Genomic DNA, 1,153,433 nt, shown 5'->3' on the forward strand with positions numbered 1-1,153,433 from the left:
CTGATTTGTGATGTTTTCTGATTTCCATGGTGTAAATACTCCAATCACGGATGATTTCACACTACAAAGGTGATGTCTCTGTACACAGGAGTAGGAAAGAGATGTGCACAATAAGCTGGCTCCCACACACCAGTGGAAAAAGGAAACTTTAACGTGAACTTTGAATACTTTTGTGATGTTTTGCTTTTTACAGTATTTATGTATAGCTTTTGTAATAATACTACATATGTAATTTATGTATGTGAGATACACACACACACACACACACACACGAGACATATACACACACACAAACTTATGCATATCTGTGTGAGGATTAGTCCTAATAGTTTTCCTAAATTTGTCAGTAAATCTGAGTGAATGCACGTGACTATGTGACACATTGAGGGCCTCTCATAAATCAGGCTGCTGCTGCGGCGTTTCATGACTAACAGGACAGTTGCCACCGTTTCCCTTGCTGGCCCACATATGCTACCTAAAACATCTGGCCTTCAGTATTGAGACAGAAGCTGAATGGAAAATGTGAAAATGCTCTGAGGGTTGGAGCATGAAGTGAGATCTAACCTCAGGCAAAGAGAAAAAAGAGGTTCAAGTTCAAGCAATGAGAGAACACAACGGGAGAACAGAAAGTGTAAAGTTGCTGTTTACCGACTTTGCTCTCTACACGGAAGTGTGTCCGGTAGCTCCTTACAGGAGTGGGAGGGGAGTGGGGAAGAAACAGTCTGTACTTTCGTTTATTGATGCAGCGTTTGCTGGTCACACTGCAACTTGATACAAACAGCCCGGCAGAGAGTAGGGCCCTGACTCTTGTTCTCATCAATGTAAACACAACATTAACATTGAAGATTCAAGAAAATGGCTAAAAAGTCCAGTGTCCCTTCAATCTGTGTAACGGTAAAGGTGCTGGCCTACCCTTGGATGGGTCCCCAAGGGAGCCTGAGGTCATGACCTCGTCCCAGCTGCAGCGGAGTGGACGTGTGAACACAGTGGAGCCCAACACATTCTTCCCTAAGTTCTCCAAACGGGCTTGTGAATCTTCAGGACTGGGCTTGAGTGAATTACGAAAGTTCTTCTAAAGGCCTGAGAGGTTCGTACCTTTCGCGTGCATGGAAACCATCCCTTTAAAGCCCTGTCCCCATTGAATCAGTCACTGCCAATAGAAAACGTGACTGGTTGTAAAACAGCTGGTCTCTGTACTTCCACAGTCCCCATCGTAGCCCCTGGATTCTGGAAAGTAGGGAATTCAAGGCCATGGGGCCTCGGTGACCATCCCGAAGAAGGCGACCCGTGTAGATGTTGGCCGCAGACTCCCGTCCTCCTGGCTGGGCCACTGCTGATAGAGGGATGGCAGCTAAGCAGCTGCTTCTCCTTCAGAGCCTTAAAGGATCGGGTTTTCTAGTTGGGATCCCCAGACCCAAAATAAACAAATAAACAAAATCCCCCAAAACAAAACAAGAGTGACCTTGAGGATAAAGAACCGAGCAATCCCCACCTCTAGGTCCTGCCGAGTGCAGTGTCCCCACTGGGTTTCCCGAACAGTTCTGATCACTGGTGTGCCCTCCTTTTGGATACCCAGCTGAACTGCAGGGTGAAGGAGAAAGTCTTCTCTGATGAAGAGACATTTTTGCTTTTATTTCCTTGGATGGCTAACCCCTACACCCTGCCTTCTTTTTTTTTTTTAAAAAAAAAAAAGCCATGAGAATATCCTAAAGACCTGCCTGGTGGTGTGCCTGTGCGGAAGGATAACCCCCTTGCTCCCTCTCACCCTCTGTGTCCCGTTCCTGGAGAGACCACATAGGTGGGCTGTTTTCCCACGCTCTGGGAGTGATGGGTCATGGGCCAGAGAGGGACTGGCCAGATCCTTGTCCCAGATCTCCGTAGGGAGGGCAGCTTTGTTGGGCCAAAGAGACAAATAAAAACAAACCAAAAAAAGCGGTGCTCAATTTGAGTTTGAAGGCTGGGCCCCACACAGCAAGTGGCTCTCCCCCTGGTAGAACGTCTCTCCCTTGTGATGGGCTTCTTGGTGCTAGCTGTTGTTCTCGGCCGTGAGATATTTGAGGGCGGCAAAGCCGTAGCGGCGGGACATGTCCTGCTGAAACTCCTCCTTCAGGGTTTTGAGACAGATGCGGTATTGCTTGTTGGACCGGAACTTGGTGATGTCGAAGCTAGGGGCGTGAGGCATGTGGATCATGTATGCGTTGGGCAGCACGATGAATTCATACTCCTGGAAGCAGACAAGAGCAGTGTGAGACCTGCAGAGCCCCCAGCGATGTATGATGAACACCCAAGCGGATGGCCGCCTGACCAAGCGAAGGAATAAGTGGTGAATGACACCAGGAAGCAGGGCAGCACCACCATGTGGACGGGAGCAGCTCAGGGCTGTCTCCATGACCTTGGACACATTACCTGGCCTCTCTGAGCCTTAGTTTTCCCATCTATAAAGTGAAAGTAATAATACCCACCTTGAGAGACAACCAGTAATGTATGGACAGTGCTGGGCAGAGCTTATGGCCCATAAAACGTTCCTGATTAAGTGTGAGTACACACCCACATGTTTGCTCTAGAATGACACAAGCCACAGGAGACTCTCTTGCTCGATTAAGTGATGTCTGCTTATGTGACTTCTCATAGGGTTTGATGAGATTTAACAGTCTCGTCAGATTAGCACAAAAGAGGGGACAAAAAAGGAATGAGGAAAAAGGTGCTCCACTGGACGGAAGCTCATCAAGAACTAAATTCTCAAAAACAAAACAGAAAAACCCCAACAAAAAACAAACAGAGGGCTTCCCTGGTGGCACAGTGGTTGAGAGTCCGCCTGCCGATGCAGGGGACGTGGGTTCGTGCCCCGGTCCGGGAAGATCCCACATGCCGCGGAGCGGCTGGGCCCGTGAGCCATGGCCGCTGAGCTTGTGCGTCCAGAGCCTGTGCTCCGCAACGGGAGAGGCCAAAACAGTGAGAGGCCTGCGTACCAGAAAAAAAAAAAACAAAACACACCAAACTTCTCATCCAAGCAGCCTTACTACAAATCATCGTATGGTATTCTCCACTTTGCAGAATATAGATAGGAACTCAGATAAAAAATAAAATGCCTCTAAATAGCTAAAACAGGTGACATAAATTCGGGATGTGTAACTCAAAGGAGAACCAGCACAGCTGCACTCAGAATTACAATCTCTGATTTTAGATAGAATGTCTGATAAGCTTTGGTCATCCAGTTTCCCAGCCCAGAGCAGATCAGAATAAACTCAAAGGGAAACGTCAAGATGGGGAAAGGTAGCTGTTCCACGTGGAGGAATACTGACAGCAGCCAGAAATGACAGTTGATGGTGAGGAAGGAGTGAGAAAAACCATAAAAAGAAAATGCAAGAACTCCCGGAGCTTAGCTGTCTGGGATTTTTCACGTGGGGACAAACGGCCCTACCGATCCCAACAGCTCCTACAGGTGTGGCTGGATTACCTGTCAAGTGTGTACTCATTACCTCCCTAAATCACTAGAAAGAGTAAAATTACATTTGGCAGAGCAAGGAAAATATGCAACAAATTTTCAAGAGTTCTGTCAAAATTGTCTAAAACAAAGCCCAGGTCTCAGTGCTGGAAAAATTAACTTTATTGAACCAGTTCACCTCACCACGCTGCCGGATGCACGAATATTACAACATTTCTTTCAAACAGAAGCTGAGGCAGACTAAGCATTTCTGTTTGTGAGCAGCACTGGACCACCTCCAAGACTGAAAAAACGGACACTAAAGGTCGTGCTCTCCGTTGTTAAATATGGACACCATCCCATAACCTTCTATCTACATCAGTGGTTTGCAACGCTAGAGGTTTATTCAAATCACCTGGGACTGTTCTCAAACACACTGGAACTGTTGGCAAGTTCTCCAGGTGACTCAGGGCAGGCAGCACCGAGTATCCATTGCTTTCTCTGAATTCAGGATGCTCCTGTTGAGAAATCTTTACACTGTGCTCCAAGAGGCGGTGCCTTGGAGAATAGCAAACAGAGAGACCAAAGGGTGGGGTTGAGGGGCCTAAGCCTCCTTCTCCTAACTGAACCAGAATAGCTTTGCTTTTGTTTGTTTGACACAGGGGCTGCCAAGCTGTGGTGTGTCTGGCCGGCTGCATGTTCTTTAATAAATAAAGTTTTATTGGAACACAGCCACGTCCATTCTTTAGATACTGTCTACAACTGAACGACAATGGCAGAACTGAGTCGTTGAAAAAGCAACTTGCAGGCCCCACAAAGCCTCCCAAATTTACTATCTGGTTCTTTGGAGAAAAGCTTTGCAGACCCCTGGTTTAACCTATTAGAATTCTGCGGAGATTTCTTTTGAAGTAGGTGCTCAGTTAAGTATTAGTTGAATGAATGAAAAGGTTTCATGATTAAATACAGCCTGAACATCATCACTCTTTTAGTTACAGGGTAGAATAAACAGCTGCTTCTCAGCTGCGTGCTTTGTGTCGTTTATACCGAACTGCTAGAATGCTTTGTGTCAGTTACATGACTCACAGGCTGAGTGATGAATGGTCATCATTTGCTTGTCTTCGTCACTGGGTTGAATGAGGATGAGGGGGTGAAGTGGTTTGTCACAGGACACTCACATGTGCCTGAGTCCTGGCTGGGAACCCAACTGTCTGTCACCCAAGGGAGAAGAAAGAGAAAAGTTTTGGGAATCAACAGCCCTGAGAATGAGTACTGTCATGTTCTCATTCTAGATCCCTGAACGCGCTGTGTTCCTTCTTTGGTCCCTGCGTATTATCTCCAAGGCCCTTCCAGCTTTAAGATCCAGGCCTCCCCTTTCCCCACAGCACTGGGTCCATAGCGTCCCACTCTTCTCACCTGGGCATCCAGTTCCATGATGTGAGCCACCTTGTTCCAGCCAAAGCCCACAAACCTCCGGTCGTACTCAGGGCAGTCCCGTCTCACGACAACATACGGCTCGAAATCGGCCTCCCACTCAACCCGGTAAGGCGTGGTGGCGGTCCGCCACTTGGCAAAGTTTGTGGGCGCGTGGCCTTTAGTCCAGACGTGGTACCTGGGACACATGGAGAAAAGCCACTGAGTGGAGGGAAGGAAGCTCAGCCTTGCAAATGCTGCTGGTCTGGAGGGTGAAGAGCCACCTGCTGACACAGTCCTTGTTGTGGGCTGCATTTTGTCCTCCACCCCCCGCCAAAAGCTACGTTCAAGCCCTAACCCCTAGTACCGGAGAATGTGACCTATTTGGAAAGAAGGTCTTTGCACATGTATCAAGTTAAGAAGAGGTCGCAGTGGGTTATTGCAGGGTCTAATCCAAAGGCTGGTGTCCTTATAAGAGGAAATTTTGGATACGGAGAGACACAGGAAGAATGCCATGTGAAGATGCAAGCAAAAATTGAAGTGATAGACCTGCAAGCCAAGGAACGCCAAGGATTGCTGGCCACCACCAGAAGCTGGAAAGAGGCACGAAAGAAGTCTTCCCTAGAGCCTTTGGAGGAAGCCAGGAACCACCATCACCTTGAGTTTGGACTTCTGGCTTGCAGAATGGTGAGAATAACTTTCTGTCACTTTAAGCCACCCAGTTTGTAGTACCTTGTTACAGCAACGAATACAGTCCACTATCTACATCCTTTACTAATGAAGAGGCTATCACTGTGAAAGGGTACATGACTTTCTGGAGTGCTCTCTGTCGTTTATGTGGAACTGCATGTTAGTCTGTAATAGGGTCATTCCTACCAGGGACCCTTGTGGAAGGCAGAAGACTCTCTTCTGGGTGACCCTGCCCTCGTATAATGTTCTCCCTCTTGAGGCAGAACCTGTGACTATGGTATCACCTCTGTGATTACGCTATATTATAGGGCAAAAGGGATTTAGTACATGTAATTATGGTCACTAATCAGTTGACTTTAGATTAATTACAAGGGAGATTATGGGGGGTGGGCCTGACTTAATCATGTGAACCTTTAAATCTGAGTCTGGAAGAAAGCAAAAAGCCATGCGTGAGATGCCTATGGGGGCCACATGGCAGTCCTACAATGACAAGGAAAGGAATCCTGCCAACGACCAGTGAGCCTGGAGGAGAACCACACGCTCTAGGGACAACTGCAGCCTTGCCCACGCTTTGATTTCAGCCAAACGAAACCCGAAGCAGAGAATCCAGCCATTCCATGCTTGGACCTCTGACCCTCAGAGACTGTGAGATAATAAATTTGTATTGTTTTGAGCTTCGAAACTTGTGGTAGTTTGTTATATAGCAATAAAAATGAATACAACCATGCAACAATAATGATAAGAAGCCAGTATTTAGTAAACACTTACTCTATACTGGTTATATTGTACATGCTAGACCTATAGTTTTAAATTCTTATTACGTGCCCAGTGTCAAGTTACAAATAGCTGTGGCAGAGTTGAGATTCAAACCTAGGCAGCCTGGCTCAAGGGCCAGGACCTTTAACCACGATGCTGGGTTACCTCTCTTATATGTCACTGTCACCACACTCTCTGGCCTATATTTAGAGCAAGTAGTCAATGGCTGTGCACTAAGTTGAACAGATTAATGAATGAATGAGCACTCTAAAAACTTGAGAGGTACCTGAGACAGAAGCCAGTTAGTGGGGCAGGAATGTGCCTCTGGACGCTCCAAAGAGATGGCAGGAGGCTGAGGCTCTAGTGAAACAGCAGATGGGGCCCAAGAAAAAGAACATTCTAGAAAGAAAAGCTTCAGAAAATGCCCCAAGAAACCTACTGTCAGACCAGTAGACAGTGGTCTCCAGGACTTGCTTTCTGAGACCATCCTCAGCCTCCAAACACAGTGATGAGAGAGATTTCCTGGGTACACCTTGTGGGATGTTGCTTAGAGGAGATGCGGGGCACTCTGCTTTGAGCAGAGGTTCTCCAACGTGAGTGCGTATCAGAATGCCCTGGAGGACTATTTTCTAACAGATATCTGGGTTCCACCTCCAGAGTTTCTGATCCAGTAGGTCTGGGGTGAGGCTTCAGACCTGGCATTTCTAACAAGCTCCCAGGGGATGCTGTTGCTAGTGGCCCAGGGACCACACTCAGAACTGCTGCCCTGGAGGATGGATGTGTAGGTGTGTGTGGGATTTCTCATTCCAGGTGCAGTGCGGAGTAGGTTTCAGCTGTTAGGAGGTTCAAGAGTTCATCATTTGGAGGGAAGGTGACAAAAGCAATTTCTCGGAGGGAAGGTCTGTAATTTAGCACTTGGCATGGTGGCTTGCAAGCTGTGGGCCAGAGCAGCAATCGCGGACACAGCAGGCCAAACCCCAGCTCTCAGGCCCACGGACTTGGCCTTGAAATGAGTTCTTAGATAATCTGGGGATGGAGGAGGAAGGAAGGAGGTCTTGAAAATTTGCTGGATGGTCAGCCATTAGGCTGTGGCATCTAGAGTCTCTCTTTTTGCATGCATCTTCAAACACTGAAAGTGAAAAAATTCAGGACTTGATCAGTGGTCTGATGGTACTTCAGTTAAGAGCACAGGCTCTGTAGTTCCCCAGAGCTGGGCTGAATCCAGGCTCTGTCACGTACTGGCCGTGTGGCCTGGCAAGTTATGTAGCCTCTCAGAGCCTCGGTTTCTTTATCTGTAAAATGGGGACAACATATCTGCCTCATGGATTTGTTGTGAGGATTAAAGGAGCTGATCACAGTGCCTGGCACTCAATAAATGGTAGTTATTGTTTTTTTTCCAAAAAGAAAGGAGGATTGGTTGGTGGGGTATTAACTCTTTGAGGCTACTTTCCAGAATTCTGGAGGGAGGAAGAAGGCTGGAGTTTGAGTCCTGGCTCCCCCAGGACCCCTGCACTCCTCAGTTCCTTTATCTGTATAAAAGGTGAAAAGGGAGCATCTCTGAATTGTTGCATGAATAACCTACCTGATAAAATTATTTCACAAAATAATGTTTGAGAAAACCTTCCAGAAACTTCTAGTGACTTAATAGTGATATGAAAACCTAAGTTATTATGATCTTTCCAATAAAATTCAGATTGCCTAGAAATGTATGTTCTTTAGCTCAAAGGAAGTGTTGGGCATTCTTACACGGTTCAAAAGGGAGGTCTCTCTTTAAAACGGAAGCAGAAGGAGGGCGCAGCTCTCTCTTTCTTCCAACTGCTCTGTCAAGAGACCGAGCACAATTCCTACTCCCCCGCCCAGGGGCGCTACCCTTAATGCTGTAGCCTGTCCCCTGCAGACAGAAGCCATCGGCACCTGTGCTATCCTGCAGACTCTCTGGGCCCTTTGGACAGGTGGAAGGGTAGCTCTTCTGCAATGTTCCTGCAGGACTTAGGGTACTAGGAAATCAAGGAAATGAAAGGTTTGTTCGAAACTGTCACTTGGGCAACAGGAAAGTCAGCTGCCACATCTGTTGTGTCCAACCTTGGAGTCACCTTGATGACTTGAGTGGTTGAAGCTACTGCTGCCCATCCCAGGCCCGAGGACCTCAGAGAACAGACCACCCACAAGAAAAAGGGAGACGGCCTCCACGGCACTAACACGACGAAACACGCTTACCAAATGACTGAATGGACAAACAAACCAAGACAGGAATCAGAGCCGGGAGACGGGAGCAGAACTTAAACTGAGTAAAGTAGGAAAAGAAATAAGCTAACTGCCCTGCCCAGCGTTCCTGTCCTTGCATGTGGACACACAGGTCGATCACACGTGTACAAAAAGCGCATGGCACGTGGGAAGAGAAAACAACACTCCAAGCACACAGTGTGGGGCCAGCGGTGCTTTGTTTTGGCCTTAAAATGGTCTAATGCCATGACAACTGTCTGGGCCAGCAGCTCTGGCGCCTGGGTTCCCAGGAGCGAGAAGGCCTTCAGGCTCCCCCTCCCCCAGGAGGCGGCAGTGAGGGCCACTCACCTGAACGTGAAGAGGGTCCCCATGTCCAGCATCGACAGCAACTCTGCCTTCGACTTGGGGAAGGAGAGCCGGTAGCGCAGCGTCTCGAACGCAGGGACTATCGTCACCTTCTTGGTGTTGGCAAGGTCGAGCTGGATGACAGACTTCCTGGAGAGTGGGCAGGAAGAGAGACAGGGTCCCTGTGATGCCAGGCAGAGGCCTTCCCCACGGGACGGAGTGGAGGTGGTTGGCACAGGGAGGGGTCAGCCTCTCGGGTTAAAGATGGGGGATCCGAGGCCCGGGGAGGCCAGGTAGCTGGTCCAACGCCACTCGGGAGCCCTGCTGTCTCTGGACCAGAGAGCGGAGTCTTCCTGGAGAGTGAACAGAGAGGCTGGGGGCCCTCCCTCACTTTCATAGTGTGTGCCCCTGTCAGAGACGAGTGCAAAAGCCAAGCGTCCGGGACGCACAGGGTTTGGAGATCTGCCCACCTGCTGGGTCCGCTGGGTTGGCCACACGCTCCCAGTGCACCACTGGCCACGGGAGAGCTGGACATAAAGCTAATGAAGTATCACCAACTTGGGCATTTGTGGGTCCCGTCTCTGTGACTCTTCCATCCTTTCCCTCCTTCAGACCCTGAGCCTTCAAAATGGCCAGACACACCCCATGCAGCCAGCAGCCGATGCGCCAGAGCTCTGCTATCCCTCATCCTCTCATTCACTCCTGGCCTTTGAGCCTGGCCTTCTGCTCCTCAGACCCATGTCCTGCCTTATGGATTTATCTGCCATGGCCCAGCTCTGTGGCCAACCTTTGAAAGAGAGAAAGGCCCAGAAAGGTCACAGTGCACGAGGCTTGTAACGGACACAGACAGGATTTGAATCCTGGCTCTGCCGCTTTAGGAGTCTTGCCACATCGTACAAGGGATTTAGCTTCTCACGACCTCAGGTTCCTCCCTAAGATGGGGCAATAATAACTCGCCCCTGAGGTGCTGTGGAGACCGGACAAGGTAACAGAGATACTAGTACTGTCTGGTACACCTGGCACGTGGCAGGCTGGAAGCGACAAATGGTCCCTGTTACACTGCGGTGCTGCCCTATTCCCTGGCTTCACCTTCCAGCATCTCTTTGGCCGTGGCTTTGATACTTCCTGCGGGCTTCCTGCTCAGACCACTGACCCTCAGGTCTCAGGCCAGCCTGGGCCGTCTGCCCGTTATCTCTGAGACAGAGAAAGCAGTCTTCCTTGGGGTAATGCAAGGCGTTGAAGGCATTTTGCAAAAATACCGGAAGCAGCAGCCCTCCAGAGCAACGCAACTGCTTGAAGTAAGAAGTCACTTTCACTCAACAGGACGCTGAGCCTGTGCCTACGCAGGGACTGGGGCTGGTCTGCAAAGAGCCGTCATCCTACGAGGAAGGAACACGTTAGCCCTGGCCAGCGTGGGACAAGAACAGAGCGGCCGTCCAGGAAGACCGGCAGCAGGGTTTGGAAGCAACAAATGAGGGGGAACCTGGACCAGGTCGGGAGAAGGACAGGTCTCGGAAACCACTCTTGGTTAAGGGGTCTTACCAACTTCCAGTGCAAAGGTGGTGGTTGAGATGGACTGGAAATTGACGTGGGAATCCTCCAAATATCAGTTGCGGTTCACTCTTTATAGTTATGCTTAAGTTAACTATATACCAAATGATATATGGGCCTCACGTCGCTACTTCAGGGGAGATTCATAAACGATGACACCAAGATAGAATCTGGGTGAGCTATATGTAGCTGGTTGGAGGACCAGAGGTCTGAGTCACCCCGTTCTGGCGTGCATTTCTCTGTCTTCTCTAAGCAATGACTTCATACAAACACCCGAAGTTTCCTCACTGATGGCCAAGCATTCTCTTTCATATCAACCCTACATTGGACATGGGCAGAGCTGGAGCTCATTACCTTTCCCCCAGGAGAGGTATGTACCTTATTTACAGATATGGGTGTTAGGGACGGGACATATGGGTCTAAAGAATACCCTTGGATCAAGATGGCGAAGCCCCTGGAGGGAGGAGGGAGGATGTCCCAGCACTGATGGGTGGTTGCCATTCGTTCAACAATCACTGAGCACCTACTGCGTGCCAGGCACTGTGCTTGGCACTTGGAAATACAGAACAAAACATCCAAAGTCTCTTCCCACCTGGTGCTTACGTTTTCATCTGAAATGTCTCAGGATGCTTAAGGCCCAAGGGCAAGTGTCTCTAAATTGGGGCTCTAGATTGCATTTTCAGCTAATTAGTTGAAGATACGACTGCTATGGAAATGGAGTGGGAGGCTAGGAGGGCTGAACTATGGAGGGAATGGTGAAGTGTACACACATACACAATAGACATAGAGATCTATGAACATGGACGTCTCTATCTATATAAACCCCACATTACTGTTACAGTCAAGGTTATTATAGAAGCCACTTCTTGGAATAGAAAATAATTCCGTCTCTCATGGTCCCCGTACATAGTCGGCAGCTCTGAGCTATGCTGACACATGTGAAGACCTGGCCAGGGCCGGGTGTTCAGGGGTAGACACTTGGGCTGAGCAAATTAGTTTCTCACTCTTGGAAATCTGAACAGATGCAGAGATTGGAGATCACAGAGCCGACTTGCACTAACATCAGGCAACACTCAGAGGTTTCTGAACTTCTACTGCAGAGTGGCCCGGAGCTGCCCAGGGTTAATTATGGTCTCAAGTATTGGTTTTCCAAATCCTACTTTGATTCCGTAAGATAAACCATTCAACATTTCCCCCCCTTTGATTTCTTTTCAGTTTAATTAAGTGCCTAGCACTGGTTTCTGTTGCTTGCAACAGAACCACCAATATATTGCAAGGCCCCGAGTAAGCAGACCTGGTCAGCAGCACGCCCTACAAAATCGAGTCCCAGAAAACCTTATTTCCCTCTGCACAGAGAGCATCAGACCCTCAAGTGTTTTCTGCAAATTCCCTTTCATCTCGCTAAAACACAAAATGCCATGGAGATGGATTTGTCGCTAGATAAGTCCGTTTCAGCCTCAGTTCAAGGAGGCTTTGATACCGATGGCCTGAATGGGTCTCATTATGAAGTTGTTTCAGCAACAAAGTGGTTTCAGGGCACCGACTCTGAGCACATCTGTTCCTTGAGACGGTAACGGCAGCCTGGGCTCTCCTGGGCTGTGTCCTGCTGGCATATACTACCCTGGCTGGGCCTGCGGACCACCTGGAGTTGCATGGTCTGTGGCCATGCTCCACCTGGGAAGCGAGTCTAGCAGGGGATGGAGTGTTTCCAGTGCAGAATCTTCCAGGAGCAGGGGAGGGCAGGATGGCGAGGTGGGAAGGCTGGCCTGGGAGCCAGCTCTGACGCGCTGAGTGGTTCTGGGTCCCATCGTCCATCTCTCTGGGACTGGTTCGTCTAGAGTATTCAAACTGAAGATTTTGGAAGGCAGTCTGGTACGGTAGTAACCAGGCAAACGTGGTTTCTAGCTGACTCCACCACTCCTCTCGGGCAAGTCACTTGCACCCTTCTGAGTCTCCGAGTTCATGCATGGGTTAAATATTTTGATGAGAAGCAGCACACGGTGCGTGCAGAAGTGCTGGCGCAGTGCCTGTCACACACTAGGTGCTGACTACATGAGGGCTGCTGTTCCGGACGCTTACTTGCATGTGTCAATTAGGCTGGGCTGTGGTGCCCAGCTGGTTGGTTAAACAGTCGGTCCCGGCCAGGGCTTCACACGGGGAAGCATAGCTCAGAGCTGCCCCTATGTACAGGGACCATGAGAGGGGCAATTATCTTCCATTCCAAGAAGAGGCTTCTATAATACCCCCATTTTGCCTTCGACGCAGGTCTAGATGTTGCTGTGAAGGTATCTTGTGGATGTGACTAACATTTAGAATCAGCTGACTTTAAGGCCCTTACCCTTGATAATGTGGGTGGGCCTCCTCCAATCAGTTGAAGGCCTTAAGAGCAAAAACTGAGCTTAACTGGGAAAGAAGGAATTCTGCCCTAAAACTGTCACATAGAAATCCTGCCTGAGTTTCCAGCCTACTGACATGCTCTATGGACTTCGAACTCGCCAGTCATCACAGTTCCTTAAAATCACTATCCAGCCATATCTAACCATCCTATGGTTCTGTTTCTCTGAAGAATCCTGATTGATCCACTTGCCCTTGGCCAGGACCCCTTCAAAAAGATTCACAAACCTACTAGAACATTTTTGGACTGAAAACTTGTAAAAGACACCCTAGGTAGCTACAGAAGTAAAAAGACACCCTAGGTAGCTACGGAAGTAAAAAGACACCCTAGGTAGCTACGGAAGTAAATGAGAAACCTGCTGGTATAACAGAGCATGGCAAACACACGGACTCAGAGGCAGCCGGCACCGGGTTCAGGTCCTGCCTGCCACCCTCCTGTGACCTCGGCGACACTGTAGTCACAGGTTCCCCATCTGTAAAATGGAGGTAACACTCCTCTCTTACCAATCAGCACTGCTGTGAGGATGAAATAATCATTTACAGCCAGGCACGCGCCTGACATGGAATAACTGAGTAACAAGTGAGCTTGCGTCCCCCTTCCCAGCTCAGCTTCCCGCTGGGCCTGGTGCGAGAGAAAGTACGAGGGCAGAGGGTTCAGAAAAGGCCACAAACTGCCCACAACCAGGACAGATTTCTGGCTTGCCAGCCTGCCTGTCTATGGAAACAGAGTTTATTTGATTTCGGTCTCCAGCCAGCTCCCCGAGTCCTTCCTCATGTCAAAAACAATTCAGGTGTTTCTGACACAGTAAATTCATCCCTTCCAGTCTGGTGGGGCCGACCTGGTAGCAAGCTGTGAACTGGGTGGTGTCTGTCTTCCAAGTCCCCCATCTCCTCTCCCGTGCATCTTTTCCCCTCAGCCTCTCGTGCTAGTTTACTCAAGTATGCTAATAGTTCATGGCTTTTTTTGCTCCCATTTGGTAAAACTGGTGACCGAGTTTGCGGGGGGGTGGGGGTGGGGGATGTGAGTAGCAAGGCTTCCTGCGCCAGTTGAGGGGACGGAGGTGGGCAGAGACTGCAGGCTTTCATGGGGCTCAGCGCTAAGTTGAAGAAACAGCATGAAAGAGTACACTGTTAGGTAGATGGGCTTCCTGGCGCTTAAAATGACCAAACCTGAAGACTGACCCTGGCAGTTGACCGCGTATGCACGTGCGCACGCGCGCGCACACACACACACACACACACACTCCCCCTCTTCCTCTCTCTTTAACTCCATCCTTTGCCCTAGAGGCAGGTCTCTGTCACCAGGAAAACAGCCCAGGTTCCTGGCATGAAGAGATTATGGGAAAGTGTCTCAGAGAAATAAGAAACAGGGATGAGCTGTGTGGTTCTAACGACGTCACCTCATCAGTGGTGAAGATGAGGGCTCTGAGGCTGGGAGGCTTAGGTTTGCAACCTGGCTGATTACTTAACCTCTTTGTTCCCCAGCTTCTGTCTGTAAAGATGGGGATGGTGATCACAGCATCAATCTCAGAGGGTGTTTGTGAGGACTGAATGAGCTCCTATATGTAAAATGCTTAATCCGTGCCTGGTAGGTGACAAGCACTGATGTGCGCTGGCCATCGGCATGAGTGTCCGTCCCTCTTATGCCAGCCTGACCGCGCTCGTAAAGCCTGGCGCCCACCCTGGATTCTCCCACTTCGCTCTTTCATTGGTTCCTCGCTTGTTCCACTCTGTGCCAGGCACTGTTGAAGCACGTGGGATACACTGGTAAACAGAACAGGCAGAAATCCCTGCCCTCGGGGAGCTGACATTTTACACGTGGGGGACAGACGAGAAGAACAGAGTGAATCACATGGTGTGTTGGAAAGTGAGACCTGCTGAGAGAGAACGGAGCTGGGTTAGGAACGCCAGAGGTGAAGAATGGGCTGTACTTTTAAATAGGCAGGCGTCATGGAGAAGGGGATATCTAAAACAGATACCTGGAGTAAGCGAGGGAGCATGCCATGTGGTGACCTGGGTTAAGAGCTTTCTGGGTTAGGGAAACAGCCAGTGCAAAGGTCCTAATGACAAGAGCACAGCAAGGAACAGAGAGAGGAAGGGGACCAGAAAGGCCATGGTGGAGGGGGAGGGTGCTGCAGATCATACAGGGCCTTGCAGATCACTGAAGGGTGTGGTGGGCAAATGCCTCCCCCGCCTCTCCCCCAGTGAAAACCACCTCCTAATCCCAGGAACCTGCAGCTATGTTACCTTACACAGCAAAAGGGACTCCGCAGATGTGACAAAGGATGCTGAGATAGGAAGGTTATCCTGGATGATTCAGGTGGATTCAGTGTAACAGAGAGCATCCTTCTAAGAGGGAGTTAGGAAGCAGAGGCTGGAGTGATGTGGCCACAAGCCAAAGAATGTGGGTGGCCTCCCAGCAGCAAGAAAAGATTCTCCCCTAGAGCCTCCAGAGAGCAGCCCTGTTGACACCTTGATTTTAGCCTCCACAGACCCTTTTCAGCATCCTTACAGCAGCAACAGGAAACCAATACAAAGGTCTTGAGATCTTACTCAGTGAGATGGGGAGCCGCCAGGGAACTCTAAGCTGAGTGAGAGGACCTGCTTTCTGTATTGAAAGAATCACTCTGCTGCTGTGTTGAGAGCCGACTGTAGTGTCACCTAGGGTAGAAGCTGGGAGGTCAATTACGAGGCCCTTGACGCAATACAGGTGCTACCTTATGGGATGGCCAGATATTCTGATGTTTCAAGAGGAGGCTACTAAAACGATTTTCAGTACATGTGGGGAATGGGTCTCTCTCAGGGGCTGCCAGTTTGAAGAGAGGCTGAAGAGTGAGAAGAAGAGCACGGTCTTCCACATCGGACGATGCTGATTCTATCTCAATACTGCTTCACTAATTGTGTAATCAGGGCAATTTTCTTAACTCTGGGCTTTTGTTTCCTTATCTTGATGATAATAAATACTTCACAGGCTTGGTTATGAAGAGAACTAAGATAATATATTCATTAATTAGTGAATATTTATGAAGCCAGACCAGAAATATTGAGTCCAGAGCTGGGTGAACAGATAAAACCTCTGTCCTGACAGAGTCCAAAGTGCAGAGAGGCAGAAGTGTAGACTCTCTGGTGTGGAACTTCCCATCACTGAGCTGTATGTCCTTTTCATTTTTTCATAGAGACAAAGAATATACTAAAGATTATTAGGCACTGGGCAGAGAGGGAATGGGGAGTTACTGTTTAACCGTTACAGAGTTTCAGCTTTGAAGGCACAAAGAATTCTGGAGATAGATGATGGTGATGGCTGCAAAACAATGAGAATATTCTTTTAATGCCACTAAACTATACACTTAAAAATGTATAGATGGGTTAAGATGATACATTCTTAAAAAATTTTAATTTTATTGGAGTACAGTTTTATAATGTGTTATTTTCAGGGGTACAGCAAAGTGATTCAGTCATACATATATTCATTCATTTTTAGATTCTTTTCTCATATAGGTTATCACAGAGGATTGAGTAGAGTTCCCTGAGCTACACAGTAGGGCCTTGTTGGTTATCTACCTTATACATGGTAGTGTGTGGGTGTTTATCCCAAGCTCCTGATTTACTGCTCCGCCTCCACCTTTCCCCTTTGGTAACCACAGGTTTTTTTTCAATATCTGTAAATGTGTTTTTGTAAATAAGTTCATTTGTTACCTTTTTTTAAAAAAAGATTCCACACGAGTGATATCATGTGGTATTTGCCTTTCTCTGTCTGACTTCACGTAGTATGATAATCCTTAGGTCCATCCATGTTGCTGCAAATGGCATTGTTTCATTCTTATTTTTATGGCTGAGTAATATTGATTATATATATATATACCACATCTTCTTTACCCATTGATCTGTGATGGACTTTTAGGTTGCTTCCATGTCTTGGCTATCGTAAACAGTGCAGCAATGAACAGTGGGGTGAATGTATCTTTTTGAATTATGGCCTTCTCTGGATATATACCACAGAGTGGGACTGCTGGATCATATGGTAGTTCTATTTTTAGATTTTTAAGGAAACTCCGTACTGTTCTCCATAGTGGTTGTATCAATTTACATTCCTACCAAGAGTGTAAGAGGGTTCCCTATTCTCCACACCCTCTCCAGCATTTATTATTTGTCAACTTTTTGATGATGGTCATTTTGACTGGTGTGAGGTGATACCTCATTGTAGTTTTGATTTGCATTTCTCTGATAATTAGTGATGTTGAGTATTTTTCATGTGTCTATTGGCCATCTGTATGTCTTCTTTGGAGAAATATCTGTTTAGTTCTTCTGCCCATTTTTCAATTGGCTTGTTTTCTTTTTTTAATTTATTTTTTATTGAAGCATAGTTGATTTACAACGTTGGGTTAGTTTCAGGTGTACAGCAAAGTGATTCAATTATACATATTATGTCTTCTTTTCTTTCCTTTTTTTTTTACATCTTTATTGGAGTATAATTGCTTTACAATGGTTAGTTTCTGCTTTATAACAAAGTGAATCAGTTATACATATACATATGTTCCCATATCTCTTCCCTCTTGCACCTCCCTCCCTCCCATCCTCCCTATCCCACCCCTACAGGCGGTCACAAAGCACAGAGCTGATCTCCCTATGCTATGCAGCTGCTTCCCACTAGCTATCTACCTTAAGTTTGGTAGTGTATATATGTCCATGCCTCTCTCTCGCTTTGTCACAGCTTACCCTTTCCCCTCCCCATATCCTCAAGTCCATTCTCTAGTAGGTCTGTGTCTTTATTCCTGTGTTACCCCTAGGTTCTTCATGACATTTTTTTTTCTTAGATTCCATATATATGTGTTAGCATACGGTATTTGTCTTTCTCTTTCTGACTTACTTCACTCTGTATGACAGACTCTAGGTCTATCCACCTCATTACAAATAGCTCAATTTCATTTCTTTTTATGGCTGAGTAATATTCCATTGTATATATGTGCCACATCTTCTTTATCCATTCATCCGATGATGGACACTTAGGTTGTTTCCATCTCTGGGCTACTGTAAATAGAGCTGCAGTGAACATTTTGGTACATGACTCTTTTTGAATTATGGTTTTCTCAGGGTACATGCCCAGTAGTGGGATTGCTGGTTCATATGGTAATTCTATTTGTAGTTTTTTAAGGAACCTCCATACTGTTCTCCACAGTGGCTGTATCAATTTACATTCCCACCAACAGTGCAAGACGGTTCCCTTTCTCCACACCCTCTCCAGCGTTTATTGTTTCTAGATTTTTTGATGATGGCATTCTGACTGGTGTGAGATGATATCTCATTGTAGTTTTGATTTGCATTTCTCTAATGATTAATGAAGTTGAGCATTCTTTCATGTGTTTGTTGGCAGTCTGTATATCTTCTTTGGAGAAATGTCTATTTAGGTCTTCTGCCCATTTTTGGATTGGGTTGTTTGTTTTTTTGTTATTGAGCTGCATGAGCTGCTTATAAATTTTGGAGATTAATCCTTTGTCAGTTGTTTCATTTGCAAATATTTTCTCCCATTCTGAGGGTTGTCTTTTGGTCTTGTTTATGGTTTCCTTTGCTGTGCAAAAGCTTTGAAGTTTCATTAGGTCCCATTTGTTTGTTTTTATTTCCATTTCTCTAGGAGGTGGGTCAAAAAGGATCTTGCTGTGATTTATGTCAGAGAGTGTTCTCCCTATGTTTTCCTCTAAGAGTTTGATAGATTTTGGCCTTACATTTAGGTCTTTAATCCATTTTGAGCTTATTTTTGTGTATGGTGTTAGGGAGTGATCTAATCTCATACTTTTACATGTACCTGTCCAGTTTTCTGAGCACCACTTATTGAAAAGGCTGTCCTTTCTCTACTGTACATTCCTGCCTCCTTTATCAAAGATAAGGTGACCATATGTGCATGGGTTTATCTCTGGGCTTTCTATCCTGTTCCATTGATCTATATTTCTGTTTTTGTGCCAGAACCATACCGTCTTGATTACTATAGCTTTGTAGTATAGTCTGAAGTCAGGGAGCCTGATTCCTCCAGCTCCGTTTTTCGTTCTCAAGATTGCTTTGGCTATTCGGGCTCTTTTGTGTTTCCATACACATTGTGAAATTTTTTGTTCTAGTTCTGTGAAAAATGCCAGTGGTAGTTTGATAGGGATTGCATTGAATCTGTAGATTGCTTTGGGTAGTAGAGTCATTTTCACAATGTTGGTTCTTCCAATCCAAGAACATGGTATATCTCTCCAACTATTTGTATCATCTTTAATTTCTTTCATCAGTGTCTTATAGTTTTCTGCATACAGGTCTTTTGTCTCCTTAGGTAGGTTTGTTCCTAGATATTTTATTCTTTTTGTTGCAGTGGTAAATGGGAGCGTTTTCTTGATTTCACTTTCAGATTTTTCATCATTAGTGTATAGGAATGCCAGAGAATTCTGTGCATTAATTTTGTATCCTGATACTTTACCAAATTCATTGATTAGCTCTAGTAGTTTTCTGGTAGCATCTTTAGGATTCTCTATGTACAGTATCATGTCATCTACAAACAGTGACAGCTTTACTCCTTCTTTTCCGATTTGGATTCCTTTTATTTCCTTCTCTTTGATTGCTGTGGCTAAAACTTCCAAAACTATGTTGAATAAGAGTGGTGAGAGTGGGCAACCTTGTCTTGTTCCTGATCTTAGTGGAAATGTTTTCAGTTTTTCATGATTGAGGACGATGTTGGCTGTGGGTTTGTCATATATGGCCTTTATCATGTTAAGGAAAGTTCCCTCTATGCTGACTTTCTGCAGGGTTTTTATCATAAATTGAATTTTGTTGAAAGCTTTCTCTGCATCTATTGAGATGATCATATGGTTTTTGTCCTTCAATTTGTTAATATGGTTTATCACATTGATTGATTTGCATATATTGAAGAATCCTTGCATTCCTGGAATAAACCCCACTTGATCATGGTGTATGATCCTTTTAATATGCTGTTGGATTCTGTTTGCTAGTATTTTGTTGAGGATTTTTGCACCTATGTTCATCAGTGATATTGGCCTGTAGTTTTCTTTCTTTGTGACATCCTTGTCTGGTTTTGGTATCAAGGTGATGGTGGCCTAGTAGAATGAGTTTGGGAGTGTTCTTCCCTCTGCTATATTTTGGAAGAGTTTGAGGATAGGTGTTAGCTCTTCTCTAAATGTTTGATAGAATTCGCCTGTGAAGCCATCTGGTTCTGGGCTTTTGTTTGTTGGAAGATTTTTAATCACAGTTTCAACTTCAGTGCTTGTGATTGGTCTGTTCATATTTTCTATTTCTTCCTGATTCAGTCTTGGCAGGTTGTGCATTTCTAAGAATTTGTCCATTTCTTCCAGGTTGTACATTTTATTGGCATAGAGTTGCTTGTAGTAATCTCTCATGATCTTTTGTATTTCTGCAGTGTCAGTTGTTACTTCTTTTTCATTTCTAATTCTATTGATTTGAGTCTTCTCCCTGTTTTTCTTGGTGAGTCTGGCTAATGGTTTATCAATTTTGTTTATCTTCTCAAAGAACCAGCTTTTAGTTTTATTGATCTTTGCTATTGTTTCCTTCATTTCTTTTTCATTTATTTCTGATCTGATTTTTATGATTTCTTTCCTGCTGCTAACTTTGGGGTTTTCTTGTTCTTCTTTCTCTAATTGCTTTAGGTGCAAGGTTAGGTTGTTTATTCGAGACGTTTCCTGTTTCTTAAAGTAGGATTGTTATTGCTATAAACTTCCCTCTTAGAACTGCTTTTGCTGCATCCCATAGGTTTTGGGTCGTCGTGTCTCCATTGTCATTTGTTTCTAGGTATTTTTTAATTTCCCCTTTGATTTCTTCAGTGATCACTTCGTTATTAAGTAGTGTATTGTTTAGCCTCCATGTGTTTGTATTTTTTACAGATCTTTTCCTGTAATTGATATCTAGTCTCATAGCGTTGTGGTCGGAAAAGATACTTGAAACAATTTCAATTTTCTTAAATTTACCAAGGTTTGACTTGTGACCCAAGATATGATCTATCCTGGAGAATGTTCCATGAGCACTTGAGAAAAATGTGTATTCTGTTGTTTTTGGATGGAATGTCCTATAAATATCAATTAAGTCCATCTTGTTTAATGTATCATTTAAAGCTTGTGTTTCCTTATTTATTTTCATTTTGGATGATCTGTCCATTGGTTAAAGTGGGGTGTTAAAGTCCCCTACTATGAATGTGTTACTGTCGATATCCCCATTTATGGCTGTTAGTATTTGCCTTATGTATTGAGGTGCTCCTATGTTGGGTGCATAAATATTTACAATTGTTATATCTTCTTCTTGGATCAATCCCTTGATCATTGTCCTTCTTTGTCTTTTCTAATAGTCTTTATTCTAAAGTCTATTTTGTCTGATATGAGAATTGCTACTCCAGCTTTCTTTTGGTTTCCATTTGCATGAAATATCTTTTTCCATCCCCTTACTTTCAGTCTGTATGTGTCTTGAGGTCTGAAGTGGGTCTGTTGTAGATAGCAAATATATGGGTCTTGTTTTTATATCCATTCTGCCAACCTGTGTCTTTTGTGGGAGCATTTAGTCCATTTACATTTAAGGTAATTATCGATATGTATGTTCCTATTCCCATTTTCTTAATTGTTTTGGGTTCGTTATTGTAGGTCTTTTCCTTCTCTTGTGTTTCTTGCCCAGAGAAGTTCCTTTAGCATTTGCTGTAAAGCTGGTTTGGTGGTGCTGAACTCTCTCAGCTTTTGCTTGTCTGTAAAGGTTTTAATTTCTCCATCAAATCTGAATGAGATCCTTGCTGGGTAGAGTAATCTTGGTTGCAGGTTTTTCTCCTTCATCACTTTAAATATGTCCTGCCAGTCCCTTCTGGCTTGCAGAGTTTCTGATGAAAGATCAGCTGTTAGCCTTATGGGGATTCCCTTGTGTGTTATTTTTCCCTTGCTGCTTTTAATATGTTTTCTTTGTATTTAATATTTGACAGTTTGATTAATATGTGTCTTGGCGTATTTCTCCTTGGATTTATCCTGTATGGGACTCTCTGTGCTTCCTGGACTTGATTAACTATTTCCTTTCCCATATTAGAGAAGTTTTCAACTATAATCTCTTCAAAAATCTTCTCAGCCCCTTTCTTTTTCTCTTCTTCTTCTGGAACGCCTATAATTCGAATGTTGGTGCTTTTAATGTTGTCCCAGAGGTCTCTGATACTGTCCTCAGTTCTTTGCATTCTTTTTTCTTTATTCTGCTCTGCAGTAGTTATTTCCACTATTTTATCTTCCAGGTCACTTATCCGTTCTTCTGCCTCAGTTATTCTGCTAATGATCCTGTCTAGAGTATTTTTAATTTCATTTGTTGTGTTGTTCATTGTTGTTTGTTTCATCTTTAGTTCTTGTAGGTCCTTGTTAAATGTTTCTTGCATTTTGTCCATTCTATTTCCAAGATTTTGGATCATCTTTACTATCATTACTCTGAATTCTTTTTCAGGTAGACTGCCTATTTTCTCTTCATTTGTTAGGTCTGGTGGGTTTTTATCTTGCTCCTTCATCTGCTGTGTGTTTTTCTGTCTTCTCAGTTTCCTTATCTTACTGTGTTTGGGGTCTCCTTTTTGCAGGCTGCAGGCTCGTAGTTCCCGTTGTTTTTGGTGTCTGTCCCCAGTGGCTAAGGTTGGTTCAGTGGGTTGTGTAGGCTTCCTGGTGGAGGGGACTAGTGCCTGTGTTTTGGTGGATGAGGCTGGATCTTGTCTCTCTGGTGGGCAGGTCCACGTCTGGTGGTGTGTTCTGGGGTGTCTGTTGACTTATTATGATTTTAGGCAGCCTCTCTGCTAATGGGTGGGGTTGTGTTCCTCTCTTCCTAGTTGTTTGGCTTAGGGTGTCCAGCACTGTAGCTTGCTGGTCGTTGAGTGAAGCTGGGTGCTGAGATGGAGATCTCTGGGAGATTTTTGCTGTTTGATATTGTGTGGAGTTGGGAGGTCTCTTGTGGACCAGTGTCCTGAAGTTGGCTCTCCTACCTCAGAGGCACAGCACTGACTCCTGGCTGCAGCACCAAGAGCCTTTCATCCACACGGCTCAGAATAAAAGGGAGAAAAAGTAGAAATAAAGAATTAGTCAAGTAGAAAGAAAGAAAGCAAGAAAGAAAGGAGGGAGAGAAGGAGGAAGGAAGGAAGGAGGGAAGGAAGGAAAAAAAGAAAGAAGATAAAATAAAGTATGATAAAATATAAAGTTATTAAAATAAAAAAATAATTATTAAGAAAAAAGAAAAATTAAAAAAAAAATCAAAGACGGACGGATAGAACCCTAGGACAAATGGTGGAAGCAAAGCTATACAGCATAAATCTTGCTCTCAAAGCCCACCTCCTCAATTTGGGATGGTTCGTTGTCTATTCATGTATTCCACAGATGCAGGGCATATCAAGTTGATTGTGGAGCTTTAATCCGCTGCTTCTAAGGCTGCTGGGAGAGATTTCCCTTTCTCTTCTTTGTTCTCACAGCTCCCCGGGGCTCAGCTTTGGATTTGGCCCCGCCTCTGCGTGTAGGTCGCTGGAGGGCGTCTGTTCTTCGCTCAGACAGGACGGGGTTAAAGGAGCCGCTGATTCGCGGGCTCTGGCTCACTCAGGCCGCGGGGAGGGAGGGGCACGGAGTGCGGGGCGGGCCTGCGGCGGCAGAGGCCGGCGGGATTTTGCACCAGCTTGAAGCGCGCCGTGCGTTCTCCCCTGGGAGTTGTCCCTGGATTCTGCGACCGTGGCAGTGTGGCGGGCTGCACAGGTTCCCCGGAAGGGGGGTGTGGATAGTGACCTGTGCTCGCACACAGGCTTCTTGGTGGCAGCAGCAGCAGCCTTAGCGTCTCATGCCCGTCTCTGGGGGTCCCTCCGCGCTTTTAGCCGCGGCTCGCGCCCGTCTCTGGAGCTCCTTCAGGCAGCGCTCTTAATCCCCTCTCCTCATGCACCAGGAAACAAAGAGGCAAGAAAAAGTCTCCTGCCTCTTCGTCAGGTTCAGACTTTTCCCCGGACTCCCTCCCGGCTAGCCGTGGTGCACTAACCCCCTGCAGGCTGTGTTCACGCCGCCAATCCCGGTCCTCTCCGTGCATCCGACCGAAGCCTGAGCCTCAGCTCCTAGCCCCGCCCGCCCCGGCGGGTGAGCAGACAAGCCTCTCGGGCTGGTGAGTGCTGGTCGGCCCTGATCCTCTGTGCGGGAATCTCTCCCCGCTTTGCCCTCCACACCCCTGTTGCTGTGCTCGCCTCCGTGGCTCCGAAGCTTCCCCCTCCGCCACCCGCAGTCTCTGCCCGCGAAGGGCCTTCCTAGTGTGTGGAAACCTTTCCTCCTTCACAGCTCCCTCCCACTGGTGAGGGTCCCGTCCCTATTCTTTTGTCTCTGTTTATTCTTTTTTCTTTTGCTCTACACAGGTACGTGGGGGGTTTCTTGCCTTTTGGGAGGTCTGAGGTCTTCTGCCAGCGTTCAGTAGGTGTCCTGTAGGAGTTGTTCCACGTGTAGATGTATTTCTGGTGTATCTGTGGGGAGGAAGGTGATCTCCACGCCTTACTCTTCTGCCATCTTCCTGTTTTTTTGACATAGAGCTACATGAGCTGTCTGTATATTTTCGAGATTAATCCCTTGTTGGTCACTTCATTTGCAAATATTTTCTCCCATTCTGTGGGTTGTGTTTTCGTTTTATGGCTTCCTTTGTTGTGCAGAAGTTTTTAAGTTTAATTAAGTCCCATTTATTTTTATTTTTGTTACTCTAGAAGGTGGATTAAAAAAGATACCATTGTGATTTCTGTGAAAAAGTGTTCTGCCTATGTTTTCCTCTAAGAGTTTTATAGTATCCGGCCTTACATTTAGATCTTTGATCCATTTCGAGTTTTTTTTTGTGTATGGTGTTAGGGAGTGTTCTAATTTCATTTGTTTTAACATGTAGCTGTCCAGTTTTCCCAGCACCACTTATTGAAGAGACTGGCTTTTCATTGAGCTACCATATGATCCAGCAGGCTCATTCGTGGACCTATAACCTAGGAAGACAGAATTGGAAAGACACAGGCAGGCAAATCTGCACTGCACAGTATTACAAGAGACTCGGTGTCTTTTCTCTGTTAAATTGACCATAGGTGCATGAATTTATTTCTGGGCTCTCTATCCTGTTCCATTGATCTATATTTCTGTTTTTGTGCCAGTAACATATTGTCTTGATTACTCTGGCTTTGTAGTATAGTCTGAAGCAGGGAGTCTGATTCCTCCAGCTCTGTTTTTCTTTCTCAGGATTGCTTTGGCTATTTGGGGTCTTTTGTGTTTCCATATAAATTCAAAATATTTTGTTCTAGTTCTGTGAAAAATGCCATTAGTTGAACTGTGTTCTAAAAAGCAGAAGTGGGACTTCCCTGGTGGTGCGGTGGTTAAGAATCCGCCTGCCAATGCAGGGGACATGGGTTCGAACCCTGGTCCGGGAAGATCCCACATGCCATGGAGCAACTAAGCCCGTGCGCCACAACTACTGAACTTGTGCTCTAGAGCCTGCAAGCCACAACTACTGAAGTCTGCACGCCTAGAGCCCGTGCTCCGCAACGAGAAGCCACTGCAATGAGAAGCCCGCACATCGCAACAAAGGGTAGCCGCCCCCCCTTGCCTCAACTAGAGAAAGCCCGTGCACAGCAACAAAGACCCAGTTCAACCAAAAATAAATTAAAAAAAGCAGAAGTTAGCCAGTCAGGGGAGGGGGTTCAAGGTATTTGCAAAATTTGGAAATAAGAAAGCATATAGGATCCAGGGGAACTGAATTTCTTAGAACACACCTGGTACATTGTAAGTGGTCAATAAACAGTAATCAAAAGTGCTTGTAGGGCTCCCTGGTGGCGCAGTGGTTGAGAGTCCGCCTGCCGATGCAGGGGACACGGGTTCGTGACCCGGTCCGGGAAGATCCCACATGTCGCGGAGCGGCTGGGCCCGTGAGCCATGGCCACTGGGCCTGCGTGTCCGGAGGCTGTGCTCCGCAACGGGAGAGGCCACAACAGTGAGAGGCCCGCGTAACGCAAAAAAAAAAAAAAAAAAAAAGTGTTTGCAACGTTTCAGTAACAAGCACTGTGCCAGGCACTTTATAGGCATTACTCCTTGAATCACTGCTGATATACTATGACATATGTACTAGTATTCCCAGTTTACTGAAGAAGACATTCAAACTCTGAGAGGTTAAGTAATTTGCATTAAAACGACAAATGATGATGATGATAAAATCATCATTGTATGAATTAAGGCTGCACCAGTGTAGAAATAACCTGGAAAGATCAATAATCACAGGATCTACGTGGACCAAGTCTGTTAATGTGGTGACTTTGCAGCTGGAGCAATGAGCTTCTTGGAGCTCATGGATTAAGGCAGTTGGTGGGAGAGGTTAGGAAGGGGATGGAGGGAGATGGCAGGAGGCTGCAGCCTGCATGCGGATGAGCTTTACATGGCATCCCAATGGTGGATCCCACATCGTAGTGGCTAACTGGGCAGAGGCCAGAACACAGGTAGTGTTTGGAGGTGCAGAGACGGGCGTCGACCTCCTGGCTTACTGAGCCTCCTGCACTGATTCTTTTTTTTTTTTTTTCTTTACCATCCACTAGCTTCTCTAACAACTACAGTCTGCCTCTGACTCCTTGGATCAGGCCAGGGTTGGCAATGTCCCCTCACTGTCAAATCCAACAGACTTCTCCCTTCTCATCTTTCTTGACTTTTCTCTGCACTTGGTGCTAAAGACCACTCCCGCTGCCCTTAGCTTTAGAACAACGTCCCAGAATTCTGGAGAACATCTTCCCACCCTCTTGGGCTTTGATCAGGGTAATTGTTTTATGCATCAGCCCTCTTGATGCTGGTTACCGTCTGGACACATCTTGTTGCCCCTACTCCCTGGGCAGGGATGGAGATCCTCACTCTCTAGACACGAGAGCTTCCACTCCTGTAACAGAAGTGGTTGGGCTGATTTCTTTGTGTTGGTGCAATGAATGGCTGAGGTTGGTGCTGACAGGTGACAAACTGCTCGGAACCATGGGGCCGAAGGCACTGGGGCTGCTGTCAAGATGCCAGGAGAGAATGAGACATCGGCTCTCTGAGCCTCAGATGTCCACGGCATCAAATGTCAGAGAGCCCACTGTTTAATCAACCCTGTGTTGTAAGGAATCCAAGCAATGCTCATACAAGTTCCCAGGACTCACTCACAGGAACGTTATATTACAAGGAATGGGAGGAGGGAAAGAAATTTGTGCTGGAGTGCGTGTCTGTTTCTGAAACCCCAGAACAGTATCACGCTTTCTCTTAAGGCTTTGCGTGCAGCCAATTAGAGAACTTGGCTTCCCTGCACCTCCCCTGCCCACCTCTGTTGGCCTTGATGCGTCCCCCTTGATGATGGGGCTACATCTTCTCTGGGACTGGTTCGTCCTGGACTTTTCTATTTTTATTTTATATTGGAGTACAGTTGTTTTACAATGTTGTGTTAGTTTCAGGTGTACAGCAGAGTGATTCAGTTATACATATACGTGTATCCATTCTTTTTCAGATTCTTTTGCCATATAGGTTATTACAGAATACTGAGTAGAGTTCCCTGTGCTATACAGTAGGTCCTTGTCGATTATCTATTTTATATATAGTAGTGTGAATATGTTAATCCCAAACTCCTAATTTATCCCTCCCCACTTCCTTTCCACTTTGGTAACCATAAGTTTGTTTCTGATGTCTGTGAGTCTGTTTCTGTTTTGTAAACAAGTTCATTTGTATCATTTTTTAAGATTCCACATGTAAGTGATTATCATATGGTATTTGTCTTTCTCTGGCTTATTTCACTTGGTATGATAATCTCTAGGTCCATGCATGTTGCTGCAAATGGCATAATTTCATTCTTTTTTACGGCTGAGTAATATTCCATTGTATATATGTGCCACATCTTCTTTATCCATTCCTCTGTCCATGGACACTTAGGTTGCTTCTGTGTCTTGGCTATTGTGAATAGTGCTGCTATGAACACTGGGGTGCATGTATCTCGTAAAATTATGGTTATCTCTGGATATATGCCTGGGAGTGGGATTGCTGGGTCATATGGTAGTTCTATTTTTAGTCTTTTAAGGAACCTCCATACTGTTCTCCATGATGGTTGTACCAATTTATATTCCCACCAACAGTGCAGGAGGGTTCCCTTTTCTCCACACCCTCTCCAGCATTTATTGCTTGTAGACTTTTTGATGCTGGCCCTTCTGACAGCTGTGAGGTGATACCTCATTGTAGTTTGATTTGCATTTCTCTAATGATTAGGGATGGTGGGCATCGTCCTGGACTTTTCTGCTCACCGAGGATGGCGGGTGGTGGCAGTGGTAATAACACGCAGAGTGCCTGCTTATGTACCTATCAGCTCTGCTAGGCTTGAGGTCAAGGATGAGCCTTGTTCATGGTTACGTTTCTAGCTCTGGCACTGTGTCAGGCACACATCAGGCAAGCAATAAATACGCAGGGAATGAAGGAATCAATTTGCAGTTGTCTTATGTGAGAGAGAGGGTGGTACTGTGAAGAGGGCCCTTTGGAAGCAACAGAGCTGGGTGGCAACTGTAGTTCCGCCACTTAAATACATACGACTTTTGATCAAGTTTATCTTTTGCATTTAAAAAATGATAACGTTTGTGATTAAAAAAGATAATATTTGGGGACTTCCCTGGTGGTCCAGTGGTTAAGACTCTGCACTTCCATTGCAGAGGGCGTGGGTTCGATCCCTGGTTAGGGAACTAAGAGCCCGCATGCCAGCGCAGCACGGCCAAAACAAAACAAACCAACAAAAAACCCGGAAAACATCTGTCAAGCACCTAGCACAACACCAGGTGCATGGAGGGTGTTTGTAAACGTCTCTCTCCCTTCCTCAGGCTGCCTGCACCCTCGTATCCTCCCACGAGGCTCACGAGGTGTAGATGGGGCACAGTTGGGGTGATCCCTATTTGAAGAGAAGGCTGAGATTCCCCCGTACCTTTCTGATTTCAGCTTATTCCTGGAAGTATGTGGGCGCGGTGCAAACAGAACCAGGGAGCAAGCTGGCAGCTGGTGAGAAGCAGCAGGGCTACCTTGGCCACAGATACCAGCAACCAGTGAGCACAGAGAGGTGCGTGTGCACGTGTACATGTGTGTCTGTGGCTCTGAGAAGCCCCCTGGTCCCCAGCTGCCCCCCACACCCCTTACACTGCCTACCTTCAAGAGTACCAGATAGAATCATGGCTTCCAACCAGAGCAATGGGAAATCATCTGAATTACACTTTTCAGGACTTAGCAACCTACCTCTGGGCAGAGAGGGCGGAGGGGGCAGAGTTAAGCTGTGCTTATCATCTGCTCAGGTAACTGTGGAGGCAGACCTGGGCACAGCCCGTCCCAGGCCTTGCTGCACTCCCCTGCACAGGAGGCCAGGTAATGGGGTTTGCTAAGATTCTATTAATTATAGTTGCCTAGGAAATGAGTTCCCAGCAGACAGGCTTCCAGGAGGTGTGTGTGGACAACAGCAAGGACTTGCAAATGAGGGAGATAAAGCTGCCTAAATGAGGGAGATAAAGCTGCCTACAGGGAGTGGCACCGTAAGACAGACACATCACGGATGCGGGCAGAGAGGGGCAGAGTCATCTTGAGAGCTGGGGGGCCCCCAGGGCCAGCAAAATTGGGTGGTTCCTGAATTGATGGCATTAACACATCCAGAGGGAGAAGCTGTCAGGCAGGGAGGGGCAGGAAGGAAAGAGAAGCTAAGAATGAGCTTTTGGGGCATGTTAATAAAAGAAAAAGCTGTCGTTGACTGCGCCCGGCTCTGTGCCAGGGACTCTACAGGCAGCATCTCATGTCCTTCTCAACATCCTCATTCATTCCTATCTAATTACCCCACTGCCCCTTTGCCGTTAGCAATCACGGCTGAACATCCAGCGGTGCTTTCTATGTGCTGCCCCGGGTCAGCTGTGAGCTGGAGGTTAACTGGAGGGGCCATTAAGAGCTTTGCAGTTCAGAGGGCAGCTCTGGGACAGCCTGCCCAGATTCAGGCCCTACCTGGACACTCACCTGCTCGTACTCTCCAGCAAGTTACATCTTTGTGCCACTGTTTTATCCTCCCTGAGACGGGGATATATTAGGACTTGGGCTGTGGGGTTTTGTACGAATTAAATGGATTATCTCATGTAGAGCTTAAGACAGTTCTTCCACGCATAGAATGCACTTGATAACTACGACCTGTGAGGATGATCATGGCCATCATGATGATGGTAGAGATCAGCCCATCAGGCGTTTGGATCAATAAACAGGTTAAGCACAACAGCAAACAAATGGCTGGAGAGGGTGTGGAGAAAGGGGAACCCCCCCCCCATTGTTGGTGGGAATGTAAATTGGTGCAGCCACTATGGAGAACAGTATGGAGGTTCCTCAAAAAACTGAAAATAGAACTACCATACGACCCAGCAATCCCATTCCTGGGCCTATACCCAGAGAAAACCATAATTCAAAAAGAGTCATGTACCACAATGCTCATTGCAGCGCTATTTACAATAGCCAGGACATGGAAGCAACCTAAGTGTCCATAGACAGATGAATGGATAAAGAAGATGTGGCACATATATACAATGGGATATTACTCAGCCATAAAAAGAATGAAATAATGCCATTTGCAGCAACGTGCATGGACTGACTTAGAGATTATCATACTAAGTGAAGTAAGCCAGAGAAAGACAATTACCATATGATATCCCTTATATGTGGAATCTAAAATATGCCACAAATGAACTTATGTACAAAACAGAAACTCACAGACAGAGAGAGCAGACTTGTGGTTGCCAAGGGGGCAAGGGGATATGGAGGGAGGGAGTGGGAGTTTGGGGTTAGAAGATGCAAATTATTATATACAGGATGGATAAACAACAAGGTCCTACTGTATAGCGCAGGGAACTATATTCAATATCCTGTGATAAACCAAAATGGAAAAAAATATAAAAATGTAAATATATATGTATAATTGAATCACTTTGCTGTACAGGAGAAATTAACACAACATTGTAAATCAACTATACTTCAATAAAACAAACAAATATTATAAAAACAGTAAGCACAGAACGCCTTTGGATAAGCCAGGATAAGCAAGATGTCTGCTTAGTGATGCTGTGCCTGTGGGCATGTTATTTCACCCAGGCATCCTCATCTGTTAAATGAACTGTAATGAAGTTAAATGACAAAATACATGCGAAAGTGCTTGCAACAGCACTTGGCCTGTAGTACGTGCTCAATAAATGTTAAATGTTGCAGTAGAAACAAAATGACGAATGTACACAAGGGAACGCCACCTGGTAATGTCCCTCATCGAGCAGCCAGTCGGCCTCGCCTGGCGCCACCTGTCCCTGGCCTTGTTCACATTTCTGTCCTTCATTCAACCAGTGTTTACAAAGCCGCCATCATGTGCCAGGGGACACGTGATGGGGGAGGGCGGTTAGCTGTCATCCTGCAGAGAACACAATAAAACTGGAATCTGTCACTCCTGTACACTCTCAGGATATAGTCTCAACCAACGTGGCACGTTTGTCCCCTCAAAAGCGAGGCAACATTTGCAAAGCAAAGCACAGAGGTTTAAAGCTTCAAGCACTGAACAAAGATGAGGATTCTGCTGGGTTAGAGAAAGAGGCGAGAAACCTGCCCCAGTCTCGTGGATGTGGGACGTCCCAGCAGACAGAGCTGTCTAGGCCTCTACCATGCTGGAACATTCCTTGAACATGCCAAGATATTTCATGCCTTTATACCTATTAGTCCTTAAAGCCTGAACTGAGCTATCACCTATTTTCGAGGCCTTCCCAGCCCACCCACGCTGGGTCGTCATCTTGTGAGTCTGACCTTCCGTATCTTTTATCTCTGTACCTGTATTGATAATGACAAGAGCAACAGCAGGGCGTGCAGCTGGAGTGCCCCCTAGAATGTAACCCCATGAGGGCAGGAGCTCGGGCTGTGCTGTGCACCGTGAAAGCCCCAGTGCCTAGAACACAGCCTGGTCATGGCAGATGCACAGCGTATATCTGTGGAATGTAGAACATACCAGGCATGTGCTAGGTGCTTTCCAGTACTATTCCATTTAACCTTCCCAGAACCTTAAGAGTGAAGAAAGAATAGGATCCTCACTTCATAGGTGCAGAGTTTGAGGGTTAAGTACCTTTCCCAAGGTCCAGTAAAGGCTGAGTGAGGAGCGCTCAGTGTTAAGATGCAGGTCGAGCGAATCCAGAGACAGCACTGTCACAATGCAGCACACTGTCTGGCACATAGTAGGTGCTCACTCAATAGTTTTTGGAGTGAATGAGCACGAGTATATAGTTTCTCATTTCATTAAAAAAAAAAAAAAAAGATGGTTACATGAAGTTACCAGGCTGTACTGAAGGCGGCAGTTCGCAACAGTGGGGGTATGGGCGGGGGCCTGGCAAAGACGTTCAGTTCTGAGCGTCAAAGCACAGAAAATTAACTTCTGTTGAACACCTACTGGACCCCCGCAAGAAGCTATTACTAGCCCCTTTACTAACTGAGGAAGCAGAGGACTGGGGAGACGAAATAAGCAACCCCGAGTCACATCCTTGACAAGCACGGTAGGACCTGCAGGCAAAGGCCGGTCTGCGTGACTTCTGCCACGCCTGCTGAATTTCACTTGACATTTCTGAAATCAGGAGTGAACGCTGCACATCTCCACCCTCATTTTTTTTTTTTTTTTTTCTTTTTCAGTACGCGGGCCTCTCACTGTTGTGGCCTCTCCCGCTGCGGAACACAGGCTCCGGACGCGTAGGCTCAGCGGCCATGGCTCACGGGCCCAACTGCTCCGCGGCACGTGGGATCTTCCCGGACCGGGGCACGAACTCCTGTCCCCTGCATCGGCAGGTGGACTCCCAACCACTGCGCCACCAGGGAAGCCCTCCACCCTCATTTCTTAGAAGACACAGGTGAAGGGGTGGGAGTGATATTTTAGTGAAACTCTGCAGCTATGCCCATGCATGTAACCGATTTCATTATTTTCCAGTTGATCTGTTTGTTTTTGCTATGATAATAGCTGGTTGCTAAGCAACTGCTCAGGGAGCTATGATGCTGAACCTTTTTTGATAACCTAGTAGGCTCCCCAAAAGGGGTGATATGGGTGTGTTTGGGGGTCTAATCAAAGGGCTGCCAACCAGCCTGCTCCGGTATCCTGAGTTTTGAGAGGGATCTAGCCCCTTCCGTTAATGAGCAGGCTATTGTAGAGGGGTGGCCACCTTCCTCCTCTGGCACTAAGATTTAACCTCTCCGGGGCCTCTGTTTGGTCACCTGTAATAACACTTACCTCACACAGAAGAAATTTTTCCTTAAGCTAATGGCAAGTCAGTATGGTTATCTTCACATGAAAAGGACAGTGCACGCTTACTTGGGACTTCTGATAGAATCGTATTCCTTACCAGTTCTCAAAATTCTAGTCCCTAGAAATGATCAAGGTCAGAGGTCATACCGACAAGGGATTAATCTCCAAAATTTACAAACAGCTCATGCAGCTCTATATCAAAAAAACAAACAACCCAATCAAAAAATGGGCAGAAGATCTAAATAGACATTTCTCCTAAGAAGATATACAGATGGCCAAAAAGCACATAAGAAGATGCTTAACATCACCAATTATCAGAGAAATGCAAATCAAAACTACAATGAGTTAGCACCTCATAACGGTCAGAATGGCCATCATCAAAAAGTCTACAAACAATAAATGCTGGAGACGGTGTGGAGAAGGGAACCCTCTTGCACTGTTGGTGGGAATGTAAGCCACTATGGAGAACAGGATGGAGGTTCCTTAAAAAACTAAAAATAGAACTACCACATGATCTGGCAGTCCCACTCCTGGGCGGGGCATATATCTGGAGAAAACCATAGTCCGAAAGGATACATGCACCTCAGTTTTCACTGCAGCACTATTTACAATAGTCAAGACATGGAAGCAACCTAAATGTCCATCGACAGGAATGGATAAAGATGTGGTACATGTATATAATGGAATATTACTCAGTCATAAAAAAGAATGAAATAATGCCATTTGCAGCAACATGCATGGACCTAGAGATGATCATACTACATGAAATAAGCTATGACAAATACCATTTAAGCTAAGACAAATACCATATGTTATCACTTATATGTGGAATCTAATGAAAAAAAGAGATACAAATGAACTTATTTACAAAAGAGAAGCAGACTTACAGACATCAAAAACAAACTTATGGTTACCAAAGGGGAAAGGTGGGGGAGGGAGGATAAATCAGGAGCTTGGGATGAACACACACACTACTATGACCAACAGGGACCTACTGTATAGCACTGGCAACTCTACCCAATATTCTGTGATAACCTATATGAGAAAAGAATCTAAAAAAGAATGAATATATGTATATGTATAACTGAATCACTTTGCTGTGCACCAGAAAGTAACACAACATTATAAATCAACTATACTCCAATAAAATTTTTTTAAAAAAGGTCAGAGGTCACAAACTGGTGGTCTGTGGGGATGAGAAGGTTCTATTCATCCTGAAGACATGTTTGGTCTGACTCAACAGTGTTTACATTTTTTAAAAAATTAGTTGTCAACACTAAAAATTAAAACATGAAAATACAGATTTCTAGCTCCTCTTGAAAAATATAAAGAAACAGGTTGAAAAAACCAGAATTGTTGGAAGTCACACAGTTTTTTACGGCACAGAGTGCGAGCTGGAACCAGGGTCGCAGCAGGTGCCTGTCCACCATGACACTCAGAGTCAATGCCATGATATCCTGCTTAGTCTGGGAAGGACGTGGGTACAGCAGACCAAGAGGGGCCAGCACGAGACACAGGCCAAAGCAGGCAGGACTTGCAGGTACAGGCTTTTGAAAAGGAAGCCTCAGGTGACAACATTTGAAAGAGGTTCCCTGTCTTGCTTCCAAAGCCCAGCCACCTTTGCAGACAGTTACTGATTTCAGCTGCAGAATCTCTCTCTGGTCCATCTACCTGTCTCTGCAGCTACTTCTGATCCCTTTGCTAGGCCTCCAACATCTCTCACCAGAATGAACGCAAGAGTCCCCTAACTTATCTCCTCTGGCCCTACTGACTGTGATCCTTCCCTGAGGCAACAAGAGTGATCCTCCTTAAATGCACGCCTAATCATGCCATTCTCTCAGGGATCTTCCATTACCCACCCCCCCCACCCCCCGCCGCATAAAGCCCAAACTCCTTAGCGTATTTTATGAGAAGTCCTGAGGGACCCACCCTGGCTTACACTTCTGGCCACATCATCTCTTGCTGTTCTCCCCATCAGGGCTCTGGCCACCTGCCTCTCCAGAATGGCTCTCTCTCTCTACCTGGAACATCGTCCCCTCTCCTGGCAAACTCCAGCTCAGCCTCAGGCCTCCATTTAGATCTAACCTCTTCAGGACATCTTTTCCTATACTGCCTCCCCCCGAGATGAGGCTGAAAACCCTGGGAGAGGACACACCCATCACAGTACCTAAGGAGTCTGCGTCTTTGCTCAACTGTCATGCCTGTTGGTCTAAACCTCTGGGATTCACAGATCCTATCTGTGTAGTTCACAGATAGGGGGGCCCCTAAGGCGCCTCGTAAATGGTTACTCACTAAACGGATGGACACTATGGATGGAGAAGAAAGAATCCGGAAAGTCCCACTATCTTTTCACTCTAGACGGAAGTCGCTTTGCTTCTCTGGTCTGTTCTCACGTGTGCAGTAAAAAAACACTGGACAAGATCAGTTATTCTCAACTCAGGGTCTCTGGACTCCCATAGGGCCTGTGAAGAAAGGAATGGGGTTTCAGGGGCAATCTGCAATATTTCCAAATGCGTGAGGGGAACCACATACCTTCTGGTGAGGAGGTGGCTAAAGGCCAACTCAAACTTCAGGTGACTGTGTAGTAAGGAAATGTTAATTAATGGGCAATACCAGTTATCTCACATTGGGTAAGGTCATGATTAGCAGTTACTGACGTCTTTGATCAATAAAACATAGGAAGACGACATAAAACGCAGTCTGTTCACGTGTAATGTTTTTCAAATCACGAGGCCCACGAGACAAAATTATATAGTCTTTGGATGGGGGAGCAGAGACCACAGACTTTTAAGATGGGGCCAGTTCACCTTCAACTAGCTGGAAGGAAGTCTCTGCGGGTGCTCCCGCAGAAGAGTCCCAGAAGGTGGGCTGTGGTCCAATAGCGAAGCCTCTCTCTTGCTGGGGGAAGGCAGCCCTCACCCCTACCGTCTGTTCCCTTGAAAGCCCCGCCCGACACACCCAGAGCCTGTCATCACCCTGCAAGCTGCAGAGGTTTCACAATTCACAGGAATCAGGGGCTGAAAGTGCTGTCTGGCCACACGGGGGCGCCCTCACTCCACACACTGGTATCCCAAGGCCCAGCTGGAGCTGGAAGACAGCTCTATTCCTGGCGTCCCTGCAGGGTCAGGAGTTAGGGTTCACAGAGCTCCCTACCACAGCCAATGCTTTTTGGGAAGACACCTCTCATCCTCCCTGACTGAGGGTTATGTTGACTCGGGGTCACTCACCTGTTGTTGTTGTTGTTTTTAAACATCTTTATTGTAGTCTAATTGCTTTACAATGGTGTGTTAGTTTCTGCTTTACAACAAAGTGAAGCAGCTGTACGTATACATATATCCCCATATCCCCTCCCTCTTGCGTCTCCCTCCCACCCTCCCTATCCCACCCCTCTAGGTGGTCACAAATCACCGAGCTGATCTCCCTGTGCTATGCGGCTGCTTCCCACTAGCTATCTATTTTACGTTTGGTAGTGTATATATGTCCATGCCACTCTCTCACTTTGTCCCAGCTTACCCTTGCGCCTCCCCGTGTCCTCAAGTCCATTCTCTAACGTCTGCGTCTTCATTCCTGTCCTGCCCCTAGGTTCATAAGAATCGTTTTTGTTTTTGTTTTTTTAGATTCCATATATATGCGTTAGCATACGGTATTTGTTTTTCTCTTTCTGACTTACTTTGTATGATAGACTCTAGGTCCATCCACCTCACTACAAATAACTCAATTTCGTTTCTTTTTAGGGCTAATATTCCATTGTATATATGAGCCACATCTTTATCCATTCATCTGTCAGTGGACACTTAGTTTGCTTCCGTGTCCTGGCTACTGTAAATACAGCTGCAAGGAACATTGTGGTGCATGACTCTTTGCATTACGGTTTTCTCATCACCTGTTGTTCTTAATAAAGACAGTCTGGAAGGGACTCCACCTGCTCAGAGGGGAGAGATTGATGCTATGGCATCCCAAGATAACCCTGGAAGGAAACCTGACTCAGACAGTGGACAGAGAACAGTCTGCCTTCCCTTGACCTAGAGAGCAGGGCAGGGGGGGAGCTCGTACCACATCCATGCTCTGGCTTCAGTACCAAAGGTTTGAAGACTCTTGTGGGAGCTCTTTTGAGAGTGAGACAGACAGAGACAGGCACGCGCACGCGCACGCGCGCACACACACACACACACACACACACACACACACACACACACACACACACACACACACGGAGGGAAGTGGGGGAGGGCAAGAGACCAGGAGAGAGAGAATTCAGACCCTGCTCTGTTTGGGACAGTCATAGACCCCAGAGCAGCCAGACAAGTATGAAGCAGGGCAGGCTGCAGACCTGGGGTCCCACAGATACTGGTTCAAATCCCGGAGCCGCCTAGGTGCACCTGAGCAGGTTACTTTGCTTCTCTGAGCCTCACCGTTCACCACAATAAAAGGGAGGGGGTAACCATGCCTGCCTTTTGGGCTTGAAGCGTGGCTCCAGCAGGACAATTAATATATGCAAACCACCCCTCATGGTACCTGGATCGGGAAGGTACTCACTTGGCAGCAGAGATAACTCATGTTGACAAACGACAGTGCTAAAGGATTAAAACGAATTTTGACCATTTACATCTTGTGACTTTAGTTTGCTCACGTGGGGACTTTTGGCCTACGTGAATTCCATAGTCCCTTCCAGTTCAGATGGTCTGTTATTCCATAATAAACGCAACAAGCTGAGAGCTCTCCCCAGCTGCTGGACGCCTGCCTGCCCCCCACCCCCGCCATGGGGAGAGCTGGATGCAGTCACAGAGAGTCAGCCCGGCTGACCCCAGCTCCCACGTTAGTGTGAGCTCCCCATCTCGCTCCCGGTCTCCCGCTGGGAACATAAAGAATGATAATAGTACCCGTGGCAGGGACTCCGCAAGGGGAGGAAATGAAATCCCACTTGCCATGCGTTCAGAACAGTGCCTGACACTCAGCGAGCGCTTCACTAAATGTTCGCCATCACCACCACTTTGATTTGTTTTCCAGAAAAGGCAGTGATCTTTCTAGAATGTTTAGATGAAGGCTGTCTGATCCAAAATTGCAAGAGGAATGATATGTTTTCATAAAAGCTATAGGAAGAGCATTAGACTGGGAGACAGGAGATGCTTCCTGGACCAAGCTCTGCCATAAACATTTCATGAGGCCACCTGGGGTTCTAGTCTGATCATCGTAAAAATACAGACACTTGTAGCCTAACTGCCCCTCCAAACCCGGCAGTCAGGGGCCATTTATCTATGGGTGGACTTGGGCAGGTGCCCTCCCCTTCTGGGTCTTGGCTGACCCATTGACAGAGGGAACACTGGACTAGACGACGATCCTAAGGGGGGTTTTGGCCCCAGCACTGCCCACGCCTGAGCCCCACGGGTCCTCACCTGAGGTACTCATAGAGTCCGTACATGGGCAGGAAGTCGATGTCGGACAGGAACATGTAGGGCGTGCCCACGTGCTTCATGGCCACGTTGCGCAGCAGGTTCACGGGGTAGAACTGGCCCTCCTTGTACACGATGTGGTAGGCCACGTTGTGGCGGCCCATGAGCACCTCCGAGCCCTGTGCGTAGCGGAGGAACTGCTGGGCCTCGGCGTCCGACAGGTAGAGGGCCAGGCTGATGGGCCCTTCCCAGTGCTTGCAGATGGCCTCGAGCATCTGGAGCCTGCAAGAGACGGGACACCTGACCCATCCGCGCATGCGCGGGCCTCATCTGCATCTACAGGTGTCATCTGCGTATCCGCGCGCATCGTCCTGTCCGCTAGCCTGGGGCTGGGGAACTCCATCTCCATCCACAGTTGGTCAGTCAGCTCCAAATCCAAACCCCTGCTCTAAATGTTAATCACTGTGTGATGGAGGCCAATAACCAAACCTCAGTTCCTTTATCTGTAAAATGGGCACAATACCACTCACCTTTTTGTGTCTAGTGTTTGAATGCTTCCACACAGAGGGGTGATATGGAGAGAGTCACATCCCACTATACTAAGCTTTTTCTTTTCAGACTCCTCTTTTCAACAGTGGGTGGGAAAAAATACAGTAAATGATGTAAAGATCCCTTTCCAGCTTAAAACTCCTATACCTTTCCTTCTCCCTCAGCAAAGGTGTACAGCAGCCCTCCCACTCTCCTGAAGCAGGGACCAGCCATAGGAGATTTAGCCAAACTGAGTTACAAGGAGCATTAAAACAACCAGTAAAAACAAGAGTAATAATAACCACAATCACTGACTCATTACTATGCACCAGACAGTTCCCAGAATTCTCCCCCAAGCCCTGTGCCCCATCTGTCATTTCCCCCATTTTCCTGATGAAGGAATTGAGGCTCTAGATGTCCAGTCAGCTTTGGTTCTTGGACTTGCACCAAATGTGTGTGGCTAGCTTTCTGGATAGGACTTTGAAGACAGTGAGAAGATAATACTCTTGGGTGTCTGGCAAAGGCAAGGAAAAAAAAAAACATATGAATGTTGGGGACAAAAGTGAGCCTGGGGTGACGGCGTCTTCATTTTTCAGAGCGCTTATTGCTCCAGGGCACCAGGCAATTTTGCAAGCCTACCCGAGAGGCGCTGAGCCAGAGAGAGTGAGGGTGGGGTGGGAACAGAGCCCAGAGAAAAAAACGAAAGATGCTCCCAACCAAGAGGGTTCTGCAAAAATGTCTGAGGCGAAATCTATAAAAATGTCCCCTCCCCCCACCGCCCAGAAGCATTAGACGTGCCTGGTACATAAAATCTATGGTTAAGAAACAGCAAAAGCCTATTTCAATTTTCCCTACCCAGCAAGAGGTGCATAATCAAGTAGGCTCCTGGTCAGAATGGCCACTTCATTCGGACAATTGCCAGGAAATAGATTCCATGCATTTCCATGCTTCTAAACAAAAGAAAATGCGCACACCTATCTTGTGTCAATGGCTTTCCTGATGGGCTTTCAGTTTCCTCTCAGTTAATTCTGTGAACTGGTATTTCCTGGATTTGCCTCCTCTTTCACTAAGGAGGATTAAGATATTCATCAGGGTACAATGCCCCCCATTTCTCATACTTTATAGCAATTGTTAATCAAACTGACCCCGGCCAGTTTTGAAAGAGGCACTGCATTCTCCACAATGCCTGATTTCACTGAAATCTGTGTTCGGCCTCTGCTACAAGGGCCCTGGTTTCTGCTGGGCTCTTGAGAATCTGGGAGTTTGAATTACCCCACCTGCACCTCAGTTGCACTGTCTGCAAAATGGGAGGACTCTGCACTTGGATGGGAGCGATGTTTGTACCAATCCTTGAAGATTTGGGGAGTACAGGGCAAGGATAATTTCTACTATGTGGACGTCAGCGTTAAAGGGAGTGGATGCGGGAGGCACGTCTGACCGAGTGTGAAGAGAGACCAGCTTCTGCTGTGGATTCTCCCCCTGACCTGGGGTTTTGGATTCTGTGTCCGAGTTTTCCGAGCAGGGAGCAAGCCCTGCCTGGTCCAGCCCCATCTTCCCACCTCTGACAAGTTTAGAGTGAAAACAGAGACACAAAATACTTAGGGTTCTCAGGAGAAAGGGGCTGCTGGTGTGACAAACATCATATCCATGCAGACTCTACAGGAAATGGTGCCAGATGTTCCAAAGAAACTCACTGAGTGAAAACGAATCATGGCGCCATCGCTTCTGTCTCTCTGCCACTAGCTCCAGTCTCTCTTTTCCCTTAAAACCAAGCTCTCTGCCAGGACCCGAACAACAGTCAAACAGACAAACTGAGCGAGGTTCATCGTAATGATGATGATACATCAAGTGTGATCACGATACAATAAGTCTCTACCATGTATCTGTTGCTCACAGCGTGCCAACACATTTTGGCTGTTGTCCAAAATGTAAATGTAAATTTGTAACGTTTACAGTAATGCTATAAACATAGTGGAGATTCTCAATCACTGTTTTACAGGTGAGGAAGCTCCAGGAGGTGAAATGACTTCTTTCAAGTCACACAGCTACAAAGTGGAGGGGCTGGATTCGCACCCAGGTCTGACCCCAGTGCCAGGGATCCAGACCACTGCTCAACACGAACTGGCTTTTGGCTGAGAAAGACGTCCCCAGATATCTTCCCATCACCTGTTTCCCCAAACAGGAATGTGTTCCGACCTTGGTGTCAGCTTCCCTCTAGTCCTTCCTCCTTCTCCTTGGTCTCTCTTGGAGTCCAAGATCCCCCAGTCTCTCCATCCTTCTCCTGGTTGTTTCTCTCCACACCTATTCCCTAAGGTCTGTCCCTGTGCAGTTCCTGTTGAGTTTTGCGCCGAGTCTATCTTTGGTGTCTTAACGTAGGAAGACAAAGGCTCTGGCACAGCAAGGACCTGGGCCCACGGAGAGTGTTTCAAGAGACAAAGATTAATTCAAAAAATGGGTAATTCCTACCCGTTTGGAAAGAATCTTTGAGATTTTTAGTCTGATTATAACACTGTTATGATGAAAGGCCTTAGCCTCAGAGAGGAGCACGACCTGCTGAAGAGGACACCGTGTACGAGAGGAACGGCTGACGCGAGGACCCCCTGTCCCATGCTCTCTCCCCTCCCCCACAGAGCCCGCCATCGCTTCATGCCGGGAAGAGGATGGCAAAGGCTCAGGAACGGCCAGAGATATTGTCTGCAAGACCTAGAAAGCAGCAGGGCTTCCCCCAGGGAGGCCTACTGAGACAGGAAGCCCCAGACAGTCTGTGTAGGTGAAAGGGAGCAGGCAGGGAGATGGCTGATTCTAAACCTAAAAGACCAGGGTTGGAAGGAATTCTAGAATGTCAGTTGGCCAAACAGCCTGGGCAGGTGGCCACTCAGTCTCTGCTGGAGTGGGGAACCCACTCCCTACAAGGCAGACAACTCCAATCTGGTACACAGGGCAAGGCAGGCTGCAGGGTACAGAGGGCAACTGTGGGCTCTGGGCTCAGGCAGAACTGGGTTTGAACTCTGACCTGTGTCAGTATCTCTGGGCAAGTGACAATAGTTCTTTGAGCTTCCACTTCCACATATGCATAGAGGGGATAATAATACCTCTGTCGACGACAAAATGGCTACAAATTCCTCTCCCGCTATCCATGTACACCTCTTGGTAATACCCTCTGCCACACTGATTCTGGGCTGGCCATGGGACATGCTTTGGGCCATGGGGCATTGGCAACATGACACAGGCAGGGGCGCTGAAAAGGGCTTGTGTGGTGGGGCTTGCCCGGAGCTGCTCTCGGAACCTTGCGAGCGCCGCTGTGTGAACAGCCTGCTTACTCATGACTCTCAAGTGTCTGTCACAGGGCTGGATGTGCAGCAGCACTCGTACATGACAGCTGTGATTTCCTCCTCACGTTCAACTCCTCCCTTTGGAACACGTGGTCCTCCAGCAAATATCCTGTGAGTATGTGCAATGTGCAGGCATTGTCCCCAGAATGAACGAGAAAGACAAGGTTCCTGCACTTCTGGAGAGAAGAAATAAACCAAGGTAAGTTCAGAGCGAACTGAGTGTCAGAGGGGCAACAGAACAGGAAACAGGATAAAGAGGGACGGTGAGGGCAGGCCTGCAGGAGAGGTCAGTGTGAGCCCCGGATAACGAGAAGGACTGGCCTTGAGAAAGCCTGGGTGGAAAGCTTTCCAAGAAGAGGGAAGAGCCCTTGGGATACAGAGCTTAGCACGCTCAAGAAAGAAGAAACAGGACCAGTGTGGATGGCACATAGGCAAGTGCGGGGCAGAAGGAGAGGCTTTGGGGGCTGGGCAGGTGCCGGGTCATATGGGGCCTTCAAGGTCACGGTGGACAGCTCTAATACTGTTCTCAAGGCACTGAGAAAGCATGATTGACCAGATTAAGATCGCCCTGGCTGTTGCGTGGGGAAAGGAGTAACTTTCACTCTCTAGAACGATGCTTTCCCAGCTTCAGCTGGCTCAGGATCACCTGGGAGGCTTATTACGACCCAGATCCCTGGGACCCACTGTAGAGATTCCTGTTCGGCAGGCCTGGGATGGGGTCCGTGCATCTGTGTTCTAACAAACTCCCAGAAGATGCTGTGCTGCCGGCGGAGGGATGGGACCTACAGGATGGGACCCCAGCTCACGTTCCCTTTCCCCTGCTTGCAGAAAACAGAGAGAAGGCCCGTCAGCCACACGATTCCCTGGAACTGTAGCTGGTACTTCAAGGACTTCATCCAAGGAGCAGGAAACCGAGCAAGCGTCTCCCGGCCAGGTGGCCGGGATGCTGCGATCAGGATGCCTCCTAGCCAGCCCGCTTTGTCCTTTCAACCATTCTCGTCCGCTGCTGGGATGGGAGGGAAGCTTCCTGAGCGAGCGCCTGTGTGAGGAGCAGCCCTCCCAGCTCCACAGCTGCAGCAGGCAACGTTCATTCTTTCTGAACGGAATTCTACAGGGAGCTGGGCACGGGAGCCTGCACGCTGCCTCCCCTAATTCGTTGTGGCACTCACGTAGGGCCTACTTCTGACTCAAAGGTTTACAAACACACCCGAAATGTTTCTTCAATTAAAAATCAATCCAGCAGGCACCAGTCAGCCTGCAGCATCATAATTGGATATGTGGGATGGCGGCGTGGAAGGAGGAATTTCTGCCGCCTTCATCCACCTGTGCGGCTGCTTTAGAATTTTTGATTATGTCCCGCTAAGTGTCTCTTGCTAGGGTGTGGAATTCCTTGGGTTCTCTGAGGTATTGTCTGGATGGCACTACTTGTCACAGCGTGTCAGGGGATCGCACGCCTGCCATGCTGGGGGATGTGTGTGCTCTGAAGGGAAGGCGTCTGAGGTTAGTGTTTGCAGCAGATGTGAGAGGTGCCGGGGCTTTCTTTTAAGCCGGCTGGGAGGGGAGGTCCTGCCGGGTTTCCTGCAGCCCAGGCTGGATGCTTCGGGCTGGCCACAGAAAGAGGGGCTCTGTCCTGTCTGTATTCTTTTGTTAATAACAAGCGTATACATAAGGATGGATTTGAGTTGTTAATAATTAAAAATGTTTGTCTTCTAATTGTTTGTAAATTCCGGGTAGCAAATGCCATAACCAGCATAAAGGTGAAAAACATTAAGGAACGTGTGCTAACATTCGTGGCCCACTTGCTAATCACTGGGCACTTTGCAGCGTCTTACTTTATAAAACCCAGACAGCAATCTGTGAACCTGACGATATTACTGCCACTTCATAGGTAAGTAGAGTGAGGCTCAAACAGCCTGAATAACTTGCCCAAATTCACACGGTTAGGAAGTGGTACAACTCGACTTCGAACCCAAGTCTTCCTCTCTTTTTTTCCCCCCTACATCACGTTCTCTCTCCTAAATACCTACCATGTGCAGATGCTGTGGTCAGAGAACACAGACCTAGCAAGTACTGACTGAATGTAAATATGTCCCAGGGCTTTCCCAGAGATTCTCACATCTTCACCTGAGTTTGCAGGTGACCACTGGCTACTGATCTTGATGAAGAATATCTTGGTGACAAGCTGAATGTACGAATAGCAGTCGTGAACGTGACCAAGGAAAACCAGGATGCTCTGATGGGAACCTGGGATCACCTGGAACTCACTCACCTGGCCAGATCATAGTATCTGGACTTCAGGTGCCTCGTCTGAGGCGACTGAGATACATTTATGCCGCCTGGAGAACAGAAGACCCATCTAGACCATCATGCAGCATGAATATTAAGGATTAGGTTTTGTTTTCATTTTAAATGGCACAGAGGAGAAGGAAAAATAAACATGAAGAGCGGCAGTTATGGCGGGTGACTTGCTGTTGTGCTTGGCGGGGAAGGGTGTGTACGCCCAGGCTGATAAGGAAGGGGAGGGGTGACTTGGGACACTGGTCTAGGCCAGTCCCTCATGGAGCCTCACTGGGAGCCTGGCAGGTTTGAGCTGGAAGGGCCGCCCACCTCTCCCGGTTTCCCCAAGCCCTGCCTACCTGGCCGAGATCTTTTGCTCTCCTCACCCTCACCCTGAGCACAAGCACCTAAGCTCTAACCGTGTGTGCCCCAGAGGGCCTGGCATCCTCTCCATCCTGTGGATATGCTGCACGCTCTACCTGGGGGCTGGCAGGGGGCTCCTCTCCCTATGAGCCTTCTACCGTCAGTCCACTCAGCCTCCCTCGGGGACATGCGCTCTCTTCCTTTCTCCGCCCCAGCCGGGAGGCGGGCTCCTCCTGGAGCATCCCTCTGTGGTCAGAACCTGTTCCCTGCCTGTGCCCGCCAGACTTCTAAGCTGGCCCCAAGACTCCTGCCCCTGCCCTGGTGTATCACCCTGTAGCACCCCTCCCTTGAGTGCGAGCGGAACCTGGTAATACGATGGGATATTACTCCTGTGACTAACAGACTGGAGAGATTCTCCTGCTGGCTTTGAAGAAGTAAGCTGCTATGCTCAGAGGGCCACACGGCTAAGACCTGAGGGTGGCCCCCAGGAGCTCAGAAGGACCCCACCTAACAGCCAGCAAGGAAACGGGGACCTCGGTCCTGGAGCTGAATCCTGCCAAAGCCTGAATGAGCTTAGACATGCACTCTGACTCTGAGACGAGACTGCAGCCCAGCCAACACCTGGATTTCAGGCCTCGGACCGCAAGCAGAGAACCTGCTAACACATCCAGACTCCTGACCCAGACACTGTCAAAGTAAAAAAAAAAAAAATGTGTTTCTAAAGCTGCCAAGTCCGTGGTGATTTACTGCACAATAGAAAACGAATGCATGGTCTGAACTCTGAATACACTACATATTCCTTGAAGGCAGGAACAGGGTTACGTAGCCCCAGCCCCACAAGAGGCTGGCACGTGATTCTAATAGATGCTTACATAGTATCTTGAGAAAAGTGAGGCCACGGGAAGGAAAGACCTCTCCTGAGATGACACAGCAGGGCAAGGACCCAGCTGGAGCCAGAAGCTCTGTGCTTGTCCTCCTTATCCCGTTTGGTCTTTGTTACCTGTTACGGTCAGCAAATTCTCTGAGTTTCTGTACAGGTGTCCCGGAGGCTGTGCATCTCCAGGAAACCACTAGCCATGAAGCCATTTAATTCTGTGAGCCGTCATTTGCTAATAAGCAGAGGGACTCACAGAGCAAAAAGGAACCTGCTTCCACAGCCGCTCTCAGCACGCATCATTCCCGGCTGCCTCCGGAGGCAAGGTCGCCCTCACTCTCCCGAACTCCCAGACCGCTTCCTGTCCGTGAGCCTTTTCGTGTCCCAGTGCTGTTCCTGTGTTTGTTCACTCATTCTTCAATCACTCGTGACTAATCACAAGTGACATTTATTGAACACTTACTAAGTGTGCCACGTCCTGTCCTCAGCACTTTACAGGCGTTAACTCATTTAATCCTAACACGACCCCACGGAATCTCATCCACAGGCTGGACAGGCATCTCCAAAGTGGCTCAAAGACAGAAGGAGACCATCAAACTCCCTTCCTAACTGTGGGAGTCGAGGGGGAATGACATGAAGGGAACTAGGGCAAGGGCAGCCACTGTGGACATCAGTAAATCAAAGAGGAAGCTGGTTAGTCGAGGTGCGCGCAAGGCACATAGGACGGCCAGGTACAGAAACACTGCAGAGCCCTGAAAGGCTTTGAATCCATTCACCTCCTGGCAGCCAGAGAGATGTTTTCAAAAATATAAATTACAGCATAAAACTCTGTGAAATTTCTACAATAGGTTCTCAACCACGTTTAGAGTAAAATCCAAATATTTCATGAGTTTCTAATGTTTATAAACTTAACCTCATGCAACTTTCCCCTCAAGCCCCCTCTCAAGTGATGCTTCAGTCACACTGGTCTTCTATCAGGTGTCTGAATACACAAGGCCCTTCCTACTGCAGGGCCTTTGCACTTGCTCTTTTGTCTGCCTGGAAAACTTTTCTCAGCAACTCACCTACCTAACTCCTTTTCTCATCCTCAAGTCTCTGCAGAAATGTCCTCTCCTTAGAAAGACCTCTCCTGACCATGCCACCGAAAAAAGGTCTCTCCCTTGACATCGATAATATGTGTTTCATCCTTCAAAGCACTTACCACAATTATAATCATTCGACTTAATTATTTACTGTTTTTATACCGCTAGTCCCATTTTCTCAATGCTGGCTGCACATGGCAAACTCAAAACAAGTCAAGGTCTCCACCCCACAAAGATTCTTACTTAACTGGTTTGCAATGGAACCTGACCATGAATTTGTTTTAAAAGTTACTCAGGTGATTCAATTTGTCCCCGGTCAAGGTTGAGAATCAGTGCAACAGACCATACGCCACATGAGGGCAGGGATCACGTCAGTACTTCCTGATAAAGCCTCCAGGAATGATGCTTGCATCAACACGTATATAAGGAAAACAAACAGAACTGCTTTCCAGCAGCAGCTGTGGGTCCAGTCCATGTGATTCCCTATAATACACCCCCCCTTTCCTTGAGGTAATGTGAGTAGAGCTCTATTTTTTTAGAATCAATTCTTCACCCTCACAAACAACCAGCACCATCAGGAGACAGGAGCCCTTGGTTCTCAGTGCTGGAGAGGGGATGAGACATAAGCCCTATCTTATCAGGCTTCAATGTTCTAAGCCTGTGAGGCCACCTCTCCCTTCTCCATTCGACTGGGTGAAGGGCAGCGGCAAGGGGACTGTGTGGAGGGTGAGGGCCCGTCTGCTTACCTGTCCATGGAGAGCTGAGCAACCAGGGTGACGTCCGTGTTGTCTGAAGTGGGCTCATACTCGTAGTGCAAGAAGTACAGGTGGGTTCGGTGGACGGTGAAACGCTCTCGCCGGAACTCATAACACAAGTCGTCCTCATCCAGCTCAGAGAGCTGCTTCTGGAGCTGAAAGGTAGGCAAGAGGGCTTGGAAACGTGAAGAAAATCCCCGAGGGGCCTGCCTGTTGTGCCCTGTCCTCCCCTGAGTTTGTTACCCATCGGACCTTACTGATGGGCCAATCCGAGAAGGACAGGATCCTGTTTTCATTTTCCTCTGCAATTTAATCTGATTTCAAAGAGGTGATGATAAAGGGCAGCTGCCTCACCCTCTGAGGAATGAGACGCTCTGAGCCAACAGTGACGGTGGTGGCGGCACTGACAAATGCATAAGCAACCACGAAGTCCTTATACAAAACAAAAAACGTTTTCCTTCGTGACCCAGCACAACAATTGCAAATAACGGGGGAACTGTCGTCTGTGAACAGAGTAACGGGAACCAAACGGAGCAGTACCTGTGTGTGATTGGACAGAAAACGCAAACCCATAAACGAAACAAAACATCTTTTCTTTTCATTTCATCCAAGTTCAATCAGTCTCAGTACCCACTCTTCTTCTCCCTCTCTTCTAAGGCTCTGACATCTTTTACTTTATTAATCTGCTTGTAATTGTTCTTTACTTACCTCTCCTATTCTCCTTCCTACCCAACTAGCGAAAGAGTGAGCTGTCCTGCTAACAGGGAACTAGGAACTTAGCGCTTCACATAAGCAGGTGCAGATATACAGGTTTCCAGATCTGCCGATATACAATATCCCTCCCAGGCAGGTGGGACTGACTGTGCTTGCCTTATAGGTGAAAAATTGCAACGAACAAGTAAAAGAACTTCGACAGTTACGGAAATTCAATCAGTGGACGTGCGGTAGCAGAATGAATGGGCCGGGAACAGGGAGGAGAGGACTTTTTCAGGTGATGGGAATGTCTTACGTCATGCTCAGAGTGATGGTTACCTGGGTGTACACATTTGTGAAAATACATGTACACTCAGAACGGGTGGATTTATCATAGGCAAATTGTATTTCAATAAAACGTATTTAAAGAAAATAATTTGCCAAAGGTCACATGGTTGCTTCCAATATTTCTTCTGTTACATGAACCTTGTCCATCACATGATGACATATAGTTGAATATAGATTAAACTTCACATGACTAGAGTTAAGAGCTGAATGCAACACAACATTTTTCCAAAAAGAAGATCTATAAAATCTCTAAACCAACAAGAAAATATATTCACTCACTCCTTTATGACCTATCAGTTAAGACCACTGCTTTGAACTAGGTGATACGCTATGATTATTCTTTTGTCTCCAGTTCCCATGATCTTACTGTTAAGGTCAAATGGATTTTCCTTCTTTATTCTCTACCAGTAGTTCAAAATCATGGTAAATTTTAGTTTGCTTTATATTAAGACCATGCTGATCTTGTAATTTTTGTGTCTGTATTTCTGAAAAAAGACTTTTTTCTTTAATATATATATTTTTAATAAATTAAAAAAAAAAGACCACTGCCTTGACAGGTTAAGCTCTGATATTATTTCTCAAGATGTGTGCTGACAGCTGACTGCATTAAATGCTCCAGTTTCTTCACTGCCCCCTCCCCCATATCCTTCCCCTTTGTCATGCGACCTTTGGTGCTGCTCACTACAGAGGCAAAGCCGATTTCTTTAATCCTTGAATCTGGGCCGGACCTGTGACTTGCTTTGGCAGACAGAATGGAGGGGAAAGCCCCAATCCTGAGGCTAGGGCTCGAGAGGAAGTGCATGCTTTCTTGGGAAAATGCCTGGCTAGCCTGCTGGGGGAAGAGAGACAGCTGGAGCAGAGTGGAGTCTCCCCAGTTGCCTATCACGTGAGCAAGGCTGGCCGAGGTCAGTAGAGCTGCATCCATAAACACTTCTCACTGCACGCCACTGAGGTTTTAGGGGTTTGGACCACTAGATAACAGGCGGTGTTGTTGGCATTTTGTGTGGGGTACCTTTTCACTGGGTGAGTCTGTCCCACATACCACGGGGCGGTTGGTTTCCAGGGCCCCAGCCCAATAAATGTTCGCAGGATTCTCCAGACGGCTGTGTACAACTCCAAATGCACCCATATGTTCCCAAAGGCCACTCGGGGAACTGGCTGTGATCAAAGTGATCTATGAGACGTTTTCAGCTACCTTTGACATTTTTAACCTTTAAGAAGGATGAGATCAGGGATACCCTTCAGCTTTTCAAGTCCAATTCAATGTCCTTGCCTATTTGAAGATTCCCTCTATGCCAGCAGGGTAACTACTTGATATAAGGCTAGGAGCTGGAACTCTCATTCCACCTAAGATCCTAGGAGCCAGGTGACGCCTTCTGGCCTGCAGGACTAAACCCAGATCCTCACTGACAATTGTATACTCTCCCTCTGACCCATCAATCCCCACATACTCTGCCTTACACCAACAGTCTTCCCTCTGCTCCCCAAACCTGCATTCCCTCCCACGCCTCCGTGACTTGGCCCATCTTCCCTCTCTGCCACACCCTCCCTCACCTCACCCACTCTTCCCCACCTGCGGACTTTCTATTGACCTTCAAGATTCAGCTTAAATGGTACCTTCTCTGTGAAACCTTTATGGGCCCTGCCAGGTAGGGCTACTCCGTTTCTTCTCTGTGCTCTAAGAGCACTGAACCTGTAATTCCACCAAAGCACTTGCTAGTTGGAACTGAAATTGTTTAAGAGCAACTTCCCTGGCGAGACTGTGACACTTCACCATTGTCCCCAGCACCGTGCCCACCGCAGGACAGGTGCTCAATACGCGTGTGCTGTGTGCATGAGAAATACCTGCTGCACACAAGAAGGCTGCGGTCACTGAAGTTAAGGTCTGTCCGTGTCATTGCCCTTTTGTATTCTCTAACGTTATGCATAGAAGCTTGTCATTCTTACGCCCATCATTGGCTCCTATATTTGCAGTTTGAGGGTCTGTGACGGCTGAAAAGGTTGTGTCCAGCAAACAAGCATGTGCTGGGCTCCGTGCAAGGTGCTAGGTGTGCTTGACTTCTTGTCCTTAGAGCCATCCAGTGAGGCATGTGTCAAACCCTCACTTGACAGTGGAGGAAACTGTTTGGAGATCTTGAGATCACCCAGGGAGGTCGAACTTGGGTCTCTGTCCCTGGACCACCAAGCTGCCTCTCCAGAAAAGATACTTGTTTAGCCTCAGGTCAAGAAACAGACACAGGACAGGGGCTGAGGTTACTGCTTCGATCCCAATCCTGTCCGTGAAATCTGGGGAGAGTGCGTGAATCATTTAACCCTTCTGAGCCTCAATTTCCTCACCTGTAAAATGGAGATAATAACAGTAGCTACCTCAGGGGATGGCAGGAGGATTCCAGGAGATGCTGCATATGAAGAGCACAGTGTTTGGAGGGACTCAACAATGTCATCTATTATCGTGGTTGTGATCACAATTAGGAAAGGGAGATTCCTGGGCTCCCGGAGACACCTAGGTGGACGTGTGCTGAAACGTCACCTGAAGGAGATGGCATGGCAAGGGTCTGGAGGGCAGGGGAAGGGGGGCTGGATGAAGCTGGGTCACCTTCTGTTTCATGAGTGTCAGAGAGAGTCCCAATGTCTTTCTCCTTGAACTCAAATATGCCTGGAAGTTGCAGTGTTGTCTGCCAGGAGGAAACGGAACCAACCAACACCCACCTTCCCTTTCTCACCCACCCTGCTGAAGAAAACAAGTAATTACTGCCCCTTAGAGAATAAATGTCTGTCAAGTTCTTTGCAAAATCAGGGCTGTTTGGTGGGTATTTGTTTTGTGTTGTATTTTTAATATGCTGATAAGAGTGCATGGCTTCCAGTCCAGTGAAGAGAGAGAGGGAGCCTGTGAGGATGTGTATGCATGTCTGTGTGTGAGCACGGCCAGACACCTGCGTGTGGAGCAAAGGGTCTTTCTTTGATGAGGTTTCGAAAAAGTTCATCCTCATCACATGAGGAAGGAAATTAGTGACCAGAACATGAGAAATGCATGTGTTACGGGGTTCTCTCTTCCCCCTTAGCCTTACACTGGCAGTACCCTTGAGTTGGGGAAAATGACATTCCAAGGTAAATAGCTCCAAGAGCCATTTTCTGGAAAGCGTCCATAGCATGGGCTCCTAAAGGCAGGAACTGTATCCCATCCATCTCTGAATCCCCTGAACCCAGAACACCTAGTGCATCTTGAGTGCCCAGCAAGACTCTGTTGGATACATTCAGAGCCACAGCATGTTAAGAAAGGGAACAGTGACCAATGAAAATGCTCCTAGAGCTACCAAAGTATGGCTGCCCTAGCTGGGAGGGTCTACCAGCAGTCCCGGGGGATAAGGCGCCTCCATCTATGAACTTCATGGTACCAACGTGGTTCAATGGCAGCCACATCCCCAGGTCACCTGTGGCCACCACAGTGCTCAACGGATAGGACCTAGGTAACACTGCCATTTACCAACCGCACTGGGTACTGTGGAAAGCACAGCAGGTATGAGGTCAGACATAAAACGTCAGAGTCTCTTGGACTCTGGACCAAATAGATGTCTTCCTTGAGCTTTAATATTATATTGATTATCAACCTGGTGCTCTGCACCTCTGCTCTAATATGGACTGAGCACCTACTGTGTGCCAGGTGTAGTGCTAAATCAGGTGCATTGCTTTACTAATTTAATCCTTCAGCACAGAGCTCCGTTTTATGAGAGAGGAAACTGAGGCTCAGAAGGTGTCCATAATCTTCCAGTTACAGCTAGAGAGCAGCAGTCTGGATTGTGAATCCAGTCTTTGGACCTCACACCAGGGACATCTCACAACACAATCACTTTTCTCCTGGCGGATGGATGTGAGGATCAAATGAGCTGGTGGAAGACACAACGCTGTGTGAACAAAGCAGGCCATAAAAATGCACATGCGGTAAGATTCCAATACAGCAAAGAGACAAACCAACCAACCCCACACAGAAACAGACCAAAGGGAACACGTTACAATGTTAACAAAGCTTTTCTCTGAGTGGTGGATTCACAGATGAATTTTATTGGCTTCTTTATACTTTTCTGTACTTAAGTAATTCCCTGCAATTTTCTCAAATGAGCTAATGCATGTACAAGTGCTTTGTAAACTGTAGAGTTCTACACACACCTCAGCGATGTTATTATGATGGCATTATGTACCTTTTCAAATTCTAATCTAGGACTGCTCATCATTGCTGACTGCGTGGCTGATGTTATCCCAAGGAGGAGACTAGAGCAGCTTGAAACCTGCCTCTTTTTCACCCAGGTAATCTCTCCAGGGAGATGCTGAGCTGGAAGGCAGGGCTGGGGTGACTTGGGTTAACAGGGTCTGAATGCTACCGCCACTGCCCACTCCAGCCACGTGGGGAGCAGGGGCCCCTGACAAGCAAGTCACAGAAACAGAATACAGATTCCTCCTGAGATAAAATGCATTTGCTCAGTTGCTTCCTTGGGCAGCCAGCTGAGGCACAGGGAGATCTGGACTTAAGGGCAAATGACCTTTAAGCAGTTGGCATTTATTTCTTCCCATCCTGAAGGGCAGTGGCCTAGATTGACCTCTGAGCTGCCAGAGATGATGGCTGGTCCTGCCTGAGGACTCAGATGGGTGGGAAGTGTGTCCCTGGGCTCCGGCCTGATGGACTTCTCTGCTCGAAGTCAGGAAAAACGACATGGAGAGATTATAGGGATAAGTGGACACTGAGGCCTGATTCCTCTGACCCTCATTTTCCACGTGACCTTGAGCAAGTCATTTCTCCCAACAGCAAGACAAAGAGTTCTGGCTTCAAGGATCACGTCCTCACTAGGCCAGGTAAGGGCTGAGAGCCCTGTGGGCACTTTCTCATTAACACTCATGGTCACCGTGGCTTAGAGACCACCAGCAGTCCAGGTCTATAAAGAAAGCCTTAGCCACTTGTTCAAGGTCACACAGTGAATGAACAGAGTAGCCGAGATTCACATCCAGGTGTCTTTCCTCCAAGTTCTTGTACATAATCAAGTCACTAGGATGCCGTGTTCAGCAGTCTCTGGGGATCTTTCTAGTCTAATGCCAGACGGTTCTGTGACTGCAGAGGACTGAATCACGTGCTTCCCTCGGTGGCAGAGATCTTCTGCTCTCGGGCTGAGTTTCCAACCTTCCTGCGGTGCAGGGGAACCATGTAGCCAAGTCCGCGTCAGTGGAATGTGGGCAGATTCTGGCCACTACAGGTACCACTTTTAAGACTGTCTCACGCACAGTCTTCTCTGTGTCAGCCAGAGCGAGAGCCCCCAGTAGAGGATGCTCTGTGGAGGGCAGAGGCACAAGATGGAAGGAGTCTGGGCCCCGAACCTGGAGAAGAGCTGCCTGCCAATCAGGAACACCTGCTTGAACTTCGTGCGAGTCATAAACTTCCAGTCTGCCGAGTCCATTTTATGGCTGCTTGTGTTACCTTAACTAACACACCTACTTGACCTCTTCCAGCCACTAAGTGATGATGACAGCACAACGGACCAAGTCAGGAGTCTCTGAGGCCACCCTTTCTTCTTTTGACACCTGTCCTTTGGATGCTTTAGGACAACAGGCAGAAACATCTGATGGATAAGATAACACTCAGGAGGGTTGCTTTACACTTTCAGCTTTCACTTTCAGTGGCCTGGATATCCATTTCTTCATCCGTTCCTCCCAGTGTCTACATGAGACTGGCAGGGCCGCCCACTTGCCCCCAGTTGATGGATGAGGAAACTGGAGCACCAGGGATGTGCACAGAAAAGCTGGGGCTCTAAGTCACGTCTCCTGGAACCTAACTCAGGGCTCTTCCCTGGGGTTTCCATGAAGTGGTTAAGTTTTATTAAACCACGTGGACAGGAAGAGAAAAATTACTAGCTCGCTGGTTGCCTGCTGTGCATATTAATCAACAAAATTCCAGGAACCCAAACCACTGTTTTCCAAGGAAACCAAACCATGGGCCACTTTCATTCTTTCGTGGGAGGGGAGAAGCATGGACCTTAGGACCATTCAGTGACGGTTCAGAGAGGGTCTGCTGAGCACTGACTGAGGCTCTGAGAAAATAAGAAAAAGGCATGGTCTGCTCCCTCCCGGCTATCAGTATTAATGCGTACATTGAACACAATTAACAGTCCCTCATTCTATGCCAAGCCCTGTGCTAGGAATGGGGAATGAACCCATTTCTGCACTTAAATTGTTTATACAGTCTGGGTGGGGAAAACAAAGAAGTCAGCAATTGTAAAACTGTGTATTCATAATGCAAACAAAACTCAAGGTTGGGGCTTCCCTGGTGGCGCAGTGGTTGAGAGTCCGCCTGCCGATGCAGGGGACACGGGTTCGTGCCCCGGTCCGGGAAGATCCCACATGCCGCGGAGCGGCTGCGCCCGTGAGCCATGGCCGCTGAGCCTGCGCGTCCGGAGCCTGTGCTCCGCAGCGCGAGAGGCCACAACAGTGAGAGGCCCGCGTAACGCAAAACAAAAAACAAAACTCAAGGTCAGGGGGATGTGCTAGGTGCTACACTGACCTAAGCTCCTGACCTGCCTTACCTTACTTAATCCTCATCAAGCCTACCAGGTAGGAATAGTCCTACCTGATTCGCATTTACAGGTGAGAAAACTGAGGCACAGAGAGTTGAGTGGCCTGAAATCCCAAAGGGAGTGTTCCTAACATCTTACGCAAGGCAGTCTCGCTCCAGAGCTGTCCTCTTACCTACCGCACAAGGAGCCAGTTAGGGGAGGAAGATTCAGCCAAAAGGAGAAGAGGGCGGGGGCTGTGACTGACAAAGGCACAGGAGAGTCGAGCACCTGGCGGGTTTGGATAGGTGCCAACCAGAGCCTAGGTGTGCGAAGGAAGGATGTATTCCTGTGGCCCAGACACACCCTCTGAGTATCTGGACCATGACTCCCACCTTTATCCCCTCTCCTGGCCACCCAGGCAAACACTGTGACGCTTCAGGCTCTGGAACTTAACACGCCATGGAAAGTCACTGGAGGCTGGCCTCGGGCAGCCTGTTGTAGGGCTCTGGAACGCCATCCAGCCTGGGCTCTGCTGCCCACTGTGTGAGTGAAGGGCTGGTGACATGCGGCTCGCACGTGAAACAATAACGCATTCTGGGGTTTCTCTGGGGTTTCTCTGGGATACAGCTGTTTCCACAGAGCCATCTGTTCCCTGGTAGCTTCTGTTTACATGTGTCTTATTTTTAACATCTCACGGAGCCACTGTGAGGCCGTTGTCTTTTCTTCTTAGTGAGCTTATTTAGCATCAGGGGATGTGACCCCACAGGTGGCCCATCACCCTTGTAGCATGAGGGGGTTGAATGTGGAAGCCCTCATTTCAGAGGTGAGGCAGGGGGCTGAGAGCAGCTGGATGGGAAGGCATCCAGGATGAGCTTTCTGGCCAATACTCGTAAGGAGACCGCCTGTGGCCTGTAGCCCTTCGCATACCTTAAGCCCTTCAACGCACATACCAGCCTGGGCTGGGTTTGTTTACTGACCATTTTACAGGTGGGAAAACTGAGGCTCAGGAAAGGCAAGAGTTATACTTGAAGGCATAGATCTAGTCCTGGGGCCTGGTTTTCTGATTTTAAATACAGGGCTCTTTCCAGAGTACCACAAATACTTCAAGACAAAGACTTGTAATATGTTCATTGGTTCTACAAAATTTATCGAGCACATACCAGGCAATCTTTCATAGGCATAAAGATAAACTGATGAATGAAACAGACAGACATCCCTGCAGTCCCAGAGCTTACATTCTAGTTGGAGAGACAGAACCAACAAAATAAATAAGTCCAGAATATAATACATCGATGGGTGATAAGTGCTATGGAGAAAAATAAAGGCACGAGCTCTGGGAGATGGGGGTGCTGGGATTGGGGTTAAGTATTACAACTTCAGATCATGGAGTGTTTTCAGCAGTTATAAAAAGACTACTCAGCAAGCCTGATACCAGTTCCAGAGCTGCCACCAACCTGTCCTCTGATTTCACATTGCTGAGCCTCCGTTTTCTCCTCTAAAAAATAAAGATAATAATAACTACCTTGCAGGGTTCGTAAAAGAATACTGTTCGTAAGAACAGTGATATTAAGTAAAAGCAGCTAGGAGAATCGCTGAACGACTTGTAGTTCCTCTTATGTTAATTTTAAATAGGGATCTACATCCACTTGAGGAGCATGGCCTCGGTCAGTCTATGACTTCAAAGCTAGGGCGACCCTGTTTCCAATCATGGCCCCATCATGTAGGAGTTGCTTGATTTTGAGCACGTAACTCATCTCTTCTGAGCTTTGGTTTCCTTAATCTGTGAAAAGTGACTCGTAACGTCTCCTTCCCTTGACTGTGGTGAAGATTAAAGTTGCATTTCCCTTTTGCTTTCCCTGCAGGAAATCTCCAATTGTCAAAGGCTAGAAGAAGCAGAGAAAGGTCCTGGAGCAGCACAGAGAGCTCTCCTCATGCAGGAGAGAACAGAATGATGAAGGCCTAGTGCACGGATGCCCGCATCTCCCGTGTTATTGCTTGGGGATTGTTACTGGTTCTCTGGAGTACTGTCTTGGTGAGGATACTGGGGTTGGGGCTGAGCCCAGATGGACAACTGGGGTCATCAACAAGTGATGTCTGCTGTGGGCATCGGATAAGGGAACTCCAAGTCTGCAGACACTTGTCTATTGACTTATAATTACATATAAATGTGAAAACTCATTGGTATCCAGTCTTTTTGCTTTTTTTCCACTTTTTAGGTGTTTGCTATGTTTCATAATTTAACTTCTAACATGACAGTGGATAATTCTTTTACCACTGGACTTCCTGACTTCAATACCACTGGTTTTCCTTTTTTTGGCTGCCACGGGAAGGATGAACAGGGGGTTGAGCCCAGAAAGGGTTGTTCTGAAGCTGATGAAGTGAAAGTGACAGCTGTCAGAAAGGCATCTGCAGGATAAGCAGCAAACAGTCTGAGGCCATTTCCTGCCAGGATAAACAGCATCTTCCCTCCTCTGGCCAATTCCCGCCCCCTCAGCCTACTCAGTGCAACCTTAGTCACTGAAAATTGTACATTGAGTTTGGTATACTTTGGTTACTAAGGAAGGGCATGTACTTGAGTAAGATTCCCATCCAAATTGGAAAACATCTATAATAACATATATGTTAATGGTTTTGCATTTAGAAAGGTGAGTTTCTCTTATCTGGAACACGCCCTGAGGTGGAGCAACGCACTCTTGATGATAAAGCAGGCTTCTATAGATACAGTGCTTGGGGAGAGTTACATGTTTCTGGATAACACGCTGTACGGAGTTACACTATCTGCCCAGCTGTTGGGGACCACAGAGGGTGTCCTTATTTTTTCCTGCACAGGACTCAGATTCATGGATTCTTTCCAGAAGGGGGGATTTTCAACTCAACACGAGGAAGAGGGGGTTAGCATCTGGAGGTTTCTAACAGTGAACTAAGCTGCTGGAGGTGGTGAGCTCCCTGTCTTTGGGAAGATTCCAGCGGAAACCAGATGTAAGCCTGTTAGAGACACTGTAGAAGGATTTTTGCACGGATTAGGGGGTAGAGAATACCCACGATTATCCAGCCGTGTTCTGTGGCGTCCCAGAGTTTCTGGGCTACGCTTGAGCAGCTGGGTTGCTGAGGAAAGGGGAGAGAAATGCTAATGTACAGAATTCTAGCTTCCACTGCGACTTCACTCAAAGTATAGTAACTAATGCCAAGTGAATGCTTCTTGCATTACACAGACTAACTTATTGGTTCCAGGGAGAGATGGCCAGACAAACTGTGGGACAGCAGTGGCAATGTCCCATCAGCTACTGTCATTCTACGCCGCAGCTGAAGCCCGAGCTCTTCCAAACAAAACCATCTTGCTCTGGAGCAAGCACCCCAGACAAAGGCTGGGAAATGGGGTTTTCTGCTTCCTAAAGGGTTGAATTCCCCCAACCTCCTGAATTCATGCTCCTTCCCTCCCTCTTTTCCTTTTTCTTTTCTCTCTCCCTCTCTTTCTGGCACCAAGACCAACCAAATGGCCTCTTCCTCCCACCCAGAGTCTCCTGCTGGAGGAGACATCTACCTGGGATTGTCTGATCCAGAGCAAATGTGACAGCCCCTTCTCCATGCTTCATACACAGATTTCTAAGTGACTCTGTAGGTTCATCTCTCTGCCAGGCCTTCCTAGAAAAAGAATCTTAAAATCCCAGAACCCATTTGTGGAACGACAGACTATGATCAGACAGGTTGGGCACTGTGGTTTGTGATAAACCCCCTTCTCAATGAACATTGTGTTCTGGGTGTCCTATTTTTGGTGATTTAACATACATTATCCATGAGACACTATGACAAAGGCATCCCTGTCCCCAGTTACTTATCAGATGGTGAACCCAAGGCTCAGAGCATCCACGTGATCTCTCTGAGGTCCTATGTCCATTAAATGAGCGATCTGGGATGACCAGAGAGCTCACACCCTTATCATCATCATCACCTCCGTGAAGACATAATAATACAAAAATGCACGTGTGCAGCCCTCCACATGCTCACGTTGGCTTCACTGGAAGCCGAGTATGCCATGCTCGTGTTCACCTCTGGTCTCCACTGCCTGTGCCGCTCCCGCCGCTCTCCGTATCTTCTCACTCCTCCTTATTCATCCTTCGAATTTCACCTTCTCCAGGAAGTCTTCCCTGACCTACCAGCTCTCCCCTTCTTGTGTGCTCTCAAAGCATCACACTGTCCCGGCACTTATCACACTGGATGACAGCCCCGTGCCTGCCTGCATCCCTCACTAGACAAGCACTGTGAGAGTCAGGCTTCGATCTGCACTCGCTCCCCCGCTAGGATCTCTAGCCCTGCGGCTGGTGACCATTTCAATGACTTATCTGCTGAATGGATGAACGCGTCTTGAGACTTAGACCCTGCCACCAGATCCCTTTCCCATCTGGGATCTGCAGTCCAATGGAGAGGTCCCTGACTTGCCGTCTTTGAGACGACCTCTAACTGCGCTTGTCATAGTTCCAACGACTTCCTCCCCAAAGCTGGGAGCCTTCCGCTTTGGGCCAGATACGAGGTCTTACCCTTTCCCGCTGGCTCTGTTTGCAGATAACACTCAGCATGCTGCAAAGGATCAGGGGTAGAACTCCCCACGGAGACGCGATTCCTGGCTGCGATGTTACAGACTCTCTGCCTGCTCCAGCCCCTGCCGCTGCGGGCCTGCCCGGCCAGAGGCATCTGACTGAAGCAGAGCACAGGGACCTGCCGTCTCCGTTTATGGTTGCCAGCTGCGCTTGCGCCCCTGTTCTCAGCGCCCACAAAACAACCCATCTGTCCTCTCCATCCCCGCGGCCGCCGCCCCCAGTCAGAGCCCCATCACCATCTTTTGGCCTGGGATGCGGCAATGGCCTCTAAGTGGTCTCCCTGCCTCCAGTCTCACCCCTTCGGTTCTATTCTCTACATGGAGTGATTTTTCTCAAATGTTAATGTGACCACGATTAAAGCCCTTTGGTGACTCCTCACTACTGACAGGATTAAGTCTAAACTCCTAAGCACAGCCCAGGCCCTTCGGTCGGCTTCATTCTCTGCCCCTCTCCTGACATGCCTCTGCTCCAGTACAGAAACTACCAGCACGTTCTCTCCGAACTCTCTACTTCTTCATTTGCTCTTCCTTTGTGTCTGGTCCTTCATTCTTCCCTCTTATTTGTTCAGTTCATTCCATAAACATTTATTAAGTGCTTGTTATGTGCCTGCTTCCATTCTAGGGGAGGGCACCCCAGAGGTGAATGGTACAGGCAGAGTCTCTTATATCTGGGGAAAAAACTAGGAAAAAAATGACATGAATCAAATAACTGTGGATAGTAGGTATGCACTGAGGAAAAGAAAATATGGGACATCACAGAGAGTGACATTAAGGGTTACCCGAGGCTGGGGGGTGGTCAGGGTGTCCCAGGACTTGGGAAGCAAGTACAAAGGCCTTCCCAAGGAGGGTGGGGGGAGCCTGGGGTGCAGGAGGAGCAGAAAGGTAGTGGATGTGGGCTCAGCATCAAGGGGAGTGTTTGGGGGGACAGCTGAGGTGAGCCTCAAAGAAGGCTGCTCTCTCCTTCATGGCCCTCCCTGCACCCGGGCAGACTGTTCTCTTGCCACCCCTGACACTGGTCCATGGCAAGCACCTTCTATAGGGCATATGGGCCAGTCTCCGATTTCAACCACAGTGCCCTGCGTAGCGCCTGGCTGGTGGCCGGCTCTCACACGTGCGTGTTAAACAAGTAAATGCAGTCACAGATTCCGAGAGGGACAACCAAAGACTTCTCCCCTCTGATGATCCACCAGGGGAAGCTGGTGTAGGAGGAGCCGGTGAGGCATTTTTAAAGGGAGCTCCACTTTGTAAGGCATTGAGCAGTGCACCACGGGAATCACCCATACGGAGATTAACTGATGGTGTCAATCTGCAAGGCTTTTTATTTGAGTCTCTTCCGTGGAGGAAAAAAAAAAGGAGCAGGAGAAGAGTCTATATTTAATGTTTGGGGAAAGAGTGCAGAATGGGCACTCAAATATTGATGATGACAACAAATACTGATGTGAGTAAAGAGAACGGAAGGAAAACCCAGAAGACAGTGTTTGTCGAGACCCCTAAGGGCTTCCCAGAATCTGAGACAGAGGTCAAGTGCTTAATGGTTTTCCTTCCTCTCTTGCCAGTGGTAAAGAAGGGTAGACGCTGAGGAAGGTATGGAGGGTGACACGGAGAAGGGCTGGAGCTAGAGGCAGCGCCACTGTGACCTGGGGGCCAAGTGACAGAGAGCAGGGGTGGCCGTGTGACCAGTCATCCTGATACAGGGCCAGGTGAGTGTAAGCCCGCAAGAGCTTCCACACGCGCCCTCCCCTGCCATCGGAGCCTAAAGGAATTCTCCTGACATCCAAGATAAGAATACAAAAAAGAATAGTAACAAAACAAAATTCTGACTCTTTAACCCACTTCCAGCCTCCTTCCAGCCTGCCTCCTGGCTACCTGCTGCTCTGCATCTCCTGTTCTCCTCCTTCCCCAGCAGTCCCGGGCACACAGGCCATCCTTCAGTTCCTCACATCAAACCTGCCCTACCTCAGGACCTTTGCACCAGCAACTTCCTCCACCCGGTACAGTTGGCACACAAAAAATGACACATAATGAAAACATGAGTTTGGATATATGTATATACTCAGGTTACTATCACCACATTCAAGGTAATAAACATAACCATTGCCTCCAAAAGTGTCTTGGTTTTTTTCTTTGTGTGTGTGTGGTAAGAACACTTAACATGAGATCTACACTCTTAAATAAATTTTAAGTGCACAATACCCCGTGAACTATAGGCACTAGGCTGTAGAGTGGATCTCTGGAACTTACTTATAACTGTACCTTTATAACCACTGAACACAGCTTCCCATAATGCCCTCTCTCCATCCCCTGGTAGCCACCATTCTGTTGTCAGCATCTATACGTGGGACTATTTTCGATGCCTCGTATATTTGGACTCATGCCTGTATTTGTCCTTCTGTGACTGACTTATTTCACGTAGTACAATGTCTTCCAGGTCCATCAATCTTGTCACAAATGGTACGATTTCCTTCTTTTTTAAGGTGGAATAATATTCACACACACACACACACACACACACACACACATATATATTTACTATGTATATTTACTACATATATATATATATATATTTACTGCATTATCTATACCCATTCACCTGTCGATGGACACTTAGGCTGTTTCCATAGCTTGGCTATTAAGAATACTGCTGCAGTGAACATGGAAACGCAGATATTGCTTTGTGATCCTGATTTCAATTCTTTAGGACCCAGAATACCCAGAAGTGGAATCACTGGATCACACGACAGTTCTACTGTTAATTTTTTGAGGCCCCTCCATACTGTTTTCCATAGCAGCTGTACCATTTTACATTCCACCAACAGCGTACAAGGTTCCAATTTCTCCACATCCTTGCCAACTCTTATTAGCTTTTTTTTGATAGGAGTCACCCTAACAAGCATAGGAAGATATCTCATTGTGGCTTTGATTTGTATTTCCCTGATCCCTTGCTCTTCCAAGGCTGTCTCTTTCTTGAATTTGGGTCTCAGATGAAATGTCACCTCCTCAAAGAAGTCCTCCCTGACTTCATATGTCACTATGTAGCACCTGCCACTGGCTGGTAATTTTTCCTGATAGTTCGTCTAGGTATTAATTGTGTCTCCCCCACTAGAGCGTCCATACCATGAGAGCAGGGACCACTGCCTTTATTTACCTATGAATCCTCAGTGCTCAGAATAAGAAGGCCTTCAGTAAATGTTTGCTGACTGAATGGACCAATTACTTCTGTGTCTAATACTAAGGGTCAAGGAAAGGGCAGGGAGCAAATATTTATCAAGCAACTAACATGGCAGATGCTGAGCTAGGTGCGTTACATGCAGTTTCTCACTTAGTCTCAGAACGGCCCTATAACCGTTTTTTCTTACCTCTATTTGACAGCTGAGGAAACTGAAGCACAGAGAGGTTGAGTAACTTGCCTGAGGTCACACAGGTGGAAATCGGAAGGGACTGAAGCCAAACCCAGGTCAGCCTGACCCCACATGCCCTACCTTTTCCACTACAGTGAGCTGCTGCCCCACATCCTGCTCCTCAGAACTTCAAATCAGTCTCAGTTTTGTTCCTACATGCTGTGTGACCACGAGCAACCTGCTTAACCTCTCTGTGCCTAAATGTCTTCAACTCTAACTGGGGAAAAAAAGAGGGTTTCTATGAGCATCAAATGAGATACAACGTACGAAAAAAATTATAAACAGTGAAGAAACTGGACAATATAGTAGATGTCAGCTATGCCTGTGACCATTTGTGGAAATCTTTTGTGCCACCCCAGTCACTGACCCTGATTCCTGGGTCTCCCAGGTGGGTGTCACGTCCACAAAGACCTCAGAGTTTCCGGCTGTGGAGAGACCCTTTGTCTGTTGTTTCACTGGTGTTTTTGCTCACTCTGATTCCTCTGCTTGGCAGTTCCCTTCTGACTTCACCTAGTCTGGGCGAGCGTACCCCCTTCTGCATCCACAGGGACGAGCACAGAAGTGATCTGCTGATGTGCCTGTCCCCCTGGCCACGGCCCCGAGGTGGGGATGGTGCCTGGCTCCTCCTGGGCCTGCCGCGAGCCTGGCATGGGGGCTGGCGCCGGAGGCCCTTGGCAGACCTGCAGAGAGGCCACTGCTGCCTGCGCGGCCGAGCCCTGGGACCACTCACGTTTTCACTGTTGACGTCAGCCTCGCTGGGGCAGCCGAACAGCTCCCGTCGCAGAAGATTCCCGTCGTACTCCAGGAAGGTCAGGTAGAGGTTGCGGAAAAACTCCACGTGCTTGTTCTTCACCCGCAGCTTCTTGGGGGAGTTCCAGTGAATGACCTGGCAGGTGACAAGGAGGCAGTCAGGCCGGGACGACCTGTGCTTGTGGGAGGCATGGCTGGGCACTGGTCTGAGTACTACCTGGGGGCCTGCCCATTCATTCATTCATTCATTCAAATGCATTCATTCATTCAACATTTGCGGTCCAGGGGTTAAGAGCTAGGGTGCTGAGGCCAGACTGCCTGGGGTCAAATCCTGGTTCTGCTCTAGGTAGTGATTTAATCTGAGGCAGATTACTTAATCTCTCTGTGCCTCAGTCTCCTCATCTGTGAAATGGAATAGTAACAGCTCCTGCCAAGGCCAGTCTCTGAGCTTTCATCTCGTGGCTCCATCTCTTGGCTTTGTGATGCTGAAGCCAGGACTCTGCCAGCCCTGCTTCTGCTGTGTCTGCCTGTTCAGCACCGCCAACGGGGGCAGTGAGAGGGAGACAAGGTCTGGAGGGGAAGAAGGAACTTGCCCCTTCCTGTGTTCCTGTCCCCGCCCCTTTCTCCATGCCAGTGGCGGCGCTTCTCTCCTTCAGCAGCAGCTAAGCACACTTTGCAGTGTTTTTCAAAGCTCCGATGCAGCGTCATGGTCCTTTGTCCCCATCTGGTACTGTTCCCTCTGGAGCTACCTGCTGACCCCAGAGTGTGGCTTCTGGCCTGGAGCTGTAATAACTCCTACCTTTTCCCTCTGTTCCTTCAGCTCCAGGGGTGGGAACTGTTTCCTGCAATTTTCTATTTTCGCTTTTACAGTTACCAAGTGAACACTTTACGTCTAGTTATCATTTTTAAAGATTAAATTCTCTGTTCAAATAATTGGTATGGTTTTTGCCTCCAGCCAGGACTGATGGATGCCCTGTCTCCCAGAGCTGCCGTGAAAAAGCAACTCGGTAATACAAGTAAAGCACGTAAGTGGTAAGGACATGCGCTCAGTACATGCTGGCTCCAACTATAAAGTGCCTACTGTATATGGAGTTGGGAGACGGTCAGAGGCCCCTGCGGGCAGTGCCTGCCCCTGGCTAGCTCACAGTCTGCTGGGGAGCCATGTCCCCAAACGGGTAACAGGCGGCAATCGTGGAGGGAGGATCAAGAAGACATGGCAGCTCCAGAATGCTCCGAGAAGCATCTCTCAGAAGGAGGTACCTGTGCTGGGGCTCGAAGGCCCAGCAGGAGTTTCCAGGGGAGACAGGGCCTGGGTGGGGGGGAGGGGGGCAGATGTGGCTGCAGAGGTGACGGGAGATCCTGGCCCTGTGGGACCATGTTCTGAACTCAGACTGCATCCCTGGAGATTTTTAAGGGGGGCAGGGAATGACTAACTCTGGGTTTTGGGAAGATTACTCTGATTGTAATGGAGAAGATGCGAGTGGCAGGGTGAGAGGGCCCAAAGCGGGACCGGGGACACTAGTTACGAGTCAGCTGTGAAGCCTGGGGGCATGGCTCACCCCCGGGGCTGGGGAGTCATTTCTGAGGGGAACCCTATGTTGCTCCACAGTGTTTCACATCCACTGTCTTCCTTTAATCCTCACAATGACCCTAACAAGGAATGCAAATTTAAAGATGAAGAAACTGAGGACTCTCCCTGGCGGTCCAGTGGTTAAGACTATGTGCTTCCAATGCAGGAGGTGCGGGTTCGATCCCCGGTCAGGGAACAAAGATCCCACATGCCACAGGGCGTGGCCAAAAATAAATAAATAAATACGTACACACATAAATTTAAAAAAATCAAAAAATTAAAATAAAAAGGATGAAGAAACCATGGAGATGTATCTTGCTCAGGGCCACAAAGCTGGTAAATGTTGGAGCTGGGATTCAAACATAAATCTGAAGAAATCTGATTCCAAAGTTCTTTACTCTGTGGAGAACGGGAGAAGCCACGTTCTAAAGACTGCTTTTTTCACGCTGCATCACATTACAGAAGAGACAACAGAGCTCTCCTCTTCCCCCACTGGCCCCCCACGGCCCTCACCCTCTCCTCCCATGGCGGGACGGACAGCCTATCTGACCATCTGAGCTGGGGAAACACTGCTTTGTAAGACCAAGCCCCTCTCTCAAGGTACAGCGAATAACAGGAAACCTATCTGGTCCAAACCACATCACGGCTCTCCCCTAATCAGCAAAGGTGTAACAAGAGAGCAAGAACCGGGGCTGTCAAAGCAGCCTAGGTCTGAATCCCAGCCATCCTCTTCACTAGCTGTGCGTGTCCTTGGGCATCTTGTTGCATTTCCTGGGGCCCCAATTTCCTCACGTGCAAGGAGGGGAGCAGTAACCCCAACTTCACAAAGTGGTTATAAGAGGGTTACACAAATGCCTGGCACAGTGCCTGCGTGTCACAGCGGCTCCATGTGTGTGGGTTCCCTGCCCCCTCAAAGATGGGACCAACCTGCACCACGAGTGCTCTGCCCTCCTTTCCCTCCCGCCAGCAGGAGGTCCCCGGCAGCCGTGAGGAGGGAAGCAGGCATCTCGCACTCAGGAGAGGGCAGAGAGGACAGCAGACCCTCCTGGGAACGAGGCCACTTGGCCGTGTTTGCATTTCAGGGAAGGATGAGTATACAATGTGCGATTCTCCTCCTGTGCACTCTGAAGGGTGTGAGAGGGAAGGAGAGGGAAGACTCCCTTGAGAATACACCCAACCCGGGCAGGAGAAGGTCCCGGGCCAGGCATTAAAATAATTGCATGTGAGCTGGTGACACTCATACCCAGTGGGGATCACGTCTTTGCTGTGAAAGATTCTGGTCCTTGCCAAGTGCTGAAGCCAGCAGGAAGGCTGACGGATGTGCGTCTGACTCAGGAAACCTGGGCTTCTTCAACAGGGAACAACTGTAACTAAGGGGAAATCAGGGCTGGCCTGTGAGTCCCCAGACAAACAAATTGTCACTTATCATTCACGAATCTACCAGGCACTTTGGAGGCACTGTGTCATTAAATGCTCCAAACGAGCCCATTTGAATCCCACTGTACATTTCACAAAGATGGTACTTGACCTGCCCGTATTGCACAGCTGGTAAGCTGCAGAGCTGAGACACGAACCCAGCTCTGAACCTAAACCCCCAGGTTCCTGACTGCTATCGTGTTCCATGTCAATGGTTGAGCACTTTACAGGTGCGGAGAGGGAGGCCTGCAGAGGAGAGGTGGCTTGCCCAAGATCACGTGGTGAGTTTGGACCAGGTCCGGGCTGGGACGAGGATGCATGTCTCCAGGTACTCCCCGCCCTCCCACTCCAGGTCACCTCTTATCCCATCGTGTCTCATCCTGTTCTGTGTCTGCCCAGGGATCTGGGTTTGTGTATCATCTAAAGGTAAATACTGAGGTTATATAACAAGCGGCAAAGGTTAAAGGAAGGTGGGGGAGAAGATGGTGGGTCGCTGGTAGGCCAAGGGGGTTTTAAAAAACCCTGTGAACCAAGCTGCCCTGTAATAGGTAAGCCCACTCAAAGTCTATTAATGTATATTCAGACTTACCTTTCCACCTAGGTTTTTAATCATCACAACAGAGAATACTCCATTCCCCTGTGCTAGGCTCCAGAGAAGTAAGTAATATCTATTGTTTACCTAATACCCATTATATGCTAGACATAGGCCAGAGCTGTTACTGTTGTTGTGTGTGTGTATGTGTATGTGTGGTTTCACATTCCATCCTCAAAACAACCTGGTAACGTTGTTTCTATTATCATCTCTATTTTATAGACAATAATCCTGAGCGTCTCTCAGCTAGTAAGTAGCCAATCCTAATACAAAACCAGGCCTGTCTTACTCCCAAATCTTTTTCTTTCTGCCACATCATTCATTCATTCAATACTAGAATGAGCACCGACTCTGTGCCAGGCACTGATAGGGGCTGTGATCGCAGAGATGGACACAAAAGATCAAGATTCTCTTTCTGGAACCTACAACTGAGGGGAAGAGGCAGACGTTACGTAACTGTCCATTTTCAATTAAAAGTATGACTCGTGCTTTTAAAGAGATGGTAAAGAGAAGTTGTTGGTGATCGTTTCTGGGCTGGGCTACTTCAAGTATAGAGAAACCAAGGTCCAGAGGGAGAAAGTCACTTGCCCAGACTCACAGCAGAGGGAGAAGTGGTGCCCAGCTCTGTCTCCCAGGCCACCACTCCTCCCACTAAACAACGCACCTGCCTCTGAAACTCCAACTCAGGATGAGTATTGCTGATAATTCTCATCAGCTCATGTCTGACTACTGAGAAATGTCATTTCCTGGTCCCTTGAGGGACAGAATCGCCCATCATCGCTGGCTCAGGGCCAGCAAGCTGGTGGTGTAGATGACATACATTGACAAGCTTACACACACGAGACAAAGTGACACTGGGAATGGGCCCAAAATACGTTTTTGCAAGAAGCTGGTAAGTACATGTGAGTCTATGACGCTTGTGAAAACCGATCATAACTTTTTCCACTTGCTGGGACACATCAGCACAGTAATCGTTATTATTGTTAATATTAGCAGCTAACATATATTGGATGTCTGCTATGTGCCAAGCGCTGCTCTAGACAGTTCATTCGTCATGGCTCATTTGTACTTTACTTAATACTACAGGTATATTCTCATTATCCCATCTTACAGGTAAGGAAAGTTCAGCCAATTGCCCCAGGTTACACAGCTAGAAAGTGGGGGAGTCAGGATTCAAACCCAAAGAGGTAGAGACATGAGGAATCTCTCTCTCTCTTATTTCTCCCATGTCTGTAATCATCAACTGACTGTTTACAGCAATGAACATGAGATTCTCAGAAGATTACAGGATCAGAAGTGAAACCTACTCTTCCCTCCCAAACATAGGCACGGCACCATCCCGGGGATACGAAGGCTGCTGGGGTGATTTAGGACTTCTCATATACATGGGCTGAACCTCCAGCTTGGGAGGAAGTAGAGAAGGAGGCATCCAGCTTGCATGGCAGGTGGGCTGCAGAAGCTACCAGGCATCAGGGGTCCCAGGAGTGTGATCTGATTGGATCTGAAATGTCTGTAAAGGCTGAGTATGTGTACAGACTTGCAGTCAGCCTGCAATGAGCCTGAGAAATGGATGAAAATTGATTACTGTCCAGGAAGCTTAAACATCATCCGGGAAGACAGCAAAAGTCAACGTGATTAAAGGAGAAACGAGAGACTATCACCTATCAAGGGCGCAGGAAAAAGCATTTCAAAGACAGAAACAAGACTCAGTACAAGGACAAGGCTGTGGAAGGAGTTTAGCCCATACGCCGGCTTCTCAAGTACTCGGAACCCACAGGGCTCCTAAAAATAATTCTGATTTCTTGGCCAAAGTGCCAAGATATCAGAACCTGTGTGCAAATGCCACGTGAATAAGAACACGGGGCTTATGTGTTCCCAGTTACTGAGATAAGGGGTATTTGGAAAATGGGGCTCTGTCTCGAGACCTCCACTGACTTTCTTGGCTCATAGAATAACAACTGTCCTCTTCAGACTGGCAGTGAAGCCTGTTGCAAACTGGTTCCCACTTCCAATTCCAACTCTAACTCCAGGCTAAAAGAACTTCCTGGTATTTCTTGAACCTGTCTTCCATGACTCAGTGCTTTTGCATATGCCTTTTCCCCCTCCTTAGAATATCTTTATTTCTTCTCTACCATATTCATGCCTGCTTGTCCTTCACAGCTGAGCTCAAATGCACCTCTTCTGTAACTCTTTCCCTGACCACTCATGCCAGAAGGTTGCCTCCTAGTAGTCTTTCTCTCCACTCTATTCTTCATTCCTAAAAGAACATTCATTTTGTTTGTAGCTGCAATGTCCCTAGCCCCTTTGAGCGGCTCATGATCCATTTCAGATCCAAGCACTCGTGATGATTCTTCTCTCTGATTTCCCAGACTCCCTTGCAGCTAGGGGTGGCCATGTGACACAGGATTGCTCAAAAAGACACACGGCAAAGCATATATTTGATTTCTTAATCACAAGGTTCAGATAAGGTGCTGTCTTCCTCCCACCCCACTCACCTTCCTGTTGTGAACAGAGATGTGATGACTGGCACTCTGACAGCCATCCTGTGACTGTGAAGTCAACAAACTGCTGATCTACAAACCAATTCTACAGCTGCTTACTCCAGGGCTCTTAGGAAAGAAATTCAAACCCCCTATTTTATTTTAAGCCACTACAAATTGGGTTTTCTGATTCTCACTGTAAGCATTCCTCATATAACACCTAAGGCGGTTGCTGGGCCCTTCCTCAGTACGCCACAGGCTCTCGTACTGAACTCTATTAGAGAACTCATCGCATGCTCTGGTAATTATTTATTTACATTCCTGCACCTGGCAGCACTGGAATATGAATTTCCGGGCCAGCAGGGACCGTGACTTATTATTCTTCCTGAGTGCTATACTGCCTGGCAGGTAGTTAGTATTCAATAGCTGCCCTTTGGTTCAAGAATGGAAATCATGATGATGACATTCTCAATAATCCTCACATTCTGTCTGTCTATAGCAAATCAGTTATAAAAGCCCTATTCATGTGGGCTTTCAGATAGAGAAACATATTCCTCTTTTCTTCATCTAAGGGCCAAACAGCTTGTCATTTTCTTTTGAAGGAATTTAAGCTCCCTCTGTTCTTCCCTTGTCTGGTATTTCAGGGAGAAGGACAATGGTCTCAGAAGTTCCTTTCCTTGTCCTCTTCAGGATTATGATATATGCTACAAAAGGATAAGCACACGCACCTGATCCCAGCCCCAGCTCCAGCTCTTATCCGCTAGGTGGCCTGCACATAGTTACCTAGTATTGTGGAGACAGTCCCTCACCTATAAAAGGGACATAACAGCAACCGCCTTGCAGTCTGTGGTCAAGCCCAGGACTGATGGGTTGATGGGCATGAAGGCATTTCACACGTGCTCATTAAATTACAAAATAAATCTGGTTTTAGACTTCATGAGTCATCCACCTTACCAATGAGGAAGGCTAGATGAAGACAGGAAAGGAAAGAGGAATAAGACACAAGACTTAAAGGAGGAATTGCAGGTGGAGGCAGCCTGGGGCAGAAGGGCAGGATGGGCACAGACAACACAGCCCAGAGGAGACGCCACGCCAGGGGCCAGGCTCCTCCTGGCTGGACCTCAAGGAGAGGCCCGAAGAGGGGGCTGTTCAGAAGGGAAAGCACTAAGGTGGGTTTAACACACTGGGCAGAGATTGGAGAGTGTTAACAGGCAGGGGAGCGAGGCAGATGTCACCCTTGCTTCTTCCCAACTCTGTCACCCAAACAGCTTAATGTATCTGAACCTCTATTTTCCAATCTGTTCAAAGGAAACAATAATAATACCTGTTTCAGAGGATCAATGAGACAAGAGATGTAAAGGCATCCACCATGGAGCCCAGAACAGACTGGTGCTCAGCACGTGCGCGTCTTGGGAACATACGTGCTCCGTTCCCATGGGATCTTCTCTAAAGTGATGCTGTCCCTCAGTCTGTATTTAAACCTAGACTGTAGGTTCCTTGAATGCAAGACTTGTGTTTGTCCAACTCTGCATGCACAGTGGCAGGTCCGGTCAACGTTTGCAGACTGCCACGGAATCCACTCCAGTTCTTTTCTTCCCTCCACCAACTGCTAAAGACTCTATTCCACCTCTCTCCCTTCTCCTTTCCCATTCCTGACAATTACCAGGTAGTGGCTATTAAATAAAAACAGTGTCCTTGGTACTCAAGACTTCAGGCCACAGATGTTCTGTGACTCTTTGCCTCCTTTTACAAAGGTTCCTGTGGTTCCTTGATTTTTTACAAGTCCCGGAAAAAAAAAAAAAAATCTTCCCAGACAAAAACATTACCCAGGAAAGGGGAAGAAAACAGATGAAACTCAGTGATTATTTAGTCCCCTCATCTGGAAAACGTAGACACTTAGGCCAGTGCATGCATCCGAGGCCCTGTCCTATAGCCTGTCGTTTCTTGTTCTGTCACCCGTAACATTTCTTATTTTTCCCTGCCTGAGGTGCTGAACGTTGTAAAGAGGTGAAAAAATGAGAACATAAAAATAGATATCTTTGATAATACTCAAGGCTAGAAGGGTCATGAATCCGAGAAGATCCTGCTCTGTTCTCTCACGTTCGTCACGTTTAATGTTTCTGGTTCTTTTGCTATATAATGGGGGTAGCAATCAATTTGAACTGGATTCTGGCCTGTCTGAAGAATTCCGAGGGACCGCTGAGAGCAAGGAAGTGAGAAAGCGATGCATTCAGTACAAGCATCCTCCATGGCGTTGCCTAATGCGGCTTCTCTGCAGTCACGTGACCTGCGGATGGTAACCAGCCCAGTGCGCTCCCTCTCTAAGGCATTAATTACTAAGACTCTATTCACTTTCACAGAGTCCCCACAGGGTCCTCCAGGGAGTGTCTCTGTTGATTTGAGGGCAAGGAGGACAGAGGGAAGTGGGTTTCACCTCTAGAGACAGGCAGGGACCCTTCAGCTGAACGATTCTACCAAGGTTGGTTGAGAAGCCAATTTGGTGGAATGTCAGTAATGCCCCTGGGGGTGGGCACCCTGTGATTCACTGCTTGGAAACTCCAAGAAGGCAAACTGGCTTCCAGGATCCCAGCAGGCATCTTCTGTAGTGGCCCGCTGTTGCTTTTCCGTGTGCTCTGCACCCTTCCTTCACAGATCAAGACCCTGCCTTCTTCCGATGATTCTAACAGGGCTACCGGTCAGGCCTGACCTGCTACAGCAAGGGCGTGTGACTCAGGATGACCAATGAGACATTTCAGACCGTTCGTGGGCATGAGTCCCGTGAAGGGTCAACAGAGTTGCTCTGCAGAGTCATGGAAGGAAAGAGGGTCTCTCTTTTCAGTATGGGATCATGTGTGCTAGTCACTCTTATGTTCCCTTGCTTTGATTTCTTCATAGCATGTTTTCCTGCCTGAAATGACCAGTTTGATCATTTGTTGTCTTGTTTGATATCTGTATTACACTAGAATGTAAGCTGGGGAGAGCAGGGCCTGCATTGTCTGGTTTTCCACGTATAACCCGTGCTTGGAACAGTGCCTGGTCCACAGCAAGCGAGCAATATGTATTTGTTGAACGACGAAGCTCTACATACTGGCTGGGGAGGCTGCCAGAAGTCACCCTGCCATGACAGAGGAAGCAGAGGCAGAAAGAAAGCAAGACAGAGGGGCAGAGAGAGAAGGAGAGGGAGTGAGGTCTTACGTCATTTGAGCTCCCATATCTAACTGTGTCAGTGCAGAGCGCAGGATACTGAGCCCTCGCATACTGAAACGCACTGAGGAATAAACCCGGCTAAGTGTTCTACCAATCAGACTACATCTATTTTAGTGCATTTGTTAACATGATTTAATGATAACAATAATTTTAACTCAAATAACTCATAAAATGAACAAAGGATTTAAAAAGAGCCCTGCATTATTATTATTATTAACCCAGAGTACAAAATAAATACATGTGAGTCCCTGGGGTTATGAATACATGATTTAAGAAATAAATATAATTGGGGGAAAGAGACAAATCTCCCTAGAGAAGAACCCCAGTGATGTACGTGGATTCTACCCCCTTCCCGGGAAGTGAAACTTCATCTCCTCACTTCCAGTGTGGGGTAGATAAGTGACTCACTTCCAAAAAAAGGGAACCACAGTAACTTTACAGTGGAGAAGCCTGAAAAGACCACCTTAGCGAAAGAAAGGTGGTTAGCAGCCTTAGTAGTAACATGGGTGGCACAGTACATGCCTTGGAAGTATCAAGGTCAGTCATGAAAAAACAAAGACAGACTGAGACACTGTCAGAGACCAAAGGAGGCTCAGGAAGCAGGAAGTGAATGGAAAAACTGGTGAAATGCAGCTAAAGCCTGACGTTTAGTAATAGCAATACAGCAATGTTGGTGTGTCAGTTTTGACAAGTTCACCATTGTTACATAAGACGTTAACATCAGGGGAAGCTGGATGGGGCACATGGGACTCTACGTACTATGTTTACAATTTTCCTGCACGTCTAAAATTCTTCCAAATAAAAGTGTATATTAAAAACACAAACCAGTTCTACAAAGGAACGAGAGGTTGAGAATACTAGTAACACAAGCTTTTGGGACCAGCAAGAAAACAGCTGAGCTGACACTTCTGCTCCCAATATAAGCTCTTCCTTAGCTACATCTCCAAGTAGAGAAATGCCCATCTAATTAGATCTGACAAGAAGTTGGCTGAAAAAAAATTAAATCCTCAAGACCATTTCAAAAACCATTTATAACCATGATCGTTACGGAAGAACTTCACCCCAAGTGTGTATTATGCCTCGAGATATTACTTAATGTGAGTACAGACATGCGTGATGAGCAAGACATTTAAAAACAAAGCATCCAGGATATAAAGACGAGCCTCCATGAATTTTGGATGACGTTTAAAGTCTTGCGAGAGTCAGTCTTGGAATTTACAATGTTTCACTAAACCCCATGAAAAGAGTTCTGCAGTCTCTTTGGAGATTTCATACATCAAAATGAAAGCTAATAAAATCCAATAAGGAAAACACTTGTGTTTCCTGCCTTGGCAAAAATGGCTGGAAAAACACACAGAAGACAATCTGGTAACAAATGAAGTAAATTCCTGGGTCAGCAAATATCATAGGAAGAGTCCTAGAAAACAAATGATGAAAGCCTGGAGAAACTAGGATTAAACCAAATTACATGGGTGATTTGCTATAGAGTTAAATCCAAGTACAGAGGATTCTGACACGCGTCATCTTATGCTATTTGCAAGACTCTGTTTAGAAAATGAAATACACAAAGAACGACTTTTCAGTGAGCAGTAAAGGAAAGATGTCCTGGGGAAGTGATATTCTGAGCAGTGAATTCCTACTTTAACGATGGTAATGCTTTATGGAGCGTGCATATGTGGAATGACTGAAGGTACAGCTGCTTTAGCTGGAATAACGAAAGGATACCAAGAAAAGTTACAGAGGGAGTGCCCCACACTGAATTCCTTTACTGTATCACTGATGGTCAAGTTTGCAACAAAACACTGGAAGCCAGTGTGCATTAGTACTATTAGATGTCGTTGATTTGGTTAACTTTATAAAGACAAGACTGAAAATATAGAATTTTTACAATACTTTCTAAAGACATGAGGAATGACAATGAAAATCTTCTGTCCAACATAGAGCTTAGCTGGTTAACTCATGGCAAAGGACTTATAATAAATGGCATACGTAAAGACGATTTATGCATTTCTGTTTTTATGAAAAAATGGTTGTCGGTGGTATGCTATCTCATGCTTTTGGGAAAAAACACACACACCTGAATCTGACCCTTCAATGTAAACGTGATGAATGGAAAAGTAACTGCTTTTACAAAGAACGTGTAATATAGATGGAACTTTTAGAAATAAATATTTGAAATTGTTTTCCTCATTATAGGGATTTTTAGGCAAAAATGTTCCGTATCAAATCCCTCATTTCCACATTCCTAGAAACTTCAGTGGTTTGATGTCCATAATTACCAAATACTGCTTAGTTGATGGTCCCCTCTCTCAGAATCCTTTTCCTTCTTAATAGAGCCCAGATTATCCAGGGAAATGTTTCTTAGAGTGCGCTTCTAAAGAACCTGTTCCACAGGGCATTCCATGGTCATGGTGCTGGGTGTTGACATAGAATACGTGGGGGAAATGCTGGGGAATCAATAAAATCGATCAGATTTCCTTGCTGCAGGATAGCATAATAGGGTATCTGGTACAGTATATGGTACACGGAACTCCTCTCTCCCCACCCCTCCCCAGCTCTCCTCTGTTTTAAAGAAATCTCACTAACAGTTCTTAGAACTGTTTAGATATGTACCCCACCAAGTGCTATTATCGAAGGGCGAATTCTCCAGAGCCATGGCCTTGCTTCTAGGGATCCTGTTGATGTTTCCAGGAATAAATGCATCTGAACTTCATCAGCTATGCGTAACCAAGCCAGTGACGGAAAACTTAAATCAATAACAACCAAAGGAGTTCAGTTCTAAAAACTACCACATAAGCCAAGAATGGGTGAGTGTTGAGGCAAAGACAAAAGACTAAAGCTTAAAGCACCCAAAGTCCCCTCCACTGAGTGGGTCGTTCTCCAGCACAGTATCAGGGCACAAGATGATGAGACACACACCAGTGCTTAACCCTGGGCAAGCCGTTTCCCCTCTGTGGGTTCCTGTTTCCGGTCTGTGGAATGTGAGCACTGGAATGGATAAGCAAGAAGATCCCTTGTTTACAGGTTTTGCCTGTAAACTAGCTGAGTGAAAATTACCCCAAGAGAGTGGGAACAATACTGACAGATTATTAATAATAAGAATTCAAAAAGAGTCATGTACCCCAACGTTCACTGCAGCACTATTTACAATAGCCAGGACATGGAAGCAACCTAAATGCCCACTGACAGATGAATGGATAAAGAAGATGTGGCACATATATACAATGGAATATTACTCAGCCACGAAAAGGAATGAAATTGAGTTATTTGTAATGAGGTGGATGGGTCCAGAGTCCATTATACAGAATGAAGTAAGTCAGAAAGAGAAAAACAAATACCACGTGCGAACACACATATATGGAATCTAAAGAAACGGTACTGATGAACCTCGTGGCAGGGCAGGAGTAAAGATGCAGACGTAGAGAATGGACTTAAGGACACAGGGAGGGGGAAGGGGAAGCTGGGATGAAGTGAGAGAGTGGCATGGACATATATACACTACCAAATGTAAAATAGACAGCTAGTGGGAAGCAGCTGCATAGCACAGGGAGATCAGCTCGGTGCTTTGTGACCACCTAGAGGGGTGGGATAGGGAGGGAGGGAGATGCAAGAGGAAGGGGATATGGGGATATATGTATACCTACAGCTGATTCACTTCGTTATAAAGCAGAAACTAACACACCATTGTAAAGCAATTATACTCCAATAAAGATATAAAAAAATAGTAAGAATACTAGGCATAACAGATACATACTACTGTATATAAAACAGATAAACAACAAGGACCTACTGTACAGCACAGGGAACTATTTATACTCAGTATCTTGTAATAACCTATAATGGAAAAGAATCTGAAAAACAATATATATATATATATATATATTCAGTTTTGCTGTATACCTGAAACTAACACAAAACTGTAAATCAACTATACTTCAATTAAAAAAAAACACACAAACAAAAAATACTAGGCTTACTACATGTCTCATAACCCCGTACTAATATATCACCCCTTTTCATCTTTACATCTCCTCTATAGAGTGATTACTGCCCCACTTTCTCAGATGACGACAAGGTGAAGAAAGGGTAAGTAGCCCAGCGACAGTCCTGCAGCCTAGCCCACAGTGGGTACTCTGCAGTTTGCTGGGTGAATGGGCGATTCCCAGGTACGAGCCCTAGAGCGATGGTGCCAAAAGACAGACTACTTGGACAGGGGCCAGCTGCCTCAAATTTAATCCCAGAACTCCTCGGGTTTACCAGCCGCAGCAGTGCACAGAGACAAGAAAACACTTTCAGTCCTCGGACTTGGGTCATGCAAGGAAATCGAACAGCCACTGGCCTGAAGTTAAGAGAGGTCTGGCTGGAAGGCGGTAATTCTAAACTTTAGATCTTCTTCCCCAGAGCAACTGTTTTTCCTTCCTCAATCCATCCTAATCCTCCAAAATCAACCTTACCGTTCATCATTCTTCGTACCCTCTCTCTGCCTTCCCCTGCCTCATTTTTCACTGCAGCCAGCTTAGCTATGGCAAGCTCAATACGCTAATACACGGTGGCCCCCCCACCCCGTCTTCCTCAAAAGATGTGAAATCTGACACCTCTCTAAGTATTATAAAATGTTTTAAAACTTGAGTTATGTGCTACTCCTTTTATGCAAATGCTACAGACTGCCTCTGGAACACACATCATTTCCCCATATGGATGGCAGGTTTTCTCTTGGTTTTCCTCCTCTCCTTTAGGGTTCTTCTTTTAAGTGCACGCAGCTCCCAATTCAAAAATTCAGGCTCTGCGCCTGCTGCTTCAAATTCCCATGTTCTTTCAAGGAGAGAACGTTATATTCGGGGTCTCTGTTCTGGAGTTAGCCCTCAAAAACGCACTTAATTGAAAGAGGGCTCACACAGATTAATCCTATAGAATCATTATCTCACGTAAAACACTTCCCTGGGAAAATACATTCAGGTGGGAACTCAGCCCCAAGTCAGAAGAAAGAACCTTGGACTGAGAGTAAGACAGACACGAGTTTGAATCTCAGCTCTGTCGTATTGAGCTGTGGGATTTGGGGCAAGTAAGTGACTAATCTGTACGATTCTTAATTTTCTGATTTATAAAACAGACTGAACAATATTCACCCTGTGAGACTTTTGTCAAGATTAAGTGACACCATACTTGGAACACCATTCCCACCCAACTGATCTGGAATATGCCATTTCATCCTTTGGGGTCCTGGTCACAGGACCAGGACCCCAAAGGATGAGATGTGTTTCCTGTCAATCCCAGAAAGGGATCAGTACATTCTGGGCAGCTGTTTCTCTAGCAATGGCGTGGTCCCTGTTGCTTGCCTACCCAGCATCCGGTTTACTCTTTCTAACTTGCATGTGAGTTTCCACTCCCCATTCTCCAGGGCTCTAAGTAGGGGAGGGACGGAGGGAGGACTGTGGAGAGGGCCAGCCTGGGTGGATGTGAGGGCAGAAGATGAGGAAGCAGCAGAATCTGGATATCAAGATTCAGCTCAGACCTCCTATAGAGATCCCTCCGAGATACAGGCTGCGTCACGCTCCCAACTAGACAGGGCTCCTGCAGCCGCCCTCAGCCCCCTTTACTTCCCTGCTTCACAGCACTTAGCAGGCTGCACTGGGATTTTCTGTTTCCTTACTGCTTAATTCTAAATAGTCTGTGACCTTCCCAAGGGCAGGAACCATGGGCTTACTCAGCCCTGGGCTCCAGTAGCTCTCACAGACCTGAGGACTGGACCCACTGCTTGCCACTTCCTGGCCATCACCCACTGTTTCTGACCAGGGCTTCCTTCTCTAACAGACAGTCTACTACAGACTCAAGGGCTAGACACGATTTCCTGGAATCTCGCGCAATCTCCCGGCTCTAAGCCAGCACACAGCTTCTTTGCTGGTCTCTTGAGTGTGCGCTCCTGGTGAAGGAATAAAAAGCCGCTCCTTTGGGTCCTTCTCTTTTAATTTAAGACTCAGCCAGGGAAGCCTGAGTCATCAAGGTTTAGGACTGAAGAGAAAAAAATGGAGGTCTTTGAAACATAAAAGACTGAGGTAAGGTCAAGTGCATTTCTATGGAGCACTCAAGGGGCCTGGCTGAGAACCGGGCCAAGAATAATGGCCTCCATTTTATCAAGGATTTTGTAACTGAGCCTGAGAGGTTAAGTGAGTTAGTCAAGTCCTTCAGCTGGTAAGAGGTAGAACTGTCAGAATTTACAGGATTGCTTGGCTCCAAAAGCCTAGATACTTCTTCTGCCTCCTCAGTGAAACCACTCCTCCCCTTAGATGGTCTCTTAACCTATACTCAGCACAAAGTTGTCAGCTGACACCCCGGGCAGGCTAGATGCCAAGGCTGGTAAACTCCTCTCTGGCACGAAGTGGGAGCCTGTGTGCAGCTACACCTGAGCCCTATGTTATCAGGAGGGAGCTGTGTTTGTTACCAGATGTGTTTTTATGCCACTTCAAATGTAATTGGAAAGGAAATTAAACATTCTTTGAATTAGGTGAGAGTCGCTATTTCCACGAAAGGCAAGATAAACGTTCTGGAACAACTCGATAAAAAGAAGTTCTTAAAAAAAAAAAAAAAAAAATTGGCTGTCAGACTGGGCATGGGTGAGATGACTCTATAAGAGTGAGGGAAATGCAAAAGTCCAGGACTGCCCTTCACTTGCCTTATAGCAGTCCTTAAGTTCCTGCTCAACTTGAAAGGACCCCGAGAACCATAGAGGACACAGATGGAGGGTCACTTAAGTGACCTTACAGCACAATCAGCCACAAAAAGACCTGGCCCTGGATTTGCCCCAAAGGACAGTCAAGGTTAATAGAGTTTTGTAAGACTTGATTAAATTGACGTTTTCTATCAGCTGACCCAGCACAGGTCCCTGTGGATCCCACAGGTGAGCTTCTTAGATTGGCTACCCTTTGGGGCAACAGAGTGTGAGTTGATGGAGAGCAGAGCTCAGGGTACCCTGGATACTCCCCAGGGAGGGACATAATAACTAGCAAACAGGAGGTTCCTTCATAGATGTTGAACACAATGAAAAAAAGTGGGGGAGGAAGAGAAGAAAGAAAATTAAGAGGAAAGAAAACAACAAAGATACACCTTTCCCTGGAATCTGAGGCCCAGGTTGGCCTGGAGGGACCTACAGAAGAGCTTGGACCAGCTCTTCATCAATGTCCAGACCCTGATATGACCCAGAGGGTGGTGCTCAGGCCTTCCAGTCTCTCTCCCTCATCCCCTAAGCCTCTCCCCACCTCCAGGGCAGCTCCCCTTTCATATACTGCCTGTATTTTAGGGTTCTGTGTCAGATTTTGTTAGATAAGCTATCAGTGATAAAATGACTTCTTTTTTAGGTTTATCTAAGAAGATATGGATTAAATTTGGTTTAAATCTATCTTCATCGTTTTGTCATTTGATGGAAACTCCTCTATTCACATATAGAAGAGGCTGCCAAAGGGGGTTCACAAATTATTTCGTTTGATAGGTTCAAAGTGACAATAATTAAGCAACACTAAGCAATGCCCAAGAGGCACAGCCATCTGCTACACCAGCACCTAAACTCTACGTGACCAATGGCTTTGTCTGTTTAGTTTCCTGCGGCATCACTAGGACCTGTAACAGTACCTGGCATATAGTAATCACTCAATAAATAACGGCAGCATGAACACATTGGTATGTACGTGGTGGGCAGATGGGACATACACTTGGAGACCAAGCTTTGTTGGCATCTACAAAACATAGAAGTTGAAAGTTTGCAAATGAAGAGTCTCCTCTAATTTATGAAGCTTTTCCTTTTCCTTTTTGTGGCTGCCAATTTAGAGGTGCTCAGAAATCATGCCAAATATACCGGCTTATGACTGGTTTCTTTAATGAAACTCATACTAATCCTCCTAAAAACAATCAACTTCATAGGACACTCGCCAGTCCCTCCACCCCCAGATTTTTCTTTTTAATTTAATTTATTTGTATTTAATTTTGGCTGTGTTGGGTCTTCGTTGCTGTGTGCGGGCATTCTCTGGTTGTGGAGAGCGGGGGCTACTCTTTGTTGCAGTGTGCAGGCTTTTCATGGTGGTGGCTTCTCTTGTTGAGAAGTATAGGCTCTAGGCGTGCAGGCTTCAGTAGTTGTGGCTCACGGGCTCTAGAGCGCAAGCTCAGTAGTTGTGGCGCACAGGCTTAGCTGCTCCGTGGCATGTGGGATCTACCTGGACCAGGGTTCAAACGCGTGTCCCCTGTACTGACAGGCGGATTCTCAACCACTGCGCCACCAGGGAAGCCCCAGATTTTTTTTTATTGTGGTAAAATATACATACAGTTTACCATTTCAACCATTTTTAAGTGTATAGTTCAGCGCCCTTAAGTACATTCACATTGTTGTACAACCATCACTGCTATCCATCTCCAGAACTTTTTCATCATCCCTTACTCAAACCCTGTACCCATTAACTCCATATTCTCCCCTCACCCCAGCTCCTAGTAACCTTTATTCTACTTCCTGTGTCTATGAATTTGAGTATTTTAGTTATCTCATATAAGTGGACTCATACAATATTTGTCCTTTTGTGTTTGGAGTATTTCACTTAGCATGTCTTCAAAGGTCATCCACGTTGTAAGCTGTCAGAATTTCCTTCCTTTTTCAATAAGGCCTGCCAAGGTTTTTAGTTGCACTGATTTTTGTGGAAGTTTATTGTTTTTCTTTTTGATATGAAAATAAGACTTGAGGGCTTCCCTGGTGGCGCAGTGGTTGAGAGTCCGCCTGCCGATGCAGGGGACACGGGTTCGTGCCCTGGTCCAGGGAGATCCCACATGTCGCGGAGCGGCTGGGCCCGTAAGCCATGGCTGCTGAGCCTGTGCGTCTGGAGCCTGTGCTCCGCAACGGGAGAGGCCACAACAGTGAGAGGCCCGCGTACTGCAAAAAAAAAAAAAAGAAAAAAAAAAGAAAAAAAAAAAAGACTTGAGCTTTTAAGTCTACTGTGCCACTGCCTAGTCAAACAATGCCATTTGTTATGAGGACACATGGCCTGACGTCAATCTGTCACCATTTGCCCACTGGTAGCTGGTGGAGTGCTTTCTGCAGGAAGTCATCCACGTCTCAATTTTTGACCAATTACATCCAAGCCCTAGATTGTAAAATAGGTGTTACTTCAAGTTTACAATATTGTGCCAAAGTGTTTTCCCAATTTGTTTGTATACGTTTACACTCCCATCAACACTACAGGAGAGTTCCTACTGTTAAATGAGACTTCATTAGTACCACTTTTTCAATTATTTGTGGTCTTAATTTTCACTTCCCTGATTAACAAAGAGGTTGTACATCTTTTCAAGTGTTTATTGGCCATTTTCTTTGCAATTCTGTGAAATGAATTCATATTTTACACATTTCTCTTCAAATTTTTTGTATACTTTGTTTACTAGTCCTTAGTTGTATATGTTGAAACTTTTTTTTCTTTTCTCTTTTTGATGCCACTTTGATGGAGTTATTAATTTCAACGTGGTTGAATTCACTGACCCTTTCATTTATGATATATGCTTTTGGTGTTTTCCTTATTCTAAGGTCATAGGCTAATTTCCTAATTTTTAAAAAATCAACATTTAATTTGGCCTTTCACTTTGAAGTCTCTAATCCATCGGAGTAAGTTTTGTATATGGTGTGAGACAGGGACCCATTTTCAGTTTTTCCTGATTATCATACATAATCAGCTGTCTCAACACCATTTACAGAAAATTACATCCTTTCTCCAATGGCCAGCAATGCCACCTTGTCGTGTATCAAATTTCCATAAGTGTGTGGGTGTTCGTGGGCACCCTACTGTTTTCTTTTAATTATTTAGCAGAACCCTAAGCAAATGCTCAGCAAAAGTTTGCTGTAGGTTTTCAGTAGATTCTGTTCATAAGAGGTTTTGTCACAAATGAATATTTAATTTTATCAAATAGTTTTCCTGCATCTATTTAGATAATCAGATGGTATTTCTCCTTTAATCTATTAACGTGCTAAATGACACTTGTGGATTTTTTTCAACGTTAGATCACTCTTGTATTTCCTGGAATAAACCAACTTGGCCATGATGTATGATCTATTTTATACATGGCTGGATTCAGTCTGCTAATATTTTGCTTAAGATTTTTACATCAGTATTCCTGAATGAGATAGGCCTGTAATTTTCCTTTCTTGTAATCTCCTTGTCTGGTTTTGGTATCAAGGATATCCTGGCCTCACTGAATGAGTTGAAAAGTGTTCCTCTTTTCCTATTCCTTGGAAAAGTTGACTAAAAACTGGAAATACCTTTTGATTAAAAAAAAAATTGGTAGAACATCTTCTTCTCACTATCTATCTAGGGGTACTATTTTCTTTGTAAGAAAGTTTAATGACTAGAAAATAATCCAGACTTTATATTTTTTTAAGTCAGTTTTGATAAATTATACATTTATAGGAATATGTTCCTTTCACAGTTTTCAAATTTATTGACATAATATTGTTCACAGTATTCTCTTATTATCTCCTATAACTCTGCTTTATCTCCTAGAGAGAAAGTTCCACATGTGAGAGGCTTTTGTTTGCTTTAATCTTTGTTGTATTCCTAGAATTCGGAAGAATCACTGGGCTCAAAAACATTAAGAGATTGAGTAAATGAATCTGCATTTATATCTTCTTGGCGAACTTTTTGTTTTTAAGTTGTGACCATCTCTGTACCTACCAATGCTTTGTTTGATATCAAGATAGTCACCCAGTTTTATCTGGGATGATATCTGCCTGATATTCTTTTCCCATAATTTTACTGTCAACCTTTCTGGGTAGTTTTGTATCAGGCATGTCTCTTATCAATAGCATATGTTGAATATTGCTTCCTAGTCAATCTGACAACCTATCGTCTCACTGGCAAAATTAGTTTATTTGATTATTGATATAGCTGGACTTATTTATATCATTTTGATTTCTTGTTCTCTATTTCCCCCTACTTTTTCTATGCTCTTATTTATTTTTCTTTTCTTGCATCTAATTCTTCTTTTAAACGATTGAGGTATTTTGGTTGGTTATCTTGGTTTTTCTTATTCCATTCCATCTCACCCATTTTTTCCAGTTCTTTTAGAGCTTAACCTTGAAATGTTAGCGTGCATACCTAGCTTAGCAGCTAAATTTAATATCTCATCCCCCTCCTCAACAAAGCAATGACCTCAAGGAGTACTTTAATTCTCATCACTTCCCTCCTGACTTACATGATGTCACTGCCTGATAATTTAGGTATAATGTTTTTAAACAAAGAAATTACATTATTATTACTACTACTGCTATCATGTAGAAACTGTTCAGAGTTTCAATACATTTCTTATTTGTTTGTTCAACATTCCTTTTTGAATCTGAAATCATTTTCCAAAGGATTCCAAAGTACATTTTCCTTTGGACGTTTCTTTGCATAAGTATTTTGGTGGTAACTTCTCTTTGTTTTTACTCATCTCGATATTCCTCTCTCATGTTTGAAAGATTGTTTTGCTAGGTACACAGTGTGTTGTTATTGTCTCTCAGAACATTGAAGATATTCTTTCTACTCTTTTCTGGCTTCTGCCATTGGAACTCTCATCACACATGTGGAATTTCTTTGTAGAGAATCTGTCTTTTCTCTTTGGCTATTTTTAAAATCAGCTTTCTTTAGGGTGATGCAATTTCACTACTGTAAGTCTAAATATGGCTTTCTCTTTACACTGCTTGGTAAACACAATCCTTCTTGTATCTATGGATACCTTTTAACAGTTCTGAAAAATTCCCATTCACCACCCCCATCCAATGATGCCTCACTTCCAATTTTCTCTTTATCTCCTTCTGATAATCTAATCAGACATATCCCAATACCTTAACTTCCCTTTATTTTTCTACCTCTTTTTTTTCAGTGTGCGTGTTTTGGGTAATTTCCTTAGCTATTTCTTCCTGTTCACTAAGTCTCTCTTCAGCTGGGTCTAATCTACTGCTTAACACATTTATTTAATTTATAATTTCAATAATTATATTTTTCACTTCTACAAGTCCTAGTTGATCTAAATAGGCCTATTCATCTTTGAGAATCTCTTGTTCCTCTAACCTACTTTCAATATTCTTTTTTTATTTTTTATACAATACAAATGCTTATATTATGTTTCATGCCTGATGAGTCTAATACTTGTAGTCTTTGAAGTTTAATTCTATGGTCAGTTTCTGCCCTCTCTCATGGTAGCTTACTTCCTTGTGTGTTCAGTGATAACTGACTGAGAACTCATTTTTCTAGAAACTCCACCTAAAGGATTCTGAAGTCTTGTTTTTGAGAGTATTCTTCAAGATCAGATTTCTGTTTGTTTCTCCCAGGGATCTGGAAATTTTTCATTTTTTTCTTTGTATTTCTGCCCTACACATATCATTTTAGCTCCCCAAATAATATGAGCACAGGCTTGAAATCAGGAGTTCTCAGGGGAAACATTCCTCCCTTATTCCACCAAAAGCAAAGAATGAAACAGGCAACAATCTCTGTTGTTTCCTCCTATACTATGGGTTTTTAAACTGTTTATCTACCGAGGATATCACTCTTCATGGATCCTGACTTTATGCCAGGGTCTTCTAATTGTGTTTTTTCGTGTTGGGGCCCAAGTTCCCACACATAGCATTTCAACAGAATGGCTATACGTATGGGTTGCCTGATTTTGATTTAGGCCTATTATCCCAGTGCAACCCACGGTAGCATTCCCTTGTTTGCACAATAATTATACAGCTATCTACATTTATACAAGGCTCCCAGACGCCAAGGATAAGCAAATATCCAGCAAATGTCAGATGCAGCTGCTTTTTGCTTATCATCCTGGAGTCACACTTTATTACTGTGTTTTGGCCTCTGTTTATTACTTCATTTAATTTATGAACTGATCAGCTATGCTTTCAAAACATTAAAAAAAATTTTATGCAGCATTTTTAGGTGTTCTTTATAGGGTTGGTTTTATTTTCCTCCCCTTTGAACTTCTAGTTTATGATATTCTTGGAAATATTCCTGTGCATTTCATCTGTTTTCCTTATGTCTAACAAATACATGACATATTGAAGGAATTTCATAAATGCCGATTTAAAGAATGAATAATGCAGGTACTTCTGTTTTAAATATTTTGCAATGAACTTCAAGTGCTTTAAAAAACAGTTCTTTATTTTTGACTCTGTGATTTCACTCCTGAGAAGGTGTGAACTTTGAGCTGTTCAATATTTATATTTGTGAAAGTTTGAAAACAACTAAGGTAACCAGAATGGCTAAGCAATGGAAGAATACAAAATTCCATGTAAATTGTGACTACAAATAAGACATAATAGGTACATAATGCGGATATGGACCAGAAACCAATAAGAGAAGCCTGACTTGTTAGAAAAGCAAGGTTTGGGTCCCTTTTTCCTTTTTATAACTTGCAATTATTGTTACCACATCGTCACCTGGGCAATGGGTATAAATTTTAAATGAAACAAACTCTCTATGGATGCATGTATCTAGTTCTTCTCTTACAGCCAGAGGGCAAACACACTTGGTGTCAGACAGACCTGGGTTCAAATCATTAATCTGTCATTTAATAGCTGAGATCAGTTTTTCATTCTTTCAACCCTTCACGAGTACAGGCAGGGAATTCTGACACACCCCTTAACTCTGGGCTCAGCCACACGGTTACTTTGGCACATAGGATGTCAGCAAAAAGGACTCGGGTTTCCTTGTGTGCCCTAGGGCTTCCTTTTCCACCTCTGCTTTGCCATGAGAACGAGCTAGACTGGCCTGCTGACAGGACACAGGAGACACTGGAGGAGAACCAAGTTGCCCTAGCCACAGCCACCCCATCTGAAGCTGACCACAGACATTTGGCTAAGCCAGTGACTATCAGACAACCATCCAGTCAACCTGTGGACTCATCAACTAAATACATGGTTGATGATTTAAGCCCCTATTAGAATAGTTTGTTACGCAACATTATCTGTGGCAGTAGGTAATTGATACACACACCCCTTCTTCTTTGTCTATCTCCTGTCAGGCCTTACCACTGTGTTTGGTACTTAGAGACCAATGATAAAGGCTTTTCTGTCACTGACCTTTCTCCCTGCTGGCATCTCACCTCATCCACAACTATCATAGCATCTGTCATCTTTTTTTACATTTATTTCCTTACATGTTTCTCTGCTCCTCTCTGCCAAGAATGATTTGAAAGTAGAAAAGAAGTTATTCATATCCATATCTACAGCACATGGCACAAAGGAGGCCCTCAATAAATGTTTTCATTTGAATTAAATGAGCCAACATGAACCAAAACAGCCAGCAGCAGGTAGCAGGAAGAGTAACCCCACACGCTGGTTCTTGTGCTGGGAGGCCTGATGCTTTCCAGAAAGCCAAAACAGGGCGGGGTGGGGGGGAACAAAACAAAGCATAAAAGCCCATTCTTTCTGCTCTTCTGCACCCTTCTTTCTCTCTCTCTCTCTCTCACCACACTGCACACAAAGCTCCGAGCCAATCATTCCCCTGAACGGCGCTGCCCCATCCAGCTTCCCTCTGCCACCGCCCACCAGGGCCTTCCTTACCCTACCTTTAGATCAGACACGTCTCTGTAGCACTGCTCAGAGCGGGTGTGGTCTGACAGTTGCACGTTCCAGAAGCAGGGGAGCTGATACACGAGGAAGGGGTTTTGTTTGATGACAGCGTTGAAAATATCCTAGGGGATAAAAGCCAGAGATACGGTCACAACAGTCAGATGGGCTCAGCTTGTGATGCTGGCTCTTGAGGCACCACATCTCCTGCGCAATCTCTTGAGCCTCCGGCTCGGAGCACAGGCTCACTTGCACTGCAGGGCATCTCCCTTGCCTTTTATCTCTAGAAACCAAGCAGTCATGTTTGGATAGAGAGGGGGGAATGCCCCACACTGACTTGAAGCTCACGGGTCCTGCTGGTCTCAGTGCGCACCGTCCAGCGAAGGGGGCAGACACGGAGCGTCTCTTCCACCCGAGCCAGCATAAAATAAATGAAGTCACTTTTCCACCCCTCTTCTCACCTCACCGAGGAACCCTGTTGTCATCCATCCTGAGCCTCCTGGAGAGGAAACTGCGTGATGACAGGTTGCTCTCCTTATTGAGGGGCTGAGACGAATGATATATCCTGCTTCAGCAGCACTCCCTGGGGCGCTGGGCAGACTCGATGATGGATGCAACCCGGGATTCCTGCGGGCCAGGGTGCCTGTGCCCGTGCTCCACATTTCCAAATCCAACTCTGACTTTTCCAGGGAGGCTTTACTTCTTGCCGGCTCTTCTCCAAGCTCTTGCACCAGCCAGGCCACACATATTAACTAGCTGCTGACAGGTGGTGTCGGGAGGTGAATTATGGGCCTTCGCAGAAGGCGAGGGCTGAATCAACTATCCTCCATGGACATGGACAGGCAATTGCTAGCTTTTGGGGACACACTCAAGTCATTATGACCTGACTTGAAATATGATGATGGAGGACAATTTTCCCCTCAGGTTTAAAACAGCTACCTGGGTAATTTTTAACTCCTTCATTATACCATATCTCACGTTTGAAAAAGGAAATTAGTTTCTGGCTGCTCGGGAAATACAGAATAACAACAATGCTAAAAAAAATAGTAAACTAACACCACAGAGTTTCTTGTTTCCTCCACGTTAGAAAACTTTGCAAAAATTCAACAAATCAGACAAATGAATGTTGAACAAAAACAGGGAGTGAGCTTGCTTTTTGGTTAAACAGGAAAGGATAAAATGCAGAAACCTCAGGGAAATCGTCTTTACATTTCAAGATGGCCATTTATACCATGGGAAACTCATAATCTAGATGTGTGACCCTGGTAGATTCAAGGGCAAAGGCTCAGGCCTCTGTGTTTCTCAGCCAAAATGAGAAATGGGGTTTAAATGAATTTATGTTAATAGTTTGGTGGAGTTCATGGGTTTTTTCAGATTGCCTGGATTAAAAGCTGGTTTCACCAGCCAAGGAGGTTTGTCCCTTCTCTTTAAATGCATTTCCCTTGAGGATGGGGTCATAGTATAGGATCTAAGCAAAAGGCTTTGCTTCAAAAGTTAGATTCTATTTGCCAGAAAGGAAAATGGAATCTTGCCTGGGAAATATGCCTTGGTATTCTGGGATCTCGGGGGGCGGGCACTGGATATTCTACACCAAGATGAAGACTGTGACCTCCTAACACACCAAATTATCATTTACTTATGACTCTTCTTCAATAAACTATGAGCTCTCTGAGGCCAAGGACTGTGTCCTTCATTTATCTCCGTAATCCTATTTCTGAACATATTCCCTGGCACGCGCAGTGTGCAGGGCAAGTCTGCTGAACACGCACACGAACGAACAAGGGGAATGAACTAAGGGGAGTGCTGTCGTCTCAGGCTGGCAAGTACAAGGCAGATCTATCCAAGTAAGCAGTCATACAGATCTGGAAGAATAATGCAGACTCAGCCACTTGCAAGTTTGAGACACAGCAGCAGGGTGCTCAGGAATAACCGTACCTTCTAAGCTGCCTACTTACCTGATCAGCTAAGGATGTGGAGAGCATGCCCATCAACTCCCTCTCTGCAGTCAGCCTCCACATCTGCTCCCACTTCATCTTCCGCAGCTTATCCAGAAGCAGCAGGATCACCCCTAGACAACAGTATAGGATGGAAGAGAGGAAAAATACGACAGTAAGAGAGACAGCCAGGCACGCCTGTCTGCGTGTTTTGGAGATGAACACATCTGGATCCACCCCAGGCTCTGCCGGGTACTCGGGATGAGACGTTAAACAATGTCTCTGAAATATCCTCATTGTATGGAGAACATTAACACAGACCTCAGAAGCTGTCCCGAGGACTAAGTGAGACGGGCAAAGGAGCCCAGCGCTCCCTGGAGATGATGCTGCACAACAACGTCAATGCACCAAACACCACTGAACTGTACACTTAAACACGGTTAAGACGGCATTTTTATGTTATGCTTATTTTACCACCCAAAAAAAAAAGCCTAGCACTGCACCTGACACATAGCCCATCACCTGTAAGCACAGATTCTCTCTTATGTTTTTCTCCAGATATATGACAACCTACCTAGGGTTAGCTGATGGATGGTGTTTATACAACATATGCCATTTATCTTTACAGAAACAAAGCAGATCCTCTCTGACTTTATTCTGGGTATGTCTTTGCCAATTTGCTTTATACCTACTGATAAGCCATATGAGCTCGTTGCAGTATTCCTGGTTTCGACAGACTTCTTTGGTCCAACAGAATCAACACAGATGGAAACTATGGTGAAGGCTGTGCTGATGCTGGGTGTTCAAGATGGGGCTCCAAGGGCCTTTGGGTTCATAAGATACTAATAGTCAGAGGCTGCTTCCTCCTCCTTTCCACCTTCTTTTTTTGCGGTTAGTTTTCATGGGGAGGGACCTGAATGAAGGGGGGGATTGTCTAGGAAGGGAAATTGCCCTTGTATACACCTTTGTATTTTTTAAAATGTTAAAAACAACTAAATGTATTATTCAGGTAAAAATAGATTAGTAAAAGTCTAAAAAGAAAAATACATTTTGGCTTAGCTGAATGGCGTAGGAGCAAATGTCTACCACCAGGTCGGGGAGAGCATGCAGAGACAGTACAGAGCACAGAGCACGAACGGCCAAGAGAAGGTCCCTGCAGGCCGCTGCAGTTACTCTGGTGGATGGAACTGTGGCCGTGATGCCCTCCCCAATCAATACTCCTCAGGAAGCTTAGCTCAGCAAAACAGTCAGTGGAGAAAACTCCAGGCAGCTGAAAAATGATCTTAGTTGATACCTAGTGCGTTTTCTAAGACTGCTGGAAAGAAACTGATTCCCCAAATCACACATAAATGTCAACACTGAGACTTTTTTCTACTTATTCCAGTGGCACATACTTGGAGAAAAAGTATATTCACTATTCTTTAAAAAAAAAAGTTATTTATTTATTTATTTTTGGCTGTGGTGGCTCTTGGTTACCGCGAGCGGGCTTCTCATTGCGGTGGCTTCTCTGCGGAGCACGGGCTCTAGAGCGCAGGCTCAGTAGTTGTGGCTCGTGGGCTCTAGAGCGCAGGCTCAGTAGTTGTGGCTCGCGGGCTGTAGAGCGCAGGCTTAGTAGTTGTGGCGCACGGGCTTAGTTACTCTGCAGCATGTGGGATCTTCCCGGACCGAGGCTCGAACCCGTGTCCCCTGCATTGGCGGGCGGATTCTTAACCACTGCACCACCAGGGAAGCCCAAAAGTGTATTCACTATTTAGTGAAAGGTGTTTGTTCAGGGAGAGAGTTGAAATAAAATATATATGGTTATGGGAAGAATAGGATAATACACAGAGATCTGAACTTGTAAGTCAGAAGGGCAAAGCATATTTATTGCATATCTCCCTTGTGCTTTGTTAGGTTTTTTTGCACATCGATAAGGTAAATACTGTCATCCTTATTTTGCAGGTGGGGAAACTGAGGGGGGCGGGTGGGTCAGACACTTGAACAGTTCACAGTACAAGAGCAGCTCTATGAGATCCGAACTCAGATCTGCCTGACTCCAAAGCTGGTGCTTCTTCAGCTATACCACACAGACCAGAGCCCCAGCAATGCCTCTGGGGAGTTCTGTGACTCAGGCCAAGGCCTTCTCCTTTTCTGACTTTTGGTTCCTACCTGGGTAAAAGGAGGAAAATGCTACTTGCCTTGCAAACTCAGAAAACCGCCACGCCCCCTAGTGGTAGGCTGGTAAATGTTTAACCACCAGCTAGCTCTTCAGGGGAAAAACACCCCAAACCTAGATTTGTAGCGACTGCTGATTGCCATGGTGTAAATACTCTCATTGTGGCCGATTTCCAGCTACTGATGTGATGTCATCAAACAAGCAGTTGGGAAGGACTGAGCACAACTGGCCCTCCTGAGCTAGGGGGAGTTAGGTCCAGCACACCATTGAAAGTGTTCCCCAAACACGGGAGGAATTTTAGAAATAGCAAAATTCACCACAAGGGTATTATTTGATTGCTTCTTTGGGGGAGAAAGGAAAGAAAAATTGACAGCGTTACAAAACAAGAGAATATAGTGACGGATTCAAGAAAATAGATTCCAGTCACACATATGAAAGAGAATTCCACTAAATCTTATTGCAGAAACTAATGCTAATTAGATTTAGAATTAGGGCTAGATGCTCCAATATATAGAAAAAATGAGGAATGCAGAAACTATAAACAATGACGAAAGATACTTATGCACATTCTGAAGCCTCTGGAGGCATCATGGTAGATCTATCAGTCTCTGGAGACTGACTGAGAATTGATGCTTTTCAATGGTGTTAAGACTTAGCAAGTCCTAAGTGGCAGCTGTGACTCCATACAGTTTGCCAGGCTAGTTGAAAAGAGGTGGGGGGATGGTCCAGAACAGAAGACTAAAGGCAGAAATGTAGGGTCCTTCTCCGAGTTACCCAACCTTCTCCTTTGTGTGATTTTAATTTAACTTTTAGAAGCATGAACTATTTCAAACTAACAGAAAAGTACCAAAACTAATATGACAAATACCTACCACCCCGATTTAATAAATGTTAATATACTGCCACATTTGCTGTTCATAATAAAATGTCACAGATAAATGAGAAGCTCCACCATCTCACTGTAGCCCTCCCTCTCCCAAGGGTAACCAGTATCCTGGAGTGCCTGGGTTTCATTTCCCTGCATGTTTTTTAAATTTGTATTCTCTATGCATATATTAATAAACAATATATGGCATTTTCAGTATGTTTCCCAGTGCATATTTTCTACTCTAACTTACCTTTTCACCCAATGTTATGGCTTTTAAGAGTTAACCATGTTACGGTTTCAGCATCTAGTTTATTCATTGTAATCACTTTATTCATTCCTTGTATAGCTGCACCACAGTTTACTTGTGCATTCTGCTGCTGAAGGACATTTTGGCTGTTTCCCATGTTTCTGTTCTTATAAACAATGCTGCAATAAACATCCTAATCCCAATTCATCGGGCACACTTCCGAGCGCTCAGCTGGGGTACAGCCTCCCATGTTGTACAAGGATTGCTGTGTTGATGGTGCTATTTGTCTTGAAACATCTTGAATTGCCTCATCTTCCTTTTCTCTTACAAATTAGGCCATCACAGAGACTCATGGAGTCTACATTTAAAGTGCCTTTCACATTTCTTCTTTTACTCACTCAGTCAACAGTTATTTGTTGAGCACCTACTATGTGCAACCTAACTGAAATTTGTTTTTTAAAAAAATTGATGGGGGTAACATTGGTTTATAACACTATATAAAATTTCATGTGTACAACATTATACACACATAGATACAGAGAATAGAGTCGTGGTTATCAGAGGGGAAGGTGGAGAGGGTGAAATGGATAAAAGGGGTCAACTGTAGGGTGATGGATGGAAACTAAACTTTTGGTGGTGAGCACACTGCAGCGCATACAGATGTTGAAATATAATGTACACACAATTCATTTTAGAGGCACCTTTTGAGTAACTCCTACAGTTCCATTCACTGGGTTAACTGGGGACTCAGCAGTTCGTAAAACACAGTCCTTGTTCTTGGGGAGCAAGGCTTAACAGGGAAGGGAGATGGGTAACCAAGAAAATGGAAAACAGTGACAGATAGGAGATGTGTGAAGAACCGTGGGGAGCCGGGGACAGGGGAACTGATTGTGATCTGGGTGTGGAGGGACCATTAGGGAAAAGCTTCCTGAAATAACTGATGTCGAAACTGAAATCTAAAAGAGGCAGAGGATTACCTGCTGAAGGTCAGGCCAGACAGACTTCTCCCTTCAGGGCTGTGAATGTCAATCAGGCAGCAGATCTTTTCTACCACATTTGAATAGCAGACCTTAAAAGGTAATGACCCATTTCCCTCTCTTCTCTCAAAAAAGACAATTAAAAAGAGGCTGCATAAAGTTGTCTAGCACGGGTGAAAACATTTGTCTTTGCTCATAGATCTATAATTAACCACAGGTTATTTGTGGAATAAACATCCCCGTATCCTCACACTGATGCAACAGAATGAATTCCAGCAACACAGGCATTTTTGTAGCTATCACAGAAGGGAGCTGCATGTAACATGAAAACTGTGCTGGACTTGGAAACATAAGTCCTGGGTTTGAGGCCTGATAGGATCCCTTATTGCAATATCTCTTTAAAAAAGTCACTGGGATCCTGAGCCCCAGTTCCTTATTTGTAATAAGGGGACAATCCCACATTAGCTCCAAGATGATTATAAGGGCTTAAAAATTATATCTTTAAAAGCATCTGGTATATGCCATGATTTATTATTTCCTATCTTGAAGTAAAGATTCTATGAAAAATCAAAAAAAACCAAAAAACAAAAAACGTACTGGGCTTCCCTGGTGGCGCAGTGGTTGAGAGTCTGCCTGCCGATGCAGGGGACACGGGTTCGTGCCCCGGTCAGGGAAGATCCCACATGCCACGGAGCAGCTGGGCCCGTGAGCCATGGCCGCTGAGCCTGCGCGTCCAGAGCCTGTGCTCCGCAACGGGAGAGGCCACAACAGTGAGAGGCCCACGTACAGCCAAAAAAAAAAAAAAGTACTGAGTACAGTAGGAACAGTACTCAATATTGCTGACTTGATAAATATTCATTGAGAATAAATGTCCATACCCCAAACTCCTCTATGAGCCTGAACCCACTGGTCTCTCTAAAAAGCTCCTTGTGCGTGTAGAATGCACTGGACGCTTAAAAATTGTGACATATTGCCAGGTCCATATTGCTTCTTAGTCTTCTGTCAATAGTCACTTAGGGTGTCACCACCAGCATGACTAAGATGTCCCTTGGGGTTATTGCAAGTGGCCACTAAGGGATACAACCCACAGGAAGAAAAGAAATTGATGGAAAGAAAATCCACCCCAAGAACAATCATGTGAGTAAATTACGTTCTTAAGCAGCTAAGGAGTCTGTTGAACCTGTCAAATATAATCACATGAATATGTACTTACAACAGAATCTGCCTGTTTCTTCAAAGGTTGGGAGTTTGTACCCAGATTGTACAAGAGCTAAAAAAACAACATTTCCAGGGAAACATAACTCTAACTACTTATTGACCTAACTCCTATGGTGCTGGGGAGATACCCTAATTAATGACTGTGAAGGCCTTCGGAAATATGAAGTGGTACCTAAAAGTTTGTAAATAACAGTTACAGAAACTATACATTTCTTCATTAAGGTACCTAATTATCACGCATTAAACTTGCTTGATTCCCACTCGAATTAATACAAATCGTGTGCACACAGGCAATGTGGGAACAAGCTTTTTAAGTGAATCCTAGTTAAAATGATGAAAATGGCTCCTTCTGAAATGGGACCCTTTCAAGCTGAAACAACACAGCTTTGGCTTTGGAATAAGTGCCCCCAGACAGATGTTGACACTGCTTCCCTGCTGTCAGGGGGACAGGGGTGCCAAAAAGCTTGACTCTGGCCTTTGCTGCTGCGCGATCTGCCCTTTCCATACTTGCCGCTGAGGTCTGGGAGCATGGCGCAAGCCCTTTGCCCTGGAGGCCAGCACTCTGCACAGAGGCAGCATGCCTTGAATTTGAAAGGCCCTCCCAATGCAGCTGGCTGGGATGCGTGGTGCTCACACAGCCTTACCTTCTCCTGCCGTGCTGGGTGGGAGCTTAAGAGACCAACACTAAATAAATAAATGAATAAATAAATTAAAAATCAAAGGCTTCTCCTGTGAACATCTGGTCCAGAGGAAGGGCGTTGTTTCATCTGTGGATCAGAGGACAATGTTTTTTTTCCCAAACTGAATATGCAGTAACATCTCGGTAGCCAATATGGCAGGGAAAGGAAGCTGGATGTGGATGTGGAGAGAGAAAATAATGCTTTTTTAAAAAAATGAGCCAGATATTGATTTTTACCAACGTGACTGTAAAAGGGAGAACAGACTAAAAATGGTGACAATGCTGATGACTGTCACCTACTATTTATGAAGCAACTGCTGTATCCTGAAGACAAGGTGCCTAACCTAGATGATCTCTGACTCTTACGACAAGCCTGCTAGGTCGATGGAATGATCCCCATTTTTGAGATGAAGAAACTAAGGCTCGCACTTAGCTAGTGAGTGGCAAAATTAGTCTCACTCTTAGACCTGTGGTCTTTCAGCCACGCCATGCTGCCTCCTGGTGTGCGTGTGTGTCTGTGTACATGCCCATAGTAAATATGGCGAGACTTTGCTGAATCGGTGGCCTAAAACAAAAAACAAGTCAGGGAGCTCCTGGAGGAACAGTAATGTGAATGTTTGGGGAGCTCTGTGAAGACCACAGGTCAGAACCAGACTACATGTGTCAGAATCTGGGAGAGACCAAGCGTACAAGGCCAGGAGAGGCAGGGTGGCCCTGTGTGACTGAAGCTGCTCGCACAGGTGGGTTCTAACCAGGTATAAGGGACCATGGGGGACAGTCAAGAACTATTTCCATCAGCACAGCGTTCCAGAGCTAACTTACATCAACTCTCCCTCCCACACGGCACAGAAATCCTCTTCTTTCTGCATCTGAGTCCACAACCTCGCAGCCTGTGTTGGACCACCTCTTGCAGGCCGGAAGAACGCCTTAAAACCCTTTCAGCGAATGGACAACCCTAAGCTCATGTTATGAAAACCTGCTGTTTAAGAGGAGGTTCTACCATTGTCTTCTTTCTTTCTTTCTTTCTTTCCATGGAGCCAGTTTTCATCCTTCAGCCAAGCTAAAGAATACGGCTAGAACTGACCTGGTCAATTCTGATCACACGCTTCCTTAATTCAGAAGAAGAAACTGAGGTCCAAAGTGGCTCCCTGATGTCTTCAGACCAGTTCAGAGTAGGTTTCAGATTAAACCTTTTATTCCTCAAGGCAGTGTTTTCCATGGCCTTCTGCAGGATGCTAATAGGTGTTGTGGGAAGCAGGTAGTTAGCTGTGTTAAATAAGTTTAGTAGATAGTGGGTTAAATAAAGTTAAACAGTGTTGGTTTTAGCAGTGTGCGTATGGCGAATCTCAGAGGTGGTTACCACATCCAACACCTTCTAGACTTATTTACCAGGACCTCTTCCCCGCGCCCCTGCTCTCCCCCAGGAAGCTGGTAGAATATTGTTTTTCCCTTCACTTCCACCTGCATTTTCTCAGCTCTCCACCTGCACTGTAAGGGCTGATACACGAAAATGAAGATTTATTCTTTGGTCCTTTAGCATTTCTTGTGGCTTCATTGGCTTGAACCAGAGAAAGAAAACTTTAAGTGGGCACTGAGTGGTTGGCTACACAGGAGGCTCTGGGGAAGATGCTGGCCCTCATCGTGGAAATGTTTATGACAATGACCCACGTAATTTCGACTTTCCTCTCTTCTGCTTTGAAGCACTAGAGTCCTCTTCTCATGCATGATGACCCAATAGAAGGTGAGTTTATAAAAGTTCACCTACTTTAAAATCCCCTGATTTTACCTACGACTCACTTTTGATCATAAAAAGCGAAAGTAGAACCTTTTAATTTATAAGTGTTTTTTTTTTTCTCAAAAGCTCTTTATCAGAGAGAGAAGATGGAAATCCTTCCACCTGAAGCCTTCCCTGACTTTGCTGGGATTTCTGAAAGTGCGGATGGATGTAGTATAAAGGGCTGCTCAGACCTTATAAAAGGCTGGTCACTCACTCACTCATTAAGTCATTCAATAAATGTCCATCAAGCGACTTCTACGTGTCAGGCACTAGGTACCCAGAAATGGAAAACACAGTGGTCCCTGCTCTGAAGCATCTGGAGGTGCTGTGGGCACTGAAGTAGAGAGGTGTGTTCTGGGCAAGCGAGGTTGGTTCCTTTAAAAGGAGGTGGGTTCAGATCTCATGTCATGGGGAGCGGTCCTTTAAGAGAACAGAATTGTACCATATCTCTTCCTCTCACTGAACAGAACTGATAGGACTGAGAACATAAAGGCTTTGGTGGCTGGCAAATGCATTTTAGCCAAGATTTTTATAAGTAAACTTTTTACTGAAGTATAATATACATTCAGAAAAGTACACAGATCCTAAGTACACAATGTGATGAACTTTCACGAAGTGAAATCGCCATTGTAATTAGAACCTGGACCAAGAGACAGAACATCACGAACAGACCAGAATCCCCCTCATATTCACACATACACCCACTGTCCTGCCATTATCCTGAATTCTTACACCACAGTTCAGTTTTATCAGGTTCTGAATTATATATAAATCAAATCATACAGTATTCACCCTTCTTATGACTGGCCTTTTGGCTCAGTAGTATTTCTGGGAAGCCCATTTGCATTACTGCACGCTGCTGTAGTCCGTTCATTTAATTCTGTATCGTTACCTACACTATGAATATATCTCACCCTAGTTATCCATTACCTTGCTGACGGACACGTGGGATGCTGCCAGCTTTGAAAGCCGTTGTGAACATTCTTGAACACGTCTTTTGGCGTCATTTGTATGCATGTCTGTTGAGTGCAAACCTACTGTAGTTAAGGTAGCTATTAAAGACTCTCCAGCCTGTCTCTTTCAGTTTGAAGAAAGTATTTTATGGATCTGTATAGGGGAAAAATATAGAGTGTCCAAGGGGTTGATCTTAAAACGACCACTGAACAAAAGGGAGCATGTTTTGATGTTCAGAAAAGCCAGAGGTAGATGCAAGAGCCGAGCACAGCACCACAGAGCTTGCCTGGGGGTCCACAGCCCCACGCGCTTTCTATCAGGTACTGAAAAATAACTACTCCCTGAACAGAAGTCCGATCTGCTGCCTGGCTTGTTGGAACGGAGATTTTAATTTTTAACAAATCATCAGCCTTCATCTCCCTACCGGCCTGGCTAGATGCTTCACTGCACAGGATGATGTTTCATTTGCTCACCAAGAAGGGAGAGACGGCTCGGATAGCTGGGCAGTGCGGACCAGGTGCACGTGCGCTAGAGCCTGACTGAGCGCCGAGCTAATGGACTGTGGAAGGGCAAGGAGCATTCCTGCCATTTCCAACTTGAACAAAGTGAAGCCACACGGAAGGGCACGCTACGTATCTTTTCATCATTCAATCGTTCACGCACACGAGGAACAAGCAGGTGCTGAAAGAACAGGAGGTATGCAGGGGAGGTATGCAGAGCTCACGGCCATCACAGACGGAACTGCCTGGGATCTCTGGTGGCAGATTCCCCGTTGGAAGCATCGCGACAGACTGGAGGGTGGGAGGAAGGAGGGTGCCGTCCTCCCTGCGCACTCTCGAGTCTGTGCAGTGTTTCCAGCGGGGCCTGTCTCCCCTCCCCTGCAGCTTCCTCTGGGCACGGCTCTAGTTCTCACTGGTGTCTGGCAGCATCACCTGTTCTTTGTATCTTACTATGGGCTGAACTGTGTGCCCCTCTCCCCCAGTTCATATGTTGGAGTCCTAACCCCCACCCAGGACCTCAGGATGGGACTATATTTGGAGGTAGGGTCTTTAAAGAGGTGTTAACTTAAAATGAGGTCATTGGAGGTTCCTAATCAAGTAGGACCAGCATCCTTATAAGAAGGGGACACCTGGGCAGACAGGTACAGAGGGACGGCCATGTGCAAACATAGGGACGAGACAGCCATCTCACGAGGAAAGGCCAGAGGCCTCAGAAGGAACCAACCCTTCATCTTGGACTTCCAGCCTCCAAAATGGTAAGAAGATAAGTTCCTGCCATCTCAGCCATCCAGTTCGTGGTCCTTAGCTATGGCGGCCTCAGGAAACTAACACGTATCTCTTGGCCCAGAGCTGGTAACAGCTGCCGCTTCTGCCGGTCTCTGGTGCCTCAGCCTCCTTGCCGACACCTTCAGGGCTCTCTGTCCATCCCATAAACAGTCCCTTCATTAAAATACCTTGAATTACCTGATAAGATGATGGGATCCTGACTAGTGACATGTATGTTATCTCATTTAATTCCCTGACTGCCTCTGTGAAATTGGGATGGTCACGCTTCTTTTACATGTAAGGAATCTGAGGCTGTACAGCTCATGAGCGGCAGAGTCGAGGTCTCCATCGGGGTCTTTCTGACTCCAATGGCAGTGTCTGACCCTGCAGGCTTGCAGCAGGCTGAAAGAAGGGGCTGTCTCTCTGAATCAGAGGCCCATGCAGTAGGAAGGACCCCTGGACATCATCTAGGGCAATCTCTTCATCTTCCACAAATGCGGAGACCAGGACTCAGAGAAGTGAGCTGAAGGTCCTAAGGTCGGGATGCTTATGCAAATGGCAGAATAAGGACTTGAACGTAAGTGTTTGGACTCCAGCTCTGATACTTTTTGTTGCTCCCTTAACTAGTTTGAGAATGATAGCAAGAAGAGAGTCACTTCCCAAGTCCCATATTTGGATTACATGGGGATCTGACCACAGAGATTAAAGGTCCCAGCATCAATCCACATGTCAGCTCCATGCTTACTAGCTGCATGACCTTGGTTAAGTGACCTAATTACTGCTCTACGGTTCAGTGTACTCTTCTGTAAAATAGGTATAAATAATAACTCATAGGACTGTGATAAGGATTAAAAAAGATAAGGTAGACCACTCAGCACAGTGACTAACACAAAGGCTAGTTTCAATTAAATAAGTGCTACTGTTATTACCTGGGGCAGATTTTTTTAAAACCCAAACTAAGCTCCTATTCACCTGTAGGCACTGAATCCACCACTCATAAGCTGACCAAAAATAAATGATGACACTGATAGCTAACAAAGCTGGCAGCAACCCACTACTAGGTACCTGCCAGGCCCCAGGCAGGGGCCCCAGGTACTGTGTTAGGGATGTCCATCACCTCTATTCCTTAAAACATCCCAGAAATACTAAGTAACTAAGAAGCTAAGAAGTAAGAAGCCAAACACAGTTTCATCCGGCTCCCAAGCCCATGCATTTTCTAATACCGTTGTTGGTAAGATGAAGTAGGACGTGACTAGTACAGGTAATCAGATGCAGAAGAGCACTACGTAACCCAGTCTACGCCCGCGACGTCAAGATGCAGTGAGTGTAGATACGTACAGGTGGCCCTGTATCTCACGTCCTCTGTACCCACAGTTTCCAACACCATCTACAGCACACAGTTGGTCTGCTCAAGATGGCCATAATGACCTGCACTTGTGTTGAACTGAAGTGAATTCTTTCCGGGGAGTTGGATCTCAATAAGCGAGTGTCCAGAGCAGAGGAGGGGCTGAGATAGCTCTTCTATTCATGCGAATCCCTATCGTACCAAAGCCGACTTCAAGGGGACATTTCAATGGGGTGAGTAGGCAGTTCTGTCTCCTTGTTTCCTAGAACAACCATAGTTCTAGAGAAGGCTTTGGATTTGGTCGAGTGCTGGCCCTGTAGTGCTGTAAAGACTTGGAGGCCCGAGATGAAGATTAATTCTGGATCCATTACTTATTTTCCACAGAACCTGGGGCCCGTGTGCGAATGTCTGTAGACTTCTCTTTCCTAGCCTGTAAAATGGTTATGGTGATATTACATTTTTTTTTCCCCGCTCAGTCGATACCTGTTGAAAGTCTCCTACGTACCAGAACCCATTCTGAAAGCAGAAATCCTTATCCTTGTGGAGGCTTTACATGAATAGAAGACAGACAATAAGCAAAGTAGGTTAAACATACAGATGATATATGATGATAATGATAGAGCACAGAAAGGCAGGAAGACTCAGGTGGGGGACCTGTTGAAATTTTCAATGGGTGGTTGGCGAAGGCTTCTCTGAGAAGGGGATGTTATTTAAGCAAAGACCTGCGGGAGGCGAGGGAGCATGCCACGCTGATAATGGGGCAAGAACTCCGGCAGAATCAGCTGCAAGTGCAAAGGCCCTGAGCGAGCTGATATGCTGCAGAACGGTGAGGAGTGCCTGTCTCTTGGGCTGCTGTGAACGTTAAACAAGTAAATAATCCATTTGAAGTATCACATTCGTAACAACTGCTCAATAAATGTTAGCTAGCACTATTAACATTATTCCCATGGGCACACAAAGGGCCCTATCTACTAGAAAGTGAATCTGGCAGGCAAGGAGGCCGTGGTAACCCTTTGGGGTCTGAACCTTCACGAATGAATGTGCTCTCTGCTCTCTGCCCGCCTGATGTGGCAAACCCACAGGCTGCCCCGTTCATGGGAGAGGATTTCCTCCAAATTGGATTAGCGGGGCGTGCACTGAGTGCTGGGGAAAGAGAAGGGAGAACTAAACCCAGCTTTTTTTGGTGTCAATCATTTTAAAGAATGTGCATAAATGATCCCCGGTTCGAGCTTTTGGGCAAGAGTAATCAGTGTCCTTCCCGTGATGACTTTTCCAGTTACACAGAAAGAAGGATGGGGGCGGGGGAAAGTGGAACCAAGCCCTTTATCCTTTTAAGGAGCTCTTTAATGCAGGGTGAGATGTCTCCCCAGAAACAAATTTCTGCTTCTGTTAAGTGGGGGAGGGGAAGCGTGGTGAGAGCTCTACCTGTCAGCAATTGTTCCGGGGGACTCTTAGGAATCACGATAACCAAAGAAGATCCCAGATGGATGGACTCCGTATTGGGAGGGTGGGGATCAGAAAATAAAGGAATGTGCTGGCCTCCCGGTGTTGGCTTTTAAGGGCATGCAGTCATCCTAAGCTATGCTTCCTTTTTTTTCCCCCAGCCCTCTTATAACTGGATCTCTTACGAACAATTATGAATCTCTTTAAAATCATGGAATTATACTTTAAAAACCAACCAACCAACCAACCAAACTCATAGAAAAGGAGATCAGGTTTGTGGTTACCAGAGGTGTGGGATATGGGGAGGGGGCATTGGATGAAGGTGGTCAGAAGATACAAACTTCTGGTTTTAAGATACATAAGTGCTAGGGATGTAATATACAAGATAAATATTGCTAACACTGCTGTATGTTACATGCGAAACTTAAGAGAGTAAATCCTAGGAGTTCTTGTCACAAGGAAAAATAGTTTTTTCTTTTTCGTTTGTATCTATGTGAGAGGATAGATGTTCACTAAACTCACTGTGGTGATCACTTCATGACGCATGTAAGTCAAATCATGATGCTCTACACCTTAAACTTATACAGCGCTGTATGTCAATTATAACACTGGAAGAAAAAAATCATGAAATTCTGAGCTCTAACTGAGCTAAATATGATTTGCTCTTTCTCCCTCTTGCCTCCATTTACCCCCTACCCTCTCCGCCCCCTGTCCTTCCCAGCCTTCTCTTTGAATGCCTTCCTGGACCCTGCAGCACAGCTGGCCACGTGTCTCTTCTCCACCCACAAGCTATTCCCTTAACACTACTCATCTTGCTGCTCGGGGTCTCCTCTTGAGTTCTCCAGGGCAGGAGAACCCATCCCTATGGCAGGCCTGGCAGACAGACCCAGAGAATGCTTACAACTGAGCTGATAAATAAATGAATGAGTTCAGAAATAAGACAGAGGACCTGCCCAGAGGTACCTAACAGAAGTTCAATTAATTAACCTGCTGAATGGCTAATTGGAAAAATGGCTTTGAAACACACAAATAAACTGGTTAAAAACAGATCCTAGAGGCTCTGTACAGTGCAGTTAGCTCGTCCAGGATGGGTGGAGCCAGGACAAATCAGGCCAGGAAGTCAAAACACTGTTCTTGTGTTAAATGACTGCCCATCTCCCAATCATAGCCAGAAGTGTCACAAACTTTGCATCAGGAAGTTCTCTCTGGCCCATCTCCTTAGCCCACTTGCTACCTTTGGGCCAAAGCAGAGGGTTTTGCAAAGAGCTAGGGTCTGAAGTCAGACAGACTTGGGGCTGAATCTGGTCTCTGACGCTTCCTGGCTGTGTGACACTGAGACCGTCACTTAACTTCTCTGTTCTAACCTGTGAAATGGAGGCAACGATACAGTTCTTTTCTCCAGAGGCAAGTTTCCCTTGGGGAATATTCTACCCTGTGCAGAATTACTCCTGTGGATTTTTTCCTCAAATACAAGCTTTTTACTTTAATTATACAAAGATTTTGAGGTACCTCTTGGTGATAATTCCAAAAAAGGTAGGAAATGGGGGAGTAGTGTGGTAAGATAAAGCAGTAGAAGGTGCTGGAACGGCCATGCTCCACAGTCCAGAGCCATCTGGAGTATCCCATCTGTGTGTTGACAGAGCCATGCGGGGCCAGAGAGAGGGGCGAGGAGATGATGTAGCGATAAATATCTCTCTAGGAAATACTGAATGATAAGTGAAGGCTACTGGGAGTCTCTTTTGCCGTAGCCATCTAAGTCACAGTTGGAACACACAATTAGGAATGTGTCCCTTGATGTCCTACAATCATATGAACATTTGGAGAGAGGATCAGACATGGGTAGGCAAAGCAAAGCACAGTAATAAATAGCTTATTGACATGCAAGGGGGGGTCCTGTAAAATTATTGATCGAGGAATGATAAATAGGAATTAATCTTACACTAGTCATTATTACTAACTAGTAATGTACAAAAGATCACTGATGTTCTCAGCTAGAGGCTGTCTTTACCACTGTGTTACAGAACAAAATCCAAACTCCAGAGCATCCCATCACGGCCCAGGAAGCTCTTGCCTGATTCCCAGTCTCACCTCAAGCTTCTCCTGCCCCTCACCCCGCAGTCAGTTCCAGAACAAGGCGAGCCCGTGCCCCCACTGGGGCTGCTGGGTTCTTGTCTCCAGGCGAGGCCCATGGCCAGCTCCAGTGCACCCTTCGGGTCTCAGCTAAAACATCTCCTCCTCGGGCTTCCCTGGTGGTGCAGTGGTTGAGAGTCCGCCTGCCGATGCAGGGGACATGGGTTCGTGCCCTGGTCTGGAGGATCCCACATGCCGCAGAGCGGCTGGGCCTGTGAGCCATGGCCGCTGAGCCTGCGCGTCCGGAGCCTGTGCTCCGCAACGGGAGAGGCCACAACAGTGAGAGGACCGCGTACCGCAAAAAAACAAAAACAAAAACATCTCCTCCTCAAGAGAGGTCTGCTCCTGATATCCTCAACCACAGAATCCTGGTTAATTACTTTGGGGAGTAATCACACCTGTAACTCCTTTCTTTCCTCCCTCCCTCCCTCTCTCCCTCATAGGTGGGGAGGAAAGATTTTAACAGATCACATACATACATTAGTTCCATTCCTTTCCCCTTTATCTTTGGAGACGTCTCTCTCCAGTTAAAAGCAGGACTAGAATCAAAGAAAAATGGAAAAAAAAAAAACAAGGACTAGATCTCATGTGATTTTGTCCTTTCAGTGCCTAGAAAAGAAATCATATTTGCATAACAACTAAGTTGGGTGAAAGTAACCAATAATTATTGAGCATCTATACTAGTTCTAGATCATTGGGTTCTGTGCTCTGTTTACAATAGCTTATTTAATCCTCACAACAGCCTATTAAGGACATCTTCTTATTCTCATTTTCCTGCTGTGGAAAGCTAGGTGGCACAGGCAAGATCCTGATCCAAGTCTGGATTCCCCAAATTATGTTCCTTCCGCTAAGCTGCAAGCTTTCACTGGTAATCTTTTTCTTAAAGGGCCAGACTGTATATTTTTGGCCCTGTGAGCCAATAAGTCTCTGTTGCAGCTACTCAACTTTTGCCAGTTTTAGCCCCAACGCAGCCACAGACAAAACAAAAATGAATGGTGTGGCTGTGTGTCGATCAATCTTCATTACTGGACGCTGAAATTTGAATTTCATATTTTTATGTGCCACAAAACATACTTGTCTTTTGATTTCTCTTCTCAGTTGTTAAAAAATGTGAAAACCATTCCTCTCTTGAGACAAACAAAAGTAGGTGGTGGGTAAATCTGGTAAATCTGAACCAACCCCTGCTGTAAACAGTTAAACACTCCTTAGGAAGATATGAAATCGACTCTGAATGAGATTAAGGGTTAAATGTTTCCTCAGTATATGTGCTGCTGCTGCAACTTGATGCTAGGCTTTTCCTGAAGACGGGAGTCATGTTTTCTACTGCTTTTGTTGTCCCCTCGAGCAGAGCTGACGACGAGCCTGCCTGCACTGCGCTGGGCATTCAGTCTGCGCTGAATACATGTGGGTCCGACCGGCAAAGTTTGCCTGGGAAGGACAGCAACTTGAGCCATTTCTCTCAGATAATTGTCTGAGCTGAGATTCCCTTACTTAGAGCAGGTCCCACAGGGCTCTGCTAACCAATTCAGGATCTGTCTTGCCATTCTGATTCAGATACCTCTGACCTGCTGTGGAGAAATGTCGCATATGCTGTAAGAGGAGACTGGGCAGTTGAGGGCCCAGGGCGACAAGGCGGGGGCGGGGGAGGAGGGATGTCTGAGCATAAAGGTGGTTGACAGGAACAGCTCTCAAGGAGATGACTAGGAGGCGGCTCTCTCCTTTTCTACGATGTCACTCACATTTTTTTGCTGGGTTCTGTCAGTCCCAGGGAAAGCACAGGATGGTAATCCAGACAAGGACAGAGGTGCAAAGAAACCACTGGCGGGGAATCCCTGCACCTCCTCCATCTGGGTATTTACGGATGATAATCCCTTGCAATTGCTCCTCAGTCTTTTTTTAAGGTTTGTTTTATTTTAACTTTATTGAGGAATAGTTGACACATAACTGTATTATTTAACGTGTCCAACATGATGATCTGATATACCTATATGTTGTAGAATGATTATCAAGACAATTAACGCAACCATCGCATCACACAGGTAACATAGGTAACTCTCCAAAGAAACTGAAATCAGTATTTTGAAGAGATAGCTACACACCATGTTCACTGCAGCATTATAGCCAAGATATGGAAAAACCTACAAGTCCTTTGAGGATGAATGGATAAAGAAAAACACGAGATAGATATATATCTATAAAAGAAGATTAAGAAAATGTTTCCTCAGTATATGTATATATAATGTGTACACACACACACACACACACACACACACACACGGTGTAATACTATTCAGCCTTAAAAAAAAACACAATCCTGCCATCTGTGATAGCATGGATGAATCTGGAGGGCATTATCCTAGGTCTTTCTTGACAGTAGCCACCTGAGGCTAGGATTCTGGTGTCACTTAAGCATCCCCAGAGCCTAGCATGGGGCCTGATATTATCCACAGCTAATACTCAAAATATCTCGAGCTGAATGAATATACACAAATTCAAATAGCTAGGGAGTCCTGGAGTCTGGTGATGGTTAGGAAAACAGGACAAAGGGGATAAAGAGGAAAGGTACTCTTTCCTTTAGGACCTTTCCAAAGAAAGGTAGTAAAGTGCAAATGAGTGTCTTTATAATGCAATACTGGGAAAGATAAGGAAGCATTCCTATCTAGTAGATAGGATATCTGGTAGGTAGGAATCACCTGTATGATTTTATTTTTATTTTTTATTCAAGTATAATTGACTCACAACATTATGTTAGTTTTAGGTGTACACCTGCATGGTTTTAGAAACTACTGACAGAGGGGTCTCATATCAGAGGTTCTGATGGTTTAAGGTGAGCCCTAGACTCACAGTTTTTAAATTCTCCCCAGGTGATTTCAACGTGCAGCCATGATTCTGAAGTATGTTCTAAGGTATGATTTTGAATAATCACGTAAACCTTCCATAGACTACAGTGAGAACTGAGATCAAGCATGAAAAGCACTTAGCATAGGCTTGGCGCAAAGTAAACGCTCAGGGAATGTTAGCTGGTGATCTGAACACAATACTGGGCCCTCAATTCGTAGATGGCAGCAGGTTACAAGGTGGTCCACAGCTGTCTACTCCTGTGTGTCGGGGAAGGGGCTGGACTTACCCTCTGGGACAGATCTCAGCGACTGCGCCACCAATCTCAAGCACCGAAGCCCTGAGAAGAGACTGCAAGGTACGCTTAAGCAAGGGCTCTGTTGTCCGCTAGCTCTGCTAACTTCTGAAGTCAATTAGCCTCTCTGTGCCACCATCGGCTCCTCTAAAACAGGGATTACGTGAGCGAATGCACATGAATGCGCGAGTCAAGTCGAAGAGATGGGGACTGTGAACTTGAGAGACCTCCAGGAAATCAGATGCCTCTTCTCATCATAAATATGCCTTCCAGGAAACCGTGCACTGAATGAATGCCCGATTATTTTCTTTACGGCAGGAAGATTCAGGATCACATGTTCCCTTTCTCTCCCTTGCACTGCAAACTGAACAACACAGGTGTCAGGGTGGCTGGGACCTGAGTGAGTGACACAGAAACCAGTGACCTTGCGTGGATTGGCAGAGTGGGGCAGAAACGTTTTCGGGAAATGGCCACCTCTTATGTCCACTAACAGGCCAGGTCAATTCAATTAGCCCCAGAGCTGAAATGCCAGAGCCAGGTAGAGTTACCCACAGCAAGGAAAGGGCTCTGCTTTACTTAGCCGCTGGTCCATCACTCATGGCTTCAAAGGCCTAGCTGGATCTTTTAGTCAGAGATCACCTGCCTATGTCAAAAAAAAACCCAAAAAAAACCTGAAATTAAGTTCTGTGTTAGGTGGGTGGAGCTGCTATAGCAAAGTACCATGGACTGTGTAGTTTATGCAACAGAAATTAATTTTCTCAGAGTTCTGGAGGCTGCTCTTATAAAAGAGATCTCACAAAACTCCCTCATGCCTTCCACCAGGAAGACGGCCGTCTATGAACCAGGAAGTGAGCCCTCACCAGACAGAGAATCTGCTGGCACCTCCAATCTGCCGGTCCCCAGAACTGTGAGGAACAAATTTCCATCGTTTATAAGCCCCCAGCCTATGGTATTCTGCTATAGCAGCCTAAAAGGACTAAGACAGAATCATTATTCTCAATTCACAGAAGAGGGCACTGGGGCTTGGAGAGATGGACTGACTGCCTTAAGTCCAGATGCACAAGCAGTAGGCGACAAACTCAGGAGGAGCGCCCAGTGTCCTGTTCTCCAGTTTGACAGATGCAGCCATTCTAGTTCACCTGGACAATGGCAGGTGAGGGCCAGCTCAGTGGAAAAGTTTTGGTTTTGCTTTTGGTTTCTTTTTGTGTTGTTTCCCATTATGCAGCACACAGAAGCCTTCTGATTTACTTATCAAAGAGGAAGAAAAACCACGAGGCTACCAACAGAACTACCCGGGAAATAGAAAGAACGATTTATAAGGAAAAGAGTTTGCGCGAAAAGGTCTCTCTTAGAGGGTGAGGAGAAGTTGGGGGCAGTCTTCTTGCACTGAAGGTCAGATTCTGGAAGCCTCAAATTAAATACACATTCTCTCCCGTGAGGCCGTGCAAGGGGAAGGAGGAAGGAATGACAGAGTAACTCTTCTAGAACAGTGGCTTTGGCTCAGGAGGGCGGGCGATGGGCAAGCTTGCCATCTTTTCAGGATGCTGCTGGGAAAACTCTTTAGCAGCTGAGTATAATTAGAGGTCCCCCCGACCAAGTCCGATAAGCAGCGGGGCTTGCGCTTGGCTGCGTCGTGAGGGTACTTCAGAGGACCCAGTGCCGCTGAAGGCAATGCGGTGGGTTAAGTGCCCGGGGCCTGCTGATGGGAGCTTCCGCGTAGCGTTTGAACAGGCTGCTCCTCTGCGTTAGGAGATGAAAACCTGGCTCAGGGACAAGACATAAATGGAGACAATAAAAATGGCAAGAGGATGTTGGGTGAGGGTGGTTTCTCCCTAGGGCCTGGAGCAAAACTGTGCGTTGTTTAAAACCCCACCAGCCTGCTGGATAAAGCCGAACTGCCTCTTTAGCATTCAGGCCTTCGACCTACCCAGCTCCCAGCCTCACTGCTTACCTGCATGAACCTCCCATCTATCTCCACGGCTGGGCCAGGAATCCTAGCTACCCTGTATTGAGTGCTTCCTGTTTGTCAGGTATTTCCACTCACTTAATCTTTCCAGCAATCCTGTGAGTCTGTACTGATGCCCCTATTGTACAGATGAGGCAAGTCGGCCAAAAAAACCCCCAAATGGAAAAAAAGATGAAGGGATATGCCCAAGGCCATTCTCCTAGAAAGGATGGAGACAGAGGTTGGGCACTTAGGCACTCCCTGTATACTGGGCAGAGTCCACGTTGATCAAATTAAATAGACAAACTATGCATTGTTCCCTGACCCTGCCAAGTATTTCCACACTTGCTGCTCTGTTGGCCTGGAACATGCACTCCACCTTCCCCACTTACAGCCCTCCTGGCTCTGACTCTTCTCAGTGCATCCAAGCACGTCTCTACCTTAGCTCTCTGTACCATGGATGTGCCCCTCCAACACAGTAGCCAACCACATGGCATTTAATTGTCCTTAACCTCCTGATCTTTTTTGTTTTGCGGTACGCGGGCCTTAAACTGCTGTGGCCTCTCCCGTTGCGGAGCACAGGCTCCGGATGCGCAGGCTCAGCGGCCATGGCTCATGGGCCCAGCCGCTCCGCGGCATGTGGGATCTTCCCGGACCGGGGCACGAACCCGTGTCCCCTGCATTGGCAGGCCAACTCTCAACCACTGCGCCACCAGGGAAGCCCAACCGCCTGATCTTTGAGTCTACGGTGGACCACCTGTAGGGGGCAGGGGGTGATGACGGTGCAAGCAGAGACTACATCTTATTTTTAATTTCTACGCCTGGTGCAGGGTCCAATGCCAGGCCAGTACCTGCTGAGGGCTTCACCTACTGAATGCGCAACACGGTAAGAACTGGGAATACAGAATGTTTCCCACCAGCAGCTTTCCATGCTCCCTTCCATGCCCAGAAAGGAAGGAGACCAGAAGGCTGGAATTCACTTACTCATTCAACAAATATTTATTGAGAGCTTTCCATGTCCCAGATGGGGACACAGGAATAAACAAAACAAGATCCTTGCCCTCATGGAACTTGCATTTTTATGGGCAAAGTCAGGGATATGAGTTTCCTCTTGCTGCCATAACAAATTACTTTAGGAGCTTAAAACATATCAATGTATTACTTCATAGTTGTATAGGTCAGAAATCTAGGGGCTGGGCTGGGCCGGGATCTCTGCTTGGACTCTCACAAGGTCAAAATCAAGGTGTCAGCCAGCTTGGATCTTATCTGGAGGCTCTGGGGGGAGAATCTAGTCCAAGCTCATCACGTTGTTGGCAGAATTCAGTTCCTTGCGGTTGTAAGACTGAGCTCCCCTCTTGTTTGCTGTCGGCTGGGAGACTTTACTGGCTCCTAACGGCTACTTACATTCCTTGTCACTTTGTCCTCTCTATCTTTAAACTAGTAAAGGCACAGCGAGTCTTCCTCATGCTTCAAATCTGAATTTCCTTCTGCAATATCTGTTCTGCTTCTAGGTAGAGGAAGTTCTCTGCTTTTAAGGACTCCTGTGATTAGACTGGGCCTCTTGGATAATCCAGGATAATCTCCCTATTTTAAGGCCCGTAATTACAGCTACAAAGTCTCTTTTGCCATGTAACATAATATAATCACAGGTTCCAGGGATTAGGGCATGGACTTCTTTGCCGGGGTCATTCTGCCTACCAAATAGGCAGCAGGGGAATAATAAAAATTTTATTTGATTTTTATATTTGATATTTTTACTTGATGTATATATTTTATAATGTTGCTGGAAAGTGCAATGAAGAATAATAAATCTGAGTGAGGGGATCGAGGGTGCTCCTTTGGATAAGATGGTCAGGGAAGCCCACCATGAGGGGATAACATCCAAGTGGACAGAAGGAGGTAATGGGACGAGCGGGGGGGGGCGCGGGCGGTGTGGGAGGCTGGCAGAAGAGCAGTCTGGGCAGAGGGCTGAGGCCCAGGGTGGGAATGCACTGGGCAACTGTCAGGAGGCCAGCGGGGCTGAAGGAGTGCCCAAGGAAGAGCAGGGGCCACGTGACTAGAGTTAGCCGAGGCCAACCCAGGAAGGCTCTTTTCCCCTGCGCTGTGCTTTGCCGTGATTCACTCTGGGCTGCTGGTGGTCTTTACAAACTCTAGAGCTAAGGCGGGAAAACAGGACCAGATGCATGGCTCTAAAGCATGTTAATCGAGAGCTCAGAGGGCATGGAAGGCAGAACCGATGGCATTCAGAATCTGAGCACTTGGAGAATCTGATTTGAGCATTACTAGAGTGTAGCGAGGGGAACAGGAATGGCCCGGACATGGGCTAAGCATCTGGGGCTTGGTGAAGGCCTGCTTGATGTCTCTGACCAGGGGATGTGAGGCACGATGATGCGAAAGGAACACACACATCCAGGTCCACTCCTGCCTGGGGGTCTCTGCACTTGCCCCTCTCTCTCTGCCTGGAACGCTATTATTCTAGATCTTGTAGATCAAGCCATCTTGTAGCATGGCGACAACTTCCAGTCCTCAGGTCTTTAGCTCAAATGTTATTCCCTCAGAGAACCCTTCTGTAAAAGATGGCTCTTTCTAGAAGAATCCAATTCCCTCCATACTTCCCAGCCATCACATTATGTCAGGGTTTCCCAGACTCAGAACTACTGACATTTTGGGCTGGACAGTTCTTCGCTGTGGGAGACTCTCCTGTTCACTGCAGGATGTGTGGCAGCCTCCCTGGCCTTTACCCCCTAAAGGCCAAGAGCATCTCCCTAGCTGTGACAACGAAAAATGTCTCTGGACATTGCCAATGTCCCCTGGGGCACCAAATTTGCCACCAACGCCCCACTGATAACCGCTGTTCTATGTCACTGTCTTCAAAACAGCATCTTCCAAAATTATTTACTTCATTCGACCACAAATACTTACTCAATGTCTAGTATATGCCAGGAATGATTCTAGGTACAGGAGATAAAGCAGGAAAATTAACAGACAGAATTATTACAACCCTTGAGGAACTTATATCCTCATGGAAAGAGACAGATAGCTAAGAAGAAAATGGACAGAATGATCATAGGCCAGAAGGCGACAAACACCGTGGAGGAGGAAGAGGCAGGGTGGGGGCACGAGGCTGCAGTTTGCAGCTGGAGAGACTCACGGGGGTCGTGTTCAAGGAACAGAGGGAAGGCAGAACGATGGGCGCTGGGTGGGTGCAGGAGCCCAGGAGGAGACGGCACCAAAGGACACCAGGGCAAGACTGCTTCTCTCCCACAACGACAAGCAACCTCCCATGAAGAGGGCTCCTTTTTGTCTTGGTCAGTGGCATCCCCAGGCCAAGAAACGTGAATAGACAAATGAGTGGTCAGCTCTGGGGAGGGAGAGCTCAGCCCCAGGTGTCTTCACTGGACAAGAGACAGAGTTCCTATCAAAAGAAGCTGAAGAGCCACATTGTGGGGCCCACTTTTGAACCTCAAATAGAAAAGGAAAGGGCAAGTGCTAATCGCTGATATTTATTGATCCAGACACTGTCTCAAGCACGTTTCAAATATTACCTCATTTCTTCAGCAAAGCAACCCTGTTAGGTGGGAACTCTTTTTGTCCTGACATGATAACTAAAGAAAAGATTGGTAATTGCCCAGAACCATGAAGGCAGGACTCGAACCCAGGGTAGTTCATCTCCAGAACATAAGCAATACTGTCTTTTGGCAGGAAGAATGAAATAGGAGCTCCAGAAGCACAGGGTGACGGCCAGCCGCCCTGCAGTCTCTTTGGCCACTTTTAAGGGATGACGACATGCGCCCGCTGCTACATTTACTGAGCACTGACGACATGCCCAATCTTGTCCTATCATAGTAAAGGTACTCTGTCACCTCATTGGCCTACCACAGTCCTTTGTGAGGCAGAAACAGCCGCCTCCATCTCACATGTGAATAAACCCGGGCTCAGAGAACCAGTGACGTGCAGGGAACCAGGGGTATTAGGTCCCCAGAAGAGAAGAATGCGATGTATTGTTCACCTTCTCTCCCTCAGATATCTAAGGGGTCATCAGGCGGACGAGGGAGACTTATTCCGTATGAACCCACAAGGCAGCACTAAGGCCAAAGGAGATTCTGGTTCAGGATATGAAGTGGACAAGCACTGGGTAAAATTCCTGTGCTCTACGGTAGGACCTTACTGTTTACCCATTCTACATATGCTAGTTTGCACCTGCTAATCCCAAACTCCCAATCCATCCCTCCCGCAGCTCCCCCAGGACAGGAAGCACTCTTATTAGTTGACATCAACCTCCAGGGAGATCTTGGGCACATCACGGCTTTGCGTGTGAGTCAGCCTGTTGAACACCTGCAACGCCTTGGATTCATGACTCTTAATGGGGACAGAACCCCTTTCTGGGACAGGCTGGCACAATGAAGAGTACTCCTGCATCCTGCTTGGGTCCCACTGGACATGCATGTTATACCTGTGTATAACTGTCATAACTATCTGAGTCTGAAACTAATACTACTTCCAAAACAGAGTGCTTTTCTGGGGCATCATTTAACAGACACTGAACTTGGAATACAAGCAAAGATGGTTATTTCCTGCTGCCTGAAGAGTTGTTCACTAGACTGGAAAACTTCTCACAGATGGCAAACCCCGCTCACGGAACCTGGACCGCCAGTGTCCCATTAGAACCATCTTGCTTCGTAGCTGCCACGCTGAAGACAGCTCTCTCGCGAGCACAGGCATACAAGCATCTAGTACTTCATTAACTTCATTATGCCTTTGACTATAGCCAAGCCTGAGCAATTACACATTGCAGTCACTATTATTTTATAGTAAATGAATTTCCTTTTTTTCTTTATATCATAGCTAGGGAACTGTACTGATTTTTTTGACATTATATTTGTAGACCATGTAATATAGGTAATCTTTGGATTTTATTCCAGGATTGTAAAAGAGGCACTCAAGACATTTGTTACCAAAAAAAAGGGGCAAGGCCACTGGCTGAAAGAACAGAACGCATTTTCATTATTTTTGCAGTTGACCCTAAGTTGAAAACTAAAATGAAGTCAAATAAAAGGCCACAAAGATTGGCCTAACTCCAATAACACTCGCCAGAGATAAATATTAAGTCTGTGCCCCAGGCCCAATAAATCTACTACAGGAGCACGGAACTGGGAACCTTTGGCTGAACAGTCATTCATGGAGCTTTTCAGTTGAACTCAAGTTCAACTGGAGCTTGATGTGCAAATGGCCATGCAAGTCTGACCTAGGAGGCTGGTATGCATCAGAACATGTAGGGAGCATGTTTACAATAGTGGTTACCTGGCCTCATCTTTCAAGATTCAGATTCAGTCTCTCCAGGTTAGGGCCTGGAAAGTAACATCTTAAATAGGTATTTTAAGTGATTCAGAAAAGTGGGTGGAAGTGTCCAGCTGGAGGTGTGAGCCTCTGATAGTTTGATAAGAGCCAGAACGTGTCATTTGAATGGCGACCCAACAATCAGTATGGTGAGAGGTTTAAAGCCATCTCATACCCGATTCCTTCCCATGGAAAGTTCTGGAGGGCTGCTAGCTGGTGACTGGCTTCAGATATGTAACGACACAGAGGATGTTGATTAAGAAGGTACAATTTTATGGTGCCTACGCCCTTATAGTAGAAAAATGAATGAGAACCTGCAGAACAAAAGACAGTAAACATTTCTATTAAGTGTGGTGTCAGATGAACCGTTCCTTGAACCTCAAGCATCTTTCATAGGGATTATTCTACAAACTCCATTTAAATACTTCTACACCAAGGGCTTGGGATACAGAGCTCAAAAAGTGATCACCTCTGTCCTCCGAGTTCACAGAGGTAGGGGCGGTTGTTTCCAAACTTGTTTCCATAGTTCTACGATCAAGTAAGAGTGGGGAATGCTGGTGGGTTTAACAGCTTTACTTCTGGACTTTCCAGCATCTCTAATATGCCAACATGAAATCTGAATCTCCAAGGGAGGGAAGCAATATGCAGATTTCTCAACCTTAGCTGTCCACGGTTCACAGTTTCTGAACACATGCTACCATCACCTGCAATATCTCCTAGAATTAGTCTAGAAAATGCTGGTCCAGGGTTATTGCAGGGCTGATGTTCAACTCTGAATCTCAATCAGGCTAGAGGCTCAAGTCACACTGAATTTATTTACAGATAAGCAAACTCTCCTCTACTAGACAATCATCTTTTTTTAAGAAATAAATTTATTTATTTTTTTTGGCTGTGTTGGATCTTCGCTGCTGTGAGTGGGCTTTCTCTAGTTGCGGCGAGTGGGGGCATCTCTTGTTGCGGAGCATGGGCTCTAGCCGCACAGGCTTCAGTAGTTGTGGCACGTGGGCTCAGTAGTTGTGGCACGCGGGATCAGTAGTTGTGGCTTGCGGGCTCTAGAGCGCAGGCTCAGTAGTTGTGGCGCACGGGCTTAGTTGCTCCATGGCATGTGGGATCTTCCCGGACCAGGGATCGACCCTGTGTCCCCTGCATTGGCGGGGGGATTCTTAACCACTGGGCCACCAGGGAAGCCCAATTGGTATCACATTTAAAAAAATCATTTTCTGCCCTAAATAACAGACACTCAGTAGTATGTGCTGAAGGAAGAAACTACATTTAAATCTGGTTTCTCTGGACGTACTTATTACAGACACAAATCATCCAATCCCAATATTCCTTCAGAGCATGAAGAGGGCTCAGGGAAATGAAAAGACTGGCCTAGGGCTGCAGAATGCCAGGTACCACAGGGAGAGCAGAGGGTGGCCCTACAGCCCACACTGCCAGTTGTCCCACTAAAGCTATTTCTTTAACAGCTGTTAAGCAAGTTGTCAAATGTTGGCTCCTTCCATCGCCACCATGGAATTCGCCACCGTGTCTGACTTTACCACGAATTTCCTTCCCTTTACTTCTTCACAGCCCAGTTTGCTCCAACCTCAGAGGTGAGTCAGTCCTTGAATGTCCCAATTTCGTTGTTCTGTAGGTAAGGATTCCTAGAGAAATTCTTCCTCCCTCCCTGGAGAGCCAGGCCTCCATCTGCCTGTCTCTGGCCTAATTTGGGGACTGAAAGGAACAGGATGCATTTTACTTTTAAATTGTTCCTGAAAGCACATCTTCTGGTTAATATTATATCCTTAATATGTCTCAGGGAGGACACATCCTCTCTGTGAGTAACGTCTAGGATCCCGTGCAGACAAGCCTCCTGTAAACTTGCCACCTTCTTTCTACTGGCCTGCCTTCCCCGGTCCCTTCTCCAATCACCTGCTACTTTGAGCTCTCTTTTCTTTTCTGTTCTTTGCTGGTGTTTGTTTCTAAGATATTCACTCTCAGTGTATGAACTGGAGCGGGTTGAATCTTTATGAGACTATCATAATCTTGGTTTCATTTGTTTGTTTTTTAAAGTCCTGCAGACAGCTGCTTGCACCTAGGAGATGATGAACTGACAGAATGGTCGGGAATGGACACATCTCTGCGCGGGGATACGGGAGTTCTCCTTTATTCCACCTGAATGGCTGTAGCAAGGACCCTGAGCGGCGGCTGTCTGGACATCCACAGCTGCTGTGGTTTAGCAGCTCCCTTCATACGGAATTAAGTTGTAAACCGCTCCAGGAAGAAGGGAGCCGGATGAGTGGGAGAGGTGGGCAGATCTTCCCTCATCTTTTAGGACCCTGGGGGCTTTGTGCAAGCAGACTGGGAAAGAAAAACAAAGAGGAAGGGAAACTGGCTGGCTCTTCGAAGGCGAGTGTCTAGCATACAAGACAATTCTAGGAATTAACAAAGATGACGCATGGTAAGGTGCCTTGTAGGAAGCCTGGTGAATGCAGCTGTATCTGATAAATGTGGCTGAACCTGAATTACTTGAAAACAGATGCTAGGCTGTGGTCAGGAGGAGAAAGAAAAACAACCACCAACTTCCAGAAGCACTTGGGTTGACCAGCTCCCCTGTAACTATACCACCACCTTGGAGCCTCACAGCGGGCTCTGGGATAGGACTATCATTCTCAGATCACAGATGAGGAACCTAAGGCTTGGAGAGCTTGAGCAGCTTTCCAAAGGCGCAAAGTTGAAAAGCGTCAAGGTCAAGTCTTAAGGGCAGATCTTCCAGCTCCAACATTTTATGCATTTTCTGGGGCTTTTCAAAGTAGAATCGGCTGATATACAAACTAACATTGTCATTTTTTTCTAAAATGATATGAAAAGTTAACCTTTTCTAGTTGGTGGAGAGATTAAAAACTGCAAGGTGACTGCATTATATTTGGGGAAAAGCAAGAAAATGTCCTGGTTCTTTCTGACCCGAGAGCTTAGGAGACCTCAGCAAACCCTAGGGAACCAGGTAACCACCATTTTTAAAGCAGGTGGATCCCATTCCCTGATGAAATAAGTGGCAGAAAAATGCAACAGGACACAGGCTAAGTTCATTAAACAAGTTACCCCATTAACCCTCACACACTAGGTGGTGGTGTTATTTATCCTGTTTTATTAGGGAGAGAACTAAGGTTCAAGGAGGTGAAGCAACTTGGCCAAGCTCCCAGAGGATAAACGGCTAAATTCCAGCCTAACCAGACCTGTCTTGGCTTCCCAGCACCAAGCTGAAGGCTCAGCACGGGGCTCGGCTGGAGATACCCCGTCTGGAGGCTTGAGATGCGCTGGGATTCAGGGGCGCAGGTTCTCTCCAGTGGAGTCCTGACAATTTCCGTTAGAATCTAAGTGTCTGGATGACTCATCCACTGATGTGTGGCACAATCCTCAGTCTTAAAATAACAAATTCCCATCATGAAAGTCAATGCATTTCGATGTCGCAGAAATCCTTTTCTAACGATCACTTGGTGTCACTGGCTTATTTAAATGGATACATCACTTCTAACAGGGCTTTTTCCCATCTGCTCTGCCCTCTTAGAAGCAGCCAGAAGGGAAGCAACTCACTGCCTTGGTCTATCAAGTAGGGGCTGCAGAGGGTTTAGGTACCTGTCTGTCTCCTGAAGGAGGGGACATGCCATTTGGGTCATCATAAATTCCCCAGTGTGCCACACTGTTCTTCCTCCTGCAAACCCAGACTGATGACCGGTGGTTTCTGTTTGATGCAGATAACCATGACCCCGATGCTGTGTCCTAGAGGCACTGCAGTTCATCTCCATGTGACATTTTCTATTATTCTATGCTGTGGAAGGCAAGAACTAAACACACACCAGGGCTCACCTGAGATGCCCCTTCTCCCACCTGATAAGCATGGGTGTCCCGAGCTTTAGGAAAGCCGGGAGTGAATGTGTGGAAACCCAGGCACAGGAGATCAACGTGAGGTGATCATTTGCTGAGCAGAAGCAGCATGGGGGGCCCTCTCACTGGCCCACTGTGGGTTCCTACAGGGTCCAGCCTCAAATGTGCTGAGAAAACAGCTCCTGGGGAAGCTTGCAGGAAGGGGTAATGGGGTGCCACGTTTTATCAGAGCAGACCCTTGGACCTTCTGCTCCAGAAACATCCTGGAGGCTTCCTTTAGGGCAGAATCCTGGACCCCTCCCCAGACCTTTCAAGAGTCTAGGACTCCACATTTAAAAAAAGTATTCTTGATAGAATAGAAGCCACTAAGGTTCAAGCTAGGAAGGTTAGCAGTTAATAGGCTCCTTACTTATCAGACTACATACTTTCACTCTCTAAGCTTGAGTTTCCTGGGTATAAAACAGAGATAAGGATAGCCCCTGCCTCATGAGGTTAGTGTGAGGATCGGATGAGATGAACACCTAGAATGCACCAGGAACAGCACCTGGTCAATACTTAGCTGGGATGCAGAGGCTTACCCATTATTAAAACACCGAAATACCTCTAAATCAGCTAAGAAAAGCTGCTGCTCTGAGCCCCTTTGCGCTCCCTCCCTGAACCTGGCCCCTCTCAGGGACTCCCCAGAATTTCCCACCATCCAGCAACTCACGGGTGAATGCCCAGCACAGCCTCCAGGATGCAGCCTGGGTCTGTGAAGGGCTGGTGGTTACCATTCTTCCATTGCAACCCCTGCAGGCTGTGATGCCTGGTAGGTGTTACATCCCGTGAGGCATGCCTGGACGTTCTGGCAAACGTTGGCTAAAGGAATGTCCCCCCAGTGCAAAGGACAGCTTTCAGTGAAGGCCTCCCTAACCTCTGGCTGCCCAGGACACTGACCCTGGACCTTTCTTTCCTTGTCTTAGTCCAGCTTTGACCCCCGCTCTGACCTGACCTCGGAACTTTCACTTCTGGAAGCTTGACTCTCAGCCTTTTTCCTGTGGCCTCTGGGGCTCCGTGTTTGCACCTGACCTCTCAGGAATCTGACCCTCAGCTCTCAGAGTTGAGTCTGGCTCTTCCCACTACAGACTGACCTTAGTGTCCAGGACAGGCTACCACCTACCACTTTCAGGTGGCGCCATGCCCAGACCCCTGCCCCAACGCAGTACAGCTGGTCCCAGATGCCAGGTCCCAGCCCTTCTTGGCCGGACCTACCCTACTGCCCCCTGAGCTCCAAGTTCCAGTTCCAGGTAGTGGCAAAGAGGATGGAGGGGAAGAAGCAGAATTCAGAGGCATTTCATAGGTAGACAGTGGCAGGACGTGGGCCTAAGGAGAGGGAGGTTGCTCTAGTTTCATCCTTTATAAGCTCCACGAGGTCATGGGCTGTGTCTGGTGTATTAGCATAGGGCCTAGTGCACAGTAAGCATTAGACAGACAAGAGCTGCACAAAGAAAGAAAGAAAGAATGAATGAATGATGCTGTTAACAGAGACAGAAAGAAAAGAGGAGGTGCACATTTTGGGTTAGCAGCAAGGTAGAAAATGGATTTGATTTCAGACACATGGTGTTTAGGGGCTGTGGTATCCCTAAGTACCAATTACCAAATATTTCTGCCTTTTCTTCTTCCAGGCACATGGTCGGGTTGCACTTGGCCACACTACTCGAAGCGGAGCATGACCGCAGGATATACTTTAGCCAGTTTCATGTTAGCTCCTCGAAAAGACACATGCAGCCCAACGTGCACTGTGGCACTATTTACAAGAGCCGAGACACGGGAGCAACGTAAATGTCCCTTGACAGATGAATGGATAAAGATGTGGTACATATATACAATGGAATACTACTCGGCCATAAAAAAGGGATGAAATAATGCCATTTGCAGCAACATGGATGGACCTAGAGATTATCATACTAAGTAAACCAGACAGAAAAAGACAAATATCATATGATATCACTTGTATGTGGAATCTAAAAAAAAATGATACAAATGAACTTACATACAAGACAGAAATAGACCTAGAGACAGAAAACAAATTTATGGTTACCAAAGTGGAAAGGGAGGGGAGGGATAAATTAGGAGTTTGGGATTAACATATACACACTGCTATATATAAAATAGATAACCAACAAGGACGTACTGTATAGCACAGGGAACAATATTCAATATTTTCTAATAAACGATGAGGGAAAAGAATCTGAAACAAAAAGATATGTATGCACGTATAACTGAATCACTGCTGTACACCTGAAACTAACACAACACTGTAAATCAACTATACTTCAATTATACAAAAAAAGGGAAAAAACAAAATAAAACAAAAAAGAAATTATGTCGCTTCTGACAAGACTTTGAGTCAATACACATCAGTAACTTTGCTCCCCATACAAAGATGAATCTTGAATGCTGAGGATGAACACAGATCCTGGGGACCTAAAGTGGACACGATGATCTCTAGTCTCTATTAACAGAGCCAAGGAACCTACAGGTCACACTCGTAAAGCTGTCCCGCTGGATCTGGGGCTGACGGTCAGTCCGGAGAGGGGCTTTTTGGTGAGAATGCCACGGACTGCCACGGCCCAGTAGCGACTTTGCCTGTAGCTGCAGCCCTAAGCAAGAACCAGGAGGCCAACGCCTTATGTACCGTCCAGTGCAGAACTCAGGCAACCAGGTGGCCTTCTCCCGTGCTTTGGCCCACCTCCTGTCCCACCCCCAGCAAGCCACCCTCATGACTTACCTGTGTTGTAGCCCCTTCCAAGGGCAGGCCAAGGGCGGTGATTTTTCCACAGGTTTCCGAGGTACCAATCACTCTGGTTCTCTACCAGGCCCAGGACCTGTTGACCTGTGAAGTACAGAGAATGCAAAGGTCTTAAAAGAAGCCAAGCCACGTGGCACAGTGAGTACTGAACGGCAGATACAACAATGGCAAATCATCGTAACACAGGTTTTGTTATTGGGAGCTTTTATGAGGTGCCAAACTCTTATCTAAGCGCTTCACTTGTATTAATATGTTTAATTCTCACACTTAGGCAGCCCAGCCATTTTCATTATCCCTATTTTATAGAAAAGAAATGGAGGTCGCCCAGAGTACTTAATTAACTTAATTAACAAGGTCATCCAGTTAATCTGTGACAAAGCCAGAATCCCAAACTATTCATCCGTCCATCTGTCCATCTATCCCTTAACTCACGTGAACACGTATTTATTTACTTACATACTCTTCTTCAAATGTTCCAGTTCACTATTTCCCAAGGTATATTAATTTATTGGCTTTTGAGGCAGGAGTTGAGGTAATTTTCCACTCAGAGAGGAAGAAAGGACCCTTGGTTAATGAGAAGGGAGTCCCCAGAGAAGAGCCACATTCTTGCAGCGTTTTTACTCTCACATCCACTTTGTCTTTTGTCAACAAGCATCACGTCAAGGCAGGCGTGTTTTCTAGAGGAACAATTGCTTCTCTGTCCCCAGAGCTCGGCTTTGACGTGGGCCTCGCCCTCTACTGTACTGAGGCCAACATCAAAGGCGAGTCAGGTCTCTCAATCAATTTCTTAGCAGCTTTAGCACCTCAGGTGAGTCCTCCACTCACCCCAATTTCTTAGAGTGTTAATGTTTCCGGACTCAGGTCTTCTAGGTGGGGCAGGCAGCCATCAGAATCAACTATCTTCTATTAGACAACCCTATCATGCCACGTGCAGAAGGTATTCCCTTGCAACTACTATCAACAGCACTTTACAAACTAGGAAAACTGAGGACCGTGATTTGTATAACTTGCGTATCCTGGAGCCAGGATATGAATCTATAGTTATCTGACATCCAGATTCTTTCCACTGTCTCTGCATCACTGCTTACCTTTACAACAAACATTTGAGGCAGAAATTATAAGTCCACATTTTACAGGATGAGATACTGAGACTCAGAAATGTAAGTAACTTGCTAAAGGTCACAGGACTAATGGGCACTGTCTTCCACAGCTAACTGATGTCTTCTGGAGCTAAAATCCTTATATTGTCTGAGAAATAAAGCTCTTTCTGACCAAATGAAAGCCTAGCAGCCCGTGAAGAAAACACGACGGTTCTCCTGGAATACCACGCTGGGCGACATAGAACCTCTTTGGTGTGATGACAGCTCCCTGAAATGATGGTGTGTGGGTTTGGTGTAATTTATTTGATCAATTTATCGAGCTCCCATCTAAATCACTGCCCCAGCACAAATACATAAATTAGCGGCATAGGAAAAACACTACCACCCACTGTGTCATTGTATATAATCACAACCAAAACGTGTAGAATCCCTCAGAAAAACAGGTCACCAATTCAGAAAGTGCAAGAGCTAATCAATTCCACATGCAACAAGCTTGGGACGTTCGTGCACAACAGATCTGAAAGGCGCGGTGCCCTCAGCCGAGCAAGCTGTGTGCTGAGTCCTGATGCTGTAACCTTGTTGGAGAGCCTGTTTAATAACCTCACTCCGAGGCTGGGACTCAAAGGGCATGTGGGGTCCTTGGGGGAGCTGGTTCGTTATTACTAATGACCCCTGGTTGGCGTCACCATGGTTTTCTTTGGCATGATGAAAGAGGGGTATCATGTGCTCAGAACCGATAAAGGGGAATGACGTTTCACTGAGTTTAGGGTGGCCATCTGAATTTCAGGAGAGGTAATCTTCAGCTACCTGAAAGTCCAAATTCCACTTTCGGACATGCCATGAATTGTATTCTGCCTCGACCTACTCTTCAGATGAATTTTCTAACAGCCACACGAAAATGCATAGCTTTACTGCTTGTGTCCTCATCTCCATGTCTTGCTCGTACAGCTCTCGCCAGCCTTGCCCCCTGCCACTCCCTACCAGCAATCCTTTCAGGCCCATCTCTGGCAAGAAGCAGACTGTGAATTCCCGCATTAGATGGGGGACATCTCGACTTAGCGCTTCCTCCCGGTATTTTTGCCATCGGCTGACTTATGTCCTGTCGAGGACAGAATGGGTGATGTTCAAGCACACACGCCTCATCTGTAAATGTCCACCTCTCCATTTGTCCAAGGGCAAGGAGTGCATAATATCTAACACACTAATAGGCATGAATAAATGTCTGCTAAATAAATGACATCTGGTGCGTAAATCTCTCCTGAATGGAGACCACTTATGTTACTGTATTAGTGTCCCCACATTTCTGAGGTTGCAAAGCATTTCATCCTCTCCCCACTCGCCAACATCAACATATTCTCTCACTCAGCTCTGGGAACTCTGGCGTCTTCCTCAGTTGCATGGAAAACTGCAAAGATGGGGTGGCAGCACCTGAAAGCATCTTTTATATGGGTTGCTCTACTGGAGCCTTCAACTCAAGGGCTTCATCTTCAGAGAAGGAGTAATTTGCATGGTTAACCTTAAGCCATGTTATCTCAAAGGATAACATCCAAATTCTCCTTCTGTCACTTTGCACCTGGGCTGCATATCCTTTGATGGTGGCAAGCGGCCCTTTCACATATGCCCGTCCTCTTTAAGGTTAAGAAAACAAAATCCTTAATTAGCAACATGATAGCTGTAATTTTAATATCCACTGGTTGAGAAGGCAAAATAATAAACAGCTACTAAGATTTCATTTTGCTTTTTTAGATGAATTCATTAGCTGCTTTGTCGATGATTAAAGCGACAGCTGGGCTTTGCAAGTGCGCTTGTGAATACCCTGGGCTAACTGCCTTCACCCCTGCAGAGGTCTGTGTCCGTGGACCGGAAACCACGTGCAGCAGTGTAGCCAGAGGGGAAGGCTGGGGCCAGGCTGCCTGGTTCCTATTTCTAGCTCTGCCACTTTTTAGCTGTGTAGCCTTGAAGAAATTACTTAACCTCTCTGTGCCCCAGTATCTAACTGCTGTGACTTCACATGTTTAAATGACTTCATATGTGTTAAGGGCTAACCACAGGGGCTGGGGCATATTAAAAACTATATAAGTAATAGCTCTTCTTAAATATCATCATTCAAGCTCATCGGTCAGCTTCTGAAAGACAGTGAGCCCATCCAAATGGTTTTCTTTTTGAAGGCCCTCTAGCACAACAATTAAGTCCTTCTGGAAGTTTGTTTCTTTAAGTGTGGTCTGAGGACCAACTGCTACATAAACACCTGGGCTTCTTGTTAAGAGTGCAGATTCCCAGGCCTCAACTGTGAAGTTAACTGTGACCGGAAGGCTGCTTCCCTCTACATCTTTCGTTTTGTGAAGGAGGGATTTCCCGGCTTCTTACCCCAATCCTTCCTCTTCCCCAAGGGCAGGGAAGGAGCTACCTGACCTGCTGAGTTTCAGAGAGAACCGAGCTCAGGTGGCCTAGCTATTCCTTCATCTTCCTCCTAGGAGCCAGTGTGCCAGCAGAGCTCCACCTTGGATCGGTTGTACAGGGCAGGTCCCCTCCGGATGAGGCTGCAGTTGCCCCACGCTTCCTGTGACAGGGTGGGCGATTCCAGCTCCGGGGTTGGTATTATGAATATCCGCCGTAGATGCACATCTAAGTCAAAACCTCCAATTTCACTTTTATCAGCAAAATAAGGTGACATTTTGCTCTCCTTTGTCTTATCTCTCAGGATCTGGGAGTATGGGGGTAATATCACATACTAATTCCCTCATCACATAACACTTCTAAATGAGAACTCTGGCCACTGGGTCTAGTAACCTGCATTAAAAAAAATCCCCCAGGTAATCCGGATGCACACTAAAATCTGAGAATTATTGATCAGGGTCTGGGAGCTCTGTCCTGGCTTTGGTTATCAGTGAGGTTCCCTTGCACGGCCCCTAGCAAACAATAAAACTCACGTGGTGTCTAAATCTAGCGCCTCAACCAGGAGAATTCAGTGGCCGCCTCGTGTTACACTTCTTGAGTACAGTAAAGTGGTGAAGAAAGTGTATGAGAGCCAGACTGCCTGGTTTCCAATCCTGGCTCCTCACCCAGGTGCTAGCTGTGTGACTTTAGACAAATTACTTAACCTCTCTGTGCCTGTTTCTTCATTCATTTATAATATGGCATTGACAAAAGTACACACCTCAGAATTGAACATTTTCTTTCTCTAGGCACAAGTTAATTTGTGAAAATGAAGCTGTGTTCTTTGCTTATTCAAACATCACCACTAACAACGCCCAGAAAATAGTAAAATGTTCAGTAGGTATCTACTCTTGTCATCATACCCAGAATTCCCTGGCCCAATATTCTGCCCCATTGGCCTGGGTTCGGCGTCTTTGGTCTTAGCGGTTCCCTCCCTTCCTTAGCTGACACGATCCTTACCCTACCTACACTTTCGTTCAGTTTGATATTGATTGAGGGTTTGCTTTGTGTCAGATACCACACAAAATACTAAGGAATCAAAGACAGATAAAACACAGTCTGCACCCTAGAGGCAGCTGGAAGGAGACAGGTAAACAGTTATGAAGCAGCGGGGTACATGCAATGACAGAAACGCTGATACGTAGGAGGAATGGAGCGCAGGGAATAGTGGATTCTATGGGGAGAGTGCGTGATGCCCGTTTCCTGTCTCCTGCAGCCCCTGCCACACTGCAGGCCACACCTGCCCCTTCCACACAGACCTCCAAGCTCCCAGGCTTCCCCCAAAGCTTTTCGGGTAGCACTGCTGTCCTGGAACACTGTTCTGGGCATAGCTGTCCTCAGGTCCCCGGTGACAGCACACATGAGACAGCTTATTTTCACAGCTCTGGCAATCCCAGCTCACCAGCCAGGTGGCAACTACAGCCTCGTCTCCAGAGGTCAAAGTCTAAAGCCTTAATCTTGATGATGCAAACCCATCCTGGGCTTGCTATCCCATGAAGACGTACAACCCCAGGGATTCCTCTTGGGGAGATGACACGGGATGCTGGTGTGCTGCCGCCCTCAGCATTCCACACCGCCTGTCTGCTCTATAATAGGAGTTATTATAATAAAACGCTGTGATGAACAGAAAAGGCTCTGTCATTGTTTTCTGCGCTGGCCCTGTGGTTATGATTAAGTGCACTGTTTCCCGTCTTCCTTACTCTCGGCACAAGTTAACTTATGAAAATGAAGCTGTCTTCTTTGCTTATTCATACATCACCACTAACAGCCAGACAAGAGCGAACAAGCTTGCTATTCTGCTGGGGCCCCGGTGTCGGTGTCACCAGCCAGCAGACGGATGGCTCCAGACCGGGAACTCCCCTGGTTCCCTCCTTCCGCAGCTTTTGGCTCCAGGCAGGGCTGCTGCCATTCAGGAGGTGAGGCCCCAGGGAAGCAGGGATTGGTGACGCTTCCATGTGGCACACTGAATGTGGAAAGGGTAGGCGGGGCATTTGCCCACCAGGTATAAATTAGAAAGACAAAGGGTTTTACAACCAGGCAAAACAGAGTTCAAGCTCCAGTTCTGTATGGCTTGACCAAGGCATAACTTCTCTGAGCCTCAATTTCCTTATCAGTAAAAGGGCAAGAACAGAATCCCCACCCCCTGCCTCTAAGAATGGATGTATTGATAAATAAGATAGTACCGTAAAGTGCCTGGTTCGTGGTTAGATGCTCAACTAAAGGCATCTCCCTTTTTCCCTATTGTGATGGTCATTGTTCAGAAAGTCTAAGTTTTCCGATTCAAGCACTGACCCTAGCTGCATAGGCTGGGCTCTGCGAAATTCAGCCAGCTGCTCCCCCAGCTGCCACGCTGCTGGCCCTTCCCCAGCCCCGCTGAAACTTTTCGAAGCCTTTAGCTTCTGTGACACTAGTCTCCTAGCTGTTTTCTTCCCTCTGGACATTCCTTCCCCACCTCCTTCATGGGGGTCCCCTCCCTCTGCCTCCCCTGAATGCTGGGCTCCCCAACTCCCATCCTTGCCCCCTTTTTGCTCTACGTCGTATCCTTGGATGATGGAATCTAACTCAACAGCTTCAAATACCACTGAGGGGGGCTTCCCTGGTGGCGCAGTGGTTGACAGTCTGCCTGCCGATGCTGGGGACACGGGTTCGTGCCCTGGTCCGGGAAGATCCCACATGCTGTGGAGCGGCTGGGACCGTGGGCCATGGCCGCTGAGCCTGCGCGTCTGGAGCCTGTGCTCCGCAACGGGAGAGGCCGCAACAGTGAGAGGCCCGCGTACCACAGAAAAACAAGAACAAAAACAAATACCACTGAGGGGAAGATGTCACCCATCTCCGTATCGGACTACTTTCCAGAGCTTCTTACTCTTAAATCCAACTATCTTCATCTGGCTCTTTCTCAGCGACCTTCAACTCAAACTGATCAAAATCAAATGCACAATTTTCTCTTCCTAAATAACGTCTGACTCCTGCCTTTTTGCGGTTAGTAGCATCAAGGTTTCACTCGTCACTGAAGCCAGGACCTTTGAATCGAGCTTGACACCCCCCTCTCCTCACCCCTCACATCATTGCCATAACCGACTCCTCCAGATTTTATCTATTATTTTTCAGCCTCATCCCCTCCCTCGCTCTGTCCTCATCATCTCTCTTTCCCTGATACCTTAGCAGATTCATCCTCGATCACCTTTCCCTCAGGGGTGCCCCTTGCCGTTCTATTTTGCTTTACTCAGCCGCAGAAATATTTTAAAAGTACAAATTTAATGACTTTGCTTCCTTGAGTGAGAAATGTAATGCTCCTGAGGCCTAGTACAGTGTGGATGAATGGGTGGCTGGATGAACGAATGAAGAAATGGAAAATAAATATTATCTACAACCCACAAACCTAGACCATCCAGAACTGGTGAGCTCCACGTGAATGGCGTGGAAGTGGCTGTGCACCAGTTATAGCCTCTCCAGGTGAACAGCAGGAGCAGGTAGCTCTGGCCCCGATGATGGCTGCTTCCGGTGCTACCTTTTTCCCACCCCCAGGAAAGCTCCTGGGTGCACAGGGGGAGTCTGCCAACCACTGCTGCACATCCAACCAGCTGTGCTTATAGCAGCAGGGGAATATTAAAATGTTATCACCAGGGGCTGTCCTGAGTATCAGCAGGGAAAACAGCAATGCCCTTCCGACCTCATGTGTATTCGACTAAGCTATTTTAAAACAGAAAAGCCTCTGATAGTACCATTCCTCCATGCATGTCTGAGTACAGCATGGCTGTAATAAGGAAAACATAAGAGTATCACATTGCCATTCACTAAACATCTGAAAGAACCGCTTCACAGCCATAGGTGCCCCCGGCTAGTGGGTGTAGAACAATAAAACATCTCCCGAGAAGATGGGACACAAAAGGGTATTTAAACAGCCCTGAAAGGGTTGAAAAGGACTGTTTTGGAACTTGCAGGTTTCACAGTTCTGACTTCTTCCGTTTGGTTGTAGCTAAACGCACTCTGGGAACACAGAGGTTCTCATGAGCTGCGGAGGGCTTAATAATTCCTCTGGAACTGCCTAGTTTGACAGATGAAGCCCAGAGAAGGGGATGGAGGTGTTTAGAAACACGCCGTCAACGCAAGATATAGGACTCCACCACCGACTCTACGCTCCCTGTTTTTTTTTTTTTTTTTCCTATGCTTAAGCTTCTCCAACTTGGCCTCCTCTTCTTTCCTTAAACTTTAATATAATTCTCATCTGGTTCAAATTTCTAGCTCTTCTACGCTTGAATGGTAATCCTGGGCAAATTCTTAGTTCCTCAGCTTCCTCCTCTGTAAAATGGTAAAGGTTTCTATTTCACGGGGCTGCATGGGGACCCTGAACCAGGTTTATGTGCCCCATGTTTATGTTGCATGTCCTTGAGATGGAATCCATGTGCTCTAGTTAAAAAGGTCCTGTCGTCCATCATTTTGTTTCCTTGGGGCTGCTTGACGAAGCTCCCCCGGCTCCAGTTTATACCTTGTTCAGCCAACCCTGATTTCATTTGGAGAAAAATACTTCACCCTTACTGACCTCTATAGCTGAGGGATAATCCCTTCTAAGAGGAATTAGAATCAGTGTCACTCTAGAAGGTAGAAATAGGCTGCATGAGTTAAGATTGAAGGAAGATAGATTTTGCTTCTTGTAAGCAAGACCGTAAGTATCACTGGAGTTCACCCAGACAGAAGTGAGCTGCATTTCCAGGGAGAAGCTCCCGGGCACGGCTTCCGCGGCTGCGTGATTCCACCCCCATCCAGCAGGTATTCACCACGTCCCTGCTGTGCACTGGGCCCTGTACCAACTGCTGGAGACACAGCAGTAAAGGAAACACTGCCTTCGGGACTGCATGATCTCTGCAAAAAGCTTCTCAAATGGTTTGGCTGCTCTCTGCACACCCCATCGGACTCTTACAGAAGCAGATTCTCTCAGGGTGAGGCCAGGGGGTCTCTCTGCAAAGGACAGCTGCAGGAATTCTGATGCAAAGTAGGTCTGGGGACCTTTGGGAGCGGGAGGTCACCCGGCAGGCATGCTGTAGGTGGCGGATTACCTGCACTGAGCAGAAACACAAGATTTGCTGACCTCAAAGCTCCCTTCCAACCTGACCATGAGATCTCTTTATTCGGGCTAGCAACGCCTTTCTCAACATCCTCCTCGTGCTGGGCTGTCCCCACACATGTTCTCGCACTTGTGCTGCGTGTGTGCGCGTGGCTGCCCCGCGAGGGGAGGCTGTTCTTCTCAGGGCAGCCCCTGCTCGGTGAGCACTTTGCCCAGGCACCGGGATACATGTTTGTCTTGCGTCATCTCAGAGTGCCCTACAACAACCCCAGTGAAGTGGGCACGGTGCTCATCTCATCTTTCAAAAGGGAAACTGAGGCTAAGAGAGGGGAAAGTCACGTGTCAAGGACATGTGACTAAGGACCACAGAGCTGGGGCTTGTGTTCCGGTCTCTGTGTTGCAAAAGTCTATGTTTTGCACCTAAATTCATGGTTAGGAACAATCTGCAAGGCATTCCTCTCCCCAGGGGAAGGGCTGCAGCTGGCACAGCTGTGGGCAAAGCTCCAAAGGACCTAGAGAGGATGGGTGGAAAGGCTGGTCAAGGTGTGCAGCCCTCCCGTTCCTGCCCATGGTGCCCCCTGGGGCTGCAGGCAGGGGTCTAGGACTCTGCAGAGTCCTCTGGATCCCATCGGGGCCTCTGAGTCTAATTTCCTTCAGCATTAATACCAGGGCGCTGAGCTGAGAGCACGTCCTACCCAGGGACATCGAGGAAGAACGGAAAAGGCAGGCCTGAGACTCAGAAAAGAGCCTGCCATCCAACAAAGGTCCAGAGAACGATATTCCATCTGCCGAGATGCAATACCAAGCTTCCCTATCCCCCAAGTCAGCCCCAAGAGGGCCCGCATTAACTTAATGTACAGTTTAAAAACTCCTGCTCAGCCTCAAATAATGATTTCTCTCTTCTTCCTTCCGTGATCTTTGGTCTTTGGAAATGGGAAAAATGAAAAAGGGATGCGGAGCCAGCCGCTGGGCTCTCTTCCAAGGCTGCTTTTATCACACAGACTCCCAGGACGCTCGGCTGCCGTCACCGCTCAGATGAGGCCTCAGCTCGGGGAGCAGAGCTGGCCTGCATCCAGCTACCACTGCCATCCATGGACTTCTTGGGTCGGTCTCTTTTTAAAAACACAATTGGTTGGTATCTTTCAGATCCTTCATTCACAGACACTCCTTGAATCACTAATAATAGTGCCTAGGAGCAATCCTCTCACTTTTCCCACTGGGGTTGCAGAAAAAGCACTTGCTTGCAGGATTCAAAGGGCAACATTTAAGTTCTGGCTTTTCCAATTATTAACTGCAACCCGGGCCCAAACTACTCCTTTTTTTTTTTTTTTTTTTTTGCGGTACGCGGGCCTCTCACTGTCGTGGCCTCTCCCGTTGCGGAGCACAGGCTCTGGACGCGCACGCTCAGTGGCCATGGCTCACGGGCCCAGCCGCTCCGCGGCACGTGGGATCTTCCCAGACCGGGGCACAGATCCGTGTCCCCTGCATCGGCAGGTGGACTCTCAACCACTGCGTCACCAGGGAAGCCCAAACTACTCCATTTTTGAACTTTATTTTTTATTACTGTTATTATTTTCATTTTATAAAAGGGATGATGATAAAATTCACCATCATGCCATCATAAGGTTGTTTTTGGAGTGAAATGAAAGGCTGTAAACTGTAAACTACCATTCAACTTTAAGTATTATCATCATTACCAAGCCTTTCTGGGTCTTATGTAGCTATTACTTAATTTTTTTTCCCCAATAGCATTTCTGAGATTACAGTATTATTATTCATTGATACTCTACTTATGCAGAAGCCAGATACTGAGCAAACTTTACAGTCTGAAACACAGCCTGGAAGGTGGGAGTTACCAGGAGAGGCCCCTGCGTGGCTGAGAAGCACTCAGGAAGCTTGAGCACAAGATCTCTCTATATTCTCAAGGCTGGTCTTTGGGCAGATTATCGAGATGAAGTAATGCTCCTTCAGGGAGGAAAGACAGGCAGGAAATTCAAAACAGAGATACTGAAAGGATAAGGGAACATTGGCCTGGAACCACACAGTACAGGGTTTATGAGACGTCCATATTTCAAAGATGTCTGTCATCACCTTGAGATACGTCATTCATCCATTCACCAAATAGTTACTGAATACGTATAGAGCCAAACACTGTGCTGGGCTTCGGGGATGCAATGATGGGTAAACCCTGAGACGGTCCCTGCCCTCGGTGGAGCTAACATCCTTGTAGTGTGTATCAGTTTGTTAGGGATGCTGTAACAAAGTACCACAGACTGGGTAGCTTAAACAGCAGCTATTTATTTTCCCACAGTTCTGGAGGCTAGAAGTTTGAGATCAAGGTTCTGGAAAGTTGTTTCTTCTGAGGTCTCTCTCCTGTACCTGTAAATGGTCATCTTCTCTCTGGGTCCTCACGTGGTCATTCCTCTGTGTGTCTGTGTCCTCATCTCCTCTTCTTATAAGAATGCTAATCATATCAGGTCAGGGCCCATCCTAATGACCTCATTTTACCTAATGACCTCTCTAAAGACCCTAAGTCCAAATACAGTCACATTCTGAGACACTGGAGGTTAGGACTTCAACAGATGAACTTTTTGGGACACACAATTCAGCCATCCCATAGGGCAAGGTCACTAGACAATCACACCAACAAATGTGGAACTGTGACTCTGAAAGAACTGGGAGGGAGAGCTCCAGAGTAATGCACCGGGTCTGAAAGAGGAGACGTCAGCCAGGAGGTTACCTGAAGAAATCAGGATTAAATCAAGATCTGAAGGGAGATGGTTGGAGTGTCACGGCAAGGCGAACAGTGATTGTTAAAACCTTGCAGTGGGAAGCTTGACCAAGATGAAGGCTGTGGTGTCACAGAAAGATATTTGGTATTTGTCCCTGCTTCCAGGCACAGAGCTCCTACAATCCTTGGAATTTCCTGAGTGATATGAACATCTTTTGTTCTAATGAGGAAACCCTCGGAAGCCCCTAGACAGCTTCAGGATGGGGGCTGCTTGCCAGAAAAGCCAACCCCTGATTAGAAGCTTGGAATATTCAGCTCCACTCCCCAACCTCCGGGCGAGAATTAGGTGGGGTGGGGACTGCGTTAATCACCAATGGTCAATGATTCACCCACGTCTGCCTGCTGGAACCTCCACACACACCCCTAAGCAACAGGCTACAGGCTGAGAGCTTTGAGTCGGTGAACACACAGGGGTTCTGGGAGGGTGGTGGTCCCGCAGAGGGGACGCTCCTCCCCCCATGCCTTGCCCTATGCATCTCTTCCATTTGGCCGGTCCTGAGTTGCATCCTTTATAATAAACGAGTAACAGTAAATAAAGCTCTTCCCTAAGTTCTGTGAGTCATTTTAGCAAATTAGCAAACCTACCTGAGGAGAGGGGGTTTTGGAAACCCCCAACTTTGTAGCCAAATTGGACAGAAGTATGGGTAACCCCGGGACCCAATACTTGTGACTGGTGCCTGAAGTACAGGTGGTCTTGTGGGTCTGAGACCTTAACCTGTGGGTTCTGTGCTAACACTGGGTAGTCGTGTCAGAACTGAAATGAACTATAGGACACCTACGTGGTGTCTTCAGAGAACTGAAGAATTAGTTGGTGTCGGGAGGAAAACACACGTCTCAAAGGACTCAAGGCCAGTGGGACTGAGACACACAGACCAAGGAGAGGATGGTAAGCTGATGGTGAGAGAGATGAGGCTGAAGTGGGTCAGGGCCCAGAGTAAGGAGGTTTATCCAGGCAGGACAAGCAGGGGGCGAAGGTAAAGGGTCTCAGGCACAACACCAGAGCACCACTTGCAAAGAAGACAATGGGAACAGTGCCCCTTTGGGTGATGCAACATGGCAGTGCTGTAAGTGAGGGGCCAACGTGATCTGAATGTTCTGAAAAGAATATTCTTGCTGCTGTGTGGGAATGCATTAGTGGATGATTTGCCAAGTTAAAAACCAAGGGTTTTACTTTTTTTCCAATCTTTTAGAAATATCACATTAGAGACACACAAGCCTAGAGGTGCTGGGAGAGGTAAGGGCTGGAGACATACATCACGGTCAACAAGCATCCCCTTGCATGCAGGCGACATGCTTGGGTCGAGGGCCAGACCAAGAGGCAGAAATGAGAATGCTTACTCCCCCGCAATCTGGTAAGAGGATGAGTCGCGTGGGGAAAGGGGGTAGACGTCACTGCTCTTGTAACCCCAGATCTCCCAGGGCTCAGCGTACTGTGGACAGTGTCTAAAGGTTCTATATCTGTTTGCCGAATGTTCATGTTGGAAAAACAGCAATTTAGCCTGTGTTTGAAGCCAATCAGGCTCCAGGAAAGAGGTGGTAGAGGGGACTCTAAGAAACCATTCTTGTCTGTGTCCTGGGGGACGCAGAAGGGGTGCTGCCGGGTGTGCGTCCGTCACTGAGGAGCACGTAGACTGCGCCTCTAAAATAAAAGGCGGTGCAACTCCCATCAGCACAGGGACGAGGAGGAAGGAAAGCCCAGGCAGAAAGGATGGAAGGAGGAAAGTTCTCAGGCAAGAACACTCACTCATGCATGCTCTGGAGTCGTTGTGGGAAAAGGAGTGGAATAATAATAAGATAAAATAATGTATTCAGCCAGAAAAAGGAACGAAGCACTGACACATGCTGCAACTTGGATGAACCTCACGCACATTATGCTCAATGAAAGCAGCCAGACACACAAGGTCATGTATTATGTGATTCCTCTGATACGATACATCCAGCATAGGCAAATCCACAAAGACAGAAAGCAGACGCGTGACGAGCAGGGGATGGCGGAGGGAGGGACGTGGGGTGATTATCTGATGCGTACACGGTGTTTTTCTGTGGTGATGAAAAGTCTTGAAACTAGAGAGAGGAGATAGCTGCGTAATGCTGTAAATAACTAAACGCCGCTGAACTGCACATTTGAAAACGGCTGTTTCTATGAAACCACGTGATGTCCCCTTAGCACGGCAGGAGTAACTGCAAGACGCCAATGACATGTTTACACAGTTCATCCTGTTGAATTCTCACTACAAGCGCTGGCACGCCCCGGACCCCCTCACCCCCCAGAGCTCTCCTGTTCTCCCTCCCTGCCCTGTGTCCTCCATCATGTACTCCAGGCCACTGCTTTAACTGCCAACTGTAGGCTGATAACTTCAAACTTTATATCTCCCATCTAACCTCTACACTGAGTTCCAGAATCATAAATTCAACGGCCCACCTGACACCTCTACTCTGGACATCTAATAGGCATCTCAGACTTAAATATCCCAAATCGAAATCTTGATTTTTTTCGCCTCTGCACCTGCTCTCCCCTCAGCGTCACGCAGGTCAGGAAATAGCAGATCACTCTCTCCAGCTGCTCAGTGGCTTAGACCAGAAATTATGGAGTCATTCTTTTTTCCCTAAGCTTTATCGAAGAACAATAAACTTCAATAAATTCATCCATTTTAAGTGTAGTTTGACAAATTGTGGTACTTGTGTACAGTCATGTAACCATCACCAGCATCAGGATATGGAACTATTCAAACAGCCTAAGTTTTTCCTGTGGCCCTTTTGCAGCCAATCCACTTCCCCGAACCTCACTCCAGGCGGCCCCTGATCTCCTCCTGTCACCACAGTTTACCCTTTCCTGGAATTGCACATCAAAAGAATCACAGATCACAGAGCATGTAGTTTTGCGTGGACTCCCTGTACTTAGCATAATGTTTTTGAAATTCATCCGAGTTGTTACATATATTATTATCACATTTCTTTTCATTGCTGAGTGGTATTCCAAAGTACGGATGTAGCACAATTTGTGTGCGGTCAAGAGTTCTGTTTTTCTTAAGTTACGCCTGAGTTCCAAACCGCAGATTTTGATCTTTAATGATATTTAAAAAACATAAGCTCATGGACAGGAGAGGTTAATGGAGAAGAAGACCAAGGTGGAAGGCTGCTCCCTGCCCGCCCCCCCCCCCCCCAAATTTAGCTGCTGTTGAACAAAGGAGGAAGAGAAGCCGGAAAAGGAGTCTTCCTAAAAGAGGACGTGCATGTCCCCACCTGCCCTGCCTCCTCGCAGCAGAAGGCCTCCACCTGGCCTCCACCTGGGTGTGTCAAGAAAAGCCGATGGGGATCTAAAGGTAGGGATTCTGGACTGTCACTGTATTAGATCTTTCTAGATCTGAAATTTGCAGGCAAGCAGTCTTGACCCAAAAGCTCATATTTACCACCACTTAATTACAGCTGCCCCACCTCTCCTTCACAAGATGCTCTACCTATGGTGAGACCCGTAACTGACTTCCTCAGCGAAAAACCAAGATCTCTTCCTCTCAGCAACTTTGGATGGCAATGCCTGCTACACATGTGTCATGATGCATGTTCTTCCAGGAGAGACACCAGTGCCAGTCTTTCTCCCTGGCCAGTGGCCAAGCCAGCCCACTTCTGAAGGAAAGCTGAGCCCCAGCTGCTCATGCAAGAAGACTGTGCCTCTCGTGTTTAGCAAGGCCCCTCTGTGTAGAGGGAAACTCCTGCACGGAGGATGAGGCCTTTGTACTTTTGTAAGAAACCTGGCGCAGCATCACAGCACAGGATATCAAAGCTGCAAGGGCCTGGGGGATGTTCTGGACCAAACTTTTCATTTGAATGATGAGACAACTAAAGCAGAGCGAGGGCTCGTGACCTAACCAAGGGCACGTGGTGAAGATGCTTTGCCATCACGCAGCATGAATTGAGCACCCGCTGTTTTCAGGACACCGGGCTAAGAAAGGAGGAAACATTTCAGTAGGTGCCATGAAGCTCCTTGACTGCTAGCATCCTATGGTCCATCTTGCAGAAGTCAGTTCAGATGTTCCAAGACAGATAATAATAGAGATGTCAGAAACTAAGACGCCTGAAGAACAAATGCCAAGGGTTGGCTGGGAAAGCTCGGGGGGAAGGGGTGTCTTGAACTAAACCCGGGAGGAAACAACTAAAATTATTTAGTACCTCTTAGGTGCTGTGCTAGAGGCTCCTGCAAAGTTAGCATTATTATTCTCATTTACAATTACGAAACCTGAAGCTCAAAGGTGGAAGGTAACCAGCCCAGTTTCGCACAGCTAAGTAGTAAACGATGGAGCTGGGATCCAAGTGTGACCCCAAAGCCTCAGTGTTGTTTTACTGGGATGAAGTTAAAGGAGAAAGAGAAGAGAGGGGATTAAAAGAAGTTTCTATATCTAAGAGGTGCCAGAGATGGCATGCAAGGGCGACCAGATTCTGAGAACCTATGCACGGATGATTTATGAATTTTGCACAAGTTACCTGTCTTTGGGATGTTTCACTGCACACTCAACAGGTAAGCAAATGCAGAGGAAAGGGCTGGGTTGTGCTGTTCACTGAACATACCAGTACTGGGCATTTTGCCACACTCTGGGTGCCAAATCTATAGATAAGACAGCCTCCTTTGTAAAGGCTGCGGCTTCATCAAGGAAACAAAGCACATGACCAAACAGACTGAAATATGTGTTATGGAGGCATTGTAACAACAGGAAACTTTAAAAGGAAATCTGAACACCATACAAATAGGAGATCTTAATATAGTTAAAAATATTACAGCTGGCAAAAACCTTGCTGATCATCGAGTCCCACCTTTTCAGGGTATAATAGATGAAACTGAGTTGCAGCGGCGGGGGGGGAAATGATATTCTCAAGATCACACAGATGAGTATGGACCAGAACCCTTGTCTCTTAACAAAACTGCGCTTCTCAGCCACTCCATATCAACTTGGAAATGAAGGCTGCTGAAACTACCAGCTAGAACTGGGTGCGTAGACGGACCCCGGCTTCCTTCAAGCCCTGACACAGACTATTCTCACCCAACACCCCCGAAACCCGAGCAGCAAACATGCCACATGAACCACTGGGGGTTCTGCTAGCGAAGCCACCCTCTACCAGCCTGCTCATTGCTGCCCTCCTGGGACAGAGTCCTCTCTTAGCAAAGCCAAGGACAACATACCCACGACAGTCAGCTCACCGTCTTCTCTCGGCATGGCATTAAATCACCGACGGTAACAATGCTCAAGACCTCGCCTCTTAATAGTTTCGACATCCTTTCTGATAGAGACTAAAGGGAGGCTTCCAGATTCAAGGGACAAAACAATGTTGTCTGGTAAAGTCACGGAGATGCTTGAGCAGCGGTGGGGGAGAACAAGAGGGGAGAATGCATGTGTGCGTGATGACCATGAAGCAGTCACTTTTCATAAGGAGCCAGAGACTGCATTGCAATCTCAATTTGCCCATCCATCCATCCATCCATCCAAGCACCAATTATGTGCCAGGCACTGTTCTGGGTTCTGAGTCACAAACAACAATGTAACAAAGCCAAAACCCCAAAGTCCCTGTCTACTGGCATGTTCGCTTTAGTAGGGGAGTTGGATCACAAACAGATATATGATAAAATGCCGAGTGGTGCTAAGAGATAGCATGAAAGTAAAGTAGATGAAGGGATGGACAGTGATGGGGGCGGAGCCTCCACTAGAGAAGATGGGGGGCAGGGTTGGGAAAGCAGAGCTGAGCTGACATTGGAGGAGAAGGGACATTCTCCTTGCTCACAGGAACGCCAGGGGAAGCAGAAAGAGTTGGGGATGAACAGGAGGCCTCCAGGAAAGGCACTGTAGGGACGGCTCCAGCAGGCCTGTCTCAGGCGGGCTGGCTGCACAAAGCAGCTGTGGTCTCAGGCTTGATCTGGAAAAGGTCACCGATTTTGTAGTGAGTGGCGGATGAAAGCAGGCCTGGGATGACATTTGTTCCTTATTTAGGGCTCAGGGCTGCTTGACAATGAATAGGTCAGGAAGGCATCTGGCTGCATGGTGGATATGTCAGAATAACATTTCAGAGCCACCAAAGGAGGGGAAAGACGCCCAACTCGCGCAGAGACCAAAAACTGCAGAAAAATGACACGTTCCCTCAGCCCAGAGGTTTAGAAGCTCGAGCGGGACTCCCTTGCAGATGGCTCATCCTCTTTTCTTGGTCAAAATGAGGACCGTTTCAATTCATTTATATTATAGTTTACAAAATACTCTTTTTCTTTTCTCCTCTACCAAAAATTAACCCTAGATAATCTGCTCTGTAGGTCTTCCAAAGGCCCAGCAGAGAGAAGGCCAGTGGGAGAATCACAGAGTCCTGTGTGCCTGAGCCACGCTGCCCAGGCCTGCGCTGAAGTCCCGTGCCCTCAGGGGAAAGCGTGAGGCTGGACATGGAACAGAAGTGCTTTGTAAAACTCTCTTTTGCAGGGAAGGGTAAGCTGTGACAAAGTGAGAGAGTGGCAGGGACATATATACACTACCAAATGTAAAGTAGATAGCTGGTGGGAAGCAGCCGCATGGCACAGGGAGATCAGCTTGGTGCTTTGTGACCACCTAGAGGGGTGGGATGCGGGGGGAGGGAGGGAGACGCAGAGGGAAGAGATATGGGAACATATGTATATGTATAACTGATTCACTTTGTTATAAAGCAGAAACTAGCACACCATTGTAAAGCAATTATACTCCAATAAAGATGTAAAAACAAAAACAAAAAACAAAACTCTCTGTTGCATTTATAGCAGGGGCGCTCTTGAGGACACTGTCCGCCGCAGTGCTAGGTCAGTATTCCTTTTGGGAAATCCCAGGTGAGAAATTCCTTTCAAAACTAAACAACAGGTTTAACCTGAGTCCACGGGAAATAAATGATATATATTCTTTTGGAGCAAGAATCCTCTAACTGACCAAGTAGACCGCCCAGAAGCTCAGAGTTCAACTTTCAAAATAGAGTCAGATATGACGATGCTTGTCCATAAATTATGGTAACTTTTCTTATAAGTTGCCTAAAACCTTTTGTAAAATAAAGTAGGCTATAAATGAGTAATAAATAAAACAGAGTGTTTCTACAAACATAGTGCCTGTTAGATTCCTGTTTGTTTAAACGTCTTGCGTGGTCTCTGATTGTGACTTGTTGTCCATGAGTTTTTGATAACTGTTTCCCATTCTCTGGTTTCTAATAGGGGACCAGGGACCAGCTGACTTCACTGTCACCATATAAAGGTTTGGGACTCTTAGAGCTAAGACTTTGAGATGCTGTCCTTTCACAGACTTCCAAATGTGGACAAATCCATATGCTCAGTCGAGTCTCCCAGAGAGCAACTGAAATGACCCCATCCTGGTGGGTGGCGTCTAGAAGCTACAGCTGATGTACAGAGAGTCAGTTAACAGTCAAGGAGAGAAGGGTTCACCCATATCCCCAAGGGACCAGGCCCTGCACATGAACCTTGACTTGGAGCACATCTGACCAGCAGCCTGTGGCCAATTCCTCCTCATTCTGTCTCTGTCTCTCTCTCCTGGATCCTGTTTGGTTTTTTTTTTTTTTTTTTTGCTGTATGCGGGCCTCTCACTGTTGTGGCCTCTCCCGTTGTGGAGCACAGGCTCCGGACGCGCAGGCTCAGCGGCCATGGCTCATGGGCCCAGCCGCGCTGCGGCATGTGGGATCTTCCCAGACCAGGGTACGAACCCGTGTCCCCTGCATGCGCAGGCGGACTCTCAACCACTGCGCCACCAGGGAAGCCCTGGATCCTGTTTTTTTCGTTGGTTCTAGCTAAACTCATGCAGGAGTAACCCTGTCCTGACCTTCAGTTCCTGTGACCATTTCACTTCCTCTGGCTTCCACTACATGTCTGGGTTCTCTCAAAGTTTTCTCAGAAACCTGAAAAATGAGAAAACCACTCATTTTATCCTTTTCCCGTGGCATTTTGAACATACATCAGAGGCTTTCTTCATGGAAGTACATTTAATCTGTGCACTGGATTAAGCAACTGAAATGACATAAAGGGTCAGATCTGCAAGGATCAGAGGTCCTTCCTAGTGTCAAGTAACCACGAGGCATGAGAGAGGCAGAGAGAAGCCAGGACGGCGGTGTCATGCCACCACTCCTCCCCGCACTGGCAAGTGCTCTTTCTTTTTTTCCTCTACCAAATGTAACCCTAGATGTCCAGATGTAACATACGAGGTCTCTGAGCTATGTATTCTGCCATCACTTACACTAAAGGGAGCCATGTTGCCACGAAACATCCCTATTTTATATTCCAACAGATACACATACCATTTATGTGCTATTGTCCATGGAGCCACGTCCCACAAATCCACTGAGGAGATTGTTTTACCATATGCCACAGACTGAATATTCGTGTACCCCCAAAATTCATACGTCAAAACCTAATCCCCGGGCTTCCCTGGTGGCGCAGTGGTTGAGAGTCCGCCTGCCGATGCAGGGGACACGGGTTCGTCCCCCGGTCCGGGAAGATCCCACATGCCGCGGAGCGGCTGGGCCCGTGAGCCATGGCCGCTGAGCCTGCGCGTCCGGAGCCTGTGCTCTGCAACGGGAGAGGCCACAACAGTGAGAGGCCCGCGTACCGCAAAAAAAAAAAAAAAAAAAAAAACCCTAATCCCCGATGTGATGCTATTTGGAGGTGGGGCCTTTAGCAGATGATTAGGTCATGGAGGGAGCTCTCATGAATGGGATCAGTGTTCTTATAAAGGAGACCCCAGAGAGATCCCCTGCCCCTTTCTCCACCTGAGGACACAGCGAGAAGATGGCCATTCACGAATCAGGATGCAGGTCCTCACCAGACACCAAACCTGTTGGCGCCTTGAGCTTGAACTCCCCAGCCTCCAGGACTCTGAGAATGAATATATGTTGTTTATAAGTCACCCAGTCTATGGTAGTCTGTTTCCACAGTCCAAACAGACTAAGACATCATACCAATCCTAGTATCAATACATGCTGCTAGAAGTGATCCACAGATAAGAACTCTCTCCTAGAAAGTACTAAGAGTGTGTCTGAGGGAAGGTCCGTCATTAGTACATTGGTAAGATGGCCAGGTCACCTTTCTTTCTTTCCTGGGTCCATAAAGGGAGGGACTGGATTGCAGTACGTTGAGGGCCTGCTGTCAATCCTTCCCTTCTTTCCCAGGTGTGTTTTTACACTGACCAATGCACGTGGCACGCAGAACAAAGTTCACGAGAAGCAGCTCTCCAGCACGTGGACCCGTCCCTGTTGTTGCAGTTAAGTATGCTCAGTCAATATTATGTCAATGGATTAATTACGAGTGTGAAAAGACAGTTGTTTCTCTGGAAACTACACTGAATTCTTGAAAAAGATTTGATGACGGTGAGTGCTAAAAAAAAAAAAATGCTATTGTACTAGACAACTCAGAAAGGTAGTTAAGAATCTAGGTGGATTCTGGATGCCAGTGTTTGAGGAATGCCTTTAAATATGAACTCTGCTTTAAGTAACTGGAATTGGAAATAACATGACGGGCATAGGCTATGTAAGAAAAGTGCCACATAACTAATCAGTAGACTCGAACTCAAAGAAAAAGCTTGTGGCTCTAAAATACCTTCATTTGGAGCAATTCTCCCATCACACAGTGATGATTTGTTTGTACAGTTTCTTCTTATATTATGGCCAGCTTTGTGATAATCTGAGCCATTACTACGGACAGTACTAGAAATAAGCAACGAGAGACCTGAGTTCTAGGCCAGGCCCAATTGTTCTGAGACCCTGACCTCCACTTTTGTGAAAGATTTCCATAAAATCATCCCAAAGGCCCCGTTGAGTTCTGACTGTCTAGGATTCTAGGGCTGTCAATTATTCCATAGCTGCTTAAGACACAGACATAATCGCTCATCCGTCTGTACCAAAAAATCTCCCATATGACCTAAGAACCCTGACCTACCTTATTTGCTGAATCCATATCCCCATTTTGGGTATTTTGAATCTTTCTTAGAGAAAGGAAGATTTTGGAAATATCACCGTCTTAACAGTTTTCAAACATGAAGTTTTTGGTTTGCCTGTGCCTTTTGCATCTATGCCTAAATCAAAGTGTAGACTAATCCTGAACAACCTATCAAGTCCTTTTTGCCTTTGTGCTTGATGTTTTCCATTTCAATTAACTTTCCGCCGAGGTGTCATTGAATGAAAGGCATCAGAGGAATGGAAGAACCTGTTATAAATGCAACCTTTTAGCCCCCGAGAGATTCTAATTCCACTCCATTTATGCAATTTTTGACAGATGCTGACCCAGGAACTTAGGTGTAAGGTTCCTCATGGTGAATCTTTTGAAAGAGCTTGTACGTGGGGGCAGCTGCAGCTCTGATCGGAGAGAACTCAGCATGCCATCTGGTCCCCTTCCGTAGATTTGGAATAACATTCCAGGTGAGAAGTGAGAAGCCAAAGGGGGCCAGAGAGAAAGACGTGGACTGGGAACAGGATATTCGATCAAGTCATACTTGTGCAACTTATGTGACTTGGGCAGAGAGAAGCTCCCTGACTTGTATGTTTGAAGTCTGGAAACTTCCGTAAACTAGGGTCGGCTCGTGGAGACAGAAGGCTGGTCTTGACCTGTATGCAGGGCTGTGTGCACATCCAATTTGCTGAACAGGAGAAGAACATGAAAACAGTCCTTGTCTTATTTATCCCTTAGGGTTTTTAAGAACCGTAAGAGCAAAAGGAAAAATAACAAACAGAAGTGCCCAGTAGACACTGTACAGGACACTTACGTTTTCTGATCATCTTAGAAGATAGATATTATTACCTTCCATTGAACAGAAATGGAAAGCGAGGCTCAGAAAATTTGAAGTCCCTTGCCTGTGGTCATGCTGCTAGTAAGCTATAGAGCTGGGATTCAAAACTAGGTCTTCCTGACTCCAGATATGGAAGCCTCTCGAATTGTTTAGTATCTCTTTTTAAAGTGGATCTAGGGGTGTGGTCCACTAAATCTACTAGGTGTGAAAGTCTTTACAGGGTAGTGAAGAGGAAAGTCAAGCAAAGCTCTATTGACATCATAGGGCAAATTTGGTACAGCTCGGGATAATGTAAGAATGGGATCTGACCTTCTGAGAGTTATCTTCTAGGCGGAATCCCCCTTGCCCAGGCAATACAGTTGAAATTCTCTTTCATGCTCTACCTGTCAATTCAGACAGCCCACTCCATACGCTCAGTAGGACCAGAGAGCAATGCAGGTGGGTTCTTGCTCTGTACACTGGACTACTGGGGGTTCTGAGCCCATGCGATGGGCAGACGTGTGGATGGGCATTAGCAAGTGCTGGGGAGTCTTACACCACAAGGTAGGCTAAGTCACGTGATCTTGCTACACAGTGAGAAGATAGCTGCCTTGGGACATTCCCTAGGGGCGTTCAGATATGCGGAGTGATGCTTACTACCATAAAGCTAACTGCAGCAGTTTGAAGATAAGAGGGAATGTTTAGGAAAAAAAGGCAATTTCCTCCTCTATAAAACCTTCCTCAACTTTCTTGGCCAAACTTAGCTCTCCTGCTGCACTTCTGTTGCTTCTGCACCACGTCTCCATTATAATAATGATCTCTCGGCAGTGGCAGACGTCAGGATCCTCTAGGGAGGTTTTTTGAAAAACTATATATATTTGGCCCCATCTCAGAAGATTCTAACTTGCTAAGTCTGGGTTGGGCCAGGGAATTTGTATTTTTAAAGTGCATCTTAGGTCCATGAGTATCTGACCCTACGGAAGGGAATATATCCTGAAGAATAATAAAACCCTGGTAGAGAACGTCTAAAAATGCTGGATTAAAAAGAAAAGGATTATCTATATGTATAAATGCACGTGTGAATTTATACATACATATAATGTATGTATAAGAAAAAATGAGTAGGCAAGAAAATAAGGTAATTCCTCAGAATCATTAAGGAAAACTGGTAAGAAAGCACAAACCCAGAGAGGGAACCAAAGTGAAGGCAGTACGTAAGCTGGGGAGCTTGCCCATCACTAGCGTCATGAAGCATTGATTTAAATGAGCCAAACGCAGGAACAGGAGACTAGCACTGTACAAAAGCAGGCTGGAGAACAAAGCACGAACCCAGAATCCCCCAAAAGTCATACCCTTGGTAGGTGAAGTGGTAGAAAGCTGGCCCTGTAGAAGAAGAGGGTAAGAAACTTGTCTTGGTTTTGGGTCTGGGTGAAAGACAATGATAAAGAGGCCTCTACTGGGAATTCTTAACTCTAGGGGTAGTTTGGGGGTCAGAATTCATAGCTATCTTTCTGGTCTGATAGCCACTGTGAAACTTGTTTCTTGGCAGAAGCAAACACAGGGACTTCCCGGGTGGTCCAGTGGTAAAGAATCCGCCTTCCAATGCAGGGGACGCAGGTTCCATCCCTGATCAAGGAACTAAGATCTCACATGCCAAAGGGCAACTAAACCCATGCGCCACATCTACCGAGATCGCGTGCCTCAACCAGAGAGCCCGCGAGCCACAAACCACAGACCCCACGTGCTCTGCAGCCCAAGTGCCGCAACTAGAGAGAGAAGACCTGCATGCCACAACTAGAGAGAAGCGCATGTGCTGCAACGAAGAGCCCGTGTGCTGCAAGAGAAAGATCCCGCATGCTGCAGTGAAGATCCCGCATGCCACAACAAAGACCCAAAGCAGCCAAAAATAATAAAAATAAAGAAGCAAATACAAATTCTTTCTAGAGGACTGTATTTTAGAACCTGGCCTCAATTCCCACAGATAAATATTCAAGGAACATGAACTCACACACACACACACACACACACACACACACACACACACACACACGATCACAAAATCTATCAGGAAACAAACCCTGCAGAAGTAACAATGAATTTGACCCCAAAAGACTGATCATTGAAATTAATATATATAGAACACAAGGCAGATCTGTTTAATATATTTAAAAGAAATAACAAGAATTACGTGGTGGTTTTAAAATATATTCCCAAATTCTTTCATTCTTTTTGCATAAAAAGGTAGAGTCTAATCCCCCTCCTATTGAATGATACATTTCAGTGACATTTCTGATGAATAGAATGTGACACATGTGATGCTATATGACTCCTGAATTCAGGTGATAAAAAGGATACAACCTCTGCTGGTTCATTATCCTCCTCTATCTGCCTGGTTCATTCATATTCTTTCTCTCTCTCTCGTTTACTCACTTTGAGAGAGGTCAGTCTCCATGTCATGAGGATTCTCAAGATGTACTGTGAAGAGCCCCCAAGGAGGGAAAATAAAGCCCCTGGCCCACAGCAGTCACCAACTTGCCAGCTATGTAAGTGTATCTTAAATCAATTATCCAGTCTCTTCAATAAATGGTGTTGGAAAAATTGGATAACCACATGTAGGAGAATAAAATTAGACCCCTATCTTAACAGCAGTCACAAAAATTCATTCAAAATGGATTAAGGCCTTAAATATAAGAAGTGAAACTATAAAACACCTAGAAGAAAACAGGGAAAAAAGCCCTTTGACACTGATCTTGGCAAAGATATTTAGGATATGACAACAAAAACACAGGAAACGAAAGCAAAAATTAATGAGTGGGAGTTTCAAGCTAAAAAGCTTCTGCACAGTGAAAGAAACAATCAACAAAATGAAAACGCAACTTATGAAATCAGAGAAAATATTTGCAAATCGTATACGTGATAAGGGGTTAATGTCCAAAATATATAAAGAACTCTTACATTTCAATAGCAAAAAACCAAACAGTCTGATTAAAAAATGGGCAGAGGGGCTTCCCTGGTGGCGCAGTGGCTGGGGGTCCACCTGCCGATGCAGGGGACACGGGTTCGTGCCCCGGTCCGGGAAGATCCCACATGCTGCGGAGCGGCTGGGCCCGTGAGCCATGGCCGCTGAGCCTGTGCGTCCGGAGCCCGTGCTCCGCAACGGGAGAGGCCGCAACAGTGAGAGGCCCGCATACCGCAAAAAAACCCCAACAAAAACAAAAACAAACAAAAAAAAATGGGCCGAGGACTGAAAAGACATTTTTCCAAAGATATAAAAGGTATGCAAAAAGTACATTATCATCACAAATCATCAGGGAAATGCAAATGAAAACCACAATGAGATACCACCTCCCACCTATTAGAATGGCTATCATCAAAAAGATAAGCGTTAATAAGTTTTAGCAAGAATGTAGAGAAATGGGAACCCTTGTGCACTGTTGGTGGGAATGTAAATTGGTGCAGCCACTGTGGAAAACAATACAGAGGTTCCTCAAAAAATTAACAACAGAACTATCATATGATCCAGCAATCCCACTTCTTGGTATATATCCAAAAGAATTGAAAACAGGATCTCAAAGAGATATCTGCATTCCCATATTCATTGTAGCACTATTCAAAATAGCCAAGACATGGAAAAAACCTAAGTGTACAGCTGTGGATGAATGGATAAGGAAAATGTCATCCCTGCCATCACACACACACACACACACAGAGTGTATTATTATTGAGCCATAAAAAGAGGGAAATCTTGCCATTTGGGACAATATAGATGGACCTTGAGGGCATTATGCTAAATGACATAAGTCAGAAAGAGAAAGATAAATGCTGTGTGATCTCACTTATATGTGGAATCTGTAAAAGCCAAATTCATAGAAACAGAGAGTAGAATGGTGGTTACCAGGAGCTGGAAGGTGGGGAAAAGGGGAGATGTTGGTCAAAGGGTACAAACTTCCAGTTATAAGATGAATAAGTTCTGAGGAACTAATGTACAGCATGGTGATTATAGTTAATAGCACCGTATTATATACTTGAAAGTTGCTTAGAGAATAGATCTTAAATGTTCTCACTACCACAAAAAGAAATGGTAATGATGTGACATAATGGACGTATTTCCTAACACGATGGTGGTGATCATTTTGCAATATATCAGTGTATCAAATCAACATGGTGTAGACCTTAAACTTCTACAATGTTATCAATCGTATCTCAATAAAGCTGAAAAAAAACCCCAAGCCAAAATGCAAACAACCATAACACAATATCATTTTTATGTTAAAAAAGTCAATTATCCAGCCCAAGCTGACATATGACTGCAACTGCATGAGAGCTGCCAAAAGAGAATAGAATAGCTGAGCCATTCCTGAATTTCTGTCCAACAGAAACTGCAAGACCTAATAAAGTGACTTGTTTGAACTTACTAGGTTTTACTGCAATTTGTTATACATGAAGAGACAACTACACAGACTATAAAAAGTACAACAAAGAACAAGAAAACTGTCAAAAAATGACCTGGCATATTTGAAAATGAACCAAGTAAAAGGTATACAAACGAAAAATGACTGACAGCTGACTTATCAACAGAAACAATGTAAGCCCTAAGAGAGTGGAATAACATCCTTGGTGGGCCAAGAAGAAATAACTGTCAACCTAGAATTATAGATCCAGTGAAAACATCCTTCAGAATGGCAAAATAAAGACATTTTTTCAGAGAATCAAAAACAGATTTTACTAGTAGCAGACACTCACTACAGGAAATTTTAAAAGATATATTTCAGGAAGAAGGAAAATGATCCCAGAAGGAAAGTCTGAAATGTGAGAAAGAATAGTGAGAAAAGAAAAGAGCCAATTTATAGATAAAATTTTAAAAAGCTACCAGGTGAAAATCAATAATACCATGTAACGAATGAAAATAGAACAAAAACAAAATAAACAAGCATACTTTAAATAACGGGCATATAGTTCAGGAGGAGGTGATTATAGATAAAGCATTCTAAAGCTCTCACATTGTTTAGAAGAGGGAAGATATTAATTTCAGACTTTAAGTATTCATGTTAAGATTCTTACTATGTAACTTTCAATCTAGTAGAGGTTAAAAGTGGAATGAGAAATAAAAATTCATAATCAATCCACAGATGGTAAGAAAGGAGAAATAAAGAAATGTGAGACAAATAGGAAGCGCAAAATCAAATGGCAGAAATAACACCAACCATACTGGTAACAGCCATCTAGGTAAATAAACTAAACCTCCTGGGGGAAAGACAGATAGTTAAACACAATTTTTTAAAACTCAAGCTATGTATTATTGAACAGAAAGAAAATTGAAAATAAAGAGATGAAAAAAATATCCAAAAGGCAAATATGAACTATGCCTATTAATAAAAAGACATGATTAGCAGATGTGTTTATGTTATAAAAAAGTTGAAGTCTATTGATAAATTATTAGAGTAGGTTCTGGATAACAAAATGTAATTGTCTTTCATATACCAGCAATAGGTAAAAAATACACTAAAATACCATTTGCAATATCAACAAAATATACCAGGTACCCAGAAATACCACTATCAAAAGATGTGTGAGACTTTTATGGGAAACACTGTAAAATGTTATTGGAAGATATTAAAGAAGAACAAACCAAAAGAATAACAAATCATGATTACAGATAGGAAGACTCATCATCATAAAGATAACAATTCTCATCAAAGTGATTTATGGATATAGAGTCAATAAAATTCCAATCAAAATCCCATTGTGTGTGTGTGTATGTCTGTGTATTTATGTACATGCATAGAACTTGACAAACTTATTCTAAAACATGTGTATTTGAGAATAGCCAAGAGGGTGATAATTCATTGTGCTATATACTCACACATACTGTATTTTTGTTATAGTTCAATTTTTTGAAGTTTTTAAAAAGGAAGGAGAACAAGTGTGGGGACTAAGCACTACCAGGTGTTAAGATTTATTATAAAGGTATAATTACATAATGTGGTACTGACATAGGGATATACGAGCAGACCAATGCAACAGTCATTCATGTGTAGGAACTTGATCTCTGACAGATAAAGGAGGGAAAGGTAACCTGAAAAATTATCTTGGAACAAATGGTTACCGTACAAAAAAAAACCAACCTTTATCCATATTTCACATATGAATCACTCCCATATGAATGAAGGAATTAAATGATGAGAGGAAAAACTCTAAAAAAAAACAGAATAAAATATGCAGAATATTTTTATAACCCCAGAGTATGGGTTATTTTTTTTAAACCAAAAACATGCAAGCCATAAAGGAAGAGCCTGATAAATTCAACTACACTACAATTAAGAATTTCAGTGTATCGACTGAATTGGCACCATTAAAAAAAGTGGAAAGACATATTAAACCGAGAGATAATATTTGCAGCACATAAAATTGGCCAAGGCTTGGTGTCTAGAACATATAAAGAGTGGCCACAAATCAATAAGGGAAAGATGAGCAACTCAATTGAAAATGCGCAAAAGACATGGACAAATATTTCTAAAATAGAAAATTCAACCAGCCAATAAACATACTAAAAATGTGCAGCCTCATTAGTAATAAAAAATGTAAATTAATACGCCACGGACATACCATTCTTCAACCACTAGGTTGGCAAAGATATTTAAAAGGAAAACTAATGAGTAAATACTGTTGACGATGGATAGCCATGGGAACTGTTAATCCCTAGGATGGGAATGTAAATTGTAACTACCACTTTGCAAAATCATTGATGATCACTAATAAAGTTGAGCATATATACTTTATAACCCACTCCTATGTAACCCCTCAGGAAAACCCCAGGAGACATGTGCCCTAGCAGATATTAAAATAACATTCATAGAAGTATTATTGTGAATAGCTCAAGTGACCTGTGACAAAAGAACTGATATACTGTGACTTACTCATACACGGTAGTGAAAATGAATGAACTCGATTTACATGCCACAACAGTACATCCCACTAAGAGAACGTGAGCAAGAAAGAGGGAGTCATAGATGTGTCTATGCAGACTGCTTCCATTCACATAAAGTTAAAAGAGGCAAAATAAATAATATATTGTTTGGGAACATGGGAATTCGACTACAAAGAAGAGCATGGAATTGATAAATCCAAAATCCAGAATAAAGTTTAACTCTGGGCAAAGTGTACACAGGGCTTCAAAGGGTTTGATGAAGGTTGCTTTCTTTAGCTTGATGGTGGATATATGGATGTTGGATTTATTATTCTTTAAACAAAATATAAATATTATACATATTCCTTTCCATTTAGAATATGTATCATATATTTTAAATATGTAAGCAAAAGCAAAGATGTAACAATTGCTACAAAACAAGTAAAACCAGTAGGGGGGAGAACATGGGGAGAATAAGTTAACTGGGGATTCTGATAAATACCTCCAGTTGCATGCCTGTACGTCCAGGTTCTATAACGTTCTATTAAGTGTCTTCCTGTTTCAACTGTGAACCCAGAGAGGGCAGGGACTGTGTTCCACTCACATCCATTTCCTCAGCCCTGGCCTGGTGCAGAGCACAGTGCTGACGGGCCACCAACATTTGTTAAAAGGACGACCAGTGGTGATCACACCCTCCTTGTGCTGCTCAAGCCAGAAAGGTGAAAGTCAACCCTCTCCCTCAACCACATCCTAGCACGCAAAATAGCACATCCCAAACGCATGTGAGGTCTGGCCACCTCTGGGCAAATGCTGCTTTGCGCTACCTGCTTCCATGCTTGGCTCTTCCAATCTATTCTCCAACAGTGCAAACAAGTTAGGCTTTCGGAATGCAAATCAGATCTCACTACAGATTTCAGTCCCCCCACTACAAAACTCTGTTTAAACATAAAAAGCAAACCCATTATCATGGTCTCCAGGTCCCTGTAGGAACAAGCCCCCGTCCATCTCCTATCTCTCTCAACACTGTCACTCACTACTCCAGCCACAGGGGACTTCCTGTTCCTCCAAGGCCACCAGTTTTTTCCCACCTCAGGCTCCACACAAGCTGGAATGCTCTCCTCCGCCTTCTCCCCTACTCTTCTCAGGGTCGGCTCCTCTGCCCTCTTGCAGCTTAAATGCCTCCTCTGCAGAGAAGCGTTCCTTCATGTCTCCCTTTCCAAAGTAGCTCCCTGATCCTTATTCTCTAATTCTCAATCTCTTATGTTTCCTTCATAGCTCCCATCATGTTTATGCTTTTCTCCTGCCTCTCTTTCATACTTGGACATGAACTTTTTGGCAGTTGAGCTGTTGTTATATATCTAGAGCCCAGTAGTGCCTGGAATATAGTAAGTCCTCAATAAATATTTGTTGAAGGAAAAAAAAGAAAAAACAGTAGCCTGGATTAAAATTGAAGGTATTCCCCAGATGAGCCATTAACTGTGATCCTAGATGTTTTTCCTTCTTTCCTGATCCCTCACTTAAACACCTGCTTTCTCAAGGAAAGAACACTTCCTTGTAACAAAAGGGCAGCAGGACAACCAGCCCTTGCCTCACCCTCCCCTGATTATCTTCTGTTCTCCCCACTCTGCCACACACATACCTTAAGAGGTCACTCTCTCACCCCGACCCTATTTTTCATCACTTCTGAAGGAATGACATTATTGTTTCAATAATGTTGTTTCAATTCTCCAAGGGAAAGTGAAGGAGACACCCTCCCTCCCTTCCCTTGGTCACTCTTCTTTGCCTTGACCCCGTGGCTATCTCTGAATCTGTACAAATCGTAACACTCAGCTCAGTGTGCTCAGTACTGAGATGATCCTCGGAAGGAAAGGACAATTCAAAGGAAATGGTGTTGGCACACAGGGGACCCGGCGATTAACAGAAAAAGTCCTCTAATCTCATCAACCGTTTTCCTAATTAACTAGTCCCTTTTCCCCTTAACTGATGCATATTCCATTTTTGTCATTACAGCTCATTCATAAAGAGGCAGAATCCAAAGAGAAGGCCTTCTGAGTTTTGTTCAAAGGAGTCAAGTTTAAAAGCAAATAAGGTGAAGGATTAACAGAAGGTTCGAGTTTCATTAAGTGGATGTGTTGATGTTTCCAGAAGGTGAAGTAGAGAGGGCCAAGCCTTTCCATCCCTGGGAACACAGCGCCGCCCATAATGAATTCTGTGCACCATCGTTTTCAACGCTGCGATATTTCATTCATTGATTTTGTTGTCAAATGTAAAGGCGCTGGTTCCAAGTGGCATTTAGTGAGACAGGCGGGGAGTGACCCAGACTTCATTACTTGGTGCTCGCTCTCCGGATAATTTCAATTTTACATGGGCAGAAAGCAACAGAAGAGCAGGGTCCTCTGATTCCAACATCTGGAATGGCTTTGGTTGAGTCCCAAGCCACCCAAAGCCTCCCTCTTCAGTTCTGCCCATCTGTGGAGAATCCTATCCAGGATGCTACGAAGTTCCTGGCTCCAGCTTCTCTCCTGTCATGGTGAGGCTCTGCAGCCCATCTTTTTTTTTTTAAATTTATTATTTTTTTATTTTTTGGCCGTGTTTGGTCTTCGTTGCTGCACGTGGGCTTTCTCCAGTTGCAGTGAGCGGGGGCTACTCTTCGTTGCACTGCACGGGCTTCTCATTTTGGTGGCTTCTCTTGCTGCAGAGCATGGTCTCTAGGCGCGCAGGCTTCAGTAGTTGTGGCTCACGGGCTCTAGAGCACAGGCTCAGTAGTTGTGGCGCATGGGCTTAGTTGCTCCGCGGCATGTGGGATCTTCCCGGACCAGCGCTTGAACCTGTGTCCCCTGTATTGGCAGGCGGATTCTTAACCACTGTGCCACCAGGGAAACCCCACCTGCAGCCCATCTTGCTAGGTGCAGCAGAAGATGAGGAATCTGACAGTAACACCTGGGAAGCATCCTGTCCAAAGGAATTAAACAGCCTGTTTCCTAAAACGTGGCGATGCTGATGAGTGCGCTAAACACAAGGACCCCAGTCTTTGCTCTGATGCTGCCACCCTTTCATCAGGAAGGTCCTCTTTGCTGAGGACTCTCCACATCAATGTCCTGAGAGCTACTCACTCGCATCAATTCTCTTCTCAGTCCCACGTCACCAACTCCATACCAGAGTCTACCTAGGCTGTCACTCAAATTTAACATGTCAAAAACCCAAAGTCCTAAATTTTCTAACATAGTCAACGTTTTTAGGCAACACATCTGGGGCCTTGAACTCAATTAATTATCAAATTTTGATCAAGAATTCCTTTGGAAAAAAAGAAAGACAAAGAGCCATAGCATTTATTGATTATTTCCTAGGAACAGGACCTTCACGTGTATCCTCTGCTCTGTTTTACCCCAGTGGCTCTCTGAAGTGCGCATCTCAATCCCCATTTTCTTACAGATGAGGAAACTGAGGTTGAGAGATGAGGCTACTTGTGTAGGGGCAGCGGCTAGACAGCGGCAGAACCAGGATTCAAACCCAGGTTTGTGAGACCACAAAGCCCACTTCTTTCCATTACCCAAACCTACCACCTGAAGGGTCTCATGGAATCTCACCTCTTCCCATCTGGACTCCTCATGAGCCCAGACCTGCATCCAGACCTACCTCTGACTGTACCCTTTCTCCAACTCACAACACTACCAGATTGCTCTTCCTATAACGCCACGTTCACGTTCATCATTCCCCAGGAGATGTGAGTTTCATTCATTAGAAACCACAGTATTTAAATGGGCTTGAGAAGGCAGATAGGTTCTCTCTGGCTGACATCTTCAAGACTAAATGCCTTGGGTTGGCTTCGACCTGCGCATACAACCTTCAAGGCCACATTCATTAGGGACCTGCCCTGTCTGAGGCACCTATATTCCAAATCCTGGGAATATAAACATGAATAGACAATCTTTGACCTTAAAGACCTCAGAATCTGTTCCTTTTGTTCCACGTTCCCCTCTCTGTCAAAACACACGTGTGCCTACTGGCCCCATAAGCCTGGTCTCATTATTAAGCCTCCCAGCACCCTTGCGTGTATCCCTCTCCCTTGCCCCTTACTCCCGTCCGAAAATCTTCCCCACATTTCTAGTCTAGTTTGAGTTTCACTCCTTCCGTAAGTGGGAGAGCAGGCCCTGCCATCCCTCTTAGGGTGCAGCCTACACACCTCATGCTTAATGTAGATTCGTTCCACAAGTACCCATTGTGCAGAAAGTACTGTAGTGTTGTGGAAACCATTATCAGTGGATACGAGCCAATTATTTTCTGGTTGCGGGACCTTAGCCAAGTCACCCACTCTCACCGAGCCTCAGGTTACACGTCTGTAAAACAGGGATAGGACGCAGGTTGTTGTGAGGACTGCACAGTCGGCCCGTATCTGTGGGCTCTGCATCTGTGGATTCAACCAACCCCGGGGAGAAAATACTCGAAAAAAACTCCAGAAAGTTCTGAAAAGCAAAATTTGAATTTGCCATGCACAGGGAACTATTTACATTGTATTCACAAGTATTTACATGGCATTTACATTGTTTTAGGTATTATAAGTAATCTAGAGATGGTTTAAAGTATATGGAGGATGTGCACAGGTTATATGCAAATACTACACCATTTTATAGAAGGGACTTGAGCATCTGTGGATTTTGGTATCTGCTGGGAGTTCTGGAACCAATCCCCCGCGGATACTAAGGGATGACTGTACATGATAATCTTTCTAAAAGTGACTTATAAATATGGTGAGGTTCAACATTTGAGTCCTTCTTCTAGCAGTGAGACATGGATTTGGGAAAGTCCAAAACCGACCTCGTGAAGTATGAAAACAACAATAATCATTATATTTTATTATTTTATATTATTATTGTTGTTATTACTGTTGCTTCTAGAGCAGTACAAAACATCTGCTCACATTCTCAATGTGCTTCTTCCATAATTTCTTTCAGGTCTCTTTTCTCTCTCATCTCTAATTTCTTACGTCTTTTTTTTTTTTTTTTTGCAGTACGTGGGTCTCTCACTGTTGTGGCCTCTCCCGTTGCAGAGCACAGGCTCCGGACGCGCAGGCTCAGCGGCCATGGCTCACGGGCCCAGCCGCTCCGTGGCATGTGGGATCTTCCCGGACCGGGGCACGAACCCGTGTCCCCTGCATCGGCAGGCGGACTCTCAACCACTGCGCCACCAGGGAAGTGCTCTTACGTCTTATACATCTCATTTCCCACCACTGAACCTCACCTCACTCCAAAAAATGCCAACATGTGACACATTGAGTAACTGGTTGAGAGCAAACACAAGACTACCAAGGCCACTCTTCCACCCTGGCAGGTGTGGGTCTCAGCTCCTTCATTCCCTTCCATCGCCAGGCCAGGGGACAAAAAGAAGCTGGAAAACACTGGGCTGATTTTATGACCCATAAATGAGAAGTGGAGGCTCAGCTGAGAGCTGGGAAAGGGATGGAAAGCACACCGCCAAACTATTAGCTGCAGCTGGAGGTGAGGAGACATCCCTGAGTTAGTGCTGGGGGTCGTTTTACAGCCGATCCTCTGGTTTTATTTATTTATTTTTATTGAAGTATAGTTAATTTACAGTGTTGTGTAGGCTCTGATATACAGCAAAGTGATTCAGTTATATATATATTCTTTTTCATATGCTTCTCCATTAGAGTTTATTATAAGATATGAATATAGTTCCCTGTGCTATAAGGTAGGACCTTGTTGTTTATCTATTTTACGTACAGTAGTGTGTATCTGTTAATACCAAACTCCTATTTTGTCTCCCCCCACTTTCCCCTTTGGTAACCATAAGTTTGTTTTCTATGTCAGTGAGTCTGTTTCTGTTTTGTAAATATATTCATTTGTACCATATTTTAGATTCCACATATAAATGATATCATATGATATTTGTCTTTGTCTGACGGACTTAGTACGATAATCTCTAGGTCCATCCGTGTTTCAGAGATTGGCATTATTTCCTTATTTTTATGGCTGAGTAATATTCCATTGTCTATAGACACCACATCTTCTTTACCCATTCATCTGTCGATGGACATTCAGGTTGCTTATGTGTCCAAGCATACTTTGAGCTGTCTGGGGACAAAAATGGTAGCTATCTGCAGACTTTTCCAAGCACTTTGTAGGATGTTGTACTCAAAGAAAATTTCAACAGTTTATAGTTGATGACGGAGGAAAAAAAAGAACAAAGAGAAGAGGAGAGCAGAAGGATCCAGCTGTACCTTCTCTCTTCTTAAATATTTATTTCTTCTCATATATCTAGTAGAATGGTGTCCAAGGAGGACAAGACTGCCTTCTAGTGGGTATTTTGGAAATCTAAGCAGGTGGTTTTTGTTGTCGCTATCACTGAAGGATGCCATTGGCTAAATGGAGAAGGCAAAGTCAAGGGATGATCAATATTCTGCAGCGTACGGGGCAATTCCACACAACAAAGAACTTCCCTTGCCTCTAATGGCTTTCAAATACCTCATGAGGTATTCATTTAAGTGAAAAATGTCAATAATCATCTTGTATAAAATCCAAGGCGTATTTCACCTTCAAACTCCAAGTGTTTCTTCCCGTGTTAATATATGTTGAATTTTCTAGCAATGCACTGCTGTGGAAATTGAGAGAAGACTGTACTCCGTTTTGTTTGGAATCTTACCAAGCGTTGTTCATCCTTTTGTAAAATAATGACAACAACAGCAGTGCCACTTGGAGTATCTGAGTCACCAACACAAGCACACCCGCATCCTTCTGCATGTGTGGCTGTCACACGCACAGGAATTCTACCTGTTGATGCTTGCATATGATGACCCCACGATTTCTTCTTGCATGGTCATTCTGAGCATTAGGGTGACAGTCGAAGCCCTTACCCCTGTGGGATGGGATTTAGAGAGGGGGCCTTTGGGAGGTAATTCAGAATAGATGAGGTCATAAAGGCAGGCCCTGGTCTGACGGGATTGGTGTCCTTATAATAACCTTATAAGAAGAGACGTCAGAGAGCACGTGCTCCCCGTCGCCCCAGGCACGCAAAGAAGAGGTCGCGTGAACCCAGAGTGAGACGGCAGCCATCTATTAAGCCCAGAGAAGAGGCGTCATGATGAAACCTACCACGCTGGCACCTTGATCTTGGACTTCCAGCCTCCAGAACTGTGAGGAAGAAAATGTCTAAGCCGCCTGGTCTATGGCGTTTTGCGATGGCGTCCTGAGCAGACTAACATACCTGCTACTCTCAGCTTTTTCTGCTTGAAATGAAGGGCAGTGGGGAGGCTCAGGGCTGCCCAGGACACGAAGAAACTTCTTATAGGGCCTGCCTTGTGAGCCCGTCACAAGCTCTCTTTTCTCAGGTCATGCGGAAATCACTTTCCTGGAAAAAGTTTTCAAAGAGATGACAGAGAAGGGCTAAGAGCTTTACTGTGACTTACATTTTCAAAGTGCCACTGGTAACAAGGGTATCGTTAGGAATATTCCGAGAAAAAGTCCCACCTGAGGCTTGAGAAATCCTGACACTTGAGTGTATAGATTCTTCCTTCTTCAATGAATCAGGAGGGGATCAACAGACTGTGATTACAACACTTAAGCAAAAGTGAGGCAGGACCAATGGGTCCCTTCCAAGAAAGCATTTACTTGTCAGTTTTAAGGAAACGGGATTTTTGCAATCTCTCTAGGGTCCTTTGTTGAAAGTCTCTATTTGATCATTATGCCGTCTAAGGATTCTTTGTCAGAAGTCCCTCTTTGTTTAGAAACCATGCAGGCTTGCTCTTGCGGTTCAACAAAAGATTAGGGAAATTTCTGCCCATCAGTATTCTGAATAAGGTAAAAGAAAGCTGTTTGTCCTCATGGGACCTTAATTTCATGTCCAGGAAAAATCACAGGAGTTCAGAACATGCCCGCAAAAGCTATCCATGGTCATGTGCATCTCCCCCAGCCGTGGATGCCCCTCACCACCACTACCTGCCCCACCAAACGTCAGTAAACTCCTCCAGTCCTGGGGCTCAGCTGAATTATTCCCCCTTCAAGCAATGGGCTAGAAGCAGTATGGCTACGACCTAGGTAATGCTAAGAATTGCAGTGAATCCGTAATAAATGGAGAATTCGAGCCTTTGACCACCATTTGTCTCTTGAACTCTTGCCAAGTTCCTTTCATTGCAATAAAAATAGTCCAAATGCCCAGAGAAAGGATCCTAGATTGTCACAGACTCTAAAATACTCACCCTCTGCCTGCCCCAAACCTCCTTCTACATCTCCGCAGCACCCAGCATCTCCATTTGTGCATTTGAGTCACAGGTCCTACGACTTCTTTTTCCTGGAAGCCCTCTTCTAAGTCTACAACTATTTCTTCTACCTTCTTCAGGGTCAAGGTCAAGGCCTGTTTCATTCACCCACTCAGACACTAATTTTTTTTCCCCCACTCTTTTTTTTTTAACATCTTTATTGGAGTATAATTGTTTTACAATGGTGTGTTCGTTTCTGCTTTATAACAAAGTGAATCAGTTATACATATACGTATGTTCCCATATCTCCTCTCTCTTGCGCCTCCCGCCCTCCCACCCTCCATATCCCACCCCTCTAGGTGGTCACAAAGCACTGAGCTGATCTCCCTGTGCTATGTGGCTGCTTCCCACTAGCTATCTATTTTACGTTTGGCAGTATATATATGTCCATGCCACTCTCTCACTTCCTCCCAGCTTACCCTTCTCCCTCGCCATGTCCTCAAGTCCATTCTCTACATCTGCTTCTTTATTCCCATCCTGCCCCTAGGTTCTTCAGAACCTTTTTTTCCCCCCTTAGATTCCATATATATGTGTTAGCATACAGTATTTATTTGTTTTTCTCTTTCTGACTTACTTCACTCTGTATGACAGACTCTAGGTCCATCCACCTCACTACAAATAACTCAATTTCGTTTCTTTTTATGGCTGAGTAATATTCCATTGTATATATGTGCCACATCTTCTTTATCCATTCATCTGTCGATGGACACTTAGGTTACTTCCATGTCCTGGCTACTGTAAATAGAGCTGCAATGAACATTTTGGTACATGACTCTTTTTGAAACAACCCAATCCAAAAATGGGCAGAAGACCTACATAGACATTTCTCCAAAGAAGATATACAGACTGCCAACAAACACCTGAAAGAATGCTCAACATCATTAATCATTAGAGAAATGTAAATCAAAACTACAATGAGATATCATCTCACACCGGTCCGAATGGCTATCATCAAAAAATCTACAAACAATAAATGGTGGAGAGGGTGTGGAGAAAAGGGAACCCTCTTGCACTGTTGGTGGGAATGTAAATTGATATGGCCTCTATGGAGAACAGTATGGAGGTTCCTTAAAAAACTAAAAATAGAACTACCATACGACCCAGCAGTCCCACTACTGGGCATATACCCTGAGAAAACTAAGTTTTGACTATGACAAGTCAGTGGGCATGGGGAGAGAGGGAGGAACACAACACAGTCTCTGTTTTACAGTCCAGAGGGAGCAAAAGCACAGACCTCAGGTGCCATTCTCAGAGCAGCAGCTTTTCAGATGCTTGTTAAGTGAACAATACTTCCCAAACTGGCTTCCACAGGACACTACACCTGCCGCAATTTCTCCTCTGAGCTTCACAATACATGGAGGGGTACAGAAGACATGAAGGAGTTCTCTCTTTAAGCCTGTTTAACTTGGTGTCTCCCCAATGTATTTAACCACAAACACCTATTAACATCTTGTGTTCTACAAACCAGTCTGGGACACGGCGCTGCACTACAAAGTAGGATGAAGTAATTGCTGGGAGAGAGCTTCAAATAAAGTGCCAAAGGGCACACTCTCCTCCACGCTGCTGTCCTAATTGCATTAGGATGAACAGGTCTGACAGTTGTTTGGGAGCTCAGTTTAGCAGTTCAATACCTGTGACCTCGGCCAAGTCAATTAACCCCTCTGAACCACAATTTCATCACCCGTGAAATCACGATGAACTGTTTGTCACAGGATTTCTGTGAAAACTAAATGAGATAGCACATGGGAGCAACCGAAAAAACGCCTGGGAGGAACCTAACAGGTGCTCGGTAAGAGTTTGTTTCTTGCCCCTCTTATTTCACAGAGTTCCTGTCAAAGGGACAGTCCGAGTCACGGACTTGGCACTTAAAGGTGTGAGTGAGTACTGCTAGCTATCTTTTCCTCGGAATGCTCCTTCGGGTTTAGACCTTGGGTCTTCTGAGACTTAAATCTCTTAATATTTAACCCCCAGGATGTAGCAGGTGACTCAATGTGTGGGTGACATCAAGGATTTTACTAATTTCCTCAAGGAGCCATGTTATTTGCATGCTGCAGTGCATACGCCAGCAGCTATTTCCTCAGGGAACCTTACTATTCACCAGTGTGGCTTTGGCAGCATGGCGACATCTCTTTACTTCTCGATGCCTGATTTCTGAGCGCCCCCCTTTCCGGGCAGAGCAGGCGAGCTACAGTAGCAGAAACTAGATTAAGACAGGTACCTCTGTGGCCAGGAAAGAGGCGAGCTGTAGCTGGTGGAGGGTGCTCCCATGTGGCCCCCTTGGCACCCTGAAGTTATGCCTGGCACAGGTCTTATGGACAGCCCTGACCTCGTCTCATTTCCCTCACTGAACCCTACGCTCTTTCAGAATAGGAATGGGGTCTTGTTCATTGGTATCTCCAATGCCTAGCACAGCACCTGGCACCCGATGAACACTCAGTAAATGGCAGATGGACAGAAGGAAGGAAGAATGTGAAAAAGGGAGGAAGGAAAAGAAGAAACAAAGGCATGAGCTAACCTCAATGCTCCTGGAATATAAACTCCCTAAAAACAGCATCTTTGTCCCTTGTTAGCTGCTTCTGTAGCCAATGGGACTTAGAACAGTGCCTGGCATTAGTAGAAACTAAATAAATGTTTGTTGAATGAAGAGATGAGTGACTGAAAACTAAGCCAAGCTACCACTGGGAAAACTGGCTCTAAAGGATGACTACTCACTAATAGATCAAGCTGCTCTCAGATTGCTTCCTGATCTGTTTATTCTCCCAAGTTATTCAGATACTTTAATATTCATATAATCCAAAATGAGGGATAGTAACAAATACGAATGTCTCCTGTGGGCTTAAGCAACGTACAAAATTCAGGGAACGCAACAAGACAAGGTCTCTGCCCTCCAGGAGCTACAAAGACCTAGAACGCTGACTGAATTGAACACAGTGGGGTGGCAGCAGCATGGGGAGAAGGAATAGCACCCTCAGCGGCTTTAAGGATCGATTGTGGAGCAGGGCCGCGCCATCCCCACTAGAGCGCGCTCTGATAGCAAGGCAGAGACTGACAGTGTCAATTAATTCCTCCGTGATCCCAGTGTCAGAAATGCAAGCCTTCTATGATGCAGTAAAACAATTTTGATGGGTTTTCCCATCCGTTTCACATCTTGATGTATCTTTTAATCAAAAAGGATAATAACAAGAAGTCAAGTGGGTATAGATCTCTTGCTCGTTTCTCTGCCCTTCCCTCTGTCCAGGGAGGAAAGGTGAGCCCTGTAGTGCCCCACACCAGACTTTCCTGCCCTCTCTGGGAGTATTTTCCAGAAAGAAGTCCTATTCGAGTAGTAGGGACCTGGGCTTTGCTTTTGACAATGAACACATTCTCCAAAGGCTGCACATAAATGGAATCTCAGTAAATCAAATCTCATGTTTCCAATAACTTTAGACATATATTACCTTTATTTCTGATGACAAAACAAAAAAGTGTTCCTTGCATGAAATGTGCAAAGCAGAAAAAAGCATAAACAAGAAAATGAAAATTACTTGCAATCTTATCACCTAGAGGTAATATTAGAATGTAATCAGACTTTTATTCCATGTTTGGATATACAGACATATATTTTGACAAAAATAGGATAACAGTAGAATTATTATGTAGCCCACTTTTACAGCTGATCAATGAATGATCAACATTTACTCATGCCAAAATTCTACATTTTACTTATTAGTTCCGTATTATTCTGTTATATGAACACACCAAAATTTAACAAGTCTTTGTTTTCAGAAGTTGGATTTGTTTTAAGTATTTTCTTATCATAAATAATAAGACCTTTTTTTCATCTCCTATAATTTCCTAGAAGTGAAAGTGCTATGCCACATATATGTGTATTTTAAAAATTAGTTACATTTTGTCAAACTGTCCTGCGCTTTTGCAATTTCCTCCAGAAGGAGGAATGTAAAGAAGGGTTTACATTTTTCTCATCTTTTACTCTCTTTACTATCTTTACATCTTTACTATCACTGGAACTATACATATAAAGTACTGCCAGTGCTTAATTCCTGTTTTATTTTTCATTATTTGATTACTTGTGAGATAGAAGTTTTTACATGTGTCAACTGACTTGTTTTCTTCTTCAGTGAGGAGCATTCATGTCCTTTGGCCATTCTTCTCTTTCTCCCTTATTGATTTGTAGGAACATTTTACATATTGAAATACTGATCCATTATTTTTCATCTGAGATGTACATTTCCCCTAGAGTGGTTTGTTTCAGTATTTTTTTAATGGTGTTTTTCTTCCCTTTCCTCATCCATCCTCCCAATTTTTCATTTGTAGTTTCCTTTTCTCCTTACTTGTCAAATAGTTAGTGGTAAAGCAATACTTAGGAGAGAAAAAAACACCATCTTTCACTCCAGGTGTATCACTAATTTATCTACTGGATGATCAAAGGAATTTTCTTCAAGGTGATAAACATGCCCCTCAGAGCTACCACCAACCCAGGCAGAAGCTGACAGTTCATGTAGAAACTGCTCCTGGAGAAACCATCCCAGTACTCTTAGAAAAGTCAGCCAGTGGTAGTCTCAGTTGGGACAATAAAATTTTGAATGACAGACACAGAGGTCATAGACAGGGTTGAGAACTTGGAATCCCTCAAAGGACTCACAGTTTCTGGATCTGTGAGGCTACTTCCTCCATGTTAAAGGAGGGTCCCACCAGTAAGGGAGATGGTAATCCATGGGTCATTTCCTTTTCCTTTAGAAGAGAAAGCTGAGCTAAAGGACCCTTGTCCGACCTTGAGGGTGGGGAAGCAAAATGGGAAGCTGGCTCCATTGTTCTGACAACGGCCATGCCAGGGGGCTGAGCACTGGAGCAGCTCTGGCTGGATGGTGGGGGCAGGTGTGGTGCTGAGAAATTAGCAAAGCAGAGACTGCATGTGAGATAGGACAGAGCCAGGAGGCCTCGAGGCAAACTAACCCCTGCAGCACCAGAAACTTCCCCCTTCTATCTTCTTCCGGTTGTTGTTATGCCTCTTCTGTTCTATTTATGAGTGTTGTTTTCCCCCTACATTTGGATTGCAAAACTTCAATCTTTTTGAAAGTCTTGGCTGGTCTGCATTAGAAGTGGGTCACACTTGAGGGTTAAGGGTTCTGTGGTATCATCTAGAGGGCCAGCAACACTGCTGCCTGAGCACAGAGAGAAAGGCCCCACAGCAGCAGGTCAAATTCAGAAGGCACCAAACTTTTCTCAGAAAAGAAGGCATTTCTACTTCTAGAATCACCCTGCAGATCCAAGCTCTCATTTAATTAATTAATAATATTAATGTATTTATTTACTGTGTATTAATGGAAATGCTCTCCTGTACGACCAGCAGTCCAGCAAAGCTTGGGGAGACACTGGGAGCTTGGGGAGGAAAGGGTGGATGGGAAGGGGATAAGAACAGTGAAGAGGTAGGTAGAAATTGTGAGATGGAAGCTCTAGGCACTTTATTTAAGAGGGAGGTAAGTGAGAGTAGGCAGGGGAGTAGCCACAGGGAACTAAAGAGGAGGGGACCACACCAGGATAATAGATGCTTATAACCATCGCTGATGCTCTTAATTATAACCACGAGGCACTGCAGATCCTGCCTTGTTAAGGAACAATTAAATTATCTTCACTCAGTTAAACAGATGGTGGCAGGGCAGTGGGCCACTGGATTTTAGAATCCTCTTCAGAAACAGGGATGACACGCCAAAGGGTTGCAGATCTGAAAGGGGTAACACTCTAGGAGAGGCAGGAGTGACGTAACCTATTATCAGGTACATCCCTCCCATTCCTTGTGAATTTCCGTCTACTGCTGGGCACAGGCTGGTGGTGTGTGCAGTCATCGCGGTGGTTTGGCAAAGTGAGACCCAGCCAAGAGAGTTGCAAGGTTTTTAGATTTTCTGTTCATCCTCAAGCATATCTGAGGAGACAGTGGGTGTAAACAGTGGGAAGCAGTGATCTGGGCTGACGATCACTGTCTCCTCCCTACAAATACATTTCTCTCTCCAAAGATACTCTCTGGAGACATCCAAATCTTCAAAGATACTCTTCATCAAATAAAGAAACTGGGATAGTGGACAACTTGGGGAGATTCTGATGTCCCTATGTTTAAAAAATTAGTTAGATACATTTCCATTGTTCCTTTCACTTTATCAAACACCCTTTTCAAATAAAATCAATATTTATGGGGCTAGGTGCTACGGGTAATACAAAGAAAAATGAGCCACGGTCCCTAATCTTGAAGAGTTTCAACTTAATGACTACTTAAGAGTCTTTTCTCCCCCTAAAACCAATAGCATCATGATTTAAATGCAGGAACAGAACTTACTCGATAAATCTTACTGTGAATCATACTTGGAAAGGGAATAATGTTTCTGGAAAACACATGTTAAAGGATGATAAATTCCTCTTTCCCAATCTTCTCAGAGTTTCTGCATCTAAAGGTGGGAGCAATGTTCCAGGGCCTGAGGACTCTCCCATCTTAAATGGAGGAGGGAAGGGCAGGCAGGAAGGCTCTTCAAACTGGAGAACACAGGTGTCAGAGAGGCTGAGGAACTACTCTCCTGCTGACTTGAAGGGTCAATCATAACGGCCGCTCTTCCTTCCCTTCCCTAAATTCTTTCAGTTAAACCTGTCAGTAGACGCTGAGCCAGGACTAAAGCCCTGCCCCATCTGGTTATTCCTGTTCAGTCTCTCTTCCCCCGCATGCCAGCACCTCTCACTCCCAGCCACCTTGGCTTGTTGCCGCTTCAATGCAGTGAAATCCCCTCACCCAATGTCAATGAGTCTTTGTGTGTGTTTTTTTTTAATTACAAAAGGAATATGTATTCCATATAGGAAATTCAGGAACTAAAAAAATACACGAAATAGCATTGTAATCCCATGAATTAGAGATGGGCACTGTGAACATTTCAGTAGATGTTCAATGACTTTTTGACAATTAGATGCTTTAAAAAATATTTTTAAAAATCCTGTCCTGATTTCTACCAAATGACTGCTTTGAATTTGGGTTTTAAGTTAGGTCGCCGTCCAAATTCAACAATCAGCTAAGTGCCACATTATCAGCGAGACCTCTCTGACCCACACCTGCCACTTACCATGAAGTCCCCTCCCCGGGCACACTGGCGCTCTCAGCCCCCCTAACTCTGACTTGCTTTTCACCAAGGCAGGTAACACCATGTAAAACCTATCTCTACGCATTTTCCCAGGGGAGAATATGAGCTCCATGAGGACAGGGATTTTTGTCTGTTTGTTTGCTGCTATATCCCCAGTGCCCAAGGACAAAAAGGATGCTGACGGAACAGGTCCAGATTATCCTGAGAACAGCGAATGCTTCTCTTTGCCAACAGTCAAGAGCTGCTAGGAACAAATGACGGTCTTTGCAGATTTGCTCCCTGGCACTTCTGCCAGCAGAGGGAAGGGAGGGAGGGACGCGAAGAGAACAGGAGACCTGCGGCCGGTGTGGGCTCTGCTGCTAATGTCTGCATTGAGCTTGAGCACGTGGCTTGTCCTCCCTGAGCCCCGGTCTCCTGGCTCATTTAAGTGCGAGGGCTGGGCGTACCCGATGCCCAAAGGCTCTTCCACCTCTCTGTTCTTCACTATTATACAGACTCTGGAGAAAACAACATGAACCCAAAGAAAGCAGGGTTCACTCGCTTTCTTTATGCGTCTAACCTGTGCGTCTAACCCTCAACTACCCCATGTCATCCACCTCCTACCACTGTCACAGCACCTGACAGTTTACTAAGTGCTTTCATTTAGATTATCTCATTAATTTACCTACCGGCGAACCAGCCCGAGATTCTCAAACAGAGCATCAAAACCAAGCATGGAGAGCACCCAAGACACCTTGACAGTCAGCTGGACTAAACAGAACAGACAGAAAGAGACAGCTGAAGAAAGGCCGAGAAATTCCGTCCATCAGATTAAATGTAACTTCAGAGACAGGGAGAAAGAGAGCATCGAGAGGCAGGGGAGCTAATTTTCACACAGTTCATCCAAATCTTATTTAAATACTCCTTATGTAACTGTCACACTGCACTAATCCCACGGGGATTATCCAAACGGGTGCCAATCGAATCTGGGGAACGGGAAACTAGGTGAGCCTGTCCTCCTCTCACTCCCCAAACTTGGCTCGAGGGTTACAGGATCCTCAGAAAGCTGCCGCTAAATCTCCCGTAACTCACTTAGGAGAAGATATCTCGATTCCTATCAAATCTGTTTACTGGGTTATATAACTATCTGATTGTAATCCTGTGACTTTTATCAAAATGCTAGATCTGAATTGCAGGCGCAAATATCCCTTTTCACATTCTCTCCCGGTCAGTGACTGCAGTCCAGTCCTTCTAGATTGCTGTAAGCTTGCAGGAGCAAACACCTTTTTAAAAATTTATTTTATTTTATGGAAGAGTGCTTTAGGCAACAGCAATTTATGCTCATCAAATGATTCACTCATTCACCTGTTCATCCTTTCACCAGATAGTTATCGAGCATCTCCTATCAACAAAACATTGATCCAGGCAATGGGGATAAAGAATCTCATTCAAACTGGAGAGAAAGATGCAAGTCACTAGCGCCAGGAATTAGAAAGTAGTCTCCTGTCCTGTCACAGGTCTGCCGAATCCCCCGGACCCTACTCCACTTAGGGATGGAGACCGTCAATTCCTCTCGCTCTGATTTACATCAGTCTGATGGCTTCTCTGCAGCAGCCTATGATCTTGCTTTTCTCTTCCAAGTCCGTTCCCCCAACACACACTCCTCTGGCTGCTTTTCTGGCTCATAAGTTACCCCAGTCAGGACCTTTGGAGAGCACTTTGGTTTTAAAGGCCTTTCTCTCCAGCTGCCAAGCTGGGCAATCAGAGAGAGTGCCTATCCATCTCGCAGGGTCAGTATACGGATCGAATAAGGGAGATGGGAGAACGGGCTGCAAAGGATGCAGTGTTTGTGCTGGTGTTGTGAAGAGGTGACCTCATCCAGCAGAGTAAGGTGATAAAACGCACTGAAATCTGGAAAACAAGTTTGCTTTTCGGAAAGGAAAACAGAAAGCACAAACAGACTTGGGTAAGGAATCTCTGTTCTGCTACTCACTGGCTGCAGGACCATCTCGGGCACTTGATTTAAAATTTGGTGTTTCAGTTTCCCTACCTGCAAAATGGAGGTAATGGGATCTCCCCTTAGGGTTACTGCAAGGATTAAGTAAATGCTACCTTTGCTGAGCGTTTATGATGAGTCAGGCAGCGTGTGAAGCATTTTTACAAATAAAATCTTATTTAACCCCAGTTGTTCTAACTCACGTTAGCCTTGCTGAAGGATTTTGCCATTTCTGTTTCCCAGGAAGAGCGTTTTTCTGGAGCAACCGGGATAGTCCTGGGCTTAAATACTTCAACGGTGCACAGAAGGTTTGGTGAAATTTCAGACAGAGCTGACCCAAAAGTCTAGAGTTGTGCTAATACGGGAGCCGCCAGCCACATGCAGCTACTTAAATTTACTTTAATCAAAATTAGATCAAATTAAAAGGTACTCCCCTAGCTACAGCTGCCACATCTCAAGTGCTTAATGACCAATGTGGTTAGCAACTACCTTGCTGAACAGTGCAGGTATAAATTATTTCCACCATTGCAGAAAGTTCTATTGGATAGACTTGGGAGACGGAAAATAAGTTATGAGAGGAGAAATAGAAAAATCAACAGGAGGCCTTGAGGGTCAATTCCTCAGAAGCTCGTGAAATTTCAGCATGTTTTCAATAATTTGTCAGGGCCAACGGGGTAAGGCTGTTCTCATTGGTGGCCTGTCCTGACAAAGTGCTTTTGGGGCATTTAATGGCTTCATAGGACAGCTTTAGTAGCTATGGTTACTAACAGTTCAGCACCATTCAAAGGTATTACATTTTCAGATCTTTCACTAATTAGCAAAAACAAAATAAAGACATTTTTTAAAAAGTCATACAGAATCCACTCCTACAAGCTAAATGGCTCCCCTATCATTTGCCCTGACAATGTTAATTCTGATAAGCTAGCACTAAGGAGCCACTCCCCAAACGCAAGGAGTGGTGAGTCTAGGTTTAACCTAGCATATACTAGTGCTCTGACATGCTCCCAGCCTCCCTCAGGCCACACCCAATGCTCCTTGTAAAATGGACATGTGATCACACCACCCAGCTTCCAAATTTCCACAAAGCACTCCATTCCCTACAGTCCTGGCTTCTGATAGGATCCCCTTCACAGTGGAACTATATAGCTTGCCGAATCTCCCACTATCACTTCTCCACCCCTCTGCCCTCACCGCCCCTTCTCCATCCAAACCCCCGGCGGCTGCCTCATTCAGTCATTCATTCATTCCACAAATATTTATCCAGCACTGCTGTGTGCCAGATATTACTCTAGGTACTAAAGTTATGGCGGTGAAGACAACAGAAAACAAGATCAGATCCCTACCCTTATGGAGCTTACACTGTAATAGGAGAGGACAGACAACGGAGAAATAAATACATTAAGATGCAGAGAATGTCAAATGGTGATGGTGCTACAGAGGCCAAAAAATGGGTGGTGGTGGTGGGGGGTAGTTTTTTTTATATTTAGACTTTACATTAATTCGTTTCTTAAATCCTTTAAAACTATCATTTATTCATTCATTCACTCAGTAAAGTTTTATTGAACACTTACCATGTGCTGAGAGGTGTTATGTGTACTGGGACCAGAACAAAGAACAGAACAGACAAAAGCTCTGACCTGAGGGAGCTTACATTCTAGTGGCAAAGAGAGACAGTAAACAAAACGATACTGTAAAGGCTCAGGTGAAGGTAAGGAGGATAAGGCAGGTGAAGAAAGATGGGAGCGCACAGGTGGGGCTGGGGTAGGTGGTGTTCCCACCTATACAGAAGGTCACTGCACCTGGACGTGCAGAGACTGTACACCTGCATGGCTTACAGTTGCTGGCAGGCACTTTCCCCACCTTGCACACATGGCCACCTCCTCCTCCAAGCCCTGACTGCAACGGTACTTTCTTGGAGTTTTTCTGATCCTCTCTCAACTGGCTCCTCTGTGTACATCGTGAATACCTTGATTTATCTAGTATCACGTGATATTACATTATGTTTATGTATTTAGGTATATGTTAGTCCTGCTAGGTTCAAATTCCTGAAGGGCAAGGACTACATCTTATCCATCCTCATTTATTTATTCCAGAAACTTTCATGGAACACCCACTGCAAAGCCTGCCCAGTTTCCCTATCATAGAGAATAAAAGAGGAACCCCGCCATGTTGTCCTTATTTGAAAGATTGCTTTTCTTTCCACCTCACTCATCGACAACAAAGGACTCATGTGCCGTTTAAACGAAATAATAGACGGAAGGTGTTTAGAACAGCACCGGAACGTTGAAATTGCTCAGGACATATGAGTGGTTCCTATAATTTTTACTAATCTAAATCAATTTTTGTAGATTCACTATAATACACGTACTGTTACCCAGTGTATTACTGAAATGCTTCCGATTCTAGTCTCTGACCAGAGTGAGATGAAACCCACATGCCCCACAGCTGGTGCTACAGTTCCTGGGAATTCTGTACAGCTCATCTGCTCACTAAAGAGACAGTGCAATGCCTTCGAGCATGAGCTGAGTTAGAGGTGGTTACTGACCCTCGACATCACCTCCAACACTTTTCATACTCAAATATGGCGGAGAGGCTCTCTGTCTTCAAAGCTGACACTTCAGTGGCCCTTTACCCCCAAGCCTGAGCTGCAGAGCTGCCCTCACTTCATAAACCTCCTCTGCTGTTAGCCTCTTCCCACCACTGCTGCCAACTCCCTGGGGACTCTTCCCCCTTAGTCCCATGTTTCTTCTCTTTTACGTTGCCTATAGATTGTCCTTTAGAAATTGGAAAGAACCTTAGCAGCTCACCCAGACGAAACTGAGCCTGGCATCCCATGTCCCACTGAAATGTCTGTGAGACCATCTTGGGCAGATACATCTCTGGGTCTCAGAATGCCCTTGTAAAGAGGGGACAACACTGGCTTTTAAGGCAGTTAAGAGGATGTTCATATCTTCACATGGTAGGGCTGGCATACAGTTTCCGGAATTGTCATTAGTACCGTGGTTGTTCTGTGTCTACTTCCAAGCTTAGGGACTTCCAGAAGCTTGAGGACACAAAAATACTCTTACTGAATAGCTGGCTACTTACTACATGTGGTTATGTAAGATGCAGCTAAAGAATTATTAACTAGGCACAGGCAGGAACTATGTTTTTATATAGAGCTGCATGCGGGTAGGAAGAGACTGAGGTCGCTAGACCTGCATCCCTGGAGGGTCAGACAGAACGGCTGATGAAAGCAGTTAAGAAGATGAACGTATATTCTCAATTGAGCTATCCCAGCCAGCCAGGACTCAATAATTTAAAAGACAATGCCAGGCGCTCATTTTAAGGTGAGAGGAAATTTTGAAGATGAAAGAATCTTCTCAAAACTTCCTTTTAATTAATGTGCTGGTTGGCTGCATTTCTCCTGAGCTTAGCTCTTTGTCTATGAAGAGGAAATCACATTGGGCTTTGCCTACACAATAAGACAGTTAATCTGAAATTGGAACTCCATCACAAGTTTTATAGCCTCCTTTTTGGGCCCAGCATTGGGTAGGTTTGAAAAGCTTTGGATAGTATGAATTCATGCATCTTTTTGACTATCACTGCCTGCATAGCTGAAACTAAGCAAAACTGTCCAACTGACACAGAGAAGAGGAACTCAAGATGTAGCTGAATTACTATGAAATGCAGACGAGGTCAGAGGCAGAAGCAAAGCATTCCGGAGGCAGCTGTAATGCAAATTTCTGCTGAGATGGGGACTGACCCACTGAAGGGGCTGCAGGACTCAACAGATGACAAGAGTTTCACAGAATATCTGAAAACCAGAAAGATGCAAACGTTGCTGAGTTCTGCAAAGAGTGGGTGCCAGAATAGTGCTGCTGAAGTACTAATGGGGTGATGACAGAAAAGAGAAAAAGCAGGGGGATGAATAGGCAACAGCAAGACTAATGGGGACTGGTCGGCCCCTGGCAGGTGACAGATAAGCCAATGAGCCACCAAAGGAGATGTGAGGGAAAGGCGTCGAGATACTCCGGGCTCCAGAGGAAGGCTCTGCAGCTGGGAGACGCAGAGAGCCAGCAGCTTGCGCTGCAGATCGCAAAGCCCAGCAACACAGCTGGCCCACCTTGATTCTCCAATGCCAAGTGGAGCCAAGGGAGGGTGGGCGATTATACCGTGTGTCAGCCACCTGCTGGGCACTGTGCTCTACCTGTACATGGGGTCATCTCCCGTGACACTGCCCCAAATGGGTCGAAGTGGAAAGCAATATCATCTTGACTACAGCAGAGGAAACAGAGTCTCTGAGTAATACACTGGTTACACAGCAAGCAGGAAGCACAGTGAGGACTCTGGCTGACCTGTCCAAAGGCACAGGCTGTGCGTTCCCAGAGCTCTGCAGATTCTCACTAACAAAATCCCTAAGAGCCCAAAGGAGTCTGCTGGTGAGCGAGTGATTTCTCTGAAGTCTCCATTTTTATCTTAATCGTTTGTGCGCATTCTAAAGTTTATCTCATACTTGTTTATGTTTTAATTGGAAAATGTTTTAAATTACTTACCATATAGAAGGGCATACTGACCCTGTCCTGGGGTCTTGGAACAGCGTCGGACACACTAGCGAGTCCCCTTGGGAGGGGAATGGGGGACGATGTGCACTCTGTCTTGAAAGGCAATGTATTCTACCATGCAGCCTGCTAATGTCTCATTTTCAGGGCAAAATGAGGAAATACCAAAGTACCCCATCAAAGTCAAAATTATGTTTAATGGCTGGGTAAGTGAGGAGCGTAGTAGGGCCCAGGCGAGTAACGTGTGTGTACTCTCTGTTTTTTTTTGCGGTATGCGGGGCTCTCACTGTTGTGGCCTCTCCAGTTGCGGAGCACAGGCTCTGGACATGCAGGCTCAGCGGCCATGGCTCACGGGCACAGCTGCTCCGCGGCATGTGGGATCTTCCCGGACCGGGGCACGAACCCGCGTCCCCTGCATCGGCGGGCGGACTCTCAACCACTGCGCCACCAGGGAAGCCCTAACTGTGTACTCTCTTGAATTGAGAAAGAACCTATCTCTGCTACCTTCCTGGTAAAAATCATCTCTGTCTAAGTGGATGTCCCTACTGGCATGGTGTTTTTTTCTTACATGCCCACATCTTTAAGTGCCTTTTGTGGAAGTAACACGACTGCTCAGCCTAGTGGAAATGACAGACTGACTCTGCGTGCTGGTCCAGGTATTGGCCAAAGGGCTTTCCATGAGTTGCCCCCAATTAATCCCCCTCAACAACCCTATGAAGTAGGAAGAACTATCATACACATTTTGCAGATGAGGAAACTGAGGACAGAGTAGTTGAACCACTGCCCCAGGGGACCCAAGCTAGGATATCTTGGGACCGGGATTCACAGCCACGTAATTGGGCTCAAAAACATTCATTTTACCCTATGGCCCCAGGTAGCCTATCTCCTTGGTCCACATTTACGTAGTACCAAGGTAACAAATATCAGTGTCCATTCTCTTGACACAGTGAAGAAGCTCTCCTAACCTATTTGCTGCCTAGGGCCCTCCGTATTCTGATTGGGGAGCAGTCATAGGGCGCCTTCTGTTTGCAAAGGGCCCAGCAATCGCTCAATCCCTTTTAAAGGTTCTCATCTACAAGGTGCTACTCCGAGCATGGTGATGCCCATCTCAGTTTAACACAGGTACAAGGGTACATGCCCAAGAGAAGTGTGCTTGTTAACCTTTTCAGCCCAAGGCACTGAGTCTGAGTATTAGATGATTTGTAGATACCAGGTGATGCTCACAGCTACAGAGAACTTTGCCGAGAAGACGCAGTGCTGCCTCGTGGTCAGATGATGAGCTTTGAAGCCAAACAGCCCTGGGTGTGGGTCTGGAATTTTTCCAGTTGCAGGCTGCGTGCTTCTGAACACTGAATCTAACCAACACCTCTCCGTTTCCCCCACCTATGAAACAGAGATAGCAATACTTGCCTCTTGGTGCTGTTGTAAAAAGTAATGGAGATGAGCTTCGCCAGGTTAAATGCTACCTGATGGGTGGTGTAAATGACTGGAATGGCTGAGCTGCTACTAAAGATACAACACAGATTCATGCCCGTGAAAGCATTCAGCACAGTGCCTAACACACAGTGAGTGTTCAGTCAATGGTAGATGACGACGACGACAACTGCGTCAAAATGTTCCATGTTGTGCTGCCATTGATATTTTCAGTTGGTCAGATCGATAACATCAATGCCTTGTGAATCTGTATCTTTTCAACTGTTCCAAACTGCTTCCCCACCAGTTATTCCCACGAAGCATCGCAACTCCCCTCGCAGGTAGGTAGCTCAACCACTGTACTCGTTTTGCAGATGAGAAATGTGGGATTAAAGACCTTACTTCCAGGCACTAGGTTAGTTGGTATCGCTGCTGCAGCTAAGACCAGGAATTGGAGTCTCCTTTTTTATCTGCCACTGCTGCTTAGAAAACACCTACAGGTTCTGCAAAATTCACAATGAAGAGAGAGAATCCACTTCTCCAGGACCACGCAGCAAGTCCACGAGAGGGCAGGAAACTGTTCTGGAGTCTCTATCCTCTTCCTGTGATGCCTCAGGCAGAGGACTGCACGCTGGGGCTCAGAGGGAGAGCCCAACTCCATTCACGGATGCCATGCAAGCCCCACGTTGAGGAACAGGTGAGGATTTCCTCTCTTCTCTGTGTCCCCTGCCTGCAGTTCATCAGGAAGTCCTCCATGAACTAGCCCCCGACTCCCAACCCCTCCACCTGCTACCCCTTCAGGGACCTTGGCTTCCTTTCTCTTCCTCAAATATCACAAACCCTCCCCTGCTTCTGCACACGAGCCCTTGTCTGCTTAGAGCACTCCTCCTCTCGTAAGTGACGGTGTCTTTTCTTGCCTGAACCTTCTCATCTTTTGTGACTTTAAACAGTAGCCTCCTAGAGCCTCCTACCCCCACCCCTCCATCTCCATCGTGTGGTTCTTCTCTACCCCTCACTGCACTTAACCACCCTCTGAGCTATCTTGCTTGTCTATGGTCTGTTTCCCCCAATTAGAAATCTACAAGCCTGGTGTCTGTCTTGTTCACTCACGCAGCTCTTGGAATTTAGTGTAAAAAGAAAGATTCCCAGCCCCACCAGTACCTGCCTAGTTGAGATCAAAACTCAATTTGTACTTCAATACAGCTGCTTTGAAACAGCTGAAGCTGTTAAAAGACCAAGTCAGAGCTTGCCGTGACTGTGGTCTAATGCAATGTCCTCTCCTCTCTCCTGGCCGATGAACAAGGCTGATGTACAAACCTATGAATGCATTCCATCCTACCCAGAACACAGTTTTCAGACTCTATCTCCTATCCTACCTTCCCCTTTTGCACTTCAAAACCCTCAAGTTTCCTCTCTGCCATCTGTTCAGTGAATTTTTTTCATTGGTGTGCGTTCCCTTGCCTGGCAAGGAAATAATATATTCAACTGTGTTTTTTGTTTTCTTTTTATGTTTGTTTTTTGCTTTTGTCAAGGAAAACAGGGCTTTCTGTAGTATTCTGAGATACCTGGAGAAGGACCCAAATCCCAGGTTTAAAAGCAAGACTGCCAAGTTCAGACCCTGCTTTTGTTATTTTCTTAGGTAAATGAAGTCACCTCAGTAGAAATATAAATAGTTTCCTCAGTAGAAACTAAGGACCATGATAAAATGCCTGCCTCATGGTGACTGGATGAGAGAGGGCTATGTAAGTGCCAGCTACCATAAGTGTATTCTGCACAGTGTCTAAAAAGAGTCCTGTACATCGGCAGAGCTGATTCATGCAAGATCACTGCCAGAAGCATAGGTCTCTATTCTTGTCAGTTTCTCAATGTGATAAAACATACCAAGTGTCTAGAACCTGCTGAATAAATAAGAGCAACTCTTTTAAAGCAAGGCATGAACATCAATGCAATACAGTGTTAGTTACTTCTGACTTTTTCCTAATGCTCTGTGTCTCCACAGCACCTCACGTCATCAAGCCTTACAACAATTATGAGACATGTAAACATACAGTACATTTTATATCATAAATATACTACATATACATTAAAATACATATGTATACATGAGATAGTATGTAGATCTGCTTATATGTCTCTATTTTCTTCTTTGTATAAGCTTCTCAGAGTAGAAAGTGGGTCTAATTCACTTTTGAATCCCCAGTGCTTAGTACACGGCTTTGCCAATAGTTAGGTGCTAAGTGGGAGATGCTTCTCTCAAAAGACCATTACACTTAAGCTTTGGAACATCTTTAGACAGCGAAGGAAGTAGCAAGGCACTTACGTAATCTCAATCTCCCCAAACTCCTAATCTTACCTGTCCAATTACAGGAATAAACGCCCTTTGAAAACCATGATGTTGACAATTAAAGGAAGGGAAAAATATGGTTGAAGTGCAGAGTCGCCCATGGGAGACCATTCGGATATACAAATTCTAGTGTGTATTTGTTAAAGAAAAATACTTTCCATTGCCTCCTGGTTTATAAGGCGGTTAAGTGCATGTACTTGCATCACTCTGCCTGATTCTAAGTGCAGAACCTCCCCCTGCTGACTATGTAACTTTGGGCAAGCTACTTAACCTCCCTAAATCTGTGCGTCCTCATCCGTAAAGTGGGGATTAAAAAAAAAAGCACCTTCCCTTACGTGATTGTTGGGAGATTAAATAATGCAGTATGTATGAAGCCGTCAGTCTAATGACCAGCTTTATCAATAAATCGAAGGTCTTACTACTAACGTCATTACTATTATTGTTGTTACTTTAGTACTTGCTAACACAGAAGCCGATCCAAGCAAATGACCTAATGGAATACGCTGCTAAACTAAAGGAAGAGTTGCCATCCCAGGAAGGACTGGAAGAGGATCAAGTGCCCTCAGCTCAGATGCGAGCACAGTGGAGAGGGGCAGGCCATCATCCCTGGATCGGTGAAAGGATGGAGGCTTCTGGGGGCGCTCACAGGAGGCTTCCCGGCCCAGCCCAGGACCCTCCACAGACAGGCTTGGAACATAAAGAGGAACCGAGGGAGTGGGGGGCTGTGACACTTCAAAGAAGCCGCAGGGCTGAATTTGAGAGGTACCGGATTGAAAATGATACATTAAGGAGCCGGACTCAGAAGGCAAGAGGATTAGAGCCACTCTCCAAGTCAGGGACGAAGCTAATGAGGCTTTTCTTGTCACCACCTGTAAGTTTATTACTTATACTCCAAAGGCAGTGGGCAGCAGAGGGGCTGGGGGAGAGGCACTGTTCCTCCCAAGAACAGGAGTAGGAAACGGAAGATGCTGGCTTGGAGAGAGGGTGGGAGGTCGTCCCTGTGTCTTTGCTACAAAAAGAGCCCAGCCCCATGGGGCACGAATCTGGATGCATGCACCCGTGCTGATCAGTAGCTGGCAGTGGTCACAGGGTGGGAGGAAGATGGATCGGGGGGAGGATTAATTAACTTTATTGTGGAGTAAGGAGACGGGCTGGCTTCCCTGAAGTCGCCCACTGGCAGCCCTCAGCTCTGATCTCACGCGCTCTGCGGTTCTTTCCTGAAACTGGTAGCAAGTGCTCCAAGTCTTTCTTTACCTCAACCTTGCTAAACACCTGATTGTCCATCATCGCATGTTCTCATTGAACATGGTGGTCCAGACAGGGTGGCAGGTGGCTTGCACAATGAGGCGGCTTGTTCTCTCACCCAGGCATGACGTGGATGACGCCTGCCTTCCAGCTTAAAGCAAGTCCCCTTTGACAGTTTGTAATGACAGGGAAAGGAACGGGTATTCATCCCATCATTCGATATTGGTTGAGCACTTACTACAGCATGCCAGGTACTGGGGATAAATCAATGAATAATGGCAGCCCAGGCCCTGCCCTCCTGGAGCTTATAGTCTAGTGGGGGATGTGGATGTTAGAGAAGCATGCAAATGCAGATAAATGTAAACTAACAGCCGTGATAAGTGCTACAAAGGGGTAATGCGTGATGTCTGTGTAGGTATAAAATAGGAGGAACTGATCTGAACACAGGGAAGAAAATTCCACTATGAGGGAGGAGCATGTGTAAAGGTCCTGAGGTACAAGGGAGAATGATGCACTCCAGAAACACAGAACACCAGTCTTTCTAGAGTGAGCCAGGGAGAGGGAGGTGTGGAGAGGTGAAGATGAAGACAGGCAGGCGTGGACTTTTGTCTGTATTGTCCACTGCTTACCTCTTCGACTCCTGCTATGTGCTTTGATAACACATAGTAGGAGTTTAAGTATAAATGTTGAATGAATGAAAGAGTACCTACTGTGGGCTAGGGTCTATGCCAGGCTTTATATCCTGCACCTCATGGGATCCTTCAGTTCACTGATTCTCATCACATCAATTCATTTTGCTGTTACAGAAAGAACACTTGATAAACCCAAAGTTACAGAAGTGGCGTATCCCAAAGTTGAGATCCCAATCAGGTATGCTTCAGAAAGTTTCCTGCTTTGTGTAACAGAGTAAAAAAAAACACCAGGTGAGTTACTAAACTAGACTAATGAGGTGGGGAAGGTCTACCCAGAACACCTAAGATGTGATTCCGGCACTCAAAAAAGGAGTCAAGAACGGTGACTAGGAGATGCTGCAGCCACCATGGAAAATGGTGTGGCAGCTCCTCAAAATGCTACATATGGACTTACTATGTGACCCAGAAATTCCCCTCCTAGGCATATACCAAGTGAAATGAAGACATAAGTCCATGCAAAAACCTGTACGTGAAAATTCAAGGTAGCATTATTCATAATAATCAAAAAGTGGAAACAACCTGAATGTCCATCAATTGATGAATGGATAGACAAAACGTGATATATCCATACCATGGAATACCATGCAGGCATAAAAAGGAATGAAATCGTGATCTTTGTTATAATGTGGATGAACCCTGAAAACACGATGCTAAGTCAGAGAAGCCAGTCACAAAAGGCCACATGTTGTATAAATCCATAGATACGAAAAGTTCAGAACAGGCAAATCCAGAGACAGAAAGTAGGTTAGCAGTTACCTAGGGCTGGAGGGCTGGTGGAATGGGGAGTGACTGCTCATGGGGACAGGTTTCCTTTTGGAATGTTGAAAAAAATTCTAAAATTAGATTGTGGTGTTGGTCACACAACTCTGAATATACTACAGCCACTGGACTGTACTCTATACATGGGTGGATTGTACAGTATCTGCACTATGTCTAAAAAAAAAAACAGGAAGAGTTCAAATATTAGAGTCCAACAGTTGGGATTTGGAGTCCTAGGTTCTACTAATAGCTAAACCACGAGAAATAGGGCAGGTGAATTTCTCTCTCCAAGCTTTAGTTTCCACATCTGTGCAAGATGAATGGACCAACTCATGGTGCTGCTCTGGCCCCAAGACGAAACAGTTCACCTGAAGTGTTAGCATCCCATTTGCCTTAAGATGCCCACATCTAAAAGGGAATAGAGCTGTTAACAAAAGTTCAGCCCTTACCTAGACGCTGTGATTAATGAAACAACAAATGAAATTCAGAAGCACAGTTAATCCTGTTTTCAGGCAGGTGCTGCATTACTCAAGTGTTTGCTGTCCATCCTAGTTTGGACGTGGAGACAAAACTCAGGTGGGTCAGCCCAGGTCAGAAGGTAGGCAGTGGCCGAAGGCGTCAGGGGTGAGGAGGCAGTAAAGGGCTGACAGGCAGACAGACTGAGCTGCTCCATTTCTAAAAGCTCCATATTCAACATGGAAAATGCCCAGAACACAGCACGTTCCTGAAGAGTTTTTGTTTGTCAGTCTGTTCAGGACTGAGGAGGCACATGGCTTCAGGAGCCCATCTGTGTCCTTTCCTGTCCTCTCCCATGTCCCGAGGTGCACAGAGGAGCCCTGGGCTTGGACAGGGGCTACAATGAAGGGAACAAGCGGCCTGCCCGAGCGGCACATCCTTCCCGTGGCCCACCCAGATGCTTCCCTGACTTCCATCCGGAGCTGTTGTAACACCGTCACGCAGTGGAGAAGAGAGGATCCAGATGGGCTCCCATCACCCCTTGCCCAGCCCGTACGTCAGCCCCAGCCCTAGAAGGACTGCAGGGAGTGAGGATGGTTCCCTGGAAGAAGAAGAGCCTCACCAGGTCCATCAGAGATGCTCCAGGTATTGGAAAGGTAATGCTGGGAAGAGGATTTATTCTGTATGGTGAGGAGCAAAACCCAAACAAGGGGGGAAGTTACAGGAGGAGATTTGGGGCTGAAGAGGAAGAACTTTCAAAAGCCAGAGCTCTTTGGAGGAGGCACAGCGGGCTGTGGTGAGAGGCAGTGGGTCCCCTGTCATCGGGGGTGTGTGTGCACAGGCTGACTGATGCTTCGGGCAAGGCAAGCAGGCATCCTAGGCCTTCAGGACTCCTTGTCATGCTGACAAGTGGGTCATTTTCGGCATCATCTCTCTCTCCCTCTTTTTTTTTTTTTTTTTTGCAGTATGTGGGCCTCTCACTGCTGTGGCCTCTCCCGTTGCGGACCACAGGCTCCAGATGCGCAGGCTCAGTGGCCATGGCTCACGGGCCCAGCCGCTCCGCGGCAAGTGGGATCCTCCCAGACCGGGGCACGAACCCGCGTCCCCTGCATCGGCAGGCGGACTCTCAACCACTGCGCCACCAGGGAAGCCCCTTGGCATCATCTCTTGGTTCCTGTCATTTGGAATCAATTTCCCTTCTCTTCCCTCACTTCCCAATGCTTAATAAAAAGAAGGATCTGACAACAACTTTATTCCCAGGGCCACCTGCCCTCTGTTCGACAAAGCACTGGCCACTCTACACTTGATATAATGATCCTGCTGCCGGGGGCTCCTCTAGTCCCATCCACCTGAAGAGATGAATGTCTGAGTCAGGGCAGTAGCATCCCCTGTGTTTCAGTTATGAACTATTCTCACTCAGTTTTATGACTCACCGCGATGCATTCTCCCTGACACCTGCCCGACTCTCCTCCGAAGTTAGATCTTCCCTGAAGGGAGAATGGGTCTCCTTGCAAACCTCTTTGCCTCACAGGATGCCTTGAGCACAGTATGTGCTGCATAAAATGTATATAACTTTTTAATCGGAGAAAAGAGATATTCTTACTCAGGGCTGGGGAGGCAGCTGCTACTTTTGGAACAATTTTCCATTTAAATCCAGCAATAATGACAACTCTGGACCATGCCTAGAAACCACACAGCTCCTGGGACCAGAGATCAAGCCCGCTGGAGGAGGGATTTAGTATCAGTGGCGTACAACCGCTTATGTGTCCTACAGGAACCCGTCTTCTTTGCCTAGGCTGGACGCCACTTGCAAAACCCCACTCGGGAAGGAGCTGAGATGGTATAATGGAGCTAGATAAAGAATCTATGTGGATCCAAACGGATCTCCTTCATTAGTAAAAATTCTAGTAGAATTTCTGGGCTTTCTGGCCTGAGATTAGCAAGCTGCTCAGAATTATCTGAACAACAAAGGTTCCTAGCGCAGACTGCGGGACTTGCTGCCAGATATCTGGGAGACACTAGAGCAAGAGTCTCTGCTCTCAGGGTCCTCACTGGCTGAAGGGACCAGGAGCAAGGAGTCATGAAGAGATAAGGGAACTGACAGGCATGACCCATGTAAACAGAGGGCTGAGAGTACCTAGCCGGTGGTGACACCCGATAGAAGCCTTAAGAATGAGTTGGAACTTAGCAGGTTGATGAGATGAGCCTTGGGCACCGGTGAGACCTGGGAGCTTGTGAGTCTAGCGAACCACAAAGAGTTCAGTGTGGCTGAGACAAAGGGTCTGTGTGGTCACCTGGGGCTGGAAGTTAAACCTAGAGAGGAGCCTTGAACACTATGGCTAAGGATGCTGACGGTCCTTAAGTCCATGCCCAGAGGAATGAAACTGCGATACAGGATACAGTGTGGATGGACCCCGAAGACTTTATGCGAAGAGCTGGTCACAAAAGGAACAAATACTGAATGATTCCATTGATAGGAGGTACTTAGAGCAGTCAAATTCATAGAGACAGAAAGTTGAATGGTGGTCGCCAGGGCTGGGGAAGGGAGGAATGGGAAGTTAGTGTTTAATGGATACAGAGTTTCAATTTGGGAAGATTAGTGGATGGGGGTGATGGGTGCACAGCAGTGTGAATGTACTTATTTAATGCCACTGAATTGTACACCTAAATGGTTAAAATGCTGATTTTTGTTACGTATATTTTACCACAATTTTTTTTTTTAAACAAGGAAATGCCCAGGAAGCATGGTGTTCTGATAGACACACGTCCAGCACCACTCTAAGCTATGGAAGTTCAGAAATCTCAGCTTGTTTTGTGCCGATGCAGTACAGGAATCATATACCTGTGGGAACTGTCCCAGACTCACTGTTTACAAATAATCTAGCAGTTTTAAGTAGCTGTCACCTCCCGAAAGACGTGAACCTTCCAATCACACAATTTTCCCCTCCTCCCCAAGTTTTTTTTTTTAAACAAGTGTTCCTAATCTTATACCTTTGGGTTGAGGGAAGAAAGGAGACAGCTGAGACAGCCAGGCTTCCCTTTGATAACTTGCTCCCTCTCCTAATTAACAAGACCCTGCACACAGCATCTATACTGAACAGGAGAATTTCACACAGCCCAAATCAGACACTGTTCACTCCAGTGCCACTCAACTCAATCCAATCTTCTGAAGACTGTCAGTAAGTAAGATACAGTCACTGCCAACTGGAAGGGGCGCCATGGGTTCCAAAGTAGCCTTTCCCCTCTTCCAACACACACCATGTTGATGGACAAGCAGATGGGAGCGTCATGTTAAACTCTATCCTTCAACATTTCTTGGAAGAGTTTTCTAAAACCTACATTTGATAGCTCTGTTTTTAGTTTTTTATGGAAAACAGAGCTACCATATGATCCTGCAATCTCACTCCTGAGTGTATATCCAAATAAAACCATAATTCAAATAGACACATGCACCCCAATGTTCACTGCAGCACTATTTACAATAGCCAACACATGGAAGCAATGTAAATGTCCATCGACAGATGAATGGAGAAAGAAGATGTGGCCTACACACACACACACACACACACACACACACAATGGAATGTTAGCCATAAAAATGGATGAAATAATGCCATTTGCAGCAACATGGATGGAACTAGAGATTATCATACCAAGTGAAGTAAGCCAGACAGAGAAAGACAAATACCATATGATATCGCTTTATGTGGAATCTAAAAAAAAGATACAAATGAACTTATATACAGAACAGAAATAGACTCACACACACAGAAAACAAACTTATGGTTACCAAAGGGGAAGCGGGGTGAGGGATAAATTAGGAGTTTGGGATTAACATAGACACACTACTATATATAAAATAGAGAACTAGCAAGGACCTATTGTGCAGCACAGGGAAATATACTCAATATTTTGTAATAACCTATAATGGAAAATAATCTTTAAAAGAATATATAGATACATATATATGTATATTTATAACTGAATCACTTTGCTGTACACCTGAAATTAACACAACATTGTAAATCAACTATACTTCAATTTTCTTTTTTTAAAATAGATCTATTATTTATTTTTGGCCGCATTGGGTCTTTGTTGCTGTGCGCGGGCTTTCTCTAGTTGCAGCGAGCGGGGGCTACTCTTAGTTGCGTTGCTTGGGCTTCTTGTTGTGGTGGCTTCTCTTGTTGCGGAGCACAGGCTCTAGGCACGCGGGCTCCGGTAGTTGTGGCAGGCGGGCTCAGTATTTGTGGCTCGCAGGCTCTAGAGCACAGGCTCAGTAGTTGTGGTACATGGGCTCAGCTGCTCTGCGGCACGTGGGATCCTCTCGGACCAGGGCTCGAGCCCGTGTCCCCTGCATTGGCAGGCGGACTCCTAACCACTGAGCCACCAGGGAAGCCCCTCAATTCCATACATTTAGTAACTCAACACCAAAGTTTACATATTCGACTTTCTATTTGAAAATTATCCTTCCTTAGTTTTTCTTCCTTCTCTTTGGGTCAATTCTCCCCAAATTCAGAAAGAACTGTCATTTGGTGAGCTCATCCTTCAACTTCTGTCATGCCGATAAGTCACTTTCTGCTTCCTGGAGAAAGTTACAACGCATATTCCGACATCTCTACAGTTATTATGCAGGGTGCATCCAAAAGGTTGATTCATAACTTTTGCTTACACCCCAGCTGAATCAGCTCCTTCTGGCAAGCACTGAAAAACAGCTCTGTGCGTTACTACTTCTTGTGGTCTTGTCTCAGGAGAAGCATGCATCCGACTGAGATGGTGTTTGCATGTCAAAGACAAGCATGGCAGGAGAATGTGGAAAAAACTCAGAGTGAATTCAAATGGTGGGATGTCTTTGATCCACAACTGCTTTCCTTTTAGAGTCATTAGTGCTAATTACTAACAACTACCCTGGCAGTTACTTAGCTGCTAATTGGCTTCAATTTACCGCTCTGATTGTGTGGTCACAGGTATATATCTGCTAGGGGAGTGAGGAAAAAGAGCAGGAATATCAGGTCTTAGGCGGGTCTTATAAAAGGGATCACCTGCCTAAAACGTTTAGCCTAAGTCAAGGGGTCTCACACTTCCCCACGTGTCAGAATCGCTGGGAGGGTTTTTAAAGCACAGACTCTGGGCCCCACCCCCGGAAGTTCTGGTTCAGTAGGTCTGGGGTGGAGCCCAAGAATGTGAATACCTAAAAAGTTCCGAAGTGGTGCTGATGCTGCGGGTCCTGGGCCACCTGTTGAGAACCACTGGCCTCACCGTTACGCTCCTCCCACCTGCAATGCAGGGGCAGGGCCACAAGAGCAACCGCCACGCGGGTCTCAGCAGACACTGCACTGCACGGTGAACAGTGCTATAGTTAACAGGGGGACAGCTGCTGAAAGGTGGGATTTTTTAAAAGGAATTATTTGTTTTCCTGTTTGTTTTTCTGGTTGTTGTTTTGTTTTTTTGGCTGCACTGCGCAGCACGTGGGATCTTAGTTCCCCAACCAGGGATGGAACCCAAGGCCCCTGCATTGGAAATGCAGAGTCTTAACCACTGGACTGCCAGGAAAGTCCCTATTTATTTGCTTTTTTCCCTTCAAAATCTAAGCAGGAATTTTACAATCTCTCTATTCTGCTTTTCACTGGGACAGAATGAATCACAGAGAGATGAAAGGAAAAGTGAGCAGTGCCTGATTACCTGGGCTCCAGCTACTGAGGACTCAGCAATTAGAAAAAGCACCCTGTGCTTCACTTCTAGGACTCATCCCCAACCTTCTCCTTATGGAAACCTTAGACCCAAAGACCCAGAATGTGTGAATACAACAATAAGATAAAGTGATGGCTCTAGCTCCTACCTAAAAGGTTAGAGAAGAAACCTGAGGAATTATTCCATTCAGCAAGCCACCCGTCAGCAGGCAATGTGCAGAGGGTAAAGGATATAAGCGTGGACATAGTAATAACCAGTTATGAAGCCCGCTGCGCACCAAGCGGCATCATGGTACGAAGCCTAGTCCCTGCAGCTCCCTTGGATGGCTCTGGCAGTGCCAGTGATGCCAGCGAACGTGCACACAGCGCCTGCTGAGTCCCACACTCCCTTTGAGTGCTTTGCACGTATCTACTTATTTCATCACCATAACAACCCTGTGACTTAGGAACTTTACAGATGAGGAAACTGAGCCACAGAGAGGTTCAGTCACTTGGCCAATGCCACTCTGCTAATAAAAGGTGAAAGGTAAAATGTGTGCCCACATTACCTGGCTCCAGAGGGCCGTACTAAGGCCTACGCTATCCACCAGTGTCTCTGCTGGTGAGTGATATCACCCATGTTTCGATGGATAAGAAAACTGAAACCTGCGAAGGTTGGAAACTGACTTAGCTTTTGATTCTGAAGTCTGTGCTACATGCCCAGGGCTCTCTGATGACAGGCACGTGGTTCCTGCTCTTGAAAGGGGGACAGGCTCATAGACAAATGCACACGACTGAAGGTGGAGAGTGCCGTGATAGTACTATGGTGTCAAACCATCCATCACACACAAAGCAACTCTCTTCCTCTTGTACTGATGGGTGATTAAATGACTAATGAGACCAATCTGGGGGAGGCAGATTTTGCTCCCATTTGGACAGATGTTTCCACATGTGGCAGCTATACTTGGGTATCTTCACATGCAGCTTTTACTGTTACTTCTTCATTATGCTGCCGGTACCACCTGCGTGAGCTGCACCTGTGTCTGCACTTCCTTAGACCTTTACGTGGAGAGATCTGGAAGCTTAATACCTTACGTGGTAACATTCGAGTCTCCTTTACACCGTTAAGGAGGCTTGAAGGCTTTGACACAGACAGCACAGGTGGTATTTCCCTGGCATCTAAAGGGGTTTTCTACATGTTATCCATGTTGCTACTACAGAGAGAAAAGCAGGAATCAGCTTTGCATCATAAACCCCAGAGCCTTTCCGGCTCTGTTATCAGAGTTCTCGAATATTCTAAGGATTTAGGTGAACTAAGCAGTTTCACCACTGAGATTAATCCCATAAAGACAGGATGACTCTGGTCTAGGGAATGAACTCCCCCAAAGCTGGGACATTTGCAAGCCCCTATGACAGGGATGGCGCGCTTCACCCAGGAGAAGCGATGCGTTTACACGCAGCGTGTCTTCTCGCCTCTAACCGCCTCCCTGGCATCCTGCATCTCTCGCGAGGCCATTTCTGCCCACTCCATCTCGGTAAGACAAATCTGAGTGATGTCAAGGCTGCTTGTCCCCCATGAAACAGGATGTCATTTTTCTACTTAGTGGCCAGCCTTTCCTCCTTCGACTCCACCAGAAGAGAAGCTTTGGTCAAACTGTCCAACTGTAACGTCCCCCCACGCAGGGGTGCGACCATGGTGCATCACCTCATCTGATCTCTTCATTTTACAGGGAGGAAACCTGAAGCCCAGCAAATGGAACTATTTTCTTGTGGGTTAGTGGTCAGGTCATAGAATTAAAATAAGTTTTTTGAAAGCCACTATTTTTTTCCTTTTTTTAAAAAATCAAAACCACCCTGTTAAAGAAAAATCAAAGTCATCGGCAGAACTTCTTTATGAGCAAAAACATTAAATGTACCTCTGCTAGGGCTCCCTCTGACATCACTGGTTGCACGACAAAGCGTCGCATGCCTTTTAAGAAGAAAATGAACAATGTAGATTAAGAACCTTAAGAAAATTCAAGTCCTCTGACCCAGAAATCACATTCTGCTAATTTATACTAAATAATGAATCTGAAAGAAGGAATGCCACATGCTAAAGAAATTCAACAAAGTCTTCATTAAATCTACAAAAATTCAGAAACATCCTAACTGGCCAAAAACAGGAGAATGTCTTAAAATAATAATGATGATAAGTCACTGGACGGAACATTCCCCAGCCAATGAAAGCGATAGTTATGAAGATCAATAATGTTAAGTGAAAATAAAAAGCGGGAACCAGAATTGCACACAGATGGAAGACAACTATCTTTCACAATGTGCAGAAAAATAAATTGGAAGTAACTGATCAAATAATGGCGATCTCTAGGTAGTAGGAGATATATGATTTCTGTCTTCTCCCTCCAGATTTTCTCTAGTCTCCAACATACTCTGTGACGCACATGCTTTATTCTATAATGAGGAAGCATATTCACTGTTATTTTTATATTATTTTTTAAATGCCTGAGCCAGATGTGTTGTATCACTTTGACCAAGGTTTTTGCAAAAAGAGGTGCTTAATACCCGAGGATCTCAGGAGATGCAAACACTGCATCCAGGTGCCTTGGCTGGTGAAACACAGGTAGAAACCCAGGCTGTCAGGATGTGCTCTGGTGTGACCATGAATCAAATGCTCAAATAAAAGTAAGTACTGGAAAAGAAAAGCACGGCAGGAGAGGAGGCTTTCTGCAGAAAAGGAACCATGTGCTGGCTAGGGTAAAAGAGATTTGTAACAAATGCAGCCAGGTAGTAAGATTAATGAAAGGAGAAACCACTCTGCGTGGTGGTCAATCTTCAATAATTTAAGGGGAATAGAGACTAATTCCAAGGTAACAGGAAAAGCTGCCCATGTCTCAATTTTGGCTGAGATTCCTCTGTGTGCTCAACGGGCTAACTCTTCTGAAATCAGTGTAATATTGAGCACAGAGCAACTCAAGCGCTTTTCGGTTCCTATTCCAGACTGTTACAGGGCCAGGGTCCCGAATCTCACAAATGGCAGGTGGATGCAGACCAGCCCAAGAAGATGCTTCTGCCCAAGGAAATCTGTAAGTGGTAAGCAGACTGATGAGGAGATCCAGCAGGGAGGGAGAGGCAGCTCTCAGATAAACAGAAATAACACAAACACATGCAAAAGAGGAACGTAAGCAAGATCTCCCTGAATTACAACAGGAATGATAGAATTCCTGCATTGGAAGGGGCAGGAATTCATTTTTCTGACCTTGGAGCATTCCCACATGTGCAAAAGCAGCATGTTTCAGGTCTAGAATGCTGGCTGAAAGGTGGTAATGAACTGCAGAAAGCTCTGGAGACTTGAAAGCTGGTGTGTGTGTGTGTACACACACACCAGTGATGATGCATACATACACACATGCATAGGTATATGTATGCATAGACTCATGTACACATGTAAAACATATATGTATAGATATACAGGCATATTCCATTTTATTGCACTTCACAGATGCTGTGTTTTCGTTTTTGTATTTTTTTTTTTTACAAATTGAAGGCTTGTGGCAACCCTGTGTGGAGCAGGTCTGCTAGTGTTATTTTTCCAAGACCATTTGCTCACTTCATGTCTCTGTGTCACATTTTGGTAATTCTCAAAATATTTCAAACTTTTGCATTATTATTAAATTTGTTATGGTGATCTGTGATCTTTGATGTTACTATTACAACTCACTGAAGACTCCGATGATGGTTAGCATTTTTTAGCAATAAAGTATATATATATATATATATATATTTTTTTTTTTTTTTTTTGCGGTACACGGGTGTCTCACTGTTGTGGCCCCTCCCGTTGCGGAGCACAGGCTCCGGACACGCAGGCTCAGTGGCCATGGCTCACGGGCCCAGCCGCTCCGCGGCATGTGGGATCTTCCCGGACCAGGGCACGAACCCGCGTCCCCTGCATCGGCAGGCGGACTCTCAACCACTGGGCCACCAGGGAAGCCCAATAAAGTATTTTTAATTAAGGCATGTACGTGGTTGTTTTTAGACCTAATGCTATCTCATGCTTAATAGACTACAGAGCAGTGTAAGCATAAGTTTTATATGCACCGGGAAGCCAAAAATTTGTGTGGCTTGCTTTATGGCGATTTTCACTTTACTGCAGTGGTCTGGAACCCCAGTGCCATATTTCTGAGGTGTGCCTGGACCTACATGGAGTTGTAGACGTCTCACACGGCCATATTTCAGTCGGCCGGTCTATATTTGGAGGAGAGACAATCATCTACATTCCAATACTATTTAAACTGAGTCTAAAATACAGGCTTATACAGAACTGAGACAAGCACTTCACTTTATAGAAGAAGACAGCAAGGTCCAAAGACAGTGACTTGCCTAACTCGGCTGGGGATGTGATAACAGGAAGCGACTGACAGCATCACGTGAACAGCAGGAACCAGGCCCTGGGCTCAGTGCTTCATGTGCAGCGTCTCCTTGGTGACGGGTGGTGTTCTGACCCCATCCTCCAGATGAAGACAAAAACAAACCCAAACTGATCTTGAGAAGTTATGTGCTCAAGGTCTCAGCAAGCAGTAGAGCCGAGACTGGACCTGTGTGGAGTGATTTCAGAGCACAAGCCCTTGATCTCGAAGTCGCTCTTGCTGGTGGCGAGGCCTGGACCTTAACCTGGGTCTCTAGACTTGGGGTCCCAATGCTCCTTCCTTTACAGCATTATGAGTGGCTTTGCCAGTGCCAAGTGATCCATCCAGACCTTGACAGACAGCCAACACTTCCCCGCCAGTCTGTTCATCCAGGACCTCTATGAAAATAAGCTCCGGAGGACAGAGGTTTGGCTTGTTGGTTTTCACTGCTGTTTTCTGAGGGGCTGGAAGAATCCCTGGCATGTGGTAAGCACTGAACACATACTTGTTGAATAAATGAATTAACTTTGACAGGGATCAGAGAATAGGAAGCCAGGGCTGTCTTTTCCAGAATGCTGGAGCTGGACGAGAACCCTGGGCTCACCCAGAACACATTCAATAGTAAAAAGCAGAAAAGCTGCCTTCGTTTTGCAAACTGTAGAACCCAGGAGAGGGAGTGGCAGTCCTTTGACTTAATCTGCTTAGGAGGTGGTGCCGAGGGAGGATGGGAGCCAGCCTCCTGACATGCAGGCCACCAAGCCAGGGTGTCCCCGTGTATACTTCACAGATCACCGGTGCCCTGCGATGCTTGGTAAAGTAGAGGTTCCCGTGGCCTAATAAGCTGGTGAAACGCAACATGTAGTAGCGTACAAAGGGCTCTGAGAATCCTGCAGGCAAGGAGCAGGTGACCCTGTCTAAGCCACGCTCCCTCAGAGTACCCTCCTCCACAGCAGCTGTTAACACGCCTTGGAGAGTAGGGTGTTTTAGCAGGTGCTCAAAAATCAGTGATGAATTCAGCCTCTGTTACACCAAGGCCTTTCCTCTGCTTCATGGTCAGGGTCCTGAATCTTACAAATGGCATCCAGAGAGATGGAGACCAGGAGGAAGAAAATGCTTCTGCCCGAGAAGATCAGTGATAAGCAGGTCAGGAGTCAAGAGCAAACCCTCACTGTTTCCTTGAACTTGAACTCTCACCCTTGGCTTGCCTTTGTCACCTGGCCCAAAGCATCCCCACTTGTGCACTCCATACACATCTGTGTGCAACATCTGTGTGCCCGGCCCTGTGCCAGCCATAAAGAGGACAGCAGGGGGCAAAGACAACCGAGCCCCAGCCCTCCAGGAGCTCCCACTTCGCTGGGTTAAGAACAGCAATAAATGATAAACGAGGAAATATATAATAAGAGTCACGTCTTTGCTGAAAAGGATTCAGGGAGAGTGTGAAGGGAGGCTGAGGTATCACCACTAAATGACATCTGAGCAGAAATCCAGAGGAAAGGAGGGAGCTGTAGGGCGATTTGGAGACACAGCCTTCCAGGCAGAGGAACAGCAAGGACGAAGCCGTGAGGCAGGCGTGTGCCTGGCATGATAAAGGCACAGCAAGAAGGTCCTTGGGCTGCAGGGAAGTACGGATTGGGGAGAAGCTCCACATTCCAGCATCCCTGCTGCAGCCGGCTTCAGGGTCCTGTGACCTGTGCAGTCACACAGGGCCCTGTGCTGAGAAGGACTCTGCTTGGTTCAAAGCTCTGCTGTCACCATTTTGGAACTGATAACAATTTCTCTAAAAGGGCCCCACATTTAATTTTGCGCTGGACCCTACAAATTACAAAGTTGGTCCTGCCTGTTGCCATTCCATTCATGGAGGACTGGCCAAGATTACCCTCAAGAACAAGGCTGCCATTCACCAGGGAAAGCCCACCACCTTTCCCCTATTTAAGCTCCTTTGATCCTCGTTTACTAGAGAGTGATGACAAGAACCTCACAGAAAAGCCCATGGGGACACCATCATTTACTCTTTATATGTTTACTGGAGTCTTAAAAAAAACACCCCAAACACTCTTGTGTTGGGGCCTGGGCCTCCAAACTGTGTCAACTCTTGATTACCTACGTTAATAAAGGGAATGGGGAGTGTGAATAATTCAGAAGAGCTGATGAGAAGCCCCAGCTCTGTTAGGCAGCGTGTGGCTTTCCTTTCTGCATATTCTCCTTAATTGTGAAAAAGTCCAGACCGATGATCTTGAGGCCATACAACCTGCGCCACGGGAAAGAGAACTCTAGGTGACTTCAAAAAGCACCTGTAGGATGAAAAATTGGGAAATAGCTACAAGTATATCCTTCCCCATCACCACTCATCAAGTGTTATACTCTAACCTCTAGGACAGTTTCCCTCTAAGAAAATGATGACCTCTGTGGGGCAGTTCCACCCAAAATGCACCTAATACACAAAATTTTGTGCACAATTTCTGAGGGGGTCCGAGAATTGCTATAATCTATCCATGGACCCCAGGTAAGAATCCCCGACTCAGGAATGGGGGTGCATGGCCGGGAACTGGCCCAGCCCCTGCCCTACACGTGCATGAGATCGAGGCAGTGTACCCTAAGGAGGAAGGGGTAGATCTGGGTCAATAATAGTGGCTTCCTCTGGAAAAATAAGGCCACAAAGTTGGACCCCAGTGATCAGGGTCTAGACAATATAAATGGAATTAAATGAGACCAAAAGTTTACTTTCCTAGCTGTCTTAGGTAACCCCAACCCCTACAGACTTTTCTGTGATCTGAGGCTCCCTTTTCCCAAGACATGGGGATCCAGGGTGAGCCCTGAAGAGATAGAGCCAGGAAGACAACCACAGAATAACTTTAAGCCTCAAGCTAAGGAGCTAGAATAATGGCAAACAGGAACTGGGTACTCTATGCTAATTGCTGTTCTGAATGCATAACATACATTCACTCATTTGAGTCTCACGCTAACTCTGTGAGTTAGATACTGGTATTATCATCCCCATTTTACATATGAGGAAACCAAGGCCCACACAAGTCCAATCACCAGCTCAAAGTCACACAGCTAGTAAGCGGCAAACTCAAGATCTGAACCCAGGTGTACAGGGCTTCTCCACCTGTGCTGATGGTTGCAGTGAACTATACACTGTCTGCCCAGTGGGGCCTGTCCACGTCACCAGGCCACAGACAGTTCACTAAAGTAGGAGCCAATGAGGGAGAGGTGAGGCCTGTAGGAAAGAGAGTGCCAGATCTCCCCTGGGGGGGACCTGCCGGATGACTGGACGGGGAAAGGGATGTGCTGGTGGCGGTCACCAGTAAAGGTTTAGATTCTGATCACATCCTGATACACCCAGGAAAAAGCACACAGATATGCACACAGAAAATCCCATGTAGACAGCTAGTGGTAATGTTTTTAGAAAAAGGAAAATACAAGGTTCGACTTGCAGCCTGATACCACCGTCAAAGGGAAAGAATCCCATGGATACGCGAGGATGGTGAGTGAAAGTCCGAGATTGAAGAACTCCTCACTCAGCACAGTGATCTCTGGCAAAACTCGCAAGCCCCTGAGCTGCCCACGTGGGGGAGGACACAGACACCCCAGAGAGGGGTCCATCCCAAAGGAGACGGAAGACAGGCTATGGCAAGGATCCCACCACCTCAGAGACGGAAAAAAGTGCCACTGGGCTCAGGATTTGCACGTTATACTTTAAAAATCCACTTACGCCAGAAGGGGGCACTGTTACCTCTAAAACCCACCTTACGCTACAGGTCCTGAGGCCGGTTACCTGAACTGCCGATAAAAATCAAGCAGACCCTGAAGGACCTGATATCCAGGTCCCAGATCAGACTCGTCTCCCCACCTCCCACCCCTGAGGAGTTTATCCCCAAAATTAAAAACAAAAATCATACAGTCCTTCCCAGACTTCATCTAAATCACTGCCATTTTTACATCCTCTACAGAAGGAAGTCTGTCATTTAACCAAAAGAAGAAACTTAGTATGTTAGAAGGAGAAAAAGAAAAAAAAAAAAAGGCAAAGGAAAACCAGTCTTTTAGAGGCCTGATCTGGACGGCTACATCACCAGCCCACATTCTGTTTTTAACTGGGGGCACAAAAGAGATTACCAAGTCATGTTCTTAAGGAAAGGGGCATCTGTGTCATCTCGATATTCATTTAAAGAGCTCTGTCTTCTCCTTAGGGTTAAAAAGTTGCTCTGGCTGGCCTCCTCTTGTAGAGAGGCTAAGAAACTGTCCATCTACTCCAGTGGTTCTTAGGCTGCTGTGGGTCTGAGATGCACATGCAGAGTTGATAAAACGTCCTTCCCTGGATCCCACAACTGTGCAGAAAGGACCCTCCAGGCTTCTGTTTCCAACAAGCGTCAGGGGTAACTCACACCTCTCCCCTGCAGAACACAGAACTCGTTTATCTCTAACTCACGCCCCTAACACATGCCTCCACTACCCTCCTGGGCATTGGGCTGAACCAAGGTCAGTTCCTTGACTGCTTCCCAGGTCCACATCGGAATTCTAATCCTAGCCAGGCTCTGCCCGACCTCGTAAAGTTTTCTGCATCTTCCTGTGCTGGTGTCAGTAACACCCTGTGAAACATGGCCTGATCGAAGTTCACAGGATTACTGTGCAAAACACGAGCCTTCACTTCGTCACTTGTTCAGTTTGGGGTTCTCTTCCCTCAGTTGTAAGAGGTGAGTGTTGAGCTGCTAAGGGTCCTATTTCTCTCCTTGTCAATTTGGGAAAGGCACACCAACCTTCTCATTTTATTCTCATCATTGCACTTACCAGTGTTTGAGATGTTTCTAGTATCTCCTGCGTTGTTCACATGCACTGTCCCCCTTTGCTGGAGGGTAAACTCCTTGAATTTGAGGCAACTGAGTTTCAGTCCCCAGCAGTCGGCAAAGTGGAGTCTTGCTAAGTATTTGTTGGTACTGCCTGCCTGACTGAAAAGTGAGATATTCCGCTGGCTTTGAACTACGAGTTATCTCAGGACATGGTGGAAAGAAAACAGGGAGGGGGCATATGCAGGTCTGAGAAACCTTGTCTCAGAATTAGGACACTGTATCGGTTAACACTGCTGTGTAGCAAATCGCCCCAAATGCAGTGGCTTAACGGTTCAGGTGGGCAATCTGGCCTGACTCAGCAGGGCCTCTCTGGACCTGGCTGGCTGCGGCTGACCTCTTAGCTGGGCTCGCTCGGTGTCTGTTAGCTGGTTGATCAGCTGGCGACGGCGACTATATGACAGTCCTCAAAGGGCAGCTCAGGCGACAGGGGCTCCTCTCTGCATGGTTGCCCATCCTCTGACAGGTTAGCCCAGGCTTGTTCATATCATGGCAGGAGGCTTCCAAGAGCAGCAGGAGAGTGAGCCCCAATGCAAGCACTTTCAGGTCTCTGCTCCTGGCGTTTGCTCCTGTGTTCCACTGGCTGAAACAAGCCACAGGGGCAGGCCGGATTCAGGAAGTTAAGACAGACGCCTCCTCCTGATGGGAGGGGCTTCAAGGTCATGGCACAGGGCATAAGCAGAGGGAGGGGAAGAACTTACGGCCATCTTTGCAAACATGCACACATGTTCACAAGCATACGTACATACTGTTTTTCTAGTTATATCCCACTGGAAAGAACATGCAATATGCCTGGGAAGGGAGCTGCGAAGTGCTCTCCTTATCTGCTTAGCCACTTTCCAGCTGCATCTGTATTACTGCAGAAGGGGAAAATGAATCTTGGTGAACACGTAGCCATCTCTGTTCCAGGAATTTTGTCTTGACTGCCAAGTATGAGTCTGTAGGGGGCTGTATCCACTCGTGTTGCCACCAGTAAAGCCTGAGAGGGCCTCAGCATCACCAATAGAACGTGTTACCAAATTTATAGATTTTCACTAACCTAAGAGTTAAAAATGGTATCTCAGTATATACATTTTTTTGCATTACTCTTTTTTTTTTTAATTTTTGAGAGGGGAAAGTTGAGTCTCTTTTTATGTTTTAAGAACCATTTGTATTTCCTCCTCTGTGAACTATGTATTCATGTTTTGACCATGGTTATTGGTCTTTTCCATATTAATTTCTAGGAGTTCTTTGTATATAATTTTGAGATTAGCCCACTGTCTGTGACATGAATCACAGACATTCTCCTCTTGGGAAATCTTAATGACAGCCACCACATTAGTCACAGTGTGGCTGCCCTCCTGTTTTAAATGCCACCATTTGTCAGAAGCCTAACAGAGGTTATATCTACTTTGATGCTATGCCATTATTTGTACTGTCCATCATCTCATTTACTTTTTTCTGTTTGCATGACTATTTCCTTCTTTTTCCTCCCAGGTTAAACAATTTTTTTTTTTTTACTTTGAAATAATTATAGATGCACAGGAAGTTGCAAAATAGTGCATGTACCCATCACACAGTTTCCCCCAGTGGTGACATCTTAGATAGCTACAGTATACAAACTGGGAAACGGATCCATTGGTATCACGTGTATGTACCACTTTATCATATGTGTAGATTCATGAAACCATCACAGCAATCAAGATGAAGAACTGTTTCATCACCGCAAAGATCTCCCTAATTCGACCCTTTTAAAAATCACAGCCACTCCCTTGCACTGTCCCCTCCCCCATCATCCCTAACTCCTGGCAACCACTGATACTATTTCCTTTCTAATCTACTGATTTTTTCTTCATACTCTAGTCATCTTATAAAATCTCTAGTGCTCCAAGTATAGGATTAGATGTAAAATTTGTTTACTTGTGCAGAGCAGACTTCGGACTCAGTCCTGGGACCACATCTCATCCATCCTCACTTTCCTGAGCCCCCCCATTCTCTCCAACCACCCCTTTCTAGAATTATCTCAGGTGCCAGACAAATGTCTTCCATCCCAGAGGTCGTAGGGTCAGCCCATCTCTTTTCTCATTCCAATATGGGGGTGAGGAAATGGAAATGGGGTGACCTCTGAAGGTCTGAGAAAGCTCCTTCCCTCTTCCTGGTTAGCTGAAATCACTGGTCTACCAAAATTCACAAGGTAGCGATTTTAAAAAAAGATCAAGTTGAACAGAAGTCATAAGCAGAGCTTAGCCCAGTGAGAGAAGGCACAGTACAGGGGCCCTTTCTCCCCCATGTATATCTACTAAATTTATCTCTGGTTGGCAGAGGTAGTTTACTCTGGTAAAGAAACCCAGCAAGAGGGACTCCAGAGAATTTGTCTTCACGCAGCAGGGCTGTAACCCCTGAGATGGTTAAGCATTTATTAATTTAATACACAGCTCTTGTGGCTTAGGAAGCATTTACACGTTTAATCTTGGTTTAGAATCTTTCCATCAGGCAGATATTGTCATAAAGATGGAAGTCCCATCTCAGTTGAGACACATAATTAAGGGCAGGGTGGAGAGAGGACAAGGGTCAACCCTGACCCCATTCTGGAAGGTCTCATTACACGCTCTGCCATCACGAACAGAGGGATCCCTTGACCTTCTGGCAATATTACACTCAGCTTGATTCTTTAAGGTCTAGGCCCAGAGAAAAGATGTCTTCAATGAAACTGTCTCCTGTGCAAATTCTACCAACACTGCAGGGCCATGATATCAGCGGAATTTGCAGCCTAGAAGGTGTGACCTCCAATGAGAGATGGAAGGTATTAAGAATCTTGACTGTGACTATTGTGCAAAGGAAAAAAAGAGGCCGAAGCAAGCTGAAAACTGCAAAAAATAGATTCTCAAATAATTTTGTTGCATGCCACTGAAAATAAAGAAAAACAAATGCAAGGGATACATGATATGTAATGAGGATGCAGGCCTCAGACATGGATATCTACCTCTTAAATAGTATCGTGCCTTCATTCGTGGTTAAACAACTTCATCTGTTCCTAGGTGGCCCCTATACCCAGGATCCTCTGTGTTTTAACCCAGTGCACTGGACCTACTCATCAGGTCTGAATTGGTGCCCAGAGTGGTTGCAGTGATGAGAAGATTCTGTAGTCCTCTGCTCAACATTCATCGCTGGTTCCACCTGTCCGATTAACTGGCATGCGATGAAGATACAGGGCATTGGTGTTCTTAGCACATGAACAGCTAAGTCTAAGAGAACAGGTTTGCAAATGGTGCAGTCACTTGGGCACAGTTTGGCAGTTCCTCAAAATGTTAAACAGGAGTCACCCTATGACTTAGCGATTCCACTTCTAAGTACATTCCCGAGAGAACTGAAAATATACGGCCACACAAAAACTATGTACGCAAATATTCATAGCGGCATTGTTCATAATGGCCCGAAGTGAAACAACCCAAATGTCTATCAGCTGATGAATGCATTTTAAAAAATGTGATACAGGGCTTCCCTGGTGGCGCAGTGGTTGAGAGTCCGCCTGCCGATGCAGAGGATGTGGGTTCGTGCCCCGGTCTGGGAGGATCCCGCGTGCCGCGGGGCAGCTGGGCCCGTGGGCCGTGGCCGCTGGGCCTGCGCATCCGGAGCCTGTGCTCCGCAACGGGAGAGGTCACAGCAGTGAGAGACCCGCGTACCGCAAAAAAATAAAAAATAAAAAATAAATAAATAAAATGTGATACATCCACAGGCTGAAATATGATTTGACCTTAAAAGGGAATGAAGCACAGACGAATGCTACAACGTGGATGAATCTTGAAAACATTACACTAGGTGAAAGGAGCAAGCCACAAAAGGTCACATGCCGTATGAGTCAATGTATATGAAACATCCAGAGCAGGCAAATCCTAGAGACAGATTAGTGGGTACCATGCACTGGTGGGCAGAGAAATGATGGGGAGTGGCTGCTAAAGGGTAAGAGGTATCTATTTCGGGGTGATCAAATTGTTCTAAAATTAGAAAGTAGTGATGGTTGCACAGTTCTATGAATATTTAAATATACTAAAAAAACACTGAATTGCCTACTTTGGAAGAATAATTTTTTTTTTTTTTTTTTTTTTGTGGTACCCGGGCCTCTCACCGTCGTGGCCTCTCCCGTTGCGGAGCACAGGCTCCAGACATGCAGGCTCAGCGGCCATGGCTCACGGGCCCAGCCGCTCCGCGGCATGTGGGATCTTCCTGGACCGGGGCACGAACCCGTGTCCCCTGCATCGGCAGGCGGACTCTCAACCACTGCGCCACCAGGGAAGCCCGGAAGAATAAATTTTATAGTATATGAATTATGTCTTAATAAAGCTGCTGTTAAAAAAAAGAAATAGGCTTGCCCAATAAAATACCTGAAGAAAGACCCAGTAAATGAATGCCTGCTAAAAAGTTAGTATTAGGGAAAAAAAATCAAAGCAAAGTTAACCAATATCCTTATAACTGTGGAAGATGAGCTAAAGTGATTGGTCTCTATGCTACATGTTATAAATGATAATAAAGAGCCTTCAGCCCACCATTTAGGATCTTCCTCCATTCACAGCCTGATGCACTGCTTCATCATTCATTTTCTGAGATTCAAGAACATCAGAGGCAGGGAGATGAAGCCAGGTAGTTATGAAGAAGCAGAACTGGCATCAGAATCTGGTCACTCCATTATTCATTCATTCCAGAAAGACTTATATGCCTACTATGTACATAGCACTTGAAGTTCTGTCTTCAAGAGCTTCTAGTCTAATGAGGGAGACACACATGAACATATTAAATAACCATAATGCAAAGCTCTTAAAGAGGTCTGTTCTAGAAACAGACAGTGCTTATATGAAGGAGAGATGGACCTTGCTTGGCCTGGAGAGAGAAGAATGGACTTGAGAGAGAAGGTGATGCTCACGTCGGACTGGGGCCTTTGGAGGCGTTGATCAGATGAATCGATCTAGTATAGGCATCTGTTTACATTTCAGTGAGGTTCCCCAACTGAAGGCTTGGCTTGAGATTAAAATCCTGCAGAGTACGAGAACCAGAGCCTATAGTCTCAGTGTGCATGAAGGAGGACAGTGCCTGTTCCGAGTGGGGCCCCGAGAAGAGCTCCCACAGGGAAGCCAAACACAAGTCCTTAAATCACAAAGGCCATTCTGATCTTTCAGGGTAACTTTGATTTATTCTGTTTTCCTTTACTCTTAGGACACTAGAACTTCCCATTTCTGGGAGTTCCTTCTGTTCTCTTTGTATACTAATTAATCAAATAACTCAGTTAACTCACCATTCAATTAAAAAAATATATATATATACCAGGCAAGATGCGATACAATCACAGACTTGCTCCCAAGCAGCTCACGGCTGCACTCCGCGTTTCGCAAACCGTGGCCCAAAGACCGCAGCCCTGCCACCGAGGGAGTTGGTGAAAAACATGGATCCCAAGGACAGATCCTAGTGGGTCTGGGGAGCTAGACCTGGAAATCTGCTTTCGCAGGGATGCCCCACATGCTTCTGGCCTGTGGTCCTGAAAACAACCTTGAGAAACACAGGTACAATGACAACGATACTATCACGTGGCAGGGTCTCCTAAGGGCCAGGTGGGTGATGTATTGGGTACAAGAGTAAGGGCAGTGAGGTTTATCCTCCCAGTGGAGATCAATTTTCACATGACTCTTGGTGGGTGGTTCTGGGATGGGGATCAGTTCAGAGACTCCCTCAAAGGTGAGTGCCAACGTTAACCACTACTGTCGTCTTTCTCCATCAAGATGACTTAACATGTCCCTGTATCAGATGTGACACCACCTTCTGACCCAGACTCCAAGGCTCCCTGGCTCCTCTGTGGATGGTAGAATTATCTGGCCAGATGTTGACCCCATTAAAGGAGGGTGGCAAACAAACACAAAGGGGCTTTAGCCGTTTGGCTAAAAGGAATTACAACATCAAGAGGGAAAAAATAAGAGCAGAGAGAAGGCCCGAGGGGAAGAAGGAAGATGACCTGGTGTTCCTAAATGACAAAGCACACCCTACCCCAGAGTGACACACAGCCAATGGTAGGCAGAGACGGATTCCAGTTTGGAAGAGCAAAACAAACACCAGCGTTGGTGTCAACGAATCTTTGGACTTGAACAAACAGCTTCATCTTTCCGGGTCCCCTATTTCTGCTCTGTAAAATCAGAGAATTAATATTAACCTCTCAGGCTCCTGGAGGGGTTAAATATGGGGGGGAAAGTTCTAGCAACAGATCTTTGCACAAAGTATTGTACCTGCTTTCTTCTCCTTCAAACTATGGGTGCTAGAGGGTCAAACCTCGCAGAATTTCCAATATTAATGATAACAATATATTATTTAATGAGCGTCTACTAAGTGGCAGGCACTGTTCTAAGCATTTTACGTACGTGGAGTCATTTAGTCTTACAGCACTCCTGAGAGGCAGTTATTGTTATGACCCCTAGTTCTCAAGGTGGAGAAACGCATCCACTACAATTATTGTACACCCACCAAGAACAAGCTGCAATGTTCCACCTCCCTTACGCCACGCCTTAAACATGAAATGGCAATTTTCTTCTCTATTCTGTCTTTTCCTTCCCCAGTATCTTTTTTACCAGGCATGCCTTACCAAAAAAAGAAGCCTCCAAAGAGGAAGTTGAAAAGTTACTTTGCACATTTTTCAGAAGAGGAAATGGCCATCCCTCTCTAATCCCTGGGTCATAGCCACTGAGTGCCATCATGGCCTTTTGCCTTGGCAACCCAACCCCTTTGCTCTCTCCCCTCCGCCTGCTGTGTGTCCCTCAGGTTGAACCAGCACAGTGAACCAACAGAAAGGCAGTGCGGTTCACAGCCCACCAAATAGCTGAGTAAACTTAGGTAAACTGCTTACCTGATGTTGGCCTTAATTTTTTCATCTGTGAAATGAGGGCAAGGGATTAGGCCATTTCTAAGGTTTGCTTGAACAGAAGGTATCTCTGGTTTACTAGAAGTCTGTGTGGTCAGAGATGCAGGACGGCAAAGTAGGAAGCATATAGGCTTCAAAGCCAAACCTAAATTTGACCACTGACTATCCTTTGCTGTCTGTGTGTCCTTGGGAAAGTTACTTCTCCTTTCTCAGCTTCCCCTTTTTCTCTCCTGCTAAAAGAACCAAGCTTTTGTGTTTAGGCAGCAGGTGGAACTTCCTGATTTCAAGAAAGGTAGGCCTCTACTTCTTCCTGGGGATGACTAATAATCTGTACAAACCAGTCATGGTAATCCGCTTCCCGACTAGCAGTGATAGGGTCCAGGATTCAGTATGTGACCAATTTCTAAGCTGTGAGAAGTAAAGGGAAGTCTGCTGTGGAGGGTCTTATCCTGAATAAAAAGGCAGATCCTCCTAAGGAGAAAGAATTTTGGCCTTGCTTCTTCCTTCCTGCTTGAGACCCTGGAGTGAAGATAAGATGTCTGGGGTTATGGCAGCCATCTTGCAACCAAGAGGCAAGAATCATGAAGACAAAAAGCTAATGTGCTGAGAATGAAAAAAGATGGAAAGAATCTGGGGTCTTGAAGACATTGTTGAGCTGTTGCATAGGCACTGGATTTCCTGCCTCCTTATGGCTTAAAACACTGGTACTTGTAGCCGAAAGCTCTCCTAATGGAAATGATATAATTAGCATTTGGCCCAGAACTGGACAAAATAAACATGTGCATTTTCTGTTGGGAAAGACTGCTTTGCTGAGGCATGTTTTAAGCGATCAGACTAGGTTCCTAATGACACCAATTTTATACTTCTCTGCTAAACTAAAAATGAAAACAAAACAATAACGGGGAAATCTTCCGCCTTCTCCAGGCACTCTGTCTTCTCTGGCCTTACATGATTCAGCTCACTTAGGCATTGAGAAGCTAGGCATATTCACGGTCCCGTGACCCCTGAAGACAAATGTACCAGACTCACAAGAGTACAGGCCCCACCCCAGTACCTACAGAATCTGAATCTCAAGGATGGGAATCAGGATCTGAAAGCTCCCTAGGGGAGAGACTGTGATGCACGTTCAAGTTTGAGGAACACCCACCTACATGACAGACTCAGGATTCTGAGGCAAGTATTTGGTCATTCTCCTGCTATTGGGAAGCCCGTATCTTACTGCCTGGACATGAAGTACCATGGCGTACACACCAGGCATTCAGGCACTGCAGAGACTGATCCTCCACGTGGTCATTTAATGGTGACAGGGCACTGATACCTGGTTCTCACTAACAGATGGGCCACTGGGAGACCCGCTTGTCCTGACTGTGCTGCAGCCTCCTCATTGATAACCTTGGACCCGACCACCTCAAGCCAGGAGCACTGCACTTGTGGACCCCCCTCCACGTACAAGACTCTTATGCAAAATTACATCAATGAATCCTCCCGTGAGCTGGGGGCTGGACACCACTGTGACATCCACTTCCTTTTGAGGAGTCTAATGGAGATTAATTCACTGGCTCAAGGTCACGCAGCTAGAAAATGGCAGAGTGCAACAGGAGTAAGACCCTGATGCTGGTTTTGTGATTGTGTGCTGCTGCCCCCAGGCAAAGGTCCTGGTGAACTTGGAATCCTTTTCCTAGGGGAATTCAGACTATTTGGCCTAGAGTAGAGAAGCTCCCAGGCAGCTGTGAAAGCAGCCTTTAGTGACCTGAAGGACAGTCAGAGGAGAATCAATCAACCTTGGCTATAAGGTCTCAAGAACAGAACTCAAACCAGAGAGAGGAAGTAAGAGAGCCATTGGTTTAGGCTTATACAAAGTTTACTCAAGATGCCCAGAAACAGAGAAGACTGTCTTGCCCGATGAGTTTCTTTCCAAATGATGCATATAACCGAGGCTGCACGCATGCAAGGCAGGGGTTATAAGCAAGGGCTTGAAGCCTCAGAAGCACCAAGAAGACCCAGAAAGCCGTTTTAGCACAATTCTGAAATGAACTTAGGCAGCAATGGCATACAACTCTGACATGCTTGGCACATGGTGGGCATTTAATTAATATTTGCTAAATAAATGAACTGAATATAACACGGATGAGGAGGACCAGAGATACCCCTTATTTTATCTCCATCATGTGCTAATGGTATTAACCTCTATAAAGCTTCCTCTTCTTGTACGATGAGATCCATGGGCTTGTTAATGTCTCAATGCCCCATTTTATCCCCCGCCTGTAACACCTGGTATAAAACCTGTCTCCACATCCAGAGACTCTAGGATGGGTCTGTGCTTGTAAAGGTGAATGCACAGGTGTACAAGTCCTGAAAAGGGCGAGACTATGGAACACCCATTTATTGAGCCCTTCTCTTATGCAGGTGCCAATTTCTGTCTTTCCCATGGATGGATTATCTCAAATAATCGAGATACCAACATTCTACGGCTGAGATCTTTCATCCCCAATTTATGGATATAAAAACTGAAGCTAAGAGGGGATGACTATCACTGACTCAGGAGTAGACAGCTAACAGGTGAGCACAGTTCTTGGACGCAAGTGGTCAGCATCATCACTGTTACTAACAGTTGCTTAAGTTCTAGGCTTCTTCCTCCTGGTATTTCTAAGACATAACATTCAGACTATTCTGATTCATCAGAATGAAAGAAAGTGTTCAGTCCTATAATCCTTTTCCTTTATACATACAACAAGTGTGTGTTCATTCCTCCCTGATTGCTGAGCACAGTGGTTAAGCACAGTTGGCCTGGAAATGGCTGCTAGATAATGTCCAGTTATTGATTCATGAGAAATGGCCACAGAGATGAACCAGTGTACCAAAGGGCTAAGCACAGGGCAAGACACATGGGAGGTCAGAGCTCAAGCTATGCTTGTTGAATCCGAATGCTTGATTTCAAGATCCTTCAGTGGGGGTAACTTAAAAAAAGGTAAAAATATTTAGAACAAGGAAACATCAAGCACATGCATTGACCACAGGGAGCATTTTAGAGAAGGGGGTAAAAACCCGATATAAAACTGAGCATCCTAGGAGGAGGGAGCCACTAAGGTCCACCCATGAGGTACAGAGATCAGTCTTCCGGGAGCTAACAGATGTTCATTTTATAAGCAAAAGCAAGAGGTGTTCAACCCTTTCAGGTACCTATAAAAATCTGGATAATTTTGAGCTATTCTAATAGCTGCCTGACAATTTTATTAACGTTGTCAGCTGCTGGGTGGACCTGCCCATACCTGAAAGAGCGACACTTCACTTGGGACTATTGCCATCAGCTGAGCTCTATTTGGAATACCTTCCTGTTCTTAAATTAGCTAGACAACGAAGAGGCTGTCTGCCCATATGGTCCCTCAGAAACTCTGCAGAAGGCTGCCTCTGCTGGCATGCCATTCCCCTTCTCAGAGGCACAGAGAGTAACGTGAGCTGCGGAATCAGGCAGCGCTCTCTGAGCCTCAGTTTCTCAATACAACGCGTGAAAAACACCCAGACTTGGGGGATTTTTACCAGTAATAAATGGGATAATGTAAAATGGAGAAAAGTGAACCCAGTGACTGGTACTTGGTTTTCAATAAATGTCAGCTTGTGTTTCTTTCTCATGAGCCCAAAGCCATTTGAAAGAATTATCACCTATTATTATTACTAAAATGTTTATGCAATACTGTGTCAAGAGCCATGCTAGATGTCTGTGTATATTTTATGATATACATTCACAACAGTTCTATGAGGGACCAAGGACTGTCATCCCCATTTACAGGGAAACAGAAGCCCAGAACTACTTAATAACTTTCTTAAGACCAAACGTTAATAAGTGCCAGGGTCAGAAATTCCCACCCAAGGATACGCCTTGGTGTTTCTTAATTATTCATGTGCTGAGCGTTTGGTGAAACCATTCAATCTAGAAATGCATGCTTTAAAAAAGAAAAATATAAAGTAACCGACAAGGGCCTACTGTATAGCACAGGGAACTAGACTCAATATGTTGCAATAACCTATAACGGAGAATGTAAGACAATGTAAAAAACAAAAGAATGAATATATATATAAATATATATATACACACATATATATAAAACTGAATCACTTGCTGTACACCTGAAACAACACTGTAAATCAACTATATTTCAATAAAAATTAAACAAAAAAAAAAGAAAAAATCTTTCCTCATCTTCATCTATTAATTAGATGTAGAAAACCCCCAATTGATGCTCTAATTATCTTCTATCTCCTCTTTTCTAGATCTCTGTCTCTTTGTGTTACTTTAAGGAGATCTGCTCAACCTGGTCTTCTAACTTTTGACCATTTTGTAAAACGTCAACTCTCATATCTTTCATTTCCTAGAGTACTTGTGTTCTGAACAATCCTTTTTTTGTTGTTTTTAAACATGGGCTCTGTTCACGTTTTATGACTGAAATAGCTGTTTTCTCCTCTCTGAGGACACCAATTTCAGCTTTTTTTTGAAGTTTCCTGCTCCCCTCTGCCTTATCTGTTTCTTACCCATTCCTTTTTTTAATTTGTCAAAACTGACCTCTGACTTTTCCATCTGCTTTTCCTCCAGTATCTGCTGACTCTTCACAGGACAGATGAGTGAGGCACTGAAGATGGCTTGGCAGCCTTGAGTCTTGGGTGAGCTTCTTTTCCACCTTTTTTTTTACCCCCGGCTTTATTGCAATATAATTGACACACACCCCTGTGTGGGTTTAAGGTGTACAACGTATGGATGGAACACATTTATAAACTGCAAAATGATCACCACCACAGCGTTGGGCAGCCCCTCCGTCCCATCACAGTCGCCATTTCTTTTTTGTGGTAAGAACATTTACAACCTACTCTCTTAGCGTCAGTCAAGTATATGAGATGCAGTATCGTTAGCTATTCATGTGCTGAGCGTTTGGTGAACCCATTCAATCTAGAAATGCATGCTTTAAAAAAGAAAAAATATAAAATAACCGACAAGGACCTACTGTAATTACCATGCTGCACGTTGGCTCCCCAAACTTGTTAATAATTACCATGCTGCACACTGGATCCCCAAACTTGTTCATCTTGCAACTGGAAGTTTATACCCTTTGACATCTCGTGGGGGCAGGCTTCTTGGCGGTTGGGCTCCATTAAAGGGTGATGAAGCAAGTCATGGGATTTTACTGGGTCCATCCGTCAGGGTCCAGTTAAGAAACAGGAATTCCACACAGAGAGATGTTACTAAAGATCTGCTAGCCAGGTATGAGAGACTCTAAAAGCAAAAGGGGAATACGAAGATACCCTATAAATAGCGCCTGAAAGTGACAACTGCCATTCCTAGGTCTGGGCCAGTAACAGGAAGGAGTTAGGATTACTAGGCTTTTGGAGCTTGGAAAGGGGGTCCATAGCACAAAAGTCCAGCCTTGGAGAAGGGGGCATCACAGTGCAGGGCTGCTGATCGGAATGAACAATGCAACCCGATGAGGAAGCCTGGCTGGGATGGTTCTGCCAAAAACAGAGAGCAGACAAGCAGAAGCAGGACACTTCATCCCCTCCAGCCTCAGTTTCCCTCTTGCCCCGATGTGTAGACCTTCCCAGGAGCCTCTGGCAACACTGAAATGTCAGCAGAGTCCCAGCCTAGTATCACAGAGCACAGTCCAGAAGGGTGGGTTTGAAACTGGGAGTCATAACTTAAAATTACCTTAAATGAGCCCAGTGCGGTGTGGGTATCCCAAACATCAACACTGGACTCTTCGGCTGGGTCATTTCCCTAGAGACATCATACAATTTCTTGTCTGGAGGATACAAAAACAGCCTCAGACCTAAGTTCTAAGTAGAGGAGGGGGCTGAGGGGTCTTCCCTTTCTGGATGCATACTTTCAGGTCGTCTCCCTATTTTCACTCCAGTGCCTTGCCCAGCCCCATCTGTGCATGGTGGGCTGTGTCCTGAGCTATGTGGGTACAGTGTGTCCCAAGAGAAAAGCTCTAGCACTGTGGGGTGGGGGGAGGGAGGAATGGCTATCTGGCTGCACGGGCTGAAGAAAGGGTTGGGGTTCCACCTGTTTCTATACTCAGATGCATTCCATGCTGCATTTAGGGTACCTGGAGCCTCTCATGGCTGAGCCTTGTCTGAGCTCAGCAGAGCCAAGCACCTGTTTGCTGTCCTGTTGCCCAATCAGATTGCTGCTCTGAGATGCCAGTCCCCACCCCTCCACCTGCATTCTGGTTCCCAGACTCAGTGACGCCCCCTGTCTGCTCTTCTCTTTTCCTATTATCTTTGTCTTTGTGAACTTTGTCTTTTCTTTACTCCTTTCCTTCCAATTTAGTGGACTTTGGGAAGGCATAACAATAAGCTCATATGTTCAATCTCTGTTTTATAATTCACATTTTTAAAAAAGTATGCCGTGGGTCACTTAAAACACATGTGCAAGCCAAATGTGTCCTCTGGGCCATCGCCTGTAACACCTGCCAGGCGCTGCAATACCGCAACCTGAACAAGGAAAAGCCAAAATAATTTGGGTCATTTTGCTTGGAAAGGGAAGGCAGAAGAACAAATTAATGGTAGAGGAGAGACCATTTGAGGACAGTTTGCAGCTGTTCTCTTGCTCGGAGAACATAATGAAAGGGCCTGAGCATTAAAGGGCAACAATGAGGGATTTTAACCACATATGAAGAAAAGCCATCTCTCACCTGGATCACCGTGCTGGCCGCACTGGTCTTCCTACCTGGGACCTCTCCGTCTCTAAACGGCTTCTGCGCTGTTCATTTCCCTGCCCTGATTTAGAACCTCTAAATACAACAGAGCACGTGTTCAGTCGTTTACCAGTTAATTATGGAAAGCGAAACAGGCTGGGGTCTGCGCTATGCACTGGAAGACGGTGGTGACTGGACAGATGTGGTCCCCTTCCTCTTGTGCTTCGCCAGAAACAAAGACACATCAACAAGCACTTTCAATAAGATATAAAGCCCATCTCTGATGGCTTCTCTTAGCTCATCTTTATCTGCCTCCTGGCCTAACTACATGCCAGGTCCTTGGCTAAGCCTCATGTTAACGTTTACATATGCAAGCCTCACAGGAAGCCTACGAGGTGGCTAGTTCACTATGACTATTCCCATTTATCCCCATGCTTAAAGCAGTGAGGTCATTTTCAAAAGCTATTTAGGTATTGTGTTAGTTTCCTAATTGCTGAGTTACCACAAACTCAGTGGTTTATTTATTTCATTTAAAAAAATTTTTTTTAATATAGCAGGTTCTTATTAGTTATCTATTTTATACATATCAGTGTATATATGTCTCAGTGGTTTAAAATCACATTTACTACCTCATGGTTCTAGAGGTCAATACAAAATCTTATTAGGCTAAAGTCAAGGTGTCGGCAGGGCTGTGTCCTTCTGGAGGCTCCAAGGGAGACTCCGACTCCTCGCCCGTCTCGGTTTCTGGGTGCTGCCTGCACCCCTTGGCTCGTGGTCCCTTCTTCTGTCCTCAGCGTGCATTGCTCCAGCCACTGCTTCTGTCATCACATGGCTTCTCTCTGCATTCATATCTCACTCCCTCCCCATCCTCTGACGATACTCTGAACTGCTTTTACTTGTAACACCTGGGACATCAAATGTGTAGGTATTTTCCTCACACCAGCCAATTCTCTTTTCTTTTTAAATTAATTTTTTTTTTTTTTGCGGTATGCGGGTCCCTCACTGTTGTGGCCTCTCCCGTTGCGGAGCACAGGCTCCGGATGCGCAGGCTCAGTGGCCATGGCTCATGGGCCCAGCCGCTCCGCGGCATGTGGGATCCTCCCGGATCGGGGCACGAACCCGTGTCCCCTGAATCGACAGGCGGACTCTCAACCACTGCGCCACCAGGGAAGCCCTTAAATTAATTTTTATTGGCGTATAGTTGCTTTACAATGTTGTGTTAGTTTCTGCTGTACAGCAAAGTGAATCAACTATATGTATACATATGTCCCCTCTCTTTTCGATTTCCTTCCCATATAGCTCACCACAGAGCACTGAGTAGAGTTCCCTGTGCTATGCAGTAGGTTCTCGTTAGTTATCTATTTTACACATAGTATCAATAGTGTATATAGGTCAATCCTAATCTCCCAATTCATCCCACTCCCCCTTTCCCCCTTAGTATCCGTTATGTTTGTTCTCTACATCTGTGTCTCTATTTCTGCTTTGCAAATAAGATCATCTATATACCACAGCCAATTCTCTGTGTGGGCACTACCTGGATGTCCTACAACCCAATTCAATTCTGACATTTACTACCCGGACTCGGCACAGACCCCACAGGTTGAAGGGCTCAGTCCTACGAGATGCCCTCACTTTAGGTGTCAGTCACCAGAATCGGGTCCCCAAGGTACCCACAACCCTTGCCTTTCAGGTTCAATAATTTGCTACACTCACAGAACTCAGGAAAGCACTTAACTCTTGCCAGTTTATTATAAAAGATTCAACTTGGGAACACCCAAATGGAAGAGGTGCATAGGGCAGGTATATGGGAAGGGGCACAGAGCATCCGGGCTCTCTCTGGGTAGACCGCTCCCCTCCCCGGGCCAGCACCTCCTTGTATTCACCAACCTGGAAGCTCACTGAATCCCGTCATTTAGGGGTTTTTAATGGAGGTTTCAGTACATAGAAGGATTGATCAAATCACTGTGATCTGGTGATGAACTCAGTCTCTAGCCCCTCTCCTCTCCCTGGAGGTCGGGGGTGTGCAGCTAAAGGTTCCAAACCTCTAATCATGCCTTGGTCTTTCTGGTGACCAGCCCCATCCTAAAGCTATCTAGGGGTCAAGAGTGGCATCATTAGAATAAAAGACGCTCCTATTACACAGGAAATTCCAAAGAGTCTAGGAACTCTGTGTGAGGAATCGGGGACAAAGGCCAAATATACATTTTTTTATTTTATCACAGAAACTCATGACATTTAGCGCTCACACATACAGTCCCAGATAATCTACCCAACTCAAGACTCCTAACTAAATCACATCCACAAGGTCTCTTTTGCCATAAAGGTTAACTTTCATAGGTTCCAGGGATTAGGATGAAGATATCTTTGGGGGCCATTATTCTTTCTACCACAGGGAGAAAGAGGAAGGCCTGGGATTCAGACCGGAGTCTTGTGCCCGAAAGCCAAGCGTCTAACCACCCTGTACACCCACTCCCCCATGAACCTTGAGCTTTAGCCTACCCACGATCACTGTGCCCCACACAGACCCTGCAGGGCCATCCCTCCATGCCTTTTCCAAGGTGTTTCTTTTGTCTTTAGTTCCCTTCTACTTGGCGCCTCACAAACTCCTAGTTGACCTTCAAAGCCCAGCTCAAGTGCTTCCCCTCTGTATCCTTTCCCTGCCACTCCTGAGCAGAACTGGTTCTCCGTTTTCAATGCCCCCGCAGCACTCTGGTAACCTCTCTGTACAAGCAACAACCACATAACTTTGCAGTTATTTCTGCTTCTTCCTGCCCTTTGGCCATTTATGTAAGAATTTCCTTTCTTTGTGGATTGTTTAGTATCTTCCATGCCCAATGCTGCCTGGCACATAGTAGGTCATTCAATAAATGCTCCTGAACTAAACTGAAACTAGTTGAAAAAAAATAAATGAACTGTATGATAAAAGGCAGACTGTGCAGTCTTCCCCAAAGGCTAAGTAAAAAAAGAGAATTGAGACACATTTTTTTCATGTTTCCCCATCAATTTACTGAGCCCGATGCTGAGCGTTATACCAGCTGCTAGGAATAGAGATGAATAAAACATGACACCTGCCTGGGAGGAAAAGAAAACGAGACGTACGGAGTCCCCTACTATGTGCCCACCACTGTGTGACACCCCCAAGTGCGTTAGCTCGTTTAAGTGGAGGTCTGCCAGGTGAGAGGGAAGCAGCCGCAATGAGATCCCCGTGGCACCTTCCAGCACATGGATTCTAGAAAATGAGTTTATGATTTCTTCTCTGATTATAGGCTGCTTTGCTGAATTTCAGAATGCTTAACATGGATTTAAAAGGTACCTTAAGAGACCTTCCAGTCCAGTGTTTTTGAACCTAGAGTTTGCCACACATTAGGGGGTTGTGAAAATAACGGATTGGGTTTGACAAGCATTTTAAAAATTAAAATACACCAAATAAATTAGAAAATATAAAAATTCATTGAACGCAGTAAGGGTAAGTACTGTTTTATGAAAATATTGTCTTAGTTGCGCATCTACTAATGTGTCTGTGTATATGTATGTGTGTATATATGTATAGATGTGTGTGTACGTACATGCGCACATATGCTTTTTGGATTGTGATGTAAAATGTATCTCTTACTGTGGGATACAGTCAAAAATGTATGGAAAGTACTGATGGGCCTACATCTCTACCTGGATACAAAGAGCAAGCGAGGCCTGGCAAGGGACTCTCGCCAGCTCTTTTAATCAAAGGCCTGTGGGTAAGCTCCCCAAGCCCATGGGCACCTGTACTTCACACTCACTCCACTGCCATCCCTGAGGGTTGGGATGCTCTTTTATTAAAGGAGCCAGTGGAGTTCCCATGAGAGCCCAAAGGGGCAAATGACCTGATCAAGTACATCTTGTGCCATTACCTCGGCTGGCCTGAAAAATATATGTGGCAAGTTCCTTTAAATAGACTACAATGGGATTTCCTTCTAATTGTCATAATCAAGATCTGATTATCTAGCAATGGTCTAATTAAATCCCCTGAACTGTTGTGATGTGTAGCTTCGAGGGAAAAATGCAGCCTTTGAGGTTCTGCTGACCTGGGACAAAATCCCCATCTCCGCCACTTGGTGGCCATGTGACTGGGGACCCTCAGCTGCACTGTGGGCCGTGGGCTTGGGGTGAGGGAGACGTCCCTTCAATACCGAGAAGGCCTGCACAAGAATACAAACTCAGTAAACATTCACACCTCCCGCCTTCAGCTCCCCTTCTCTTTCTATGAATATTTGCAGAGAAGTTACAAAATAACCACATGCCAACTTCACTAATGAGTCAGAGAGAACCACCACTGAGAAAATGGCATTTCTCCTCCTGCAGTAAAAGCAACAGAGCCACATGACCCTCCGTCCCGTGGCTGGGGCACCGTGTGCCCAGGCCTGGCTGAGTCTCCCCTTGCACTGCGTGCCAGCTGAAAGTCTGGAGTTGACCCAGGGTCCGCCCAGCGCGGCTGTGTGTGCTTCGTCCCACCACCAGCCTAGCCCTGACCTTTTTTGGTATTTGTGATGTCGGACTGGATTTTGATCACCGTTTGAGCTCTTGACACAAAGTAAACAGGTTGGCATACTTCCCTGGGAGGCACAAGCGTCAGGATTTTAAACCTGTCTCCAAGCACTTCTCCTAAATGCTACCCTGCCCTGCCACCCCCCTGACCAAGCAGCCAAGACACAATGTCTCTTTTGTTGCAGTAGCCAGCGGATCCTGGGTCAGTAACTTCTGGGCAGTGAGCATGGACCCATCTGCACTTGAGTGTTACATAAGGAGCTTGGAAAGTATGGATGTCCATTGCCCAGACCAGAGATTCTGACTTGGTTGGTACAGGGTAGACCTGGGCATCATTCTTTTTAAGGAGCCTCTCTCCCCCGACCATGATTCTAACCTGCAGCCAGTGTGGAATACAACTGCCTTTGGGAGGAGTGAAGGCAACAGAGAGCTAGAGGATCTGGTCCAGTCCTCAGGCCAGTCTCTGTGAACTGGTGGAGAAGGTTTCCAGTTTCATACGAGGAATGTACAGCAGACAGAGGTTAACTGGCTCATCCAAGATCACACAGACAGTTGGGACCTGGCCGCGGGGCTATCTGACTCTTTTTATAGCCACGACATCACACTGCTGAGCTCAGAGCATCTACAGACGTCTGTATGTGAGCAGCCTTGGGCCATAGCCTTATAATGTTCAAAGGACAGGGCTAGCATTTTGCTCTTTTTTATTGTGGAATACCAAAAACAGTTGAAAACAGCCCAAGAATCCAAGGCTTGAATTTATAAATAACAACACAGCCACACCATGGAATACCAGGAAGCATAACAAATGACATGGTGCATAACATGGGGTAATGGTTGTAAGATGTAGTTAAAGAAAAAATATTAGTATATAAACATTACTCTAATACAACCCCAATTTATATATTAAAAAAAAACAATGTTAAATGCACAGAAAAGTGCCTGAAAGGAAATATACTAAAATGTTACTGACATTCAACTCTAGGTAGTAGGAGTTTTATTTTCTTCTCTGTGTGTCATGGATAGGCACTGTTTTATTCATGACACACATATCAAGGGGATACATCTAGTGAACCTTAATGATGCCCGGGACAGAGCAGTCTGTTCTTCAAAGCGTCCAGTAAATTCTTGTTTCTGCCTCTGGAGATGAGGCCCTTTCACTATTACACTAATGCCCGGGGGCACCTTTATGCTGCCTTCTCCCTGTCCTGTCTGGAATTCTGTTCTTACGGTTCTACAAAGAATACATATCTTCTTCCCTGAAACTAATATATATATATAGATAGATAGATAGATAGATAGATAGATATAGATATAGATAGATATATACACACACACACACATATATATACGTGTGTATATATATACACACACAAACATACAGAGAGAGAGAGAGAGAGAGCGCGAGCGAGCACTGAGTCACATCAATGCGTCTCTAAAAACCTAAGAGAAACAAACATTTGGGGATAAGCACCTACTGTATGCTGCTATGAAAAGCATCCGGAGGTATTCAAAAGCCCACCTCCCACTGTAATGGCTTCCTAGGCTGTCTCCAGAGATAGAGGCTGGAACTGAGCATGGGTTTGGAAGCCAGATTTATGTTCTGAGATTCTCACTGGGCTGAGCCAGCGGGTCACCACTCACTCTTTGGAGATCTAAATTCTCGTGGAACTCTGTTTGGGGGCTAACTTCATCATTCCCCTGTACTCTGTGTCTCCATTCCAGCCTTACATATGGTTTCTTGCCTGGATATAACCTCAGTGGTGCAAGCCCCTGGGGTGACTCCAGGGCATCTGTGATTTGCTACTTCATAGGAGCATAAAGGGAGAAAGAGTATTGTAGAACCCAAAGAGTCACAGAGGCTGAAGACCTAATTTTGTTTATTCAGTACAGTAATCCCCCCCTGCCCCCCTTATCCACAGTTTCTGCAGTTTCAGTTACCCATGATCAACTGGGGTCCAAAAACATTAAATGGAAAATTCCAGAAATAAACAATTCATAAGTTTTAAACTGTGCACTGTCCCTGCTTTGTCCCCCTCTGGCTGTGAAGCATCTTTCCATCCAGTGTATCCTTCCCACCAGTCACTTTTTTTTTTTTTAATGCTCAATTATTTATTTTTTTACATCTTTATTGGAGTATAATTGCTTTACAATGGTGTGTTAGTTTCTGCTTTATAACAAAGTGAATCAGTAATACATATACATATGTTCCCATATCTCTTCCCTCTTGCGTCTCCCTCCCTCCCACCCTCCCTATCCCACCACCAGTCACTTAAGAGCTGCCTCGCTTATCAGAAGAGCTTATCAGAAGAGCTGTCGAGGTATCGCGATGCCTGCGTTCAAGTAACTCTCATTTTACTTAACAATGGCCCCAAAGCCAAGAGTAGTGATGTTGGCAATTCGGATACTCTTTTACTGTGCCTAATTTATAAATTAAAGTTTATCATAGGTAGGTATGTACGGGAAAAAACACAGTATATACAGAGTCTGGTACTACCCACAGTTTCAGGCATCCACTGGGGGTCCCGGAACTCATCCCTGCAGATAAGGGGGCGCTACTGTAACTAGATTTTTAGCACCACCCAGGCCCGGATTGGGACATACCTTGAAGGCAGAGCCAGCAGGATTTGCTGGCAGATAAATGCAGAGCGTGAGGGCAAGAAAGACATCAAAGGGACTCATACTTTATATGGTGCTGGCTCTGCTTCTGCCAGTGGGAATTTGTATCAGATTCACAGACCTGAAAGGAACCCTGAGATCACCCAGTCAGACCTGTTTTACAGCCTCATTCATCTCTTCACCAGTCATTCAATAAACACTTATTGAACAGATATCCTTGGATCAGAAAGGTAGAGTGACTTGCCTGAGGCTAGCAATGGTAGAACAGAGACCCACATCCAAGTTAAAGTACTCCTGCAACTGTAACACACAAATGAAAGACCTTCTGGGTCTTTCTTTACCTTTGCAACAAAAAGCCCTGCACGAGTTCACAATCTCTAAGATTCATTCCTTCCAGTCGTATTTTCTCCACGCGTGCATGCCAGCAAAGCCACTCTACAACTTCGCCTGTTTCTTACTGCTTCCATACAAGACTGAAAAGGAAATTTATCTTTCAGCGTGTCACCTCTCCGCTTTGAGAAACACTGATATATTTTGTAATTGATGTCCCGGGAAGGCTTGAATGATGACAAAAGTAATTAGGCCAAACAAGGAAGAAAGCCCAGGACAGCACCCGAGCTGCAGGCACTACTTACCACGAGCAGTGGCCCATTTCTCAGGGCAGAGTCATTTGTAAAAGGAAAGATCAAGAAGATATTCAGCCAGGTCAAACTTTCAATTTAGGTTGCATTTGTGGGTAAACAGCCTCCAAAATCTACCTTTCCCATCTAGACAGAACGATCCTCTAAGATGCTAAAGAAAATGTGTTCACGTACCAAAAATTTACAAACATCGATTACAGGCCCATCGTGGTCACCAGGGAGGACCTGAGACAGGAAATGGTGATGAGGATTTGTGGGAAAGGAACCAAAAAGGAAGACTTTATTTAGAATGGGTTCTATTAGCCAACATGCTCCTTGAGGCTGCAAGTAACAGAAATTTAAACTGACTTAAGAAATTAAAAAAAGGGAAATTTGGCTTCAGGCATGGCTGGAACTAGAGACTGCAACACAGTGTAATCTGGAATCTGTCTCTATTCTCAGGATCTCAGATTTGTTTTCCCTCTCAGACAGAGTGGCTGTGCAGGAAAGAGGTCACACACCCGGCCTGAGACTGCCATCCTTAGAAAGGCCTGCTTGCAAAGGTGGCCCTCGGCTGGCTCGTGTGAACCTGGGTTCCGGGAAGGTTCCCACTACTCCCTGGTAAGAATGGCCCAATGTGTCTAAAACTGCTTGTGCAAACATTATGGTTTATGATGAATACCTGCTTTCCTTCTGGGATTCTAGAATTTTGTTATGTGCTAGAGGATGCCTATGTGACCAGCCCCCACTAAAGATCTCGGGTGCTGAGTTTCTAATGAGCTTTCCTGGTGGACGGCATTTCACACATGCTGCCACAACTCACTGCTGGAGGAATTAAGTGTGTCCTGTGTGACTCCACTGGGAGAAGATTCTGGAAGCCTGAGCCTTGTCACCCCCAGACTTCACCCCATGAGCCTTTTTCCTTTATTGATTTTGCATTATGTCCTTTGCTGTAATAAGTCATAGCCGTGAGTTTGACTCATGCTAAGTCCTATGAGTCCTCCTAATAGACCACTGAACCTAGGGGTGGTCTTGGGGACCTTTGACACAGCGGAAAAATGACCAACGGAAGTTCCAATCACCTTCTCATAGTTTAGCAACTGTGGTAGAAAATCTCTCCCAGAAGCTCCAACTAAAGTCCTTCGCCTACGCTCATTCGTTGTGATTGGCTTAGCTTCGGGTACACAACCACCCTGGACCAATCACCAGAGCCAGGGAGACGGCTGCAGTCCTGCTGGTGGACAGGGCTGGGTCATGTCCTGCAGTCAGGGATGGAATCACCACCCTTTACGCACACTGAAGACCAATGAAGACAAGGAGAAGACATGGTTTTCAAGAGAAAAAGGGGCATTCTGCTGACGTCTGTGGAGTGGGGGGGGCACGGATGCTGAGCAATTAGGACAGAACTTCTATTTGTGAAGCACAAATGTAGTGCATTATAAGGAAGCATTTGTTATACAAACATTAACCACCACCGGCACAAAGTCACAGAGCTAAAAGAGCTGAACTTATTTTCTCACCCTAAATCTACGCTTTCTCTTGTATTTCCCACCTCATCTACTAAACTGGGAAAATAGGGACAAATCTTCTCTCTCTTGTACCACACCTTATCGGGACACCCATTTTTAATTGATTATGTTGCTGCATCTTACCTCCACCTCAGCTCAGGCAATGATCGTTTGTTTCTTGGATTATTGACATGGGCGACTAACTGGACTCTGGTTTTGGTTTTGCACCATCCAGCCCATCCCCCCACTGCAGCTCAATCACCTTTCTATACTGAGGACTGACCAGCCTGATTAGATCACTCTTCTCCTTAGAGACTGTTGATGGATTCTCACCATCTTCGGGAAAAGCCCAAATTCCCTGGCGTGGCATGCCACACATGCCACACCACACCCTCCATGATCTACCTCCCGCCTACTCTGCACTCTTCCATCATGTTTCCAATCCATTCTCTCAGACTCAATTCTTTGTACAAAATGGTCCAGCCGGAGGGAACCCCCTGAAGTTCAGGCAACGTGCCATGCTGTTTCATGTTGTGAGTTTGGTCCACTTTGTTCTCCCTGGTCCCCCTTTCCCATGTGGAGATCTGCAGCCAATCCACAAGACCCATGTATCTTATGTTGTGAGTGACGACTTTCCCAGCCCCCAAAGTTAATTCCCCTCCCACAATGGCACCACTGTGCTTGGCACACGCCCCGCATCTCCCACCTCTTCTGAATTCTCAACTAGAATTCACCTTCACGACGGCTGGCGAATCATCTTATCCATCCTTCTAGCTCAGTACTGACTACAGTGACAAGGAGTAGTGCGTGAAAACCTGTGAACTGAATCCACAAATGAAAGAGGCCGAGATCGTGGCTCTCCCACTTACCAGTGAGATGATTTGAGTGTGTTGTTCCACCCTTTTACGCATTGGTTCTCCCTCTTGTAAGATGTGTCAGGATTGTTGTGAGGATGAAAGGAGCTAATGTGTGTGGAACATCCAGGCTGCACGCAGAGTCTGGACTGCACCAGGCACCTCACCAAAGCCAGTTACCCCCCAAATGTACCATACTAACGCAAGACAGTAATAAGGGAAACAGGGTGCGAGGTACACGGGAACTCCGTACTAACTTCACAATTTTTCTGTAAATCAAAAACTGTTCCAAAATTTTAAAAGTTCACTTTAAAAAATAAAAAAGTGAGTTCCATCCCTACCAACCAACCCTCCTCCCTCCTTTCCTCCTCACCTCCACCCAAAACCCTTCAACGGATGCCTCTTTTTTTTTTTTTTTTCATATCCTAGTATCAGCATCATTTCCTCCCCACCAACAGCCCAGAAAAGATTACTGGCTGGGCTTCCCTGGTGGCGCAGTGGTTGAGAGTCCGCCTGCCGATGCAGGGGACACGGGTTCGTGCCCCGGTCGGGGAAGATCCCACGTGCTGCGGAGCGGCTGGGCCCGTGAGCCACGGCTGCTGAGCCTGCATGTCTGGAGCCTGTGCTCCGCAACGGGAGAGGCCACAACAGTGAGAGGCCCGCATACCACAAAAAAAAAAAAAAAAAAAAAAAAAAGATTACTGGCTAGATTTGGGAAATCCTCTTTTTAATCTTTTAAGAATTTTTGCCATTATGGGATACGGTCTTTTGACGTCTAAGCAGTAAAGAAGAGAAGCCCCAAACTGCCATACCTTCTTTGTCCTGAGACCCATCAAAAGGCAAATAAGAAAACAGAAACCCAACCTTCCTTGTCGAATGGAGACGGTTGTTAATAAAAAGAATATCCTTTGGCTTCTAGGGAAGCTGGTGATTTCACCTGGTCCTATACCAGTTGACAGTGTTCCCTTCAACGACCCCTCCATCCATCTCAATAAAGAATCAGCACACACAACTCTGTCCACTGCATTCTTCCAGATGGGCAAGCCCAGCGCACCGCACAGAGAAGAGAACAGCTATTTGTCTTCCTTGACAGGCCACGTCCGTCCTTGTCATATATTAGATTCTGCTAATAATCTACGTATATGCGTTTAGGAGAAAAAAAAATTGTGTCCTTGTGATAGTCACAGAATGATACGATTTCCTCTCTTCACAAGTCTGTAGACGGGCAGCACGTTGGATCCTCTTGTAATTTCGAGGGAAGATTGTAAACCCCAGCGGGCCCTAACCCCAAATCTACGGCTACGGATGCATTTGAGTCGGGTCAATTCAATCATACTTTCCCTTGGTATCACGTTTCCTTCCAGGTACAAGGGAATGAATGCATTTATTTACCTTCTGAAAGAGGAAATTTACTACTGGCTACTCAACTACCTGTGGCCCTAGGAGAGGAGAAAACTCATAGCTCAAGCATCTGGGAGGCTAGTGTCGAACATAAGAAAGAAGGGGAAGGAAGTCTGAAGCACACACGATAGGAGCTTGGGCACAGGGCTGACTCAGAAAGTCATTCAAAGAGGGCACGTGGTTAGGGGGTCTCCAAGACATGAACCAGTAAACAAGCGGTAGAAAGTTCAGATTTCATTTCCTCTTTGGGGCTATAGCCGCTATCAACCACTTAAACTACCACCACCAGCACCTGACATCTTACACCTTTTGGTCAGTAATGGAGGGCCACTAAGGAAGTGGCTCCCAACAGAGAAGGACTTTGCCCTCAGGGGACATTTGAAGACGCCCTGGAGATACGTTTAGTTGTCACAACGGGGGAAGGGGGTGCAACTGGTACCTAGTGAGTAGAGGCTAGGGATGGACCTAGCCTCTGTAGACTCCCCCTACAATGATGAATTATCCAGCCCCGAACGTCAAGAGCTCTGAGGTGGAGAAACCCTGCATGAAGGCAATGGTTGTCAAAGCGCCAGTGCTGTCCAGGCTGTTGCTGGGAGATGGGAGTGGGCCTTGGACTTGCACAATTTGCAAAGACACCACAGGTAACTCTGATACTGAAAGCCACCCTCCACCCCACAATTCCGAAGTACTGCTCAGAGAACACAGTTGTAAATGATCATTAGGTTACTGCTTGGCTATCACATGTCTATTAATCCAATTTGGTATTTCACTAATATAGACTCGGAGCAGAGCTAACCTTCACGGAAGACTCCTTTGGCCCCAGATACTTTTAGGACAAACAAGAAAAAAAGGCTTCTTTTCTGAGCACATGATTCTAAAGATGGGCTTTGTCTTTGTCTCCATAAATTTATTTGATAAGTATTTGCTTCTCACCTCTTCCCACTACCTGGACTGCACCTGTCTCTCACCGTCACTCCCACTAAGTCTCTCGTGCCTTTATTTGGTGCCAAACTGCCCCCTCCCCCTCCCTTCCCCCAGGATGACCTAGGACAGCCCTCTCCCCTTCATGCATCCACAACGGCTACGTTCACAATCAAAATCTCCTTGACTCAAGGCAGCTGATATCAGAAAAATATTAGAAAAGCAATCTGGCTAAGTAATTCACATTAATGGCAAGTAACCCTAAAATGGCTCCAGAAGTATCTGATTTTTTCTAATAAGGATGAGTTAGTCACATGAATGTCTAATGGCCCAGGTATGAGAGAGAATAACTTGTGTGGCCGGTACCAAGTAGGTGTTCAGTAAATACTATGGAGTGTCTGAATGAGTGAGAAAAGACCTTTGGGCAGAGTAACTTCCTGTAGTTTTAGGTTTAATGCTTAAACTTTTCAGTATCTCTCCCTGAAATTTTCAAAAAAATCCCGTGGGCCCATCAGGAGGTGGTAACCATTCCAACATGTGATATACAGGCAAGGTATTTACCAAAAATAGCAACAGCACAATGTCCCTGGACCCTGTGGTCATACAATAAAAGGTAATCAAGGAGTAGTCTACTAAGACCCCCAAATCCTTCTCTCTCACTGATTCTAACCAGCCTCCCAATTCAGTGTTTCCTTCTCCAGTCCAGAGCCCTACCTACCATCCATCTCTCCTTTACTGCTCTAAGATAAAAGGAAAAGCTAGAGAAATAATACTAATAAAAATAATAACACCGTATTTTCTGGCTTCTAAGGGGGCACTGATTGTAGGATATAGCAAAACATTTTCCAGGAGAAAAAGACCATCAGTCAAGTTGCTCTGGTTAAGTCACATCTCAATTTCAGAAACTGTAAAATGTGAAAAACCCTGCCTGGAAGAACTGAGATAACACATCCCTGCAAAGGACCAGGTGAATTACAGATTCTGCTTCTGAAATATCATTCCCATTAAAACTGCAGTGTAAATTGCTTGGGAGAGCCGGGCCTCCACCCAGGTCCTGGGAGGGTCACACTCCACCGTCTCTGATCTCCCCACTGAGACACACAGCCAGCTCTTTCCAAACAGGACAAAATCCTAACTCTTATTCTCACGTGACCCTCCCAGGCCCCCCTCCTCATCTTGCTTCAGGATATCTGGGGAACTTTTCTTACTCATGGAGGACTGATACCATCTCCTCTAAGATGAAGATCCCCCCAACGGAATCTCTTAGGTATGCAGATAGCTGCCTTATTGTGATGACAGTAAAAAGATTCTCATATGAGAAACAGAAGCAGCAAAACACTGTTGCTGTTCACTCTCTGTCAGGAACCGCACGGAGACTTTCCTATGTACAATCTCACATCACCCTCACAGCGTTATCATCCCCATTTTGCCTGTAGGTAATGGAGGTTCCGAGATTTGAGTAGTGCCAAGGTTATAAAGATGGTAAGAGTATGGATGGGGGTCAACCATAGGAAAGGCCCTGGGCTGCTCTGTCCTATCACTCCAGGAGTGGACACTTGAGTTGGGTAAGGACTAAGGGAAGGAAATACTTCACAGTCACTTCTAGAAATATCTCCTTCCTCCTCTTCCATATGGGCCCCATAGTGTTCCTCTAGCTCATTTCACAGAGAGCCTGGATCCCTGTGCATGAAGGGAAGTCACAGAGTGGACAGAAGTCCCATTTGCCCCATTGGGGGATCCTGGGGATGTAAGTATCAGAGTGGCTGTCCTGCCCCATTCCGGGAGCTGTGCAGACAGGGACACGCAGGATGTGGCTGGCTTGATGATGCAGTGGCAATTTGAGGCAGGAGGCGACATCACTCACTGGGTATGGGCTGCACAGTCAGGGGCTCCTGACACAATCAGGGTGAGCTCCGTGACCCTTTCTCCGATGCAGTGTGGTCCCCTCCTCACTAATCACAGCTCACCAATCACACCTCGCCCAGCCTTTGGACTTGCAGATCCCCGTCTGCCACCGCCCACCAGCCTCCCATTAGATCCAGCAGGTCCAGCAAGCCACCCTCCCTTCAGGGCCGGAAGCCACAGCATGGGCACCCCTGGATGCTACACCTGGAAGTCCAGAAAAGGAAACTGTCATAACCCGGTGAGAACATTTTAAGAAAACAGCTCTACTTCGTTCCAATAAGGAAACACCTGAAGATACCTCCAGCCGTCCTCTTTTGTAAGATCCAGACCTGTTCATTCCATCTCCACGTGTCCAACACTGAATTCGTCACCCAGGTCCATGCGCTCTGCCTCCCTGTTCATCTCCCATCCGCGTCCTCTGCTCGCCCCCAAGGGCAATATCCTGCTCGGCCACTATCATATCCTGCCTGCAGTGCAGTAGTAGCCAGCCTCCTACCTGCTGCCCAAACTGTCTTTCAAGGTACAGGTTTCCTGCTTCCTGCTTTCAGAACATCCCCACACTGCAGCCAAAGGAACCTTTTCAAATCGGAAAATCTGAGCATCCTTTTCCGTACCAGAAACTCCGAACTGTCTTTCAGTTATACCTTTGGATAAAATCCAAAGCTGTAATTTACAAAACCCTTCGTGGTTCTCTTGCCTTATTTCCCGCTCTGCAAACCACCTAGAATCATATGTCTATTTGTTCATTTATTCACTAAGCACCTACCAGGTACTGTTCTAAGTGCTGAGAATACATCAGGAACAGGACAAAGATCTCTGCCCTCACGGTATTTATGTATTAGCAGGAAAGACACACAGTGACCAGGTAAAGCCAGCCACGTCCCCGGTACCTGGGTCTGTCGTGCTTACTGGGTGGAGCAGAACAGCAATCTTAATAAGTAATCATAAACTAGATTAGAAGATGATGGATGCTATAAACAACATGAAAAGAACAGGGTGTGAGGGATGGGATGGTATCCCAGGTTGCAGGATGAAAGGGGCCAACTGGCAGAAATCTCACTGAGATGCTAAGATTTGAGCAAAGACTTAAAGGGAGTTACGGCAGCAAGACAGGGAGAGATCTGGAGGGCAAGCATTCCCAGCAGAGGGACAGCAGAGCAAAGGACCAAAGGCAGGGCCCACCTGATCTGTTTGAGGATGAGACCTCGATGTTTCTTTCAGTGTCTGCACCGCTTCTCTCTCCGGACCTCAGGCCTTTGGGTATGGCATTCCCTCTCAGTGGGCCATGGAGGCTAATGTCCTCATGCCTCTTTCCTTCACAAGCCTTCCTGACCCTCCCAACCCTCCTGGCCAGGACTGCTTCCCCCAAAACTGTGACTGTCCTTCACCCTGAATTCCGCCTTTCAAGGTACCTTCCATACTTTAATGTAACTGTGTGTTGAGTTGGATCTAGAATCTAGTGGTTAAACGCCTGGGCTCTGAGGTCAGCCTGGGGGCGGCCTGGCTTCCATCCAGGTTCCGCCACGGCCTCACTGTGTGATCTCAAGCGCGCCCCTTAAGGACTTCTGAGGGCTAAATGAGATAGCCTGGCGCCCGACACAGAAAAAGCAGCTAATAGGAATTAGCACAGAGAGGGGTGGGGGCAGGTCGGCCTGTCTTATTTACTATTTTATCCCCAGGGCCTAGGCCAGGTCCAAGGGCTCAAAAGGTAACGAATTAATGAAAGAATGAGTGACTGAACGAATGCGGAAGGCAGGGAGGCAGGGGGTGGAAGAGGAGGGAAGCAGGGGGCAGGGTTGTAGGGAGAGGGGAGGGGAGGGAAGCAGGATGGGCAGGGAGGCAGAGGGGGCAGGGAAGCAGGGAAGCTTCTGCTCCCCCAACTCTCAGGAGTTTCAGGTTGAAGAACAAGACGAAAACAAAGACTCAGAAGGAAAGGAAGGGGAAGATAATTTATTAAGTACTGTGTAAGGCAGAGCTATTTGGCGACTTAACCACCAAAATGCAGCCTATGGGGCAGTGATTACCATACCATTCCCCCACATTTACAGCACAAAAGAGAATCAGGGAAGGTAAAGAATATTTCTAATATAGTAAGAGAAGGCAGATCCACTTCACCGTTAATCTGAAAAATAATTAAAACCTCTCCCCCCATTTTGCCAGGAATAAAATTCTTGAGGTTCCTCCCATGGTGAGCAACTCAGCTTGCCAAACGCAAGCACCGTGAGGCATGTAAGGAGACAATCAGAGTGTAGTTCCTGGATTCGGAGTGGAAGGCAGCCGGATAACAGGTGTGAAGAAGGGGGAGGAGGGAGGAATAAAGAGGCCCTGCGGCTTCCCTGGTGTCGCAGTGCTTGAGAGTCCGCCTGCCGATGCAGGGGATACAGGGGACACGGGTTCGTGCCCCGGTCCGGGAAGATCCCACATGCCGCGGAGCGGATGGGCCCGTGAGCCGTGGCCGCTGAGCCTGCGCGTCCGGAGCCTGTGCTCCGCAACGGGAGAGGCCACAACAGTGAGAGGCCCGCGTACTGCAAAAAAAAAAAAAAAGAGGCCCTGGGGAGTTTCCCAAGGGGAAAGTCAACCAGGAATTAGAAGGTAAAAAACAGAACTAAACAATGAAAACTGGTGGTGAGGAAGGAGCTCCGTCAATACTAGGAGTGCAGGAGAATGTTTAAAACCATGCCCAGATGATAAAGAAATGCCCCAGTCTTTTAGTGGAATACTGTGATTGACAACAAAGACCACACACCCTGAGTGGTTCGCTCCCATTAGAATTCCAGAGCCTTCTGAACTAACAGCACATCACCCATGCACACACTGGCTGGGGGAGTCATTTTAAACCACTTTATGTGAGGCTTTAGATCTTTTAAAGTTTCTGCTTCTCTTCCCTGTGGCAAAGCAGGCTCGCAAGTTTAGAAACTGTCACGAGCCGCTGTGAGATGAACAGGACCCTGACTGCAGAGAGTCTCCTCCCCACAAGATGCTTAAACAGGTTACTCAGTCGTCCTGAAAGGCCTTCTTTGATTCCTTTCACACCAGCTAAAGGGAGGAAGCTTCATTTGGAGGTCAGTGAAGGGGCACAGGGAATAAGAACAAACTTAGACACAGGAGAGAGGAGGAAGGAAAGGAGAAGGGAACTCCTGTGGCCAGAGCATCCACTGGGGTACCGGGATCAGTGAATCACCTCCTCGGACCTCACATCACTATGAGAAAATGTGGGCATTTTCCTTGTACAGGTGCAGAAGCGAGGATGAGAGGTTAAACAAACACCCCAAGTCAGCCTGCCGATGAGTAGACCAGCAGGGATTTAAACTTGGTGTCTTCCTTTCAAAGCTTCTCCTACCCAACCAGTTCCACTGAGAAAGGGAGTGAGGGGAGAGGGGAGGGGAAGCGGCAAAGGAGGGAGGGGCAGGTCATGACCAGGTAAGAAGGAAAGACACCTGCGGAAAGGTCCAAGAATGCTAAAAAACCCTTCAAGGCAAGTGATTGTATAACCACAAAGGCTCTACAAATGTCTTTTCAAAAATAATACTTCCACAGTTCTTCATATTCAGCTTTTTTCACATTATTGTACACTTACAGCCACCCATGCCCACCCGATGGCTTTGTGCACAAAGCTGTGAGGTAATGGAGCAGACACCCACTAACGGTATCCGCCATTATCCCATACCTGCTGGCAGGAGTCCGTAGAGAAAGTGGAACATGGGAAGAATACTGCACGACGTGTTGTGCATTTCTTGCAAGGACCCCGCTGGCATTGTTCCTGGTTCACTGAGGCCCAGAGAAGTCGAGTAACCTGCCTGTGCTCACAGAGTCGCTCGGGGAGCCCTGATGCTGGCTTATTCTTCTTGACAGTGATGAGTACATGGGGAGAACTCTTGGGGCTCACAGCTACTTTAAACAGGGTGTCCTGGAATGTCACAAGCTGGGCCAGGATTCTGGAGACTGAGGTTTTATTTCTCAAATCCTAGGCAAACCACACTTTCCCATGCCTCTGATTTTGCCCGACACTCCTGTTCTCTAAATGCCTACATCACCTTGGGCCCACCCTCTACAAGCTTTACACGGTCACCTAGAGTTCTTTCTTATATCTAACTTTGGTCTCTACAAAGAGACTCTAAGACCCACCACCTGCTCTTCCAGGGACAGTACGGTGAAAGGTAGAGTACTGAATTTAGAGCTGGACTCCCTGAGTTCAAACCCCAGCTCTATTTAAGAGCGGAGACTACGGGTAAGCTACCTTGTCTCCAGAACCACCTGTTCTCAAATCTTTAAAACAGGAACATTAGCAGTAATTACTTCAAGGGAGTGTCATGAGGCTTAAATGAGTTTACTCAAAGTTTAACAGACTGGCGGGCACAGAATAAATGCTTCAAAATGTTAGCTGTATATTGTAAATGGATAACCAACAAGGACCTACTGTACAGCACAGGGAATACTGATCAATATTCTGTAACAACCTAAATGGGATAAAAATTTGAAAAAGAATAGATGCATGTATACGTAAAATTGATTCAATTTGCTGTACACCTGCAACTAACACAAAATTATAAATCAACTATACTCGAATAAAAATTAATTTTATTTATTTTTTAAACATCTTTATTGGAGCATAACTGCTTTGCAATGGTGTGTTAGTTTCTGATGTATCACAAAGTGAATCACCTATAGGTATATACATATCCCCATATCCCCTCCCTCTTGCATCTCCCTCCCACCCTCTCTATCGCACCCCTCTAGTTGGGCACAAAGCACCTAGCTGATCTCTCTGTGCTATGTGGCTGCTTCCCACCAGCTATCTATTTTACATTTGGTAGTGTAAATATGTCCATGCCACTCTCTCACTTCGTCCCAGCTTACCCTTCTCCTCCCCGTTTCCTCAAGTCCATTCTCTACATCTGCGTCTTCATTCCTGCCCTGCCCCTAGGTTCTTCAGAACCATTTTTTTTTTTAGATTCCATATATATGTGTTAACATACGGTATTTGTTTTTCTCTTTCTCCGTATGACAGTCTCTAGGTCCATCCACCTCAAATAACTCAATTTCCTTTCTTTTTATGGCTGAGTAATACTCCATTGTATATATGTGCCGCATCTCTATCCATTCATCTGTCGATGGACACTTAGGTTGCTTCCATGTCCTGGCTATTGTAAACAGAGCTGCAATGAGCATTGTGGTACATGACTCTTTTTGAATTATGGTTTTCTCAGGGTATATGCACAGTAGTGGGATTGCTGGGTCATATGGTAGTTCTACTTTTAGATTTTTAAGGAACCTCCATACACTTGTACATAGTGGCTATATCAATTTACATTCCCAGCAACAGTGCAAGAGGGTTCCCTTTTCTCCACACCCTCTCCAGCATTTACTGTTCGTAGATTTTTTGATGATGGCCATTCTGACCAGTGAGGTGATACCTCATTGTAGTTTTGATTTGCATTTCTCTAATGATTAGTGATGATGAGCACCCTTTCATGTGTTTGCTGGCAATCTGTATGTCTTCTTTGGAGAAATGTCTATTTAGGTCTTCTGCCCATTTTTGGACTGGGTTCTTTGTTTTTTGATATTGTGCTGCATGAGCTGCTTGTATATTTTGGAGATTAATCCTTTATCAGTTGCTTCGTCTGCAAATATTTTCTCCCATTCTGAGGGTTGTCTTTTCGTCTTGTTTATGGTTTCCTTTGCTGTGCAAAAGCTTTTAAGTTTCATTACGTCCCATTTGTTTATTTCTGTTTTTATTTCCCTTTCTCTAGGAGGTGGGTCAAAAAGGATCTTGCTGTGATTTATGGCACAGAGTGTTCTGCCTATGTTTTCCTCTAACAGTTTGATGGTGTCTGGCCTCCCATTTAGGTCTTTAATCCATATTGAGTTTACTTTTGTGTATGGTGTTAGGGAGTGTTCTAATTTCATTCTTTTACACGTAGCTGTCCAGTTTTCCCAGCACCACTTACTGAAGAGGCTGTCTTTTCTCCATTGTATATTCTTGCCTCCTTTATCAAAGATAAGGTGAACATTTGTGCATGGGTTTATCTCTGGGCTTTCTATCCTGTTCCATTGATCTACCTTTCTGTTTTTGTGCCAGTACAATACTGTCTTGATTACTGTAGCTTTGTAGTATAGTCTGAAGACAGGGAGCCTGATTCCTCAAGCTTTGTTTTCCTTTCTCAAGATTGCCTTGGCTATTCGGGGTCTTTTGTGCTTCCATATAAATTGTGAAATTCTTTTTGAGGTATACTGCCTATTTCCTCTTCATTTGTTTGGTCTGGTGGGTTTTTCCTTGCTCCTTCATCTGCTGTGTATTTCTCTGTCTTCTCATTTTGCTTAACTTACTGTGTTTGGGGTCTCCTTTTTGCAGGCTGCAGGTTCGTAGCTCCCATTGTTTTTGGTGTCTGCCCTCAGTGGGTAAGGCTGGTTTAGTGGGTTGTGTAGGTTTCCTGGTGGAGGGAACTGGTGTCTCTGTTCTGATGGATGACGCTGGATCTTGTCTTTGTGGTGGGCAGGCCTGCATCCGGCGGTGTGTTTTGGGGTGTCTGTGAACTTAGTATGATTTTAGGCAGCCTGTCTGCTAATGGGTGGGGTTGTGTTCCTGTCTTGCTAGTTGTTTGGCATGGGGTGTCCAGCACTGGAGCCTGCTGGTCATTGAGTGGAGCTGGGTCTTAGCATTGAGATGGAGATCTCTGGGAGAGCTCTCACCGATCGATATTACAAGGGGCTGGGAGGTCTCTGGTGGACCAATGTCCTGAACTAGGCTCTCCCACCTCCGTGGCTCAGGCCTGACACCTGGCCAGAGCACCAAGACCCTGTCAGCCACACGGCTGGGTCATCCAGGAGAGGATGGACTGAAGCCAGGAGAAAGCTAGAGGATAGGAGACCTGTCAGAAGGCTTGTTTGATGGAATCAGGCAAAGGATGGTGACATTCTGTACCCAGGCTCGGGAAGCCGAGCGCACACTTCCACCTTTTTGCACTGACTGACCTGCAGTGCTGAACAAGCCAGGAAAGTGCCCTTGGCAGATGTCAGATTGGGGCCCCAGGTTCAGCTCCAGAAGCCCACTTTGCTGCAAGTAAGCCTTTGGCCTCTTGGATGGCCTCTGGGGCAAGGCACTGCTCCACTCACCATACCTGTTTTGAGGCCAGAACTTGACACTATGGCAATAGGGTCTTCTTAAAGGGAAGGCGTTTGTCCTTATGCATGCAAATACTACCCTGCCTATTCAGCACGGCTTTCTTCCAAAATCTTCAAAGGAAGCCTGCACATTTATTATTTATGCCTTTAAAACAGCTTCCCCAGGTTGCTAGAATGAGATATTATTTCCAAATTTTTATGGAAAACGATGGCACCCAGGGGTCAAGTTGACTCATGATCGGCAGCCACACCTTAACTAAGGTGCAGACCCCGCCTCCCAGGTGGTGGGCATGCCCTCCTCCATGCCATCAGGAAGCCTGGAGGGGACGCAGCAGGTAGCAGAGAGAGCACAGCTTCCAGAGCCACACAGTTTGGGCTCAGCCATGCTGTGCAATAGCTCTCTGATCATGGGAAGTTATTTAACCTCTCTTGGGCCCAGTTTATTTTGATTTTCAAATGGGCAAAGCTTCTAGCTCAGTGGCTGGAACAGAAGAAGTACTTAGGAAACAGTAGTTACTTTCCCTTTGCTTTACAAATACTCATTTTATCCGCCTGCCTCCTTCCCATCTCCACGTGGATGCCCAGTTAGGTATATTTCAAATTTAAAAATGCCCCAAACCAAACTCCTGATCATCCCCCATAACCTGCTCTTCTTGCGGCCTTTTCCATCTCACAGATGCCACCTCACCCTTCCAGCTACCTTGGGGCATCCTCCACTCCTGTGTCTCTGCTCCCCACATCCAATCAACAGGATATCCTGACTATCTGACCTTCAAAATGTACCTCATATGATGATGTCTTTCACCCCTACTGCCGCATCCAGGTCTGAGTCCACAACATGGCTCACCTGGATAATTGCAACCATCTCAGAAATAGTTTCCGTGGCCAGGATGATCCATTACAAATGCAAATCAGATCACATCACTCCTCTGCTCAAAGCCAGACATCAGCTTCCCATATCTCTGAAGGGAAAGACAAAATCCTCCCACTGCCTTACAAAGGTCCCCATGATCTGACCTCACCAACCCCCGCCCCTCTCCTGGGCTCACTCTGCTCTGTTCTGAACTCCATCCGAGTCCTCAGAGAAGTCAGGCCACATCACTCCTGAAACTTCACACTTGCTGTTCCTTCTGGCTAGGATACTATTCCTACCCTTCCTCTAGACAGCTGGCATGCCTGTCATCTCAACTTCTTCAGATTTTTGCTTAAATGTCACTTTTCATGTAAGACCTTCCATTATGACCCTATGTGAATATTAAAATAACACACGCACACGCACACACACACACACACACTCACACACACACACAGAGGCATCCCTTATCTCCTTTCTCTAATTTCCACCTAAGCACTATTCACCACCTAATACACTATATATTTTATTTATTTTTTTTTGTTTATCGTCTCTCTCCCCCTATTCACATATACACTCAAATGAATAGGGACTGAACTTGATTTATTCTTGCAACGCTCCCAACAGCAATCTATTTGGCCGCTAGTAGGAGCTCAGTAAACGTGACTCATGATTCTAGCCATCAGTGGCATGTCTGATTCTTCCTATTAAGAATCAGAGGCTCTGGGCTTCCCTGGTGGTGCAGTGGTTGAGAGTCCGCCTGCTGATGCAGGGGACACGGGTTCATGCCCCGGTCCGGGAAGATCCCACATGCCGCAGAGCGGCTGGGCCCGTGAGCCGTGGCCACTGAGCCTGCGCGTCCGGAGCCTATGCTCCACACCGGGAGAGGCCACAACAGTGAGAGGCCCGCGTACCGGAAAAAAAAAAAAAAAAAAAAAATAGAATCAGAGGCTCTGAAAATCCTCCAGCAGTTGGAGCAGGCTCGATAAGGGTGCAGATGCTGAGGGGGGAACATCTGCAACTTAGGTGAAGTCAGGGCTCAGGGAGCACGTGCACATCCCCAAGAGGTACACAGAGCTGCCCACGGCAGAGGCTGAGGATGATCTAAGCCCTCACTAAACAGCTTCGTACTAGGTTCTCCACGTAATGACTTTAGGTAAGGGCGATTTCACAGCATCCTTAAGGAGTCAGGCCTATATGGGACTGAACACAAGAGCCGCTGCAGCCCCAGGCAACTAGCTGTTCCAAACCAGAGAAAAACCAACAAGGCCAAATTGCATCAACATCACTCAAAATGTTTACAGTGAAGATGTCAACTGTGATTGCCTTTATGAGAGGGGAACTCTCCCTCTTGGATCAGCGCATTCTACATTTATGGGTCTGTCCTAAGGGACTTGCTTCCTATACCATGACCTGGCTTCTAATCATTCCAGTTTAGAAAGAAAGAACCACACACACACACACACACACACAAAGCAAACCCTGTACAAAAGAGTACCATATGAAAAAGATAAGAGCTTACTTATTTTCTTTTCACTTCCGTATTTTCCCAGAAAAGTTAGGGTGGGCGTGGGAACCCCTCAGATGTTTTATACTCCTCTGATGGTGATAGATAAAAACGGAACACAGTATGCCTTGTTTGTGAGCTCCTTGAAGGCAGGTGTCCTGTTCTAACAACAGCATCTAATATATTCCAGTGGAGCCCTGGCTAATGCTAGAAATGAACCAGTGAGAGAATGAACAAATAAACGAAGCCTATTAAATCAACTGCACGCATTCAAATTTCCCCTGCTCTGATCCTGACCCATCTATTCTGCTCTGCCCCAGAAACTGCCTTGAGTCTCAGAGTCCTCCAAACCCAAATCCCTGGGCCAGCTCTGGGAGCAACAAGAACCTCGGGCGCCTTCCCTTCCACGGAGGATATGGGACGGGTACGATTTAACACCAGCATTATGACTGTTGTTATGATTGGCGACAGAACCCCACCAGCACTGTGGCAGGTCCTGCTGGAACAGAATAAATGTGATTTCCTAGTTCCAAGGCTACAATCAGTGGCCAACCGTTCCAGGGATTTTGTTGAGTTACACTTATCCAGGGGAGACTTGCAGTTCTGAATGAATATTTGAGATTGAGTTTCTTGGGAAGCAGACTCCAGGATGGGAGTGAGCACGCGGGAGGTTAACTCAGGGAGAGCTCCTGGAACAGTACCTATGAAAGGGAAGGAACACCATCAGGACAGGGCAGAGGGGGACATGGAGCTGCCAGGCAGACTCCAGGGAAGGCTACAGTGGATCCTGCAAGATTCCACATGCACCAGGCAGTCCATGATGTGGGGCGGCCCAGGAAGGGGGCATGGCCCCAGGCAAGGTGACTCTCTTCGCCTGAGATCGTCCGAAAGGGGGCTGAGAGCTGAACCCATCTGCAGGCAATGCTCCCAGCAGCTGGAGGAATAAGCCCTTTATTCCAAAGGGGAATGTGGGCACCCACCGCACACAACCACTACTCTTATCCGGCAAGACAGACACAATCATCACCTCTGCTGTGATACTGACCCAGCTTTAGCCCCTTCAGGAGAGGTGATAACTCTCACTCCCCTTCACTGCTCATCTTATAGCCAGAACCCACTCCTTATAGCCAGTGATACCCAGTGGGGATGCGATAAGTGCCCGTTGAATAAATACAACCCTGAACACTGAACATTGGCATGAAAATAGGAATAAAACATTGGGGTTGGCCCAAAAGTTCGTTTGGGTTTTTCCATAACATCTTATGCAAAAACCCGAAAGAACTTTTTCGCCAACTCAACCACATAACTATAGAAAAACCGTCCCCAGTGAGCTCGATGTAATCGGAAAAAACAAGCAGACCTGATAGGGGGACTTGAAAAGAGATGCACAGGGAAGCCAACACACACAGGCATTCTGGTCTCAGCTCCGGGTAGAACCTTGCATCCTACCAAGCTTCTGTCCCTTTATTTGTGAAATAAAAAGACAGATCCAACCATGCTATGAAGAAGAGATCAGAAAGCTGAGACACACTCCATTTCAACAGCTTTGCTAAATGATGTCTTTACTAGTGTCATTACTGACACGAGTAAGGAAACTTTTGATCCTGGCAAGGAAAAGAGCCCAAGGGTCAGAGTGTTTCCGCCCATGGTGTGCGGAGGACTTTTTTCAATTACCCCAGAGCTGGGAGGCCCCCAGGAGGAAGCAGGCAGAGATTGGAGTGGGTGAGGAATTTACTCTTCTGTCCGTGAACGAAAACAGAAACCAACTGGAATATCCTCTGATTCATGAAAATGCTGTGATTTAAAATCACTGAGCAGTATTTCACTTTCATAGGATAAGGAGCTATAGAAAAGAGGCAGGAGGAATTTTAAACACAGAAGCCAGAGTGCAGAAGCCGGAAGAAAAAAAATCTCACTGCCATATTTATCTCTCATTGTATTTGTCTAATACTGAGAATATAAAATTGAAAAATTATGCAGTTTTAAGGAAGACCCCTGGAAGAGGGGTATTAAATAATAGTCCAAGGTTTGTGCTCACTTGCCACTTCTCTCATGCATCCCCACCAGAGTCACGTACACCCATCCGGCTCACAATTTCCCACCTTATACTCGCACATACCCTGGGGCAGTGCCAAGAGCTACAGGAACTAACTAGATTAGAAAGAACGTCTTAAAAAGCCAAACTTTATACTTCTTTAAAACAATAAACCACAACATTAATGGAAGCCATAAGGACGTTTGCAAACACTCTATAATCAATATCCAACACCACCACCTCACAGGCTTTCTCGGCAATCGAAGTATCTTGATAAAAAGAGAAAACTGATAAATGCATGTCTCCACACCAAGAAGTCAACTCAATTATCTGCACACAAAATACACACATTCGATATTTGTCTCTTACCAGGCAATTCAGCAACCCTCAGTTGGGTTCTTCCTATGAACACAGATCTTACCTCTTCAATTATTACAAAAACACAAGCAAATTCCAGTTTAACATGTTTCAAATGGCAGTACTGAAACTGATGCTCCACTCTATTTATAATTCCTTGTCTGTTTCATTAGAATGTTAAGAGTTGACCTCACATTGGGAAAAAAAAAATCACTCTTCTTGACATGCTGACACCTTCAAAGATACCAGAAAAAAAATGAGCTACCATTACCTTTGAACTTGTGGAACACAGCCCAGAGCTCTGCAATATCGGTGGCAAAGGTGATGTCTGTGTCAAGGACGATGACCCTCTCCAGGTTGGCAGGAAGAGTCTTGGTGAGGACAAGCTTCATCAGACCGTAAATCCCAGAGTAATGTTTGTTGGGGATCCAGGAAACTTCAGACTAGACAGGGCAGTGAAGAGCGAGAGCAGGAGAAAGGGAAAAAAAAAAAATCAATGCATTAATTTCTTTGTATAACCATTATAAATAGTGCCTGATACATAAAAAGCATCGAATAAAAATTTGTTGAGTAAATGAATGCATATTTTCTTAAAGATCTGTTCATGGAACTTCACGGCATATGAAGTTCTTTTGGAAGAAAACGTATCCGAATCAAAGGAGAAGGAAAGTAATGTCTATGAAATAACTATCACATGAAAACGCTATGCTCAGATTTAAAAAAAAAAAAAAGATTTTTGTTATTATAGAAATGATATAGGCTCATTGGAGGAAATAAGAATATGCACAAAACAAGAAATAAAGGTTTCAAAAATTGAATCCTACTATATATCTTTTTTGCAACCAGTACCTACCTAATTGTTCCTGGGTAGACATATTTCTTTCAGTCATATTCCATTTCTGTGTCATTAAAAATGACTATTCAATGGTATTGTTACGCTTATCTATTTTGTTAAAGCTGTAATGGAGCTGGCCATCACCTTATGATCTGAGGTCTGAGGACTTCGAGTAATTCCCTCCAGTGGGTTTTACATAACTCTTTTTCATGTAAGCCTCGGCCTTGGGAACTCAGCTCACTTTCCTCTCTCCCTTGAGAATTTGCCTGAACTGAAGCTTGGCAATCGTCGGCCCATGCTGCAGAGCCATGCTATTTAATCAGACCTTTGATTAACTTATTCATCTATTTTGGTTACCATCAAAGCAGGAGAGCTTGGTGGAGGCCGAACACCAGCACGCTGGGGTAAGCCGTCGAATTAGATGGCCCAGCTTCTGACTTTAGTTTTTACACACACGCAAGGCACTCAGATGCATTACAGAACAGGAGGACTACAGGAATAAATTAATCTCAACATGAGCCCAGGACTGAATGTCGCCCCAAGTCCCCGACTTAATACATAATCAATTAAGTTAGAGTGTTCAATTAGAGGTAAAGGAAGCATTTGAATGAGTGTGTATTCAGAAAGAAAATCCCAGAAAGAAAACTAAGGAATCTATAGGGGGAAAGAACGTGTGGTGAGAAGCAGATGCATTTATCATAAATGGCTCCTTCGCTTAGAAGTAGCATGGAACACGCTCTGCCTCTGTCCAATTCCTGCTCTTCCCCCGAGTTCCAACGTAGAAGGTACCACCCTGCAGCCGCCCCTCCCCGCTGCCCCAGGCTGGGCGAGGGTTCCCAAAGCAAGGTGTTTCCCTTCTTCCAGCACAGCAAGCCATCACGCTGTGTCTAATTTTCCACGTCTCTCTCCTGCTCTGGACTGGAACTCCTTGAGGCAGGGACAATGTCATTTGTATTATGGTAACAACACAGTCATTTCTCAAAAAATGTCTGATCACGTGCATGACTGCAAAGTTAGCCAGGCCTGGGTTCAAATGCTACCTTTGGCATTTTCCTCAACTAGGAGAAGAGGTATCTGTAATTGCTAGGGTCTAGGTCAGCACAGTACACTGGAAGAGGCACAGCTTGTTGAGCCCCAGAGCCTGGGCTTTAGCACCAGTTCCACTTCCAATAAGCTGTGGGACCTCAGGCAAGTCATTTAACCTCCATGAGCCTCAGTTTTCTCATCTGCAAAATGGGACCTTAAGACACTCACATCACAATATTGCTGGGAGGATTACAAAGCATCCAGTATAATAAAGCCCACTTTCCTTCCCCTAGTGAATGTGTGCCAGCACTACCCAGGCTCTGATGATTCAGGATTTGGAGCGTGATAAGTTATGGTACCTTTGACAGTAAAGGGGAAGTAGGGAATAGAGATAGCTTTGACAGGGAAAATAAATCACCCACCTATTTTTCCTATATTTCTATATAAAAGATTAATAAATCACAAACTGGGATCTACTGGGAAACGTGAAGCCCCCTCTGGTGGATCTCCAAATTGGACTGCACATCCTTGGTTTTAGGAGGAAAAAAAAAAAAATGGGTGGGAGTGGTCACCCATATAACCTTTCGGGGCACTCTCCTGGTGCAATTCACACTGCTACGGATCTCACTTCCACCCTACAATAAACTTCAGTCCAACCAGGGACGTTAAGTCTTGGGGTCAACGGGGAGAAGTCCATCCTCAGAGGCAAGATGCAGAAACCTGGAGGGCATCATGCAGACCTACCCCAGAGTACCCTATAGAAACACCACCGCCTAGCCAAGCAATATCCTAGAGTGTTCTTCATCACTCAGCACGCGAAAGGGTTCATGTAATTAAAACAATAATAAGAATGAAAGTTAGGTTTATGTTAATGGAAAGATTATTATCCTTGCAATGGCTGTTAATAATTCTAAGCAGCATGTTCTGACATTTAATTAGCAAAAAAATCCAGCTGTGCTCAAGAATACCACCTAACGTACTCACATAAAGGAACAAAAGCAATCCCAGGTTTGAAGGGTTTCTGTGTAAAGTACGGGGTGGTGGAGGCTCTCAAGGGGAAATTCACCTTCCCAAAGGGGTCAGTTCTTTGGGGGAATGGACCCCAAGGGGAGTTTCTGTGAAGTGCTACAAGTGATTCTAGGGTTCATGTGATGCTGGGTGGTCCAAAGAAAAGTTACTCAGGAAATCTGACCAGAACAGTGACATGAGGATGGAGGTAAAGGGCTGACAGAAGACACATCCCCAAAGGTGCGTGCTTAAAACCCAGGGCGTGAAGGAAAGCAATATCTCAGGGGTGAGGCTGGTTTCTGACCTTTGATAAACAAGGGAAAGCAGGGAAAGAGGCTGGTTTTGTCAGGAAATGATGCCTGTTTCTTCTATTTTTTAAATTTTATTTATTTTTTAACATCTTTATTGGAGTATAATTGCTTTACAATGGTGTGTTAGTTTCTGCTTTATAACAAAGTGAATCAGCTATACGTATACATATATCCCCATATCCCCTCCCTCTTGCGTCTCCCTCCCACCCTCCCTATCCCACCCCTCTAGGTGGTCACAAAGCACCGGGCTGATCTCCCTGTGCTATGCGGCTGCTTCCCACTAGCTATCTACCTTACGTTTGGTAGTGTATATATGTCCATGCCTCTCTCTCACTTTGTCACAGCTTACCCTTCTCCCTCCCCATATCCTCAAGTCCATTCTCTAGTAGGTCTGTGTCTATTCCCATCTTACCCCTAGGTTCTTCATGACCTTTTTTTTTTTCTTAGATTCCATATATATGTGTTACCATATGGTATTTGTTTTTCTCTTTCTGACTTACTTCACTCTGTATGACAGACTCTAGGTCCAACCACCTCACTACAAATAACTCAATTTCCTTTCTTTTATGGCTGAGTAATATTCCATTGTATATATGTGCCACATCTTCTTTATCCATTCATCCGATGATGGACATTTAGGTTGTTTCCATCTCCTGGCTATTGTAAATAGAGCTGCAATAAACATTTTGGTACATGACTCTTTTAGAATTATGGTTTTCTCAGGGTATATGCCAAGTAGTGGGATTGCTGGGTCGTATGGTAGTTCTATTTGTAGTTTTTTAAGGAACCTCCATACTGTTCTCCATGGTGGCTGTAACAATTTACATTCCCACCAGCAGTACAAGAGTGTTCCCTTTTCTCTACACCCTCTCCAGCATTTACTGTTTCTAGATTTTTTGATGATGGCCATTCTGACCGGTGTGAGATGATATCTCATTATAGTTTTGATTTGCATTTCTCTAATGATTAATGATGTTGAGCATTCTTTCATGTGTTTGTTGGCAATCTGAATATCTTCTTTGGAGAAATGTCTATTTAGGTCTTCTGCCCATTTTTGGATTGGGTTGTTTGTTTTTTTTGTTATTGAGCTGCATGAGCTGCTTGTAAATTTTGGAGATTAATCCTTTGTCAGTTGCTTCATTTGCAAATATTTTCTCCCATTCTGAGGGTTGTCTTTTGGTCTTGTTTATGGTTTCCTTTGCTGTGCAAAAGCTTTTAAGTTTCATTAGGCCCCATTTGTTTATCTTTGTTTTTATTTCCATTTCTCTAGGAGGTGGGTCAAAAAGGATCTTGCTGTGATTTATGTCATAGAGTGTTCTGCCTATGTTTTCCTCCAAGACTTTGATAGTTTCTGGCCTTACATATCGGTCTTTAATCCATTTGAGCTTATTTTTGTGTACACAGAGAATCCCAAAGATGCTACCAGAAAACTACTAGAGCTAATCAATGAATTTGGTAAAGTAACAGGATACAAAATTAATGCACAGAAATCTCTGGCATTCCTGCACACTAATGATGAAAAATATGAAAGTGAAATTAAGAAAACACTCCCATCTACCACTGCAACAAAAAGAATAAAATATCTAGGAATAAACCTACCTAAAGAGACAAAAGACCTGTATGCAGAAAATTATAAGACACTGATGAAAGAAATTAAAGATGATACAAATAGACGTAGATATACCATGTTCTTGGATTGGAAGAATCAACATTGTGAAAATGACTCTACTACCCAAAGCAATCTACAGATTCAATGCAATCCCTTACAAACTACCACTGGCATTTTTCACAGAACTAGAGCAAAAAATTTCACAATTTGTATGGAAACACAAAAGACCCTGAATAGCCAAAGCAATCTTGAGAACGAAAAATGGAGCTGGAGGAATCAGGCTCCCTGACTTCAGACTATACTACAAAGCTACAGTAGTCAAGACAGTATGGTCTGGCACAAAAACAGAAATATAGATCAATGGAACAGGATAGAAAGCCCAGAGATAAATCCACACATATATGGTCACCTTATCTTTGATAAAGGAGGCAAGAATATACAGTGGAGAAAAAACAGCCTCTTCAATAAGTGGTGCTGGGAAAACTGGACACGTACATGTAAATGTATGAGATTAGAACACTCCCTAACACCATAAACAAAAATAAGCTATTTCTTCTTAAAGGCGTTGTTTTTAAGGAGGCATTGGGATGCTCCCGTAATGATCACAACAGAAAATACTATCTAGCATTTGCTGAGTGTTTACTGGGTGTCAGGCATTGTGGGAAGAGCTTTCTATGTGCTACCTTATTTACTTCCCTTTCAACTAATCTAAAGGTCAGATATTATTATCTCAGTACCTGAAATTTGGGGGATGAGGGCTGAGTCCTTCCCCTTACCTCATATTTCAGTCCCCCAGCCCTAGATATTCTACTCTGGAATAATGCCAGTGTTTCTTTCTTCTTCACCCTTCCTGCAGCCCCGGGCCTATTCAGACGTGCTCTCCGCTCCTGGATTAGTTACTGTAGGGCCATAGCCAAGCCCCTGCCTCAACCCAGCCAAATCTATGTTCGTCAAGAAGCAGTTTTTCAAGGCAAGTAGGTACAAAGACTTTGGAGTCGGATACTCCTGGCTTTGAAGTCTCTCTGGGCCTTAATTTTCTCATCTGAAAAATAGGGATAATAGTAGCATATCCTGCTCCCTTCCTAGCGAGTTGCTCTAATTGTAATCTGGAAGCTTTCCTCATTATCCTGGAAATATTTATTACTCAAAATACATTTCTTATCCCTACCAACATTTTCCTATGGATTACAAATCACCGTGACCCATTTTTTAAAATTAAAAAGGAAAAACCATCCTAGTCCCAGAATGTCTGAAAAGTCATTTGCCTTTAATGTCATTTCTGAGTGGTTGTCTTGGCAACCAACCTGTATGTTCAGAACATAACTGTTGAGAAATGGAGGGTGAGGAGCTCGGATGGGATGGGGACTCCGGACAGTGCCACGGGAGGTCATGAACTGAGCATAAGCTTGGGAATCTGAATGGCCAGATTCCCACTGGTAGGCTCATCTCTCTAACCCTCAAACTCTTCACCCATAAAATAGAAAATATAAATACAGATCCCATGAGTTTTGAAAAAGCATTAAATGAGGCAAGAGAACTAAGGGGCCTGGTTCAGCGTTCGCTTATCATAAGTGCTCAATATTAGCTTTTCAATTGGTTAACAGCATGCACTCCGGAGTCTGACTGCCTGGGTTTGAATCCTGGCTCCATCACTCACTGGCTGGGTCACTTTGGGCAAGTAACTGAACCTCAATGTACCTTTGTTTTCTCGTCTGTAACATGGGCATCCTCACAGAACATACTCTATAGGCTTTTGAGAATTCTGATGCTGTAATATAGGTACTGGCTATTATTTTTAATTGTTAATATTGTTACCAATTATATTTAGAGCGACAGAAAAGATGAGATTCTTACCTACTAGATAAAGTCATGTGCATTTGTATTTGCCCTTGCCAGCAAAAATATGCTCCAGTTTAGCTCAGTTGGAATCTTTTAAATCAGCATTTACAGAACACTTAATATGGGTCAGGTACCGAGGAGGGGCTAGGGACCAGCATCCACAATGAATAAAACATGGCTGGTGCTTGAGGAGTTTATGGTCTAGTGTATATTCATTATCCTTTACTGCATAACAAGTTACCTCAAGACACAGCAGCTTAAAACGGCGTTATTTATTACCTCGCACAGTTTCTGTGTTAGGAATTTGGGAGCGTATCTGCTGGGTGGCTCTGGCTCAGGATTCCTCATGATGTTGTAGTAAGGACGTCGGTTGAGCCTACAGACATCTAAATGCTTGGGATCTGCTTCAAGAAGGCTCACTCCTACACGCCTGGGAGGTGATGCCGGCTGTTAGCAGGAAGCCTCAGTTCTTTGTCACATGGACCACCCCCATAGGGCTGTCTGGACGCCTTAACAACAGGGCAGCTGGCTTCTCCCAGCGTGAGTGATCCAAGAGAGAACAAGAAAGAAGCTAGGATGTCTTTTATGACTTGACCTCAGAAGTTACATGGAGTCATTTCTGCCACATCTTACTGATTATACAGGTCAGCCCTGGGCAACGTGGGAAGGGTCTAGACAAGAGTGTGAGTACCAGGAGATGGGATTATCGAGGGCTATCTTGGAAACTGGCTACCACATCTGTGATATTACGATGGTAAGAACGGGACTATGATACCTCCAGGTGTACGTATAGCAGTGATCTAGAAGAAGGACAGTCAAGGTGGGGTGGTTGGAAGGGAGGGAGAATAATCAGAGATGTCTGGAAAAGATGAGCCTTACATTTGATCTTGACAAATCAGGTGAAAATTGAGTTTTTCAAATATTGGGAGAAAAGCAGGATGGGAGAGGTATTATAGTATCCGTGAAGGCACAAAGATATAAATAGACAATTGTGTGTGTATGTGTGTGTGTGTATGTGTGCAAAATAACTACAATCTGATATGTCCAGATAAAGCTTGAGGCTGGAAGTGATGGGAAAGGCTGTGGGGAAGGAGGAAAGGGTGAAACGTTAGAAAATACTGTATGAAGTACAGTATATGGAGAATATGTATAAAGAACTCTGGCCAATACCCTAAGGTCAGTGGGAAGCAACAAAAAGGTTTTCATTAGCAAAGACACATAATCTCAACTGTATTTTCGGAATATACTCTAGCAACCCATAGAAGAGAAAGATTAATAGAAGGCAGTTTGATGGGCATCAAAACCTTGGAGGACGCCTACAGAAAATGCAGATTCCCAGGGTCATACCCAGAGGTGATGATTCATCAGGTTTGGGGTAGGGCCCAGAAATCTGTATTGTTAACCAGATCTCTGTATTGTTAACCAGATCTCCATGGAATTCCTTTTTTTTTTTTTTTAACTTCTTATTTTATATAGGAGTATAGTTGATTAACAATGTTGTGATAGTTTCAGGAGTACAGCAAAAGTGGTTCAGTTATACATTTTCCCATTTCGGTTGTTACATAACATTGAGCAGATTTCCCTTTGCTATACAGTAGGTCCTTGCTGGTTATCCATTTTAGATACAGCGGTGGACTACACCCTAAGAAAGAGTAATTTAGGAGATACAGTAGGTACTGTATTTCTCAAGGCCTGTTGGCTGAATCATTTATATTGGATCACCAACCAGTTTATTGTTCAGAAACAAGAGATATAACAGCCCTAAACTTAAGAGTTCCACCTGAACTTGACAGGGTTGGATGTATAGGGAGAGAGGATCTTTCTCAAAGACTAACAAAAGAAAGTGTCGGTGGAAGATCGTTGTTCTTTAGGTGACCCTATGCTTCATGGCATGAAGGTTTCCTGGCTGTTCTACTTTCTAAACTCAGAAATCCCATTTCGGCAAAAGCAGCTCTAGGTCAGCTCCTGTGAAATTCTGAGTAACCAGTACCAACAGGAGAGCTAAGTTACATGTTTCACATCTTCCCACAATGGAGCCTTGGAGGAAAACCTTGTAAGAGCCCTAAGTCGGTCTTTACAGGTAACAGCAATCCTACTAGGCATCCATGAACATTTATTTAGAAAATAAAACCCCAGCCTAAAGTGAGCTATCTGGCGTTCACCTGAAATGTTCATTATTCAGAAATCTACTGAGCCGCCATCTTCCACAAGCATCATTAACTCGAGAATGATGACAAAGGCACAGTGGATCAAGAGGAATGTGACCACGAATCTGTAAACATGCTCCTCCTCATATCAGTGGCAACGAAACCCCTTCCTCTCTCATGCCCGTCAAGAAGCATCCTCTATTTAGCTCTGTGAAACCTGGGGGGATTGGTCCCCGGAGCATTTATGGATCGTCTGAACCTCTCTGAGTACTTTACGTTATGAAATGGAGCATTGCAAAGCACTGGGAGTTCTGATTTGTGAACTGGACTGTTACAGTGGTTTAATTTCCTGAAATATTGCTGCCTTCTTAACTAATAGATTTTTCAATGCACTGAGGAGAAAACTGCGTTAGCTCCTGAGGAGCCTGGACTTACTATTTCTAGAAGCTGCAATTCTTCTTATTACAGTGCGCGGTATGTATTTATGTATGTCTACTTAGCACAGTGTCTGACACACAGAGGCACTCAATGAATAGTTTTGAAAAACCAAAACAATACACGTAAACAAGCAATGCTTACTGGGAACCATTCCTTGCGAGGGGAATACACTGGTGCAACTGCTTCATTCATTCATTCAAACACCAGATGAATGCTTGCAGGGGAATACAGTACAGTTTGGGGAGACAGAAAAACAATTTCTAAAAGTATTATTACAACATTCCCATTAGTAGTTTACCTTGATGGGGGCTGGAGGAGGTAGGGTAATGGAATGCGAAGACATCTAGGTATCTTTGGTGATATTGTTCTAGTTCTAAGTCAGATGGTGTGGTGTTTTATTGGTTTATATCATAACCTCTTTATCTTCAATCTTCAACTGTGTGTATGTGCCTGCATGTACAGGACGAAATCATAAGGAACCATGGGGCAAGAATGTGACATAGAATGAACCCAGGAATAAAGCGGACCCAGCTAAAAGTCACAAATACACACACACACACACACACACACACACACACACACACACACACACACACACACACACACACACACACACACACCAGCTCCTGCTAAGAATGGAGACAATCATTTTTCTAGTAAATGCAAAGAACACAACCACTCTTCTCCTCCTACAATAAACTACTTTTTAGCATTCATTCTTTTTTTTCTTTTTTGATATTTAATTTTTGAGATTTAATGGACATTAAACATGACATAAACTAAGGATTTAGGTAAAAAATACCTATTTTTGGAGGTGCATTTTAAGATTCTGAAAGGAAGTTCAAGATACCATTTATGTTTCCTTTCATGTTGTTCTGCTTATCTATTTCTACATTACCACCATCTCATATTGATTCTTTTTTTTTGAATTTTATTTATTTTTTTATACAGCAGGTTCTTAATAGTCATCCATTTTATACACATCTGAGTATACATGTCAATCCCAATCGCCCAATTCATCACACCACCATCCCCACCCCTCACTGCTTTCCTCCCCTGGTGTCCATATGTGTGTTCTCTACAGATGTGTCTCAGTTTCTGCCCTGCAAATGGATTCACCTGTACCATTTTTTTAGGTTCCATATATATGCGTTAATATACGATATTTGTTTTTCTCTTTCTGACTTACTTCACTCTGTATGAAAGTCTCTAGATCCATCCACATCTCTACAAATGACCCAATTTCGTTCCTTTATATGGCTGAGTAATATTCTATTGTATATATGTGCCACATCTTCTTTATCCACTCATCTGTCGATGCGCATTTAGGTTGCTTCCACGAACTGGCTATTGTAAATAGTGCTGCAGTGAACGTTGGGGTGCATGTGTCTTTTTGAATTATGGTTTTCTCTGGGTATATGCCCAGTAGAGGGATTGCTGGGTCATATGGTAGTTCTATTTTTAGTTTTTTAAGGAACCTCCATACTGTTCTCCATGGTGGCTGTATCAATTTACATTCCCACCAACAGTGCAAGAGGGTTCCCATTTCTCCACACCCTCTCCAGCATTTGTAGTTTGTAGATTTTCTGAGGATGCCCATTCTAACTGGTGTGAGGTGATACCTCATTGTAGTTTTGATCTGTATTTCTCTAATAATTAGTGATACGGAGCAGCTTTTCACGTGCTTCTTGGCCATCTGTATGTCTTCTTTGGAGAAATGTCTATTTAGGTCTTCTGCCCATTTTTGGATTGGGTTCTTTGTTTTTTTAATATTGAGCTGCATGAGCTGTTTATATATTTTGGAGATTAATCCTTTGTCCATTGATTCATTAGCAAATATTTTTTCCCATTGTGAGGGCTGTCTTTTCGTCTTGTTTATGGTCTCCTTTGCTGAGCAAAAGCTTTTAAGTTTCCTTAGGTCCCATTTGTTTACTTTTGTTTTTATTTCCATTACTCTAGAAGGTGGATCAAAAAAGATCTTGCTGTGATTTATGTCAAAGAATGTTCTTCCTATGTTTTCCTCTAAGAGTTTTATAGTGTCCAGTCTTACATGTAGGTCTCTAATCCATTTTGAGTTTATTTTTGTGTATGGTGTTAGGGAGTGTTCTAATTTCATTCTTTTACATGTAGCTGTCCAGTTTTCCCAGCACCATTTATTGAAGAGACTATCTTTTCTCCACTGTATATCCTTGCCTCCCTTGTCATAGATTAGTTGAGCATAGGTGCATAGGTTTATCTCTGGGCTTTCTATCTTAGTCCATTGATCTTTATTTCTGTTTTTGTGCCAGTACCATATTGTCTTGATTACTGTAGCTTTGTAGTATAGTCTGAAGTCAGGGAGTCTGATTCCTCCCGCTCCGCTTTTTTCCCTCAATACTGCTTTGGCTATTCGGGGTCTTTTGTGTCTCCATACAAATTTTAAGATTTTTTGTTCTAGTTCTGTAAAAAATGCCATTGGTAATTTGATAGGGATTGCATTGAATCTGTAGATTGCTTTGGGTAGTATAGTCATTTTCACAATATTGATTCTTCCAATGCAAGAACATGGTATATCTTTCCATCTGTTGGTATCATCTTTAATTTCTTTCATCGGTGTCTTATAGTTTTCTGCATACAGGTCTTTTGTCTCCCTAGGTAGGTTTATTCCTAGGTATTTTATTCTTTTTGTTGTAATGGTAAGTGGGAGTGTTTCCTTAATTTCTCTTACATATTTTTCATCATTACTGTATAGGAATGCAAGAGATTTCTGTGCATTAATTTTGTATCCTGCAACTTTACCAAATTCATTGATTAGCTCTAGTAGTTCTCCGGTGGCATCTTTAGGATTCTCTATGTATAGTATAATGTCATCTGCAAACAGTGACAGTTTTAGTTCTTCTTTTCCAATCTGTATTCCTTTTATTTCTTTTTCTTCTCTGACTGCTGTGGCTATAACTTCCAAGACTATGTTGAATAACAGTGGTGAGAGTGGACAACCTTGTCTTGTTCCTGATCTTAGAGGAAATGCGTTCAGGTTTTCACCATTGAGAATGACATTTGCTGTGGGTTTGTCATATACGGCCTTTATTATGTTGAGGTAGGTTCCCTCTATGCCCACTTTCTGGAGAGTTTTTATCATAAATGGGTGTTGAAATTTGTCAGTAGCTTTTTCTGCATCTGTAGAGATGATCATATGGTTTTTATTCTTCAATTTGTTAACATGGTGTATCACATTGTTTGATCTGTGTATATTGAAGAATCCTTGCATCCCTGGGATAAAGCCCACTTGATCATGGTGTATGATCCTTTAAATGTGCTGTTGGATTCTGTTTGCTAGTATTTTGTTGAGGATTTTTGCATCTATATTCACCAGTGATATTGGTCTGCAATTTTCTTTTTTTGTAGTATCTTTGTCTGGTTTCAGTATCAGTGTGACGGTGGCCTCATAGAATGAGTTTGGGAGTGTTCCTTCCTCTGCAATTTTTTGGAAGAGTTTGAGAAGGATGGGTGTTAGCTCTTCTGTAAATGTTTGATAGCATTCACCTGTGAAGCCATCTGGTCCTGGACTTTTGTTTGTTGGAAGATTTTTAATCGCAGTTTCAATTTCATTACTTGTGATTGGTCTGTTCACATTTTCTATTTCTTCCTGGTTCAGTCTTGGAAGGTTATACCTTTCTATGAATTTGTCCATTTCTTCCAGGTTGTCCATTTTATTGGCATAGAGTTGGTTGTAGTAGTCTCTTAGAATGCTTTGTATTTCTATGGTGTCTGTTGTAACTTCTCCTTTTTCATTTCTAATTTTATTGATTTGAGTCCTCTCCCTCTTTTTCTTGATGAGTCTGGCTAATAGTTTATCAATTTTGTTTATCTTCTCAAAGAACCAGCTTTTAGCTTTATTGATCTTTGCTATTGTTTTCTTTGTTTCTATTTCATTTATTTCTGATCTTTATGATTTCTTTCCTTCCGCTAACTTTGGATTTTGTTTGTTCTTCTTTCTCTAGTTCCTGTAGGTGTAACGTTAGATTGTTTACTTGAGATTTTTCTTGTTTCTTGAGGTAGGCTTGTATAGCTATAAACTTCCCTCTTAGAACCGCTTTTACTGCATCCCATAGGTTTTGGATCATCGTCTTTTCATTGTCCTTTGTCTCTAGGTATTTTTTGATTTCCTCTTTGATTTCTTCAGTGATCTCTTGGTTATTTAGTAGTGTATTGTTTAGTTTCCATGTGTTTGTGTTTTTTACGTTATTTTCCCTGTAATTGATTTCTAATCTCATAGAGTTGTGGTCAGAAAAGATGCTTGATATGATTTCAATTTTCTTAAATTTACTGAGGCTTGATTTCTGACCCGAGATGTGATCTATCCTGGAGAATGTTCCGCCTGCACTTGAGAAGAAAGTGTAATCTGCTCTTTTTGGATGGAATGTCTTATAAATATCACGTAAATCTATCTGGTCTATTGTGTCATTTAAAGCTTGTGTTTCCTTATTAATTTTCTGTTTGGATGATCTGTCCATTGGAGTAAGTGAGGTGTTGAAGTTCCCCACTATTATTGTGTTACTGTCGATTTCCTCTTTTATAGCTTTTAGCAGTTGCCTTATGTATTGAGGTGCTCCTAATGTTGGCTGCATATACATTTATAATTGTTATATCTTCTTGGATTGATCCCTTGATCATTATGTGGTGCCCTTCTTTGTCTTGTAACATTATTTTAAAGTCTGTTTTATCTGCTATGAGTATTGCTACTCCAGTTTTCTCTTGATTTCCATTTGCATGGAATATCTTTTTTCCATCCCCTCACTTTTAGTCTGTATGTATCCCTGGGTCTGAAGTGGGTCTCTTGTAGACAGCATATATATGGGTCTTGTTTTTGTATCCATTCAGCAAGCCTGTGTCTTTTGGTTGGATCATTTAATCCATTCACGTTTAAGGTAATTATCGATATGTATGTTCCTATTACCATTTTAATTGTTTTGGGTTTGTTTTTGTAGGTCCTCTTCTTCTCTTGTGTTTCCCACTTAGGGAACTTCCTTTAGCATTTGTTGTAAAGCTGGTTTGGTGGTGCTGAATTCTCTTAGCTTTCACTTGTCTGTAAAGCTTTTAATTTCTCCACTGAATCTGAATGAGATCCTTGATGGGTAGAGTAATCTTGGTTGTAGGTTCTTCCCTTTCATCACCTTAAGTATATCATGGCACTGCCTTCTAGCTTGTAGAGTTTCTGCTGAGAATTCAGCTGTTAACTTTATGGGAGTTCCCTTGTATGTTATTTTTCGTTTTTCCCTTGCTGCTTTCAATAATTTTTCTTTGTCTTTAATTTTTGACAATGTGATTACTATGTGTCTTGGCATGTTTCTTCTGCCTGGGTTTATCCTGTATGGGACTCTCTGAGCTCCCTGGACTTGGGTGGCTATTTCCTTTCCCATGTTAGGGAAGTTTTCAACTATAATCTCTTCAAATATTTTCTCAGGTTCTTTCTCTCTCTCTTCTCCTTCTGGGACTCCTATAATGCAAATGTTATTGCATTTAATGTGTTCCCAGAGGTCTCTTAGGCTGTTTTCATTTCTTTTCATTCTTTTTCCTTTATTCTGTTCCGTGGCAGTGAATTCCACCATTCTGTCTTCCAGGTCACTTATCTGTTTTTCTGCTTCAGTTATTCTGCTATTGATTCCTTCTAGTGTATTTTTCATTTCAGTTATTGTATTGTTCATCTCTGTTTTTTTCTTTAATGTTTCTAGATCTTTGTTAAACATTTCTTGCATCTTTTTGATCTTTGCCTCCATTGTTTTTCTGAGGTCCTGGATCATCTTCACTATCATTATTCTGAATTCTTTTTCTGGAAGCTTGCCTATCTCTCTGCATTTAGTTGTTTTTCTGGGGTTTTCTCTTGTTCCTTCATCTGGTACATAGCTCTCTGCCTTTTCATCTTGTCCAACTTTCTGTGAATGTGGCTTCTGTTCCACAGCCTGCAGGATTGTAGTTCTTCTTGTTTCTGCTGTCTGCCCTCTCAGCATTCATTCTTAAAAAACGCAAAATTTTTGCTTCTTGCAACAAAAGCAAAAATTGCTTTTGGGGAGCAAAAAAAATCTTGGATATTACTGTGATTTGTTATTAAAATCTAATGGGGGGAGTACAATTTTAAAATACCTAAAAAGGCTCCTGGGTGTGGGTAATAATAAATTTTTCAAAAGGTTGAAAAACTTCACTCTATAGGATTATATGATACCAGATGAGACACAAAACACACAAGAAGTGTGCAAAAATAGATAAGTAACCCCAAACCTGGGTCCAGACATTTGCATCTGCTGAGTCTAGCAGTTCTTCCTGCCTTCCTGAATTTAATCAGAAGGCAGTTTAATCATAAAACATGACAGTGATCTGTCCTCAAGTTCACCTGGAGATTTGAGGACACTTTACCCATTCTCACCCTCTCACCCCCCATTCCTCCTCCTCCACTCTCACCACCTCCTTCACAGGGAACCATCTAAAGGACAGCCTCAGAGGCTGCAATTAACGTGGCCCCATGCTGCTCTTCATTAATGAGGCACTTTTCACTTTTAGAGGGCTCTGTAATCCTTTGGAGGTGAAGCCTTTGCTGGTGACACTCTCTGTTCCCATCTCCAGCGATCCACCCTACAGGTCAACTTTACTGGAAATGCAGGGGAGGGCCAATGACAAGCAGGGAAGGAGGGTTAAGGAGGATGAACCAGAGGTGCCACTTAATTAATTTCTGGTTGGTTTAAAAGTTATTTTTTTTTAATGAAACGTGGAAGGCAAAAGTCTTGGTGTAGTAAAAAGATCCAAAAGTAAACCTTGTCAGTGACAATCAGAATTTCTCTCAGCTCACAGCCAAAAATGAGCCTCCTCACTGGTCACCCCTGAAAAGATGATGCCTTTACTCAATTCTTGTAATGCATCTAGGAAATATTAACTAAAGGTTTTATTATAATTTCAAGTATTTTAGCCTTGACCCTGAAAGCCTTGTTTCAAGATGACTTAAGACTGTAGTTATATTGGCATTCACCCCCCCCCATAACAGGCCCTTACTATTTATATGAAGAGTTGTCAAGGAAACCAGGTGTTGAGGATATAGCTGCCTAACTTGTCTAGACTTAGAATTGATCATATGTGAGAATGCAGAAGGGAAAAGAATGTCACCCTTGGAAAGTACTGTAGACAATGGTGCGTGCTACAAGATAATTCCATTTAGGCCTTTACTTCCACTTGGGGATTTGGCTACTGATCAAAGGAATTCCTAATGCTTTAAATCCCCCTTCAAAAAAAAATCACCTAATTCTGAAAAAGACTCATTTATCTAAACATTCCTTGTGTGTACAAACTCTGTACTAGATGTTAAGGAAAAAAATAATAAATGTGGAACATTCCTATTTCCTAGGAGATCACAGTTAACAGGAAAAGAATATTATTATATTTATAATAATGACAATAATACCGCATTTGTTGATTACTCACTTTGTAGTAGATACTATAAGCAATTTATAAATATTATCTTTTAAGTCACACAATATCCCTAATAAAGTAGACATCAAGGAAGTCACACAATCTTAAAGAATTACAGGAGCTGGAACTGAAAATCTGATTTGCCTCGTTCCAAAAATCTTAATCATTTTGGAAACGGACTCAAATAAGATATTCAAAAAAACAATAAGATATTCAAATGATCATTAGGCAGTGAAAGTTATAGATAAAGTCTTACTAGGAAGCTTGGGATGGAGCCCTAATTGCACCTGGAAATGGGAAGTAAAATCAGCAAAGGTGAAGGTGACTCCTATATGGAGCTAATATTTGCAGCACAAATGAACACTGCAACAGAGTGACAGTCAATGCAACTCATATGAGGAGTCACCAACCTTCTCAGCACAAATGTTTCTCCAACATCTGCAGGATGGCAAGTGGCCAGTAACATTCTACTAAGAAAACTGTTAATAACACCCAAATTAAAAAAAAAAGCAGAAAGAGAAGCCTGAAAAATAAGTCTAGATCCAGAAAGACCGTTAAAATGGATTCTTTTTTTTTAATTCAAGTATAGTTGATTTATAATGTTGTGTTAGTTTCCGGTGTACAGCACAGTGATTCAGTTACACATACATATATATTCTTTTTCAGATTCTTTTCCCTTATGGTTATTACAAAATGTTGAATAGAGTTCCCAGTGCTATACAGTAGGTCCCTGTTGTTGATCTATTTTATATATAGTAGTGTGTATCTGTTAATCCTTAGCACCTCAAGAGGCTGCCAGAGAAAAATCTCGGCCTCTGATGCTCGGCCTTTTTTTACATGAGCAATGCTATCTATCAAGGGCCCAGAGCAAGTCAACTGGAGTCTGGGTGTCCTTCTCCAGAAGGCTGATGAAGACTGACTGGAGCAGCGGTTCAGATTAGAATCACCTGGGCCCACTCCCAGGCCTGCCCAGAAAAACTAATTTGGGGTATCTAGTGGTGGGGCCTGGCATGCTGCTTGTTCTGGATTGATAAAGATTGCACAGGAGTGATGCTAATATACAATTAAGGGGAGAGGCTGGCACTGTTTTTCGGGTATTGTTTTGCATCACAAAAGCTACCAAGTGATTCCTTTGTGCAATCAAGCCTGAGGTACCCAACAACTGGGAACATGAACCAACCAATCAATGCTAACTTCTGGCTGGGACCATCAACACCCAGATTAACAGCCCAGCTCTGTAACTTGCACAGATACCATCAAGTCCCTATCGATAGATGTTTTTGGTTTTGAATTCCCTGGTGTGGGAATACTTAAGCATTCTTGATCTGGAAACAACCTGGAATAATGAAATGAGCACTGGACTCAGAGTTGGAAAATCCAAGTTGGGGTCTGGGTCCATCCCCTGCTCTCTCAGATTCGGTATCTGAAAAATGGAGACAAAGCCACTTACATTTGTTCTGGGAGGCTGAAAATGGGATGATGTTTGTGGAAGCAGCTAGCAGAGTGCCTGACAGAATCTGCACTCGCGAGATGCTAGTTAATTCTGAATCTAGAATAAGGAATATTTCATTACTAGACAAGCAGAATAAAGGTCTGATCATAGTAAGGGAGCTCGGAACGCTAGCGCCTTACCACAGCCGCCACCACCTGTGATCTCCCCTCGCTTCTTCAGAATGGCTGGTTTTGGAGGGTACGGTTTATGTATTATGTATATATAATGTAAAGGCAACAAGCACACTCTGGGACACAGTGTACGTTAAGTAATAACACCGTATTAATCACAATAGGGGACGAGAAAGGGGAGTTTCAGCAGTGCTATTATGCCTGTGAATAAGATGCTGATCATCGCTTGCTATTTTCTCTTCAAACGTATTATTTAGCCAGTAGTGAGCAGATTTAAAACCCACTGGGGTTTTTGAATTCAGCCCGGCTGAGCGGTTAAACCCAATGAAAATATCCTAGTTAGATAAGTTTTTAGCCAAGGGAGTTGAGTACATAAAAGGATATTTAACAGGTCAGATTCTAAAGATGCCCATCTTTCAAAAATGATAATAGGAATGACGACAGTAATAATAATCATGGACGCAGGGCATCTGCTAGTTTACAATATGCAGTTGCACATCTTTTATCTCATTTCGTTCTTGAAAACATTCCGTGAATTAAGCAAGGAAGGAATTCATATCTCCATTTTACATACAGGAAGCTAAAACTTCGAAACATCACTGTTCCAAGTCGCACAGCTAGTAAATGGTAGGGCTGAAACTCACCTCTTCTGACCTTCAAGAAAATCACTTTTCTGAAGCCCAGGGCCTTCTAACGCCCCCATGGAATGTTGTGTCTTGATCACAGAAGGCAGACAGAATTTATAGACTGTGAAGTCCTGTCTACTGTTCTGAAGCGAGAAAACTCACACTTTAACATCTATATGCACCTTTTGCCAAAATCGAGTTGGTGACATGGTGCAACATGGGGTGAAAATTTTAAATGTTTCCTACTCAAAGTTATCCTTGTTTAGAAATAATTCTGGCTTGCTTTCCGTGTTTCAATTAGGGACCAAACAGGATCTGGCCCCTTGCTGTCCCAAGTGAGGTCAGAGAGTTATGAATGGATATCACCATGGGGCCCACAGGTCAGGTGTCCAGTAAGGAACGTCTGCATGTTGCTTACGTTTCATGCGACTGGGAATAAAAAGACATAAATCCATTTGGCTGGTCTCTGAGTTAGTGACTTGAATTTTCCATCTCACTGCCTTCCAGAGCATCACAGGTCAGTCCGGCCTTGTCTAAATAGTGAAGTCACCCCTAATTTTTTCAGATTCTAAGGCAGTGGTTCTCAACCAGGGGCAAATTTCCCCCCAAAGGGTATTTGGTAACGCTTGGAGACATTTTTGGTTGTCGCACCATGAGGGGAAGGGTGCTACGGGCATCTAGTGGGTAGATGCCAGGGATGACGTTACACATCATCAGACAGGACGACCCCACAATGAAGAGTCATCTGGCCCAGAACGTCAACAGTTGAGGCACCTTGTCTGGAAGCTTTCGCGAAGACTCAGAAAACTGTGTGTGGATGAACGGCACGATCTCAATTTGATCCTGGTACAAGAGTACACGTTTTGTTTAGTTTTGACCACTGGAAAGTTCTGCCTTATCCAGAGTTAAGGAACTGCCTCTGAAGAAAGAGGTAAGGGTTTAAAGTCATTGGTATCCTGACTTACAGGAAGAAAAAGTGACAACTCCATAAGTAAGAAAGAGAAGTAAATGAGAACTACAAATGAAAGAATACGAAGTTGAGACAAGCAAGACTGCCCAGGAGTGGATTCAAGGCAAAGTCTCTCCAGCCTGGCAGCAATGAACTCTCCGGGCCCACGGACACTCTGCTCCCAGCAAGAGGGATTCCACTTTTCCGCTAGGCTCGGTGCCTCGTCAGCCAACCAGGTGAGCCTCATCCTAAACTCAACTTCACACTGAACCAAGGACTCTGAGCTCCAGGTGCTGGGCGCCTGCCGTTGATCAGCAATCTTCCAAATGCTTGCACCGAAGTTCAGGCTCCCCTGTACCGGAGCCCCATATGTTAACGTCACTAGGTCAAGAGCACGCTCATGCTTGCCCTCCCCGAAAGGGGGTGAGTGAGTAGATTCCTTCTGCTGGATCAGAGCCGCAGGACATACCTAGCTGTCCCCTAACCAGTGCTCACCTTGTAGCATGACCCCTAGAGAAAGGCCCACTTGCTCATCAGCTAATCCTGCACTGTGCAATTATGTAGGGGGCGGGGGAAGTCACGTTAAGTATGAGAACGTCTTTATTCTGGGACAGCTCGCAGTCACATACAGTATACTCCATACCTACCATCTCTAAGTGGAAGTCTAGATGGCAGACAGAACTCTTGCTTTTCCCACTAAAGCCTACCGCTTCCTCAGTTTCCCCCAACTTAGACAACACCACCATACACCCACCATCTTGTTGCAGAATTCTATGAGTTGAACTTGATCCCTCTCCCCCTCTACTGCTACATCCAACAGGTCCAAATCCTGTCAAGTCTGCTGTTAAAACCTGTCTGCCTTTCAAGGCAGTCACCTGGAGGGGGTGAAGGCAGTCTACGGAGGTAGCTTTTAACGAAAACACCTCTGTGCTTTCTTCTGGGGGAACTGCCATGGCACACAATGGTAAGTCTGGAGCAGATGTGCCAACTCTATTCTTTCCTGATTTTCTACTCATCTGTCAAGACATACTGCCCATATTGTCACTAGGTCTCTGGACCTGAGACCCTTAGTATCACCCTTAATATCAGGATCTTGGGACGTTTGTTCATTTCAGCAATGCCCCACGGGGCAAGAGTTGGCTTTCTGTTGCACATTATCTAATAAATAAGACAAACAGAACCTCAGGCAGGAATTCAAACAATGCCTATCCCACCCAGCTGCCTCTTCTGCCCTCAAACCCACTGAATAGGGCAGGGAAACTGGTTTTTAAATGGACTCTGCACACCATAAGATGAAAGTTCAGTTTTCCAAATGTGAGGCCAGTCAGGTCCACACTCATCCGCTACTAAGCACGCTTCTCTCCCTTATTTACTGTGGGTAATCCACTCTGGCACACACGTATCTATCTCCTCTATATGGGCATCCTTTGTATATACCCTCTGTGGTAGGTTCACAGCTTTTACCTCGGAAGCTCCCCTAGTGCTTTCCAAGATGTTCTGCGCACAGTAGACATTCCATTTGCTTTTAGTTCAAATGTAGACATATTGACTATTTGGACAGTGAAGACCAGAGGTAAAATAATCCAATTTCCACTCCCCTAGGGCCATGCTGAGCAGCCCTTGGAGATAGTTTAGTACTGGTTTATTAGGTGTTTCTACTATCAAAAGGTGTAGACTTCATAAGTGAAAAACAAGTGCCAGGCAGATAAAAGAAATGCATTTCTTTCTTTTCTGACAGAAAAACTGCAATGATAGGGTATTAAGTTTTACAGCTAAGCTCAGCAGATCATAAGCAGGTAAAGGAGTTCTGCTCGGGGAAAGCTATTCTCTTCTTCAGGCAATGAAAGCGATCATTAATTCATAGGGCAAGATAAAAAGCTCTACACCTGTTTCTGATGATGAGGTACCTAGCATGGGGAATGCCGCCTTTCATTTCTGTAAATCACACTAGCTCCCAAGGCCCAAAGCCAAGTCCCATCTCTCCTGGGAAGCCTTCCCTGCCTATCCACCTGGTAACTGATTGGTATTGCACTGTTCCCTATTTCTTTAGTTTCCACTAAATTCTTGGAAAAGACATTGCCTTTCCTACATCTGAATTCTCCTGGAATACTGTGTGTTCAGCAAATCCTTATCTACTGATTGATTTGTACACAGGTACAGACCTGAGTTGTTTCCTCTTAATTAGGTGAGAATTCAGCTACTTATTAATTTGAGTTAGCATCAGCTTTCCCCAGCCAGCCAGTTGCTCTGTGCTGCTAAGAAAATGGAAATTATTGGCAGTCGATCCACCTTGGTCTTAGAGGGACTGGGAACTTCCATAAGGCACTTACAGACTAAGTGCCTCAGAAAATCCCAACACAGTTAGCCAACCCAAACTCCAAACTGCTTAACTCAGAAATCGCGATTAAAGAAAGAAAGTAAGGGGAGAGCAACAGACACAGATGCACAAATAGACACACAGAAGCCCTCACTTGCCCAGTCTCCTCTGTAGACATGAGGGGGCAAAGGACACGATCGTGGCCAATGCAGCTGAGGAGAAGTTTGCTGGGAGATCTGGGGGAGAAGATTCCTTCCCTGATAGAGAGGAATAAGGCTTCTCTTTTTCCTTCCCACTATCCTGTGAGGAGATGACTACTGGATCGGCAATGACCACTCTGACCATGAGAAGCCCAAGAGAATCCCCAACACAACTACCAACGTGCATGAAACTGCCAACCACTGGGCTTCCTGCTATGTGAGAAACAGGTTGTTTAAGTCACCTTTCCTGGGGTCTTTTTCTCCCCCACGTGCACCAAAAGCAATCTAACTGATATCACATCATCATGTCAAAGACTAGGAACCAAAACACTTGTGTTTGAACCGAAACACTTCTATACCTTCTCTTTGGGAACTGTCTGTCATAGTCCACAATGGTTAAGTCTAGAATGGATGGACCAATGATATTATGACCACACAAATAAAGCAAGTGTCACTGGGGCCGCACAAAAGGCTGTGAGGCGAGTTCCTGATAATCTTTCCCCACATTTGGCTCCGGATCTGTCCCACACAGACACCTCAGATATGATCTAAGTGAAAAGGGTGGACTCGCCAATGGACATACAGCCCCAAGAAACTCTTCGGTGCCCCTCCAGCCAGCTTCTCACCTGCAAGCCCCTCTTCCAAAAACGGTCACACGCCGGACAGCCACAACTCCCACGCAGACAGGCTAGACCCCAGAGTGCGTGTGCTCTTATACCCGTGAACACGCCACGCTGCCCTTCACACTGGGAGAACAAGGCTTCTCTTCCGGTGCCCTATCTGCTTCAGGTCACTATTTTCTCTTTCCTTCTCTCCCTCTTTCCCTCCTTTCTTTCAGAAGGAAAAATGTGTTTTTAAAAAACTGTGCTACTATATACAATTTTGGTAAAATGCAACAACAAAGAGAACTAGATTTCCTGTACCCAGAGGGGACCTATTAAATGTTACCTTACGTTCTTCCTTTTACAATAATTTTATTACTTATATAGATGACTTTAAATTTGAGGAGAAGTAGCTTTGTGTCTTTTTTTACTATAACTTAACAGCACAACGCAAGTATTTTCCCTTTTCACTTATTCAAGCAACATTCAATAAAAATCTTATTGAGTAATTTTTGAAAAGTTTCCAATGTGCCCTTTCACCACTGTAGGGATATAAGTTGTGTCTAACATTTGCTAGTGGTAAACAGACAATACCAAAATGAGATTCTTAGACTCTGTTTCTGTATGACCATAAATTTCTGCATCATACAGCTCATATATTTTCTTTTTAAAAATTTACTTTTTATACAGCAAGTTCTTATTATGTATTTTATACATATTAGTGTATACATGTCAACCCCGATCTCCCAATTCATCCCACCACCCCCACTCCAGCTTTCCCCCCTTGGTGTCCATATGTTTGTTCTCTACATCTGTGTCTCTATTTCTGCCTTGAAAACCAGTTCATCTGTACCACTTTTCTAGATTCCACATATATGCATTAATATACGATATTTGTTTTTCTCTTTCTGACTTACTTCTCTCTGTATGACAGTCTCTAGATCCATCCACATCTCTACAAATGACCCAATTTCGTTCCTTTTTACGGCTGAGTAATATTCTATTGTATATATATGCCACACCTTCTTTATCCATTCATCTGTCGATGGGCATTTAGGATGCTTCCATGACCTGCCTATTTATTGTAAATAGTGCTGGAATGAACATTGGGGTGCATGTCTTTTTCTTTGTAACATCTTTATTGGAGTATAATGGCTTTACAATGTTGTATTAGTTTCTGCTGTATAACAAAGTGAATCAGCTATATGTATACATATATCCCCATATCCCCTCCCTTTTGTGTCTCCCTCCCACCCTCCCCATCCCACCCCTCTAGGTGGTCACCAAGCACCGAGCTGATCTCCCTGTGCTATGCAGCTGCTTCCCACTAGCTATCCATTTTATTTTATTTTTATTTATTTATTTTTTTAACATCTTTATTGGACTATAATTGCTTTACAATGGTGTATTATTTTCTGCTGTATAATGAAGTGAATCACCTATACATATACATACATCCCCATATCTCCTACCTCTTGCGTCTCCCTCCCAACCTCCCTATCCCACTCCTCTAGGTGGTCACAAAGCACTGAGCTGATCTCCCTGTGCTATGGGGCTGCTTCCCACTAGCTATCTATTTTACATTTGGTAGTGTGTATATGTCCATGCCACTCTCTCACTTCGTCCCAGCAAACCTTTCCCCCTCCTCGTGTTCTCAAGTCCATTCTCTACATCTGCGTATTTATTCCTGTCCTCCCCCTAGGTTCTTCAGAATGATTTTTTTTTTTAGATTCCACAAATGTGTTAGCATACGGTATTTGTTTTTCTCTTTCTGACTTACTTCACTCTGTATGACACATTCTAGGCCCATCCACCTCACTACAAATAACTTAATTTCTTTCCTTTTTATGGCTAAGTAATATTCCATTGCATATATGTGTCACATCTTCTTTATCCATTTATCTGTCAATGGACACTTAGGTTGCTTCCACGTCCTGGCTATTGTAAATAGTGCTGCAATGAACACTGTGGTACATGACTCTTTTCGAATTACGGTTTTCTCAGGGTATATGCCCGGTAGTGGGATTGCTGGGTCGTACGGTAGTTCTACTTTTAGTTTTTTAAAGAACATCCATACTGTGCTCCACAGTGGCTGCATCAATTTACATTCCCACCAAGAGTGCAGGAGGGTTCCCTTTTCTCCACACCCTCTCCAGCATTTATTGTTTGTGCACATTTTGATGTTGGCCATTGTGACTGGTGTGAGGTGATACCTCATTGTAGTTTTGATTTGCATTTCTCTAATGATTAGTGATGTTGAGCATCCTTTCATGTGTTTGTTGGCAATCTGTATATCTTCTTTGAAGAAATGTCTATTTAGGTCTTCTGCCCACTTTTGGATTGGGTTGATTGTTTTTTTGATATTGAGCTGCATGAGTTGCTTAAAATTTTGGATATTAATCCTTTGTCAGTTGTTTCATTTGCAAATATTTTCTCCCATTCTGAGGGTTGTCTTTTTGTCTTCTTTATGGTTCCCTTTGCTGTGCAAAGCTCTGAGGTTTCATTAGGTCCCATTTGTTTATTTTTGTTTTTATTTCCATTTCTCTAGGAGGTGGGTCAAAAAGGATCCTGCTGTGATTTATGTCATAGAGTGTTCTGCCTATGTTTTCCTCTAAGAGTTTTATAGTGTCTGGCCTTATATTTAGGTCATCAATCCATTCTGAGTTTATTTTTGTGTATGGAATTAGGGAGTGTTCTAATTTCATTCTGTTATATGTAGCTATCCAGTTTTCCCAGTACCACGTATTGAAGAGGATGTCTTTTCTCCATTGTATATTCGTGCTTTCTCTTTCAACGGTAAGGTGACCATATGTGCATGGGTTTATCTCTGGGTTTTTAATCCTGTTCCATTGATCTATATTTCTGTTTTTGTGCCAGTACCATGCTGTCTTGATTACTGTAGCTTTGTAGTATAGTCTGAAGTCAGGGAGCCTGATTCCTCCAGCTCCGTTTTTCTTTCTCAAGATCGCTTTGGCTATTCAGGGTATTTTGTGTTTCCATACATACTGTGAAACTTTTTGTTCTAGTTCTATGAAAAATGCCATTGGTAGTTTAATAGGGATTGCACTGAATCTGTAGATTGCTTTGGGTAGTATAGTCATTTTCACAATGTTGATTTGTCCAACCCAACAACATAGTATATCTCTCCAACTGTTTATATCATCTTTAATTTCTTTCATCAGTGTCTTATAGTTTTCTGCATACAGGTCTCTTGTCTCCTTAGGTAGGTTTATTCCTAGGTATTTTATTCTTTATGTTGCAAGGGTAAATGGGAGTGTTTCCTTAATTTCTCTTTCAGATTTTTCATCATTAGTAAATAGGAATGCAAGAGATTTCTGTGCATTAATTTTGTATCCTGCGACTCTACCAAATTCATTGATTAACTCTAGTAGTTTTCTGCTAACTTCTTTAGGATTCTCTATGTATAGTATCATGTCATCTGCAAACAGTGACAGTTTTACTTCTTTTCTGATTAGGATTCCTTTTATTTCTTTTTCATCTCTGATTACTGTGGCTGAAACTTCCAAAACTATGTTGAATAACAATGGTGAGAGTGGGCAACCTTGTCTTGTTCCTAATCTTAGTGGAAATGGTTTCAGTTTTCCACCACTGAGAACAATATTGGCTGTGGGTTTGTCATATATGGCCTTTATTATGTTGAGGTAAGTTCCCTCTATGCCTACTTTCCGGATGGTGTTTATCATAAATGGGTGTTGAATTATGTTCAAAGCTTTTTCTGCATCTATTGACATGATCATATCTTTTTTCTCCTTCAATTTGTTAATTTGGTGTATCATATTGATTGATTTGCATATATTGAAGAACCCTTGCATCCCTGGGATAAATCACACTTGATCATGGTGTATCATCCTTTTAATGTGCTGTTGGATTCTGTTTGCTAGTATTTTGTTGAGGATTTTTGCATCTATGTTCATCAGTGATATTGGACTGTAATTTTCTTTCTTTGTGACACCTTTTTCTGGTTTTGGTTATCAGGGTGAGGGTGGCCTCGTAGAATGAGATTGGGAGTGTTCCTCCCTCTGCTATATTTTGGAAGAGTTTGAGAAGGATAGGTGTTAGCTCTTCTGTAAATGTTTGATAGAATTCACCTGTGCAGCCATCTGGTCCTGGGCTTTTGTTTATTGGAAGATTTTTAATCACAGTTTCAATTGCAGTGCTTGTGACTGGTCTGTTTATATTTTCTACTTCTTCCTGGTTCTGTCTCAGAAGGTTGTGCTTTTCTAAGAATTTCTGCACTTTTTCCATGTTGTCCATTTTATGGGCATATAGTTGCCTGTAGTAATCTCTCATGATCCTTTGTATTTCTGCAGTGTCAGTTGTTACTGCTCCTTTTTCTTTTCTAATTCCGTTGATGTGAGTCTTTTCCCTTTATTTCTTGATGAGTCTGGCTAATGGTTTATCAATTTTGTTTATCTTCTCAAAGAATCAGCTTTTAGTTTTATTGATCTTTGCTATCGTTTCCTTCATTTCTTTTTCATTTAGTTCTGATTTGACTTTTATGATTTTTTTTCTTTCTGCTACATTTGGGGTTTTTTTGTTCTTCTTTCTCTAATTGCTTTAGCTGTAAGGTTACGTTGTTTATCAGAGATGTTTCTTGTTTCTTGAGGTAGGACAGTATTGCTATAAACTTCTCTCTGAGAACCGCTTTTGCTGCATCCCATAGGTTTTGGGTCATCGTGTTTTCGTTGTCATTTGTTTGCAGGTATTTTTTGATTTCCTCTTTGATTTCTTCAGTGATCTCTTGGTTATTTAGTAGTGTATTGTTTAGCCTCCCTGTGTTTGTATTTTTTACAGATTTTTTCCTGTAATTGATATCTAGGCTCATAGCGTTGTGATCAGAAAAGGTACTTGATACGATTTGTATTTTCTTAAATTTACCAAGGCTTTATTTGTGACCCAAGATATGATCTATTCTGGAGAAGGTTCCATAAGCACTTGAGAAAAACGTGTATTCTACTGCCTTTGGATGGAATGTCCTATAAATATCAATTAAGTCCATCTTGTTTAATGTGTCATTTAAAGCTTGTGTTTCCTTATTTATTTTCATTTTGGACGATCTGTCCATTGGTGAAAGTGGGGTGTTAAAGTACCCTACTATTATTGTGTTACTGTCGATTTCCCCTTTTACAGCTGTTAGCATTTCCCTTAAGTATTAACGTGCTCCTATGTTGGGTGCATCAATATTTACAATTGTTATATCTTCTTCTTGGATCGATCCCTTGATGATTATGCAGTGTCCTTCTTTGTCTCTTGTAAGTCTTTATTTTCAAGTCTATTTTGTCTGATATGAGTATTGCTATTCCAGCTTTCTTTTGATTTCCATATGCATGGAATATCTTTTTCCATCCCCTCACTTTCAGTCTGTGCATGTCCCTAGGTCTGAAGTGGGTCTCTTGTAGGCAGCATATATACGGGTCTTGTTTTTGTATCCATTCCACCAGTCTATGTCTTTTGGTTGGAGCATTTAATCCGTTTACATTTAGGGTAATTGTCCATATGTATGTTCCTATTACCATTTTCTTAATTGTTTTGGGTTTGTTATTGTAGGTCTTTTTCTTCTCTTGTGTTTCCTGCCTAGAGAAGTTCCTTTAGCATTTGTTGTAAAGCTGGTTTGGTGGTGCTGAATTCTCTTAGCTTTTGCTTCTCTGTAAAGGTTTTAATTTCTCTGTTGAATCTGAGTGAGATACTTGCTGGGTAATCTTGGTTGTAGGTTTTTCCCTTTCATCATTTTAAATATTTCCTGCCACTCCTTTCTGGTTTGCAGAGTTTCTGCTGCAAGATCAACTGTTAACCATATGGGGATTCCCTTGTATGTTATTTGTTGGTTTTTCCTGGCTGCTTTTAATATTTTTTATTTGTATTTAATTTTTTTTTTTTTTTTTTTTTTGCGGTACACGGGCCTCTCACTTGTGGCCTCTCCCGTTGTGGAGCACAGGCTCCGGACACACAGGCTCAGAGGCCATGGCTCATGGGCCCAGCTGCTCCGCGGCATGTGGGATCTTCCTGGACCGGGGCACGATCCCGTGTCCCCTGCATCGGCAGGCGGACTCTCAACTGCTGTGTCACACGGGAAGCCCCTGTATTTAATTTTTGATAGTTTGATTAATATGTGTCTTGGCATGTTTCTTCTTGGATTTATCCTGTATGGACACTCTGCACTTCCTGGCCTTGACTATTTCCCTTCCCATATTAGGGAAGTTTTCAACTATAATCTCTTCAAATATTTTCTCAGTCCCTTTCTTTTCCTGGGATCCCTATAATTCAAATGTTGGTGCATTTAATGTTGTCCCAGAGGTCTCTGAGACTGTCCTCAATTCCTTTCATTCTTTTTTCTTTATTCTGCTCTGCAGTAGTTATTTCCACTATTTTATATTCCAGGTCACTTATCCTTTCTATCCCCTCAGTTATTCTGCTACTGATGCCTTCTAGAGAATTTTTAATTTCATTTATTGTGTTGCTCATCATTGTTTATTTGCTCTTTAGTTCTTCTAGGTCCTTGTTAAATGTTTCTTGTATTTTCTCCATTCTATTTCCATGATTTTGGATCATCTTTACTATCATTACTCTGAATTCTTTTCAGGTAGACTGCCTATTTCATCTTCATTCGTTTGGTCTGGTGGGTTTTTACCTTGCTCCTTCATGTGCTGTGTGTTTCTCTGTCTTCTCATTTTACTTAACTTACTGTGTTTGGGGTCTCCTATTCACAGGCTGCAGGTTCGTAGTTCCCATTGTTTTTACTGTCTGCCCCCAGTGGGTAAGGCTGGTTCAGTGGGTTGTGTAGGCTTCCTGGTGGAGGGGACTGCTCCCTGTGTTCTGTTGGATGAGGCTGGATCTTGTCTTTCTGGTGGACAGCACCATGTCTGGTGGTGTGTTTTGGGGTGTCTGTGAACTTATGATTTTAGGCAGCCTCTCTGCTAATGGGTGGGGTTGTGTTCCTGTCTTGCTAGCTGTTTGGCATGGGGTGTCCCGCACTGGAGCTTGCTGGTCGTTGAGTGGAGCTGGGTCTTAGCGTTGAGATGCAGATCTCTGTAAGCGCTCTCGCCGAATGATAGTACATGGGGCTGGGAAGTCTCTGGTGGTCCAATGTCCTGAACTTGGCTCTCCCACCTCAGAGGCTCAGGCCTGACACCTGGCCAGAGCACCAAGACCCTGTCAGCCCCACGGCAGTTCCTGTGCTCAGATATGGAGGCAAAAAGAACTTCACAACACCACAGACACGGACAATAATGCCACGCTTAAGGTGATTCAGGGATGTATATACATAATGTGTGGCTCGAGCCAAAGACGTTGGTTCTGTAGAAAAATCTCTTACAGATCTAACATAAACATGAACAGTTGAAGTCCTCAGATGCTTTCAAAAATAAGCAAAGTTTACCATCTCTCCTTGTAGATGATGATGCTGACAAAACAACAAATCCAGCTACTGCAGTGGTGTCCCCTTCATAGAAAACTTTAGCAGTCCTTTGCTAATTTTCAAAACAATAATATATTGATGGTGGTGATCTCTGAATTTGAGTTTTCTTGTTCTTGTAGTCCAATCTTCAAAACAGCTCTTCTATTTCCACCATAAGTTAAAGAAGAGATACGTGAGAGTTTTCCTTTGTACCCACACAATGAACTCCAAACGTACTTGGAAATTGACTCACAGCTTGTATATATTCTTAAAGAATCTTGGTAAGTACTGCCAAACTATTAAAAAGACTATTCTGACATTCAGTTATAACAGACACTTTCATGAGAGGTGGTCCCAAGGGATACTTGCCAGTATTAGATGATACATTTTTTAAAGCCTTTGCCATTTAGATATAAAAATCTTATTTCCTGTTGCTTTGAATAGTTAGTGATATTGCTATATTACTCTCTCTCTATATATATATATTTTTAAACCATTTGCTTATTTTATTTTGTGAATTCCTTTATTCTTATCCTTTACCCATTTCCCATTGGTCTATTTATTTTTCCTATTGATTTGTAAGAGCCCTTTATATATGTTATCTGCTATGTTTGTTCAAAGTATAATTTTCCCAACTTATCACTTACCATTTAATTTTGTTTCAATTGCTGATTGGCATTCAGAATTTTTCCCTTTTTTTCCTCATTTTAATTAGTCAAATCTGGTAGACTTTTCCCTTGACAGTTTTTTTTCCCCCATTTCCCTTGGGTATACGCAAATCTTCCTCACCCTTAGATGAAAATGTTCATATTTTTCTTCCAGTTTTGTTTAATGTCCTGTTTTAAACTTAACTCTTTAATCAATCCAAAATTCATTTTTTGTATCTGACAATACTCTGTTTCATCGTCTTTTCCCAAATTCACAATCTTCACGATAACACCCTTTGCTGCATAATCTGTTCTTTCTGTATAGGTTGCTAATTCTTCGTCAGGCAAGGGTTCATAAATACCAAAACCTAAGACATCACTCTTTCCTTTTCATATTCAGAGCAGAGAGAAGTAACTGCTGCTGGGACTCTTCCCTGCTGAGTGGAGGAAAAGCCTCAGCAACCCTATCAGGACTTCTTCACCTGAATGTTTACTGAGAGTCAGTTCTGCGCAAGCACTGTGCTAACAACAGGGATGGGGTGGGCATCCAGAGGACTTCACATTGTAGTGGATGAGTCAACCTTATAACCAACACTTAGGCCGTGACGGTATTTAACAAATAATTATATAAGGAAGATATTTAACAAGTAATTATACAATGACAAGCGTCATGACAAAGGAAGCACAGAGTGGCATGACAGCCTAATTAGGAGGGGAATTCTGCACCAAACATTAATAGAATGGTGGGCCAAGAACAGTGTCCTTGAGATTAACCTGAGCTCTAAATGACAGATGGGGAGGGAAGACATTTCAGGTAACATGGCGAACTAGGTAACCCAAAACCCCTTTCAATGGGAGATATGTATACAATTTAATACACAAACATATATATATTTACGTATATATTTTACACAATATATGCATATTATATAGACCTTATATATACAGTATATATTAACATATATATTATAAATATATAATACCTATGCATATAATTATGTATTTAATACATATAATTATATTTATAGTTTATATTATATGAATAAAACATAAGTTGGCATGAAAGCAAATCTACAAACATTAAAAGGAAATAAAAGTTGGAAAATTAGACTATAAGTAATTCCTGAACCCAAGCATTGCCCTGAAGGAAGCAGCCCTTGAACTTCTGCTTTCATTACCATGGGTGGAGTACAGTAGAGAGAAGATAGGGATGGTGGTCTGGCTTAATAAGGAGTCAGAGAGAAGACATCTGAACAAAATTAGGACCCCAAATTCTTTAGTCTCTGAATAAAGGTAATCGAGAAATAAACTCAACCATCCAGAAGAGAAAAGCCAGGAAACACACTGGTGTTTAGCTTGATGACTAACTGTGGCTGGTTATGGGGGGCGGGAATCTTGAGAACTAGTACAATCCCTTGACGCTGTACCATCCAATGTGTGTGCTCTCAACTCAGGCTACCTGTTAGATCTGACAAACCTCAGAGAATTGAATTCAAAGTAATTAGGACTGACAGTGCCTCAGGCGGTTGGCAGCAATAAATGCAAACATTATTTCAGGCAAACACAGGTTTACACCTCACTGATTTCACAAATCAGCATGGGATTTTACAGTGTTACGTGTGGGGTTAAAACCCAGACCCACAACCAGCTGAAGGGCTTCTTTCCTGTTTCCACCCCTTTCTAACCCAAATGTCCTGGCCAAATTGTCTCTAGTCTCAGGTTCCACATCTGCAAAATGGGATCATGATAGCACTAGTGTTAAAGGGTCATTGTGAGAATTAAATGAGATAATCCACATTAAATGCTTACAACTGTATCTGGTATGTGATAAATACCAAATAAATGTTGGCTATTATTGCTATTATCATTTTCTATGTGTATTGTTGCATACTATCTTTACTCTTTAGCTTATTAATATTTTCTCTATTGTTCATTATTAGATTTGCCAGTTGTTTGCCATTTTCTTATATACAGAACCAGCTTTCAAAATTTTAGTTTTCTGTTTTTCTTACTTCATGGACTTCTGCTGTTAACTTCCCTTCTGCTTTCCTCAGGTCCACACCACTGTTCTTGTCTAAATTACCAAGTGGAATGTGAGATTCATTTATCGTCATCTTTGTTTTTGAGTAGTGAAAGCACTAAAGGCTATTAAAACATCTCCAGTGACAGCTCTGGGCACATGCCATAAACTTTACAGTGAAATGTTCTTCGTTTGCTATTTTCAGAGCAGGCTGTGATTTTAGTTTTTATTTCCTTTTGGATTAAATAAGCATTTAGAAAAATTCTTCACCCTCTGCTAATTTCCAAGTATCTTGAACCACCCATTTAAAAGTTTGTTTCTTTTTTTTCAAAATTTTTTTAATTGAAGTATAGTTGATTTACAATGCTATGCCAATCTCTGCTGTACAGCAAAGTGACTCAGTTATACATATACATACTTTTTTTTAATATTCTTTTCCATTATGGTTTATCACAGGATATTGAATATAGTTCCCTGTGCTCTACAGTAGGACCTTGTTGTTTATCCATTTTATATATAATAGTTTACATCTGCTCAACCCAAACTCCTAGTCCTTCCCTCCTCCAACTCCCCCTCCCTTGGCACAAATGAACCGATCTACAAAACAGAAACAGGGCTTCCCTGGTGGCGCAGTGGCTGGGGGTCCGCCTGCCGATGCAGGGGATGCGGGTTCGTGCCCCGGTCTGGGAGGATCCCACATGCCGCGGAGCGGCCGGGCCCATGAGCCATGGCTGATGGGCCTGCGCGTCCGGAGCCTGTGCTCCGCGACGAAAGAGGCCGCGGCAGTGAGAGGCCCGCGTACCACACACACACACAAAAAAACCACAAAAAAAACAGAAACAGACTCACAGACATAGAGAATAGGCTTAAAAGTCTGTTTCTAACATGTAGTTTTCCTACACTGTGGTCAAAAATGGGGCCTATATAATTTTTATGATTTGAATTTTAATGAGGTTTTCTCTGGCCCTCAATTTACGTAATTTTTTCATGAACACTTGAAAATCCATTTTTATTCCATTTGAAAAATCATTTTTATTCCATTTGATGGATATGAAATTTGATATCTATTGATATTGATTACAGTTTTAAAACTATCTTTGTCATTAACAATACAATTTGCGTTTTTAGTGGCTGAAACTCTCCCAATATACCCCATATTTCCATCAGTTTTTGCTTTATATATTTGGAAGATTTCTACTTGGAAAATAGCTTGGCTAGTACATCCTCTTATGGATATCACACTCATCAATTCAAAATTATTAATTTTATCTAATTAAATGTGTTTAATTATATTTGTGTTCATCTGCAATTAACGTATCTTTACTGTATTTGTCTTTGTAAGTCTGAGACACACTATAAATTTTATTTTTAAACTTTATAATTTATTTTAGGTGTGTTTCTTAAAGATAGTAAGCACACAGTTAAGACAGCATTATTTAATCAAGCATCAGTTTTGTCCAACAATAGAAGAGTTTAAAGCATTTATATTTATTAAAAGAAATGATTCTGGTTTTGCATCTGGAATAGTATTTTATGCATTATTTTTCAGCTTTGAGAAAAAATTTAAACACATTACAATCAGCCCTTTTATTTTTATTTTTTTTAACTTATTTTTATTTTTTGGCCATTTCGCCCGGCATGTGGGATCTTAGTTCCCCAACCAGAGATCGAACCATCACCCCCTGCGGTGGAAGCGTGGAGTCTTAACCACTGGACCGCCAGGGAAGTCCCTACAATCAGCCCTTTTAAATGTACAATTCAACAAAAGTATAGTCTGCAACTGCTACAGCAATCACTTCATGGAACAACTGCATCAGCCCCAAAAGTTTCCTCTTGCCCCTTTGAAGGAAATCCCCACCACACTGCCATTTGGCCCCTAGTAACTTCTGATCTGCTTTCAAGAATTTCATGTAAATGAAATGATGTAACATGCAGTCTTTCTGTCTGGCTTTTGTCACTGAGCATACCACTCTTGAGATTCATTCATACTGTTACATGTGTCATACGTTTCATTGCTGAATAACATTCCATTGAATGGATATACTACCGTTGTTTTCTACAACTGACGGACACTCAAGTTCTATGAATAAAGCTATGTATATTCACACACAAATTTTCGTGTGCATGTACATTTTTCTTTCTCTTGGATGAACACCCAGGAGTGGAATCGTTGAGCCATATTGTGAGTACGTGTTTAACTTCTTAAGAAACTAACAAACTGTTTTCCAAAGTGGTTGAACCATTTTATACTTCCACCAACCACGTATGAGAGTCCTGGCTGTTCCACATTCTCACCAACACTTTTTACTGTAAGTCTTTTTAATCTTAGCCATGGTAGTGAGTGTGAAGTAGTATCCCATGATGATCTTAATTTGCATTTCCCTGATGACTAACAACGCTGAGCATTCTACAGGGATTTACTGGCTATCCCTGTCTTCTCTGGCAATGTGTCCCTTACAATATGTTGCCCATGTTCAAACTGAGTCATTGGTCTTCTTGTTATTGTTTAAGAGTTCTCTCTCTATATTCCAGATATAAAACTTTTGTCAGACATCTGCTCTGCAAGTATTTTCTTCCAGTCTGTAGCTTGTCATTTTATTAATGTCTTTGGAAGAACAAAAACTATCAGTTTAGATAAAGTCCGATTTATCAGTATCTTTTCTTAGTTTGTGGTTTTCGTATCCTAGTGAAGAAACCTTTGACTAACCTGAAGTCACTACGATTTTCTCCTCTGCTTCCTTCTACTGTTCTGTATTTGTAGCTCTTACATTGAGGGGTGAGATTCAAGTTAATTTTTGCATATGGTATATAGTGAAGGTCAAAATTCATTTTTCCCCATATGGACATCCAATATTTTTCTCATTGTCTTTGCTTCCTACCTATCTTATGTAGAGTTTCTTTCATCTTCAATAATCATCTCTAACAACTTAGTTTTAAATCTATTTATAACTTTACCAGCGGTCACCTTTGAACTTTCCAGAAACATCTTTTTTTCCCTGATGATCAGAATGAAGGGCTAAAAAAAAATACCATCTGAGTTACCCCACAAAACAGCAGAAATTTAGCAGCTTTTAAATCCAACACACTTCTGAGGCTGTTTCAAAATGTCTGTGATCATCTGGTTATTTGTATGCTTGTAAGAGCAACTTCTGGCATCTGCATTCAGCTTTGCAACTGACTTCAAACAATTATTTACAGATCATTCCATGTGTAACTTCTTCCAGTACATACTGCCTGCCCCTTTAGAACAAGACCTCTTCCATTTGTGAATATTCATTTTGATTACTTTTTTGGTTGGCTGGCAAGTAACTGATGATTCTTTCTTCAAGAAGTATAATACACTGGTGCATATTGTGTGAGTACTTGCATAACACATCTTTTGTGTTTTTTTCCTGTTGCCTTTATACATGAGAGAACTTGGCTGGTATTCTCAGGTCTCTGTCTTGCTCAAAACTCTGTAGACACTTTATTAGCACATAATAAAGTGCTTTATTAGCACTTTATTATTAGAGTGAGAATTTTTATTCTTCAAACACAGAATGGTTCCCTCCACCTCTTACCCTTGCATTATAAGGTTGCCTTAGAGATGACGCTCTACCCCTAGTCCACAGTCACCAACCGTACGTGGTTGTTGAGCCCGTGAAATGCAGCTGTCCAAGGTGGGACGCATAAGACATACGCTGGACTTCAAAGACTTAGTGTGGAAAAAAAAGTGTGCAAGATATCTCATCAGTAATTTTTAAAATATTGATCAATATATTTTAGATATACAGGATTAAATAAAATGTATTATTAAAATTCACTTCACTTGTTTCACTTTGCTTTTGCAAATATGGCTACTAGAAATTTTTTAATTACGCATGATTCATCATTACAGTTCTATTGGATGGCATTACACAAGAGTCAGACGACTTGGATTCACAGTTTAGTTCCACAGTACTGAGTAATTTCAACAAGTCTCTTTTATAAGCCTCTATTTCCTCATCTGGAAATGGGTGAAAATAATTATACTCACCTCAAGGCTTATTGGGGGGATAAAATAAGATTATGCATGTGAAGCTATTAAGTTCATACATAATCAACTCTTATTAATGAGAGCTATTCTTAAAGGAAGAATTTTTTTGTTCTTTATAATTTAAATATTTTTCTAATAGACTGGGAGAAAATATTTGCAAATGATGTGATTGACAAGGGCTTTATTTCCAAACATTACAAACAGTCATGCAACTCAGCAACCAAAAAACAAACAACCCAATCAAAAAATGAGCAGAAAACCTAAATAGACATTTCTGCAAAGAAAACATACAGATGGCCAACAGGCACAAGAAAAGATGCTCGATGTTCCTAATTATTAGAGAAATGCAAATCAAAACTCTAATGAGGTACCACCTCACACCTGTCAGAATGGCCATCGTTAAAAAGTCTACAAATAACAAATGCTGGAGAGGGTGTGGAGAAAAGGGAACCCTCCTACACTGTTGGTGGGAATGGAAATTGGTGCAGCCACTACGGAAAACAGTATGGAGGTTTCTCAAAAAACTAAAAATAGACTTGCCATGTAATCCTGCAATGTCATTCCTGGGCATATATCTGGACAAAACTAAAACCTGAAAACATACATGTACCCCAGTGTTCACTGCAGCACTATTTACAATAGCCGAGACATGGAGACAACCTAAATGTCCATCAACAGATGAATGGATAAAGAAGATGTGGTACATATATACAATGGAATACTATTCAGCCATAAAAAAAGAACAAAATAATGCCATTTGCAGCAACATGGATGGACCTAGAGATTATCATACCAAGTGAAGTAAGAGAGAAAAGAACAAATATCATATGATATCACTTATATGCGGAATCTAAAATATGACACAAATGAACTTACCTATGACATAAAAAGAGACTCACAGACAAAGACAACAGATCTGTGGTTGCCAACAGGGATGGGGCATGGGGGAGGGATGGATTCAGAGTTTGGGATTAGCAGATGCAAACTATTATATAGAGAATGGATAAACAACAAGGTCCTACTGTATAGCACAGGGAACTATTGATATATTCAATATCCTATGATAAATCATAATGGAAAAGAATATGAAAAAGAATATATATACACATATATATAACTGAAGCACTTTGTTATACAGTAGAAATTAACACAACATTCTAAATCAACTATACTTCAATAAAATAAATAAAAAACTTTTTTCTAGGGTATATAGCCTGATGTGGGCAACTTACCACTGATTTTACCTGGATTGTAAGGGCCCCTTTTGATCTACATGCATAGGATTCTTTTTAGCTTGTGACAATTTTTTTTGTATTTCATCAGACTCTGGAGGGACCATCCAACACCTTGACTCTGAAGCGCCTGCAGCCCTTAATTTTCATTAGCTTCTCACCAGCTCAGCCACTCCAGCCCAGGGTAACGTGTCAAAATGTACCTCCTCTGAAACACATTTTAGAAGCTCTAACATTTCACTCCCCAAACCCAGCCTTTTATCCTTTCAAAACATTTGGATAAAAACTCCTGCTCTCACTGTGGAGATTTTCTAACCTCACCATAATCTCCAGCTGACTTTGCCCACTACTTTCTCACTGTCCATCAAATACCTCTGGTCTCTCTTTTTCTCTCTCTTTTTTTTGGTGGGGGGCGTCCAACTCATACTCCAAAACCCATCATTATACCTACTCTCTTGAATCACTGAAGTTATTCAACTCAAATTCTGTACAAATAAGACCTGTGGTACCAGAGAATAACACTGCACTGAAGTCCAAGAGAACGAGATTTCAGCATCACTTAGACCTCTGATTAGCAGCATTCTGCTGATACCTTTGGTAAGTTCCTTCTTAACCAAAGAAAACATTTGCTGTTTCTATAGCATGGGATTCTTGAAAAGACACAATGAAATCAGGTTCAGGAAAGCATTTCCTTCTTTATCAAGGAGAACGGACGAGAAGACCACAGCAATGCAAGTGGAAAGGGATCAATGCTCAAGATGAGGAAAAGGTGGCTCAGGGGACACTAAATTGCTTTAAATGAGTTTAAGTCTGAGCTCCAGGAGGGGCATGTCACATACACAGATCTGGAACAACTGTTATATTCTGAAGAACCATAGAGAATGGTAGACATAAGAGATAGAGAAAAAAGTGAGCCCATTCAAGGAAGGTAAAAACTCAGAAACCACTTATCAGGTTAACGCGTCAGAGGATAAATTTAAGTGTCAACTAGGCTCCCAGCACTGCCATTCGGATTATAGTTGAAGGCACGGGGATGATGAGGAGACGACTTAGTAGATATGCTAGGTCCTCAAACACCTGGCTGACCTACTCTGCAGACCCCAAACAGAGCTCATGCATTTTCTGGGAGCCATCACTGGCCAGGTTGTATCCTAAACATTGGGCTTAAAGAAAAAAGTGACAGGCCTTGCCCTCTCGGTTCTCACAGTCTAGTATGGAAGGCAGACAAGTGACCAGACAATGATATACACACTCACATTCAGTCTTTCTTAATGCTCAGGACCAATGGGGGCAGGAGGGGGATTAAAAAGATGAAGATTTCAGTACAGCACAAGGTGAACATTTCTAATCGAGTTTCTAAATATGGAACAAGGTCCTTTGGGAGGTAATGATCTCTTATCTCTGGAAGCACTCAAAAGCAGAAGATTAATGACCATTTACATAGAATATTATAGAAGAAAGTGGAAGGTTATGCCAGATGAATGCCAAGTTCCTTCCTAATTAAGATTCTGTGATTTTCAAAAGGGGACAGAGCCCATTCATTAGGACACTCCATTACATAAAGAGACATTTGCCTGTGTACAAAGTGAATTGTACAACTGACACAGAAAGATTCTTTTCTAACACAGATTACAATTTCTGTTAGTTGTCTACAATGTTCCATGTCTGATATTTAAAAGCCAAAGATCAGTCTTCTGAATACAGAAAAGTACGTTATGCATTTCACTGATCCACCTCTGTTCTGTGATCTCGCGCTCATTATCGGAGAGAAAAGCCTAACACGAAGGCCCGAGGTGCATTGCAGTCCTTACAGAACCAGCTCTCCCATTCAACAACCATGCAGATAATCCAGGAACCAGTAAAGCAGTAAAGAAAATGGGAAAATGCCAACTTTTCCAGACCTGGACATAATATGTAACCTCAGCCAGCCCTCCTGTATAATGTTTGACCCACAAGGAGAGAAAGAACTAGAGCCTAAATCCATAAACTATTCTAGAAAAACAACCTAAAACATGTGCCCTCTGATGAGCGGTCAGCCGTCGTTTGTTCCTTTGCTGTAGAGGAAGAGAAGGTGTGTGTTGACGTGGTAGGTTTGGAAAAGAGAAGATTGAACAGGTTAATCACAGCCATCTGCAAATATACCAAAGAGGAAGGGAAGGAAATAGAATCTGTTGAGGGCCTACTATGTGCCTTTCCATTACAAGACCTCAGTTTTACCAATAAAGGGGAGCTAGAGCTACCACCATGGAAAGATGATTAAGTTCTCTGTGTTACTCTCATCATTACCATATTACTGGTGAAACTGGACAAGGCAATTCTAAAGGCCACCTGGCTTCATTCCTTTCTTCTGCAGGGCATCTCCGAGCAGATCCTACCCTCTATGAGAGACACATGTCCCAGACCTTCTGTCTCTCCTCTGCAGGTCAAGTCTAATTGGAACTGCTCCAGCCCATGCGGGTATCTGGTCACTGCAATGGAAGCTCGGCCACCGCCAAGCGTGTGGTCCCTTTGAACTATACTCCAGGCCTGGATCATAAAATCCAGATCCAGTTTGGAGAAGAGTCATATGTGAGATTTGGGGCAACTTGCTTAACCCCCACTGGGCCTCATTTGTCAAAAACTAGCTATGAGTATTGGGTTTCTTTTTAACCCTGAGACCCTATGAGTTCATGTCATTATCAATCCCGCCCAACTGAAAATGCCCATCACTCAGGAGGCATATCTTCCGAGGAAACAGATGGGGCGGGCAGTCGTGTCTCCATCCCCCAGTGAGAGGAACAATAGAAGTCTGTCTCCCAAAGGACAGCAGGTGCTGAAAGACGGCAGTTATCTAACAGAACCTCTACAATACTCCATAGGGACCAGCACAAAGGCAACTGAGTGTGAGTAGGACGGCAACTTTTAGAGTCAGCCATCAATGTTTTCTGTGACCACAGCCCTGAATCCCACTTCATAATCTTTCTGATGCCGGTAATGAGCGGGCATCAGGTCTAAGAGAAAAGGAGATAAATGAGGGCTCCCAGCTCGACAGGGGAATCATGAAACAGCCCCGGCGCCAGCCACTTCCCTTCATGAGCTCGGGATCATCCTCACCCCAGTGGTGGCCTGGGGGTGACTTCCCGGGCCAACTAGGAGCAAGATCAAAGGCTGCTGGGCATGCAGGGCCTCGTCTGAACACTGGCAAATATCTCGCTGATTTAAGGCAAACTGTCCAGAGTGGTGACTGTTGAGTTTAGAAAATGATCCTTGGATGGCAGTGATGGGGCTGTCCCAGCCCTCAGCGGCATCATTAGTGAGAAATACTTTGGTCCCCAGCAGGAAGGCCACTCGCTGCAGGCCTTTAAATGGAGGGGTCATGCTTAACGCATTTATTCTTCAGGAACAACCAGAAAAAGAACACCACCGAGAGCTCAGAGGACCCTTGTCTAGACACAATTATAGCATCTTAGCTTAAAAACAGGCCACAGAGAAGGAACCAGAACACAAGAGAAAGAACATGGATTATGGAGTCAGCTCTGGGTTTTAATTCCAGCTCTACCACATACTAGCTATGCATGTGATTTGGGCTTATTTAACCTCCCTAAGCCTCAGTTTCCTTATCTGTATAATGGGGATCATAATAGGACCGATCCACAGAGTTATTGTGAGCGTTCCATGAGAGAACCATGTAAACATAAAAAAGAAAGCGTTCCATGTACAGCACAGGTTACACCACAGCCTATGGGGTCCAGAGTCACTGAAAACAGGAATCTTGAGTTCAAGTGCAATTCAACAGTGGCAGCTTCAGCCAGTGGCTGCAACCCACGTCCCCCTCCTTTCCTTCAGATCCATCCCACCTCCGTGTCTACTGAATTACACAATCATGCATCTCATATCATTTCATTTGGAAAGGGAAAAATCAAATAGCTGCCTTGGCATTTATGAGCTGCCTGATCTTAGGCAAACATCCTTCAACTCCGAGCTTCAATTTATAAACTGCCTGGGAGATGGAGGTAACGAAACTCCTCTCTCCAGCCCACAGGGTGGTCCTGAGAAGTGAGTGAGAGCATGCCGCCACCTGCAAAGCTCCACATGGAAAGAAGTCATCGTCCCTGTCCTGCTGCTCCCCTCCCCTGGTGACAGGAGCTGCACGTCCTGGGTAGAGTTTGGGGCACCCAGGGCCGGGAGCCTGTTGATCTGGGGCCTCGGAAGCTGGAAATGAATGGGCCACATAAACATCAGAAAGACCAGTGAGCGTTTCACAGGCCACAGGGACGAGCAGGCTGAGCCATCACCGTTTGCAAATCCGCACTAACTGGTCATTACAGAGAGAAGCACACCAGTCCAGCGCGAATTTCTCACAGCTCATTTTTTTTTTTTTTTTTTTTGCGGTACGCTGCCTCTCACTGTTGCGGCCTCTCCCGTTGCGGAGCACAGGCTCCGGACGCGCAGGCTCAGCGGCCATGGCTCACGGGTCCAGCCGCTCCGCGGCATGTGGGATCTTCCCGAACCGGGGCACGAACCCGTGTCCCCTGCATCGGCAGGCGGACTCTCAACCACTGTGCCACCAGGGAAGCCCTCACAGCTCATTTTTAATCATGCACTGATCCTTCATAACTTCCTTTCCCCTATTACTCCATTCTCCAGCGCTAACGTAGAATCAGGGGCCCACAGGAGTATTTCTGAGAAACGCCATTTCCAACAGCTGTACAAAGTGATTTCTCATTCCTATCGGGGGAGGCCGTCTTACGTGTCTGCTGACGCTACCATCCGACATGCTTCCCGGATGCAAGTAAAGAACACAGCACCATTCCATGTCATCATCCATCCCTTCTCTAATGCCATCTAATGGATGGTGTTTCAGTGTGTTCCCTTCCTGGTTTACCTGTCATGGAAAGACACTCCACCTGTCCCACAGCTGCTCTTGGGATGTTAAGGTGGGTTGGCACAGATGGAGCTTCCTCCTCTATGCCACTGCAGGGCCACTGGTAGACAAACACCTGGCTGTCTGCCCACGCCCTGAGCCACAAGGGGCCTCAGGAATGTGGTGAATCCTGACAATGATCAAGAAACTCCTTCCTCAACCTAAATGTCCACTGACAGATGAATGGATAAAGAAGATGTGGTACATATATACAATGGAACACTACTCAGCCATAAAAGAGAATGAAATAACGCCGTTTGCAGCAACATGGGTGCAACTAGAGATTATCATACTAAGCGAAGTAAATCAAAGAGAAAGACAAATACCAAATATCACTTACATGTGGAATCTAAAATATGACATAAATGGACCTACCTATGAAACAAATAGACTCACAGACATAGAAAACAGGCTGGTGGCGGCCAAGGGAGACGGGGTTGGGGGAGGGATGGAGTAGAAGCATGGGGTGAGCAGATGTAAGCTATTATATACAGAATAGATAAACAAGGTCCTACTGTATAGCACAGGGAACTATATTCAATATCCTATGATAAACCATAATGGAAAAGATTATTAAAAAAGAATGTATATTTATGTGTATAACTGAATCACTTTGCTGTGCAGCAGAGATTAACATGACATTGTAAATCAACTATACTTCAATTAAAAAAAACAAAACAAAACTGAAACCTCTTCCTAATGGCTTCATGTCTCTTAGGCACCCAGTGCTGAGTTTACTGTGTATCATTCATTTAGCAAATGTTTTCATAGGTGAGGCATCATCACGGTTTAGGTTTGCTGAGCAGGTGTTAAGCTTACAAGGTGATGAAAAACAGACAGGATCCCAGCTCTTTCGGAGCCTACACTCTAGGGGAGACAGACATTTACCAGCTCATTACACAAAGGCGTGAAAGCTTACACTCCGCAGCGAGTTTACTGAAGGAACCGTATGTGATCCTCTGAGAAGATACAACAAAGAAGCCCCTATGCGATGATGAAGGCAGGGAAGGTTTCCTTGTGTACATGGAGCTTAAGCAAGAGAACGTGGACTCAATTAGCGATGGGGGAGAGCAGGCTGAGAGTACAACAGAGAGAAGAAATGACTTGTGCAAAGGCCCCCAGCGGAAGGGAAGGAGCAGAGCAGACTAGAAGATCCAGTGGGGAAGCAATGGTGCTAACAGTAGACGACTAAGTCAGGAGGAGGTAGGAGCCAGACTGTGCAGAAAAACTCGACTCAGTTAAGGACTGTGGTCTCCATCTTAGTAGCATCCAGAAATCACTGAAGGTTTTACACAGAGCACGGGGAAGGTGTGGTTGGGCTTGCCTTTGGAAAGCCTGACTCATGCTACTGACGGAGAACAGATGTGGGTGAGGAGACGTGAGCGGAGGAGAAGGGAAAAGGCTTCTCTGGGAAAACAAAGCAAAACAAAAAACTGCTGTTGTGTTGGCGACAGAGCATGCAGGCTTAGACAAGGATGGTAGCAGGGGGAGACGAAGACTAGCTAGGACCTCAAATGGCCAGATGCTCGGAGAGAGAAAGGGACCCATCGAAGGCAAACTCGGTTCTGGATAAGCAGCTAAGTAGGTGGTGGTGTTAGGTTCCAGGAGAGGCTCAGGTTGGGGGGCGGGGGGGAGTGGGCACACCACGGTTTAGACTTGTTGAGCAGAATTATGTATAAATTATGATGACTGTTTTCATGAATAATGGAAAAATTATGTTTTACAAAATGCCTTCATACTCACTGTCCTTACCAGATTCTGACAACTGCCTCACGGAATACAGGACTGTGGGTGATAGATGTTTTAAGAGGTGGGGAAATAAAATGCAGATGGTAGGGACATTGCATGGCAGAGTCAGCAGCAGAAGGCAGGGTCAAGGGCAGGACTCTGGAGACGATATCCTTTAGGACACATCAGATTGTTGTTGTTTTTTAATTCTTATTTTTTAAGCCATGGAGTCCTCAATTCAAATGGATAAAACTCCAGTGTGTAAACATAATGCATACCTGGATTCACGTGGGCATGAGGGAGTCAGAGCCCTCGTCTTCCCCCACACCAGTCCCCTCCTTTCCTCCAAGACCCTAAGGAAGCCTTGGGGTTCCCGGGGGCAGCTTACAGGCCACCGTGCCTTACCTTTCAACCTCCCAGCTGCCCTATGGGCCTTCAATCAAGAGCATTTTAATCCTATATTGCCATGGCTGCAAAGGGGAATGAGGGATTAAGACCCTGCTGCATTTCAGGCACTGCTGGGCCTTCACGTGAGTGATCTGATTTAATCCAGTATCTTCTCCCACAGCTGGCAGGGTTCCACCCATTTTCAGCTGCTCAAGCCAAGGCTCAGAACCCAAATCAGATATTTGCTCTTTAATGGCAAGATGCGAAATGAAGCTGGGGTTTTCAACTACTTCGTGTTTCCTCAAAGAGCAGAGGGGGTGCAGGCTTGCACAGGGCACAGACACAGGACTGCTCTAAGAGAGAACATGCACGCTGTGCCAGACGTGGCCCCCTCCCCTCCTGCTGCTTTTCCCCATGGTGTTGGCCCTCAGACCCCGGGAGACAGAGTGGCTTGCTTTCACCTTAATTAGTGCAGCAATTTGCTAAATTTTGTTTTTCCCTTTTTAAGAGTGTTAATCAGTTTTAGCTCAGAATAGATTGGAATGGCACACAAATTACCACGACAATCCCCAAATGCTAAATTCTGAACATCTCGATCAACCTCAGAGCCTGAAATATGGGAAAATGAGAAACTCCGGCCAACATCTTTGTGATCTATTTAAAATGCTATGGCTCTGAAATGAAAAGATAATGGCTTTATGAGGTTTAGACCAAGCAATGTGCTAAAATCTGCCTCATGTCTAGGTGTTTAGTCCTTCCCAAGGTGACTGGAGACAGAGCTGCAACGGTTTCTGCAAAGTGACATGTTCCACTAATAACAGCAATTGGTTAAATCCACAAGCATTACAGGGTACCAACAAATGCGCCAGAAATACAGAAAAGAACAAGATGTGCTCCCAGCCCCGTCCCGTTAAGAAGGTTCTAAACTAAAGCAGTCGACGGGCAAGTGAACAGAAAACGTCCTCCTCTTCCCTGGAGGAGTCGTGGGACGTTCTCAGAGGGGGTAGCCATGGAGCTGAGTCCTAAAGGATGAGTGGGAGGTGTGACAGTAGCTGGAAGGGTGTGTCAGATAGAAGGAACAGCAGAAGTAAACGCTCAAACGCAGGAGGGAGGGCAGAGAGCCCAGAGGTGGTTTCTTCGAGCTGAGTAATAAGCAAATTTGCAGGAATGGCCAGAGATGCGACTGGAAGAAGAGTCAAGAGCCAGAACGTGCAGGACTTTTAAATCAGACCGTGAACCTCAAGCCTGATGCAGACCACGTGATACCACAGGAGGATTTCTTTATTATTCTTTTTTTTTTTTTTTTTTTTTTGCGGTACGCGGGCCTCTCACTGTTGTGGCCTCTCCCATTGTGGAGCACAGGCTCTGGACGCACAGGCTCAGCGGCCATGGCTCACGGGCCCAGCCGCTCTGTGGCACATGGGATCTTCCCAGACCGGGGCACGAACCTGCGTCCCCTGCATCGGCAGGTGGGCCCTCAACAACTGCGCCACCAGGGAAGCCCCAACAGGAGGATTTTAAGCAAGGGAATGACGTGGGCAAATGAGTCTCCCTTGGTTGAAACCCTCTGGCCCAACATAATCCTTAATATTTATTCAACGTAGTCTTTTAAAGCACATTCACACATGTTCTCTCATTTGAGCCCCTTAATGACTCCATGAGGTTGGTGTTATAAGTACATTTCTACTCATGAAAAAACAGATCCAAAGGTATAGCCTGTTTACTTTGTGTCTTATGACCAGTAAATGACAACATACGAATTCAAACACAGGCCTGTTGGACTCAGCGCTGACCTCACCGGGTAACAGAATTCTCTAGATATTGGCCACCATAGGCCTTCTTTAGATATGGACCAGGCCAGTAGCCTCCAGCCTCCACAGAAAGCCTTGGTGGCCAGAACTGCACAGACCAACACGCATTCTGTGCTCAAGAAATGGTTGCTTTAATGCGTCAGATAATCAAATCAGATTCAAGTGGCAAACACCCTCAGTTATACCCTGGACGTCTCCAGTTTGCGAGCTGAGATTTCTGCCTTTGCTGCTGTCTACTAAACCATAAACAGGAAAAGCATCCTGCTTGATCTCCCTTCCCACCGGTACCTTGAGCTCATCCGCGTTGTAGAAGTCTACTCGCACGGCAGGCACCATCCAGGTCTGGAAGAGCGTCGCCAGGATCTGCTCGGCGATGGAGTCGGCGATGACGTGGAAATGCAGGGGGTTCCGCCTGTGGGCAGGGAGCAGAGGAGAGTCAGGAGGGAGAACCAAGGCCGCAGAGACACGCTCTTACCAGCTGGTAGCGTGTGGCCAGTTTCTAACAGCAGTGATGAAGGACAATCAGGCATGTTACCTACTGGAGAGGACGTCAGAGCTGAGGAGAGAAGATGTCTCATCCAACCTCAGGATTTCAGAGACGTGGCCACCAAGGACCAGAGAGGGCAGAATCCCTGGTGACGTTCAATGCAAACCAACCGCCATACCTGTTACTAGGGCATCTGTGTTTCTAAAAATCTTAAGTAGAGCATGTGTAACAATTTGGTCAATGCTTTATCTTTACCACCTGGATGTACCGGCATCAGTGCAGAAGCACGTGGACAAAGGATGAGGTCTTTGGACCAGCTGTGCGGAGCGGGTAACGCACCTCTCCCCCAGCACAGCACTAAGTCCTATCTTCTGCCTGTTCCTCCCCGAAAGAGAAACAGGCAGCCACGATGGCATCACCTGGGGCTCCCATAACTGAGTATCAGCCCACCCTCACTCGTAATATTTCTAAAGCCTTTATTCATTCTACCTCAGTTGACCCGCTGTTACACTGAGCCAGCACCCAAAATGCAAACCAGCAGTACACAAGGGCAAAGCTTCCAATTCAAACGGAAATGGGTTCGAAGCCCAGATCTGGCATCTATCAGGGGAGGACTTCGAGCATGTCACTTATACCTCTGCACTGCTGCTTCTTCATTCTGCAAAATGTGAAAAACCTCCTCTACGGGCTACTGGGTCAGTTAGATGAGATAAGACGTACCATACATGATGCATCTCAACAACAAACATAGATGGGATAACAACAGACAGCAGATACGCCTTCCTGAGGGACCGCCAGGCACAAACCAGAAGTTCAACCCAGTAGAACTATTACCAGAAATATCATTGCTCTAGTAAGAATAACGGCATACATCGTAATACCACGAACGAGCACCTCTGGAAATCTAAAGATGAGAACGACCTCGCCCACCCCAACCTCGAGGAGTTCTTACTACCTAGAGACAGTTAAATATGAACCCAAACATAAACAGGAGGTGGACTGTGATAACAGCTACAACAGAACACAAGGCTCCAGGAGAGCAAAGCAAAAGAAGGGCTAATCTGGACCGGGTCAGAAGAATGTGTAAGAGGTGGGGGAAGTAGTGCCCTGAAGGATAAATGACTTTATTCTTGGCAAAGAAGAGGGGACTTGATCCAAGGAGAATAACACGAGACTCTGGCTGGAGCCCAGGGGGTGCTGAGAGTGTGGTGGGAAGGGAAGGGTTAGCAGGGACTCAGGAGTTCGAGCAGAGAAGGGGAGAGATGCAAGTGCATAGGGAGCAGTGCAATGAACGCCCGCTTAAACAGTCTGGATTTGATCAGCTCGGTGTGGGGAGTAACAGACTGGCCCATAGCTCTCAGCCTCCTGCAATCACTCCCCAGCCCTGTTCTAAGTTCTAGATACACAGATTTCTTTCAATTCCCCCTACCCTTGTGCTCTCTCTCCACCTGGGCCTTCGCACACACCGTTTACTCTGCAGGAAACCCTCTTGCATTTGCTCATTCTATAAATACTTATTAAACACCCACTGTTCACCAGGTGACGTGCAGGATGCTGGGGACATGGTGGTAAGACACCATCCCTGCTCTCACGGTCTCATCCTCTCCTTCTTCCTCCTCCTCCCCCCGCCCCTGCCTCCACAGCCCCCATTCAGCATTTGGTTCTCTCTCACCCAGCCTTCACTTCTGAGGTCTGCCATCATTTGCTTTTAGAATCCTTCCCTGACGACCCATGACTAAGTCAGGGGCCCTTCCTAATGCACAGTCAGCTCAGCATCTGTGCCCATCCTTAGGCTGTGGTTGCCTGTTTACTGGTCTGCATGCCCCCTCGACCGAGAGCTCAGGGGAGTAAAGGATGGTGCCAGTTGTGTTGAAATGGAGAGCCCCACGATCGAACTCAGTGCCTGGGATGCAGTAGGAGTTCAATAAACGAAATGAAGAGTGGGATAGGTGATGGATAGTGGGCAGCTAAGGGGAACAGAGGTGTATGCCTCACTTAGGAGATTAGGTGAATGTGAAACAAGAATCCGACTTAGTATCTGGGGAAGAGCAACAGCGAAGTGGAATCTAGAGGAATTTCAGGAGAAGAGATCTTAGATATGGGGGAAATGGAAAGGAAGAGGAAGACACTGGGGTTCCTGGGCTGGTGGTGATTCGTTCAGGACAGGGGCTACAAGAAGAAAGGCACACTGGGGGAAGATGATGGGTTTGGGACTGGGTATACCAAGTTTCAGGTGAGGGTGGCAAAGCCAGGTGGAACTGGGTAGATGAGTCTAGACCTGAAGAAAGTTATTATCCAAGGCCAACCTGCCAAACACATAGCAGGAGCTCAGGGTGCTGAGCTGAACAAATGACCCAAAGGAGCGATCAGCACTGCTGAACTTCTCCACGGCACCCGCTGCGCGAACACTGCAAGCTCTCCCATTAAACTGTCTATACTCAGAAGGAAGGGGCACGCCTGCCTTACAGCTTCCCTGGAAGCCCTACAGGTAGCTTCCCTATAAGATGCTGCCAGCAGTCCTAGGTGATGATTGGTGGCATGAGGGAGTGATGGTGTATTTGTTCACTGGCTACTGACTTACCTGGACGCTAAGCCAGAGACAGCTAGACAGCCACCTGGAAGTCAGAGGGTCCCCTTAGCCCTCAGTGTTGGCACAGTCATCCCCCTCTCCCACGAGCCGCGACCGGAGTCTTACGTATCAAGAATGAATGAAGATAAATCTGTATAACTGTCAGCTTGCATTTTTATCCACAGTAGAGAGATGGCTTAATTTTAGACATGGGGTAACAATACCAAACAGATCAACATACTACATTTGCCCCAACACATCACGTTTTCCACACATCTGTATCTTTGTCTGGGCTGTTCCTTCTCCCTGGGATACTCCCCTGATACTTGGAGGTCCCTGAGTACCTGTTCTTCCTTTCAAACTCCCTTTGTCAGTCATCTCCTCCTCAAAGCCTTCTGTGAGCCCATCTTCATCCCTCCTGCTAACTGGGCACCTCAAATGAAAAGCTAATCTACCACTTCCAGCGAAGCACTGGGTGATACAAATTCAAACACCTGGCTCCTTCTCTGCACCGCGAGGCCTCTGAGAACAGGAACCATCTTTTCATCGCCACCCCCAGTGCCCAGCAGAGAGCACGGCAAGTAACGGGTGCTCAAGAAACACTAGTGCAACAGGGGACGAAAGCCAGCGCCCCTCCTTCCCTGTCACCGGTCACATTCCCATAAGAAGTAAAAGCAGCTGATGGCACGCTTGCATCAACGGTTCAGGGCCGGCGCTCTGCTCCAGGACATCTGGGTCAGAACCCTGGCTGCATTAATGACTGACCGAGTGACCGAAAGCATGTGACTTCAGCTCTCTATGCCTCAATTTCTTCCTTTCAATTCAGAAACAATAATGGTAAGTAAGCAGCAGGACACTGGGTAATTGTGACAATTACATGATGTGTATAAAGCACTTAGCAAATACCTTGCGTGGAATATTTCCACATATGCTAACAATTGGTGTGGTCTGAAGGTTCGTTGCCTCCCACACCAAATTCATAACCCCTAAGGTGATGATACCAGGAGGTATGGCCTTTGGGAGGTATTTAGGTCACTAGGGAAGAGTCCTCCTTCCTTATAAGGGGTTAGTGCCCTTATAAAAGAGGCCCTCTTGTTTTTTTGACCACATGAGAACACAGAGAGAAGTCTTCAGTCTGTAATCAGGAAGTTGGCCCCCAGCCAGAGTCAGGCCATGCTGGTGCCATGACCTTGGACTTCCCAGCCTCTAGAACTGAGAAAAAAAATACATGTCTCTTGTTTGTGAGTCACACGTTTGTGCTATTTTGTTATAGCTGCCTGAACGGACTAGGACAACTATTCCCGACACTAACTTATGAAACTGTTCTTTTCTCCACTGCTTTTGCATCACTTTTCAAATAAAGTATTTTCAATTAATTCTTCCATTCACAGACAAAAAATGAGTTGAATGAATAAACACCCAACAAAGAGCTATCAAGCAGCAAGTAAGGCAGAAGAGGGATTTAGGCAATGAATGAGCTCAGAGTCCTCTCTTCAGGCAGCAATCAATCTGGCAGAGACAGAGAAAGAATACTAATAACCACATAAACGTTAGAACCCCGGTGTCGCGCTGTAACGCTGGGCTACACACACGGCCGCAAAGTTTGGGAACGGCACAGCTCCCAGGGAGCCACCTGAAGACACTGACGTGGACGGTGAATGAAGGTACTCCTGGAGCTGGAGAGTGAACAACTTGCACAACTGTACAGGACGGTGCCACAAGGAGGAACACACATGCCACTGGAGTATAAGGTGGGAGAGACCACTTCTCACTAGTGGGGAATCTAGGAAGTGCCCATGGATGATGTGGCAAGTAAACCGGACCTCTGGATGCAAAAAGATGGAGGATAGAGGAAGGCATTCTGCAGGAGGTAACAGAATAAGGAAAGGAACGGAGGTGGGAAAGTCCACCGTATGTCAGTGAAAGAACAATAGTCTTCTTTGAGTGGATCACACAATGTTTATTGAACACCTAGTGTATGCCTGGAATGGGGAGGAAAAAAAGAAGAGAGAGACAGTATTAACAACAAGAAGACAGCCAGACAAGGTTTGGGGAGCTCAGCAGGCAGCAGATTGAAGTTGTAATTCAGGAGGTTCATCTAGTTACCGAGCAGAAGATGAACCAGCGTGGGTAAGAGGAACAGGCTCTCAGAGGACGGTGCAAGCATTTTTTTTTTTTTTTTTTTTTTTTGCAGTACGCGGGCCTCTCACTGCTGTGGCCTCTCCCGTTGCGGAGCACAGGCTCCTGACGCGCAGGCTCAGCGGCCATGGCTCACGGGCCCAGCCGCTCCGCGGCATGTGGGATCTTCCCAGACCGGGGCACGCACCCGTGTCCCCCGCATTGGCAGGCGTACTCTCAACCACTGCGCCGCCAGGGAAGCCCCGGTGCAAGCATTTGTATGAGGCTTTCCCCCTCTCCTGCATTCTTCCTCTGGTCTATTTAAAGCATCTCTCCAGAAGGGAGTGTAACTCCAGAAAGCCACTGAGCTCCTCTTTAGGGCTAAACTAGGTGTTTGCATGGTCAAAGGGGTCAGTGAGCCTCATCAGCTTCCCTCATTAGACAACTAAGAAAATGCTTAATCTGAGGACACACAGTCCCCAGCTCAGGGGACCACCAGGACCCTGACAGTTCGCTGACCCCCTCAGTAATCCAATGCGGTCTAGCCAGCAGTAGCTCACGTCTCCTCGTGGGGAGGAGGAACACCTGGAGGGGCTCTGCTAATAATGCTCCACCTTGGGAACCATCACAAGGATGTGGGTCCCGTCAACTGCACCTCCAGCGGCCACGAGGAAAGCACCTGAAAGCATGGCCCAGACCACTTTTCATAGAGCTCCTGTGTAAGCCAGAATGTCACCCTTGAGCTTTAACTTCTGAATCCGGCTGCCAACCAGATGGTCCCACTTCATATCCCATGGGCCCCTTGGAATCAAGGCGACCCAATTACAACCCTCCTAACAAACAAAGAATGTCAGCTCCATGGGGACAGGGACCTGGTTGGTCATTCACTGGTGTATCCCACCCCCTGGAACAGTGCCTGGCATATTAAATAGGGGCTCGTGTTGTCCTCTCTTGGCCCCTTACACATGTCTGTCCTCCTGAATTCCCTGCCTGAGTGAACGGTGCACCATTCACCCACACTCAAAAGCTAGAAATGGGGCTGTCACCTGGGCTCCTTCCCCGCCCACGTCCCACACGCCCAGTCAACCGCAAGTCCCCAGAGGCAGCGTTAGTCTCATGGTTGGGGCTTTGAAGCCAAACCGCCTGGCTGCTTCTTATCTAGGTCCTGTCACAAATGATGTGACCCTGAGTGAGCTTTTTAATCTTAGTCTCAGTTTCCAAATCTGTAAAATGGGGTTGATGTTGATGGCTCCTACCTCATAGTTACTGTCTGATGAACTGAGTTAAAATATATAAAGAACTTAGAAGGGTGACTCCCAGGCAGTAAGGACTTCATAAATATTAGCTATTATTACCCCAACTAACCTTCAGGAACATCTTATGAATATATTCACCCCTTCTCTCCCTGATCTCTGAGCTTGCTCCCTCCAATAGCTCGTCCATCCTGTCAGCCCTGAACTCTCTAAAATGATCACATGATCCCCTGCTCACCATACAGCCTTGCGCCTGGAGCTAACCGGACCTTCAATGAGCTCCCCCTGTCCCCCTGTCCATGCTCACGCCTCCCCACTCCCTCCTGCACTCCAGCCACTGTCCTCCGCAGACCTGCATGTGGCCACCTCTTCTCCCTCCTTCAAGAAGAAACCGAAGTGTCACCTCTTCAAGGAAGCCCTCCATGGCTACTCTACCCAAAATGTCCCTCTCCCTCCCCATCACTCCCCACCCCACTGCCCTGTTTGGTTTCTGTCTAGCACTGACTAGTATTAGAAATCTCCATCTTCATCGGCAGGTCTATCTCCACCCTCCACTAGAATGTGAGCTGTCTAGGGTAGAGATTCTCTCGTTTCACAAAGCACCTACTCTCTCGTTAACCCCCTCTACAACCCCAGTGCCTAGAAAGTGCCTGGCCGTGAGTCAGGTCCAGGACTTGGCCACGTTCTCCCACAGGCTGTGTTCACGCTGTCGTGGCTTCCACAACCGCCTACACGTTGCCGCACTTCCTGCTTCCAGCCTTCTGTTCTCAATTTAGACGCCACGGCTCCAAGGAAGCCACTCCACAGAGTCAGATGCCCTTTCTTAGTGCCTCCCACTGATATCAGAGCTCAAAACTTAGATCTTTGCAACTGTTCCCTGTTAGATGGAGTCTCGGCCCTGGAAGCTACATTTTGTTGATGATCTTTTCCTCAGATTTTTAACAGTTCCTTGTAGATATAATCATCCAGTGATTGTTTATTGAAAGAATGAATGAACGGACAAATGAATAATTACCAAAGAGAACCAAATTCCCTCAGAGTGGACACAATTACCTGGAAATTAGGTGTAGAGGCACTTAAAAGAAAATGTGAGAGTAAATCTTTTAATTTGGGGTTAGGTGATGGTCTCTTAGATATGACATCTAAAGCTCAAACAACAAAAGAAAAACAGATAAACTGGTCTTCAAAATTAAAAACTTTTGTGCTTCAGAAAACACCATCAAGAGAGTGAAAAAGACAGCCCCAGAATGGGAGAAAATATCTGCAAAGCATATGTCTGATAAGGGACTTAAAACCAAGAATGTGTAAAGATCTTTTACAATTCAAGACAAAGACAAGTTAGCAGGTTAAAAACGGAGCAAAGGATCTGAATGGTCATTTCTTGGAGAAGATGTACAAATGCCAATAAGCACAGGAAATGACGCTCAACATCATTAGTCACTAGGGAAATGCAAATCAAAACTCAGACACCACTTCCCACCCACTAATGGCTAAAATAAAGAGACAGATGATAACAAGCGTTGGTAAAGATACGGAGATACTGGAACTCTCATTTGTTACTTGCGGAATTCTAAAATGACTGTAGCTGCTTTGGAAAACTGTTTTGCAGTTTCTCAGAAAATTGAGCAAAGTTACCATTTGCTGAGTTATCCAGCAATTCCATTCCTCGTTATATATGAAAAAGTATGAAAACATATATTCACACAAAAGCCTGAACACGAACATCCAGAGTTACATTATTCATAATAGTCAAAAAGTAGAAACAACGCAAATGCCACCAACTGACGAATAAACAAAATGTAGTACATGCATACAATGGAATATTACTAGGCAAGAAAAAGGAATGAAGTACGGACACGTGCTACAACATGGATGAACCTTGAAAACATTATGCTACGTAAGAAGAAGCCAGTCACAAAAGACCAGAGAGTACATGATCCTGTTGATATGAAATGTCCAGAATAAACACATCCATAAAAACAGAAAGTAGACTAGTGGTTGCCAGGGGATGGAGGGAGGGGGAAATGGGGAGTGACTACTAATACATATGGGTGTTTCTTTACAAGATGAAGAAAACGGTCTCATGTTAGATAGTGGTGACAGCTGCATAACTCTAACTGTACTAAAAACCACTTTTCAAGAGTGAATTTCATGGTATGTGATTTACATCCCAATGCTTACTTACTGGCCTGAGATGTGGAGTGATGGTCTGACCTATGAGTTTGGGAGAGGGATTGAGGCCTGGTCTGTTCAGCTGTCTCTGGGCTTCTTTCCTGGGGAACTGTGTTGTACAGTAAGTCATTTGCCCAGGTGGGGAAGGCCTGCAGTTGTCCCGGTTGGCTCAGACTGTAAGTAAACCCAATTCATGAGGCCAAAAAAGAACTCACAATTGAAAGAACATCCCACAATTCAGGACTAACAGCAGCAGAGGTGATATTTCATTCTCCAGGTGTAACTTCTGAGCCTTATTTTGCAATTGGCTCCTAACTCAGGAAGGTAAAAATGTTTTAAAGATAGAGGCCTCCAATTCCCCAAATCAGCCAGAGGTGATGAGCCTCCATCCTACTCTCTGTTGTCCAGAGGTAAATTAGCAAGAGTTAGACAGATGTTAAGAACATATTTACGCCAAAACGAGTTTCAGAAACTGAAGACAGTAAGAACTCATTCAGAAGAATCACAAAAGGAATAATTTTCTTAATATATGATTCAATGTTATTTAATTTTACATCTAGATAACATCCGAAATAGTCTTTTATACCAGTCCACCAGTTACATATGCATTTTGGGAGCACTGCTTTAAGCCCATGAGAAAAGGCTTCTACCTGAACAGGCAAGCTTGAGTACACATCTTCAAATACAATGGGGTCCACTTGGCTGGGTTCAAGCAACACAGACACTAGGTCTGTTCTAATTCAGACCAGATCACACTTTTTTAACAAAGAAGGGAGCAAGTGCATGCTTCATCTTCAGCACAGTCTGCAGACTTTGCTCATAATGAGCAATGCTCCTGCTGCCTCTGGTTTCCTTAACTGCTCCCCTGTTCCAGGCTGGGAAGCAATAAATATGGTAATACAAAGAGGCAAAGATGATTAAACCCTAGCTTCCTCCCTGCTTTTCCTTTCTTATTTTGTCAGGAATGTGCCACAGCCCCTGTAAGGCAATCCAAGGTCTGTTTTTGATTAAAATGTACAAGGACAGCTGAGTTGAAATAATCCTTAATTATTAAGGTTACAATGGAATTGCAGTTTTAGAAAAAGAAAGAGCCTGTGACAGCAACTCGAAGGCTCAGTGAATCTGTTACACTGAGAGATGTAAATGGAACTCACTGCAGAAAACCATAGCAGCCAGAATGAGGGTTTTTCAGTGTGAGTTCTTGCATTGGGGGAGGACAAGTGGCCTTGATAATGTGGGAAGAATCGAGGACAAGTCAGTATTCATGTCAGAAAAGCTCTCCAGGGGAGAAGAACAGAGCAAATCAAAGGCCTCATGGTGTCGTAAAAGCAGCATGGATTCCAGGGTTGGCCGGAGCCAAGGCTAGAGACCCAGGAGCATCACTTATTCACCTGTGACCTTGATCAAGCTATTTAACCTCTCTGAGCCTCCGTTTCCTCATCCATTTGTGGGAGTAACGGCATCCACTGTACAGGGTTGGGATGAAGGTCAAATACAATGACCTATCCTTGGCATCTGAACTATACGAATTAATTTTTTTGGATTTACATATACATGCGTGACTAAATAGCAAAGATCTTTTACCTGTTCACAGGTTCTACATGTCCTTGCTGTTTTTCTCCCTGAACTTTAGCGAGGTAAAATTGACAAATAAAAATTGTATATATTTAAGGTGGACATTAAATACTTTGAAAACATTAAAGGTGATATTTTTATACATGTATAATTGTGAAATCATCATCGCAATCAAGCTAATGAACACACCCACTGCCTCACACAGTTACCACTTTCTCTTCTTTCCTCCATGCGATTTTCTTAAGTCTTACTAGAACACTAATGTCCAGGCCTTTAAAACCACTATCTATACTTATCACCTCAAAAATACATACCTGAGGGGGAATGAGGATGATAATGGAAACCACAGGAGTAATAATAATGTCTACATGGTCACCCAAAATGATGAATGAAAATAAAAATAAGAAAATGATACTCAAAATGGTAACTTTTCAAGAGCTCAGACTCTGAAGCCAGACTGACTGGGTCCAACCCCGGCCCTGCCCCTCCTCTCTGTGACCCTGAGCCTTGACTTCACATATGGATCCTCAGTTTCATCATCTATAAAATGGGGATACCAGTAACCACACCCTGAAACTACATGAACATTCAATGCATTCATATCTGAAAAACACTCAGAACACATCCTGATGTAGAATGAGAACTACCTTCCTATTTGTAAAATAAATAAAAGACATAAATGTTTCACGTCGATTACCTCTTTTGATATTCACAACAGGGCTCTATGAGAGGCTGGGGGGCAAGGCAGAGCTCCAAGAAGTACAGTGACCTGCTGGTTCACCAGCTCATAGATGGAAAGTCCAGAATCAGAACGTACTTCTGGTTTCCTTTACTTAAATCCTAGGTTCCTCCCTTCAAAATCTGGAAACTGCTTCTATAACAAGTTTAAGCCTGAATAAGCAATAAGACAATTAGAGGCAGACACTGGTCACGAAGATGCTGTTTTATCCTCTCTGTTCTTGAGGGGCACAAGTAAAGCTAAAAAAAAAAAAAAGGACGGGTGTGTGCGCGCACACACACACACACACCAGCTGTTTGACATGTAAAGTAAGGCAAATCACCCAGCTTCTTCCTGCCAACAGGGCTGTGGAGTAACAGTTAAGTAGATCACCCCAGCAAACGAATATTAAATGTTTACAAGCTGGTCCACCTTCCTGCCCAGGAGGTAAGCACTTAGTGACTAAGTGAATATATATACTTTTTCCTCTGCTTACTAAAAGCTCGGTTTCCTTGAAGAGCAGCTATACTTCCCGGTTTATCTGCAACTGGGATTGGAGTTACAGGCATCCCCCGAACTTTTCTTTAAAGTCTCCCATCTAGGTGACACAGACACATATTGTGTTATTTTCTACTAGGTAAACCTTTGCTCACATTTATTTTGTATTTATTTTTCTCATCCTCCTTTTTTCTTCATCATAGAGGGTACAGAGTAAGATGACCAAAAATATATATAAAGAGAAAACAAAACCAAGATCATCTGTATTTCTACCACCCCAGACACAATATACAAGAATTCCATTTTTCATGTATGTTTTGCTATTCTTTCACTCCCTGTAGTATTCCAACCATGTATATGTGTATCTGTATGCATGCCACACATGTGTGCATGTATTTATATAGTGGGACGATGTTATGCATGAGTTTTTTTTGTGTGTTGTGTTTTCTTTTTTTTTTTTGCGGTACGCGGACCTCTCACTGTTGTGGCCTCTCCTGTTGCGGAGCACAGGCTCCGGACGCACAGGCTCAGCGGCCGTGGCTCACGGACCCAGCTGCTCCGTGGCATGTGGGATCTTCCCGGACCGGGGCATGAACCCGTGTCCCCTGCATTGGCAGGCGGACTCTCAACCACTGCGCCACCAGGGAAGCCCTACGCATGAGTTTTTGAACTGTGTTGTCACTCACCTTATATCATAAAATATCACTTGTCCATGTTATGACATACTTTTTACAACCAACTAAGAATATGGTTTACTATAAGAGGACATTCCATTATTTAGACTTATTGTTTAAGTGTTATTTGAATTTTTATGATTGTAAGCAATATTTTGCAAAAACTTTTTTCTGTAATTAGGATTATCCTTTTAAGACAGACTCCCTAAAGCAGTCATAGGGTAAATGTCTTGGTCATAATACTATGAACTCTCTTTCTAAAAGGTTATAGCAATTTTTTAGTGCAAGCATCAGCATATAAGAGTGCCCATAATACTTTTACTATCTTTTAAAATATAGTGCGCCCACTGTCACTAAGCATGCTGCAGAAGCAAAATTGATTTGATGTGACGAAGCAAACCTTACATGAAATTTTGCTAAAAATCTTGTCTGGAAAATAAATCTAATTACTGTAATTAACAGTGAAAGCCAAAAGAAGCATACTGAACCACTATATTATTAACATTAGGAAGGTACTCCGTTTGTCAAAGTATTTTATAATCAAGTACTAGTTAATCCTCACAGTGTGCTTTGGAAACAATGAAGCTATTTATAGCTGGACTTTCTGAGCTGAATGTCTTTCAAAGGTCCTTTTGTCTTGATATCTCAAATCATTGTCACCAGCATATCAATTCACAGAATAATTCTCATCTGTAGAATTTCAAGGATGGGAGGGACTTAATTGGCTATTCGGTCCAAAGGGATCAAGTAGTCACTGATGTGGGGTGTAGAATGTTCATACCACATACTGAGAATTTACTTTCTTCTCAAGTCCCCATGCCTCCATGAAAGTATGGCATGCCATCAGCAGCTGATAATAAAACTACTGCTATGTTTTTAAATTTATTTATTATTTTATTTATTTATTTTCGGCTGCGTTGGGTCTTCGTTGCCGTGCACAGGCTTTCTCTAGTTGCGGTGCGCGGGCTTCTCATTGCAGTGGCTTCTCTTTTTGTGGAGCGCGGGCTGCCGTAGTTGTGGCACGTGGGCTCAGTAGTTGCGGCGCACGGGCTTAGTTGCTCCGCGGCATGTGGGATCTTCCCGGTCCAGGGCTCGAACCCGTGTCCGCTGCATTGGCAGGCGGATTCTTAACCACTGCGCCACCAGGGAAGCCCCCTACTGCTATTTTTAAATTTAACATCTTTGTGCTTCAGCTACTGTAGAAGTAAAAGTTTATACTCAACAGGATTCTTACGATTTCAACAACTATTGGAATTATTTAGGTTTTATGACCTTAAAGGTGCCATAATTGAGAAAGAGCGCGATGACCTGGAATCGTGCAAACACTCTTCTCTAAAGAGTGGGCTTTTTCCTTTCAATCAGGGAGGGACCCGAGGTCTTTAGTGGAGACAAGGAATAAACACATAAAGGCTGAGAACCACTCATCTGATTCCATGCATAGCCTACAGAATGCCTGGTTTCAAGGGGCAGATGGAGGCTGCAGAACCGTGAGTCCCCAAGGTGCACAGAAGCCGTGGTGTTGGGAAAGGGCCCCTCTTCGTTCGGCGTTCCCACCTCCTCCTCAGATGTACAACTGAAATCACAGTGGCAGCCGGACAGAGCTACAAGGAGGACCTGAGCACCCCTAGCAGTAACTGATCCCGTAATGTATTTGTCGGTTGTTCACCTCTCCCTGCTCCAGGAGGCAGTGAACCTGATGTTTTGCTAACCTGCCAGCTGACTGCAGGAAGGCTGGGGGCCCTGCAAGAACCAGCCACGGGAGTTCAGTACAAACAGCTGAGCTAAGAAGTGTTGTTTTCAACCAAGTCAGTTTTGGGGTGAACTGATTCCTAGCAAAAGCTAACCGATATACAAACTAAAGTCTCAAGAACGAGATGATGTGCTGAACATCACTGAGCTACACGGCGGCTGGAATGTGAAGTCAAACTAAATCTGGGCTAGTAAGTAACTGGTTGAATTAACACTCTTCAGGTTATCTATTAATGCAGTCTCCTAGGTTCACTTATTAAACAAGTCAACACTTACTGAGCATATAATACATGTTAAGTACTCTGCTGAGATACTGGGAAAACAGGAAAAATAAGGCACGGTGTCTGTCTCCAGAAGCCCCAGATTCTACTACAGGAGATATAACATGAATATATAAATAAATTACAATGTAATAAATATAATGATAGAAAGATACACAGGGTATTATGGGCTGGTAGAAGGGGAGCCCCGACCCAGGCTTCCGGTTAGAAATGATACCTACACAAAGGCTTCAAGGATAAAAGAGTTTGCCAGACTGGGGTGGCAGGGAGAGGCAGGGGGAGGGGAGAAATGGGCAGAGAGAGCAGCAAGAGGAAAACAATAGGTAGGGCGCACCTTGGAGAGGGTGGGGACCTACCAGCACATCAGTGCTACTGGAGCGTGAAAAAACAGCGAGGAGAAAGAGAACACTGCTGAGAATGACATCACATCCCGGATGGTCTGTGTGCCACAGTAAAGAGATTCAATTCTCTTCCCTCGACAAGGAGAAGCTAAGGAAAGGTTTTAGGAAATCAGATTTGCATGCCTGAAATATCATTCTGACATTAGGGAGGATAGGTCAGGGAGACAGAAAGCACAGCTGAGAGTACATGTAGACATGAACTATGACACTCACAGTGGGGATGGAGGGGAAGGGGTGGAAATGAAAAATTACTTAGGAAGGAGGACCTCAAGGCATCAGTGATAGACGGGCTGGTTGGGGGACTGAGAGAGGAAGAGGACACAAGATGAATCCCACTTTCCTGCAGGGTGGGTACGTCTTGGGTGTCCACCAACTCTCTCACCTCCATTTATGCTGTTGACAGATCTGGGTGTAAACCTTTACATGGATCGCTGTTCAATTAAACTGTGGGAGCTTTTCATGACTGTTCCTACTGCTAAGACCCTTCTGCATCCTGCCGTGGTTATCTGATACATTTCCATGCTGTTTACTGCAGCTACGGGTGAGCTTCGTCCAAACCCTTGGTAAGAAAGCAAGTTAGAGCAGAGCCCAAGGACACTGGCTGGAGCTGTAGGCCCAATTCTGGATACACTCTGAACATAACTAGATATCAATCAAAATAGTGAGGGGACAGAAGAAAAGTGCCATGAAAAAGCATTATGAAAGCAAATGGCCGGAGTTTAACTTGGAGAACAGAGGACTCAGGAGGGACTGTCATTTCCAGGTGGAAGAGGAATCCATCCTTTGTATGACTGTCTCCACGGTGATGCACTAGCACCAATGGACTTCATCACACAATCTACCAGTTGGAAAAGTTCAGTTTGATATAAGGCAAGACTGTCTAATGGTCAGAAACACCCGGAGGTGGGATGGGCTACACTGGAATAGAATAAGCATCCTGTATTAGCTTGCTAGAACTGCCATAACAAAATGCCACGAACTTGTGTGCCTTAAACAACTGGAATTTATTTTCTCTCGTTCTGAAGGTTAGGAGTCCAAAATCAAGGTGTCAGCAGGGTTGGTTTCTTCTAAGGTTTCTCCCCTTGGCTTGTAAATGGCTGTCCCGCTGTCCTCATCTTCTCTTCTTATAAAAACCTCAGTCATACTGGATTAGGGCCTACCTATATGATCTCATTTTAACTTAATTACCTCTTGAAAGGCCCTATCTCCAAATACAATCACATTCTGACGCCCTGGAGTTTAGGATTCAAACAGATAAAATTTAGGGGGACACAATTCAGTCCATAACACAACTTGTCAACAGGGAAGTGTAAATGGAGGTATGGTGAGTGTCAGGTAGGGGAAGGCAATGAAGAAACTGAAGTAGCAAATCTGGAGTGTCTTTGAAGGCCCCTTAAGGTCTAAGAGCTACAATTCTAAACATTGCGAGAGGGCCCCTCATCACTGCTGTTAAACATTATTAACATGATAATCTCCCCGGGGTTTCAGACAATAATTACATTTTCATGGCAGCTTAAATGATTGATGAGAAATGTTGCTTTTATTTAACCCTTCCTGGAGGAAAGGCACAGGCTGACAGCTACACACGTGAGCCCGCAGAGGACAACAGTCACGCTTACCTGTGAAACAGGACAGACTTCACCAAGGTGACAACATCCCGGCTGGCGTTGTATCCGGCACAGACAATGGCAACGTGGATTGTCTGGGAAGCAAAGAAAGCAGGGGGAGCAGTTAGATGGAGGAAGAGGACTTTGCTGGCGCTCTGGACCGCACGAAAAAGTGCCCTTATTTCTTGCTGGGATCATTGGGACACAAAAAGCATTGGCGGCAGCTGTGAAGAATAACTCGAGACAGTTTCATGAAGGCCTTTTTAATCGGTTTATGGAGTTATCATCATTTGGAAACCATTAAGGCTCTTTTCAATTACATTTTGGGGATGAGAGAAATGGCAACTGGCTTGAATAGGTAAACAGTGAGTCCCGTGCCCCCATGTCTGCAGACCGTGACAACTGGTAACAAGAGAAGAGAAAGTAATAGGCCCTGAAAGGATGACCTGACAATCGGGGATCTCAGACAGAGACGTGGTGGCTCAGAGTTTGGGAAACGTTCTCACGAGATGTCTCAGGTCAGGGGTAACCTGATAACAGAGCAAAGGGACCAACAAACACCTATGGGCCCCAGCTGGGATGCCATTCAAGGAACTGAAGACTGGCAGAATCAATGGGACGAGGATGGGTCATCTCATCCAAGCACTCGAGAGCATGGGCCCCAGTCTGTCCATTAACCAATCGCTGTAACACGAGGGGCATGACACGTATCCTGCAGGATGTCACGGAAGGGAACTATGCCACGTGCAGAAATGCAGCACACTGCAGTCCACTCATGACAAAAACGTCCTCAAGAGCTAAGCTTCCCAAACGGGGTGACTTGGCACCTTGGTGTGCCGTGAAATGAATGACAGGCGATGAAGACACTCATCTCTTCAAGTGAGATCTCCAGGCTACCAGGCAGGTCTACCCCTCAGGCTTGGCTGCCCTCTGCTGCCAGCAATTTTTCCTATTCACCTCCTTGTACTACACAATTATCATCCTCTGTTTGAGCCACACTGACAAAGATTGGAAAGTACTGCCCTAGGGCATCCCCTTTAGGAAGTTGCCCAGCCTCTCTCAGAACAGCTGAAAGAAACGGGGCGTTCCTGCCTCTCCATGTTGTCCTTTTACCAAAGCACAGCCTCCCTCGAATTGAAACCTGCCTACTAACACCCACTCCAGCCCTGCTCTGTCCTGGGAGTACTGCAGAACCAATATGTTCCCCAGGGCGTCCAATACTGAAATTCGAGGGAGAGGTCTTGATAGGTGCCTCTTTGTTTTCAGAACCACACACATGGCCCTTCCTCCCAGGGCACGGCTCCCAGACTCTCTGCTATCCTCATGAGCCACTTCCAACTGCAGTGCAGTTCTGACGTCCTGGTCACTGCCACACGGGCTTCCCCAGACCTACCTTCAGCACCGTGCCTCCTGACATCACCAAGGGAAGTTTAACCACCTCAAGGATAAACCAGCCAAGAGCCTGGAATGCACTTCCAAGACCGCTTCAACTCCAGTGAGCTTCACTGCACCTTGGCCACCCACTCTCAATGCCAGGAGCGGAACCTCAGCGTCACCCAGATCCTCATTGCGAGAAATCCTGAAATCACGGGTTCACCCGCAGCTGTGGGATTCTCAGAGCCTCTCACCCCTGCACCTGCCCCTCTCCCCGTCCTGAAGAACCCCATTCCGCCCTGTGTACCAGGCCCTACCCTGTCTGACCCATCTTCTGTGCCCTTGGCTCCCTGACATGTTCAACCCCACACTCAATACACAAACCCAGACTCCTGGATCAGGGCTACAGGGTCCCTCCTCCAGACTTATACCTGGGGATCAAGAAGGAGGACAAGGGAAGATAAAGGAGACGAATAATCACCACACTAAGAGCTAATATTTATTGGGCAAATTATTACATTCCAGGTACTGTACTTAGCACACAGATTGCCAGATTTAGTTGTACAAGGCAAGTACAGTGTTACTATTTCAGTATTATACATCAAGAAACAGGCTGAGAGATGGGATTTGAATTCTGCAAAAGAGATTCTTCACCCTGCTGGTGGTACCTCAGCAACACACAAAAGATTTAAAAAATACACCCTGTGCCCCGGCCCCATCTCAGACCAATTAACAATCTCCTATGCCCAAGATCTTAAAATACCCTGCTGGGAGGCCGTAGTTCTCAACAGGGGCTAATTTACTCCCCTCTGCCTCCCCCAGAACGGGCGTCCACGTCTGGACTCATTTTTGGTTGTCACTCCTGGGGGTGTGCAGGGCTACTGGCATCCGGTGGGTGGCGGCCAGGGATGCCGTTCAACACCCAACAATGCACAGGAGGCCACCGAGACAATGATGCTGTGCAAAAGGTCCAGGTTTTCGGGATGGGGAGGGGCTGGGAGGGGCTAAGATCTCACGGGGCACCAAAGCCACCTTTCTCAAACTCATTTCTGCACGTCTCAACTTCTCCACCTGTAAAATGATGACAGCCCCGCTTATCTCCGGATAATATCTCCAAAAGACTCGGAATCAAAGCCTGTAATGTGGATGCAACTGTCACAGTTTAAATCATGAAGGAAACGGATAGGGAAACGCCTGCACAGAGGAGACATAAGCAGGGCGGGGATGAGAATGGTAAAAGCATGCTGAATCAGGCTCTTTGGAATTGCAAATATTTAAACACCTGGCCTCCGCGAGATGTCAAACTCTGTCTTGGCTTCAGGGTTCAGGGACGTTTTCAAATGGGCCCATTAAATGTAAGCACGAGCGTGCACATTCTCAAACATTTTACATAATTTTCCAATCTCTTTAGTTTCATCCAGTACACCTGCCACCATGAATAAATTCATCCTCGGGAGCCGCTGCGGCAGAGCGCTGCTACCCAGGAAAGCAGAAAATTGGAGTGTCACGAACACGCGCCGGGAAGAGTTCGGGGTGGTCCCAAATTTTGTGGGTGCAGAAGCGAACGGCAGGAGTGAGGCAGGGCTTGGGGTAGGAGCGGAGACAGTCCGGGAACAGGGATGAAGGTTCCTTGAAAGAGCAGGGGTGCACACATGGTCCTACCATGAGAACTTTCTGGTCTGAAGCTATGAAGTCCAGGTTTTCATGTTTCTCAGTGTGGTGGCTTAAAGATGGTCACAGATACATGGACATTCCGACTCCCAAAGGGAAGGGTCTAAACATCACATTCTGTGACCACTGGTCCACTTCTACCCTACACTTGGTAGGTGTCATACTTGCCTTTATGGGTCAAAAAGTCTGCAGGTAGCGTGACGATGCTCTTCTCTGCTCCTCTAGGCTCACTCTCTGAGCTTCTCCAACCGGCTCTGTGCCCCAAGAGCCTGATTTTTTTGGACCAAATTAACTGGGTTCCTCCTGCTTCTGGTTCCTGGTTGAGTTTGGTCAATGGGAGACCCCAGCGGGAGTCCAAAGGCCCCCCTCTTTATGTCCACTTCTTGCTGGGTTCCACAGGGCCTCCTGCCTGCACCTCTCGGGCCCAGGGGTCACAGTGACTCCCTCGTGGGAGCTGTACCACCCTCGCTGGTTCCCCCTAACCCTGCATTAAACCCTCTCCACCTCTTTTGTGAGCGTCCCCCTGTTTCCTGCCAAGACCAGACCAAATTCCAGTGATCCTCCCTAGCACCCCATTTGTCCTGGTGGCTGGAAGGGAACCACAGATGATTCTGGGGCATCCACAGATATATCACTGATATATCTAAAATAAAACAAGGCAGGAGAGCAACTTGAGAATGGATAAATTGTAGTTAGAAATTTTAAGGCACTCTGGAATTCCCTGGCAGTCCAGCGGTTAGGACTCAGTGTTTTCACTGCTGGGGCCGGGGTTTGATCCCTGGTGAGGGAACTAAGATCCCACAAGCCGTGTGGCACGGCCAAAAAAAAAAATTTTTACTTAAAACAAAATTTTACGGCTCTATACAAAATTCTCAGACACAGGGACCACAAGGCTCTTTCTAAGGAAGCCAGTAAAGCTTCCTGCTCACTTACAGTGCTGCAACCTGCACCCAAAGATACAGGTTAGAGTGCCAGAGCTAAGCTCTCATTCCTGATGCCACTGGGGTCAAGTGAGTGACCTTTACTTTTAAGGCCTGCAGGAAGAATTCAGACATGAGCAGAGTGTTTTTGGAGACTGATGTGCCAGGCACTGTGCTGGGCTCAAAGGATCAAAACGTCAATCAGCCTTCATCCCCCGGGTCAAGTGAAGAGAGAGGAAGAGCCAACCAGACAACCCCAGCAGGGACTGCAGAGGCTTCTGTGGTGGCAAGCTCGGCGTCCCTGCCCCTAGAGTAGCCAGCAGCACCCCAGACCGAGCAGAGGCAGGGAGAGCTTCCAGGAAGAGAGGGCATTCTAGTAATGAGACCAGGGCAATACTCACTGCGGCTATTCAAGGTTAGCAGGGATTTATAACTGTGTGCTTGCCAGTCTCCATGTAACCCGAAAGAGAACTGCCCCCCAACAGGAAGAAATCCCCACAGGGCAGAACTAATCAACACTCCAGCCAGCCACGTGTCTACCAGCGACCCCATGAGCAGCGACCCTGAAGGCCAGGCATTCTGCCTGGGGGCACAACGCAGTGAAAGCATCTCATAACCGGGAGCCTTTGGGAGTGGGAGGGGAAACCTATTTAAACGCTGGCATATGTGCGGAGGGGCTGGGGGAGTCAGGCTCGGCCCAGATTCTGGACTGCAGCTGCTGGAACAGGGGGTGGAGAGGCAGGACCTCCCAGAGGACAGATGCTCCCATGGCAGCCAGGGAGAGGCACACAGCTGGCGACAGAGGCAGGAGCCAGTTAGCTGGGAAAACCCAACGAGAGTGAAGAGACCTGGGTCTGAGCCATAACTTCAAAGCTGAGTTGCTGTGTGACCTTGGAGCAGTCGCTTAACATCCCTGAGCCTCACTGGCCCACCTGTAAAATGGAGATCAAGGTAGACACTCCACTGTGTAGCTGGGGGGATCAGACAAGTAAGTGCAAGTAGGTGCACTATTGAACTGATGCTTGTTCACGTGACCGACTGCATACACAGCATAACGAGAAGGTGTTCATCATCCCGCGGCTTTAACCTCCTCGTCTGTAAAACGGGGACATCATCCTACTTACCCTCAAGGGGCTGCTGAGGGAAAGTGGTCCTCAAAGTCTAACGTGCATCAGACTCCCTGGAGGGCTCGCTAACATAGAGCGCTGGGCCCCTCCTCCTGAGTTCCCCATTCAGGAGGTTCAGAGAGCAGCCTGAGGATCCCCCGAATCCAGATGACGCCGCTACTGCTGGTCCAGGGACTCCGCCTGAGAACTGCTCTGTGCGTAAAGCACTTTGAAGAGTGTCTCCGGTTAAACACTCCACAGATGTCAGCTGTGACTATGTTGGGAGAGGAGGAGAGGTCTTCGCAGAATCTGTTTCCGATACTCTCCCAAGAGGAAGCACCATCCCGCTTCTACAAGACAAGCAGAGGCACTGCTCCCGCACAGCCACCTCATTCTCCCAGCACCTTGGAATTTACGACTCTTCCGGGGTGACGAAAAGGCCAGGGGAAGAGAACACGGGACGCAGCTTCTCCTGCGCAAAAGCAAAGCCCTGGAAATCAGGACAGTGGCCCAGCTCTGCCTCTGGCCACCTGGGTGCCCTTGGGCAAACGACCTAACCTCTCTGATCCTCAGTGACTCCTTTATAAAAAGAGGGATTTAGAAGTTCTATATACAGAGCTTTCCTAATACCCAGGATTTTCCAAAATTCAAGAGGAAGGAAGCGAGAGCAAATGAGTAACTGGTACAAGGCCTCAGCCAGCCAGCGGCAAAGGGGTGGAAGAACTCAGACTCCTGCCATTCGACCCACACAACTCGGCTCAGTAACACACATATGTTAACTATTAAATTTTTAAAAATATATTGCTAACGTGCCACCTAAAATAATCTTACAAACTGCCCAGGCTCTACTCTCTTGGGAAACCACTGACCGAATTCTGTCTATTCCCTCAAAATACTGATCCACCGACCCAGAAGACAAAATTATTTTAACCCTGTAGAAAACAGAAGGAGACCCCTTCCAACTATAATGGAAGCCAAGTCATCAGGGGCTGCACAAGGGGGCAGGTGGAACGCAGGGCCTACAGGGCCCGGTGAGAGGACGGGATGGGCCAACCCTCCAGGGGGTGGTGACTGCGTCCTCCGTGGCCAAGGCCCAATCAATGGACAACAAGGGAATGATCTCCCAGCATCCCCACCGGCATATTCCTGGTCTGCTTTAGGGTGGGTTTTCTTGTGTTATGAAGAGCATGATAAGCTGAGGAATCAGAAACCCAAGTATTTTGTGGAAGACATGTGAAAGGGTGAGACTGATTTTTGGGTGGGTTGAGAAGAGTTTAATTATTAGGGTAAACCCATGCCTGGGGCAGGTGGGTTGTCTAAATATAGCCCCGTACCCAGCACAGTTGACATGTATCACAATCCCATCTATGGGGCCAATGGACGACCGGCCTGACCCCAAAAGTCTACACACCTTTGCCAAGTACTCAATCATTCTACAAGCGTGGACTGGGCACCTACGATGTACCAGGCTCAACTGTAGCTGCTGGGGATACAGCAGCAAGTGAAGGAGACTGAATCTTTGCCCCCCATCACGGGAGCTGGCGTTCCACTTGGGGGGGACATAGAAAATAAACAAACAAAGGCATATATAATTAAACTATATAGAATGCTAGACGATGATGAGTCTAGGAAGAAAAATTAAGCAGGGGAGGAAGAGCAGCACGTGGATAGGCAGCTGGTGAGAAGGGCTAAGATTTTAAAGTGGGGTTGTCCGGACAACTCTCCCTGAGAAGGTGACACTGGAGCAAAAATCGGACGTAGGTCAGGAAATGAGGCCTCTGGGTGTCCAGGCAGAGTGTCCCAGGCAGCGGAAACAACCCTGAGATACCAGGCAGCCGCCTGTGGAATAGGGAGCTGTGGAAAGGCAGCCTGGGAAAGACGGCAGGGAGGAAAGCTGGGGTCCGTGAGGCAGCTCTCCTAGAGCTCCCAGGCACCCTTAAGAACTCGGCTTTTCCTATGTGTGAGGAGAGAAGCTACTGGAGGGTTCAAAGCCGAGAAACAGCACAATCTGACTTAAATTTTAAAAGGATCACTCAAACTGCCAGTTAAGAACAGATGCTCTGAGTGTGCACATACCTGGGGGTGGGGAGGAGCAAGCACGAAAGGTGGGAGCAAGGAGAATAGTCAGGAAGCTACTGCAATAACCCAAGTGCGGTGGACTCCGTGATATGCTGCCTAAGGCCCCTTTCATGAGGTGTGCGTTGCCCCACTTGCTAGGAACAGCCTCCTTGCCAAGAGCTGCCTTTTTGAGGGTCGGCCCCTTCCCGGGGCAGCTGCAGCCAATGACCCTCCCACGGCATCCTCAGTGGCTGGCCCCATGGACATGCCTTCACAGATGGTCAGCATGTGAAACTCCATCTCTGGGTGTGCTTCACGGCACAGGAAGCTGGAGATGAAATGGGCCAGGGAGGTAGTGGTGGGGGTGAGAAAGGGCCAGACGGCATCCTAGTTCAAAGTCCTTCATGACCAGTTCACAGTCGGCTTCTCCAGCGGAGGGAGCAGGCTATCACACGCATGAAGATTTACAACCGGGGCTTCCCTGGTGGCGCAGTGGTTGAGAGTCCGCCTGCCGATGCAGGGGACACGGGTTTGTGCCCCGGTCCAGGAGGATCCCACGTGCCGCGGGGCGGCTGGGCCCGTGAGCCATGGCCGCTGAGCCTGCGCGTCCGGAGCCTGTGCTCCGCAACGGGAGAGGCCACAACGGTGAGAGGCCCGCATGCCGCAAAAAAAAAAAAAAAAGTGAGGGTTGCATCTTTATTTGTTGTCATTGTTCTTAAGGGCACATTTTCAAAGGAAGTTTTACAAGAGGGCACAATAGATAAAGCAGATCAAGGCAGCCCTGCTTCGGGGTAAGCACAGCCAGGAGGCTGCCAGAGAAAGGGCCCCTTGCCATGGCCGTGGTGCGGAAGCCAGCCCAAGACTGACCCCAAAGATCCCTGCCAGCTGAGAACCATGCCCTGTGCGGCCCCTCCTACATTGTATGAGTGAGTCTGTGTGACCAGTCGAACTTAGCAGAAGTAATGGTCCGTGACATCCAAGGCTAGATCATAAAAAAGACTGTGGTGTCTGCCTTGTTCTGCTGGATCACCTCCTCTGGGGAAAGCTAGCTGCTACACCAGGGGAACACTCAAGCAGTCTTAAGGACGTGAGGCCCCAGCTGGGCCAGTGTGCCAGCTTGGAAGCAGAGGCTCCAGCCCCAGTCGAGCCTATAGCTGATGCAGCCCCAGCAGATGTCTTAACTGCAACCTCAGGAGAGATCTGGAGCCTCAATCTCCAACGAAGCTGCTCTCAGATTCCCAAGTTTCAGAAACTATGAGATGATAAATGCATGTTGTTTTAAACTGCTAAGTTTTGGTAATAACTTGCCCTGAAGCAATAAATCATTAATACACTCAAGGAAGGTACCCGAAAGACCACACTGAGAGCTAGGGTTCCTGAAAATCACTGCAGAAGAAGTCCTCCTAGGTACCTTCCAGTACGACATCCCCTAGTTCCAGGGCCTGACCTTTAGCAAGGATATTTTAGTAGATTTACATCCTTTGAGGAGCCCCAAAGACAACATATGAACCTAATGAGATGTGTATATCCAAATGCTGTAAGAGTATCTTTCAACAGCAACGTGAGGTATGAAAAGATTGCGGGCAAACCCTTCCACTGTGGAGTGATTATGGAAAGACCTTGAAGGTGAAGTCAAAACAAAGAGGTAGATCAAAATTCTTGGAGGTTTGTTATGGGTCCAGAAAACGCAGGTAAGAGGTGTCAAGGTTTATAAACATAAAACCCAAAGCAGAACGGTAAACTCCCACTGAGCTGACAAACGCGGTCACAATCCGGCAGGCACTTTAACACAACCCAACTTCTTTTTAAAGAACAGACAGATCCTTGCTTAGACCTACAGAGGAATGATTACCCTCATAGGGCTGCGCCAGCCCCCAAGGTGAAAGATGACCTCCATATCGTGACTGTCACCCTGAAGCCTTCTGAGGTGAGGCATCTGCCAGGCACAGAATAAGGACTGCAGTTCTGAGCTGATGGGAACACGGGTCCCAGCAGCTCTAATTTATGAAGTGTCCAGCACAGTGGTTCAGAGCACAGGTTCTAGGAAGCAAACGGCCAAGGTTTAAATGTGAGAGCTCCACCTCTTCCAGACAGTGCGACTTTACAATAATTATTTAACTTTTCTCAGCAGTAGTTTTCTAATTTATAAAAGGAAGAAAGTATGCTATGCAGATTAAATGAGATATTTTATGTAAGCTTTAGCATGGTGTCGCCTACACTTTCAGGGCTCAATACATGTTAACTTTTATTACTATTACATTACTATTTCATTTTGAATGAAGTTCAAAGCACGGAAGAGAAGGAAAGAGATACTTCCTCAAGGAGTGGTCTGACATCAGACAGTACCATTCACCTGGCTTTTCATAATAACAATATCAACTGTTGCTGTTTTAATTCTTTGACGTTCTTCCCATTGAGGGATGAGATGTGTGCTCCTTCTCCCTTCAAACTGGGTGGGCTTTTGTGACTGTTTCAACTAACAGACTACACTGTCAACAAAAGTGACACTATGTGACTTCTGAGGCCAGGTCATTAAAAGTGCTTCTGGGGCTTCCCTGGTGGCGCAGTGGTTGAGAGTCCACCTGCCGATGCAGGGGACGCGGGTTCGTGCCCCGGTCCGGGAAGATCCCACATGCTGCGGAGCGGCTGGGCCCGTGAGCCATGGCCGCTGAGCCTGCGCGTCCGGAGCCTGTGCTCCACAACGGGAGAGGCCACAACAGTGAGAGGCCCGCGTACCGCAAAAAAAAAAAAAAAAAAAAAAGTGCGTCTGTTCTGCCTTGCTCACTGGGATACTTGTACTTAAAGCCATCGGCTGCCATGGAAGCAGGTGACTGTTCCGGAGCCGCCATGTAGTGAGGAAGCCCAAACTAGCCACAGAGGGAGACCACATGGAGAGACCCTGAGTCCACAACAGGGAAGAGAGATGCTGGGCCAGCGCCCATTGCTTCAGTCCTCACCATTCCAGCTGCAGCCACCAAGAAATTGCATGAGTCCCCCCTCCACCCCCAGACCAGAACCACTCAGCTAAACCCTTCTCAAATCCCTGACCCACAGAGACCAGGAGAGCTAATAAAATGACTGGCATTGTTTCAAGCCATTACGTTCTAGGTGATCTGTTAGGCAGCAACTGAGAACTGGAATATCCATGATAAGTCTATGTGAAACCCATACAAAGTCAGTTTCCCACCTGCTGTCTCATTCATTTCATCCTCACAGTTGCATAGGGAAGAGCACATTATTATTCTCATTTCATGATAATGAAATAGACTCCAAGAGCGTAACTGAATTGCCCAAGGTCACATGGCTAGTGAGCGGCAAAGTAAACATTCCTGGTTAGAAATTCGGACTCCAGTTCAGTGATTTCTGTGCTGTACCATAAGCTGACTCCCAGAATAGACCAGAACGAGAAATGCAAGAGAACTGCAGCACACATCTGTACACACAGAGGCAGAAGCGGAGATCAAAGAGGACCATCCTGTTCCAAGTCCCAAAGGCACAAAGAAACCAGCCCCTCACGGAAGCAGCATTGTCCTGGCAACAGATATGTGCAAGAATGAAATGGGCAGCTCCTTGAAGGCCACACCATTAGAAAACAACAAGAGGGCACAAGGACTGGCAAAGGCCCCTGATTTCTATCACCAAATATCTCAGCTGACAGCCCGGGCATCATCTCAGAAGGGTTTTCAGAAATACTTGTCATAGCCCAGAGAAGTTTCAGCACAACCAGATACAATGACAACGTCCTTGGTGACGAGGCCCTGTGCACTGACAGCGTGTCAGGACCACCTTCAGCACTTGCAACCACAAGGGCTCCCATGAAGGGAGGATTCTATTTTGACTCCACTGACTGACATTTCTCATCAGCCTCCATGGCATTTTCCCAAAATTCTTTAAATATGCCAAGCGATGGAAACCGAGGAAGCACACTGCTGATGGGTATAAAGACAGCATCTCAGGGCACGTGTGCCCCCAGAGTAGACCACACTGAAATAAGATGCAAGCGGGTCAGGACTTTCTAATTCATCTATGAAACCTCGAACAGGACCTGGGGTTCATCATAGGTGAAGTCCACCAAAACATAACTTTTTAAGGGTCTAAGACATAACATTATCAAAACGCACAAAGAGAAGATAAACAAATGGACAAAACCTAATTCTCAGGTGCAAAAGACTAAAAAATAAGTTATAGTAAAAATTAACAAGCTCGGGGTCTTTATCTCTCAAAGAGAACAAGGATAAAGTGAACCCCATCATTTATTTTCGTTGTCCCTTAAAGCAGTGGTTTCCAAACAGTTTCCACGATCCCAGAATCACTGGGATACATATTTTTAATACTTATATTTTGGGCCCTATTCTCAGGGATTCTCAATCAGTAGATTCTGTGGTGGGTCCCATGAAAATGCATGTTTGGTATATAATTCTAATGTATAACCGAGTTCGGTAACTACTCATTTGACAGAGAACATGCATCGTAACCATAATATCTCTTCTCTCTAGGAGCAAACCTCCAAAATGTTAACAAAGAACATGGCTTCTTTAAAGAACATCTATCTTTTCCAGGCTCCCTTGCAGCTAGGTGGCAGCTAAAGGTAGCAGCTAAATGAAGTTCTGCCAATGTGTTCCAAAAGGAACTGACTGTGAAATTTCTGAGACGTGTTCTTAAAGCAAGCTGATATGCCCCACCTTAACGCTGCTTCTTTCCTGCTAGCTGGAATGTGAATGACAGGGCTGAAGCTCTGAGAGTCATTAAAGACCATGAGATGACCTTGAGAATGCCAGTCATGCCAGCTGGGTGAAAGATAAAGGAAGCCTGCATCCAGGCAGGAACATCCCTACACCAACAGCTCCAGACTTCTTACATGTAAACAGAAATAAGAGGCAAAGCCACCATTAACTTGGGATTGTGTGATAAATCACAGTGAAATCAACTGCTAACCCAGCTATGCTATTGTTTGCCTAAAGTTCTAATATCCACGGTCACCACTGAAATAGTCTGAGGCAGGAACTTGATTTTAATCCATAACTTACAAACGAAGAAGCCAACACACAGAAAAGTGATGTAACTTGCTCAGTGCCACATGGTCATCAAGGTATGGAGAGGGAACCAGAATTGGGCTCCTGTCTCTCACTTTGAAAGCCAGTGGTCTTTGCCCACACTATTTGGTGGGGCACTCGGGACAGAAGCCCTCTTTAGAAGTATCAATGGGATGTGTGTATCTCAGAAAGCTGAGCAGGGGAAGACAATGGCCACAGAGACTACAGCAGGAAGAGGAATCCTCTGTGTTCTCCCTCTGTTCCACTTGTGTCCTCCCATTTTTTCCTTTTCCTTTTCTGTTTTTCACCTCCTTGATCGCAGTTGATGGTTTAAGTCAGCCTGAGTCATAATAATGTAAACACACTCGAAGAAAAGAAGTTCCTCCCTCTGGGCCAGCCAACACTCTAAACTGATGCCATGACCATAACCTGAGAGCACAGAACCTGTAAGAAATCAAACCAGCCTTCACCCAGGCAGGGAAAGAAGATTCCCAAATTAGGGGCCATCCCAGACCAGCCTAGACCAAGGGAATCTGTTAAAGTTGCTAAGTCCCCAAAGATGCAACACAGAGATCTTCCATTACACAGGCCACTGGCAATGGTTGTGGAAGGTTAAATGAGGCTGGGCCTGGCATGTAGTCAGAACCTAATTATAGGAATGAGATCACTAGGCAATTGAACCTAACTCCTGACGTATGCTCTCCTGCATGCACGCCACGCCTTGCCTAACCTGTTGATTCTTTTCTTATATAAAAAGAAGCAAGGATGAAGAATGAAGCAGTTAAAAAATGACTAGCTCTCTACCCCTAACAGCCCCCCTAAGAATCCTGCAGGTAGATCACGCAGGCAACGTAACATCTGAAGGAAGAGTCAGCCCGTCTGCATGCCATGGAGAATGATGCAGAATCCAGCCTCCTGCCTCAGTGATTCACTGAGATTCTTCCCCCTTTTTCCCCTTTAGAAACTGCCCTGGCTGAGCAGAATCTTCCGAGTTGGTCTCAGGTCATGAGTCCACCTTCCCCCCAGATCGCCAGCTCTTCTGTTTAAAGCACGTTTCATTTCTCCTGACACTCGCCTCTCGAATTACTGGCTTAGGGGCAGCGAGCAGCCAAACCTGGATTTGGTAATAGTACGAATTGCTCTTTGTTTATAATCTCTTCCTCACTTCCCACCTCAAAACATAAGAACCAGAAGAAAGGGAGTTTTGTCTCTTTTTCAACCGTTGTTATTTCCCGGCACAGAGAACACTGTGAGACCCATAATAGAGGCTCAGTAAATATTTGTTGGATGAATGATGACTATGCAGCACCCGCTTCCCTGCCCAGGTTCTCTGTGCTCGCCTGACCGACCAACTCACTGAGTTCTGAATCCTTTCCTGCTTGACAGCGCCTCGCTGCATATTGTTCCGACTCACACATACACTCCTTGTTGGATGTCCTCCATCTACCTTCCTCTGCCTCTCCACCAGCCCACACTTCAACCAGGCTTGGGAATCCATGAGAAATCCTATTATCCTCAGGGGCTCCCCCTGACCATTCCAGTCTAAAATCTCCCTGACCACTGACGTTGCATAGAACTGAGTCTACGTCACTCAACAGGCCCCATATCCCCTTATGGCACACTACACAGCATCACCAATATCACTAAAAACCACATTCACGTGAACAGCATCTTACGGTTTGCAAACTGTTTTCTCTTCAGGGCGTCTGAAGTCTAACATTCTGAGAATGTAGCCAGGAAATGAAATAAACCAGCAGCAGGTAATATCTGCATCTAACTAAAAATAACAAAAATTACCCATAACTGAAAATATGCTATATACCAGACACTAATTGTGGCTTTACATGGCCATCCCATTTCCTTTTCACAAATACTGCAGGAAGCAGGTATTGTTTTCTAAAGTTTATTGATGAGACACATCTGAAGCTCAGAGAGGTTCGGTAACCTGCTCAAGCGCTCACAACAGAAACCACCAGAGCTGGGAAATGAACTCAGGTTTGTCCGTCCCAGAAGGGCTTGCTCTTAACAGGGAGGTTCTAATTCCTCTCCAGTGGGACTGGAAGAAGCAGAAAACAAGTGCGTGTGTGTGTGCGCACACGTGTGTGCACTTGCACATGCAGCGCACACATAAGCATGGATGCATGAACCGGGGGCGGGATGAGGGGCAAGAGGGAGAGGGAGTGGGAGTTTTCCAAACGACCAAAGAGTTACTAAGAAATACTCTAAAAGGGAGAAAATGATACAAAGCTATAAAAGTTCAAAGAACTGCTTTAGATAAGCAAGTCTCTGGTTCTGAATTACAGAAGCTGTGTATAAAGTGCGAATGAGGTCCAGGGGAACTGTCCAACAGGGCCTCAAGGCCAGGTGCACCATGCCCCCTGGAAGCTAAGTAACAGGGGCCCCCAGGATGACAGCTCGGCAGAGAAATCCTGAGAGTGTCAAAATGAGCTGCAAAGAAACAAGCAGCAGGTTCTGTGTGCTGCTCTTAATATCTCTGCAGGTGCAGGCCTCCTTATGCCCATTCTTCAGGTGGGGAAACTGAGGCTCAGAGGCTTAAAACGATTTGCCTGGCCATTTAGCAGAGTGAATGATCAAGCCAGATTCAGGCCCAGGCCTAAGCCAAGAACGCCAGCTCTCTCCAGGTCCCTGGCCACACTTCCTGGCGGCATTTGCAAGGGGTGGGTGTGGGCCACGTGGGGACTGGGACCTTGGAAGGCTCCGGGTGCTCTTTACCTCGCACTTCTCCACGACCGGCTGCTGCCCACACTCGGAGCTGTTGCCTGCCACGATGCCGGCCCGAAGGTTCTCGCTATCGCCGGTGCCCTCCTCCATGGAGTAGGTCTTCGAGTGGTTGCCGCGCCGGTGGGCCGGCCCGTGGCCCTGGGCCAGGCTGAGCTGCCGGCGGAGCGCGCGGTTCTCCTCCTCCACCTCGCGCACGCGCACCTCCAGGCTCTCGCGCTCCCGCTGGCTGGACGCCGTGTACCGGGGGCTGTGAGGCTGGGACTCCAGCGGAGACAGAGACACCGGCTTCCCATCTGCGGGTGCGGAGAGAACGGGAAGGGTTAAAGCCGAATAGAACTCCACGGGCCCCTACCCCTACTCCAGACGTCCAGGGCTCCTTTTGCCGTCCCATTTAGAAATAAAAGCCGGTGGAAAATGCATTGTAAATAAACACGCATCCAGACTGAACTGCGAACAAAGTTGAGAACAGAATGACTTAATGTGGTGATGAAAAACATGCTGTTTAACTGTTTACAACAGCCAAGAGCTAAGTGTCCATCAACAGATGAATGGGTAAAGATGTGGGGTATATACACAATGGTATATTACTCAGCCATAAAAAGAATGAAATAATGCCATTTGCAGCAACATGGATGGACCTAGAGATCATCATACTAAGTGAAGTAGGTCAGACAGAGAAAGACAAATATCATATGATGTCACTTATACGTGGAATCTAAAATATGACACATATAAACTTATTTATGAAGCAGAAAGACACTCAGGGACATAGAAAACAAACTTATGGTTACCAAAGGGGATGGGGCGGGTAGAGATTAGCAGGAGTTCGCCACTGGCAGATTCAAACTACTATATATAAAATAAACAATAAGGTCCTACTGTATAGCATGGGGAACTATATTCAATATCCTGTAATAAACCATAATGGAAAAGAATATGAAAAAGAGTATGTATATGTATGTATAACTGAATCACTTGCTGGACACCAGAAACTAACGCAACACTGTAAATCAACCATACTTCAATTAAGAAAAAAACTAACACGCTGTTTAGAGAAGACAATCACAATATAATTTTTCCTAATTAAATGCACTGTCTTCTTTTCCCTACTTGGCACATTTCCAGGTAGATATTCTTGTTAGCAATAAAACATGAATATGAAGTAGGAGGAGGAGAGAAAGGAGGAGAATGGGGGGGAGTAGGAGGAAGTGGAGGAGAGGAAAAAAGAAGAGAAGGAATAAAGAAGTATTAATAATGATTAAGTTAATTTAGTTCTTCCTATGTGAACTCCTATTTACCCTTCAAAACCCAGTTTCAGAAGCATCACCTCCCAAGGGAAGCCTTCTTCAATTTGCAGATAAAATATCTATCAGCATATTCCAACAGCATTTCGTACACAGCACTAAGAAAAATATGTGCCTGTCACACTGGATTTGGTAAATTGTTTTACTGAATGTTTCCTATGAAGACTGGGTGTTCAACGAGGACAAAAACTGGCTCTTACTTATCTTTGTGGAAACATATCATAATATATGATAAATGCTGGAAGCATGGATGCATGTTCCATGACAAGAGAATAGAATAATTAAGTGCAAAAAGGAAGAAGAAAGTAGGAGCATAATCATGAAACTGAGGGCAGAAACAGTCTATTTAACAATCATACACAGAGAAGACAAGTAGGTCTCTCAAAGTCACACAATCAGAACCCAGTGGTACCAAAATTCGTACCCAGGTCTCTCTTATACCCGAGCCTGTACACACTCCCCTTAAATGCAGATTCATAAAAGGCTATATATAGGGCCACGGATTTAAAAATTATTAATGCAAAAACCTCATCTCCCAAGGATATTTAGCATAACTCCTTGTACACAGTAAGTGCTCAATGCATGCTTACTGTTGAGGAGCCCCAGGGACACAAGACGTACCCAAAACTCTCCCTTCTCTCTTCTCATGCTGCAGAAATCCCAGGATCCAGCTACAACACAGCCGCCTCAGAGAAGACCAAGCAAAAATCACATCTCTAGAAAATTACCCTCTCTCAGCTTCCTGCTAAAAAAACACTCTTTTTCCACACTTGGAGTTTTTCTCCTTCCTGCCCAGACCCCACTGAGCTTGAAAACTGTCCCAGGGAGTCTCTGTGACTCACAAAACTTGAGGATCAAAGAATGTGATGAATTACACCCTGCGAGTTTCACCTGTGCTGCCTTACTGCTGCCTTACTGCGCCTGCCTCTGCCCAGGGCTCTTTGATATATTTCTGGGTTTTCACAAACACGACTCCTTTTCTCCCTCTTAATCACCTCAGGGTTAAACGCCTGAGCTCCCAGGTCCTTTGCTATCAACACAGCAAATATGACTCGCTGAATTCCACTGCTCCGGACCACAGACCTAAGGCCAAGGCCGAGTGTATGGAGATGTGAAATCACAGGTTGATTAGGGTTGCTTTGTTACCAAGCTGGCTGATTACAAGCTGACCGGGGCTTTTGAAACCTGTCTCCTTGTTTGGTAAAACCAAATTAGTTCCACTGAGAATGAAAAAGAGAAGGGAGCAACAGCAGTTGTGTTTTCTCAGCCAACACTGACCCTTCAAGCAGGGGTGGGGAGGACGATAGTCTAGCTTCCATCAGTGGGCAGGGCAGTTAACGCTTTGCAGCTGCTATGGCTCTGCGCAGGGGCTGGGCAGTTCACACTGACAATGTCTTGGGTTATCACAGCACAGGCTGGTGGCAATCGGTATCCCCATCACAGATGAGGAAACTGAGCCTCTACAAGCTTAAGCCGTGCTCCCCTTGTGGCGACTGGAAACAAGGTCTCTGTGACCGCATGTGGCCAAACTCCTGAATGTATGGCCCGAGTTGGAGGTACAGTTGCTCTGGAGCATGAGGGGTCTTCTTCCTTCTGAAAGGACCTTGGCACTTTTGGGAAGGAACCCAGGAAGCTCTGGAAGCCCACCAGGATCCCTGAAGCTCTGGAAAATATACAACAAATGGGAACTCTGAATTTGTTCTTTGAAGGGATTAAATGCTATGAGCTTTGGTTTTCCCTTCCCTGAAATGCAAGTAGAAACGCTAACCTTGCAAGGGTGATGGGGGAGGCTTAAGTAAGATACTGAATACCAACCACTTGAACTCTCATTGGACAGTATTTGGTGTCGATTAGCTCCCGCAACCCCTTTCCCAGTCGGGGGGTAGGGGTGCAGACAGGTGATATTACGGGCAAGATGAGTTGATGATGTAAATTAGGGTGTTGAGCGCTGTCCATTTTCTGAACACGGGCTGTTCTCTGAGTGGCACGTGGGAGAAAGTGGCCAACAAACCTTCACTTACTTTGATATGTGGCATCTCTGAACCTTCTTTCCTTCAGCCTTAGGCAGGTCAAAGTTCACACAGAGGCTACATGGAGGAGCAGGCAGCCTTCCCATGGGGGTCCGGTCACTTCCTCTAGCTCCTCTCCCAAAAGCCCCCCAGTTTACTTCTTTCTAATTCTTTGATGACGTGCTTATAAAGGCATAATTATGTAATCCCTAAGCAATCCTAATTCCAGGGTAGTGAGGGGGAAAATGCTCCCAGTGTCCTGTGTCCATTTCCTGCTTTAGATCCCAACTGGTTTCGACCAAACTTAGCTCTCAGAGACTTGCAGGTGTTTTCTCTACCTTAAAACTCCACAGATTAGTCACCAATGAAGACACATAAAATAATAAAAGCCAGGCCTCAAGGAGGGGGAGCGGACGTTGGAAAAAGCCACATGCTGTACCGTGCCCGGTGCCTGGCATGTAAGAAGGGCTCAATAAACAGCAGAATCGGAACTGCTGGTTTGTGTGTTTGCAAGGTGCATCACCTTGAGCCGGCCCCTTCCTCTTTCTCTTCCCGAAAGGGAGTGTCCTGGAGATGGGCACCTCTCGGCTCTAACTTGCCGTGGGCTCGTGTACAGATGGACCCTGCATCTCTAACCCAGCCGACCCATCCAGTGCTGCATGGCCGGAAGTCAAGACAGTGGGGCCCGTTGCCCTGCCATGTTCACAGCTCATTCAGCCTGCCTACTGCTTTTGTTCCTGGACTACACATCGCTCTGGCTCCTGACCCCTTTTTTCCTAACCCTCTGGGGGGATGTAGTGGGGGCAGGGTGAGGACAGTGCAAGGCCTGCCGTCTTCGAAGTGGTCCGCACATCTCTGTGACGGCTTCTGGGCCCTGGTCTCTCCCAGGAACACTCCTCTTTCTTCGTGTCTAGGCCGTCATTATAAAGCCCATCACGTGGGACTGTATCGTCTATGGAAACCACTGAACCCACAGCAGTTACTTCTCAAACTGGCAGTACTGAAGCTCTTCCCTCCAATCCACCTTGGATAAAATGCGGGCCCAATACACATGCCTAATACATAGCTTACCCTACATGCAATTCTTCACGTGAATTCAACAAACTGGTCCATACCCTAGTCATCAAGACAAGCTCCACTGATCGCATGCCTGACACACGTCCAACTGCTCTCGACATGCCTGCCCCCAACTTCCATACTTACCTTGTTGAAGACCAGTAACAGTTTGGGGGCTGTGATGGTTCATCCTACATGTCATCTTGACTGGGTCATGGGGTGTCCAGATACGGGGTCAAACTTATTCCGGGTGTTTGGGGATGAGATTAACATTTGAATCAGTAGAGTGGGTAAAGCTCATTGCCTTCCCTAATGCGGTGGGTCTCATCCAAACAGTCAAAGGCCTGAAGAGAACAAAAAGGCTGACCCTTCCCCACTAGGAAGGGAGAATTCCTCCTGCCTGACAACCTCTGAGCCGGGACATTGTTTTGTTTTCCCTGCCTTTGGACTTGAACTGAAACACTGGCTCCTCCTGGGTCTCGAGCCTGCCAACCTTCAACTAGAATTACATCATCGGTTCCCCTGGGTTTCCAGCTTGCAAACTGACCCTGCAGATATGGCACTTGACCATCTCTATAATTGCATGAGCCAATTATTTATCATAAATTTCTTTACACACACACACACACCCTGTTTGTCTGTCTGTCTGAACAACCCTGACTAGTACAGACCAACAACACTCTGTAGATCACACTGAGTGCCACTGCCCAGTACCCAGCCTCTCTGTCCTCAGGGCCTGGCACGCTGCCTGCACTTAACAAGCATTTCAAGGAAGGATGAAGGGAAGGACTGGCATCTAGAGCTTAAAAAAAAAAAGGCATAAAAAAATAGATCTAGCAAACCTTCAACTACCAGTTCACTTGAACTTTGAACAACCTGGGGGCTAGAGGCACGGATCCCCTACGCAGCTGAAAATCCATGTCTAACTTTAGAGTTGGTCCTCTATGTCTGTGGTTCCACATCTGCTGATTCAACCAACTACAGATCATATAGTACACGTATTAATTGAAAAACATCTGCATGTAGTGGACCCATGCAGTTCAAACCTGCGTTATTCAAGGATCAACTGTACTTACAAAGTGACTTCATTATAAGGTTAACTGCTGGGGGAAGAGGGAGAGATAACCAAGAAAAGCAAACAAATCAAATCTAGTCATAAAAGCGTGGGATTTGGAATAAGAAAGAGCTGAGTTTGAATTACGGTTCTGCCACCTAATAATTAACCTTAGGCAAAGTACTTAACTTCTGTGACTCACTGTCCCCATATGTAAAATGGGGGACAGCGGGCTGTGTACATTATTACCTAGCAGCAGGCCTAATCAGAGTAGATACTCAAATTTCCCCTTCCCACCCACCCTAACCCACCCCACCAAACCCAGAGGCAGGACACATAAAGACAACAGTGAATAGGATCCTTCATTTCTAAGCCCCCCTGACCTTTGCTTTTCTATTACCTTTCCTTCCAGGTTTCTTTTTTCCCCCCAGATCTGCACTGCATTTGTACACAAGGTGCATCTGTGTCACATAATGCCTATATGTGTTGATCTACAGTTCAGCCCACTTTGAGTTTAAAATGTCAAACAAGACATTATTCAGAATCTCAGTTGGCAACATCTTCCTCCTCCCTCCCAAACTTCTCAACAAACATGAATTTATCATCAGATTTGAATCTCTGAATCCACTTGAGATGAATGCTCTGAATTAAGAATCAAAACAGCTAAGATTCAGAACAAAAAAGGTAAATTGAAAATCAACCTCCGTGCAGTACGGTGACAGAGATTAGGGACTTGGCATCCAAAACGTCCTAAGTGATGATCTGAATCAGTTTGTGCACACTGACTCTCTCTGGAGTACTGGCGTTTCACACTGTGATAGCCACCACTGCAGACAGAACTTGGGGGGGGGGGCTCATTAATGGAGGCAGGGACCCCAGCCCTGAGACCGCCATGTTGCAAGCTCATACCAGTGCTGACAGTCCTAGATCTTTCTGGCCAAGGACACCACAATCCAGCACTCATCCCCAGATTTCAGGAAGGCTGTCCCCCTGCATCATTCTACCCACGATGAAAACATCGCATCCCTAACATTTATTCGGCAAAATCCCCCTATGTACAATCTGTCACCAGGGCCTGCCAATTCTCCTGACGTTTGAAGCCCTTCTCATTCTATTTCAAACATTCCATCTCAAACCCAGCCTTTTAATCTTATCCTAAAACAGGGGTATCAAACTTCTGTAAATGCCCGGAGAGTAAATATGTTTTACTCTGTAGGCCATGCGGTCTCTGATGCAAGGACTCAACTCTGGCTTTGCAGCACAAAAGCAGCCACAGAAATTCCTAACACACGAGCATGGCTGTGTTACAATAAAACTTTATTTACAAAAACAAGCGCTGGGCCAGATTTGGCCTGCAAGCCCTAGTTTGTGGATCTTTGTTCTAGAACATTGGTCTCCTCAGTTTGTCTCCCCACTTCCAATCTCTCTCTGTTCCTGCCAGCCTTACTCACAGGTGCCAGGGATGTGCTTAATGAAAACCCTATTCCCACCACATTGTGCAGTTTGACAAGGTACAGAAGCATCTCCATCTGCTTCAAGGTCATCTATAAAATTCAACAAACACTTGGTCACTTCCTATTGAGTACATGTCCAGTGCTTAGAGGCTGTGTCATCTCAGTTTAATTTATACAACACTTCTAATCGAGTGGGTGTTCTCACACTAACCCTATTTGACAAATGGAAAAAAAAAAAAGAAATAGACACATGACTTAACCTGTTCAATGTCATCCCAGCAACAGACGGCAAAGGGAAAGACTTGAACTCAGGTTCATTGGCTCCAGATCAATTTCTCTATTTGCCCCAAATCACAATGTCTCCTATTTGCCCCTCTCCAAATATGTCCAATCTAGTTTATTGTTGCTTCTGCTTCATCTCCTGGTCCCTTAGCCAGTGGTTCTCAATCCTGGCTACCATTACAATCCCTTGGGAAACTTAAAAAAAAAAAAAATCCCAGATTAATTAGCTCAGAATCTCTGGAGGTTATGGTCTAGTTATGAGCATTTTAAAAAGCAGCCACCCGGGCTTCCCTGGTGGCGCAGTGGTTGAGAGTCCACCTGCTGATGCAGGGGACACGGGTTTGTGCCCCGGTCCGGGAAGATCCCACATGCCGTGGAGCAGCTGGGCCCGTGAGCCATGGCCGCTGAACCTGCGCGTCTGGAGCCTGTGCTCTGCAACAGGAGAGGCCACGACAGCTAGAGGCCCGTGTACCGCCAAAAAAAAAAACCCAAAAAACAGCCACCCTCCCGTGTTCTCGTGTAGTCAAGGTTGAGAAACCCTGGCTTAGGCATTTCCCCCAACCTCAGGCTGAGACACCATAAACCCCATTTGCCACTGTTTGCTCCTTAAGGCAAATTTAAGGAACGGGCTCCGATGCAAAGAGGTCTTAGCAGCACTGTCGCACTTAACTCCGGTACTGCCCTTGCTCCAGTCTCTACTGTATTCTTAGAATAGCTCCCATCATGTAACCCAGGGCCTTCCTGATTTCCTATAACCTAGGCTTCCCGGCATTCTAGCTCCTCCACGCTTGGGGCTGTTTTGCTGCTACCAATCCCCCTTCCTTCCAGGATGAGAGCTCTTCCCAAAGCAGGGTTCTACTATTGCAGTTGCCAGACCTGCCAGCTTCCCTGGTTCCAGACTCCGCCCTCTATGACCAAGATGTCACTCCATTCCAGTGATTTACTCCAATTTCTCGCCTTCCACATAAGGCTGCATTCATTAAGTAAGCATTTTGTAATTCCAAAAAGCACAATGCCTTCCTTGCAATCAACATAAAAACTTCACACTCTCCTTCAATGCATTTTGAAATTGCAAACTAAATTAAATATTGTGGCCAAAGTCGTTTTAGAAAAATTTAGAAAACTCAGTTCAATCTTTAAAGTCTCCCATTTAAAAACTGCTTTTAAATTGTGATCACTGGATCTCCACGTGACAGCTGAGTCTACTCACACATCGCAAGCTCAGCTGTCACTCTTGGTAGGTTACAGGTTCAGAGTAAGACACAGGTCTGGGTGGAGCTATTTTCCCAAGTTCCAAATTGTGGAACCAGATTTGCCCAGAGGAGGAAAAAGGGACTGATGACACGAAAAGGCTGTTTGCTTGTTACGGGATAAACAGGGAACATTTTTACCCCAAAATCCCCCAGAGTCATTTCCTGGAATCATCTTTGGCAACCAAAGCAAACTTGAGTTCCAGCAAAGACCTTAGAGCATTTCTGGCAAAGACCAAACACAACAGAGCTCCCGGCAAGCTTCTGAAAAGAATCAGCAACTAGCAGGCCAGGAAAAGAAGCCTAGATTTGTCTCATCATAATAGGGTAAAAGCAGTTTGACTTCTTTTCCTCCATGAAATTATTTTGCAGAACTTTGTCTTAAAGAGCTTCATTAAGTCAAGAAAATGAAGGCATTTTTAGCACTGATTTGCTGTATCCATAGCTGGGTTTTGGAGAGAAGCGCTTAAGGGTGTCCTAATAAGCAACGATGTCAGTGGTTTGCCCCTTGAAACTTAAGGATCAGTGATTTCAAAGCTTCAAATGTTTTTGGCCAAATATCCTAAGTTCTGAAAGTCTGAGGCAGTTGGTTCTCACAGCAAGAGTAACTGAATCTTTCCACTCCTAAATCTGGTCCATCTTTCTTCTCTTTGATGTCCAAGGAATCTAAGCATTAACAGAAAGACTTTGTTGGTAGCATTCAAATCGTCACCGAACAAGACAAAGGATAATGTATTTAGTGCTCTATTTTTTAATATAATTGAATGGCGTGACAGCGGAGTTGAGTTCTTAGATCACCAGGTGCTTTAGAAACAACTCTTGGAGGGAAGAATACAGTGCATTCCAGAAAATGTGACGTTTATTCCAATCTGGAGAATCAACCAGTGTGTGAGAGCCAAATAAATTCATATTCCAATCACCTCTGCTCACTCTCTGCCCTCACTGAGTTAACTTCAATCACTTTTTGCATAGCCTCAAAGACACCCAAGCTTTACTGGTGGACTCCAACGGCTGAGTTTGAGAAAGTGGTCTTTCCCCTCCCAGAGTCTCTTGAGACATATTCCATTCACCTGCAATAGTTGGAAACAGTTCCCTTTATTAGGAAAGATATCAAAACTAAAACGAGCAAGATGATTTTATCCTTTGTAAAACGTGAACTGGACATCCCCAAGTCACCAATATGGCCCTTGACTGTAGAATCGGACTCAGAAATATTCTAGAATTTCTCCTTCATTTTCTCTTTGGCAGCACTCAAGATATATGACTTCATATATTTCCACTGATCTATTTTTTTAACCTTAGCAATATATGTTATTTTATATGAAATATTCATAGCCCTTATAAAATCCCATTAATATGTTCCAAGAGTGGCAAATCATGTATGTTGGGGAGAATCATATTTTACGGTAAATTTTTTTTTTTTTTGCGGTACGCGGGCCTCTCACTGTTGTGGCCTCTCCCGTTGCGGAGCACAGGCTCCGGACGCGCAGGCTCAGCGGCCATGGCTCACGGGCCCAGCCGCTCCACGGCATGTGGGATCCTCGTAGACCGGGGCACAAACCGGCGTCCCCTGCATCGGCAGGCAGACTCTCAACCACTGCGCCACCAGGGAAGCCCCGGTAAAAATGTTTTAATGAGGCTTGTTTTTCTTTGTTTTGTTTTTGGTAACTAAAATCTTGTTCATATCAATAAAGCTACATGGGATGACTCTTTATCAAGGTTTTAAAATTTTACGTTCGTCGCACTAAGGATACTGAAAACTGTCCTTTTCTAAAAATGTGAACCCATGCTTTCCATAAGCCTCACACTGTCATACTTGGTGGCTATATTTATTTATCAAAAAACATTTAAAAAGAATTTTAAAAATTAAATTAAATTTAAAAAAAAGAATTTTAATGGTGAGTATTGACAACAACGTCTGGTTTGGATTACAGAGGGATGGAAGATTTCAATGGCAGGCAGCAGATGCTTTGGGACTCCAGACAAATCAGCAGAGCTCTGGCCCATCCACTGTGCTCCCTTCTCCTCCCCAGGGCTCCTAGATCATCTCATTTCAGGGGGGAAGTGCCAGAGCGGAATTCAGATCTAGGGAAAAGAGTTAGGGACTCTTGCAAAAAGGACCCAAAAGAACAACTGCCTTGCATCCTGAGTGCCTCTTTCATTGGACTGTGTCAGACTTGAACGATGGCGCTCTGCTCATCTAGGGAGGAAGGGGGACCACTAAACAGTATCCTCAGGCTTGGAGACTCTGCTGCTTTTGGAGGATGGTACTTTCATGAATGTCCCAGGGGTAAAAGAGGAAAACTGAGTGCAAAGCATGACCAGAAGGCGAGAGGGTAGTCTTCATGCTCTACGTCAGTGATGGCGGCCAGTGTGCTTATCCACCACCGTATCTGAAATGAGGGACGTGCCAATCTGAGCAAAAGCTCTCTTTCTCTGGGCTGCATTTAAGTGAGGATTAACATAGGGGAAGAATCCCTTCTCCCACTTCTGGTACTTCAGGAGGTCTCGTGTCAGTGAGGACTGGCTTGATTTGCATCCGATTTTTGGGGCCTTCTGACACACCTCATCTCCTCTACACTGAACTGGCTTTGAGACAAAGCCTCTGCCCTTCGTGCAAACCTCATGCAGGCTGCACTACATCAGGAGAACCCAATTCTGGCCTGCAGTGTTCATGGTACAGTTTGACCTGATGAGATACTGAAAAAAAGGAGTTGGAAAGGAGATTAGAAGAAAGAGTTAACAAAGACAAGTAGGACGCTTGATCTGCACTAGTTAAAGTTAGTAATGGCTACGGAGCCAACCACCAGCACGAGTAGCTGCCATGAAGAATATTCCTACATATTTCAAAGAGAAGAGGAAGCAAGTGTTCTTGTGAATGTGGTTGATTCCTTCAATAGCATCCCCTTCCTGTAAACTGCCACGTCACCAAAATCAATGTTACCATCCTCGGCTCAATTGTAAATGAAAAACAAGAGAAAACAACCAAAAGCCTGACTGAACATGCTCTTGCCTATAAATGACTGCTCTCCTTTTCTCTCCTTTTCCTTTCTTCACAGTCTCCAACCCCCCCCCATCAGCTTGACTTACTTAAAATTATATTCCAATTGCCATGAGCATCTATATGGAAACAAAATTTTAAGAAAGAAGAAGAAAAGAAAAACCCTTATCATCCTTTTTTCACCCCTTCCTGACAAATCCAAACCATCCCTTGGGAGGAAATCAGAAATGAAGAATGAGGTTTTATCAGGATAGACTCAGGGCGGAGGGGGTAGATAGAAGATTTTTATCAGGAGCTCAGCTTGACAGAAATAGCATTTTTCAGGATGGGCACTTGGCAAAGATAAGACATTACCAAGAGCAAGATAGATGTTTGGGTAAAATATCGTGCTAATACCTATTAAGCAAAACCTGCCATCTCTACTTTTGACAGATGGTTATTTCCTTCCAAGTCCTCCTCCAGGGATGATGAAGATTTTTCTATAAGGTGCTTCCAACCTTATCACAGAAGCAAAAAGAATAAAACTAAGGACCCTCAACTCAGCTCCACTGTAAGGCAAACCCAGGATTTTCCTCAGCACGTTGAAAGGAAGCATGGGCTTGGGCACAGGGAGGACTTAGAGGGGACCCAAGGGATGCCTGGATGGTGATGCTCCAGTACGGACCCCAATTCCTGGCCCTGAAGAGAAGAGTCCCTTGCAGGCCAGAGGCCCACCTGAGGCTGTACTAATGGGACTGACCTCAGAGGCCGTGTCAAGACATCAGAACAGATCTGTCAAGAGGAAACACTTATTCGAGGCTTTCTAGAGTTTCTGGAACTGCTCTTGAAGTCTCCTGCACTTTCTGACTCCATCTTCTGGCCCTGAAGAGCACCTCCGAGAACCATCCAGTATTCACCATCCAGTATTTCCAAAGCCTTTACACACGGCAGCCCTATGCTAAGATCCTGGCTGGCATGACCAGCAACTGGAATAAGCATTAAGTATTTGTGCCATTCCCTTTGCAGGACTTATCACCTGGTGAATGCTCACTGCTTCTCCAATATCTGGTTAAAAATTCCCTTCGAGGAACCCTTCTCCAATCTGCCCAGGGTGGGATGGCCACTCCACTCCTCCCCCCATAACTGGATTTCCTGTAACCTCCCACCATGGATCTAAGGTGATGGCTCTTACTACGTTTGTAGCAGCTGTTCACGCAAACTGCTTGGCACTGGGACTTGCATCCCCTCAGCACCTGTTCAGGGCAGATGCTGTGCCAGGGAAGGCAGGGACCACGTTGAGTCACTTTTGTTTCCCAAGAGCCCAGCACCAGGTCTGTAAGCAATGAGCATTCTTATGTGTCCCCAACTGCGGAAAGAGACGATGACTCAGGAGTTACGTGATGTCCTCATATCCAAACAACAGCCCTTCCTAAACCTTCCGCTCCCCACTTCAGCCAACGGCATCACTGTTGTTCCCAGTGCACAGGTCAAAAACCTAGGGCTCGGGCTTCCCTGGTGGCGCAGTGGTTGAGAGTATGCCTGCCGATGCAGGGGACATGGGTTTGTGTCCCGGTCCAGGAAGATCCCACATGCCGCGGAGCGGCTGGGCCCGTGAGCCATGGCCGCTGAGCCTGTGCGTCCAGAGCCTGTGCTCCGCAACGGGAGAGGCCACAACAGTGAGAGGCCCGCGTAACGCAAAAAAGAAAAAAAAAAAAAAAAAACCTAGGGCTCATCCTTGAATTTCTTCCCTCACCTCCCACGTACGCTGCGTTAGCAATATATCTGAATGTTGGCTCTGCCTTCAAAGTATACCCCGAATCCAAACTCGCAGCACCACCACGCCAGCCCAGGTCCCACCATTTCCCACCTGGACTCATGCAACAGCCATCTACCAGGCCACCCGGCTTCAGTCTACTCATCACTCAGCAGCCAGATGACACTTAGACATGGTCCTCAGACTCCACCACCACCCTGCTCAAACCATCCCTCGGATGGCTTCCCATCAAACTAAACACAAAACCCAAACACCTTACCATGGGTTACATGGCCCAACAAAACCCTGACCGGGGTTATCTTTCTGACCTTAGAATGTTCCTCCATTCCCTCCGCAGCCACCACACTGGCCTTCCAGATGTTCTCGAATATACCAACCACTGTCCCACACCCTGGGGCCTCTGCACTTGCTGCTGGCTTCCACGATCTTAATTGGGAAACCTGCTTGAGTACCAGTCCTCAGAGAAGAATCTGTACACCAGTCTCTGAAAACCCATCCCTGCCCGTCCAGCAGCCCTGGTCTCTGTCACTCCTTCTCTGGTACTTCTTCTCCACTGTACACATTACACTACTATCCCCAAGGAGACATTTCTTTGTTTTCTTCTTGTTTGTCTGTCTCCACCCCTAGAATACAAGTTCCACGGTGGAAGCGTCTTTTCTGGATCTGTCTCATCCACCATTATATCTCCAGGGTCTAGAACCAGCTACATAATACGCACGCAGTCAAGGTCCTAAATAACCAAGGCAAGGAATACAAGCAATTACTAGCACAGTTCAATGACGGGAATTGGGTTTCGAATGAGGATGACAACTACAGCTCCCTTACTGGCCACGCATGTTGGCTGAGTGAGTTTCACACATTACCTTATTTAAGTCCCACATCTCTGAGGTGGGTTTTATTGTCTCGATTTTAAAGAAGCAGAAGCTCACTGAGCTAAAGTAACTTGCCAAGACGTTCTGCAAACAAAGGAAAGGGCTTGAACTGATACCCCCCTTCCCCCCAGAAACCCTGTTTTCATTCCACCTTCTGTCTCTAAATAGCTCTCTGAAGGAAATAAAGGTTGCATTCCCACAGAACAAGTGGGGACACCTGCATGTAGTACACTTACAAGATAGACAAGTAGCAGGACAGTTTCAATAAGGATCAAGAAAGTAAGGGACTTTCTGCAAAAAGATGAGTAAGAGGAGAATTCGAAAAAAACCTTTTCTAACAGCCCAATGAACTGTGCTCAGGCAGCTAGAACGCGTGAGGCTGACAAAGCGACCCAAATACACTATCAGATGTCCCAGAGGGCAAGCACACGCAGGATGAAGGAAAGGAAAAGCAGGGAGGAGAAAAGTGCCTGATAGCTTGATCTAGACATCCCGGATGCCCTGTCTTGCAGCCTTCTTGTGTCCTTTCACCATCAGCTTTATTTTATTTTACTTTTTTAAACTGAAGTACAGCTGATTTACAATGCTGTGTTAATTTCTGCAGTACAACAAAGTGATTTCCTTATTTATTTTCATTTTGGATGATCTGTCCATTGGTGGAAGTGGGGTGTTAAAGTCCCCTAGTATGAGTTTGTTACTGTCGATTTCCCCTTTTATGGCTGTTAGCATTTGCCTTATGTATTGAGGTGCTCCTGTGTTGGGTGCATAAATATTTACAATTTTATATCTTCTTCTTGGATTGATCCTTTGATCATTATGTAGTGTCCTTCTTTGTCTTTTGCAATAGTCTTTATTTTAAACTCTATTTTGTCTGATATGAGAATTGCTCCTCCAGCTTTCTTTTGATTTCCATTTGCATGGAATGTCTTTTTCCATCCCCTCACTTTGTCTGTACATGTCCCTAGGTCTGAAGTGGGTCTCTTGTAGACAGCATATATATGGGTCTTGTTTTTGTATCCATTCAGCCAGTCTATGTCTTTTGGTTGGATCATTGAATCCATTTACATTTAAGGTAGTTATCGATATGTGTGCTATTACCATTTTCTTAGTTGTTTTGGGTTTGTTACTGTAGGTCTTTTCCTTCTCTTGTGTTTCCTGCCTAGAGAAGTTCCTTTAGCATTTGTTGTAAAGCTGGTTTGGTGGTGCTGAACTCTCTTAGTTTTTGCTTGTTTGTAAAGGTTTTAATTTCTCTGTCAAATCTGAATGAGATCCTTGCTCTATCTTGGTTGTAGGTTTTTCCCTTTTATCACTTTAAATATGTCCTTCCACTCCATTCTTGCTTGCAGCATTTCTGCTGGAAGATCAGCTGTTAACCGTATGGGGATTCCCTTGTATGTTATTTGTTGTTTTTCCCTTGCTGCTTTTAATATTTTTTCTTTGTATTTAATTTTTGATAGTTTGATTAATATGTGTGTTGGCGTGTTTCTCCTTGGATATGTCCTGTATGAGATTCTCTGTGCTTCCTGGACTTGATTGACTATTTCCTTTCCCACATTAAGGAAGCTGTCAACTATAATCTCTTCAAGTATTTTCTCAGTCCCTTTCTTTTTTTCTTCTTCTTCTGGGACCCCTATAATTCGAATGTTGGTGCGTTTAATCTTATCTCAGAGATTTCTAAGACTGTCCTCAATTCTTTTCATTCTTTTTTCTTTATTCTGCTCTGCAGTAGTTATTTCCAGTATTTTATCTTCCAGGTCACTTACCCGTTCTTCTGCCTCAGTTATTCTGCTATTGATTCCTTCTAGAGAATTTTAAATTTCATTTATTGTGTTGTTCATCATTGTTTGCTGTTTAGTTCTTCTAGGTCCTTGTTAAATGTTTCTTTTATTTTCTCCATTCTGTTTCCAAGATTTTCGATCATCTTTACTAGCATTTCTCTGAATTCTTTCTCAGGTAGACTGCCTCTTTCCTCTTCATTTGTTTGGTCTGGTAGCTTTTTACCTTGCTCCTTCATCTGCTGTGTGTTTCTCTGTCTTCTCATTTTGCTTAACTTACTGCGTTTGGGGTCTCCTTTTCACAGACTGCAGGTTCGTAATTCCCATTGTTTTTGGTGTCTGCCCCCAGTGGCTAAGGTTGGTTCAGTGGGTTGTGTAGGCTTCCTGGTGGAGGGTTCTAGTGCCTGTGTTCTGGTGGATGAGGCTGGATATTGTCTTTCTGGTGGGCAGGACCGTGTCCGGTGGTGTGTTTTGGGGTGTCTGTGAACTTATTATGATTTTAGGCAGCCTCTCTGCTAATGGGTGGGGTTGTGTTCTTGTCTTGCTAGTTGTTTGGCATGGGGTGTCCAGCACTGGAGCTTGCTGGTCGTTGAGTGGAGCTGGGTCTTAGCATTGAGATGGAGATCTCTGGGAGAGCTTTCGCCATTTGATATTACGTGGGGCTGGGAGGTCTCTGGTGGACCAATGTCCTGAACTCGGCTCTTCCTCCTCAGAAGCACAGGCCTGACACACGGCCGGAACATCAAGATCCTGTCAACCACACAGCTCAGAAGAATAGCGAGCAAAAAATAAATAAAATAAAATAAAACAGAGTCATTAAAATTAAAAATTAACAAAAGGAAAGAAGAGAGCAACCAAACCAAAAAGCAAATCCACCAATGATAACAAGTGCTAAAAACTCTACTAAAAAAAAAAAAAACGGACAGAGCCCTAAGACAAATGATAAAAGCAAAGCTATACAGACAAAATCACACAAAGAAGCATACACATACACACTCACAAAAAGAGAAAAATGAAAAAAAATCTATATTTAAAAAAAGGAGAAAGAGAGCCATCAAATCAATAAACAAATCTACCAATGATAATAAACTCTAGATACTAAACTAAGATAAACATAAAACCAGAAACAACTTAGACGCAGAAAGCAAACCGCAAGTCTACAGTTGCTCCCCAAGTCCACAGCCTCAATTCTGGGATTATTTGTTGTCTATTCAGGTATTCCAGAGATGCAGGGTACATCAAGTTGACTGTTGAGATTTGATCCACTGCTCCTGAGGCTGCTGGAGAGATTTCCCTTTGTCTTCTTTGTTCACACAGGTCCTGGGGTTCAGCTTTGGCTTTGGACCCGCCTCTGCGTGTAGGTTGCCTGAGGGTGTCTTTTGGGAAGTCTGAGGTCTTCTGTCAGCGTTCAGTAGGTGTTCTGTAGGAGTTGTTCCACGTGTAGATGTATTTCTGATGTATTTGTGGGGAGGAAGGTGATCTCCACGTCTTACTCCTCTGCCATCTTGAAGGTCTCCCTCTTGCGTCCTTTTAAAAGAATGCCAGCCATGGGTCGCCTAAGCCTGAGAGCTACTGCAGGGTGAAACTAAGGCCATTATTTGTGGAGCTGTAAGCAATCCCACTGCTGCAAACAGAGATGGATCTATTCCGCCTTCCGTAGCCTAAAAAACAGAAAGGAGGTGGGGGCAGAGGAAAGATGCACACATGATAATAAAAGGGGTCAGGAAGACTCAGCTGCCAGGCTCAGGCCAGACAGGAGACGGGAAGAATGGTGGGAATCAAAACCTTTGTCTGCAATCACCCGAGTATTCAGAGACTGGTTGGAAGCAGCAGTACCCGGGGGGGGGGGGGGGGGGGGGGCCTAGAAATGGTTAACTCACAGTTACTCTCTGGATGAGTAGCTCAGCTGCTCATCAATAGAATCTCCAGCTGATAATTATTAAGTGAAACTCAGGGCTCGTATTTGCATATGTAAAGCACGCTTCCCTCCAAAGCCACAATGGGAGGGAGAAGCACTTCCTGACTGTGCGGCCCTGGGGAGATTTGGGTAGGGTGGGGCTCCAGCCTGCTTTGCATGTGCTTCTCCACACTCATCAAGCCAGATATTCAGCAAAAATAAACCCCACATCCCAAAATACGCCATTTGTCCCAATCCCCAGCTAAGAGACCTTTCTCTCCAGCTCTGGCAAGGATGCATTCTACCATGATACGTGTCTTATAAGGCCTGTGATTATCCAGTCTGGAGCACGTGGGCATGCACACACACAAGCCTGGGTTGTTTCACTGGATGATGGCGCAGTTATTCGTTTCTCCAAAAAGAAGGCTTCCATCCTCCGCACATATTTGACACTTTTCAATCTTTGCACCTGTCGATTAAGAAGCTTTAGCCCAGAAGAAGCAAGAAGGAAATGCAAATGGCATCAAATTCCAAGTATCTGATGGCTTATCTCTGTTATGACATTTATCTTGGCTTGTGAGAAGGAAAGAAGTTACTGAGCTTGTCTCTCCTCCCATAGGAAAGGATGCCACACAGGGAAAAGCCTTCGATCCCAGGAGTATAGAGACGACCCTGTCCTTAGCATGGCTTGAAATATCAGGGACTTTAAAAGACCAATGTCATTTGTAGGCGCTAGGACATGCCTGTAATAAGGAAGCTGCCAGGACTGTCTAAATTTACAGGGTGTCTAAGATTATACCCATGACATTCCAAAGACAGAAACAGACAATGGGATGAAAAACAATATAAACGATGAATTCTGGGTCTCTTCATCCTTGGTTAAGTCCATGATCCTCTTGGGGTCTCAATGCTCTCATCTATAAAATGGGAGTGAAGATTCTGCTGGAACCCTCTTACACGGCACCATCAGGGTATGTACGTACTAACAACATTTTATTTCAATTTACAACCTATATACGTGCCTTCGTTTGACAGCCTTCTGGTATGAGGCTAAGGCTGCTTCTGTAAGAGCATGCCCAGGGTGTGCAATTCTACATCTGCTTCACGTGCTGAGACCACAAAGGAATTGCCAAGTGCTTTTGGTCTGGGTATCTTGAAAATGTAGGGAAAACTTCAAAAGACATTTGTGAAGTAACGAGAGTCGAGAATTCCTTTCTCATTTTTATCTCTTCCCCCATTTTTTTAGTTGTCTTGGTTACATGTAATCTGATGGCTTACTTTTTATGGCCATTCCAAAATGTACAACTTAGCTGTTTACAGAAATGCTTCTTCCTGTACTATGTCACTGTGTTATGTAATAATTATATTATTAATTAAATTATAAAGTTATATTAAATTATATTATTTAATTATATGGTAAAGGTACACCATAAAAGCCTTGATGATAGGTTAAAATGACTTTGGCTAAGAACACACACAGTTCAACTGGTGGGATCGGCAGTGCCAAATGGTACTAGAAAGTGGGCCAACGGCAGGAGACTCCACGTGCCCTAGGCAGTGAACGGCGCTGCGACAGAGGGGCTGGAGGAGCACTTGGGGACTGGGTGTGTTCTTAAGTGGAAGTGAGTCCGGAAATCCTCCACTGAGCATCTACTTGGTGGCACTGCTGGGAAGAATACATACGATAACGCACAGGAGGCATTTAGCTTCCCATGTCAGGTACGAAATAAAGGCTTGGGAAAAATTTCTTAGTAGTAGTTGATCTTATTACATCAGTCAAGTCACTTGGATGCTGGCTTTGAAATAACCTCCCATGAGCTTCTGATAAAAATAATACTCAATACTCCTTCCCATTGGTAGGACACCGTGAGACCAATTTAGAGCATCTGTGGGTGCACCAGTCCATTGGTCCCTCACGTGAAGTGACGTAGGTGGAGAAGGAACAACTGTGCCCGCTTCTCCATGAGGCAGGTGAGATCCAGGGGCCCAGGGGCACTTGCCTAGTATCTCCTGGAATACTGGGAGCAGGACCAGAAGGAGAACAGAATTCTCCTTGTGCTATTTCACATTCCCTGGAGTTGTTCTAGTGCACAGTGTGCTGTTTCTTATACTCCTTCTAAAGTTATAAAGATGATACGTATTTAATGACATGAAAAGGCGCACAGAAACAGATCTTCCTTTGCAAAAATGAAAGTCAGGAAACAGCAGACTTGAAGCATCTCTGCAGACCCCTCAGCCCACCTTGGCCTTCCACATGAAACAGTGGAGCAGACCTTCAGTCCTGAAGCCTCAGTCTGTGTGACAAAGTCTTCGAGGCCCATACGGTTGCAGCAGAAGTGAGGAAAATCTTCCCCTGCAGCAAGGTAGCCATCACACAGGAGGACACAGAGGGGTTCCCAGCTGTGCTGACCTCGGGCAAGTCATTTAATACCTCTAAGCCTCAATGAACAGGGAAGAAACTTTTCTACTTTCCAGGGCCATTTGGGAAATGCATGTTTTAAAAGGCTGTGGGAAAGGCCTAGGTAGGACAGGGAATCTTATGGGAATAAGACATAATGTTCTTCCTAAGTGAAGATACACAGGACTCGTCATTACTATTACTGTTATGACCAGCCCACGTCCACTCACCGTTATTTAATTTACGAGTAACAACAGCCATCCATGCAGATGAAAGCATTAGCATCCTCATATTATAAAGGTAAGGCAAAACTAAAGAAAAACAATGTCCACAGGGCTCTGAAAAGCCATCTGAGTCATTTTAGCCTGGTGGAGGACAGTCATCATGTCAGAAGGCTCCTGTTCCAGAAACAGACACGAGAAATATACAGGACAGTGAACAGGCACCCGAATGGCCACCATCTGCTAGCTGAGTCCTGGAGTGACCTTTCCCACCCGCTCTGGTGTACAACGCCAAGTCCCACGCCCTCTGAGAGGAGCTGTGTCCCAGTCCCCAAGTCTCTATCACCTCCCAGCGAAATGACTGCCGCGCAACTGTATCTTCTAGAATGCTACAGGGTGCTGGGAGTTCAAGCCATCAGGCAACATAATATATTTCCCTCTCAAGAAAAGAACAAACACATTTGAATCAAGTCACATCTACAATTTCTGAGCCAAAGAGATGTGTGTATGGGTCAATGTCTCACAACACAAATAAATGCAAATGAATCAAACTGGCCTCCACTGTTATTTGTATTATAATTCAGGAGGACGACGTGCTTGTACCCAGGGAGGTCTGTAGTATGTGGCCAGGGAGCAAATGAGGCCATGGGAGGAAAGAGACATGGCATGTCCTTAAGGTCAGGTCTTTTCAAAAGACATCCTCGTACAAATGAAGGGAGCCCTGTAGTTGTCAACCTGTCTGTCTGGAGCTGTTATTTTGACTTCCTCCAGTGTACAAGCTTATTCTGAACCAGATCCAATAGGTGTTTCACTCACTCGCTCATTCATTCATTCATTCATTCAATTCACACAGTTACAAAGCATCTGCACTATGATAACATGAATATACAGTCCCTTTCCCTCGAGGAACTGAAAGCCCACTGCACAGATAAGTCAAGACAAAATGACAGAGCAAAGAGATTAAGTAGTAGGATTAAGGACAGAGTGTGCTAGGGGAGCATGCAGAAGCGCCCCTGAGCTCAGTCTTAAAGGTTCAGGGAACCTTCTAGGAGTCATCATATCCGCGCTAAGAGCCGAAGGATGAGAGGAGAAGTATTCAAGCAGAGGAAACAGCACATGCAAAGGCTCAGAACCATGGTTCCCAAACTGTGTGCCCAGGTGCCCCAGTGTGACACAGTAAACCCCCAGCAGCACCACAGATGTTTTAAAAGTTCCAGAGAAGCACAGCAGTTCTCAGTATCTGCTGGGCACTTCCTGTGCGAACCAGCTCAAGGTGGCTCACGGTTTCCACGTTAGACTGTACCACATTCCCTATTTTTTGCAGAGCTGGGTTTTCAGAATTTGCTGTGATAAAAAGCAGTAGCTGCATGAAAATCAATGTGCAACGGGTGTCCAGTCTGATTCTAAGGTTTGAGAAGTTGTGCAGCCCAACATGTAAACATCCCACAAGGAAATAGTTGTGGTTATTTCAGAGTGAAATGTAAAAATTTTTTTCCTTCACTTTATGTGCATTGTTTTTTTCAACAGCTACTAAACTGTTAGGACATAACCGCTTAATAAATATAATAGTTAAGTATTTCATTTGGCCTAGGGGCGGGGTGAAAAAATTACTAAAATTTTTATACCAAGGGCCCCAAGAAATGAGAAAATGTGAGAAACCTGTGGATTAGAGCCCAGAGACACAATACTTAGAGCAGACATAAACTCCTCTCATATGACTAAGACACGGAGGGCAAGGTGAGGATCAATGAGAGAAGATGCTGGAAAGGCAGACGGAGCAGATCCCAGAGAGCCTTGTAAGCACATGAATGAATTTGGCCTTCACTCTGAGGCTGGGGCAGGGCAGGGCTGTCACAAGAGTTTTAAGCTTCACTGTTGCAAAAAATACCACCCGAATTTAACTGGACTTTCCCCAGTTCTTGGAATTGCTGTATTTCACACCCATCATGTGGATACCACGTGGTGGAGTCCACCTGAGGAGTGGGGGGTGACAGAAGCCATCACAAGCTCTCTGCTGGCAACATCATCTAATCCACTGAACCTAAGGAAAAACACAGTGTAAAGTGTAGAATGCTTTACAGACAAAAGTTACCACCATCTAGCATTCATGTATGTGTGCTGCATATTCTAAAAGCAGTCAACCTACAATGAATATAAGTCCTGCCTCGACCCCTTGCACGGTGGGTTGCTAACATCTCTTTTCCTTTTTCTGCATCATCACCAAAGCTTATGCCTGGTTATTCCTCTGATTCCTAAAACAACTTTTGGAAAAAATGAGAAAGAGCTGTATGGTGAACTCTGAACTGCTTAACTTCAAGGAGCATTTGTTTTGGGTTTTTTTTTTAACTGAAGTGTCGTTGATTTACAATGTCATGTTAGTTTTTGCTGTACAGCAAAGTGATTCAGTTATGTATAACTCTTCGCATTCTTTTCCATTATGTTTTATCACAGGATAGTGAATATAGTCCCCTGTGCTATACAGTAGTTCCTTGTTGTTTATCTATACTAGTTTGCACCTGCTAATCCCAAACTCCCAATCTATCCCTCCCCCACTTGGCACCCATAAAACTGTTCTCTATGTCTGCGAGTCTGTTTCTGTTTCATAGGTCAGTTCATTTGTGTCATGTTTTAGATTCTACATATACGTGATATCATATGGTATCTGCCTTTCTCTGTCTGACTTACTTTGCCTAGTATGATAATCTCTAGTTGCTGCAAATGGCACTATTTCATTCTTTTTTTATGGCTGAGTAATAGTCCATTGTCAAGAAACATTTGAAACAAGGCATGCTGTCATTTCTCTCAAGTGTCATCTAAGAGTTTTAAGAATGTTGACTCTTCTCATCTGCCTGTGTGATTTACAATAAAGCATACTGAAAACCCATCTCCTGAAACGTTTTCCATGAAGGTTTCTTTTTTCCTTTAAAATGTTATATTGAGGGAAAGCTTCTTACCAGTCACAGAAAAGCTTTACGAATCTGAAGCTAAACTGACTACATCACCCCCACGTCTCTGGCACGTCCAGAAGTTAGAAAAAAAAAAAACAACATTATGGTTAACAGGTAATCGAAGTCATCCTGTCCATCCTGGGTCTTTGAAAGAAGGAAGAAGGAGGATGTCATAAAGGCTGGCCTAGAACAAATGCTCAGTAAAGGAGCCAGGAGCACACTTGCATCTCATGCTCCTTCCCTTATGTAGGACAGAGAATGGTCAGGGGACAAGAGACTTTGGCCCTTCCCAAGATCTCCCCCAGAAAAACCTACTAGTTTTGAAAATTGCAGCAAGAAAAGCTATCCTATGTTTATTAACCCTTCCACCTCACTGCTCAGGGTTCCAGGAGGGGTGAGCTCTACCAGAGCAACAAATAAGCCTGGGCTCTCATCCCAGTCGTCACTCACCCCTTCCCAGGGAAGGGGAACGACACAGCTGATCCAGAGTCTATGTGAAGGAGGTGCTCACCCTCAGCCTGACCCTGCTTCCCTGCTCTTTCGGGGTCCATCTGCCTGCAGGGAGCATGGGTCACGAGTCCCCATGGAGAGGACCTGATGAGGTTTGCTATGCTGCTAAGATGGTCTGATTTGGGTGAGGAAATAAGTCTACCTTGTGGAGACACATTCATTCTCCAAGCGGTTTCAACAAAAAGCAGTACCTTTCTGCCTGGTCCTATTTCTGTCTCTCAATGTGTTCTCATCTCAGATGTGGAAGAGAGGGGTATTACGTACTGATCCCTAAAACCTTGACCCTATAAAGAAAGTTAAGAACCAAGTCAGTCAATGGAAAGGTAGATCTGACAAACCACAAATCATCTGCGTCTCACAAATATGACATGGAGCCCCTACCGTGTGCAAGACATTACTTAGGTGATGGGGACACTTGGAGAAGAAGGCAGATACCGTCTTTCCCTGGGAGCTATTTATAGTTCAACAGGCGTATAATCAATCCCCGCTTAATTACTTAGTCATATTTGTGATAAGTACAAAGTGCTGTGAGAGACTTCATCAAGATTCTCTGTCTTGGTCAACGTCTCCACCGGATGGGCAAGCCTCAGACCCAGGAACTACTCAACACTAACGCTGCCCCCTCCCCTCACTCCCAAACTGGACCACAGCTAATCCATCAACTAGTCCTAGCTACTTCATCTCCTCATCACCTCGCAGGGAAATCGGATTCTTTCCATCCCCACCAGCAACTCCACATGCTAATTTCCCAGGCGGTCTCTCCCCCGACTGCGGCAAATGGTCTTCCAACTGATCCACTCGGATCCATTCTTTTCTTTTTTTAAGCCATGTTTAACTGTGGTAAAATGAAAACAGCATAAAATTTACTGTTTTTACATTTTTTAAATGTACAGTGCAGTGGTATTAAGTACATTCATACTGTTGTGTGACCATCACCGCCATCCATCTCCAAAACTCTTTTCTTCTTGCAAAACCGAAACTCTATAGCATCAGACCATAGCTCTCCGCTCCCCCTTCCCTCAGCTCCTGGCAACCACCATTCTACTTTCGGCCTCTATGAATTTGACCACACTAGGTAGCTCACGTAAGAGGAATCACACAAGATGTGTCTTTTGATGGCCGGCTTCCTTTGCTTAGCAGAGTCCTTGACTTCAAGTGTTTGACTTCCGTTCTACTATCTCCAGCACCTGGCACTGTTGAACAAATTAGCTCAAGAAAACCTGACTTGGACAGGTTCAGAAAAGGCATATGCCTGAGAAAGTGAGATCTGATCCGAGGACTGAAAAACGAGAAAGAATTCACCAGGCAAAACTGGAAGACGTAGAAGATCCAAAACAGAAGGGTAGGAACTCAAAGCCCTCAGGTGACAAGGAGGTTGGTATATCTGCAAAACTGGGAAACAAACAACATAACACAGAACAAAGGCCATCGTCGGAGGAGCAGTGTGAACGGGAGGGGCGGGGGGGGGGGCGTTCAGGTGATGGGCTGCCTGATGCAGCAGGACCTAAAGGCCTCAGCAAACTGATGTTCTCTGAAGACTCCCAATCCCAGCAAGTTCCAGTATAAACAGTACTACACTAGCGAGGGACTTTCCCAAAGAACTGTCTCTAAGCAGCTCTCCAAGACCACCCCCGACCCAGCACACACACAGAAGGACTGTGTGCAGGGCAATAACCCTAATTTCTTATATGCATTATTTCAATTAATCCTCCCAACACCTCTCTGAAGGAAATATTCTCTCCGGTCTAGAGGACAGTAAAGTGAAGCAAAGACAAGTTAAGCAACTGGTCCTAGGTCATTCAGCTGGTAAGTGAAAGGGCCTGAGACTTGGATAAAGATCTGTCTGCAACATCCATGATATTTTCACCGAGTCATGACCTTTTTTTTTTCTAATGCTTACTTAAATTCTGGTTCCAAAAGAGAGTTCTATGTTTTTATGCATTACAGACACCAGTAGTCTAAGTTGTAGGTGATATTTTGGTAATAAAGGGTATTTTTTGCACAAAACATCAAAAAGTGGCTCATGCAGATTCAGGGCTCACTGTCCTTGTTGGGAGACTCAGGTCACAGCTCTGAGGTTCCCCAAGGAAGCCAGACTCTGGAGATGAAACCAGAGGAGCAACAGACAGTCAGTTACTGGTGGGAGAATCCCCTGAGCCATGTCACTGGCCACATGCAGTTCTTTGCATGTGACAGTGTGTCTGGTGGGTTCAACCTACACGTCATACAGTCACAGATTCAAAGGGGAGAAAAAAATAGCTAGCTAAAAATGGTTTAGAAAGACAGTGAAAGAGAACTGAGAATGGCATCAAATGTACTAGACAAGTAAGTGAAAAGTCAAACTACATAAAGACCAATAGAGCTATACAATAAAAGTTAAAGTCTACTAATTCCCATCGAGACACTGAGATCCTTGAACAGTGGTTGGAAAACTTTTCCTATAAAGGTCCAGATACTAAATATTTTAGACTCAACTGTGCCATCTGTAGCTCAAAGTAGCCACAGACAGTATATAAATAAAGCTGTGCTCCCATAAAACCTTATTTACAGAAACATGCGGTGAGCCTGATTTGACCTGCAGCCCGTAATCTGCCAAGTCCTGTAACGAAAGGTCAAAAACAAGTCTCCAGATTCGCAGATGTAGAGAACAAACTAGTGGGTACCAGTGGGAAGAGGGAAGCAGGGAGGGGCCATAGAGGGGTAGGGGATTAAGAGGTACAAAATATTAGGTATAAAACAAGCTACAAGAATATATTGTACAACACAGGGAATATAGCCAGTATTTTATAGTAACTATAAACGGAGTATAACCTTTAAAAGCTGCGAATCGCTATATTGCACACTTGTAACTTATATAAGGTTGTATAGCAACTATATCTTAGCAACAACAAAATAATAAAGAACGACCCTCACATCCTTCAAAGCAATAACATAGAGCTTGGATTTCACACCAGAAGGGAAATTAAAATGTTTCCCAAACTTTTATATAATTTTCATAAAACCCTACTCTGTGAGGCAAATATCATTTTAGCCCCAGTCTACAAAAGAAGGAACTGAGGCTCAGAGACCTTTAAACAGTTTGCACAGGGCCACCCAGGCCGTAAAGGGCAGGGCCAGGAGTAGGATCCAGGCATGCTGGGCTTTCAGCATTCAGGGGCTTTTCACCATGCCATAAGGAGATAGGCCTTGCGATGGAAAAGATCCAAAGGGGATTCAGTCTGCAATCTTTAGGGGCAAGGAACAGAAACTCACTCAAACCAGCCAACTGGAAAAAGGACAGGTTACCATAAACCCATGGAAATTCTGTAGGAACAAAGTACTCTGAGTCTTGGGGGGACTGAAAAGCCACTGGAAATCAAGGCAGCTATCTCTCCATGTCTTATCTCCCTCTTCCCATTCCTCGCTCTATCCCTCCCCATTTCCTTCCTTCCCTTCCTCCCCTCTTTCCCCCCTTCCCTTTCTCTCTCTTCCTCCTTCCCTCCCAACCTCCCTCTTTCAGAAGCCTGAGAGTCTCTCCTTTGCGCTTTCCTCAGGGATCTACAACATTCTCCCTGCTCTACAAGCTGGTGTCCTCTGCTGGCTCTCAAGTACATGCCTTCGCATCCCCAGGTGACATGAGAGCGAGTACACTGGCCAGAGTGGTACCGTTGCCCTGATGCCACCCTCTCCTTCTGCTCTAGACCCACAGCTTATGCCCAGTGTCTCTTTGTCCAAATTCTTGGGATGGAGCATCTAACTGGTCACAAGCAAGTACAGGGAATAACCAGGGGTGGGTCACAGACGCATCCTTAGTCCAATCAGCCTGTGGATGATGGAGTAGGCCTGTGATGCCAAACATTCAGGAAGGCCTGCCAGACCCACGGGCGAAAGCCAGTTCTTTGAGAAGCTGGCATTCACCTCAAACATACCTAACATCAGAAAGAGAGGAAGGATGATTGGGCTCTACAATGCGAGAGAAAGAGCAGACAGATTGGAGGCGCGCAAAGCCAAGCTGGAACCAGAAAATTACTTAAAAGGAGTGGGATGTGTTTACTCAATTCGGGAAGAATCTGGAGGACTTGGAGAGGGACCAAGTGAGAGTGATAAAAATAATCAGATGCATGAGAAAATCCAATATGTGAAATGAAAAAAATACAATTGTGGCAAAGGCTGTTCTTATTTTATGTAAAGGGATACTACTCAACAGTTCAGAAAGCTGCTTTTTAACCCCATAAAGGGCAAATTACGAGGGGTAAGAACCAAAGCATGGGCACCTATTTGACTCAAAAGAGTTGACAGTAAATTCCAACAGGGGCTGCGAATGGGTACAAAAAAGTGTCTGAATCGACATAAATAACCTGGTATAAATCATCACCTAAACGTGTACACAGGACACATGGTGGCATGCCTGGGGTAAGTAGCACTGCAAAGATTTCTTCTTCACTTCATAAGAGACTTCAGCGTGGAGATGCTAGACCAGGAAACCTCATTAATTTCTTTGATTTCTCTATCCAAATGGTCCTTAGGCAACGAGAGATACACCTCTGCTCAAGTTCTGTTTTTAGCACGAGCACTGAGAACAGCTCTGTTTCTGCTTCTCCAAGCTGACCCAGATCTCTCAGCGTCTCTTAATGACGTGCTGAGATCTGAGGACAGTTTGTGATTTTGCTGTGATTTACCCTCCACAAATGTGAGCAGAGCGCACTATGGTACAGAAAGAACCTTCGTGATTACCACGAGGAAGGGGCACATCCGAGACGGTTCTGCATCTTGATGGCTAAGACATCGTGGTAGGGGTAGAGGTGACTCCCCATCTATTCCCTTTTCTCAATGTTCTACTAGTAAAAGAGTTGACCACTGGGGAAACCGTCTCAATGCTTTAGGCAGTGAGTCTTAATGGTAGAATTATCTTTAGAGCTTTGTAAAAAAAAAAAAAAAATTATATTTATTTATTTCCCAGGCCCCTACCCACAAAACTCCAATTCAGCACGTATGCCATTATACTTTTTAATTTAATATGGATCTGGGAATTGCCCATCTGGAGAGCCCTTCAGATGGCTCTGTCATATAGTCAGCCCTGAGAACCGCTGGTTTAGGGCACGCAACATTTAAACAAGGACACCGACACTTTGGGCAAGGAGAAAAAGCAGAGGAATAAAGATCTCCACGGGCCAGCAAGTGAAGTTTGGAGCTGCCCATCCAGTGAGCTATCTGAAACAGAGCAGCTGAGTTACACATCCAAGAGGTGGCTCAGGAGAGAGGGCCGAATGCTGAGCCCCAGTGGAAACGTCAGAAGAGGAGGCTCATTTCTGCATCGGGGGAAGGAGGGTCTGAACAGACGTGAAGTTCCTCTGAAATCCCACGAATCCAAGATTCCCACAGGGGTAGAATGCCCTGAGGCCTGTGACATGGCTTTCCAGGCCCCTGTTCAGACTGAAGATGACACAAGGTTCTGACAGTTCTACCACACACTGAACCTAACACGTGCTTTTCCCTTTTCCCTGAACACTTCTGCCCATCCCTTAGCTATCAGAAGTCACTCCCAAATATTCACAGGGTGTTTTAAAAATAACCCCTTCCCCAAAGACCTTCGTGAACTGAGTGTACACACATGTACTGTTTAACAGATGTACACCTAAGCATTCAGCTCTAAGACAGTCCTCCAGATCACTCCATGGCTTACTCCTGACTTTAATGAAGTTGTGGCCCAAAGGCCACCAGGTCCGAGACACCTGCCTTGGCCACTCCATCTCAGGTAGCCTCCTACACCGAGTACCGCTGGCTATCTGCCTCCCCCATCCTTCTTCACTGCACATACCATCACTTGACATTCTATTGTTTAAACTTAATCTCTATCTCTCCCATTAAGATACAAGCTTCCTGAGATCAAGGAGTCGGTTTTGCTCGCTGGTTACCTCCAGGACCTAGAAGAGCACCCAGCACAAAGTGAGTCCTCAGATCTTCACGGGCTGAACAATCAATGTAGGAATTGATCTATGTGCCAGCCACTTGCTGGTGACAGGCTGTAATGAGTTGACCTGGGCTCCCCCAAATTTGTTATGCTGACGCACGAACCCCCAATACCTCAGAACGGGACCCTTTTTGGAAATAGGGTAGTTGCCGATGTAATTAGTTAAGCTGAGGTCAGACTCCGATGGAGCGGGCCCCTAATCCAGTAATGACTGGTGTCCTTAGAAAACGGGGAATTTGGAAAGAAACATGCATGCAAGAGAAGGCTGCGGAAGACTGGGGTGATGCTGCCACAAGTCGAGGAACTACCAGAAGTGGGGAGAGAGGCCGGAAAAGACCGTTCCCTAGCACCTTTGTGGGTCATGGCCCCGCCCACATCTGTATTTTGGACTTCCGGCCTCCAGAAATCTTAGTGACCATACGTTTCTTTTGTTTAAGCCACTTGGGTTGCGGCACTTTATTGTGGCAGCCCTAGCAGGCTAACACACAGGGACTCCAAATTGAGGACGTCACCTTCAAGTCTAAAGCTGCTGACAGTCCCCATCTGGGTCACCCAAAGCAAGGGGCTGCAGGCCAGTTTCGAAAAATGGGGTCTCCACTGAGTCTCCGAACACTGATAAAGGGTAGTAAGTGGTGGGAGTAAGTGGACAGCTAAGTGAGATGACCACTTTCGTGGGAAACACACTCAGGTGAATTCAGAGATACAGGCATGTTTACAACAAAACCAGTCAGTGGTCTCTTGCCTGGACCTTTCTACTTCCAGAACTGAGGGGGAGGCCAAAAGAGATCTTTGATAAACAAAGATGTACCCGTCGGGTTTTACAGTAACTATTAGCTGGCAGTAGCTCTTGCCCCATCCATCGAGCCTTTGGGAGGGACGTGAAAAACCAATCGGAACGGTTATGCCATCCTCCTGGGTCCCAGTGAACAGGCTCTTGCCTTTTGGAAAGGGCGAAGCCCACCCATGAGTGTGAAAGATGCAGATTCTTCTTGCATTTAGCAAAGAGGATCCTGACTTTCAGATGTCTCACTGAGGCGCTACCCAGAAGGCAAGTCATTATTTCAACTCAGATGTCTTCCCAGAATACCCCCCTGTCATCTGCTTTCAAAAAAAACTGAAAAGATGATGTTGCTGGAAATGTCATCTGCCTGTTACGCAGAAGCGAAATCAAAGTGCTCTTTGTGTTAAATGTGACTATCATCACACTTGAAATCCAGAGCATAAATGTTACTAATACCCTCTGCAGTCACCCACCCAGTTATCAGCTGGAGGAGGCTGCAAAGACCGATTCAGATTTCGTAATTTCGCCTCTTATTTTTTCTTGTTCATTTAAAAATAGCACAGTGTTTTAATTGCACTCAACTTAATGTACTATACCTGCCAGTTCCAACACCCTTCATTATTTATATTGCTGGAAAAGCACTTAAAAATCAAATTGCGTAATTTGTACTTGTACATCTTTAAGGTAGATTTCTATCTGAAATTGTCAAGTAGCAGTGACAGCACTGCTCTGAAATATTAAACTTTAACAAGTTGGCAACCCCTAAACACATACAGAGAATAATGGAAACTGGTCATTAGTTATTTGAGTAGGTAGCTATTAAAAGAGGAGTTGAAAAGTCAATCCCTGTCTATAATTTTTAGGAGCAAGGGGTCTAGGGCCAGCTTGCCCGAGTTCAAATCCCGGGTCTGCTGTTTACTAGCCCTGTGTCCTTAGGCCCGTGACTTAAACTTCCTGTGCTTTCTCTTTCTCCTCTGTTAAATAAGAACACTAATGATACCTACCTCAAAGGAGTGTGGTTAAGATGAAATCAGATAACATACATAAACCTTTCAGAGTGGTGCCCGGCATACCGTAAGCACAATTTAAGCACTTGCTAAACTAAGTATTTCCCATAATATTAGTAACTACCACCACTCATATAACAATAATAATCCTTATTCCTTCACTCTATATTAGAGTGATTCTGTCAACTAGATTTGCACCAAATATTCCCTTTGGATTTCTATTTCTCAATTGTCATTCGGGGCGGGGGGCGGCGCGTTCCCTGTGTTCTCAGAAAGTGTTTGCTAATTTGGGATTTTCACTTTGAGGATAATCTTTTCAAACTTCATAGAAGCACAATCAGGATCATCTGGACCACTATCTTAGAGCAGAGCCCAATGTCACTGCCTGCTTCTGCACCTGGGTTTATGGTCATGCTGTTCCCAGGTTGTACCCACGACCTTAAGTGTCCTGGGCTAGTGAGAACAGAACAAAGACTGGATACCTAAATGACGCCGTGACACCATACAACGGCCAAGGATGCAAAGTGGTTTGGGGCTCTCTAGTGAGAAGAGAGGAAAGCAAGGAAAGGCCATAACGTGGCACACAGGCATCCCAAATTCTATGAAACCACGGTCCACCCCATATTTATGCTGGGAGAGTAACACAGCACCACCTGACATAATAAAACCATGTTGATAATTTGAACTTTTTGTTGATTGTGCAGTTTTGTTAGAAATATTATATACATCTGTGTATTGTACTATTCCAGTTGATTCAAGCTATCTCTTCACAGACGTTGCACCAAGGTGCACATGTAAGTAACATTATAATGAGAATTATTTACGTCTGTGAAAATTGTGCTGCTTGGGAGAGGGCTGGCAAGATACTCAAGCTGAAGGACCTTAGCCTAAAGAGCGATACATGGAGCAAATGGGCTGTGATCTGGCCCCGGCCTCTCTCCCCTCCCAGAGCACCCCAGGCTATTCCCTGTCACCAGGCCTCTACTATTTCCTCCAAACGGGAAACTCTCACACAACTCTCAGATCCCTCTAACACCCACCCATGGAAGTCCTCCAACTCCAGCAGGCAGAACTTAGCTCTTCTTTGACTAGTTCTGTCGCCCTGCACGCAGCCTTCCATTTCAGCAACTATCTCTTTGTGTGAAACCCTCTCTGGTCACATCTGTGTTCTCAGAAAACAGAAGGATGCTGCAAACCAGAGACCACAAATCTTTTTTTTTTTAACGTCTTTATTGGAGTATAATTGCTTTACAATGGTGTGTTAGTTTCTGCTTTGTAACAAAGTGAATCGGTTATACATATACATATATCCCCATATCTCTTCCCTCTTGCGTCTCCCTCCCACCCTCCCTATCCCACTCCAAGACCACGCATCTTTGAATTGCTGGATCTACACCAACTAACGTATAACGTGCCGTAAAGCAGAAGCTCGGTGAAAATACACCTGTGAGTGTATCACCTACTGTGGGCCAGACATTCTGCTGTGTGCCTGTCGCTGTGTTATCTGGACCCAAGGGAACACCAGAGACGTGTGGTTTGATTTCACTGGGACTTGGGAAGCCAATCCTTAGCCCATAGTGACACCAACAGGGACTTCCCTGGCAGTCCAGGGGATAAGACTCCGTGTTTCCACTGCAAGGGGCATGGGTTTGATCCCTGGTGGGGGAACTAAGATCCCACAAGCTGGGTGGCACAGCCAAAAGAATAAAAAGTGACACCAACAGCAGGAAGTTCAGCCCAGGTTTCCTGGTTCCAACCCACCGTGTAAGAGGAACAGTAACAGGGGTGGAAATAACAATAGGTAACACATTATAAGCTCCCATGTAACAAGTATCATGCTAGGTGCTTTGCATTTTTATTTTAGCCTTCGAACACGGTAAGACATATGCTGTCATCATCTCCATTTTTAGAGGAGAGGAAACCGAGGAACAGAGTGATTAGGCAATGTACCAAAAAGTCACACAGCTGCTAAATGGTGGAGACGGTAAGTGAACCATCTACCACGCCTGCCTCTCTTCCCAGCAGTCTGACTGTACACCACCAGGAGAGCGGGGACCCTCTCTGTAGCCCTTCGTGAAAAGCCCAACTGTGGGTCCAGAACTACTAGAATAGAATTGTTTTAATGGAGGTAAAGCCTCCACAGAGTCTAGGACATGGCCGCATCTTCATATTACTAGTGCTGGGAGCAAGAGTTGTAATAGTAACAAGACTGCTCTAGCTGGAAGGCTGTCCCTTGCCACGGCAGCCAGGAGAGCGGGGAGGTGCTGAAAGTAAACTATTCCGAGATACTAACGTAAGAGTTTTACAGTGAGAAGGTCTTTAGTAAGACACGGAGCAAGACGTAGGACCAAATGTGCTTGCCCTTAAGTCAGCAGCGTCAGAAATCATCACGGGTGGTACCCAAGGTGAATACAGACTGTGTCTGGGGAAGGAGTGCCGTATGACCCCTCTCTCTGGAATTCCTTCTCTCTGGCACCTGTTCCCTTTCTCAACCCAAGCTCCCCACCACCGACACGTTGACAACAAACTAAGAGGAAACGTGAGAAAACCATGATACAATGACAGAGACCAATTAGAGCACAAAGACTGGCCCTGGGCTATCCATGTGTTTTATACCCTCGTGTCCCTGGTACCCACAGGGCGCGACCTCCCCTCAAGGAACAAGACTGATGCAGGAGACCCCTTGAGGACCTTTTCTTTGAGGACCAATCTCATGTTTCACTGGCTTCCTAAGTAGTACTGCCTATTAGCAACGGAGTGGCTCATTTAGGAACAGTTATGGCCGCACAGAACGCCATGGGGACTGCGGAATTTCAGGACCTAGCTCATTGGGGGTCGCTATGTTGTCATGACAAGTTTCTCATTAGTTACGAGTGAGGCACCCAGGGGTGGAGAAAAATGTTGCCAAGTCAGCTAAGTGTCTCCAAGAAGCAGAGAACCTATTACATAACGCGACCCTCTCCTCCCAGCAACCTCCCGCACATCTGGCCAAGATGGCATGCCAATCCTACCTGCCCTCCTACAGTCGCCTTCCCTTTCTCCACCCCCAACCCCTCCTGCTGTTCCAGCCAAGGCTCTGAGCTTTTTACTTCACTGCCTTAAGGTGCCCTATGACATCTGCTGAGGGTCCACAGCATTTTGAGTCTTCATTTTGATGACTTCCTAGGGTGGAACCGCCATGCTTCTCCAGACTCCTAACAGCAGAGGTTTCCCTGGGAATAAGCATGTAATCAAGACAGAGCCCACTGAAATCCATCCTTAAACCCTGCACACAGGGAGGGGGAGGAAAAGAGCATCTGGCTCAGGAAGGTGTGTGTGGGCAGCTGGCATAGGTCCCGGAGATGACACAGGCAGCATGATGGGGACCTAGAAACCCTGGGCGCTAGGTGGGTGCGGAGCCAACATGAGGGCACGAATATGCAAGAGACACCCAGAGCGATTCTGCCTGAAATGCTGACAGCAGGTCCTCCTGGAGGCATCTATGAAAGTGTGTGGAAATTCCTGAAAATAGGAATATGAGGAACACGTGCTATCAAACTGCATTCAAAGTTGCATCGCTAATACCCAAATTATGGAATCCAAGCATATCCCACTGGGACATCTGGGGGAGCAGGGGTTTTCTATGTTTGGCATACTCCAGAAATAATGGCATCAGAATCAATTGTGAGGTTTGTCCAAATGCATGTTCCCAGGCCATAACCTCAGTCTGACTGAACCAGAATCCCAGGCAAGGGTCTCAGGAATGTGCCATTTTTAACTGTGGATTAAACTGTGGATTTTACTCCCACTGAAGACGGAGATCACTGCTGTGTAAAGTTGTGGAATCAGATCTGGGTTCTAAGTCTGGTCCTGAGGATGAGGACAGCTTTGGAAGATGTCCCTCATCTAAGCAATGTCCCTGCTGAGGGCTGAATGTGGGTCTGGTACTCGCATGCCCACAACCTTGTAGAAAACAGAGAAATAACCCTGACACCAATAAAGCAAAGAGCACGCAAGTCATGTTTTCACAGCGCCTCAACTTTCTCAGCTGTAAAATGTGGACGATCCCAGCACGACCCCACCTGGTTGCGCAAGACTCAAACAAGAGGGAGACAGACGTGGAGAGCAATTAGCAGAAGGTTTGGCACAGGATAACGGCTCAAAAGGTGATATATTCATCTATGACAGTATCTATCAATCCATCTACCTATACGGAGTGCATATAAATTTACCAAGCGTACAAAGATGCAGCAAAACATGGCAAATGACTCTCCTTTCTGTGGGCACCTGAATCTTTAACCCGTCGCAGCTCAGGGATACAGCAGGCAACGTGGTCCACAGTTGACCAGGGCCTGAGACTCAATACTTCCTCTCGTGAACTAGAGCTTAAGGAATCAGCTTAGGACTGCCTGACTCTCTTTCCCTGGCATATCCAATCCATCACCAAGTCCCACAGGTATCACAATATATCCCGAATCCAAATACTTCTTAGCACCTCCACTTGGGAACACCATGGCCTGGACCAACACCAGCTCTGTCCGGGGAGACAACAGCCTCCACCCCGGTTCCGACTACAAAATTCCTCCCAGCCAACACTCTCTCCACACAGCAGGGCCGTGCTCTGAGCCCATCGATGTAGGGTTCCAGCATTTAGCAAATAAAAATACAGAACGCCCAGTTATGTCCAAATTACACAATTAACTGTGGTTTATCCGCAATTCAAATTTAACTGGCCACCCTGTATTTTTTTAAATATAAATCTGATTCTTTTTTTAAAATTAATTTATTTATCATTTTTGGCTGTGTTGGGTCTTCGTTTCTGTGCGAGGGCTTTCTCTAGTTGCGGCGAGCAGGGGCCACTCTTCATCGCAGTGCGCGGGCCTCTCACTGTCACGGCCTCTCTTGTTGCGGAGCACAGGCTCCGGACGCGCAGGCTCAGTAGTTGTGGCTCACGGGCCAAGCCACTCCGCGGCACGTGGGATCCTCCCAGACCAGGGTCCGAACCCGCGTCCCTTGCATCGGCAGACAGACTCCCAACCACTGCACCACCAGGGAAGCCCGCCACCCTGTATTTTATCTGGCAACCCTCTACCGATGGCTTCCTGCTGCACTCAGAATCAAAACCCATCTCCTTACTAGCGTCTGTGCGGCCCACACCACTGGCACTGGCCCTCTGCTCTCACCTCCTCCTCCTTGCTGTCCCTTGAGTACATCAATCTTGCTGGGCCTCCAGACGGCTACACGTGTCATTCCTTCTACCTGGGACACTATTCCCTCAGATCCTAGCTTGGTTCCATCCCCTGGCTCCATTCAGCCCTCCGATCCAAGACGGCCTCTTCTAGGAAGTCCTCCCTGTCCCAAAACCCCACTCTCCACCAGCCCCTCGGGCTCTATTGCTTTACCTTGATTATTTTATAACCTTCATTGCTAGTGGACAGAATTGCCTATCCATTGCCCTTATTAGAAAGCAAGTTTTATGAGCACAAAGACTCTCTTAGTCATGAATGTACCCCCAGAGCTGAGGACAACGGGTGGCACATAATAGGTGCGAAATAAACAGTCCTGGAGTGAAGGAATGTTGGAAAAGGCCTTGCATCCCACCCCACTCCAGAGAGCTGCACAGAAACCTTGCCAGCCCGAAACGCCAGGAGGTGGGGGAACGGCTCAGGTACAGCTCGTGCTGGCCAAGTGTGGCAGGACGGGAGGGGGCGGGGAGGCAGTAAGAGGACCTGTTCATCAGGCAGGTGCAATGCCAACCTGGGACGCCTACCTAAGAAGTCGAAACATCCCCAAGGCCAATTCTTGTCCTATTATTCCTCAAGAAAAGGGCCCTCACGAGGAAAACAAATCTATGGTTACCAAAGGGGAAAGGGTGATGGAGGGCGGGTGGGTGGAGGGATAAATTAGGAATTTGGGATTAGCAGATACACACTACCATGTATAAAATAGATAAACAAGGACCTACTGTATAGCACAGGGAACGATACTCAATTCTTATAACAACCTATAATGGAAAAAAGAATCTGAAAAAAATATATACATATGTATGTATAACTGAATCACTTTGCTCTACACCTGAAACTAATACAACACTGTAAATCAACTATACCTCAATTTCACCCCAATTTTAAAAAAAGGGCCCTCAATCAGCTTCTCTCCATGGATGGTAAACAATAAAACGTCATGCCTGCAGAGAACTTCCATATGTTCGTTTTCTCCCAAGATTCACTGCAACCACACGTGGGAGGTCTGACTGTCCTCATTTTACTGGGGAGGAAATCAAGGCTCAGAAAGGTTAGGTAACTAACCCAAGATCACACAGCTAGGAAGTAACCAAGTCAGGATTTAAACACAGTGAAACGTAGCCAGTTCAGAGTAGGGACTCAAGAGCCGGAACGCCTGGGATGAAACCCAGGCCTGACGCCCTCTCTACCATGACGCCCATCTATAAAGCAGCCGCAAGAGGAGCAGTACTTGCCTCACAGAGACAGGCTGAAGATTAAAAGAGTCCTAACTGCTGAGAACACCGCCTGGCACAAAGGAAGTAGAACCTAAGTGGTAAGCACCTCTTTAAGCTTAGATTTTGGGAGTCCAAATCCCTCGTGTGTTGCACTGCTTTGAACACTTCCTCTGGCTCCTGCCCCTCCTCCACTGGCCACGTCGGCCCCTCTCCGACCCCTCTCTCTGAACCTGGGTCTCCTCATCTGCAAGCTGACAGAAATGGCCTTGGCTGGTCATTAAGCCCCTCCGTGCTAATTAGCTGGGCTCCCAGGATCTGTCTGCTTCTTCCCTTCTGACTGTCACATGCTCACTACTTGGCCCCACTGCACCTCCCGAAATTTTCAACCCCCTCCCCCCACTGGCCTGAACCTTCTCCAGTTCAGGAGGAGCTTTGCAAGACTTCATGTCTCTCTTGAGCACATACCCAAATGTAAAAACACTACATTAAACGCCAGGCCCTGGTTTAGAGCTCCAAGCCAGTAAATTAAAAATGATAGTTCCCACAGTAACCATCTCTCTTCCTACCGTGCCCATTTTTAGAACTGTGTATTACTGTACGGGTTGACAAATTTACTGCCTGCCTGCGTGTCTGTGTGTGCGTGTGTCTGGCTAACTTATGAGGAATGCAAAAATTCATTCCAAACTGTTCTGACTTTGGGGAGATAAAATTCTCAGCCACAGTCATGCGGTAGTGATCTCTCTCTGCCTGTGGTCCATTTCCTATAACAGGAGTCACTACACACTGAACCCGGATGATCAAGGAGCCCTACTCCATCCTCTGCTCCTGTGCATCGTGGAACAGGAAGCCGCAAGCCAGCAGGATTCCTGGGGCTTGTGTCATGCTGTGTGTCTGGGGGCTAACTTCAAACCCTGCTGGAGTTTCAGGATTTGGTTTGGCAAGTATCAAGATAGATAAAAGCACAGAGATGAGACAGAGATGGGGGAAGAAAGAAGAAGAAAAAAAGGCATGGAGCAGCAGGCTGGGAGGAGAAATTGAGGGAGACAAAAAGGGAAGGGGGATCTCTGGGAAAAAAACAAACAAAAAGGGAAGAGGAACTGCAGGTAGTCCAAAAAGTAGAAAAGACCAAAGGAAAGAAGGAGTGCTGGGCCAGGCCCCAAGAGAAGGGAGTAAGTAGAAGCATAAAGAGGAAACAAACAAACAAAAAAAGAGTATAATTAAAATGGACGGGACCTGGCCTGAGGAACAGCGGCGGGAGATTCAAGAGTAGGGTGGTGTGAAAGAGGGCAACAGCAGAAGCAAGAAAAACTACAGTCCTGCAGCCCGTGGAACAAAAACCACATTCACAGAAAGACAGACAAGAAGAAAAGGCAGAGGGCTATGTACCAGATGAAGGAACAAGAGAAAACCCCAGAAAAACAACTAAATGAAGTGGAGATAGGCAGCCTTCCAGAAAAAGAATTCAGAATCATGATAGTGAAGATGATCCAGGACCTCGGAAAAAGAATGGAGGCAGAGATCGAGAAGATGCAAGAAATGTTTAACAAAGATCTAGAAGAATTAAAGAACAAACAAACAGAGATGAACAATACAATAACTGAAATGAAAACTACACTAGAAGGAATCAATAGCAGAATAACTGAGGCAGAAGAACGGATAAGTGAGCTGGAAGACAGAATGGTGGAATTCACTGCTGCGGAACAGACTAAAGAAAAAAGAATGAAAAGAAATGAAGACAGCCTAAGAGACCTCTGGGACAACATTAAACGCAACAACATTCGCATTATAAGGGTTCCAGAAGGAGAAGAGAGAGAGAAAGGACCAGAGAAAATATTTGAAGAGATTACAGTCGAAAATTTCCCTAACATGGGAAAGGAAATAGCTACCCAAGTCCAAGAAGCGCAGCGAGTCCCGTACAGGACAAACCCAAGGAGAAACACGCCAAGACACATAGTAATCAAATTGGCAAAAATCACAGACAAAGAAAAATTATTGAAAGCAGCAAGGGAAAAATGACAATATATAAGGGAACTCCCATAAGGTTAACTGATTTCTCACCAGAAACTCTACAAGCCAGAAGGCAGTGCCATGATATACTTAAAGTGATGAAAGGGAAGAACTTACAACCAAGATTACTCTACCAGGCAAGGATCTCATTCAGATTCGATGGACAAATCAAAAGCTTTACAGACAAGCAAAAGCTAAGAGAATTCAGCACCACCAAACCAGCTCTACAGCAAATGCTAGAGGAACTTCTCTAAGTGGGAAGCACAAGAGAAGAAAAGGACCTACAAAAACAAACCCAAAACAATTAAGAAAATGGTCATAGGAACATACATATCAATAATTACTTTAAACGTGCATGCAATGCTCCAACCAAAAGACACAGGCTTGCTGAAGGAATACAAAAACAAGACCCATATATATGCTGTCTACAAGAGACCCACTTCAGACCTAGGGACACATACAGACTGAAAGTGAGGGGATAGAAAAAGATATTCCATGCAAATAGAAATCAAAGGAAAGCTGGAATAGCAATACTCATATCGTAAAAAATAGACTTTAAAATAAAGAATGCTACAAGAGACAAGGAAGGACACTACATAATGATCAAGGGATCAATCCAAGAAGAAGATATAACAATTATAAATATATATGCACCCAACATAGGAGCACCTCAATACATAAGGCAACTGCTAACAGCTATAAAAGAGGAAATCGACAGCAACACAATAATAGTGGGGGACTTTAACACCTCACACCAATGGACAGATCATCCAAAATGAAAATTAATAAGGAAACACAAGCTTTAAATGACACAATAGACCAGATAGATTTAACTGTTTTTATAGGACATCCCATCCCAAAACAGCAAATTACACTTTCTTCTCAAGTGCGCACAGAACATTCTCCAGGATAGATCACACCTTGGGTCGCAAATCACGCCTCAGTAAATCGAAGAAAATTGAAATCATAACAAGCCTCTTTTCTGACCACAACGCTGTGAGATTAGAAATGAATTACAGGGAAGAAAACGTAAAAAACGCAAACACATGGAGGCTAAACAATACGTTACTAACTAACCAAGAGATCACTGAAGAAATCCAAGAGGAAATCAAAAATTACCTACAGAAAAAAGACAATGAAAACACGACGATCCAAAACCTACAGGATGCAGCAAAAGCAGTTCTAAGAGGAAAGTTTATAGCTATACAAGCCTACCTCAAGAAACAACAAAAATCTCAAATAAACAATCTAACCTTACACCTAAAGGAACTAGAGAAAGAAGAACAAACAAAATCCAAAGTTAGCAGAAGGAAAGAAATCATAAAGATCAAAGCAGAAATAAACGAATTAGGAACAAAGAAAACAATAGCAAAGATCAATAAAACTAAAAGCTGGTGGCTCTTTGAGAAGATAAACAAGTTGACAGACCATTAGCCAGACTCATCAAGAAAAAGAGGGACAGTACTCAAATCAATAAAATTAGAAATGAAAAAGGAGAAGTTACAACAGACACCGCAGAAATACAAAGCATCCTAAGAGACTACTACAAGCACTCTAGGCCAATAAAATGGACAACCTGTAAGAAATGGACAAATTCTTAGAAAGATATAACCTTCCAAGACTGAACCAGGAAGAAATGGAAAATATGAACAGACCAATCACAAGTAATGAAATTGAAACTGTGATTAAAAATCTTCCAACAGGGCTTCCCTGGTGGCGCAGTGGTTGAGAGTCACCTGCCGATGCAGGGGACACAGGTTCATGCCCCGGTCCGGGAAGATCCCTAATGCCGCAGAGTGGCTGGGCCTGTGAGCCATGGCCTCTGAACCTGCGCGTCCAGAGCCTGTGCTCCGCAACAGGAGACACCACAACAGTGAGAGGCCCACGTACTGCAAAAAAAAAAAAAAAAAAATCTTCCAACAATCAAAAGTCCAGGACCACATGGTTTCACAGGTGAATTCTATCAAACATTTAGAGAAGAGCTAACACCCATCCTTCTCAAACTCTTTCCAAAAATTGCAGAAGAAGGAACACTCCCAAACTCGTTCTATGAGGCCACCATCACCCTGATACCAAAACCAGACAAAAATACTACAAAAAAAGAAAATTACAGACCAATATCACTGATGAACGTAGATGCAAAAATCCTCAACAAAATACTAGCAAACAGAATCCAACAACACATTAAAAGGATCATACACCATGATCAAGTGGGATTTATCCCAGGGATGCAAGGATTCTTCAATATACGCAAATCAATCAATGTGATACATTATATTAACAAATTGAAGAATAAAAACCATATGATCATCTCAGTAGATGCAGAAAAAGCTTTTCACAAAATTCAACACCCATTTATGATAAAAACTCTCCAGAAACTGGGCACAGAGGGAACCTACCACAACATAATAAAGGTCATATACAATAAACCCACAGCAAACATCATTCTCAATGGTGAAAACCTGAAAGCATTTCCTCTAAGATCAGGAACAAGACAAGGATGTCCACTCTCGCCACTATTATTCAACATAGTTTTGGAAGTCCTAGCCACAGCAATCAGAGAAGAAAAAGAAATAAAAGGATTACAAATTGGAAAAGAAGAAGTAAACTGTCACTGTTTGCAGATGACATACTATACATAGAGAATCCTAAAGATGCCACCAGAGAACTATTAGAGCTAATCAATGAATTTGGTAAAGTTGCAGGATACAAAATTAATGCACAGAAATTTCTTGCATTCCTATACAGTAATGATGAAAAATATGTAAGAGAAATTAAGGAAACACTCCCATTTACCATTACAACAAAAAGAATAAAATACCTAGGAATAAACCTACCTAGGGAGACAAAAGACCTGTATGCAGAAAACTATAAGACACTGATGAAAGAAATTAAAGATGATACCAACAGATGGAGAGAGATGCCATGTTCTTGTTTTGGAAGAATCAATATTGTGAAAATGACTATACTACCCAAAGCAATCTACAGATTCAGTGCAATCCCTGTCAAATTTCCAATGGCAGTTTTTACAGAACTAGAGCAAAAAATCTTAAAATTTGTATGGAGACACAAAAGACCCCGAATAGCCAAAGCAGTCTTGAGGGAAAATAACGGAGAGGGAGGAATCAGACTCCCTGACTTCAGACTATTCCACAAAGCTACAGTAATCAAGACAATATGGTACTAGCACAAAAACAGAAACATAGATCAATGGAACAAGATAGAAGGCCCAGAGATAAACCCACACACCTATGGTCAACTCCTCTATGACAAAGGAGGCAAGGATATACAATGGAGAAAAGACACTCTCTTCAATAAGTGGTGCTGGGAAAACTGGACAGCTACATGTAAAAGAATGAAATTAGAACACTCCCTAACACCATACACAAAAATAAACTCAAAATGGATTTGAGGCCTAAATTTAAGACCTGACACTATAAAACTCTTAGAGGAAAACATAGGAAGACACTCTTTGACATAAATCACAGCAAGATCTTTTTTGATCCACCTCCTAGAGTAATGGAAATAAAAACAAAAATAAACAAATGGGACCTAATGAAACCTCAAAGCTTTTGCACAGCAAACGAAACCATAAACAAGATGAAAAGACAACCCTCAGAATGGGAGAAAATATTTGCAAATGAATCAACGGACAAAGGATTAAACTCCAAAATACATAAACAGCTCATGCAGCTCAATAATAAAGAAACAAGCAACCCAATCCAAAAATGGGCAGAAGACCTAAATAGGCATTTCTCCAAAGAAGACATACTGATGGCCAAGAAGTACATGAAAATCTCAACATCACTAATTATTAGAGAAATGCAAATCGAAAGTACAATGAGGTATCACCTCACACCAGTTAGAATGGGCATCATCAGAAAATCTACAAACAACAAATGCTGGAGAGGGTGTGGAGAAAAGGGAACCCTCTTGCACTGTTAGTGGGAATGTAAATTGATACAGCCACTATGGAGAATAGTATGGAGGTTCCTCAGAAAATTAAAAATAGTACTACCATATGACCCAGTAATCCCACTACTGGCATATACCCAGAGAAAACCATAATTCCAGAAGACACATGCACCCCAATGTTCATTGCAGCACTATTTACAATAGCCAGGTCATGGAAGCAACCTAAATGCCCATCGACAGAGGAATGGATAAAGAAGTTGTGGTACATATATACAATGGAATATTACTCAGCCATAAAAAGGAACAAAATTGAGTCATTTGTTGAGACGTGGATGGATCTAGAGACTGTTATACAGAGTGAAGTAAGTCAGAAAGAGAAAAACAAATATCGTGTATTAACGCACGTATGTGGAAACTAGAACAACGGTACAGATGAACCAGGCTGCAGAACAGAAGTTGAGACACAGATGTACAGAACAAACATATGGACACCAAGGGGGGAAAACCACGGTGGGGTGGGGATGATGGTGTGCTGAAGTGGGCGATTGGGATTGACATTTATACACTGATGTGAATAAAACTGATGACTAATAAGAACCTGCAGTATAAAACAACAAACAAAGATACAGAAAAAAACAACTAATACTAAACTTTCTTTGGGTTATTTTTATGGAAATATGTTAATATAAATGTTTCAGACATTACATGAAATTTCTAAAAATCTTATATGTTCTGGTATAATGTTATAAGTCATAATGCTGGTTATTACTTTAAAATGTATATCTCAGAAATAACTAAATTTCCTTGTCAACTGCATTATTATGAACTTTCATCAAATCTTTAACTGTGGTCATTTTTAAGTCTTTTGTCATTCACAGACAGTTATGGGTGTACTCTGATGCTTTTGCAAAAATGTTCCTATAAAAGGGTTTCATCTTCAAGGAATTCATGGAAAAGACTCTGACAAGTACAGGTTTCTGGTAACTGACTATACTGCTGAACTGAATGAATAAGCATTTTCAGAATTCTAATGGAAAACTGATGAATTCATAAAAGTGCTAACAAAAGATCAAGATGAAAAGAAAATAATTACATGGGACTGAGTGAACTGATGAGGATGATTATAATTTTTGTGACTTTCTGTTTGAATAAAAAAAAAAAATCCCACAAGGACTCAGAGGCAAAAAATATACAAATCAATTTTCACTGCAAAGTAAAGGAGCTGTTACAGTGGAGGATTCCTGGACTGAATGTCAATATTACGACACAGTATGAGTGTGCTTTGTGGTTGGTAATTGCAATCACTGTTGCTTTTGTTGTGGTCATCCACTTACAATGCTTGGTGTCAGTTTACTTATCTCTTGTAAAAATAAAATAGAGTGTGTGTGTGTGGGAGAAAAAGGAAAAAAAAAAACTACAATGAGGTATCACCTCACACCAGTTAGAATGGGCATCATCAGAAAATCTACAAACAACAAATGCTGGAGAGGGTGTGGAGAAAAGGGAACCTTCTTGCATTGTTGGTGGGATTGTAAATTGATACAGCCACTATGGAGAATAGTATGGAGGTTCCCTAAAAAACTAAAAATAGAACTACCATACGACCCCGCAATCCCACTACTGGGCATATACCCAGAGAAAACCATAATTCAAAAAGTCACATGCCCTCCAGTATTCACTGCAGCAGTATTTACAATAGCCAGGTCATGGAAGCAACCTGAATGCCCATCGACAGACGAATGAATAAAGAAGATGTGGTACATATATACAATGGAATATTACTCTGCCATAAAAAGGAACGAAATTGGGTCATTTGTAGAGATGTGGATGGATCTAGAAACTGCCATACAGAGTGAAATAAGTCAGAAAGAGAAAAACAAGTATCGTATATTAACGCACGTATGTGGAACCTAGAAAAATGGTAAAGATGAACCGGTTTGCAGGGCAGAAATAGAGACACAGACGTAGAGAACAAACGTATGGACACCAAGGCAGGGAAGCCGTGGGGTGTGGGTGGGGGTGGGGTTGTGATGAACTGGGCGATTGGGATTGGCATGTATACACTGACGTGTATAAAACTGATGACTAATAAGAACCTGCTGTATAAAAAAATAAAATTAAAAAATATATAAAATGGAGAGAAAAACAATATGAATAAATAATCTTTTAAATACATCTTCCACAATTCATGTTAAAGAACTTTTACCCATAGACGTTCAATACGCATCATTTCCCCATGTACTAGATGCTTCCATGGGTAATCCTATCACGGTGTGAAGGGAGGAGCCAGGCAGGCCAGGGGCCAACACAGGCTTCACCCTATGCTCTATGACTTTCAGCAAGTTGGTGGACCTCTCTAGGCCTAAGTTTCCTCATCTACATTGAGGATAACAGTCTTGTCCAGTGGGTGGTCATGAGGATTGAGTGCACACATGTAGAGACACGGAGTGCCATATAAACATCAGAGCTATACACGTTTTAGTGATTGTTCTGATCACTCAGTCCTCCCAACCACCCCAGATGTAGGCATCTGCATCCCCAGTCAACCCTTGAAGATGCTGGTACCCAAGTTAATACACCCAGTAATCAACAGGAGATGGACTTCAAACACACTCCGTGCTCCTTAGACTAGAGACCATGGGGGAGGGAAAGAGAGCATGGAAGTGAGAGAAAAAAAAAAAAAGAGGGAGAAGCATCCTTTTCCCCTTAGGTGAGATGGCAGACACGAAAAGGCAAAGAAATCAGAGCACAGGGAAGAGAAAAAAGGGGTGGGCTGGGTAGAGAGATCCCGAGACCTTGACAAAGGCAACCAAGTTGAAGGTCAGCATTTGGACCATCTCCCATCTGGCCTAGTGGGTCCCTCTAGCCAGCGAGGCCAGCCCTGGGAGGGGGTCCCGCTGGGCTGGTCCTCCCACACAGCATCTATCCACCCAACACTCTTCTGGACTCATCCAGCACCACAAAGCCACGGCCGCTGCACAGAACAGGGGCTCCTACGGACCCTACTTTGGATCCTTTTCAAAGCACGAGGGTCCCTTTCTAGTTCTAGAAAGTGCATTCGAGCCAGTGAGGCAGCAGGCCCGACAGCCCTCGCCTGGGGAGGGCCCAGCCTGACTGTGCGGCCCTGGCAGTTGCACACATCACCCTCTGGCTTGAGAACAGAGTAAATTTCTGGGGACGTTATCAAGAGAGAATGAATACTGAAACCCCACAAGGACTCCATGCCGTTGCTTTCCACGTGCTGTAAGCGGAGGTGGAGGCATCCCCAACTGCAACGTGTTAATCCAATTGACATTTGGGGGAGGAGAAGGAGTGGCTGCTGGTCAGGAAGAGCGGTTTCACACTTTTCCAAAAGATGGGAAGAAGGGGAGAATTAAAAATAGATTTGGTGTTGCCTTAACACTACAAGCCACGCACACGACATTGATCAGAGAGAATCAGTGTGGCTGAGTATAGGACGCGGCGGTACCAGTGGACTCATTTCTCACCAGCAAATATTGACTGTGCAGTAAGAACGCCCGTGAGCCCAAGACTGGAACACGGCCCTCACAGGCCAGGAGTGGGCAAGTCAGCAAGCAACATACATGCCTGTCGGCTCACGTGCGTACACCTCCCTACACGCTCAACACAAAAACTGGCCAAGCCCCATTCATCTCTCCTAAGCCTCCCGGTGTGTCCTGGCCCATCACGGCTGACTTTAAACAAGCAGTTGCAAAGGCTATGACTCCTCTTAACACTTGACCTCCTCCTATTCTCTGGGCCCTTCGATGGTTCTGACATGGACCTAACGGGAGACCCCTAAGGAACCAGGGAGGGGGGTCCCTGCTCTTCTCCAGGCAGCACGACTCTTCCTGCCTCTGCACCCACGTTCCTTCTTCTGTGTTTCAGTTTCTGTAATATACCTTTAAAGGCAAGCATCTCCCTTGTTATTCCAATAATTCATTCCTGAAAATAAAATGTCGTGTGCCACAAAGCTAACAGGGAAGCAATTTCCCACAATTTTCACTGGGAAAAGTTATAATTAAAATTATAAATTAAGATTGTAATTAAAACTTAACAATGCATTAGATGTGACGCCAACTCCCTCCCCTCCCGATTTCCTAAAATGAAATAAAGACATCATAAACATAAAACACCTGTACTGAAGTGACAAATTCTCTTGCGCGGATGTAAAAATGCTAAAAAAAAAAAAACCCGGTGCTTCCTGATCAGAACACCGTCCACGCGGCTGTCAGCGTGAGGCCGCCACCTGGCTGTTCTCATCTCCGGCAGCATCCCAGGCCCACGTCCCCAGTTTGTTGGTGCTTGGAGGCTTCTCAGAATGTCTACACACAGTTCTAATTTTCTACCAGTTGTATCTGGTCTAGGACTTAATACTTACCGTAATACATTATCTTATTTAAAACAGTATATTGATTTTTGCAGCATAAATATTTTCCCTATGTAAACATCATCCCCCGAAATATGCTATCAAGATATGTACTTTGTATAAAGTTTAGGTATTTAAAAAAGGGGCAGCAGCATTATCCACAGTCCCCCGCTCCCCATAAGGTGGCAGAACCCAAATATTCATCCGAAGATGAAGGGATAAACAAAATGCGATGCCTGCCTACGAGGACACATCGCTCAGCCTTGAAAAGGAGGGAAATTCTGACACATGCCACTATGTGCACGAACCTCAATGATGTTTTGCCAAATAAAATAAGTCAGACCCGAAAGGACAAATAATGCCCTATTCCACATATGTGAGGTACTTACAATAGGCAAATTTATGGAAACAAAGTAGAATTGAGGTTATCAGGGGCTGGTGGAGGGGAAATGAGAAGTTGCAGTGATGAACCAGTTTTGGAAATGAATCGTGGTGATGGTTACACAACATTGTGAATGTGCTTAACGCCATGGCAGGGTACACTTAAAAACGGTTGGAGTGGTAAATATTGTCATGTATGTATATCTATCGTTTTGGAGGTTTTCTTCGGTTTGTTTTTTTTTTTCGGTTTTTCTTTTGGGCCGTGCCACGCAGCATGCAGGATCTTAGTTCCCCAACCGGGGATCAAATCTGGGCCCCGTGCAATGAAAGCACGGAGTCATAACTACTGGACCACCAGAGAGCTCCCTATGTATACTTTATGACAATTAAAACAAGAGGCACTCTACTTGGAAAACCTCAACCCCGAAGTAGGCTGTAGGTAGTAGGTTATCAATATCTGGACGTGGTAAATTTTGGAATGAGTTTTTCTTGGTGACATAGCAGCTTGGTAAGTGGCATATGGAATATTAGAAAGGAGGGCTCATTGGTGAGAGAAGGTTTTCAAGAAATGTGGGCTGGCTAAAATATTTTAGAGGTTCTCTCCTCCTTTTCATAAACATACTGAAAACCTAGAGAGATTGGAATCACCATCCTCAGTGATGCCATCCCAGGGGTGATCCCTAAGCAGTCTTGTTTCTAGCCTCTCTTTGGAAAGACCGCTCTCTGTTTGCCTCATACCAGCTACGAGGGTGACAGCAATGGTCCCTATAACATCGCCATGCCTGCCTCTCATGAGCCTGTCTGCAAGGTGCTGGCCAGAGCATCTGAAATGACAGAAGGCAGAGATACAGATATTGTTCAGGTTGCTTGAACCACCTGATGCCTCCTGACTGATGAATATAGGGAGGAGGTAGTGGGAAGTTAACCCTTTTTCACCTCAAACTTTTTTGGCCACTACTGTTACCTAACAAAATCATCTAAGATTTCTGCATGACCCGATTGATTTAGGTAAATTCGCACAAAAAGAGAAATAAGATGAGGTAGTCCCCCTTGGTCCCTTCCAACTATAAAAGTTGACACTTAACCTTATCTCTGAAATGGCTAGTTGTAGTCTTTGCATGGCTGGCACTGACTCGGGGGTGGAAAGGCCAGGATGGGGAATCAAAGAAATCAGAATTTGGGACTATCATTTGAGACTAAGAGAAGTAGCTAAGTCCTCATTGGGCATCTTCTGTGGATGGTGCCGAGTCCTTTCTGCCCTATATTCAGTTCAGCAAAAATCACCGTGTCCCATAACACAGTGCCAGACAGCTGGACTAACCTTCTTAACAACCAACCAACCACCACCTGAGGCAGGAGAGGAAGGAACCACACATTCTATGATTTTTTTTTTTCAAGATTTTCCCCTAACATTTTCTTATGAGAGTTTTCAAACATACAGTAATGGTAAAAGAATTTTACAGTGAACATGTATATCCCTACACCTACATTCTACCATTATTAACATCTTACCACACTTGCTATATCATACCTACCTACCCTTCTAGTCATCCATCAACCCATTTTTTAAATGCACTTCCAAACAGTAAGGTACTTGTCAGCCCATTATTCTCTAGCCACTTTGGTATGTACTGCATTAACTTGGGTTTAATAGAGTTACGTACAACGAAATGCACAGACCAACCATTGGTGAGTTTTGACAAATATCTATACCTATGTAACCCAAACCACCTTTAAGGTACAGACCATATTGGGCTAATGATGTAATTCACTCAACCGACTTCCCACTCAACCTCTGCCCACACTCCCCACATGTAAGCACTTTTTAAATTTATTTCCATTATAAATTGGTTCTTCCCATCCCAGAACTTCGTCCATTAGGAATCAAATATATAATCTTTTGGGTATGCCTTCTTTCAGAGTGTAACATTAGTGCGATTCACCCACGTTGCTGCATGTATCAGCTGTCTGGGTTTTTGTACTGCTCAGTATGAGCTACGTCGTCACATTAATATATCACATTTATCCATTCTCTTATTGACGAGCACCTAGGTCGTTTGCAGTTTGGGCAACAACTACAATTGGAACGGAAGAGTCAGAGGACAGGTGTCTATTTAGTTTTATAAGAAGCTGCCAGACTTCTTTTCAAAGCAGATGAACCCTTTTATATTCCCACCAATTAAGTATGAGAGTTACAGTTGTACCACATCCTTGTCAACATTTGATGTTGTCAGTCTTTTTAATTTTAGCCATTTTCTGGTGGGTTTGTGGTGGCATCTCATGGTAGTTTTTCCTGGCTTTCTGTGGGGTCCTCAAGCTTTTTCTTTAGAATTCCATTGATTTGCTGATGGTGTTTTTCAGTGTATCTCTTTGTATGGCTTTTGGAGTGGTTGCTCTGAATATTGCATTATATCTACATAACTTAGTAACGCCTACTAGGGCGGACAGCTTACTAGTTTGAGTGAAGTGCAGAAACCTTACCTCCCTTTGTTTCCCTTTATCCTCTCCCATTTACAATAGGATTGTTGTAACATTTCCCCTACATACACTGAGAGACAAATCAGACATTCTCCAAATGCCTTTACATCTTGGACACCTACTGTGAAACTTAGTTTTCACCAAGCAGATACACCTGTGTGAGATTAGACGCAAAAATGAACATCACGGGGTAGGGCAGCTCTTCTGTTGCCTTGACTCTTTTCTGGCAAGTATAAGTAAGAGATATTTGGTATTTTCCAGAGGCATCTGTGATTAGATCCTCGAGTTCAGTCCTGAACTTCATGAGTACCAAAAAACATGGTGCCCGTGCTGCCCTCACAGGTCCCAGCAGACAAGGTGGTCCTTATGGGGAGAGGTATCCCAGTGGCTTCTTAACCACAGTTTCCCTGGCGATCTGGTTCTGGGAGGTTCCAAGAACTGCCCCTCAGCTGACAGTCTGTGCCTCTAGCTTCTCCTGGAATTCTGCAAGGCACCTAATAATGGCAACAAATCCTTTTCTGCTTAAACTCATGCATTCTCTAGTCTGTAACTGAACTCTAATAGATGGGAGTCCCATGACTAATTACTGGCAGAGCGGAGATCAAAACCCTGATCTCTGCTCTTTCTTCTACAGTGTGCTACTAGAGTCTCTCTCTTGACTACGTTCTTCAAAGAAGAAAGAGTTGAAAGTCCCATGTTCTATTTTGAGAACATGCACTGGGAATGAAATGTTTGTATTTCTATGTCATTTCCTTTGTCCACTTTCCCACACCTGCTGTCATCATTACGTGGGCTGTTTTAACCACTACTCAGGAGCCAAATACTGTGGGTACTTCCCAGGCAGCACAGTGGTGACAACCATGAGAATATTTTTCTGCTCTGCCTTGTGACTGCAGTTGAATTAATCAAGACGTTTCTTTCTTAAAAGATTGAACTCACTCTAGGAAACAGAGAAGAATGTAATCTAAAGGGGCTTCCCATACTTACCTGCATGTGGACAAACCCTGAACTTAGAACCCAAAGATCTGGAAATCACAGCCCAGCTACATCCCAGCTTGGGCTACTGATCAAGCATTTTTTGAGCTTCCGCTGCTCTAGCTCCATTGGCTTCCTTGCTGTGACAAACATATTTGGTCTTTGTGCCCAGTTTCTGGCACACAGCTCCTAAAACCCTTGGAATTCTGGCATGATGAGTGTCTTGTGTATGCTAATGAGATGACTGGTGACTGGGGACCCCTAGAGAGCGTTAGGAGGGGGTCTGGTCACCAGAAAGACCAAGGCAGGATTAGAGGGTTGCAACTTTCAGCCCCACCCCATGCCCAATGCCCAGGGAGGGGAGAGGGGCTGGAGACTGAGTTAAGCACCAATGACCAGTGACTCAATCCATCATGCCTGCACAATGAAACCTCCATAAACCCCCTAAGTGACAGGGTCCAGACAGCTTCCAGGTTGATGGACACATCACGGTCCTAGGAGAAGCACGCCTACAGAGGGTGCATATGTGATCCCTGCCTCGTTCCCGACTTGTACCCTTTAATAATAAACCAGGCATAGTAAGTAAAGCACTTCCCTGAGTTCCAAAGATGGGGGGGTTGTGGAAACCCCCTGAATTTATACCCAGTTGAGCAGAAGTGCAGGTGCCAACCTGAGATATGTGACTGGAATCTGAAGTGCGGACAGTCTTGTGGAACTAAGCCCTTAAGCCATGGGGTCTGAACTAACTAGATAGTTAGTGCAAGCATTAAATCGTGGGACAGCCAGTTGGAGTCCTGAGAGTCAGAAAACTGGTGTGGGAAGAAACTCCCAAGCATTCACTCTCATAGTGTTGTAGGTAAGAACTGCGTAGACCTGTTCCTCCAATAAGACAAGCACAGTCCTGCCACAGGACCTTTGCATCTGCAATTTCCTCTGGCTGGAACCTGCATCCTTTTGTTATCTGTATGGCGAGCACCCTCACTTCACTCTAGTGTTTACTCAAAAGGCCTTCCATAATACCTGGTATATCTTGAATTTTTTTCTTATAGCACAGATATGATTCATTCTTATAACCAGCCATCCCTTGATATCTGTGGGGGACTGGTTCCAGGACCCGCCCGTGAATACCAAAATGTCAAGTCCCTTATATAAAATGGCATAGTATTTAACCTATACACATCCTCCTGTGTATTTTACATCACTTCTAGATTACTTATTTTACCTAATACAATGTAAATGCTGGGTAAACAATTGTTGGCGTGCGGCAAATTCAAGTGTTGCTTTTTGAAATTTTCTGGAATTTTTTTCCCAGAGTATTTTTGATCTATGGTTGGTTGAATCCATGGATGTGAAACCTGCAGATACGGATGGCCGACTGTACCTATTTTCCACTTCAGTATTCCCAGTATATGGAATGGTGACTGGCACATAGTAGGAGCTCAATAAATCTGAAAAGTGAATGCATGCTGCCTGTCTGCATGTTTACTGGGGAGCCAAGGCCCTCATCTCTAAACCTGAGGTCACAACGCTGACCTCTGACAACCGTCGTAAATGTTAACTGAGATGGATTATACAAAAAGCCATGACAGTGAAGCATGTGCCCAGCACGTGGTGGATATTTTAAAAAATGTACTAATTCTAGGACAAACTGTTTTTCACATTCTAACATCTCTGAAATCAAGTAGCCTCCAGCAATAACTAGAGAGCATACAGCAGTGGTAACACAGCTGCACCGCTAGCACATTCACAACAGGTGTCAGTGGCTTCCATGAAAATCCTGGAGACAGTGGCGGGGGCGGGGGGGGATCACTTTTTAACCCCTATGCCCCACATGGTTGTGGGAAGGGGCAGGTGGAGGGTCCAGTGTGTCCACAACATTCCCAAAAGAGGAGCCAGGAGTAAGCTAGCTCCACAGCGCTGCAAAGTGGGTACAAATGCTTTCTCAGGATTCTTACAAGCATCTGATGCTCATAACGACATGGAGGACAGTACAATAGAGAAAACACAGAGGCAATGACACTGTAGAGAAGGGATTCCAAAGAGTGAGGCTCAATGCGAAGAAGCTTTAAGAATACCTGAACTGGGACTTGCCTGGTGGTGCAGTGGTTAAGAATCCACCTGCCAATGCGGGGACAAGGGTTCGAGCCCTGGTCAGGGAAGATCCCGCATGCCGCGGAGCAACTAAGCCCCTGTGCCACAACTACTGAGCCTGCGCTCTAGAGCCTGCGAGCCACAACTACTGAGCCCACACGCCACAACTACTGAAGCCCACGTGCCTAGAGCCTGTGCTCCGCAACAAGAGAAGCCACCGCAATGAGAAGCCCGCGCACCGCAATGAAGAGTAGCGCCTGCTCGCCGCAACTAGAGAAAGCCTGTGGGCAGCAATGCAGCCAAAAATAAATAAATTAATTAAAAAAAAAAATACCTGAACCAACATGCTTGCCCATATTTTCCTTCACATGTAGGCATAGCAGTAAAATATGATAAAACCCACCTAACTAGGTCTAAAAGGGCTCTTTCAATTAGTATGGGAATATATGTATAGCTGATTCACTTTGTTATAAAGCAGAAACTGACACTCCATTGTAAAGCAATTATACTCCAATAAAGATGTTAAAAAAATTAAAAAAAATAAGTATAAAAGATTCAAAAGGATGAGAAAGCATTGTGTCACAGCTTAATTAAAAGCCTTTTTAAATTTCTTGGCTTTATATAAAATAATGGTGTGTCTTACAATTGGCAGCATCTAAGATTAGGTGATATAGGAGATTTGTTTGAGAAAAAAATTGAAACAAAACTCTAATGCACTCTTGACCTCAGATATTTCTCTACTAGTTCATCCATTGACTTAATATTCCTGTATTGAATTCCCATGTCTATTTTCAGGCCTAATTTACATCACATGTTTTCCGGGGCGGGGGGAAGAAACAAATCTGGGTGTTTCTCAAGGACAATGATCTCTTGAAGGGTTGTCCTGGGGCCAGCAGTATCAGTATCATCTGGAAACTTCTTAGAAATGCACAGCCTTAGGCCCCCCAAGTCTCCTAAATCAGAAATTGGGGGAAGGGGGAGTTGTTAGAACCAGCCCTCCAGTTGATTCTGATGGAGTCTAGAGTTTGAGAAGCCCTATTTCAGGAAAATCACCCAGCACCATACGCCAGCAGCTTGATCACTCAAGTGTAACTACTCGCTGAAGTTTAACTAAAATGTCCTGGGAGGGCTTCCCTGGTGGCGCAGTGGTTGAGAGTCCGCCTGCCGCTGCAGGGGACACGGGTTCGTGCCTTGGTCCGGGAGGATCCCATGTGCCGCGGAGCGGCTGGGTCCGTGAGCCATGGCCGCTGAGCCTGCGCGTCCGGAGCCTGTGCTCCGCAACGGGAGAGGCCACAACAGTGAGAGGCCCGTGTACCGCAAAAAAAAAAAAAAAAAAAATGTCCTGGGAATTCATCCTATGCCAGGCACCGTGTTGGGGGACAGATGCTGCCTCGAAATCTGAAGAGGTACGTGTGCAAATGACTAAACAAAATATAAAATGGAATGAAATGAAGGCCGATGGAGGTGCCAAGACCACGCTCCATTCAGGGGATGGAGGACAGATTCTGATTCAAGAGTCCGGGTGGACTTCTCAGAGGAGGTGGCAATGTAGGGTAAGAAGGTTTTGGATAGGTTTTCTATGGTAGAGGAGAGAGATGCATTAAGGAACTAGGACAAGCAGAGGGCGAGAGAACATTCAGAGCCCCATGAGCACAGGGGGCCATCACTCAGGTGTGCTCTGAAATCTGATTAATTTGACATCCACTCCCCCCCACCCCACCTTTACATGCTCACCATGGATTCCACTTGCGGCAAGGCCGGCCAAGTTGCCAGCCCAGAGCCACTCTCCCTTGTCTGCTTAGGAAGAGAACCCGGCTTCCATTCAGGGGAGTAAAGCAGCCAGAGAAAAGACTGTATACCCGACAGCCTCTAGGGCAGCTAAGCATGGCTGTGGGACTTCAGGAAGGCCACCCAGAGGCAGTTTGCCCTCTGAGATGTGCGCCCGTCCTGGCCTTCTCCCTGCTTCTTCTTGGCTGCTGGTCTGCAAGGATGTTGACACCCAAGAGCCACGATGGACACTGAGGTGCTTTGGCGCACGGCTGAGGATGGGAGAATTGCAAGATAGCATCCTGGGATCTAGCGATACCGTGAAACTACCGCACCACGCTACCCTGCCAACACCCTGACTTCTCGGATGTGAGAGAAAACTAAGCTTCCCTCTGGTGAAACCACTGTTACAGGGAACCTGCCGTCATGTCATCGAGCCTAACTGTCACTGGTGCACCACTCTCTTTCCAACGGCCTCCTATGAACCTGCAAAACTCCAGGTTCTTCCTCCTCTTGCGGAATAGCTCTGCCCCCCCTCCCCATCTTCCTCTCCACCTACTGCCATTCTTCTTGAGAACATTATCACAGACCCGCCCAACCCTCTAGCCTGACGGCAAAATAAGGGCATCATTTCCAAGCACCTTCGCCCACACTCCCTGTAGCACCTTCATCCCCCCTACACCTCGCTGCTCAAAGTATGACCCAGGTACCGACTACATCAGCATCACCCGGGAGCTCATCACAAAGGAAGACTCACCAGCTCACCCCAGGCTTATGAATCAGAGTCTGCGTTTTAACAAAATCACAGTTTGAGAGACATTACTGTCATCGTCACCTTCACCTACAGCTGCTCACCTCCAGACCACAGACTGGGAAAGGCATTCTCTGGCTACACCCTCCCGTCCCTCCAGGTCTCTCGTTCTTTGTCAATCTTTCCTACAACTCTGAAAGCCACTGATACCATCCTGAATTGCTACTCACTCTTCCCTGGACAAAACAATCACCTTCACACTTCCCTGCTTTTGTTTTATTTAACTGCTTCTGCCTGGGATGTCCTCTGAAGCCTCTGGCCACCCGTGGATCCACTCGCCCTTCAGTGTGCTATCAGGTCAGATGCCACCTCCAGACCATGAGTACTTTGGGGGGAGAGACTGAGTCTTCTCCATCAGCAAGGCGGTACAGCAGTGGGCTCTGGAGCCCATGCCACTTACTGGAGCACGACCGAAAACATTTAAGGCAACTTGTCTCTGCCTCAGTTTCTTCATCTGTAAAACTCAGATAATCATGGGGCCTATATTTCCCAGGGCAGTTCTATCAGGTCAAGGATGTGATAGAATGAAAGAACTAGGACCAATGTTTGGCACGTAATAACTACTTAATAAATGCTAGACACTGATTCTGGACGCCAAGCCCTAGCATGGGAGCAGACACACGGTATGTTCTCAATAAATGTTGACTGAATCGAACTTGCAGTTTCCGCATTGACTTCTGTGTCTTCATTGTTCCTGGGCTCATGAGTCTACCATACCCACTCTTCTCCACAGCCCAGCAAAAAGTCCAAATCCAGCTCCCCACAGGGACATCATTTAGATGAAAGAACATTTTCTGCAGCCACCCCTGTCCTCAGAGCCTCGCCAAGAAACAGAAAAGCAAAGCAATATACGTGTGAATTGGAAATTGTCTCTTTGCTCTCACTTCGTTAGGCTGATCTCCTGCAGTCCAACAAAGGGAATTAGACAGCAGAAGGGACAGGAAAACATGGGACCTGGACATGCTGAAGCCCAAAGGACTCAGGTCCCAGGAGGAAATGCAATTCCAGGCCCACAAGGCTGCATGGAAATCAGGACAAAGGGCTTCTCCTTGGCAATGTCTTCAAGGTAGGAGGTGTGCTCCTGCCCTGGTCCCCTGAACACCCATCAACCAGTGCCTATGAAGTGCAGCCATGGGTCTATGTGGTAGGAATAAGAAGGTGGTTACAATGCAGTCCCTGTCTGCAAGGACGACTGGGACAAACAAACAAACTGACAACTATATGGTGTGTGATAATGCTACTAAGGGTACAGGTGCAAGATGTTAGGTAGGCAAGGAGGAGAGGAACATTACCAGATCAATGGGACTGGAAAGGAAGGAGGTCCAAGGAATTCTTACAGAGAAGACCCTGAGGCTGGGTTCTGAATAGGAGTTAGCCTAGTAAACAAGGCAGGAAAAGGCATCGGAGGCAGCAAGAACACAAGATACAAAGACACATGAGGGTAGGCTGAATAATAGTTCCCAAAGATGCCCAAGTGCTCATTCTTGGAATTTGCGAATGTTACATTATAAGGCAAAAAAGACTTTGTAGGTACGATTAAAGATCGTGACATGGGGAGATCATCCGGGATTATCTGACCAGACCTGACACAATCACAAAATCCTTACAAGAGAGATGCAGGAAGAGCTGGCACCGGAGAAAAAGTGATTGTGAAAACAGAAGCAGAGATTGGAGACATGTGCTTCATAGATGGAGGGAGGGGCCACAAGCCGAGGAATGCAGCCCTGCCAACACCTTGACATTAGCCCAGAGAGACTGATGCTGGGCTTCCGACCTCTAGAAGTATACAAGAATAAATCTGTATTAATTTAAGGGGCTAAATTTGTGGTAATCTGTTATAGCAGCCACAGGAAATTTATACACATACACTGTGTGAGGTACACCTTCAGGAATGTTAAAGAAAAATGTCAGAAAGAGGAAACCAGCTGAGGAGGCAAAGCCACGGGCCAAATCACAAAAGGATCTGTGTACCAGGCTGAATTATCCTCAATATGGAGCTGCCGGCTAAAGGACATCAAGCGGACGGATGATAGAATAAGATCGCTAAAGCACTGAATTGCCAAACTTTTAGGTCTTAAATCCCTAATTCCCCATTTTATTGACTCTCATTTCTTTTATCATAGGCTGTAATGACTTTATGAAAAGAAGGAATAACCAGCTGGTAGATGTAACGATTTGCAGCCCCCCCGCCCCCAATTCCATTCAAATGTTTCCAAAGACGCATACCTATATTTGTAGAGCTGCAATCAGGGATGAGGATGCATCAGTGGACAGCCGGACGGCACCGGAAGTTGGGAGCTTTCCCCGAAATTCTGACCAGATGATTACTGTAATATGTCTAAAAAGGCCACGTGCTGAAATACCACCCCCCGACCCCCACCTCTAGGAGGTGGGAAGGCAACTGACACACTGAGTGCTCACTCGGGGCCAAAAGCTTCGTGAACACTGTGCCTCGCTGGTTCTCTGAGGATGTATGATCGTCACCCTTCTGGGCACACTCTCGGTGCCACTGGGGGATCCCCGAGTCTCGTGTGACCAAGCCCCATTCCCCAAGCACAAGGCCCATCAGAGAACCCAGGCAGAGGAGACCATCCCTCTGTCCTGCACCCACAAGCCTCTGCCCAGGGTCTGCACACAGAACGGCCTTTACACATACAATTGCAGCCACTCCCAGGCTCCCTGCCCTCCTACCCTCTCTGTGTATCACATTCTCCCTGCAACACCCGCCTCTTCAAGGCCTCTGTCAGCCGTGCCCTTTGCCGAATGTCACTTGTTGCCAAAGGAATCACCTAGGTGGCACCTAAGCAGCCCCGTATCTGAACAAGCTGGATTTGCTCTGGCACTGCCTCCTGACCCCTGAGGCCACGGGACAGGCCCTGCAGAGGTTCCAAGGCAGTGCCTCGGCTGTGGCCAAAGCAGGGGACCCACAGGGAATGGTGCTCAATGGAATGATTTCAAACACCGCCAGCCCTCCTTGGACCTCAGTTAAAATAGAGGGTCACTGCCTTCCCACCACCGCTCAACTCCCTCCCAAATGGGACACCCCCCAGACTGAAAGCCACGTCCGCTTCCCAGGCACCTGACATTCCCCACAGCCCCAGAGGGCTCTGTGGTATTAAAACACCCAAGATGCCTGACAACGCTGGGTACGTGTGGAGTCTTCAATTTGAGCTGCTGTAAACAGCGCTGCTGTGAAGCCCTCTGACAGGCTCCACTCTACCCAGCTCCACCTTCTCCTTTAGAATCTGTACGTGAGAACAGTACATTCCTAAAAATAGAATCACTGAGTTAAAGGCTAAGCACGATTTACAGTTCTTGGGATGAACCAACAGTTTACTCTCCAGAAAGAGCGATGCTGATGGGACCAGCAATTCAGATTCGACGGCCGTTGATGGAGCCCTGGCCTTATTCCAGCACCGAGCTAGGCACCTCATCTCTGTTCTCTTTTCAGTATCCCACAGAGCTCAGTTACCCCCATGCAACTGATGCAGAATGTGAGGTCATAAAACAAAACAACTGGCCCAGGGCAGTCCAGTTCTTTTGAGACGGGGCTGGGAGAAGAATCTAAGTCCCAGATTCCTCCAGTTCTGTGGTTTCTGCTGAATTACTCAGATCTTTGAGCTTCCCCACACGACTACAACAGCTTTCATTTATTAGCGATAACCAGAGGCCAGGTTCTAGACTGGGTACTTCACTGCGTACACTCCCACATCCATCCAAGTCAATGAGGCAGTCGAAACAATGCTGCTGCCGCGGATGAGAATAGCACCGACCCGTTCCTGAATGCTAATATGTTCGAGGCATCGTGCAAAGCACTTTATGTTCATCTATTATTTTAACTCTCTTAAAATCTATAAGCGAGACGTTAAGAGGCCCAGTTTATAGATGAAAGGATTGAAGCTCAGAAAAGTGACTTCCCTTAAGGGTCCCACAGACTATAAATAGGAAATACATCCATCGATAAATGGATTTGAACACAGGGCTGTCTCCCAAACCTAAGCGTTTCATCTCAATGCTAGACTGCCCCAACAGCCAGCATCATCCGGTGGGTGGCGAGGAAGAAAGTTTCTAAAGAAGGTGGTGAGAAAAATCAGCATTCCATTTCGGTTCCTCTTGCCCGCGACGTGCTGGCTGTGTGTAGTTTGATCTGCGCTGCGTTTATTTCAACGCCATCCGACTGGCTGCATACAAATGCAAGTCTTTCTCTTCTGAGGGCTGCTTCCCATTATAGCAAAGGAGAATCACACGGACCGGCCCACATCCCGACACAGGCCTCCAATGGCTAAGACGGACCCTCTCGTCAGAGCCCAGGAAGGCTCCCTCTCGGGGCACCCTCTGCAGTGCAGAGGCAGGAGTAGAAAGATGAGGACTCCTAGAAAGTGGCAAAAGTAGCACTGTATAAGGGGAACAGCATCAGGCTGGGAAGGAAGTCACAGGTTCAAGTCCCAGCTCTGCCAGCAACCCACTGCGTGACCTGGAGCAAGTAAGTCTTGGCCTCATAAACACTAATACAATTAATAAACAACGTGATGTAATTTTGGACTCCCCTGTGGAGGGAGTGGGGGAGATTCTTAGCAAAGAATGACTGAATAGCTTTAAAGAAAGGATTCAGCAAATCAAGACAAGATGCCTGGGTCCTAGATCATTTGCACAACTAACCTACCATTAGAAGTTCTTGTTCTCAAAATGCACAGGTATAAACCCATGCATTGGCCTTTGTCTGCCCTAAGGCAGCTACCACCACAGAGTCTTCATGATCCTACACCAGTTCACATCCTGGTAACACTGCAGGTTGAAGGCAGACTGAAAAAGAAATCATTACCTCCATCATCAAGTAAGGATTCAATCATCTCCAGGAGATCCAGAGTTGGCACACAGAGACCAGTTCCAGCTGAATAATGTTATGACTAATAAAGAAACGGGAAGAAGGGGAAAAGCCACTCCCCTCCCTTACCACCCTGATAGGAGTGGGATGTGCCTTTATCTTTGTCGTCCTCCTGCCAATTGCTAAAGGGACACCTCCCATGCCCTCTGGCACCAGTAGCCTGATGGTTTTACTGCGTGTCCATCAATAAAATACACGGAATGCCCAGATGAGTAGGAACAGTATTTGACCTAAAATAACAAAATTCATAAAGTTTGGCTTGCCAGAGATGCTCTTTTCATAATAACTTTGGAAGTCTCCAGGTGTTAACAGCTGGAAATGGTTATCAGGTTCCTCTTGCTGGGGTTTACAGCTACATCTGCAGTGTACAGCCGAGGTTTTCCAAGCACACAGGACTCCAGGCACATATGCATCAGCAACCCTCCACCACCAGCTCTCTCCCATCGCTCTGGCTTCCCGGCCAAGCTTACTCCCTGCTCCCAGTTCTCTGGAATCAAAGGAACTTTTTTTAAAACATCAAGCTGCTTGGGGGAAAAAAAAGTGTCAATTTGTAAATTCCCTACTTGGCCCCATCTACCTGCAAAGATACAGAAAAGTCCGGGGGAAGGAAAAGAAGAAGAGGATTGTGTTTCTCTTTTTAGTTTCCAGATGGAGCTGACTCCCACTGGCTACCCACACACCCAAGTGGCTGATGTCACTGTTGTGATTTTAGTAGTACTGTGCAGGCCTTGGGCAAGTACCCCCCATGAAAATCAACAACAGCGAGCACATCTGAGAAAGCCAGAGAGATAAAAATGAGGGAACCAATGTGTCCTCGGCTCTGAAAACGTCTGCAGAATCTCCAAGCAGAGACCCATCAAATGGACATTTGGGCACATGTGCCAGCTGGAGCAAGCCAAGGTTTCTCAGAGGCAGAGACACTCGGGCAGGCTGACGAAGTCTGAAGGGCTGAGAACGATGCGGCCCCAGATATCACCTTGTAGGACCCTTAGGAAAAAGGTCTTTGACCATTTCCCAGGATGGATAGCTCAGGACTCAACCACCACATGGCCTGGAGGAGAAAAGGTGCTTTCAGTAGAGCCTAGCACTGCCATGTGACCAGCCTCCACAGACTGAAGAGAAGCTGCTGACACTCAGAGGAGCTGGCATTTATAAAGGAATCTAGTGAACATGATGGTACACCAGACCCTGAGTCTATCCACCAGAAAGGGTGCCACAGAAGGTGGCAGTGGGACACCTGGATGGACATGCCAGCCTGGACCTGTTTTACGTGGCTTTGCCAGGATGCCTGCCCTGTGCCACACACCTTAACCTAGACATCATATGACAACACGTCTTCTGAGTCACTGTACCTCTTCAGGTGACTGTCACGTTGGAGTAGGTTTCTAGGGCTGCCATAAGCAAGGACCACAGAGTGTCCTAAGCGAGGGAAATTTACTTTCTCACAGTTCTGGAGGCTGGAAGTCCCAGAACAAGGTGTTGGCAGGGTTGGTTTCTCCTGAGGCCTCTCTCCTTGGCTTGCAGACAGCCATCTTCTCCCTGTATCTTCACATATTCCTTTCTTCCTCTGTCTGTGTCCCAATCTCCCCTTCTTATAAAGACAACGGTCATACTGGATCAGGACAGTCATACTGTCCATACCGGACAACAGTCATACTGGACGTGACCTTATTTTACCTTAATTACCTCTTTCAAGGTCCTATCTCCAAACATAGTCACATTCTGAGATACTGAGGGTTAGGATTTCAACATAAGAATGTTGAGGGGGACAAGTCAACCCATCCAAATCATTACCATCTTTATACCACTGAGGGACACGAGACACAGGAAGTAAATGACTTCTCAAAAGACATCCCACTCAGTTGTGGCAGACCTAGGATTCAAACCCGTATTTCCTAGAGCCTAAAAACATGATCGTTTTGCTCCGAAAGAGCTGCCTCTGACCAGTGCTCCGGTTGCTTAAATAGCTTACCAGAGAGTCACAGATCTAAAAAGCGTGACACTGGGACTTGCACCCAGGGTCTAGATAATTTTACCCTCCGTAGTTAATTGCATTGAACACGCCAAGACTACTCAGATTAAAACTGCTCTTTGTTGAGCCAGTAACTGTCTATCATCATAACTCATTCTCCTCTATTCAGGGTTGTCCAGACACCATGATTGGGTAGCCCTACACATTCTCCACTGCAATGCACCAATTTTCAAAAACCTTCACTGCAGGCCATTCAATGGTAGAATCAGGACAACCCTCAGGACCCCCCATTTGATGGATGCCTGTTCTCCAAATTGGATTTCACGCTTCCTAACAGCCTCTTAATGGTGCCTCGTGGAAAACCTTGCGTGGAGTCGTCAGCTGATAAATATCTGTTGGATACATGAATGTATGTATGCATGGCTGCAGTAGTCAAGGCAACCTCAAAAGACCCCTCCCAGCTTTAAATTCCATGATTCTGCTGCAGGAGGTGACACTGGGATTGCTGCTTGAAGGCTGAGGATTGTATCAGACCCAAATCAGCACCTTTCCTTCATACAGTGTATCTTCCTCGACCCAGCCAGCAGGTCAGGGCAGCATCACCAACGGAAACGGAAATGCCCTTGAGGATAACGTCCCTTGCCCAGGTACAGCATGACAGAGAGCCCTGGGACCAATTAAACTTTCCCCTTAGAATTAATCACAACACTAACGTGATGTTCCTTCTTCTCTTGCCAGACTCTTACTAGGTGGAAAAAAGGAGGAAAATTTCACAGTCATTATCTAACTCCACTGTCCCTGGGGTCTGCGCTCCTATTTGGAAAATGCAATCGTCGTTCAACAAATGTCTGTCTGAGTAACTCTATAAGCAAAGAGTTACCATGGGCGGTTTCCAAAGAAGTGGAAGACGATAGCTCATGAAAGCAAGGCATTTACAAGTAATTCAAGGAGGTAAAAAATATTCGAGAATGCAGAATAATATCATGCAAATTATATTAAAACGCGTTTAGTTTTTAAGGAGTCAGTGAATCAAAGAATTACACGGGAAACCAAAACTGGAAATCCTGACCTTGACCCTAGGAAATAGCTAGATCTGGGTCTAACGGATGACCATGGACATGGTTTGACCGGGGTACTCAGCAAGTTAGGAAGAACAATGGTTTAAATTAAAGACGCAGAAGCCCTACTACGTGTCATGGGAAAAGGGACAAAACGGAGGTGGGGCTGCCTGGAGAAGGAAGGTGGCGCTGACAACTACAGAGCGCAGGGGGTTCCTGGGGGACCATGAATGGTCCTTTCAACTCAGGCGTTTAAGACCAGACACAATGGGCACCAGAAACCCATTCAATTCTCCTGAGCAGAGGAACAAAACGATGCAAGTGGTTTCTGAGGAATTAACAGCATTCCAACTGCACTGCTTTGATCGGAGTAGAATGAATCAAGGAAGGTGGCCCCAACGGTGGGCATGATGATTCAAGGGCACTGAGGAGGTCTCATACGCTACAGAAAGAGAGAGCAAAGTTCTTTTTTTTTTTTTTTGGAATTGGGAGGGGACATTTATTTATCTATTGAGTGTGTGTTATGTGTGAGGCATTGCTGTTGTTTGGTGGAAAAGCCAGGCTTAGGCAGAGGCCACAGGAAAGGGAGACCACAATCCAAACACCAAATAAAAACATACACAATAAATTACAATAAAAGAAGCGTGGTATGGGGTGAAAACCTAGTAGAGAAGTTCAGGGAAGAGAGCAAAGCTCTTGAAAACCAGGGACACATTTCAACAGGTCATTGCCCCAACAGTGGGGTATGAGAGTAGAATATAAATATTGTGTGATTTTCTTCTCAAAAGACCAGTTATAGTTTTTAGACATTTCCAAAGCAACAAATCACAGAACTGGAAAAGAGCACTGATAACAAACTGTTCCAAACCCTTGTTTTAGGACGTCATTCATTCATCATTTACTAAGCCCGTACTGTGTATGAGGCACCCTGCTAGGCACAGAGAAGGCATGAGCATGCCAGGCATTGTAGGAGAGGTAATGGGATGAGAAACACCTGACTCCAACTTAATTCCTCAGAGGGGTGGCAGTTTTGCAAGGTGAACACGTGGAAACAAGACAGAAGAGAGAAATGCGTCTGTGCTAAGGTGCAAGGGCAAAGTGTGGCCTTGGGGCTACCAAGTGTGTCAACTGCCGGAGCTGAGGGACGGAGGGATGGAAGGACAGAGGGACGGAAGGACAAATTGTAGCTGCAGCGAGAGAGTAAGAAACGGAGACCCCAAGAGCAGACTGGATTGATCTCTTTCAAGGGTTCTAACCTCTGTATTACAATACTCTGCTACTACCCAGCCTCAATCCCAATTCTTCATACTTGCATTTAAATGTGTCCTAAAACACCAAATGGAATAAAAGTCTGAAGAATGCTCTGGAAACCAGGAATGGCACTGATCACCTTACTGTAGAGAAGGGAGGTAAGCCGCCCACAGTAGACTAATTCATACGGTGCTGTTCAGAAAGAAATTTGTGCCACCTGCAGCCAAATGATATGAGCAGAAACACCCCTGAGAGCAGACAGAGAGAAAAGAGCACAGAGCAGGGGAACGTGAGCAGAAATGTGGGGTTTAAATAAAGGCTGCTTCTTCCAGGTTTCACAAAATAAAGACAAGAGCTCATGCTTCCTGCATATTTAGTGGCGTGCCATTTTACAGACGAGGAAATTGAGGTCCAGGGAAGCAGAGTAACTTGTCCCAATCATCCAACCAGTAGAAGCTAATGCCAAGATTCAACCCCAGGTAGTTCGCCTCTAGAGAGCTTTAATCACTCCTGTACCCCATTCAACAGCTTGTGGGGTGAAGAACAAGGTGGAGGATGCTACCTTCATAGGGAAGCTAGGAACCTGGATACCAGGCCTAACACTGGACATGAACAGCCTTAGACCAGTAAGGATGTCAGCCTCAGCTGGAGAAATGGTCCTTCCCCGAGCATCCAAGCAGTCTCGAGGCAGAGGCAGGACCGGATGGTCCATGGGACCTGAGGCCCTCAAGGGAAGTGTTCACGGAGGCCAGGGACCCACTGGCTATGAGACATTGCAGAATGACAGTCCGCTGGGCAACTAGGTGAGCCACACCCTCTACTCCATCATGGATGGAAAAATATCAGGAAATCTCAACTTGGCTCCAAAGATGGCCAAGGCATAGCAATGAACAGGTGGAGAACTGGAGGAAACCAAGGCTGGGTAGAGTCACAGCAGTTGAGAAAGAGAGGGATGGAGGGATGGAAAGAGGGATGGAGAGGGGAGTGGAAGAATGGAGGGGCAGAGAGAGGGATGGAGGGATGGAGGGATGGAGAGGGGAGTGGAAGAATGGAGGGGCAGAGAGAGGGATGGAGGGATGGAGAGGGGAGTGGAAGAATGGAGGGGCAGAGAGAGGGATGGAGGGATGGAAAAAGGGATGGAGAGGGGAGTGGAAGAATGGAGGGGCAGAGAGAGGGATGGAGGGATGGTGAGAGGGACAGAGGGATGGAAAGAGGGATGGAGGGAGAGAAGAATGAAGGGAGAGAAGGATGGAGAGAGGGAGAATGTGTGTGTGTGTGTGTACACATATACGGGTATCATGCAACCTACTGAGGCCAGCGACAAAAGCTAGTAACATACTAGTCTTTAAAAACAAAACAAACAACAACAAAAAAAGGTAGTAGAGGCATTAACAGGGGGAAGAAGAGCCAGTAACCTTGGCCCCCAACATCCCTCAGCAGCCTCGACCACAGTCAAGTTTAAATCATGTTCCTATGGCCCAGACTCCAGTGCCTTCAGGAATTTGCCTCACGTGGCAGCTGTACTCACAGAGGTGTATTTGGTGAGGCTTACAATGACAATTACGCATTTACAGCCATCTAAGCTGCTATCCCCACGGCTAATTTGTTTTTGTTTGTCCTCCAAATCTCCCCTCTCCATCTTGAGAGCAACGTCGCATCACTTGGGGGCTGAGAACTGCTAAGAAGCTCGGAGCTTCATTTCATATCAATTTCTTATAATTAATCAGTTTTATTTAAAGAGGAGGAGAGGAAACAGATATATCTGCAGAGCAGGGAAAATGGATGCAGCTTAGAGAACAATTATACGTAATAGTCCCAGAAGGTTTAGCTGTTCAGATGATCATTAAAGAAATGGATGGAGCAGGTTTTTTAAAAATTTCCAGCTCCCCCTGCCTCCCCCGAATTAGATAAACAAAAACGAGAGGGCTATCTCCACTTCCTCCTGGAATCACATTAAAATGTATCCCCAGACAGCCTTTCACTAAGAACCTCCCACCTTGGCTATGCCACTAGTATATAAATGCATCGCACCACCTCTGGCTTTTGGAAGCACATCAGTTACAGTCTGGGGTTCACTCATTACTGTAGTTATTGGTGGTTTATTTTTAAACACACCAGCCAGCACACACGCGGCTGGACACGGCGAACCAGGTTGACGCTCTATTTAATCTGACAGCTCCTTAATTATCTAGTTGGTGGTTTTGTTTTGGGCTTCCTCCCCTCCCAGGTATAAATTTCTTAAGTTATAAATGGTAAACCCCTGTATCTGTTTATTCTTTGACAGCATTAAAAATCAGCCCCCACCAGTCAATAATGATGAACTGGACCATCTTGCAAAGTGGTCCAGGCAACTGAGGACGGCCTTCTGCTTTTCTACTAAGTTGGCTAAGACAGCTGCAAGGGTATATAGTGACCGGCAGGACAGAAATGGTCTGTCTCCCTATGCTATCACATGATCACATAACTCCAAATAAATGAAAAGGTTGATCTTTGCCTGGAAAAATGGAAGTGTCCGCTCTGGAATCAGACAAACTAGTTCAAATCTTGATTTCTTTGCCTGTGCACCCTTGGGAATACCCCCTTCCCTCACACGAAGCCTGTGGCCTCATCTGTAAACCAGGGGAAAGAATTATACCTACTTCCTAGGATCAAACGGACAAAGTCAAAACCGAGACAAAAGACACCACACTGGAGACACAGACAAGTAATAACTCTTTTGAACATATGAATGCTCAACTGATAAGTGTAATACAAATGTGCCTGAGTAACAAACCAAAGACAAGAAAAACAAAAGAAACTTGAAAAAATCTGCAGTGTCCAGGTAAAATGGACCATGACATCATCCCATGCTGCCACCCAACTTGTCCTCACGTAGGCCCATCACCGGCCCCTCCCAGACCAGCCAACAGCACGCAGCAATCTGGCCCACTCAAACCTCACTCTGGCCTCCTGGGCGCCCTGAATTCCAACGTAAGCCACCTCAGATTATGGAAGGTTGCAGGATGGCGACCTCATGTGTCCTGAGCAGCGGCCTCTGAAGATGCAGAGGCGGCATGAGTGAGGGGTCTTTGGGATGATCCTGTCAGGAGTGGCAGGAGGGGTGGGAGAGAACTGGTCACTCAAGGCCTCGCCTCATTTCATCACCACACGCCCTGCTGAGTCTGGGATCCTCAGCCCTTTACTCAGATGGAAAAAGTGAGGCCCAGCAGGTTAGTCTGCTCATCCAGCATTCCCCCTGTCCACCCCACAGTTTAGGAATGTCAACTCAGCTCTGAAGTCCTCCAAGGCCCCCCGGCTCACTCCAGGTCGTCCTCTGGAATTCAAGTCACAGGCAGTCCCCAACTCATGTCCTCAGGAGGCACGCTGCCAGAAGAACTCTTGTGCCAGTGGGGTAGACCAAATGAGGGTAACATGGACAGGAAGGGGACTGGATGCAAGGAGGGGGACCCAAAGACACGCTCAGCTAGTGGGAATCCTTGTCTTCTGCTCTCTTGGTCTTTTGCATGAGAAGCTTGGGCTAAAAAGAATCAGAGTTAGGCTGTTCCTCTGAAATCCTCATTTTACACAATCAGAAATTGAGGTCTGGAAAAAAGCAAGCAACTGGGCAGCAAGGTCCTGGCCGGGGCAGGACTAGAACCCATGCTACTTACTTACCATCGGTCTTTCCCCACATCTTCACATCTACATGAGCCATTCCACCATCCCTGGAGCCCTCCCCACTGCTCCTCAGAGGCACCACAGATCCCTTGCCATCCTGCTTCTTTGAGTTAATATTCCTAAGGGCAGGTTGGTACCCTGATATCGGGGTAACACCTGGGCGATTACCTCATCCACAAGTGGTCCCTCCAGGCCAGCTGTGCTCCCATCCCTGAAACTGCAGTGGCCCTTTTGCTGACTGCAAGGCAAACATTCTTCCATGGCTTCTCCACCAACTAAAACAGTAGCTCTCAAACTTAAGTGGGCATCAGAGTCACCTTGCGGGCTGGCTAAAATGTGAGAACGCAGAGCCCTACACCCTCAAGGCAGTAGGTCTGGAGTGGAGTCCAAGAATTCGCATTTCAAACAAGTTCCAGGTTCTGAAATTCTCTCTCCCAAACTCCCCCATCCAGTGACAGATGGCAGGGAGAGAAAATCAGACCCCCATCTGCAACTCCGGTGGCATCAGACACACCAGGCTAAAGTTGCCCTACTTTCAGACACAGCTCAAATCTCTCCCGTGATCACAGACAGATGTCACTGAGCAAATGACCCCGTACTGACATGCTGTGGGTCCCGGCTGGCAGTGGGCTTTCTTTTCACTGCTCTGAAACCAACACTGAGAAATATCTCTAAGGAGTTACAAACCATCCACGATTTATTGAATTTTGAGTTAATTCTCCATCACTAACTACTAATTCCAATTTCATGTTTCCCTCTAGATAAATTGTTTCAACACTGTGCACAATCAATGCCCAAATTTCCACCTCATCCCATACGCTTAAGAAGGGTTCAAACAGGTGGCCCTCACTTTGTGAAACAGAGGCAAATCGTCAAATCTGTTTCCATGAAGTCACGCCTATACCCTTGGGTTGCCAGATTTAGGAGGAAAATACAGTACACCCAGTAAGATTTGAATTTCAGATGAACTAAAAATTTTTTTTAGTATAAGCATGCCACACGCAATATTTGGGATATACTCATACTAAAAATTGTTAAGCATTTATCTGAAATTCAGATTTAACAAGGGGCTACGACACCCGTGCACTCATTCAAAAAGATACACATCGAGCCTCTACTAGGTGTTACTTGCTACAAATGCAAGACATATAGGTAGGGGTGTGTGGTAAATGTTTAAAAAGTGGCTCTTGGGGGAGGGGATGGCTTTCAGTACTTGCTGAGGCTTGAAGTTCCTACAACCATCTTGCAGAAACATGAGGAGACCAAAAGGCCAGCAGAGATGCCGACCCAGAGCACCAGGTTATTGAGCCACAGGACTGATGGCAACAACCTCCTCCCTCCAAGATCTTATACAGCAAGACAGATACACTCTTATTTAAGCCACTGTTAGTTGGTTTTTCTGCTACTAGTACCAAAATGATTCCCAACGGATACACAGAAGATACTCCTTTTTGCTATGTATGCTATCTTCTGCCTCTCCAAGTAGAACAGAAGTTCTTTCTGTTTACGAGTCACACTGGTGGATCTCTTCTTTCCTTCACTTTCATTTACTCATCCATCCACCCACCCACCCATCACACACAGTGTACCATTCACCTATTTATTCTATTGTAACATCCAATGGTGAAACACTCTAGAGCTATGGGGAGACATCCCACTTAGTGCCTCTGACTGACTCTCCAAGAGTCCATGACCAAGGTTTACCATCAAGGGCCTCTTTCACAGAGTATTTTGTAAATCTGCCCCCAGATGCTACCACAGAGGAAGGTTTTTCCTTCCAGTACTGATAATCCCCAGACTCTCTTCTCACCTACTCAGTACACTTCCTTGGGGTCAGATTACAACACTGTAGAAATCCAAAAAAGCCACGGAGGAGCCCTTGAGGACCAAGAAATCCACTCCAGGACACCCCAGTACCCACAGTGGGGCAGGAGTGCTCTCAGCCACAGGTTATCCGAAAAGCCTGCTGACCCAGCAGATGCTTCTTTTGTGAACCATCCCAAGCACTAATGACTGTGCTTAAGAAACCAATAGGGCACCTACTTCTCTCTCTGGTGCAACAAATGGAGAAGGAAACTTAGTGCATGAAGGGTGAAGGCCACCAAAACCATACATGGAACCACTTAACCAACCACGTCCTAAAATTTCATTTCAAATATACTCCTCAGAGTCGCTTTGTCCCAAAGAGTCAGGCTGTCCACCCCTATTCCAGCCCTCCTGGGCTGGGCCTCCCTACTCCTTGCACCATTAATTTCCATCTCTGAGACATCCTTTTATCTGTCATCATCCTTTTATTCCTTCCATCTCAGCTCTAAAGCGTTTCTCTTTCTAAGCTCCAGGTTTCTGCAATACTTTGCAATATATGCCATTTAAAAAGAGGCTCACGGGCTTCCCTGGTGGCGCAGTGGTTGAGAGTCTGCCTGCCGATGCAGGGGACACGGGTTCGTGCCCCGGTCCGAGAAGATCCCACATGCCGAGGAGCGGCTGGGCCCGTGAGCCATGGCCGCTGAGCCTGCGCGTCCGGAGCCTGTGCTCCGCAACGGGAGAGGCCACAGCAGTGAGAGGCCCGCGTACCGCAAAAAAAAAAAAAAAAAAACAGAGGCTCAGGGAGGGAGGAGTCAAGATGGCGGTGTGGGAAGACACGGAGTTAGCGTCTCCCCACAACTAGGGCACCTGTCGGCAGCTTGTGGGGGACTCTGACCCAAAAGGAGATGGGAGGAATCCCAGAGTGAACCGGTAGGATGCAGGGAGACCGGGGGGGAGGAAAAGTGGAGGCCAGACAAGATCAGCGACCCTGAGGACTGGGAGATCAGGAGAGGCAGACGGGAGGGGCACTCCCAGACCCGAGACCAGAGGAGCAGGGGAAGAGAGGAGGGCGTCTGCCCCGCCCACTCGAGCCCAGGAAGCCTGCTGGGCTCCCAGGTGAGTTCCCCTGCCCTCTGAGAACAGGGGTGGGGGCCACGCCTGGGCCCCTGCTGTTCCTTGAGCCTAAGCCCCACTCCCCCGAAAGGAGCATTTTCCAGCCCTGTGGGTCCTGAGCATTGGCCCCGCCCACCACGCAAACCTCGCCCTCCACAGCCAAGGCTTTCCCCTCACTTTTTTTTTTTTTCTTTTCCCTCCTCTTCTTTCTATTGTGGTAATGATGTACTTTCCGGTTGCTGATTCATCTATATTTTTATTTTTACATTATTTTCTAACATATGTTAGTTTCCTAGTCTAATTTTATTTTCTACTTTGTTATTGTTCTCTTTTTTCTTTTTTTTTTTTTTTTTGCCACCCATGCAGTTTGTGGAATCCTGATTCATGAGCCTGGGCTCAGGCAGAAGCTCCTGTGGTGGGAGATCCAAGACGGAACCACCGGACTAACAGAGAACCTCAGACCCCAGGGAATATTCATCGGAGTGAGGTCTCACAGAGTTCCTCATCTCAGCACCAAGACCCAGCTCTACCCAATAGCCTACAAACCCCAGTGTTGGAAGCCTCAGTTCAAACAACCAGTAAGAGAGGAAGACAATCCCACTCATTTTAAAAAAAAAAAAAAAAAGACAGCAAAAAAATATGTCACAGATGAAGGAGCAAGGTAAAAACCTACAATACCAAATAAATGAAGAGGAAATAGGCAATCTACCTGAAAAAGAATTGAGTAACGATAGTAAAGATGATCCAGAATCTCGGAAATAGAATGGAGGCACAGATTGAGAAAATACAAGAAATGCTTAACAAAGAACTAGAAGAACTAAAGAACAAACAGAGATGAACAACACAGTAACTGAATTGAAAAATACACTAGAAGGAATCAGTAATAGAATAATGGAGGCAGAAGAACGGATAAGTGAGCTGGAAGACAAAATGGTGGAAATAACTGCCAAGGAGCAGAATAAAGAAAAAAGAATGAAGAGAATTGAAGACAATCCCAGAGACCTCTGGGACAACACTAAATGCACCAACATTCGAATTACAGGGATCACAGAAGAAGAAGAGAAAAAGAAAGGGTCTGAGAAAATATTTGAAGAGATTATAGTGGAAAACTTCCCTAACATGGGAAAGGAAATAGTCACCCAAGTCCAGGAAGAACACAGAGTCCCATACAGGATAAACCGTAGAAAAAACACACCAAGACATATATTAATCAAAGTAACAAAATTTAAATTCAAAGAAAGAATATTAAAAGCAGCAAGGGAAAAACAAAAATTAATATACAAAGGAATCCCCATAAGGTTATCAGTTTATTTTTCAGTGGACACTCTGCAGGAGAGAAGGGAGTGGCAGGACATACTTAAAGTGATGAAAGAGAAAAACAAACATGTACAACCAAGGGTACTCTACCCAGCAAGGATCTCATTCAGATTCTACGGAGAAGTCAAAAGCTTTTCAGACAAGCAAAAGCTAAGAGAATTCAGCACCACCAAACCAGCTTTACAACAAATGCTAAAGAAACCTCTCTAAGCAGGAAACACAAAAGAAGAAGAAGACCCACAAAAACAAACCCAAAACAATTAAGAAAATGGTAATAGGAACATATATGTCAATAATAACCTTGAATGTAAACGGTTTAAATGCCCCAACCAAAAGACACAGACTGGCTGAATGGATACAAAAACAAGACCCATATATATGCTATCTACAAGAGACCCACTTCAGATCTAGGGGCACATATAGACTGAAAGTGAAGGGATGGAAAAAGATATTCCATGAAAATGGAAATCAAAAGAAAACTGGAGTAGAATCACTCATATCAGATAAAATTCACTTTAAAATAAAGACTGTTAAAAGAGATATGGAGGGACACTACATAATGATCAAAAGATCAATCCAAGAAAAAGATATAACAATTATAAATGTTTATGCACCCAACATAGGAGCACTTCAATACACAAGGCAAATGCTAACAACCATGAAAGGAGAAATCGATAGTAACACAATAGTAGTAGGGGACTTTAACACCCCACTATACCAATGGACAGATCATCCAAACAGAAAATAAACACACAACAGACCAGACAGATCTAATTGATATTTATAGAACATTCCACCCAAAAGTGGCAGAATACATTTTCTTCTCAAGTGCACATTGAACATTCTCCAGGAGAGATCACATCTTGGGTCACAAATCAAGCCTCAGAAAATTTAAGAAAATTGAAATCGTATCAAGCATCTTTTCTGACCACAATGCTATGAGATTTAAAATCAACTACAGGAAAAAAACCCTGTAAAAACCACACATACATGGAGGCTAAACAGCGTGCTACTAAATAACCAAGAGATCACTGAATAAATCACAGAAGAAATAAAAAAAATACATAGAAACAAATGACAACGAAAACACAATGACCTAAAACCTATGGGACAGAGCAAAAGCAGTTCTAAGAGGTAAGTTTATGGCAATTCAATCTCACCTCAAGAAACAAGAAAAATCTCAAATAAACAATCTAACCCTACACTTAAAAACTAGAGAAAGAAGAACAAAGAAAACCCAAAGTAAGTAGAAGGAAAGAAATCATAAAGATCAGAGCAGAAATAAATGAAATAGAAATGAAGAAAATAACAGCAAAGATCAATAAAACTAAAAGCTAGTTCTTTGAGAAGATAAACCAAATTGATAAACCCTTAACCAGACTCATCCAGAAAAAAAGGGAGAGGATGCAAATCAATAAAATTAGAATGAAAGAGGAGAAATCACAACTGACACTGCAGAAATACAAAGGATTATAAGAGACTACTACAAACAACTATATGCCAATAAAATGGACAAGCAAGAAGAAATGGACAAATTCTTGGAAAGGTAAAACTTTCTAATACTGAACCAGGAAGAATTAGACAATATAAACAGACCTATCACAAGTAACAAAATTGAGGCTGTAATTAAAAATCTTCCAACAAACAAAAGTCCAGGACCAGATGGCTTCACAGGCGAATCCTATCAAACATTTAGAGAAGCGGTAACACCCATCCTCAAACTCTTCCAAAAAACTGCAGGGGAGGAAACACTCCCAAATTGATTCTATGAAGCCACCATCACCCTGATACCAAAACCAGACAAAGATATCACAAAAAAAGAAAATTATAGACCAATATCACTGATGAACATAGATGCAAAAATCCTGAACAAAATACTAGCAAACAGAATCCAACAGCACATTAAAAGGATCATACACCATGATCAAGTGGGATTTGTCCCAGGGATGCAAGGATTCTTCAATATATGCAAAACAATCAACGTGATACACCATATTAACAAATTAAGGAATAAAAACCATATGATCATCTCTATAGATGCAGAAAAGCTTCTGACAAAATTCAACACCCATTTATGATAAAAGCTTTCCTGAAAATGGGCATAGAGGGAACCTACCTCAACATAATAAAGGCCATATATGACAAACCCACAGCAAGTATCATACTCAATGGTGAAAACTGAAAGCATTTCCACTAGGATCAGAAACAAGACAAGGATGTCCACTCTCACCACTATTATTCAACATAGTTTTGGAAGTCCTAGCCATGGCAATCAGAGAAAAAAAAGAAATAAAAGGAATACAAATTGGAAAAGAAGATGTAAAACTGTCACTATTTGCCAATGACATGATACTCTACATAGAATATCCTAAAGATGCCACCAGAAAAGTACGAGAACTAATCAATGAATTTGGTAAGGTTGCAGGATACAAAATTAATACACAGAAATCTCTTGCATTCCTATACACTAATGATGAAAAATCTGAAAGAGAAGTTAAGGAAACACTCCCATTTATCACTGCAACAAAAAGAATAGAATACCTAGGAATAAACCTGCCTAAGGAGGCGAAAGACTTGTACTCAGAAAACTATAAAACACTGATGAAAGAAAGCAAAGACAACATAAACAGATAGAGAAATATACCATGTTCTTGGATTGGAAGAATCAATATTGTGAAATGACTGGACTATCCAAAGCAATCTACAAATTCAATGCAATCCCTATCAAACTACCAATGGCATTTTTCACAGAACTAGAACAAAAAATCTTAAAATTTGTATGGAGACACAAAAGACCCCGAATAGCCAAAGCAGTCCTGAGAAAGAAAAACGAGCTGGAGGAATCAGGCTCCCTGACTTCAGACTATACTACAAAGCTACAGTAATCAAGACAAAATTGTACTGACACAAAAACAGAAATATAGATCAATGGAACATGTTAGAAAGCTCAGATATAAACCCATGCACCTATGGTCAACTAATCTATGACAAAGGAGGCAAGGAGATAAAATGGAGAAAAGACAGTGTCTTCAATAAATGGTGCTGGGAAAACTGGACAGCTCCATGTAAAAGAGTGAAATTAGAACACTCCCTAACACCATACACAAAAATAAACTCCAAATGGATTAAAGACTTAAATCTAAGACCAGACACTATAAAACCTTTAGAGGAAAACATAGGAAAAACACTCTTTGACATAAACCACAGCAAGATCTTTTTTGACCCACCTCCTAGAGTAATGGAAATAAAAACAAAAATAAACAAATGAGACTTAAACTTCAAAGCTTTTGCACAGCAAAGGAAACCATAAACAAGACAAAAAGACAACCCTCAGAATGGGAGAATATATTTGCAAATGAAACAACAAAGGATTAATCTCCAAAATATACAAATAGCTCATGGAGCTTAATATCAAAAAAACCAACAACCCAGTTAAAAAATGGGAGGAAGACCTAAATAGACATTTCACCAAGGAAGACATAAAGATGGACAAAAGGCACATGAAAAGATGCTCAACATCACTAATTAATAGATAAATGCAAATCAAAACTACAATGAGGTATCACCTCACGCTGGTCAGAATGGCCATTATCAAAAAATCTAGAAACAATAAATGCTGGAAAGGGTGTGGTGAAAAGGGAACGCTCCTACACTACTGGTGGGAATGTAAATTAATACAACCAATATGGAAAACACTGTTGAGGTTCCTTAAAAATCTAAAAATAGAACTAGCATACAACCCAGCAATCCCACCACTGGGCATATACCCTGAGGAAACCATAATTCAAAGAGTCATGTACCACAATGTTCACTGCAGCTCTATTTACAATAGCCAGGACATGGAACCAACCTAAATGTCCACTGACAGATGAATGGATAAAGAACATGTGGTACATATATACAATGGAATATTACTCAGCCATAAAAAGAAACAAAACTGAGTTATCTGTAGTGAGGTGGATGGACCTAAAGTCTGTCATACAGAGTAAAGTAAGTCAGAAAGAGAAAAACAAATACCATGTGCTAACGCATATATATGGAATCTAAAAAAACAAAAACAAATGGTACTGATGAACCTAGTTGCAGGGCAGGAATAAAGCGGTACACATAGAGAATGGACTTGAAGACATGGGATGGGAGGGTGAAGCTGGGGCGAAGTGAGAGTAGCATCAACATGTATACACTATTGAATGTAAAACGGTTGGCTGGTGGGAAGCAGCAGCCTAGCACAGGGAGATTGGCTTCGTGCTCTGTGATGACCTAGAGGTGTGGGATAGGGAGGATGGGAGGGAGGCTCAAGAGGGAGGGGATATGGGGACATGTGTATGCATATGGCTAATTCACTTTGTTGTGCAACAGAAACTAACACAGTATTGTGAAGCAATTATACTCCAATGAAGTTCTATTAAAAAAAAAAAAGGCTCAGGGACTTCTCTGGTGGCACAGTGGTTAAGAATCCGTCTGCCAATGCAGGGGACACGGGTTCGAGCCCTGGTCAGGGAAGATCCCACATGCTGCAACTAAGCCCCGTGCTCCACAGCTAATGAGCCTGCGCTCTAGAGCCCACGAGCCACAACCACTGAGTCCGCGTACCTAGAGCCCATGCTCCGCAACAAGAGAAGCCAACGCAATGAGAAGCCTGCACACCACGATCAAGAGTAGCCCCTGCTCGCCACAACTAGAGAAAGCCCGCTCGCAGCAACAAAGACCCAACGCAGACAAAAATAAATTAATTAAAAAAATAAAAAGAGCCTCAATCACAAACTGCAGTGTAGACAACCTTTTCTGTTGCCTTGCAGACAATTCTAGGCACTATCTGTACTTCTCCTTCAATCAAGCCAAATGAGCCATTATTTAGCATCAGTTCACAGTCCCTTATTAGCACACTGACTATGTCTAGAGAGCAGATGCCCAAGGATGTCAATTCCTTGAGGTATTGATCCAAGAGGCAGACCGCAACAAACTCCCACCTTCCTGCTCCGAGGATTCTTGGCTAAGTGTAGTCCATCAGGACCACAGCTGGCTCACCAGACCACACTGTGCAGAGCCAAAGCAGACGCTGGGGAGAAATCTAAGACCGTGACCAACCACTTTATGAGGGGAACGAGGGGGACAAATTGGAAGGCACAGAATGAGGCTAAGAAAATAAACAGACAGGAAGCTTTTTAAAGGAAATCTGTTCACACTGAGGATAATTAATTAATGTGTTGACTGGACTCCCCAAGGCAATCACAGAAGCTGCAGCCATGATGATTTTAATAGACTTAGGTTTTTATTGGGTGGAAACAACATAAGCCAATAACGAGCTGCCTGGCCACATGGTCAATGGGCTGAGTTCTTTCCTTCCTGATGCATGATTATTTTAACTGAGAATGAAGTGGCCACACCACCCCAACTCCAAGGTACCATCATTTTTAGCTTCAACCAGCCGGGACTGCACCGTTTAGAGGGGAGCACCTTATTTCTGAATGTCCTGGACAAGTCCGTCATTGTTTGTGTGTCCACCCTGACTCTGCCTGCCCCTCTACTGATCACATCAGCCAGGGACGCCTGATCCAAGATGGCGACAGGGGGGCTTCAACCAGCAGTGCTGAGCCAACCAGAGTTATTCTCCTGGAAATTTTAAAGAAGGCACAAAAAGAAGTTCTCACTGGTGGTAGGTGACTAAGCTGACAGGCATTCAGGGTTGGGGCTGAAAGACCATACTGGGTTGTGCAGAAGAAGAAAGAACAGAGCAAGCTGGACAGGCGGAGGGGAAAAGAACACAGCTGATGAACAGAGACAGTGAGGAGAGGACATGGGGTGGAGGAATGAGAAAGAGAACAAGAGAGTCCGAGGAAAAAGATGGAAAGACACAGACATGGAGACAGAACTAGAAGAAACAGACCCTATGGCCTCCTACATCCTAGAAGAAAAAGCCTTGATTTCAAAATTTTCAGGTAAAAACTGAGCTGTACTTCTTGCTCCTGGGATTTTGGGCACGTTACCCCACTCTCATAAATAACACAGCCATCCCCCTCTTTGAACCTGAGCATACCTGTATGTCTTGCAACTGAAATATGCAGGATTAGAACTTGCATCAACACAAAACCCTCTTCTTGCACTAAGTACAAAGGTTACTGTCCTTTTAAAGTCAAAACATGCCTCCATCCAACTAACATTTGTTGAACATCTTCTGTCTTTGACCTTGCACTTAGCGTTGGGTTAGAGAAATGAGTCAAAACACAGCTGGTACCCACCCACAGAGTGCAGAAAACAGAAGGAAGATGTCCAAGCACACACAATTATGAGCTGTGCTGGGAAGTGCTATTTATAACCTGTGTTAGCAAGGGGGCATGTGGAAACACAGAGCTTCTGCCAGGCAGGGGACAGGTGGGTGCTGGTTGAGAAAGTCGTCCTGGAAGAAGCAACATCTAAGTCTTGACAACAGCCAAGAATCAGCGAGGTGAGGAGAGAAGGGTATTCCAGGCAGTGTGGCTCCAGTCGGGTGCCGGAGCTGGCTCCTACTGGTGGGAGAATTTACACCTTAGAAATGGGTAAATGCTACATAGCAGGGCTTTTTAAAAATCACTCTTTTCTGAGAGATGGTAGACCAGCACGCACCTGGGGTCCAAGGCTAGAGAGGACGGTTTGTGGTTATACAAGGTTGACATGTAGGATGTCAGAAAAGGAACTGGCCAGAGATACAAGGTGGACAGGGGCCATGCTGAACAGATCCAAAAACTTACAATGTCCTAAGCCATTGTGGAGTGGGTGGGGGTCAAGTAGGGAGTGAAATGGTTGGTTGAAGGGATCTGGCTGTACCGCAGAAGATGGGTGCTAAGAAAAGCTGAAGCAACTGAAGCCAGAGGGCTGCTGGGAGGAGAGCCTGGCCCTCCAGGACCGCCACTCCCACACAGAGCACTGGCTTGGCTCTGGAAGGGCAATTCCTTGGGTCCCTAGTGCCTATGGGATTCGCGAGGGAGTGGAAGGAAGCCAGAAATTCAGAGCATTCAAGGCAAATCAAATTGTGATGGAGGGACTTCCCTGGCGGTCCAGTTATTAAGACTCCATGCTTCCAACACAGGGGGCGTGGGTTCGATCCCTGGTCGGGGAACTAAGATCCCACATGCCACGCAGCACAGCCAAAAAAAAAAAAAAAATTTTTTTTTTTTTTGATGAAAAAAACAAAGGCAGAAGGAAGTAGGATTCAGTAGTGTGGTGTCAACTAAACAATGTAACTGCGCTTTATTATTTGCAACCACTTGTATGATTGAGATTTTTGAGTAAAAGTGACTTTGGGATCAGGTGTTGTATAGGGGAAAGAGTTCTGAACTTGGAGCCACTGGCTTTAGATTGAAATCTTGGCTCTCCAGCTGTGTGACGTTGGGCAAGTCACTGAATCACAGCAAAACATGTATTCCTTCTGAATTTCAATTGTCTCATTCAGAGAATGTGGGCAAAAATACCTGTTTTCTCAGATTTATTATGAAGACTACATGAGAATTTGAATATGTGTGTCTCTTCTAAATACAATACTTGACCATTACGGGGGACTGATCATTAACTTAGAGATTGCCCACTTAAAGGTCTGGATAAACTGAAGCAAAGAATAAGAAAGGCTACAAAGAAGAAATGCATTCATGAACATTCTCACTAAGTGTCTGGAACAGATGTCTTTTAAGTCAAATCTAGGCTCTGATTGAAGAGCATTGTACAAATTTGACAGATGTAAGACCGGGGCAGCCTGAGAATAAACATGGGTGGTGCTCCTTTTAAGCTGATTGGTTGGCACAGGCTAAATGTACAGAAGAAAAACTATACGTGGTTTAAGGACAAACAAAATCCTCTTCTCACAGAAGCGCTAGACTTCATGTCCCCTCTGCACGTAAAACCATTGACTTGGTCTGAGCAGTATCTTCCTTGGTGCTAAATGGGAACCGAAAAGCATTGTGTGCAACCCTTACTCCATTTCTTACTTTTTAGCTTTGTCTTTGACATACTATTTTATACCCGTTGGTCAGAAGAACAACAAAGCACTTGGATAAGAAATTAACTTTGTCAATTTTAAGTCACTATGAAGATATCAATGATGACAACGAGGATGAAAATAGCAATGGCACCAAACATGATAAAGACGATATTCAAAGTCCTTCAATGATATGAAAATAAGTTGAGACTTACGATGTGTATGGAACTAAACGGATGTTATGGGAACACACCATTCCTGCCCTTGGAGTCGAGCAGCCAGACAAAATCACACACAGTCACAGCAGAAGGCACGTCATAACAACTCCTGCAATGCAGGGAGGCGCCGTGGCAGTAATGAGGAGGGAAAACAATTCTGAGCAGACAGAACAGGGAGCAGTATTGGTAGAGGAAACAGTAAAGATGGACTCTGCAGCGAGGATGGGGTTGGCCTAGGGAGGAGGTGGGTCCTAACAGCACAGAGACAGAAGAGGGACACATGCATCTGGGGAAGCAACACCGACGGCCAAAGCACAGGAATGCTGAGAGCTGGGGTTATAAGTGGGAGCTGAGGTTGGTGGTTGAGGGCCAACTGGATCGATAGAGTTGGAAAGGAAGGTTGGAGGAAGATCCTGGATGGTAGTAAATGCGAGACTGGCCTGTCTCTCTTGCTGTCCAGGCAAGAAGGAGCTATGGAAGGCTTCGGAGCAGGAGGGGTGCAGCCTTTGAGAAAGATTCCTCTGGAATCTCTAGAAGAATGGAGGGAAGAAATGGAGGCAGAAGGCAAGGTCAGATAAGAGCTAACAAGGGCTAATTCAAATAAGACAGCCATGAGGGGCAAATACAAGAAAGAAAAGTTTTAAGTTTAAAAGAAGTTTATGAAGCGCCGGTAAAAGGGGAAATGGAGTAATGAATTTCTAGGCTGGCGGCAAAGCCAGCCCAGAGCTGGGTTCTTGGTGAAAGGAGCACAAGCCCCAAGATCAGGGAGGAAAGGAAGCATGCCATCTCTGCACCCCTCAAGTAGTAAGTCCAGGACTTGGTTAACGTGCAAAGAACTTCTAGATACGACCACCCCCATGCCTCCTTTCTTCTACCAGCCAGTTCATGTCTACAGACACTGCTGAAATCCTACTATGTGCCACATTCTGTCAGGTGCGGAGGGGGAAAGAGTGAAAAAGGCAGCTGCTGATTCCAAGGGTCTTATACACACACAGAAACAGCTGTGATACAGGCACATTTGGGTAAAGGATATATGAGGCTTCAGCAAGGAATCACGGTAAAAGGGGATGGGGGCACAGGATTCAGAAAAGGATGAAGACACTGTTGGAAGGCGGTATTAGTGCCGGACTTTCAAGGAAACAAGTCCCGTCTTCTAGGAACCTGCCATCCACACAGCCATCCCAAACCCCCTTTTCTTTTCCCACTCCCCGTGCGTTATGGTGCCTTTGGGGGACCTCACTCATGCCCACAGCTCCCAACACCACCTTCAGCCTGAGCAGAGCCTGGCCCTGGCCACCGATGCAACTGGAATTCATCACTGAGCCCAGCCCTTGGCGGCAGCCAGCACAGGGAAGAAAGTGAGGAATTGATCGGGACAAAGTAGGTAATTAAACAGTCAATCCCACTAGCGGATTTTAAGTAAAGAAAAACATACGGGCAACCCCTGTAAGTTAATGATGACTCAAGAAAGCAGGTTTGCTTAACCACAAAACCGTGCAACAGGAGCACAAGACCCCAAACAATAAAACAATGGTGGCATGAGACCCACATCCTGCCCAGTGAGCTCAATAAGTTAATGTTTCCTAGGACATGCTCCTCTGGGCACATTAAAAACAAAAATATAAGGAAAGGGTGACATTATACTGAAACCTGAAATGATGTGCTGGTTTTAGCATACGTTACCACCTTTTTGCTCATTTCCATTGTGCCCTGACCGTCCCGGCTTGACCATGGAGGAACAAGAAAACTCCCCCGCCTGATGTGAAAAAGGAGCTGACGATGGAAACATGACATCTACTCAAGAGTGAGGAAGGTGGTGGTATTTTCCCCCCTCCCCCTTTCATTTGATTATAAAACTGTAAGTTCTCGGGGCACGGCACCCTCTCGCCCGCCCGCTTGTACGCCTCACTAGCATCCTGTTCTAATAAATCACTTTGCATCTATCACTTTGCCTCTTGCTGAATTCTTTCTGTGCTGAGACATAAAGAACCGGAGCTCCGTGGAGCCCACCCGCAAAACACCACCTAGCGGTTTCAGGATCTGGAAGCAACAGAAGGGAGAACCTGGGGCCAGTTCAGACCAAATCAGTTTCCTGCTTTAGAAATGGAATAGTGCTGACACGTCAGCTGCAGAAGGCGGCACAATCTGTGAGGGGAAGGGTCAAAGGAGACTTAATGGAGAGAAAAGTGTGGACCAGGGACAGCGTGGGGGGCAGGGGGAACAGGCAGGATGCCAAGCAAGCGCGACAGAGGACAGCAGAGGGGACGTGTGCAAGGAAACACAGGCTGGAGAGCAAGAGGTGTGTGGGCGACGGAGCGGGCCACGGTCAGAGGCAGATTCCCCGAGCGACGCTGAGCGCGACACAGCCGGTTAGAGGAGTGACGGTGACGAAATGCATGTTCCTCTTTCCTCCTAAAAATCCCTCATGCATTAGATGAGAAGGATGGAAAGGTCTCCTGCATGTCGGGGATGAGCAAAGCACAGAGCACAGCAAGCGTCCCAGAACAAAGAGCCCAGGACACGGAGACGAGGCTGACAATGCTGTGGGGATCAGAGACGTGAACCCGGGGCTGTCAGCCACCGAGTTCTACAAAGTTCTTCATGCGCTCATCTGTACGCGCAGGTGGGCTCATTAACCAGGAGACGAAATTCTCTCAAGACGGAGAAGGGAAGGGTTGACATAACATGGACTTGACCTCACTCAGAGCTTTAATGGTACTGGAGGCCGTCCCTCCCAGGAAAGGGTGAACAAAGGTTCTGCACACTCTCAGCAACTTTGTACTAACACAGAGTCATCTTTTCTTTTTTTTATATTGACCTATAGTTAATTTACAATGCTGTGTTAGTTTCAAGTGTAGAGCAAAGTGATTCAGTTATACATATATATATACACACACATATAGTCTTTTTCAGATTCTTTTCCATTATAAGTTATTACAGGATACTGAGTAGAGTTCCCCGCGCTATACAGTCGGTCCTTGTTGTTTACCTATTTTACGTATAGTAGTGTGCACGTGTTAATCCCAAACTCTTAATTTATCTTCTCCCCCACTATCCCCCCGCTTTGGTAACCATACTGGTTTGTTTTCTATGTCTGTGAGTCTGTTTTGTAAATAAGTTCATTTGAACCGTTTTTTTTAGATTCCACTGTAAGTGATATCCCATGCCATTTGTCTTTCTCACAGAGTCATCTTAATGTCTCCTTTCTCACGCGAGAATCTGTCCCCCTGCCATCTATCCGTTCATTCAGTTATTCATTCACGGGCTATTACTGAGTGTCCAGAACACGGCAGGCACTCTTCTGGACACCGAACAAGATCGACAAACTGCCAACCCTCGGGGCATCTGCATTCTAGCGGGAGAACACAGACAAGAAACAGCCTCAACAACGGCAAAACGCGGTGGATGTGTAAGGGGGTGATCAGAGCTGTGAAGGGGCTAAAGCAAGGAGACACAGGCGGGAAGGAGGAGGTCCAGCTCCGGAAGATCCTGGAGGTGATCAGAGCTGTGATGGGACTAAAGTAAGGAGACACAGGCGGGAAGGAGGAGGTCCAGCTCCGGAAGATCCTGGAAGGCCGACGGTCCGGTCTGATGGAGAGTTTGGAGCAGAGGCGCTGCGCAATGTGGCCGTGAGTTGAGAGGACCCCTCTGCTGCTGTGTGGGGCACGCACAGGGGAGGTGGCGGTGTTCTGCCCGCCAGGTCCTGGAAGGATTCTGAACGCACAGGAGAAGAGCACTGACAACCCGACAGTGTCTGCTCTTCCAAAGATCCAGCCGCTCTGAGGCTCGGACAGTCTCTCCCAGGCCAGGATTCATCAGGAACCAGGGGGCCAGCCAACAAGGTCTTCCCCACTCCGCCATGTTCACTGGGAATCAAAAGAAAAGACCTGTCCACCAGGAAGAGGCCTGAGCGCCAGTAAGCCTGCCTCACCATTGTCCTTCTGATGTATTTAGGTCAAAACAAAACACTCAAGACAACATCGCAAGATTCTCCTACCCCATCGTAGGCCCCCTAGAGGGCAAGGACGACAGGTTTACACTCCTTTTTTGTTTCTCCCAGCTTAGTGCCAGACACTGTACACAGTAAGCACTACATAAATACCTGGGGGCATAAATTCAAGAACTACATCATCATCATCAGAACAGCGATGTTCTTAACGACACTTAATGATGTCTTATTCTATGCCAGTACTTCACCACTGAGGGTGACTTTGCCCCAGGTGACATCTGGCAATGGCGGGAGGCATTTTTGATGTCACAACTGTACGTGCGTGTGTTGGGAATGGGGAGTGTGGTGCTCCGGCATCTAGCAGGTAGAGGCTGGGTGAACTGCCCAACTTCATTCAATACAAAGAATTTTCAGGCCCCACACGTCTAAGTGCCGAGGTTGAGAAACCCTGCTTACTTAATCCTCACAATACTCTTTATTTGAAAAAACTGGGCCACTGGGACATGAACTTGCCCAAAGACAGCTTGGTGAGGACCATTCCGAACTATAAAGTGACAACAACGTAGGGCAACAGGCAGGCTGAACTGTTTCTAGTCAACATTTCTGATGCCACGTATACAGGTTTTTTCTTCCCTCACATCAACTGAGTGTCCTCCAATCCAATTCACTTCCTGGAGTTAGTGCAAACCCCACAGGTGAGGGGCTCAGCCCCACGAGACTGTGCCCCACTTCACACACCAGTCACAGGTTTGGGCCTCCTGTACCACTGACCACCCAGCTGTAATGTCTAGAGTTCCCCAGATCCCCTCCTGGGGGTTTGATGATTTGCTAGCCTGACTCACAAAACTCAGGAAAGCACTTTACTTGCGATCAGTAGTTTATTATAAAGGATACAGCGCAGAAACAGCCAAATGGAAGAGATGTGTGGGGCAGATGTGAGGAGAGAGGGGCACAGAGCACCCGTGCCATCAGGGCCACCACCCTCCCAGCACCTCCAAGTGTTCACCAGCCCGGAAGCTCTCCAAACTCTTTGCTTTCATTAACTGGCCATGGCTGATTAAGTCACTGGCCACCGGGGATGAACTCAATGCCCAGGCCTTCTCCCCTCCCAGTTGGTTGTGCTGGCAACCAGTCCCCAACCTCCCAGTCCTAAAGCTATTTTAGGGCCCATCAGGTGTCACCTCATTAGCATAAACTCAGGTATGTTTGAAAAGGGCTTAGGAATAACAAAAGACCCTCCTCTCCCCATATCACTCAGACAACTGCAAGGGTTTTAACAGCTCTGTGTCAGGAACCAGGGCAGAAACCAAGTATGTATTTCTAATTATCACACAGGTAAGTAGACAGGGAGAGTGCACCAGACAGGCAGACAGATTGAAACAAAAATGAGAAAATCAAGAAATAGGGAAAAGATGAGGGCATGGACCAAAAGTCTCTCTAAGCCCAGCTCTTCCAAGAATTGGCATGTGGCTCTAGGGCTCCCCTCCCCCCTGAGCCAGCACTCGCCACTATGAAACTTCAGGAGATGCAGATCACTCACTTCCGGCTATAACGTTTTTGGGGCTAATTCTCTGGAGCAGAAACATTAGCTTTGTGCAAATACTGACAAACCTGTGGCAACACTCATCATATGAATCCTGAATTCCTTCCCCTTTGCCCCGAAAAGGCAGGAGTGCCAAATGCCTCTCGAGATACTTTTGGAAGGAAGAAAGGAGGGAGGGAGGAGTTATCTGTTGACATCCACCCTGGGTCAAGCATGGTGTCAGGACTGGGAATGTTCTAATACAAAATGCGTGAGGTTCCTCTTCACCTTGTTAAGTGTTAATTACCTGCCCAGGCCCACAGTGGGCAATTCCCCCAAAGCAACAGTTGGGGGTGCCACACAGGGACTCTGCCTAACTCTCTAAACAACAAGCAGGATAGGATGGTGGGGGGAAGGAGGCAGCATTCCCCCCTCCCTGCCCCTGGCAAACCTTCCACTCAATAAATCCTGATGTTCATCTTAATAGAAGTCAACACCCAGTTAACGGCAGAGGAATGAGAAATTAAGGCAATATGAGTGAGGGAAAGAGAGAGGTTTTCAGATGAGATGTGAGTGGATTTGGAAAAGCAACGTAGGGAGAACCGTTTGCCATGGTGAGTAGGAACAGGCAAAGGCTGGCAGCAGAACCAAGGTTTCATGAAGGTCAAGGCGAAACGGCAAATCCGCAGGAGCTGTAAGTTTAAGGATAGCCAGGAAGAGGGCCTCACAAGCAAGAGCACCTCCAAAACTGGCCCCCCTAAAGAGAAATGTTTTCTGCTTCTCATGACAGCGTCGTTACGTGGTTGTTAAAAAGAATCAAGAGATGTCAGATTGCTCTGAGACATCAAATAAAGCAGCCTGGATGGGTTTGATTAAGCCATTTAATTAGTACCCACTCTGGGCTGGGCACGGAACTAAGAGTGATCCATTCACTATCTGATTCAATCTTCACATTAAAGGAGGTGGTAGATTTCACTCCATATATACCGTAATGAAGGAACCAAGGCCCCAGAAGTATTTTGCTAAACCAAGTGAAGTAAGAGAAAGGGCCGGCACTCGTATCTCAGGGTGCTGGTGTCACTTTCTGCCACCACAGTGTAGTCCTGGGGATGGAGCTGGACCACAGAACATGAAGAGCAATGCAATTTGAGAGCCCTGTGGCTTTGAACTCCCCATGAATGCTGTCTCATGGAATTGAGATCAAGGTCAAGTTCATTTGTTTCAGGAAGGAGACAGATACTCTCCAGGATCTGCCTGTGGGGCCTTGCACAGGCCTCAGTGCCTTTGCATATACTTTTCTGTGTCCAGTACACCACCCACACTGTTACCTGTGGCCAGGCAAATCAGCTCCTGTGACAAGTCTTTTCTGACAACCACCTGTGGAGACTGAGTATCCTATTCCATGTCCCACAGCACCCTGTGCTAACTACCATCATACCACTTTTAATTACATAATTTTGTTTCATTCACCTCTCTCACAATCCCCTGACTCTAAGCCCCTGAAGGGAAAGAGCTTATAGCTTTTCCCTCTGTACCCCTAATATTCAATAGAGTTCCTGGCAGAAAGTTGGCACTCAAATTTTAGCTGAACGCCTAAATGGATGAAGAAATAAAACCCACACAGCATTAAGCGGCAGACCTGCGTTGTTTCATTCCTGGTCTAGGACTCTTTGGTATGAAGCAAATCTTCTACTTTTAATACACCCAACATTCCTGAAGATGACACTACTGCAGAATCACGGAAAGGCGATGAACGGTTTACAATCCTCAACACACTCAGCAATTCACAATGACAACATTAATTTAATGAACTTAAAACACTGGTGACCTCTTGAACACATCCAAAGTTATTCACACTGGGATACGCATCCTTCAACACTGCTTACCAAAGAGAGACTCAAATAAAGATGACACATGTATCTTTCAAATGTTAATTTGCATTTTAAACTTTGATACCAAGAACTTGGCTTTTCTCTTTTGGAAGCAGGAAATCAAAAGAGATTAGCGACTTTTTGACCCGTTCATCTATCAATCCACCCATCCATCCATCCTCCCTGTATGACATGTACACCATTAGACCTTAGGAATTCAAAGAGATCACCCCTACCATCACATTCTATTTAGAGAGACAAACAGAAGTAAATACCATGTGATAATGTTAAGTATAATAATCAAATGATAAAGAGCTAGGGGACTCAGAAGAAGTGAACGGTTTGGTGGAGAAAAGTATTCATGAAGGTGGCATATATCAGTTTCCTGGGGCTGCCACAAACTGGGTGGCTCAGACAACAGAAATGTATTCTCTCAGTTCTCGAGGCTGGAGGTCCAACATCAAGATGCCAGCAGGGTTGGTTCCTTCTGAGAGCCGTGAGGGAGAACCTGTTCCAGGCTTCTCTCCTAGCTTCTGGTGGCCTCAGGCACTCCTTGGCTTGTAGATGGCATTCTCCCCGTGTCCTCACTTTGTACATGTCTGTGTCCAAATTTCCCCTTTTTATAAGGATGTCAGTCATATTGGATTAGGCCTCACCCTAATGACCTCATCTTAACCTGATCATCTGCAAAGACCCTATTGACAAATAAGGTCATAGTCACAGGCACTGGGGGTTAGGACTTCAACATCCTTTTTGGCAGCGGGGGACACAATTCAACCCATAACATAGTGAAAAGCTGGATGCTGAAAGACAAATACAAGCTCACCAACAGGACAGCAGAAAAGAGTGTGGGCACGGTCAAGTGAATGCAGGTCTGGGAGACCCTGTGACTGTCTGGCAAGCAGGCCAGTGATAGCTCAGGGCGTGGAAGATGGGACAAGGTAACTGGAGGCCTTGACAATGGCTATCATCCTATTAGTGACGAGAAACCACTGCAGGGGTTTAAGCAAGGAACTGAAACAACGGTGTGGTGCTTTGAAACACTGTTTTGGCCACCTGCAAGATAATTTTTATTTTGTCCCTTTGTTTTCCTTGGTCCCAAGAACTGGCGGGGAAGCCCCATTCAACCTTCACATTTCAATGGGGGAGGGGAGCTGGGGTTCACGTTTCTCTTTCCTAACAACCTCGCCTCAACTCTGGCACAGAACTGATCTGTACGTTAAGTGGCAAATCATCGCAATGACCTTCTCCCACTTCTGTTTAGACTGGGAGGCTGGCAGGCACACCCCTTACACACCCAGGGAGTCAGGGGCAGACAAAGAGAAACTTTTCCACACTTTCTCTTGCTGCCCTGGGCTCACTCATATTAGTTTCCTAGAACTAGATGATACGCAAGCCAGAGGACCACAGAGTCCTTCAGACTGTGTCTGTTGGATCTGTGAGGACATCTCAGGGAACACCCTGTGGTGTGAGGTCAGGAGAATGAACAGATGAGGAAATCCAGGCCTCCTGGTTCTGCCTTACCTGGAGCAGCTCCATTTTTATCTTTTTTTTAATAACACCTTTACTGAGATATAATTCACATACCATAAAATCTACCCTTTTAAAGTACACAATCCCGTGGTTTTTAGTGTATTCCTAGAGTTGTGCAACCCTCACCACCACCTAATTCCAGAATGATTTCGTAACCCAAAAAGAAACCCTGTACCCACGCCCAGTCACTCCCCATTTTACCCTCCCCCAAACCCTTGGAAACCACTCATCTACTTGCTGTCTCTATGGAATGGCTTATTTTGACATTTCATAGGAATGGAATCATAAGTATGCCCTTTTGTGGCTGGCTTCTTTCACTTATATTTTCAAGGTACAATCATGTTATAGCATGTATCAATACTTCATTCCTTTTTAGTTCTGAATAATATTCCGCTGTATGGCTAAATCACATTTTTTTAATCAATTCATAGACATTTGGGTAGTTTCTACTCTTTATTATGAATAAGCTGCTATGAACACTCATGTATAAGTTTTTGAGTATCTGTTTTCAATTCTCTTGGGCATTTACCTAAGAATAGAATTGCTGGGTTATAGGCTATGTGTAACCTTGAGGGACTGCCAAACTGTTTTCCAAAGTGGCTGGGCCATTTGACATTCCCCGCAGCAAGGTCCAAGGGTAACAATTTTTCCACAGCCTCTCCAACACTTGTTATTTTCTATCTTTCTGATAATCACCACCCTAGTGGGTGTGAAGCAATACCCCACTGTGGGTTTGATTTGCATCCCCTAATGACTAATGATGTTGAGCCTCTTTGTCATGTGCTTATTAGCTATTTGTAAATCTTCTTTGGAGAAATGTCTACTCAAGTCCTTTGCCCTTTTTTTTTTTTTTTTTTTTTTTTGCGGTACACGGGCCTTTCACTGTTGTGGCCTCTCCCGTTGCGAAGCACAGGCTCCAGACGCGCAGGTCCAGCGGCCATGGCTCACGGGCCCAGCCGCTCCGCGGCATGTGGGATCTTCCCGGACCGTGGCACGAACCCGTGTCCCTTGCCTCGGCAGGCGGACTCCCAACCACTGCGCCACCAGGGAAGCCGCCCCCTTTGCGCATTTTTAAACTAGGTTGTCTTATCTTTGTTGAGCTACAAATGTTCTTCATCTATTCTGGATACAAGTCCCTTGTCAGATATGATTGGAAATATTTTCTCCTATGTTTTAGGCTGTCTTTTCACTTTCTTAACGGTATTCACACAATAGATTTAAATTCTGATGAAGTCCAATTTTTCTTTCTTTTGGCTTGTGCTGTTGGTGTCGTATCTAAGACAACTGCCTAATCCAAAGTCACAAAGATTTACTCCTATGCTTCCTCCTCAGTCTTAACAGCTTTCGTTCTTATGTTTATGTCTACGATCCATTCTGAGTTGATTTTCATTTTTACCCTTTTGAGGGGATGGTAATCTACATAAAATTTGTTTAACTCTCCCAACACCAAGCCACCTTATTTTACAGATTCTAGAAAGGAGGAGCATCATCACACTAGAGGCCAAACCTCCCCCAATGCGCCCAAGGCTCCAGTGTTGTACAGGTTGGAAGGGATCCTCTTCCCCTCTTCACAGAGGCTGTGACACCACCGTGTAAACACTGGGAATCAGCTCTGCGGCGGCCCAAAATGACCCCGTGTGCTTGCAACAGACTTGCCATGCCTGTCATCTGCTTCTCATTCATCCTAGAACTCTTGCTAGTTAATCTCAGGCCCCGTGCCTCACCCCCGCCACACACTGGCCCCCAGGTATTTAGGGGACTAAAGAATCTTTATCAAAACCTTACTTCCCCAAGTGGACCATTATCTTACAACAATTCAATTCATTGAACACTTACCAGCACCTTGCACTCAGCCCCAGGGATACAAAACTGAATCAGATGATACGGCCCCCTACTCTAGAGGAGCCGTCCCTTCAGGTGGGGTTGGGGGGAGACACACACTGAATACTGGCACATTATCACCTTCCTGATGTTTAATACTACGAAATGCAATTGCTAATACGAATTCCTACGTGCCTGTGCTCTGCGGGCATTACTTAACTCCGTAACAACTTGATGAGGTAGCAATAACACTGCCCCATTTACAGCACACATTAGGCACCAATTCTGCACAAAGCACACAATAATGGGACAAGTAAGGACCAGGAGCAAAGAGTGAGTTGGGGACTGCTTCAAGTATAAGGGGACTGGGGGCTGGATAGTGGCATTTTTCTCAGGGAAAAAAGCAGAGAATGGGGTCAAAAATCGAGGCATACAAATATCGGCCGAGTTAGAGCAAAAGCGAGCAGAGGGATGCCTGTAGATAGGAGGGAGGTGGGGCACGTCACGGAGAAGGGTGTGGCCCGTGTCAGCATTCACATCCACGGACCACCACCTGGAGAGCCAGCAAATTACATGAGAAAAAGCCACAGACAAACTTGCCTTGTGCCGATACATAATATCATTGCAGACTCTGTGCTCTGGAGACAAGCTGCTCCCCACCCCGCCCTGCCCCAAATGCTGCCAACGAAAAGGAAAATGGCATTAGTAAAATTCAGTGTGAGGATATGATCTAGGCGTGGGGAGGCAGAGATGAGGTTGTTTGATTACTTACAATAAATACTTGTATTTCAGATAATCGAGTTTGGTTCTTAGCGCTAATGTCATTTTCTGCTAATTTAATGCCCTGGGAATCCCTCTGAGTAAGAAGATTGCTGGTGGAATGAAAATAGAGCCATCTGGGAAAAAGAACCACCTCCCCAATCCAGGTGTGCTCAAAGGCTGCAAAGAAGGCCAATCCCTCCGAGTAGAGGGAGTTAAATAGATCCTCCGAGGTGGTCTGGGTATGAAGGCTGCGCGCTAAGCGGAAGGGGCAGTGGGTATTTGAGATCCTTCATTGTGGAAGCAAACTCATCAGGCCCGCCTGCACCAGGCACATGGCAGGCCAGCGGGGCTCTCACATACCTCGGATGACCCCTGGTGGTGGTTTGCTGCGGGGGGGTGCGGGCTTGTGGGGTGTGCGGGAGATGAGGTGAGGGGCGGGCGACAATGTGCACTGTGCCATCTCTGCTTCCAAAAGGAGCATGGAAGCATCCCCTGCCCCCAGCTGCAATGGGAGCTTCTTTGTTTACCCTGGACCAATCCCCACTTACGCCTGCTGTCCCAGCCTAGTAACTTACGGCATCCTCTTTCATCCTTTAAAGCATTCCAGTCTGGACAATAAATTGCACTGCCTTCCTGGGTACAGTGGGCAGAACGTTAGCGATGAGCTAAGGATGCGGGGTGCCGGGGGGCAGGAGGAAGGGAAGCTTGAGAATCACTCAGAGAATGAGGATGGAAAGGAGCTTTTTCCCAAGGATAGAATTTGGTTCCCTCTCTGCTCCCCATGCCACCGGGACAAAGGCACTGAAACTCTCAGCCTCGGTTTTCTCATCTGAAAAACGGAACAGCAATACACATCTGGCAAGTTGACTTGTGAGGATTCCACGAGACAATGTACGTAATTTACTTGTGCCGGCACAGCGCCTGGCACATAATAGAATCTCGATGCGTGATAAGCTATTATTGGCAGTCAGTTCACACCAGCAGGAAGAGCTGGGATGCTGAGCTTGGGAAAAAGCTCCTTTCCTTCCTAATTCTCTGAGTGATTCTCAAGCTTCCCTTCCTCCTGCTCCTGCCCCTGCACGCCCCACGCCCCCTCCCATCCTCAGCTCACCGCTAATCACAGCAACAGGGCATAAAAAAGACACCCAGGTGCTGGAGTACTTCTCCAAGGGCTGAATAGGATTTCATAAACCAAAAAAGCCTACCGTTTCCAGCTGTGGTACTGCCCTGTTCTAATTTCCCCAGCAGAAGCGAGGACAGTGAAGCTGGGAGTTTCCATTTGAGGGAACATTTTTCCCTTCCCTCCATCTCCTAACAATGGTCGTCAATTACAGTGCACGATGCAGGGAGGCTAGGGGAGAGAGGGCAGAGAAGTGACCCCCCGAAAATGCATCTGCAGGAGCAGATTACAGAGCTCCCCACAGACGCTGGAGCAGCCCCTGAGTTCATGGTGGGGAGCGGGGCAGGGAAGCAAGAACAGAAATAAAAAAATGCAGCTCCTCCCCGGGCCTGATGAAGATTAATATCTCCTCCCTGATGAGATGAGGCGGCTTAATCGCTTCTATTAATACAGAATCACTGAGGGCCAAAGATGGGGGCGTGGAGGGAGGTGGGGGAAGGGAATGAGAGTGCCTCGCCAATATCATACAGAAGCAGAAAGGGACACCCTGAATGTACGAAGATAGGATTTCTTCAAGGCTTGAAAGTTATGACAGAAACCTGCTAGCTGAGGCACTGCATGAGACCGTACAGCATCAGATGTACTTTGTGCTTTTCTTTTTTTTACTAAGACCACTGGACCAATTTGGTTAAACATGCTGATCTCAAAGACTGAATGATCTCAGCAGAGAGACTGTCACCCCTTTGCAATCTCATGACCCCAACCAAGGGTCTTCCAACTCCACTCTCCATGGACCACTCCAGGCCATGCTTCAAGACTCAGCCCAAGAGGCACCTTCTTCAGGAAGCTTTCCTGGACATCCCCAGATACTTACGAGTCCTTCCTTCTGGATCCCCAAAGACAGGCGTCCATACTTCTACTACAGTAATTCTTGTGCATTGCAATTGGGAGCCATCCTCCCATTTAAGTCTAAGACAGCTACTCTTAGACTTAAATATTTGCTTCCTACCATCCCGTAACTTCCGTTACCCACTAAACAGCGTCTCCATCACCTCATCCGCTTTCCTCCAGGGACCCACTATCCTCGGGGAATGAGCACACAGAGAAAGGCCACTGTCCCCTAAGACCAAAAAGAGAACAATTTTTCTTGAGGGCAGGGACCATGGCTCAACCGTCTTTGTGTCTTTCTCACATTCTAGTCCAGTATCAACCATACGCTGGCTTCTTAATAAATATCTGTCCCATCATCTAACAGGAGAACAGGGGAGTGGAAAACAGAGGCACCAAAAATCAGCTGGCTGCACAGAAGAAACCTCAGCATGACAACGAAATAGACAAATACATCAGGGGTAACACAGGTCTATTCAAAAGTATTGGGATCCTTCTCAAAGGTGGTCATTAAAAAAAAAAAAAAAAGGCAGCAAAAAGGAATATCTCCTCCTCTACTCCCTACTAATCCTCACTCACTCAAGCACTGGGTGAATTTTCATCTCAAAAAAGCTCAGGATTCCTGATTCCCCCCATCTCACAGCATCTGACAACTGGGCTTAAGGGCTTGGGAAATGTGGACTCAGAATGGCAGAATCCCAGAAGAGCAAACCTCAGGCAGAACAACGTTTACCCTCGTGGTTCACAGAGTGAACTGGAACCATTTCATTAAGTGCACAAGAAACTTCAAACGGGAAGGGGAGCTAGTCTGGGATTCATACAAGGGGACAAGCCATCACCAAAATGTGTCTGATGATCATATTATCTGTGCTGTGTGTAGAATCATCAGCTCACAGGAACACAAAGTACACGCGTATAGAATAAATGCTGCGGCCTTACAAGTGTGGAGGCTTCTTTGCCCCAGCTTTTCATTACAGGCACACCTTGGAGATATTGCGGGTGGGGTTTTCCAGACCACCACAATAAAGCAAGCATCACAGTAAAGTGAGTCCCATGAATTTGTCGGTTCCCCAGTGCATGTGAAAGTTACGTTTACACTACACTGTAGTCTTAAGTATGCATCAGCGTTATGTCTAAAAAACCCATGTACAAACCATAATTTAAAAATACTTCATTGTTTAAAAAAAAAAATGCTAACCATCACCTGAGCCGTCATCAAGTGGTAACCTTTTTGCTGGTGGAGAGTCTTGCCTCCATGTCAACAGCTGCTGACTGATCAGGGTGGGGGATGCGGAAGGCTGGGGTGGCCGTGACAGTTTCTTAAAATAAGACCACAGCGGACTCTGCCACGTCCATTGACTCTTCCTTTCATGAAGGACTTCTCTGTAGCATGCAATGCTGTTTTATAGCATTTCACCCACAGTAGGGCCTCTTTTAAAGTTGGAGTCGATCCTCTCGAAATCTGCTGCAGCTTTATCAACTAAATTTATGTAATATTCCAAATGCACTGTCATTTCAACAACTGATTAAATTCACCACCTTATATGGGTGTGGTTCGTGGCACCCCAAAACAATTACAGTAATAATATCAGAGATCACTGATCACACAGCAATCCCACTCCTGGGCATATATCCAGACGAAACTATAATTAGAAAAGATACATGCACCCCTATGTTCATAGCAGTACTAGTCACAATAGCCAAAACATGGAAGCAACTTAAATGCCCATCAACAGGTGAATGGATAAAGAAGATGTACATATATACAACGGAATACTACGCAGCCATAAAAAAGAACAAAATAATGCCATTTGCAGCAATACGGATGCAACTAGAGATTATCATACTAAATGAAGTAAGTCAGAAAGAGAAAGACAAATACCATATGATATCACTTACGTGTGAAATCTAAAATATGACACAAATGAACTTATCTATGAAACAGACTCACAGAGAACAGACTTGTGGTTGCCAAGGAGGGGTCAGGGAAGGATGGAGTGGGAATTTGGGATTAGCAGATGCAAACTCTACAGAATGGATAAACAACAAGGTCCTACTGTATAGCACAGACAACCATATTCAATATCACGTGATAAACCATAATGGAAAAGAAGACAAAAAAGAATGTATACATATGTGTAACAATCACTTTGCTGAACAGCAGAAATTAACATTGTAAATCAACTATACCTCAATTAAAAAAAGGAGATCACTGATCACAGATCACCATAAGAAATATGATAATGAAAAAGTCTGAAATATTGCCAAGAATCACCAAAATGTGACACAGAGACAAAGTGAGAAAATGCTGTGGGAAAACAGTGCCAATAGATTTGATGTTGTCACAGACCCGCAATTTGTAAACAACGCGCTATCTGCGAAGCACAACAAAGCCAAGTGCGATCAAATGATGTCTGTCTGTACGTTAGTCCTGACAACACTATAGCTAACCTATACCCCCCAAAACAAAAATGAAAAACAAAGTTGACATATCATGCAATGACACGGCTCCCTCAGGTAAGTTCAAAAAAAGACAAATTTAGAAACAACGGAATCACTCCCACTGTGGACACCGCCCAGTAAGGGATTTCAAGAGACCCAAAGCCAGTCTGAACCTTCCAGGCACTTCCAAGCTCATAGGAACGTAAATATCTGCAGAAAAACCAGCAGCTGAAGATCAAACGTTGGTCACCCGCGGGGGGCCGCAAGCATCTCTAGTGGAATCGAGACTTTCCTAAATGCTCACATGTGGCACAAGTCGAGCACAGAAACGCTGAGCCAGCAATTCCACCCAACCCGCTGGGCTGGGAGTCCTCAGAGCAGCAGCGTTCTGGCCGAGGCGCCAACCCATCTCCCACACCCAGGACTGTAATTTCTCATTAAGCCACAGGCAGGGGCGCGGAAGACCCGTGGGAGGGGCTGCAGGGGAACTAGATGCTGAGTGAGGCAGCACAGTCAGAGCCTCTGGAAAGGAGAAAAGGGCAGTAGCCCTGGGACAACCGTGCAAAAAAAAAAATCCAGCCTTTCCAAGACCCAGGGCCAGAAGGCGGGTGCGAGCCTTCGAGGAAGAGACTCTGAGCCTGGATCCATGCTGCCCCTCCAGATGGAGCCTCGCTCAGGATAAAGAACAACTCCTGGACTCAGAGTCCCAGCAGAACCAGCTTCAGCTTTTAACATCCATCAATGAGAAACGTGCCAATGACCACCGGCCCACTGTGTTTCTATGTTTCATCTCTTGGTGGCTCAGTCTCCTCCTCTGTAAGACAGGGATGACGATGGTTCCTCTCTACACGCAGAGACCGTACAGCTTAGTAAGTCAAACCATGGTCCCTGGGGGCCAGAATGGCAGGCGAGTCTGAGCCCAAGCAGAGTGACCTTGGGCAACTAATTTAACCTCTCTGGACCTCAGTGCCCTCACCTGTAAGTGGGGGTAATAACAGGACCAACTTCACAGGGTGGTTGTGAAGACTGAATGAGTTAATCCGTGTAAATCACAGACAGCGCCCAGCATATAGTAAGTGTTCAATAAATTAGTGGCTATTATGATTGCAGATGATGGTGACGTTCTTTCGCATCCCTTTTCCCTTAAAGGAGGCTAATACTTGCAGAACAAGCCCTGTACACCTGGCACCATGCATTCAAGGCTCACGTATTAGCTCACTTAAGTATCACAACCACTCCATGAAGAGCCGAGGGTCAGAAAGGTGAAGAGCGGCCGTGAGGCCACGCAGCTAGAGAGTGGCGGAATCGGACTCGCCACCCATGCGCTTTCCACCCCAGCATACCTTGAGCGCACCGCCTGATAAAGCTGGCACTCCAGCTTTACTTCAACCGTATTTTTATGATAAAAATTACAGTACAGCGTAGACTTCACTCTGGAAATGAAAAAGGCAGCCCAATCTTTCTTTCCATATAACATCTTTTTTTTTTCCCTAGGAAAGATGGTTGACACTGGAGTCCTAGCTCACCTTCCTGCTGGGTGTCAGTGGTTCAAGGGTCCCAATACCAAGGTGTGAGCAGGTGGGATGCTTACTGTCACATCTTTATTCTGCTCTCTCATGTCCCAAACCAGCCATCGATCGCCTGCCCCACACCTGCTCTCCCTCCAGGCTTCTCCAGCCAGCATCCACTTGCTCCCATCAAGACCTGGGAGTCATCTTTGATCCTTTCCGTCTCTCACCTTCACAGTCCAAACGTCACCAAGACCTGGAGGCTCTCCCTCCAAACCCTGTCTCCAGACGGCCACTTCCGCCTCATCTCCACTGACACCATCTGAGTTCAGGTCACCTCACAGCTCACCTGGATGACCACGTGAGTTACCTAGCTGGAGGCCTGGCCTAACTTCTTACGCCCCTTAGATCATTCTCTACAGACACCAGGATTGATTGTTTGGAAACACACACCTGGTATGTCTGGCTGAATATGACCCCTTAAGCTGTCCACATCCTAATCCCTGAACCTGTGACTATGTTGCCTCAAAGGATTTTGCAGATGTGATTAAATTAATGCAAAGATGCAAAGATTATGCTAATTATCCGGGTGGGTACAATGTAATCACAAGGGTCCTCATAAGAGGGAGGCAGGAGAGTCAGGGTCAGAGAGACGTAATGATGGAAACAGAGGCTGGAATGATGTGATGGCTGGCTTTGAAGATGCAGGAAGGCACCAACAGCAAAGGAATGCAAGTAACCTCTAGAACCTGGAAAAGGCAAGAAACAGCCTCCTCCCTGGAGCCTCTGGAGGAAATCAGCCCTGCCAACACCCCGATGTCGGCCCAGCGAGACCGATTTTTTATTTTTACATTTATTTATTTGGCTGTGGCGGGTCTTAGTTGCGGCATGTGGGATTTAGTTCCCTGACCAGGGATTGAACCCGGGCCCCCTGCACTGGGAGCGCGGAGCCTTAACTGCTGGACCACCAGGGAAGTCCCAAGACCAATTTTAGACTGATCTCCAAAACTCTAAGAATAAATCTGTGTTGTTTCAATAAATCTGGTTGTGATCGTCTGTTACAGCAGAAACAGGACACTAACACACATAGCCTTGCTATCAGCCTAGACTCAGGCAGACACCCCGTGGACTTTAAAAGCGTCCAAACTCCTTTCAGTGGCCTGTCCACGAGGTGTCTGCCTACGTCCCCAACCTCATCTCCGACCCCGTATCCTCTCGCTCATCTACCCCTGACTTGTTGGACTCCACCAGCTTCACCCAGACACATCCGGTTCTTTCCAGCCTCTGAGCAATTACGCTTGTTCTCTTTGCCGGGGTGTTGTCCCCACACAGCTGGCTCACAATTATCCTTCAGGCTTCAGCTCAAACGGCACGTCGTCAAAGTCCTTCCTGACCACAATATGCAAATGGCGCACGCAGGCGTCATTCTCTTGTTTGCTGACTCGTAAGCTCCATGAGGACTGGAGTATTTCCAAAGTACCCAAGTGCGCCTGGGACATAGCAGGTCCTCAATGAATTTTTCTTGAGTGGATGAATAAGTAGATGAGGCAGTATGAAATCAACACCAGACTGCAGACCCTGCTTCTAAAATGCCTAGCGGTGGATGGATGGCACAGGAAAGAGTTATCGTTAGGGGCTGGGAGGAAAAGGGCTTTGGAAAGAGCACCAGGAGGGTGGTACGGCTTGCCACTGGGCCTTGAAGGGGGGGCAGGAGCTGGGAGAGCGAAGGTGTGAACTCGCTCCGAGGCTGCTCTCTGAATGATGCAACGGGGCATGTAATAAATTCAGAAATTCTCCTATGGGGCTGAGTGCCCCCATCTTCTATCCCACAGACCTCAGCTACTGACTGCATTCAGAGGGAGGAAGCACTTCATCTTTTGACTTCTACCCTAGATCCTTGTGTGGACCAAAAATAGCTCCTTGTTTCCAAATGCTTTCCGTATTTCTAGAAAATGGAAATGGACTCAATAGGGGAGCCCTGGAAAAGTACGAGCTGGTAATGCAATTCCACCTGTCCTTTGTCAGGCCAGCTCACCTTCATATACTTCATGGTTTTCTTCCTCATGGAATATTTCATCTGATCTCCACAAGCACTCTGAGGGGAGGTCAGGGCAGACAGTATCACTCCCATCCTACAGATTAGGAAACGGAGTCCCTGACGTGCCACGTGGCTGTTTGGTGAATGAAGTCCCTTCTAGGTGCCAAGGACTTGAAAACTTGGACAAGATATATGCAGCTTCCCTGGGTCTTCATTTTCTCTGAGAGGAAGACAATGCTAGCCTCGCTTGACCCAGAGCTGCTACAGCTCCAACGAGCAAGCTCTGCCACTTACGAGCAGAGTGTCCCTGAGCCGTCTACTTAGCCACTCTCTGTTCTCATTTTTTTTTTTTTAACCGTTTTTTGTTTTTGTTTTTGTTTTGTGGTACGCGGGCCTCTCACTGCTGTGGGCTCTCCCACTGCGGAGCACAGGCTCCGGACGCGCAGGCTCAGCGGCCATGGCTCACGGGCCCAGCCGCTCCATGGCGCGTGGGATCCTCCCGGACCGGGGCATGAACCCGCGTGCCCTGCATCGGCAGGCGGACTCCCAACCACTGCGCCACCAGGGAAGCCCTCCTTTTGCTTTTTCATTATGCTGGCAACAAGTCCAGTCCGACTGCATGTAAATGAAGCCTCTGTTTTATAATTATTGGCCAACAGCTATGTGCCAAGAGATGTTCTTATGTTATATTTCATTTGCAATTACAGATCTGAAGTTCACTGATAAATGACCTCATCAAAAATAAATGTAATAAAACAAGAAGCTGGGATTTACTGAGAGCCCAGCATGCATCAGTTGCCTACCTAAATCACACTCAGACCTTCAAATAAATCTGTACGGGAGGTATGGTTGTTCCCATTTATACATGAGAAAACTGAGGCTTAGAAAAAGTAAGAGACGCACCTGGGGTCACACAGCTGCTATGGGGCACAGACCCAGAGCTTTCTGGCTGCAGAGCTGTGCCCCTCCCACTCCGATTTGCTGTCCTCGTTCCTGGGAGGTAGACGCTCCTCTCTGACAGGCAATGGAAATGCTTCACGATGTACATGGGACACCTTCAGATTTCCCCTTCACCCAGGCTGTTTCACTCCTCTGTGTCTAAATCTTACTTCTGCCCCCTGGTCACTGGTATGGTGCTCAGCACAGAGGAAGATCTCCATGCAGGCTACTGATCGGAATGGAAAGGAGGGAGGAAAAGGCGGCCCAGGAGGGAAGCAAGAGGCTGAGCGTCCGTGGTTAAGAGCAAGGGCTCTGAGTCACACAAGCCAAGTCTGCACACGCTAGCTCTGCGTCCAGGGCAGATTCTCCACATCCTGCACGTGATCTATAAGAGGGGAGGAGGGGAGGTCCCACCTGAGAGAGGGGCTTCGCACAGTGCACAAAGCAAACGCTGGCCAGTGTTAACTTCCACTATCCTATAGTAAGGACAGAAGCGGGGAACTCCCCCACAGCCAGGAGGAGACCAGCGATGTCACCTGCGAACGAACAGGTGAAGAAGCGGAGAAAATATGCAACTCCAGGGTCTCTTTCTGATGACTACCTGTCACTGAAGCATCTGGAAAGCAAGGCAGAGACTGTCTGGGGCAGAGAAGTGGACCAAAAGGAAAAGCAGACTCCTTTCTGCTCAGAGAGCCACCTGAGCAGGACTCTCTATTAAGAGACTGGTGAGAGAGGAATAGAAAAATTCTGTAAATACTCACTCCCAGAGATGCTGACTTATCCGCCCCTTCAGGCTGCTCACCTCAGTGTTTATCCGAAACATGAAATACAGCCGTGTGTGAGATGTTCCTCTCTCTCCTGACCCTTCTCCCTCACTGCTGCCCCAGAACGAGCCCCCAGGTGTGCCCAGCCTCTCCCGGCACGAAGGTGTGCCTGCGTTCATTTCTGCATTGCTGACTTCCAGAGCTCTGGAACCCCAACTGCCCCAAATCTCTGTGGAGTGAGCCAGGCACAGCATCCTAGGGAGCATACATCACAGGTACGGCTCCTGGGAAGGGAAGCCGAGGGCCCAGTTACCTTACTGCTCAGAAAGGACTGACCCTTACCTGTGCCTGAAGCCTGGCCAATCAGTAACCGGGACAGAGGCACCTGGCAGCGAAGCCCAGAAGGCAAGCAGAGAAAAGCCATGGTCTGAAAAGTCAGCACAACTGAGCCCACCTGGCCTGGAGAAGTTTGAATCTAGTACCTTTTCCAAGTGTATGTGAAGGGTTATTTATACACAGGAAATGACCAACTTGTCCCAATCTCCTTGGAGAACAGAGCAGAAGGAAGGAATCTTACACCGAAAAGAGGAAGATCAGTGATGCCAACTTAAGAGGTCACTGGAACCTCGGCTAGATCTTGGTGAACAGGACTGCCTGGGTTAAATCTTAACTCTACCACCTACTAGCTCTGGAACCTCGAACTGATTTTTGGACTTGGCTGTGCCTCATTTTCCTCATCTGTAAAATGGGAATATCAGTACCCACTTTATAGGGCAGTTCTGAGGAACATGAGTTAATGCAAGTCAAGGATTTAAATGCTCCATAAAGAGGAGCTAATAGCATCCTCATTGCCGGCACTTCAACACCTATTAAGCGTCTACTTTATTCCAGGTATTGTGCCAAAGACTAAGGATTCAGCGTTGACTACAGAAAGGCAAGGCCTCACCATCTGAAGGGTGTAGAAATCACAGTAAATACTAATAACAATTTATCCAGCACTCATTATGCACCAGGCGCTTTTCTAATACACACCATTAAGGCTGCACAACAGCTCTGAAAAGGAGGTGAGTTATGTAAGTGAGGTGCAGTTCCACACACGGGATTAACAGAAGCACAAACGATACATTAGGTGAGGATGATAATATCACCCTCAGGAACTTGGTTGTGAGGACTAAGTTTTTTTTTTCACAGGCTCCAGACGCACGGGCTCAGCGGCCACGGCTCACGGGCCCAGCCGCTCCGCAGCACGTGGGATCTTCCCGGACCGGGGCACGAACCCGTGTCCTCTGCATCAGCAGGCGGACTCTCAACCACTGCGCCACCAGGGAAGCCCAGGACTAAGATTTAAATGTCAAAGGAGATAAAGCTGCTTTGTGAGACAAACAGCAGGCACTCACTCAGTGCTGTCGTCACCTACCTGATTCAACCTTATTAAATTCAAGTCCTGGAGGCCGGGGGCTGAGGAGGGGAGCTGAGATCAGCCACCCAGAGGCTTCACTTTAGCCAGGGCAAACTTCTCAAACTGGCCAGAAGGTAAGGATCACCTGAGGCCCTTGTTAAAAATGCAGATACCTGGGAACCTCCCCTGCAGACTCCCATTTAGCAAACCTGGGCAGGGGCCCTGGCACTGTATTTTCCCTAAGTAGCGGTCCCGGGTGGGCTGAGCATCTGCAGGGTCAGCAGGTGCCCAGGTGATTCTTATCATCTAGCAATTCTGGAACCAGAGATCCAGGTGACTTCCTTACGGGCTGGAGGAGGAAATACTCTTAGGTTCGTCCTAGGTTAGCAGCCAAAGGCAAGTCCAGATGGCTTGCTTCCCATGGAAGAGACAGGATGAGGAAAGAGAATTCAGAACACAGGTTCCAAGACCCTGTCCCAAGGCCTGTGAGATGGGTCCTACACCTTTCCTGGCTTCGTCCACCCCGCTTCCTCCTCTCCCTTCCCTCTGGCCGCCCTGTTTCCTCCCTGTTCTTCTGCAAAGGTACCAAGTGCTCTCCACATTCTGCTATTCCCTCTGCCTGAAACGCTTTTCCTCCCGATCTCTGCCTGGCTCTTCTTAAACATCACCAGAGAGCCCTGTCCAGACCACGCTATCAAAAGCACTTTCCCCCTCCCCATTCCTCAACAAGCCTCTTCTGCTTTCTCTTTGTAGCATGGATCACCACTCAGCAGAGTATGAATCTGTCTGTGAATCATCTCTCTTCCTGCACTAGACAGGACATTACACGCTCCTGCAATTCACAGCTCTGTCCCCGATGTCCTGAAACAGTGACTGATGGTGTTTGCTGAAGGGAATGAACCACCGTGGGTGATGCACTAAGGAGTCTGAAGCTCAGCCACCTCATCTGGGAAACAGAACACCCTCCCTCCCTGATGGGCTTGTGGGAGGACTGTTTAAATGTATACGGGAGAGCTCGGATTCAACACCATCCTGCTGCCTACCTGTAATTGCTACCCATTGGTGCAATGGAGACACTTCCTTCTGGGATGTCACTGCAAGCTTCAACACCCAGCACTGGCTGTGCACCGAGAGAAGTCATGATGGGCAGCAGATGGGGCATGGAGTGCCCTCTGCTGGGGCAAAAATGACAAATACCCACTATCTGAAGAGCCCACCCTAGAAAGAGAAGGAACCTTGCATTTTCAGGTTTCTTCCAAACAGTGCGATATTAAACACTCAACTCTGTTGATTCCTTAAGCAATTTCTTGCTTCGGAGAGCAGTCAGCATATAAAACCCAGCTGAACACAAAGTGACTCTGTAAATCTACTCTCCGCTAGGCACGATGGACTCCTTTTCATCTGCACAAAACCCCTCTTAAGTAGGAAGCAGCACCTCCAACTTTGGAAGAGACAGTTTGAGCTCAGAGAGGTTAAGTTACTCAGCTGAGGACACACAGCATTTAACAGGGGGTTTGGGAATTTGAATAAAGTGTACTGATTCAGCTACACCCCATCAGAAAAATCTTTAGAGAAGTGATTCCACTTTGCTTCAGAGGATGGTCCTTTCCTCTTTGTGACTCTTTAAATGTTCTCACAACAGGTCACCTGTGTGAACTAACTTTCCCCAAATGTGGCCGATGGGTTCATGATTGCCTGCAGGTGTATTTATGACTACAGTTACAATATATGTCTGTGTCTCCTTGCCTCCTCCCTCCTAACCCCCTGCTTTCTAACTGCAAATGTCTGGAAATACAGATGGATAGAAATGAACAAATAGGGCATTCACCTTTTGCCTTTACTAAAAATGTTAACGGACACATCAGTATCAAGCAGTGAATCAGGTGGTGATTCCAATTACACCACTGGCTGAGGCTTTGACCTTAGTTCATTCGGTCACATGCTCTAGACCTTGGCTGCCTCAGTGACCTTGTTTAGACCAGGTGGGTGATCTTTGGCATCTTTCCTAGGATGACCTTCCAACATTCTTGGAAAATAAGAGAGGGGAAGAAAAGCAACACTTACTGCCATTCTATAACATGTACTGTACTTAGCCTGTTAACATGTGTATGAGGTACACAGTTCGTTCCCCTTCTCGTGGAGGAGAAACCAACCAGCAGTGATGTTAAGCAATTTGTCTACTGTCACCCTGTGATTTAAGTGTCACCTGTCATTTAGGGACACGCTCCCCCACCATCAGCTCCTGCTCTAGGTAAAGTCCTTGGGTAGTTTTCAAAGGCTTGATCTGCTTAGGTTGTAAGCCTGCCTAGATGATTCCTACCGTCCACTCCTACTCATAATTGTATGAGTCTATGGCAGAAACAAAATACAAATTGCATTAAGGGTTTAACTGAATTTTCTGCCTATTACTGGCTTATGATAACACCGTCAGCCACAGAACATGGTCTGCCTTCTCGTCCAAGATGGCCCCCGTTCCCGTCTCAGGGTTTGTCTTGTCCTTGTCTGGAACTTAAGCATTTTCACTTTAAACTGTCACCCACCAGTTGTTTCTATATCTGCAAGTTGTTGGGAGAGAGCAGTTTGCAGGCTCTTTACAGGCACGGCCTGGGTTCCAATACCAGCTCCCTTACGTACAACCTAGGTGACCTTGGCCAAAGACTTGAAGATCCCTCAGCCTGCTTCCTCATCTATAAAATGGGACAAGCGTGAAGGTGTTTGGAGGAAAAAACGAGATCACGTACGTAAAATACCTAGCCCAGCCCAAGGCAGACAGTAAGCCCAGACGTCCAAACGCAAGAAGTTAACATGGCCCTTTCACCTCTGCCATGCAAATGAGAGAGCTACCTCTTCAGCTTTGGCCCTAGAATAAAGGAGATATGAAGCACGGCCAAAGTTCCACACACTAATGAAAACTCTGCTCAGCTTTTCACCTTTTCATTCAGTGCTTTGTGTGGAATCCACAGTCACCCAGCACCAGCCAGGTGGTTGACAGGGTCTTGGTGCTCCAGCCAGGTGTCAGGCCTGAGCCTCCGAGGTGGGAGAGCCAAGTCTAGGGCACTGGTCCACCAAAGACCTCCCAGACGCTCGTAATATCAATCGGCAAGAGCTCTCCCAGAGATCTCCATCTCAACGTTAAGACCCAGATCCACTCAACGACCAGCAAGCTACAGTGCTGGACACCCCATGCCAAACAACTAGCAGGACAAGAACACAACCCCACCCATTAGCAGAGAGGCTGCCTAAAATCATAATAAGTTCACAGACACCCCAAAACACACCACCGGACACAGTCCTGCCCACCAGAAAGACAAGATCCAGCCTCATCCACCAGAACACAGGCACAAGTCCCCTCCACCAGGAAGCCTACACAACCCACTGAACCAACCTTACCCACTGGGGGCAGACACCGAAAACAATGGGAACTGCGAACCTGCACCCTGTGAAAAGGAGACCAAACACAGTAAATTAAGTAAAATGAGAAAACAGAGAAACACACAGCAGATGAAGGAGCAAGATAAAAACCCACCAGACCAAACAAATGAAGACGAAATAGGCAGTCTACCTGAAAGAGAATTCAGAGTAATGCTAGTAAAGATGATCGAAAATCTTGGAAACAGAATGGAGAAAATAAAAGAAACATTTAACAAGGACCTAGAAGAACTACACAGCAAACAATGATGAACAACACAATAAATGAAATTTAAAATTCTCTAGAAGGAATCAATAGCAGAATAACTGAGGCAGAAGAACTGGTAAGTGACCTGGAAGATAAAATAGTGGAAATAACTACCGTAGAGCAGAATAAAGAAAAAAGAATGAAAACAATTGAAGACAATCACAGAGACATCTGGGACAACATTAAATGCACCAACATTCGAATTACAGGGTTCCAGAAGAAGAAGAGAAAAAGAAAGGGACTGAGAAAATATTTGAAGAGATTATAGTTGAAAACTTCCCTAATATGGGAAAGGAAATAGTCAATCAAGTCCAGGAAGCACAGACAGTCACATACAGGACATATCCAAGGAGAAACACACCAAGACACATATTAATCAAACTACCAAAAATTAAATACAAAGAAAAAATATTAAAAGCAGCAAGGGAAAAACAACAAGTAACATACAAGGGAATCCCCAAAAAGTTAACAACTAATCTTTCAGCAGAAACTCTGCAAGCCAGAAGGGAGTGGTAAGACATATTTAAAGTGATGAAACAGAAAAACCTACAACCAAGATTACTCTACCCAGCAAGGATCTCATTCAGATTCAACGGAGATATTAAAAGCTTCACATAGAAGCAGAAGCTAAGAGAATTCAGCACAACCAAACCAGCTTTACAACAAATCCTAAAGGAACTTCTCTAGGCAAGAAACACAAGAGAAGGAAAAGACCTACAATAACAAACCCAAAACAATTAAGAAAATGGTAATAGGAAGACACATATCAATAACTACCTTAAATGTAAATAGATTAAATGCTCCAACCAAAACACACAGACTGGCTCAATGCATACAAAAATAAGACCCGTATATATGCTGTCTACAAGAGATGCACTTCAGACCTAGGAACACATACAGACTGAAAGTGAGAGGATGGAAAAAGATATTCCATGCAAATGGAAATCAAAAGAAAGCTGGAGCAGCAATTTTCATATCAGACAAAATAGACTTTAAAATAAAGACTATTACAAGGACAAAGAAGGACACTACATAATGATCAAGGGATCAATCCAAGAAGAAGATACAACAATTGTAAATATTTATGCACCCAACATAGGAGCACCTCAATATATAAGGCAAATGCTAACAGCCATAAAAGGGGAAATTCACAGTAACAAAATCATAGTAGGGGACTTTAACACCTCAGTTTCACCAATGGAGAGATCATCCAAAATGAAAATAAGGAAACACAAGCTTTAAATGATACATTAAACAAGATGGACTTAATTGATATTTATAGGACATTCCATCCAAAAACAACAGAATACACTTTCTTCTCAAGTGCCCATGGAACATTCTCCAGGATAGATCATATCTTGGGTCACAAATTAAGCCTCGGTAAATTTAAGAAAACTGAAATTGTATCAAGTATCTTTTCCGACCACGACACTATGAGACTAGATATTACAGGAAAAAATCTGTAAAAAATACAAACACATGGAGGCTAAACAATACACTACTTAATAATGAAGTGATCACTGAAGAAATCAAAGAGGAAATCAAAAAATACCTAGAAACAAATGATAATGGAGACACGATGACCCAAAACCTATGGGAAGCAGCAAAAGCAGTTCTAGGGAAGTTGAGAGCAATACCATCCTACCTCAAGAAACAGGAAACATCTCGAATAAACAACCTAACCTTACACCTAAAGCAATTAGAGAAAGAAGAACAAAAAGACCCCAAAGTTAGCAGAAGGAAAGAAATCATAAAGATCAGATTAGAAATAAATGAAAAAGAAATGAAGGAAACAATAGCTAAGATGAATAAAACTAAAAGCTGGTTCTCTGAGAAGATAAATAAAATTGATAAACCATTATCCAGACTCATCAAGAAAAAAAGGGAGAAGACTCTAATGAATAGAATTAGAAATGAAAAGGGAGAAGTAACAACTGACCCTGCAGAGATATAAAGGATCATGAGAGACTACTACAAGCAACTGGATGCCAATAAAATGGACAACCTGGAAGAAATGGACAAATTCTTAGAAAAGCACAACCTCTCGAGACTGAACCAGCAAGGAACAGAAAATATAAACAGACCAATCACAAGCACCAAAATTTAAACTGTGATTAAAAATCTTCCAACAGGGCTTCTCCGGTGGCGGAGTGGTTGAGAGCCCGCCTGACGATGCAGGGGACACGGGTTCGTGCCCCGATCCGGGAAGATCCCACATGCCGCGAAGCGGCTGGGCCCGTGAGCCATGGCCGCTGAGCCTGCACGTCCAGAGCCTGTGCTCCACAACGGCAGAGGCCTCAACAGTGAGAGGCCCGCGACCGCAAAAAAAAAAAAAAAAAAAAAAAATCTTCCAATAAACCAAAGCCCGGGACTGGATGCCTTCACAGGTGAATTCTATCAAACATTTACAGAAGAGCTAACACCTATCCTTCTCAAACTCTTCCAAAATATAGCAAAGGGAGGAACACTCCCAAACTCATTCTACCAGGCCACCATCACCCTGATACCAAAACCAGACAAAGATTTTCCACACGCACACATAAAAAAACTACAAACCAATATCACTGATGAACACAGATGTAAAAATCCTCAACAAAATATTAGCAAACAGGTTCCAACAGCACCTTAAAAGGGTCATACACCATGATCAAGTGGGGTTTATTCCAGGAATGCAAGGATTCTTCAATATAGGCAAATCAATCAATGTGATAAATCATAGGAACAAACTGAAGAATAAAAACCATATGATCATCTCAGTAGATGCAGAAAAGGCTTCTGACAAAATTCAACACCCAGTTATGATAAAAACTCTCCAGAAAGTAGGCATAGAGGGAACTTACCTCAACGTAATAAAAGCCATATATAACAAACCCACAGCCAACAGTGTTCTCCATGGTGAAAAACTGAAACCATTTCCACTAAGATCAGGAACAAGACAAGGTTGCCCACTCTCACCACTATTATTCAACATAGTTTTGGAAGTTTTAGCCACAGCAATCAGAAGAAAAAGAAATAAAAGGAATCCAAATCAGAAAAGAATTAAAACTGTCACTGTTTGCAGATGACATGATAGTACACATAGAGAATCCCAAAGATGCTACCAGAAAACTACTAGAGCTAATCAATGAATTTGGTAAAGTAGCAGGATATAAAATTAATGCACAGAAATCCCTTGCATTCCTATACACTAATGAAAAATCTGAAAGAGAAATTAAGGAAACACTCCCATTTACCGTTGCAACAAAAAGATAAAATACCTAGGAATAAACCTAAGGAGACAAAAGACCTGTATGCAGAAAAATATGAGACGCTGATGAAAGAAATTAAAGATGATACAAATAGATAGAAATATACACCGTGTTCTTGGATTCGAAGAATCAGTATTGTGAAAATGACTATACTACCCAAAACAATCTACAGATTCAATGCAATCCCTATCAAACTACCAAGGGCATTTTTCACAGAACTAGGACAAAATAGTTCACAATTTGTATGGAAACACAAAAGAGCCCGAATAGCCAAAGCAATCTTGAGAAAGAAAAACGGAGCTGGAGGAACCAGACTCCCTGACTTCACACTATACTGCAAAGCTACAGTAATCAAGACAGTACGGTACTGGCACAAAAACAGAAATATAGATCAATGGAACAGGATAGAAAGCCCAGAGATAAACCCACACACATATGGTCACCTTACCTTTGATAAAGAAGGCTAGAATATATAATGGAGAAAAGACAGCCTCTTCAATAAGTGGTGCTGGGAAAACTGGACAGCTACATGTAAAAGAATGAAATTAGAACACTTCCTAACACCATACACAAAAATAAACTCAAAATGGATTAAAGACCTAAATGTAACGCCAGACACTATAAAACTCTTAGAGGAAAACATAGGCAGAACATTATATGACATACATCACAGCAAGATCCTTTTTGACCCACCTCCTACAGAAATGGAAATAAAAACATAAATAAGCAAATGGGACCTAATGAAACTTAAAAGCTTTTGCACAGCAAAGGAAACCATAAACCAGACGAAAAGACAACCCTCAGAATGGGAGAACATATTTGCAAATGAAGCAACTGACAAAGGATTACTCTCCCAATATACAGGCAGCTCATGCAGCTCAGTATCAAAAGACAAACAACCCGGGCTTCCCTGGTGGCGCAGCGGTTGAGAGTCCGCCTGCCGATGCAGGGGACACAGGTTCGTGCCCCGGTCCGGGAAGATCCCACATGCCCTGGAGCGGCTGGGCCCGTGAGCCATGGCCGCTGAGTCTGCGGGTCCGGAGCCTGTGCTCCGCAACGGGAGAGGCCACAACAGTGAGAGGCCTGCGTACTGCAAAAAAAAAAAAAAAAAAAAAATACAAACAACCCAGTCCAAAAATGGGCAGAAGATCTAAATACACATTTCTCCAAAGAAGGTACACAGATTGCCAAAAGACACATGAAAGAATGCTCAACATCTCTAATCATTAGAGAAATGCAAATCAAAACTACAACGAGGTATCACCTCACACCAGTCAGAATGGCCATCATCAAAGAATCTACGAACAATAAATGCTGGACAGGGTATGGAGAATAGGGAACCCTCTTGCACTGTTGGTGGGAATGTAAACTGATACAGCCACTATGGAGAACAATATGGAGATTCCTTAAAAAACTAAAAACAGAACTACCATACGACCCAGCAATCTACTGGGCATATACCCTGAGAAAACCACAATTCAAAAAGAGTCATGTACCAAAATGTTCATTGCAGCACTATTTACAATAGCCAGGACATGGCAGCCACCTAAGTGTCCATCGACAGATGAATGGATAAAGAAGATGTGGCACATATATACAATGGAATATTACTCAGCCATAAAAAAATGAAGTTATTTGTAGTGAGGTGGATGGACCTAGAGTCTGTCATACACAGTGAAGCAAGTCAGAGAGAAAAACAAATACCGTATGCTAACACATATATATGGAATCTAAAAAAAAAATAATGGTTTTGAAGAACCTAGGTGCAGGACAGGAATAAAGATGCAGACGCAGAGAATGGACTTGAGGACACGGGGAGGGGGAAGGGTAAGCTAGGACAAAGTGAGAGAGTGGCATGGACATATATACACTACCAAATGTAAAACAGCTAGTGGGAAGCAGCCGCATAGCACAGGGAGATCAGCTCGGTGCTTTGTGACCACCTAGAGGGGTGGGATAGGGAGGGTGGGAGGGAGACCCAAGGCGGAGGGGATATGGGGATATATGTATACATATAGCTGATTCACTTTTTTATACAGCAGAAACTAACACACCATTGTAAAGCAATTATACTCCAATAAAGATGTTTAAAAAAAAAAAAAGTTAACGTGAGCCCGACCGGGGTCAGCAAGTGAGGTAAGCAAAGACCAAGGGCTCTTTCTTCTCAATTCAGCTCTGAGCACGGGACAACCAGGGAGGGCAGGGACCATGACAAAGTGATTCATCCACACACTGGGCAAAGGAACAGCTACTACTCAGCTCCAGCCAATGGGTGCTATCATGAAATGAGGGTCCAGTTTGCTAGATATTTTCATTTTATTAAGAAAAGCCAGATATCATGATTTTTATGTGCAATCTCCAAATTTTTAACTGTTAATAATGAATTCAAAAATGGTAAAGGCAGTTGGCAGGCCAAACCCAACACACCTGCAGGCCAGAGGCAGCCTATTACCGCTTAACAAGCAATAAACAGATATTGCTATTGCTTCCATTACAGTTATAGTTTAAATAGTACATAGCCTTTTCATGTTTTCCTATCTCCTACAATACAGTAAAAGTTTTCTTTGTTTTCCAGGCACCACGGCTTTATGAAGATGTTTATTGATTAATGCAGATGGGAATGTTTATCCGATGCGGTTTGGTGTCCATATTATGAAATAATATCATTTTAATATTAACTGGAGCTATGTCATTGCCAGACTTCTGGTAGGAATACTGGTCTTGTTTCAAATTGATGAAAACGCTCTTTCAGAATTAGGGTTTTATGGGCAAATTTCCGATCTTGCAGTCAGAGCTGTTATCAGACCCTCACAGGGGGAATACATGTCCAAATGGTGAGGTATAGAAGGAAGAAAAAATGGAAATGTGGTTACACGGAAATGTTAAACATCTATCTCCAAAGAGAAGTCCCATGCTTAAAAAGCATTTGAATTTCAAAGTTAAACAGTGACATAGATTCTTAAATCCCAAAGGTTAATAAAATCCATCTCATCTGAAAAGAATGCAACACCCACACCAGCTCTTCAAATTCAGGTACTTATTCAAGACCTGCAGAGGTTAAAAAATAAATAAATAGAACACACACAGGAAAGTAAACAAATCAAATGAAAAACTGGATGAAATGTCACAAAGTGAACACACCTGTATAATCACACAGGGTAAAAAGTAAATTCAGTTACTGCCGGCACCCCAAAGTCTTTTTTGTCCTGTCCCAGTCTCACCTCCACCCCGAGATTACTGTTTGCCCGTATAATTCAAATCATACAGTAGTTATTCTTTTGTGTCTGTCTTCTTTTGTGCAGTATTATCTATGAGTAATTTTCATGGCTCTGCTGTACTTCATATATATATGAATATATATGCCACTATTTGTGTTTATTTTCACTGTGGACAGGCTTTCACACACACCGATGTGAACGTGCTCTTAACACGTCTTTTGTGCTAATGTAGACACATTTCTCTCTGGTAGATGGCTGGGGACAGAACTGATATGTTGGGCTGATAACACCAAAGAGTCGTCCAGGTAGTTACACAAGTGGCTCTCATTTACTTAAAATTAACAGACCTCCTTAACCATCAACAGGTTGATGAAATTCCCCTCCGTTTGTTAAATTGGTATCTGAAACTAAAAAGTAAATGAAATCACTTTCAGATCAGAACCCCCAAAGAGCAGAAGTTCTGGGCCTTTCATTTCAGAAAACCTTAACCTATCACTGGTTACCGATGAAGCACCTGTTACAGGCAATGTATTATAATCCAAAATTGTTTGAACGGGCAAACATGTCTGAATACAATGCCTTTTTCATGAGCGCTAAGTCCTGCTAGATATTCATGTATCAAATCAAAATTATTGAAGCCCAAACTCCTGGAGCAGGATAAGATGTCCATATGAGAAAGTAGATGGTACAACACCACTTTACTTTGTCTCTAAGGAACAATAACAAGATGGAGGGGATGCAGGAGCATAGGACTGGGGGGGAGGGGTGTGGAGGGCCTAATAATGGTTCCCCAAATATGCCCACAACCTAATCCTCACAACCTGTGACTATGTTACCTTACCTGGCCAAAGGGACTTGGCAGGTGTGATTAAATTAACGATTTTGAGATGGGACAATTATCCTGGATTATCCAGATGGGCTCAAAGTAATCACAAGGGTCCTTGTAAGAGGGAGGCAGGAAGGTCACAATCAGAGAAGGAGATGTGACCACAGAGGCAGAGATCACAGTCAGAAAGAGTAATTTAAAGATGCTACTCTTCTGGCCTTGGAGATGGAGGAAGGGGGGCCACAAGCCGAGGAAAACGGCAGCCTTTAGAAGATGAAAAAGGCCGGGAGATGAATTCTCTCCTGGGGTCTCCAGGAGAAACCAGCCCTGGCAGCACCTTGGCTTTAGCCCAAGGAGACTCATTTTAGGTTCCTGACTTCTGAAACTGTTACGATAATAAATTTGTGCTTTTTAAAGCCACTACATTTGTGGTAATTGGCTCCAGCAGCCACTGGAAACTAATACAAGGTAGCTGCTGGGATTAGTGGAAACCAGTTTTCCTGACTCCTGGTCTAAGACTCTTGCCATGAGCTCTTCCAGGAGATGCAGCCAACTGACACATCAGGGTCATTTTCTCCACCCCAGCAGGATCACCGATATGATTTTAAGATCAAAAGCTGGGTGTAAGAAAAGTGGGGGTTACCTCAGCAACCAACTCACAACCAAATAAAATCGTGATAGATTTCCCCTGCCCTCTCAGATTCCAAGACCTTGAAGAGATGCCTTTTCGCCCAAGGCAAGAACCGCAGACACACGCAGCCCCTGTGCCCTGTGGCGGGGCACCACTCGCAGAGTCTCACTTGCACATTCTCATCCGTTATAGGCTTTTGCTTAGGCCCGCCACTGATGGTATTAAGCACTGGCTAAGAAAGCCCTTCATTTCTGATCTATTTAAAAAAAAAAAATCAATATGACTTTTATATTACCCTTACCATCTCATTTCGCATTCAGCATCCTACGTTCTTCTACCCCATAACATCCTTCTATGGTAATATCCGTATTAAGTCGGGGCCATTGGCAGAAAGGCAAAATAGCTCGGCTGCCATCAAAGCTGCCGCACAGCCTAGCCTCAGGGGCTCATGAAACCTCCAGCACATTATCCGCCAGGACCTTGCACGGTCTGAGTTCACAGACCTCCTGGCACCATGTCTGGGCTGACCGACGGGGAGAGGGGATGCAGGGCTGGGAAATCAGTCAGGTTTGGTCAAGCCCGCATCTCCCCTACTCCTCTGTTCACGTGCCCCGTGATCTCCTGTGACGATAAAACAAAGAAAACGCTTTAACTTACAACGCTGGTTCTCACTGCAACTCTTCAAAATGGTCAAACGTCAGGACCTCACTTCTTCCTGTTGAAATTTATAGTGACGACTCTCAAGCCATTCATTTCAGGAGGAGTTTGTGTTGATAAGAAGCGCATGAACAGTGAAGAGGGTTCAGGAACGACAAAAGGCAGGTGCGGGCTGAAATCGGCTAGGAATTAATATCCTATGCCTGTTCATGACACCGCTTTTAAATGTTCTGGACGTTGCAGCCTCTGAAGACATTTGCTTTTAAATAACACCCATACCCTCGCCGGCCCACCTCCCTGACCACAGGAAGCGTCTGCGCAGCGTCTGCGCAGAGCTGGTTATAAATGATGAGAGGGCAACGTGTGATCAATTTTCTGAACCACTGAAAAGCACCCTTTTCCACCTGCTGCTAACTCAATAGCAGCTGAACGCCATCTCCCTGATGGGCAGAAAAGAAAGAACCACACCCCACAAACAAAACTCTCATGCCCGTGAGAAAAGGCAATTCTGGCAGAAAATAACAGACATGCTCTAAATTCAAGTTGGAGGGGTGTTTAAGCAGAACTAGTCAAGTCCCAGAATTAACATCCCAACCAGAAGGCAGGTGAGGCTCCTGGCACCATATCCTGAGGTCTCAAAATCAGAGATGCCCAGAGCACCAGGAAGAGCCCTCGTCTACCACTGGCTCCCGCTGCCCTTAATAGCGGAACCCTTTCCAGCCAACATTTACTAAGAACCCGCCAGAGTGATGCTCAGGCTGTGGGAATGTGATGATGAGTAAAACAGACCCTTGTCTCAAGAATCTCACAGGCAAGTGGTTAGAAAGACACCAAACAAGCAAAATATCCCTCGGTGAGTGTTGCCAGAGAAGTTTCCATATAGGATCAGACATTAGAGGAAAATGACACTGAATATGGGCACTGAAGGTGCAGGCTGGGAGGAAGGGTTGTGGAAACAGAGAACTGTATCCTGGGCAGAAAGAGCAAAAATGAAGGCGTTTTCTCAGGGTGTTGGATGAGGCACCCTCACCTGAGTGAAGACAGAAATTATAAGCTAAGGGAGAAAGCCTGTGAAAGACCCCAGAGCCATGATAAGGAGTCTGGAGTTAATCCAGGAAGCAGTGAAGACAGCTGCCAGCACTTAAAGACAGACGAGTACACATTCCTTCGCTCATTCACTCATTCAACAAACAGTTCTCCTGGCACGTAGTAGGTGCTAGAGATGGAGGGATGGACAGAGTGAACCACTTCCCTCCTGATGCCTGTAGTCAGTCGTGAAGACAGCAATTATAAAAACAAGAAAAACGAAGTGCCCTGAGTATGAGGGAGGAGAAAGGATGAGAAGTCAGCAGGGAGCGGGGGCGGTGTCAGGACGGGGTAGCTGAGGAAGCCAGCGAGTTAAGGGTGAGGGGCAATCATGTTTAAGCTGAGACAGGAGGACCTCAGTGAGGCAAAGACAGTAGGGGAAGGAACAACATGTGCGAAGTCCAGAGGACGGAGGGCAGTGCACACCAGCATCAAGGAAGTCTAGCGAGGCTGGATGGGGAATGTGAGGAGGGTGCGAGGAGATGGGGCCGGAGGGCAGACGAGGATGGCTGCCACGTCAGTCCTGACGCCAAAGGATGAACGCAGACAGCTGAGCCAGGGCATCAGAGGTGCTGAAAGGAAGGAAACAAGAGACACAGAGGCAAGAGGTCAAGATCAGATTCGACAGGATATGGCGACCAAGCGATGGAGGGAATGAAGAAGGAAGAGAATGAAGGCTTAGAGCCTGGAGCATGGGTAGCTGGGGATGTTCATGGAGATGGCAGAGGAACAAAGGAGGGTGTGGGAAGAAATGAAGTCAGTAGCATTTAGGAACTTCGGGGAATAAAGCACCAGCAAAAAAATCCCCTGATTAGCATCCTCCACCAATGGTCACTTGGCCTTTGACAGCTCTGGGAAGGGGGATCTCAATGCTTTCCCAGACGGTGCACTCCAACGCCTGGCAAATGTGTCAGAACAGCCGTTCTGTCTTACACTGAGAAAGGTCCTGCTTCGCCGTAACTTTTATGCACTGATCCTGGATCCACACTCCCAAGCAAATCACAATAAGCCTATTCCCTCCTCCTGTCCTATTTCCCATTAATTGGAGAAGATTCTGCTCATTTCCAATTCATTCACACCCACTGCTTAGAATCATAAGCGTGTAGAATGTTAGTGCACCAACAGGTGAGCTTCATTTCTACAACGTCGTTTCAAGCAGGAAGAGGCAAAGAGAGAGGCATCATCATGCCCCATCACCAACTACTCTGGCTGAGTTGATTTTAGAGCCTGAGACCCTGACCCCAGCCAGTGCTCTCTCAATGTACCGTGCTTCTGCGTGTAATCTGACTCCAGAGCCTTATGCTAAGAGCATCCACATCTCAGGGAGAGTTCTAGACTCTGCTCTCAGGAGATGATCCATTGAAATTAAACAGGGTTGAAAAATAAATACCCACATAAAGCCTGAATAGCATTACCATGAATCCAGGCAGCTACTCTGTCCCTTATTTATGGCTCCACCTGCCTTGAACCAGAAAACTCAAGGGTATCAGTAAGTGGACTGAAAAGTTGTTATGTTTAACTACAGAGAAAAGGATGTCTCCGCAGGCTCTTTTGGAAGTGTACCGATGCCTGGGGCAGCCGGCAGGAACTCTGAGGAAGAAACCTTTGTCTCTGGATAAACACTCAGCCTCTTCTAGTCTCACGATCTCTGGGTCAGGACCGGTCAGGCAGATCACTCTGTGCAATTGCTCCTGACACTCACACTTCTGTTTGCACACCTCTCATCCGTCCCTCCCAGGGCAGCTCGTCCCAGCAGTGGACAGAATGACGCTTATCATGATGAGCTTGACATCTGGCTCCCTGCCACGTCCCTCCATAGACTCAGGGGCCATCAGAGTAATAAGCCTGATCTCTTTCAGGTGACGGCCCTTTGACTGTTGGCTGAAGCTGATCCCGTACACCTGGAGCCTTTGCTTTTCTCCAAGGCAGCCCCATTTTTTCCACTATTTCGTATGAAACAAGGTTTGAGTTGACACGATCATTCACCTATATTCTCCTAAATGTGCTGACCTGTCTAGACTGTTCTTAAAGTGTAGCATCCAGAAATAAATGCAGTGGACCGGTGGACTAACTGGGCCCGGTCAAAGAAATCAGTGGATTAACTGATACCCGGTAAAAGAAATCCGTGACCTTCATCTTTCTAGCTAGAATGCTTCTGTTAATGTATCCAGGTCATCCAGCCCCTACTTAATGCAATCTATCTGCCTGCCTGATAAAATCATTCAAAGTCAAGGAGCACAGTCCCTCTATGGGCCAGGGCTGGACCAGGGAGCATGATGCTGTAAAGCGACCTTCAAGTCAACATCAGCCCATCACAAAGCACAGCCAGGTGTGAATTCTCCAGAACCCAGATCAACTCCTAGTTTCTCCTCTTTGGGGAACTGTGCCATTTACCTTTGGGGGCCACCCCTCCCCAGTTTCCCTCCACATGCTTAAGGGAACTCTTCTCTACCCTGTGACCAGAAATAGGCACAGGGCTCATGGCTGCCCTCACTAGCCTCCCCCAACCACAGTGAATGCTCTCCAGACCACGAGTGACCAGAGGCAATCCAATCAGAGGTAATGCTGGAGAATTAGGGGGAGGAAGTCCTCCTTTTTCTACAAGGGACTGGTAAGGATAAGTTGTAAGCCAAAGCTTTCATTGGGTAGGAAAAGCTACTCCTGAAAGAAACCATAGCAGAGAAAAGTAGAGCAAAGGAAAGTAGAGAGACAGAGCTACAAAAATATCATTGGAGCGCCTGGATCCAACCCTGCCTGAAGCTAGCGCTACCTTTCAACTTACTACTTTTATTAGTCCCCAAATTGCCTTTTTGCCAAAATTATTTGATGCTGGGTTTCTACCAATGAGTGAAAAATCAAAATTGTACAATTTCCCTCACACACATCCAAAAACATCATGTGACACTTTGTCAGCACCCCCCTCGCCCCCCACCAAAGTCTACCCCCACCGAAGCCCAATCCACAACACGGTATTACAGCTCTCAAGTCCAATAATCCAGGCCACATCTTGCCTGGCTTTGGGCCCTCGGGGACATCACTGAAGCTGATCTTCCTTGCCCTCCTCATCTGTCCCCACCACATAGGATTATTGTGGAGGAAGAGTTAACAGGTGTCAAGTCCTTACGACAACGCCAGGCATGTAGAAATGCTCAAAATATTATGGTGTATATTGTTATCATTATTGCTATTGTTGTTATACTATTATTACTATAGTTATACTGGCAAAGTCAATGTTTTAGAGTATTAAACCTGTGCCAGTACCGATGCTCTTGGCCTTCTTTCACAGGGTCTCTTCCATCATCCCTGGAGAATGCTTCCTTCTACCTCTTCCAGTGCCAAAACCAACTCACCTTCCTCCCTCTGATCTCTTTGCCAAAAATCAACCATCCACTGCCATGCATAATCTATCTAGCTGCTTAGATGAAAGCTCTACTACTCCAGGGATGTCTGGGGCAGGAAAGGGACAGGGGTGTGGCCCTGGGCCCTTCCCTGCTATGCAGGCACAGAGTTCCACCTCGTTTATATTCAGCCTGGCGAACTCAGGGCAAAGCTCAGGCAGTGAACTCCTAATTAAAAGGTAGCCTTGAGCTGTCGATAAAATTATGCATAAAGGACATGTTTAAAAAAACACAGTAGTGACTTCCTGGAGACAGATTTTCACTTGAGAGAGATATATATATTTTTAACTCAAGTGTTGGGGTAAATAAACAGAAAGTGTGCTCTTCAACACTGCCACTCCTTCCCTCCCCGAAGCTTAGAAAACCATCTTTGATACTCAGAACACTGCACTGCATTTGAAACTGCTGGCTGGAAGGATCTGAGACTCGTCTTTTCTGTGGATTTCGGGAACGCGGCAGGGATGAGCGTTTGTTATTTGTTTAGTGAAGGCGACTCCTTTGCTGAGCTCCTGTGCTCAGCCGGTCAGCATCACTACTCATCTTCTGTACCCAGCCCGCCTGACAGCCTCAGTCACTCTCTCCCCCAGCGCCCTGGGCTTGCCTTATCTTAACAGAGTATCACATACAGCAATGAACAGAGATCACATGTTAACCTGTCTCCTTCACTGCACTCCGAAGGTCCAAATCTGTTATCACCGGATTCCCAGTACCTGGTTTAGCATAGATGTTAAACAGTAGCAAAATGCTGAATGTGCAGATAAGTGAATGAATAGGTGAAAGAATGAATGAAACATCTTACTCCACAAACAGCTAAGTAATCCCCCCAGGACCCAACCTTTTCCCCTTTATCGACACGGTGATCAGCCTGCACAGCTGCTATCTGACGTTTGCGTAACCTCCTCCACGCTGCTGCATCCAGGGGCGCCTTATTTTTGCTTCTGTATTTAGCGTTTTCTCCTCCCATTACTAACGCCCTCTAATTCCCTCTGTAAACCTAGGCAAATCTTTTCCTGTGATCGGGCATCAAAATTCCATTGTTCTACAGAATGAGAAGCTGGGATTAGAAGACTTGGAGGTTCTTCCTAGGACTCTGGGACAGCCAGGGTTCCTTCCTCCCTCCATCCCTCTCCCTGTGGGAAAGCTTCCTTCTTACCTTCAAAGCTCCCAGCAAACAGGTAAAGCCAGGTGATGGCTGGGATGCAGAGCAGAGTCAACGAGGCAGCCAGGAATTTCCGTCTCCCTCTGCAGATTCCCAGCATCCTCTCGGAAGTGGCAATCCCTAATCCCAGCGCCGTTTCTCTGCCCGGAGCGTGGAGTCCTCGGCCTCCCTCATAATACTTTCTGAAAGAAAGAGCAAGAGGGAAGGGCTGAGTTCTTAGCACTGTCAATGGATGCAAATTGCAAAAGAGAAATATCCTGCAGATCCTGAGACTGGTTCGACTCATCTACAATTTCCTGCTAACCTTTCATCCCAAGAGATGATGCAGCAGCCTTGCAGTCTACCCAAACTGAGAGAGCTCTCTACAAAATCAACAAATGCAGGGTGATACAAACTATAACAGATCTCTGTCCCTCTCACATGCATACATGCACGCATATATTTTATAGTTTAGGTGAGTTTTGAAGCCTGGACTAAACACTTATTAAAAAGAGCACCTAGTTAGCATCTTATATGTACCAAGCACTAACCAGGTACTGTGTTTTCAAAAGTGACCAGAGTAAGGGTTGGCTTTAAAGAACACTGTCTAACAAGAAAGACCAACACAAAACATCCACAGGAACCCCAAGAACGTGATGACAGAGATTTGCACAGACCTCTATGGGAGGACAGATGAAAGTACCGACCCATCCATGTTTAGTCAAGAGGGCAAAACAGCTCCCCGTGTTCCCGGCAGAGAGAACTGTGGAAGGCGGGCAAGGCTAACAGACGACACACTCGAGGGAAAGGAGACCGGAGAGGCCCCAACGTCATGGGCGGGAGGCTACATCTCAGTCACAGGGGAAAACCTAGAAACACTCCACAGGGACTGTCTTAATAGCTTCCACCCTTTCACAGAAGATTGCCAGAAAAGCATGAAACATTTCAAACATGCAGAGACCGGAGGGGAGCAGACAGACAAGCTACAACCAGCCTGCAGAGAGACAATCATGGACCCCGCAGAAGGCTGGCTGAGACAGGTTCAAAGAAGACACAGAAGGTCAATCCAGACCGAGCAGAGGGCGAACGATCTTTCATCTGAGTACCTGACCAGGAAGGCATGTGACTTACGAAAAAATTTAAAATCCAACCGACCATACAATCTCACGCCCTCACAGCTCCCAACACAGACATCACAGTGGATGGAGGTGGAGAGGAAAGTCCACGTGGAGCCCCCTTTGCAGAGCAGAGCTGCCACGGCAGGCAGTTATAAAAGGCTGCAGATTCCCGAGGAAGGGACGACCACCAAAGACCTGGTTTAAATGTCCCCTTGAATGTGTCCTTCCCTCTGCCATAACCCTTAAACCCTATGTGACAATGGTCTGGTTTAAGTGTCTTCCTTCCGCACCAGCCTTGGTGTTTCGAGAAGGGAGGTGCCCCGTCTGACTCACCTTGTATTCACTGACACTTAGCCGACCTAGCCAACCGCCTGTCACCTGCAGGGCCCGATAATTGTCTGTCGAACAAATAAACGGAATCAGATTCTAACCAAAGGCGACCCTCTCAAGCTTCAGGAATCTGTGTTCGGCAACTTGCCGGCAATAAACACCCAACAGAGCCAACCTCAGCTGTCAAGGCTAAGCTTTCTTCTGTGACCACTCTGACGGGATTTTCTAAATGACCCTCTTTGGAAATAGATCAAAGACCACAGGGCTGGAGGGTGTGGACGAGCAAGTAAAACCCGAAAAAGCAAAATCCCTTTAAACAAAGGATGTGGACTTGAGAAGTCCCCCCTAGGGAAGTTTTCCGTTCTGAAGTTAGGGAAACAAACCCTACACACAAACTCCGCTAGTCACTAAGAAGGAGAAGCACAGCCATGCTGGTGATCTCTCAGGAAGAGGGAGTGCTGTGACGAGAGGCTGGGCATTGAGAAAGATCTGGATGCAAATCCAGATACCACACTTGACTAGCTGTGACCCTGGCAAGGCCCCCGTCTCTGGGCAAGCTTCATTTTGTCCATCTATAACATAAGCGCTGCCCTCTGTAGTGGGGGACGGTATGAGCCTTAAATGAGAGCGCCCTAGAATAAGCGACTAGCAAAGATGATCAAGCACAGGCAGACGTGACCCCACCGCCCTTCCAGGACACCAAAGAGCAGCCTTACTTACATTGTTTCATCTCTCGCCATTCCCACCCTCCCCGGCCCCAAAAGGGTTTGGTAGAAAATAGATTTAAACAAAAAGGTCTTGACTGACATGGCACATGGGTATTTGAAACCTGAAAGACCCACCTATTTAATCCTCCTTCGGGTGGTAGGTACCATTACACTAAAATCACTTTTTTTTTTCACAGTTCACTTCATTATGGTAAAGGCAGCAAGCAGTAAGTAGCACTTATTATGCATCAAGCACCTTCCAGTGTTTTTTTACTTGTTTGATTCTCAAACTAGCCTATGAGGTAGGTGCTATTTTTTCCTCCCCATTTTATAGATGAGAAAACCAAGACCCAGAAAGATGGATTAACTGACCAAAGGCTACACACACCTAGTGCAGAGACACCTCAGGCTCTGCTCTCCTTAAGTATTTCATTCTAACAGCTTTGCCAGGGGGGCATTTTCCTTCTGTTGGAAACTAAAGCCATCATACTGAATCTAATTATTTTCTTTCCCAGGGTCAAACATATCAACACTGTTTGCTCCCATTCCAAAAAAAAAAAAAAAAGTGCAATAGACAGAAATATAATTGGAAAAGCTATAGAAGAATTTATAATTTAGAGGAAAGTAGGAACATATATGGACTGGAACTCAAGTGGCATTACTATTTAAATAATACTTTTTAAGACGCTTTACAACACACAGCAGAAGCAAGAAGAACTACAATCCTGCAGCCTGTGGAACAAAAACCACATTCACAGAAAGATAGACAAGATGAAAAGGCAGAAGGCTGTGTACCAGATGAAGGAACAAGAGAAAACCCCAGAAAAACAACTAAATGAAGTGGAGATGGGCAACCTTCCAGAAAAAAAATTCAGAATAATGATAGTGAAGATGATCCAGGACCTCGGAAAAAGAATGGAGGCAAAGATCAAAAGGATGCAAGAAATGTTTAACAAAGACCTAGAAGAATTAAAGAACAAACAAACAGAGACCAACAATACAATAACTGAAATGAAAAATACACTAGAAGGAATCAGTAGCAGAATAACTGAGGCAGAAGAACGGATAAGTGACCTGGAAGACAGAATGGTTGAATTCACTGCTGCGGAACAGAAAAAAGAATGAAAAGAAATGAAGACAGCCTAAGAGACCTCTGGGACAACATTAAATGCAACAATATTCGCATTATAGGGGTCCCAGAAGAAGAGAGAGAGAAAGGACCAGAGAAAACATTTGAAGAGACTACAGTCGAAAACTTCCCTAACATGGGAAAACGAAATAGCCACCCAAGTCCAGGAAGTGCAGAGAGTCCCATACAGAACAAGCCCAAGGAGAAACACGCTGAGACACACAGTAATCAAATTGGCAAAAATTACAGACAAAGAAAAATTATTGAAAGCAGCAAGGGAAAAACGACAAATAACACACAAGGAAACTCACATAAGGTTAACAGCTGATTTCTCAGCAGAAACTCTACAAGCCAGAAGGGAGTGGCATGATATACTTAAAGTGATGAAAGGGAAGAACCTACAACCAAGATTACTCTACCCAGCAAGGATCTCATTCAGATTCAATGGAGAAATCAAAAGCTTTACAGACAAGCAAAAGGTAAGAGAATTCAGCACCACCAAACCAGCTCTACAGCAAATGCTAAAGGAACTTCTCTAAGTGGGAAACACAAGAGAAGAAAAGGACCTACAAAAACAAACCCATAACAATTAAGAAAATGGTCATAGGAACATGCATATCGATAATTACCTTAAATGTGAATGGATTAAATGCTCCAACCAAAAGACACAGGCTTGCTGAATGGATACAAACACAACACTCATCTATATGCTGTCTACAAGAGACACACTTCAGACCTAGGACACATTCAGACTGAAAGTGAGGGGACAGAAAAAGGTATTTCATGAAAATAGAAATCAAAAGAAAGCTGGAGCACCAATACTCATGTCAGATAAAATAGACTTTAAAATAAAGAATGTTGCAAGAGACAAGGAAGGACACTACATAATGATCAGGAGATCAATCCAAGAAGAAGATATAACAATTATAAATATATATGCACCCATCATAGGAGCACCTCACTACTATAAGGCAACTTGTTAACAGCTATAAAAGAGGAAATCGATAGTAACACAATAATAGTGGGGGACTTTAACACCTCACTTACATCAATGGACAGATCATCCAAAATGAAAATAAATAAGGAAACAGAAGCTTTATATGACACAATAGACTAGATAGATTAATTGCTATTTACAGGACATTCCATCCAAAAACAGCAGATTACACTTCTCAAGTGCGCACGGAACATTCTCCAGGATAGATCACATCTTGGGTCACAAATCAAGCCTCAATAAATTTTAGAAAATTGAAATCATATCAAGCATCTTTTCCGACCACCACACTATGAGATTAGAAATCAATTACAGGGAAAAAAATGTAAAAAACACAAACACATGGAGGTTAAACAATACGTTACTAAATAACCAAGAGATCGCTGAAGAAATCCAAGAGGAAATCAAAAAATACCTACAGACAAATGACAATGAAAACACGACAATCCAAAACCTATGGGAAGCAGCAAAAGCATTTCTAAGAGGGAAGTTTATAGCTATACAAGCCTACCTCAAGAAACAACAAAAACCTCAAATAAACAATCTAACCTTACACCTAAAGGAACTAGAGAAAGAAGAACTAACAAAACCCAAAGTTAGTAGTAAGAAAGAAATCATAAAGATCAGAGCAGAAATAAACAAAATAGAAACAAAGAAAACAATACCAAAGATCAATAAAACTAAAAGCTGATTCTTTGAGAAGATAAACAAAATTGAAAAACCATTAGCCAGACTCATCAAGAAAAAGAGGGAGGACTCAAATCAATAAAATTAGAAATGAAAAAGGAGAAGTTACAACAAACACAGCAGAAATACAAAGCATCCTAAGAGACTACTACAAGCACACTATGCCAATAAAATGGACAACCTGGAAGAAATGGACAAATTCTTAGAAAGGTATAACCTTCCAAGACTGAACCTGGAAGAAGTAGAAAATATGAACAGACCAATCACAAGTTATGAAATTGAAACTAATTAAAAATCTTCCAAGAAACACAAGTCCAGGACCAGATGGCTTCACAGGTGAATGCTATCAAACATTTAGAGAAGAGCTAACACCTATCCTTCTCAAACTCTTCCCAAAAATTGCAGAGGAAGGAACACTCCTGAACTCATTCTATGAGGCCACCATCACCCTGATACCATAACCAGACAAAGATACTACACAAAAAGAAAATTACAGACCAATATCACTGATGAATATGGATGCAAAAATCCTCAACAAAATACTAGTAAACAGAATCCAACAACACATTAAAAGGATCATACACCACGATCAAGTGGTATTTATCCCAGGGATGCAAGGATTCTTCAATATACAAAAATCAGTCAATGTGATACACCATATTAACAAATTGAAGGATAAAAACCATATGATCATCTCAATAGATGCAGAAAAAGGTTTTGACAAAATTCAACACCCATTTATGATAAAAACTCTCCAGAAAGTGGGCATAGAGAGAACCTACCTCAACATAATAAAGGCCATATACGACAAACCCACTGCAAACATCATTGTCACTGGTGAAAAACTGAAAGCATTTCCTCTAAGATCAGGAAAAAGACAAGGATGTCCACTCTCACCACTATTATTCAACATAGTTTTGGAAGTCCTAGCCACAGCAATCAGAGAAGAAAAAGAAATAAAAGGAATACAAATTGGAAAAGAAGAAGTAAACTGTCACTGTTTGCAGATGACATACTATACATAGAGAATCCTAAAGATGCCACCAGAAAACTACTAGAGCTAATCAATGAACTTGGTAAAGTTGCAGGATACAAAATTAATGCACAGAAATCTCTTGCATTCCTATACAGTAATGATGAAAAATCTGAAAGAGAAATTAAGGAAACACTCCCATTTGCCATTGCAACAAAAAGAAAAAAATACCTAGGAATAAACCTACCTAGAGAGACTAAAGACCTGTATGCAGAAAACTATAAGATACTGATGAAAGAAATTAAAGATGATACCCAACAGGTGAAGAGATATACCATGTTCTTGGATTGGACGTATCAGTATTGTGAAAATGAGTATACTACCCAAAGCAGTCTACAGATTCAGTGCAATCCCTATCAAATTACCAATGGCATTTTTTACAGAACTAGAACAAAAAATCTTAAAATTTGTATGGAGACACAAAAGACCCCGACTAGCCAAAGCAGTCTTGAGGGAAAAAAAACGGAGCTGGAGAAATCAGACTCCCTGACTTCAGACTATACTGCAAAGCTACAGTAATCAAGACAATATGGTACTGGCACAAAAACAGAAACATAGATCAATGGAAAAAGATAGAAAGCCCAGAGATAAACCCACGCACCTATGGTCAACTGATCTATGACAAAGGAGACAAGGATATACAATGGAGAAAAGACAGTCTCTTCAATAAGTGGTGCTGGGAAAACTGGACAGCTACATGTAAAAGAATGAAATTAGAATACTCCCTAACATCATACACAAAAATAAACTCAAAATGGATTCAAGACCTTAATGTAAGACAGGACACTATAAAACTCTTAGAGGAAAACATAGGTAGAACACTCTTTGACATAAATCACAGCAAGATCTTTTTTGATCCACCTTCTAGAGTAATGGAAATAAAAACAAAAATAAACAAATGGGGCCTAATGAAACTTCAAAGCTTTTGCACAGCAAAGGAAACCATAAACAAGACAAAAAGACAACCCTCAGAATGGGAGAAAATATTTGCAAGCAAATCAATGGACAAAGGATTAATCTCCAAAATATATAAACAGCTCATTCAGCCCAATATTAAAAAAACAAACAACCCAGTATAAAAATGGGTAGAAGACCTAAATAGACATTTCTCCAAAGAAGACATACAGATGGCCAAGAAACACATGAAAAGCTGCTCTGTATCACTAATTATTAGAGAAATGCAAATCAAAACTACAATGAGGTATCACCTCACACCAGTTAGAATGGGCTTCATCAGAAAATCTATAAACAACAAATGCTAGATAGGGTGTGGAGAAAAGGGAACCCTCTTGCACTGTTGGTGGGAATGTAAATTGATACAGCCACTATGGAGAACAGTATGGAGGTTCCTTAAAAAACTAAAAATTGAATTACCACATGATCCAGCAATCCCACTACTGGGCATATACCCAAAGAAAACCATAATTCAAAAAGACACATGCACCCCAATGTTCACTGCAGCACTATTTACAATAGCCAGGTCATGGAAGCAACCTGAATGCCCATCGACAGACGAATGGATAAAGAAGATGTGGCACATATATACAATGGAATATTACTCCGCCATAAAAAGGAACGAAACTGGGTCATTTGTAGAGACGTGGATGGATCTAGAGACTGTCATACAGAGTGAAGTAAGTCAGAAACAGAAAAACAAATATCGTATATTAACACATATATGTGGAACCTAGAAAAATGGTACAGATGAACCGGTTTGCAGGGCAGAAATAGAGACCCAGATGTAGAGAACAAACGTATGGACACCAAGCAGGGAAAGCGGCCGGGGGGTGGGGATGGTGGTGTGATTAATTGGGCAACTGGGATTGACATGTATACACTGATGTGTATAAAACTGATGACTAATAAGAACCTGCTGTATAAAAAAATAAAATAAAATTCAAACTTTAAAAAAAAAAAAGACTCTTTACAACATTTATTTTCCTCCTTTCCTCTCTCCATCTGCAGAAGTCAATTTCAACTGGCACAATTTGTACAACGTTTTAATACAGAGTCTAGGGTGGTTTGCCTTTTATGATAACACTGGCATCTGAAATTAAACCCAGCAGGTAAAAAATATTCCTTCATGAATCTGACTTTTAAATGACACCTCTGTGCACTAGAAACACATTTTAAAGAAAAATCTCAATTTATATCAGAAGTTCCTCCAGGAAGTTAGTATAGGAATCAACATAAGAAGAAGCAAGGAAGGAAGAAAATGGAGGTGGGCTGGAAATTACATCCCAAGCAGGTGCAAATGTTGATGCATTAACTAGAAAACCAGTCTCTAAACTGTTCTTGCCTGGGGAAAGGGAGAAGGTCTCACCTATTAATCCAGGTGTCTAAGAGTCATCTCTAAATGCCCCTCCCTCAAATCCAACATCCAATTCCTTAGCCAAGCTGGTCAATTTCTCCTAAATATCTACTCCATCTGTCTTCTCCCATTTGTCTTAACCAATGAAATTCACATCTATGAAATACACTGTATGAGCCAGAAAAATTCCCATGAGCTGTTAAGCCACAAAAGGTAGGATTCAAAGTTGAACATAAAATGTGATTTCAAGTATCCTTCAATCCAATGTAATAAATTGTATATAAACATATAAGTACCTACGTAGCTATAGATATGAAAGAGGTATAAGTGTTGAAAGTTATCTCTGGGTATAGCATATGGATAATTTCAATATACATGAACATATACTTTTCCTAAATATTATATAAATATAAGGAGTATGCATTCCTTTTATCATTTAAAAATATTTAAAAGCTTAAATCACTATGTCTTCTTGTTATAGTGCTTTCCATTCAAAACACCTCAGTGCAGACACTGTAGTATATACGTGTTACTTTTACCTTACATGCTAGGGGCAGTGAGTTAACATATGTAGGATCCTAGTTGGGATTATACCCTCGAGGGGTTGCTGGTTACCACCTGAAAGACCCCAGTCAGAGGCCCACATTCCAAACACTGCTGTGTTCAGCCATCTCTGATCAACACCAGAGGCTGTCTTTTTTTCTTTTATTTTTTTAATAGATCTTTATTGTAGTATAACTGCTTCACAATACTGTGTTAGTTTCTGTTGTTAAAAAAAAAAAAAAAAAGAGAGAGAGAGAGACAACCAGAGGCTGTCTTTTAATTAGCATCATGGATGTTAGAAATGATTTTTCATGGGTGTTCAAGACGTGTGGATTGTCCAGAAACAATGTACATGAAGAGGGAATAAAAATCTAAGTAACCTCCAAAAACAAAGTCTAAGGAACACAATGGCCAAACCCATCAGAACCACTTAGGATCCCAAACTGATCCTAGGACAAGTAACAGACTTGGGCCACCGATTTTTCTAACTAAAAGAGTGGCTGAATCCTGAGAGTCATAACATTGTCACCCCTGTACTAAGAGGGCAAAGAGATTATAAAACAGGTCCTACAGCAGATAGAACCTCTGCCAATGTTAGCTTGGCTGTTATCATTATTTGTATTATTGCTGGTATGACAACCCCACCTCATGTCTATACCCAAGCCATCCCCTCACACATACCCCAACCGTCCTGCAATGTCCTTCCTCCTCTGCTGGACCTCAGGAGGAATTCCATGTCCTTACTGCTTCTGTGAAACCTTCCTGGCAAGTCCAGACCTAGAGGCATTCCTTCTCTTTGTTTCTAGACCCCAATAGGTGTCAAGAGCACATTGCTGATCACTTAATTGTTTTCTAACCATTTCCTGTTATCTCTCCACATCAGACCAAAACCCCTAAGGTCAAAGGATCCAGGTCTTCTACCAGCATTTAAGACAAAGGTTTACAGTAGCCATCTCAACCCAAAGTGTGGTCCCTGAACCAGCAGCCACTGGGCCCCACCCCAGCCCCAATGAATCAGAATCTGCATTTTAACAAGAGCCTAAGTGATTCGAGAGCACATTACTGTTTGAGAGGCCTGTACTCAGGCACTTAGTAAATAACTGGTTAATACCCAAAGCTCGCCTCTCCCCTCACCTCACCCTGCAGGGACAAGCCAGTGCAAGAGGGAGCACCTGGACTTCTTCAATTGCATATTTACTACAACAGTTCTCTGACTGACGGAAGCAGAGTTTCTAGAAGGAAAAGTGCCTTTTTCTAATTAAACACAAGCATCTTATGGACTAATGGTAGCTCTGATGACCCACCCTGACCTCCTGGCAAAAGCAATTCTTGCACATTTGAATAATAACGGAGCAACACCAACACCACCCACAGAGGCACCACCACACCCATTTTACAGAAGGGAAAATCGACACTAAAAGAGGCTAAGGACACTGGTTTAGTTGTTGGAAACCCTGGGATTCAAATTCTAGTATTTTCTGAAAAAAAAAAACAGGAAAAGAGTTCTTTGCTACAGGACACCAAATTGATGACCAGTCTGAACCTCCCCAGTCAGAGCAGATACTTCAAGGGCAGGCACCTTGTCCATGCTGCCCACTGCTGCTTGCTTGTTGCCAGCACAGTCTCTGGCACACAAGGAGGTGATCAATAAATAAGTATTGAGTGGGTCAAGGCCTGAATCTCTCAGTGAGAGCCAGCAGCCTCCCCGGATGTTCATTATCATACAAGCACCTCCTGTCACACAACCTCCAGCCCACGCTTTCCTCCCAAGTCCAAGGATGAAATCCTGTGGAACTTCCACTGTGTGACCCACACATTCCTCTTTAACCTCAACTACCCCTCACTTCATGCTACCTCCAGCTTTTAAGGGAATGCATAGCTGTCCCCTGGACCACTGCTTTCCCGAGGGAAACATCTTTCCACTACTCTCTCAAGGCAAACACAAAACAACTGGAAAAAAAAAAAAATGCACACCCTAAAAGTTAAGAATTCTGTTTTATTCGGTGGACTTTCTGAGGACTTCAAACCCTGGAGGCAGCCTCTCAGTTTGCTCTGAAGAGGTATGGGAGGAGCCAAGATATATAGGAGTTTTGCAACAAAAACCAGGTAGCTGGAACCTCAGAAGGTCCCTGTTAATTAAAGAAAACCAGACATCTCAAGTTAATGAATTTAGCGCTTTTCTGTGTATGGGAAGATGCAAGAGTCTGGGCTCACTGAACTCCTTCCTTTGAAATGAATCTCAGCTATCCAGGGCCTGTTTCTTCCCATCCTGAGGCTCCTCAAAGTGCACCACTGAGGGCGGCTGCAGTGACCGAGGTGGCATTCTTAGTCCACAGACCTAAGGACTAGGAAGTGGGTCTCCACCCTCCTGGCTTCCAGTTGTCGCTACCGAATCTTCTGCCCCTCCCTCGCAGGACGACCACTGTTCCTCCGAGGCACCACCATGGGCTCTCTGTCCTAGTCAGTCATTAAGCAAGTAAGTCCTGGTCACGCCTCTCATTCTTGGAAGACTTTACTTCTCACCACGCCTCTCCACTTTAATACCGTGATGCAAATAGCCAATTCACAATAACTGCCACTTCACGTGGGCCAGGTTCACATTCTAGAACAACCTCCGAGATAGCAAATGTCAACACGAGTGGCCGTCCAGCCCCCTCTGGTCGCCTCCCCAGGCTGCCCTTACACAAATGCTTTGCTGTCTTCATGAACCTCGATCCACTGGCTTTCTTCATTACTATTCATCCAGGTCTAGATTTTCCTTATATTTTCACTTATTCGGCTCAGATGCCCTGGTTTATGATTATAACTTCCCTCTGCAAGGACTCACCTCCCTTGGCCCTCCTTTTTTCCAACCGTACTAGCCTGGAGAAATCTGATGCTTCAAATGAACGAACACAGCTATGCTTTTTCTCCACGGCTTTCCGTGGGAAGCCAAATGCTAGGGTATGAAATCATGCTCTCGGGCAGGCAGATTCGTTCCCTTTAATCATTTCTGGTTTCAAATGGGCGGTCACCTGCTCAGAAATGCTACTATTTTTTCTCTGGTAAACTCACTCCCTTATCCTCTGAGAATTTTTTTTTTTTTTTGGCTGCATTGGGTCTTCGTTGCTGGGCGTGGGCTTTCTCTAGTTGTGGTGAGTGGTGGCTACTGTTCATTGTGGTGCGCGGGCTTCTCATTGCAGTGGCTCCTCTTGTTGCGGAGCACAGGCTCTAGGTGCATGGGCTTCAGTAGTTGTGGCATGCAGGCTCAGAAGCTGTGGCTCACAGGCTCTAGAGCGCAGGCTCAGTAGTTGTGGCACACGGACTTAGTTGCTCCATGGCATGTGGGATATTCCCGGACCAGGACTCGAACCCGTGTCCCCTGCATTGGCAGGCAGATTCTTAACCACTGAACCACCAGGGAAATCCCTGAGATATTTATTTCATATATGCCTTTTCTCGCCAAACCTCTTCTTTTCGGAATGGTAAATTCCAGGAGTGTTCCAGGAATCCGTTGGGGACGCGTCATTGTTTCTCTACCCAGGGGATATCCCCAATTCCAATGGCTTGTAAAACAATCTCTAGGCTGATGACTCCCACCTTTGTATCTCTAACCCTAGCCTCTCTTTGACCTCCAGATTGACATGTATCATGATCTTCCTCTACTGCACATGCCTCAGACTTCAACTCCCGATTTCCCTTCCAAACCCGTCCCTCTCTAGATCTTTCCCACCTCCATAAAGGGCGACATCATCTACTCCATCCATCGCTCAGGCCAGATACCTGGGAGCCTTCTCAATGCCTCACTTACCCCTCTCATCTTGCCAAGTCCACGCATCCTCCCATCCTGCCATTTTCACCTTTAAAACATGTACTCTTTCCCATAACACACCCATTTCTCTTCAGTTTTCCTGCCACTATATGAATCAAAGCCACCATCATCTCCCATGTGTGCTTCCTGCAGCAACCTCCTAACTCTGATCATGCTTGAAATCATTCAATGTTTCCCCCAGCTCTCAAATCCTAAACTCTCTGCCACGCTGACAAAGACTTGCTTGGCTAACTTCTAACTATCTCTAGGGTCGTGCTGCTGGCAAGTCTAGATCTGGCTGCATCTCTTCAAGTCTAGATCTTGAAAGCTACCAACTCAGAGAGGTCTTGCTGGACACTCCCAGTCCTAAGTATCCTCCTCCCCAACCCACTCCGCTTTGTCACCACGCCCTGAGTGTTTCCTTCACAGGACTCATCAAATTTTGGAATTATCCAATTACTTGACTACTCGTTGGATGGCTGCCTCACCCACTAGATTGTCATCTCCACTTGGGCAAAGTCCATGACTGCTTTATAATCAAGGCGTACCCAGGCACATAGGAGGCATTCCTTAAATGAACAGATGAAGGTGCTGGGAGAGCCTCGGCCAGCAGACACCTTGCTGTAACTTGTGTTGTTCCCAAAGCCATTTTAAACAGAAGTCTGCCAGCTAGCTGTCTGACTGTACACCGTCTGTAATATGAGAAACAAAATCCACACTGCACCTCAAGTAGGCCCCTGCAGCAATGGTGTGCCCCTTAGAAACCCTCTGTTACGTCTGAGGTCCCTTGCAAAGTTCACTTCAGTAACTTTCTCTCCTTTCTCTGCCCCCGGAGGAAGAGCACACAAGAGGCATTGGACCTGGCGCATCCCTCCTAAAGGCCTCCCAGCAGTCTCTTCCTTCCTCCACCTCCTCCTGTGCACATCAGGCCCCAGAGCCTCTCCCTCCTGCAGATGAACCTGTGGCTTCGGCTGTCCAACTGGCACTCGTGATCTCTTTTTTCATTCGGAGAATGGCATTTGGCCTGGGAGGCACTGTTTAAAAACTGATCATGTGAACTGCAAGAGTAAGAACCACATGCAATACGCTTTGAAACAAACACTAACAACGTGGGGTTCACTGTGTTTTAAGGTCTCGAAGGATCCATCCCCGCCAACTTACTTGGTCCTGATCCCGCTGGGAAGTCAAATTCTGCTGCTCCAGGAAAACAGGTCCTTTTACCTCGGAACCACTGTGATGGCCCAGATCAAGGGCAGAGGCCTCCCTAGGGTCACGAACCCAGTTTTCAACCACCTATTTCCCCAAAACTCTGCAGATACGACACACTACCTGCAGCCTGAGACTTCTGCCGGTTTTGTTTCTAATTATGTTTTTTGTTTGTTTGTTTGCGGTACACGGGCCTCTCACCGTTGTGGCCTCTCCTGTTGTGGAGCACAGGCTCCGGACGCGCAGGCTCAGCGGCCATGGCTCACGGGTCCAGCCACTCCGCGGCATGTGGGATCTTCCCGGACTGGGGCACGAACCCGCGTCCCCTGCATCGGCAGGCGGACTCTCAACCACTGCGCCACCAGGGAAGCCCTCTAATTATGCTTTAAAAAACAACCCCCAAGGCACAGCGGGAATTTCCCATGGACCTCACAGCATTTATAAGAGGACCGGGCGTCAGGACCTGGGCTTTGCACATAGGCTGTAGGATCTCAGAAAGTCATTCAATACCTCAGAACCTCCCATCTGTTTTTGTGAAGGCCCATGGCAATATCAAGCATTAAGGGTTGTCGCAAGGATCAAGGGAGATCAAATGAAACCCAAATACAATTACACAGCGACGTGAGATACGACAGTAGTATTAATAACATAAAAATGAATTTGTTGAATTTTAGCTGCTTGACCAATCAAATTCTAAAGACACCACAGACACTACTGCCTCCTTGCTGTGACATCCACAAAGCATGCAGAAGGGCATCTTAATCCATCTGGGCTGCTATAGCAAAAATGTCATCGATTGGGTGCCTTAAGCAGCACACATTCATTTCTCACTGCTCTGGAGACTGGGAAGCCCAAGACCAAGGTGCTGGTAGATTCTGTGTCTGGTGAGGACCGTGTCTGGGTGCATCCTGGTTCACAGGTGGCCATCTTCTCCTTGTGTCCTCACATGGTGGAAAAGGTGAGGGAGCTCTCTGGGGTCTCTTTTATAAGGGCACTGATCCCATTCATGGGGGTTCCACCCTCATGACCTAATCACCTCCCAAAACCATCACACTGCGGGTTAGAATTCAATATACAGATTTTAGGGGGACACAGACATTCAGTCTATATAAAGGAGGAGAGGGAATTAATAAATATGACTGTGCCCTGGCCCAGCCTCAAGGTGGTACATATCAGCAAAGGGAGTACTATATAAAGGAAAGAAAATCCCAACATCTACCAGGAGGAAAAAAAGAAATGTGCCGAGCAATTATTCAATACGTTACTGCTCTTTATAAGGGGACAACTTCCGTTCTTTAAAAAGGGACTGCCCCATGAAACAAATTCTACTTCAGTACTTAGTACCAGGAAATGATTCTCCCATGAAGAACCAATATGCTTCCTTGGATAAGACAATAGCTACTCTTACAAAACTCATCCTGTTTTCCATACCTACTTTTAAAGAGGTAAAAGTAAATAAGAGGGCTTCCCTGGTGGCGCAGTGGTTGAGAGTCCGCCTGCCGATGCAGGGGATGTGGGTTCGTGCCCCGGTCCGGGAAGATCCCACATGCCGCAGAGCGGCTGGGCCCGTGGGCCATGGCCACTGAGCCCTCGCGTCCGGAGCTTGTGCTCCGCAACGGGAGGAGCCATAACAATGAGAGGCCCGCGCACCGCAAAAAAAAAAAAAAAAAAGTAAATAAGAGAAGTTAATTTTAATGATACATTTTGTTCAACTTAGCATGTCTAAAATATTAGCATTTTAACACAGAGTCAATACAAAATATTAATGAGATATTTTATGCTCTTTTTCTCATTCTACATCATCAAAATCCAGAGGGTACCTTATATTAACAGCACATCTCCATTTGACCTAGCCACACTTCAGGTGCTGCAGAGCCATGATGCTGGACGGTACCAGTTTAAATATCTTCTAGGCCTTCACACCATCCTGTTTAGGGAAGTAAGTTTGGCTGCGGGCTTGACAATGGACTTGAGGCAGAGAACGCTGGTGGCTTTGCAGTAATACAGGCTGGATAAACAGCAACCTCGAGCGGGGTGGTGGCAGAACTAGAGAGAACTGGATTTAACCAGAGTTGGGAGCGCTCAGGAAAGAGGGCAACGTTCATTGGGCGACTAGGATGCCAGGCACCACACTGACACTTCGACATGGCCTGAGGTCACTCAGGCTTCACAACCAATCTGGGAGACTCCACTTTACAGGTAAAGGCACCGAGGCTCAAAAGGTTACGTAACTCAGTTCACACAGCTGGGAAGAGGGGCACTGGATTAACCCCAAGACTTCTGGCTTCAGACCCAATGTGCTTTCCTCAGGGAGGCATTAAAGGCCTCCTTGATGTGACTCCTGCCAACCTAGTCACTCCAGGCCCACCCGACTCATACCTTCCGGGGCAGGACCACCAGGTGAAGGAAGGGCACCATGTCCTTCACACTTCCCTGCCTTTCCACTGCCACCTCCTCTTGCTACTAGACTAACTTCTGCTTAGCAACATGGTAAGCCTCTAAAACAGTGGTTCTCTATTAGGGATGATTTTGCCCTCTACACAGGGACCTTTGGCAATGTCTACGAGACATTTTTGATCATCAAGACTAGAGAGAATGGGATACTGCTAGCATCTCGTGAGTTGAGGCCATGGATGCTACAAAGCATCTTACAAAGCACAGAACAGCCCCCAAACATACAGTTACCTAGCCCAAAAAAACAACAGGGCTGAGGCTGGGAAACCATGGTCTAAGGCACCGCTTCTTCAGGCGGGACCCATCCATCCCTCATTAAAGGGCTCAGAGCATGTTTCCAGGGGGAACATGCCAGGAAGAACTACAAATTCACCGTGGCCATCTTCTCCTCCAAAATCGCCTCCCTTGACCTGGGGAAGTGGAGTGCATTGACCTGAACCCCAGGTACTTTTCCTAATTTCCTTCCCTTCTATTATACCATACAACCGGGATTCTGCTTTTTAAGGGCAGGAACACAAGCTTGGTAAAGACATCAACAGGCAAGAAGTGAGAATATCACTTCTAGCACAGAGCGCTCTCTGGGATGACACAGGTGGTGAAGCAAAAAAGGGGAAAAAGAATCGTGAAGCAGTCAAAAATTTCCACTTACAATATTAACCTCTTTCAACAATGCATTGCCAAAGAGATCTTTAATGCAAATTGATCTTTCCTGAGGATATACACTTTTCCTGGGGTCAGACTCCAGCTCCGGGAAGGCTGATTTTTATGCTTTTCTTCTGAATGTTAAATCAGCTTTTAATCACATCCACGAGGCTACCCATGAAGCCACCCATCGGAGTGTTTTGGTCTTCATTCTTTTGATTTCCATTCTGGAAAGGGATGATTTATGCAGGCACGCCTCACATTTTCATTCTGCTTAAGCAAACGCTCATAAGCATTTAACAAGGGCCAATACTGCAAAATGCACTCCAGCCCTCCCGACTGCTGGAGGACTACGTGTCTAACGTGCAGAGTCTATTTTTTCCTCCACGTTCAGAGGCCGATAGAGATTTTATGCAAATATCTCTTGTGGCAAATGAAAATGAAGGCATTGAGTTCTTTGCTTTTTCTCAACTCTTTTGCCATTCATCAATTCTACACAGGCCATGTTTACTGGGCATACGCTCTATTCCAGGCCTGGGGCTTGGGGCCAGGGTTACATAAGTGAATAAGACAGGGTCCCCACCCTTGAGGAGCCCTGTGAGAACACAGCGGACAGACAGACACAGATCCCATGAACATGAACACAAGATAGGACCAGGGGAGGCAGGGGTCTCAGGAAAAACACATCTGATCTGAGCCAAAGAGGATGCCACAATGTCGAAAGGCTGGCAAGGCAAGAGCAGTCATCCCTGGCAGAGGGAGCCACTGGGAGAAGTGAAGGGCATGCCTGGGGCCAGGGGATGGCAGCAAACCATCCTTCCAAAGGACAGTGCGCAGAGGCATCACATAACAAGACTGATGGGTGGAGGGAATGAGACCGGGACGGCCTTGAATGCTATGTGAAGGAGAACGTCAACTTCATTCCACAGGGGAGCTGGGGAGCTACTGAAGATCCGTGAGCAGGAATTACAGCATCTGTGCTTGAGGAAGCTAACACGTCTGCAAGCCATGTGAGGACTGAGTCAGTGCAGGAGAAAGTGCAACCCAGAGGCCAACCAGAAGGCTGGGAGCCAAGCCTAGAGCCATGTCCTTGATTTGAGAACATTTCTGTTAACAAAATGCTGATTTGGCCCATGTGTGGGTGCAATGAAATGAATGTATCCCTCAAAATTCATGTATTGAAATCCTAATCCCCAATATGATGGTATTCGCAGGTAGGGGTCTTTCAGAGGTAATTAGGTGATGAGGGTGGAGCCCCCCTGAATGGGATTAGTGTCCTTATTAAAGGGGCTGTCTCTACCATGAGAGGATACAAGGAGAAGTCAGCAGTCTGCAAACCAGAAGAGGGGCCACACCAGAACCCGACCATGCTGGCACCTGATCTTGGACTTCCAGCCTCCAGAACTGTGAGGAATAAACGTCTGCTGTTCATAAGCCACCCACTCTATGGCACTGTGTTACGGAGTCCTAAGGGACGACGACAGTGGGGCGGCACTGTGCTGAGAGGGGACCTCCGGCTGCAGGGGATAAATCACAGCTGGTCTCAGTGTGTTGGAGCAACACCATTCTCCTTTGTCAGGGGTTGGTTGGGGATGGCCCATGACTCGGTCCTGGTCACGTGCTGCAATGAGGGAAAAGTCATGGTGCCACTGAGCCACAGGAGGAAGAATACCACAAATGCCACAAATGCCTCTTTTGGAGGGACAGAAACACTATTTGCCTCAGATCACAGAAAACATCTCTCCTAGATTAAAGAGTAGATGCTGAAGGGCCTCCAGATTCCATGATCTCTAACTGTCCTGTGTGATGACTACCAGTAGTTATACATTTTAACCCTTGTTCCATGTTCCCCTGATTTGGGCCACATAAATATCCTTGCAATTAAAGAAGAATGGATCTTCTTTTTATCGAGGTAAAATTCACAGGACATAGAATGAACCATTTTCACATGTACAATTCAGTGGCATTTAGTGCATTCATAGTGTTGGGCACCTTTATTTAATTCCAAAAAATTTCCATCACTACAAAAAAAAAAATCCCATACCATTAAGCAGTCCCTCCCCACTTTCCCCGCCCCCGAGCTCCTGGCAACCACCAATTTGCTTTCTGTCTCTATAGATTCACCAGTTCCGGATATTTCATTTAAGAGGAATCATACAGTATGCAGGCTTTTCTGTTTGGCTTCCTTCACTTCATATAATGTTTCTGAGGTTCATCCATGTTCTAGCCTGTATCAGTGTGTTATTCCTTTTTATGGCTGAATAATATTCCATTGCCTGCATGTACTACATTTATTGATCCATTTATCGGTTGAGAGATTTGGGTTGTCTCCATCTTTTGGCTGTTGTGAACAATGCTACCAAGAATGTTTGTGTATAAGTACTTGTTTGAGAAGAATGGCTTTTCTTGAGGTTACCTAAATCCCTTTGTTCTATGCACATAAGGAAGCATCTTTATTATTATTAATGGCTTTAAATTTCTAGAAGCTGGCACATGGGGAGCTCAAGTAACAGCATCTACTTAGCATCTACTGTGTGCCTGGCTCTATGCTGGGCGCCTGACAGCATTTACATCTCGTTTAATCTTCCTAGAACTCCTAACAGTTGTGTATCATAGTTCCACTGTACAGCTGAGAAAACCATGGCTCAGTGTGGGTTAAATAACATGCCACACATTAAGAATCTGCCTGCCAATGCAGGGGACACGGGTTCGAGCCCTGGTCCAGGAAGATCCCACATGCCACGGAGCAACTAAGCCCGTGTGCCACAACTACTGAGCCTGTGCTCTAGAGCCTGCATGCCACAACTACTGAGCCCACGTGCCACAACTACTGAAGCCCGCGCACCTAGAGCCCATGCTCCGCAACAAGAGAAGCCACCACAATGAGAGGCCTGTGCACTGCAACAAAGAGTAGCCCACGCTCGCCGCAACTAGAGAAAGCCCACGCACAGCAACGAAGACCCAACACAGCCAAAAATAAATAAATATTTATTTATTTTAAAAATTAAAAAATAACATGCCACACGTTACACACATAGTATGGGGTAGAACCAGGATTCAATATGGTGGAGACGTGCCCAGCATGTTTTCTGGTACAGAGCAGCTATATAATGAACACTGATTTATCAAGCACTTAAGGACAGTTAGATCATTAAAACACAAAAGAACTGGGAGTGGGATAAGAAGGTACAGTCTCCTCTTTACCTGCCCCCTGTCGTAACTACTTGCACGTTCATGGTGTAGAACGCTTAGTGGGTTACTGCATTACGCTCCTAGGACTGCTGTAACGAAGTGCCACAAGCTGGCTGGTTTTAACAGCAGAAATTTATCATCTCATAGTCTGGAGGCTAGAAGTCCAAGACCCTGATGTGAGTAGGGCATGCTCCCTCTGAGGACGCTTAGGGGAAGACCTGTTCCAGGCCTCTCTCTGAGGTTCTGGTTATCCCTCAGCTTGGGGTACCACAACTCTGGCCATCACATGTTTGAGGGCTCACCCTAATCAAATATGATCTCATCCTAGCTAATGACAACTGCAATGATGACACCATATTTCCAGAAAAAGAACACATTCTGAGGTCCTGGGGGCTGGGATTTCAGCATATAAATTTTGGGGGAAACACAATTATTTTTTTTGGCTGCGTTGGGTCTTTCTTCGTTGCTGCGTGCGGGTTTCCTCTAGTTGCGGCGAGCGGGGGCTCCTCTTCGTTGCGGTGTGTGGGCTTCTCACTGTGGTGGCTTCTCTTGTTGCGGAGCACGGGCTCCAGGGGCGTGGGCTTCAGTAGCCGTGGCGCACGGGCTCAGTAGTTGTGGCGCACCGACTTAGTTGCTCCACGGCATGTGGGATCCTCCCGGACCAGGGATCAAACCTGTGTCCCCTGCATTGGCAGGTGGATTCTTAACCACTGTGCCACCAGGGAAGTCCCTGGGGGGAACGCAATTCATCCCATAACAGTTACCTTCCCCATCACACAAAGGTCAAGAAAAGAAAACACTATGAGGCAGAGTCAGGAAGAGACGTTTCAGTTCTGTGGGGTCACAGGGATACCTGGTCCCCAGAGGCCATGGGTCAAAGAGCAGCAGGACTGACTCAAGGCAACTGGAGGATGGACAGGATGGCCTGAAAGCTACTACGGTCTCAACACTCTAAATGGTGTGAAAGGAAAAGCATAAAGCAAAGCTTCAGAATACCTAGTTCTAGCACCTTACTCCATGACCCAACTGGACACTCACTTCCCTCTGGGCCTTGGCATCCAATTAAAATAATTACAGGCTCCCATGCTGATCTCTGACACCCGAAACACAACATTTGCTTATCAGTTCCAAAATCCATCAGGAGATTTAAATCCCTCCTCTGCAGAGGTGCAGAACTATTCATGGCTTCTAACCATCTCCTCCTTTCCTAGCTCCAGGTAAGAACTCTCAGCTAATGTTCCTGCCACTTTCAAATTAAATCAGATTAAATCGCAGGCATCCAGCCTTCTAAAAGAAACATCAAATTGTTCTAATATATCTCACTCATCCAACACATCAGACAGATGCAACACATAAAGTAAACAGTCTAGTTAAGAAGTGCTAGTTCATTAGTTGTGGGGCTGTCAGAGAAGCCAAGAGCTGTGATAACATACAAAACTGTCTCCATCTTAGAAGTCAAGCTAGATGCTTTCATTTTATCACTCAATTCGTAACCTCGCTGTCTGGTGTTAAGGATCAATAGCCTGGTGGTTTTGGTATCCAATAAATCTGTCTTCATTTGGACGCTTTTCATTTTCCCATGCCACGTGAAGAGAGCAGGATAAGGTAAATTGTTCCTCTCGTGGCATTTGTTTTTCCACATCTATGATTTCACACTGACGTGTTGTACAAACCAGTGAAGGCAAAGAGAGGGAAAGAGAGTAGATATCAGAGGCCCCATCCGAAGATCAAAAAAGCTTCCAACTGGGATCATCTGGGACAATGAATTTAACAAGTTCCCACGGGCAAAGGTCAACTGGTTTACCCAGGGTGACCAATCATTCACCTAGCAAAGAATTTTTACTTAGTACTTACTATGTGCCAAACCCTGTGCTAAGTAATTTACATGAATTGTCTCATTAGTTCTCAGAGGGGAGGTGCCTGAAAAAAAAAAAGCCACTGTTTTATATACACACACACACACACACAAAGGTGTACATAATGTATTTACTTATTTTTATATTTATTAGAACACTGAAACTGAAAGAAAGCAGGCAATTCCAGCTTTGTAGATAAGAGAAAGCAGCAGGAAACTTAAAGAACAAGCATATAAAAGGCGTATATGTGTGTGTGTATATATATATATATATATATATATATATATATATATATATATATGCACAGACTCAAAATCACTGAGTTTAAACCTAACAGAGAAGTTGGAAATTGGGGAGGGAGTAGCTCTTGAATCCAATACAAATTACCTGAATGAGGAAACTGGGGCTCAGACAAGGGAATGACACATCCAAAGTTATCCAGAGAGCACAGGACTGAATTAAGTCTAGATTCTGAATTCTAATCTTCTCAAGCTGCTGTTTCAGTTTTATCATCATCATCGTCGTCATCATCATCATCATTATCAAATCAACACATATTTTTTAAAAGGTTTAAAGGACCTAAATATAGGAAGACTCATGATTTGGAAGCATTCAAGATGGAGGACAGAGAAATCCTTCAAGAATCTCCCAGTCCGAATCCACAGAAACAGAAAGTGCTTACCCAGGACTTGAGGAAGAGAAGCGTGGGGGTGAGTGCTGGTGTGTATGGGGTTTCTTTGGGGGTAATGAACACGTTCCGGAAGTCAACAGTAGTGACGGTAACACAGTCTGGTGAATATACTAAAACCCACTGAACTGTACACTTTAAAAGGGTGAAATTTACGGCATGTAAACTAGACCGCAATTGAAAACATACCAATGGCATCAGAATAGTCAGGCTTCAGTAACACAGAGGAGCCCCTACCAAAATAAAGAATCAAGTTAAAAATTAAAAATATTGAAAAAAAAAGATTCTGCCGGTCAACCTTATTTACCCTAAGCCATTTCTAGACATAAGTGTGTCAGGCAGCACACTCGAGTTCTCTGCCTGTTTTAATCTACACAATAATCCTGTGACATGAATGCCATTGTCCCCAATTTACAGATAAAAAACGAAATCTCCTGAAAGACAAGAGAGATGTCCTCAAGATCACGTAAGGGGTCAAACACCTGTCTTCTGATCTCCTATCATAGCACTTGGCAAAACATATTTTAGTTCGTTGGGTCTGGATTTCTCTCATCGGAGAGTGAGTTCCTTTGAACAGGGACTATGTTTTTTTAGGAAAAGAACACTTTTGGAAGAACAGTTTGAGATTTACCGGGAGGCAGACTGGAACAAGGGGATGGGAAAAGAGAGAGAAAGCTGAGACATGAGAGTTTCCATGCAAGGAAGAAGAGGGGTCTACTGGAGGTACTTCAGGCAGAAGGGTTGTCACTGTTAATTTAATCAAACAAATAACCACTGCAGCCTATTGTGTGTGAGAAATCTAGCTGGGGACAAGAGACAGGGGACACGATGGTAAAAACAGCAGCCTCAGTGCCACTGCGTGATCCTATCTTGGGTAGAGAAGAGGCTCTGACCACTGATCATCAGGCTCTGCTGTAAGCAGGGGCCTGGGAGGGGGGGACTGGAGGCTTCTTTCATCAGTGGGTCATGAAGAGGTCCTATGGACTCAAACGGAACTCCTAAGTTGGTAAAACCAATCAATGCTGAGCCACTAAGACGATCTTTCACTTCCTTCTTCCTTTTTTCTCCTTTTGTGAATGACAACCCCCAGTCCATCCTTCAGAGGTCAAGGTCACCCCTTTAGTGAAGCTGACGCAGACTCCTTTGAGCCACCCTCCCACCAATATACTGCTAAGTAGAATTCTTTTTCTGTTCTGTTTAACAACTGCAACCATTGCTTTATTGCCGATGACTAAAACAATAATATTACTACTAGTAGTAGTACTATTTTCTATCATATCCTGAGCAGTCTCTTTGTACCAAGCACTGTATTTGAAGGGCCTTACATACAGTGTCTTACGGAAATCCAACCCCGTAAACAAGGTGGTACAATCCCCATTTTATAGAAAAGGAAACTAAGCAATTTGCCCAATACCACACAACCAGGGTGGGACAGCAAGCGGACTCCAGACCATTTGTTTCCCACCACACCTCCTAGAACAAGACTCCGGGAGGTTAACTAAAGCATTTCTGAATGTTCCTCTAAATTTGAGGGAATAGAAACTGAAGGTAAATGTTTCTAATGTCCTAATTTCCTTTTTAAACCACTTCAGAGTTTAGGTACTCCAATATAAGATTAAACAATACGCTGAAAGACTGCAATGAAAGTGACAGTCTACCCTCAAAGAGGTCTGTCTTTCTGTTTTTAGGAGATGCTTGCAGGCACTAGTAAGCACAAAATGAACATATTATTTATATGTATATATAAATTAAAAAATATATATACACATACAATTATACACATATATGCATATATACTTTATATTTACACATACAATAATATATATACTATATATGATATATGTACACATAGTATATAATATATATAGCATGTATATACACACACACTATATGTATATATCTTTTACTTTACTATCCATTTTATGAATTAGGAAATTGAGGTACAGAGATATTAACTAGTAAAGTCACTTAATAAGTAACTGGTCAAACCATCTCTCACTCACACACTTCCTAGCATTCTTTCTAAGACACCTCACCCGTTAATTCTGGAACAGCTGCTGTGTTCGGGGATCCACCAGGCTGACAATTAACACAACTGAAGTAACTAAAACATGAAGAAATCCAGTGCTTTATTTCTACCAACCTCTGAGAAGTTTAAGAAGGGAAAAAAACTCTAAAACCCATGCATTCGGATCACAGGCCCAACTGGGGGGAAAAAATTACATACCCCAATTTGTTCTTATTTACAAATACTTTAAGCTGTTTGTCAAACAAAATGATTTTGTTTGCCAGATGAGATCCCAGTTTTGTAAGTTCATTAATGGCTGATGAACAGAAAGGGTCACCCTGATGATTTAATAATCTGGCCCTGACTCCCGTCAAAGCCCCTTAAAAAAAAAAAAAGAATCCAAGCTGTCAGGAGAGAAAGGAAATGCTATTTGATCCAATTTGTGCACTATTTCCATGCAAACAAGGAGTAGATATTTACAGGCATGCCGTATTAAATCTCCACAACCAGGGCAGGGTTGTACAAAGAAATACAAGAAAGGAAAAAGGCAGAGAATGTTTAAAATGCCCTGTGCTGGAAGCCACAGGGAGCTCTAAATTGTCTGGAGGCCAACTCAGACTGCCTCTTTTTCTTCTTCTTCTATTTTAAAATCCTGTAAGTAGTAAAAGCATAACTCAAATAATAAAACTCAGGATCATCAGGAAACGAGGAATTCCGTAAGAAGCCTGTCATCTGGGGCACAAGTAGGGCACAGTATTCAGATGATGGGAAGACGGGAAGGAGGCTTTCCAAGTTCTAATAAGGCCCTTGGTAGGAGGGAAACTCTAATTTTTTTACTATGACATGCACTTTATAATGCAAAGGAACACCAAGGTTCATATTCAAGTACATTAATCGGAATAATAAAGCATCCCCAATATATGTGTCTCCCAATTGCCCCATCATCAGCTATCAAGGTAAGATTCAACATTGCTACTCCATAGCCAGAGGGCACTTCTCTTTTGAGGAATTAGGCACATTCAGTCACAGTTACAGCTCTTGGAATTCCACGTCAGACTCTCCAGAGCTGAGAGAGGTCACCTAAGAGAAGATGGATTATTTTTTTCCAGGAGCTGGGAAATGGTATGAAATATTCTGACCTTATATAAAGGCACCATGGAGGGAGATTGCAGACCCAGCTCTCTCCCCACTCCCTCCAGAGGGTCTCTATGCATCCTTGCCTTCCAGATCCTTCTCTCCTTTAATCCCCTTAACATCCCCCCCAAGTCTCAATTCTCACTTGCTCAGGGAGCACCTCTCCTTCCTAGCATTTGTCATCTTTACCAAATACATTTATTTGCAAGGTTATTTTATTTCTTTACTTTCTTCCCCTCTCGGGTGTAAGCTCCATAAAGGCAGGGCCTTGCTTCTTTCCAAGTCAAGTAAATATCACACTTTATTTCAACTAATGGCTGATATTATTTTTCACCCAATGTTAAACAGGAACTACAGAAAATCTTTTAAGATATTTGAGGGCTTCCCTGGTGGCGCACTGGTTGAGAGTCCGCCCGCCGACGCAGGGGACACGGGTTCGTGCCCCGGTCTGGGAGGATCCCACACGCCGCGGAGCGGCTGGGCCCGTGGGCCATGGCCGCTGAGCCTGCGTGTCCAGAGCCTGTGCTCCACAACGGGAGAGGCCACAGCGGTGAGAGGCCCGCGTGCCGCAAAAAAAAAAAAAAAGATCTTTGAAACTCCCTGACTTACAGTTTAACCCAAACCTCTGCGAAACTGCTGGAGAGGCAAGTTTCAGGGCCTGAGGACCAGGAGGCAGGCCGGTAACTTTAATCCAAGAGGTGATGTTTCTATCCTCAGTAGGAAATGAGAGCAGGTGGGGATTAATCAGGGCATTTTCCCCTATGATCCTCTTAAACACAAGTCTTCGTGATAAAGTCTCAATATTCTTCATTAAAAGAGAAATGTCTTTTAATTTCTACAATATCAGACTTCTACACTTGACACTAGATATTAAATAATATACATTTCAAAAGCAAATAAAATCAATTTTTATAACTGGCCTTTTGGAATACCCTTCCTCCCAGTTACCTGCCAGGTCAACGCCTAACTGTCCTTCCAGACCCCACTCAACCCCACCTCCTCTGTGAAGGTTCCCCAACAGGCAGAGTTCAGCTCCATCACGGTAAGAAAATCAAGCATTCAATTCAGTTTTTAAAAATCTCCTATTTTAGCTGAAAAAGACTCAGTGAGCAAGTTTCTTCCCCCCTTTTCAACCCTCAGTATGGCGCCAGTATATCCTTACAGCCCCTAACACTTGACAAGGGGAACTGAGAATGTGAGAATTCCCATCACCGCGCTTTTGGCTGGCAGCAGCACCTGGCCAGACTCGAACACAGGATGCTTCCATAAAGGTATCCATACACATAATAAGGTCTTAAGAAGATGTGGCCAAACACCGAACAGGAGGACAGGAGTGACAGAGCTGACAAAGCCCTGCCCCACCGTAACCTCCACGAGGGCAGGGATGGCGTGTCCAGCTGCTTCCTGGCCATGTCCGTGCGCTTGGCATAGCACCTGGAACAAAGAGCCACTGAACAGTTATCTGTGAAGGTAGCCTGAGACTCGGGGACACAGCTGAATCATGAAAGGACACAGCAGGAATTTAAACCACGTCTTCTTACTCTAAGCCCTAAACATTTTCAACTTTGGAACTCTATTCCAAAGTGCTTCAAGAGCCAATAAATATTTGTTAAGAGAATACAAAGAAAACTAAGATAGATCTTTTCCTTGAGGTGTTTATAATTCCACAGAAGTGCTTAGAATTCATACCACCCAGTGACTTCCATCTATCCTTTTGCCTTCAAAGATGTGATGAAAGGCCAACCTGTACCTCAGTAGAGGTTGACCAAAGTTTAGGTTTCTCCTGCCCGTCACAGAGACTGAAAAGCTCCACATCCAGAGGATTGACCAATCTGACACGCCACCTTCCTAAATTCAGCAAAATATAAGACAGAATTGACAGGCGTTTCCAGAAGCTGGTTCAAATGTTTTTTTCATAGTAATACTTATCCTATACCTATACCATAGAATACTTATTTAGGTTACTTCTGAAATTTCAATCCTCATTTTTTTTTTGTTTTCTTTTATTTTGCCTTAAAATGCCCACAGACACGTGTCCTTTCAAGGCGAACTTCAGGTAAAAATTCTACCAAAAAAAGCTGCAGTAACTTTTCTTTTTATACACCATAAACAAATTTCCTTAAGAGAACATAAAGAGCTCTGTTTTATAACTTGTGTTACCTATAAAGACTCTGAAAGACGAAAGAGCCCACTTTCCTAGAGTAACTGAGAAAAGCTCGTAAGTGATGAGATAAATCGTTCAAATTAAAAAGCCTATGAGCTCCATACTGAAAAAGCCGTAGCCATCTTCAAATTTTCACCAAGCAGTTTAGGCTGGGTGAGGATGGTCTGACAGCAGCGCAAAAGAAAGATGAACAATCAAAAGCAGTCACAAGAACTACAAAAGCAGGCTAGTTTGGGGTCTTTTACTGTCGGGGCAAACAGTGCTTCACACCTCAGTAATTCCCACGGCTTACCCTATGGCACAAAGATGAAATGAGTCATATGAATGAAAAGTTTCCAAAGAAGATGCGGACTTGCCTGTTGGAGAAGGGAGACAAATACAAGTTTAGACATTTTCCAGAACATAATTATGCATTTTGGGGGAGACCTTCAAGATGGCGGAGGAGTGAGACGTGGAGATCGCCTTCCTCCCCACAAATACATCAGAAATACATCTACATGCGGAACAAGCCCTACAGAACACCTACTGAACGCTGGCAAAAGACCTCAGACCTCCCAAAAGGCAAGAAAGGCGACATGGAGATCGCCTTCCTCCCCACACACCGGGGTAGGGCAAAAGAAAACAGAAAAAACAGAGACAAAAGAATAGAGACGGGACCTGCACCTGTGGGAGGGACCTGTGAATGAGGAACAGTTTCCACGCACTAGGTAGCCCCTTCACTGGCGGAGACGGGGTGGGGGGTGGCGGGGGGAAACTTCAGAGCCGCGGAAGCTGAGGCTCGGGCTTCGGAGGTCAGATCCCAGGGAGAGGACCGGGGTTGGCTGCATGAACACAGCCTGAAGGGGGTTAGTGCACCACAGGTAGCCGGGAGGGCGTCCAGGAAAAACTCTGGAGCTGCCTAAGAGGCAAGAGACCACTGTTTCGGGGTGCGCAAGGAGAGGGGATCCAGAGCAACACCTAAATGAGCTCCAGAGACGGGCGCGAGCCGAGGCTATCAGCACCGACACCAGAGACGGGCATGAGACGCTGAGGCTGCTGCTGCCGCCACCGAGAAGCCTGTGTGCGAGCACAGGTCACTATCCACACCTCCCCTCCGGAGCCTGTGCAGCCCGCCACTGCCAGGGCCCCGGGATCCAGGGACAACTTCCCCGGGAGAACACACGGCACGCCTCAGGCTGGTGCAATGTCACGCTGGCCTCTGCTGCCGCAGGCCCGCCCCGGACTCCGTGCCCCTCCCTCCCCCCGGCCTGAGTGAGCCAGAGCCCCCGAATCAGCTGCTCCTTTAACCCCATCCTGTCTGGGCAAAGAACAGATGCCCTCAGGCGACCTAAACACAGAGGCGGGTCCAAATCCAAAGCTGGAACCCCAGGAGCTGTGCGAACAAAGGAGAGAAAGGGAAATCTCTCCCAGCAGCCTCAGGAGCAGCAGATTAAATCTCCACAATCGACTTGATGTACCTGCATCTGTGGAATACATGAATAGACAACGAATCATCCCAAAATTGAGGAGGTGGACTTTGGGAGGAAAGATATATATCTTTTTTCCTGTTTCTCTTTTTGTGAGTGTGTATGTATATGCTTCTTTGTGTGATCTTGTCTGTATAGCTTTGCTTTTACCATGTGTCCTAGGTTTCTCTCTGTCCTTTTTTTTTTTTCTAGTATAGTTTTTAGCGCTTCTTATCATTGGTGGATTTGTTTTTTGGTTTGGTGGCTCTCTTCTTTCTTTTTCTTTATTACTTTTCAATTTTTTTACTTTTTTTTTTTTTTTTTTTGCAGTACGTGGGCCTCTCACTGTTGTGGCCTCTCCCGTTGCGGAGCACAAGCTCTGGACACGCAGGCTCAGCGGCCATCGCTCACGGGCCCAGCCGCTCCACGGCACGTGGGATCTTCCCGGACCGGGGAACGAACCGGTGTCCCCTGCATCGGCAGGCGGACTGTCAACCACTGCGCCACCAGGGAAGCCCTAATTTTTTTACTTTTAATAATTATTTTTTACTTTAATAACTTTATTTTATTTTACTTTATTTTTTTATTTCTTTCTATTTTTCTCCCTTTTCTTCTGAGCTGCGTGGCTGACACGGTCTTGGTGCTCCGGCCGGGTGTCAGGCCTGTGCCTCTGAGGTGGGACAGCCAAGTTCAGGGCATTGGTCCACCAGAGACCTCCCAGGCCCACGTAATATCAAATGGCAAAAGCTCTCTCAGAGATCTCCATCTCAACGCTAAGACCCAGCTCCACTCAATGGCCAGAAAGCTACAGTGCTAGACACCCTATGGCAAACAACTAGCAAGACAGGAACACAACCCCACCCATTAGCAGAGAGGCTGCCTAAAACCATAATAAGCTCACAGACATCCCAAACACACCACCGGACACGGTCCTGCCCACCAGAAAGACAAGATCCAGTCTCATTCTCCAGAACACAGGCAATAGTCCCCTCCACCAGGAAGCCTACACAACCCACTGAACCAACCTTAGCCACTGGGGGCAGACACCAAAAGCAATGGGAACTACGAACCTGCAGCCTGTGAAAAGGAGACCCAAAACACAGTACGTTAAGCAAAATGAGAAGACAGAGAAACACATAGCACATGAAGGAGCAAGGTAAAAACCCACCAGACCAAACAAATGAAGACGAAATAGGCAGTCTACATGAAAGAGAATTCAGAGAAATGAGGGTAAAGATGATTGAAAATCTTGGAAACAGGATGGAGAAAATACAAGAAACATTTAACAAGGACCTAGAAGAACTAAAGAGCAAACAAACAATGATGAACACCACAATAAATGAAATTAAAAATTCTCTAGAGGGAATCAATAGCACAATAACTGAGGCAGAAAAACGGAAAAGTGAGCTGGAAGATAAAATAGTGGAAATAACTACTGAAGAGCAGAATAAAGAAAAAGAATGAAAAGAAGGAAGGACAATCTCAGAGACCTCTGGGACAACATTAAATGCACCAACATTCAAATAATAGGGGTCCCAAAAGAAGAAGAGAATAAGAAAGGGACTGAGAAAATATTTGAAGGATTATAGTTGAAAACCTCCCTAATATGGGAAAGGAAATAGTTAGTCAGGTGCAGGAAGCACAGGGAGTCCCATACAGGATAAATCCAAGGAGAAACACGCCAAGACACGTATTAATCAAACTGTCAAAAATTAAATACGAAGAAAAAATTATAAAGCAGCAAGGGAAAAACAAAATATAACATATAAAGGAATGCCCAGAAGGTTAACAGCTGATCTTTCAGCAGAAACTCCACAAGCCAGAAGGGAGTGGAAGGACATATTTAAAGTGATGAAAGGGAAAAACTTAAAATGAAGATTACTCTACCCAGCAAGGATCTCATTCACATTTGACAGAGAAATTAAAACCTTTACAGACAAGCAAAAGCTAAGACAATTCAGCACCACCGAACCAGCTTTACAGCAAATACTAAAGGAACTTCTCTAGGCAGAAAACACAAGAGAAGGAAAAGACCTACAATAACAAAACAATTAAGAGAATGGTAATAGAAATATACATATCATTAACTACGTTAAATGTAAATGGATTAAATGCTCCAACCAAAAGACATAAACAGGCTCAATGCATACAAAAACAAGACCCATATATATGCTGTGTAGAAGAGACCCACTTCAGACCAAGGGACACATACAGACTGAAAGTGAGAGGAGGTAAAAAGATACTCCATGCAAATGGAAATCAAAAGAAAGCTGGAGTAGCAATCCTCATATCAGACAAAATAGACTTTAAAATAAAGATTATTACAAGAGACATAGAAGGACACTACATAATAATCAAGGGATCAATCCAAGAAGAAGATATAACTGTTGTAAATATTTATGCACCCAACATACGAGCACCTCAATACATAAGGCAAATGCTAACAGCCATAAAAGGGGAAATAGACAGTAACACAATCACAGTAGGGGATTTTAAAACCCCAATTTCACCAATCGACAGATCATCCAAAATGAAAATAACTAAGGAAACACAAGCTTTAAATGACACATTATACTAGATGGACTTAATTGATATCTATAGGACATTCCATCCAAAAAGAACAGAATACACTTTCTTCTCAAGGGCCCATGGAACATTCTCCAGGATAGATCATATATTCAGTCACAAAGCAAGCCTTGGTAAATTTATGAAAAGGGAAATCATATCAAGTATCTTTTCCGACCACAACGCCATGAGACTAGACGTCAATTACAGGAAAAAAAAACTGTAAAAAATACAAACACATGGAGGCTAACCAATACTAAATAACCAAGACATCACTGAAGAAATCAAAGAGGAAATGAAAAAATACCTACAAACAAAGGACAACAAAAACACGATGACCCAAAACCTATGGGATGCAGCAAAAGCAGTTCTAAGAGGGAAGTTTATAGCAATACAATCCTACCTCAAGAAACAAGAAACATCTCAAATAAAAAACCTAACTTTACACCTAAAGCAATTACAGAAAAAAAAAGCCAAAACTTAGCAGGACAGAAATCATAAAGATCAGATAAGAAATAAATGAAAAAGAAATGAAGCAAACCATAGCAAAGACAAATAAAACTAAAAGCTGGTTCTCTGAGAAGATAAACAAAATTCATAAACCACTAGCCAGACTCAACAAGAAAAAAAGGGAGAAGACTCAAATCAATAGAATTAAAAATGAAAAAGGAGAAGTAACAACTGACACTGCAGAAATACAAAGGATCATGAGAGATTACTACAGGCAACTATATGCCAATAAAATGGACAACCTGAAGGAAATGCAGAAATTCTTAGAAAAACACAACCTTTTGAGACTGAACCAGGAAGAAAGAGAAAATATAAACAGACCAATCACAAGCACCAAAATTGAAATTGTGATTAAAAATCTTCCAACAAACAAAAGCCCAGGACCAGATGGCTTCACAGGAGAATTCTATCAAAACATTTAGAGAAGAGCTAACACCTATCCTTCTCAAACTCTTCCAAAATATAGCAGAGGGAGGAACACTCCCAAACTCATTCTACAAGGCCAGCATCACCCTGATACCAAAACCAGACAAAGATGTCACAAGGAAAGAAAACTCCAGGCCAATATCACTGATGAACATAGATGCAAAAATCCTCAACAAAATACTAGCAAACAGAATCCAACAGAACATTAAAAGGATTATACACCATGATCAAGTGGGGTTTATCCCAGGAATGCAAGGATTCTTCAATATATGCAAATCAATCAATGTGATACACCATATTAACAAACTGACGGAGAAAAACCTTATGATCATCTCATAGATGCAGAAAAAGCTTTTGACAAAATTTAACACCCATTTATGATAAAAACCCTCCAGAAAGTAGGCACAGAGGGACCTTACCTCCACATAATAAAAGCCATATATGACAAACCCAGAGCCAACATTGTTCTCAATGGTGAAACACTGAAACCATTTCCACTAAGATCAGGAACAAGACAAGGTTGCCCACTCTCACCACTATTATTCAACAGAGCTTTGGAAGTCCTAGCCACAGCAATCATGGAGGAAAAAGAAATAAAAGGAATCCAAATCAGAAAAGAAGAAGTAAAGCTGTCACTGTTTGCAGATGACATGATACTATACATAGAGAATCCTAAAGACGCTACCAGAAAACTACTAGAGCTAATCAATGAATTTGGTAAAGTAGCAGAATAAAAAATTAATGCACAGAAATCTCTTGCATTCCTATACATTAATGATGAAAAATCTGAAAGAGAAATTAAGGAAACACTCCCATTTACCACTGCAACAAAAGGAATAAAATACCTAAGAATAAACCTACCTAGGGAGACAAAAGACCTGTATGCAGAAAATTATAAGGCACTGATGAAAGAAATTAAAGATGATACCAACAGATGGAGAGACATACCATGTTCTTGGATTTGAGAATCAACACTGTGAAAATTACTATACTACCCAAAGCAACCTACAGATTCAATGCAATCCCTATCAAACTACCAATGGCATTTTTCAAAGAACTAGAACAAAAAATTTCACAGTTTGTATCGAAACACAAAAGACCCCGAATAGTCAAAGCAATCTTGAGAAAGAAAATCGGAGATGGAGGAATCAGGCTCCCTGACTTCAGACTATACTACAAAGCTACAGTAATCAAGACAGTATGCTACTGGCACAAAAACAGAAATATAGATCAATGGAACAGGATAGAAAGCCCAGAGGTAAACCCAGACCCACATGGTCACCTTATTTTTTGATAAAGGAGGCTAGAATATACAGTGGAGAAAAGACATCCTCTTCAATAAGTGGTGCTGGGAAAACTGGACAGCTACAATGTGAAAGAATGAAATTATAACACTCCATAACACCATACACAAAAATAAACCCAAAATGGATTAAAGACCTAAATGTAAGGCCAGACACTATATAACTCTTAGAGGAAAATACAGGCAGAACACTCTATGACATAAATCACAGCAAGATTCTTTTTGCCACCTCCTAGAGTAATGGAAATAAAAACAAAAATAAACAAATGGGACCTAATGAAACTTAAAAGGTTTGCACAGCAAAGGAAAACATATACAAGACGAAAAGACAACCCTCAGAATGGCAGAAAAATATTTGCAAATGAAGCAACTGACAACGGATTAATCTCCATAATTTACAAACAGCTCATGGAGCTCAATATCAAAAATACAAACAACCCAATCCAAAAATGGGCAGAAGACCTAAACAGACGTTTCGCTAAAGAAGATATACAGATTGCCAACAAACACATGAAAGAATGCTCAACATCACTAATCATTAGAGAAATGCAAATCAAAACTACAATGAGGTATCACCTCACACCAGTCAGAATGGCCATCATCAAAAAATCCACAAACAATAAATGCTGGAGAGGGTGTAGAGAAAAGGGAACCCTCTTATACTGTTGGTGGGAATGTAAATTGATACAGCACTATGGAGAACAGTATGGAGGTTCCTTAAGAAACTAAAAATAGAACTACCATATGACACAGCAATCCCACTACTAGGCATATACCCTGAAAAAAACATAATTCAAAAAGAGTCATGTTGAGGATATGGGGAGGGGGAAGTGTAAGCTGGGACAAAGTGAGAGAGTAGCATGGACATATATATACTACCAACTGTAAGATAGCTAGCTAGTGGGAAGCAGTCGCATGGCATAGGGAGATCAGCTCGGTGCTCTGTGACCACCTAGAGGGGTGGGATAGGGAGGGTGGGAGGTGGGGAGACGCAAGAGGGAAGAGATATGGGGATATTTGTATATGTATAACTGATTCACTTTGTTATAAAGCAGAAACTAACACACCATTGTACAGCAATTATACTCCAATAAAGATGTTAAAAAAAAAAGATCCATATTGTAACAAAATGAGAAAGAAAAAAAGTCATGTACCACAATGTTCACTGCAGCTCTATCTACAATAGCCAGGACATGGAAGCAACCTAAGTGTCCATTTACAGATGAATGGATAAAGATGTGGCTCATATATACCATGGAATATTACTCAGCCATAAAAAGAAACAAAATTGAGTTATTTTTAGTGAGATGGATGGACCCAGAGTCTGTCATACAGAGTGAAGTAAGTCAGAAAGAGGAAAACAAATACCGTATGTAACACACATATATGGAATCTTAGAAGGAAAAAAAAATGGTTCTGAAGAACCTAGGGGCAGGACAGGAATAAAGACTTAGATGTAGAGAATGGACTTGAGGACACAGGGTTGTGGGAAGGGTAAGCTGGGACAACGTGAGAGAGTGGCATGGACATATATACACCAGCAAATATAAAATAGATAGCTAGTGGGAAGCAGCTGCATAGCACAGCGAGATCAGCTCTGTGCTTTGTGACCACCTAGAGGGGTGGGATAGGGAGGGTGGGAGGGAGAGGCAAGAGGGAGGAGATATGGGGATATATGTATATGTATAGCTGATTCACTTTTTTATAAAGCAGAAACTAACACACCATTGTAAAGCAATTATACACCAATAAAGATGTAAAAAAAAAATCATGCATTTCGGGCTTTGTTTTTGGAAATTTCGCTGCTTAAAAGGCACAGTGTTCTTTCATCTGGAAACTCAACTGTAAGGAATATTTTACTGCTAACAATGCCTTATTATTAGGCTTTGGGGAGCTTTATGGGTAAATTTCCATAGGCATAATACTGCTAAGTTGCATTATTATTGGCGTATTGTTATTAGCATATTATTATGCTAACAAATGATATATTCATAATATTATTAACATATGCTAACAATAATGATACGTTAATATTATTGATGATTAATATCATTGTTATATTATTATTTATTAATATATTAACAATATTATTAGCATAACATTAGGAGAATGTTATTTTTCTATATAATAATCTAGCTGATTATTATAGAGAAATCCTTATGGACTTGCATACCGAAGCTACGCCAAAGGCTCACTACTACTGCAACTAGCAATAGCATTACTAGTACCACTACTATAGTACTGCTAGTACCACTAATAACAACTACCACCATCTTTGTAGTAAAAATACTCTGAAGTCTTATTTGTGTCCAAGGGGAAATGAAATCTTCACGTGTGTCATTTGTTAAGCTCCATGCTCGGACAGGCCCTGGATAACATCATCTCCCTCAATCCTCACAACAGCCCTAATGGGTAAATGGCGCTCTTATCATTTTCCCCTTTTCTATATGAGGAATGGGATGCTGGAGAGGCTGAGCGGATGCCGAGGCTCCTGCCACCAGCCCAGGGCCAATGTCCAGACTCAGACGCACCAGGTCCAAGGCCAGCGTTACCGTCACTCTCAGAACAGGATACACTAGGACTGCATCCTTTCTAGGATGAGACAGATTAGAGGAGAAAAGCATGACCAGGGAAATCTGTTATTAGCAATGCCCACTAAGAGGGCTGGATGTGGGGGACCAGGAAGGAAAGAGAAGCATCTTTCATGCCCTAAGGACAGCCCTACAAACCAGACTCCTCATCACGTGTTCAGAAACGAAAAGCAAAGCACATACCAAGAAACAGAGTTACAGATGTAGAAAATAAACTTACGGTTACCGGGGGGTAACGGCGGAGGGGATAAATGGGAAGATTGGGATTGACACATACACACTACTACATATAAAACAGATAACTAATAAGGACCTACTGTATAGCACAGGGAACTCTACTCAATACCCTGTAATGGGGCTTCCCCGGTGGCACAGTGGTTGAGAATCCGCCTGCCAATGCAGGGGACATGGGTTCAATCCCTGGCCCGGGAAGATCCCACATGCTGTGGAGCAACTAAGCCCGTGAGCCACAATTACTGAGCCCGTGAGCCACAACTACTGAGCCCGCGTGCTGCAACTACTGAAGCCCGCGCGCCTAGAGCCCGTGCTCCACCATGAGAGAAGACACTGCAATGAGAAGCCCGCGCACCGCAACAAAGAGTAGCCCCTGCTCGCCGCAACTAGAGAAAGCCCGCGTGCAGCAACGAAGACCCAACACAGGAAGGGAGGGAGGGAGGGAGGGAGGGAGGAAGGAAGGAAGGAAGGAACTACCCTGTAATGGCCTATATGGGAACAGAATCTCAAAAAGAGTGGTTATATGTAGATTTATAACAGATTCATTTTGTTGTACACCTGACAGTAACACAACACTGTAAATCAACTACACCCCAATAAAAATTATTATTAAAAAAACAGCACACACCCCAAAAACACAACAAGCTTCCAGACTTTTCCTCCATAGGAAATGCAGGGATTGCCAAGGCCCTGTCCCCACCATCCACACCAGTCTCTCTCTCCCCCTTCCCTACCCAATGTGACTCAGTCCCCAGGAGAACACAGACTTCCCTTCCCACTGGGTCCAGGAGTTTCCCCCAAACCCCACCCCTGAAAAAAAGAAAAGAAAAGGCAGGTGGAGGGCGGGGTGGAGCAGCCACACAGGGTGAGGGGCAGAAGGGAAGACACTGACCGTCCAATACTATCTTATTCAACATCCACGAATGACTTTTCACAAAAAGAACCAAGACCCCTGAGTGCGTCCGGAGAAGGGAGTTCCATGACTGGCTCAGGCATCACAGGCAAGGCCACGCCAACTGATGAGATGCCTAACTGCACTCCCAAGGCATCTCCGAGATAGGTGTTCCATAGGGCACTGTCACTCACATTAGTGACCCCGAGAAGATCTGGAAAACATGCCCCAAGAGTTTAAAATTTCACTCTTTCTCACCACCCTGGATCATTCCAGGGCTGCCGATTTCCCAAAATGTAACAGCTGGGGGAGAAAGGAAACAGCCAACAGCCCCATCTGATAACGGACACCAGCCTTTTCCAGGTTTAAAGCAGGAAGGATATCAGAGGTCTCAGCTCCCGCCTGGCATCCATACTGCCGCCCACAGTTGGGCAGAAAGAACACTCCCAACCAGGGAACAGCTGCTCCCAACAGCTCCCTTACATTTATTTAAATTAGGACTTCGGGTTCGTTTTACTACAGTTCCATTGTAGGAAATGAAAGCCTCCACTGGCCAGTTCCCACCTGCAAACCCGAAACCCGGTGCGGGCTGTGAGTGAAAAGTGAAGAATTCCCCAGCCCTCAGGAGCACAGCTTTCCTTCCAGAATATGGATGATGGCTGTCACTTTCCGAGTCCCTCCTGCCACCCCCAAGAACACGAGGAAACTTCTCCCTAGGCAGGACTCTTCCCAGCTCCTGTCCAAATCTACGTGGCAGGTTTGCATTACTTCCTCCTCTCTGCAGGCCTCTGCTTATTGAAATAAGGCCAGCACCCTTTTCTCCTCAAAACTCTGCCTTTTCATTGCCTCTCTGTTATAATCATAAAAGAAGGCTGGTGTGAGAATTTCTTGCTTTCATGTAAATAGATCTGAAAATAAAGAAAAACTAACAAAAACAGAATGGATAGAGATAGCTTTTCTTTTTTTTTTTTGAGGGTTTTTTGGCAAAAGAATGTGTTTGTTTTCCAAGTTTTCTATAGGGCCTCTCTCTCCTCCAACTGCAAGGAAGATAAAGAATAACCTGGGCTTGGATATTGTAAGGCTGAAAGCATGAAGATAAGCCCACGCTTGATGAGATGCCCACCCTTCTAAACTCACAAATCCACAATCTTCCCCAGACCCACATTCAGGTCTGTGAAGTATGTGGTTGGACCACGTGTCTGTACATATAATTGGTGAATAATTTGCAAATGCTGAAGGACGCTGTGTCTTTTCCCAGATACTGGACCAAAAAGATGGGGTCTGGTGGGAAGGACGGAGGGAGGGAAAGGAGGGAGAAAGAGGGGGGAGGGGCCAAAAGCCCTGGCATCTCAGCCACCAGTAGTCCCAACTGGGCCTTGAGGACTCGGGCTGGCGCGTGAGGCATCTGCCCACAGACCTAGTTTTTTCAGCCAAAACTGCTCTCAAGAGGAGCACGCGGGCAGCAGATCGCAGAGGAACCAAATGGCCATGATAGTTGATCCCCCTGGCTCTTCGGGCAGATATTTCAAACCCAACTCGACCTCTCACTGCCCTGTAGCCTTGGGCAAGTCACACAAATTCTCTAAACTCAGTTTCCTCATCTGTCCAGCAGCGAGACTCAAATCACCCAAAGTGGGACCATCTCCAGAGTGAAAGGGAACACCATTTATAGAAAATGAAGCCAAAATACCAGAGGATGGTTGAAATACGATGATGAAAGGAGCAGTTTCCTCAGTCTTCAGCATGGAGTAGGGCTCAGTGAGTGGTAATCCTTGCTGCGGGTCCTGTTTAAAGAGAACTGATCTCTAGAGAGATTCAGCCTCCATCTTTGTCAACTGTGTCACCCAACAGAAATTTCTGACTCTCTCAGCCTCAGTGTTTTCATCTAAAAAGTGGGATGACAATAGTAGCAAGCCATAGGGCTGCTGAAAGTTCAGCGTGGAATAATGTAAGTAAAACAACTAACAAAATGCCCCGGCATTCGGTACATACTTGGTTAACTCTTAACCATAATAATTACCGTCTAAATAGATGTAAACAATTTGATTCTGGCAGTATTTATGGATATATGTACATGGAGTTGTATAAATGTGTGCGTGTGTGTGTGTGTGTGTGTGTGTAAACACAGTTGACAATGATTAAGAGTGTAGACTCTGGAGCCAGACTGCCTAGGTTCAAATCCTGCCTCTGCCACCTATAGGCTGTGTGACTTTGTGCAAGTCAACTGACATCTCTGGGCCTGAGTTTCCTAACCTGTAAAATGTGATAACAATTGTACCTACCTCACAGAGATTTTGTGATGTCTGAGTAAGCTACCATAGACCCTGGGGAAATACAGAGAGACAGAGACAAGGAGGAAGAGGAGGGGACATTTCTACCTTAAAGTTGACGTAGTAAGACTTGGCCTTTTCTAAAAGCACCTAGAAGGTGCTCATGAAAGTGGGACCCTACAAAGAACGTGAAAAACAGATGGGATATACAATAGAATACTACTCAGCCATAGAAAAGAACGAAATTTGGCCGTGTGCAGCAACAAAGATGGACTTGGAGGGCATTATGCTAAGTGAAATAAGTCAGACAAAGAGAAATCCTGTATGATATCACTGATCGGTGGAATCTAAACAATACAACGAACTAGTGAATATAACAAAAAAGAAGCAGCCTCACAGATATGGAGAGCAGACTAGGGGTTACTGGTGGGGGGAGGGGGCAATACAGGGGTAGGAGAGTGAGAGGTACAAACTCTTGGGAATAAGGTAGGCTCAAGGATGTACTGTACAACATGGGGAATACAGCCAATTATTTTATAAGAACTGTAAATGGAAATAACCTTGAAAAATTGTATAAAAAATACATTTAAAGAATAATTTTTAAAAAAGAAACAGATGGGGGTCGGTGGGTGCATGAGTGGGCGGCTGGATTTCAAATAAATGTGGAAGTAGGCGGACGAAAGGGGACAAAGGAGACCGCTCTCACCTTCCCAGCTGCTTCCCAGACCACCTTGGGAAAGTCCTGAGAGCAAATTCCGGATAACTAACTACCAAAAAAATGCAAGTGAACAAACACCTGTGCAATGGAAAGATCTGGTTGAGACAGAGAGGACTAAAGAATGCTCTGAATACAGAAATCAGGCCAAGTTTCTCAAACAAAACATAAATCAGAAACAAAAGGAATTGTGACCCGAGGCAAGGCCAAAAATAAAATCTATAATTTGACTTCTTCAACTCACAACCGCTAATTCCGTAACTGCCATTCCCACCGTACAGGGCTCAGAATTGCAAAGAAGGCACTAGAAAGGGGACTTCGACCCCATTAGCATTTAAAGAAATGTTCTTCGGCCCTGCTGAATGTTCCAGACGACTCAGTTTCGATGTCTTCTTTGATTAGCACTGGCTGGTGAGGGAGGGTAATTGCCACTTGCTTTAGGAAAGGACTGTGTCCCCAGCTATGTACTAATGGGTGGCTCTGTGCCAGCTTAATGCCAAATGAAAAGAATATTTTACATTAACCTTTGGGGAACTCCCACAAGAGGAGGTCTTCTTCCCTTTGCTTTGCTTAAATGGTCCTGAAGACAGAGACACGGAACTGCCCCTGCACTGGCCCCCTTGTTCGGATAATCTCCTAGGACACGTGGTAGGGTGATAACTTCACTTGCCACCTTACCTCTCTGCCCACTAGGATGAATTAGGTACACCCTCCTGTGTGACCCTAAGAAGTCATACCCATCACTTTCCACCTGGAAGTATTTGTTCCCATGTCTATCTCCCTTCCCCAGGCCATACCCAGGAGGGCAGGGACCCCACTCAACTCATTCCTGTACCCCAGTGCGCAACACATAATCAACACTCAGTAATGCAACAAGCTGCTCGGCAACACTAGATGGATGGGTGAACGGGTAAGTGGGTGAGCAGGTAGACAGACAAGTGGATGGGTAGGAAGATGGGTCGATGGGTGGACAGACCAAGGAAAACTACAAGAAGAGTGAGGTACACCAGGGAAGAGCAAAGTACTCTTTCTCCAAAGCACCCAACTCTACCAAAGCCTTACAGTCACTTCTGGAACTCCTCCAAGGCAAGAGTCATAAACCTCTCTTTAACAAAAGCTACCGTGACATCACGAAAGTGGCAGAGCACTTTACTTCCCCAAAGTTCGAGGAATTCTGCTTTTGTAGAACTTACATTTTCTCTCTCAAATTGAGATTGTGTTTGTCTACGTCTATCATCTCTGTAGCTTACACGGCGTCCCACATGTGGAACTGTCTTGGGAACAAGTCACCCACGGAAGCACGTGGGGATGTGAGTTGGTTTCTAAAGGCAAACTCGACTGGCGATCTGACCATTTTACAATGTGTTATGTACGGAGTGAGGACCCAGGAGATGCTAAGGGCATTCACGGGTCTGTAAAGTAACATGACTGATTGTTTAATAAGGCAAACAACCAAAAAAGGGGGTGGGGTTGTCAGAGGTCCCCAGGTTCCATGACTCTCTAGGAGGACTCACAGGAGCCAGCAGAGACTCCCACATACTCACAGCTATGACGTATTACAGCCAAAGGATACCAAGTGGAATCAGCAAAGGGTAAAGGCAAGTGGGGTTAAGTCCGAGGAAACCAGGCACAAGCTTCGAGCGTCCTCTCCCAGTGGAGTCCCCCAGGACGTACCTAATTTGCCCAGCAATGAGTTGTGACAACACGGGTGACATGGGATCCACCAGGGAAGCTCTTTGGAGACTCAATGCCCAGCGTTTTTTACTGAGGACTGTCAGGTAGGCATCCTTTGCCTAACATGTACCAGAAGTCCAGACTCCCAGAAGGAAAGAAGTGTTCAGTGTAAACTACATTGTTTGTATAAATGGGGCAGGCACAGGCAGCCACTCTTCTGAGCTTTGGGCAGGGTGAGATCCCTCCTAAAATCGAAGCTCTCAGACACGAACCAAGGGCTTCCTACGGATAGCAGTCAGGCTCGTTAAGTCAACTTCTTCTGCAGAGGGCATACACACAAATGAATTTTGGCCGGAGTAGTCTTCTTCGGAAGTCATTCACTGATTCCAACAATGCTGCCTTTGTTCACAGCAGTTTGGGATTTCTCTTTAGCAGCTGCCTTGGATCCCTATATGCAAAACGTTTGAAACTTCAACCCACGAAGGTGGACCTTATCTCCAATAACCAAGGTATAGACAAGCCTTTTTGGTTCAAACCACAAACTAACAATAAAATCATAAAACTGGATCTTTCTACCTTGCTCTCCAAGCACAGAAGGCAAGGACCATCCCACCATTCATTCCTCAAACATGTATTTGGCACCTTCTGAATCCCAGAGAATTTCTCAGTTGCTAGAGACACACATACGAAAAAGAGGGCTGCAAGAGGCCCACAGCCCTGCTCACTGCTCTTCAGTACAATAAACGTTTATCAGTGTACACCTGGGCACCACTTCCCACAGAACATTCTGCAGAGCCAGCTGTATGTGTGTGATTCTGATACCACGAGCAACCTGCTTTTATTTTCCCCTGTAAGACGGCAACTCTTTGCTTTAAAAAAAAAAAAAAAATCTGTTTTTAAAAATAAAACTAGGGCTTCCCTGGTGGCGCAGTGGTTGAGAGTCCGCCTGCCGATGCAGGGGACGCGGGTTCGTGCCCCGGTCCGGGAAGATCCCACATGCCGTGGAGCGGCTGGGCTCGTGAGCCATGGCCGCTGAGCCTGCGCGTCCAGAGCCTGTGCTCCGCAACGGGGGAGGCCACAGCGGTGAGAGGCCCGCGTATCGCAAAAATAAATAAATAAATAAATAATAAAATAAAATAAATAAAAAATAAAACTAGCCCCCAATGTTCCCAGTGCAGCCCAGATTTTATTTTTCCAGAGCATGGAGAGAGCGCAGCCAAGTTCAGGCTCCCCTTCTCTGCTCACACTCATTTCCTAGCCAATCTCAGCCAGGCACATGGCCTTAAATGCCACCTAAGTGCTGGCAACTCCCAAATTCTATCTCCCAGCCCAACCTTGCTCTAGAACCCCAGGCTCGTGGCCACCGACCCAGCCCAGTGTCTTCACATGATTATCTACCTAAAAAGCGTCCATAATTCCATAAGACTAACACCAAACTACTAATATCCTCTTCCAAATTGGTTACTCCTGTGATCTTCCCCATTAGAGAAAATGGAAGCCCCCCCACTCTTCCTTCTAGCTGCTCAAATGAGAAACTAGATTCACCACCGACTCCTTTGTTTCTGTTAGTTTCCGCATCCAATGTGTTGAACCAGCCTCAAAAGCACATCCAGATTCTGATTACTTCCCACCACTGTCACTACTGCAACTCTGGTCCAAGCCAGCAGCATCTCTTGACTGAATTACTGTCCTCATTTCTTAACCAGCCTCTCTGCCTTTACCCCTGGAGCCAGAGGGTCCTTTCGAAAAGCAAGCAGGTCATCTCTCCCCTGCTGGGAAACCTCCAGCGGCTCTCTCACTCCATTTCAACTGGAGTAAAGACTCTACCTGCAATTTTCCCTGTCTGACCTCAGCTCTTAGCAGGGCCACCATGTGACCCATGCACATTGTGCCCTGAACAAGGGGAGTGGACAGAGCAGGCACAAATCCAATCCGCCCTTCTCATGAGTCCTGCACTGGGGCTGCACCTCAGAGGGGCTGTCTCTTGCTAATCTGTATAAGGCATTTGGGAGCTAGAGACAGCACTGTCTCACTCTTAATCCTCACTCAGCCTGTTCCTAGAAATCAAGGGCTGTCATAGGGAAGCACAAATCTGACTCCATAATGGATCTGTTTCTTTAACCTTTGTATTCTATTGCTTTTGCTATAAATTAAGAATGTTGCCTATACCTTGAAATATACAAGACAGCCCATTCTCGGGCTCTGACTTTAAAGGTATAACATTTTTCCATTCCTATAGAGATAAAAAGTTGCAGAACAGAGAATAACATTTGTCTTGTTGGAGGTTTATAAGAACATTGTGACCTGACCTGCGTGGACAGCTGCAAGAACAAAGGATTCTGGCACCAAGAAGTCTGCAGCAACCAGCCACACCTCCTCCCCATTTATTTAGTATAAAAAAAGCCTGAATTCTAACGCGGGTAAGATGGTTCTTTGGGACACTAGTCCACTGTCTCCTCGGTCAGCTGGCTTTCTGGATAAAGCTGCTATTCCCTGCCCCAACACCTCGTCTCTCGACTCACTGGTCTGTCCTGCAGTGAGCAGTATGGGCTTGGACTTGGTAACATGGCCATGCTCCCTTCAGCCCTTTGCCTTGCTGTGCCCTCTGCCTGGGACGTTCTCTCCCTCACCTCCCTCGGGCTCCCTCAATCGTCCCCTGATACATCCCTGTCTAAAATGACAGCCATCATGCCCCATTTCCTTTCCCTTTCTTTTCTTCCATTTCTAAAATGTTCACTATGACTATGAACTTTGTTTAATGTCCATCTTTCCTCCCTAGAATTTTTTTCACTATTTTTAAAAATTTATTAAGGTGAAATGCAACATACCATAAAATTAACTGTTTTAAAGCAAACCATCCATCCACCACCATTTAATGCATTCAAAATGTTGCAGCCGCCATCTCTATCTAGTTCCAAAACAGTTCCATCACTCCAAATAAAACCCATATATACTGGGCAGTTTCTCCCCATTCCCTCCCCAGCCCCCCACCCCCCAGAAAACCTTGGTCATGATCAACCTGGATTTTGTCTCTGTAGATGAACTACTCTCGATAGTTCATGTAAATGGAGTCCTACAATATGGGACCTTTCTAGTGTCTGACTTCTTTCACTGCCCCTCAGTAGAATTTAAGCTTATGACAACAGGCTTTGTGTTATTCACTGCAGTATTTCCCATGCTGAGGGAAAAAAAAAAAAAAAAAGTAGGCCAAAATAAGTGTTTGTTAAGTGAATGAATGGATGGACGGGTAGATAGATGAATGAATGAATGAGTAAATGGGTCATATCATCCAGAAGCAGAAGGAAGAAGCAAAAGCAGATTCACGCAAGATTCCCTGGAGGAGCTGCGAGGATCAGACGTGACTGTGAAACCAAACCCAGAGGTGGCTGCACAAACTTGGCTACAGACATGCATTAGAATGGCACAGAGTCTCTGAGTCTGGCCTCCAGGACAGCCTGGAGCCTTATAAATGAATCTGGCATGTTTTCTAGATGCGGCGCTCACACGATCTTCAGCAGAAACACCTCTTTATATAATCACATATTGGACGAAGACAAGCTCTTTGAACGCTCTCCAGGAACATGGCTATATCATTATATTGAAATTATCTGTAATATGACACGTCCCCAACTATGACCTCCTTGAAAATGGGAAGAGAGCTTATTCATCTTTGAATTCTGGCCCCCAGAGCAGTGCTCAGGCCTCTGAAGCTTCTCAGGGATGCCAGCTGCCCTGCTCAGAGGGAGACAATGAGACTCCGAGCCGACCTCAAATCTTCTCCCCTGCACTTTCAAACCAGGCGCCTCCCAGAAACACAGCTTGATCAGTAGTTTGATGCAGCAAGTAAGACCCCAGCAAGTCAAAAAGAGCAAAGCCTTGGAGAGAGCTTGCCTGGATACAAATCCCAGCTCTGCCACTTCCAAGCTGCGTGACCCTGGCTAAACTTCTCAACGTCTCTGTGCTCAGTGTCACCATTTGCAAAATCAGGATGACAGCCATCTGCTTCACAGGACTGTTGGGGAGGCAGTTAATCCGTATGAAGTGCTTAGAATAGGGACCAGTGTGTAGTAAGTGCTTACGTAGTAAGCGTTCGTTTTCATAACCATGTCTTAAATTTTTAAGTTCCTCCATCTCCTTACCTGGAATGAGAAGGATGAAGCCTTGCCAGAGGGCTGGGAGGAGTCAGCAAGAGAACATATGCAACCCCTCCCCTCCCCCGCCATCACAAAGGTGCTTGACACAAATAAGTGGGGGTAACCCAGATGACAAGCCTTCTTCAGTCATGTATAAATTTCATCAACCATTATTTGTTGAGTGTTTATAAACTGTGAGGGAGGCACTCTGCACAACTCTGGAATCAAACAGTCATAAATAAGACCCTGAATTTCCCCATCTCAAGGATGCTTAAGATCTGACACGAGAGATGGATGGAGTCCATAGGGCGAAGTGTGCACTGGGATTCTATTTCTTTGAGGATGCGGCAAAAGGAGCCAGTGTTTCACACACGGCTATACCGTGCGATGGTGGCCCTCAGGCTGTTCACAAATATCATCTGTCAGGCTCTGAGCACATAAGGATGGAATGGCTCTGCCCAGGCACGGCTACATGACTTACTCTGGCCAATGAAATAAGAACACAGGCGATGAAGAGGAAGCTTTAAGAACCAGTTGTGTGCCTTCCTCTCTCTGCCAGGATGACCAGCAATGGTCCTGATGGGATGGCCTCACCACCCTGGATGCCATGGTGAAAACAGCATGGAGTGGAGCCCCAGGTGACCAGCCTCGGGTGGACACACAGTATGTAGAAAACTGTGATTACCGTCTGCCTCTGAGGTTTCTAACCCAGCATCATGTAGCCTCCTGAAATGCACATGGTTAACTTGTGAGTGGAAGTTGGGTAAATTCAGTGTTCAAAATAAGTGGGGAACTCGGAACTCTTCCTTATTTTAAGTGCCAGAATCCCGCAGGCTGCTCCTCCCTGAAATCAGCCAGAGGGCTACTGCATCACCAGCTGTGGTGGGGTCTGCTTTCATTCCTACTGGTATTACTGTATTTCTCACAAATAGCTCATTAAGGCAATTACCAGTCATTAGCACAGTAGCCCGAGCATCAGTACAATCACACACATTAATAAAACACAATTTAGCAGAGCGAGTAAAGGCATGAACAAACTAGGCTGCCTTGTGGGGAACTCCCGGCTTGAGCTGGAGAGAATTTCCACTAAAGGAAAGCAATGCACTTCACAGAAGCCTGGTGCCGGTCTCAGCACCTTCTTAGTCATCGGTTGCATGCAATTCAGTTCAACCAACAAAACCTGAAGTCTTGAAGGATAAGGAGGAATCTGGAAGGCAGAACAAGTTAATATGCTTTCCAAGAGAAGAAAGAATTCCCAAATCTTGGAAACACTGGAGAATATGTCAGATTTAGAGAGTGGGGAAGCTGAGATCTGGTATATTGAGGTAGGGCCCAAGGCCAGGAAGGCTGGAGCCCAACTGGGAACAGATTTATACATGTTATTAGGCCGTTCGGACTTTTTCTAGACACAATGAGGAGTAATCAAGGAGGCTTAAGCAGGGGCTGTCCTGAGCTGCTCTGGGCTTTAGAAAAACCACAGTGGCAGCACGAGAACGATGGATTAGGAGACACAGGGAGGAGGAGACCAGGCCGGCCACTAGTGCCAATACTCCAGGCCAGGGATGATGGGAACCCCGCCCAGAGCTGTGACAGATGGAGGTGAAAAAACCTGCTGGCGACATCATGAGGGAATGGACTAACAGGGCTCAACTGGATGACCTAAGCGAGGAAGGGCCAAGGAGAGGGGAAATTGGAGAGAGAGAGAGCGAGTTGCTAAGGATGACTCTGAGATGTCCACCTTGAGGACATAATGATGCCATTAAAAGAGACTTGTAGAAATGTTTTGAGAGGTTTAACCTGGGTGGGCCAATGCAGAAGACAATTAATACATGTATATGTAGACCTTAAAATCTCAAGTCTTTTCTTGGTCTTCCCTGGTGGCGCAGTGGTTAAGATTCCTCCGGCCAATGCAGGGGACATGGGTTCGAGCCCTGGTCCGGGAAAATCCCACATGCCGCCAAGTAACTAAGCCCGTGCGCCACAACTACTGATTCTGCGCTCTAGAGCCCACGAGCCACAACTACTGAGCCTACGTGCCACAAATACTGAAGCCTGCGTGCTTAAAGCCCATGCTCTGCAACGAGAAGATACCACAATGAGAAGCCCATGTACCACAACGAAGAGTAGCCCCCGCTCGCCACCACTAGAGAAAGCCTGCGCGCAGCAACGAAGACCTAAGGCAGCCAAAAATAAATAAGTAAAATTAATTTTTAAAACAAGTTTAAAAAAACCCCAAAAACTCATTTCTTTTCTTACTCAAGGGCACTTAATATCTGAAGGTCCAGGAACAAGAGGCCCCAGAGGGTCAGTTCATGAGGTCAAGGCCATGCTAAGCTCCAAGAGGCTCTGAAATGTTCTGAGAATTGTGCCTGCCCTACTCTGCCTTCCTACAGTTCCAACAGAGAAGCTCACCGGCCCATAGCTTGTGACAGGCAGTTTCGTTTTGCACAAGGCTCTTTTGGGCATGTATTGTCTTTTCCCTGTCATTACTTCCCCTAGGTGTGTGCCCAAGGGATGGCTCTGCATACCACAATGTCATTTCCACCTACTTAAGTCTCCAAGGAAAACCAGGATTCAAACTAGAGCCCCCCAGCGTGCATGTTCCAGCCAGGGTGGGTTGTCACTGGTAAGACCTCAATCACACGTTCATCTCTCATCTGCCGGGTCAGGGCACACGTGGCGCAGGCCTCGCCGGGCTGTCCCATCCATCTCTCAGATCCTCTGAGATGCCCCCCTTGGGATGGAGGTCCATTGCTGAGTTTTCCTTTGTGCAGAGCAATTCATTCCATTAAGCACAGTCAAACCTCAACAGCTGTTCAGGCCAACGGCATAACAGGGATCAGGACATTCCTTCACAGTCTGTTCACTCATCCAACAAACACAGACTTGGGCCTGACAGCATGCCAAGCCCCATGCTAGACAATGAAGCACTGAGATGAAAAGAAAACCATCTGTCCTTCAAGGAGTTCACAGCTCCCTCAAGGAGACAAAGAAAGAAAAAGACAAATAAAATACAGGTATATTTAATGTGATTGGTTCTGGTGGCCTTCTGTTTTTTCTTCCCATTAGGTGGTCCCAAATTAGTATATAAATGCAGACTATTAGTTTAGCGTTGGTTTCAGTGGTTGTCTATAGTCCATTCAAGCAGCTGTAACAAAGTACCACAGACTGGGTGGCTTATAAGAAGAGAAGTTCATTTCTCATAGTCCTAGAGACTAGGAAGTCTAAGATCAGGGTGCCACCATGGTCAGGTTCTGGTGAGAGCCCTCTTCTGGGCTTCAGACTGCCAACTTCTTGTATCCTCACATGGTGAAAAGCAGGTGGTGGTGACTCTTGTAAGTACACTAGTCCCATTTATGGGGGCTCTACCTTCATTTAATTATAATTATCTCCCAAAGGCCCCACCTCCTAACACCATCACTTTGGGGGTTAGGATTTCACCACATGAATTGGTGGCAGGGGGGCGGTGAGGACACAGACATTCAGTCTATTGCAGTGGTGTTATCAGAAACATCTACTGCATTAAGGAGTGCCATTCTGGGCATATACCCAGAGAAAACCGTAATTCAAAAAGACACATGCACCCCAATGTTCACTGCAGCACTATTTACAATAGCCAGGTCATGGAAGCAACCTGAATGCCCATCGACAGACGAATGGATAAAGAAGATGTGGCACATATATACAATGGAATATTACTCAGCCATAAAAAGGAACGAAACTGGGTCATTTGTAGAGACGTGGATGGATCTAGAGACTGTCATACAGAGTGAAGTAAGTCAGAAAGAGAAAAACAAATACCGTATATTAACGCGTGTATGTGGAACCTAGAAAAATGGTACAGACGAACCGGTTTGCAGGGCAGAAATAGAGACACAGACGTAGGGAACAAACGTATGGACACCAAGGGGGGAAAGCCGCGGGGTGGTGGTGGGGGTGGTGGTGTGATGAATTGGAAGATTGGGATTGACATGTATACACTGATGTGTATAAAACTGATGACTAAGAACCTGCTGTATAAAAAAATAAATAAAATTAAATTAAAATATTAAAAAAAAAGGGAAGTGTCATTCTAAGAAGCAACAGGACGTCAAGCTCGTAGAAATTGCCAGCGTCACATAGACTCTTTTGTTTGCCTTGTGACAGTCAAGTATCCCACGGCCAGAAACAGAACAGGGTACCAATACTGTCCCCCCCAACACGTCTCAGTGGAAGACAGGTGTGTCTAGTACGTAGGATCCCCTCTGCCTAACAGACCGGGGGATTCATGAAACAGGATTGAGAATGGTGAGCGCTCATCTTCGGAGGTGGTGATGTGCTGCTGGTCCCATTTGGACACAACCATCGGGAAACCCTCCACTTCTGGCTATCTTGGCTCTCAGCTCGGATGACAACGCACTGCCTCACGATGCTCCATCTTTTCTGCTCAGAGATGTCGTGGGGAACTCATTTTCACTACGAACACAGGAAGCCCCGGCACTCTTGACCGCCACACTCTTCCCGTCTTGATGGACAGTTCCATCTCTTACATTCTGCAATGCTCCCAACTTCACAGCCCTTACTGGAGAATCTTTAGATTAAAACAACTGTCACATGAGAACAACTCCATGAACACTGAACAGGGAGGGCAACAAGCATTTACTGAGTGTTTAAATCATGCCAGATATAATCCACACTCTTGCAACAAGCTTAGATGTTAACGATTCGTTTTTCCCATTTTAAGGAAAAAATGTAAAAGACCATCACTAGGGTTAAGTTACTGATCATAATGTGGGGTGGGCAAGAAGACGCTTTGAGGCCAAGATTTTAAGTCAGGTCTGTCTGATCGCCAAAATTAATATCCCTTCCGTGACTCTCACTCAATCATCTCAAATTCCAGAATGCTCTCCTGAAAAGGCTAGTCTGGTGGACTGTCACCCTCCTCTAAGCATCTCTACTACTCAGGTCATCCTCCCCAACCTGACCTCATCCACCACGGTATGTCCCTGGAGCTAAGACACCGGGTGTATGTCAGGCCAGCAAATGACACTTTTCCAATAGTCTCCAATGGGGCCAATACTGCATCTGGTTCTTGACACACCCATGACAATGACAGTGACTGTAATGGTTAATTTCATGTGTCAACTTGGCCTAGAGTCCACAGTTATTCATCAAACACTAATCTCGGTGTTGCTGTGAAGGTATTTTGTATATAGATGTGGGTAACATCTACAGTCAGATAACTTTAAGTAAAAGAGAGGAACCTCAATAATGTGAGTGGGCCTCATCCAATCAGTTGAAGGCTTTCAGAGCAAAACCTGAGGTTTCCCAGAGAAGAAGAACTTCTGCCCCCAGATTACAGCATTCAATCCTGCCTGAGGTCCCAGCCTGCCGGCTGCCCCACAGATTTCAAACTTGCCTGCCCCAACAATCACGTAAGCCAATCCCTTAAAATAAAGCCTCTAGGGATATGTGTATCTATATCTATCTACATCTATATCTCCCATTGGTCTGTTTCTCTGGAGAACGCTGAATGATACAGCGGACACCACATGCATAACATAATTTTGTGTAAACTGTTCATCTGTGCAAGACTGCCTTTCCTACGGATGAGGAAACTGCCTCGCTTCCTGTAGCCAAATAACGTGTCCAAGGAACACACTGACGTTAACGATGACCATGATTTAGACTCAGACCTTCACACTCAAGATGGTATGCTGCTTTCCCCAAGATACACGGGCCCCCAAAAGTCACCTCAATCCCTAATGAGAACACCAAGGAAAGGAGATTTAACGATTTGCCACTGGCTACACTCTGAGCAAAGCCCAAGGGAGATGGGCGCCCACAGCCTAGCCACAGCCTCTTGGCGGGGGACGTGCAGTCTGGTGGCTGGAGTCTAACGTGTTCAGTATCTCCCAGAACAGTAAGGAGACCAGGGCAGAACCGAGGAAGGGGTCAGCCAAGGCGAGGGTTTCCCTTGGTCCTTATCCCCTTGGCTAAGCCCTTGGCCCCCCTCGTCTGCTCCCTTATCAGGCTGTCCAGCTGTTCCATATGAATGCCAAACTCGCTGTTCTTCATCCATTCACTGGAAGCCTTCACGTAAACCTCATTAACGGGCACAGTAATTGCTCTGTGAATATTGCCCATTTTCCAATTATGTTCCTTTCCTCATGCCGGGCGAATCTGCCACCAGAGAAAAAGCACTGTGCGGCCTTCGTCTGTTCTAGGACAAGTGGATGAGCGATTGGCTTTGGACAGTGGCTTCGACAATCGCACAACAGAACCCTCAGCATCCAAGACCCGATCTTGGGAACTGAAGGATGTGCAGAGTGCAGGCACCTGTCCGTCAACCCAGCCCAGGGACCCACACACTTGGGGCCGCAACTTCAGGGAAGAGGCTGGCTGGCCGTGAAAAATGAAGTCTCGACACAGAGTTACAGCGAGGATCTGAGTTCCTTCTCTGCCTTTCCCACGAGGGACGGCGCTGGAAGGTGTGTGTGTTCACAGCCGCACCGTTGCCCTGCGAGTTCAGCGTCTGCAGAGAACGGGGAGGGCTCGCCCTAGGGAGAGGTGCTTCAGAAGGAAGGAATGCAGCTGCTGAACCATGTGTAAATCATCATAAGCACTTCTTACGAGATTATCAACTGCTCATCGCCTCCCCCAAAACAGGCAACCCTCCTGAGTCCAATTATCTCCAAATTTTTCCTCTTTTGCATTCAATTTGCTCATTAAATGAGCACACAAAGGCATGGCCTGGCATTTGGACGCCTGCACTGTTTTCACAAACAGAAAGTGTCTAAGACATGGAAACTCAAGGCCTGACTCAGAGAGCACCCCGCTGTGCGGCCTGTGTAGGAAAGAAATGAGGAGTGAAAAATCATCTTGGAGCAGTGCGGGGCAGCATTCCGATTCTCCTGCCCGGCTTAATCCTCAAGAGGTAGTTTGGCTTTGAGAGAGAAAGAGAGAGAACATATGTAAATATAAATAAATTGAGAGATGGATGGCTAATTGATAGGTAGATAAATAGATGATAGATAGATAAAACATACATAAATATAAATAGAGATGGATGACTGGTAGGTAGATAGATGATTGATAGGTAGATAGATAGATAAAACATATATAGATATAAGTAAATAGAGATGGATGGCTGGTAGCTAGATGGACGGATGGATAGATCGATTGATTGATAGATAAAACATACATAAATATAAATAAATAGATTGATGATTGATAGATAAGATAGATAGATAGATAGATAGATATGTTGGGGGCCAAGATTCTAAGTCAGGTCTGTCTGGCCTCCAAAATTAATATCCCCTCCATGACACTCACTCAATCATCTCAAATTCCAGAATGCTCTCCTGGAAAGGCTAGTCTGATGGACTGTCACCCACCTCTAAGTGCCTCAATTACTCAAGTCATCCTACCCAACCTGTCCTCACTCACCACAACCTGTCCCTAGAGCTAAGACACTGGGTGAATGTCATATGTATGTGCGCGCACACACACACACAGTGTCAAATACATACACTCGAGCCTCAGCAGTTTCCCCTTTGCCAACCACACAAGTGTCCCGGCACCTGCCTCCAGCCCTGCCCTGTGCAGGTCCATTCCCACCACCAGCCTGTGCAGGTCCTGATGTCCCTGCTCGGAACACACGTGTGCACACTCACTCACACGTGTCCTCATGTATCACATACTGTTGTAAGCCCCTGGCATGTACAAATTCATTTACTGCTCAAAACAACCCTCCTGTCTCTCATGCCATGATGACAGTCTTGCCATCTCCATTTGACAGCCACAGAGAGACAGTGAATACCTTGCCCAAGGTCTCCCCGCCAGAAGGGGGCTGCTGGGCTCCGGAGTTCAAGCTCATGAGCACTGCGCTGGACCATGTCTCAGACTCTGCCGGTGTCACTCCTTACGGAGGGCTCCCCTGACGGCCCCCTTCCTCTCCTTCACCCAGAGCCTCTCCTTCACCCAGTGCTCCACAGCCCTGAGTGTTCAGGGGCCTTTCTCAGGCGCTACCATTCCTCCCTGCACCTGCTCACCTCCCACCTGTCTCCTCTCTCTAGACCGGGAGTCGCCGGGGCAGACCCCAGAGCCTCCATGGCTGGGTCCCCAGTATGGCATCCAGCAAACCCAACCCCCAGAGCAGCAGCCCTTTCAGGTGGTCGCAGGGCCACCAAGTCCAACGTGAGAGGTCACAGAAGGGAACACAGCAAAAACACAGAGGGCGGAGCTGCTGGAGCCGGACGCGGCTTCCTAAATGAACCGGGGGCAGGAAAAACCTGCTGGCTAACTGGCTGCCTAGTAGATCTGCCCTCCCATCGTAGCCGGGCTCCTCCACGAATTAGCAGGCAGTGGCACACCTTCTACTGGCAAAAGTCTTCACTGGCATTTTTATTAGTTATGCCCTACAACTTCCGCTAGGTCGATATTATTGAGGGGGTCAGCAGTAAGACAGGACAAAATCATCAGCCACGTTTGACACATGGGGAAGCTGAAGGAGGGAGGGAGGAAACAACAAGAACAGGGGCAGCAAGAATGGGGTAGGTGGTCAAAGGGCCTTTACAGGTTTAGACTCCAGTTCCACAGCTAATCTGACCTTGGACAGTTCACACCTATAAAAATGGGGATATTGCTCTACCTACTCACTCCGGCACAAATATTCAAACCTCCCTATGACACAAGGGCCAGTTCATAATAGTTGAATAAGTGGCATTTCCCCTCCTACTCAAGGTGGGGCACAAGGGAGCGAGGGGCTCAGGATTCCAACGTGGCGGCCCCCAGGCTCAGGGTCAGAGTACGGTTTAAAAAAATTTGTTCATAGCACAGGGAGATCAGCTCGGTGCTTTGTGACCGCCTGGAGGGGTGGGATAGGGAGGGTGGGAGGGACCTTAGACAGCCAGGGCATTTTAATGCAAAAAATGGGAGAAGGTCTTTTAGTTAAAAAAAAAAAAAAGACAACAACAACCAAAAAACACAGGTGGTATATTTGGGTGCCCTCACTGATTCACAATATTTACTGAGCTTCATTACGTGCCAGGTACTAGTAAGAAAAAAAAGGGGGGGGGGGTGTCTACTGTTTCCTCATGTCTCTCAATATCCAAACAGTCTACCCACATCTTCTTAGCAAGTTTTGAGACGTCCGCCCACCTTGCCTCTTTCAATTCCTGCTCTGCACAGGCTGGTTCAAGCCTCCGCCCTCATGACAGATGCTGGTCCCCCAGAGTCACGGGCAGCTCCTTCTGCCTCCTCGGGACTCAGCTTGCCGTCATCTCCCAGAGGAGCCTGCACAGACCTTCCCCTGCAGCGTGCCCCCCACGGGTCACTCTCCACCACACCCCGTCTTCAGTTTATTCCAGGCACGCCACCGGGACAGAGACCCTGTCAACTCATTCATGAGTGTCTCTCCAGAGCCTGATAAACTGTAGTTGTGCAGTAAATATTTTCTGAATGAATAATAAGGAAAGGGAAGAAGGAGAGGGGAAGAAAGTGGGTGGGTGGGGGGGAATCCACTCAGGGCGGCTGCACTAGATTGTAACCGACTATAGGGTAGGCAGGCAGGTGGCAGATGGCCCTAGAGAAAAGCCTTGCTCGATGGAGGTTCTCATAAATATCTGTAGAGACCTGCCTTGCCCCCTGCATGCATTAATCGTGATCCTTCCACTTCTTAAGGGGAGCAGCTCTGTGTCCTACCCTTCTGTGCCCTGTGGACCTGAGCAGAGGGTACACAGCAAATACTCACTGGATCACAAAAACAAAGAGGATCTGCCCATGCTTTTTCGTTTATTTTTAAACGGATGAGACACCCGAGGACACCAGCCAGCCCAGTAACTTGTCAAAGGCTCACAGAATTCAGTGGGTGAGAATCCAGGTCATCCCAGCTTCGAGGGCTTTGTTTTCTGTGAGCTCCCTGGAATGGCTAAATGACTTCTTAGTCCCTCAACCACTCCCCAGGAGGGCATCCTCTCTGCAACCGGATTCCAGCTAAGGCTGCAGGTTACTCCTCATTCCTACTTCCCATTGCCGTCCTAAGAACTGGTGCTGTAAACACCTGGGCACACGGTACATGCTCAATAAATACGTGTTGATGGACTGATTTATCCCCACGTTCCAAAGCAACTTCAAAGACCACCAGTTGGAAGAAAACTGGACCCATCGATTTCACCAGCAGCCTCATCCCAGATGGCAAGCAACTTGAAAGTTCACACAGGCCCCCGTGGTCTTTGTAATCCGAAGGTATTGATCACGACAGCCAATTCCTGTCAGGCCCATCGCCACATCCCATTTTATCTCCTCCCAGTGGCATGCGAGCTCAAAGCCCACCATTGGTTTAATATTCTAGAATATGCATGGCAGGGCTAAACAAAAATTAAGGTAGTCCACATATACACATGCTCAAGATGACGTTTTCTGAAGTTCAGGCTTTCTGGCCACGAGCTCTGTATCCCTCTGCCGTCCTCTAAGAAATCTCAGGTTCCCACCCCAACCCCCCACTTTTCAATTATATCGCCATCCAGGGCAACTCTAGCAGGCCTGTGGCTATTCATCCACACCACTGGTTTACCATGTCATTTATTTTCCTGATACCAACAACCTTCCCCACCACGTCTCCTCAGTACCAGCTCCTGGCCCTGGACAACCTCTAGAAGTTGACTCAACTATCTTAACTTCAAACACCCCTCCTTTGTTTATTACTTACTCACGTTATTAAATACTTAATCCAACCAAATCCACTCCAATTAACCCACACAGCCCCCTAACCAGCCTCTAATTTCCCATGAGGGGTGGTGGGGGAAGACAGACCTGAATGTGAATCTTACTTTCCCTATACATAATCTATGTGCCCCTAAGGAAGATTGCTAGTTTCTCAGAAATTCAGTTTCTTCACCTATAAATTGGGCCCTTTGCGGAAAGTGGCAACTGTCCACCAAACCCTGGGCAGGGTGAGACATTCCCCAGCCTCCATGCAATGAGGGGTGACCATGTGACAAAGTTCTAACCGGTGGGACACAAGCAGCAGTGATGTGGGTCCCACCCTCACTGCTCACGCCCCTGCCCTCTGCTGTCTGGACACCCGTGTCCAGAGTTTAGAAATCTCAGGCGGACGCTGAGTTTCCTGCAGCCTGAGTCCTCTGTGGAGCAGAGACACCCCCTCCTTTATTCTCCCCAACATACTCATTCTGAGAGGGGGAAACAGACATCTTGGGTCATTAGACATTCTTGGGTCTCCTCAGCCGGCTCTACCTTAGGCACCATTCTTCTAGCTTGACAGGATGGTTATGATAATTAAACAATGAAAATGAGGACTGGGCACAGACCCTGGCAATATGACAGATATTTGATTAATATTTTTCCTTCTCCCTTTACTTTCTCCTATAGTTCCTTTTTTTTTTTTTTTTTTTTTTGGTACGCGGGCCTCTCACTGCTGTGGCTTCTCCCGTTGCGGAGCACAGGCTCCGGACGTGCAGGCTCGGCGGCCATGGCTCACGGGCCCAGCCGCTCCACGGCATGTGGGATCTTCCCGGACCGGGGCACGAACCCACGTCCCCTGCATCGGCAGGCGGACTCTCAACCACTGCCCCACCAGGGAAGCCCATCTCCTATAGCATTTTGCCCCAACTCTTTAAAGGAGAATAGAAGTTACCAGATATTAACTTCCCCACTACGGTAAGTTTATCCATATTCATCACTAGTTTTTAATTATTAGTAATTACTAACAGCCAGCATTTACATGTCAAACTTTAAGTGCCTTACATGCATGATTTCATTTCATCCTTACAATAACCTTATGAGGTAGGTATAATTAGTATTCCTGTAGTATAGGAATCTAAGGCTCGGGGGTTAAGGATTCTGCCCAAGGTCAAAAAGCTAATATAGACCCAGTGCCTGACTCCAAAGCTGATGTTCTCATCCTGTTCAAAACAGGATGATCTTTTCTGTCAAACCTGGTCTTTCTCCTCATCCACTATACCACCCGCCTAGTTGCCAGGAATGTGTAGGTCCTCCCTGACTCTCCCTGCTCCTTTATCCCCCACGCTTGACAGCCACAAGTGCCACCCTTAGTAATAACATCATCCCACTGTTACTGTCTGAATTCAGCCCCTTCTCATTCACACTCACTCAAGGTCTCGACTGGCCTCGTTACCTCCATACTTGCCCCTTGCAGTCCTTCTCCAGGCTGCTGCTCAAGATGCATGCTGTCTAAAACCCACACCTCTGCTGAAAAGCTTCATGGGATGCACCCTCCTTTGCGCTGAGGTCCATGGTAGCTGACACCCACACTGACATGATACCTGTACTTGTCAGTTTCACGGCTCTGGACTGTACGCTCCTTAGAGGCAGGAGCCCTTCTCCATCATCACTACACCTACGCCAGGCTCTCCCTCCGTCACTGGGAACACAACGGTGAAGAGAACAAACAAAATTCTCTGTCCTCCTGAGAGCCTCCTCTGGGTTAGGGATCTCTAATTGCTTCGTATTGGCTGGCAGGCACCATGACAAGAACACAGACTGGAATAAAAAAGAAGCCTACCTTTGCATACAAACGCTGCCACTTACCACGGAGGCGGGGCAAAGTTGGCGGTCTTCTCCGAGTCTCAATCTCTTCATGGCAAAGTGGAAAAAACAGCAGCTACTGAGGGCTATTATTGGCTTACATGAGACGATGTACCCAGAATAGGCTTGGAACAGTGGCTGGCACACAGTAGGTACCTCCTAGTTTATTTCCCCATCTCGGAATTGCAAACTCCCAGACTGCGGGGCAGGGCAGGGCTGTGGGAGGGCAAGGATACGTGACACTTCTCTTTTTTCCCTGCCATGCCTTGGGGGTAAAAACTAGCTGACTAATGTTTGTTTGACTGTTAGGTAGTGAAGATCTCCAGGAAGTGAGCCAAAGGTATTTAAGAAGATTTCTTTCCAACCACCTGCATAAAGGATGCCTAAGAGCACATGAGGAGAACAGAGCAGAGATAACAGGCGAGACTGCTCAAAATGATGCCACATATCCTCCCTGACCCCAACCAGTGACCTTCTGTTTGCTGAAGTCCATATTTCTCCTAGCAGAAAGATGTGTGTGTGTGCGTGTGTACGTACATATATGTGCTTATACCAAAGTAACTCAACTGCGACACATTACTGGAAATGCTCAACAATCGTGAGCGTGATGAACAAGAAAAAAAGAAAGAAGATCAAGGGAGTGAGACTGAAGTCTGCCCAAATGATCCAGCAGGTGATCAAGTCTACACAGGAAGGAAACGGAAAACTATAAACCGCAATGCCCCGACTCCCCAGGTACCACTTAAGTGACTTTTTTAGGTGACAAAAGTGTTACTGTTTTTATTGCTAAAACGTTTAGTTTTAACTAAGCAAAAGGACACTTCCCTGATCTTATAATCAATATAATAAATATACGCTAAATTTTTCTTAATGATCCCAGTTAATCACGTATCCCCGACCTTGGCACATTGCCTGGCAAAGAAACTGTGCAGCACTAAACTTTACTCAAGCTGCAGCAGCATTAGGCGTGCCCTCGGGAGCTACAAAGGGGTCCAGGCAATCAGCCCTACGCAGTAGATCTACTTGATCTGATAGTTGGTGGACACATCTTTCTTATGCTTCTCCTAGAGGTCAGACCCGCTTGTCGCTCGTGTTTCTGGCCAGCTTCTCAAGCTCTTCCTTCAAGGGCACTTGTTATATCCTCTAGCTTAAGAATTCAAACATGAAGCCGGTTGGAATAGTGTAGGGGTCCTTCAGGCTGTCAGGAATCCGCTGGTTCCTCTTCTCGCCGTCATAGGTAAACCTCATCTTCCCCAGTTCCTGGAAGTGAACAGTGCCTGGGTGACTAGCTCTGGCCAAAGAACTGTGAGCAACAGCCTTCAAGAACCGGAACATGACTCCCCAGGTTCCCACTTCCTTTGGCCACTGTGAGCTCTGACATGCCAGGTGCTGGGACCCGCCTAGGTCCCAGAGTGTAACATGGGGCAAGACCCCTCTCTCCACATGCACACATACCAACCGTAGATGAATGCATTACCTGAGTTGGAAGTAAATCTTTGTTATTTAAACCACAGAGATTTGGGGGTTGCTCATATAAGTAGCATAACCTAATCCATCCTGATAAATATAAATGGTATATTAAAAAGGAATAACAAGTTTATGAGTCATCTGCCAAAAGGCCCTCCAATGAGAAAACTGCACAAGCTTATATTCAGACCATGACACACACCTTGGCTGCCGAGGGGTGTGGGTGTGTGTGTGTGTGTGTGTGTGTGTGTGTGTGTGTGTGTGAATACATCCACAGAACCAGAGGGCACCTGTCATTGTTGCTTCCTTGCAGTGGGGTCCACTAGGAGCTGTAAGCTGCCCAAGGACCCAAGGACAGAGACCATGTCTTTTCCTCCTGTCTTCCCAGACCCTAATACACTGCCAGGGACAGAGCAGAGGTCAGTACATATTCATCTAAGTTAGCGATCTTGCTAGGTATCAGGAAGGAGAAAATAATTATAGTAACTTGCCCAAGTTTTCATGAAACCTGTAACTAGAAAAGGAATTAGGCCCAGCCATCCTTATACAAGAGCAGAGCTCCACCTACCGCCCCCGATGACATGGGGTGCCCCCTATTCTTGCCCTCCATGTGAGGACAGAGCCAATGACTCATGCCCACCCACAATGTGATTGTGGACGATGCGTCTGCACGCGGCCAACAGCACCCTCTATGCACTGTACCTTCTCCTTTGATGGGAAGGAATTTCCCAGCCAGGCCCGTCGGTGGGTACAGCTCTTTCTGCTGCCCGTTGGGGTCAAGATGTCCTTGCTCAAAATGAGTCACCTGTACTGTTTCAAGGGCAGATCTTGGTTCAAGACTTTAAGGTTACCCCAGGGTACATACACCACAGCCCATGTCACTGCATTCTTCATCTACATCAAGTACATTGCCTGCAGCCATTCACTGAGTGTTCACTGGTTTCATGCCATTATGCGGTGCACTGGCTTAGGTACTTCACTTACATGATTACCCTATCTAATCCTTACAACAGTCTTATAAGGTATATATTATTACCCTCATTTTACAGATTAGAAAATGACAGAACCAAAAGTTCACATCACATGTTCCCATTAGACACACAGTCCCCTGAATCTTGCTAACATTTTATTGACTGATGCTTCCTAGTTACATCTGTTTCTCTGAGTCTGTGGCTTATCTGTTCACCTATGTATCCCTTTCACCTATAAACATGTATTGAGGGCCTCCTATCCCCATTTTACACAAGAGCTTTAAATTTAACTAGTAGAGGACTTCCCTGGTGGCACAGTGGTTGAGAATCTGCCTGCCAATGAAAGGGTCACGGGTTCGAGCCCTGGTCTGGGAAGATCTCACATGCCGCGGAACAACTAAGCCCGTGCGCCACAACTACTGAGCCTGTGTGCCACAACTACTGAAGCCCACGCACCTAGAGCCCATGCTCCCCAAGAAGAGAAGCCACCGCAGTGAGAAGCCAACGCACCGCAACTAAGAGTAGCCCCCACTCGCCGCAACTAGAGAAAGCCCGCGTGCAGCAACGAAGACCCAACGCAGCCAAAAATAAATAAATAAATAAATTTATAAAAAGAAAAATTTTAACTAGTAGAGGATGGTTCCCGAATTTAAAGGTCTGACCAATTATAAACTCTAAACACTTTCTACTAATAATAGCACCTACCTCATAGGGTTGTAATGAGAATTAAATGACTTAATAGAGGAAAAAGGGTAACAAGCAGTGCCTGGCACACAGTACGGCCTCAATAAACGTTAACTGGTCATAAACTTAAATATAGTGACAGCCATCCACCAGAGCATCTTAGCACAGTCTGGAGGGCGAGGGTGGAAAGGTGGGCAGCAAGGATCAGTCTAATGTCCCATTCATTCTACTGAAGCTCATCCCAGAGGTAACAGCTTGGACCTTTTCTTTCTTACACACAAGATGGGGAAAATGGATCAGGTTGTCTCCAAGAACCAGTCTTAAAAATGCTCTCATTTGATTCTAGTGGTTGACCAATAAATGAGTAACTTAATAACTAAGCATGCCAGACAATTATCTAAGTCCACCCTACAGAGCACACTGGCCTTTACTACACAAAACCATGGAGGGGCCCCAAATGCCACTTTGAAGGAAAAACTTCATAAAGGAACATTCCAGAGGCCAGTTTGCTCATTTCAGAATGGGGATATTTATCAAGTCTCCAGATACGGGAGGGGGACAGAGATGGAGGACAAAGTTTTGGTCCTAGTTTTTCCCACTGCCTGTCAACCCTGACTCCAAAAGGGACTGGATGCTGCTAAACTCCCAAGCCGAAATTAGTGAGAACAGAAAAGCAGGTGTGGGCGTGCGGCAGCATCATGATGGGGAGGAAGCAGCTGAGAATTCGAGACAGAAGCTGCCACTCATGGAGGAGAAGGTAGAGCGGGGAGGTTCAGGAAATCGTCAGAACCGAGCTGGGAAGGGACACTGCTGAGGACATAAACTCCGCCTGTCCCACACCCTGATGCCAACGACAGCAGACCTGCCGTCCAGGACACATTTTAAACACAGACACAGCCATTTCTCTTCTTTTCTACAGCAGCTTCTTTTTTTTTTTTTTTTTAATTGCGGTAACATTCCCTATATCTGCTGTAACACGAACTTGGTGGTTTAAAAGAACAGAAACATTCTCTCACAGCTTGAGAGGCCAGAAGTCCAAAATCGAGGTGTCACAGGGCTGTGTTGGCTCCAGGGGAGGATCTGTTCCCCGCCCCTCCCAGCTGCTGGTGGCTGCCAGCATCCCATGACTTAGGCCTGCAAGGCTCCAATCTCTGCCTCTGGTCACCTCGCCTCCCCCTCTTCGGGGTGTGAGAATCTGCCTCTGCCTTCCTCTCCCAAGGACACATGTGACTGCATTTAGGGCCCACCCCTCTCCCATCATCCAGAACTATCGCCAATGGGCTTTTCCCTACCTTCAAATAAGGTAACATTTACAGGTTCCAGGGATTAGGACCTGATATCTTCGGGGGACATTTTTCATCCTGCTACAGTTCTCTTCTTACCTAATCTTAGGAAAATCAAATATGTAACCTTTCAAAACAAATGAGTAAGAGTCACCGAGCTAAAATATCCAAGCTGGAAGTAGCCTTGGAAATCAGCTAATTCCTGTTTCCTCCAACTGAAAAGGGGAAGCCAGAAGTGAAAGCGATTTGCTGGGATTCCCCAGAAGATGCACCCTAGCTCACAAGAGCTATTTCAATCCATGGCTTCTCCTAGGACATTTAAGAGTTCCTTGAAAATAGTAACCTATGACCTTCTTCCCCCTCCCCACCCAGAAAAATCCATCATGTATAAAATTTGGGACCCATCTACTGCATAAAATGAGCCACATCTCTACAAAGGGATAGCATTTACCCAAAAAGCAACCTCTGAGTTAGCCTAGTAGACTGGAGATAAAAAAGTCCAAGCATTCTGGCCTGGGTTCATACCTGGACAATGTGGACTCAAACCTGTCACACAGTGGCTGATACAGAGACCACGGGAGGTGGCTGATGAGAGGAAGGATGAGATCGGGGCTGCTCGTGGAGAAGGTAAGCTGGCATCGTGGTGCACCGCTGCTTGGAGCAGCGAGAATGAGCCATGGACACTGCAAAGGAGGCGCTTATCTCCCTCCCTGGATCTCAAATGTTAGGGAGCATCGGGACCACCTGGATCGCTGTTGCTGAAACACAGTAAGTCCCCTACATATGAACGAGTTCCACTTCAAGAGCGTGCTAAGTCCAATTTGTTCGTTAAGTCCAACAAAGTTAGCCTAGGTACCCAACTAACACAATTGGCTATAGCGTACTGGACTGTAATAGGTTTATAATACTTTTCACACAAATAATACATAAAAAACGAACACAAAAAATAAAGAAAACATTTTTAATCTTACAGTGCAGTACCTTGAAAAGTACAGCAGTCCCAGCTGCATCACTGCTGCTTTTACAGTTGCTTCCAGACATCCCGGGCTTGAAATAAAGATACTGTACTACTGTACTCTATACAGAACTGGACAGTAAAGTACACAAGAGCACAACCACTTGTAGAGGATGCGTGCACGTGACAATGTACGCCAGACACGCGAACTAACTTACGTGACTGGACATGTGAATGCACGTTCACATCTTTGAAAATTCACAACCTGAAGGTTTGTATGTAGGGGACTTAGAGTTGTTTTAGAAAGAGATTCTTAACAGCCTCTCAGAGAAAGTAGCAAGTGATCACAGCACCGAATGAAGTGAGGTGAATGAAATCTGTAGAGATTTCTGGGCCCCATCCCTAGAGTTTCAGCTTCTGTAGATCCCGGGTGGGGCCCAAGAACGTGCATTTCTAACAAGCTCCCGGGTGCTGGTGAAGCTGAGAGCAAAACCTTGAGAGCCACTATTCTCTGGAGGACCTGGGGGGCGAAGGGTGGGGAGGGAGGAGAAAAGCGGTAGAAATGGGACCAAAGGGATGGATATCAGACGGTTCTGGGAGAATTCCTGAGATTCTGTGGGATCGGAAGACATGGGATGGCAGAAAGGGACAAAGGTGGTCCTCGCAGATAGAGGGAGCAGAGGAGGGAAGATGGAGAATTCTTTCAGTATTTGACATACTGAGTATAAAGCTGCCGGCAGGACAAGTGGGAAAATACATCCACGCCCCAAGGGGGTGAGTTCAAAAATGAGAAAAAGCCACATTACCCGTAGGCGACCTGCTTTTGAAGGGCAGGAAGGGACTGGATGGGAAAGCTCAAAGGGCAAGCTGGATCCCAGGAGAGCCCTCTTCCGGAAGTGCAGAGAGGAGGCCTACACCTCTGAAGGAGGTGATGAGATCAGCAAGTGAGTTCAGGAAGGGTGAGGACGGCAGAAACATGTTTAGATGTGACGACCAGGTCGCCCACGGCACATACAGCAGCTTGTGGGACGGAAACCAGACACCGGTGGCCAAGCTGAGAAAGTCAATGCCTTCTCCATAAGCCCTTCTTTGGAGCCTGGGGATGAAGGAGATGGAGAGGATGCTGGGTTGAGAGAGATAGGCTCTGCACTCTCTGCAGAGGTGAAAGCCAGCTGAAGAGAGACAGAAGAGGTAAGCAAGAGAAGTGATGTGGATGGCCTGAGTGCCACGAATCAGTAAAGCAAGGTAACGGTAACTCCGGGAGTGCCTTCAATGCCAGCACCCAGTACCCCAGGGGTTTCCCAAAAGGAGTATATGTGTTTCTAAATCCCCAGTTGCTAAAGCAGTGCTTGGCACCAACGGCATCCTTAGTAAAGGATCACTGAATGAACGAACAAATGAGAAATGTAATAATATTAGAATGAGAGAAGAATTCTTTGCACGTGAAATGGGTGTGTAACTCAGCCACCAAAGCCTTCTTGCTAAGCACACTCCGCCTCAGGACCCTGCCCTTGCCCTCTCTCTGGAATGCTCTTCCCCACTTATCCAGGTGACCTGCTTCACTTCACTCGGTGCTGTGATCACTTGCTACTTTCTCTGAGAGGCTGTTTAAGAATCTCTTTTTCTAAAAGAGCACCCCACCCATCGCTCATAGACTGATCACCATCTGACCCCTCGTACAGTAACCTGCTGTATCTTCCCTTCTCGGCCCCTCACTTGTTTCTTTGTTTACTAGAATATAAGATCCATTGGAGCAGGGCCTGGCTTTGTTCATTCCTGTATCCCCAGTGCCTGACGTAGCGGCCGGCACATAGTAGGTGCTCAGTCAATATTTATCAAATGAGTGAATCCACTATCTTACCTCTCTGGAATTCTCCCAGCCTTGGTAGTCCCTTTAAGGCCTCCTGGAGGAATGTATTTGAACGGTAGAAGTTAGGGGGAGTGCTGAGAAATAACGCCCCCCCTGCACCTGAGCTGCAATCAGATGAAAACTGATGATTGGCAGAAAAATCCAGCCACCATCTGGCTGTTCAAGGACCCCTCCCGGGTGCTGACAGCATTGTCATTCAAGATAATGAAGATGAAAACAAACAGTGATCCAGGGGGACAGGTTCCCAGGAGGTGGCCTGGCTGGACTTAACTCCTTCCGAGCCAGGAGCCACTGAGCTTCCAGGCATCCTGAGACGAAAACACCCTTCCCTGACGGTGAAGGCAGGAGGAGGGCAAGGTCCCCGCTTGGGAGATTACAGGTGGCTTGCCCCAGGAAAAGATGAGATGGAGAAATTCTAAGCAAAAGTGCTTAGGCAAGATAATGGCGTGGGTCGTGAGGAATGGTATCGCCATGACACATAACAAGCCATTTGCCCATCTGTCAACAGGGTCCTTCCAGCTGGGAGCCAACTGTGCTTCCAGCTCATTTATTAAAGCAGTGGTGGTGTACGTTCTCAGCCTCAAGGTTTGAGACCCATGGCCATGCTGTCTTCAAGGGACCCTCCATCTCTGAAGTACAGAAAGAGGTTGTCCAGCTTAATCTATTGCCATGAGCAAGTGCTGAGCACATTCGATGAGAACACAAAACTTCGGGGAGCTCGGGGAGGAGCGGAAACCGACGCCAACGGATGCCAAGGCGAAGGGAGCTGGCGGCTGTAATCCTTCCTTCTTCCCAGCTCAGGGGTAAGGAAACCATCAGGGACACATCTCCTCCGTGAGAGTCAGGAACGGTGCACACTACGGCAGATGGCCCGGTGCTGAATCCCACGTCTGCCGATGATCAGCTGTATGATTGTGGACGACTCACTTAACACCTCTGTGCTCAGTCTCCTCAAAGGTAAAATGAGGATCACAGCAAGTTATGACCAACCAGGTTGTTATTCAAGTTACATGAATTCATGTATGTCAGCTGGTTCATGCAAGCATTCTAGAGGCTGGAGGTGATGATGGGGATGATGGTGATGATGATCGAGGTGGTGGCGGCGGCGAGGATGGGGATAAATGGTGATGATGGTGATGATGGAGAAGAAGAAGAAAAAGAGGGGGGAGGGGAGGAAGGAGAAAGAGAAGGAGAAGAAGAAGGAGGAGAAAAATGGTGATGGTGGGGACAGTGCTGGTGGAACCAGTAATAGTGATGGTGGTGAGGACACGGATCACGTGTTGGCAGAGCTTCTGGGGTTACACAGAGCAAAGGAGTGACCAAGAAAATTTCACGAAGAGAAAATTTCACAAGTGTTTCACAAAAATGCCGTATTTTGGTTTGCATTTGGGTGCACGTGAGCACCATCCCTCTGTGCCTGCTTTCCTAGTCCTCCAGTAACACATCTGGATATGAGGAGACAGGTGTGGAGAGCTGAAAAGGTACCAAGAGTCGGGAAAGAGCTGCAGGGAGGGCGGGCGGGAAGCTCTTCGGCAGCTGCCGCCTTTTCCTGGCTGTGCTGGGACCTCGTGCCCGCCTCAGGCCTCGGGCAGCCCCAGCCCGTGGGAGCACTCTCAGGGCTGACGTGAAACCCTGAAACTTGCTGTCAGAGGCTCAGGGAGCTACAGTCACAGACTTGCTCCTGGGGGTTTCCAGCTGCCTCCAGGCTCACCGACCTGAGTCCCAGGCCAGCAAGGCTGAGCATCCAGGAGGACGGATCCACAGAACCTCAGGAGGTGAGAAGAACACAGAGCTGGAAGCAGACTCCCTGGATTCAAATCCAGACTCCAGCACATGCTGTGTGATTCTGGAGGAGTTTGCTGAAACTCTGCAGGGAGGCCCACTTGGAACTGTGTCCGGGGTACAGTAAGTGCTATTATTAGACCACTGTTGCTAGGTGAGACCAGACAGGGCCTGGCAGGCACCCTGTAGTGTCTGAGGTGTGGCCCTGCCCACACGTGGGTAAAGGCAGGCCAGAGGGATTCAATGAGCCCCAGGGCACACATGTACCTTCAACTGGAAAAACCACTCTGGAGAACGTGGAAAAGCCACTCTGGAGAACGCTCCTATGTCCCACTGTGCGGGTGCGATGAAGTCTTCTCCAGAACCCCGAAAGCACCATGCTCACCAAGGAGCTTAGAATATACCAGCCTGTAGAGTGAGTTGACTTTTATGCTGTTAATGAGATTATCTCCTCAATTAGATTTTAAACTCCTCAGTACTACCTAAACACCGAAGAGCACCTTACCAATTACAAAGTATAATCAAATCAATAACCCTGCATTATGGGCGGAACTGTGTCCCCATCCTCCCTATCCCCTGCAAATTCATATATTGAAGTCCTAACTCCCAGTGCCTCAAAATGTGACCGCACTTGGACATGGGGTCTTTAAAGAAGTAATGGAGGTTGAATGACATCACTAGGCTGGTCCAATCTGACTGGTGTTCTTATAAGGAAAGGAGATTAGGTACTTCCCTGGTGATCCAGTGAGTAAGATTCCATGCTCCCAAAGCAGGACAGCCGGGTTCGAACCCTGGGCGGGGAACTAAGATCCTGAATGCATGCTGCAACTAAGAGGCCTGCATGCCGCAACGAAGATTCCGCATGCCACATCTAAGACCCAGCACAGCCAAAATAAATAAATAAATAATACTTTTTTTAAAAAAAGGAAAGGAGATTAGAACACAGACACACACAGAGGGATGGCCATGTAAAGATACAGGGAGAAGACGGCCGTCTACAAGCCAAGGAGAGGGGCCTCAGAAGAAAGTACCTGCAGATACCCTGATCTACTTCCGGAACTGTGAACAAATGCACTTCTGCTTTTGAAGCCACTCAGTCTGTGGTCCTCTGTAACGGCAGCCCTAACTAACCAATACACCCCGAGACGCATCAGTCTCGACGTGTGATTACTGTCATTTTACCATGGGAACACTGGAATCTCAGACTTGCCCAAGCCAGCCAGCCACCAAGTGGTAAAGCTGAGATTCAAGAGAATCAGCTGTTTCCACCACTTTCTGAGGATCTGACAGTTACTCAAAAATATTTACCGAGTATCTTCTATGTGCTAAGATCTTTTAAAGGTGCTAAGGATATTATAGGGATCAAGAAGCCCCTTCTCTCATGGAGTTTACGACTACAGGAGGAGATAAATGATAAATATAGTCAAATAAATATAAAATATCTACCTTCGGAAATAAGTGGAGTGTGTTGAGAATATAAGCGATTTTTTTTTCTCATTCTATAGTTTTGACTCTCAACATTTAAGCCAAACTATTAAAGTTTCCTTTCTAAAAAGTTAAACCATAAAAGTGAATCTTCAAAGGGAAATTGCTGGGGGCAGGGGGAAGAGCATTGCTCATTTATTTCATTCTTCTTTAAGTAAATGAAAAAAATCAGACAGGAGCAAGTCATCAGCTCTGAGGAAAAGTTTCTACCATGTTAACATGCCTCAGCAACAAAGCTGTGGTTTTAGAAATGATACAGTTAGCGTTTGCTACGCAGGAAAAATATTTCCCTCTAAAGTTTGAGGCCAGAGCTGTTTCAAAGAATAACCATGCTCACGGCAATGCATTTTGTTTTTCTTTACCCAGATGAGAATTCACACAATGGCTAGCACGTTCTGCCAGGGAAGATACTTGCAAAACTGGACGGAGCTGAATTTCACTTTATGGTTGGTGCTCAGGCGTAAATTATTATTACATGTTTATAGGGGTTTTATGTCGGTATAATATTTTACTGCTGGAGAAGCATTTACACAATATGTGGCATCCTTAAGTGTTTTTTTCATTTACAGTTCTGCACTTTGGGGTCTGTAATGGCAGACGAGTATCTGCAAACCCCCGATGATTGTCAACCCCCTGGATGGCTCAGAGCTGTGTCAGTGGGGATTAACGGCACTGCAGCCTGCAATGGAGGGGTTGCAAGGACTTCACATTTTCTATATCCCTCCTTGAGCGTGCAATGCCTCCACAGTCACATTAATTCATGCATTGGAGGGCATTCAAGACGGAACCAGAAATTCAATAGCATCCCCCAGGCTCGTGGATCCGAGCTGCCTAGCACAGAGGCAGGTGAGAAATGACATTTGAGGACCTGGCAATAGCTCCCGGCACTCATTCACTCATGCTAACAACATGCTGGCACTGACAGCAGCTTGACTACTTTCAGAGTCAGGGTAACTATGAGCTAAGTTAGAATCCAGGATTCCGAGCCCACCTGGCATGGATAAATCCCTCTGGTTCTAAGCTTTGTTCTGTCATCTTTAAAATAGAGAAAATCACAACACCCACATCCTAGGGTTAAAGCAACAGGGAAATGCCATCAGGCACCTAATAAGCTCTTGACCCCGGGTCTAACACAGCCTAGGCACTCAAGTTATGCTATTTAGATGAACAAGGTCATTGCTTATTGGCCAGAAAGATCCGGACAAGACCCAAAGTTAGGAATCACTCTTTCTTCTGACCATTTTAGCCCTGTGTCCAGCCTGACTTTGCAAGGTCAGCAACAGGGTTCTGGGCACCCAGCAGGGATTCAGCAAAGCCCTGAACTGTGTGTGTGTCTGTGGTGGGGTCTGTGTGCGCACGCGCACAAACAAGCGCTTCAGGGGAAGAGGCCAAATTATAACAGCCCCTTAAAGGGAATCACAGCCAGAAAAAGCTGACGGTGAGCAGTGTGGAGTCCAGCTCTCGCCTCTTGTTCAGCCTGCTTCCTGCAGGCAGGACAGAGGTGGTGTGATGGAAAGAAAAACAAAGGAGTCAGATGGTTCAGAAGTTCAAATCCTGGCTCTGTGCCCTTCTCCCTAGGTGACCCTGGGGGGGCTCTTTACCCCTCCGAGCATCATGACACCCCAGTAACACTGGGTCAAGGGTTCCTGGGAGGGTTAAATACAAGAATAAATGTCTGGCATGCAGTGGTGCCAACTAAGTGTTAATCTCGCCATTCACAGTCCTCTGGGAAAGCAGAAGGTTCTTCTTGGCCAACAGGACCAACCGCCCTATCTTTCCGTCCATCTGCCGCTTCCTTGCACACCACGAACCCCAGCACCTTCACTATGCCTGCACCAAGCCAGGCTCAACCTCACCTGCCTACACCTCCCTAGGATTCAACGTTCACTCTATTGTCGCCGAGCTCCACCCCATGCCTCAGCTGTGGCCTTTGATTTCCAGTGGCAGCACAGCTTCAGAAATGAGCCACCTGGGTTCAAACACCAGCCTTTCCAGTTCCTAGCTGGTTGCTTGAGACCAGTAACTCAACCTCTCTGTGACTGAGGTTCTTCACCTATAAAATGGGAATGATCAAATATCTATTTTTTTCATTGGAAAAAATTAGTTAATCCATACAAAGTGTGAGGACAAGGTCCAGCACATCGTAAGTCCTAGCTGTGATTAGTATCTGACTGCAAAAAACAGTGACTCAATGAAGCCAACTCGGGTAATGCCATTTTCCCAGGAACACTTAGAAGACAAAAGGGAGACAGGCCCTCCCAGAACCTCAGAACAGCAGCTGTACTACAAGCAAGCAATACAGAGCCAGCAGCTGGAACCCAGGCAGAACAAGGGACCCAGCTAGGTGAGTGTGAGCTTGGCCACAGGCTGATTCAGCTGCTCTCTGTGTCTATGAGATCTGGCCCTGTCTTCTCCAACCTCACGTTCACTGCTACATCTCAGCCACAATGGCTTTTCTCTGTCCTTTGAATGAGCCAGGTCTATTTGCACCTCAGGACATTTGCACTTGCTATTCCCTCTGCCTAGAACTCTCTACTGTCCTGTCTTTGCATGGCAGCTTCATCATAGCCTTCAGCTGTCCCCTCCCCAAGGGGCCCTCCCTAACCACCTAACCCTTTCCTTTCACCATCCACTCTCTGGCCCCCAGTCTGGATTATTTCCTTCATGGCACTGATCTTTTAAAAAAAAAAATTTTTCTTATTTCCTTACCCTGGAATATAACATCCAAGAAGGCAGGGATTGTCTGTTTCCTCATGTCCCTAGAAGAACACCTCATCTGTACTAGGAATGCCGTGACTGTTGGCCACAGGAATGAATTCCTCTCCTGCTTCATTTCCTGCTACGAAGTGGCTGGTTCTCTCTATATTTCTAGTGAAGATTCTCAAAAGATGCATGTAACTAACACCATTATCACACACAGGTTGATATGCTAGCTTGCTCCAAAGGATGCTGCCCAGACTCTGGAACGGCCAGTGTGCCAGCTGCCCACCCTGAAGCCAACGAGCACATATTCCTAGGGCAGGCCATTCAACAAGGCTGAGGCCATGTCCACTGGCAGGTGTTGAGAATGTGGCAGGTTCCAAAACAGTCATGTCAAAGGCACAGAGTCTTTGTAATACTCTTTATTCTATATATATAAGTCCGTTCCCCCAACACTATAAAATTTCTTAACAACAAACACTTTCGTACCTGCCCCTGCCCATAACACCTTCAAGAAAGGCTAATTCAAATGGAGGACCAGAACCAGATGTGAAAGGCAAAACTAGAGAGTCATAACAAATAGGAAAAGACAGAGGCATCAGTGAAAAGCCTTTGCAAACTATAAAAACGCCTGTAGGTGACCATTTAAGTCTTGAAGCATCTTCAAGAAGCCACAGGAAAAGAGCTGACCCAGGTGAGAGTGTCCGTATTAAACGGCCCCAGGTGGGATTGATGCCTCTGCCAGAGGCCGGAGTGGTCTCTGAATGGGGGTTTTGGGTGTACTGAGGTGCTGCACCTCCAGCCCTGGGCCAGCAGGGCCCCTTCCATTTACCCCAGTGTGCTGTGCAAACATTATCATTTTCCACGGGGTTTCAGGGCGCAAGGAGTCAGGAAGTTCTACTGTAGAACAGGGATCGTCAAACATTTTTAGGTAAACGGTCAGACAGTAAATACTTTAGGCTTTGGGGGCCATAAGGTCTCTGCTGCAAATACTCAACTCTGCCACTGTAGCAGAAAGAAGCCACAGGCGTAGGTAAATTACTCGGTGTAGTTGTGTGCCAGCAAACCTCTGTTTACAGTTATTGACATTTAAGTTTCACGTAATTTGCACATGCCACGGAATGGTGCTCTGTTTTGGTTTTTTCTTTTCTTTTTCCTTTTTCTTTTTTTGGACCACTGAAAAACGTAAATGCCATTCTTTGCTCATGGGCTATACAAAAACAGGTGGCCGGCCACAGTTTAGCCAATCCCTGTTCTAGACCATTCCCCACTGCTATCTCTTATCACATGGTCAGAAATGTCAAGGTCCTCCTGACATTCTATGCTGGGACTAAGCCTGCTGCAATCTCCTCCACTCAGTGTTCAGTGACTCATAGAACCACCAGGACCTCAAATTATGTTGGTTAAAAATTGTCCTTTGGTCTCTGATGATTATTTGCATCAGGGGAAGAAAAATGAGAGGAATGGACTACTTTCATGACAGAAAAATCTATCCCAAGAGAGGGAGCCAACACGGAATTTTGGGTGGAAAACTCTACTTTCCCCTCAACGTCAGCTTCAGAAATAGCCCAGTTCACAGACCTACCAGGAAGACAAGAAATAGGAAAAGAAAAAAATGTTTCCTCTAGGTGACCTGGGACAGAATGAATTATATTTGTTGAATGAATGAATAAATGAATGAACAAATAAACATATTTTAGCATGCCTAAACAGAAGACATTTTCATCATTCTACCAAAACTAGTCCAGGTCACAAAAACAGAACATCTAGTGAGAATAAGATTTAGTAGCCTAAAGAATTAAAAGATGAAAGCTATAGAGACCAATTGATTCTTTAATAAAATTCTTAATTTCCCTAGAGCCAGGCTGACTGCCTTAAAACATCTCATTTACATGAATAAAAAACATAAGAAAAGTGATTACTGACTACCTACTAGGTATGAGGCACTTTCACATGAATCGCCTCTTTTAATCTTCATAACAAACGCACTACAGAGAACCACGATCCTTTATTTTTTCAGACGAGGTCACCCAGACCCAGGGAGTGTGGACGCCAGGGTTTCAAACCCAGATCCACGGAACCTTGAAAGCCCAGGCCCTTTCTGCTGTATACAACATAAAACCGCTCATTCCAGTCACCTGTGGATTATAACATCATGAAATGATCCAACAGGCCAGGTCATCTGAGAACATGCCTCTAAAATGCCTCTGAATTGCAGAAAGTGAAAGACTATGAAACCTACAGAGGAAAATGTATAATGTAAGAAACACACATCCATACCGACTAGGTTTGGGATTCTTTCCTACTTTGTATTTCATACAAAAGTACTCAGTTTTACAATATCATAGGCAAAACAGCTAGCACGGCACCAAACAGGCACCCCCCATCCCCCCATAATGAACAGCTCCTGCTTAAAAATCTAGGAAAATTAATCACAGCCACATACACTTAAAAAAGAAAAAAAAGGATCTGGGCTTCCCTGGTGGCGCAGTGGTTGAGAGTCCACCTGCCGATGCAGGGGACACAGGTTCGTGCCCCGGTCCAGGAAGATCCCACATGCCGCGGAGCGGCTGGGCCCGTGAGCCATGGACGCTGAGCCTGTGCGTCCGGAGCCTGTGCTCCGCAACGGGAGAGGCCACAACAGTGAGAGGCCCGCGTACCGCAAAAAAAAAAAAAAAAAAGGATCTAATTCAGAAAAAAAAAATGGTCCTAAAAATAAATACAGAACCCTTTCACAGTTTTACTCCTAGTCCTTAAGCGCTGCTTTCACATATATTCATTTAAAATTATTTTTGGAACTCAACTCACTTTGGGAAAATACTGAGTGTTATAATATGGTCTAATCTCTTCTGTTAGTTTTGATCTGTGAAAAGTTTTTGCTCTATATCAAATACAAAGTCAAAATTTGGTTTGAAAGGTTCTAGCACATACCCCTTGCAGATATGTAATATCCGATCATGGTTTTACCACTTTGAAAATGCTTTTGGATACTTATTACTTTCATCTTTACAACAACCCTAGGTCACAGATAAATACTCATTGTTTACTTCCTTTTACAAATGTGTAAAAAAAAAAAGTCTCACAGAGATTGGAAGGGGGCTTTTCCAGTGGCAAGTGATAGAAAAACCAGTCTAAACAAAACACAGAATTTAGTGGCTTTTAATCTACAAAGCCCAAGGGTAGATCTACCCTCAGGTAAGGTTTGATTTAGGTCTATGGTGTGACCTGGTCTCTCTCCATTTCTCAGCTCTGCTTTTATCCATACTGACTTCATTCCCAAATGCCAAGCTGTGGACCGGCAGCTGCTAGGTAGGCTATAGCAAGGATGTGCACAGCTACATCCTCTAAGGTTCAAGGCCACTGGAAAAGAACACAAACACATCTCTCAACAGTCTCTACAAAACCCCCATCACATTTTTAAATAATTAATTAATTTATTTATTTATTTGGCTGCATTGGGTCTCAGGTGCAGCACACGGGATCCTCGTGGCAGCACACGGTCTTTTCTCCAGTTGTGGCACGGGGGCTCCAGAGTGCGCAGGCTTTGCTGCCCCGCGGCAAGTGGGATATTAGTTTCCTGACCAGGGATCGAACCCGCACCCCCTGCACTGGAAGACAGATTCCTAACCACTGGACCACCAGGGATGATCCCCCACCCCCACCCCCACCCCATCATGTTTTACTGGCCCTGAGGAGGCCACGTGCCCACCCAAATTACTGTAGTCAGGGGTAATTTGAGTCATATGTCTCACCCTAAAGTCATGCAATATCATCTATACCAAAATTCATGGGCTGAAGTGTGGATTTCCAAAGAAAACTTGAGCAGGGTCAATAAACGCTGAGTTGGAAAACCAAGAGGTGCCCATTACAGACTGTGACTTGCCCAAAGTCACAGAGATACAAGGAGACAAAAATCAGGAAAGACTCAAGTAGCAACCTCTGAAACCAAGTACTCCAAAAATAGTGGCAAATTGGTTTAAAACACAGAGAGTAAATCACAAAAAGCCTCCCAAACCGATTCTCTTGGTCACAAATAACATTATAAAATATTGATCGACTGCCTACAGAACTTCAAAGAAAGCCAAGTCCCTTTTACAAAATATAAATTTTGTAAAATTAAATGAAGGTGACCATTATCTAAATCAAAATCCCTTCATAGCTCTAAATGGTTCCTCACCATCTGCAAAGCCAGAACATTGTACTCAAAAGGAAAAAGGAAAAGCGTTTTGACCTATTTCTGTCCCTACACTAATGTACAGCACCAACTCCTATTTATTAAGTACCATCAACGCATGCTATTGCACTGGCTATATGCAACTCTATAATGACACATATTTTCAGTTGGAGATTAGAATCTCAAGCAAGAGGGCTTTTTTTAATAAAAAATAAAATTAAAAATAGATTTGCCATTGCCTTTTTAATGAAACTGGTAGCTCTGCTGGCTTAGAGGGGAAATGACATATTTCTTGGGATTTTTACATACTGATCTGAGCAGTGCATTAAAAAAGTTACCAATATTCACATCTTGAGAAATTGCTCTATGCTTCTCCTCTAACTGTACATACCATCCCCCCGCCGCCCCTCCACAGCGGGCCCAGGCAGCCAACACACACTCTTCCCCCAAACACAACACTCTCTAAAACCTGACACATGCAGGAGGCACAGAACACTGGGTGCAGCCTGCCAGGTATGGGCCAAATAAGAAAATGATTTAGCCCGGCGCTATCCAACAGAACTTCCTGCAATGATGTACAAGTTCTACATCTGTGCTATTCAATATGGTAGCCACTACTTACATGGGCTATAGAGACTGAGAAACAATTGTATTTAACGTTATTCTAATTATTTTAAAGTAATCACATGTGGCTAGTGGTGACTGAATTGGAGAGCAGCACAGACACTGCCCCTGAAAATTTCTCCGGCATGTCATCGACTGCTCTCCCCCACTTGCATTTTCTATCCCAGCCCAAAAAAAACCGCCTGCCGTTCCTCAAACAGGGTACCTGCTTGTGCCTCTGGACTGCTACATGTGCTGTTCCTTTGGCCTGGAATTTCTACTCCTAGCCTGCCTGGTAGACTCCTCTTCATTCCCCAAACGCAGCCCAGGTTTCACCTCTTCTCTGACGCCTTCCCTGATCTTTCCTCTCTCTTCCCCACTCATGAGAGTAGGTCACCTCTCCTTCTCCACTACCTCTGTGCTTGTGTACTTCTGTGGCTGGGCTCGACCATCCTGTGATGTGTCATGAGCCTGTCCCTTCCACAGTGGAAGGCAGCAGGGCATGGTGGTATAAGCGAGTATTCTGGAGACAGCTGCCTAGTGTCAAATACTGGCTCTAGCACTTATTAGTCACTCTATAACATAAAGCAAGTTACAGGACCTCTCTGAGCTCAGTGCCCCATCTGTACAATCAAGTTATTAATGGTAACTCCTTTATGGTTTTTGCAAGAACTAAATGACCAAACGCAGATAAAACATCACCAGGTTTGCCTGGCAAGGAGCAAAGACTCAATAAAATGGAGCTCTTTTGCATTATTTGTCATCAAATTATTAGACTATGCACCTTTGAGAATGTACTAGGTCTTAGCCATGTCCATAACCCAGAGTCAGAGTATACAGTATACATTCATTAAAGATTATTAATCCTAAACTCAGTTCTGAATACACCCCATAATGCTAAACAGCCTTGTTCTAAATGTCAAACTAAGAGACTAAAAAGAACAGAGGCGGGCAAGGGCAGAAGGCTGAGGTCTCAGAAAGACCAAAGATATTTATGGATCCTCAAAGTGCATCCAAACTGACTACCACCACCCTCCCCATATGTCCCACCAGACCCTCTCCCCATGCCCAACCTGGCCAAGTCTTGACCAAATTGTCTCCCTCAGGGACTTCCCTGGTGGCACAGTGGGTAAGAATCCGCCTGCCAATGCAGGGGACACGGGTTCGATCCCTGGTCCGGGAAGATCCCACATGCCACGGAGCAACTAAGCCCGTGCGCCACAACTACTGAGCCTGCGATCTAGAGCCCACAAGCCACAACTACTGAAGCCCGCGCTCCACAAGAGAAGCCACCGCCATGAGAAGTCCGTACACCTCAATGAAGAGTAGCCCCCGCTCACTGCAACTAGAGAAAGCTGGCGTGCAGCACCAAAGACCCACCGCAGCCAAAAAAATATTAAAAAAAAAAGTCCCCCTCTTTTCCTAGGTGGGTATCTGGATGAGGGGGGTGGAGGAGAAGAACCTTCAATTTACCAAAACAGCCCTACACACCTGGATTCTGTGTTCCACCTGTGCACCTGGCCCTGAAGGATGGGGGCAACTCCTGAGCCCCTCTGAGGCTCCTAGGTTTCACAACAAGCATTCAAAATGATTAAGCGTTCAATATACAGGCTTTCTAGCCCATGTAGAGTCTCAACAGAACTGCTTTTCCTCAAATTCAATGTCTTCCTCCTCCTACAAGGCTCCCTGGCACAGGCACTCAGCCAGGAGTTTAGTAAAAGACAACACTGGGGCGCGTGGAGTGCACAGCAAGTGCATCTCTAATGGGGCTTTCTCTTTGGCTCTTTGCACGCAGAGAATGATGTCAGCCCAGCTTCCACTTTCTGGGCAAAGCAGCACTGGAATCCAGAATGCAGGTGACCGATCTTCCTGGAGGACCCTGTGCAGCAGGTTCTTTTTGGGCCACACCACGTGGCATGCGGGATCCTAGTTCCCCAACCAAGGATCAAACCTGCACCCCCTCATAGTGGAAGTGTGGAGTCCCAACCACTGGACCACCAGGGAATTCCCAGAAGGTGTAAGGGGTAACCAGTAGCACGACTGAGTAATGCAAGGAACATCTAATAAGAGGTCTGGGCTCTGCAATTTGCCTGCAAACTTGGACACATCACCTTCCCTGTCTGGGCTTCAGTTTCCAGGTTTATAAAATTAGGCGGTAATTTCCAAACTTTCTTTTTAAGGAGTAAAAACACCTTTTCATCCCAAACGAAAACTTACACGGGGGAACTCCAATATACACAACATACCGTGGAGCAGCTGTGATCAGAGTGCATTTGTGGGATTCCTGAAGCCCCACCTACCTAAGCCTCTCTCCCTTCCCTCTAGGAAACCCAGAATCCTAGAAACTCAGAAGATGGTGTTAGCAAACTAGATCACTTTTCTAAGATCACATCAAATTGGAATACTTCAGGATGTTACTTACAATGGACCTTATGACACCTCTCAATGTGGAGTGGATAAAAAACAAGACTAGATTGATGATTTCACTTAAAAATTTTATTATGAAAAATGTCAAAAATATTTGAAAAATAGTCAAAAAAGAGGAAATCCCCTATATACCAACAACCCAGCATCAACAATTACCAAGCCTTGTTTTATCTCTACCCTACCCATTTCCATATCCCTGAGATTTTGAAGCAAATCTCCAATATATTACCCAGCTAGTTAAAAATATTTCAATATAGTTATATAAAATATAGAGATTTAGAAAAACTAGACCTCAGTTTCATTACCATACTAAGAAAAATAAAAACATTAATTCTTCAACGTCATCTGACACCCAAGGTCACTGCTCCATTATGATTTTCTGCATAATTAATTTGATGAAGAACTGAGTCATTTTTCTATAGAGTTTCCCATTGCCTGAATTTTCCTGGCTGCATCTCTGTTTGTCATTTAACACGAACTTTCTGGTGATTCCAGAATTAGATCCAGGGTCTTGACCAGATTCAAGTTCCATCAGGAGGCACATTACATCTCTTTTTTGTATTATTGGTAACCACTGATGGCCGCTTTCTATATTAGATTATTTTTCAGCTTCTTGTGTATCTTCCAAAATGCTTCACACGTAGATTAACACATAACGTTCTATTTTCAAATTTTTACCCACATTGCATTAAACCCTACTATTGTTCTGAAACCTTTTACTTAATGATTTGAGATTATTAATCTTTAAAAAATTAAAATTCAGTAAGATACATTTAACACGTTAATAATTATAATTATAGTTGAACTTCTGGCATGTGTCCAGAATAGTGCTTTATACACAATAAGTGACTGATACGTAGTTCCTGAATAAACAAGCAATACCAGTAAATCCAGTGGATTTCTTAGAAGTAGTGTTATACTATCAGTTAATTCACACAAGAACTCCACCAGATGTACTGTGTGATACACCCAAGACTTCTAAAAATTCCCACTGTCTTCTCAGATTATAAATTAAGCAAAGCCAGGCAAGTCCTGTTCTTCACCATATCACATTTTGTCTTTTTTTTTTAAACAACTGCCTAAAACTCCACATGACTCCATCTTTTTACTGCCTTAACGCACCCATTTATCAGTCTTCTCCTCCCCCAAACAGCCTCAGCATAAACCACAGCCCCCGATCAATGATCAAACCAGTAATTCCTGCCTCCCCCACGAACGCTAACTGGTGGTTACGAAATTAGCAGCCTGTTTCTATGTAGCCAAGCCTTAGGTACCCAAAACGGATCAATGTCACCGTTCCACTTCATGACTTGGAACTTGTTGTGGTGAGGGACAGCCACTCCCTGCAGTCAATTAATTGTCCCACGAAAGAAGCCAGAGACAGGAGCAATCATTACTAAATCGAGCAACACAGATTTTTTTTTTGTCCTCTGTAGGCTTTTTTTTCTTTTTTACACTAGAAGGCTACTAATCCTTCTATCTGCCGTGCAAGCTCAGAGTATCAAGTGGGTGGCTTATCAGGAAAAGACTAATAAAAAGTGTCCCACCCAGTCTATCTCAGCCACCCCAGTATTTTTCATTACGAACCTATTTACATCTAAAGTATGTAGTGTATACGGAGGGAAACCAGATGGTGGCTAAGTGGATTTTTGTTGTTGTGGTTGGGTTTTTTTGTGGTACGCGGGCCTCTCACTGCTGGGGCCCCTCCGTTGCGGAGCACAGGCTCCGGACGCGCAGGCTCAGCAGCCATGGCTCACGGGCCCAGGCGCTCCGCGGCACGTGGGAGCTTCCCGGACCGGGGCACGAACCCGCGTCCCCTGCATCGGCAGGCGGACTCTCAACCACTGCGCCACCAGGGAAGCCCCTTAAGTGGTTTCTAAACCAGGTTTGTAGGCCCAAGGAGACAGTGGAGTAAGACAGGGCAGGCGATAAGAGTTTTCAGCAGCAGCTCTCTTCCTCCTCCTATTCCTCAAGGGCCACTGAATCCCTCGAAGTGAGGACCATTCCGTCCAGGATTAATGAAGAGAAAGAAAGAGGCCCATTATAACCGGTCCCAGAGCAGGAGCCCACCCTCTGCCTCTGCCAGACGAGGGAATTCCTGAAGCCATGGGAATACCCAGCACTCCTTGCACGCTGCCAGGCACTGGACCCTTAACCAGCGGTCTCACTAAAGGCATGCCCACCAATTACAGATCCCTAATTCTGAATCAACTGGTATTCAACTGATCCCTTGAGGAGAGTCCCTTGTGGACTTGGGATCAGCTCCTTGATCCACCCCTAACTAGCCTTGTGCAAATACCTTATCCAAGACACCTCTCCGGTCTCCAAATCGGAAGACCATATTCGAGACCTCCTAAGGTTTTCACAAAGGATTAAAAAGGCTAACTGCATGATAAAGGCTAATTCCTTTCTTCTCCACCCCACCCCATCTCTCTGCACTGTCTCTGCTGTTCTTCATCTGCTTACCCCGTCTACTTCATCTGCGCCTGACCACTGAGGACAGTTCCTGGACCATTCTCTCAGCAAGCACCAGCTCTGCCACAGGGACCATCCACAGAAAGATACACAGAATATAACCTCTAAACCCTGTGCCATTCCTGGTCTAGGGATGATGGTGTGTCATTAGCCTGCATCACCAGGCAATGCCTTGGCCTCTCTGAGTCACCCCAGGATGGGATGCTGCATCAAAATAAGCCTGTCTCCTAAACTCCGGGTCCGACAGACACAGGCAGGTCCACTCCACAGACACCCCAACCACCTGGATGGGTACGGCCAGCAAATGTCATTTTTTCAGGAACCGGTACCTCTCCACCGCACCATCCAGCACCCCATCAATTTCACCGTATCTTCAACAATATCCATATTTCTGGGGAGATACTGGTTCGGGCAGGGGGAAGAACGGGGACCCCAGCATACTGCAACAGACTCCGATTAGGACTACAATCCTCAAACAAGCAATGCATTGCCAGGTAGCACTCACAGGCTACCGTCTAAACACTGAGCTAAGAGTTTTAACTATACCAATTCCATTAGTTCCTATCACAACCCTGGTATCTCAATTTTCCACATGCGGAAACGTGAAGGTATAAAGAGATTAAATAACAAGTCCCAGGTCACATGGCTGGTCAGGGGTAGAGACAGGATGGGAGCCCTGGCTCTGTAGCCTTAGGTCTTCCCCACCCAAAAAAGGGAAGGAGGTCCAAGAAACCAGAGCAGCCATAACTGCACCTATCAAATCCATCCAGAGAAAAGGCATATGAACTCTCTGGATTGATGAGGAGATCCAGGCCCCACCACCAGTAACAACACAGCCTTCCAACAGGGACCTCAGCTCTTCTAACCTCCATTTTCCCATCTAAAAGATGACGGTCCTAAATAATAGGTCTTATGTTCTAGAATTATCTGTAAGGACACAGGGAGCAGTCTTAAGGCTTTGGGACTTGAGGTCAGAAGGACCTAGTTCAAATATAGGCTATAAAACCAAGTGACTGTGGGTGGGTAATTTAGCCTCTCTATGCCTCAGTTTCCCCATCTGGAGAAGGGGACAACAATGACTTTGCTTTAAGTGCTAAAGGAGACAATGAGGCACACACTGGATAGTGTCTGATACCTACCACCCAATCAGTGGGAGATGGCAGTACTATTATCATCTTCATCCTCATCTGAAATTCCACAGAAGGAATGCCTCCTCCTTTTAATACAGGTAAGACCCTTGAAGATCCTTATTTGGAAGGATAATCTGGCTAACACATTTTCCAATTTAAATCCTTGAGCAATTAGAGTGGTGGGGATAGGGTAAATGGTTTCAAGGTAGCAGCTAGATCCCGGGCCCCTCCCTCACCTGGTCCAAAAATAAGCGTGGGGCTTTGTCAGCTCCCCTCCTTCTTCTAATTCTGCCCCACCTCCAACATGCTCCTCTCCCCACACTCCCATTCCCAAGACCCCACTTGTAACCTAACAGGTCTTTAGTGAATACCCCATCCTCACAAGTCCACATCTGCTGAATGATAACGACAAGGTTCCTACGGCAACCCTCCTTTCTAAAGTTGGGTCAGTGGAAGACGCTCGGATCCTTCAGCACCTGGCTTATGTTGCGTGAAAGTCCTCAAAACTGCATGTGATTTTTTTTCTCCACAATTAGAGCCAGGCTTTACCCTTTTATAGCACATGGCCGTTAATTAAGTGCTCTCACAGATGTTACCTACTATGTGAGACGAGGAGGAGAGATGACTGACGCTATTTTTCCAAATTAAGAACATTAACAATTAGAGTTGTTAAGAGCACCAGGTAAGACCTCAGGTCTCTCAACTCCCAAATCAGTGCTCTTCAGACGGGCATTGCCTCTTGGAGTTTACCTCGTCCTCTAACAGGCCACTCCACTAGACATTCCCTTTCGCTCATCTTCGTGCCTGGAGGCATGCACACCCCAACACCTGCGTTTTTGCTTTCTATCACATCCTGGTTTGTTTCAACTACCAGCAAGTGTATGTATGACTTTAATTGCATATGACTTTATGCAATTAAACTGTGCACCCTTTAAAGCAGGGTTCATGCTAAAAACGGCTTGACATCTGTTAAGGAGCAACCACCTTAGTTCACTAGTGTTGTGATTAAGAGTCTGACCTTAGAAATCACAATATGATGTGACGTAATATGACAAAAACCTAGGTGTGAATCCCAGTTCTGATGCTACTAAGCTGTGTGATCTTAGGAAAGTTACTTAACTTCTCTGTGACTCCATTTCCTCACGGGTTTAATGGAGTAAAAGTACTGACCTCTTAAAGTTATTGTGAGAATTAATGGGAGCTTGATGCAGGTAAAAGAGTAAGCTCTTAGAAATTTTATGCTATTATTATCATTAATATTATTATTAACCAACATCACCACAACATTACAGTTAAAAAACTGAAGTTCAGGGCTCTGTATCTTGCCCAGGGCCACACAGCAAGTAAGCACTGTAGCCCAGAAGGAAATTCCAAGATACCACCTTTTAGAGTCCCCACATGTACAACATACAGTAAATGCTTAGTAATACTCAGGAATTACAGAACATGACACCTGTAAGGAGAGTCATCTGGTCAACCTTCTCGTGTTGCAGATTAGAAAATTCAGGCCCAGCAGACAGCACATCTGTTCAATTTGTTTAGCTAGTAGTACACTTGTCCCTCGTTATCCAGTGGGGATTGTCCCAGGACCCCCGCCCCCCCCACCAGATACCAAAATCCATGGATGCTTAAGTCCCTTACATAAAATGACATAGTGATGAGGAACGCAGGGTGACCTGGACGCCAGCGGTGCAGGTCTCAGGTTCGTCCCTAAGGGGGTCTAGCTCGTGCCACCTGTCAAGCAAACCCCAACGTTTATAGTGGCCTCACTACCCCCTGCCCCACTTAGAGTTGCAGAGCAGCCGTTTTTGCCCCATGAAAGGCCAGATCTGCATCATAAAGAGAATCTGCTGTGGGCAGGACTTCTGATACACCAGAAATACATCTACACGTGGAACAACTCCTACAGAACACCTACTGAAGGCTGGCAGAAGACCTCAGACCTCCCAAAAGGCAAGAAACTCCCCACGTACCTGGCCGTGTGGATGAAAAGCTCTTGGTGCTCCAGCCAGGAGGCAGGGCTCTGCCTCTGAGGTAGGAGAGCCAACTTCAGGACACTGGTCAACAAGAGACCTCCCAGCTCCACATAATATCAAACGGCGAAATCTCCCAGAGATCTCCATCTCAACGCCAGCACCCAGCTTCACTCAACGACCAGCAAGCTACAGTGCTGGAAAACCTATGCCAAACAACTAGCAAAACAGGAACACAACCCCACCCATTAGCAGAGAGCCTGCCTAAAATCATAATAAGGCCACAGACACCCCAAAACACACCACCGGACGTGAACCTGCTCACTAGAGAGACAAGATCCAGCCTCATCCACCACAACACAGGCACTAGTCCCCTCCACCAGGAAGCCTACACAACCCACTGAACCAACCTTAGCCACTGGAGACAGACATCAAAAACAGGAGGAACTACGAACCTGCAGCCTGCAAAAAGGAGACCCCAAACACAGTAAGATAAGCAAAATGAGAAGACAGAAAAACACACAGCAGATAAAGGAGCAAGATAAAAATGCACCAGACCTAACAAATGAAGAGGAAATAGGCAGTTTTCCTGAAAAAGAATTCAGAATAATGATAGTAAGGTTGATCCGAAATCTTGGACATAGAATGGACAATAGAATGGACAAAATGCAAGAATCAGTTAACAAGGACCTAGAAGAACTAAAGATGAAACAAGCAACGATGAACAACACAATAAATGAAATTAAAAGTACTATAGATGGGATCAATAGCAGAATAACTGAGGCAGAAGAACGGATAAGTGACCTGGAAGATAAAATAGTGGAAATAACTACTGCAGAGCAGAATAAAGAAAAAAGAATGAAAAGAACTGAGGACAGTCTCAGAGACCTCTGGGAAAACATTAAACGCACCAACATTCGAATTATAGGGGTTCCAGAAGAAGAGAAAAAGAAAGGAACTGAGAAACTATTTGAAGAGATTATAGTTGAAAACTTCCCTAATATGGGAAAGGAAATAGTTAATCAAGTCCAGGAAGCACAGAGAGTCCCATACAGGATAAATCCAAGGAGAAATACGCCAAGACACATATTAATCAAACTGTCAAAAATTAAATACAAAGAAAGCATATTAAAAGCAGCAAGGGAAAAACAACAAATAACACACAAGGGAATCCCCATAAGGTTAACAGTTGATATCTCAGCAGAAACCCTACAAGCCAGAAGGGAGTGGCAGGACATACTGAAAGTGATGAAGGAGAAAAACCTGCAGCCAAGACTACTCTACCCAGCAAGGATCTCATTCAGATTTGATGGAGAAATTAAAACCTTTACAGACGAGCAAAAGCTGAGAGAGTTCAGCACCACCAAACCAGCTGTACAACAACTGCTAAAGGAACTTCTCTAGGCAAGAAACACAAAAGAAGGAAAAGACCTACAATAACGAACCCAAAACAATTTAGAAAACGGGAATAGGAACATACATATCGATAATTACCTTAAATGTAAATGGACTAAATGCTCCCACCAAAAGACACAGATTAGCTGAATGGATACAAAAACAAGACCCTTACATATGCTGTCTACAAGAGACCCCCTTCAGACCTAGAGACACATACAGACTGAAAGTAAGGGGATGGAAAAAGATATTCCACGCAAATGGAAACCAAAAGAAAGCTGGAGTAGCAATTCTCATATCAGACAAAATAGACTTTAAAATAAGGACTATTAAAAGAGACAAAGAAGGACACTACATAATGATCAAGGGATCGATCCAAGAAGAAGATATAACAATTGTAAATATTTATGCACCCAACATAGGAGCACCTCAATACATAAGGCAAATACTAACAGCCATAAAAGGGGAAATCGACAGTAACACACTCATAGTAGGGGACTTAAACACCCCACTTTCACCAATGGACAGATCATCCAAAATGAAAATAAATAAAGAAACACAAGCTTTAAATGATACATTAAACAAGATGGACTTAATTGATATTTATAGGACACTCCATCCCAAAACAACAGAATACACATTTTTCTCAAGTGCTCATGGAACATTCTCCAGGATAGATCATATCTTGGGTCACAAATCAAGCCTTGGTAAATTTAAGAAAATTGAAATTGTATCAAGTATCTTTTCTGACCACAACGCCATGAGACTAGATATCAATTACAGGAAAAGATCTGTAAAAAATACAAACACATGGAGGCTAAACAATACACTACTTAATAATGAAGTGATCACTGAAGAAATCAAAGAGGAAATCAAAAAATACCTAGAAACAAATGACAATGGAGACACAACGATCCAAAACCTGTGGGATGCAGCAAAAGCAGTTCTAAGGGGGAAGTTTATAGCAATACAAGCCCACCTTAAGAAGCAGGAAACATCTCGAATAAACAACCTAACCTTGCACCTCAAGCAATTAGAGAAAGAAGAACAAAAAAACCCCAAAGCTAGCAGAAGGAAAGAAATCATAAAAATCAGATCAGAAATAAATGAAAAAGAAATGAAGGAAACAATAGCAAAGATCAATAAAACTAAAAGCTGGTTCTTTGAGAAGATAAACAAAATAGATAAACCACTAGTCAGACTCATCAAGAAAAAAAGGGAGAAGACTCAAATCAATAGAATTAGAAATGAAAAAGGAGAGGTAACAACTGACACTGCAGAAATAAAAGAGATCATGAGAGATTACTACAAGCAACTCTATGCCAATAAAATGGACAATCTGGAAGAAATGGACAAATTCTTAGAAATGCACAACCTGCCAAGACTGAACCAAGAAGAAATAGAAAATATGAACAGACCAATCACAAGCACTGAAATTGAAACTGTGATTAAAAATCTTCCAACAAACAAAAGCCCAGGACCAGATGGCTTCACAGGCGAATTCTATCAAACATTTAGAGAAGAGCTAACACCTATCCTTCTCAAACTCTTCCAAAATATAGCAGAGGGAGGAACACTCCCAAACTCCTTCTACGAGGCCACCATCACCTTGATACCAAAACCAGACAAGGATGTCACAAAGACAGAAAACTACAGGCCAATATCACTGATGAACATAGGTGCAAAAATCCTCAACAAAATACTAGCAAACAGAATCCAACAGCACATTAAACAGATCATACACCATGATCAAGTGGGGATTATTCCAGGAATGCAAGGATTCTTCAATATACGCAAATCAATCAACGTGATAAACCATATTAACAAATTGAAGGAGAAAAACCATATGATCATCTCAATAGATGCAGAGAAAGCTTTTGACAAAATTCAACACCCATTTATGATAAAAACCCTGCAGAAAGGAGGCATAGAGGGAACTTTCCTCAACATAATAAAGGCCATATATGACAAGCCCACAGCAAACATCATCCTCAATGGTGAAAAACTGAAAGCATTTCCACTAAGATCAGGAACAAGACAAGGTTGCCCACTCTCACCACTCTTATTCAACATAGTTTTGGAAGTTTTAGCCACAGCAATCAGAGAAGAAAAGGAAATAAAAGGAATCCAAATCGGAAAAGAAGAAGTAAAGCTGTCACTGTTTGCAGATGACATGATCCTATACATAGAGAACCCTAAAGATGCTACCAGAAAACTACTAGAGCTAATCAATGAATTTGGTAAAGTGGCAGGATACAAAATTAATGCACAGAAATCTCTGGCATTCTTATATACTAATGATGAAAAATCTGAAAGTGAAATGAAGAAAACACTCCCATTTACCACTGCAACAAAAAGAATAAAATATCTAGGAATAAACCTACCTAAGGAGACAAAAGACCTGTATGCAGAAAATTATAAGACACTGATGAAAGAAATTAAAGATGATACAAATAGATGGAGAGATATACCATGTTCTTGGATTGGAAGGATCAACATTGTGAAAATGACTCTACTTCCCAAAGCAATCTATAGATTCAATGCAATCCCTATCAAACTACCACTGGCATTTTTCACAGAACTAGAACAAAAAATTTTGCAATTTGTATGGAAACACAAAAGAGCCCGAATAGCCAAAGCAATCTTGAGAATGAAAGAAGGAACTGGAGGAATCAGGCTCCCTGACTTCAGACTATACTACAAAGCTACAGTTATCAAGACGGTATGGTACTGGCACAAAAACAGAAAGATAGATCAATGGAACAGGATAGAAAGCCCAGAAATAAACCCATGCACATATGGACACCTTATCTTTGATAAAGGTGGCAGTAATGTACAGTGGAGAAAGGACAGCCTCTTCAATAAGTGGTGCTGGGAAAACTGGACAGCTTCATGTAAAAGTATGAGATTAGATCACTCCCTAACACCATATACAAAAATAAGCTCAAAATGGATTAAAGACCTAAATGTAAGGCCAGAAACTATCAAACTCTTAGAGGAAAACATAGGCAGAACACTCTATGACATAAATCACAGCAAGATCCTTTCTGACCCACCTCCTAGAGTAATGGAAATAAAAACAAAAATAAACAAATGGGACCTAATGAAACTTCAAAGCTTTTGCACAGCAAAGGAAACCATAAACAAGACCAAAAGACAACCCTCAGAATGGGAGAAAATATTTGCAAATGAAGCAACCGACAAAGGATTAATCTCCAAAATTTACAAGCAGCTCGTGCAGCTCAATAACAAGAAAACAAACAACCCAATCCAAAAATGGGCAGAAGACCTAAATAGACATTTCTCCAAGAAGATATACAGACTGCCAACAAACACATGAAAGAATGCTCAACATCATTAATCATTAGAGAAATGCAAATCAAAACTACAATGAGATATCATCTCACACCAGTCAGAATGGCCATCATCAAAAAATCTAGAAACAATAAATGCTGGAGAGGGTGTGGAGAAAAGGGAACACTCTTGCACTGCTGGTGGGAATGTGAATTGGTTCAGCCACTATGGAGAACAGTATGGAGGTTCCTTAAAAAACTACAAATAGAACTACCATATGGCTCAGCAGTCGCACTACTGGGCATATACCCTGAGAAAACCAAAATTCAAAAAGAGTCATGTACCAAAATGTTCATTGCAGCTCTATTTACAATAGCCCGGAGATGGAAACAACCTAAGTGCCCATCATCGGATGAATGGATAAAGAAGATGTGGCACATATATACAATGGAATATTACTCAGCCATAAAAAGAAACGAAATTGAGCTATTTGTAATGAGGTGGATAGACCTAGAGTCTGTCATACAGAGTGAAGTAAGTCAGAAAGAAAAAGACAAATACCGTATGCTAACACATATATATGGAATTTAAGAAAAAAAATGTCATGAAGAACCTAGTGGTAAAGCAGGAATAAAGACGCAGACCTCCTAGAGAACGGACTTGAGGATATGGGGAGGGGGAAGGGTGAGCTGTGACAGGGCGAGAGAGAGTCATGGGCATATACACACTAACAAACGTAGTAAGGTAGATAGCTAGTGGGAAGCAGCCGCATGGCACAGGGATATTGGCTCGGTGCTTTGTTACAGCCTGGAGGGGTGGGATAGGGAGGGTGGGAGGGAGGGAGATGCAAGAGGGAAGACATATGGGAACATATGTTTATGTGTGACTGATTCGCTTTGTTATGGGGCAGAAGCTGACACACCATTGTGGAGCAATTGTACCCCAGTGAAGATGTTAAAAAAAAAAAAAAAAGTTAAAAAAATAAAATAAAATAAAATGACATAGTACAGTCAGCCTTCATATTCGCAGGTTCCACATCCACAGATTCAACCAACCTCGGTCAGAAGACTGAAAATCGATCCGCGCCTGGCTGAATCCTCGTGGATAAGGAACCCACGAATAGGGAGGGCCGACTGTAATAACCTACGGAGTTGTAGAGTGATGCCTAGTTACAAAGTTTTATTCACCATGAGACATGGTGCTGAAGCCTCCAGCCAAAGACCACCAGGAACTCATGTGAAGTCAGACGCAGTTGGGTTTACTACCATGCCACAGAGAACCTTGGTATCTCAGTAGAGGATGTTAGGGGGTGCTCACGGTACAGATTTGGGCTTGTTCAGCGATTTGGGGGAGGGCTCAAGGAGACACAGCTTTGCTCCGGTGGGTGCAGTCGTAAAGCAGGAATGCTATGCCCAGGTATCCTTGTAAACGTTTACCTAGGAGGCATCAGGAACACAGGGCTCTGGCTGTAATTGATAAAGACACAGCAGTCATTCGTATGCTCTGAGAGAGGCATGTGCTTGGTCAGTTCTGCAAACTGCACAATGTTCTTATTTCTATCTGTACTCCGTCTTGATTATGGAGTCGTCTTGTTTTTGTCTTGTTCTATCATCATCACAGAGTAACCCTGTCACATGTCAGCATGCTGTGAAATTCTTCATGTCCACTAGGAGAACATCAGGGCCCAGCTATCAGAGCCAGTCCAGTGCCAAGCTGACAGCGGTCAGAAGTTGCTGGGGTGGTTGTTTGTTTGTTTCTTTTCTCACTTATTTGTTCAACTATTCATAGTACCTGTTTGTGTCAGGCAATTTCAAGGGGGTCTCGGTGCAAAATAAGTAAAGATCCCAACCCTTAATGAGGTGACATTCCAATGGGGGAACAAGATAATTAAAAATAAACATAATACATTTAAAAAAATAAATCCTACAGTGTGTTAGGAGGTGATAAGTGCTATGGGAAAAAAGGAAAAGCAGAGCAGAGCCAGGGGGACTGGGAGCGCCGGGCTTGGGTAGGAATAATAAGCAGGGTGGTCAGGGAAGGCCTCCTCCACAGGAAATTTAAACAGATGAAGGAAGTGGAGGCGGTGACCATGACAATGAGCATCAGCCTCATCCCAGTTCAGAAACGAGAAAAGTGAGGCTTAGAGAGGTCGCGGAATGTGTCCGGGTCTGCCCAGCAATTACATGGTGGAACCAAGGAGCACCCAGAGTCTCTGCCTTTCCAACAACAAACCAGATCTCAGATCATGCTGGTGCAGGACTGAAAGCAGGAATGACTCCAGACTCATGGGTGGGAGCGTGAGGCCTGAAACTGGGAAGAGCCTCTGCTTTCTCACTCTCCCACAGGCTTAGGACACATCTGTGCATCCACACCGTAGGGGATCAGAATATGCCCCCCACCAAAAGATGCCACTCTGGCATAAGGACAATTGTGAACAGAAGGCACTGAGAAAAAGCAGACATAGGGAGAGGGCAGAAGACTCATCCTACCTCCCTGAAAGCAGGCTATAAATTCCCCTGGGAACGTGCCCCCATCTTCCAAAACCAGGAAGGCAGGGAAAGCTTCCTTATCATCAGAGATCAAGATGACACCAAGAAGCATCAACAGAAACCCGGCCAAGTAACCTTTTTCTGCCGTTCCCCCATGTATTGACCTTCCCACAATTTACGGCCCCTAAACCCCTTTCCTTTGTCTTGTCACTTCTCTACAAACTTATCCTCCTTTGTCAGAATAGTATACAAGCCTTCCATCCTAGCTGCTACTTTGGGGGTTTTCTCTTCTCTCTATGAAACCTCCTCCACCCATCTCTGCCCCACTCCCATGCCACGGAAAACTTTTAACATCCAATAAAATTTGTAGACTTTTCCTCTGTTACTCTGTCTTTTGTCAGTTTATTTTACAGGTCCGGCCAATGAACCTAACGGTAGAGGAAAACTTTTCTTCCCCTGTTAAGCTTCCAACCTACCAAGCGCTTACCCTGTGCAGCCAGGCCGTCTGCTGAGCACTTCACATGTTATCTCAGTGACCCCGAGATGTAGTTCCAACCATTAGCCTCATTCAGCAGAGGACACAAGGCTATAAATGGTTGAAGTTCAATATCACATAGCTGGTAAGAGGCAGAGTCTATTTTCAAGCCCAGACTGCATAACTCCATAGCTGGAACTGATCTGCAAAACACCACACACCAGTGTAACGTTTACAGATGTATGTGTGTGTATACAATCCCTAATAATATCTACTGCACAGAGTTGTGATACTAAATAAGTATGCCTGAGGCAGCAAGGACGCCTCCCTTCCCACATAAGCTGTATTGGCAAGAGCTTGGTGCCGGAGTCTGTTCACAAGGACAGGATTTGGGGTTGTCTTGTGTATCCTCAGAAGACACAAGGATAGGGGTAGGCACTAAATAGTCATTGGATGGATGGATAGATGGATGGATGGATGGATGGATGGATGGATGGATGGATGGATGGATGGATGGATGGATGAAAGTACTTCCTTCTGCTCTTTGCTCTCAACACTCCAGGGACGCCTCCAAGAACACCTCTGGTTCAGCTATGGACATAAGGAAGCAAGTGTGAAAGTGAAACTGCTCTCAGCAAATCCCCAGCTGAGTCCCAACCAGGCAGGCAGAAACGCAGCAGGCACCCAGCCCAGCCTCACATGACACTCCTTTTAGATCCTGAACAAGAAGATTAAGTTGTCTTATGGGGGGTAAGTAGTCCACCAAGGCACTCTAGAATTAACTCTGAAATCTACCTGTATCCAAAAAAAAAAAAAAATCACATTCAAATAGCTAACGTAAAGTTATAGTTGATAAATGCAATGATTAATGTGCTTTAAAAAAAAAAAAAAAAGGAACTTGCCCTGGACATAAAAGACAAGCCCTGAAGGACTAGTCAGGAAGCTTTGTCAGATATAAAACGAATCTGAAAAACAGAAGTGACTATTAATTACTTTAGCAGTTGCCAGCCCAAAAAAAAAAAAAAAAAATCTTGTCCTTGGAGCGTTGGTTTCAGTTTCTCAAGAGAAGTCCTCTTTTATATTTCAAGGGCTGACCTTTCACCCATCTGCTCACATCAGCCCTCTCCAGCAGATTCCTTATTTTTTTTAAAAGACAAAGTAAATCCCCCAGCTCTCTAATCAAGCTCCCTGACTCATCTGAAGGGTAACCTTCACAGGAAAGAGGCTACTTGATAAATTCCAGGAAAGTAAAAATAAAACATAATGGAAAAGATAGTCTAATCATCAAGGCTAATGACAAAGGAAGAGTAAATCGCTTTTTCCCCTAAATGTTTCTGGTTTATTATAAAAAACACCCATCTAACAAAGATGCCCTTTGTTACCGGTCTGAATAAGTACAGAAGGAATCTCGGGGGAGACAGCTGTGACTTACACACATAAAACCAAAGAGGTTAGCTTTTGAAATCGCCTTTCATGTATTTCCTGGTGACATATTTAAATATATATGACGTCCCAATTAGATACGAGAGGCTGGGGAAGGTGCTGTGAGGGGCACCATGTTGAATCAGGGAAACTCTGTCCTCAACTAGCCTGTGGCCTGATAAAGATGACACACCTCATACCAGCTGATGGAGGCATCACAGAAACTGAGGAGGGAGACTGTGGGGTAACCAGCAGAGAGGGGTGCCTTCCATCCGGGGATAGGGAAGGTGACATTTAAGCTGGGTTTGAAGGATGGGTAGGAGGTGGAGGGGTGGAGTGACCACTGAGAAGATGCTGACGATTAGCAGGTCATCCCAGTTGTCCCCAACGTGTCCAACACAGAACCAGGAAAGAGACCTCGAAGGCCAGCGAGCCCCTCATCCTTAACCAGGGCTGCACAGGAGAATCTGGAAATCTTGTTTACAGAATGCATGTGCCAAGCCCCAGACATAATGAGTCAGAATTTCAGAAGCGGGGATTGGTCATGTGCTTATGAGAAGGGCCGCCAAAGAATTTCTTAGGAGCAGCTCCCCTTAAGAACCGCTGATCAACACTATCGTCTCATTTTTCAAAGTGGGGCAAATGAGGCGTAGAGGAGGGATTCCTTATTCATTCAGTCATTCAATGAATATGTATTGAGTACCCCCCCCCCCGGCAATCTACTGAATAAAACAAAAATACCCGACTTCATTAAACATTTTTGCTCCCTGAGTCCTTGAAGCAAAACCATGGACTATTATTCTCACCCCCCCGCTTTTCTTTTCTTTAAGATAAAGAAACTGAGGCATAAAAGGTTAAGTGAACACAAAGAATAAATGATGGAGTCAGGGTTCAGCCTGAGCTGTTTGAGAAGCATCTTTCACCCCAGGGCTGCTTACTGAGGGGGCCTCCTGTGGACCCAGGCCCTGGGTGATGAATGTGAGGAATGGCCTCTGTTTTTAGAAGCAGGGTCAGAGCCAAGGTGGGAGGAGCCATGGAAGAGAGCTCCATGCCAGACTTCCACTGAAGAGTTTCCAGAATGTTCCACAAGCATGGCTGTAGCAGCTCTTGGGTGCCGTGCTGCTCCAGAAATGTTCTCCATCCAGAAAGCCACACACCGTCCACGGAAATAGAGAAACCATTCCTGATGGAACCAGCTGTGTGGAGGGTCTAAGCAGTTACTCCCCTCTCAGGGCCTCAGTGAAGACCAAACTAAGAGGCTAAAACAAAGCCTCTGAGGTCTCTGCAGGTCCTAGCAGTGATAAAGAAAGAAATCTACCAACCGCCGGCAAAGAGAACAAGACACATGGGGAAATGGATAAAGAAGATGCGGTATACGTATATATAGTACATGTATACACACACACGCACGCGCGCACGCACAATGGAATATTACTCCGCCATAAAAAATAATGAAATAATGCCATTTGCAGCAACATGGATGGGCCTAGAGGTTACCATACTAAGTGAAGTAAGTCAGACAGAGAAAAACAAATATCATATAACATCGGTTACATGTGGAATTTTAAAAAGGATACAGATGAACTTAATTACAAAACAGAAACAGACTCACAGACATAGAAAACAAACTTATGGTTACCAAAGGGGAAAGGGGGGGAGGGATAAATAAGGAGTTTGGGATTAGCAGATACAAACTACTATATATAAAATAAATAACCAGCAAGGTCCTACTGCATAGCACAAGGTACTATATTTAATATCTTGTAATACCTATAATGGAAAAGAATCTGAAAAATATATATACACATATAACTGAATCATTTTGCTGTACACCTGAAAACACTGTAACTCAACTATACTTCAATTAAAAAAAAAGACGGAGAGAGAGAATTCCACTGGAGCTGGGACATAGAATCACTTCTGCATAAACATGAGGAAGCCATTATGTCTTCTGTGATGGGAGAACCAGAACAGAGCCCCGAACTCAGAGGCGTTTCCATGGGGATTTAATAAAACTCTGAAAATGCTTCTCATCTTACCTGGCCCGCGACAGGTGCTCTAAAAAGGGCTGATGCCTCTGAATTTGCTTCTAAATGTAGTTTCTGAAAAATAGTCTAGGCCCCTCTAAGGTTAGCTGTCTGATGAACCTGTCTGTCATTAGCTTTTTCTTTTTCTTCCAATTTTTGTTTTGCCAAGAGCAAGCAGAAAGGGCAGAAATAGCACCTTAAGTCGAGGTTCGTGGGGCAGACAGAGCTTGGCGACCTCTGGGAGCTCACCTCATCACCCACTGCCTCCTTTGTCCTGGAAGGAAAAGAAATAGACGCCCCTCAAGGGCAGGAGAAATTCACTATGAGCTGTTGACACTCAAATAGCAAGGAAGCCCGCAAATGATGGAGTTCAAGAGATGGGGGCAATAAACATCCCCAATGGACACACAACTGTAAGAAATGGGGTCAGAGAAAGGCTGAGCTAAAGCAAGCATTCAAGGTCAGTTTCTTAGGGAACATACTAAGGAAACATGTATTTAAATCTTTCTTATAGTTGTTGATATATAAATGTTAGCAATCGGTAACTAACGCTCTCCTATTTAAACAAAACGCTTATTTTAAATAGAAAATGAGGACAGATTGGATTGGACAGAAACTTTGGCACATCCCACAGGAGGTCTTGCCTGTGCTACCATAAGCCCCGTGACTGTGCCATCCCTTTATCAGGACTTGAGAAAAAAATTCCAGCCTCAAGGGAGCTACCCAGTGCAAACTCAAACCTATATGATGATAATAATGTCACATTACCATACTTGCTAATTTCAGAATGGCAACTCAAGGCAATCAGCTTTTTAAATAGGAAAAGAAAGGCAAGAGCTCTACATGAACTCAACAAACTGGGATACAGTCAAGTACATAAAGAAAGTACACTTTGGGGAAATCATGGGCAACAACAGAACACAAACAAAAAGCCTTCACGTTTGTGGCTCCTGGTGATATAAACTGGATCTCCATAAGGCTTTTGGGAGAAGTACTGTCTGAGCAGGGATTCTAAAAACAAAGGTCCAAAGCCATCTCAGGCTTAACAAGAGCCAGGTGAATGTACTTCTCTGGACAGGCAGGGCCAGACTTCAAAGGCACGTGAAACTACTTCCAGGTACGGGCCATCATCGAGAACTGCACTCTTCAGATGACTCACTGAGCCCAGAGCAGAGGAGGGGTGGGCCCAGGCTGGTCCAGCGAGGCAGAGCCAGGGCCAGAAACCGGGTATCCTCTGCTTTGGCTGCTACCCACCCCGCCCCCACACCCTGGGACGCCTCAGAACCACCTGGCGAGTCACTGCAGAAACTCAGGTAGAAAAGCAATAGCACCACAGCAGCTAGGGTGCAGGAGGAGCTGGAAGACCCTCAGCCAACGTTTCTAGAACTTTCCCCATTGGCCCCTTTATAGAAAACATCATTCCCCCATCTATCAAAAATCCCAACTCCTACAACTATAGGATCTCAGCAGTAAAAAGAAGTCAGGAGTCGAGTATCAAACAGAGGCCTGGATTTAAATGCAGCTGTGTGACGCTGCTCTCAACCAATTAATAAAATCAAGAAAACATGGGCAAAAGGTGGAAACAAACCCAAGTGTCTGTTGACAGATGAATGGAGAAACACAACGTGGTTTATTCATGCAAGGGAATATCATTCAGCCTTAAGTTCTGACACATGCTACAACATGGATGAATCTTGAGGACACTGTGAAATAATGTGAAATAAGCCAGCCACAAAAGGACAAATGCGGTATGATTCCACTTACATGAGGTACCTAGAGAGCAGTCAGATTCATCGAGACAGAGTAGAATGGTGGTCGCCGGGGCTGGGAGAAGGGATGTTTAACGGGCATGGAGACTCAGTCATAAAAGATGAAGGATTCTGAAGACTGCTTACACAACAATGCGCATGTAGTTAACCCTTCTACACTGTACCTTTAAAAATGGTGAAGATGGGGCTTCCCTGGTGGCGCAGTGGTTGAGAGTCCGCCTGCCGATGCAGGGGACGCAGGTTCGATGCAGGGGACGCAGGTTCGTTCCCCGGTCCGGGAAGATCCCACGTGCCACGGAGCGGCTGGGCCCGTGAGCCATGGCCGCTGAGCCTGGGCGTCCGGAGCCTGTGCTCCGCAACGAGAGAGGCCACAACGGTGAGAGGCCCGCGTACGGGGAAAAAAAAAAGATGTCTTTTTTTAAATCAACAAAATGATACCTAAGCCCAGGGCTTGAAACAAGATTTAGACAACACAATGTTCATAATCTAAATACAGGACCCGGCACACAAGGGGTATTCAAGTAGATATTTGTGTCTCCCGGTGTCTTCATTTTCAAAATAAGAAATAAAGCTGTATTTACAACACAGAAACAGACTCACAGACACGGGAAACACATTTATGGTTACCGAAGGGGAAAGGGGGCGGGGGGAGGGAAAAATTTGGAGTTTGGGATTAACAGATACAAACTACTCTACATAAAATAGATAAGCAGTGCTTCCCTGCTGGTGCAGTGGTTGCCGCGGAGCGGCTGGGCCCGTGAGCCATGGCAGCTGAGCCTGCGCGTCCGGAGCCTGTGCTCCGCAACGGGAGAGGCCACAACGGTGCGAGGCCCGCGTACCGCAAAAAAAAAAAAAAATAGATAAGCAACAATGACTTACTGTACAGCACAGAGAACAATATTCAATATCTTGTAATAACCTGTAATGGAAAATAATCTGGAATATATATATATAACTGAATCATTCTGCTGTACACCTGAAACTAACATGGTATTGTAAATCAACTATACTTCAATTTACAAAAAGGAAAAAAAAAAAAAAAGAAAGCTGTGACCCAGACAAGTTGATAAACACCTGGAAGAGAAACCAGAGCAGTTGGGAAACTCCGGAGTCAGAAGGTCCTGGTGCAAACCTGGTTTCTCCACTTAGGCTCCAGTGTGGCCTGAGGACAGTCACCCAGCCTCCCTGCAGGCAGCAGGATCGTCCGGAGCTCAGCGGGGACCATTCTGAGAATAAACGTGTGGGAAGTGCCTGCAACACACTTTAAGTTCTCATGAATGTGAGCCTCGCTGGAATCAACAAGGCCAAGTGGGGACGAATCCCACCTGGCCGATCGCCAGGCCACTGCCGGGACCCCCCGGGCCAGCCTGCCTCTCAGGCCGACTGCCAGAACGGGAAAAGATGCACCCCCATCCTCGCTCCCAGAAATCGTAGGCTGGCCGGGGCTCCAAAGCCTCCTTAGCCTGGGTGTATGGGGAAGGGGGCGGGGGGATCGCCCAGGCAGCCTCCACCTCGGCTACTCGTCCCGTCTGTCCTGCTCTTTGCACCCCCTCTTCCCATCTGTGCAGCGAGGAAAAGGTCAGCAAGCACAGCTGTGTCCTGCTCTTCTCACCAAAACTCCACGTTAAAGGGAAGCCGGCATCTGCCCAGAGATAACAGCGAACTGGTTTTCCCCTCAGTTAACCTGGTGGCCAAGGCCAGCCATACCTGGGCAAAGGATGCAGCCTTTAGCATCACCCGCTCTGCCCAGGCAACCAAGCCTCGCAGTTTTGCTAAATGTCCCGCCACTCACACCCACCCCCCCTTTACACACACACACACACACACACACACACACACACACACACCCCTTTAGCCTACTCTTATCACAACGACCCAAGAAACGAGGACCAGCCAGTGGCAGCACACTGCCACAGAACAAGTCAGACATAGACTCGAATCCCAGCGGTGAACCCTGCAAAGGCTTCAGGGTCCTCACTGCAGAAGGGACACACTGCCATGCCTGGCAGCCCGACACTGCTACGGGGATCAGGGCTCGCAGATGCCCCCATCACATACTGGGTGCTGGCCCCAGTCCTGCTCCCACAGCTCCCTCCAGCCCCACTGGCTCCCCAGCAAAGAAACGCTGTAGCAGGAGGTACGCAAGTCACCTCCACTCAGCACCCTGCGGCCATAAGTAGGAGCACAGCCCTGCCTAATGGAGAGGAGCCAGGAAGGGAATCATTCCCGTGGCCCCAGAAGAGGAGGATCAGATCTGGGCCAGAAGCAGACATTTCTAACTCAGACACAGTCCCCGTCCTTCAGAGCTCACGGCTAGCGGAGGAGATGAGACACACAAACCCCTAAGAATACACAATGGAAAAGGCCACAACAGAAGTTCACACAAACTGCTACGGGAGCAAAGAAACTCCGCTCACTCCGCCTGGGAGCCCGCGGTGGAGGGTCCTGCTATCAGGGAGGGCTTCTCTGCGGTGGTGACAGCTGAACCCTGCCAGGAACAACACCGGACTTTCCCAGGGAAGGGGGCAGAGGGCACTGAGCAGCAACTCCAGCCCGGCCTTGAGGGACACTACAAGCTCCTGCCTTTTCACTTCTCCAGGAGAGCTTCAGGTTCCCCTGCAACTAGATTATAATCAACTCACTCAGGGCGGGCCTACCTGACACTGTAGCTGCCAGAAGCAGAGTCACCAGGACCACTGAGGTGAACGGCCAGCCAGGACACTGGGGTCCCAGGAGAGGCAGCACGTGGACGTGCAGGCAGGACAGGTCTAGGTTCAAATCCCAGCTCTGCTACATGTCCTCGGGGGCTACCATGATGCTGCATGTGGGCTTGATATCGCAAAACACAAATTCTTGTTATAAGAGCTGTGTCTTCAGCAATACAACAACAACTCTATTGACAAAGAAGGGGCAGTCCAGCAACACAGTGGTCAAAATTGTTATGAGGAGTAAAAACTGTCAAAACTATAATCATTGATGTTGCTATTAGAGCTTTTTATCTATTAGAGCTAAGATGTACTGAGTGCTTACGATGTGCAGGTTTGACCTGAAGAATCTCACTTAATCCTTACTAATCCTACAAGATATTACTATTGTTATTACCCTATTTTATAGATGAGGAAACAGGCACAGACCAGACGTCAACTGAGTTATCCGAGATCGTGTGAATGTGATAACAGAAAGAAGATTCCCTCCACACTGGGCCTCCGCAGGGTGGCAGATGGAAACACAGCAGCCGGCAGATTAGGGGTCAATTCTCAGATCTGCCGCTCAACAGCTGTTTGACCTTGGGCATGTCATCCCTTCAAGTCTTTTTTTTCCTGTTTTTTTGTTTGTTTGCTTGTTTTTGTTTTGGCTTAAGACAAATGTATTATCTTAGCGTTCTGAAGGTTTTAAGTCCCAAATGGGTTTCACTGGGCTTATAGAGGTTCCTCATTTCTAAAGTGAAGAATAACATAGCCTCCCTGGGTAACTGAGACAATTAACATAAAGCAACATGAATCAAGTCCTTGACACAAAGTAAACTCCCATAATGTCGCTGTCCTTCCTTTCAGCAGTTTGGGGATCTCTGCCCTCTGGGCTTGGTCCACAGCCTGCTGTACACCTCACGACGCCTAGGCAATGCCATCCCGACGTGCAGGCGTCTGGGCCGCACCTTGGACTCGTTCTCGGCTCAGGTTAACTTTATTAGGACTGAAAGGGGAGTAGGAGCGCCTTTATTTTCAAAAGATTGTAAATTGTGGTTCCCTACTTTGAAAACACCAGTGGCAACCTGGAATTTTTCTGTAGCCAAACAAACTGGCATGTTCACATCAGATTTCAGTTTTACCTGAATGAAAAGTAAACATGCGAAATCCCACATTTGTTAATCTGGCAAAACAAATCCCTCCCACGTTTCCTGGTGACCGTGAAGCATAGAGAGGTGTGATTGGCTCCAATTACGTCTTCAGGGAAGGCTGGGCTTCCCTTTCTTCTTCCACTGGCCGACAATGGCTCATGACAGAATCTTCCCAGATGGACCTTATCTGAAAGGGACAAAGAGGAGAAGGCTGCGGGCGACCCTGTAGACCACTGATGACTATTAAGGTTCCTTCCAGGTTTAAGGGCTCTGATTCACCTCAATGATCCCTACCTGTGCCTACAATCGAACCAGGTCTCAGGGAGGCCCATACTTTCAGGAGGGTTACCATAAAGATGCAATAAAGTGCTACACTGAGTGTACGTGAAATATCCCAAAGCACAATACACATAACAAGTACATGTATGACAAAGATAGGAGGGGAGGTAGAGAAACCAATGCTGGCTTCATGCTACTAGGGAAAGCTGCACCAGCAAAGTGCATTGCGATACAGAGCATCAAAGCCTTCCTTTACTTGCTTCAGAAACACACGTCCACATACGTGTTTCTAGACAAGACTGAGAGCTCCTTGAGGGTAGGAATGGTGCCTTGTTCACCACACTATCCCCAGTACTGTGGAAAGTGAGATGAGACTCAAATGCTGGATGGATGGATGGATTGGTGGATGGATAGACAGATTGGTGGGTGGATGGGTGGATGGGTGGATGGGTGGGTGGATGGATGGATGGATGGATAGGTGGGTGGGTGGATGGATGGATGGATGGATGGGTAGGTGGGTGGGTGGATGGATGGATGGATGGATGGGTAGATGGATGGATGGGTAGATGGATGGATGGATGGACGGACAAACAGACAAAGCGATGAAAAAGATGGGGATGGTTTGGGAAGCTGCATGACTGCCTAGAGACAGCAACAGGAAGAACAATATGGATTTAACTGGTCAATCAAAGCCCTCAAAACAAGGCTTTCCCCAGAGCCCTGTGGTCACACTTCTCCTTTTCCTTTTTATCAAAACCCCAAGCACTCATGACCTGTGGTCTCCTGTATTTGGACTGTGCTCCTGACATGGTCTCATCCCTCCAGCCTCTCTCTCTCTCACTCTCTTTCCATGTGCCTTTACCAGTCACCTTAACCCCAGTTCTGCTCCTAACCTGAATTCCTGGCCCTGCCTCAAGATCAGTTCAGTTTCTGGATAAGCCACTGGCACACGTGACAGGCCCAGGGCAGCACGCAGAACACATTCAGATGAATTTTTATCGCCAAGTATGGCTGGCCTCTACGGTGGAACAAAATTCAGGGGCCTCTGCTTTCTGCTCTGTCACCCCAGCCCTGACACAGAGCCCACTCTCCCCCATCCTCGAGAAGGGAAGGTGCAGCTCACCATGCCCACAGGCTGCAGCCACCTGTTCCACCCAGCAAGATGCAGAAAAGTTCAGCTCCGCTTTCTCTCCTTCCCAGCCTGACTTTAAAGTACTATCAGCACTACATCAAGAAGTAGGTTCCGTTTGGTTGGTTTGTTTTCATCAGTGAACATTCTGGTAAGGAATACTGGCACCTTGTTTTCTTTTTTCAGAGTGACACTGACACAACTCCACTTCAACTTTATAAATGTTTTCAACCTAAATGAGTCATTTGGTGGGAACAGTGAGTTCGCAAGCCTGTATATGGGTTGACTCCTTTATCGAGAAGTGCAGTGGATTGTGTTTGGGGTTGAAAAACACTTAGAAGAATGAGATCCCATTTTTCATGGCAGTACACATGGAAAATAGGGAGAAAAGCAGGGAGATGGTTTAAAACTCTGGGGTCGGACAGAGTTCTCCCTGGGGTAGAATACAGCTACACCACTTTCTTTCTGTAAAATCTTGGAGGTGGGAAGAGGTACTTAACCTCTAACCATTGTTAAGTCCTCTGCAGTTGTGAGGACTGATTTAAATCACTTCCTATATGTAAAGCAGTTTTTAAAATTTCAGCATATAGAAAGTACTCAATAAATGTGAGCTGTTACTATTATTTAGAGAGTGTCGTAGGGAGCTGTGCTGTCCAATATACTATTCACTAGCAGTATGTGGCTATTTAACTTTAAATTGATTAAAATTAAATTAAAAAACCAGTTCCTGAGTCACACTAACACGTTTCAGGTGCTCGGTAACCACCTGTGGGTAGTGGACAGAGCAGATACAGGGGAGTCCCGTCTTGCACAAAGTTCTCTTGGATGGCGATGGCACAGAAATAAAGAAAAATGGCTTGATGCTAAAGGATCTGTGTGACCTTAGGCAAGTTATGTAACCTCTCTGTGCCTCAATCCCTCATCTGTAAAATGGGGATAATAGTAGCTACATTATTCAGTCATGATGAGGAACATCTGCTGGGCAAGTGCTTCCAATAATGCTTACGACAGTAGTAAACACTCACCAGCTGATACCCTCCAATGAGGGACAGACATAGGCACAGTGAAGAATGGGTTGTTGGGAGGATTGGAAAGATTTTTATGTAAAGTACCTGCCATGAGGCCAAACACCCAGCAGACGCTCAGTTCACTCACTCGTTTTTTTCAACAAATGTTCACAGAGCACCTGCTATGTGTTAGGCATTCTTCTAGGCACTGGAGACAGAGACACGAACAAAGCCCCTGCCCTCGTGGAGCTTACAGTCTCGATAAACGGGGTGATGATGTCGATGCAACAGAAACACCAACATTTCCATTTTTACCACATATTAAATACCCCCAACAATAAAAAGGGAATGCTGTCAAACAGAAAGCCAGCTACAAAGGGGGTGCCTAATAAAAGTGAATGAATGAATGAATGATGAATGAATGGAGGGAGCTGGGAGGAGGCTCAACAGATGCGTAAGTAGGGAGCTGGGCCCTGGGTGATTCAGCTAATTCCCCCATGATGGGTGTGGCTAGCTCAGAACTCTACTGCCAAGCAACACTAATAAATGGTCCCGAAGCAGTCCACAAGCAGAGTTATGTACGAATGCTTCATCATCTTTAACACGAATCTTAAAACCCAAACAACTGGGACAGAGAAGGCCTTCCCAGGTATGCCCTCCGGCTTCTATTCTGGGATGTGCTCTGACTCACCCTGTCAGCAGGGCCGGCTCCCTCCCCTCTGTACTACCCGGGGGGGTGGGAACAGAACCAACGGGGAAGCTGGCACCCACCTCTCCCACTGGGCAAACAGCCTTTCACTGGCTCTGGACACACAGAGCCACCCAAGAGGGAGGCATCCCGCTGCCCGGAAAACTCCTACCCAGCCCCAGACTGGCCTGCTGGCCTGAGCAGCCTAGCTTGCATGCTGGCCTGGGTTCTAGGACCCAGGAGGCAGCGCTCTCCCGGAAAGAGACAGATGGTACCACACCTCTGCATGCGTTTCTATTTCCAAACTCTAAAGAACATCGTGGTAGGTTTGCAGCTCCCTGACACAGCTAAAAGTCGTGGGCGGGGCTATGTGGAATCATTGGATCTTCACCTTACCAGCAGGGCAGGCCCCAGCAAGTCATTTCAAGTCCTTCAGCCTCAGCCTTGTGTAGTAGGGAGAAATAGTGTTTGCTCCACAATGCTGTTTGTGGGATTAAATGAGTAACTTGTATTCGGTAAGAACTAGTTAAATTCTATCTAGCATGTCAAGATGGGCAGACAAGAGGAGACGTGGTTCGAGGCCCCAGTCCTGTCACTATCTATCAGGGCCATCTGGTCTACCTGGGCCTCACCCACCTCCCTCTCACTCAAAGGAGGGAGCCTGACTGGGTCCATGCTGCCCACCCCGCAAACTCTTGCACACAACCTTCCCAAGTTTACAACCATGGTGCTTTACATCCTGCTGAAAAGAATACAGGGCGTATGGAAATTCAGTACCAGAATTCATCCCAGCAACCTCTTCCATTCGCATGAGGCTTACTTCCAAATGGTCACATCAGGACCAGGACGTGCGCTGATGATAGATCTCACACACGAAAACAGATCACCAAGGATCAACGTAAAAATGCTTGTGTTGAATATCACACTTCAAAACACACAGACGTGGGTGAGATCTAAGGTTCTTCCTACGCTTGATATTCTATAGTGATTTCCACTAAGAACTGACCTGGCCAGGAGGACAGGGCTGACCCGAGGGAAGTGATGCTCCCTGCATGGCCTAAAAGGATCTCCGTCTATGTCTTCCATCACCCATAGCATTCAACTCCCACCACGCCATGGCTTCCTTTTGCTGCGGCCCTCCCCAACATGTCCTGAGCAGAACAACAGGCAACTTTCATTCCCATCCAAGTTGATTCTTCCCACTGGAAGCGCTTATGTACACTTACAACACTCACACGTTTAATGTCCCTTTCTAGTAACTGCCTACCCCTGGTTGGTCAACCAGAAATCACCAGACATGTCTATCTCCATTTGTTATGTATTTTCTGCATGTCTCCTCCATGGCAGGCTCGGCATACAGACAGGACAATGGCCATGGCTGACCTTGAGGGCCTCAAAAATAAGTGGGGAACAGCAAGGACATGAATTCACCTCAAAACTAAATAGGCTGCCATAAATGCTTCAACAGAATTATAAAAGACGATGCGAATTCAGAGCAGAAGTGGCTGATTCCCAAGGTAGGAAGTGGAAATAGTGCTCTCGAACTAAGCTGAAGACGAGCAGAATTTAGACAGGGAGAGGGAAGGGAGATCCTCAGTTTAAAGGACTAATTTTTGATACACGCTCATCCCTCCAGGCCCTTCCCTTGAGACCCATTCTCTCCTTGAAGAAAATCCCAGCCCCTTGATAACCACTTAAGATTTCCGCAGCATCCTCCCACTCCTCGCCTGTCAGTTGGCTACTCTGCGCTTGTTCTGACCCTTTCAGGCTGCTCACCTTCCTCAGTCCCTGGGCCCTGACCCAACACTGCACTCTCCGAGTTGGCATTAAGTGTAGCAAGGCTAAAATTAGGACTGTTTCCATAGATATCTAGACTTCTCTGTAGCAAATCTGCTCAGCTCCCAAGTGGAGAAAAATATTTTTTTCCCATTTTGGCTGCAAAGCAACTGGGGGTCTGGGCAATCCAAGCCTGCGCACGTCTAGACACACCTCTGAGCCTTCCTGACCCCATGCAGTCTCTGGACTGCACAGTGGCACCACAGGGGCCCACAAGGGGTGGCAAGCACAGGAAGGCCCGCGTGTCTGGGCCACGAGCACACACTCGCCCTCACCCCATGCTGCCTAGCAGGTCCCTCCCGGGAGGTGGGTCTACCTCCTCCCCATTTCAGAGATGAGACAACGCACATCAGGGAGGCTGAGTACCTCGCTCGCCTGCCACGGGCCACACCATTCACAGTTAGTACATGGGAGACTGAGGTTCAAAGATGCCCTGAGAACCGCCCACGGTCACCCAGCCAAGGGCAGTCATCATGACAGTGAGGACAGGGTAACAATAAGAACAGGCACAGTTATCGTTTACTGGCACTGTTTCGTTCTAGGTTCTGTGCTCCACATGGGTTCTCCCATTTCATCCTTGCTATGGGGGCTGAACTGTGTCCGCTCAAAGGCATGCTGAAGTCCTAACTCCCAGTGGGATCAAGTTAACGTCGAAACAGTGACAGTGCAGATGTAATGAAGATGAGATCACGCTGAAAGAGAATGGGCCCTTCATCCAATATGACTGATGTCCTTATAAAAAGATACCCATGGGAAGACAGACACACACAGGACACCACGTGATGACAGAAGACTGGAGGGACGGGTCTACAAGCCAAGAAACGCCAAAGATTGCCGGCCAATGGCTAGATGCTAGGAAGAGGCGAGAAGGATTAACCTACAGGTTTCAGAGGGACTAGGGATCCACTGATACACCTTGATTTCCGAAATGTGAGACAATACATTTCTCTTGTTTGGGGCCACCCAGTTTGCGGTACTTTGTTACACAGCAGCCACAGGAAACTCATACAATCCTCATCACAATTCTATGAAGACTTAGGTACTAAAAAGTCAGGCTTTACACACGAGGACACTGAAGCTTCATTAAAAGCAAATACTACCAATAACAGATACCAACGTGGTTCTAAGTGCTTTACACAGAGTAACTCATTTAATCCCCACAAAAACCCTAAGCCTACAACAACCCCATGAAGCTATCCCACTTTAAGGAAGAGGAAAGTGAGGCAGAGAAAGGTTAGGTAATTTGCCTGAGGTCACACAGCTTGTGAGCGGTAGAATCAGGATTCAAACCCAGACCCAGAATCTGTGCTCTTACCCACCAGAACCACCTAAAGCCAGAACAGTATCAAATCTGGACCTGAACCTGGTTTCAAAGCCCGCATCCTTCTCTCTCAACTCTGTAGTCCGCCTGCCAAACGGAAGGTTCTGTACTTAGCTGTCCCTTAAAATGCTTATCCAATGATACAAACAATCAAATGAGCAGTGGCTTGCATACATCCCATTAGTTCAAATTAAATTTAAATTAGCTCATTTTAGCCATTAAGAGTGACCCAGGCCCATATGGACAACAAAAATCAGGAAAGGAGTAACTAGGTTACCCAGAGTCCTAAGCAGGCAGAGTGACATAAAGGTCCTCTCTTACAAAGCTTTTAGGCACTAAGTCATTTCAGTAAACATTTAAGGAGCACCTACTATGTGCCAGCACTGTGTCAGGTAATGGCAGTATAAAACACACAGCACCAGCCCAGGATGGACATGGAAACGATCAAATTGCCACATACCCTGATAAGTCTTACCTCTGAAGTCAGAACAGAGGTGCTGTTGGAGGACGGAGGACAGGTACCTAAATCTGCCCACGTAAACAGCACATGGTTTCAGAGCAGGTGACATTTGAGCCGCACCTTCAATTTCAAGCTTATTTCTTAGTTTAAGGCTCATCCAACCCTAACCTCCCCCCACCCCCCACAAACACACACAAACACACACATCTTTCTTTCCTCCCTCCTTCCTCCATTGTTTCTTTCTCTCTGCAACCTTTCCCTGAAATACTAGATTTTTTCCACCACGCAGTTGACCAACAAGATATCTGGCAACATTCATTGTTCTTGATTACTCATCCATAATGAAGAGACCGGAGGTAATTGGTCATCTTCAGAAAAAATGCTTTGAGGGTCAGAGCCTTGGATAACTGAAGCCAATAGATAACTAGTGATGGTGAACGTTAATTCAGCTAAACCATCCCTCTATTGATAGATACAGTCTATTTCTATCAACAAAGAGGAGAACACAGCCCTGGGAAAAGGGATGGGGACAGGGGTAGTGGGAGGTGTGTCAGGGAGGTAGGGACCTGCGCTCCTGGGAGCCAAAGAAGAAGGAGCTAGAATAAAGATGTGTCCTGTCACCAATTTTCAGCTGGCCACTCTCCCACCCACAGGATCACACCACACACAGCAAGTTGGCACGGTCATCACGCGGCGGGCGGCTTAGCAGAAAGACTGCAGGCTCTGACTTGACCCAGACCTCTGTCGCTTCCACTGTAAACGGAACACACAGCGTCTGCCTTACAGTCGCTCCCTGAACCAGTGGGACCTTGCAGAGCACCGAGCAGACACACAGCCCACATTAGCCACGCCTGTTATTATTGAACACAGCCTTCGCTATCACAGAACCTCACAGGCTCCCTGGGCAAACACACAGCAGCAATCATCCTATTCCTTCATCCTCACCACCCTCACCATCATCATCACCACGACCGCCACCAAAGCCGCCTACAAGCTTTGGGCAAGTCTTTACAGCCCTGGGCCTGAGTTTCCACATCTGTGAAGCAAGTTCTCCTGGGCCATGAGGACCAGATGTGAAATGCAGGGACAGCGAGGCCGGGCCCCGCGCACACCAGGAGCTGGCCTGGGTGAAGAGTCATGGCACTGGCCTCACTGAGTAAACAAGCAAGACTCTTGCACTAAAAATCAGATCCTTTGAACAGAAAACATGCCCACTCACCTCTGCCCTGCAGCGGGGAGGCCGCCCTACAGGAGGGCGCGGAGTCGACCGCCTCCGGCAGCCTTGATTACCTCCTGGAGCTGCCAGAACCTGGCCCCGTAGGACACGCAACCTCACGCCTGAAGCGGCCGGACTCTGGGTTTGGGTTTATTATTTCGGCACTGCCTACAGAAAGCCCTTGGATCGGCGTGAGTGTTTCTTTTTTTAACCCCTGGCACAAGCAGTGCACAACAGGGGCGCGCCTCCATCAGCTTGAGCTGTCCCGGATTAACGAAGCACCGTGAGGTTCACTGGGCTGGGCTCTTCTGAATGGGGTCAAACGGTGCCCGGCTCCGGCCCCGGGGCCAGGCATCCCTGGGAAGCTCTGGTGCAGAAGGGCAACTCTGCAGATGTCCCGACCGCACCATCCAGCAAACCCAGCTCAGCAAGCTCGTCTCCCTCTGGCCTGAGAGGTGACAAGGCCAAGGAGTACTGGATCAGGATCAGGAAACTGCCACGGATCAGCTACACGGCCAACAACGGGCCTCCACCTGCCTGTCACAGATGAACCTACCTACGAAACAGAAGCAGAATCACAACACAGAGAACAGACAGGTGGCTGCCAAGGGGGAGGGGGCTGAGGGAGGGCTGGAGTGGGAGGCTCGGGTTAGCAGATGTAAGCTTTTATATACAGGATGGCTACACTACAAGGTCCTACTGTATAGCACACGGAACTATATTCTGTGCCCTATGATAAACCAGAATGGAAAAGAGTATTAAGAAAAGAATGCAGGGGCTTCCCTGGTGGCGCAGTGGTTGAGAGGCCGCCTGCTGATGCAGGGGACGCGGGTTCGTGCCCCAGTCCGGGAAGATCCCACATGCCGCGGAGCGGCTGGGCCCGTGAGCCATGGCCGCTGAGCCTGCACGTCCGGAGCCTGTGCTCCGCAACGGGAGAGGCCACAGCAGTGAGAGGCCCGCGTACCGCAAAAAAACAAACAAACAAAAAAGAATGTATATATATGTATAACTGAACCAGTCTGCTATACAGCAGAAATGAACACATTGTAAACCAACTACACTTCTACTAAAAATAAACCAAAACTTGTAGAGCCCCTTCTCCTATTCATAGGCACCCTTTACCCTCCCAAGGCTGCATCTCACATTCTCCCTCCTCCCCCACCCACCAGGCCTAGGATCTGCTTCCTGCGAGGTCTCGCCCCACCCTTCTCATGTCACGAAAATCCAAGTTCAAGTCACCCACTGCACCTCCCTCCACCCCACCTCCACTCCTGCCCCATGCCCTCCCCTCTCACCCTCCCACCCTGACATTTCTTCCCCCATCCCTACCCCACTGTGTATTTTTTTCTCTCTCTTCCTCCCCCTTTATGCCGCTCCTCTGGTCCTCTGTGTTCCTGCCTCTGCTCAGGGAACTTAAATGAGAAAACGGTGTATTATCTCTGCAGACTGCACTGTGCCATCCTACCTTTGTCAAACCCGAAACCTCACCTTTCCTCGCTGATTCGGTCCTTTGTGAGAGTCGACATGGACACCAAGGATGGGCCACAAGAGGCACGGAGAGTCAGAAGGGCCCAGCCAGCTGGGGTGATGGGCATACTTCCCATTAAGGACACAGAGCACAGACACAGATGAAAAAGCGGGTCTTCCTGCTCCTAAGATGCCACCATGAAGGTCCTCACACGTCAAGGTATCTCCTCTTTCAGGAGCACAGCCAACAGCCGTGGCGAGAAAAGAAGCGCCTCTAATTTGATCTGACCTCAGAACTTTTTCACAGAGGACATGACCCAAACAATAAGGCAGTGGAGATGTAGTAGCTGGAATGGGGTAATGCACTCACTGGCTGTCAGTTATGTTTATTATGTTAATGGGTCATAAAGTAATTAGAATTCGTCCTGTTTTTACTGGAACTATTTGGGAGAAGAGGGTTGTTCTGAAATAAATTTAATCCTCAGGCAATAAATCCGGAGTAAGCCAATAATGGCCCTGCCCACCATTCACTGGAAAGCATGCCATCAGGTAGCTCTGGGTTCAAATTCCACCTCTGCTACTTACTGGCTGTGAAACCCTGGGCCAGGAACCGACCCTGTCTGTGCCTCAGTTTCCTTGTCTGTTAACTCAGAATACTAAACCACCTAGAATACTGTAACTGACCCTAGACACATCTTCACCATCATTATGTGAACTTCAACATGTCAGGCAGTAATCTAAGGGCCTAATGTGGATTAATTCATTGACACAACAACTTTCACTAGGGACTGTTGTGATCCTGTTTCACAGATGGACGGAGAAGTCGAGTGACTTGCCCAAGGTCACACAGCTGAGCAGAGGATGCAGACTTCACCCCTAGACAGTCTGGCTTCAGAGCTACACCATTCAATTGCTGTTAGGCCCAGTGGCCGGCAAAGAGTAAACTGTTCAACACCTCACTCACTAGCATTATCATAATAATATCGGCTTTATTTTGATAAACGTGACTGCCTCCAGAGGGGTGATTTTAGACTGCCTTTTTGAATTAAACTTCCGTCCCAGGGGCACAGAGCCTAGTGTAATCGCTTATGTTTCTGCCTGCTCTCCACTCGCATCCTACTGGAGAGAAAGCCAGGCTCAGGGAACTGCTTGCCTGTGTGCGGCCTGATGGGTCAAGCTGCATTCTCTGGGCCAAAGAGGCTGGGGGGGTATCTCCATTCCAGAGGTGTTGGCAAATCTCTCGGTGGCTGGGGCCAACTGCAGAAGGACAGCCACCACCTGTCCCTCTTGACTGGGGAGTGGAGGGGGCAGGCGGCCACGACACACAGAGAGAAAAGCTCCTCAGCCTGACGTACACAGGCCCAGCTCCGACCACTTCCAGGGGCCTGCCGGCTGGACAGAGGCTGCACTCCCCTGCCTGCCACTCAGGCTCCACCCCGAGCCAGCGATGACCGGTGCTGAAATCCAAGGTGCCCCAGGCAGCGGCCCCAGCCTTGCCCCCAGAGCTGACCAGCGCCTCCAGCTTGAATCTGCAGCACAGAGCTCTTTCACTGCAGCGGGAGGGAGTTGCTGGACGCTGGTTCATTGAAAGCTTCTCTCGCCAGAGCCTGAGCGCGTTTGTCAGCAGCAAAGCGGAGATGGGAAGCACGGGGCCACGAGGAACCCCCCTGCCCCACATGCTGACGCCTCCTGCCGCCCCACCTGGGGGTGGGCTCCACTGGCCAAGTCATTCTGGCAGGTGAGCCGTGGCCTTCAGGCCCCCTGGGCCCGGGCGCGTGCCTTCAGGATAAATCCAGTGCAGCATCACGGCAGCCACCCCCGGAAACTGCGCCGTCAGGCAATCTCAACCTGAACATCCCAACCTCGGGATCGTAGACAAAATGTCATAGAAGAAAACACAGGGGATGGTCAAGAACACGGGCTTTGGAGCACCACAGCTCTGAGCCTGAATCAGTGATCTATTCTCAAGCCATGAGACCTGGGCAAGCTGCATAGCCTCTCGGCCTCAGTTTCTCATCTGTGCAATGGACACAAGAACCAGGGTAGAACCCCAACCCTGGAGACCATGAGGGATGCAGGGCTGTAACAAACTAGATACCCTACCATTCCAATCCTTAGATTTCACTAGAAAAGCGTGGGCATGCAAAGGTAGTCCATGGAGTCAGAAGCCAGGATAGCAAGCACCTCTGGGAGGGCCAAGGGGGACTCCGGGGTACTGGTAAGGTCCTATTTCTTGATCTGGGAGCTGGTTATACAAGTGGACTCCTCTGCATACCTGCAGTACACGACATGCTTTCTGTACTTCATTGCTCGTAGAATATATTTACTATAATTCAATTTTTTTAATTTACTAGAAAAACAGAAAAAGCTTTGGCACAGGACATATAAATCGGCCTTTGTCCTCAGCTCAAAGGGAGAACTCTGGATCTGAACAAGCTGGTTATCTTGCCACATGGGCCCCTCCCTCCAGGGCTTATTCACAAAGCCATCCCATCAGGGCACAGTTGCACCTGCAGGCCGCCCAGTGGACTCAGAGACCATCCTATCCAGTGACGCCAGCCCATCCTCACTGACTTGCACAAATGTTCACCGAGCAGCTACTGTGGACCAGGCACGGACCTAGAGGAGAAGGCAACGAAGAACGCTCCTTCTTTCAAAAGGCTTATTTTCAGGCTCCTCCAGATGATCCCCGGGGCTTCCCCACCCCCCAGCCCTCTGGTGTAAACCACCCACAGTCCATGCCACACAGAAGCCAAGAATCATTTTTTTTTTTGGTACGCAGGCCTCTCACTGTTGTGGCCTCTCCCGTTGCGGAGCACAGCCTCTGGACGCACAGGCTCAGCGGCCATGGCTCACGGGCCCAGCCGCTCCGTGGTATGTGGGATCTTCCCGGACCGGGGCACGAACCCGCGTCCCCTGCACCGACAGGCGGACTCTCAACCACTGTACCGCCAGGGAAGCTCCGATATCATAGATTTTTTTTTTTTTTTTTTTGCAGTACACGGGCCTCTCACTGTTGTGGCCTCTCCCGTTGCGGAGCACAGGCTCTGGACGCGCAGGCTCAGCGGCCATGGCTCACGGGCCCAGCCGCTCCGCGGCATGTGGGATCTTCCCGGACCGGGGCACGAACCCGTGTCCCCTGCATCAGCAGGCGGACTCCCAACCACTGCGCCACCAGGGAAGCCCCAAGAACCTTTTTAAGACTTTTATTCCCTCCAAGACTTTTTGAGGCATCCAGCACAGCAGGGCTCTGAAGACAGAGTACTGTCTCCAGGTTGAGCTCCTTAACCTCTCTGTGCCTTGGTTTTCCCATTCTGAAAATGGGAGTAATGACTACCCCTTAGGGTTCTGTGACAGTTATATAAGACGGGTCAGTAAAATGCTTAGAATAGTGCTTGGCATATAGTAAGCACTCAATGCAGTCCGGCTGCTCCTGCTTTTGTGATTTCTGAGAATTCCCAGTGAGTTGTGCCTTTCCCTACATCCGCCCATGAAATTTATCTCTGTCTTCCTTTTCCATGAAAACCCACTAACCCAGAGCTTCCACAGTGGTCTCCACGGGTCCTTTACCTTCTCAGCCCTCTCAGGAAGGGGAACCAAATAAGGAAGAGAGAGACTAAAAGAGAGACAGATGCAGAGAGGGAGGGAAGGTGAGGGAGGGAGAGAAGGGAGGAAGAAAACTCACTTTCCCTGTGAAGCCACTTCATCTGTGGCTCTGGTTCCTCCCAACATGTCCACTGTCCAATACAGCAGCCGTAACCACATGTGGCTGCCGAACACCTGAACTGTGCTATAAATATAAAATATACACCAGCTTTCAAAGACTTAGCATGAAATAAAGAATTAAAATAGCTCAAGAATTTTTTAATACATTTTGGTTATACTGACCTATTATTATTAAAATTAACTTCACCTCTTTCTTTTTACCTTTTTTTTTTGCACGTGGCTACTGGGAATTTTTCAATTCCATGTGTGGCCTATAGTATATTCCTATTGGGCAGCTCTGTTCTAGCTTATCAAGGTGTCTTCCTACACAAAGGCAGTTCCCTCTTTCAAAGGAATTTTCATCCCAGTTCTTCAAATAAGCGTTTCCTCTCGACATGTAGCTATCTTTTAGACCAAATTCCATGGATGTAGAAGCTAAACCTGGGCGTGATGAAGTGACCCGCAGAGGCTGACAGATCATGGGGTGAGAATTCGACTCTGGGTCTAGCTCAGTGCTGAGCCGAGCTCTTTCCAAGGCTGGATACGAATTCACCCCCGTCTCCAAATCTGCTCCCTGAGACAGCGGTCTCTCCATGCCATCACTCCAGAAAAGAATGAACAACTAACATTCAGTTACTTGCCACCCGTGGGTGGCTGTGTTTTAAACAGTAAGATTCTTTGGTACCTCGAGGGGGGGGAAATGCCTTAACCACAGTGTTGGTGAGCGCTTGCAGAGGTAAGATCAGGGTGTACGATACTCCCATGCCTTTGATATCCGGCCCTAAATGTCATCTCCAGTCTCAGCTCTTTCTTACACAGGATACACTCAAGGAACCCAGGATACTTCAGAGCTCTAATTGTTACAGGAGGGGTCACCTTGGGCCAGGTGTGTCTCACGTAAAGCAAGAGTGAATCCTCTCCATATCCCATGATACCTGGATTCTTTATGCCCATTTTACAGATGAGCAAACACACTCCCAGGAAGGCTCCATGATTTGCCCAGTCGGCCAGCTAGGAAGTGGCAGAACTGGAATTCAATCCCAGTTCCTGTTAGCAACTACGAATCCCCCCTTCATTTCACACTTCCCAGCCTTTGCTCCTGTGGTCCCCTGTGCTAGTCACCTCTTCCCCCAGCGAGGTCTGGCTCAGACCACCTTTTCCGTAAAGTCTAAACTGCTCTCTCCCTCTTCATAAAACTAATCACTCCTTCCTTTGGTCACCCATGAACTTTAAACCCCATCTATCCAGTACTTTTCACAGGGTTAGGCTTCATTGCTTACATGTCTACTTCCTCCATGACAGCCTAAGCATCTTCAGAGGAGAAGCCAGGCCTTGTCCATATGTACAGTTTCAGTTCCTGGCACAGTATCAGGTACACAGGAATTACTCAATAAATATCTGTTGACTGAATGAAATAATCAACCAACCCATCTTGACACCCTGGTTTTTGCTCTGAGTCCCTTTTACCAACCAGCTTCCCTTTCCGGCATTCCCATGTTCCTCCCCATGAGCGGCCTCTCCACCAATCTGTTTGCATGGAGAGAGGCCAAATGCATTGCTTTCGACTGCAGCTTGGTAACACCAATTGTCACCTCTCCACTTGTATTAACTGCTGGGTTAACCAAGCACTCCGAGTTGTGCCCACCCATGCTAACATGAAAGCGTTTCTGGATGGCCAAGGAAACAAGGTGTGAGCTGAAGCAAAAGGTATAATCTCACAGCCTTGTGGGTTTTGCACAACTGCCACATAACAGGACCTTTGGGTCTAAGTCAGAGGGGATGGAAGAACTGTCTTGATCAAAATCTCAGCTTCTACACAGCAAACAGGTTACAGAGTGAACTTAGGGACTTCCCTGGCGGTCCAGTGGTCAAGACTCCGTGCTTCCAATGCAGGGGCCGCAGGGTCGATCCCTGGTTGGGGAACTAAGATTCTGCATGCCTCACAGTGTGGCCAAAAGAAAAGAATGAACTTTGATGTACGTCCTCATCTGAGCCCTGTCACCGTCCTAGGAGAGCTGTTATTATGCCAGCTTTCAGATAAGGAAACTGAGGCTCGACTGAGAAATATACTACACACTTGCCCAGGGTCACCCAGCTGCACGAGATGGAGCTAAGATCCAGACTCACTCCTCTTCACTGCAAGAGTCATGCCGAGTCCCTGCCACCCAGGACCCAACGGTCACACTCCTGCCTCTTCCTTGTGGCCTGGCTCACCGTCCCAGACCTATCAGCCACATTCCGGTCACTTCAGTCACTTCAGGCGGCCCTCACACAAGTGATGTTTTCCTTCCTCCACCAAAGTTTTACCTAACCTTCCAGACATCACAGCCTAAGATGTTTTCATCTGAACCTTCGGAAAGGTCTTGCTTTCCAATTCTGAAACAATCTTCATAGGAACGTTTTTGTTCCCTCTTAGGACACAGGTATTGGAAGCAGATGCCTCCCTGTCCCTCATTTATGCCCACAAAAATACGTACCATTTTGTGGGCAGTAAACACCGGAGCAGAAGGATGGAAGGAAGAGGGAAAGATTTACTATACATGTGAATGTACTTTTTGGCTTCTGCTTGCAAAGATTGGGTACCATCCTTCCAAACTGTCCCCTTCTACTTTATAAGTAGCTTTTTTTTTTTTTTTTACATTCAATTAAGATACCACAGAGGCCACTAGGCCGACTTGTGATGACATTCCCTGACAGCCTCCCATATGGACAGTCTAACGTTCCAGATGCCTTCTGTGTACCAGGTTTCCAGAAGCACATTTACCAGCCCCCTGGGGCCAGAAAAGGAGTTCCGCACACGAGATGCGCCACATGGCTTATGTCCAGCTTAACGAGCAAACTGCTCAAAGCCTCCAACAGCCCAGGAGCCCCCAGGGGTCCCTGCGCAACGTCAGCAGGTGAAGTCACCTCCAGCTCTCGAATGAGCAGGTGGAGAATTGGAAGGGAAGGTGAGCATCTGTGTGGGAAGGCTGACCTGAGTCTCACTACCTAGAGAGGAATTTGAGAAACGGAAGGTCAAACCATTAGAATTACCAAGTCTCCCAAACGTGCGTAATAAACTGACCCCTTTAAAGAGGAGAAGGGAGCTGGTTAAAAAGCGCAGGTCTTACTTTTTGAAACTGCGTTTCCCTTGCAAATGAGCTCACCTAAGAATCACAGCAAGGTTTTGCTTTGTTATTTATCCTAAAAATATAAGCCCCCAATTTAAAAAGTATTGTTGAAAGAACAGCTTCCTGGGAATTCCCTGCTGGTCCTAGGACTCTGTGCTTTCACTGCTGGGGCCTGGGTTCAATCTCTGGTCAGGGAACTATGATCCCACAAGCCACGCCAAGTGGCCAAAAAAAATTTTTTTTTAAGAACTGAAAGGAAATAGCAGCTTCCTCTCTCAGAACATACAGATTGCAGACCCATGGAACCCATTTTGAGAAAGACTCACCTACAGTGTTAATTTCACCGCGGTTCAGCCTGGACTGTTCCGGAAACAAGTTACAGCACATCGCTACAAGGGGTTAAAAGGCAGTGGGTGAAATCGGGGGCTGAAGTTGGGGGTCGCGCTCCTGTGCGTGGACAGGACGACACTGACCTCTGGGGCTTGTTCTCCAGGACGCTAAGCTGACGCTGCAAAAGCCCTCAGGGCCGTAACAACCAGGACGGACACGGATGGACATGGAGCAAAGTCCTCCCCAGCACCCTTGCTGCACCAGCAACACCGCCTCTGTCCTTTGATATTCCTTGTCCTTCTGCATCAAGACAAGGGCCAATGACCTAGAGCAAATGTGCCCGGGTCTAAAGTTGGCCCGGCTTCTATCCAGATCTGCCACGCCACTAGCACCCCTGTCCCCAGCAGTCAGAAAGGGCGCAGGGGACTTCCTAGCAGGGGACATGGTTAAAGCTTAGGAAAAACACCCAGGATGACATTCTACAAGGAAAGCAGGGGTCCTCTTGTTAAACAGCAATGCTGACCCTTGTCATATAAAGTAACTAAGGAGGGGTAAATAAAGCACTTTGCAAATCCAAGTTCCCTACATTCCACAGAGCAATAAAATGCACTTAGCTACCTCACTCCAGCATCACTAGTATATTCCTGCGATTTGATCTCGCGCCAACATGTGCACATTCCCTGCTTACAGAACTGAGAAGAAATTTTGATTTTCTTCCGCCCTTCTCCTTCTTTCTCTGCTAGGATTACCTTCAACTCCAGGAGCCCAAAATTATGGGGATTTCAGCAGACGGATCAAACACTTTTTTTAATTTATCGCTCCATAATCCAATTTTCTTCACGTTGGACCACAAATCGCTAGGCCTCTTCACAAATCCACAGGGGCCGTGAGACGTGACATACAGCTGGACGAATTATGTGGAAAATGGGAACACTTGTCACTTTGGGCCCCGGTTTCCGAATCAGTAACTCAACAAAGTCGGGTTAGAACTTCTCTAAAGACTCCTTGGCCGCCAACACTGGAGGAGCCTATGCAGTGGGAAGTTATCTTCATGTTTCAGCCTCAGCAACTTAAGAGCCCTTCCCTACAATATGATGGAAGCAGCAACGCATAAACCTGCAAGGCCAGCAGCATGAGGGCAGTGCCCCTCCAGCCAGGCCGATGCTTGACTACCACTTTGTAACCACCCTGTGCAGCAGGTTTTATTATCTCCGCTGTAGCGCTGAGAAAATGAAAATTCAATGAGCGTGAGCAGCCCACCCAGGATCACAGAGATTGTAAGCAATAGAGACCCGGAATCAGCTATTTCTCAATGCCTCCCATCACTGTAGCCCTAGCCAAGTCACCCTCACGGCCTGCCTGAAATGAAGCCCCTCCTACATGGCACCCCGGCCTCCACCTTTGCTCCCGATGGGGAATCCTCAACATAGGAGAAGTCCCAGTGCCCCTGATAAATGAGTAACTCACGCCATTGTTCCGATGGCTCCGGCCCACGAGGGCCTGAACAACTGGGCCCCGTTCCTCTCTGACCTCATGCCCCACTACTTTCCTCCCTGCTCCCTCCCTTCCAGCCTTGGGGACAGCCTTGTGGCCCCTCAATTAGCAACTGAAAAGTGGCCTCAGGGCCACTTACCTTACCTCAGCCTCAGCTCTTTCCCCAGATGGCTGCATATGACTCATTTTTTCACCTTCTCAGGTGTTTGATAAAATCACCTTCCCTGAGAATCCCCCTGTGACCAACTTAAACCTGCAAACTCTTACCACCAACACACACACACACACACACACACACACACACACACACACACACGCTACCTTCCCTCAGCTAGAATATAAGCTCCCTGAGGACAAGAACTTCTATCACTAGTTTATTAAACAGACCCACTGCGCTGAGAGCAGTGCCTCACACACGGTAGGATTCAGTAAACATCTGTGAGATGAATCCAAAAAAAAAAATTAAGATCGCTGAGAGCAGTGCCTCACACACAGTAGGATTCAGTAAATATCTGTGAGACGAATCCAAAAAAAAAATTAAGATTTGAATGCAGGTCTGCCACAGGGTGGTCTCCGCTCACAACACCATCTCTCTCCCCCCAACCAGAGCATTAAGCCCCATGAGGGTGGGAACTGAGCCCACAGAATGGGCCTCGGTCCACACGGGTTTCCTCCCATGGACTAGTCATTCGTGAGCCTTCCCTCCAGGCTGTGGCAATGCATCACTTTAAAGAAAGCACTTGTATATTTGCAAAGAACACGGGTCTGGGTCACTGTACGCGGGACCTCTTTCCTCTGCTGGCATTAAAGAGCGTGCTCTTCACACACGACGCTCAGGGTGACTCTGTCCGGGAGAAGCTGCCCTCGTATCTACCCCCGCCTCTCTTCTGAGGCCCCAGCACCGTGTCAGCCCCGCAGAGGGCCTGGGAAGGCCGGGGCCACGTCCAGGCGACTGTGAGTTTGGCTGGAGCGTCACAACAATGCGAGGGATCGATCAGTGGGAGCCGAGCAGGACCAGATGCAGGAGGCCCTCAAAGGCCGGATGCCACCGCCCCACAGAGCAGCCAGATTCTCCAGGTCACCGCTTACACTGCCGGGGGCCGCAACCCAGCCTCCGATCTGCCTGCGCAGGGAAGGGAGGCCTCCCCCTCCCGCCAAGTCACCATCTTGGTGGCACACACGCGCCAACTCCGAAAGCCAAGCCTCCAAGGGACAGTGACAGGAGTGTCTCCAGGTTTCCCGAAGACTCAAATCCACCTCCTTCCTGGCTCTGAAGCCCAAGCTCCCTGCGCTTCTAACGTGCGTGCCCAGCATAGTCACCTGAGCCTGTGATCGTACCAACAGCACATGCATTGGGGAGACTTTCCACCAGAAAAGTCCTTTTATTTTCGGTACGCGGGCCTCTCACTGTTGTGGCCTCTCCCGTTGCGGAGCACAGGCTCCGGACGCGCAGGCTCAGCGGCCATGGCTCACGGACGCAGCCGCTCCGCGGCATGTGGAATCTTCCCGGACCAGGGCACGAACCCGTGTCCCCTGCATCGGCAGGCGGACTCTCAACCACTGCGCTACCAGAGAAGCCCGAAAAGTCCTTTTAATAAAAGAACAGGTAAGCGTCTGCGAGGGCTAGGAATACTAAGTGGAATGTGTGTATGATGAGCGGGGCAGTTTTCTAATGATAACTCCTTTTCATGCCAATGCTCTGATTAAACACTACTATCCCCATTTCACCCACACAGAAATCGAGGCTCAGACGATACGAAGTCACCCACTCCAGCCAGGCAGTGGCAGAAGTTGCTTTCAAATCCCACGTACACGGCACAGGAGGCGTGTTTCACAAGCAACACTGCCTTTCATAGAGCTGAACAGAATCTATCCTTTTTTAAGTTGCTGAAAATATAATTAAGTTGCCACTAAGCCACTTCTTCACAAGCTGGTATCCTAGATGACCCCCTGCAGAAGGCAGGGGGCAGCTGAAACCCCAGACTGGAGCCCAGGAGCACCATGGGAGGCAGATGCCCTTCCCTTAGATGGCAAGTGGTACAGTGGAAGGAACAGGGCCTTGAAGTCCTGAGCTCCCAGGGCAAATCAATCCCTCTAAGCCTCAGTCCGTTCACCTATGAAATGGGACTGTTTGCCCATCACCTGGTTGTGGGAAGGACCTTGTGGTTTTGATGAAGCACTAAAAGGCCTGTTAATGTGCTCTGTGGCCTGTAAAAAGCTATGAAAACAAAGTTATAATTACGATGAAATCTAGTGAGTGATGCCCATTAAGAGGCTGAGCTTTTGGCATAAGCAGTTCAGCTACCCTCTGGGGGTGAGCGTGAGTTCACCGGAGCTGCAACGTCCTCCTGCTCGAGCCTGGTCTCTCCAAACATCATGAAAAGACAAAAATGCAGCCCTTACAAGGACCTTTCAAGAGACATCAACCCAGAGAGTGTAGCCCTGAATTACAAACTCCCCCTTCAGTCTCTCAGGTAAGGAAGTAGCCAAGGTGAGTTCCAGGCTGCAATCCCTCTTCTCAGATCCAGAGGACGCTGGCCTGGGGCAGTCCTGTCCCTGGTGCTCAGCAAGGACGCATGGACCCAGTACATTACTACTTCTCCCTTTCCTTCTCCTTCACCTCTGAGGTCGGTCACTCTCCCGCAGGCAATCCCTCTTTCTTTTTTAATTCTTTATCAAATTCTTTTCCCATTTAGGTCATTAGAGAATATTGAGCAGAGTTCCCTGTGCTACACATTAGGTCCTTGTTGTTGTTGTTTTTTTAATAAATTTATTTATTTTGGGGTGCGTGGGCTTTCTCTAGTTGCAGTGTGCAGGCTTCTCATTGCAGTGGCTTCTCTTGTTGCATAGCACAGGCTCTAGGAGCACAGGCTTCAGCAGTTGTGGCACGCAGTTTCAGCAGTTGTGGCTCGCAGGCTCTAGAGCACATGCTCAGTAGTTGCGGCGCATGGGCTTAGCTGCTCTGCGGCATGTGGCATCTTCCTGGACCAGGGCTCAAACCTGCATCCCGTGCATTGGCAAGCGGATTCTTAACCACTGCGCCACCAGGGAAGTCCAGGTCCTTGTTGTTTATTTAAACTTAGTAGCGTGTACATGTGTACATGTACACATGTACATGTCAATCCCAATGGCAGGCAATCCCTCTTACACCATGTTCCTCAAACTTGAGTGCCCAGCAGCCACCTGTATGGAAAAGAAGTTGGCAAGGAACTCTATTTTGGCTCAAATCGTTTTTATTCCAGTATTATATAAGCACTAAAATGTAAAATATTAAAATAAAAAAAATTTTAAATAGTATTTATTGAGTGCTAAGTGCCAGGCACTGTGCAGGATACAGCGCTGAGGACAGTGACAAAAAGACACGCCCTGCCCTCAAGAAGCTTCCAGTCCAGCAATCAACCAAAGAAAGAAATGAACAAAAACAGCCTACATAAAAGCCATGGAAGTCAACTTGGGAACACGGCCTCAAAGGTCTTTAAAAACACAGAAGGCAAGTTTCTACGTGGGCAAGGTGGTGAGAGAGGGCTGAGGAAATGGTACATAAACTGAGAGCAAGATGAGAGCAGGAATTATCCAGGACTGGGGCTGGCAGTGGCGGGCAGGGGTGGTGAAGGAAAACAGAATTCCAAGCCAAGAGAAGAGACAGCATGAGCATCAAATGAGGGACACAGGCCCAGAACTGGTGACTCTAAAACAGCCTTGAAGCCAAAGTGCCTTCACAAGGTGCCTTGTTGTGGTTCAGTTCAACACTGAACAAGTTTAAATTGACTTAAAGTGACAGTAGATGCTAAGCCTAAACCATCACTCTCCCGAGACGGTACGGCTGGCTCTGCTCAGATCAGCCGGGTTCTTCTGAGATCGGTGCCCCCAGCCTCGTGCCTTCCTGAGGTTGGAAACACCGTGGAACCACCCGGATGCTCCCTTCACACAGTCAGCCTCCTCCGTCCTTCCTTCCTGAGCTTTCCTCAGCTCAAAAGGGACCATCTGGTGCCCAAGCGATGACTCATCGGTGCCCATCCAGTGGTACTTGGTTATTCGTAGTCACGCAGATGACCCAGAGGATGCTTGCATTAATCTGAGATAACATCAACGTGTCGATTTTTTAAAATGTCAATGAAAGCCAACGCTTTGCATTTGGTGGGTCAATGTAAGAAGAATGCTTGTATATCATGGATGGGGGTGAGAAAGTGGCCAACATTGGAGGCCCTCCTACCTATAAAGCACCTTCAAATATATCCTCACGCGATGCTCACAACAACCTTGGAAAATATTTCACCTGTTTTAGAGGTGAAAAAACCAGCAGTGTTTTTAGCAGATTAAAGTCAGACACACAGTCATGGGCCCGATTTATTTTCTCTTCTTCTATTTCTTTTTCTTTTTTTCTTTCTATTTTTTTTGGCCGCACCATACAGCTTGCGGGATCTTAGTTCCCCAACCAGGGATTGAACCTGGGCCCTCAGCAGTGAGAGCGTGCAGTCCTAACCTAACCACTGGTCTCCCAGGGAAGTCCCTCCTCTTTTTTTTTTTTTTTATTTTAGTTGGTTAACAATGTATTAGTTTCAGGTGTACAGCAAAGTGACTCAGTTATATATGTATATTCTTTTTCAGAATCATCTCCCTTATAGATTATTACAAGATATTCAGTATACTTCCCTGTCCTATACAGTAGGTCTTTGTTGTTTATCTATTTTATATACATAGGGTGTATATGTTAATCCCAAACTCCTGATTTATCCCCCCCCCCATTTCCCCTTTGGTAACCATAAGTTTGTTTTCTCTGTGAGTCTATTTCTGTTTTGTAAATAAGTTCATTTGTATCATTTTTTTAGTTTCCACATATAAGTGATATCATATGATATTTGTCTTTCTCTGTCTGGCTTACTTCACTTAGTATGATAATGTCTATGTCCATCCACGTTACTGCAAATGGCACCATTTCATTCTTTTTTATGGCTGAGTAGTATTCCATTGTATATATGTATCACATCTTCTTTCTGCATTCATCTGTGGATAGACACTTAGTTGCTTCCATGTCCTGGCTATTGTAAATAGTGCTGCTGTGAACATTGGGGTGCATGTATCCTTTCAAATTATAGTTTTCTCTGGATATATGCAAGGGCCTGATTTAAATCGAGCCTGACCCTAAGGCTTGAGCTTCACGCAGGATCCCACCTCATTCCCCCGAAGAAAAGCCTACCTTTTGAAGAACTGGGTGTAGTAAAATGACAGGGGCCTGTAAAACTCTCCCCGTGCTCCTCTGCAAAGCGCCATGGTTCTTTTTTTAATTACATAAGCCTTTCCTCAAGCCCCTTCATTCAATATAAATGAAAACGATCCTTATTCAGTCTTCTCATCTTTCTGCTTTAATTGTCAGGTTTGCAAGCATAGCTCTCTGACAGTTCTCGTGGCCAAAACCCAGGAAGGCAGCTCCCTCTGGGGCTAGGCAGACGTGTGCACCGACCAGCACTCCCCAGCACCATTTGTGACATCCTTCTCAATGGGAGAAAAGAAAACGTATGCTTTGGAGTCCATCCATTCATAACTCTGAGATTTTGGAGCTGGAATAATACATCTTTGGAAACTCTGCAAAATGGCTACCATAAATAAACTTTTTTTTTTCTTGGTCCCTTCTGAAGTACTAGCAGAGGCGGAAGTCAGACTCTCTTCAAATGGGGCCTCTGTTAATCGACGTATGTCAATGCCACTGACGGAGAACATTCGAGGTGGGGAGGTGGGCTCTGGGGGTCCTCAGGGGCTCACCCAACACTCAGAGGGACCGACATAAAATGCCAGCATCACAGACAGGTTCCAGCTGCTAGTTTCTCCAGAAGAGGGTGGGATCATTTGAACCAGACCTTGAGTGGAGAATGGTCTTCAGTGACCAGAAGATGCGGGAGGAGAGAAGTGGAGAGAAGTACATTCATTTCTTGGGTACTTACCGAGTGCTCAGTGTGCAAAAGGTACTAAGCTTAGGACCAGAAATACAGTGTGGTCCAGGAAAACAGACACGGTCCCTACCCTGGTGAAGTATGCAATCTCACGGGATAAACACATAGGCAAAGAAACTACCTGCCATGTCAGTGCTGAGAGGAAAGCCCCCGACCAGGTCCTCAGGGCAGGGGGAGAACAGTGGTGGTCAGCCCTGCACAGAGAAGGGGATGGGGGACTAGGGGCCCATGAGTGTCTGCTGGGTACCAGCACAGAGACAGTACAGCTTAGGTTCGTGAAGAGCATGAGTCTGGAGGTTCAAATCCTAGTTTCCCCCACTAACTAGCCCTGTAATCTGGGCAAGTTATAAACTCCATGTTGTAAAGTGGGGATCATCATCATGTTTATGCCATTGTAAGGTGTTTTGGTGAGAACTTAAAATGTCAAATGAATCCATTCATACAGAGGTTTAAAAGAGTGCCTGGCACATAGTTAGTGCTTAAAAAAGAATTCTAGCTACTGTCTTTTTTAAATTAACCTGTACAACCCTAGGATGTGGATTTTTTTTTATATTGAAGTATAGTTGATTTACAATGTTGTGTTAGTTTCATGTATAGGAGCAAAGTGATTCCTTTATACATACATATATGTATTCTTTTTCATTATAGGTTATTCCAAGATATTGAATATAGTTCCCTGTGCTATAGAGTAGGTCCTTGTTGCTTATCTATTTTATATATAGTAGCACATATCTGTTGATCCCAAATTCCTAATTTATCTCGCCCCCCGCCTTTCCCATTTGGTAACCCTAAGTTTGTTTTCTATGTCTGTGAGTCTGTTTCTGTTTTGTAAATAAGTTCATTTGTATCATTTTTTTAGACTCTGCATATACGTGATATCATATGATATTTGCTTTCTCTGTCTGACTTACTTATTAATCTCTAGGTCCAACCATGCTGCTGCAGATGGCATTATTTCATTCTTTTTTATGGCAGAGTAATATTTCTAGGATGTGGATTTTATCCCTATTTCACAGGTGAAGAAACTCAGGCTCAGGAAGCTGTTAAGGAACTTCACCAAAATCTCACAGGTAAATGCTGGAGCCGAGATTCAGATTTGGGTCAAGAGTCTTCAGTAAATAGTTTCAAAAACCTTAAGATTTGGGTTACCAGAGGATACTTCAGGTTTATCTTATATCTGTACAATTCCTAGGACTATTCAAAAGGTTCATTATCTTGGTGATAAGCCAGCCTTATTAGGCAACAATTCCTCAAGTTCTTTAGGACAGAGTAGGTTCCAATACTTTTGTTGTGCTGCCTCAGTGTCCCTAAAGGGACAAGCATTGGAAAATTTGGAACGAAAGAGGTGAAGAGAATGCAGAGACTCAAATTTTCATAGCTTTACTGGTCAGAGCAGCTCAGAAGGTTCACGGCCAGTGCCTCCCTCACCCAACAGGTCAGAACAATAAACATTTACAACAGAGCATCTACCATGTTCCAGAAGCCATAAGCTGTAAACTCGCATCTCCTCTGCACGCAAGGCCACTTCTGCCTCCCTTTTCTAGTTCAGACTCCTCATCTGAGACTCATTCCAGGGTTTACCATTTCTAGAAGGTGTTAACCTTTCTAGGTTATATCAAGGGCACCCACTCTGTGCTCTCCCAAATACTTATATTTCCTATCTCTCCACCACTGACCTTGACTGTCTCCTAAGAGTCAGCTCAGGAATCTGTCTCCCTACCAGGCTATGACTTCCATTCGGACATGGAGGATGCCATTATTCGTTTTTAAGATATTTATTCATATTTTCCTTGAGCAGACATCTCTTGAGCACCTACTCTGTGCCAAGCCTCATGCTATGTGCTGATGATAGAGAAATTAATGGAGAGGATGCCAATCTAACAGGAGAGTCAGGTGCAGGGAGTGGAATGGCACTCTGATGTCAGTGCTTGGCTTTAGCAAATAACCTCCCCTCTCTGGCTTGGTTACTTGATCTAGAAAATGGAATTAAATGGAGTTATCTATTCCTGTCTCTTGAGATGATGATGATGATTACATGAGATCATGCCTATAAAATGCTGAGCAAGCAGACTCCTGGCACTCAGCAGGTAAGCCAAATGCATGCCGGATAATTGTTTGTGATGAGAATTGTAAATGTTGGCTATTATCAAACGGGGGTGTTGCTTTCTCAACATAGCTTTGAGTCTTTATTTATTTATTTTTTGGTAGCAAGGTCATTAGATATTGAATGGGAAATTGGCATAGTGTTTTGGCTCTGATGAGAAATCAATTTTGAAACATCACATATTTTAAACTCAGAAACCTAGTCAATGCCTCTCTATTCTAAACTTTGATAACATCATCTAAAAACACCTTTTCAAAAGCCCACCCCCTCATGAGGCTTTCTCTGATCACTCACCCAGAAGGCTCTCCCTCCTTTTTTTTTTTTTTTAATTGAAGTGTAGTTGATTTACAAATATTGTGTTAGTTTCTGGTATATAGCAGAGTGCTTCAGTTATACTGAATCAGATTCTTTTCCATTATAGGTTATTCCAAGATATTGAATGTAGTTCCCTGTGCTATACAGTAGGACCTTGTTGTTTATCTATTTTATAAATAGTAGTTTGTATCTGCTAATTCCAAATGCCTATTTTATCCCTCCCCCTCCCTTTCCCCTTTGGTAACCACAAGTTTGTTTTCTGTGTCTGTGGGTCTGTTTCTGTTTTGTAAATAAGTTCCTTTGTATAATTTTTTTAGACTCCACATGTAAGTGATATCATATGATATTTGCCTTTCTCTCTCACTTTCTTCCCTTAGCATGGTAATCTCTAGGTTCCATACTAAGAGATTGCTACAACTCTACATGTTGCTACAAATGGCATTATTTTGTTCTTTTTTGTGGCTAATATTCTATTGTGTGTGTGTACGTGTGTATATATACACATATATATATGTATATATATATATGTGTATATATATATATGTTACATCTTCTTTATCCACTCATCTGTCGATGGACACTTAGGTTGCTTCCATGTCTTGGCTATTGTAAACAGTGCTGCTGTGAACATTGGGATGCACGTATCTTTCCGAATTAGCAGAAGACTCTCCCTACTTAAACTCCCCTTACTGAGTCCTTTCTTAGGGCACTTTAGCACTTTCTCTACCTTGTATGAGTCAATGAGCTTATCCTGGCCCTCCCGCCACCATCACCAAACTCCAGGACTTCTTTCAAACAGGACCCACATCACACAGGAGTCATCCCACTATATCCCACTATATCAGAAATCTGCTGCACAATCACGCCGCCTAACACGCCATCCCTGAAAGCAGTGTCTTAAGGCAACGATCACTCATTTTCACTAATGCATCTACAGGTCAGCTGGGACTTGGCTGATCGAGGGTGGGCTTGGTTTCTCACTGAAGACTCTCGGGTTGGCTGAGCAGCTCTGTTCCAAGTGTCTCCCATTCTGCTTCTCCTTGGACTACCAGGGTAGGCTGTTCTTGCAGCAAAGGCAAAGAGGCAGGAAAAAAAAAAGAAGAAACACTCCAGGTCTTCTAAGGCCTAGGCTCAGAGCTAGCACACCACCACCTCTGCTTTATCCTTCAGGTCAAAGTAAGCCACACAATTAAGCCCAAAGTCAAAAGTTGCAGAAATATACTATGATCTTCGGCTAGGAATTCAGAAAGGTGTGAAGAATTGGGGTCATTAATACACAGCGAATCACATCCACCACCCAGGTGCCTCGTACATATAAAATAATTTTCAGGCACTGAATGAGTGAATAAATAAATGAATGAATACTGCGTAAATTTCAGAGCCTTGTCAAGACATGGCAATTTACCAGCAGCCACTGGAAGTCCTAAATCTGGTACATCTGTACCACTCTCCCTAAATTTTAGTTTGTGGTGGGTCCCTAGACTCCACTGTACTTTAGCTGGAGAGGTGGAATTTCAAAAACTTGTAGGTACACATTGTTATTATTTTATGGCTCTCTGATTACGAAGGGAATCGATATATCTATTCACACTTGGAAGCCCACATGCGCACACACATCACACCCTCTCAGTAAAAGAAGAAAAACGTGACACTGTTTTGCATATGTGGGGCGAGGGAGGGGATGAAGAGAGAGAAGGTGAAAAGGTGACTTTGAATCAAACCCACAGTGGTTAATTTCCATTTAACTATCTAGCTGAGACTAGAGGTTCAGCAGAAGCACATTAAAGTCCGTGAACTTATGAAATGATGCATTATTGAAGCCACAGCAGGGGAAAGGGCTCGGTTTAGGAGACATAAAAGAACATAAGCCTGCATAAGTGTCGTTTTCCATTACAAGGTAACTGCTAAAAAAAAAAATCTTAATTGAGAAAGAAGACACCTGCTCCAAGAGGCAAGGCAAAATAAAACTAACCCTCGGCTCTCTAGTCCCCCCGCCCCAGAAAAGCCCGCAGTTCCCTCCTGGAGCTCAAGCCAAGGAAGGAGTCTTAGATGAGTCTATGTCTCCCTCTGGATCCCACTGACCCCAGCTACAAGCCACCATCTGCTCATTCACTCAACAAATATTTACTGAGAGTCTTCAGTGTGCAGAAACCTCTGAGGTCATCAGCTTATATTCAAGAAAATTGAATAACAAACGGTGATGCCATAGGAAAAATCAAAGCAGAGTGAGGAAGCCAGTGAGTGGGGTTAACACAGAGCTACACACTTAAATAGGAGGAAAGCCACCAAGTTTTTTATCTCCCTCAGTGACCTTAGGTTCTTTGTGCTTTAACTTTGAAAGGCTTTTTAAATCAATCCCCAAATGAAGTTGTTCAAAGCACCCAGGACAGATAAATTATCATGTCATTCCCTCTAGCAGACACAAAAATGGGGTCCCTACCCACAAGGCATTTGCGATCAAGAGGTACTTGAGTGAGATGGGAAAACAACCAACCCCAGATTTAACCACTCACTCTAAGCAATGGCAACAGGCAGCCCGTGCAGACGCAAACTGCTGACTTACTAAGGCCTTTTGGGTGTGTGTCCCAACCCCTCTGTCCCTTTCACTGCGTGTTGAGGTGTGAGTTGATGGCACTGAAGATGCAGGGATCTATCCAATCCACAGGCCTGCCTTACCAGGTCCCCAAACTGGGCTCCTAGAAGCCAGTCCTGTGGACCTGGACTCTACTAGTCTAAGGCCAGAAGCACACAGGGTCTGCCTCTAAATGGGGAGGGAGAGCTGTGGGAGTGTCCGGACCAGGCCTCCATCCTTCGCCTCTATCTTCTCCACCCGCTGCCCAACCGCCTGTCATACAAAGGCCCTCCTTCCAGGATTCTGAATATTGGGGGATTATGCTAATCTCCTGGGGAGTTTTTGATCCCACTGCCCAAGCTGCAACCCAAACCGGATGAATCAATATTTCTGGGAGTGGGGCCCAGGCATCAGTAGACATTAAAGCTTCCCAGATGATTCTAACATACAACTGAGGCTGAGAACCACTCCCTCTCCCCCTAACCAGGGCAGCGGCCCCCGGCTGGACCTCCACCCCTGTCCACCTGGTCTCCCTCACTATCTTTTTTTCTTATTTACTTATTTACTTATTTACTTATTTATTTATGGCTGCGTTGCGTCTTCGTTGCTGCGGGCGGGCTTTCTCTAGTTGTGGCGAGCAGGGGGGCTACTCTTCGTTGCGGTGCGCGGGCTTCTCATTGCGGTGGCTTCTCTTGTTGCGGAGCACGGGCTCTAGGCGTGCGGACTCAGTAGTTGTGGCTCGCGGGCTCTAGAGCACAGGCTCAGTAGTCGTGGCGCACGGGCTTAGCTGCTCTACAGCATGTGGGATCTTCCCAGACCATGGATCAAACCCGCATCCCCTGCACTGGCAGGTGGATTCTTAACCACTGCGCCACCAGGGAAGTCCCTCCCTCACCATTTCAATTTAAGCTTTCAGCTATGCCCCCAACCCCACACTGTCCCACTGTGGTCCAGCAGGAAGGAATCCTCAGGACCCTCCAGGTGGCCTGTGTGTAGCAATTCTATTTTCCAAGCAAAACTGGGACACAGGATCTGGGAGAAATACCCCTGTACTCTTCCAAGGCAGGTAAGTTAGAGGGCACGTTTGGAGTTCTAATTCTGGTTTGGACACACACAAGCTCCATGTGACCTCGGACAAGAAAATGAACCCTACTGCATCTCGGTGTGTTCCTCTGTAAATCAGGCAACGTGACATCCACCTCATTGGGGCTGATGCAAAGACACAGTGACAACTGCTAATCAAGTGTCTGACATACAGCAGGTGCCCCCAAAATGGCAGGGGCTTTTATTAATTTATTATAAGGGAGCCAGTCCAATCAGAGTTTATATACCAAAACAGAATATCTGGGACAGCTTCACAGTTTATGGGGACAACAAGTGAGGCAGAATATTAGAAATCAGAGCCACCCCAGAAAAATGTGATTACCTATATTTTGTGTAGTGAGCATTGTGACCAAGAGGCAAGATATGGGTTTAGGCCAACGCATGAGCAAGTGGGGGATGGAGAGGAAAGCTCAACTGCACACAGGTGGGTGGAGTTGGAACCCTGGGTCTCAGGACTCAGTCACTGCACTAAAAACCGCTGTCCTCAATATCCTGTAATAACCTACAATGGAAAAGAATCTGAAAAAGAATATACATATACATATATATATATATGAATCGCTGTGCTGTACACCTGAAAGTTAACACAACATTGTAAATCACCTATACTTCAATAAATAAATAAATAAAAAGTAAAAAACCACTGTTTTTCCTGCCCAGAGGGAATGAGACACACCCCTCAAGCCAGAAATCATAAGAGAACAGGAAGGAACCAGAGCGATGAAGTGACCTTAACAATGAATGTATTTGAACATTAACAGGAAAGAGAAAAACAGGCTATCCGCACACTCCCAGTGGACAAGAAGGGGTGATAGAGGCCTGAGGTGTCTGGGGTGGAAAGTGAGGATGGAATAAATTCAGAGAAGTCTCTGGTGAGGCTCAGTATTAGTTAGCTATTGCTGTGTAACAAATTACCACAAAGTTGGTGGCCTGAAACAGTACTTTATCTCATAGTTTCTGTGGCTCACAGTCTGACCATGGCTTAGCTGAGTCTTCAGCAAAACAGAGACTCACAAGGCTCCAATCAAGGGACTTCCCTGGTAGTGCAGTGGTTAACAATCCACCTGCCAAGGCAAGGGACACGGGTTCAAGCCCTGGTTCAGGAAGATCCCACATGCCATGGAGCAACTAAGCCCGTGCGCCACAACTACTGAACCTGCGCTCTAGAGCCCACGAGCCATAACTACCAAAGCCCACATGCCTAGAGCCCGTGCTCCGCCAACAAGAGAAGCCACCGCTATAAGAAGCCCATGCACCACAACTAGAGAAAGCCCGCACGCAGCAACAAAGACCCAACGCAGCCAAAAATATATAAATAAATAAATTAAAAAAAAAAAAAAAACAAGGCTCCTGTCAAGGCATCCCCAGGTGGAGGTTCTCGGGGAGAATCTACCTGCAAGCTTGGGTGTTGGCAGAATTTACTTCCTTGTATCTGCAGGACTGAGGGTCTTACCTTCTTGCTGGTGGCTGGGGGTCACCCTCAGCTCCTCGAAGCCACCCACAGTCCCTTGCCACGTGGGTTTCGCCAACAGCATCAAGCCAGCAAGGAGAGCCCCTACAGCAAGTCAGCCAGCAAATGCAATTACAGGAGTCACATCCCATCACCTTTGCTATATTCCGCTGGTGAGGCGAGTCACAAGTCCTGCCCACTCACACCCAAGTGGACGGGATTACACAAGGGCACGAACGTCAGGACACGGAGGTCACAGGGTACCACTCTTTTTTCGTTGTGGTCAAATACACATAACCAAATGTACCATTTTTAAGTGTACAGTTTAGTGGCATTAAGTACATTCACACTGTTGTGCAACCATGACCGCTATCCATCTCCAAAACTCTTTTCATCTTCCCAAGCTGAAACTCCGTACCCATGAAACACTAACTCCCCAGGTCCCGGTCACCTCTGCTCTACTTTCTGTCTCTAGGAATCTGACTACTCTAGGTACCTTATATGAGTGGAATCATAATTATCTGTCCTTTGTGACAGGCTTATTTCACTTGGCGTGATGTCTTCAAGGGTCATCCATGATGGCTCACGTGTCAGAAAATCCTCGTTTTTAAGGCCAAGTAACATGCATTGTATGGATATAACCGCACTGTGTTTTTCTGTTCATCCATCGATGGACATCTGGGTTGCTTTCCTTTGGCTATTGTGAGTAACACCGGTGTAAACCTGGATGTTCAAATACCCATTCAAGTCCCTACTTTCGATTCTTTGGGGTATATACTCAGAAGCAGAATTCCTGGATCACATGGTACTACGGACACTGTTGAGGCCCATGTGTACCTATACTGAGTCAGGTTGGCTTGAGAGCCTCTTAAGACTTGTAGGAGCAGAGGAAGAGTAAAGGGTGCCCAAGTACCTGAGAGCAATGTAACACTACCAGCACCACGGGCCCTTCAGTGATGCCACTGCCTCACTAGGATGTGCAAACATAAGAGTGTTTGCAGTGCCCCACCTACAGGATACCAGGGACACTGCCCACCCCCAATACCGATCCTTAGTTTGCTTCTGACTTTTGCTATCATTCTACATTTGAAAGGAGTCTTTTTCTGTTCCATTGTCTGAGTTTTCTATAATTAGATAGATAAGCTCGCAGGGAAAGCAAGAGTCTCTCAAAGCACCGCCCTAGGGCCGAGTGTGGATGCAACATGCCAGAGCCCCTTCCCTGCCAACCAGAGCTGCCAGCGGCATTCCAGCAGAGGTCCTCAAGGGAGGAGGAAACTTGGGATAAGAAAAGACTTGGAGCTGCTTTTTCCAGCCATCTCCACAGTCTTTTGCATCGTGGAGTTCTCTGGCCACACCTCTGCAGGTGTGGGGCAGCTCTGCAGGCAGGCGTCCAGTCCTTTGATATGTTCCCTGGAGTCTTCCAGCAAAACAGCTGGCCACCACGACCCGAACACACTTCAGCCTTTAAATCAAGCACATTCTTTTGGAAAACCTCCCACATCTACTCCTCCGCTCTTATTTTTGCTTACCCCAAAAGCTGCAACCGCTAAACTCGCACTGGTGGTTCGGGAAAACAGAGTCCCAGGGATCTATTATTATGGGCAGAATGAGGGGTTCCTTCCTGCTGTCCCAAAGCAGCACCAGATGAAAGAGGGAAGCAGGCTGGGTCCGGACAGCCACGGAGCCACCCTGTCTCTAGGGTAGGAGCTGCGATGGTGGTGTGATGGGAAAACGCAAGGGCCGCAAAGAAGGCCTTATCTCCATCCGTCCCATCTCAGCCAGTGAAGGTGAAATCGGAGGGGGAATGCCAATGAGGCCGCCGGATCTCCAGACAGCCAAAATGTGGCGCTTTATTTCGGAGTCTAAGTGACCGCAAACAAGCCATTATCAAATCTCTTCAGGGACAAAACTCCGTGTTGAAGGGGACAAATAAAAATAAGTACATTAGCACAATAAATCACACAGACCTGTCGCTGAGACCCATTATCCCTGGGGGATTACGGGACTGTTTTCTTCCCTGCCTTTCAGCTCTTGGTTCCTGGTTTTCCCATCATTGTTTTAATACTGCAGCCATTATTCTCTGTGGCACGAAGAGCCTGCCGTTTCTCTGTAGTTCTGGGTGGCAAGGGCATAATTTGTTTTATGATTTGCTTGGGAGGGTAGCTGTTTTATATTCACCTTTAAAAGATACATTTGATAATCGTAGCAGTGAGACCCCGCTTAAAAAGCAAGACCCAGCCTGGCATTCCTTTCAGCATCAATGTGGTCACAGTTGCAACAAGCCAAAAGATACCCAACCATTACCAGGAGGGCTGTGCTGTTTCTTTGGGGGCCCACATGCCCAATAACGGCCTTAGTCATGTTTAAAGAGTCACTGAATCATGTGGCAGGCAGCCTGGGCTGGAGGGAGACAGTCAGAGGTTGGAACTCAGGGGGCCTGGGTTTTACCATTAAGTTGGTGTGACCTGGGGCAGGTCCTTTGATCTCCTGGGCTGAACTGTCCCATCTGCCCAAACAAACCAGTTGGTCCACATGCCTCTCTGGAGCTGGAAGGTTTCTGCATTTCTCTAAGGTGCAGAGGGAGTGGGCGGAGCTTTAAGCCAGATAACAATACTTTTCTTTCCACCTCTCTCTCAACAAGATCATTACAAGATTCATCTTAAAATAAAAACCAACCCATTATGCAACTGTCCGAGACATCTTCCCCCCTGATCCATGTAGAAACCTTCCCTCCTGCCCCTCAACCCTCAAGTTGTCTTCCAGGACAGTGCATTCTGAATACTGTAACCAAATCCTCTCCCAGTGTACCCACCAGGAAGTGGATGGAAGGATGGGAACCCAAGGACAGAATGTGCCGGGCCAGATGTCCACAGGGGACCCGTCTGCAGTCTTCCCCATCAGAAGTGAGCAGGGCAACAAATCCCCTCAGCTCTTGTGCAAGATGGCTGTGGACTCCCGCGTGCGGCATGGAGACACCAATAGTCCTTTCAGGCATCCCCATGTCAATTACCACACTGAAATCCCGCCATGGAAAGACCACTTCTTGCGCCGTAAGGCTTCCAAGCACCGCACTGCGCGAGGCTGCCATATAACAAAACTGATCCCAGAACTTCATGGCCCATCCGAGAGGCACAGACATAAAACCCACCCGATGCAGCCCAACTCTCAAAATACTCTATAAAGGGGTCAAGTTCAGAAAAGGCAAAAAAAAAAGGTTACAAGCCCTCCTGTGTTAGATTTGGAGCTGGGTTTTATGGACCTCAAAGCCTGCCGAGTGGCCTCTCGGGAGTGGAATAAAGAGGTTTCCTTCTAACAAAGTGATGCCTCTCTGGCTTTGCAAAATTTGGTGTAACAACCCAATAAATACCAAATGGAGTTAGACATACGGTAGCTTTTAGCCCAGGATGCCAGGGGCAGGTGGCAGAGGAGGCAGGTCTGCTGCAAACAGGATGGAGATCTGGGAGACAAGCGAACCCAGTCACAATGAACCAGGCCACCCAGAGTGAGAGCTCCACGCAGGCAGGGCCCTTGCTCTCCTCCCCACCGCGGAGCCCAGCACAGTGCCTGGCACACAGCAGATGACTGACAACTGCATGTTCACTGAAGGAGTGAACAAAGGACTGAAACAGAGGCAAGTGGCATCCATGACCTGCAGCCCCTAAAAACTCTGAACCAGTTGATGGGGAGAGAGCTAAGAGCTAGCCAACAAAGTGAGACTTCTGCAGAGCTTTGAGCATCTCAAAGAAAACATCTACACGTACATATACTCTGACAGCAACACATAACTGTGCTGTATGTAAAAGGCAGTTAAAGATGCCAAGTCCTTTAAATGTCAGCGTGAGGGTTTTGAGGGCTGTTTTGGGTCTGTTTGTTGTGTCGCTTTTTTTACTGACCACTGCAAGTTATTAGGAGCCGGCAAAAGAGAAGCATATTCTGAAAACATTCTTAGCCTCTGCCCCAGTGAACCTCTTCTGAATATCAAAATACAACTCATGAAAAGAAACCAATAAAACTACTACACATTCCCACGCTCTCCATGAAAGATTCAGGAGTTGGGACAGATATCTCAGGATTCACATCCAAATTGTACTGTGGAGCGGCAGTGAGTGGCCAGCAAGCCAGGACAATGCAGCCACAGGCCACTCTAAGGGGCCACAGCTCCACCCTCTGGGGGGAAATTCCCCTGCAAATCTTGCCAACTTGCAAGTTGCTCCAAGTTTCCACCGAACACACAGCCCAGGTCACACCACCCCAAAGGACTTCCAACTGAAAAACTGCACGGGGGGCTTCCCTGGCGGTCCAGCGGTTAAGACTTCACGCTTCCAATGCAAGGGGCGTGGGTTCAATCCCTGGTCGGGGAACTAAGATCCCACATGCCACACAGCACGGCCAAAAGAGAAAGAAAAACTGCATAGAACATGTATTAGATCCAAATGCTCCATGTAGCGGGAATAAGAGACATGTAACATCCCGTGGGGCATTCTGCCATCACCCAGGGGATATATTTTCTAGGGTGCTTTCTCTTATGATTGTGTTTGAACCTTAGGTTGAAGGTGGACCTTGTTTTCTGGAGGAGGAAGAATAAAGCTAGGAGAGTAATGAGTTGAAATGTGTTCCCCAAGAAAGCTATGCTGAAGTTCTAATCTCCAGGACCTCAGAAGGTGACCATATTTGGAAATAGAGTCTTTACAGAGGATTCAAGTTAAAATGAGGTCACTGGACTGAGCCCTAACCCCATACGACTGGTGTCCTTATAAAAGGGGGAAATTTGGACACAGGGACGCACACAGAGGGAAGACGATGTGAAGACACACAGGGAGAAGACGGCCACGTGACTGAAGTGATGCACCTCTGAGCCAAGGATCGTCAAGGGCTGTCAGCAAACACCAGAAGTCAGAAGAGGCAAGAAACGATTCTCTCCCAGAGGCAAAAGAGAGACCGTGGCCCTGCTGACACCTGAGACAGCTTGGTTTTAGACTTCTGGCCTCCAGGACTGTACAACATCCCACTTGTTGTTTTAAGTGCCCCAGTTTGTGGCGCTCTGTTACAGCAGCCATACGTAGCCAGCATGGAGTAGGTAAGTGCCCTATCCAAGATGGGCTAGCAAACAACATTTTGCTTGGTCAGAACTTCTTGCTCCTGGGTCCTACACTCTCCAAAACTGGCATTTGCTTTCAGTAAAGACAATCTCCAAATCAGTTACCACCATCCACACTGGCCTATGAAGGAGTGATATTATGTGGATGGATTTTTCAAAAGCTCATCGTCCTCCCAGGTAACACACGTGCACTTCAACCACGTCCTGTAGTTTGCTTTCCAAACTCTTTAAGTTTTGGAATTTCTGGATTGTAGGTAAGCAAAATTCAGGGGGGAGATTTTTGGGGTTTTGACATAAAAAGACTACCATTTGCTACCTATTCCCCACTTCCTTTCCGCTGTGATATTCCATTACAAACATCGACAGACCAGACAATGAACACGCAAGCCGTATTAAAACAATAATTAACGCCGGGAAGAGAACAGTGACAACTGCTTAGCAGAGGAGAATAATGGACAGGTTTGTCATCTGAGGCGCTTAAGAAGGATGAGCCTTGGGTGTGAATGGAAAGCAATTTTTGATGCAACAGTGGCCCTGTAGTAACTTGGACCAAAGTGACTCATTAACCCCCTCGCTTGCAAACTCTGTTCCCTAAGACACAAAAGGTAGGGTGACAAGATTCTCTCTCACTCACACCAGCCCTGGCACAAGGAGAGCCCGGCAGAGCTCTCAGCCTGATCAACCACTGCTCCAGTGGAAACAGGAAGAATCCTGCCTTCGGCAGCCACCTACCCCACGCTCCCCCAAAAGCCCTAAAACTCATTTCACAACCAGAGTGCACCCTTCGGGGATTTCAGGGAAGGTGTTACTGCAATAACAGAGGCAGCACTGAGCTTAAGGACCAGAAAGGTCCAGATTCCCACTCTCCAATCCCAGGCATCTTTGACAAACTCAAACCACCAGTGCTCACCTGTACACTGTCTTCTCTCCACTCCTACTGAAGGCAAAAGTATACCCAAACAGCAAAGTGCAACGAACTTACCATCCCCGAAGCCGCTGAGCTTGCATTTGCACAGGTGAACCTGTTACTAACTTGGGTTTTAAACAAGGTATGGGTATTAATATTATTTTGCAAAATATAACCCATTCACAGAGTTAAAATAACAGATGTGTTATAGAGTGAACCACACCCCCCCGTCAAATTCATATGCTGAAGGCTTCACCCCCAGGACCTCGGAATGTGACTGTATTTGGAGAAAGGGTCTTTTAAGAGATGATTACGGTTGAAGGAGGTCGTGAAGGTGGGCCCTAATCCAGCATGACTGGTGTAAGAAGAGGAGATTAGGACACAGATACGTACAGAGGAAAGACCACGTGAAGACACAGGGAGAAGATGGCCACCTGCAAACCAAGGAGAGAGGCCTCAGGACAAACAACGCTGCCAACAATTTCATCTGGGACTTCTAGCCTCTTGAACTGTGAGAAAATAAATTTCTCTTGTTTAAGCCACCCAGTCCCTAGTACTTTGCTACGGCAGCCCTAGCAAACTAACACAGATGGAGTTCCCTAATTTTTAATTTCTTTTTCTTAATCGCATAACTAATGGCTTTTTTAAAAAAAGAAATCACAAAATACATTAAGCCAGGGATCTGGGGCATTGCCTTAAGAGTCTTGAAATTACCAAAGCAGGCAACAGACGGTATCACTAATGTCATTTTGTCAATGGGCAGATGGGTATCATAAAGGTAAGAGTGTTGGCTGGTGGTGCATGGAAGGGAAGAAGCATACCCAGGAGAGTGAAAGGCTTTTAGAGAAGACACCGGTAGTCCATTCGATCTTCAAGGTCTTCAGGTTAATCTTCCTACAGAACATGTTGGGATTTTCTGTTTGCCCAGCTTCTCTTCAGGAAGCCCCCTTCTCCTCTCCCTAAGTGATTCAAATAGGATGGACCCCACCTCCCCTGACCAGGTTCAAGGATGTGACCTTGGCCCTTCCAACCAGATCATGACCAGGACTTTCACCAGATCTACTGGGAAAAAAATTCTCTCCTTCAGCTGTCACGGTGAGATGGGTAGGATGTAAGCCTGGGGCTCCTGAGGACCATTCCTGCCACCTGACAGGGACACTCTGCCTGAAAACGATGCCAGCACAGAAGAGAGCAAAGCCAAGAGACAAAGCAAGGACTTCAGGATGACATTTGAGGACCTGGATCCAGCACTACCTGAAGCTGCCCTTTTTTTTCCCCAGTTACTGAAGCAAATAAAGTCCATTTCTTTTTCTTTAATGTCAGTGTTAATTGGGTTTCTATCAGTTATGTCTGAAACAGTCCTTGCTGAGCCACTAAGGCACTCTGGTATACAAGATCACACGTCTAACTACATATATAAAAGTTTCATCAAAATTGAAACTATGTTTACATTTTACTGCAATTCCCTACCATTTCAAGGGTGCTTAATCAGGAGTGCAATGATGGAGCCTTAGGAGACACTGATGCCCCTGAAATTCTATGAAAAAATAATATTTTGGTGCAGAAGGGTCTGTGGCAGAAAACAACTTCAGAATTTCCACTCTGAACTTCAGTATCTTAGGGGGAAGTATAGTACAATTAGCTTCAAGCTTTTTTTAATTCTGAAATTTGAAAAGCTTGCCTATTTTTAGGCTGACGTCTAAAGTTTTCATCATAAACTGAATACCTTCTAAGAATAGAATTTCCAACATATTGTAAACACGAGCATTTTAAAAAAAGACTTCCACATCATATTTTTTAAACAGAATCTAACAATCTGATACCCATCATTCATTTTAAAAAGTTAAAAGCAAGTTATTTCTTAAGATCTGAAAATTTTATATCATTCCTTAGCATAAGAAAGGGGCCCCACATGCCCTGTTTCTAGCAGCAAGTTTAAACAAGTAAAAAAGAACGTGCAAAGGGGCAGCCTTGTAAAAGTGCCTTGATTAGAAGGTTCCCACACACCAATTTCGTAGTTCCTTTGTTCAGTGCCCCTTAAGGTTTTTATACTCAGAGCAACGCACGCGAGCAAGATTAGTGTTGGGCAAGAGACGTGCCTTTTATAAAACAGGGACAAATGACTGTGAAAAGGGGTGGTCTCAGTCCAATCAGTTTCAAGAAAGGGTCCATATATGAGGTCGAAAATCTGGAAATTGATTCCCTTAAAACCATCCACACTTGCAATACTCCACGAAAGGCTTCGGTATCACCAGGGTTATGTATATTCCAGGGCTGAGACACCTGGGCTAGTAGATCATGGGTCAGAGATGAAGAGGACATTATTCTGGAGATAGAACTGAGTTCCCGTCTCTGGCTTTATCACGTGGGCAAATAACCTCTGTGCACCTCAGTTTCCTCACCCATAAAATGAAACTGCAGCTGAGAGTGCTGTAGGATCAAAAAGTACCATGCAGGGGGCTTCCCTGGTGGCGCAGTGGTTGAGAGTCCGCCTGCCGATGCAGGGGACACGGGTTCGTGCCCCGGTCTGGGAAGATCCCACATGCCGCGGAGCGGCTGGGCCCGTGAGCCATGGCCACTGAGCCTGCACGTCCAGAGTCTGTGCTCCGCAACGGGAGAGGCCACAGCAGTGAGAAGCCCGCGTACCGCAAAAAAAAAAAAAAAAGCACCATGCATGTCAAGCACTTCTCAGAAGCACATAAGAAACAACTGATAGATGGGAGCTACCTTTGTGACCACCCATTACTATTGTTACTGTTATTTTAAATACTGCTCATCACAACTGGCCAAGAGTCCTTTCCTATGCCCTTCACTGGCTCTCAGCCACCTTACCAGTCGGAGCCCAAATCCCAGTGAGAGTAGATAGCAAGGTGGACCAAAAGCTCCTGAAAAATGGCCTTGGGTGATCAGTGGGCAAGTGTTTGCCTTTACCTTCAGGGCTTCTGTGAACTTTCTGAGACCTCTGGACAGGGCTGAACAGAGAAAGTCGGTGTTCCCCCTCCTCGGCCCCGGGAGCTGTTTTCTTACTTTACCAACAAGCACAACCTCCAGAAGGGGGAGAGAGAGAAATAGTGGAGAGGCTCTAAATACAAACATCAATTACAACAGCTAATACGTATGGAGTGCTTTCTGTGTACCAGCTCCTGTCCCAAGCATTACACACACATGAACAGATTTAATGAGCTCAAAAATGCTGCGTCAACAGGAGTTATGGATAAACCCGAGCAGAACGAAAAGGAAAATGTCAAAAAGTACGAGCCAGAGAAAGCATCCTTCGGTGTGCATTAGGTCAGTCCACCACAGGAAAAGCGAAGGGCTTCCTGAACCATGTAACCAGTGCCCGTGCCAAGCGCAGGCTCATAAGGCACAGCACCTGGATCACACAAACCATCTGATAAGCCCAGGGTTCATCTATCACTCCTCCGTGATTCACGAAGCAAACCTACTCATGCAGCACCAATGCCTGGCTTACAAGGGCAGTGTCATAAAAACCCAAATGGACCTCACAAATACCAGAGGCAATAACAAATATCCAACATAAACACGTGCTTATCCGGCAGTCTTTGGGCGCTGATGCTGACCTTCTGCACAAATGCATCCGGTCCTCCCTAGCCACTCCCCATCACTGTTTGATAATTTCTCAATCAATAATAATTGCGATTCTGCAATGGGTTCTCTAGGAACGTGGAGTGGTATTAAGCCTAGTAAACAGACACCACAGTCAAAGGCTCCATCAGTATCTAGGGACCAACTGCGACCAGAAAACACTTGAGGATAAGGCCTTCAATCAAACACTTGAAAAAAGGATGTGTTTTAGATTGTCTGACGATGACTCCATCAGGGTTTAAAAAGCCTAAGAGGAGGGCTTCCTTGGTGGCGCAGTGGTTAAGAATCCGCCTGCCGGGCTTCCCTGGTGGCGCAGTGGTTAAGAATCCGCCTGCCGGGCTTCCCTGGTGGCACGGTGGTTAAGAATCCGCCTGCCGGGCTTCCCTGGTGGCGCAGTGGTTAAGAATCCGCCTGCCGGGCTTCCCTGGTGGCACAGTGGTTGAGAATCCGCCTGCTAATGCAGGGGACACGGGTTCGAGCCCTGGTCTGGGAGGATCCCACATGCCGCGGAGCAACTAGGCCCGTGAGCCACAACTACTGAGCCTGCGCATCTGGAGCCTGTGCTCCGCAACGAGAAGCCGCCATAGTGAGAGGCCCGCGCACCGCGATGAAGAGTGGCCTCCGCTTGCCTCAACTAGAGAAAGCCCTCTCACAGAAACGAAGACCCAACACAGCCAAAGATAAATAAATTAATTAATAAACTCCTACCCCCAGCATCTAAAAAAAAAAAGAATCCGCCTGCCAATGCAGGGGACACGGGTTCGAACCCTGGTCCGGGAAGATCCCACATGCCACGGAGCAACTAAGGCTGTGCTGCACCACAACTACTGAGCCTGCGCTCTAGAGCCCACGAGCCAAAACTACTGAAGCCCACGCGCCTAGAGCCCGTGCTCTGCAACAAGAGAAGCCACCGCAATGAGAAGCCCGCACACCGCAACGAAGAGGAGCCCCCGCTCGCCGCAACTAGAGAAAGCCCACACACAGCAACGAAGACCCAACACAGCTAAATAAATAAAATAAATTTGTAAAAAAAAAAAAATGCCTAAGAGGAGAGGAACGAGGAGGCTGAAGATCTGAGAAAATGGAAAAAGCAGAGAAACGCAGCAAGGAAAGAGCAGAAAAGGCAGCAAAGGCACCTCCTCCTCCTCCTCCCCCACCTCCCCCTCCCCCTCCACCACCTCCTCCTCCTCCCCCTCCACCACCTCCTCCTCGCCTCCTCCCCTCCAACTCCTCCCCTCCCCCTCCTCCCCTCCCCCTCCTCCTCCTCTTCCTCCACCACCTCCTCCTCCTCTACCACCTCTTCCTCCTCCCCCTCCCCCTCCTCCTTCTCCTCCCCCCCCCTCCACCACCTGCACCACATTCCCTGAAGGCATCAATGGGCCCCAGGGATGGCCCACCACCACCTGATCATCAGCAAAAGGGCATGCATTCTTTAGATTCAGGAATACCCCTGCAGTACAGCATAACACTAAAGGTTCAACCAGAAAAGGTTACATTATACCTGAATAGCAAGTTCAGTGCAATCCAAAATCACCACCACCACCACCACCCACCACTTACAGGGTAGAGACAGCATGGTCCAGGCAGACGGTAAAACACTGAAGATTCCCCAGAGCCATGAGATGCCATCTTTACTGAAGGGCTCCCACACTCCGGGCAAGCCAGCCATCTGGAAGCTCGGGGAACACGGTGCAGAAAAGCACAGCAGGAGAAGCCAGTCCAAGGACAGATACAGTTCAGCGCCCAGTTATCAGGAGAAGCTTGAAGGAAAGACCGCCTGAACTGTGTTTTGAAGGATAAACAGAAGCGTCCCAAGCAAATAAAGAGGGAAAGAGCTTATCAGCCAGAAGGAGAGGTAGGTGCACAGCTTGGCAGATTTGGGGGAAAGTAAGCAGTGAAGAAGGAAAATAATGAGTTGGGGATTGGTGGGTGGTGGGTGGGGTTGGCAAGAGAAGATGCGGCTGCAGAGAGAGGCAGGGGCCAGTTCACAACAAGCTTTGTGTGTCCTGATAAGAAAGATGGATGCTTTCCAGTGGCTGAGAGAGAGCCAGTGAGGGTAAATACACAGAACATCCTAGAAAAGCCCTCGTTCTTTAAAGATTCCAAATAAAGACTCCCTATAAGGAATTGGACTCTCCTCTTTGAAAAATTCTGTTATCCAGAATGGCTTACTCCACGTTTCTGAAAAGCGTGTCCTGTAATCTCTCAGCAAGGCCCTCCTCGGGCAGAGACACACCACCAGTCACGGGAAGCACGGCCCAGCTTCACTTTTAAGGTGGATCCGGAGCCCACATGTCAGAGTTCCAATAATTTCGCTCTCGGCCCTCCGCAGCTGCTTCAGGAACCACTCATGAGGAAAAGAAAAATTTTCTACATTCTACCCCTTACTGGGTGTCATCCTAGACTAGGTAAAAAGGTTGTTCTATCACCCTGGGCTCATCTGAACAAACCCCCAATAAGAGAGGCTGCAGAGAGGACATTTTCAGCCCAGCCCCATCCCCGCGCCCAGCCCAGCCACGGGAGGAAGTGCCATTCTAAGAACTACTGCTACTGTCACAAGCAGACTTTATCCCAGTGATGCTTCCCAGTGGGCAATGAAAACCATCTCGCACTTCAGTCCCAATGACTGGGATCAGAGGAAATCCCAAAGCTTCCCTCTGTGTCCATCCGCCTGTACCAGTTCTAGCTCAGTGGCCTTTAGAACTTCATATCCGAACTAGTACAAAAGCCTGTTCAGCGACCTCCCTGCTACCATCTCTCCCCACGCCAATCTGGCCCCGAAACTGCCACTAGGTTCATCTTCCTAAAACAGAGCTTTGCGTACACCATCCTCCAGATCGAAAGTCGTCCTGCCTTCCAAAAGTCCACAGCCCCAATCCACCTTGCCAACTTCATCTCCAGCTCCTCGCTAATGGAAACCCAAGCCGACTTACTTTATAACCCCAAAATTCATATTTGTGCATTCATCAACCTAGCTGGCTGCTCTACCTCCCTTTAACTCTTCCATTCAAATCTTAATCATCCTGGGTCCAAGGACCCAAGGCAAATCCTACCTCCACTGCCTTTAAGCAGCTAAAGTAAGCTCCCGCCTCCGATTTCCCATCAACTTTGGGTTCCAATAATCCACAACCATTCACTGCACTGCCACATCATTCCTATTGTCGCTCTGAACTGTTCACTTGAATCTTCTATCATTGTTTAACTTCTCACACATGTTTTTTTTTTCCCAATCTCTCTAACTATGTTGCTTGAGGGCAAGGACAGAAGGCTTTCAATTTAATTGAATAAATGTTTATTGAAGGATTCCTAAGTGCTAGAAGTGTAGCCGGATGGGTGCAACCCAGTCCCAGTGCTTTTTAAGGCACTTACACATAAGGAAAAGAATAGGGAAAGTATACAGATATTGACAATGCCAAGTAGAAGGGAACAGGCGTGGCCTTTGGGGTGTTTTAGGTGATGCTCCCTGTCACTCTATCCTTCCAGCTCCTATTCACTAAGACCCAATCTAATACTTTCTCCTTCTTTGACTCCCTCAAGCGTAATGCTACCAAGACACAGTGCCCACTGCCCTGTCCATGTCTTTATTAGTATTTACCTCCCTCACCATGACGAGGCTACTAGATGACGCAGGCAGGTGATTTCCTCACCTCCCTGTTCCTGATGTCAAGCCGACACCTCTCAGGGCAGGAGTTTCACGAATGCTGGCGGATGAGTGAATGCTGGCTTAGTAGACGTTAACCAATACCATCAAGGAGACAGAGTGTATGGGGCCTGTAGGCAGGAAGCAGAGATTCTGACTAGAGGCCAGGTCAGCACAGAGACAGCAGACACAGGAGGCAGAACAGCTGTGAGTCAAGTCCTGGCTCCACGCTCCACAGCTGTGTGACCTGGGCAAGCCTCAGCTTCCATACCTGGAAAATGGAAGAGTAACACCACCCACCTCGTAGGGTTACCATAAAGATGAAATGACACAAAATGGTCAAACAGAAGAGCGCCTGGCACAAAAGCAGAGCACGAAGAACGTGTGTGAGGAGAAGACTGAAGGCGAGTATGCTGGATGGAAGGGCAGGGAGCAGAGGACAGACAACCAGAAAGCAGGGGGTGTGAGAAGGCAGAGCAGAGCCTTGGGCCACATAAGGTGGTCAGGAAGCAGGGGCTCTGGATCTGCCTCCCCTCTGGATAATTTGACCTCCCCAGCCTTAGTTTCCAGAGCTGTGAAATGAAGGTCGAGCGGGCTCAAGGGTGTCCTGCAGCCCCCGAGCTGTCTCAACATCACAGGTCTGCCTTCCACTTATGGAGGAGGCATCCGTAAGTACTTTCAAAGCCCAGGTGGGAAGGATTCGCACCAACAGAGAAGGGGGAGAAGATGCCAAGATGGCAGAGAGGAGGAGAGTCCTTCCTATTGGATGAAAAGCACTCGAGTCCCCCCTGTTTTCTCGGGCCCACTTCGTCCTCTGAACGTGGGAGCCCTGGCCCGATCCACATCTAAGTCACTGCACATTCATCACCGGTGCCGGAAAGATCATAGCCCACAATCCATCCTAAGGTATTTAAGATGCTTTTCAAGGCGCCCTGACATGCACACACGAACAAGCATTAGAGCCTGTTCACTCCTCCCAGGCCAGATAAGTCAAAATCCCTACAAACTCAGAGGAAAGGAAATACACGCCGCATTCCAGGATTGTACTTTCCTTGCCTTTTTACAAAGCCATCAATGTCTGCACCACAACAATGAATCCCTAAGAGAATTCATTTCGCTGATCTGAAATGTCCTTCACATTTTTAAAATAACAGCTTTCGGGAGAGGTCTGAAGGAGTCCGAGGCTGTGAGTCTGCTGGTATCCACTCACCTCTCCCTCCCCAACACCCCCACCCCAGAGCTGGAAACACAACTCGGAACGCAAATCATTCTGTGTGGACACAACTGTTTATTCAGTGTAGACCTACTAGGTACCAGGCACCATGCCTGGAAGCAAGAAAAGCCCCTTCCTGCTTATCACTCGGGTTGCGCCTCTCTTAGCTCCCCAGACAACCACAAAATACCATTCCCTTCCCAGATGAGAGCTGACATCAGTGGAGGAGGCTGGTACACAAACAGTGTTGGCAGATTAAGGACCTACGCAACTGTTCTGGAAACAAAAGCGGGGAGGGGATGGTTCCCAGTCAGCCACAAAAATGTTAACCTTAATAATAACAAACATGTGTTTAATGCATCAAGGCAGTCTCTAATAACACTGAAGAGTCCACAGGATTCGCTACTGATTTTAAATTTAAAAGAAAAAAAAAAAAACGAGGAAGAATGAAATCCCCGCATGCCTGTGTTCTGCTGTAAATTCCCCTAAGTTCTAATGCTACCGTGGAGAGCTGGAAAGATCAGAAGTCCTTTCTTCCCGATTGGCCTGGGTATGTCAAAAAAGGACTCTGTTAAAGAGCAAGCCTCGCCCAGTAGCCAGGGCTCCATCTCCATGTGCGTTTGCTGCGCGTCCAAAGCGCAGCCCCATAATGCGACGAAAGAGGCTAAAATCATGGGTGAGGCTGCACTTCCCATTCTAGCCCCAGTCTGTGATTATCTACCACTCCAGGTTACCCAAAATTACCTCTGGAGCCTTAAACGCCTTACATTTTCTTTCATTCCTAGAACCAATTCTTTTTTGGAAACTTTCACAAGCGATGAAGGAACAAAAAAAACCAAAAGCCCTAGATATTTCGTGAGCGAGCACAATTTCGAGGGTTTTTCCTGTAAACATCTCATGCATATCGCCTCTACCATATACTTAGGCGGAACAAAATTAATTCCATGTCTCTGAAACTAGGAAAACTCAGAATCCTAGAAACGCTTACCTGATTTCCTTTTTAAACCACTTCTGTTCCTGATATATCCTTAGAGGCAGAATGTGAGGGTGATTGAGGAACTCATGCAGGTGGTACTTACGACTGCAATCTCCAGGATGAACAGTGGTTAAACCAGCAACCTGCCCCCAGTAAGTAAGTGAGCAAAGTAACACCATGTGGTCTGTCAGTGGTTACAAAGTTTATATAACTACTGTCCTTCTTTCTGTAACACAGTTCAATATTAGGCTCCTTGGCAGGTGAACCTGCTGAGTTATTTATTAAAACATGGAACAGTTTATATTTGAAAAACCCTTGGTTTTCTGTAACAGGTAAGGCTCCCAAAAGCATCCACCATGATTGCGTTAATCAAATAACCTGAAATACAATTAAGGGACTAGCTATTAAAAAGATGCTTGCTATGAATCCTTTTTGTAAAATAAAACTCCTTTTGTACCCCAAACAATTACTTCTCTTAAATTATTTGCTTTTAAAATAAGATTTATAAGCCAAATTCTCCTAAAATAGGGCATTCTTACACTTAGCTTCAATTATGGAATAAACAGTTGAAGAGTGAAAACCAAATTCTCCCAATTCTCCTAAAACAGGGCATTCCTATGCTTACCTTCAAGGTTGAAATAATAATGTCACAAACCTTACATTTATAATTGTACTTAACTTCAAATCTCGTCTTTCCAATAAGCACTGCCCTCTCCACCCAGGACAGCATCAGTGCCAGAATGGTGAGGAAGCTTCTCTCTAGCAACACAAATTTGGTGGCACAAAATTAAGTCGGTTTGCAATTTTCCTGACTCGTACTTTTACACAATTGCTTTTCTGAATCTGTTTTTCTTCCCAACATCCCTCCCTTCACACTCACCCCCCAGCTCCCCCTACGAGGTGACCTCCCTGGCAAAATGAGAAGATTCCCCTTTCCCTGTTAGAGCCCAGGCTTTGCAGAATCCCACAGGCTCAACTCAGCTTTCATTAACTTAATTTGGAAACAATTAAAATTTTCAGCACTGCTTTTTATCACAAAGCACATCATCGCAAGCAGTTCTCAAAGAGTAGGTAACATTCCCAAACCCACTGGTTCCCATAATACATAAGAAGTTAGCAAGCAAGCCCAGCTGCTTATGAATGGCTTAAGGTATCAGAGAAGTTCTAATGCAGTCTACAAGTCTACGGAATCTACAACCAACACAGAAAAGACTTTGTGGTTCTTCTCTTCAGCACTGCATACTTGTAGTGTCTGATATTTCAAGGTAGAGTATACCTTGGAACTGGTCAGACCTCTTCCCATTTCAGAGCTGGAAAGCTAGAAAACCTAAATAGTCTGAGCTTTGCCACTAACTTAGGCAAGCCCTATCTCTGAGCCTCTACATTCCTAGTTACAAGACGAAAAACGCACTGAAGTTTGGAGACAGCACCTGAAGCCCAGAGAGGTCAAGACGTATTCTAAGGTCACACAGCAAATTAGCAGAGGATGATGCAAGATGAGAACCCAGATCTCCAAATTTTACTTATACCACCCTGCCTACCAGTCAACTCAACTCAGGGAAGGATGACAGAGACAAAACAAACACACACACACACACACACACACACACACACACACACACTGGGGCTTCTACCTCCACTGCCCTCCTGGCTCCTGTTTCAGAAAAACTAAATATATTTGACCCTGGGGATCGCTCTAACAACTGCAGTTTTCCATTCTCTCTAATATCCTCTGGCCATTACATCGTTGCATCTCTTCCTTACTTCATAGTTTCCTCATTCCACAAAACACACACATAGGCAGGCCCACACCCATCCTCAAAACTATAAAACTCTTCCTTTTCCAACAGCAAAGAAAGTTGAGGCCAGAACTGAAATGATTCAAACACAAGAACCTTGTTCAAATGTTAACTGCAGCCATAACTTTACCCAGAAGTAAATATGACAAAATAGAATACACTCTCACAGGGAAAAATTTGTGTCCCTCTGCCACTCTATCATTTGTCAGGTAACTCTGTCATTTCTCCCACTGCTGCATAATCACCTAATGAAAGCCCCAGATGTAATTCACATACACAAGAGGGCAGACTTCGGGTTGATAAGGGACCCTTTCATTATTTGCGTTGCTAATAGTTTTTTAAAGAACAGGCAAAATGCTATATGTAGAAGGATAAAGGGCAAAAAAGAAAATGTCCTTTTCTGTTTGTAATAACAATGTGGGATAATCAACTGGTACTCTTGGACCTTATCCAGCCACCGTTCTTGCCAGGGCTTGAATACACAGAGCATGAAACTAGGAATCCTATTAAATTATTTCCCTGCTAACACCAAGCTTTCCTCTTCCAGAACAGCCCCTCTTCCAGCCACACTACTGACTGTTCTCCATTCACACTACATATTTTAAGGTTTCCATGCTGTTCTTTCTGCATGGGATTCCCTCCTGTTCTACTATCCTGGCAAACTCAAGGTTTTACTTTGAACAAACCTGTACGTGAGCAGTTCACAGCAATGGTTCAACATCTGCCTGCCCCCAAAAGACTATAAACTAATTGTGGACCCTCTGCAGCCTCTACACAGAGCATGGCATCTGTCACATAATAGACATTCAGCTGTTACTTGCTAAGTTAAAAGGAGAAAAGTCTCTCCGAATGTCAATGTGGTCCGGGAGGAACAGAGGACCTGAGTACCTCTCAATGTCAAATACTCTGGAGCAGAACCGCAAAGCCTCATCAACACTAGCAGATCCCGTGAGGTGGCTGTATCGCCAAGGGGTGTCAATGGCAGGGTGCCTGGAGTTCTCAGTCCCCTGGGTCTTACAGCCCTGGCCCCACGTGCTCCCCACTCTGAGAATCTCTGGCTGCAAAGACACCTTCACCTTATTCATGGACCCTAAGGAAGGCCAGGATCCTGCGTCACTTTCTTCCTCCACCTCTGCCATGTGGCTTCCTTAAAATTCATAAGACTTCATTCATGCCTTAAGATCACAGTATATAAATTCCCCATGACCAGTTTTCACTAGCTGATGCTCAATGGAAAATTTAATAGTGTTCTCCTGTTCCAATCTCTAACCCCTTAGCTGTACTGCACCTATGAGAATCAACCTACAAAGCCTTCGATAGCTGAAATAAAGCTTTATGCTGACCACTTCCCTATGCCACAACCAAAGGTCTCCTCAAACTCCCTAAATATGCACTGTACATATGAGTAAAGGATCACAAATGCAGTCTACCAGACTCCAGAGTTCTAGGAAATGTAATAACGCATGCAGGTGCACAGATCCAAACGCTGAGTCTAACTCTGTATGCTGCACTGGGTCTTTAAGAATCCAGGAAGTCTTGGGCTTCCCTGGTGGCGCAGCGGTTGAGAGTCCGCCTGCCGATGCAGGGGGCACGGGTTCGTGCCCCGTTCCAGGAGGATCCCACATTACGGGAGGATCCCACGTGCCGCGGCGCGGTTGGGCCCCCATGAGCCATGGCCGCTGAGCCTGCGTGTCCGAAGCCTGTGCTCCGCAACGGGAGAGTCCGCGGCGGTGAGAGGCCCGCATACCGCAAAAAAAAAAATAATATATATATATATATAAATAAAAGAATCCAGGAAGTCCTAAATCTTGTTGACATCTGCCTCTCTTCGTGCCAGTATTCTGAGTTAGGTAGTCTCTTCTTAGACTCTTTCTCCAACCTTTCCTGTCTGCCCACCTCTGGAGTCAGCTTTGATAAGACTTGGCCACAGTGGGTAAGCCTGGGCCATGCGGCTTTGTTCTTCAGCGGAAATAGAATTATCTTCAATTTCTGCTGGAAGGCACCTAGACACTAATGATTTAATACCGTTGAAAGTGCAGAGAGAGCATCTGAGATGAAAGTGCAACCACACTGCCAAATGTTACGTTACATCTGTATACATACAAGGTATGTGCTTTTAAGGGGACAACAGTGAGAAATTTTAAGTTTAATGGAGTCAGTTCTAGACTCCATCTAGAATGGAGGCAGCATGATTTTATGAAGATGGCAGATGTGCAGCCCAAAAAGCAAAGGGGGGAGTTTTGATTACAAACCCCCGGGAACTTAGAGTTAGCACGGTCTAATACCCAAAGGATGGAGTTTGCAGGAGGTTCTGTCTCCCCAAAATTTATAGCCCTCACTTACTTAGAGACTATCACTGAGTCTGCTCAGTCTCACATAATACTCTGCAGTTAACCTGTTCTGAGCTGCCCAAATGACACTTTAGATGTAAGCAGGCCCATCGCTTAAGCGTTCGGAATCCCCTCATTAGTGCAAGCATGCATTGGGTAGCAAAAAGTTAGGTTCCTGAGCCTTCAAGACAAACCACAGCCTTTTGTAACACAGGTTCTTCAGTGGTGGAATAGAAAACTAGTCCCCCCTAGTGTCCTGCCACTGTAGGTGGCTGAAGGATGGAGACACTCCTGCATCAACTTTCAAGCACAGCTCAGGAACCCAGAACCACAGGAAACCTTCACCTCCTTCCCAAGAGGTGGAAGCACTCCTGGGACCTACGATGAGATGGAAAAACCTTTCATTTCATTCCCAAGGCCCTTCTAGTTACGTTTTAAAAGGCAAAGGAATCTGCATTATCTCACGCCAAAAAGTTAACCCCCAACCTAGCACACTTCATCCAGTGACGCCAGAGGGCCTATACCTGTTGGCACCTTCCACCCACTCCAGAGCGATACCATCTTTTCTTTAAAAACCTCTCTATACCACTAGGGAGACTGGTTTCCTTTCCCAGCCATTCTCAAAAACCCACTAAGATCTAAATCTTAACGATTTTGCCTCTCTGTTCCAAGTAGTTCTCTTCCCAGTTTGGAATTAACAGGGCCAGGCTCGATAAATGTGTGTTCCCTCTAGCAATTTTCACTAAAGTGTACTCCTGAAAAATAAAGGTACACTAAGAGATGTGTGAAACCTTCAAGCCAGTCTTTTTCTTTTTTTTAATCCCCAGTGAGGACCCACCATGCCCGTGAGTAACTCATTCATGTCACCCTTTTGTGAGACATGAGAAGAGAAACCTCCACGTTTTCCTTTCCTAATTTAGAACCTTCCCTTATCTTAAGTCTACCAAAGCTGACTCCTGAGGTGGTAAGGCAGGAGAGGCGAGGAGGAAAATTAACCTGACGTGACTGCATACTGGCAGGGAGTGAATAAGCACTTTGGATTTCCACCGGTGCCGGAGAGGGATGGCACCTGCATTTAGGGAAGGGGAACGTCCACCTGCCACCCCTTCCCCATCCCCACCCCCAGCCCACGAAGGAAGCAGAAGCCTGAGCCCTCTCTTGCGGCACTTACATAAGACCCTGTAAAACTTCCTGTGACATTCACGCGAAGTGTAAGTTGCTATTTTGCTCCCTTGGGAGATCATTTTAATGGACTGTGACAAAATTCACAGATTCAGAATTCAGCAAAAACCTGCTCAACCGAGGTACATCAGCTCAGGGACGAAAAAATCCATCCCCATTAAACAGGGTCACCCGGGGGGATGGTTCAGTTCAGGAGAGACAATCTGTTCCCTCCTAAGTGACCCATTTAAAATCAGATCGTTCCAGGGAAAGCTCACCGTTTTAATAAATTTCAAACGGGCAAGGGTAGGCTTGCAGGACTGAGGTTCCTTAAGAGTAAAATTCTAAAGACAGTAATAAGGCACTGAGCAAAATAACTTAAGGATGCACAAACTTCGGAGTCAGTCACTCCACCCTTCAGAAACAATGACTTTCACAAGACTGTCTGGATCGCTACCCAGTGACCACTCATCACAAGCAGCTTTGTCCAGTAGGACTGGCACTGGTTGGGTTTCCTCTCTACTGCTATCGCTGCCACCCAACTGCTCTGTCCAATAGACGGACTCGCAAGCTGTGGCTCTCACCCCAAATCGGCCTCGACTCTGCGACAAGGAGCAAAGAAAAGTTCTTCACAGCATCACGCCAGGAAAGGCAGGTGGGGACTGCCCAAAGGACAGCTCTAAACACAGCAGGTTCCCCCAAAGCACACGTGCTCACAGCCAGCAAGCTGCGGGGGAGGGAGGTCGACATCGCCTCCTGGTGTTAACGGGAAACTCCTCCTCGCTCTCGGCAGCCCGTGAGCCTAAGGAGCAGGGCAGGCCCTGGGACGGGTCCTGGGGGACATCAGAAACTCGGCGACTTCTACCTCCAGCCTTTCCAGGGCTCCGGGCCCAGGCGGCAGAAGCTGTGCCCTCACTCCCTCCCTCTTCGCCAGGATTCCGAGTACAGGGGTTACCAGCCACAGGTTCGGAGAACTTGACCGACACCGCTCACCAGGGCGCCCCCGCGGCGGCTCTCTCGCACCCCCGGGGCTCCTACCTTGGCCGTGACTGCCACCAGGCAGAGGGAGACCGCGGAGCAGGTGGGTGGCGCCGCGGCGCTGCCACCTACGAGGCGCAGAGGGTTCCGGGTCGGGGTCCCAGCAGGCGCTGCCCTAGTCCAAGCAGCGGTGACAAGCGCAGACTTCGGGGCGGCCCCCGCCTCCAAACGCGACGGGGAAGGTCCGGGCCGCCGGAGCTGAGCACAGTCCCGTCTTCCTCTCCCTCCGGCGCTGCTGCCTGGAGCTGCTCCCTGCCCCAGGGACTCTACGGAGCCGGGGGCGCCCCGCATGGGCAGGGGCCTGGGTTCGCCTCGGTCTGAGCCCGGGGAGGGGGCGCTGGGAGAGACGCCGGACGGCCGCCGGGGCCGGCTCCACCTCCCGCGCTCCCCGCCGCTTCGCCCCTTCAGGGCAGGGCCTGCCCGCTCCCAGCCCGGCTAGGCGACCGCGGCCGCGCCCCCAGCTTCGGGCGCCCGGGCTCCCGCGCAGCGGCGGGGGAGCGGCGGTCCGGCCCGGCCGAGCACAGAGCGCGGAGGCGGGGGGGCGCTGCAGCCGGCCTCGGCGACCCCTCCCCCCGGGCCTGCGCCGCCCGCCCGCGGCTCCTCGGTAAGGAAGCGCTGGAGAGGGCCTCGCCCCGGCCTGGGGCGCGGGGCCGGGGGCGCGGGGCCGGGGAAGGCGCCCCGGGAAGGTCACCGGAGCGGAGGCGGAGCACAGCGCGGTGCGTGCAGGGAACCGAGGAGGGCGGCCCCGGTGCCGCCGGGAGCGCTCGCCGGCCTCGGCCGCCGCCGCCTCCGAAACGCGCCGGCTTCCCCGAGCGCCCGGCACTGGGAGCCGGGCGGCTGCTGCAGCCGCCGCCGGCAGCCGGGCGCCACTGGCCGGAGCCGGCGAGCGATCCCCGCCTCCCGCGCCCAGGCAGGCGGGGGCCGCCGCGCGGGGGGGGCTGGCGGGCGGGCGAGCTCTGGGGTCCTGGGTTCGGGCTGGCCCCGCCGCCGCGTGCCTAAAGCGCCGGGCTCGCTCAGCAGCTGCAGTGACAGTGTGTCTGTGTCATGTCTGTGCAGCCGGGGGGGACCGCGAGCCCGGGCCAAGCTCCGAGCGGGGGCGGGGCCGGCGCCCGCCTCGGCGCCCGCCCCCACCCCGTGACTGCGCGGCCGGCCAATGGCAGGCGCCTCAGCCGCGCGGACCGAGAGGCCGCCCCCGCCTAGGCCACGCCCCCCGGCAAGGCTCCTCCTTTCTACTTCTTCAGCTCGCTCACACGCAGGCAGAAGCAACACCCGGAGCCGGGATTTTGGCCCGGGTCGGGATGAAAGCGTGCAAGCTGGGAGCTCCCCGCCTTTCTCCCCCCACCCCTGCGGCTCTCGGCCGCTTCGGGCTTGGCGAGCCTCGCGGAAAGAGGGGGAAGGGAAGCGGGACGGGTCCGCAGCTGCTGCCGTAGAGACTCTTGCAGGCTCGCAAGGCCATGCAGACTGTCCACTCTTCCTTGTACAAAACAGCCGTCGTGGGAAGTAGGAAGTTTCCCCGCCTCCACTTCTACTCGGGTCGCCGCTTCTCTCGAAGGTGGGCAGAGTATGGGACAGGCTGAGGCTGCCAGAAGCCACGTTGAAGGGCTTTGACAGCATCATGTGGGGCTACGTATTCAAGAATCTGGTCGAAGGCTTCTTATTCTTCGGGGAAACTGCATTTTTTGCCCCCCCCCCCGCCCCCAACACACACACACACCCCAGGCACGCACAGCACGCCCCCTCCCTGTTACGATTTCATTCTTGCTCTTTCCCTCCCGGCACAAGAACCCTGAGCATAATATATCCCATTGAATGGACTTCCAGCCTCCCAATTCTAAAGACGAGGGTGGGGCGCCGAGAGTCCCCTATAGGAAGGAGTGAGTGAAATTGTCCGGGCAAAGGGGGAGGGTGTGTGAGAGTGGCTGGAAGGAGGACGCCTGGAGAGAAAACCCAGAGGAGGAGAAAGCACAGGCAGGGAGAGAAAGAGGACGCAGAGGGATGGACAACTCTGGGAGACCGGAGCTCCGGCGCGTAATCCAGCTCCCGGGATTTTGGTCAGCTCGGTCCCAGGGCTTCTGGGGTCCCCTTCCCCCCGGGTCCCCACCTCTCCCCAGCCGGGCGGGCCGCCGGCTTTCTTAGCCCTTGGACTCCGAGGAGGCAGCGGGAAGCCCACCCTAGTGCTTGGAAGCAGCAGGGGAAGGATGCAAAAAGAGATAAAGTGCAAGGGTGGGGAAGCGAGGGGGTGCGTAAGAAAAGGACGCCGAGCTCGGGCTGCCGCGCTGACCTAAGTGCTTCGGAGGTTCGTCCCTCGCTCCCCTCCGGACCTGGCTCCTGCCTAAATAACCCGGCTCACGGCCTTTAGCTTGACCCAGCCGGGACCCTTCCCCCATCCGCTCTCTTCCAGCCCCTTTAAGCAACGACTCCCCAACCCACCCACCCCACACCCCCCAACTACCCCACCACCACCACCATCCGCTCTTCCCCGGCTCTGGAGCGCTGTTTACCTAATCTCAGTGGCACACCGAGCCGAGGAGAACGCCAAAAGAAGGTAGCGTTTGCACAACAGCGTCCCCGGCGAAGAAGTAAAAAACGTTTGCATTGGAGCTTCGGGATAAGTTAACTGCGAAGCTGGGGTCCTGCTGTCCTATCTCTGCGGGGATGAGGCTTACCCTGCACGTTTGCAGGGACAGGAGATCTTGTCTGGTTTTGATGCCATTACCGTGTCGGAGAAGAACGTTATATGATAAAATATTATCTAATATCCTAGAGACCATTAAAGTGTCAAAGTTTAATGCCAAGCCTTTTAGCTCCAAAGCTGCTCCTTTCTTCCTGTGACGTGCAGCTCTGTTCTAGAACGCGCTGAAAACAAGGGGATCATTTTTATTTTTTTGCGGCCGACTGTCCTTGCTTCCAACTCTATTCCTCCTCCCCTACTCCAACCCCTGCCCCGGAACTGGGTAAAGTTAAGGCAAGAATTTGGGCTTTCTTTTTATTCATTGCTTTGCTTCACTTCCTTAGTGGTGTAAAATACATTATTACAATACATTTGCCTATTAATAAGGCTAATGTGACTGAGGAAGGAGAGACCTGAAATTTACAAGCAAAGGAGAAAATAATGGAATAACATCAGAAACTAAAAGACAAGCATGTGGAAACTGAACATCTCCATTATAATTCCCGAAGTGTAGTGCACTCTCGACATTGGATTTTATAAAGACAAATACGCCCATGGTCGGGGAGGGAACAATAGTCACCCTGGTCAGCAAGATACATTGAAGATGTATTCATTATTCAGGGATTTCACAAAAATTACTTGCATCAGCCAATAACCACCTTAAAGGTGTAAAAGCTCCGTTCTATCAATTAAGTGTTGCAGTGTTTCAAAGTCAGTGGAATATCTCATGCTGTAAGAGACAGGAATGTTGCCACACAATGATTCCACAAACGGAACCTTTCTGTTAGTTACTATCACGCCAAGCCCCACACTGAAAGAATTCCTTTGCCCCACCAGCAGAAGATTTTATCTATATCTCCAAAAGTAGGATGTACTTGTCTATGAATTATATAGCCCTTTGACACAAACCGGATATAAATGTCTTCAAAGGATTTCAGCCATGACATAATATAGTATGAGGAATGCAGAATAAAATATGTAAGGTGATATGTCTGTTATTTCTCAGGAATCTGCACTGCTTTTGCTAAGAACTGAGAAGTGAAAATATATTGAGCCCTCTAAACCGACTGTTATCTATCTCCACGCAGTTATTGCACTTGTCACGGGAGAGATTCAGAAAGGTCTCTTTTTTAAAATCAGGGTCAAGGAGACCTAATCGTAAGAAACCTGTCTCAAAACAGTCACTAGGGGGCCCTAAAAGCATCTCAAAGAGGAAGAAGGAAAACCTGCTCTCACCTCCGTTTTTCCAAGTCTCATTTTCTGGGTACTAATGAAATTGGAATCTAAAAACAAGTTAAGAGCATGGTGCAAAGTTTGGAGGCAAATCGGGCATTATGTCTTAAAAGACCAGAGTCCCATTTTGACTCATGAGTCAAGAGTTTAGTCGCCGCACTCTTCTCGCTTCCAAGATATACAACAGAAAAAGGAATATTGCATTAATTGAGATGAAAGTGGCCAGATACTGTCACCATCTTTAAGTCAACCCAATTATTTTTACTATTCCAAATAGAACCTCCCTTCTAAGATTTTAGGGCTGTTTTCTGAATGTTTTGAATGTTCTTCAAGTGCTAGGTAGCAAGATGAATGCATCCTCACAGGGGTGACATGAAAAGTTTTTAAGCAACCTATGCAGCAGGGCATCCGCCAACCAACTTATGGGAAGTAAGCCAGCCATAGGGGCACTAGCAATAGACGAGAGTCCTGGAAGTGAGGCAGGAGATAGATGAGCCCCAGGCTGAGTAGCTGGAATCTGTCCCCTGTGGACAGATACTCCATGATAAAGATGATGGCAGGAGCAAGGAGGAGCTGAGTCCTGCTTGGATAAAAGATAAAGAGACCACATATTTCTCATTCTTGAGGTCAAGGAGACCTCCCTGACTACACATGCGCAGAAAGTCTCCTTGGGAGTCAAAAGGGAGGGGGTGCCACACCATAATGGGTGTTGTCAACCTTCCCATAGGCCTCTGCACTGGAATCCATCTTGGCTAAAAGATGTGCATGCATGTCAGAGAGGGACCTAGGAAAGGTCAGGTGTGGAAAAAGAAGTGAGATAATTGGCCAAAGGCAAACAAAGACCCGGAAGAACTGCTCTATATAAGTGATTTGATCACCTCTCTGGGGCTCTCCGCCTCATTAGAGAAGATGCCCACACTCTTTTCTCTCTGGCTGTGTATCTCTGCCTTGCTTCTGTCTTAAATAAACCGTTTCTCTGTGTGCTCTGCCACTTATTGTGCTGTGTCTCAAATAATAAACTTTGTACCTGTTTTTACAGTTTTTGTCTCCTTGAAATATTCTTGCTTTCAAACGGTGCAAGAGCCAGGGGAACTTTGCTTCTAGCCTCCAGCCCTTGCTGGTCTAATGGCTAGGATTCCTGGTTTTCACCCAGGCTACCCAGGTTCAATTTCTGGGCAGGGAACTAAGATCTTGCTGCAAGCCTCCACTCACTGCTGTCTCCTCAAGATCAGAAGCACCTGGTAGGCCAGGTATTAAATCTTTAGTGTGGGTTCTGGTGAAAAGGTGGAGGTGGGAGGATGGGGTGGGGGTGGAGGGGTGTGGATTCCTTGGGGAGGGCAGTGGCAGCTGGGGTGAGGAGGCAGGGTACAGCTGGAATGGTGGGGTGGGGGAGGGGACACTTAACAGCCGATATGGAAGGATTTCAATATTTTAACAAGTAATGTTTGTCAAAACAACTGAATATCAGCCCTGACCATACATAAATTTGCCGCCAATTTTTTGTAGACTTCAATATCTAGCAATCAAATTCTCAGAGCTTCCAAATCCTTAGCCATCACATAATATATTTCCCAATCTTACCAGTAAATAAGGTTAAGCTGTCTTTTATGAGGGTCAACAATCAAACAGCACTCAGGTTGCACAGATGTGGAGAAACCTAATTATCCTTTAACCAATACTGCAGAAATATCTACAAAAGATGTCATATCCAGACACATTTCAGATGTAAATTTAAGCACTGGGTGTGAAACTCTTCTCTGTCATTGAGGCCAATAATCAAAAGACATTCCTGGGCAGAACAGAATGCCTCCATCAGGGCTAAGCAGGGAACAAGCTACTTGCTAGCTGAAGAATTAAAGAACATTGCAAAAGCCACTAAATTAACACTAATGGAAATGTGATTTGAAAATAATTTAACTAAAAACAAAGCAAGTCTAGAATTGAGACGTGAGACAGAGAATGGGGATGAAGTCTTTCCGAGTGGAAAAAAAAATAGTTTACGTTCCCATCATCGTGTTCATTAAGCAGGCAAGGTACAGGTATTCTCAAAATAGCATTATTAACATCCAGAAAACTTGCCACTGAAAACCTCAGAGCCAGCTCATTAGAACAAATTTGGTTCTAGATGGAGAATCCCACTGTCTTTAGGAGAGAGAGTTTATTCACTCACTGACTGTGAAAGTCCATCAGAGGAAAACCTTGCCAGGTATATAGCACCCTGATCACCTTATGACAAAATGCTCAACTGGGGACCCAAAGCCCCTCTGCAGACAGGGAGGAAACATCAGTGCTAAAGAGATCAATTTAAAGGACAGAGTGAGCCTTTCTCCTGAGATCATGGCCCCCATAAAGATAAGGGGACCTCAAGCCAGTGGATCACAAGCCCTCAAAACAAAAATGAAAAAAAAAAATTCAAACATTGGTAAAGACATCGAAGTCCTGAAATAAAAGATGATGGCTTACACCTTTTGGGGCTTTCAGGCAAAAAAAACTTCTGTTTAAATGGCTGTCATAGTTGTGTGGCTATATTTTATCAGGTCTTTCTTTTTCCCCCCCTCTCTATCTAAGGAACTCATAGATCAGGACTTCTCAAACCTCAATGTGCATACAGATCACCTGGGAATCTTATTAAAAGGCCAATACTGATTCAGCAGGCCTGGAGTGGGGCCTGAGATTCTGCTTTGCCAACAAGTTCCTGTCCATGGACCACACTTTGAGTAGCAAGGCTGTGGAGGACACTTGTCTTGTCGGTAGTCAACCACATCCTATATCCCCTTTCTCATCCCGAGGGTATTGTGTTAGTAGGGCTCCCCAAAAAGTAAACCCTGAGACAAGGATTTGGGGGCAAGAAACTTATTTGGAAGCTTCAGTGAGAGTGAGGAAATGAAATAGGAAAGGGAGGAAGACCAATAAGGGATGAATTAATAAATGGTCAATGGGTGCTCTTCTGATAAGGACCCCGTAAGAGATCGTATAGAATGCCATTGTCCAAAAAACAAAAAAACAAAAACAAAAACAACTTCTCTGTGATGGAAATGTTATATATTTGCCCTGTCCAATATGGCAGCCACTAGCTACCTGTGACTATTGTGCACTTGAAATGAGGCTAGTGTGACTTAGACACTGTATCTTTTCTTTTATCTAATGTTAATTGATTTACATTTAAATAGCCACATGTGGCTAGCTACTGTGTTGGGTGGGCCAGGTATAGAAAATAACTTGGAATTGTCCCATTAAGGGCCAAGAAACCTAGAGGAGTATTTACCCACCAAATCCCTTCCTTTTTGAGGGTTGCTTCTGGAAATTGGTCAATTCCTAGTGTTCTACCATGCTCCCCTGGCCAGAGAATACCCACAGCAGAGAGTTACAGGTGTTTAAGGTAGGAAACCTTTAGTGTATATGGAAGCTGTCCATCAAAGATGGAGGTGATCCCCAAGGTGGGTCTAGGGGAGGTGAACAAGGTACTGACAGCATTTGCTAAAAGAATCCGGATTTTGTTTTGAACCTGACCTGTCTCTCATTCCAGGAGCAGACCCTGAATAGCATAAGCTCATCAATGCATTCCATACTCCTGACTACCATCATTGGTGCAAGGCTGAGTAGACAACCTAGGCTGGTCCAATCAAGGTGACTCTCGGGACTTTGGGGTGCTGGACTACTGAAAGTGTTCTTTCACCTCTGGACCACGTGGTCCACAGACACAGAGCTGCAGTCATTTTGCTGCCACAAAGGATAAAACTGACATGGAGAACAGCAGAGCACAGAAAGACAGAAAACCCAATATGTATGAGTTAGGATTTCTTGGAGCTGCCAGTAACAGAATACCCAGATCATAGGACTTTAAATAATGATCTCACATAATGAGAAATCTCAAGGTGGGCAAGCCCAGGTGTGGTGCAGCAGCTCAGTGGTTTCATCGAGGACCCAGGATCTTTATATCCAGTCTACCACTCTGCCATCAGCTGCATATTGGCTTTATGTGTTGCCTCATGGTCACAAGATGGCTGTGGTAGCTCCAAACATCATGCTCTCAAACCAGCCTCCAAAGCAGAAAGAAAAAGGCAGGCAGAAAGCACTTTCTCTTTTACTATATTTCCCCCTTAGGATTGACTTACACTAATCATGATTCACCTCCTGGAAATGGAACATTGTTGGGTTTTGTTAACAAAGAAGGAGAGGAAGTGGCTCTTGTGTACAAACTAATAGTGCTGCTCTAGGACCCTTGATGACGCCACTGAGCCGCTGAATAGGACCAGCCCTGAAACTTATCCTCACTCTGAATTCCTCATTTACATGAGCCAATAAATTTACCTGTGTAAGTTTTAGTTATTTCTCTTGCTTGGAACCAAAAAAATCCTAACCATTATAGACAAAAAAGCCTCCTGTCCAAAGACTCAGACTCAGCAGTTCTCTTCCTCCCTATTCCTGGATGCAATGACAGCTGATTCTGGAAGGGTACGAGGCACTCCCTCTCTTCCCAAGAGTGAAATTTGGATTGGGAATCATTTGCTATTTTATGCTTGGCATGAACAGAGACCTAGATGCCTCATGAGCATTAACCTGCAATTCTCACACTTCATCTAATACCCATCATCCGTGCTTGGTCTACTGAACCACAACTTTCCTTTGCCTGAGGATCTATTTAACACTCCAATCCCCCGCTGAGTCTGAAGCAAATCCTGAGACCCAGCCTGCTTGGTTGGTCCTTTAACCATCCTCACCCCTACCCCATAGTTACTACCAGTATTTCTATCATGGGGGCTGGATCCTGCCTCCAGAACCTTTGCTTTGACCTTTGAAGATCTACATTCTGGCAAGAACCTGACTTGAGAACTGCTGATGACTCAAAGTTCCCGTAACAGCTCTTTTCTCCACCATGGCAACTGGACCGTTGGCTTTTACTTCTGTACATTTGGACTTGAGGATGCTATGGTCACAGAACTAGGGGATTTAGACTGATGACCTCTGTGTGGGTGGGGCAGTCATTGCTGTCCCAGTTAAACTCCAAACCCAAGCCTCAAATTATTCTCATCTCTCATGGGAGATTAGGGCATGCCCAGAAGCAAGGGAAGTGCAATCTCTGACAGTGTTTTACCAAGTCCTGCTGGAAAGTCAGGGATTTCTCATCTTAAATACTTTTTCTAATGGCTCACTTAAGAGTTAAAAAATGTAACCTGAGTGTTTAGAATGATGATGTGAATAGTAGCTACTGTTCACATATTACTACTGTGCTACCCATTCTATGGGGTAGGAGTGGTGGGAAAGGTGGATGAAAGAAATACGGATGTGGTTCCTAGAACTGAGAATCTCCAAATCCAATTCAGGAGACAAGCGTTTACTTTGAAGAGTTAAATGACTTTGCAAATATTAGATAAATAGGAAGCGTTGTCATTGAGTATTCTTGAAAGATGCAGTAAAGATAAGCAGTGCTGTGACTCTGGAAGAAAGAGATTACCATGGTTCATCGAGTCTCTGGAAAATGTCTAAAAGCAGAAGGTTCTTGTTGGGCTGAAGATATGGCAAGAGTTGACCATATGTAAAAGGAAGGAGTTTCAAGCTTTAAGAAGCAGCGAAGACGATAAGCAGAAGGTGTGACTGGCTAAGATGACACATCTATTTAAGGGCTCAGAAACCGGAAAGGTAAGTTGGGTCTAGAATTATTTGACAAGTAGTATCTGAATCCCTACTGTGTATCAGTTACGAGAAGAAACGAGGGACAATGCAAAAGATATGAATAGGGCTTCCCTGGTGGTGCAGTGGTTGAGAGTCCGCCTGCCGACGCAGGGGACACGGGTTTGTGCCCCGGTCCGGGAAGATCCCACATGCCGCGGAGCGGCTGGGCCCGTGAGCCATGGCCACTGAGCCTGCGCATCCGGAGCCTGTGCTCCGCAATGGGAGAGGCCACAGCGGTGAGAGGCCCGCGTACAGACAAAAAAAAAACAAAAAAGATATGAATAATGATTTGCAATGGATTTGCAATCTGAAAGGCACTGTTCAGAACACTTTCATGCATAACTTCATTTAATCATACTAAATTGGAATATTATTCGGCCATAAAAAAGAATGAAATAATGCCATTTTCACCCACATGGGTGAACTAGAGACTATCATACTAAGTGAAGTAAGTCAGACAAAGATAAATATCATATGATATCGCTTATATGTGGAATCTAAAAAAAATGATATGAATGAACTTATTTACAAACCAGAAACAGACTCAGACTTTGAAAACAAATTTATGGTAACGAAAAGAGAAACACGGGGGGGAAGTGATAAATTAGGAGTTTGGGATGAACATATACACACTACTATATATAAAATAGATAATCAACAAGGACCTACTGTATAGCCCAGGGAACTCTACTCAATATTCTGTAATAACCTATGTGGGAAAAGAATCTGAAAAAGAGTGGATATATGTATATGTATAACTGAATCACTTTGCTGTACACCTGAAACTAACACAACATTGTAAATCAACTATACTCCGATATAAAGTAAAAAATTAAATTAAAAAAGAGGAAACCAAGGACAATGCAGAAAATATGAATAATGACTTGCCATGGATTTGCAGTCCACTAGGTACTGTTCACAACACTTTCATGCATTAGCTCATTTAATCCTACTAAACCTTATGAGGGTGTTATTATTATAACACTTCCGAAGTTTACTTTACGCCACGTCTCTTTTATGGAAGACCTACATTAGTAGCTGTTTTCGCTAACCAAAAGAAATCTGAAGAGAAGTTTTGCTCTTACAAAAAAAGGCGAAAAGCAAAAATAGCATTCAACATTTGTTTTGCAGGAAGCCTTGACCGAGGAAGCAAGCACCCCAAGCGGTAAGAGCGGCCCCACCCAACCTCCTTCCCGGAGGTCTATACTCTGCTGAGCATCTCTGCATCGAGCTGCCATAGCTTTGAACTGTGCCTGTGAGCATCTGGGCTTCATCTCCCTCTATTTTGAGAATCTGTTAGCAAGATGTGTCCTAAGGTCATTGCTTCTTCGCTTTACACCATTTCGGCTGACAAAAGGTCTCATAGGAACGCTCTACTTTCGGATAGCAGGGGGCACCTGTATTATCATCATCATGACCAGTTTACAGATGAGATAAATAGGACATAAAGAAGTCAGATAACTTATCAAAGGTTACACAGTAATAGTAGGACTGGAATCCAAGCACAGTTAATTTATTTCTAGAGTCTGTGTTCTTAACCACTCTGTCATTTTGCCTCTGTAAAGTGCGAGCACCAGAACAAATTAAGATCATAGCACAGACTAAGAGATGAATTTGGAGGTACATCTCTGAGCTGCTAAAACAAAGCTGTAGGAGCTTTTTAAAGGTTGTTCACAACCTTGAGTAATGGCTGGGGAAGAGGTGGAGAAAGATGCAGGCTAGTTTCCTATATATTTTGTCTATATGTGTCATCTAATATAGATACCATTCACCATCTTGTTATTTTTAACACCCTGTCATTGATATACACCTTCGGGGAGGGCTACCTCGGTTTGTCCTCCCTTGCACTGATCCACATTTCCATATGTTCACTTCTGTTCTTCACTGCTTTATTGTACATGTTAATTTTTCTATTTGTATTCCATTGTTTTGTTCTCCTTACAATTCTTATTTATGTCGTCTGTCTCCCCATTAACTTCATTTTCTTCGTCTTGGTCTTCCTGCTCCAGTTTTGTGGATGTCAAGCAGGTTCTACGGTATTACTTTATTTCCAACAGGAAATCATTTTGACAGAAGTCCTTTTTCCTTAAATCTTTAGGATATTCTTCCCTTTCCCTTATTCTGTAGTGCTTCCAGTGGCTTCATATAATTGCTGTTTCCTGCTTGTTTATCCTCAAATAAGAACAAATCCACCTGCATGCAGTGTTTACCAATACACTGATGATGGATTTCCCTTAGCTTAAGCCTCAGAGTGGTAGCTTTGAACCGTTTTCCAGATCTACAGCTGGGCAGAGATTGATGGGCACAAATATCTACTGGCCCAATGTCCCCTCCCTGGCTAACTTGGGTCACATATGGCTTGCTGGATTGAGAATGAATTTTCTCTCTTCCTGCCACCTGGCTCTCCGATACTCTGAACAAGAGGGGTGTGCAAAACTACAATTCTCAGCCCTTCCTTTCACTGTGCATCACCATACTGCTTTACCTGTGGGGACTATACCTTTCAGATCCTCATTAGTTGAGACCTAGACTTTCTCAAACAGAGGAAGGGTCTATCTATGAATTCAAGCTCCTGCTGCTTCCACTGGCTCGATAAAGGTGACCCGTGACTGTTTGCTTCTCCATCCCCATCAATAGCTGCATAGTTGGTAGAAATAAAAACTCAATTGAGAGGCCCACGTTTCCATGTTATTGTGCTGTAAGAAGTTGCAAAAGGCAATGTGTGACCAACCAAAGCTATTTCATGCTCACGAGGGAGACGATCACAGCTTATTATTTTCTTGTGCCTGGTTATAGGGCCTTTGTTTATGAGCACCAGCTGCTGAAGGATTTGCTTGGTGTTGTAATTTTAGTGAAAAGTCTATACTCCAGGGCTTCCCTGGTGGCGCAGTGGTTGAGAGTCCGCCTGCCGATGTGGGGGACACAGGTTCGTGCCCCGGTCCGGGAAGATCCCACATGCCGCGGAGTGGCTGGGCCCGTGAGCCATGGCTACTGAGCCTGCACATCCGGAGACTGTGCTCCGCAACGGGAGAGGCCGCAACAGTGAGAGGCCCGCGTACCGCAAAAAAAAAAAAAAGTATATACTCCAACCTCCCAATGGAAGCAGGCTGTGAGAATTCACATACTGCATCTTCTCTTGAAAACAATCATCCACTTCAACCAAACATTAGAAGAACACAAGAAGACATATTTGGTGATCAGATTAGCCACACCAAAGCCAGCCAGATTAGCCTAACAATTAGCCTAACTGTTGCTTTGGATTCACCCTTCCACTGAGACTGTGGTAATGAGTTACCTCTTTCCTGCCCAGCCTAGGTAAAGTATGTGCTGAATGCTGGTGGAAAATATCTCCAATGAAGACATTCGGGTTTATTTTAACATTCACGTGTTTAACCGCACTTTTTGAGGGCCTCCTCTTCTAGCCTGGTGCCAGATGTGAAGGTATATGTTCCTTCTCTCATGGAGAGTGTGATCTAGTTGCAGAGACAAACATTAAGCAAAGATAAATACATACATAATTGTTAATTAGGGAAATACTGCAAAGGAAACAAAATAGGTACAATGGGAAAAGGACCAAAGTTAGAGTTCAGGACGATCTTTCCAAGGAAGGGACATTGAGGCTGAGATCTGAAGTAGGAGTAATTCAGGCAATGAGTGAGGACAAGATATTCCAAGTAGAAGAAACAGCATGTGCGAAGCAATGAAGCAGGAGAACGTGGTAGGTTTGAGGGACCAAAAAAAGGCCAGGGTAGCTGGAGCTTAGTGAGTAGGAGGGAGAATCCTGCAGAGAAGAATAGGACATGAGCAGCTGTTGAGGGCGTTTGGGGGAATCAACAAGAGATGAATAAGTGGATTGCCAATGAGCAGTGTGGTCCCTTGAACTTCGCATGAATTAATGCTGATCAAAGTCAGCACAGTTCTGGGACTTTCTCCAACAATATTCTATCACTCCATTTGTCTTTCAGTTTTGCCTCTGTTAAGGAGATGTGGAGAAACCCAGCTTTACCCTTTGTGATGTCTCCCTGCCCCTTCCCTCTGCATTTCTCTAATTCGTGCTGGAAGACCTACTTAATCCCCTTATGTAGCCTATTCTTAAATCATATTCTGGGAATACCCTATCCTAAGCAGGGAGATTATCTGAAAGCTGTCAATACTTCTTTGACTCTAAACTGAGTTGGTTTTGTTACTGAGTCCAAGCTCATACTGCTTGCCACACGACAGGCCAATCGAGAGACGAGTCGTTAGGGTAAGGAATAGTGACTTTATTTGGAAAGCCAGCAGACCGAGAAGATGGTGGACTAGTGTCCCAAAGAACCATCTTGCCTGAGTTAGAATTCAGGCTTCTTTTATACTAAAAGGGGAGGGATAAAGTCAAACATTTCCTGGTTCCAGTCAGCCTCTGGAGGGGATGTGTTAATTTCTTCCTTCCTGCAGTCATTCACAGGCAGGCCTGGTCAGGATGTTTCCTGTGAGCTAAACAAAGGTATTTTAGCTTAAGGCTCATCACCTGGGAGGCCGGGTTCCCAGAGATGGGCCATTATGTATAATTTAAGCTTATAGGCAACATCCCTTTAGTGATAAACTTGTAGCAAAAGCAATAGAATACAAAGGTTAAAGTAACAGATCCAGTATGGAGTCAGATTTGTTCTTCCCTATTACAATTTGTGATGGCATCTCTCATCCCATCCTCATCCATCTCCTTCCCAGTGGGAATGGGATGGGCTTTCAGACATGGTGGCTTTACCGGGACCACCTCCAATCCATTGCGCGGCTCTGAGTTTCCATTTTGAGGAACTCATGCCCCATCCCCACTTACCTTTAGAATAAAAGCCATGATCTTATTTTATAAACGTTTTTTTGTCAAAGCATCCACCTGGGCTCCTCATTCTAGAAAGCCCTAACTGTTACACAGATAGCATTATCATATGACAGCTTTAATCCTTCCAATGAAATCTCTTGGAGTTAACCTAATCTCTTCCACTTGCACTTGAAACTAATTTCCTATTGTTCAGACCTTAGTAGAAACCAGACGATTTGGTCATAACCTTCCCTATGGAGGCAATATTCAAGTTACAAAAAATGATTAAATCACCCTGCTCAGCCTTCCTTTTGCCAGACTAATTTAAATTCCACAAACTTTTTTTTCTCTCACATATTTAGACCTTATATACTTACGGGCTTTCAAGGGCAAGTCTTATTATTTACCAGCATAAAAGCTTTCCAAAAACAATAACAGCCATAAGGACAACAGTACCTTGCAGCTTTATGGCACTTAAGTTTTTTCCTAGTGCTTTTTTTGCACATACATTATCTTATTTTGTCCACTTAATGACTCTGTGAATTAGGGAGGCTGGATGTTATCATCTCCCTGGGGAAAAAATAAAACAAAACTCAGCCTTAATTCACTCGGGTAGAGGTTCAGGATCAAGCTGGACCAACGTGAGGCTTCAGCTACATCACGGCAGAGTCTCCCTCTGAACCCTTCGCTGACTTGCCGCTCTGTGGAATGCCTTCAGTCTTTTATCAAAGGTCACCCCAGGATAAGAAGAGCCAACCTTTGTTGAGCATTTACGGTATGTCAGACATTGCGCTCTCTAAGTGCTTTAAATGCATTATCTTTCAACTCTCATGACAAAGGGGATGGTTCTATTGTTATCCCCGTTGCTCAGAAGACTAAGATGAAGCTCAGAGAGGTTAAGAAATGCACCCAGGATGCCACAGCTCAAGGGCGGAGTCAGGGTTCAGAGTCAGGTGTGTGTGGCTCCCAACCCTGTACTCTTAGATATGGTGCAGGGCTGCCTCAAGAACCAGCAGAAGAGGTTCTCCCCCACGACCCCTACCCCGTGTTTGCTGCGGAAACTCTTGGTGAGGACATCGTCACCCTACTGAATCTTCCTATATAAGGACTCTGTTTAGAAAACCCTCAACATTTACTACCAGGAAGAATGTGCTTTCCCTGGAGGGAAGGGTTTGTTGTAGATCTTGGCTTTTGTGTTTGGTGCCATGTTGTGTTTTTACTTTCTGTTAACAAAAAGGTGTGTCATCGTGGAAAATAGCAGAGTTAGGAATTAGAAAGATGTGGCTTAGAATGCTCGCTGGGAATCAGAACTTAACGCGCTTAGCAGCAGCTCTGCTTGCTTACGTGACTTCACGTGAGTTGCGTTATCTCTTTGAGCCTTGATTTATTTCATTTCTAAAATGGGTATAGTAGTAACAAATTAAGAGACCACTGTGAGAACTGCAGATTATGTCTGCAAGAGTACACTCAGAGTAGTAATGCTTTTTTTTTTTTTTTTGCTTTCCAGGATCAGAATCCCACTCCTGTTTGGGGGAAATCCCCATTATTTAGGTCTTGGTAGAAGGCAAGTTCCCAAATTCAGATGTGGAAATTGAAGAGAGATACATCATCAGCTAGGGATCTTGACTGTGATCAACACAAAGTGATTCTAGATGACTAAGCGGAAGAGAGATCATTTACAGATCATTGGCAGGGCAGAAGAAATGGGCTCAAGGGATTAGGAACCGTGCCTCAAACCATGCTGGAGAGCTGGTCCAACGAGGAAACTTCTGTGCTGCCACTGAGTATTAGATGCTAGAGCTTACACCCTTGCTAGGAACTAGGCTTCTTCCTGCAGCTCAGATGCCACTTCTGCATGGGGAACTTGACCTTGCAACCAGCAGCGCCACAAAATGGAACCTCCGCATAGACCCCATTTCCTTGTGTTGCCCCCTGCTGATAAGTGGAGCTGAGGTCACATATCTGGGCCAAGGGTGCAAAAGGACGCGAAAAATGTGCTTTTCAGATTTGTACCTTGAGAAGATGGGACCTGTCAGGGAGGGGGTGCGTTACCCAGAGATTACAAGGGGATCAAAAGGTACGATGGAGCCAGAAAACACAACAAATATCCAGCTATCTATTACAGGGCAGACGTTCCCCCCCCCCACTCTCTGGGAACTAAGACATGAGCAGGTGACTTAGGCTGAGCCAATCAAATGTCCCCATCGAAGACTTTGACATCTGAGAGAGCAAAGCAGACCCCCAGGTCAGCTGGAGACAGTTCCTGTGGCGATGGTAGAGTTGAAAAGCTGGGGTGGCAGCAGTGGCTTCCCAGGCGTGACAGGACCCACAGTGGCCTCCTAACCAGACTCTTTCTGAGGCGTGGCCTTGATTACGGTTTTCCCATCTTAGCGGCCTTTCATTTCTGCACTTATTCTGAGCCTACTTGTCCCTCCCTTCCATTAATTCTGTGAACTATGCAATAACCTTCCAGTAAAATAATTTTCTAGCTGCTGTTTGCCACACTCATTGGTATAGAAATTGGTACTAGCGAGTAGATTGTGGGCCATAGTAAACCATCAGGGGAAAGAGAATCATCTGTAATTTTTTCTGGACTAATGGGGGCCGTGAGAGTCGGCAGATGGTATAAGGTAGTCTTTTAGGTTTGTAGGCCTGATTCCAACATGCGGGGATGTTGGGGGCTTTCCCCCTCGCCGCCAAGCAAGTCTGCAACATCGGCTGCATGTCCTACAATTCACCTCAATTCTGACACCGGCTACCCAAAATAGCATCAGATTCCACAGGTTAAGGGTTTAATCTACAAGACTGCCCCACCTCCCTCCTCTTCAGAGGTCAGTTGCAAGCCCAGAACGACTGGCCACAAACTGGAGGTTCCAATGACCCACCCCCTCCAATTCAGAATGCCCATCCCAAGTCCAGGTTGTTAGCTGTGCTTCGGAACAACTGTACAAATCTGAGGTTCCCGTGACCCCTTCCTTTCTTGGTTTCTATTAACTTGCTAGAGAGACTCAGAACCCATGAGACATTTTATTAACTAGATCAATAGTTTATAGTAAAAGGATATAACACAAGAACAGCCAGATGGAAGAGATGCACAGGGCAAGGTGTGGGGAAAGGGCGTGGAGCGTCCATGCTCTCCAAGCACAGCACCTTCCCAACACCTCCACGTGTTCACCAACCTGGAATCTCTGAACCGCATCCTCTGGGTTTTTATAGAGGCTTTTTTCCGTCAGCATGGTTGACTAAGGCATTGGTCATTAGACTACAGATTCAACCTCCAGCCCCTCTCCCCTCCCTAGAGGTCAGGGGGTGGGACTGAAAGTTCCAACCCTCTAATAACACAAGTTGGTTTCCTGGCAACCAGCCCCCAACAAGTCATCTCATTAACATAACAAAAGATACTTTAAATCACTTAGGAAATTCCAAGGGTTTTAGGAGCTCCCTGCTGGAAAGGACAAAGACCAAATACATATTTCTTTTTATAAATCACAATCTCACACTAAAATTGTAGTGTAACTGACTCTTCCAGCCAGGGGGGTCTTAAGGGAAGTTTGGAATATCCATTGTCCATAGAAAGTTTTTGGTCAGTGGCCATAAATGCACATCTAGCAGGAAACAGCCTGAGGCAGTATTTCCAAGTCTGTTCCCTTATCAACCCTAGCTCAGAAGAGCTGCTCATTGTTAAATATTTGTTTATAAAACACTCCTAGGCTCTTCCTTTTTCTCTTTCTGACTTACTTCACTCTGTATGACAGTCTCTATGTCCATCCAGGTCTCTACAAATGACCCAGTTTCGTTCCTTTTTATGGCTGAGTAATATTCCATTGTATATATGTACCACACCCTTTCACTGAAAGGTATCCCAGGAGGCCTGATTATTCTCTGCAAAGCAACCACGTGCTGGCCATACAGTAATTCTGCTGTACAGACCGTGTGCGCTGCCTACTGCCAAGGCCATTCTCCCTTTATCCTTATTGGCAAAGCCCCCAGCTCCAGGCGAAATCCTTATTAGTCTAAATATACCATTGAGGCACATACCCCTTGCCAGAAATTGGTTTAGAGTTATGACTTAAGGCAGTTCTGGCCAATGAGATGTGAGAAATATGCTGCAGCTTTGAGGGATAGGTTTCATTACTGACAAAAAGGGACACAGTAGAAGAGACAGCCCCCTCCTTCCTTTGGACATTTTGGTGTTTGCATGTAATGCTTGAAATGGCAGCAGCCGTCCTATGACCACGATTTCACCAAGCACAAAGTTCATACTATGGTACAATCGAGAAAGAAGAAAGATGGGTCCTTAATAATGTTGCTGAATATTTATTAATCAATTCTGAAGCCATCTTACCTCAGGATGCTTGCAATTTGAAATTTTAAAACTTCCTTACTGTTTAGATTCGTTGTGTCGATGTTATCTGTTGCTTGCATCTTAACACAGGTATCTCATGAACCATTCACCCAGGCTTCTCCATCCCTGCCAAACTGAACTATAATGATCAATTTCATAGTTTTTCAAACTCCACTACGTATAAAAGTGTTTCTTTTTGGTAGCTTTCTGTGACCACCTGCTTAGCATTCAAAATTACCAGTGTGGGAGTTACCTGGAGGTCCAGTGGTTAAGACTTCGCCTTCTAATGCAGGGGGTGCAGGTTCTCCCTGGTCGGCGAGCTGAGATCCCTCTTGCCTCCTGGCCAAAAAACCAAAACATAAAACAGAAGCAATATTGTAACAAATTCAATAAAGACTTTAAAAATGGTCCACATCAAAAAAAAAAAATCTTAAAAAAAATTTTACCTGTGTTATGTGAACATCCATCATCAAAGTCCTGATTACAGATGCAGGAGGATTAAGTCCCAGAAATAATAGTAATACTAACAACAACAACAAACACACACACACACACGTATACATACATATATATGTACGTATGTATGTATGTCTGCTATGTTCCAGGTACTGTTCTTTTGCATGTTGAGAAATTTTGCTATTAAAAAAAGAGGTAGGGGCTTCCCTGGTGGCGCAGTGGTTGAGAATCTGCCTGCTAATGCAGGGGACACGGGTTCGAGCCCTGGTCTGGGAGGATCCCACATGCCGCAGAGCAACTAGGCCCGTGAGCCACAACTACTGAGCCTGCGCATCTGGAGCCTGTGCTCCACAACAAGAGAGGCCGCGATAGCGAGAGGCTCGCACACAGCGATGAAGAGTGGCCCCCGCTTGCCACAACTAGAGAAAGCCCTCGCACAGAAACGAAGACCCAACACAGCCAAAAATAAATTAATTAATTAATAAACTCTTACCCCCAACATCTTAAAAAAAAAAAAAGAGGTAAATAGAGCAGAAGCTTTAGTCAAGAAAGGATTTCATCAATAGTATGCATAAGATTTTCCCAGCACTAACCCAACATCCACAAAATCTTTAAACATGTCAATTCTCAGTCGTTGGAGCATCTACCCCAAGCAAAATTGTGTTTAAGATCCCAGCCCTTAGTCTAAGCTCATGTTATAGTTGCCAAAGGCCATACCAGAGAATCAGTGGTATTTGAGGGTAAGAGTGTAGACATAGGATAGAAAATCTTCCTTGGTTAAGCCTTGCTAAGATGACAAACATTCCGTTCCAGGAGAACAGAATCCAAGTCATTCTGAATTTAAACTCTGTTGAGAGAAATGTCCCATCAAATGGTTAAGTTTGGCATTATCCATTTGCTATATCTGAGGGAGGGGGGTTGACCTATAATATCTCTTCTCTAAGCATGGGCCATTCAGACATGTTTGCCTTATTGAAAAGTTTAGAAATACTTGTTTGTCCTCGCTACCTCCAATTCCTCTCCCACCTGTCACTCTTTAAACCATACCCCCAATTCCAAAGCTTCTGACACTATTACTTCATGGGAGATGGCTCCTGCTAGAGTCACCATTGGCCTCCATTTTGCTGGATCTAATTCCAGTTTCACATGACCTCTGCACTGTAGGGGTGGTGTCTACAGTACCTATGTAGGTATTCCTGGTGCCTAGTAGAGTGTTTGGCACATAGTAGGTGCTCAGTAAATATTTGTGAACGAATAAATGCATACGTATTCTATGTCACATGATGCGCTGGGGGCAGAAGTTAGATCTAGAATCCAGAGTCCAGAGTTCTTGCTACCAAAACATAACTCGAGGGAGCTTTACATGATGAGACTGAGGTATAATACGAACATTTTCTAAAGAACAGAACCAGAAACCACTTTTGCTTCCCTGCTTTTATAAACAACTAAATCCAGGAGCGCATTAAATCTAGGACTCACTTTCCCTTTTCATACATTCTTCCCAACAAATCTCATGGCCCAGCAAGCAGGTGCATGATGGAAAGTGTTCAGAAAATTTCTCACACGGGCATCAGTTTTGTTTTGAGTTCCACACCCTCCCCCAACTCTCTCAATAATGTTCTGGAAGAACAATTAATTCCTGAACTTTTGACAAGGGGACAGGAGAGAGAGAAAAAAAATCTGTTTTAAGGGCTCTGTTGTCAATCACATGAGCTGCCAATGATTACAATGTACCAAATCGCCAAAAGTGATGAGTATCTTCTGTAGAGATGGCTTCAACAGCCGAGAATGGGCCCAGAAAACCCAGCTGGGAGGCCCTGCTGCTCCAACCGAAGGGAAGCCACAGTGTACACATACCATCCAAATTCACCACTTGGGCAGCAAAGCAGGGTTTTTTTGTTTTGTTTCGCACAAAACCTCATGAAATCTCAGATAGAAACAAAGACAATAGACTTCACAGCTTCTTTGTAAGGGAACGGTCTCCTGTCGTGGCTAGTCTTTATGGGAAAGATAAATGTTGGCTTATTCTAGAGAATGACTGCTTGTCTATCAGTCCTCTTTTTCCTGGAGGCACAATTCTAGTGCCCAGTGGCCAAAAAGAATTGGGAAAGGTATTTTCCCAGAGCATCCAGAGGCTTCTAAATATCGGTCAAGGTCATAGGAAGGAAGGAGGGAAAGAGGGACTGAACACTCGGCCTTCAAAATGAACCATGGCCATCAACAGGAAAGAGGGAGGGGATTGGAAGCCTGGGGGGTTGGGACCAGGTTAGAATGCAATGTACTGAGTGGGCCCGGGAAGAGGGTCAGAACCAGGTAACACTGGGTGCTCGAGGTTGATGAATCAGGGAGACAGGCTCTTGCAGGGCTGAAGGCCAATGGCCATTTGCTCCTAGAAATGTTCCCTCTTTGCCTCTTGTGACATCGACAGGATGCAATGACAAGATACAGCCAATCCAATGTTACCCACTCACCTTGGCAGGTTTCACTTCACTACAGAACCGATGGAGGAAGACAATCTCATACCTTCTCAGTTTTCACCAGTTATACGTCCTGGCTGCCTTTGAATAAAAACAAAAATTTGCTTGTTAGCCACAGGTGACATATTGCCTTTTGGGGCTTATTTTCTCTCTGAAGGACAAGTATATCTTCAAACTTATTTCAACCAATGCTTCTAATTTCCTATATTCTGTAAACACCACGATATCTATATAGCGCTAGTCATGGATATGGATACAGCAAAGTCTGAAATTTAGGGTAACAAAGTAGGACATCTCAAAATCAGGCATCTTCTGAATTAATAACCTATTTTTGGTGATGACTTTTTCTATGGTGACCTCTCTAAGCTAATATACTTTTTATATTAAAGCAGAGGCTTTGGGGAAAGCGGAACATTCACATTTTGTACAGACTAGTACAGCCCTTGGCCTTAGAGTTCCCAAGGAACAGGGAAAACACGAGAGTCCCCATGATAATGATGAACCAGAAATTTAGGAGGAGCTTAAGGGTACTACATTCGGGATGTGGCTAGATGTGTCTTGTTACCTAGTAAGACCAGGAAACATGAAAGGGGGGCTAAGAGAGCTAAATTAATACCATTTCGGGGGGATGAGGCAGTTTCTAGTGCTGAAGGAAGGTTGAGTCCTAATATCCAAGTTCTCTAGTCTGTATTGACCACCCCAGTCCTCAGCTTTCCCAACAAATGGGTAGAGTGCCGCTTCTGCAATTTTAGGCGTGGCAGTAAACCAAAAAGCCGAGTACGTTGTCGCTTTCTAAGAGTTCCATTAGCAGGTAGTCAGCTCCCAGCACAAGGTAGGGCTCAAAGCGCAGGATATTTTGTTCTCGGAGGATAAGTACTGTGTTTTGATTAATCTCGGAGTCCCCAGGGAATATTTGTGACTGGACCAATGGATGAATGGGAGGGGAAACAGTGTGTAGCAGCCCATGCCCCCGTCATAGGTTGGGAATGAGGTCCTAGGCATATTATTGGAACAGAAGCTGGTTCCAGGGGACAAAGAGTGACTGTAGGATCTAAATAATGGGTCACTCCGTGGGGACTCTTGCTCAAGAATAGGACTGAAACCCAGATATCCAACAAGAGCAACTTGTCTAATTCCGGTGGGCAGCAAAGGGCTTGATGCCAAGGCCAAACTAGAGCTCCCAGAATGCTCCTGAGGACTGGCTCTGCTGTAGGGAAGGGGACCCCTTCCAGGGCCCGAGAGCCGGCTCTTGTCTAACACCCGGAAATGAATCGTCCAAGGAGACACACGTGCGGACAAAGCAGGAGACTTTATTGGGAAGGGGCGCCCGGGCAGAGAGCAGGAAGGTAAGGGAACCCAGGAGCACTGCTCTGCCACGTGGGTCGCAGGCTCGGGTTTTATGGGAATGGCGTTAGCTTCCGGGTTATCTCTGGCCAATCACTCGGACTCAGGGTCCTTCTGGGGGACGCGCACATCGCTCAGCCAAGATGGATTCCAGCGAGGAGGATTCTTGGAGGTTGGTAGGACATACGGTCTGGTGTTTCCTTTTGACCTTTCCCGAATTCTTCCGGTTGACGGTGGCTGTTTAGTTCCATGTTCCTTACCAGGACCTCCTGTTTAAGGTAGCTCATGCGAATGGTTACTGTGGTGCCTGGCCAGGGCGGGCGGTCTCAGTCAGTGCTTCCACGACAGCAACAGGTGGGCCCCCAGAGGCTGCAGCTATGGGGAAGAGGGCAGGCTCTCTGAGACTGACTGAGGAGTAAACATCTGGTCTGTGCTGTATCTGCCTCTTTCTCTTTCACAACTCCTTTTTTTTTTTGGTCCCCTCTATTTCTCTTTACTCAATAAAAATTTCTCATCACTAAGACTGCTCTTAGATTTTATCTGCTTAAAAATCCCAAAGACCCATAGGCTTCAGTCTTCCAAGGCTCTATGTAGGGCTGATATCAGAAACACACCAGCACAGCCATACAGATTGTTCACCTACTGAAATATCCTGTACTGGTTGGTAAACAGCTGCTGTGCTGAGACCCCTGAGGGCTCCTGCCAATATTCCGGCCACCCCAGTTTCTCCCCTCCCCCTGCAGCCTTTGGACCGCCCATGATCCAGCAATTAAGGGGGCAATTCCTGGCACAGCAGGGTCTGGATCTGTTCTGGAGGGGGCAGGGGAGGCAGAGCCAAGCAGGTTACTACAGGCTTTGAATATCATGCTTGGATGTATTCACCCTCAAGGTGAAGTTAACCGCAGGATCACCAGCAGATTGGGAGCGTGTGAGAGCTGTTTCTGAGGGTGCTTGGTAAATAGCGGCCGGCTACACAGGCTTTATTCTCCCTAACCTCTGAAACTCCAGAGCAGTCCAACAAGGGACGGGTCCGTGGAAACAGCATGGTCTGAACAGCCTCGTGTGCCGACCCCCAGAAGCCCTTCTTTTTATAGAGCTGCTTGTCACCAAAGAACTCAAAGAAAAACCAACTTGTGTCTTGGGCCAGAGTATGTGCTGAAACAGGAGCTAAATTCTGGAAGCCTGAGGGTTCCCTGTGTGGAGTCACAAACCAAACACAGGGTGTAAGCTATATATATTTTTCTTTTTGTTCTTATTTCCCCTTCTTCTGGTTATAGGCTCACTTTTCATAGTATCCTGTTCACTCACCTTTGCAGTTGGACACATGGCTCTCTCAAGGTCAATCAGATCTTTTCTCAAAAGAATGAGGGGTGCTAAAATTAATCTGGTCCCCCTAGGGGGAACTGTGTCCCTATTCCCGACATGCTGTCTGATTGTTCTGTCCTTTCTCTGATTTGCTGAGTGACCTCATTGTCCTAACAAAGCTCCCTTCCTTTTTTCTGTTGCTTGCATCCTAAGAGTCCAGAGCGATAGACCCAGGTAGTAAGAAATTTAAAAAAATCACAAGAAAAAGATGTAAGTGTACTCTCATTAAAAACCACGTAGACAGTTACTTTACACAAGTACGGACTCAGACTTGGAACCGGCAATAGTTTTGTCAGTTGGATTTGAACTTCGAAAACTATGGAAAGAAGTGTTTCTGCATCCAAAATACTGTTGGCTGAACATTCCTTAAATACAGTTACACTTAAAATTAGCCTGACTTATGCTGTGCCACCATTGTCTTTTTGTCACTTTGGCAGAACCTTAGAAAAGAATAAAGAGGGGATATTATGGAAGGGCTGAACGCTGATAGATGGAGCCACGATGAACCAGTCCCTGTCTGACATACTTTCAGGGAACTCTAGCTATTTAGTAATTCATTTCCTGCAGGAACAATTTACTTCAAGCTTTTCTCTTATCCTCAGAAGAATTTGGGGGTGACAGGCACCTTCTGAGAGAACTCTGGGGGCTAAAATCAGGGGAAAAAATTGTGGGAACGGCAGTGGGAGAAATTAGCAAGGGTGAATAACTTGAGTTTACAAAACAGTAAATGGAGAAACCAGCGATTTCGGATGCTGATCATGTTTTTTTTTTTTTTTTTTGCGGTACGCGGGCCTCTCACTGTTGTGGCCTCTCCCGTTGCGGAGCACAGGCTCTGGACGCGCAGGCTCAGCGGCCATGGCTCACGGGCCCAGCCGCTCCGCGGCAGGTGGGATCTTCCTGGACCGGGGCACGAACCCGCGTCCCCTGCATCGGCAGGCGGACTCTCAACCACTGCGCCACCAGGGAAGCCCTGATCATTTATTTTGTCAGGTGTAGCTTAGCTCTGTTCATTCACAATAATTATACATTGTGGAGACTCATTATCCTGCCCCCCTTCTGTCTCAGTGCTGAGAGCAGTTAAAAGTAAATTTGGCAAGTCTGTGGGGGGAGTGAGATAATTGGGTTTAATGACCAAATGGGAAATCTGTGCTTGAGCCACTTACTGTGAGGGTGGCACACGGATCATTGAAAGGGTGCAGTCAGGCTTTGCAATATTTCTAAACTCTTTTGATTTTTTTTTTCTCCCATCAAGGCTTCATTGGGATTAAATACGTTCAAAGACTCACTTTCCCATTTCTTGTTACTCCCTCCTCTCCTAAGAACACAGAATCTTTTGGATTCAGAGTTCAGAATGATAATTGGGTTTTGGATGGAAGTCAATATAGACGTTTTGGAAAATCCTGGAATGTTTATTACTTGGGCTGGGGAATTTGGGGAGGCAATGTAATCATATGGACCTCGGAGCCAGAGAGTTTCCAAGCTCTGCTACTTACTAAGTGTGTTAATTACAACTCAGTTCTGCTATCATGCTATTAACGGGGGAGAATAATAGTACCTACCTGAAAGGTTTGTTTGGAGGATTAAATTAGTTAATATAAGCAAAAGTGCTTAGAACAGTTCATGTAACATATAAAACACTACGTATTGTTTATTATTACTGTTATTATTGTTTGTAAAAGAGGCAATAACAGTATCTACCTTACAGACTACACTGTGAGGATTAAATAATATAATTCATATAGAGCTCTGAGTAAACATTAGTTATATTTAGTATCCATTCTGATTTTGTAAGATTAGAATTCTGAGCTCAGAATTGTCTTAGAACTGAAACTTCACACGTTACATACAAGGCGTTGCTCAGTTCGATTCAATCAGCATTTTCTGAGTATCCACTTTTGGTCAAATCCTGGGACTATAAGATGAATTAGACTATGATCCTAACCCTCAGAAAGGGAAGGGAAACACAGAAGTGTATATCTTATTAGAGCTAGAACAGATGTTGAGAGACCCTCCACTCCATATAGAACTGAAGACAAAATATCATGAATTGCCTTTTTTGAAAAGATTTGCTAAAAAAGCTGTTGAGCTCCGAGAAGTATTTAAGTAACCAGGTCTCTTTCTCCATCTTTCACCTGAATCTTCCCATAAATGAGGTCCATGTCCTTCCCCTTTATACAGATGAAGAGTACTCTGTTGCCTCTTGGACATGTGCTCCGGTTTTGCTTTCAAGTTTATGCACTCAGGACTGCCATTAGCCCATATGGTGCCTTCGTTCAAATTAGAAAACAGCACTCCTTGTTCTGGGTGCCCTGGTGCAAAAGAACTTGCACAGTGTACGTGACGGCCCCATGGCTCCCCACTCTCTCACTTACTTTGTTAACATCCCGACTCTGGATAGCTCTGCAAACGAAGATATCCCTTGAAGTCTAACTTCTGAAGACCACTGCTGCTCTAGGGACACTTTCAAAAAAGGCAAATTTTACAATTTTTTTTAAAAGAGAGGGAGCAGGAAGTGAGTTGTTTGGGAAAGGTTTTGCAAGGAGGCTCGACATTAGAACAGTTGCCTTTAACTTCTATGTCCTCCGGCCTCATCCACCCATGACTATAGAATGGAGTCACTTCACACTTATGTCCATATTACAGTGACTAGGAAGCTTTCCACCCATACCCTCTCAAGCAGGAATGTTGGCCATTTGGGGGGAATCCTTAAAAGGGTGACCTTCCGCTCCCGTTCCAGCTCCCATCATTGATCTTGACCACTCTGGAATCTGCTTAAACGACGCCTGCAGCTGTCACCGTACCTCACGCTCATCATGATGCTTCCTCGGTCCATGCAGAGCAGAGTGACTCAGTCCTTCCCAAACTGCCAGGACTTGGGGGTGTGGGCATCTGTGCAGACGCGGGGAGAGACATCTCATGATGTAACCCATCATAGCATTGAAGGAGGCCCCCAGAAATCTATGAGCTCTTGGTATAAGACCATTACAATCGGCCTGCCATATCTAAATATACCCTAGGTGAATCCCTAAAGGGAGTCCATAATGAAAATTGGGAACCCACCTTTCCCTATAAGACCCCCAGCACTGATCCCATCATGCCTTCAATCCCTGGTTACCTCAGTTACCACCACACTCCCAAGCCTCTCAATTTTTGATTTTTATCTCACTTTGCCTCTTAGGGCCGTGGACACAGTGGATCATTCCCTCCTTCTTGAAATCCTTTCTTCACTTGGCTATGAGGCACCCTCGTCCTCCCTATTTTCCTCTTACCCCACTGGCTCTCCTTCTCAACCTCTTTTGCTGGTCTTTCCTCTTCTTCTTGACCCTACATGTATTAGAACTTCCCAGTACATAGTTCTATTTACTCTCACATCCTTTGTGAATTCACCTAGCCCTGTGGAATTAAATATCATCTATATTCTTAAGACTTCCATTTTTTTTCACTACTGTCACCTCTTCCCTGAGCTCCAGGACTCTGTATCCAGCTGTCTATTTTGAATTCACCTAAAGACGTAAATATCTAAACGGGAAAAACTGTTCTCTTGATTCTATCTCCCAGTCTTCTCCTCCATCAGTTAGTGGCACCATCATGCATCCAGTTTCTCAGGCTCCAAACTCTAGGAGTTCTCCTTGAATTCTCACGTTCCCTTGGGCCCAGATCCAATCCAACAGAAAATGCAAAACAGGTCACGTTTTTACCACCTCCTGTTACCATTCTAATCCAGGATGCTATAATCCCTGGTGGCATAATAAAACAGTCTCCTGATTAATTTCCCCATTCCACTCTTGCCACCTACATTCAGTTCTCCACATAACAGCTGGAATGATCTTATTAAAATAATAAATCACTTCACGGTGCTCTTTAGTTAAAAACCTACTGATGATTCCCCAGGGTCTCAGAACAAAATCCCAAACTCCTTGCAATGGCCTCCAAGGGCTTGTATGTTCAGCCCCTGGTTATCTCTTCAAACCCATCTTCTACTATTTGGTGCCTGGAATATTTCCTCATACTTTTGCATAGCTTGCTCCTTCCCTTCATTTAAATCTTTACTCAAATATTATCTCTTCAGAGAAGTCTTCCTTGCTCACTCTGTTTGAAACAGCACTTCCCATTAGTCTCATTCCCTTTAACTTGTTTATTTTTCTTTATAGCATTTATTCTACAACTTTTTTTATATATCTGTGTTTAAGAATTTTACATAATTGATAATAGTAACAGAATAAATAAGAAAAGCCACACTAACATTTCAGTAGATGTAAAAGCACATTTGATAAAAGTCAATACAAAGTCATGGTAAAAACTCTCTGCAAACTAGGAATAGAAGGGAACTTCCTTAATCTGTTACAGGACACTTATTAAAAAACTTATGAATAACATAATAATTAATAGTAAAATATTTAATTCTTTCCCCCGAGGTCAAGAATAAGGCAAGCACGACCACTATCATCAGTCTATGTAATATTGTACTGAGCATCTTAGCTTTTGCAATAAGGCAAGATAAGGAAATTAAAGGCATAAGGATCAGAAAGAAAAAGATGAAACTGTCTCTACTTGCAGATGTCATGGTCATTTACATAGAAAAGTCTAAGGAATCCACAAAATAACTACAAGAAATAGTTTGTGAATTTAGCAAGGTTGCATGGTTCAAGGTCAATATAAACATATCAACTGGGTTATATATGTTGGTAGGAAAAAATCGGAAAATGAAATTTTAAACTTCTATTTACAACAGCATTAACAACATACTTAAAACTAAATATACCAAAAGTCAAGATCTGTACACTAAAAAGTATAAAACATTGTTGAGAGAAGTAAAATAACTAAAATCAAAACATACACCACATTCAAGGATTGGAAGACTAAAATGTATATTTTTTTGTTTATGTTTACTGCAGCATCTCCCACCAGAACGTAAGCTCTATGAGAGCAGGAATTTTTTCCTATTTCATTCCCTGATGATTCTTTAGTGTCTATTAACAGTGTCTGGCACACAGTAGTTTCTTATTACATATTTGCTGAATAAATGTCTACACAAGGCTCCAGAGAAGTTTTGATTTTGCTCAGTCTCATAAAGTTTCTCAGTAAAACAATCCTATCTGTCTTGTTCCTCTAGCCATAGGGACTAAACCTGACTCTAGCGGCCTCTGCCAGATGCAGAATTTCTTCTTCCTAGCCTTCATCTCCTCTTCAATCCCCCGCCCCCGGGCAGAACTCGAGTCTCTACTATTAGTCTCTGAACATATGCTCCCAGAGTGAATGAAGTGCAGAGACTCTTTGCAGGCCCAAACACCTTATCAGAGCAGGTACTAACTGCTAGCGGTAGAGAGGAATAGATTCAGGTCTTGCAGCTGCATTGGGTGGTACTGAATAGTTACCCTAAAACAACAAGGAGCCAGAAGTTCGGCCCCCAAAGGGAAATTGAATCCTATAATGGCTCCCAAAGGGATGGTGCAGATTAGAGTTGAGAGACAAAACCAGAGAGAAAGTCAGAAGCCATATACACTCTGTAGGGAGGGAGAACGCAGGACAGCTGTTGAGACCTTGTTTGCCCCTTTTCTGAAGAGCAGAGGATGGCACATCGATAAAGGATTGGAAACCACAACGGATTTGAAGTCAGATATGAGTTGAAAGCCCAGGAGTATGCATGGAGAAAGCTCTTGTTTTCCCTGAGGCTCACTTTCTTTCTCTATAAAATAGGAATTTTAATACCAGCCAGGCCTACCTTGTAGTATCACTGTGATGATCAAATGAGATAAGTGCCATGGGGAGAATGTTATTATTTATTAGCCAAGACTTATCATTGTTAAAGTTCTGAAGGATGCTCAAGTTTAAGTCTTCATGGTTCATTATTTAACTTGAAGTGAATTCCCATAACATAAGCTCTGTCCATATTCAAATATAAAATCCATTTTGCTGTCAAATAATATTATATTATTATAATATTAATAATCATATATTTGACAGCAAAAAGGAAGGTAATTCATGCCTTTGGTTACCTGCAATTGTGTGCAGAATTGCTAGTGACTATGCTATCTTCTCATATAGTTGAAAAACCTCTTTTCCACACTTGCTCTTGTTTTCCAGCCACATAATCCCTGTCAGAAGCTCTTCTATAAATTATCCAACAAAAAAAAAGCATCCAGTAAATACAAGTTTCCAACAAGGAAGCATCTAATACCTGGAGTAAGGAGAGAATTAACTCAAAATAATTACATAAATCTCCCATTTAAAAACTTCAACATCACGTTTACATTTGGCCACAATATTAAGTAGGTGGACCATGTTCCACTTGTTTTTGTAAAGAAATCTCCTTGGTAAGTTCAATTTTTTTTTAAAGAGGTCCTTCTGGTTTATATGATACCAAGCACAAAATAACTAGACAGCATTATTATTATTATTATTTTGGCTGTGTTGGGTCTTCGTTGCTGCGCATGAACTTTCTCTAGTTGTGGCAAGCGGGAACTTCTATTCCTTGCGGTGCGTGAGCTTCTCATTGTGGTGGCTTCTCTTGTTGCGGAGCACGGGCTCTAGGTATGCGGACTTCAGTAGTTGTGGCTTGTGGGCTCTAGAGCACAGGCTCAGTAGTTGTAGTGCACAGGCTTAGTTGCTCCGCGGCATGTGGGATCTTCCCACACCAGGGCTCGAAGCCGTGTCCCCTGCATTGGCAGGCGGATTCTTAACCACTGTGCCACCAGAGAAGCCCCTAGACAGCACTGTTAAAATTAACTATACCTTGGGCAGAAATAGAATATTTAGTAGTGTTGAGTGCTTTGCCATTTATTACATGGAAGAGCTATAAGTAGGTCAAATCAATGACAAGAAATGTCACATCACTCCAGAGCTTCTCAGGTAGGCGTGTGTATGTCTCAGCATCACTTATTTTCTGCCTTGAACATTGCTTCTCATCATTGTTTTTTCTTAATGAATTTATCTGACTTTAGGTCGGTCTATGCTCTTGTATACAATTAAAAAAGACGATTCACCAATATGATTTCCCAGGAACTGGTAAATTCTAAACCATTGTTTCTGTGGAGCTGCTAGGTAGAAAAGTGAGACTAAGACATCTGAGTGAAAGGAAGAACATGTTTCTGACTTGTCTAGATTCTAAATGATACTGAAACATGAGCCTCAAAGCTAGGAAGTGGTCAAGCTGGGATTTTTAGCTCAAGTCTGACTCTAAACATTGTTCTTTTCTACAGAAACAGCACTGTCTCTTGTGGAAAAAAAAAATCACATACTTTTAAAGGATATGGATGGAAACGAGTGACAACCAGAAATGTTACAAAAAAGCCATTTCATACAATGGTTTGAAATATTCTGCCTCCATTTGATATAGGGATTTGTGATGGTCTTCATGACCTATCACATCAGTGATAAAAATAACCATTGGCTCAATTGCTTAGAGCTTGAAATAAATCAGAGAAAGGCAATCAATCAGTCAAATATGTTTCAGGTGTCTCCTGTTTGCTCAACACTCTACTAGACTCTGTGGGACATGACAGCTCACACATCAAAGTTCTTTGGCAAGCAAGAAGTGAATGTGAAATAGTATTATTAGAGAAAAACTATATGAGGTGGTCCAGCTTCAAAGAACTTAAAATCTTAATGTGGAGGAGGGGTGTTTTCAAATAACAGTAGATCTTCATCACCATAAACAGCACAGAAAATGTATTTAATTGGTGATTAGAACAGGGGCAGGCCAACTTCTTCTGCAAAGGGTGAGATAGAAAATATTTTAGGCTTTGAGGGACATACGGTCTCTGTTGTAGCTACTCAACTTGGCTGTTGTAGTGTGAAAGCAGCCATAGATGATAAAGTAAATGAATGAGTTTGGCTGCATTCCAACAAAACTTCATTTACAGACACAGGTGGCTGACTGTTTTTGATCCACCGTTGTGCTTTGGAGACTCCTTGTTTGGACTGATTGTGAGAGAAGGCTGCAGAAGAATTGATCACTGTGGAACAAGCAGGGAAGCCTGATTGGAAGAAATTTCTCTGGGGACAAGTAAAGGCTTGAGTAGCTCTTTCCTCTCCAGGGTGAATCAATGAAGGTAGAGGAGGACTATGCCATCATATTTTACATGTCATCTTATCTATGGATTAGTTTCTTGATGGTGTTTTTAATTATTTAAGCATATTGAGGAAAAGTACAGAAGGACAGGTGTTTTCTTTTTCTTGCTGATTTCTGACTGTTACGGGCTGTCCATTAAAGCCACTTGGGGTTGGTTACCTAGGAAATGCCTGGCTGACTGGGGATTTTAGATCGATCACCAGATTTATGGCAGGAAGGTGAGTCATGTGATGTGAATTTAGTTGCTTCTAAGTGGAAGAGTAGAAATTACTGAACATGAAAAAAGAATCACCGGAACTTTCCCTCACTACTCCTTAATTTTAAAGGTGAAACAAATGATCTTCTTTCAGGAAGTAACAGAGGTCTAAATTTATCCCCAGAGGAAGGGAGTTTAATGATTCCATGACCATATCAGACTTCATGGTTATGAGTCACCGTACTCAAGGGGTGTGTGTGTGTGTGTCCATGATACAGTCAAACTCAGCTATCTATTAAATTAATGAAAAATTATGTGGTTCCTATTTTCACAAGGATGAGGATTAATATCTGTGTGACTTTTTTTTTTTTTTTTTGCGGTACGCGGGCCTCTCACTGTCGTGGCCTCTCCCGTTGCGGAGCACAGGCTCTGGACGCGCAGGCTCAGCGGCCATGGCTCACGGGCCCAGCCGCTCCGCGGTATGTGGGATCTTCCCAGACCGGGGCACGAACCCGTGTCCCCTGCATCAGCAGGCAGACTCTCAACCACTGTGCCACCAGGGAAGCCCATCTGTGTGACTTCTGAGTTCCCCCTGAGAAGCATCATTGCTTTATCCACAAAGCATGTAGTTTTAGAGACTCTCTGGGATAGAATAGAGTGAGTATATTCAATGAAACCAGCTCTGTAGCTAAAACAGTTATCTGTATGGTAAACAGAAGAACTGACATTTATCAGGATGAAAAGAACTAATCGAAGTTGGAGTTTCTTAATAAAAAATGTCAGGCACTTAAAAAATAATGTATGGATAAAGAAAACGGTCACTTGCCAACTAGCATCTGTGAACTAGGTACTTTCACTCTCTATCTCATTTAATCCTAAAAAAGTAAAAGGTAGATAGTATAAAAATTTTAGAATTCTGTTCTGCAAATATTTATTGAACACTTAATGCGTGTCTGCACCAAGGTTCAGAGAAGATAGGTAACTAATCCAGGATTAGAATCCATTTTTGTTCTACTCCAAAGGCTATGCTTTTCCTGCTTCACTGTATTATTTTTCTCTAGGGTATTTTTATATCAGAAGAGTGAAAATAAAACAACTAATCTGGAAATTTTATTGTAAGAAGTTATCTACTTTGCAAAACTCAGATGTGAATGTGTGCTTACACAAACTTCCCTTTTTCCTAAGACTTTCTCTGGCAGGTCAAAATCACCTTGAAAATTTCCTTCTATCTTGTACCTGCCTGTAGTGATATAGGAACGGTTTATTAATAAAAGCAGCAAACTTTGACTAACTATTTAAGCGTGCTAGGCACTATACCTAATGCGTAATCTCCTTCAGTCCCAACTCAACCCTATGAGGAAGGAACTATAGGTGCCCTATGTCATAGATAGTGGAATTAAGCATTAGAACAGTGACTTACCGAAGGTCACACAGCAGTTAGTGGTGGATTAATTTTTGTTCATTTTTTGAACGCTAGTCTAACTCCAGAGCCCATTTTCATAACTGCTTCAACATTTTCCTTTCCTTTGAGCTAGAACTGATTTTCCTAGCCAGGAAGTGGTGCCGAACGTCAAAGGTTTAAAAAAAAATTACGGGAGGAAAACTGAAAATCCTCTTCATTAATATATTTCTCCTGCAAATGAAGAAATTAACATTATTCGATTTTTATCAGAAAAACACCTTGATTCAGACTATAAAACGTAAGTGTTTCACTGTAGTGAGATTTGAAAACCGTTGGGCTGGACGGACCCACATTTAGCGTAGAACTCTCAAGGAGACTCATCTCCCCAGGGGACAGATTTCTTTATGTTCTCAAACATGGTGTCAGAGCAGGTACCACTCATGATGGGGTGGGGGCGTAATGCTTGCACAGTGCCTGGAAGAGCACTCAGCACCAAGTGTGCCTCAACACGTGGTAATACTCCATGTAAAACAACAATCACTGTGTCTAGTAGAACTCATTTATATCACAGGGCTATGCGGATGGTGTTACAATTTCAAGACTTAGGATAACCACGTCTCCGTCATCTAAAAAACTAACCACTGGCTCTGAAATTCCACCATCAAAGCTCTATTCCTTTCTCTTTAGGTTTGATGCTGCCTAAAATACAGCCACTGCTGGTGAGTTGTCAGTCATGTATATCTCAGAGAACCTGAAGAATTTCAGACTGGGCTTTAATGGAAGGGAGGGGGAGGGAAGATCACAGGAGCAGAATGTTAGAGCTGGGAGGGCCTTTGGGAGCATCATCTCACCTTCTCATCATCTGCAGATGGGGAAACTGGGCCACAGAGAGAGTGAGTGAGTCAATCTTTCTTCTTTAACATTTGCCCCACTCCCCTTTATGGGGGAGGATGCATGTGTATGTACGCACGTGCTTACCTGTTATCTGCATCGGGGAGTGTTCCCGTCACTAACACTGCATAACAAACCACCCCACACTGAGTGGTGTAAAATCGTGGCTGTGTTGTTCAGCTCACAGATTATGTGGGTCAGGAATTCAGGCAGGGAGCAAAGGGGACGGCTTGTCTTGGGGAGACTCAAATGGCTGGTGGGGCTCAGACACCCGGGAGCTGGCATCATGTGGAGGTGTGGTCTGGTACCCGGGGAGGGGATAACTCATCCAGAGCACCCAGGTGTGGCATGGCCCTCTCACAGCATGGCGCCTGGTTTCACAAAAACCACGTGGGAGCTGCTTGGCCTCTTCTGACCTAGTCCTGGAAGTCGCAGAGTCACTTCTGATGCACCCTCCTGGTTACAAGCAAGTCAGGAGATGAGCTCAAGTTTCAAAGGGAGGGGACTTCCCTGGTGGCACAGTGGTTAAGAATCCACTTGCCAATGCAGGGGACATGGGTTCAAGCCCTGGTCCAGGAAGATCCCACATGCTGCAGAGCAACTAAGCCCGCGAGCCACAACTACAGAAGCCATGGGCCACAACTACTGAAGCCCGTGTGCCTAGAGCCCGTGCTCTGCAACAAGAGAAGCCACCGCAATGAGAAGCCCGCGCACAGCAATGAAGACCCAACGCAGCCAAAAATAAAAATAAATTAATTAATCAATTTAAAAAAAAGTTTCAAAGGGAGGTAATTAGGTCCCACATGCCAGTGGGGGAGAATCTAGGTCACCTTGTAGAAGAGCATGTGTGATGGGAGAGGTTGTTGCTGCCATCTGTGGCAAATACAGTCTGCCCAGGGGGGAAAGCAGCAATTTGTAGCTCTGCCACCAAACCTTTAAAATGTCTTTCTTTCCATTCCTGAGGCCCCTCACTCCCTCTCTAGGCACCTCTGGGTCCATTTTATAGATGAGGAATCTAAGGTTCCGAGAGAGTCAGCAGTGTGTCCAAGTTCAAGGCCAAGATTTATGTCCAGCTCTCATTTCTACATCCGTGCTCTGTATTCCTTGCCTCCCACCTCCCACGGATGCCAACTCCATTTCCAATAGCAGTGACCTTGGTTGGATGAACAGTAAGATAAATATTGGGTCCAGTTGTCCTGACCTGAGGCAGAACTCTTGCAAGGAAGTTGCTGAGCAAACCTGACACCTCCTAGGGATACTGAAAATGTAGTGTAGTCAAAAAGCCTGGAATATGCCTACTATAATTTGTCTAACATTTATACCTCCCCTTAGTTACCTTCTTGCTATAAATAAGTAGTGTTGTTCTGAGGTACTGAAAGAAATGTTTTTACAGTAGAAATATCCATTTATTTCCATAATAGAAAATTGACTATGTTATTGATCAATATGTCCCATCTGCCAAGTCTTCCTAATTATAAATTTGAAAGGTACACCCAGTAGCATAGTAACTGTCAAACAACTATTGGGAAGCTGTTGTTATAAGTCTTAAAATGGATTCCTCTAAAGACAGACTGACATAGAATGAGACAGCAAATTAAATATGTTTCATTTACTAAGTAAAATGTTTTTTTGTCTGATTCTGTCTCCTAAGGGTCGATTAACAAAATAATCCTACGAATTTGTTGACTCCTCAAGACATTAGACCTCACCCAGGGCCAGCCCTGAACCATGTTTACGAAATTGATATCTCACAGCCCAGATAATGCTCTTTTAATTTAAAAAATTTGATTAGTTTATGGAGCTCTTTATTTTTGTTATCTGGTCAGAGATTCTTATAATCCCCAGTCCATTTCACCTTATGAAAAATAATTTTCTCACATGTCAACATCTCCAATAAATACCTTACAATATTATCCAAACAGATTGTTACATGAGCTTTTTTTTTTTTTTTTTACCATTTTGCACATTTTATATGCAATAAAGGATCTCAGAGATGATTCCTTATCTTGATTTACCCTCTAATTTGGTAGGGATGAAAGCTTTAGCCTGTCACAGGCCAAGACTGTGTCAAACAGGATGAACTTCTGATGAATACACACCACTGAGACTGATAAACTCTAATTACACCATAAGCCTCTTCTGAAATGGGCACTTCCAATTCCATACACCGCAAATATGGGCCCAGAATCAAGGATGAATTCTGAACCGATGTTTTTATTGCATTTCAGGTAACGGAGAAGTTGCATTGGAGAGAGAAAGGAGAATGCCTCTATATAGCGATGTGCCTAATATAAATGTTAGGGTTGAGGGTGGGGAACCCAATTCCCTCTGAGCACCTTACGTGCGAAGGACCCAAATTTGTAACATCAAAATATTGTCTTTTCCATTCAATGCTCAGCATTCTTGTGCCTGTTGAGTTTGAAGTTTTTTGTCTTTCGTGAATTCTGGAAATGTCTTCTCGTTCATTTTTAAATTCCCTATATCTCCTCCATTCTCTAGAATTCCTGTTTGAAGATGTTTGGTCTTTTCAAGTTATTTTCTGTGTCTTAATCTTCTTTCTTATTTTCTGCCTTTTTTTTCCTTTCCACAGCATTCTGGGAGAATTCCTAGGCTCCACCTACCATATTCCCACACTGTTCCCCATGTGTGTCCATCCTGCGTGTCAGACTATCCAACTTGTTCGGAGTTTTAGGATGTTATCCATGATGGCTCTGTCTCTTAAGAGCCTATTTCTATTTCATGGATATCTTCCCTTGTTACTACGAAAATATTTACTTTTCTTTTAAAATCTTTTTCCTTTTTTTTTTTTTGCCCTCTGATATTTCCTTGGGCATTAGTGCTTCCATTTGTTGAGCTTAGTGTTTCTGTCTTACATTGGTTTCCTAGAGCTGCTGTAACGAATGGCCGAATGGCCATAAAACAACAGAGAGGTGTTCTCTCACAGTTCCAGAGGTTAGGTCGCTGAAATCAAGGTGTTGGCAGGGCCATTCTCCCTCTGAAGGCTCTAGAAAAGAATCCGTCCTTTCTTTTCTCCTTCCTCCCTCCCTCTCTCCCTCCTTCCTTCCTTCTCTCTCTCTCTCTCTCTCTTTCTATTGTGGTTAAAAATAAAAGTAGCAAACATAACATGAAATCTACCCTCTTAACAAAATTTTAGGTGTACAGCACAGTATCATTAACTATATGCAAATTATGTCTCCAGCAGAACTGGAGATATTGTTCATCTTGCATAACGGAAACTATACGTATTGAACAATTTCCCCTTCCCCCTGCTTCTGGCAACCACCATTCCGCTGTCTGCTTCTATGGGTTTGACTGCTTTAGATACCTCCTGTAAGTGGAATCAGGCAGTATTTGTCCTTCTGTGACTGGATTATTTTACTTATCATAATGTCTTCAAGGTTCATCCGTGTTACAGCGTACGACAAGATTTCCTTCTCCTTTAAGGCTGGTGACATATGCATCTCTCAGGGTGTTGCTTTTCCTCAGCTGTTCAGTGATTTTAGGTTATATGCCTCTCTTTGTTCTTGAGATTCCCTACCTTCCTGTCTGTGGCTTCTCTTTTTGTTACCACCTGTGTCTAATAGTTATGAGGAAACAATAGGACATAATCCAAGGATGGCCTTTCAGTAATGTTTTCTCTTAACGTGTGGGGGCTCCTCATTCTTTCTTGGTGTTACCAAGCATCTTGGGGCACTATTTAGGTTCTTTAACCAAAACACCTACACTCATAACTCCAGCCTGGATGGGAGGGTGGGACAGGAACCTCCCTGCCCACTGCTTGGCATAAGAAGATGTAAGACACAGAAGAGGCTAAGGGCCTGGATGCTTAAAACATGGGCTCCCCAGCCAATCACGTTGATGTTTGCTTCAGAGGCTTTTCATGCACTGTCTCTAATCTTGGAGCAACCCCAGAACCTGGGAAACCCCTGCAGGTGTTTCAGGTCATGTTTTCACTCTGTCGGTGGTCTGATCCCATTTGCCTTCAGTCTCTCAGATATTCCTCTGATCCACTTGTCCTTTATTGATTTTCATCCCTGCTACAGATGTGCTCTTTCAAATATATTTTACCAGTTACAGGGTTCGGGGATGAGAGCAGCATGTAGGGCCATGTAGTTGGTCTTTGCTCTTGTTCCAACTTTCTAAAACACTACCTAAATGTAAAAGCAAAGTGCCTAGTGGGTAGGCAGAAAGGGTAATGGGGAATCAAAAAAAAAAAAAAGTAATGGCTTCCTTGTCAGTCTCTTCCCCAGACTCTCTTCTCTGCAGGCTGGACCCAGTCCTTTAATTTGGGAACTTGGGGAGTATAGGAATTAAGAACAAGTACATGGAATCGGATGGAACAGAGTTCAAACCCAAATTCTTCACCTTAGTGATGGTAAGATCTTGAGCACCTTACTGAACCTCTCTGGCCCTTTTAATTTATTTATTTATTTGTTTGTTTATTTATTTATTTGCAGTATGCGGGCCTCTCACTGCTGTGGCCTCTCCCATTGCAGAGCGCAGGCTCAGCGGCCATGGCTCACGGGCCCAGACGCTCCGCGGCATGTGGGATCTTCCCGGACCAGGGCACGAACCCGTGTCCCCTGCATCGGCAGGCGGACTCTCAACCACTGAGCCACCAGGTAAGCCCCTATTTATTCATTTTTAAATTTCAAAACGCAGAGGATAATAGTACTTGCTTCTTAGGGATATTATAAATGTTAACTGAGATAATCTGTGCAATTATCTCATGCACACAGTAGGTGTTTGATAAACTGAAACATTACCTTTTACAATGCAACCTTCAGTGGTCTCTCTGACTGTATGGGCTGGCTTTGCTCTGGCTTTGAGCCAGCCTTCTCATAAAGGTGGACCCTTCACTGATTCTCACATTGGATTAAATTGTATCGTGGTTTTTGCAGGTTTGGTAATTTTTTTGTGAGGAGGTAGTGGAGAGGGTATAATAGTCACAGCAAACAACTTAGAAAATCTCCCATGGATTAACCCAGGATGTGTACTGATGGGGGTGAGCTAGAGAACCCATGTCTGCTCACAAACTGAGTAGATACAGGCACGGATTTTCATGACCACACAGAAGCTGTGACCTTGGTACATGTGGGTTCATGCCACTCAACTCTTGTTCATCCCTCCTCTGGAGGCTAGGGTGAACCCTGCCTGTTCTCTACTAATAAAGGACCTTCTATGATCCATCATAGCTTTGGCTTTGAACTGCCACCTATTACTCATTGGGCTGGGCCTTCTCAGCTATTGAGACTGCTTCAATCACCCTCATGGGACCTATGGATTCTTTGACATTTTGTACCATGCTGGCCAGCTGCTTTTTCTTAGGACCTCTGTTTCTCTATCTGCAAAATGAGTATAATTGCAGTGATGATCTATCCCACGGGGCTGTTGTGAAGTGTAAATGAAATAACATGAGCTAGACTGGATGTTCCACGAGGGCAGGGACCACATCTGACTTGTTTTACACTGGACTCGTCCCACTGTAGCTACTCTACAAATACTTGACAAAGGAATGAATAAATATATAAAGCAGTAAGGATAGTGGCTGTATTCGTGTACTAGGGCTGCCCTGACAAATGTCCACAGACTGGGTGGCTTAAGCAACAGAAGCTTATTTCCTCATGGTTCTGACAGCTGGAAGTCTTAGATCAAGATGTTGACAGGATTGCTTTCTTCTGAAGTCCTCTCTCGTTGGCTTGTAGATGGCTATCTTGCTGTGTCTTCAAATGGTCTTCCCTTTGTGTATGTTTGTGCCCTAATCTCCTCTTTTTATAAGAACACCAGTCGTATTGGATTAGGCCCACCCTAATGACCTCATTTTATCTCAATTACCTCTTTAAAGGCTCTATTTCCAAATACAGTCACATTCTGAGGTCCTGGGGGTTAGGGCTTCAACATAGAGTTTTGGGGGAATATAATTCGGCTCAAAACAGTGTCTGACAATTAGTATTTTTTCAATAAAAATTAGTTCCTTCCCCTTTTATATCTACTGCTTCATCTTCTCCTTCCTCTCCCCAACCCCCCCTCCCCCCCAGTAATAACTAGCATCGTGGTAAGAATATGATGGGTTCTAAGTAAATTCTTATAAATATATTAACCAGACCAAGTGTGAAATACCTTCATAAAATAAAAAAGAAGCTAGTGTTTCACAATACACAGGTAAAAGAACTGATTTAAATATAAAGCCATCTTTATCTTATTTTGTATCTCTAACATTCCTTTAAGAACTAAGGAAATTAAAATTTATATCAAGTAGCTTCTACCTGCTGGACACATGCTTATCTCTACTAATGGCATCATTCTTGCTAGATGGACATTTTGTTATTCCCATTTTGAGATGAGGAAAGTGGACCTCAGATGACACAAATAACTTGCCCAAGGACTTTGCAACACCACACACCTCCCAAAGGTGGGCAGGAGCTCTGGGTGGGACCAATGCTGGTGATTCCAAGATGGGGAAGACTCAGACTCAGGCTTTGGCCACGGTGTGCTGCCAATGTCGTGAGAGGCACCACTTTCTGCAGCTGACTGAAAAGCCAGTAAAAAAGTGACAAGTGTGATAACCGAGGTCAAAACTAAGGCTTTTGGGGGCACGTGCATTAAATTTAGTCTTAGCTTTTAAAATAGAATTTTACCCTCCCCCAAAGTATTACCAAGGTATAATTTTCCTCTAATATCCCGCTTTGCTAAAGATTCTGTAGCCTTCTGGAGGAGTTCCTTCTGAGCTGCCCCAGACCCTTGGAGATGAATAGGAGGAGGATGGACAGAGCGGGAGTGGTGCTCAGTCAAGGACAGGGATGATTAGAAACTTTTCCTTACCGTTAAAAGCATGAGTATAGGGCTTCCCTGGTGGCCAGTGGTTGAGAGTCCGCCTGCCGATGCAGGGGACACGGGTTCGTGCCCCAGTCCGGGAGGATCCCACATGCCGTGGAGTGGCTGGGCCCGTGGGCCACGGCCGCTGAGCCTGCGTGTCCGGAGCCTGTGCTCCGCAACGGGAGAGGCCACGACAGTGAGAGGCCCACGTACCGCAAAAAAAAGAAAAAAAAAAAGAAAGACACAGAAAGAGAAATACTGCACAATCTCACTTATGTGTGGAATGGAAAATTGTCAAACTCGTAAAAGCAAAGAGTAGAATGTTTTCCAGGAGCTGGGAAGAGGGTTCAAAGTTTCAGTTATGCAAGATGAAGAAGCTCTGGATCTATGTACAGTATGCTGACTCTAGTTAACAATGCTTTATTGTATACTTCAGATTTGCTACGAAAACTTAAATCTCAACACACACAAACAGTAACTACGTAGAGGTAGTAGATATGTTAATTAATTTGATGGTGGTGATCATTTCACAATGTATATGTATATAAAAACATCAAGTTGCACACCTTAAATATATACAGTTTTTATGTCAGTGATATCTCAATAAAGCTGTTAAAAATATATACAAAAAGGAGACAGTCGGGGAGGAATTCTCCCACTGGGCTGCCTGCCTCTTTGCACTTCTTTGAGTTGTGTTCATCACAGGCTGCCTTCCATAAGGGTGACGTGAATGTGTAGACACACATTTTCCCCTGATTACAGCCTCTTGGTGAGGAGGGCATCTATTTCACTGATCTTAACACGGCTACAGCAAAGAGCAGGCCCTCAGTGCTTGTTGGGTAAAAATCCAGTGGAATTCACTTTGGCATCAGCTATTAGGTTGAAAGCAGCCCAAGAAACATGGATATCAGGGTAACTCCAGTTCAAAGATTCACCAAATATTTTTGTGAGTGCCCACTGGATGCTAGGCACCGCACTGGGCTCAAGGCTCCTAGCAGGCTCTGGTCAGTTTAAGAAGACAGATGTCCAGGAAAGCACCCAGCTTGCCAGCAGCAAGCTAACCAAGCCTGGACTCGGCGGCTCAAACAAAGACTGCAGGGACACAGCCCTAGAGGGAGAGATTTTGGTAGGAACTGCAGGTGGTAACAGCTGCAGCTGCCCTCCCAATTCTCACACCCACTCAGATGGCCTGTTTATTCTCCTGTCCACTGCCTCTGTTCCCAGGGCCAGGGACATGTTGTTTTTTTTTTTTTTCTAAGACGTCACCGGTGTGTACAACCTTCTGTGTGCAAACCTGCCACAGGAAGAAAGCACGTGCAGGACACATTTGCATTTTGTTTGTTGCAGGTGAGTGGCTATTAGGGTCTGACTAAGGAGGTCACCTGATCATTCAGGATTTGAAAGACTCAAGTCAGCCACAGGCATCCATCCGACTGAGTGGGCCAATGAGAGATGGAGAGCAAAACATTCCTGGGAGCCGTATAAGGAGGTGGGGACCTGATTTCAGGACCAATTCTGCTTAATACTTGAAGACCAATGCAGACAAATAAAAAGATTCACAGGATACATTTTCCCCCCATTCATGATGAAAATCACTTTGTTGAATCTGATGGGGTGTGAGGATGCCTATTCTTCTGACTCAAATTCCCTACTTTATTGGATAGAAGAATCTAAATGAGAAACTTGGCTTTGCTTTTCAGCCATTAAAAAAGTTAATATTCAAGAGTATTTCAGTGGTACCAATTTGATCCTGAAATTAGATCCGGGACTGTAACTCAAAGTTAAATGGGCCACAGTTAACCCACCCTGGGTCTAGGAACTTGGACAGGCAACATCTCTCTTAAGACTTCGTTTTCTTATCTATAAAATGAAGAGTTGGTCTAAATGATCTCTAAGCCAGATTTGCCATTTTAGGATATAAATAGATTCATAAAGACAAGGACTCAAGGACTCCTAAACCTGGCCCTGTATCAGGAGCAGCTGAGGAGTGTGTTAAAAATAAGGATTTTCTGATGCCACCCTAGAGATTCTGATTCTGTAGGTCTAGGTGAGGGCCTAGAAATATGTATTTTTAATAGGCCTAGAGGATTCTGCAAAGCCCGTCCTCAGCCTGCCTGGTGCTTGAGAACCACTAGAAGATCTGAAAGCCCTTTGCAGCCAGCCTAGATTGGGGTCATTCATATTATTTTAAAAGGTCTCATTGGATAAAAACACTGACCTCTCCCTGGCACCCCTCACTCCCATCCTGGATTCTGGGTCTTGAAACTAGCCTACATCTGTAGATATCCTTCAGACTATGTTATTCAAACTCATTTGGGGTGCCAGGGAGAAATCTTTGTATTTTTTGATTCCCTTATAGTTAGAACACAATTAGATCTTCCTACCACGTTAGCATAAAGTCCAAAGAGGCTTTGGGAAGGGGATAAAACCCTCCAACTCTGACTTGACTCACCCTGGGATGCTGGACCTGTTTTCCTGGTCTGGAAAATGGGGAATTTTTTCTTGTGTGACCTGTAGGTCTGAAGTTGAATCTTGGCTGCGTCCCTCCTGCAAGTCACCAAACTTTTTGTGCCTCAGTTTCTCCATCTGCAAAATGGGGGATAAAATAGAGTTTTTTTGTGGGGATAAAATGAGTTATATGTGAGGTGCCTAGACTACTCCCTGGCAGATAGAAAGTGCTCAGGAAACATTATAAATTGTTAATTTTATTGCCACTAATTACAAAAAGGAGGAAGACACGTCTACTACAAAAGTTATGTGGATTAGATACAGAAAGATCCCAGTAATTCTCAGATTAGCTGTAGCAGGTTCACTGAGGGGAAGGGGTGGGAAGGAGCTTGTTATACATGCAGTTTTAAGCCCTCCCTCTCTGGGTTCTGATCAGCAATTTTTGGCGGAGGTGGGAGTGAGGGTGGGGGAAGGGTGTCAGGAATCTGCATTTTATTTTATTTCAGTTCAATTTTATTTTAATTAAATTTTTTCATTTTTTTAATTGAATGAAAGATTCTTTAAATTCTATATAGCGTTTTACGACTTTCAAAAGTTTCACACACATGATTTCTTATAATCCCATAATAACCCTTTTTTCCTCCACCCATATATTGCCCCTCCCCCTTCCCTCTCCCCACTGGTAACTGGTAGTTTGCTCTCTATATCTGTGAGTCTCCTTCTTTTTTGTTTGATTCACTAGTTTGTTATATTTTTTAGATTCCACATATAAGTGGAGACATACAGTGTTTGTCTTTCTCTGTCTGACTAATTTCACTTAGCGCAATACCTTCCAGGTCCATCCATGTTGCTGTAAATGGCAAAATTTCATTCTTTTTTATGGCTGAGTAGTAGTCATTGTATATATGTACCACATCTTCTTTATCCATTCATCTGTCTGTGGGCACTTAGGTTGTTTCCATGTCTTGGCTACTGTAAATAGTGTTGCTATGAACATTGGGGTGCATGTATCTTTTCCAATTAGTGTTTTTGGTTTTTTCAGCTATATGCCCAGAAGTGGAATTGCTGGGTCATACAGTAGTTCTATTTTTAGTTTTTTGTGTTTTTTTTTTGTGGTACACGGGCCTCTCACTGTTGTGGCCTCTCCCATTGCGGAGCACAGGCTCCGGACGCGCAGGCTCAGTGGCCATGGCTCACGGGCCCAGCCGCCCCACAGCATGTGGGATCTTCCCGGACCGGGGCACAAACCCGTGACCCCTGCATCGGCAGGCGGACTCTCAACCACTGCGCCACCAGGGAAGACCTATTTTTAGTTTTTTGAGAAACCTCCATACTGTTTTCCACAGTGGCTGCATCAATTTACATTCCCACCAACAGTGTAGGAGGGAGGAATTTTTAGATAAGCTCCCCAGGTGGTTGTGTGGCCAGTGGCCTGGGGACCACATTTGGTAAAAACCTGCTTGTTCATGTCACAGTGTTCCTCTCTAAGGGTGTGTGTGTGGCTTTTCCATTGTTCTGGCCTTCTCCCTACATACCTGCACAGCTGATAAGAAGCCTGGATGCCAGGGTTTAAATATCACATTATCATTATTTTGCTATTTATCTTAGGCAGGTGTTTTGAATTCACCTGGCTTGAGTCTCTTGCATCTCAGAGCAGCCAAACTCGGACTCAGCTCAGCCTGGGCCGTTCCCTCCCAGCTCCTCTTCAGCCTCTCCTCACCCAGGATGAGCAGGGTAGTGTCTGCTCCAGTTGCTTCTAATAAATTTACCCTGTCAGCCAGCCAGGAAGGCCCGTGTGCCCAGCTCAGGGAGGGCAGCCTGGTGTCTGTTCCATATGGGATCCCCAGCGTCTCACACAGGGCCGGGGCCACAGTAGGAACTCGATAAATGCTTGCTGAATAAATGAAACTGAATTGCATTAAATAACTTGTGCATACCGACTTTCCTTTCACAAAAGAACCAAGGTGTGTTGAACAAAATTAACCCACCACACACAATTTGGTTAGAATACGGGTCAGAAACCACTGCCCTGAAGGTATTTTCCAGAAGCTCAAGCAGATTAGCGTAGGCTCTTTGACTTGGGAAGGAGAAATTCGTAGCCGAGAGGGGGGAGATCACATGGCTTGTACATCGTAGGGGCTCAGTCAAATGTTGGTTCCTCTCCCCTTTTCTCTTCCACCCAAAGATTCAGTAGGTTAGGAATCCAAATGGTGATGGGCTCCCTGAGACAGAGGTTTATTGACAGATGAGGACATCAGGCCCAGAGAGGTTAAGTCCCATGCCCAAAGTCACACAGCAAGTCAGTGACCTAGTAGAGATTTGAATCAGAGCGGATGCTGCTTTCTGACTCCAGAGTTTTTTTTCTGTTATTATTTTTTTTAATTTTTATTGGAGTATGGTTGACTTACAAAGTTGTGTTATTTTCAGGTGTACAGCAAAGTGAATCAGTTATACGTATACATATATCCCCCCCCTTTTTTTTTAGATTCTTTTCCCATATAGGTCCCATATTACAAAGTATTGAGTACAGGTCCGTGTGCTATACAACAGGTTCTTATTAGTTATCTATTTTATGTATAGTAGTGTGTATATGTCAGTCCCAATTTCCCAATTTGTCCCTCTCTCCCCTGCCCAATCCCCTGGTAACCATACATTTGTTTTCTACTTCCATGACTCTACTTCTATTTTGTAAATAAGTTCATTTGTACTCTTTTTTTTAGATTCCACATATAAGCCATATCATATGATATTTGTCTTTCAGTGTGTGACTTACTTTACTCAGTATGACAACCTCTAGGTCCATCCAGGTTGCTGCAAATGGCATGTTTTGTTCCTTTTTATGGCTGAGTAATATTCCGTTTTATATATATATATATATATATATATATATATATATATACCACAACTTCTTTATCCATTCCTCTGTTGATGGACATTTTGGTTGCTTCCATGTCCTGGCTATTGTAAAAAGTGATGCAGTGAACACTGGGGTGCATGTATCTTTTTGAATTATGGTTTTCTCCAGGTATATGCCCAGGAATTCTTTCTCTTTTCATTTTATCAAAGTTTCCAGGAATTGACTCCCTAGCCATTTGCCTCAAACTCATACCTACTTGCAAAATGCAGAGTCAAGAATTCCACCCTGTTGAATCAGACCTTCCTGTAGTGGGGGGTAAGAATCTATATTTCCAATAAAACAAGCAGGTAAATCAAGTACACCAAAGTTCAAGAGCCATGGCAAGCCAGCCTTCTCTCATTAACTAAGGAGATCCCTAAATTCACCTCAGCGAGGATCAGATTCTGAACGCTGCCCAACTGTTATTTTAAAATTTTTTTCTTTTTAAAGTAGTTGCAGCAAATGCCTCATTGAAAACCACCTTGAGTTGCTGGTGGCACTGAGTAAATGCACCCTTGTATAAAGCCTCCCCTTGGTCCGAATATCACCATCTGGATGGCAGTCCAGCTCTCTCTCCCTTTTACTCAAGAACAAGGGGGTGACTTTTAAAAGGCAGCCAGAAACAATAAGAATTAGTTCTTGCAAGGCCCCAGAGAGCTCGGCCAGATTTCTTAAATTCAGACCCCGGAGTTGTTCACTGTCAGGACGGGTTCTGAAAGGGAGCCACGGGTGTGGATTAAAGCATGCATTTTTAAGATGGTAAACTGGAAGCTGGAGTCCCTGGTGAGTTAACCTTGGGAAAGAAGATGTGTACCAGAGATGCTGTAGACAAGACAGTACTCAGGATAACAAAGGCAAGGACACTGCACTCCCCGGGCTCCTTGGCAATATGGCTTCACCCACAGTTTAGCTAACAGCGTGTCTCTGGGGCTTCTGTTGCTATCAAATTTATGCCTTATGAAATGTCAAAAGGGAAGTGCTACTTCTCCAAGACAGCAAGAAATTTCTTTTTTTCTTTTTTCTATTTTTTTTTTCATGTAATGCCCTCCTGGAGGATTTTTGCACCCTGGATAAATATTTCTCTGTCAACTCAAATGGAAAAGAGCTTATAACTTCTCGAGAAGGGTACTGTTGCCTCTTTATGAGGCTGTTCTGCAAAGCAGACGAGTCAGGCATCCTGGTGTGTGCCCAGCACTGAGCATTTGCATCAACAGCTGAATCACAGATGCCTTCCCCCTAGTCAGTTACCTGGAGAAGAAAGAGAATACATTGTGATTACTGAGTGGGCAGAGTTTTCTCTTTTTTTGCATGGTGCCCGGCAGCCTGACCAGAAACAAAGTGACGGTAGCTTTAAAGGCTTTGAACTCAAAATGGTCTCTGAGTCTAATCCATCCTTCCCAGGCCACACCTCCTCCAGGAAGCCTACTGGATTCCTGAAGCCCCATAGCTTCTTCTGTAGGGAAACTAACAAGTCCTGAGCACCAACCTTCGGCCACTTTATAGACATTATCTCGTTTATTCCTCCACTCAACCCAATGAAGTGGGGACTATTAAACTCATTTTATAAATGAGGAAATTGAAGCTCAGAGTTTAGGTTGAGGAGTTAAATAGACCTGGAGTTGAAATCTCACCTCCACCACCGTTTTGCTGGGTGATGTGCAGGTTGCTGAATTCTTCTGAGCTTTACATTCTCACCTATAAAATAAGGATCGTACTGTACTTTCCAGATTCATGAGAATTAGTGATCTCAGTTGTGTATACATAGGGCTCAGCACTGTGCCTGGCATACAGTAGGCACGTAATAAAATGGCGGCTATTGCTATCATTATGATCACTCTGGAAATCTACTAAGGTAGAGAGGGGTAGAGCAGGGATTCAAGCCCAGGTCTGATGGCTCCGAAGTCCATGGACTTTCCCGGGTGTGCCTCAGTGTTTGCCTCTGGGGAGCTTTATCCTCTTAGGTTTTCATTTTTATGGGTTTTCTGTCCAGACTCTCTGAGGACACGGCCACACAACAGACCTCCTTTACTTCTGCCACATTGCTGGGCGCTGCTGTGCAGGAGTCGTGCGGGAGTAGCTGTTTCAACCACAGCCTTCCCAGACTTAGTGTCAACGTTCCAGTCCGTTTTCTCCAGGCACTGCCATCAAAGTAGTGAATCTTAAAAAAAGTAAATAAATAAGACCACATCGGAAAATCTGTAAGTTATCCTGAGTATCTTTAAAAAAAAATCACAACCTGTTTAGAGAAGAAAACCCCACTGAAGCAAACCAGATTAAATAAGATCGAACTTATCACGAACCACATTGTGGCAAAAGCCCCACATACTGACTTTCTTTGGTCTACGTGCGAAAGACCTCCTGAATCCCAGAAGAAATCCCAAGGAAAATTGCAGCATGTGGGAATTTTACTGGGTTTGGTGATCTCATCTTGGCTTGCCTTTCCCATTCTCTTATTTGGGAAAATCCACCCTTTCACAAGAATCTGAAATCCCCTCTCCTACTTAGGGATATGAGACTTTGTTTTATGGCCCCTTTGGCTGATAGGTAGGCAGTGTAGTATAGCATTAATAACAAGAGTTCTGGAGACGCTGGAAGGGAATCTCCATGAGAGTGGGAACACCTATTTTTCACTGCTGTATTTCCAGGACTGGGAAGAGTGTTGAATGAAGGAATGGGTGCATAAATGGACCAAGATGGCTTGGGTTTGAGTTCTGACACCACCTCTTGTTACCTGGAAGCTCAGGTGAGCTTCCTAATTTCCTGTATGAGTTTTCCATAATTTGCATAACAAATTACCACAAACTTTGTGGCTTAAAATCACCCAGTTGCATTATTTTACAGTTTCCATGGGCTGGGTATCTGGGTACGAGTTAGCTGAGTTCTCTGTGTAGGGTCTCACCGGCCTGAAATCATGGTGTTGGCCAGGAGCGCAATTCTCAGCTGAGGTTTGAGGTCCTCTTTCAAGCTCCCAGACTGTTGGCAGAACTAATTTCTTTGTGGTTTAAGCCCAAGGTCCCCCTTCTTTTTTCCTGGAGGTTGGTCATGCAACGCTTTCAGGTCCCAGAGGCTGCTGGTAATTCCTTAGCATGTAACTGCCATAGGCAGCTCACAGCAAAACTCTCTGCTTTCCTCTAGGCCAGCAGGAGCAGGTCTCTCTGATCTCTTTAGTTTATGACTGCTGGACCTCCTATTAAGAGAACACCTGATTAGGTCAGGCCCACCCAGGTCGAGCCCAGATCAACTGGTTAGGAATCTTAACCATGTCTGCAAAAACCTACTTTGATGTATATTGTAACATAATCACAGGAGTGCTATCCATCATATCCATTGGTCCACACTCCAGGAGAGGGGATCATATGAGAGCATAGGTCATCGAGGGTCATTTGAGAAGTCTGCCTACCACAAATCCTTAGCAGTAGGAGGATAATAATAACATCTACCTTTATAATATTATTAGGAGGATTATATGACATGATATGGACTAAATGCTTGTCATGGAAGAGTGCTCAATAAATGTTCACTACTGTTTTTATTGTTCTAGGAGTCTTACGTGTGTCTCTAGGCTATGCACCCAGAATATCACCCACACTCTGTATTTTGGGACTAGTTGGATTCAGAGACCCAAGAGCAACTTCATTCAAGGAGGTCCTTTGTCAGTATAACTGTTTCTCAAACTGTCTCTAATTTTCCAGACAGAAGAGCATAAACTCATACTCTTGAGTGGTCTGGGGTGTGTCTGAAGGACACAGTCACTCCTTCAAAATTTCTTAGAAGTCTTATGTTGAACTTAAAATTAAAATATATATATATTATGTGGATTTAGCATTCAACTCCAAAATATGTTTGTTTTAATATAATGGAAAAAATCTTTGAACAACGTGGATCCCCCAAGGTAATGCACCAAACTTATCCTGCTGCTCCTTGAATCCCCTGACACATCAGTGTGTTTGAAGACACCTGTCAAGCCCAAGCACAGAAGCCTCCCCGACTTTTTATCTCCTTGATCATGGATCACAATCAGGAAAAACTTCTGAGCATATTCTTTTATATATATATATATATATATATATATATATATATATATATATATATATATATATACACACACACACATGGACTTCCCTTGTGGTCCGGTGGTAAAGAATCTGCCTTCCAATGCAGGGAACACAGGTTAGATCCCTGGTGAGAGAACTAAGATCCCACATGCCACAGAGCAACTAAGTTCATGTGCCACAACTACTGAGCTTGCGTGCCTCAACTAGAGCCCACGTGCCACAACTCCAGAGCTCACGCGCCCTGGAGCCTGCATGCCACAACTAGAGAAGAGAAAAACCCGCACACCACAACTAGAGAGAAGTCTGCGCACCACAGTGTAGATCCTGCATGCCTCAAAAAAATCCCACATGCAGCAACTAAGACCCAATGCAGCCAAAAATAAATAAATAATAAGTACATTTAAAAAATATATATATATAATTATTGATGAACTACCTGAATGTACTACAGTATTATATGTTAAATACATGAGAAAACACATCAGAAATAGAAATTTTTAAAAGATGAGATAAAAAGTAAATATGAAGAGAAATTCTAACATTTTCTCCCTATGCCCCATTGGATCATTTTGTAAAACCCCTGGTGCAGACACCTTGTTTTGGAGACAGCTAACTTAAGCGATGTATTACAGATTCTGCTGGCCATTACCTACCTTCCTGCCCTCATCCCATTGCCTTAGGGCAGTGCCTTGGTGTGTGACAGAAGTATTAAAGAGCTTCACCTTTCCCAGCACACGAACACAAGAAGCAAAACCTTTGGTAGAGAGACAAAGGAATAACAAAACTCCCTCCCTCTCTTTCTCTCTCTCTCTCTCTCTCTCTCTCCCTCTCTCCATCTTTCCATTTGCTCTCACCCTGTTTTCCTCTTTTCGTATCTTGTTTTGGAGGGCAAAAAGGGCCCAGAGTGAAGACTAGAGGAGGAATCTAGCATTTATTGTCTACCTACTGTGTCAAGTTCAAACACATTATCTCTTTCAATCAGTGCAGCAGACTTGCTAGTTAGCTCAGAGTCCCCATTTTACACATGTTGAGGATGGAAGGCCACAGAAATAATGAAACTGAGCCCAGCTCTACATAGCGGCATTAGGGTTTTAACTTCTGTTTTATTCCAGTGCCTGAGTTTTAACCACTCTTTGATTTTGGAAGAGTTTTTGTTGTATATTTCAATGCTGTGAAAGAAGGGATTGTGGACGTGGGGGGTTAGGATTAAGTGGCATAAATCATGCTAGCCCTTTAAGAAGAACGTATAGGAGCTGGGGGTATCAAAGATACTCTACTCTGTGCCATTCTAGTCTGTAGATGGAGATTGAGCCAAAAGACTCTTCTGCTGAAAGGGTCTTCAGAAGTCACCTAGCCCAAGCATTGACAAACCACAGCCTGCAGGCCAAATCTAGCTCACCACCTGTTTTTGCAAATAAAATTTTGTTGGAACACAGCTATGTTCATTTATGTACATATAGCTTTCATGCTACAAAAGCAGAGTTGAGTAGTTTTGACAAAGACCATATGGTTTCCAAAGCCTAAAATACTTTACAATTTGGCTTTTTACAGGAAAACTTTACTGACCCTGATCTAGTCCAGAGGCCTTCAATCTATTTTGATCATGTACTCCTCTTAGTTAAAAAACCCACATCATTTGACCTACATATGTATAGTTGTTTATTTATTAAGTAGTATTTAAATGTACTACCATGCTAATATGCTTTTTAATCATAAAACATTGATCCAAAATGGAAATTTTAAAATGAGTTGAAAATAAAGACAAATTCTAGTATTTTTCCCAGTACCCCAAAGGGTCATTTTGACCCTTCCTTGGTCTAGCAATTTGAAGACTGATCTAGATGATGATTTTCAAACGTCATGCCTGCAGTGGAGCAACAAGGGGTTCCATAAATAATGAAAGAATTATGTCCAAGAATATGATTTAAATTCAGAGGCAAATTTCTCACATTTATCCCTCTGCTGTACTGTGATTCTATGACCGATTTCATTCAAAAAGAGAATTTTGTGGCTAAAAAGAGTTTAAAAAGGAACGAGATTCCTGTTACTGGCCATGATGGAGTAACTGGGACTAGACTTGCCCTCCACTATAAAATGCTAAAAAATAAGATAAAATATATGAAACTGTCTTCAGTCATTGGATAGTAGGCAGTGTAGGATGATGGCTCTTGAGAGAAATGAAACAAAAGTGTGATCCCTGCCATTGTCCTGGCTTTCTGCTTGCAGGCACAGTCCTGACTGTGTTGCGCGGTAGTCTTGCTAGCATGAAGACACAGGTATTGGAGTCCAGGGAGGTTGTGGTGGCTGGTATTTACGGAGCATAGAGTCAGAGAGGATGGGGAAAGAGAGAGAGAGAGATAGAAAGAGAGAACTCTGGAAATCTATATGGGAATCCATCCGAGTCTTTTGCTGAACACTAAGCCACGTGTGTAGGGTGAAACTCGACGAGGCTGGGCAAAGAGTGACTGGTAAGCTATAAGCTGAAGAATTCTCAAGGTTCACACAGGGCTGAAGACATTTGAATTGTGACTTTGAACACCCAGGGCAATTTGTGGAGACCTAGAGGGTCATGCCTTGGTAGTGAGGCTAGAGTGGACCCAGAGGGAAGACCACTCGAGGTCTGCCCTTGACACAGCTTAAAAACAACCCTAAAAAGAATGAACTCCAAGTAACATATCTGCATGCCAGAAAACACTCAACGTTTTTTTAAGGGAAGACAAAAATCTAATCCAATAAAAAATTTCACATACAAAGAAACAAATGTGACCAGGCAATCTAAACAGATCTACGAATAAAAGAGATGATGGTATAGTCAGCCAAGGACATGAACAAAAAGCTACTTTAAATATACTCATGGATTTAAGGGAAAATATGAACATAATAAGGAGAGTAAGATATAAAAAATGAACCAAATGAAACTTCGGGAAATGAAAAATGCAATGTCTGAAATGAAAAGTTCACTGGGTGGGATTAACAGATTAGGCACTGCAAAAAAATCAAATGAAGTTGAAGATGTAGCAACAGAAATAATCTAATCATCCAAACTGAATCAAAAGACATTTTAAAACAAGAAAAAAAAGGAACAGAGCCTTGGTGACGTGTGACTCTTGGCATTGTGAGACAACATCAAGTGATATAATACTGGTGTAATTGGAGTTCCAGGTAGACAGGAGCAGGGACAGAGAAGATACTTGAAGAAATAATAATTGAAAAATTTCCAATTTGCTGAACACTATAAACTCACAGGTCCAAGAAGTTCAACAAATTCCAAGTGGCCAGAAAAAAGGACATATGATGTACAGGGGGGTCAAGACAAGAATGACTGCAGACTTCCTGACAGAAATGGAGCAAACCAGAAGACAAGGGGTTTGCATCTTCAATGATCTAAAATTTAACCCCCCCCTGTTATGGACTGAATGTATCAACGTGTGTCCCTCTCACCCCCAAAATATGTATGTTGAAGTCCTAAACCTCAGCGTGCCATATTTTGAGTAAGGAAGTAGTTAAGGTTAAATGGGTCATAAGGGTGGGGCCCTGATCCAATCGGATTAGTGTCCTTATAAGAAAAACCACTAGAGATTTCTCTCTATACCATGTGGGAACACAGCAAGAAGACAGCCCTCATCAGAAACTGACCATGCGGGACCTTGATCTAGAACTTCTAGCCTCCAGACTGGTGGGAAAAGAAATTTCTTTTGCCTAAGCCAGCCAGTCTATGATATTTTTTTTTTACATCTTTATTGGAGTATAATTGCTTTACAATGGTGTGTTAGTTTCTGCTTTAAAACAAAATGAATCAGTTATACATATACATATGTTCCCATATCTCTTCCCTCTTGCATATCCCTCCCTCCCACCCTCCCTATCCCACCCCTCCAGGTGGTCACAAAGCACCGAGCTGATCTCCCTGTGCTATGCGGCTGCTTCCCACTAGCTATCTACCTTACGTTTGGTAGTGTATATATGTCCATGCCTCTCTCTCGCTTTGTCACAGCTTACCCTTCCCCCTCCCCATATCCTCAAGTCCATTCTCTAGTAGGTCTGTGTCTTTATTCCTGTCTTACCCCTAGGTTATTCATGACATTTTTTTCCCCTTAAATTCCATATATATGTGTTAGCATATGGTATTTGTCTTTCTCTTTCTGACTTCACTCTGTATGACAGACTCTAGGTCTATCCACCTCATTACAAATAGATCAGCTTTGTTTCTTTTTATGGCTGAGTAATATTCATTGTATATATGTGCCAAATCTTCTTTATCTATTCATCTGATGATGGACATGTAGGTTGTTTCCATCTCCGGGCTATTGTAAATAGAGCTGCAATGAACATTTGGGGACATGACTCTTTTTGAATTATGGTTTTCTTAGGGTATAGGCCCAGTAGTGGGATTGCTGGGTCATATGGTAGTTCTATTTGTAGTTTTTAAGGAAACTCCATACTGTTCTCCACAGTGGCTGTATCAATTTACATTCCCACCAGCAGTGCAAGAGGGTTCCCTTTTCTCCACACCCTCTCCAGCATTTATTGTTTCTAGATTTTTTCATGATGGCCATTCTGACTGGTGTGAGATGATATCTCATTGTAGTTTTGATTTGCATTTTTCTAATGATTAATGATGTTGAGCGTTCTTTCATGTGTTTGTTGGCAGTCTGTATATCTCCTTTGGAGAAATGTCTGTTTAGGTCTTCTGCCCATTTTTGGATTGGGTTGTTTGTTTTTTTGTTATTGAGCTGCATGAGCTAATTATAAATTTTGGAGATTAATCCTTTGTCAGTTACTTTTTTGCAATATTTTTTGCAAATATTTTCTCCCATTCTGAGGGTTGTCTTTTGGTCTTGTTTATGGTTTCCTTTGCTGTGCGAAAGCTCTGAAGTTTCATTAGGTCCCATTTGTTTACTTTTGTTTTTATTTCCATTTCTCTAGGAGGTGGGTCCAAAAGGATCTTGCTGTGATTTCTGTCAGAGAGTGTTCTGCCTATGTTTTCCTCTAAGAGTTTGATGGTTTCTGGCCTTATATTTAGGTCTTTAATCCATTTTGAGCTTATTTTTGTGTATGGTGTTAGGGAGTGATCTAATCTCATACTTTTACATGTACCTGTCCAGTTTTCCCAGCACCACTTATTGAAGAGGCTGTCCTTTCTCCACTGTACATTCCTGACTCCTTTATCAAAGATAAGGTGACCATATGTGCTTGGGTTTATCTCTGGGCTTTCTATAGTGTTCCATTGATCTATCTTCCTGTTTTTGTGCCAGTACCATACTGTCTTGATTACTGTAGCTTTGTAGTATAGTCTGAAGTCAGGAAGCCTGATTCCTCCAGCTCCGTTTTTCGTTCTCAAGATCTCTTTGGCTATTCGGGGTCTTTTGTGTTTCCATACAAATTGTGAAATTTTTTGTTCTAGTTCTGTGAAAAATGCCATTGGTAGTTTGATAGGGATTGCATTGAATCTGTAGATTGCTTTGGGTAGTAGAATCATTTTCACAATGTTGATTCTTCCAATCCAAGAACATGGTATATCTCTCCATCTATTTGTATCACCTTTAACTTCTTTCATCAGTGTCTTATAATTTTCTGCATACAGGTCTTTTGTCTTCTTAGGTAGGTTTATTCCTAGATATTTTATTCTTTTTGTTGCAGTGGTAAATGGGAGTGTTTTCTTCATTTCACTTTCAGATTTTTCATCATTAGTGCATAGGAATGCCAGAGATTTCTGTGCATTAATTTTGTATGCTGCTACTTAACCAAATTCATTGATTAGCTCTAGTAGTGTTCTGGTAGCATCTTTAGGATTCTCTATGTATAGTATCATGTCATCTGCAAACAGTGACAGCTTTACTTCTTCTTTTCCGATTTGGATTCCTTTTATTTCCTTTTCTTCTCTGATTGCTGTGGCTAAAACTTCCAAAACTATGTTGAATAAGAGTGGTGAGAGTGGGCAACCTTGTCTTGTTCCTGATCTTAGTGGAAATGCTTTCAGTTTTTCACCATTGAGGAAGATGTTGGCTGTGGGTTTGTCATATATGGCCTTTATTATGTTGAGGAAAGTTCCCTCTATGCCTACATTCTGCAGGGCTTTTATCATAAATGGGTGTTGAATTTTGTCAAAAGCTTTCTCTGCATCTATGAGATGATCATATGGTTTTTCTCATTCAGTTTGTTAATATGGTGTATTACGTTGATTGATTTGCGTATATTGAAGAATCCTTGCATTCCTGGAATAATCCCCACTTGATCATGGTGTATGATCTGTTTAATGTGCTGTTGGATTCTGTTTGCTAGTATTTTGTTGAGGATTTTTGCATCTATGTTCATCAGTGATATTGGCCTGTAGTTTTCTTTCTTTGTGACATCCTTGTCTGGTTTTGGTATCAGGGTGATGGTGGCCTCGTAGAATGAGTTTGGGAGTGTTCCTCCCTCTGCTATATTTTGGAAGAGTTTGGGAAAGATAGGTATTAGGTCTTCTCTAAATGTTTGATAGAATTCGCCTGTGAAGCCATCTGGTCCTGGGCTTTTGTTTGTTGGAAGATTTTTAATCACAGTTTCAATTTCAGTGCTTGTGATTGGTCTGTTCATATTTTCTATTTCTTCCTGATTCAGTCTTGGCAGGTTGTGCATTTCTAAAAATTTGTCCATTTCTTCCAGGTTGTCCATGTTACTGGCATAGAGTTTCTTGTAGTAATCTCTCACCATCTTTTGTATTTCTGCAGTGTCAGTTGTTACTTCTTCTTTTTCATTTCTAATTCTATTGATTTGAGTTTTCTCTCTTTTTTTCTTGATGAGTCTGGCTAATGGTTTATCAGTTTTGTTTATCTTCTCAAAGAACCAGCTTTTAGTTTTATTGATCTTTGCTATCATTTCCTTCATTTCTTTTTCATTTATTTCTGATCTGATTTTTATGATTTCTTTCCTTCTGCTAACTTTGGGTTTTTTTGGTTCTTCTTTCTCTAATTGCTTTAGGTGCAAGGGCAGGTTGTTTATTCAGATGTTTCCTGTTTCTTAAGGTAGGATTGTATTGCTATAAACTTCCCTCTTAGAACTGTTTTTGCTACATCCCATAGGTTTTGGTCATCGTGTCTCCGTTGTCATTTGTTTCTAGGTATTTTTTGATTTCGTCTTTGATTGCTTCAGTGATCACTTCGTTATTAAGTAGTGTATTGTGTAGCCTCCATGTGTTTGTATTTTTTACAGATACTTTCCTGTAATTGATATCTAGTCTCATAGCATTGTGGTCGGAAAAGATACTTGATACAATTTCAATTTTCTTAAATTTCTTAAAGGCTTGATTTGTGACCCAAGATATGATCTATCCTGGAGAATGTTCCATGAGCACTTGAGAAAAATGTGTATTCTATTGTTTTTGGATGGAATGTCCTACAAATATCAATTAAGTCCATCTTGTTTAATATATCATTTAAAGCTTGTGTTTCCTTATTTATTTTCATTTTGGATGATCTGTCCATTGGTGAAGGTGGGGTGTTAAATTCCCCTACTATGAATGTGTTACTGTTGATTTCCCCTATTATGGCTGTTAGTATTTGCCTTGTGTATTGAGGTGCTCCTATGTTGGGTGCACAAATATTTACAATTGTTATATCTTCTTCTTGGATTGATCCCTTGATCATTATGTAGTGTCCTTTTTTGTCTCTTCTAATAGTCTTTATTTTAAAGTCTATTTTGTCTGATATGAGAATTGTTACTCTAGCTTTCTTTTGGTTTCCATTTGCATGAAATGGAAATATCTTTTTCCATCCCCTCACTTTCAGTCCGTATGTGTCTCTAGGTCTGAAGTGGGTCTCAGCAAATATATGTGTCTTGTTTTTATATCCATTCTGCCAATCTGTGTCTTTTGGTGGGAGCATTTAGTCCATTTACACTTAAGGTAATTATCGATATGTATGTTCCTATTCCCATTTTCTTAATTGTTGTGGGTTTGTTATTGTAGGTGTTTTCCTTCTCTTGTGTTTCTTGCCTAGAGAAGTTCCATTAGCATTTGCTGTAAAGCTGGTTTGGTGGTGCTGAACTCTCTCAGCTTTTGCTTGTCTGTAAAGGTTTTAATTTCTCCATTGAATCTGAATGAGATCCTTGCTGGGTAGGGTAATCTTGGCTGTAGGTTTTTCTCCTTCATCACTTTAAATATGTCCTGCCAGTCCCTTCTGGCTTGCAGAGTTTCTGCTGAAAGATCAGCTGTTAACCTTATGGGGATTCCCTTGTGTGTTATTTTTCCCTTGCTGCTTTAAATATGTTTTCTTTGTATTTAATTTTTGCTTGATTAATATGTGTCTTGGCATATTTCTCCTTGGATTTACCCTGTATGGGACTCTCTGTGCTTCCTGGACTTGATTAACTATTTCCTTTCCCATATTAGGGAAGTTTTCAAGTATAATGTCTTCAAATAGTTTCTCAGTTCCTTTCTTTTTCTCTTCTTCTTCTGGAACCCCTATAATTCGAATGTTGGTGCGTTTGATGTTGTCCCAGAGGTCTCTGAGACTGTCCTCAGTTCTTTTCATTCTCTTTTCTTTATTCTGCTCTGCAGCAGTTATTTGCACTATTTTATCTTCCAGGTCACTTATCCATTCTTCTGCCTCAGTTATTCTGCTATTGACCCCATCTAGAGTATTTTAAATTTCATTTATTTTGTTGTTCATCTTGTTTGTTTCAACTTTAGTTCTTCTAGGTCCTTGTTAAATGTTTCTTGCATTTTGTCTATTCTATTTCCAAGATTTTGGATCATGTTTACTATCATTATTCTGAATTCTTTTTCAGGTAGACTGCCTATTCCCTCTTCATTTGTTAGGTCTGGTGGGTTTTTATCTTGCTCCTTCATCTGCTGTGTGTTTTTCTGTCTTCTCATTTTGCTTATCTTACTGTGTTTGGGGTCTCCTTTTTGCAGGCTGCAGGTTCGTAGTTCCCGTTGTTTTTGGTGTCTGTCCCCAGTGGCTAAGGTTGGTTCAGTGTGTTGTGTAGGCTTCCTGGTGGAGGGGACTAGTGCCTGTTTTCTGGTGGATGAGGCAGGATCTTGTCTTTCTGGTGTGCAAGTCCATGTCTGGTGGTGTGTTTTGGAGTGTCTGTGGACTTATTATGATTTTAGGCAGCCTCTCTGCTAATGTGTGGTGTTGTGTTCCTGTCTTGCTAGTTGTTTGGCATAGGATATGCAGCACTGTAGCTTGCTGGTCATTGAGTGAAGCTGGGTGCTGGTGTTGAGATGGAGATCTCTGGGAGATTTTCACCATTTGATATTATGTGGAGCTGGGAGGTCTCTTGTGGACCAGTGTCCTGAAGTTGGCTCTCCCTCCTCAGAGGCACAGCACTGACTCCTGGCTGCAGCACCAAGAGCCTTTCATCCACACGGCTCAGAATAAAAGAGAGAAAAAGTAGAAAGAAAGAATTAGTAGAAGGAGAAAGAGAGAAAGAAAGAAAGAAAGAAGGGAGGGAGGAAGGAAGGACGGAGGCAAGGAAGGAAAAAAAGAAAGGAGATAAAGTAAAATAAAATAAAGTAAGAAAAAATATAATAAAGTTATTAAAATAAAAATTATTAAGAGAAAAAAAAGAAAAAGAATTTAAAAAACAAACAAAATCAGACGGATAGAACCCTAGGACAAATGGTGGAAGCAAAACTATACAGACAAAATCTCACAGAGAAGCATACACATACACACTCAGAAAAAGTGGAAAAGGGGAAAAAATAAATCTTACTTTCAAAGTCCACCTCCTCCATTTGGGATGACTCGTTGTCTATTCCACAGATGCAGAGTACATCAAGTTGATTGTCGAGCTTTAATCCGCTGCTTCTGAGGCCGCTGGGAGAGATTTCCCTTTCTCTTCTTAGTTCTCACAGCTCCCAGGGGCTCAGCTTTCGATTTGGCCCCGCCTCTGCGTCGCCGGAGGGCGTCTGTTCTTCACTCAGACAGGACGGGGTTAAAGGAGCCGCTGATTCGCGGGCTCTGGCTCACTCAGGCGGGGCGGGGCGGGGGGGAGGGGCATGGAGTGCGGGGCGGGCCTGCGGTGGCAGAGGCCGGCATAAGGTTGCACCAGCCTGAGGCGCGCAGTGCGTTCTTCCGGGCGAGTTGTCCCTGGATCCTGGGACCCAGGCAGTGGCGGGCTGCACAGGCTCCCCGGAAGAGGGGTGTGAATAGTGACCTGTGCTCGCACACAGCCTTTTGGTGGCGGCAGCAGCAGCCTTAGCGTCTTATGCCCGTCTCTGGGGTCCCTCCGCGCTTTTAGCCGCGGCTCGCGCCCGTCTCTGGAGCTCCTTTAAGCAGCGCTCTGAATCCTCTCCCCTCACGCACCAGGAAACAAAGAGGTAAGAAAAAGTCTCTTGCCTCTTCAGCAGGTCCAGGCTTTTCCTCGGACTCCCTCCCGGCTAGCCGTGGCGCACTAACCCCTTCAGGCTGTGCTCACGCCGCCAACCCCAGTCCTCTCCCTGCGCTCCGACCGAAGCCGGGCCTCAGCTCCTAGCCCCGCCCGCCCCGGCGGGTGAGCAGACAAGCCTCTCGGGCTGGTGAGTGCCGGTCGGCCCTGGTCCTCTGTGCGGGAATCTCTCCCCGCTTTGCCCTCCGCACCCCTGTGGCTGTGCTCTCCTCCGCGGCTCCGAAGCTTTTCCCCTCCGCAACCCGCAGCCTCCGCCGGTGAAGGGGCTTCTAGTGTGTGGAGACCTTTCCTCCTTCACAGCTCCCTCCCGCTGGTGCAGGTCCCGTCCCTATTCTTTTGTCTCTGTTTATTCTTTTTTCTTTTGCCCTACGGAGGTACGTGGGGGTTTCTTGCCTTTTGGGAGGTCTGAGGTCTTCTGCCAGCCTTCAGTAGGTGTTCTGTAGGAGTTGTTCCACGTGTAGATGTATTTCTGGTGTATCTGTGGGGAGGAAGGTGATCTCCTCGTCTTACTCTTCCGCCATCTTCCCGGAAGCCTCCTGACTCACTTCTATTACCTTGAGCAGATACGCTATGATGTTTTTTAATGGGAGTCCAAGCAGACTAATATACCTACCAAAACTCAAAAACTGTCAATATAGAATTGCATACTCGGTGAAACTATCATTCAAATATGAAAACAAAATAAAGACATTTTTAGACAAACAAAAGCTGAGAGAATTTATTACCAGTAGATCTGTACTACAAGATTATTTAAGGAATTATTCAGGGTGGTGAGAAATAATGTTAGATGAAATCTATACAAAAGAATAAGTAACTCTAGAAATGGTAAATATGTAAGTAAATATAAAAGACTTTCCCCCTTCTCCTAAAAATTATCTTTAAGAAAGAATTGACTACTTCAAGCAAAAATTAATAACAATGTATTCTGCAGTTTATAATGTATGTAGAAGTAAAATGTTTAGCAACCATAGCACAAAGAATGGGAAAAAAGGAAGTATATTATTGTAAGGTTCTTATATGTGTGGTATAACAATATTTGAAGATAGACTATAATCGATTGAAGATTCATATTGTAAAGCCTATAGAAACCACTGAAAAATAAAACAAAGAAATTGTATCTAATAAGCCAACAGTGGAAATAAAATGGAATGCTACAAAATAATTTTTAAAAAAGGCAGAAAAATAAATACAAAGAGAAGATGAGACAATAGAAAACAAATAGCAAGATGATAAATAGTCATATTGATAATTTCATTAAATATAAATGGTCTAAATATAAATGGTCAATCAAAAGACCGAGGTTGTCAGAATGGATAAAAAGAGTAAAACCCAACTCTAGGCTGTCCATAAGAAATTCATTTAAGATTCAGAGATAGGTAAAAAGTGAAAGGCAGGAAAATGATGTGCAATGTAAACACTAAGTATGAGAAAGCTGGAGTGGCTGTACTAACATCAGATGAAGTAGACTCTGGAAGGCACACAATACAATATTGTCAACTACAGTCACATTGCTGTACACCAGTTCTCCAGAGAAAGTAGATCATGGGTGTTCTCATTACATAAATGAAAAAAGAAAGAAAAAAAAAAGGGAAATGGTAAAGTTATGAAGTGATGGATATGTTGATTGGCTTGGTGATGAATATTTCACACTGTATATGTATATCAGGTAATTGGGTTGTACATTTTAAAAATGTACAATTTTGTATTGTCAATTATACCTCAATAAAGCTGGGGGATAAAAGGAATATAGAGACGCTTTTCATAGTGGCAAGAGGGTCAGTTCAAAAGAAAGCATGACAGTCCTTGTTCTTTATATACCTAATAACAGAGCATAAAATATATGAAGCAAAATCTGATGAAAATAGAAGTAGACAAATCCACAATTACAATTAGAGATTTCGGCATTCCTCCCTCAGCAATTAATAGAACACGTAGACAGAAAAGGATATAGAAAACCTGAACAACACTACCAGTCAACCTGACCTTATTGACATTTATAGAATATTCTACCTATCGATAGCAAAATACACACTCTTTTGAAGTGCATGTAGAATTCACCAAAATGGGCATTAATCAAGTCTCAAAATGTTCTCTGACCACCAGGAATACAATGAGAAATAAATAACAGAAAGGTATCTGGGATATTCCCATGATTTGCAAAATATGAAACATATTCCTCAGTAACCCATGGGTCAATGAAGAAATCATAAGAAAAATTGGAGAATATTTTGAGTTAAATGAAAAAAAAAACCACACAACAATCTTTGTAATGCAGTTAAAGATATGCCCAGAGGGAAATTTATAGCTCTAAATATTTATATTATAAAATGGACTAGTTCCTATGCCCCCATTTTACAGGCAAGAAAACTGAGGCCCAGGCATGTTGAGTGATTTACATTGGTTAGGGTAAGAGTTAGAAAAAGACTCTTCTGGACTGGTTTCTTTCCTTCTCTTCTACTGTCTCTTTTAATTTTTTTTCCCTTTGGACTTTGCTGGGTGTTTTCAGCGTAATATGTCCAGACACTGTTCTGTCACTGCACTCCCTGCTGTACTTTAACCCTGAGTAATTATTCTTTACAGTTGTAAAGTGTGTCAGGAGCAAGGGGAAATGGAAATGACCATCTGTGTAGCTACTCTTAGCTACTCTGTGCTAAGCATGGTGGAACCTGATCTTACAGCAACTCTGATGTAATTAAATCACTTGCCTAATATCATGCAACTCGTATTGGCTCTTGCATTTGAATTTAGGTCTGTACAACCTAAAAATCCATGCTGAGGGCTGGATGAATCATCACTCCTACTATCAGACTTGTACTCAGTTTAGACTCCAGAACGATTGCTGCATGTTTACTCCACTTTAAGGCAGGGAATGAACACAATGGTGCTTTTCCTTTCTTGACAGTTAACCATATTCTACTGTTTTTTTATCCCCAACTGTGCTCTATGGTTTTTAACATCAGGAACCCACCCTCCCCATGTATGACCAATACTGCACTAACTACAAGTTAAAGTTTCTATACTCCACGTCAGTAAAAACTTTCCTTTTATCAAGCAGTAATCCTTTGCCCGGTGAGAGCTGCCAAAAAGGCAATAAACTCAATTAGGAAAAGATTTTGTGATTGAAGTCAAAGCTGGCCAGAGCTGCTTGTGGGGATTAGCCAGTAGGGGTCACTGCTAGAAGTCCAGCCTGCTGGCCATGTGCGTCTGAGCTGCTCGCATGGGCACAGCAGCTAGTCAGTGTGGGCACCTGGGTCCGTTACCCACAGAGCTGGGCATTCTCAGATGTCCTGTCAAGGGTATCCCCCATAGGCACACTGTCCTTGTATCTCCAGGTATCTCATAGGACACAAAAAGGGGCCAGTCCAATTACTCTGGATAGCTTTTCTTCTAATACCATGATCCTCTCACATGGACTTTAAGCTGGCGAGTGCAGTAAAGCATAGTGGCCTGTTAATGTTGAAACCCCAATTCTAACACTTACCAGCTGTGAGACTTGGGCGGGTCATTACCTTGCTAAGCCTTGGTTTCGTCGTCTATGAAGTGGGCGTAATAATAGTCCTGACCTCATAGGGTGGTTGTGAGAATTAAATGGGTTCATATATATAAAGCACACAAAAGAGCTCTGTGAGCTCGTAGTAGTGCTGTGTAAACGTTAGTCTGTATTTTTAAGCAGAGTTTTTCACTAGGAATCTTTGCTGAACAGGTTTGTTTGCTCCCTCCTCTACACTACTGATCTTGGTTGCAAGCAACAGAAACTGAACTCCGACTGGCTTAGGCAAAAATGGAAGTTCAAGACTAGGCGTGGCTTCAGAACTTGTTGAACATCTAATGTTGAACATCTTACATCTAACTTTTGCAAATGTGAAGTAATAACCCAGGGAAGACTGAGTGAGCTGCCTCATATAGAGATTTAGGAAGAGCTTAAATAGGAGATGACTCGCTATTATCTCATGCACAACGTTTTTGGGAAAAAAACTCACCTTGTCAGGCATATCTAGAAACGTAAAAAAAAATTCCTCTTCTAATATTCACTTGTTCAATTATTCAAAAAATGTTTACCAAGTACAAGAATATGCCTCTCCCTGTTTGGGTATAGGAGATACACTAAGATACCGGACCAAAAGACCTGGCTTCACGGAGCATACGTTTAGTGCAGGTAAAAAAGAGAAACCATCCACAAAACATGAGTAAATAACAGAATATGTAGAAAAGAAGATCTGAACTGTGAAGAAAAATAAAGCAGGGAGGGAGATTGATGAGTGCTGAGATTTATTCTCCGGGGAAGTATATATATTAAGAAAAAAATTACTCATGGGATGGAATGAGTAAGAGGCTATTCTATAGACTGGAAACCAGCTTAATGTTTACAAACTGATGACAGTTACCCTTCTCTTGAGGGAGACACTTAAAGAGCAGGATATGAGAGAGATCTTGGACTTTAGGTACTTTCACAATTGCTCTTCACATTAGCATCTCCGAGGATGCAGATGACCCTCAGCTTTTCTGGTTAATAACATGGCAAGGCAAAGGGGTACCTGCAGGAGCGTCATGGGGTTCCAGGTGGGAGGGTGTTAAGTGTGATGCTCACATGAGACCCTGTCTAGTACGATGCCAGGAGGGAACCAGCCCATGCGACACGCATGGAAGGAAGGGAGAAAGGGTCACTTTCACTTATGACCCAGAGCTGGACCTTGAACTCTCTGAGAACCGTTGCATGAAGACATCAGGTTGATGTGCTACAGAAGATAGGAAGGCCAGTGCATTGCCTGGGCTCATTAAGGCTGGTGTCAGAAGCAACACAGAAAGCACCTTCTAGGTCTTGAGTAAACACCCTGTCTATTCCAGCAGCGCGGTTCAGGCATCGAACCGCTATAAGGAAAGAAAAATGATATGGAATTACTCATCAGATTGCCCGAGGTCCAGGTCACTGTGACTACAAAGGCATGACCCCCAGCATCTCCACCCTCTTATCCAGGTGGCTATGTGGGTAGGTGGGCTCAGGGGCCCTCTTGAGGAGTCAGTTCTCTGTTTTTCTGTCTGTGTCTCTCTTGCCGCATGCCGGTTTGAGCATGTTCACCCTCAGTGTCAGAAGGCATTGGGATGCTTAGCCCTGAGATCTGAGCCACACGCTCAGCATCTTACTTGAACTCCACAATGACGAATTCAGCTCATGGGAAGCTCTGGCTGAAGTGCAGCCTTGATAGCCATTCTGTAATTGTCCCCTGTGTAAGTAGACACGATGATTGCTGGGTCAGGGTCTGAGCAATCCTGCACACACCATCCTTTACTGCTAAGAAGCATGATAAGGAGGTTGAGTGGAGACCTACCTTATAAAAAGAGACTAGTGGCTACAATGACATTTTGGAATCAGGCAGAAATGAATTCAGCGCCACCTAGTCTATGAGTTAACTTAATCTGAATCTCCTTTTCTGTTTAACGGGAACAATACGACTTGTCTTGCAGGGCAGCTGTGATGTGATTGAGCTATTTTCTTTCTTTTTTTTAAAATTTATTTCATCATCAATTTTTAATTTTATCTTTTCTTTTATTTTATATTTTAAAAATATTTATTTATTTATTTATCTTTGGCCGCGTTGGGTCTTTGTTGCTGCGCGCGGGCTTTCTCTAGTTGCGGCGAGCGGGCTTCTCACTGCGGTGGCTTCTCTTGTTGCGGAGCATGGGCTCTAGGCGCACGGGCTTCAGTAGTTGTGGCACACGGGCTCAGTAGTTGTGGCACACGGGCTTAGTTGCTCCGTGGCATGTGGGATCTTCCCAGACCAGGGCTCGAACCCATGTCCCCTGCGTTGGCAGGCGGATTCTTAACCACTGTGCCACCAGGGAAGCCCAGTCATCATCATTTTTAAAAATTGGAGTATAATTGCTTTACAATATTGTGTTAGTTTCTGCTGTACAACAAAGTGAATCAGTTATATGTATACATATATCCTCTCCCCCTTGTACCTCCCTCCCATCCCCGCCCCATCCCACCTATCTAGGCCACCACAGAGCACCGAGCTGAGCTCCCTGTGCTATAGTGCAGCTTCCCACTAGCTGTCTATTTCACACATGGTAGGGTATTTATGTCAAACCTAATCTCCCAGTTCATCCCACCCTCCCCTTCCCACCCTGTGTCCACATGTTCATTCTCTACATCTGCGTCTCTATTCCTGCCCTGGAAATAGGTTCGTCTGTACTGTTTTTCTAGATTCCACATACATAGAGTGGGGCAATGTACATCCATGCACTGCAAAAACCATAAGAGTAATAATAACAAAGGCATCATTATTATTAAACTTTGTTGTATTAACCAAAGCAGATGCTCACGTCTCCTCCCTGGATACCCCTGTCACGCATAGATACTAGTTAGGATGCACTATGACACAGCTCATGGCGATACTTGCTATGCAACAATGTCACCAAACAGTAGTAGACGTGGCACCAGATTTAGAATCACAAAGTCTGAATCGAAGTGCCAACCAGCTCTGCCACAGACTCATTTTGTAACCCTGGGCAAGCAGACTGTGTCTTAAAATTCCTACATGCAAATAAAAACTGTTGCATATAACTATAAAGCAAAGGCTCAAAAGCAAAGCCCCTTATACTACCACCCAGACCATCCCCAAACCTGTGAAGAGCCCTGTGAATGCTCTTCCATCTCATATTCCTCTCCCTCTGTATTCTGTGCCAAGCTCACCCCCTCTTACCTCCAAAATTTTAAATTTATCCTTCCTTGAAAGGAAGCTTCTTTACTTCTCATACATTTGCTAAGAAGACTGGATGAATCTTCTATGTGGACAGTGCAATGTAAATGCTCATTATTACAATTACCTTGTTTTAAAATCTGCAGTTATGTGGTCACAGGCTGGAGAATAGACACACGTTGGCTGCATTTTGGGGGGAAGATGCCCCAATTTCAACAGTCAAGTGCATTTTGTTTTCCTGCTCTGTGCTTCTTGTCAGGGAGACAACCCCCATAACTTTCAACTAATCTGTTCCGGATGAAGAAACCAGATAAGTCATATTTCTTAAAATTGTGAACTGGCTCTCAGCTCCTTCGAGGGTGTCTTGCCTTGGAGTACAGAGCATGAACTTCACTTCTCGCCTTTAAAGGCATTTGCTTCCGTGTGTCGGAGAACTCTTGTTTATCCCTCACATTTGGGCTGTGTGCTGAGGACCAGTGGTTCTCAGTGTTAAATCTTTCTTACATTTTTACTCCACTTGCTCATGCAGTAAAACTTTATTGTGTGCCAAATATACTCTAGTTGGAAATAGAGAGCTTTGAAGTTTTTTTTCTGCTTTTTTTTTTTCCTGCTTTTGTGGACAAAGGAGTACACAGACATGTCATAGAACACTCTGTGCTATGAGAGTGGTGCCCAGATGCTCGGGGACAAGAGGAAGAGAAACAAGGCTCAGTGGTCAGGGGTTGCTTCCCAGAAGAATTGACACCTGAGCTGGGTTCTGAAGGTAGAATGGGATCTAGCTCGGTGAAGATGCCTGGGAAGAGTATGTAGGCAAAGGGAATAGTAATAGAAAGGTGCAGTCCTGAAAGAGAATGGGTGGACATCTTCCCTAGCCTTCCTCACCTGCTTTTCATCCAGGATGAAGGATGCCTCAGAGTCCTCCTTGGCATTGCTGTTTCCTTCATGCTCTCATCAACCCACCTTAAGTCCAGCTACTCCAGCATCTGAGTTGCTCTCAGGTCTTCTTCTCTTCATATCTATGGCAACCATTTTTGCCTGGCTGGTCTCCTACCTGGGCTTCTGGAGTCCTCTCCTCACTGTTCTGTTCAAGTCCATTCTTACCCCCATGGGGTCTGATCTCCATCAGCAGACTGAACTTTCTAACACAGCAAATCTGAGCACCCTCCTGCTTAAACCCTTCAGGGGCTTCCTAGAGTTCTCAACATAAATTACTAACATCTGTATCCCCGCCTTTGGGACCCTACACAGTCAACCTCTGTCTATTCCTCCACACGCACCTCCTGCCTCTCTCCCCTTGATCACTCACTGCAGCCATGCTGGCCTTTTTCTCTGGCTTTTTTTCAAGATTTTCTCTTTGTCTTTGGTTTTTCCATCAGGCTGGTGGTTTTCAAGTCCTAAAAACCTTCCAGCTCCTTCCTTTCTCAGGACCTATCTTCTCTGCTCCCACTTGCCGTCTGGCCAATTCACATGTATCTTTCAGGTCTCAACTTGAATTGCAATTTCCTCAAAGAAGTTTTCTCTGATCCTCCTGTATTTAAAATTTTCTTCTCTTACCACATCTTATTTTTCCCCTTTATAGAACTTACCATTGTTTGTAAATTAAGCACCTACATGATGTTTGCTTGAGTCTTTCACCACACTCTAGGCTTCAAGAAGGCAAGGAGTATATTTCATTTACCACTCTCTACTCATTGTTTATCACAGTGTGTAGCGCATAGTAGGTCTTAGTATATGTAAGTTGGATGAATGGATAAAAGGGATAAGTAGCCCCAGGGGAAACACATACACTGGGGTTAGAATAGTCAGGGAAGCCTTGTGCCTTTGTTTTCTATTGATGCATAATAAATTGCCACACGTGTCACAGATTAAAACAACATAAATTTATTATCTCACAGTTTTTTGGGGTTAAGAATCCAGGCACAGCTCAGATGGAGCCTCTGCTCAGGCTTCATCAGGCTGCAATCTAGGTGTTGACCACACTGTGATTCTTAGTCGGAGCTTGGGGTCCTCTTCCAAGCTCCTTTTGGCTCTTGGCAGAATTCAGTTATTTGTGGTTTTAGGACTGAGCTCCTCAGCTCCTAAATACTGCCCTTCTCCAGAGGCAGCTTTGTTCACTTCCTTCCTTGACACTAGCAGGATCATCTCTCTGAGTTTCACTCTTTTCCCTTTACCTTTAGAATAGATTCAGATTTATGAAAAAAGTCACAAGATGACACAGAGAATTTCCATATATTCCACACCTACTTTCTCCTATAATTAATATCTTACATTAGTATAGTACCTTTGTCATCATTAATGAACCAATATTGATACATTATTATTAACTAAAATCCATATTTTATTCAAATTTCCTCATGAGTTTCCTAATACCCTCTTCTGTTCCAGGATCCCATTCAGGATACGACACTCCATTTATAATTTGCAATATACATTTACAAATAATCTAAGTCTGGTTTCAAATAATACTACACTCCTTCACAGGTCCTACAGGTGCCTCATAGCAGAGTATTCCCAATTCCTTATTCCCATCCATTGTGATATTACTGTTAATTTCACTTATCCATATGAATAGTCACCCAGTACACTGTTACCATTATTGCTTTAAAAATGTTATGTTTTAGATCAATTAAGAATTAGAAAAACAGGGCTTCCCTGATGGCGCAGTGGTTGAGAGTCCGCCTGCCGATGCAGGGGACATGGGTTCGTGCCCCGGTCCGGGAAGATCCCACATGCCGTGGAGCGGATGGGCCCATGAGCCATGGCCAGTAAGCCTGTGCTCCGCAACGGGAGAGGCCACAACAGTGAGAGGCCCGCGTACTGCAAAAAAAAAAAAAAAAAAAAAAAAAAAAAGAATTAGAAAAACAAAAGCTTTCATTTTACCTTCATTTGTTCTTCCTTTCTTTATGCACATCCAAGTCTGATCCATATAATTTTCCTACTGCCTAAACAACTTCTTTTAACATTTATTATAGGAAAAGTGTTTTGGCAATGAAATCCCTTCAATTTTGTTTGTGTGAGAAGTCATTATTTCTCCTTTATTTTTAAAGCATGGATCATTCTTTTATTTATTTATTTATTTATTTATGGCTGTGTTGGGTCTTCGTTTCTGTGCAAGGGCTTTCTCTAGTTGCGGCAAGTGGGGGCCACTCTTCATCGCGGTGCGCGGGCCTCTGACTATCGCGGCCTCTCTTGTTGCAGAGCACAGGCTCCAGACGCGCAGGCTCAGTAATCGTGGCTCACGGACCTAGTTGCTCTGCGGCATGTGGGATCTTCCCAGAGCAGGGCTCGAACCCGTGTCCCCTGCATTGGCAGGTAGATTCTCAACCACTGCGCCACTAGGGAAGCCCTCTCCTTTATTTTTAGAGAATAATTTTGCTGGATATAGATTTCTAGGTTGATGATTTTTTTTCTTTCAACACTTTAAAGATTTCACTCCACTGTCTTCTCTCTTGCATGGTTTCGGATGCAAAGTCCCCTGTGATTCTTATTGCTGTTCTTCTATAGGTAAAGTGTATTTTTCTTTTGGCTTCTTTTAAGATTTTTCTCTTTGTCTTTTTGCAGTTTGAATATGAATGTCTTAATATTTTTGTTTTTGTTTTCATTTATCCTTATTGGTGTTCTCTGGACCTGTGGTTTGATGGTGTTATTAATCTTGGAAAATTCTCAACCATTATTGCTTCAAATATTTCTTTTGTTTCACTCTCTCTTTCTTCTTATAGTATTTCAGTTATGTGTATGTTACACCTTTTGATGTTGTCCCACAATTCTTGGATGCTCTATTTTTTTCCCTTTCTTTTTTTCTCTTTGTATACATTTCATTTTCGGATGTTTCTATTAACTATCTTCAAGCTCACTGATTCTTTCCTTGCCTGTGTCGAGTCTACTGATGAACCCACTGGAAGAATCTTTCATTTCTATTCCTGTGTTTGATTTTTAGCATGATTTGATTGTTTCTTAGAGTTTCTACCTGTTTACATTAGCCTTCTATTTTTTGAATGTTGTCTACTTTTTCCATTAGATCCCTTAATATATCAATCATAGTTATTTAAAATTCTCTGAAAGATAATTCTGACATCTGTGTCATATCTGAGTCTAGTTCTGATGATTGCTTTGTCTCTTCAGATGGTTTTTCTTGCCTTTTGCCCTACCTCATAATTATTGCTGCAAGCCAGATGTGTGGTATCAGGTAGTAGGAGCTGGGGTAAGCAGACTTTTAGTGTAAGGATTTATGTTAATCTGGCTAGAAGTTGGACTCTGTTTAATGTTTGCTGTAGCTACGGGTGCCAGAGGCTTCAAATTCATTAGTGTCCTTGTTTGTGTCTCTCTTCCTGACTTTGGGCTTCCTTAAGTACTCCTTCTCAGAGTCTGTGTCTTGCGGCTCTTTTAGCTGTGACCCACTGTTATTTTACTGCAACCCTGTTGATGTGGTGCTAAGGTATGAAGAAGGGGGAACAGTCTATAAACTTCCAATTGAATCTCAGTCTTTTGCTGGGCTTGTGGTTTTTTTTTTTTTTTTTGCAGTACGTGGGCCTCTCACTGTTGTGGCCTCTCCCGTTGCGGAGCACAGGCTCCGGACGTGAAGGCTCAGCGGCCATGGTTCATGGGCCCAGCCTCTCCACGGCATGTGAGATCTTCCCGGACCGGGGCACAAACCCGTGTCCCCTGCATCGGCAGGCGGACTTTCAACCACTGCGCCACCAGGGAAGCCCTATGTGCAGATTTTTGTATATCAATTATACCTCAGTAAAGCATTAAAAAAAATCCAGATGCTGATTTTCTTCACTTTGGGATTTCATCTTGAAGTTTTGATTGGAGAAATTTCTCAGGAGCTCACTTTGAGGACACAGATAGCTAGCCAGAAAGAATTAAAAATAAAGAACTCTCTCCATCGACCAAGAAAATCTTGAATGTCAAGATGTCTAGGTCATCTGAGGCAATGCTTGCAGTGAGCACTTGCCTTGCATTTGGGGTGGTTGGGTTGATGGATATCTTCCTTCTAGAAATGTTGCCACCTCGACTTTAATGAACTAAAGCTTTAACGAACAAGGTCTTTTCACAGAAGTGTTGTGTCTCTTCAATTTAGTCTTGTTAAGTAAACCTTTTCCTTATTTTTTTCCCCAAACAAAAAAGTTAAAATAAAATACAACCAAAAAAATCCTACCCCTCCTTTTTTAATCTGGGGAAAGAAGTTCGGATAATTATAGATAGTTTCCTTTTTGTAATTATATAAATGTCATCCTTTGCTTGGACTGTCATTTTAGAGAACATTTTTATAGAAGATGTTTACATTCCTGCAACACATTTGGAACAAATGAAGCAGCCGTTCTGCAGGGAAATGGCATTGACAGTTGCCATGGGAACTGTGTGAAGTCACAGAAAGTAGATTATCTCATAATGCATTACCCAGTGTCAGAAACAGCAGCCCGACTGAGAACAAACTACCAATTAGTGAGCGACAATTCGGGGCCAGAGAATAGGAACAAAATAGAAGGCCACCTCAGAAAGGTCATGTTCAAGCTAATTTATTGGTTACTTTGTGCTACTCAAACCAATTATTCTGATTGCTTTCCACCCATATAAATCTATTTTAACTAGTTCAGACTTCTATATGAGGAAAATCCATAAAAATGGAATTTGACATTTTGGAGAAATGTTTAGGATTAAAAAAAAATTCTTTTGCTCAGTTGGTGAGGTTTTTAAATTAATTTTTTAATCTTTTTATTCTGAAAGTCTTCGGGAGGCAATATCCTTGATGATTAAGGGTATAGGCCCTAGCATCAAACTGCTTGGGTGTAAATTTTGGCTTTGCCTCATTAGCTTTTTGGCCTCATAGAAATGGCTTCACTTCTCCAAGCCTCAGTTTCTTCATCTGTAAAATGGGAAAAATAATAGCTTTCGCTTCTGCAATAAAAATTTCCACCTCGTGGGCTTGCTTTGAGAATTGAATGAAGTAATCTGTACAAAAAGGCTCAGAACAAAGCCTGCTCACACTAAGTGTCCAATATGTGTTTAGCAGCGTTAGTCTGATGAAAATTCCCAGATTTTCTGGCAAAGAAGTTAGAAATTCAAAAAAGCTCATCCTGTGAGGGGGAAAAAAAAAAAGAAAAGAAAAATCTGTGGTTATTGCAAAGTCTAACTTGAACTAGCACCAAAATCACCTGTAAAGTTTCATCAAACTGTAGGTTTTAAGGCCCTACCCTGGACCTGCTGAGTCAGTATATCCTGTTATGAGGCCCAGATATGTACATTTTAAATGACTTTCCTAAGTGAGTCTGTTTCATTTTATCAAGACGAAGAATCACTTGTGCTCATTGGAATGCATTTTTCTAAATACCATTTTCTGAGTTGATCAGCACATGTGTGTGGGGTAGTGCCATGGTGATGAAAATGTTAACAAGCATCTCAGGGGACTCTAATGCAAGTCGTAGAAAAACTGCACTTGGACAAATGCTGCCCTTCAGAGCCTCTCCAGGTCCCTTCCCTCACTCACACCTCACCTCCCCACTTGGAAGGAGGGGCTCTTACAAAGTTACCAGCTGCTTATGAGGATGGAGAGTGGAGTTTCCTTGGAAGAAACAAAGAGGTGAATGGCCTCCTTCTTGTGGCAAGCTGCTAACTTCTTTGTCTCTCCTGTAACCCAAACTGCTTCCTTTTTGGGGGCTCTACTTCCCTTACCTCTAGCTCCCTCAGAAACCAGACTGGGGCCCTGGGCTGGAAGACTCTCATGCGTGTCTTAGGCCACTTCTGCTCTAGATAAGGAAAGAAACATTCCCTTTGTATTTGTTTTCCACATTTCCCCTAGTTACTGGAACTTAGTAGGTCTAGGAAGTTAGGAAGTGATGCAATGGTCTAACAACTGCCCACCCCCCTAAAAAAAAGCCCGATTTGTAGCACTTGTTAATTTCTGTAGTGTAAATATTTCCACCATGGCTATTTTTAAGCTATCAAATGAAGGCACAGCATGCAGATTTGAGAAGAGAGAATGCACAATTTGCTATTGTGAGCCATCCAAGGCAGCTCCAGTATGCTTCAGGGGCAAGACAGAGGTCCAGGTTGTGGACTTAGTGGAAATGACGACACAAAGGAATAAGCCACTTGGCTGGGTATAGTCTTGTCCCTAAGCCAGAGGGACAAATGAGGGTCCAACTGCCTGATCTGTGGCCCAGCTTTGTTCCCCAGGGTAGAAGACCACACTGGCCTCAGAAGGGTTAATATATTTCTTTGCAAGTGCCGACTTCAGTGAGGTGGTAGCTGCTGGCTGGAGTGCTGTGTGGAAAGGATTCTGAGGCTCTTACCTTGGTTTATCAGGAATGATTACTATGACAAGTTAGTGAGGCCTGAAATGAACACAGAAGAAGGGAGTGCAGTCACACGTGTTTGCCATCCATGCCATTAGGATTCCATTCGTTCATTTACTCATTCGTTCAAAAAATACTGAGTCCCTATTAAGTTCCAGGCACTGTTCTAGGCTGTGAGCAAATAAAGAACTTACATCCTAGTGGGAGAAAGAGAAAAAGATAATAAACAAATCCACCTGTGCTATGTCAGTAGTGTACTGGGAAGAAAGCAAATAGGTTAAGGGCACAGAGAATGACGAGGTAGAGGAGGGTATTTGTGATCATGTGGTCAGGAACAGCATCTTGAGAAGGTGACATTTAAGCAGTGACCAGAAGGAAGTAAGGAGGTGAGAAACATAGTTTCTGCAGGAAGAGAGACCCAGGCAGAGGAAACAGTAAGTGCAAAGGCCCTGTGGTTAAAGCAGTGTGGGTTTGTCCAAAGCAAGGGGGCCATTGTGGTGGAAGCTCAGTGAGTAAGGAAGACAGGGGTGGGAAACTGGTGCCACATGCTGCCTGGGGGCAAGATCATGTTGAGGTTCGTAGGGTTGGGTCCAACACCCTAATTAGTAACAAAATGAGAATTCCTTATCTGTATATTGTTCTGAAAACTAAATAGGTAATTTGCCAAGAATTCAAGGGTCTTATTCAAAATGTCTTTCTATGAGAAGCATGGATGTATCTACTGGGAATTTCTCTAGCTCAGGGCCTGGCTCTGGAAGTAGGAAAAGACAATGAGAATACAGGTGTCTAAGAGGAGTAAAAAGTACTTGTACTGTCAAAGAAGATGGATTCCAATGATATTTGATTTTCAGGAAGGAAGGGAGCTTAACAACGACAAATACCTTAACAGGTTTTCAAGTTTGGGTATTTCCTATGCCAGGATGAAAACTCTGTGGTTATACATACACATAGAGGTTGGTTCAGTAGAAACATGCAAAGATTTTGGAGACTGAGAGGAGTGGGCTTCAAATCTATTTCTGCCATTTCCTTAATTTTCCTTCAGCAAATATGTACCGAAGGCCTATTTTCTGCCAGGTCCTGTGTGAGGCATAGGGAGATATAAAGACGAGTGAGATACTTCCCTGTCCTCAAGGAGTTTACAGTCCTTTAAGAGCTGTGTGAGTGACCTAAGGCAAGATATTTAGCCCCATTGACTTCATAAGTAAAATGCAGGTAAAAATATCCAGCCCTGAAGGGGAGGGGGGATTAAATGAGATGACACAGAAAAACAAAATTTAACCAGTGTCTGGAGATGCCCGGTACACGTTTGTTTCTTTGCACATCTTTCATCCCTAGTTTCATTTAATATTGTGTGGAGGTTAGGGCCACTCACAGGATGTGTTATTCTGCCCAATCCTCTAATCTGGCCAAAATGAAAGTCAAGAACAGCCTTGAAGGAAAAATGATTCACCAAAATGCACCATGATTTAGGGAGGTGAAACTACCCTGTCGGATACTATAATAGTAGATACATGTCATTATAAATTTTCTAAACCCATAGAATGTACAAAACCAAGAGTGAGCCCCAGTGTAACCTATGGGCTTTGGGTGGTCATGAGATGTGTCCGCATAGATTCATCAGTTGTAACAAAGGTACCATCCTGGTGAGTGATGTTGATAATGGGGGAGGCTATGCATGTGTTGGGGCATAGAGTACATGGGAAATCCATGTATCTTCCTCTTAATTTTGCTGTGAACCTAAAACTGCTCTAAAAATGTTGATTGAAAATGCACCATGTGGTTGGAGGGGTGCATTGGAGACTTTTTCTCATCTGATTTGCTTTATCTGAGTATAAATTCAGACACCTGACAACCATAAATTTTACTCTGAAACTCCATTCATACATCAGTTTGTTTAGGACTTGAAATGGATTTTCCAAAGAGAAGATGTTTTAAGTGGTTTTAGGGAAACCCACAAAGGCATATTCAATCCACATGTAATTTCAGCTAAATTATGAGTTCCAGAGTTTCCCTCCAACCTCAGGCTTCCATGCATGCTGAGTTCTCAGGGGGATATTTAGCTGAGTCAGGAAGGTAGGACTGGATAGCATGGGTGGAAACCCTCTCTGCAGTAACCAGAGAGGTTATCAATAAACTGGTTACCAGTATAAAAACGTGCTAATAAACTAGATATTGCCTGCTTGTAAGCTTCAAACTTTCTTCTGTCTCTATTTTAAAGCAGACCCTCTACTTCCCCCTCATTGCTTAGTCACCCACCAGCTGATTGGATCCTGGAGAAGTAGAGGAGTTTTGGGGAGAGGGAACAGAGAAAGGAGGGGATGAAAAAAAATAGGAAAGCTACGTGTGTGTCGAAATTGAGTTATTTGTAGTGAGGTGGATGGACCTAGAGTCTGTCATACAGAGTGAAGTAAGTCAGAAAGAGAAAAACAAATACCATATGCTAACACACATATATATATGGAATCTAAAAAAAAAAAAAAAAACGGTTCTGATGAACCTAGGGGCAGGACAGGAATAAAGACGCAGACATAGAGAATGGACTTGAGGACACGGGGAGGGGAAAGGGTAAGCTGGTATGAAGTGAGAGAGTGGCATTGACATATATACACTACCAAATGTAAAATAGATAGCTAGTGGGAAGCAGCTGCATAGCATAGGGAGATCAGCTTGGTGCTTTGTGACCACCTAGAGGGGTGGGATAGGGAGGGTGGGAGGGAGGGAGACGCAAGAGGGAGGGGATATGGGGATATATGTATACATGTAGCTGATTCACTTTGTTATACAGCAGAAACTAACACAACATTGGAAGGCAATTATACTTCAATGAAGATGTTAAAAAGAAAAAAAGATATGTGTGTGTCTGTGTGTGTGTACTTGCATTAACAAACATTAAGGAAAGCATTTTTTCTTTATTTCCATCTCCTCCATATATAGAGAGAAAATGTGGTGGGTGATGGAATTTTGTTTTGCACCTCTTCCTTCTAATACCACATGTGAAAGAGCAAATTTTAGGGTCGCCTGGTCCCTGTCTAGTGGAATCAGCAGATTTTCAGCTGTCTGTGCGCATGCATGCATTTAGACGCTCTGAGCATATAATTCAGAGAAGACCAATGTCTCTACTCTAAAGCCTTTATTTATTTATTTGCACGTGACATGTTTAATTCCAAGGTGCTGAAGGCATTTTGAAAACATTAAATGATGTGTTAATCCTCTCCATATCTCTATAAAGCAGTGAAAAAGTCTTATTATAAAACATTATGAACTAAATCTGAAAAACAGACTTAACAGGAATAGGAATAGTCAAGAGGGATGAGAAGAGAAAGATGATGCAATAGGAAGAAGAAACCTCAGTGAAAAGTCTTCTGCAGTTCCCAGCCAAGTAGGGAAACCTCTGTCAAATTTTCCCTGTAGCTGGGTCCTGAGCCAGCTGTCCCACATTCCATAAGGTGATTCTGTATGTTTGTTGCCAGTTTTGCTATTTATTATGTCAGTAGATAGATAACCTTGAGTAAGGTACTTCCCTGCTTGAAAACTATATTTCCATATCTGTAAAATGGGGATCCCCCCAAAATCTCTATTTACCTAAGAGATTTATGGAGAAGAAATCTTGTGATGTGTTATCTTTATAATCATCATCATCACCATCATCATCATCATTATCATCATCTGTAATCATTAAGCAAATCTCTCTCTTGGTCACTGCTGATAAGGGATTATCTTGCCTCAACCAAAACTGTGTCTGGAAATTCCCCATGGTAGATGCCCCCAATTATCTACCCCTCCCCATTTCTATGTCCTTAACAGTGACTTGTCAGGTCTCCCCATCTCTATTTCCTTACCTCTTGAATTTGGGCTGGTTGTGCAACTTGCTTTGGCTAATTGGATACAGAAGAAATGATATTGTTCCAGTTTTGTGCTCAGACCTCAAGTGGCCTCCCACACTTCTGTTTACTCTCTTGGAATCTTGCCTTGCTACCATGAGAACCAAGCCAGGCTAGCGTGCTGGATGATGAGAAACACGTGGTCCAGGTGTCCTCATTGCCCAGCTGACAATTGTCTCACTTGGTCAGTCCTCAGCTGACTGCCAGATGACCACAGACACAAGAGTGAGGTCAGCAGATCCACCCATCTCACTTGTAAATTTGTAAGCGCTAAAACATGGTTGCTGTTTTAAGTTAGTATGTTTTGGGAATGGTTTGTTATGTAGCAATAGTAACTGCTACAGCTCTCTTTTCAGGTTTACCCTTCATTGGCTTTGCCAAAATCTTTCTTTCCTAACTCATAAAGATTAATTCATTCTATGAATTTATTTATTTATGGCTAACTCTGACCTGGGTCAATGAGGGGAAATGAATCAGTCAAAGTCCCAGTCATCAAAAGCATCAATCCAGTTGGGTAGGTAAAGCTCTAATGGATGGTGAAAATTGTAAAGACCATAAGAGAATTATCAATAAAAAAAGGCATTCTGAGAAGAAAGAGACTATTTCTAGCCTGGGGTTGGGGCAAAATGGGAGAAATGGGGGAAGTCACATAAGGAAATTCCTCCGGTATGTCTAGAGTCATACCTGTCCTTCCATTTTTACTTTTCAATCTGACTTCTAGCCAGGTTGCAATAGCTTTTTCCAGTTCCCTTTTCTAGTTTTGTCCCTACTCCAATCCATTCTTCTGTCAGATGATTTTTCTCTGAAATGCAAGTCTGGCTATGTTACTCCCCTGCTTTAAATCCTTTGGTGCACATACATATGTTATCTGGAGGTGAGTCTGGACCTTCAGCCATGGAATCTGTCAGAGCAAGGAGGAAGAGAACAGCGCACGGACTTCCTAATTCAGATCTCCTAGGGCTATGATTTAAGTTGGCGTTTGTTCCCTGGCAAACACTAAAGGACAGAGAGGCAAGAGTGGCCAGTAGCTACTGGTTGGGAAATAAGGGACATTGGCAGATGGATTTGCAAAGGACAAGCCACACCCAATTAATCGAGAGTAGGGAACAACCGGAGCTTAAGCGCGCACACACACACACACACACACACACACACAATTTAAATCCTCTGTAAGCTGGCTTGGTAGGCTTGCTAATGGAATTTGTGCAGTGCCCCAGACGGAGGGTCAGAGAAGAAAGGGAGACGTGTCAAGATAATCTTTTCAACAGTTTTTTCCCCCCTTCTTCTTTACCTTTCTGAACAATAAACTGATTTTTCAACCAGCCTAATTTGGGTAACATAATAAATAGTGCTTATGGTAGAAGGTGTTTAGGGGTTAAAAACACAGATTTATTTAGATATTAGGTGTACCTGGATTTAAGTAATTGATCCACTGTTTGCTTCCCATATAACCTTGGGCAAGTTACTTAATTTCCATTTGTGGATGGCAGCCATAGAGTTGGGCAATACATAGACCTCCTGGCTATTCATGCTGCCTGGACTCTCATCCTCTCGTCTGAAAATGGGGACAATTTTTTCCTCATGGGGATCTTGGGAGAGTTAAGCAGGTTACTGTGCATAGATTGCTTAGCTTGGACGCTGACACAAAATAGGCATGCAATAACTATTGGTTATTAATATGGCTATGGGTGAGGGATTTTAAAGGCTTATTAAGTTTAATCCCCATAACCATCCTATGAGGCAGAACTTTCCCAAGTTCCCATAGCTAGTAATGGAAACATCTTGGATTTAATTTAGGCAATTTAGAGCCTGTGCTCTTAACTAGTGTACTTTGAATTACATGTGCATTTTTCTTCTCTCTCTCCTTCACTATTATCTATCATAGTATCTATCTATCTGCATCATCATCGCCATCATCATCTCTAATATTTGTCTGCCTTTATCAATCATCTATCTTTCTACTGTCTGTTGACACACACTGTGCACATGTCTGTGTATGTATAGTTAGCCCAGTAATACAGAGAACAAAACAGACGCTCAGCAGACCTAACAGACCCCAGATAACAGAGCTGACTTCCTAGTCTAGAACTGTCTGATTCCAAAACCTGTACTGGGATTTTTTTTTTTTTAACTACATCAAGATTATGAATAAAGTAGCCAGCGAGTCTTTTTTAGTACAGTCATTTTAAACTTTACTGGGAAGAAAGGAAAAAATATAAAAATGTCAGCTATCTCCCTCCACTATTTGCTCCTAGCAAATAAGAAAGCAGATTTTAATAAGAGGTATTGGAGCTGACGTTTTGGAGACGGAGAGTACGTAGTTTTAGGAATGAGGACGGTACACATATCACTCACACACCGTCAAAGGCTTGGTAGCCTTCTTGTCTGGCTGTGCGGTTCTTCCAGGCACAAACACAAGTACTACTGTTTTCAAGACAACAAGCTAGCCTAGAGACAAGTGGCACCCAGGAAAAGTGAGACGTGCCTTGTACCTTTGTATATAGAGACACTCTATGGCACTAACACAGTTCTCTGCAGTAACAGAGGAGAGTTGGCAGCGTACAGGGTCCAAAAGAGCGGGCAACCCTCAAGTCATAACTTTTGAACTTTGGAACGCAGGAATTCACTGGGATAATTTTGCATCTGATTAACTTTCCTAATTAGGCTTGCCGTAAACCAGCATGACCTGTTTAGCCTCTATCCCAGAATATATAAATCCCTCTTCAGATGTTCCCAGTAATTGGGGAGATGACCCCTGGTTGGCACCCTTTCGCACCTTTGTGTCAGTTGATCCGACTCATTGCCTTTCTCCTGAAAGCTACCTGCTTCACTACACCCCGCTACTCTCGACAGATGACCTTATTCTAACCCCACCAAGAAAATGGAGACATGCTGCCATGATTTCTCTCAACTTCCCTCACATCCATCTCTGAAAAAGAATATATAAGCAAACACATGTCAGTGCTTTCCTGGAAGCTCCCAATTTCAATAATTCTGTTTTGTTCTTCCAGTAAACTTCAGAAATAACTGGAAATGGCAATATTTTTGAATCCAAAGTAAATCTCTCTAGACTGCCTCTATTTGACCCCAAGTGACCCAAACTGCTCTGGTTCAGATATTTGGTTAAAAAAATATGAGCACTTGCCCCAGTTTATTCCTTTTCTTCCTGCTCAGAGGAAGAAGTGGTCCCCACTCCTTTCCAAATAAATCCTCCTCACGTGTCCTGGATCCAGTTCCCTTCTAGGAGGCAATGCTATTGCTTTTCCTCCCTCTACTTTCAAGCTCTTCTTTTTTACTGGTTTCTTCCGGTAACCTTCAAACATACTGTGAAATTTGGGCAAAATACATACCAAAATAAAAGCAAAGACAAAACAAGCCGAAAACTTCCCGGAACTCAACCTTGCCTTCAAGCTGCTCCCTGATTTCTTCTTCTCCTCAATTACTATTATTACCTTTATCTTTCCCTCATTACCCATCCTGCAGCAGTCTTGTTCTTGCTGTGGCTGTCTTTCCATTGAAAGCACACTTTGTAAGGAGGCCGATGACCTCCATCAAAACACCTTTTCACACTGTATTGCTATATTTCGTTGTCTATTTTCTCCCGCTGGCCTGTTCTTTGAGATCCAGGAGACTTAACTAATTCTGTGTTCTAGCATTCAACACAGGGCCTAGCACATTGTAACTTCTCAACTAACATTTATATTAAACTGCTAAGAGCAGATACTACACTTGGTCTTAGCCAAAAGGCTGAGAAGCAATCAGCTAACATTTATAGAGTGAATGAGCTCTGCCCAATCCAATGGATCCTTTTCACTGCCACTCTAGCCGTCTTCTCAGATGCCTTTGGTGCCGCTCACTGGCCATTATCCTTCTTGAAATTCTCTCACCCTCTGGATTCTAGAATGCAACTTCTCTTTTCCTATTCTCACCTTAACCTGCTCCTGGAAGGAAAGGATGGGGTATTGTTCTTTCTTGTATCCCCAGTGTCTTACACGGGGGTCACAATAAATTGACCGGATTGGAATGGGTGAATTACACTGGATATGTAAGAATTTTCTGTACTCTGTTTTCATTCCAAGGAAGGTATTACCTAAATAGATTTTTTTAAAAATAATTTATTTATTTACTTATTTATTTTTGGCTGTGTTGGGTCTCCGTTGCAGCGTGCGGGCTTTCTCTAGTTGCGGTGAGCGGGGGCTACTCTTCGTTGCGGTGTGCGGGTTTCTCATTGCGGTGGCTTCTCTTGTTGCAGAGAACGGGTTCTAGGCTCATGGGCTTCAGTAGTTGTAGCATGTGGGCTTCAGTAGTTGTGGCTCGCGGGCTCTAGAGTGCAGGCTCAGTAGTTGTGGCGCATGGGCTTAGTTACTCCGTGTCATGTGGGATCTTCCCGGACCAGGGCTGGAACCCGTGTCCCCTGCATTGGCAGGTGGATTCTTAACCACTGTGCCACCAGGGAAGTCCCCCTAAATAGCTTTTTAATTCTGAGAAATCTCAGATCTCTCTAGTATGTGGTAGCTTGAACTCTGCCTTATTTATATCCATGGATCATAAGACTTCTGCTGCAAATAAGTATGGAATACTATACTCTTTGTATTTAACCTTAACATTTTTTTTTTGAAATAAGTAGCCTAGAGAAGTTTTAAATCTAATTTCAACTAAGAAATCTGATGGAAGGTCAAGTATGCCTGATCTCTTTTGCAAGAAGAAGCAATAAACGTGGCCAATGCTACCTGTAAGATGAGTGGTTAATATTAAGTTAAAAGCTAGATTTATGGCCCCAAAGACTATGGGATAGATTGATTACAAAAGCTGCCTCAATTATTTAATGCCTCCTGTAACCTTGCCCTTTGCAATGTGGTTTCTCACGGACATACGTCCACCCCCTTGAATCCTGACTGGCTTTATGACCTTCCTTATCCAACTGAATGTGGTGGCAGTGACTGCGTTCCAATTTCCAATTTCAGGGTAGGGCTCAAGAGGTCTGGCAGATTTCTGCTTAACCTCTTAGAACTCCACTATCTCCATGTGAACAAAGCTGGGCTAGCCCATTGGAGAAGGAGAGATCACGTGAGGCAGGTATGAATCACTGCAGTGGAGACCACTCTAACTAGCCAGCCCCCAGATGACTGACTAGCTGACTGTAGACATATGAACTAGCCCAGAAAGATCAGCCCAGCAGCACCACCCAGGGGACCCACAGATTTATGAGCTAAATAAATGATTGCCATTGTAAGATACTCTATTTTGGGACGGTTAGCATATCCAGACAAAGGAAAGGACTGAGTCAAAAATGTCTGATTGGTGTGTCTGACTATCTTAATGATGCAATGACAATTGTCTGACTGAGCTAATTAATTGGTTGTCTTGATTGATTTTTTTAAGAAACGGCTTTATTGAGAGGTAATTTATACACCATACAATTCATATATTTAAAGTGTATAATTTGGGCTTCCCTGGTGGCGCAGTGGTTGGGAGTCCGCCTGCCGATGCAGAGGACACGGGTTCGTGCCCCGGTCCGGGAAGATCCCACGTGCCGCGGAGCGGCTGGGCCCGTGAGCCATGGCCACTGAGCATGCGCATCCGGAGTCTGTGCTCCGCAATGGAAGAGGCCACAACAGTGAGAGGCCCGCGTACTGCTAAAATAAATAAATAAAGTGTATAATTTAATTTTTTTTCTAGTGTATTCAGAATTGTATAATCATCACCAAATCAATTTTAGAATTTTTTTATAGCCCTGCAAAGAAACCCTGTACCTACTAGCAATCATTCCCAACTTCCCATAACTCCCTCCCCCCATCCCTAGGCAACCACTAACCTACTTCTATCTGTATAGATTTGACTGTTATGGAAATATCGTATAAATGGAATCATACAATATGTGATCTTTTGTGACTTGTCACTTAGCATAATGTTTTCAAGGCTCCTCCATGCTGTAGCACGTGTCAGCACTTCATTTCTTTTTATTACCAAATAATATTTCATTATATGGATATACCACATTTTATTCTATCTATCCATTCATCATTTGATGGGTATTTGGATTGTTTCTACTTTTTGGCTATTATAATTAGCATTGCTGTGACCATTTGCATACAGTTTCTGTACGGACATATGCTTTCATTTCCTTTGTGTATGTAACTAGGAGTGGATTTGTTTGGTCATATTTTAACTCTATGATTAATCTTTTGAAGAACTGCTAGACTGTTTTCCACAGTGGCTACACTGCTTTTCTCTCCCACCAGCAGTGTGTGAAGGCTCACATTTATCCATATCCTCATCAACACTTGTTATTATCTATGTTCTTTTTTTTTAACATCTTTATTGGAGTATAATTGCTTTACAATGATGTGTTAGTTTCTGCTTTACAACAAAATGAATCAGTTATATATATACATATGTTCCCATATCTCTTCCCTCTTGCATCTCCCTCCCTCCCACCCTCCCTATCCCACCCCTCTAGGTGGTCACAAAGCACCGAGCTGATCTCCCTGTGCTATGCAGCTGCTTCCCACTAGCTATCTACCTTACGTTTGGTAGTGTATATATGTCCATGCCTCTCTTGCGCTTTATCACAGCTTACCCTTCCCCCTCCCCATATCCTCAAGTCCATTCTCTAGTAGGTCTGTGTCTTTATTCCTGTCTTACCCCTAGGTTCTTCATGACATTTTTTCCCTTAAATTCCATATATATGTGTTAGCATACGGTATTTGTCTCTCTCTTTCTGACTTCACTCTGTATGACAGACTCTAGGTCTATCCACCTCATTACAAATAGCTCCATTTCGTTTCTTTTTATGGCTGAGTAATATTCCATTGTATATATGTGCCACATCTTCTTTATCCATTCATCCGATGATGGACACTTAGGTTGTTTCCATCTCCAGGCTATTGTAAATAGAGCTGCAATGAACATTTGGGTACATGACTCTTTTTGAATTATGGTTTACTCAGGGTACATGCCCAGTAGTGGGATTGCTGGGTCATATGGTAGTTCTATTTGTAGTTTTTTAAGGAACCTCCATACTGTTCTCCACAGTGGCTGTATCAATTTACATTCCCACCAACAATGCAAGAGGGTTCCCTTTTCTCCACACCCTCTCCAGCATTTATTGTTTCTAGATGTTTTGATGATGGCCATTCTGACTGGTGTGAGATGATATCTCATTGTAGTTTTGATTTGCATTTCTCTAATGATTAATGATGTTGAGCATTCTTTCATGTGTTTGTTGGCAGTCTGTATATCTTCTTTGGAGAAATGTCTATTTAGGTCTTCTGCCCATTTTTGGATTGGGTTGTTTGTTTTTTTGTTATTAAGCTGCATGAGCTGCTTATAAATTTGGAGATTAATCCTTTGTCAGTTGCTTCATTTGCAAATATTTTCTCCCATTCTGAGGGTTGCCTTTTGGTCTTGTTTATGGTTTCCTTTGCTGTGCAAAAGCCTTGAAGTTTCATTAGGTCCCATTGTTAATTTTTGTTTTTATTTCCATTTCTCTAGGAGGTGGGTCAAAAAGGATCTTGCTGTGATTTATGTCATAGAGTGCCCTGCCTGTGTTTTCCACTAAGAGTTTGATATTTTCTGGCCTTACATTTAGGTCTTTAATCTATTTTGAGCTTATTTGTGTGTATGGTGTTAGGGAGTGATCTAATCTCATACTTTAACGTGTACCTGTCCAGTTTTCCCAGCACCACTTATTGAAGAGGCTGTCCTTTCTCCACTGTACATTCCTGCCTCCTTTATCAAAGATAAGGTGACCGGGCTTCCCTGGTGGCACAGTGGTTGAGAGTCTGCCTGCCGATGCAGGGGATACGGGTTCGTGCCCCGGTCCGGGAAGATCCCACATGCCGCAAAGCGGCTGGGCCTGCGCGTCTGGAGCCTGTGCTCCGCAACGGGAGAGGCCACAACAGTGAAAGGCCCGCGTACGGCAAAAAAAAAAAAAAAAAAGATAAGTTGACCATATGTGCCTGGGTTTATCTCTGGGCTTTCTATGCTGTTCCATTGATCTATCTTTCTGTTTTTGTGCCAGTACCATACTGTCTTGATAACTGTAGCTTTGTAGTATAGTCTGAAGTCAGGGAGCCTGATTCCTCCAGCTCCATTTTTCGTTCTCAAGATTGCTTTGGCTATTCGGGGTCTTTTGTGTTTCCATACAAATTGTGAAATATTTTGTTCTAGTTCTGTGAAAAATGCCAGTGGTAGTTTGATAGGGATTGCATTGAATCTGTAGATTGCTTTGGGTAGTAGAATCATTTTCACAATGTTGATTCTTCCAATCCAAGAACATGGTATATCTCTCCATCTATTTGTATCATCTTTAATTTCTTTCATCAGTGTCTTATAATTTTCTGCATACAGGTCTTTTGTCTCCTTAGGTAGGTTTATTCCTAGATATTTTATTATTTTTGTTGCAGTGGTAAATGGGAGTGTTTTCTTGATTTCACTTTCAGATTTTTCATCATTAGTGTATAGGAACGCCAGAGATTTCTGTGCATTAATTTTGTATCCTGCTACTTTACCAAATTCATTGATTAGCTCTAGTAGTTTTCTGGTAGCATCTTTAGGATTCTCTATGTATAGTACCATGTCATCTGCAAACAGTGACAGCTTTACTTCTTCTTTTCTGATTTGGATTCCTTTTATTTCCTTTTCTTCTCTGATTGCTGTGGCTAAAACTTCCAAAACTATGTTGAATAAGAGTGGTGAGAGTGGGCAACTTTGTCTTGTTCCTAATCTTAGTGGAAATGCTTTCAGTTTTTCACCATTGAGGATGATGTTGGCTGTGGTATGTCATATATGGCCTTTATTATGTTGAGGAAAGTTCCCTCTATGCCTACTTTCTGCAGGGTTTTTTATCATAAATGGGTGTTGAATTTTGTCAAAAGCTTTCTCTGCATCTATTGAGATGATCATATGGTTTTTCTCCTTCAATTTGTTAATATGGTGTATCACGCTGATTGATTGAAGAATCCTTGCATTCCTGGAATAATCCCCACTTGATCATGGTGTATGATCCGTTTAATGGGCTGTTGGATTCTGTTTGCTAGTATTTTGTTGAGGATTTTTGCATCTATGTTCATCGGTGATATTGGCCTGTAGTTTTCTTTCTTTGTGACATCCTTGTCTGGTTTTGGTATCAGGGTGATGGTGGCTTCGTAGAATGAGTTTGGGAGTGTTCCTCCCTCTGCTATATTTTGGAAGAGTTTGAGAAGGATAGGTGTTAGCTCTTCTTTAAATGTTTGATAGAATTCACCTGTGAAGCCATCTGGTCCTGGGTGTTTGTTTGTTGGAAGAATTTTAATCACAGTTTCAATTTCAGTGCTTGTGATTGGTCTGTTCATATTTTCTGTTTCTTCCTGATTCAGTCTTGGCAGGTTGTGCATTTCTAAGAATTTGTCCATTTCTTCCAGGTTGTCCATGTTATTGGCATAGAGTTTCTTGTAGTAATCTCTCACGATCTTTTGTATTTCTGCAGTGTCAGTTGTTACTTCTCCTTTTTCATTTCTAATTCTATTGATTTGAGTCTTCTCCCTTTTTTTCTTGATGAGTCTGGCTAACGGTTTATCAATTTTGTTTATCTTCTCAAAGAAACAGCTTTTAGTTTTATTGATCTTTGCTATCGTTTCCTTCATTTCTTTTTCATTTATTTCTGATCTGATTTTTATGATTTCTTTCCTTCTGCTACCTTTGGGGTTTTTTCGTTCTTCTTTCTCTAATTGCTTTAGGTGCAAGAGTAGGTTGTTTATTTGAGATGTTTCCTGTTTCTTAAGGTAGGATCGTATTGCTATAAACTTCCCTCTTAGAACTGCTTTTGCTGCATCTCATAGATTTTGGGTTGTCGTGTCTCCATTGTCATTTGTTTCTAGGTATTTTTAAATTTCCTCTTTGATTTCTTCAGTGATCACTTCGTTATTAAGTAGTGTATTGTTTAGCCTCCATGTATTTGTATTTTGTACAGTCTTTTCCTGTAATTGATATCTAGTTTAATAGCGTTATGGTCAGAAAAGATACTAGACACAATTTCAATTTTCTTAAATTTACTAAGGCTTGATTTGTGACCCACGATATGATCTATCCTGGAGAATGTTCCATGAGCACTTGAGAAAAATGTGTATTCTGTTGTTTTTGGATAGAATGTCCTATAAATATCAATTAAATCCATCTTGTTTAATGTATCATTTAAAGCTTGTGTTTCCTTATTTATTTTCATTTTGGATGATCTGTCCATTGGTGACAGTGGGGTGTTAAAGTCCCCTACTATGAATGTGTTACTGTCGATTTCCCCTTTTATGGCTGTTAGTATTTGCCTTATGTATTGAGGTGCTCTTATGTTGGGTGAATAAATATTTATAATTGTTATATCTTCTTCTTGGATTGATCCCTTGATCATTTTGTAGTGTCCTTCTTTGTCTCTTCTAATAGTCTTTATTTTAAAGCCTATTTTTTCTGATATGAGAATTGCTACTCCAGCTTTCTTTTGGTTTCCATTTGCATGAAATATCTTTTTCCATCCCATTACTTTCAGTCTGTATGTGTCTCTAGGTCTGAGGTGGGTCTCTTGTAGAGAGGAAATATATGGGTCATGTTTTTGTATCCATTCAGCCAATCTGTGTCTTTTGGTGGGAGCATTTAGTCCATTTACATTTAAGATAATTATCGATATGTATGTTTCTATTCCTATTTTCTTAATTGTTTTGGGTTCTTTATTGTAGGTCTTTTCCTTCTCTTGTCTTTCTTGCCTAGAGAAGGTGTTTTAGCAGTTGTTGTAAAGCTGGTTTGGTGGTGCTGAACTCTCTCAGCTTTTGCTTATCTGTAAAAGTTTTAATTTCTCCATCAAATCTGAATGAGATCCTTGCTGGGTAGAGTAATCTTGGCTGTAGGTTTTTCTCCTTCATCACTTTAAATATGTCCTGCCAGTCCCTTCTGGCTTGCAGAGTTTCTGCTGAAAGATCAGCTGTTAACCTTATGGGGATTCCCTTGTGTGTTATTTTTCCCTTGCTGCTTTAAATATGTTTTCTTTGTATTTAATTTTTGCTTGATTAATATGTGTCTTGGCATATTTCTCCTTGGATTTACCCTGTATGGGACTCTCTGTGCTTCCTGGACTTGATTAACTATTTCCTTTCCCATATTAGGGAAGTTTTCAAGTATAATGTCTTCAAATAGTTTCTCAGTTCCTTTCTTTTTCTCTTCTTCTTCTGGAACCCCTATAATTCGAATGTTGGTGCGTTTGATGTTGTCCCAGAGGTCTCTGAGACTGTCCTCAGTTCTTTTCATTCTCTTTTCTTTATTCTGCTCTGCAGCAGTTATTTGCACTATTTTATCTTCCAGGTCACTTATCCATTCTTCTGCCTCAGTTATTCTGCTATTGACCCCATCTAGAGTATTTTAAATTTCATTTATTTTGTTGTTCATCTTGTTTGTTTCAACTTTAGTTCTTCTAGGTCCTTGTTAAATGTTTCTTGCATTTTGTCTATTCTATTTCCAAGATTTTGGATCATCTTTACTATCATTATTCTGAATTCTTTTTCAGGTAGACTGCCTATTCCCTCTTCATTTGTTAGGTCTGGTGGGTTTTTATCTTGCTCCTTCATCTGCTGTGTGTTTCTCTGTCTTCTCATTTTTCTTATCTTACTGTGTTTGGGGTCTCCTTTTTGCAGGCTGCAGGTTCGTAGTTCCCGTTGTTTTTGGTGTCTGTCCCCAGTGGCTAAGGTTGGGTCAGTGGGTTGTATAGGCTTCCTGGTGGATGGGACTGGTGCCTGTGTTCTGGTGGATGAGGCTGGATCTTATCTTTCTGGTGGGCAGGTCCACGTCTGGTGGTGTGTTTTGGGGTGTCTGTGGACTTATTATGATTTTAGGCAGCCTCTCTGCTAATGGGTGTGGTTGTGTTTCTGTCTTGCTAGTTGTTTGGCATAGGATGTCCAGCACTGTAGCTTGCTGGTCGTTGAATGAAGCTGGGTGCTGGTGTTGAGATGGAGATCTCTGGGAGATTTTCACTGTTTGCTATTATGTGGAGCTGGGAGGTCTCTTGTGGACCAGTGTCCTAAAGTTGGCTCTCCCTCCGCAGAGGCACAGCACTGACTCCTGGCTGCAGCACCAAGAGCCTTTCATCCACACGGCTCAGAATAAAAGGGAGAAAAATTAGAAAGAAATAATTAGTAGAAGTAGAAAGAAAGAAAGAAAGGAGAGAGGGAGGGATGGAGGAGGGAAGCAAGCGAGGAAGGAGGGAAGGAAGGAAAAAAGAAAGAAAGAAGATAAAGTAAAATAAAGTAAGATAAAATAGAATAAAGTTATTAAAATAAAAAAATAATTATTAAGAAAAAAAAATTTAAAAAACCCAAAAAAGAAAAAGACCTGACAGATAGAAACCTAGGACAAATGGTGGAAGCAAAGCTATACAGAAAAAATCTCACACAGAAGCATACACATACTCACAAAAAGAGGAAAAGGGGAAAAAATCATAAATCTTGCTCTCAAAGCCCACCTCCTTAATTAGGGATGATTCGTTGTCTATTCATGTATTCCACAGATGCAGAGTACATCAAGTTGATTGTGGAGCTTTAATCCGCTGCTTCTGAGGCTGCGGGAGAGATTTCCCTTTCTCTTCTTTGTTCTCACAGCTCCCAGGGGCTCAGCTTTCGATTTGGCCCCGCCTCTGCGTGTAGGTCGCCCGAGGGCGTCTGTTCTTCGCTCAGACAGGACGGGGTTAAAGGAGCCGCTGATTCGCGGGCTCTGGCTCACTCAGGTTGGGGGGAGGGAGGGGCACGGAGTGCGGGGCGGGCCTGTGGCGGCAGAGGCCGGCGTGACGTTGCGCCGGCGTGACGTTGCACCAGCCTGAGGCGCGCCGCGCGTGCGTTCTCCCTGGGGAGTTGTCCGTGGATCAGAGGACCCAGGCAGTGGCGGGCCGTAGAGGGTCCCCGGAAGGGGGGGTGTGGATAGTGACCGGTGCTCGCACACAGGCTTCTTGGTGGCGGCAGCAGCAGCCAGAGCGTCTCATGCCCGTCTCTGGGGTCCGCGCTTTTAGCCGCGGCTCGCGCCCGTCTCTGGGGTCCGCGCTTTTAGCCGCGGCTCGCGCCCGTCTCTGGAGCTCCTTCAAGCAGCGCTCTTAATCCCCTCTCCTCGCGCACCAGGAAACAAAGAGGGAAGAAAAAGTCTCCTGCCTCTTCAGCAGGTCCAGACCTTTCCCCGGACTCCCTCCCGGCCAGCTGCGACGCACCAGCCCCCGTCAGGCTGTGCTCACGCCGCCAACCCCAGTCCTCTCCTGACGCTCCGACCGAAGCCCGAGCCTCAAGTCCCAGCCCCGCCTGCCCCGGCGGGTGAGCAGAGAAGCCTCTCGGGCTGGTGAGTGCTGGTCGGCCCCGATCCTCTGTGCGCGGGAATCTCCCCGCTTTGCTCTCCACACCCCTGTTGCTGTGCTCGCCTCCGCGGCCCCGAAGCTTTTCCCCTCTGGCACCCACATTCTCCGCCTGCGAAGGGGCTCCTAGTGTGTGGAATTCTTTCCTCCTTCACAGCTGCCTCCCACTGGTGCCGGTCCGGTCCCGTCCCTATCCTTTTGTCTCTGTTTATTCTTTTTTTTTTCACCCTACCCAGGTATGTGGGGGGTGGTGCCTTTTGGGAGGTCTGAGGTTTTCTGCCAGCGTTCAGTAGGTGTTCTGTAGGAGTTGTTGCACGTGTAGATGTATTTCTGGAGTATTTGTGGGGAGGAAGGTGATCTCCGCGTCTTACTCTTCCGCCATCTTCCCGTTTTGCTGTACGCGGGCCTCTCACTGTTGTGGCCTCTCCCGTTGCGGAGCACAGGCTCCGGACGTGCAGGTCCAGCGGTCATGGTTCCGCGGCATGTGGGATCTTCCCGGACCGGGGCATGAACCCGTGTCCCCTGCATCGGCAGGTGGACTCTCAACCACTGCGCCACCAGGGAAGCCTTATCTATGTTCTTGATTATAGCTGTCCTAATGGTTATGAAGTGATATCTTATTATGGTTTTAATCAGCTATTCTCTGATTGCTAATGGTGTTATCTTTCCATTTGTTTATTGTGTCCATTTGTATTTCTTCTCTGGAGAAATGCCTGTTCAGATCCTTTGCCCACTTTCAGTTGGATTGTTTTTTTATTATTGAGCTATATCTTGATTAATGTTTTCCATGTGATTAATGTTTTCCAGTTGAAAAGCTAACATTTCAGTTGAAATTTAATTACCCAGTATCTTTAAGAATACCTTGATTTAGTTTTGTGGTTCCCAGTATGACTGACCATCAGATATATTTCGGGAGGCCTTTCAAAAACAGAACATCTTGGGTCCTACCCTTGGAAATTCCAATCTAGGAGGGATAGGGAAAGTTTAGGAATTTGTATTTAAACCAAATTATGCAGGAGATACTGCTAATCAGCCAAATTTAGAATCCTTACCCTGGCTTATATATTCCTAGGTGAAGTAATGTTGAGAAATAAGGGAACTTACTTAGATATTTCAGGTCAATATCAGGGGAAAATAAAGGCTTCCAAATCTTGCACCTGGTGTATTCTTTTCAGCATGTAGGAAGGTTTAATAAACGCTGTGTTTGGATAGCAGCAATGGGTAAAGGATGTAAAGGTTCAGCTGTTAACACTTTATTAACTGCTTTTGAAAAGCACAGACTCTACCTTCTGTAGGTCATAACTCACAGGCCCCAGAGGATAAGCTAACAAGAACTTAAAGGAAAAAACAAGTACTTATTGTCCCCTGCTATGTTCAGTAGCAGTCGTCCGAATAGACCCCTAGCTGGGAGATGTGGAGGGGAGCAGTAATGCTATATGGAAAGCGATGGAATGTTCTGGAGCATGTAAAGTCAAGGCACCAGTCAAGCACCATCAGCTTCCACATTCCATATTCATATTCTGGGAGGAAAGCTCTGTCAGAGTCCCTAAGTTCTAGAAGGGTTGAGAAGGACTCCAACTTTGGGGTTCGGTACCATTACTTGCAAGTAATAAATATGCTTATAATTTCCACTTTGCAAAAATTCTTTTCAAAGATATTTGTAGCAAAGTTAATTATGTAGTGAGTTCCTTTAAAAGCAGGCTTTAAATTTGTATGTAAGCTGTGGTTATAATCTGTTTAATAAGGATAGAAAAAAGCCTAGAAGGAAGTAAACCTTTTGGTTTAACAATCTGTACATTCCAGTTTCCCCCAAATGAATATAAACTGTATTTTTTAATTAGCAAATTTCTCTTTTGAGGTAGGTAATACATTTAGATTTAAGCGCACAGAATCATAAACCAGCCTGCCTGGATTTAAATTCTATCTCTGCTTATTATCTGTGTGCAACTGGGAAAATGAGTACCCTCTTCTGTGTCTTAGTCTCATCATTCTTAAAATGAGCATAATAGTAGGACATTCTTTGTAGAGATGATATGAGGACTGAATGAGTTAAACTATTTAAAGTGTTTCCCACATGCACCTGGCATTTAGTAGATACTATAGAAGTGTTTGATGTTATTATTGTGATGGTTTTAACTTTGTTGATTTTGGACTGATTCATTCATTTATGCATTCAGATATTCATTGAGCATCTTCCATGTGTCAAGGCCCATGCTACTAGGCATTAATAGTACAGAGATAAGAAGGTAGGGGTCCTTGTTACCAAGCTCATGGATGTTCCAATAGAAAACCACTATCATATTCTCCTTCACTTTGGTGGCGTGTTCACAGCTCCAGGCATGACAAGTCTCGAGGACCCACAGGGCTTGGGTTGTGCCCATTTTCTGAATACCACTTTCTTCTGTTTCTATTCCCCATTGTTCGCTTACATTAGTGCCTTCCATTCATTGTTTGCTTATCACACGGCATGCCATGCACCATGCTGAGTGTTTTCCAGGCATCATGGTATTTACGACTTACCTTTGCCCTTTAGGGTTCGTTTTGTGACTTCCAAATGAGGAAAACACATTTCTGAAAAGTCAAGTCATTTGCTACTAACTGGGATCCCAAAGCAGATGCTTTGAATGACTACATGATTTTTCCTAAGTTCCAGTTTGTTGGAACAAGCATTTTCATCAACCCCTCCAGCCATATTCTCTAGTGGATGTGCTATTGAGTTTTGTATGGAACTCAGCTTGGAAAGGAGGATGTGAAGTTTGAGGCAATGTCTGAGTCAGAAGAAAGCACTCACCAAATGACCCCTGAGGTTGCAGTCTCAGACATGGAGTTAAAATTCTCCACTCACAGAATCAATTCTTGATAAACCACAGTCTTACTTCTTTCAAACCCTTCCCATCCCTTAAACTCCAAAGTAATAAACCATTCAGATAAAACCCAGTATTCTTCAAGGAAGAAGACAGAACATTCCTTTTTTTTTTTTTTTAAGAAGATGTTGGGGGTAGGAGTTTAGTAATTTATTTATTTATTTTTGCTGTGTTGGGTCTTCGTTTCTGTGCGAGGGCTTTCTCTAGCTGTGGCAAGCGGGGGCCCCTTTTCATCGTGGTGCGCGGGCCTCTCACTATCGCGGCCTCTCTTGTTGCGGAGCACAGGCTCCAGAAGCGCAGGCTCAGTAGTTGTGGCTCACAGGCCTAGTGGCTCCGCGGCATGTGGGATCCTCCCAGACCAGGGCTCGAACCCGTGTCCCCTGCATTAGCAGGCAGATTCTCAACCACTGTGCCACCAGGGAAGCCCAGAACATTCCTTTTTGTAGGAAGCACGTGCTAGGGCTTTTTGAAGAGAGATGGCCCTTTAGAGCCATCTCAGATTGAATTTACTCCACACTGGGAGATAAATGTCATTTCTTATGTCAATGACATACCCCAGCCAGACTGCTGTTCCCAGCCAATTCACTCTCCCTGTGCTTTGGAAGATTGCTGTGTGCCTCTCTAGATTCAAGAGCACACAGAGTTCCTGCCGCAGCCTGAGTGGGGTTTTTTAAAAGAGGAAATGGACCTTTCTTCTGTGGTTTGTTGAGTTTAAGTTTGGACATGGTAATGAAGAGGAGCTTCTGTTTGCTGCTCTGTCTCAGTGCATTTGGTGCATACGTTTAATACCTGTAGAGGTCTTTAATACCCTACATGATATATGCTATATTTTGGCTATCATTATTGCCATGGAAATTGTTTGGAAACTGTAAGGTAACAAACAAAAAAAGGACTTTGATTCACATAGTTGATTCCACATTCTTTTTCTTTGGCCCTCTTATACATCAATTATCGAGGTCATTTGGCATTGTCTTTTTTTTTTTTTTTTTAACATCTTTATTGGGATATAATTGCTTTACAATGGTGTGTTAGTTTCTGCTTTAGAACAAAGTGAATCAGTTATACATATACATATGTTCCCATATCTCTTCCCTCTTGCGTCTCCCTCCCTCCCACCCCGCCTATCCCACCCCTCCAGGCAGTCACAAAGCGCCGAGCTGATCTCCCTGTGCTATGGCATTGTCTTTCTGCCTTTTTGTAAGTTCTGAAGAGCAGAACCCCTAATTCTCTGCACTTCTTAACTTGGTCTGAGCCCCTGTGAAAATTGTACCATAGTAGGAATTATCTTTTATCATTTCTCTCTCCTGTACCTGTCCATCCATACCAAGGTTAATTCTTTTGTCTGTCATTTTTGTTGATTTGGAAAGTGGTCTGGCATGAGCTGGTAAACATTTAAGGTTTTAGATTTATAGTAGGACTTGATTAAGAGTATGTTTATAGTGGACTTTCAGGTGGTATGACAGGTCAGGAAGAAGATATTATGGTTCAAACTTCATTTGGAGTTTAAAAAAAAGGTTGAAGATTGGGCTTAACCATCTATGGTGATTGAAAGTTGTTTTAGTGAATCAAATTTGAAAATGTAAGTATGATGTCTGTAAAATCAGTAGTGATCATTTTTTCAGGTTATGGTAAGTTAAAGTTCCAAGGTTTCTGGAGTTCTTGGTGGGAGGACTCCACTTGGTGGAGTGAGGTGGGAAGGGAAAGTGTCTGCTGAGTCTTGGGTATCTACCAAATCAATCCCAGGTTTCCAGGGGTAATGTTAGTGTTAGGAAAAAAAAGACATTCTTCGTATCTTATTCCAGTAATATAACTGAAGACCAAAGTCATTCTAGCTCTAGAAGCAGGAGAGCAGGTTGAAGAGAGAGAATTGAGAAGAACTGAAGCTTAACCTAGTGACTATTTCCTTTTTTATCACCTTTAAGAGAGAGACATTTGTTTCTTCTCTCAAATATCTTCTGAAAAATAATAGGTTTATGTAGTGAGGCTATGTTACCAGCCCAAGATTCCACAGCTAGTGGTTGACAGGGCTGAGTTTAAATCCAGGCAATCTTGTAATTGAAATATGGTGTTGAGATTAGGAGGAAATTATCCTAATAAGGTAACACACCTAGATAAATGGTGGACATACTCATTACTGTAAATGCATTTAATAAGACACATTTTCTGATGTTCCAGATAATATCATGGAGACATTTAATTCCAAATAGAAAATGTTAGAGCTGGATAGATACCCAATTACTTCATTTCACAGATAAAAAACAAAGTGAAGAAAAAGGGAAGTGATCTGCAGCAGGGGTCCCCAATCCTGGGGCCATGGACTGGTACCGGTCCATGGCCTGTTAGGAACGGGACCATACAGCAGGAGGTGAGGGCGGGCCAGCGAGCGAAGCTTCGTCTATATTTATAGCCGCTCCCCATCACTCGCTCCCCAGCACTCACATTACTGCCTGAGCTCTGCCTCCCGTCAGATCAGTGGTAACGTTAGATTCTCATAGGAACATGAACCCTGCTGTGAACTGCACATGCGAGGGACCTAGGTTGCCCACTCCTTATGAGAATCTAATGCCTGATGATCTGAGGTGGAGATGCTAGCGCTGGGGAGCAGCTGCAAATACAGATTATCATTAGCAGAGAGATTTGACTGCACAGAGACCATAATAAATCAATTGTTTGCAGGCTTATATCAAAACCCAACCAGTGAGTGGCAAGTGAAAACAAGCTCAGGGCTCCCACTGATTCTGCATTATGGTGAGCTGTATAATTATTTTATTATACATTACAATGTAATAGTAATAAAGTGCACAATAAATGTCATACGTTTGAACCATCCCCAAACCATTCCCACCAGTTCGTGGAAAAATTGTCTTCCACAAAACTGGTCCCTGGTGCCAAAAAATTGGAGACCACTGCTCTCCAGAAGGTCCCCCTCTCCCCTGCCCCTATGAATAAGATGCAGAAATAGACATTTCCTATCTTCTCATGCAGTGGACCTTCTTCTACTCACAGTGTGACCCACAGGGTTTCCAGAGGCAAACACAGGAAATTAAACGTAATTCTGAAGCTCAAAGTGAGACAGGCTGGGACCTGGGACCCTTTGCTGCAGTGCTGCAATGCTTGTACCTGGACAAACGTCTCCTTGAGCAACAAAATACAAAGAAACCATAAGGCACTAAAAATAACTGCGTGCATGTGCAGTTGGGGTAAATTCTGGACAACAAGATACAAAGAGACCAAAAAGCCCAACTGCCACTTCTGAAGAGCCAGGAGCAAAAGCAGGGTACTGCACACTCCCCTGCGCACAACACCACCGATGGGGTGGGCAAAACACCGAAGCCACCCCTCAGGCCCGACCCCTGGACACACCCCTACCCTCACCCCATGTAAGGAACCAACTTGCCCCCCTCCGCCCCCCCCCAGGACCCAGCGAGCAAGAGAACCTGTTGTTTGTCCTCACTCCCCCCTGCTGCAGCAGGGGGCCCAGTAAAGCCTTGACGGAATTTCTTGTCTGGCCTCTGATCAATTTCTATTTATTGAAAAGGCCAAGAACACTTGTAGATAGCAAAAGTATTGATATTTTAGAATATGTGTACTACAAATGTCCTTGGATATGAAGTTGGGGTAACTTAACTTGGGAAAATACTGAGGACTTGACATAATGCTTCTTTATGGAATGTGAAGAAAAAATATGAGTCACATTTTGTCTAAAACAGAACTGAGCTGCATTATATCCAAACCTACCATCCATTCATCTATCCATCCTCTGAATTCCTTTCTTTCCCTCTCCCTCTACATCCAACCAATTCTCAAGTTCTGTATTACAGTTTTCACCTCTTTAAGATCTTATGCATCTACCTCCATTACCACTGCTTCCACCCACAGCTCCCAGTGCTGCCCCAGTTCAGGGCAACACCTCCCTTCCCTCTGATCATCTGCCACATCCTAACTGGTCTCCTTCCCTGAATATCCTGCCAGTGTGCTGATATGATTCCCTGCTTAAAACCCTTCTAGACTTCACCAGAGTTTCCAAGATAAGACTGCCTTCCTTTGTTCAGCACCGCAGGCTCTTCATGATCTCCCCACCCAACTTCTTTATTTCCTCTCACTGTCCCTGCCTTCCACCCCATCTCTTCCCATCAGTTTAGAACATGCCCGATACACCTGTGCTATCAATAAATGTTTGCTGAATGGGTCAATGGACAGCCACACCAACCCGCTTGCCCTTCCCTGAACATGTCATTTTCTCTCGGTTTTCTAATTATGCTCATTAACCCATCCCTTACAATATGCTCTTCCCAGTACCTGAAGTTCAGTCCCCAATAAACTCTTACTGATCTTTTAAATCTCGGGTCCAACATAATCCCCTGTGACCCCTCTGTCTTCACTCCGCTTTAATCTACACTAGATTAGACCCCTCCTCTGTCTTTCCAAACACCAACTATCCACAGCAGCAACCCCTCTATAAACTGGCCCAGTCTCCTCATTTTACAGATGAGGAAGCCAAGGCTCAGAGCAGGGAAGGGATTAGCCCATAAACATATTTGGTGAGAAGCAGACTCAGGTCTTAAACTCAAGTCTCCTAAAGCCCAGTGCATTTCACCAGTGCACAGGACCTCTCTGGAGTCTTGCTGATTTTCATAGTAGTTGGTAAAATTCTTCTCTCATGTGGTAGCTGTGTGACTTTGGGAAAGATGCTTCATCTCTCTGAGCCTCCCTCTCTGCAATGGAAACTGCATACAATAAGGTTATTGTATAACTTTGTATTGTATAACTTTGTATAACTTTGTATTTTATACAAAGTTTTATTGTGAGAATCAATTGAGAGAATGTGTGTAAAGTGTTTAGTACAGTTGTTGCCACATGTATGAGTCTGCCATATTGCACAACTCCAGGGTTCTCATTCCCATTGTATTCTTAGACCATTGTCCTGTTCAGTAAACATCACTTATTATCATTGTTTTTATTTTCGAAGAGATGCTCTGACTCCCATTTTGCCTTCTTGCCTGCTTTTTTTCCCCCTGTGGCTTCTTGTTTCCCATATAAGGAAGTGAAGACTTGTGAGCTGGTAGAGCTACTTAAGACTTTCCACCCCTGAGTTCTGACCAGCAGGTTGGTGAGATCACCAATCAAAGCAGTGTCTCTACCCTTGGGTTACTCAGCAAGACCGATTTGGACTTTCTAACCCATATGTATTCCCTGTATATCTTCAGATTGAAAAAGTAAGTGGAAATTCAGTAACCCTGAACTAATGAAAGAAATAGTGTCGGGTGACTTTCAAATTTAAAGGGCAAATGCCATTTTGGAGAAAGGTCTCTTTGTAAAGTTGTTCTTTCATTCAGAACAGCATGCAGGTCCAATCATCCGGACAGTCAATAGAGAAGTATTTGGGTGTGAGGGTGACTACCCTTAGATTATGGGGGTTATTAAGCATTTGTGTTTTAGAATTAGACAATATTATAGCCTTGAATCCAAAATGAGTTTTGAATGGGAAGCAGGGGCTGTGATGATTAGCTGTTAAAGTTGGAAAGTGCATGCTCTCAGACTGGACATGTGTTCAATCCTGATTCCCCAGTTTCTGCTTCAATCCTGATTCCCCAGTATAATGTTGACCAAATTAGTCTCCCCCAGCCTCAGGGTCCTCATCCAAAAAATGGTGATATTAACAATACCTACGCAGAGGATTCTTCATTCATTTATAGAAAATTTACTGAGTACATACTATGTGCCTATCCTAGGCATTTGGGTGACATCATTGAACAAAACAATACGTTGAATCAAATGAGATCATATAAGGCAAACACTTCACTCAAAACCCTTCCCTCAGCCCCTTGCATGCCATAAAGTGTTCATCCAATGACAGATATTTGTATTACGTTTTCTTATTCACTAAACGGAACTATGACGTGCACTCTGTTTGTTTTGAAGGCTGTCCCTTGCCCATGGGTGGCATGTAGAATCTCTGTAACTTTGATTTTGGCCTGATCCATTGAACGGATACGGGGGAAGCGGGAGGGGGAATCCAGGCACTAAAATGCTGAGCAGAGGGCCGCACGATATCAAAAGCTTTCAAGGGGGTGACAGAAGGATGTCTCCTGAGTCACCCTTATCTGAATTAAAGATGAAGTTCTCAGTGGCAGGCTTATATCTTCCATTTCTCACTGTCATGTTTTCCATGCCCATTTTACAGACTGTGATGGGAGAGGGCTGAAATGGGACCAGAAACAGTGTGCAGAAGGGAGTTTTTCTTATTCTTTTTCATCAACCTTGTTCAAAATGTCCACTGTCTTGACTATAAGCTGGGAATGTAAATTCTACAATTTGTCTGTTTCCATGCTACCTTGATGAAGACAAGTTTCTCCAGGTCCCTAAGGCCAGTGTTCCTGTGAAGGCAATCCTGGTGCCAGAGATAGAGAGCCTTAAACACACCAAACATGCATCTTGGAATCACGTTGCAAGACCATGGAAAGGAGAACTCATAGCGAGCGTGTTCCATGTACCAGACAGTGTGTTAGAGGCTGGGATAGAAGGGTGATGAGACAGATCAGGTCTCTGCCCTCAGGGAGACTAGGGGAAGAAACCACTTTTGGTGGGGAGTCAGGAAAGACACCCGAGCAGAAGTTCTTTCATCTGAGACCCGAAGACCCAAAATAAGCAACATGAAGAACAGAGGAAGGAGTTACCAGAAGACAGCAGTTTCAGAGACCCAGGAGTGAGGAAGGACTTTTGAGGATTGGCATTTTCTAGAAGAACCTGCAGTGAATGGAGCAGGGGAGCATGGGATGGTCACAAGAACTCTTTACGGGAGGCAGGCGGGCTGTAGGAACGAGTTTGAATTTTAGTCCAAGTCAAAGGGAAGTCTCTGGAAGGTTAAAAAAAAGTTGTTCAAACTTTGAAATACTTTTAGAGTTGCAAAGATAATACAGAGGGTTCTCTGATACCATTTATCCAGGTTCTGCTAATGTTGACGTCTTCCATGGTACCTTTATCAGAAGCTAGCATGAACACTGGTGCAATGCTATGAACGCCACCCCAGATCATTGGAAGACTCTAAGCAGGGAGATGACTTAACAATTTAAGGCGACTTATCTTTTAAAAAGATGGTCTTAGTGGGAATGAATCAGATTGGGCTAAGACTAGAAATGGAGGACCAGTTAGAAAGCCATGGCAGGGAGCTGAGTGAGAGATGGTAGGATGTGAGGCTGGCAATGAGGATGGAGAAAATGAAAGAGCTTGGGACTCAGGGTTTCATGGGGAACAAGTTGGGGGTAAAGGAAAGAAAATTAAAAATGTCTCCTAAACACACAGCCTGAGCAGCAGGATGATGCCAAGTGACGTTGAATGAGATGAGGAAGGATAGTGAAGGGTGGGAGAACTTCAGGGAAAACCCAGGCTTCAGTCTTGAATGTGTTAGGCATGAGATGCCTGGAATTTTGTGACATTCTATGTAAATAAAATTTATCATTATTTCCACTGGAAGAGACCCTTGATTATGGGTATATTGGGTTGAAGACTTCTTTCCAACTTTTATCCTTTTAACTAGGAGGAAGCAATAGTATTAAATAATATTGAAATATTAGGCCCTAGTCTGGATCCCCAAATTCAGTTAATAGAATGTGTTTTGGCAGTGGAACAGGGACTTTAGTATGGCAAATACTGGAAGAGATGAACTCTCTGGGTTGGGCCCTGAAAAAGGAAATCGAACAGTGACACACAAATCACAGTCCTGGAGGCAAGTCCCCGGCCGGCCTCTGAACTGGGGAGTTTCTTGTTGGCTGGACACTGCTGGGTTGGGTTTCCTTACCTGTAAAATTGAGAAAAGACACCATCGAGGGTTGTTGTGTGGATTACATGATCTGATGTTCATAAAGTGCCTAGTACACTGCTTGGCATATACTGGGTTGGCCAAAACGTTCATTTGGGTCTTTCCAGCACATCTTATGGAAAAACCCGAACGAACGTTTTGGCCAACCCTATAAATGTTGGTCCCTTTTCTCCCCTTCTGGGCAGGTTCCTTTGTTTAACAAAGCAATCTCTTGCACTTAAAAACACTTCCTAATTTTCAAAGTGCTTACATGCATAGTCTTAGAGCCTAGTCTAATTGTCTCAGAAATCAGAATAAAATGAAAGTACTTTTTTTTCTCTTCAAAGTAAGAAAACTTCAGAACACAGTTAATTAAGTGATCTGAATTGACTTCATTTAGTACAGAATTAAGGGCTCTCAGCATGGGCTGATATCCTTGACCATCACACTAGCCTGCACAGTCTCAGAGTCTGATGATTCCAACACTTCACCACGCAGGCATCTGAATGGCCTCTCTGACCTTTTGCAGTGAACTCTCCCTGTTTACTTCATCATCAGTTAGTGGCTTCTCTCCCACTGTGGGTAGAGCTTTGTGCAGAGAGTGTTACATGCTCCCCACTCAGCCTTTATTTCGTGGCAATCTGGTATAGGGTTGCTGTCACCACCCCAGGGCTCTGGTGCTGTTTCACCCTCTGCTGGGTCCTCTCTGCCTTTCCTCCTGGACTGTCAAAGGCCAAGGCTATGCAGGTCGGTCTTGCCACCCATTCACACCTTGTCTTACTCCTTGCCTTAGCCCATGCTCGCTAAACTCTTCTTGTCTCCAGAAACACATTCGCACTCTGTGCCTTGCTCTCAGGCACTTGATTTTCCTCTTAATTTTTTTTTTTTTTTTTTTTTTACGGTATGCGGGCCTCTGACTGTTGTGGCCTCTCCCGCTGCAGAGCACAGGCTTCGGACGCGCAGTCTCAGCGGCCATGGCTCACGGGCCCAGCCGCTCCGCGGCATGTGGGATCTTCCCGGACCGGGGCACGAACCCGTGTCCCCCACATCGGCAGGCGGACCCTCAACCACTGCACCACCAGGGAAGCCTCCTCTTAATTTGACTGAGGAACTGGAAGCCAATCTACCGGAGTTTCCTCAACCACCTGTTTCTTCATTATTCATTTTTTGACTTATTACCCATTCAATCATTCATTCAGTCTTTCAGTTATTCTCAAATAATCATTCAATTATTCACTCTTCATTTGCATCTCTCCCTTCACCCTATCTTTCCCCCTCATTCTCTTCCTCGAGAAGGAGGCAAGCGGAGTCCTTAGTTACAGTTATTGAAAGGGACGGGCAGATGGTTTGCGGCTGGCATGTCTGGGTTGGGTTCTGTCATGGACTGAATGTTTGTGTCCCCCAGCCTCCAAATTCATATGCTGAAACCCTACCCCACAATGGGATGGTATTAGGAGGTGGAACCTGTGGGAGATAATTAGGATTACATGAGGTTGAGGTCATGAGGGTGGAGCCTTCGTGAATGGGATTGACGCCCTTATAAGAGTCATGAGAGAGTTTGCTTCTTCTCTCTGCTCTCAGCCATGTGAAGGTATAATAAATTGGCCATCTGCCACCCGGAAGAGGGTTCTCACCGGAACCAGACCATGGTGGCACCCTGATCTTGAACTTCCAGCTTTCAGAGCTGTGAGAAGTAAATTTCTATTGTTTACAAACCACCCGGTTTATGATATTCTGTTGTAGCAACCCAAGTTGACATAGCAACAAATCCCCAAGGGCTAAGGTTCACTCCTTCAGTTGCTAAACTCCCTCCTCCCCCCACACTCAACAAGTACAGTCATTATCCAGAGTAGAGTTGATTAGCCTCCAATAATGGGGCCTCAGAAATCATCTTGTGCATCCTGTCCCATCTCATAGATGAGGAAATGGAGGCCAGTCCACAAAGGTGAGCTGCTACCTTGATGCTGGTGGTGAAAGGTACCTGATTTATAGAATCAGGCAGACAGGTATTAAATCCTTACCTGCCAGCTCCTAGCTTTGTGTCCTTGGGCAAGTGACATCTTCTCTCTGAACCTCTTTTCTCGTTTAGAAATTGGATCATAGTACCTACTTTGAAGAGTTTTTGTGAAGATGCAAAAGAGTTCGTATGAAGAGCCTAGCTCATTCCTTTACAAATGGTAAATAGTTCCTCAATAAATGGTGGCTGTTATTAGCTGAGACCTAAACCTAGGAACCCAAATGCTTAGCCCAGCACTTTCCCATTGCCCTGGGCTGACCCATGCTCATTCTATAAGATCTAGCTCTAAAGCTTTCTTTTCTGCAAAGCCTTCTTGTACCTCCCTCTCAGAGTTAATCTAACCTTTCACTGTGGCTCGTTGAGTTTTCGTTTAGACACTTTTGGGGCAGTCATCTCCTTCTGTCTTTTATTATAGGCACCTGTGTACCTCTCTGTCTCCTTTCCTAGGTTGCATAGCTTGGGGGCAGAGCAGTGTCTACTGAATTTATGTCTCTTTAGTACAGTAACCTTCAAACTCAAGAGGATTACATATCACCAGGGAGGCTTGTCAAAAATGCAAATGACTCAGTCCAGCCTCCAAAGGTTCTGTTTCAATGGTACTGGTCCATGAATATGGATTTTTAACGAAGAAATCTGTGTGATTCTAATGCAGGTGAATCACGGCACTCTGGGAATTACAGCTCATCTGCCTATTTCAGTGGTTGGCATATAGTAGGTGCTCCAGAATCTTCATTAAGTGAATTTGAAGAAGATGCACTGTATCAGTTATCTGCTGCTACATAATAAACCACCACAGAACAGCAACAATGTGTTATTTTTCACAATCCTGTGGGTTGGCACTCTGAGTAGTTCTGCTGGGCCCACATGGGCTTCTCATGCAGCTGCATTCAGCTGGAGGGTCAGCTGGGGTTAAGCCAACTGGCCAACTGGGCTTCTTTCTCCATGGTGTGTTCCATCCTCAAAGAGGCTAAACCAAGCTTCCTCACATGGTGGCAGCAGCATTCCAAAAGTATTAGCCTCATTGCAGAAGCATTTAGCAAGTCTCTGTCCGTGTTACATTTGCTGATGTACTATTGGCCAAAGCAAGTCACATGGCCAGAGCCAATATGGGAGGGGCATGTTGGGAGTCAAGATTTATCAGTAGGGTTGCCAAATAAAACACAGGACAATCAGTTGTATTTGAATTTCAGATAAGTAAAGAATATGTGTAAGTAGGTTCCATGCAATATTTGGGAAATACACTAAAAATTATTCTTCGTTCACTTTTGTAGTATAAGTATGTCCTATGCAATATTTGGGACATACTTATCCTAAAATATTATTTTTTTGTTTATCTAAAATTTAAATTTAACCAGTCACCCAATATTTTTATTTGCTAAATCTAGCATCCCTATATTGGAAGCCATTAATGTGATAATCTATCACCTGCACTACTGTCTTTTTTAACCTTTATTATAAAATTCCTGCTTTGGGCTTTTCTGCCTCAGATAATTCCAAAAGTGGGTGCTTGTTTCTTTGCTGTTCCCAGGTACTAAGAGCTACTTGATGTTTTCTGGAATTTACGAGGAGCAGTTTCCACTTAGCTCTGTTCTTCTCATGTGTGATATCTTCCTTCTTGAATACTTTCTCTTCTGGAACAGGTTTGCTCTGGAGTCACCCATCTCTATTTTTCCTGAAACAGGTCTCCCCCACTGGTCCCAGAGTTCCTTCTAGACACAGTCTCTTCATCTTTTTTGCATCACAGATTCCTTCGTAGTAGGGTGAGGATTATGGACCCCTTCTCAGAGTAATGCTTTTAAATACATAAAATAAAACACAAGGGAGTACTAAGGAACTACATTGAAATTCAGCTATCAAAATATTGATGAAACAAAAAACAAATGAGCACCATGATTTAGTAGTGTATGTACTTCTTTTTTTAATTAATTAAATTAATTAATTTATTTGGTTGCATTGGGTCTTAGCTGTGGCAGGTGGCCTCCTTAGTTGTGGCTCAAGGGCTCCTTAGTTGTGGCTTGCCGGCTCCTTAGTTGCGGCATGAGGGCTCCTCAGTTTTGGCATATGAACGCTTAGTGCGGCATGCATGTGGGATCCTAGTTCCCAGACCAGGTATCATCGAACCAGGGCCCCCTGCATTGGGAGCATGGAGTCTCAACCACTGCACCACCAGGGAAGTCCCTGTACTTCTTTATTAACACATTAAATATTAAGATCTAGAGACAGTTCTCCTTCAAAGTAGTAGGTGAGTGTAAGCAATATTTCAAGATGTCTGCAACAACTGTAATATTGATATGATGCAGAAATACCTTGATTCTTTTGGTGACAGGGTCAAAGGCACTGAAAGAAATGCCAAATATCAGAGGTTAGTAAAAATAAAGATGAAAAATTTTTTGCCACCCAATTTTATAGACTCCTGAGTTCTATCCACAGCTTCCCAAGGGGTCCCTGCATCTAGAACAATCTGAAATCAATCTTCTTTTCTCTGGTGGTCTTCTGGCTCCTGTAGCAGAAGCATCTCATTTCACTTTGAAACTACAAGTGATTAACTACAGTTAAAAACACTGCAAAGCAAATATAAGTTAAACGAGTTAAATATTAAGACCTTTTTTAAAAAAAAATTAATGGTCACTATGGCCACATTATCTAAAGGATGGAGTGGAGTCTCTCATGATATTTCCTGTCCAGATGGTCTCCACGTATTTTGGGGACTGGGGCTTTGCAGATTAAGCTCTCAAAATTAACTCAAACCATGATTTGTGATTTTAGCTTGTAATTACCGTTTGAACCAAATTGTTCTTCTCCCTGATGATGGTTATTGATTATCATACAGTTATTTACCCGACATTGTTTCCTCAGTAAGTGTCCCCCTTTCTCCATGGAGATGGCGTCACTGATCGAACGTCCTTCCAGAGGGGGTAATTGATTTGGGCTTTTCTAGCCGTATCTACGCAGGTGCTGGGCTTCTCTTGGCGTCAGGATACCACCCTCTCCTGCTTTCACTTCTACCTCACTAGCTTTGTCCTTCTCCCCTGCTGACTTGTTATCCTCTGTCTGATTGCAAAACGACAAAGTGCACCTGCACTCAGTCCGGGGTCCTTTTCTTGTGTGTGTTCTTTCTTGAGTGATCACATCCAGCCCAAGCTTTTCTAAACCATGTATTTGGTGATAATGTTGAAATTATCATCTCTGGGCCTGACCTTCCTCTGCTCCAGATCCCCATATCCATTATCCCTTTCACATGTCCAGTTCAGCTTTGTATGGACATCTTAAGTGTGACATGGGCAAACAGTTGACACTTATTCTTCAAATCTGTCTTCCAGAACTTTCCGTCTCAGTGATATTGGCACAACCCACCCAGAAGCTCAAGCAAAACAACCAGAAGTCATTCTCAGTTTCTTTATTTCCCTTAACCCCTCGCAAAGGCAAGTCTCGTTGGCTAACTCTCCTCCTGCCCCATCTGACCACCGCTTAACCATTTCTACTGCCATTACCTCCGTGGAGCCCCATCATCTTTCATGTCACCTCCTACCTAGACGGTGGCAATAGCTTTCTAATCAATTCTCCCCCTTCTCTTGCCCCCTTTATCTCCTCTTTCTATAGCAGCAAAAGTGATCTTTTAAGTTACATTACATCATGCCCATGCTTAAAGCCCTCTGACCCCTCCCCATTGCTCTTAGAATAAAATCCAGTTCTCAGGTGGCCTGTACAATTGTACTTCATTGATCCCTGCCGACCTCTTGGGCCTCGGCACTTCCCACGTTTTGTTCACTGAGTTCCAGCCACACTGGCTGCCTCTCTGTCCTTGAATGCCCCAAACTTGACCCCCACTCAGAGTCTTTGCACTTGTTTCCCCATCCTTCTGGAAACTGATGCTCTCATAATGTTGCCTCCTGATGCTTCTCACCATTCAGCATCATTCACACTCATGGTTCACTTCTTTGGTGACCTCTCGGTGGCCTTTGAGCAGCCTTCTCAGTCACTGGAATTGAGCAGATTGTTTCAGTCACTCAGCCTTCCATGGTCCTATTTTGATTTCTTCGTAGCACTTAACACTCAACTAGAGTTTGTTGTTCATTTGTGGGCTCAATTCTCTATTCACTGTCTCCTCTCTAGAAGGAAACTTAATGACAGCACAGCTTTTGTCAAACATGTTTACCCTTGAATCTCCAGCACCAGGAACCATGCCTGATGCCTAGTAATCGCCCAGTAATTTTTTGTTGGCCAGTCTGGAGAAATGGATGGGCTACTGTGTTGGTACTCTGTCCTCTGGATACCCCTAGTAACTGATCATCAGTGTTGGTGTGAGGTTAGGGATCTCGTCTCTGGCCAAGATGCACAGTAGTGTTATCTGGACCATTTGTGAGTTGAATCCAAAGCCTTGGTCTTGTAATTTTGAACTCATTTGTACTCATTTTACAACTAGGAAGTTGTAACAAGAGACAAGGCCAGAGAGGTCAGTGGAAGATCATGAAAGGTCTCATGTATGATGTACAGGAGCAAAACAGAGAGTCACCAACAGATTATAATTAGAGAAGATCACTTCTAGTTGTTGGAAGATGGCTTTGAGGGGGTGATGAGCGGGAATGAAGAGATTATCTTTTCAGGACTCAAATTTTGGACGAGAGATGGGAAAGAGGGATCTTTACTCAGTTCCTGTGTAAGAAGCAACTCGAGACCTGTAACCAGGACGCTAAGACTTTGGATACCGACCATTCTGCTAAGTGCTGTGTGTGTGGTCTCCAAAAGTACAGACAGCATTCTTATTTTTCATTTTTATGTCTAGAGGACTGCTCTGGCTGAATTCTTTCTCATATACTTCGATTAGATAAAAAGAACTGCTGGAACTGCTGAGTCTCTAGATTTTTTGCTCCGTTTTACTTACCTCTCTCAGTTGACCCTTGATTTCCACTGAATAACCCCACAGGGCAAAGCTCTGTGGTCCTCAAACAATTTTACCAACCATCTGGCTGGTCCCTGAGTAACTATTGAGTCTGTAATGGGTGGATTAGGGGTTTACTGAGATCCCAGCTATTAAACTGCTCTTGTAGGACAAATGGATTATGTCCTATAATTGGCCACCAATAGAGACCAGGTCCAGGGCAGGATGGGGGTAGGTATTATAGGAGGGAGGAATGGAATGGGGAAAAGAAACAGGGATCCCAGTGCTGGGGACACAGCTGCTACTCATCAGGAGTAGGGAACAGGACAGACTGGAAGGCATCCAGCGTACCTCCCTTGCTTTAATTGTCAAAGTGTCAAGTGAATAAGCCCTTTTACCTGCTGTACCTAAGTGTGCATTCGACAAAGAGACTCTGGAGGCGGAGGATGAATCATACCTGTACATTGGAATATGGAACTCTCATAGATTCTATTGCTGAAAGAGGCTTTTGCCATTCACCCATGTAGACAAATCCTACTCAACTTGCTGCATAGGGGAAAACACCAAGGCTGCGGGAGGAGGGAGGGTGGTCAGATTCGCAGAGCTATTGAGTAACAAGCTTAGACTCTGGTCTCCTTGGTGTAATTTAAGAATGTTTCTATTATATTCCTCTCCTGAAGCAAGAATCACTGAGACAGTGGGAAAGGGATTGGATATTAACTACATTCAAGGAATGGTTAGGATGTTTGACCTTGGCATGAGTCCTAGGCATACAGTGATGAATTCCTACACCTGCTCAGGTCTTTGTTCAAATCTCAAATCAGCCCAGAACCCCTACCCAAGTTGCAGCTGCATCTCTCCAGTTACTTCCTTATTATTTCTCCTTGGCTTTTTCACAATATATAAGATACATATGGTGATATGGCACACAGAATTCATTCCAGATTCCTTCTAGAGTACCTTCCTGTACTACTGAGGTGGGAAAGCTAGCAGTTACATTTCCCAGACTCCCTTGAAGTTAAGTTATCAAAACCATCAATTCCATCAATTATATGCACTTGCATGAGGTTTGGAAGGTGGAGGCCATTTTTTTTTTTTTTGCTAGAGTAGCTGGGATGTTGGATTTTTCTGCAGCAGGGTTCCAGGCTCCAGTCACTGCCTTCCTGCATGTGGAAAGGCAGTTCCTGCTGAAGGGGCAGCTCAAGAGGCTTCTTGATCATGGGATCACAAGACAGTAGTGTATTCTTGAAATCAGTGGTCCTGGTGTAGCCTTCTTGATTGTGGCAGAGACAGAAGCTGCCTGGTAAAAATGAGCAACTCATTCTTAGAGGTTGAACGTGGAGCATGTTCTGCTAATCCTGACAATGATTTTTTTTTAAGTGCTTGTGGTAGATGATTTGCAAAAATGGCCACAATCCCTATTCCTCCTAACATCCATGCCTCTTTGCAATGAACCTTTGCAGGTCATCCCATCGAGAGATGGAGTTTCTTTCCCCACCCCTAGAATTTGGGCTGGCCTTGTAACTTGCTTTAACCAACAGAATGAGGCAAAGTAACATGGCCCATTCTGAACACTCCTTAAGAGGCATTTTCCCTTTTGTAACCCTCTCAGAAGCTGTGTGAAAAGTTAAAGCTAGGCTGCTAAATGATCATTAATACGTGGCCCAGTTGTACTCATCACACTCAATCAACAGATGCAGTGAGGCTTAGCTAATTTGCAATTGACCACAGACAAGAGGGACCCAGCCAAGACCAGAAGAACTGCCCAGCCAAGCTCAACCCAAATTGACAGCCCACAGAATTGTGAGCTAAGTAAATGGCTCTCGTTATAAGCCACAACGTTTGGGGTGGTTTGTTACACAGTAAGAGAGAACGGACAGAACCCCTACCTGGGAAATAAATCCACTAATGCTTAAAATAACTAGAGGGGTTTTTGTTGCTTAAAACTGAGCCTTGATTGATATATACTTAAATTCAACAATTTTTTTTTTTTTTTTGCGGTACGCGGGCCTCTCACTGTTGTGGCCTCTCCCGTTGCGGAGCACAGGCTCCGGACACGCAGGCTCAGCGGCCATGGCTTACGAGCCCAGCCGCTCCGCGGCATGTGGGACCCTCGCAGAACGGGGCACGAACCCGTGTTCCCTGCATCGGCAGGCGGACTCCCAACCACTGCGCCACCAGGGAAGCCCCAAATTCAGCAATTTTAAGACCAAGATCATCATATCCCCGGACAGATGCTGGTTCTCTTCTGGAGTTTCCACCTCGTCATGTGCAACTCTTTCTTCTCCTAACGATCGTATCAGATCGGTCACTGAGATTTGTTGTTTCTATTTCCCAATATACTGTTGTGTCTACTGTCTAGGCCCCCCAGTTCATGTCACCTTCCTTTCCTGCTTGGAGAACAATCGCCTCCCTGTTGGTTTTCCTGCCTTCACCCTTGTCCTCTTCCCTTCTCTTCTCTACAAAGCAGCTGGGCTGATAGTTCAAAACTACAGATCTGATTGTGGTGTACAGACCCCTCCATGACGTGCTTCACCAGCCTCATAACGCAGAACTCTCACCCTCTCTCTCCAAGACATAGACTCTCTTCCTTTCCTTCAGTTTCTCGAACCCTCTTTTCACCTTTCCATCTCAAGACCTTTGCACATGCCGATCGTCATGCCTGCAACAATTTGCCTGTGTACTTTGTTTCCTACCCAACATTCAGCGCTCAACATAAGTGTTATATATAAATATAAGGACTGTGTGGTTTACTGGCCTATTATACATAATATATAAAAATCATGTAATTGATATAATATATAGTATATAGTAATTATTGTATAATATATAATTATAGATAATACAATATATAATTATATATACAAGATAATTAAATATCATATAATTTATATATTTATAATTATATATAGTGTATATATAAATTTATTTATATATTTATATGTAAATATATATACATATAAAAAGTACTTATATAACATATTTATTTATATAGGTATAAAAATAAATATTAATAATTACTCATTATTAGAATATTATATATAATATATACTTTTATATATAGCATAATTTATAATATATATAAATTATTTTATGTTTAATTTATAATTTATATTGTATGAATTATATCATTTATATATGTTTTATATACACACACACACACACACACAGACACACACACAGTATTCCACTATACCACATTTTCTTTATCCATTCATCCTATATATTCCGATTTTGTAGACCTGGGTTCAGATCTGGGCATCTTCATCTTTAGCAGAATTCCTGGGGAAATGTCCATGGACCACACTTGGGGAAAATGTGTAAGTGGAGGCTCTAAAGGTATGGAAACAATGTAGGATTGCCTTATGTCTTCAGTAAGTATTTAAGATGCACCGGCTATGCTGGGACAAAGTGAGAGAGTGGCATTGACATATATACACTATATATGTCAATATATAGTGTAAGCAGTGTAGCACAGGGAGATCAGCTGGGTATTTTTTGACTACCTAGAGGGTGGGCTAGGGAGGGTGGGAGGGAGACGCAAGAGGGAGGGGATATGGGGATATATGTATATGTATAGCTGATTCACTTTGTTATAAAGCAGAAACTAACACACCATTGTAAAGCAATTATACTCCAATAAAGATGTTAAAATAAATAAATTAAAAAAGATGCACCAGCTCTGCCTCTGGGTGTGTAGATGTGTATGTCATGGACCTAGCCTCCAAGTATCTTATTTTAACTGGGGATTCAAGCTTTTCCTGCATGAAGTATTTAAGTGTATGGTATATGACAAAATGTCCTAAGAAGAACTTTCTCTTATATGTCAGGGATATGTGGAGGTGGGAGAAAACAAAGTTCTTAAGATGCTAATTTCTCACTTGAGACTTGGGAGAAAATTTGGCTGCTGGAGAGAGCAGTGACTTACAGTCTCTGTGGTTTTGTGTTCCATCTTTCCCTGAACTAACTGTATAACCTTAGGCAAGTTATTTAACATTTTCTGAGTCTCAGTATCTTCCTTTATAAAAAAAAGAGATGACGATGAAGAGAAAGCAATTCCTATCTTACAGTGTTGTGTATTAGAAATATTATGGGTGATGTACCTAGCCCAGAGCTTGGGCTTCTAGTGAGGACTCAGATGGTGAATTATATTATTAATCCTGAATCGTTAAGCAGTACATAACTACAGCTCTTCCTAGTTGTAACTTCAGGCTTCAATGGGAGAGCTTCTGTGACCAAGGAAAGGCATCTTGGGTTTAAGTGTTCACTCTCTCCTTTACTAGCTGTATGACTTTTAGCACTTTATCTCTATTTTCTGAATCACACTTTGTTCATCTTTATTATTTTTTAATATTTTATTTATTTTATTTATTATTTTGGCTGAGCAGGGTCTTAGTTGCAGCACACGGGATCTTCGTTGGGGCATGTGGGATCTTCAGTTGCGTCATGCGTACTCTTAGTTGCGGCATGCATGCAGGATCTAGTTCCCCAACCAGGGATTGAACCCGGGCCCCCTGCAATGGGAGTGCAGAGTCTTACCCACTGGACCACCAGGGAAGTCCCCTGTTCATCTTTAAACTGAGAGTAAGACTATGTATCACAAGTTCTTATAACCTAAGTTAAATGAAAAAAAAGTAGTTAAAAACCTAGCATGGTGCTCTGAATATAATATTTGGTCTTCAATAAATGCTTATTTAGTAGCTTCCAGCACTGGGATTAAAGAAGGAGTACTCTTAGATATAAGAAAGTACCCACCCATTGTTTAAGAAAGGGACTTAGGAATCAAAGGGACTAGAGGAAACTAATACTGACCAAAGATCATGTCTCTGTGAAATTTGGAGAGTTTGGTAACCTTTTCAGTTAAAATACAAGATTCTTTTGTTGCAAGAGATACCAAACCCAACTGACACATGATTGAGAAAAAAAAATCAAAAGGAGTATTCTATCTAATGAATATCTTATGTAATTGACAAGTTCAGACTAGGGCCAGATTCAGGCATGGCTGTATCAAGTGGTCATCAGGATGTAGTCATGCTGTCCACATCTCCTGGTGCTACCTTTCACTGTTGGCTCCATTAGTGGGCTCCCTACCAGTGGAGACAAAATGGCTTCTAGCAGCTTGTAGTCTTCATCCTGTTCTCTCCTCAATCCAGGCAGAAGGAACATTCCTCTTCTCTAAATTCTTTAGCATAAGAACTTGAATTAATGAAGACTGAATTGACCTGGGTCATTTGTCCATCTGGCCCCCTTTTATGAACAAAGATGGAACACCATGATTGGCATGGAACTGGGCCGTGTGCCTACCCCTGAATCTGGCATGGCTGAGTCTAGCCATAACTCAAATTCCTAGGACTGAGAGGTAGAGGGCAGTGCATCTCCCCTAACATGTGAGTGTTATAATCAGAAGGGGCAATGGATGCTGGATAAATTAAAAACAACAGATTCCACTACATTCGTTTCTCTTCTTTTGCTATTTATATTCATCCGTCTCTATTCCCTAGTCCTGACATCCTAGGAAGAAGAAACTGTGGGCTTGTTTTCCACAGTAAAATTTGGGAGCCTGGACTGCATCCTAATTTGAAACTAGTCTTTGGTGGGAGACAAATCTGAGAAATAGAGGCAGCAGTAAGGAGGAATAGGAGGCTGGATTCATCCCTGGAGGCTTTCAGAAGGGGAAAAGGACCCATGGGAAGTCAGTCTGGGAGAAATTTACTTACTTCAACATTCATGGTTCCTGGATGCCGGCTGTGCCACCCAATTTCTCCCCTCCAAATCCCACTTTCATCGGAAAAATGCAGCTTACAGTTCAGGGAAGCCTGTGTGACCTGAGTCCTTCCTCTTGGCTCACACCACGGTGTCCCATGGGTCATCTGCTGGAGGGCAACCATTCATCTGCTGAGCAGGACTCTAGCCATTGGGTGGCTCATTAATCTGTGCCCCAAGGGGGCTAGAGCTATTAAAATAGACTCCATGCCCAGGAACTGAGCAAAATACATTGACCAGCCTTTATATCCAAGGCAGCAGCTGCAGCCAGATTGCAGCAGTGGCAGCCTCCCTGCACTCAGCATTTTCCTCGTAGAAAACAAGATCACTAAATGACTTCCATATCCTTCCTTCATCTGCGGACCCCAGAGATCACTGGCAGCCTTTGCCAGTTGGTACATTTGCTCCGTCCCTGTTCTCATCCATTTTTCTTGTTGTCATGGAGGAAGACTTAACAAAACACTCACATCGATAATTCTGATGCCCTGTAAATGGCCAAATCCCCAAGAGAGCCCCTTGGCCTCTCTGTTCACTTTGCCTCCTTCCCCTGCCACCCTCGTTGTTACACAACAGCATCTCTTTACTGTGATGTCAGCCCAGAACGTGGTAATAACTTGTAGCTCTATACCTTCTGACTCTCCAGTTATGAATCTTTCTGTGCTGAAAACACTAAAGTGGTCTCTGACTTCGGACTTTTGTGTCCAAAACAATTCTGATAACTTCCTTAGAGGAGCCATCTCATCAACTTATCAAGGAGCTGGCCCCAAGGCAGGGGTACCCGTAGGTACAACTACAATTAATTAGAAATATGGAATGATTGTGGTTTGGTGTAAAAGCTTACTGTTATGTTTTAAGCTCCAGGGGTAAATTTAAACCACATAGCCCAGTGGTTCTCAGCTGGGACTGGTGCCTTCTTCCCCAAGAAGACATTTGGCAATATCTGGAGACGTTTTTGGTTGTCACAATTTGGTGATGGTGGTGGGCTGTTGCTCCAGGTATCTGGCGTATAGAGAGCAGGGATGCTACTGAACATTCTACAGTGCCCAGGACAGCCCCCCACAGCAAAGGATTATCCAACCCCAAATGTTAACAGAGCCAGTGATGAGAAACTATGACGTAGAGTAAGGACAGTTATGAATTACTCATTAGTCATTTGATTCACTCATTCATTTAGCACTTGACAATGAAGCACCCAGGAGGTGTCAGACACTATTCTATATATCAGGGATTTAACTGTGACTGAGACTGTCTGGATACTTGTTCCCATGGAGCTATTATTCTAGTGGGAGACTCTGATAATAGATATATAAACAAATAAGATAATTTAGAAAGTAATATAGGCCATCAAAAAAAAAAAGGAGTGAATTTGAGATAGGACTGGGAGGTCCTGTTAGATATGGAGATTGTGGAATCAGCATTTGATCTGAGACCTGAAATGTGAAAGGAAGCCAGCGAGTGAAAATCATGAAGGAGAATGTTTCAGGCAGGGAGAGTGGCAAGTGCAAAGGTCCTGAGGCAGGAAATCCAGACTTGTTTGGGGAAGGGAAGGAAGACTAAGGTGTCTGGAAAAAACTGAGTAAAAGGGAGGACAGAAGAGATAAGAGAAGGGACTGGACTGATCCTCAAGAGCAAGGTCGACATATTTGATCTGTAAAGGGCCAGATGGCAAATATTTCAGCTTTGGGGTCCTAACAGTCTGAAGCTACTCAACTCTTTCATTGTAGTACAAAAGCAGCCGTAGACAATATGCAAATGAGTGGGCATGGCCATGTCCCAATAAAGCTTTGTTTACAGAATTGGGTGGTGGGCTATAGTTAGCTGGTCCCTGGTATAAGATGTTGCAGGACCTCGGGAGGGGTTTGAATTTTAAGTACCTATGGACAATTTAAAGCAAGAGAATAAAGATTACTTTAATTTTTTATAATGAAATATTTTAATAAGCAACAGTAAAACACATATGTATAGAAAAAGCTCTAGAATTATATACCATGCTGTTACCAGAAGATAGCTGTGGGTGGTGGGACTATAGGTTGACTTTCACTTTCTATTTTCAACATTTTTGCATTGTATGAATTACTTTGGCAACACTAACAATTTTTTATGTTTTTCATTTTTAATTTGTATTAGAGTATAGTTGATTCACAATGTTGTGTTACTTTCTGCTGTACAGCAGAGTGAATCAGTTATGCATATACATATATCCACTATTTTTTAGATTCTTTTCCCATATTGGTCATTACAGAGTATTGAATAGAGTTCACTGTGCTATACAGTAGGTCCTTATTAGTTATCTATCTTATATATGGTAGTGTGTATATGTCAATCCCCATCTCCCAATTTATCCCTTCCCTCCTTCCCCCCCGGTAACCATAAGTTCGTTTTCTACATCTGTGACTCTATTTCTGTTTTGTAGATAAGTTCATTTGTACCAGATTTTTTTTTTTTTTTTTGTGGTACGCGGGCCTCTCACTGTTGTGGCCTCTCCCGTTGTGGAGCACAGGCTCTGGATGTGCAGGCTCAGCGGCCATGGCTCATGGGCCCAGCTGCTCTGCTGCATGTGGGATCTTCCCGGACCGGGGCACGAACCCTTGTCCCCTGCATCGGCAGGTGGACTCTCAACTGCTGTGCCACCAGGGAAGCCCTGTACCAGTTTTTTAGATTCCACGTGTAAGCAGTAGCATATGACATTTGTCCTTCTCTGTCTGACTGACTTCACTCAGTTTGACAATTTCTAGGTCCACCCATGTTGCTGCAAATGGCATTATTTCGTTCTTTTTTATGGCTGAATAATATTCCATTGTATATATGTACCACATCTTCTTTATCTAATCCTCTGTTAATGGACATTTAGGTTGCTTCCATGTCCTGGCTATTGTAAATAGTGTTGCAACGAACATTGGGGTGCATGTATCTTTTCCAGTTATGGTTTTCTCTGGGTATATGCCCAGGAATGGGATTGCTGGATCATATGGTAAAAAATAGTTTTGGTTTTTTAAGGAACCTCCATATTGTTCTCCATAGTGGCTGTACCAGTTTACTGATGAAAGAAATCAAAGATGCACAAACAGATGGAGAGATATACCATGTTCTTGGATTGGAAGAATCAATATTATCAAAATGACTATACTACCCAAAGCAATCTACAGATTCAATGCTATCGCTATTGAATTAACACTGGCATTTTTCACAGAATTAGAACAAAAAAATTACAATTTGTATGGAAACACAAAAGACCCTGAATAGCCAAAGCAATCTTGAGAAAGAAAAATGGAGCTGGAGGAATCAGGCTCCCTGTCTTCAGACTATACTACAAAGCTACAGTAATCAAAACAATATGGTACTGGCACAGAAAAAGAAATACAGATCAGTGGAATAGGATAGAAAGTCCAGAGATAAATCTATACACCTGTGGTCAACTAATCTATGACAAAGGAGGCAAGAATATACAATGGGGAAAAGACAGTCTCTTCAATAAGTGATACTGGGAAAACTGGACAGCTACATGTAAAAGAATGAAATTAGAACACTCATAACACCATACATAAAAATAAACTCAAAATGAATTAAAGACCTAAATATAAGGCTGGAAACTATAAAGCTCTTAGAGGAAAATATAAGCAGAACATTCTCTGACATAAATTGCAGCAAGATCTTTTTGATCCACCTCCTAGAGTAATGAAAATAAAAACAAAAATAAACAAATGGGACCTAATTAAACTTATAAGCTTTTGCACAGCAAAGGAAACCATAAAGTAAACAAAAAGACAACACACAGAATGGGAGAAAATATTTGCAAAGGAAGCAACCAACAAAGGATTAATCTCCAAAATATACAAACGGCTCATGCAGCTCAAAAACCAAACAACCCAATCAACAAATGGGCAGAAAACCTAAATAGATGTTTTTCCAAAGAAGACATCCAGATGGCCAAAAAGCACATGAAAAGATGTTTGACTTCACTAATTATTAGAGAAATGCAAGTCAAAACTACAATGAGGTATCACCTCACACATGTCAGAATGGCCATCATCAAAAAATCTACAAAAAATAAATGCTGGAGAGGGTGTGGAGAAAGGGGAACCCTTCTACACTGTTGGTGGGAATAATGATTACTTTTAAATGTGGTTCATGAGAAAAATCTCGTCACTGGTGTTGTGATGTTATAGTCATAACACGTCGCCTCTCGTGGCCAGGATGTCCTCCTTTGTAGAATTAAGTTGTCCAGGTTCCATCCTAGATTGCTGTGAAGATTGCGCAGCGTGGATGGGATGAGTGAAGTGCAGATTGCAAATGCACGTTATTGCTGCTCTTAGAAGTGTTTCCATCTGCAGAGGCCGCAAAGCCCTCACACGTATCTTTGCAGCCTTCTAGTATGAGGAAAGGCTCTGTTTCAGAGCTTGGAGGAGCTTCCTGAAACTCCAGGAGGCAAAATTACTCATTTGCAATCGCAGAAGGCAGAAGCAGTTGTGTTTGGGCTCCCGCCCGCCTGTCTGCATGTTTTTCAGCTCAAATATAGACTTAGCGCTCACTGCCTCGTGGGTGCTGCTTCTCCCCTAGGAAACCTATGAGCTTTATTTTCTTTGCAGAGGAATCACCTCTCCATGAAAAAAAGCCACTTCCTCTGCCTTGCTCGCCCTTGGCAAATGCACCCTGTAGTCTGGCAGCTCAGTACCCAGGGGAGCTCAGATCAAGTTGACAGGGTGGGAACAGAGAGGCAGGAGCTGGGCCCTGGCAGCTGCACAGGTCTGCAAGGAAGTAACTGGCTCTTGGGGAGTGGCGGGAGAAATCCTGCCTGCCTGGGAGTCTAGGCAGGGTCAGCAGCTCTCTATTTCTTAGAATAGGACTCGAAGTCCTCGCCATGGCCCGACATAATCTGACCCCTCGTTATCTTTCTGCCTCACCTCTATCATTCCCCCCTGCCTTTCTTGCTCTTCTCTGGCCACACTGGCCTCCCTGCTGTTCTCCAAAATGCCCAGCACATGCTCTTCTCTGGGCTTTTGCAAGAGCTGCTCCCTCTGTCTGGGTTGCCTTTCCTCCAGCTCTTCTTTTGCTTGCTAGGTCACTTCATAGAAGTCTCTGCATCAGTGTCACTCCCTCAAAGTGGCTTTCCAGGCCAATCTATTTAGAATTGCACCATACTCCGTCCATCACTTCCTATCCCTTTATTCTGCCTTATTTATTTTTTTATAGCACATCGTATTTTCCTACCTGATATTATATGTTTATGTGTCTATCTGTTTAGTTTCTGTCTGCCCCTTTAGAATATAATATACCTGAAGGCAGGGCTCCATCACATCTACGGCTGTATCCCTGTCTCCAACTCAGTGTACTACACGTAGTAGGAGATTAATACCTCTATATTGAATGAATGAAAGAATTCAGTTAGGATAGGACAGGTATCAGGTATTGACAGGCAGATGGTCTTTAGTGGGTTAGTCTGGTAGGAGCTGAGCTCTCTGGCAGGTGTTGGGAACCCAGCAGTTTAAGATCTGGACAAATATAATACGCAGTCTGTATTAGAGTCACACTAGCTGCTACAACAAACGAGCTTCCATATTTCAGTGACTTAAGACAATCTTTATTTCTTGCTCATATAACAGTCCATTGTGGATTTTCCTATTAATGGGAAGTGGTGATTCAGGAACTCAGAATCCTTCAGGTTTGTGGTGCTGCCATCTCTAAGGGCTGTGAAGTCCTCTGCATCCAGCTGGAGATGGGGAATAAAAGGGTAGACAAAGCATACCCACATCTCACCCACCGTGGCTTGGAGGAGACTCACTACTTCCACTCTACTCCACTGGCGAGAACTGATTGCCTGTCCCCATCTGGCTGCAATGGAGGCTGGAAAATTTTGCCTCTCACTGGGTACCTGCTTCCCAACGACAGCTCTATATTAAGAAATACTCTGTACTCTGTACCCCAAATGCTGACAGACGTGTAACTGTCGCTGTCAGATGATCCTGGCTCTTTCATTTTCTTTGCTCTTTCCTACACTGACAGCCTTGCCTAGCACTAGTTTCCACAAAAGCCTTAGACATATTCATGCTTCCGATCCTACAAACCTTTTCTCTTGACTCTATACACTCTCAAGCTACTGACATGGCCATCTTCTCCCCTTCCTTATTGCCAAATGTCTTGAAAGAATTCTCTACTGATTTCACTTTTCTCACACATTACTTTTTGCTTAGTTTACTGAAACTGCTCCAACTCAGTGTCATCAATGACCTTATTGCTAAATCTGATATTCTCTTCTAAGCCTTAATCCTAGATGTCTTCTCTGCAAAATTTGACACCGAGGAACACAGCTTCCTGCCTGGAGCTCATGCCTTTCTGACCTTCCATTCTCCCGGTTCTTGTCTTACCTCTCTGACTGCCCTTTCTCAGTCACTGTGATGTTTTCTACTCAAGGCTGTTGTCACCCGATTTCTGTCCTTGATCCACCTCTCTCCTCCTTCACCATGTTCTGGGACTGAAAATACCTGCAAACCCTTCTGTATTAGTTTCTGAGAGCTGCCATAACAAGTTACCACAAACTGGGTGGCTTAAAATAACAGAAATTTATTCTTTCACAGTTCTGGAGGCCAGAAGTCCAAAATCAATGTGTCATAGGGTTGGTTCATTCAGGAGGCTCTGAGGGATGCTCTGTTCCATGGCTCTCTCCTAGGTTCTGGTGGCTCCAGCAGTCCTTGGTTTGCAGACCCATCAGTCTAATCCCCACCTCCATCATCACATGTCTTTCCCTCTGTGTTCTCTCCGTGTCTCAAATCTCCCTTTTCTTTCTCTTATTTGGACAATAGTCATTGGATTTAGGGCCCACTTTAAGTGCAGGATGATCTCATTTCAACCTTAAATTAATTACATCCGCCAAGACCCTACTTACAAATAAGTTCACATTTGCAGTTACCAAGGGTTAGGACGTGGACATGTCTTTTGGGGGAGCGACCCTATTCAAACCACTACCCCTCCTAAATTTGTACCTCCATCACCAGCTTCTCCCCTGGGCTCCAGATCCACATTACTAACTCCCTACCACATGTCTCCAACGGTGCAGAAGAACGTCACACGCATAGGTCCAAACTGGCATTTATCATTTTTTTCTTACTTCTAATCATTCTCGATTTTCTCTTGTGGTGGATGGCTCACCATCTGTGCAGTCTTACAAGCTAGAAGCATGAGGCTCATCCTGGATTCCTTCCTCTCTTACCTCCCACCTCCAGTCAGGCACCAAGTTGTGTTGATCTGACTGGGAAATAGCCCCCAAGCCCTTCCATTTCCAGAATTTCCGTCTTGGTGCAGCTGTCAATGTTTATCACCCCTGGTTTGATCACAGCCCCTTCACCAACTTCCTTCCCTCCTTCCTCTGGTTTATCATTAATGCTGCTGTCAGAGTTTTCCACCTAAAGATTATGAATCTGATCATGTTAGAGGTCCATAATCCTTTACCTAAACCAGGGAGTGCTCCAAAAGTTCAGAATCTTTCGGATTAAAGAAAATCAAGATACAGCACATTATGTAGGTATAGCAGTGTACTCTGGGCCAGCACCTCAGACACATAGGAGCAAAACGTATGACTATTCACATGAAGAGGGACAAATACAGATTATAAACATCCTCGTGTACGTTTAGTGTTCGCTGCCAGTTGAGTTTGTGCCAAACTCATGAAAAAGTCTTCAGTTGTTGGCTTTTAGAATTTTAAGATTACGGATAATGGACTGTGGATTTGTACTCTTTTTCCAGAATTTCTGCTCGCTTCTGTCTCTTTTAGCAGGATTTGAAAACTCGTGCCTTACAAATGGTCTGTGACCTACAGACATGTTGTGTTTGGCCATCACCATATTTGTAAACATCCCAAATTGAAAGCCTTCAGGAGAACATGCACCAGCAGTTTGTTGTCAAGTTGGCCTGGTTTTCACCAGCACATGTTATCTCAACATCTCATGACTTCACATTCATATTTTCTTCCTTATCCCCGTAGGTATTTAACCTTGAGTAGCCTACTCTCTAAGCTAATAGGCACACACAGTGTAGCATGCAAGGATGTCTGCAAATCAGAGTCCTAGGTGACTTCTCCAAGGCTATCCTGACCCCTTCTCTCATGTCTCCCTCAGCCTCCTTCTTATCCTGGGCACATCACATTATGCAGGTAAGTGGAAATCCTTAGACTGTAGAGGTAAGCCCCATGCCTTGGCATATGCTCTTGCCTCTGCCTGAAATACTGTTTTACCACTATATTTCTGGAATTCAAGATTCATTTATTCAACAAAAATCTATAAAACACCTACTCACCAGTCCCTAGGAGGGTTCTAGGAACATAGCAGAGGTTTAGACAGACAAATCCCTACCTTCACACAGCCTACATAATCTACCAAACTTAGCCTGGCTCATTAATCTTACCATTACTGTACAATTAAATGTAGTATTCATGCCACCTCAGTTTCTCTGATTCCTATGACTTTGTTCATGACTCTTCCATGGCATTTGTTATAAAATGCATTGTATTTCCTTGTTTATTTAGATGTGCTGTCCACAGAGTGTGAGCTTCTAGCGACCAGAATTAGCCTGTATTAGTTCCTGTGACCCCTGGTTATATCCACAGCTCTGTAGTAGCCATATTGCCTAGATTTGCTGTTTCCCTATGTTCCCATGGCTTACTGTCTCTTGACTTAATTTTGTATGTCTGGAGTCACCCACTGTCCAACTTCTAGGTCAGTGTAGCATATTTTAGATTTTTTGTTACAACAGTCTCTTCTAAGTACTCATTTCTGTGTAAGTCAGGATGGTGGAGATCACCGTGCTGCAGTCATAACCGCAAAGTCTTCATGCCTTAACACAACACGAGTTTATTTCTGCTGCTACTGTATGTCCAGCGTGGGTGAGATGGAGGCTCCCTCTTGACAGATACTTCCACAGTCATGGTGGCAGAGAGAGAGAGGTGGCAGTCTGTACCTGTGCTCTTAAAGCTTCTACTTGGAAGTGACACATGCTCTGTCTGTTTACAGTTCATTGGTTAAAGTAAGTCACCAATTACATAAAACTTTCCAGGGACGAGGAAGAACCTGGTAAAAGGAGAACTAGAATATTTGTGTATATTTCTAATAACTGTCCTAACCAGTCTCCACCTGTTAGCAGCTAGCACATAGTAGAGGTCTCCCTTCTAAGGGGCCAGAGGCAAGAATTCCTGAGGGTTAAGTCAATGAGGATCTGGTTTTGGAAGATTTGGGGTCTCAAGTTAGGTATGGAGGCAGGGTTTAGGCACAGGTGGGCCCCTTAATATTTAGGAGTCAAGGCTAAAGCATAATTCAGGGAACTGAGGTTCTAAGTGGGAGTTTGATCACAGGAGCAAAGTAAGAGTCTAGAATTGGTGCACATAGAACTGAACAAAGATTATGGAAAGTCATCTAAATTATTTGGGTAATGACCTAGAGCTCCTTAAATTTCCTTTGCTAGAGCCATAATTAATTAATTGAAGACCTACTATGTGCCGGGCCTCATCATGGGCTGTGAGGCCCATTGTAACCTGATTCCTGCCAGCCTTTCTCTCTCCCTGTCCTTGCTGTTGCCCCGCCACGTGGGTGGGCGTTTCTGCTCCTGAAATAATCAGGACTCAGGGCTTTGCACATGCCGTCATCTCCTTATCTGGAATGCCTTCCCTTTTCATCTTTAGGTGGCCGGTTCTGCCTCATTATTCAGACCTCGGCTTAAATGTCATCCTATTTCAGTCCACCCTATTCAGTATTCCTCCCACCTCCCCTTAGAACAGGGGTGGGCAAAATATAGTCCCTGGGCCTGCCCCCTGTTTCTGGGAATAAAGTTTTATTCCTTATCCCTTTACATGTTGTCCGTGGCTGCTTGCATCCTGCAACAGGTGAGTTGAGTAGTTGTGACACAGACCCTGCAGCCCACAAAGCTGAAACTATTTACTCTCTGGCTCTTGACAGAAAACGTTTGCCAGGCCCTGCTCTGGAGTCACTCTACAGCCATCAATTCTATTTTCCTTGTTACACTATTCTATGAAATCATCTCGTTTGTTATTTCAGCCTCCCCTTCCCTAGTAGAATGTGAGTTCCGTGAGGGTAGGGACGTTGTCTCTATCTTGCTCATGGCTGTAACCCCAGAGCATTTGGAGGTGTTCAATGAATGTGTATTGTTCGACTGACTAAATGCTCTGAGAACCTGGGGAGGGGCTCAGTCTGACAAATGTATGTCGGTGGGAGGAGGGAAGAATGGGCAGTCAGGAAGTGGGGTGCATTTTCCAAATTTGGATTTTTGTAAACCAGCCGCCAGCACCCCCATTCGTTGTTTAAACCGTGAAAATGAAGTGCAAGAAATCAGTTTCATAGTGTGGCCTAGGAGTCGATGGGGTGTGGTCTATGATAGACTCTTGTTGTAATGAGGCTCCCAACCTCCTCAAAGGGCTCTAGCAACCACGAGGCAAAGAGGCATGAGATCGGCTCAGGCCACTACCCCCCAAGACATGAAATTCCCGCAAGGAATCAGCGCTTCATGAAACGCTACAGCCCCCAGCCCCCGGCACTGTTGACTCATCCAGTGCCCCTAGCCCCCGGCACTGTTGACTCATCCAGTGCCCCCAGCCCCCGGCACTGTTGACTCATCCAGTGCCCCCAGCCCCCGGCACTGTTGTCTCATCCAGTGCCCCCAGCACTGTTGACTCATCCAGTGCCCCCAGCCCCCGGCACTGTTGACTCATCCAGTGCTGTACCGCCCGAGATGGCGCTGCTTTCCATGGAAGCCAACAGCCCCAATATAACGCCTTCCTGTGTGCAAATGATGCTTTTTAAAAAAGTAGACTAGCTTCCCAAATTACATTTGTTGGAGAAATCAGTAGCAATGACTTGCAGGCTCAGGCAGTGCCTTTGAGGAGGAAAAGATTGAGGAGGCAAACGGAGAAGGGTTGGGGAATTGAAAGGAGGCAGCCGGGTGTGCTGGTCGATTTCACACTCCAGGACCTTCTAGTGGAAGTGGAGGGGCGAAACGAAAGGGGTCCTCTCTAGAAGCATCGGAGTCACGGAAATGTGTTAGCCTAGAGATGCATTTGTGCAAACAGCCATCACCCTACTCTCACATCCTTCTCTTACTCTTCGCACCGACCACACCAGCAAGGTCTGTAGGTCCCACCTCTAAAACACCTCCTGAATCTCACCTCCCCTCTCGATCACAACTATACATCCTGGCTCAGCTGTCATCAGCTCACACTCGGACTCATGCAAAGGCCCCCTAACTGGTTCTCCTGTGTCTACTCTTACTGTTGCGTCAAAACCCATCCTTTTCACCTGAGCCAGAGTGATTTCCCAACAACAAAATGCAGATCAAGTCACCGTTCTGTCGGAAACCCTCTGCTGTCCTTACCGTGGTCCATGAGCCTGAATAACGCGACCCTTACATACTGTCTCCAAGCTCATCCCCTCTACCCTCTTCATTCCCACCCCACCAGATACCCAGGTCCCCTCGCTCTACCTCCAACATGATAAACTTGTTCTTCCTGAGAGCACGTCTCTCAGTGCTCGTTCTGCCTAGTATAGCTTTGCCCTCTGATCTTTCCCACCAGCTCCTTCTGCTTATTCAGGTCTCAGCTCTTCAGAGAGGCCATCCTGACCCCTTGTTTATAAGAAACCCCAGTGACTCTCTCTTACATTCCCCTGCATTATTTTCCTCATAGCATCATGACTATATAACCTATCTTGTTTATTCCTGTACTTGCTTCTTATCTCTCTTACCTTCTACAACACTTTAGCCCCAGGGCCTTGAACTGTACCCAGCGCAGAGTAGGCACTTAAGAAATAGCTATGGAACATTTGAATGCTACTGCCTTCAGAATGACAACTCTTCTATTAAAAAAGACTGGACACATGCTGGTCATTCATTCATTCATTTATTCAATACATTTCCTGAGTAGCTGCCAGCCTCTCTGCTTGATGCTGTGGGTAGAGACAGGAAGACTCAGTCATTGCCCCTAGGTAGATTTTACTACGGGGAGGAGGACAGATATAGCATTGGTGGCGAGCAAAGATTTCAGCCTGGTAGGTGCAAGAGCAGGACTGTGAACAATAGCCAGAGTCCTTCAGAGCCTGGGGAGTCGTGCTTATATTCCCTGATGGAGAGGAGAAGACTGCCGAGGAGGTAGCACTTCAGTTGGGTTTTGAAGGATGATTAGGAGTTTGTTAGCTGTAGAGAGGGCGTGGACGATATAGGACACTTAGTCAAAAATCAGTTTGCCAGAAACAGAAATAACATAGGAAGGGTAAGGAGGAGAGATGGGTTTCAAGGCTTTGCTTGTGTGATCTTCTCAGTAATGAAAAGAAGGGAGGGAGGGAGAAAGAGAAATCACAGGGAGGAGTGGATTGAACAGCCATTCCTCACCTTCATTCTCTTCCTCCAAGCGACATCATCTGAGATACTACTTTTCTTTCAATTAGTTACTGAACCAATACTGAGCGCCCAAATGTATCAAGTTCTAAGGATACGTAATGAACACGATGGGTAACTCCCTCCTCTTGGGGAGTTCGTAGTCCCCAAGGGAGGGGACAGTTGCAGACAGAAAGGTGGGTGTGGTCCATCTGGCCAATGTTTTATCTAGGAAACTGTGCTTTCTCAGTGTTAGCAGATACGTGTCATGTTTAAATGCACAGGCTCTGGAATCTGACTAGAACTAGGTTCTAATCTGCCTTAAGTGAGTCTTGGTCTTTTCTTGTGTAGTGAAGTAGGGTTAAAAAGGAGTGGAAGGCATGAAAGGAACTAATGCAGGTAAAATGTTTAGCAGTATCTAGCATCTTGTAGATACTCAGTACACACCAGCAATTCCTACCATTGTAGCCCCTGTTTTTTGAGCTCTCACCGCGGGCCAGGCTGTGTGCTGAGAGTATCTCAGTGAATCTTCCCAACTGAATGACAGAGGTACCATTACCATCATTATTATCTACCTTGTATAGATGCTGCTGCTGAACAGAGCAGCTAAGTCACTTTCTCAAGGTCACACAGCTTGGTGTGGGTCACTCCAGAGCCCTCTGTGCAGTGCCTCCCTTACTGACAGCCACAGAGTCCCTGCTGCTCCACTGCACCAGGTCTGGGCATCTAGTCAATACCCAATTCATGTGACATGAGACCAAGACTTTCTTCACAACCTTCTGACCCCTGGTCCCAACTCTTCCGCCTACTGGCCATGACCTTAGGCCCACAGTTTGCCTGCTTCTGAGGCTCAGTTTCCCTATCTGTAAAAAGAGAGGGACTAGGGCTTCCCTGGTGGTGCAGTGGTTGAGAGTCCGCCTGCCGATGCAGGGGACACAGGTTCGTGCCCCGGTCCGGGAAGATCCCACATGCCACGGAGCAGCTAGGCCCATGAGCCATGGCCGCTGAGTCTGTGCGTCCAGAGCCTGTGCTCCGCAACGGGAGAGGCCACAACGATGAGAGGCCCGTGTACTGCAAAAAAAAAAAAAAAAAAAGAGAGGGACTAGACTAGAGCTCCCCCGAGATTTGAGTCACTGCATTGCGGTAAAGCCTACTTGAATGAAATGAGCAGCAATGAGGGGGGCCTAATAACTACAGAATTTTCTGGTGAAGGGTGGTCTGCAGGCTTCAAGGGGTCCTTGACAACAAGCTTCTGGAAGAGAGAGTAATTACTCTGCAATTCCTGGGAACAGCTAAGGTTCCTTCCAGGCAGCAATGAAGTGGGGGAACTTTCCTCTCTGTAGTCTCCTATAAAAGCAGGGGTATTGAAGGAAGAAATGTTCTTTCTTGAATTCATCGCAGTCAGCTGGCGTCAAACCGCTTTCATCTCAAGAACCCATCTCAGGGAGAAAGGTTGTTCTTTCCTCTGTCTGGGTGGGACCCAGCAAGGGTGTCCTGGGCTGCCTTTGACCAGCAAGTCTGATTTCAGGTGGCAGGATCTGTATTCCAGTTTAGCCAAGTCACATAGTCTCTCTATGGCTCAGCTCCCCAGCTGTAAAATGAGAATAAATAATATTTTCCTTGCAAAGTCATTATGAAGAACATAAAATTACAAGCAGGTGAAAGTGTCAAGCTAAATACCCTAGAATTGTGTAGGTGCTCAATGCATGTGGGGAGAAGGACTTAAATGGATATATTGGTTCATTGAAAGGAAGAACCTTGTAGAAATCAGACTTGGCACAAGAAGGGCTATTCTGGCCCCAGAGCTTGCAAGATCTCATTCACTTATTCAAACAAAGTTAGGACAACCACTTGGCATTCAAGTGTGAGTCCCGTGAGGGCAACGATCTTTGCTTGTTTTGTTCACTGTTCTATTCTCAGTCCCTGGCACACAGTAGGTGCTCAAGAAATGTTTGTTGAGTGAATAAATGATTTTGCAGAGTGGATTAAAGCTTGGGATGGGGGTGGAGGGTAGACAAGATGGTGTTTAAATTCACTTCCAGATCTGAAATTTTATGAGTCTTTGAACTTTATGCGGGACCTTGACACCAGTATTCTGTGTGCTGTAAGTAATTAAGTGCTGCCCAGCCTTAGCCACATTGGGCAAATTCTGCTTTGAGGAAGAAAGGTGAAAAAACCTCTCCTAGTTTGAGAGGGTCTTTGGAGAAGGAGATGGGACTCTTTTGGAAAGAAATTCTCTTTCCTGCCCTTTGTGTCATCTGCCCAGCTCCCACTTCTGAGCATAAAGAGGTAGAAACAAGAGAAGAGGTTCTTTCTTATTGGACACACCTGGCCCTCATCTGTTAATTTACTCAACTTTCTGAGATGGTTGAATCTGCTTCAGTTTTTCCCCAGAGCTAGCATTAGTGTCTATGCCAGGGTTAGGGTTAGGAAGACTGTGGTGGGAGATTAGAGGGAGGAGATACAGACAGACACCCCGAGAATAACAGCTTCCTGCTCATCTGCCTAAGGCAGAGTGATTTCCAACCAGTTTCTTCCTCCCAGATGCCCCAGTCTCCCTAAGTTCTCTCCTGAGCCATCTACCCTGCTTATCTACTCATTCCCAGGCCCAGCGAGTATCTGAGCAGGGAGAACTGGAAACTACGCTGTCAATTTGGACTGTACGAGACAGTGACGAGGAGATGAGAGCCAGGGCCTTCCCAGATAGCAGCCAGGTGAAAATGGTTATAAATAAGGCATGGGGGTCACCGTCTGAACACACTGTCCTTGACATTTGTACACAGGCTCCGTGTTCTCGGCAACCAGCCAAAGGCCTGTCTACAGATTTATTTCTTCACCCTGCCTGGCGTGAAACTGTCCTCTAGATCGTACCTACAAGCAGCCCATTTACATGGCCTCATCTTTTAGACCTGCTCTTTTTTTGCTTTGAGTCCATGGAGACGAGCTGCAAATGTTCAGCTGAGGCTGAATCTGATTTATCCTCGAAACCCTTGGTGTCTAGCCCAGTGCAAAGTGTAGTTACAGAGTAAATATTTGTAGGAAGACTGAGCAAACAAATTACATTTTTTGGAGGCAGTTGCCTGTCCCCCCTGCTCCCTTTCTCTCTAGATTCTTCCTGATCTTCTTTTGCTTCGTGTGTATGTCAGAATGCACTTGGCTCCAAGTAAAAGAAGATCTGGCTGATAGTAGATGAAACCATTAAGCATTTATTATTATTATTTTTTTAGCAAGACAGGAGATAGTGCTATAATTGGTTTACTGTTTCAAGAATATCATCAAGAATTCAGGTCCTTCTGTCCCTTCTATTCCGCCATCCTCTGGGCATCCCTCATGCCTCCTGTTGGTTTTTAGATGAACTTTCTTTGCTGCTTCTACAGACTTCTTTGGATGGAGATGAGCTTTTAATGCATTGGTTGTAAACTGATGGCTTTGTGACATGTTTAGCTTTCAATATTTTTTTAAAATTTAATTTCCAACATTTAAAATTGAGGACGTTTTACTCAAAGTTCCAGGTTTTTGAGTTGTCTTTAAAAAAATCACAAGGTCTGGAAACTTTGCATGGCCACAACAAGCAAGAGCTGCCCTTTTTAGATGAGCTGTGTATTGTCATTTCTGCAGTGTTCCCACCGCTCCCTACTGGTGAGGCAGCCTCTCAGCATCGCGCATTCGTATCACCTGCTGCTATTTGAGTTTGGATCTTTTTTTTTAATTTTTAAAAATTAATTAATTAATTAATTTTTGGCTGTGTTGGGTCTTCATTGCTGTGCGCGGGTTTTCTCTAGTTGGGGCGAGCCGGGGGCTACTCTTCCTTGTGGTGCACGGGCTTCTCATTGCAGTGGCTTCTCTTGTTGTGGAGCACGAGCTCTAGGCGCAAGGGCTTCAGTAGTTGTGGCTCACAGGCTCTAGAGCGCAGGGTCAGTAGTTGTGGCGCACGGGCTTAGTTACTCAGCAGCATGTTCTATCCCCGGACCAGGGATAGAACCCGTGTCCCCTGCATTGGCAGGCGGATTCTTAATCACTGCGCCACCAGGGAAGTCCGAGTTTGGATCTTACTTTAAAGATTTTTCACTCCTGTGGCCTGCAGTTTCAGGCCATCTAGTAAAAATCTTTTGCAGCTACTTTCCCCCTAGAAATTGCTCTACACGGTATCGCCCAATCTTCAATTGTTGGTTCTTCCTGGATTCTATCCACTGACTCTATATATGTCTCCAACTCTCACCTCTTTGAATTAAAGGCTGCTCAGTTTAAAAAAAATTAAGTTTAAACAAACCCATTCTCAGTTTAAACAAAATTAAGGTTTTGGGTGTGTGTGAGTGAGAATAAACTGGTACACTCACATTGTAAAAGATTCAGGAAATATATAATAATATAAAGTACTGAGAATTGGCCATCATCTTACCACCCAGATAACCCTATTAATATTTGGATGTGCATGATTTCTTGGGTACTTCCAACATGGTAGGCACTGTTCTAAGTGTTCTACATGTCTTCTTTCATTCAATCCTCCAAACAACCCTAAGGTAGATATTATTCTTATCTCCGTTTTACAAATGACAAACTTGAGGCATAAAGAAGTTAGATATACATTTCCTAAGAACACACAATACATGTGAAGTCTCAGTTTTAATTTAAGTAGTCCAACTCTGGGACACACATGTTCGAAAACTACACCATAATACTGAGTGTGCGCACGTGTGCATATTTTATATATAAACTACACCGTAATACTGAGTGTGTGCATGTGTGCATATTTTATATATAAATTGCTAGAGCTTGCATCACTCCCCTCAGGAAACAGTACAATGGAAATTCCCTTTGTTGAGTTTTCAAAGAACTCACTAAAATGCTCCTGAAAGTATTTGGGAAGGTCAATCCTATTTCGCTATTTCAGTTGCTGGTCTGTCTCAGTCTTCTCCTTGGATAACCAGACTCCTTGAGTAGTTGACTAAAGGGGTCAAGACATTGGCAAGGCATTTCTTTTCTAGCATAAGTGTTTCTTATTAATAGTATGCAATTGATAACTTTTTATGAATATAGAGGATCATGTGAAAGAAGGAAAGGAAGAAATTTTTATTTCAGAACTACTATGCGTCTGGCACTTGACATATGATATCTCACAATGCTCCATGTAGATGGACATTATTATTTCCATTTTTTTTTCAGGAGTCGCATGTTCCAGGGCATATAACTAGAAGTGGCAGAGTGAAATTTGAACCCCCGTGGGTCCAACTTTAAAGTTCATAGTTTCTTCAGTATTCTGTACCATACTCGATTGGATAATGTCACTAATTACAACTGAAAGGGTAACCATCTCATAATTTTGTCAGAAGAATTATGAACTAACTGATGAGAATGCTCTGTGCCCTTTCCTGTGGGCATCACTGTGAGATATATGTGCATAATGTAAGGTGATTGATTTATGGGTACACTCACTTTATGTCACAGAAGTGTCCTTGAAAAAGTGAGTGCAAGGTAAAGTTTTGAAAATGATAAGTTTGAACTCCATTTCAGGGGAACCAGTATAAGGGAGGAAACCTATTATATTCTTTGCTAAAAAATTTTTATTGGAGTATAGTTGATTTACAATGTTGTGATAGTTTCAGGTGCACAGCAAAGTGAGTCTGAGATGAATAAAATCCAGTTCTTGTATTTAAGAATCTCATGGTCTGAAGGAAAGACAAATACATAAATTGATATAAACAACGGTGTGATCAGCTAACCAAAAGATGTTCTTTTCATTGTTTCGACCATCCATGTATTCAAAAATATTTAATATTTAGCTCCTATTATGAGCCATGCTGTAAACGCAGGGCTGGATATACAGTGGAGGGAAAACGGAGATAAGGGTCCTACCTTCCTTGAGCTTATGGTTCTTCTTATGGTTATCTGCATAGCAGGCCACATATTATAGTATCAAAATGTATAGGTTCTGGGCTTCCCTGGTGGCGCAGTGGTTGAGAGTCCGCCTGCCGATGCAGGGGACATGGGTTCGTGCCCCGGTCCGGGAAGATCCCACATGCTGCAGAGCAGCTGGGCCCGTGAGCCATGGCCGCTGAGCCTGCACATCCAGAGCCTGTGCTGAGAGTAAGAAATAATCCACTTGTTGAGACACCGGATGTACTTAGAAAAGCTCATAGCACAAACTGTCAGATATCATTATATCGGCATCCGTGTACCTATATGTTCATCAAGAGAATGGACACAGAACTGACACTTACCAGGGAAGGAACATGCCCACTTGAGCTTAGAGAGAGCTTTGGAATAAGCCTGGGGGAGAGCTAGGGAAGATGTGTCTCTGAGGTGGATGAGAAGCAAAAGGTCATGTTCTGAAGCTGGTTCTGATTCTCCATTTTTATTTTTAGTTTTTTTAAAAAATTAATTTTCTTTATTTTTTATACAGTAGGTTCTTATTAGTTATTTTATACATATTAGTGTATATATGTCAATCCCAATTTCCCAATTCATCCCACCCCCTATTTCCCCCCTTTGTGTCCATACACTTGTTCTCAACATCTGTGTCTCTATTTCTGCCTTGCAAACCGGTTCGTCTTTACCATTTTTCTATATTCCACATATATGCGTTAATATACGACATTTGTTTTTCTCTTTCTGACTTACTTCAATCTGTATGACAGTGTCTAGGTCCACCCACGTCTCTACAAATGACCCAATTTCATTCCTTATTATGGCTGAGTAATATTCCATTGTATGTATGTACCACATCTGTTTTATCCATTCATTTGTCGATGGGCATTTAGGTTGCTTCCATGACCTGGCTATTGTGAAGAGTGATGCGATGAACATTCGGATGCATGGGTCTTTTTGAATTATGATTTTCTCAGGGTGTATACCCAGTAGTGGGATTGCCAGGTCATATGGTAATTCTATTTTTAGTTTTTTAAGGAACCTCTGAACTGTTCTGCATAGTGCTTGTATCAGTTTACATTCTCACCACCAGTGAAGAGTGTTCCCTTTTCTACACACCCTCTCCAGCATTTGTTGTTTGTAGATTTCCTGAGGATGACCATTCTAACCAGTGTGAGGTGATACCTCATTGTATGGATCAAAAAAGATCTTGCTGTGATTTATGTCAAAGAGTGTTCTTCCTATGTTTTCCTCTAAGAGGTTTATAGTGTCCGGTCTTACATTTAGGTCTCTAATCCATTTTGAGTTTATTTTTGTGTACGGTGTTAGGAAGTGTTCTAATTTCATCTTTTTACATGTAGCTGTCCAGTTTTCCCAGCACCAGTTATTGAAGAGGCTATCTTTTCTCCATTGTATATTCCTGCCTCCTTTGTCATAGATTAGTTGACCATAGGTGCATGGGTTTATCTCTGGGCTTTCCATCCTGTTCCATTGATCTATATTTCTGTTTTTGTGCCAGTATCATACTGTCTGGATTACTGTAGCTTTGTAGTATAGTCTGAAGTCAGGGAGCCTGATTCCTCCAGCTCCGTTTTTCTTCCTCCAGATTGCTTTGGCTATTCGGGGTCTTTTGTGTTTCCATATAAATTGTGAAATATTTGTTCTAGTTCTGTGAAAAATGCCATTGGTAGTTTGATAGGGATTACATTGAATCTGTAGATTGCTTTGGGTAGTATAGTCATTTTCACAATATTGATTCTTCTAATCCAAGAACATGGTATATTTCTCCATCTGTTTGTGTCATCTTTGATTTCTTTCATCTGTGTCTTATAGTTTTCTGCATACAGGCCTTTTGTCTCCTTAAGTAGGTTTATTCCTAGGTATTTTATTCATTTTGTTGCAATGGTAAATGGGAGTGTTGCCTTTGATCTTTTGTTGTTAGTGTATAGGAATGCAAGAGATTTCTGTGCATTAATTTTGTATCCTGCAACTTTACCAGGTTCATTGATTAGCTCTAGTAGTTTTCTGGTGACATCTTTAGGATTCTCTATGTATCATGTCATCTGCAAACAGTGACAGCTTTACTTCTTTTCCAATCTGGATTTCTTTTGTTCCTTTTTCTACTCTGATTGCCGTGACTAGGACTTCCAAAATTATGTTGAATAATAGTGGTGAGAGTGGACATCCTTGTCTTGTTCCTGATCTTAGAGGAAATGGTTTTAGTTTTTCACCATTGAGAACAATGTTGGCTGTGGATTTGTCATATATGGGCTTTATTACGTTGAAGTAGATTCCCTCTATGCCCACTTTCTGGAGAGTTTTTATCATAAATTGGTGTTGAATTTTGTCAAAACCTTTTTCTGCATCTATTGAGATGATCATATGGTTTTTATACTTCAATTTGTTAATATGGTGTATCACATTGATTGATTTGTGTATATTGAAGAATCCTTGCATTCCTGGGATAAATCCCACTTGATCATGGTGTATGATCCTTTTAATGTGTTGTTGGATTCTGTTTCCTAGTATTTTGTTGAGGATTTTTGCATCTATGTTCATCAGTGATATTGGCTTGTAATTTTCTTTTTTTGTAGTATTTTTGTCTGGTTTTGGTATCAGGGTGATGGTGGCCTCGTAGAATGAGTTTTGGAGTGTTCCTTCCTCTGCACTTTTTTTTTCTTCTCAAAAGAAGGATGTATGTTAGCTCTTCTCTAACTGTTGGACAGAATTCACCTGTGAAGCCATCTGGTCCTGGACTTTTGTTTGTTGGAAGATTTTTCATCACAGTTTCAATTTCATTACTTGTGATTGGTCTGCTTATATTCTGTTTCTTCCTGGTTCAGTCTTGGAAGGTTATACCTTTCTAAGAATTTGTCTATTTCTTCCAGGTTGTCCATTTTATTGTCCATTTTATTGCTTGTAGCAGTCTCTTATGATGCTTTGTATTTCTGCGGTGTCCATTGTAACTTCTCCTTTTTCATTTCTAATTTTATTGATTTGAGTCCTCTCCCTCTTTTTCTTGATGATTCTGGCTAAAGGTTTATCAATTTTGTTTGTCTTCTCAAAGAACCAGCTTTTAGTTTCATTGATCTTTGCTATTGTTTTCTTTGTTTCTATTTCATTTATTTCTGTTCTGATCTTTATGATTTCTTTCCTACTGCTAACTTTGGGTTTTGTTTGTTCTTCTTTCTCTAGTTCCTTTAGGTGTAAGGTTAGATTGTTTATTTGAGATTTTTCTTATTTCTTCAGGTAGGATTTTATTGCTATAAACTTCCCTCTTAGAAATTCTTTTGCTGCATCCCATAGGTTTTGGATCGTCGTGTTTTCATTGTCATTTGTCTCTAGGTATTTTTTGATTTCCTATTTGATTTCTTCAGTGATCTCTTGGTTATTTAGTAATGTACTGTTTAGCCTCCATGTGTTTATGTTTTTTACGTTTTTTTCCCCTGTAATTGATTTCTAATCTCATAGCATTGTGGTCAGAAAAGAGGCTTGATCTGATTTTAATTTTCTTAAATTTACTGAGGCTTGATTGGTGACCCAAGATGTGATCTATCCTGGAGAATGTTCCGTGTGCACTTGAGAAGAAAGTGTAATCTGCTGTTTTTGGATGGAATGTCCTATAAATATCAATTAAATCTGTCTGGTCTGTTGTGTCATTTAAAGCTTCTGTTTCCGTATTATTTTTCCGTCTGGATGATCTTTCCATTGGTGTAAATGAGGTGTTAAATTCCCCCACTATTATTGTGTTACTGTTGATTTCCTCTTTTATAACTGTTAGCATTTGCCTTATGTATTGAGGTGGTCCTATGTTGTGTGCATACATATTTATAATTGTTACGTCTTCTTCTTGGATTGATCCCTTGTCATTATGTAGTGTCCTTCCTTGTCTCTTGAAACATTCTTTATTTTAAAGTCTATCTTATCTGATATGAGTATTGCTACTCCAGCTTTCTTTTGATTTCCATTTGCATGGAATATCCTTTTCCATCCCCTCACTTTCAGTCTGTATGTCTCCCTAGCTCTGAACTGGGTCTCCTGTAGACAGCATATAGATGGGTCTTGTTTTTGTATCCATTCAGCAAGCCTGTGTCTTTTGGTTGGAGCATTTAATCCATTCACGTTTAAGGTGATTATCGATATGTATGTTCCTGTTACCATTTTCTTAATTGTTTTGGGTTTGCTTTTGCAGGTCCTTTTCTTCTCTTGTGTTTCCCACTTAGAGAAGTTCCTTTAGCATTTGTTTTAGAGCTGGTTTGATGGTGCTGAATTCTCTTAGTTTCTGCTTGGCTGTAAAGCTTTTGATTTCTCGATCGAATCTGAATGAGATCTTTGCCGGGTAGAGTAATCTTGGTTGTAGGTTCTTCCCTTTCATCACTTTAAATATATCATGCCACTTTCTTCTGGCTTGTAGAGTTTCTGCTGAGAAATCAGGTGTTAACCTTATGGGAGTTCCCTTGTATGTTATTTGTTATTTTCCCCTTGTTGCTTTTAATAATTTTTCTTTGTCTTTAATTTTTGTCAGTTTGATTACTATGTGTCTCGGCATGTTTCTCCTTGGGTTTATCCTGCCTGGGACTGTCTGCACTTCCTGGACTTGGGTGGCTATTTCCTTTCCCATGTTAGGGAAATTTTCAACTATAATCCCTTCAAATATTTTTCTTGGGTCCTGTCTCTCTCTCTTCTCCTTCTGGTACTTCTGTAATGGAATTTTGGTGTGTTTAATGTTGTCCCAGAGAACTTTTAGGCTGTCTTCATTTCTTTCCATACTTTTTTTTTTATTCTTTTCAGCGGCAGTGAATTCCACCATTCTGTCTTCCAAGTCACTTATCTGTTCTTCTGCCTCAGTTATTCTGCTATTGATTCCTTCTAGTGTATTTTTCATTTCAGTCATTGTATTGTTTATCTCTGTTTGTTTGTTCTTTAATTCTTTGAGGTGTTTGTTCTTTAACTCTTCTAGGTCTTTGTTAAACATGTCTTGCATCTTCTCAATCTTTGCCTCCATTCTTTTTCTGACATCCTGGATCATCTTCGCTGTCATTATTCTGAATTCCTTTTCTGTAAGTTTGCGTTTTCCACTTCATTTAGTTGTTTTACTGGGGTTTTATCTTGTTCCTTCATCTGGTACACAGCCCTCTGCCTTTTCATTTTGTCTGTCTTTCTGTGAATGTGGTTTTCGTCCCACAGCCTGCAGGATTGTAGTTCTTCTTGCTTCAGCTGTCTGCCCTCTGGTGTCTCTATTTGTTTACTTTTTAAAATTGAAGTATAGTTAATTTACAGTGATAGCCTCAGGTGTACAGCAGAGTGATTCAGCCATATATATATAGAGAGAGACTTTTTCAGATTCTTTCCTCTTACAGGTTATTACAAGACATTGAGTCATTGAATACAGTTCCCTGTGCTCTACAGTAGGTCCTTGTTATTTACCTGTTTGATACATAGTAGTGTGTACATGTTGATCCCAAACTCCTAATTTATCCCCCATCCCCTCCAGTAATCATAAGTTTGTTTTCTATGTCTGTGAGTCTATTTCTGTTTTGTAAATAAGTTAATTTATATCATTTTTTTAGCTTCCTCATATAAATGATATCATATGATATTTGTCTTTGTCTGACTTACTTCACTTAGTATGATCATTCCTAGGTCCATCCATGTTACTGCGAGTGACATTATTTCATTCTTTTTTATGGCAGTGACTCTCCATTTTTATAAGCCATGGAGGATGGGGCAGAAGCTCATTTATACTGTCCAAGTGGTCAAGAGTAGGGACCGAGGTCCCAGGTTTTGTTGCAGAAGAGAGGAAATGAGTAAAATTTATATTGGGGGCTCTGGAGGAAGTCATGTCTCTACCTATTTCAAAGGATGTAGGAAAGGCATACAAGGGTGAAAATTCATTCTAGGGCAAGGGAACAGCACAGAAACAAAGGAACTCAAAAGCATGAAACGTTTGGTTAATTATTGAGATTTTGGCAGTATTTGAATGTAGTACATAAACTGAAGAGTTTCGAGAGAAGAACCTTTAGAGGTAGGGAGCTGGTCTTAAAGTCCTCAAAGGTCCCAAGCACTCCTGGATATGCTTAAAAGGTTAAAAAAGAGTAAAAAATCCCCCATGTTAAACCACTGAGTGAATTCTGAAACAAATTTCTTCAAATAGAACCTTTTTTTTCCTACTTCTGCAATAACCAGTCTTAAGAATCTGGCATTTAAATACACAAATGTTTCTGAAATACCCTATCACAGCAAAGTATCTGAAAATGTTTCTTAGTTGTTAGAAAAAACGAATTCTGTACGTGTTTGGAAAGAGTTTTTTTAAACACCACCCTTCAAACACACCATCTTTTCCGGTCCCAAGTGGCTGAGGATGGTGGTGCTAAGTGGTTTAATAGAGATGTGTGTGTCTCTCTCTTGTACATGACGCCTCCACTTCCAGGCATAATTTTATTTTTTTGCTGGGTAAGTGCTCTAAAAGGTGGTCATAGATGTACAGCCCAGCACAGGGAAGGGTATCAGAGGATATGCAGCACAGCCTCTGTGTAACCAGCCTGACAAAGCCTTTTGATAATCCTTTGGCCAAACTGTACTTTATTCAATTTGAATGAGCTCCATGTGCATTTACCAAAGCCATGACCTCTCCAGTCTTCCTTAGGCAAATACAAGTCCCTCAACAGGTTCTGGTGGAAAGAAAACTTCTGCAAAGGGGCTGAGAAGAGAGAGGCGGCCATGTTCATATTACAGTTGGATGCAAAATAGGAATGTACTGGATTCCATTCATGGCTTGGGGCCAGTGCCTGCCCCCTCTGCTGCCACACCTTCTCTAAACATCCTCCCTGCTTCATGGCCCCCGCCCACAGCATTCACTGAATTTGCCTTTCCTTGAGTGTACATCCTAATTAGGTTGCAACTTAGCTCTCGGTTATCTGCTGTTTTCCACTTATAATTGTCATTGTCATTGTTATCTCCCTTGTAGCAGAAGTAATTTGGGAACCGTGTACTCCAGAAGTGCTTGGAGCTCCCTGAACATGGCAGGCGCTCATCCCTTTGGGATTCTGCTTGTGCTGTTCCTGCTACTTAGAATGTTTGTCCCTCCTTTTGTTATTAGCCTGTATTAGTCTGCCCAGGCTGCTATTAAAAAAAGTACCATAGACTGGGTGGCTCAAACAAAAGGCATTTATTTCTCACAGTTCTGGAGGCTGGGGAGTCTCAGATGAATGTGCCCGGTGAAAACTGTCTTCCTGGTTTTCAGATGGAAACGGTCGACTGAAAAAAAAATGCACAACCTAAAAGTTGAGAATTACGTTTTATTTGGTAGACAAAACTGAGGACTTAAGTCCAGAAAACAGGCTCTCAGATAGCTCTGAGGGACAGCTCTGAAGAGGTAAGGGAGGAGCCCGGATACAAAGACCATGTAGTGAACATCAAAGGTTACTGTTAATTAAGGAAAACCAGACATTTCAAGTAAATGAATTTAGCGTTTTTCTATGTATGGGAAGATGCAAGAGTCTGGGCTCACTGAAATCATTCCTTCGATATGCACCTTAGCTATGTAGGGCCAGTTTCTGTTCTTTATACTGAGTCCCCTCAGGATGCACTATTGAGGGAGATGCAGTGGCTGAGGGCTTGATGTCTGCAGCACCTTTGTTTGCTGATAATAGCAGGCAACATTTTTCATCCATGCCACCTTCTCTCTGTGTCCACACATGGTTGAGAGAGTGATCTTTCTTCCTCTCTCTTTTTTTTTTTTTTTTTTTTTTTGCGGTACATGGGCCTCTCACTGTTGTGGCCTCTCCCGTTGCGGAGCACAGGCTCTGGACGTGCAGGCTCAGCGGCCATGGCTCACGGGCCCAGCCGCTCTGCGGCATGTGGGATCCTCCCGGACCGGGGCACGAACCCGTGTCCCCTGCATCGGCAGGTGGACTCCCAACCGCTGCACCACCAGGGAAGCCCTCTTCCTCTTTTTATAAAGCCACTAATCCCACGTTCATGATGGGCCCCACCCTCATGACCTAACCTAACCCTAATTACCTCCCAAAGGCCCACGTCTAAATTCCATCACTTTGGGGGTTAAGACTTCAACATATGAATTTGTAGGTGTAGGGGGAGAGATACAATTCAGCTCATGACATAGACCAAGTCTTTCTTGTCCTACAGGTCTTGGTTCAGATGTTAATTTCTTTGGAAAGCCTTTCTCAATTCTCCCCACATGGGTTGAGTTCCCTCTCTGCAAATATATATTATCACAGCACACATCAAACTGCTCCACCACAGTCCATTTATCTGTCCTTTTTCCTCTTTAAATTGTGAACCACTTGAGCATGGGGCCTTGTCCTTTGTTTCTATTCCCAGTGAATATAATATGTAGTAAGTGTTCAATGAATGAGTTAATGAGAGTAGGAGATAAGCAATTACTTTTAAAATGAATGCATAGTAGATGAGATTATTATCCACTCCTTGGATGGGTGTTATGAATGTCAATTTATACTCCAGACACTGTGAGAGCAGCTTTCGTTAGGACGGGCTTGCTAACCAAACTTCTGACTAGGGCAGGGGAGGAAACTAGCTCTCCTCTGTTCAATGGGACCTTGACTTTTCAGCCCGTGTGTTCAGCTGAGTCCTTGTTTAATCACTTTTTCTTTTAAATTCACCAGTTTAAGTCAAAACTTATCTCTGAACTCAAGCAGGAAGACCCTGGGGGCAGAGCCTTGAAGAGTAACTGTGCATCAGGCAGGATGGGAGAACACTATTATCAAATCCCCTACAGCTTACAACTTTCTGTTCTTTTCATTCTTCCTCTGACAATCTTACATCTTCAGGCAATGTGGATGCGTCTAACGGGCAGGGAGGAAACTCACATACACTGAGATGGGAAAAGAGATGTTCTGTTCACTGCTTTATCCTGACACATAATAGCTACTCAGTTAATATTTATTTAGTGGATTAATGACTAAACACTTTCTCCCTTGTTTCTTTCCTTAGCAGAATTTGCATTTCCCGTTCCCCAAGAATATTAAGGTCTGTTTAGGAATTCCCTTTACCCCACACCAAATAGGGGAGGCTTTCAGGGATTCGGGGAGCTGGACCATATCTTTTAGACCTGGAAGCATTTTTTTGTGGATGGCACATTCACAAAGTATGGTTAGTAACTGAGCCTAAACTCCTTTATTTGGGACTAAGTACTAGTACATCCTTCAGTTCTATACCGGAGCCCATGGTCCTAAATCTTTCAGGGTCCATATACCCCTAGATTACTTCAGATGTTTTCAGCTTCCACTCTTGTACACTGAAAGGTTCCAAAGGACCCATTCAAAAGCTGAACTCCCAGAACCCTGCAACCCAAATCACCCCACACACCCATCTCTACAATTTGACTCCCTGCTGTACTGTTCTCCTGATGTCCTACGGAGTTAGGGGTAACGATGCTCAGTTTCTCCTTGAATGTTTCTGTTACACTTCTGCCTCTTGCCTGGTCAGACCCCATCAGACTCCATCTGTGTATATGTGTGTGTTTGTGTATGTATGCGCACTGTCCGTGTCCTCCTGTAAGTTCTCTATGGGCTACAGCAGTGTTTCTCAGTCCTGGTTATGTATAGAATCACCTGGCAGCTCTTACAAAACACCAGTGATGCCTGGGCCCCAACTCAGACCATTTGAATCAGAATCTCGGGGAAGGGAGGCCAGAGATTGATGTTAAAAAAAAAATTATTCATATCAATGTGACATGAAGTGTGGTCCCTCGGACAGCAGCCAGTATCACCCGGAAGCTTGTAAGAAGTGCAGATTCACAGACTCCAATCCAGATCCACTGATTCAGAGTCGGGGGTGTCGGTGGGGGAGAAGGGGAAGCACTTGGCCCTAGGTTGAGTTTGTGGGTCACCCTGTTCCACTCTCCCTCTATAGTTGGAACTTAAGGCAGGCTGCCAAGCTTCCTGGACACGAGCAAGGGTTTCTTGCCACTGGCTGTATTGTCTTATCTAGTGTTCCCTAGCAAGCCATGGTCCCCGTTTTTCACACTTCCTTATTCGTCTCTATGATACCACATCACATTAGTTGGTTTGGATCTGCCAAACCTTTTGTAAAATTAGCTACATGTTAAATAATTCTCCAGAGGTCTCCTCACCCAAATCAGAGAACAATGGGTGGTCTAGTTTCCCATCTGAACATGGAAAAATAAGGAGAAAAACCAGTGGCATTGTTCAGTGTTGACCCCCCATTCTCTTCTGCTCCAGAAAAAGTGACCCCAACGTCAGTTGGGATCAATGAAATTTCTCCAGCGGAGGGGTGGGTCAGGGACAGGTATGGATTTCTTCATTCTGGCGGGCTCACGTATGGTCTGCACTGGGCAGGCCTCATAATGCATCTGCGGATGGAATGAATTTGAGTGGTAGACCATTATGCATGACAAGGAGCTCTATGAAGTAGGGAGAACTCTCCTCTCCGCGCCCTCCCTTGGACTCGCATGGGGCCTCTACAAATACCTTGTCTCTCGGCATCATGGCGGCAGCCTTAGGGTGGCCTGATGCGGAGTCGTAATCAGCCTGTGAGGGCTGGTGAAAATGGCACACAGATCCCTAAGGATCCCAAACATGCCCCATGGATAGAGGAGGTGCACGTTTACTCACATAGCATTCAATCGTGCAGCATGACGACACAAATGAGCCTATCTACGAAACAGAAACAGACTCACGGACATAGAGAACAGACTTGTGATTGCCAAGGGGGAAGGGGGGTGTGGGAGGGAAGGATTGGGAGTTTGGGATTAACAGATACAAACTATTATATACAGGATGGATAAACAACAAGGTTCTACTGTATAGCACAGGAAACTATATTCAATATTCTGTGATAAAGCATAATGAAAAAGAGTATGAGAAAGGATATATATATATATAGGTATAACTGAGTCACTTTGGTGTACAGCAGAAATTGACACAACATTGTAAATCAACTAGACTCAATAAAATTTTTAAAAAATGTGCAGCATAAATGCAGCTTTTTTATTTCTCCAAGACTGTTCTTATCATTCAGGTGTCTCCACCTCTCGGGATGGGTCCAAGCAGTAATCAAAGTCCAGTGTTTTAAGCTCCTTTTTTATCTGTGATAATTAATTCATTGATTTTCAGAGTGTTACCCTTCTCCTGTTTCTCTGCAAGTTAGAATCTGAGTAAAAAGGGAGAACATGTCTTAGGTGACCTTAAAGAGGTTGTGGGGAGGAGAGAAACAGGGCCTTTGAATTCAGATCAAATCTTTGGGATCCTTACTGGTCATTGCTGCAGAGAGGCTGGTCCGAGCATCTCCACGGATGTGCAGAGCCCTGAAGCACGCTTTGTCTGACGCCATCTGTTTTGTATTTTTAATACTCTCTTAATTTTAGAACAGTTTTCGATTTACAGAACTATTGCAAAGATAGTACAGAAAGTTCCCATAGACAGCACATTCAGTCTCCTCTATTTTTAACATCTTACATTAGTGTGGTGCATTTGTCGCAATTAAGAAATCAATATTGCTACATTATTATTGACTAAAGTCCATACTTTATTCAGATTTCCTCAGTTTCCCCCAACATCCTCTTTCTATTCCAGGATCCCAACCAGGACACCACATTACATTTGGTCATCGATCACGTCTCCTTAGGCATCTCTAGGTTGTGACATTTTCTCAGACTTACCTTGTTTTTGACGACTCTGACGGTCTCAAGGAGTACTGGTCAGTTATTCTGTACACTGTCCCTCAATTGGGATTTGCCGGATGTTTTCCTCATGATTAGACTGGGGCTATGGGTTTTGGGGAGGAAGATGACAGAGGTAAAGTGTCCACATTGTCAACATGGCTTATCACTGTTGATGTTGACCTTGCTGATCTGTCAAGGTCACATATGCCAGGCTTCTCCAATTGCCGCATTGTCCTCTTTGGAAGGAAGTCCCTCTGCACAGCTGGCACTTAAGGAGTGGGAAGTGATGCTCCACCTGCTTGAGGGTGGAGTTTTTCCAAATTTTTCTGCGTGGGAGATGTTTCTCTTCTTTGCATTTATCTCCTCCCTCAAGGATTTGCATAGACTCATGAATATTTATTTTATGGTTTGGGTTATAACCCAATAGTACTTTATGTTGTTGCTCAAGTTCTTCCAGCTTTCACCACTGGGAGTTCTTTCAGCGGCTCCTGTACTCATTTTACATACTCATCGTTGTGGGCTCTGTTGTTGTTGCTGTTATTGTTGTTTCTCGGTGCCATCTGTTCTTGTGGGTTGATCTGTGTGCTGACGCTGCTGGAGTCTGTGGTCTTGGTTATTTGCTTCTGTGGTAGCTTTGCTCCATCACTAGGCTGCTGCTCTGATGTTTCCCTTGGAAACTCAGTTCCTCTCACTGGATCATGTAGACGTTCCTGGTCCCTTGGCCACTGGTACAGCCATGGGGACCCAGGAGTACCCCTTCCATCTCATCCCTCTAGCCACTCCCAGGGCCATGTCGGTACCTTTCCCTCTCTGCCAGCTGAGCTGAAGGCTGGAATTTGGACAGCTGTAGCATTACCCACCATCATCCTTCAGGATTCCCTAGTGTGTGAGGGTTTGAGGTAAGCCCCTCTAGATCCTTTCTGCTCTGAGTTGAGAAATAGCTTGCAGATTAATGGGAAAGACTTGTATATGGGAATGAAGTTTGTCTGCATTCAGATACCAGGTTGGTGACGTTTTAGCTGTGTGATCTTAGGCAAACTATTCATTCATTCTGAGCTTCCAGTTGTTTATCAAGAACATGGACTTATAATGCCTATGGTAAAGGTTAGGATTAGGTTTTGCTACTTAGGACAGAAGAGCCCAGATACCACTGACTTGAATAAAGGTAAGGAAAAGAGGCTGAAAAATGTTCTCTTTGCTCTCCCTCCCCCAATAATCAGAGCTCTGTCAGTAAAGAAGGACAGTAGAGTGGATATTGTGTGACAATTGTCAGTGTCTGCCTTCTCCCTGGCAGGGCTCCCTGAGGGTGAGAGAGGATGTATGTCAAGTGCCTGAGTATAGTAGATGCTCGATAAAAATAAGCACTCTGTTCTTATTTTACAGTAACTTGTGAGGAGATAGGACTTCCATACGGCAATAGGGAAGGATTGGATTAGACCAGCGACTCCTTAAGAAAACTTTCTATAGGTGAGATAGAATATGAATTTTAACTTCTATTAATTGGCAATAATATGAAAAGTATTGTAAAATAGAATAGGGGAAAATAGGGAGATAATGATAATTTCCATTTGTTGAGGTTATGGGCCAGACACTGTGTTTAGTGCTTGACCTGTGTTACTCAATTCTCACAATCATCTTATGAGATAAATGACTGTATTTTATAAATCGAAAAAATGAGACCTTAGACAGTTTGTGCTCAGGTAACTACTAAAGGTTCAATCCAGGATTTACAGCAAGGTTGAAGCCTGTGGTTCTAACCATTAGGCTATATGAGCAAACCATTCATTCATGCAATGCATATTTGCTGAACTCCTACTTCATGCCAGGCATTGTTCTGGGCCCTGGGGATATCGTGGTGAACCATACCGACAAGGTATCTGTTTCAACAAATGTTATGTCCAAGTGGAGGAAATAGAAAATAAGTAAGTGAAGCCATAAATGAACAAAATAATCGCAAGCAGGGATGAATGACATGGAGGAAATAGAACAAACAGAGGATGGCTTTTTTAGGAAGGGGGCGTTCTTTAGACAGGGTGGTCCAGGAAGGTTACTCAGAGCTGAGAACAGAATGTCCGAAAGGAGCCAAACAAGCAATGACTTGGAGGAAAGAGATTCAGGGAGAGGGGGCAGCCCTTCCCAAGGGAATGCACCTGGCTTGTTTGAGGAGAAACTGGACTTGGCTTGAGGAAGATGACCTGACGGTGAAGTTCCTCCAGCAGCACCCTGACCTTTAGTCCTTACAGAAGAAAGATGGAAGATTTCCTCTTTGTGGGGGAGGGAGAAGGGTGCTGGAGAAATGGATCAGGAGAGCTGGTTGAACAAGCAAGGTTGCTGTGTATTCTTGTGCTTGTGTTTATGATTTTCTCTTTCTGTTGCAGTGTTGGGTCATTATCAACCCACGTGATGAGGAGAGGCACATCGTATTACGTTTAGGAGTCTATTGATTGCAGGTGGCTCTATCGGGTTCACTGCATTAGTGAGAGAGACACAGGTGTGTTCCGGGTGGTGGTTTTCCAGGTTGAACAAGAGTCTGTGGGTGTTGTGGAGCATGAGAAGATGTGGGAGAGAGACCAGCAGTCACCGCTGACAGTTGGGCACACCCTGTGTGGTGCTGTGCGCCATGAAGAGGTCCGTGGTGAGGGAAGGCGCAGGACCACAACTTCCACGAGATCAGGTTGAGGGCTGAAACCCATCTGGTGATGCTGTACAGGGAATTAGAACAGCATGTATTTGCACCAGCATCTGACCCTCAAGGGCTGGGCTGGGAAGTTCAGGAGACGCGTGGTCAAGGTTTTGCTTAGCATACTGGGTTTAGACAGTTGGGTACTCCCTGGGTTGGGAACCCAGGACCAGAGTATGTGATGGGAGAGGGGATGTAGCCCAAGAAAGGGCCAAGAACTGTCCTCAGAAGACCTGCATCCAGCCGGGCTCTGCTGCCTTTTGTGAAATCTGGTCACTATGATGGACAGCTTGCAAGAGACAAGTGAGAAGAAAAAGTGGGCAAGGTTTAGGGATGTGGGAGGTATCAGTTCTGGGTGCTAGAGAGGGTGATGGGACAGAAGGAAGCTGGTCCGGAAGGGCAGCTGGCTTTAAAAATGTTGAGTTAGTGGCACCATTGAAGCACCAGGTAGCATTATGAGTTTTGGGAAAGAGGCAGGGGATATAGATGAAGCTTTGGGAATCTCATGGTGGGAATTTCAGGTCAACAATAAAGACTTTTGCAGCTAGTAAGCCATAGGGGACAATTAAATCAGGCCTCTAAGGTGATGGCTTACTAACTTACAACTCTGGCCAGCCCTGAAAAACCGAACGGGGCCAGTTCCGGTTCCGGCAGAAGGAGCTGCAACTTTGTGGTTGGGAATACCGGGGCTCTGGAGGGGCTCAGCTCTCTGCAGTGATTCAGGAAAGTCACTGCTTCTCTTGGTGTGCACCCCCCCAGTCACTGACCCCTCAACCCTCTTGCAACCCATTTTTCTTGAGTGCTAAATGATGGAAGACAGACAATTAAGCCAGAGCCCAAGTACTTCATCTGCTGTTAGTTTCCTTAATTGTGTTTCCGGCACGTTCTTTTATAAATAGATTTAAGCAAGACAGTATATTCTTTAATGTGTGCATTTCTGTTGCTATGGAAACAGTTACTTTTATCACCCCCTCCCCAAAAGCTTAGCCATAAAGTAGAAGTTAGCACCTGTTTTTTCTAGGCAGGTGAATTATCTACTAATCCTTGTTTTCTAAGAAGATTTCTATGAGTGGGTTGGAATAACCTGCTGGTGACATCTCTTTAAGAAGAGCATTAGCTGAGGGTCTGCGATTTCCAGAAGGTAAAATGCATCCTTGCTATAACCCTTGACGTGATAAGCAACTCATTCCATAGATTCATAGGCTGTTGGAACTGGAGAGGTATCTAAAGAGATAATTCTTGTAATAATAATTAAAAACCACTCTTGATGGTAGATTTAATGCATTAACTGGTTTCTAAAGGAATCCTCTGATTAAATCATTTGTTCAAAAACATTTCCTGAACACTAGTACAGATCTGGGCAGACACAGGTATCTCAGAACATTGTAGATGCCTGGCACATGGAAGGGACTCCACAAATATTTCTCTGTGAATGAATAAAGCTGCTTCCTCCTCCAGCCAGTGGGGTATATGGACATTTAATGGGTTATAATGTTCTCTGTCACATGCTGGAATACGGGTATGTACAGAGTGTCACGGGAGCATACAGCGAGTGGGTCATAGATCTACTTCCTCTATTTTTGGTAAAAGGTGAGAAAATTAAAAGCAGAGAATTAGAAGGAAAGATACTTGGCAACATCATGTGACTATTTAGCGGCAGAACCAAGCCTAGTACCCAGGTTTCCTGAATCCGGGTCTGACAGCTTCCTTCCACGTCATGCTGGCTCTCACGCAGCTCACACTGCTGTGCTCTTCAAGCTCCCGTGGCAATCACCTGGGGATTTTGCGAAAGTGCAGATGCTGATTGAATAGGACCGTGTTGGGGTCTAAAAGTCTGCATTTTTTGCGAACACCTGGGTGACGCTGATGCTGGTCAGGCCATAATTTGATTAATAAAGCTCCAGAACACTATTCTTAATTTTTAAATCGAAGTGCAGTTGGTTTACAATGTTGCATTAATTTCTGCTGTATAGCAAAGTGATTCAGTTATACATACATATATATATATATACATTCTTTTTAAATATTCTTTTCCATTATGGTTTATCATAGGATATTAAATATAGTTCCCTGTGCTATACAGTAGGAACTTGCTGTTTATCCATTCTCTGTATAAAAGCTTCCATCTGCTAACCCTAACCTCCCACTCCAGCCCTCCCCCAACCCCTCCCCCTTGGCAACCACCAGTCTGTGGTTTGAGAATCTGATTACAACTGAGGTTATTTGGTTGATAACAGAAACTCTAACACATATAGAATAACATAGCATAATACATAACATAATCAGTTATATAAAATAATATATCATGGTCTATGTGAATTTATATATGTATATACAGTTGACCCTTGAACAGTGTTGGTGTTATGGGAGCTGACCCCCCCATGCAGTCAAAAATCTCTATATAACTTGCGGTTGGTTCTCTGTATATGAAGTTGTGATTCTTCTGTATCTGTGGTTCCAAATTCTTGGATTCAACAACCTCAGATCATGTAGTACTGTAGTATTTACTGTTGAGAAAAGTCTGCAATAAGTGGACCTGTGCAGTTCAAACGCGCATTGTTAAAGGGTCAACAGTATTCGTATATGTAGTTGTATATATATATAATTCTATATATTATATATATAATAGGATGATGCAAACAAAGGAAATGTGGAACTTCTGATTATTGGAAAAGAAGAGGAGCAAATCAGCCCCCTTGATGAGTGCACTTCTGTTGCTATGGAATTTGCAGAACTCATCGGCAGCCCCTTCCCCACTGTCGGGGTGAGTATGTCCCAATTTCAGACCTATGACATTCTGCTGAAGTCACCGTTTTCCAGGGAAGGGACCTCATTGACCTAGCTGAGCCCAGGGCTGGCCCCTCAGCCGGGGGAAGCTTGAGAACTTTGAGGGACGGTTCCATACTCACCAAAGGTAAAGTGGAGATACTTTTGCCAGAAGAAGGAGAAATGCATGCTGGAATGTCAGGAGAAACAGATGACCAGTAGACCATCGCTCCCCCAAAATGCACATACATCCACATGTAATCAGCCAGCAACCCCACTTCTGACCTCTTGGTGGCCACCTTTCTGTCGAGGCCGTCCATTGTCAGGTGGATCACAGCGTTTGCTTCCAAAATTATCTCCCTGCTCGACCCTGCCCCCTTCAGTCTGTTCTGCACCCAGCAGCTTGTGAGAGACCTGAAACCTAAGTCAGATGATGTTACATCTTTGCTCACAGCCCTCAGCTGGAATCACATTGTCCTCCCAGCTAAATCAGATGCAAAGTCTGCACATTGCTCTGCAGGATGCTACAAACCTCCATTCCCCCACGGCTCCGCTCCGCCCCATCTCTGTCCTCCTCTCCCGCCATCCTCCCCACCACTCACCACACTCAGCCACACTGGCCTCCTTCCCATCTCAGGAATATGCCAAGACTTTCTCATCTCGGGGTCTTTGTCTTTGCTGTTCCCTCTGCCTAGATTGCTGTCTCCCAGATGATCGCACTGCTCAGTCCCTTACGCTGTTCAGATCCCTGCTCAAGTTTCACTTTCTCAAAGAGAGCTTCCAGCTCATGTTACCTGAAACAGCACCTGCCAGCCTGGTCACTCTCTGGCCTCTTAGCTTTATTATTGACAGAAACATATATTTGCTTAATGTTTCTTCCCTCACAAGAATGTAAGCTGCACAAGGGCAGGGGCATTTGGGTTTGGGGTTTTTTTTTTTTTTTTTGTAACCCAAGAGGAACCAGGAAGGTGTTGATACTTGTATTTAGGTGTTGTGGAAAGAATGAATGAACATATATTTATGTCACACGCACATTTTTGCCTGCGGTTTCAGGGATTTACAGGCCTTCTGAAGCAGGGGATCCATACATCTTGGGTTAGAAACCTCTGCTGTGGCCCAGGTATCTCCAACCCTGAGTGAAAAGGGTCTCTGTGATCAGCAACGCCTTCCTTCTCCCCAGGCTGGCTTTTCAGAGTGGGGCAATGCCATTGCATTTTCTACCTTTGGGTGACAAAATTGCAATTACAGAAGAGTTACGGTAAAACAATTGACACCTTCCCAGGGCACAGAATGGAATATGTTAAATGCAAGGTGCTTCTAATATCATTTGATAAATACAAGGGCAGAATGAAATTTTTGTTCTGTTCAACAAACATTTATTGAGCACTCACTATGTCCTAGTCAGTCTTCTAGGTGCTGGGGGAATAGCAGCAAAAGAACAACATAAGTTCTCACAGAGTATTCAAGAAGGACTAGGTAGACAATAAAATAAAATCTAGGTATGCTAGTTAGAATATCAAAAGGGCTACAGAGACTATAACGTCAGGGAAGGGGGCTAGGCAGTGCCATTGATGAGAGGAGTTATAATTACAAATAGAATTTTCAGGGAGGAGCTCTCAATTGGAATAGAGCTGAAGGAAGTATGGGCAGGTACAAAGAGATCTTGGGAAGGGTGTTCCAGGAAGAGGGAACAGGAAGTGCAAAGACCCTGAGGCAGGAGTCTGGTTAGGGTGATTGAGTCACAGCAAGAAAGTACATGTGGCTGGGATGGAGGGAGAACAAGAGATGAGAAGAAAATGTAGTCAGACCAGAAAATGTAAGGCCTCATGGGCCTTTGGAAGGACTTTAGCTTTGGCTTTGAACAAGATAGAATTCTTTGGAATTCTGCAAGCAGAGGAGTGACATGGTCCAACTTGTGTTTTAACAGGATCATACTGGCTGCTGTGCTGACAGGAAACTCTAGGGGGCAAGCAGGGAAACAGTGGGACCATTAGGAAGATCAATCATTGTCATCAGACAAACAAAACACATTTTTTTCTCTCACCTTCCCAGGTGGATCTCACCTGCAGCCAGTATTAAGGGAATTTGGAAAGACTTCACTGTTGTCAGCGAATAGAGTTAGCCTGGGGAGAGAACTGTCACTCCCTCTAGGTGTGCCCCAAACTTCCCAAACAGAGGAGATCAAGATGCATATTTGTTCCATCAAAACAGACGGTACCCCCAGGGAACTTTCTCAGCTGGAGGATTTAGAATAATCATCCTTCTGTAGGTGTTCAGCTAGCAAGGAGTTGTGTGATAGGGGGAAAAAAAAGATATGATGTTTAAATCAGAAGCCACCCCACAAATTGAAATTAGTTAAATTCAGTCAATTGCTGACTGATTTTCTGTTACGGCATTCAAATGCTCCAAGGCTCAGTCAATTGAAACCCTGTTTCACAATGAGCCAGTCATGGAGGGATCTGCTGTTCTATTATTAAAAGAAATGGATCTCTTCAGAGCATAACATACATAACACTAAGAGCCCACTTGGTGGATGGATATGTTTGTTTGTTTGTTATTTTATCCCTGAAGACCTGGAACTAAATTCTGGAGAAAGTCAGAGACCTGCAGATTTTTTATGGCAAGTCGTCTTAGAAATTGCACAATTGATTTATTTTACTTAATCTGGAAATTCAGACTCAGAGAGGGCTAATAAATGGTCCAAGGTAGGCCAATTACTCTGGCGAAGACTCCTAACATTTTAGTGGCTTTCTGCAGTCAAGTTGTAATCCTCACTCACATTACATGCAGCGTGGGCAGGCCTGGGCTCTGCTCCATACAGTCTCTTGGGAACCCAGGTTCCTTCCACCTTGTGGCTCCTTCCTGCTACAAGTCCTCAGAGACATCTCTGTTTAGCTAGAGGAAGAGTGTGAGGATCATGCCAAGGAGGCATTTATGGGCCAGACATAGAAGTGACACACATCAATTTTGCTCCCATTTCATTGTCCAGAACTCAATTCTATGGCGCAACTGGGAAATGCTTTCTAACTGTGTGCCCCTGGAGAAGAGAGCATGGATGTTGGTGAGTGCCAGGTATGCCCACCAGGAGCACATGGTAGTAAGAGACAGAACTGGGGCCTGAGTAATAGAACAACAGAAAAGAGGGGAAATGCCTAATATATGTTTGATTCCTTCCTCCACCTTTTCTTTCCATACCCCCATCTCTCCTTTCCTTATTTCCCCCTCTACCTCTTCTTTTCACCTCCCTCTTTCACAGATACCTAGTGAACATCTACTAGATGCCAGAGGTGTGAGGAGATTCAAGCTGAAACCAGCATGGACCCTCAAGGGCCTTTGGTCTAGTTTAAAGATAAGACATGGATATAAGTACATAGAACAGAGGCAGGAGTGATAAATGCCACAAGAGTTGGGCAGAGTGCAGTGGAGAAAACGTGAGGGAGGAGCCACAGAGGGCTGGGTTGAGTTCTGACTGTATCCTGTGCCCAGCTGCAGGCTGTTTGACCTTGGCCTGTTTACCCTCTCCTAGCTTATTTTTGTACTTCTAACTAAGGTGGGGACAATGAGACCCTGAAGGGGGTGGTGCTGGGATGGAATGAGTGTTTCCCAGAGGAGGGGGAGATAACTTGTTCCTGGTGATGGGGAGAAGGCTGATGATACAGGCAGCATTTGAGCTATATCCTGGCTGCCATAACAAATGACTACAAGTTCGGGGGCTTCACAAACAGAAATTTATTATCTCATTGTTTATGAGGCCAGAAGACCCAAATCAAGGTGTTGGCAGCGCTGAACTCCCTACAAAGAATCTGGAGGAGAATCCTTGCCTTCACCAGCTTCTGGTGGCCCCAGGTTTTCCTTGCCTTGGGAAAGCATGACTCCAATCTCTGACTATTAATTATATGACCTCGTCTGTGTCTGTTTCATAAATCTCTCTCTCTTCTCTTATAAGGGTCCGCCCACCCTAAATCCAGGATAATAGCATCTCAAGATACCTAGGCTAATCACATCTGCAAAGACCCTATTTCCATATAAGTTCACATTCGCAGGTACCAGAGGTTAGGATTTGGACATACCATTTTGGGGGCCACCATTCCACCCACCACAATCACCAGCTTGATAAATCATCTACCCCCTCACTATAATGGGATATCTGAGGGTCAGCTCTGGGCGGATGGAAAAATCATGTAAGCACAAGGCAGTGGCTTTAGCCGTAGTATATTAGTTTCCTATTGCTGCTGTAACAAGTTACCATGAGCTCAGTGGTTCAAATAACACAAATGTATTGTCTTCCAATCCTGGGGGATAGAAGTCTGAAATGGGTTTCACTGGGCTGACATCAAGGTGCCAGCTGGTCTGTGTCCCTCTTGAGGCTCTAGAGGAGAATCCACTCCCTTGCCTTTTCCAGCTTCTAGAAGCCACCTCATTTCCTTGGCTTGTGATGGCTTCACACAGGTTCAGTGTTGGCAGCACCGCATTACAATTCTCTCTCCGACCCTGACCCTCTTGCCTCCCTCTGATAAGGATTATGATGGGCCTATAGGGATCATCCCAGATAATCTTCTCATCTCTGCTAAGTTACTTTTTCCATGTTGAGGTTACATGTTCACAGGTTCTGGGATTAGGGACATGGACATCTTTGTGGGGGGATGGGGCATTATTCTTTTTTTTTTTTTTTTTTGCGGTACGCGGGCCTCTCACTGCTGTGGCCTCTCCCGTTGCGGAGCACAGGCTCCGGACGCGCAGGCTCAGCGGCCATGGCTCACGGACCCAGCTGCCCCGCGGCATGTGGGATCTTCCCGGACCGGGGCATGAACCTGCGTCCCCTGCATCGGCAGGCGGACTCTCAACGACTGCGCCACCAGGGAAGCCCCGGGGCATTATTCTTTTTACGACACATGGTGAACCTGTTTTTCATGGAGTTCTCACTCTACAGAATGCCTTGTGCTGTCCTGGGTAGGGATGAAAGCATCTTGTTGTGCTTTGTTTGATATCTTCAGGATCTCGTTCGGGTGCTACTCTGATGCCCTGAAAGACACCTTTGTTTCTCTAGCATCACCCAGGTGCGGGAAAGGTAGAGCGAAGTACAGAGCAGACGTCACTACCCGTCAATCATCCATCCCCCAGTTAGCTAATCCTGGAAATTCTATATGGTGGGTCTTCATTCCTTTAATTTAAGGCTTTGATTCTTTTAAAAGAATGTGTGAGAAAAAATGGGAAGGGGAGAAGGAGTGAAATTATTGTTATCAGTTGTTTGGACTTCAGAATGAATCAGTTTTTGATTATTTTTGTTGTTGAGAAAAAAATAGATCAAGATAAGAAGGTAAAAGGATTTTTGGAGTTGTGTAGAGTTGTGTAGAAGGCATGGAATCCATCAGCCCATGTGTGGGGTGTAAGTTTAAATGTGGATAGAAGCTAGAAGGGAACTTTGAATGTAATGCTGGGAGGCTAAAGGTGAAATATCTTTTTCAAATATAATCAAATATAATCTCTACCCACCAGCCTGGCTCTCGGGCTTTTCTGGTCTGTTTTGCTCAGTACTCCTCCTTATGCTCACATAGACTTAGTATATGATTATTCAAAGTCTAATGTGTGAATGTATAAATGCTATGGGCAAATGCTATGCCCATCACCATTGAAAGCCCTCTAGTGGAGAGGGTCTGAACAACTCCAAACCCAAATCCAGGTCTCTGGAACCATATTCAGGATGGAAGGGATGGACCCTTGAGGAGAGGATTCTTGGGGTGGCCCCTCGCATATGATTACCCAGGCAAAATGACCCAAGCCACCTCTCTGCACTCCTCAGAATCTTTATGTGTCTGCAACTTTGTAATACAACCTCCGGGCTGCACGGATGGGAACAAGGCACTCATTGTTGAGCTGTTTTTGCAGGGCTGGAGTTATGGAGGGCTGCAGGCTGGGAAATAAATTGGATTAAGGATGGTATTTTCTTTTATCAGCACACAAGGGAGCCGTAGGCCAGTGTAGGCTTTCTGCTTCTACTGCGCTAAGCCTTAATGTGGAGTGAGCAAGGGATGCTTTGGAGGGACCAGCAGAAAGTGGCCAAAGGTCATAGCTATTTTGGCCTCAGCCAGAAAAATATTAAATACTGGGGACTATATTAGTTTTCTGGGGCTGCCATAACAGAACATCAGACTGCGTGGTTTAAAAAATCAGAAACTTATTTTCCCACAGTTCTGGAGGCTAGAAGTCTAAGATTATGGTGTCAGTAGGGTTGGTGTCTCCTGAGACCAACCTCCATGGCTTGTAGTCAGCTGCCTTCTTGCTGTGTCCTCACATGGCTTTTCCTCTGTGCACACACACTCCTGGTGTTTCTCTCTCTTCCTATAAGGACACTATTCTTATTGGATCAGGGCCTCATCCTTATGAACTCATTTAACCTTAATTATTACCTCCTTAAAAGAACATATCTCCAAATACACTGGGGATTAGGGTTCAATATATCGTGGGGAGAGGGGGACAAACTTCAGTCCATAATGAGGATCATGCTTCTTGGTGGAAACACTCAAGGAGAAACATGTAACTTCTGAGAAAACGTGCCTATTTGGAAAAACAACCACTGGAGACAAACTTCCTTCTCCGTGGAAATGTATACTGTCTAGCCAAAGTACCTACTGTGAAAAATACACATCAGGAAGAATTCTCACTAAAAATGCTCCCTAGGAAAAATGTTAATTACGAAAATGTTCACCATGAAAATATTCACTAGGAAAAGTGTCCACTGGAAAAAATCATTGCAAAAAACAGGGGGGATGGGGGTGGGGATAACCTCTGGAGAAATAGCCTTTCTGGGAGAAATGCCTCCAAGAAAAATTTTCACTAGGAGAAATGACCACTCAAAAAATATGCACAGGGAAAAATACATACTGGAAAAAAAACCCAGACTTGTTATTTAAAATACCTACGGAGATGTATCCTGAATGAGACAAATACTCACTGGGAAAATATGCATGGGAAAATTATATATCTTCATCAGGAAAAAGGCCTTGACTATATACCCCCTGTGAAAAACAGGAAAGTATCATTTATTTTGTGTACATCATGGGTCTTGCATTCTTCTCATAGCTTCATGTCTCTTAGCTCACTTAATCCTCATGAAAGCTCTATGAGGTGGGTACTGTTTTATGCCCTATTCAATAGAGGAGAAAACTGAGGCACAGAGAGTTAAGTAACTTGCACAAAGTTGCACAGGAAGTAAATGACAGCCCCCAGCTTTGAACTCAAGCAATGATCCATCCATTCATTTATTGAGCATCTAGCATTGTGTTAGGCAAAGGGGTCTAACAGGTAATGAAACTTAAACCTCAGTTTTAAGAAATTAACGTGAGAGATAGATTCATAAGTGGACCATGAAATTATAGTGAAATGAGCCTTTATACATCCATCTCCACCTTGGAAACTGAAGTAAATGTGTCCCCCAGCCTGAAGTTCTTTGTGGGCTTACAAAAGAAGCTACTCCCCTGGCCCTGAAGTAAACCACAGCTCCCTTGGGAATAACAGCCACCGGGGAAACATTAACACCCAGGAGAATATTCTTCGGTGCGTCGGGAAAACACACCCCAGGGGGAAAGTTAATCAAAACATGTACCTCTGGGGGTACTTGTTGGGAACCTAGTCAGGTGTCTCCATTGTCCAGTCTGGGTCTTTGTTCTTGACCATATTAACCCAGCTGAGATGGTCAAGTCATACCATGACCTGGCTAGTGATGCAAAATGGCTGCAGGAGCTGTGTCGCAATGGGGAAATTGGATGGACTCTGGTGGGAGTTCTGAGTTCTCTTGACTTTTAAAAACGTTTACTTGTACATGGTCTAACCCCACCAATACGTCAGCTCCAAGAGTTCAGGCCCCTGCGTGATGTGGTCCATCTCAGCGTCCTCAATGCTTAGAAAAGTCTGTGCTCAATAAATAAACATTTCCCAAGGAAAATATGTTGACCATTGTATATGCTGTTAACGGCATAGATGCTGGAGTCAGATGACTTCATTTCAATCCCGGTGTTGCTGTTTTCTAGTTGTGCCGAGTAGGCTAAGTTACTGGCTAACTCTGAGCCTCAGTTTCTTCATCTGGGCAGTGGGGACAATAATACTTTTCTCCTATGGTTTGTTTATCAAAATTTCAGAAACAAAGACCTGATTGAAGGAAAGAGGAGTTTATTTGGGCTATGTTAGGACTGCAGCCCGGGAAGCACAGATTCAAGAAGCACTTGAACTGTTTGTTCTGCTGGACCATAAAACGAAGGAAGCTTATAAAGGCAAAACTCACAAGGCCACAGTTAGTTACACATGTGGTTTGTCAAGAATTATGATTGGAGCTGCCAAGAAGTAAGGGTGCTTGTTAAGCAAGGATTGGCTGGGGTCTGAAATGGTTGCCTAGCTGCAAGGAGAGGTCCTTGACACTACCAGGTTGCAGCTAGCAGATATTCTAAAAATGGCTGGTTGTGTCCTTGACTTTGGCACCGTTCAGAAAGTTCAGGTTCTCAGTGGTGCAGGGACATGTCTGGGACCAGGTCCTCTATGGCTGCCCAACTCTATTTTGTAGGCCTGAACTAGGATTACTCTACTATGATTTCAGTCTGTCATCAGGTTATTGGCGGGAGCTGGTGGTATAATGCCTGTAGAGTATTCAGTGTAATGCCGGACACAGGGTAGATGGTCAAGAAATAAGCGGACATGGTGTCTCCCTTCGTGAAGTGTCTAATCAATTGGGTCATCTCCCAGCCACCATTCTGCCTCCAAAAGTTCTAAATTGGAGGCAGGGGCCTGGAAAAGCTGGTTATTTAAGTCCAGGATCTGCAACTCAGGTTTTCTATCTCCTCTGTCGTCTCTTGAGAACATGTGTGCTGTAAGTTTCCATCTGCTTCTGTAATAAAACATAAATTATTAAAACCATAAAATATTGATGAACTGTTTTATAAAACAGAGGGACTTAATGTATTGATTATGAATTGAGAAAGCCTTAATGGGCTTCAGGAGGAGAAATAATTGGGAAATGATGGAGAGTTGATTTCCTCCTGTGACCCTGAATGAGAAGCAGTTATAAGATGAAGTTCCCCTCAACCCATTTTGCATCACTGTCATCTAGCATTTTTGCCATGGTAACTTTAAAACCTACACTTCCATGGACATTAAATGCCACCCAAATAGATAGAGAAGGAGGGGGCGGGTGGGAAATCTTTTTAAACAATAACAAAGTATTCTGGTTGGAAAGTTACTTGCTTTTTGTTTATCGCCTTGGGTGGTTCCCATGGACTCTGGAAAACTGGTGTGCAGAGGGGAAGTATCTTGTCCAAGGTCTCACAGTTAATTGGGGTCAGGACTTGGTTTGGCACCCAGGTCCCCTCAGGGGGACTTTTGGATGGCAAGAGCTGTTCAAATGTGGAGCAGGCTTTTAGGGTTTAGTCTTGATGGGTAGTGAGACCTCCATCACGGACATTATGGCAGAAAGGTTGGGTAACCTCTTGACCTCTTGGAAGGGGATTTGAAATTCTATGGAGTGATGCTGTCATCCATACTGGCCTGCTGATCTTCAAGATCTCCCAGGTAAGTCTCAGGCTGGCAACTTTAGACACAGCCGCGTCTTGAAGATTCTCGGGAATGTTGACGGAGGGGAAGAGTCCGCTGTCAGTTACTGCTCAAGCCCTACAGGCATCATATGAGATGGGAAGATAAATGTCAGTACTGAGGAGGGAACGAGGCTCAGAGAAGTCAATGGAATTGCCCAGGCTCACACAGCCCATTGGTGGCAGAATCCAGGGCTAGAACCATGATCTTTGGAGAACTGGCCTACAGTTCCTATATAAATACCATGCCGCCTTTGAATTATATGTGGAAGATAAGGCTTATTTACATGGCACAGTCAGAATATAAGGTCACCCCCGTGATTGGGTTTTCACTGTGCTCTCTGAGCATTTTCAGAGAAGGGCTGAAGCTCTGTTGATGCCAGAATTTGCTGCGAAGGCAATCGTGATGTGTTTGCAGTGAGACCAGCTGAGGCGGGGGGGTTGGTTGGTTGCTTACCTCATTTTGCTTCCACATATGTTAGGTCTGACTCTTGCCAGGAAGGTCAGCAGGAAGGGCACTGAAATATTAGTAGCTGGTATTTATCTAGCACTTTCTTTGTGCCAGGCAACTGTGCCAAGTGTTTACTCCCATTAGCCCATTTGTTTTGGACAGCAATCTATGAAGCAGGAACTATTATCAGCCCATTTTATAGATGAAGGCACTGAGGCTCTGAGTTAGTGAAGCCAGGATTTGAACCCAGTGAGATGGATTTGAAAGCCTATGCTCCTTTTTTTTTAATTGAGGTATAATTGACATATAACACTGTGTAAATTTAAGGGGTACATCATATTGATTTAATGCATTTGTATTGCAATTGTTTGCCATTGTAGAGTTAGCTAACACCTCCACCACATCATATAATGATCATTTCTTCCAGTGGTGGGAACAATTAAGATCTATCTTCTTAGCAAGTTTAACGCTTATAATACAGTTTTGTTGTCTATAATCACTTTACTGTATACTAGGTCTCCAGGCCTTATTTATCTACTAGTTGCAAGTATGTATCTTAAACAACATCTCTCCTATTTCCCCAACTCACAGCTCCTGGTAACCACCATTCCACCCTCTGTTTGTGTGAGTTCAGTTCTTTTTAGATTCCAGATAGAAGGACTGTCCTACAGTATTTGTCTTCCTCTGTCTGATTCATCTCACTTAGCATAAAGTCCTTAAGGTCCATCCATGTTGTCAGAAATGGCAGGATCTCCTTTTTTTCCCTCATGGCTAAATAGTATTCCACTGTGTATATATACTACGTCTTCTTTATCCATTGATCCACTGACATCACTTAGTTTGTTTCCATAGCTTGGTTATTGTGAATAAAGCTGCAATAAACATGGGAGTGCAGATCTCTCTTCCATAACCAGTTTTCATTTCCTTTGGATATATACCCAGAAGTGGGATTGATGGATCATATTGTAGTTCTATTTTTAATTTTTTTGAGGAAACCTCAAACTCTTCTTCATAGTGGCTGAACCAGTTTACAGTCCCACAAACAGCGAGTGCACTATGGTTCCTTTTTAGGGAGGCTATACTCTTAAGTGGACAATAAATGTGGGCACCTTTCTTCTTGTTTTGAATCACACTGCTTCTTTTGATACTATTGACGTCTCGTTTTTTTGTGAAGCTGTTGCTTCTCTTGGTCTCAATTCTGACCACTTCTTCTTGGTCTCTTTCACTGACCCTGTTCTCAGCTGCCAGCCCCTTGTGGTTTCCCAGCATTCTACCATGGGCTCTGGGTTCTTCCTATTAGCTGTGTCTCCTCGGGTAATCTCAGCTAATTGCATGGATTTTACATGCACTGTTATTTCCCATTATGCTGCTGACTCCCAGTTTTGTACTGCCAGCTCTGAACTCTCTTTGGTCTCAGTGTAATGCTGGTCTCATAAAACGAGTTGGGAAGTGTTTCCTCTGCTTATGATTGTGTAGAATTGGTGTTATTTGTTCCTTAAATGTTTGATATGCAATGATACCATTTGGATGTGGAGATTTCTTTTTTGGAAGGCTTTAAAAACTCTGAATTCAACTTATTTAATAGTTATAAGTCTGTTCAGCTTATCTATTTAACCTTGGATGAAATTGAGAAGTTTGTGACTTTTTAAGGTGTTGGTCCATCTCTTCCAGTTTGTCAAGCTTATGTTGTCAGGTTGTTCAAAATATTCTCTTTTTTATCCTTTTAATGTCTGTAGGGTCTGAAGTGATATTTCCTCTTTTATTTCTGATATTGGTAATTGGTATCTTTTATAGTCAGTCTCACTAGAGGTTTATCATATTTTTAATCTTTTCAAAAAACAATATTTTGTTTCATTGATTTTCTCTTTTCATTTTTATGATTTCTGTTCTTTGTTATTTTCTTCTGTCTGCTTAATTGTGGTTTATTTTGCTCTTTTTTCCTACTTTGTCAAGGTGGAAACAGATTATTGATTTGAGACCTTTCTTCTTTTCTAACACGAGCATTTAATACTATAACATTTCCCTTATTCACTGCTTTAGCTGCAGCTGACAAATTTGGTATGTTATATTTTTATTCGGTTTGATGTATGTTTCCCTTGAGTCTTCCTCTTTGGCTCATTGATTAATTAGAAGTATGTTGTTAATAAACAACTGTATTGGGATTTTCCAGACTTTCTGTTATTATAGAATTCCATGATAGTCAAAGAAAATACTCTGCATAATTTTGATTCTTTTAAGCTTGTTTAGGTTGGTCTTATGACTTAGAATATGGTCTGTCTTGGGAAGTATTCCATGTGCACATGAAGAGAATATGTATTCTGATGTTTCTGGGTGGAATGTTCCATAAAATCAATGAGGTCTGGTTGACTGATGTTTTTGTTCAGTTCTTCCATATCCTTGCTAATTTCTTGTGTGTTAGTTCTATCTATTACTGAAAGGGGAGGGTTAAAAATCTCACACTATGGTTGTGGATTTATCTATTTCTCCTTTCAGTTCTGTTAGCTTTTCTTGATGTGGTTTGAAACTTGTTAGGTTGCATATACATTTTGGATTTCTTGTTGAATTGACCCTTTTACCACTATATATTGTCTCTCTTTACTCCTGCCAATTTTCTTTTCTCTGAAGTCTATTTAGTATGGTCACTCCAGCTTTCTTTTTATTAGTGTTTGCATGATATGTCATTTTAAACAATTTTTTAAAAATTTCAACTTATCTATATCATTATGTTCAAAGTGAGTTTCTTATACATGGCATATACTTGGGTCATGTGTTTTATCTATTATGAAAAATATGTCTTTTATTTAGTGTATTTAGACCTTTTACATTTAATGTGATTATTATGTTTTGATTTAGATTTATTGTTTTATTTTCTGTTCCCTTTGGTTTTGTTTCTCTGTTTCCCTTACCCTGCTCTCTTATGAATTATTTTAATGTTCTTTAGTATTTTATTTTAATGTTTCTATTTAGACTTTGACTATATCCATTTTAATAGTCATTTTAGTCAACAAAGGGATTACAATACACATATTTAACTTCTTGCACTCCACTTATAATCAAAATTTTATCACTCCAAGTGGAATACAGAAAACTTACCATTATACAGGTAACTTTACCTCCCACCTTTATGTTTGTCATCTATTACAGGTAAATTCATTAAAACCAGAAAATGTTATAATATTTACTTTCAACTGTGAAATGCATTTTTAAAAACTCAGGAGGAAAGAATTGCCCATGGTATCATCCGGATATTTTCTGTAACTCTTGTTCTTCATTCTTAACATCCCAGGTTTTCTTCTGGTTCCATGTACCTTCTGCCCGAAGAAGAAATTCCTTTGAAGCAAGTGTGCTTTAAAGGTGTGCTGTCAAGAAATTCTCTTTGCTTTTCTCCATCTGAGAATGCCTTTATTTTAACTTGATTCCTGATGTAGATCACTAAATACAGAATTCTAGATTGGCAATTTTTCTTTTTCAGCACTTGAAAAATATTATAGTACTTTTTTTATGGCCTCCATGATTTCTGATGAGAAATTTATAGTCATTTGAATAACTGTTCTCCTTTAGTTAATACATTGTCTGGTTGCTTTCAGGATCCTTTTCTTTGTCTTCAGTTTCAGCAGTTTGAGTGTGATGTGTCTTTGTGTGTGCATTTCTTTGAAGGTGTCCTGTTTGGGATTCATCGAGCCTCTTCAATCTGTAGCTTTAAGTCTTTTGCCAAATTTGGGAAGTTTTCAGCCTTTATTTCTTCAAATATTTTTTACCATCACACTCTTTATCTTCCCCCTTTGGACTCAGGTAACACAAATATTAGACTTCTTTTATAGTGCCATAGGTCTCTGAGGGACAGCTTATTGTTTTCAATCTTTTTCTCTCTGTTCTTCAAGTTGGATAATTCCTATTCATATACTTCAAGTTCACTAAATGTCTACTCTGTCATCTCTAATCTGCAACTGAATTCATCCAGGGAGGGTTTTTTTTAATTTCAATTTTTCTATTTTTAATGCTTATTTGATTCTTTGATATATCTTTTATTTCTTTAACAAGACTTTCTATTTTTCCACTTGTTTCAAAATTGTGGACGATTGCTTATTGGAGCATTTGTATATTGACTGCTTTGAACCCCTTGTCATTATCATTCCAACATCTGTGTCATCTTTTTTTTTTTTTGCGGTACGCGGGCCTCTCACTGTTGTGGCCTCTCCCGTTGCCGAGCGGACGCGCAGGCTCAGCGGCCATGGCTCACGGGCCTATCCGCTCCGCGGCATGTGGGATCCTCCCGGACCGGGGCACGAACCCGTGTCCCCTGCATCGGCAGGCGGACTGTCAACCACTGCGCTACCAGGGAAGCCCTGTGTCATCTTTTAACTGATTTTTCCCCAAAGGAGTTACAAGCTTTCTGGTTATTGGTATGCTGAGTAATTTTGGATTAGATTCTGAATATTTTGAATAGTCTCTTATGTAACTCTGGGTCCTGTTGAACTCCGTTGAATATTTTTGTATGAGTAGAAAATCAATCTGCTTAGATTCAGGTGGAAAGTTCTAACCTCCCTTCTGTGGACTCTGATTCTAATATCAATTGTTTCCAAACCTCCACAGTGCTATTAGGTCTGCCCGTGTCTGCACCCCCTGGGGATCAGTCTAAGTACATGAGTAGTGGTAGAGCTGTTGGTTCAGTTCTCAGTATTAGGAATGCTGATTAGGACCAGACCCATGTGGGCACAGCTTGCGGGTGAGCACAGGAATTCACTGACCACTTTATGCAGTCACTTTCCTGAGCTCCTCTGTCTCCCTTATGTCTTTGGCACTTTACATTTGCCTGGGATCCCCTTTCCCCTCCTTTGGTTAGAAAGGTGGGGCTTTAGGTACATTGCTGCACCAACCACTTACCTGTGCGTGTATCCAGGGCCAAGCTGCGGGAGGTCAGAGAAAAAGAAACTGATGTAAGATGCTAACAGTAGGAGAAACTGCCTGTGGGGTAAATGGGAATTCTCTGTGCTACCTTCACAACTTCTCTAAAACTATTCTAAATAGTTTCTAAACTATTTAGAATATTCTAAATATTTTAAATAGTAAATCTAAAACTATTCTAAAATAAAAACATGTATTAAAAAAAAAATCAATATTTGCCCCAGCTTCTAGGGATCACAGTTGTACAGATCAGAGAGCCAGATCCCCTTTCTCCGAGTTTTGGCCCTCATGGCCGCCCACAGGGGCCTCTGCCACTGAAAACACTCAATATTTCTTCAGATCCGGGTATGTAAGAACAGAGAGGAGGAAAAAAATGAGTGTTTCCATACTCCCTCTGAGTGCTAGCAGTTCCCTTTCCTGTGCCTGGAGCCACAGCTAGAAGCTTCTTCTGGAGCTCTCTGTTCATGTTGATGCTCGCCTCCTGGCTTCAGGCCGCACTGCATTCGGCTGGGGAATGCTGGAGGAAAAACTGTGGTAAACACACCTCCCACCTGGTGGTTCAGATTCTCATCTTCCCTCGTCTACCTGCTGCTATTTACTTTTCACAGTCTTTAAAGAGCTGCTCCATGCACTTTTTCATCCAGTGAGAGAAAGATGGTGGGATCTCTTTCTCCACTTTTCTCTTTTAATTTCACCTTTTTAAAAACCTTTTTATTATGAAACATAATATACATAAGAAAAGAGCATAAGGGAGATATATATGTAACTATATATACACACATATATAGTTATATGTAGTTAAATGAGTATAAATTGACATAAGAAATTGATATAAGAAAATAGCATGAGATATATGTATAACTATAGGTCCACATATATATAATGTATATATGTATATATAGTTAAATGAGTATAAGTTGACACTTATGACATAACCACCCAAGTTAAGAAATAAAACATTATTGATATCCCAAAAGCATCACTGATGACTCGTTCCCTTCCCTGCTAGAAGTAACCATTAACTCTTGAGTTTATGGTAGCCATTTCATACTTATCTTTTACTCACCATCTGTACCACAGTATGGCTTAGTTATACCTTTTTCAAACTTTATATAATCAAATGTACTCTTTTATGTCTGGCTTCTTTTGTTCGACGGTGTTTGTGAGACGCAACCACGTTGCTGTGCATAGCTGTCGTTAATTAATTTTCATTTCTGTGTGCCATTGTATAAACATACAGCAGTATGTTATCCATTCAAGTGCTGATGAGTCTTCGGGTTGTTTCTAGTTTGGGTGCTGTAAGGAACAATGCTCTGTAATGTTTTTAGACACTTCTCTTGGAGCACACACACATAGGTTCCCTAAGATACAGACCCACGTGTGGAATAGCTGGGTCATAGGGTACATCTTCAGCTTTAATAATAATGGCAAACTGTTTTCTCGAGTGTTATTCCAATTTACACTCTCAGCAGCAGTATCTGTGAATCCTGTGGCTCCATGGGGCCGTTCTTAGTCATGTTTGTTCCTATCGTGCATGGCACAAATGATGTTCAATATACATTTGTTAAGCCATTGAACTGACAGCTGGTTATGATTGTGTTTTGTGTGACTGAGATGAAATCCTTTTGTTCAAATTTTGAAAAGCCTTGGGGTACGCTCCACTTTCATTAGAAAGGAATTGAGGACGTGTCACAACAATTATCTCCGGTGGAAAATATGCTAAAGAAGACTAATGATGATTTGCAAAGGAGAACGGAGACACTTAGTCCTTTGAAGATAAAAATGGCATATCAAAGGCCAACATCTCCTTATTTTAGAGTGTTAGGGCTGGTGGGAACCTAGGGGCTGGGGGATGGAAGGAATATAAAAGAGAGATTATTTCAAGAACCACAGGACAGGAAAGAAAAGAATAACTGAGAAAATTCCACGGTTGAGGAAGAGTGTGTGAGTCATTTGTTGTTATGTGTCAAGAATCACAATTCACTCCATCAAAGTGATGGTATTCAGGACTAGCTGGGAAGAATTCAAACCATGCAGTGTTAAACAAATGACACCGCGCCATTTCTGGACTCCAGTTTTCGGTCCTGACGTCCTCCCCCAAACTAGTTTAAACTGGCAAACCTGAAAAACCTTTGAAGCCTGGGAGTCAGACAGACAGTTTAATACGTAGGGATGACCTCATGGTCTTTAAAAAGATAAAGTACAAAATTCATAAAATCCTTCTGAATCTGGTACAGATGAAAAACTTGCTATGAGAAATAAGGATATTCTGAATTAAGTGAGAATTGCTGTGCAAACCCCCTGAAGAGATCAGTTTTTGAACAACAAAGTAAAATCAATTCAGTGTAACAAGTGGACTAAACTTAATAATAAGAGTAATTTTCTTTTATGATTACGTTTATTTTATATGCCACACTCTGGGTGCTTTATATGATTTTCTCAGTTAATCTTCACAAAAATTTTATGAGTCAGAAAATATTAACTTCATTTTACAAGTTGGGAAACTGAGGCAAAGAGAGGTTAAGTGACTCACTGAAGTTCACACAGCCAGCCAAAGTTGCAGCTGGGAACCAAATAGATAAAGTGACCCAGAGCCTACCTTCTAGATTTTGTTTTTGGTTGTTTGTTTTTAATTTATAAACAACAAGACTCATTTTATTTTGCTGTACAGTTCTATGAGTTTTATTACATAGATTTGTGTCACCACCTTCACAATCATGACACAGAACAGCCCCGTGATTTAGAAAATCTCCCTCATGCTGTTCCTTTGTTGTCTCACCTGTCCCCATTCCTAGCCTTTGGCATCTATCTACAGTTTGGTCTTTGCTAAGATGTCATGCAGTATACTGCATATAATCTTTTAAGCTTGGCTTCCTTTACACAGCATAATGCCTTTGAGATTCATCCAAGTTGCTGTGACTACCAATACGTTGTTTCTTTTATTGATGAGTAGTATTCCATTGTACGGATGTACCATAGTTTATCCACTCACCTACTGAAGGACTTATTTGTAACTTACAGTTTATTGGAGTGATTTTGAATAGAGCTGTTATAAATATTCACATACAGTTTTTTAAGCAAACATGTCTTCATTCCTTTAGGGTAAATATAAGGAGTGTGATTTCTTGGCCAGGCAATAAGTATATGTCTACAACTTTATAAGAAATTGCTGAAATATTTTCCTGTATCATTTTACATTCGCAACAGCAAAGCATGAAAGATCCAGTGCTCTCTGAAGTTACCAACACTTGGTAGTGTCCGATTTAAAACAATTTTTTATTTTAGCCATTCTAACAGGTGTGCAGGGATATCTCATGATTTTAATTTGCATTCCCTAATGACTTATGATGGTGAGAATCTTTTCATTTTTTTATTTGCCATCCACATATCTTTGGTGAAGTATCTGTTCAAATCTTTTGCCCATTTAAAAAATCAGGTTTGGTTTCTTATTGCTTAGTTTTTACTTTGTTTATGTATACTAAATACAGTCTTCTGTGTGTGGATATATGATTTGCAGATATTTTCTTTCGGTATCTGGCTTTCCCTTTCCTTATCTTAACGTTGCTTTCTGCAAAGTAGAAGTTTTGTAAATGAACCATAATTTATAAATGTATCATGCCTTTGTTATCATGTCTAAGAATTTTTGCCTAAGGTCACAATTTGTTTTTTGCTGAAATTTTTTTATAAGAGTTTTATATGATTATATTTTCCATTTATATCTATTACCTACTTGAAGTTAATTTTTGTATAAGGTGCAAGATATAGATTGTGGTGCATTTTCTTGCACATGGAAACATAATTGTTCCAGTACCACTTCCTGAAAGGATTACCATTTGAATTGCCTTTGCAGCTTGGTCAAAAATCAACTGACCATATTTGTGTGGATCAATTTCTGGACTCTCTATTTTAGGAGTTGGAAAATTTTTTCTCTAAGGGCTAAATAGTAATTTTAGGCTGTGGGACATGTGGTTTCTTTTGTAGTGAAAGTAGTTGAGGGAGAGGGGAAATAATTTTTCCTTTCCCCTTCTAGGTTCTTCGCTGAGACCCTCCGTAATAGAAGACAAATTAACAGGAGAAAGACAGACAAAAGTTTAATAACATGTATACCTCCCATCCCGTATATGTGGGAAAGACCCAAGAAAACTGAGTTATTTTCGAAATGGCTCAAGCCACTACTTTAAATAATATCTCCCCCTAAAGACAAAAGATGATGTGTGTGAGGGGTGTGGTAGGCAGTTATGGGAGGTTACTAGGAAAAGCATAGTAAACTTGGGAATGTTTGTTACACAGATTTAAGTCAATGTATTCTCTATCGATAAGGATTTCTAGAGATTTAGAATCTTTTTTCTCTTCCAGGTACAGAGAGTGTGACACCCTTACAAATGGAGATTTCCCTATAAATATAAATGTCTCTTACAAAAGTGTAACTTTGACTTGATTTTTTACAGCTTCTCCTGTATCTGAAGTTTCATAAAAAATAGTCGGCTCAAATTTTCCCAAGAAAAATGGAAATATAAATCCATAAAATAACTCATAGGCAAAAGTTAATAGCAACCTTATGCATACCAGCCATAACCCAGAAAACAACCTAGGTGTCCATAACTAGGAGAACAAACTGTAGTATATTCATACGAAGGAGCACTACTGAACTGGCCGCTCAGAAAAACAAGGGATATCAGAAAAAATACAGATAAAGAAACAATGTGGTTGAATCTGAAACACATTACATTGAGAGAAAGAAGCCTTATACAAGAGTATTGTGTGGTTCCACTTGTGTGAAGTTCTGTAATAGGCGAAACTAATCCATTGTGAAGAAAATCAGAACAGATGTTTCCTCTGGAGAGAAGGGGAGTGAGATCGCAAGGGAAGGGGCATAATGGGATAATGGTCATTTTCTGTATCTTGTTGGTGGTTTGGGTTACACAGGTGTATGCATTTGTTAAAACACATCAAATGGCGCCCTTAGGATTTATGCATTCCATGCTATGCAAATTTTACCTCAAGAGAAAAAAAATAGCCTTAAACAAATACTCTACTCTTTAAACAAGTAATAACTCTAGTTTATGATACACTGAAATATTTACTGGGCAGGGTACTCAAGAACTCATCTTACTCTGAAATGTATCCAAAAGTTGACTGATAAATAAATAGAAGGATTGATAGATGGATAGCTGTAGATCTAGATGAAGTGATGTAACATGTTCATTTTAGAATCTAGGTGGTGAATTTTCACTGTAAAATCATTTCAACTTTTCTATATAGCTGACATTTTTCATAATAAAATATTGGAAAAAAACAGTCAACTCAAAATAATCCTTATGCCAAAGAGACAAATTTTAGGGTGGCAAATTCCGCCCCCGTTTGTAGTCATAAACAATAAATTATTGTAATGGCCGAGGCTGTGTTGGACATGGGAGATGAGGAAGTGGGAAGAGTTGAAGGTGATCTGCAGATTTCTACTTTGGGATCTGAAGTTATTTGAATATTCAGTCGCTAGAATTACGGGTAAGTGCAGTTACCTGTATTAGACACGTCTTGTATCCTGTGCCACAATTCTGTAGACGGGTGGTTCTCAAACTTGAGTGTGCATTAGAATCATCTGGAGGGCTGGTAAAGCACAGCTTGCTGAGCCCACCCCCAGAGCGTCTGGCTTGGTGGGTCTTGGGGTGGGGCATGAGAATTTGTTTCTACAGTAACTTCTTAGCTGATGCTGATTTTGCTGGTCCTCCTTTTGTTCCAGCCATTACGGAAGCCGCCTGCTCCATCCAGGTGAATGTACTTGCACTGTTTTCTGCCCCGGGGCATCTCTGGATTTCCAGCAGAGGATGCTTGTGGGAGGCCTGGGTGGCACTCAAGGTGTGCTATCTGGAAGTCCCACGCAATTAACACCTCACGGTGAACCCCTGAGCCATAGAGGATAAGAGCTGGTAGATAAATGTTGGTAGACGATTCTGAGATGCATTCCAGACGGTTCCTCTGAAGCCCTCAGGGGAACTGTGTCCCTGTTGTCCACTCCGGGGAACAACTTCATATTATGCCTCATGCCCTTAGATGGGTTCCCCTCCTTCTATGATTCACTATCCAGTCTCCCACTCCTGTTGCCAGGCTCACTTTCCAAAACAAAGTACCTGCATGTAAGCCCCTGACTGAGGCTTGGCTTTGCAGGGGGGCCTCGACCTGAGACATTTACTGTGGCTGTCCATCTCTCCCTCTGTCTCCATCATGAAAGAGACAGGTACTTTGGTTTAACTGGCACTAGAAACTCAGAGTTCTCTAGAGTCCATTTTTGTACCCACAGCACACATGCTAACGACTGGCACATGCGGGTGTTCAGAAAATTATGGATAAATAGATCAGTAAAAGTATTTTTACACTTATTAAAGTGGTTGGAGGGGACGGAGCAAGAGGAAATAGCGGGGGGAGAGAGAAGACTAGCTCACACGCAATGACTGGAGCCCAGAGTGAGACTCCAGCTAAAAAAGAGCTGATTAAAGGTTGAGGGTATGGAGATCTCTGTTGGAATTCAAACGCCACCATTCCCTGGCTGTGTGACCAGGGGTAGCTTTCCCTTTGAACTTCAGTTCCCCCAGCTATAAAATGGGGGAGTAATGATATCTACCTCACTGAATTTTATGGGGACAAAAGTGTGGCAACGTGCACCTACCCATCAGAGGTGCAGTGGCAGGAGGATGGAATGCAGGACCTCTAAGATTCGCTCCACTTCTAAAATTGCAGGAGACTGGGGTAGTAGCCAGATACAAGTTATTAACATTAATAATGAAAACAAAGATGTTTATTAATAGAAGCTAATTTTAACATAGTGCTTGCTCTATGTCAGGTACTGTTCCAAAAGTTTTTATATATTGGCTCATTTGATTCTCAAGCTACTCTATGAGGTAGATTCTATTATATTCCCAATTTTACGAATGATGAAACCAAGGCACAGAGAGGGTGAGTGACTCCATCAAAATCACACAGCTGGTAATAAGTTGAGCTGGGATTTGAACCAATACCATCTTGCTTTTAACAATAGTGCCATATTTTGGGGATTTGAAATAGTCTGTACTAGTCTGACCATGGAGGCCCTGGGTCTTGACCACCACACACCTCTCAGCACTCAGACGAGTATAATGCCATTATAGGTGTTGTGGTGTGACAGCAATTTCCCATGTGTCATTTATGGAACATTTCAAGTGAAGAAGAGGAAGAATGTTACAAGTATCTCCTCAGCTGTGTGTTCACTCCAACCTACCCTATTTCATGCTGTTAAACACCTCATGTGTAATGAACCAGGTACTGAGCTATATACAGGTAAGAAAGATACAGCCTCTACCTCTAAGAAGCTGCCTCTGCCCTTTAGGAGGGTGGACCGTATGAACAGAGAGATGCCATATATGATTCAATGTGTTGAGGGAGTGAAAAGGAGAGGGAGAGAGGTCTGGGAGGTCCGGGGTGGGTTCCCAGAGGAGGACACTGCCAGGCTACCATCTCCCACGTCAGTCTTCTTCCGCTTCTGCTTTCTCCATCATTGGAATTGCCTTCCGAGCCTCTTCACCTTCTCCCAAAGGAGAACAGCTTAAAAACAACAAAGATTACTGCTAGAACGTGTCAATATGTAAGAGGATAGAATGAGAATTATTGGTGTTTGCACAAAGCATTTGTCTCCTGTCCATTCCTGGCTGTTTATTTGAGAAGTTGCGCTGAAGAATGTCAGGTTCTGTTAGGATCTGGAAGGAGGAAGATTGAGATGCTCGGGTATTGCTTGTCTCCTCTCGTATTATTTGTGTACGTGGGAAATGCAGAAATCCAATGAGAAGTCTTTTGTTTTAAACTGGTCTGTTTGACGTGCCTGAAATTGATGGATCGTGCTACTGGCTTAATGCAGACAAAAATCTCTGTCTCTACCCTGCACTCCGCTCACATAACCTGGTGTCATTGTTTCCTTTTCAATGGGAGGCGAGCGGCAGGTAGGGAGAGAGGGAGAGAATGACTGAACCCTGTTGGGGGGAATCTCCCTTCCACGTCCACTCAATTTCTTGATTGGGACTTTCCCCTCCTCCACTCCCTTTGCATTTTCCATCTCCAGAGTGATGGAGTGAATTGTCCAGTTGGTGAACGATCCCCATTTCTGTTTGGACTAACGTGCCAGAGGGGACTGATATGGTCCCTTTCTCCTTCCTTCTCTACACAATCCATAGGGGGCAATGGTCAGGGTAAAGCTATCTGCTTTGCAAATGCAAACTTCCTACTGATGGTCCTAGTTCGAGACTGAGAGGCTGGAAGATAGTCGATCCATTTCCAACATGGATTTTGTGCTGTGTGACCTTTGTTTGTCCCTTCAGGTCGAGGTCTACTTTCTCTGTTCTCTGCTGCATCTCACACTGTCTCCTGCATCAACAGACTACCTTGCCCTCTGGTTGCAGACTCGGGTTGGGGGGTCTAGAAGGAGATCAAAAGGAAGGAGGAGAGTGAGGGTGGGGGTACTTATTCCCTTGGCTCTTTCTGAACTGACTGTCTTTAGTTGTCCTCCTTACTGAAGTCTGTGGCTCTGTCAGGCAACCCTCCTCCCTGTTATCCCTTTAGGCTAAGATGTAGTACCAGCTTCCTTGGTAACTAGGTCCAGTTCATTTTCTAAACCTTTCCCACACCCTTGTCAATAGTCATTTTATTAAACCCTCCTCCATAATTTAGCCTGACAGGTTAGCATCTCTCGGTGGGGCAGACTGTACTTTCCAAAGATGACTGCGCCAATATATATCCCAAATGTGATGTTGATACTCCTCCATCAAGAGAGGAGAATATACGTCCCCACCCTTACATCTGGGCAGGTCTATGAAAATGGCAGAAGTGACGCCAGATGAATGCCAAGGCTAAGTCATAAAAGGCAATACAGCTTCTGCCTGGCCCTCTGGGAAGCCTTGTTCATGGAACCCAGCCAGTGTATGGAGAAGACATCTATCAGTGTCCCAGCCATGGATCTCAGCTGATGGCAGCATCAATTACCAGTTGTGGGACTGAGTCTTCACATGATTCTAGCCCTTGACCTTCAAGTTGCCCCAACTGATGCTGGGTGGAGCAGAGACAAGCTGTTCCCATTCAGCCATGTTCAAATGGCTGCTTTAGGAGCAAAATAAGTATTGTTTTTAAGTGACTAAATTTCAAGGTGGTTCCTTATGCACATAATCAGTAATAAAGTTAATATTTGACCTCCATCTTTATAATGAAAATAAAGATGTTTATTAATAGTAGCTAATTTTTTTTTGCGGTATGCGGGCCTCTCACTGCTTTTTTTTTAATTTAATTTTTATTTTATATTGGAGTATAGTTGATTTACAAGGTTGTGTTAGTTTCAGGTGTACAACAAAGCGAATCAGTTATACATATAAATATGTCCATTCTTTTTCAGATTCTTTTCCCATGTAGGTTATAACGGAATACTCTTGTGTTTTGTTTCTGTCCTTGCTTAGAAATCTGGGCAGGGAGGAGAGATAAATATTTTAGGTCTTCTTCAGAGACTCCAGCACTGTAATACTCTGCTGTATTCCAGTCCCTTCAATAGGCATTTCATAATGTCCCCTCACCACAAACCTAGGTGGAAGATATCGTCCACACTCTTCAGATGAAGAGGCTGTAGAAACAGGAGAAAGATGAAGTTACCAATCAAGATCACTCAGAGGCTCAATGTTGGGTCTGTGGAACCTACATCCTTTTTATTTTGAAGGGAAAAAGAATACCTTCCTAGGTCCTGGTCATCCTATATCAAATTCTATTTCGCCAGGTCCCTGTGATGCTCTGGGAGTGCATTCCTCCCCTGGGTGATGACCAGCAGGTCAAATTTTTCATCATCCACGCTCGCTCTGCAGGAAGGTAGAGAGAAACCTGGGCATGTTTTCCAAGGTCTTTCCCATGTGACCCCTGGTACCCTCCTGTGCTCTATGTGCTTCATAAGTATTGACTCTGTGCTCCTTGAGGTCAGGAACTACAGCGATGTGTTCATCTTTGTGTTGTCCCCAGTGCCGACAATTTAATAAGCACTTAATACGAACTTATTGAATGTCTGAATGCATGCTTATCTTCCTCAAGCAAATGGTTTTTATCTGGGCATTTCCCCTCTTTCATTTCTCATTTTAAAGCCTCCCCATCTCTGTGTCTGACCTTTACGCAGACACGATTCCCCATCTTACAACATGCCTTTCATTCTTGGACCAGAGCACTCATCCTGCCTCATTTGTAGGCTACAGTTTGCTGACACCGTGTTCTAATTTGTCTGTCACTCACCAGTGCTTTATCGAATTTCCAAAGTCATTTTCACCTTTTCCAGTTCTGCCTCTGCTACCCCAAACTGCTATCAGAGAGTTTTCTTAAAAAACACAACTTGATACATTCATTGTTCTGCTTAACTACCATTCACCCCTTGGTTTCTACACGACAAATGCCCAAACTTGCCATACGTAAGACCTTTCACAGTCTGGCTCCAGTAAACTCTCCACGCAGAGCTCTTTCTGCCTTCCCAATGCACACTCCATCCACTAAAGGCACACCGGACTTCCCATCTTAGCCTGCATAAAGCGTGTCCTTTCAGGATGTTTTGAACTTGTAACTGCTCTACCATTTCCTTGTTTTGACCACCCCTCCCTTTTCTCAGCCTGGCGAGCTCCTCAGCTTCAACATTTCCTCCTCTGTGATTCTTTTCTCACTCCACCAGGCAGATCAGCTTCTCTCTCCTTGATATAGTCACAGCATTTGTCTGGGACTCTATTCCAGTGTTTAACACATTGCTGAGTCATTGATGTGTTTACATGTCTGACTCTCCCATCAGTCTGTGAGCTACTGGGGGGCCAGGATGGTGGTTTACCTATTGATGAATCCAGATGTTCCTGCTTCAGTCGCTGACCATGATATTGTAGGAATTAAGACCTGAGATTTGAAATAAAATTATCTGAATTTAAAACCTGGTTCTAGCTTAATTTTGCTGGCTTTGAAACCAAGGAAAGTAAGTTACCTTCTTTAAGTCTAAATTTTCTGTTTTTTTAAAAAAGAATAAGAATACCTACTTACAGGATTGTGTGTGTTACATGAGATAACCCATATAAAACACTTGTCGCAGAGTAGACACTTAATAAATACCACCTGCAATTATCATCGTTCATAATGAAGTTACCTTGTACCAGACAGAAGTTCATTAAATCTCACAGCAGTCCTCCTGAGTAGGCATTATTATTCCCATTTTATAGGTAGGTAAATAGACTCAGGGAGAATAAGGAGCTTTCCCAGGGTTGTGTGGTTGGTATGGAGTAAGCATCTAGGCCAGGGTACTTATTAGGGGCTCAGAACACGCTTGATGAATATATTTGACCATCCTTCTAGCGTTTGTCTCTCTGGTGGTCAACCAAGATTTCAAAACCCTTTGCCACCGGAGCCAGAGTTCAGCCCAAGGAAGATCTGTCTGGTTTTCCTTCCCTATCACCTTCTAGGCTGAGTTTGGAGCCAGGCTGTGTGTGCGCTGGTCTGTTTGTTTCGACTCCACTGAAAAGATGTCTTCAGACCCATTCCTAGGTCAGTACACAAACTCATTCCATCTGCTTTACAATTAAGATTCAAAAGAAATTCCTCCCTCTGCACCGATTCCAATCAGTGATTATGCTGTTAATGACCAGCTAATAAAGAATTCACAAAAGCAAACCACACCATTAAATGTAGAATTGTATTGATGCCGACCTACCGGGAGCACTTTCTGTTCCTTTTTCAGAACAACGTCTGAGAACAAGAATATAATTCTCTTCCCTTGAACATTTTTTGCCCTTTTAAGTAGAGATATCTCTAAAATAAAGATCTGGAAGGAGGTATCAATTCCCCAGAAGCCAGTAAAAGGATGCTTTCAAAATACAGTCTGGGGCCACATCGTGTTCCCTGTGAATTGTTAGAACGTGATGAGCTCTGCATTTGCCCATCCACAGACCAGCCTGAGTGGTGATTCAAACACTGTCCTCTCAAATGAGTGCCAGTGGACTCTGTGCCTGCTAGCACATGATGGGGAAATGAAAGAAGAGATGTTTGAAAACAAAGCCAAACCAAACGTTCTATAACAACCTTGTTGAGGAACATGATGGCGGGCCAGCCTCTATGCTGAGAGATTTATATGTAAGATCTCACTGGGACCTGAGAAAAGTCCTGAGAAGGAGCCCCTGTCATTGTTCCCATTTTACAGATGAGCAGAGTTCAGAGAGCTCATGATGACCTAGAGATGTGTGCCCAGGTGTATCCAGTTCCCAAACCCTACCTCTAAGTCATGATTCACAAGAGAAAAGTCCTGAGTCCCCAAGTAGTGGTGATGGGGGATGCTATGTCCATGTTTTGGCTGAATGTGTACCAAGCCTGATATTTAGTGCTTTCACATACGTTAGACAAATTTAGCTTGACTAGCTCACTGTTAGGCAGGTCTTGTCCGTTTTCCTCATTTTACTGGGGAACTGGGGAGCTGAGAAATTATGTCACTTAAGGTGATCCAGTTGGTAAGTGGGACAACCTCAGCTTCTCAAACTATATCCCCCTGCATCTCTGGTAAGGTAATTGGGGTCAGTAGTGGGGACGGGCAGAAGGAAGGTCCTGCTCTTTTACGGGGTTGAGTTGGTAGCATCTTGCTTCACTGAAGTCTGATTCTCTGTTTGGAAAAGGCCAGCTGGGACTAGAAAGATTCATGTTGCCCCCTGCCTGCCAGGTTCAGTGGCCCTTTGCACAATATCCGGAATATAATAAAAGTACTAAATAAATTATAATTTTTATAATTCTTGTTTTATTATTACCACTACCAGTAAGAGATTGCTACCATAGGAAGCTCCCAAATAAAGATATATGGCTTAGATCTCTCACGGCGTGTTTTACTTTTGGAAAGGAAAGAGACTTCTGGAAAGAGGCCTTTTCAAAGTTGAGGCTCAGAAAGACGAAATCCAGGAATCCTACCTCCAACGCCAAATCTTGAAAGCCCTGATAAAAGGGATTATTGATTAATACTCTGTAGTCTGCCCACCCCAGGGGTGAATGCTAACTGCTTACTAAGAGAAAAACCTGCTAAGGACAGGCCTTGTCAGACACTGCTGGGGTCCTGGAGAAGTCAGGAACATTGCCTTTCCTGGCAGAGGTGGGGAAGCAGGAACACACCCATCTTTCGGGGATTTTGTAGGCCCAGCCCGGCTTGGGGGTCAGGAAAGGTACATGACCTTGGGAGGGGCCTCCACTCATATCACCCCCTTTCTGATACCGGCAGTCTGTGTGGAGATTCTGCTTTGCTTACTGAGCAGCTGGACTGTGTAAATGTAATAGGGAAAAACAAATCTAACTACATATTAGATCTGTTTCTCTTACTGTAACCTTTGTATTCTATTGCTTTTTCTTCCAGTTAAGAATGTTGCCTATAGCCTGAAATATACAGACTAGCCCATTCTCAAGGCTCTGACCTTTAACTGTTTAACACTTTTCCATTCATATAGAGATAAAAAGTTGCAGAACAGAGGATAACATTTGTCTTGTCAGAGGTTTATAGGAACATCATGACCTGAGTTTGTGGACAGCTGCAAGAACAAAATCTTCTGATACCAAGAAGTCTGCAACAACGAGCCACACCTCCTCCCCATTTAGTATAAAAGAAGCCTGAATTCTGACTTGGGTGAAACGGTTCTCTAGGACATTAGTCACCATCTTCTCAGACTCCCAGCTTTCCAAATAAAGTTGTTATTCCTAGCCCCAATACCCTGTCTCCCGATTTGTTGGCTTGTTGTGTGGCAAGCAGAACTTGGACTTGGTAACACAAATAGAATGTATTTTTAGTCTTGCTTGACCCCTTTTAAGTTAAAACAAAAGTCATCATCTTCCCCTTCAATAACAGCCTTCTTACCTCCCAGCGCTCCCTTTCTCCATAAGAAGTAGCACCATTCGCCCAGGCATCCCTGGACTGCTTCTTGCATCTTTCTCTCCCTGATGCCCTCTATTCATTTTCCTGGTCTTGTGGATGCTACCTCTCTGACATCTCTCAGCCCCATCACTTTCCACTGCCCTTCGTTTATGGTTTCATCAACTCTCACCTGGGCTGCTGCAAGCCCGGCTTCTACTGTTCTTGATCGTGCTAAAATAAAGCAAAGCAGAACCCCAGTAACTCTCTGTCAGGTGATGCTATTATTATCATGTAATAAAAAACTCCAGAATGTTGGTGATGTTCAACACAGAGGTTTATTTCTTGCATACTCTACATACTCATCACTGGTTGGCTGTATTCATCACTTTTTGTTTGTTTGTTTTTTGTTTTTTGCGGTACGCGGGCCTCTCACTGTTGTGGCCTCTCCCGTTGCGGGGCACAGGCTCCGAACGCGCAGGCTCAGCGGCCATGGCTCACGGGCCCAGCCGCTCCGCGGCATGTGGGATCTTCCCGGACCGGGGCACGAAGTCGTGTCCCCTGCATTGGCAGGCGGACTCTCAACCACTGCGCCACCAGGGAAGCCCAGTACTCATCACTTTTTACAAAATGACAACATTCCAAATTTTATTTCTCCTTTTTGATTGATTGAGTTGTTGATTCGGTATAGAATTATTGATTCTAGAAAAATCAGCTTTTTTTCCTCTACTGTTTTGTTGCCTAGAAGTAAAGGAAGGCAGGTATTTTAAAGTAGTAAACTGAGTTCTCTAATATCTTTCAACGGTGACCAATTAGTTTAAATTTTTAAAACATCATTATGCACTCACGAGTGCAGATCAATTTGTTGTATTTTAACCCACTGAAGTTACTTTTCCCCTGATGCTCAAAATGTCCTATTTTTGGTCAGTGGAAGTCTCTTCGTTTTGGTCCTGGATTCTTTCTGACATTATGCTATTGGTCTTCTTGGAGAGTTTCCTAGGAATCCGTTATGGCAATATTTATATTAATATTAAGATATTAACTTATATTAATAATGTTTTAGGCTCACCTTGTGCATTTCTTGCCTCAGATAGAGAATCAGTCGTTTCTGCCAGGAGACCTGATTTCTTCTACTGGGAAGAGAAAAGTCAAGACTGCAATCTGTGCTTTAGGGATGCTCATTGCTATTAGGGTTTTCAATGTTTTAGGTCTTTTCAGTAGACAGTGCTAAGAAATATTTTCTAAGAGAAACTACATCATGAGTTTATACTGATATTTCCAATTCAATGCCAGGATTATAGGGTTTCTCCTTAATCTTTTCTGTATTACATCTGTATCTCCTTTCTTCTATTCTGAGATGCTTGATCTTATGAAAATTGGGAATAATAGAGTATTAGAGAAAGCAATTAGTATTGCTTTATTATTGCAAACGCAGCAGAAGAATAATACCAACACTATCTCTAATAATATGATTACTGAAAACAGTTAATTTTTATTTTGTATTTTTAAAAAATCCTTGGTCTATAGCTCACTAGGGATATACAGTTAAAATTACTGTCCTTTAAAGTTATTCGGAATAATTCCTCTCTGTGTGTCTCTGCCCCAAATCAGATAGATTTTTAGGGATTTTTGTTGTTGTCAACTTGATTTATTTTTAATTTTTAGCCAATACTTTTTATTTTAGTTTACAATTACATAAAATAATGATTCTAAATCAAGTGTATAAGACAAGATATATTCAAACAAGTCTAGCTTCTATCTCTGTACCTTTCACCCTAGTTCTTCCTTTCCTTATAGATAACCATTAAAAATAATCCATGGTTTATCGTTTATTGATTTTTTAAAAATTGAAGTATATATATATATATATATATATATAAAACCCTCTTTCTTAATAAACAGGAGCATGCTATATGCATGTTTCTGTATTTTAAAATTTTCTCTTAAACATATAATTTGGGATTTACTCCATAGCAGTATATATAGATACGTCTCATTTCTTTTTTCATCTGTATACTAATACCCTCAGCCCCCTCATTTTTTGGTTATGGTCTGTTGGTTCTCTGTTATGAACGATTGCAATGAATTAACAGCTCTTTCTTCCTCCTCTCATCCCCCATCCCAAAGTAATACTTTGTAATTCCCAGTTAATAACTGTATATCAACCAACTTAGTTCAATTCTTATGTACTCTCCCTATATTCCCACCCATTTTGTATAGTTATTCTGTACCAGCACTTTCGTGATTTTGGTTAACTGAAGCTCACACTCAAGTGTATATTCAGGAGGAGCACTTTCTTGATGAGAAACATTTGCAAGTCAGCTTGGCTAGATAGAAAATCTTTGGCCCACATTCTCTTTCTTTTCCTTTTTTTCATTTAACAGCTTTATTGAGATATAATTCACATATCGTAACATTCACTCTTTTAAAGTGTACAGTTCAGTGGTTTTTAATACATTCACCAGGTTGTGAAATCATCATCACTAACTACAGAACATTTTCATCATCCTGAAAGAAACCCTGTACCCATGAGCAGTAACTCCCCATTCCCTCTCCTTCCAGCTCCTGGCATCCACTAATCTACTTTTTGTCTCTGTAGATTTGCTTATTCTGGATATATCATATAAATGGAATCATACAAATGGGTATCTTAGGACTGGCTTCATTCACTCAGCATTCACATTGTCTTTCTTTGAATATATTGAATATGTTACCTATTGTCTTCTGGCGTACTGTACTGCTCTGAAAACAGTTGATGACAATCTGCTATTTTTCCCTTATAAGTGACTTGGTTTTTGTGCTTGGATACCCTAAGACATTTTTTTCTTAAAGTCAAGCAATTTTATTAGAATATATCTCTATATTAGTTGACCTGGGTTGATTGTATATAATGTGCTATTTTAAATGCAGTGTCACGTTTAAAAAATTTTCGGATAGTCTTTCTGATCTATAGATTTAGGGTTTGTTCTCTTCTTTGGATTTTCTAGAGTTCTAGAAAGAACTCTAATTAGACACGCGTTGGATCATCTTTGACTACCTTCTATATTTGTCACTTTCTTTTAAAAATTCATCTTATTTCTTTATTTCTTTTTATTTAAAAATTCCTCCTTTTCATCTTCTCTTTCTTTTAAGGCATTATCTATTGTGTTTCTCTACTCTTCCGTTTTTTTCTATTTCAGTCTTCATTTCTGAAGTACTGGGGTTTTTGTTTGTTTGTTTCTAAATTTTTCTTTCATTTTGTCATCTTTTTTTATACTTCTTATTCTTATTTATCTTATTAACTCATGTCTTCTATCATTGACTCTAATTTCTTTTTAGATCCCTTGGAAACATTAGGTTATAAACAGCTTCATTTGTTTCTTTAAAAATTTTGGGGGGGGGTCATTCTTTTATCATATATAAGGACATTATTCTTCTCTTCCTTTGCTGTTTCTATAATAATTTTGATGGAATTTAAGCATAATCTTTTTCTCATGCTCATTTTCACATAAAAATTTTCCTTCACCCTTTGGAGGGACAGGTCGGTCAGGATAGATTTTCTAGCCTTAGAGCTCTGGAGTTCTCTTTTCTGTTGTTTTTGCAAAGTGTTAAATAGTCAAGGCCTTATGAATTCTGAGAGCTCATGGTTGCTTTTCCTCCCTCCACTTTTATCTGGACTTCTTTGACCTTTGCTCCTGTTGTCTCTATCCTGCTCAATATCAACTCTATTTCCAGAGGTTTTCCTCAGTGTGAAGCTTGGTCTTGAAAGGGTATGGTATGTTGACCAGATAGTTTTGAGTGTATACAGGGCATAGACTGCTTCAACTTTGTGTAACCCCCTGACATTCACTCACAAATTATGAAGGATAATGTTATTCTCAAGTTGACTCACTGCACTTCTTAGTGAATATATGATGCTATTTGGGGGGCTTTTCTGGGCTCAGTCTGCTAGATTCCTCACTGCTTCCCTCTCCTACTGGATACAGATGCTGATACCATGAAGCACAAATAGCCATGGTTTGTCTTCACTGGGTCTCGTTATGGTGTTCCTGAGGCTATCTTGTCACCTGGTTGCATTGTAGATACTTACTGTCTGTGGAATTTCAGTTTTGCTATCTTAGTTGCTCTGTATGGTTTCATGGGAAGGGATTCAAAAGCTACTGTGCCACTGTAGCCATCTTTCCATCACTCCATAATGTGGTTTCAAAGTGCTAAAATAGCTGTAGGCACGGCATACCCCTGCAGTGTGGAGGAAAGTTAGGGCAGGGGTTGGAGTCCAGCTAGACGAGGTAACTGCTATCTGAACAAAGTCCCAGAGGAGTCCATTGGGTAAATAAGGGAGAAGAAGATATTCAGGCAAAGGGAACAGCATGTGTGAATGGTCAGGGATGAGAGAGCAGGTTGCATGTGGAGACCTGAGAGGCCCTCGTGCTTGCCCTGTGCTGGGTGGGTGTCTGGTGGGTGTGGGCATGTGGCACCTCCTCACTTTTGTATTGGATGTAAGCCTCTGCTTTCCCTCTCTGGCAGCCTTGTTTCCCAGGATGGATTGGTGCTTATGTATTGCTACTTCTCACCTTACTGGTCCCTGTGTAATTTCTCATTAATCACTGCAATTTACAATCCTCTCAATCTAGAGCCATCTGTGAAGTTAACTTCAGTGCTGTTTACTCTTTTCTCCCAAATCATTAATGAAGATAAAACATTCAATGCAACTGAGTTTTGCAGCCATTTCTGGGAAATTCCCCTGAGGCTCTCTCTTGTTTCAGGAAATCACCTTTAATTCAAACATGTTATCACCCCATTGGTCAGTTGTTCATAACGATACTAGGTTAAAGTTTGTGTTCATTTAATTCCAATTTTCCACAAAGACTCCAAAGGGTAACCCAGCCCTAGTCCTCAACAAAACAATAAAGAAGTAATCAAAGATATGCAAATTAAGGCATTATTGAGAAGTTTGTGTTTTTCACTGATTAAATTTGTAAAAATTTTAAAGGTTAGAACCCATGGATGGTGAAGTGTGCTGAAATTAGTATTTCTATATGCTTTTATAAATCAATATGGCAATTAGGCATTAAGGCCATAAGACGGTTTATCTTTGTCACCAGCAGTATTGTGAATTTATCCTGAGAAAATACTTCTGGAGGAAAGAAAAAACACTTTCTGCATGAAAATGGTTGTTGAAATGTTAACCTTCATGTTATAAAATGGGAGCAACCCAAATCCATCAGAAATAGGGGAATTATTAAACGAATTAAGGTGCATCAGCTGAATTAATGGGAAGTGATAAACACATAGGAGAATCTCAACAATTGGTAGCTACTGTTTTTGGTGTTAATATCTTTGCTGCTGTTGTTAATCTCTGACCCTAGGAACAAGTTGTTTTTTCCTGTGATGTTATGACAGAACTCCAGTTTACTAATGGGAACATATTTTGTCTTCTAAAATAAATATCAAGAAATTAAATTAAGACCAATAGTAACTTAGCACTAGAATGTGGTTTACTATGAATAAGAACTTTGTAATGGTTAGAACTCTTCAAAGTGGAGATAAAACAGGAATATTCATAGCAGCTTTGTTCATCATAGCCCCAAATTGGAATCAACCCAAGTGTCCATCAGCTGATGATTAGATAAACAAAATGTGGTATGTCCATACAGTGGAAAACTATTTGACAAAAAAAGAAAGCACTGACACATGCTACAACATGGCTGAACCTTGAAAACATTGTGTTAAATGAAAGAAGCCAGGCAGAAAGTTCACATTACATGATGCCATTTATATGAAATGTCCAGAATAGGAAAACCCGTAGAGATACAAAGTAGATTAGTGATTGCTTAGGACTGAGGAGGGATAGGTGGAGTGGGGAGTGACTGCTTAAGGGCATGGGGTTTCTTTTGGGGGATGATGAAAATGTACCATAATTGATTGTAGTGATGGTTGCAACAACTCCATGAATATAAAAACCATTGAATTTTACACTTCAAATGAGTGAATTGAAGAGTGTGTGAATTATGTCTCAATAAAGCAGGTACCAACAAAAAGAAAAAGGATGAAATAAGCTGACTACACAAAACCCAATTATTTAACCAATCTCTATAACAGGCAATAATTCAACCTGTAGCAAGATGTAAGAGAAATAGAATGACTCAGTATTGATATCAATAATTCTTAACGAAATCCCAACTCCTTATAACTATTCCACAGTTTAGTGAAGTTCTAATTTTTTAAGGTCCCTCTATTTTCACAGTTTTCAGGCAATGAAAGCATTTTAAGAAATTTAAAAGACTTGCAAGCCACCTGAACCTTAAAACCAAGAGATTTTAAAGCAGTTGGTCTCCTTGTAAGTTTAGAAACCATATCAGTTAAAATTAGGTTTCACAGAAAATGGCAGAAACATCCAGGTAATAATAAATTAAACAAAATGGGTAGAAATTAATTCTCCCCCATGTAAATGTAGGTAACTACAGATAATCCAAGGTGGACAAGACATTTCCATGACCACTGGGTCCCAGCTCCTTTCTAGTAGCTAATCCACCATTTCAAACAGCATTCACCTCATAGTCCATGATAGTTGCCTGAGTCTTGCCAACACGTCAGCATTCCAGCTAGGAATTGGGAGAACAGAGAGAAAAGAAGGACATAGTTTTTCTGTGTAAACTTTCTGCATGTTTCTTTTTGCTAGAATTTAGTCACATGCCATAATTAGCTGCCAGAGAGGCTAGGAAACATTTTTATTTTGAGTGTTCACATGCCTAGCTAAAATTTGAAGGGGAGAATGGATATTGGAGGACTAGCTTCCTCTGATACAAAGTGTCCCTGCCCCTAATTTTTCACATGCCGATGTAGGGAAATGTATATTCAGAATTCTTGGGTTCGGATCCTACCTCTGACCTGGAAAATCACTTAATATCCATGAAACTACTTCCTCTCCTACAAAGTGAAAAAATTATTTCTACCTCATTAAATCATGGGAAGGGTTAAACATGTTAATATATGATGAAAGTGTTTTCTAAACTATAAAGCAGTGCACAAATGATAGAGGTACTTGAAAAAAGAGTACACACAGGTAGAATATAACAGCTGGTTTTCAATGTCTGAGGAATTCCTGAGAAAGACAGTTTTATTTTAAACCTCTGTTGCCCCAGAGGGCCGAACTGGCCTCCAGCTGTGTATCAGATAGCCAATGTCCTCCATGGCAAAGACACTCCCTCGTTACCACTTCCTTATAGACTGGCTTTCCCTTTCTTCTTCCTCCTTTCCTTCCCTGCACCTAGGATCTGTGGTAGACAACTTCTGGTACACAGGGTATCTAGGTTGGAAAGCCAGTGTGGAAAAAATAATTGACACGTGTGTAGGTTGAACTTCTAAGTTTCTTTTCACAGCACATACACAAGAAAGAACATGGGCTTTGGTATAATGTAGTATGTTCCCTGAAAGCTCCTCAGAGGTAGATCTCACATCTTATTTAAGTCTATATCCCCAGAGCCTCACCTGGGCTGGGAGCAAAAGCCTGGTCTCAATGAAAGTCTGTTGAACTGTTATTCAACATGAGCTTTCTTTTCAATCTCAGCTCTGTTATTGACCAGCTATGAGACCACCATCACTTCACTTCTATGTGTTTCACCTTTCTTCGTGTTAAAAAATGAAAATACTAGAAGTTGAGAGGATTCAGTGGGACAAGAACTCAATGTAAGTGTCTGTATTCGTTTCCTGCGGCACTGAAACAAATTGCCAAAAATGTGGTAGCTTAAAACAACAGAAATGTATTCTCTCACTGTTCTGGAGGCCAGAAGTTCTGCATTTTCTTTCTTTCTTTCTTTTTTTTTTTTTTACATCTTTATTGGAGTATAATTGCTTTACAATGTTGTGTTAGTTTCTGCTGTATAACAAAGTGAATCAGCTATATGTATACATAAATCCCCATATCCCCTCCCTCTTGCATCTATCCCTTCCCACCTTCCCTATCCCATCCCTCTAGGTGGTCACAAAGCACCGAGCTGATCTCCCTGTGCTATGAGGTTGCTTCCCACTAGCTATCTATTTTACATTTGGTAGTATATATATGTCCATGCCACTCTCTCACTTAGTCCCAGCTTACCCTTCCCCTCCCCATGTCCTCAAGTCCATTCTCTAAGTCTGTGTCTTTATTGCTGTCCTACCCTAGGTTCTTCAGAGCAGCTTTTTTTTTTTTTTTTAACATTCCATACATATGTGTTAGCATACGGTATTTGTTTTTCTCTTTCTGACTTACTTCACTCTGTATGACAGTCTCTAGGTCCATCCACCTCACCACAAGTAACTCAATTTCGTTTCTTTTTCTGACTAATATTCCACTGTATATATGTGCCACATCTTCTTTATCCATTCATCTGTCAATGGACACTTAAGTTGCCTCCATGTCCTGTCTATTGTAAATAGTGTTGCAGTGAGCATTGTGGTACATGACTTTCTGAATTATGGTTTTCTCAGGGTACATGGCCAGTAGTGAGATTGCTGGGTCATATGGTAGTTCTAGTTTTAGTTTTTTAAGGAACCTCCATACTGTTCTCCACAGTGGCTGTATCAATTTACATTCCCACCAACAGTGCAAGAGGGTTCCCTTCTCTCCACACCCTCTCCAGCATTTATTGTTTGTAGTTTTCTTATGATGGCCATTCTGACCAGTGTGAGGTGATACCTCACTGTAGTTTTGATTTTCATTTCTCTAATGATTAGTGATATTGAGCATCCTTTCATGTGTTTGTTGGCAATCTGTATATCTTCTTTAGAGAAATGTCTATTTAGGTCTTCTGCACATTTTTGGATTGAGTTGTTTGTTTCCTGATATTGAGCTGCATGAGCTGCTTGTATATTTTGGAGATTAATCCATTGTCAGTTGTTTCATTTACAAATATTTTTCCCAGTCTGAGGGTTATCTTTTTATCTTGTTTATGGTTTCCTTTGCTGTGCAAAAGCTTTTAAGTTTCATTGGGTCCCATTTGTTTATTTTTGTTTTTATTTCCATTTCTCTAGGAGGAGGGTCAAAAAGGATCTTGCTGTGATTTATGTCAAAGTGTGTTCTTCCTATGTTTTCCTCTAAGAGTTTGATAGTGTCTGGTCTTACAGTTAGGTCTTTAATCCATTTTGAGTTTATTTTTGTGTGTTTCTTTTACATGTAGCTGTCCAGTTTTCCCAGCACCACTTATTGAAGAGACTGTCTTTTCTCCATTGTATATCCTTGCATCCTTTGTCATAGATTAGTTGACCATAGGTGCGTGGCTTTATCTCTGGGCTTTCTATTCTGTTCCATTGATCTATATTTCTGTTTTTGTGCCAGTACCATACTGTCTTGATTACTGTAGCTTTGTAGTATAGCCTGAAGTCAGGGAGTCTGATTTCTCCAGCTCCGTTTTTCTTCCTCAAGATTGCTTTGGCTATTCAGGGTCATTTGTATTTCTCTACAAATTGTGAAATTTTTTGTTCTAGTTCTGTAAAAAATGCCAGTGGTAGTTTGATAGGGATTGCATTGAATCTATAGATTGCTTTGGGTAGTATAGTCATTTTCACAATGTTAATTCTTCCAATCCAAGAACATGGTATATCTCTCCATCTGTTCATATCATCTTTAATTTCTTTCATCAGTGTCTTATTTTCTGCCTACAGGTCTTTTGTCTCCTTAGGTAGGTTTATTCCTAGGTATTTTATTCTTTTTTTTGCAGTGGTAAATGGGAGTGTTTCCTTAATTTCTCTTTCAGATTTTTTATCATTAGTGTACAGGAATGCAAGAGATTTCTGTGCACTAATTTGGTAATACTGTTACTTTACCAAATTATTGATTAGCTCTAGTAGTTTTCTGGTAGCATCTTTAGGATTCTGTATGTATAGTATCATGTCATCTGCAAACAGTGACAGCTTTACTTCTTCTTTTCTGATTTAGTTTCCTTCTATTTCTTTTTCTTCTCTGATTGCTGTGGCAAAAGCTTCCAAAACTATGTTGAATAATAGTGTTGAGAGTGGGCAACCTTGTCTTGTTCCTGATCTTAGAGGAAATGGTTTCAGTTTTTCACCATTGAGGACAATGTTGGCTGTGGATTTGTCATATATGGCCTTTATTATGTTGAGGTAAGTTCCCTCTATGCCTACTTCCTGGAGGGTTTTGTATCATAAATGGGTGTTGAATTTTGTCAAAAGCTTTTTCTGCATCTATTGAGATGATATGGTTTTTCTCCTTCAATTTGTTAATATGGTTTATCACATTGATTGATTTGCATATGTTGAAGAATCCTTGCATTTCTTGGATAAACCCCACTTGATCATGGTGCATGATCCTTTTAATGTGCTGTTGGATTCTGTTTGCTAGTATTTTGTTGAGGATTTTTGCATGTATGTTCATCAGTGATATTGGCCTGTAGCTCTCTTTCTTTGTGACATCTTTGTCTGGTTTTGGTATCAGGGTGAGCGTGGCCTTGTAGAATGAGTTTGTGATTGTTCCTCTCTCTGCTATATTTTGGAAGAGTTTGAAAAGAATAGGTATTAGCTCTTCTCTAAATGTTTGATAGAATTCGCCTGTGAAGCCGTGTGGTCCTGGGTTTTTGTTTGTTGGAAGATTTTTAATCACAGGCTCAATTTCAGTGCTTGTGATTGGTCTGTTTCCATTTTCTATTTCTTCCTCGTTCAGTATGGGAAGATTAATGTGCTTTTCTAAGAATTTCTGCATTTATTCCAGGTTGTCCACTTTATTGGCATATAGCTGCTTGTAGTAATCGCTCATGATACTTTGTATCTCTGCAGTGTCACTTGTTACTTCTCCTTTTTCATTTCTAATTCTCTTGATTCGAGTCTTTTCCCTTTTTTTCTTGATGAGTCTGGCTAATGGTTTATCAATTTTGTCTGTCTTCTCAAAGAACCAGCTTTTAGTTTTATTGATCTTTGCATCATTTCCTTCATTTCTTTTTCATTTATTTCGGATCTGATCTTTATGATTTTTTTCCTTCTGCTAACTTTGGGATTTTTTGGTTCTTCTTTCTTTAATTGCTTTAGGTGTAAGGTTAGGTTGTTTATTTGAGATTTTTCTTGTTTTTTGAGGTAGGATTGTATTGCTATAAATTTCCCCATTACAACTGCTTTTGCTGCATCCCATAGGTCATCATGTTTTCATTGTCATTTGTTTCCGTAGGTATTTTCTTTCTTTTTTTTTTTTTTTGCGGTACGTGGGCCGCTCACTGTTGTGGCCTCTCCCATTGTGGAGCACAGGCTCTGGACGCACAGGCTCAGCGGCCATGTGTCACGGTCCCAGCCACTCCATGGCATGTGGGATCCTCCCGGACCAGGGCACAAACCCATGTCCCCTGCATCGGCAGGTGGACTCTCAACCACTGCGCCACCAGGGAAGCCCTTCTGTAGGTATTTTTTGATTTCCTCTTTGATTTCTTCAGTGATCTCTTGGTTATTTAGTAGTGTATTGTTTAGCCTCCATGTGTTTGTATTTTTTATAGTTTTTCCTGTAATTTATGTCTGGTCTTATAGTGCTTTGGTCAGAGAAGATACTTGATACGATTTCATTTTTCTTAAATTTACCAAGGCTTGATTTGTGACCCAAGATATGATCTATCCTGGAGAAGTTTCCACGAGCACTTGAGAAGAAAGTGTATTCTATTGTTTTTGGATGGAACGTCCTATAAATATCATTTAAGTCCATCTTATTTAATGTGTCATATAAAGCTTGTGTTTCCTTATTTGTTTTCATTTTGGATGATCTGTCCCTTGGTGAAAGTGAGGTGTTAAAGTCCCCTACTATTATTGTGTTACTGTCGATTTCCCTGTTTTCCACTGTTAGCATTTGCCTTGTGTATTCAGGTGCTCCTATGTTGGGTGAATAAATATTTACAATTGTTATATCTTCTTCTTGGATTGATCCCTGATCATTATGTGGTGTCCTTCTTTGTCTCTTGTAATAGTCTTTATTTTCAAGTCTATTTTGACTGATACGAGAATTGCTACTCCAGCTTTCTTTCTTTTTTTTTTTTTGTGGTACGCGGGCCTCTCACCGTTGTGGCCTCTCCCATTGTGGAGCACAGGCTCCGGACGCGCAGGCTTAGTGGCCATGGCTCAAGGGCCCAGCCGTTCCGTGGCATGTGGCATCTTCCCGGACTGGGGCACAAACCTGTGTCCCTTGCATCGGCAGGTGGACTCTCAACCACTGCACCACCAGGGAAGCCCCCAGCTTTCTTTTGATTTTCATTTGCATGGAATATCTTTTTCCATCCCCTCACTTTCAGTCTGTACGTGTCCCTAGGTCTGAGGTGGGTCTCTTGTAGACAACATATATACGTGTCTTGTTTTTGTATCCATTCAGCCAGTCTATGTTTTTTGGTTGGAACATTTAATCCATTTACATTTAAGGTAGTTATTGATATGTTTGTTCCTATTACCATTTTCTTAATTGTTTTGGGTTTGTTTTTGTAGGTCTTGTCCTTCTCTTGTGTTTCCTGCCTAGAGAAGTTCCTTTAGTAGTTGTTATAAAGCTGGTTTGGTGGTGCTGAATTCTCTTAGTTTTTCTTGTCTGTAAACATTTTAATTTCTCCATCGAATCTGAATGAGATCCTTGCTGGGTAGATTAATCTTGGTTGTAGGTTTTTCCCTTTCATCACTTTAAATATGTCCTACCAGTCCCTTCTGGCTTGCAGAGTTTCTGCTGACAGATCAGCTGTTAACCTTATGGGTATTCTTTTGTATGTTATTTCTTGCTTTTCCCTGGCTGCTTTTAATATTTATTCTTTGTATTTAATATTTGATAGTTTGATTAATATGTGTCTTGGTATGTTTCTCCTTGGATTTATCCTGTATGGGACTCTCTGCACTTCCTGGCCTTGATTGACTATTTCCTTTCCCATGTTAGTGAAGTTTTCAACTATAATCTCTTCAAATATTTTCTCAGTTCCTTTCTTTTTCTCTTCTTCTTATGGGACCACTATAATTCGAATGCTGGTGCATTTAATATTGTCCCAGAGGTCTATGAGACTGTCCTCCATTCTTTTTTCTTTATTCTGCTCTATGGTAGTTATTTCCACTATTTTATCTTCCAGGTCACTTATCCCTTCTTCTGACACAGTTATTCTGCTATGGATTCCTCCTAGAGAATTTTAAATTTCATTTATTGTGTTGTTCATCATTGTTTATATGCTCTTTAGGTCTTCTAGGTCCTTGTTAAACGTTTCTTGTATTTTCTCCATTCTATCTCCAAGATTTTGGATCATCTTTACTATCATTACTCTGAATTCTTTTTCAGGTAGATTGCCTATTTCCTCTTCATTTGTTTGGTCTGGTGGGTTTTTACCTTGCTCCTTCATCTGCTGTGTATTTCTCTGTCTTCTCATTTTGCTTAATTTACTGTGTTTGGTGTCTCCTTTTCACAGGCTGGTGGTTCGTAGTTCCCGTTGTTTTTGGTGTCTGCCCCCAGTGGGTAAGGTTGGTCCAGTGGGTTGTGTAGGGTTCCTGGTGGAGAGGACTGGTGCCTGTGTTCTGGTGGATGAGGTTGGATCTTGTCTTTCTGGTGGGTAGGACCACGTGCAGTGGTGTGTTTTGGCATGTCTGTGAACTTATTATGATTTTAGGCAGGCTCTCTGCTAATGGGTGGTGCTGTGTTCCTGTCCTGCTAGTTGTTTGGCATGGGGTGTCCAGCACTGGAGCTTGCTGGTAGTTGAGTGGAGCTGGGTCTTTGCGTTGAGACAGAGATCTGTGGGAGAGCTCTTGCTGATGATATTACGAGGGGCTGGGAGGTCTCTGGTGGACCAATGTCCTGACCTTGGCTCTCCCACTGCAGAGGCTCAGGCCTGACACCCAGCCGGAGCACCATGACCCTGTCAGCCACACAGCTTAGGCTTCTAAAAATGCATCAAGCGTCCACAGCATAGAAGTCTGATTTTCTCCTGTTGTAATTCACTCAGGAAAGTTTCTAGGGTTCCAGTGGTGTGGGCATGTCAAGCTCCTCCTTTTATAGCCATGAATAAGTTGCTGTAACTGGCCCTTCCTTTCCAGTCCTTGCCGATTGGCTCTATTAGGCCACTTTTCTGATGCTCAGCAAGGCTGCTCTCTCCGCCAGTTGGCAGTTAATTTCCCGCCTTCTCCGCAGATGAGTGGGATGTCACGGGGACTGAGAGTCGGCTTGTTTAACCTCACGTCCTCCTCCTCCTGGTTGGAGGTCAGAAAGCGAAAAGCTACACTTTGCAGATCCCACACCTGCAGCTGGAGATTGGAACGAGATCCAGCTAGAGGCACCTGAGCAAAATTACGAAGCCAAGAGGAGGCCTGCGGTGTACAGCGGTGACTCGCGAGCAAGGTGCTGAGATGGGAGGTTTTTCTGTAGCCGCTTGCCAGGCCCCTTCTCCTGCGTGGTCGTGGCAGGCCCCTCTCCACTCAGGCTGCCTGATCCGTCTGCAGTCATGACGCCCAGCGCCTCACAGGGTCAAGTTCTGCATTTTCACTGGAGGTGCTAGGGGAGAATCCTTCCTTGCCTCTTGCAGCTTGTGCTGTCTGCTGGCCACATCACTCCAGTCCATGCCTCCATCTTCACATCACCTTCTCTTCTTTGCTGTGTATTTTCCCCTTCTGTCTCTTTTCAGGACATTTGTCTTTGGATTTAAAGCCCACCAGGAAATCCAGGATGATCTCATCTCAAGATCCTTAATTACATCTTCAAAGAATCTTTTTTTTCCAAATAAAGTCACATTCACAGGTTCTGTGGATTTGGACTTGGACTTATCTTTTTGGGGACTCAGGGTACCATTCAACCCATAAAGTGCCTTTCATCAAGTTTCTCTTTCCAGCAGAAAACGTCTAGCATCCTGTGGAATTCAAGGAGCTTTATGTGCAACTTTTCTCTCTAGTAAACATGCAATTTGAAGTATTGCTGTTATTCTGTCATTTAACAAGCCTTACTTCTCTGTGTCATGAGCTGTGCTTGTTCATAACTGGGGATACAGAGATAAGGGACACCCAGTCTCTTAGAAGCTCAGTCCAGTTGAGTCAGTTCACTCATTTTGAGTCTATGTTCTAGAAAATCTTTAAGAGCATAACATATGTGTCCCTATGGAAACCTTAACATTTCACTTATTTATGCATTCTCCAAATACTTATTGAATGCCTCCTAGCATCCTATTGAATGCCAGGCTCTTTGCTAAGCCATAGGGGAGACTCAAATGTAGCTAAAATACAATATCTACCTTCAAGAAGCTTACAATTAAAAAAAAAAAGGAATTTGAAACACATAAAAGGAATGATCGCTCATAGTAGAAAGATAAATAAAGTGAGATTGGACTTTTGAACACTTCGCAATGAAAAGAACATGCAAACATTGGAAGCAAAGACTCCCTAAGCTTGTACCTTCTCAAGTACACCATGCAGTTTTTAGAACATTTATTGAAGGTCGAATACCCTCAGTTCAGAGACAACCAAGGGAGGATTTATTCTTGAGAGAGCAGTTTTTCAGAATGTTCTAAGGAAGAGTGAATGCTTTTAATGGGGGGGTTAAAGTTGAAATGTATTTGGGGGTTGAGGGAGGAGATGAGTGTGGAAAGATACCAATTGTATTATTAATAAAATTGATCCAAGCTAGGCCAGTGGAAATAGAAGGAGGAATTACATCAATAAGATAAATGGTACCTCCTGTAACCTTGAACTCAGTATTGATAGGAGGGTGGTTGGGGAGATTTGGGGAATCAATGAAGCTATCTCTAAAATCTCAAGGCAATTGATTGAAAGAGAGTAAAGAAAACCGGTGAAAAAAATTTTCAGCTTTTCATCATTGCAAATGAGGTCGCGGTGTTGATCACCTGCTCTTAAGATCAGACTCTTAATACAAGCTTTAGGAAGGAAAAAGAAAAAAGGTGTCACGTCATCTGAAAATAGGTTAGGCTGCTCTGTTGTATTTATAGGAAGAGAATGATCTAGTTCACACATTCTAAGTAGTTCAACTTTTATGTATGAAATCAAATCAGCCCCACTCAGGATGATGGAATCTTTACCTTTAATTTCTCAAATACCCATCTTAATAGTTCTTCTTGTGTGAAAAAGGAAAATGAAAATATTCAGTCAATGTGTTCTGATGCTAAAAGGAAATGCATGATAGTGTATTTCATTGGTACCATGCAACCTCACTTCTGACAGCTTCTCCACAAACTTCCTGTCTGCTTTTGAACTTTTTAACCAAGAGTCTAAATAGCCCAGAACATGAGTCCCATATCAATCTCAACAGTCTTTCTTGACTATAACATACTTAATCAATGTAGTATTTTGGATGAATTAGGAAAAGGTTGGACTCTTATGTGTGTTACTACGTGTGGTACCTCTTAGTTACTGGGAATTCTCAGAAAATGGGTTGATCTGATTACCAGATAATTTTATATAGGGATACATTATGGCCAGTACCTGCCCACCATTCTTTCATCCTTATTCCAATTAAATCACTCTGATTTTTTTTTTAGATGGTGACCCATCTTCCACTATCAGTTTATTCTTTTCTTCAGCAAATATTATTGAGCTCCTACCACATGCTTGGTACTGTTATAGGTATGAAGGGCATAGTGGTGAGCCAGACGGATGAGATTCCTGCCCTGATGCTAGCAGGGAGAACAGGACATAAACAAAGAAACATACACGTTATGGAGGAGAGAAATTATCAGAAAAATAAAGTAGGTCGTATATAAAATTTGACTGGGAAAAATTGGAAAAGAAGAATATGTGATGGAAATTATTTATATATATGTATATATATTCTTTACCATTATGGTTTATCATAGGATATTGAATATAGTTCCCTGTGCTATAGAGTAGGACCTTGTTGCTTATCCATTCTGTATATACCAGTTTGCATCTGCTAACCCCAAACTCCCAATCCATTCCTTCCCCACCCCACTGCCCTTGGCAAGTCTGTTCTCTGTGTCTGTGAGTCTGTTTCTGTTTGGTAGATAGGTTCATCTGTGTCATATTTTAGATTCCACGTATAAGTGATATCATATGGTATTTGTCTTTCTCTTTCCGACTTACTTCACTTAGTATGATAATCTCTAGGTCCATCCATGTTGCTTCAAATGGCATTATTTCATTCTTTTTTATGGCTGAGTAATATTCCATCGTGTATATATACTACATCTTCTTTATCCATTCATTTATTGATGGACGTTTAGGTTGTTTCCATGTCTTGGCTGTTGTAAATAGTGCTGCTATGAACCTGGGGTGCATGTATCTTTGAATTATAGTTTTGTTTGGATATATGCACAACAGGGAAATATTCTTGAAGGAAGCGCACTGAGGTAGAAACTGAATAACATGAGGAAACAAGCCATATGATAGTGCTGGGGTCAAATATTTCAGGCAGAGAGAAGAGCAGATGCAAAGTCCCTGTGGTGAAAACTAGCTAGGCGTTTTTGAGAAATAGCAAGAAGATCAGTGTGGCTGACATAAGAGTGAGCAGCAGGAGTGGAATGAGGTAAGAGCGAGAGGTAAAGGCGGGGACTGTATCAAGTAGGACCTTGGGAGTCAGAGGGAAGAATTTGGATCTTATTCTGAGTGAATATATTCCACTGGAGGGTTTTGAGTAGGGGAGGGATTTATATCTTTTAAAGATGATTCCAGCTTCTATGTAGAGAATAAAATATAGGAAACAAAAGAAGAAGCTGAGAGTTTGGTTAGGAGGACACTACAAATGTTAGATGTGGTTAGATGTGGGATGTATTTTTTGAAGGAAGAGCTAAAAGGACTTGCTGGTGGAGTGAACGTGGAGTGTGGAGACAGTGAGGAATTCGGTTGATCCTTAAGTTTTCATCAGGTGAGATTTAATGAAATGGAGAAGACCAGGGGAAGAGTGGGTTTGGGGTAGAATATCAACAATTCTATTCTAAGAATTTAAATTTGAGGTGAATAATAGACATGTAAATAGAGATGTGTGAAGGAGATAGTTTGATACATGAGTCTGGAGTTCCAAAGAGAGCTACAGGACTATCTCGAGAGTCTTCAGGATATAGAAGATGTTTAGAACTAAGGGACCAGATGAAATCATCTAGGGAGAAATTATAGAAAGAAAAGAGAGGACCAACAAAAAAGCCCAGAGGTCCTCTGACTTTCAGGTAAGCTGACTTGAGCTGCAGCTCCAGGTATAATCATGTAACCCTAAACATCCACTGGAGCTGATCTCATGACTCCTGAGGTTATTAGGAGGAAGATGTTCTCTTGTGGGCTGGACTCAAGCCCAGGAATATTAAGCCTGGGATTTCTGGGAGCCACCAGCTGAAGAGAGCCATCTGAGAAGGAAGCCAACACAAAGAAAAGCAGAGCCAATAAGTGGGGAGAAACAGTCCCAATTACGTCACCTAAGGACCTGGATCGAGCCATGCTTGAAGTTCAGTCCACTCTGGTTGTTTTGGGTTTTTTCTGTTACATGAGTCAATAAGATCCCCTTTTATTCAAGCCAGTTTGAGTTGGATTTTATGTCTCCTGTAGCTCTCCCCCAGCATCTCACCACGTACCCTATAATTGATGTGCCCAGGTTCACACAGTTATTAGTGACACAGCTGGGCTCAGTCCCAAGCCTCCCTAGTAGTCCAGGGTTCTTTCTCACCACATCATCTTGCCTGTTGCTCTTTCTTGTGCTGTACCACTTGCTGCGATGTCTAATTCCACAGTTTCTATATTAGACTAACTTAGATGATGATGACTCTGGAGTGGCACGTGTGTGTGTGTGTGTGTGTGTGTGTGTGTGTGTGTGACTAGGTACGCATCCCAGGATGACGTAAGTTGAGCACCACCAACCATATCCATTCTGAGAAAGGAAGCTGGGAATAGAGAAGGTTCCCGTATGGTTACCACCAGCTGGAATGCCACTGTGAATGGCTCCCACTATGGGCATTTATGCCAAACGTTAAGACCTCTGCTCTTATCAGTAGCATATTTAGGGCAACCATCTGAGGCCCAAACTCTTGTTCTCTTGGTCTGAAAATGGCACTGGCTGTGTAGGTATCTATGAAGACAACCAGTGAGTTACCACGTCAATCGTCATCCTATCCCTGGGCCTCACATTTTGCACTTTGGCAGGGAAGTCCTCCAAGGCCCTACTCATCCACTTACCATTTATTGAGTTCTTTCTGTGCTCCTTACAGTATGCTGAGTACTGGAGAAATGAACAAAGATAGGAGCAAGTGCTGCAGGAACTCACAGTCTAACATAGGAGAAAGACATACCGGCAGAAAGGCCGTGTGACAAGCTCTGTGATAGAGTTAGGTGCAAGGTGCTAAGGGAGCAGGGGGCAGGTTCTGACTGAGTGAATCAGGGACACCTTCATGGAGGTGGTGATACCCTGAGCTGGGCTTACAAACTCAGGGACCAAGCAGGTAAAATAAATATTAAAGTGACCAGATATAGGACAACAGGGAAGCGAGAAGCATCGTGCTCCTGGAGAATACCTGCCCTCTCCAAAGGCATTGGGTTTAACCTTTTAAAGAACATTGTGCTGGTGAACTAAACCTGTCTTCAGGATGCTATGGGGGGCACCAGTTTTCAACCCCTGCCTTTGAACCAGTGAGTAAGAATTCTCCAAGCAGACAAGGCAAAGGATCACTCTAGGGAGTAGTTTAAAGAGCCTGAGAATAGGACCCTTTCCAACATGGAGTGTATAAAAGCGCCCAGGCTGAGGCAGAGGGATGACACAATATAAAGATTGTTCTGACTCCTTGTTCTACGTGTCTGGATCTTGACCCCTGCTACTCAGACTATCTTCATGCTCTGGACCATATAACCGATTTGTCCTTCAAATTTCAGTTAAACATTTTGGACTCTAACCCACATTGTAGCTTCACTCTCACCCTTTGTGGTACTCTGACCTCAACTTTCCTCCCTTTTGAAAGTGTCTCCTCTGAATTTTGTATCTGGCTGAATGTATCCATTATATTTCATAATATCACAGCAATCATGAGTATAGGTTGTAAATCAAACACCTGGATTGAAATCCTCACTCATCACGTACTAGCGGTGCAACTTTGGAGAAATGCCTGAACTTATATATTTAATTTCTCTGAGGCTCAATTTCTTTTTCTATTAAATGGGTGTAATAAACCATATCTTGAGCACTTGACACAATGCCTTGTGCATAGAGAGGCGTTGCTCTGGGGAAATGAATGAGTCCTGAAATATAATCAGCATCTCCACTCAGAATCTCATGCCACGGTCCTAACTTTGCCTCCATAACCAGGTTCCAGATTCCGCTGGATTTGTCATTCCTCTGATGATTCCTTATTCTCTGCTGGTTCGCTATCCTAGCCTCCCAGACAGCCTTAGCTTTCCAGGTTCTACATCCCTCCTTGCACACACCCTGCCCTGCTTTCACTGGTCCTGATGCTGACATGAGTAGAGCCAACTTTGGATAAGATATTAACATCTGTCCATCAAGAACTTTTTTTTTTTTTTTTTTTTTTGCGGTACGCGGGCCTCTCACCGTTGTGGCCTCTCCCGTTGCGGAGCATGGGCTCCGGACGCGCAGGCTCAGCGGCCATGGCTCACGGGCGCAGCCGCTCCGCGACATGCGGGATCTTCCCGGCCGGGGCACGAACCCGTGTCCCCTGCATCGGCAGGCGGACTCTCAACCACTGCGCCACCAGGGAAGCCCCATCAAGAACTTTTGAGTGTGTGCTCAGCACTACATGGCAAGAGCTCTGGATTATTCTGTCCAGACAAAAGAATCAAACGTTTCCCTCTGATGATCCTCTTGGTCTTACCACCAGAGTCCTCTCCTATTTTCACTGATAGATATTGCTTCCTGTCTGCAACAAGACATCCTGGGCTCCATGTTTCAGTGGAATTGGTGAACTTCTGAAGTCACTCAGCCTGAAGCCTTTCACTTTACAAAACCCCCTATGGTGCTCCATAATTGCCTGGAAATGCATGGTGTCTCTCATCTTGTTGCTTAATTAAAATTCAGTTCCGTTCAACAGAGTCACAACTAAGAGGTATTTTTGTCTTTCTTTTTCCTGCTATCATTTGAGGACCCCTATCGTGATGCCTTCTTGCTTAATCTGGAAATTGTTTGAAATATTTCCATGGGCAGTGTGTCATTGTAGTGACTCCTAGGAAAGAAAGGCACGATGTTCTATGGAGAACATATTAATGGGTACTTTCTGTTAGTTACTTTATTTGACCTCCATTTGGCAGGTCATATTATCCTCATTCATGCTGAGAAGAAACTGAGGCTCAGAGAGGTTAGGTAGCTTGCCTAAGGCTGCACAGCTTGTCAGGGCATGAGCAAGAATGAAAAACAGAGTCAGTTGTCTTTATCATGTCTTGGGAAGGATACTAAAGGAATTAGAGGTAGGATGATGAAATTGTCCTTATAAAGGATGAGATCTCAGATATCTGAAGTAATTATCAATGCTTCAGTAAATGCTTATAATTATCAACTTATCAGGGAGAATTAACAATGATGACTGGCTGGGGGAAATCCAAAGTCTGCAACCCTCAAACTCTAAAATTTTGGGGAACTAGTGAAAGAATTGGTGTGTCTTATTAATTTCGCTACCCTCAACACACAGAGTACATCAAACATTGTGGTCCAAAAGTTCTGTGCTCCAAGCATCAATAGGTACTTAATCAATTGTTCAATTAAAAAATACTTTGCACATTGACTTAAAAATCAGTTTCTGTAAATGCTCTTGAGAAAAAGGGCTATCTTTGAAACACTGGAATTGACCCCATTCTCTCCCTCAGTAGGACTCCATGGGAGCTGAATTCTGACTTTGAGTTAGCATTCAAAAATTATAAAATTATTTCCTTGAAGGAGTCTCTTCTCTCCCTGTAATTCCAATGCTAAGTGAGGGTTGACCCTGGAACCCCATTCCCACCCCATCCCAGCTCTCCAGTTAAAGAGCGACTAAGGGACAACAAAACTGGAGGTTCTGCTAAATGACAACTAATCACACCGCTGAGGATCCCACTCAGCTTTGATCTCTTATCGTTTTGCGCACACAACCCTTTCTCTGTAAGGCCGGCTGCTCTCAGCAGTGTTGTGTCTAATCAGATGTGTCACACCTCCACTGAGGTAAATTGGGTTTATTGGAGAAGAGAAATTAAATTAAGTCTGTTAAGGAATTAATTGTGACCGTCTAGGCTTAATCTATCATATTATCCCATTGTGGTGTATCGGGATCAAAATCCTCTGACCCAGTTTTTAAAAAATACAAACTTTATGCCTAGAAAATAGGCATAGTGTTTTGGACTGCAAAAACAGCAAAAGGAAAACGAAAATTTAGGAATTAAAAGGCATAGGATCCACATGATATCAGCTCATGCACTTCAGGAGAAAATGTAAAATAAAGTTATAGAGACCACCAAATACTCCTAACTCAGTTGGCTCACAAATAAAGATATGGTGGCTAGTGTATAGTAGGTCCTCAGTAAAAGGAAAAATGAATGAGTGGGTGAATTGCCATCATCTCTATTACCATGATCCAAAGGTCTTTATGGGGTCACCAGTGAACCAGGTTACATGGTAGGTACTGTCTGTTCACGTGCAAAACAAGTATTTATTAGGTACCTACTGTATACTAGGAGCTGTGCTAAGTGCTAGGGACACAAGAGAGACCAAACTCTTGCCATCATCTACCATATTGCCTAGAAGGGAACACAATAATATATATTTTTTTTTACAAAATGAAATGTCAATATTTCTTTTGTAAAAAGGGAAAAGACAACACACAGGCACACACAATAATTTAGTAGTATTCATGGAGTAAAAAGAATGAAGAAATCTGGACAAAGACTTAGGTCCTATAACTTAAAATAAATTTTCAGATAGGACGCAGGTACTAAGGAACTATCATTTCTTGGTGAATCAGTCTAGGCGTCTCCTCCCAGATTTTCTCCCCTCCTTTCCCCTAAGATTGCTACCAAACCAAACTTGTGTTCACTTGCCTGTGCACAGTAAAGCCAAGCTACTGTCACCGGGTTGTGGTGAAGGAAAGAGCAGCGTTTACTGCAGGGCACCCAGTAAGCATTCTAAGCAGCTAGTGCTTATAAGACTCAAACTCACCAATAGCTTTCAGGGAAAGGCTTTTAAAGACAGAGTGAGGGGGCGGGGGTTGAGGGGTGTGTGATCAGCTTGTGGACATTCTTCTGATTGGTGGGTGGTGAGGTAGTGGGGAGTCAACATCGTCAACCTTCTTGTTCCAGCTGGTCTGGGGTCTGCATGCCTCTGGGGGTTTCAGTATCTGCAAAATAGTTCAGAGGATATGGTTCAGAATATTATCTACAGCCCTTGAGGAGGAACTAAAAGTCCTTGACTTTATTTAATGGCTAAGCTATTATTATTTTGTCTTGCTTGACTGTTTCCCTTTCTTTCTGCCTTTTCTCACTTCTCTGATTAAATTTGTTCTTTGGAACTTGGGGGAGGCCTAGGAGGCTAAAGTTTGTCCAAAGACAAGAGGCAGGCAGAGGATGTGGGGAGGGGAATCTGTCCTGGAAAGGCCCCAGAGTGTCCTGCTCGATTACAAAATCATCATTTTCAGTGAGTGCTGGAATTATCAGTCTTCTCAACACATGGGGATAGGGTGATGGTGGTAGTGGTGGGGAAGAATGTCTAATGTTTCCCTTTGATTTTAGAACCCAAGTAGTTTGCCTGTCATCCATCCATCCACCCATTCATCAGAGGCACTTCATAGTGTGGCAGGTCTAGCTTCAAGTTTCAGCTCAGCTACTTGGGAATAATGTAATCTTGGACAGGTCTCCTACCATCTAGAAGACTCAGTTGATTCATCTGCAAAATAGGTATAACAATAGTACCTACCTCACAGAGTTACCATGAAAGTTAAATAAGTACTTAATAAATATAAAGTATTATATAATAATAATTTACTTGTTTGTTTTAAAAGTTATTAAATGATTACTATCCGTACTGTGAATCTGTTACTCCAAAGACAAATCAGCCACAATCTTTGCCTTCGAAAGGAGCTCATATTCTAGCTGGGGAGACATATTTCTATGGTATATAAAATTAAAATTTACTTTGTGTTGAAATGAAGATGTGAAATTAGATGTTAAGGAAACCATGAGGAGGAACAATAATTCCACATGATCAGGAAGAGGTGGGGAGCTGATTAAGGTTTCATTGAGAAGATGGTCAAAATGGGAAGATTAGTAGAAAAGCGATAGGAAGACTATTCTACACTATTTAAAATTTCAAGTTGACTTTGATTTCATCCTTTTTTAGATACACTGTAACTTTCTTTGGGTAAATTTGCTAAAGAGCAGGAGTGAGTCTTGTAAAAGGTAGGTACTTTCTTTATATTCATTCATTCATTGCGTTCAGTAAAGACTTGTAAGGCGCCTGGCACGTATTTAGATGGCAAAATTTACAGATGAGTAAGATGTGGTTCTTATTCTCAAGGTGCTCCTGTCTGGAAGAGGAGAGAAACAAATATATTTATTAGAGCAAAATATGATAAATGTCATGATATGGAGAAGGAGGCAAGATGGAGGACTAAAGAGTTATCCAGGCAGACAGCTGTAGATCAGCCATTCCAGATGGCAACACGGTCAAAGGATTAAAGGTAGGATAGAGCGCAATACGTAGGGGAAACTCCACTATGTTGGTACTAGTAGCTATGAAGTAGGGATCGAAGTCTCTTAGGATATTTTCAGGACCTTGTATTTTATCCAAAGGTAAAAGGAGTCATTGAGGGGGTTTTAGCAGGAGCCATAGGGTCAAGTATGAGTTTTGAAGAGATCAGCCTGGCTGCAGTGTTGAGGATAGACCAAGCGGTCAAGATAAGAGATAAAGAGAAGAGATAAAACACCCTAGGAGGAGTCTGGGTGAAAGTCGATGAGGACCTTATCTACAGCATTAGTGGAAGAGTCAGAAAGAAAGAAACAGATTTCTGAAATATGAAATACTCAGAATCTAAAATTGGTTTTTAGACTCCCACGCCCAGAGCATCTCATTATAGAGCTGCCTCCTCTGTAAGGTAATTAGGAGGGCTAGACCCCCAAGGGCAGCCTTGTACTAGACCCCAAGCTAGACAGTTCTATTCCCCAAGATCACCACCCTCTGAACACCTTGGGTCTGAATGCCTTGCCAACCATCCTTACTCCTTTACAGATTTCAGTTCCTGGAGGACCGATTACCCGTACTGTAAAACACAGGTCACTAAACTCGAGCTTTCAGATGTTTCTGAGCACACCCTGTGGTTATTTCGTTTTCACAGCCGAAGCCTAAGCTTCCATGTTTCTTACTGAGTGAGCAGGTGCATGGGACTGAAAACTTGGTGCCTGTGTTTTTTGGAAAGTACAAGTAAAGCAAAGTGTCTTAAATAATTTAGAACTGTCCTAAATTTTTCCAGCTGTCTCCCTTTTTCCATCTCTTCAAGGGAAGCAAAAAGCGGCCTCTAGCACTCTAAAATGTTCATTTTTCTAGAAGCTCTGGGAGAAAATAAGAAAACCCACGAATGTTCTCTCTTTAAATATTCCTTCTAGCCTATTTTTTTCCTCGTATGCAATGATGGTAGTTAATAGTTACAATTTTAGAGGAAAATGTGGTCTGGTGAAAAGATCTTGCATTTTTGCCATGGTTGCATTGAATCATAGAATGTTAGAGCTGAAATTAGAATTCAGAAACAATCTACTTCAGAGACGGAGAACACTTGGCATGTGTGCTGTAATTCTCGTCACCCACATCCTTGGCAGACGTTGCTAATCCTTCACTGTAGTCTTTTTCTATGAGCCCAGGTGTAGCCTCAAATCCTTGTCAATACAGTGCCTAAGTGACTGCCGTTTGATTGGAGCTGGCACACGAAATGAAACTCATTTGTCATCCCTGTTCTACTCCCAGCAGTTGCACAGGGGGAAACTGAGAAGCAGAAATGACCCCACACCACCTGTGAGTAGGTTTTGTTGCTAAGACTTGCCTCCAGTGGAAGTAAAGCCCTTTTTATGGCTGACTTGGAATCTCTCCTATGTTTCTATGTCTCTGCATCCACCAAAATCTCTGTGTCTTTCTTTCTTTGAATCTCTGAGCGTCTATCTGCTTTCTGATTGTCTCTGAGCTACTGTCTATCCCTCTGGCCACATCTGTGTCTCACTGTTTCTCAGCTTTTCCACTGAGTAGGTCTGGGAGTTGGGAACGCTCTTGACCTCTTCGTCTGCAGATTAGGAGCTGTGGCTGCTGCTACACATCAGAGGAGTTTTGATAACAATAATGGGAAAGAGAGAGTAGAAAACAGATAACCATAAGGGAAGATAAAGAAGTAGTTCGGATTGTGATCGTGGGGGAGGAAGGTTTTTCTGGGACAACAGAAATGTTGAAGCACGTTTGTGCATAAATAACCACCGTTTAATTAGCCTCAGGAGAAAGCCCGCTGTGGAGGTGGAAGAAGAACCAAAGGAGGCGAAGATGAAACGGGAGTTCACTGTGCTTGGAGGAGGAGTTCCTTCAGCATGCTTGCCCTTTTTATTTTGGTTTGTTTGATGGGAGTAGGGGCGGATATCCTCTTATGAGTCCCCAGCCTCTAGGAAACCATCTCCCTCAGAAGGATGTGACAAGGGTTTGGGGTTTGGGAAGTGCTCATAGCATCATCATGCTCATCAAGGAGGGTCCCTGGGTCCTTTCATCTTCAAGCTTGTATCTTTTTCATGGGCTCAAGAGAGATTTCTTTAAAAAAAAAAAAAGTAATAATAAGGGACTTCCCTGGTGGCAGAGTGGTTGAGAGTCCGCCTGCCAATGCAGGGGACACGGGTTCGTGCCCTGATCCGGGAAGATCCCACATGCCGCGGAGCGGCTGGGCCCGTGAGCCATGGCCACTGAGCCTGCGCGTCCGGAGCCTGTGCTCCGCAACGGGAGAAGCCACAACAGTGAGAGGCCCGCGTACCGCAAAAAAAAAAAAAAAAAAAAAAAAATCCGCCTGCCAATGCAGGGGACATGAGTTCGATCCCTGGTCCGGGAAGATCCCACAAGCTGTGGAGCAACTAAGCCCGTGCGCCGCAACTACTGAGCCTGCGTGCTGCAACTACTGAAGCCCATGAACCTAGAGCCTGTGATCTGCAACAAGAGAAGCCACCGCAATGAGAAGCCTGCACCTGCGATGAAGAGTAGTCCCCGCTCGCCGCTACTAGAGAAAGCCCGCGCGCAGCAACGAAGACCCAATGCAGCCAAAACATAAATAAATAAAAAAATTAAATTAAAAAAGAAAAAAGCTCCATCTCCTAACAATGACTTGGTTTCTAAGCCAAGGACCCGCCTCCGTGTTTGACCCATGCCCTTCTCTTCAGACAACGAGCTTTTTCAGCGTATGAGTTTACGCAAAGGTAGATGGAAATATCTCAACATCAGTCACCCAAAGCAGTGGTGGTATCTTACTTTTAAATCAAAGGACACCCTCAAGTTGAGGCAGGCAGTGAAGAAGCCATCCCAGCGGGGGCTGGCTGGTCCTGCCAGATCTCCAAGCTCTACCTAAGCTCCTCCTTTCTTCTTTCTCCCCTGGAGCCTTTGTGGGTCTCTTTGTGCAAGGTTTCCTTTTCAAGGCAGAAAATCAGAGGTGTGATTCTACAGCACTAGGGCTCAAACTTGGCTGCACGTTGGAATCCCCTGGGGGGGTTGTAAAAAACAGTGATGTCTGGGTCCCACCCCCTGAGATTCCGATTTAGTGGGTATTGAATATGACTTGAAGTATAGGGGTTTTAAAAATCTCCCTGGTGATTCTTATATGCAGCTTCAAAACCACTGCTCTATGGTTCCCAACCCTGATATACCCCACCACTGTCCTCCTTTGGATTACTTCTATAATTTCTACCAAAATCGGAGCTCAAAGTGTCCCACTACCACTTGTATCATCTGTCAGTGCGAGCATAGGATGCAATTATCCCTGCAATTGCTAACAAGCAAGAAGCAGGTGGTGAAGGCAGTTACTGGCCAGATTTCACGCATTAGGAACATTTGTGTTTATTGCTACAGTTGCCCCACTGTAGGGTAATCCGATGGTGGAAATATGTTACTCTCAGGGAGCTAAGGTTATATCAAAAGAATAGGAAACATACATTGTGGAAAAAATACACCTTTATATTTACCAATATCTCTTTTGCATGGAGAACTAGAAAACTATCCAGATATAAAGGTTCACCTGCTGGAAAAAGAACAGAGCCTGGGTGACAGCTGAGTCACTTCAAATGGCAAATGGCAAGTTGGTATTGTGTGTGCACACCTGTACTCATCCTTGAAACACACCCTTCTGACTGCTACAAAGTTATTTAACTTCTCTGACACTACATTTTCTCTTGTGAATATCTGGAGATATTCATGGTTTTGTTTCCATGATGTCATAAAAAGGATGATTTCAGTAAAATCTCCTATGATTCTGCAAACCAGACTGCTCTCTCCAGGCTCCCAAAGGGCCCCAGAAACCCAAAGAGGATGTCTGAAGGGCATGAAATTGTCCTTGTATTCAAGAAGGCTTTTTTTTCCCCATTTATTTATTTATTTATTTATGGCTGTGTTGGGCCTTCATTGCTGCGCGTGGGCTTTCTGTAGTTGTGGTGAGCGGGGGCTACCCTTCATTGAGGTGTGTGGGCTTCTCATTGTGGTGGCTTCTCTTGTGGTGGAGCACGGGCTCTAGGTGTGTGGGCTTCAGTAGTTGTGGCACGTGGGTTCAGTAGTTGTGGCTCATGGGCTCTAGAGTGCAGGCTCAGTAGTTGTGGCACACGGGCTTAGTTGCTCCACAGCATGTGGGATCTTCCCGGACCAGGGATGGAACCCATGTCCCTTGCATTGGCAGGCGGATTCTTAAGCACTGCGCCACCAGGGAAGTCCTCAAGAAGCCTTTTAACCACATAATAATCATAGCTAACTGTATTGGTTTCTGCAGGTTGCCATAACAAGGTACCACAGATGGGGTGGCTTAGAAAACAGAAATGTATTGTCTCGTGCTTCCAAGATCAGGGTTTGGGCAGGGCCATGCTCTCTATGGGCTCTAAGGGAGGATCCTTCCTAGCTTCTGCCCTTTGCCAACAATCTTTGGCATTCCTTGGCTCATAGGTGTGTCACTCCAGTCTCGCTTTCTGCCTTCATATTGTGTCCTCCCTGTGTCTATCCTGACTGATCCATAACGAGGAAAAATGAAGGGGTCAAGGGGGAGGGGACCAAAGAGTGCTGAGTAACCACTAGAGGTCAGCACGTGCGTTATCTCATTTAATGCCCACGTCACCCCTGGAATTTAGCTACTGTTGCTTCTGTTTTACAGATTAGAATACTGAGTTGCCTTAGAGGCGTCGTGCCCTGCCCAAGGTCACTGACTACTAACTGGAGATCAGGTATCAGAACCAATACCTCCAAAGCATATGCCTCTTTCTATGGCCCCAAGCCTTCTGAAGAAGCAACTAGACTGCCTGCTGGCTGTTGAAATCCTACCATCAGTGGGAGAGGGTGACTCTGACTTTCCCCTGCAGTGTTCAAAGCCATGGTGGCTCTCAGCAAATCTGAGCTCCCACTGTGTCTTCTTTAGTGGATTCCAGCTGCTGACGGATGAGGCCAGTGCTGGAGCCAACAGTCCCTGACCAAGAGGGGGTCTGAGGTGCTAAAGAGAAGAGAAGTGTGTCACCCTCTTGGTTGAGGCTCCAGATGAGCTTCAAAGCTAACTGTGCTTGTAGGTCACCACATTTCTGTGTTTGGTGCAGGAAGTTGTACGCAGTGGCTAGAGCTCAGGTGTGGGTGTGGATATTTTTTTGGAATCTACACAGGAGTCTAGAATTTTTAAGTCCTAAGGAGGAGATGAAGCAGAATAGAGAGATGGACAGAATGGAGAAGGCCAGAGGGGAAGAGAAGTGATGGCAAATGGGTGCTTTTGGTGTCTTTCCATTGGGGAGGAGTGAAAAGATAGGGCCCCTAATTCCTATCACACTTGGCTGCAATCTCCATCCTGTCTTCTTCTGGTGTTGGCTCTCTTTCCTACACCCTATGTCTATGTGATTTAAGTGGCAGTGACTCCATCCTACCCAGATCCAGAAATGGGCACATGAGTCAGCCCTGGCTTAATCACTGAAGTGCTCCTGGCCAAAGCGATTATTTCAGGTTTGAATACCTGACTGCAATAGACCCAATCAGCATGGTTCCAGAACTATTGCAGAAACCACTGGGAAATCATAGCTCTTTTTTTTCATAGGACGTCTTATCTGTAAAAATAATTTAAGTCTGGAGATGCAAGAATCTCCATGTGAGGACTTAAGGATGAAGCCAACCCAGTGGGAAATAAGGCCAGGAGGTGGGAGAAAGGTGGGAGAACAGAGAGAGATAGGGAAAGAGACTGAGACCATTATGTAAGCAGCTGGACCCAACACGGAAGAAATCAGCAACCATCCTTCTCAGTTACATGAGTCAATAAGCTCTCAATAGGTTGAGATTTCCTGTCAATTATTACTGACAGTAGACTGGGCTTGGACAAGACATGCATGGTGTGTGGGAACAGTATGCCATTTTCAAGATACATGACCTTGGTCAGGCCCCTTTATCTCTGTTAAAATTCTAAAATGAGGAATAATTGATATTCAAGGTTACTTCCTTTATGAATAATCATAATGATTTCTAATATTCATCTAGCACCCTATCTTCCCAGTAGTAGGCTAACATATTTATGGTATTTGTCCCTCATAACAGTCTTTTGGGGATAATCCTATAATTATCCCCATTTTACAGATTAGTAGACTGAAGTACAGACAGGAAAGTGATTCTTCCAAGGTCAGAGAGTTGTAAGTGCCTTAGCTAAGATATGAGCCCAGCGGTCTGTTACCCAAAACTATGCTCTTAACCACTATACTACTTGTGTAGTTTTTTTTTTAATTTATTTTTTATTGAAATATGGTTGAATTACAATGTTGTGTTAATTTGTGTAGTTTTTGTTGTTGTTTTGCGGTACGCGGGCCTCTCACTGTTGTGGCTTCTCCCGTGGCGGAGCACAGGCTCCAGACGCGCAGGCTCAGCGGCCATGGCTCACCAGCCCAGCCGCTCCCCGGCATGTGGGATCTTCCCGGACCAGGGCATGAACCCGTGTCCCCTGCATCGGCAGGCGGACTCTCAACCACTGCGCCACCAGGGAAGCCCAATTTGTGTCGTTTTTAAATGAGAACAAAACACTCTGGCAACGGAGAACTGGTGGTGGGGTGGAAAGAGTGCTGGATGGGAATTAGGAGACCCTCATTCTAGTCTTAGTTCTGCTGCTAAGTTGTTCAACTGGACAAGGGCCTCATTTATTTTCATTTTTTCAGTGAAGGGGTTGGCCTAGATGTGCTTAAAGTTATATCCAGTTTGAACATTTTGTGATTCCATCCAGGACTACACCGGGTGCTGTGGGTTCACCTGAGCATGGGGTCAAGCAGGGCCAAACGGGGTGGGCATACCGGAAGTCTCCACTGCCCTGAGGGTCAAAGGTGGAGCACGGCGCCTAAGGTCTGGGGTATCTGGGAGGCTTCTGAGCTCCATTTATTTACATACTGTCTGAGGACACTTTTGTACTACAATGGCAGAGTTGAGTATTTGTGATAGAGACCATATGGCTGGCAAAGCTCAAATATTTACTGTCTTTTCTTTTACTGGAAAAGTGTCAGAAGATCACGTTTATTTTCCTCTTCTGGCAAACCACTGGCTAATGGGCTCAGAGCTGTTCTCCTGCAGACCACAGTTAGCAAAAGAGCAACTACCAAGCAACGTGTCCTTGAACTTCTTTCAAAACCTAGGTTATTCATGATTCCAAGAAAATGGAGCACACAGTTCCATTACTAAGGGGCTCTTTTGGGGGAAAAGAATAGGATCTATTGGGGGGTTTGTCGCAAGCAACAGAAACCAACACTGGATTTCCTTAGGTGAAAGATAAATTGGAAGAGTGTGGGGAACTCACAGACCTAAAGGAGGCTGGGACTTGGCACGGAAATGGGGAGGAGCTAGGGAGCTCAGGAGAACTCATGGTAGGAGCCCCAACCATGGCTCCCAACTAGGAGGTCTGGCATGCACACATTCCTGTGATATTGACTGCAGCTCTTTTTTTCCATGATTCACTTGAGTCCTGGACAGAGCAGCCAACTGGATCAGCTTGGGTCACAAGCCCATCCCTTGTCTCTTCTGTGGCAGGGAGAAGGAAATTCTGTAGGAGGAGGGGTTCTGTAATGAGAAGTCCTCGCCTGGATGTACATGTCTCCAAGACATGTGAGAGCAAGTGCTCCTTAAAATGTCAGGTGCTCTAAAAAAGGAATGACCCCTGAGCAGGCAAAATGATAAACATTCTCTCCAAGGGTGTAAATCACAGTTATACTTTTAAAATATCAATAGCAAATGTAGAAATATTTTTTAAAAATAAAAGAAAAATTATAGAGCTCTTTATTTCCCCTCTTCTTTTACCCTTTTCTCTTTCTCCTTTCCATCCATAAATATTTTCTTGAACATATTTTATGTAGGTGGATGTATGTATCAGCCTCTATAGACAGGCTGCCTGGATTTGAACCCCACCTACATTTCTACTTCATTATGAAACTTTAGATAACCTATTAAACCTTGTTGGACCTCTGCTTTTTCATAGGATACATAGTAAGCATCCTATAATGTTTAGGTACTGTTGTTGTCACAAAGCTGTACAAAGAGTAAGATAGAAAGCTTGCCTTCTAGGAGTACACAGTCTATGAAAGGAGGTGAAGTTGCATTGGTGGCTGTTAGTCTGTTTACTGCTGTATAAAAGCATTGGGAAAATCACAATGGCATGCAAAACAAGCATGTATTTTTCACTTTTGTAGATGTTGGATTGGCTGGGATCTGGCTTATCTACGTTAGGCTGGGCTTGGTTTGAAGCTGCCATTTGGGTGCGAATCTGCTCCGTGTGCTTTCCATTCTTCTTTGACCAATATCTACCCTCAGATGTTCTCTTCCTGGCAAAAGGCAGAAATGCAAGAAGACAGGCCTGGCTATGCAAGTACATTTCAAGTCTCTCCTTGTATCACATTCTATAACAATCCCTTTGGCCAAAGAAAGTCACGTGTTAAAACCCAAAGCCAAGTACATCTGGCCATGCCAACTGTATAGGTATATAGTATTACCACAGAGGAATAAAAGGTTTGGGGCCAGTAATTAACCTACATCATGTTTATTTAGTACCAAGTAGAAAGTCAGGTATGTGATAGTACAGATATATATAGCAATGTCAAAATTGTTTCAAAATTAGAAGAACTTACCTCTAACTGCTCAAGAATTCAAGGAAAACAGTGTGGAAAAGGGGTTGTTTGAGATAAATCTTGTAAGATGAGTGAAGATATGGATTCCCAGGCATTGGAAAAGAGAAGGAAAGTCCAGGCAGAGAGAATAGCTATCAACAAAGTCATGAAAGCAAGGGCATGTCCAGGACTAAGGAAAAGTTTAAGTTGGCCAGATTTATGGAGGGAAGTTATAGCTATCAGAAAAAGTTGGGACCAGTATGGGCCCCAATCAGTTTACAGACTGAACAGGCCTGTTGGTTGGAGAGAACAGAAGTTACCTTTTAGGCATTCAAGAGCAAGTGACCCTCAATAACTTTGGCCAATGAGGAAAAACTTGATTGATGATCCACACAGGCAAAATGCAGCAACCAGTAAGATGGCAGCCCCTCAAGAACAGGGTAGTGTTACGTGTAGCCCTCAGCCAGGCCGGCAACAACATTAACCATTTGGACATGCAGCAGTGAGGGGTACTGAGTAACCAGGCTTCCGAAAAGTATAGGGATTAGGAAACCTATTTTACTTTCTCAGGAGAGGCTGATGCCCTTCTCAGTTTGGAAGGAGACATAGTCAAAGAAGTTCATGAATTTAACAGGCAGAAGAAAGACAGTGGGATTCAGAGTTAGATCATGAGACTAAGTCCCAAATCCATCATTTACTGCCTGGGTGACCTTAGGCAAATTATTTCACCTTTTATGGGTCTCAGTCTCTTTGCTTATAAAGTGGGGGTTAATAATACCTAGGGCTGTCATGATAAGCAAATATGATAGTATGTGATACAGAGTAACAGAGATATTTGTGGGAGAGGACTGGGGAATAAAGAAAGGGCTTTGAGGGAATCAGCGCTAACAGCAGCGAAAGTATCAATGAAGTGAGCTCAAGGGGAGGGAGAAGAAAGTTGGACCAAAGTTGTGTATTTTTGCTCATCATCTGCTCCAATTTTCTTCTTTTACGCTTTCCTAAACTAGATAGTTTAGGAATCTAAAAATGACATTCTCCATTGAAGGTAGAGTTTTTGATGTAAATTTTTTCCAATCAGACACACGTGAGACTTGGATTCAAAACTGAGATGAGTGGGAAGGGAGCACATATGAAGTGTCTATGTTGCCAGTGTCTGGACCACTCTGGCTCTAGAGAGGTCAACATGCTAATGGTGGCTTCCAAAACCCCACATTACTCGTAAGGTGAATTGTTCCTGGATCCAACACTTGTGGCATTGGGCTCCTGAGGCCTGGATTGTGGAAGCAGTAGTTAGAACACTGGCTTTCTGATTCCCTCATAGCCTTATTGTTGCAGGGGTTCCCTTGATGAGCCATTTCTGGAGTGTTCTTTGAGAGTCATTCCTGGTCATTCCCTACCTAGAACTTATTTCTCCAGAGCTTATAATGATTTTATAAGCATTTGATTCCCTGCCTTAATATCTTTAAAAAATTTAAAAAGCATTAGTTTTTGTTGTCTACAACAGCCTTGACTAGGACACTGGAGTGAATGCATTTCTAAAGGCACCGTGTTGCTCAATTCTTCTCTAACCTCTTCGGGCTCTCACTTCCAGCAGCTTCCTGGACACCTCTTTTTGACCATCTGCCACTACTAAGTAGTGTCCCTGCCTGTTGGTTTTCTACTCCCAATCCAACCTAAATCCTGTGGTCAGATTTACCTTCTTACAAGGAACTTACTAATCACATACGCTGTGATTTGCAGTTTCAAATGGTGGAGAGAGAGATTATTTCTTCTTCCTCCTCTTGGAGGTCACCCTCAGAGCAACAAAGATTATGTGGAAAGAAATGAAACCTCCATCTCTGGTGATGCCAGGAGACATCTGTAACCCTGAACCACAGCTACTTATGGAGAGGAGTTGCCAAATATAGATCAAATGAGGGGAGGGCACGTGCAGAGAAAGCATGCTCACAGCTACAGATCTCAGGAGAAAATGGCCAAACACGTTCTCCAAAATTCATGGCATATCCCGAGGGCAAACCTGGTGAGCCCTTATTTGAAATGACAGGAACCGACATGTAAATTTACGGCAGGAGCTTCCCTGGACCCAATTTGACCTGAAAGAGAAGCAGAGAAGATAGCGCTGAGTGAGAAATTCACACAGACAAATCATAGACCCAAGAAGCAGTCTGGAGGTGAGCCAGGGGAGGCAGAACAGCCCCGAGTTTTCTGAAGCACAGAATGACATTTATCAGGATGTGGAGGGGTAAAGATGAAAACCCACTGGCTAACATCCGGAGAGAATGGGAGGTGAGGAAGTACATCAGTTTTAGTATAAAGGGAAGCAGAATAATGGGGTAGGACCTGCAGGCAAGTGGGGTTGAAGAGTGTGATGGTTACTTTTATGCATCTACTTGACTGGGTCATTGTGTGCCCAGATATTTGGTCAAACATTATTTCTGGGTATATCTGTGAGTGGGTTTTGGATGAGATTAGCATTTGAATTTGTAGACTCAGTAAAGCAGTCTTCAGCGTAGATTTCCCTCCTCGATGTGGATGGGCATCATCCAATTTGTTGAGGGCTTGAATAGAACAAAAATGTGTAGGAAGCGAGAATCTGCTCTCTCAGCTTGACTGTTGAGCTGGGAAATTGGTTCCTCTCTTGCCCTCAGGCTGGGACTTATATCATCTGGTTCTCAAGACTTTGAACTTGGACTAGGATCCACAACACTGGTTTTTCCGGTTCTCAGGCCTTTGGACTTGGGTTGGAACTACATCACTGGCTCTCCTTGCTTGCATGGTCTACGGCTTGCAGATGGCAGACTGTGGGACTTCTTAGCCTCCATGACTGCGTGAACCAATTCCTCATAATAAACCTCATTATATATCTGTCTCTGTATCAATCTATCCATCTATTTATCTGTCTATCATCTATCTCTCTTGTATGGATTCTGTTTCTCTGGAATATCCTGAGTAACACGAGGAGTGTAAGCATGTTAGTATGCTTATGGTAATGATTTAAAAGAGAAATATTGATAATGTAGGAGAAAAAGGAGGAGACAAATGTAAGAGCAATAATCTTGTGGCGGTGAGACAGGATGGGATGCCCTGTAGAGGAGAAGGATTTGACTTTTAACAGGAGCGTGTGTAGTTCATTGTTGACTACAGAAGGGAACACAGTATATGGGAGTAAATCTGGTAGTTTCATGGATGTGGTGGGGGGAGAAGATTGGCGTTCTCATTGCTTCCATTTTTTCAAAGAAACAGAAAGCAATATAATCAACCAAGAGCAAAATGAGGCAGGAGATTTGAGGAGAAAGGAGAAAATGCAAAATTCTTGTCTAGGAGAGGGAAAATGAAGGAGCTAAGGAAAATTATTATGATTGTTGAGTGTTCCTAAAGGGCTCATGTGAATTTAATGGTCATAGATTGAAAGTAAGCCCAAGCAAAAGTGCGTGTCTGTGTCTGTGTTTGTGTGTGCATGTGCATGCACCTGCATGTGCATATTTTCTGAACATGTTCAATTGTCTGGGTAAGAAGTACTTAACCAAGGTTCTGGTTTTTTTCCCCAGACCAATATATTAAAGGGAGAAAAAAAAGCAAGGTATTTGAAGATAAACGTAAGGGAATGTGAAATCTGAGCTGGATAAAGAAGGAGGTAACGATATGAAGTGGGGGACAATAAAATGATGGTAGAATCAGTATACTGAAGGTCCTCATTGGATTAAATAATTATTGGTGTTGGGAAAATAAAAAGAATGAGCTGGAAAGTTCAAAGGAGGTAGGGCTTAGGAGCCTGAAACAGTTCAGGAGGGACTGCAATCAGTAACAATGATAAGACCTACCTGTGATTTGATTACAGGAACAAGAGACTAAGTTAGGTGGAGAATGAGATCATTGAAACAGAAGGGTCAAAAAAACTTAGAGAATACAGTATTGGGAAGATCCTACATGAGGATATTGAAATAATTCAGAATATTATTGTAGGGAGCTGCAGAGATTGAGGTGTTAAAATCTTTGAGGGAGGAGGGGATCGATCCAGGTTTCTGTAGACGACTTCAAGAAGGAGGGGTCGTTGTCACGTAATCTGATGGTATAAAATTCACAGCCAGTGTTTTTCAAGGAGAAAGGAGTGAAAATTGTCTGAAAAAAAATCAATGATGAATAAGAGAGGTAAACACCACACCTCCAGGTCCAGTGGTACAGAGGGATGTGGGGGAAATCAGCCAGCTCTGAAAAGCTCTGTAGGAGATAAATTGTCCTCAGTTAGGGCCAAGCTTCACTTAGATGGGAAAGATGAAGGGGTAATTCAGAGCAGATGTGAGACTATAAGGAATTTTGCTGATAATGGACTCTGAATTCTAGAAGGCAGAGAAGAAAATTTTCCAGAAATGAAGCCAGGTAGGGGAGGGTTAGACTAAGGGATAAACTTTGCCTTGTGAGAATGAGAGTCCAAATGATAACAGATATCCAGAGAGACTTAGAACTCTGGTGGTTTTGACAAATAGGAATACAGACATGATGAGGTTAGTCTTGAACGTTTCCAAGACAATCTGCAGTGCTGAGGTTGTGAGTGTCTTCTTTGTACGTGAGTGTGGCTTGGTTGAAAGATTGGGTGCATTTAAAGGTCAAGTCAAGCTCTGGGGCTTCATCAATCTTTCTATAAAGAATTACTATAAAGCAGATTTTTAAAAAGACATATTTTATCATTACATTAAAAAATAAACCCACCTCCATGAAACAACCACCTCCATAAATTTAGTTTAAAGCAGGAATACAATAGGTCAGAGAAAATATGGTACAACAAAAAGAGTTTAAGTATGAGCTGGCAGAACTCAGGGGGAAAAAAAGAGAAAGATGAAAGTGAAACCATCAGAGGGATGAAGGTTTTTTCTTTATTGGCAGAGGCACATAAATAGACTATGTGTGGCTGAAAACATAATAAGGGACACAGAAGAGAGAGTAAGAAAAGTGAGTTAAATAAAACGGCCATGATCAGAGGATTAAAATGGATTAGACATAAAATGATAGCAATGGGGCTTCCCTGGTGGCGCAGTGGTTGAGAGTCCGCCTGCCGATGCAGGGGACGTGGGTTCGTGCCCCGGTCCGGGAAGATCCCACATGCCACGGAGCGGCTGGGCCCGTGAGCCATGGCCGCTGAGCCTGCGCGTCCAGAGCCTGTGCTCCGCAACGGGAGAGGCCACAGCAGTGAGAGGCCCGTGTACCACAAAAAAAAAAAAAAAAAAAAAAGTGATAGCAATGGAATATGGATAATGGAGCTACAACACACATAATGGATGGTCTACTTTTTTTTTTTAGCATAGTGATAAAATATGCCTTTTAAAATAGTGGAACAGAAAAATAATCAAAACATAGTTCATGAAAAGTTTTCAGAAATTATACACATGTGCACACACACACACACACACACACACATACTTTAAAAGGGACAGGCATACCCTGGAGACACTGGTTTAGGATGATCAACCCTGAGACTTATAATACAATAATTAGGCCAATAGACTTTAGAAGTCAAGAATCAATATTTTAGGCAACCAGGAAAAGTATGAAGTCACTGGAAATGTCTCAGTCTTCACCATGGCAATTTTTAGAGGAAGAAAGCAGTGGAGCAATACTTATAAAATTCATAAGAAAAAATGTGACAAAATGATTTTTCTTTACACAGATGAATTGCATGTAGAGGCAGAAGATGGATCTTCTTGAGTGTGTGGTAACTCAGAATGCATTTCCCAAGAGCCCTGCTTGAAGAAGTGACCAGAAGATGAACTTCAGGATGACAGGAGGAATCACAAAAATAAGGCTCACAGTGAGTGTGGCATCCATCTAACTACAGAACTAAGACTAAAATAAACCTGGGGATTATGATTGCAGAACAGAACCTTGTAAACTTTCACAGTGTAGAAATTATTCAATTAAGAAAAGTTGGAAGAAGAAGAGGGAAACATGGTGGAAGGTGATGTTACATAGGCTGCCTTCTTAATCTTTCATAGCCAGAGGTCAACAGGTATTATTTAAAGCTGGTAAATCATGTAACAGAAGTATATTTTAAAATGTGAGAATTAACTAAAGCAACCTAAGCGTCCATCGACAGAGGAATGAATAAAGAAGATGTGGTATACACACACACACACACACACACACACACACACACACAATGGAATATTACTCAGCCATAAAAAAGAATGAAAGAATGCCATTTGTAGCAACATGGATGGACCTAGAGGTTATCATACTAAGTGAAGTAAGTCAGACAGAGAAAGATAAATATCATATGATATCACTTATATGTGGAATCTAAAACAGGATACAAATGAATTTACTTGTGAAACAGACTCACAGACATAGAAAACAAACTTATGGTTACAAAACAAACTTATGGTTACCAAAGGGGAAGGGGGTGAGGGATTAGGAGTTTGGGATTAACAGATATACGCTACTATATATAAAATAGATGAACAAAAAGATCCTACTGTATAGCACAGGGAACTGTATTCAGTATCTTGCAGTAACCTATAATGAAAAAGAATCTGAAAAAATATATAAATATGTATAACTGAATCACTTTGTTGTACACCTGAAACTAACTCAGCATTGTAAGTCAACTATACTTCAATTTTTAAAGAAAGAATCAATGAAAATTGGGTGGCAATGAAAGAGGATGTGAGAGGAAGAGGAAATGTACTGTTTTCATGGTTCATATTAGGGAGCTGATAGACACTGGCTAAAGAATAGAGAATTAAGTATCACATGTAGTTATAGTTCTAAAGACAACCACTAGAACATAAAAAACCCCCAAACTTTCCAAAATATCACCAGAAAAGCATGCCCACACAGTTAAAAAGAAAAGAAAAGAAAATCAGACTTTCTGATGAAAGGTTTTAAAAACTTAAATGATAATGACAAAGAATAATATTACACATGATTATTTGGGTTTTTTTTTTTTTTTCTGTTCTTAATGTTTCTTTCTGTGTAGCAAGTTTGTTCTACTACTCCTGAGCTCTCTCTGCCTCTTTAGACACTCTGCCCAAGGGGAGGCAAAGTGATTTATCTATTTGGTAAATTTAGAAGTAAACGGATCACCCTCATCTCAGCTTTTCCTGGTTCCTCCTTGGGATGAGCTGCCCTTAGGGTATATGAGTTCTAAGCTGCGCCTGCAGGCAGCGACTCTCATCTCTGCTTAGGGCTTTAGGCCTATCCTGGCAGGTTTGCCTGTGTCTGAGAGGGTAAGTCTTTTTTTTTTTTTTTTTAAGAAGATGTTGGGGGTAGGAGTTTATTAATTAATTAATTAATTTTTGCTGTGTTGGGTCCTCATTTCTGTGCGAGGGCTTTCTCTAGTTGTGGCAAGCAGGGGCCACTCTTCATCATGGTGCGCAGGCCTCTCGCTATCGCGGCCTCTCTTGTTGCGGAGCACAGGCTCCAGACGTGCAGGCTCAGAAGTTGTGGCTCACAGGCCTAGTTGCTCCGCGGCATGTGGGATCCTCCTAGACCAGGGCTCGAACCCGTGTCCCCTGCATAGGCAGGCAGATTCTCAACCACTGTGCCACCAGGGAAGCCCTGAGAGGGTAAGTCTTAAACTCTGGGGTTCAGTTTTAGAAAACCTACAAATAGAACTCACATAATCCAACCTAGTCTTAATCAATAATAAGAACTGTATTTTGACTCGATATTCCTTTGTCTCAGATTATTCTGTACACAGGTGTGGGAGGGGATGGCACTTATCAGACCCTCACAAAAGACCCTCATAATGATGCTTTAGGGGTTTTTGAAGGGCTCAGCTCAACGGGTAAATATTTATCGAGCACTTAGAACAGTGTCTAAGGCACATGGCAGGTGCTTCATAAGTGCAGTTAAATGAATACGTGGTTGAATTTTACAACTTCAGAGCAAAATTACAGCTAGTTTGTCTCTGGTGTGGCAGAAAACAAGGATGTGCAAATGCAGGAACTGTAGAGTAGTCATCCTTCCATCTGTGTGCAGAGCAAAGAGACAGCTATTCTGCAGCAGAAAAGAATGACCCAGCTAACATAGAGGTCAGCGGAGATGAGAAACTTTGGGGACACAGAGGACACTGACTTGTGGCCATCTTGCTCCCTGTTACCTTCCCAGTTCCTAGTTCCAGACCCTTGTGGAGCCCAGCGACGTGATACACCCTTGGGTTCTGTAACTCACATGTGTCTCCTCCTAATAAATCCTTTCCCCTTTTATTTTTGCTGCTTAAGCTAATTTAAAGGGGATTGTTTTCACCATCCGTCAAAAGACTTGACTAACCCAAGAGATGCTGGGGTCCAGAGCCGTTGGAAGATGCTTTCTAAGTTTGCAAAATTTTTGAGAATTTTGAGTCTGGTTCAACAGCCAAAAGACTTTATAGAAGAGCAAGGGCAATTTTGTGGCAAGGAAGCAACCAGTGGGTTTTCCTCAGCTGACTGTGGTGGGTAGGTCTGAAGTCAAACTATCACAGGGCCCATCACTTGGAGAGAAGCCATGGGCAGCCAGGAATATTAAACAAAACAAAACAAAGCAAAACCCCCACAAAGGCCAATATATAGCAGTTAACATTCCAAACTTCCCACCTCATGAATCATCAGCAAAGTGCAGAGCTCCTGAATGCTAATCAGTTGGGTACTACGTTAATTCTACTCTCTACGTCTCTCAGTTCTACCCCATCTCACAGATGGAGTCCACAAACAAAATAACAGCCTGCTCTATTCGGATTCAAGGACTCATTTACTTGTGCCCTGCTTTCCCGAGAGCCCAGGGTGACTGACTGCAGACCCTGGACTTCTGCGGGCTTAAACTAATAGGTATGGCAAGTGTCTATTCTGGGATGGCGGTAACCAGGAAGTGGGCAACGGGATGGCAGGAATATTCATTACACAAGCTGGGACTGAGACGAGCTTCTGCACTGGGGGGTAAATAATTCCAGTTAGTAAACAGATCCAAACCCTGGATGAATAAAGTATGGTTGTCACTTACCCACAAGTATCTGGCACATAGCAGGGGCTCAACAAATATTTGCTGAATATTGAATGAAGTCTGGTGAACCTCTCATTTTTCTCATATTACATGGTTCTTTCTTTGGAAGCATTTACAACAATAATGTTTTCATTTACTTGAGTATTTATTCCATCAATGTCCATCTTCCCAAGTAGAGAAGCAAGGGTGAAGGGGCTACATTCACATTTGCTCACTATTGTTTCCCAAGTGCATAGCACAGTGTTTGTATATTCTTTAATCTTCATTAATATTTAGTGGATAAGTAATATCTTTATTTATGAAGTATATGCTTGGCAAATACTGGGATCAGAAGCCTGAGTGTTTAATTTGAGTAGAGGTCAATGACCTTGACTATGGCCATTTGAATGATCTCTTGGCAAGGCCATGAGTTTTCTCTCTTCTCTCCTGCCCAGATGGTAAGGGACTGGCATGGTAGTATTAGGCCTCTTTCTTCTCTTCTGCCTGGAATGAAACAGTCAATCTTTATCAAATCAGGATCTATCAAAACTAAATGCAGTGATCCCAGCTGTCTGCCACTTCAACAAGAGAAGATTAATGATGCAGAACCAAAGGGACACGTTTTACAGCAGGAATCATGCACAAATTATCTTCAGGTAATGCCAGCTGGGGAGTTCCCTTCCCTCTGTGGGCCTTACCCTTCGCTGTCACTCTTGTATAGTCCACTGGCTCTTCTCTTGGCCTTCTGCAGTGAAGCTGGAAAGGGGATTGAAAGGCTGGGGTCCTGCAGCTCAGGAAACCTAGAGCATCCAGACCAAGCAGTGGTGCCTGTCTCTTCAGAGGCTCTGTTGAAGTTTCTGTTACAGCAGAATGAGGTTCTCTGCCTTCTCTTTCACCTTTTGTGGTCCCTCTCATTCATCACTCCTAATTTGCATAATATGACATGATGAATTTATGCTCTGAAAAGTGATCAATATCACCATGCGAAGTTTTGTGTCTTGTTGATTCTTGCTCTGCATTTTGATGAGACTTGATGATGCAGATCCAGGGATGACAGCTGAGATGTCTGGCCTGAACACAAAGAACCACATCAGCATGAAATAGGGATACTTGAAGAAACTGGTAGAAAAATGAGGAGTGAAATGGAGAGATCGTGGACTTTCAGCTGTTCACGAAGCTATGAATTGGCATTGATTGGAAGGTGACTTGTATTCACCAGAACTCCTTCATTGGCAAGTGACAAAAACTTAATTCAAAAAAGTTTAGGAAAGAAAAAAAGGATTCTATTGACCCAGATTACTGGAAAGTCCTAGTGGTGAAGGAAGAATTTAGGCATGACGGGATGCAGGCACTTGGAAAATATTATCAGGAATCAGTCTTTTTCTCTTGGCTCTGTTTTCTTCTAGAAAAGTTTCATTCTCAGGCACGTTTTCTTCCAGGGAGTGGCTGCTGGGAGTTTGAAGCTGACATCATAGAAATGCCAGATTTATCAAATAAAAATACAGAAGGCTCAGACTTGAATCTCAGATAGACAACTAATACATGTTTTAGTATAAGTATGTCCCATGCCATATTTGGGATATACTTATACTAAAACATGTATTAGTCATTCCATATTTTATTTGGCACCCCTACGGTATCATCAATCCTCTGCATAGCCGATAGCTTCAGAAGAAAGAGCATGGCTCCCTCTCTCCCACAGTCTATCCTTAAAATGATCCTGATTGGACAGCCCAGGTCATACACTCATCCCTGTGATTGGGGAGGTGGGTCCATGTAATTAAAGATCCCAGTGGGGAGAGGCAGTTTAGTCAGCCAATATGTGATAAACACCACTTTGTGCCAGGCCCCATTCAAGGTGCTGGAGACTCAGTGGTGAACAAGATAGAGAGGCACCCTGGCTGGAAAGATACTCAACTTTTTAGTTGAGTGGGCGACAATGAATATGCTTATAAATAAATAGGATAACTTCATGCACTGATAAGCGTTATGAAGATGATAAAATAGGATACTGTGGTAGGAAGTGTCTGGGGCTGTTGTGGGTTGAGATGCACCTCCTGCAAACAGATATGTTGAAGTTCTAACCCCTAGTACTTATGAATGTGACCTTATTTGGAAATAGGGTCTTTGCAGATGTAATCAAATGAAGATGAATTCATACGATGTCAAGGTGGGTCCCTAATCCCATGAGTGGTGTCCTTCGGAAGGAAACATGGACACAGACACAGAGAGGACAATGCCATGGGATGATGGAGGCAGAGCCTGGAGTGGTGCATTGACAAGCTAAGGAACGCCAATGGTTGCTGGCGACCACCAGAAACCAAGAGAGAGGTATGGACCAGGTTCTACCCTAGAACCTTCAGAGAGACATGGCCCAGCTGCCACTTTGATTTCAGACTTTTGGCCTCCAGAACTGTGAGACAATACATATCTGTTGTTTCAAGCCACCCAGTTGTGGCCATTGATTTTGGCGCTCTCAGGAAATGAATTCAGGGGCAGAGGTAGGCTGAGTGGTCAGAGAGGACCTCTCTGAGGAAGCAGCATTGAATTTGAGACTGGGAGGGTGAGGCGGGGGCAGCTGAAGAATACTTAAAGGAGAAGGAAAGTTACGTAGGAGTGAAGACAGACAGGGAGTGGAGTGGAGGTGGATGTGGTCCAGGCAAGAGGCAATGTGGACCCCTGTGAGGGCAGAGCAGTGGGAACTGGGGGAGGGAAGGAACATGAGCTCCAGAGGCCACACTGACGGCCGCGACCATCAGAGCTTGATCGCTACTTCGGGTTGGCAAGCGAAACAGAGCTCTGTTGTATCTTTCCCAACTTGAAGCCAGCATTTGAAGACTCATATTTCCCTTGTCAACCCAACCAAGAGAAACTCAAGTTGGGGGAGTTAGCTTCCTCTGAAGATGGAAATCGAATGGGAAGGAAGTCTAACGCTAGAAGGAGAGCTCTTTTTAGCCCTCTAAGGGCTAAACTTGGGTCCACTTCTCAGCAGGTCCTTGAAGCTGGCAGCAGTATTCAAGTAAGATAAAGTTCCTCAAAGGCCCAGGAAAGCAACCCAGGTGTCTCTGGATGCTGAAGAATAATCCTCAGAGATTAAAGCAGCATCTGTGACCAAACCTTCACAGAAGATCTTAAACCTGAATTCAAGTTGCTAATTAAATCCTTGTTTGTAGTGTTAGATCCCTTCAGAGGCTTAGTGGGGGGTAGGGAACGTGAGCAGGGGAGGGGGTTAATACCTAAGAAAGTCAGTAACTAATCTTCTCTAAGGCTTAATCACATCCTGACAATTTAAATGCTGATATGAGTTTCAAGTTGGTCTTTTCAGGAACCTGTGATGGGGGAGGATGGAGTCAACCCTGAATTTAAGTAGAGGAACATAATGCATTTGTTCCAGGGAGCTGTTCGGTACTCTGTGCATTCAGCAGTGGATTGTATCAAGTGTTTCTGGAAACTTTAAGACAGCTATGGCATGGTCCAGAGGGCGTGGTGCTGGCCTCTAAAAGCATGCGGTCACACCAGTGCTCTATCCGATGAAGTGATGTCACGATTCCTGTGTCTCCTCTTTGAGGTCTTCTTACTTGGTCTCATGTTGACACTTGTTCATTCTTTGCCATGGATAACCATAAAAACAGCAAAGACAAAGTGCTTACCATGTACCGGGTTCTGTTCTAATTTCTTTATTTGTATTACTTCATTTATGGCTCACAACAATCCCATGAAACATATTCTGTTATCCCATTTCACTTGAAGGATGAGGAAATTGAGGCACTCATGATGGATGGGATTTTCTGAGATCACAGAGCACTCACTTGGTGGATTTGGGATACATAACCAGGTAGCCAGGAAACAGAAACTCATTCTACTCTGACTCTTGTCCAGATGGGCTTTGGCATCTGACTGTTCCTCTCCAAGCCTCCATTGATTGCCGAGGTCCCCCACTACTTGGCTACCTTAGACAGTAGTTGGAAAACTGTTGATTTTGCATCTGCAGGTGACAGAATCACTCTAGGAGATAGCTCCAGGTCCAGGTCCCTTTCGAGACCCTTTCCCTTTCGCCCTTTCGAGAATCAGGACATAGGGAAAGTCTTCCAGTGTGGCTTCACCTAGGGGAATTAAGTTATCTCTTCTCAGGATGAGTCCCAGTAAACTGAGGTTGGAAGAGATTAGAATATGAATAATTCCACATTCGGTATTTCAATACTCCATGGATAATTTTTTAGAATTGAACAGACTGCTTGAAGTTAGATGGATGCAAACCAGATAAAAGTCATACGGTGCTGCAAGTGATCTAAGGAGACCTTGCAGACCTAGAAAGTCCCATCCATTTAGTCACACATTCAATACACATTTATTTAGCATTTATCACGTGCTAGTCACTGCTAGGCACTATGGAAACATTGATGAGTAGAACTTAATTTCTGCCCTCACAGTGTTTATAGTCTAGAGGGGTGATAGACGGTGTAAAAATTTTAAAAAAAAAGAAGAAGTATAAAATCACAAATTGTGCCAAGTGTAATGAGCATCGCTTTCCATTATTACTAATGATAACTCATTTTTGTGGCTCTGTTAGGAAAAAAGGTGGTTCATGTTGTTATATTTTCCATTAAGTTCACTGATGTTTTTGTCCTCCATTTTGGATTAAAATGTTTCAAATTTTACTTGGTAAGAGGCTAAGTTTCCAAAAGCAACCCCAGTAGTTCATGACCCCACATTCAAGTCAGACATGGTCACTCAGTGCATGATGGTGAAATGAGGTTCTTCCAGGTCCCTAGCTCTTCAGTCACTCTGGGGCACTGCATATGTGGCAGTCAGGTGCTGAGAAAGCAAAAATGGACAAAATCAGAATAAAATATATTTTGTACCTTTGCATGCCAAGCTCTCCTCTGGGCACTTTCATGTTTATCATATATCTCACATTTTCTCATTAAATCCCAGTGACATAGGTATATCTTTCCCATTGAGAGGCTTGGGACTTAGAGATGTGAAGGACTTTTTCAAAGTTGCCTCACGGGCAAGTGGATAAAAAAAATCCAGATCTTCCTGACTGGAAAGTCAGATGCTCATTATGGATTTCTCTCTGAGAAGAAATTATAGAAGAACATAGAACTAAATCACCCAGAATTTTGAGTATGGAGCTCACTATCCAGGTGCAAGGTTGTTTCCTGACATGAATGCTAGGAGCTGTCATCTATGTTCTATTTTCTGCTTGACGGTGTCTTTCCCATTTTATAATTCTGTCGCATCACATTGCAGGGTACCGTACTGCATCACAGCTCTTTCTATTTCATTCCTTTCCATACCATATCATCTCTTCCCATCCCATTCCTTTCAATTTCATTCCACTCCATCCCACTCCATTCTACCCCAGGCCATTATAACCCATCTCATCCTATCCTATTTCACCCCTTTCCATCCTTTCCCATTCCACTCCTTCCCATCCCATCTTATTCCTCTTCTTTCCATCCTTTTCCATTCTATGCCACCCCATTTAATCCCATCTCATTCCATTCCAAACAATATGAATGAATTAGGAAGCATCATAATGACTGGAAAGATTATAGGGCAGAGAGCCAGGAAAAGAGCCTTCCAGTCCCTGACATAGCATTTAATTATGTAAAACCTAGACAGATTCATTTCTCTTCTCCCCATTCCTCAACTCTGCACCTGAAAAATTTGGTTTGATCTCTGTTTTCAATCCTGGCAGCATGTTAGAATCACTTGGAGAACTGCAAAGATGTATAGAACCTCTCCCTTCCCACATCCCCTCCCTCATCCCCAGGTATTTGGATTTAGTCAGTCTAAGGTGAGTCTTGGGCACTGAGATTTTTATTTATTTTTAATTTAAAACTTTTTTAATTGTAACTTGTTTTGTTGTTATTAACTCAAGTCCATTTTTTTAAAATCCAGACTTCCTCAGTTTTCCCCTAATGTCCTTCTTCTGTTCCAAGATCCCAGCCAGGATCCCACATGACATTTCATTGTCATGTCCCCTCAGGCTCCTCTTGGTTGTGACAGTTTCTCCGACTTTATGACCTTGAACGTCTGGGGAGTGCTCGTCAGGTAGTCTGTAGTGTCCCTCAATTTGTGTGTGTCTGATATTTTTTTCATAATTAGAGTGGAGTTGCAGGTTTTTCTATTTCTTTTTTGAATTTTTTATTGGAGTATAGTTGATTTACAGTGTTGTGTTAGTTTCTGCTGTACAGCAAAGTGAATCAGTTATACACATACATATATCCACTCTTTTCGTGGGCACTGAGATTTTTAAATAAACCTTCCAAGATAAATCTAATCTACGGCCACGACTGAAAACCAGTGGGCTAGATGACCACTAGGGTTTCATTACTATCTACTCAACAAACATTTATTATACATTAACTATATAACTGGTATTATACTAGGATTGGGGTAAATTCAAAACAGAATCTGCAAAGACCTTGTCGACAAACTGTTTTTGTCTAGTGGACAAGGCCATAAAAGATGGAAATACAGTGTGGAAAATCACAAGTTCTAAAAGTGGCTCAGGTGAAATGTACCATTAAGAGGATATACTATAAAATGTGTACTTTTCAGGTCTATAGTCTTGTCCTGTGTGCCTTTGGGCAAAGCCATTTAATCTCTGGGCTTTTCTCATCTTCAAAATGGAAAAGGGACTTGTTCTTCCAAATAGACCATGGGTTATCTAGGATGGTAAGAAGCAGCCCCCCGACCCTGATGCAGGGGATTGGAAGTTTAATCCATGACTGGGTGGTATTGAGAGTCCTCTGAAATGTAGTGAACACACAAGTTATTTAAGACATCTCCGTGTGCCATTTCCTCAGATGTTGTCCTAGTTTGGGCACTGAGTCTAATGTACCTCCCTGGCATCTTGCCACAGGCAGAGTCTCTGTGGTCTATCCATTTCGTTTGGGCTGAAGACAGGATGATTTTGGCTCTGCTGGACCATCTCACTATAGCTAAGGTGAGAGACTTGGTGTTCAGCTCATGGGTAAGCTCCATTGTTTCAGATATAAGAACAGCTTATTACAATCCTCAATGACTCATCCACATGGACCAGTCGAAAGAAATGATTTTAACACTCATACTCTTAAGACTGAAGTCTATTTATCAGAGGAGTCATGAACAGCTCATTTCCCCTTATCTCTAATCCTTGGTTCCAAGGCAAGATATTCACATGGGTTAGGATGTCTCTCCAGGCAGGTGAGTGGCTGGAGATTCATGTGACCATAGTGAGTCCTCCACAGACAGTGACTTGTGTCGGAAAAGTAATGCAGTCAAGTCAGGTCCAGCTCATCTTGGCAGCAAGAAATATACACTTCACGCATCCCACCCATGACCATATTCAACCCTCTGCCTTCTTCCAGCATCTTTGTCAGATGCCATGAGAACTTGCTTCAGATGTGCCCATCTACCCCAGGTTTGCCCTATTAGAAGTGCTTGTTTATTGTCTTTCTTTTAAAACTTTTTATTTTGAAATAGCTTCAAACTGACGTAAAAGTGGCAAGAAGAGTACAAAGAAATAGTTTGTAACCTTTACTCGGATTTCTCAACCATCAACAGGCTTTATTATTTCATATCTATCCCTATATTTCTATGTCTACCTTTATATATCGATTGGCTTTATCATTCTCTCTCTCTCTCTCTCTCTCTCTCTCTGTAGGCCTTTCTCTCCCTCCCTCCCTCCCTCTTTCCTTCCCTCTCTCTCTCTGAAAAATTTCAGTGGCTAGTTTGATGCCTTTTACCCCCAACACTTCAGTGTGTATGTCCTAAAAACAAAAACATTCTTTTGTACAACTGGAGTACAGTGAGACGGTAAATGGGAAAGTGGTTTGCAAACTGTGATGAATAGAGAGGCCTGAGGGGCCCTGACTGTGATGAGGAATATTTTCTCAGAGTTCACCAGGAAGAAAGGTTTTAGGTGGTGACCAGGAGGGAGCCCCCAATAAGAATCGCCTGGCGCTTTGCATACCAGGGGAAAATTCTATTTTGTTCTCTTTTTCCTGGTCCGTGGCTCACCTTTCCATCTGCCTGTGATCCCAGAAGCTCCTGGTCTTCCAGGAAGAGTTCTCAGATTTTGTCTTTGCTTCATCTCCTCCAACTCTGGGAGCTTGGCTGACTCAGCAAATTTTTGCAATTTGCGCCCGTGTTCAGGTTGTTAATATATAACAACTGTGTGTTGCTGGCCTCCGAGTGAGTGCCAGAGGGCGTGAAAATATTAACTTCTGTTCATGCAGAGAATTTGCTATTAACTCCAATACTTTATTTTTAAAAAGTTCATTCACAGAAACCTGACAAGATTTTTCCAGCTTTTTCCAGCCTATTGACCTGATTCAAATATCTTAGAGGTTATTTTACCTTTCCTCACCCTATATTTCCAGGATTGTTAAAAATAAATTTTCCGCTGATTAAAAATAAATCATTCTCATGGTAGAAAATTTGGAAAGATCAGAAAAATATAAAGAGGAAAATAATTCCTTACATTTTAACTCCCTGAAGCATATACTCTCAACCTTTTGGATATATGATTCCAGCTTGCTTTTCCTCCCCTCCTTTCCTCCCTCCCTCCCTTCCTTCCTTCCTTTTCTCTACATTTCTAATGGAGTTAGACTATTCAGTATTTATAATTTTGAATGTGTCTTCTTCAGAGGTAACTAACTCTGCCTCTTCAAGGTCCTGTTCAATTCTCTGCTCAACGTTGAAATTACCTGCTGGTCCCAAGACTGTGGAAGATAAGTACCAACCTTACACCCACCTCAAACTGAGGAGGAACTTACTTGCTATGTTGGTGGGTTTGTAAATGACACAACAGAAGGCAGAACACCAGGGAGTAGCACAGTAGAGTCCCCACAACTCTATTTACTAGTTTTGTGATGCTGGGAAAAGTTCCCTAAATGTTCTGAGTCTCAGTGTATTCTATTGTGAAATAGGGATAATGACATCTATCTCTGAAAGTGGTTGTGTAGATGAACGACACAGTGCATGTAGCTTTCTCAGCACATAGGACACACTCAATTAATGGCAGTTCAAGAACCTTCCTTATCTGTAGAAGAAATCTGCTTTTTCCTACCAGGGATCCATCCCCTTTCTCCTTATTACAGCATCCTGATACTCCTCGGGGAAAGAGCTCCTAGCTTAGTCTGTGTGCTTCAGGTAGAGCTGACTTCACCCCTTGCCCCAGGGAAGGGTACATAGCTCTTGTGAGCTTGGCCATTCACAACACAGCCTTCTCCCTTTCACCACAGCAGTTGGCTCAGGATGGGTATTAAGGACTGAATGTTTGTGTCCCCCATCTCAAATTTGTACACTGAAGCCCTAATCTCCAACATGATGTTATTTGTAAGTGGGGACTTTGAGAGGTAATTAGGTTTAGATGAGGTCATGGGAGTGGGTCCCCATGATAAGATTAGTGTCCTTATAAGAAAAGGAAGAGAGATTGGAGCCCACTTTCTCTGCCATATGAGGACACACAGTGAGAAGGTGGCCATCTGCAAGCCAGGAAGAGGGCTCTTATCAGAACACGGCCATGCTAGCATCTTGATCTTGAACTTCCAGGCTTCAGAACTGTGAGAAATAAATGTCTGTTGTTTAAGCCACCCAATCTACGGTACATTGTTATAGCAGTCTAAGCAGAGCAAGTCAAGGGGCATGCAGCCCAGTGTGGGCTTCAATAAGATGCAGTTATAAAGCTTTTGTTGCAACTTCTAGAAAGGAGAAGCTTTCTTTCCTCTGGCCTTGAGGCTGGAATAGTGCAAGCGTGGAACTCGTAGGAGCTTCTGCCGTTTATCCCCACGCCTCCAACCGTTATGGAGAAGGTTTGGCTGAAAATTGAGCCCAAACAATGGAAAGCAGAGTCAAGGGACAGGGAGATTGATTTCTGTCAATATTGTCTGACTGCGTGGTTTCAGCCTTGCTTAAAGCTAGAATACCCAACTTTTCCTTCGCATGAGCCGCAAACCGCCACCCTTCATCCTTTCAAAGCTGGTTTGAGTTGGGTTCTGTCATCTGCGAAAGAGATTTGACCAAGATACTTTTCCAGCCACTGCTTTTCAAAATTTGAAGGTCCTGCTACTGCCTTCCTCAGATTAGGTTTACTTGTATCAAGAGTGGTCTATTCAGGAGACTCCTGGGGCCAAATGGTTAATACTCACTTGGGGCACCTTTCAGCCTGGATCTACACGCACATCTTCAGCAAATGTAGGAGAAACATCAGGGTGCTTGATAAATCCCAGTGCAAGTTAACGTCTGATGATTTGGGGTAACCAAAGTGGATGAAGTTCAATACGGAGTGTGACTTATCTTCTTATTTATTCCTAATTAGTACTGAAGCAATCCTTTTACTTATCAAGTACCCTCCTCCCACCAATTTTTTCTGCCCTGCTCAAGAAATCCAGCTACTGATGCACATCTCTTCTGCTTCATTTTTAAATCTTATCCTTTTATAATTAGAACAGACATGCTCAGAGAACTAATGAGAACGTAACTTTCCTTGTTCTGATAAAACTCTGTGATGATATATATATTTCTAATCAGAACCATGTTTCAGAGTCATTTAATCCCTACTTATTTGAGGTTGACTAATTATATGGGAATTATGTTTCATAGTTACAGTACTATTTATATATTATTCTTCTTATGAACTCATTTCAAGTCTTCCAAACCTTATTTTGTTTCTTAATATACAATTGATACAATTGTATCAAAAGGGATTTTAAATCTCAATAAGTAGTAGTTTAGGAATAAGTCTCTTTAAGGGTGGCTATTATTAATAGCATAAAACCTAAGCAATGATTAAACAATACCCACCTTTGCTCCATTAAGGAGTTTGTTGTTGCTATAGGTTCAGCTGCTGAATAATGTTGTCACAGACTATGAATCTTTTTCTCTTTCTGCCCCACTATCCTTAGCACATTGGCTTTTTTTTTTTTTTTTTTGCGATATGCGGGCCTCTCACTGTTGTGGCCTCTCCCGTTGCGGAGCACAGGCTCCGGACGCACAGGCTCAGCGGCCATGTCTCACGGGCCCAGCCGCTCCGCGGCATGTGGGATCTTCCCGGACCGGGGCACGAACCCGCGTCCCCTGCATCGGCAGGCGGACTCTCAACCACCGCGCCACCAGGGAAGCCCACACATTGGCTTTTCATAATCATAATGATTACCTAATAAATGCAAAATGATTTCTGCTGTGCCAGATACCACATCCAAATCCAAGGAGAAGGAAGGGGGGAAGGAGAAGCTTCAGTGATCTGTCTCTACTCAGAAAAGCAAAACCTTTCTGAAAAGTTCCCAGCACACTTTCCTTTTTACCTCTTGAGAAGAAACAGACATGTAGCAAGGAGAAAAGCCTAGGAAAAATCATGATTCACCACTTGGTGTTGGGCATGTTTTTTGTCCAGAATAAAATTGGGTTCTGTTAAAAAGGAAGAAGAAAGAAGGAGAGCTGGTGGGTGAACCACTAACAGTATCTGCCACAGGTACCTCTTCCTGAATAAATAAATTCTTCTATTGGATAAAATGCATATGTTGTGTATATTCTTTTATTTTCTTACAAATATGCAAATGAATATTTAGAATGAATTCATATACAAGTAAAGTGTTTAGAGTAGTACCTATTAGAAGGTACCATGTAAAGATTTACTATCTTTTTTTAATTGTTTAGGTATCTATTTATATGTAGATTCCGTTACAATTTCTAACTGTACTCTCTTCTCTCCACCGTGATTCCCAACGTCTCTTCTCTCTAACTCCTGGGACACAGATTGGCAACGGGGAGAAATGGATCGTGCTGTACGCCAGCTGTGTCCATCACTGATTGCCAGCGACGCTTAAATGTTGACTCTCCGGGACACACGTGTGGTCCTCGGTGGGGGCTCCTCTGCTGCGTGGTGCTATGATGTAGCGCCTGTCTTCTGCTCATTCCCTGTATTCCAACTCATAGACTTTTGTGAAGAAAGTCTCCTCACCAGTGACCAGCTCCCTGGTCCCAGCCCGCGGCTACATTCTTCAGTGTCCACTAGCCCACCAGAGACCCCTCCTCCCCAGCACAACTGTGGGAGTGCAGGCTTTTATGCTGCTTCTTCCTCTTTGTCCTGGCATTTCTTCCCAGCGCTCTTCTCCCTCTGCCCAAATAGGCATGGAACCGGGGGAGATCAGAAAATACAAAGTACATCCAACATCTCACCAAAGAACGAAGTGTCCCCAGTCTTTACTGCTGATTCCTTCAGAGCCTTCCTTTCATGTCTTGGAGGAAGGAGTGACCCTCTCTTTCCCCTGCGGGGAGAGGGGAACACAACCATAGTCACATCTATGAGGACTCTGCCGGTATCTTGGAATCCCTTCCCTTCCCCTAGACACTGCTGGCATCTTGAAATTCCATCCTTTCTCCTAGACTCTGTTGCTAACTTGGAATTCCATCCCTTCCCCTAGACTCTGTGGCTATCTTGGAATTCCATCCCTTCCCCAAGCGATCTGGTCATACAGAAGAGAGGTTTGGGGGCTCAGCCTCCCCTTGACACTCCGAGCGGGTGTGTGGCTGCCCAGTATTCTCAGTTCCCTTAGAATGTGGGTTACTTGATGCTACTTTGCCATTTGCTAATTCTGGGTCAACAGTAAAAATTCCATTTAATATCCTGCTACTCCTGTTACTTTAACCTAATTAGAAATTATATAAGTTGATAAAATGTGCATGTAAAAGGAAATAGAGCATTTCCATAAAAATGAAGTTAAATTAATTGGAAAAATTTGAAAAGCCAAGTCACTTAAAAATGCTGTTCTATCAAGTATATGTGAGGTAATAGTAGGTGGTTGGAAAACAGTAGTGTAAATGGAGAATGACTCTTCACTCTGATTGCTTCACGTGGGTCTCTACACTCTCATCCCATTTTAAAGGATTGGACACTAGAAGCTGAAACGTAAAGGAGGTTTATACCAGAAGATTGAGGGTATCCAATCTGCAGGATGCTGTGGAAAAAAAGATATGGGCCCTATGGCCAAAGGCAACCAAATACGCATGAGTATGTTTCAGGTTGGAACACAATTTAAGATGGGCATCTTTCATTTTTAAAGATTTCTCTTCTTTAACCATCTTTTCAACTAGCTGGTTCTAATCGTTCTGGATTAGGGCTTTTACAGCAGCTCCCCAGCTGCCAGCCTCCAGGCGCCCTGGCAGACAATCTCCCAGCCTGTGCAGAATGTCAAGCAGATTCCCGCCTTTCTCACAAAGCCCCTCCCCCTTTTCCCAGGCCATCATCCTTCCCCAGCAGTGATCAAGTGTTCAGCCTCCTTCTGCATCTCAGGATGCTTGCATCTATTTCTGTTGCTGGGTAAGGGCAGATAGAAAACCATGGAGGTGAAGTGGGATTAGGGGAAGACTTGGGAACCATCTGCCCTGGGTTCACTCTCGACTTTTTATTCCCCAGTTTTTCTTCAATAGCCTGGAGGAGTTAAAAAAAAAAAATCAGATACCTTGTCCCTCAAGGTTTAATATTCTGTCAAAAGTCCCCCCCCACCACCCCAGGGCAACATGTAAGATTCAGTTTCTCACTAGCATAATTTTTCAATCTGATAAGAGTGCCTGTGTGTCTTTCTTGCTCAATATAAACTTTTTTTTATTAACTTTGGAAGCACTTTGCCCAAGTATGGCTTCAAAGTAATTAGATTTTATCTACTGATCAGAGGCAACAGGAGACAGACAGTACTGCTATCTATCTACCTATTTACCTAGCTGTCTAACTGTGTGTATGTATGTACGTAAGTGTGTATGTATTTGTCTATCCATCCTCTGTAAATTGTTGTGCCCAACACGTAGTAAGTGCCTGATAAATGCACGTTGTGATTATTAATGGTGATCATTGATAGTGTTATCAATTGATAACAATAGTTATCATGTTAATACTAATAACAATCATTATCAACTAACATCGATAACAGTGTTATCAATTGATTGATAATTGGTGATGTTCAGTGCCTGGTAGTTTGGTCCAACCTGTTCCTGGGATTTTGTGGGTTTTGTCTTTTGGCCGACTTCAATTTTTGATGTTTTTGGGCCCTTTAATCTTTTCCTATCCTAGTTCCCTAACTCCAGGCCTGCTCTGATCTCTGATCTCCATGAATTCCTATTTATCCTCACCTTGAATCCTCCTAGAGAGCTCTGTTCCTCTGCTTTGCCCTGAATCTGGATAAGAAATAACAAACAACTGCTTTCTCTGCTCCGTTCCTCCATTCTTCTACCCTTTAGCCCCAAAAGAAGCTTTTGAGACAAACTCTAAAATTTCAAAAAACAAAAAAGTCAATCCATATATCTGTGACAAGTATTAATGACGGGATCCACCTGGAGTGGCTATTGGTCCATGCTTGGATGTAGCGAGGGTGTTTCTGACCATAGAAAGTCGAAAGCAGCTTTGCCCCATCACTCTGCCTTCTTCTTCAAAGGCCCAGAACACCCAGCTCCTGGTTCACTGAGGCTGTAAGTATTTTCCATCTACTTCTCTGCTGGACCCATTTTGTCTTTTCCAGACTGTTTCCTTGGTCAGAAGATTTGCAGACTTCAAAGAGCAGAGATGGTGTGTGTTTTAGGTTTTGATAGCACTTGCAGCCAGGACCAGCCCTAACTGGAGTGTGAGGAGGGATGGGCTCTCCCAATTCCTGCGAGCACGATGTGCCAGGTCCTGAAGTCCACACCGTAAGGGGTAGAAAGGGGAGAGATCCACTGCAACCAGATGCAGTGCAAATGATTAACACGGTTTCCGGTTGCTTCCCTGGTTCTTGCATGCTCTGGCCTCTGCCTGTCTGCCATCTTTAGCTCTCAACACTCCCCACACACACACCCCGCCTCACTTCCTTGCCCACTGCATCACACTCCAGAAGCAATGAATTACTTGCAGGTCCTGGGACAAGCCTCACTCTCTTGCCTGCAGGTCTTCGTTTTGCCTAGAATACTCACCTCTTTTCTACCATGCCTTCTCACCCCATCCCCAACATCCTTGGCCTGAAACTCCTACTTCCCCTTCAAGTCTCAATGTAGATGTCCCTCTTCCCAGAAATCCCTCTCTATACCCCAAAGATTGGTGAGATGCCCACCTACATGTCCTGCTTTGCTCAAAGCCCCTTTCACAGCACCACAGGGTGTTTAATTGTCTTTCCACTTATTGGTCTCTCCCACTAGATAATATTGATAATTTCTAAGAAATTAAGAACGATGTTTATCATGATATCTCCACTGCACATTGTAGGAGCCCCATAAAAATTCATGAAAGGAGTGATGGTGAATGAATGAGACGTTACAACCTGTGCTGGGCTTATTCTGGTCCCTCCAAATTAGATCCAACCCAGTGGGGTGAAGGCCAGTCTGCTGAGGAAGAGGACTGTTCAAATCAGTGCAGAGGGCATTGTTCAACTTAGCAAAGCTGTTCACGCAGGAGAGGCTCCATCTGTGAGGCCAACTTACCCTCCCGAGAAAGGGATCCCAAGTCAGAGAATAAGCACCTTACCAGGGACGGCTGCCTGGATTGAGCGCAATAAGGAGAGGAGAGGGAGAGAAACAGACTTCAGCACTACAAGGGTATTAGGCTTCGAGACAGCAAATTTTAGAGAATTAAGAAATCTAATCAGCCTGGTGCAGTAAGAGGGAAGCTGCAAACTCCCGGGTGTGGAAGGAAGCCGGAGTATCCTGAGGGAGATCCTAATTAAAACGCAGCCGATCACAATTCCTCTGACAAAGGAAAATGAAAGGACTAAGGAACATCTGCTGTGGATTCATGAAGGACTGCGCAAGGATGCGGAATGTGAGAAAAAGAAATTCTTGACAGCACTGAAGAGGTACAGGGCATGTTTGTTCTCCATAGGGCAAAACTGGTAGGGGAGGGGGCCTGGCAATGCGAAGATGGTGGTTTAGGATTGTTTTAGCCTATGGGGCAACGTAAAAGCTAAACGGGACAAGCCTCCCAGTACAGCCTAGAACGGCTGAAGGACCCCTCCATCTCTCTTCAAGCTGCCAGGCAACCAGTGAGCTGAGTCTTAGCCCCGCCCCCTAGTGGGAGGGACTATGCCTGACACTCGCTTTCCAAGGTCTCCAGGTGTTGGGCATCTGGTCATCCCCAGGGCTCGTCTCAATATCTAGCACCCAGTCTCAGTCTGCCTGGTACACAAGTCCAAAATGTGTATTTCCCTTTGCAAGGTCACTTACATGCTCATCCAGTACAAAAGGAGAGAAAAAGGTGGGGTCCCTTCTCTGGAGCCCAGGCCCACAGGTTCTCCAGCTGTGCCCAGATCAAAGTACCCATCACTGCAAGGTGCAGAGATTACAGGACACCCACGAACCTGTTGCCCTTCTGCCTGTGCATCTAGTGATCCCCAGGGGTTTGCTCCAGGCTTTATCCCTGCTATATCGCTAAAGAGAAGTTTAAACCTGGCTAACGTATGAGCTCAGCTATCCTAGATATGACCTTGGAATTGCTGAGCTGGAAGAGAACTCAGAAATCATACAGCCCAATCTCCCACAAATATAGGAACATAAAATGTAAAAACCCAGGTAAGACTTAAACAACAATTTTACATAATAGTGATGGAAGTATTTCCAATGAGTGGTATAGGAAATACATACTATCTATTTGTAGAGAAGGAAGTGTTGACCATGGCCTGGAGGAGTCCAGAAATGCCTTTCTTTGGGGATCTGCAGGGTTGGTCTAGATCCTGAAAGCAGGATTTTCAAAGGTCATCATAAGCTGGGAAAACCCTCTGGAAAGTGAAGGATGGGACAGGAAAATTCTAAGACTGCCTGGAGGAGATTGATTCTCAGACAGTGGTACCCAGAGACACAGATAGAGCTTACCTCCTTGATATAGTTACATCTCCAAGAGTTCCAATAATCTGATGCTGTATAACAAACCATCCCAAAACATAGTGGCCCAAAACAACCACCATGTTATTTTATCTCATGACTTGGTCAGGAATTCAGACAGGGCTCAGTTGGATGACTCTCCTGTTCCACGTTGCATCACCTAGAATCGCTCAGTCTTCAACCCATGGCTGGGCTGGACTCCAGGGTCTAATAAAACTTGTTCGCATCCCTGGTGACTTGATGGAGGGGACTGGAAGGCCAGTCTTAGGTCACTCTTCTTTTTCATGTAGTCTCTGCACCTGCCTCTCCAAATGTTCTCTTTTGCACAGTGGTCTGACTTCTTATATAGCTGCTCAGGGCTATGAGACAATGTTTCAAGAAACCCAAGCAGAAGCAGTAAGATTTGCTCTGTCACATCTTCAGAAGTCCCCCTGTTATTACTGTCACATCCTATTAGTCAAGTAAGTCCTAAGACTGTTACAGATTCAAGAGAAAAGGTATTAGACCCCATCTCTCAAGCATTCATTTCTGCAGTCAGTATGTATAGAGCTCCTATCCTGTGCCAACGTTTGGCTGGCTACTACTGAGAGTTGCAGAAGTGGATCACGCATGCTCCGAAACTGGAGAATTTTATAGTCTAGTAAAGGAGGCCTATGTGCCTACTCATAATGTCCATATAGTGTGGTAAGGACTAGAAAAGGCAGGAACTAAATGGCAAAGGGGCATAGAAAAAAGTAGCCTACTTCAGAGGTTGGCAAACTACGGCCTATGGGCCAAGTCCAGCCTGCTGTCTGTTTTTATAAATAAAATCTTATTGGAGCACAGCCAGGCTCAATTATTTACATAGAGTCTGCTTTGGCACTGCAATGGCAGGGTTGAGTAGTTGCAACAGAAACCATATGATCTGCAAAGCCTAAAATATTTACTCCCTCGTCTTTAACAGAAAAAAGTTGCTGACTCCTGAGCTACTTTAATAAGTGTGGCTGAGTGCCAGGAACTGTCAATTCAAATTCGGGGCAGTTGTTCAGAATTTTTTTTTTTTTTTTGAATGTGTTTGGTTAGTGATCCTTCATTTTCTACTTTACTTCATTTTCAAATATATTTTAATTTCCTTATATTGTTATGTTTTATATTATGTATATTTATAAAATTCTATTTATCCAAAACCCTCTCTATGCAAACTTATTATTATCGCTTGTGAAGAACGTACAATCCGGTAGTGGAAAAGTCAAGTATAAGAATAACTACAGGGCTTCCCTGATGGCGCAGTGGTTGAGAGTCCGCCTGCCGATGCAGGGGACACGGGTTCATGCCCCGGTCCGGGAAGATCCCACATGCCGCGGAGCGTCTGGGCCCGTGAGCCATGGCTGCTGAACCTGCGCATCCGGAGCCTGTGCTCTTAAACGGGAGAGGCCACAGCAGTGAGAGGCCCGCGCACCGCAAAAAACAAACAAAAAAACAAACAAACAAAACAACAAAGAATAACTACAATACAAGGCAAAGAAACACCCCAAAACCCCCAAAAACTAGGCAGGCGTGTGGAAAATGAACAAGGTTGAGATTAACCATATGCCAGGCTTTATGTATATTATTAACTTAAATGTCACAATAATCTTACGTGATAGCTATTCATAGACCATTTTATAAATGTAGAAACAAAGGCTTGGAGGAATAAGCTAATTTGCCTAACTGATGTTAATCAGTAGGTTGTAGAATTGAAATTCAATTAAAGATTTACCATTCAGTCTATTTACTGAGGTTTTATTTGTTTTCTATTGCTATATTTTTCACTTCCTCAGTTTGTATTTGGTTCTTTTTCAAATCTGTTGGTAATTTTTTTGTAGTCATTGTATTATTGACTCTCTTCCTTCCTTTATCTCTTCGAATATTGTAAACATACTTAAGTTGGAAGCCCCATTCCCAACCTGGCCTTGGCTCCAAAGTGTCAGAATGTTGGGTAAAAGGTAACAAACTGAATACTAGGAAGACAGCTTAACTTCAGTAAAAGTGAGCTCTATGTTTACAGAATGGTGCTTTATTTATTATTACTGTTATCATCATCATCATCGTCATCATCATCATCATCCTTGGTTCTTGGGGTGTGACTCTGACATTTGCTATGTCTACTGACTCTCACTGACATTTATTCCTCATGTAGTTTATAATTTTCGTTTTACTACAAGCTCATCTTTAGTTGCAGCTGTTTTCCTTTGTGAATCCTGTATGTTCTAACTTAAGGAGTCATTCTCTGGAGACATCTTCCTCCAGCTCAGGTGATCAGCAAAGTTCATTGCTCCTTCTTTAAGCAGTGGAAGGGAATAAAGATAATATGTTTTCCTTTTGTTTGTTTTTAATTTATATGTTTCTATCAGTGTCATCTCCTTTGGTGTCATCTTGTGAACAGAGATCTTTCATATTGTATTTTTCTTACTGTTAGTCTTAAAGTTAGCTATTTCTGTTCTTTTAGTGGTTAGATGTCTAAATATGTATATTTAACTTAAAGTAACCTAAAGTTTATCTTTATTATCTTCCTGAACAATAAAAGGACCATAGAATGCTTTTATGCTTCTTACCTTCCAATAATAAAAATGATGCCTATTTTTAGTTCCTTTTTAAGCTCACAAACAAGACGTCATTTTATTGCCGTGTACAATTCTAAAGTATTTAGATTCACCCACATTTACTTTTCCCACATTTACTTTTTTCCCCTTCATCATCTCTCCTTGTATCTTATGCCTTTTTTGAGGCTCACATTTTTTCCCTTTTTAAATATATAGTTTATGAAGGTCCCTTGGTAGTAAATTTTTTTTTTTGCCTGAAAATATCTTTATTTCACTCTTTTTCTTAAAAGATGCTTTCTCTGAATACATACATTCTAGATTGACAATGATTTTCTTTCACTACTTTTGATATTATTCAATCACCTTCTGGCTTTCATTTTTGTGGATGAGAAGTCATCTGTCATTCTGTAGCCCCTTTGACAGTAACGTGCATTTTTATCTTCTGGGATTTATTAGATTTCCTGAATCTGTGGAATTATGCCTTTTAGTGATTCTGAAAATTTTTCAGATAGTAATCTTCCTAAGTATGACCTTTGTCTCTCTAGTCTTTCTATTGTCTTGTGTGGAAACCAATTGGTTATTAGACCTCCTTGCTCTATCCTCTATGACTCCTTTTTTCATATTTCCTGTCTTTTTGTCTTTCTTGATTACAATCTTGGTAATTAATTAAACCTATCTTCCAGTTCACTGAGACTCTTCATCTCTTCATAATTTGCCATGTAATCTACTCATAGAGTTTCTAATTACAGTAAGTCCCCTACACACAAATGAGTTCCATTCTGAGAGCATGTTCGTAAGTCCAATTTGTTCATAAGTCCAACAAAGTTAGCCTGGGTACCCAACTAACACAATAGGCTATATAGTACTGTACTGTAATAGGTTTATAATACTTTTCACACAAATAATGCATTAAAAAACCCACAAAAAAATAAAGAAAACATATTCAATCTTAGACTAAAGTACCTTGAAAAGCACAGTAGTACAGTACAACAGCTGGCATGCAGGGGCTGGCATCGAATGAACAGGCAAGAAGAGTTACTGACTGGAGGAGGGAGAGGAGGTGAAAGATGGTAGAGCTGAAGCATTGTCAATAATAGGAGATGGAGGGCGAGCTGCAATTCCACTCACACCTGACGTGGATGGAACACAGGTTCACATCTTTGAAAGTTTGCAACTTTTAGGTTTGTATGTAGGGGACTTACTGTATTATTTATTCAGTTATTATTTTTAATGTTCCATTTGGTTCTTTTTCAAAATTTCCTGATCAATTTTGATAGTTTTTTTGGGGGGGGCGGAGTTGGTCTTTTGTCACACTTTTAATACCGTATTTTATTTCTTTAAATATGTTATTTATACTTATTTTAAAATTTTCCTTATGTTAATTCTAATAGTGAGGGTCTTTATGAGTCCAGTTCTGCAATTTTGTTGCTGTTCATGTTTTAAATCGTATCATAATGACTTGCAAATTATGTAATTTGTTGCTGTGAGTGCATATTCTTTGCAACATTACTCCTCAGGGACCTGAGTTTATTTATTTTTTATTTTTTATGTTTTATGTTTTTGCAGTACGCGGGCCTCTCACCGCTGTGGCCTCTCCCGTTGCGGAGCACAGGCTCCAGACGCGCAGGCTCAGCGGCCATGGCTCACGGGCCCAGCCGCTCCGCGGCATGTGGGATCTTCCCGGACCGGGGCACGAACCTGTGTCCCCTGCATCGGCAGGCGGACTCTCAACCACTGCGCCACCAGGGAAGCCCAAGGGACCTGAGTTTAAATTGCATTCCTCAAAAGAGGATTTGACTTATATTCTGCCAGGACCCTGGGGCACTACTACAGCACTGGACTACTCACAGCTACATCTTTTTTCTGAGATAGTTTTTGGACTGTATAGCACACGTGAAATCTAGACCCAAACTCATGTGTGGATAGGTAGAGATTATGGGTAGAGAGTCCTGGGGAGGCTCTAATTTGCGTTACCCAGAGAAAAACAAATATCCCAACCATGCCTTCTGGAGGGCAAGTTTTTAAAAATTTATTTTTCCTGAATCACTTTGAGAGTCTTGTCTTTACGTAGGGATTCCTAACTCAACTTTCATCCTGAGCAAGTCCTAGGTTATGTCAACTGTCCCCTGGGTGCATGATTTGTTAAAACCTAAGTTCTTGGTCACTAGAAATTGAAACTCTACGGAAAACAATAATTTCCCTTCTGAACCATATTTCTTTATTTTCCCATCATTTTTAACCTCTGGGGAATTTTCATTTTTTAAAGTACTTTACTTAGAATTTTTATGAATTCTATGACAGGAAGTTTCTTCTGGTCACCTAGGAACTGAGGTTTCAGTCCTGATCCTGAGTGGATATCAAAACCCCACGTTTTGTTCTAATACCAGTTTGGATATTTACTTCAGCTCCTGCTTACCTCTTTGCTTTAAATTCGCTCCTTGTGGCATCTGACAATCATCCCCATTGTTTAAAAATGCAACAGCATTTTAATTTTGGTTGTCGTTACTTTTGTCCAAGAATTCTGTATGAGAAGCAGTGAAGTGTAGCAGGTAAGATCACAGTCTCTCACATGTGACTACCAGGGCTGTCCTGGCTCTACCACTCTCTGCTATGCAAACTTGGACAAGAAATTTAAACCCTCCGTGCCTTAGATCTCCTCATTGATAACATAGACATATTAATCGTGCTTAAATCACAGAGTTTCTGTGGGGATTCATTGAGTCAATCTATATAAAACACCCAGAACGGTCCCTGGCAAATGATCAGTGCTATCTAAGTGTTAACTAGTATCAACAGGTTATATTTAGACTAAGAGGGAATCTTCCTGCTTCAGCTCAGGTTTTCCTAAACAGATTTAACTCCTTCCAAAGTCCACGTTCTTTCCGTTACACCATGAAGTCTAGCCAGGGATAGGAAAGGTGCTGCACGAGCCTAGTGAGATAAGAGAGGCCTACCTCCTCAATGTGGGGTATAATGCAGAGGCTTAGCTGTTAAATGATAAAGCAAAATGCCACTTCATTTAATTAGGGAAATAAAAGCTAAAGCGTGGGGCTGGGCAGATTTGGATGTCTTTTGCAATGTACCCCTTACTTGAGTAATAAAAATTTGTCTCCACATTTGTGGCAGGATGGATCTATGGTTAGGTGTTAATTGGACAATAAATGTAGGTTAGAGGGAGGGCAGAGCCTCAGCATCTCAACACATGTGTCCTTGTGTCCTTGGCAAAGACTTGCACAGTGTCTCACACATCATAACAACTTACTGAGTACCTGCCAGTCAAATATTAAACACCATTTGAACATTCTCCTCTTTTCTAGGGGCCAGATGGCTTTTTATTTTCTATACTCAGATTCTTGTGATTAACTAGAAGAGCATAGGCACAGTTAGACAAACTGTCTTGTGACATTCACCTGGGGGTGGAAAAGAACTCTGTTACTCAGTTTCCTCAATGCTTACCATATAGGAAATCTAAACTAAAAAGTGGTAAATAACAAGGTATCCAGTTGAGAGCTGATCTCTTGTTGAATGACACCAGGGAGGTGTGGGGTAATGCTCTATTTTAGATTTTTTTTTTTTTTTTTGCGGTACGCGGGCCTCTCACTGTTGTGGCCTCTCCTGTTGCGGAGCACAGGCTCCGGACGCGCAGGCTCAGCGGCCATGGCTCACGGGCCCAGCCGCTCCGCGGCATGTGGGATCCTCCCGGACAGGGGCACGAACCCGTGTCCCCTGTATCGGCAGGCGGGCTCTCAACAACTGCGCCACCAGGGAAGCCCTCTAGTTTAGATTTTAACTAATTACCTGGAAGAGGGATTCAGGAGTGCTATAGGGACTTGCAGGTGTGTTCCACCAGGAGGGAAGGCAAATGCCACAGAGGAGGAATGGAAGAAATGGGCTGGAGCTATGGGTGGGACTGACAGCAAACCAGGGAGGGGAAGTGAGGCAGCTTCTTTCTACCAGCTGTGGTCAACATGTGGCCCTTAATGGACAAGCTAATCAGTGAAGTGGACTCTTGTTTCTTTAAGATGTCTGGTTTACCAGTTGGGCCCAGCTCTTTTAACAGACCTCCACCCTGTTTCCATGGTACCTGCCTGCATCACTCGTACTCAGAGCAGCAGCATGCAGTGTTTAAGGGTGAGCTCTCTGGAGTAAGGCAGACTGTCAAATTTCAGGAATGTAATTTTTCCATAAGTTCCAACCTCTCTGATGGTCTCATCTATACAGTGGTGATGATCAGGGCCAGGATGAGGCTAAGGTGAATGGGAAGCCTACAGTGCAAAATTTAAGGAGGTACCCACTCTCTAGGTTATGTCAGTTCAGGGAGGTCACTGGCTCAGCCCTGAGAATAAGTGCCTCCTTAAAATTTTAGCCCTAGGCACCCAACTTGTTCACCCTAGTCCCCTGGCCCTGGTGATGACCATATCTACCTCATATGGTTGATACGAGAATTAAATAAAATTATGCACAGAAAGTAATTAGAAGAGGGTTGGCTACATGGGGACAGTAAATATTCAGATACTAAGCTACCGTATCCCCCCCTCTCATCTCCAATATGCCAATCTTGCCAGGCTGTGGAAAGGTGACCCAAAGAATTTGTTAGAAATGTCAAGCCTTTCGAAGGGGAAAAAAGCATCTGTTAGAATGAATAGAGCCCTGTCTTTGTGGGAGCAAAAATGAAAAGAGGCTCACAGCGTGAGCCCTCTGGGTAGCTGACATTTGTAAACGATAATCTACATAATTGTATATAGAAATAGGGTGTTTTATTTGAATAGTAGTAACTCATGACGACAAACACTGATTACTCCTGAATAACAGCCATTCCCCTCCCTCTTCTTCCTTCTGGAATAGACCACTTCCCACGACAGATGCTGAAAATGATAGGTGCTCACTTCCTCAAACTCCCTTGGAGCTATGGCAAGAGGATATGAACTTACTTTAAGAATTTTCTTCCCTAATGAAGAGAGATGCCTCAGTGGCACACAGCTGGTAAGTGGCCCCAACCTATATTTGTTAAACACCCTGTTAATATCACAGCATCACTCTGTGGCATAATGGAATTGCAGAGTTGGAAGCTACCTTAGAAATTAAGCACTCATCTCTAGAAAGCAAAATGGACTCAGAACTTCTTTTTGTTTATACTTTTGTGTTTGTTTTATTCTTCCCATCCAGCTTCTGAATTCTTCTTAAGAGAGAACTTTGTCATATTGTAACCGATCAAGATAGAGAGGAGTTTTGATAGCTGGTTGAGTGTCATGGCGATATCTACAGGAAACCAACCAGATCTGGAGCCACTAGCAGGGATGGAGGGAAAACCAAGACTGAAAGGGATGGTCAACTGTGGGCCTGCCTGAGTCTATTCCCTTTGAATGTGAGGCTGGTGTCATTTCTCCAATCTGGAAGCTGGCAGCTGGTCTGTCAGAAAGCTTCAGAGGGCAACCCTTGGCAACAACACTGAACAGCCCTGGGGAGTTTGTCTGTAGAAGGACGTGCTGGAAGCAATTGTGAGACACCTGCAGATTGACAACATGAGAGATGGTGAAAATTAATAGCATAGTGCCTTCATCTGAGGGTGGAAGGGGGACAATGAGAAAAAGTAATCAGCAAAGCCTGAACTCAGTGAAGTCAGTTACAAAAGGTAATGTGGAAGGGGTGAGTTTGGAGCTGGGAATTCAGAAAAATCACTGGATGTATTTGAGCCAGGAAAGGATATTGGAGATCTTCACATTTAGTGTTTTCTAATTCAAATTACACATGAGAGGTAGGCAAACCTTTTCTGTCAAAAGCCCAATAGCAAATATTTTTGACTTTGTGGGCATCGGTCCCCGTTGCAACTACTCACCTCTGCCACTATAGCATGAAAGTGGTCATCGACAATGACTAAGTGAACAGGTGGGGCTGGGTTCCAATAAAACTTTATTAACAACGGTAGATGGTGGGCCGGGTTGGCCTGTGGACTGTAGTTTGCCAGCCTGTGCTCTGGGGGCCCAGAAAGACAGAGATACGGCATCTACTCTATGCCAGGCACTGTCTGGACTGTGCGAATATATAGAAGAAAAAAAGCACTGACCTTTTTTCTAAGATTTTACAGTTTCTCCTCTCCTGGTTTTTCAACTCCTCTTTTATCTTGGTCACCACCACCACCATCAGCTCTCTTCATGGGGCGTCTTCTACAGGTCAGACTTATTCTAGGAGATGGATATATATCTAGATATATGTGTGTGTGTGTGTGTGTGTGTGTGTGTACATATATATATATATATATACACACACACACACACACACACATATATATGTTATTTTAAAACTTCAAACAGTCCTGCAACATAAGTATTTTCATCTCCATTTTGCTAACTAAGGAAATCAGAGCTCCAACTTGCCCAAAGCTCTGGAGCTCATAGGTGCCAGAGCTGGAATGTAAACCTAGATCTTTCTTGTTTCAAAACACCTGCTTATTTCAAGAGGCATTATGGATTTAGAAAAGGGACCTGGAGACACACTGCTTGGGAGTGAATTCTGACTGTGTGACTCTGGGCAAGTTATTTAACTTCTCTGTGACCCTTATTTTCCTCATCTGTAAAACGGACACAATAAAAATACTTACTTCATAGGGTAGGTGATGATAAATTAACCTAAGTAGATCTCTTAAGAACAATGCTAGGTGTAAAATGGGTGTTACATAAGTATTTGCTATTGCTGTTTTTATTGAAAGAGGAACTAGACACGTGAAGAGGAAAATTACACTATCCCAGGTAGAATATTACAAAGTTTCTTATAGTCAGTGTGATGCAACGCTTCTTAACTGTAGGCAGTTTGGCTCCCCAGGGGACACTGGACAATGTATGGGTACATTTTTGATTGTCATGACTGGGGAAAGGGGACAATTACTGGCATCTAGTGGGTAGAGGTACGGAATGCTCCCAGTCTACACTGTACAGGACGCCCCCACCCCCGCCCTGCTCTTGCCCCAACAACAAAGAATTGTCTGGCTCTAAATGTCAACACTGTTGCAATATTTTGAACAATGAGGAAGAACAGGAGGACCATGGAGTGATGTATTTACTCTCAGCAAAGAATTGTTTAGGGACAAAAATAGGATAAGAACCCTTATCTATAGAGTCCACGTCCTGAGTTCTTTCTCCTCCCCCACATTGCTACAGGGACAACTGTGGAGTGAGCAGTGGCAATCTGGCTGGTGGCAACTTCATGTGCAAAAGCTTAGAAGCAGGGAAAATGTGGGTCTGGGACAGAACATCCTGATTCACTTGATTTAAATGGTCTCAGTGTGGGGGAGTCATGAGAAGCAAGAGAGGGAGGTGGGAAGGGGCCCCTGTGAAGGACTCAAGAGTTAGTGGCAGAGGTGATAGGGCTCCATGCTGGGTGTTTGAGCCAAGGAATGATAACTAGCTATTAGGACCAGAGAGGATCCATGCACGAAAAGTCTGGAGTCTGGCGGGTCATTCGACAGGTGACTGAGCCCCGAGCCCCTAGATTAGATGGGCAAGAGGAAGAAGAGGTGACTCTCAGAGACTTGGAGGAGGGGTCTCTGTGGAACTTGTCCATAACATGTGCTCTGCCTTCAGTCAGAGAAGAAAGGGAGCTAATGACCTCTGGCCATGCATGCAAACCTCCTTCTGCACAGCCCCAGGTAGTTCGGTGCCTGCTAATGAGGTTTTCTGGAGGGCTGTTGAAGATCATTAAAAAGCAGTTTTTGCACACCCAATATTAGTTTTTAAGTAGTTAGCAAGGGTAAGCCCTCACCGCTCGGTGTTAACCAAAGCGAGTGAAGAGTTGCCATTCAGGGAACAGAGAGAGGCAACGGTAATCCTTCAGGTCCCATGGGCGGTGGGCAGTGCTTCCGAATCAATTTTATCCCATTTATTTCCCTTTGAGTCACAGAATGTTTTTTGAACACTCTTTCCATTACTAGAACTGTGCTAATCATTGAAGAATTATTAGTGATAATAGTAATAATAATAATTGTAAAAATAGAAATTTATTAAGCATCTACTATAGATTAGGAACTGTGCTAAGTGCTTTAAATAAACAGAAAAGCTTCTCTGTAATCCTTCAACACAGCTGCAGAGTAAGGATTAACAACCCCATTGTGCACATGAGGATTTTGAAACTGAAAAAAAACAAAATCGAGATCCTTTGAATCTGTCGATCTAATGGGACAAATGCTTAAACAAATGAATGTTATAGCCTTTGATAAGACTGGAAACACAGTAATAATTGTTAACATTTATGAAATACTGTTAATGTGCCATGTGCTGTTCTGCTTTCTTTCCATGTGAGAGCTCATTTATTTCTCACAAGGCATTATGAGGGAATTACTATAATCCCCATTTTTCAGACAGGGAAAGTGAGACACAGAGCAGTCATAAGAATCTTGGTAAAATTAGACAACTAGTCAGAGGAAGAGCAGGGTACAAGCTCGGGTATCACGTTGGTTACTCTAACCAACACTCATTTTGTTCACCTATATAACAGACTTAACAAAAATATTGATCTCACAGACGTTGCAAGGATTCAACCATCCAATGGACATAACATATTTAGTGGAATGCCTGGCATATATCGCATGCTCCGTAACAGCCTCATCCAGGTGTTCTTTTCATGACCTTATCCTCAACGTCTAGAACATTGCCTGGTACAAAATAGGCAATCAACAAATATTTGTTGAATGTATGTTAAAATGTCAGCTATCAAGCAATCATTATTATTGTTATTGAGGAGAGATGAAGGGTAATTTTGCATCACAATGTCTGAAGGAATTTATATGGCAACAAAGAATAAGGCGTGCTGGGAAAGATGATTTGGGGAAACTCTTCTGACATATAATCATAAGATGGCTGAGACATTGCTGGTGCAAACCAGCATCCCAAGCTTGGAAAAATGCTCTTGAGGTATCTGAGGGAAGAGATGTGTATGTAGAGATGAGTGTGTAGCGGAGGTAGATGCCATAGAAGCCAGTACATTCCCCAAACCAAGAAGGTGGACACCTAGGGAAGAAGAGCTCTGTGCTGAGAACAAAGGCCAGCCTTCCTCTGCAGCTGTAGCTCCTCCCCGTGTCCTTAGGAGAAAGGCAGCCCATGAGAGGGGAGGAGAATAAGTAGTTTGTCTCAGAAAATGGGGAGGTCATCTCAGAAATCCAAGGTGAAGAGTTTTAAGAAGGAGGTCATCAACACTGTCGACACTGGAATTCTATTTTAGGACTCAGTGGGACAAGGGAAAACTCACAGTAGGTCCTGTATAAGCAAACATACATGTTGAGTAGACTTGCTGAAGAACAGAGTCTAAGTGAACATCCAGGACTTGGACTCCAGTGTCTGACTCCCAGGCCATAACTTTGTGCTATCCCTATGTCAACTCTGAATGTTTCCCTTTGAATCCCCCAAGCTTCATCTCACACATCCCTTGAGCACACCTATGTTCATGCCCTTAATTCTTCCTGGCATGCCCATCCTCCTCTACCTATGTTGGCCAAAATTTTTGCAATGGTTTAAAAGATTCACTCTTCTTCCATCATGAAGTTGTATCTGATCCTTCCCAGCTATAAGTCATCACATGTTTTTTCTTCGGCTTCTCATCTATAATTCTCTTGTAACACTGATCTCATTGTGCCTTTTATTACACAACTGATTGTCTCTTGTTCTTTTTTGACTCACTTGGGGCCCCTTAGGGCAAGATGGTTCTCTTTATCTTGGTGTCCCCTGTGACACTTAGCGCAGTGCTTTGGACATAGCACAGGGTCCATAACACTCGTGAAGTTGAAATAAGACATAAACAGGGTGTATTTCTCTCCATCTATTACCTCCCAACTTATCTTTAGAGATTCATGTTTTCTATAGAGTCAAAGATTTCATAAAATTTAAAGAAGAGCCTAAAAATACTCTTGGGCAAAAAGATGCATGAAAGAGTGGAGAAACTTAAATGCAGTACATCAACAAGGCACTAGTTGAATAAACTTTGGTATGGCCACATGGCTATAAGAAGGAGTATGTTTATAAACAGCAGTGGAGTGATCTCAAAATATATTCTGGAAGTAAGTTAAGCAAAATGGACAAAAACATGTGTAATTTAAGAAAATATGGGTGAGGATATAAATCATATATGTATATATATACGAATATTTATGTTTTTATACACCTTTATTGGAGTATAATTACCTCACAATGCTATGTTAGTTTATGTTGTACAACAAAGTGAATCAGCCATATGCATACATATGTCCCCATATCCCCTCCCTCTTGAGCCTCCCTCCTACCCTCCCTATCCCACCCCTCTAGGTGGTCACAAAGCACCAAGCTGATCTCCCTGGGGTACGCTGCTGCTTCCCACTAGCTATTTTACATTTGGTAGTGTATATATGTCCATGCCATTCTTTCACTTCGTCCCAGCTTATCCTTCCCCCTGCCCCATGTCCTCAAGTCCATTCTCTACGTCTGCATCTTTATTCCTGCTCTGCCACTAGGTTCGTCAGTAACATTTTTTTTAAAGATTCCATATATTTGTGTTAGCATACGGTATTTGTTTTTCTCTTTCTGACTTCACTCTGTATGACAGACTCTAGGTCCATATTTATAATAATGCTGGGAAGATAAACCAAAAACGCAAATGAAAAAGGTTACACATACCTCTAAGAGCAGTGAAGAAACAAGATGAGGGGCATAGGGGGTGAAGTTAAATATCTCTGAATTAGACTCAACTCTGGAACCAGAAAGACATTTTACATAATTACAAAGCAAAATCAAATTTAGAAGATAGCAATCTCTAAAGATTGAAAGCAAAGTGAATTTTAATTGTGTGTTCAATAACCAAATAGAGAAGAATTATTTCGAGTGACTTCAAAACACAATAATTTGACTGCATCTCTAGTGGCATATACTCCATGGATAAAAATAGCTATAGAATACACTTAAACATCTGCAGTAATGGTAATGTTGGTGTAGTGTTGGTATGTTTATTCTGAGACTTCTGTGTGTACATTGTGGGATAAGTTGAGTGCTTATATTGGTATCTTGAGAGCTAGAATTATTAGTGTGGGGGGAAAGATGTAAAGGTGTCAGGTTGAAGAGAATAAGTAAAAACTCCTTAGTCCTGAATTTGATTTAGAAGTTTGAGTATGACTCATAATGAATTTCCTCAAATGAAAAAGAAAACAAAAACCTTATTTTCTAGCTTAGCCCACTGAAAAGAACTAGATACAATGCCCAATCCTGTAGCAGTGAGTACCCCTAGCACTCATAGTGTGGTCCCCAAATCCCACTTCCAAATAGAAGAAACTAGGGCGCTCTGTAGAAATGTCTGACTCCAGATCTTGGACAGATAAAATAATAAGATGAGCCTGGACCATTTTCCTAGAACCCAGAAAGCGGTTATAACTTAATGGGAATATGTCCAAAAGACTTGGAAGCCACCTTTATGAGACATCTATTGGCAAGAAAGACACTACAAAATATATTTAAATCTGTGTTCATAAACATACTTAAGCCAAGCAAGATTTTTATTTTGGCTATAATGGAATAACTGGGACAAGTCTAGCCCTCCTGCTGTAAACAGCTAGAAAACTGGACAAAATATATAGGAAAAAACCCAGGTTTCAGACATTGAACAAGGGATAGTACAGAGTCTGATTCCTGAAAGATCGTGAGCTCGTTGAGCGCTCTGGATTCCTCCATGGAGGCACTCTTTAGACCCTGATGCAGCGAGGGGGATCTCAGGAAAAACATTATGGTCTTAACCAAGTTGAGAAGACAAAGATCGGAGTTTGAGGAGACAAACGGCTGGAATTTGCGGGAAAGAGAATCAGAGAAGAGAATGCCGTAAAAAGAAAGCTCCAGGCATCTGAACACGGCTTTCTTGAGTCTGTTGACAAATACTAAATCACTGATACATTACACAAATGCATACGGTATAACTGCCAGTTTGGGCAAAGAACAACCAGGGAGCTGTAAGTTAAATAATTCCCAGATCCCATACAGGGCTGGAGACATTAGAGCTCCCACCAGCTTGAGTGGAGAGTCCTTGTTGAACATCAGGCATTCAGTAGAGACCCCAGAGGGGTCTTTAGTACTAAGGATCCTTAAAGTAAGGATATCCTTACTTTAGCAGTAAGGATAAACTAGCCTGGATTAAAGTCTACTGTAAACGCAACCTAATGAAGCTTCAAATCAAACCTCAGAAAGAATGGGTAATTATCCAGTAACTTAGACACTTGCTAGAACAAAGTCCAACACTCTTTGAAGGAAGGTTACAGCCATTTATTGTATATTTATACCAAAATGAAACTATAGATTTCCTTCCTTCAAAGGAAGATGAGTGAATTGCCAACAATCACATGAAAAGATACTCAACAACACTGGAGATGAAGAAAAGGAAAATTAAAACCATAATGAGACACTACTACATACCTAGCAGAATGCCTGAAATCGGAAAGATTGACCATACTATATGTTGTCAGTGACATGAATCAACTGGAAATCGTACACTGCTGATGAGAATATCAAATGATACAATCACTTGGAAAATTGTTTGATGGTTTCTTAAAAAGTTTAGCATTTACTTACCACACTACCCACCCATACCACTCCTAGACATTTTCCCAAGAGAAATGAAAACATATATCCACACAAAGACTTGTAAATCACTTTTCCTGAAAGCTTTATTCATAATAGCTCAAAACTGGAGATAGCCCAATTGTCCATCAACTGATGATACATAAATTATTTGACATCCATATAGTGGTGGTACTTAGCAATAATATAACTACTGGTACCTTCACTGACGTGGATGAATCTCAAACACATTTTGCTGACACAAGACACAAAATGCAAATCTGATCTACAGCAATAGAAATCAGGATTGTGATGTTCTGGGGACAGCTCTGGGGGTCGATTGACTGAACTTCCTGTTGGCAATACCTTAAAACATATTGGGAACCTAACCCTTTCTCACCACCAACCTTGCCACATTCTGATCTAAGTCACCATTATCTCTCCCCTGGATCGTTTGCATAGCTTCCTAACTGATGTCCTTGTTTCCACCCTGACTCTACTTTAACTTATTCTCTTTGCAGAAGATGGAGTGATCCTACTTCCTATGGAATTCACATCAAGTAACCCCTCTGTTCAATGCTCCCCCTTTTACTCAAAGTAAGCGCTGAACTTTCTATAAAACTACAAAGCCAAGTGTGACCTGACTCTCTGAACTCATTGTGTGCTACTCCCCTTGCTCACCCTGCTCCAGCCACACAGGTCTCCTTGCTCATCACTGAACATGTCAGGCATGCTCCCATCTCAGAGCCTTTGCACTGGCTGTTCCCTGTGCCTGGAATTCTCTTCCCTCCAGATAGCCACATGGGATGCTCTCCCATTGCTTTCTTAAATATCCTTAAATGCCATTGCGTTCATTGCCTACGGCTGCCATAACAAAGTCCTACAAAATGGGTAGCCTAGAACAACAGAAATTGTTCTCTCTCCTTTCTGGAGCTTAGAAATCCAAAATCAAGTTGTTGGAAGAGCCACTGTCTCTCTGAAGCCTCTAGAGGAGGATTCTTCTTTTTTACCTCTTCTTAGCTTCTGGTGGTTGTTGGTAATCCTTGCAATTGTACCACTCCAATCTCTGCCTCTGCTGTCACATAGCTGCCTTTCCAGTGTGCCTCTCTGTCTTCACATGCTGCTCTCTTCTCCATGTTTATGTCCAAATTTCCTTCTTATAAGGACAATAGTCATCAGATTGTGACCCACTCTAACCCAGTACGACCTCATCTCAATTTGGTTACATCTACCAAGACCCTGTTTCCAAATAAGGTCACATTAACAGGTACCAGGGGTTAGGACTTAGGCATATCTTTTTTGGGGGGGCACAATTCTACCCTCTACAGGCACTTTTAAGTGAGACCTTCTCTGGCCACCCCTATCTAAAATTGAAGCCCTTTCCCCACACCTCCCGTCACTCTTCCTTATTTCCTTAACACCTGCATTAAACATATCACATATGTTGCTCACTTTAAAAAGATTTCTGCCTTCTTCCAGTGGAATATGAGCTCCATGAAGGCAGGAGATTTTGTCTTTTTTGTTCACTTCTCTATCCTTAGTTCTACTAGGCACTCAATACATATTTGTTGAACAAACAAAGGAATGTTGTGGAAAATTAGGTGTTTTGGCCACAGCGCAGAACTTAATTTCTCCTGACTCTTTGCAGATTCATATTGACCTAAGCACAATTTTTCCTACATGAGAAACAACTTTGGTATAAACCTAAGAGTCTCCGCAAATAGCAAAACGATCTTACTCTACTCCCTTCTCACAGGTCAGTGTGTTTGGTTCCTGCCTAACTACTCTTCTTGTTCTCAATTCATTTTCCCCAAGATTGTCGGTTATCTTAGGGGATTCATAAATCCATTTCACGAAAGGGACTAGACAATCATCGCTGAGACAAGAGGAGGAAAGGATGTTCTATTATAGCTTCTTTCTGATCAATACTAGTCACTTGCTGTCATTGCCCAAGCTTTGATTCTTGTGTACCTTTATTTCCACTGTCACCGCCACACCAATTCTTCCACACCAATGCTTTTTGCAATCCATTGGTGGGTGGAAAAAACCAATTTACTTGAATGTGACTGGATTCTTAAAAAATATACTAAAAAGAAAGAATTCAAGTTGTGTCAGGAAGTTTTTGTAAGTATTATTTCCAGAAAATTTTGTTTTGGTTAAGTGTGTATGTTTATGGGTATGTGTGTCAGATCTTGATGTAAAAAGTGTTCTGTACAGACATTCACTCTCTCTCTCTCTCTCTTTAATTACAGGAGGAACTTGTTAAGAATGGATATTTGATGCACCATTTCCTCACATTTAAGTCTCCTGCTGTGCTTCCTGTCATTATAGCACAGTCATCACCTGAGCCACACATTAGTGTGCACAAGGGGCATCTGGGGAGATCATTAAGAGGAGCTTCCCAGGCCCCACCCACCCTTGGGGCAGCGACTGCATACGTCTGGGTTGAATTCAGCTGAGTCACTTTGCTGTACAGCAGAAATTGCACAACATTATAAATCAACTATACTTAAAAAAAAAAAACTAGAGAAAAAAAAAAAGAGAAATCTTGTCCCAATGGCTTAGCAGGTGGTACAACTCACTGTCACTCGCTCTTGGAAGATAAGAAATATAAAGCAACGGAACTCAAGTAACCTGAGGTGTAACACTGACTTTTGGACATTCAGGACATCGTGAGGAGTGAATGGCCTAGAGAGTTGCTTTCCTTTATTGCAAATACACAGAACTGATTTCAATTTACATAGAGTGATTGAGAGAGTGACCAGCCTGGGCCATCTAGTCCGTTCTACCTGTGAAGGAATGAAATGACAGGGACAGTGAAAGAAGAGGTCACATGTTTGCAGAGAAGGCAGGGAATGCAAACTCTCGCCATCCAGGGCTGAATTTAAGTATGCATTTCCATACTGATGCACTATCAGAAGTGGTGTGGTGAAAGTGAAATTGAAGCCAGCGCTCTACTTCAAATATAATGGAAAGTTAATAGATGTTGAGGGGATGAAGGTGCTACTCTAGAAACCTACAAATCTATAAATCATTACAAACATTGTTTCTCTGGGTAAAAGTGCTCTCTCTTCCAAACAAATAAATGACTTGGAAAGTAACATTTTTAGGTAGAACAGCATCCTAAATTGGTGAAAGTCTGTCTTAAAATGTTCTCCCAAGGAATGGGATATTAAGTTGTTCCTCTCCTATACAATGGAATGCCTAATTATTTCTCTTCCAAATAGTTTCATGCTCAATTGTTCCTCTCTCAAGCAATGGCACATTCAATCAGTCCTCTCCCAAACAATGGAGACCACACAGTTGTTCCTCTTCCAACAGTTGAATACTCAATTGTTCCTCTCCCAAGCAACGAACCATTCAATTACTCAGGTGAATGCAGTTGAAAAGATTTCATTTCTAGCAGTGTAAAGCAAAGCTGTGCTTACAGCACTGTTTGGGGCCCAGCTCACTTCTGTTGGAATCAGGCAAGTTCATGGTTATTATCATGATCCTTTGGGATCATTTTGAAACTCTCTGAATAGGAGAATATCAGTAACTTATTGGAGCTTCACATTCTCCTGCCAACCAAGCAAAGTGACAAGAATGGTCTCCATTTAACGTTTGAGCTTGTGGATACCATTACGGATATGTCACAGCTGAGGGGAAGCTGAACAGAATACTTTAATATCAGATCTGGATTCATTGAGCTCCTGCTACAAAGCTGAGTACCATCCCTGCTCTCAGGAGGCTCACATTCTAGTTGTCTAGGGAGATACAACACGAGAGAATCATTTGAGTGGTTGCCAACTGCCCGGGCGACTCAGAGGATGCAGAGCTCCACTCTGCCTGGAGAGTTGGGAAAGGCCGCCCAAAGACGACAGTCCACTTTGGGCCTTGAAAAATGGCAAGTATTTTGACAAATGCAGAAGACTAGGAAGAATACATCTGGGCAGAGAGAAAAGCACAAGCATGGCGTGAACATTCCCAGCTTAGGATGGTGGAGAGCTGTAGCTGGTATTGGTTTCGGATGCAGGCAGCAGTGAGAAGTAGCAGGAAGCGAGATCTTAGGTCCGGGACCGGGAGTCCTAACCACTGGACCACAGGGGCCAGCAGCTAGGGCCTGGGTCCCTGGTTCTCACCTGCCTTGTCAGGAAAAAATTCAGACAAGGAGGCAGAAGGTAAAGACAAAAGTAAAAAGTTTATTGGAAGAGAAAAGTACATGCGGAAAGACGCATGGGCGAACTCTGAGAGTCGCACCTTTGGGAAGTTTACATCTTTTATGAGGGGGCAGTCTTCCGGGTCTTTGTCTTCTTTTTGGCCAATCGTATTGTTTGGACCCCATGGCTAATTTGCCTCTGGAACCTCCCCTGGGCGTGTACGCACCCTTTAGTTAAGATGGATCGCACTGCAAAGGCCTCGGGGAGGAGGTAGCAGGACTTACTATGGTCTGGCATCTCCTGCCTTGTTGACCCCGTGAAGGCTTTTGCACATGCATAGTGTCTCCCTTGTCCCAAGGATGGGAAATGTGTAACCTCTTGATCCTTTAATAGGGTTTAGTCCCGCTCTGCCCCTGCCGTAAAAATGCCCAATGTCTGGTTATTTACCCTATTCCTGTTGCTGGTTTTATGTTGAGGTGCAGATCTCTAAATATAGACAGGAGTCCGGTCATCAATATGTAGTCCTGGAGCCCGTTTGTCTCTTGCTTCAGGAAGTGTAAACAGGGGGCTGGTAATGAATGTCCGGCCTGGAGCTCATCTTCTTCTCACCCCAGGAGGTGTGAACAGGAGGTCAGTTGTAAATGTCTAGCCTGGAGCCCATCTACCTCCCGCCTCAGCATGTTTTAGATACAGGATACCTGGAGCAAGGTGATGAGACTTGAGGCCGAATTTTGAAGGACGTGAAGTGACATTCTCTGGAGTTTTGCTTTTCTTCTGAAACCCTCCAGTTATACAGAAGGCAAGAGAAGACGTGATTGACAGCAGAGAGCCCAGAGATTAGCACAGTCTCGGAGATGTCCATCTAAGCCCTGATTACACAGGACATGGGGTGAGGTCCCTGATGTCCATGAAACTGACGAAAAAGTGGAACATACACAAAAGTGCCAAGTTTGCCCGTGTCTGACAGGAGCCACATTTCTTGCCTGACTCCTGTTTCCTATCTGTAGTCTCCAGATCTTTGTGGTTTCTCAAAATTCTTCTGAAGGCAGGATGTGAAACAAATGCTCCAAGGAATGTCCCTACTACAGAGACCCTTCATCTGTCTTGGACACACAGATGAAGTGTTTGGGGGATATAAACAGTGCACGGAGATGGAGATGGCACGCTGGTCATCTCTCCTCCTGGAGGTAGAAAGTCACCTCCAGCTACCGAGGAAGGGTCAACAGGATACCGGACACAGGTAAGCTCCCCTTAAGCACCTAAAATCATCATTTAGGGGTGAAGCTTATGAAAATAACACAATCCTTTGTCAAAATTGCGAAAATCAGAATATATCAAGGCAAACAAATGTCACACGTAATGTCTTCACCCAGAATGAATTAGGTTAACATTTTACTAATTGATCACATCCTTTCTCTTCTATGCATAGGTATACATAGATCTTTAAAACATTTCAAGCAAAATTGGAATTATACTGGTAATGCATGGTTTTGAACTCTGCATTTTAATTTTACCTTCTCTCATGAGTATTTTTATGTGTTAATGTACTTTGAAAATATCAATATGTGAGGTCTTTATGTGTGAAACAAATACCATTTTTATCGTGCTTACTGTGTGTGCCATTTTACATATCTTAACTCATTTATTTCCCACAGAGACTCTATGAGAAAAGTGATTTTCTTTCCTTTTTTTTATTGTGATAAAGTATACATAACATTTGCCATTCTAACCGTTTTTAAGTGTATAATTCTGTAGCATGAAGTATATTCACAATATTGTGCAATCATTGCCACCTTTCATCTCTAGACTTTTTTATCTTCCCAAACTGAACCTGTACGCATTAAACACCAACTCTCCACTCCCCTTCTTTCTGCCCTTGGTAACCACCATTATCCTTTCTATGAATTTGACTGTTCTAGGTGCCTCATATAAGTGGAATCATACAGTGTTTGTCCTTTTGTGACTAGCATAGTATCTTCAAGGTTAATTCACGTTGTAGCGTGTGTCCGAAATTTCCTTCCTATTTAAGCCTGAATAACATTCCATTGTATGTATATAGACCACATTTTGTTTATCCATTCATCAATCAGTGGACCCTTGAGTGGCTTCCACCCTTTGGCTATTGTGAAGTATGCGGCTATGAATGAGGAGGTACGAATATCTGTTTGAGTCCCTGCTTTCACTTCTTTTGATATATACCTGGAAGTGGGATTCCTCGGTCATACGGTAATTCTACTTTTAATTTTTTGAGGAATCACCATACTGCCATTTTGTATTAGCCGGAGTTCTCCAGAGAAATAGAACCAATAGGATATACACACACACACACACACACACACACACACACACACACACATATAAAACAAATATACTTTATCTATCTATCTATCTATTGAAAGAGATCTATTATAAGAAATCAGCTCCTGTGATGATGGAGGTTGACAAGTCCAGAGACCTGCAGTCAGCAAGCTGGAGACCCAGGAGAACCAGTTTCAGTTGAATCTCAAGGGCTGGGAAAACGCAATGTCCCAGCTCATAGGGAGTCAGGTAGGAGGAATTCTCTCTTATCTGGAGAAGTGTCAGCCTTTTTCATTCTATTCATGCCGTCGATTGATTGATTGAGGCCCACATTAAAGAAGGACAATTTACTTAAATTAGTCTAAGCTCCCCCAAAACACCCTCATAGAAACACCTAGAATAATGTTGTAGCAAATATCTGTGTGCTCTGTGTCCCAGTCAAATTGACACATAAATTTAACCATTACACATTTGGAGGTAGTTAATATTATTATTTTTGTGTGTGTGTGGTACGCGGGCCTCTCACCGTTGTGGCCTCTCCTGTTGCGGGGCACAGGCTCTGGACGCGCAGGCTCAGCAGTCATGGCTCACGGGCCCAGCTGCTCTGCGGCATGTGGGATCTTCCCGGACCGGGGCACGAACCCGTGTCCCCTGCATCGGCAGGCGGACTCTCAACCACTGCGCCACCAGGGAAGCCCTCCCAGTTGTCTTGTTTATAATAACAGAAAGGTGGGCTGTGGTTGCCAGTGCCCCTTGCTCTAACCTTCTGTGGTCTGAGGTCAGGGTCATTAGAGTCATGAAATTGATGGGAGACTTCTGCAGCACTGGACCAGGAATCATGGATTCTGGATTCTGATCCTGTAGTTTAGTAACTAGAAGTGGATAATGATGATGATGTCGATACCAACTATTCACTGAACATTTATGATGTTCTAGCCTCTCTGTATGTACTTTGCCTGCACTATCTTGCTTAATCCTCAAAATAAACCTCAAGGTAGCTTTTATTATTTTCCATTTTACAGATGCAATAGTGGATCCACAAGGAAATTAAGTAACTTATCCCAGGCCACAGAGTGAAGAAGAGGAGGAACAGAGACTGGAACCTGAGGAGTTTGGCCCCATGGTACTTGCTGCCCTCCTGCCTTCGCTTACACTTAGTCACTTCAGCTTGAGCTGCAGCTTCATAATGGAATCATTATAATGGATCAATGTTTACAGCACTTCAGAATTTATAAAACTTTTTAAAATCATGTTCATCTGATCATGTCCTCTTAACATTTGTTTTATTGCCTCGATTCTGGAACTAAGAAGACTGAAGATTGAAAAAGTTAAGTGACTGCACAGATTCACAAACTTGTTAGTAGCGGAGACGTTCCTTAGATGGGGGCCCCATACTCAGAGTTCCGGCATTTTTCCGGCAGCATGGCAGCTAACTCTGTGAAAAGAGAAATAATCATCTCCCCACGGCCTGCTTCAGACCTGAGAATGTGAGAAAGTGCTTTGGAAGGTGTAAAATGTCCTACAAACGTGTGTCCCCCTGGCTTTAAGTTTAAAAGCGCTTTCCAACGCACTCCTTAATGAGCTGGCCGCGGCACTGAGGACGGGAAACGACGCAGGCAGCTGGCCCTCTTTCCCTTGGGCGCTTCAGTTGCTTGAGTCTCTGACACCCCGCAGGTCCCCATGGTGAGGTGGACATGACATGTTAATTCTGCAGCAGTTTGGCCTGGAGCAAGCCTGGCAGCCATGTAATGAGAGGGACCCTTGTCGCTGCTGGCAGAAAGGGGGAAAGTTAGATATGACAAGCGGATTCTCAGAGACAAATTGTGTTATGAAGAAAGCAAAGTGATATCTCTTGGTTTCCCTGGAAAATTGTTCTATCCACCTGGAATGACTTGGTAGCAGGAGGAGGGACTGAGCAGGAGGGCATCAGGCAGGCTGGTGAGTATTTCGCCATAAGAAAAATTCAGGATGCCATTGGAGGTTGACAATTGCACAAAATAACAGGAATGATTACCCCTATTTTTTTAGGGTTCACAGAATCACAGAACCCATAGGGGCTTCACAGTAACTGACACTGAATCCTCAGTAGCTCTTGTCCGCCCTGACCCTGGTTCTTTAATGCAGCTCCCCCTGCCCCCATCCCCATGACCCACACAACCATTGACCTGTAAGGTGGAGCTGTGAACATGCCAACTCCTTTGGTGACAACAGTGTCTAGAGGAAACAGTTCAGTTCACCGTAGGTCACATGGCCTGAGAGCAAACTCCCTAGAACCTTTCTTCCTGCCCTACCCTAGTTCTGTTCTAATTTGTGCCTGAATTTTGACATGGCTCTTCACCTTTAGACTTGGTTGAATTCAGTTTGCCTGCATAGGCTACTTCAAAACAGTAAGTGTTTTGCTTTGAACTTGCCTGTTCAGCTGTTTCCTCTCTCTCATGATAAGACACCTCAGTCTGGCTGTCATCTCTTATCATCCAGATGCCAGCACACTGCACTTGACTGACACCTGGCCAGGTCTCCCTGCCACCCACCGCCCCTCTTAGACCCAGACTCTTTCCCAGACTTAAGGGTATTGAATATGAAGTTAACTCTTATCCTCAGTGACTTACTCCAGGCCCCAGAGCAAGGAAGAGAATGAAGAATTTTCCCAGAAATAGAGTTGTGGGTAATAATACCAATACTGATATGACTACTATCACTGCTGTTACTACTGTTTGTAATAACAGTTACCAATGTACAGTGAGCACTTAGATGCTGGTCTGAGCACATTCTCTGTGGTGGGTCTATTATTATCCCATTTTGTTGATAGAAAACCTGAGATGCGGAGGTTAAGTAATTTCCCAAAGATCAAAAGGGTAGTCAACACTCCAGAAAAGAGTGTGGTAATGGGGATTTACTTTTCTGTAGCCCATGTTGATCCAAAGTGAGAGAAGAAGAGTAGGAATCTCTAGGTAGTAAATTAAGCGGGAGTTCTGGTATTTCAAGCAATGGGAAGTCGACCCAAGGTGGTTTACAGGCAGTGATCAAAGAAACTAGAAGGAGAGCAGGTTTCAGGGTTTGTTTCATTTAGGGGCTCACCATGGATATGGGGCTGCAGGTCCATTTCCCCCCCAGGTGTCTTGGTTCTACTCCTTTGTAGTTTGTCTTTGATCTCAGGCTGACTTCTCATGTCAATAATATAGATGCTGACAGCTCCCAGGACTACCTTGTCCCCCACTCATATCCAGGAGCAGAGAGATGACTTTTTATCTACCAACCACTGAATAAAAGTCTTGAAGCTCATTCTCTTGTGACAAATCAGTCCTAAACCCACAGGAGAATGCCACATGCTGGCTGGCAGATGCCTCAGAGAGCGTACCACTCTGGCCTGTGTACCTTGTCTCCCAGGTTCAAGAGAGCACAGGATTGAGGTGACCACATTTGAGTTTGCAACCCCTGGATTTTGTGATTTCATGGGCCCTTTCATCTCTGGCATCATAAATATCTACAAAAAAAAAATGGTGAATTGTGCCAGAAATACCTACTTCTTAGCCATCTTGTCATCTCTGCAACTGTAATTCCTAGGAAGTGACTGAAATCCATCCACCTCCCCCCATCGTGGGAGGTGGGAAGAGGAATACAGACAACTAGCAAGGGGGAGGAAATGGGCTGGAGGCCACGAGTTGTTCTCTGTAGTCACTTACCCAGTCTTTGAAAGGTGCTAAGATGGGGACGCTGCTGAGGTCTCCTCCCACTCTGTTTCTTAGGACTTGAAAGACAGAGTAGATGGAGAATGTAGATAGAGCATATAGGCTACACCCAGAGTCACTGGCAAGCAGAAGGGGCTCAATGTGAATAGGCTAATAACTCCATCATCCCAGAAAGGACATCAGAATCCCCCACTTACGTTCAAGGCACCTGCTCCCTCTGGCCACTAGCCAACCTCAGATCATGGGGGGAGCTGTGCTGATGGGTAGGCTTCTGTCCCACCAGAAAAAATACAAAAATGCAAGGACTGGGGCATGACTTGGTCTCAAGTTGGCATCTTCTGAAGGCTTGGGCCTCTTATCTCCTCTCTGTTCTATGCTTCTGTTTCCTAGAGGCCTCTTATTTCTGACCAAATGGGTTGGAATCCTTTGCCTGGTTTTGACCTCAATGTTGACCCAGTTTTGCCTTTTAGTTCCCTTGATTCAGCTCCTTTAGGTTCATTCTTGACTTCTGAATTCTAACCCTCAGCTGTTTTCACGCTTTACGGTTACTCAGGGGATAATCATGACAACAGACACCATTTATCGAGTTCCTACTCCATGCCTTGAGGTTTACAGAGATTTTCTAACAATACTGAGGAGTTGGTTATTATTATTTCCATTTTACCTATGAGAAAACAGAGACTCAGAATGGTTAAATAACTTGCCCCAAGTCTCTCAATTTGTTAAATGGCAGTGTTGGGGATCAAAGTCATTTCTGTCTGACTTCTATATCTTTTTGCTTTTCACAATATCCCACCATACCTCACAGAACAAGTGAGAGCAGAGAACCAGGTTGGAAGACCATCTTCAGGGAAGAGGGGACAGATGTACACACGGCTCCCACTCCATTCCCCAGGGTTTTACCTTCTGTTTGGGTCTCTTCCTGGCTGGCTCCTCCTGTGACACCAGGCCAAGCACCCAAGGGCCACAGCTACCCTTTCAATAGTTGAATCGGAGCCTGACAAAACTCCCTTTTCCTCTATCCCTTTAACACAACTGAGACAGGCTGGTAATTTCAGAAAGAGTTTTACTAAACACTAAGGGAAACTGAAAGGAAATAATTGCAGCGAATACAGGCAGTATAAAAATAGCCAGCGCTCCAAATACATCTTTCTGGCTCTAAGAATCACAGTGAGAACAGCAGAAGGCTTTTCTGTTGTCCAAACCTAATGCTAAAGAAGCTGTCCCCGGCCCCTCCCCCCTCCCCCCGCCAAAGCTGCTGTAAAGTCCATTTTAGTGGAGCTCAGCCATGTTCATATCTCTGATATGGGCTGGGAGTCAAGGTTCTGACTGGGGAAGAAGGAATGAGTAGGGCAAGGCATGGCTGCAGGACCCACATCTCCCTGAAGAATCTCATCTAGTTCCATGACCTTGATCACCACCCATATGCTGATGCCTCTAGCCAGGACTTCTCTCCTGACGCCTACTGGACATCTCTGCTTGGATATGCCATGGATAAAAGAACTCCTCTAAACTTAAGCCCATCATCTTTCTCCCTCCAAGATCCTTCTTACTCCACCAGTAAATGGTGCCACCAACTACCCAGTTGAGCAAGAGAGATACCAGGATGAAAGTCATTCCTGACTATCCCCTCATGCACAGCTGCCATTAAGTTCTGCCAGTTTTGTTTTGTTTCCAAAATCTCTTCATGCTTCGCTATCACCTCCACTACTACCCACATTCAAGTCACCTTTATCTGGACTGTTGTGTTGTCTCAGCCCCCTCCTAACTAGTTTTACTACTTTTAGTTTTACCTGCTTGAGTCTATTCATTATGCTTGGGGCAAAACTTTTAAAACACAAATTGGCTTATGCCATTGTTCCTACCTAAAGCTCTCCAAGAGGCCTCTGTTGCCCTTACAACAAAATACGAAACATAATCTGACCCTGCTTATTCCTCCCTATACTTTTTTTTTTAAATCTTTATTGGAGAATAATTGCTTTAAAATGGTGTGCTAGTTTCTGCTTTATAACAAAGCGAATCAGTTATACATATAAATATGTTCCCATATCTCTTCCCTCTTGTGTCTCGCTCCCTCCCACCCTCCCTATCCCACCCTTCTAGGTGGTCGAAAAAAACCGGGCTGATCTCCCTGTGCTATGCGGCTGCTTCCCACTAGCTATCTATTTTACGTTTGGTAGTGTATATATGTCCATGCCACTCTCTCACTTTGTCACAGCTTACCCTTCCCCCTCCCCATATCCTCAAGTCCATTCTCTAGTAGGTCTGTGTCTTTATTCCTGTCTTACCCCTAGGTTCTTCATGACATTTTTTGTTTCTTAAATTCCATATATAAGTGTTAGCATACGGTATTTGTCTTTCTCTTTCTGACTTACTTCACTCTGTATGACAGTCTTTAGGTCCATCCACCTCATTGCAGATAGCTCAATTTCGTTTTTTTTTATGGCTGAGTAATATTCCATTGTATATATGTGCCACATCTTCTTTATCCATTCATCCAAAGATGGACATTTAGGTTGTTTCCATCTCCTGGCTATTGTAAATAGAGCTGCAATGAACATTTGGGTACATGACTCCTTTTGAATTATGGTTTACTCAGGGTATATGCCCAGTAGTGGGATTGCTGGGTCATATGGTAGTTCTATTTGTAGTTTTTTAAGGAACCTCCATACTGTTCTCCATAGTGGCTGTACCAATTCACATTCCCACCAGCAGTGCAAGAGTGTTCCCTTTTCTCCACACCCTCTCCAGCATTTATTGTTTCTAGATATTTTGATGATGGCCATTCTGACTGGTGTGAGATGATATCTCATTGTAGTTTTGATTTGCATTTCTCTAACGATTAATGATGTTGAGCATTCTTTCATGTGTTGTTGGCAGTCTGTATATCTTCTTTGAGAAATGTCTATTTAGGTCTTCTACCCAGTTTTGGATTGGGTTGTTTGTTTTTTTGTTATTGAGCTGCATGAGCTGCTTGTAAATTTTGGAGATTAATCCTTTGTCGGTTGCTTCATTTGCAAATATTTTCTCCCATTCTGAGGGTTGTCTTTTGGTCTTGTTTATGGTTTCCTTTGCTGCGCAAAAGCTTTGAAGTTTCATTAGGTCCCATTTGTTTATTTTTGTTTTTATTTCCATTTCTCTAGGAGGTGGGTCAAAAAGGATCTTGCTGTGATTTATGTCATAGAGTGTTCTGCCTATGTTTTCCTCTAAGAGTTTGACAGTTTCTGGCCTTACATTTAGGTCTTTAATCCATTTTGAGCTTATTTTTGTGTATGGTGTTAGGGAGTGATCTAATCTCATACTTTTACATGTACCTGTCCAGTTTACCCAGCACCACTTATTGAAGAGGATGTCCTTTCTCCACTGTCCTTTCCTGCCTCCTTTATCAAAGATAAGGTGACCATATGTGCGTTCGTTTATCTCTGGGCTTTCTATCCTGTTTCTTTGATCTATATTTCTGTTTTTGTACCTGTACCATACTTTCTTGATTACTGTAGCTTTGTAGTATAGTCTGAAGTCAGGGAACCTGATTCCTCCAGCTCCGATTTTCTTTCTCAAGATTGTTTTGGCTATTTGGGGTATTTTGTGTTTCGATACAAATTGTGAAATTTTTTGTTCTACTTCTGTGAAAAATGCCAGTTGTAGTTTGATAGGGATTGCATTGAATCTGTAGATTGCTTTGGGTAGTAGAGTCATTTTCACAATGTTGATTCTTCCAATCCAAGAACATGGTATAACTCTCCATCTATTTGTATCATCTTTAATTTTTTTCATCAGTGTCTTATAATTTTCTCCATACAGGTCTTTTTTCTCCTTAAGTAGGTTTATTCCTAGATATTTTATTCTTTTTGTTGCAATGGTAAATGGGAGTGTTTTCTTGATTTCACTTTCAGATTTTTCATCATTAGTGTATAGGAATGCCAGAGATTTCTGTGCATTAATTTTGTATCCTGCGCCTTTACCAAATTCATTGATTAGCTCAAGTAGTTTTCTGGTAGCATCTTTAGGATTCTCTATGTAGAGTATCATGTCATCTGCAAACAGTGACAGCTTTACTTCTTCTTTTCCGATTTGGATTCCCTTTATTTACTTTTCTCTTCTGATTGCTGTGGCTAAAACTTCCAAAACTATGTTGAATAAGAGTGGTGAGAGTGGGCAACCTTGTCTTGTTCCTGATCTTAGTGGAAATGCTTTCAGTTTTTCATCATTGAGGACGATGTTGGCTGTGGGTTTGTCATATATGGCCTTTATTATGTTGAGGAAAGTTCCCTCTATGCCTACTTTCTGCAGGGTTTTTATCAAAAATGGGTGTTGAATTTTGTAAAGCTTTCTCTGTATCTATTGAGATGATCATATGGTTTTTCTCCTTCAATATGTTAATATGGTGTACCACGTTGATTGATTTGCATATATTGAAGAATCCTTGAATTCCTGGAATAAGCCCCACTTGATCATGGTATGTGATCCTTTTAATCTGCTGTTGGATTCTGTTTGCTAGTATTTTGTTGAGGATTTTTGCATCTATGTTCATCAGTGATATTGGCCTGTAGTTTTCTGTCTTTGTGACATCCTTGTCTGGTTTTGGTATCAGGGTGATGGTGGCCTCGTAGAATGAGTTTGGGAGTATTCCTCCCTCTGCTATATTTTGGAAGAGTTTGAGAAGGATAGGTGTTAGCTCTTCTCTAAATGTTTGATAGAATTCACCTGTGAAGCCATCTGGTCCTGGGCTTTTGTTTGCTGGAAGATTTTTAATCACAGTTTCAATTTCCGTGCTTGTGATTGGTCTGTTCATATTTTCTATTTCTTCCTGATTCAGTCTTGGCAGGTTGTGCTTTTCTAAGAATTTGTCCATTTCTTCCAGGTTGTCCATTTTATTGGCACATAGTTGCTTGTAGTAATCTCTCATGACCTTTTGTATTTCTGCAGTGTCAGTTGTTACTTCTTCATTTCTAATTCTATTGATTTGAGTCTTCTCCCTTTTTTTCTTGATGAGTCTGGCTAATGGTGTATCAATTTTGTTTATCTTCTCAAAGAAACAGCTTTTAGTTTTATTGATCTTTGCTATGGTTTGCTTCATTTCTTTTTCATTTATTTCTGATCTGATCTTTATGATTTCTTTCCTTCTGCTAACTTTGGGTTTTTTTTGTTCTTCTCTCTCTAATTGCTTTAGGTGCAAGGTTAGGTTGTTTATTCGAGATGTTTCCTGTTTCTTAAGGTAGGATTGTATTCTTATAAACTTCCCTCTTAGAACTACTTTTGCTGCATCCCATAGTGTTTGGGTTGTTGTGTCTCCATTGTCATTTGTTTCTAGGTATTTTTTGATTTCCTCTTTGATTTCTTCAGTGATCACTTCGTTATTAAGTAGTGTATTGTTTAGCCTCCATGTGTTTGTATTTTTTACAGATCTTTTCCTGTAATTGATATCTAGTCTCATAGCATTGTGGTCAGAAAAGATACTTGATACAATTTCAATTTTCTTAAATTTATCAAAGCTTTATTTGTGACCCACGATATGATCTATCCTGGAGAATGTTCCATGAGCACTTGAGAAAAATGTGTATTCTGTTGTTTTTGGATGGAATGTCCTATATATATCAATTAAGTCCTTCTTTTTTAATGTATCATTTAAAGCTTGTGTTTCCTTATTTATTTGCATTTTGGATGATCTGTCCATTGGTCAAAGGGGGTGTTAAAGTCCCCTACTATGAATGTGTTACTGTCGATTTCCCCTTTTATGGCTGTTAGAATTTGCCTTACGTATTGAGGTGCTCCTATGTTGGGTGCATAAATATTTACAATTGTTATATCTACTTCTTGGATCGATCCCTTGATCATTATGTAGTGTCCTTCTTTGTCTCTTCTAATAGTCTTTATTTTAAAGTCTATTTTGTCTGATATGAGAATTGCTACTCCAGCTTTCTTCTGGTTTCCATTTGCATGGAATATCTTTTTCCATCCCTTCACCTTCAGTCTGTATGTGTCTCTAGGTCTAGGTCTGAAGTGGGTCTCTTGTAGACAGCATATATATGGGTCTTGTTTTTGTATCCATTCAGCCATTCTGTGTCTTTTGGTGGGAGCATTTAATCCATTTACATTTAAGGTAATTATCGATATGTATGTTCCTATTCCCATTTTCTTAATTGTTTTGGGTTTGTTATTGTAGGTCTTTTCCTTCTCTTGTGTTTCTTGCCTAGAGAAGGTTCTTTAGCATTTGTTGTAAAGCTGGTTTGGTGGTGCTGAACTCTCTCAGCTTTTGCTTGTCTGTAAAGGTTTTAATTTCTCCATCAAATCTTAATGAGATCCTTGCTGAGTAGAGTAATCTTGGTTGTAGGTTTTTCTCCTTCATCACTTTAAATATGTCCTGCCAGTCCCTTCTGGCTTGCAGAGTTTCTGCTGGAAGATCAGCTGTTAACCTTATGGGGATTCCCTTGTGTGTTATTTGTTGTTTTTCCCTTGCTCCTTTTAATATGTTTTCTTTGTATTTAATTTTTGACAGTTTGATTAATATGTGTCTTGGCGTGTTTCTCCTTGGATTTATCCTGTATGGGACTCTCTGTGCTTCCTGGACTTGATTAACTATTTCCTTTCCCATATTAGGGAAGTTTTCAACTATAATCTCTACAAATATTTTCTCAGTCCCTTTCTTGTTCTCTTCTTCTTCTGGAACCCCTATAATTCGAATGTTGGTGCATTTAATGTTGTCCCATAGGTCTCTGAGACTGTCCTCAGTTCTTTTCATTCTTTTTTCTTTATTCTGCTCTGCAGTAGTAATTTTCACTATTTTATCTTCTAGGTCACTTATCCATTCTTATGCCTCAGTTATTCTGCTATTGATCCCATCTAGAGTATTTTTAATTTCATTTATTGTGTTGTTCATCGTTGCTTGTTTCATCTTTAGTTCTTCTAGGTCCTTGTTAAATGTTTCTTGCATTTTGAGTATTCTATTTCCAAGATTTTGGATCATCTTTACTATCATTATTCTGAATTCTTTTTCAGGTAGACTGCCTATTTCCTCTTCATTTTTTAGGTCTGGTGGGTTTTTATCTTGCTCCTTCATCTTCTGTGTGTTTCTCTGTCTTCTCATTTTGCTTATCTTACTGTGTTTGGGGTTTCCTTTTTGCAGACTGCAGGTTCATAGTTCCCGTTGTTTTTGGTGTCTGTCCCCAGTGGCTAAAGTTGTTTCAGTGGGTTGTGTAGGCTTCCTGGTGGAGGGGACTAGTGCCTGTGTTCTGGTGGATGAGGATGGATCTTGTCTTTCTGGTGGGCAGGTCCATGTCTTGTGGTGTGTTTTGGGGTGTCTGTGGACTTATGATTTTAGGCAGCCTCTCTGCTAATGGGTGTGGTTGTGTTCCTGTCTTGCTAGTTGTTTGGTGTAGGGTGTCCAGCACTGTATATTGCTGGTCGTTGAGTGAAGCTGGGTGCTGGTGTTGAGATGGAGATCTCTGTGAGGTTTTCACCGTTTGATATTACGTGGAGCTGGGAGGTCTCTTGTGGACCAGTGTCCTGAAGTTGGCTCTGCCACCTTAGAGGCACAGCACTGACTCCTGACTGCAGCACCAGGAGCCTTTTATCCACATGGCTCAGAATAAAAGGGAGAAAAAGAAGAAAGAAAGAAAAGAAGGAAGGAAGAAAGAAAGAGGAAAGGGGAGAAAATAAAATAAAGTAAGAGAAAATAAAATAAAGTTATTAAAATAAAAAATAATCATTAAGAAAAAAAATTTTTTAAAGAAAAACAAACAAAAAAACGGACAGATAGAGTCCTAGGACAAATGGTGGATGCAAAGCTATACAGACAAAATCTCACACAGAAGCATGCACATACACACTCACAAAAAGAGGAAAAGGGGAAAAAATCATAGATCTTGCTCTCAAAGTCCACCTCCTCAATTTGGGATGATTCGTTGTCTATTCATATATTCCACAGATGCAGGGCACATCGAGTTGATTGTGGAGCTTTAATCCGCTGCTTCTGAGGCCGCTGGGAGAGATTTTCCTTTCTCTTCTTAGTTCTCACAGCTCCCAGGGGCTCAGCTTTGGATTTGGCCCCGCCTCTGCGTGTAGGTCGCTGGAGGGCATCTGTTTTTTGCTCAGACAGGACGGGGTTAAAGGAGCCGCTGATTCGGGGGCTCTGGCTCACTCAGGCCAGGGGGAGGGAGGGGTACGGAGTCCGGGGCGGGCCTGCGGCGGCAGAGGACGGCGTGACGTTGCACCAGCCTGAGGCGCGCCTTGCCTTCTCCTGGGGAAGTTGTCCCTGGATCCCGGGACCCTGGCAGTGGCGGGCTGCACAGGCTCCCCGGAGGGGAGGTGTGGATAGTGACCTGTGCTCGCACACAGGCTTCTTGGTGGCGGCAGCAGCAGCCTTAGCGTCTCATGCCCGTCTCTGGGGTCCGCGCTTTTAGCCGCGGCTCGCGCCCGTGTCTGGAGCTCCTTTAAGCAGCAGCGCTCTTAATCCCCTCTCCTCGCGCACCAGGAAACAAAGAGGGAAGAAAAAGTCTCTTGCCTCTTTGGCAGGTCCAGAGTTTCCCCCGGACTCCCTCCCGGCCAGCCGTGGCGCACTAACCCCCTGCAGGCTGTGTTCATGCCGCCAACCTCAGTCCTCTCCCGGCGCTCGGACCGAAGCCTGAGCCTCAGCTCGCAGCCCCGCCCGCCCCGGCGGGTGAGCAGACAAGCCTCTCGGGCTGGTGAGTGCCGGTCGGCCCTGATCCTCTGTGCGGGAATCCCCCCGCTTTGCCCTCCTCACCCCTGTTGCTGTGCTCTCCTCCGCGGCCCCGAAGCTTCCCCGCTCCGCCACCCTCAGTCTCCGCCCGCGAAGGCGCTTCTAGTGTGTGGAGACCTTTCCTCCTTCACAGCTCCCTCCCACTGGTGCAGGTCCCGTCCCTATCCTTTTGTCTCTGTTTATTCTTTTTTCTTTTGCCCTACCGAGGTACGTGGGGAGTTTCTTGCCTTTTGGGAGGTCTGAGGTCTTCTGCCAGCATTCAGTAGGTGTTCTGTAGGAGTTGTTCCACGTGTAGATGTATTTCTGGTGTATCTGTGGGGAGGAAGGTGATCTCCGCGTCTTACTCTTCCGCCATCTTCCCGATTCTCTCTGCCCAACCCTATACTTCTCATACTTCATAACTTGTACCTGGTCCCTGCTCTTGTCATTCTGAACCACGTTGATTTCCTCTGATGTGTTACTTTGACATCAGGGCTTTGAAGACGCTCTTCTCTCTGAATGGAATATCCTTGTCCCAAGCCCCCTTGCCTACTTTCACTTGTTAGTTTAACTTAGATGTAACTACCTCCCAAATGTTCTCTGTATCCCATAAAACTGGAGTTAAATGTCTCTCCTATGGGTCCTGAAGTAATACTTATCACTTTTAACATATTCTAGCTTTTATGAACATCTGCCCAGTAACAGGGATGTGCGGGGAAAGTGAACGTGTTATCTGGATCACTGATATGTCACCATATATTATCACAGTGACTGGCACAGATGGGGCAGCACTCAATAAACATCTGATAAATGGATGAATTGATGGACGGGTGAATGAAAATAGGGTGACCAGAACTTTGGAGGGGGATAACGTGATTAAACATTGGTATAGAAAATATCAGTAGACTGGTTCATTTAACAAACATTTCCAGAATATCTACTCTGTATCAGGCTGCTTGCTGGGCAATATGGGCCCAAGACACAGGGACCAGACTTCTTTCTAATCGGCAAAACCCTGATCTTGTACCACCTGGCTCTTGTTATATATTTACTACTGTGAATCTCACTTTTAGCAGGCCTAAGGACTCCAAGCAGGTTCCTAGGGGTCTTGTCTGGCTCAGTTTACAGCAGCAGAATTAAATTTTAAGAGAAAAATTAGTTCCTTTCCCTTTCTTCTTCTCTCCTTTCCCTTTGTTTTTCTTTTTTTAAAAAATTTCCTCTCCTTTCCTATTTAAATGAAAACCTATGCCATGCCTGTCTTCCCCCACTTTCACCTTCCTCTTTTAATTCATTTGTGGTGCTCCAGATCTCACTTTTATTGTGATTTACTTAATGTGAAATGTATTGGTGGGACCAGAGCTAATGCATTTCTGAAGGTGCTGTGAGAACATCTTAATTGGTTACCCAGGATCCTCTGTGATTGACAGATTCCCAGTGGAGCCTCCAGGCAGAGGAGAGCGCTGGTGAGTTGGAAAGGGATTAGTGTTAATTCCTCCCAGACACCTCCTTGTGATGTTTCTTGGTCAATAAGAGATTAAATGGGGGAGAAGGTTTAAACACAGTCCTGCCTATTCTCATCACCTGCTAATACCTTCCTCTCCATTCCCACAACAGGCCTTGGTGCCGGGGTCTTCGGCGTGTATCCACTGACACACACAGAGCACTCGAAGGCCTTCTTTCCTGTTCCTGGACCTGTCAGGAGAGCCCTGAGCAGCAAAGACTTCTTGTGTTGTTTCTAGGCAGATGCGAGGTGTGATCAGAAGCTGCATGGTCTACGGGGTCGGTGGGAGGGCAAGGTAGGAAAAGAGTGAGTGATAGGCACAAGATAGGGAGAGAAGAAGTAAGAAAGCAGCGGAGGTTCTCACCAGCATCTTGGCATTACTGTGCTCTACAGCCCCAGTGGTTATGGCAGACAGACTCTAGGGTGGTCTCTGAGATCCTCAACCCTGGGTGTTTACACCCTTGTATGAGTCCTTCCCTTTCAGTGTGGATGGGCCCTGTCACTTGCTTCTAACCAATGGATATGTCAGAGGTGATAGGACCTCCTTCGATTATGTTATGTAAGGCTCATTTTGCTGACCAGTTCACTCTAGACTCTCTTTCTCTCTCTCTGTGTCTGGCTTTGAAGAAGCGAGCCACTAGAAATCCTACAACTGCAATGAACTGAACGCTACCAACAACCTGAATGATCTTGGAAGAGGACCTCTAGCCTCCGATGAGAACCCAGCTTTGGCTAACACCGTGAATGTAGCCTTGTGACCCCTGAGCAGGGAACCATAAGCCATGCTGGAAGTTCTGATGCACAGAGACTATGAGATAATAAATGTGCAATGTCACTAAAAAAAGTGTAATGTCTGCAGTGGCAGAAACCAACAGTGATAGAATATGAATAGAGTGGTCCCTTTTCCTTCTGGCCTTGAGCACCAGGGCCTGGATGTTTTTATTTTCTTCAATCATCAAAAAGGTCTCTTGGGAAAGGACAGTAAATCCGTTCATACTAACATGAACTTGACTAGCTACCCTCCCAACAGAGGCACTCATACACAGGGAGCCTTAAAAGCTGTGTCTCCTTGTAAAAAAAGTCTGCTGCATATTAACCCCTAATCAAATATATTAGGAACTCATACAACTCAGTAGCAAAAAAATCAAAAAATCTGATTTAAAAATGGGTAAGAAACTTGAATAGACATTTTTCCAGAGAAGACATACAGATGGCCAACAGGTACATGAAAAGATGCTTAATATCACTAATCATTCAGAAAATGCAAATCAAAACCACAATGAGATATCACCTCATACCTGTTAGGATGGCTATTATCAAAAAGACATAAAATAACAAATCCTGATAAAGATAGAGAAAAGGAACCCTTGTGCACTGTTGATGGGAATGTAAATTGGTACAGCCAGCATGAAAAACATCATGGATATTCCTCCAAAAATTAAAAGTAGAACCACCATATGATCCAGCAGTCTCACTTTGGGTATGAATCCAAAATGAAATCACTATCTTGCAGAGATATCTGCCTTCCCATGTTCACTTCAGCATTGTTTATAATAACCAAGACATGGAAACAACCTAAGTTTCCACTGATGGATAAAAAAGTTGTGATATACATATATATATATATATATAGTGGAATGTTATTCATCTATAAAAAAGAAGGAAATCCTGCCATTGTGACCACATGGATGGACCTTGAGGGCATAATGCTAAGTGAAATAAGTCTGACAGAGAAAGACAAATACTGTATGATCTAATTTATACGTGGAATCTAAAAAAGCCTAACTCATAGAAATGAACAGTAGGATGGTGGTTACAATGGGCTGGGGGTGGGGGAAATGGGGAGATGTTGGTCAAAGTGTTCACACTTCTAGCTATAAGAGGAATAAGTTCTGGGGATCTAATATCCAGCATGGTGACTATAATTAACAATGCTGTATAACATACTTGAAAATTGTGAAAGCCCAGATTTTAACTGTTATCATCACCCACACAAAATGATGGTAATTAAGTGAGGGGATGGAAGTGTTGACTGACATTTTTATGATAATTTCAGAATATATACATGTATCAAATTATCACATTGTACACTTTAAACATGTTATATGTCAATAATATCTCATTAAAGCTGGAAAAAAAGATTTACTGGTCGTTTGTGACTATTTACTTTAGATAATTCATTATGTTTTGAATTATATCCCCTTTTTGGGGGGGGTGGGGAGGTGGGTTGTGATAGCACTTTTAATTTTTCTTTCTTTTAAACTATTCTACGCTTGACAGATTTTCATGGTCTGCTGTTTTCACTCTACTAGGGAGAAGATTACTTTCATTGTTAACTTCAAAATCCCTTTCTCAAAGCAAATCCTCTTCAGCCCAGAGTGGGTTGCCCCAGGCCAGAGGCTCCAGGCTCACTCAGGTTCCCAGTTAAAAGACAGCACTGCATCCCTGGATCTCTTGTGGATGGAAGCAGTGTTCTGAGAGGACGCAGGTATGAGCACCGGGTTTGGATATCTGGATAAGAACAGCTTTTACTCTTTTCACTTAATTTGAAGGAACACGAGCTCTAAAATCAGAAAGAACTAAATATTACTGTCTCTGAGCTATTTGTGGGCAGTGAGCAAGTTATTTAACCTGTCTTGTCCTGCTTCCCCATTTTTTTTGCAGTACGCGGACCTCCCACTGTTGTGGCCTCTCCCGTTGCGGAGCACAGGCTCTGGACGCGCAGGCTCAGCGGCCATGGCTCACGGGCCCAGCCGCTCCGCGGCACGTGGGATCTTCCCGGACCGGGGCACGAACCCGTGTCCCCTGCATCGGCAGGCGGACTCTCAACCACTGCGCCACTAGGGAAGCCCCTGGTTCCCCTTTTAACACATGATTATCGTGAACAGCGAGTGAGGTAACGTGGTGAAGAGTCCTCGGCACCATGTCTAGCCCCTGGCTTCTTATCCAATACATGCTAATTTTTTTCTCCTTTGTGTGTTTAGAGGAGGGATGTGAGCAGGAACAAGGACAAAACGAAGCTCCTCAGGGATGAAAACCCACATCTCAGAGCAGTGGGCTTGCTTCTTCTTTGCTCTTTTCCTCTGATTTCTCCTCTTTTCCTTCCTTCTCCCTCCTGAGCAAATACATTCAAAGTGTTTAGAACAGGGCCTGGCCACAAATGCTTATTTTTCTGCTGTTAGTATTTTTCCTGTAACTGTTATCATCACCATCACCGTCACCATTGTTATTGTCATCATCGTCTTCATCACCACCATCAGCAGCAGCAGCTTCTTCCTTCCAGCGCATTTTCCTTTCTCCAGTAGAGGTAATATGCCTTTACTTCTTTCTGTAATGCTGAGGCTGGAAGCCTGTGTAAATTACATTTCCTGAACACCCCGGCCATCTGGCTTCTTGTTCAGTTTTGCCAACACGGAGATACTGTCAGAGGGGGAAAAGCCTTATATTTGCTTTCTCTCTTTCTGCTTTTGGCAGTGTCTCCAGAAAAAGCAGCATCCTTCTGGGATGATCCTAGCTTTAGCCATAGCAGCCTCCTTCTTGGTGAACATAGCATCATCAGGACGGCCCTCTTCAGTGCTTCAAGCAGCATCCCCCCTCTGTGGTTTCAGACTTGGCTATCTCTGGTGGGGGGTGGGTGAGGGGAAGGGGACGTGGGAGAGAAGGGGAAGTGGGGAGAGGTGGAGGAGGAAGACGGCAGGGCAGTGGAGCAGAATGGAGAAGCAAGTGGGAGCAGCACAGGCTGTTACCCTGCTTTTCCTCTAAATGTGTTTGGATGAGTAGTCATTTGTTATCAGTCTAAAGATTAGTAAAAAAAAAAATGCTGAAAATGGCAGAGCAGAAACATGGAAAACATCTGAGTCCTTGACCACATGGTTGAGTTACTGGATCAACTAGCCCTGGAAGCTTCCTATGTTTAGACTTTGCTTCCTTGAGATAAACTTCCTTCCTTATTTTTATTTTATTTTTTTTGCGGTACGCAGGCCTCTCACTGTTGTGGCCTCTCCCGTTGCGGAGCACAGGCTCCGGACGCGCAGGCTCAGCGGCCATGGCTCACGGGCCCAGCCGCTCCGCGGCATGTGGGATCTTCCCAGACCAAGGCACGAACCCGTGTCCCCTGCATCAGCAGGCGGACTCTCAACCACTGCGCCACCAGGGAAGCACCCCCCTTATTTTTTTTTTAACCAGGTTCAATCAGTTTCTGTTAGTTTCAGACGTCACCATCCTACAGAAACAGAGAAACAGAGCGAAGAAATCTCCTCCCTCTCTTTCTCCTCCTTCCCTCCTTCCCCTCCCCCTCACCTCCTCCTCTTCCTCTTCTCCTTCCTGTCCTCCTCTTCCTTCTTCTCTTTCTCTTGGAAAACAGGTAGCGTTGTCCACAAGCACCATGATGTTAGCTTCCTCTCATATCTCATTGGCTACAATCAGAGCTCATGTCCATACCTAAGTATGTCTATAAAAGGGGACAGAATTGTCACAATTAGCCTAGACTGTGTGGTGTAGGGTGTGACATGGAGTCAGCTGTCAAGGACTGTGATGTACTGCTACATTTCCCTGGATGCTGGCAGAAGACATGAAATTCCTGAGTTAGAACCAAAGGGCATTGATTGCTCACAGCACAGCAGGCAGCATGAACTTCCGATTTTCCTGGCCTCCCAAATCCCACAGGAGCGATATAGAGGGGCCCAGGAGTGTTTGCATCACTGCTCAGGAACCCCAACCTTAGAGAACTCACATATTTCATAATAGGCTACAAGAAATTCTGCCATGTTCTGTGCATGAATGTCAAACAATCTAACATATGTGTTTAGAATTTCAGAAGGAAGTGGGGAACAGAAAGAGTATTTAAAGAAATAAGGGCTAAAAAAAGTCCATATTTGATGAAAACTCTATGCTCACAGAACCAAAGAGCTCACGATTCCTAAGAAGACCAAACATTAAGAAAATTAGCAAAACAGAAATAGAGTCACAGATGTAGAAAAAAATCTTACGGTTACTGGGGGGAAAGGAGGGGAGAGATAAATTGGGAGATTGGGATTGACGTATACACACTACTATATATAATACAGATAACTAATAAGGACCTACTGTATAGCACAGGGAACTCTACTCAATACTCTGTAATGACCTATATGGGATAGGAATCTAAAAAAGAGTGGATATATGTATATGTATAACTGATTCACTTTGCTATATAGCAGAAAGTAACACAACATTGTAAATCAACTATACTCCAATAAAAATTTCGAAGGATTAAAAACAGAAAATGACACAAATGTAACTAAATTGCTAAAAACTAGTAATAATGGGAAAATAAGAAAAGCCAGAGCAAAAGAAAATCATATACATGCAGAGGAACAAATTTAACCATCACAGCAGACTTCTCATCAAAATTTATATAAGCAAGAAGACATTGGAGTGACATATTTGACTGAACCAGAAAAATTGTTTATTCAATGAAAATAGTTTTCAAAAATAATCGGAAAAATAAAGCTGGGCCAATTTAAGAACAAAATACATTATGAGAATTGTTAAGCTATTTAAGCAGAAGGAGAATGATATCAGATAGAAATTTCAGTCTACTTTGAGTAATAAACACCACCAGAAGTGGCAAATATTGGAATAAATATAAGATACTTTCTCTCTCTCTCTTTTTTTTTTGGCTGTGCCACCCAGCTTGCAGGATCTTAGTTCCCCCACCAGAGACTGAACCCGGGGCCACAGCTGTGAAAGCGCTGAATCCTAACAACTGGACCAGGAGGGAATTCCCTTTTTCTCATTTTTAATTACTTTAGAAGTTAACTGTTTAAAGCAAAAGTTTTAGCAATATATTGTGAGGTTTATAACACATGTAGGAAAAGAACTGTAAGATAAAAATATCACAAACAAAGGATGTGAAGGGGGACAAGGAAGTGCATGGCTATAAAATTCTTATGCTATCCATGAAGTGGTATAATACTGTTTGAAGGTACAGTGATTAGTGAAAGTTGTATAATGTAAACTTGAGAGCAACCGCGAAGAAAATAAATGAAAGAAGTATAGTCAAGAAGCCAATCATAGAGAGAAAACAAAATACTAAAATGTACTGAATTAATTCAAAAGAAGGCAGGAAAATAGCAAAAAAGGAACAAAGAACAGATGGAATAAAAAGAAAACAAATGTGCAATATGGTAGTTTAATACACAATCATACTGATGATTACATTAAATCAAAATGGTATAATACTCCAAAGATGCTCAGATTGGATAAAGAATTAACATGAGACTATGTTATTTACAAGAAACCACTTTAAATATAAGGACATAGGTTAAAAGTAAAAGTATGGAGACACACGCGCACACACACACACACACACACACACACACACACCCCCCATGCAAATACTTAAATGCCTATCGGAATACCAGACTGTTCTTAGTGCTTTATTTACATGCATTACCTCAATGAATATTTAAAATAAGTTATGATGAACAAGTCATCATTTTAAAGATGAAGAAACTCCAAAGTCTACGCTCTTGACTACCATAAGTAGTCTTGACTACTTTAGACTTCTGGAAGGTAGGAATAATATCGTATTCACGTTTATATCTGCAGTGTCTGAATATCTAAAACATGAGATCTGACTCATGATAGGTGACTGAGAATTCGATTTTTAATGAATAATGAACGGATGATTGGCTGCCTGGCTGGATAGCTAGATGGACGGAGGAAGAAATGAATGCACCTGCAGATGCAGTTATGCCTCATCAGTCCATCGGTAGTGTGTGCCCTGAACAGACCTCAGTTTGAAAATGAGAACAAACATTTCCGGCAGCAGATAATGTCACACATCAATGATCAAGGTAAGAATTCAAGTTCTTTTGTGCAAGGAGCATGTCTAAGTTGGTTACTAAGACCAAGCAGGGGACCCTTCCAGTACCTGGGGTTGAGATTGGGGTGGAAAAGGTAAACCCTTAACATAAAAGTCTCTTCCTTCTAAGACTACTCCCTCCTTGGCTCTGAGAACAAACATCCCACCTCCTACAATCCCCTATACGGCATCCTGTCTAAAAGCAGTGTCTGGTCAGATGAGAATTTAATGAGTTATTATATATTTAAATACTGGCAAAGAAACATATCATTACATCTGTCTTGCAGTTTTAGAGCATAAGGATAATGTGTTTGCCAGAGCTGTTAGGATGATCAAACTCATCAAAACCATTCCGAGTATATCCAATGGGCTAATGCCATTATACTTCTCACAGTATATTGTATTTCTTTGTTTAAAAGCGCCATTCTTATAATTCTTTAAGGGTAATTTATAGATATCCACTGGAGATTGCTAAAGCAAAAAAAAATATATATATATATTGGAGGGATCAGAGGGCTTCATTATAAAAACATATGTCTCATGTCACCCAAGGGAAAGAAAGTAGCTGAGTCTCAGGAAAAAATTGGAACCAGAATCTGGAAAGACATCAGGACAATCTCTTTAACTCATATGTTTACTTTTCTTTGAACCATTATTTCATATCCTTCTAAGGCTTTCTTTTTTTACTCCTCATTACACATGCCAAGCTATCCTTGGCCACACAATAGAATCTTGAGTTAACATCGTCTGTAAGTATAGGTCAGGCTTAACTAGAATATCTAAAATCAAATTTTAAATTTCTGGGAGAAATATTCAAATTGGTCCATTTTGATTCAGTGTAAAGTCACCTAGAGGAATCGTAAACGTTACTTTGCTGGGTAATGAAAGTAGAGTCTTTTTTTTTTAAATCTAGATAAACATTCCAAGGATATAAACTTCTTGAGAGCAGGAACTCTCACTCATTTTCATGAATCTTGGCACAATGCCTGACATATGATAAGTAGTTGTCAGGGTTTTAATTCCAAACTGTTTAATTCCAAAGCCCTGAGGTAACTTCTACTTGAATTGCTCTTTTTCTCTATCTGTACATAACTCTCGTTTGTTCTGCTCTATACCAGTTAGTGCAGGCTAAGTTATGCCACATAACAACTGAGCCCCCAAATATTAGTGGCTTAGAACAGTGATTCTCAAAGTGTGGTCACTGGACAGTCAGCATCAGTATCACCTAGGAACTTGGTAGAAATGCAGATTCTTGGTCTCTACTCCAGACCTCCTGAATGAAAAACTTTGTGATGGGTCTCATCTCTCTTGTTTTACCAAACCCTCTGGTTGCTTTCAGTGTACACTGAAGTTTAAGAACCACTGGCTTAGAACAATAAAGGTTAGTTTCTCATTAAACTTACAGGAGCCCTGGGGGTTGTCTGTAGTTTTGTTCCACATCACCTTACTTCTCTAGCTTATGGAGCAGACCCCACTGAGATGGAAAAGAGAGACATGAACCAAGAGCTAGCTCTTAAAACTTTGCTCTGAAGTTACATTCCACTATCCTCAGCAAATCTAATGGGGATGAGGCAGAAACATATAATCCTATCACAGAGACGGGTTACCTAGGAAGGAAAATAGAAATACTGTATTCATTTTTAAATTTTCTCATTTCTCTATAGATTTCCAAACGGTAGTAAGAGTGATGTTTTGACAAACATTTTTCAAGGCCATGGAACAATCATAATTGTTCCCGTTGTTAAGATTGCTTTGTTCCACTTGCATGGCCATTTTTATTATCTCACACTCCTGTGCACAGCGAGGTCTGCCTATATTTGGAAGAGCAGTGATATAACCTACCACATAATTTTCCCTATCTCTGCTCAAATGTACCTTTCCAGAGAAGTTTTCCCTAACCTGCCTTGTTTAATATTGTTCTGTTCCTCCACCTTCTGTCACTCTATCACATTACCCTATTTAATTTTCTTCACAGCACTTACATTAAGCTGAAACTACTTTATTAGTTTAATTATTCTAAAATTTATTACCACATCAGCTTCATCAGAACAGGGACTTTGTCTATATTACTCACAGCTTTATCCCCAGAACTTAGAGCAGTGCCTCACGCAGAAATGTTCATTAAACATTTTGGGATATGAATGTGTTGTTATACCCTGAGATGGACCAACTAAACTCTCACTGCTACTTAAAATGGAGCTGGGGCCTGTCCTGAGTCTGAGCCAGGAGCAGGGGATGGCAGATAAGAAGGCTTCCCATGTGATGCCCAGACACAGAGGCCAATACTGGTCTGCTGGGTAAGGAGCTCATTTAAAGAAGCTGTAAGCTTTTAGCTCACGATTCCACCCTGGTGTCTATCTTCTTCCTTCCCAATTTTGAGTATACCTAGCCTTTCAAAGGAGGCTTCTCCTACCTCTTATTAACGAGAGAGATCAAATATCCTGGGAGAATTCCTTATTCCCATTTCTAGAAAGGGTATTATTTGAGTTGTATAATTCATTCATTTGAAAAATATTTATTGAGTCCCCACTGTTTGCCAGGAAACATTAATGAACAGGACAGAAAAATCCTTACCCTGATGGAACTTATACTGCAGGAAGGCAGACAAGGAACTAGTTGAAAAAATTAATCTATAGTATGTCAAGTGGTGAGAATCAATATGAAAAAAAATTTAAGCAGGCTAGGGCAGATAGAGATGGTGTGCTATTTTATACAATGTGACCGGAGAAGACCTCTCTCATCAGGGGAACCCTGAGAAATGATTGAAAAGAAGTGAGAAAGCAGATATCTGGTGCAAGAGAATTCCAGGCAGAGGGCAAAGTCCTTCAGGCAGTAGTATGATTGGCATGTTGGAAAAATTAAAAAGGAATCTGAATGATTGGAGCAGAGTTAGCTAGGGCTCAAAGTTTTGGACCATGACCCAGAGTGAGACATAAATTTTCTATTGGAACAGAGTACACACACACTCACTTGCACACACACATGCATACTTACATACACACACACACACACACACTGAATTCAAAATTTCACAAAGGAATACTTACCCTTATCCTGTGCATTGCACTCTGATGTTGTCTATTCTATTTATTTCATTAAAAATTCTGGTCATGACTATCTAAATTGATTATATAACCTATTAGTAGATCAGAGCCCACAGTTACACTGAGATAGGTTGAGAGTGATAGGAATTAAGATCAGAGAGGTAGTGAAGGGCAGAGAATGGGCTTATTTAGGTTCTGGAAGGGGACTGGGTGAGTAAGAAGGCTGTTAAAACATTTAGAGTTCGGGAGTGATTTGTGTGTTTAAAACATGAGTCTGACTGCTCTTTGGAGAATGGAATGTAATAGGCCAAAAGTGGAGACAAAGAGAGCATAGCCCACATAAGAGATAAGGGTGGTTTGGACCAGACAGGTAGTAGAAGTGATGAGAAGCGGTCTGATTATAGATTTATTTCAAAGATAGACCCAACAAAATTTTCTGATGGATTGGATGTGGGGCGATAAAAGTGAAAGACAAAGACTATTCCAATACTTTACACTTGAGTGACTGGAGGAATAGAGCTGTCATGTACTAAGGAGGGTCAAACTGAAGAAGAATTAAGTTTGGGAGAGCGAATGAGATCAGAAGTTCTGTTTGGGGCACGTAAACTTTGAAGACACCTGAGTGGAGATGTTCAAAAGTCAGTGTTATATTTAGGTCTAGAAGTCAGGGCTGGAGACACATTTTGAGTGATGAGGTTATGAATGGTTTTTAAAGCCTTGCTGGATTATGTTACCTAAGGATTGTGTATGAGGCACAGGGCCATGAGGTCTAACTCCTGCGCCCTGAGGCATACCAACATTTGGAAGTTGAAAAAGATGGGGAGAAGCCAGCAGAGGGACTGAGATACAATGACCAGAAAGAGGGACCAAGAGTGAGTGATATCCTGGAAGCAAAGCAAGACTGTGTTTCAAAAAGGAGGGAGTTGTCGTGTGTATCAAATGCTGCTAATGGGTTAAGTAAATGAGGACTGAGAATTGACTCTAGGATTGGACAATGTGGAGATTATTGGTGACCTTCAAAGAGGCAGTTTCAGTGGGATGGGTAGAAAAAAGAAATAGCTTGATTGGATTGGGTTCCAGAGAGAATAGCTGGAGGTGAAGGAGAAACAAGAGGGCATGGAAAAATGATTGGGCTGGCCAAAAAGTTTGTTCGGGTTTTTCCTTCACTACCCGAACGAACTTTCTGGCCAATCCCATATTTTGATGACCCTCCCTGTAAAGGGGAACAGAGAAATGGGGTGGTAGCTGTTAGGTGGGATGTAATACTTGTAGCTGTAACAAGACCTTTTGACCACAAGGGATAGGCCAAGAAAACCTCAGAAACTTTGGCCAGAGACCTTACATTGATGACGTACTGAATTTATTAAGCAAATAGTAACTATTCCTAGGCTCTCAGCTACTCTCAAACAATCTATTACTTGCAGCCAAATGTATCCTAGTGGAAATGGCACCAAATGTGTGCTTTCATCGGGTCCTTAGTTTCCTGGCAACATGGCAATGTAGCTTGGGGTATGGGCATTGGTGTGAGTTCCTGATGGGCTGCTGACCAGCCATGTGTGCTTGGGTAAATTATTTAACATTCATAAACCTCAGTTTCTTCATCTAAACAATTGGTATATAATTGTTCTGAATCCATAGGGTTATTTAGAGGGTTAAATGAGATAATCCTTAGAAAGCACTTACGCAGTGCTTTGAAAATTATAAATGCTTAATAAATATAAGTAATTACTGTTTACTTTCTATAATCTTCACCTAATAGCTCTGGTTAAGGAAAATCCTTTGCACATGCCCAGAAGAGGAGCTGCTGAGTTCTGAGTCCTCGATATTTTTCTGCCAGAACAGTAGAGCAGCACAGTTCCCTTCACAGCTGTCCCCTTCCCTCCCCTGCCCCCCCCAACTTTGATAGAGTTATTCAGTTGTTCATCATGCCACAGTGGCCACCAGAAAATCCAAGTTCCCTGCAAGCCTCCTCAGTGTACTTAGTGCTGAGCAATGCTGCCTCAGAACAATTAAACCAAATGACAGTTGTCGAAAGTGTGGGCAGTTCTTGGGCCTGTGATTGCCAGACTCCACTTCCTTTGTAGGTTGGCACCTGGAATTCGTTATAAACCTGCCTGGCTCCCTGCCCCCGTATTTCTCCAATCCCCTACACCACAGGCCATTTAGCCCCCATAGCAAGCTTGGCTTGCCTCAGGCTCTGGAACTAACCAGCCTCTGAATCAGAGGAAAAAGGAATATCCTTGGATAACTAATCTATCTGAGGATCTCATGGTGACGGTGACGTGTCCTCCAGCCCCAGGGTGAGCCTGGCTCTTATTTCTTCCAAACCAGGAATTTCAGTACTTGTTCTCATTCTTGACTTGTCATCCTACTTTTGAATCTGCCTCAGACCTGCATCCTCCTTACTTTGCCACCTGAGGCCCCCTGACCTCCACCTTCAGCTCAGCCTTCTACCTAATCTCTAGGGCCCTATTTTGGTCTGACCTGGGAATGGTACCACCTCTACAGAGTCCTGGCATTGCTTTAGAAACTTTATGTATTTCATTCCTTTTATTGCCCCTGGCAATCATCTGAGGAAAGTCAAAGCAGAAGGACCAATGACTGTCCCAAGGGCACACAAATAGTAAGAGGGAGGGTTGGGTTTTGAGGAAGGCTAGCTTTTTAGGATGTGAGATGTGTCCAAATGATTTGTCTCCCTTCCCCCTGCAACCTTGCTTTCCTTTCACCCTTCACGCAGGATTTCTTCCTGTGACAGGTAAATTTGAGAAATCTGATTAGGCTCCGCATCCTAGTGGGTAGGGTGACTGTTCATACAAAGGCAGCACTAGGATGATAATAGCTTCTCTCTCTTTCTTTTCTCTCTTCCCGTCCTTCTCTCTTTCTCTCTCAAACTTGAATGTTGTCATCTGGTGAATGCAGGGTTTGGTCCCATGGGGCTGGAGTAGATCCTTTTCTCCCAGGCTTCAGGTGAACCTCTTCATTCTCCAGTTAAATTTATCAGAGAGCTCTGCAGGGGCCTTTAGACACAAGCCCAACTAATGATAAAATTTTACTGAGTTTTCCCATTTGTGATTGTCCTTTGTAAGTGTCTCTGATCCAGGGTGGCTGGATCTGAGTACGGTTTTGGGTTCCAAAGCCCAAAACCTTATGATGAATTCCTGAAATCAAGTCTGTCAGGCTTCAAATCCAGTGCTGTGAAAGTACAAAACTTAGTATAACACAAGGTATTCAATGCAGCAGTAAAGGACTTTCCACCACCTAGCCGAGCCCGAGCTCTGATGGGATCTCCTATGTATAATAAAATGCTAAGCATTTGCTCAAACATGCCTTTAATCTCAGACAGAAAATCCCATCTGCAAACTTCCACTGGATATTCTACAATGGCTTCAAATTTCTTATGTTGGGCTGAATAAAACACCATCACTTCAATAATGGGAAATATAAAGGCTTTTCAAAGCACTGTGCTGTACAAGAAAGCGTTCTTTTTATTTTATTTTTTAAACTTCAACAGTTGACTTTTAATATCTGATGTTTGAATTTGTTGTTAGGGATTTTTTAACAGTAGGCCCATTGGGGGCAGGAGAGAGAAGAGAGACTTAGGTTTATTAAAAGAACAATAAAACATCTTTGAGAAGTTGTTCTGTGTTGGGTTGGTTGTATGGAAAATGAGGAAGCAGCAGGTCTGAAAGAGGTTACCCTGCATCTCAAAGACACCTCCTCTGGCAGAAGCTGAGGACTCACCTGAGGACTCACCCATTGATGTGGAGATTTCCCTCCAGTTTTGGCCTTGAACTCACCCTCAGCAACCTTCCTGCTGATTCACTCAATCTACATTTCCAGTTTTACTCAGTGACGCCCTTTAGCACTTGCTTTTCTGTACTGCTTCCATCAAACTCAGTTTCCTAAGAGATTTAGGATAAGCTCTATTCCAGCCAAATGCTCATCTTGATTCTAGGATGGAGATCCTGGCCCGAGTCCAGATCCTGTTCCCTTTCACATCTTGGAACAGGGAAGTATGGTGGGAAGAATATGGGGCTGAAAGGAAGATTTTAGTTGCATCTCAGCCCACTCATTTCATAACTCTGGGTAAGGTGTTATTTAGGGTGATATTATATGCGATGACAAATGAAGTCCCAAATGTAAGGGATATGTAATAGATGTTTGTTTCTTGTGCACTTAAGAGTTTGACATTTGTGCTCCTTGTTATTGGGTGGCCTCCCATATGGTGATTCAGGAACTCAGGTTCTGCCCATCTGGGGGCTCCACCCTCTCAGAAGCCCTCAGAATCCTCTTTCTTCAATCTGGATACGGGGGAATAGAGGATAGAAGAAGGGTAACCACTTAGCCAACTCAGCCTGGAGGTGACACACATTCCATTGGCAAGATCTTTGCAAAGGGCCCAATTAGATGAAAGGTAAGGGCTTCCCTGGTGGTGCAGTGGTTGAGAGTCCGCCTGCAGATGCAGGGGACACGGGTTCGTGCCCCAGTCTGGGAAGATCCCACGTGCCGTGGAGCGGCTGGGCCCGTGAGCCATGGCTGCTGAGCCTGCGCGTCCGGAGCCTGTGCTACGCAACGGGAGAGGCCACAACAGTGAGAGACCCACGTACCGCAAAACAACAACAACAACAACAACAAAAAGATGAAAGGTGAACTTGAAATGTAATGTTTGGCTGGTCAATTACTTTGAAGCAATAACCTATACTACTGAAGAGTTAACAACAATCTTTGGTGGGTGGTTAGCTATTTCTAAACCTCGGTAAGCCTCCATTTCCTTATCTGAGAAATGGAGCTCCTAGAGATGTTAAATAAATTATCCAAGGTCCCACTGTGGGTAAACAATGGGTTTAATACTAAAAGCATTATCTCCCAGCTCATATGCTATACTGTCACTACCACACCTCTCAAATCATAAAAACTTTTCAGGTTAGCGTAGACCATGTCCTTTCCACTTTTTCCTTATGTCCTAGTATGAAGCTTAGGAAAGAACTATTTTGAGTTGACTAACATCTAGTTGTCTTTATACAGCAAAGAAATAGATGATGAGGTTCCATTCGGAACCTCAGAATATGACTTCATTTGGAAATAGGGTCTCTGCAAATATATTTAATTAAGGACATCAAGATATCATCCTGGATGTAGGGTAGGTCCCACATCCAATGACTTGTTTCTTTATAAAAAGAAGAGAGGACACAGAGACACAGGGAAGAAAGCCATGTGAAGATAGAGGCAGAGATTGGAGTTATGCTGCCACAACCGAGGAACACCCAGAGCCACCATAAGTTGGACGAAGCAAGGACAGATTCACCCCTAGAAACTTCAGAGGGTGCATGGCCTTGCTGATACCTTGATTGAATTAGGGACTCCTGGCTTTCAGAACTGGGAGGCAATACATTTCTGTTGTTTAAACTTTTCACCACAAGTGTGTGGTAACTTGCTGTGGCCGCCCTACAAAACCAATACTGATGCTTCCCAGGAACAAATGGTGGAACCTTTCATTTCACTCAAAGGGGAGCTGGAAACGGAGACTCTCCAAAGCAGGAGGCTTTCTCCTGAGGCAGGGAGATAACAGTGCACATATTCAGTCTGTGGTGAGTCACGCCCGTTTCAGTGACCCTCAATACCAAAGGAGGACTTTGCTCTACTAGCACCACTTATTTGGGAGCCAATCAATTCCTTGTTCCCTGGATCCAGCGTCTTAAGCTGTAGCACTTCTGTGATTGCTGAAAGAACACACACTTAGAGTGAGGCCTGGCTTCAAATCTGGGTTCTTCCATCACACCCTTTCTAAGATCTGGAGGCAGTCAATTTCCTCACAAAGTGGCACAGTCTCTACCCCTTCCTTGTCAAATTAAACAATACAGTACATGCAAAGCATCCTTCATAGTGTTGGCACAGAGCAGGCACTCCTCTGCAGTCTCTATACAAAATGTTATTCCCGTTCTTGTCCAGCACGTGTCCCCCTCCAGGTTGAGGGGGATCAAAGAAAAGGGGGAGGGTTGAAACTGCGTTTTGCTTTAGTCTCCTAGGTCCTCCCCTGAGTCTCAAAAGGTTGGTTCAAGAGTTAATGATTGGGAAATAGGAAGATGTAGAAACAAAGAATACTTGCTGGGCCAGGAAACTGGTAACACTTTAGACTACAAACCAGCCACTTAGCAGAGTTACCAAACTCCCAGTGCCCTGAAAGATACAGCTAAAGGTCTGACGCACATTCCTAAGTTGTTTTAACAGGAAGCAGACCTCCACCAGATGAAAACTGCTAACCGCAAGCACGTAGACCCCAGATGGGTTGAAACTAGAAGGTTGGTGATGCTCAAAACTTCACCTTGATGCCAACCAATCGGAGAACTGAGCACAAGCTGATCCCACGCCCTGCAGCCCACGTCCTCACACTGCCTTGGAAAGCTTTGTCTCCTAACCGGCAACTTGAACATGGTCTTAGGACATTAGTCTACCATCTGCCCAGGTTGCTGGCTTCCTGAATAAAGCAACTTTCCCTTTTCCGCCAACACTTGTCTCTCAACTATTGGCCTTTTGAGTGGCGAGAAGCCGAACTTGGGTTCAGTATCAGCCTCGTCCCGTTACACTTTCAGCTTCTTCCCTGTGTCCTCACCACTTATCCGAGCCCCTGAGTTTAACTTTGGCTTTGCCCACTACCTATTTTCAATAGATTTTAACCTCCGTATGGTTAAAGACTGTATATGGGACACCGTTATAGCTCTAGCACCTGACTGGTGGGGCAAATAATTGAATTTACCTTGCCCCTGGTCTAAGTTCTTTGAGAATCGGGGCCCCATTCTCTTATTTATTTTGTATTCTATACAAGGACTGCTTCTAACTGGACAAGAAAACATGCTCAGGGTGCTGCTTTGATTGAATTATTATGAGAATGAGTGAGAATGAGAAGAAAGGTCTTTGGGTCCAAGAAGAGAAGAAGTTGAGATGAATGCATTTGGGGTCTTTTAATCGTCAAGGACTGCTGCTTCTCAGAACTGGAGCACTTCATTATCTTTTTTACTTGTGCGTATACAGGTTTATGAGAACCTGTTTCAAGGAATGCATTCGGGATCATTGACTCCAAAGAAATTGTGGAGCAGAAACCATTTTCTCTTTGGAAGCCTGGATTAAAAAGTCAGGGCTCTTAAAGTCAGCAAAATAGTGCTTTCTCTCTCTTCCTCTTTTTCTCTCTTTCTTTTCAAAAACTTTCTAGGAAGAAGAGTCCTGGAACTTGCTGGGACAGAGGGAGCCTTGTAGCGTGCACGGTTCCCAGAATCTTGGGTTCTGACTTCATGTCTCCTGGCGTCGTCTGCCAGTCCCTCTTGTCTGTCCTTCCCTCGGGCCACATGCACCTGCCCATCCGACGTGGCCCAGTGACTGCTGTGGAACTCGGCAGCAGCATGAGGGGGGCACTGCTGGCTTGGAAGACACTGGTGGGGAAGCATGTGGAATTTCTTCACTGGCTAACAAGGCAGATCTGGGGGTAGTGAAAATCCCTGAGTTGGTTTCAAATGGAACTTGTTTCAGTGGCATTCTCCCACTTTTGAAATAGTGAATATGTTAATTAGCTTGACTGTGTTAAACATTCACAACGTATATGTATATCAAAACATCATGTTGTACACCTTACATACGTGCAAGTTTTGTTTGCCAATTATACCTCAGTAAAGCTAGGGAAAAAATAATGCATTAGCAACATCTATTATGGTCTTACAATGTGCCAAGCATGATGCTAGGCATTTTACACCTCTTTCATTTAACCCTCATAATTATCCACTGAATTAGGTACCATCAGTATCATCTTTCACAGTTTTACAAATGGGAATCCAGGGCTCAGAGAGGTTAAGTAACATGCCCAATGTCACACAGCTCAGAAGGGAAAAGGTAGAACTGGAACCTGTGTTTTTACACGTGGGCACTGAGAGGAAGAAAAGGGCATCTAAGTGCCAGGAGCTAAGCCCATTGTTTTAGAGACTCCATTCAAATGGTTTCACATTCTGTGAAATGGTTAAAGTGGAAGAATAAAGTGGAACATTCCCTCTGAGACTCCTGACAACTGTGGGATAAGGGAATAAATCAGCACAAGTGGGATTTGGCCAATAACTTCACTTCTCTACTTCCTTACTGACCTCCAGGGTGGTTCCAAGATGTCCCCATTGGAAGTTAAGCACATTTTCTGGACCACCATATGCCAAAGATGTCTTTAGTATCTTCTCATTCTCTGTCCCCTACAGCTGGGGCCACTTTGACCTCAAGCCTGATTGCAAAAAGGGGGTTTCAGAAAGTCAAAGTTGAAATTTGGGGGCACTCAACATTAAGTCTTACCCCTCCTTGTATCTGCTTGGAGTACAAGTTCCAAGACACTGGCTTCTAACTTAGCCTGGAGAGCGAGGTTCCTAAAGCAGTGGCCCATGATATGATCTAAACAATTCTAGGTTGAGATCCTCAAGCAAATGATTTTAACCTTCTTCATTGATGTTTCTTCACCTGAGTCCAAACTCTTTGGCCAAATTTAAATCCCTCTGCAGGCTTTGAGTTCTACCTCCTTACAATCTGGAATGCAGATTAAGGATTCTTAATCTTAACCCATTCCATGGGATCTGACCTTACTTCATGCTGGTAAGACCTGAGATACAGCCCTGGTGTTAAAACAGAGCAGGCCTTGGGTCTTGTTGGGGTTAGAAGTGTTTAAGCTTATTTTAGGGGAAAGTGTGCTGTACGTTGCCCTGCCCATCTTGCCAGAGGTCTCTGCATTGGACTTTCAGCCCAAGTCCCAGCTAATAACGTCAAGGATCACTTTGCCTTCCATTAAGTGCGCATTGTCCTGTATATATTTCTCTGTCAAGGGCATAGTGAAGTGATCATTGATCATAAGCAAAAATTAGAAAGTCACTATGATATAGGAGTTAAGACATGAGTTCTGGAGCTGGACTGTCTAGATTTAAATCCTGGTGCTGTCACCCACTAATTGGGTGACCCCAGTTTTTTCATCTTTTAAATGGGTGTGAGTGCTTACCTTGGAGAATATTAACCTTTTTCATGGTTTCTGTGAGAATTAGGTGAGTTATTTCATGTAAAATGTGCTTAGAGCAAGGCGTGGCACATAATAAACACTCAACAAATGTTAACTGGAATGGTTATTGTGGGTATAATGTAATTTCTAAGTTGAACTGGGAATTCAAATTTGACCGGGGTTCACAGCTTAGTTCTGCCACTTGTGAGCTGTGTGACATTTGCTGAGTCACTTAGCCTCTCTGAGCCCCAGTTTCTCATCACTTGTAACATGAGACTGAATGCTGCACCCCTGATGCACTTTGTCCCATCCATCCTGTCATTCGGTTCTTTCTTCATCATTCTCCCTCCCAGGTAAATGCTGCCTTCAGGAAATACTATGTAATAGGCTGACACAGGAGTGTAAGGCACAAAAACACCTCTCCCGGATCTCTACTTTCACATCCTGGCTCCTGCCCCAGAGAATCAAGCCCTGTACCCCCCAGAAAAGGCCTTTCAGAGAACAGTAAGCAGTTCTGGGTTTGGGGGGGGGTTCAGCCCAATCTAACACCATGGGGCAGGTGGTGGTGAGGATAGATAAGATAAAGAAAGTTCACAGGTAGTAAGGAGAGGTAGGAAGTTTTGAAACAGAAGGAGTGGGAGGGAGAGTGTGAAAGCTCAGAGGGGAAAGGGATGTTTGATGTGGGAGGAGGCATTTGTCTTTTATGTCAAAGTCCGTGACAAAGTACCCTGCTATTCCCAACATGGGCCACTGGTTTTTCTCCTACTTCTTTTATTCCATTTCGAAAGGGAGTTGCTGCTGCCCATGATGAAACTGGTCAGTCAGGCTCACTTTACCTCCTTGGTCATTCTGTCTTTCAAGGGAACTTGGCCTGAGGTCTGGTGTTCTGATCTCAAAGAGGGGAGGTCTTAATGAACAAGAGGTGGTGGCCTTCGAGTTGGGGTATCATGACTTCTCTGGGGCCACGCCAAAATTAATACCCTGGCTCAATCCCTATCGTGGAGTCCTTAGGACCACACCCATCCAAATCCTTCTAACCTTCCCTGCAGGGGTCCATGAGGGTGCCTCATAACGGACACCAACGGCTGCACCCAGCATTTCCTTCTATCCCTGGCACCTGCTAGCTCTCCCTCCCTTGATACAGACCAGTAAGTGACCCTTGAGCTGAAGGGTCATCCTCTCTCTGCTTCAAGGCTACTGAGGTGAGATATCCCTCCATCTCCTTAACAACTTAACAAATGTCTTCTGTTCCAAAAATCATCAAGTGAATCCCTGGGGATTCACCTTCTGTTTTACCCACACTGCCTCCTCTCACTGGGTTGTAAAGCCTTGGTTTCTACCAAAAGATGCAGAGATATAGCTATTTCGTCAGATTCAGCCTTACTGTAGCATCAACCTGCCACCCTATCCCACCATTCTGTTCCCTAGGATTTTGGTTCAAGTTCCTAAACTGAAAGTCATTGCTTGTCTCCATAGAAGCACTGATTCCAGCTTTTCTTTAACTTTCACCCATTCCTTGCTGCCACTTTCTATAAAATAAATCTCTCTCCAATTTATTTTTCTATCAAGGATGCCAAGCGGGAGTTTATATGGTATCTATGGTGAGTACTTCGGTGCAATTTCCATGAAGCCAGGGTCCATGTCTATTTCATTCACCATATATTTCCAGACACTAGCAGAGGATTTGGCACGTAACATAGTCTCAGCAAATACATGTTGAGTAAACTAAATATTTCCACAGATGTTCTTCTCCCTCTTAATCATCCAATGAACGTGTTCTTATCCTACAATATTCGAGCTAAGCCTCCTCTCTTCCTGGAAGCCTTCCCTCTATCCCCTGAATCTGATTAAGATGCTCTTCCTCTGAGCCCTCACAGTAAAATGCTTGCCGGAGGCATGGCGCTTTGCTCAAAGGACATAATCATTTATTTATATGTCTGTCTTGTGCAAGCTCCTTAAAGTCAGGGACAATCTTTTATTTGTCATGTTTGATAAGTGAAAAATAAAAAGAATGAATGAATGTGTGGCCTTGGTCCCTGATCACGCCACGTGTTTAATCATCGGTCCTGCCATGTGCTCCTTGGACTCTCATATAAACAGATCTTCAGAGTCTGGAAATGTCTAAGAATGTAGGGGGTCCGTAGCTCAAGATGTTATTCCAAGATTCCATCCCATAACATAATACACATCCCATCACTTAGTAAAGCAAGGACATGACTTGCTTTGAATTCAGCTGGCACCAGATATCTTTATTTTTTGTGGAGATGGGGCAGACACAGGACCTGGAAGATGGAAAATCCTGAAGACGGAAACTCTTGCACTCCACCTGGAAGAGCAGCCTGGTCAATTCTGATGCTTAGACGACAGCTAGCAGGGAGTTCCTGGGACTCAGTATCAGAAAACTTTTGTTCCTAGACTTGCTCTGGCCCCTGTGTCTCCACCTGGGTCGATGTGGCTCAGAACTTCCCTGTAGTCTAGTTCCCGTCCAAGGCTCAGCATGTTGCCTGTGGAAAGAGTGTCCATCATTTTAATTTTTTAAAATTTTTATACGATTTTGAAAGGTTACTTTCCATTTACAGTTATTACAAAATATTGGCTGTATTCCCTGCGTTGTACAATACATCTTCGAGCCTACCTTACACCCAGTAGTTTGGACCTCCCCCTCCCCCTCCCCTATCTTGCCTCCACCCACACTGGTAACAACCAGTCTGTTCTCCATATCTGCAAGTCTGCTTCTTTTTTGTTATATTTACTAGTTTGTTGTATTTTTTAGATTCCACGTATAAGTGATATCACACAGTATTCGCCTTTCTCTGACTTATTTCACTTACCTCAATGTTCATAGCAGCACTATGTACAATTGCCAAGATATGGAAGCAACCTAAGTGTCCATCAACAGATTAATGGATAAAGAAGGTGTGAGATTATATATATATATATATATATATATATATATAATGGAATACTACTCAGTCATAAAAAAGAACACACTTTTGCCATTTGCAGCAACATGGATGGACTTGGAGGACATTATGCTAAGTGAAATAAGTCAGACAGAGAAAGACATCTTTTTTTTCTTTATAAAATACAGAAAAAAATGGAGCTGTGAGCATGAAACCTATTCTGGTGATGTGGAACCTTGCTGCCTTAGCTCAGGGTGCCCAGATGCTGACCAAAACCTAAGGTCTTTGATTACTGCATGGCCCCCCCTCAGATTTCCAATGTCATCCCCTCAGGGGCTCTGGTCTTTGGCTGACCTGCTAGAAATGTGACCCAGACTTGTCTCAGGGACTCGGCTCCTCTAAGCTGCCCTGAGCCTGGTAGATCTAGTCTTCACCTTCTGTTCTTAGCTCCGGGAAGAGGAAGAGAAACAGACACTGCATTTGTGAGAGGAGAGGAAACAACTGCTTGCCCTCAACAGTTTCAATGTCAGCATTGCCAGGCGAAGACTTTCTGACTGGGAGGGTGCCCAGAAGACTTGTCATCTCCTGGTTGTCACTGGGATAACATGGGATGCCATTAACCATCCTTTACATATCCAGGGAGCACTGTTTTGTCCTCAACATTTTCAGGGTTTTTTTTTCCTCACTTCACTCTCACAATAGCCTTGAAGAAAAGGAAGGGCCAAGTGGTCTTACTGTGGAAACATGGTCCAGTGGTCAAGTTGTACTGTTCTTTTCTACTGTCTGACTCTGATAATGTGTCCTGCTCTACCTGTACACACGATGCTCGCCTTACCTCTCATCACTATGTTTCATGTCTCCAATCCATCCTTTTCCACTCCATCCCACTCCATTCCACTCCACCCCATCCCATTCCATACCAAAACTTCTTACTGAAATAATAGTAGCACATGAGAAAAACCACGAGCTTTGATGTCAGACTTAGGTTCAAACCCCCACTCTACCTCTCATGAGCTGCGTGACATCACATATCCCAGCTTCTCTTTTTGTATTGTAAGATGTGCAGATCAATACCCAATCCATAGGGGGATGGTGAGAACTGAATGATGGGGTTGAATGAAAGCTTGATATAAACTGAAAGTCCACATACCCATGTTGTGATCATTATAATTATTATGTGGAAGGCATGATGCTAGCCACTGGGGCAAATTCAAATGCTAGAATATATGGTCTCTGTCTTGTAGAGTCTTGAAATTTATAAAAGGGGATGATATTGGTGTTCCTGTAAACTATATCTGCTAAAATGTGTTAAGTCTTATGATAAATACAAAATATAGTGAAAGGAAATAGTACCTCTAACCTGGAGGGTGTATGTGTGTGTGTGTGCATGTAACAGAAAGAGCTTCACAGAGAAGAGAGCTTCTGTGCTGGGCCAGGAAGTAGGGTGACATTTTGTTTGACAGACAGGAAGTGTCAGCAGAAATTTTAGGTAAGTTATTTCACTTCTCTGAGCTTCAGATTCCTCAAATGTAACATGGAGAAATATTGTCCACCTCGTACAGTAAGTGAACAATAATAATAGTGAATGCTTATACAGAACTTAATTTTGCTTGGACCTGTTCTAAGCGAAGTGTACACATTATTTCATTTAATTCTTACAACATCTTTACGGAGTACATAGGTACCATTTTAATCCTAATTTTCCAGTCAAAGCAACAATAACACCAAATGGTTAAATACATGTCCATGGTCTCATAGTGTTATGGAAAACTGGTATAAATATGAAATGCTTACACTAGACCTGGGGCATCCAGAGAACCATGCTTCCTTCCAGCAGGGGGAAGATGGAGGTGGTCCTGGAGGTGCCTTTGAGTTCCCAGAACGTGCTCATTCATACTCTGGTCACAGAAGTTTTTACACTTCCCCCAACATGAATTCTGAGGCCATATTCCAGAGCCTAGTGTGGTATATCAGTGGAAGGAATAGCTAGAACAAAGTTTTGCTAAACCCTTTGTAAACCCTTCCTAAACGCTGATTTATCCCCTTAGAGGGCATCTAAGAAAGAAGGTTCATCACTGCTCCTTAAACAGATGTGTTCTGTGAGCAATTCTGCGGCAAAGTGGAAAGAAAGAAGTGGATTCAATGGCCCCAGACTCACTCCAGACATAGCTATCCCAGGGTAAGAAGATGGAACCCACTGGGTAAAGAAATGAAAATAAGCCCCATGGATGAGTTCTGTTTAGTGTTCCAACACTCCGGCTGTTTCCTTTCCTCCTGTTCCTGGGTAAGAAAGGCAATTTCTATGGTGAGAGAGGTTGGGATTTGACTTGATTAGGAATCATTTGCAGGTAACAGAGACTACAGTAGATATTTTCAGCAGGAAGTATTTTTAGCAGAGGAGTAAGATGTCTCAAAATCTTTGGAAGTGTTGGAGGAGTGGCCAGCAGTCTGGGCTCCTAGAACACCCCAGAACGACACTGCAGAACCAACCCATCCACGGAGCTGCTTCTTTTGTCTCTCTTAAGAGTTTGGGGAATTAAGAAGTTCCAACACTAGAACTATTGGCTCCGGCAACAAAACAACTGAGCTACAATCCAGGGGCCAGGAAACTTCAACTCCTGTTTCTGAGCCTACTCGAGGGAGCTGGGCCTGATGTTGGGCGTACACCCCTTTAAAGTTCTAAAGCCCTGCCTTACAACCTGACTGCACCGCTCTCTTATGGGTGACCTCGTGGACATTACTTCACTTCTTCAAGCCTCAATTTTCCCATCTGTAAAATGTGAATAATCTTCCCACCTCTCAGGTTTTTGTGAGACCTCATTGAGAAAACTCGTGGAAAGAGCCCAGCAGTGTCACCTCTTTGGCCATTCCTTCACCTGACAATACAGTGTGGTTTCAGGTTTGTGGACCTACATTCCCAGATCCTCAGATACTCCCCTCCGCCCTTCAGGAGGCTTACAGTTTCCACAGGATGATAATAGATTGTTAGAGACAGAAGGAAATTGGTTAGGATCTCATCGTTTTTAACATCCAAGCATCCCTGTAGCTATTTTCCCCCTGGGATTGAATGTTTCAGAAGGCGATATCTAAGAGTGCATCTGTTAAGTAATAATTAATTTGTACTCATGCTTTTTGAAAACCAAAGACATTCCACAAAGAGACCTTTTGATGGGCATGAATTAATCAGTTTTCCTACACTGAATGAATATAGTTTGAATCTTAGGTTTAAAGAAAAAGGAAAGAAAACTTGACATTTTCAGTTTGCTTGACTGATATCACTTTGGGTACATGTACTATTTCCATTTGGCTTTTGTCTCTCAACCTGCACACACACATTCCTCATGTGAGAACCTGAGGGCCTTGCAGCTGTGTGCACTGATTGGCTTGGGGCCACTTGATCTGAAAGAGAAAAGCTCCCTGAGACATGTGAGCTAAGGTGGGGGAGGGGGAGGTTCCTCAGATGGAAGATGAAGGGTAGTTAACTCACAAAAAGAGTAGAAGGAGTGCTGGGAGGTCAAAACCCAACAAAGGCCCTCTCTTCTAGAATTTTCCATTCAATCTTGACAACAAGCCTGTGAGGTTGGCATTTATGTCATCACTATTTTACAGATGAGAAAACTGAGGCTTAAAGAGGTCAGCATTTGCACAGCAAGTTAGCATCAGAGCTAGGCCTCCTGGTCCTGAGGCCAGTGTTCTTTCCACAGGCAGATGTTCGGATGGGGATGCTCTGGCCATCAGCCTGGTCTCCGTCAGCTCTCTCCCTCCTGGAATTCCTCCTCCTCACTCCCCACTTCATCTCTAGCCTCAGCCTTTCATACCAGAGAGCCCTCAGGGTCCAAACTGCTTCACAACAGAGGCATTGCCCAAGTAGAGGTCCTTGGAATCCACATAGCTACAAGCCTGACAGCTTCCCACTGTGGGCTGCAAAATAATTATTGTCAGTAATTAGAATTAAATTACTCTTGTCAAAACACACAAAATTGCAGAACCAGCACTGCATTATCTTAGGTCCCTTTGTCCCAATTGTCTCCCTCTCTCTCCTCCTAGCCTAATGGAGACCCAGGTGGCCTCAACAAATTCCCTCTCAATTCTGGACTCCAGGCGTGGGTCACAGTCACCACAACCTTAGATCTAATTTGCAGCTGTGAGAGGAGGAGGTTGGGTTTCTGAGCTCCCATTTCTCTGGACTGTGAGGCAGGAGGAAAGCTGGTGATAACAGTAGTCGTTCATGGCAGCTAAACAGAAGGAAACAGAACTGCAGCTTAAAGTGCAGTGGAATTCCAGGAGCTCATATTCAGTGAAGGCACCCTGCAATTATACAGAGCTGAATAAAAGGAGGAAGAAAGAAAGAAGAAAGAAAGGAAGAAAGAAAGAGAAAGAAAGAAGAAAGAAAGGAAGGAAGAAAGAGAAACGAAGGAAGAAAGAAAGGAAGGAAGGAAGAAAGGAAGAAAGAAAGAAAGAGAAAGGAAAGAAGGAAGAAAGAAAGAAAATAAGGAAGGAAGGAAGAAAGAAAAAAAGAGAAAGGAAGGAAGAAAGAAGGAAAGGAAGGAAGGAAGGAAGAAAGAAAGAAAGAAAGAGAAAGGAAGGAAGGAAGAAAGAGAGAGAAAGAAGGGAAGAAAGAGAAAGAAAGAAAAAGAAAGGAGGGAGGGAGGGAGGAGGGAGGGAAAGAGGAAGGAAGGGGGAAGAAAGGGAGGACTTCTATTGTTTCCATTCTGATTATGATAGCAATACAAGTCAGTCTTAGAAAATTTAGAAAATAGAGAAAAGTATAAAGAAAGAAATAAAAATCACCCCAAATCTCAATATGCTGAGACAACTGGTCTTCCTATTTGGAGCATTTTCTACTAGTTAGATTTTTATCCTCTCCTCTCTCTCTCTCTCTCTCTCTCTCTCTCTCTCTCTCTGTCACACACACACACACACACACACACAGGATAACTGGATTCTCCCCTAAGCTCGTTAGAAAGGTACCGAGGGATATATTATTTCGTTTCTGCCATGTAGCAAATGGAGGACTGAATTCTACTTGCCCCAACAGGGCAATGAACATTTTCTCCCCCAAGTGTGGGCTTTAGGGCTGGAACTCCTGTGAATAGGAGAGGTCCAAGCCTCTGTAGAGGGAGCTGGGAAGAATGAGCCCGGAGGAAAGAAAAGAACAATGGTGCCCACAGCATTGTTTGGTACTGATTCTGTCCCTCTGGGCCCTCAGGTGACCTTAGAAAGAGGAATGATCTACCCACTAATGGCCCTAGAAGCCAGATTCCATTCAGTTCAGAAAAAGAACACATTTTGAAGTATTTTTTAACCTGAAATTTGTGGAGTAAATTCATGCTTGCTACACTGGTGACATCGCGCTGAATGTACAAGGTTTGTTCTGCCGACTTCCTCATGCCACCCCTGGGCTTCTCTGGGCTCCTTGGGTGGACATATCTTAGAAGGTTGGCTGGGCAAGGTCAGGACCAACAACTGTGGCCTCAGGAAATAAGGGGCCTCTGGGAAGCCTCTTGGCCTCACTAAGACTGGATGGGAACTCCTAGTGCTAACAGTAGATCTGCAACTAGAGAGGAGGCCCAAGAGGGCTGGTGGCTGCTGCTGCTTCCACCAAACATAGGAATTCTTTGTGTACTTGGCTCTGAAATTACTAGTAGAGCGACCTAGTGAAGTTTGCTTAACTCCTCTGTGCCTCAGTTTCCACTTCTGGACAATGGGGATGATAAGAGGGCCGAGTTCAAAAGATGCGTGTAAAGATTAAATGAGAAAATACTTTTAATGCATGGGACATCATAAGTGCTCAAGAAATGGTAATTGTCAGACGGAGTTTCTCTTCTTTCTGCTCCAACAAAGGAAACGAGTAACCCTTCGCATGCCTGTGGTATTTTAATGGGAACGACCAGGGAAGTTGCTAATTTCTGGTGCCTGATTGTCGTTCTGGCCCTTTGTCTCCCACCAACACAGCAGCCTCTCACTCCAGGTTATCTTGTCCATGGCCTTTCAACTCCCCAACACCCATCCATCTTGTAGATCACAGCTGTCATTTCCTCGGTGATGCCTTTCTTGACCTTCTCTCCCTCCTTCAAGACCCTTGGAATTTGCTCTTACACCTCCGTGATCTCTACATTTCTTCCCAACATGAAACAGTTATTAAGTAAATAATTGAGCAATGCCTTGTTAATATATAACTAGACTGTAGAACCTACCACGATAGGAACCACGTCTATTTTTCTCACTACTGAATTCCCATGGCCTGGCACGGGGTGGGTACTGAAGAGAGTTAAACATGGTGGTATTGAATTGGAAATGAGAGGACTGATATGATAAGGAAGGACCTGCATCTTCTGTCTATTGGAAAAGGGAATCACTTGGCGACTTCGGTCCTTTAATTATTAGGAACCAACTAACTTTGCAACATGCCTCAGTATTCTTACGTTTAAGAATCTATGCTCCATGCATGCCTCATTTTCTCCTTCTTCTCCCATTTAAATAATAAATACTGGCTCCAGAGTTAGAAACTAACTCCTCTCCCTTGGGCAAGAGAGACAGGGGACAGGAGATACTGAGGGACTGTCAGAGGAAGCAAAGGATGGCCCGCTGAATGTGTATTCGTGCTGGCTCCCTGCTTTACACTCTTGTTGCAGAGAACCCTGGGCAAGGGCTTTCTCATCACTCTTGATGCAGATGTGCTCGCCCTTCTGTGAACTGAAAGTTGGAGGTAATTACGGGCAGAAGAGCAGCTCCAAGGGACACATTAGGCTGCCGGAGACTTTGCTGGACCGCAAAATGTGCCTCTAATGAAGCAGTTGCTGATGCAAGGAGCACGGAATCTAGTTTACAGGCTTGCTCAGGCCAGAAGCATCTCTAGCTGTAAGTGGTCTGATATGGTGTAGAAGGGGGAGAGTGAGGATGGGGTTGGGGACAGGTTGAGTGGGGAGATTAAAGGAGGGAAAGAGGATGGGAGGGAGAGAAAGATGGAAGGAAGGAGGGGAGGAAGGTAGAAAAGAAGGAAAGACCATTCTGTTTTCACATTCTAGGAAAGAGCACCAACTTCATTATAGAAGGCCTGAGCGCCAATCCTTGGTGTAATACCTTTGGACAACTGCCTGGCGTTATCTATCAAAGCTGAACGTATGACAAATATATGACCCAGGCAATCCTTGTCCAACTCCAAGTTTTATATCCAAGAGAAATGAATATATATGTCCACAGAAACGTATACAAGAATATCATAGCGAATCTGTTCATACGAGATTCATACTGGAACAACCCTAATGTCCATCAAAAAGAGAATGAAGAGATGCACTGAGGTGTTTTCTATGTATGAGCAAAACAAAACAGATACAGAAAAGGACATTTTGTAGAATCCTGTCTTTGTCCAATTGAAGAACAGGTAAAACTAAGCTAATGAAACGGAAGTCTGAATGATGGTTACTTTTTATGAGGGAGGTATTAACTAGACGGGGGTTAAGAGAAGCTTCTCCGGGGCTGTAACTGTTCTATATCTTGATCTGGGTGTGGTTACATGGATGTAAAAACTATGTATGCTGAACATTTGCATACTTTAGTGTATATAAATTATAACTCAATAGAAACCTTTTTAAAGAGAAAAAGACGTATTTAAAAAAACAATAGGTGAAACATTCTAGCTTGTAGTTCAAACTTTCATTTCTTTGACTAAGTAAGGAAGAAAATCTTTCACATGTTTATCTGTCTTAAGCATTTATTGGGTGAATTTCCTGGGCATATTCCAGACCCAGGTTCCAAACGGAATTTTTGTTCTTATCTCACTAATTTGAAAAGCCTTGTTAAGTAACAGTGTATCTGAGTCCTGGTCTAGTTATTTATTGCAAATCCTTCTTCTCCAGTTTATCATCTCTCAACCTCTTACTTATGATGATTTTTTTCAGTGATGACTTTTTATGTAAAGAGGGTTTAAAATTTTATGTAATCAAATCTATCAATTTTTTCTCTTAGCGCTTTCTTCCATTGCCTGTTTCTGTTTTCTTCCCAAGCTTCTTTGGAGGAACTGATGAATGCAATGTAGCCGAAGAAGAAGAATGAGGGATAGGAGATGAGCAAATTTGGGATTGGAGAGGCAGTGAGGATCAGATAACATGAGTTTTCAGATTCTGGAATGTATCTTAAGTGCAATAGATTGCCAGAAAGGGAAGTAAGAAGGGCAATAATGTAAATAAATTTGCGTGTGATGAAGGTCACTTTTGTTACTGGATGGGGGATGGATTGGAAGGACACAGAACCAGAAGACCCCTGGAGACAACGGCTGTGGTCCAGGGGAGAGTGGCCTGGGCAGGTGAGGTGGCAGAGGATCTGGAGAGATGGGGAGGCATTAGAGACAGGCTATAGCGCTCAGTTTCATGGGACTTGATGAGAGGCTAGATGGGGGTGGGGTGAGGGGTGAGGAAGGAAGCAGGGCTTGATAAAGAAGCTCTGGCTAACTGAAGACAGTTGAAAACTCCCCTGCTCTCCCCCCCTGGATTTCTGATTTCTGGGTTTGTTTAAACTTTCAACTCTTTATCAGCACAGAATTGTTTGTAGTGGCTTGGTTGAGGCTAACCCAATGGTGAATCTTTCCATTAAAATATCCTGAAGAGAAAAAATAAAAAACAAAAATAAAATAAAATATCCTGAATAATCTCTCACTTCCTCATTGATGTGTGAGGTTTCCCTAGTCAATGAGGATCTCAGTTCCCCTACCAGGGATCAAACCTGGGCCATGGCAGGGCATTAATAGCGCTGAGTCTCAACCACCAGACCGCCAGGGAAGCCCCCAGGACCAGTCCTGTTTCCTTAACCACCCCCCTCTAATGATATTTCTCCTTTGGCTTTTATCACACATTTTAATGGTTGTTTGTTTTGTTTGTTTGTTTTTTTTGTTTTATACATCTTTATTGGAGTATAATTGTTTTACAATGGTGTGTTAGTTTCTGCTTTATAACAAAGTGAATCAGTTATACATATACATATGTTCCCATATCTCTTCTCTCTTGCATCTCCCTCCCTCCCACCCTCCCTATCCCACCCCTCCAGGTGGTCACAAAGCACCGAGCTGATCTCCCTGTGCTATGCGGCTGCTTCCCACTAGCTATCTACCTTACGTCTGTTAGTGTATATATGTCCATGCCTCTCTCTCGCTTTGTCACAGCTTACCCTTCCCCCTCCCCATATCCTCAAGTCCATTCTCTAGTAGGTCTGTGTCTATATTCCTGTCTTACCCCTAGGTTCTTCATGACATTTTTTCCCCTTAAATTCCATATATATGTGTTAGCATATGGTATTTGTCTTTCTCTTACTTCACTCTATGACAGACTCTAGGTCCATCCACCTCATTACAAATAGCTCAATTTCGTTTCTTTTTATGGCTGAGTAATATTCCATTGTATATATGTGCCACATATTCTTTATCCATTCATCCGATGATGGACACTTAGGTTGTGCCCATCTCTGGGGTATTGTAAATAGAGCTGCAATGAACATTTTGGTACATGACTCTTTTTGAATTATGGTTTTCTCAGGGGATATGCCCAGAAGTGCGACTGCTGAGTCATATGGTAGTTCTATTTGTAGTTTTTTAAGGAACCTCCATACTGTTCTACATAGTGGCTGTATCAATTTACATTCCCACCAACAGTGCAAGAGGGTTCCATTTTCTCCACACCCTCTCCAGCATTTATTGTTTCTAGATTTTTTGATGATGGCCATTCTGACCAGTGTGAGATTATATCTTATTGTAGCTTTGATTTGCATTTCTCTAATGATTAATGATGTTGAGCATTCTTTCATGTGTTTGTTGGCAGTCTGTATATCTTCTTTGGAGAAATGTCTATTTAGGTCTTCTGCCCATTTTTGGATTGGGTTGTTTGTTTTTTTGTTATTGAGCTGATGAGCTGCTTATAAATTTTGAAGATTAATCCTTTGTCAGTTGCTTCATTTGCAAATATTTTCTCCCATTCTGAGGGTTGTCTTTTGGTCTTGTTTATGGTTTCCTTTGCTGTGCAAAAGCTCTGAAATTTCATTAGGTCCCATTTGTTTATTTTTGTTTTTATTTCCATTTCTCTAGGAGGTGGGTCAAAAAAGTATCTTGCTGTGATTTATGTCATAGAGTGTTCTGCTTATGTTTTCCTCTAAGAGTTTGATAGTTTCTGGCCTTATATTTAGGTCTTTAATCCATTAGGGAGTGATCTAATCTCATACTTTTACATGTACCTGTCCAGTTTACCCAGCACCACTTATTGAAGAGGCTATCCTTTCTCCACTGTACATTCCTGCCTCCTTTATCAAAGATAAGGTGACCATATGTGTGTGGGTTTATCTCTGGGCTTTCTATCCTGTTCCATTGATCTATCTTTCTGTTTTTGTGCCAGTACCATACTTTCTTGATTACTGTAGCTTTGTAGTATAAGTCTGAAGTCAGGGAGCCTGATTCCTCCAGCTCCCTTTTTCCTTCTCAAGATTGTTTTGGCTATTCGGGGTCTTTTGTGTTTCCATAGAAATTGTGAACTTTTTTGTTCTAGTTCTGTGAAAAATGCTAGTGGTAGTTTGTAAGGGATTGCATTGAATCTGTAGATTGCTTTGGGTAGTAGAATCATTTTCACAATGTTGATTCTTTCAATCCAAGAACATGGTATAACTCTCCATCTATTTGTATCATCTTTAATTTCTTTCATCAGTGTCTTATAATTTTCTGCATACAGGTCTTTTGTCTCCTTAAGTAGGTTTATTCCTAGATATTTTATTCTTTTTGTTGCAGTGGTAAATGGGAGTGTTTTCTTGATTTCACTTTCATATTTTTCATCATTAGTGTGCAGGAATGCCAGAGATTTCTGTGCATTAATTTTGTATCCTGCTACTTTACCAAATTCATTGATTAGCTCTAGTAGTTTTCTGGTAGCATCTTTAGGATTCTCTATGTAGAGTATCATGTCATCTGCAAACAGTGACAGCTTTACTTCTTCTTTTCTGATTTGGATTCCTTTTATTTCCTATTTTTCTCTGATTGCTGTGGCTAAAACTTCCAAAACTATGTTGAATAAGAGTGGTGAGAATGGGCAACCTTGTCTTGTTCCTGATCTTAGTGGAAATGCTTTCAGTTTTTCATCATTGAGGACGATGTTGGCTGTGGGTTTGTCATATATGGCCTTTATTATGTTGAGGAAAGTTCCCTCTATGGCTACGTTCTGCAGGGTTTTTATCATAAATGGGTGTTGAATTTTGTCAAAAGCTTTCTCTGCATCTATTGAGATGATCATATGGTTTTTCTCCTTCAATTTGTTAATATGGTGTATCACATTGATTGATTTGCCTATATTGAAGAATCCTTGCATTCCTGGAATAAACCCCACTTGATCATGGTGTATAATCCTTTTAATGTTCTGTTGGATTCTGTTTGCTAGTATTTTGTTTAGGATTTTTGCATCTATGTTCATCAGTGATATTGACCTGTAGTGTTCTGTCTTTGTGACATCCTTGTCTGGTTTTGGTATCAGGGTGATGGTGGTCTCGTAGAATGAGTTTGGGAGTGTTCCTCCCTCTGCTATATTTTGGAAGAGTTTGAGAAGGATAGGTGGTAGTTCTTCTCTAAATGTTTGATAGAATTCACCTGTGAAGACATCTGGTCCTGGGCTTTTGTTTGTTGGAAGATTTTTAATCACAGTTTCAATTTCAGTGCTTGTGATTGGTCTGTTCATATTTTCTGTTTCTTCCTGATTCAGTCTTTGGTTGTGCATTTCTAAGAATTTGACCATTTCTAAGAATTTGTCCATTTCTTCCAGGTTGTCCATTTTATTGGCATAGAGTTGCTTGTAGTAATCTCTCATAATGTTTTGTATTGCTGCAGTGTCAGTTGTTACTTCTCCTTTTTCATTTCTAATTCTATTGATTTGAGTCTTCTCCCTGTTTTTATTGATGAGTCTGGTTAATGGTTTATTAATTTTGTTTATCTTCTCAAAGAAACAGCTTTTAGTTTTATTGATCTTTGCTATGGTTTGCTTCATTTCTTTTTCATTTATTTCTGATCTGATTTTTATGATTTCTTTCCTGCTGCTATCTTTGGGTTTTTTTTGTTCTTCTCTCTCTAATTGCTTTAGGTGCAAGATTAGGTTGTTTATTCGAGATGCTTCCTCTTTGTTAAGGTAGGATTGTATTGCTATAAACTTCCCTCTTAGAACTGCTTTTGCGGCATCTCATAGATTTTGGGTCATCGTGTCTCCATTGTCATTTGTTTCTAGGTAATTTTTTATTTCCTCTTTGATTTCTTCAGTGACCACTTCGTTATTAAGTAGTGTATTTAGCCTCCATGTGTTTGTATTTTTTATAGATCTTTTCCTGTTACTGATATCTAGTCTTATAGTGTTATGGTCAGAAAAGATACTTCATACAATTTCAATTTTATTAAATTTACCAAGGCTTGATTTGTGACCCACGATATGATCTATCCTGGAGAATGTTCCATGAGCACTTGAGAAAAATGTGTATTCTGTTGTTTTTGGATGGAACATCCTATAAATATCCATTAAGTCCATCTTGTTTAACGTATCATTTAAAGCTTGTGTTTCCTTATTTATTTTCATTTTGGATGATCTGTCCATTGGTGAAAGTGGGGTGTTAAAGTCCCCTACTATGAATGTGTTACTGTTGATTTCCCCTTTTATGGCTGTTAGTATTTGCCTTATGCATTGAGGTGCTCCTATGTTGGGTGCATAAATATTTACAACTGTTATATCTTCTTGGATCGATCCCTTGATCATTATGTAGTGTCCTTCTTTGTCTCTTCTAATAGTCTTTATTTTAAAGTCTATTTTGTCTGATACGAGAATTGCTACTCCAGCTTTCTTTTGGTTTCCACTTGCATGAAATATCTTTTTCCATCCCCTTACTTTCAGTCTGCATGTGTCTCTAGGTCTGAAGTGGGTCTGTTGTAGATAGCAAATATATGGGTCTTTTTTAAATATCTATTCTGCCAATCTGTGTGTTTTGGTGGGGGCATTTACTTCATTTACATTTAAGGTAATTATTGATATGTATGTTCCTATTCCCAGTTTCTTAATTGTTTTGGGTTCGTTATTGTGGTCTTTTCCTTCTCTTGTGTTTTTTGCCCAGAGAAGTTCCTTTAGCAGTTGTTGAAAAGCTGGTTTGGGGGTGCTGAACTGTCTCAGCTTTTGCTTGTCTGTTAAGGTTTTAATTTCTCCATCAAATCTTAATGAGATCCTTGCTGGGTAGAGTAATCTTGGTTGCAGGTTTTTCTCCTTCATCACTTTAAATATGTCCTGCCAGACCCTTCTGGCTTGCAGAGTTTCTGCTGAAAGATCAGCTGTTAACCTTATGGGGATTCCCTTGTGTGTTATTTGTTGTTTTTCCCTTGCTCCTTTTAATATGTTTTCTTTGTATTTAATTTTTGACAGTTCGATTAATATGTGTCTTGGCATGATTCTCCTTGGATTTATCCTGTATGGGACTCTCTGTGCTTCCTGGACTTGATTAACTATTTCCTTTCCCATATTAGGGAAGTTTTCAACTATAATCTCTTTAAATATTTTCTCAGTCCCTTTCTTTTTCTCTTCTTCTTCTGGAACCCCTATAATTCGAATGTTGGTGCGTTTAATGTTGTCCCAGAGGTCTCTGAGACTGTCCTCAGTTCTTTTCATTCTTTTTTCTTTATTCTGCTCTGCAGTAGTTATTTCCACTATTTTATCTTCCAGGTTACTTACCCATTCTTCTGCCACAGTTATTCTGCTAGTGATCCCGTCTAGAGTATTTTTAATTTCATTTATTGTGTTGTTCATCGTTGCTTGTTTCATTTTTAGTTCTTCTAGGTCCTTGTTAAATGTTTCTTGCATTTTGTCTATTCTATTTCCAAGATTTTGGATCATCTTTACTATCATTATTCTGGATTCTTTTTCAGGTAGACTGCCTATTCCCTCTTCATTTGTTAGGTCTGGTGGGTTTTTATCTTGCTCCTTCATCTTCTGTGTGTTTCTCTGTCTTCTCATTTTGCTTATCTTACTGTGTTTGGGGTCTCCTTTTTGCAGGCTGCATGTTCGTAGTTCCTGTTGTTTTTGGTGTCTGTCCCCAGTGGCTAAGGTTGGTTCATTGGGTTGTATAGGCTTCCTGGTGAATGGGACTAGTGCCTGTGTTCTGGTGGATGAGCCTGGGTCTTGTCTTTCTGGTGGGCAGGTCCACGTCTGGTGGTGTGTTTTGGGGTGTCTGTGGACTTATTATGATTTTAGGCAGCCTCTCTGCTAATGGGTGGGGTTGTGTTCCTGTCTTGCTAGTTGTTTGGCATAGGGTGTCCAGCACTGTAGCTTGCTGGTCGTTGAGTGAAGCTGGGTGCTGGTGTTGAGATGGAGATCTCTGGGAGATTTTCGCCGTTTGATATTATGTGGAGCTGGGAGGTCTCTTGTGGACCAGTGTCCTGAAGTTGGCTCTCCCACCTCAGAGGCACAGCACTGACTCCTGGCTGCAGCACCAAAAGCCTTTCATCGACATGGCTCAGAATAAAAGGGAGAAAAATTAGAAGGAAAGAATTAGTAGAAGTAGAAAGAAAGAAAGAAAGAAAGAAAGAAAGGAGGGAGGGAGGGAGGGAGGAAGGAAGGAAGGAGTAAAGGAAGGAAAAAAGAAAGAAAGAAGATAAAGTAAAATGAAATAAAGTAAGATAAAATATAATAAAGTTATTGAAATAAAAAAATAATTATTAAGAGAAAAAAAGAAAAAATATTTTTAAAAAAACAACAAAACAACAACAACAACAAAAAATGGACGGATAGAACCCTAGGACAAATGGTGGAAGCCAGGCTATACAGACAAAGTCTCACACAGAAGCATACAGATACACACTCACAAAAAGAGGAAAAGGGGAAAAAATCATAAATCTTGCTCTCAAAGTCCACCTCCTCAATTTGGGATGATTCATTGTCTAAAGGAGGGAAGGAAGGAAAGAAAGAAAGAAAGAAGGAAGATAAAATAAAATAAAATAATTATTAAGAAAAAAATTAAAAAAACAAAAAAAACCGGATGGTAGAACCCTAGGACAAATGGTGGAAGCAAAGCTATACAGACAAAATCTCACACAGAAGCATAGACATACACACTCACAAAAAGAGGAAATGGGGAAAAGATCATAAATCTTGCTCTCAAAGTCCACCTCCTTAATTGGGGATGGCTCGTTGTCTATTCATGTATTGCACAGCTGCAGGGCACATCAGGTTGATTGTGGAGCTTTAATCCGCTGCTTCTGAGGCTGCTGGGAGAGATTTTCCTTTCTCTTCTTTGTTCTCACAGCTCCCCGGGGCTGTGCTTTGGATTTGGCCCCACCTCTCCGTGTAGGTCGCTGGAGGGCGTCTGTTCTTCGCTCAGACAGCAGGGGGTTAAAGGAGCCGCTGATTCGCGGATTCTGGCTCACTCAGGCTGGGGGGAGGGAGGGGCACGGAGTGCGGGGCGGGCCTGCGGCGGCAGAGGACGGCGTGACGTTGCGCCGGCGACCAGCCTGAGGCGTGCCGTGCGTGCGTTCTCCCCGTGGAGTTGTCCCTGGATCCTGGGGCCCTGGCAGTAGCGGGCTGCACAGGCTCCCCGGAAGCGGGGTGTGGATAGTGACCGGTGCTCGCACACAGGCTTTTTGGTGGCGGCAGCAGCAGCGGCCTTAGCGTCTCATGCCCGTCTCTGGCGTCCGCGCTTTTAGCCGCGGCTCGTGCCCGTCTCTGGGGGTCCCTCCGCGCTTTTAGCCGCGGCTCGCGCCTGTCTCTGGAGCTCCTTCAAGCAGCGCTCTTAATCCCCTCTCCTCGCGCACCAGGAAACAAAGAGGGAAGAAAAAGTCTCTTGCCTCTTCGGCAGCTCCAGACTTTGCCCCGGACTCCGTCCCGGCCAGCCGTGGCGCACTAACCCCTGCAGGCTGTGTTCACGCCGCCAACCCCAGTCCTCTCCCGGCGCTCGGACCGAAGCCCGAGCCTCAGCTCCCAGCCCCGCCCGCCCTGGCGGGTGAGCAGACAAGCCTCTTGAGCAGGTGAGTGCCGGTCGGCCCTGATTCTCTGTGTGGGAATCTCTCCCCGCTTTGCCTTCCGCACCCCTGTGGCTGTGCTCTCCTCCGCGGCTCCGAAGCTTTCCCCTCCGCAACCCGCAGCCTCCGCCCGCGAAGGGGCTTCTAGTGTGTGGAGACCTTTCCTCCTTAACGGCTCCTTCCCACAGGTGCGGGTCCCGTCCCTATTGTTTTGTCTCTGTTTATTCTTTTTTCTTTTGCCCTACCCAGGTATGTGGGGGCGTTTCTTGCCTTTTGGGAGGTCTGAGGTCTTCTGCCAGCGTTCAGTAGGTGTTGTGTAGGAGTTGTTCCACGTGTAGATGTATTTCTGGTGTATCTGTGGGGAGGAAGGTGATCTCCTCGTCTTACTCTTCCGCCATCTTCCCGGAAGCCTCGGTTGTTCGTTTTTTGTAAGAAAATTCTCTCTAATCACTCTTTTTAAAAAGTTCTCAGTAGTTTTCTTATTAATCTGATTTGTTTGTATTATTATTGCTTTTTCCCCCAGGAGAACTTAAGAATCCAATAATTAAGTTCCAAACAAATTCCGTTAGGATTGTAATGAGGATTTCATTAAGCTCATAAATTAATCCCAGAAGAATTAATGTACAAATCTTTCATACATGAATTTTTTTGCCTGCATATTAAAAATGTTTATTGTTATTTTTCAGCAAATTTTGGAGTGTATCCCATAGACCCTACTTATTCTTCAAGAAGTTTTTTTTTCCTCAGAATTTTATGTTTTGGTTACCATGGTAAAATGTCTTTTTTGTCAATCTTTCACGGATTATCATTGATATATATGAAAAATACAGATCTTAATACCTTCAGTGAAGCTATTTTACAAAACGAACTTGAAAGAAGTTTTAAAAATTCATTCTCTGGAGCTTTGTAAGAATATAATTGCATTATTGTACAAAGTGATAATTTTGTCATCTTTTCGATAGTCATATCTCTTCTTCGTGTTTCATGTTAATTGCATTGCTGAGAATTTTCGGAACAATGGCAAATGATAACGATGACAACGAGCATCTTGTTTGCTTGCTTGCTTTTGCCTATGGTTTTAATAGGAATTCTTGTTAGTTTTTCATGGTTAAAGATAATGTTAGTAGTTTCAGATTCAAAGTCTTAATATGTGAAAAAAAATCTTCCATTTCTATTTCCCCCCAAAAAACAAATTTGGGAGGTTTATAGAATGTACTTTGAAAGTTACTGACTGTTTTTTCCTCCTCTGTTAGAGTTGTTACACCTCTCTTCTCCTTAAGTATATTCATATGAAATGTTGCATTAATAGATCTCCTTATAAGTGATCTTTGCATTTCTTAGATGTTGTATTTGGTCATTGTGAATAATTCTTTGAATTTTACTGCTGGATTTGGTAGCTTTGCAGTAAGGAAATCAGGAAGTGTAAGTCCTCCAACTTTATTCTTCCTTTTCAAGATTTTGTTTGGCTATTCAGGGTCCCTCAAGATTCATATGAATTTTAGGAAAGATTTTTCTGTTTTTTTTAAAAAAATGTTATTGGGATTTTAAAAGGGATTATATTGAACTGTAAATCACTTTAATTCCTTTGGTTTTAAAGAAATTATATATTCAGTTATATATTGTCTATCTGCTAACTCCCATATCTACAGCCATTGTGAGTATGATTAGTTGTTTCTGCTGCCTCACATTGTCGTGGCTTAATTTTTCCCATAGCTCCTATGATTGATGATTATAAGATGATGTTTGTGAAACATTATCTGTGGGAATTTTTGAGGTGTGAATTTAAGGTACATTTCTCCAGAGAGAAATACATTTGCTACTGCCAGTGGCTTAGGGAGGGTTCTTATTCCAGGACACTTTACATTATATATATTTTTTTATTTTTGAGGGCAATGGTCAAGGTAGTTAAAACTCATGTGAGTATAAACTTGGTGTCAAGGATTCCCTGGGTGAAATCTTGCCTTTTGCTTTTGTTTTTATTTCTTATTTTTCACATAAGCCTGAGTCAAGTTCAAGAGAGACCAGAATCCATATTGGTCTGTCTGTCTCTGAGGGTGTGTGTGTGTGTGTGCGTGTGTTTAGTTTATCAAGGATGGCATTGCTCTTAGAGGGGTTTGGATGTGTGCAAGGGTCTTCCATCTGTGTGTTCTAGGTTTTGACTTCTGATTATATGTCTAGTCCCCATCACACGTGGAATCCTTTAAAACTCACACTCCAGGCCACCAGGGGATGACAAAATTGCTGAGGGCAAATGATGCTACAAGGCTCACTTATCTCTCTACATTTTTTATTTATTTAATTTTTTTGGCCTTTCAAGATTTTTATTTCTTCTAGCCAGCTGAACCATGTGTTTAAAAACTCAAGGCCCATATTTTATCCAGCATTTTATATGCTGTTCTGAGAAGTCTTTCTGGACATCATGTGTTAGTCACATTCTCATTATTAGAATCCAGGAATTACTTCCAAAGTTTAATTAAGAATTCTATTTACTTGTAATTCACAAGTATCTGCTTTTAACATTATCATTTCCTCTTTTCTTGATGTTGATTTTAGTGTTATTTTAGTTAGCTTTTTTAAGATTGAATGCTTAGTGATTCTAATGACATTATTTTCTATTTAATAATGAAAGCTTTTAGGGATTTGACTTTAGGTAAAGTGTAACCTTTTCCCATCGGTTTCGATAAACGTTTTTCTCATTTTTGCTATTTTCTAAATAGCATGTAATTACACTTTTTATTTCTTCTTTGAACCAGTCCTTATTTAATAGAATGTTGTTTAATTTCCAAATGGTTTTTTCACATTGTTTTGATTACACTTTGTGATTAATTTCTAGCTTTAATGCAATGCAGAGACTATGGGCTCTACAATTTCTACTATATAATTAAATTCTATAAACATCACACAGATGCTTACAAAGGTGTGTTTTCTGTTTGATGTCAATATAATTGTATACATATCTTATTAATTTTATCATATTGTTTAAAAATTAAATCTTCTTTGTCATTCTCTTCTTTTCACCTCCTATTCTGTCAAAGGCTGAGAAAGGTATATTAAGGTCATTCTCAGGGATTGTTTTTATAAGTTTCTCATCTAATATATAAAAGTTTTGGTCTTAGTTTTGACCTTTAAAATGTAAAATTCTTTTATATTCACTCTGAAATTAATATTTTATTCATTTTGATGACCTTTTTGAAATGATTATTGCCTAGAATTATTTTTATGATATGCTTGAAGCATTTTTGTTTAAAGTTGCTCAAACTTTTCTCTTTTTCTTTTTTGAGATGTAATTTATGTATCATACACTTTACCTATTTAAAGTGTACAGTTTGATAGTTTGTCTATTCACAGTTGTGCCACCATTGCCAGGATCTATTTTAGAATATGTTCATTAACCTAAAAAGAAGCCTTGCACCCATTAGTAGTCACTCCCTATGTTCCTCCCCTGAGCCCTAGACACCACTTACCTACTCTCTGACGCTATAGATTTGCCTATTTTGAACATTTCATATAAACTGAATCATAAAATATGTGGCCTTTTGTGACTTGCTCCTTTCACTTAGCACAATGCTTTCAAGGTTCATCCACATTGTGGAAACTGTCAGCACTTCATTACTTTTTATTACTGAATAATATTCCGTTATATGGACACCACATTTTACTTATCCATTCATTGGTTGGTGGACATTTGAGTTATTTCTACTTTTTGGCTATTAAGAATAATGCAGCTATGAACACTTGTGCACATTTTTGCATGAACATTTGATTTCATTTCTCATGGTGTATACCTACCTAGCCATGTACCCTACCAATACGATTTAATCAAAAAGTTTTGCTCTGGGGGCTTCCCTAGTGGCACAGTGGTTGAGAGTCCGCCTGCTGATGCAGGGGACACGGGTTTGTGCCCCAGTCTGGGAAGATCCCACGTGCCGCGGAGCGGCTGGGCCCGTGAGCCATGGCTGCTGAGCCTGCGCGTCCGGAGTCTGTGCTCCACAACAGGAGAGGCCGCAACAGTGAGAGGCCCGTGTACTGCAAAAAAAAAAAAAAAAGTTTTGCTCTGTACTGTCACAAGTATGCTTTTCCTTTCCTTGTATTTTTGGTTACTATTTATTTAAACAACATCAACTTTTATTGAGTCCCATTAGTCCTACCACTTGGTCCCATATTTCTCTGATTCCTTTCCTGCCATATTTCTTCTTCCATGAATATTTTCATAAAGGGCTTTTTAAAGGTAAATATTGTGAGAACTTAAACATCCAAGAATACATTTTATATTAATTTTAACTTTTAGTTTAGTGAAATATAAAATATAAATCCAAAATTCCCATCATGCAGCACTTTAAAATATTATGTCATTGTCTTCCAGCATCTGGTGCTAATTTTACAATTTTTACCTAAATAATAATAGTAAACACTTGCATATCACTTCCAATGTGCCTCATCTTATTCTAGGTACTCAATGTCTATTAATCCATTTACTGTTCATAAAGACCCTCATAAAAGTGGGTATTACCATTATTAGCCCTTTTTATAGACAAGGAAACGGAGGCATAGAGAAGTTAAGTAACTTGCCCAATGATATGTTGCTAGTGATTGGTCCAGCTGAATTTGACTAGGCTATATTGCTTGTTTTTTTTCTTGAAGAGGGTCCTTATTTATTTAAAAAAATTTTTATTTTATACTGGAGTATAGTTGATTAACAATGTTGTGTTAGTTTCAGGTGTACAGCAAAATGACTCAGTCATACATATATATGTATCTATTCTTTTTCAAATTCTTTTCCCATTTAGGTTGTTACAGAATATTAAACAGAGTTCCCTGTGCTATACAGTAGGTCCTTACTGGTTATCTGGTTTTTTTTGTTGTTGTTTTTTGGGTTTTTTTTTGCGGTACGCAGGCCTCTCACTGTGGCCTCTCCCATTGCGGAGCACAGGCTCCGGACGCGCAGGCTCAGCGGCCATGGCTCACGGGCCCAGCCGCTCCACGGCGTGTGGGATCTTCCTGGACCAGGGCACAAACCCATGTCCCCTGCATCGGCAGGCGGACTCTCAACCACTGAGCCACCAGGGAAGCCCTGGTTATCTGTTTTAAATATAGTAGTTTGTTTATGTCAGTCCCAAACTCCCAAAAGCCAATTGTTATCTCTTTTTACTTGGCGTGCCATTTTTCTCTGTAAGCGTTTATATATTTTTTCCTTGTCCTTTAAGTGCTCAGTTTCAATATATATGTTGAGTTGAGGGCTTCTCTTTTCTATCTTGTTTGGTATTATGTGAGTTTTTTTTCAATATTCTGTCTTATTCTTTACTTTGGGAACTTTGTTGCACATTGTAATGGTTAATTTTATGTGTCAACTTGACTGGACCATGTAGTAACATGAGTAAAGCAGATTGCCCTTCCTAATGTAGGTGGGCCTCATGCAATCAGTTGAAGGCCTGAATAGAACAGAAAAGCAGAGTATTTCCTGAGTAAGAGTAACCTCCTCCTGCCTGACTGCCTTTGAACTGGGACATCATTATTTTTCCCCTTCAGACTTGAACTGAAACATTGACTCTTTGTGGGTCTTGAACCTGCTGGCCTTCAGGCTGAAACTACACCACCAGCTCTCCTGGGTCTCCAGCTCACCAGTGGCAGATATTGGGACTTGTCAGCCTCTAATATCACATGAGCCAATTCCTTCATATATATGTACACCATTGTTTCTGTTTCTCTAGAAAACCCTGACTAATACCCACTTGTAATTTCTCCAAAGATTTTCATTCCTCTGTTTCTAGTTTAATCTCATTCTGAGATTTCTATTATCCCTCTTGTATTAGTCGATAATCATTATATTAATGCTACATAAGTCCACTGTAAAATGCAGTGACATTTAATAATAAGCAGGTATTTCTCACTCAGGGATTCACAAATGGCTCTGCTTGGAGCTTAAGTTCTGAGTGTTGGTCAGATCAGCTCTGTTCCATATATCTTTTGGGAGGCACAAGTCAGAGGAGCATAGCTTCTTTAGACGTGTTCTTCCTATAGTGATATGGTTCAGAAGCACAAGAGGGAAAATCTAAACAGGCAGGCATATTTTAAATCTTGACAATGTCACACTTGCTAAAACCTCACTGAGCAAAGTGTTATTCTCTAGAAACCCATCCTGTGTGTGACTGCAGGGACATCCGCACTGGCACACATCTTAGAGGGCTGCTGGTCAAGGGTTTGTCTAGAGCACCGTCTCATAGCTAGAGGAATATTTTATGGAACAAATATTAAGTGACCAACCAAAGGCTCACAGCTAATGAGTATGCAGCCGAGAACTGAATTCATGTATTTAGACCACCAGAGTCCATGCTTCTACTTCATCTCTTCCTCCTGAAGTTACTCTCCAAACCTACAATTTGGTGTAGAGACCAGGGTTCACATAGCCTCAGTCATCACGCCCCTGACAATGGGCACACCCAGGATCACCCAGGATAAGCAGCTGTCCTTTCACTGGGAGTGGCTATGATTGCTCCTGCAGGATTTCTGTGCAGATGAGTCATAAGACATGATCTAAGGTGATGCAGTAGGTGCTTGATAATCAGTATCTGATTAGGTAGGTGAGATAATCAACAGCTTTTCATTCAGCAGACATTTATTTACTCAGTAGTAAGAGTAAAGCAGGGTACTGGTGAGAAAACGGGTCAAGAATATGTATGAAATTGTCCCAGCCCATCAAAGGATTTTTGGAAAATATTTATAATAAATCTCTCTCTCTCCCTCTCTCACACACACACATATATATATACATATATATGTATATATACATATTAATGGTAGTTTTCTTTATATACACACATACATATGTGTGTATGAATAATAAGAATTGACATGTACATACACAGTTGATTCTCATTATTCACAGTAGTTATGCTAGATGTATACACACACATACATACATATATACATATTATGTATACTATATATGATATGCATAACGTATGATATATGTGTGCCTGTATTTCTATCTATAGTTGATTCTCATTTTTCATAGTAGTTATATATATAAACACATACACTCATATATTCATATTATATATGCTACATATGATATATACACACAATATATGTGTGTATGTATTTATATCCACAGTTGATTCTTGTTAGTCACAGTAGTTATATTCTGTAAGTCACTGTAAACACTGAATTAGCAAATACTGATCCACTGCTCCTAGAGGAAATACAGGGTTAGTTAGGTTCCTGCAAACCTCTGGTCACAGGATTTCCATTAACCAATCAGTACATAACTTTGTTTTTGTTTCTGCTTAAAGACACCTTGTTTAATATATATGGTTGATTCATTAACATTGAACTCATAGCCAACAGCACCATAACTCATGTCTGCATGAGTTTATCTAACACACCTATTTCCTCCATATGGTGCATTATAGCCTTCTTGTACTTAGGACACTAGACAGCACTTCAGCACCACAGCACTATGCTTGGGGGCCATTTTAAAGAGCAAAATTCCCAATAAAATATAAAAAGGTAGCACTAAATAGACTGTGAAAAGGACACAGTCTTACAGTATGAGCTGAAACAAGAAGGCAGACCAATGCCTTGTTCAACCTCAGCTGAGAACATGCATGTTGGAAACATATTTCGTCTCTCTACACGTTTGCCAGTGACAGCAAAAGTGCCATGAGCATTGATTTTGGGTTGCAAATAATTTTAGCAAGTAGACAAATTTGTAACTATGAAATCTGTGAATAATGAGGATTGACTCTCTCTCTCTCTCTCTCTCTGTATGTATGTATGTGTATATATATATATGCCACAAGGTGGGTGGATAGATATTAAATTAGGATATTTTAGTTACCAGTATGCTAAAATTAGGAAGGCAAAAAGTAGAATTTGTTGCAAGGGTACCCTGGTATCAGCTGGGTTTCAGAATGGCAGGCAGTGTAGACATGCAGCTAAATGGGACATGGAGGTTTTGAGCACCACCTGGATGCCCTTTGCCTTGGTCTTGTATCTCTGCTTCAGTCTGTTCCAACACACACTGCTTTCTCCACTTGGTATAGGACAGAGCCACTGATGAGTTCTACATTTTTAATCTTGCTGTTTCCACTTTTTCAGAGTCTCTCCTTTGTTTGTTTCATGTCTGGACCAATCCACTGAGAGTGGAGAAAGGATGAGAGATGTGGTATCATGATGGACTGGTTTGAACTTGGTGTAATCAGGGAGATAGGGTTTATAAGAAGACAGTGGTACCCACTTGAACACCATGGCTGGAATTGCAGGAGGAGAAGCTCCAGGAAAAGAAATTGCTGTTCGCAGTGGAAGGGAGACATTTTGGGAAGACCTAATAATTTATGTCCATTATAGGCACAAGCAAAATGCCTTTAAAAGGGCTAGTATATTTGAGGCATAGGTGATGACAAGATTCCACTCACTGACCATAACCCTGGCGTGTAAAGGATAAAGAGATATAACATCTAGCTGAGGTCAGAAGCAGCATCATGGAGGAAATGGCACAGAGCTTCTCCCTGGCTGATGAGCAACACGTGAACGGTCTGTGATGCAGAGGCATCCTTCATCTTGCAGTTCAGAAGCATGGTATCTTGGAGACAGAAGGATGCAGGGCAACAAGTCAGTCTCTAGAGTTTGAATCCCATATTTGTAATCTACTAGCTGTGTGCCCTTGAGTAACTATTTGCTAGTCTGAGCTTAACTTTTACTCTTTGTAAATTGGAGAGGAATAATGTCTCTCTCATGGTGATTTTAAAGAGGTGAAATAAAATCATGTACTTAGCAGTCTGGCAGAGTAAGCATTCAATAATGCTAGTTCCCTTCTGTTGTCAGCATTCATCTAGCTACTTAGAGGCAGATAGGTGACTCGAATCCAGAACTCCTGACTTAGAGGCCAGTACCCTTTCTGCTCAGTGCCCCAGCACTCTGAACTATCACGCTCTTGTTTTTTAATTGATTGCACGCTTTTTTTTAACATCTTTATTGGAGTATAATTGCTTTACAATGGTGTGTTAGTTTCTGCTTCATAACAAAGTGAATCAGTTACACATATACATATGTTCCCATATCTCTTCCCTCTTACGTCTCCCTCCCTCTCACCCTCCCTCTCACCCTCCCTATCACCCTCCCTATCCCACCCCTCTAGGTGGTCACAAAGCACCGAGCTGATCTCCCTGTGCTATGCGGCTGCTTCCCACTAGCTGTCTATTTTACGTTTGGTAGTGTATATATGTCCATGCCTCTCTCTCACTTTGTCACAGCTTACCCTTCCCCCTCCCCATATCCTCAAGTCCATTCTCTAGTAGGTCCGTGTCTTTATTCCTGTCTTACCCCTAGGTTCTTCAGGACCTTTTTTTTCCTTCTTAGATTCCATATATATGTGTTAGCATACGGTATTTGTTTTTCTCTTTCTGACTTACTTCACTCTGTATGACAGACTCTAGGTCTATCCACCTCACTACAAATATCTCAATTTCGTTTCTTTTTATGGCTGAGTAATATTCCATTGTATATATGTGCCACATCTTCTTTATCCATTCATCCGATGATGGACACTTAGGTTGCTTCCATGTCCTGGCTATTGTAAATAGAGCTGCAATGAACATTTTGGTACATGACTCTTTTTGAATTATGGTTTTCTCAGGTTTTATGCCCAGTAGTGGGATTGCTGGGTTGTATGGTAGTTCTATTTTTAGCTTTTAAGGAACCTCCATATTTTCCATAGTGGTTGTATCAATTTACATTCCCACCAACAGTGCAAGAGGGTTCCCTTTTCTCCACACCCTCTCCAGCATTTATTGTTTCTAGATTTTTTGATGATGGCCATTCTGACCAGTGTGAGATGATATCTCATTGTAGTTTTGATTTGCATTTCTCTAATGATTAATGATGTTGAGCATCATTTCATGTGCTTGTTGGCAATCTGTATATCTTCTTTGGAGAAATGTAGGTCTTCTGCCCATTTTTGGATTGGGTTGTTTGTTTTTTTGTTATCATGCTCTTAAAATCACTGCTTCCTCCTGACCTGATCTGCTCCTACTGCAACTGTGGCTCCCATGAGTCTCACAGGACTGTAACTGTCTTGAAGGGCACATTAGGCCCTTCCCTTGCTCCTTGCCTCCCTCACGTTAGGCACATCCGTGATAGAGCCAGCGATAATGGAAACGCTGACCTCTGAGGGCAGTGTAATTAATTATAGGCTGATGCCATGAACACCTTTACCAATCACTGCAGGACTGAGCGAGGACTCTTTTGCACACAGAGGTCTTGTCTCTCTTGATTAAAGGTGATCACTTTGAAAAAAATGATTAGGACTCTAACTCAGTTCACATAAAAAGGAGACCTGCCCACTTAGGCTAATTTGGCATTTCACTAACAGCAAGATGAAAGATGGGTGAGACGTCAAAGCAAACAGATGCCGAATTGTGAAACGAGTGTTTGTGTGAAGATGCATAACCTTCCTGGGCCTCATTGTCAAAACTAACAACATGAAGTAAAAACAAAACAAAGAAGTAACAAATCTAGATAAACTCTATTGAGACCTCTGGAATGTCAGAAACTGAGTTCTTTCCATCTGTTGTCTTCTTTTATCCTCCAGTAACCCTATGAGCCGGGTAGCTCTATTATCTATTATCCCCACTGCATAGGTGTGGGAGGTGCAGCCCAGAGAGGTGCCGAATCTATAAAATGGGTCAGAAGAGGACCTCTATGCTCACGAGGGGAGTGTGGAAGTGTCTTCTTTTTTAATTTATTTTTTATTGAAGTATAGTTGAATTACAATGTTGTGTTAATTACTGCTATACAGCAAAGTGACTCAGTTATACATATATATGCATTCTTTTTCATATTCTTTTCCATTATGGTTTATCACAGGATATTGAATATGGTTCCCTGTGCTATATGCAGTAGGACCTTGTTGTTTATGCATTCTGTATATACCAGTTTGTATCTGCTAATCCCAAACTCCCAGTCCTACCCTCTCCCACCCTTGTCCTTCCTGGCAACCACCAGTCTATTCTCTATGTCCCTGATTTTGTCTCTGTTTCATAGATAGGTTCATTTGTGTCATATTTTAGATTTCACATATAAGTGGTATGTATGGTATTTGTCTTTCTCTTTCTGACTTACTTCACTTAGTATGATAATCTCTAGGTCTATTCATGTCACTGCAAATGGCATTATTTCGTTCTTTTTTATGGCTGAGTAGTATTGCATTGTATATATGTACCACATCGTCTTTATCCATTCATCTGTCAATAGGCATTTAGGTTGTTTCCATGTCTTAGCTATTGTGAATAGTGCTGCTGTGTTCACAGGGGTGTATGTACCTTATTTGGCAGTACTGTGATGGTGCTGTTCATGGCTGAGTCCAGAAAGGAAGTCAGGATTTCCTCCCCTCCCCCCCACACCATATAATGGAAGGGATATTTGAGAGCTGGTATCTAGGGAGAGCTTTTGTATCCCATCAATATAGTCTGTGTTTGTTCCCTTCCTTTAGCCAGTGTCTGCTCGTAGGTTAGAAAATGGAAGTACAGCTGACCCTTGAACACAGGTTTGAACCGCGCAGGTCCACTTATACGCAGATATTTTTCAATAAATGCATACAGCACTACACCATGTGGGGTTGCCTGGATCCGCAGATGTGGAATCGTGTATACGGAGGACCGACTGTGGCTCTTGAGCATCTGCAGGCTTTTGTATCTGCTGCAGTTCCTGGAACCTATTCCCCGTGGATAGTGAGGGCGACTGTAGTTGTAACTGTTGAGGGTTGTTATAAATACACACATAATTCCCCTGTTTCCCCTGCCTGTATCCTGAGCCCATTGAGAGAGCAAAAGGGATCCAGCGAACTGTGAGCAAGGTAGTAGCATTGTTAAAGGTAGGTCAGTGGCTTGGATGAGTTGCCACCATGGGCTTCTGATACTAAGCTTCAGAATGAGACAGGCTTACCATACACCTAAGACAGGGTTGGGAAAAGTTTCACCCACAGGAGGGGAGACTTTACAGGTAAACTTATCACATGGTTCAGAGCAGGGTGTTCCCAGAGAGATAACAGGAATGGAAGAGGTGTACCTACACATACCTGGTTCTTCTCAAACTCGTTATCAGAACAAGCACTGCCCCTCCCACTCAGAGGAGGAGGGAGTGAAGTGTCAGCAAGAGGCAGGGGAATCACACTAGTGGATGTTAATTCATGTGCGAGGAAACATCAGGTTGTAGGAATAAGACTTCCTCTCTAACAATTCTAAAGTGGAAAGGGGTGGAAGAGGAGCTGCTCTGTGTGTGTGTGTGTACTCGTACGTGGGCATAGGTGAGTGTGTACCAATGTAATATGTATCAGTATGAATTGATGAGTACCTGTACTATCCAAGCAGTAGTTTTACTAATATTTTACCTTGACGAGATACAGAAATTGAAATATCACAGAAACTATCTTTAAAGAGCAGAAACTTAGAAATTACAAGTAAATGGGCAGTCTTTTGAAAGACTAAAACCTTTACAGTGTATAAACATTCCCTCTTTTTTTCCCCAAGATTTAGTGTCTGCCTACATTCAGTTAAGCTAAGGTCTAGATAGGCCAGCTAATGCTGATATCTCTAAGAGTTTGACTTAGGCCTTTGAGGTCTTTGCAGTTTGGGCACAAGTCTTTTGGAGAGACCAGTGGTCTCCACAAGAATCAACAGGGGTATAAAAACTTCGTTAAACCACAAGTGGAATAGATTGGATTACACTGACAGTGATAGGAAAGAGCAAAAGGAAAAAACTATCAGCCTCTCCCCATCATCCTGCACCCCTGGAAAGAAGGCTGTTTTGTCCCTACTCTTTTTTGTAATGAAAGAGAAGAACAAGATATACATGATAGCAGGTTCAGCACCTTAAGATGGATTCTTAGGAGGCAGGAGTCCCAGCTGAAACACTCCTTCGTTTCATTTAAGTAAAAAAAAAAAAAAAAAAAATCCATAGTAATGCAATATTAGCCTTGCAGTAATGTCATCATTTGTAGACATGGGACAAGGATACTCCTTCAAGAAACACTATCTCCCTCTTGATGCAGCTTCTAAGAGGCATATTTGAACAGGCAAAGAGGAAAGTAAAGTTCTACTTTCTCAGCAAGCTAGAGGGTAGGAGGATGATAAAACTTGAACCGATTTGTCTTAAGTTTTGCTCACATCTCTCCCTGTCAACACACAGTGAGATGGAACAGTACCAGGTTGGAAGTCAGATAGAAACAGATTTGAATCCTGACTCCCCTCACAGCTTATTACTTGTCATCAGTGCCTAGACTCTCTGAACCTCAGTTTCCTCTTCCATGAAATGAATGGAATGATAACAGTATGTTTTCAATTGACAAATTTCTAAAACAAAAATAAAAACAGAATTAGCAGAGAACCAAAAGCCACATGGTTGAAAAAAAAAAGAAAGAAACTTTGCTTTATTTGGTCATCAAATATTTATGATGGCTTGAACTGGATTTTGTTATTAACTATAGTGTTGAGAAGAACATTACAATGTTAATGTATTCACTCTTCACCTGACAGTTATCGACTGAACACCTACATTTTATTTGACAGACTGTGCAGTTGTGACACGATTTGACTTCTAAGAAGAGCTCAAGGTTTCTTCTGCCTCATTTTACTCCAAAGGAGAGTTTCTTTGTTTGTCAAAGACACAGTCTTGAGCTGTGATCTTGGGGGAGGGGGAAGGAGTGGCATTTGGGGATGGAAAAATCAACTTCTTATTGCATTTGGGTACATTTTTATTTTGTGATTTGTTTCAAATTTGAGGAATGTATGATGCTCGTTTTCTTGTTCTTAGACTTTTCTCTCTCTTTCTCATATGAATTTTTCTCTCTTTTTCTTTGCCATATGACTGGCTTGATAAGACAGGTCAAGGGATGCCCCTTCTTGGGAGAAATCTTCATCCTGAGAGACCCAGTTAGGAATCAGAGTGTGGTTTATAGAAAAGGAAGTGTTGTTCAGGCCTTTTAGATCTGCCCTCTGATCTAGGATAGAGGAACCAATGGACTAACCTTCACAGCTAGGATGGGGACAGGAAGACCTGAGTGAGGTGATTCACTGGGCCTTCTGACCTTGTAGGAAACAGAATTCACAGGTGCATCAAGCTTTTTCTTGCTTCAGAATTTATGAAGGATGGGAAGAGGATTAATTAAAACTTGATGTAGAAAACAAATATCATATAATATTGCTTATATGTGGAATCTAGAAAAATGGTACAGATGAATTTATTTGCAAAGCAGAAATAGAGACACAGATGTAGAGAACAAACTTACGGATACCAAAGGGGGAAGAGGGGGAGGGATGAATTGGGAGATTTGGATTGATATATATACACTACTATGTATAAAATAGATAACTAATGAGAACCTGCTGTATAGCACAGGGACCTCTACTCAGTGCTCTGTGGTGACCTAAATGGGAAGGAAACCTAAAAAAGAGGGGATATATGTATACGTATAACTGATTCACTTTGCTCTACAGCAGAAAATAACACAACATTGTAAAGCAGCTATACTCCAATAAAAATTAATTTTAAAAAAACTTGATGAAGACAAAATGGGATCTATTGTAAATTCTTAAGTCTGCAAGCAACTGGTCAGAAAGCAAAGAATAAGAGAATGCTTAAACTAAAAGGGAATTTATAAATAATTTAGTCCACCAACTTTTATTCTTTATTGTTTCTCCTACAATTTTACAGAAGAGGAGTTTGAGACCCAAGGAGATGGGTTCATTTTGCAGCAGTCAGTGCAAGTTAACAAACCAAGTTAACGAACAAGTTAGTGCAAGTCTAACGAACCAAGTTTCTTGAGTTATTCCTACGTGTGCTCTCCATGGACTAACTTCAGGGTATTTCCTGTGAAAAATTTCCCAAAGACTCTCCTGTGTGTCCTTTAGGCCAAACCCTCCTGATAAATTGGGTTTCTTGTCAAAATACAATTGTGAGACACAGGAAAGTTGTTGATGAGATATTGAGGAGGTGAATCAAGGTGGATTCCTAAGTTGGGTGGTTGAGGGAACGGAGGGACCACCATTTAAAGCAGAGTACAAGAGAAACAGGTTGGGAGGGAGAGGAAAACTATTGAGTTCAGTTTCAGATATGCTGAGTTGAAATCACAGTGAATGGCCAAATTTGGAATGTCCAAAAAGAAGTTGCATAACTGAGCTCAAGAGAGGGAACTATCTAAAAGCCTCTCCTCTTGTTTGTAACCCTTCAAAATCCTACCTACTTCCCAAGATCCGGTCTAAAGCTACCCATTCTGTGAAGTGGTCTCTAATTTTCCACCCTCTCCAGCTTCTTCTTGTATGAACCCATAACACATTGCTTATACCTTCATTAAGCTCTTCCTCTGTTCAGGTGTGTGAAATTGTCTTCATAAGTGTCCCTTGAAGCAAAGCAAGCACCAAGAGGCCATGTGGCATCGTAGTCAACAACACAGCCTCTCGGTCCAAACTGCTTGCATTCAACCAGAGCTCTACCAACGTTTTTGATTTTTCTTTTTTTTTTTTTTTTTTTTGCGGTACGCAGGCCTCTCACTGTTGTGGCCTCTCCCGTTGCGGAGCACAGGCTCTGGACGCACAGGCTCAGCGGCCATGGTTCACGGGCCCAGCCGCTCCGCAGCATGTGGGATCCTCCAGGACCGGGGCACGAACCCGTGTCCCCTGCATCGGCAGGTGGACTCCCAACCACTGCCCCACCAGGGAAGCCCCACGTTTTTGATTTTGAGTGATTTATTTAACTTAGTGACTCCGTTTCCTCATCTGTAAAAGAGGATGATAATCATGGCATTTGACCACTCAGGTTGTTGCGATGTTTAAATGAATTAATAAGTATAAGTTTTTAGAACAGCACCCAACACTAAGCATATACAAGAATGACAGGGTTCCCTTCCTTTTCTTATTTCTTACAATAAATCTCTTGTTTCTTTGACCCCTCATCCATCTGCGGGTCTTAACAGTAGCATCTCTTCAAGGAAATAAGTTCCTTCATTCAGAATCATTTCTTTTTTTCCTTTGGCTCAGCAAGGATTCTATGCCCTCAACCAGGATTCCCCGGAGGCTGGGTTTGATATTTGAAATTTTAAACAATTCCAGGGAAAAAATTCTGTTTGAAGATGGTACCAGTTAAAGACCAGAGAATGGAAGTGGGGCAAAATGCCCTCTTCACTGACCCTAGAAAAACCTCCGGGGAGTCCCCTGACCGGTCCTCACACGCAGTCACAGCAGCTTAAGATTCAGTTTGGAGAACAATGACTGAAAAGTATTCTTTTTTTTTTTTTTGTGGTACATGGGCCTCTCACTGTTGTGACCTCTCCCGTCGCGGAGCACAGGCTCCAGACGCACAGGCTCAGCGGCCATGGCTCACGGGCCCAGCCGCTCCGCGGCATGTGGGATCTTCCCGGACCGGGGCACGAACCCGTGTCCCCTGCATCGGCAGGCAGACTCTCAACAACTGCGCCACCAGGGAAGCCCCAAGTATTCTTTTTTTAAAATCCTTCCCTACCAATTCTGACTGACTGAGTTGTGGCTAAAACAGAAAGGGCTTTGAACCGTAACTGGCATGTCCGTAGATACAAATTCGACAATAATATACTTGTTAAACTGAAGGAGAGGTGCGAGTTGGCAGCTTGGATTTCATTTTCACTCCCGTCTGCTGCCAGGAACACTGCTCACCTGTCTTCTGTGCTTCATTTCCTGATGGGATTCAAAGCAAACTGCAGTCCACTCCATCCGCTTTTCCAGCCCAGAAGCTGATCTTAACCCCTCTTGGGCTGCTGGGAGACTTCAGCAGGGTCATTGGTCCTAGATGTGGTTGATCAGGAGCCAGCGGGCCAGCTTTGCCCTGGCACTGGCACATTAATAGCATGGTGTCCGCAGGTGAGAATTTTGTGTAACATTGATGTTGAAGAGGTAGGGGGAGGGGACTAAAAATCTCACTGCTGCTTGGAGTGAGAACTGGATTTGAGTGTTGGTCCCACTGCCTTGAGCAAGTGACATAGCCTCTCTTCACCTTAGTTCTTTTCTGTAGTGGGACATTATAACTTACCACACTGCATTGTGTAACAATCAGAAGTCAGAGCATTTAAACATCTAGTTCACTGCCTGGCACTGGAGATGCTCTCAGTAGTGGCTTCTGTGAAAGGTTTCCCAGTTTCTTGAGAGCAAGAAAACACGGCAGAGAAGATGACGGGTGCCTGCCAGTTAATATAGTACTTTGTGCAAATTATAAACAGGTGCAATCTCCAGGTGGCTACTCCTTGCGCAAGGCCTCTGGTTTGGAGGGATGCACAAGCTGGACTTCAGCCCCCACTGGTCCCTGCAGCTAGGTGCCTTTGTGCAGTGCACAGCTTCAACCGTTGTGCCTGGTGACTCTGAACACTGGCATTTGCATTGTGGCCTGATCATATATTTAGCTGCACTGATCTCAGGAAAACAGAATGGAGTCCAGGCTCACATAGCAATGAGGAGCTTTTAGGATGTGACCTACAATCTAGTTTTTCAGTTTTATCTCCTGCTTCTTTTCCGTAGAGATGTTTACTCCATACAAATGGGAATTCTTGTTACCATGAACTTGCACATGATCATGCTTTTGCCTGTGATGTGCTTCAGCTGCAATGCCTGATTGACCATCAGAGGGCAGTATAGCATAGTGGCTAAGAGAAGAGCCAGCCTGCCTGTTGTAGTCATGCCTTGGCACTGGGCCATCTTGGCCAATAATTAATTCCTTTGTGCCTCAGTTTCTCATCTGTATAATGGGGAGAATAATAGTACCTACCTCATAGGGTCGTTGTAAGGATTTAAATGGTTAATACCTGCAAGGCACTAAGAACAGTGCCAGGCACATAGTGAGTGCTCAATTAACAGGAGCTATCATTACTGTCTCACCTTCTCAGCTCTGCTTTATCCATCAGAATGGAACCGTGGTCTCAAATAGCTATAGGTGCATGTCTTTCCAGATGGGAAAAGCCCTCTTATTTCAGAATTAGGCATGACATTCCCAGGGAAGCATTCTGATTGGCCTATCCTGAGTCAAGGTTTTGTTCATTAACCAATCATTACGGTTACAGATATAAGGTAAGCAGATAGCAATTCACATTATGTTTGTGGAAACAGCTTGGGTGACTGGAGAGATGGTGGTACCATCAGCTGAGGCAGGGAGCATGAGAGGACCGAGCCTGTATGGGAGGCCGTGCCTGATGAGTTCCATTTTGGATACTCTGGGTTAGAAGAATAAGTAGGACATTCAGGTCGATGGGTCTGAGGGCAATAGAACATATGAACTGAAGAATGAGGACAGAGCTCAGAACTGGAGATATGAATATGAGTTATAAGAATATAATAAATGGTTTTTAAATGTACAAAGAGGACTTTTATTTCTAAGTGATACGTTGTAGGTTGTAGCAGGCTCACATTCCCATTGTATTAACTGGAAAAAAATTAGTGAACTGCAAAGTTCATATGTTAAAAGATATCTGAGGGTTGTGAAAGCAAAGGAAAATAGAAGAATGAAAATTCTTGAGAGAGACAAGTCTTTTCTAGGTGAGCTGATGTTTGCGAGCCACCAATTCCCCAAGGGTCCTGCCACTCTAGACACAGGCTGAGAATCAGGCATGTCATACGCAGATGGACTCTCCTTGGGGAGAGAACAACAGGGAATGTGCTTGTCATGTGGGGCTAGTAAAATTGGCTGGAAACTAGCGAGGCCTCAAAAGAAAGGCTATGTTTTTCCCCATGGAATAGACTGTTAGAAATACACAACTGGTAGAAATACAAGAGTCTATCCTAAGAATTCTTAACCACAAACCTATACTCATGGAATAAAACAAAAGTATTAAATAGAGGCGAAGTATAGCTTTTAATGCTTACAGTCCTGAGTAGATGGAAAGAAATGAAATAAACATCCAACTATAGAAGTTACAGATAAAATATGTGCAAGAATCCAAAGAAAATAGATAGAAGGAAATTAAAGATGCAAATGTATAAAAAGAAGATAAAGTCATTCTCTGTAAACAATAAAGTATCTGTCAACCTCGGTCAAGGTTGGCGTGCCACCCCCCAAAAAACGAGGAGCCAGAGATAAAGAATACTGTAACGAAAGAGAGCCATGACTAGAAATAAAACAACGATTAAAAAGAAAATATTATGAATAACTTTATGCTGATAAATTTTAAAACTTAAGTGAAATCACAAATTCCCTCCAAAATGTATATTACCAAACCAACTAAAGGAGAAATAGAATAACTGAATGATCTTATGACCATTTCAAAACATGAGGATAATTAAAATCTACTCACAGAGGCTCAAATGGTCTTATATGTGAATTCTATAGAACATAAAGGGACTAATCGTTCCAATCTTTCATAAAAACCTTTTGAGAATTAAAAGCTGACTGACTTTTGGTGCAGGCTGAGATGAAATTAGTTCTTTATAGCCTATCTTTCCCACTGATTACAACTAAGAACTCTAGATCCCCCCCCAAAATAAAAATCAACTACCTGAGGATTCTGAAAAATAATTAATAACAGGCCAGTTGGAGCAGGAAACCAAAACTTGAAAACTGACCAGTATTGTAACGGTGAGAAAATGTTTGTAAATCATATATATGTATTATATGTACACATATATGAATATATAAAGAATTTTAAAAGGGCAACAATAAGAAAACAGATAACCCAGTTAAAAAATGAGCAGAAGATCTGAACAGATACTTTAACAAAGAAGATATATGGATGGAACATGGAAAAATATTTAACAGCATTAGTCACTGGTCGAGTTATCACTGCACATCTATGCATTTGGAGGCTGAAATAGAAAAATAAACCATACCAAATGTGCATCAAAAAGAATGAATTTTACTATATGTAAAGTTAAAATAAATGTTTTAAAGTAAATTAAATGATGAAAAATTTCCCAGCTCTTTGTCTTTCACATCTTAGACAACAAAACCATACCATAACCTTCTATTATAATAACAGAAAATTATAGAGCAATCTCACTCCGGAATACATACATGTACTCCAAATCTAACAATCCACAAACATATAAATACATAATATAACATGACCAAGTTGAGTTTCTTCCAAGGATGTCTGGTTGTTTCAAAATTTAGGAAACTTTATTATTATAATCATTGCTTTCCAAGTTAAAGGGAAATTATTAATAAATGATCACCTCAATGAATTTATCAAAATTCCACACCCACTCATGATAACATTAAAATGCTTCTCAGATTTGGAGTTAAAAAATTATTCCTGGGCTTCCTTGGTGCAGTGGTTAAGAATCAGCCTGCTATTGCAGGGGACATGGATTTGAGCCCTGGTCTGGGAAGATCCCACATGCTGCGGAACAACTAAGCCCGCGAGCCAAAACTACTGAAGCCCGCACGCCTAGAGCCCATGCTCCACAACAAGAGAGGCCACCAGAATGAGAAGCCCATGCACCGCAACGAAAGGTAGCCCCTGCTCGCTGCAACTAGAGAAAGCCCACGCACAGCAACAAAGACCCAACACAGCCCAAAATAAATAAATTAAATAATAAAAAAAAACTTTAAAAAGATTATTCCTATGCTAACCCTGCTGTAAATATCATACTCAGCCATAAAATATTTAATGTATTCCCTTTACAATCAGAAAAAGGATGAGGATGATAGCTATCACCAGTTATCTTCAGTATTTTATTGGAAATTTCTAGTCAACAAAATAAAACAAGAAAAGGAGGTAAAAGGTAAATGCACTGAAAACCAAGAATAAAAGTGTCATTACTTGAAGACGAGATCTTCTATATCAAAAATTTCAAAGAATCTATAGAAGATTTTCGTAAAGCATAAGGGAGTTTAGCAAAATTTCCAGGTAAAAGATCTATATACAACCAATAGCTAGTGGGAAGCAGCCGCATAGCACAGAGAGATCAGCTCGGTGCTTTGTGACCACCTAGAGGGGTGGGATAGGAAGGGTGGGAGGGAGGGAGACGCAAGAAGGAAGAGATATGGGGATATATGTACACGTATAGCTGATTCACTTTGTTATAGAGCAGAAACTAACACACCATTGTAAAGCAATTATACTCCAATAAAGATGCTAAAAAGCTAAAAAAACAGCATCTGCCTGCTCTGAGACACCCCCCCCCAAAAAAAATTCAATTGCATTTCTATACATTAGCAACAGTCAAGTCGAAAATGCAGTGACCAACAATACTTATAAAAAATTAAAATCACCAAAATATATGAGAAGTTGTCCAGGACTTTTATGGTGAAAAATGTAAAATGTTATATGAAAGTCATTAAGGAAAATGCAAATACTAGGAAAGAGATACTATACTAGTGGACAGGAAAACTCAGTATCATAAATATGTCAATTCCTTCCAAAGTCATCTTTAAATTTGTCAGAATTCCAGTCAACATTGCAAGAAGAATTTTCACATAACTTGATAGACTGATTCTAATAATTTTGAGGGAGAACCAATTAGTAGTTAAGATGCTCCCAATGGAGACTCACCCTGCCAGATATCAAGACTCACTATTAAGCTGTAATAGCTAGTAATCTGTTGTACTGGTGCAAAATGAGATAATTATTCCAAAAGGACACAATAAAGTACCATACACTTGCCTACATGGAGTCATGATATATGATGGAGCTGATGTTTCAGATCAATGGAAGCATTAGCTTATTTTTCATTATATATTGACAAGTGCTTCTTCATATGGAAAATTAGTGATGGATCTTTTCTACACATCACACATTAAAATCACATCCAGATGGATCTAAGATTTAAATGTGAAAGAAAACCTTTTAAATTATCAGAAGACAGTATAAAAGAAAGTCTTTCTGATCTCATAAAGGAAAGGACTTTTTAAAACAAGATTCAAAAACATGCGACCCATAAAGAAAAGTTCGATAATTTTGACTAAGAATTTTTACTCATCAAAAGGCACCACAGACATATCCCACAAATTTGAAGTAGGTATTTGCAATAGGTATGAACAGGGAAGAATTAGTATCCAGAATGTATAGTGAAGGCCTATGAAACAATATGCAAAGACAAATCACAAAACAGAGAATGAGCATAAGACAAAATTAGGTGTTTCTCAGAACAGGAAGCATGATTGGCTAATACAAATGTGACAAAACTTTGTAACCTCAGTATTAATTGGAGAAAGGCAAGATAAATGTATTAAATTGAAAAAAAATTAAGTCTAATAATAACAAAGATATGAAACAATAGGAATCTCACTTATTCACAGAAGGAGTGGGAAATGGAACAACTACTTTGATCAACAACTTGGCACCTACTTGATAAAATTGAACAGGGTCTTGCCCTGCTACCCAGCTTTCTACAACTGGGGCTGTACTCTATATAAGTGCATACTTAGGAATATTAGAAGGCATGTAAAGAATGTTTATTGCAGCATTGTTTTTCTCAGAATTGCCAAAAAAACAGTGACTAAAATGTCTTCCATGAAATGGATAAATTGTGCTTCACTCATACAACAAACATCAATAAGCAGTGAAACTAGCTATAGCTACAAGCATCAACATGGATAAATCTCAAGAACCATAGCAGTGAGGGGGAAAAGAACAAGTTGCAGAAGAACATACTCAGTTTGATGTCATTTGTTTAACTTTCAAAAACAGAGAAAACTAAATAATACATAGTTTAAGAACACATGTATGTCTTCTAAAATTATCAGGGAATGCAATCAAATTGATGTTTAAAAATTCGGGACACTGAGTACCTCTAGCAGGAAAGTAAGGGGATGGAATCAGAGAAGAGCACAGGGAGCATCAATAGTATTAGCAATGTTTTATATTTCCATCTGGGGAATGAATATTTGAGATTTGTGTTTTTTTTAAAATAGAAATAAAAAAGCTGTATTTATTTATTTATTTTTAACATCTTTATTGGAGTATAATTGCTTTACAATGGTGTGTTAGTTTCTGCTTTATAACAAAGTGAATCAGTTATACATATACATATGTTCCCGTATCTCTTCCCTCTTGCATCTCCCTCCCTGCCACCCTCCCTATCCCACCCCTCCAGGCGGTCACAAAGCACCGAGCTGATCTCCCTGTGTGCCAACAAACACATGAAATGATGCTCAACATCATTATTCATTAGAGAAATGCAAATCAGAACTACAATGAGGTATCATCTCACACCGGTCAGAATGGCCATCATCAAAAACTCTAGAAACAATAAGTGCTGGAGTGGGTGTGGAGAAAAGGGAACGTCTTGCACTGTTTGTGGGAATGTGAATTGGTACAGCCACTATGGAGATTTGTTTTATTTTCACTTTTTAGCGTCGTCTTTTAGTCGTCAGTTCTTTATTCAACAAAGCCTTATTTTTTGTTTGTTTTATTTTCAGTTTTTCAACTTTACATATATATTAAATTATTCCTTTGCATCTGTGACATATTTCTCAATAAAGAGAGTTTTTAGAAGAGTTAATGAGGGGATTAGGAGTGATGACCAAGGGTCCTTTTGGGGAAGATGAACATGTTCTAAAATTTATTAGCAGATATTTGGTCCTGTCCAAAATGACCACTGAGACATTTGGTCTACAGTATAATGTCCTTGAAGTTTGGTCCTGTCAAAAGTATCCATAGTTAGAAAACGGCCCTGGGTTCAAATAGCCCATAACATTTATTTACACTTTGATTTATAGGATTAATACATAAAAGATACTCTCAGGTTTTATTGTTCCAATAATTGTGTTATGACTGTATTGCCAATAACCATTCTTCCCTTGGCAGCCTAACTGGTGATGCCACATGGGGTTAGATAGAGGGCTGGGATTTGAATCTTACAGAAGAGCAGGATTTATATTAACTGTGCATCTGGAGGAAGAATCCTACAGTTAGAGAAATGCACAGAGAATGACAGGTAGAGGATGGGATCGTGCCATGCACAGTGCTTTAATATGTCACTGGACATTTGGTTGGACGTGGCTGGGTCATTCAATAAGGGTGGAGTTTGAAAGAAGGAGCTTGTTGGTATGAAGAGATACCAGGCATCTCATTAACCCCCCTAAAACTATCCCATCACCTGGGACAAATGGGCAATGTTTCCCTTGAATCAATGTTCTGTAGAGGTATGATCATGGTAGACCTCAAGAAATGTCTGCCACTATTTGGAGAGATGTTAGTGGGTATGCTCCCACACTTACCCTTCCAATTAGCATAGACCACTATGCCCTTGGCTGGTGCCTAGGCTGGTTCAGCCCAAGAGAACTGGGTGTTGAACCCATAAGACACTAGTAAGGTTTCCCTTAGCGGTAAACAAGTGACCATTGGTCAGATGGTTACAAAAGAAAAAATTAACCCTACTGTTGCTTGGCAATATGACATCTCTATTTGAAAATTCTCAGAGAAATATGGCAGAAACAGTATGCTTACAAAAAGAAAAGCCAATGCTACATTATTAATAGTTTTTATTGCCATTTCCATTCTGTTAAAAGAGATAGAAGTAAATAGTATTGACTCTGTGAAGAGAAGAGAAGGCAATGCCCAATGTACAACTCGTCAGGATTTGGATAACATGCAGTCATTCAAGATGGGACAGGAAAACATCGTCACAATGTTGGTGCTGAACGTGAAGTAAGGAAAACCCTGGATAGGTTAAGACGACACACAGAAGGGGAACCAAATGCAGCACCATTGCAGGTACTTCAAAGAACTGTCCCAGACATTCATGCTGAAGAGTTTCTGCTAATGCTATCAGAGAGAAAATTCATTAAAGAGGCAAGTAAATAGAATTGAAAACAGACTCTGACATCCAAACCCAAATTCACTGCATGGAATTGAAATTCCAGAGGAGTATAAAGCGACCAGACGTGGAGAACCATTTCTTAACGCACAGTTCTGGTGCTCAAGATGACAAAAGAATTCTTATTTACACAACTTATGATGATGTTTGACATTTAAGTGCCAGCACCATATTTTTCAGTGACGGCATCTTCAGGACACTGACACGGTTCACTCAGTTATTTACTGTGCATTGCGTAATGTTGGGTTGATTTTTGTGCTAACAATGAAAAGGCTAGAAGACATTTACAAATATATATGTGAAAAGTACTTGCATTTGCACAGGTTTGTTCTGACCTCTGGGGTCCCCCAAGCTCATTCTAATCCTTTTCAGACAATAACATAGACCAGGTACATATCAACTAGTGATGCAATGAGAAAAGCATCCCTGTTGTCAGTGCTTGGGCACCCACACCTCACTCACCCAGGAGAGCAAAAATAGAATCAATAATAAATTGACCCACCTCTCATGGAAGTGAGGAAATAGCAGAAAAAACATACTGGCATGAGAATCAAGAAAACCTTAATCTAAGTATAGCTCTGGGCTTCCCTGGTGGCGCAGTGGTTGAGAGTCCGCCTCCCAATGCAGGGGACACGGGTTCGTGCCCTGGTCCGTGAAGATCCCACATGCCGCGGAGCAGCTAGGCCCATGAGCCATGGCCGCTGAGCCTGCGCGTCCAGAGCCTGTGCTCTGCAACGGGAGAGGCCACAACAGTGAGAGGCCCGCGTACCGCAAAAAATAAATAAATAAAATAAATAAATAAATAAATATAGCTCCAATATGCCCAGCTTCCCTTTTAGTCTTCCTTATTTGTAACTACGGTGTATTTCATCAGCTCTTCATTCTACTTCTTTCCCACTGTGCAACAACCATCTATCTTCGGTGGCATTTTCCCCACACACAGCTATGGAATAGACCCTGAGTGGTCCAAGCCAATCAGGTTAATTCCACCTCACTTTCCACGGTGATTGGTTGAGAATGTCATAGGTCTAAGCCAATTGGCCCATGGAAATTTCCTCATCACCTGGATTGGTTCAGAGGTAGTCCAATTATCATGGAGTTCAAGATGTTGTTTGATGATTATGAGAGGGGGTTCTCTGCTTTCTATTGGACATAAGATTGCTGCTTGTCACCATTCTGTGACCATGATGGAAGGCCAGCCCTGGGATGCAGCTGACACTGGAGAGCAGGGCTGAGACCTAAACAAACAAGGTCCTTTTTTTTTTTTTTAAATTCAAACAAGGTCTTTAGTGTTATATCATGGAGCTACTGGATTAGCCCATACTGAAGCCTGTCATATTTCACTCTTTCCAACAGTCTCCTCTACTATTTAATCTAGCTTATGTCGAATCTTCTATTCCTTGCAGTGTAAAGAACACTTACTGCTTCATGGAGATGATGATATTTGGCATATCTTTTTCATGGGATACTGCAAGTCTCCAAGGTAACACCAGTAACACACAGGGAAGAACATGTGAAATTGTATGTCTGAATAATCGTAGCATCTACTTTTCTCCAGACATTGGGTGGGAGTAAGGAGTAAAAGATAGATTCAGAAGAGGACTTGGAACAACAGAGGGACTAGGATTTAGAACACTCTTCTAGTCATGGTGCCGTCACTTAACTGATTTTATTAAATCCACCTTGAGCAAATCGCTACATTTCTGAGTCAGTCTCTCCAGTAAAACGATTACTTAAATGATCTCTAGAGTCATTCTGATCTATCAATATACAAATTGGGTGCAAGGTGCACGTCTTATTCATATATTTGAAACAATAGTAATAATAATAACAAACTAACATTAATTGAACGTATGAATTGTACCGTGCACTGTGCTGTTTAACACTCATTAACTCATTTAGTTTTCACAACACTATTGTTGCTCTTGCTGCACATATAAGGAAACTGGGGCTAGTGGAGTTAAGTAACCTGTCTATGGTTTTATCTATGTGGTGAAAAGGGATTCAGATTTGGCTCTTCTGGATCCAAGGCATGTGCTTTAACTGCCAAGTAAGTAGGTTCCTTTTATTCATTCATTCAGCAGGATTTATGGAGACCTGTTCTATGCTAGGCCATGACTTAGACCATAAGGAGAGAAAGATGAACATTTGATGTAAACGATTTCAGAATCTAGAGGGGGAGATAGCCTAGAAAACAAACATATACATTAATATATATTCATGTCTTGTATCCTTCCCTTAAACACAGCAGCCACTTAATATATATTTAATGAAAAAAACAAATGAATAAGTGAAAGGCTATAAAAATGAATATATGACAATGAAAAGTTTCTGAAACTATAATTATGTTTCTAAGACCAAACTCAGTCTTGAAAGAGGAACAGAATATTTAAGACCCTGGAGCTCAGAGAAGAGTCTTCTCATGATTTCCATGAGCTCTCCGACTTCATGCCCAAGATCATTGTCATTGCTCTGTTGTCAGGGATGCTCCCTGGGGTAAGCAGGGCTTCAGATGGGTAATTCGGTGGGTCCCAAGATGCCCTAAATTCTCCATCTCCTCCTTTAAAAAACCAAAAAAAGAATAGAGAGAAGCAAGTAGTACTGTCTGCGCTGTCGACACATTTCATTGACGTGGATTATCTCCTGTGTGATCAGTTAAGAAGGACACGATGTCTGTGTAATGCAGAAGTCCCATTAGTTCCTTCACAGCTTTTCCCCAGCATATTAATGCTTTGATGTGATTAGGAGCAAGTTTTCCAATAATTAAAGAAGAGCTTGCAACAGACGATGGTGATCCTGCAGTGTTAGTACATGTAATGGCTAGTTTGATGGCCTCAAGAGCTACTGTGCTTTCCACAGGTTAAGCTTCTAGAGGATCTGGGAGGACATTTCCCCCTCATTAAAGGGATGGATTCAGGGAAAACGTTACAACCTGGGTCGTATTTTTAACTTTAATGAAGTTGTTAGTCAAAGGAGACATAAAGCCCAGGTGTAAAGCTGCGGAGGACTTACTCTGGTCTGTGTATATTTGCTGGTGCGCTGAAGTCTGTTAGTATTTGTATTAGGGTTATGATTGCCTTCTGAGTGCTCTGGTTACAAATAGTTTTGAATGATCTTCCCCAATCCGTTCTTCCCATGAACTCTTTTATTTTTTAGTGTGCAATTTTTACAACTGCAAGGCATTAAGGAAGAAGTGTTTTCATGAGTGTTTAATTTATATAGATGTCCCAAATTCCAGCCAGACTCTTCCTATCTCGTGTGATCTAAATGAGATGTGTTTTGGCTTCCATCCTAGTCTCCGGAAATTCAAAGTACTGTCCCGTATTTCTGACGGTTCCCAGGGGCTTTACATTTCTCATAGCTGCCTTTGGCAGGGTTCTTGGCTTCCCTGCTGTACAGGATATCTCACCCGAGAGTGCATGGTGTCTTGGTTCCATACATGGCCAGCCTAAATAGGAACTCAGCCTCCCTCACACACATTCCTGCACAATAGGCTCATATTAAGCAGTCTTTGTGTTGGTTGACTTTACTGAAGACGTGTATGTAAGAGAGGAAAGTTGGGGCATGGTTTAGATCTCAAGAACATCATTTCATTCTCTTAACCATCTTTCCCTTCTTTGGAACAAACGAGATTTCCTCTCCTTTGAATTCCTCTCTCTTTTTTTTTTTTTTAACATCTTTTTTGGAGTATAATTCGTCTCTTTTATCTCACGCAGAATGGCGTATTTGCTCCCAGAGCCCCTGCCAGCATCCATGCTTTCAGAGTCCCACCTTCTACCCCAAGTAGCTTCCTAAAGTATTTTCCTTAAAAAAAAAAAAATAGACATTTTCCTCCTTAAGAAAAATGCTGGTACCGGCTCTTCAGATAATGCATTTTTACTTCCGCTCTACTTCCAAAGACTTTTGCTTTCTAGGAATTGTATAAAAGATTCAGATCCAGTGGTGCCAACTCGGATCAGAAGCCAAATGACCCAAGACTCTGTTTCTTTCTGGTGGGTGTGGTGGGTGTGTGATTCTCCGTGCTCTTGCCCTTGCTGCTGAAAACCGTGAGGTCTTGTGTTGAGATGGTGATGTTACACGATGGTAGAGGCCCTGTTAGCCTGGTGCCTGGGGGATTCCAGGGACTCCCTGTAGACCAGCGCTGCACGAGAGCCGGAGCAGAAATCAAACTTCATTGATTTAAGTAGTGAGGTATTTATTTATTTATTTATTATTTTTTAATTTAATTTATTTTATTTTTTGTAGTACGCGGGCCTCTCACTGTTGCGGCCTCTCCCGTTGCGGAGCACAGGCTCCAGACGTGCAGGCTCAGCGGCCATGGCTCATGGGCCCAGCCGCTCCGCGGCATGTGGGATCCTCCCAGACCGGGGCACGAACCCGTGTCCCCTGCATCGGCAGACGGACTCTCAACCACTGCGCCACCAGGGAAGCCCGAGGTATTTATTTTCGCTTTCACCTCCCACAGCACAACCTGGCCTCAGCTGCCTGAAACATATTCATTTAGCAGCCACCACTGTGCTTCCTTTTTTAAGTTTTCCTAGGTTGCTACATGGCAAGCCCCTTTATCCTAGATGATTTTCATTGGATGTTAAGCGCTTGCAAGAACAAACCCTTTCTGGCATTTTGGCACATGCTTGGCGATTGCGTTTCTTATTTCTACTGTTCTTCCACCTTCCCCCCAAAGTATCATTGGTTCATCCAAAAATACTTCTTTCTTGTCTATTGGAAAGGCTGAAATTGTGCTAGGGCTTTAAAAGAAAACATGATAGATATTCTTAGAGAGAGCTGGTGTCACTTCACTGTTTGCTGAAGATTTTCAATTCATTGATTGAGTCACTCATTATTCTAAATCTATTCAGTATTTGATGTGTCATGCAAAGCTGTTGTAATTTAGCAGTAAACAAGGCAGACACACTCGCTGAACCTCTTGAATCTTGAAATCTCAGGGCAAATGCTGCTGCTGAACAAATAACTGCAAAGCCAAAGTGCAATAAAGAAAAATCGTAATAATAATGACAATAACTGACAGTTATGAAATTTTTACTACATGACAGGGACTGTTCTGTGTGATTTATATGCTGTAACTTAGTTAATGTTCACAACATTATTCTCCCAGTTTATACTAAAAAGGAACATTGAAGCACAGAGAGGTAAAGTAATTTGCCCAAAGATCATAGCTAGTAAGTGGTAGCTATGGGTACAACTCCAGGCGTAGGGATTCCAGCTCCCACACTCTTGACCAGTCTACTACTGTGACAGAATCTGGAGGTGAGGGGAGACTTTCTGGAGGAGGTGATATTTTGGCTGAGATCCTGAGTCTAGGTTCAAACTGTTTGGATGAAGAGACCAGAGAAGCACATTTTGAGGATGAGAGAATAGCAAGTGGGAAAACTCCTGAGATCAGAGAGAGCATAACAGGTTTGAGCCTCTGAGGGAAGTCCAGAAGTCCTAGAGTTCTGCTACCCCTCTCACAGTGCCCAGCTACCTCCATGCCCCTGACACCAGTTCTTTGGGGGAACTACAGTGCGCTCAGCAAGAAGGCTCAATACCGCTCTCAGCCCTAGTCTTGAGCACACAGCAAAATCCACTTAAAGAAGAGGGCTCTGAGTCCCCTGTCACCTGCATCAATAAGATGAAGCTCTTCCTGTCCCGGGTCACCTCTTCCAGTGAGAGACAGGTCTGCTGGAATCAGTGGGGGAATTTGGGGAGGACGGTGTAATTACTGAGGTAACGGATCAAGTCTTTTCCTTGAAAGATCCATCCCAGAGGTGCTCCTAGGATTGTGACTTGAAGTATAGAAAACATCTCCTTTTTTTTCCACTTCAGTGGATACTTGATAGTTTTGTGGACCTGTGGGAAAGAGCTTGAGAGTTTAGGAAGAGCAGAGGGAGGCAAAAGAGATCTGTGTCTTGTCTTTCCCTTTCTTTTAAAATTGGAGAAAAATGTGTGTCCAGCCAAAGAACGATGAACAGAACAGAGCAAAATTCTGTCGACTTCCTCCCCCTTTCCTCCTGCCCCCTCCCTACCCTAACTCCTGCGTCTTCTTCACCAGCCAAGCAACAATTTGAAGACTGAAAGGTACCCGAGCTTCTTGCTTCTAAGACCCCAGGCACCTGCATCTCATAAGGGCTGTGCAGTTTTATAGCATTTGTGGATGTGATATGACCATGCCTATACTGCAATATTTAGACTCCACTTATTTGTTTATTTACTTCCAAATGGAAACGTTCACATAGTTACTCTTGCATTCATTCTGTGGACGTGTTTGGAAATCAGGTCTTCCTTCCAATCAAAAACGTGGGTACTACTTTTAAACTGTGTAACTTTGGGCAAGTCACATACATTTTCTGAGCCTTGGTTTGGAAAATGGAAAAAATAATATGACCACTCAGGATTCGGGGCAGAATTAAATGACATAATTTATGTATGCCAGTAATCAATAAATTGTAGGTGTCATTAGTATTATAGTTATTATTACAACTAAATGCCAGGTTTTAAGACTGTTATTAATTAAACAAGTAACTATTAAGCAACTGCTTTTGGCCAGTGCGGGGCTGTAGGTGCCATGAACATGAGAAGAGATGGTTCCTACTCTTCCTCCTCTGTCTAGTGAGAGAGGTGAACCTCTACGTATGACAAAAGCCTCCAAGAGAATCACAAGAATTAAGTCAAGCCTGCTGAATGAGATATAACTGGAAATGGGAGGAGGAAGCAGAAAGCTAAGGGAGGTGCCTGGAAACCGGGGCGAGCTCTCTGAAGGGGCAACTTCCCCTATGGAGGGCACTGAATTTGCTCCATGGAAGCAGGGAAAAAAAAACACCCAGAGAATGATGCGAGTGGCTGATAAATGAGAACGTTCCCATTGTGGGGTTTATCCCTTTTGGAAGGCTTTCACCGCATGGTAAGAAAAATGACAGGCAAGAGGGAAAGAACATCTGCTGATCCAATTATGAAGCATACTTTGAAGAATCATGCGAGAGGCTTCATTTGGCCCCTTGCATGAGAGATTCTGTGACCAGAGACAGAGCCGTAGGCACTATAGATGCTAAGCAGTAGCATCTGCAATAGCACTTTCTAGGCTAGGAGGACACAGGTATAGGGCTCCATCAGGCAATGGTAGGGATGTTGAGTCTACAGAGAGTTTGGTGTGAGGGGATTCATCCTTGTGTGTGGGACCCAAGACAACATGGGCACAGAGGATAGCAGGCTCCTTAGGACACCTCAGGAATCATTTTTCCATTTCTTAAGCCATGTATGTGTTTATCCATCCCCACACTCATCCATTCAGCAGACAGCACACGGGTTAAAGGTCAGAGGAAGGCTCACGGATGGGCCAATGTTCCATTTGTAGAACATTAATTGGTGGAGGCTGAGCTATGGAATAATACATTTACTATTATCCTTTGCTCTGAACACCTTTGGGATGATAATCCTGTAAAGATGCAAGTATACCACAGTATGATGAATGTAATGGATATAATGCAGATATGTACAAAGACACCTGAATGACTCATTTGGCCTGTGGAAAAATGAGAATCCAGGATTAATTCAAAGACAAGGAGATACTTAAACTGAGGCTTGAAGAAAAAATTTATATTTGCTTGGTGAAGTTTGATATTGCAGGTAGTGGAAACGTCAGATGTGAAGGCACAAGGGTGTAGAAGAATAAAGTGCATTTGGAGAACTACAAACGTTTTGGTAATGATGGAGTTTATCATGCAGAGGAAGTAGTGAGAAAAAAGAATTGGGAAGTAAATCAAATCTTGGAGGCCTATGTTCTAGTCTCAGGAACTTGGATTTAATCAGGAAAGTGATAGAAAGATACAGGAGACACAAAGGAAAAAGAATGGTCCCTGCTCATGAGAGGCGCACAGTTGAGTAGGAAAGAGGGACATAGATTTAACGCAGGAGAATAATGTGACCAGGAAGATCCACAGGCCGTGCTTTGTTGAGCCTACACACTAGGCAGTCTCTGCTCTTGAGCTGTGCCCACCTTTAGCTGATTCCCAGTGCTCTTCTCTAACTCTCAAAGCTAATGACAGAAGCATTCAAAAGCAGAGATTTTATGGAAGGTGGTGTGGGTTGCTTCATCAAACTTTTCCATTAGCCATTTCCGATACCTTTCCCCAACTTTTTCTTCCTTCCCCACCCAACATTTGTTACGTACATTTCTACTCTTCCCCTTAACTAGCACACCCCACACAGCAAAAAAAAAAAAAAAAAAGCCAAGTAGTTCCCCCATTTGTTAAAAACACATATGGCTTCAAAGATTACGTGGTTAAATAACTCAATGGAGTGGCGATAGGGAATGGTGGGGACTGGGACAAACTGGAGGATACATGCCTTATCTAGGAGAACAGCATCTCCTGCTCTCCATTGGATGGTTGCCTTTAGAAATGCTGACCCATTATGGCCAGATGTTCCATTTTTTCAAGGGAAGAAATTTAGACTTTTAGCTGACTCTCCAGGTTGATCTTCGTTGTTAAAGTGCCAACTAACTTATTCTTTTAAAACGACTCTGTGAGTCAAACAAACACATCAGAGGGCTGCATCTGGCTTCCAGCCCTCCATATGTAAACTCAGAGATAACTCAACCTCAGTCTTCACAGAGCCTGCTCTTGAGCTGTCAGTTTATCCTGTCATGCATGCTCTAGAAATACTCTTCAACACATTGTGGAGAGGGGATAGCAGCAGAGAAGATTGTAAGTAGTAAGACCTGCTATGAGGCTTCCCTATGATCCATAAAAGAGTGGACCTCTGTCAGGTTATGGGTAGAGTAGTATGAACCTATAAATTTGAATGACTGGGATAAAGAGCTCAGGGTTGTGGGTCACAGTCTCTGGTCCTTATTCTATAGGTTCACTAGAGTTCGTGTTAAAAATAAAATTATTCTGACACTTACAATGGTAAAGAAGACTTTTATTCAAGACTATTGCAATAGGTGTCCCTGGTCTTTCTGAGGCTCAGGCCCAGGCTGCCTTCTTTGGTCTAGGTCAGCATCCAAACAGCTAATTCTCCCACCAGCAGAGGCCCTGGAAATGCGTTGCCTCTGAGGCAGACCCCACCCAGGCTTTTGCTTGGTATCCAGTCTGGCTGCAGAGTGGAATACAGTTTACTCACATCTTCTTTTCTCAGCTTCTCCTAAAGAAGTGGTCCCTTCTTTTTTTTCTTTTTTTTTTTTTAAGGGTTTTCACTGCTGATCTGTATGAAAAAGGAAATGAAAAAAAAAAAAGTGTCGGACTTTCCCAAGCTCTCCCATGTTTCTATTCCTCAGAGTCCTTCTTACTAAGATGGTGATTTCAGTTTTGTCTACATTCCTGAAGAAGGAGTCATCAATTTTCTTTCCTTTCAGTCGTGACTTTAGAGAAAAAGGCCACATAGACCAGTACCTACCTCTACAAAGGCCCCCTTTCTAAAACTTCAGTCTAAAGAGCCAGTCCAGGGAAAAACATAGGAGTTCCTTCATCTAAACTGGATTCTTAATGTCAATGAAAACTTTCAGACTAGGAATCCTTGCAATCTCCAAGATTTTTGTCCTTCCATACCCAAGCTTTTCCTTTCCATTCCATGGCCAGGCTTATTTTAACCTTCTTCTTTGCTCATATATCACATTCAGCACACACAGAAAAAGCCAAATAGTTAGGCCAGCTGTTGCCAACTCATTTGCCTTCAAAGATCAGGCAGTGAAGATAACTAGAGTGATCACAGCACTCAGGAAAGAGAGAGGAGGCAACCAAATGGCATTTGTCTTAAGAAGCTCTCAACATCCCGTTTGCGTGTGTCTGCAGGTCACCCACTCACGTAGAAGGCCCATAAGAAGCGTGGGATTGTCTCTCTTCTTCCTGCCATGATACCCCCTCAGTGCCCAGCACATTATCTGACCAGTTGTGCATGCTCAATAAATATTTGTTAAATGAACAAGTAACAGTTGAAAATCACTCAAGGAACAGGTGGATTAGGAATACAGATTTCCATGAATTCCAGCTTTAAACACGGATCTATCTCTCTGATTAGATTCTAAGTTTCTGTAGATGAGAGCTCTGTCTTTATAGTAGTGACAATTACCGCTTGCACTGTGTAACGTTGTTCATTATACATCATTTTCTCTTTTACTGCTTACCACAGTCTGAAACATTATGGTCCTTATTTACAGATGAAGAAACTAAAGCCTGAAAAGGGGAAATAATTTATGCAGTTCCTAGAGTTTGTTATCTGGAGAGCCTGAATGTGAACACAGGTTTATCAACCTGTAACACGGAACCCTTGCTTTATGCCATGTGCTGTCTTTCTGTTCACGTTGAGATGAATTTGTAGCTTTATGTAGTTGAAGAGGTGCAGAACCAAGTTGTCTTCTATTCAGACCCAGCCTTGATGTTCTAATGACCTTGCATCTTTCCAAGATGGAAGTTTGGAGGGAAAAGCAGTAGGCAGGACTCCTGTCTCTGCCCAGAGGCATTGCCTGTGTTCTTCCATTGCTACATATTAAGTTTCCATCTTGGATGTTCCAGGTTGAATCAAATCTCTCTCTCGAAGCTTATCATCTTAAAATTTATTTCCCCAGGTGACCTTTGCTATTTTTTCTTTTGTTCATATATTCAAGAATAAGCAGGCACAAAGTGTTGGGTCATATTTCAAGGATAATTGACTTTCTCTTTGGAAGAAATGTCAAAATGAAGAGGCTGACTCCTGAGGTTAATGTGTTTATTGGAAGTGTTGACCTTCTCTAGGGCCTCAGCTTCCTTCATTCATTCAACAAAGACTTGTTCAACACCTTCTAGAAGATATGTCTTGTTCATAATTTTACACACTTGGAACACAGGCTTGAACATGGTCTTTATTTTCCTGTTCACCAACACCATCAATTTATTCATCATATGGTAATTAAGTATCTTCTATGCACTAAGGCTGTGTTTGTATATTGTGAACAAGATATGGCATACAAATTCAATGACCACTGGGGTTGAGGGGGATAGACTTTTAGATGTACCTTTTTAGGTGACTAATTACTTTGCAACAGTTTCTCTTGTTTCCACACTGATGTTTAGGGCGGTGGGATGGTATGTGTGTGAGGGGTCCTTCTGATCAAAAGCAAGATGTCCTTCCAAGCCTTGAAGGTCAAACAGTGGTTATTCACTAAGGTACTCCTGGGATTTGCCCTGCAGCACATGTCCTATAAGCAGGAACACTGAGGGTTCTGTTGAGGTACAGCTCTGAGCAGTTAAATTCTAATCTAGCTGTCTGAGTCATCTCTCTGTTGTTGTACCATGTGGGTCAATTTTTCTCCATTTATGTCTATGAATATAAGATCTTTATAAGAAAAAAAAATAGGGAAAAAATCTTAATATCTTAGCAGTTAAATCTTCTCTTTTCCACCCCAGCAACACCCCCAGGGAGCGTGTTGTTAGAGTAACTGTGTTTGGTAGGTAAACTGCTTCCTGAGGAGAACATTTCAAAGTCAGGAAGCCAATTATAGAGCACATTAACCAAACATGAGTCCAGAAAGGATGGGAAGATGCCACGTCTCAATGTCCTGAGCTTGCCCTGTTCTCATGCCATCATAATGCAAAAGGGAAACATTTTCTTCTATTCTAGAGAACTCTTTGCTCAGGAAGGTTAGAGAAAACAAATTTGATGGGCTATAGGCACAGAAATGTGCATGATTTTTATCCTTACAAAACCCATAGTCTGGTGCAAGTACAGATAAGCAAACAGACAAGTTCCGTATCTTATGTAATAAGACAGGAGCTGGGTGCCATGGAAACATGTTTTAAGAAAAGTTTACACAGTCTCAGAGGATTGGCAGAAAGCTTCCAGTAGGAAGTTGCATTTAATGCTGAAGAATGACCAGCGCTGGTCGCAAGAAGCAGAGGAGGGATGGTGGTAATAATAAGAAAAAAAAAGAGTCCGAGGCTGAGGAAATAGCATGCACAAAGGGCCAGAGGTGCAAGTAAACATGGAGAAGGGAGGGAATGCAGTTAGTTTCATAAGTCTAGATCATAAGATAGGGTTGAAGTGAGGCAGGTAGAAGGCTGGAGGAAGGAGATTGGTGAGGTGGGGATTGCGGGGGTGGGGGGGGCGGAGGCTAGCTAAAGACAGAACCAGAAAGGTGAATGTGACCCCAAACCATGCAAGGCTTTATACCTCATGTCCTTTCCCACATTGACTCTGGGCTTGGTCATGTGACTTGGTTGGTTTGGGCCAATAGAATGGTAGAAAAGGGATGAAAATCACTTTCACATTAGTGCTCATTCTCTTTGTCTTGCTGCTTTGGGGACTTAGCCACCATATGAAGACATTCAGACTAACTGGATGGTGAGAGACATGTGGTCCAGCTGCCCCCATCACCCTAGGCAAACACATGAATGAGCCCAGCCGACACCAGGTGGAGTGGAAACGAGCCATCCCAGATGCACCCTGTCCATATTGCCAGCCCAGAGAATGATGTGCAAATCAACAGTCGTTATTTTAATCCACTAGGTTTTGGGGTGGTTTGATATACAGTAATAGAAAATAATACAACTCTCATCTCTACCAAGTTCCTAAGGAAGCAAAACCCACAAAAACCAATAGGAGGATATGTAAAAGTTCCACTTTATCATTAACAGATCCAGTACCCACAAACCCCAATGTACAGCCATCCCTCCATATCCACGGGGGATTGGCTCCAGGACCCCTCGCAGATACCAAAATCCATGGATGCCCAAGTTCCTTATATAAAATGGTGTAATATTTGAATGTAACCTACACACATCCTCCAGTATACTTTAAATCATCTCTAGGTTACTTATGATACTTAATACAGTGCAAATGCAACATACATAGTTGCTGGCATGCAGCAAATCCAAGTTTTGCTTTTTGGAAATTTCTGGACTTTTTAAAAAAATATTTTCAATCTGTGATTGGTTGAACCTGCAGATGCTGAACCCATGGATATAGAGGGATCACTGTGTATGATAAAAGTTGTTTTGAGCTATTATTGGGCTTAGCCCTGGAGGTCCAAGTGAGATTCCTATTTTCCTCTGAATCAAAATCTTATGAGCAGCATATTTTGAGTTGTGTGGGGGAAAGAGAAAGATGGCTAGATCCTGAAAGGGGTCTGACCCAACGTCGAGTGAAAGTGGTGGTGCAGAAGAGGGCGTGGCTCCTGGGAACAGTGACCACTAGGGAATGATGTAAAGCCAACGTCTTGGGTGCTAGCCTGTCAGATTAGCAGCTCTCCCTTCGGGGGCACTGAATCAGAAGTAGGAAGGGATGATCAGCAGTGATAACAAGAGTGTGAAGTTGTTTCCTTCTGTAAAGGAAGTATTCAGAAAACACTGTTGAATATTTGGTGATGATCTCTGTGCTTAATGAGCTCCCTCTAGTGAGAGAGATGTAAGCAAATACTTGTCCGTCAGGGTGCAGTCAAGAAACAGAAATGACCAGCTATTTCAGCCAAGAGAATTGGATGAAAGGAATTGGGTAACAGATGCTGGAGAACAGAAAAAGCCAAAAGGGAGCACTGAAACACCACAGGGAGAGTAACTTCAGGAAGCAGCACCACAGAGATAGTAACTTTAGGAAGCAGCCACCACTGCTAGGGTTATAGGAGCAAAGGGAGAGCTTGGGGGTCACCAAAACCTAATGACTTGGAAGAGAGGCTATGAGGAGCTGGGACTCAGATATCTGAAGATAGAGTGCTGCCCCGTTGATGGTGGTACCTGCGAAGTTCACAGGTCCTGGTGGAGATGAGGTACAGATGTATGGTCCAAGGGAAGGGTACTGACCGGCTGCCAAGAGCATCTCTGAGGGGTGCAGTGAGGCTGATCCTGGAAGTGCGTAAAAAGTCTGGAGAGTGGAACCAATGCCCACGACAGGTGAAAGGCTCTTGCTCGGGCAAAACCAACAGAAACTTCTACAGGCAAAAGGAGAGGAGCAAGTCCCTTCTCCCTCGTCCTGCCGTGCGGAATCCTTCAAATGCCTCCGACTGGCAGAATTTCATGAGAACCCCTCTGGTAAGGGGGAACTGTGGTTTGCAAGGTCCCAGCCTCAGCATCAGAAACAGAGTAAAAAAGAATGAGTTTGGAGCTGAGACACAGGGACTTCATCTCTGGCTCACAGACCGGGTGATGTGTGGAAGCATATCCAGGGCTGGTCTGCTAGATCTGAGGCATCACAGAGCGTAATGTTAAGGTCTACAAAAGTCAAGCTCCCACAAAACAGCTTCCCCAAAGTGAAGCACTCAGCACTGGTGGGACTTGAAATGAGTTTAGGTGTATTAAAAATTAACAGAGATCACAATTAAATAGAGTCAGGAGACCTGAAGGGGGAGCTCTCTTGCCCTGCTATGACAGCTGAGCCTGACAGGAGGAAGGAAGACTCTTCTTCTTTCCTGGAAAGGACTCAGCCAATGAAAAGCCATAGATATCTTGTTTACTACATCTTTTTCTCCTCTATAAAAGGGTTCTCCTTCCCTTGCCATGTGGGGACTTGCACGTGCCTCACCATGGTTGCAGACCCCAGTTGCAATTCTCTGCTCATCCCGAATGCACACATCTTTGCTGGAGAACTGTCCGGCAGTCTGTTTATTTTAGGTCAATGGGTGGTGTGTGAGATGCATCTAGGTGCTATGTGACCATGGAATTAAATAACATTGAGTCACATACTGAGACAGTTCTTTTTCAACTTCCATATTTGTGATTAAGGCAAGCAGAAAGTCCCAGTTTAGTGTCAGCATATCTTTAGCAGGATTCTAACCCTTGCGAGAGTGCATTTTAACAAAGAGAGAGCAGGTCTTGGGCTCAAAATCTTTAGCAGACAGCGCTTTAGATTTTAATAACATTATTTTGTCTGTGTAGTATTTATTCCCTGTGCATACCTTATGGTTTCTGGAAAATGATTCCAGTTTTTTATTTACTAGAGATTCTTATTTAAGTAAATTTGAGTAAAATGTGAGTAGATTTAAACCTGTATAGTGAGTAAATAATAATAATGAAGGTATGTGGATATGGCAAAAAAGAGAGAGAGAGAGAGAGAAAATACCTCAGAAGTGGCATGGCAATGACCCATGCCTAGGAAAAACTGGCCCAAGGCAATCCACAGACAGCCTCTGATTGCAGCTTAAGCAGCTATATGATTAAAGAGTGGAGAGTGGTGGGCTTCCCTGAGAGGCCACAGCAGTGAGAGGCCCACGTACCGCAAAAAAAAAAAAAAAAAAAAAAAAAAGGAGTGGAGAGTGGTGAAGTTTTCTTATCACAAAGAGGATGTTTGGCAAGTTACTTTGAACAGTGGGCTTCTTGCCCCAACTCGGAGAAGGATGCCTGGACTGTCCCACTGGAACCCATCCTGCCATTTGGCAACTCCCTTTCTCCAAAGCAAAAGCATTTTTGGCCAGATGGGCACAACTTCTTGAGAAATATGACATAGAGATTTGGCTTCCAGACTCAGATTTCACATGTTTTCCAAGTGGCAGCCAGACTTGTTGGTTTTCTTAGAATCAATCCTCTGGTAAAATAATAATCACTTTCCCCTCAGTCCTGTGAACGTCATCCCATTAGCATATGATCCCATGAAGGCCAGGACTTTGTCTATCTTGATCACTGTCATATCCCCATGGTCTACGACAGTGCCTGGCATATAGCAAAACAAAGTATACATATGTGAGTACCTGAATGAATAAATGAGAGTTTAAGGGTTTTCAGATGCTTAAAATCTTGGAGCCAATATGGAGCTGCTCTGGATTGTGGAGTGAGAGGTCCCAGACTTTATCTGTTTGGTTTCTTTATACCCCCTTCAAAGGCAGAACTGTAGTGACCCAAGAAACACATTTTTTAAAGACTTTTTAAAGAGCAGTTCTAGGTTCACAGCAAATAAAGAGGAAAGTGAAGAGGTTTCCCATATACCCCCTGCTCCCACACACAGCCTCCCCCGTTATTAACATCCCTCACCAGAGTGGTGCCCTTGTTGCAGTGGATGAGCCTACACTGATACATCATAATCAACCAAAGTCCATAGTCTACCTTGGCGTTCACTCCTGCTGTGCATTCTGTGGATTTGGACCAATTTATAATGACATAGATCCATCATTATAGTATCATACAGAGTCTTTTCATTGCTCTAAAAATCCTCTGTGCTTCACCTATTCATTCCTCCACCTGCCCCAACAAATCCGTGGCAACCACTGGTCTTTTTATTGTCTTCATAGATTTGCCTTTTCCAGAATGTCATATAGTTGGAATCATACAGTATGTAGCCTTTTCAAATTGGCTTCTTTTACTTAGTAATAAAAGTTTCCTCTATGTCTTTTCATGTTTTTATAGCTCATTTATTTTTAGCACTAAGTAACATTCCATTGCCTGGTTGTACCACAGTTTATCCATTCTCCTACTGACAGACATCTCGGCTGCTTCCAAGTTTTGGCAACTATGAATAAAACTGCTATAAACATCCTTGTACAGGTTTTTGTGTGGACATAAGTTTTCTACTCCTCTGGGTCAATACCAAGGAGTACGACTGATAGATTGTATGTTAAGAGTAAGTTTAGTTTTGTAAGAAACCTCCAAACTGTCTTCCAAAGTGCCTGTACCATTTTGAAAACAAAACAAAACAAACAAAAAAACACCACACTTTGGAAAACAAATCTCAACTCTTCTTACAACAACTCTACAAGGTGTTTAAAGTTTACCCTTATTTTACAAATGAGGAAAATGAAATTCCAGGGTATTGTATGACTAGCCCAAAGACATATAGCTGTCAGGGTCAGGGATGGGGCTGAAGCTTAGGATTTCATCATGAAACCTCACTTTCTCTCTAAGTAAAAGAGCAACAGCAACCTGTAAGACTGAATTATTCTCCCTCCCTCTGATAAACGCTAAATTTAGTTCAAGTCAATTCACAGAGGACAAGAAGTGGAACTGTTTGTTTTGGGGTCATGTAAATGAGAAACCCTTTTGTTGAATACTTTTCTGTCCATTTTTTCAGTTAACAGTTGTGACACTGTGTAATCTCCATTTTTACACACTAAAGCAATTACTTCAAGGGTATCTCAAGGAGGTGGATGCCCTTGAGGTTAAATAATGTCAGTAGAACTTTCTTTCCATGATCAAGCCCATATTTGAGGATCTTCTTTCTCTGGGTAACAAGGGTGTTCTCCCTGTAAACTCCTATGAATAATCTGAATGTCTTTAAAAGCATCTCGTTTATCCATTAGGGAATTTTAAAAATTAGAAGTGACTTCTCAAGAATCCTAAAGTCTTTGAGTTTAAGTGGCATTTAAGCCAACTTCCTGTCTCATCATCTTTTATAATAAAAGCAGATTATTGTGACTGTATTTGACTATTTCCAGCAATAACAGGAGACAACAGGAGTTGGGGGGATCAGAATCCTATGAATCAGTCTATTCCATTACTGGGAGACCCTCAATATTAGAAATTTCTTCCTAAGACACAGTTGAAATACGGATGCCTGTAACCTTTACTCATTGAATCATAGATGCAGGGTGTTAGAAAAAAGGCATTGTTACCTAATTCAGGCTCGGCTGCCTGTTGCTCAAGAATCCAATACTGAGAGACAAGTGTTGTGTAAAAGTTAAGATAGCTTTATTGAGGAAGCCAGAAATCCTGGGGAGAAGGTGGACTCATGTCCCAAAGAACTACTCCTCCACTGCTGATCAAGGGGCAAGAACTTTTAAAGGGGAATCTCAAAGGTGCACACATGGGGTAAGGGGGGCTATGTGCAGAACAGCACAGTTGGCTCCTACAACCATCTTGAAAATGGTCATGTGATGGTCTGGTCATCTTGATTGTTTTAGGTACAGTTCATCTTCAACTCCAAGGTTGGTTTGTTCCCATTTCCTTGAGGCCAGTTCTTGGAATTGTGCAAGATGGTGCAGCTTATGTCATGGCTACAGAGTGGTCACCATGTAGTTAACTTCTTCCACCTGGTGGGGGTTTCAGTACCTGCAAAACAGCTCAAAGGATATGGCTCAGAATATTATCTATAGCCCTTGAGGAGGAACTAAAGGTTCTTGACTTTACTTAATGGCTAAACTATTCTTTTGTCTTGTTTGGTTGTTTTCCTTTATTTCTTCATTTTCTCAATTCTGTGATTAAATTTATACTTTGGCTAAATTTTTTCTATAGACAAGAGGCAGGCTGAGGACATGGGGGTGGTTGTGGTGTCTGTCCTGGGAAGGCCCCCATAGTGCCCTGCTGGGATAAAGTATATAACATTTTTGAGCATTTACTATGATTTTACATTCAATCTCTCACTTACTCTTCTCTTATCTTCTACAGTCATCCCCATTTTACAGATGGAGAAATCAAGGCTAAGCCTTGAATAACCTTTCACTCTCACTAATAAAAGATACATTTGGGGTTTGAACATCACCTCTCCAGCAACAAAACTTGTGCTCTTTCAATTGTCTCACTTCTGAGAGTTTACCGAAGCTCTCAGAAATACTATAATCCAATAGCCCTCAGCATTTCCTCCGTATAGTCCTACCAAAACATAGAGCTTTCATTACATGATTCTGGGCTGCTCCGTAATGGGGGCAGGGGAGAAGAGTTACACCATTTTTCCCTTTTCCAGGAAAGCAACTATCAGAATCCCCAGGAGGCTTGCACCATTTGAAGAAAGCATACCCACCCTGAAAATAGTGACAGCTCCTAAATTGTTCTTCCATTCCATATATATGTGAAATCTAAAACCAAAATAAAACACAGCAACAACAACAAATGAGCTCATAGATACAGAGAACAGATTGATAATTGCAAGAGGTGGGGGGTGGGAGGTGGGCGAAATGGATGAAGGTGGTCAAAAGGTACAAGCTTCCAGTTATAAATAAGTCATGGGATATAATTTACAGCATAATGACGTAGTTAATAATAATGTATTGCACATTCGAAAGCTGCTACTTTCTTAAGTAGAGTAAATCTTAAAAGATTTAAGATATAAGTAAATCTTAAAAGAGAGTAAATTTTAAAAGTTCTCATCACAAGAAAAATATTTTATAACTAAGTATGTTGACAGATGTTAACTAGACTTGTAGTAATCATTTCACAATATATACAAATATCAAATTATTATGTTGTACAACCTGAAACTAATATAATTTATATGTCAGTTATATTTCAATGAAAAAGAAAAAAATTAAACATGGAAAAAAAAGGATCCCTGATAATCTAAACTCCGCATTTTACCAATGAGAAATTGGCTGCCCAGATGGGGAAATTTCAGACGAATGTTTGCAAATGAATGTTGGCTTAGGTGAGTCTATACCGGGGGTACATTTGAGTGTCTCTGAAGGGCAGAGCTAGATTAAGTCAAAGTAATCTTCAAACTGACACCTCTTCAGGTCAGATGTGCACTTTGGGACTTCAAAAGCAAGTTGTACAGGAATCCAAAAGCTATAACCAAGGTGAGTGATCACAGATAGTACAATTTCAGCACCATTTATCTGCATGAAAGGGATCTGGGATGGATGTGCCCAATATTCGAGTTTAGGGTCAAAGAGAAAGAAGACATTTTTCACAATTTTCAAATCAGCTTAGGCAAATTAGTGTCTGGATAAATCATGACTAATCTATTCGCTGGGTTTTAAAGACAAATCCAAAGTCAGTTCTTATTCAGTTTTTCATCTCTGAAACCTAGTTGACAAAAATTCCCTATGTGCTCTTTCTTATTGCGTTTATTTTCTTATTTGGGTCACAGGGAAGAGTCAGTGTTAGCTGATTCCTAATGGAAGTAATAGGAAATTATTGCATATCTTCTGTGTGATATGAACATTTACAGACATTATTGTGTTAAACCCTCACACTAATCCTTTGAGGTGCACATTACTGATTTTATATTATAAATGAGGAAATTGAGGCTAACAGAGTTTTGTAAGTTGCCAAAGATTATATGAACACTGAGGGCCACAGCTAGGATTTGAACCTCGGCAGTTTGAATCTCTTTGATTAACACTAGACAAAATACCCCAGAGTCTAGGGAAATCTCGTGGGTTTTGTTGAAAGACAAACTGAGGCATATTAAGAATTTTAAGAGTTTATTTGAGCAAAATATCAATTTGAATCGGGTAGCATCCAGTCTAGCAGATAGAAAGGAGCTCTGAGGAACTGAACAAAATGAAAGACTTATAGGCAAAAGGGAGCAAGAATAATGAAGTTATACTAGGCAAAAAAAAAAAAAATAAAAGGTTGTTATTGCAAGATTACTTTCCTTTAGGGGATAGTAGGTGTCTGTCAGGCACTCCTAAGTAGTGTTGACCAGGCAATTCCTTACTGACTGTTTTAAGATTCCATTTCTGAGAGAGCCAAAACTGTTAATTAAGTCTCGGTTTGGTGAAAACTGTTAACTAAGTCTCGGTTTGGTGACATGGGGCTTAACATAAGTGACTCTGTTTTGGGCCTGTTGTCTTTAACTGTCTAGAACAGAACTTTTAAAGCTATAATCTAATTGCTAAGATATAATAGCAACAACTAACATTTCATACCTTTTCCCATGAGCCAGGCTCTGTTCTAAGCACTTTATATAGAGTATATTGACCCATTTAATCTAACAACACTTTAAGGTAGGCAGTTACATTATCCCCCATTTTATAGATGAGGAAACTGAGGCATAAAAAGCTTGAGCCCACATTTTAGGTTCCACAACTAGTTCGTGGAGAAGCCAGGATTCACACCCAAGCCGTCTGGCTCCACGTTCTTGACTCTTGAGCTATACTGTAATAGGTTAGAAAAAAGATATTTTTATATGGAAACGGGTTATCCATATGGGACATAGAATATTTCCCTCACTCATGGAAGAGGAGGGCAGGTGCTCTGCCAAACAATGAAGGTAGGTCAACTGAGTAATGAGCTAATGAGGGGAGTCATATGCTCTTAATGAAGAATGACATCATATATGCTTGTTCTGACATCAGATCTGCAAGTAATTTCCTGGGAGGCTGGTTTCATGCATGGCAGAGACTGTAGGCAGAGACTGGCTCATCCCAGCCCCTTCCCATCGCTACCTCTGCCTATGTTGAGTACAAGTTCCTCGTATTCATTGTCTTCCCTGATACGGCATCTACTTTTCCACTTTCCACGGCGGCTTCCATCACTTGCATCCAACCCTCCATTCCCACTAAACTTGTTTCCAGAATGAACAGTTCCTAGAATGAGCAGGCTGTTTCGTGTCTCCAGAGCACAGCTGCCTCTGTCTGGAGTGCTCTTTCTTACCATCTTCATCTGACAAACTCCTACTTACCCTCCAAGTCTCAGCTCAGGCAGCTGCTACTCTCAAATCTCATCTGGGGCTTCCCTGGTGGCGCAGTGGTTGAGAGTCCGCCTGCTGATGCAGGGGACACGGGTTCGTGCCCTAGTCTGGGAAGATCCCACATGCCGCGGAGCAGCTGGGCCCGTGAGCCATGGCCGCTGAGCCTGCGCGTCCGGAGCCTGTGCTCCGCAACGGGAGAGGCCACAACAGTGAGAGGCCCGCGTATCGCAAAAAAAAAAAAAAAAAAAAAAATCTCTCCTGATTTCCTCCAAGCAGGGTTAACCTCTCTTCAGTGGCACTGAGGTCCCTAGACTTGGAATTTTGCACTCACCTCTTGCTTTGCATGCATCTATTTGCACGCCTCTCTGCTAACAGACCATTAGTTCCTCAAGATAAGAGATCATTATTCATCTCTGTATTCACAATATCTGGCACAGAACAAAACTAAGTATTGAATGAATGATTGAGTAAATAAATATAACACATTGGATATTATCACCAATGAATAGGAGATTTGTTAAAAACATATTGGCACCTGTATTACATACCAGGTCTCTTGTAACTTTGGACAGTGTTGATCTATCCCTTTAAGTTAGATTACCTCTAGGTAGTGAAACAAAATTGAGAATCCAAATTGGCAAAATTGGTACCTAACTCTAGAAAAGAGTGATTCTGACAAGACACTGCTGTGCTCTGAGCAGTCAGCCAGACTCTTAGCCTGATATTTCTTCTATGTAAATAAAAAGGGAGTCTTCCCAGAGGGACAACAGTATGCTAACTCTTATGTGTAATAGTCCTAAATTGTAGTTTTTAGATGCCTTTATAGAAGAGCATTGTTGCCAGTAAATAGATTTAGAATCAATAAGCATGTATTGAGCACCTGAGCAATGTGCAGAGGCCATATCATGTGCATTCTCCTATTGATATTAACCTAATCTGATATGATTCCATCTGAGTCGATTTTAACAGCAACCCTATGAGATATGGCCAATTATTTCCATTTCAGAGATGGGAAATCCGAGGCTCAGAATAGTAAAAGATTTACTCGAGGTGATATAAGGAGTAAGTAAAAGAGCTGGCATTGGAGTCCAGATGTTCGGAGTCCAGATGTTCTGACTCCAAGCCCAGCGCTCCTTCTACCATCAAAGAACAAACTACTGTATTTGAGGGAAAAGGACCAACTTTGCTGGTTCAGCTTGGTTAGGACAAGGAAGTCTCTCTCTTGCCTCTGGGTATAATGTTAATTGAAATTAAGGAGTCGTGGCCTTGGGACAGGTAAGACAAAATCTGAGTCTGGTGCCGAAGACATTCACGTGCTCTAACCTAATTATTCAAATCTCTTCTCTCCGATCTTTCTTTCCTGCCCTTCCCAGCTGGGCTTCCAGAATGAGTTGTCTACATTGGCAGCCTCTACTTCCTCATTTTCATTCATTCCTCGGTGTCCTGAAATTTGGATTTTATCCCCACCACTGCTAGAAGAGAACATTATTTTCCCCCATCATTTTGGGGGTTTTTTGGTTTGTTTTTAATTTTATTTATTTATTTATTTTAACTTTTTATTTTATATTGGAGTATAGTTGATTAACAATGCTGTGCTGGTGTCAGGTATACAGCAAAAATGATTCAGCCACACACATACATGCATCCATTCTTTCTCAAACTCCCCTCCCATCTAGGTTGCCACATAATATTGAGCAGAGTTCCCTAAACAACACAGTACGTCCCTGTTGGCCGTCCATCCCAAATATAGCAGTGTATACACGTCAATCCCAAACTCCCCAACTATCTCTCACCCAAAACCCTTCCCCCCAGTAACCATACGTTTGTTCTGTAAGTCTGTGAGTCTGTCTCTGTTTTATAAATAAGCTCATTTGTATCATTGTTTTAGAGTCCACATATAAGCGCCATCATATTATATTTCTTTTATATAAGTGATATCATATGATATTTTTCTCTGTCATTTTTGTTTCAAAGAGGGAAGGCAACTTTTCCTTCCCTCCCAGAATGAAACTTTACCAAAAAGATAGCCTCACTGTTCCCTCTGCTTTTCTGGGGATGGATAGACTTGTCTGATTGATGATATTAGAAAAAAGCTGAAGCCTGCTTCCTCAACTTTCTCCTCCCCTTCTTTCAGGTTTACCTGTTTACCCCTGCAGTAAGCTCACTCAGGTACACTCTACTCTGCAACCAAGAGAACTAAACTGAGGAGGGAGGAGGTGAATTCAAGGGAGAGGAAGAAGTAGCAAGTCTCTTCAATGACACTTCTAAGCTACATTTTCTATCTGAGTTTCCTGTCTCAATGTCTCAGTTGATTCTGCCCACAGACTAGGAAGGTAGGGATGCTATTAAGTTGTTCCCCCAAACTGATCACACTCAATTGCAATCTCTCTTCTCACCTGTGACTTCCTAATTGTCACCTCCAAAGGACTCTTTTTAGTCTGTAGCTCCCCTGATGTCTCAGTAGCTTTTGATAATAATGACCACTTGCATTCCATCTTGAGACTTCTCCCTTCTTTGTCTTTCCATTTCTGGCCATTCTTTTTTTGCCATCTTGTATCTACCTCCTCCTTTCTTCCCTTACATCTTGGATTCTTGGCACACACAGCTAACTCCTTTCATCAGTCTTTAAGTTGTCCTTGAGCAATAGCACATGTTTCTGTGGTTTTAACTACTTCCTCTAGTCTGGTAATACTCACCTTTGTATCTTCCCCAGCACAGAGAATTGTGGATGCAGCTACCTAACAGACCTCTCCATTTTGAGGTTCTGTGAACATCACTGTTTCAAATATATTCTAAAACAAACTTATCATGGTCCCCATTAAGCCTGCCCCTCCCGTTTTGACTAACTCATTTGATGGTACCACCAGTTCCCGCAGTCAGAAGCCTGGGAGTTATACTGGATTCTGTCCTCTCCCTCAGCTCTGTATTCAATCAGTTAGTTGCCTATCTGGCCAAGTTTACCTTACATATATATTTTTAAATTAATTCTCTTCTCTCATCCCTACCAGAGCTCTGTCTTCATTCAAAACCTCATTATCTTCCAAATGAGTTATTGCTCTAGCTCTCTAATTCCTATATCCAGCTTCACCTCTAATAGATCATTCATGCAGACACCATAAAGATACTTCTGAAATAAAAATAAGACCATGCACTCCAGGTAAGGCTCTTCAGTGGCTCCTTAACAACTACAGGATAAGGACCATGCTCCTTACACACCGATATTACCCCCTCAACAAACTCATTTCCACTTTGCCCTTTGGTAAAACAAACCTTTTCGTAATCTCTATACATATTATGCTGCTTCTTGTATTTCTTTACCTCAAAATGGTCTCCCCACATTCCTTTGCCTGGATAACGTCAACTCTGCTTAGCAATCGCCTCCTTCGGGAAGCATTCTTGGAATGCCTCCTTGGACTGTGTTTGATACCACTCCTCCATTCTTCCAATTCACCTGTGCTTCCCCCTGTCATAGCATCCATCGTGCTGCACTGTCCTTACCTCATGGGCTCCTTGGGATGACAGGGAACATGGGTTACTCATTCTCACACCTTAGATTCCAGCACTGGACCTGGCACAGAGTAGGGACTCAGTGAAGTAATAGAATAGCATTGAGCAGTGTTGTAGGAAGTTTAGAGAATACGAGTAAAGTATTTCAGTTGAATCAATGAATTAGGTGGAGCATGACCCCAAACAGGGCTATTCTTTTTCTCTATCTGGCAGGGCTTATCAGGTAAGATCAAATCAAAGAGTCTAGTGTAGAAGACATCCATGTACTCTAGTCAAATCATTCAAAGCACCCTCTCCAATCTCCTTCTCCCTGCCCTTCCCAGCTCCCGTAAAGGCAGTTGTGAATATTATCCTTGAATCTTGGGTAATGAGATATTAACAATAATCTCTGCTTTCTGCATAGCCTTTATTTTGTTAGAGTCCTTTCATTCTTGGACTCTTCCTAAAGGGAATGAAGTATAGGTTGTAGGACGAGAGTGATGTTGGATGATGGAGAGAAGCTGGTATGGCGAGAAGTCTTGAACCTGGTCTTCTCTCCACTAACACTATCTACAACAGACCCTGGCATCAGTGACTGCCCCAAGCTGCCCCTTTTTTTGTAACTGACCACCCCAAAGAGTTGAGTCTCGCTGACCTTTCCACCTCAGGCCTTGAAGCTGCCCTGCAGGCTTTTGAGGGATATTTAAGCTCCTGGCCGTTCACACTTTCCCCATCTCTCTTTGTACTGTAACATGGCTTCATAACTCTATTTCCTCTTATGTTTGCATACAGCTCTCGGGGTTACAAAGTGCTTCCACATAGTATGTTTCTTTTAATCCTCCTAGCAGTCCTGTGAGCTAGTAGATCATGTCCTAGATCATGCATCTGGTAACAGAGGGGAGTCTAGATTTGAACTCAGGTCTCATTATTCCAGAAATTGTACCTTTCTATTACTCAACGTGGGAAGAAAATGCAAGAAAAGATCCCACATTTATCTCTCAGCTATTTGTGGACAAATAAAACATTAACATTGACTATCCCTATGTTAAGTTATAGACACATCTGAATTTTTATAAGAATTTTCACTTTAAAACACGATTTCCAAGTAGTTATCTCATCTGGTCCTAAAAATATAGAAAAGGAAACAAGTACAGACATCTGTTCCTTTTATCTATATACTATGCAGTTCACCACTGCACTACCCTTTCCTGTATCTCTCTTTTCATAACAATATCCTATTCTCCTTGCCAAAGTGATTAGTTTAGGGATATAGAAATGTGGTCCAAGTTGGACCAATTAGGATCTTCCATGGTACCTTCCGCTGGAATTTTTGGAAGGACTTATTTCCATTGGAAATAAACTATCAGTCTGGAGTGGCCAGCTGCCATATTTTCCTTCATATGGAAAGATGCTATCTGAGAACTGGAGAGAGTAACAGAATCTTGACTATTTTGACTGAACCCTGGGATCTGGCTTTGCCCAACTATTGTATTTTTCTGGACTTTTTAATGATACAAGTCCATGAATCAACAAATTCCTTTTTCCATAAGCTTGATTGAGTTGGTTTCCTCTTATTTGTACCCAAAGCATTTTAATTTCTATTTAACGGATAAATCAAAGAGGCTATATAAATCTATAAAAGGTCTCAGGGCTTATAGTGGTATAAATGATGTTAAAAAATGATTCTTTCAGAATGCTCAACATCATTAATCATTAGAGAAATGCAAATCAAAACTACAATGAGATATCACCTCACACCAGTCAGAATGGCCATCATCAAAACATCTACAAACAATAAATGCTGGAGAGGGTGTGGAGAAAAGGGAACCCTCTTGCACTGTTGGTGGGAATGTAAATTGATACAGCCACTATGGAGAATAGTGTGGAGGTTCCTTAAGAAACTAAAAATAGAACTACCATACAACCCAGCAATCCCACTACTGGGCATATACCCTGAGAAAACCATAATTCAAAAAGAGTCATGTACCACAGTGTTCATTGCAGCATTATTTACAATAGCCAGGACATGGAAGCAACCTAGGTGTCCATCGACAGATGAATGGATAACGAAGATGTGGCACATATATACAATGGAATGTTACTCAGCCATAAAAAGAAACGAAATTGAGTTATTTGTAGTGAGGTGGATGGACCTAGAGTCTGTCATACAGAGTGAAGTAAGTCAGAAAGAGAAAAACAAATACCGTATGCTAACACATATATATGGAATCTAAAAAAAAAAAAAAATGGTCATGAAGAACCTAGGGGCAGGACGGGAATAAAGACACAGACCTACTAGAGAATGGACTTGAGGATATGAGGAGGGGGAAGAGTAAGCTGGGACAAAGTGAGAGAGTGGCATGGACATATATACACTACCAAATGTAAAATAGATAGCTAGTGGGAAGCAGCCTCGTAGCACAGGGAGATCAGCTCGGTGCTTTTAGACCACCTAGAGGGGTGGGATAGGGAGGGTGGGAGGGAGGGAGATGCAAGAGGGAAGAGATATGGGGATATATGTACATGTGTAGCTGATTCACTTTGTTATAAAGCAGAAACTAACACACCGTTGTAAAGCAATTATACTCCAATAAAGATGTTAAAAAATAATTCTTTCAGAAGATAATATCTTCTTTCTACTAATGCATGGGTACCTCTGTAAGAATATATGCATTCATGGAGATCAACCCAGGCCACTGAGCCACACACACTTTGCCTCATATATTATTGGTAACCTTTCTTGATTCAGGCAGGTGACCTTGAAACTGAGTAACGCTCATCTGGCTCCACCAGCAACTTGGCCCAGACCCAGCATTGATCCTCCAGTTTGATCTTTATCATGTCTGTGCCTTTTATGATTGTTCAAAACTGGGCAGCTCCTACATCAAGGGCTCTGCAGTCTTTTACAGCAAGGCTGTTGTTGTTTATATCTGGTCCTTCCTGGACATTCAAGAATCCATTGATCAAAGTCTCCCTTCAGGTAGGGCAGTCCACTCATATTTCCCCTGCATATCTGCTGTCCCAGGACATGTTTCCCAAGGACCTTGTGGAGTCGGGGGATGGTGTTTTCACAGTTTTAGAGTCAGTTTGTTTCAGGGCAGACTGTGACCTGACAGATGAGTATAAAGCTCTGTTGGAAGTGCTCATTTCCAACACAAGTCCAGGGCTATTCAGGCTGCGCAGGTTTCTAGAGAGAAATCCTTTCGGAAAGTGAATGCTTAGGTTCAAATAGTTTTTAAAATGAAGAAAGAAATGAAAAGCCTTTCCTCCAGAGTCTTTAATTTACCCGACTTCTCTAAGGCACCATGTCACTCCTGTTATCCCACCAAGTTGGAGCTACCACTTAAAAAAGAGCCCCTGGCACCCTCCTTTTTTTTTTTTTTTCTTTTTTTTGTTTAAAGTGTTGAACCACTTGTCAAAACTCACCCTGCAATTCTGGATCTTTTAATAATTTTCATGATCTAGTAGAGATGCCCATAGCTGGGCAGCTGTTTTGTCTGTTCACTTCTCATTCTATTTTCTGAAATAATCAGAGTGTATCCTGATACATTGCAACGAAAAGTAGCAAACTAGAAGCCTCAGACTGCGACCCTGTGGCTTATCTTTGCATGATCGGTCACGTCTCATTCCGGTAGTTGATCATCCAGTCGTCACTCCCGCTCTGGTTTTGAGGACTGTTCTGAGGTTTCTTGCTTAGTAGATATGTGGATTGTGTTGCTGGCCTTGCTGGTCACTCCTGCCCAATCCCCACATGGTCAGTCCACTCCAGTCCCTGTAAAACTTGTAGTTGCCCAAGTTCCCCAGAGTAGCATTTCTTACTCTGTTCATCGTTGGTTGGATCTCAGTGTGAGCTTCTTAGAAGGGAAAAATTCTGGAGTTAACCTTAGGAATAATAATGTCTTATTAGTGAGTGTTATCCAGAGAAATAGAACCAATAGGTTCCCTATCTATCTATCTATCTATCTATCTATATCTATATCTATCTATCTATATCTATCTATCTAGCTATCTATCTAGCTATCGATCTATCGATCTATCTATATCTGTCTAGCTAGCTATCGATCTATCTATATCTATCTATCGATCTATCTATCTATATCTATCTATCTACCTGTCTATCTATCTATCTATCTGTCGATCTAAGAAAGAAATGTATTTGGTTGGCCAAAAAGTTCGTTCGGGTTTTTCCCTAAGACGTTACTAAAAACCCGAGTGAACTTTTCGGCCAACACAATATTGTACGGAATTAGCTCACGTGATTATGGAGGCGGACAAATCCGAAGATCTGCAGTTGGTAAGCTGCAGACGCAGGAAAGCCGATGGTGTATTTCCTGTCTGAGGCTGAAGTTCCAGCCTGAAAGCTGCAGACTCAAGACCTAAGCAGAGTTGAGTTTTCAGTTCAAGTCTGAAGGCAAGAAAAGAGAAGTTCCCTCTTACTCAGGGGAGGGTCAGCCTTTTCATTCTATTCAGGCCTTCAGTGGATTTTATGGGATCCGCCTACATTGGGGAGGGCAATCTGCTTTATTCATTCTACCAATTCAAATGTTAATCTCATCCAGAAACACCTTCACAGATACATACAGAATAATGTTTTGTTTTGCGGTACGCGGGCCTCTCACTCCTGTGGCCTCTCCTGTCGCGGAGCACAGGCTCCTGGACGCGCAGGCTCAGCGGCCATGGCTCACGGGCCCAGCTGCTCCGCGCCATGTGGGATCTTCCCGGACCGGAGCACGAACCCGTGTTCCCTGCATCGGCAGGCGGACTCTCAACCACTGCGCCACCAGGGAAGCCCAACACACAGAATAATGTTTGATCAAATATCTGGATACTCCCTGATTCAGTCAAGTTGACACATATAATTAACCACTGTTCATGGTAATGAGGACAATAATATTTCCTTCCATGTACATTGCACAATGCAACTGGAAAGACACTTTTACCATTTCTTTTCTAAAATCACATTTTATCCTCAAAACCATGCACTGAGATAGGATTTCCTATCCCCTTTTCATGTGCAAGGAAACGTAAGCTCAAGGACAAGTTTTATGTATTCATTTGTCTTCTATGTGCCAGATGCTGTGCCGGTCATTGGAGATTCAAAAATAAATAGCAATTTACCATCACTCTGCAAACAGTGCTGTAGGAGTTCAGGAGAAATTGGCTCTGTGTTGGACTGGAGCTGGCTGGGCTAGAAATGGCAGAGAAGGAGCTGTGTCTAGAAGAATGATTAGTGCAAAAAATTAGAACAAGAAAGAGTTAGTTGCAAATCGAAAGTGGCGAGAAGTTTGAGAGGAGGCAGTTAAATCATCTCTGGGTTTGCGGTAGTTACAGAGGAAGGCTGAGGCAGTGAGTGTCCTGGCATTTGGGGGAAGTTTCAAAAAGTTTCAGGATGGGACACTGAGGTTCTGGATGGGAGGACAGCTGAAAGAGAGCTGGAGTGGTCTCCACACTGTTCTTTATCCCCTGAGCTCTCAGAGTCTGCAGCCTAGACAGTTTTTTCTCTCTTGCTCACTTTTCACTTTCAATGAATGTCTTGTTTATTCAATCTCCTAAATATCTCTCCAATCTGTTTCCTTTTCTTTCTTCCCAGGGTCACTTCTTTAATTCAGTTTCTTCTTACCTTAACTAATGCAGTAACATTCTGCTTCTCTTTCTACTTCTTCCAAGGTTTTCCGCATCCAGTCGCCAACAATCATTCTAAAACGAGATTAGAAGTGCAGACTTAGTGTGACAGGGCTGGATTTAAAATTTGCATATTTACTGTCCATATTAGAAATTCCTGGTAGGGTTGGGATGATTTCCTAGGCGGGGTCCAGGCATTCTTGGGTTACTAACTGTAAGTACCATATGACATTGTCATTTAATCTCATTTAATTCCCTTTCATCTCTAACAGTGAAATTACATGAAATGTATGTAGACTGCTTGCAGTGTATGTACAGTGTCTGCCACTTTATTTTGGGCTCACTAAATGATTACTAATTAATTACAGATTTTTATTTTGCTTGCTTCTTATTTAATGGCTCCTTATCACCTACAGTTTGAAGCCCTGTAGAGTCCCACAGCATTTTGTGGTCTGGCTTCAAACATATTTTCCATTCTCATCTTCCACCTTCAACCCCACACTCCCTATGCTCTAGCCATATTGAAGAACCTAGTAACTACTTGGTCCATCACGGTTCAGGCTTCCACATCTTTGCACATGTTATGTCCTCAGACTAACTTCTCAGTTCGCCTTGTTTGTTTGTTTAGGGTGATGTCTGGAAGTCTCATACTGAATCCTAAAGACTCAATTCAAATTTTACCTCCCGAGAACCTTTCCTGATTGCTCTAAGCAGAATTAACTACTCCTCTCCGTGTCACCACTCTACCGTGTGCATACTGTTCAGATGCAAGATTGTTTTCCCTAATGATGTTTTCCAAATTTGATTTTATGTCTGTCTACACGATTACATGATGAACTCTGCTAAATAAACAGTATTGATCACAAAGGAAATGTTTTATATCAGATGAGGAAAAATTATCAATATGAGTTAATGGAAGTAGAATAAGATACAGGAGTGAGATGTAGAAAAAAGTATACAGGCAGATGGAGCATCAGAAAATCAGAAAGAGGAGCTGCTATATGTTTATACCCTTGTGATCATAAAACTGAGATCAGCTGTGTGCGTATACAGAGTTTGTCTGAATAGAACAGAAGGTACAGATATTGAAAGTTGTATCCTGGTGACGGAACCACCCCATTGTAATGATATTGAAATAAGGAACCAATCCATGTGTTAACAAAATAAATCATAACTACAGACAAGCAACCAATGTTCTACCCACCTCCACTTTGTAAGCAGATCCAGAGAATTATTTGGAAAAAAATTTGTTCCACAAAGAAGTAACTAAGAAGGAGAAGAAGATGAGCCTTGTGCAAAGGGAGTTCTAAGGGGCCAACATTTTCAGACTCTTCTTGGGTAAACAACTAATCTATAGCTGTGATTAGTACAAATAATGAAATAAATGGGAATCCTCATGCCTCCACTGTGTGGAGGGACACTGGGCTGGCAGAGCTGCTGCTTCTCCTGGGCCGTTAAGCTGCTTGAAGCTGGAGCCACTGCAGTGGTCTATGGTTTATTTTCTCTCCCAGGCCCCACTTTTAGGCAGGAATGTCTGGACCTCTCAGAAGAGACAGAGAAAAATGCAGAGATGAGTAAAAAATTTTAATCTTTACATCTCTTTACTTTAGCTCAAGGACTGGTTCTTAGTAAAAACAAAAATTTATGACTGAATGAATGATCGTATATACTATTAGGAAACCTAAAACCCTAAATGTGTTGAGTCTTACATAAAGAAGTATTTACCATACCCTGCTAATTATCAAGGACACTCTGAAATGCTTTACATCTATTGACTCATTTATGCTTATTTAAGACTCAAAGCAATTATCTTTGTAGGAAAGGCATTATTATTTATATTTTGTGCATGAGAAAACTAAGGGTATATGTAACTCGTTCAAGGCCACAGAAGCAGCAAGTGGCAGAGTTAGCATTCAAATTAAATCTGCATGCTCTAAGCCCTTCTTATATTGCTAGCCATAGGATCATGTTATTATGATAATAAAATCAGGGAAACGATAATGTGAACTTGAGGGTGAGGTTTAAGTTGATGACAAAGAGAAATCCCTACAGCTTCCATTCTATTTTGCTCTTGCCTTATCTGTCACGTAGTTTACTAGATATCACCTACGAAGAAGAAAAAAATGAATCCCCCAAATGCTTGAACTCTAAATAGATTTTTATCTATTAAAATCTAAACAGATTTCTCTCCCGTGAATACGTGCAAAAACCGTTAGTGTAGAGAAAACTGGTCCATGTGTTTTTAGGTGGCCATATGCTTCGTGGTTAAGAGAGCAGGCTTTGTGATCTAGAAGACTGGAATTCAAAGTGTACCTCTGCTGCTTCCCAGCCCTGTGAACTTGGATGGGTTATTTCATTTCTCTGAGCCTCATTGTCCTGAGGGGGTAAATGGATATGATAGTATCTACCTCCCAAGGTTAGTGTACAGATTCAAGTTTGAAAAATATTTGTAACATAGTAATATGTACTACGGACCAAGGTAAATGTTTGATATGAACTATTATTATTTTGCTATTTTCGAGATGCATATTGATACCCATAGCAGGCACAAGAAGGTCTTAGGAAATATTAATTAAAACTCAAGATTCTAAGGAACCTGCATACAGTCCTCCATAGTGGTTGTATCAATTTACATTCCCACCAACAGTGCAGGAGGGTTCCCTTGGAGGTTCCCTAAAAAACTAAAAATAGAACTACCATATGACCCAGCAATCACACTACTGGGCATATACCCTGAGAAAACCATAATTCAAAAAAAGACATGTACCACAATGTTCATTGCAGCACTATTTACAATAGCCAGGACATGGAACCAACCTAAATGTCCATTGACAGGTGAATGGATAAAAAAGATGTGGCACACATATACAATGGAATATTACTCAGCCATAAAAAGAAATGAAATTGAGTTATTTGTAGTGAGGTGGATGGGCCTAGAGTCTGTCATACAGAGTGAAGTAAGTCAGAAAGAGAAAGACAAATACCTTATGCTAACACATATATATGGAATCTAAAAAAAAAAGGTACTGATGAATCTAGTGGTAGGGCAGGAATAAAGATGTAGACATAGAGAATGGACTTGAGGACACAGGGTTGCGGCAGGGAAGCTGGGGCGACGTGAGAGTGGCATCGACATATATACACTATCAAATGTAAAATAGCTAGCTAGTGGGAAGCAGCTGCATAGTACAAGGAGATCAGCTCAGTGCTTTGTGATGACCTAGAGAGGTGGGATAGGGAGGGTGGGAGGCAGGCTCAAGAGGGAGGGGATATGGGATATATGTATGCACATGGCTGATTCACTTTGTTGTACAACAGAAACTAACACAGTATTGTGAAGCAATTATACTCCAGTAAAGATCTATTTTAAAAATCCATGAGGTTATAATGATGCTAATAATAAAACTTTGATGGTCAAAAAAAATCAAGATTCAAAATTGCATTCATAGAACTATTGAAACTATGCAAACATTGAGAATAAAAATAGAAAAAGACTGCAGGGAAATATGTCAAAAGTAAAGAGGTTACCTTTAGAAGGGGGGGTGTTTCCTTTTATTCTTCCATATTTTTTAAATCTTTTGTGATCAGAATGTAATATTTTAGTAATGAGAAATTTTAATTTTGTATAATTTTTAAAACTGTATGCTAATGTTACCTTAATCCTTAAAGGAAAAGTTTTCACCAGCAAAATGTCATTTTGACTAAGTGTAAGCAAATTTGCCTGGCAAATAGTTCACTGAGTGTTGGAGGCTCCTGAAGGCACCTCTCAGGTAGGTAGGGGGCCGACTGGAGCTGGGTCCCCAGGAGAGCACTTCCCAAGAGTTCTGGAAGGCTGGAAAATGCAAGTTCGTCTTCATGTTCAATCCCCTGTGACTGAACTAAGAAATCCCTGGGCTCTGAAGGAGGCTGGGTGGGCGCCACATCCTTGCTCTGATATGGTTGAGTCTGGAAGAAGCAGAGCTGCCTGAGCAGGAACAGCCCTGCTTTATCAGCACCGATGGCTCAAGCGACCATTAATTAGGCTGAGATTAGCTTAAATACAGTGGTTTGTCAATTGCGAGTTTGACACAGAACTCCACGTGTCGCAGCAGGCAGCCTGGAAGCCGAGCCAGAGCAGTGGGAAGATTTCCAGGCACATTGCAAGTGTGTCAGCTAGAAAGTAATGTACAGCAAGGGTGTGGAGGATGATGGTGTCCTAGTGTAGCTTGACTTGAATCCTGAAAGACTCTTTTGAAGAGTCTGGGTTGGTTGGTCAAGACTTGCTGGAAGTGGTGATGCCTGACAAGAATTCTGAATGTTGAGAAAGAAAGAGCCAAGTGGGTAGCTTAGAAGACTTTTGAGATCATAAAGATCAGTCAGAGACTTGGATGCAAAAAAGTCATTTGAGAGATAACAGGTAGCTCAGAAGATCCGGTATGGGTATAGTGGGGGCAGTGTTGGCAGTGGTGAAAAAGGTATAAGAAAGTAAAGAGGAGGCAAGATATACAAAGATGGAAGATTAAGAAGGGTGAGAGAATAATGCAGTAAGTCCTCCAGGGACAGTCAGAAGAGGAAGAAGTCTCTGCTAGAAGGGAAGGGGGGAGGGCAGGAGTCCATCCAGGAGTTTAAAATATTCACTCATCTATCCATCCATCCATCATCCATCCATCATCCGTCCATCATCCATCCATCCATTTATCCATCCATCCATCCATTATTTTGTTCATTTTTTTCACAAATAGAAATTAAGAATCTATTTTGTTCCTAGACCTGTCCCATCACAGTTAAGTAGGGAAGGGGGAGACAGATTCAAAATGGATTATTACAACACATTGTTATCAGAGCTGTAATAAAAGTTCACACAAGATGATACAGAAGCAAGGAAGATGAAACAGCTGCAGGAATTAGGAAAGACTTCACAGGGGATGGGACATTTAAATAGGGTTTGAAAGGATGAGCTGGAGGTTAGCAGAGACAAAAGGAAGGATATCTCAAACAGAGACGGAAGCAAGGCAACTTATGTTTGGAGGATGCGGCGCAATCACAAGTAGATGGAGGATGGACGCAGCAACAAAAGGAAGTAGAGGGAGGTGGGGTTGAGATGGGAAGAGTTTGGATTCCTGAGCTAGGAATTGGAAAATAGTTCTCTAGACCAGTGGTCTCCACACTCTTTTGACCATGTATTAAATTAGTTCATAATTTTGAGTTATACCCCCATTACTTATTCATTCATTCAATCAAACATTACTCAACATCGGTTGTATACCACACTGCTTCCTATAACTATAGACCAGGTTAACTTTCCTAGATATTATGCATAGAGAATCCTTTACCTTTTTGCCACTTTTTTGTATTTTATGTAGTCAAAATGTATATGAGCACACACATGTAAAATACATAAATATATAAATTATATCTATATAAAATTTTAAGAACCTCTTCTGTATTATAAACACCAGTTGTTTGTGTGTTTTCTTCTATTTCATAGAGTTTAGAAACTACCTTCTAATTTCATTTCCTGCCCAATCAATAACCTCTGTTTATTTTTAATCCCTTTCTCCTAAGTATTTCTTTGGTGTTTTATTTGGTCGTTTCTACTCAAGTCCCTGATACAATGAGTTTTGTGTATATATGCAGTGATCTTGTGACCTGATAAAATGCCTATTGCTCCCCCCCAGCAGTAGATACTTTTTAGAAATTAAGACAGTGTAACGGTTATTGAATCCTTATTTAAGCCAGGCATTATCCTGAGTGTTCTGCATGTACCTACACAGTTCATCTTCACAGCAACCTCCATGAAGATTACACTGTTGTCATCATGTCACAGGTGGGCAGACTGAGACACAGGAAGACTGAGTTGCTGTCCAAAGTTGCTTACTACACAATGGGAACTGACAGAACTAGGTTCTGAGTTTCTTTAGTTTGGTTCTAGAGCCCATACCCTTGATCAGTGCATCTATATCATGCACCAGGTGATCACGAGTAGCGAGCATCAAGAGTTTACTGTGTGCCAGGGACTGTGTCAAGTGCATAAAATACATTAACTCAAAGAGCTCTCATAACTCCCCCACGGTAGAGGCACTGTTATTATCACCCATTTCACAATTGAGGAAACTAAGGCTTTAAGACCTTAACAAGCTTGCTGCAAGCCAGAGAGCAGGTGAGCAGTGAGGTTGGACTTAGAGATCAGGTAACTTTTGCCAAAGTCCATGCATATAGCCCCCTGGCTCTACCACATCTAACACCTGGGGAGGCATTTACTTTTAACTGTGTTTCTTGTAGAATGTGCTGTCATTGATGCTTGGGGTCTGATTATAGGTAAACCACTGACTACCATTAGTAGTCTCATTACCATCAGTTAAAGAGAGAAACAACTTGTCTCCAGCAAGCATTGAACATTACCAGATGCCAGCCTCCAAGCTAGTATTTTATTAAACGTTATTTTACTAAATCTCCCTGACAAATGTCTGAGAGATGTTATCATCCAATTTTCACGTGGTGAATCGCCTACATCAGGGGGTTGGTTGAAAGACATTAAATGACTTCCCAGGGTCACTTAGCTGATAAGAGGAACAGCCCTGATTGAGACCTAGGTTTCCCTCATTCCAAAGCCCATTATCCCTTGGAGCTTCTGGGGTTAGTCCCTGGGTTGCCCTTCCTCCTATGCTTGAGAAGAGAACAGAGGGCTACCCTTGTCACACATTACTCTGCCCCTCTGCTGCCCAGGCTCTCAGAGAAGGCCCCCATCAGTCACGTCCATAGTCCAGGTGACAGCTTCCCTCTTCTCTGCTTGTCAGCTGCAGTCTCCCCAGGAAGAAGGCTTTGCTACCAGACGGAGGATTTACACCTTCAGCTTCATCAACCTGGCTCCAAGATGCAGTGCCCTAGCCCAGCCTCTTCCCCATTCATCTTCCTCAGGGTGAACAAAGCTTGTCAATTCACAATGCTTATGATTAAGCTTCAGGGATCCTCACATCAGTGCCAGACACACACACAGATGCGTGTGCGTGTGCACACACACGCACACACCCCTACTCATATACTCATATCTATTAACTACAGCTATGTAAAACACAGGGTTTTCACACCACACTGTAATGGTCAAAGTTCTGTATTCTACATTCAGACTGCCTGGGTTCAAATACTGTCCCTGACATTTATGAGCTATGTGATCTTGGGTCAACTCTCTGTGCCTCAATTTTCTTGCCAGTAAAATAGATATTTATTAGTACCAATCTCATAGGGTTGTTCTGAGGATTAAATGACCACATTTAAAGAACTTAAAAAACTGCTTGTGACATAATCTCAATAAATTTTTTTAACATCTTTATTGGGGTATAATTGCTTTACAGTGGTGTGTTAGTTTCTGCTTTATGACAAAGTGAATCAGTTACACATATACATATGTTCCCATATGTCTTCCCTCTTGCGTCTCCCTCCCTCCCACCCTCCCTATCCCACCCCTCCAGGTGGTCACAAAGCACCGAGCTGATATCCCTGTGCTATGCGGCTGCTTCCCACTAGCTATCTACCTTACGTTTGTTAGTGTATATATGTCCATGCCTCTCTCTCGCCCTGTCACAGCTCACCCTTCCCCCTCCCCATATCATCACATACTTATTATTATCATCATCATCATTATCACATCATTCACTGCTTCTCAGTAGCTCTATTTCTCAGGAGTATTCTTCTTCAACTAGAAGCCAGGACATTGTCCTGGAAGGTGACCTCATCACAAGGAGGCTGTATTTCCAACGATCCTGCATCAACTGGCTTCTGGGTGTAGCCAGTGGGAGGCATGGGTGGAAGATTGGAGAACAGAAAGAAGGGAGAGGCTAAGAGTATCCGTCAGCTATTTCTATGTCATAGCAAAACTCAGTGGCATGCTACAGCAAGCATTTTTTTCAGGCTCCTTCGTCAGTGGATCTCTTGGGGAAGCTCTGCTTTGAGCTGTAGTGGCTGAAGGAACTATGCTCCATGATTAATTCTGCAAGTTATCTGAGGCATCCCTACTCCACACTCTACTGCAAGTGTCCCTTATTCTTCAGGGAGTAGTTAGCTACTCAGGGCATGTTCTTGGTGTGGCAATGGCAAAAGTGCATGTGAGCAAGTTAACTGTGCAAGCATACTTTAAGCTTCTGCCTATGTCGTTTCTGCTAATATCTCTTGGCCAAAGCAAGTTACAAGGCCAAGCTCAACATCAATGGAGTAGGAAAGTTTACTTTTCTATGGTGGTGGAAAAAGGAGTAAATATTTTTGAATATTAAATAATCTATCACACCAGAGTATTTCTTCCTTCACACTCTGCCTTGTCTCTACTTGGAACTATATCACCTTAATGACTCCAGCTTCTTTGGACAAGCATGTTTTGGTTCCAGTTTCTACAGATGAAGTAGGTGGCATTGGATTGAAATTGGAGATATCGGTATGAACTTATGATTCTAAAATATACACAGATAGCTATATACATAAATAAACTAGATATGTATGTATGCATGCTTATATTTCCCAGCTCTGGCCACTGAGAGAACTCAAGCAATGTCACTAACCTCAAACTAATCATGAGAAAACATCAGACAAACCCAAACTGAGAGACAATCTACAAAATAACTGATCAGTATCCATCAAAAATATCAAAGTCATGAAAAACAAGGAAAGAATGAGGAACTGTCACCAATTCAAAGCTACTGAAATATGACTAATAACTAATATATGGAATGTGGGATTCTAGATTTGACTGTGGAACAGGAAAAGGACATTAAGGAAAAGCTGGTCAGACTTGAATAGTCTCTAATGTTAATTTCTTGATTTTGATAATTGACCTATGGTTAAATTGTTTACATTAGAAATGTAAACACTCTAGGCTATTTTTGTAACTTTTCCATAAATCTAAAAAGATCTAAAATATTAAAAGTTTTTAAAAAGAAAAAAAGGATACTTAATTTGGTTGCTTCCTTCACAGTGTCAGGCATACAGTAGAAATTTAATATACGCTAGTAGAATTGTTTTGCCACCATATGCTTGATCTGTCAGTTTCCCCCACTTGGGTTGCTATTCTCTCATCCCCACATTTCTTGATTCATTTTATGGCTTTGTATGTGGCCATGAAGTATTGATGTTGATGTGAACTGCTGGTCAGTGCCATGAACATTCTGGAGAAGGAAGAACTAGAAAAGAAACAAAGGTAGATATGGGAATTGAGAGGCCAGTACAGTGAACAGCGCAGGTGCTGTTGAGGGCTTGGAGAGCAGAGGCCAGCTCCACATCTTACAGACATCTGTACTGCTCTGCACGCCCCAGATAGGGGGCAGCAGACAACTGAGAAAGATGCTTAGGAGGTTCTTTGGAGTTGGGCAGTCGATAGGCTCCCGGGAGCTGTCCGTGGTCCTAAGATAGATGTCCAGGACCTAACCTGGCCAAGGCATTGTGCATTGCTGTAGGTGATCTTAGATTGTGCCATGTGTTGACTGTAACTGAATATGATATTCAGAGTACCAAGCACTGTGAGGATTGTGTGTGTGTGTGTGTGTGTGTGTGTGTTTTCCTATTTGTAAAGCCAGGCTCCAAAGAACGTCATCATTGTGGAAACTAGAGCTGGCTCACTCCAGAAGCTTGGACCTGGAGTGAATTGAACCTCATGTAGTCAACACTTTCTCTATAACACGTTTCACAACGTGTAATTCCAAGTGCTATACCTAGAACATAGTTTCCCTGGACTTGTAAAAATGCAGTTTCCAAGCCTTGCTTATTAAATCAGAATCTGAGGCAAAGGTTGGGGGGAAGAGAGAGTCAAGGGCTGGATAAAAATATTCATTTAAAGAATGCTTCCTTGGTGATTCATATTCACCCTGAAGTATAAAAAGAATTTTATATCCAATGCAAAGTGAGAAGATAGAAATACTTGAGGGTGGGGGAAATCACTAGAACTACTATTCATCTTTATATCTCTTTCTTTAAAGTTTTCCGTTTTCCAATGTGCATTAAATTTTGCATAATATTTTACTACATGAATATACATTAGTTTGTTTAGTACATGAATATAATTTATAAATAACTATACATGTATTTATTCATATGTGTATTATTTCATTCAATGATTATTTATTGAGTACTCACTGTGCCCCAGGCACTGTTTTAGGCTCTTCAGATACAGTATGGAGTAAGACAAAGTCTCCGTAAGTCCTTATGGAGCTTATATTTTCCTCGTGGAAGGTGAGGGAGAGACAGGGAGTTATATTGGTGATGCATGCTCAACATTTTTTTAAACGTATGGAGTAATCAAATTTATAAAATTTAGAAACCATTTATTTAGGCTTTCTATGTATCACAGTCAAGTTCATCCCACTCTATACAAACCCAGCATATGTCTTTGCAGTCAGACTGGACGTGCTTTTTTCCTTTTAGATGGGGCTGTCCCCCAGAACCTTACTGGTCAAAAGAGGGGGGGCACATTTTAACATTCTGGTCCCTGCTCCATCTTGCTTAGTTTCCAGGAACTCTCCTGTGGCTCCATTTTACTTTCTTAGAAAAACAGACAGTGTGGAGTCCCTGCTGTTCTGCTGCTATGACAAGAAATGAGTGTGTTTTTCCAGTACCACTTCCTTCTTCTATGGAAGGAGCTGAAAAACCTCAAAGTGATTTCCTCCCCCAACATGCATAATTTTTTTTCATCAAAAATGCTGTTTTGTACTCATCTGGTGCTCTCTTCCCTAGAAGAAGAATTTATTATTAGATCGGCAACTCCCGCAAACACTGAATAAAAGAATAAAGGAGAACAGTTTGTGCTGTATCGTCTTATTGGAGGCCTCTCGGCATAACATGTGAGCTCCAGCATGTCACCGTATTTTATAGTAACACTGATGTTTTTACCAGGGGCTTTTGAGTCAGGCAAACAGAACTCATAGTTCAGCCCAAACTCAATTTGCAGAGCACCGATGATAACATCGCATCTTTCAAAGCTGCCTCCCCCTTGGGGATCCCTTACATTCAGTTCAAACTCTCCTGTTCCCTATACAGAAGTACGTTCTGTAACTAGTGTAAGCAAGTCCTAAAGCCCATTGGAATTGTTGAGTATTGTAGGCTTAGCAGGCACAGTGATGTCACATCCAAGTCCTGACAAAGCAGATTGGTCATGTAGTGTCACCTCTTTACCACTTGGGCAGCAAAGACATTCCCAAGTCAGGGAAGTACAGATGGTCCAACAATTTGGCTTGGAAATAGTATATCCTATTACTAAGAGATTATGTTGAGACAGTGATATAGTATATCCTGTTACTAAGAGATTATGTTGAGACAGTGAAACTGTAGATCTAGGGTAAGAAGCAAAGAAGAGAGATTATTTATGTACTAAGAGACAGATCACTAGACAGAGATCAACCATTCATTCATGAAACCATTGTTTATTGAGCATCTACTCTATACCAGGCACAGGCTTAAAGCAATAAGCAACAAAGATTCAGACCCATATCTCATCAAGCTTATAGCCTGTAGGAAACACAGACAATTAAATCATCAAGTATAGGAGAAAATGTGATAAGTGCTATGGTAGAAAAAACACGGTGCTATTGGGGAAATAGCTGAAGGCATCACACCTCATTCATGGGTCTTAGAAAAGGCTTCCTGAAGATATTTACACCAAGACGCTAGGATGAGTAGCAGGATTAGGGTTCTAATAGGTACCTTGACTCCATTTTTTATTTCTATTATATCAGCATTTTAAAATGCTGCTATGTTCCAAGTCCTATACCAAACATCCAGTACCCACCTGGCAACTGACTTTAGAAACATACAATGGAGTGTGGGGGTGGATGCACAGAGAGATGGAATGAGCAAGGTGATGTGGAGAGGGCCACAGAGAAGTGAAGAGCTACTCCTCCTGGAAGAGGTTTCATTGAGAAGATTGAGTATTGAGAGAAAAGCAGGAATTTTCCCAGTGAAGAAGGTTTAAAAAATTGATTTTAGGCCTAGTGTGTGCAGAGGTACAAAGCACCTCTGCAAAGTGAGAAATCCAGCAATGTCCAGAGGATAGTGAGAAGTGCTATATGAGTGGGAGGGACACAGGTGTATACGATGGAGATGAGTATGGAGTGGTAGGTGGGGCCCAGATGAAACATGCCAAATGAAATATAAGAATACAGAGAAGTATTCTTTCAGGCAAAGTGGAAGTTACAAAGGATTTGATGTGAAAGAGTGCCACCATCAGATTTGCCATTCATTAGAGCTAGTTTTCTAGAAGAGCAAGAGACAAGCAAAGCAGTCTACAGTCTGTTATATTGGTTCAGGCGATGGGTGATGGAGGCCAGGATTAAGGCACTGCTATTCTTGAGAGATAGAAAGGAAATGTTTAAGAGTTTTCTGTGGGTATACTTCTAGGTTTTGGTGTCTGATTAAATGTGTGATAAGGGGAAAAAAAGAGGGCAAGAATGATTGACATTTTATGCTTAAGGGAGCAAGCGTTCTCCAATCTAACTGGAACACCTGGGGAGCTTTGAAAAAGTAAGCAAGCCTGGCCCCCACACCAAAACAATGAAAATCTCTGGGATACAGTCCAGGCAATTTTATTTTATTTTTTCTAATTGAAGTATAATGACTTATTTTTTCGGGTGTACTACATAGTGTACTGTATTTTTTCGGGTGTACTACATAGTGATTCAATATATACGCATTACAAGACCATCACCATGACAAGTCTAGTTACCATCTGTCACCCTACATCGTTATTAAAATAATATTGACTATATTCCCTATGTTATATATTGCATCCCTATGACTTATTTATTTTATCACTGGAAGTTTGTACCTCTTAATCTCCCTCCCCTATTTAGTGTTTTTGTTTTCTTTGAGAAAAAACTCAGAAGTGGAATAGCTGGATCCTGTGGTTCTTCTACTTCTAATTTTTTGAGAAACCTACATACTGTTTTCCATAATGGCTGCACCAATTTACATTCCCACCAACAGTGCATGAGAGTTCTCTTTTCTCCACATCCTCACCAACACTTGTTCTTTGTTATCTTTTTGATGTTAGCCATTCTGACAGTATGAGGTGATACCTCATAGTGGTTTTGATTTGTATTTCCCTGATGGTTAGGGATGTTGAGCATCTTTTTATGTGTCTGTTGATCATCTGTATGTCTTCATTGGAAAAATGCCTATTCACGTCCTCTGCCCATTTTAAAATCTGGTTGTTTGTTTTCTTGATGTTGAGTTGTATGAGTTCTTTACATATTTTGGATATTAACCACTTGCAGATGTCTTCTTCCATTAAGTGGGCTGCCTTTTCATTTGGTTGATAGTTTCCTTCACTGTGTGAAAGATTTTTAGTTGGATGTAGTCTCATTCGTTTATTTTTGCGTTTGTTGCCCTTGCCTGAGGAGACAGATCCAAAACTTATTGCTAAGACCTATGTCAAAGGGAGTACGGATTATGTTTTCTTCTAGGAGTTTTATGGTTTCAGATCTTACATTTAACTCTATAGTCCATTTTGATTTTATTTTTGTGTATAGCATGAGAAAGTAGTCGTTTTGATTTTTTTGCATGTAGCTTTCCAGTTTTCCCAACACCATTTACTAAAGAGGCTATCTTTTCCCCATTGTATATTTTTGCCTCCTTCATCATAGATTAACTGCCCATATAAATGTGGGTTTATTTGGGGGCTCTCTGTTGTGTTCCATTGATCTACATGTCTGTTTTTGTGCCTGTACCATGCTATTTTGATTATTGTAACTCTGTAGTATAGTTTGAAATCAGGGCACATTATAACTCCAGCTTTGTTCTTCTTTCTCAAGATTGCTTTAGCTATTCAGGGTCTTTTGTGATTCCATACAAATTTTGGAATTATTTGCTCTAGTTCTGTGAAAAATGCCATTGGTATTTTAATAAGGATTGCATTGAATCTGTAGATTGCCTTAGGTAGTATGGTCTTTTTAACAATATTAATTCTTTCAATCCATGAGTACAGTATACCTTTCCATTTGTTTGTGTCATCTTCAATTTATTTATGTCTTACAGTTTTTGGAGTACAAGTCTTTTACCTCTTTGGTCAGATTTATTCCTAGGTATTTTATTCTTTTTGGTGCAATGGTATTGCACCAATGGTATAAATGGCATTCCTTTCTTAATTTCTCTTTCTAAAAGATTATTGTTACTGTATAGAGCACATCAGATTTTTGTATATTAATTTTGTATCCTGCAACTTTACTGAATTCATTTATTCCAGTAGTTTTTGGTAGTGTCTTTAGGATTTTATATATATATAGTATCATGTCATCTGTAAACTGTGACAGTTTTACTTCTTCCTTTCCAATTTGGATTCTTTCTCTTTTTTTGTCTGAGTGCTGTGGCTAGGAATTCCAATACTGTGTTGAATAATAATGGTGAGAGTGGCCATCCTTGTCTTGTTCCTAGTTTTAGAGCAAATGTTTTCAGTTACTCCCCATTAAGTATAATGTTGGCTGTAGGTTTGTCATATATGGCTTTTATTATGTTGGTCTGTATGGCCTATACCCACTTTTGTGAATTTTATTATAAATAGATGTTGGGTTTTGTCAAAAGTTTTTTCTTCATCTTTTGAGATAGTGGTATGATTTTTATTCTTCATTTTGTTAATGTGGTGTATCACAGTGATTGATCTATGATTGTTGAACCATCCTTGCATCCCTGGGATAAATCCCACTTGACCATGATATATGATCCTTTTACATTTAAAGTAATTATTGATAGGTATGTACTTTTTGCCATTTTGTTTTCTGGATGTTTTGTAATTATTTTTTCCCTTACTTCTTTTCCTTTCTTCCCTTGTGATTTGATGACTATCTTTAGCATTATGTTTGGCTTATTCTCTCTCCCTCCCCCCCCACCCCATGTATCTATTATAGATTTTTGGTTTGTGGTTACCATGGGGCTGATGGTTTTTTAAGTTTTGAACACATTCTAACAACCCTGCATTTTTACTCCCCCCACCATGTTTAATGTTTCTGACATCATATTTTACATCTTTTTGTTTTATCTTTTAACTACTTGTGGATATAGATTATTTGTCTTTTAACCTTCCTACTAGCTTTATACATAGTTGGTCTACTACCTTTACTGCATGTTTGCCTTTACTAGTGAGATTTTTCCTTTCATAATTCTCACATTTCTAGTTGTGGCCTTTGCTTTTCTCATTAGAGAAGTCCCTTTAACATTTCTTATAAAATTGGTTTAGTTGTGATGTGTGTCTTTTTGCTTTTGCTTGTCTGTAAAATTTTTTCTCTCTCCTTCATGTCTGAATGATAGCCTTGCTGGGTGGAGTATTTGTGGTTGTAGGTTTTTTCCTTTTATCAGTTTGAATATATCATGTTGTTACCTTCTGGCCTACATAGTTTCTGCTGAAAAGTCAGCTGATGTTATGGGAGTTCTCTGTTTCTTTTTGTAACTAGTTACTTTTCTCTTGCTGTTTTTAAAATTCTTTCTTTACCTTTAATTTTTGTCATTTTAATTCAGTGTGTCTTGGTGTGGACCTCTTTGGGTTCATATTGTTTGGAACTCTCTGTGCTTCCTGGACCTAGATGTCTACTTCTTTTCTCAGGTTAGGGAAGTTTTCAGCTATTGTTTCTTCAAATAAGTTCTCTACCCCTTTCCCTCTCCCTTCTCTTGGGACCCCTATAATGTGAATGTTTGTGTGCTTGATGTTGTTCCAGGGATCTCTTAAACTATCCTCAATTTTAAAAATTCTTTTTCCTTTTTTGTATTCAGCTTGGTGATTTTCACTTCTCTGTCTTCCAGCTCTCCAGTCATTCTTCTGTATCTTCTAACCTACTGTTGATTTCTTCTAGTGTATTTTTATTTCAGTTATTCTATTCTTCAGCTCTGTTTGCTGCTTCTTTCTGTTTTCTAACTCTCTGTTGAACTTACTGTGTTCATCCATTCTTCTTCGGAGTTTGTTGAGCATCTTTATCATTATCTTTATCATCTTTATCTTTATAATCTTGATCATTACCTTGAACTCTTTATTGGGTAGATTGCTTATCTCCACTTCACGTAGTTCTTCTAGGGTTTTGTCTTGTTCCTTTGGGCCATATTCCTCTGTCTCCTCATTTTGCCTAATTCTCTGTGTTTATTTCTACATATTAGGTAGATCTGTTATGTTTCCCAATCTTGGAGAAGGGGCCTTATATAGGATACATCGTATGGGGTGCAGCAGCACACTTCCCTCTGGTCATCAGAGCTATGTCCTCTAAGAGTGCTCCCTATGTGGGCCCTTCCCTTGTTGTAGGGTTGATAACTGGGTGCACTGGTAGGTAGGGGGTGGCCTCTGGCCTAGTTGGCTGCCAAGCCCTGCTTCGTGAGGTGGCTGTTGTCATGCATGTGGGTGGGGTCAGGTCCTGGGGTGGCTGGTTGTGCAGCCCAGGGAGTCCTGGCCCACTGGTGGATGGGTAACTCCCTGGGGCTAATAAGCTAAAGGGAGGACTCCAGAGTGTTGTTTGATTGCACCAGTATCCTCATGGTAGAATGAGCTCCAAAAATTGGCTGCTTGCATAGCACAGGGAGATCAGCTAGGCAGTTTGTGACCATCTAGAGGGGTCGGATAGGGAGGGTGGGAGGGAGGGAGATGCAAGAGGGAAGAGATACGGGAACATATGGATATGTATAACTGATTCACTTTGTTATAAAGCAGAAACTAACACACCATTGTAAAGCAATTATACTCCAATAAAGAAGTTAAAAAAAAAAATTGGCTGTTGCCATTGTCTATGTTCTCAGCCTCTCCAGGAGGCTTTCTGAGATCATCGAGTGGGTCTCACTTGGGCTCCTTAAAATTATTGCCTCTGTCCTGGGACTCAGAATGCGTGATATTTTGTGCTCATCCTTTAAGAGTGGAGTCTCTGTTTCCTATAGCCCTCTGGCTCTCTCATACACAAGCCCTGCTGGCCTTCAAAGTCAGACATTCTGGGGGCTTGCCTTCCCAGTGGAGAACCCCCAAGCTTGGGAGCCTGATGTGAGGTTCAGACCCCTTGCTCCATGGGGAGAACCTCTGCAGTTGTGATTATCCTTCTGTCAGTCACCTACCCAGGAGTATGGACCTTGATTATACCACATCTCCACCTTTCCTACTTAACTCATTGTGGTTCTTTCTTTATATTTTTAGTTGTGAAAAATTGCCCTGGTAGTCTTCAGGCCATTTTTGTACACAGCTGCTCTGTAAATAGTTGAATTTTCATGTGCCTTTGGGAGGAGGTGAGTTCAGGGTCTTCCTACTCTGCTGTCTTGGCCACAATGCCCCAGCCCAGGCATCTTTAGTTTTAAAACTCCCCAGGTGATGTTTAATGTGTTCCAGAATTGAGAAACAATGGTCTAGATCAGAGGTCTGTAAACTAAGGCCACAAGCCAAATATGGCTCACCACCTGATTGATTTTTCTTCTTTTTTTTAAAGTGAAATGTTTATTGAGATAATTGTAGATTCACATGCAGTTGTAAAAAATAATACAGAGATCCCTTACACAGTTTACCATTTTCATCAATGGTAACATTTTTCAAAACTATAGTGTAATGTCACAATCAGGAAACTGACATCAGTACAGTCCACTGATCTTATTTATAATTTCGCAGTTCCACTTGCACTCATTTTTGTGTGTTTATTAGGTGCTATACAATTTTATCACTGGTGTAAGTTTATGTAGCCACCACCACAGTTGCCAAGATAATGAACATCTTCAACAGGACAAAGGTCCCTTATGTTTTGCTCTTTTATGATCACATCTACCTGCCTCTCACCCCACAGTGACATGGAATGTTGTGAGAGTAGGATTCCTTGCTTTGTTCTTGATTTTAGGAGAAAAACATTCAGTCTTTCACCATTAAATATGATGTTAGCTGTAGAACTTTTGTAGATACTCTTTATTGAGTGGATATGATTTCTCTCATATCCTAATTTGTGAAGGATTTTTATCATGAATGGCTGTTGGATTTTGTCAAATGTGTTTTCTGCATTAATTGACACGTTATTGTGATTTTTCTTCTTTAGTTTATTGACATGGCAAGTTACATTAATTTTCAAACCAGCCCTGTATCCCTGAAATGAATGTCCTTTCTTCATGGAGTGTAAAATTCCTCTTATACACTGTTGAATTCAGTTTACTAATATCATGTTGAGGATTTTGTGTTTGTGTTCATGAGAGATATTGGTCTGTAGTTTTCTTTTTTGTGTGTGACGTTTTTGTATGATTTTAGTATCAGGGTAATACTGGCCTCATAAAACGAGTTGGGAAATATTTCCTTCTCTTCTGTTTTTTGGAAGACATTGGTATTAATTGGTAAAATTGGTAGTAATTCATATTTAAATGTTTGGTTGAATTCTATGATGAAACTATTTGGTCTTGCATGTTAATATACCTGTTTCTACTTTTAAAAACATGTTTGCATGGTGTATCTTTTCTGTTCTTTTACTTTCAACCGACTTGTGCTACTGAATTTAAAGTGGGTTTCTTGTAAACAGCATGTAGTTGGGTGTTATTTTTTTTAATCCACGCTCCCAATCTGCATTTCTTGATTGGTGTGTTTAGATTATTTACATTTAAGGTGATCATTGATATCTTAGGGCTTAAGTCTGACATTTTTATTATTTGTTTTCTATTTGTTCCCTGTTTCTCTTTTCTTGTCTTCTCAAGGGTTACTTGACAAGTTTTGGGATTCCATCTTGACTTATTTATAGTGTTTCTGAGTGTACCTCTTTGTGCAGCTTTCAGAGTGGTTGCTCTGAGTATCGCAATATACATACGTGACTTAGCTAACTAGCATCACCATTTTGCACATTCAAGAGAAATGTGGACGGTTTACTGAGATTTAGAACCCTTTTCCTTTCTCATTTTTAAGTATCTTTGTCTTGAGTATTGGATGGTGTAGTAATTTTTGTTTCAATTATCAAATATGATTTATAAAACTCATGAATAAAAAAATCTATTTTATGTATATCCCTATTTCTGATCTTTTCTTCCTTCCTGATATTCCAATATTCTTTCATTTTTTCTTTCTTTTTTTTTCTGTTTGAAGACTGCCTTTAAAAGTAAGTCTGCTAGAGAATTATACTTTTAGTTTCCTTTCATTTTAGAATGTTTTTATTTCCCTTTAATTCTTGAGGACAGTTTCACTGGGTATATAATTAGCTCCTTCCTCCTGACTTGCATGGTTTCACATGAGAAATTCTCTTTTATTTGAATTCCGTTATAGGTGATGTGTCATTTCTCTCTAGTCACTTTCAAGACTTTCTTCCTTGACTTCCTTTCAAAATTATGATTATGCTGTATTTTGGTGCAGATTACTTTGGGTTTATCCTGCTTGGGGTTAGCTCAGCCTTTTGGATTCATAGGTTTCTGTCTTTAACCAAATTTATTAAGTTTTCAGTCATTATTTCTTCAAATATTGTTTTAGCCCCATGCTCTTTTTCTTTCCTCCTACAACTCTGATATAAGATCTGTTCCTTTTTTTTTTTTTTTTTTTATCTAGTTCATTTCGTCTCTACTGTGCAGATTGGGTGAATTCTATTGTTCTGTCCGTAAGTTAATTGATTCTATCCTCTGTCATCTCCACTCTTTTATTGAGCCCATCCTGTGAGGTTTTTCTTTTTTTAATGTTTGTTATTACATTTTTCAGTTCTATAATTTCCATTTGGTTTTTTAAAATAACTCCTATTTCTTTAATGAAAGTTTAACTTGTAATTGATTATTGCAGAATTTTTGTGACAGCTGCTTTAAAAACTTATCCTTGTCAGATAAGCCCAATGTTGTATTCAGATCAGTATCAGCATGAATTGCCTTTTCTCTTTCAAGCTGTGATTTTCTTCGTTCTTGGTACGACAGATGATTTTATTATTGTATCCATTACATCGATTATGTTGAGAGACACCTGCTTCTGTTTAAACCTTTTATTTCAGCAGGCAGTCGTTTCATCTTGGTTTTGTGTATGGGCCTTAGCCTACTTTTGTAGACTCTGGTTCCAAAAGTAGTTCAATTTTCAGTGAATTTTCAGTGTTATTTTTGGTCTGCTTGGTTTATCTGGTGCTACTGGGGTTCCCATTTTGTCCCTGCTGGTGCTGCCTGATGGAGTGGAATAGACTTCCTTGGTAGGGGTTGGGGGGCAGGGAGCTACTGGAGTCTCTTTGTTGAGGAGGACTTTGGTGAGGGGCTCCTACTGGGGCCCCCCATTTGCCTTGGTGTCTCTGGAAAGGGGAGTAGAAAAGCAGCCCATGCGTACAAAAAGGCTGTCTGGATGGGGAGCTTGCTGTGGCTGAGTCTTCCCTGCTAGTTCTTCCTGCTGGTCTTATTATCTCTCAGCAGAAGAGTCTCTGGTCCAGAAAGAAAAGGGAGTACTTCACCGTGGTGTTAGTCTTACCTGATGTTTTCAGAGGGACCTGATTAATAACCAAATACATTTTAAAGTTCTTTCACATTGGTTATTCCATTTGATTCTCACAATAGCCATATGAAGTGGAACACTGATAGATTAGTAGCATCCATATTGTCTAAATGAGAAAAATGAGAACCTGAGAGTCCTAATGATGAGTCCCTGGAATTATCCAGCATGTAGGTGCCAAGCCAGGACCATATCTCTGACCTTACGACCCTTGGTTCAGTATATTTCACTGACTTTCAAGAAAAAGCATAGACTTTGCTGCCTGGTGTCCTTAGAGAGATTATAATATATATGCAGATATAGGGCAAGACCCCTACAAAAGAGGAAAAGTTCATAAAAATACTATGTGTGTGATATTAGCTCTATAGTAAGACCCTAATCTTACTGTAATAGAAGAAATTCACACAATTAAGCACTTTTTATTTTCTGTGCCACACACTACACTTTACATACATTTATTCTCTACAATTTTCAACTTCTACAAATGTGGGAAATGAGTTACTGAGTTACTCCCCCAAGTCAACAAACAACTAATGCTTTTAGATTCATTATGTTTTACAGAGTGTTTCCCAATTATTATGTCATTTTTTGACCACCTCTAATAATCATGCGAGGTGGGTATTAGCTCCCCATTTTATAGAAGAGAAGTGGGAAGTTTAGTGAAATTAACTATTTTACTTGAAGTTGCCCGGTGAGCAGCATAGCTAGAATTTGAACCCAGGTCAGTCTGACATTTGTTTTGCAATAAATATTAGCTTGCATAGGACATTAGACGTGGAATGGCACCAAGATATTTCTCGTATGAGTTCTTTTCATTCCGTTGATGGGGAAACTGAGACTTGGGGGGAAGAAGAAAACCATGTCTGAGGCTGGAACGTCTGTATCTACGACTTTATTTCTCTCCCCTTCCATGAGCTTTTAGACTGGTTTACAATTTCATTAGCACTTTCTGTGGAGTAAAAAAAGTGAAAAAGAAAGACATTGTTCTTATGAAATAAAAGAGAGATTAAAAGCCTTCCATTTGCTTCTTATCTCCTGCTTTTCTTCTAAAGGGTATTTGAAGAGAGAGAGTTCATTTGTTCAAGGCAAAGGAGGGAGGCCTTTTCATACTTTTCCAGTTGGCCGAGATCACCTGGTTTCCAATTTAGGAGATGTGAGTAATTGTTTATCTAGAGACTACCAACCCATGCTCCTAACTAATCCCCAGACGCAGGGGACCAGGGAATGTGATGTTACATTTATTTATACATGAGATTATATGCAGGCAGGGAACACTTGTTTCCTCTGATACGCACAGGAAGTTTTTCCGTCTGCTTCCACGTGTAGGGGGCTTGGGGAGAAAGAAAGGGTCCTTTTCTGACTTTGCAGGAAAATCAAGAAGGCTGGAAATAGTTTACTAATGGTTCTGGTTAGTAATAGGTGTGTGTACACACTTGTGAATATGTCCGTACCACATGTGTGCATGCACTCGTGTGAGGGGGGATTTGAAAGTGCACATGCATTGAATATTTGTGATTGTGCGGGAGATGGAGGCTTCGGGGTGTGTAGAAAGGTGTGTATGTGTATATCTGGAATGACTGTGTCATGTATGGTGATTTTGTGTATGTGTTTGCTCTTTTGTGGAATGTAAGCTGCATGGATGTACTTGCTAATTTAACATGTACAGCGAACATGAATAATATAGTGTTCCTGCAGAAGGTGTGGTCATGCTTATATCAATCTATGTGTAGGGATTTTCCTCCTAATTTTAAATGATTAGTTCTTTAAGAAGAGAGGAAAAGAGGAAAATTCCACGCTCTTGACCTCTCTTCTTCTATGGAACTTGGGTCTAGAGTGACATTAGCCTCATATCTGTGCCAGATAGATCTGTGTAATGGATTTGAATCTGTTCTGAAGAAGGGTTTGTGCGGTATTCCTGAGCCAGCAACTTGAGGTAGGACTCTTTATCCAAAAGGGGAACAGAGCCAGAAGTCAAATCAGAGCCCACGGACTAGTTTCACTTTGTGTTGGATGACCTTGGACAGAGCTAGAGCAATGAGGCAGTAGGAGGCTTATCCCCTAGATCTGTCCAAGGAGAAGGAGGGGATTTATCAGACATTCTCTTTCTTTGGCTCCCTTGTCAAAGATCAATAGGCCATAAATGTATAGGTTGATTTCTGGATGCTCAATTCTATTCCATTGTTCTGTATGCCTCCCATATTATTTTGAGCATACTAGTTCTGCATAGGTGGAAACTGTCCCAGAGACACGACCAGAGAACCTTGTGGGTGCTGAAAGGGATTTCAGAGCCCCAGTCCATCCTCCCCTGACATGTGGAATCCCACCACAGCTTCCTAGACAAAAGTTCCCCCAGCCTTGGGCCAAATACCTCCTCTGATGATGCTGTATAACCCCATTCTTATACAGCACATGTGTTTCTAGGAAGTTCCCCCTCCTCTGGAGACTACTTCTGTCTCGATATAACTTCTACCTCTCTCTGTCCTTTGGGCTCATGAAGAGTGAATGACCGTCTTTCTCTTGAAGGTAGTAAGGCATAATGAAAAGAATGCCAACTTGGTCCTGAGTTCAAATCCCACCTTGTTACTGACCAGTTATGAAATCCTAGGCAAGGAATTTTCCTAAGTGACAGTTTCCTCACATGGAAAATAAAAAGTGGGAGCAATGCTCCATGCCTCACAATGGTTGTTGGACAGATGCAACGAGAAAATGACTTTAAAGTACATGTTTCCTAGATCATCCCGAATCTCCTTTCCTTCAGTCCAAGAAGCCACATTTTCCTCAATGGTTCTGCACTTCAAGTTATTTACAGACTCTCCAGATTTTGTTTTCCATGTTCTAGATGTGCTTCAGTTTGTTGACACTGCTTTGAATGTGTGGTGCTCAGGTCTGAACAGAGGATCACGGCTGTGCGCTGAGTGTCCCAGAGGGACTAGATGCTCACTTCCTTTATAAGGAGCAACACAGCTCTATTCATAGCTTTCCATAGGCATATCCTGCTGTTGCTATGCTGACTCATGGCGCAATTTGATCATTAAGGAAGCTCACGGTCTCCACCAGTTCTTCGTCAAGTATTTGAGCAGGTCATTTTTGAGCCTGAGGGGATTAGCACATATTTAGTCACAAAAAGTAAGGGTCATTTTCCTTCCCAAAGCCCTGTGCAATCTGCTCCCTGCTCACGTCTCATTTCCTGCCACTCTCCTCCTTCTTACCTCTTCCACTTCAGTCCCTCTGGCCCAATTCTTGAAACTCACCAAGGCCATTCCCAGCTCAGGAACCTGGTACAAGGTATTGCCATGGACAGGAAAGCTCTTCCCACATCATAATTTCTCATGACTGCCTCCTTCTTATGATGCAGGGCCTTCCCAAACTCCAAACCACAAACCTCTAAAGAGCCCCTTTCCACCTACCTACACTTCATTTCATCCTACTTCACAGCACTTGTCACAGTTGGTAATTATCTTATTGGTCTCCTTATAGTCGGTCTCCTGAACTAGAGTGTAAGCTCAACAGAACAACCATAGATACCTTGCCTCCCTTGTTGGTCTCTGAATCCCCAGCATCTAGCACAGTGCCTGGCGTATGTAGACACCCAATAAATATCTTTTGAGCGAAAGAATGCATGCATTCATGAATGAGTTTATTCCTGTTGTGTATAATCTAATTGAATTTAATCACTTTGATGTAAGCTCTAAGTTAGAGTTTTTGAATCATGCTTGCTCATCTTGCTCTCTTGGCACTCTGTCATCTGCACATTTTCTCAGTGTGCTAAATCTTCCCCCAACTGATAAAATTATTGATGAGGGTGGGTCCCAGGATGAGCACGCAACAAGCCACGAAAGACCCCCCACCCCAATTTTGGAATATGCTCCAGGGCATAATAAGGAGGACTGCTGTAGGATGGGGAGATGACCCAATGCAAATTCAACCCCATTAAAGGAAGAAGACGCCACTGTACCTGTCTGACATTACATTTGAGGGGCTTCTGTGAATTCAAAAACTGACCGAGTACATGGACAGCAGCAACAGCAATAATAATAATCAAAATTATCTTCCAATCCGTAAAGTAGGAAAGTAAAGTAGTCCTGTTATATTCAACACTAAAATATTGGTGAATTCACTTGGCTTAACCTATTACTCATGCCTGCCTCCTAGGATTGTTGTAAAGATTAAATGAGAGTATGCACAGGAAGTCCTAACATCGTCTCTGGCGCCCACTGCACCCTCAGCAATGTTTGTGACTATTGTTGCTTTTACTTTTGCTGTTATTATTATCACTGAATGCCTGCTATGGCATCTGCGGTGTGCTTTACAGAGATCCTCTCAATTATTTGTGAAGACAGAACATCTCCTTCCTGCCCCTACTGTTCCCTTCCATGTATGGGGACAGAAATTAGTGTGACATCTGTGGACTCTCACCTTCCAGCTCCACTTTTTGCCTCTGTGGAAGTTGCGCTTTTTTCCTTTGGTGAATTGGGAGGGAGGAACTGATCAGGAGTAGCTCAGTCCTGTTGCTTCCTCCCCTTACTGAAAGGAGATGCCCATCCAGTGCGTCTGTGTTCTCTGCTCCCCTGAGCTGTAGTCCTCCCCAGGCTGAGCAGCCCGACCAGACTTTGCGCTGCTTCTGAACTAAACCAGGGAAGCTGCTGCTGCCACGATCGCACACACACTGGCAGGGACATTGGCAGGGAGGTGGCATTCCGAGCTGTGGACTCATGGCATAGGACACAGTCCCAGATGAGTATGAGAAAGACAGAGACAGAGACGGCTCCAGGAAGAAGAGTAGAAGGGCTTGTTTCTTCTTCTTTGAGGAAATATTGTTGCCAAAGTGTTTGCTTCTAAGGGGTTTTACAGATTAGGTCCGGGGGGAAAAATAGCATTCAAAGTGTACTGTTCTTTTAAAAAATGTGACAGCTTTATTGAGATACTATGCACATACCATACAATTCACCCCTTTAAGTATAAAATTCAATAGTTTTTAGTATATCCGCAGAGTTGTACAACCATCACCGTAATCAATTTTAGAATTTTTCATCATCCCCAGAAGAAACCCTCGACCTATTAGCAGTCACTTCCCATTTCCCCCTAAACCCCCAGCCTTAAGCAACCACTAATCTACTTTCTTTTGGTCTCCGTAGATTTGCTTAATCTGGACATTTCACTTTAATGAACTGATATAATTTCGTCTATTGTGAATGGCTTTCTCGAAGTAGATTATTTTAATGTATACTCCACCCTGGCTGAGATGCTACCTGATTTGTGGTCTGCTTTTCAGTTACTTTTTATTCATTTGTTCAGTAAATATTTATTGAAAACATGTTATGTGCCAGCGTTTTGCAACGCTCTCAGGAAATGATGATGAGAAGAAAGAAAAAAAGGAAAAAAAGAAAATACCCAATGCTCCTTGGAACTTACACTCTCTTCCCCTCACCTAATATGCTCTTTTATTCTCCTTACTCCTTTTCTCCCTCTCACCCACCTCTGTGCCCAAATTATTTGGTACCGTTTTACTGCTTCCCCACCTCCAGTTCCTGAAGCCTCTCTACCTAGCAGCTACAAGCTTCACTGCACACAAAATTTGCCCAAGAATGCATGTGTATTACTGTCAGATGCTGCAATGTGTGCTAATGGCATAATTACTGATGTGTTTTAGTCACACACAAACTCCCTGACTTCACTGACAAAGAAATAGTAAACAATCCTTTAGTGCAATTGTATGTGTTCTATTTCCTGATTTTATATTTTAAAAAGAGGTATAATTTTTTAATGTGGATAATATTGATTTTTATTTTTATCATATTGGCTTAAATGCAGATATGTTTGCTCTCCCTTAGTACATGATCCCTCCAACCAAGCTGGCTTTCCCAGGGTTTCAGCGAGGGAAAGGGAACTCTGGACACCCAAGCCTGGAATAGTGTGCCCAGTGGTCACGATTCAACCCATGTTGCCACACGTGTTGAATAATTATGTGGGGAAAATGTTACCAGAATTCCTGATTCAGGGTAACATTTATAGGTGAGCTCTTTTCCTTTAAATTTCTGATTAGAGAAATTTCATTTATTTGGAACCATGGAATGGGAGCAGCGAGGTTTATAGCTCAGGGAAGAAATTTTTATCATTCCTTCAGTATCTCGCTTCTGACTTGCGGAACTCAACTTCCTCAAAATAGCAAGGACTATGCCGTGTGTTTAAACTTTTCACATCACTACCAGCTTATCTCATTGAATCCTTAACATCTTCCATTGAAGCAGATATTAATATAATCTTTATTTTGCAGATGTGGGGACTATGGTTCAGAGACTGACTTGCCCCAGGTTACCTAGTTTGAAAGTGGCAGAAAGGACCTTTCACAAATGCAAGGTTTTCTGTTGCCACCATGAGCTCTTTCCAGGGCTTGCTCCTCAATCTTCCCCCATCCACCTACTTCCTTTGGCAGTTGCTCGTATATTTGCCCCAGGCAGAAACTCCTGAATAAGGAGTTTCTCTCAGCTGCAGCTTCTACCCTGCCTGTCAGGAACAAATGCTTGGCTTTCTCAGATACTGTGAGAATTCCCACCCACCCCTTCTACTGATGGAGTCGAAGAGCCATTTTGCTAGCTTAACTAGATGCTATCATCATAACACACAATTGCTAATTCACCCCCAGAGTCTCCTAACAGCCAGTTTAGTGGAACGCAGGGGCTGCCTTCCTTTTATCTTTTTAATTTTTATAAAGCAAAATGCATAAGCAAAAAGAGAGAACCAAACTTCCATGTGCTTGAGATACGCCTCTCTTCTTTGGCTTGTTCTTGTCCCTGGCAATCCCAGGCGAAAGCAGAGTCTCAGTGTCTTCCTAGAGATAGCCAAAGAAAAGAAACATGTGATGAAAAATCAAAGAGGCAGTGTTGGAACTCGGTGCCATGAAGCTAAGATCACAGCATGTTTGTCCTCCGGACTCTACCGTCATGCTCCCCAGACACATGATGACACTTGAACTTAACTTTGTGGCCCTCAAATCCCACTAGGCTATACTCCCTGGTCATTCCAGGATACTGTTCATGATTTTAGTCCCTCTGTTTCCTTTATCCTCCCTAAATGCCAGCCCCTCACTTCTATTTCCTCTTACTTTCCCACTTCTCTCCTCCTATGGTAGGCTGTTTGCAAAAATGGCCACAATTCCTCACTCCTCCCTGCACTTTCCAGCTTTTCCCATTGAAAGGTAGGATCCATTTCTCCCTCTCCTTGAATCTGAGCTGTCCTGTGACTTTCTTTGATGAATAAAATATGGCAAAAGTGACCTTGTGCCCCCAGAGTGATGTATCCAAAAGTAATAACAGTGGTTGCCGCTGGGTAAATTAGGTTGATGGTGATTGGGTGAGTCTGAGACTTCTCACTGTTTAGTTTTGTCTTTTGGATTTTTGAATTAAGTAAATGTATGAAAAAATAAATATTTAAAAGTCAATGAGTCAAAAAAAAAAAAGAGTGACCTTGTGCCAATTCTGAGCCTCAGACTGAAGGCACGTCTCGCATTTCTGTTCATTCTCTTGGAACCACGCTGAGCTGCTGTGTTAACAACCCCAGTGTATCCAGCTGGAAGATGAGGGATGCACAGCCCCATCACCTCTGCCACCCTAACTGAGCCAGTCAACACCCCAAAGCAAAGACACTCATCGACTGGCAGCTGGCTATAGATTCAGGAATGTACCCAGTCAAGCCCAGAAAAATCATCCAACCAAGCCAAGACCAATTGTCAACCTACAGAATTGGGAGCTAACTAAAGGGCGTTATCTTAAGCTACCATATATATATATATATATATAAAATGTGTGTGTGTGTGTGTGTATATATATATATATATATATATTTTTTTTTTTTTTTTTTTTTTGCGGTACGCGGGCCTTTCACTGTTGGGGCCTCTCCTGTTGCGGAGCACAGGCTCCGGACGCGCAGGCTCAGCGGCCACGGCTCACGGGCCCAGCCACTCTGCGGCATGTGGGATCTTCCCGGACCGGGGTACGAACCCGTGTTCCCTGCATCGGCAGGCGGACTCTCAACCACTGTGCCACCAGGGAAGCCCCATACTATATATTTTTTAATGCAGCTAAATTGATACACCTCCCTTTCATACTTTTCCAAATTGTCCTCTAGAACCATTTTTCATTAATGCAAATTGGCATGGCTTTCTAGCTCCAATGATGCCCCAGCCACCTCGACTGTGTCAGCCAGAGGAACGTCGCCTCCTCTTATTCTTTCCCCAGCCACAGGGTCCAAAGGGAGAGCTGCCGTCCTCTTCCCGACTCCACCTTCTTCCTAGGCTACAGATGAGCATATGGCCCAATTTGGACAAAATCTGAGTGCTTTACTCCTACCAACAGTGGTTAGTCCATTGGGAGGAGAGCACACGAGCCAACCCAGGGCCATCAGAGTCCTTCCTGGAACTTCCCAGCTGGAGAACTGAAGCAGAGTAAGAAAAGCTTTTTTCTAAAGTAGAAAAGGGACTGTGAAGATGCCAGCCTGAAGTTACCATTACTGAAATCCCTTGTCAAATGGAGAAGCTGATCTAGGAGCATGAAGCTGGAAGACAGAAGTTGAATCATGAGAGGGTGACTCTGCAGGTGAGCTTAGACTCCCTGGTGTTGACCTTCCCTGACCTTGCTGTGGACTCAGTATGTAAATCAATAATATCCTTTATTTTCCCAAGCTAGTTTGAATTGGGCCTCTGTGACTTGCAACCAAAGAGTCCTGAGTGAAACCTCACTCCAATATTTCTGGAGCTATAAGACCTGAAAAAAATGTCTTGTCTGTTGAGTTGCTTCTGTGCTCAGCTCAGCCTAGATTAGTTTGAATGAAGCTGGCAGCTGGGAGCACTTATCATAATATTCATTTCTTTCCATATGCCTTTTGTTTTTATTCATTCAAGACATATTGGCTGTGATGGGCAAGAGCCACACTATACATTAGAGATGTACAAACCACATCGGCTCTACCCTTGGCCAAGTCATGATCGAGTGGGGCAAGAAGTGAGTAGCTGGCCAGTTCTCCCTGGCATAGTAAATGCTGAGAGGGAGTGATACACAAAGTGCTGTGATAACACAAGGAAGGTCATGTGGTCCAGCCACATGGAAGGGAGAGAGAGGCCGCTTAGGGAAGGCCCTGGTAGAATTATGTGTGCTGGGTATGACAGCTAATAATAACTAACTGGGTAAAGGCAGGAGGTACAGGGTGAGACTCTCTCCTGAAGCGGGGATATTATATGGAAATGTGTGGAGGGAGTCTGGAGAACTGAAGTGGGTTGTGGTGACAGATCAGAGGGTGAGAAGCTAGAAAGATTTGCAGGGGCCAGGGCATAAATAGACATTTGGATCATGTTAACAAGTCCAATCATGCTAACAAGATTGGACTTTTTTTTTTGTCTTTTCTGAGAGCAGTGGGAAGTCTAGAACATTTTTAATCAAGGAATCTTTTGATGTATTTTTTAACATCTTTATTGGAGCATAATTGCTTTACAGTGGTGTGTTAGTTTCTGCTGTGTAACAAAGTGAATCAGCTATGCTAACATATATATGGAATCAAGGAATCTTTTGATCAGATTCTAGCTTTTGGAAGATAGGTTTAGCATCTGCACAAAGAATAGATTACAGCAGGGAGAGCCTGGGGCAGGGAGATGGGTTAGTAATCCAGGAGAGGGGTGGTGAAGATCTGAGCAATTCAAGGCAGCAAACTTAGGCTTTGGGGATGGAAAAGAAGGGCAGATTAGAGAGATATTAAGAAGGCAGAAGTACATTGATGGGATGTGGGAGGGGAGGGGAGGAAAATCTCTTCCTCAAGTTGCTTCTAGTAGTGGTAAATCAGCTCTGAACCAGAAGCACCAGTGGGCAGTGCTGAAGCCTTTGGGTCCAAATTCAACCAACTCCTTGATATAAGAAATCTTCAAACAAGAATACAGAGTATCAACCCCTCATGTCCTGGCTGATTTCGCAACAATGAACTCCAATGTTTGTCTCCCCAGGCCCCTCAGATGGCCAAAGTCTTTGCCTACTGCAGGCTGTAGCCCACCCCCCATGGCAAACAAGTCAACCCGCTCCTCCTCTCATGTCCTAGCTGCCTTGCTGTCTCTCCAAAGCCCTCAGATAGCTGTTTTTGTAGATGCTATTGATGTTTGAAGCATCCCTGGCTTCTACCCACTAGGTTCCAGTAGCATATACCCCCTGTGCCTAGTAGTGACAACACAAATCTCTCCAGACACTGACTTCCAGATGTCCTCTGGGGGAAAAACTGCCCCCCTTGAGAACTACCAACTCAAAGGGTTATTATGAGAGTTTAGGATGTGGAGTGTTAAATGCCCAGCCCAGTGTCTGGCACATGGAGTGGACTCAGCAAATACTGCGTTCCTTCTCCCTCCTGTCACTTGTACCAGGACTCCTGCCCTGGTTTGTTGGGTGAGAAGATTCATGTCTTCCCCACTGGGGCTCATGGATCAGAAGTAACCAGGGATGCTGTAGTTCTAACAACACTTCGATGTGTGACCTTGAACAATCTCTCTGAGCTTCCCTAACAACAAAATGAGAGACTTGGACTTGGTGAATTTTAAATGCCCCTTCAGGGATATTTCATGGTTCTTAGAATATAATATGCAGGCCAGAGTTGGGAGAAATAAGGCTGTCAAGGGTACCTTATGAGGAAAAATGGAAAGCCCTAGCTTTGTGAGATGAAGCAAAATGATGATGGAGGGGGTGTGTTCATCGTTGCCAAATATTTGAAGGCTGGATGTAGAAAGAGTACACTCTTAGGCCTCAGCACAGTGATTAGTTAAGAATGGAATAAAGCCAGGAGCTTACATTCAAGCGTGGAGACGTCTTGGCTAAGTAAGGGCTGAGGGAAATCCTGGAGAAGTGAGCCAGATACCACCTGCCTGGGTGTGGTCGGCAGAATTCTATGATGAGCCCAAGATTCCCAGCCCATGATTACACACACCTTCTCCCAGTTTTTTCAAACACTGATCTAAGTTCTACTGGGAAGATATTTTGCAGATGTAATTAAGGTCCTAAATCAGTTGACCTTAAGATAGATTATCCTGGTGAGTCTGACCTAATCACATGAGCCCTTTAGATCTGGGTCTAGAAGTCAGAGATGGAGGTCAGAGATACAAAATGTGAGAGGGATTTGATGGTGGAACCTAGATGGCATAGGGTATGGAGGGCTTCGAGGAGCAGAGAGCAGCTCCTGGCTGACAGCCGACAAAGAAATGGCGGCTTAAGTCCTATAACTGCAAGGAAAAAGATTGCAGTCATGAATGAGCTGGGAAGAAGATTCCTCTGCAGAGCCTTCAGATGAGATCTTGGCTGATACATTGATTTCAGCCTTTGAGACCCTAAGCAGAGAACCATGTCCGGGGCCCTTATCTATAAAGTTTGAGAAGATGAATGGGTGTTGTTTCAAGTCACTAAGCAATAGAAAATTGATAAGCCATAATTATCTCTGGGCCATTCCCTCCTCTAAAGCACTCCCACCCCTCCAGCTTGGTGGGCAGACATGTGACTATTTTACTCATTGTAGAGTCTGCCGCATCCCCACGCTATTGACGTCAGTAGACCTCTGTTTGGAGCAATCTTTGTTTCCAACAATGAACGGCCAGTGGTGGAACTAAGAAACTGAGGGGAGGGAAAGGAAGAGGCAAATTCCCTATGGCTTTGACTTCAAGGGAAATGGCAAACAAGTTCCTGACTTGGATCTCAACCAAATAAAGTTGTTTGTTTTTTTCTTCCTATCCCTGTTTACAGATATCATTTAGTCTGAGATCAGAGTAAGCTCTGTCTTTTCTTAACAGAACTACAGACTGAATGATCCTTGGGGCTGGTGGGAGGAATAATAGGAGTTGTATTTCTTAAAGTAAATTGGTAAACAAGACCAGATGCACTCCCTTGTGAAGCAAAAGGAGGCTAAATGCAAGATCTGCTGTGTGTGTGTGTGTGTTTTAACATCTTTATTGGAGTATAATTGCTTTACAATGGTGTGTTAGTTTCTGCTGTATAACAAAGTGAATCAGCTACATGTATACATATATCCCCATATCCCCTCCCTCTTGAGCCTCCCTCCCACCCTCCCTATCCCACCCCTCTAGGTCGCCACAAAACACTGAGCTGATCTCTGCTGTGTGTGAATGAAGTGTGTGTGAACGCATCTTTGTGTAAATAGAATGTGCACTCTGTAGGTACCAGAGTGTCGTGATGTGTGGTGCCTGTGGAGACATGTTGCATGTTGGTGAAGGTGAACTCTGGTTGCGGGGAATTATGTGGGGGTATATCCATGTATAAGAGTGTGTGATGGGTGGGCAAGCAAGGTAGTTGTGATGGGGAGAATGTGTGTGTGAAACTGATATATTCGTATATAAACAGGTGTGTCATACAGCATGGTAGAGAAAGAGTCATGTGTATAGTTATTTGTAGGAGTGCTGGAGTGGCAGAGGAAAATGTACTTGTGTGTAGGGTATATATGTGGGACTGAAAAGGGGAAGGGGGCAGGGCACAACCTTTAAAAGAATGACGTAACCCGAGGACATGACATAAACTGATTAGAACCAAAAAGGCCCAAGATGGCGGACGAGTCAACTTCCACTAGACCTTGAGCCTCAGTATACACTCATTGTAACATATCAGCAAGCTAAATGACATACGCACAGGTGCCATGGCAGTTCCAAGGTTGACCATAAAGGTCAAAAAGTGGGCAGTGGCCCAATTCCTGGAAATCCCCACCCCTTCCCCAAAATAGCTGGAATACTCCTCTCACTCATTAGCCTGTGAAATTACCCACCCCTATAAAAACTGACGACCCCATACCCTGGGGCCTCTCGCCTTCTGAGATGGCCCACACTCTACCTACGGAGTGTGTTTCTCCCTGAATAAAACTTCTTTCACATTACTATGGCTCTCTCTTGAATTCTTTCCTGTGCGAAGCCAAGAACCCACACTCGGCAGCCATCCCAGGGACTCACCTGAGACCTGAGACATGACCATCCTCTCCAGCCCCACTCTCCTTCCTGCAACAGGACTATTTGCAGAAAAGGAGTCTGAGGTGTAATGCGTTTGAGTAGTAGGGGTGTGAGTTCGTGGAGCCTGCTCAATGATTCTCTGCCTCTATGACATTAAGTTGTTTCAGTTTCCTCTTTGCAATTACTACTGTCTAAATCTATCTTATTTATATACTTTATTTGTTTATCTGTCCACTGGAATGTAAGTTCTGTGAGAGCAGAGTCCATCTCTATCTTATCTACTGATACAACATCAATTTTTTTAGAACAGCACATGGCTTATAAAAAAATAAAAGGATATGAGAGGTGATGTGATAGTAGGGTGTCTATGCATATGAGTATACGTAAGGGAGTGGTAAGGAATTTGCTATGATAGTGCAAATGGGATTCGGTAGCTCACTGAATTAGTGAAGAGGTGGAGTTAGGTTGGATAGAGGTGATTGGCTTTATGTATGATTGTGTGCTGTGTGCACATGAATATGTAGTGAAAGTTTGAATGTGTACTTAAAGGATATGTGGTTGGTGTTGATGGAGAGGGAGGTGGGAGTGTAAATAGTTATGTTTGAGCGAATGTCATTTGCAATCTCACTGGGATGTATCTTGTCAGATGTTGACTCCCCTCAGGTTCCAGGGACCTGAAGCTGTATTGTGTCTTTCTAATGAGGAGTCCTGTCTAGACAGCTGGGTCTCAGGAGCCGTAATTACCTAATAAGGCACAGATGGGGTTGAGGGAAGATAGAATTCTTTTTTCTTAAGAGGTTCCTCAAATGAGTAGCAGGTCTTCCTGCATACTTCCTGCATACCTGTAAGATGTGGCTATAAAACATGAGGTTCTAAAGTCCAGGTGGCTTCTTTTGTTTGTAGCAGTCATTTACTGTGGCTATCGGGGTGTGTGTGTGTGTGTGTGTGTGTGTGTGTGTGTGTGTGTGTGTGTGTGTGTGTGTGTGTGTGTGTGTGTGTGTGTGTGTGTGTGTGTGTGTGTGTGTGTGTGTGTGTGTGTGTGTGTGTGTGTGTGTGTGTGTGTGTGTGTGTGTGTCTTCTTTCAAAGAGCCAGGGCTTTACCTCTCAGGTTCTGGAGACACTCTCTAAACTCTGAACAATTATATTCTGAAGGTTTAAGTGTCCCTGCAATTTCAGCTCCCTGTTTCTTCAACTAGAGAAGCTCACTTTTTTCTCTAGTTATTTCTAAAAAGCTGTTCTTTTGCTTGTCTTTTCTAGTTTTGCTGATAAGACCTCTAAGTGCCTGCTAATTCTTTTGCCCAGCTCTGGGATTAGAGCAGTTTTCGGCACCTTCCTCCTTGTCTGAATGACCTCAAAACTGTTCATCCCAATTTATCTTGAGTTCCATCTACTTTCACTTTTTTAAAGAAATGCTCTTGGCACTTCTGAGATTCTAGGTTTAGCATCCAACTTTCTTCCCCCTTCTCCTGTGTCTCTGATGTAGCTGGAGGGTGGTTGATTAACTGCAAAGAACTACTGAGTTTCAAGTATAGTATAATGCTAAAATAGCCTACCTGGATAATATGAAAAAATATATTTTCCCCGGAAATCTTCAATTAGAGTGTTTGACCTAAAATTTACGAAGTGCTGGAAACTGTAAAAGGCACCTCCTCCATCCTCATTTTTTTTTTTTTTTCCTGTGGTACGCGGGCTTCTCACTGTTGTGGCCTCTCCCGTTGCGGATCACAGGCTCCGGACACGCAGGCTCAGCGGCCATGGCTCACGGGACCAGCCGCTCTGCGGCATATGGGATCTTCCCGGACCGGGGCACGAACCCGTGTCCTCCGCATCGGCAGGCGGACTCTCAACCACCGCCACCAGGGAAGCCCCATCCTCATTTTTTTAAACCTACTATGTGCAAGTCATTGTCTTAGAACCTGAAAGCGAAATGGGTGCTGGCAGAGAGAAATCCTAAGGAAAAAAATAAGTAAAAAATATTCCTCATTTAGGGAAAGGATTCTTGGAAGAACAGCACCCAAAAGACAAACTTGACCATCACCACCATCAACAGCACCATTACCGTCATCCTCATCCTTACCAATAGCCTCATAAAGTTTATAGAGTGTGAATCATTGGTATCTCCTCTTCTTCTGGTCTTAAATCCGGGCCAGAGATGATTGTCCCACCCACCCCAAGTTTTGGCACTCCAATAGGGGTTTTGTAGAACACAAATTTTATGGGGTCACTCCTCTGCCCAGGATCATTCAATTCCTCAGATCAAATCCAAACTTTTCAGATAGCCAGTCAGAGCTCACCATGCCCCAACCTCATTTGGTGTAAATCTCTCCAGTATGAATTAATCATCTAATGCATATCCCATGGTGCCAGGCTACGTACACTGAGGGTACAGAGAGGGGAAAGAGTGCAAAACTCCATCTGTGACCACGAGGAGCTCACGGTCCAGCAGAAGACGCAAGGTGTAGCAGAGATGACAGTGGCCAGCTTTATGCTGGGCGCAGCGTGGTTATGAAGGGGCTGGGAAGAGAGGTGATGCTGGGGCGGAGCCCTGAAGGGTGGTGCAGGGGTGTTCCAAGGGAATAAATGTTTACAAAAAGGGGTGGTGTCCTCAGCCATGCTTTCTGGCTCAGACATCATGTGCATTCTAACCTCTAGGCTTTTGCCTGATACATTTCTGTTACTAGAAATGTCCTCCTTCTCTTCCCTTACTTATCCAAGTCCTGCCTACCCTGCAGGAACCGTATCTGATCTCAGCATTGCCACAAAGCCTTCCCTGACCACTAGAACCCATCCTCTCTCCTCCCTAAACTCCTGTAGTCTAGTCTGTTGCAGACCACCATGCCCAATATGGTGATGGTTTTGTTTCCCTATAAGGAAGAAAACTCTGAGGGCAGGAGGTCCAGTACTCCTTGGAACCATGTCCTGGAAGGCTAGGCAGAGTCTAGAGAGCCAGAAGAGCACAGTGTTTATGAACACATTCTTAAAAGCCAGACTATGAGAGTTGAGACTATGAGGGCTCTTGTGCTTACCAAATGTGTTACTTTCAGAAAGTTATTTAAATGTCTTGTGCCTCAGTTTACTCATCTGTAAAATGGGAATGACTAATGAGATGAATGAGAATTGAATAACTTCATCCATGTAAAGCCTTTAGAACAGTGCCTGGGAAGTGGTAAGCATTAAATAAATTGTTGCCTATCATCATCATCATCATCAGATTCAACCAGCCTCTCTGTTATTTCATAGATGAAGAGGCACAGAGAAATGTAGTGACCTTTCTAAGTTCACACAGCTAGTGAGTAACGGAGCTGGGAGCAGAATTTAAGTGTCATAACTCCCAGCCAGGGTTCTTTTGGCAGCATTGCACCACTTCTTGATCTTCCCACAGGTCCTAGCTCAACACTTAACCAACAGCTCCAGCTCCATATGTGTTTGTCAAGTGAGTGACTGATCCCTGAACCCAACCAGAAGGCCCCAGAACTTGCTGGGTGTGAAGAGAATAGCTAAACTGGTCCAAATCCCAATGGTCTGAGTTCTCTACCCATACAAAGAACACCTAGCCCACACTTCAGAGAACACATTGCCTGTGGGCTGGAAGAAAGGAAGAGCTGGGGTCATTTAAAATTAATGCTCTTGGGTTGGTCTTAAAAGCTCCACCCTCCTCTCTCTCCATCTTCTATTATGACCTGGAGACCTGGAGGCAACTTGTCTTTTGCTGGCTTAAGGAGCAGCTCCATTTAAGAGCCATTAGCTTTTTTTTTTTTTACATCTTTATTGGAGTATAATTGCTTTACAATGGCGTGTTAGTTTCTGCTTTATAACAAAGTGAATCAGTTATACATATACATATGTTCCCATATCTCTTCCCTCTTGTGTCTCCCTCCCTCCCACCCTCCCTATCCCATCCCTCTAGGTGGTCACAAAGCACCAAGCTGATCTCCCTGTGCTATGCAGCTGCTTCCCACTAGCTATCTATTTTACATTTGGTAGTGTATATATGTCCATGCCACTCTCTCGCTTTGTCACAGCTTACCTTTCCCCCTCCCCATATCCTCAAGTCCATTCTCTAGTAGGTCTGTCTTTATTCCTGTCTTACCCCTAGGTTCTTCAAGACATTTTTTTCCTTAAATTCCATATATATGTGTCAGCATACGGTATTTGTCTTTCTCTTTCTGACTTACTTCACTCTGTATGACAGACTCTAGGTCCATCCACCTCATTACAAATAGCTCAATTTCATTTCTTTTTATGGATGAGTAATATTCCATTGTATATATGTGCCACATCTTCTTTATCCATTCGTCCGATGATGGACACTTAGGTTGTTTCCATCTCCGGGCTATTGTAAATAGAGCTGCAGTGAACATTTTGGTACATGACTCTTTTTGAATTATGGTTTTCTCAGGGTATATGCCCAGTAGTGGGATTGCTGGGTCACATGTAGTTCTATTTGTAGTTTTTAAAAGAACCTCCATACTGTTCTCCATAGTGGCTGTACCAATTCACATTCCCACCAGCAGTGCAAGAGTGTTCCCTTTTCTCCACACCCTCTCCAGCATTTATTGTTTCTAGGTTTTTTGATGATGGCCATTCTGACCGGTGTGAGATGATATCTCATTGTAGTTTTGATTTGCATTTCTCTAATGATTAATGATGTTGAGCATTCTTTCATGTGTTTGTGGGCAATCTGTATATCTTCTTTGGAGAAATGTCTATTTAGGTCTTCTGCCCATTTTTGGATTGGGTTGTTTGTTTTTTTGTTATTGAGCTGCATGAGCTGCTTGCAGAGAGATTGCACTCCTGCTGCCTGCCTGTGGGCTTTCACTTAAGACCAGGTATCTGGGAACTGATGTGTCAGGCAGGCAGCCAGCCATGCCCAGTGCCCCACAGAACAGAGCTGGCTTGCTGCTCTCCTTAACCCTGCCCAGGTCGTTTCTTACCTGAAGGTCCATTTCCTGGTTCAGTTACACAGATGTGTAGCTGGGGAGGTAGAAGCAATCCTGTGGTCTGTTCCTTCCTCTACACAAACTTACTGTGTGATCTTGGGCAAGTTCATGTGACTCTCTGGACTGCAGTCTCTTCATGATAGTAAGAACCATTTCATGAATGTCTTTAATGAATTCAATTCAGGCCCATTCTAATCCATCTAACAACCCAGTAGGGAAGGCTTTATTCATTTTATGTTCAAAGAAGCAGGCTTAGAGAGGTGAAGTGACTTGTCCAAGGTTGTATAGTTGATATGCAGTGGAACCTGGACTTAGAGTGTAATAAGGAAGAACAAATCTGACTGCATATTAGATCTGTTTCTTTTTCCTTTGTATTCTATTACTTTGACTACCAGTTAAAAATATTGACTTTAGCCTGAAATATACAGGATAGTCCATTCTCAAGGGCATAACATTGTCCATTCATATAGAGATAAAAAGTTGCCGAACAGAGAATAACATTTGTCTTGTTGGAGGTTTATAGGAACATTGTGGCCAGACCTCTGTGGACTGCTGCAAGAAAAAAGGATTCTGACACCAAGAAGTTTGAAACAACCAACCACATCCCTTCCCCTTTCAGTATAAAATAAGCCTGAATTCTAACTTGGGTAAGATGGTTCTTTGGGACAGTAGTCCCCCATCTTCTCAGTCTGCTGGCTTTCTGAATAAAGTCGCTATTCCTTGCCCCAACAACTCGTCCCTTGATTGATTAGCCTGTCATGTGGCAAGCAGTATAAGCTTGGACTTGGTAACAAGAGCAGTGTGGAAGAATGGGAAGAACTAGAAATACAGTGATATCAATCCAGATACTGCTAGTACATATGGGGTATCCTTGGGCTGGTCCCTTCTGTCAAGTGGGAAAGCCTTTCATATGAAAAAAACTTTACATTTAATAGTCTGTAACGCAGTGGTTCCCAAACATGCCTGTACCTCTGTCTCACCAGAAGCTTAATCAAAATAGATTCCTAAACTTTAACCCAAGCTTAGAGAATCTCAGATCTCTGTGGATGGGACCTGGGAATCTGGAGTTGAACAAGTTCATGTCTGACACATGGAACAATGTGCAAAGTACTGCAGTTTCACTGGTTATCATGTTCTGTGAGATCCTGCCTGTGTTAGTCAAGTGTGCCAGGTTACAGAGTAACAAACGAATCTCAGATTTTGTGGCATGACTTAACACAACCGAAGTATATTTCCTGCTCCTGTAATGTCTATTGTCAATGTGGGTACCTCTCTAGAGCAGCTGTCCTCCATGTGGTGGCTCCCATCCTACGTCTTGACTTAAAGCACCTCCATGGCAATACGTGCCCCTATGATGCTCCTTGGCATGGGAAGAGAGCCCTGGCAATGGGACACTTCCACTCCAAAGTGCACGTACCACTTCTGCTTATATTTCACTGTTCAAAGTAAGCACTACTGGCCAATCCTAATGCTCTACTGTAGGCAAATAAGGGCACTCATCCCTGTGTGCCCCAAAGGAGAGATGAACTGGGTATTGGTAAACAGTAGAAATACCTATTACAGTGACCTCATGGAGCTGCTTGGGTAATGCCCTCGTCTTCACCTGATTGGACAAATGGGAAAAAAGGAGGAAGGTCAAAGATCCAGGAATGATTTTTCATAGTGATAATAGCTGCTTATTCATTTACTTGTTCATTCATTCATTCCAAGAATACTCTCTGAGCCCTACTATGTGTTTGGCACTGGACCACAGAATGAAGAAACAGTGATGAATCATACACAGACCACTGAACTTAAGGCATTTGGCCAAAGGCAAAAGGCAGACATAAATGGTTGATGAAAATAAACAGCCACCAATGAAGACAGGAGCAGAGAGGATTTTCTAGATGAGGGAACAGCATGTATGAAGCCATGGAGACAGGAAACAGATGAGGGTGTTCACATGCCTATGAAAATTTTGTATAGCCTGGCCTTTGGGTAAGAGTGAAAAAAGACTGAAAGATAAGGCTTGGGTGGGGCAGTGAAGGTTAAAATCAGGAGAGAGTGAAAACAACAGGGGGCGGGGGGGGGGGGAAACAGTGAGAGAATGTTGGAGGTGCTACATATTTTCATCCATGTTACTTTTCTTCTGTCCTTTTGTTGTGGTGGAAAACATTTCACTTTTGGATAGACTTGAGTTAGAATAACAACTGTCAGTTACTGAGTGACTTTGGACAGGGTACCCAAATTCCCCAGACCTCAGTTGCCCCGTTTGTAAAGTAGGTTATTTGTACAGACATGGGAGTGTCCCACTAAAACCTCCCTTCAAGAGAGAACCTGCTGTGAGGGGTGCAGTTGGCTGACAGCTCCCAGTTGAGACACCTTCAAGACCCACTGAAGCATTTTTATGTTGAGGTCACAGTCGCCTTGGGCTGTTCCCAGCCAAGGATTGAGTACATGGGGGACTGCACCAGGGTCAGTCCTTACCCTGACCCTGGAAGAAATCTCCTGCAGGTACCACAACTTTTTTGAGTTCCTTTCATTCTCAAGAGTAATTTCATTGTGGCAATTAAACTATTCAATCCAATCTAGTGTTTTAGGCTGAACCATGAGAAATTGCCAGTATTTGATAATTTTTGATCTACGTAAAGGACAATTTCACATGGTTCAAACTAATAATGCAGTGTAAAGCCAAACATAATTCAAATTTAAACCCATCCCCTCCCTCAGGTGGAAACTGAGCCCTAGTGGGTACAGAGTATGGTTGGCTTTTGTCTTGCTCTTGATCACCTTTTACTCCACTGGGAATGTGCTGCTTCTGTCACCTTTAGGGTCAGCCCAAATGAAGACGGGAGTAATTTCATGTGGCTGATATTGTTGGAAGCTAATGTTGGATTCTAGGCTTGGTGAACAGTTAAAACTGACTTTTCTTTCTTGGATCACTTTTGTGTGTTTTCCTTGGGATTTTCCATCAGGGCAATTCCTTTACTGAAGCTAACTTGTTCTCTGAGGGACAATCTTGTGTTTCCCATCAGTCCTTGGTCTTCTGGTAGCTCATCCTCTGGTTGGGTGCCTCTAGATATCCTCATGGACAGGATTCTTCAGAGACACTCTAGGCAATCTCTCTCAGTCGTGACTGATATCTGGTCCAAGAAAATACATGCCTCTGTCCCACCATCAGTGAAAGGATGGCTTTCACCCAGTAGAACTCTACTCACAGTCGACTCAGCTGCTCATGCCATTCTAATGCTCTCCTCATCTCCAGGGACATGGCCAAGTTCTCTCTGTAATACCATTAATCTTCTATTATCTAATTTAATGTCAACACTTAGAGCCCTTTCCCTCCATCTTGAGGGGGAAAAGGAAAAGAGACCCTATGGCATTCCAACAGCCCTCTCCAAAGGGCTCTGCTCTCTAAATATTTGCAACTCAACGTTTTTACAGGCTGGAGGTAAGGGACTTTGCTGGCAGAACCAGTTTTATCATGTCCTTTCTATGTCCCATATGGGGATATGGCATCTCATTTTAGGATATGGGGGTACATATCACCTATTATACATTTGAAGCCTTTGGGATCTCTATTGAAACTCTGAGACAACAGAAAGAGCTACCTTTGACATTTGGTTTCACTTATATACAGTCCAGCCTTCCCAGTCATTCCATTTCAGAAGTGACAGCACAGCACAGGAAATTCTGCAAAGTACCGCTGCTTCTGAGCCCATTAGGTGAAGTTTCAGGAAACAACTTGGCTGCCTGTTAGAAGATTTTGATCAGCTTAGCCTTTCAAAAAGATGATTTACAAGAGCAGTGTGTGTGTGAGGGAGACTTTCAAAGTCAGATTTCTGCTAGACAAGGTTGTTCAAACGTATATTGACTGGGACTTCCCTGGTAGTCCAGTGGTAAAGAATCTGCCTTACAATTCAGGAGACAAGGGTATAATCCCTGGTCAGGGAACTAAGATCCCACATGCTTCGGGGCAACAAAGCCCATGCGCTGCAACAACTGAGCTGGCGTGCCTCAACTAGAGAGCCCATGTGCCACAAATACAGAGCCCATGTGCTCTGGAACCCGCGCGCCACAACTACAGAGCCCATGCTCCCTGGAGCCTGTGCACCACAACGAAAGATCCCACGTGCTTCAACAAAGATCCCGTGTGCTGCAACTAAGACCCAAAGCAGCCAAAAATAAATAAAATAAATTAATAAATAATAAATAAATCTTTTAAAAAATGTATATTGACTAACTGACCAACCATTCACAGGACCGGATTATTTAAACATGACAGCTGCTAACAGGGTTTGATGAACATCAAACCTCATTTCTATCTTTTTTTTAAATGACGTTGCACAAAGAATCCAAATCTCACGGGGAACAGGGAAAAGCACAGTAAAATTCTAGGATTCCTGACTTTTCCACCATCAGATAGATGATGTAGTATAGTTGCTTAGGGCCCAGGTTTCAGGGTCAAACAGACCTAGGTTTGAATTCCTGCTCCCCTACTTACTGTGTATCATTGGTCAAATTTGCCTTATCTGAAAACTCTAATTTATAGGGTTCACTTGACTATTAAGCAAGGCAAGTTACTAGTGCTGTGCCTTGGACATTTTAAATACTTATCACCAAAATAGTTATTATTGCCAACATAGTAGTTGTGGACCCAAGAGTCATACTACCCAGGTTTGAATCTCAACTATGCTACTAACCAGATTTGTGGCCTTGTCCATAAAATGTGGTATTAATAAAACCTATCCTTATCTCATAGGGTTGTGGAAAGTATTAACCTGAGTTAATAAATACAAAACACATAGAATAATACCTAGATCATAGAAGACTCCCAGAAATTGTTAGCCGTTACTGTTGTTACTAAGGTCCTCTTTGTAGTGTTTTCCCCCAGGAATTGCAAAAATTGGAAAATACGGTGTATTCAACCATGTAAGAAATGCTTAATTTCTTCCCTCTTCTACCACTTCATTAAAGTGGATCAAAGATACTCATGACTACAAATCAGGATTTCTGATTGAGGGGGACGGAAACCCCAGCAGTGTTATCAGACTAATTCTAATCAAAGCAAACACTTTTGGCATTTTCATTAACCAATGAAGCATTATCCCTCCAATTGCCTTTTAAAATTTTTGAAACAACACTGAAATGTTCCAAAAGATTACAAACACAGTACAAACGCTTTTCTTCTAAACTTTTGAGAGTGAGGTGGCAACCTGAGGTCCAATTACCTCAGAATACTTTGGCGTGTATCTCCTACAAACAATGGCATTCTCCTACATTACCACGAGATATCACTCAAATCAGGAAGGTAGCATAAATATCAAAACGTCACCACCACCTGCTCCACAGACCCATTCAAGTTTCTCCAATTGTCTCTTATAGCTAAAAGACTGACGTACATCACACATTGCATCTAGTTTCATGTGATTTTGGTCTTCTTCTGTCATTTCTCAACCTTTCTTTGACTCTCATGACCTTGACACTTTTGAGAGTACTGGTCATTTATTTTGTAGGATGTCTCTCAATTTGGTTTTATATTCTGTTTCCTTATGATTAGATTCAGGTTCTGCATTCTTGGCTACATTCTTCTCACTGCATCCCATCACGGGTTGGATGATTCCATTTGTTTATTTGACCTCTTGATTAAGGTGGTGTCTGCCAGGCTTCCCCACTGTAAAGTCACTACTCTTCCTTTTGTAACTAATGAGTATTTTATGGGAAAGTGTTTTGACATTACATAAATATGCCATTGTCTTCACAGTTTTAAGTTATTTTTATCAGTATGGATTCATGGTTTTCTATTTTATTCGGTGTATTATAATCTATGACTATCATTACTTGTTTGGTTACTCAAGTTGTTCCCAGTTTGGCCAGTGGAGTTCCATTCAAGCTGGGTTTTACACCCCTTTAAAATGTTCCTATTATTCCTCTCTGTCACAAGATGTTTCAGTCTCATCTTGTATTTTCCCTGCCCCACTCCTGAAATTAGCTATTTGCCTAGGAGTTCAGGTTTCTTTTACTGGAGAATGGTATTAGGAAACCAAGATATGAGATCTAGGTGTGTTCATTGCTACTGGGATGTCACTACACCCACATCTTCTTGGTGGACAGAGCCAGGGAATGTATGTGTGTATATTCACACATTTATATTTATTTCTGTCTGTATTAAAGACCATGAATTCGTTCTGATTGTAATTCAGCACTACAGTTTTCATTCTAATTTTCTGCCTTTCCGTATTTGTATGTCCCTTCTCCAAATGGTTCCCGCTATCCTTACTTTATTTACTTATTTGATCAATCCCTCGGCACAACTAATCTCCTACCTCCTCTCCCTCCTCCAGAGCAGATGGTACCCACACTCCTTTTGAATTCCAACACCCTGTGCAGGACCACCCCCTGTTTGGACACCTTTTCACTCTGCTGTGTCTTGGATACCCCAGAACTGGGCTTCCGCAACACATAAGTATTCTCCTGAGGGTTGTGCTTGGGGTTTGAGAGCCCCTGCCAGGCACCCCTCCTCACTTTGGTCATTCTCTGAGTCTCCACTGTAAGCTAATCTCCTCACCTCACCCCATGTGACACTCCCCATAGCCTGCCCTTCCTGGGGCTCATGCCCTCCTTCCTGCTCAGATTCTCACTTCCTAGGCTGGGCAATTCCCCTTCCCTACCTGCAGAGACATTCTCATCCCACCTGGACCCTGAGGGCTGCTTCTCTTTGTGGATGCCCCTCTTACCACACTTGGGATGACTCCTCTGATGTGGACAACCTCCACATGTGCTCAAGGCCCTGACACTTCACACCAGGCTGCCCCGTTGCTGGACATGCTCCTCGCTTGGTTGGACTCAGGTTACTCTGCTCAGGGAAGCGCTCACACGTGGCCCTTCCCTGTTCCCTGGTCTTGGCCCGGGACTCGAGCACCACAGCTTTCTCCCCTTTTGATACAGATGCCTATCCTCTGTGTCCCACCTAATAGGCTTAGGACTGAATTATTCAGCAAAGAATGAGCAAGCAAGGGGAGGAGGTGGAAAAAGAGGGGAAGAAGAAGAAGAAAGAAATATGTGAGGAAAGAAATAGATCTTTAACAACCAAATGGCATTTTCACCAATACATGGATAAATGAACAAAAAGTTTAGATCCTCTAATACTTTGGGGAAGTATCATTTAATAGAAAATCATAGACTTTAAAAAAAGAGTTATTTCAGGGCTTCCCTGGTGGCGCAGTTGTTGAGAGTCCGCCTACTGATGCAGGGGACACGGGTTCGTGCCCGGATCTGGGAAGATCCCACATGCCGCGGAGCGGCTGGGCCCGTGAGCCATGGCCGCTGAGCCTGTGCGTCCGGAGCCTGTGCTCCACAACGGGAGAGGCCACAACAGTGAAGGGCCCGTGTACCACACACACACACACACACACACACACACACACACACACACACACGAGTTATTTCAAAATATTTCAGTGCAGGCAGGGATTTTTTTTGTTTTGTTTTGTTTTCTCTTCTCTTTGCTCTTTATTCATTCATCAAACTTTCCTGGGAGCAAACATCCCTGAACGCAGAGAAATTGATGTGGTTGTCTCTGTCACCATGGAACTACACTTGGAGGGGATGCGGGGGTAGAGATGAAATAGCTGTTAAATGAGTGAATGAATTTGCTTAAATTAATGAGGAGGTTTTTTTTACCATCTTTATTGGAGTATACTTGCTTTACAATGTTGTGTTAGTTTCTGCTGTATAACAAAGTGAATCAGCTATATGTCCACATATATCCCCACATCCCCTCCCTCTTGCATCTCCCTCCCTCCCACCCTCCCTATCCCACCCCTCCAGGCGGTCACAAAGCACCGAGCTGATCTCCCTGTGCTATGTGGCTGCTTCCCACTAGCTATCTACCTTACGTTTGGTACCTTACGTTTGGTAGTGTCTATATGTCAATGCCACTCTCTCACTTCGCCCCAGCTTACCTTTCCCCTTCTCTGTGTCCTCAAGCCCATTCTCTATGTCTGCAATTGACCTAAGTCTATTGCTTCATCTTTCTTTTTTTTAATTAATTTTATTGGAGTATAGTTGTTTTACAATGTTGTGCTAGTTTCTGCTGTGCAGCAAAGTGAATCAGTTGTACATATAGCCACTCTTTTTTCAGATTTCCTCATCTTTCAAATAGGATCAAAGTCCTACCCCAACCAATGTTACAGAGGTGCTATAAGGATCAAATAAGATAATAAATGTGAATTCTCTCTAAACGTTAGTGTTATCTAAGGGGAAAGCATAAAATCCTCAAGATAGCACCCCAATTTTCCACATACACAGGAACCACTTCATTCCAATAACTGCTGTTACTGTTCTCTAGGGAAAAGAGCCCAGAGCCCCAATCCATCCTTCTTCCACTCTTATCTTTGGTCCTCCCTGAAGAGGTAGCAGGCTCAAGGTCACAACACTCCCCCATTAGGGAGGAAGAGTTGGAAGGGGAGCGCTGATCGTACTCCAGGCTATTTTATGAGAACCATGACCCCAATGGGTAGAACTTTCAAGGGAATAAAAGGATGGTACACATGCCCTTCTCTTTCTTCCTTCTACAAGTCGATGATGGTACAGTCTTACTTTTCTCTTTCTCTTCCTTTTATCCATTTTCTTTTCTTCCAGGAGACAGTGTGTCCTATAGATGCTGCCCCAGGCTGAGAGGTCTGTGGCAGGCTAAGCAAGGTTGGCTCTATGCTATGGAGCAAACATTCTTTTTTCCTCTGTATCTTTATCTGTGGTGCCTCTGTGTTCATCGAAGAAACTAGGATACGTATTTGAACAATGGGAGGAAATAGACAGAGTATACCTTCAGCTTGATTGATGTAAGCCTGTATTTAGAGCTAACAAGTATAGGAAAAAAGAGCTCCTACATGATTACTAGAGTTCGACTCTCATGTAAGTTTCCTGCCTTGTTCTTATTTCTTTGTGTATATAGTTCTTCTAAGACCTATAGGTAGGAGATGCGGCTTGTCCAAACTGGAGGTTGGAGGGTCCTGAGTTTTCTTCATTCACCCATTAACTATTTATCAAGCTCCTATGTGCTAGGCACTTTTCAAAGATGGTGATATATAGTGGTGAGCTTATGAGATACGGTTTTTCTCCTCTAAAACTTGAAGTCAAATGAAGGAGTAGACCTTCAACAAGGATACCACTTGTAAAATTACAAATTACATCACTTGAATACATGGCATTTAAACTAAGTAGAAATCAACCAGGTAGAGTTCAAAGAAACTTGTGTCAGGCAAGAAGAAACAGCGTTGTATAAAGACCCTGGGCAAGAAATAATTTGGTAGGTTCAAGGGACTAAAAAAAGGATGTGGTGGCTTGAGAGCAGGGAATAAGGGGAAATAAAGGCCTGAAACAAGACTGGAGAGATAGGCAGCTGCCAGGTCACGCTGGTCTTGCAGGCTGGTAAGAATTTCAGGCTTTATCCTAAGTATAAAAGAACCATTGAAAGATCTTAAGCGGAAGAGTGGCATAATTTATTTTAAAGATCTTCTTGCCACTTTGTAGAAAATGAGTTGAAAAAGAGCAAGATTAAAAGGCAGTAGTCCATTAAGGAACTATTGCAATCATCTAGATGTGAAATGATGGTACCTCGTACCAGGAGTGCAGTGGAGAGTCTCCCATCCTTCATCCTCAGCGGACCCAGGCCAGGCTGAGGTGGTAAGCCCATGAGGGGTTTGAAGACATGGCTTCAGCCTCATTTGATCAGTCTCCTGACTTTCGGTCAAACCAGCCATACTAAAATATGATTTTCCCCCTTATCTGAGAATCAAACTCATTGTCCTTTGTAATAGTTGGGGATATTTACTGATTCATCATTCTACGTATTATAGAGGGCATCTGAGGTGTTTCACCTCTTGGTATTCATGTCCTTCTGTCATCATCTGCCCCAAGCAATCGACTGCAAACTGGACGTATTAATTCTCTTCTAATGAATAGAATACAGGAGAAGGGTCAGGTGTCACTTCAGATGTTAGACCCCGTTAAGACTGTGGCTCGCTCTCTCTGAGGGAAGCCAGCTGCCCTGTTGTGAGCTGCTCTATGAACAGTCCACATGGCAGGGAAGTAATCTCTCTACCCACTAGCCAGTGAGGACCTGAAGTTGGCCAGCAGCCACAGAAGTGAGCTTGGGAACAGATCCTAGCCCAGTAAAGTCTTGACTGTAGCCCCAGATAACACCTTGATTACAACCTAGTGAGAGTTGCTGAGCCATTGGCACCCAGCTAAGGTGTGCCCAGAGTCCTCACCCACAGGAACTGTGAGATAACAAATGTTCCTTGTCTTACACTGAAAATTTTGGGGGAAATTTTTTATACAGCCGTGAATACCTAACACAGCAGCATTATGAAATGTCTCATGTATCTGTGAATTGTCTTCAAAACAGTCTTGGTATTTGTACACCTGTCTTCTACAGCCACATGAGCGGGTTCCATCCCCATCAGGACAGTAGTGACCAGCCACATGGCACAACATTCCTGGAGACTTTGTTTACAGACCTAAGAGAACCCTAGAGCCCAATGTCCAGCCCTCTCAGAGATGCATAAGTGGAGACTCAAAGAAGAGGCAGATGTTTCAACTCACTGCTTTTAGCGTGGGGATAATGCCCTGGATCTCGTCATTTCTGGATTGATTTGGCATCTCTGTATTCTAGCTTTCAGGGCAATGAGCCAGAAACTCAGATCAGAAACTTGTAGATGATATTCAGAGTGTTAGCACTGTACTAGTTTCCTATTGCTTCGGTAAAAAAATAACCACAAACAGTGGTTGAAAACAACACAGATTTATTATATTGCAGTTCTGGAGACAGAAGTCTGAAATGGGTCTCACTGGGCTAAACTCAAGGTGCTGGTGGGGCTGAACTCATTTCTGAAGGCTCTAGGAGAAAACGTATTTACCTGCCTTCTCCAGCTTCTGAAGGCTGCCCACACACCTTAGCTTTTGGCCGCCTTCCATCTCCAAAGCCAACAATGGCAACCTGAGTCTTTTTCATTCTGACATGCATTCTCTTCTGCCTCCGTCTCCTCCATTTTAAAAACTCTTGTGATTACACTGGGTCCACCTGGATAATCCAGGATAATCGACCCATCTCAAAGTCAGCTGATCAGCAACCTTAATTCTATTTGCAACCTTAATGCCTTGTCACGTATGGTAACGTTTTCACAGGTTCTGGGTGTTAGGACGTGGACATCTTTGGGGTGGGGGCGTTATTCTCCCTACCATAAGCATTTTCCTCCTACCTCCCTTGGCACCTGTTGACTGCTGTGGAACTGTGGTAGGAACATCATTATTTACCAAATATATATGTTCTTCCCTCTCTTCCTTTAAAGTTACATCTTCAGTGTGCCTCCTCAGGGTCCATTACTTTGTGGACAAGCCATTGACTGAGTGTGTAACCAGAATTCCACTAGAGGCGTTTCCAACCTCATTTCCACCTGAGTCAGCCGGTGGCAAATGGCCCAGTTGGACTTTTGTGAAAACAGAGATCAGTACTTGGAAATGTAAATGCTTGCTGGTGTAAGGATAAGTCTAGACTTTCTGCTGGCAGTGGGTGATGCCTGGGAATCACCATGTGATTGGGGCCAATGGGAATGGCCCCATGTTCTGCCATCCCAAGGACACATCTTATCCTCCTTTTCTGTGGGGTCTTTGTTAGCGGCTGAAGCCCATTGGGCTTGTAAAATGAAGTATAAGATGGGAAAGGTAGAAGAAAAATTTCTTGGTTCAGGTGCATAATTCATGAAGCCTGAACATTAATATTAATGATCCTGTGCACCAAAGTTAGGCAAATGAAATATGCAAAGGAAGCTAAACCTGGAAGCTCAGAAACTTCAGGTCTTTCACACTTAGTTCCCCTGAGGGGATAGCTACAAAAGTATAGCCAGATTTGTACAGCAAATTATAACGTGCTAAGAACCTTCACATTTATTAATTTGCATAATGCTCACAATATCCCTGTGAAGTAGGGGAGGCTGGGAGGTGATTTCATTTTATGGATGGGAAAAGTGAAGGCCCACATAGTCGCGCAGGTTGAGCTAGAATTCAGGTGACCCAATTCCAAACCCCACGTTCCCTCCCTGACCTCACTCTGTTACGTTAGCTGTTACATGGTATAATTAAGATGACATACAAAGCCCTCTTTATGTTAAATAAAGCAAGAAAACCAACAATGGTAAGTAAAACTACTGTACCAAGAACATTTTGAAACCTCTGTCTTGTAAAATTTTTCTCTATAAAATGAGAAATAAATAGGACTCATTGCATACATTTCTTGGGTGATTACATGAAGTAATGTACAAATAAGAGTCAACATGGTGATTGAAAATAGTAATCACTCAGTGAATGGCCGTTATTACAAGAACTAAGTAGCTAAATAACATGGGTTTTCAGGCAAAAGCACCTTTATTTACTTATTCATTCATTTATCTATTCAACAAATATTTATTGAGCTTCCTTTTTGAACAGCTTTACTGAGGTATAATTGATATACAAAAACTGCACATATTTCATATGCACAATTTGATGAGTATGGATGTATGTATATACCTGTGAAACCATCGCCATAAGGGAATAGACATCCATTACCTCTAAAAGTATCTTGAGTTCCCCCACCTTTTTTTGTGGTAAGAACACAACATCTTTAATGAGTATTATTAACTATAAACTATGCAGAACTTCTGCTACATACTGCATGCCTGTTCTGAGCACTGGGGTTATATAATAGTGAATGAAAGAGACAAATATCCTTCTCTTCTACGTTTTCTTGCAGGGGGTTGACAATTAACAAATAAGAAGAGTAGTCTGCTGGTAGTAAAATGGAGATAAATAAGGCAGGGTAAGAGGGGTATGGAGTTCAAGAGGGACAAGAAAATTCTCTCTGAGGAAGTGATATTGATCCACAGGAAGTGTTTTCCATGTCTGGACCACTCTTCCCCATAGGCTCTCTTGGGGAAGAGTGGTCTAGACATGGAAAACAGCAAATTCCAAGTTCCTGAGACAAGAAGTGTTTAGCAGCTCAGAATTCTGGCTTGCATCTTGGGATTTTCAGTAAGGCTCAAACTCAAGGTATCGTGTGTTTCCGCTCTCCACCACTGCCACAAGACTGCTAGCATTTGCTTCCCAAATCTCCCAGTAAGACTCCTGGAAGAAGACAGAATTTCGCCTTTCACATCCTATTCCAGGGCACCACCTTTTTACCATGAAATTGGTTCTGTAGATTCTCCACCAGATCTACATCCTGCCTTTGCTTAGGCTCAGCAGAAAAATCCCTTCTACATCCTTGTCGTGGCATCATTGTATTCTAACTACCTATTTATTTAATTCAACAAATATTTATGGAACATCTGCTATGTGCTGACACTGTTCCAAGCATGGATATACACTGTTTATCCATCTCCTTTTACTTATGGTTAGTTCCTGGGGGGCAAAGATTGTGACTACTTCTTATGGTGGTATCCTCAGCACCTCGGATTTCCTTAATAAAAAGCATGAGCTGAAGAGATACCTAGTGAATTAATCAAACTAAGATTCAGTGCCTTTCTTACTCTTCATATTTCCCTACCTTTTCATAAAAATAATGTTAAGTCCCTTATATTTTATGTCACTGACATTCATAAGGCTCTTTTGTATAAGTTATTCCATCAGGAATTAGAAGATATAAAAATGTTCAGTTACTTTAATTCAGTTATTATACTTTTAGGAAATTATTTCACATACATAAAAAGAATCTAGTCAAACATTTGAATGCAAATATACCCTTTTAAGCATTATTTATATTACTTGAAACTGGCCATAGTCTGTATGTCCAGAAATAGAGTAACACTCATGTAAAATACGTTTCTTCCGATACATTTGCATTTTTGTTCTCCTTCTCCTCCTTCTCATACTAATTTTTATCCTTCCATTCTATTTTCTTCTTTCAAATAAAGCTAAATTTTCCAGGACCCAAATGAAAGCTTGCCATTTTGAAAGCTGGTACCTGTAATTTTGAGGGAGAAAGCTAGGTCTAGCTTATAAAACGTTGTATACAGTTAATATTTTACTTTATTGAGACATGCACATTTCCTTGAAACTTTACCTATGGTTATTCTGGAGACGATTGACCCAGGTTTCTACCAACTGCCTGGGACAAGAGGATTAGGACCATTTTAAACTAAATTCTTAGCTAGACTTTCAAGAGATAGAGTGACTTCTGACGGCAGCTTTGTATGATGGTTGGTTTGTGTTTATAACTTCTCATGGGATATTTTTCCTCTCCATTCGTTGCTACGATTTCTTGGGCAAACTTCCTTTATTGCAAATTTCTTTGCAATCCTCCAGAACGTGTATTTCTAATTCTCTTGTACACTAAAGTGTACTAAAGCTCTATAGAGCCCAGCTTTATCGGGGACATCCTGTGTTAGACATCCTCTTGTCTTGGGTGGACTCTGAGTTTTGTATTCTGTCTCTAAGCCCTGTAAGGCTGTAAAAACTTAAGTTTCACAGAGATCAGAAAAATGCCCTCTAGGCACAGGGCAGCTTCAATGCTACCCTTACATCTCTAGGTCCTTATTATAAGCATCACTGAACTTCTTGCCAGCTCAAAGTGCATTCAAAAAGGTATAAAAATGTTTTATCTAGCATTGACAGCTGTTTTCAGCAAGAGGGTTGGTAGCAGGGAGCTGGTAGGAGACACCTAGGTGACCATGATGCTGGAAAGAGAAGTCCCTCACTCAATAAGAGAAAGAATTTGGACACAAATGAAATTTGCCTGTCACTAAGGGCCAATTTTTTTGTACAGCTTCTGAAACATGTTACATCTAATACCGGGGTAGTGATGGTTGTCCTCTATTTCAATTGAGTCGGATTAGAATATGGGTGCTACCCTTATTTCTAAGAACTTATATGACTGTTCCTTATGACTTAGCTCCAGAATACAACTTTGTTTCTGCTCATTCCAAAGCCGAGAAAGCAGCTGAGCCTGGTGGCAGGAAGGCAGCAAAGGGTGGGATAAAGGGAGCAAGTGGGACTTGCTTCCTGGAGTGTTGTTTTCCCCCGTGAGTGATAATACGTGATTAACTAGTCCATCTTCCTGCTCCATTCACCTCCACCCTCTTTCTCTCTCCCTAGTCAAAGTGGGCAGCATTACTCTCAGAATCCAAGATTAATGGACTGTCACATATTTATAAAAAATCTGTTTTTCCATTTCTTCTTCAGTAAGATACTCAGACACATTATGATGTGTAATACAAAACCCACAACACAGGTAAACATTTTACTTGCATTTCCTCAGTCTCCGTCTGAAGAAAGCATCGACTTTTCCTGATGTCCTCTAAGAGGTTTACCATGGAAAAAAGGAAAGTTGTGCTGGCTGCATATTTTATTTACACAAGAGAGAACTAAATTTCTATGCATACCTGAAAGGAACAGGTGTCCTTCAAATGCATAGGTTGAGTCATTCAGCAACACTTCTCATTGCCCATTTATCATTTCACCTATACATCCACTAATTCAGTAAATCATTCATACATCAATCTATCACCCATACAATATCTCCTTCCGTCCATTTATTTGTACCTATCCATCCTTCAGTTCATTCATCCAACCACAATTCTATCCATCAATATATTTTCCGTCTCTCATTTATTTATCCATCTAACCATTCATCTACATGTTCACCTTACCTCTACCCATTTATCCATGTACCTATCAAGCCATCTCTTGATCTATCCATCAATCTATTCAAAAATATTTAAGCATCCAGTCTGCACAGAATGCTGAACTGGTCTGTATGTGAATAAAAAGATAACTACCACTACAATATAAGGCACAATGTGGCAAGTACTTTTTATAAACAAAATATTCAGGGAAATCTGAGATTGGAGCAATTAGTGTTTCAAAGGGAAGAGAAGGAGAAAGGTAATGAAGAGAATTGGCACTTGATTTGATGCCTAAATAATATGCAAATTTTAACAGCTGGAAATTGGGTGGGTATAGTTAGGGCTCCTGGAGAACACAGGGTTCCAGGAGTTCTTTCAATTCTCAGAGACCTCTATTCTTCCCAAATATATGAATCATAAGTTCCCCCTTGGCTTAAGCTATCTTAAACTTCCTTTCTATCAGTTAGACTAACAGTGTCTTGACTCCCAAAAAACCTGGATTCCCCCATCTGATGAGTATCCACATGACAGAGTAGTGAGGAGCTTGAATTCTAAATTGGACAGAACTTCGTTGGTGGTAATAACTATTGTCTCATAAGGTTATCAGGTACCATTTAAAAATATTGGCTTATTGGAGGTGCTCACTAAATTGTTCTTATTATTATTCTTTTTTTTAAACATCTTTATTGGAGTATAATTGCTTTACAATGGTGTGTTAGTTTCTACTTCATAACAAAGTGAATCAGTTACACATATACATATGTTCCCATATCTCTTCCCTCTTGCGTCTCCCTCCCTCCCACCCTCCCTATCCCACCCCTCCAGGCAGTCACAAAGCACCGAGCTGATCTCCCTGTGCTATGCGGCTGCTTCCCACTAGCTATCTACCTTACGTTTGGTACCTTACGTTTGGTAGTGTATATATGTCCATGCCTGTCTCTCGCTTTGTCACAGCTCACCCTTCCCCCTCCCCATATCCTCAACTCCATTCTCTAGTAGGTCTGTGTCTTTATTCCTGTCTTACCCCTAGGTTCTTCATGACATTTTTTTTCTTAAATTCCATATATATGTGTTAGTGTACGGTATTTGTCTTTTTCTTTCTGACTTACTTCACTCTGTATGACAGACTCTAGGTCTATCCACCTCATTACAAATAGCTCAATTTTGTTTCTTTTTATGGCTGAGTAATATTCCATTGTATTTATGTGCCACATCTCCTTTATCCATTCATCCAGTTATGGACACTTAGGTTGTTTCCATCTCCGGGCTATTGTAAATAGAGCTGCAATGAACATTTTGGTACATGACTCTTTTTGAATTATGGTTTTCTCAGGGTGTATGCCCAGTAGTGGGGTTACTAGGTCATATGATAGTTCTATTTTTACTTTTTTAAGGAACCTCCATACTGTTCTCCATAGTGTATTCTTTTATTTTTTATGTAAGATCTTCAATAAGTGGTCATGTATCCTTTAAATAAGCCAGAATTCACTCTGATTTTGTCTGTTGTGTATCCTTGGACCTGACCGCCATTATCCTCATTTATTAATTTATTAATTCATTCAGTAAACATTTAATGAATACTCACTTTGTGTCATATTTTACTGTGTTGTGCATTTTACATATGATATCTTTTAATCCCAAAACCTATTAGAGGAGTATTATTATTCCTATTCTGAGGATAAAGAAATCGAGGCTCAAGGAGATATCTAAAGTCAAATGATTAGTAAGAGGTAGAGCTGGGTTTCAACACCTGTGATGTAGATATTAGTACAGATCTTCCTCAGCTTACAATGTGGTTACGTCCCGATGAACCCATCATAAATTTAAAATATTATTAATCAAAAATGTATTTTATACACCTAACCTACCAAACATCACAGTTTAGCTAGCCTGCTTAAACATGCTCAGAACGATTACATTAGCCTACAGTTGGGCAAAATCATCTAACCCAAAGCCTATTTTATAATCAAGTGTTGAAAATCTTATGTAATTTATTGAATACTGTACTGAAAATGAAACGCAGAATGGTTGTGTGGTACAGAATGATTGTAAGTGTGTCACTTGTTTACCCTCATGGTTGCGTGGCTGGCTGGGAGCTGCTGCTGCCCAGCGTCAGGAGAGAGTATCATACTGCACATCACTAGCCAGGGAAAAGACCAGAATTCAAAGTTCGAATGCTTCTCGTTTTCACACCATCATAAAGTTGAAAAATCCTAAATTGAACCATCACAAATTGAGGATCATTTGTCCTTCCATGTTAGAGATGAAGAAGCTGAGAGTTGGAGAGTTTACATAACTTACCTAAGGTCACAGAGCTAGTAAGTGGCAGAACCAGACTGTGAACCCAAGTCCCTCTGTCTCCAAAGTCCACGTAATAATCACAGTGCCTATTTCTCCTTCAAAACCTTGCAGGAGAGATGAGAGGAATGCGTCATCATTGTAATACAAGGATGAAAAGGGCTAACTGAACAACATAAGACAGGTACAGGGAGAGATCATGTCTTGCTGAGCAGGACTGGGGAGTACTTCCAACAGGAGGAGGCACTTAAGTTGAGCCTTAGAGATGAAGTCGACTAGGATATACCAGAGTAGGTGGCTCTGAGCATCCTAGGCTTTGGGACAAAAGATGAAGTGTCACACCAGCAAGAATGAAACGTACGGGACAAAGGGTGAGGAAGCCAGTTAGGTTGGAAGTGGACATCCAGGATGGAGTAGCCCCTCACTTCTGCTTGTACATTTCTCAGATTTGTCGGCACAGTAGACAAAATCCTGAATATGGAGGTGGGAAATCAACCAATCAAAAAGAACAAAATAGGCAAAACAGTGTATCTATTACAAAGGGTAAGACAAGGCTGCTTCCCTGTTGGTCCTATACTTTTCCTTTCTGTGAAGCATGAAGCCCAGGGCTTCTTGGACTAAGTGAAGGTGAGGGTATTGAAATTAACAGCCAGAGATGGCTTTAGCAAAATGGGAAAGAGAGTGGTGGAATTAAGGAACAGAATCAGCATTAGCACTGGATTCAGACTGTCTGGATTTAGAATTCTAATTTTGCTGCATACTGTCTGTGTGACCTCAGGCAAATGCCCTCAGCTCCCTGAGCCTTAGTTTACTCATCTTTCAAATGGGGACAATGGTACCTACCTCATAGGAATGTTTTGTGATGATCATAGGCATGAACCTAGCACATGGTAGCTATTCAATCAATACTAGTTTGACTCTCCAGCATTAGGAGAAGAAAAGAAAAGCAAAGAAAAAAAGGTGATGATATAAACGGAGAGAAGAAGAACAAGGATTTAAAGTGAATGGCAAAGGTGGCAAGTGCCCTCCTGGGGATTGTGACTTCTGTGCTGTCTTAAGTGTTTTTCCCAGTTCTGCCCGCATGATATCCTGCAGCTCTGTGTTTGGAGTTGGAATATCAAGCATTTTTGAGCTTTTACTGCAGCAATTAAGGGCTCTTAAAGCCATTCTTATGTATAATAAACTGAGCTACACCAGAGTTGCCAAAATGAGGTTGCCATATGGGGAAACTCAGTTCTAACCACCGCAACCTATGGGAGCCTAAGGAAGCGTGCTGGATTTGGTCTTCGGACCAACACTGTCGAATATAAATGTGATTTGAGCCATACATGTAATTTCACATTTTCCAGTAACCACATTAGTAAAGCACACACAGGAGACATTAATTTTAATAATATGTGTTACTTAACCCAATATATACAAAACATTATCATTTCAATATTGAATCAGCATCAAATATTATTACTGAGATATTTTAAGCTCTTTTATCACATGGAGTCCTTGAACACTGGTGTGTATCTTACACTCACAGTCACATCTCAATTCAGCTACATTTTCAGTGCTCAGTAGCTACATGTGTCTACTGAACTGGACATCACAGCTATGAGTTCTGCCTCCGTAAGAAATAGCCAGGACAAGGCAGTATTAACAGTATGGGTTCTACGGTGCCCTAGTTAGGGCCTCTCCTACTTTTCCCTTATGCTTTATCATTGTACATAGACATGGAGCAGGTCTCATCAAGTGCCTGCCTGACCGGTCCTCACGGGACAGCTGCTGATCAGAGGAGACGTTTGTAAGGTGCCAGACACAGATTCCACCTGTCATCTGCCGAGGCTGCGGGTTGCCTGAGAGCAGTTTTATAGCACCGCTTCCCTCATCGGCCCGCTCACTTCTACACATGATCACTTACAGCTCTTCCCTTGCAAGCTCTCTTGGAAACATACCCTCCCTCCTTTCCCCCACTCCACTCATCCCCACTTTGAACAGAAGCAAAGGAAGGGAAAGCCCTTGTTATTTCAAATGAGGCTTGACGCAGCTTCACAAAGAGCATAAAATCAAACCATTTTCACAGGCAATCACACCCAGGCAGTTAAAACAAACTGAGAACTCAATTACAGCCCATTACTGTCGGATTCGGTGCGCTCCCTGTCTCTCCATATCCCCTGCCTTCTGGAAAAAGGGGTTGGGAAGGGGCAAAGGGCACCCAATTCTGTAGCCTGCTAATAGGCTGGGCTCACTGAAAAGGCCTTGGTTTCTCCAATCAATCCAAGTGGGAAAGACAACTGAACAATTCTGCTGCTATTTAAACAGCTGGGAAGTAAGTAATAATGTTGAAAAGCCCTAAGCAATGATCCTTTCAACATTTGATTAGCAGCATGGACCAAAAAATGTATCTACAGTGTGTGTATATGGGTATCTGTGCATGTGTGTGCACATAAGTGTGTGTGTGTGCGTGTGTGCTCTCTTTCTCACACCCATATAGTGTGTACAGATGTCAAATTTAATGGTAGTGAGAGTCAGAATAAAGCAAGAATCCAACTTCACATGGGCATCCTGAACATATCAAATTAATACCTCTGATGTAAAAGGAGGATAATAAAACCTCTACCATGCAGGGTTGTTTTAAAGACCAAACATGAGAGTTACTTATATAAGTTACTCCCTGATAGTTATTTATTGGATTGTAGGTGGAGAGAGTGTAATGTGAACCAGACAGCCCTGGTTGATGGAATGGTAGAAAGAGCAACAAAGATCCCTCTAGGGTTATTTAGAGATGTGAGCATGTTCTGAAACTTCTCTCCCTGATCCAGGTGCATAGAAATTGTACATGAAATATTTTATATAATAATAAGAAGAACATGGCTGTATTCAAAGGCATTTAAAAAAGATAATGGAGAACCCAGAGTTGTAAGCCTGAAGCTAAACTATTATGAAATGTGGGGATTTGAATCAGATACAGGTAGCTGGGGTTGGAGACCCCTTTCCCAAATGGGGATGAGGACCAAGTACACCTCATGCATGGAAACGACTATACGTCTGTTCTCCATGTGAAGCCAGGGCCTGGACGGCCTATGAACTGAGACCATAATACCTCTGCCTTCCCATGTCATATCGTGGCCAGGACTATGCCAGCAAGATGTGGCTGGTGGAAAGTGGGTTGATTTTTGAGCCTGCTACCTTCTTTTGCAAGTAGACCTAGGATTACACCATATGGGAGGGGAGGGAATCCTTTTGCAGGACTAGATTTACGCACTCTCCAGTTTGCACCTACTTCAATCTGTTACACTTCTTTGATTAAAGAAGAACTGGGCTATCTTTTCCAACTCTTTGCCATTTCCACAGTGAAATAGTAATGTTAATAATAGTCATTCATTCATTCATCACAGATCTTCTATTGTTGGCCAGATCCTATGCTGGAGAAACACAATCAAAATAGATCCAGTTCTTCTGCCCAATAATAATAGAACAACAAAGCATTTGCTATTCATACCCTCTTTGAGTCCCATATCAACCCTGTGAGGGATGTTAATTCCCATGTATTTAACAAATAAGGCTACTGCAGGTCAAGTCACCTCCTCCAAACCACCTATTTAGAATACTGTGGGTGGAGGCTGGAACTCAGATCTTCTGATAACTTGTAAGAACCCAGAAGGTATCCCTGCAAAATAAAAGGGCTTAGTCTGGAGTGGGTGAGGACTATGGGGTTTCCTAGAGATAGTGAGGTATGAAAGAGGCAAAAGTTCTGAAGAATAAGCCCTTTCCAACTGGAAGGAAAGTGGGAAATGGAGTATATGGAAAATGATGGGTAAGAAGTGAGATACTATTTCATACCCACTAGTATAGCTATAATTTAGGGGGAAAAAGAGGAAAGTAACTAGTGTTGGCAAGGAATAGCAGTAATTGGAACACCTTTCCATACATTGCTGGTGTGAACATAAAATGGTGTAGCCACTGTGGAAAACAGCTTGATGGTTCCTCAAAAAGTTAAACATATATATGTGTGTATATATATATATATATATATATATATATATATGAATGGCCCAGGAATTCCTCTCTTAGGTATATAACCCCCAAATGGATAACAGATACTCATACAAACACACATAAATGCATGTTCATAGCAATGTAATTCACCATAGCCAAAAGGTGGAAACAACCCAAATACCCATCAGTGGATGGATGGATAAACAAATTATGGTATATATAATACATACAATGGAATATTATTCAGCCATAAAAAGGAATGAAGTACTGATACATACAACAATGTGTATATATGAACCTCAGAAACATTATGCTAAGGGAAATGAGCCAGAAACCAAAAGGTGACATATTATATGATTCCATTTATATGAAATACCAGAACCACAGGATCCATAGAGATGGAGAGAGAGAAGATTGGTGGCTTCCAGGGGCTTTGGAGAGGGGGAATGGGGAGTAATGGTTTAATGGATATGGGGTTTCCTTTTGGAGTGGTGAAAATGTTTTGGAACTAGATAGAGGTAATGGTTGCACAACACTGTGAATATGCTATATGTCACTGACTTGTTCACTTTTAAGTTATGTGAATTTCACCTCAACAGCAACAACAAAAAAGAACAAGAAAATCCCAGCCTCTCTGGCCCCAAAGCTTGCATTCTTCTTGCTTCTCCATGGCCGTGGTGCTTCTCTCATTTGGTTTGATCATGAAACCAGCAGCAAAACTGGTTTATCTATGTCAGAAAGAATGGAAGTTAAATGCAAATGACCTCAGAAGTAACCATGAAACAACAAAAATAACAAAATTCTTTTAAATTCTTTTTTATTCTCTTTCTTGCCAATAAAGACATTTAACCGGCTCTCAAACCCTTTCTACTACTTAGTTTTTAAAGTTGAACCTCTGATGAGCAATTTCTTTCTTTGAAGAATTGCTGGCATGGGTCAACATATTGGGATTGATTTAGGAAGGAGAGGCAGAACGGCAGAAACATAAATGAGGAAGGAATGGGTCAGAAGACACAGAGGAGAGAAACGGAAACAAATGTGTACATAGCTATGCTCCCTGATGGAAAGTAAACCTCTCTCAGGCCAAGGAACATGTCTTATTCATCACCAGCAGAACTCATTATAGAATCTCATTTATAGGGGCACTCAGTAAATATTTGTTTAATAAGTAAACTATAAAGCAAAATAAATTTGGGTTTCACCCTGCTGACTTAACTCATGAATCATCACACTCAAGAAAAGGCAATGTTTCTTCTCCCATAACTAATTGAGTTCTTTTGTTTATTTAATTCACCTAACCATCCATCCACCTTTCTTCCATTCAAAATTTGACAAGCTTGTATTGATTGCTCACCCTGTGCCAGACACTATTATAGAAGCTGTGGCTACAGATAGGAATAAGACACTGTTCTTGCCCTCTTGTGGCGGGAAGGTTCTGAGCAGAGGGAAGTGGAGCTGGAGAGGGAGGCAGAGGCTGAGCAGTGAAGGTCCTGGAGAAGTACAAGGAGGGATCGGTCAGGTGGAGAGGTTTCCTGGACTGGCTAACCACAGGAACCTTGTTATTTAAGTGACATGGGTGGAAACCAGGGAAGCCCCCTTCTTTATTAAGCCCAAGGAACAAGGACAGAGTTCAAAGATGGGGAGATAAAAGCAAGAAGGCCAAAGTGCAGGCAAATTAAAGAGCAAAGGGGGGGAGTAAAATATTAAGCAGGAAAAGAGCCAAAATAATATTGACAGTTGAATTGTGGTGCCCCACCCTCATCATTATTGGATCCTGGCTCCATGGATCGCTTGCCAGGGAGCTCTGCCTGGTGTAAAGGTAAAGATCACAGCAAACAGTCATTGTGATGATGAGCCTGGAGTGACTGTTGCCCTAAACGCTGGTAGAAGGCAGAATGTGCCCCCTCCCCCAAAAGATGTCTTTGCCCTAATCCTTGGATACTGCAAATGAATATGTTATGTCACACGACAAAAGGGACTTAACAGTTGTAATTAGGATAGGCAGGTTATCTCAGATTATCGAGTGGGTGCAGTCTAACCCATGAGTCCTTAAAAGCACAGAAAGGGCTGGAGTAAGAAACGTGAGACAGATGGACAAGTCAGGGAGATTTGAAGCAGGAGAAGAACTCAACCTGCTGTTACTGGGGGAGGACAGTTAGAAAACAGGAGTAGTGCTGGCAGCCTCTCAGAGCAAACACTGTTTCCCAGGTGACACCAGCTAGGAAATAGTGACCTCAGTCTTACAACCATAAGGAACTGAATTTGGTGAGCAACCTGAATGAGCTTGGAAGTAGGTGGATGCCCAGAGCCTCCAGAAAGGAACCTGCCTTCCTGTCACTTGGATTTCAGCCCCATGACAACTCAGCAGAAGACCCAGTGTAGCCATGTTGCACCAGGCTTTGGACCTACAGAACTGTGAGATGATATGAAGGTGATGTTATAAGCTGCTAACTCTATGTTAATTTGTTAGGGCTGCAGGAGATAACTAATCACTGCCTTTAACAAGAATTTGTCTCACAGCTGATGAAACAGCGAGTTCAGAGCAGTGAGTATCTTCTATTATCCTTGAGGTTAAGAGTACAGACTCTGGAATTAGGCCACTGGGTTCAAATCCTGCCTCTGATGTGTACTGCTGGGTAACAGTGGGTCAATTTTTTAATCATTCTGAGAGTGCTTGTCACTAAAACTTCTTATTTTGGGGCTGTTTTAAAGTGTAAATGAGTCAATATTTGTAACTTGGAACTGTGCCTGGAACGAAGCAAACACTGAAAATATTCCATTTTATTGTGAAGATGTGTCTGGGACATGGTAGAAGCATTAGTTGAACAATAGTTTTTCTCCTTGTAGGGGATGCAACAGTTTGCCACCTAGATCCCTTCTTTAGGACCGACACACTCATTCCCCCAGACACGGGGATTGTTGACTGAGGAGAGCTCCCTCACCCAAGGTCACATCTCCCTGGGGCCAGCCTGTATCCAAAGACAGGTGGCTGCTCGGGAGCTGGGCCTGGCTCCTTTGCCATGATTCAGGGCAACTCTTAAGGGTCACCCCAGATTCAGAGCACCCTTGGGGTTGGCCAGAGCCTCTGTTGCCATGTCACAGCAGTTTATTTTCTCCCTCTGTCCCATCTGCCTCCCTCATTCTCTCAGAGGTGGTGATCCTGAGATCATTCCCCAAGAAACCTCTTGCACACACATCTCTGTCTCAGAGTTTGTTTCCCAGCGAAGCTGACATAATACACTTTTCCTTTCTCTTTTCCCTTTTTCTTCCTCTTCTTGCTATTTGTAGACTGTGCACTGTATGCTACAACACTGTTCTTAATATTTTATAAAGCCCTTCTAATCCTTACAGGTATAACTCAAGATAGATATTATTTATTGTCTTAAAACAAGGAGGCCAAGACATAGAGTGGTTCCCTACCGGCTCAAAAAGCTGCAAGAGGCAAAGCCAGGATGAGAACCTGAGTGAATTCAGAGCTAGAGGCATGTGTTTATTGCATTGAATTGACCAGATTGCCCTAGGATCTTCCCTTTGGGAAATGAACTTCATTTCTGCTTGGGTTTGAGCTGGCAGTCTCTTCGGCTATGGAGTCTTGAGCTACTTTCGCTGCTTCTGAGGTGATTTCCATACTTCTTGTCCAAGAGCATTCTGGTTTGGCCCCAGCATTCTCCTTTCTCCTGATTAAGAACAGTCAGTGAGCCCTGCAATGAGACCCCACACATCCTGAAGAAGGTAAAGCTCCTGTGTGACCACATGGCATATTCTCTTTAAGGGCATCATGTGATATCCTTCTGGGACCAGAGCCCCTCCTCTAAGGACCAAAGAGCCCTCATACAATCCCATCACCTGAGAATTTTTGTCAAGCAGGTCAACGAATGGCCAGTGACCATTCTTGTTCCTAGGTCTCATCCTTGTTCCTAAGTCCTGGCTCTTCCAAAGTAGTCCGGACAAGAAACATAGTCCATAAATTTATACCCACACAGTCTCTGGGCATGCAAGTTAGAATCGTAAAACATTATCCTGCTACTGCATGCAAGCCAGTATTGGGGAAAACTTTCTGCTACAGCATGTGCATCACAATGTTGCGTATAGAAGCAAAAGAACAAGGGAATAATCGAAATGTAGTATTGTCATAAAAATCATGTTTTCAGATAATATTTAATGGTATGGAAAATGGCTCAGAATATATTAAGTGAAAAGAATAGAATAGTTAAACACTTTTATTGAATTTTTGTCACTAATTCTTTATATAATATGCTAATAAAAAACTAGAATAAAGGGCTTCCCTGGTGGCATAGTGGTTGAGAGTCCGCCTGCTGATGCAGGGGACACAGGTTCATGCCCCGGTCCGGGAAGATCCCACATGCCGCAGAGCGGCTGGGCCCGTGAGCCATGGCCTCTGAGCCTGCGCGTCCGGAACCTGTGCTCCGCAACGGGGGAGGCCACAGCAGTAAGAGGCCCACGTACTGCAAAAAAAAAAAAAGAAAGAAAACTAGAATAAAATAGCATCATAGTGGTTATTTGGTGGAAATGTGGGATTACAGGTTTTGCTTTATTTTCTTCTTCATATATGATTGTATTTTCCAAGTTTTGTGCAAATAGTGTGAACTAATTATATTATCAAGAAAAACAACTATTTAAAAGATACTTTAACCATCTATTTTTAAAATTGCTTTCTTTAGCTTGCCAATAAGACACATTTTGGGTCTTATAATCCAACTCAGTAGAATTCAGGAAGTTATGAGCATTTCTTTTCAGGTTTTTTGAATTTTTAAATCTCAATATTTCTGGAATGTTTTGTGCCTGGTTGTCAGTCAGTAGTTCAAGGTATTGGATGGCTATACACCCAAAGCATGCAAATGATTCTAATTAATGCATATTAGGATATTCTATATGAATATTGCTGAATATTAGGATATTTTCCAACTTGGTTTTTTTAAAAGGATATGGGATCAAAGCAATCACGCAAAAAATTTCATGAATGCATAGCTCATGCCAGGAACTCCCTTAGGTAGTAAAGATACAGGGATGAGTATGTTTCCTTTGAAAAATCACAAAGCATTACATTATGTGCTGTCATTACCTTATGTACCAAGAATTATGGGACCACAGAGTGGAATAACCAACTCTAGGGTTATCAATAAATACTACATGGGGAAAATGATTTTTAACTGGGCTTCGAAGGATAAATAGGATTATCTAGACTGAGAAAAATGGGGGATGGCCATTCTAAGACGAGACAATAATAAGCAGAAGTACAAAGCTGTGAAGATACACGCTGTGTTAGGAAATATGCGAACCTGGTAAAATACATGGCTGGGAAAGTAAGATGGCCCACATTGCGAGAGTATTTGCATGTTGCATTAAGGAACTTTTAGTTTGGTTTGTGAAAGAAATGGGAAATGTTGGGTAATTCCTGTGCCTGTATAGCACGTGAATGGGGTTAGATCATTCGGCAATTCAGCATGAATACACCTAGATTTTAACAGCCTGATGAACTGAATTGATAGAAATGCCCTAATGAGTCAGAGTACAATTATTTCGTATTTTATTTAGCATCTATCTTATGTGCTCAGCCTTGTATTAGGCACTATGCGTAATATGTAAAAATGTTAAAAATCATTTTTTTTCTAAGTACATTTATAGCTTGCCAAATATAGGCCATAGGAAAATGATGGTAATACTTTTAAAAATAAATGCTGTTAGGAGATAAAACCAAAATATGTGATTCAACTCTAAAAGAATAAAAGAACTGGGAATCTTAAGATCCCTCCAAGTGTCAGTACGATTTATTGCATAATTATATGTGTGGACTGCTGATTCCAATAGTCGTAGACTAGGCAGTGCAGATTTCCCAATGAATATGGAGGGAGTTATGGAGGTGTGACCCAGTGACTCACTGAGATATCACTTTGAGGGTTTACAGAGCTGTAGTAAGTCCTTCTGTCAACCTTTGTCAAATTGGGGTAACTTGGCATAAGGTAAAGTTTCTACAAATTTACCTCCAAGGGAAGAGAAAAAAAGTGGGCTTGTAGTGTGTGTGTGTGTGTGTGTGTGTGTGTTAAATAATGCGATGGTTAAAAGGACAGAGTTGCATCTAGACTGTCTAAGCTTGAATCTAAGCTTTGCCCAATATATCAGTTCTTCAGCCTTTGCAAGTTTAATCATCTCTCTGTGCCTCCATTTCTTTGTAAAGTACAGATGATAATAGTATCGACCTCATAGGATTGTCATGAGGATTTACCATGAAGCACCTAGAATAGTGCCGGGTATACAGCAAGCAACTGATAAGTATTAGTGATTAATGTTACTAAGGTCCATGATCATTTGTTAATGAGCCAGAGAGTCAGAAAGGAAGAGGCTTAGGGAGATGTGACCCCAAGGAAAATACTAGGAAGGAAAGGGTCAGGAGAAGGGGCCTGGGTCTGAGGACCATCCATCCCTCCCTTCCTCCTTTCTTTCTGCAGTTATTTACTGAGTGTTTACCATGTGTCAGAAGCTCTTCTAGATGCAATGGAAATTGCAGTGAACAAAACAATAACAGGGTCCTTATATTCTAGTGAAGGAGATAGAAAAACACACTAATTTAATGCCAGTTACTGATTGTGGCTCTGAAGAAATTGAATGAATCGGATGTGAGATTTGTTTCCTGGGAATGGTCCTAATATTGGTAGGGATAGAGATATCACTAGGCCAGTAGGGAAACAAGTCTATTGCCAGGGGATACATGGAGGTGTGTAGGAGCTGTTCTAGATTGGGAAAACAACTCTGCACTGTAGCCCAAGGGATAGCCCCCTAGGGCAGTCTTATCATCCTAAGCGACAGTGCCCTTTGCTCTCAGATTTTGGATATGGTGTATCTGGGTATCTCAGAAGGGAAGCATCATTTTGGGTATTGAGAACTTGTCTGCCAGTCATCTCTCACTGAGTAAGTGTGATCGATTACCTAAGCGTGCTAAAAGTCTTCACACATCATATGATCATCTACCATATGAGGATGCCTCCTGGCAACACCTAGGTCATTTGTGAGCTAGTCTAAAGGACCACCAGATGCCAGGTGGAATGAGGCAGGATGTACCATGGTTTTCTCTGAGAGTAAGACCAGGTCATGCTACTATGCTCTGTGTCCCCTAGTACACAGGGGACAGAGGTAGTGATGGTTAATTGTATATTTCAACATGGCTAGGCTGCAGTGCCCAGGTATTTGGTCAAACACTAATCTAGATGTTACTGCGAAAGTATTTTCAAATGAGATTAACATTTAAATTAGTAGACTCTGCATAAATTTTTTACCTTACATAATGTGAGTGAACCTCATCCAATCAATTTAAGAGAAAAAAGACTGACTTTCCCCAAGGAAGAGGGAATTGTCCGTATGCTCTGCATTTGAACTCAAGCTGCAACATCTGCTTTTCCTGCCAGCCTGCCCTACAGATTTGGGACTTGTCACCTTCCACAACCATGTGAGCCAGTTCCTTAAAATAAATTCATCTCTTGATAGATAGCTTTGATCTATCTATCTATCTATATCTATCTAATCTATTTACATATCTATCTATCTATCTACCAGACCATCCATCCATCCACATACATACATACACATTCTATTGGTGCTGTGTCTCTAGAGAACCCTGACTAATACAGAAGGGAATGGATACCTCCACCATATTTGGATAACTCCCATTCCTCCTTCAAGATTTAGTTCAGCTTGTCACCTCCAAAGTGATGTTTTCCCTGGTGTTTCACCTTTGGGTCAGATGCCTTTTCTCATTAGGTAATAATTGTTTCTATATTTTCCTTATAGAATTAGAGTCACCGCTTATTCATATTTGTATGCCCAGTGTCTAGCAGAGATCCTGGCCTCTAGTGCGAAGCTCACTAAACAGTAAGACATGAATATAATTACTATGCAGAGCAGGGGCCATGTCCCAGGCATCTCTGAAGATATCAATACTTAGTGCCTCATGGGTTGCTAGGCTTTCACTAAATTTTAGTTCAATTGAACTAAACTACCTCCTTGTCTACTCCCTATCGTGGCTGGTTTTGCCTGAGAAGGGGTGCGTTATGGGTTGAATTATGTCCCCCCACAAATTCATATGTTGAAGAGCTGACCTCCAGTACCTCAGGATGCGACTTTATTTGGCAAACGGGTCTTCAAAGAAGTAATAGCATTAAAATGGGGTCATCAGAGTGGGCCCTAATCCAATATGATTGGTGTCCTTACAAAAAGAGGAAATTTGGACACAGAAAAATACATAGAGGGAAGATGATGTGAAGAAACACAAGTAGAAGACAGCCATCTGTAGGCCAAGGAGAGAGACCCGGTGCACATCCTTTGCCCATTGCCCTCAGCAGAAACCAACCCTGTTGACACCTTGATCTTGGATTTCTAGCCTCTGGACCGTAAATTGTCCTTTAAGCGCTCCATTTGTGGTTCTTTATTATGCAGCCCCAGCAAACTACTACAGAGTGAATCCCCACCAATAAATGCATCTTTTTCAGTTTACCCAAGCACCTAGCTACCTAGGCAGCTTCTTCCAAGTCTTTAATATTTAAAGGAGAAGCTGAATATTTAAGTCAATGAGAGATCACAAACTCTTTAACTTGTTTCCTGTTAGCTTCCTTACTTCTTATCACAGCTAGAAAGTGAATTATCTCTACAGCGAAGCCTGGCACACAGTAGGCATTCAGTAAGCATTTGTTGAAAGAAATGAAAAAGTCATGAACACACTTGATGCTAGTGCCTTCCAGCAAAATAAAACCAACCTTCTGTGTCCTGTTCGGCTGTCTTAGATCAGCATCTGTAATCCACCCTAGCCCCAACCGCTTTTGAAGCTGTTATTTATTCCTTACCGGGTGTCCTGATTCATTAGTGGTTTCCATTAAAGCTATGGTTGAAAAGAGACTTTCATTTGCAACCCTCAAGCGTGGTGTTTTTGTTGGCTGGCTTTTCCTGCTCTGAAATAATTACTTTTTTTGAGGTGCTGAACTTTTTCATGTTTCTCTCTCCTCCCTGACAGCCTTTTCTTTGATCTCTCTGGAAGGATTTGCTCAGGCCCATTTAGTAATGCCAGAGGATCTTAAAGGAAAATAAATTATTGACTACTAATGCTGAAAAAGACCCCGGGAGATGCTTTCGTCCAAACCCTTTCAGTGAGGTCACAGTTTTCAAAATAAGCAATGTGAATGGTAATAGTAGTGGTAATAAGAATAATAACAATAAAAAGCATTTGTCATAGGCTTTACCATTTGCACGGGATTTTCATTCATGGCATTATATTTCATACAGGACCTTACACAGAGTGAGGTAACTTGGAGAGTAAAAAAAAAAAGATCATTGGCTCTGGTGGCAGGAGGCCGCAGTTAGAATTCTGGTGTTGCCACTTCTCTTCTGCTATGACTTTGGGCAAGTCGCTTCACCTTTATGAGCCTTTGTTTCCCCAGCTATAAAATGAGGATGAACAAGGCTTCTCAAGACAAAGAATGCAAAAGATCTTTGAAAGCTGTAATGTTGTACCAAAATATACAATATAGTAACATTTTACTTCAACTTTTTCTTAGTTGATTTTTAATTGCTGTTATCAGCAAAACAGAGAGTTTTTTTAAGGAATTTTATTTTTAAGTGAGACATGAGTAAATTTGTGCCAACTGAATTCAAAGTAAGAAGCTCAGTATATCAGAGATGCCACTCTGAATGAATCCGGCATTCAGTAATATAGTCCCAAAATTTGAGACATGTTGGTATGTGAATATCTGTCTCCTCCGTGGCTAAGCTGCTTTTTTAAAGAAACACTTTCTTCTCTACCCATTTTTCAGTTTGTTTTTAATTTACTTTTTATGGTTATACAAAAGTTCACTTATTCATTGACTCAGCAAATATTTATTGATCCATGTGCTGGGTACAAGTCAAAATACTGGGGAATATATCTAGTAACAAAACAAAGTTCCTGCCCTCATGAGGCTTACATTTTTTTTCAAACATCTTTATTGGAGTATAATTGCGAGGCTTACATTTTATGTGGAGGAGATGGACAGTGAATATAAAGTAAATGTATAGCATGCCGGGTGATAATATACCTTATGGAGAAAAATAAAGAATGGTAGAAAAAGAAGGAGTGCTTAAAGGTAAGTTGTGGGGCATAAAAACACTGCACAGACCAGAAGGAAGTGAGAGAGAAGCCATGGGGTGTCTGAGAGAAGAGCAACTAGGCAGTGGGAACAGCAAGTGCAAAGGCTAAGAGGTGTGGTCGTACTTAGCATGTCTGGGGAAGAGCAGGGAGGTTAGGTGATTGAAGTTCAGTGGTTGGGAGAGAGGAGTAGGTTATGAGGTCTGAAAGACAGTGGTGTTGAGCATGCAGTGGCAGAAATGGCCCTGCAAGGTCACGTAAGCCTTTGTAAACAAGTGCGCGAGGCTGTCATCCTTTATTTTGAGTAAGAAGAAAAGGAGTTGGAAGGTTTTGAGTGGAGGGGTGACGTGATTCAATTTGTCTTTAAAGGATCACTTCAGCTACTGTGTTGAGAATAAACTGAAGAAGAAGGAATAGAAACAGGAAAGCTATTGCAAGCTCTCTTCTGAAGATGGAGGCTTGGACTAGTATAGTCACAGTTGTGATGACCAGAAATGATTTGTGACCATCAAAATAGGAAGTATAATGCCATGATAACAAAAGATATCTGATATCTCAGTGACATAGAACAACAAAAGTTTATTTGTTGTTGAAGTACATGTGCTTCATGGAATGCCTGTGGCTCTGATTCATGTCATTTTTACTTCAAGACCCAGGCTGTCCAGATAGCTTCCATCTGGATCACTGGCAGTTGTGAAAAGAGACATTGGCCAAAGCAAGTCACAGAACTGCTCTTGAGTTCAGCAAAGCAAAGGTGAAAAATCCTCCCACAGGTAGGAGCATCACAAGGAAAGAAGTCAGGATAGTTGGAGAATACATAATTGACCACATGGTCAAATACAGGTTCTGCTCTGAAGGTAGAGCTAACAGATTTGCTATGGCTTGGACCTGAGCTGCAGATAAAAAGAAATAAGTGAAAAATGGCCTCAAGGATTTGACTTGAACAAATGGAAAGATAGAGTTATTATTTTCCAAGATGAATATGATTGTGGGAGGAGCAGGTGTGGGGCATGCTAAGTTTAATAAGCTACTCATTAAACATCCAAGTACAAATATCAAGGATGCAGTTGGATATCTGTGTCTGAAGTTCAAAGAAGTAGTTTAGACTGATGAAATAAATTTTGGAGTCATATTCAGTGCAGAAAGAATGGAAAATACAGAAAAGATTTTTTTAAAAGGAAACATCGAACAGCTGTACTGAGGTATAATTGATATACAAGGAACTGCACGTATTTAATGTATACAATTTGATAGGTTAGACATATACAAACACCCATGATACCATCATCACAATCAAGGAAATAGACACATCCAACACCACCCAAAGTTTCCTTGAGTCCCTTTGTTTTTATTTTGTTTTGTTTTGTTTCATTTTGTAGTTAAGAATACTTAGCATGAGATTTACCCTCTTAAACTTTGAAGTGCACAATACCGTATTGTTAGCTGTAAGTTCTATGTTGTGCAGCAGATATCTAGATATTATTCATCTAGCATAACTGAAAATTTATAACCATTAAATGATAACTCCCCATTTTTCCCAGCTCCTACCCCCTCGTAGCGAGTACTGTATTCTCTGTGTCAGTGAGTTTGGCTATTTTGGATAATTCATATAAGTGGAATCATGCAGCATTTGTCCTCCTATGGCTGGATTATTTCATTTTGCATAATGTCCTCCAGATTCATCTATATAGTCACAAAGGGCAGGGTTTCCTTCTTTTGTAAGGCTGAGCAATATTCCATTGTATGTATGTAGCACATTTTCTTTACCCACTCATGTGTAAATGGACACAGGTTGTCTTGGCTGCTTTGAATAATGCTGCAGTGAACATTAGAGTGCAGGTATTTCTTTGAGGTCCTGATTTCAATTCTTCTGACGTATACTGAGAAGTGGATTGCTGGATCATATGGTAGTTCTATTTTTTAATTTTTTAAGAAACTTCCATACTGGTATCTATAGACAATGTGTTATATTACATTCTCATCAACAATGTAAAAGGGTCCCAATTTCTTCACATCTTTATCAACACATATTATCGTTTATTTTTTTGATAATAGCCATCCTAACAGATATGAAGATGACATCTCATTTTAGTTTTGATTTGCATTTCCCTGATGATTAGTGATGTTGAACATCTTTTTACATACCTGTTGGTCATTTGTATGTCTTCTTTGGAGAAATGTCTGTTCAAGTCTTTGGCCAATTTTTTAATTGGGTTATTTTATTTTATTGCTACTGAGTTGTAGGCGTTCCTGATATATTTTTGGCTATTAACTACTTATCAGAGATATGGTTTGCAAATATTTTCTCCTGTTCTGTATGTTGCCTTTCCATTCTGTTGATTGTTTCCTTTTCTGTGTAGAAACTTTTCAATTTGATGTAATCCCACTTGTATATTTTTTCCTTTTGTTTCCTGTGTTTTTGATGTCAGAGCCAAGAAATTATTGCCAAGACCAATGTCAAGAAGGTTTTCCCTTATGTTTTTTGGTAGGAGTTTTACAGTTTGTCTTAGCATTTAAGTCTTCAATCCACTTTAAGTTGATTTTTGTGTATAGTGTACAGCAGGGGTCCAATTTCTTTCTTTTCCTTCATATGGATATCCAGTTTTCACATCACCATTGGTTGAAGAGACTGTCATTTCCCCATTGTGTATTCTTGGCACTTTGTCAAAGATCAGTTGACTTTATATGCATGGGTTTATTTCTGGGCTCTGTGTTCTATTCCATTGGTCTGTATGTCTGTCCTTTTGCCAGAACCATAATGTTTTAATTATGGTAGCTTGGTAATATATTTTGAAATCAGGATGTATGACGCCTCCATCTTTGTTTTCCTTTCTCAAAATAATTTTGGCTGTTCTAGATCTTTGGTGGTTTCCTATGAATTTTAGAATTTTTCTCTATTTCTGTAAAAAAAATACCACTGGGACTAATTTTATGAGACCAGCACTACACTGATACCGAAGCTAGAAAAAGATACTACAAGAATAGAAAATTACAGGCCAATATCCTTGATGAACATAGATGCAAAAATTCTCAACAAAATACTAGCATACCAAATTCAACAGCACATTTAAAAGATCATACATCCTGATGGAGTGAAATTTATCCCCAGAATGAAAGGATGGTTTGACATACAGAAATCACTATATGTGATACATCACATTAACAGAATGAAGGATAAAAATCACATGACCATTTCAATAGATGCAGAAAAACATATTTGACAAAATCTAACACCTTTTCATGATAAAAACACTCAACAAATTAGGTATAGAAGAAATGTAGCTCAACATATTAAAGTCTGTATGTAACAAGGTCACAGCTAATAGCATGCTCAGTAGTGAAAAATTAAAAGCTCCTCTAAGATCAGCAACAAGACAAGGATGCAACTTGTCTCTTGTGACTTCTATTCAACATAGTACTGGAATTCTAGCCAGAGAACTTAGACAATAAAAAGAAATAAAAGGAATACAAATTTAAAAGGTAGAAATAAAAGTATCTGTTTGCAGATGACATGATCTTATATGTAAAAAATCCTAAGGACTTCACATACCACAAAAAAAAAAAACCTGAAAGAACTAATAAATAAATTCAGTAAAGTTGCAGGATAAAAAAATCAACATACAAAAATCAATTACATTTATATACACTAACAACAAGCCATCTGCAAAGGAAATTAAGAAAACAGTCCCACTTATAATAGTATCAAAAATAATAAACTACTTAGGAATAAACTTAACCAAGGAGGTGAAGACTTTGTACACTGCAAACTTCAAAACATTGATGAAAGAAATTAAAAGAGACACAAATAAATGGGAAGGCATTCTGTGTTCATGGATTGAAAGACAATATTTTTTAAATGTCTGTACTGCCCAAAGCAGGCTAGATACGACTTTTAAAAGCTACCTCTGTGGCCCCTCAGCCATGAAAGAGAAGGAAGTTGTCACTTGGGAATTTCCCCATTGTGACCATAGGTTTGTCTCAGAGACTTAATATAACAACATCTGTACACTTGTTTTTGGTTTGGATGCTACCAAACCTAAGCCCCCTTCACCTTTGGCCTCTCATCTGGACTCTCTACTGTGGTGCTAGAGCTGGTCTTCAGACCCAAGCCAGTCTAAGGCAATGACTGTGCAAGTTTCCTTTACAATCTATCACCTTCTATTATCTCATCCAATCATTACCTCAATCCAGGTCTCTGACTCTTAATTCAAACTCTTTCTATCATTCCAGATAATCTCAATTTCCCCTATCAATAAAAATCACATCCATGCCTTTAGAAGACTGGTTTTATGGTTTAACTCTTACCAGGGTTCACAGTATGCATGAACCCCCTTTTGAAATACACAAATATGGCTCAAACTTCAAGGCACTATTTTATTTTATTTTTGAAAGTTTGCTTTATGCCATTTCACTTTTTTTATTGGAGTATAGTTGATTTACAATCTTGTGTTAGTTTCAGGTGTACAGTAAAGTGAATCAGTTATACATATATATAGCCATTCTTTTTCAGATTCTTTTTCCATGTAGGTTATTATAGAACATTGAGTAGAGTCCCCTGTGCTATACAGTAGGTCTTTATTAGTTATTTTATATATAATAGTGTGCATATGTTAATCCCAATCTCCTAATTTATCACTTTCCCCCATGTTTCCCCTTTGGTAACCATAAGATTGATTTTGAGATCTGTGAGTCTGTTTTGTAAATAAGTTCATTTGTATCATTTTTGATTAGATTCCACATATAAGTGATATCATATGACATTTGTCTTTCTCTGTCTGACTTACTTCACTTAGTATGATAATCTCTAGGTCCATCCATGTTGCTGCAAATGGCATTATTTCATTCCTTTTTATTGCTGAGTAATATTCCATTGTATATATGTACCACATCTTCTTTATCCACAATAAATGCTGGAGAGGGTGTGGAGAAGAGGGAACCCTCCTACACTGTTGACGGGAATGTAAATTGGTACAACCATTATGGAGAACAGTATGGAGGTTCCTTAAAAAACTAAATATAGAACTACCATATGACCCAGCAGTCCCACTCCTGGGCATATATCCAGACAAAAACTCTAATTCAAAAAGATACAAACACCCCAATGTTCATTGCAGCACTATTTATAATAGCCAAGACGTGGAAGCACTGACTTTTAGATATGGATGTTTCAGAGCCCAGGTATCGTAATGACCTATTTCATGTGAGAAGCTCCTCTGGAGCCTTCGGAATGTTCTTTTGGCCTTTGTGGGGATGTGCTCAGCCCATATTCAGCAAACAGTTCCTCAACACTTGCTCCACAACAAGCCCTTTGCTAGACATCCTGGAGGATATAGAAATAAGAAAGAAAGTGTCCTTGCTCTAAGGGAACTTGTACTATGATAGGCAGCCTGTTCCATTTTGGAAACAACTCCATTAGAAACTCCTTCCTAAAACTGATTCAGAAATTCACCTCACGGGGCTTCCCTGGTGGCGCAGTGGTTGAGAGTCTGCCTGCCGATGCAGGGGACGCGGGTTCGTGCCCCTGTCCGGGAAGATCCCATGTGCCGCGGAGCGGCTGGGCCCGTGAGCCATGGCTGCTGAGCCTGCGCGTCCGGAGCCTGTGCTCCGCATGGGAGAGGCCACAACAGTGAGAGGCCCGCGTACCACAAAAAAAAAAAAAAAAGGTTCACCTCACTGCAGCTTTTACTCGTTGGCCCTTCCACAGTCTGATTCATCTATTAAGTGCCAGGGGGATAATGTTCAGGTGGGAGGAGAAGTTTCCTCTCCCCCATCCTTGCCAATCCTCTAGGAGGGCAAGAGAATTATCAATCTCTGTGTCACAGTCCAGATCGCACATTATACCACATTTGGTAGTGCACAGTGCCACCATGCATCAAAACATTGCGTAAATGCACGTGGGTATTCCCTCCACGCTACTTCCATGCAGCTGGGTTGGAAGCCAAGCTAGAGCCCACATAACATCTGGTTATCATGATTTCCTCTCCTTTCTTCCTTGCATGCATGTCTAACAAGCATGTCATCATTTTGTTTTCATTACCAGCGCCACAATTCAGAAAACTTGTGATTTTAAGGTCCACTGGGGCTTGAAGGAAGATGGAAATCCTAATGGGCGCATAGGTGGGGCTTTTGCTGCAACCTAGCGATATAAGTTTTTCCCTTTGGGGTAAAACACACTGGCCCAATCAATCATAAAGTATTCTTTTTGTTTCTCATTTTCCATTACTCCTTGTAAGTACAGTTTCCCCAAGAACCTCACGGGGAAGATGTCACTGGGATGAGGTTAGGATTTGGGTATTCCCAACTTCCTTGGCAATATTGCTATCAGAACCTTGACCCATTTGTAAGAGAAGGAATTCCTAATATTACAACCACTTATTTATTGCTTGAATGTTATCGTCAATATCTCCTAAAAACATTCATGAAAGCTGTATTTATACACCTCCAGTGATAAGGATCTCTTACCTTAGAAAGGCACCCTTTCCATCTTTGCACATTTCTAATGAATAAAAAGCTCTTTTGTGTGTCAAGCCAAGTCTGATCCCCAGTAACTTCCGTCCCATGGCCCTATGTCTACCCCTCAGGGCTAAAATGGAATGAATTTAAGAAGCCTATTCCTTTTCAGTGTAGCAGCTCTTCAACTTTACTACAATTCCCTCTAGCTATGTGAAGGTCTGATAACCCACAAGAAGGAGATATTCCCAAGTGTTGGCCGTTTCTCTGTAATTGACTTTTCTGCTCAGCGCTCAGCTCAGACAAGCCACTGTTGATCTGCTGATCTGAGATCCCCTCTGTGTACGCAGCCACATGGAATGCGACAGCTAGGGTACAGGTAATGGCTGTGGATGGACGTCATGGGTCCTGATACATCTCTATTTCATTTGTTAATGAAATTGCTCATTCTCAGTGCCCTAAAGGAGACCTGGCTTTGATACCCAGTGACCCTAACACATGTGGAGTTTGCATGCAAATGGCACCCTTGTTTAGGTGCCAGATTGTCAAGTGGTCCTTGGTGTATGTGGGGCACATTGTATACACACAATGACAGCGTTTGTACATCACAAGTATGAAGTCTTAAGAGTGAGAGATAGAGTGTAAACACACACAAGCAGGAGCTATGAGCCAGACAGACCTGGTTCAAAACCAACTTCTAGGGGCTTCCCTGGTGGCACAGTGGTTGGGAGTCCGCCTGCCGATGCAGGGGACACGGGTTCGTGCCCCGGTCTGGGAGGATCCCACATGCCGCGGAGCAGCTGGGCCCGTGAGCCATGACCGCTGAGCCTGCGCGTCCGGAGGCTGTGCTCCGCAACGGGAGAGGCCACAACAGTGAGAGGCCCGCGTACCGCAAAAAAAAAAAAAGACGTCTGTAAAAACAAAGAGTTCATCAATACAATAATAGCAAACATTTTAATAGTGCTTGCTATAAAGTGACCATAGTCTAAGCTAGATATAGATATAGATTTGTCTGTATAATTAATTCTTATGAGTTGGATAGTACTATTTTTGCATTTTACAAATAAGGAAACTGAGGCACAGAGAGCTCGAGTACCTTGCCCAAGGTCATACAGCCAGTGAGCAACAAGTTGGGATTTCAACTGAGGCAGCCAGAATTTGTGCTCTGAACTGCCGCCTTAAGCTCTGGTTATGCCCTAATGCCTGAAATTTGGAAACGGATGTTCTATTGTGAACTCCAAGAGTGTGACAGAGGCTTGTCCCCCAGTATGCATTCTGCCCTTCTTCCAGAATAACAGAATTAGAGGTCAGGCACATGGCCATAGAGAATTAGCACCCCAGATGTGGCCTCGGGACTAGTCCTGGCCAATGGAGGGCAAGCCGAATTGATGACCACGCCTCCAGTTCATGGTCTCCCCTTCCTCTTTCCCGCTGCCCCCAGGCTGAAATGGGGAGGGTGGTGAGCCACTGTGGGCCATGCAGACATGGGCTAAACTCCAGGGAAGCCAGAGTAACAGGAGAGGAGACAGGCCTCATGCTGGCTTTGTGGAGAATATATTCCAGCTCAACCTTTTTGTGAGAAAGAATGAACCTTCATCTTGCTTAAGCTACCCTTATTCGGGGTCTCCGTTACATGCAGCCAATCCTATATCCTAATACTTAGCAGAGACCCATAGCTTTCTTGCAAAATTGGAAGTGCAGCCTAGTATTTGAAGAATTTGTCTAATAGGCTTATGTGGAAGCAATCTAAACGTAAAGCTGTCCTTACACAGAATAATAATAATAATGGCGCTTACCATGTGCCAGGCACTTTTCTAAGCACTCTGCATTTTAACTCGTTTATTCCTCCTTATGAGAAAGATACTATATTTGTCCCATTTTCCAAATGAAGAAGCTGAGCCACAGGGAATGTAAGAAGTTCTTCCCAAAGCACACATGTGTAAATGGCAGTGACATCAGGTATGATCTCCTTGAAACTTAAACCTAAACAGAAGTTTATACTGAGCCTGTGCGTCTGGAGCCTGTGCTCCGCAACAAGAGAGGCCGCGATAGTGAGAGGCCTGCGCGCCGCGATGAAGAGTGGCCCCTGCTCGCAGCAACTAGAGAAAGCCCTCGCACAGAAATGAAGACCCAACACAGCCAAAAATAAATTAATTAATTAAAAATAAATAAATAAACAGAAGTTTAATAATGAATGGAGATAACCCTCCTCTGACATTACAGGGAGGTGGAGGGAAAATAGGATTTACTTTCTTCAAACTTGGTTTCCATAGGGCAGTTTCCAGAGCACACATTAGGTAAAAAGCACCCTTGATGCATTTGGCCTGTTCCTCTGGCTTCCTTGGGGTGTTATCCTTGGCCGTGTGGTCAGGTCGCTCACCCCTGCTCTGCATTCCACCCAGGGAGCAGCTGGAAAGAGAATGGAGCAGCCCTGAGCTGAGGACAGTGTTTATGCCCAAGGAGCACAAATCTGTCTATGCCCAGTGCTCAAGCGCTTCTAAAGAATTCTAAAAACTATTTGTTGAATGAGGATTAAACAATATTCAGTTCTCAGAACAGCCTTTGATAGAGGATTATTGTTCATGTCTTAAAGACGTGAAGAGGACAAATGACGTGCTTTAGATCATGTGATACTCAAGTGACACAGACTGGTTTGGAGACCAGATCTTCCCGCCCTGTCTCGTGTTTGATTGGTGTTCTCACCCAAGCAGATTGTTTTTAATGTCTTTATTGGAGTTTAATTGCTTTACAATGGTGTGTTAGTTTCTGCTTTATAACAAAGTGAATCAGCTATACATACACATATGTCCCCATATCTCCTCCCTCAGCACAGGGAAATCAGCTCGGTGCTTTGTGACCCAAGCAGATTTAAACTTTGGGCACATCCGTGTTTTCCATCAGGCTCCCCAGCTCTGTTACCTTTCATGATGATCAGAGCCTTCATACTTCCTTTGTCTACCACTGGTCAAAGACTGATCTCAGATCCTTTATTTATATTAACTTATGATAACTTAAATACTTAAGGATTCAGGAGGATTTTATGTTTTAGTAGAATTCAAATGCTTGCCTGAAATCATTAAGTTCCAGAAACATAATTTTCAATATCCCTGGGTAAAATCTTTTGGAGATTCTGGTTTGCAGACTTTTGGCCCAAGAAATCTTACCACCTGAGGTTAGAAAAAGTAAACCACTGAGAGTCATAGACCCTCAAGGTTCTGCTCCTCCTTCAGCTTGCTCTGTGACCTGGTCTAATCATGGAGATCGTTCTGGGCCTTGGTTACTCCCCTAATAGAGAGGGTGGACTTGGTGTCCTGGCAGCTCAGATCCTCTATAGGGTGCCTCTCTTTCCTCACCGTACACTGGCCAACTCTGAACATGGAGCTGTAAAGTCCCTTTTTGTATGACTATCAGCCCTTGGAGAATGTCACCATGTGTCTAACTTCTCCAAAGGGAACCCCTGCCACTGCTTTCTCTTATTCTGAACCAGGAACAAGTTATTAATCCACACCCTACCCAGCCAATGGGCCCTACGGCCACAAGAGCTGTTGTTGGTGCCTTATAATAGGCTGGAATATGTCTGTCCCCACCCAGCTTGCTGCATCCCTTAAACCTGCTCCAGTCAGTCTCCCATCTCCACCTTTTCATGGAAGTTGCTCAAGTCAAAGTACTAATGACTTCCATGGTGCCAAACCCGAGCCACTACTCAGTCTTCATCTAACTTGTTTATCAGGAGCATTTGACACGTATAATGACTCACTTCTCATTGGACTCTTCTCTTCACTTGGGTCTTAGGACAACAGAATCAAATGGCTCTCCTGCTACCTTCCTAGAGGCATCTTTTCAGGGTCTCTCTGTGAGACCTCTTGCATTTCCTGAACTCAACATGTTGGGGCAACTTCCCCACGCGAGGACTCAGTTCTAGGTGCTCTCTACATGGTTGTACTCTGTCTCAAAGCTTTAAATACCAGCTATAGGCTGTTAATTAACTGTGAAATTTCTAGTTCCATCTCAGAGCTCTTTGTCAAACTGCTGATTCCTACGAACAATGCTTACTTGACATCTCCACTCAGAAATCCAGCAGGCGTCTCAGACTTAGCATGTCCAGTAGCTTACTCTTGATTCCATCCCTAATCCTGCACTTCCTGTATTCTTTCCCGTCTTTGTAAATGGAACCTTCATCCTTCCAGTAGCTTAAGCCAGAAATCTTGGAGTCCCACTGAGTCCTTGCTTTTTCTCACACTGCATTCCAGTGCCTCATCCAGTCCTTTCTGAGTTACTTTCTAGATGTGTCCTTGGTCTCCCCTCTTCTCACCTTCTTCATTGCCTCTGGACTTCGGCCATAGCTGCCTCCTACTCAGTCTCCCTGCTTCTATTCTTGTTTGAATCCAAATGCTACACAGCACACAGAGCAAATCCTTACAAAGCTTCTGTCAGTTCATGGCGCTTCTCTGATAAAACTCTCCTCTGACTTGCTACGGTGCACTCAGAGTAACATGCCAGCCTCTGATGTTGCGGCTCCTGACCCATCTCTCGTCCTTCCTATTCCACCCTCTCCCTGCATCACCCTGCTCCAGCCACACTGGCCTCCTTGCTCTTCTCAACACCTCACATGCCTTCCCCCCTTGGGTCCTCCTGCTTTTCCTTTCTCAGGAACACTTCCCCCAGCTACCTCACCATTTGTTCCATCATCCCAAACCAGCCTCTGCTCAGAGGGGACCTCCCCAGAGAGGCCTTCCTGGACCATCTTATATAAAAGAGTGCCTTTCATCACTCTCCAGCCCCTTTACCTGCTCTATTTTTCTTCTAAATACTTCTCACCCCCTACATGTTATGTATCCGCTTATTCATTTATGGTCTGTCACACCTCACTAGATGTAAGCTTTAGGAGAGATGGAACTGGATTTTCTGTTTACTGTTGTTGCCCGACATCTGGAACAAAGCTTGACATGTAGAATTTGCCCTATAAATACTTATCGAAAGAGAGCCGAGCTCTTTCCCTTTTCTCTCAAAGTCGGCTCTCACATACAACTTATATGCAGACTCAAACATATACACAACACCACCGTTCTTACATACCCTCTGATACACTTGCTCTTTATCACTGTCTTATTTACACACCTACAAGGTTTCCACAAAGTCCCCTGCGTGTGACTCCCCCTAACACCAGGTGAAACATAAGACCAGCTCACAGGGTCTACTGACATAGAAGATGGTCAAAATAAAATTTGAAATCTGTGTGGAGAATGCAATAGAGCATACAGAAAATTTTAATAAGTCTTCATGAGGACTTTAACGCCATACAGTAGGCTCGGGTAGCTACCTGTGTATGCACACTCAGATTCATATATACACTCTCACACCCCCATATGCACATACACATACATTTACTATCACACAGATATACATACACAGACATGTACCTACTCACTTGATCGTACCCACTGAAAACTCATACACCTGTGAGCTTTTCCCCACAGAAACCTACAAGCTGCACACACACGCCTAGGCACCCAACTTTGCCTTGTGTACACCTCATCATGCTAACGTACTCAAACACACTTATACCTTAAAGAGATACTCACACTCTCTTGCTGCCTCTCCATCTCCACATACTGACACACAAAAACGACTCACAAACTCTTGCCAACTTATTATCCACATGCATAATCACAGAAACACCTAGTCTAGCGCTCTTAGACACTCCAGCCTATATTTACACCACATTTACTAGAACACTCAAGTCCATTTGTGGGTACGAACACACACACACATACTTTAAGAACTAATCTAAAATGCCACATCGTGTTGTTATGGCAACAAAAGCCCTCCAACTGCCTGGGAAAGTACAAGGACACATGGAGACAGAAGCCCAGAAGCAACTCTGTGGAGGGTGGGCCATGTGATTATGAAAATGGTACTCAGAATGGAGGTCCTTCCTTCCTACTTCTTTGAGAATATCAATGGTGTCAGATGAGACCTCCCCACACTTCCTGTGGGACGCTTAAAATATACATTTATTTGCGTTTACACCTCCTTTCTCCCAGGCTCATAGGCTGTGGTCTCTTTTCTGCGTGTGGACATCCTCCACCAGTGCTGTTGATCTCATGCTCTCCCACCTCAACCCAGACACTGTATTTTCAGACTCTCTCTCCTCTTGGCTACTTCCTTTCAGATGAAGAAAGTACTCAAATGTCTTCTGTAGCAAGAAAACCCTCCCTCAACCATTTATTTCCCTCCAGTTGCTTCCCTCTTTCATCTTCAGAGCCAAGCTCCTCAAAAGAATTCTTAAAAAAAAGAGTGGATATATGTATATGTATAACTAATTCACTTTGCTGTACACCTGAAACTAACTCAACATTGTAAATCAACTCTACTCCAATAAAATTTTTTAAAAAATAAAAATAGATATTGTTTTTTTAAGAAAATAATTTTCTACACTTGCTGTCTCCACTTCTTTACTTATCACCATTCGTCGCTACCATCAAGATCCTCCTTATCTATTGACTGGCACTGCCCCCAGCAAAGTCACTGTCGTGCACTCTGTTGATAAATGCAGTGGGCACTTTGCATCCTCAGTGACATTGACTTGCTTTCCTTCTGTTGCGATTCTCTTTTGATCTCTGATCATACTTCCTTCAGCGGCTTTTGCAGCCTTATATTTCTCTTCTTACCCCTTATATCTTCTTATTTCCCCAGAGTCCTGTCCTGGATCTTATCTTTTCCCCTCTATTCAGTCTGCATACACTTGAAATCATCTACTCTCACAGGTTCAACTACTGCCCAGAGCTGTTCTTTGTATTTCAGACCCATGTATTAAAACTTTGCTAAGAACCTCCACCCAGATATGTCTCAAGCACCTGAAATTGTACTGAACTTAGTATATCTCCCCCAAACCCTGCTCTTCTAATCCATACTCTCTGTGTCCTTGTATGACACTACTAGGTGCTTCTCCTCCCAAAGCCAAGAATCTGGCCATCATCTGAGACTATTTCTCACTCTCCTGGACCCAGTTAGTTAACAAGTCCTTGAGATTCCATATATTCTCCATCTCTCAAAATTTTTATTGTTCTCAAATATTTTTCATTTGCCTCCTTTCCCATCCAAAAAATCCAGAAGCATGTTATCTCCCACCCACCTATTCAAATTATCTTGTACCTAACCTTCCTGGTCATGGTATTTGTCATCTTTAAACTCTTCAGTACTTTCTTTAGCCCACAGTGTAAATTTTGTATCCAAACAAAAACTCTTGCCTCGCTTTTTGTTCTGCTGTACCCTCCCCTTTGTACCTCCTTAGTTTTAGCCAGATGGGTATTTCTGAACTTCTCTGATAATTCCAGGCTGTTCAAGCCTCCAAGACTTGAGTCATGCTGCCTAGAATGCCCTTGCTCTCTGTTCCCTCCATGGCTTCAGCCGACGGGTAGTTGGTCATCTGGTCATCTTTAAAGACTCAACAGTCTCTGCCTCCTTGCTGTCTTTACTGACCATTTTCACCCCTTTCTCCTTTGCTCCCCTACTTGATCCTGGACAGGCTTCTATCGCTGCAGCTATAATATTGAGTACCATTAGGGTAGGTCTGTCTCCATATTGGATACCATTAGTGTAGGTCTATCTCCTTATTGAGTACCATTAGTGTAGGTCTGTCTCCTTACCAGACTGAAGGTTAAGGAAGGCACCTGGACACCTTGGACAGCACCATATTGCATATATCTGCACTCAGTCAATTGTGTGTTAACAACCTACTTGGTGCTGTTATAGATGAAGTACTAAGTACACAAAGGCTATGGGAGCACCAAAGAGGGAGTAACTAACACTGACCTCTGAGATGTAGCCAAAGCAGTGTTGCTGATTCTCAAACTATGGACTGAATCCAGCAGAAACACATTTTGGTTGACACATACAGTGTTTGTAAGAAAACTAGATAAGTTCCTAATTTACTGCAGGCCTACTACTTCCTTTAATTACATCTAATGCCTTCACATATTTTTGTTACCTGCCTGGTTCCTGAATGCTTTTAAGTTCATGGCCCCTAATTTAGACAGAGACAAGATTTGGGGCATAGAAAGAACAGAAAAGGGCCCTCCTCTATTACATAGTGGTTAAAAGAGGAGATATTTTGGAATCAAATGGACTGTGTTTGAATCACTCACTTACCAGCTACATTAGACAATTTAATTCACAATTACATTAGATAATTTAATTCACCGTTCTGGGCCTTGGTTTTCTTCCATTGTCAACACAGGGATATTAAAGGTGCCTAAATCACTGTGTTGATATGAGGACTAAATAAGTAAATGCACTTAAAGCACTAGAACAGGGCACTCAATTAATGTTAGCTATTATTTGTTACTATTCATTGGGCAGAGGAAATCACAGGGGCAAAGCCCTCAGAGTTTGAAAGCACATTGCATGCTTGGGGAAAATTAAGAAACTAAATGAGGATGGAGTATAAAATGTATGGGTGGAAAGAGTTAGAGATAAGACCTCATTGTTTTGCTAATATTAAGCCAAAGGCAGAAAGCAAAATAGGCACTCAATACATCTTAGTAGGGAGAGTGGATGATCGAATGAATAGATAAATGTTCCCAAGGCTCTCATTGACTGGAGAGTCTGGTCACCATGTGGCCTGGATAAGAATGAAAGGGATCATTCATGGTTCATGTTTTGAATTCCTCTTGTGTGCCAGGTACTGTACTAGGTACTTATAAGATATCATTGAACGAAACAAAGATCTCTGCCCTCCTGGACCTTACATTCTAGCAGGGTAAGACAGGAAATAAATAGCATGCACAACAATTAAGTAAATCTGTAACATATTGGAACACAGTGAATGCCGTACATCTTCGCTGCTGCGGGGATCAGACTGGGTGGCAAAGGTAGTGGCGGGGATCCTCTTTGGATGCTATGGGTTGGTCCAGGAGAGGGTAATGGTTGGTAACTGTATCGCAGGGGGAGAAGGATCAGGTGGGCCAAGGGGTTGGAGTTGGGGAGGCAGGCAGCTTTATTAAATAGGGTGGCAGGTGTAGGCTGCTTTGAGAAAGGATATTTGAGCAAAGATGTGAAGTAGGTAAAGAGTTAACTATGTGGGTAAATGTGGGAAGAGCACCCTAGGCAGAGAGACATGCTAATGCAAAGGTCCTGGGGCAGGAGCATGTTGTGTGTGTTTGAGAAGCAGTAAGGAGGCCTGAGGGGCTGGAGTGGAGCGAGGGAGGGGAGAATAGCAGGAGGACAAAGAGGTGGGAGGAACTGGACCATGGAAGGCCCGGAGTGTCTTCATAAGGACCGTGTCTGTCACTCTGGAGACATAAGGAGTCATTGTAGGGTCTTGAGCCAAGGAGTGGCGTAGTCTAACTTCTTTTTTTAAAAGGATCCCTCAACTTTTGCATAGCAATTGGGACTGTGTGTGGCAAGAGTAAACGCAGAGTCTTACTAGGAGGCAGGTGAGAGATGAAGATGGTACAGAAGGAGAACACTCCTTAGGGCTTGGGAGCTCAGGAAGGAAATAACGTTGAAGTGACCACTAATTTGTGACAGTGAATGGGTCCAACTGAGGTAGCAAATTCAGCTGGGTCTCCGGTCTGCACAGTTCTGATCCTTTGCTTTACCTGCTTCTCTTCTAGAATGACCCCAACTCTCCAACCACTTATCAGTTTACAAAAAATAATAATGATATCTGTCACAATAGCAACAACACGGATCTGAGAGCACCTAATATTTATGTAGCATCTAGTATGAGCTAAGCATGGTTTGAAGTGCATTACTTCTATTAAACATTTAAAAGTATGAGTTGGGTTCTATTCTTACCCTACTTACAGGCTAGTGAATTGCCCACAGTCACACAAGTAATAAACGGCAGAGCCAGGTTTGATTCTAGGCTGTACAACTCGAAGACCCAGACCCTTTGCCACTATTCTGTGCTATTGCCCAAGTCATAAAAATGTAAATTCAAGGACTTTTGCCTGCTATTCATTCTTTATTCTATAAATATTTTTTTAAGTTCCTTGCTGTCACCAGCTCCTGTAAAGTGAATCAGGCATAGGAGTAGGCAATTAAGGGTTTGGGGATGATTTGTGAAGAGGCCACTTACATGAATTTAGTGTCTATCTTTAGATTTTTGTATCCTCAGTTTTTAATTGTGCAAATATTTTATGAGTTTTTTTCCAATATGATTTAAGCTATCTTTGTATTTTCTTTCTCTGAAGAGATATACACAGTTTTTAGGACGTGGAAGTCCGACTGAATTGTTACTGTTCTTCTTGCTATTGTTACTATAAAAAGAATTAATTTTGCTTTGTACTTCTACAAACAAGAATGTCTTGGTATCTTCTTGGATTTCTGTAGGGAAAAATTTTATTACAAATTTCAAACGAAAACACCTCAGAGAATCCTAAGCTCCCTACCATTTAGTTACTCATTTCTTGTGAAAATTGCAGTCTTTAATTTTTTAATATAATTATTAAAGACATGGAAAAGTGCTTAGAGTACCTCTAATGGGTTAAATTAATAACACTAATTTAATCTTATAAATCCCAGTTTTTATCTACTCCTAATTTGTTTATTCAATCATAACATGTGTCTATACAGTGCCATAATCTGGATGGTTTCCATAAAATGGATTTTCTGAATTTAGAGTTGACATGCATCAGTTTTGAAGTATTTATAAAGAAATGGTGAGTGAGAGGGTTGGCGGCCATGTGATGAAGTGTGTGTGCCTGTGTGTCTGTGTGTGTATCAGGGTTTTCAACCTCAGCACTATCGACATTTGGGGCTGAATAACTCTTTGCTGGGGGGGGGACTGTCCTGTGCTTTGTAGGATATTTAGCAACATCCCTGGCCAATACTCACTAGATGCTAGTACCACCCCTCTCAGTTGTGACAGCAAAATACTATGTCTTGTGGCTACATTTTTCTGACTCTTGTATCCAGGGATGGAATTTTCATTAGGCAGTCAATAATTATTTATTTATTGGATGAATAAATTAATTAACTAATAATGGCAGATCTTGGTTCTGGCACTGCCTGTGAGTTTGTACCATTTACTTATGCTCTTCGAGATCCACTTTTGTCATTATAATAATACCTACCTCATCATGTTAAGAATCAATGTAATAATTTGTGTTAAGTTTCTTGTACATAGTAGGAGCTCAATATATATAAGTAGATGGAGGCCACCTCTTCTAAACCTAATCTCATCCCCTCTCAACCAACGTCACCATTTTCTTGATCCTGGTCTAACTCAGGGAGTGGGAGACAACCTCAAATTCTCCCTAATCACACTTGAAGGATGAGATTCTGATAATGAATGAAAGACAAATTTGTCATAATGGGGTTTGATTTTCATATTGCTAGGTTTGAAAGCAATTTTAGAGGAAAAAAAAATCATGTGTCCTAAATGGTTAATGATCTTCAGCAAGCAATCTGTCCAGCATGAGAAAGATTTCTTTTGCAATTTGACAGCTGATCTATGATCAGGTTCTGCCTGGCTGCTCCCCTAAGCCCCTCCCCATAGCTCTCCATGGGGCTCAGTGAACACCCTATGGAAGAAGAAAGCCCAGACCTTTTATTACATGCATTTCTGATTTCCCAGAAGTTTCTCAACAGAGGAGGACTTGCAGATGCCTACCAGATGTTGCTTTATCTTGTGGGAGAGAAATGCCTTCTCCAAGTGTTTTGAGGTTTATGCTTGGTAGAATGATAGAGCTGGCATATTATTTCCTTTCTTGTTATCCTTTATTCATTCAATAAACATTAATTTAGCAACTACTATCTCGGGGACTGTGATTGCAATGACAAACAACATAGTTTCTACCACTAAAACTCCCAATTCAATAAGGGATATAGAACAAATAAGCAGACTATTGTGATAAAGATTGGTTGCTGCTCTGAAAGGAAGGGCACAGGTGATGCAGGAACCCAGAGGATGGGTGCTGACAGCATTCTGTGCTGCAGTCAGGGAGGGCTTCCTGAAAGAGGTGTCGGGAAGGATAACCACTCATTAGACAGACAGGGGAGTAAGAGCTATTTTAGGCAAAAGGAACTGCATCTGAGAAGAGGTAAAGTAGCCTAGCATGCAAAGGAAATAGCAAATTATTCAGGAGAGGAGTTTTGTGTGCCAGTCAGAGGGGGTTAGTAAATGAGGACGAAGAGGTAGACAGGATCCAGATCATGAAAATCTTAGATGTCATATTTAGGAGATTAAGCTCATTTTAAGGCTATGGGGACCATAGAAAATTTTAAGCAAGGATGCATTACAGTCCTAAAAGACTGGACAAGGAATCAAGCCTACCAGTTAGATCTAGAATTGAGTGCAGTGGCAGCCTGCTGATTAACAGACACACTCCTACCCAGGATCCCCATCTCCTTGGTTACCTTGCAGCCGGGTGTAGCCATGTGACAGAGCCCTAGCCAAAGAGATACAAACCCAAATCATGGAAGGAGCTCTAGAAGAGCACTTAAAAGGGACAGAGCTTAGATTCTTTGTCTTTTTTCTCTTCTTCCACCATGAATGTTGGACATGAAATCCTAAGTTACAGTATCCCTCTCGAGACCATGAGACAACAAGCAGATGCTGAAAGACAGGAGATCCCAGAGTCATCATCTGGACATTCTTGAATTGTGGACCCTACACCAGCATCCATTTACTCTAGATTTCCTGGTCGTGAGAAAAATTAACTTTTCAGAGTGTGAGCAATGTTTAACTCAGGAATTCCTGTTTGGTACAAATGCCTTTGATAGCCACCAGCTTAATCTCAGCCCCCAACATGATTCTCTGTTCTTCTCACCTACCACATAAGACATGAATCCTCTCCTTAGTGCCTCACTAGGGGTCCTGTGGCCTGTTGATCGTCTTCAGGATGGACAACCATCTTTCTTCTGGCTCTGGTTCTGGAAGGCTCTCTTCCTTCCACCCACACACCTTCCTTTTCTTTCTTCCTTCCTCCCGTTTATATTTTCTTTTGCAATCTTCATATTTTGTTTTAATTTCAATTGTTTCAAAACCTCAAAAATTCTCTCTCCTGCTATTGCCTCTCACCATTGTTTGAAAATTAGAACTTCTGTTAGTTAAAAGTCAATATTTTAAAAAGTAAAAAGGCAAGGCACAGAGTGAGGATAAATAAATGGATGATAGATAGATGATAGATAGATAGATAGATAGATTGATAGATTGATAGACAGAAATAAAGAACTTGTATTCTAAGTATATAAAGAACTCTTACACAGTGCTAAGAAAAAGATAAATAGCATAATTTTTAAATGGGCAAGATATTTTAAAAGGTGCTTTACAAAAGAGGGTGTACAAATGATTATTAGACCTATGAATGAAACGATACACAACCTCATTAGTAAAGGTTTTCCTCATTTATTCTTTTTTAGAATTTGAATTCATTTATAAGTGAACAAAAACATACATTCTTTCTTTTTTATGGAATTCTTCAACAGCATTTATTTTATGTAAAACAACTCAGAAGTATGTATTAATTATTATAATCAGTTTTTATTCTTTAAAAAATAAATTCGAAGGATAGCATACACACAGAAAAGTGTGCATATCATAAATTGAGTGAATTTGCACATTGTGAATACACCTTGCAATTCCACCCAGATTAAACAATAAAACATCACCAGTACCCAAGAAACCTGCCTGTACCACAGCCTCTGACAACTCACTCCCTATCAAGGCAACTGTGGTCTCACTTATATATCCACAGATTAGGTTTGCCCTTTTTTATTTTAGTTAAATGGAATTGTTCAGAATATACTCTATCATCTATCACCTATCTACCTATCCTTACTCTGTGCCGGGCCTTTTTACTTTTTTTTTAATGCTGTCTAATTAACAGAAGTTTTAATTTTAACTTGATCAAATTATCCAATTTTTTCCTTTAACATTAGTTTCTTTGTATCTACTTTGACAAAACTCTGCCTATCTTAATGTCACGAATATATCTCTTATGTTATCTTCTAGATTCTTTATTTTCTCTTTCACATTTAGATTTACTATCCATTTATTGATTTTTAAATGATTAAAATTTTATTCAGTAAAATAAATTTACTCAGTTGCAAATTATTCAGTTCAATTCAATTGTAATTTATTCAATTATAACTTATTGAATTGAATTTTATTCAACTATCATTTTTTGCAAGTTTTTATTTACACAGCTTTGATGTAGTACAATTTACATATGATAAAACGAATGCATTTAAAGCGTATGAATTTACATATGATAAAATGAATGCATTTTCATAAGCTTTGACCTATGTGTATACCAATGAAACTATCACAGAAGTCAAGAAAATAAACATATAGATTATCTCCAAAAGTTTATTAATGCTGTTTGTCATCCCTCCCTCCTTCACCTCTCCACCTTACACCCTCCCCCAGTCAACCACTGATCTTCTTTCTGCCCTACACATTAGTATGCATTTTCCAGAGGTTTATATAAATTAAATCAACTGTATGTACCTAATTTTGTCTGTCTTGGTTTTTTTTGTTTGTTTTTTGCGGTACGTGGGCCTCTCACTGTTGTGGCCTCTCCTGTTGCGGACCACAGGCTCTGGACCCGCAGGCTCAGCGGCCATGGCTCACGGGCCCAGCCGCTCCGCGGCATGTGGGATCTTCCCGGACCGGGGCACGAACCCGTGTCCCCTGCATTGGCAGGTGGACTCTCAACCACTGCACCACCAGGGAAGCCCCATTATTATGTGTATCTTATTATGTGTATCTTAATTTGTATTTCCTTTATGACCACTGATACACACTATTTTAAGTGCTTATTTGCCATCCATATATTTTTGATAGAATGTCTGCTAAGTCATGTGCTCATTTATTGAGCTATTCTATTATTATTGAGTACTGAGTTCTTTATGTATTACAAGTCTCTTATCAGATATGTAATTTGCTAATATTTACTTCCAGTCAGTCATTTGTCTTTCCATTGTTCTAAAAAGTATCTTTTGAAGGGCAGAACTTCTTAATTTTAATGAAATTCAATTTATCAATATTTTATTTTGTGGATCATGATTTTAGTTTGTATCTAAGAAATCTTTTCCTCACCCAAGATCACAAATAATCTTTTCTATGTTTTCTTACAGAAATGTTACCATTTTAGGTTTCACATTTAGGTCTATGATTCTCTTAGAGTTAATTTTACATGATGCAAAGCATAAATATAAGCTCAGATATAGATGGTGGATGATAGATTGATCAACCATTGCTCTTGCAATGAAAAAATATAGTTGTATATCGTATATAGTTGAAAAAAACCATAAACTCTATCCACTGAGTTGTTTTTGCACCTTTATCAAAAATTAATTGACCATGTAAGTGTGGGTATATTTGTGAAAAATCTCCATTGGTCCATTGATCTATTTGTCTATCTTTACACCAGCATCTATCTTGATTTATGTAGCTTTAGAATAATCTTGGAATCAAATAGTTTCAATCCTTTGTACTTTTTCAACTGCTTTTGGCTATTTTTAGTTCTTTGTATCTCTATATGAATGTTAGAATCAGCTACAAAAAAAATTGGGGACAATTTTTATTGGGTTTGTGTTGCATCTACAGATCAGTTTGGGGAAAAAACTAACATCTTTTTGAGTTATTGGGTTTTTCAATCTATGGCACAGCTCTTCATTTATTTAGACCCTCTTTTGCAAGGTTTTATAGTCTCCCATGTGCGTGGATTTATCCCTTTGCTAGGTTTATCCCTAAGTACTTTTGATGTTATTAAAATGGTATTGTTTCCATAATTTCACTCTTTGATTGTTCATTGTTAGTATATAGGAACGCCATTGATTTTGTGTATTGGTGTTGTATCCTGCAACATTGCTAGATTCCCGTATTTGTTCTGGTAGTTTTGTAGAGTCTGTGTGGTTTTTTTAATGTAGATGATCATGTCATCATTGAATTCAGGCGTTTTACTTCTTTCTCTTTGGGATTCCTTTTATTTCCTTTCCTCGCCTTCTTACACTGACTAGAATTTTCAATTCAATGTTGAGTATAAGTGTTGAGAGTGGACAGCCTTATCTTGTTTTTGATCTTAGTGGGAAATCATTTAGTCTTTTAGTATTAAACGTTCCTTGTAGGTTTCCAGTAGGTACTCATTGTTGGGTTAAGGAAATTCCTTTTTATTCCTAGTTCACTGGGAGTTTTTTTTTTTTAATCAAGAATGGATATTGAATTTTACAATGCTTTTTCTTCTTTTTTTTTTAAATGATCATATAATGTTTCATTTTTAGTCTGTTAATATGGTGAATTACTTTGGTTTTCAGATGTTTAAGGACAGCTGATTAGCAAGTTTGAATTTATCTGCAACTCATGAGCAGTAGTTTCCTATTACTGCTTATCAAGTTACCCAAACTTAGTGACTTAAAACAACAAAATTTATCCTCTCACAGTTCCAGATGTCAAAAGTCCAAAATGAATCTTAAAGGACTAAAATCAAGGTGTCAGTAGGCCTGGTTCCTTCTGGAGGCTCCAAGGAGGACACTGGTCCTTGCCTCTTCAGCTTCCGGAGGCTGCTGGCTTATCTTGGCTCCTGGCTACATCACTCCACTCTCTGCTTCTGTTGTCACATCACTTTCTCCTTTGTCTCTGACCCTCCTGTGTCCCTCTTATAAGGATCACTGAGAGCACAGCAGGCCCACCAGAATAATTTAGGATAAACTCCCCATCTCAAGATCCTTAACTTAATCATATCTGCAAAGTCCCTTTTTGCCAGATAAATTAACATTCACAGGTTCTGAGGATTAGAACAAGGAAATATCCGGGGGGCCATTATTCAGTCTACTACATTATGTAACATACAATATTCACAGATTGGAGATTAAGCCATAAACATCTTTGGGGGGCCATTATTCTGCCTACCACTCTTCTTTGCCTACAATTGTTCCTTCCGAACATACCAACAGACAGATATTGGAAGTTCTGTATCTACTCTTCATACCTCTTAACTCTTCTCTCATATTTTTCAACTCTTCGTCTTAGTGCCCCCTAGTCTTAGGCTAATTACTTGGTTCAGTCTTTTAGCTCATTAACGGAAGCTTCAGCTCTTCATATTCTCTCATTGATTTATTAATATATTTTTTCTAATTATCCTATTTGTAAGTTCCGGAACTATGGTTCTATTTCATAGCAGATGGTTTTTTAATCTCCCTAAGGATATTAACTCTATTTATTCTGAAGCACTTTCTCTATATCCTCAATTGTACTTGGGTTTTTTTTTTTGCGGGGGGGGGGGACAAACTATTCAGTCTGATGCCTCTTTCGAGGTGCGTGTTCATTCCAATATTTGATGATTCTTGGCTGTTCTTGGTCAGTAGCTTAAGGCTAGACTGAACACTAGAGTGGAAGCTATTATACACTTTATTCGATTGGCTGCCTATCTTCGTTTACCTGTCGATGAATCTAAATTCATTACAAACATTACAAAAGCATTTAATGAGTGATGACAAATGAAGGGAAGGGTGAATATATAAAGTTTTTGTGCCTTAACATCTGAGTGTCATATCTTGTTTCTCTGGACACAGAACATGTTAAGTCTCCCAAGTTAAACCTACACTTCCGACTACTTTGTTGGAGACTTTGACAGGAACTGACTTTTTCAAAAATGAAATGTTCTCTATGTTTGTACGTATATTCTTACAGATTTACCTCAGACTATATGTTTATTTCTCCAGTGCCAACACTTATGCTAAGAGCCCTTCCAAGAAAAATTATTCCCTTTGTTTTTATATTATTTCTCAAGGCTTTTTCCCACGGGCAAAAGCCATTGCCACCAGATGTTCAAAATGGAGGAGGGAGAGAAGTTCAGTGTGCGCAGCTGTTTCCAATTTAGTCCTTTAATTAATTTATCTGATGATTTCTTCATGTTCCCTCTAGACCTTTGTATATGTTCACTCTTAGCTTGGCATTTCTTGGGAGTTTCTGTGGGAGAATTAGCTTTAACATCAGTAGTTGCTTCTCCTCAGAGTTGACTTTTTCTGTACTTGTTTCTTCTTTAGACCAATCCAATATGCCTTATTTTTCTTTCCCTTTGATGTTTTGTTTTTGGTGTTCTGATTTATAATCACAACTGGAATTGCTGGGTCATCAAGTATGTTCATCTTCGTCTATAATAGATATTGTCACATTGTTCACCAAAGTGTTCGAAACAATTTTCAACCTCACCACAGCATATGAGTTCCCATTTATCCACATCCTCACAATACTTAGTATTGTCATATTTTTAAAATTTTGCTTAACTGGTAGGTATGAAAGGGTATCTCGTATGTTTAATTTTCATTTCCCTGAATATTGGTGAAATAGAGTATCTTTTCATATTTTTGGGGGTATTTTGTTATTTCCTCTGTAAATTAACATTTTATTAGTTGATTTATCTTTTTGTTGCTAAGGGATTTCTTATATGTTCTAGTTAGTAATTCTTACTGATCATATTGAATTGCAGGTATCTTCTACCAATTTGTGGTCTGTCTTTATACTTATTTACATAAGTTTGATTTATAAAATTATTGATTTTAATGTAGTATAAGGTAACTTTTCTTTATGCTCTATGTTTTTGTGTTTTATTAAAATAAAACTTTGCTACCATAAGTTTATATAGCTAGCCTTCTCAATTTTTTTTTTTAAAGATTAAAAAGATTGCTTGTTATATTTAGGTCTTGAGTTCACCTAGAATATATTTTTATATATGAATGAGTTAGGAATCCATTTTCCCCCTATACATAATCAAATAGCCCCACATCTTTCACTCAATAAACTTTCCTTTTTCCACTGGTCTGCAATGCCTATTTTATTTATTTATTTATTTATTTATTTATTTATTTATTTATTTATTTATTTTGCGGTACACGGGCCTCTCACTGTTGTGGCCTCTCCTGTTGCGGAGCACAAGCTCCGGACGTGCAGGCTCAGCAGCCACGGCTCACGGGCCCAGCCGCTCCGCGGCATGTAGGATCTTCCCGGACCGGGGCACGAACCCGCGTCCCCTGCATCGGCAGGCGGACTCTCAACCACTGCGCCACCAGGGAAGCCCTGCAATGCCTATTTTAATTTGTTAAGTTTCTATTTATGCAGTTTTGTTTCCAGGCTCTTTATCCTAGTCTATTGTTTGATTTGTCTATTCCTTTTAAAAGCCATGTTTTAAAAATATTATGTATTTAGAGAATTTATTTTTGATATTTGATAGGGCATGTCCCCTCACCAGATTTTTCCCTCTCAGAAAGAAATTGGCTATTTTGGGCCCATCAATTTTCCAAATAAATTTTAGAATCAATTTGTTAAAGTCCACAAATAACCCTGTTGGGATTTTAACTAGAATTATTTGAACATTTACACATATTTGGGCATAAGAGACGGCATTGTAATCTTAATGCTATCAGGATACACAGGCTATTTTCCCATTTTTGTATGTAATTTACACAAACCGCCACACGGCTTGTGGAATCTTTGTTCCCTGACCAGGGATTGAACAGGGGCCCTCGGCAGTGAAAGCACAGAGTCTTAACCACTGGACCACCAGGGAAGTCCGTATATAATGTTTTATAACAATACTATGTCATAATATTCATCATAAAGGTCTTGCACACTCTCTTTAGATTTTTTTTTCCTCTGTGTATCTAATCGTTTTTCTGCCTTGTAAATAACCATTATCTAATTAACCATTTGTTGCTGGTGTATAGGAAAACAAATATCTTTTGTATGATTATTTTATGTCCAGACAACTTGGAAAATGTGCTTATTATAATTTGCTCGTGTCTCTGAGTCCATATTTACCCTTTTTCTAAGAACACCAGGCATATTGGATGTGGGGTCTGCTCTACTTCTGGGTGACCTCACCTTAACTATTTACACCTGCAATGACCCTATTTCCGAATAAGATCACATTTTGAGGTACTAAGGATTAGTACTTTAACATATGAATTTGGGGAGTGGGGAGACACAATTCCACTCATGACACCAAGTTATAAAAATCCTATATATATATATATATATATATATATTTACATGTGTATATAATACTACACATGATTATCTTATATACAATAATGTAAATATCTTTTATATAGATACAGTATATACATATTATATATTTGTATATTCATATATATGTGAAATTACATCTACTTTGCTTTCTATTTTATAATTATTTTTCTCTTTTCCTGACTTTTTTTTTTTAAACATCTTTATTGGACTATAATTGCTTTACAATATTGTGTTAATTTCTGCTGTATAACAAAGTGAATCAGCTATATGTATACATATATCCCCATATCCCCTCCCACTTGTGTCTCCCTCCCGCCCTCCCTATCCCATCCCTCTAGGTGGTCACAAAGCACCAAGCTGATCTCTCTGTGCTATGCGGCTGCTTCCCACTAGCTGTTTTACATTTGGTAGTATATATATGTCCTGACTTGTTTTTAATTTATCAAATAGTTTTTTGTTCATTTTTTCTTAGTTACACACTGTTGCTATTCTCTTTGTATTAATCATTAAAATTTAATTAAGTGTACAATCTCCTACAGAATTAAACAAGGAACTTAGAAGAATTTCGCTATCATATGAGTATATTATTTTTATTATTACCCAGTATATTGTTATTTCCAAGTTGCCTTTAATACACTTCCAAGTTAGTTGTTGTTATTATTATCATTGTTTCATATAGATAATACTTCTAAAATTCTCTACCACATTTATCTGTTAAATTGCTCACTACTCCTTCTCATATCTAAGTCCTTCCTCTGGACACAAGTTTCTTCTTCCTGACATATGTCTTTCTGACATTTGTTAGTAAGGAACTTTTAGTAATAAACTGACTCTTTTTTTTCCTGGTAAATAATAAGTTATTAATTTTAAATTGAAGCTATTTTTCTCTCTGTCTTTCCTTCTTTCCTGCTTTAGCAAATTTCCTCTATTTTTGTGTTCTTCAGTATTATAACAATGTGTTCAGGTGTGGATTTTTAAAAAATTTATCCTGATTGGTATTCATTGTTTCCTAAATCTGAAAACATGATTCCTTTATCAATTATGGAAAATTTTACCCTTTGTATCTTCAACAGTTGCCACATGCTCCATTCTCTCAATTTCTTCCCTGGAAATCTGATTCAATATGTCTTGTAAATTTCTGTTTACTCTCTGTGCCTTACCTGTTCTCTCTCTTTTACTCTCTGGGTTGCATTCTGAAAGTTTCCTAATATTTATTCCATTTCAGAAATTTGTCTATTCTCTTTTTAAAACCATTTACTAAACTGCTAATAACAATAAGTATATCTTTTTTTATTTTTTATTGGAGTATGGTTGATTTAAATTGTTGTGTTAGTTTCAGGTGTACAGCAAAATGAATCAGATATACATGTATCCACTCAATTTAGATTTTTTGACATATACACACTACTATATATAAAATAGATAACTAATAAGGACTTACTGTTTAGCACAGGGAACTTTACTCAGGACTCTGTAATGGCCTATATGGGAAAAGTATATCTTATTTATAAGAAGATCTGTTTGGTTCTTTGTCAACCCTACTTTGTATTTTTTATTGTATATTGTTCATTTTGTCTATTTTCAATTCAGCTTTTAATTTTCTATGTGTATATATATATTCTGAATCAAATAATTCTATTTGCTGAGGTTACTGTGGCTCTAACTCTGGTGTTTATTCTTTCTGCTGCATCTTTCTCTCTGATTTGATTTTCTCATGCTTTCCTTCTTGAACTTGGCTATCTTCTTCAGTACATCTCCAGCTTTCAAAACCCTGTGAAGCTTAAACTGAAGGCATTTCTTTCCTGAGAGATTTTCATTTGTTATTGAGAGGGACCCTGATGTGCTTGGGGTGTCTCAGAACCTCAATTCCTCCTAATGGGCAGCCCAGGAGTATAAATATACAGGGGAGATGTTTTCCCTCCCAAAACCCATGCTGCAACAGGTGCTTCCCCTTGCAGCCTCCTTTGTTACAGGAGATATTTTTTTCCTAACACGCTATTTACCCACAGTGTAGCCTCTTGAGGGTTCCAGGTTTGTGCAGAGTTTCAGTTGCAAGAAGAAAACAAAGACCTTGTTTTCTTCTGTGACAGCCACTAAAACTCAAACCTCTTGGTTCATAAGCATAGCAAATGCTCCCAGGATCGACTCTACATGGGTGGCAGCTTACAACTTGAATGTTCACATCTCCCTCTGTTTCAGATCCCTGGAGATTTATCCTTCTTTCTCAGAAGCTCAGCTATGCATTTAAAAGAACGCTTATAATATTTTATCCATCATTTCCAAGTATTTTTTTTTATTCAGGAGTTTTTCTAAAAGTTTCTCAGATAGTCAGAAGTAGAGATATTCTGACTTCTTTCTATATTTTAAATATACATCAAAAGTGCCCACTGATGGCATCCTTTTACATTTTCCAGTGCTGTTCAGTATTTACTGTCTTTTATAATACCTTTTCTATCATCCAAAGGGATTTTTATGCAAAAGGTATAAAAAGCAGGTGAATTCAGTCTACTATCTTGACCCAGTTTTTGAACTGGGTCTTGAAGATTGAGTGGGTCCTTGCCAGGTAGAAATGGAGACCAAGGCAAGGCAGTTATGGAAACACATAATTTCTTTAGGTAACAATGAAAAATTAAATACAGCTTGAAAGCACTATCCATTAGGACAGAGAGATAAGATACATCTAAAAGTTAGGTAGGTTTAGATGTTATTAAAAAGGGTCTTACCTGATACAATAGGAGTCTGGGTTCTGCCATATAATTCAGCAAAACTAGTTGTCAGTTGTTTATTAGTTACTAGTTGGTAGGCAGTGTACTGGAGATTTTACAGATGGTATCCTTATCATCCTCATTTTATAAATAAAATGGGCAAAATGGGATTTAGTTTCCTAGGGTTACACAGACCCCAAGGGGGTGGAGCCTGACTACAGAGCTCATGAATTCAATTAATTTCTTCAGTGTTCCCCAATAAACAAACATAAGTTGGTAAACCATTTTAAGACAAAAGTGAAGTACTAAGACTGGTTACTTAGGAAGATTATTCTAGTGCTCACCTAGAGTGAAGAATGAAGGAATGACACACCTTAGCACTCTTAGCTGCTTCTCAGCTTAGAGAAGAAACCTGAAAACCAGAGGGAAGGACAAAGGAAGGGCTTGCAGGTCATTGTAAAGGCCTGTACCTCTTCTTGAGACAGGAAGCCACCTGAGCGTTCTAGCAGACGAGTGAAATCCTTAGGAATTTTTAACGAAACACTGTCATGACTATATGAAGAAAGGATTAAGAAAGGGTTAAAGCAGAGAAGTATGCATTCCTGCGTACTCTGTTACCTTTATTTATAAGGATAGGACACTTGGGCCTCCCTGGTTGATAGCAGAGGTGAGAAATACAAGACAGTTCAAAGACACCAGTTCTTGGAAGACAGGCTATGCAGAATAGTCCATGGGTGACCATATTCTCTTTCTGAAGAGAAAAGGAGGTGAGGACAGATCTTGGTGAGGTGGAAAAATGGGAGGAATAATACGGGCAGGGAGCACCAATGATAGGAATGTAAGTCACATTCCCTTCGGTTAACATTTATACCCCTACTTAAGAAAATCTCCAGAGAACTGGGAAAGAGACAGGGGCTTTGCCACATGGAAACATTCTATGCAAATGAGAAATGATTGACAACACCATATTCATATTACACATATGCTCTCTCATTTGATACTTCAAACAACGCTGAGAGACAAATGTTGTTACTCTCAATTTATAGATAGGAAACTGAAGCTCAGAGATGTTGTGTAACTTTCCTGAAGCCAACCACTACTGACTGGCAGAGATGGAATTCAAACAGAGTTTTATGGCCCTAAAAGGTGTCCTTTTGAGGACACCATGCTGGGAAGAAAAATTTGTCTTAATCAAGGTGAGAATTATTCTGCAGTGCATTGGAACTCAGAGGGGAGCCCAAGGAAATAGCAGTAGCAGCTCAGACAAACACATCCTGGAGGTGGCTTTTAATTTCTCTAATGTTTTCAAGTATGTCACTCCTGGGATAACTCTCACTGGTGCTGGCGACAGTTCCTCCTTCCAGAATTCAAGTTTAGTTCTAATTCTTGAAGCCTCTTTTTCCTCCCGTGGGTCAGAAACCAGAGCTCCTGAGGGCGCCCCAACCTGTTCTCATCAAGGCAGCTCTGCATGCCCCAGGGGCCTATGTTATTCTAAACCCTCACCTGCCCTTGCTGCTTCCTAATGATGGAACCTGCTGATATCACACCGGGGGAGATGCATTTAGGGGGCGTCCCAGGGCTCTATTACGCAGCTCTGCTTTTGTAGCCGGCGGTGTGGGGGCAGGGATATGGAAGTATCTTCCTTTCCATCACCGTGGGCAGTGTGTGTGTGTGTGTGTGTGTGTGTGTGTGTGTGTGTGTGTGTGTGTGTGAGAGAGAGAGAGAGAGAGAGAGAGAGAGAGAACTGGTTCCTCCACTTCTCCAGATAAAAATACCCAACTACCTTCTCTTCTGTTTCTCTTTGTTCTAAAACTTAGAGTTCACCGTCTTGTGCATAGAGGAATCAGATTGATGTAAAAATTTCATGGGTCCGGAGAATCAGACAAGAGGATATTCAAGGAAGAAAGGAGTGGGAAAGAGTCTAAAAGAAAGACAAACACACCAGATTCCATTAGTGGATGCTATAAATAGAGCCAGACAGATGTCAGGTCATATATAAGGTTGATCACTTCCTGCCAGCTTGATAGGTTCAATTTACATTACTAAGTTCTTGTTTTATGTTGGGTTTGGGACATTAAGGTTTTTTCCTACCTTTTGAGGTAGTCATTGTTAGCTGCCTTTTACGAATGAGGAAAGTGACATTTCCAAAGATTAAATGATGTGTCCAAGTTCATTCAGCTCTCAGTATCAGAGGCAGGATTCTAACCCAAGCCTTTCTAAGAATCTAGGACTCTTTCCACCACGTTGCCCTACTTCCTTTTCCAAGAGTGGCTAGGAATTGGAATCCAATAGAGAACATGGATGCTGTGGAAGGAAAAAGGGCACAGAAAAATGAGTTTTGTTCACTTATCTCTGCATCCACGTTGACTATAGATCTGGCACAAGGTACTCATTAGCCGTCTCTACTTCGTGCTTTTGCTCACGCGCCCTGATGTCATACTGTGTAATTGCTCCCAGAGATCCTATTCTGCTCTCCTTCTGGTCCCCTCTCCAGTTTGCAAGGCCCTTAGAATTCAATTCTATTCATCAGGAAAACAGGAAGTGGCCCAATGTGCTGGTCTCTGAAACACCAGGGAAAATAAATATGGCCACAGCTTAGGAGGAAAAAGGGAAAGAGGTGAGATCAGGATCAGATCTAGAGGTCGGGGGCTACGTCACATTGGCTGCCAGGCACATAATGGGGTGTATTCACTTATTCAACCAATATCTGTGACTATATAGTAAGCCCCAGGCATTATCCTTTTTGCTGGGGATACAACTAGTAAAATAATAAAGTATCTCTTCCACACAGAGTTTATACTCCAGTGGGGGGAGTTATACAATAAACAAATAAACAACAATAGTGTGTCAGCTGGCAACAAGCGCAAAGGTGGAAAATAAAGCAAGTAACAGGATGACAGAGAGTGAGGGCAGTTGTCATTTTAGGGTGTTTGCAGGAGACCTCTGTGGAGAAGCGTCATATGAGCAGAGACCCTAATGAGGTGAGAGTGAGTCGTGTGGTTATCTGGTGGGGGAAGAGTGTGCTGGTGGAGGAAACAGCCAGGGCCCGGGCCGTGATGTGGATGCACGCTTAGTGTATTCAAGGAACAGCAAAGAGCCCCGTGAGGGGAGGGCTCAGGGGGAAAGCAGGGGGCCAGAAACATTTAGGACCTGAGGCCAATTGTAAGGTTTGGGGTTTTCATGAGTGATAGGGGAAGCCATTTTGAGGGTTTTAGGCTGAGAAGTGAGATATTCTGACATGTTTTAAAAGCATCTCTCTGGTAGCTGTATAGAGAAGAGATGATGCGTACAAAGCCTGAAGTGGGAGGACCAATTCGGAGACGTCAGCGTATTATTCCAGGAGAGAGGCGGTGGTGACTGTGACCTAGGTCTTATGAGTAGGAGTATTGGAAAATGTTTGGATTGTGGATGTATTGTGAAGTCAGAGCTAACTGAATTTCCAGACATATTGGATATGAGGTATGGGATGAAGTGTAAGGAGTGACTCCGACCATTTGGCCTGAGTAGCCGGAATAATGGAGTTCCCGGTTACTGGGGTGTTGAAGACTGGGGCAAAGGTCAGGAATTCAATTTTGGACACGTGACCCTTGAAATGATTATTAACTAAATGAGTGGAAAGGCTGACTAGGCTTGGATATATGAGTCTGGAGAGGAGAGAGGAGGTCCAGAGTAGATTTACAGCTGGAAATGTATACCACTGGGAAACACTAGCTAAAGCCTGAAATGAAATGAACTGAGATCATCCAAGAAATGATTGTTGCTAAAGAGGAGGTCAAGGTCTGGGTCCTGCAGCATAAAACTGGCATTTAATCACCAGGAAGTTAGGAGAAATCAGCAAAGGATATTAAGAGTAACTGGTGAGTTATCAGAGATATACAGGAAACAAATTTTAAAATGTATTTGCACTGAACTGACCTATTCCGACATCCTGAGGACTGGAACCTGACATGATGGAAGGACAGCACTCTTGGTTTGGAGATTAGTGTCTCCAGGGGGTTGATGTACCACCTGTTTCCACGTGGCTTTCAGAAAACAAGTGGCATGGCAGCAGAAGAACAAGAGCAAAGCCCAGGAGGGATTTCAACTGACTGGATTGTGAACCCATGTGAGACATCTTTTCAAGAACACCTAAAATAATTAGGGACTAGCTTGAAGGGACCCATGTAGGGTAATCAAGCTTCTGAGGACTTAGTTTGAGAATAAAACAGAAGTGTGATGAAACTCTGAAATTGTAAATTAAGAGAGATTTGATTACCAAAAATGTTTAAATTTTCTGCATATTTTTAAAAAATGAAAGAATGTCAAAAGAAAACAATCTGCAAAAAATTGCAAACTTATTAAAGAAAAGGATTATTTTTTTAACCACACCAAAAGCTCTACACAGGAAAAACACCAATGACCCAGTTTGAAAAATGAGCAAAGATAGCAACATACAGTTGTAGAAAAAGAACTATAAATGACCAATCAATGAGAAGAGGGATGCTAAATCGCTTTTGTAATTTAAAAATGCAAATTTAAACAGTGAGATATCATTTGCCACCTTTCAAGTGTACAAATATTAGAAGGATTGATAATATTCACTTTTGTCAAGGGTACAGAGAAACAAACTTTCACACAGTGGTGGTGGAAGTATATATTGTTGCATTTTAATGGAGCAATTTGTTAATATCAATTAAAATTTTTAAATAACTTTTTAGTTTTAGAATTGTTTTGGATTTACAGAAAAATTAAGAAAATGGTACAGAGTTCTCATATGCCCTGCACCCACTTTCCCTTATTATTGACATCTTACGTTACTAAGGTATATTTATCACAATTCATGAACAAATATTGATCCATTATCATTAACTAAAGTCATTACTTCACTGAGATTTCCTTAGTTTTTACCTAATATGCCTCTTCTGGTCCAGGATACATCCAGGACATCACATTATATTTATATTTACATAATATTTATATAATGTCTTCCTAGGCTCCTCTTGGCTATGAAGTTTCTCCGAATTTCCTTGTTTTTGATGACCTTGGCAGTATTTTGTAGACTGCCTCTCAATTGATTTTCTGATGTTTTTCTCATGTTTTGACTGGGATGATGAGTTCCTGGGAGGAAAACCAGAGGTAAAACGCCATTCTCATTACGTCATATCAAGGGTACATACTAGCATCATGAATTCTCACTTCAAGATGTTAACCTTGATCATCTGGTAAAGACAGCGTTTGTCAGGTTTCTCCCCTGTATTCTTTTTTCCCTCTTTGCATACTGTGCTCTTTGGAAGGAAATCACCATGTATGGTCCACACTTAAGGAGTGGAGAGAGATGCTCCAACTCCTTGAGGGTGGATTATCTGTGTAAGTTATTTGGAGTTCTTCTGTGTGGGTGATGTATCTCTTCTCCCTCACTTACCTATTCATTAATTTATTACATCAGTGTGTATTCATACATTTTTATTTTATACTTCGAGTAGAGTATTATCTTATTTTGTTGTTCAAATTGTTCCAGGTTTTCCTTTGGGAAAGGTTTTCCTTTCCTTTCAATATGCTCCCATGTCCCTTTTACATCCTCCATCACTGTACTTTTATGGAAAAAAAAAAGCACTTTCTTATCTTTCTGGAACTACAAGATGCCCCAGAGTCATCTTGTAAATTCACTGCCCCAGTCTTAGAATCAGCCACTTCTCCAAGAGCACTGGTTCCTTTTATTAGAAAATGTTATTAAAAACCAAGATCTGGGTGCAAGGTAGTCTCATTGCTACTGAGGTGACTTTGTTTCCAGGTCCACTCAGCCAGCAGAATGAGAAAATATGTGTGTGTCTACTAATTGCCTTATATATAGTATCTATAAATATTTCTATATGTAGACAACTGTATCTTTTTTAAGAAAAATATTGACACTGGTGTGTCCAATTCTAGTCAATCTGACAATGTGTTCCTTGGTATTTACCCAAAAGAGTTGAAAACTCATATCTGAACAAAAACCTGAACACAGATATTTACAGCAGCTTTATTCATAATTGCCAAAATTTGGAAGCAACCAAAATGTCCTTCAGTAAGCAAATGGATAAACAAAATATGGTACATTCATACAATGAGATGTTATTCAGCCCTAAAAAGAAATGAGATATCATGCCATGAAAAGATGTGAACCTTCAATGCATATTACTAAGTGAAAGCAACCAATCTGAAAAGTCTACATACGGTATGATTCCAAGTATATGACATTATGTAAAAGTCAAAAGTATGGAAACCATAGAAGACCAATGGTTGCCAGGAGTTGGGGGAGAAAGGGATGAATAGGGGATCACACAGGATTTTTAGAGTACTGAAACCATTCTGTGTGATACATTGTTGGTGGATACACGTTACACATTTGTCAAAACACATGGAATGTACACCAAGAGTGAACCTTAATGTAAACTATGGACTTTGGGTGATAGTAATGGGTTAATGTAGGTTGATTGTCATAAATCTACCACCCTGGTATGGGATGTTGATTATGGGGGAAGCAGTGCAGGTAAGGAACAGGGTTCTATGGGGACTCTCTAATGTCTACTAAATTGCTATGTACCTAAAACTGTTCTAAAAATATGAAGTGTATTATAAATATGTAAATATTAAATATAAATATAATAAATATTATATACATATTATATATTATTTAATGTATTATATAATACATAGAGAGAGACAGAGAGAGACACACACACACATATATAGCAATGCAGTACCTCCCATTTTGTTTGTAGGAAAAGCGGTGAATCTGAGGGATCATAAAAATATACTTATCAGATATGAACTAAAACCTTTGCATAATTGAAAAATAATTATTATGATTTAATCAGCCTAGCCAATGACACCATTCTTCTATTTGAATCCTGTACTATTTGGTTTTATAATTTTCAGCTATGATGACCATTAAAATCAAACATCAAAATAAACTGGATTTGGGGCTTCCCTGGTGGCGCTGTGGTTGAGAATCTGCCTGCTAATGCAGGGGACATGGGTTCGAGCCCTGGTCTGGGAAGATCCCACATGCCGCAGAGCAACTAGGCCCGTGAGCCACAACTACTGAGCCTGTGCGTCTGGAGCCTGTGCTCCGCAACGAGAGGCCGCGATAGTGAGAGGCCCGCGCACTGCGATGAAGAGTGGCCCCCGCTTGCCACAACTAGAGAAAGCCCTCACACAGAAACGAAGACCCAACACAGCAAAAATAAATAAATAAATTAAATAAAATAAACTGGATTTTGAGCCAAATCTTCAAAGTGTTGTATCACATTATAACAAACTATAATTTCCAAAAGTAATAAAGCATATTTCATCACATTGTCTTCACTAAAATATTTTTAACATTGAGATGTTTTAGTGAAAGAAACATGATTTTTGTGGTGTTACTGAAAGCATGCACCTCAGATTAGGACTTGGACCTCTGTGCCCTGACTTGAACCCACGCAGCTGGGACTCGAACCCGGCCAAAACCCACAGTCTTCCAACTGAGATCACACACCTGGTTTCAGGATTTAATGAAGTTCAGGTTCTTGAGGTCTCATCTCAGAAAGAATTCAGTGAGACACAAAGTGATATGTAAGAAGTGGATTTATTTAGAGAGAAGGACACTCCCCAGACAGAGTGTGGGCCATCTCAGAAGGTGAGAAAGGCCCCAGGGTATGGGGTTGTCAGTTTTTATAGGGGTGGGTAATTTCATAGGCTAATGAGTGGGAGGAGTATTCCAACTATTTTAGGAAGGGGCAGGGATTTCCAGGAATTGGGCCACCACCCACTTTTTGATCCTTATGGTCGGTCTTGGAACTGTCATGGCGCCTGTGGGTGTGTCCTTTAGCTTGCTGATGTGAGCATACGCTGAGGCTCAAGGTCTAGTGGAGAAAGTCGACTTGTCCGCCATCTTGGACCCATTTAGTTCTAATCAGTTTATGTAATGTCCTCGGGCTATGCCATTCTTTCAAAGGTTGTGCCCTGCTTCCTTCCCTCCTGCTTCATTATCACGTAAAATAAAATGATTGCAAATAAATTTATTTTTAACTTAGCTCTCTTTTCTTTCTATTATTTTGTGTAAAATAGATACAGTTTAATAAAATAAGACATGTGTGATATAAAAATAAATGATATATGTTTGGGGGATGTGCTCAAATTGTATACCCGTTTTGGAGGCGTATGATCAAAAAGTTTAGAAGCTATTGGTTCAGGGGGTCAGACACAGGAATAAATAGATTTTCTTTGTTTGCTTTGGGGAGTATCAGCAGCATTATCATGTAGTTTTTTACTTAATTTTTTTTTTTTTTTTTTTTGCAGTACGCGGGCCTCTCACTGCCGTGGCCTCTCCCGTTGCGGAGCACAGGTTCCAGACGCGCAGCGGCCACGGCTCACGGGCCCAGCCGCTCCGCGGCATGTGGGATCCTCCCGGACCGGGGCACGAACCCGTGTCCCCTGCATCGGCAGGCGGACTCTCAACCGCTGCGCCACCAGGGAAGCCCCATATTTTTAAGTACGAAAGTTTCATGGGCCTCCAGAAAAACACGTATGCTTGACAGTTAGAAAGTGGCCACATTTTGCAGTTGAGGTCCTTTTCCTGTAAATGGTTTCCTTTATGTTGCAACACAGTATTTAATGAAAAATTAAGATGCATCTAGGGGACAAACACTCTTTTAGCCATGCCTTCTTGGCTGGTCCATTACCCAGCATTCTATGGCACAGACTTTAAATTTATTCCTGTTTCCTACCTTCTGTTTCTTTCATTTTCCCAGAACTAAGATAGAAAAATCTTTGGCATCCTCTCATGAATCTGTGTGAGAGGCTGCTGATAAGGTAGTAGCCAGCCAACATCTTATTCCTGGAGAGGAGAGAACAATAAACTAGAAAATGCTATGGCCATGTGGAATAAGGATGAGTCATCTTTTCCTTACACGTTGAGAAGGTCTTAAGGTACTTAAATCATGATTATTAGCTCAGCAAGAGACCTTAGAAATCATTTAATCCAACCCTCATTTTAAAGATGAGGAAATTGAGTGTCAGAGCGCTTTAGTGCCTTAGCCATAGAATCATCAGTTCGATGTAGTTCATAGAGATATTACAGTCTGACATTTTCATTTGTGATTGGAGACACTGAGGTTCAGCCAGTTAAGAGACTTTTCCAAGATTCCACGGTGAGATGGGCGATCCAAGAAGACATTCAGGCGTTTGAACCCTCAGAATCCTATGCTGAGTTGGCGGCACCCTAAATCAGTTAAGATCATTCAGTCTAAAGAGACAAAGGCTGAGAAGAGTTAAATGGCAAAATCCATTAGATCATGTTTCAGACTGAATCTGGGCTTCCTCACTGTGTCATAAAGAATTTAGTTGGTCTTTGTTCTCATTTCTGGGGATAACTTCTAAATCCTTGGAATTTCTTGAGTACTAAGAGATGCTTTGTTATTCCTGGTGAGTACCTCTGACCACACCTGATCACCTGATAATGTATGCTAACTAGGTGACTCCTGGTGGACTGCTAAATAGTTTATGCTAATGAGATGCTAAGAATGGTGGCTGGTCATGCCCGAAAGACCAACCATGTGATTAGAGGGTTGGGGTCTTGTGTCATGGGGCATCAGCCTCACCTCTAGAAGGACAGAGCAGCTGGAAATTGAGTTCAGTGGCCAATGAGCCAAGCAATCATACTAATGTAATTAAACCCCAGTAATAAGCTCCAGTGAGCTCCACAGTGCACCAAAGGGTACACGTCCTCGCCCAGTAGCAGTTTCCTGTCTGGGGTCCTCCCACACCTCACCTTATGCTTCTCCCTTTGTATCTTTTTGCTATGACAACAGTGTAATTATACGTCTAGCGTTTTCCCGAGTTCTACAAATCACTCTAGTGAGTTATCAAACCTGAAGAGGTAGTGAGAACCCCTGAGTTGCAACAGCTGGTCAGAAACAAGGGGGCCTGGGAACCCCCAGTCCTGTGACTGATGTCTGAATTAAAAGCAGGTTCGTGGAGGTCTGGGAACTTAACCTGTGAGGTTTGGCTTAACTCCAGGTCGTTGGTTTCAGAAGTCATTGCACTCATGTTCCTAAGATGCTGAAGTTTAGGGGGTGAGGACAGAGATGAGTCTGAACAAGCTAAGGTTAAGACAATCAGAAGTAAGCCCTGCTTTACTTTCTTCACAGAAACACCCATTTTCTCCAAACTGTGGCACCCACCATGTTTCCTAAGGCTCTAGGCCCATGATTGATTCTTTGAAACATCCTAGAAATATTCTCATCATTGGACACAACAGAGGAGTGCTTTTTTTCCGTTGGGCCCAGATTGGTTCTTTGGAGAGCAAGATAAAAATCTTTCAGTCATTTCTCTCATGGAGGTAAAAAAAAGGCAGGCAAGAATAAAAACCACTTCACTTCTTGTCTTGGGCAATTGCTGGTTTGTGTTTTGCCAAGTAAATTCAGGGATTGCTTGGATGTTGGAATGAGTTGGCAGCCAAGATGGCTGCCTCCCCTTCCCTCTTGAGGAAATTGGGCTTGTCCTGCTGTATTTTCCCTCTCTGGAATGGCAGGCAATTTTTAGAAGTCTTTTCTTGAGTCTGCTTGGTGCCCAAGCATGAATTCTGAAAGACAGAGAGAATGAAATAGCTAAAGAAAAGTTGAGCTTTGATGTTGAAGGAAGGGAAAGTACAGGTATATAGCAAGAGCCGTACAGAAAGACGGAGGGTACTATTTCTTTTTGTTGTTGTTTGTTTGCTTTTGGAGAGTACATACTGTGGCCACAAGGTCTAGAAAATGCAGTAAGAAGAGAGGGTGAAGCAGCTTCAGACTTCTAGAAAGAAGAGAGTCTCTGATTTAGCCCTGCTTAGCTGGACTCACTAAGCATCCCATGGCAGGTCAATCCTTTCAAGAGCATCAAGACCCGGAGATTTCCAGGCCCTCCAACCAGGGGGGGCATGGGGATAATTCTCCTGCCCTTGTCTTACGGCAGGTGTGCCTGAAGAGAACCACATACCTGTGGCGGACCAAAAAGATTTGTCCTTACAGAAAAGAATGGACTAATGGGAGGATTTTCTTCTCTGTCACAGTTCTTGTAAGGTGTAACCCTCTATTCCACTCCACGAAAGATAACATATTTGATAATTAGAAATGGAGGATTTAGGAGGATTTAATTAATTTCTAAAAGTATTTATGGAGTGGGTGTGATGTAGACCTGACACAGAGCTGAGAATGGGGAATAAAGGGAAGAATAAGGCACTTCTCAGCAGGTCATAGGTGAGCAGATGAATAATTATGAATAATCTCGTGTGATAAGAGCTATCCTAGAGAGCTGTGCCAGTTGCTTGGGAGCAGAGATGAGTGCCCGGTTTTAGAATGGAGACAATGGAGAAGGGAGAGAAGGGAACATCTGACCTGGAGATAATCTGACATCGTGGAAAGGACAGGGGTTTGTTTGTTTGTTTAATATTTTATTTATTTACTTGGTCTCATCAGGTCTTAGTTGTGGCAGGTGGGCTCCTTAGTTGTGGCAGGCATGTGGGATCTAGTTCCCGGACCAGGGATCGAACCCAGACCCCCTGCATTGGGAGCACGGAATCTTAACCACTGCGCCACCAGGGAAGTCCCTAGGGCAGGGGTTTTAAAGTCCATCTGATGGGTGCAAATCCCCTTATCCAGCTCTGTGACCTTGGGAAAGTCACTTAACCTGAGCCCATATTTATTCACTATGATATAAAGATTATACCCACCTCATGGGGTTTTTGTGAGGATTAGATGGGATCTTTCACACTTGTCATCCAGAGCAGTGTCTGGCCCATGGTAAATCCTCAGCAAATGGTAACTCAGTGCTGAGCTTTTCTTTCCTTCTTCCTTCTTCTTTAAAACCAGCTCTCAGGGGGCTTAGCTGTAAGGAAAAAAAAACTGATCACTAAGTTCTGATAACTTGTGTTTGCTAAAGCAAATAGACACCGAGTATTTAACCTATATATGGCTCTGGGCCTGGTGCTAAGGTGTTGGTCTTAGAGGTGAATCATAACACCTATTCTCAAGGAGCCTGCACTCCAGTGGGAGAAATAATACATGCATATAAATCATTGTTTTCACCCCCGTGCAAAAAATTTTGACTCTAGTGCCAAGCAGCATCCTCATGCAGCAGGCATTCAGACCGCTCTCTTTGGATTGCCAATGAGATTTTGCTATCCTACAACTTAGAGTAGAGGAAAAAGGAGCCCACATCTTTGGGCGATAAGAAATCTGAAGGCATTTAAGATGGAAAGTCTCAGGGCTTCCCTGATGGTGCAGTGGTTGGGAGTCCGCCTGCCAATGCAGGGGACACTGGTTTGATCCCTGGTGCGGGAAGATCCCACATGCCGTGGAGCAACTAAGCCCGTGCGCCACAACTACAGAGCCTGTGCTCTAGAGCCCATGAGCCACAACTACCAAGCCCGCGTGCTGCAACTACTGAAGCTCACGCACCTAGAGCCCGTGCTCTGCAACCGGAGAAGCCACTGCAGTGAGAAGCCCGCGCACCACAATAAAGAGTAGCTGCAACTAGAGAAAGCCCGCGTGCAGCAATGAAGATACAACACAGCCAAAAATAAATAAATCAATTAATTTTTTAAAATCTTTAAAAGAAAAGAAAAAAAAGACGGAAAGTCTCAAATGGATAAACAATGGTAATAATAATAATGCACATCTCCAGATTTCACCAGTCCTCTGCTGAGAAGTCATTCCCCTTTTCCTCCCTGTCTATCTAAACTACACCAATCCACCAATCAATATAGTCCTTCCATGACAATGTTCATAATAACTGCACTCTGCACACACCACTCCTGATTTCTGCCTTCCCATAGGAGGAACGGGAGACTGACTAAACAGAAGCCAAGAGCCAAGTTTGTACTCGCTTGTGTTTTTTTCCTAATAGTTTTATGTGGAAATATTTTATCTTCATGACAGGAGAACACATTCCTTAAGGAAAAACAATATGTCTTCTCTTTATTTTGTCCCCTAATGATATCTAATATATGTAGGCGATGCTCAGAAAATAAATGTCCGTTTGGAAACAGTGCCATGGCTTATGCTAGGCTATTCAGGCAGAGAGATTAACAGAATGCTACCCCCACCCTCAAAAAGCTGCCAGTCTCCTAGGAGACATAAGCATTTAAAGAGATGTGTCAGAGTTCTGCTAGAGAATGAATTTGTTTCACCCCACCCTCGCTTCATAAGGTGCCAAAAAGGAACATAAACTCTCGGAAGTCTATGAGCTAAAGAGTAGAGATGCTCTGAGTTAAAAATCAGATGGGAAGAAAACAGACTGGCATCGTCAGATCACTACAGGCAGTCTCCCTTATCTCCCTTATCTCAGACCGAGTATCCAGAAGCTGTCCTCAGAAAGGTATCTGACACTTTGTGTTTTTTTTAAGATGTTGGGGGTAGGTGTTTATTAATTAATTTATTTTATTTTTGCTGGATTGGGTCTTTGTTTCTGTGCGAGAGCTTTCTCTAGTTGTGGCAAGCGGGGGCCACTCTTCATCGTGGTGCGCGGGCCTCTCACTATCGCGGCCTCTCTTGTTGCGGAGCACAGGCTCCAGACGCGCAGGCTCAGTAGTTGTGGCTCACGGGCCTAGTTGCTCCGCGGCATGTGGGATCCTCCCAGACCAGAGCTCGAACCCGTGTCCCCTGCATTAGCAGGCAGACTCTCAACCACTGCGCCACCAGGGAAGCCCCCACTTTGTGTGTTTTGGTCGTAAAATAAAACCCACCTGAGCCTGGGAAGAGGACCAAGAGGAAAGAAGAGCTCTAGGGACTTCCATGGACTCAACGTGCTACCCTGACTTGGAGCCACCCCATGACTTCTTTCATAGCATGTGCTCACACAGGTGGATTGAAGGACTTTATTCCCAAGCCCATGGCAGTATCCAGAAAGGATGGCCCAGCTTCTGCCTCTGTGTCCCCACCCTGCCTCAAAGCATCTTGTCAGCTCCCATTTCCCCACACCAGGTGATGACACATGCAGTGCCCCCCTGCACCTCAGACACAACTCACCTAAGCTGGCTTCCATCACTGCCAGCGCCCTTCCCCATGGAGCAAAGGAGAGGGGCCAGCCTGGACTTGCTCTGAGATGCTCTGTTACCAAGTATGGACCCTTTGTCAGCACCAGGGATAAGCCAGCTGAGGATGTTACCAATAAGAGCAGGGGAAGGTTTGAGCCTCTGTAGGCTAAAGACAGTCTAGGAGGCATTAGATATGCCCATCCAACCCCTCCCCCACCAACATGAAGCTTGGGATGGACACTTGATTATAGAATAGTAGAGAAAAATTTTAAATCAAATTTATTGAGCTAGAATTTAGATACAATTAAAGAATGCACCCATTTTAAGTGAGCAGTATGAAATATTTTGACAAATGTAGGCACCCACATAACAGTACCCCAATCAAGATTTAGAGACTTCCCATCATCCCAAAATGTTCTCTCCTGGTCGACTCCCCTTGCTTTTCAGCTAAGCACTGAGCTGGTTCTTATCCCTAGAGATTAGTTTTGCCTATTCTAGAACTTCACATAAATGGAATCATACAATATGTACTCCTTTGTGTCTGGCTTCTTTGGTTCAGCATAATTGTTTCCAATATTAAGAATTTCAAACATACAGAAAAGTTAAAAGAATTTATGGTGAGTTCCTATATACCTGCCACCTAGATGCCACCATTAATATTTTACTTTACTTGCTTTATTACATGTCTGTCTGTCTTTTCCTCTATTCATCCCTCAATCTATCTTATTTTTGATGCATTTAAAAGTAAATTGTAGACATCAGTCAATTCCCCTAAATATTCCAGAATATATTACTAACTTGAATGCAATATTTGTTTACATATTTTCTTTTAAGGTAACACTGACATGTAATAAACACACAAATATTAAGTGTACATTCTCTTAGACTTTTGACAAATACATGTACCTGTGTTATGCAAATCCCTATAAAACATAGAATAGAATCATCACTCCAGAGTTCCTGAATGCCTTTTCTCAGGCGACACTCCACATTCCCTCTGCCAATGCAACTTCTGTTCTGATTTTTTTCCACCACAGGTTAGTTTTGTCTGTTGCAGAACTTTATATAAATGGAATCACACCATATGTACTTTATATAAATGGAATCACACCATTTGGGAGGTTGCTCTTACTTAGTATAATGCCTTTGAGCTACACCACGTTGTTATATTTATGTTTACTCCTTTTAATTGCTGAATACTATTCTGTTGTTTCAATATACTAAAATGTGTTTATCCATTCCCTTATTGATACATGTGTAGGCAGGCTCTAGTTTTGAACTATTAAGAATAAATTTGTAATGAACATTTTTAGAAGTGTTTTATGAACATACATTTTCCTTTCTATTAGATAAACCTAGGACTGGAATTGTTGATCATGGGGTAAGTGTATGGTCAGTTTTATGAGAAAATGCCAGACCTTTCTTCAAAGTGTTTCTATCAATTTATATCAAAATTAATAAAAGTTGTGTTTGCTCCACATACAGGTCAACACTTTGTTCTGTCAGATATTTTTTTCCTCCTTCCTTTCTCTCTTTCTATTATTACTTTAAAATTTTTAGCCATTCTCATTGTTCGGTAGTGGCTTCTTATTGTGCTTTTAACTTGCATTTCCCTTTATGTGTGCTTATTAGATATTCACATACTTTTTTATGAAGTTTCTGTTAGAGACTTTTACCCATGTTTTTAGTTGTTTTGTTGTTGTTGTTATTACTGAGTTATAGAAGTTCTGTATATAACTTGGATACAAGTCTTTTTTTTTTTTAATCTCTATTGGAGTATAATTGCTTTACAGTGGGTGTTAGTTTCTGCTTTATAACAAAGTGAATCAGTTATACATACAAATATGTTCCCATATTTCTTCCCTCTTGCGTCTCCCTCCCTCCCACCCCTCTAGGTGGTCACAAAGCACCGAGCTGATCAACCTGTGCTATGCGGCTACTTCCCACTAGCTATCTATTTTAACTTTGGTAGTGTATATATGTCCATGCCACTCTCACTTCGTCCCAGCTTACCCTTCCCCCTCCCCATGTCCTCAAGTCCATTCTCCACGTCTGCATTTTTATTCCTGTCCTGGACCTAGGTTCTTCAGAACAATTTTATTTTTTTTTTAGATTCTATAAATAAGTGTTAGCATACGGTATTTGTTTTTCTCTTTCTGACTTACTTCATTCTATATGACAGACTCTAGGTCCATCCACCTCACTACAAATAACTCAATTTCGTTTCTTTTTATGGCTGAGTAATATTCCATTGTGTATATGTGCCACATCTTTATCCATTCATCTGTCAATGGACACTTAGGTTGCTTCCATCTCCTGGCTATTGTAAACAGAGCTGCAATGAACATTGTGGTACATGACTCTTTTTGAATTATGGTTTTCTCAGGGTATATGCCCAGTAGTGGGATTGCTGGGTCATATGGTAGTCCTATTTTTACTTTTTGAGGAACCTGTATACTGTTCTGCATAGTGGCTGTATCAATTTATATTGCAACCAACAGTGCAAGAGGGTTCCCTTTTCTCCACACCCTCTCCAGCATTTATTGTTTGTAGATTTTTTCATGATGGCCATTCTGACTGGTGTGAGGTGATACCTTATTGTAGTTTTTATTTGCATTTCTCTAATGATTAGTGATACTGAGCATCCTTTCATGTGTTTGTTGGCAATCTGTATATCTTCTTTGGAGAAATGTCTATTTAGGTCTTCTGCCCATTTTTGGATTGGGTTTTTTGTTTTTCTGATATTGAGCTGCATGAGCTGCTTGTAAATTTTGGAGATTAATCCTTTGTCAGTTGTTTCCTTTGCAAATATTTTCTCCCACTCTGAGGGTTGTCTTTTTATCTTGTTTATGGTTTCCTTTGCTGTGCAAAAACGTGTAAGTTTCATTAGGTCCCATTTGTTTACTTTTGTTTTTATTTCCATTTCTCTAGGAGGTGGGTCAAAAAGGACCTTGCTGTGATTTATGTCATAGAGTGTTGTGCCTATGTTTTCCTCTAAGAGTTTTATAGTGTATGAGCTTACATTTAGGTCTTTTTTTTGAGACTCTCCATTTTGAGTTTATTTTTGTGTATGGTGTTAGGGAGTGTTCTAATTTCATTCTTTTACATGTAGCTGTCCATTTTTCCCAGCACCACTTATTGAAGAGAATGTCTTTTCTCCATTGTATACTCTTGCCTCCTTTATCAAAGATAAGGTGACCATATGTGCATGGGTTTATCTATGGGCTTTCTATCCTGTTCCATTGATCTATATTTCTGTTTTTGTGCCAGTACCATACTGTCTTGATTACTGTAGCTTTGTAGTATAGTCTGAAGTCAGGGAACCTGATTCCTCCAGCTCCGTTTTTCGTTCTCAAGATTGCTTTGGCTATTCGGGGTCTTTTGTGTTTCCATACAAATTGTGAAATTTTTTGTTCTAGTTCTGTGAAAAATGCCAGTGGTAGTTTGATAGGGATTGCATTGAATCTGTAGATTGCTTTGGGTAGTATAGTCATTTTCACAATGTTGATTCTTCCCATCCAGGAATGTGGTATATCTCTCCATCTGTTTGTATCATCTTTAATTTCTTTAATCAATGTCTTATAGTTTTCTGCATACAGGTCTTTTGTCTCCTTAGGTAGGTTTATTCCTTGGTATTTTATTCTTTTTGTTACAATGCTAAATGGGAGTGTTTCCATAATTTCTCTTTCAGATTTTTCATTAGTGTGTAGGAATGCAACAGATTTCTGTGCATTAATTTTGTATCCTGCTACTTTACCAAATTCATTGCTTAGCTCTAGTAGTTTTCTGGTAGCGTCTTTATGTATAGCATAAAGATGGTAGCATTCTTTATGTATAGTATCATGTCTTCTGCAAACAGTGACAGCTTTACTTCTTCTTTTCCGATTTGGATTCCTTTTATTTCTTTTTCTTCTCTGATGGCTGTGGCTAAAACTTCCAAAACCATTTTGAATAATAGTGGTGAGAGTGGACAACCTTGCCTTGTTCCTGATATTAGAGGAAATGGTTTCAGTTTTTCACCATTAAGAATGACGTTGGCTGAGGGTTTGTCATTTATGGCCTTTATTATGTTGAGGTAAGTTCCCTCTATGCCTACTTTCTGGAGGATTTTTATCATAAATGGGTGTTGAATTTTGTCAAAAGCTTTTTCTACATCTATTGAGATGATCATATGGTTTTTCTCCTTCAATTTGTTAATATGGTGTATCACATTGATTGATTTGTGTATATTTGAGAATCCTTGCATTCCTGGGATAAACCCCATTTGATCATGGTGTATGATCCTTTTAATGTGCTGTTGGATTCTGTTTGCTAGCATCCAAATTTGGTGAGGATTTTTACATCTATGTTCATCAGTCATATTCGCCTGTAGTTTTCTACCTTTGTGACATGTTTGTCTGGTTTTGGTATCAGGGTGATGGTGGCCACGTAGAATGAGTTTGAGAGTGTTCCCCCCTCTGCAATATTTTGGAAGAGTTTGAGAAGGATAGGTGTTAGCTCTTCTCTAAATGTTTGATATAATTCGCCTGTGAAGCCATCTGGTCCTGGGCTTTTGTTTGTTGGAAGATTTTTAATCACAGTCTCAATTTCAGTGCTTGTGATTGGTCTGTGTATATTTTCTATTTCTTCCTGGGTCAGTCTCAGAAGGTTGTGCTTTCTACGAATTTGCCCATTTTTTCCATGTTGTCCATTTTATTGGCATATAGTTGCTTGTAGTAATCTCTCATGATCCTTTGTATTTCTGCAGTGTCAGTTGTTATTTCTCCTTTTTCATTTCTAATTCTATTGATTTGAGTCTTCTCCCTGTTTTTCTTGATGACTCTGGCTAATTGTTTATCAATTTTGTTTCTCTTCTCAAAGAACCAGATTTTAATTTTAATGATCTTTGCTATTGTTTCCTTCATTTCTTTTTCATTTATTTCTTATCTGATGTTTATGATTTCTTTCCATCTGTTAACTGGGTTTGTTTTGTTCTTCTTTCTCTAATTGCTTTAGTTGTAAGGTTAGGTTGTTTATTTGAGCTGTTTCTTGTTTCCTGAGGTAGGATTGTATTGCTATATACTTCCCTCTTAGAACTGCTTTTGCTGCATCCCATAGGTTTTGGGTCATTGTGTTTTCATTGTCATTTGTTTCTAGATATTTTTTGATTTCCTCTTTGATTTCTTCAGTGATCTCTTGGTTATTAAGTACTGTATTGTTTAGCCTCCATGTGTTTGTATTTTTTACAGATTTTTTTTTCCTGTAATTGGTATCTAGTCTCATAGTGTTGTGGTCAGAAAGATACTTGATACGATTTCAATTTTCTTAAATTTACCAAGGCTTGATTTGTGACCCAAGATATGATCTATCCTGGGGCATGTTCCATGAGCACTTGAGAAGAAAGTGCATTCTGTTGTTTTTGGATGGAATGTCCTATAAATATCAATTAAGTCCATCTTGTTTAATGTATCTTTTAAAGCTTGTGTTTCCTTATTTATTTTCATTTTTGGATGATCTGTCCATTGGTGAAAGTGGGGTGTTAAAGTATCCTACTCTGATTGTGTTACTGTGGATTTCCCCTTTTATGGCTGTTAGCATATGCCTTATGTATTGAGGTGCTCCTATGTTGGGTGCATAAATATTTACAATTATTATACCTTCTTCTTGGATTGATCCCTTGATCATTATGTAGTGTCCTTCTTTGTCCTTGTAATAGTCTTTATTTCAAAGTCTATTTTGTCTGATATGAGAATTGCTACTCCAGGTTTCTTTTGATTTCCATTTGCATGGAATACCTTTTTCCATCCCCTCACTTTCAGTCTGTATGTGTCCCTAGGTCTGAAGTGGGTCTCTTGTAGACAGCATATGTATGGGTCTTGTTTTTGTATCCATTCAGCCAGTCTATGTCTTTTGGTTTGAGCCTTTAATCCATTTACATTTAAGGTAATTATCGATATGTATGTTCCTGTTATCATTTTCTTTTTTGGGGGGGTTTGTCATAGTAGATCTTTTCCTTCTCTTGTGTTTCCTCCTAGAGAAGTTCCTTTAGCATTTGTTGTAAAGCTGGTTTGGTGGTGCTGAATTCTCTTAGCTTTTCTTGTCTGTAAATTTTTAATTTCTCTGTCAAATCTGAGTGAGATCCTTGCTGGGTAGAGTAATCTTGGTTGTAGGTTTTTCTCTTTCATCACTTTAAATATGTCCTGCCACTCCCTTCTGGCTTGCAGAGTTTCTGCTGAAAGATCAGCTGTTAACCTTATGGGGATTCCCTTGTATGTTATTTGTTGTTTTTCCCTTGTTGCTTTTAATGTTTTTTCTTTGTATTTAATTTTTGATAGTTTGATATATATGTGTCTTGACGTGCTTCTCCTTGGGTTTTTCCTGTATGGGACTCTATGCACTTCCTGGACTTGATTGACTCTTTCCTTTCCTATATTAGGGAAGTTTTCAACTATAATCTCTTCAAATATTTTCTCAGCCCCTTACTTTTTCTCTTATTCTTCTGGGACCCCTCTAATTCAAATGTTGGTGCGTTTAATGTTGTCCCAGAGGTCTCTCAGACTGTCCTAAATTCTTTTCATTCTTTTTTCTTTATTCTGTTCTGCAGTAGTTATTTCCAGTATTTTATCTTCCAAGTCACTTATCCGTTCTTCTGCCGCTGTTATTCTGGTATTTATTCCTTCTAGAGAATTTTAAATTTCATTTATTGTGTTGTTCATCGTTGTTTGTTTGCTCTTTAGTTCTTCTCGGTCCTTTTTAAACGTTTCTTGTATTTTCTCCATTCAATTCCCAGATTTTGGATCATCTTTACTATCATTGCTCTGAATTCTTTTTCAGGTAGACTGCCTCTTTCCTCTTCATTTGTTTGGTCTGGTAGCTTTTTACCTTGCTCCTTCATCTGCTGTGTGTTTCTCTGTGTTCTCATTTTGCTTAACTTACTGTGTTTGGGGTCTCCTTTTCACAGACTGCAGGTTCGTAATTCCCATTGTTTTTGGTGTCTGCCCCCAGTGGCTAAGGTTGGTTCAATGGGTTGTGTAGGCTTCCTGGTGGAGGGTTCTAGTGCCTGTGTTCTGGTGGATGAGGCTGGATATTGTCTTTCTGGTGCACAGGACCGCGTCTGGTGGTGTGTTTTGGGGTGTCTGTGAGCTTATTATGATTTTAGGCAGCCTCTCTGCTAATGGGTGGGGTTGTGTTCCAGTCTTTTTAGTTGTTTGGCATGGGGTGTCCAGCAGTGTAGCTTGCTGGTTGTTGAGTGGAGCTGGGTCTTAGCGTTCAGATGGAGGTCTCTGAGAGAGCTTTTGCTGTTTGATATTACGTGGAGCCAGGAGGTCTCTGGTGGACCAATGTCCTGAACTCGGCTCTCCCACTTCAGAGACACAGGCCTGACACCTGGCCAGAGCACCACGACCCTGTCAGCCACACAGCTCAGAAGAAAAGGGAGAAAAAAGATAGGAAGAAAGAAAAAATAAAATAAAATAAAGTTATTAAAATAAAAAAATTTTAAAAAATTATTTAAAATAAAAAAATTTTAAAGTAATAAATAGAGAAAAAGAAAGAAGACAGCAACCAAGCCAATAAACAAATCCACCCATGATAACAAGTGCTAAAAACTTTATGTAAAAAAAAAAATGGACAGAGAGAATGCTAGGACAAATGGTAAAAGCAAAGCTATACAGACAAAATCACACAAAGAAGCATACACATAAACACTCAAAAAAAAGAAAAAGGAAAAAAAATATATCTATATAAAGGAGGAAGAGAGCAGCCAAACCAATAAACAAATCTACCAATGACAATAAACTCTAGATACTAAACTGAGATAAACATAAAACCAGAAACAAATTAGATGCAGAAAGCAAACCCCAAGTCTACAGTTGCTCCCAAAGTCCACCTCCTCAGTTTGGGATGGTTCGTTGTCTATTCATGTATTGCACAGATGCAGGTACATCAAGTTGATTGTGGAGATTTAATCTGCTGCTCCTGAGGCTGCTGGGAGAGATTTCCCTTTCTCTTCTTTGTTTGCACAGCTCCTGGGGTTGAGGTTTGGATTTGGCCCTGCCTCTGCGTGTAGGTTGCCTGAGGGCATCTGTTCTTTGCCCAGACAGGACGGGGTTAAAGGAGTGGCTGGTTCGGGGGTTCTGGCTCACTCAGGCCGGGGTGAGGGAGGGGTATGGAATGCGGGGCGAGCCTGCAAGAACTCAGTAAATATTTACTGATTGAATGAATCAATTCATGAATCCCCAAATGTTTCCTATTAAACACATGTTCTGTAAAGATGAAAGAATAACAAAGCTGAGTTGGGATGGACGTCCTGGGAGGTTGGCCAGGCTGTCCACTTGTCCTTGTGAGCCAACCTGTGAATGTGGGGGACTCACATCCGTGCATGGACAGTTACAACATCCTCTGTTCTGAGGGTGGCACACCAGGCTTCCATCTGAGGTACAAGGAAAGGCTTCTGGTCCTAGGCTGCTCATCAGAATGAAATGCACTAATAGATAAAGGAGCAAGGGGAGAGCGTGAAAGCTAAGGAAGAGGAATTAGAAAGTAAATATTCCTTGTCCCAGTACCCCGCCCTATAGCATAAGAGAAGTCCACAGCAGTAAACCCTTCCAACTTTACCCAACTGTGGCAATTGCAAGGTTACACAGGCTCACTGCCACCTAGCTGGTATTTTACAGATGGGAAAACTGAAGCTCAGAGAGGTAAGTCACTTTGCCCTATGTCACAGAGCCACTAAGAATATGGAAGGAATGACAGTCAGGACTCTTGACTCGATGGCCAGTAATACACAGCTCAAGCATCACTTCCTCGTGATCCTTCCTCTTCCCTTTGTGTCACCTTCCCATCCAGATTTCAATGCACATTTATAACACGTGTTTACAAGCCTGTTTCCTCAAGGTCAGTAACAGTGTTCCCATACCTGACACAGTGTCTGGCGCATAGCGGGCGCCATATCTGGTCACTGTACATCGTAGTGGTTAAGGACACAGGAACCAGAAAGCTGGGTTTGAATTCCAACTGTACTGTTTATTAGCTGTAAGGCATTAGGTAGGTTCCTTACCCTCCCCATGCTTCAGTTTCATCATCTGTAAAATCATGCACTTGAAGTCCAATACCTAGTAAGTATTCAATAACCATTAGCTGTTACTACTATTAATAATAAATATTCATTGAGTATCATCTTCAGGCAAACATACTAATTCCCAAAAGACACAGCCCTTTAGAGATCCTGACTTGCTGGCCCAGAGTCCCATTTAGACTCATGTTGAAATAAAGTTGGAGGACAAAAGAAATTATTGGACAACGCATGTGAACATGTGGGGAGCAGAGATAATTCAGCCTTCTGCAAATGGAAATTAATCATCCTGGCTTTACTCAGCAGGCAGGCAGCCAGAATGCCAGCTTGCCCCCTTCCCTGCCACCGGCGGGGTTGTTCAGGAAATAAAGAAGGAAGATGGCATTGTTGGAGGGGGCGGCCCCATGGACTACCTCCTCCACATCAGATACCAGCATTATCAGCTTTCTCGCTATGGCTGCTTTACTTAACCACCCAGCGCGACAAGTTCCCAGCACAGCAGCCTCGTGCTTCCAGCATTGTTATTCCTTAGATTAATCTGGTTTCAATATGTTCCAACAATACACACTTTATCTAAATGCTAAAAATAAAAAAAAATTTTAAATAAAAAAAAAACCTATCTGCTATAACTGGAATAAAGTCTAAGGCATTAGATGCACATGCTAAAAAATGTCACTGCAGAGTTAAAGACACATCACGTATGTCCCCTAGTACCTGGGAGGACATTTTCCTGAATGAATGATGGTCCATTTCCTGAGTCTCCTTATCAAAATGATTAAAAGGATACTGCTGTGCTTCTTTTTACATAGGGGGGAGCTTTTTACTTTTAGTCCCAAGCACTTTGTGATGTGCCTTTGGGCCTAATGCTAATAATGGCATGACATGGTGGGGTTCATTGGGGTTCATATCACTCACTGCCTATTTTTTACACAAGGCAAAATTGAGACACAGAGCCTTTCCCTGGTTTGGCTGAAGTCATAGCTACTGCTAGAGACATGTTCCCCTGTCTTCCAGACCCACAATTTTTCTACAGCAACATGGTAGACACCTATTACCTACCCATCATGCATTCTCCCTTTCTTCTCACTAAGAGAGAACAACAAAGTGCCCAGCTACTAGTACTCACCTCTTCATATTTTCCTGCAGCCAGGTGTGGCCATGTGGACCTGTACTGGCCACGTGAAGTGTTTGAGAAAACAGTTTAAAGAATACAGCCTCAGCCCTCGCCTTCAGCCTTGTGACCCTTTCTTATCATTTTGACGGTAATGTAAACATAGGAGTCTGGAAGTCCAGCAGCTACCTTGGGACCATGAGGTGATAAACATTGGGACAGAATGCTAAGGAAGGATGGCAGAGGGAAATGATGAAAAGAGCCTAGAGCCTTAGGGCATTGTGGAGCCACTACGCCAACACGACATTGCCTGTTCCTGCCTGCTTCTTGTTGCAGTAAGCCATTTTTGTCAGGTTAGCTGCTGCTAACAAACATGACTCCTAATTTATCCAGAACGCAGCATTTTCCTTCTGACTAGAACACCCTTTTATTTTCTTGTCAATCAAGTAACTCCTGCTCTTCCTTTAAATCTCTGCTCAAGTTCTCCTACATCTGTGAAATCCTCCTAGAACTTACCAGAGTCATTAGGGGCTCTCTCCTCTGGGCTTCTGCACTACCCTGGACACATTTCCTGTATCACAACATTATATTGAGCATTTTTATGTCTCTTCTTCCCCAGTAAACACCTGCAAGAACAACGGTGAAACTTACAGCACCATACCTGCTGCTTGGTAGGTGCTCAGTAGTATTTCATACAACTAATTGCTTCATTTGTGTGGTATCACCCATATTAATCCCTGCATTTTTGTTATCTTTTTGGAGATCTTTGGCCCAACTTTTAAATATTGATATTTTCCAGAGGCACATACTCGGCTCTCTTCTAATTTCCTTCCTGGAATTATCTCATTCTGCTTAATAGTCCGTCATGCAATGAGGGTGCTGATTCCTCCCAGCCCAGATTCCTACTTCAGAATTTTGGCTCTACTTTGGAGCATCATCACGTTATAGCTCGTGCTTGTATGATCCAGTGTGAGGAGCACTGTTCTGGAGCCCCTCTGCCAGGGTTCAAGTCCCAGCTCTTCCATTTACTAAATATGTGACTCTGGGTTGGTTGCTTAAACTCTCTGTGCCTCTATTTTCTCCTCTGTAAATGGGGAGTGTAGTCCTACCTATGTGTGGTTGTTGTGATGGTTAAAAGCCTCACTGTACACAAAAAACTCTTGGAACAGTGCCTGTCTCCTAGTAACTGTTGGTTATTGTGCCTGTTGTCACTAGACAAGCCCACCTAGATGCCCCACAGACACTTCCCTCAATACATCCATTCCCAATTCATCTCTTTCCTCGTAAACATAGAAGCCTGCTCACCTTCCTACATTGTCTATCTCAGGTAATCATCTCTCTGGTCCCTCCCGGCCAAAAACCTACATTTAACACCATCTGCTCCTTATCCCCTCATCTATATTGAAAACAGTCTTGCAAATAGATGAATATTCTTGAATCCATCTTCTTGTCATAGAACTAGTCAGGCACAAAGCATCGTGCCTTAAGCTACTGGGATAGTTTCTAACTTGTGCCCCTACTCTGTTTTTATTCCCATTAACTTATTGTACCACAAGCGCTTTGGCCACAATCACTTCTCCTTTGTGCAAATATGATCATGCCACTTCCTTAGTAAACCTCTTCATCAGCGCCTCGTCACATCCAGGGTAATAGGATCATCAAGCAGTGTTTCTTCCTCCCCTGTTCCCTGCTCCCCTGTGTGGCCTCCCATCCTACCAGCTTCTCCACGAAGACAGCACTGTGGCCATCTGGAATCATCTTCTCCTCCTCAGACCCACCGTGTTAATTCATTCCTCCATGCCTTTGATGACATTATTCTTTTCACCTGCAATGCCCTTTTTTCTAACCTGCTCCCCCACTCAATCTATAGGGCAGATTTCTGATCATTCCTCAAGTTTTAGTTTGGCTGTCACCATTTTTTGTAGATTCCTCCCAAATTTCCCAAACAGATCTGGGAGCTCTTTTCTTTATGCCCCTATTACACCTTCAGTCATGTTTGTCAAATTGCAAATATCATTGGTTGATAACTGCTGACTTGCATGACTGTCTTCTCTAGACTATAAACATCTTGTGAACCAAAACAAGGCTGTTTTGGGTCATCTTTGTAGCTCTGGTGCATAGCCCAGTGCCTGAAATTGTTGATACTTTATAAATAGTTAATAGAATAAATAACTCTCTATTATAAGTAAAACTATCTGATTCACAGACACAAGCTGGAATGGACATCCTTATGTCTCATTATACTCCTTTTACCTTTACAAGGAAAGACCTAAAGTTCAGAGAGGGAGAGTGACTTGCCTAAAGTCACACAGTAAGTTACTGAGAAAGCTAAGAACCTCGGGATTCCTGATCCCTAATCACAAGTCCTTTCTGCTGTAATTCTATTTTAATAGATGATATTCTGGTAAAGATATAGGTTCAGTTGTATGTATCAGAAATCTAAAATAATAAAGGTTAAACAAGATAAAGTTAATTTCCCTCCCACAATAGTCTGCCAAGTAGCAAGTCCAAGGCTGCTGTAGCTCCCTGTGGTGACAGAGGCTTAGACTCTTTGCGTCTTGTGGCTTCACCACCCCTCAGGTGTTGCCCTCAGCCTCATGGTACAAAATAGCTCACCTCTCCTCTGCTTTCCAGTCATCAGGTAAAAGGGATATGAGGAAAGGCAAAATATACCTCTTCCCTTTAAGAGTGTGATCGTAAATTACATATACCGCTTCTCTTTATGTAGAACTTAGTCATGTGACTGCACTTAGGTCCCAGGGGGACTGGAAAAATATTGTCAACTCCAGGTGGCCCGGCGCCTAGCTAAAAATTAAACCTGTTTTTATTTGATACTAACAATGAGTCAATTAAAAAGTCAGGGTTATTTAGTTCTTTTTCATAGGTCATAAAACTAAGGCACTGAGATTTGTTAAGAATACTGTCTTTGATATCAACAGATGTAGGTTTGAATCCTGGCTCTGCTGTTTACTAATTCCTGGATTGGGGACAAACTGTTTAACATTTCTAAGTTTGTCTTATCAGGTGACATCTTCCTTCCTCATAGTGTCATTGTGAGGGCTAATTACATGAAAGAACTTGACACTGGTCCCTGGTACAGAGTCATCACTGCTATTATTATGGGGCAAACTCAAGGCCTTACCTGAAAGCAGCAGCCTCACCTGTCTGATTCAGCTCCGCACTGTGCCCTCACACCTAGCACAGTCCCCGATGTAGAGTAAGCCCTGAGTAAATATTTGTTGGAAGAATAAATTAAGTTAATGATTCAGTTGGAACCTGGATGGCGTAAGCTCCATGCCCATGCGTTTATATGCTTTTAGAATGCCAGTCCCTGTGACGCGTCTCTGAAGATAAGCCACAAAACCCACATCAAATCTGTCTGGATCAAGGAATGATGCCTCAAAACCATGTACCAGCCAGCAGCGCCCAGAAGCTGGAGCAAACTTGAGTGCTATGAGGCAGATTCACTGCCTTTCACCTGGGCTCTGACTGAGACAAAGAGCCTTTGAGAAATCATGTCCCTCACATTCCCCAGAATGGGGTGCCCTGACTTATCTCCCATAATCAGCAAAGCCACTGTGAACCCAGGAATGAAGCTGGCTGGCTGTCTACCCTAAACCCATTTGCATTTCCTCTTCCGAAGGAGTGGCATTCTCTGCGTCTTTTTTCATAAAGACCCTGTTCCCTCCCCTGATGAGTTTTCCAGTTTGTAATCCTAGGATGGTCATACAGTATCATTCAGTTCCAGCCAATCCTTGCTTCCAAAATAAATCAGCAGCTGGCAACAGATCATAAAATCAAAATGTTTGTTCAGGAACAGGGATGGGCAGAAGGAGAGCAGGATCTTAAGAGAAAACAAGTGAGAAAAACATGCATTTGGCCTCAGAAGCTCTGCACTGAACTCTCACTCCACTCTACTGTTCAGAGCTTGTAGTCTGAGCAAGTCACCTAAACTCTCAGAGCCTCATAGGTGCCGTCTGCATAATGGGGATGTGATGCTCTTCTCGCAGAGATGCGAGATAAAGGAGCTGCTGCTTATGAAAATGCCTTGTAAACTCTTAGGTTCGGGGTAAATAAAGGAGTTTATTATCCTAAGAGAGCTAGAGATTTGGAAATACTGCATGCCCTGTGCCTTCCTTCTACCAACTATTTCTGTGTATCTGAAGAAATTGACTTAAGATGAATATCATTGTAATCATATATCTGAAAGGTTGTAGGAGAAATAAAGATTAAGTTGGTTCTGTTAACTCCAGAAATCAGACCCATGGGCTACAAGAAGAAACTCGAAACGTTGGTTTCTACTTAGAAAAAAAGGATAACTTCAAGAATGCCTAATGGTCAGAAGTGTAGATACCTGGAAGTACTGTTCTGGTAGGTGATAGCCTTCTCTCACTGGGGACTCAGGCCATGGTTAGTACTGCTGGCAAGAATGTCACAGAATTCATGCCTCTCCTAGGGACATTGGCTCCAATCCGTTTATAGCCATCTTCATCTCCAATTCTGTTCTCATGATTCTAAGCATGACCAACACACAAACAAGGGGCACTTTGCTCCCTAGTTTGAAAAATTGATTTTTACCCCAATCCCACAGATAGACTTGCCAGATGCAGGCTTTAAAATAATATAAATGTGGTATGATTAAAGAAACAGGAACAAGAAGTGAACAAAAATGATCAGGTGTACTTGCAAGAGAACAACCAGACCTTGAAGAAACCCAGAATATGTAGTATTTTTTAAAAATACCTCAATAGAAAGATTAAAAAGAATTGATGTGGTAAAAAAAATTTAGGAAAAAATCAGAGTCTTTTTGAATTGTAGGATATATCTCAAGAAATAATGCAGAATGTAAGCACAGAGATAAGTAACTGCAAAGTACAAAGGAAATGTGAAGAGATATAGGTGAGAGATACATTTTATTTCATTTTTTAAATGATTGCGATTTTATTATTTTTTCCAATTTTACTGAGATATAAGTGACATATAACAATGCGCAAGCTTAAAGTGTACAACGTAACAATTTCACATATGTATATATTGCAAAATGATTACCACATTAAGCTTAACATCCATCACTTCATGTAGTTACAAAATTTTTTTCCTGTGATAAAAACTTTTAAGGTCTAACTCTTAGCAACTTTCAAACGTACAATACAGAATTGTTAACTATACTCACCATGCAGTACATTACATACCCAGAACTTATTTTTGGTAGCAATTTAAATTGGTACAGCTGCTGTAGAAAATAGTATGGAAGCCCCTCAAAAAATTAAAAATAGAACTACCATGTGATCCAGCAATCCCACTTCTGGGCATACATCCAAAGAAAATGAAAATAGGATCTTGAAAAGATATCTGCACCTCCACGTTCAGTGCAGCTCTATTTACAATAGCCAAGACTTGGAAACAACCTAAGTGTCCATCAAGAGATGAATGGAAAAAAAAAAAAAAATATATATATATATATTCAACCATAAAAAAGAAGGAACTCCTACAATATGCAACAACATGGATGAAACTCAAGGGCATTATGCTAAGAAAAATAAGTCAGAGAAGGACAGATAGTGCATTACATCACTTATATGTGGAATCTAAAATTAAAAACTCATAGAAACAGAGAACCAGAGGTGGGGTGGGAGGAGGTTAGGGGAGTGACTGCAGGTGATCAAAAGATGCAAACGTCCAGCTATAAAAGACATTTTAATATATGTTTCTCCAAGGGTCAGAGGAGAAAATAGAGAGAATGGGGAAGAGGATAATTTGAAGGTTAAAAAACTAGATAGAACTAAAATGTTTGACAACAATGTTATACAAACAAGGAAAGAGTTGGTCAGATTTAGAATGTTCTGAGTTCCTTATAGTTTTCAGGAGGAGACTAACTTTAACTTTAGACTTTATTAAGTGTGTATGTTAAAATTGCCAGGGTAGTTCTTAAATAATAAAAATAGAATACATGCGCGTCCAGAGCCTGTGCTCTGCAACGGGAGAGGCCACAACAGTGAGAGGCCTGCACCGCAAAAAAAAAAAGAAAAAAAAAGAGTACATAACCTCAAACACCAAAGGGGGAAAATATCCTATGGGGGAGGGGGGGATGGTGCCTCGGTCATTAACGTAACATGAGCTTCAGCCTCCTGCTATGATGGTGACTTCCTCAACACCACCCATCTCTTTCCTGCTTCTCACCTCCACCCTCAGCTTACAGCCTCCTTTCACATATGAGGTACTTCTACCTGCAGCTAACAAACCTGGTATCTGTTTATATCACATAACAAGAAGACTGTAGGTAGGGATTCCACAGCCGCAGTCATGGCTCTATGGTTCTTTCCGTCTTTCTACTTTACTACGTTGGCATTTCGTTTTGTTGTCTTATGATTGCAAGACTACTGATGAAATTCCAGAATCACACTGATGTTCAAGACAGGAAAAAGAGCCATGGTAACTCCAGCATTATCTTCTTTTGGAAAAAAGCAAAAAATTCCCAGAGATTCCAGCAGAACTCAGCCAATGTCTAATTGGCTAGAACTAGTTGTCTGCCAAAACTGGCTTTTATTAGCCTGCAAGGGATGACTGTTAAATCTTTAGGGACTTTGCTTGCCAGTTCTTAACCATTGGTGGCTTGAAATCAACCATGTTGGAAGCGTTTCCATCGCAGAAATGGGCAAATGCTACATGTCATAATAGGGTTGCTGTCGTTATTGTTAAGAACGATGTCACAGACCAACTCTGGCTGCATGGGAGGCTGGAAGTAGGAATTATTTGCTGAGCACACTGCCTATCTTAACAGACAGGTCTGTTTGCGAGGAAAGTCAGTGGATGTTTGAGAGGGAATGAGCAGGTCTTCTATCAAAGACTCTAAAAGATTTTTAAGTTATATTTTGTTAGGGCTTGATTTGTTAGAACATCTTCAGTGCATGTGGTTTCATTTGCTCAGTTGCACAAGTCGTAAAACAGGAGGAAAAAAATGTGTCAGTGAATTGGTGAAACATAGGCTTGAGGGAGGAGGTTAGGGCATATGTGATTCTAATGCACTTGCGTCCCTGATTGTCTTTACACTATTTAGGTAAAACACTGTCTTTCTGTAGTCTTTCTGAAGCACAGTTCAATGATCTGGACAAAGCAAGAGAAGGACATAGGGTCTCTTAAACAATGGTTTTATTTAGGGGTAGTTCTCACCAGGCTTCCGGATCTTAAACTCCAACGAAAACCATCAAACAACCATCCTACTTTACAAATGCATGGATCCCTGGGAAGGATTCTTAGAAGAGTAACAAAAGGAAGGCCAGATAAATTCCTGATCTGACAAAAACCAATCTAAACATCCTTTTAGACCTGAAGACCTTCAGGTGCAAACCCTCATCTGGTGATGGGCTCTTTGCAAAAGTGATTTCATTTCACTTATGCCGATGAATGCCTGAAAAGTCTGGGAGATGGAGTACCAGTGAGTGTTTTGACTTAATGGATCTAGATAAAAATCACCTCCAGGCATAAAAGACTAATTAAGAGGTGGGTAGATAGCCCCAAGGAGACAGACGAGGACTAAAGGATGCCTGACCTACTCAAATCACGCTAAGTTCCACCTGATTCCAGATTCTTTGAGATTGCCCTGTGTCTGTACATCTAGGTGAAGATACCCTGAGGTATTTGTTTGCTTTGTATTCTATCTCTTTGCTATGCGAAGAGTTCCTGTAGAAGACCCATGTGTTCACATTTGATTTGCTCTCAGAACCGAGCTGTGGAACAGTATGTACTTAGTGGGAGCTCAGGAAATGTTCACTGCCTGACAGTTCTCTTCCCACATAACAAGATGAAACCAGTGGGAAAGTGAGCCTTTCTTATCACCCAGTGTCCTTTGACTTTAAGTAGTAGGTGGAGAAGTTAGGATTTGAACCTAGATTTTCTGAAGCCAACTCCCATAGTCTCTCCCCTATGTAATGACACCCAGAGTTAACAACTATATTTGCAAGCTTTTCTAAGAAGAACCATGGGACTCGTAGAGGCGTGCACTCATGGAAACCAATTCTATACCTAGTTATAGTCAAAAGAAAACAAAGATTAGCTGTCTAAAGTATCTCCATGACCAAAAAAAAAAAAGAAGAAAAATCCAACATTCACTTGCATGGGATAGGATAAAGAAAACCTAGGATAAAAAATATCTAAGTTATAATTCACAATAATAATTCTTTACAATTTCTTCTATTCTTTTTTTCCACACCCTACAATAGCTCTAGAGCAACACTATTCAGAAGAACTTACTGTGATGATGGACGTGTTCTACGTCTATGCTGTTCTATACCGTGGCCACTCGCCACTCGAGACTGGTGGGCGCTTGAACTGTGACTTGTACCGTGCCTATGACTGAAGATATGAAATTTTACTTTTATTTAACTTTACGTAATTGAAGTCGAAATTCTAGAGCTGAATGTGTCTAGTGGCTACTAGATGGACGTCACAGCTACAGAGGGCCTTACCCTTCATCCTCCAAGTCCTCACCTGCATCCAGCTGCCATATTTTTGCTATCTCCCCTCCTCTACCAACCTCTATTATGTAGATGACATGACCTCTCTGAAGTTTCATCCATTGCTCAAAATAAAGGAGCACCTGAACTCGACAGCAAGCATCTTCTTTCCCTCCAGTCTTCTCTTGCTCTTTACTCAGATTCCTGATTCTGCCCAGTATGTCTGGGTACCTCCAAGCAAACACAGAGTTCTCCTAAAGGGTGGGGAAGGAAGAAAAAGTTGAGTGAGAAAAGATAGATTCTCCTAAGTGACGGGCAGGGGTGGGAAGGATGCACGAAATGCTGGGAGTTCTCAGAAATGAATAAACCATGTCTTATTACACTGCGGTGACAATAATGACAACACACTGTACAGCGTCAGGTGATTCAACTTTGCCACATACTCGCCTTTTATGTGCACGCTGGAGGAGGTGGTTTCAAAAATCCCAGTGGGGAAGAGAAGGGTAAGCGGGGCGGGGAAAGCTGACACTGGGCCATCAGCAGGCGAGCAGCCACTTTTCACTGGAAGTAAAGATGGGACCTGAATCCAAAGGCTTCTTCCAAAGGAAGCACCAAGGTCAGTGAGAGCTGATTCTGGGGCTGCGTGTGCTTTGGGTAAAGTGATCAGTTCATCCCGCTATGGCATTGTCCCTTTGGAAAACTTGGGGTCTTACATCTGTCCTAATTAGCCTAAATGGACACGGCTTCCAGCACACCTGCTCTGTGCTAAGCCTGGAAGGGGGAATAAGTTAGGTTAGAGACCACCAGGGGCGATGTCAGTGGTCCACTGGAGGGGGCAGTGCCATAAGCACTAATTCAACACATAGCAGTACAGAGCGGGGGTCAGGGAGGACCGCCTGAAAGCCCAGGCAACCTGCTGTGGGTGCAAAGAGGTAGGCGGTGATCTCCAAGGACGACACAGTCATTGATATTAACAATAATACAACAGGATTCTGTTTCTTCCTTTTACTTTTTAGTTTAACCTCAACTATCTTCTAAGGCCCTTTGTTTCTGATTATCTTGAGGTAGGGAAACCTGCTGTGTTCTGAGTCATAAATGAAGAATTCAGAGGTCCAGGGTTCTTTTTGGAAGGAGGAGTTGCAGGACAAAGAAAGAAGGGTGAGAGAATTTTGCAAGGCAGTGGTAGGTTAAGCAGTGTGAGGGGGCAGTATGGGGCAAGAAGAGGCCCCTGTTGGTATTAGGACAAACTCCACTATGAGATTTTGAGTTGATGGCTCTTGACAGCTGCCTGTTGTTCCAAAGTCTCCAGTGAAATCCACATTATGCATACACGTATTCTTTCTATTTTCATCTTGTTTCGGAAAAAAAGATAAATTTAGTGACAAAGGGTATGTCCTATATGCAGGTGAATTCTGGGAGTGGAAGAGAGAATAAAAGCGAATAAAAGAACAGCTGCAAAACTCCAAGAACTCAGAGGACCTTTGGGAAAAGGATGAAAAGGTAGGTGCCAGGGGAGGAAGCAGAGGGCAAAGAGCTGGCGTAAGTATCCAGCCATAGAAGAGCTCCAGCAGGATGCGAACCCAGGAGGGCACGCGTTCCTCCACCTATACTTTCGACAGACCCAGACACAGATGAGGGGCACTTTGGGCTGAGAGATGGGGTGAGCAAGCACTCGCCACTGTCAGACACGGATGTTCCGGCTGTCACTCTGCAGGAGCTTTCCTGTTTAGTATTTTTGGGTCTCCAGGCAGTGACATTCCTGTCAAATGGTGATGGTGTGTTGGGTCAGATTACTCCCAGGATGATGTGAAGAGACAAGCGCTGATGGAAGGTGCCACTTCCTCGCTCGGATGTGCACACTAGTCACCAGCAATTAATGCCACTCCATTGGCCCTGCCTTCCTACTGGAACAGACCTCAGTGTGCTAGGAAGGCAGGAGGAAGCAGTTTCCAGGGCTTTAAATTTATCGGCCACAAGTCTCTGTGCTGGCGGCAGCAATGATCAAAGAGTGAGGTACAGAAGAGCGAGAAGAAGAGAGTTTACATTCTACTGTGGGCTGGGTACCATTCTGCTATGGGCTGGGTACCGTGTGGGGCACATGCCTTGTCTTAGTTTAGCACAGTGGCCAAGAGTCTGGCATTTGGGCTGGGCAGACCTGATTTTGAATTCTGAGTCTGCCACTCATTCGTGGGCATAGCAAGTTACTTAAACTCTGTGAGCATCAGTTTCCTAACTTGTAAAACTGGGATGGGAATTGCTACCTTACAGTTTTGTGTAGGACTAAATATAATCATTCATTTAGTCACCTAACAAATATTCAGAATATATATATATTTTAAAAAAAAAAGGGCTTCCCTGGTGGCGCAGTGGTTGAGAGTCCGCCTGCCGATGCAGGGGACACGGGTTCGTGCCCCGGTCCGGGAAGATCCCACATACCGCGGAGTGGCTGGGCCCGTGAGCCATGGCCTCTGAGCCTGCGCGTCCGGAGCCTGTGCTCCAGGAGAGGCCACAGCAGTGAGAGGCCCGCGTACTGCAAAAAAAAAAAAAAAAAAAAAAAAAAAATATATATATATATATATATATATATTCCAACACCACCCCTACCCCCCACCACTGGGATACGACAGTAAAGAAAACAGATAAAATTCCCATCTTCATGAACCTTCTATTGATGGGAGACAGAATATAAATAGTTATAATGTACATAATTTCTGGCACGTAGTAAACATTTGATAAATGGCATAATTCAATCTTTATATCACCCCTATGAAGCCTTGTTAGTCCCAGAGAGGAGGTGGAAACTGTTTAAATAACTTGCTTAAGATTATGTAGCCAGATCTTTGCTCAGTGAGGATCAGATTAGGGGATGGAAAGCAAGAAGGACGCGTGTGCACACAAATGTCCCCCTGCTTTTCAAGTCAGCTGAAGCCACGACCTAGAGACAAACAAAGTGAGTTCCCGGAGAAGCATTCTCAAAGTGTTGGATCATCTTTGAGCATGTGGGTTGAACTAGCTCTTATTCCTAAAGGTGGCTAATGCCTCCTCTAGGTTGACCAGCCGTCCCATTTTGCCTGAGACTAAGGGGTTTCCTAGGGTGGGGGACTTTCAGTGCTAAAATCAGGACAGTCCCAGGTAAACTGAGACAAGGTGGTCACTGTAGCTGAGACCAAGACCAGATTTTATTTCCTCAAGTAGTGAGGCTGGAGCGTTTCCAAAGGCAGAGATAAATAGGGAACACTGACAAACGGAAAATAGGTAGTAGAACCAGGCAGGGAAGGCAAGAGGTCTGAGAAAGCCGCCTCCACTCTTGAGCTAAAGCTGCTAGTATTTGAGTCACCTTATTTTACCAATTTCTCTGTGGGATCCAGCTCCAAAACATGTGGGCAATGAAGACTGACCACTGGCTGAGCACCGTGTAACCATCTCAGCGAATGTAGATGGTTAGTCAATAACTGTTTAAATAAATGTACCTCTCGAGCTGTTTGCTATCTGTATCAATAATCCATCCTTGAGACAGGCTCAAGTTTTTTAGAATAACAGGCACTGCAAAACTGGAAACTTGGCATTTGACATCCCAGCTCTACTTCTCATGAGTCAGTTGCTTTGGCCAAGTCATTTAATCTCTGCGAGTTTCAGATTCCTCATTTGTAGAATGAAGATAAATGATCACCTTTCCTATAATGATAATGGATTCACATGGAAACTGGGTTAAACAGTGTGTGTGCTGTCACTTCGCAGCTTTAAATTTCAGGTTCTAGGGTCTGCCAGGCTTAGGCCACCTCCCCTCATATCCAAGCCGAACTTTGATCCATAATTTTATTTCCATAATTTTCCTAAATTGCATGATTATTCCCTGCCCCATTGCACTCTCCTTTTATTTCCTATCAAATGCAGTGCAAAACATTATCCAGGTATGACCTGCACATCACCGGCCTTCTATCTGCTTTGTAAATGTAATTTTAATTTCTGTTAAGGATATACCGAATATTGTATGAGAAGTCAAATAGCTCTAAAAGGCTTATAATGACAAATAGCAGTTCTTGCTCCTGGCCTGCCTCTGCTCCTATCCTCATCTTCCCCACTCCCCAGAGGCAAGCGTTTTCTACTGCTTGAGTTGTATCTTTTAGAATAAAACTTCCTATCTCAAAATAATATACCTATATTGCAGAATCATCACCTCCCAGTTCTGGCTATCATATGTTGACTCCCCACTGTTAGAAGATGAGAATTTATCCTATGGTTATATTACCATTTCTGTGTAACCACATTCACAGCTGAGCCAGGCAGTGTACACCTACTCCATTTCCTGTATTGTTTCATGCCCCACCCCCCAACCTTGGAGTTAACAATTTATTTTTCATTCAGTTACATAATTTCCTGTGTCCCTATCACAAATCTCCAAAGCCCTATCACATTTGTAAATCTCCCTTCAACATGCTCAGACACCCTGCATTTTTATGAGCTTCATCATCTAAGAGCCATCATCATCTCAGGACACCTGCTCTCTCCTCTTGCTTCAGTCTCAGGGACCACCACAATCACCTTGGGAATCCACTTTTCCTCTCTCTTGGTTCATCTGTTTCTTAGCTCCCATATCTTCTCTTTCTTCGCTCACTTCCTCATGTTAGTAGAACCCTTCTCCAGTAGCTTCCTGAGAAAGCAAGCAGAGTAGGTATAGCTTTAGAAGTTTGCGTATCTAATAATGTATTATATGTGCATACTTCATTGATTCTTTGGGCTGAGTATAGAACTGAAGGTCATTCAACATTGTTATAATCTCTTCAGAATTATAAAATGTTTCTTTGTCTTTTATCTTTTTTTTTGCTATTGTTGTGCAATCTGATGTCATCCTGCTACTTTTTCTTTTGATTGTGACTTTTTTTTTTTCTCTAGAAACTTTAAGGATCTTCTCTAGAGCTGTGAAATTCCACGTTAGTCTTTTTCATCCATTAGGCTGGGTATTCGGGGACTTTTTGGTCTAGAAACTCATGTCCTGAGGTTCTGGAAATGTTCCTTTTTTTTTTTAAAGATAACTTTCCACTCTGTCTTTTGCATTCTCTCTCCCTAGAATTCCTATTAGTCTCCATTTCTCTCTTTTCGATCTTTATTCTGAGATATTTACTCACATTGATCTTTTATACTTGCTATTGAGTTTTTCATTTCTACTATCATATTTTTAATTTTGAAGAGTTCTGCTTGGCTCTCTGAAGGTTGCTTTTTATAGCATCTTGCTTTTGTTACATGAATATAGTATCTTTCCTTATCTGCCTGAGCATTTAATTTTCTTGTTCTGCAAGCGTCTCTATCTTCTCCAAGTTACTGTTTTCATTTCATTTTTTCCTTTCCTTTCTTTTCTTTTCTTTTATGTCTCTGTCTCTGGAATCTTTCCTCAAATACCTGGATATATTTGGCTGTCTATCCACATCACGAGAGAGGAGCATTAAGATGATTGGAAGCCCTGTGTGGGTGGGGTAAGGTTTAGTAAGGCTTATACCTTAGTATAAGCTGGGGAGCTTTACTATGAGGTAATCCATTTGACCATCTGTTATGAGAATTTCTAGTCAGAATTGTTACAATAAAATAAAATAGAGACAAGGCTTGAAAATCCCCCAAACAGACAAAATCACTTAAGCCGCATAAGCAGAACAAAATCTAGCTTATTTCAAGAACATAAGCTAAACCTAACTTAGGTTATTTCCTGTAAATGCCTCTGATAATCATAAACAAAACTGAAGTCATCTTCCTAAAAATGGTACCAGATCATCACTTTTAGCCAATCACCCGCCGTCTGGAAGCACCCATGGTAACAACCCATCGTTGTAAAGGTTAAACAACTTCCTCGTTTTCATTTTATCAGCCATTTTCTTTCATTATCTCCAAGGTGGAAACACCACTCTTCTGGAAGGGTGGGGGAATGGATGGGGTTTAACTCCTTTCATAGACTTTCAATCACTCCTGTATTTGCAGCCCCACATTCACCTCCATATTTACTTGGACCCGAGCCTGGTTCTGAGCCTCTCTGAAGCACTGCAATTGCTTTCACCACTGCTTCAGTTTAGCTTTCTTAGGTTCATCTGACTCCCTGTTCCCCAAAAGTGTTGTCTATTCTCTTTGTCTTTATAACTTCAAGCTTTAAAACAAAGAACAAAAACTGGTGATGGAAGGAGCAGTAGTCAACATATGTGTTCAGTGAACCACCTTTACCCAGATGCCTTGTGAAGGTAGGAGTCTTAAGCTGTGTGAGTGGCAAAGACCCAGGGCGGCTATTGCTCACTCAGCTATTGGAGGAAGCAGAGAACAGCCTGCAGATAACCCCCTCCTGGAGAGACAGGTCACTCCTTATGGGAAAATCAATTCATAATCATCTTTTGTCTTATTTAAGCTCCAAAGGGACGCACACTTCTTCCTGATGTTGATACCAACAGAACAGGCAAGTGAGTATGCTTGCCAACAAAGGAACATGAAACGGGAGGTTGCAAACACTTTTCTCCCATGTGGCAAACGGGTGGTGCATCTCTGAGATGGGCAACCAGACCTGGGCACCCTGCTTAAAAATAATTGATAATAGCCACAGCCTGTGTGTCTTGTCTAAAATCCAGAAACAGTAAAAATTAAAACCAGATCAGTAACAGAGTATCTAGTAAGAGTTTATTATTCATAAAAGAACAGTTCACAAACTGGGAAAATTCAAACCCAAAATTCGCATGAAGCTGAGAGGCACGACATTACAGGAAGCTTATAAAGTAAAAATGAGGGAGTTGTTTTAATAAATAATCTTTACAGGGATTGGTTATTACAATGGGGGATTGGTTAAAAGTTATTATCCTGTACTATTTTAAGAAGATGACAAGTTTTGTTTATGATTATCAGTGACATTTGTAAGAAATAACCTAAGTTAAGTTTAGCTTATGTTCATGAAATAAACTAAATTTAGTTCTGCTTGCATGACTTAAATGGTTTTGTCTTCTTGGGGATATTCAAACCTGGTGTCCATTTTAACAGTCTCATCTGCTTCCCCTAAAAGGAAAAACAACACAAGGCAGCTTGGGGAAAGGGGGAAAGGGGTTCTCAGACTCCATGTAGGGAACTTCCTGGAAGGTCTCCAGTTTCAATTTTCAATACAGCTTAAGATTTATTTTCTTTTAATTTGACATTTTTCATGGGAATAATTCTTAAAGATAATACACATTTCCTTGTTTTCTTTTTTTTTTTCATTTTAACATCTTTATTGGAGTATAATTGCTTTACAATGGTATGTTAGTTTCAACTTCACAACAAAATGAATCAGTTATATATATACATATGTTCCCATATCTCTTCCCGCTTGCGTCTCCCTCCCTCCCACCCTCCCTATCCCACCGCTCCAGGCGGTCACAAAGCACCGAGCTGATCTCCCTGTGCTATGCGGCTGCTTCCCACTAGCTATCTACCTTACGTTTGGTAGTGTATATATGTCCATGCCTCTCTCTCGCTTTGTCACCGTTTACCCTTCCCCCTCCCCATAGCCTCAAGTCCATTCTCTAGTAAGTCTGTGTCTTTATTCCTGTTTCACCCCTAGGTTTTTCATGACATTTTTTTTTCTTAAATTCCATATATATGTGTTAGCATACGGTATTTGTCTCTCTCTTTCTGACTTACTTCACTCTGTATGACAGACTCTAGGTCTATCCACCTCATTACAAATAGCTCAATTTCGTTTCTTTTTATGGCTGAGTAATATTCCATCGTATATATGTGCCACATCTTCTTTATCCATTCATCCGATGATGGACACTTAGGTTGTTTCCATCTCTGGGCTATTGTAAATAGAGCTGCAATGAACATTTTGGTACATGACTCTTTTTGAATTATGGTTTTCTCAGGGTATATGCCCAGTAATGGGATTGATGGGTCATATGGTAGTTCTATTTGTAGTTTTTTAAGGAACCTCCATACTGTTCTCCACAGTGGCTGTATCAATTTACATTCCCACCAACAGTGTAAGAGGGTTCCCTTTTCTCCACACCCTCTCCAGCATTTATTGTTTCTAGATTTTTTGATGATGGCCATTCTGACTGGTGTGAGATGATACCTCATTGTAGTTTTGATTTGCATTTCTCTAATGATTAGTGATGTTGAGCATTCTTTCATGTGTTTGTTGGCCATCTGTATGTCTTCTTTGAAGAAATGTCTATTTAGGTCTTCTGCCCATTTTTGGATTGGGTTGTTTGTTTTTTTGTTATTAAGATGCATGAGCTGCTTATAAATTTTGGAGATTAATCCTTTGTCAGTTGCTTCATTTGCAAATATTTTCTCCCATTCTGAGGGTTGTCTTTTGGTCTTCTTTATGGTTTCCTTTGCTGCACAAAAGCTTTTAAGTTTCATTAGGTCCCATTTGTTTACTTTTGTTTTTATTTCCATTTCTCTAGGAGGTGGGTCAAAAAGGACCTTGCTGTGATTTATGTCATAGAGTGTCCTGCCTATGTTTTCCTCTACGAGTTTGATAGTTTCTGGCCTTACATTTAGGTCTTTAATCCATTTTGAGCTTATTTTTGTGTACGGTGTTAGGGAGTGATCTAATCTCATACTTTTACATGAAGCTGTCCAGTTTTCCCAGCACTACTTATTGAATAGGCTGTCCTTTCTCCACTGTACATTCCCGCCTCCTTTGTCAAAGATAAGGTGACCATATGTGCGTGGGTTTATCTCTGGGCTTTCTATCCTGTTCCATTGATCTATATTTCTGTTTTTGTGCCAGTACCATACTGTCTTGATTACTGTAGCTTTGTAGTATAGTCTGAAGTCAGGAAGCCTGATTCCTCCAGCTCCGTTTTTCGTTCTCAAGATTGCTTTGGCTATTCGGGGTCTTTTGTGTTTCCATACAAATTGTGAAATTTTTTGTTCTAGTTCTGTGAAAAATGCCAGTGGTAGTTTGATAGGGATTGCATTGAATCTGTAGATTGCTTTGGGTAGTAGGGTCATTTTCACAATGTTGATTCTTCCAATCCAAGAACATGGTATATCTCTCCATCTATTTGTATCATCTTTAATTTCTTTCATCAGTGTCTTATAATTTTCTGCATACAGGTCTTTTGTCTCCTTAGGTAGGTTTATTCCTAGATATTTTATTCTTTTTGTTGCAGTGGTAAATGGGAGTGTTTTCTTGATTTCACTTTCAGATTTTTCATCCTTAGTGTATAGGAATGCAACAGATTTCTGTGCATTAATTTTGTATCCTGCTACTTTACCAAATTCACTGATTAGCTCTAGTAGTTTTCTGGTAGCATCTTTAGGATTCTCTATGTAGAGTATCATGTCATCTGCAAACAGTGACAGCTTTACTTCTTCTTTTCTGATTTGGATTCCTTCTATTTCCTATTTTTCTCTGATTGCTGTGGCTAAAACTTCCAAAGCTATGTTGAATAATAGTGGTGAGAGTGGGCAACCTTGTCTTGTTCCTGATCTTAGTGGAAATGCTTTCAGTTTTTCACCATTGAGGACGATGTTGGCTGTGGGTTTGTCATATATGGCTTTTATTATGTTGAGGAAAGTTCCCTCTATGCCTACTTTCTGCAGGGTTTTTATGATAAATGGGTGTTGAATTTTGTCAAAAGCTTTCTCTGCATCTATTGAGATGATCATATGGTTTTTCTCCTTCAGTTTGTTAATATGGTTTATCACGTTGATTGATTTGCGTATATTGAAGAATCCTTGCATTCCTGGAATAAACCCCACTTGATCATGGTGTATGATCTGTTTAATGTGCTGTTGGATTCTGTTTGCTAGTATTTTGTTGAGGATTTTTGCATCTATGTTCATCAGTGATATTGGCCTGTAGTTTTCTTTCTTTGTGACATCCTTGTCTGGTTTTGGTATCAGGGTGATGGTGGCCTTGTAGAATGAGTTGGGGAGTGTTCCTCCCTCTGCTATATTTTGGAAGAGTTTGAGAAGGATAGGTGTTAGCTCTTCTGTAAATGTTTGATAGAATTCGCCTGTGAAGCCATCTGGTCCTGGGCTTTTGCTTGTTGGAAGATTTTTAATCACATTTTCAATTTCAGTGCTTGTGATTGGTCTGTTCATATTTTCTATTTCTTCCTGATTCAGCCTTGGCAGGTTGTGCCTTTCTAAGAATTTGTCCATTTCTTCCAGGTTGTCCATTTTATTGGCATAGAGTTGCTTGTAGTAATCTCTCATTATCTTTTGTATTTCTGCAGTGTCAGTTGTTACTTCTCCTTTTTCATTTCTAATTCTATTGATTTGAGTCTTCTCCCTTTTTTTCTTGATGAGTCTGGCTAATTGTTTATCAATTTTGTTTATCCTTTCAAAGAACCAGCTTTTAGTTTTATTGATCTTTGCTATCATTTCCTTCATTTCTTTTTCATTTATTTCTGATCTGATTTTTATGATTTCTTTCCTGCTGCTAACTTTGGGGTTTTTTTTTTCTTCTTTCTCTAATTGCTTTAGGTGCAAGGTTAGGTTGTTTATTCGAGATGTTTCCTGTTTCTTAAGGTAGGATTGTATTGGTATAAAGTTCTCTCTTAGAACTGCTTTTGCTGCATCCCATAGATTTTGAGTCGTCGTGTCTCCATTGTCATTTGTTTCTAGGTATTTTTTGATTTCCTCTTTGATTTCTTCAGTGATCACTTCGTTATTAAGTAGTGTATTGTTTAGCCTCCATGTGTTTGTATTTTTTACAGATCTTTTTCTGTAATTGATATCTAGTCTCATAGCGTTGTGGTCGGAAAAGATACTTGATACAATTTCAATTTTCTTAAATTTACCAAGGCTTGATTTGTGACCCAAGATATGATCTATCCTGGAGAATGTTCCATGAGCACTTGAGAAAAATGTGTATTCTGTTGTTTTTGGATGGAATGTCCTATAAATATCAATTACTCCATCTCGTTTAATGTATCATTTAAAGCTTGTGTTTCCTTATTTATTTTCATTTTGGATGATCTGTCCATTGGTGAAAGTGGGGTGTTAAAGGCCCCTACTATGAATGTGTTACTGTCGATTTCCCCTTTTATGGCTGTCAGTATTTGCCTTATGTATTGAGGTGCTCCTATGTTGGGTGCATAAATATTTACAATTGTTATATCTTCTTCTTGGATCGATCCCTTGATCATTATGTAGTGTCCTTCTTTGTCTCTTCTAATAGTCTTTGTTTTAAAGTCTATTTTGTCTGATATGAGAATTGCTACTCCAGCTTTCTTTTGCTTTCCATTTGCATGAAATACCTTTTTCCATCCCCTTACTTTCAGTCTGTATGTGTCTCTAGGTCTGAAGTGGGTCTCTTGTAGACAGCAAATATATGCGTCTTGTTTTTGTATCCATTCAGCCAATCTGTGTCTTTTGGTGGGAGCATTTAGTCCATTTACATTTAAGGTAATTATCGATATGTGTGTTCCCATTCCCATTTTCTTAATTGTTTTGGGTTCGTTATTGTAGGTCTTTTCCTTCTTTTGTGTTTCTTGCCTAGAGAGGTTCCTGTAGCAGTTGTTGTAGAGCTGGTTTGGTGGTGCTGAACTCTCTCAGCTTTTGCTTGTCTGTAAAGGTTTTAATTTCTCCATCAAATCTGAATGAGATCCTTGCTGGGTAGAGTAATCTTGGTTGCAGGTTCTTCTCCTTCAACACTTTCAATATGTCCTGCCAGTCCCTTCTGGCTTGCAGAGTTTCTGATGAAAGATCAGCTGTTAACCTTCTGGGCATTCCCTTGTGTGTTATTTGTTGTTTTTCCCTTGCTGCTTTTAATATGCTTTCTTTGTATTTAATTTTTGACAGTTTGATTAATATGTGTCTTGGCGTATTTCTCCTTGGATTTATCGTGTATGGGACTCTCTGTGCTTCCTGGACTTGATTAACTATTTCCTTTTCCATATTAGGGAAGTTTTCAACTATAATCTCTTCAAATATTTTCTCAGTCCCTTTCTTTTTCTCTTCTTCTTCTGGAACCCCTATAATTCGAATGTTGGTGCGTTTAATGTTGTCCCAGAGGTCTCTGAGACTGTCCTCAGTTCTTTTCATTCTTTTTTCTTTATTCTGCTCTGCAGTAGTTATTTCCACTATTTTATCTTCCAGGTCACTTATCTGTTCTTCTGCCTCGGTTATTCTGCTATTGATCCCATCTAGAGTATTTTTCATTTCATTTATTGTGTTGTTCATCATTGTTTGTTTCATCTTTAGTTCTTCTAGGTCCTTTTTAACTGATTCTTGCATTTTGTCTATTCTGTTTCCAAGGTTTTGGATCATCTTTACTATCATTATTCTGAATTCTTTTTCAGGTAGACTGCCTATTTCCTCTTCATTTGTTAGGTGTGGTGGGTTTTTATCTTGCTCCTTCATCTGCTGTGTGTTTTTCTGTCTTTTCATTTTGCTTATCTTACTGTGTTTGGGGTCTCCTTTTTGCAGGCTGCAGGTTCGTAGTTCCTGTTGTTTTTGGTGTCTGTCCCCAGTGGCTAAGGTTGGTTCAGTGGGTTGTGTAGGCTCCCTGGTGGAGGGTACTAGTGCCTGTGTTCTGGTGGATGAGGCTGGATCTTGTCTTTCTGGTGGGCAGGTCCACGTCTGGTGGTGTGTTTTGGGGTGTCTGTAGACTTATTATGATTTTGGGCAGCCTGTCTGCTAATGGGTGGGGCTGTGTTCCTGTCTTGCTAGTTGTTTGGCATAGGATGTCCAGCACTGTAGCTTGCTGGTCGTTGAGTGAAGCTGGGTGCTGGCGTTGAGATGGAGACCTCTGGGAGATTTTCGCTGATTGATATTATGTGCAGCTGGGAGGCCTCTTGTGGACCAGTGTCCTGAAGTTGGCTCTCCCACCTCAGAGGCCCAGCACTGACTCCTGGCTGCAGCACCAAAAGCCTTTCATCCACAGTGCTCCTTAATTTGGGATGATTCGTTGTCTATTCATGTATTGCACAGATGCAGGGTACATCAAGTTGATTGTGGAGCTTTAATCCGCTGCTTCTGAGGCTGCTGGGAGAGATTTCCCTTTCTCTTCTTTGTTCTCACAGCTCCCAGGGGCTCAGCTTTGGATTTGGCCCCGCCTGTGCGTGTAGGTCGCCGGAGGGCGTCTGTTCTTTACTCAGACAGGACGGGGTTAAAGGAGCCGCTGAATCGGAGGCTCTGGCTCACTCAGGCCGGGGGGGAGGGAGGGTCACGGAGTGTGGGGCGGGCCTGCGGCGGCAGAGGCCGGCGTAACGTTGCACCAGCCTGAGGCGCGCCGTGCGTTCTCCCGGGGGAGTTGTCCCTGGATCCCGGGACCCTGGCAGTGGCGGGCTGCACAGGCTCCCCGGAAGAGGGTGTGGATAGTGACCTGTGTTCACACACAGCCTTCTTGGTGGCGGCAGCAAAGGCCTTAGCGTCTCATGTGTGTCTCTGGGCTCCACACTTTTAGCCGCGGCTCGCGCCCATCTCTGGAGCTCTCTCAAGCAGCGTTCTTAATCCCCTCTCCTCGCGCACCAGGAAACTAAGAGGAAGGAAAAGTCTCTTGCCTCTTCTGCAGGTCCAGACTTTTCCCCGGACTCCCTCCCGGCTAGCCGCGGTGCACTAACGCCCTGCAGGCTGTGTTCACGCCGCCAACTCAGTCCTCTCCCGGCGCTCCGACAGAAGCCGGAGCCTCAGCTCCCAGCCCCGCCCGCCCCGGCGGGCGAGCAGACAAGCCTCTCGGCTGGTGAGTGCCCGTCGGCCCGATCCTCTGCGCTGGAATCACTCCGCTTTGTCCTCCGCACCCCTGTTGCTGTGCTCTCCTCCGCGGCTCCGAAGCTCCCCCACTCCGCCACCCGAAGTCTCCGCCCGCGAAGGGGCTTCCTAGTGTGTGGACACTTTTCCTCCTTCACAGCTCTCTCCCGCTGGTGCAGGACCCGTCCCTATCCTTTTGTCTCTGTTTATTTTTTTCTTTTGCCCTAACCAGGTACGTGGAGGGTTCCTTGCCTTTTGGGAGGTCTGAGGTCTTCTGCCAGCGTTCAGTAGGTGCTCCGTAGGAGTTGTTCCACGCGTAGATGTATTTCTGGTGTATCTGTGGGGAGGAAGGTGATCTCCGCGTCTTACTCTTCCGCCATCTTCCCGGAAGAAGTCCCTTGTTTTCTTAATCAGAAGGTTTGGAACACATTTTCACTCTTCCTGGATATACTTAGGTTCTTTGTTCAATTCTGATATATTCTGTTTGATTTTATAATGATCCTTTGCAAAATGGAAAAAAAAAGTTTTTTCTTACTACAATTCAATATAGTCTCATTGCATAGAAATAAAAATGGCCAGGGCTTCCCTGGTGGCGCAGTGGTTGAGAGTCCGCCTGCCGATGCGGGGGACGCGGTTCGTGTCCCGGTCCGGGAAGATCCCACATGCCGCGGAGCGGCTGGGCCCGTGAGCCATGGCCGCTGAGCCTGCGTGTCCGGAGCCTGTGCTCCGCAACGGGAGAGGCCACAGCAGTGAGACGCCCGCGTACCGCAAAAAAAAAAAAAAAAAAAAGGCCAGTTAGCAAAAATAAAAATCCCACCAACACAGAAACAAACAATCAGAGCCTTCATAGGCACACTCATATACCCAAAGAGGCTGAAAAAAAATGACTGATTGATAGATTTGACTACACACAAATTAAAAGTTTCTCCATGTCAACATCCACATAAACAAAGTAAAAAGCAAAAAGCAAACTGACAAAATATTTGCACTAACGTGACAGATAATATGATTAATATCTTAAATATATAATTACTCCTTGCGTTTTAGTCTTGTCTCTCCAGCCAGACTTTGGACTCCTTGAAGGCAAAGAGCAAGTCTTTGGTTTTATAGTGACTCTCATTTCAGGGCTACCTCATCCATCCTTTCCAAACTGAACTGGGTTGATTTGAAGAAGGCTGGATTCAAAGTTCATTTCTAGTTTTGCCTCACAGCATCTCATGCAGAATTGATGTTCAATAAATATTTGTTGAGTGAATGAGTGTGTAGAGAATAAAAAGTCATTTCTTGCCTGTGAAGTGCTGTTGGTATACGTTGGATTTCTGTAACAAATAGAGCTGCGTGTCCCTCTCGACCTCTTTGCCAGCCATCAGCTGCTGAATCTCCTGCTTTCACTGTGTCTCCCCCTCATCCAGGGTGTTGTTTCAAATCTCTCAACTGCGAGAAATCAAAACATTTATTATGTACCAGGTGCTTTGCCTGCTGATAGGGATATAGAAACAAATACAACGCGCAGATCCTTAAACAACTCTCTATCTTGGGAGGGAAGCTGGGATGCAGCTCAGACAACCTTGATGGGCTTTGGTAAGCATGACGCTGGAAAGATACACAAGGTTAGGAGTGCAAGTCAGCAGGTTGGGTGGATGAATTCGGCCTGTGGCAGGCAGCGGAGATTTATACCTCCCAGCAAACACCTGGACTGAAAAATGGGTTGGGAGGCAGGGCGTGTTCAAAGAAGTGTATATTCAAAGATGACCATATAGGCTCAGGGCAAGGACAAGAATAATAGACAAAGAGAAAAGAAACATAATTTATTGATCACCTATTATGTCCCCGGCATGTTGCCAGATGCTCCATATGATAGTTAATGATTCTCCCAATGGCTCCTTTGACAAAAGACAAAACTAGAACATTAAGCAACAGGATTAAGGTTCTGTAGCAAAAAAAAAGAGGGCTCAGGGTTCCAACCTAGGTCTGTCTACCCCCAAAGCCCTTACATGTCATTTTGTTGGGGGGACATCTATAGAGGCCTTTTCTCCTTCAGCTCAGATGCATACTGAATGGATGTGGCTACAAGGAGAATTAAAGTTCATTCTGTTGTCTTTTGTTCCAGTAAGAGGGCCCCAGCTGGGGCAGGTGGGATACGGGCCAGGCAGTACACTTGTAACTCTCTTTGCGGCTTCACATTCAAACTCTTCTTCCTGCAGGGAGGTGACCCGAGTCTCACTGTGGGGCAGGTTCAATCTGGTTTGGGAAGCTCTTCTCCTGGAAGTGCTCAGGGGAACCTGGTATTTAAGGACTCCTCCGAACCACAGTAGCTGCTATTATGACCCTCAATGTGACCCTGGGGCTGCTTGTTTTTTTAGAAATTGGCTGCATTGATTTCTGCCCGATGTTACATGTTGCCTGTCTGAGAGGCACTGAGGCGAGAGAAGACAAGAGCTGATCGAAGACAGAGTGGAGTATTTCTATGTGGCAGCATTAGAGGGGATGCAGAATCTGCCCCAGATATTCCCTCTCTCCTCTGACCTAACACAATGCCTACGGTTCCACTATGAGCGTCAGAGTAAGTTCAGAGCCAGAGGAACCTGTAGAGACACAAACACCTTGGACAGCGGCAGATGAGTCCACTGAGACCCACTGCGAGCAAGCGGCTTCCTGAGGTCACACAGAGAGGTAATGGCAGCTTTTTCAGCCCTGTAGCCCCAATGCCAGGCACTTACAAGTCACTCACTAAATATTTCTGCATTTATTGATTGAGTCTTACACACAGCACTTTCAAAGGAGTAGAATTATGAGGCCACAAAGGGAGACGAGGAATTCTTAGTAGAGGGAACAGTTGAGGAAAGGTGTCAGAGGTAAGAATACAAAAGGTGTGGTTCAGGAATAGGGAGTGATAAGCAGAGTATAGGGCACACGTAGGGTCTAATGAGAGATGGGGTCCAAACAGATAGATGGATTAGGGCCACATGGTGGGGAACCCTGAATGCCAGAGTGAGACACTGCACCGCTGCCTCTGCTCCATCGTCTAGGACCCCCGGGCCATTTGCTGAGGATGGCATGTATGGCTTAACTTCTATTGAAAGCTGTCATCTTCCTTGATTCCATCATCCATCCCTTCACTTAGCAGATGTTTACTGAATGCCTACAACATGTGAGGTACTGGGCTAGGTTCTGGGGATGCAGTAGAGAATGAGATGAAGCAGGCTCCTGACCTCATAAAGTTTATATTCCCATGGGATATAACACAGCAAACACAAATGAGTGAACAGCTGCATAATTACAGACTGTGCTGCATGCTCTGAAGAAAAGCAGCAGCACGATGTGATAGGTACCAAGTTGAAGGCAGAACGTTAAATATGATGATCAGGGAAGGCCTCTCTGAGGAGGTGACATTTGAACTGAGACCTAAAAAAACGAGATGGAGCCAGCCATGCAGAGCGATGGGATAAGGCTGGTTCAGCTAGACAAAACCGCAAGTATAAGACTCTACAGATAAAAGAATAAGATAAAAGGATCAGAAATGGCCTGGGTAATCTCAGTCATGGGTAAAAAGAATTGGGGGGATCATAGGAAGGAGTCTTGGACACTCTGGACAAATTAAAAACAGGACAGATCCAAACTATAATAACAGAACAAAGTCCCCTCAACATCTAGGTTAAGCTCAGTGGTTCTCAAACTTGAATGAGTATAAGAATCATCCAGAGAGTCTGTTTAAAAAGCACATTCTGGGGCTTCCCTGGTGGCGCAGTGGTTGAGAGTCCGCCTGCCGAGGCAGGGGACGCGGGTTCGTGCCCCGGTCCAGGAAGATCCCATGTGCCGCGGAGCGGCTGGGCCCGTGAGCCATGGCCGCTGAGCCTGCACATCCGGAGCCTGTGCTCTGCAACGGGAGAGGCCACAGCAGTGAGAGGCCCGCGTACAGCAAAAAAAAAAAAAAAGCACATTCTGGGGCTACATCCCAAGATATTTAGAAAATTTTTAAACAAACACCTGAGTTGCTTTTGATGCAGGTCATCCTCAGAACACATTTGGAGAACCATTGAATTAAAGAGACAAGAAGGGAGGACACAGAAGGAGCGTGACAGGTGTGGGGTGCCAGGGGAGGGAATGAATCAGAGTGAGGATGTGAGGCTATACCATCAGCATCCTGCTTCCGTACCTTGTTGTGACCTGTTTGTTCTGGCTTCTTCGTACCCAGATTGGCAAGCTGAGTCATGATGACAGCAGCGGATGCTAAAGAGCTCCATTCTGGGAACCCTGGAATCCCTGAGGACAGCAGGATGGAGAATTGTTTTGAGATGGAGGCAAATTATTGCCAATCAGACCCCACTAGTAGTCATCACACCCACATTTCCCTCCACCACATCCTCTTTGAGATTCAGGTTAAAAGAAAATTCCTGGCTTTCGGGAGGAGAAGGAGTTAAACGTAATGCATTTTCAATGGGCTTGAGGTCCCACTGGACCAGCTGGATGTCCTTGTGAGCACGGCGTGGGCTGCTGAGGGGCTCTTCAAAATAGGGCAAAGTCAGTAGCAAAACAATTGGCCATATCATTCCAAACCCATCTGAGCAAATTACATGGAAAACAAGCAAGAGAGAGTCATTCTGATTTATATAAGTATATGTTGCAGATTTCATTAAGATTAGGCCAGCTTTGCAGTTATCACTTGCTGGGTTGTTTGCCTTGTTCTTGATTTTCATTTGCAAGTGCCCATTAGCCTCATAAAGGACTCCCGGTGGCAGGAAGTAAAGCCAACCCTCTCTAGGACCTAAGCCAAGGAGATGCTTACCTGGGGACACAGCCTAGAAAAGACCTCAAAATAGATCTTCTCCAGGTACCTAAAGGCAAAAGAGTTGCAGACATACCTGTATAAAAGCCTTCTCAAATCAGAGTCTTTCTGAGGGCTCCAGGCAAGACAAAAGACCAGATCACCACCTCTCGGTGCTCCCACTTGCAAACGGGCACCCAGCCAGGGGGACACTCAGAGCCGGTGAATGAGATGATGGTGGCTCTCCATGTCCATTGGGCAGTGATTCAGCAATTCCTTTCAATTCAGTTATTAGGCCAAAGGGGGCAGACAGGAAGCTAGACATCAGGGATACAAAGACAAAAAAATTAAAATGTTAAAATTCGTTGCCCTAAAGGAATTTGTTCTGACTTAGAGACTGATATATAAACATGATTTCAGATTTGAGAGGAACGAAGAAATTCTAATAATGCTGTACATGGCCAAGAGATTTGGGTTTTATCAAGCAGTCTAGAGGTTTTCAAGTCTTCCAGAAACAGCATCTTTTATTTTTTCAAATGGGTCTTATGCAGAGCCTCACACAGTTTTTAGAACGGTCTTTCTAAAATGTCCATCTGACCGTATCATTCCTTGGTGTAGCACAAGGGTCTGCAAACTCTTTCTATAGAAGCTCAGATAGTGTATGTTTTAGATGTTTTAGGCCAGACAGCCTCTGTTGAAACTACTCAGCTCTGTCTTTGCAAAACTAATGAAGAGCCAGACACAGCAAGTATATGAATGGCGATAGCTGTGTTCAATAGAACTGCATTTACAAAAACAGGCAGTCTGCCAGACTGGCCCATGGGTTGTCGTTTGTCCACTCCTGCCTTAGAGTCACTCATAGGCTCCTATCTCCTTGGCATGAGACCCCAGACCTTTTCATGATCTGAACTCCAGCCCCCAGTTGACCACTCTGCCTGCCCTCAACCACAGCCTCTGCTCCTGCCAAATGGAACTTTTCCACGTAACTTGGAAACACCATGGCCTTTCACAATGCTATGTCTTCTTACGCACTGTCTACTCTAGCTGAATTGTCTTCCCTTTCATCATCGAGGAAATTCTTATTTCTTCTTCATATTCTAGCACAACTGTTTTCTCGCTGTGGTCTGAGTGTTTGTGCCCCCTCCAAAAGTGGTATGTTGAAATCCTATTGCCCAGTGTGATGGGGGTACTGGGAGATGAGGCCTTTGGGAGGTGATTGGGTCATGAGGGCAGAGCTCTCGTGAATGAGATGCATGTCTTTATTGAAGAGGCCCAGGAGAGTTCCCTTTCTCCCTCTACCACATGATGGTGCAATGAGAAGCCTGCAGCCCAGAAGATTACACTCACCCAACCATGCTGGCACCTTGGTCTTATACTTCCAGCCTCTAGAACCAGAAGAAATAAATTTCTGTTGTTTATAAGCCCCCCAGTCTATGGTATTTAGTTATAGCAGCCGAAACAGTATAAGACACCCCTCAACTCACTTTTTTTGGCAACACCTGATTATTTTGAAATACTGATTGTTTCTATGCCTATCTATTGCAGCAGAGACCACATCCTTATTCTTCTCTGGATCCCAGCTCCCAAGACTAAGGAACGTTTGATAAATGAAACAATTTCATCTCAGGGAAAGCTATAGCACATTCAAAGTTCATGGCAAGTTTGATAGGGGCCAATGTCGTTATCCTGGGAGTCAAATCTGGTGAGTGGGGACCACAGCAGAAATCTCAGGAAGAAGCAATACTTGGAGTCATTTAGGTAGAAGCCAGAGAATTCCAAGCAGCCTGTATTAGAGCAGGCTTCCCTGTTCTGTGGAGACAGATACAATGGTGAGACAGACAGACATGGACAGCTTTTCTGAAGCCCATCAAGTAGGCTGCAGAGAGTGGGGACAGATCGGGATCAAGTTCTAGTACTAGGAGGGACACTGGAGAGTCAATCAGAAGGCAAGACAGAAGGAGGAGATAGAGAAGAGAAAAAGAAAGACACCCCCCCGCCCCCGGCCAGGCTGTGGGAATCAAGGTAGCAAAACTCTAATGCCAGATGCCACTCACTGGTACATTGGAACTCATCACTATTCTATTCTGCTGGCTTGGATACCCCTGAATCTTAGAGTCAGTATTGTTGAGCATCACAGCTGACATTGTCTGGGTCTATGGTCAGATGGCCCTGAAGCTTAGATTTCATAGCCCAGTTGAGGAACCCCAACCCCCCCAAATGGTATAGAGACGAGCCTTCATCAGAGTCGATATTGCCAGAGACATGCCTTTCCTTTCTTTTGACATGGTGCTACCATTTTATCCTGTGAACTGAAGAAAAAGAAAAACAAACCCCACCATAGTCAAGTCCTCGTCACTGAGATTCCTTTTAGCTTTCTTCTTTAACCTTCAATATTCTCTCCATGAATACCTTGTAGAGCCTCCTTCTAAGCTTTTCTGGGTTTGGGGGTTAGAGTTCAGCCTTCCCACACCAAGAACAGACAACAAAGGCTGTCTACCAGGGAGGACTTACACATTCAGCAGCCCAGCTTCTCTTTCCTCTTCTGCATTAAAGACAGAAGGAGCTGCAGAAGCATCGATCTCCGAGTGGTCTGTGGCCAGGAGGTGGAGAGATAAGACTGCTTTGTTGAGGACCCAAGGGAAGGTTGGGCTGTGGCTGCCTGAGTTTTATCAAAAGAAAAATGGTTACAGCACTTCTGTTTTTCTTAATAAATAATGCAAGAAAAAAAAACCTTGTAAGTAAGAATATAAAATTAAATTTGCCAAATATGCTGAGAGTTGGTCCTTGGAGAAACTTTTATCTTTGCTGCATAGTCAAACACATCACCTTGGGGGTACCAGGCAATTACTGTGTGGCATAGATGAAATTTGTTCTTGTGTAGACAGTATTACCTGGCACCAGACACAGGAAACTTCAGTACCTATTTTAGTAAACACAATTCCAAATTTTGAGAGACGACTTCTAGCGGCTCTTCATGGTTGTTGCCAACAGGACCAGTCCAAGTTCCCAAATGGTGGGACTTGTCAAGCCACCTGGGAAGGGGTGAAGTGAAGAGAGCAGGCATCCCCCAGGGTTTTTGATAGATTGACATTTCTCAAATTTTGGTCTGGACAGTTTGTGGAAAAACACTGCCATTCACTAGCATATCCATAAAGACCACAAGGCCAGTTTTGTTTTCCCTAAAATGAAGTTAAGTTATCTTTAGGGAATAATTCATTCTCACGTGTATGTATAAACACATACACACTCGCTTATCCAAAACTGTAATAATTTCATTTGGAAGAATGATATGGCGTAGTCACGGAGCCCCCGCCAATTTCAGGCTGGTGTCAAATACCGTTCAGGGGAAAGTAATGTGGATGTTCAAATATGTTGCATGTTGGAAAAAGAAGGTAAGCCAGACCCATTCCTCTGTTTACTATCTTAGTTCACTATACCTTTGTCAGATGCTAGGTACTGGGTGTCCGCAGAATAAAGACAGCTATCACTCTGCTTGTCAAAACTATGTCTTCCCCGGGAGGGGCCCATCTCCCGTGGGACTGCAGGGGCCTCCTGAAGAGAAGAGCCTGGTCAGCTTGCTGCTCTCTGACAATTCAAGACTTTTACGGTTTAGTTTGAGGCTCTTTTTGAAAAACAAAATTTCTGATCAACTGCTCGCTACAACTGAAGTGTTACTTTGTCAAAATATTTATTCCTTTGTGTGACATGCTGGATTCCCATGGACGTAGCTGATCATTTCTATTGCAAATATTACCTAACTTTACTATAAACTAATAAACTATTTTTACATTAAAAAAAAAAAACTATGCCTTCAGTAGATGCTTCATTCCAGATGACCACATGTGATCATTTAAGTACTGTTTTACCATTGGGTACTATAAGTTACTAATGTTCTAGTCTTTAATGGTAACCAGGGCTTCACTACCTTCAGCGTAGCCAGGTCACATAACCTATTTCAGATTTTCATCCTTGGGAATCCAATGGCTATAACCATTTCTGGTACCACGTATTGTATCCATCAGGGCTTAGCTACAGATGGCAAGACTTCTTCAACAATTTTTGAGAGATTTAATACAGGGAATTATTAGAGGAGCTAGAGACGCAGGCTGTAGATATGTCCTTCAAGATTGATTTCTAGAATAGCACTGTAGAATTGGCTACCAGAGGAATTACTGCCTGTATCACAGGAAGGATGCTAAAGGCTAGGAAGGCACTGCAGGGACTCTTGGTTTCAAGGTCATATCAAGACTGCAAGGCCGGGCTTCCCTGGTGGTGCAGTGGTTGAGAATCTGCCTGCTAATGCAGGGGACACAGGTTCGATCCCTGGTCTGGAAGGATCCCACATGCCGTGGAGCAACTAAGCCCATGAGCCACAACTACTGAGCCTGCGCGTCTGGAGTCTGTGCTCCACAACAAGAGAGGCCGCAATAGTGAGAGGCCCACGCACCGCAACGAGGAGTGGCCCCCACTGTCCACAACTGGAGAAAGCCCTCGCACAGAAACAAAGACCCAACACAGCAAAAATAAATAAATAAATTACTAAACTCCTACCCCCAACATCTAAAAAAAAGATTGCAAGGTCAATACCAGCAACACAACGCCTCCTATGTTACAACCTTCCCTGCCTAAACTGGGTCTGATTCAAGTGCTGTCAGGTGTGTCTGAAAGCAAAACCAAACATCATATCCAAAACCTTAGCTCCAAGGGAGTCTAAGAAATCCACTTTTAGTTTTCCAGTCTCTGTAGCACTGAAGAGAGGATACTTGAAGGAGGTGGCCAGAAGAAGTGCAGGGAGCAACCTATGGTAACTACTTCTCTACCACTGTGAGCTCCATCCAAGTTCTCAAATTGTGAGTCAGGTAGCCAACTATTTGCTGAGGTCTTTTTGTGCACAAAGTACCTTAGGGGATACAGAGATGTATGAGGTGTGTCTAAAGTAAGATGTTCGCTGACTTCACCTGAATTAATGCATTTGGAATGAAAGCTCATCTTCAAAGGGGAACATTTTGCAGATCTTACATGATACAGTCTTGCCTTAGACCTTTTCTTAGATCTTCTATTAGGAATGGCCTGTACTTCATAAGCGTACGCTCAAATGTACACTTGAAAATCAGGCTCATCGTTTGAAAATCTTGCCTGTCCGAGTACTATCTCACGTTTGCTCTGCGCCAGGCACTGTACTATGTTTTTTACACACCTTATCTTTTTTCAATGGCACAACAAATTGCACTGTGAAATACACGCTATTACCATTTCCATTTCACTACAAGAAGTGGACGCTTGGAAATGTTACGTGATTTTCCAAAGTCAAACATTTTCTAAGTGTCAGGTAGGAGATGGGAACTGAGGGCTTTGTGGCTTCAAAGACCTTTCTCTTCCTATAACATTATGTTCCTTTCCTAAACTAAGAGAATGGAGTTTCTCCATATTGCCTGGTAGCCCACCACATTGCTCAGGCTTGGTTCCCAGTGACCATCAACTCTTTCCAAATAGGGCATCCTCTCCGTGCACAAAGATGTCTTTGAGCTGGTTATTCTTACTGAAGAAATTCGAGTCAATATGGCCTAGAATCTGCAGCTTCCTTGGGTGGCTACCCAAGAAAGGGATAATAGTCAACCACATATAATAATCAGAGGATGCGTAATCAATTTCTATCAAGTTTTATAAAGTGATTTGTGCTTATTTAAAATTTAGACATGTTGCTTCATTATAACACCTTGGTAATATTTGGCTCCTGTTTTCATGTTATATGTAATTTGTTCCCTCCTTCACCTTTTTCCATCCTGATACAATACAATATTGAAGTTTAATACATGCGTTCAATTTAGTTTTGATTCCTGGATCATCCAGTTGCTAGTAGTGGAGACTTGAGCTACTTATGCTCTCTTAAGCCTCATTTTTCTCATAAATAAAATGGTGGTAGCAGTAGAACCTACTTTATATGGTTATTTATAGAGTGGTTGAACAGATTAAATCTGATAATCATTGAAAGCATTGGCATTCTCTCTGATAAATAGTAAACACTGAATAACTGTGAGATATTATTAATTATTAATCATATAAAAACTTTGCACTTGGTGCCTTGAAAGTTCTCATCTTCGCTAATTCAACAAACACTTGCCAAGCACTGGAGATTAAAAAGGAGTCGGGTATGGCCTCAGCCCTCTAGTTGTTCACTATGTGTGGAGGACACAGATCTGTAAATAATTCAATGGAGGCAGAAGTCTATAGCATCCGTCCGTGGTGCATATCTAACCTGGCTACAGTGCAGGCACTGGAGTGAGTGCATAGTTCTACTTGGCTGTAATACCTGGGGAGGCTTCAAAAAGGTGATGCTTGCGATGAATCTAGAGAGATGGATTCCAGAGGGTGAAAAGAAAGGAAATTCCAGACAGAAAGAAAAGTAGGGACAAAAGCAAGCTGACATGAAGGGAAACATGGGCAATGGAGCAGATCTCAAGCACGGGGTGAGAGGCAGGTGAATTTAGAGCATGGTGGGAAACCACCATAAACAGTTACATACGATGTCAGTTCACATAGCTCTAAACCATATTAATCTCAGCGCTCCAGGTGGCCCAGTCTCTTCAGAGTCACATTCAAAGAGTCCAGGTGCCAAGAGGTAATTAATGGCAATCAAATTTTTCCCAGCTGTCTTCCTTTACATGTTAAGGGGTGGGGATACAATTGACTCTAATAATTCCTAGTAATTCTTTTTATAAGTTTTGTGTCCCTCTCCCTAAACTCTCACACTCAGCAGAATATCTTTCCCCTGTCCACTCCCCGAGTCCCTGCATGCAACTTCTTCATGCAACGTTCCTCCGTCCAACACTCCAGCCACCACCACCCCTAGGCACCTGTTGGCTCACACCTGCTGGCCAGTCCAAGTGGCACTAACATGCAATTCTCAACCTTGTTATGCTACAAGACAGCACAGAAGACACACTGATATGCTGGTGGAGCTCTGGTGGCTTTGAAGAAAAAGAAGCCACCTCTATCTCAGTGGCTCATCGAAGGCCTAGGGCAACAAATGGCACAAGAGTTGGAATTATGCTGTTTGAGAGAATTTGGACAGGTGGAAAAGGAGAAAGAGGTTACTGGGGGGAAGAAGGACAGAGGGTAATGGACCCAACATTGATACATCGTTTCCATGCATTGGGGCTGGTTGTGTCCCCTTTGCTCTCATCATGCCTGTGCTGCAGGTTTTCTGAGGGAACACAGCATTATGGAGGTGGAAGGAAACTCAGCTATTCTATTGTCCTGCTCTCTAGCCTTAGAGATAAAATTAAGACCCAGAGGGAAAAAAAAGGACATACGGACTCTTGCTTAAAATTCCAAACTTTACTTTTCCTGAGAATCACTTCTTTGACCAATCAACTCTTTGACCAGAGTTCCAATCTAGATTCATCATCCCCAGGAAACTGTGCTGTTACTAGTCATGATTGTGAATATACAGTCACAAAAATGTATGAAATAGGCAGATGTGCATTTGTGTCTTCCTTTTTTTTTTTTTTTTTTTTTTTTTTTTTGCGGTACGTGGGCCTCTCACTGTTGTGGCCTCTCCCGTTGCGGAGCACAAGCTCTGGACGCGCAGGCTCAGCGGCCATGGCTCACGGGCCCAGCCGCTCCGCGGCATGTGGGATCTTCCCGGACCGGGGCACGAACCCGCGTCCCCTGCATCGGCAGGCGGACTCTCAACCACTGCGCCACCAGGGAAGCCCTGTGTCTTCCCTTTAAAAGGGATTGACTCCCTGGGGTATGTGCTTCAGGATTCACTTTACCAAGGATGGCACTGTGGGGGCGGGGTGGGGAGACAGTGTGGAATGAGAATTTTCTGAGCTGGGACTAACTCTAATTCTACCTGGGCTCTGCCTCTTACCGGTATTATGGTCAAGTTACTTGGCCTCTCTGAGCTTCCGTTTCCCAATCTGGAGACTGGAGTGTGTAGTTACACCTTCCTCCCTGTGTTGTAAGTATCGACGGAGGTCATGTGCCCAAAGCACTTGGAAGAGGAACTGGCACCTAACCCCCTGCCCAGTCAGTGCTAGCTAATGTTATTAGTTCTGCTGAACAAACAAATTTTGCAAGTGCCTTGCAGCAAAGACATTCTAATATGCTCAGTGTCTACTTCAATCTTATTTATTGTGCTTACCTTGCCTTCTGAGCCGTGGTCAGTATTCACAGGCAAGGGGTTCCGTTGGCAGCTGCAGCATTGATTGTGGGACCACCTGGGACCTTTGGGCCTTTAGGCTGGGCCCTTCCTCAACACGGCCATGCCACACGGCCCTTGGGGGGCAGGGCTCTGCCAGGTGTGCCTGGCGTGGAGTGTGCAGGCAGCAGGGCTGGTGTAGCCTCCGTCCTAGCTGGGCAAGGTAAGCGGGCAGATGTTGGCTCTAACACAGATGTTGCCCAGGAGAGAAGCAGCCACTGGTGCCAGGATTTGCTAATTACATTGCCTGCTGGCATGTTTTCACACAGCCGTGGACTAGCTCTGGCGGTTAGAAAAGAATGTTTCCTGCCTCTCACTTTGTGGCAATTTTCCCCCCAGTGACAAAGCCTGGCTCAGTTACAAGATTTGTTTTTCAGACAAAGGCTCTTGTGCTGTGCCTGGTTCTCCCAGCAGGACAGCTCTTAGACTAGAGAGAAAATCCACTTGGCCAAGTTCACCTGGCAGCCCGTGAGCTCAGTAGGGCTACTCCTTCCATGTGGACACCAGCTTCTTCCACTGGACCTTCTCTCTTAAAGGTAAGACACACTGAGGATTTAGCTTGCTCCATGCCAGAGAGCTCACCCAAACTCACCACACACACCCTTCAATCCAGTGCGTTTACCATGTCTACTATAATACTTCTGCCTCTTTCTTCCAAGCATGGCTGTGTTTCCCAGTGGGAAGGGATAGCCTTGGCCATCAGAAGTGTTGAGTCTGAACTCTGGCTCTGCCCCACCACAGTTTTGTGACCTTGGACGAGCGATTTCCCTTCTTGGGGCTCAGTCACCTTGCGTGTAAAATGTGGATAGTACAGCCTACCCCTTCGTATTGCAAAGATTACAGGAGTTAAGTTATGCAAATCACTTGATACTGTGCCTGGAGCACCGTAAGTTCTCATTAACATCCCCACTATTATTTCATGTAACTAGCTGTAGAACAAATAAAGTCACAGCTCTTTTAATAGTACAATTAATTTCTCAAGCTTCCCACATGCCCAGATTATCAAGAAGCCCAGAGTTTCCTATGGGGGCCTTCCCCATTTCTCCTGAATGCTCCAAGAATGTTTAATCAGCACAAAAAAGGCGGCTGTGTTTGCAGATCTTTACAGAGAGATAGATGATCTATCTATAGAGGCTGCTGGCTGGATCACCAGCCAGCAGATGAGCCTCTGTTTCCTCCCCTTGCTTCATACAGGGCTGACTTTAAAATCTGGGCCACATTGTCCAGTGGAAGCAGATCTTTGGTCCAGGGTCTATCCTTTAGATACAGTGACACTTGAACTGCAGGTACTACTACGGATCCTGGGCCATAGCTGTTAGTTTAGATAACAGTGTCCCATGCAGTCATCAGAGAGGTTCTGATAACACTGAAACTTAAAAGCAACAGGCTCAAAATAAATGCTGGCTCCTTTGCTACCCACAGGCTCCTTAGCCTCCTTGCAAACGTGTTCTCCCTCATTACCAGCGACTGGCTTTATGTCTACTGACACTGTTCCTTATCTTTATACCTTAGTGCCCCAACTAGAGCTCAGATTGATTTGTACCTCAAGGGGGAAAAACATAACAGGGTCAGGTAGAGAGACTCAGAATACCGTGGAGATGACTTACGCAGACTCAGAATCCAGATGATCTGTGTTCAAATGCGGTTGCCTCCTGTGTGTCCTTGGGCAATTTACTTGACCTCTCTGGGTCTCCAACCCCACATCTGAAAAATGAGGATCCTAATAGTAACTCATAAGGCGGTAGGGATTAAATTTTTTTGATATACACAAAGCACTGAGACAAGGCTTGGCATCGGCAAAGCATGCCATAAAGGTGAACTGTTATAAATATAATTCCTAGATCTATCACTACTCACCTACGTGACTACGGGCAATACATTGTCTCTCCAACTTTAGCTTCCTGGTACGTTACATGGAACAGATGGAAATATAACCATATGCTGAGTCATAAGATCCGGTTTCCGGTCCCAATCTGGCCCTAATTAGCTCGGGATATTGACTAGTAATTCTATTTCATCATGCCTCCATGTTCTCACCTATAAAACAAGAGAGCAGGGTCCGATCATCTCTAAAATCCTGTGAGTCTGAAGATCGGTGTTTCTATTATCTTAGTATATTGCTGAGTAGAGCTCAATATCAATGATCCTTTAAACCCATAATGTAGTTTTTATTGTCCATATATAATTACAATTACTTCATGGGGCTGTATCAAATGGGAGTATACATAGAGCCTCATTTGCTATTTACAAGCACCGTATGGGAAGATAATATTGACAAGAACCACTGACATTATTTCAGCACTTACCATGTGCCAAGTTCTGTTTTACTTTACACGCTCTGCTTCCTTTAAGCTCCACAATGGCCTTGCGAGTTAGCTATTACTCTCATTCCTCGATGAGAAATCGAGGCTCAGAGGTTTAAGTAACGTGCTCAGTGCTACACAACCAGCGAGTGGTGGAGATTGGGTTCAAGAATGGGCCTAATACCGTATGCTAACACATACATATGGAATCTAAAAAAAAAGGTTCTTAAGAACCTAGGGGCAGGACAGGAATAAAGACACAGACGTAGAGAACGGACTTGAGGACACGGGGAGGGGGAAGGGTAAGCTGGGACAAAGTGAGAGAGTGGCATGGACATATATACACTACCAAACGTAAAATAGATAGCTAGTGGGAAGCAGCCGCATAGCACAGGGAGATCAGCTCGGTGCTTTGTGACCACCTACAGGGGTGGGATAGGGAGGGTGGGAGGGAGGGAGACGCAAGAGGGAGGGGATATGGGGATATATGTATACGTACAGCTGATTCACTTTGTTATAAAGCAGAAACTAACACACCACTGTAAAGCAATTATACTCCAATAAAGATGTTAAAAAAAAAAAAAAAGAATGGGCCTGTGTGACCCATGAGAAACCCACTGTTGTGTAGACAGGCAGTTATTAATGAACCTGCCTTACGGAGGGAGACTCTGAGACTCAAGCAGCAAATAATGTGCCCAAGTTTGCTTGCAAGTCAGCAGCACAGCCGAGACAAGAAGCCAGGCTTTTCTTCCCTGTTTGGAGCGTTCTAAGCCCTGCAGCCTCTCAAACCCGACAGCTCGTGGAATCAGTGAATACAAATGAGGGCTGATTTGTATTCATTTCCAGCTAACCGACATATTTACACTCTCTCTCGGTTGCATGCCTCCAACAGATACATTCTCATGCATATACCGTCCAGGTTTCAGGGACCTGTCCTCTCTCTCTGACTCACTCTCTGGCCCTGGAAGCTAACGTAATAGCCCCCTTTGTGAGCTTATCAGAACCAAACTCCAACAAGGACCTCAGTCAGCACTGGTGCAACAGTGACAGATGCTACTGCTTTTCCAGGTAGGAAAACCAAAGACGGAAGTCCCTAACTGCAAATGGCAGACCACCCAAGATGAAGCAAACTGTGATACAGCTCAGGACTGGAAGCAGTTGCATGAGGCTTTGGAAGGAATTCCCTCGGCTAATTAAGTGTGAAATAATGATACATAAAGTAAGTGGTACAGCAGGTGGGGAGGGAGGAAGCGCTGTGTTCCCTCTGTTTAATGGTTCTGCATTCATGGGGCATCTGTCATTTGGGTACCAAGTCTTAGGCAGTATCCTTAAAGGTGAAATCCAAGGAAGAAGCTCTACCCTGCTTTAAATAGAGAATAAAGATTTTATTGGAAAAATTAATAAATTCATGAACGAAAGATAAGTAATAGAGCTAAAGGGCCAAATGCAAGGCTTAGCACACAATATAGGTTCAAGGGATGTTTGTTGAATTCATTCATCTCTTCTTTTAATCATGTAGGTCCTACGTAGCTGCATTAAGGCCAGATTAAGTGGTAGAGTTTACAATTAGACAAGTCTGAAGCCAAACCTTCTGGTTGCTGCCCACTAGTCTACCAACCTAGAAAGGTTACTGTTGACTCTAATCCTCAATTTCCTTATGTGTACACTTAATTGCATCACTTCTTTGAAAATTAAGTGACACCTATATAAAATAATACAGTTAATCACCACGACCATTTTGATAGACTTGAGTACTTTGACTACACAAATGCAACTCAGAAAAGTTGCTTTAAACTGTACGTACCGTGTATTCATGCTTTCATTCAAATCATTTATTCATGCTTTCATTCAACAAACCTGTTTTTTGGAGGAGCAAGTCTGATCTTCTCCTCAGACTAAAGGGACCGTGAAAACCAGCTTTGAAGAGCAAAGTTCAACCTGAACTTAGTGGACGTTTAAGATTGAATAACTCTGCCCTGGGGAACTGCACTCAGGTGAAAATTTTGCATGTTTATGTAGTTGTCCTGTTGGGGCCAGAGAGTAAAGTCACATCTCTCTGGATGGGGCTGGGTTTACCTGAAAGCAGGGCACAATCTGCCAATCTAATGAGAAGATGCAGAATGTGGGGTGGAAGTGAGGATGCAGAAGGTTGTCCTTGATCTGGGTGAGAACAGAACCTCTTCTTCCTTCTGAGCTGAACACTGAGGACTTCAGGACTGGTGACGGGGATGTGCACAAGGACCCTCATGGTGGAAAGTGCATCTATGGTCTTCTGACCTGTGAAGATAGCCTGGAAACTAGTTAAGGAGACTCCAGGTGAAAAGTTTCATAGGGTGGGTCTTGGCCTGTAGAGCCACATCTCAGAGGCACACGTTCCATAATATGCTAATGTAGTAAATGTAAATATGAGTTTTGAGATATTAATGCAAATGTGATGATCATGTGTCTTCTCAGCTAGGAAATCCAGAAAAGCTACCAACAGAGAGGTTACATTCATTTTTATTTCATGGGAATTGAGAACTGCATTAACAGACACAATGTCTGTAATCACACTGGCTTCTAGAAAGCTTGGAGGAAAATTTGTGACCAACCCCAATATTCATTGAAAAATGTTTACTCAGTGCCTACTCTGAGTCAGGTTTTTAATGTCTGCTTTTGGGCTACACTGTTCTTTTCCTTTTTTTTTTTTTTTTTAATTTTGTTTCTAATTTATGCTATCTTGTCTTTTTTATGTTCTAAGATGCCTGAAATTCTTTCTGAAACAAGGCAGGGTGTAATTAAGCCATGTGATACAACTGCCGAAGGAACCTGACACCACGTTAAGATGCATTAATCATCATTCTTACATTTGAATAGTTTTACAATTTACAAAGAACTTTTATATATGTTATTTCATCTGATTTGCATTCAGCGTTTTGAGGTAAACAGGGATTGCTTTCCCCATTTTATCAAAAAGAAAGCTGAGGCTTAGTGTGGTTAAAAGATTTGCTTATAGTGGGTGGATCCTGGACTTGAATCCATTACTCTGACACTCCAGTTTTCTTTCCATTACACCAAGCTGAATCATATATATGGAGCATAATATTCTCCTCATACCTGAGGAGAACAGACTGCATTTGGAATATGGTGTCCAATTCTGTAAGCTTTGAGAGAATTACCAACATGATGAGAGTCCGGATGCCATGTCATACGGAGATTTATCAAATAGCCCGGGAGTAACAGCTTGAAGGATAGAATTCTAAGGCATGTTAGCTGACAAAGTAGTGCACCATCTTGGAAGGCACTCATTCTTAAATTCTTCAGTGGTAGATTTTGAGCCAATGGATAGATGACAGAGGAATCCCATGAGGTTACACCTGCCAATTGATAGCCTCTCCAGTATCCATTCTACCGCTGTCAGTAAAGATAATTTTGGTTTCAAAGAGTAGAAATCCCATCTCAAACAGTTAAATAATCGAGATATAGGGAGCTATGGCTGGGGAAGTGTCCAGGCATGGAACTCCTAGGAGCTCAACAACATTGCTGATAACCAGGTCCTTTCCACCTCCCTTCTGCTACCAATAGCAGTAGCATCTTTCTAAGTCTGACCGCTATTATTGTCACAAAACAGCTGCTGGTGGCAATCAGGACCTTATACTTTCCTATTTATCTCCCTCAAGGAGAGAGGATAACCTCTTCTGTAAGCACGCGATATACATCTTCCCTCTTTATCTGGTTGGTTCACCTTAGGTTACAGCCTAACCCCAAGCCAGTAACAGTCACCAGAGGAGTTCCACGTACTGACTGTATTAGGCTAATCAGGAGTTAACCGTGAAATTCACCCAGGGGTACAGTGGCTTCTTCTGGGTCACATGAACTGCATGGATAACGAATAGACACATGAATAAAACCTGGTTTCTGTTGGAAGAGTGGAAGGACTGTAGGGTAGCTGACAGTGTTCATTATACTCCCTTCCCATGGCCTTGGAACACTTGGGACCCTTGACTTGGGTTCAGTCCATCACCATATTTCACCATCCTGGCCCCATAACTTATTAGGTCTTAATCCTATCTAGTCAGAATAAGCCTCACAAGTTTTGCTTGATTGGATGGCGTAAAAGTTCTTTCTCTCTTCCTCTATGTAACAGTGCTGTGTGGCTAGAAAGCCCTTGAACTGCTCATTCTTTTCTTATTACACAGGGAAATCATCCTAAGCAGGGTGCTAACATCTGGAGGGTGTCAGGGCAGAGATAATTCCTGAGAAATAGAAGAGAACCCTGGGGACACTGGATTTCTGACTCAAACTCCACCTAAAACTCACCCTAACACTGAATTTCTCAATCACCGAGTGGATAAGTCATCATTATTTAAAAATCCGACTTCGGTTGCGCTTTCCTTTTCTTGAAACATGAAGAATCCTTACTGACACAGCAGAATCCAGTTCAATCAATTGAACATGTTTCTAATCATCAGAACTGTCTCCAGAATGAAACAGGCCGCCTCCTGTTCTCTTCCGTTATCCATCACTGGAGGTGTTCCTGCAGAGTCTGGCAACCATCTGTCCAGGAGGCTATAAAAAGGCTTTCTACGTTGGTGGGAAACTGAAAGCCACCTTCTAAGAACGCTTCCAATTCCGATATGCTAATACCTCTATTAAGTCAAGAAGAAAGCGGAAGGTTTGCTAAAACATGTCCAGTAGAATCTAAATCAAAGTTACTTGGATGAAAGATGCGAGCCTTTCCCTCTGAAGCAGAACCAGAGAAGAGGCACGATTCGTTCATTCGCTCTTTGATTCATTCATTTCTTCAATAGATGTGCATCTGATCTCCAAATATGTGCCAGGCACTAAAGATATAGGAATAAACAATAACCAAGAGCCTACTTTCATAGGTCTTACATCCTACTGGTCACGCGATAGTGAAAAGACATAGGCTTTGTATTCAGAACTATCTGAATGGCAGTCATAGCTTCTACTAGACAAGTAATCTGGCCTGGCTTCTCTGATCTTCAACTTCTTTGGTCACATGGGAGCTATAGCACCGACCTCAGACAGTAGTATGAAGGTTACGTGAAATAGTGCATATACGTAAAATACCTAATAAAGGCCAGGAACAAAGCAATTAATAAATAGTATTTCCCATGTCTAGCTAGAGCACTAATGGCTATGGGTAAAAGGGAAAATTCCAATATTCCATCTTCTGCATAATTTCCATAAAGTTCAGATATGGTAGAAAGTGGAAAGTCATGAAGAACTCTGAAAGAAATTGATTTAAAATGGATCAGATCTGTGGCACATATATACAATGGAATATTAGCCATAAAAAGAAATGAAACTGAGTTATTTGTAGTGAGGTGGATGGACCTAGAGACTGTCATACAGAGAAGGAAGTCAGAAAGAGAAAACAAATACCGTATGCTAACACATATATATATGGAATCTAAAAAAAAAAAAAAAAAAAAAGGTTCTGAAGAACCTAGGGACAGGACAGGTATAAAGACGCAGACGTAGAGAATGGACTTGAGGACACGGGGAGGGGGAAGGGTGAGCTGGGACGAAGTGAGAGAGTGGCGTGGACATATATACACTATCAAATGTAAAATAGCTAGCTAGTGGGAAGCAGCTGCATAGCACAGGTTGATCAGCTCGGTGCTTTGTGACCACCTACAGGGGTGGCATAGGGAGGGTGGGAGGGAGATGCAAGAGGGAGGGGATATGGGGATATATGTATATGTACAGCTGACTCACTTTGTTATAAAGCAGAAACTAACACACCACTGTAAAGCAATTATACTCCAATAAAGATGTTAAAAAACATAAAATAAAATGGATCCAATCAACATAATTTGAATAAAAGAGGTGAAAATAGTCTAAGTTCACTTGTTTATTCATTCATTCAACAAAAAGGTATTGAGTATCTCTAGTGAATTAACAATTATTCTTGGTGCTTGGAACCTAGAAGTGACCAAAACAGAAAAGTTCCTTCTCTCAAAAGGCTTATATTTTGCTGGGGGGTGGGGTAGAAATACAAGAAATAAAATACAGAGGAATTGTCATAATGCCGCAAGACACTAAATGCTAAATAAGTGATGCTAATACCTGGTGCTCAGGAAATGCGGAGGAAGTAGAGGCACCTGAGTGTTTGGGTAGCCAGAGAAGCCTTGAAGGGGAGTACAGGGAAGCTGGAGCTAAAGGAGGACATGCATATAGCCCTGTGATGTCCCTTAGCAAAGAGGAGACAGCAATGATGAAACATGGGATGTGGCATCTGTATTTGAAAAACTGGCAGTGATTGCAGGCCAGAGGTTGTTGATGAACCAACGCATGAAAGCGTGGGGAGCAGGGTCATTTTATAACTGAATAGAAGGATTCAGCTTTGTTCCAAGCTTAGCTTTACGACTTAGTAGGTTACTTTGAGCAATCTGTAAGCAAGGTCATAGAGCTGGGATGAAGATTAATTGAGAGAATCCCTTTAAAGTGCTCAGCACATATCAACAGACTGTTTGTTATTGTTGTCACTATGTTATCAAGGGACCTCAACCAAGTACAGGCAGACCTCGTTTCATTGCACTTGATTGTGCTTCGCAGACACTGTGTTTTTTACAAATGACGCTATGTGGCAACCCTGCATCCAACAAGTCTATCAGTGCCATTTTTCCAACAGCAATTGCTCACTTCATGTCTCCGTGTCACATTTTGGCAATTCTAGCCGTTTTTCAAACTTTTCCGTTATTATTATATCTGTTGTGGTGATCTGGGATCAATGATCTTTGCTGTTACTACTACAACTCACTGGAGGCTCAGATCATGGTTAGAACTTTTTAGCAATAAAGCATTTTTAATTAAAGTATATACATTATTTTTAGACACAAAGCTATTGCACACTTAATAGACTACAGTAGTCAGTAGACTGTAAACATAACTTTCGTGTAATTCTCTTTATTACGATGTTTGCAGGAAGCAAACCTGCAGTATATCCGAGGGCTGTCTGGATGTTTATCTACCATTGCTTCTATAACAAACTGCCCAAAACTTAGCAGCTTAGGTTGACATCCGTTTATTAACTCATACTTTGTGAGTCAGAAATCTGGGTGAACTTAGCTGGGCTCTCTCTCATGCTATTACAAGGCTGAAATCCTGGTGTTACCTGGAGGCTCTGGGGAAGAATCCACTTCCAAGTTTATGTAGTTTATTGGAAAACTTCAGTTCCTTGTGGTTATGGGACTGAGGTCCTCATTTCCTTGCTGCCAGGGGCCACTGTCTTCTCCTAGAGGCTGCCCATATTCCTTCTTTCATAGTCACTCCGTCTTCAAACCAGCCACATTGCATCAAGTTCCTTTCACACTTCGAATCTCACTGACTATCCAGGATCTTTGATGGTTCCATCAATAGTTAGGATCATTTGTTCTAGTTCTGTGAAAAATGCCCTTGATATTTTGCAGGGATTGATTGAATCTGTAGATTGCTTCGGCTAGTATGGACATTTTAACAGTATTACTTTTTCCACTCATGAACACAGGATATCTCCCCGTTTCTTCGTATCATCTTCAATTTCCTTCGTCCATGCCTTATACTTTTCAGGGTGTAGGTGTTTCACCTCCTTGGTTAAATTCACTTCTAGGTATTTTATTCTTTTTGATGCAGTTGTAAATGGGAAGTTATTAGCCATTATTTCATCAAATCTATTTTCTGCCCCTTATTCTCTCCCTCTTCTTCTGCCAGGACCCCTATAGTGCAGACGGTAAAATGCCTGATGCTTTCCCAGAGGCCCCTTAAACAATCCTCATTTAAAATTTGTTTTTGTTTCCTTTGGCTGTTCTGATTGGATGAATCAGACTATTCCATCTTCATCCAGCTATTCCACTCTTCCATCTCCCAGGTTGCTTACGCATTCTCCTGTATCACCTGATCTGCTGTTAATTCCTTCCAGCATACTTTTCATTTCAATTACTGTATTCTTCAGCTCTGGTTGATTCTTTTTTATATTTTCTAGTTCTCTGTTGAAATTCTTACTGTGTTTCTCTCTATTCTTTTCCCAAGTTCATTGAACATTTGCTTTCAACTCTTTATCAGGTAAATTATTTATCTCTGTTTCATTAGGATTTTTCTCTGGGGTTTGATATTGTTCTTTCATTTGAACATATTCCTCTGTCTTCTCATTTTGACTCTGTTTGTCCCTATGAAATTAGGCAAAACTGTTACCTATCCCGGTGTTGAAGTTGCGTCCTTGTGTGAGAGCATGCAGCCTGCATGTGGCCAGCGGCTTTGGTGGGAGAGCTGGATCTGAAGTGAGCACAGAACACATCTTCTTTTGGGGTGTGCCGGCAGCCACTGCCTTGGTGGTAGGTGGGGCTGGATTCAGAGGAGCCAGAGGCAGAGCCAGGTGAGAACCGGGGATTCTCTCAAGCTCAGCAGTCACCCCCCTCTTGGGGGCACAAGGTTGGGGCTGGAAGGGCTGGAGAAGGAGCCCTGGGGGTGTTGGGATTCTCCCCTGAAGGATGGCAGTCTCCACCTTAGTCAGAGGCTGGGTTGGGACCCAGTGGGTTGGAGCTGCCCTTCTGAGCTGGCTCTGCTTCTTCTGTGTGCGTGTGTGCGCAGGATGCCAATGGCATCTCCACCGGGCTAGAGGCAGGGCTGAGGCCTGAGGGGTCAGAGCCACACTACTGAGCTGCCTCCACTTGCCCCCACCCAGTGTATGTGTCGCACACAATGGCAACGGCAGTCCCCGCCTTGCTGAGGAGCAGTACTGGAGCAGCAGGGGCTGGAACAGGAGCCCAGTGTCAGCTGGGGGGCACGCTGGGGTAGTCCCAGCAGGCCAGCCCGAGCACCAGGCAGTTTTCCAGCTGTTGCCTCTGCCCTGGGGCTGGGAGCTCCCTGCGCCTGCGCCCGCGTCCTCGGGTCGTGAGAGTCCTGACCAGCGCCTGGCCCACCCAGCCCGCGGCTCCACGCCCACCAAGAAGCAAGGAAGTCTGTGTGTGTGCTCTTCAAGAGTGGCGGCTCAGTTCCTTACAGCCCTCCAATAAGCCCCGCTGGTTTTCAAACCAGCTAAGGGGGCTCATCTTCCCAGTGTCATATGTCTGGGCTGGGGGGCCTAATTTGGGGTTTGAACCCCTCGCTTCTGAGGGAGAATCCCTGAGTCTGTGATAGCCCTCTCCTCCTCTGCATCACTTGCGAGGGGTGTGGGTCCTGACTAGATCACATCTCCCAGCTACCAGACTCTGTGGCTCTTTCTTTATAGCCTTGGTTGTAGAAGAGCCACCCTGCTGGTCTTCAGGTCATTCTCAGCAAGAGTTGTTCTGTATGTGGTCTTGATATGTTCATGGGGGAAGGTGAGCTCAGGATCTTCCTACTCTGCCGTCTTGATCCCATCTCCTTGGGAGTCTATTCTGAATCCTGGTTGAGCTGCAGAGGCCTGAGAAATCCTAGAGACATGGCAAATAGGGATAACTACATGTGTCCTGCAAAGGAATTATCTCAGGATTAAATAAGATCCATATTTAAAGTTCAGACACAATTCTTGGACCGTAGAAGACACCAATAACTAACGTAGGTCAGGAGACTTATGCTCATTTGAAAAAGGTAAATGAAAATTTTAATTCTTTTTTCCATAACTTTCCACCCATTTTTAGCTTCTAATACCCTGCTAACTAATATTTGCCCTTTCTTCCTTTTTGGGGGCTGCATTCCTTCTTCGTTGCTGCACGCGGGCTTTCTTTAGTTGCAGCGAGCGGGGGCTACTCTTTGTTGCAGTGCACAGCCTTCTCATTGCAGTGGCTTCTCCTGTTGCCAAGCACAGGCTCTAGGCGCGTGGGCTTCAGTAGCTGCAGCATGCGGGCTCAGTAGTTGTGGCACACGGGCTTAGTTTCTCTGCGGCATGCAGGATCTTCCTGGACCAGGGATCGACCCCGTGTCCCCTGCATGGGCAGGTGGATTCTTAACCACTGCACCACCAGGGAAGTCCCTACCTTTTCTTTTTTAATGAGATATTTCCCTGAAAGAAACATACATAAAGGGAAAAAGCAAAGAATATGATTTTCTCATTGTTACCTCAGAATTTTACGACTGGCCTCAAATGGTCAGCCTGTCTCTTCCCTGCATATCTTTTTATTCTAAACGTGTCTAAAGTTCTTTTTGACTAGTGTGATGCTTGCATAGGACTAGACAGAAAGATCAATGGAACAAAATAGATAACCCAGAAATAGATTCCACTATGTATGAGAATTTAATATGTGATAAAAGAGACAGCATACATCAATGAGAAAAGGAAGGATTATTTAACAAATGGTGCTGGGACCTTTGGGTAGCAATTTAGGGGGAAAAAATCAATTTTAGGCCCTTACTTCACATCATGCAGAGAAATCAGTTCCAGATGGCTTGAAGAATTAAATACAAAAAATATCAAATCTTAGGAAAAAAAGAGAAGTGAATAAGAATTCAATCACCAGAAGAGAAAGAACTTTCCAAGCTTAGAGCAAGAAATAAAACACAAAGAGTAAAATCAAGAGATTCTACTACTCACAATTTTTAAAAATCTCGACACAGGACATTCAAAGGTTAAAATTAGACCTAAAATAATAGTTGCAGCAAATATTAACAATGTGTTAATTTTTCTATAAATAGCTCATAACAATTAATATGAAAGAATTGCTAAGAACTAGATCAATAAGTGGGTGAAGACAGAGAAGATTCACATATGAGGAAAATATATTCAATAGACAAACATGGGAAAAGATATGAACTCACTGGTAATTAAGAGCATGGTCAATTTCAAAAAAAAAGGACAAACTTTTAAAATCATGGAATGGGTAAAATTATTTTAAAATAAGAATATTCAATTCTGGTAAATGTGTAAAGAAATTATCACACTTATCTACTGCATGAAGTAGTATGAATTTGTGTAATACTTTTACAAAACACTTTCATAATTTGCAAAGACACTTGAAAAGACTTCAGAAAATTTTAAGCTGTATTTCCAATTTTCAGAATCTAAGCTAAAAGTATTTTTAAATGTTAGAGTGAGAAGAGAAACAGAAGGGGAGGGAGGCATCAGCAAGGGGTTCTCTACAAAAATAATCAATTATTATATTAAGTGACATTAATAGCAGTAAGGCAGCTGAGTCAATTATGATATATTCGCCTATGGTTAGTAGGTATATCAGTCAGGGTTCCAGAAAGAAACAGATGATGAGTTCAAATTAGAATAATCTGAGGCAGGTTCAGGAAAGAAACTATTTACAGGGTCTTGGACAGAGTATAGGAAAACTTATGTCATGGAGCTAGTAAAAGAAATGCTGTTGCCACTCTAAGCCTTAGGAAGTGTGGGAACTGCCAAACTTGCAAGGGATATGTTCGTGTGGAGAGGTTCACCTTGACAGGAGCTCAGATGCCTTTAAGCCACGGGACGATCTGGGTATTTCTGATGCAGAAATATCTTTTTAAGATTTGTGGGGTGTTTGAGGTTGGGGTTAGGGTTAGGGTTAGGGTTATGTTGGCCAGTATAGAGATCCCCTCTCTTCCTGTTCACTTGCCAACATAAGGAATCCAAAAAGGCCAGAGAATAATCTCAGCAAATCATCAGAACCATAACTACAATTGTGGAGGCACTACTTCTTGGGTAGTAGTACCTACAAACCCACTAAGCCTAAGTTTACCAGAACAAGAAGCGAAAGTTCTTCAAAAGGGTCGTTAGGTATTGTAGTGAGAGTCCATTCCCACCTCCACGTGGAAGGATGCATTCTGGCTCTGTGGTTTAGCTACTGACTGACAGCATTTGTCACATCCGGTAGCCTAGTACCTCACCCACCCACAGTGTGGCCCCCAGATGGTACCATAGTGAGGCTCTAATGGCCGTTCCATCATTCTATCAAGCCAGTTGCTTCTGAGTAGTGGAGAGACTGATAAGAACAGTGCAGGGCATGGATATGAGTCCATGACTACACTTTATTTGCTATACAATGAGTTAGTCAAAGTAGATGGTATTTCAGACGTAGTGGTGAGGATAAAGCATGATGTAATTATGAACTAAGAACACTGGTGCTAACAGCAGTTTGAGCAGATAAGGTAAATCCGTACTTGGAATTTGTGCCTATCTTTGTTAGAACAAAGTGTTACCCTATCTGTGACAGGAGGGTTGCAGTGATATCAGCATTTTAGTAGATAGCTGACTTGTTCCTCCTGGAATGGTTCCAGATCCAGAGCTTAGAGTTGGCCTGTGATCTTGCCAAGTTAGCACCCAACATGGCACAGACAAGCTAGCACTGATAAGGTGATGTCAATGATGCTGAGATCATGATAGCCTCCATCTCTGCTGTCATGGATACCACTTTGTATCCACTGAGCAAACCCTAGGGTGTCTAGGGACTGACAAGCACAAAACATTCTTTTTTGTCCACCTGATTTATAAAAGCTTCCTCTGCAATGGATGCCCACAGACAGGAATTCATGTAGGATTAAAATACCTCTGCCTATTCTGGGAAGTCCAGGTCTATCGCTTCCTTGTAAATCTCTTTATCCCCAATTGTCCAGTCTTCTTCTTTCCCCCAAGGAGCTAGTCAACCCATTGGCCACTGCTCATGAGTCAGTGTAGATGTGACGCTCAGACCTTTCCTCCCCCATGAAATGGACAACCAGATGCAGCGCCTGAGGTTCTTTCCTCCATTGCTTTCAGAGATGTCCCAGAGTGGGGCTGAAGCAGCCATCCTTTTCCAGCTTATTCTCTCATACTTTGCAGACCCATCATTGAATCAGGCCTATAGTTTTCCTTCTTCCTTTAACTAGTCATAGGGAACTCCTCATGAAGCTAGAGGAGTGAGTTGGGGGACAGGCAGCAAAGCAGCAGATGAGTTTAGAGGAGTCTTACCCTCTGTAATTGTAGCTTACTTGTATCTCCAGAACAGTGCAGGCCTGGCCCCATATATTCCATGTATACCTAACAATGAAATGCTACTCTACATGCCAACGTTATGCTTCAGTGCATTAAATAACATTGAGGTCATGATGAGCCCCTCAGGTCCCATCGTCACTTGACGTCTCATGGCTAGACACTCAGTTTCTACCTGGGTCCGGAAGCTGCTTTTCAAATAGAGAATAATAGTCATAGAAGAAGGCCTCATAGCAAACCCTAAGAGTCAAGCACCTTTCGGGTTTGCCAGAGGCTTCATACAGTAACACTCTTTGCTGTTGATGTTTCCAATACCATTGGGCCTGCAGCAGCATCAAAAAGCTCTGTATCACTTTGCACCACAGACTGGACTTGTTCCAGAGCCTTATTTTGCTCTAAGCCCCATTCAAAATTGTCATCATTATGAGTTACTCAATAAATGGATTAAAGGACCATGACCAAGTGTGATGTATGTTGCCTACGAAACACAAAAAGACCCACCAAGAGCTGTGCTTCTCAGGGAGATCAGCTCGGTGCTTTGTGACCACCTACTGGGATGGGATAGGGAGGGCGGGAGGGAGATGCAAGAGGGAGGAGAGATGGGCATATATGTGTATGTATAGCTGATTCACTTTGTTATAAAGCAGAAACTAACACGCTATTGTAAAGCAATTATACTCCAATAAAGATGTTAAAAAAAAAAAAGAGCTCTGCTTCTTTCTTGATGGTGAATGATAAGCACAGGGCCATTGGACTCTAGAGACTACACCAATGTGATACGCACTGGAAATTTAACAGGTTTTATCTTCTACCTTCTGACAAGGACATATGTTAGTAAGGTTTGCAGGGTGCTTGAAATTTCCTGCTAACCAGGATATATAAATATTCCAAGACTGGAGGGAAATGGGTGGGATTTTGGGCCACTGGATCCACGTGAGACATTCTCAAACCAAGATCCCATCTATCATCTTATCTCTATGAGGCCCCACCCAGATGGGTGGACCATGGGGATATTTCAGGTTTCTGCATATTAGCATCAGTTAGGAGCTAGTATCTGATGACCACAGAAGATGTAGGTATTATCATTCTGTCAGTGTATAACCATCCTAATAAGTGGCTTACAGATACCTTTGGAGAAGGCTTTAGGGACGATTCACATTACACACGTAGAAGAACACTGCAGGATCTTTCTCCAAGGACGGCCAGTCTCACCCAGAGTTGATAGGTTGCGGATATGCGAACTGGTTTAGGCTTAGGGACTAAGTGAAAGGCTGACAATTTCCCAGTGCAGGGACTCAAGTCATAGTTCTGCCCAGCTGTCTTAGAGTTTTTACTGCATGTGTAAAGCAGCACCTCTGTAGATTATTTTGTATTGAGGGACACTCTGATCAATACCATCTCCACAGATCTCTGAGAGTTAAAACATTCTGATGAACACTCTATACCTGTGGCTATCCTGTTAACCTGCACCCACTTTGTCTCCAGTGGTTAAGAGCTGCCACCTAGTTTATGCCAGTCTGGGATTCCATTAACTCCATCACGTTAGAGAAATCCAATACCAAAAGCTCCAGCCCACAGAAAACAGCCAACGCAATATACTTCACTGACGCTTCTCTTCTCTCACCAGTGAATTTCTTAATGTCTTGGAGGACATGTCTGCCACCCCCTCCTGTGAGGGTGTGGTTAGGGGCAGTCTAACCAGATTACACATGATAGATCCATTCTAACATTCACATCTCCCTGATCCTTCAAACCTCCTCCTCTGAAATACACCAAAAGAGTTCCAGTATTTAAACCTTATTAACTTACACTATTTAAACCCAAGTTTTAATTATCCAACCTAGGAAATGACGGCTGCTTAGGGTATGTGGCCTAACTAACACATTAAGCCCCAAATCCTAGAAGGATGCTCCCATGTCCATGAATTTGGCCCATGAGAACTCACCATTCTATCCCCCTTGAACTAACACCCTTATAATTCAGTCCCACACATGCTTCCCGGGCCTTGAGACCTGGGAATAAGCTGGTGAATAAGCTCTTTTGTAGGAACAGGCCTTGTACTTCTCGGTCCTCACTATGTTGGGTCTGGTCATGGGCCTAGAGACAATGAGATGTGCTGGCAGTGAGTGCCGAGAGGACCAGCATCAGCTTCTGAAGCAACTGCCCCTCGGATGGCAAGAGTGTTGACAGTGGCTGGGGATAAGGAAGGCACAGGGGTAGAGCTGCTTCTGTAGACGAAGGAGGTTCAGAGGAATCTAAGAAATCTGAGGACTTAGATTTCAGTCTCAGCCTCATCCACGTCTGCCAGATGCTGTCATCCCAAATCCTAGGATCGCATACTTTTCCCCACCACTATCTCTTACCTGTGGTGTAGAGCACCCAGAATGTGCAAACGATGGATGTTACAAATCCTGCAACCCATCACAGAGACATCTGGCTTAGTCCTCACCATAGCTACCTTACAACATTGGATGAGGGGCTTCTGTGGACATGGCATCAACGCTTCCTGATTGTCCATCACTGTCTCAACTTGATATTTACAGCTTGCAAATTCTCCTTTTCCTAAATAACACTTTCTGAGGCCATCAAAAGAAGCCATGTGAATTCACAATATCTACCATCGTTATCGGCATAGCAACAAAGTGTCACAGGTACTTCACTTCCCTCCACCTTTCCCTCACGCGCACTTCATCCACGCTACCGCTGATGAAAACAGATAATCACGTGGCATACCACCACCTACCGTGGATTACCCATACCCGGTTCCCCTTGGCACAGATGTTACCCCTATATGAGTCAAACATGTGAGCCACTCAATCCCAGAACCCGGTATTGAAGGGCTCTGTTCTGGAACTTCTTTCAGTACCATTCATCATTTTAATCAGGATCCAAACAGGAGATAAATGGCACACTCTACTTAGGCTAATCTGATACGAGCCTATAAATGGACTCCTTAGGAAGATCAGAGAAGGGGGAGGCTGCACGGTGCATTCCCCCAGGGTGGTTGCAGCCCCTCAGTCTGAAGGAAAGGGGGAAAGAAATGCTTTCCGGAACCAGAAAGGAGGATGTCACGTGGAGAGAAGTTCCTCGACAGGCGCCTCGATCCTCAGCTGAAGAATGAAATCTGCCTGTGGTGAACTGCAGGAAGGGAGCAAGGAGAAAAAGTAACCCAGTATCATTCTACTCCCTCCTTCTGATCTCCTGCTGGGAGTTCCCATTAGCCAAATGCCTATTGGAAGCCAGAGGGAAGAGAAACTGTTGCTGTGTCCATACCAGCCAGACTCCCAGGACATAGAGTAGGGTTAAGGAGAGTGGATGTCAAAAGACAAAGTAGAGAGATCTAACAGAGTGGGGAAACGCAATGTGTTACTTTGCCCTAATGATATGATTAAGATTAGTAATAGATATTTAGGAGGGAAAACTGGAATAAATAAAACATTAACGTTTTTGTTAGATTACTAATGGTTTTAGTACCTTTGTAAACCTATTTTTTGAACAATTTGGATTGCAGTGGGAGCTAGATTGTAGACTCTTTAAGAATAGGCACTATGACTTTTTTTTCTATTGAAGTATAGTAGACTTACAATGTTGTGTTCGTTTCAGGTGTACAGCACAGTGATTCAGCTATCTATACTACAGTAAGTCCCCTACATACGAACCTTCGAGTTGCGAACTTTCAAAGATGCGAACCTGTGTGCCATCCACGTCAGGCGTGAGTGGAACTGCAGCTTGCCCTCCATCTCCTATTGCTGGCAATCCTTCAGCTCTACCATCTCCCCCCTCCTCTCCCTCCTCCAGTCAGTAACTCTTCTTTCTTGTTCACTCGATGCCAGCCCCTGTATGCCAGCTCTTGTACTGTACTACTGTACTTTTCAAGGTACTGTACAGTAAGATTTAAAATGTTTTCTTTATTTTTTGTGTTTGTTTTTTATGTATTATTTGTGTGGAAAGTATTATAAACCTATAAAGCTATATGGTACAGTACCATATAGCTGATTGTGTTAGTTGGGTACCTAAGCTAACTTTGTTGGACTTACAAACAAATTGGACTTATGAACGCACTCTCAGAACGGAACTCGTTCATGTGTAGGGGACTTACTCTATATGACATTTTTCAGATTCTTTTCCCCTAGATTATTACAAAATATTGATTAGGGTTCCCTGTGCTATAGAGTAGGTCCTTGTTATTTATTTTAAATATAGTAGTGTGTATATGTTAATCCCAACCTCCTAATTTATCTCTCCCCAACCCCTTTCCCTTTGGTAACCATAAGTTTATTTTCTATGTCTGTGGATCTATTTCTATTTTGTAAATAACTTCATTTGTATCTTTTGTTTTTTTAGATTCCACCTATAAATGATATCATATGATATCTGTCTTTGGTTTACTTCACTTAGTATGAAAATGTCTAGGTCCATCCATGTTGTTACAAATGGCATTATTTCATTCTTTTTAATGGATGAGTAATATTCCATTGTATATGTATACGCATATATATATATACACACACACATATACATATATATATATATATACACATATATATACATACCACACCTTCTTTATCCATTCATCTGTCAATGGACATCTAGGTTGCTTCCATACTTGGTATTGTAAATAGTGCTGTTATGAACATTGGGATGCATGTTTCTTTTAGAATTATGGTTTCCTCTGGATATACACCCAAGAGTGGGATTGCTGGATCATATGATAGCTCTATTTTTAATTTTTTAAGGAACCTCCATACTTCTCCGTAGCGGCTGCACCAATTTACATTCCCACCAACAGTGTAGGAGGGTGCTTTTAAATAAAACTCTTAATCCCTAGCATCAGGGTGAATTAGGAATAACAGGTACTTACTTCATCTTAGAAATCATAAAAAATATAAAACATGCATTTAGAAACTGCAAAATACATACTTTTTCAAGGGCATATGAGAAAAATACTTATTAAAATCGACAAAATGCTGGACCATAAATCGAGTCTCATGCTGCCTTATTAGTTGCCGCTTCTTCCTTCCAGGTTTTTACAGTTCTTTCATCTGCTAATGAGCCTTCTCTCATTCTGTTTATAGTTACTTTTCCTTTAGTGGAAAGAGAATATAAGTATGTCTTTAATGTCAGATCCCTTGTATGTTAAAGAAAATATCTGAAATTATATTTTTCTTATTATCAACTTCAAGAATGAAACCATGATTAATTCCTTATATAATGAAGACATAAGTATACATCTCTCCCTCTAAATGCTTCTCTACCAACATCCCAGTCTTGCTTATAGAATTTGGAGCTTAGTCCTGGATTATTATTATTAAATACGTCATTTATCTTTTAAAATTTTATTGAAGTATAGTTGATTTACAATGTTGTGTTAATTTCTGCTGTACAGCAAAGTGATTCAGTTATACATATGTATATATTCTTTTTCATATTCTTTTCCACTATGGTTTATCACAGGATATTGAATATAGTTCTCTGTGCTATACAGTAGGACTTTGTTGTTTATCCATTCTATATATAATAGTTTGTATCTGCTAATCCCAAATTCCCAATCCTTCCATCTCCCACCTCCCCTCCCCCTTGGCAAAAACAAGTCTGTTCTCTATATCTGTGAGTCTGTTTCTGTTTCATAGGTATGTTCATTTGTGTCATATTTTAGATTCCACATATAAGTGATATCATATGGTATTTGCCTTTCTCTTTCTGACTTTGCTTAGTATAATCATCTCTAGGTCCATCAATGTTGCTGCAAATGGCACTATTTCTTTTTTATGGCTGAGTAATATTCCGTGTGTGTGTGTGTGTGTGTGTGTGTGTGTGTGTGTGTGTGTGTGTGTACCTACTTCATTTATTTTTACTCTTTTATAATTTATTCTTTTATGAATATTTTTGCATTTGAATTCTCTTTTGTAACCACATTAACAAAGTCACTAATGGTCATTTTGATTTTTAACTGCTTTTAATCTCACAGGACCTTCTCAGGAGAGGGGCTGTATCCCACAGTTGCTGAAAATACTGCAGAACCATCATCCCATTCATGAGGATGAGATGAAAGAAAGGTGCAACTCTCAAAGAAGTCGGTATAGTATCCCACCCTTGATTATATCCCCTACCATCTCTATTTTTTTTCTACACTATGCAATAAAATTTCTAGTAACAGTCAGGCTATGTGACAAAGGACATGAGTTTTGCATTCAGGCCCTCCTAGATCTAAATCTGGCTCTAATATAACTAGCTATGTGGCCCAACTTTTAAAATTTCCTCAAAGCTTCAATTTCTTCACCTGTAAAATAGTGACAATAGGATTACTCAGAGGAGTACTGTGAAGATAAATTAGATAATGCATAGAAAGCTCTTCTCACAATGCTTGGCACATATTAAATTTTTAATAAGTCCTGGCTCTTATTATTATTCGTTGTGGTTGGAAAGTGTCTCCTTCATGAACATATATGTCATACCGCACAAGGTACAATCACCCTCTACTCATTGGATTAAGATCCTGCCAAGAAGGTCTGCATGATGCAGCTATAATGGAGAAATGTAAGACCCAGGAGAGCAGATGCCTTGTATTTCCGATTCACTGATATTTCCTAAGTATCTAGAACTGTGTCTGGCATGTGGTAAGTACTAAGCAAATATCATGGAATAAATAAAAAGAAAAAGAATTTCTATATTAGATATAACTCTGCTTGAATCCTGGTTCAGCCATTTCCTAGCCATGAAACTTTGGGTCAGTCACATAACTTCTCTGTGTCTTAGTTTTCTCACCTATAAAGTGAGAAAATATAATCATTTCTAACTAGCAGAATTAGTCACATATAATAACACGTGTTAAAGTTCTCCATAAACTCTGCATCAAGATTCAAACGTCCATGTGAGGGTGGTTGTGGTCACACAGAAACATTGAAAGTCCTTCCAAAACAGTGATCATTCTCCCTGGAGAGTGGAGCCACCTCCCTCTCTCTCTCCATGAGACTTCTGGCTCAAAAACACAGTTTGAGAATCCTCAGAATCCCATATCCTGATCTCCTGTGCTTCCCACCTCATCTAAGCCAAGCTGTCAGCTCTTGGCTTCATGCCCCTGCCTCACCCTTGCCTTTGGAACTCTGGTTTGAGGGTCTGACTTGGTGCGCTTGGTGTCTGAATTCATAACGTCCCGTAAAGACTCTGATTTTAGGTGACTCTTTGTTTCTCAGTACCTTTGGCTGATTCAGTTAGGATTTCTCCACTCTGGTTCTTTCCCTGTGGGCACCAGCACCCATTTCTAACCCCCTGGGCTTCCCCACACCCCATCCTGCCGCGCACACATGGGTAGGGTAGGTCTAAAGAATGAGTCCCATTAGGGTATATTCCTAAAATCCTGACTTAATGTGAAGCCGAAAGTTTCCATTTGTGTCAAAAGGATTTGGGGCAAAAGAAGACTCTGAGGACCCCTAGGAATTTTTTTAACAATTGGCCAGTTACCCTATACTCAGACAACAAAATAGGACATAGACTAGTGCTTGGTAGAGTGTGCTGGAAGGAAAATGGTAAGTCTTTGTTCGTGTTGTGATGGGCTGAACTCTCCCTCGGGAGAGTTCAGAGTCATCCCAGAAAGTTCAGCAAAGACATCTGCTCAGATGAGGACATCTGCTCAGTGAAAATACTTCAGAGGGAGTGCAAAAGAAAAGAGAATGTTGGAATGCATTAAAATTAAAAGCAACAGACAAAAATTAGTACAGAATTGAATGTCTTATTAAAGGCTGCTGGGACACTTAATTCCATAGGCTCCATGTAAGTGTTGCATACACTGTACTCAGCTCAGAGGCACAAATTAAGAGCAAAAATATCAGTCTGTCCACAAACATGACAGTGTCCTCGTGTGCCCAGCTCTGTGCTAGGTCTTCTATGATCTTATCATCATAATTTCCGTCATAGAATCAAAATAATTTGGAAAGTGCTAGAAATAACAAATAAAGATGATAGCAAATGACACAATCTATAGCAAGCATTTAGTCAACACTGTCAGAGTAATTAATGAATTGAATCTGCAACAAATATTTCGTGAACACCCATAGCGTGCCAGGCACTGTTCCAGGCACTGGAGACACAGAGGTGAACAAGACATCCACCCACCCTTATAGAATTTATACTCAAGACAATACACAGGTAGTGCTAAATGCAGGATGAGAAGATAGAGGGTGGGGGGATGTGGCTAAGACCACTCGCCAGAGGTCTCATTTGAGCAGGAATCTGTATGAAGTGACTAAGCCATGTAACAGTCTAAAAGAAGAGAGTCCCAGCTACAGGGAACAGAGAATGCACAGACCACAGGGCGGCTCAAACGTGGCATGTGTGACCCACAGCATGGAGAAGTGTGGCCAGAGCAGAACATACCAGAGGCAGAGTGGTGGATGCTGAGTTTGGGAAAGAAGCCAGGGCCTGACTTATAGAGTCTTAATAAGTTATGGCTAGAAACTTGGAGGGTTGGAGAAAGGGACTCAGGTGAGCAGGTTCGCATGTGACTGGATATTAATTGGCAATTTCTCTGTGGTCTCCATGTTTGACTAAAGACCCAGAGTTAAAAACAATAGGATCAAACTATGCTCACCTAGAAGCTGCCAGATTTTGTGTCACAGAACTTCTTAAAAGATAGAAGACCTGATTCTTCACTCCTCACCTCCATTATCCCAACCAGCCCAAGGAAGGGAAGATTAAAATCTTCAGAAAACTGTTGACCTCATCAAGAGTCATGGTTGCACTTTTCCTGCCTTCGGTATGAGAGAAGACTACTCTAACTCAAAGGAAAGTGAGAGGATTTCTAAAGAACTCTATGGCAATGTTGTTTTCTTTTTCCACGAAGGGAACTGACACCTTACTTTCTAGTTGGGACACCAGCTGAGATGCAGGTATCGTACCTTTATTCTAATCTGCTGCTAGAGTAGAGATGCCAGGAGAATTCTGGGGGAGACAAGAGACTCAGCGACCAATTCTCACCAGGTTTCTGAAAGTAGAGAGCTGACTCGATCATGGTGGAAAGATGGATGGGAAGGACAAAGAGTGAAAGAGATTCCAAACATGTGTGTCCACTATTGTGGACCCTCTCACGAACTCATTCTCTAAGGAAACTGCTGGTCAATTGTCACCACCCAATTGTAAGCCACCCCTTCTAGCGATCAGAGGGCAGAAGACTTACACAGGATGGGCAGGAGGAAAAACATTGTCCCCTGGCTAGTGTGGAAGTGAACCAAACTTGCTTGAAATTTTCCTACAGAACGAGTAACTAGGGTCATCTCACCACTCTTACATTTGGGAGGCTTATGAAGAATCCTTCAGGAGTTGACCTCCTAGACACGACAGGTGTGCACTAAAGGTATCAAAAACCACAGAACAAAGAATAACAATTAGAGCACTGACACTATCCCACTTTGAGACTTTCTATAAACTTACAGTAATCAAGACAGTGTGGTATTGGTGAAAAAAACAGACATATGGACCAATGGAACAGAATAGAGAGCCCAGAAAGGGACCAAACAAATAGAGTCAACTGATTTTTAAAAGAAAGGCGCAAAGGCAATTCAATGGAGAAAGGATAGTCTTTTCCACAAATGTACTGGAACAACTGGATATCCATATGCAAAAAAACAAACAAAAAAACCCCAGCAACAACAACAAAAAGAAACCAATCTAGACACAGACCTTACTTCTTTCACAAAAATCTATAAAAATGGACCATAGACCTAAATGTAAAATGCAAAACCATAAAATTCTAGAAGATACCATAGGAAAAAATCTGTGTGAGCAAAAACAGATCCATGAAAGAAACATTGACAGTTGGACTTCATAAACTTAAAAACTTCTGCTTGTGGAAGGCACCGTTAAGAGATTGCAAAGTCAAGCCATAGACTAAGAGAAAATACATAGCTGATAAAGTACTTGTACCTAAAATATACAAGGAACACCTAAAACTCAACAAGAAAACAATCCGATTTTTAAATGGGCCAAAGATCTAAACAGATACTTCATCAAAGAGATATACAAATGGCAACTGAGCATTTGAAAAGATGCCCAACATCATATGTTATTAGGGAATTGTGAATTAAAAGATCATACCACTATCTACCTATTAGAATGGGTGTAATTCAAAACGCTGACAACACAAAATCCTGGCAAGAATGTAGAGCAACAGAACTCTCATTTATTGCTTGTGAGAATTCAAAATGCTACCGTTACTTTGGAAGACAATTGGTAGTTTCTTACAAAGTTAAACATCGTCTTACTATAAAATTCAGCAGTCACATTCCTAGGTATTTACCCAAAGGAGCTGAAGCTTATGTTCACATAAAAACCTGCACACGAATGTTTATAGCAGCTTTATTTGTAACTGTGAAAAACTGGATGCAACCAAGATGTCCTTCAGTGGGTGAATGGATAAACAAACTATGTTACATCCATACGACATAATATTATTCAGCAATAAAAAGTGAGCTATCAAGCCACGAAAAGACATGGAGGAGCTTTAACCATATATTGCTAAATGAAAGAAGCCAACCTAAAAAGGCTATGTACTGTATTGTTCCAACGATATGACATTCTTGAAAAGAAAATCTATAGCAACAGTAAAAAGATCAGTGGTTGCCAGGAGTTTAGGGGAGGGGAAGAGATATGAACAGGCAGAACACACAGGATTTTTAGGGTCGTGAAACTATTCTGTGTGATACTGTAAGGATGGATACACGACACTATGCATTTGTCAAACCCATAGACTAACACAACACAAAGAGTTAACCTGAATGTAAATTATGGACTTTAGTTAATAATAATATATCAATATTGGTTCATTAATTTTAACAAATTTACCACACTAATGCAAGATGTTAATGATAGGGGAAACTGTTTGGGGAGAGGGTGTATATGGGAACTCTCAGTATTATATGCTCAATTTTCCTGTAAACCTAGGAGCAGGACAGGAATCAATACACAGATATAGAGAATGGACTTGAGGACACGGGGAGGGGGAAGGGTGAGCTGGGACGAAGTGAGAGAGTGGCATGGACATATATACACTACCAAATGTAAAATAGATAGCTAGTGGGAAGCAGCCACATAGCACAGGGAGATCAGCTCAGTGCTTTGTGACCACCTAGAGGGGTGGGATAGGGAGGGCGGGAGGGAGATGCAAGAGGGAGGGGATATGGGATATATGTATATGTATAGCTGATTCACTTTGTTATAAAGCAGAAACTAATACACCATTGTAAAGCAATTATACTCCAATAAAGATGTTAAAAAATATAAAAATAAATAATAAATAAAAATGAAGTCTGCTGGTTAAAAAAACACCCAGAATCATGAGAGGAAACCACAGTGGAGAGGCAAGAACAGGTTGTAGATGATGTTGAAAATACACAGAACTGTGGTCAGGAATTCATTACTGTGTAAGGGGAGGGGGACAGGATTGCAAGGATACCAATAAGTATCCTGGGACTGACTTCAAAGGTCCATCTGGCTGGTTGTGAAAAATGGATTAGAGATGGCCAAGAAAGGCCAAGGAGAGACCATGCCAGCATTTCAAGTGAGACACGCGGATTCTTAAGCTAGCATGCTAGCAATGGATGTAGAAGAAAATAGAGTTGAAAGACGTTTAGGCGGTGGAATTAACAGGAATGCCTGGTGTACAGCAGCAGCAGGGAGCGGGAGAGATCTAGGATTGCTTTCTACTTTTCAGCTGAGCAATTGGACGGAGATTTGTACCACTGACTGAGTTGGGGAAGACTGGGGAATAAGCTGGTTTGGGAGAAAAGATCATTAGTTTTCTTTTGGATCTGTTGAGACCAATGAGCCTGTATGACTTTCAGGAAGAGATGTTGAATGGATACTGAGATATGTAGGTTAGAAGCCCAGCTGAGGAGCCTGAACTGAGATGCAAAGGCCCTGGGGACATTAACATACAAGGGTATCTTAGATCCATGGGATCCTAGGTCCTAAACTAATGCTGACGGCAGTTAACCTTCCTGAGCTCTTATATGCACTAAACATTATAAAGGACACTCTATACTAATTGCCTTATTCAGTCTTCAGTCCAACCCTATGAAGTAGATGCTATTATTATCACCACTTTAAAGATAATAAAACTGAGGCCCTGAAAGGTCAAATTACATCTCCCGTACCACACACCTGGCAAGAGACAAAGACACAACTCAAAACCTAGTCCATGTTCTCCAGTCTTTATATGTTTAAACCCTATGTTTTCAAGTATCAGTATTTCAAATATTCAAGTGTAACTTAACCAGCTTCAATGGGTGTACATACCTATCTAACCTTTCCACCCACCCAGAGGTCTCAGCCTTTATCAAGATTTACTTGAGTCAGAAATATCTGAGACTGCTTTGTTATTCCAACTTTTGCATGTTTCTTTAATTTCTATATTATGTAATACGTACTGTAATACGAAAATACGATCAGATAGTTTTCAAGTCTCATTAGTCAAATTAATATTGGTACTGCAAGCAACCTGAAATTTTGGCAAGTGCAATGAAAAAGGTTGAGTGGAATTAGCAGCAAAGATTACTGTTGGAGGAGAAATTAAATAGATTGCTTCATTTGGAAAAAGAGAAACAACTTTCAATTTACTAAATAACATATTTTTTTAGAAGATTCCCTGGAGTGAAATCAACCGAGAGATGGGAAGTCCATATCCAGAGACATAGGGGCTCTGGGTCCATTGGCAAGTGACTACTCTGCTCTAGACCTCAGTTTCCCATCTGTCAGAGGAGAAGAAGAGCAGTTGCCCTTAATATTTCACAGGGCTGTGAAAAGACACAGGTGAGATGATAAATGGGGAAGCTTCATGAAGTGTAAAAAGTGCTAGACAAATACAAGAATTAATTTGAATAATGATTACACTTCATATAGAGACAAGCCACAGTTATTGACAGATGGCATACCTAGGCTGGGTATTGCAGTCAGACACATTAGGGTGCAGGAAGATGGACCCTAGTGATTGCCAGGATGAAGACCCTCCCTTGACAGATGAGGAGAATGGAGCAAGAAAGGGTAGGGGATTTACCCAAGGTTAGTGATAACAGAACTGATATTAACACCTACAGTTCTCCCTCCAGTCTGTCGGTTTCTCTCTCTTTCCTTTAGCTAAGAGACCTCTTGGTTATTTGGGGGGTCATTACTATCTCCTGCCAGGAAAAGATCTGGAACAATCAAAAGAGAGTAGTCTGACCGCAAGTTTGGATCTTAGTAAGATAAATGGTTTTTCCCAGGAAGAAAAATACAGTAACCTGAAGCTTACAGAGGATTATAGTTCCACATTTCTGAGACTATAGGTGAAGCAACAAAAGCCTCAATACTGGTAGCAGCTCACATTCACTAACTGCTCAATTTGTGCCTGGATCTGTGCTAAACATTTTACCCGCATGTGTGTCTCATTTTATCCCCACAACAGTCCTGTGAGTTGGGTATCATTATTGACTCCATTTTATAGATGGGAAAACTGAGGCTTAAATGTGTTAAAGAAGTTGCACTGGGACACAGTCTGTAAGAGAAGAAAGCAGAGACTCACCCCAGCCAATGCAACTCTTAGTTTCCAGATTTTAACCACTGGATACATTAACTTCCACTACAACCTAAAGTCCTTGGGGCTGCAATTCTAGGCTTATCATAGTCTGGACCGTCCAGATTTCTCTCTCACTTTAAATCTGGAGAAAATTATGGGTCTGACCTTTCAGCTCCTCACACAGTAGAGATAATTCTGAAGGACAAAACGCACAGTCTCTTTGAATTCTTGTCCCTGCGCTTTGCTCCCTGGGCTTTCCTCCTCTCTGCCTGTTCAAACATTCTTCTCCTGTTAAGCTCCCCTATAATTCCACCTCCAGCTGGTCTTCCTGGTCACTAAGTTTACACTGGCTTCTCTTTCTCCTTTGAGTCCCTGTGACATACCCTCTATACCTTCCTTGTGACACACCCTCTATACCTACCTTCTATCAGAAGTGCTTAGCCTTCTGATATTTTTTTCATTTGTTGTACAGATCTTTAGGAATGTTCACGCTATATCCTCAAACACATCAGAAACTCCTTCAGGGCAATGTCAACGGCAGTTGCTCTTTGGTCCTCCACAGTGTCTAGTACATGGCTAGCGGTTATCTGTAGTCAAATTTTTAAATGAATGAAATAAGAACATTAGGGGGAAGCTATGGAGAGGCAGCTTTTAGTTAAATGGAAGGATAACCTTCTCCATCAGGAAAATTTTTTTAGCAGTGGGAAAGATATCCTTGCTATGTCAGTATTTAGCTATCATTGGAAATGTTTGCACAAAGGATTACTCGGGGATATTTTGAATGGGATTCCTGCTTTGAGGGAAGACACTCCAAGATCCCTTCTAACTCGCTATAAGAGTCCATGATCCCCCCCTCTCTGTCTGATCTTCTCACTTAAGGCGGTAAATGAGCTGCTGACTGGAGTGGTGAGGAGCCTTGCTGGGCATCAGAAGAGTGACCTAATAGAGCCAATCTGCGAGGACTGGAAAGTGAATTACAACAGCAGAAAACCAGACTTCTATGCAGTGGATGCTTGATGCATTTTTAGAAGCCTATGCCATGTGGCGGACAGGGTCGCGGTGCTCCGGCCAGGTGTCAGGCCTGTGCCTCTGAGGTGGGAGAGCCACGTTCAGGACATTGGTCCACCAGAGACCTCCTGGCTCCATGTAATATCAAACAGCAAGAGCTCTCCCAGAGATCTCCATCTCAACACTAAGACCCAGCTCCACTCAAAGACCAGCAAGCTACAGTGCTGGACACCCCATGTCAAACAACTAGCAAGGCTGGAACACAACACCACCCATTAGCAGAGAGGCTGCCTAAAATCATAATAAGGTCACAGACACCCCAAAACACACCACCGGACACAGTCCTCCCCACCAGAAAGAAAAGATCTGGCCTCATCCACCAGAACACAGGCACTAGTCCCCTCCATCAGGAAGCCTACGTAACCCACTGAACAAAACTTAGCCACTGGGGGCAGACACCAACAACAACGGGAACTACAAGCCTGCAGGCTGCGAAAAGGAGACCAAAACACAGTAAGTTAAGCAAAATGAGAAGACAAAGAAACACACAGCAGATGAAGGAGCAAGGTAAAAACCCACCAGACCAAACAAATGAAGAGGAAATGGCAATCTACCTGAAAAAGAATTCAGAGTAATGATAGTAAAGATGATCAAAAATCTTGGAAATAGAATGGAGAAAATACAAGAAACGTTTAAGAAGGACCTAGAACAACTAAAGAGCAAACAAACAATGATGAACAACACAATAAATGAAATTTAAAAATCTCTAGAAGGAATCAATAGCAGAATAACTCAGGGAGAAGAGGGATAAGTGACCTGGAAGATAAAATAGTGGAAATAACTACTGCAGAACAGAATAAAGAAAAAAGAATGAAAAGAATTTAGGACAGTCTGAGAGACCTCTGGGACAACATTAAATGCACCAACATTTGAATTATAGGGGTCTCAGAAGAAGAAGAGAAAAAGAAAAGGGCTGAGAAAATATTTGAAGAGATTATAGTTGAAAACTTCCCTAATATAGGAAAGGAAAGAGTCAATCAAGTCCAGAAAGTACAGAGTCCCATACAGGATAAATCCAAGGAGAAACACACCAAAACACATATTAATCAAACTATCAAAACTTAAATACAATGAAAAAATATTAAAAGCAGCAAGGGAAAAGCAACAAATAACATACAAGGGAATCCCCAAAAGGTTAACAGCTGATTTATCAGCAGAAACTCTGCAAGCCAGAAGGGAGTGGCAGGATATATTTAAAGTGATGAAAGGGAAAAACCTACAACCAAGATTACTCTACCCAGCAAGGATCTCATTCAGATTCAATGGAGAAATTAAAACCTTTACAGACAAGCAAAAGAGAATTCAGCACCACCAAACCAGCGTTAAAACAAATGCTAAAGGAACTTCTCAGGAAACACAAGAAAAGGAAAAGACCTACAATAACAAACCCAAAACAATTAAGAAAATGGAAATATGAACATACATATCGATAATTGCCTTAAATGTAAATGGATTAAATGCTCCAACCAAAAGACACAGACTGGCTCAATACATACAAAAACAAGACCCATATATATTCTGTCTACAAGAGACCCACTTCAGACCTAGGGACACATACAGACTGAAAGTGAGGGGATGGAGAAAGATATTCTTTGCAAATGAAAATCAAAAGAAACCTGGAGTATCAATTCTCATATCAGACAAAATACACTTTAAAATAAAGACTATTACAAGAGACAGAGAAGGACACTACATAATGATCAAGGGATCAATCCAAGAAGAAGATATAACAATTGTAAATATTTATGCACGCAACATAGGAGCACCTCAATACATAAGGCAAATGCTAACAGCTGTAAAAGAGGAAATTGACAGTAACACAATCATAGGAGGGGACTTTACCACCCCACCTTCACCAAAGGACAGATCATCCATAATGAAAATAAATAAGGAAACACAAGCTTTAAATGATATATTAAGCAAGATGGACTTAATTGATAGTTATAGGACATTCCGTTCAAAAACCACACAATACACTTTCTTCTCAAGTGCTCATGGAACATTCTCCAGGATATATCATATCTTGGGTCACAAATCATATTTGGTAAATTTAAGAAAATTGAAATCGTATCAAGTATCTTTTCTGACCACAGCACTATGAGACTAGATATCCATTACAGGAAAAAATCTGTAAAAAATACAAACACATGGAGGCTAAACAATACACTACTTAATAACCAAGAGATCACTGAAGAAATCAAAGAGGAAATCAAAAAATACCTAGAAACAAATGACAGTGAAAACACGACAACGCAAAACCTATGGGATGCATCAAAGCCAGTTCTAAGAGGGAAGTTTATAGCAATACAATCCTACCTCAAGAAACATCTCAAATAAACAACCTAACCTAACAGCTGAAACAATCAGAGAAAGAACAACAACAAAAAAAAACCCCCAAAGTTAGCAGAAGGAAAGAAATCATAAAGATCAGAGCAGAAATAAATGAAAAGGAAATGAAGGAAACTATAGCAAAGGTCAATAAAACTAAAAGCTGGTTCTTTGAGAAGACAAACAAAATTGATAAACCATTAGCCAGACTCATCAAGAGAAAAAGGGAGAAGAGTCAAATCAATAGAATTAGAAATGAAAAAGTAGAAGTAAGAACTGACATGGCAGAAATACAAAGGATCATGAGAGATTACTACAGCAACTATATGCCAATAAAATGGACAACCTGGAAGAAATGGACAAATTCTTATAGAAGCACAACCTTCCAAGACTGAACCAGGAAGAAATAGAAAATATAAACAGAGCAATCACAAGCACTGAAATTGAGGCTGTGATTAAAAATCTTCCAACAAACTAAAGCCCAGGACCAGATGGCTTCACAGATGAATTCTACCAAACATTTAGAGAAGAGTTAACACCTATCCTTCTCAAACTGTTCCAAAATATAACAGGGAGGAACACTCCCAAACTCATTCTATCAGGCCACCATTACCCTGATACCAAAACCAGACAAAGATGTCACAAAGAAAGAAAACTACAGGCCAATATCACTGATGAACATAGATGTAAAAATCCTCAACAAAATACTAGCAAACAGAATCCAACAGCACATTAAAAGGATCATGCACCATGATCAAGGGGGATTTATCCCAGGAATGCAAGGATTCTTCAACATATGCAAATCAATGAATGTGGTACACCATATTAACAAACTGAAGAATAAAAACCATATGATCATCTCAATAGATGCAGAAAAAGCTTTTGACAAAATTCAACACCCATTTATGATAAAAACTCTCCAGGATATAGGCATAGAGGGAACTTACCTCAACATAATAAAGGCCATATATGACAAACCCACAGACAACATCGTTCTCAATGGTGAAAAACTGAAACCATTTGCACTAAGATCAGGAACAAGACAAGGTTGCCAACTCTCACCACAATTATTCAACATAGTTTTGGCAGTTTTAGCCACAGCAATCAGAGTAGAAAAAGAAATAAAAGGAATCCAAATCAGAAAAAGAGAAGTAAAACTGTCACTGTTTGCAGAAGACATGATACTATACATAGAGGATCCTAAAGATGCTACCAGAAAACTACTAGAACTAAGTAATGAATTTGGTAAAGTAGCAGGATACAAAATTAATGCACAGAAATCTCTTGCATTCCTATACACAAATGATGAAAAATCTGAAAGAAATTAAGGAAACACTCCCATTTACCATTGCAACAAAAAGAATAAAATACCTAGGAATAAACCTACACAAGGAGACAAGAGACCTGTATGCGGAAAACTATAAGACACTGATGAAAGAAATTAAAGATGATGCAAACAGATGGAGAGATATACTATGTTCTTGCATTGGAAGAATCAACATTGTGAAAATGACTATACTACCCAAAGCAATCTACAGATTCAGTGCAATCCCTATCACACTACCACTTGCATTTTTCACAGAAGTAGAACAAAAAATTTCACAATTTGTATGGTAACACAAAAGACCCCAAATAGCAAAAGCAATCCTGAGAAAGAAAAACGGAGCTGGAGGAATCAGGCTCCCCAACTTCAGACTATACTACAAAGCTACAGTAATCAAGACAGTATGGTACTGGCACAGAAACAGAAATATAGATCAATGGAACAGGATAGAAAGTCCAGAGATAAACCCACGCACATATGGTCACCTTATTTTTTATAAAGGAGGCAAGAATATACAATGGAGGAAAGACAGCCTCTTCAATAAGTGGTGCTGGGAAAACTGGACAGCTACATGTAAAAGAATGAAATTAGAACACTCCCTAACACCATACACAAAAATAAACTCCAAATGGATTAAAGACCTAAATATAAGGCCAGACACTATAAAACTCTTAGAGGAAAACATAGGCAGAACACTCTATGACATAAATCACAGCAAGATCCTTTTTGACCCACCTCCTAGAGTAATGGAAATAAAAACAAAAATAAACAAATGGGACCTGATGAAACTTAAAAGCTTTTGCAGAGCAAAGGAAACCATAAACAAGACGAAAAGACAACCCTTAGAATGGGAGAAAATAGTTGCAAATGAAGCAACTGACAAAGGAGTAATCTCCAAAATTTACAAGCAGCTCAGTATCAGAAAAACAAACAACCCAATCCAAAAATGGGCAGAAGACCATAAAAAGACATTTCTTCAAAGAAGATATACAAATTGCCAACAACACATGAAAGGATGCTCAACATCACTAATCATTAGAGAAATGCAAATCAAAACTACAATAAGATATCATCTCACACTGGTCAGAATGGCCATCATCAAAAAATCTACAAACAATAAATGCTGGAGAGGGTGTGGAGAAAAGGGAACCCTCTTGCACCGTTGGTTGGAATATAAATTGTTACAGCCACTATGCAGAACAGTATGGAGGTTCCTCAAATAGTAAAAATAGAACTACCATATGACCCAGCAATCCCACTACTGGGCATATACCCATAATTCAAAAAGAGTCATGTACTACATGTTCACTGCAGCTCTATTTACAATAGACAGGACATGGAAGCAACCTAAGTGTCCATCAACAGATGAATGGATAAAGAAGATGTGGCACATATATACAATGGAATATGACTCAGCCATAAAAAGAAATGAAATTGAGTTATTTGTAGTGAGGTGGATGGACCTAGAGTCTGTCATATAGAGTGAAGTCAGAAAGAGAAAAACAAATACCTTATGCTAACACATATATATGGAATAAAAAAAAATGGCTCTGAAGAACCTAGGGGCAGGACAGGAATAAAGACGCAAGCACAGAGAATGGACTTGAGGAGACGGGGAGGGGGAAGGTAAGCTGGGATGAAGTGAGGGAGGGCATGGACTAATATATACTACCAAACGTAAAATAGATAGCTAGTGTGAAGCAGCTGCATAGCACAGGGAGATCAGCTCAGTGCTTTGTGACCACCTAGAGGGGTGGGATAGGGAGGGTGGGAGGGAGGGAGATGCCAGAGGGAAGAGATATGGGGATATAGGTATATGTATAGCTGCTTCACTTTGTTATAAAGCAGAAACTAACACACACCATTGTAAAGCAATTATACTCCAATAAAGATGTTTAAAAAAAAAAAGTCTATGATCCCATAACTGAAATAGTGAATTTGTGAATGAGTGCATGAATGAATTTGCAGATGTCAGTCATTCACCCATGGTCTCCCCCCCACCACCACAGTTATTAAGACATGACGTTCTGCATAACTCAATCTCTTATCTGGAAAACACTGATGTGAGGTAAGTGGAGAGCAGATCTTATTTCCTCTGTTTTCCAGAAGAGGAAACAGACTTATCGAAGTAAAAATAATTTGCCTGAAGTCAGCAGTTGGTTGCATACCAGCTCCAGCCTTTGCAATCCCAGGCCAGTTCCGTCTTTGCTTCAAGAGCCCCAGACAGCTTACAATGGCCCCGCATCTGCTCTCCTCCTTTGAAGCAGAGACGGGGAGCTGGAAGAAATAATATAGAAACCTTGGCTGCTTCCTGTTCCGCATCCTCAGCCACAGAGCCATCTGGGCTTTACCTCTTGAATGCTTCTCAGTTTGGTCCCCTTCCTCCATAAACATGGCACTGCCTTCATTCTCTGAGGCAAAGGAAGGCTCTGGGATTAGACAGGCTGGATTCACTTCCCAGCTCTGCCTTGTTACTTAACACCTATTAATCTCAGGAGGAGAGCCATAGTTAGAGCTCACCTCATAGAGTTGTGCTGAGAATGAAATGAAATTACATGGAAACAGATAGTTAGATGGAGCTTAAAACAGTGCCTCAGTATATATTAAACTGTGTCCATTATTAGTGGGGAATGGAGAGAGAATGCCTTTTTCTAACTGTAACCTCGGGCAAGTTGCTTAGCCACTCTGTGACTCGGTTTCCACATCTGTAAAATGGAGATAATGATAGTGACCCCCACCTCCTGAGGATTTTTGCAAGAAATAAACATGTTAAGGTATACAGAGAGCACTTAGAAATTGCCTGGCAAATTTCAGGTGCTCTAATGGTGTCACTATATTGCTTTTCCTCATGAGAGATGATTACACCTACACAGCCTCTTGCATGTGCTTTGTGGTCTGTGTTCTGCCTTTAGGATCAGATCATCCCATAGAGATTACAGCATCTTTCTTTTTTCACAGTTTTCTGCTTTTATCCCTTCCATAATTACACTCTGTTTTTTCTGTTTTTTTCCTGGAAACTTCCACCGTATCTGCTTTTTCCCCTACCTGACACAATGGTGGTAATCATGTCCATAAAACACCTCAAGACTAGGCATGAATACTGCAAACATGTCATAGATACTAATGGACAATTTAATGGTAGAATCTGACCCACCTTTCCCAGAGGAGGCAAGCGTAGGTGCTGGCCTTGGTCCTGAAATAAAGATTTGGACGTGTCTGGAAAAGTCAGAAGTTGGTAAGCAGATGGTTTCATGCTTAGCCCTTGTGATTCATATTGTGATGTCTTTGAAGTTGTTTACTGAGCGATCCCACCCATTCCATCTCTTTATCCCTAGTGTCTAGCTCAGTCCCTACCTCAGAAAATGTGCTCACTAAAGGATGATCCATTTACACAGATAGATGCAATCTTCTCCATTTTACAGATGTGATCAAAAACTGTGACACAGAAAGGATAAGTAACACATTCCAGGTGACACATCAAGAGTTGTTCAACCTCTTTTCATTCTTCAAAGCCTAGTTCAAATGCTAACTCTTCCATGA

General features: G+C 43.7%; 1 protein-coding gene, 2 long non-coding RNA genes, 1 other non-coding gene and 1 pseudogene across 4 annotated transcripts; all 5 read right to left on the minus strand.

Moving 5' to 3' along the window:
• Nucleotides 1-1,933: 1,933 nt before the first annotated feature.
• LARGE1 (LARGE xylosyl- and glucuronyltransferase 1) lies at nucleotides 1,934-592,891 on the minus strand. The gene is made up of 15 exons (XM_067697877.1): nucleotides 592,756-592,891; nucleotides 434,989-435,176; nucleotides 312,551-312,852; nucleotides 297,668-297,750; nucleotides 281,842-281,965; nucleotides 234,704-234,875; nucleotides 121,869-121,973; nucleotides 89,780-89,892; nucleotides 87,824-87,949; nucleotides 63,980-64,135; nucleotides 47,675-47,838; nucleotides 38,476-38,754; nucleotides 8,852-8,998; nucleotides 4,838-5,033; nucleotides 1,934-2,224 (listed from the first exon to the last, which is right to left on the minus strand). The coding sequence occupies exons 1-15, from the start codon at nucleotides 592,848-592,850 to the stop codon at nucleotides 2,027-2,029; spliced, it is 2,448 nt and encodes an 815-aa protein (XP_067553978.1). The 5' UTR covers nucleotides 592,851-592,891; the 3' UTR covers nucleotides 1,934-2,026.
• LOC137202392 (uncharacterized) lies at nucleotides 32,098-37,191 on the minus strand. The gene is made up of 2 exons (XR_010932587.1): nucleotides 36,596-37,191; nucleotides 32,098-35,544 (listed from the first exon to the last, which is right to left on the minus strand). It is a non-coding gene; the product is annotated as an uncharacterized lncRNA (long non-coding RNA).
• On the minus strand, nucleotides 372,076-372,213 carry LOC137203070 (small nucleolar RNA SNORA76). The gene has a single exon (XR_010932897.1). It is a non-coding gene; the product is annotated as a small nucleolar RNA SNORA76 (small nucleolar RNA).
• Nucleotides 592,892-673,305: 80,414 nt separating the features above from the next.
• Nucleotides 673,306-673,401, minus strand: LOC137203107 (U2 spliceosomal RNA; annotated as a pseudogene).
• Nucleotides 673,402-1,061,994: 388,593 nt separating this feature from the next.
• LOC137203004 (uncharacterized) lies at nucleotides 1,061,995-1,092,358 on the minus strand. Its single transcript, XR_010932843.1, has 3 exons — nucleotides 1,089,991-1,092,358; nucleotides 1,068,928-1,069,082; nucleotides 1,061,995-1,062,314 (listed from the first exon to the last, which is right to left on the minus strand). It is a non-coding gene; the product is annotated as an uncharacterized lncRNA (long non-coding RNA).
• Between the last annotated feature and the right edge of the window lie 61,075 nt (nucleotides 1,092,359-1,153,433).

This window comes from Pseudorca crassidens, chromosome 11 (assembly GCF_039906515.1).
Source record: "Pseudorca crassidens isolate mPseCra1 chromosome 11, mPseCra1.hap1, whole genome shotgun sequence".
Taxonomy (NCBI): domain Eukaryota; kingdom Metazoa; phylum Chordata; class Mammalia; order Artiodactyla; family Delphinidae; genus Pseudorca; species Pseudorca crassidens.

Coding starts and splice junctions, on each gene's coding strand:
- LARGE1 (XM_067697877.1), bottom strand. CDS start 592,850: ATGCAAACGTTTTTTACTTCTTCGCCGGGGACGCTGTTGTGCAAACGC. Junction 435,177..592,755: donor CGGTGTGCCACTGAGATTAG/GTAAACAGCGCT, acceptor TCTTTCTTTCAG/AAAGTATTATGAGGGAGGCC. Junction 281,966..297,667: donor AAGTCTGTCCTGTTTCACAG/GTAAGCGTGACT, acceptor CCCTGCCCACAG/GCGGAACCCCCTGCATTTCC.